At 39.1% G+C, this 947061-nt stretch overlaps 3 protein-coding genes and 5 pseudogenes across 12 annotated transcripts; 4 read left to right on the top strand and 4 right to left on the bottom strand.

Moving 5' to 3' along the window:
- Positions 1-28562: 28562 nt before the first annotated feature.
- SMYD3 (SET and MYND domain containing 3) lies at positions 28563-742577 on the bottom strand. Its single transcript, XM_082341269.1, has 12 exons — positions 742316-742577; positions 569013-569076; positions 547657-547764; positions 546008-546065; positions 543867-544003; positions 197508-197575; positions 195854-195956; positions 185794-185904; positions 146729-146816; positions 142990-143164; positions 55315-55423; positions 28563-37484 (listed from the first exon to the last, which is right to left on the bottom strand). The coding sequence occupies exons 1-12, from the start codon at positions 742477-742479 to the stop codon at positions 37383-37385; spliced, it is 1287 nt and encodes a 428-aa protein (XP_082197395.1). The 5' UTR covers positions 742480-742577; the 3' UTR covers positions 28563-37382.
- Positions 179543-185781, bottom strand: LOC309605508 (non-histone chromosomal protein HMG-14 pseudogene; annotated as a pseudogene). The gene has a single exon. The product of its transcript is annotated as a non-histone chromosomal protein HMG-14 pseudogene (transcript).
- LOC309605487 (heterogeneous nuclear ribonucleoprotein A3 pseudogene) lies at positions 551003-552563 on the top strand (annotated as a pseudogene). Its single transcript has one exon. The product of its transcript is annotated as a heterogeneous nuclear ribonucleoprotein A3 pseudogene (transcript).
- A 127-nt stretch (positions 742578-742704) lies between the features above and the next one.
- On the top strand, positions 742705-744939 carry LOC309605445 (translocon-associated protein subunit alpha pseudogene; annotated as a pseudogene). Its single transcript has one exon. The product of its transcript is annotated as a translocon-associated protein subunit alpha pseudogene (transcript).
- A 13377-nt stretch (positions 744940-758316) lies between these two features.
- Positions 758317-773657, bottom strand: TFB2M (transcription factor B2, mitochondrial; the record flags this gene model as incomplete). 3 transcript variants are annotated; one of them, XM_082341053.1, is made up of 9 exons in its annotated part: positions 758317-758728; positions 760195-760346; positions 763278-763340; positions 765893-765982; positions 768310-768458; positions 768790-768943; positions 772112-772200; positions 772892-773120; positions 773331-773657. In XM_082341053.1, the coding sequence occupies 9 exons, from the start codon at positions 773655-773657 to the stop codon at positions 758551-758553; spliced, it is 1431 nt and encodes a 476-aa protein (XP_082197179.1). In that variant the 3' UTR covers positions 758317-758550. The 3 variants fall into 3 exon arrangements, with proteins under 3 accessions (XP_082197179.1, XP_082197180.1, XP_082197181.1); XM_082341054.1 differs by lacking the exon at positions 763278-763340; XM_082341055.1 differs by lacking the exon at positions 765893-765982.
- CNST (consortin, connexin sorting protein) lies at positions 773587-907297 on the top strand. Of its 3 annotated transcripts, none has more exons than XM_082340443.1 (11): positions 773587-773725; positions 824364-824798; positions 851784-851989; positions 860362-860392; positions 862177-862263; positions 862707-862821; positions 864855-864876; positions 865053-865149; positions 872492-873381; positions 895535-895670; positions 898605-907293. In XM_082340443.1, exons 2-11 carry the CDS (start codon positions 824414-824416, stop codon positions 898808-898810), a joined length of 2175 nt encoding a protein of 724 aa, XP_082196569.1. In that variant the 5' UTR covers positions 773587-773725; positions 824364-824413; the 3' UTR covers positions 898811-907293. The 3 variants fall into 3 exon arrangements, with proteins under 3 accessions (XP_082196569.1, XP_082196571.1, XP_082196570.1); XM_082340444.1 differs by having other exon boundaries at positions 773642-773775; positions 898605-907294; XM_082340445.1 differs by lacking the exon at positions 824364-824798 and having other exon boundaries at positions 773588-773725; positions 898605-907297.
- An 8364-nt stretch (positions 907298-915661) lies between these two features.
- On the top strand, positions 915662-918437 carry LOC309606300 (hypoxanthine-guanine phosphoribosyltransferase pseudogene; annotated as a pseudogene). Its single transcript has 2 exons — positions 915662-915745; positions 916823-918437. The product of its transcript is annotated as a hypoxanthine-guanine phosphoribosyltransferase pseudogene (transcript).
- Positions 918438-919836: 1399 nt separating this feature from the next.
- Positions 919837-929128, bottom strand: LOC309606293 (large ribosomal subunit protein eL21 pseudogene; annotated as a pseudogene). Its single transcript has 2 exons — positions 929079-929128; positions 919837-927776 (listed from the first exon to the last, which is right to left on the bottom strand). The product of its transcript is annotated as a large ribosomal subunit protein eL21 pseudogene (transcript).
- Between the last annotated feature and the right edge of the window lie 17933 nt (positions 929129-947061).

Here is a 947061-nt window from a genome sequence, read left to right as displayed (position 1 = left end):
CTGTTGCATTGTCTGACGCTTCTGCACTCTCTTCTAGTTGAAGGCTTTGTTTCCAGAAAACCTTTATAAACATACAGAGCACTTGAGTGCAAACACATTGGCCTGGCAGCAGCCAATGCGCCCCAGCACCCATGGGTGTCTCTTGTTCTTCTATATCCCCAGCGTCTAGAACAGAGTCTGGAACATGGTACTCAAACAATACTAGTTGAATGCGTGAATGAATGAATGAATGAATGAAAGGATCATCTTTGGAAGAAGAAGAGGAAACAGAAAAAACCTGGGCAGGAGTCTGCAGAAATGTCAGACTTCTTTAACAAAAGAACCAAAGGTCTGCATTGCAAATGCCCCGTTTGGGATTAAGTCCCTGATTCACAATGGACACCAGGCCCACACCAGGCAAACCCGTGCCCTTGCTTTGCCATACACACAGACTTGACTTCTCTATCACTGAGCAGCCTTGGCCTTCAGGCCTCCTAGAGATGGAAGAGTGGTGTTCAAGCACACGGATGTCTACTCACCATTTACAAAGTCATCACGGAACAAATCTTTAGCGAGCACTTGCTTTGTCTCACACACTTCTGGGACTGATGAACAAAACAGACACCGGCCTCCGAGAACTCAGTAAGTTGACAACACCAGCTGGCAAACCGAAACCCTAGTACAAAGAGGCAAACACAGCTCTCCTCAAAGTAGGGTGCAAGCTTCTTTTGCCAACCTCCGACCACACCACATGCCCCTTTTCCTCTATTTGGGGCCTTGGGCCAGGCCTCACCTCCAGAAGAGTCTTCTTGGGTCCAAGGTTGGGAGGGCAAGGAGAAGGGGAGGAGGGAGAGAGAATAAATATAGGTCACCCTGCAAGTCACTTTACTTCTGCGATGGAAATTCACTCCCCATGGAGCCCCCCACCTGTCTGCTGGGCCTGGCCATCCCTAGTGCCACTCAGCTGGGTCCTCCAGCCCTTGCTCGTAAGCCTTCTCCCTGCATTTGCCAAGAGTTTGAGAAGAATCCAGGAGGCCGAGGGGTTTAGGAGTGAGGGGTAGACTGTCCCCCCAAGCCACCTGACCTCTCCATCAGGGGAAGTGACCTGGAGGCACCCAAGGAAGTTGCTCTGGGAACCTCCTGTGTGCTGGGTAAACAGTGTGTCATCTGTTTATTTTTCATTTGTAATTGTTAAATTGCCCTTGTTCTGCCTGTCCTTTGGGCCCCTTCCCTCCGTAGCGGTCCCAGGTCCAGACGTGTACATTACACCACTTTGCCTGTGCTCAGAAGAAAAACTCAAAATAAAGGCTTTCCACCAGACCACAGAGCTCCACAAACCCCAAGTTCCCTGAAAAGCCAGCAAGAAAAAGGCCTTTTTTTTTTTTAAACTGGGCTTTTGAAAAGCTGGAAGTTGAAAATAAAAATTACCTTTAATCTCACTCCAGACAACCACTGTCACAATAGACACACACAAACACCTTTACAACTTTTGGATAATCATAGACTTAACCCTTTTTTGGAATCTGCTTTCTTCCCCCTTAATAATTCTACCATACACTTATATTTCCCCAGTCAAGAACATGTGCTCTTACAACTGATTTTAATGGCTGCAGAATATTCCATCGGGTAGATTGACCATCATTTTAGTACTACAATTCCCTGCTATTGGACCTTAACATTGTTTCCATTTTTTTGCTATGATAAGTTACACTATAATAAACATGTTGAACATATAACTCTTTTTTGCCTCTCTGGCAAGTCCCTTAAGATAAATTCCTAGAAGTGAAATAGCTGTAACAAGAGGAATAAAACATTACAAGTCATTTTATACACATGGAGAGTGGCCATTTTTAATCATCCACCCAGAACAGTACTTCGAGGCCTCCCCTGATGGCCCCATTTACAGTCATCTCTTCCTCTCTAAACTCCTATTTCATTGATTCACTTATTTGTTCACTCCACAAACACATATCAAGGAGTTCCAAAGTGGGACACGCTCTTGCTGTAAAATGCACCAAGTTCTTACTATATTCCTTTGCATCTAATGTAGGACAGGTGTATCTGTCCCTAAATATCAAGCTCTGGAGGTGTAGCAGAGGCAAAACTTTACCTCGACTCTCTTAGGGTCTACTGCTGGGCCTTAGAATTAAATTGGCATAAGACAGATTAACAAGAGAAAAGTAAACACATTTATTTAATATAAGCTTTAAGTGCCACGGGAGCCTTCATAAAAAAATGAAGACCCAAAGAAGTGGCAAAACCTAAATGCTTTTAAACTCTGCTGAAGAAAGAGAGGCAGCTGTGGAAACGGAACTAAAATATGTCAGGAGGCTAAAGGAAGATGAGTTATTTTAACAAGTCTGTTTGTACAGATTTCTCTCAGCCTTGACTCCCTATCCCTGATGATAAGAACGTTTCTTTTCTCCTGGTATTGGGAGGGCATTTTTCATATGGGAGTTATATCTCCTGTTTTCAGGAAGAAAGGGGGGAGATCAGAACATCCTTCTTGCATCTGCTGTTTTTCAAGCACCTTTAGCTCAAAATAATCCTCATGCTGAGCTGGCATGTTTTGGGCGGCAGGTTCTGCAACTCTTCCAAGAGTAGAAGATTTTTCTATGGCCCCAGGTGTCAACCACAGGGCTGGGCACAAAATAAGTGTTAGGATACAGAGGGTTTGGGTCATCACTCTCAGAAAGGAACTTCTATATACATTATAAATATACATGTTTTGGGAACACTTCCCTGAGAATTCCGACATATGTCTTCACTCTTAGCCAAGAAGTCATGAAGCCTGGGTGCTGGTTTGAGAACTGCGTCCCTCAGTCAACTTTGAGGGAGTCACAGAACATCTCTGGGCTCCGATTCCTTGTCTGTGTAGAAGGGAAGCCTCATCTGTGTGGCCTGGGTCCTTCGGGCTTGTTCTGAGGATGAAAGGAGACACTATGCGGGAGGATGTCAGAATCTGCTAAGTGCTCACCAGATGTAAGGTAGTAGAGTGCTAGGCATTTGTTCTAATAATTAGAACAAAGACCCTTCCGACAGCCTTCACTTCTCCCATTGGCTTCATTCAGCACTTGTCCATTCGTTTGTAAATGTCAGTGGCCTCCATCTGTTAGACGCAGACGGGCTGGCTGTCCCCCACTCCCTAAACTCTGCTCCCAGGTGGGATGATTGATGAAGGCCCAGGTGGTGGGATTCTGTTACACGTGTAACTTTCTTCCCGTGGCCACGCCTGCTCTCTGTCCTCGGGCACTCGGAGGAGACCCCGATCGAGCGGGGCAGGCAGCCGGCTCCAAGAGCCGCCAGCCCTTCCCTGAGCGGAGGGCACACGGGACCAAGTGGAGGCCCAGATCCAGGGCCTCGCGCCAAACGGACAGGCCTGGCTTGCTGGATGCAGATACCCACGTCAGGCCATGATGGTCCAGCTTATGTTTTTCAAGTCGACCACATGTCTTCAATCTCTCTTATTTTACTGAGAGAAATAATTTCAAAATGCCTTAGTTATTAATTCACGAGCCTCCTGGTTCGATTCAGATAATGAGATTTAAAGTGCTTATTACGGGGGCTTCTTTGGTGCGGATCAGAGTCGTTCACGTGCTGACTAGCCCTGCTGGATGGTGCCTCCAGACTTCGCTGCAGAAGCGGACTAACTACCCCAGAGGTGTTCACTGAAACTCCCAGGCACCGCTGTTCACACTGAACGCTTTAAAGTACGGGAGCAGCCCGGGAACAGCACAGTGCGCAGGCGCTGCGCCGGGGCGGCCGGGCCACTCTGCGCACGCGCCCGCTCTCCCAAACGGAAAGGACAGGGCCCGGCGGGGCAGGGTGTGGGGGTAGCTGCCGGGTCTGCGCTCTCGACTCTCCTGCGGTCGCCGCGCCACGGCTGACCCGGATGCGGGTGGTGATGGAGTCTGTCGAATACCAGTGCCCTGAGACCGCACTGTACTCGCACGTGCCTGTCAGAGGAGAGGCAACCCCACCCTCAAGGCCTGTGCGGCCGCCGAAGAATCCGACGGCTTGCAGAAGTGACGGGCATGTAGTGCCCGGGTCCGGCTCAGCCCGGCGGAGGGCGGGGCGTCCCAGTCCAGCCCTCGGCTCCGACGCAAGGCGAGGAGGACGGTGTGGGGGCGATGCTCGCCTCGGCGCACGCTCCAGGGATCGGCCGTCTTCCGTGTCCACCAAGGCGCGGAGCTCTTGGGGGCGGGGACCGCGCTGCCGCGAGCCCCGCGCTCTAGCGTCAGCCTCAGCGCACCCCACGTTACCCGGCAACCCACACCCGCCCGGGCGGTCCCGCTGCCCTCGGCCTGAGCAACTTCAGTGCTGGCTAATCAGACGACACCATCCTCGGGTTGCTGATCTTTCTGGAAAGTTTTAACTGTGGAGGAGAAAGGAAAAGTCTTAGCTTTAGAAGCTAGGCCTGCCTTGAGGGAGTGGCAGACAGGTTGAGGGGCCTGGATCTCTAAGAAGTAGAGAGGAGGCTGGAGGTAAGAAAGGTTCCAAGGCTGAGAGGAGACCCCGGTTTTACCTTCTCCACAGTCTCTCTCAGCCCCCGAGCTCCTGCTCCCGGAGTTTCCTTTTTGGACACCTGAAAAGCTGAACTGACTTTACCCGCCCTCTCGCGCCCCTCCTCCCGTCCCCCCCATTCCCGGGGAATATTTTCATCCATCCCGGTCCTTGTCTGTTTCACTCAGCATGACGTGCTTTTTAATAGGCAGGGGAGGCTGTGCTGTAAAATGGCCGAGTAAGCGCCTTAGACAACGGGCACTGCACCAGCCCCGAGAAGGGAGCGACTTGAGCCCTCAGGCTTCTCACACCTCTCATGAGGCCACTTAGTTTGTCTGTGTCCCACAGCAGCTGAGATCCTAAGTCACGGCAAAGGATTGGGGACTTTTCCGTTCAGGGGTTCTTGGGACGGAAGTATCTCCTTGTCCCTGATGGCACGTTTCGAGTCACTCAGGCACAGACAGGCCGAGGAGCTTGATCCACGATGCATCTCTCTGCAGCCTCCTGAGCCATCTCAGGCTCCAGGCCAGTGACGTTCCTCTACCGGCCCCAACTCATGATTTAAGCATGGTTCAGCCCCTCCATACTCCTGCAGGACAGACGGGGTGAATCCGCATCCTTTTTCCGTATGTACACACATCCTACTGGTTTCGTTTCTCTGGAGAACCCTAATACAGGCTGCCTCCCACCGTGACTGTGGAACTAATTTTTCTCTAATAAGAGGTCCCTTTGGGAGAGCTCAATAAGAAAAAAGAAAAACCCTCATTAGGACTGTCCACAGGAGCAGTGACTGCGTGAACCCTAATTACTGCCCTTGAATTAGTCTTTTCTAGTTGCAAAGGAAGAAATCTCTAAGGTCCTTATTAAAACGTAGGAAATTTCTAAAGAATGGTAAATTGAGAATGCTTGAGTCTTTTTTTTTTTTTTTTCCTGCATCGACAGGAACATAACAGGTCCTGAGGGCTTCTGGACCCCAACCAGTTCAGCCCAGCACGGCTGCACCCAACACGTCCCTTGGAAGGGAAGAAGCGGTAAGTAGTAACTTATACTACAGTATACAGAAGTATAGAGCACTTTATACTATACTAAGTGGTTTCATATTTATTAGTGTCTTTGATCTTCAGCACCACCCGCTTTGAGGTAAGTATTAGCTCGCCTCTTTGGACAAGTCAGAAAGTGAGAGGCGAGGTGGGAAAAGCATGTGAAAAGAACAGAAAGGAGGACCTGGTTGTTAGTTCATTCATGCACTCATCGCACAAATATTTATTGGTTACCACAATGTGTCACATATGCTGGAAGCTGTAGAGACATCAGTGAATGAGGTAGTCATGGTCCAAATCCTTATGGAGCTTAGAGTCTAACACACATTTCTTCCACACCTGCCCCTGGCAAGGTACTGTTGGCGAAGTCCAAGTGTGAGGCAACCCAGCTTAATGGAAGGCTTTCCAAGTCTGAAAGGTGCCCTCCTGTGAGCTTCCTTATCAGCTCTAGCTCACCTCTGCCACAGTGTTGCTCACTTTCCCTTCCGTGGCAATTGCCTATTGAATCATCTTTCTCCCCCTGTTGGCCTAGAACTCCCCAGGAGCAGGATCATTCTCCACCCAGCCCAGCACAGTATCTGCCCCACAGTTCTTAAGGCATATTTATCCACTGATGACCTATTATAAGCCAAGCACTGTGTCAGTAGCTGAGGCTGCAGAAAAGGAAGAAACCCAGGCCCTTTCCTCTAGAGATTTGGAGTCTAGTGGGGAGAATGAGAAATAAAGAAGCAATTATGTTGATGTGAAAAGATTTGAGGGGAATGAATAGATGCTCAAGCAGCACAGAGGAGGAAATGCTTGGAAAGATCAGGAAGAATGAGCAGAAAGTTTCCAAGGGCATCGGGGGGAAGGCAAAAGGGCATTTGGCATAGAGTAAGTAGCATGAGCACAGGGACATGAGGGAACAGACTGCCGGGAGCTTGGCTTGGCTGCAGGGGAGGAGGCCTCTGGTCAGCTGGAGGAAGGTGAGGCTGGAAGCCCTGTCAAAGGCCACAGGCTGGCAAGCACAGGGGCAAATAGTGGGCAAGGGCACTTGGCACTGGTGGACAGGACTGAATCATTTTTGCCCTTTAACCTCATGGTAGGAAAAAAATGCCCCTCAGGCATAAAAATCACAAAATGCTTGTGTTGGAAGCGAACTCAGAAGTTACTCATTTAGTCCAGTTGTCACTGGATGCAGAGGTGATTTACCCAAGGTCACAAAGCTTATGGTAGAGAGAGGACACAAGAAGTCTCCTGGTCTTTTTCACAAACATCCTATACCCTCAGGCGATGCCTGCACTTTCACATTCTCAGGAAGAGCTTTCAACAAACAGTCCCTTGTTTTTCTAAGATGCTAACCTCTCTAGCTCCATCAGAATCTTATTCTCATTTATAGAAAACTCTCAAGAACTGTCTAGTGTGTCAACAACTTATCTCAGATAATTAGGAAAAAAACCCTTTTTGTCCTGTACTTGCAACTTTTCTGGAATTTTGAGATTGTTTTTTAAAAATCCCAATAGGAGGAGCTTCAAGATGGCAAAAGAGTAAGACGTGGAGATCACCTTCCTCCCCACAAATATATCAGAAATACATCTACATGTGGAACAACTCCTTCAGAACACCTACTGAACGCTGGCAGAAGACCTCAGACCTCCCAAAAGGCAAGAAACTCCCCACGTACCTGGGTAGGGCAAACGAAAAAAAAAAACAGAGACAAAAGAATAGGGACGGGACCTGCACCAGTGGGAGGGAGCTGTGAAGGAGGAAAGGTTTCCACACACTAGGAAACCCCTTCACTGGCGGAGATGGGGGGTGGTTGGGGGGAAGCTTCGGAGCCACAGAGGAGAGCACAGCCACAGGGGTGCAGAGGGCAAAGCGGAGAGATTCCCGCACAGAGGATCGGTGCCGAGCAGCACTCACCAGCCCGAGAGGCTTGTCTGCTCGCCCGCCGGGGCGGGCGGGGGCTGGGAGCTGAGGCTTGGGCTTCGGAGGTCGGATCGAAGGGGAGAGGACTGGGGTTGGCTGCGTGAACACAGCCTGAAGGGGTTAGTGCGCCACGGCTAGCCGGGAGGGAGTCCAGGGAAAGGTCTGGAGCTGCCAAAGAGACAAGAGACTTTTTCTTGCCTCTTTGTTTCCTGGTGCGCGAGGAGAGGGGATTAAGAGCGCCGCTTAAAGGAGCTCCAGAGACGGGAGTGAGCCGCAGCTATCAGCGCGGACCCCAAAGACGGGCATGAGACGCTAAGGCTGCTGCTGCCACCACCAAGAAGCCTGTGTGCGAGCACAGGTCACTCTCCACACCGCCCCTCCCGGGAGCCTGTGCAGCCCACCACTGCCAGGGTCCCGTGATCCAGGGACAACTTCCCTGGGAGAACACACGACGCCTCAGGCTGTTGCAATGTTAGCTGGCCTCTGCTGCCGAAGCCTCGCCCAGCACTTCATACCCCTCCCTCCCCCCCGGCCTGAGTGAGCCAGAGCCCCCGCATCAGCTGCTACTTTAATCCCGTCCTGTCTGAGAGAAGAACAGATGCCCTCAGGCGACCTACACGCAGAGGCGGGGCCAAATCCAAAGCTGAAACCCAGGAGCTGTGCGAACAAAGAAAAGAAAGGGAAATCTCTCCCAGCACCCTCAGGAACAGCGGATTAAATCTCCACAATCAACTTGATGTACCTGCATCTGTGGAATACCTGAATAGGCAACGCATCATCCCAAATTGAGGAGGTTGACTTTGGGAGCAACGATATATATATTATTTTTCCCTTTTTCTCTTTTTGTGAGTGTGTATGTGTATGCTTCTGTGTGTGATTTTCTCTGTGTAGCTTTGCTTTTACCATTTGTCATAGGGTTCTGTCCGTTTTTTTTTTTTAATTTTTTTAAATAATTTTTTTTCTTTTTTCTTTTAATAACTTTATTTTATTTTATCTTCTTCTTTCTTTCTTTCTTTCTTTTTTTTTCTCCCTTTTATTCTGAGCCATGGGGATGACAGGGTCTTGATGCTCCAGCCAGGCGTCAGGGCTGTGCCTCTGAGGTGGGAGAGCCGAGTTCAGGACACTGGTCCACAAGAGACCTACCAGCTCCACGTAATATCAAACGGCGAAAATCTCCCAGAGATCTCCATCTCAACACCAAGACCCAGCTCCACTCAATGACCAGCAAGCTACAGTGCTGGACAACCTGTGCCAAACAACTAGCAAGACAGTAACACAACCCCCTCCATTAGCAGACAGGCTGCCTAAAATCATAATAAGGCCACAGACACCCCAAAACACACCACCAAACGTGGACCTGCCCACCAGAAAGACAAGATCCAGCCTCATCCACCGGAACACAGTCACTAGTCCCCTCCACCACGAAGCCCACACAACCCACTGAACCAACCTTAGCCACTGGGGACAGACACCAAAAACAACGGGAACTATGAACCTGCAGCCTGCAAAAAGGAGACCCCAAACACAATAAGTTAAGCAAAATGAGAAGACAGAGAAACACACAGCAGATGAAGGAGCAAGGCAAAAAACCACCAGACCTAACAAACGAAGAGGAAATAGGGAGTCTACCTGAAAAAGAATTCAGAATAATGATAGTAAAGATGATCCAAAATCTTGGAAACAGAATGGAGAAAATACAGGAAACGTTTAACAAGGACCTAGAAGAACTAAAGAGCAAACAAACAGTATGGACAACACAATCAATGAAATTAAAAATTCTCTAGAAGGAATCAATAGCAGAATAACTGAGGCAGAAGAATGGATAAGTGACCTGGAAGATAAAATGGTGGAAATAACTACTGCAGAGCAGAATAAAGAAAAAAGAATGAAAAGAATTGAGGACAGTCTCAGAGACCTCTGGGACAACACTAAACACAACAACATTCGAATTATAGGGGTCCCAGAAGAAGAAGAGAAAAAGAAAGCAACTGAGAAAATATTTGAAGAGATTATGGTTGAAAACTTCCCTAATATGGGAAAGGAAATAGTTAATCAAGTCCAGAAAGTGCAGAGAGTCCTATACAGGATAAATCCAAGGAGAAACACTCCAAGACACCTATTAATCAAACTATCAAAAATTAAATGCAAAGAAAAAATATTAAAAGCAGCAAGGGAAACACAACAAATAACACACAAGGGAATCCCCATAAGGTTAACAGCTGATCTTTCATCAGAAACTCTGCAAGCCAGAAGGGAGTGGCAGGACATATTTAAAGTGATGAAGGAGAAAAACCTACAACCAAGATTACTCTAACCAGCAAGGATCTCATTCAGATTTGATGGAGAAATTAAAACCTTTACAGACAAGCAAAAGCTAAGAGAATTCAGCACCACCAAACCAGCTTTACAACAAATGCTAAAGGAGCTTATCTAGGCAGAAAACACAAGAGAATGAAAAGACCTACAATAACAAACCCAAAACAATTAAGAAAATGGTAATAGGAACATACATATCAATAATTACCTTAAATGTAAATGGATTAAATGCTCCCACCAAAAGAAATAGACTGGCTGAATGGATACAAAAACAAGACCCATATATATGCTGTCTACAAGAGACCCACTTCAGACCTAGGGACACATACAGACTGAAAGTGAGGGGATGGAAAAAGATATTCCATGCAAATGAAAATCAAAAGAAAGCTGGAGTAGCAACTCTCATATCAGACAAAATAGACTTTAAAACAAAGACTATTACAAGAGACAAAGAAGGACACTACATAATGATCAAGGGATCGATCCAAGAAGAAGATACAACAATTGTAAATATTTATGCACCCAACATATGAACACCTCAATACATAAGGATAATACTAACAGCCATAAAAGGAAATCAACAGGAACACAATCATAGTAGCGGACTTTAACACCCCACTTTCACCAATGGAGAGATCATCCAAAATGAAAACAAATAAGGAAACACAAGCTTTAAATGATAAATTAAACAAGATGGACTTAATTGATATTTATAGGACATTCCATCCAAAAACAACACATTCTTCTCAAGTGCTCATGGAACATTCTCTAGGATAGATCATATATTGGGTCACAAATCAAGCCTTGGTAAATTTAAGAAAATTGAAATCGTATAAGTATCTTTTCCAACCATAATGCTATGAGACTAGATATCAATTACAGGAAAAAATCTGTAAAAAATACAAACACATGGAGGGTAAACAATACACTACTTAATAACCAAGAGATCACTGAAGAGATCAAAGAAGAAATCAAAAAATACCTAGAAACAAATGACAATGAAAACACGACGACCCAAAACCTATGGGATGCAGCAAAAGCAGTTCTAAGAGGGAAGTTTATAGCAATACAATCCTACCTTAAGAAACAAGAAACATCTCAAATGAACAACCTAACCTTACACCTAAAGCATTTAGAGAAAGAAGAACAAAAAAACCCCCAAAGTTAGCAGAAGGAAAGAAATCATAAAGATCAGATCAGAAATAAATGAAAAAGAAATGAAAGAAACAATAGCAAAGATCAATGAAACTAAAAGCTGGTTCTTTGAGAAGATAAACAAAATTGATAAACCATTAGCCAGGCTCATCAAGAGAAAAAGGGAGAAGACTCAAATCAATAGAATTAGAAATGAAAAAGGAGACGTAACCACTGACACTGCAGAAATACAAAAGATCATGAGAGATTACTACAAGCAACTCTATGCCAATAAAATGGACAACCTGGAAGAAATGGACAGATTCTTAGAAATGCACAAACTGCCGAGACTGAACCAGGAAGAAATAGAAAATCTGAACAGACCAATCACAAGCAATGAAATTGAAACTGGTTAAAAATCTTCCAGCAAACAAAAGCCCAGGACCAGATGGTTTCACAGGTGAATTCTATCAAACATTTAGAGAAGAGCTAACACCTATCCTTCTCAAACTCTTCCAAAATATAGCAGAGGGAGGAACACTCCCAAACTCATTCTACGAGGCCACCATCACCCTGATACCAGAACCAGAGAAAGATGTCACAAAGAAAGAAAACTACAGGCCAGTATCACTGATGAACATAGATGCAAAAATCCTTAACAAAATACTAGCAAACAGAATCCAACAGCACATTAAAAGGATCATACACCATGATCAAGTGGGGTTTATCCCAGGAATGCAAGGATTCTTCAGTATACACAAATCAATCAATGTGATACACCATATTAACAAAATGAAGGAGAAAAACCATATGATCATCTCAATAGATGCAGAGAAAGCTTTCGACAAAATTCAACACCCATTTATGATGAAAACCCTCCAGAAAGTAGGCATAGAGGGAACTTTCCTCAACATAATAAAGGCCATATATGACAAACCCACAGCCAACATCGTCCTTGATGGTGAAAAACTGAAACCATTTGCACTAAGATCAGGAACAAGACAAGGTTGCCCACTCTCACCACTATTATTCAACATAGTTTGGAGGTTTTGGCCACAGCAGTCAGAGAAGACAAAGAAATAAAAGGAATCCAAATCGGAAAAGAAGAATTAAAGCTGTCACTGTTTGCAGATGACATGATACTATACATAGAGAATCCTAAAGATGCTACCAGAAAACTACTAGAGCTAGTCAATGAATTTGGTAAAGTAGCAGGATACAAAATTAATGCACAGAAATCTCTTGCATTCCTATACACTAATGATGAAAAATCTGAAAGTGAAATTAAGAAAACACTCCCATTTACTACTGCAACAAGAAGAATAAAATATCTAGGAATAAACCTACCTAAGGAGACAAAAGACCTGTATGCAGAAAATTATATGACACTGATGAAAGAAATTAAAGATGATGCAAACAGATGGAGAGATATACCATGTTCTTGGATTGGAAGAATCAACATTGTGAAAATGACTCTACTACCCAAAGCAATCTACAGATTCAATGCAGTCCCTATCAAACTACCACTGGCATTTTTCACAGAACTAGAACAAAAAATTTCATAATTTGTATGGAAACACAAAGGACCCCGAATAGCCAAAGCAATCTTGAGAACGAAAAATGGAGCTGGAGGAATCAGGCTCCCTGACTTCAGACTATACTACAAAGCTCCAGTAATCAAGACAGTATGGTACTGGCACAAAAACAGAAATATAGATCAATGGAACAGGATAGAAAGCCCAGAGATAAACCCACTCACATATGGTCACCTTATCTTTGATAAAGGGGGCAAGAATACACAGTGGAGAAAAGACAGCCTCTTCAATAAGTGGTGCTGGGAAAACTGGACAGCTATATGTAAAAGAATGAAATTAGAACACTCCCTAACACCATACACAAAAATAAACTCAAAATGGATTAAAGACCTAAATGTAAGGCCAGACGCTATCAAACTCTTAGAGGAAAACATAGGCCGAACACTCTATGACATGAATCACAGCAAGATCCTTTTTGACCCACCTCCTAGAGAAATGGAAATAAAAACACAAATAAACAAATGGTACCTAATGAAACTTAAAAGCTTTTGCACAACAAAGGAAACCATAAACAAGACCAAAAGACAACCCTCAGAATGGGAGAACATATTTGCAGATGAAACAACTGACAGAGGATTAATCTGAAAAAATTACAAGCAGCTTATTCAGCTCAATATCAAAAATCAAACAACCCAATCCAAAAATGGGCAGAAGACCTAAATAGACATTTCTCCAATGAAGATATACAGATTGCCAACAAACACATGAAAGAATGCTCAACATCATTAATCATTAGAGAAATGCAAATCAAAACTACAATGAGATATCCTCTCACACTGGTCAGAATGGCCATCATCAAAAAATCTACAAACAATAAATGCTAGAGAGGGTGTGGAATAAAGGGAACCCTCCTGCACATTTGGCGGGAATGTAAATTGATACAGCCACTATGGAGAACAGTATGGAGGTTCCTTAAAAAACTAAAAATAGGACTACCATACGACCCAGCAATCCCACTGCTGGGCATATAGTCTGAGAAAACCATAATTCAGAAAGAGTCGTGTACCAAAATGTTCATTGCAGCTCTATTTGCAATAGCCAGGACATGGAAGCAACCTAAGTGTCTATCAACAGATGAATGGATAAGGAAGATGTGGCACATATATGCAATGGACTATTATTCAGCCATAAAAAGAAACGAAATTGAGTTATTTGTAGTGAGGTGGATGGACCTAGAGTCTGTCATACAGAGTGAAGTAAGTCAGACAGAGAAAAACAAATACTGTATGGTAACACATATATATGGAATGTAAAAAAAAAGAAAAGGTCCTGAAGAACCTAGGGGCAAGACAGGAATAAAGACACAGACCTACTAGAGAATAGACTTGAGGATATGGGGAGGGGGAATGGTAAGCTGGGACAAAGTGAGAGAGTGGCATGGACATATATACACTACCAAACGTAAAATAGATAGGTAGTGGGAAGTAGCCGCATAGCACAGGGAGATCAGCTCGGTGCTTTGTGACCACCTAGAGGGGTGGCATAGGGAGGGTGGGAGGGAGGGAGATGCAAGAGTGAAGAGATATGGAGACATATGTATATATATAACTGATTCACTTTGTTGTAAAGCAGAAACTAACACACCATTGTAAAGCAATTATACTCCAATAAAGATGTTTAAAAATATCCCAATAGTAATAATGGTTAATATATTAGTTTACTAGGGCTGCAATAATAAAATACCACAGGTTTAAACAACAGAAATGTATCTTCATACTGTTCTCGAGACTGAAGTCCAAGATCAAAGTGCTGTCAGGGTTGGTTTCCTCCAAGGGCCTCTCCCCTTGGCTTGTAGATGCCCATCCTCTTGCTGTCTCTTCACATCATCTTTTCTCTGCACACATCCCTCTGGTATTTCTTTGTATGTCCAAATTTCCTCTTATTTTAAGGACACCAGTCAGATTGGATTAAGGCCCATCCTAATAGCCTCATTTTAAGTCAGCCACCTCTGTAAAGGCCTGGTGTCCAAATACAGTCATATTCTGAGGTACTGGGGGTTAGGATTTCAACATATGAATTTGAGGGGGAGACAGAATTCAGCCCATAATAGTTAACTTCTTCACTGTCCTGACTCCTCTCTCTTAGAGTCAAATACCCTCTATTTTCTGGGGATTAACAATGAAGAGTCTCTAGAAGGCTCATTCCATGTCTTCAGCACCCAGGAGATGGGTACTTAGTGACTGAAAATCACATATTATTGTTTTGCCTGCTCTGTGTCTTCACTACTGGACGGTGAGCTCTGATGGGCTCTGCAGTGTCTGTTTCCCAGTAGCCAGCACAGGGCCTTGCACAAAATAGATATATTTTCACTGGGTAAGTGGGTTCAGTAGTCACATAGCAGTTAATCTGAAGTTTTTTAAGAAAACCAGAACAGCAAAGAACTAGATAATATTTAACCTTGTGTAGTAGTTAGAAATGCATACTCTATACATAGGAAGTACAAACCCATAGAGTGAACTCCCAGAGCATGGTTTTCACATGTGCTTGAAATGTGATGAGTCCGTGTTCCCCAAAAACTCATGAAAATCCAGTAATAGCCCAATATTTAATGTATGAAAAAGCTACCTAAATCATAGGGGAATGTTGCACAATCAGTAGGGGCACAATCAATTTTCATATCTAATTCTTGTTTTTGTTTCACATTTGTGATTGTAAATGCATATGTAACCATATGAACATCAACATCAATATGTGATTTCTATAGGAGATTCTCAAAAGGTAGGAAGCCTGTCTGTCTTACTAGCATTTTGCAAAACTCAGCACATTGCTATGTGCAGGGGCATTCAAATCATGAAATATCTCAGAAATTAGTCTATGGGTGATGCTTGTTATTTTTACAGGTTTTGCTTAGACTTTCTCACACTCTGTTATTCTAGAGGCACTGGTTTATTAAATGTGAGGAGTAAAATGCCTGCAGTAGAGTGGTTGATGCAGCAGAGAGAGAAGAGAAGACAAGAAAAGAAAAAGAAGGGTGAGTAATTCCAATTCACTCATAGTGGGTCATGCTTCTTAACTCAGCTACAGGGAAATCCCAATTCATGCAAAAATAATTCTGTCTTTATTATTCCATAATCTAGGGGTGTCTATGGTGATTTGAGTCCTCCTTTTCTGAAAAGAGAAGATCAGCACACGTGTCTTAACAATACATTCCTCTTGTTCCTACTGAAATTTATATTAGTGACCACATTTGATTGCAGTATAACCTGGCTCAGGCCCCCTGCTGGGATCTTACAGACCATTGTTAATGCGGACTCCTTCAGGGGCTGTAATTTGGGACTCAATTTGCTGTAAAATTGTCCTGAGTGTCACCTTAGTAATCGAAGATCATATGACCCGTGAAACACATTGAACTGAAAGATGGCACCTCTTGGAAATTAATGTCAAATTGTCTCCAATAGTAAAAAGGCCCTAGCCATTGTATATGAAGTGAATGTTGCTGTATCTGAGATGGTAAGGGGTGAAGAGAAGGGTGCTCCACCCACATGCCTTAAGCTGGGCCTACAGGGTCTCAGAGAAGAGCCTTCCCCAATAAATATCTCAAGGCTCAGCACACAGACTGGGCAGCCCAGCAAACCGTCTGGTTGATTTTGATGGCCCTTACCTTCTTTTTAACCAAAAATACACATGTGGTTTAGCAAAGGATTTTTATTCTGATTGTACGTATAAAGGCTGTTTAAATGTCAAATCTGGCCAAACAAAAGGCAGTTTGGCTAATCACTAGGGAAATGCAAATCAAAAGCACAATGAGATACCACTTCTCACCCATTAGAATGGTTAGTATTAGGAAGGAAGGGAGGAAAGGAAGGAAGGAAGGGAGGAAAGGAAGGAAGGAAGGAAGGAAATAACAAGTGTTAGTTAGCAAGAATATGAAGAAGTTGGAACCCTTGTGCATTGCAGAGAGGAATGTAAAATGGTGCAGCTACTGTGAAAAACAGTACAGCAGTTCCTCAAAAAATTAAACATAGGATTATCATATGTAATTCCACTTCTGGGTATGTACACAAAAGAATTGAAAGGAAGTACTTGAAAAGAAATCTGTATGCCAATGTTCGTAGCAGCATTATTCACAATAGCCAAAAGGTTGAAACAACCCAAATGTCCATTGACTGAAAAACCAAATGTGATATATATGCAACACACACACACACACACACACACGCACACTGGCATGTTTGTTAGCCTTCAAAAGGAACTAAATTCTGATACATGCTACAAGACAGATGAACCTTGAAGATGTGCTAAGTGAAATAAACCAGAAACAAAAGGACAGATATTGTATGATTCTATTTATACCTAGAATGGTCAAATTCATGGAGACAGAAAGTAAAATGGTGTTTTCAGGAGGCTGCAGGGAGAGAGGAATGAAGGGTTATTGTTTAATGGGTATAGAATTTCAGTTTTGCAGATGAAAAGAGTTCTGGAGATTGGTTGCGCAACAATTGGAATGTACTCAATGTCATGGAACTTTACATTTAAAAATAGTTAAAATGGTGAATTGCTTGTTATATATATTTTACTATAATTTCTTTTTTAAAGTGGTAATTTGGTTGTAAAAATATTGGAGTTGTTTATGTGGACAAAAAAATAAACGTGTGAAATCTGCCCTGGAAAAACCTAGGCATTCAGATAGCCCCCTTGTAACTGTGTTATAGGTAAGATAACTCAAGACCAGGAGACCCTGGGGAGAAGCAGGCAGAACCATAGAGATGGAGAGAAGGGGGGGTGTCTGTCTATGTCCCTGGCATCATGTGCAGTGGTGACTTGCTCATCTTTACCTGATGGCTCTGGCTCCAGAGAAGGCCAGCCCTAGTGCCTTTGTCTATCCCAGAGGCTCTTTTGGAAACTTCAGCCAAATCAGCTCCTTTGCAACCTTATTCTACCGCAGGTACTTTTGTTGTTCCTTCTTTTCATGGTGACTCTGTTGATTCTGAATTTAGCCAAGCCGAGTGGGATGGCCTGCATAAGGGCCCTTGAATACATTGCCTTCATTCTCACATATGTCTTCCTTTCAACTCTCACCCCAGTACAAGGCACAGGCAGCAACATTCCCCCATGTGTTCTACAGCAGAGATCAGAGCCAAACTTACCCTGACAGTATTAGAACTTATAAGCCATAGCATACAGGCACTCTTAAGTGATTCTACTATAAAAAAATTTCCAATGATTTATCTGATCACTTGGAGGGACCAGATACAGTATGATAATGATCTTTTTACAAATGCGAGAGTACTTTTAATGAAGCAAAATCCCCTTGAGCGGAGATCAAGTCAATATTTTTTATCCCATTATTCAAGGTATTTTATACTTTGGCTTCAGCTCTTCCCACTACACTGATATCAAAAGAGACTGTGAGAAGCTGAAAAGCTGAGCAGCACTTTGGACAGCTTCATGGGAATATGGGACAAAAACTGGGTCTAGGGCTCAACAACAGGGACCTGATAATCCCCTCTACTTTGGGTTGTAACCCCAAAGGGCTATACCCTAGGAGTAAGGGTGAACTGGGGTAGACTGAAATTCAGCACAAATCATCTCAATTCTTGAAAATAGACTAAAGTTATCTAAGATTGCTACTTTGCATAGCCAAGATAACATTTTCCAATGTCTTATTTCTATAACTTTTTATAACGATGTTAACACTCAATTAAAATATAATCAGGCATACAAAGATAAAAACAACTTGAAGGAAAACCAAAAGAAACAACATATACTTCAAACAAACAGTTACATGGAGGCCCAGATAATGGCATGATCAGATACAGACTTTCAAATAAATAAGCTTAATATATTCAAGAAGAAGAAAAACAAAATTAAGAATTTGTACAGAAACTGGCTATTCTAAAACAGAACTTCTGTAACTAAGAAAGTAGCACAAAGTAAGAACTAAGTAGTTAGGTTTAATAGCAGATTAGACTCAGAGAAAGAAAGAACTAACAAACTGGAAAAAAATTAAATGAAAATATTCAGGATGAAGTGACACAGTCAAAAGAACGGACAATACAAGAGTGGGTAAGAGACAAGGGGGACACAGAAAGAAGGTCTAACATATACGGAATTGGAGTCTCTGAAGAAGCAAGATAATGAGTCAGAGGCAATAGTTGAACAGATATTTGCTGAGACTTTTCCATAACAGACGAAAGACATCAAACCACCACTGGTTTAAGGAGACCTACCAACTCCAATTAGGGTAAATGAAAAGAAATTGCAAATTGGACACGTCACAGTAACACTGCTAAAAAGGAAAAACAAAGAGCTGTATGGAGAAAAAACATTATCAAAGAAGCAACAATAGAACAATATATGACTTCTCAACAGAAACTATGGAAATTGAAGACAATAGAATAAAATCCTCAAGTGCTGAATGAAAGTATCTGCCACTTAGAATTCCAATGAAAATATACTTCAAAATTGAAGGTGAAATGAAGCCATTTTCAGACAAACAAGAACTGAGAGAATTCATTATCAGCAGATCCACCATTAAGAAAATACTAAAGGGAATTTTTTGCAGGAAAGTGACCCCAGATGGAAGTTCAGAAATGCAGAGAGAAATGAGCAAGAAATAGGGTAAACATGTGGAAAATCTAAGTGAACATTGATGCTATAAAACAACAATCTCATGGGATTTAAAGTATTTAAATAATACAAATACACAACAAAGATAGCATGCAAATCAGGAGAAATTAAATGAACATACATTCTAAGATTATTGCATTGTTTGGGAGGCAAGTAAAAGTACTAGGAAATATTAGACATTGGTAAGTAAAAGACACATTTTGTAATTTTTAAGTAATCACTAAAAAATAGTATGAGGGAGAGGGCAGGCAGCAGAAGCAAGAAGAGTGACAATTCTGCAGCCTGTGGAAAGAAAACCACATTCACAGAAAGATAGACAAAATGAAAAGGCAGAGGACTTTGTACCAGATGAAGGAACAAGATAAAACCCCAGAAAAACAACTAAATGAAGTGGAGATAGGCAACCTTCCAGAAAAAGAATTCAGAATAATGAGAGTGAAGATAATCCAGGACCTCGGAAACAGAATGGAGGCAAAGATCTAGAAGATGCAAGAAATGTTTAACAAACACCTAGGAGAATTAAAGAAAAAACACACAGAGATGAACAATACAATAACTGAAATGAAAAATACACTAGAAGGAATCAATAGCAGAGTAACTGAGGCAGAAGAACAGATAAGTGACCTGGAAGACAGAATGGTGGAATTCACTGGTGCAGAACAGAATAAAGAAAAAAGAATGAAAAGAAATGAAGACAGCCTAAGAGACCTCTGGGACAACCTTAAACACACCAACATTTGCATTATAGGGGTCCCAAAAGGAGAAGAGAGAGAGAAAGGACCAGAGAAAATGTTTGAAGAGATTATAGGCGAAATCTTTCCTAACATGGGAAAGGAAATAGCCACCCAAGTCCAGGAAACACAGAGTCTCCCAGGCAGGATAACCCCAAGGAGAAACATGGAAGACACATAGATATCAAATTGACAAATATTAAAGACAAAAATTATTGAAAGCTACAAGGGAAAAACAACAAATAACATACAAGGGAACTCCCAAAAGGTTAACAGCTGACTTCTCAGCAGAAACTCTACAAGCCAGAAAGGAGTGGCACGATATTTTTAAAGTGATGAAAGGGAAGAACCTACAACCAAGATTACTCTACCCGGCAAGGATCTCATTCAGATTCAACGGAGAAATCAAAAGCTTTACAGACAAGCAAAAGCTAAGAGAATTCAGCACCACCAAACCAGCTCTACAACAAATGCTAAAGGAACTTCTCTAAGTGGGAAACACAAGAGAAGAAAAGGACCTACAAAAACAAACCCAAAACAATTAAGAAAATGGTCATAGGTACATACATATCGACAATTACCTTTAACGTGAATGGATTAAATGCTCCAACCAAAAGACACAGGCTCGCTGAATGGATACAAAGACAAGACCCATACATATGCTGTCTACAAGAGACCCACTTCAGACCTAGGGACATATACAGACTGAAAGTAGGGGATGGAAGAAGATATTCCATACAAATGGAAATCAAAACAAAGCTGGAGTAGCAATACTCATAGCAGATAAAATAGACTTTAAAATAAAGAATGTTACATGAGATGAGGAAGGACACTACATAGTGATCAAGGGAACAATCCAAGAAGAAGATATAACAATTATAAATATATATGCACCCAACATAAGAGCATCTCAATACATAAGGCAACTGCTAACAGCTTTAAAAGAGGAAATCGACAGTAACACAATAATAGTGGGGGACTTTAATGCCTCACTTACACCAATGGACAGATCATCCAGACAGAAAATTAATAAGGAAGCACAAGCGTTAAATGACACAATAGTCCAGATAGATTTAATTAATATTTATACAACATTCCATCCGAAACCAGCAGATTACACTTTCTTCTCAAGTGGGCACGAAACATTCTACAGGATAGATCACATCTTGGGTCACAAATCCGCCTCAGTAAATTTAAGGAAATTGAAATCATATCAAGCATCTTTTCTGACCACAATGCTATGAGATTAGAAATCAATTACAGGGAAGAAAACGTAAAAAACACAAACAAACACATGGAGGCTAAACAATACATTACTAAATAACCAAGAGCTCACTGAAGAAATCAAAGTGGAAATCAAAAAATACTTAGGGACAAATGACAATGAAAACATGATGATCCAAAACCTATGGGATACATCAAAAGCAGTTCTAAGAGGGAAGTTTATAGCCCTACAATCCTACCTCAAGAAACAAGAAAAATCTCAAATAAGCAATCTAACCTTACATCTAAAGGAACTACAGAAAGAAGAACAAACAAACCTCAAAGTTAGTAGAAGGAAGGAGATCATAAAGATCAGAGCAGAAATAAATGAAAAAGAAATGAAGGAAACAAAGGCAAAGATCAATAAAACGAAAAGCTGGTTCTCTGAGAAGATAAACAAAAGTGAGAAACCTTTAGCCAGACTCATCCAGAAAACGAGGGAGAGGACTCAAATCAATAAAATTAGAAATGAAAAAGGACAAGTTACAATGGACACCCCAGAGATACAGAGCATCATGAGAGACTACTACACGCAACTCTATGCCAATAAAATGGACAACCTGGAGGAAATGGACAAATTCTTAGAAAGGGATAACCTTCCAAGACTGAACCAGGAAGAAATAGAAAATATGAACAGACCAATCACAAGTAATGAAATTGAAACTGTGATGAAAAGTCTTCCAACAAACAAAAGTCCAGGACCAGATGGCTTCACAGCTGAATTCTATCAAACATTTAGAGAAGAGCTAGCACCCATTCTTCTCAAACTCATCCAAAAAATTGCAGAAGGAACACTCCCAAACTCATTCTATGAGGCCACCATCACCCTGATACCAAAACCAGACAAAGATACTACAAAAAAAGAAAATTACAAACCAGTATCACTGATGAATATTGATGCAAAAATCCTCAACAAAATAGTAGCAAACAGAATGCAAACAACACATTAAAAGCATCATACGCCATGATCAAGTGGGATTTATCCCAGGAATGCAAGGATTCTTCAATATATGCAAATCAATCAATGTGATACACCATATTAACAAATTGAAGAAGAAAAACCATTTGATCATCTCAATAGATGCAGAAAAAGCTTTTGACAAAATTCAACACCCATTTATGATAAAAACTCTGCAGAAATTGGGCACAGAGGGAACCTACCTCAACATAATAAAGGCCATGTATGACAAACCCACAGCAAACATCATTCTCACTGGTGAAAAACTGAAAGCATTTCCTCTAAGATCAGGAACAAGATGAGGATGTACACCTTCGCCACTGTTATTCAACATAGTTTTGGAAGTCCTAGCCACAGTAGTCAGAGAAGAAAAAGAAATAAAAGGAATACAAATTGGAAAAGAAGAAGTAAAACTGGCACTGTTTGCAGATGATGACATGATACTATACATAGAGAATCCTAAAGAGGCCACCTGAAAACTACTAGAGCTAATCAATGAATTTGGTAAAGTTGCAGGATACAAAATTAATGCACAGGAATCTCTTGCATTCCTATACACTAACAACGAAAGATCAGAAAGAGAAATTAAGGAAACAATCCCATTCACCATTACAACAAAAATAATAAAACACCTAGGAAACATACCTAAGGAGGTAAAGACCTGTACTCAGAAAACTGTAAGACACTAATGAAAGAAATCAAAGAAAACACAAACAGATGGAGAGATATACCATGTTCTTGGATTGGAAGAATCAATATTGTGCAAATGACTATACTACCCAAAGCAATCTACAGATTCAATGCAATTCCTATCAAATTACCAGTGGCAGTTTTTATAGAACTAGAACAAAAAATCTTAAAATTTGTATGGAGACACAAAAGACCCCGAATAGCCAAAGCAGGCTTGAGGGAAAAAAACGGAGCTGGAGGAATCAGACTCCCTGACTTCAGACTATACTACAAAGCTACAGTAATCAAGACAATATGGTACTGGCACAAAAACAGAAATATAGATCAATGGAACAGGATAGAAAGCCCAGAGAGAAACCCAGACACCTATGGTCAACTAATCAATGACAAAGGAGGCAAGGATATACAATGCAGAAAAGACAGTCTCTTCAATAAGTGGTGCTGAGAAAACTGGACAGCTACATGTAAAAGAATGAAATTAGTACACTCCCTAACACCATACACAAAAATAAACTCAAAATGGATTAGAGAATTAAATGTAAGACTGGACTCTATAAAACTCTTAGAGGAAAACATAGGAAGAACACTCTTTGACACAAATCACAGCAAGATTGTTTTTTGACCCATCTCCTAGAGTAATGGAAATAAAAACAAAAATAAACAAATGGGACCTAATGAAACCTAAAAGCTTTCGCAAGCAAAGGAAACTACAAACAAGACGAAAAGACAACCCTCAGAATGGGAGAAAATATTTGCAAATGAATCAACGGACAAAGGATTAATCTCCAAACTATATAAACACCTCATTCAGCTTAATATTAAAAAAACAAACAACCCAATCAAAAAATGGGCTGAAGACCTAAATAGACATTTCTCTGAAGAAGACATACAGATGGCCAAGAAACACATGGAAAGCTGCTCAACATCACTAATTATTAGAGAAATGCAAATCAAAACTACAATGAGGTATCTCCTCACACCAGTTAGAATGGGCATCATCAGAAAATTTGATAAATGCTGGAAGTCTAAAGGGGGAAACAAACAATAAATGCTGGAGAGGGTGTGAAGAAAAGGGGATCCTCTTGCACTGTTGGTGGGAATGTAAATTGATACAGCCACTATGGAGAACAGTATGGAGGTTCCTTAAAAAACTAAAAATAGGATTACTGTATGACTCAGCAATCCCACTACTCGTCGTATGCCCAGAGAAAATCATAATTCAAAAAGACACTTGCACCCCACAGTTCATTGCTGTACTATTTACAATAGCCAGGTCATGGAAGCAACCTAAATGCCCATCGACAGACGAATGGATAAAGAAGATGTGGTCTATACATACAATGGAATATTACTCAGCCATAAAAAGGATTGAAATTGGGTCATTTGTAGAGACGTGGATGGATCTAGAGACTGTCATAAAGAGTGAAGTAAGCCAGAAAGAGAAAAACAAATATCGTATATTAACGCATATATGTGGAACCTAGAAAAATGGTACAGATGAACCAGTTTGCAGGGCAGAAATAGAGACACAGATGTAGAGAACAAACATATGGACACGAAGTGGGGAAAGTGGCGGGGCGGGGGTAATGATGGTGGGATGAATTGGGGGATTGGGATTGACATATATACACTAATATATATAAAATAGATAACTAATAAGAACCTGCTATATAAAAAATAAATAATATAAAATTCAAAACAAAATAGTATGAGGGTGTTAACTTCTAGCTAATGGAGGGGATAAAACATATAAAAAATTTAAATGAAGACAAGAAAGGAATATAGATCAATTGATACAAATGAAAGCACATAGTAAAACGATAGATTTAAACCCAAATAAATCAGTAGTTATATTAAGCAAACTAAATGCTCCAATGAAAAAATTTATGAGAAAGAATTTTTAAGAAAAAACAAAACCCATCTATTTTATGTTGTGTATAAGAGATCTGAATGATTAAAAAAAAGTTTGAAATCAAAAGATATGGAATATATAGCTTTAACATTACTGGTTAATTAGAAACTGCTTATCAAAGTGCTTATATACATTTTATTCCCTAATATAGTAGTTTTTGTCATCTATGGCCTGCTCAACACTTGTACTATCAGATTTTTAAAAACCATCCAGTCTGATGAATGCATAGTAATGTTTTATTGTGGGTTAAATTTGGATTTCTCTGATTACTAATGTTGTTGAGTGCAAGATCATATGCTTTTTTCAGGCCCTTGGATTTCCTCTTTTGCCTGTTTAGATTTTCTGCCATTTGAGTTATTTGCCTTTTTTTGTTGGTATATATTAATGAGTTTATTAAACGTGCTAGTCTTTTGTAACTTCATGGCTTGAATTTACATTTTTAAGTGTGTTTTTTCATCAAATCTTCCATAGGAGAATCACATACTGATGACTAATTCAGAGCACAAACCATGGCCATAGGACAGTACCCAACATCCTTTGCTTGTCTCTAAATTGGTGTTTTAACTGAAACTTCATTAGACCATCCACTATTCTGTCAGCTCAGTTACTTCTGGAAGATAAGGGTACATGATAAGAGTGGTATATTTCATGGACTTGAGCATGTTACCATATTTCTTTTGCTGTAAAATGAGTTTCTCAGAAGCAGTGTTGTGTAGGATACTGGGAAAGTAAGACATTCTGTGAGTCCATGGACAGTGGTTCTGGCAGAGACATTGTGGAGAAGGAAGGCTAATCATACAAGTACACACACATGTATATTTTACATATATGTATATAAATATATATTTACATAAATATAGATTATAGTATATATATTTGTGTGGAATATATATATTCTATTCCAGTAAGAACAAATAATTTTACCTTCATAATGAAAAATATCCAATATAATTAATCTCAGTTTGTCTCCAGATGACTGGCTGGTCTCTCTAGGAAATGGTGGACTTTTGGGGTCTCTGATATATTTATATATATGATACACTTATATTCATTTATATAAATATAAATAATATATTTATATCATTATAATGATTATATTTATTACATATTATTATATAATGCATAATATATAATTATTACTATATAATTTTAATGATTATAATGGTATAGTGATTATAATGATTAATAATGATTCTTAAATCTTTTATTTCTGTTTCTTGCCTTATGACACTGGCTAGGAGCTCCTGTACAATGCTGAGAAAATATTTCTTGATAGAATATTTCTTTTTTTAAAATGAAATATATTTGACATATAACATTGTGTAAGTTTAAGGTGTACAAAATATTGATATGATATATTTATATATGAATGCCATTGTAGTGCTAGCACCTCTATCACATCAAATAATAATCATTTCTTTTTTTGTGATGGGAACAATTAAGATTTAGTCTCTTAGCAAGTTTGATGATTACAATACAATATTTTTGTCTGTATTCACTATACTGTGCATTAGATCTCCAGAACTTATCTACTAATAAAGACGAACTTTCAATGTTCACTGTTAAGTATGATGCTTGTTATATGTTTTTGTAGATATCCTTCACCTTTTAAGAATTTTCCTTCTATTATTAAGTTGCTGAGATCTTAGTTAATCATGAAAAGATGTTGAATTTTATCAAATGCTTTTTCTGCACATCCTAAGATGTTCACATGATAACATCTCTCTAATGTGTTAATGTAGTGGATTTACTGGATGTGTTATCCCTTTTATTTGTGCTAACTTTGGCTTAGCAGTATATTAAGTATTGCTAACTTTGATTTGCTAATATTTGTCTAGGATTCTTACACCTATATTCTTGAGTGAAATTGGTTTGTGCTTTTCCCTTCTATACTGTCAGATTTTGGTACTAAGGCAAAAATGTGTAAATTAGTTGGGAAGTATTCCTTACTATTCTCTTCCTTGGAACAAAATTGTGAACGGTTGCATTTTTTTCTTCCTTAAATGTTTTGGTGGAATGCACTAGTGAAACCAACTCAGCTTTTCATTATCTTTCTAGGAAGAGTATGAAAGAGTATAAAGTGTTCATTGTTATTCATTAGTGGATATATAATTTTTCAGATTTTTAATCATTTTTTTGAGTCAGCTTTGGTAAGTTGTATTCTTCTAGGAATTTGTTCATTTTCATATCTTTTCAAGAATTTTGGTATAAAGTTGTTAAAAATTCTCTTATTTAATGCTGAGGCATCTGGATTGCTGTTCCCTTTTCATTTCAAATACTGCATATTTGTAGCTCCTCTTTTTTCTTCATTAATTTTGCCAGAGGTTTGTCAGTTTATTAGTCTTTTCAAAAAATAGACTTTTTATTGTTATTGATCCACTCTATTTTGTGCTTACTTTGTGTTTTCTCAAACTCTGCTCTGATCTTTATCATTTCCTCCCTTCTACTTTTGTTCAGTATATTTTCTGAGCTTTTTCTAAGCTCTTGAGATAGGTTCTTAGCTCATTTATTTTTGGCCTAATTTTCTCTTTGAACAATACAAGGACCTTAGAACATTTCTAATGTATATATTTATGACTATTAATATCTGATTAACTATGACTGATCATACAAGTTTTTGTTTGTTATCATTCAGTTAGAATATGTTTGTATTTCGATTGTAATTTTTTCTTTGATCTTTGAGTTAATATATCATTATCATTGTTGATATGTCTATTTCCATTAATAATTCTGTTCATTTCTACTTTATATATACTAATGCTATATTATTATGTGTCTACAAATTTTAGAATTGTTGTATCTTCCTGGTAGATAGAATATTTTACCTTGATTAATGTCTCTATGTTTAATAATACCTTTTGCCTTAAAGTCTATTATATTTATTAATTATTAATAGCCACACCAGATTTCTTTTGGTTAGTATGTGCATAACATACCTTTTTCTTTTACCTTAAAACTCTGTACCCCTATGTTTAGATGTCTCTCTTTAAGAGCATATAGTTGGACTTTTGAAATCCAATCTGATATTATTTTAGTGGAAACATTTACTGTGTATTTACTCTGTTTACTAAATTACATTTAGTGTAAATACTGATATATTTAGATTTAAATCTAATATCTTATTTTGTGCTTAAAATTTCCCTCTTATTTTAAAATTTCTGCCTCCCTGCTTCCCCCTCCCCTACTCTTTTGATAAGAGATGTCTGAGTATTTTTAAAAATAATTCCCTTTTCTCTTCTAAGAGTTTGTAAGTTATACACTCTGACTCTGTCCTGTTGGTGGCTACCCTAGAAATTAAAACATGCATAATTAATTTATCAAGGTATAAAGTTAATCAAACTCTTTACCCTTGTATGGTTTGGACCATACAAGGACCTTAGAACATTTCAACGTTATTTACTCCCTCCTTGTATACTTTTATTGTTATCTAGTGTTTATGTCTCATTTTTTAACCCTAGTAGACATTATTATTACTCTTTTGTAAAGATAAACTTCATTTGTATTTGTCCAAATAGTAGCCATTTTCCTTCTTTTCCATTTCTTTTTGCAACTCTGACCTTCCATCTGTGATTACTTTCCTTCCGCATCATGCACATCTTTTAGGATTTTTTTTCCAGTAAGGGACTTTTAATAAACTCTCTTGGATTTTGGTTTTATAAATTTTTTTTAAAAATTAATTTATTTATTTATTTTTGGCTGTGTTGGGTCTTCGTTTCTGTGCGAGGGCTTTCTTTGGTTGTGGCGAGCGGAGGCCACTCTTCATCGCAGTGCACGGGCCTCTCACTGTCGCGGCCTCTCTTGTTGCGGAGCACAGGCTCCAGACGCGCAGGCTCAGTAGTTGTGGCTCACGGGCCCAGTTGCTCCACGGCATGTGGGATCCTCCCAGACCAGGGCTCGAACCCGTGTCCCCTGCATTGGCAGGCAGATTCTCAACCACGGCGCCACCAGGGAAGCCCCTGGATTTTGGTTTTAAATGTCTTCATTTCACCTTACTATTGAAAGATACCTTTGCAGGGTTTAATATTCTAGGGTGACCATTATTTTCTTTCATCAATTTCATTGATCAGTTTCATCAATGGAAAACAGCATTCCATTCTTTCTGACTTCTAGTGGTGCTGATGAGAAATCACCTGTGACTCTAACTGGCATTCTTTTGAAGGTAATCTGCCTTTTTACTTTGGTTGCTTTTAAGATTTTCTCTTTTTTCATTTTTCTTAAATTCACAGTGATGTACCTGTTGTGAATTTCTTGTTATTTATCATGCTTGAAATTCATTGGATCTTTTAATCTGTGGATTAATGCTTTTATCAGTTTTGAAAAATTTTCAACCATTATATTCTGCGTATTCTTACTCCTCTATCCTTATGGGTCTTATTAGATCAAGTGTATGGTAGACCTGATTACTATTTCCTCCTCACCTTTTCACTTATTTACTATATTTTCCATGTTTTTCTCTCACTGTGCTGCATTATGAATAATTTCTTCAGACCCATCTGCCAGTCCACGAATTTTTTCTTCTACTCCGACCAAATGGCTACCAAGGGTATCCACTGCAGTTTTCATTTCAGTTATTGTATTTTTTATCTCTAGAATCTGTATGATTCTTTTTCAAATATACTGTTTCACTTCTTATTATTCCTTATTCTCTGTAGTTTAAAAATCTATCACTTATTAATTTAAATAGTGAATGTAATTGTTTTAAAGTACGTCTATGATATTTCTGTATTTGGGATGTGAGCGTGTTGCTGCTGTTTGTTGTTTTCCTGGTACATACCCGTGTCACCTTTGTTCTTCAGTTCCTGATTACCATTGACTGGTCAGTCACTGACCTTGAAAAATGACTTGAGGGCTTTCCCAGAGGCCAAGGATGAATGTACCCTTCTCCAGTGAGGTTTTTCATTTGTTTCTGCCAGAGATTAGGGGACATTATCAGCTGAGAATCATCCCAAGTCAGTTCACAACCTGAGGCTCCTTGGTCAGCCCAGACTTTGCCTGCTTGGATAGTAAATTCACATAAGGACTAGGCTTTAGGCACTAGAGTTACAGAGTCTTCTTTTTGCCTCCCCTTTCCTTTCATTTTTAATTTATTATTCTTTTCAACATGAAGACATTCCTGAGCCTATCTCCCCTTACAATAAGTATTTAGCCTTTTGGGGTCCCAGTTCAATATAAACAGAATCTCTCTTAAGTCTTACCACTTTAGGGATTTCATGAGACTTAACTTCTGTCCCCTTTTCCCCATACAGCCTCTGAAATCCAAGTATGCGGCACTGACAAATGCCTTTCATGGGCAAGCAGCTTTGGTTCTGATATCTAATAGTTCACTAACCTCTCTGTTACAGGCTTTCATCCAAGAATTAGCCTCGAGGTTCCTCAGTGTTTCTTACTCTCTTCAGTGTTTTAAACGTTATTCTTGTGTTTTCCCCCTGGCATTTTTCACTGTTCTTGATGAGAGAGTTGTGACACAAAACTCAGCATTCCATAATCAGAAGCCATAAAGTGTCCAATCAGTTTTTATGGAATCTTATTCTAAATTATGAATGGATAGCCAGTGGTCACCAGATATTTGAGAAAAAAATATTATATGAATGATTGATAGAGAATAAAACAAACAAAAAGAAAAGGTAATTTGGTAGAAACAAATTATGCAGAGAAAAATAAATTAACCTTCTCCCCACTATCATTATCTCTTTGTCCTTAGAGAGATAAGATACTGAATCTGTAAAACAAGAACAAGATGCTATTTTAAAAGAACACTGGAGAATAAAGCAAGAGCTCTTGAAAGTTAAAAAAATAATGCTAGCAGAAGTGAAAAAATTTCTATAAAAATTTGAGACTTAAAGTGGAGAGAATCTTTCATAAAGTAAGACAAAAATAGAAAAGATAGAAAATAGGAAAGAGAGAGAGACAAGATAAGAAAATTAGAGTATTAAAATCATTCAGTAGCTTCCTAAGAAAGTTTTCATTGGAAATACAATTTGGGAGACTTACAGTCCTTATTCTACATTTACTTTTTAAAAAAATTTATTTATTTAATTTATTTATTTTTGGCTGCGTTGGGTCTTTGTTGCTGCACATGGGCTTTCTCTAGTTGTGGCGAGTGGGGGCTACTCTTCGTTGCGGTGCATGGGCTTCTCATTGTGGTGGCTTCTCTTATTGCAGAGCAGGGCTCTAGGCACGGGGGCTTCAGTAGTCGTGGCACGTGGGCTCAGTAGTCATGGCTTGCAAGTTCTAGAGCGCAGGCTCAGTAGTTGTGGCGCATGGGCTTAGTTGCTCTGCAGCATGTGGGATCTTCCCGGACCAGGGCTCGAACCCATGTCCCCTGCATTGGCAGTTGGATTCTTAACCACTGTGCCACCAGGGAAGCCCTGCATTTACTTTTAATATACTAGGTAGGTTGGCATTTATCTTTCAAATTGGGGGTTGTAAATAATATTCTCTCACAGTTACAGTTAATAATGCATTTGCAGATTTTTGCTTCCTATTCCTGTGACTTTTGGATCTGCTGGCTTAAATGTCTTTCTAAGGGAGGAATGATTCCTCAGGGAATGCAAAAGTGGCTCCATTATTATGGGAACTGAGACTGCCATGTAGTCTTTTGGGGCTCTTCATGCCTCTGAGTCAACAGGGGAAGAGCAGATTACTGATCTGGTTGAACTGACTGATCTCAGTATCAAATTGCTGCTATACAATGGGGTAAAGGAGGACCATGTCTGAACCCAGGGGATTCTCTGAAGTGCATCTTAGCAGTTGTATAACTAGTTTAATGAAGATTGACGCAACCCACAAAGGCAAAACCACTAAGGATCCGGACAGTTCAGGAATGAAAATCTGAATCATTTCACCAGGTCAGCACCTTGACAAGGCAAGGTGCTAACTGAAGACAAGAAGATCATAGAATGGGTAGTAGAAGAATGAATTTTAAAATATCAACCAACTCATGAATTTTTATGTGTCAAGAACCATGTGAGGAAGGTTGGTAGTGCTTACTTTTATAACTGGAAGCTGGATTGTCATGGAATAGAGTTCTTATGGAATGCTTTTGAAAATCCTATCCAAAGGAACTCAGGGCAAAAAATTAAAGCAAAGTCAAAAAGCAAATGCCAAGGTGAGAGATTAAATATTGTAAAGGGAAAATCTCCCTAATATATAAAGATCAAGAGGAAAAAAACCTTTAAAAATCTGGAAGAAAAATGGACAAAAGACATGTAAGGATAGTTCACAAAAGATAGGCAAAAGGCCTTCAAATATTTGAAGACATCCAACTTCACTAATAAGAAAAATGCAAATTTAAACTACATTGAGATACCATTTCTCACCTATCAGCTTAGAAGAATCCACTCTGTTGGCAAGGCTGAGGGGAAACAGGCATTATTTTTTTTTTCAATATTTATTTATTTATTTATTTATTTATTTATTTATTTTTGGCTGTGTTGGGTCTTCGTTTCTGTGCGAGGGCTTTCTCTAGTTGCGGCAAGCAGGGGCCATTCTTCATCGCGGTGCGCGGGCCTCTCACTATCGCGGCCTCTCTTGTTGCGGAGCACAGGCTCCAGGCGCGCAGGCTCAGTAATTCTGGCTCACGGGCCTAGTTGCTCTGCGGCATGCGGGATCTTCCCAGACCAGGGCTTGAACCCGTGTCCCCTGCATTGGCAGGCAGATTCTCAACCACTGCGCCACCAGGGAAGCCCCACAGGCATTATTTTATAACCCCTCTCAAGGTAAATTTGACAGTACCTAATAAAATTACATATACATTTACCCTTTGACTCAGCAATTCCACTTTTAGGAAATTATCCTGAAGATACATCTCTAGCAATATGAAAAAACGTAGGTACAAGCTTTTTCATTATGGCATTATTTGTAATAGCAAAATATAATCTATGTTAATATATATTATATTGATATTTATATGCCAGCGTAAGTCAGTAATGGGGCAAACCCTAAAGTTGAATAAAAAAAGAAACAAACCTAATTGGATATCAAATTGATTACATAATCACACAGGAAAATTTAATTCAAATAATTTTTAAACATAGTATTTTGAAAATACAACCTTTTTTTGCCTAAGAACCAAAAGCACTAGAAAAGAATCTTAAATTTCACTTAGTAGGTTTGCTGTTAGTAATGGTTGTAGTCATAATTTCAGAACTATTTTGTGTGTATAAGTACACATATGTACAAATATGGAAGGAGAAAGAGGAAGAATACCCAGGATGCTGGATTTTAATTGGTGGTGTCAGTGTGAGCTCACGATTTTAAAAAGGCCGAGGAAGCAGTGACTCCCTAGGAGCAATAAGCAAACACAGTGCCCGGATCAGGGCTTCTACGTACCATTCCTTAGTAAAGGGAACCAGAGCTCCTTGAAGAATGGTTCGTTCCAGGTCTAGAGTGCAAAAGTGTCAGGTGAGCCTGGAGTATCTTGCTGCACCCCAAAGCAAAAAAGTGTTTCCCAAATCACAGCAACACAGGACACAGGATCCAGCTTGAGGACGATCCCAGTAGCCAAGGCTGATACAACTTGAGCATCAAAAAGAATAATTCTGGTTATAGACTATAACATATCTGAATGTTTTTTTAAAAAGAAAAAGGAAGAGGCTTGGGCTAGACCTTTGAGAATGGATTCAATTTAAATAGCTGGAGAAGAAAGGTGGTTTAGTCAGTATGAACAAAAGAAGGAAGTGATAAAGAAGAGGGCATAATTCAGGAGCTCAGAGTGTGTGGTGGGGGGAGCAGTTGGTCCAGCTAGGTCGTCAGGGCCACACAGGGATCAGTAAGTGTAAGATTTGGTGGTTTAGACCATCAATGCCAATCTGAAGATTAGACTTCGAGTGTGGTGGCAATGGGGAGCCGCTGTAAGTTTTTGAGCAGAGGAGTTATATGAGGAAATGACGGAATAGGTGTTTTGGGGAGATGACTGGCAGCTAGATGGAGGACAGGGGACAGAGGGATGGCAAGCAAGGAGGTCAGCGAGGAAGTCTTTGCAGAGGTGCTGGGGGCCTGCGAAGAGCCTGGAAATGGATAAGGATAAAAATGGCTGAAATTTAAAAAAGCATTTCAGAGGATGAATAGACAGAACTTATTCCTCTGATAAGGGGCAAGGGAAGAGTCAGTGGCTCTGAGTTTCTGTGCTGAAGGGTAGAAGGACGATGATGGAGCTGAGCTAAATATGAAGAACAGAGAATTGAGTTTTGATATATTTTGAACTGGTTTTGAATATAGTGACTGTGAACCAATAGCATTTTGATGTTTACAAACCTCAAAAAGGTCGAGTGTCCCACTTTGGGGGGGGGGTACTGCTGGGCTTTCTCAGTCAGCTTGACCTCTTACAGAGCTCAGGTGAAAGCAGGGCTCTGGTGTCTTCCCAAAGCTGCTGCCAGTGATAGGATTTTGTACTGCTTCACAGACAATGCTCAGAACCATGTCCCTGTGGAACCCCAGTGGGCTACTCTCAGTGAGTGTAACATCACCTCCTGGTTGGGCCAGAAAAGAATTTTCAGGGCGTAACTCGAGGTGGGGGGCTCCCACATATGAAATTGCTCTTTCATCCCTGCAGTGAAGCTTGAATGAGGGGACTCTGTGCTTTGTGGCTGTCTGGCTTCATCAGAGGATGGCTGCCCTCTTCACCCACCCGGCGCTCTTGCTTGGCTAGAGGAAGGCTGTCCTGAGCTCTCTAGTGAGCAGGCTTCCCCGGCAGCCTTCCTGCCCTGCACCCTTGGCATTCACGTGGCATGGCCATAAATTATGCCCAGCGTGTTCATTTTCAGTTTAAATGTGTTCTCATCCCAGAGGAGCAACTAATGGCGTCAAGTTACTGATGTGAAAAAAGCCTGCCGCTACAGTGACTATGGATTAATGAAATAGCAGTCATGGAGGCTGGGGCAGCAATAAATTGTCAGCCACCGGTGACATGGATTTTAAATTATATTCTCCATCTCCTTTCCCCTTCTCCAAAATTATTTAGCTGTAGAGTTGTTTGGTAAATGTTTACCATTGCTTAAATGTTTGCTTTCTATTAGAAGTTGGCGCAGGCTGGGCCCCTTCCTTTAAAGGAGCTTTGCTCAGAAAACTGGAGGTGGGCTGAGAGGGATTTAAAAGCCTATCATGCTTTCTCTAGGAGGCGTGAAGGCAAATCTCTTAATCCAGGATCATCACTGACTGATAACTTTCATTCAGAATACTGGCAAACATGGGGCTCTATCGGTGAACTCTGCTCATTTGGCACGTAAGTTACTACCCCTACCTTCTGTTATGGCGTTTTTCTTTTCCTAATGAGTTAAAAATTAGGAACAATACAATTCACAGTGTTTTTGAAAGGCAGCAAGTCTATTTTTCATTAGATGAAGGACCCCAGGGAATCCATTGATGGGCCGTAGGAAGTTCAAGAATCCCTGATCCTACAAGCAAATGTGAACAAGCAACTTGCTCATGTGTATATATGTTTTTCTAGAAAGAAGGTCTGTGGGTTTCATCAAATTCATTAAATGTTCCATAACACCAAGATAGCTTAAGGGCTGCCATGGGGGACTGCATAAACGTCTACGACGTCTTTCTCTCCCAAGATCTATGCCCTTGTGATAGACTTTGTGGCCCCTCTGACTGAGTCTATCCACCCTTGACTCTGGGCCAGCACTGTGATTGGCTCTGGCCCATGGGACATAGTAAAGGTGATACAAGCAGATTTGAAAAGTGCTTGCACTTCGGGGCTTGCCTACTTACTGTTCCTGGAACCCTGCTGCAACGTCAATAAGGCTGGGCTAGCCCAATGAGCTACATGGCCCCAGTCACCCTTGTTTCCCCAGCTGACCCCCCAGTAACTGCAGACAGTGAGTGTGCCCAGCTGAGACCAGCCAAGCCAAGGTCTATGGATTTCATTAAAATCACTAAACGTTCCATAATGCCAAAAGAGTGCAAGGGCTGATATGGTGGACCGCATACATGGCCACAACTTCTTCCTCTCCACACATCCAGGCTCTTGCAGTGGGACTTTGCAAGGGCAGGGGTATGTGGAGCCTGGGCCAAACCAGAAGCAGTTGTCCAGCCAAACTGCTGACATACAGAATAGTGAACAAAATAAGTGTTATTTGGGGATAGTTTATTATGCAGTTAAAGCTAACTGATACAAATACCATATCACACAGTGTGCATTTTGAGGATGAGGGGCACACCTTATTCAGCCTTTATATCTCTTTTTCCTAAAAACACAATAACCATTCAATACGTATTTGTTGAATTGGGTAGAACTGGTCTCTCAAAAAGACTGAGATTCAGCCACTTTCTCAAGGTCACTTAGTAAATCAGGAGCGATCCCAGAGCATCTAACTCTAGGCCTCAGTTTCCTTATAAAATGGGCTTCAAAACACCTACCTCGTTGGGCTACTGTGGCCATTAGAGATACTGTGTGCTTTAGAGGTGCCTGATTCTTGATGGACAGTAGCCCGAGCCAAGCAAGCTGACGAAACGGCTGCAGAACTCATCAGCGTGCGGGAGATCAGGCACGTTTCAGGGATCACAGTGACCGCCAGGTGTTCATGTGGATTCCAGTTTCTAGGCGTCAGCTTTCTCTGCTGCAAAATGAGGGTGGTTCCTTCTGGCTCGACCAGACGTCCATGTGTCATTCTGACACGGCTGCTGCCGCAGTGCGGCCACGTGGCCGGAGGACGTGCCACTCCTTCTGGGGTGGTGGGGGAAGCTCCTGAGTTGCTGCTCTGGATTCTGCCATCACTCCCTGTATCTCATTTTCTCGCTTGTAAAATAAGGTGTGGGTGACAGGAAGCTGAGAATCCTGTCAGCTGCAGGAATCAAGGGCTTCAGTAATACTACTGGAGTCTTCTCTAAGCCTGAGGGACTAAACTGCTCACAGGGTCACAGAGCCATGAAAGAAGTTATTATTTGCTAGAGGAAAAGAAAAGGTTTCTGTATTTGTCTAAAGCAGAAAGTGGAAAAGCAGGCCGTAGAATTGGGGAATAATAGCAAGAAAAAAGAAAAGAAAGCAAACCTGATTTGAGCTGGGATGTTAGAACCCTGTTTCCTGCAGGATAATGGAGCCCCACGCTATGTAGATCACAGGGTCGAACCTTAGACATAGAGATTTATAGAAGAAAATTCCCCTCCAAAAAGCATGGCATACACGAAGGGTTATAAAGTGCTCAGAATGAGTTACACAAAGAGCCATGAGACGTATGAAAAACAGTTTTTTTTTCATTAAGAAGACCTCCTGTCCTTTTCTAATAAAACCTAACAAACATGACGTCTTTCTAGGATTTAGAGTAAAACTTCTTGTGTTGGAGATGATGTATCTGGAAGTGAATAATGGACACACATATCGTTTACTGCAAGCAGTGAAGACAACATCTGAAAATCCTGCTTCTTGCCAAAATGGACATTAAGTAAGTTTTTGCTTGGAAGCAAATATGAAAACATTGATTTTTATCCAACTATCCCTCCGTATATCTAAGGAGAAAGTTACAACTTATTCTGTTACACTTTTAATAGGATTTTCTATCTTTAATGCTGCGATCTTAAACATTACCAGTGAGTAAGCAAAGAAAACAATTACCAGATGGCATTTTTCAAACAAGTTTTTTATATTTATTATAATCGTGCTTCTCTACAACTAAAGATTCATGTGGTGTGCAAACCATATGTCTGACTTTATTTACCAAAGTAAATACAGAACAGCATTCCCAATAGGGGAGGTTCACACAACAAACAAAATACAGTGTGTGACCTCAATAAGGCATTCAGTAAAGGTATAAGCTGTCTCTCCCTCTATGGGGGGTTCCCTCAGGGTGCTCTGATGTTGGCATCACATTCTTCTAAGAGCAGAATCAAATCTTCAATCAGGCTGTGCTCCCTGCCATGTGTCACTCTCATAATATCAAAAGCCTAAAGGGAAAAGAAAGAAGACGGATTAGAACCCCAGATTAGGCAGGTCCCTGCCTGCTCCTCGTCGTTTCCCGTGACACCAGGAGCCCGAAGAAGCCCAGGGTCTGCAGTGTGAGCAGCGCGGTTGTTCTCTACACGAGCAGGGAAGTGACAAGGGTGACTTTGTAATGTGGTGCTTGGAAAGCAGACTTACTACTTGAGTCATGCTGGGCCTGGTGTCCAACAACAATCTTCAGGGATTATTAGAGCTTAGGTTTGGTGTAGGTAAAGAGGTTTAAGAAGAGTTACTAAAACGATTAAGTAATATTAAAGATGAGCTACTATGCTGCTATCACCTTAAAATACAATTTTCATTTTTGCATGCTGCATTTAATTCTCATCTATAAGCACTGTGATACATATAATGTATACATATAATTTTTGTATTCTTTTCATGTCATATGACATTATAACATTGGCATTTTGACAGTCCCTGCCTTCACTCCCCATGTTCAATCTTCACTAAATCTTGCCAATTCTACCTCCAAGATATTTCTGAAATCTGGATGGGTTTGTGACTACTTCAGTAATAGCGTGTGATGGAATTAATGCTACTGATTTCCAAAGCTAGGTCAGAAAGGCCATGCAGCCTTTGCCTTGTTCACTAGTACGTCTGCTCCTGGAACCATGAGCTTCCGTGCTGTGAGGAAGCCCAAGCCACATGGGGAAGCCAAGTGGAGATGCTCTCGTTGATAGTCCTAGCTGAGTCCATCTTTAAAGTCATCCTAGCCTAGACACCAGAAATGTGCATAAAGAAGTCTCCAGATGATTTCAGCCATCAGCCAGAAGATAGCCAGATTCCAGTCTTCCCAGCTGACACTGTGGAAAAGAGGCATTATGGAAAAGAGGCAAGCCATTCCTCTTGTGATCCGTTTGAATTCCTGATTCAAATCATCTGTGAGCATAATAAAAGGGTGGTTATTTTACTCTAAGTTTTGGGATGGTTTGTTATCAAGCAATAAATAGCCAGACTATCCTCAAAAATATTTTTGCAATAAATTAGAGATAAACAGTATCATCCTGCACTGCCCAAACTGGGGGCTCCCCAACGGGGTGGGGGCACCAGACCCATTGTCTTCAATATGAATGTGCCTCGAGAGATAGGTAAAGAGACTTTGGGGCTGTTAAGCACCCAGAAAAGCACCTGCCTCGCAGTACCATGCTGCCAGCCTTGGCTGCACAGTAGTATCAACTGGGGGCTTTCAAAGGTACCAGCGTCCAAACCCCACACATGGTCAACTGAAGCCTATTCTCTGGGGGTGAGGCCTGGGCTCAGGAGATTCTAATGTGCCCTGAGGGTTGAGAACAACTGATACAGTAAGCTCTCACCAAATAATAACAACTATTTATTATTCAGTGGTGACTTATAGCCAACATAATTACCGTTTTAATGGCTGTGTACAATTTTTTTTTTAACATCTTTATTGGAGTATAATTGCTTTACAATGGTGTGTTTCTGTTTATAACAAAGTGAATCAGTTATACATATACATATGTTCCTATATCTCTTCCTTCTTGCGTCTCCCTCCCTCCCACCCTCCCCATCCCACCCCTCTAGGTGGTCACAAAGCACCGAGCTGATCTCCCTGTGCTATGCGCTGCTTCCCACTAGCTATCTATTTTACATTTGGTAGTGTATATATGTCCATGACACTCTCTCACTTCGTCCCAGCTTACCATTCCCCCTCCCCGTATCCTCAAGTCCATTCTCTAGTAGGTCTGTGTCTTTATTCCCATCTTGCCCCTAGGTTCCTCATGACCTTTTTTTTTTTTCTTAGATTCCATATATATGTGTTAGCATACGGTATTTCTTTTTCTCTTTCTGACTTACTTCACTCTGTATGACAGACTCTAGGTCCATCCACCTCACTACAAATAACTCAATTTCATTTCTTTTTATGGCTGAGTAATATTCCATTGTATATATGTGCCACATCTTCTTTATCCATTCATCTTACAATTCTACTCTTAGAAATTTAGATCACTACCAGTTTTTTGTTATGATGTAGCTCTTCTAGCATAGGACTTTTTTGCCTTTGCTGAATATTTGATTAAGATAAATCTCTGGAGGTGGGATTCTTGGGTATGAACCTCTTTAAAACCATAGAGACTTTAGAGCTGCGGAGCACCCCTTCATTCTACTGGGTGTTCAGGACTAGGAGTGCTTTTGGCCTGTGTTCCTGGCTTTTTGGCCTCTTTAAAAATGTTCCCTTTAGCTGGGATAAAGGGAAACAGGCAGACAGACGGGGTCTAGATTTAGCTGCCGAGAGAGAGAAAAAAGGGAAAGGCCCACCATTCAGGTTCTGGTGTCCCAGCCTGGAAAAGAGCTCTGCCCATGGAGCTGGCTGTAATCCCGCACTGGCCCATCACCTGTGACATCCCAGCTGGAAACCCAGAAGGGGGCTGTGATGAGTCAGCGCCGTGAGGATTTGGTTCTTAGTAACCTGAGTGGGTCTGCCCTGTGGGTGCAGAGCGTCTGCAAGCAAATCCCGAGGTGCAGTGGGGCAGGGTGAGGGGTGTTCGAGATGGAGGGGAGGAGTTGGGAGTAGATCAACAACAAATGTTTGATGCCATTCAGGGAACAAATGTCTCCTGTCTCCCTCCCGCCCCACTCCCCCTGGTCCTCTGTTGTTCTAGACATCTCAAGGTCCCAGGCAGGGGCCTGCATGAGAGTGCGATTGTAAAAAGAGACTGAAGAGGTGCTTTGAGCCCTTCATGGGAAATTCTCTCACTCGAAAGCTGCTTAGATGTTCTCTTCCCTTCCACTCGACAGAGGACCAGCTGTACTTGTGATCTGACACAGGAGGGTGAATGGGCCAGGAGCACCACCTGAAAAGCTCTTTGCAGAAAGAGAAATAACGCTCCTCCCAGCCCCATGGACAGGTCTGCCGGAGAAAGGCCTGCCTGACCTGTGAGGGCTCTCGCCCTCCCAGCCCCTCACCGCTCTCTGCTGGGTGAGGGCCTGGCCTCGTTTCTCAGGAGAACTCCCAGACCAGCTTCTCTGTGTCCTCCTGTTTTATTTCTCCAGGTTCCTCATCTGGAGAACGTTCTGTGCTTCTCAGGGACTTGACTCAGAGGCTACATGACAGTCATCTTCATACCACTCTGAAGGGTAAGGTCGATCTGCATGTTTTCAAATGTATTGTAGCTCCAGCTTCCTTCCTCGCTGCCTTTCTTCCAGTCATACGTTTCACTTTCTTCTCCCTTCCAGCTTTAAGAATAAGGCCTACTCCTCAAGAGACAAAGTTAGTTAATTGTAGCTGATCTGGAGTCTTCCTGTTCATTCCTGCTCATCCCACAGCACGGCAGGTGCCTGAGCGTCAGAAGGAGGCTTCTGGCCCTGCAGCCCTTCACGAACCGCAGAGCCACAGCCAGGAAGGGAAGCCACCTGGCCTTCCCCAGGCCTCACTTCCATACCTCCCAGCCTGCTTCCTTGCGGGAGGGCCATAAAGACCATCCGGTGCAATGTCCTCATGTCTGGCCTGAGAGGGAGCCCAGGGTGAACCCAGTGTTCATTCCATGACTGCACAGTGCAGCCTCCACCCACAAACAGTCTTCAGTGACCAAGGAGAGGGCCTGGAGGGTCTCTGAGATGTGGCTTCGGGGACACCCTGAGGAGCCATGAGGTCTTCCTAGTCAAGATGCTGCTGGTTGTGACCTACGTTCTCGTATTCGGTGGTGGATGCAGCACCGGTAGCAAAAGTGGGGCAGGGGCAACCCCTGGGTGTGTATGTGTAGGATTTGAGATACTAAGATTAGAGGATCCTATCCACAGGGGTAGCTAGAAGCAGAGAGGAAATGGGCATAGCTGGGAGCAGAGGACCACATTGAAGAGACTGGAAAAAATCCATATAATTTGTCTAGAAGGTAAAACCAAGTATAAATAGGATTAACAAGTAAACACTGTAATTTTCTCTGAGTGATGGGTGGGGTAGAAGAGAAAAGGAGAGAAAGAAATAAGATTTAGTAATGTGCAAAATATGGCGATAACTATGTTCCCTGTGTGTGTGTGTGTGTGTGTGTGTGAGAGAGAGTGTGTGTGTGTGTGTGTGTGTGTGTGTGTGTGTGTGTGAGAGAGAGAGTAATACAGCAGGTTGAGTATACAGGACGGGAAGCCACAACTCAGACTTGGTCCGGCGGGACGTCTGGTCCTTGTCTTGGACATCACCTGGGCCCACAGGTGAGCTGGGGCAGCAGTTCTCAGCGGTGTAGGAAGGGAGCCCTAGGTAGCTGTCAGCACAGGCTGCCTCTGCATGGTGGCCACAGCCCCTCAGCCCAGCAAGAAGATGAGGAGGTCTTTTTTTCCCCCCAAAACAAAGTTACAGTAAATCTCTGACAAACCAGGACAATTGTTTGCTGTAGGTCTGTGTCTCCCTTCTCTCAGCCCCTCCCAACTGCCACACATGCACATGTCAGAGAGGACAATTTTTATTTAGTTTCCTGCAGCAATATGTACAACAGATTAAGGAAATATAAAATCAGAGCCAGCCTGTGCTGGGAAAAGCTTATCTCTTTCCATTAAATTTTATTTTTTTAATGGTAGCATTTAAAAAGAGCCTGCCTGTAATCTTCCACAGAGGACCTATTTGAAGCCTTCAAGGGGGCGTTGCTGCCCCCCATGTACTGACTCTAAATGTCACACGAGAAATGGAAGCACAGATTGTCTGCCACACGACAGGCATGGCTCACTCAGGAGTAAAGATAGGGTCTTTGAAAGATCGGGTCCCCAGAACTGATTTCAATCTCATCCCAGCTTTTTTTTTTTTTTTTTAAGTAATTGTAGAATTGTGGGTCATATATTAAATAAAATGAATTAAATTATGATTTAAAGTTGCAAACAATATAGCTTTCTTATTAATTTTTAATAAAAATATATTAAGCTTATCAAGGATCTCATATACTCTCTACCAAAAGCCTGAGGGAATCCAGTAATGACTTCCCCAAGCAGGATTTAAATATGGATATAAATCAGAGGGAAAAGAAATGTATGCATGATAAAAACCTCTGGAATCAGATCACAAGAGGGGAAAATGCAGGCAAGTTTTCTCACTCTGCCCACCTCAGGATGAAAGCAGAGTAGAGGGGTGGGAGGTGGTGGGCCTGCGCTGGGGCATCCAAAGCAGGACATGTAAGAAGACAGACCTACAACCCCTCAAGCAGCTCCAGAGCCACCACAGCCCTTCACAAGGGGCAGCAGGAAATCCCAAAGCCTTGGATGACCTTCCTGAGCTCACAGCACCCCTGCTGACTCCACTGTGCTCTACACCTTGTACAGAATCCACTGGAAGGACCTGTCCTCCTGGGAGGCAAGATTCCTTAAAGAAAAGATCTATCCATTCATACACTAAATATCGGCTAAGCAGCTGTCATGAATAAGACTCGTCCTTGCCCTGGGAGGAGCTCTGGCACAGCCAGAAATCAGGGTTCTAGCAGGACAGTGTGTGATAAAGGGAGATGTAAGGTGCTGGGGGGTCCAGAGGAGAGACCCCAGAAGGGGTTACAGATGTGGTGAGCTCAGGTCTGTGCCTTCCAGTGGGAGTAGCTATTCCAGAAAGAGTTGCTGTTGTGTTGTTATGTTTAACTAATCAATCGATCCAATGCATATTTATTGAGCACTTGAGAGACCCTGAAGACATCATGTCTCCTCCCTGAGCTCCGGTTTCCTCACTTGAATAATGAGGAGATTGGACTAGATAAATTCTATGGACAAACCAAGTCCCAGACACAGAGCTAGGAGGTGCAGGTTTGGTTTCATTTCAAAATGTGTTATTGATTTCTAATTTAACTCCACTGGGGTCAGAGAATTTACTTTGTATGACAGGAATCCTTTTACATTTATTGAGACTTGTTTTATGGCCCAGAATATGGTCCTTCTTGGTATACAGTTTGTGGGTACTTGAAAAGAAGTGTATTCTGCTACTGCTGGGTGGAGTTTTATAAATGTCAATTTGATCCTGTTGGTTGATGGTGTTGTTGAATTCTTCTATATCCTTGCTGGTTTTCTGTCTAGTTGTTCTGTCAGTAGTTGACAGGGAGTGTTGATGTCCCCGGCTATACTCGTATCCATAAGTCTATTGTCTATTTCTTCTTTTAGTTCTATCAGTTTTTGTTTCCCACATTTTGCAACTGGGTTGTTTGGTGCATACACATTTAGAATTGCTATGTATTCGTGGTAAACTGACCTTTTTTTCCCATTATATAATGTCCTTCTCTGTCTTTAGCAACATTTTCTTTGCTCTAAAATCTACTTTATCTGATATTAATATAGCCACTCCAGCTTTCTTTTGATGAACTGTGTTTTCATGATGTATCTTTTTCCATCATTTTACTTTCAACGTGCCTATATCACTATATTTAAAGCGAGTTTCCTATAGACAGCATATAGTTGGGTCATTAAAAAAAATCCATTCTAATAATCTCTGTCATTTAATTAGTATATTTTAGACAATTTATATTTTTTACATAGATCACTTGCATAATTAATGGGGTTATTCATATATTAGGGTTTTAAGTTTGCCATTTAAAAAAATTTTCTGTTTATTCTGGTTTTTTCTTTTTTGCTTCTATTTTCTTTTTCTTGCATTTCCGGTGGATTACTGCTTTTTTTAGAATTCTGTAATGTTTTTGAGTGTACTTGTTTGTGTGTGTGTGTGTATATATATATATATATATATATATAGACATAGACATATAATTGTCAAATATAATTGACCTAAATATTTCCACTATATACATTTAGAACCACAGAAGACAGTGTTATAAATTTTGTTTCAACTGTCAAAGCTTATCTCAAAAACTCAAGAGGAGAATGAAAGTCTATTTTATTTACCCTTACTTTTGCTTACCATGTTCTTTCTTCCTGATGTTCAAAGATTCCTGCCTTTATTATTTACTTTCTGTTCAGAGAATTCCTTCAGCAATCCTTTTAGAATAGGTCTGCTGGTGACAAATTCTCTTACTTTTCCTTCATCTAAGAATGTTTTGATTTTCCCTTGACTCTTGAAGGCTATTTTGCCGAGTATAGGTTTTTGGCTCAACAGTTCTTTTCTCTCAGTGCTTGAAAAATGTGCCACTTTCATCTGGCCTCCATGTTTCTTTGTTTGTTAATATTTATTTATTTATTTATTTGGCTGTACCAGGTCTTAGTTGCAGCACGCGGGATCTTCAGTACTGCGTGCGGGATCTTCATTGCAGCACGCAGGATCTGTTTTTAGTTGCGGCATGCCGGATCTTTGTTGTGGCACGCGGGATCTAATTCCCTGACGAGGGATCGAACCCAGGCCCCCTGCATTGGGAGCACAGAGTCTTAACCACTGGACCACCAGGGAAGTCCCTGGCCTTCATGGTTTTTAATGAGAAAGCCACTGTAACTCAAATTGTTTTTCTCCTATAAGCAAGATGTCATTTTTCTCTTGCTGCGTTTTTTTTTTTTTTTTTAATTTTTTACATTTTTTGCTGTGTTGGGTCTTTGTTGCTGCGTGCGGGCTTTTCTCTGGTTGTGGCGAGTGGGGGCTACTCTTGCGGTGCGGGGGCTTCTCATTGTGGTGGCTTCTCTTGTTGTGGAGCATGGGTTCTAGGCGCGTGGGCTTCAGTAGTTGCGGCACACGGGCTCAGTAGTTGTGGCGCACAGGCTTAGTTGCTCCGCAGCATTTGGGATCTTCCTGGACCAGGGCTCGAACCTGTGTCTCCTGCATTGGCAGGCGGATTCTTAACCACTGCGCCACCAGGGAAGCCCCTCTCTTGCTGCTTTTAAGATATTTTTGTTGTCTTTAGTTTTCAGAAGTTTGTCTAGGATGAGTCTTGATGTGCATTTCTTTGGATTTTTCTTATTTGGATTCACTTAGTTTTTTTTTTTAAGTTCTTGTAGGTTTTTTTAAAAATTTATTTATTTTTATACAGCAGGTTCTTATTAGTCATCAATTTTATACACATCAGTGTATACATGTCAATCCCAATCTCCCAATTTATCCCACCACCACCCCCCACCCCACGGCTTTCTCCCCTTGGTGTCCATACATTTGTTCTCTACATCTGTGTCTCTATTTCTGCCTTGCAAACCGGTTCATCTGTACCATTTTTCTAGATTCCACATATATGCATTAATATATGATGTTTTTCTCTTTCTGACTTACTTCACTCTTTATGACAGTCTCTAGGTCTATCCACGTCTCTACATATGACCCAATTTCGTTCCCTTTTATGGCTGAGTAATATTCCACTATATATATGTACCACATCTTCTTATTCCATTCGTCTGTCGATGGGCATTTAGGTTGCTTCCATGACCTGGCTATCGTAAACAGTGCTGCAATGAACACTGGGGTGCATGTGCCTTTTTGAATTATGGTTTTCTCAGGGTATATGCCCAGTAGTGGGATTGCTGGGTCATATGGTAATTCTATTTTTAGTTTTTTAAGGAACCTCCATACTGTTCTCCATAGTGGCTGTATCAATTTACATTCCCACCAACAGTGCAAGAGGGTTCCCTTTTCTCCACACCCTCTCCAGCATTTGTTGTTTGTAGATTTTCTGATGATGTCCATTCTAACCGGTGTGAGGTGATAACTCATTGTAGTTTTGATTTGCATTTGTCTAATAATTAGTGATGTTGAGCAGCTTTTCATGTGCTTTTTGGCCATCTGTATGTCTTCTTTGGAGAAATGTCTGTTTAGGTCTTCTGCCTATTTTTTTATTGGGTTGTTTGTTTTGTTAATATTGAGCTGCATGAGCTGTTTATATATTTTGGAGATTAATCCTTTGTCCATTGATTCATTTGCAAATATTTTTTCCCATTCTGAGGGGTGTCTTTTCGTCTTGTTTATAGTTTCCTTTGCTGTGCAAAAGCTTTTAAGTGTCATTAGGTCCCATTTGTTTATTTTTGTTTTTATTTCCATTTCTCTAGGAGGTGGGTCACAAAAGATCTTGCTGTGATTTATGTCAAAGAGTGTTCTTCCTATGTTTTCCTCTAAGAGTTTTATAGTGTCCAGTCTTACATTTAGGTCTCTAATCCATTTTGAGTTTATTTTTGTGTATGGTGTTAGGGAGTGTTCTAATTTCATTCTTTTACATGTAGCTGTCCAGTTTTCCCAGCACCACTTATTGAAGAGACTGTCTTTTCTCCATTGTATATCCTTGCCTCCTTTGTCATAGATTAGTTGACCATAGGTGCGTGGGTTTATCTCTGGGCTTTCTATCATGTTCCATTGATCTATATTTCTGTTTTTGTGCCAGTACCATACTGTCTTGACTCCTCCAGCTCTGTTTTTTCCCCTCAAGATTGCTTTGGCTATTCGGGGTTTTTTGTGTCTCCATACAAATTTTAAGATTTTTTGTTCTAGTTCTGTAAAAAACGCCATTGGTAATTGGATAGGGATTGTATTGAATCTGTACATTGCCTTGGGCAGTATAGTCATTTTCACAATCACTTACCTTCTTGAATCCCCAGGTACAGTTTTTTTATGTTCGGTGGCATTAATTACATTCACATTGTTGTGCAACCGCTACCACTATCCATTTCCAGAACTTCTGTGTTATCCCAAACTGAAACTGTGTACCCACTAAACAATAATTCTCCATTCCCTTCTCTCTCCAGCCCCTGGTTATCACTATTTTACTTTCTGTCTCTATGTTTTTGACTACTCTATATACCTCATATAAGTGGAATCATACAATATTTGTCCTTTTGTGACTGGCTTTTTTCACATAATGTCTTCAAGGTTCATCCATGTGGTTTCATTTTTAAGGCTGAATAATATTTCATTGTCTGTATATTCCACATTTTATCTGTTCATCTGTCCATGGACATTTAGGTTGTTTCCACCTTTTAGCTGTTGTTAATAATGCTTGCTATGAACATTGGTGTACAAATATCTGTTCAAGTCCTTGCTTTCAATCCTTTTGTGTATATACCCAGAAGTGGAATTGCTGGATCAAATAGTAATTCTATGTTTCATATTCTTGAGGAAGTGCTATACTATTTTTCCACAGTGGCTGCCCCATTTTGCATTCCTGCCAGTAATGCATAAGGGTTCCAGTTTCTCCACATCCATACCAATACATGTTGTTTTCTGTTTTTTTTCCTTAATAATAGCCATCTTAGCAGGTGAGTAGTATCTCATTGTGGTTGTGGTTTGCATTTCCCTAATGATTGGTGATGTTAAGCCTCTTTTTATGTGATTTTTGGCTATTTGTATATCTTCTTTGGAGAAACGTCTATTTGGGTCCTTTGCGAATCTCTGAATTGGGCTGTTTTGGTATTATTATTGAAGTTTAGGCATTCTCTCTATATTCTGGATATTATTCACTTATCAGATATGTGATTTGCAAATATTTTGTTCCATTCTGTGGGTTGCCTTTTTACACTGTTGATTGCATCCTTTGATGCACAAACATTTAAAATTTTGATGAAGTTCAATTTGTCTATTTTTTCTTTGTTGCCTGTGCCTTTGGTGGCACATCCAAAAAAAATCATTGCCAAATCCAGTCTCATGAAGCTTTTCTTCTGTTTTCTTCTAAGAGTTTTATAGTTTTAGCTCTTATATTAGGTCTTTAATCCATGCATTAATTTTTTAAAATATAGTGTTAGGTAAGTGTCCAACTTTATTTTTTGCATGTGGATATCCAGTTTTCCCAACACCGTTTATTGAATGGACTGTCCTTTCCTCACTGGGTGGTCTTGGCAACCTTGTCAAAAATTATTTGACATATATCTGAGAGTTTATTTCTGGCTCTCTATTCTATTTCATTGGCCTATATGGCTGTCTTTATGCCAGTACCATGTTGTTTCGATTACTGTAGTTTTGTAGCAAAATTTGAAATCAGAAAGTGTGAGTCCTCCAACTTTTTTTTTTCTTTTTCAATATTGTTATGCTATTGGGGTCTTGAAGTTTCATATGGATTTTAGGATGGATTTTTCCAATTCTAAAAAAAAAATGTCAGTGGGATTTTGACAGAGATTGCATTGAATCTATAGATTGCTTTAGGTTGTATTGACATCTTAATGATATTAAATCTTTCAGTCATGAACATGGAATATTATTCTGTTTATGTCATCTTTAATTTTTTTCAGCAATGTTTTATAGTCTTCAGTGTATAAGTCTTTTACCTCCTTGATTAAGTTAATTACTAATTATTTTATTCTGTAAGATGCTACGTGGAACTGTTTTCTCAATTTCCTTTTGGGATCATTCCCTGTCAGTGTATAGAAACACAACTGAGTTTTGCATGTTGTTAATTTTACATCCTCCCACTTTGCTGAATTTCTTAGTTGGAACAATTTCTTTTGTGGTATCTTTAGGGTTTCCTACATCTATGAAGAGAGAGAATTTTACTTTTTTTCAGTTTGAATGCTTTCACTATTATTTCTTCAAGTACTTTTTCCACTCTGCCCTCTTTCTCTTCTCTTTCTGGGACTCCACTGTTAGATCTTTTGTTATAGGTACCATGGGTCCCTGAAGCTCTGTTCAATTTTACCTTTTTTAGTCATTTTATCTCTGTTTTTTAGATTGGACAGCTTATATTGTTCTATCTTCAAGTTCATTATTAACTCATTCCTCTATCCTTTCCATTCTGTTGTTAAGCTCCAGTCTGTATATTTTGGTAATTGTATTTATCAGTTCTTTAATTTCTGTTTGCTTCTTCTATCTTCTATTTCTTTGCTGAGGTGTTCTATTTTTTCATTTGTTTTGAGGATGTTTGTAATTGCTTGTTTGAGCACATTTATGATTGGCTTTAAAATCTTTGTCAGATAATTCTAAAATCTGTTATCTTGGAGTTGCAATCTGTCGATTGTCTTTTTTTCCATGAAGATTGAGCTCTTCCTTGTTCTTGGTATGGTGAGTGATTTTCAGTTGAAACCTGGACATTTTGAGTATTATGTTGAGATTCTGAATTTTATGTAAACTTTCTGTTTTAGCTGGCTCTCTCCAATATTGCTCCAGCAGGAGTATGGCAGATGACACCACGTTACTGCCAGGTGGAAGTACAAGTCCAGGTTCCTCACTTGGTTCCTTGTCACTGCTGGGCTTACACTTTCTGGTAGGTAAATTTCTGCTTGTTTCCTGTAATGTGACTTAATCACTATGCTTTCGTTTTATGATTATTCTCTTAGTTATCTTCTCATTTTTTGGTTCAGAAACATACTCTTGAAACTGATATTCTCTATTTTAAGTCAGTAGGGGACAGTCATAAATATCAGAGCCAGGGACTGCCAAACAGTCCTTTGAAGGCACTACTGATGATTATGGCACATCACCTCTGCATGCCCTCTTGTCCTCCCCCTCTCCCTCCCATCTGTCCACATGTTAAGGTGATGTTATTCATTTAGAAGAGAGCTTTTTAACCTTGAGACTGCGGGCCTATAGAAAGTCCATGGAGAGGCTTCAGGTGGTCCCTAAAACCCCCTTCCCCACCAAATATTAAAAAAAATGTTGTGCAGTGTGGATACGGGGTGGGGGGCAGGGAGGTGGGATGAATTGGGAGATTGGGATTGACGTATGTGCACTGCCATGTGTAAAACAGATAGCTGGTGGGAACCTGCTGTATAGCACAGGGAGCTCAGCTCAGTGCTCTGGGGTGACCTAGATGGGTGGGATGGGGTGGGAGGGAGGTCCAAGAGGGAGGGGATATATGTATACATATAGCTGATTCTCTTCGTTGTACAGCAGAAACACAACATTGTAAAGCAACTATACCCCAATTTAAAAAAAAATGTGTGTATGTTCTTTTTCTCTGGTGAGTCAGTGGTCCTCACACAATTCCTAAATAAGAGCATGACCAAAGAGGTTAAAAATCATTGTAGCAGATTAAGAAATGGGAGCAATAGACTTGCAGGCTCTAAATCATCCATTTAGAGGGACTTGAAATCGGGGTGCAGGCTGGAGTAGAGAGAGACCAGCATGTGCTTGGAGCTTTCCCTGGATGAGCTGGAATAGCTAATAACCACATGGGTATGAGAGGAGCTATGTTGGGGACTGGGCCTGAGCTCCCTATTCAGGTACAGAAAAAGCTAAAAAGATCCTCAAAGAAGTGTACAATGCTTCAACATAATGAAATATGAGATGAGAAAAAACATTACAGTGTAATATAAGAAATTTACATCTAAGTAAAAAATGGCTATTGAGGGGGAAGAAGTTTGACTTTTTCCAGCCTGACTTCAGTTAACAAGGCACTACTAACAAAGCAGCTAGTCTAGCCCAGGGTGAGGGAGCTGGCAGCGTGCAGAGCTCACAGAAAAGAAGCAGGCTCACTGACAAGACAGGCCAGATGAGAATGGTTGCCCCTGAGGGCCAAGAAGTCAAATTAGTGGCTAACAAAATTCTTCTAAGAAATAAATGGAAAGAAATGAAAATAGATTAGAGACAGGAGAAAGCAAGAGGGAGGTACTGTGAAGGGACCCCAGGACTGTCCTGTGGCAGCAATCACAAGAATTTCAGCTGAGCCCAGGGGAGATGGGAGCCTAAACCAAATCAGAGCTGGGCTAAGAGGATTCCTTTCCTGGAGGAGGCTGGGCCTAATTGAATCTGTAACTAATTTTTGTTTCTGAAGCTTTTCTCATTTTTGTTCCAAACTCAGCCTTTGAAACCCTTATTCAAACTCTGTCTTTCATCCTGTTATTTCCAGAGTTTCTAAGAAAGAATGTCTGGGGGTGCCAGTCTAAAGAGAACATCAGTTTAAAAAGGCAAGAATATATCTTCCCTTGCCCCTCTCTGGGTTACCTGAGCCCTGAGAAAGCGCAGGAGGAGAGGCTTTCTGCAGAACGAAACTGCCCTGCTTCTAGACTCACAGGTGCTATGAACTTGCAAAAAGACGGAGGTGTGCAGGCTGTCCCTCTGTGTGATACTGTGATGTATAATAAGAAATATATACTTGGTCTTCATCCCTATTTCTGGCACTGAGTTCCTAAAGCCCTTGGAATTTCCTAAGTGATGAAAATGATCAAGGTGTCTTTATTATTTTAATACGGTGACTTTTAGAAGCACCTAAGGATGGGGGCTGGTTGCCAGGATAACCAACCATATGATTAGAGGGTTGGAACTTTCAGGGAAGAGGAACTGGAGGTTGAATCAATCACCAATGGCCAGTGATTTAACCAGTCATGCCTCTGTAGTGAAGCCTTCATAAAAACCCACAAGGACAGAGTTTGAAAGCTTCTAGGTTGGTGAAAACATGGAGATTCGTGGAAAGTGGTGAACTCGGAGAGATGCCCTATATGCATCTCTTCCATCTGGCTGCTCCTGATTTATAGCCTTTTATAATAAACGGGTGATCTAGTAAGTAAAATGTTTCTTGGAATCCTGTGAGCTGCTTTAGCAAATTAATCAAAACCATGGTGGCATCCTTGGAACCTCTAAGCTATAGCCAGTCAGTCTGAAGCATATGTGACGACTTGGGCTTGTGACTGGCATCTGAAGTGTGGAAGGCAATCTCGTGGGGCAGTGGGATCTGATGCCATCTCCAGGTAAATGGTGTCAGAATTGAGCTGAACTGTAGGACACCCAGCTGTGTCAGAATTGCTTGTTGAAGTGGGAAAACCCCTGCCACGCATTGGAATTGGGTGAGCAGAACCTTACCCTGCTAGTAAATGGTCAGCATATGTCCTGAGAAGATCTGGTCCACTAGCCACATACATAGTACATATACATATTAGCTAAAAGAACAGGGCCAGGGTGGTGCTTTTAAAGACCTCTCCTCATTAAAATCCATTCATTCAAGTAGGTACTTGATAGAACTTGCTGTGTTCAGGGCATGTGTCTAGGTTTGGTAGCCCCAGGAGATACAAAAGGTATCCTGTGGAATTCCCACTCACCTCCAGGAAATGGAACACACCCATGTGAACTGCTGGGGAGCAGTTCTATAATATAATTGTTCAACAGAGGAAACACTGTATAACCCCAAGCTCCAAATGCAAGTGCTAAAGGGACCGGGTAGTGAGGGAGTGATCAGAACAAGGGTTCCTACACAATAATAATCCTTTATACTCTCAAAACACTTGGGACTCAGCCAAACACACCCTTACACACTACCTTATCTACTTCTAAAATAACTCTATGGGGTAGGTATGATCCTCATCTTTAAAATAAGAAAATTATATTCAGAGGGATTGAGACTTGCTTCAAGTCATAAAAGTAGTAAATGACGGGACCGGAACCTGAACTCTGAATCCGAGTGTCTTCCTACTACGTGACACTGCCGGGGTGAACATCTGCTTTCTGGTCGATAATCAGAACCCAGGAGACTCCGTGTCTTTTCCAGAGCCAAGCAGGAAGTTTGGGTAAGGCCAAGACTAACCCCAGGCCTCACGACAGACGTTCTGATGCTGCTCCGAGGTCTTTCATTTGGCAGCTGTCAGGGTCCATATGTGGGCTTATCTTTGGTACCAGGAGCAGAAGATGCTAAAACAATCACCAAGGGAGGCTTCTGGAGGAAATGAGGCAAGCTCACAAGAAGGATGTGAGGAAGACAGAATGGAACAGGGCACGAAGGGTATAAAAGGGCAATAAGAGTGTCATAAGAAGGGCTGGTGATCCGCCTGGCCCACAAATATCCCGTAAATCTGTATCTAGACGTCAGTGTGGGTTCGTTCATGCTTGTCTTTGCAGCTGAGGGTATGAGATGTCTCCACCAAGAGTCCTGCATGTGATGGCAATGATAAAGCCTCACGTGAAGAGCAGAAAAGATCCAAATCCCCTCACATTTCTCCTTCACATCCTCCTCGGAGTTGGCACCAGGACCTCAGCGGGATCTGAAGGGATTTCTATACTGAGTGTTACTAGAGAGTCTCAGTTATTTGCTGGGCCAGTCTAGAGCCTTGGATTCCAGTCTGGATCTAATGACTTGTTCACGTCTCTGTTTCCTCCACTAAACTGTGAGGACAACACTGGGCCTTATTCAGATTCATAGAAGCATTTAATCAACACATGTTAGATTAAATCGAACAGACTGGACCTGGCTCTGGTTCAGTGTGACTCCAAGCCTTAGCTCCTTCAGTTTTCAAATGGATACGAAAATGCCTGGCCCACTGGCCTCAGATGGCTGTCATCTGTCATGAGGGCCAGATCAGTCATGTACGTTTGAGCAGTATTAATACTTTCTAGTCCCATAAAACATCAAGGACTAATCTGATCACTTATAAAATACCTACTTGGAGGTGACCCTGGGTTGGGTCCATCATATACTTGGGAAATTTCCTCCACGTTGTTTTTCTGTCAGAACATTCACATAGTAGACCCTCAATGAGTCTTTTCTTTTCTGCCCAACTGATTTGACTGGCTGACAACCATTAGCCAGACCAGAAAAGGAAAGTTCTCCTGAGACTGCAGGAGGCTTCCAGTGTCCTTCCATCAGTCTGGTAAAGATGTCAGACAAGGCAAAGAGAACAGGAAGAGCTGAACACCTTCAGGAATCCTAGGGTTCTTCCTGTTGACCATGGGCTGATTTCAGTTAGAGATCAGGAAAAGGCAACAGGGCTAGCATTCAACAAAAACCAGCATTGGGGAATCTCACTTTTAAGAATCCCTTAGGCATTTGTTATTTTTCTCATCTAAATGTGGATCAGCCAGCCCCTAGACACTCCCTGAGAGATCCTGATTCAGGGCCCGGGTCTCTCCACCCTTCTGCGGACAAGGGCATCGTGGCCCAGAGGACCCGGGAAAGTGCCAGGTGCTGCCCATGAAACCCCACACACCAGCTCTCCATACCCGCCACCAGTGCCTGGACCAGATAAGCACATGAGCTCTGCCTTTGGAAGCCATGGTTTGGGTGAGGGGGAGCTCTGCCAGGGTGGAAAGGCCAAGACAGCAGAGAGCCCTGGGCCCTAGTGGCAGAGGAGACTCACTGAGAGGGTGAGGACAGGCGTCACTCTTTAACACTGCATTCCAACGCGGACCCAGTTCTCCCACTTAGTTTCTCCGCACTTACTGCTAGCACTGTATTGACCTCTCGGCCTCGCTCCCTTCCTCCCTTCTTCCTCCTCCTTCCTCCAGCAGTGAGTACTTCCTAAGTCCCAGACCTCACAGCCTCCTGGGGGGCGGGGCAGCAGGTATTCCTGCTGCCCTGTGATGAGTGCTCAGCCGGCAGAGTGAGCGGAGTTGTAGGGGGGCAGGGAGGACACAATATTCCAGCTGGGCCTTAAAGGGTCAGTAGAGTTCTGCCAGGCCCAGGGGCTGGGGTCGGGGGAGGGCATATAAGGCAAAGGAGACAGCTTTGAAAGGACCATGCCTGGGCAACGGTGAGCGGCTCAGTGTACACCAGCTGTGTGTGTGTGTGTGTGTGTGTGTGTGTGTTTGTGTGTGTGTGTGTAGGTGGGTGGGGGGAGGCTGGAGGTGAGGAGGCTGCAAAGGTGGTCTGCAGACAGGTGGTCAGGGGGCTGGGAATGTGGATTCTGTTCTGTGGGTGGGAAGGCATGGAGAAGGGTGGCCTGTCCACGGTGGAGAAGGGCACAGGCGCAGTGGTGTCTGAGGCCAGTTTGCACCAGTTAGTAGGAGTTGATTGTTAAATTTTACTGATTTTTGTGAACTGGTTGATTCGACATTGGTAGTTTAAAATCAGCAATGGTGGGCATGTTTATACCAAAGGAATCGGCAAACATCACAAATCATTTTTTTTTTGAAGCTGGTTTTTAACATTTATGGGTACGTGTTTGTGTACAAATACGCGTGTGTGTCCATATGTGTGCTTGCACATGTGCATGCACACACGTGTGTAGAGTCGCTAGGAATCACAAGGAAGAGGCCTAGCAACAACCAGGAAAAAGTATTCCAGGCAGAACTACATGCGATCTTGGCACACTCACCAGCCTCAGATTCTTCATCGCTTGGGGAAACATGCCTTGATGTAACTGCAATTTGCCAACTTTCATTACCTGCACGCCTCTGACAGGATGGTTTCCCGGGAAAAAAATCCTGGAAGAAAACAAATGGCAAACAGTGTCAGTAGCTCTCACTGGTGCAGTCAGCATAGTCAGGAGACTATGAAAGTGGGAGCAAACGCTGGCTGTGAATGCCAGTGAGCCACTGAGAAGAATCAGCTTTGCCGCCGGGAGAACATGATACTGAGGGAAGAAGCACACTATTGGTCTCCTGTTCCCCAGAATGCCTTTTGCACTGGGCATTGCAAAAAAATGACAGGACTGGAATACCTCTCTAATAAACAATGAAGGAAGACAATCTGGACCTCTGCGTTTATATTTGGCAGGGGGTGTAGGGACCAGGTGCTAATCTTATCCTCCAACCTCCCCCATGAAGCTCCAACACCCAGGATAGCCTTGGACCAGAAGCTGGCCTCTCAGTATATAATTGTTAAGTAAATGAATGAAAGCTTTCAGGACTCGCCATCTAGAAATGCCCACACACTCCTTTTAACCGCAAAGCCCCCCGAGTCTCAGTGCAGAGACCATCGTTCACCACAGTGCACCTTCCTTACAGGCCCTGTGTATTTATTCTGTCATCACTGGACTCTGTTTCTTTGTTTGTTTTTGTTTTTAACATCTTTATTGGAGTATAATTGCTTTACGATGTTGTGTTAGTTTCTGCTGTATAACAAATTGAATCAGCTATACATATACATATATCCCCATATCCCCTCCCTTTTGCGTCTCCCACCCACCCTCCCTATCCCACCCCTCTAGATGGTCACAAAGCACCGAGCTGATCTCCCTGTGCTATGCAGCTGCTTCCCACTAGCTATCTATTTTACATTTGGTAGTGTATATATATGTCCATGCCACTCTCCCACTTCGTCCCAGCTTACCCTTCCCCCTCCCCGTGTCCTCAAGTCCATTCTCTACATCTGCATCTTTATTCCTGCCCCTAGGTTCATCAGAACCATTTTTTTTTTTTAGATTCCATATATATATCACTGGACTCTTTGGATTCAGACACCCCATCTGTGTTTGCTGCCGTGTTGCATGTAGGAACTCTGTACATACTTGACCTCTTTCATACACAACAGAATAGAACAGGGTGTTGCAGTGGACCGAAGAACGAAAACCCAGGGCTATGTTTCAGACCCAGTGTTATTTCAACTCGATTCAACAAGAATGTATTATGTTAGATTCAACAAAGTGTGTACAGTTTGGCCTCTTCTGCCCCCCACATCCTCTAGCCTGAGAGTCTCCTGAGCTCCTGCTGTACGTGCAAGATCGATCCTGGGGCCGGGGGACATACTATACTGTAGATATATGATCTTTTTCCTCAAGGCCCAATAATCCCATGAGACACAAGGCAAACATTCATACCACAGTTGAAAAATATCACAGAATAGAGCATGATTTAGTGTCCCGATGAAGCCTACATTAACTAGTAGACGGCAATGCTCAGTTCAAGAGTGTGGAACTGAGAAAATGATACAGGAGTTATGAAAAAGGAGAGTTATGATGATGGGTTGGACCAGGGAAGGTTTCCTGGAAGAGGGAAAGAGGACTTAATCTGGCTCCCCAGGATCTGAGAAGGTTTGTCTCGGTGGGGAAAACGGAAACGCATCCAAACTGTTGGATGGCACGAGCGAGGGTGCATTCCAGATGCTCCCCGTCCAGAGAACATAGGTGCCTGCCTGTAGGCCTCCAAAAGATAACCCTGAGTCGTGACTTATACGGGGCTTACCATGTGCCAAGCACTGTTCTGCTCTTCATTTATGAACTAGTCATGGAACCCACATTTAGGCTCTACTGTGTAATAAAGATGAGGGAGCTTTATCAGGAGAGACATGTATGTTCTCTGATTAGTGTATTATCTTCAAACCATCCCCTCTCCCTGAACCCCAACTCTTCCCCACATGAAATGTGATATAGAAACCTTTTTCATTCAGGCTCTCAAAGAAGTGGAAAGCAGTACCTCAGAGAGAGGTATTTAAATTAATAGAAGGTCGGCCATGCTTCTTTTAAACAACTGAAAAGGGAGGGAAGGGGGGAAACAAAGGGGACACCTGGGTCCTGGATTTCCCATCGTCTTCTGAGCATGCCAAGAGATCAGTCACATCACCTCTCCCCCTTACAAAATGAACATCATTATCTACTTGTGTGGAAAAGATTTTAAGAGCCCCAGACAAAAGGCTTAAATATAGGACGCCACTGCCCTGTACTTAATTGCCTTGGACACTTTCCTTGAAAAGCACACCTGCATTTGGAACTTTATTTTATTGCTGTGAATGTGGCATAATTAAATTTAAAGGCCAAAATGTAATTTCATACTAATAATCATTCCATTAAGTGGATGTCTGTCACATCAGTTAGCAGAAGGAAAGAAAATCTTTGGTTCTATGGTGGCAGAGAAAGTGGTGCATAATTACTCCATGAAAGGTACTTGCTCTGGTTGCTTAAAGATATTAAAAAATGAAGTGGAGTTTAATCAGGAGAGGATGAGGAAGTGTCTGGGAGGGGGACTTCCACATAAATATTTACGGAGCAGCCTAACAGCTCTGGCAGGGGTGCTGAGTGTGTGCCTGGGTTGTTTCTGGAGGCCTCCCAGCTGACATATGGAATAAGCATCATGATTACTTGCTGGAATAGCACCCCAAGGAAAACTGGTGACGCTCACTCCTGCTGGGAGAAGTTCTCTACCCAGGGCATGGGCTTTCATCAACTTTACCGTGTGTGACAGTGATGAGAGGAGGCCTGCAAGAGGTCTTCAATCACAGGACTGTCAGGAATCAAGGCCAGGCTGAGAGGCTGAACCAGAGAAGGAATCAGGGATGCCTGAGGACTGCGAGGACTAAAACAGGAGTTTGAGTGGGAAGGTGAGGGGAAGGTGTAGTAGCTAGGAGAGGCCAGGTACTGTGCCCAGTGCACAAAGGATGCAAGAAGCCCACGGTCAGTCCCTGCCCTTGCTTAGTATACAGTCTAACTGCAGATATGAAGCAAACTGAGTTATGATACAGAGAGGACTGTGAGAGCTGCCAGACCACGGCACAGACAATGGGTGCTCCAGAAGCAGTGGAGACCGCGGTGATCAGGGAGATTCCTCGGAGCAGCAGAGCTTGAGCTGGTTCAGACTGGAAGAGGGGATGGGCTGCTAGGACAGCATGTGGAGCATGGGAAGGGCGGGTAGCTCTGGCAATGGTACAGGAGGCTGGAGACAAAGGGCCAGTGAATGCATGATCTGAGCGGCAGCAAAGAAGAGCGGGAGAGGAGGTGCACCTGAGGCCAGGCTGTGCAGCGGCATCCACGCCAAGCTAGGAGGTTTAGACTTTGCTTGCAGGCAGCTGGGCACTACAGAGGGGGCTGAGGGTGTTTCATCAGAATAGGAAACAGGATAGATTGGAAAAGAGACTCTAGAGGCAGAGAGACCTGAGTCAGGATGTGGTAATGAGAACAGAAAAGAAGGATCTGATGCAAAAAATGTCCTACAGCTGATTCAACGGGACTTGGAGACTTGCTGGGGTCTGGCAGTCAGAGCTGACTCCAAGATTCAGAAATTGAAATGCTGCCACAAAAAACACAAGCAAACTATGCAATAACAAAATCATTCAGCAAGGCATTCTACTTGTTTGGGTGTTGTTGTAAATTTTCTTTTCATGGGTACAGTGCTAGCAATCACATGGTCCAGGATGCTGGGCCTAGAATGGAAAAAGTGCCCTTGGTGTTTCTGTGGTGAGTAAGTGTATAGGAAGAAGGTGTTTAAACAAGCAGAGAAAAGGAGCAGCACACCTGCTAGTTTAATTCAGACCCATAAGCACCAAGATCTTGCTGCCATATTCTACAAGGAGGCTGAGGGTCAGGGAACTGGCACGTCTCAAGTTAAAAGGGGGTAGAGAAAAACATGGCAGGACCTATGCTGGCAGGACCTATGTTGTTGGTCTTGCTGAGGTTTTTCCACATGATGCAATTACCAATCACATTGATTCATTACAGGTAGCAGTTTTGACATTTATATGACAGGAAAAACCATTTATTGTTAGGATTATTTTTTAGAACTGATATAAAATACATCGCTGAATTTAAAACAAGAGCTTAACTTGACTGTATAAACTGTATTTTAGAGTAACCAAATAGCTATAATGTATGAATTTTAGCTGATGTGAATTTTAGCTGATTAATGTGAAATCTAATTCTAATGATGGAATTAGAAAAATCAGCATTTTGCAACTCTTGAAGAATCCACGAAAAAAGTATCACTAGATGAAATCAGTAGATCAAAGAATGATGGAAAATTTTTAAATGAATAAATTAGGTTGTTACCATATGAACTCACTGATCAGCCTTAGCATCACTAAAGTGGGACAGCCAGACATTACATGCTATCTGATATGATGCAATAAGAAGGATTTTACACCACCTATAAAGGATCCTTGCCAAAAAACAAAAACAGAAACAAAGAAACTGAATTTAATCAAGCCCATAAAGTTAAATTCCATTTCATAGGAAAAACAAGGGATAGAGGAACAAATAAAAGCAACCAGCTAAATTCGAGATATGGGAAATCCTACAGGACCTTCACCCAGGATCTTCAACAGGTCAATGGCATGAAAAGAAAAAGATGGCAGGGGAGGAGAACACTCTAGATTAAAAGAGACTTAAGAGATACAACAGTCAAATGTAATTTGTAGACCTTTTGCATCTTAAAATAACTGTAAAAAGACATTTCTGATTCAATCTAGGAAATGTGAACATGAAATGGCATTGTGGGTAAGAAAATGTCCACATTTTTCAGAGATACAAACTGAAGTATGCATGGGTAAAATGATGTAATGACTGAGTTTTGATTTAAATTTCTTCAGCATAATTTCTCCTTCCAGCAATGGTGGGTTACCCTGTTTCAGACCAAACTCTGTGCTAAGAACAAGAAACGTTAGACAAAATATTTATAAAAATCTGTTTGAAGGTGTCAAAGAACCACAGAGGGACAGGGGTCTGGATGTGTCAAAATGGCAGAAAGAACAGAAGCTCAAGTAGGTGATCCTTACATTTGTTGCTGCTTTTCCCTTTGCTGATTTGAAAGTAGAGGCAGATAGGCTAAACAGCTGAGCAGAAGTTTTGGCAGTCTCAAGGATATGGAGACACAGAATTTGGAGTTCAGGGCTTAGCAAAGATGAAAAGGAGCGCTAGTAAACATCCCTGACTTTCATTTGTGACCCCCACCAAAGGGCTACAATCCAGGAATAGTGGTAAGCCAGAAACAGACTGGCCCTCACAAAGACTGAATCATTTCAAACCCTGATTGGAGTAAGGTGATCTATTTCTACCCTGACTGCCAAAAGCAAAAGTAAATTCTCTCTGAAGGAAGATAACATAATCCTGAATCTCAATTATCTCTCTAATTTTTCTACACAGTGTCCTGCATTCAGTAAAATTATAACCAGGCATACAAAAAGACAAGAACTGTCTGAAAACCAAGAGAAAAACATAGACAATGAAACAAACCTACAGGTTTGCAGATATTGAGGCTCTAATAAATCAATTAAGAAATAATTATAATAAGTATGTTTGCAAACTTAATAATAGAAAAGAATTTTAGCAGAAAAATGAAATTACATAAAACATAATGAAAATTCTAGAACTGAAAAATAGAAAACTGAAATTAAGATCTCAATAGTTTAACATCAGACTTGTCACAGCCAAGGAAAGAATTAGAGAACTGGAAGGCAGGTCAAAAGAATATATCAGTTGCAAAAAAAAAAAAAAAAAAAAAAAGAATATATCAGTTGCAAAACAAAGAGAGATGAGGAAATGGAAAATAGAGGAACACAGGTCTCGTATAGGTAAACTGGAATCTCAAATGAGAGATGGGAGAGAATGGCAGAAGCAATATCTAAAGCCATAATGGCTGAGAATTTTCAAAAGTAATGAAAGCTAAGAACTGCAAAAAGAATAAAATAATTCAAATAAGGGGAAAAGAGGGGGAAGTAAGGTGAGAGATAAAATAAGTGTTGCAAAATCTTGATAATTATTGAAACTGGATAATAGATATATGAAGGTTCATTATATTCTATTTTTGTGTATGTTTGAAATTTTTCATAATTAAAAAAGCAGGACACTGGGTTTTACTTTTTCACCTTCAGAAGTTATGGACTCTGGTAGATAACTGCCCCAAGTTTCAGAAGATTTTGGAATTTTACTTAATTCTAAGTCTTATATAGAAATGAAATGATACACACAATGAGTGGCATACAGTGGCCTTCCACACTGTCGAGACATCAGATCGACACTACTTGATAGCTAGAAGTACAGCAGATGTAACAGCAGCTCACACTCAGCATTAAGAAGCTTTGCTCTAGGTCTTAAAATCAAGTGTAGAAACTCATTGTCAAACACCATGGGTAACTGAGACAAGGAAGCATGAAAAGGCAGATAGAGTCATAGGATGTTCCTTAGGGTCTGTTTGAGTTAAACCAGCTGCTGTATGGAAGTTATTTATGCCTTTGTGGTAGGGTAGCTTTATTTGTAATATGATACATTTTTGTTGTTGTTAGTTAAAAAAAAAATGATCCTAACATTGGGAAACAAAACCAAAGAAAAAAAGACAGACTATACTGGGAACTTCAGAACAAGGAGAACTATTTCTTACCATTTCTTTATTAATTCACACAGTTAGTCTGGAGAGGTGCTGTTCTCCAAGTGGGGTGATGAATCCTTACTTCTCCATTACCTCTACAGCTTGGTTCTGTTGGTGACAGGAGGATCAGGGCCATGAATTCTCACTTGTTTCCAAAAGAAAAAGGTCCTGGCTTCCAGCCTAGATTGAACCCTCACCTCTTGCTCCATCTGTGACATGTGCTGTCAGCCCCACAGCATTGAGAAAGATGGCTCTGCCACACACACCCCACCTCCTGCCACCTGAGTATAGGAAAATAAATTCATAGTGCTCTTACAATCCCACCACACATTACAATGGGATTTTACAGTGTTACACTGAGACTTTGTCTCAATGCAATGAGATTTTTCTTGGGTTTATTTTATGCCATAAAATGAGTAAGCAGGATCATTTCCTTACACAAAGAATGCATTTCTGCTTCTCTTAATTTCCCCCAAATAGGTCCTTCACTCACAAGGCAGAGCTTTCTTACTCTCAGAAAGAAGTTTGACAATTTAGAATTATTTGTATATGATCCATTGTTCGAAAGAATCTCTAAATCAGATAATAAGTACAAGAGAGCTTTTAGTTTATTTTAAATGCTCATGTAATTCAGCCTCTGGAGCAGAGGTTTTATGGTAGATAAATTAGAATGAGGGAGTTAGAGGAGATTTGGATTTAAGACCTGGTTCTTCCAAGCAGTTAGCAGAGTGACCACTTCACATCACAATTAACCTGATGGTAAGAAAAGATATGGGAGAACATTTGGGACTGTCAACCACATATAAACCCAAACTAGTATTATTAAGTTTCCAGGGATATTGGATGTAAGGTAATTAGTTGCAATGCACTTTTACATCCATATTGAGATAAACAATGGGAAAAAAAAATCACTCAATTTTGTTGCAAAGTGTAAAAAGATAGCCTAATAGCACCAAAATAGTTACATTCCAAAAGCCAAAAGACCCACCTGGATCACCTGTATGTTTGCCTGTTTCTTTTTAAATGCAAGTTGAATATTTAGCAACACAAAGAGAAGCCTGGTGGGGTCTGGAGAAATTGAGAAGATACTGGCTGAGTAGCCAGAAGCTGCCTCCTTAAGGAAAGACTTATGATGCAGATAGGGTTAAGTGTCCAATTTTGAACCTAAAAGTTTGAGTTTTAGCTTTCTTTTTAGAAAAATGAACAGAGAAGACATTGCCCATACTTATAACTTTCAACTTAGGTGTGCTTAGTTTCATTTAATGCTGATTTGTGCACAAATTTCCTCATGCTCTTTCCAGACCTGCTCATGTGCTGCCTGGCCCACTGGCAGTTTGGCTAACAGCAGGGAGACATCATAGGCCTGTCCATGCAGTTGGCCTTGCATGCAGCACAGTGGAAAGAACTGGTCAGAATCTTCCAGGCAGGCAGGATGGTACTCCACTGTATGCAAATAGTCCTTTTTAATACTCATAATGGTGAGAGTACTGTCCTTTGTCTGGCTTTTGCCTGTCTCATATCTTACAGCACTTTTTTTTTTAGGGTGTGGAATATTTAATACTATTTTGAAATATTTCAGAAAGGCCAGCCAGCATGACTGAATTATACTGTAACTATAATTTAGTTATTAAGTCCTTAGGAAAAAAATGGCAGTGAGATTTTCATTAGAAAAGTTCCACTTGGGGATTTCCCTGGTGGTCCAGTGGGTAAGACTCCACGCTCCCAATGCAGGGGGCCTGGGTTTGATCCCTGGTCAGGGAACTAGATCCCACATGCATGCCGCAACTAAGAGTCCGCATGCCGCAACTAAGAGTCCACATGCCGCAACTAAGAAGTCCGCCTGCCGCCACTAAAAGATCCTGCATGCCGCAACGAAGATCCTGCACACAGCAACTAAGACCTGGCACAGACAAAATAAATAAAAATAAAAATAAAAAATAAATTTTAAAAAAGTTTCTCCCTTTAAAAAAAAAAAAGAAAAGTTCCACTTGTCCTGTATAATGTCTATTTGTCCACTTATATGGGCAATAAAAGACACCTCTGAAGTTCTGGATATGTACTCTAAATCCCCTAAATATCTGAATACACAGATGGTCATATCACTCTGAGATTATTTCCCAAAAGGAAGCCCTTGAGTAGAAATTTTAAAATTTATTTTCATAAATTATTTATTCATTTGGGCCTGTTCAGATTTATGAAAACTGTTTTAATGCTGTTTCTGGTAATGTGGCAAGCTTAATAGCCATATTGATTATCTCACTGAAAACAATGTAAAATGCTAGATAAAATATTTTTAAAAGTAATAATGTGCTGGCAAGATAGTAAAGAACTGTCAGGCCAAAATATAAATGAAGAGGTACCCTTGAGAAGTAAGTAGGATTGTGAAACCACTGCTATACTGGTGTGCTGAAACCTCTGGCTTCATCTGCTTTTTGGAGCTTGTGGGGCAGAAGAGCAAGCTCAGTGTCTACCCAATGGTGAAGGGTCTAATAGGGAAGCTTCCCCTCTTGCCAATCATGGGAGACAGATTACATTCAAAAGAGTCACAGTAAGGCTGACAGTGGAAGACAGAAGCCAGAAGCCAGTAGAATGATACCTTCAATGTGCCTAGGAAAAATTATTCCTAGTCTAGTATTCTATATCTTCAAAAATATCTTTCAAGAATCAAGATGGAGAGGTAAAGGTTCAAGGTTACTTTTGGAGGTGATGAAAATGTTCTAGAATTGACTGTGGGGATAGTTGCACATATCTTTGAACATAATAAAAAACCAATGAACTGTACACTTTAAATGGATAAACTGTATGGTAAGTGAATTAATTACATCTCAACAAAACTTTAACAAAAAGAATGAGACATTAGCACCCACAAAATGAAATACTTAGGTATAAATCTAACGAAATATATAGAAGATCTATATAAGGAAAACTACAAAACTCTGATGAACAAAATCAGAATAAATGGAAAGATATTCCATGTTCACTGATAGGAAGAGTCAATATTGTCAAAATGTCAGTTCTTCCCATCTTGATCTATAGATTCAATGCAATCCCAATCAAAATTCTAGCAAGTTATTTTGTGGATGTCAACAAACTGATTCTAAAGTTTTATGGAGAGGCAAAAGACCCAGAATAGCTAGCACAATACTGAAGGAGAAGATTAAAACTGGAGGACTGACGCTACCCAACTTCAAGACTTAATGTAAAGCTACAGTAATCAAGACAGTGTGGTACTGTATTTGTGAAAGAAAAGACAAAATGGATCAATGGAATAGAATAGATCCACATAAATACAGTCAACTGACCTTTGACCAAGAAGCAAAGGCAATACAATGGGACAAAGGCAGTTTTTTTTTTTAACAAATGTTTCCGGAACAACTGGACATCCATATGCCAAAAAAAAAAAAAAAAAAAAAAAAAGAATCTAGACACAGCTCTTAACACCCTTCACAAAAAAGAACTCAAAATTGATCTTGGGTATGGTGGTGCCTTTTTAGTTACAACAACAAAGACATGATCCATGAAAGAAATAATTGATAAGCTGGACTTCATTAAATAAAAAACTTCTGCTCTGTAAAAGACAATGTCAAGAGAATGGGAAGATAAACCACAGACTGGGAGAAAATATTTGCAAAAGACACATCTGATAGAGGGTTGTTATCCTAAATATAAAAAGAACTCTTAAAATGCAACAATAGGAAAAAAACCAATTTAAAAAATGGGCCAAAAATCTGAACAGACATCTTACCAAAGAAGATACACAGATGGCAATTAAGGATATGAAAAGATGCTCCATATTATATGTCATCAGGGAAATGCAAACTAAAATAACAATGACATTATCAGTATACACCTATTAGAATAGCCAAAATCCAGAACACTGACAACACTAAATGCTGGCGAGGATGTGGAACAACAGTTTTCATTCATTACTAGTGGGACTACAAAAGGGTACAGCCACTTTGGAAGAGTTTGGCGGTTTCTTGCAAAACTAACCATGCTAAACAGACTAAACCACAGTACCCAGGATTTCTGCGCCTTGGTATTTACCCAAAGGAGTTGAAAACTTAACATCCACACAAAAACCTACACATGGATATTTACAGCAGCTTTGTTCACAACTGCCCAAACTTGAAAGCAACAAAAATGTCCTTCAGTAGGTGAATGGATAAATAAACTATGGTACATCCAGACAATGGAATATTATCCAGTGCTAAAAAGAAATGACCTATCAAGCTATGAAAAGGCATGGAGGAACCTTAAGTGTATAATACTAAGTGAAAGAAATCAATCTGAAAGGGCTACATTCCAACTCTATGACATTCTGGAAAAGGCAAAACTATGGAGACAATAAAAAGATCAGTGGTTCCCAGGAGTTTATAGGTGAAGGAGGGATGAAGAGGCAGAGCACAGAGGATTTTTCAGGGCAGTGAAATACTCTATATGATACCATAATGATAGATACACGTCATTATACATTTGTCCAAACCCATAAAGTGTACAATACCAAGAGTGAACCCTAATGTAAACTATGGACTTTGGGTGACTGTGATGTGTCACTATCGGTTCGTCGATTGTAACAAATGTCCCACTCTGATGGGGAATGTTGATGATAAGCGAGGCTATGCATGTGTTGGGTAGGGAGTATATGGGAAGTCTCAGTACATTCCACTCAATTTTGCTGTGAACATAAAACTGTTTTTAAAAAAACTAAGCCTTAATTTAAAAAAAGGAATGAGGTTGAAATAAAGACATTTTTGGACAAAGAAAAACTGTGAATTTGTCATCTCAGATCTTAACAAAAGGAATTTCTAATTATGTACTTCTGGTAGAAGGAAAGTGAGCCAAGACGGGAAGTCTAAGGTGCAAGAAGGACTGAAGAATAAAGAGAATGCTTACATGGGTTAATCTACGAACACTGACAAACAAAACAATTTTAGGGGGTTAAAAATATGGTAAAAATAAAACATACAATAAGCACATCATATATGTCAGCGGGGAAGAAAACAGGATTCAAGAATTCTAAAGTCCTTCTAAATCCCGGAAGAACTTACAGTGGTTACATGCATATTTACTTTATATTTCTTTAAGTAGTTCATCTATAATTTATATACCCTTTGGAAGGTAGGATATATTTAATAATAAAATAGTCTTAAATAACTGATTTAACATTCAGTTTTAATTTCTAGATACAAAGCCATTGTGTAAAGAACAATTTAATTATAACCTATGAACTTAATGATCTCAAGATTGAGTATTAAATCAAGAAGGGAACACTGTGGTTTTTAAATTTTTTTAAAATTTATTTATTTTACTTATTTTTATCTTTGGCTGTCTTGGGTCTTTGTTGCTGCGCACAGGCTTTCTCTAGTTGCAGTGAGCGGGGGCTACTCTTCGTTGCGGTGTGTGGGCTCCTCATTGAGGTGGCTTCTCTTGTTGCAGAGCACGGGCTCTAGACGCGCAGGCTTCAACAGATGTGGCACGCAGGCTCAGTAGTTGTGGCTTGTGGGTTCTAGAGTGCAGGCTCAGTAGTTGTGGTGCACGGGCTTAATTGCTCCGTGGCATGTGGGATCCTCCAGGACTGGGGCTTGAACCCGCGGACCCTGCATTGGCAGGCGGATTCTTAACCACTGAGCCACCAGGGAAGCCCGACACTGTGGTTTTTAAAATGTACATACTTTTCCTTTGTTTGGAAGGAAAAAATTAGATTTACAAAAAATTAACAACTAGTAAAAAGTTGCACAATCTAGTTTTAAATAGAAGATGAAATATAGTTTGCCATCAATAAGCTTAACCAAGTTGTATGTCTGTATCTATAATACAGTGTGTCTCTAACAAAACCAAGAGTGTTGCTGTTGACATGTATTCCAGAAGTGACAGGTACTTTTACTGAAATTAGCTGATACAGATGCCAAGCACTCAAGAGCCCCTAACTCTTGAAGAAGTCTTAAGCTCCCAGAGCACAGGTGTTGGGAAGAGCTGGAATGTGTGCTGAGAAGCAGAGATGTTCTCTTTTGCAGTGATTTCCAAAGGAAAATATAGTCTCTTGGGGCAGAGCAGATGGCACTGCTTAGATGTAGAATTGTGAGACACTCAGTCTGTGGCAAGGGTTGGCAAACTATGGCCCGAAGGCCAAATCCCACCTGCAGCATGTTTTCATAAATAGTTTTATCGGCATACAGCAACACCTATTCATTTACATATTGTCTATGGCTGCTTTCTGGCTACAGAGCAGAATTGAGTAGGTGACGGTATGACTTGCAAAGCCTAAACGTTTACTACCTACCCCTTTACAGAAAAAGGTTGCAGACAGTTGGTCTAAATAGGAGTTTCTAGAAGTAAGAGGCTAGAGAGAGGATCTCATACAAAAAACACTCTACACAGACGGCAGACAGCAGAAGCAAAAAGAACTAAAGTTCAGCAGCCTGTGGAATGAAAACCACATTAACAGAAGGATAGACAAAATGAAAAGGCAGAGGACTATGTACCAGATGAAGGAACAAGACAAAACCCCGCAAAAACAATTAAATGAAGTGGAGATAGGCAACCTTCCAGAGAAAGAATTCAGAATAATGACAGTGAAGATGATCCAGGACCTTGGAAAAAGAATGGAGGCACAGATCGAGATGATGCAAGAAATGTTTAACAAAGACCTAGAAGAATTAAAGAACAAACAAACAGAGATGAAAATACAATAACTGAAATGAAAAATACTCTAGAAGGAATCAGTAGGAGAATAACTGAGGCAGAAGAACGGATAAGTGACCTGGAAGACAGAATGGTGGAATTCAAGGCCACGGAACAGAATAAAGAAAAAAGAATGAAAAGGAGACAGTCTAAAAGACCTCTGGGACAAAATTAAACACACTAACATTCACATTATAGGGGTCCCAGAACGAGAAGAGAGAGAGAAAGGACCCAAGAAAATATTTGAAGAGAGTATGGTTGAAAACTTCCCTAACATGAGAAAGGAAATAGCCACCCAAGTCCAGGAAACACAGAGTCTCCCAGGCAGGATAAAGCCAAGGAGAAACACACTGAGCCACATAGTAATCAAATTGACAAAAATTAAAGACAAAGAAAAATTATTAAAAGCAACAAGGGAAAAATGACAAATAACATACAAGGGAACTCCCATAAGGTTAATATCTGACTTCTCAGCAGACACTCTACAAGCCAGAAGGGAGTGGCACAATATATTTAAAGTGATGAAAGGGAAGAACCTACAACCAAGATTACCCTACCTGGCAAGGATCTCATTCAGATTCAACGGAGAAATAAAAAGCTTTACAGACAAGCAAAAGCTAAGAGAATTCAGCACCACCAAACCAGCTCTACAACAAATGCTAAAGGAACTTCTCTAAGTGGGAAACACAAGAGAAGAAAAGGACCTACAAAAACAAACCCATAACAATTAAGAAAATGGTAATAGGAACAAACATATCGATAATTACCTTTAACGTGAATGGATTAATTGCTCCAACCAAAAGACACAGGCTCGCTGAATGGATACAAAACCAAGACCCCTATATATGCTGTCTACAAGAGACCCACTTCAGACCTAGGCACACATACAGACTGAAAGTGAGGGGATGGAAAAAGATAGTCCATGCACATGGAAATCAAAACAAAGTTGAAGTAGCAATATTCATATCAGATAAAATAAACTTTAAAATAAAGAATGTTACAAGAGACAAGGAAGACAGTACATAATGATCAAGGGATCAATCCAAGAAAAAGATATAACAATTATAAATATATATGCACCCAACATAGGAACACCAATACATAAGGTAAATGCTAACAGCTATAAAAGAGGAAATTGACAGTAACACAATAATAGCGGGGGACTTTAACACCTCATTTACACCAATGGACAGATCATCCAGACAGAAAAATAATAAGGAAACACAAGCGTTAAATGACACAATAGACAGGATAGATTTAATTAATATTTATAGAACATTCCATCTGAAAACAGCAGATTACACTTTCTTCTCAAGTACACGTGGACCATTCTACAGGATAGGTCACATCTTGAGTCACAAATCAAGCCTCGGTAAATTTAAGAAAACTGAAATCATATCAAGCATCTTTTCTGACCACAATGCTATGAGATTAGAAATCAATTACAGGGGAAAAAACGTAAAAAACACAAACACATGGAGGCTAAACGATACGTTACTAAATAACCAAGAGATCACTGAAGAAATCAAAGAGGAAATCAAAATATACCTAGAGACAAATGACAATGAAAACATGATGATCCAAAACTATGGGATGCAGCAAAAGCAGTTCTAAGAGGGAAGTTTATAGCAATACAATCCTCCCTCAAGAAACAAGAAAAATCTCAAATAAGCAATCTAACCTTACATCTAAAGGAACTACAGAAAAAAGAACAAAGAAAACCCAAAGTTAGTAGATGGAAAGAAATCATAAAGATCAGAGCAGAAATAAATCAAATAGAAGCAAAGAAAAGAATAGCAAAGATCAATGAAACTAAAACCTAGGTTCTTTGAGAAATAAACAAAATTGAGAAACCTTTAGCCAGACTCATCCAGAAAAAGAGGGAGAGGACTCTGAAATCAATAAAATTAGAAATGAAAAAGGGGAAGTTACAACAGACACCGCAGAAATACAAAGCATCATGAGAGACTACTACAAGCAACTCTATGCCAATAAAATGGACAACCTGGAAGAAATGGACAAATTCTTAGAAAGGTATAACCTTCCAAGACTGAACCAGGAAGAAATAGAAAATATGAACAGACCAATCACAAGTAATGAAATTGAAACTGTGATTAAAAATCTTCCAACAAACAAAAGTACAGGACCAGATGGCTTCACAGGTGAATTCTATCAAACATTTAGAGAAGAGCTAACACCCATCCCTCTCAAACTCTTCCAAAATATTGCAGAGGAAGGAACACTTCCAACCTCATTCTATGAGGCCACCATCACCCTGATACCAAAACCAGACAAAGATACTACAAGAAAAAAAAATTACAGACCAATATCACTGATGAATATAGATGCAAAAATCCTCAACCAAATACTAGCAAACAGAATCCAAAAACACATTAAAAGGATCATACACCATGATCAAGTGGGGTTTATCCCAGGGATGCAAGGATTCTTCAATATATGCAAATCAATCAGTGTGATACACTATATTAACAAACTGAAGAAGAGAAACCATAGGATCATCTCAACAGATGCAGAAAGAGCTTTTGACAAAATTCAACACCCATTTATGATGAAAACTCTCCAGGAGGTGGGCATAGAGGGAACTTACCTCAACATAATAAAGGCCATATATGACAAACCCACAGCCAGCATCATTCTCAATCGTGAAAAACTGAAGGCATTTCCTCTAAGATCAGGAATAGGACAAGGATGCCCACTCTCGCCATTATTATTCAACATAGTTTTGGAAGTCCTAGCCACAGCAATCAGAGAAGAAAAAGAAATAAAAGGAATACAATTTGGAAAAGAAGAAGTAAAACTGTCTCTGTTTCCAGATGACATGATACTATACATAGAGAATCCTAAAGATGCCACCAGAAAACTAGCAAAGATAATCAGTGAATTGGGTAAAGTTGCAGGATACAAAATTAATGCACAGAAATCTCTTGCATTCCTATACACTAGCAACAAAGGATCAGAAAGAGAAATTAAGGAAACAATCACATTCACCATTGCAACAAAAAGAATAAAATACCTAGGAATAAACCTGCCTAAGGAGGACCTGTACTCAGAAAATAACAAGACACTGACTGATGAGAGAAATCAAAGAGGACACAAACATGGAGAGATATACCATGTTCTTGAATTGGAAGAATCAATATTGTGCAAATGACTATACTACCCAAAGCAATCTACAGATTCAATGCAATCCCTATCAAATTACCAGTGGCAGTTTTTTGTTTTTTTTTTTTTTAAATACAAATGCTCTAGTTTATTCATTTGAATTGCCATATAGCATTCCACAGACATTCTCTCCCTGGTGATCATTCAGGTTGTTTATAGGTTTTTACTACTACAAATCATGCTGCAGTGAACATTCTTGCACATGACTCTTCATACCCGTGGAGGATTCACTAGGGAATATATTTAGAAGTGGGATTTCTGGGTTGCAGAGTATGCATATCCTCTGTTTTACTTTGTGTGTGTGTGTGTGTGTGTGTGGTAACAACGTTTGACATGAGATCTACCCTCTTGACAAATTTTGAAGTGTACATTTTTGTTGACTATAAGTACAGTGTTGTATAGTCACATCTCTAGAGCTTATTTCTCTTGCTTGACTGAAACTTTTTGCCCATTGATTAATAACTCCCTGTTTACCCTCACCCCACCAGTCCCTAGCAACCACTATTCCACTTTTTGATTCTATGAATTTGAGTATTTTAGATACTCATATAAGTAGAATTGTGCAGTATTTGTTTTTCTGTGACTGGCTTACTTCACTTAGCATAATGTTCTCAAAGTTCATACATGTTGTCACATATTTCAGATTTCCCAGTGGCAGTTTTTACAGAACTAGAACAAAAAATCTAAAAATTTGTATGGAGACACAAAAGACCCCGAATAGCCAAAGCAATCCTGAGGGAAAAAAACGGAGCTGGAGGAATCAGACTCCCTGACTTCAGACTATACTACCAAGCTACAGTAATCAAGAAAATATGGTCCTGGCACATAAACAGAAATATAGATCAATGGAACAGGATAGAAAGCCCAGAGAGAAAACCATGCACCTATGGTCAACTAATCAATGACAAAGGAGGCAAGGAAATACAATGGAGAAAAGACTGTCTCTTCAATAAGTGTGCTGGGAAATCTGGACAGCTACATGTAAAAGAATGAAATTAGAACACTCCCTAACACCATACACAAAAATAAACTCAAAATGGATTAAAGACCTAAATGTAAGACTGGACACTATAAAACTCTTAGAGGATAACATAGGAAGAACACTCTTTGACATAAATCACAGCAAGATCTTTTTTGACCCACCTCCTAGAGTAATGAAAATAAAAACAAAAATAAACAAATGGGACCTAATGAAACATAAAAGCTTTTGCACAGCAAAGGAAACTATACACAAGATGAAAAGACAACCCTCAGAATGGGAGAAAATATTTGCAAACAAATCAACGGACAAAGGATTAATCTCCAAAATATATAAACAGCTCATGCAGCTCAATATTAACAAAACAAACAACACAATCAAAAAATGGCCAGAAGACCTAAATAGACATTTTTCCAAAGAAGGCATACAGATGGCCAAGAGGCACATGAAAAGCTGCTCAACATCACTAATTATTAGGCAAATGCAAATCAAAACTACAATGAGGTATCACCTCACACTGGTTAGAATGGGCATCATCAAAAAATCTACAAACAACAAATGCTGGAGAGGGTGTGGAGAAAAGGGAACCCTCTTGAACTGTTGGTGGGAATGTGAACTGATACAGCCACTATGGAGAACAGTATGGAGGTTCCTTAAAAAACTAAAACTAGAATTACCATGACTCAGCAATCCCACTATTAGGCATATACCCAGAGAAAACCATATTTCAAAAAGACACATGCACCCCAATGTTCATTGGAGCACTGTTTACAATAGCCAGGTCATGGAAGCAACCTAAATGCCCATCGACAGACGAATGGAATAAGAAGATGTGGTACATATACACAATGGAATATTACTCAGCCATAAAAAGGAACGAAATTGGGTCATTTGTAGAGACGTGGATGGACCTGGAGACTGTCATACAGAGTGAAGTAAGCCAGAAAGAGATAAACAAATATTGTATATTAACGCATATATGTGGAATCTAGATAAATGCTGCAGATGAACCGGTTTGCAAGGCAGAAATAGAGACACAGATGTAGAGAACCAACGGATGGACACGAAAGGGGGAAAGTGGGGAGGGGTGGTGGTGGTGGGATGAATTGGGAGATTGGGATTGACATATATACACTAATATGTATAAAATAGATAACTAATAAGAACCTGCTGTATAAAAATAAATAAAATTAAATAAAAAAAGACCCTGTGTATATATGAAAATACATTTAGTTTATAAAAAGAATACTCTACAATGGGTAACTATGAATATGTATTAGATACGTGACTATATAGTTGTCTCTGTCAATAAGAAGAATAATGATAATTATACCAAATACTGCTAGAGTCCTTGCTACATACCAGGCACTGTTCTAACGACTTTGTTTGTTTCAGCTAAATTTATTCTAAAACAACCTATGCAAGTAAACTTTGGTAATGATGATGTGATTGGAGAGTCTCCTCTGCAAAAAACAAGTATAAAGCTGGACGAAACTGCCAAAAGCAACCACTTCAGGGCATGAGAAACTGACCAAAGTTAAACAACAAATTGAGAAGCTTTTATTCTCCAAGAAACAGCTAGAGCTTAGAGTAAGAAAAGCAGAAGTCTAGAGCCTGCTTGCCTGGGGCTGTTTGCATCCACCACCCCGACCTGAATGAGCCACAGAAGGACTGAGACAAGCTCTCCATATCACCTGGGTACCTGGGAAAGTGGACGTATATAAGGGAGACACGAGAAAGCCTGGCGAAAACTAAAAGCCAAGGGAGACTTGAGAACTGGCTACAGCTTTGAATGCATACACCTCCCCACACACAGCAGCAGGTGGAAGGAAGCCTTACAGGTTCAAGGCCTTTGAGCAACACCTCTGCCCACATTACTGGCTGACCACTAAGCTATCCAGAACCCAGCAGTTTGCTTCTTGAATCTGTTCTCCTTCCCGTCTACCTCACTGCCTCGCCAAACCTCCCCAATCTAAGTTTTGCCTTAGATTAGCTCTGTGCACTTTGTTAACTTCTCATAATGCAACTAAAACATCTCCAGTCAATTTCAATAGCCCCTAATACACAACTCTGATTCCACTGAGTACAAACATGCCAGCAGCCTGACATTACCTCTCACCACCAGAAGCCTACTGGTGAAACCAAATTCATCACTTAACTGAAAAAAAAAGTGTTGAAAAAATGTGAAACCAATGAATTTGCCAACATGGTTGTTTCACATAGAGAACCGGGAATCCAGCATCCAAATAAACAGCAGAATACTGTTGCTACTAGCTGTGTTTCCACTTAAGATGCCATTTGTGGAAAATATTTATCACAGTCTTCCATTTTCTCTGTGCAAAATCAAAGAGAATTGAGAAATGCCAAATTACATTGTCGTCACAAATCCTGCCATAGAGTATCTCAGCTCTTACAAGCTATTCTCCGAAGACATTATTGATGTTCTACCAAGTTGATGGAATGATATAATTTGCTAGCAGGAAGAAAGGCTGGCAAACAGAACTGTGTTCATTAGAGCAATATCTTTACAATGCCTTATTCCATTTTCATTATTTTTCAAGATCACACATCATATCACAGGGCAGAACGGGCACCTTGCTACGCCCTAGATTTTTCAGTATTTTTACAGTTGGAAGTAGATTTTTTACACTTCTGCAAATTACAGCTATTCTTGCTATAAGGGGCTCTTTATGTTGCTAGGGAAGAGAACTCTCTCTAAAAGCCTATGTGGCCTTTGTTTACAGGCAGCTACCATCATTTTAGACTCATAAGTTCCTGTGGGGAGCAACCTCTTCCATAAGCAATTCATCAAGCCCAGTCCTGGTGCTGGACCAGGTCTAGAACTGACATTAAAGTTTTGCAGTAAGCACCATTTGTCTTCACTCTTTTCATCTCTCCTACTTCCTAGAAACTTTTTGTTTTTATCCAGGCTGGAGGACTCATCAGTGGTCTTCTCCGTGGTGCCTCACACACACTGCCTTCCCCAGTGCACCCCACTCCCCCAAAAAAGATCCCTCTTCACCCAATCAAAACTTGTAAGCTTCCTTTAGAAAAGTCTGATCTCATCAAGGTGTTAAAAGAAAGCCATCTTATTAGATTAAATTATAGTTGTTAATGATTGATAATTTCAGAGATGCATTTGCATTTTGAAGGAGAAATTTTCATTAACTAGAAAGAATTTCAAATGGGTAAAATTCAAAACAATGTAACCAAGTGAATTTTCATCAGTGAGATGGAAAAGTATTTTTGGGCACAAGTACCTCACAGGATTTTAAAAAACCATGGTGAGTTGAGGTTCACAAGTGTGGTAGCTGACAACCAAGCATGGTACAGTCAAGGTGAGCAATGTGCTGGTCACACCCTCAGCCTTGCTACTGAAATGTCCATTTGATTGCTTAGTCCTGTGAGGTAAATGCAAGATGCCAGGAAGGGCTTAAAACCACCTGACCAGGCTCCACCACAGTGAATACCAACAACTACTTTCTAGTTGTCAGTATTTGAAAACTTAATACTGTGAGCTCTGTCATCTGCATTCCTCCCCTTCTACCAACCTTTCATAGGATTGGGATGCCAGATGATATTCTTGGTACATGCCTCAGAGAGTAAAGGGGTGGGAGGTGCTTTGCTTACAATTATTAAAATGAATCATAGACTGTTTAGAGCTAGAAGGCATCAGAGATCACCTACTTCAACTCCTTCCATTTAAAGATGCTGTAACAGCCTAGAAAAGTTACTCTAAGTCCACTGACTTGCTCTAGGTCTTGTAGCATGATAATGTGCCATCCTTTGGGAACTGAAGGATATAACTCCTTTTAGAGATATTTTTGTAGGCAGCTCCCTAATGAGGCAAATGTCTCCATCACCACTCACCTATAAATGGAAAGCTGTTGCACAGAGGGGATGAGGGCCTTCTCAACCAAACACAGGGCAGGAATGGCACTAGAACCCAGTGCAATTTAGCATAGACCTGGTATTATTAGTAGTTTGCAACTTTGCAACCTATGGGCAAGCAAGGATTCCAATTAAAAAAAATCTTAGACCAATGGAAAATCTGTAGTCAACATTCAGTTATTTAATTGAATGGACAGAGAATAAGTGACTAGGGTAACAGGGAATGACCCCAAATCTTTTATTGAAACCCCAAATCTTTTATCGGCTATAGAATATTATTTTTATTTATATTTGAGTAGAATTGTGTGGTCTGTGTTTTGGAAATTTCCTTCAAACTAAATACTGGTGCCAGATAAGTGAGGTCTAGTGTAAAGAGAATTTCATAAGCTTTCCATTGTACCTATTTCCACCATTTTCCAATTCCACTCAACACTAATAGCTGGCTTCTCTTAGCCTCTCTCAGAATGTTGCTGCCACAAGGACTATCAATTAGCTAATGGATTTCCCTGCTCAGGGGTTTGAACTTTCTAGCTGGAAAGCAAAGCTCCTCATATATTCTTGATCAAAGTAAAATCCCCATCATTGATGTGGCATACACCCTGGGGGAGACACACCAGGAGAATCCACTTATCTATTTGTTCATTAGTTCATTCATTCATTCATTCATTCATTCATTCACCGTTACTGAGCACCCATTATATGCCAGGTATTATACAGATAAAGTGGGAAATAAGGCGGACAATGGTTTCTGTCCTATCACCTGTGGATGGGCCAGACACTGAGAAGTACTGACAGGTCTAGTGAGTACCAGGTAGGCTTCTATAGGGGTCTACAGCAGGGGATCTAATCTAAACTGGAGGGTCAGGAAAAATTTCCGAGAAGAGGAAACATTTTAGTTGGTGGATGATAGATGAGTCAAAATTAGACTGATGATGAATATTCTGGACAGAAGGAACAGTAGGTGAGAAGGTCTTTGGGCACAAAACAACACTACCTATTCCAGGAACTGATAAAAAGTCCAGAGTGTTCTGAGTACAGAATGAAGGTGATATAGATAATACTGATTTGCAGTGAGGAAGAAAGGGTGCACTACTCTACCAGCCAGATCAGCTCAGTCAACCCTGGTGGTGAGTGAGGCAACATAAGACAGAGCCCGCCCTCATCCACCCACTCACGTGTCGGCTCCAAGCAAGGGAGCCTCGCCAGAGTCAGGGTCACAAAGCTCTTAGAGGGCAGGGCCTGGGGCTCAAGGGCGACTGTACCTTTCACACCTAGCTTCAAACCAGGCAGGCACCCAATAAATATGAAGTCTACAAAAAAGGGAGAGAGGGGCACAAGCACATAATTAAAGACAGAGCAGCAGCTAAATTTTTGAAGCAGGAATTGCCACAGACAAGCCACAGTGGGAGGTGAATGTGCTCTGTGATTCTCTGGCACCGCTGCTTGAATCATTTGCATCGACATGGTTAACTTGAAGAAAGACATCTGAGCATCGTTATGGATCCACCAAAATTTGAGACTTAGCAAGAGGGCTGAATTTGAATCCAAGACTCTGGATGGCTCTCTGTTCCATCTTAACCATCTGGCCCCATTGTTTTCCACTATGGAGTAATGAATTTTTTGCCTAATTCACTGTATATTCCTGAGTAAAGTTTATTTTTCAGTTGAAAAAGTACTACACCTACCTCAAAAGCCCAGGGAATATAAACACAGGTGACACAAAAGAATCCATTCTGTAATTAGGGACATGAATTTGGTCTTTGTCATTAAGAAAAGATGCACGGGAGAGGGCAAGAAAGGAGGCAGCTGCAGTGAGCTATTCAGCCAGCCTCTATGTCTTTAGTGAGCTGTGCCATTAAAAAGTGATGTCCCGGGCTTCCCTGGTGGCGCAGCGGTTGAGAATCTGCCTGCCAATGCAGGGGACACGGGTTCGAGCCCTGGTCTGGGAAGATCCCACATGCCACGGAGCAACTAGGCCCGTGAGCCACAACTACTGAGCCTGCGCGTCTGGAGCCTGTGCTCCGCAACAGGAGAGGCCGCGATGGTGAGGGGCCGGCGCTCCGCGATGAAGAGTGGCCCCCGCTTGCCACAACTAGAGAGAGCCCTCGCACAGAAACGAAGACCCAACACAGCCATAAATAAATAAGTAAAATTAAAAAAAAAAAAAAAAAAGTGATGTCCCTATCAGACAAGCAATTCCTCCCCAGCATCTAAGAACTCAGTCGTTTCCTCAAACTGGCCTTTTTTTTTGCTCATCCGCAAGGGACGTCTTTATGAAACTGTTTGGGGCATTTTGCAGGGAATGAAATCAGCTGGGAAAAAGACAACGTGTTATTTCACCTAGGCAAAGAGGTCTGGCAAGCACAGCAAGAACCTTTCCAAATCCCTCTTGGGCACCAAAGTACTACTTGCAACACTTGTTAATGCAATGGATCAGTTTATCGTGCTAACTCGGTGACACTGCAGGACGGCGTACGGAACCAGCAGCAGTCCCAGCTCGGGGCGCTGTGACACACGTGTCTCTGTCGGTAACCGACGTTTATGCGCTTACTGTCTATGTTTTCCTTGAGTAGGGCTGTGGAGCAGGGCTCAGCCAGATGGATTATCATTTTCTATAGTTAATGAGTTTATCTGTCTCTTAGGAAAGAAATGGAGAGAGAGATAGAGACAGAGAGACAGAGAGAGACAGAGAGAGAGAGAAAGGCGGGGGGAGGGAGGGAAACAGAATGTGTCCGTGCTCCTATGAGCATGCTGGTCTTTTTTAGCCTCCAGCCAGATTGCTTCTGATAGCCGGAGGGTCACATGTGTTTGGAAGCCACTGAAGAAGTGACGCTGAGCAGCTTCTGCAGGACAGGCAGCCTCCTCCCCTCCCCTCTTGTTTCTTTCTCCAGAATCACTGCCTGGCTCCTTTCTCTCCGAGCCGCTCCCTCCCCCCATCACCAGCTCTCCTCTCATTCTTTCTGATTAGTTCTCATCGTCAGGCCCAATGACAGCTGATTAGATTTTTAAAAACATTCTAATCTTAAACACGTATACGTGTGTGTGTTAGTGGCATATGAAATTTCTTCCCCAAAAGACTGCTCTAAGGAATTCTATTTATGTGACTGTTCTTGGCTTTTTCTCAAAATATGGATAAAAGAGTGCTGTGTGCCTAGAGGCTTTACATCCCTCCCTCCCCTCGATTCCTTGCCCCCGCTTCCTTCCTTCCTGGAATATTGAGTACCAACAATTAGCCAAGCACTGTTCTAGGTGCTGGGTACTTTTCTAGAAAAGCGTTACCTCAGTTAATCCTTACAATAATGTGTGGTTAACATTTTTATTTCCATTTTACATATAAGAAAACTGCAGCTCATAGAGGTTAAATAATTGTCCTAAATCACATAACTAGTACAGTGCAAAACTGGTCTGTCTCTAGCTGGTAATCGTTTTATGGTGCTACAAGCTATTAGCAGACAGGTCTCTCTCTTTGTAATCAGATCTGTAATGAAACATGCCTAATTCTTCATGCCACAGCAGACTCCAAAAATTGATTTGTTAACGATGACAACCCATGGGCAAGATCCTGATCACTTTGGGAACAAGTCAAGAACGAGTTTCTAGACCTCTTCGCTTCTCAATAAGCATGGAATTTTGATATCCCATTTGCTTTGCCTTTTGGGGGTACCAAGCTCACAGGGAGCACAGGGAGCCTGTCAAAGTTACCTGCAGGCCACGACTTCAGAGAGATCTGAGAATTGTCTGTAGTTAACATACAGCTTCTTTACAAACAGTGGCCCTAGTAAACAGTTCAGAGTGCAGGAGCAGTCTTCAGGGTAGGGTTAGAGTGGAGGTGGGGTGGGCAAGAGCCGGAAATCAAAGTTCAAAGACAATGAAATCTTCGCAGGACTCCTCGCAGGCTCAGCTCGTTAATCTCAGCAGCTGCCCAGCGGCTACTGTCATCCAGTGCCATAATGATGACAAAATCTGCTTCCTTACGTTATAAATACTGTGTTAAAAGTAACAGCCTCTGATAAAGGCTTGAGTTTCAGAAGAGTCACCTCATGCCCTTTGCTGCATTTCTTGTCAGAAACCGTCTTCCACCTAGAGTCTCACTGTGCATCTTCTGGGGGTGGCAGACATGGTGCAGCACTAATTTGGCCATGATTTCCAGACCAGACTCAGGTGGGAATGAAGAAGGTGGTAGCAATTTCCTTCCTACTGGAGAGCCTTCAGCTTCCTCCAAGCCCTCTCAAACCCCCATGCTGTCACACTGAGCGAATGCCACCCAGAGGTCCACACCTCTGCAGCATGCACTAGTTTACCAGCCCTCTTTCCTCCAAATAGGCCCTCCTGGCATCCATGAGACACACCTCTCAAGCCCTCAGCCCTGCTCGCCCCCCCAGCTCTCAGCCTCTGCCCTGCCCTCCACACAGCTCTTGTCTGCAGCAACTGCCCATGGAGGTTAGGCTGACATGCAAACTCCTAACCCTGGCCATGGGCCCCAGATGCCCTGGCTCACTCCTACCTCTCTTTCATAACTACACAGAATTTTATCCTTACTAATGCTTTTTTTTTTTTTTTTTTTTTGCCTTAAACCTGCATTGCCTGATTATAATTACCCTGCTTTCTTCGGGTTAATGTTGTCACGGTATCTCTCTTTCCATCTTACTACTTTTAGCCATTTGGTGTTGCTTTCTCCTTAAGCAGCATGTAACTTTGTTTTTATTTTTAAACCCATCTGATAATCTCTATGTTTTAATATTTAAATTTAATCACAATCCATTTATATTTATGGTGATACATGTGGATTTATAAACTTCTTGTCATTGTTATCTAGAATTTTGGTTTCACCTTTTGATAGAAACATGGGAAAAATAGTTACTTTGGTGGTCATTATTTATTATTTTTACTGACATTTCAATAATTTCTATACTCACTATTGTTGCATGCATCCTACAACTTCCCTCTGGGATTACTTTTCTTGTAATATACATCATTTAACAATTCTTTTAGTGAGGTTCTTTGTACTTCCTAAAATATCTTTATTTCATTTTTGCTCTTGAAAGATAGTTTACCTACAGAGAATTGTTTCTCAACAATTATTTTCTTTAGCATGTTGAAGATATTCTTCCATGTGTTCTGGCATCAGTGGCTGTTGTTGAGAAATGGCTGTCAACCTAACTGATATCAGGCTTTAAGATCATTTGTCCTTGATGTTTTGAAGTTTCACTACAATATGTCCAAGTTTGGATTTCTTTTATTGATCCTACTCAGTACTGGGAAGTATGCTTTAAATTTGAGGACTCATGTCTTTTAAAACTTCTGGCAAAATAAAAATTTGCTGGCTCTTTGTTCTGTTCTTTTGTTTAGAACCTCATATTAGAAGTTTACTGGAGAGTCTCCAAAATATACAAACAGCTCATACAACTCAACAACAACAAAAACAAACAACCCAATCGAAAAATTGGCAGAAGACCTTAAGAGACATTTCTCCAAATAAGACATACAGATGGCCAGTAGGCACATGAAGAGATACTCAACATCACTAATTGTTAGAGAAATGCAAATCAAACCTACAATGAGGTACTACCTACCACTGCTAGAGAGGATGTGGAGAAAAGGGAATCCTCCTACACTGTTGGTGGGAATGTAAGGTGGTGCAGCCACTATGGAAAACAGTGTGGAGGTTCCTCAAAAAACTAAAAATATAATTACCATATGATCCAGCAATCCCACTCCTGGGCATATACCTGGACAGAACTGTAATTCCACAAGATACACGCGGGGTCAGAGTTAAGATGGTGGAGTAGGAGGACGTGGAGTTTGCATCTTCTCACAGGGTACAGCAGGGAGGCATCGGATCCGTTCTCGAGGAGCGCCTGCTGGGTGCTGGTGGAGGACCTCAGACACCTGGGGGGACAGGAGGGGGCCCCTGTGCAACCGGGTGGGGTGTGGTAGGGAAGGAGGAGGGGAAGAGGGTGGAGGCGGGATGGGACCAGCACCCCTGGGGGTGGGGGCTGGGGGAGAGGAGCTGTTTCCGCACTTGGGGGCACCCACTCATGGCGGGGGATCATCAGGGACTAGGGGGGACCTTTGGGGGCTCAGGGGGATGGAGAGGAGTGCGGCAACTGGTCTGCAGGGACTGGGATGAAGTGGGGCCTGTGCACGTGGTCCAGGCTGTGGACCTGTGCACTCTGGCCTGGGTGTGTGCCTCCTGGTGGGGTGGGGGAACTGGGTGCCAGACACTAGGTTTTGGAGGGTGGACCCTGGGTGGGGGGACAGCTGTTGGCGGTGAGGAGACGGCCTGGAGTGGCAGGGGGAAGGGTTCCACGGCCGGAAGGTTGGTGGGGGCCTGGGCCACCAGGGAAGCGGGGCGCCTGTGTTGAGTGGCGTGCAGAGAGCAGGGCCACCGTTGTGGTGCCCCTCGCTGCCCACCCTCCTTGGGCAGTGGCGGAGGCACACACCTGAGCAGGCTTGCCCACCCCTCAAGCCCCGGCAAGCCTGCTAGGGTCCCTGGCCTGAGCCCCGCCCCCGCCAAGGCTGCCTCTGACCACGAAGGTGCCAGGCATGGGACCTGCCGCCGCCAAAGCCTCTGTGGGCCGCATGGGTCCCAGTCCTGAGCCCTGCCCCCACCAAGGCCTCCTCTGGCTGCACAGGTCCCTGTGGACCCGAGCAACGCCCACCCAAAGGCTCTGTGGGCCATGCGGGTCCTGGCGGCCCGCTTGCCGCCCCTGACAAAACCTCCTCTGGCTTTGTGGGTCCAGGTGGACCGAGCGCCACCCCCCTCCAAAGCCTCCTCTGGCTGTGCTGGTCCCTGCAGATATGCCTGTGGAAGCCTGCGCCCCAGCTGGCCCATGTGGGCATGTGTGCTCCGGGCCAGCTTCAGGAGCAGAGACTGGTGAAAGGAACACATGCAGAGCTGGGGCTGGCACAGTGGGTCGAGAGACCTACCTAGAGGTCTTGGAGGCCCTCCTGGGGAGGCAGGGGTTGGATGTAGCTCATGGGCGGGGCAAGGACACTGATTACAGAGGCACCAGGGAATTATTATTTTATTTATTTATTTTTAATTTTAAAATTTTATTTTTCCTGTTGTGTTTTGTGGTGGTTGTTTCAATTTTATTTTTTCTAGTATATTTTTTATTTTTCTAGTTTTATTTAATTTTTTATTCTTTATTATCGTTCTGCTCTTTTTTATTTGTTGTCTTTTTGTTTTGTTTTGTTTGTTTTTGGTTTTTTTGCCACACAGTGCAGCTTGCAGGGTCCTGGTTCCCAGGCCAGCGATCGGGCTTGAGCCCTTGTGTGGGGAGCGCCGAATCCAGGCCACTGGGCTAACAGAGAACTTCAGGCTTCAGAGAATATTAATCGGTATGACCCTCCCAGGGGTCCTCATCTCGGCACCAAGACCCGGCTCCAACCAAATGCCTGCAAACTCCAGTGCTGGGTGCCTCAGGCCAAACAACCAGCAAGACAGGAACACAGCCCTACCCATCAACAAAAATGAGATCACAGAGAAATATGTTACAGATGAAGGAGCAAGGTAAAAACCTACAAGACCAAATAAATGAAGAGGAAATAGGCAATCTACCTGAAAAAGAATTCAGTGTAATGATAGTAAAGATGATCCAAAATCTCAGAAATAGAAAGGAGGCATGGATCAAGAAAATACAAGAAATGTTTAACAAGGAACTAGAAGAACTAAAGAACAAAAAACAGTGATGAACAACACAATAACTAAAATGAAAACTACACTAGAAAGAATAAATAGCAGAATAACTGAGGCAGAAGAACAATTAAGTGAGCTGGAAGATAGAATGGTGGCAATAACTGCCGAGGAGCAGAATAAAGAAAAAAAGAATGAAAAGAAATGAGGACAGTCTCAGAGACCTCTGGGACAACATTAAATGCACCAACAATTGAATGATAGGGGTCCCAGAAGAAGAAGAGAAAGAGAAAGGGTCTGAGAAAATATTTGAAGAGATTATAGTCAAAAACTTCCCTAACATGGGAAAGGAAATAGCTACCGAAGTCTAGGTGCAGAGAGTACCATACAGGATAAACCCAAGGAGAAACACACCGAGACACATATTGATCAAACTAACAAAAATTTAATTCAAAGAAAAAATATTTAAAGCAGCAAGGGAAGAGCAACAAATAACATACAAGAGAATCCCCATAAAGTTATCAGCTGATTTTTCAGTAGAAAGTCTGCAGGCCAAAATAGAGTAGCAGGATATATTTAAGTGAAGAAAGGGAAAAATCTACAACCAAGATTACTCTACTCAGCAAGGACCTTATTCAGATTCGACAGAGAAATCAAAAGCTTTAGAGACAAGCAAAAGCTAAGAGAATTCAGCACCACCAAACCAGCACAACAAACGCTAAAGGAACTTCTCTAGGCAGGAAACACAAGAGAAGAAAAAGACCTACAAAAACAAACCCAAAACAATTAAGAAAACGGTAATAGAAACATACGTACTGATAATTACCTTAAATGTAAATGTATTAAATGCTCCAACCAAAAGACAGACTGGCTGAATGGATACAAAAACAAGACCCCTATATATGCTGTCTACAAGAGACCCAATTCAGACCTAGGGACACATACAGACTGAAAGTGAGGGGATGGAAAAAGATATTCCATGCAAATGAAAATCAAAACAAAGCTGGAGTAGCAATACTCATATCCGACAAAATAGACTTTAAAATAAAGAATATTACAAGAGACAAGGAAGGACACTACATAATGATCAAGGGATCAATCCAAGGAAAAGATGTAACAATTATAAATATATAGGCACCCAATGTAGGAGCACCTCAATACATAAGGCAAATGCTGACAACCATAAAAGGGGAAATCGACAGTAACACAATAATAGTGGGGGACTTTAACACCTCATTTACACCAATGGACAGATCATCCAGACAAAAAATTAATAAGGAAATACAACCTTTAAATGACACATTAGACCATATGGGCTTAATTGATATTTATAGGACATTACATCTGAGAGCAGCAGAATACACTTTCTTCTCAAGTGCACACAGAACATTCTCCAGGATAGATCACATCTTGGGTCACAAATCAAGCCTCGGTAAATTTAAGAAAACTGAAGTCATATCAAGCATCTTTTCCAACCACAACGCTATGAGATTACAAATCAATTACAGGAAAAAAAAAACTGTAAAAAAATACAAACACATGGAGGCTAAACAATATGCTACTAAATAACCAAGAGATCACTGAAGAAATCAAAGAGGAAATTAAAAAATACATAGAAACAAATGACAATGAAAACACGATGACCCAAAACCTATGGGATGCAGCAAAAGCAGTTCTAAGAGGGAATTTTATAGCAATACAATCCTACCTCAAGAAACAAGAAAAATCTCAAATAAACAACCTAACCTTACACCTAAAGCAACAAGAGAAAGAAGAACAAAAAAACCCCAAAGTTAGCAGAAGGAAAGAAATCATAAAGATCAGATCAGAAATAAATGAAAAAGAAATGAAGGAAACGATAGCAAAGATCAAGGAAACTAAAAGCTGGTTCTTTAAGAAGATAAGCAAAATTGATAAACCATTAGCCAGACTCATCAAGAAAAAAAGGGAAAAGAGTCAAATCAATAGAATTAGAAATGAAAAAGGAAAAGTAACAACTGACACCGCAGAAATACAAAGGATCATGAAAGACTACTACAAGCAACTTTATGCCAATAAAATGGACAACCTGGAAGAAATGGACAAATTCTTAGAAAGGTACAACCTTCAAGACTGAACCAGGAAGAAATAGAAAATACAAACATACCAAACACAAATAATGAAATTACTGTGATTAAACATCTTCCAACAAACAAAAGTCCAGGACCACCTGGCTTAAGAGGTGAATTCTATCAAACATTTAGAAAAGAGCTAACACCCAACGTTCTCAAACTCTTCCAAAAAAATTGCAGAGGAAGGGACACTCCCCAGCTATTCTACGAGGCCACAATCATCTTGATACCAAAACCAGATAAAGATATCACAAAAAAAGAAAATTACAGACCAACATCACTGATGAACATAGACGCAAAAATCCTCAGCAAAATACTAGCAAATGGAATCCAACAACACATTAAAAGGACCATACACCATGATCAAGTGGGATTTATCCCAGGGATGCAAGGCTTTTTCAATATATTTTGAAATATATTGAAAAAATATATTTTTCAATTATTCAATGCAAATCAATCAGTATGATACACCATATTAACAAATTGAAGAATAAAAAAAATATGACCATCTCAATAGATGCAGAAAGCTTTTGACAAAACTCAACACCCATTTATGATAACAACTCTCCAGAAAGTGGGCATAGAGGGAATCTACCTCAACATAATAAAGGCCATATATGACAAACCCACAGCAAACATCATTCTCACTGGTGAAAAACTGAAAGCTTTTCCTGGAAGATCAGGAAACAGATAAGGATTTCCACTTTCACCACTGTTATTCAACATTGTTTTGAAAGTCCTAGCCACAGCAATCAGAGAAGAAACAGAAATAAAAGAATCCAAATTGGAAAAGAAGAAGTAAAACTGTCACTGTTTGCAGATGACATGATACTATACATAGAAAATCCTAAAGATGCTACCAGAAAACTACGGATGCTAATCAATGAATTTGGTAAAGTTGCAGGATATAAAATTAATGCACAGAAATCTCTTGCATTCCTATACACTAGCAACAAAAGATCAGAAAGAGAAATTAAGGAAACAATCCCATTTACCACTGCAACACAAAGAATAAAATACCTAGGAATAAAGCTACCTAAGGAGGCAAAAGACCTGTATTCAGAAAACTATAACATACCGATGAAAGAAATCAAAGAGGACACAAACAGATGGAGAGATATACCATGTTCTTGGATTGGGAGTATCAATATTGTGCAAATGACTATACTACCCAAGGCAATCTACAGATTCAATGCAATCCCTATCAAATTACCAATGGCATTTTTCATAGAACTACAACAAAAAACTTTACAATTTGTATGGAAACACAAAGACCCCGAATAGCCAAAGCAATCTTGAGAAAGAATAATGGAGCTGGAGGAATCAGGCTCCCTGACTTCACACTATACTACAAAGCTACAGTAATCTAGACAGTATGGTACTGGCACAAAAACAGAAATAAAGATCAATGGAATAGGATAGAAAGCCCAAAGATAAACCCATGCACCTAGTCTCTGACAAAGGAGGCAAGAATAAAATGGAGAAAAGACAGTCTCTTCAATAAGTTAGGCTGGAAAAACTGGACACCTGCATGTTAAAGAATGAAATTAGAACACTCCCTAACACCACACACAAAAATAAACAAAATGGATCAAAGACCTAAATGTAAGGCCAGACACTATAAAACTCTTAGAGGAAAACATAGGAAGAACACTCTGACAAATCACAGCAAGATCTTTTTGACCCACCTCCTAGGGTAATGAAAATAAAAACAAAAATAAACAAATGGGACCTCATGAAACTTAAAAGCTTTTGCACACCAAAGGAAACCATAAACAAGACGAAAAGACAACCCTCAGAATGGGAGAAAATATTTGCGAATGAAGCAACTGACAAGGGATTAATTTCCAAAATACACAAACAGCTCATGCAGCTCAATATTAAAAAAAATACAACCCAATCCAAAAATGGGCAGAAGACCTAAATAGACTTTTCTCCAAAGAAGACAGATGGCCAAGAGGCACATGAAAAGCTGCTCAACATCATTAATTATTAGACAAATGCAAATCAAAACTACAATGAGGTACCAGATCATACAGTTCAGAATGGCCATCATCAAAAAAATCTACAAACAATAAATGCTGAAGATGGTGTGGAGAAAAGGGAACCCTCTTGCACTGTTGGTGGGAATGTAAATTGATACAGCCACTATGGAGAACAGTATGGAGGTTCCTTAAAAAACTAAAAATAGAACTACCATATGACCCAGCAATCCCATTCCTGGGCATTTACCTGGAGAAAACCATAATTCCAAAAGATACATGCACCCCAATATTCATTGCAGCACTATTTACAATAGCCAGGACATGGAAGCAACCTAAATGTCCATCACAGAGGAATGGATAAAAAAGATGTGGTATATATATACAATGGAATATTACTCAGCCATAAAAAGGAACAAAATTGTGCCATTTGCAGAGATGTGGGTGGACCTAGAGATTGTCATTCTGAGTGAAGTAAGTCAGAAAGAGAAAAACAAATATCATATATTGATGCATATATGTGGAATTTAGCAAAATGGTACAGAAAACCTATTTGCAAAGCTGAAATAGACACACAGACGTAGAGAACAAATGTATAGATACCAAGGGTGTTGGGGGGGTGGGATGGATTGGGAGATTGGGATTGACATCTGTACACTACTACGTATGAAGTAGATGACTGGTGAGTGCCTATAGTATAGCACAGGGGGGAAAAAACAAGAAGATACGATCTGTTTGCAAGACATATATGAAGTTAACCTTAAAAATGCATTCCAATATACATTAGGTGCAGACAAATACTGTTTGATTCCACTTGTACGAGGTACCTAGAGTAGTTGAATTCATAGAGTCAGAAAGTACATTGATAGATGCCAGGGGCCAGGGGGTGGGGGCTGGGGGCTGGGGAAGGGGGTAGGGGGAGTTAGTGTTAAAGGGGACAGAGTTTCAGTTTAGGAAGGTGAAAAATTCGGGAGATGGATGATGGTGAGAGTTGCAGAACAACATGAATGTACTTAGTGCCACTGAAATGTACAGTTAAATATGGTTAAAATAGTATGTTTTATATTATATGACTTTTACTACAAAAAAATTTTTTTTAAATACATGCACCCCTATGTTCACAGCAGCAGCATTCACAATAGCCAAAACACGGAAACAACCTAAATGTACATCAACAGATGAATGGATAAAGAAGATGTGGCACATACATACAATGGGATACGACTCAGCCATAAAAAAGAATGAAATAATGCCATTTGCAGCAACATGGATGCAACTAGAGATTATCATACTAAGTGAAGTAAGTCAGAAAGAGAAAGACAAATACCATGTAATATCATTTATATGTGGAATCTAAAATATGGCACAAATGAACCTATCTACAAAACAGAAACAGACTCACAGATACAGAGAATAGACTTGTGGTTACCAAGGAGGAGAGGCTTGGGGGAGGGAAGGACTGGGAGTTTGGGATTAGCAGATGTAAACTATTATATACAGGATGGATAAACAACAAGGTCCTACTGTATCACACTGGGAGCTATATTGAATATCATGTGATAAACCATAATGGAAAAGAATATTAAAAAAAGAATGTCTCTATGTGTATAACTGAGTCACTCTGCTGTACAGCAGAGATTGACACAACATTGTAAATCAACTCTACTTCAATAAAATAAGTAAGTTAGTAAATAAATAAATAAGTTATTGGAGAGTCTGAAAATATCTTTCATGCTCCTTAGCTGCTTTTTCATGTGTTAAAAAAGTTTTTTTTTCTCTCTGAGCTGTATTTGTTAAAATTTTTTAAATTAATTAATTAATTTTGAAATATAGTTGATGTATAATGTTATGCTAAGTTTCAGGTGTACAACATGGTGATTTGACAATTAAATACATTACAAAATGATCACTACAATAAGTCTAGTAACAATATGTCCCAATAAAAGTTATTACTGCATTATTGATGATATTTCTTATGCTGTATATTACATCCCCATGACTTATTTATTTTATAACAGCACTTTGTACTCCTTAATTCCCTCCTATTTTGCCACCCCCCACCCTTCCTCTCTGGCAACAAGCCATTTGTTCTCTGTATCTGAATCTTATCATTTTGTTTCACTTTGATTTTTTAAATTCCACATGTGAATAAGATTACACAGTATTTCACTCTCTCTGTCTGATTTGTTCACTTAGCCTCCAGAACCAATACCCTCTAGAAACATCCATGTCATCACAAGCTGCAAGATTTCCTTCTTTTTTATGGCTGAGAAATATTCCATTGTGTACATACACATACACACACACACCCCTCCCACATCCTCTTTATCCACTGATTTACTGTTGAACACTTAGGGGTGCATATATCTTTTATAATTAGTGGTTTTGTTTTCTTTAAGTAAATACTCAGAAGTGAAATTGCTGGATTCTATAGTAGTTAAATTTTTAATTTTTTGAGGAGTCTCCATACTGTTTTCCATACTGGCTGCACCAATTTACATTCCCACCAACAGTGTATGAAAGGTTCCTTTTTCTCCCCAACCTCACCAAAATTTGTTATTCGTTATCTTTTTGATAATAGCCATTCTAACAGATGTGAGATGGTATCTCCTTGTTTTCACTTGCATTTCCCTGATGATTAGTAATATTAAGCATCTCTTCACATGCTTCTTGGTCATCTGTATGTGTTCTTTGGGAAAATGTCTATTCAGGTCCTCTGCCCATTTTAAAATTGGGTTGCATGGTTTTTTTTGACATTGACTTGTATTAGTTCATTGTATATTTTGGATCTTAACCCTTATCAGATGTACATAGTTTGAAAATATCTTCTCCCACTTGGCATGCTACCCTTTCATTTTGTTGATAGTTTCCTTCATTTGTGCAAAGCTTTTTAATTTGATATACTCTCATTTGTTTATTTTTACTTTTGTTGCCCTTGCCGGAGGAGACATATCCAAAAAATATCGCTAAGACCAATGTCAAAGAATGTACTGCCTATGTTTTCTTCAAGAAGTTTTACAGTTCCAGGTCTTACATTTAAGCCTTTGATCCATTTTGAGTTTATTTTTGAATATGGTGTGAGGAAATGTTGTAATTTCATTCTCTTACATGTGGCTGCCCAGCTTTCCCAGCACCACTTCTTTTCTCCATTTTATATTCTTGCCCCCTTTGTCATGGATTAATTTACTATATAAGTGTGAGTTTTATTTCTGGGCTCTCTATTCTGTTCTATTGATCTATGTGTCTTTTTTTTTTTTTTTTTTTTTTTTTTGCCAGTGCCACACTGATTTGATTACTGTAGCTTTGCAGCATAGTTTGAAATCAGGATGCATGATACCTCCAGCTTTGTTCTTCTTTCAGAAGATTGCTCTTCTTCATCTCATGTTACAGTCTTTATTTTAAAGTCTATTTTGCTCTATGTAAGTATTGCTACCCCAGCTTTCTTTTGTTTCCATTTGCATGAAATATCTATTTCCATCCCCTCACTTTCAGTTTGTGTGTGTCTTTAGCTCTGAAGTGAGTCTCTTATAGGCAGCATATACATGGGTCTTGTTTTTTTAATCCACTCAGCCACTCTGTGTCTTTTACTTGGAGCATTAAGTCCATTTACATTAAAGTAATTATTGATAGGTATGTAGTTACTGCCATTTTGTTAATTGTTTTCTGGTTGTTTTTGTAGTTCCTTTCTTCTCATGCTCTCTTCCTTTGTGATTTGATGACTGTCTTTAGTCTTATGTTTTGATTCCTTTCTCTTTATTTTTATTTATCTATTATCAATCTTTGGTTTGTGGTTGCCATGAGGGGTGTGTGTGTGTATATATATAAAATTATTATATGTATGATTAAGTTGATGATCTCTTAAGCTTGAACACATTCTAACAGCCCTATATTTTTACTCCCTCAGCACATTTTGTTTCTGATATCATATTTCACATTATTTTTTGGTGTATCCCATAACTACTTATTGTAGCTATGGATTATTTCACTACTTCTGTCTTTTAACTTTCCTACTAGCTTTATAAATGGTTGATATACTACTTTTACTGTATGTTTGCCTTTACCAGTGAGATTTTCCTTTTCATAATTTTTTTTTATATATAGTTGTGGCCTTTTTTTCCCCACAAAGAAAAAATATTTAACATTTCTTTTATGGCCAATTGACTGGTGATAAACTCTTTTAGTTTTGCTTGTCTGTAAAACTCTTTTTTATTTCTCTTTCAGTTCTGAATGATTACTTTCTGAGTATTCTTAATTGTAGCTTTCTTTTTTTCTTTCAGCACTTTCAATACATTGTGCCATTGTCTTCTGGCCTGCAACATTTCTGCTGAAGTCAGGTAATTGTCTTATGGGAGTTCTCTTGTACATAACTAGTTGCTTTCCTCTTGCTGCTTTTAAAATTCTCTCTTTATCTTTAATTTTTGCCATTTTAATTATAGTGTGTTTTTGTGTAGGCCTCTTTTGCTTCATATTGTTTGGGACTCTCTTTACTTCCTGGACCTGGATGTCCGTTTCCTTCCCCAGGTTAAGGAAATTTTCAGCTATTATTTCTTCAAAAGAGTTCTCTGCCTCCTTTTCTCTCTCTTCTCCTTTTGGGACCTCTATAATGTAGATGTTTATACACTTGATGTTGTCCCAGAGGTCCCTTAAACTATCTTCTTTTTTCATACTCTTTTTTTTCTTTTTCTGTTCGGCTTGATTTCCATTACCCTGACTTCCAGATTGCTGATCTGTTCTTCTGTATCATCGAATCTATTATTGATTCTCTCTAGTGATTTTTAAATTTGAGTTATTGTATTCTTTAGCTCTGATTGGTTCTTTTTATATTTTCTCTTTGTTGAAGTTCTCACTGTGTTCATCCATTCTCCCAAGATCAGTGAGCATCTTTATGGTCACAACCTTGAACTCTTTATCAGGGAGACTGCTTATTTCTGTTTTGATTAATTCTTTTTCTGAGGTTTTGTCTTGTTCCTTTGTTTGGAACATATTCCTGTTTCCTCGTTTTGCTTAATTCTCTGTGTTTATTTTTGTGTATTAGGTAGGTCCATTATGTCTCCAAGTCTTGTCTTGGAGAAGTGGCTTTATATTGGAGATGTCCTATTGGGCCCAGCAGCATGCTCCCCTGGCCACCCGAGCTAGGGTTGCATGTACCCTTCTGTTGTGGCAGGGCTGATTACTGTGGGCATACTGGTAGGTGGGGTTGACCCCCAGCCCAGTTGGCTGCCAGGTCCTGCCTTGTGCGGTTGTTGCTAGTCTTTAGGTCATTGTCACACATAGCAACTCTGTAAGTAGTTGTGATTTTGGCATATCTGTGGGAGAGGTGAGTTCGAGGTCTTCCTATTCTGCCATCTTTGTACCCCCCCCCACCTCTGAACTGCATTCTAAACAAATTCCTAAGTACTATTTTTAAATTCAATATATTTCTATGGTTTTCTAATTTTAGGGACTATAGTTTTCATTTCTAGGGTCTATAATTGGTTCTTTTCCTCTTCTCCTATCCTATTTTCCCCAACCCTGGTAGATACTTTTTCTCTTTAAGGATTCAGAATATATTTAAAACTTTTATTCTATGATTTTATTTCCATATGGATTGAATTTATCTTCTGACTGTGGATTGGTTCACTTTCTTGATGTTATATTTCCTCATGTGTTTTGGAATTTTGGTGTGTAAATGCATTCTCAATGGGATGTTCCCTCTCATCTGTCTCTGTCCCTGTCTCTATTTGCACCATGTCCCCGCAAGTGCCCGGGCCCCCATCTTGAACAGAATCTTAAATGATGGCCCAGGGATCCTACTCTCAGTGACAGAAATATTGCAAATCCAGTCACCAAGCCAGCAGGTAGTTTGGCTCAGGTCCTGGTCAGGATCCTGTGTCTGGGATTCTATACGTCTGTAGAGATACAAGCTTCATTTAAGCCATCCTCCTAGGCATTGGTTAGCAGTCACTTTTGTCAGCCTCCTGTCATATAAGTGAGGATGCCCTCTCTCACTTATAAACAGCCCTGGTTTTAAGCAGTGAGCCTGACTCTGCTTCCCACTTCATAGAGAACATATCTAGTCTTTGATACATTGCAGGAGTCAAATTACCCGTCTTTCTGCCTGCTTTATCCCAGAGCTGGGCAGCCAGTGGCTTCAGCTCTGTACCTGCTTTGCATCTCCCTTCTTTTTCTGATCCACAGACCCTGGTAATAACATTTAAATTTCCCCTTGTTATATTTTGTCTCTTGTGGCTTAAAGCAGATCTAATAATGCCATCTTACCAAGAAATTCCCTGACTACCTTTATAACCTCATTTCATGCCCTTGGCCCATGTGTTCCAGTCACTTACTCTGGCATCTCCTCAGTTATCTGGTCAACCAAGATTTCTCCCACCTTAGGACCAGACACATGCCAGAGAGGAACAGCCAAGCACCAAAACCTCCGTGTTCCTCCTCTCCCCAAATGCCATTCTCAACTTTCCCATTTCAGCTTGAATACATCTTCTCAAAGAGTCCTTTTCTGACCACTGTATCTTAGACACTCCCCTGTCCCCTGCCAACGTATTTATTATGGTATCCAGTTAATTTTCTTCACACCAAAGTTGCAAACAGCCATAAGATCTCAAAAACAGTAGCCAAAGGCCACAGTTCTGTCTTTTTGGCCAAAGTTACCTATACAACTCCCACTGACAGTAGTGCTATCTATGAATATAAAGGTCAAGATTATACATAGGAATGCCCTGATGTGAAAGGAAACATACTTCTTGGGTTGGGAAGCCTGATTTTCTTTTTGGGACTTAGATGATGGAATTACCTGGAACTTGGTATTATGTTTAATAAGCAAAGATTCTGTTGTTTCAACATTTTACAGAAAGAAAATATAATAAAACTTTGCTAGGACTAATTGGGCTGATGAAGCAACTTATTTATTAGAAATTTTAAATTCTGGATTCTTTTAATAAAATAGAGACTGATTTTTTATAAGTCTGTATAATAACAGAGTAGTGGCTAATAGAATACTTCCAAATAGAGACTCTGCCAGGACCTACTTTAATAAATAGTGAGGAACTGCCTGTGATTAGTAATGTTTATTTGGGATAGCATGTTATAAAGACAGCATGAATATTTCCCCTATAATTTCCTACATATTCATCATTTGCTTTTTAGTAAACATTTTTTTTCTTCTGTAGATACTGGAAATGTGAACATCAACCCAAGTCCTCTCTAAACTACCATAAATTCAAAACCAGTGAGGCCAGATCACTGGGATTTGATTTGCACAAAACTCTTGCATATTTTGATCTGAATTTGGAAGGGAATATAGTGTAGTCACTGCATGTACAGGGAGCTCTTTTACTACAACTCGATCATTGCCCCATTCTGCCAATTTCAATCAGGCAGCAAATATCAGTGAAGTGAGGAGACTCAGTGTTTCTTTCTCCTTCTTTCTCTCTCGCTCTCTCTACAGAAGGCATCACTATTCTGTTTAGTCAAAAATGAAAGGCCACGATTATAGTGCAAATCCCCTGAGAAATAATGATGAATTTGGAAGGACAGGAGAAGACATATCTACACCAGCTACTGCACTCAGGAGTCAGATGATGGAGGAAATTGCTTCTTTGTTAGTATGAGTGAACGTTTTCAAAACAGTCACTACAAGGAACTTTCTATTCAAGTACCAAATTGCCAGACACAGAATATGAGGGGATTTGGTGTACTTTTCTTCTGAACAGGGCCTTCCTTCAAATGACTGCTGATGCCAGTACAGGAAATGGCCAACTCTAAAGAGATTTCAGGTCTGCTGCAAATGTCCATTACTGGTAGCTTTTCAAAACTGTGCCAAGATGTGTCTCCTCATTTGCTTCTAGGTTCCAAAAGAGAGATGGACCAAGAGATTGCCAAGGCTCGTTACTATTGGTCTGTTTCCTGTGTGTTCTAGGGAATTCATTTTCAAAAGCTGTAAGACTTTTCATGATATGGGTTCAAGGATGCTCAGCATTTGAGATTAGTAGCTTGGGGCATAGAAAACAGATAAAGATTAGGCATAAATGTCCAATGTTTCCCTACGTAAATGAATCACGTTTCAGAAAGTAGAAATAATCTTACTTTTTTTTTTAAGAAATTATCTTACCTTTAAATATATATACAAGTCTTGGCTGTTACTGGATAATTCAAATTCCAGGAAACCACATGTGAGGATTCTCACATCAAGTGGTTGCAGGTGAGCATGGCAGCCCCAGCTGCCCCATCCCTGCCCCACCACCCAGCCCAGGCTGTTACATCCCTGAGTAGAGGTGGTGCCGGACTTGGCTTCAGTCCCTCAGCCCTGCACAGAGGAGGCAGTTTCCAGCGCAAGCCAGACGGGCCCCAGCCTGCAGGGAACTGCAGTCTGAGAAGCCTTTTGAGTGAGGAGCCTTGACTATTTAGTGTGCACACACATGCCACGTGCACACACCTTGAGCCTTCTCCATGCTCAAGTGTCACCAGCTTCTCAGCCTACCCACTCCAGAGCAAGCAAGAGAGGGGCAAGTATCAAGGGTCTCGGGCTACCTGTTTTCTCCAGGCTGGGCTTGTCCCATGTGAGGGCTGAACAAGAGCAGGGCAGGCATCCTTACTCTGCCACTTCTGGACTTTCGGTTGCTCCTGTGTTTCCATCTCTGGATTACCACTTCAAGCTTCACTCCTCACTCTCGTTGTTCGAGTCTCTTCAGATCACCATCCTGCCTTTGCTCCCTATTTTCTTACTTCTCCTACTTCTTTCTTTCACCTCCCCCCAAGGACGCAGTCAGCCCCTGAGTCCCGTTGTTCTCTCCCTCCCACAGCCTGTGCCGCAGTGTCCCTCTCCCATCACGTCCTGCTCCCTCCACTTCCAACTTCTCTCCCTGACGACATCCTTGTGACTTTCCCACAGCCCACATGTCCATACATCCAACACCGTGCTCCCCGTCCCCCCAAGCTCCCGGCGCTCTCGCTACTCTGCAGCGCGCCCCGGCCCTTCAGGGTCAGAGGCCCTTCCACTCCTCGAAGAAACAGCAGCATCCAGGAAGCAGGGCTGCGTGCGAAAGCGCCCCCTTCAGGTCAGGTGCAGAGTGCGATGGGCGGGTGAGCATCCTCCAACACAGGTGCGCAAGGAGCACAGCAAGAAGGTCACAGCGCGGGGCCGAGGCAGCTACGGCTCGGCCGGAAGGTCCACCACGTCCTGCCTCATCCAAAGGCTCGGTTCTACACATTCTGCTTCTTACACCCAGACCCAACCTCAGATGTTCAGGACCCCAAAACTAGTTTCTGTGAACCGTCTGCCAGCAGCTCATCCACCAGAACCAGCAGGTAGTGCTGTCCTAGGCTGGAGGCACCATCTTCCACTCTAGAAGTCCCTCTCCTCTCCTTTCCAATGAAATGACAACTATAGGGGCTTGAATGCATGGAGTCTGGGATATTTATGACAAGAAGTAGATTTAGTGGCCCTGAAGCAGACTAAATGATGAGTGAGTTTATGCAGATGAACATTTTCATGCTTTGTCGGAACGCGTAAATAACGTTAATCATGGGAGTAAACTGTGCTCCGCACGTTGCTCTGCCTGCATCCTGGCGGCAGCGCTGACACGAGGCATCCATCCTGCCCTGGAATAGGTTCTCTGTGATGTCTGCTCGTGAACCAGTGAGCCAGAGAGGATTCCTGTGGCACCTCCAGCCCCAGGCTGCACCTGCCCACCTCGGGCTGCAGCGCAGGAATTCACACCAACCGCATGAGCAGCTGGCATCAACTCCAGACACCCCAAGGGGGCACCTGCACTTAATAACAAAAACCTGAGGCACCTACCAGGCAGCAGCTGGCCTAAGGCACGTGCCCACTTTACCAGCCTCATTCAGGGCCATTCGTCCCTCCCCATCCTTCATCTCCCCATTGCCCCCAAGCACACTAGCCTCTGCACGAGTTCTTGAGTATCCCATATCCCTCCTGCCTCAGGACCTGCGGGCGAGCTTCTCTCCGAGGCTGGCCTATTGCCTCGGCTAATTCACATCACTTTCTCAGAACAGTGTACGTACCCTTCCCAACGCCACCTCTCTCCACCCCGGACCATGTCAGGTCCTTCCATCTTAAGCTCTCATAACAGTGTATCTTCCCTTCATAGGTCTAACACAGTGCCTAACTACATGCTGTATTTTTAGACTCATGTCATTAAGGTATGCCTCTCACACCAGGGTGTGAGCTGCCTGGTGGCAGGATTCATATATGCTTTAAAAAAAAAACCTATATCTAAGAGTGCTTGGTACATGGGAGATAGATAATAAATAGTTAAATATTTAAGAAGCTGATGAATGAATGGTAGTAAGAATGCAGAGACCTTAGGTGAGACAGAGAGCCCTATCATGCCTGTGTAAACAAGCAGTGGACTGTTGTAGGGCATACTGGCTGAGAACAATGAAATCTATGGATAGCAATGGATGAAAACCTTGTTCTTAAAGACTATATTTTGTATAAAAGCATAGGGAAAGACTAGGATTTTTTTTGTAATTAGTAATAAGGATCCTAAAACAAGCAGTAGACAACCCAGCACCACCCATGGGAGAATGAGAGACGCCCAGGGGCAGGTCCCCAGGACCTGGGAGAAGGGTTCAGTCTGGCTGATGAAAGAGACTCTTTCCTTGGACACTGTGGCTAAACATTAGCACTACCTTCCCGATGGGGAAGAGAGACAGAAACTAAGAACAGGGCACATTTGTGGTTAGTTGTACATCATTGAATGAATTTTATGTAGTTCTCATTACACAGCATGGGACTTAGTGATTCTCGACAAATTCTTTGTTCATCACATAAAATCCTGTGTTGAAGAAGCCCTCTAGATATTATGATGTAGGGGTGCCAGAACTCACTAGGTCCAATTTGGCTTTTAAAGTCAAGTTTCTGGTGGACAAACCAAATAAACAGCCCCACTTAGAGAATTCAATCTTAAAGAAGTTTATTTTTGTCTGGGTGTGCTACATATTATACCAGAACCAATTACAAATGTTTAAAATAGCTAAACTTTAAAAAATGTGTTTGATGCTTTTATATGTAAAAGCATTTTCAAAAACAAGAATAATGTCAATAAACAGAGTATCATATTTGACAAGGTAGATCACTAAGTGGTTGAAAAACTTCTCCCAGAGGATGTTGGTTAACATTTCCCTCCGGCCTGGAGGGCACTGGAAACAGGCCATCCTTGGCCTGGATTTATTCAACGTCTGTAGCCACGATCTGCATAAAGATATTTATATAAGACATGTTTATCAAACCTGCAGCTGCTACAAAGTTCAGAGGTAGGGATAATAGTTCTGTAATCTTGGCCATGTTACTTAATCCATTGGACTCTCCATTTCCTCATCTATAAAATGGGGATAATGATCCCTTTCTCAGAGAGCTATTGTGAAGAATTAACGAGCTAAAAGTATGTAAAGTGAGCCAATAAACTTAGTTATCCTCCTTCATGTGCAGAGTGGTGGCATCAGGATTAAAAAAAAGTCTCAAGTTGGAAAAATAGGCTGAAACTAACAATTATTATACCAAAATAAAAGGGGAATCCTACATTTGGTTTTCAAAAAAAAATGACTTTAGGGAAGGATCCACACAAAAACAATGGCACATGAAGAAAACAAATGAGTGGCAAACAAACAAAAACAGAATATCAAAAAACAAACGTGGAATAATATCAAATCATGTTCTTCCAAAATATAACAATGTCATTTAGTCTTGATCAAGGCTTTGCTATAGCAGTCAGTCAGTCCTATCCGTTAAAGGAAGGTTGTGTGTTGTACAGTTCAGTCCAATGATTCCTGCGGAACTGACTTCAGGAAAGTATAAACATTGTTGTGAACATATTCCACTGTGTTTTATTTTATAATCATTTGATTTATTTAAAATATTTGAGTTACTTTCAGAGTACACCTGATATAAGCAAAAACTTACAGAAAACTCACATAATGGGAAAGATCTGACCCAACAGTGTTCCTGGGATGGAGTTCTCCAAGTTTTCAGGGCCACCAGCCCAGTAGGCTACTACAAGGCCACCACAGGCCTCAGCTACATAAGTCCTAGAGTCAGAGTCAAGTACTAACCTCCCCTTCTCCCCAAATCATGAGCTGACTCTTTCTTCTTCTTTACTATAAATTTTAAAAATAGCTACTTGATAGTAAGATCAGAACTAATTTTATTTATTTATTTAATTTCTTGCAAAATGATTAGCTGTTTTTAAGATGATTTTTTTTTTAACTTCTTATGCCTCCCAAAGCAGAAGGATTGCTATATTAGAGATGGAATTTGATCATGCTTTGGATACCCCAGGTCAGTGGCTACAGACTGTAGTCTAGGGCCTGGCTCTGGGCTCTGCAGCTTTCTGGCTTCTAAGGTGGTTCCAGTTTCTAGTGTTCCCTCATGGGTCTGTGTGTGACCTAAAATTCCAGAATTAAACAGAAAAATAACAAAAGTCAAGCTACGAAGAGGGCGGGGAATGGACTTGACTCCCCACTCTGGAAGGCCAGCATTGCTCTCTGAAATGATAGAATAAGAGGAAAAAGACAGGACCGGGAAGCCAGAGCCATGAGCCTTGTCCTGGTTCTGACCCTGGGCAAATTTCTTAACTCACTGAGATATGATCCTCTCATCTGTAAAGCGAGTGGCTGCAGCTAGATTGTCTTCAGAATCCTCTCCAGCTCTGAAATTCTATGATCTGTTAACGGCCTTAGCACATAGGTAGATTGGCCTTTTGGGGATTTATGGATTCCCCCCAAATCCCCACCAAGAGTGGCAGAAATGAGTTAAAAATCATGAATGTTTAAGACTCACAGGGCTGGCAGTGAAGCGTTACAGTTTCTAAAAATGTCTCCTATCTTTCCTCATTATCTGATTCACAGAACCTAATTTAACGGTGAAATTCCGGAACAGCATGCCAGAACCTCCGACTGTGACATGAAAGATGGTCATCTTGGGCATGGGGCTCAGTTATGAATGACTTGCCATATGCTCAAGCACTCTGTCATTTGCCTCCAGCTGTTTATACATCACACCGAGGCCAGGAGAAGTGCCAGTAACAAACCATCAGCAACAACAAAAATAGCAATTTATGCAAGGTTTTTGAGACACAATTGCTGCTGCTGCTGTAAAACATTTACCACTCCAAACTGGTATTTTAGGCTGAACTGTATGAACTTGCCAATTTCATAGATAAAAAATGATCAACTACCGGGCTTCCCTGGTGGCGCAGTGGTTGAGAGTCTGCCTGCTAATGCAGGGGACACGGGTTCGAGCCCTGGTCTGGGAAGATCCCACATGCCGCGGAGCAACTAGGCCCGTGAGCCACAACTACTGAGCCTGCGCGTCTGGAGCCTGTGCTCCGCAACAAGAGAGGCGGCGATAGTGAGAGGCCCGCGCACCGCGATGAAGAGTGACCCCCACTTGCCGCAACTAGAGAAAGCCCTCTCACAGAAACGAAGACCCAACACAGCCAAAAATAAAATAAATAAATTAAAAAAAAAATGATCAACTACCAATAGTTTCATATGGTTAAATCTACACAAAGATCCCTGATAGCTGGGGAAAGTAGAATTCTACAGGCCTCCCTCTGTGTGCAGTACAATAGAAGGAAGATAGATGACAATCCAAACACAAAGCCAGGACATGTAGAGGCTAAATGGTTCTTACATAACAAAAGGACAATTATGGAGATGCCTTCTGGAAGTAGTGCAATTAGGTGAGGATTCAAGGAAAAGAACAAATTCACTATTTCTAGAGTTAACAAAAATTAATAGAAAAATGACAGAGTCACAAAGTTTCAAAAGTTTTCAAAAATTTGATGTACCTGATTATGAAGGCAACACAAGGGGAAACAGAGAGCTGGAGAGAAACAATGTTGTATCCTTTGAGCCCTGGATCCAGCTATGCCTGAAGCTAGATATTCCTGGACTTTTCTGTTACATGAGTCTTCCCATTACAAAACATAACTCACACATACACACAAATAAGAATTATGATATACACAAAAGCTTATGATGCTAGACCAGACTCTCTTAAAATGTTGAAATGAATCACAGAGAGGCAGGACCCATTTCATATCAAAAATTCAAAAAAGCTTAGGCTTCTAGTCTGATTCACAAATCCACGGGGTCAAGGCCCAGGTAGCTGAAAACTACAGAGATGAATTGTTTATCTAAGATTCTGGGTAAAAGAAAAAAGAATATGTTTCCTGTCAAAACAGGAGAAATGAAAGAGAAGCTTCTTACATCCATAGATTCGGCCAGTGTGTTAGTGTCTAATGCAGAGCTGAGAAGGAAAGAGTCAGGCTATTTCACAGTTAGGTCTTCAGAATATAAGACAGAAGCAAGCTTGTTATGCCCTCATTCATAGGCAAGAAGTTGGAAGTGAGGTGAACTGTGTAAAATTACACAAGCCAAGAGCTAAGATTTGATTAAAATGATCAAATTATTAGATTAAAACTATTAGAATATTCCCATATTATTCTAATAATAAAAATATTAGAATAGTACTCACTGTTCCAAGTCAATTTTGTCTCTTTTCTGAGCTGGTTAAACAGTTGCGGATGTGCAATGCAGAAAGTAACAGCCAACTGCTCATTTGTGTCCTAAGTCTTCCTGCCTACATGCTGCTCTAATAATTTACTGTTTCAGGCAAATGAAGATTGATTTTAATTTACTGCCAAAATTTGTGGCATGGGCAAAGGATAAGTTGGAACCAAAAACATATTTTGCTTTTTACCCTCTATTAGTCACCATTTGAAAATCAGCACTCAGTGTTCACCCCATTCGTGGCTCCAGACAATCAAACGAAAATTGTGTATTCTTCCCAATTCCGACTGATGATGCGTTGTGCCATTATCCTGTGAGCTAATACGAGATTCAGTAGCTGCTGTCTCACCTTACACATATGCCTTCAGAATCCAGGCTCGAGCACATTACTTGAAGAATCTGCAGCTAGGAGTTTAACATAACTTATACTCCCAAGTCCCTCACTACAGCTTCTGTATGCAGCATATGACTTGAGATAGAAGGGTAAAGAAACCAGAGTTTTTTTTTTTTTTCTTTCTTATCCCATCATCGAATTGGTTTTGGACATTCCTTCCATCCCTGTGGCCATCTATTACATATTGGGGGCCTACTATGTGCCTTGGAACAAGTTAGCTGCTGGGAAGACGGTGATGAGTAAGACAGTCTTTCCAGTGGTTCAGCTTCTTTGTTATTCATAGGGATGATCAAAGGAAGAGACAGAGAAGAGGAAGAATTCTAGTCTGGAGAGGTGTGAGAAAGTATTCTAAAAGTACTCCAAAGTGGGGATGCAGAATTAAAATGTACCCAAAAAAGAATGCCAATGCTCCACCCCATAGGTCGGTAATTAAAACATTAGCAGCTAATATTTGTTGAGTGCTCATTTTGTACTGTGCATTTTGCTAAGGTTTAACTCCTTTAATCCTTATTACAACCCTGTGAGGCAGGTACTGTCAATACACTCACTTTAGAGATGGGAAGAATGAGGCTCAGGGAAGCTAAGAAACCCAAGTCTAAAATAAGGGACCTCAAAAAAATAAAATAAAATAAAATAAAATAAAATAAAATAAAATAAAATAAAATAAAGTAAGGGACCTCAAGGCAATGGAGTTGCAGCACAGCCCTATTTGACTCCTATCTAAACTCTTAGCTGCTATGCTATACTGCACTAATTTACTGGTAAACTTATATCCTGCCAATTTGGGACACGTGGTATTTCTCAAGATGAGTTTTCAAAATGGGTTAAAAAAAAAAAAGCCATGTCTTCTCAAAAGTTAGAAATGAATCTGACTGAGGACAGGGCCTGAAGGTGGGCCTCTGCTACAAATCACGAGTGGGGTGTGGTCCAGCCTCCGCCGCCCACATCGACTCCCCTCCCAGCCAGCACCTGAGCACGTCCTGCTGCCGCAGCCAGGCTGCGGGCAGGTGGGAGCTCTGCTCCGGGTGCCCTCAGCTCGGCTTCTGGCCAGGGTCACTCTCCTCAGCACAGAGACCCGGGAGCTGACCAGGTCTCTGTGGGAACGCCGGCCTCAGATCAGAAGTCAAGAAATTACTCATGAGCACAGCCCTGCAATGCAAAGACATTTTTACCAACAAGGAGAAAAAAGTGAGGAGAGCGACGAAGGGAAGGAGAGAGGGAAAAAACACTCGGCCAAGGCCAGACAGGGTCAACCAATTAAGCCTCCCAACTTCTGGCCAAATGTTGATTCCTTGTTCGCTGGTGACAAGTCAGGAATGGACTCTAAATTGTGCAAATCTATTTGAGGGGAGCGAGGCTGGCAGTGGCGATATCAGTACTGGCACATGTTAATGAGGGCAGTAACAGCCAATTTGAAAATGGCCTTTCGTTCATGGACTGGTAGTATTTTCTGGTCTCTAAGAAACCAAATAAAATTAAAATGCACCATTAATAACAAAACAATACTATCCCCCCTCCCTTTCAGAGACCCATCAGTGACTGCATCTGATCAAAGCTGAATTATTAAATGTCTATAGATTAATCCCATAACTCTCAAGGGCCTGGAGTTGGTAATTTCCCTGAAAAAACAGGCACAATCTATACCGTGAAAAATTTAATTGCACTTTAATTACCAGTTAGGCTGACTAGCAATGAGATATGGGTGCCTTCAATTCCTAACAGTCATTATGATTCCAAGAGAATTCTGAAGGGAAATAATTGAATCTCTGGGGAGTATTCTCTTCTTCTGCCACTGCCAAAATCAAAATGAGAGCAGGAAAAGATGTAAAGGGTGATTCAGATTCTTCCAGATCATAACCCAGGACGGCCCCCAGCAATAATAAACTGGCCGTTCCCAGGCAGCTGCACTACACGTTTGGTAACAGGCTAAGACACAAATCGGTTTCCTGCAGTTGAGTTCTGGTACGTTAAACAGATAAAGGCTCTGGGCTGGGGTGTTTCTTTCCGTTTTTAAAGTCAGATCCAAGATAGCACACTCGTTTCTTGCTTTCTCGGCGCTGGGCCCCCGTGTGGGCGTGTGCCCTCCACCTCCACAGCACATGCCCACACACGGGCTCCTCTCCCACCTGTTTCCACGATGTTTCAAAAACATGATTTCTAAAGGAACAAGGGAAGAAAGTAACACTATCACCGAAGTCTCTAACAAAAATGGAAAACGGAAGAATTCAAGAGGGTACAAGTTGAGCCTTCTAACGCTTTCACTTTATCAGAGAACCGACTGCCTGGGGAAAGGGCAGCCTCCTGAGAGCTGGTGCAGGAGGTGAAGGGAGGTGAAGCCGACCACTCCTCTCCTGTCCTCAAGGCCATGTTGGCCTCCTAGACGCCCCAAGGTTCTTGAGGTGTCTGCTGTGTGTGTGTGTGTTTTTCCATCTAGATTGCAGAATGCCTCGGCCTCTTCTGGGGGACACTGTCCCACGCCAGCACAGGACTTTTTATAATGGGAAGAAATGCGGCTGTGCTTTTTTAAAGTCAGGCGGGGGTCAAACTATGATTTTTTCACAAGGTCTCCAAACAGCTTAGAGCTCTGTACTGACTGCAGCTGCTCTGTGCTGCCGGGTTCATCACCTCGGTGTTAGTGATCATTTGGTAGCTGGATTCCAATTTTGTCTGCCAGGTAAATGTTCAGATGTTCAGAATCATCTGCCACTTTTCTCTTCTCCAACTGTGTATCCGTTTGCCTTCTCCAAGCCTCTGTATCAAACCTGCACCAACATACAGTGCTGCACTGGGCTTGGGCAGGATTTACATGTCCCTCTCTCAGGGACCCAGTAGCTGGGTTGAACAGCTCCCATCCCAGCCATGTGGGTCCCAATCTACAGAGGAAGTACAGGCCCTTTCTTACGGAGCCCCATGGTTCAAGAGGAGGAGGTAGCAGAGTGTAACTCTGCCATCAGTACTTAGAGGTACCCCTTCTCGGAGCACCTGCCGTTGAGTTCCTTGGGGTGGCGGCTAGGCCCACGGACACAAGATACTCAGGTTAGGAACAAAGGGGGATAACGTCAGAACGCCATTCTACAGATCACCAAGTAAAGACTGCGAGCTTGTAGCATGAGGAAGCGAGACGCAGCAGACCTCCTCGCTCGGGCAAAGTGGACAGAAGGACAGCAGGGACGCCGAAGACAGGATCTAGGGCAGCCCAGCACAGAGCTGTTCTCAGGGCCACGCTGCTCAGGGATAATTCCTGAGTGGGAAGGAACGGTAGCAGAAACTCTTCCATACCCTTGACAATTTATTATTCCTAAGCATTTGGAGTAAACTATACTGAGTCTTCATTATAGGTGGCGAGCTCTCTCTCACTGTCATCTTCACCAAGCCCCAAGATAAAGGAATGCTCTAGGTAGCTGATATGCCCAACTTACCATCAGAGCCAAGATTTTGGTCTCAGAGGAGGCAAACGTAGGTAAGCAGGCTGCTTTGGGCGCTATCCTTTTCACCAGCAGAAGCCGATTTCGCCAGGTTTAACAGTTCTCCCTGCCGCCTGGGCAGAAGGAGGCTTTCCTCCCTCCATTCATGCTCTGCGGGTAGAAGCCAGGATAGCACAGCTCCTGAGTTAGAACGTCTCTTTTGAGCCAACACTGCCTCCTTTGCTGGGTACCAAGCAGAGGCCTCTCACCCAACAGGCTAGGAGAGGCTTGCGTTCACGGAACACAGAACCGAGAGTCTAGAACCCGTTCTGGAGCTCCTCAAGCGGGCCCGGCAACCTGGACTGGTGACCTGTCCCGGGACAAAGACCACCGCAACTGGGGGGCTCTAAGGGGGGGGCATCCAGTCCAAGTCTCCCCCAAATGTTCCGCACTCCATTTCCAGAACTGTAAAGGTCCTCGTACAGACAGGACTGGAACTGACAAATGAGTATGAGTGGTCAGGAGGTCATTCTGCAGCACCGCCTCCCCGTCACTCACCGAAAGATGTATCTCCACTCGAGCCACTCCTTCCAGGCCGGGTGGGCCGGCTCGAGAACTGATAGACGCCCTGAGCTGCACTCCTGCTGGTCCGCTCTCTTCGGAGCCTTGAGGGGCTGCACGTCCGTGGACCTGATCAGCAGCATTAGGTGTGAGGAGGCTGGCAAGGGACAGCCATCAGGGCTTCTGTGTCTAGTCCGTAGGAGCCCCGGGGTCTGCATCAGAATGCTGCAATTTGAATGACGGAACTGACCTGGGAGCTGTGGAGAGAGGACCAGTTTCCAAAGAAGTCCTCAGTGGAAAACTGAAATACGATGGCGGCAGGATGCTACAAATGGATCCAGCTGCTGAAGCCACGTGGCCTGGGAGACTGAGAAAATGCTGTTGCCACATGGAGGCAGACGGAAAAAAAAAATTACTAGGGAAGATATTTTAGTAGCTGTTGAGATTCTCAGATATTCTGGCTAAAGTCCCCAGTGCTCGTTGTCCTTCCGATATTATTTTCTCGCCTCCCTTCAGGCTCACTGGTGCATCTTCCAATTCAACAGGGCCTCCTGTCTCTGAACGGAGAACTAGTCCCTCTCGGAATGTCAGTGTGAAGGCTGTACTTCAGCTGTCACATTCGGGCTGGTCACTGATGCAGACGCCTCCGGCCTTCCCAATATCCTGGTGTGACGCGAAGGAACACCGTGCAGCAGGTAAACAGAGCGCTGGAGTGCAAAGCACAACTCTAATTTATAGATCAAACACCTGCCATCAATTTAAACAGTAGTTATCTAACTTGAAAGTTGAGCAAGAGACTGAATGCCCCCTTGAAGCAAGCAATTTTGAAGCAGCAGTTCATGTATACAGATGTGTTTAAAGCCTACTTCAGGAATGCTGTAATTATCATCAAAAAGACAGATTCCATTAGATATCTGTTATGCTTTTAGTATCTGTACTCCCAGACAGATTTGAACAAATGGTAAAAGCCTTGGGTTTCTTAACACTATACTTTTAACATTATTTCTTTAAAGGACCGGGGCTTAGGATCTTCAGAATTTGGAAAACCATCTGATCAGAGGTTTTTGGAACAGATGATGATACAATTTGGCTGTTCCTGTCATTTTGCCTTTTCAAGCACAATTCTATGTCCAGCCTCTCTCTCTACCAGATACGTAACAAACTTAATATTTAGAGCAAGCTATCTTCCTAAACACAAATCAGTGAAGAGTGAAGGCATCTCTAATCACAAGCAAATAGTGGGGGCGGGGGGTGGGGTAGTGGTGGTGGGATGAATTGGGAGACTGGGATTGACATATATACACTAATATGTATAAAATAGATAACTAATAAGAACCTGCTGTATAAAAAATAAAAATAAATCGCAAGCAAATAATAACCATCATTACTTGAATGTTAAAAATCAGGCGATATGCACTACAGGTGCACCATGGATATTATTCCATTAATACTTTTGATGAACTCTTGAAGGTTGGTATTATTACCTTCACGTCACAAATAATAAAAACTGAGGTTCTGAGAGGTTAAGTACACTGCCTGAGATCACCCAGCTAGTAAGTGGAAGAATTTGGATTTGACCATGGGTTGGCTCCAAAGCCCTTGTTCTTTCCTCTACATCACACTAGCTTAGAAAAAGGCCCTTCTTTTCTGCATAGATTGTCTCCAAATGGATTTTCCATTTACAGGGATATGGAACGTCCTTCTGGAAGTAGGTGATGGTTATGTTCAGTGGCTGGACATTGGTTTGACCTCTGGGACATGAGTCTGCCCAGGAACAGGATTCGGCTGCAGGCCACATCAGTCAGGCAGGTCATTTCCCTCAGTGATATTTCTGCTCCCCCCAGGAAATCATAAGAATGGATTGGAGACCTTTTACATTCCTTACGATTCTAAAATTCTGTATGTTTCTGAGTCATGACTGCTTTACCCTCTGCACTGATGGGGACAGGCTCGTGCTCAGAAGGACCTGTACGATTTCAGTTCCCTGAATGTGCCAGCCCTCCTCAAGCAGGAGCTGGTCCCGTGGACTGTTAACACCCTCCCCGCTCCACCAGGTACCTCGACTGCTGTGTGATGAGTGGACAAGGCAAGGCGTGAATGCAGACATGTCTTCGCTGTGCTCTGTGGACGGTGTGCCTTCCCAGTTTCCTCCTTTCTGACCAACATAACACCTACAGCCTGAGTCAGCCCTGAGTGAGGGAGGTACGTTGTCTGGGAAAACATGCTTGGGGTTGGGTCTAGAGAACCATCCCCTCATCAGGGTAACCTACAGAGAACATTCCCAGTCACCCGCCATGCATGAGAAACTCACCCAGTAGCAGGAATAAAAAAAGAGAGGCAGCCACTCAAAGGGGCGGGGTGATACACAAGCACTACCTTGCTTATCAGGATATAATAATTAGCACCTCGTTTTTTCTTTTTTGGTACAAGCTACTGTGAGTGAGTGAGTGAATCTGAAAAACGGGCAAGCCAGAGAGTTTGGTTTGAGCAAGGATGGAGAGGCCGCCTGGGTACAGAGGAAGATGAAGATGCAGAGTGGCAGTAATGGTGGTGAGACTGCTTCTTTCATTTGCAAAGGTCCCTGAGATAAAATTTACAAGGGTCAGGGCTTCCCTGGTGGCGCAGTGGTTGAGAATCTGCCTGCCAATGCAGGGGACACGGGTTCGAGCCCTGGTCTGGGAAGATCCCACATGCCGCGGAGCAACTGGGCCCGTGAGCCACAACTACTGAGCCTGCGCGTCTGGAGCCTGTGCTCCGCAACAAGAGAGGCCGCGATAGTGAGAGGCCCGCGCACCGCGATGAAGAGTGGCCCCCGCTTGCCGCAACTAGAGGAAGCCCTTGCACAGAAACGAAGACCCAACACAGCCAAAAATAAATAAATAAATTAATTAATTAAAAAAAAAAAAAAATTTACAAGGGTCAACACACAGCCTGAGAGGCGAACCTCCCTCCCCCAGGTGCAGCCTCAGCAGCTGGCCTCAGAATAAGATTAAACGAATCCAACCCTTGAAGGAGGGAGGTTGCCCAAGCAGAAGAATCACACCTTACAGATGGCAAGAAAGGAAGCTACTCCCTAGCCTAAGGGCATTTGGGAGAAGTACATGAATAGTAATTATCTGAAAAGAGACAACCAAAAAAGATTTCAAAGGCCAAGCCCCAGTCAAACTAATCTACTCAACCTTTACAGCAAGGCTAAAGACTAGGTGGGTAATGGCCTACCCATCAAAGAGCTTATTATGATTTCTAGATGCTCCACAGAAGGGCTGCAAATAAGACCAGAGCTGGAGAAAGGCTCCGGAAACCACAAAGCAGAAGTGGGACCAGGAGTAGCTGTCCTCAGGAGAAAGGCAAAATTTAGAGTTTAGATGTCATCAGAATATTAGCACCGAAACTGTTCTTTCATTTGGGTTACCTCATGGGGCCTCATCTATGCGTAGATGAATCACCAGTATGAAATGAGCTAAAATATTAATTGTAGTTGCTTTTAGGTGATGGGGTTGTTTGGAGGAGTCCACTGTTGTACCTTTTTAAAAAAACAATGATAGCATAACTTTCATAATCAGAAGGGAAAAAAGGGAAAATAAACAGAAGTCCAACTGCTGTCCTTCAGTCCTGTGAAAGCTGCAAAAAGGACCCTAAGTCCAGGTCAGCACACTTACTGTCCAGCAAAGGAGTAAAACATGACTATTACATGAACTATTAAATACGGTTTGAACTGCAGTTCCAAGGGAAAGCACTCCGATTTCTGGGATCCTCCTGCTTTGAACAGAAACAATTTAATAATGTCATATACAGCCATGTCCGATTGTCCAAACCACTGTCTTCACAGGAATATTAGAAAATTAAGGTGGAAAAATTTGTGAGGCAGCAGCAAGTGTAAGGACAGATACAGGTCAGCTTTTTAAAAGAAGATTCCTTCTTTCTTGATCTTCTCATTTAACTGGGGGCAAAAAGAGAACTTCCTTGTTACACCACACACTTGTTTCAAAGCCTTGTGCTTTTAGTACTGGACACGTGCAGCCCCAGAGACCTGTGGAATGGATGCTACCGCAGAATTTTATTTAAACGACATGTTTGATCTCCTGCGCTGTGTAACTGGCATTGCTGAGGAACTGCTCTTTCCAGAGGATTTGAGGTCACTTAGCTTGTACCGCCTCTGCCAGGAGCGCCAGTGAGGAAGACTTGGGGGCATTCCACCTGACAGAACTTTAGAATTCGCAGCAGGTATATTTTCCTCAGCTTCCGGATCCTTGGGAATGACCTTATACCATGGATTCCATCACTCATACACTCTCTTCACTGAAGGCTCCCAGGACATCTTCGTCACAAAAGGGCCTCGGTTAGTGCTTGAGATGGAGTGTAAACCAAGCTCACAGAGGACCAGGTTGGACGAGGCCAGAGCAAGACAATGGTCTTGATCCCTTCTCCGCATCTCCAGGTACAGCCTCCAAGGAAAACAGCTTTAAGGCAAGCCAGGCAACTGTTGCTACCAAATGGTGGAATCTTCAGTGTAAGAAACAGAAGACAGTCTTATATCCGTGATCCCTCCCCCCACTGTGCCCCAAGGCTCCTTCCCAGACGCGCAGGGATGAAGACTCCATTTGTGGCTAAGCATTCCCACTGACTTGCCAGGGGTTGGGGGCTCTAGTTTGGGATATGCTCCAGTCTTCCTTCTAAAGTTATAAACAGATTCAAAACTTAACAATGGAAATCTGGGACCCAGCGTTGCTCCTTACCCACAACTACAAGAAGCCAAATATCCCAACCAGAAGAAAACAGGAACACAGAGAAGGCTCTTGCTGACAAATGGAACATCATGGTGGCAGAACCAGAAGAGCTGCTGGTTAGCTCAGCATGAAGTGTCCCTTCCTCCCACCCAAGGGTGCACGTGGACATCACACCTGTGTTCCCCTTCTTCCCTCGGTCACCCAGTCCCAGCGGCGTGCTCTAATTTTTCTTGAAGTGTAGCTTATGGATAACCTCCATCAGAATAGTTGGGGCCAACCAAGGAGATATTAGAGAGTTGGGGCCTAGGGAATCTGTATGCTTAACCCCCAAGTCACCCTGATGCATATTAACATTTGAGCATCACTCCCAAGGAAGTACTCAGATCCTGTTGCCAACAGCGACCTGATGGGTGGTGGCAGAGGCCACTGTGTCCCTGCAGCGCCCCCTCTGTGTGGTGCTGCCCTCCTCGATGGCATTAGAATACCCCTCACGGATAAGGATGGTGACGAAAGGTAACATCTTTAGCACTCTGTGGCCTACAAAGTTTCTCCATAGCCACTGTCTCGTCACATCAACCCCTCTGAGGTATGAATTAGAATCTCTATTTTCACAAACTCAGAAATTATGTGCCCTAAAAACACGGCACAGCCTGCTGCTAAGGGGCTGAGTTGAGGCTGTGGACCTGGGTTTGGCGACCCTGAGGCCCACGATCCAGCCATTCGTTCGAGCTGCCCTCCAAGTGTCCAGTGGCTGCCCTGCACCGTTTACCTTCTCTGGGTGAGTGCGTAAGATGCGGCTCACGGCTCTTTTACAAGAGCAGCGCACCTCTGGGGAAGAAGATGGGCCAGGGGTACCTCAAAGAGATTTGGGGCAAAGCCTTGGGGTGTGGGGAGGGGTCAGCACGTCCAGTGAAGCTTAAAGGGGACAAAACGACAGATCCAGGAGGTCCTTCCTACAGTCAGCCACTACCAGATATCTATGCCAAGAAACCAAGATTTTCTCCAAACGGATTACAATTGAGCAGAAGAGAAAATCAAGTCTGTCTCCTTGCAGACCTCAGTGGTAAACGCCCCACAGAGAGCGTTCCTCGGGGGCACAGCACCCTCACTCTATCCAGACAGGCCAGGGGGAGTGGGGCTCACTCTGGCGTTGGCTGTAATCACGCTCAGCTAAGCACGATCCTCAGACACACTTCGGAGCGGGAGACTGAAACAGTGCGATATTCAGCTGAGCCAGTGCAAGGCCAGATATCACGTAATCCAAGGCGACCTCCACTGTGAGAGGTCCCCTTTATCTGCGTAGAAAAAGCCATAGCCAGATGCCGCCAGCTGCTGCCCAGCCCCAGGGGCTCAGGCCGTTCACTGGGACACTATACGGGTGCGGCATCCTTTGCACGGTGCTCACTTCCCCAGCTGAGGTCGAGGACTCAGCAACCTTCTCCGCGACCCCACGGACCTCCGGTCCATGCTGCCACTGCCGCTCTGCGTGGCTCCTCCACCGGCCCACGTGGCACTTGGTCTCAATACCTCCTCTACTTCTTCGATCAAAAGACATTTGTACACATGTGGCATAAGGCCCATTTAAAAAAAATCCTCCGATGAGACTGTCCTCAAATCTACCAGAACAGGGCTGAGCCAACGTGAGTGTTTAATAAACACAACTGGAGGATGAGCAAGACATGCCCTGCTCCGTCAGCCCAGGGCGGGTGCCTCGACGCACCCAGATGCTGTGAGAGCAAAGGGGTTTTCATTCTCTGCCTCCCTAATTATTACAGTCTCTGTCTGCCACCCTCAGGCACTCGGGCCCTGCAGAGGGAGAGTTCAGCCCTTTGGTGTGAAACACAGAGTGACAGAGGCCTTCGGCTTCAGAAGAAAGGGGCTGGATAAGCAAGTACAAAAGGGAACACAGGAGCTTCCCAGGTGGCGCAGTGGTTAAGAATCCACCTGCCAATGCAGAGGACACAGGTTCGAGCCCTGGTCCGGGAAGATCCCACATGCCGCAGAGCAACTAAACCCGTGCGCCACAACTACTGAGACTGCGCTCTAGAGCCCGGGTGCTGCAACTACTGAAGCCGGCGCGCCTAGAGCCCGTGCTCCACCGCAATGAGAAGCCCGCACACCGCAAGGAAGAGTAGCCCCCGCTCGCCACAACTAGAGAAAGCCGGCGCGCCGCAACAAAGACCCAACTCAGCCAAAAAAAAAAAAAAAAAATTCTTCAAAAAAAAAAAAAAGGGAACACAGGAATGGTATTTAGAGGACCTGATTCATATCTTCTCTCTTTTCCATCTTCTTTAGGACAATTTTTAAATCCATTTTTTCTCTCTCTTCCTCCCTCTCTGCCCCTTCCCTAAGCTTTTCTGTGCTTGAGCTCTCCCTCCCCTCCCGCCTCCCCCAACACACAGAAGTGCGGGTGCGCTCCTGTTTCCGAGGCTGTAGCATCTGTGCTCAGAGAAGCATACGTTAGAAAGGCAGGGAAGGAAGAGGGGAAATAAAAGCAAGTATCCTTTAAACCTGAACCATCTAAATCCTACCACCAGTCTCGGTAGGATTTATCAAATTCAGCCATATGGCCAATTCTCATAGATGCTCATTCAAGAAGCTCTCACTGTGCCCACGTGCGCTTTACTGACTCTCTCTCTCATCTGTTTTTTTCCCCCCAAGTCGTTCAATTAGGTGGTCGGGCGACCTTTCAGAGAAGCCTGGACGCGGGATTTCTGCTCTCCTTTTCCGCTGAAGAGAGGACGGGCACAGTGGCAAGAATGCCAAAGGAGAAGAGAAACTTGGAATGACTTCCCCGATTCAGTCGCAGTCTTGTCCCGGGAGGAAACCGCACTGGCGCGGAAGCCCTGGCGGAGCCCCAGGCGCCGCGGGCCAGGCGAGGCTCCGTTCCGCGCTGCTCACTGCTGACTGCGCCGCGGGGAGCGGGGTGCGCGCCCGAATCACGGCGAGATGCCAGCCCTTCGCACGGAGGGACCCAGAGGCCCGGGGCCATGCTTTCCGTGACGCGGTGGCCTCCGCTCCCACTCATGTCCACAAGGGAGGCTCCTTGCTTTCGGCGCCGCCAGCTGATGAGCAGCGTCTGAAAGCGCCCGGGCCCAGGCCACTCAGCCCTGCTCCCGACGTGGGCGGAGACCGGGGGGATCCTGCACAGCCTTGGCCCTGGGGCACCGCACACAGCTGGCCACTGACCAAAATACCTGTCACCATTTAGGCAAATGGCCTGAAAGAAGAGATGCTTCATAGTGGGGTATCTCCTCCATACTGGGCACCACTAAAGGCTTCCTGTATAAATGAACGGGGAGATGAAGGGGTGACAGGGCCAACAAAACGAAGTCATGGTTCTCTCAAACCGCAGGCGGAGCTTTCACTGAGGAACCTCTGACAATGAAGACCCACCAAGTGCTCAGCAGGGATCTGGATATGTCACCCTTAGGGAGGACCCCCGAGAAGCCACCCCAGACACACGAGAACACAGCTTTGCCATAAGGCAGACATTAAAGGAAGGAGTTCTACCACGACTCCTGGCAATTTGTGCCAGCACTTCCTAGCCATCACCCTTGGGAAGCCTTTTCTATTTCCCCACCTTTTCCTAGACTCGGAGCTCTCAGGGCGGCTCCCAATGACCCCCTCTAGAGGGCTTTCCACCTGCCTGTCGCCTAAGTCCTTCTCCAGTTGTTCCTGCCTGTCCCAGCCCCAGATCTAGAAGATTCTACCACTGGTAGTCACTGGGATGAGATTTCTAAGTGGCTGTATTAGTCTGCTGCGACCGTTACACCAAAACACTATAAACTGGGTGGCTTAAATGACAGACAGTTATTTCTCACAGTCCTAGAAGCTGGGAATTACAAATTCAAGGTGCCAGCTGATTCAGTTCCTGGTGAGAATCCTCTTCCTGGCTTGCAGACAGCCCTCTTCTTACTGTGTCCTCACAGCGGAGAGAAAGAGAGAGCTAGCTTTCTAGTCTCTTCTTATCATCCCATCACGAGGACCCCACTCTCATGACCTCATCTAAATCTAATACCTCCAAAGGCCCACCTTCCAACACCATCACACTGGGGGTTAGCGCTTCGACATATACAATCTGGGGGGACACAGACATTCAGTCTGTAACAGCTGCCCCTTCATCTAGTCTGCTTCCTGATCTCCAGGCCAGGAAGTGCTAACAACGTGGGATGAGGCCACCCTTGGTCTTCCCTGAACACCTTGCCCCTCCACCCACTTTTCTTACTGCCTTTGTGGCTTCTGTTGTGTGCTCACCTCTCCCATGAGAGTCGAAGCCCCTTTGAGAGAGGAATTGATGATAAAAGCACTTACTGAGCATGTGCCCACTGTTCTAAATACACTGTCACTTAATTCTTACGGCAATCTGTGAGAGAGACATGAATTGTTCCTATTTTACATCCACAGAAAGCTCAAGTTTGGAAGAAGTAAGTAACTTGCCCAAGGTCATGCCCCAGCAAAGGCTTATCTCAGACTAGAATTGAAGTCTCTCTACAAAACTCTTGGTTACTTTCTCCCCTGAAAGCAGGAACCTCCTTTTAGTTATCTTTGTATTCCTGCTCCTACTTGTAGCACCTAGCACAGTGCTGTATATGTTATATTTACTTATATACTCGTTAAATAAAAATTAAAGAATGTGCATCCTGCATTCACTCCATCAGATTTTTAAAAAGTGTACAGTTGAGTAATATTAAGTATATTCACATTGTTGTGGATGAGATCTCCAGAACTTTTTTTCATCTTGCAAAACTGAAACTCCGTACCCATTGAACAACTCCCCATTTCCCCTTCCCCCAACCCCTGGCAGCCACTATTCTACTTTCTGTTTCTATGAGTTTGATTACTTTAGATGCCTCATCTGAGTGGAATCATGCAGTATTTGTCTTTTTGTGACTCTCTTATTTCACTTAGCATAATGTCCTCAAGGTTCATCCATGTGGTCACAAAAGCAAGATTTCCTTCTTTTTTATGGCTGAATATTATTCCAACATATATTCCACCAGGTTTTATAAATGCCCTATCTCATCAAGTTGCTTTCTTAACACCCCTTCTTAATTTCACTTCACTCACAGAAGAGCTTTAATAATACGACCATTACCCCCACCAGCTGTCGAGCTCTGGCACTGTGCTAATTGATCCTCTCACTCTGTGCTCACGATAACCCTTGAAGATCATTGTTGTGATCTGCAGATGAGGAAACGGAGGGCAGGGAGGCGAAATAACATATTCAAGGTCACAGGACTTCAAAGTGCAGCAATCTGGATCTCTGATGCTCTTCCAGGCTCCTCTGACTCTACAGCGTGCTGTCCTCCATTAACCTGTACTTCCTCTCAGTGAGTGACATAACAGAAAGTGATACTGAGGACCAGACACATGAGGTGACACCAAGGATGCTCTGCCCATTGGCTGCAGAGGTGGGGTGGACCCCTGAATTCATGACTCCTGGCCCAGGGCTCTCTTCCCTGCTCACCTGCCACCCACCTCACCAGGCCATTCCCAATCTAGGTGACCTGTGGGTGTGACTTCTTCCTCAATCCAAATCCCATACCTTCCTCAAGGCCCAGATCAAGACTCACTTCTTCCTGACCAAATGCTCCCACTGACATTCCTCGTACTTTGCTTCCCTTTTGCTTTGCGTGGACAAATCCAGTACATTCTCGCAGGTAGTGTTATATGCTGCTTTATGATCCTCCAAGGAAGGCTGCACGCTTCCCTTCCCACCATACCACCTAACAGCATCCTGGGGGTGTGGCTGGCCCTTGATAAATGCTTTCTGACCGGATGCACCATAGAACTATGCAATTTAAGAGCCTCCTTAGGGAACATCTGGCTTAACACTCTCATTTTCCAGTTGAGAAACTGGGTCCCAGAGACATGTAGTGACTTGTCTGGTTACAGAGCTAATTAGTGAAGACTCGGGCCCGGAACCCAGTCTTCTGTCTCCTGGTTGGTGCTCTCCTGCTGCTCTGGGCGCTGGGCCCCATCTAACCAGGAGACTTTCGTATTTCTCTGCATCAGAATTGTGTCCTAAGGCCCTAAGTGGGCAAACACAAGGAAAGAGAGGTTAAATCCTACATTCAGTCATTTTAAGGGGATATGAAAGTACTACTTTTTGATTTCTAGAGGGGAAGAAAAGATGAAAAGGAATACTGAACAGAGAAAAATAAAGACTAGTGAAAAATTCCCAGTTCTTATACAGATATTAAATACCTGAAAGACAAGATAGATTCTCACGGTCCTTCTTCCTCTGCCCCCTCCCACCCCAATATTGCTTGCTTTTAAGGAAGGCCAAGGAGAATGCAATTCTCTCCAGGGTAAAGTGTGAAAATCTAGAGGGGACATTAACATTTTATGACCTCAACATTTTTAATAAATTAACTTTATTAAAGGATCGCTGGTTCTTTAGTACCTTGAAAATGAAAGGTACTACGCCTTCTAGAAAATATATATTCACCCCATTGGCAGGTTTGCTGCATTGCTGCAGCTACCCACATCTCTCTTTCCACTACAAGGAAAGGAAATCATACATTTCTGTAGCATTTTATAGTTCATAAAATATCTGAACACATTATTTTTTTAAATCCTTATTCTGATAATAGACTTGGGGGATTATATAATGGAAGTATTATTTATTTAATCCACAAATGATTTTTGAGAGCCTACTGTGTGCTGGGCACTATTCTAGGCCCTAGGGATACAGGATTACACAAAGCAGAGGAAATTCCTGCTCTCCTGGAGATTATATTCCAATTAGCTCCCCTTTCATGGATGAGACAACTGAGTCTTAGCGGTTAAGTGATTTACCCATGGCTGCCTGGTTAATGAGCAAGAGGGCTGGGGCTTGGATCGAGGCTTAAGAGGCCAGCTCCAGCTCTCTCGGTTCCAGAGTGCTCCTGCTTTATGTGAACAGGGGTTTGTTTTCTCTGAAGTCAAGGAGATATACAGATTGCCAACAGACACATGAAAGAATGCTCAACATCATTAATCATTAGAGAAATGCAAATCAAAACTACAATGAGATATCATCTCACACCGATCAGAATGGCCATCATCAAAAAATCTAGAAACAATAAATGCTGGAGAGGGTGTGGAGGAAAGGGAACACTCTTGCACTGTTGGTGGGAATGTAAATTGATACAGCCACTATGGAGAACAGTATGGAGGTTCCTTAAAAAACTACAAATAGAACTACCATACGACCCAGCAATCCCACTACTGGGCATATACCCTGAGAAAACCATAATTCAAAAAGAGTCATGTACCAAAATGTTCATTGCAGCTCTATTTACAATAGCCAGGACATGGAAGCAACCTAAATGTCCATCGACAGATGAATGGATAAAGAAGATGTGGCACATATATACAATGGAATATTACTCAGCCATAAAAAGAAATGAAATGGAGGTATTTGTAATGAGGTGGATGGAGTTAGAGTCTGTCATACAGAGTGAAGTAAGTCAGAAAGAGAAAAACAAATACAGTATGCTAACACATATATACGGAATCTAAGGAAAAAAAAAAAAAAAGGCCATGAAGAACCTAGTGGCAAGACGGGAATAAAGACACAGACCTACTAGAGAATGGACTTGAGGATATGGGGAGGGGGTGGGGTGAGATGTGACAGGGTAAGAGAGTGTCATGGACATATATCCACTACCAAATGTAAAATAGATAGCTAGTGGGAAGCAGCCGCATAGCACAGGGAGATCAGCTCGGTGCTTTGTGACCACCTAGAGGGGTGGGATGGGGAGGGTGGGAGGGAGGGAGATGCAAGAGGGAAGAGATATGGGAACATATTGTATATGTATAACTGATTCACTTTGTTATAAAGCAGAAGCTAACACACCATTGTAAGGCAATTATACTTCAATAAAGATGTTTAAAAAAAAAAAAAAAAGAGTCTCTATGTTCTCTATGTTCTTTCCCTCAACTGTGGGATACAGCCGTGCACAGCAGTTGGTCCTTAACACAACCAGAGTGACTGCCCAGAAAAGGCTTCTGTTTTTCTCTCTTAAAAGATGATATACAACAACTGGATATCTACATGAGGTAGGCTGGGCCCCTACACCTCATTCCATATAGAAAAATTAACTCAAAATGGATCAAAGACCTAAATGTAACAGCTAAAACTATAAACCTACTAGAAGAAAACACAGGCATAAATCTTCATGGCTTTGTATCAGGCAATGGTTTCTTAGATATGACACCAAAGGCGCAAGCAACAGAAGAATACATAAATAAATTGAACATCATTAAAATTAAAACTTCTGTGCCTCAAAAAAAGAAAAGATAACCCATAGAATGGGAGAAAATACATGCAAATCATATATGTGGTAAGGAACTTACCTCTAGAAATATATAAAGAACTATTATAATGTAATAATAATGTAAAAACAATAATGTAAAGACAAACAACCCAGTTAAAATACGGGCAAAGGATATGAATAGACATTTCTCTATAGAAGAAATAATAATAGGCAAATTGAAACCACAGTGAAATACCAATGCACACCCACTAGGTTGGCTAGAATCAAAAGACAGATAATAGCAAGTGGTGGCGAGGATATGGAGAAAGTGGAACCCTCATATATTACTGGAGAGAATGTAAAGTTATGTACCCACTTTGGAAAACAGTTTGGCAGTTCCTCAAAATGTTAAACACAGAGTTACCACATGATCTAGCAGTACCACTCTTAGGTATATACCTGAGAGAAATTTAAAAACATCCATATAAAAATCTGTGCAAATATGTTCATAGCAGTATTATTCTTAATAGCCAAAAAGTAGAAGGAGCCCAATGTCCATCAACCGATGAATGGATAAATAAAATTTGGTATATTCATAAAATGGAATATTATTTCTCAATAAAAAGAAATAGAGTACTAATACATGCTACAATATGGGTGAACCTTGAAAATATGCTGAGCGAAAGAAGCCAGTCACAAAAGGCCAGTCACAAGAAGCCAGTCACAAAAGAAGCCAGTCACCTATCTATGATTCCATTTACATAAAATGTCCAGAATAGGCAAATATAGAGAGACAGAAAGCAGATTGCTAGCTGCCTAGGAACTGGGGACTGAGGGGATTGTGGTGTGACTGCTAATGAAAATGTCCTAAAATTGCATTAAAAAGATAGTTGCATTTTATAATCTGTAAATATACTGAAAGCCATTGAGTTGTACACTTTAAATGGGGAATTGTATACTATGTGAATTACTCGCAATAAAACTATTTAAAAAAGAAAAGATGATGCGTAACCTAGTATGAAGAAATACTGAGAGCGGGTGAAAGATGACCCCAATAGCTAGGTGTATAAGTGAACAGGCAACTAGCCTGGGCACCACCTTACCTTTTATCTTCTGTAAACCTATAGAGAATGATCCTCTGGGGAACTTTCTGAGCCAAAAATGTGTGACAGAGTGTAGTTGGCAAATATTGCCCAGACTACCACAGAAAGTAGAAAGCTTAGAGATGACTGATTTTCCTGGCAAAACCCAGCCACTGATAAGGTTTACAACTCACTATGGTGGCACAAGCTGTATGCAGATTCACAAATCTTTCATTTGAGATTGCCAACACCTGCCTTTAAACTAGAAGAGACAGATACTTCTTTCTTCTTCCTCTCCAAATGTCACCCCACAGGCTCACAATGCCTGGACTGAGTTACACAATTGTCCTTTAGAGTAAGATGTAGATTCTTGGTGGGTGGCCTCTTAGCCCACATCCCTGCCCTTCTTTCCCTCTTTACATCACAAGAGTTGGTCTGGTTTCTCTCATCACAAACAGCGGTATCAACAACCCCGTCCAAATTCCACAGCTTCTTAACCAAACTTGAGCCAATCCCAAGTAAACAGTACTTGAACTTCAGAAGTCTGGGTCCACAGGTTTGTGTGAATGACACACTTCTCAGTATTTTAGCCAGGGCCCACCCTCAATTACTGTTTTTCTGTAATGACAGTACTCTACCTTATTGAGGGTAATAAATGCTTGTCCTTCTCAACAGAGCTACACACAGGACGGCAAATGATGAATTGGCTAAAATACAGCTGCCCTGTATAGAGTGATGGAACTCTAGCCATGACATATACAAAGAAACTAAGTGTCTTTCCTCATCTTCACCAGTGGGAAGGAGCTAGCACTTAGCTAAGACATCTATCTGATAAGTACCCTCCATCCATGGCTATTTTGGGGCAAAGCTTGTGCCTCAGTAACTTTCTCTCTCATTTGTTATTCTGCCACAGCAGGGGCCAACGCTGCCCTTACCACCTTGCCCCAGAAGAGCCATTAATAACTTGAGGTTTCCATCAGCTAGAAACATACCTGTCATGCAGCCGCTTTACTGCATCACTCACACAAAGGTTGCCAAGGTCTGGACCGAGTCCAACAGAGTATTTTTCATTTGGTTGAAGTTGTTTTCAATGTTTTCTTGTTTCCCAGTGATTGAAGGTCAAGTCTGGAGCAGGAGACTGGATTAATAAAGCCCTGTGAGGGGAACTTCGGCAGTGACACGTTAACCCTTCATTCACCAGAGAAGAGAAAACTGCCAAGCAAGGCTCTGAGGACAACAACCTTCAAATGGGCCCTCAGTAACCTGGTGCTGATTCTGGAGAAGGCCAAGGTTTATGCATGTGTCTGTGTCTGTGATGGAGGCTCACAAGTAGGGCGTCTTGAATTGAAAACCTTGCCAGACATCACCCAAGCCAGTGTTATGGGAGCAGAGCTTGTTTCTTCCCTCAGTGATGGATGTGAGTTTCCTAGAGCTCACTGCTTTCCTTGAGGGAGGGAGGAAAGGCCTTGTCAACTCTGTGTACCTCCATGTTTTTTAGCCGTATTGTATAATGAATGGGCAGGTCTGGGGCACCCTTACCACATTCAAAGAAGCTGAAAAGGATCTTTATGTCTCATCTGACTTAATGCCTGGCTCAATAATCAGCCAAGAGGTTGGGTCTCACTTTTTAGGGGTCATTTACATGCGGAGCCCCTCTGGGTTCAGAAACTCTCAATAAATCAGTGTGTGTATAGCACACTCATTCCCAAACTTAACAGCTATAGTTTTGGTAGCCTTTAGGCTGAGAATTCATCCTGTGTCAAATGGAGAGGCAGTAAATAGGGTAGAGCACTTTTACCCAAGTAATCTCCACGGAACCCCAGGGTTCCATGGGCAGTTAAGTACTTCACCTCTGCTTTATTCTGGGATTCTAAGGCATCGTCAATTGTAAGCTCCCCATTGATTTAACAGCAGTTTTTTGAAGGTATGGGGAGAAACATCTGATTACAAGAACAAGCAATTTGGTTTTAAATTATAAGAGCTTACATTTACCTATACAGGTACTTATAGACTCCCTTCTTCAATATCTCAGTAACAGTTTGTATCTAATCATTTTTGCCTTCACATTCTAACGGTTTTCTGAGTCACTTTTGACCTTTAGAAGTTATCTTAAATATCACGGTGATGAATTGCTTTTTATAAACTTTTCATGATCTTGATTTCTTTTGCACCTTTAGGATAAACAACATAACTGAATCCTATAAAGGAATATTAGATTCACGTGCCTTTTCTTTTTGATAAGTTTATAGTTTCCTCTTTTCCTTAACTGAATAACATGTCACTAGAAGGTATCAACTTCCTTAAGTGTCAGCTGGAAGCTTTTGATAGATGCTTGGAGATGGAATTAAGGTTCTTCATAATGAAGGAATCATCGTTTCAAGAATTGGCACACCATCTTCTCATTTCGAAACTTCTATGATCCATTTCTTGAAATCTGGCAATTTCTATCACCTTTAACTACACTACCTGGGGTGTGGCAGAAAATTTGCCTTTACAATGCTACTTTATAACAGTCTTTTCTTTCTTTTTTTAAAAATTTATTATTTTTGGCTGCGTTGGGTCTTCGTTGCTGCACGTGGACTTTCTCCAGCTGCGGCGAGCGGGGGCTGCTCTTCGTTGCGGTGCGCGGGCTTCTCATTGCGGTGGCTTCTCCTGCTGAGGAGCACTGGCTCTAGGCGCGTGGGCTTCAGTAGTTGTGACGCACGGGCTCAGTAGTTGTGGCTCGCGGGCTCCAGAGCGCAGGCTCAGCAGCTGCGGCGCATGGGCTCAGTTGCTCCGCGGCATGTGGGATCTTCCCGGACCAGGGCTCGAGCCTGTGTCCCCTGCATTGGTAGGAGGATTCCTAACCATTGCGCCACCAGGGAAGCCCAGTCTTTTCTTTTTAAAAACACATTTTGTTTGGGGATAATTTTAGATTTATAGAAAAGTTGCAAAGATAGTACAGAGTTCCCATAAACCCTTCTCCAGTTTTGCCTGTTGTTAAGATCTTACATTACCAAGGAACATTTGTCATAACTAAGAAAGCTATGTTGGCATACTACTGTTAATTAAGTTCCAGACTTTATTTGGATTTTACTAGTGCTTCCGCCAATGTCCCCTCTCTGTTCTGGAATCCAATTCAGGGACAACAGTGCAGTCAGTTGTCATGTCTCCCCAGTCTCTTCTGGTCTGTAGCAGTTTCTCAATCTTTCCTAGACAGTCTTAAAGAGCATTGGCCAAGTATTCTGTACAATGTACCCGGATCTGGGTTTTTCTCATGACTACATGGGGCTTATGGGTTTTTGTAAACAGTATCAGAAGGGGCATGATAGGCACATGGCATCACTGATGACGCTCATCTACTTGGTTAAGGTGTTGTTTGCTTGGCTTTTTCCACTGCAAGTAATAGCCTTTCTTTCGTTCTTTCTTTTTTATATAACAATCTTTTAAAAGGCATTTTAAGAGTCAGTGAAAGGATCTAAGTTAAAATTTAACCTGGTGCGCTATTTTAAGAACTCACTCGAGGGGCCATGAGATGAACAGGTCTCTGGGAAGAGTAAGTCCCGACATTCTGTGCAGGCGGGGCGGCCTCAGCGCATCTGCACCCCCTGCTGGGTGCCAGGCAGGTTGTTCTGAACTGGGCCGGGAGGAGAGGGAGGCTCTGGGCACACGCACTCCTGGGTCTTACCTGCAGGACCCTGAGAATGAGCGCCTCCTTAAACCTTGCACCCTGCACAGTTCACTTGCCTCACCCTGCTTCTGACACTGATTCTAAGATCTACTCCAAGTTTAGACACAAGAATGTAGAAAGATGTGCTCTTTATTTTAGGATGAAGTGTACCGTAGAGGCTCTGGGATGTCCTGCAGTACCTTGTTTAACCCACTGCTTCTCGAATTAATTTGATCACTGAGTCCTTTTTTTCACTTAAGAGGCCTTTCTCCACCTAAACCTACGAATACTCTTGGGGAAATGAGAATAGAGGGGAAGGCAGTGGACCGGGTCCAGCCACCTGGGCTCTGGACCGGAATCTGCCTCTAGTGCCACCTGCCTGATGTGACCAAGCTTCCTCATAAAGAAATGCTCTTCAGAGCCTCTGCCATCCTCAGCCACATTTCTGATGCGTTTAAATGGATTTCTTTGACCTCTCACTCACCCCAGGAAGGCTGTGCTTGCACTTCTGTGAGCTGTAGAAGGTCATGCTGACAGTCCTCTGGGAGTGGCTGACCCCTGTCACCATGCTGGGGAGTAAAAACCATCTAGATGGGCAGCCGAGCACTCAAAGGCTGACCCCTGCGAGAATCGTTATCAGAACCACTCACTGCTCCACCGTGAAGGCCGGCGGGCTGCAGCTAAGTCCTGCCCTCCACCCCAGCCCCCCATGAACCTTTCTGTGCTTTAACTGCCAGGACTCATACACAACCTTAATAGAATGCACTCCTGTTCTCTGATACAGGATCTTTAACATCTTCTGAAGAACACTGTATCGGCAGGCTACTAGGCTGAAAATTTAGGAAGCAAATTACGATAGCCAGCCTTATTTCACAGTTTTGAGTAGCCCCGATGGAGCAATCTTCCCTTTCAGAAGATCACAGCAACGTCCTGAGTAATGACGGTTCAGCCCACAAGCGGGAGACCAAAGAGGGGGATCTAATGTCAGGCTCTGTCTCGGCTACTGACGAGGACTTTTAGGACACGGGGTTATATTTTTCCTACTAAATGACAGTAGTATTTAGCAGCATGTGTACATGCAGAAACAGGTGTAGACGGCCATCCATCAAATGAATAACTCATACAGGGAGTCTCTGGGGGAAAATCCCACATTATGGGAATGGGAACCTTTTCAGCTATATGACAAGGTGAGCTTAGAGGTCAACAAGGGCAGCTATTCACTTTATTTTTTAAAATCTGTCATCTTTTGTAAAAAGAAGAACGGTATGGTAGAAAAGGTATGAAACTTGGAGTTGAATGGTCCATGATTTAAATCCTGTCTCCTGAGGAAAGTGTCTTAACTTCTCTGAGTTTCAGTTTTCTCATCAGTAAAATGGGGATAAGAACACAAGGATGACTGTAAGGATATCCGATTGACAGTGATACTGTAAGATCAAATGAGGTAACTTGTCTAAACCGCTTTAGCCAGTGCCTGGCACAGAGAAGGTGAGCAGCAAGCACGGAATTTCCTTGCACTGCAAGCTTCCTTTTCACTGGGGATTATCTCATGGTTGACGTATACGGTATGGCCTCAATTCTGCACAAGCTGGATACTCCAGTGCCCCAGCTTTGAGAAGGCCTCAAAGACAATCCAGAGAGGCAGGACGCCATTTAAAGCAGTCTCTGTACTGTGCAGCACGATCAGGACAGACACCAGTGCCCTGAAGCAAGTCCAGCGGAACAACCCGCTATTACCCAGAGCTAAGGCGTCTCTCTCTCTCTCGACATTATCGAAGGCTCTTTCTCCCTCCTTCTCCTGTTCTCTCTCTGCCCACATTTTGTTAGCATTTATACTGCTCACGGGCAGGAATCAAAAGGGCAGCTAAGACTTGTATTTCCCTTGTAGTCATACCCAGTCTGCTCTGAGCGAGGCGGGTTTTAAGCACAAGTGGGTAGATTAACGTGCATAGATTTCAAGGTCCAAGGTGGTCCAGGGATCGTTGCTCTGGATGGTGCCCGGTGACTAGACTGTGATCAACAATTAGCTTAAGGCTTTGATTTCTGCTAAATACAGGTGTCCTTGGGAAAGCCAGCTCATAGCTTGCCAGTCAAGAGACGCCAGTAGGACAGAAGGATCTGAGAGTGGGTTTAGAAGGAAAGAGCTATAGGGAGACAGCAGTGAGGCCTTGGCCCCTTAGGGGCTAGAGGAGCCACCAGTGGGGGGAGAGGGGAAGGGGTACAAGAGGAATGGCATCAGATACGAAGGTGGGGATGCCACAGACATCCGTTTGCTGCACAGACACGCCCAGCACCAGGATCAATGAAACTAATTCCTGCATTAACCTTCGGGGGAAGTGACAGACCTCGGTTCTTCATCCTTTCTGTTCTTCTCTCTCCAGGACTGCGGATGTAGGTGGCTTCTTGTTAGGCAGGGATGTCTCCCTGTTTTCACTGGTTTGGTCCTCTACACGGCATCTAGGAGGTGCCTTTGTAGCACAACACCTGAGCCCATGCGGTCAGGCTCCTTCGGGCCAGACCAGAAGCCCCCGGCTCCTGCCAAATATTAGCCACCCCGCAGGGTGTGACCCTCACAAGGGTCTCTAAAGCTACTGGGAAAATACCTTTTGTCAAAACCCAATTCTGGCCAATTTGGTTAGTTTAAATACTGCTGTGGCCAGGGGACAAGGATGACACCATGTGGGTTACATATAAACAGACGCCGGAGACCTAAGAGGTGAGACGGGATAAAGCCAAAGCCGTGACTCAGTCCAAGATGGCCTGGCTTACGCTGAGCTGAGCTGAGTGAGGCTGGCTTTCGACAAGGCTGGACCTGAATCCCTGCTGCTCCCTTACCTCGGCCCCTGCACTTTCCCCCTGCTGCCCGGCCTTGGACGCACACCCTGCAGCGTTCAGGGGCCGGCCCCGAGGAGTGATCTTTTCTCGCAGGACATCTTGAGAGCGATGTTTATGTGTTGATGCAGGTTAATTCCAGGCTCGTCCAAAGGCCACCGAAGGTGCTAATGCTCTGAGTCGGTGGGCTTTACGCGTTCCATCTGCTGCTGAGCACCTCGCAGTGGTGCACACTTCCAGTCGGCGGACTGGCCTAAATGTTTTCAGCTGCTGACAGATGAAAGCTGGCCTTGCTGGCGGCGTACATTCTTCCGTTCGCACACATGCTCTTATAAGGCAGTGGAGCTCAGCGCACACTCACTCATTCGCAGCTGGGGCGCCGCTACGGTGCTCGCAAGGATGCTCCAACTTGGACCCACGGGTGACTCCAGTGCCTCATTTTGTGTTTTTACTGTCACCAGTGTTAAGGAAACCTTGACAGAGCAAAGCCAAAAGAAAGGTGTGCCTTGAGAGAAGCCCTGAGAATCAACCTTTGAAGGGGCAACTTTGCCTCTGATTTGCCAAGGAACTGGGGCGTCAAATAGGAGCCTATTACCCAATTCGACCCCCATCCCAAGTGATCAGACTTTGTCAGGAGCTGGGGTGATTTTTCAAAATATTTAATAACCTGCAACATGGCGCAGTCCCTAACCAATCGGAATGATGCCAGCCTTAGCGATGGAGCAGGTCCCAGAAGGAGTGTAGTGCACCCCCCTTTTTGGTTCCTGGATGATGGAAAGTTTCAGGACAGGAGCCTGTGTAGCTGCACAGAGGGTCTGGGGCAGTGACTGCTTGCCAACTGGGAAGAAATTATTTTAATGCTATTACGAGCACTAGTCAGCACCAAGTCGAGGTGATTCTCGGGCCTATTAAGGGTTGGGGGTGAGGGTGTGGACACGAGGGAAGAAGCACCGAAGGAAGAAAGTCTCTATAACCTTCGCCTTTCTGATCACACCATGGTATTACCCATGGGAGTTTGGTCCCCGTAACTTGCTACTGGATCAATAACTTAAGAATAAGGAAGTTCTAGAGAGAATGAAACTCCCCCCCAGAGCCAAGTCTCACATTATTAGCCTGGGGGCTGGCAGGCCATCAGAGAGAGACTCAGACCTGAGACACTGGGAGATTTCTTCTCTGTCTCCGGGGAATTCAGTTCAATCCTCCAACAGACTGAGACCATCTCCTCCAGGCACCGCCAGCTTAGATTTCTACTCAAAACACATACACTTGTGTCTGGGGAAAGGCAAGCATGAAGTATATACTTCAGTGAAAAGTTGAAAAGCATGGAGGGTAAGTTAATTTTCAAAGAAGAAAGTCAGCGGCACAACACGATGGAATGCATGATTCACCTCTGCAGAGCAGACACTGATTCCCACCTGGGAGAATCACCGAATTAGTTGGCAGTTGAAAATATGATCTCTGACTTTTCATTAGATCTTACATTTTATTTTAAGACCATGAAACAACACAGGATTAAAAGTCTTATTCAGAAACAGAAGTGGAAAGGAGAATTCGGTGTTTCTCTTTGTTCAGAGAAAATACTTTCAAAGGTACTTCATAACTAAAACTTAAACATGTAGGTGGAGGCGGGGGAGGATGCATGGCTTTCCTTGCTTGGTTCCTGTTGGATAGAGAGACAGCCTGTGAGCTGGGGGGCAACGGACACCTCCCATGTATAGTCCTCACCAGCTGCCCTGGGCCCAACCCTTGCTGACAGGTATTTGCAGAACGCTCAGGTCTGTACGGCTCCCTATGACTGGTGTCCTGGGAACAGGCACCAATCAGAAGCTGTACCTCTTGGGGGGGTGGGATGGGGGGCGAGAAGTAGTGGGAGACATCATTCAAGTATGAAATGCTCTGCCACTTACCAGATGTGGGACCTTGGGCGAGGTAGCCAGCTCTCTCAGCCACAGCTTTATAGCTATAAACTGGGGCTAATCACTTCTGCTGTTACCTAGAGAGGCAGATCTAGGTTCAGGTTTTCTCATGCCTGACACTACAAAACATAATTTTGTAGGCCTACTTTAAGGAAAAGAATGCAAAGTTAACAAATACAGGATTGAGAACAGGGTTTTAGAAGGGACTCATGCAAGTGGAGGATCCTACAATTCCAGTCTCATTTGCTCCACGGTAAGTCCACTTTTGCATACCTGCCTATCTCAGTAGAGATAAGAGATGAGGATACAAGAGTGCCTTGCAAATTGTAAGGCATTATATAAACAAATGACACTGAATTCTTCTACAAATAAATAATGTGTACTGTGTGCTAAATAGTATGCCAAGTGTAGGAGACAGAGCTACGAAGAAGACAGACATGTTCCCCCCCTCCCCTTATGGAACCCGGAGTCCAGAGGCACTGCATCATCATCTGTGGCAGGATGTCCTCTGAATCCTGAATACAGAAGTGAAGCTCATGAATACAGAAGGTCTGACTGCTTACCTGCAACACTAGCCCCTCTCAGGGCTCTCCAAGGTCCTGATTCCTACACCCAGCTTTCTGGGACTTGGGTTCTACTCAATCTCAACCTCTGCCTTCTCCTCCTTCCCAACCATTGTCTTCTTACCGACTGCCATTTTAAAACCCCCAGAGCAACAAGCCAACCCTTCTAACCCCATATTTCCAAACGTGAATGGACAGTGGTTGCCAAGGTCAGGGGGGCAGTGGGGGTGAGTGAGATTACGGGACAGAGAACAACTAAGGAGCGTAGGGTTTCCTTAGAGGGAGACAGTGAAAATGTTCTAAAATTGATGGTAGTATTAGATGCAAAACTCTGTGAATATACTAAAAGCCACTGAATTGTAAACTTCAAATGGGTAAGCTACATGATATGTGAATTACATCTCAATAAAGTTGTAAAAAACTATGAATGGAGAACCACTCAAGAAAAGTTTAGAACACAGAAAAAGACCAGAAAAAATAAACTGAAGAAAAAAAACTTGAAGAAACTGAGATTATTCAGAAAATGGGAGAGAATATTTTAAAAGACCAATTACCCTTAGATTCGAGAAGATGTTGAGTTCAAAAAAATAAGAATCGGGAGCTATGAAAAAGAAAATTTTCAAGAACCAGTTCTTATAAATTTATAAACAAAATTTTTGCTGAGATATAAAAATTCCAATAAAGGTCTGGAAGGTTAAGTCAAGGATAACTCTCAGAACATAAAGCAAAAGGCCCAAGACACTGGAAATGGAAGGTTAACATCTGACTACCAGGACTTTCAGGACAAAAGAACAGAGAGAATAGAGGAAATGGAATTAAAAAGGAAAAAATAAAGAAAAAATTTCCCAGAGATAAAGGAAGACAGGAGCCTTTAAAATGAAAGGATCTAGCATAAATGAAAAAATACCCATGCCTAGATATATCAACGTGAACTTTCAGAATATCAAGGAGAAGAGCAGAGCCTAAAAACTTACAGAAAGATGAAATGGTGATCAACAAAGAAACCCAAATCCAAGTAGAATCAGAAATGATAGATCTTAGAAGACAGGGTAGCAGGCTTTTAAAATAGCCATTGAAAGTGATTTTGAACTGAGAATTTTATATTCTAATTCTCCATTAAGAACAAGAGTACTAAATCTCCATCTAACATAGTGGGAAATCAAGGGACATTGCCTAAAGTTGACAGAATGAGAAATAGAGATTTCAGTATGTTGTCTGAAGTTTCACAGTTAGCCATTAAAAGAATTAAATAACCTTTATAATTTTTTAATGGAAAGGAAGAGGAAGGAGAGAGGATAGTACAAGTTAGAGCTTTATTTTTTCATAGTTAGGAGTAGACTATTAGTTGATACACAAGAAGCATAAATCAAAAAACTATTATTCAGAGGTATAAAAATAACTATCAGATGCGCTGAAAACGGAAATGTTTTTAAAGAGTTGCTCTTAAGAAGCAGCCTTGAAAGTGGGGAGGGGTGAGGCAGAAGCCTGTTGCTTTTTATTTTTAAAATGAGATATAAGGGATCAAACCCATGCCCACTGCAGTGGAAGCTCAGAGTCCTAACCACTGGACCACTGTGGAATTCCCTAAACTGCTCTTCCTAATAGCCTGGCATGAAATGTGCCTTCCTCTAATTCCAAGTCATATGTCCTAGTTCCTCCCCCTCTGGTCATGAGGAAGAGACTACCCCTGTCCTACACTACAGCCCTTTAAAGATTTGAAAACTTATATAACAGGTCTCCTTTTCCCTTCTCAAAGTCTTTGCATCTTGTGGTAAAACATCTCCATTTCTCATCGGCCATTTCTCACATGATGTTGCTACAAGATTCTTCTCATTTCGGTCACTCTTAGCTAGGAACTCTCTAGACACAGTGCAATGGATGCGTGTATCCAGTCTCTTACAATTACTTACAATCATGCAGCATAAGGTTGCATTATCTTTCTTGGTGACCGCACCGCACTAGTCTCCTGCAACGCCCCATATGTATCAGCTAGGAGTCTTTATGTGGCATGAACCAAGAAATCCAATTCAAACAGGTTGATAAAAAATGAAATTTATCAGCCTAAGTGCTGTGTAACTCAATACTACAGGGCTGAATTTGGTTTCAGGCAATTCTTGAACAATGGGACCAGGATCTGTCTCCATTCCTTGTGTCTGCTCCCTGAGTTTCATCTCCATTCTCACTCTTTGTGGTCCCAAGAGACCTAACAGCCTGCATCTCCTGTGGCCATATGCTTCCTCTATCATGAGCCATAGGAATGGGCAGTTTACTTGCTTAATATTGAGAACAGAAGTCTAAGAATAGACCATCATTGGCTCTAACTGGTCTGGCTTGAGTCAGGTGACCAGGGAAATATGATTCTCTAGCTTAAGCTAATCACGCACTGCCCCTGTGGTCAATCAATCACATACAAACTACATGGCTAGGATATTTGAGGTTCTACTAAGAAAGAGAACGGAGGAATTAATGCTAGTGGGACATCCAAACATAATCCACTACAAAACACTAGAAAAATTCTCCAGCCTGTTACTGAATTTTTAATCACAAATGCAGACTTTTCCATGTATCCCTGTTTAAGTTCATCTTGTTGATATCGGCCAAACGTTTCTTAATTAAGGAGATAAATTTGAAGTTTGGTTTATTCCCCCAAAGTATTAGTTATTCTTCTCAGCTTTGCATCCCTTGCAAATTTGATATACATAACATCTATGTATTCATCTCATTAAGTCTTTAATAAAAATGTTGACTCAGAACCAAAAAAGTGGAGCTTTGAGGCACGTGCCATTACATATTTCCCAAAAGGAGACTATCAATCTGTTAATGGCTACAGTTCAGAAACAGCTATTTAAAAGGCATAAACAAACCTTACTAGCCCAATTTTTCCATCTATAGGAAATGTACCAGAAGACATTATCAAATACCTTGCTGAAATCAAGGTGCACTCTACCTGCAGCACTTCCAAAACAAATGCAGTCTTCTGGCTATGTTCCTTAGTGCCTACAGCCCGAAATAGGTAATGCACACTGGGACTGAAAAACCTTCACAAGATGTATCACACGCTGCCATCAGGCACACTTTCTTACACAACTTCTCTGCCCCGGGTAGGGCCTCACCGGCCTCCCGACCCATCCTTTCCTCTTACAGCGGACAGACTTCTTCTCAAGCAGCTTAGCTTGTGTCCTGGTCCAAGTGAATACTGCTGCCCCCTTTAAAATTCTAGGAATCTGCTCTTGCAGAACTTCATTCCTAACGCAATAACTCTAACGGTACAATGCTGCTTTTTCTTTCTCTCCCATGTCATAGCTTTTTACTTATCAGCCTTTGGGCTCTCTTTACCACCTGTGAATTTTTTTCTTTCCAGAATTTTTACTAGACTGAGTAGACTAGTACAGTGGACAACATTCTTCTGCTTTGTCCATCATCCACCTACTCTCCATCTTTTGAATACCTTCCATCCAATCCACACCCTGTTACTGGTAGGGCTGCCAGCATGTCATCTCCCTTGGTCCAGGCAGCGGTGGGCATGAGACCCAAAGAGGCCAAAGAAGTCCATCCAAAACACATATTTTAAAATTTGGAGCTACAGGAACTTCCCTGGGAGTCCAGTGGTTAAGACTCCACACTTGCACTGCAGGGGGGGACTCAGGTTTCATCCCTGGTCGGGGAACTAAGATCCCACATTCTGCATGGTGTGGCCAAAAAATTAAAACAAAAAATTGGAGCTAGAGGAAACAGAACCTTTTCTTTTGTCACAGAACTAGGAGAATGTGAACCGGAGGCTGCTGGAGGCCACCTTCTCTACCACATTGTGGGGAGACCACCTGGGTGGTAAAGAATGAAGACAACATAGAGGAATGAGCAGAGCAGAGAGAAACAGATCCAGGGAGAGGAGGGGGGAAGGGCTGAGAGGAAGAGAGACTGTACCCCTGAATCCTGTCACACCAATTCTGTCCCTGGCTGCGCAGTTACGTGGGCGGCGAACCCCCCTTTCATGCTCAGGCCGTCTGAGTTGGGTTTCTGTGACCTGTAACAAAAAGAATCTTGATAGATCCACGTAGTAGGAAGGCAGGGGGTAGCTGGAAAGACCACTCAGCCCGCCGTAGTGCAGTAACAATTCAGACCTTTATAACCGAGCAAACCTGGGTTCAAGCTGACTCAACTGCTCTTTTGGTAAATTACAACCAAAATAAAATAAATAAGCCTACGGTTTGAACCCCCAGCTCTGCCACATACTTCTCATCCTCAGTCCCCTCCCATGGAGGACAGGACAGGCTAACTCCCTCCTCACTGTGCTGGGAAGATTAGAAGGACAAGCGAGCTGCCTGGCCCACAGGAGGCTCTTAATAAATAATAGCAATTACTTTTCAGTTGAGGAAAGCTGAAAGGTAGAGGAGAGCTCTGACAGTCCTTTCACCCATTCCTCTCAAAAGATGATGCTGAAATAGCGGACAGATGCTTCTGCAGTGGCTGAACCTGATTTATCTTACTTTGGGAGGATATTACGGTGATAGTCCCCATTACAAGTGAGAGCAGATTTGTTCCTCTTTAATTCTGAAGGGCAGCGTGATAGCGTGATTGGTGTTCTTTGCGCGGGAAGAGCCATTTCCAGCAGCCTTGCATTCTTTGCAGAGTGAGCACTGTCTCCACTCCCCTCGCTGCTCCCAGGGCCCCGCCCTCTGCCCTGGTCAAGGCCGCAGCCCGCTGCCCTCTTGCACTCCAGTTTCCTAGTCCCTGGTGGGGCCACTTCCCTTGAACATATTACACATTTTTTCCAGCCAGTGTGCTCTCATGAGCTCAAGAGCTTTGTGCTATCTGGGCCGAAGGACATTTTTTCGAGCTCAAAATAACTTGGCTCTCGCAAAAACTGGGACCTATCATTTTCGGGACCATTTATTCCCCACCCTTCATTTCTTTGAAGGACCTCTTACTGTTCCTTACAAGTGCTACCACCATTCTCTATAAGTGATCAAAAGCATGAGGCTTGATAAATCAGCTTTACTTGTGCAATTTAATTGAAGGTCCATTCATCTATCCTTGGAGAAGTTCTGAAAACCCAGTATGGACTTCACTGAAAATACACAAATAGCATGTGACCAAAAAAAATTTTTTTAATTACAAAACATGTATTTACATGAAATTGAAGTTGGTTTTAATCGATTCTTTTTGAGCCTTTCAAAGTTATGTCCATCATTCCCCATTTCTCAGGCCTGCCTGATTTTCTGTTGGCTCCCTACAGGGGAAAATGGGATATTTTTTTCTCTACTTTCTCTTCCAAGAGCTGAGAAAAAGGAAAAGAGAGAGCAGCTGTGTAGTTTCAGGGGCAGCCAAGCAAGAGATTGATTCAACAGGAGAAATTTAATGCATCCCAAAAGATTCCCTAGGATTTGATATCCTGCTGCTTAGGGTACAATCTATTGTAATAAGAAACTGAAGATTTTCTGTCAGGAAAGTCAAAGTACTCAGTGATGGCTTGTGAAAGTTTAAAAAAAAAAAGTGAAACGCAATAGGAAATGTTTTTATTCTGGAAATGCTTTCTTAAATAGGAAGACAGAAGACCATTTCTCAGAGAATATACATGGGTGAACACAGAAGATGAAATGCTTTCCTGTGCAGGTACCTAATCCCAGGGTGGAGTGCGGCTTTCATCTTGCTCCCCAGGGAGGCTGTTTACCGGGAATCAGACAAATGCAACAGACAAGAAGTATGTCCTGTGCCCCGACCTAGCCTGGGGTGTCTAGAGTCGAGGTAAGTGTGGGGATGGATGACGCTGGCCCGCGGCTGTGGGATTTTCTTGTCTGAGAGGAGGAATGTGGCTCTGGGCAATGTGCTGATCTAGCAATCCTAGCACAGGGGGAGTGGGCGGAATAAAGTTCAGCAGAGGATTTCAACACTATGATCCAGGATAAAGCAGAAGGTGGGGTCTCTGAACGATGGTCAGGTGGTGGCCCTCCGGTAGCCAGGAAAGACAAACATACAGAGCTGTGTGGCCAGGAGACAGCAGGAAGCATGGGTTTCACACGTGTCCTGCTGTGCACAGCATGTTGGGGGCAACGTGTGGGTCACCTTCCCCTCCCCAGCAGGGGCTGTACATATACCAGCAGTGCCCAGTCATCTGTGCCGCCCTTAAGTCAGGTGGGAAGACCCAGGTTGGATTAAGGCTTGGTCTGTGAAGCTGTCACCTAGGCCTGTCTGCTGTCACCGGGAGCTCTGTCAGAATCTGCAGCTCTTGTTCAAGGGCCAGAGGCCTGGGGTGGTGGCAATGGGCAGAGGAGCTGCGGCATCCAGGAGAATGGGTGGGCTCGTGGCCGCCCCTCCCCTCTTTCAGAGGGGCTGGAGGGTCAGAGCCTCATGCCAGTTCCATGCACAGACTACCCTTTATTTCTCTTTCGGAACTAAAGCCACAAAGCTGGGTCATTCTCTCGCAACTAGTGGGGTCAGGGCTGGAACCACCCAGCACAATGGTCAATAAATGTCTTTACCCAAACACACAGGTGGCATCTCCAGCAAGATGGTTAGAGCGAAAGGGAAGTTAGGGTGTTTTTAGAGGAGTGGACCACTGAAGGCAAGATGTTTTCATTTCTCTGCTGCCCCAAGTAAAGTGCAGTCAGAGAAATCACTCATCCTGCTCTTCTTTATTCTCCTACCAAAAGCCTCACACTAGCTCTAGGTTATCTGGACCTGGAAACGCGAGTAACTAGGAATGAGCTCAAGTCAGTAGTTTAATAAACACACGTGCACCTGAACTGCGGCATCTCATCATCTGCACTGTTCTCGCCTCCTTCCTCTTCCTCTTTTCTCTCCTTCGCCTTCTTTTTCCTTTTGCTGTATTTCTAGATTCTGAATTAAAAGCGCCCTTTGGAATTAAACGAAGGGGCTGATATTAAACAGGTTAAATTAAGAGTGCTTGGGCCTCGATGGGCCCCTACCCCATCTGCCAGGCGGGTGGTCACTGCCCCAGGGTCAAGACAAGGGGCCGTGGCTAAGAAATAACCTCACAGAACTGGCAGCAAAGAAAGAGAGGCCCCGATTAGAGGTATCAGGTAACTCGGTATTTTACACAAACATGCACACAGAGCGCAAACTCTCATATAGGGGTTTGGCCACCAAAGATACTTTAATTGAAAATTACAGTGTGGAAAAAAAATGATTAAGTGGCTAAGGGATTACTGTCCACATCAGTAAGCAGAGAATAAAACATCTGTTCATTCACTGGGTGAAATAATTCTGTAAACCTCACCATGGAAGACAGATTGCAAACAAGGTGCATGAACAGAAGGCTGGGTGAAGCTCCGATTCTCAGGTCCCCTCCTGGCTGGAGACCCAGCTCTGCTTTACCTCTGGGGTCCTCCTCTGTGAGTCTGGCTGAGGAAATGTCCTACAGCTGATACCCCCAGCCAAGACCCTGCCCTCTAGGAATGAGCTTCACTGACAGGTATACGGACACAAGCATTCTCCTGGAGCAGCCCAACAAGGTCTGTGACACGGAGAGATGAGGCAACAGTAGAGCAGGCCCAGGTAAGTGCCGAGTGAGTGAGTGACTGCGCCCCGGGTAACGTGCACCCACGTGCTCTGCTGGCTCTTGGACTAGACAGAGACCCACAGAAGATCAATTGTAAACGTCTTCAGAAGAAAAGCCAGCTTGAAAACAGTCGTAGAAGGTACTGCTGTGATGAAACCTTACATTTCATCAACTTATCTGCTAAAGCTTCTGAGGGAAAAGTCAAAAAATTACTGGCAAAATCAAAACGGATACGGCTGCTATGTGATAACTGGCAATCTCTGAGTTACAAACACTTACTTGTAACTACGTCATGTACACAAACCACCAGCTGCATTTTACTGCCATTCTTCCCACCATTTTTTTTTCTGACAACAAAGCACAGAAAACGATGAGATAAAATCTTACTCTTTCACGATTTCTTCCCCTTGAGAAGGACTTCATACCCCTTGCGCACTCACGCGTAAGACCCATCGTCATTCCTGTTCTTCTGCTTCTTTCCAGGTAACTTACAAAATGTCATTCCCAGCACTATTTTTGGATAAGTAAATCAATACAAGCAAACCTCACTCTACAAGAACAGACTTTGATCAGGAAAAGGCCCTTATATATTATGAAATGAATTTAAATCAGATATAATCAATATCATGCTATCCATTCTTAATTCTTTTGAGAAAAGAGGAACATTTTGGGGGACACAATTTGGTAACAGTTATCTACAGTGAAAATGTACATAACTTTTGATGCAGCAAGTTAGCATTTAGGAATTTATCATATGGATTCACCCTATGGCTTCAGTCACATCAGAACAAAAGGATGCAAGTACGTGGCCATTAATCATAGTATTGTTTGACGTGGTAAACATACATGGAGACCAGAGGGACTGATGGACAAATTACGGTACATTCATGAGATGATATACTAGGTATCTGTTAAAAAGAATGAGGTAGACATGCAGGAGTCGATCTGCACAGATGCCCACACTTTGTAGTAAAGTGAAAAAAGCAAGTTATGGAACATGAGACAGAGAGCGACCCTATTTTTTCCTTCTCTCTCCCACTAAGGAGAATTCTTGGCTTCTCCATCCCTTTTCTCCTTGTCACCTTTCCTTACCCACCCACCGCGCCAGTAGGCATATTTAATAGATCAGGATTGGGACCAAGTCTCTCCCCAAGAAAGACAAGAAGAAGACAGAAAGTGAGGAAAGGAGGGAAAAGTGGGGCTTTGGAATATATTCAGACGAGTGCCTCACACATGGAAAAGTTCAGAAAGAAACTTACCATGGCTACCTAAACTTACCATCTTTAGGGAGTGGGACACGAGTGTGAAAGATGAGGATGATTTTTACCTTTCCGTCATTTTGAAAATGTCCTTTCCTAGGAGTATGTATTATTCTTACAACAAAAATTACCAGAACGTGTGAATATATTGAAATGGACTTGAGGTCACGGGGAGGGGGAAGGGTAAGCTGGGATGAAGGGAGAGAGTGGCATGGACATATATGCACTACCAAACATAAAACAGACAGCAGGTGGGAAGCAGCCGCATAGCACAGGGAGATCAGCTCGGTGCTTTGTGACCACCTAGAGGGGTGGGATAAGGAGGGTGGGAGGGAGAAGCAAGAGGGAGGAGGTATGTGGATATATGTATACGTATAGCTGATTCACTTTGTTATAAAGCAGAAACTAACACACCATTGTAAAGCAAGTATACTCCAATAAAGATGTTAGAAAAAAATTAACAGAACGTGTGAATATATTGAAAGTCCTCCTTGAAGCCTTAAGAAGCCTCTGTACCTCCGTATCAGCCTCTGGTTCCTAAAGAAAATCAACTTTAATTTGTATTCAACATAATTTAAATCTTAGTTTTCAAAACTATGTTCAGTTTTGTTTTTGTATTTCTTTCTCCTTTTTTTAAAAAAAAACGTATGGCCTACATTGATCATGCCGAGCAGACTTTGACGGGCTAGTCCAGGGGACCTCAGCGTGATCTGTCACACCTTCTTCAGTAAGAAAATGCTTTCCAAGTTCTAAATTACCAACTGGCAAACTAACTTTTGGAACCTAATTTGTCTTACAGCTGAGGTTTGACTGACTTGTATTTTTAAGTAAAATTTGGGAAATACCTTTACTTAATGTTGGTAGTGCTAACAGACAGATGACTGCATATATAATCACAGATACACACATAAATACTCTCAGGAGAAGTATTATGAGCTAATACTAAAGATTACACATTTTGTTGTATGTGAATTAATTCCAAATTGCTTTATGAAACATAAAGAACTTAATATTTTATGTTGCACCATAAAAGGAACTTCTATTGAGTAAAAATAAATGATGGAGTGACAAGAAGGGAGCTGAGGGCAACGTGGTGATTTGGATAAAAATGGAATAATGGACACCTTCCCCTCTAAGGTCAGCAGTTAAGATTTAGCCAAGGTCAGCAGTGACAAAATCATCACTAGAGTCTTGACCTCAATCTAGTTGTTGAAAACAGTATATTAACACTGTAAAACTGTTACGGCAGATGGCAATCCAGTCACCTCTCGGTAACACGTGCCTAACTGCCCGTGTCCTTGGCTACAGGTGGACAACAAGCCCACCCGGAGCATTTGCCGGGAGACCGTGTAGATGGGGGAGGCCCACAGCGTGAGTTCCCTCGTGCACACCTGCGGGGTGAAAACCACTGCCCACCTCGGGATTCCTACCTCACGCTCTAAGACTGTTAAAGGGCTTGCAGGGCATCTGGCCCGTTAGTTCTTTATTTTCACTTTTGCCTGAGCTAAAGGGAAAAAAGGCCAAGTCTGTCGGCATCCACCCCTCTCATTTCTCTTAGCTCTGTTGGTCTGGATTACTGATAGCCCTTTCCTCTGCTGCAACTTTGAAAGCAAACAGTTCAGATCTCACTCGTTTGAAGTGGATCATTGCAGATTTGATTTCTTGAAATACAGAACACCACAGAGCAACTCCTTAATAAGCTCCAGGGAGGAGAAACGGAGGGAAGCTTGGAAATGTGTCACCCAGCGTAAGAACAGAGGGTAAATTTACAGAGAGATCGTGAGCTGCCCAACACCAGGGAAACATAACCAAAAGTATTCCAAACAACATGGAGTACATTCCGTGGACTTGGCCTCACTTACAAGAAAGGCCTCTTTGTTTGATTCAAGTTTAAGTCAGTGAAACTGCCAGTTAATTAAGGGGGTAAGAAAGTCCTTCAGAGAAGCCTTGGGGGCTATGGAGAGAAGAGGATTCAAAAGTACATGGAGAATGAGCTCCCTCAAAGGCATGCGGCTTTCTTAATGAAGCTGGGGGACCAACATATATTCCTGTGCCTGGGCGGCGGGCTCAGTGCACTTCCAGCCCCAGACGGCAGCGGGGCAAGCGGCCGCTGAGGGGGCCTGGAGGAAAGAGGATTTTCCGTCTTTGTCTCCTGGCCGGATTCCATCCGCTCACCCGGCAGCCTGTGGTTTGGCGTCCTGAGCCTGAGCCCTGAGTTCAGAGGGGTAACGCCAACTGTCCCCAACCTGCCTCTCATTGCAACACAGAGAACGAACGAAGCCTTATCTCTTTGTATTCAATTCATATTTTCTGAGAACCCACAAGATTCATCACACCTAACAGACATTTCACGCTCATGGGAAAGTCTACAGTCCCAGCCCTCAAGGCAATCTCTTATAAGTTTGATTAAAGCTGACTCACAGTCTGGATTCCGAAGCTGTTCAACCACAAGGCACTGGGAGAAACCACCTAGAGAAGTTCTGAAAAACACCCTCAGGGTCACCCTGGTGCCGTGGCTGGCCTATGGACTTCTGCCATGCACCTGGCTGGTGGGTCTATGCCATCTCTAGGCTCTTCTCTGTCTGCACCATGCTCCTGGCTTCCTGACCAAATGTATCATTTCCGGCTTCCTCCCTTTGCCCGGACTGACATCCCAGACCCTGGACTTGCTTCTGTTCTTATCGTGTTGATCCTGGTAACTTCCCAGCCCTGGTGTCTTCTGAGGCTCTTCCTCAAGTGGGGACAGACGGCGCCCTGGGCCCTGCCTCCCTCCCCTCCTTCCCTGAGGGCCACTCCCCTGCCTGTTGCCATGTTGCATAGGTCTAGACCTGGATCCTCCCTTTCCTCGGCCCCTTAGGGCTGACATCGTGTCTGCATGGTCTTCAGAGCTGGGAAACTCAGTATCTGCCTGGAATGGTGCCCCTCCTCCGCAGGGGCCTCCCCCAGCCTCCCCAGGTCCCAGATGCTTTCAGGGCACCTTCCCCGCAGTGAGTGACCTTGTTCTGTGCTGGAGGCGGCTATTGCAACCTCAGATGATGGTATATGCATCTCTGTGCCCTTTCTTCTGGACTGACCTATCTCATCTTCCAAACGTATGTTCTTAGCCCACTGCAAACCAGGGTCCCACACCCACCAGCACCAAATTCTCAGCACTAGACTTCAACACTGCGCTCCCTCCGAAAGCTCCCCTGAGTTACCAGAACCTCTAGGGGCAAAACACGCACTGGTCTGGAGGAGCTGAGGCCGGTCAAGAAACAATTCATTACCAGTAGTTCCTTCCCCTGACTCAATGACATGTTTGAGCAGCGCTGTCTCCCTGCTCTCCTGCTTGGGTCATAAGGTGATTATGAGGTCAAATGGTTCAAGTGAAGGCACCCCAGGAACCATAAAGCCCTGAGAAATGGAAGAAACCAGTACTGCTGTCAGCCAGGTGGAGGGTCCCACACCGGCGTCCTCACCTAGATCGGCAGGGCTAAGGCCACAGGCCGCAGCCCCCAGGCTACGTCTGTGCCGAGCCCCTCTCTGCTCCCCCAAACTCTGTACTTGCCTCTGCCATGGCGAGCGCTGCACCTTATTACAAGCACTAGCTCCACGTGAAGACAGCATTTCATCAGTCCCTGCACACCCACAGTGCCTGACACACGGAAGGAACTTCACAAATGAGGAATGAACGCATCAATGAACCAAGGTGTGGTTTTACACACTGACTGAGAAGCAGATGGAACACTCTTACAAAGCAGCAGCGATCAGGATGATGTCAGGCTCTCGCGAGCCTCTGCCCCAAGTAAAGACACTGTAGCCCTTACTTTAGCCCCTCCCCGGACTCACCTGTACGGCTCCATGGTCCGAATGCCGTAGAACAATGCCTCCTCCAGCAGCCCGAGGTTGATGCAGGCGTCCATGGCACAGTCGAGCACTTTCAGCTGGTAGATGTTGATATCGGGAAGCCGTTCAGCGTTGCTGCTTAGGATCGCCTGGCACATGGCCAGAACCTGTTCCCACTCTGTTATTAACCTTAGTTAAGGATTCATTGTCTTCATCAAGAAAAAACAAAAGTAAAATGAGATTCTCGAATAGGCTGAAGAGCTCCCAGGCACAGGAGGGAAGGAAGCGCCCATTATTTTGCACAGATGAGAGCTGCCTGAAAACACACTTGAGAAACAAAAACATGTAAGCGGTGTCTCAGAGAAGGAAATTCTGTTTACATCAACAAACCATCTTCCAACCAAGCTTGTGCTTTGAGGGATTAGATTTCCAGAGAACCATTCTTCCTTCCTATTCCTACATGTATTCTCTTTAAACCTAGCCATGAAATAAATGCAGCTGTTTATTAAATGAGCTAAAGAGTAAGTTAGTTCAGTTTAAAATTATTTACTCTGTTAGCTTCTGTTTCAAAAACGATCTGAAATTAAAGAAGCTTTAGAGAGACTCCTTTTAAAAAAGGAGGACCTCATTTTTGCTTCCGTGTCATCTGAACCTTGGGCATATAAGAAACCAAAAACACAACCCCAGGCACACGCTAGCGGAAACAACTTAAAGAAATCCATTTCCACTGGATCTCAAATTTAAGGTTTTTGATTATAAAACAAAAGTGATTCAAGTCTATACTTAACCAAATAAAGGTATTCTTATTTTAAACCCCCAAAGTAAAAGATAAATATTAAGAACATGTGGCTTATGTACATAAATTGCAGGCAGGGGGAAAGGATGCTTTAAAAAGGGTGGGGAGAAGACCCAATCTTCACTTCAGAGCCACTGTGACTTTCCGATTAACCGTGAGTCCATAACTTACTCTCATGGAGCCCAGTGTGACCTCACTTTTTAAAACTGAGGAGGCAGTCAGACGACTGAGGACGTGGTGTATGCAGCACACCTCGAGTCCTGCAGGTGAACTCCCTCAGAAGCACAGCTGCAGGTGAGAGAGAAGACAGGCCCCAGGGACCTGACACAGTTTCTTCCCTTTGATGCTGTGTTAGGCACGGCCGAGGCCAAGGAGGACGCTAGGTTGGGACTGCCCAGCTCCCGCTCCTCCCTCACCTGCAACCTGTGTAGCTCCGACTTCATCTGCTTCCATAGGCTGGAATTCCACAGGGTGCAAGGTTTGCAGATTTACAGAAATGGCACAGCGTTTGACCGCAGAAGAAGCTGGATTTAAGATATACAGATTGCCAACAAACACATGAAAGGATGCTCAACATCACTAATCATTAGAGAAATGCAAATCAAAACTACAATGAGGTGTCATCTCACACCGGTCAGAATGGCCATGATCAAAAAATCTAGAAACAATAAATGCTGGAGAGGGTGTGGAGAAAAGGGGACCCTCTTGCACTGTTGGTGGGAATGTAAATTGTTACAGCCACTATGGAGAACAGTATGGAGGTTCCTTAGAAAACTAAAAATAGAACTACCATACGACCCAGCAATCCCGCTACTGGGCATATACCCTGGGCAAACCATAATTCAAAAAGAGTCATGTACCACAATGTTCATTGCAGCTCTATTTACAATAGCCAGGACATGGAAGCAAACTAAGTGTCCATCAACAGATGAATGGATAAAGAAGATGTGGCACATATATACAATGGAATATGTCGCTGTAAGAATTAAATAAGATACTGTATGTAAAGTTTTTAAAAAACGCTTCACGTGTTCTCTCCTGAGCCAGGCAGAATTGTGTACCTGGGACACAGTGGGAGAACATTTAGTGTCTTGCACAAGATCATACTGCACAAATATCAGTGCCTTCCTCCTCCTTTTACTGTGCCATGACCTCCAAGCGTGACCAGCTTAAGGAAGATGGGTCAGTGGAGTAAGGTTGATGGCATTTCCCCGCCATACACCCACACCCTGCCCGACTCTCACACAGTCCAGGGCTCTCCGCCCCGCCTCCAGCTCAAAAACTCTTCCTCTGGTCCTAACACAGCATCCCCCATCCTGGACAGACGGCCCACCTGTCCTTTGCCCTCTCTCCGGCAAAATCTACCTTTTCCACCATTCAGACTCTCAGGGCACTGCTTTCCAACACATCAGTGAACACTTTTGATAAACCAATCAAGCCACTTGCGTGAGTGGGAGCTCCTATCTTTATTAACCCTCACAGGAAATATATTTTTCTTTCAGCGGGGGCCTCTGGTGTCATAATACCTTACCCCACAGGCCTGACTTCCTGGTTAGAACTTCAGGCCCCCTAACACATGGCTGAGGGCCTTTCTGTACATAACACTCTGTAATTTTAGGACGAGTCCTGTCTCTGAGGAGTTGCCTCTGGTCTCAGAAGAGGCACATTTATTGAAGAAAAGTGACTTGATGACTTTCTGTTGTACTCACCTGACGTGCATGTTTAAAGTTTGCTGCATGTGGCCCCCAGAGGCTGGGGGAAGCAGTATCTTAGGCAACGCACTGGTTTCGTAACAGACTGCCACGCTAACCTCTGTGGCTTTTCATCCTAGGATTAGATATTTGATGGATTGTCAGGAGGAATGCCTGTCTCTTACACAATGCCAGACATTTCTGTGGCAAGACTTTGACTCTATTTTAACATCATGTTGCATGACCTCCATAATTATTTTCCTGTTCATTTATATATGCTCCAACTCATTTTAAAGAGGTTTGAGGTGACAAGCCTTAGAAGTAAAAACCAGATGCAGCCGCTGACAGGAATACATCTACTTTATCCCCCAGCAAGCTGGGAGGGACCACATGACAACTTCCCTTCGAAACACTGGCAACAGTCACCTGGCAAACAAGGTAAACCTTTCCTGTAAAACCCCTCAGTGAGCAAAAAAATGGAATAATTTTAACTAAGAGGCTTTTCTCCCAAGCTAATGCTGACCTGTATTTGCTCATAAATTTAGCCCCTGGCATTTTCTGGGTGTTTACCACAGGTCACTCTGCTCCGGTGAGGGGAGCAGGGCAGACAACCCACCCAAAGAGAACAGACTATCGATGACAGAACAGGCACCTTTCTGCACACTTTTCCATGACCATAAGACGATTGGGGGAAAAGAGAAAGGGGAACACAGTGAATCCACCTGGGAGTTAATCAACTCCTTGAGACTCAAAGACTGACAGACCACGGGCTCTTACAATCCTCCAGTGCTTACTGGGAGTGAGTCCTCCCGAGGTCCCCTCACTATTTACGCCAAGAAAATGTATTGTGAAGCAACTCCCATTGCCATTGCAGTCATGGTTGACTACAGTCATTAAATTATAAGGATTCCAAGTTATACTTTTTAGAGATGTAGGTTACGGGAGGAAGGGAATCCAGAAATTTGTTACCTTGTACATATAACGAGAGTACTACTTACTGTCCCACTAATCCTGCCTATAAATTTGGATTATCATCTAATGGTGGAGTGGAATTCATGCTGACCTTACCATATCTTCCTTAGCCATTACTGAAATTGTTGGCTGGGGTCAGGGATGCAACCTGTGACCACGGAACAGAATGAAGCTCTTTGGCTCGTGGAGAGGTCAAACCCTGGACATGGATTCATTAATACCAGGCTCCAACCGGTAAGGAAGCAATCCCACAAAACAACTCAATCCACAGGTAAAAGGATACTCCAATGTGCCTTCAGTTCTTCGATTTTTTTCAGGGATTCTTGAACTTCCTTCCATATTTGTTCATCACCAGTTAGCATATCAGCATCCTGTTCGGGCCAAATTAAAAGAAAAGAGGAAGACAAATTCCTCAATTAAAAAATGGGCAAAGGATCTGAATAGATATTTCTCCAGAGAAGATATACAGATGGCCAATAAACACATGAAAAGATGCTCAATATTATTAGCCATCAGGGAAATGCAAATCAAAACCACAAGGAGATATCATTTCATAACTAGGATGGTTATAATAAAAAAGATAATAACAAATGTTGGTAAGGTTGTGGAAAAATTGGAACCCTCATGCATTACTGGTAGGAATGTAAAATGGTGTAGCCACTTTGGAAAACAGTTTGGCAGTTATTCTAAAAGTTAAACACAGAGTTACTATACAACAATTCCACTCCATAGATGCATATGCAATAAAAATGAGAATATATGTTCACATAAAAACTTGTGCATAAATGTTCACAGCAGCATTATTCATAATAGCAAATAAAGTAGAAACAACCCAAATGTCCATCAACCAATGAATGGATAAACAAAATGTGGTATAGCCATACAATGGAATATTAGTTGACAATAAAAAGAAATCAAGTACTGGGCTTCCCTGGTGGCACAGTGGTTAAGAATCCGCCTGCCAATGCAGGGGACAAGGGTTCAAGCCCTGGTCCGGGAACTTCCCACATGCCGCGGAGCAACGAAGCCCATGCACCACAACTACTGAGCCTGCACTCTAGAGCCCGCGAGCCACAACTACGGAAGCCCGCATGCCTAGAGCCTGTGCTCCGCAACAAGAGAAGTCAACGCAATGAGAAGCCCACACACCGCAACGAAGAGTAGCCTCTGCTCGCCGCAGCTAGAGAAAGTACGCACGCAGCAAGGAAGACCCAACCCAGCCAAAAATAAATAAAAAAAAAAAAAAAAAAAGAAATGAAGTACTAATACATGCTACAACATGGATGAACCTTAAAAAACATCATGCTTAGTGAAAGAAGCCAGTCACAAAGGACCACATATTGTATGATTCCACCCATATGAAATGCTCAGAATAGATAAATCCATAGAGACAAGAAAGTAGATTAGTAAATGGCTAGGGCAGGGGGTGGTGGATAGGGAGAACGGGGTGGGTGACTACTAATGAGTTTTTTGGGGGTGATGAAAATATTCTAAAATCAATCATGTTGATGGTTCCATAACTCTTTGAATACATGAAAAGCTATCGAATTGTACACTTTAACTGATTGAATTGTACCATATGTGAATTATATCTCAATAAAGCTTACATATATACATATATGTATGTATGTATTTATCAGGAAGGGGAACAGAGGCAAGAGGAAGAATCATTTGTCAGGAGATCCATGGATAACACTTTTTTTCTTCTTCAAATAAATTTATTTATTTATTTATTTATTTATGGCTGCATCAGGTCTTCGTTGCTGTATGCGGGCTTTCTCTAGTTGCAGCCAGTGGGGGCTACTCTTCGTTGCGGGGCACGGGCTTCTCATTGCAGTGGTTTCTCCTGTTGCAGAGCACAGGCTCTAGGTGCATGGGCTTTAGTAGTTGTGGCACGCAGGCTCAGTAGTTGTGGCTCATGGGCTTAGTGACCCCATGGCATGTGGGATCTTCCTGGACCAGGGCTCGAACCCGTGTCCCCTGCATTGGCAGGCGGATTCTTAACCACTGAGCCCCCAGGGAAGTCCCTACACTTCAATCAAATATTGAGTTATCAATCAAAATGAAGTTAGGTAAAAGATGAGCATAGCTACACCCATGTGAACCAATGTTGACTTCTGCAAACACTAAAAAAAAAAAAATTTAAAAAGCAATTCAAAATGAAGGTAGGAGTTACCATTTATTCATTGTCTGTCCTCCTATTGAGTCCTCTATTTTTCCTGTATGTCCACATTTCAAGAGCTCAGTAGCCACGTGTGGCTGTGGCTACCATATTGGGCAGCACAGACAGAGAACAGTTCTATCATCACAGAAAGTTCTACTGGATGGCGCTGCTTTAAAGAGGCTAACCAAAGGGTAAGAAATTCTCATCAGACTCTACTCAAAACCAGGTGTTCCATATCCACTAGATTCTCAGTGGATGTCAGGGAGAAGAACCATTCTAGAAAGTGATATCAAATCATGGCCACTGTGGGGTGATGGTAAAGGTGAGGGAGGGAAGACTTTTTCAAACTATTAGCTCCCTGGAGATTCTTACATGCCTACTAGGGGAGGTTTATAGAATGACCCCTGTGAGAACCACTGCCAGAGTAAGCCTATGTTACTGTTGGGAAGATACATGTCACTCAAGTGTGCCAGGGCAGAAAAAAACGAGGGCCACCAAGTACCACAGAAAAGAGATCTCAAGAATGGGAGAGGCAGTGGGTGTGTGTAGGAGGAAATGTGTGCATTTGTGTGAGTGTGTCTGTGTGACAGGGCTTTATGAGTCTCTGTGTACATGTGTTGTACATATGTGTAATATAATAGGGTGGTTTTTAAAAAGACACCATAAGTGGGCCCTACTTCTTTTAGGAAATTCTAAGTAAGAACCTAGTGTTTTTTGTGTGTAAGAGGGAAATAAAAATCAATTGCTTTTAAAAGGTTAAACATCAATCTCCCTCTAAATACCTGCTCTAAGTCCGTCTCCATCTCCTGAAGCCACAGTTCCACTATAACACAAAAGCCTTTAGTAACTTCCTAGTGCCTCCCCGTTGAAGCCCCCATATTAAATCTTGACAACCATTCGACAGAGAAATTAAAACCTTTACAGACAAGCAAAAGTTAAGAGAATTCAGCACCACCAAACTCGCATTACAACAAATGCTAAAGGAACTTCTCCAGGCAGGAAACACAAGAGAAGGAAAAGTCCTACAAAAACAAACCCAAAACAATTGAGAAAATGGTAATAGGAACATACATATCGATAATTATCTTCAATGTAAATGGATTAAATGCTCTCACCAAAAGACATAGGCTGGCTGAATGGATACAAAAACAAGACCCATATATATGCTGTCTACAAGAGACCGACTTCAGACCTAGGGACACGTACAGACTGAAAGTGAGGGGACGAAAAAAGATATTCCATGCAAATGGAAACCAAAAGGAAACTGGAGCAGCAATTCTCATATCAAACAAAATAGACTTTAAATAAAGACTATTACAAGAGACAAAGAAGGACACTACATAATGATCAAGGGATCAATCCAAGAAGAAGAGATAACAATTGTAAATAGTTACACACCCAACACAGGAGCACCTCAATACATAAGGCAAATGCTAACAGCCATAAAAGGGGAAATCGACAGGAACACAATTACAGTAGGGGAATTTAACACCGCACTTTCACCAATGGACAGATCATCCAAATGAAGATAAAAAAGGAAACACACGCTTTAAATGACACATTAGACAAGATGGACTTAACTGACATTTATAGGACATTCCATCCAAAAAACAACAGAATACACTTTCTTCCCAAGTGCTCATGGAACATTCTCCAGGATAGATCATATCTTGGGGCACAAACCAAGCATCGGTAAACTTAAGAAAACTGAAATCATATCAAGTATCTTTTCCAACCACAACGCTATGAGACTAGATGTCAATTACAGGAAAAAAACTGAAAAAAACACAAACACATGGAGGCTAAACAATACATTACTAAACAACCAAGAAATCACTGAAGAAATCAAAGAGGAAATTAAAAAATACCTAGAAACAAAAGACAATGAAAACATGATGACCCAAAACCTATGGGATGCAGCAAAAACAGTTCTAAGAGGGAAGTTTATAGCAGTACAATCCTACCTCAAGAAACAAGAAATATCTCAAATAAACAACCTAATCTTACACCTAAAGCAACTAGAGAAAGAAGAACAAAAAAACCCCAAAGTTAGCAGAAGGAAAGAAATCATAAAGATCAGATCAGAAATAAATGAAAAAGAAATGAAGGAAACAAGAGCAAAGATCAATAAACTAAAAGCTGGTTCTTTGAGAAGATAAACAAAATTGATAAACCATTAGCCAGACTCATCACAAAAAAAAGGGAGAAAACTCAAATCAACAGAATTAGAAGTGAAAAAGGAGAAGTAACAACTGACACTGCACAAATACAAAGGATCATGAGAGATTACTACAAGCAACTCTATGCCAATAAAATGGACAACCTGGAAGAAATGGACAAATTCTTAGAAAGGCACAACCTTCCAAGACTGAACCAGGAAGAAATAGAAAATATAAACAGACCAATCACAAGCACTGAAATTGAAACTGTGATTAAAAACCTTCCAACAAACAAAAGCCCAGGACCAGATGGCTTCACAGGCGAATTCGATCAAACATTTAGAGAAGAGCTACCACCTATCCTTCTCAAACTCTTCCAAAATATAGCAGAGGGAGGAACACTCCCAAACTCATTCTACAAGGCCACCATCACCCTGATACCAAAACGAGACAGAGATGTCACAAAAAAAGAAAACTACAGGCCAATATCACTGATGAACACAGATGCAAAAATCCTCAGAAAAATACTAGCAAACAGAATACAACAGCACATTAAAAGGATCATACACCATGATCAAGTGGGGTTTACCCCAGGAATGCATGGATTCTTCAATATATGCAAATCAATCAATGTGATACACTATATTAACAAATTGAAGAAGAAAAACCGTATGATCATCTCAATAGATGCAGAAAAAGCTTTCGACAAAATTCAACACCCATTTATGATAAAAATCCTCCAGAAAGTAGGCATAGAGGGAACTTTCCTCAACATAATAAAGACCATATATGACAAACCCACAGCCAACATCATCCTCAATGGTGAAAAACTGAAACCATTTCCACTAAGATCAGGAACAAGACAAGTTTGCCCACTCTTACCACTATTATTCAACATTATTTTGGAAGTTTTAGCCACAGCAATCAGAGAAGAAAAAGAAATAAAAGGAATCCAAATCGGAAAAGAAGAAGTAAAACTGTCACTGTTTGCAGATGACATGATACTATACGTAGAGAATCCTAAAGATGCAACCAGAAAACCACTAGAGCTAGTCAATGAACTTGGTAAAGTAGCAGGATATAAAATTAATGGACAGAAACCTCTTGCATTCCTATACACTAACAATGAAAAATCTGATAGAGAAATTAAGGAAACACTCCCATTTACCATTGCAGCAAAAAGAATAAAATACCTAGGAATAAACCTACCTAAGGAGACAAAAGACCTGTATGCAGAAAACTATAAGACAGTGATGAAAGAAATTAAAGATGATACAAACAGATGGAAAGATATACCATGTTCTTGGATTTCACAATCAACATTGTGAAAATGACTATACTACCCAAAGCAATCTACAGATTCAATGTAATCCCTGTCAAACTACCAATGGCATTTTTCACAGAACTAGAACAAAAAATTCCACAATTTGTATGGAAACACAAAAGACCCCGAATAGCCAAAGCAATCTTGAGAAAGAAAAATGGAGCTGGAGGAATTAGGCTCCCTGACTTCAGACTATACTACAAAGCTACAGTCATCAAGACAGTATGGTACTGGCACAAAAACAGAAATATAGATCAAGGGAACAAGACAGGAAGCCCAGAGATAAACTCACGCACATATGGTCACCTTATCTTTGATAAAGGAGGCAAGAATATACAATGGAGAAAAGACAGCCTCTTCAATAAGTGGTGCTGGGAAAACCGGACAGCTACATGTAAAAGAATGAAATTAGAACACTTCCTAACCCCATGCACAAAAATAAACTCCAAATGGATTACAGACCTAAATGTAAGGCCAGACACTTTAAAACTCTTAGAGGAAGACAGCGGCTGAACATTCTATGACATAAACACAGCAAGATCCTTTTTGACCCACCTCCTAGAGTAATGAAAATAAAAACGAAAGTAAACAAATGGGACCTAATTAAACTTAAAAGCTTTTGCACAGCAAAGGAAACTACAAACAAGAAGAAAAGACAGTGGGAGAAAATATTTGCAAACGAAGCAACTGACAAAGGATTAATCTCCAAAATATACAAGCAGCTCATGCAGCTCAATATCAAAAAAAACAAACGACCCAATCCAAAAATGGGCAGAAGACCTAAACAGACATTTCTTCAAGGAAGATATACAGATTGCTAACAAACACATGAAAGGATGCTCAACATCACTAATCATCAGAGAAATGCAAATCAAAACTACAATGAGGTATCACCTCACACAAGTCAGAATGGCCATCATCAAAAAATCTAGAAACCATAAATGCTGGAGAGGGTGTGGAGGAAAGGGAACCCTCTTGCACTGTTGGTGGGAATGTAAATTGATACAGCCACCATGGAGAACAGTATGGAGGTTCCTTAAGAAACTAAAAATAGAACTACCATAAGACCCAGCAATCCCACTACTGGGCATATACCCTGAGAAAACCACAATTCAAAAAGAGACATGTACCACAATGTTCATTGCAGCACTACTTACAATAGCTAGGACACGGAAGCAACCTAAGTGTCCATCAACAGATGAATGGATAATGAAGATGTGGCACATATATACAATGGAATAGTACTCAGCCATAAAAAATAACGAAACTGAGTTACTTGTAGTGAGGTGGATGGACCTAGAGTCTGTCATACCGAGTCAAGTCAGAAAAAGAAAAACAAATACTGTATGCTAACACACATATATGGAATCTAAAACAAAAAAATGGTTCTGATGAACCTAGGGGCAGGACAGGAATAAAGATGCAGATGTAGAGAACGGATTTGAGGTCACGGGGAGGGGGAAGGGTAAGCCGGGATGAAGTGAAAGAGTGGCACTGACATATATACACTACCAAACGTAAAACAGACAGCTAGTGGGAAGCAGCCGCATAGCACAGGGAGATCAGCTCGGTGCTTTGCGACCACCTAGAGGGGTGGGATAGGGAGGGTGGGAGGGAGATGCAAGAGGGAGGGGATATGGGGATATATGTATACGTATAGCTGATTCACTTTGTTATACAGCAGAAACTAACACACTATTGTAAAGCAATTATACTTCAATAAAGATGTAAAAAAAAAAATCTTGACATCCATGGCCATTCTTGATTAAATTTTTCTGTTTTATATTTCACTACTGGCAGCTCAAATCTTAGGCTCTAGGCAAAATGTCTCACTTGTTAGACTCTGTGGTAGGCAGACACATGCATCCCCAAAGACGTCCACGTCCTGATCCCCAGAACCTGTGAATATGTTAGCGTACATGGCAAAGGGGAATTAAGTTGCAAGTGGGATTCAGACTGTTGGTCAGCTGACCTTAAAATTAAGAGACTGTCCTGGACTACCTAGGTGGGCCCAGTGGAATCACAAGGGTCCTTAAAAGTGGAAGGAGGCAGAAGAGAATGTCAGAGCAATGTGATGTGAGGAGGACTTAACCTGCCTTTGCTGGCCTTGAAGACAGAGGAAGGGACCCACAGAGCCAAGAGTACAGGCAGCCTGCAGAAGCTGGAAAAGGCAGGGAAACGGATTCTCTCTTGGAGCCTCCAGAAAGAATGTAGCCCTGCCAAGACTTTGATATTAGCCCAGTGAGGCCTGTGTGAGGCTTCTGACCTCCAGCACTGTAGATAATAAGTTTGTGTTAAGTCACTAATTTTATGATAATTGTTACAGCTGCCGTAGGAAACTAATACAGTCCCTAACATGCTTCTGCTCTTCTGGCCACTGGGACTTGGTACATGCCCCTCCTGGTACCTGAGGGTAATTAATTCCATCACTCATCTATTCAATTAAAATTTACTGGGTGCCAACTGGGCATTGTTCTAGGCACTGAGGATAGAGCAGTGAAGACATCAGACAGTCACAGCGTTTACGCTGAAGAGGGAGAAGGAGCATGGGATGACAGAAAACACACACACACAAATTATATTTGTCAGAGGGAAAAACAAATAAACAGGGAAGAGCGATGGGGGGTACTAGTCCCAGGGAGTTTAGCGTGATCGGGGAAGGCATCGCTGAGAAGATGACTTATGAGTAAAGGAGGAGGTGAAGGAGCAGAGGTAAGAGTTCTAGGAACAGGGAACAGCCAGTCTTGAGGTGCAGAGGCAGGAGCAGGGCTGAATGTTCCAGGAACAGCAAGGAGGCTGGTGTGGATAGAGTTCCTGGGCTGTCGTTTGAGTGCATGTCATATTGTCCCCATTCCAACAGTAATATAGGTCTTATTCTTCTTTGATCCTACCTCTCCCAAACACCTACCACAGAACCATGTATGTAACAAAAGCTCAGTTAAGTGTCTGTAGAATGGATTTGGAAGAAGAAAACTAACATTTATTTGATAATGATCTGGATGACTCTTGTACGTATTTCAATTATTCCTCACAACATCCTTGTAGGGCATCAATACCTACAATTAACAAATGAGGCACAAGACCGTCTTAAAGCTTAAGTAACGGTTACAAATGTCCTTCTGCCCCTAGCTGCCAGGGGTAAGACTCAAATTCAAGTCTGTCTGGCTCTGGAGCCCGTGCTCTTTCTACTGTCTTCGTGTTGAATTTGAATTTGTCTTTCTCCTAGGCTTGCTTAAAGGGTGAAACTCACGTTTGTGAGACAGTTAAGTTCAACACATACTCAACTCATGGTCTCTATGGTCTTCCTAGTCTTAGCACTTGGAAAAGGGCAATAAAATCCTCCAACGTGGAACCCACAGTGGAACTTGTATTCTTCCACCAAGCAGAGTGAGACCATGGCCCAAGGCAGAGCAATTTCATATGGGAATTATATTCACAACAAAATCCCCACCATTATTTAATTAGCTGTTTTTGGGGTTGAGCCTAAGGCTTTATTTACTTAACAGAAGAGCAGGCAAGCTTTGAAATTGTTTCCAAACATTCAGAAACAATAGCTCTTGGGAGCACTTTATACTGGAGCTGGACAAAGCTACATTCACTAACAACTAGCCATCCACGCCAGGAGTGTTTCACCAAGGTGATAGTCTCCACTCGCAGGTTCCCAGCACACCTTACCTCGCTGCCATGTCCTGACCCTCCCATCCCATTCTGTCACTTCTTCTGTAACTGTCCCTATAATGGGGTCTACCTCCCCTCTTCCCACACCAAGCAGGTAGGAGGAGACCATTCACGGGGGTGTGTGTGTGTGTGTGTATACGTGTGTAACATATATACACAAACAGAGAAACTACTCAGGGAAGCATAAATTAAATCTTCTACTTTTTCAATTTGCAAATATAAGAGTAAATTAGTGTGCTCTTTTTCACAGTCCCTGACGTATGAAATTAGTAAATTTATTTCATTATTTCTTATCCAAACATATCAAAGATGCTTGCTATCATTTAGGGAAAGAATTCCTTTTTGAACTTCAGCTTTACTATGTAAAAGGAGCTTGAATAGGTGAGTCCTGAAATTTGTTTTCAGTAGGGGGAGAACATTTTATATATATATATATATATATATATATATATATATATATATATATATATATATATATATATTACATATATATTATATTATAATATATATAATATATATTATATATGTTATATATATGTTATATAATATATATAACATTATATATATATATATATATATATATATATATATATATATATATATATACACACAAAATAAAATGTACTATTGCTGAGTTTTCTACAAACGACCAAAATAATTTGGACTACAGGCAGGATTCCTGAGAAGGTTCGCTCTGCTGGGAGATGATGAAGAGAATTAGGAACGTGTTGGTCGCAGCAACAACAGCACTTCTGCCCTGACCCCTGTGTGTCCCTGGCAAGTCCTCCTTTGTCTGCCCTCAGCTTCCTCACTGGTAAAATGAGAAGGTGGTCTCATGACCACTTGAGCTTGGAGCAGTGCACAGCTAGTTCAGCTCTGCTTCTGGTGACCACTCCCTCACACAGCTCCAGTAAAGTCCTTAAAATGTGTGTCTTCATTTTAAACAACAAACTCGTGGAAATAGCTCATCTAAGGCAGGATTGTGCCAGCTGTTCTCAGAATCTTGGCAGGAATGAGTCTGCTGAATTTCTCCCTTCTCCCTTCGACCACTCAAGCTCCTCTACCTGTCCCACCCCCCAGTGGCCAGGTGCAAACTCCCCACAACTGCAGTCATTGCTCTTGATACTTGATTCCTTCTCATTCGCCCCCTTTCTTTCCTCTCACAGCCCCCCGCCCTGCCCGAATCTGACCCATCCCCGGCTCCACCTTACTGCCAATACACCTATTCTTCCAAGTGGAATCTTTTCCCTTTGGATTCTGTCAGGACTAGGATTGCAGTTTCCTGCTCTTTTCTTGGATCTCCATTTCCAATCATTTCTCCCGCTTTCTTCCCATTTGTCCCTTTTGGACACAGTGTCAAATGTTCTTGATCAGCAAATGTTGTCTATCCGCCCTCTGAGGCAGCCCAGCCCTCCTGAGCCACCATAACCACTCTGCAAACCTCTCTCTTAGCACCAAGTTGTCATTAATGATCTACTGTTTCCTCAACTAGCTCAGAACTCCCTGAGGGACCACGACCTAATCATAACTATTCCCAGTGCCATCACGGTAAGTTATTCAGTCAATGTTTGGGGACAAAGTAGATGAACACAGAGAGAGGAGTGATCTTCTATAATCCATAGGTAACAGTACTGTAAGAAAAAATACCTTAATTCCACAAGAACAACAAGGACAATCTCAGCCAAGGAAACAGAAGATTGTTCTCTTCACTCCATATTCCTATCTTGACTTGTTTCTAATATTACTATATCATGATTATGTTGGAAAATGATGTGTTCTCAATGTAACTGCTGGGATTTACCAAAGGCCCAGATACTGGTCTAGAACCTAAAGGTGACTGCTACCCACAGCATAAGAAACCCCACGCGAGCTCAGGACCCGTGCTGTGGGACAGCAGCATCAAGGCCGTCTGGGAGGGAGCTCTGTTCACTCCCCTGGCTTCTATCTCCAACATCAGCCTGAGCCTCCCGCCATCACCTGGCAGAGAGGTCCCTGCCCTCAGCTACCCGTGGATGGGTCAGTGAGGCCATCTAAGTTCCCCCATGCATGGCTGCTAAATAAATACCCTAACTTTATTCCCTTAAGAGTGAAAAATAGGTACCAGATGATATGAGATACTCCACTACGTCAAAGGGTGTCCGTCCACACAATTACATTCAATTGGCCAAGTGCTTCCTCTAGGTTTCAAAGTAGGAAGCATCCCTGCCAGGTGCCCGTGGTTACTGTTAGAATTAGAAATCTGAGTTTCTTCAACAGGGCAAGGTTGGAGTCCAGCAAGACTGGCTGACCACATCCTTGGGAAAGTGACCAGTGGCTCTATCAGGCTCAACCATCAGAGGCAGCCATCCAGATCTACTTTGCATCTGGAACACTTAAACAGATGTGTTCACTTGGCTCACAAGTGTTTGATGTTGAAAATCTTGCACTGGGTTAATTTCAGATGGTTCACATTAAGAGGAAAAGGAGAAAGGCAATCTGCTTTCCAGTACTTCCTGTTACCCAATCCTCATGCAAACTCTAATTAGATTGGATTGGAGAGAGATGAGTACAGGCTAGGAAATAAAATTACTGAACACATAAACTTTTCCAGTAATTCAATAATTCTAGTGTCTTAAAAGAAGAGGAGGTTTGTTGTGTTTTGTTTTGTTCTGTTTCTAAAGCAAAACGAGGTTCAAATGTAGTGTCTGCACTTCAGACAGAGATTGGGAAGTCCTGAAATTCAAAATTATGAGGGAAACAAAGTATAATTTGCAGTGCTTTTGACCGAGGTACTCTAGTTCATGGACAATATACTGGGAACTAATAGATGAATATACAACATCATTCAAAAACCTTATGATTCACAGGAAACATCTCTGCTGGAACCAATTTCCACCTCCTCTGGAAAAAACTGAAAACATTTCAGATTTAACTTGAGGGGGAAAGTGGCTCTTTCATAAAGTGGAAAAAACAGTGGTTAAAAATAGAGCATTCACTATTATATCAACCACAAACCAGTCAATGGGCATTATGGACAGGGAAGAAGAATGTTCTCTCAATGAAGCATGTACAACTTGCAGAATGTTCTACTTAGCAATTAAGCAACGGTACACAATAATTGGAACTTAGTGAAAGGAACACTGGATTTAGTCCTAAAATGAATCTCTGCTCCATAGCTGTGTGATCTTGGCCAGATATTTAACCTCCCTGAAGCTAAGATTTTCAGTAGTAATAATTCTGCATAGATGCACTTTCTAACCCATTACCTTTGCACCCTCTAGAAGCACTAATGTCATGAATGGCATAGTGGCCCGAGTTTTCAATAACCATCCTAGAGGGCAGGGGTCTGACTGGAGTCTGCTTTGCTTGGTGGGAGGGAGAAAAACAGTCTCAACCTAATATTAGGAGGAGGAGCGAATTACAACGTAATCAAGAACCACTCTGCCATGCCCCTGCATCTCTGCATATTCCATTCCCCCTGCCTGGAAGGCTCTTCCTCAACCGAGTCATCCAGACAAACTTCTCTCGTGCACCAAAACCCTCCAGTCTTCACGGGCACAATCTGTCGTGTACCTTCCCCTGGGTTCCGTGATAACTGTAGCAATGGGTCACACTGATGCAGATGAAAAGGATGCCATCCAGATGCAGATAGGGTACAATCACCTTGCAAAGGTTCTTTCTTTCACCTACTTCATAAAATGGTGAAATCTCCGTGCCTGCAAGTGATGTGCACAAACAGTCTACAGCAGGGCTCAAAACTCTGCGTCTCCAAGACGCAGAAGCTCCAGCCTCCTGCCCCCTCGCAGCCCCCGAGCTGGCTGACCCCAGACTAGCTGTCTTCTTCTCAGGCTGGCAAGCCTTCTCCAGACAGCCATCCTGTCACTGCCTTGGATCCAGGGGAGGAGCATTTGGGCAACCAGGAGCACTAAAGCCCAGTCCAAACAAGTGCTGACGCTGAGGGGGAGGCTCACGAAACCACCTGGGCCCCGGCAGCGCTCTTCCACTTCACCACCATTGAACTTTCTGTTCCCGCTGCAGCTGTCAGCATGTGTCAATGCCCATCTAACTCGATGCCTCAGGACTCTACTGCAGCTACAGATTGCCACAAGGCCATACACTAGAACCAACTGCGGGGTCAAGGTTAAATGTCCAGGAACACAGAATTGCCAGGAGGAAGGGGAATGTCCCTTTGGGGCTTCTAGGAAAGTGACCAAAGCCTTGAGTGTGCCTGAGAACCATCAAAGGCCTTTCCCAGCTACGACCTCAACACCTTCCCTCCCTCTGTGCTGGGTATTCCCAAAGCAGTGACTAAAACTCTTTCTCCGAGAATTAAGCTCATTTGCTTATATGAGATCAGGTCAATTTAGAGGAAATAAAAAGCAGTTGGCATCCACACACTTGGGGGAGTCTGAGAGCCTACCCGTGCCAGTGGCGTTTGCTGCAAACCTGCCTTTAGTGCAACAGTGTGCGGCTCAGCGTGACTGGCTGATATGCAAAGGCAGCTGAAGATTCAACGGAGACGCGGAAGCAGCAGACACTTCCTACCACCCTCCTCCACGAGGAAGACATGTCCCTGAGAATATAGAACGGGCTTACACGCAGCAGAAGGCTACTGGCTCTGTTTGCAAAAGCACGTTTAAGGAGACTCTGTCGCAACTCCCAGCAGAGTCCTGCCGATCTTGTTGTGTAAACACCACAAGGTGGAAGGTTTGAGACTGGGAAAAATGCAAACATTTTACAGGAAAAACTGTTGTAATGGCAACCCTCATTAAGGCAAAGTATACCCCCAAATTTCAGGGCAGGTTTTGTTTTAATGGAGATGCAAACCACAGCCCTCACCTCCTCCTGCCTGTCACACCTCCACCTCATCTTTCCTTCTTTGGGAACAGCTGCTTTCACTTTCCTCTGCAAACACAGAGGAAAACGCTCGGAACCGCAGCAGAACGGTTTCAAGTTAGGTCTAAGGGGCAGTGTTCTGAGTGCGACGGTTAGCATGACCTGGACATGGTTCCTCCAGAGACATTTATAAATAGGATGAACAACAGCAGGGTGTGGGTTCTGTGCTTGTGGCATATGGGAGTGTGTGACAGGCAGCACCGTGAAATGGAAATAAGGAGGCTGGAGCCCCAAGCCCAGCTCTGTTGCTGGCCAGCTGTGCGCCCTGTAGGCTAACAATGCCTCCTGGCTCAGCTTCCCCAGGTGAGAACCTGACTAAGGTTACCATGGAGATGGAAACTAATCCTTGCACTCCATTAGTCACCTGTGTATACAGTGTCTGTTGTGCGCGAAGAGAGACCTGAAATTCTGATGGGAGAGACTTTGGAATCTGTGGTTGTGCAACAGACTGCAAACACCTTCATTCTGTTTTAAGCTGATTTTTCTCATGTATAAAATACACCAGTCAGAGAAGAGAGAGTATGCAGAGGACTGAACAAAGACTAGACCCAGCCCAGTACTGCACTCTGCCAACCAAAGAACCTGACAATGATTATTTAATCCACACATCTCCTCAAACGCTTGCATGTATAATGATTAGAGTGGGCAACTTTCCAAACTCACACGAGAATACGGTATTTGCTTATCTGCTAAAGCAAGCACATCAGATTATTTAATCTGTGGTCTGAAACTGAGGGACTAGTTTAGTTGGGGTCCACACTAACGATTTCTGATAATGAGTCCTGGACAGAAGTCTAGACATGCTTTGTTAGGAGGTAATTGTAAGCGTAACCAAAGGAAATTATTTAATGTGACATCAGAATCTGTCCCTTAACACCAGTGAAGGCCATTTCTGCTAGCTTCCCCTACCTTTTCATAGCTGGCTTGCACCAGCTCTTCACCAGTTCTTACTAACACCCTGTAAGGAAGCACTGAAATCCACAGACCATGTGCCAGACGGGCAAAAAGTTCAAAAGAAATATGTCCCGGTTTGAGGGAAGAATTATCTTTAATATCTCAGTCATATTTTCAAAAAGAAAGCACTCAGAATTGCATTTGTCTCTCAGAGGAGAAACACCAGTGCTACTCCAGTTATTCTAAAACAATCTTGTCATCTGTGAGTTAATCCACACAGAGCTCTGTTCCTGGAAGCTGGCGGGAGTGGGGGGAAGGGTCATTCCAGAGGGCATCACTCATAAGCTGAGGGTCTGGCAGGGAGACCACTCCTTCTAAGGTCTGGGAGAGGAGGTGACCAAATTCCATGGTTCAGCTCTTTTTTGTACCCATGAGAGACCCCGCACAAAATCACCAGGACTCAGATGCTCTTCCTGGCAACTGTGCATGCTGTGGAAGTGAAGTGCTGGCCGAAGGCTCGGTGAGCATTCCCTGGCGCCCCACCAATAGAAAGCACACGTCTGCATTTTATATTGCAGGAAACTCCAATCTGGCCCTCAGCCAGGGGACCTTTTTATAATGTCAAAGATAAAAGCACTGGCCATGTTTGGTACCCTGCCTCCACCTCCATTCTCTTGTAACCATCTCATAAACCAAGCAGGCACTACTGTTAACAGAGCCTTCCAGACAAAAGTCTGATGGAGCTTCGTAAACATTACCAGATGATGATCAGAGATGTCCCCACTTCACAGGAAGAGAAAGAGGTACAGGAAGGGGCAAGTGATTCCACGGATGGCATGCTGGAAATCCTGGGGAGAACTGGAAACACACACTCAAGTATATACTCAGAATATTCCTGCTCCTAAAGAATACTCACTGAGTCATGGGCATCTTTCATTAGGACCTGGCATGTTGGCAACATCAAATCTCAAATCTGCCCGGAAATAGTATAGGTATAATCTGTACACTGATGTCTCACAAGGTCCCTACCAAATTTCGGGTGTCCAAAATGTCATTTTGGGTGTACAAGATGGCCTAATTCTCTTTTCATAGCCCTTGACCCAGGGAATGCAATAATGCCAGCCACAGAGGATTTATAAAATCATTACCTCTTAATCAGTTTTTATTTTCTTTGTGAGTCATACTCTGTGGGTCAAAGTATATAGCTCCGGCTGTTTTCCTTTAACATTTCTGTTTTATTATTTGTTTAACTTCCCAGATTACTTGAAAGTAAGATTCTAATATTAGTCAATGCTCATCATCAATTAGAATATGCATGGAATTCTTTTCTGGAAGTAGACAAATATGAAAATCCCTCTTGCTCTGTACAAGTGTAGACAGAACTTCATTCAGAGAGTTTAACACATGAGAGAACCTGATTTTCATCACCAACGGGAGCTGAGCTCTTTGGGATATGCCTATTTTACATCTATCAGAGGCTGTAGCTCACTCTGGGAGGCTACAGAGCGCTGACTTCCTGACGCATCCTACCAATAACGTACAAACAGCAGATGCACCAGGAATGTGCTTTAAGGGATACCAAGGTCTCTGACTTTGTTCCAAACTCAGACCTATTGTTCCTCCAGCTTTGGTTCTCTTCCCTGCTGTCAGCGTCTGATGCAGTGGGTATATTTTTAGAATCACCTGAAGAACTTTTTAAAATACAGAGGCCCAGGTCTCCTCTGGGTAAATGATAGCAGAAACCCTCAGGGGCGGGCAGGTGTCTGCATTTTTTATAAGTTCCCCAGGTTATTCCACCACACAGCCAGGACCAAGGATCACACCTGGTCTTTGCTGCCTCAGTCATTGGTTCTAATCTCTTCGATCCTACTTGTCACTTTTCTTGCAAGACTCGCTGCAAGCGTTTAATGGTTTAGGCTTATTTTCCTGGTCTATTCAATCAACAGTTACATCCCCCATGCTCTCTGCTTCTGCACAGATGAGTTTGTTTAGAATAGACACAAAAAGTGACCAAGTCCACGGCACTATGATTGTCTTAAGCTCAACACATGCCAACGCTTCCAAATGTACCCTAGGGCTAGGCATTGGAATTGCAAAGACGTAGATGAGACGTGGCCTTAGCCTTGACGGGCTTATAAAGAGCCACTGTAAACATATTGTTCCTAAACACAGCATGTGAGAAGAGGGAGAGAAGCCCTGGGGTTATGAGCGCAGAGGCAGGGCCCTGTGCCCAACCAGGGTTAGGGAATGTATCCTAGAGAAGACGAGGCCTGAGCTTGCTCTTGAGGGCTATGCAAGTGTTAGCCGGGAGCAGGCAAATGGGAGGGGCAGCACGAGCAAACAGGGGGCCCCAGGCCGCTCAGGGGTGGGAGGAGCCGGAGCCGCAGGGCACGAGTGCTGACAGGGTGGGTGGAAGCACACCTCGGCCTCTCTTGCCCTACTGTGTCTTCGGGTACTTGCAGCTTGGGGGCTGCTTGTTCATAGCTCGAGGCTTTATTTCGGAGGGGTGGTAGGGTGGTGAACCTGGGGCCCTACTTCCAGATATATCCACAGACCTGAAAACATAAGGCTGGATGAAACAGTTAACGGAGGGAAAGGGGAGAAAGTAAAGGTTTAGAGATGAGGACGAAGAGCAGGGCAGGGGCAACACAGAGACGTCGAAGGACCTGAAGTATAACCGCCGTGCTGTTCGAACATTTATGTGGGAAATACACTGACTGAAGGTGGGAAGACCAGCTAGGCAGACATCGTAGCAGTCGAGAAGGAGGTGGCATGAACCCAAATAAGGCAATGGCCCCAGGGACAGAGGCAGAGGAGGGGACCAAGCTAAGGGAGCTGAAGAAGGTGATGACTTGGGGGGAAGTGGAGGAGATGCCAGGACCGTTGTCAAGCCTCTGCCTTCAGTGACCGAGTGCAGGATGAGGCTTCAGGTGAGATCAGGGATAGATTACGAAGGCGTTTAGAAAGGCAAGTTCCTTCTGGACACGCTGAATACGAAACGCCTGCAGGGAGCCCAGCCAGGGCTGCCCCACAGCGAGTTAGAAATACAAAACTAGACCCAGAAGTCAAGCACGGGTGAGAAGGATAGATCTGGAAGTCACTGCCACATAGGTGGAACCTGCAGATACGGGAGTGGAGGAGACCAGCCCATCCAGAAGAACCCCAACGTTTAAGGAGCAAAGGAGGGGAAGTGGAGGAGGGTGCAGGAGCGATTGGGGTGGGGGGAGTATTTCTAGAAGGAGGGAGGGAGGGCTCCACGGCTCGGAATGCAACACAGGGGCCAACGGGGAAGAGACTCGCAGGAGGCCGCTCGACTTGGAATCAGGGGCTCACTGATGACACCAGAGAGACAGTTTCAGCGGGTGACGATGGTGAAAGCCTGTTTGAGGGAGTTAAGAGAAAACACGAAGAGACGGGGTCATTCCTTACGTGTGTAGATGACTCTTTCAAGGGGTTTCACAAACTGAAGAAAAGGAAACAGTGGTTAGAGGCAAAAGACAAGGTGGGGAAAGAGGTCGTTTTTTTAATATTGGCAGGAGGTGCCAGGGGGCAGCGGTGACTTGGCTTTGGCAAGGAGGCCCAAGAGGAAGACAGAGAAGCGTGATGCAGACATAGCTGCATGTGAAGAGGGTGGGATGGGACGGAAAGTTGAGGGACGTTATGCCTGATGGATTTTATTATGTAGTGAAATCAAGGGGGAGTAGGGACTGGGGGGGCGGAGCAGCGGTGAAGGCTGGGACGCTGTGGAGGAGGAGGAGGAAGGGGGCCGAGTGAGCACACACAGGACCACTCGGCAAGGGGGGAGCCCTGCCGAGGGAAGGCCTGGAGCAGGCGCGGTGTCCAGCCGCAGGCTCCCGAGATCTGCGCCAGCGGGCTCTGTACTGCAGCCTCTGGAACTCAGCCGTGGGTGGGGACCATGGGGGCAGGGGTGGCAGAAAGAGGGGAGTTGAAGCAGATGTGAAGTTGCACAAGGAGGAGGGGAAGCCAGACATGGTGAGCTTTTCAAATGAGCAGATACATGACCTTTCTTCCCTCCAGCTACAATTCAGCCAAGAAACCAACGCATGTTTGTTTAACCTCCAGGAATGACTGGTGACATTTCTGCAATCTAGGTTTCATGATGCTAATAACAGATTTTAGAACTGCTTGCCCATGTGTCCACTCCCATTTTTAATGCATTTTTGTTTTGTTTTGTAACAAAGCAGCTGTAGTCTTGATAATGAAGGAAGAGTCGTCATTAAACTATTGGGAAACTACGAGCTTGTAAAATGCTTGACAGTCATTTAAGTTCGCATTTGCTTTGTCCATCTCTACTCACACAATGGCACCAGTTCACCTTCCAGAACAAAATCGGAGAGCATGATGCTAAAATAGGTGTTAAGCATTTCCCAACAGGAGACAGGACTAGAGGACCAACCTCACAGAGTCGGTATCAGGACTAAACGAAATATAACGTGTGTAAAGTGCTCAGCACAGTAACTGCTACCCACACACACACACACACAAGCTGTAGCATGACCGAAGTTCAGACAAGAGCACACAGCCCCCAGACAGTCCGAGAGAGGAGCAGTCACCTACGAGAAGACTGAGAGGAAGGCAACACTGAATGACTGCGGCGTTGAGAAAAGGTTCCAGGCTCTGTGAGCAGGAAGCAAGCACGAAGGCGATTCGCTGCTTGGGGCACGTGGTACAAAGTTAACAGATGACAGAAAGAACAGGCTACATGATTCTGATTTTCCTCCCTTTCCTTTCTCCCCAAAGAAATTATTCTCAAACAGGACAGAGCAGAACAAGGTATTTTAGGAAAGTTCACATGTTTAATTCCAGACGAACTATATCCCGGGGTAATCAAAGAACTTTGCAGAGATAGTCATCAAAGTATTATTATTCCTCTGAGGAATGAGAGAAAGGGAGTGGCAGCGGAAGCCCAAAGTGGTGGCAAATACGGTCCCAAGAAAACATAAAATTAGAAGTTTGCATAATGAAGCCTCCTCCAATCAGATAACTCAGTGTCTTTCTCTGGCTAAGGCTTACTGTGACTTAAAAAGATAAAGTGGTCTCCACTAGAGGATACCAGCAGGGGAGCAGTGAGAACAAATCCAGCAGTCTGCACTCATCTTCTCACAGCGACTGTGCAAGTACACAGGGTGAATATTACTAACACCGTACATTTCTACCTCAACAAGTATTTAACAAAGTCTTTCATGATATTCTGTGGGCAAGATAATAAAAATCGGAGACCTACTCTACAGCATACTGCCCATCACTAATAACAATACCGTATTGTATACTTAAAAATTTGCGAAGAGGGTAGATCTTACGTTAAGTGTTCTTATCACAAAAAATTAATATTAATAATAAAGACAGTAGAAGGAAACTTTTGGAGGTGATGGACATGTTTCTAGCATAGATTGTGGTGATAGTTTCATGGGTGTGTACTTATCTCCGAATTCATCAAGTTGTATACGTTAACTATGTACAGCTTTTCGGATGTCAGTCATATTTCAATAAAGTGGTTTTTTAAAAAAGGTAATGAAACCTGGTTAGGATGAGAATGCATGTATATCTGCATGCAACCAGATTCCTGTCTCACTGACCAACCAACCGTGTCTTAGGATTAACTGATGTCAACCTGGAACCACTCCTTGGTAGGAATTCTTTTCCTTATTTTACAGATGAGGCTGAATTTCAGAGAGCTGGCTAGCTACGGTTCAAAAAACAATAACCTTTATTGAGGTTTATTGAACTAGTTACTTGAAGTGCTTTATCTCATTAAATCATTTTGACAAGGTATAAGGTAAAAACCACTCAATCCCTAATTTATAGGTAAGACTGCAGCTGAGAAAGATGAAGTAACGTCCTTAAGTTCAAGTAGCTAGAGAGTGGTGGACATGGAGTTGAGCTCCTGGTTGTATAACTGACGGCCTGAGTGCTCCCTGTTAAGCTACGCCGCCTCCAGTACTCAGGCGGGTGATGTAAGGAGGCTATTTACTCTCCCCTGCTCCACGAGGCAGAACTAGGACCCTGATGTAAGTTTAAAATGGCAGGCTTGAGTTCATGAGGTTAACCAACAATCACAGGTGCCAGAGAGTGGAAGGATCTACCCAAAGACACTGAACGTGCTGAGATCTCCACCAAAACTGTTCACATCGAGTCGGACGCCCACCGGCAGGAAGATCGCAGAGGAGGTGCCCTGGTCGGGTGGGACCTCTAAGGTCCCGTCCAATCCTGGGCTTATGGGTCCCTACGAAATAACTCTCTTATACTTCATTAATTGTAAAAACACAGATATCCAACAGGATAATGTGAATAATATTTATGCCCCTGATCAGACTCGAAAAATCACATATCTAGGTACACACCACCCCGGGTTACTTTCAAAGTCTGGTTTCACGCACGCTGGAAAATGTGTTCTTTCTCGGAAGAAAGCGTGCCAGGGGCACGGACTGCACATGAGAGGGGGTCTTCCAAGAAGGTCACCGGAACTATGCACCCCATCTTTCTGGGTGGTTTACGTGCAGGTTTGTAAGTCTTGGTGTCGGGAACTGGGATAGGTCATGTTCAAAGCTAGAAACTGTTGGAGGAAGAAGGGCAAGAACATTCCCTCCTGACAGCCCATCATTTAAACTATTACGAATGAGCAAAAGTTTTATGTTTATGTTGTTTTATGAGCAAAAGTCATTTCAAAGCTTCCAGTAATGTAGTTACTTGGCATATCCTACAGCGCTTAACTCAACAGTAGGCAAACAGCAGTATTTATTGACTTATTCATTCATGCAATGCAAATTTGTTAAGAACTATAATAATTATGGAAGCAGTGTGTTGGGCATTGAGGACACCACAGAAAACAAGACCGATAAGGTCCTTCTTACTTTCTTAACAAGTGAGCAAACAAGCAAATACAAATAATCATAATACGTAATGACTGTTTGTGCTACAGTGGAGAGAAAGAGGGATCAGGAAATAACAAGGAAGGAGGCACCTGATTTTCACAGGGGAGTCGGGGATGACTTCCTGAGGAGGGGAGGCTGAGCTAAGAGCTGAAGAGTGATAAAGAGCCAGGCAGGCACCAGGAAGCCACGTGCGAGGACCCCGGGGCAGGAAAGAGCTTGGCACGTTCCAGCCAGGAGACGGGGCTGGGATTGGAAAGGTGAGTAGGAGCAGGACACACAGGGGTCTTGCCAGTGTCGCCCCGTCTCCCCTTTCAGCGCGCGGGGAGTGGCTGAGGTCCCTCCTGAAAACGTCCTTCTGGCTTCCGTGTGAAAGCTAAATTCTGGAGCAGCGGGGGAGAAAGAGGCAGCCCACTTAGCACACCCCTGCAGTGAAGCAGTCCAGGTAGGAGAGAACGCTGCTGAAGAAATCCCTGGAGAATCAGAGCTGTGAAGGACAGAAGTGACCACGGTCCGGTGTGGTCACGAGGTCTGGACTTGCCTCACTCTGGCGTGCCGGCCAGCAAACACAGCTGCTGCTAAACCTTCCGCAGGTTTGCAACCAGAGTCCCTGTTAGCTTCTGTATTCCCAACTCCCTTAGTCATCAAACCCTTATCTCATCTGAGAGACAGCCAATGGGCTCTCTATAGCCTGGAGTTATTACAATAAGCCCACAATGAATTGATAATCTCGGATGACTGCTCTAAACCTACTTTTAACCATAGGTGGAGGAGGGGGAAGGTAGCGATGCAAAAGAGAACAAAGTTTGGGAAATCTCCAACAAGGCCTCTCAGGCAACAATTTAATGACTTAAAGTAAATAAATAAATAAATGTACTAGAGCACCCTGGGGCCCCAGTTCTCATTCAGATACACATCTGTTCGGCAATAGAATGAGGAAGCTAATTACTTTTCTATGACATGTATGTATTTTGTGAGACATCGCACTGTACCAGTTAATAATGATCTACCTTCTGTTGACACAAAATGTTTAAATTAATAAAAATCTAAACGCTACATCTCATAGCAAAGCATACTTAATTGAAAGGCTGGATGGCAAGAGTAGTAATTTTCTTGGGTAAAAATCATTGGGATGAGCTTATGGTAGCATGAAAAGCTCAATCAATAAAGGGACTTCTGTAGGCAAACTGTTTTCAAGCAGCTATACTTTATAGAAAGGGTAGGCTGGGCTTCTCTAATTGCTAACACAGTGGCACTGGGATTGTTACAGTAAGAAACTGAGGCTGAGAGTCAGTCATTGCCCATCATGGACAATATGAGTGATTTTACACTTAAACCTGTCTGTTCAATCTTTAAGGTATGAAATGACAAATGCAGAAAGGGCATAAACAATCCCTTAAAGCTCTCCTATGAATATTAAAAATCCTTCTACTCTTCATGAGTACACCCTTGATACTTAGATACTAAACCAACAGCATTACGAAAACAGTTTATTTTTTCCAGACTACAGAATGGTATTAGATTAGCTCAGAAAAATCCAGATAACATCTAAAGCAGGCTCCCGGCACTAAGACTGAGGGGCATACTCCAAATAAACTTGACAGGGATGTCTTGTTCAAACCCTGAAACCACCCAAAGAAAAGTCTGAAACCCAAGACACTGTAATAATCCTGTTATTTCCCACTTATTTGGGGGTAAAGAACAAAATGGTCTACCACCTTTCTTTCATTTTTAAACTCCCCTTCTCACTTCTCTCTTTGCCACTCTATCGTGTTTAAAAAACAGAAAAAACAAACAAACAAAAATATTGGGACTGAAGTCCAGAAGTAAACTTTATTTCCTGTGTACCAATTTGTTTCTTTTTGAGTGCTGATCCTGGAGGACGAGGGAGGAGAATTGCTTCCTTCTGGCCACCCAGCATCTCTATCCCTGGAAACCAGCAGGACATCACGACACACAGATGGGCCCGATATGGTAAGAATATAGGCAAAAACCTAACAGGCTTCACCCTCTTCTCATTCTTGCCTATTTCTGGCCTGCTTCCCGGGAGCTTCAGTTAACAGGGTCTTCTCTTAGCCCTTCGAGTACATGGCAGGTACTCAGCAAATGCTTACTGATCATGTGTCATGCGAATCAGCAGATAAAGGTGAAAGGGCCCAAACCCAGAGTGGGTGATTTTAAAACACTCTAATTTTCAGGGTGAAATTCTTTTTTTAGTGGTAGTACATGTGATTTTTAAAATCCTCCCCCCCCCACCTCCCCCCATCTAACTTATCCAGGAACCTATTGGAATCAAAGGATTCCTGAACTTGAGGACTGGGAAGCTTCTTGGGAATTCAAGCGACAGACAGATGGGAAAGACTTTGTTCTTAGAAGATGCCCCACAGAGGAAATGTCACCATGTTTAAAAAAAAAAAAAAAGTTCATAAGGTCAGTACATCTATTCCAAATACCTGCAGTTTAAGTCTATTTCCCCAGGCTTAGTGACAACTAAACACTGCAGGTCACCCTGCCTGGATGCAGTCCCCACCCTTCCCTTGCAGGCCGGAGAGCCCTAGTCCCCTCATCTTTCCTTAGAGTCGTATTTTTCTACAGCGCTTCTCTGAGCACATGGGAGGTTCTCCTTGTCCCTTTTTAAGTTTCGGGGCTGCTGGACATGGTGAACTGCAGCTTCAGAAAAAAGCTGCTCTGGGGCTTTTTGTTGAGCTGAAAAGCAGTGCTATGGATTTGCGGGTTAGTCTGCGCAATTCTTACAATGACTTTAATTGACCTTATTTGTAGCAAGAAGCGGTTGTAAAAAGTAGATAGTCACTGATATGATGTCAAACGCAGGGAATTTTTCTCATCTTCTGAGGCTGTGTGCTATTCCCACTGAGAAACTCTCCATCCATGTTGAATGCGGCCTAATTGTTTAGAAATAATTAACATGCTTTTATTTCATTTGTAGAAAACATAATTTATTAACCGGCTGCTACTTTATGTGTTTCACTTTAAGAGGCACAATAAATAAAGAAATTAGCATAAGAAGGCACTGAAAAAAATGCCAAGATTGACTAAACTCTGAAAAAAGCAAGATGATTCTAAATTAAGGATACGCAAATTTATCGCATAAAGGGATTTAATGACAAATGTGGAGATGACTTTTTATGGGCCCTTAGCTGCAGCTTTCAAATTTTAATTTCACAGACAGGAAAGCATTATCAATGCTTTAATAATTCCAGGGTTCCAATTTACATATCAAAATGAGAGAGAAAGCCCACATCTTCCTTTACTTTTTAGAGTGCTCAGGGTCTGAAAATGACTTGGCAATAAAGGTTGAAAGAAAACAGCAGACATGCCGATGTCTGCATGTGAAACAATACAATATCCGAATTACCAAGAAGTACAGTTAGTTCAGAGAACCATCACACCCTCTCCTTAGCAATTAATACTCAGCACAATTGGTAAATATTCTAGTCTTTAACTGAAGCACCCAGACACAGCCTGTAAGCAGATGAGCATTGGAAACAGACCAGTTGCTATATCCCCTGGTATTAACTGGACCCAATAACATCTCATTCATTGGGGCGGTGAGGAGGGGGAACGGCTGCCATCACAAATATGCACAAGCAGCTCTCAAAAAGCCCTTCTGGATGGAATAGTGTGAGAACCTCACTAATTTCCTTGCCTGTTTTTAGAGTGTACGATTCTCCTTTCTTGTGCAATAGTTTCTCACTCTGTTTCTACACACACTGTTATATTTTCTTCTGACTGCTGCTGGTCAAAAGCCAACCCTCACTTTCTTCAATGGCTTCCCACCCTTCCACGATGAAAATCCAAACTCTGCTTGGCATACCTCTCCCCTCGCCCCCAATCACTACCCTTACCAGCCTTCATCCTCCAGAACACTGAACCATATGCAGCTCCCTGCTACACGATACTCTCCAAACCTCCGAGACATTTCCCGGGGTGTGTCCCCAGTCTGAACTGCCCCCTCTGAACCTACCTCACTGAAAACTCCTATATAACTTTTACATCTCAGGTCAGTGTCTCCTCCTCCGTGAAGTCTTCCCTGATTGTGCAGGGAGATTTTTTTTTTTTTTCTCCTCTGTTCCCACTGCACTTAAAACAGGCTTCCATTAAGATAACTGCTGCACTGAACTGAACTGTGTGTCTGGTGTCTATCTCCACACTAGAATGTAGGCCACTTGTGGGAAGGGGAGATCTTTTCATCTTAGGATTCCCATAGTTGGCATATTACAAGCCTTACTTCATTAAACACTTGAGGAAGGAAGAAAGAAAGGGAAAAAAAAAGGAAGGAGGGAAGGAAGCATTCAAGCAGGTTTGCTGAAAGACTGGAGATACATGGTGACTGTGGACGAGTGACAGGCAAAAATGGAGACTTAGGTCCACTCTTAAGTCCTAAGCAATAGCAGAAGCCTGATTTCCTGAGGGTTAATGCTCAGGCTGGGAATAGAAAAGACCTGCTTGGGAATCACAGTCCTATCTTGGGGGGTGACTCCAGGCTCCTGGGATACCCCACAGTAGCTAGTGGTTTAATCTCTTCTTGTAGGCTTGACCTAGTCTCATCCTCCTGGTTGGGCAGTGAAAGCATTAGTGAATGTTAGCCCATGGTCTTGGACAGACATTCTAATTAAAATATGCTAAATTATCCAGACATTTATAATGAAAATATGCTACTATACACATTTTCTGTTTTTATTTCTATAGTTCTATTATCCAAAGGACTTGAGAAATTGGATAAAGACACTATTTTAAGAACTTTCAAATGAGGCATGAACAAACAGAAATGATCTTTCAAGAGAAACAGTCAAAGGGGAATTTCTAGCCAATTTACTCTTTAACCTCTGCCCCCATGCCCAGGTGCAGTAACCACAGTGCCTCATCAAAAGAGCACTGCCTCAGAATTAGGATACCCGGAATTTCTGGTCCCGACTCTCCAATGTCACTCATCGTACAAGTCATTTTTCCTCTCTATACAAGGAAGGTATTGAACCAGATGCCTAATGTTTCTTCCAGCTATTCAAACTGAATTGATTCCTTCTGACATACCACTGAGCCTCTGTGATATTTATGGATCTAAGTAAAAAGTATGCACTCTTGTGTCCAACTTTTAGGCTCTGAAGGTATGCACTCAACAACACGTAGGAAGAGCCCAATGTGACCATCATTTCAGCAGGTTTGGGGGAGAGAGTGTGGAGAAATGCAGGTGCTTGAAATAACGTATTTACCTGGAGCTCTATAGCTACTTTTCAGAGCACGGGGCTAAGAAAGTGGAACCACAGTTGGCAGCCCCCCATCCCCAATTCACAGACCTGCACTGTGTATTCTCTTGCAGCTCACCAATGGCACCAATTCCCCAGCCTCGTCCCTTCAAGGAGGCAGTGTCACTGCAGGGGCCTGTCTATGACTACGCAAATAGTGAGCCCCAAATAGTTACCATGAAATTCACTACTTAGTTTACTTCTTCCCACATTACAACAGTGAGATGTTAGTGGAAGTTTGTGCGACCGAGACCTGCAGGATTCCAAAATTTTGTGAGGTCAACCACGTCATATTTTAAGGGCTTTGAGCAGGTACCATGGACCAAAAGTCTCAGCCTTCAAGTTTGCTGTTGAGCCCAGCAAACGTACTTTGCAAGTAGAACAAATAAAAGTTATTTTTGAATGGCATCATCTCCTCTTAATGTCTACACAGATTAAGATAATTGAAGGGATTAGAATACCCCGTCTTCCCACTCCTGACTTCTGGGACGTCCTTCCTGTTGTCACTGCTATAGGGTCAGCTACAGGTTTTAGGCACAGCCCTCTGCTGCCCACTCCCACTGCAAAATGAGCTGGTCTCCACCCACCTCGGAGCCCTGAAGCTGTTGCGACCACTAAAGAGGACTGTTCTCAGGCTCAGGGCTGAGGAAGGGTGAGTCACCCTCCCCTGCACTGTAGTAACAAAGAAACAGCAAGGGAAGCCTTGTCTGATCTCTGCTCCCATGGGGTTTCATTATTTCTGTTTCATTGTGGGCATAAGACTCCGTATGGTCACACTCAGAAAGGGAGAACAATTCCCATGTGGTAAACCCTAAAAGGAGCGTCATCTCCTTTGGGAGGGAACTTGACGAAAGAGAGTCCAGGAGGACGTCTACTTCGTCCAGGGATCTGGGGGGAAGGGGAGAAATGGCCTGCACATCACTCTGTGCAGTGCCGCTCATGCGCTGTCTTCTTACTCAGTCTGAAAGCCCCCGCCCTAGTACACCTCCCCCCCACACACACACACCTGGACACCCCTACATACAGCCCGCCCACACACCCCTCAGTATGAGCCATGTCAGGAACTGTAGGCGTGAACAGGGCAGCACGTGACGGAGGGCAGTGAGATACCCCAGTCTGGACACACGTCAGCTCCCCTCTCAGGACGGAGAGCCCAGGCTGGGGAGGGGGCTATGCCAGGGGGAATACAGGAGTGAAAAGCACCAACCACTGCAACACAGTCAACACCGGAGCCGCAAAGAAGGGACAGGAAAGGGGAAGGAATCAGAGATTACGAAAGGTTGGAGCGGGAAGACTTTAAAAGCTATCAAGAAGATTATGTGAGCAGTTCGGAGAACCTGATCAGCAAATGATGGGAACTGAGGATGCTGTAATTCCTGGCACTTTCCATATAGACTATTTCCTCAGATCATTCAGTAGCAATAATGGCTACCATTATTGAGGAACTACCATCTCCCAAGCTAGACTTACGTTATCTAATTGAACCCTCCCAGCAGCTTTGCCAGATATGGATTATTCTCATCTTACAAAAGAAAAAACTAAGGCTAATATAGGGAAACCTGCCAATATCAAATAGTTAGGAGGCAGCAGACTCTACATGCCTGTAAAGCACATAGAGTTAACTGCCCTGTTACCCACCATTCAGACTTGATCTCTCTGGCTGACGTCACCAGTGTCACTGCTCCAAGACCAGAACCCAACTACTCCTGTATCTAATTCTGCACTTTTTCTATAGTATCCAACTGTCTTACATAAGATATTGATTCAACAAATGGTACTGGAATAATGGGACATCCGTGTGCATAAATAAATAAATAAATAAACCTTGTACCATATATAAAAGTTAACTCAAAGATGGATCAAACCTAAAACCTAAAACTATAAAATCTCTAATAGAAGACACAGGAGAGGGACTTCCCTGGTGGCGCAGTGGTTAAGAATCCGCCTGCCAATGCAGGGGACATGGGTTCGAGCCCTGGTCCAGGAAGATCCCACATGCCGCGGAGCAACTAAGCCCGTGCGCCACAACTACTGAGCCTGTGTGCCACAACTACTGAAGCCCATGTGCCTAGAGCCTGTGCTCCACAGCAAGAGAAGCCACCGCAATGAGAAGCCCACGCACTGCAGCGAAGAGTAGCCCCCATTCACCACAACTAGAGAAAGCCTGTGCACAGCAACGAAGACCCAATGCAGCCATAAATAAATAAATTAAAAAAAAAAAAAAAAAAAAAAGACACAGGAGAAAAATCTTTATCCTCTTGGAGTAGGCAAAGGTTTCTTAGATGTGCCATCAAAAGGCTGATCTGTTAAAAACAGATAATGAAAACTGGACTACAGCAAAATTTAAAACTTCCGTTCTTCAAAATACTCTTTCAAGAGAATGAAAAGCCAAGCCACAGACAGGAAGAAAAGATTTCTGAAACATGTATGTGATAAAAGACTTGTATACAGAATAAAGAACTCTCAAAACTCAAGAAGAAGAAAACACCTTTTTAAAATAGGCAAAAGATGTGAACAAATGTATCACCAAATAAGATATGCAGATGGCAAATAAGCACATGAAAAAAAATACATCATTAATCATTAAGGAAATGCAAATTAAAAGCAGAATGTGATATCACTATAAATCTATTAGAATGATTAAACACAAAAACAAAAGCAAAACTGACAAAATCAAGTGATGGAAAGGATGTGAAGTAACTGGCACTTTCATTCATTGCTGGTGGGAATTCAAAATGGCACAGCTACTTTGGAAAACAGTTTAGCAATTTCTTACAGAGTTTAACATATATTTACCACACAACCCAGGAATCCTACTCCTAGGCATTTACCCAAATGAAATAAAAATTTATATTCATACAAAAACCTGTATGTGAATGTTTAAAGTGGCTTCATTGATAACCACACCAAAAGCTGAAAAAGAACCCAAATGTCCTTCACTTGGTGAACAGATAAACAAACCGTGGGATAGCCACATAATAGAATACAACTGGGCAATAAAAGGGAACCAAATACTGAGATTATATATTTACACGCGTGTAAAAATAACATGGCTGAATATCAAATGCATTACGCTAAATGAAGGAAGACAGAATCAAATGGTTGTTTGGATCAATTTATACGACATTCTGAAAAGGTAAAGCTATAGTGACAGAAAGCAGATCAGGAGTTAGCAGGGGCTGGAAGCGGGAGTGGAGGCTGAATGTAAAGCGGTATAAAAGAATCTGGGGAAGGGTGATGGGGCTGGTCTGTATCTTGTTAGCGGTGGTGATAGACTGTATGCATTTGTCAAAACTCGTGGAACTGTGCACTAAAAAGAGTGAATTTTACTGAATGCAAATTATACTCCAATATTTAAAAACTAAGATAGGGAAAGTGTGTACGTTATTCATGAAATTATAGAGACAGTATAGTGGGGTGGTTAGGAATATAGCTCCTGAAGATACCTCGTTTGCAAAGTGGGAAGAAGAGCAACCACTCCCGTCATAAAATGACGGAGATTAAATGAGACGAGGTACATAATCCCCCAGTTCACATGCCCAGCACACAGTCTAAGTGCCCCCGAAGCTCTGGCAGGCATCACGATGATAATATTCTCTGCGGAAGAGCACCTCATTCCACAGCACTCCTTGAACGCCGTGTGCCATGTGCTGAGCGAGGTAATGTGCCTGCTACACAAGAATACATACTCCCATGTCACAGTAGTTGCCATCACTGAATCTGCTCCCCGAGCCAGAGCTTCTTGTACACCCAAAGCCAGGAGAAAAGAATTTTTATGCAACGATTGGAAAGGTTGTGAGTGGAATTCATGTCACCACAAATTACAGAGAGACCCTCTTCTTACCCCTGGCGTGGGCTTCTGGATAAACCAGAGTCACATGAAGCAGCCTGGGGGGTAAAGCTGTCTGCTCTCTGGGGAGAAGAGGGTGTTGAAGCGTTGTGTCCTGTGATGGGGGGAACGGCATATCCCAGGGCTAACACAGTAGCTACAGTGTTTATCTCCCAGATGACTTTACAGCCCGCTGTGTCCACTGTGTCACGCCCAGAAGCCTCGCCCAGGCATTCACAGTGACACTGCAGCTGGGATTATGTGGTTATGAAATCCATAAACCCCTTTCCTCACTTTAACGTTAATGACAGCCAGCACTGCACCCACTCCTGGGAAACCCATTCTTCTGGTTGTTTGGAGAAGCAAGACGGGTAACACACAGTAATGTTAGGTTTGACTACTTAAAACTCACCACACGCACGTGCTCTCTCTTTCTCTCTCCTTCAATTCCCTGCCAAATCTTCCTAATCTTCCTGAAGATAATGTAATTCAGTTATGATGAAAACTTTAGAAACAGGAAACACATTCTGCTTAGATTGTTAAAACTTGAAATATAAAACAATTCAGAGCTGGCTGGACTCATCATCGCACCACGAGGCATTCCTGCTTACCATTAATTTAGCAAAACAGAGGAAGGCAGCAGAAAAAAATCTTGGTTTTCTAATGACCTTTAAGTAATTGCTCATATTTCAAATAGACTCAAGTTACCATAAAAACTTTTTCTTGGGCAGTAAACTCTCATTTCCTTTGACTACAGCTTTAACCCTACATTCCTTTACTCCTTCTTCAGACAATCATTGTTCCTTCCTTTGGTTCAACGCTGCCTCCTTTCCCCAGTCTTCCCGGTTTAACAGTGACAGCCTGGGGAAGATGCAGCACATACAGGAACCGAGGCCACTCTGGCCAGTACTAGTCGTGTCTCTGAGGGATGCTGGGCTACTTTGGGCTCCGTCACCCACAGATGTTGTGAAGGGTCTCATAGGGACCCAAGAAAGGTGACTCCATGTTACAAAAGAGAGTCCCTGAAAAGAAACTGAAATATTTACCAAAGACAATCATTAACATTGCTTTATTTCTACAAAAGAAAATGAGAGCGGGTGGACGTAGAACTGTAGCATCAAGGAATGAGAAGCTTCTTAGGGCGTTTCCTCCTATTAAACTCTTTTTGAAATGGATACATTTTCAGAATGACTCTACTCAACTCTCCCTCCAAAGAAGGCCAGGGATACAAGACACAGATCTCTGCTCCACAGACAGGCAGGTACTGGGTAAAAGTGCACACATGCTTGGAAGCCCTCAGGAGAATGAGATCATTGTTTATCCTCATATTTTCCTCTGCCGCCAAAGACTTGAATTCTTAGCTATGAAAAGCGAACAGCAGGCTTCCAACGTGATGTTGTAAGTTCAGACTTGGAGGTGCTCTCTTCTACTCCAAACCCGTAGTAATAACGAGTAAAATATAAAAAGAAAAACCAAAAGTGGCTTTACTAATTCAAAAAACAAGATAAACTTCTCCCTGCACCAGTAACAGAACAGAAACGCAGAGCACTCAGCAAAGCCGAAGTCAGGGCCTCAGGTCTAGAAGCTGGCAGTCACAGGCACGAGTTCAGTTCCAACGGTTAAAAGAGATAAAAATGCTTCACAGAAGAAAGGTGAGTAGAGTCCGCTTTAAAGCTTAAAGGCAGGGGATGAGTTGAGGCTCCCCTGGTAACAAAAAGAGGCTGAGGGGCTTCCCTGGTGGCGCAGTGGTTGAGAATCTGCCTGCCAATGCAGGGGACACGGGTTCGAGCCCTGGTCTGGGAAGATCCCACATGCCGCGGAGCAACTAGGCCCGTGAGCCACAACTACTGAGCCTGCGCGTCTGGAGCCTGTGCTCCCCAACAAGAGAGGCCGCATTAGTGAGAGGCCCGCGCACCACGATGAAGAGTGGCCCCCGCTTGCCACAACTGGAGAAAGCCCTGGCACAGAAACAAAGATCCAACACAGCCAAAATAAATAAATAAATTAAAAAAAAAAAAAAAAGAGGCTGAAAATACAGGTTGATGAGATGTTTCCTTGGGATAAACATTTATAGAAACTATTGGACCTGGAAAGGCTAGAAGGCACAGATAGAGTCTCTCCAGGTACGGAGTCAGATGCCCATTGCCTAAGTAACCAGGTCTGCAATAGCCTCAGCATCGCTGCGGTGCAACACTTCCAAATGCCATTAAGTCTGGATTCTTTACTGGGGCCTGAGGAGCCTGAGGGAGGCACGTGCAAACCTACCAGACAGAGCAGATGTGCAGAGAGGAGAAAAAGGAACAGAATAAAAAAACTTTCCACTAAAAATGGGCCTGCCATACAAAGTTCCAGAACACAGTGGAATGCAAGGCTAAGGAAGGTAACCGACAAAAATCAAAAATCAACAGTCAGAACACAATTGCACTCCAGTAAAATAAACTATAGCACTGACTGACCAAGACTTGAAGTATGATTAGGGTGCTCAGATAAATAACAGAGGAGTATGCATTGGAAGTAAATAAGAAATTATGAAACGGAAACAGGTAGAAATAAAACCTAAACTGGAAGATATGGGAAAAAAATAAAAAGCAAATTTGAAATCCTGGAAATAAAAAATAGTCATTAAACCAACCCAATAGCAAAAAAAAAAAAAATCCCTAGGATGTGACTTAAGGGAACTTTAGTTTTAGACACACGGAATAAATGCCAGAAGCAGAAAGGGGGCACCCTCTGGCGGGGGGGCAGGACTCAGGCAGGAGCAGGAGAGAACGTACTAAAGTTTTCAACTTGGGTCTAGTACTTTGACTTCTCAAACTGTATACATGTATAGCTTTAATAAAATTTTTTTTAAAAAATTAAAAGACTACAAGAAATAAGGAAGGATTACCTGAAGGACATGCAGTTCTTGCTTTCTTCTATATGGTCTCAGTTTTATTCTTGGAATGAAGTAAACCATCAGAGAGATGAGAACATAGATGACATAAATTTTCACCTTCCTTACTTCTTTTATTAAGTTATAATGTGAAACTATGTCAATCAACCACACTGAAGAATATTATAAAAATCAGCTCTTCAAGTCACTGCAGATTCTGATAAGAATATTGCTCATTCAGTCTCAGTGGGACCCCTGGTGAGTGCCTCAGGCCTCAGTTCCAGGAGAAACTGCTTCAGCTGAGAAGCACATATGTGTCCAGTCTTCCAGCTACTGTGCATTTTGAAATTAGTCTTTAGCTTTGGCTGCTGAGAAATTTAAAGCAAATTTGTGATTTATTTCTTGTCACCATATAGGATCATACGGCATGCATTCTGGGTTCTGACCTGCTTTTATCTTATTTTTTGTCACTCTTATTTCACAAGTCAATATAAAATTTATTGTTGTTGTATTGCATATACAGGTATATATTGATACATATATGTGCATATGTGTGCATGGGTGCCTATAAGCCACTTCAGAATCTTTTGGGTGGGGAAATGGTATAATTAGATAAAACAATTTAGGTAAAACAAGTTGCAAAAGAGAGAAAAAAGGAAAAGAGAAAAAAAGAAACAAATATAGGCTGGATCTTGGGGTCATGACTTTGCAGGACACTGAACGCCAAGCTAAGAGTCTGAAGTTTATCCTGAAGACTAGGGATAATGCTGAATATTTTAAAAATTCTGAGCAAAGAACGGCATGGAAATAGTGCTATTTCAGAAAACTTACACAAAAACAGTGTGCAAAAGAGATGAAAGGAAAGAAATTGAGTGCCAGGTGACCAATTAGGGGCTATTTCAATAAACTAGGAATGAGGCAAGAGGGCTGTGAGTAAATTGACTGACATGGTGTTTTAAAAGAAGGATCATAGGTAACAGGCTTAGGAAAGAAAGTAAATACAGCTTTTTTTTTTTTGTGATAAAGCATGTGACATTCAAGGAAGCACACTATGTACTATCTACAAACTTATGGAAACAATCAATTCTCTTTGGTCTGTTCTGCTTCTACTGCCTTGGATTTTGACCTGCACAAGCCAAATCATCCCAAAACCTCCTCTAGAAGGTAAGTTTTATTTCTTCCAGAAATTAAGTTGTTGCTGATTACAAATGACAACTAACTCCACAAATGCAAATTACACCTGTTATTAAAAGGCCTCTTGCCTTCCTGAAACATGATACCATGCAAGTCCACTAACATACAGATGTGGCACGTAATAAATATTGCTTGATGCAGAAACCTGTTAAGATGAATTTTCTAGGTCCCAAGAAAAGCGGAAAAATAAGCTTGAAAACTTTAAATCTAGGAACTGAAGTAAGTTTAATTTTTGAACTAATTTTTAATTTATGCTCTTTTGGGGATGGGCTAAGTTGAATTTACCTCAGTAGTATTTTTTCAAATCAAATCAACAGTATAGAGATTTCAGAAGGGATGTTTATATCACTAAATAGAACAAAATTCTCAGATAAATAGAAACTCAAAAATATAACTGATGAACTAACCGAAATCAAGTTTATATTTTCATCTAAATACATATCCTACTCATTTCCACTAGGAAACATTTCACAGAAATATGGGATAATAGAGCCGGAAGGGGCCTTAAGACCATCTTGTCTAATTCCCTTGTATTACAGATGATGGAGCAAACCAGAGAGGCTTAATGACTTGCCCAAGATCACTCAGTCTGTTAGATACAGAGTGGAGTGGAATCCAGCAGAGTAACTGAGCACTTTTTTTTTCATAATTGAGATTTTATTGGTTGTTTTGAGGATCAGTACACAAACATTTCAATTTGTATATAATTCTTAAAATCTGAAAAATCACATAGTTGTGATTCTTTTCTAAACAGTTATTCCAGAGACTTTCCAGTTTAAAATTTGAAGGCAAATTTTCCTTAATAGGATATCAAGTACCAATATCTTCAAATACTATTAAGCTGTTACATCATAAATACCACTAATTCACAATTTAATATCATGTACATTACATACTCAAATTTTCAATCTTTTGCAATACATTACCAAAGTTATTAGGAAAACTGCACTACCAAGACCAAAGATGTTATGGAACGCACACAGTTCTGAAAGGGACAGCCAAGGTCAATGGGTAGTTTTCTTTAGGAAACAATTCTACCAAAAACAACATGGGAATGGAAGTAACTTAAAATGTTCAAGACATAGTAAATGTACAATGTGACTCCAAATTGCCATCTAGTATGCTTTGTATTATAAGATATAAAAACTAATCCCCATCTATGGAACGTTAAGCTGACCCCCAAGACAACCAAAGCCTCCTTATTCAATATCCCATTATCTTCTGGTTGTACTAAAAAATAAACAACCAGCAAATGATTTCACCTCTTTAAAAAAAACCCTTTACACTTAAAAAATGTGAGGATGTGGGATTCCCTCCTTAAAAATGTTTCTAGAGCTTCTAAAAAAACTTGCATTTACAAAATAGTTGATAAAAATATTCCTCTGGATCATGCAAGAAGGGAGACAGGAGCCACTGATAAGACATAGTAGATTATATTAATCAGACTTGGCTTTTTTTCTCCTGCTTCATCAGAGGCTAGACTCGCTTCATTTTTAGTTTCTCCATTTTCTCCAGGTAAACCTTCTTTAGTTTCTTGCTTAGCCACTTCGACCTGTTTCCTCTTTGCTCCCCTTTTTCTCTTCTGTGTGCACTTTTTTGTCTGAAGATATATCCTTTCCTGCTGTCTTTTCTGGCTTCATTCCCACTTTTTCAGGAGCAGGCTGAGCTGACAACCTTGCTGATCTCCTCTTGGGCTCCCCATTCACCACCCCCTCCGTGGAGTTGACCTTCCTCTTGGGCATCATGATGGTGGGGCAGGTGTGCACCAGGTGCCTGTGGGCTACTGCACACACCTTCCCAAAGCGGGATGCTGCCACTCCTCCCACCCTCAAGTACTTTTTTGATTATATAGCTTGGCCTGCCTCTAACACAATATTTGTGATGGCTAGCGGTATGTGTCAACTTGACTGGGCTGCAGGGTGCCCAGACATTTGGTCAGACATTATTCTGGGTGTATCTGTGAGAGTGTTTTTGGATGAGATCAACATTTGGATAAATTGACTGAATAAAGCAGATTGCGCTCTCCAATGTGGGTGGGCCACACCCAATCAGTTGAAGCCCTGAAAAGAACAGAAGGGCTGACCCTACCACTAGTAAGAGAGAACTCCTCCTCCCTGACTAGGTGGGACATCAGTTTCTTCCTGCTTTTTGACTCAGTCCAAGACACTGCCTTTCTTGGGTCTCCAGCCTGCCAGCTTTCAGACTGGAACTTATACCATCAACAATCCTGGGTCGCCTGCCTGCCAACTGCAGATTTGGGGACTTCTCAGTCCCCACAATCACATGAGCTAAATCCTTACAATCAATCAATCAATCTCTCTCTCTCTATCTCTCCACACACACACACACACACACACACACCCTGCTGGTTCTCTTTCTCTGGACAATCCTATCTCAAATAAACGTTGAACTCAAAGGAGTAAAGAAAATGGTCTTAACGGATATGATAGACACTGTAGATCAGCTACCGAAAAGCTATCCACAGCTTTCTTCTCCCTTGTCTTCTTCTAGTAAAGAAGCTTCTAGTGAAAAGCTAAACTTCTGTTTCCTTTCCTCTTTTACACCTACAGTAGTATGTGACATAGCTCTGACCCATAAGATATAGGTGGAAATCCCTAGGAGGATTTCCCTTTGTTCTTTGCATTTTATTACCCCCCCCTTTTTTTTTTTTTTTTTTTTGTCTAGAGCTTGGATGCACTGACTGGGGCTGGTGGGCAGCAGTCATCCTGGCACCATGAAGACAAAAGCATACGCTAGGGCTAGCTAAGGAGGAGCACAGGAGGATTCTGGGTCTGTGTTGAGACCTATGAGTAGCTGCTCCCATGTTGGACTGCTTCTCTAGAATTCTTGAGAAAAACACATCACACCTACTAAAGCCAGTTTTAGTCAGGTTATCTGTTATTTGTAGCCAAACTCTTTCCTAATATACTATTTTAGCCCAGATTTCAACTGTAACAATAAGTCAAAAGTGAACATGACCCCAGCTTTAATAAAACAATCACTTACTCAAAGAAAAAAAAACTGAGGGTCTGCCATATAGATGGCATGTAAGAGGCACTAAATCCAAAAACCTTCCCATTCCCAACCAAAGATGCTGATGGGAAGTTAGCCTGCTCCCTGCCATTCCAGGTTGTAATCTGAGGAGGAATCCCAGGGGATCCCCTATGATTCCTGGAATGTTTGTGAACGGCAAAACGGGAACACTGAAGTGGACTGAATCTTGGGGAACTATTAGCAATGGGTCCAACTTTTCCCGTTCAATTCACTTATTTCTAAAAGCTCTTTTTAATGAAAAACTAATCATGATCACTGACTCCTGCATCTTTAGAATGAGCTCATGGTCCTTTCACATGCAGTGAAAGCAACTACCTCTCTCCATCGATGTCAGTGCCAGAAGTCACAGGTAGCTGCGGTACAGGGGAAGGAGCACTAGCTTTATCAAAAGATCTGTGTTTGGGACTTGGTGCTGCCACTTTTCCTTCATCCTCTCCCAGAGGCATATCTCTGAACCTTTCTGAGTTCTGTTTCTTAATTTATGAGTATTAAGTTCAAACGAGATAATGATTACAAAAGAATTCCAACAAATGTAAAACACTCTACAAAAGTAAGATTTCATTAGATAACCTGATTGTGTGCAAACTAAGAGTAAATAGGTTCAATGTGAGGAATGTATAAGATTCATATGAGAAAAGTTTATTCATTATCTTTACGACATTTATTTTGGCTCTTCTTCATTTCTCAGAGAGTAAAAGTTGCTACATAAGTGGTCCCCATCTGATAAAGTAGTGCAGCAGAAAGGCTTACAGAAGAAATTTGAAAGAAATAAAAAGCTAGATAAAACTTGAGAGGTTTACTACTGAGCAATAGCTGTTACCAATCATAACATAATTAACCCTCCTGCCGCAAGCTCTAATAGCACTCTGGCCTTCAGTGTCCTTTTAATTACATGTTTTACACCTACATGCCCTCTAGGCTCTAAACTCCATGGATCCTTACCTGAGATTAAACCTCTTACTGCCTGGTGGGTGATAAGAGTTCCAGGAAATAAAACATATGCAGCACAATGTATTATTTTATTTACCTTTGTTTCCTACTATGCACTGAGGGTCATTTACTTCTGGATTAATGAAATAAAAGCAGAATTCTCTGAAAAACCATGCGGATATTGCCCAGGAGGTGTTCCAAGCTGGTTCCATACAACATACCTTGTCCTGGGTTTGACATCGGAAACAGTCACAGTCAAAGCAGTACTGGTCCCTCAGCTGCTTCCGGCGCTCCTCGCTGGTCATCAGCATATCCAGGTAGCAGATGGTGAGCTGCGGAGGCCAGAGAGGGAGGGGTCACACGGCTGCTGTGATCATTTTCTTTAACCAATGGCTATTACTGTGAATCATTAAAGTAAAACACGTTTTTATTGCACACCAAAAAGTGTAAGAGAGAAGATACAACTTATGGTCTCTCCACCCAAATAATCACATGTAAAATTTTTAATGCATTACCTTCCAGTCTTTGTTATGTGGTGAGCACATGTGTATCATATATTTATTTTAAAGAATTGGGCTCATTAACTCTATATACTTTTGCACCTTATCTTTTATTCACTAAACAGTAAAATATCAAGAGCTGTTGTATGTTTGATATTACTAAGTTTTGGTAATAAATTTTGTAACCATTGGCAATCAGAGAAGCCAAATTAATCCTGGCAATCAAATGGGTGGCAGATTATGTAGCCAGATTGCTCTTAAATCCTAATCAATTCTATAGCTGCTTCATGGAATTTAGGGTCAACCAGATTTGGAATCCTGGAACTTAGGAGACAGTTCCCTTACTTCTGAGGCTTTCATTTATTTATTTTAGTCTGCACTGGGTCTTCATTGCTGTGTGCGGGCTTTCTCTAGTTGCAGCAAGAGGGGGCTACTCTTCGTTGCGGTGCGCGGGCTTCTCATTGCAGTGGCTTCTCTTGTTGTGGAGCGCAGTCTCCAGGCACACAGGCTTCAGTAGTTGTGGGACATGGGGCTCAGTAGTTGTGGCTCGTGGGGCTCAGTAGTTGTGGCTCGTGGACTCTAGAGCATGAGCTCAGCAGTTGTGGCACATGGGCTCAGTAGTTGTGGCTGGTGGGCTCTAGAGCGCAGGCTCAGTGGTTGTAGCGCATGGGCTCAGTAGTTGCGGCATGCAAGCTCTAGGGCACGCGGGCTTCAGTAGCTGTGGCTCGTGGGCTCTAGAATGCTGCTCAGTAGTTGTGGTGCACAGGCTTAGTTGCTCCACGGCATGTGGGATCTTCCCAGACCAGGACTCAAACCCGTGTTCCCTGCATCAGCAGGTGGATTCTTAACCACTGTGTCACCAGGGAAGTCCCACTTGTGTAGCTTTTTTTAAAAAGGTGGAATACTTTCCCAAATAGGGAGAATTTCATGTCAGGATGCAATCACCGATGGAGGCTCCTAAATTGACTTCCTCGGACCCTTTTAAATATTATAACTATGCCCTGCCTTGAATGGTAAAAGGTCATGGGTGAGAGGGCACACTTCAGGGACTTTTCCGGTTTCTCTCTAGCCCTAAGACTCCACTTCAAGACATAGGTCTTTAGGTAACATCATGAGGTTTAAACATTTCTCACTTGACTAGATCTCCTATGTACTGAAAGTCTAATTCAAAATTTACAAAACGTTACTCCCGATTTCCCCAATCTTTCCCTCCCAGCTGGAGCCTTCCCAAGATACTAAGTCGTCTTTTGTGTTATTCAAGCGGAAACCTCGGAGTCGCCCCTGACTTCTCTTCCTTTCACCACCCCCCAATCCACCAGGAAGCTCTGTGGGCTCAACCATAAAAATACACCCAGAACCAACCACACTCCACCCTCTCCCCCTGTTCTATCCTGGTCGGATACACCATCATGTCTTGCCAGTAAAATACAAGTCTCACCAGGTGTCCCTGCTTCTCCCCTTGGTCCCCTACAATCCATCCTCTAACCAGGATGATTCACTTAAAATGTCAGGTGGATCAAATCTTTCCTCTGCTCCAAATGCTCCCCCTTTTGCTTAGAGCAACGGCTAAGTCCTTATAATGGATTCCCACAGTGCAACTCACAGCGTGGGTCTGCAGTGTGGGTTACGGGTCTACGTCGAGATGAGAAAAGAAATGCAGAGTTCACATTTAGAAACTTTTACAGCAATCTGGTAAGAGAAATTTTAGATGGCTCTAATAATAAGACATTGGGCTCTTGTTTTATATGTTTTTTAAATGTCATTTTTCTAGTAATTCATTTCCATTAAGTCTTATAAAACTATTAGCCGGCAATGGATTAGGGAAAACAATAATAAAGAAACGGGTCCTCCGCGACAGGTACTGGGAGCAGCAGTGGCTTCACACCATCCAGGCCTGTTCCCTCTCCGCATTCATCTCCTCTCCCCTCCCGGCTGTCCCAGCCAGCCCGGCCTCACCCTGGTTTCACACACAGGCCTGCCTCAAGGCCTGCGCACTGGCTGTTTCTTCTGCCCTTCCCCCCGCTCTACCACGGTGACCTCCCTCAGCTCCTTTGAGTTTCCATCAAATCTGACTTTCTCACTGAGGAGAGTCTCACAAAGTCCAACCTCACTACCCTATTTACAATAACAACCCGACTCCCACCTCACCCAAGCACTCCTAATTCCCTCACCCCACTCTAGTTTTCCTTTTTCTGTAACTTAATCGGCTGGTGACATAACTGTGTAAATTACTTCTTCATTTGCTTTTACGTGTAGAAAGTAATTATGGGGGCCTGTGTGGTGGGGGAAGAAGGGGATATTGTAGGAGAGGAAGGAGGCGGGATTATCCACTGAGGGAGATGACAAAAACTCCCTAGAGCAAAACACTCCATGCGGTTTTCTTCGACTCAAAAGAAAGCATCTCATGCCTACAAAGCATGATCTTACTCGTTTGACAGCATGGTAGGGCAGAGAAGGCCATCCTCGGACAGAAAACATGCCTTTGGGAGGCCTCGTTAAAGCGGTCAGTGGGGAAGAAGGTCAAGTCCACCCTGGACGGTACCAGGGCGACAGAAGCCACCACCTCATCTGGCCGGCCCTCTACAGACCCTTCACCTGTTAGGCAGCTATAACATGCTCTCCACACACAGAAATCAGAGTACCTGCCCTTTAGAAATGTACACTGACGTTACTGTACATTTACGATGTGCTGGGCACTCACCTAGTGAGGCAGCACAAGGCAGTGAAAACCAGCCAAGTCTTAGATCCATTCGGGATTTGCACCCACATCTATTGATTTAAGCCTGATGCTCTTTTTACAATAACAGTTGCTTCTCATACCTCTGCTCGAGTGGTGGGAAGGGGAGAGGGGGGAAAGTAGGAGAGGCTGGCTTCTTAAGGAGCTGCTGCAGCACCATCAGACCTAAGATCCTCAAGCCCACGCTAAGCAACAGTCAGTAACAACTGGGCTCCTGCAGCTGAGACCACAGCCACTTTTTAATTCCCTAAGTCTTTCTTTTCCCTCATGATCTGAAGCCAGAGCTGCCTCTGAGGTACAAAGGGCCACCATATCAGGCAAGTTCCTCTTAAATTCCAAATAACCGATTTCTAAGCACACTTTTTGAAACAGCCCGTTAGTAAGTTTGGGGCAGCATACACATTCATTTTGAATTATCAGGCTCTCAGGGGCCCAGTTTCCTTGTATGAGATGAGATGGTAAAATGCGCTGATCTCTGTGTTCCCTTCTGGGTTAACTCTAGGACCCTAATTCTCAATCCAGACCAATGGCTCTTAGTCATCAGCCCCAGCTATCGGGTCAGATTAATCGGTAGTACTTATCGGGTGATTACAATGGGCCCAGTGTGAAGCCAACAAATCCAGGGCCTGTCACACCAGAGAAATATGCTTGACAAACCTAAGAGTTTATTACAAGGGCCAAAACTCATGAGTGATCATGCCAGGCAGTGAATGGGCAACAGGAGACTAGTTATTTCATTTAACCCCAAAAAGAGACTCCTACGGCCTCCCTCAGTGTTCTGTAACTGCCTGGAACCATTACCCGGACTGTGCAATGGCTTTCTAACTGGCCTCCCTGCTGCCGTCAGTCTACACTGCATCTTCTAGACTGCTTTAAGAGAGATCTTCCTAAAGCTCATATTTGATCATGTCATTTCTCTATGCAAAGAGTTCTGATGGTTTCTCCCTGCCTATAGGATAAGGATACACAAGGCTTCCCCAGAAGATCTTCTGTCTGCCTTTCTAGACTCCGCATCTCTCCCTACACCCTACCATCTGTCACCATTATGTACAACGCTACACGCTGAAACAATGCACGCCATGCAACGTGTATGGTGTTGGCCTTCACCAGCCAACGCCCTTTCCTCCACTCTCAGCTTATTCAGAATTCTCTCCTCCTTCAGGCTTGGCTCAAATACGCCTCCTCCAATGAGGAATGTCCAGTTCCTCCCGTGCCTCTTTCACACCATTGAAGTCTGCAAAAATACACTGTATCAAAGCTGAAGTTCTCAAAGGCAAAAACATTTTTATTCATATTTTTTGGGGAAAAAAAAAAAAGCCGGATTACTAACTAGTAACGACAGCTAAATCATTTTATCAACCAAAGATAAAAACCTTTATTAAAGACGCGTTGACTTGTACCAAAATGTTCATTGCAGCTCTATTTACAATAGCCAGGACATGGAAGCAACCTAAGTGTCCATCATCGGATGAATGGATAAAGAAGATGTGGGACATATATACAATGGAATATTACTCAGCCATAAAAAGAAATGAAACGGAGGTATTTGTAATGAGGTGGATGGAGTTAGAGTCTGTCATACAGAGTGAAGTAAGTCAGAAAGAGAAAAACAAATACAGTATGCTAACACATATATATGGAACCTAAGGAAAAAAAAAAAAAAGGCCATGAAGAACCTAGCGGCAAGACGGGAATAAAGACACAGACCTACTAGAGAATGGACTTGAGGATATGGGGAGGGGGAGGGGTGAGATGTGACAGGGTGAGAGAGTGTCATGGACATATATACATTACCAAATGTAAAATAGATAGCTAGTGGGAAGCAGCCGCATAGCACAGGGAGATCAGCTCGGTGCTTTGTGACCACCTAGAGGGATGGGATAGGGAGGGTGGGAGGGAGGGAGATGCAAGAGATATGGGAACATATGTATATGTATAACTGATTCACTTTGTTATAAAGCAGAAACTAACACACCATTGTAAAGCAATTATACTTCAATAAAGATGTTTAAAAAAAAAAGATTAAAAGGATGTAAGACTCAGAATGATATCAAGATAATAAGGGCATATAAACAGTCTCTGAAAGGGGAAGGAAAAAAGAGGATATCCTAAAATTGCTCATAATAACAGAAAAATGCAGAGTATTGTGCGGGGAATGGTGTTCTTATCATAAAGTGCTAATAACATTGTTAGGTAATTCAGCCAAATAAAGCAGTATTTATGTACTCATCACTAGAAGATCATGAATCTTAAAAAAAAAAGACTCATTGACTCACTAGTTTTAATGGAGAATCTGCTCACTAAATGTAGGGCTCATTTAGTGGGAACATATATATGAAACTTTGCCATTGATCAGTGGATGTTTTAATGGCAAAGAACAAAACTGCATTAAAATATTAATGCTACTCACCGTTGCTTTGCCGTTTTAGTGCAGCTCTTATGGAAAATGCAGTAAATCAATTCCAACATTAGAGTAATATCATGAAAGGTATTTGCTGGATATTGACTTTATTGCTTACTTGAAAATTTCAAGGCAAAGTGAACCCCTTTTCCCTGAAGCCCATCTTCTCATTATGTACTTTGGAGTGGATAATAAGATCAAATTAAAATTAGACTTGGTCAGGGCTTCCTTGGTGGCGCAGTGGTTGAGAATCTGCCTGCTAATGCAGGGGAAACGAGTTCGAGCCCTGGTCTGGGAAGATCCCACATGCCGCGGAGCAACTAGGCCCGTGAGCCACAACTACTGAGTCTGCGCGTCTGGAGCCTGTGCTCCGCAACAAGAGAGGCCGCGATAGTGAGAGGCCCGCGCACCGCAATGAAGAGTGGCCCCCGCTCGCCGCAACTAGAGAAAGCCCTCACACAGAAACGAAGACCCAACACAGCCAAATAAATAAATAAATAAATAATAATTAAAGGTGCTAATAATTTTTTTAAAAAAAATTAGACTTGGTCTTCATTTCTCGAATTACATTGTCACAGTTATAAATTTTTCTAATACTGGCTCTCAATTGAAAATAGACTTTGAAAAATCCTCCCTCTCTTTAAAGTCAGACCTGAGTGTTATTCATGTCTCTTCTCTTTGTCACACCCTCAGAGTCAGTCAATTTTCAAATTCTGCTAATTCTAGCTTATAAATATATTCTTCAGATCCCCCATCACAAGCCACCACCTGAATCTCCCGTCTTCAGGCTGCCACTGCCACCTCTTGCCTGGATTATGCATCATTCTCCCAATCTTGCCTACACACGGAAAAACTCATCGTGCCGTTCCTTTACTTAAACTCTTCAGTGATGTCCCATTTCCTGTCCCCCTCCCTTCCAACAAATATTTAATGAGTGCATCCTATACACCAGGCACTGTTACAGACCCTTCAGGTGAACTGAGATCCTCAATAAGGCCCCCATGGGTTGCTTGGTCTGGTCCCTGCATATTCCCTCATCCGCTGGTCACATCTGAATTTGTCAGTCTATTGATGTGAACTGCTTCCTGTTCCTTGAAGTCACCATTCTGTCCCTGGCCCCTATGTCTTTGTCTAGAATGCCTGCCCCTGTCTTAGCCAACTTTAACCCGCTGGATCCTTTAAAAGTCTAGGAGTCACTTCTCTGGAAGCCTTCCTTATCCTCTCCCACCACCCCTGCTCCTTACCACCACTTGAGGGTCCCTGCTCTGAACTTCTAGAAAGCCCTGTGCCCATTTACACTATTTTAGTTTTCATCTTCTATTACTGTGTTCTGTTCTGTGTCAGTTTCCTCAATTACACCTTGAGTTCCTGAAGGCAAGGCAAGGTCTTACTCATCTTTGTATTCCCCACGCCCACCCCAGTACATGATACCAGTAAGCATGCAGTGAATTTGTTAAATGACTTAGCAAATAGAGATGGCTGGGAGAAGACAAAGACCGTTATGATCCCAAAACATTTTAGATGAAAACTGATACTTGGGGATACTGATACGCTCAATCTGTGCAGATCGCATTTCTCTCATTGCTGTGGCTCCAGAGAACACTGGCAGCCAGTGGCATTATGTGTAAAACAGCTACAATCTCTTCTAACCAGGAGATCCCATGAGGGTGGCCTGGACTGTCCAGCTTTCTTCCATGGTCCACGTTCTTGAAGACTGTCAGGTGATAACATGTGTTTCGTAGCTTAACAAAACCCAGAAGAGGCAGCCATCAGCAACCCAGCATGTGAGCCACGACTTAAACTATAATACACACATCTCCTGGTAGGAGGTGCTGGATGAGGAGACAAAAACCCAAACAAACAAACAAACGAAACAAAAAACAGCCCCCACCCCCTGCTAGACACAAAACAGTCCCAGAACTCAACATCACAGTGAAAATCCTTAAACAGCAAAGTGTTATATGTGGTGCTGGTACGAAGGGAAATGGTCCAAAAAGTCCAAAGGATGACTTTATGTGGAGAGAAACAAAGGTAAGAAATTTCTGTTATGGTGGAACCCTGTGTAATTTTCCAGTTCTCCTTGTGTGAGGTTTGAAATGTTCTCATCTCAAACTGGCAATGCGTTGGCTTTCATGTTACTTTCTTTCCGGGGCCCATGGGACACACCTGAGGATTGGTGGTAGTTTCAAAATGGGTCTAAGGTTCTATTCCACCTCTGGTTTTGTCTCCAGCAAACCTCATTCATTCACTCAACAAATACAGACTGAGGAGTTTCTATATTACAGGCGCTATCCAGTCTTCTCTCATGCAGCCTACATTCTGGTACTTCCATCCCAAATAGCACATTTTAAAACTGGGGGTGCCCTAATGAGCAATAAAGCCAAAATGCAAAATTGATGCTATAATTCAAAATTTCTACATTTCCTTCTTTATCCAATTTCACAAAAGCCAATATTTGCACAGTAAAAAGGAACTGTCCCTCTTAATTAACCTCAAAATGTCCTTTCTCCCTCTTCACTACCTCTACCACAAGGGGCCGGTTTTAAGTGTGCAGGATGTATTTTCAGTGTTGGGGTGGCTACAAGCATGAACTGAGCAGGGACTAGACATGGGAGTTCCTCACTGATGCAACCGTCATACACAGCGAACAGCCGTCCCATCCGGGATGCCAACAGCGCCCTCAGTGAGGAACACTGCTGGTCTTTACACTATGTATGCTCGATTTAACAGAAAGGCAACCCAACGAAGTGTTACTGAATGCCTCCTGGGGTGTAAGGCAAAGTGCTAGGTACTAAAGGAGACACAGTAAGACACAACTGCCTGTATTCATGAAGCTCACAGCTGAGTGGAGAAGTCACCAAAAGAGCTGGAATAAGTGCCAAAGAAATATTAATAACTGCTGTAAGAGAGAGCTCAGAAGAAAAGATACTTTAATTTGAGAAATCAGCAAAAGCTTTATAGAAGACATGATGTTTGAGAGGGCCTTGAGGGGTGGATAATGTTAAGACAGGTAGAAATGGTGGGCAGACAGAGGGGAGCAACTGAGCAGAGAAAACGTCACGCACCAAGACATGTCTAATGGTAGGGAAAGAAATTTATTTTCTGAACAAGCTGGTATATAAAGGACTTATGGGGAGAATCCTCTCTTTGTTGAGAAGCCGCTTTGATAAGTACCATAGGGAAAAATATCTGAGTCTGCAGGGCCTGATGCTGAGCAGAATATTCTGTGTCAGGCAAGAGGAAGGATTTGCTTGTTGCTCCAGAGATGGAAAGAGAAGGACGTGAAATAAGCACCAAAAGACAGTGTTTTTTCAACTAAATGAAAAACAACCAAGGAGAAGAACTGGCAGCCAAGCCTAGAAAACAAGATATAAAGAGATTTCTTTGTTGTTTCTGAAAAGTCCAACTGTTTCCAATAGTTTTTCTGTTTGCTTGTCAAGTTACCTCTTTTTCAAAAAATTTAGTAAAACAACACCACCACCATCATTATCAAAAGGTAGCCATCTCTCAGCTCCCAAACTAAAGTTGAAATTGGATAGTGGTCCCCACTTCTTACCTGCCTTGAAGTCACATACGACCCAAGGAAAAATATCTAAATTCTATATACTGTTGACAGATATCCCAGTGTACCAACTACACTGATCCTAAAAATTGGAAATTCAGTAAGTGGCTGTATAAGAGACAGCTTATTCAGTTGAAAATCAGTTTGGACTGAGTCTTATCAAAGCCAAATCCCTGTCTACATAAAATATGGTACCTCTGAGTTCAGGTTTTATTGGCTGAGTGCTGCATAAATGCAATAAAAGCTTATGATGGTCTGTTTTCCTTGCAATAAATATCCACTTTAGCAAATTGGAAGGTAGAAGGAAACTGGGTTCTAAAAAGTGTAAATATCTATAACCCAGAATTCCGGGTAGTAATTGTGTCAACCCTGTCAGGATCGGGTTCAGCAGCCCTGGAGCAGCCCACCTGCAGCTGCCTTGCGAGACCTCGGACTTCTCAGAAGGCTCCTCATCAAAAGAGACTGGCTGGGCAGCCTGCAAAACTGCAAGAGTCAAGGCCAGTTCACTGCTGGAGGTCACACTTCCTGTCCCCTATTCCCTTCACATCTCTGCTTGGACAGTTACCCAGAGATGCTGATGCTGATAGGTTTGTAAAGGTCCAACGATAACCTGAAAGAGTAAAACTCGTTTGCTTTCTTAACATGAAGGTAGAAACGAGTCACCTCTGAAATGCAATTAGGGACCTTGGGAATAAGTAAGCCTTTGGGATCTCATTCACAAGCTGGGCTGCCCTCCCTGCCTATGGAAGGATGACCACTTGCAGAGATGCAAGGGGCCGCTGAACTGTCACATGCACAGAACACACACTCTGTCACACACACACACCTCTCCCACACACACATACAACAGGAACTATCATCATCCAGAAAAACGGTGATTAAAAAAAAAAGTTAGCTCATCTATAATCTGGGAGAGGTGATGGGTAAATCAGTCGCTGGGTAGAGGTGTTATACATCTGCTCCTTGGCAGAAGGACAATGAAAAGCTGCCCCTCAGGCACAACTGGCTTTAGGGCAGCGCCTTGCTGAGAGGGTCTCTGATGGAAAAGGAGGCCAGCCAGTGGGAAACACGGGTTCCTTACCTCCTCTCCGGCCTCAATGTCTCGGACTGCACGCAGTAAGAGGTGGGGTCCGTTGAACACAATTGAACAGTTGGGGTCACAGCTGTGATTGAGCAAAGACATACTGCAGGAAAGAAAAAAAGGAGAGACCATCGTGGCCCAGAAGATGGAATCAAATATCTAAACTTAACGACTACTGTGGGCAAAAGACACTTTAGCTTAGGGGCAGGGGGACAGGTAAGGTTGACAGTGTACCAGGGATTGAGTGCTCTAGGGCCACTAGCCCACTTCCTGTGAAGTGAAACGCTCCCCGAGACGGAGGCTCACTAGGGAAGTTTGTTAATAAAAACATTTTCTGAGTCCTTCGGGGGGGATGGGTGAGGGGAGGTAGTTGTCTCATTATACCAGCCAGTAAGGCAACCCAACATGAAGATGGGAGAAAAAAACTGACTTGCAAAGGAATAATTTCTGAGATAATGGGATACGGCAGTTAAAACCGCAGCCAAGACACCACTGAGCTTCCCACACAGGACCGCATTTGTCAATCTCCTTTGGAGGAACTGCCACCTTCACGAGAACATGCACAACTATGCTGAAGAATAATTAGGAGTACTTCCTCTTCAACAGAACGCTAGGTTATCTCGCTAACGAGACCCTCATGCATTCTGGGCCATGGCCAAGTCATTTTATTACCTTGGAGGCACATTTTTTTTTTCCATCTGGGGAGGGAATGGATTTAAGCTGCCACCACATTTACAGTTAGAAATAACTGTAAGTGAGCATCACCATGTAGAAACCACTTTCTTAGCACCTGAGCATGTTTATCAAATTTAACCATCACCATAATCTTCTGAGGATCATTTACTGATGAGGAAACTGACACATGGAAGTTAAATGACTTCCCCAAGGACACATAACTAGTAAATGGTGACTGAGTTTGAACCAGGTGGTCTGAACTCAGAGCCCATGCTCTGAACTAGTCTATGTTACTGCTTTTTGAGGACCCATACCATAGACATGTAGTTGATAACATGTGAAAAATAAGAAGCTGAATTCTCAGACTCACAGTTAATTATAAGAAAGACCCTATTTGTATTAGGACCCTAATAGCATGAAAACAAAAGGAAACTAGGAGTGACCCTGGAGTGCTTGTGGAAGGACAGTCTAGTAGCTCAGTGATTCAGATCACCTCAGAGATAGCTGGAGAGAACACTTCAGAAGGCCAGAGCCTGAAAGTGTTCTCGCCTCCTGGAGCAATGGGGCTCAGAGTATGCTAAGTCGAAAGACCAAATGAACCCAACTGGCGCAGTATGGCAAGTCTGGTGAAACGATCATGTGCATCAGCCCAGAAGGGTGGGGGAATAACAAAATCTCAGCCTGATGGTTTATTAGCACCCACAATCCCCAACTTTTTACCTCAAAGTTCCTGAGAACAAGAATTTAGATCTGAGGTATGCCTCTCTGTTAATACCATAGCATATAATGTGGTGATATAAAACGGTTTTTTTTTTTTTAACTTCACATTTTCCATTTTCTTGTAACTTATCATTAAGTTTCAAGCGTGGCTCTTGAACCAGCTGCTTGTAACAGCCTTTCTAACTACTTTTAAAAGGGTGGGGAGGTGGGTGGGAATTAAAGTTGCTTCTTCCAGTAAATGAAATGCCATCCACCATACCTAGGATACAGGCCAACACCAACTTCCTGCATCTCCGCATTACAGATGGTGAAAGAGTTGCAGATCACCTGTAAAAACAAGGGGGAGACAGGATTACCAGTCACCTAAGAAACTTCATAGGCAAGACAACAAAAATTTTCAAAATAAAATGTAGGATCCTTGGGACTTCCCTGGTGGCGCAGTGGTTAAGAATCCACCTGCCAGGCTCCCTGACTTCAGACTATACTACAAAGCTACAGTAATCAAGACAGTATGGTACTGGCACAAAAACAGAAACATAGATCAATCGAACAGGATAGAAAGCCCAGAGATAAACCCATGCACATATGGTCACCTTATCTTTGATAAAGGGGGCAAGCATATACAGTGGAGAAAAGACAGCCCCTTCAATAAGTGGTGCTGGGAAGACTGGACAGGTACATGTAAAAGTATGAAATTAGAACATTCCCTAACACCATACACAAAAATAAACTCAAAATGGATTAAAGACCTAAATGTAAGGCCAGACACTAACAAACTCTTAGAGGAAAACATAGGCAGAACACTCTATGACATAAATCACAGCAAGATCCTTTTGACCCAGCTCCTAGAGACATGGAAATAAAAACACAAATAAACAAATGGGACCTAATGAAACTTAAAAGCTTTTGCACAGCAAAGGAAACCATAAACAAACCAAAAGACAACCCTCAGAATGGGAGAAAATATTTGCAAATGAAGCAACTGACAAAGGATTAATCTCCAAGATTTACAAGCAGCTCATGCAGCTCAATATCAAAAAAACAAACAACCCAATCCAAAAATGGGCAGAAGACCTAAACAGACATTTCTCCAAAGAAGATATACAGATTGCCAACAAACACATGAAAGAATGCTCAACATCATTAATCATTAGAGAAATGCAAATCAAAACTACGAGATATCATCTCACACCAGTCAGAATGGCCATCATCAAAAAATCTAGAAACAATAAATGCTGGAGAGGGTGTGGAGAAAAGGGAACACTCTTACACTGTTGGTGGGAATGTAAGTTGATACAGCCACTATCCTCCACTATGGAGGTTCCTTAAAAAACTAAAAATAGAACTACCATATGACCCAGCAATCCCACTACTGGGCATATACCCTGAGAAAACCATAATTCAAAAAGAGTCATGTACCAAAATGTTCATTGCAGCTCTATTTACAATAGCCAGGACATGGAAGCAACCTAAGTGTCCATCATCAGATGAATGGATAAAGAAGATGTGGCACATATATACAATGGAATATTACTCAGCCATAAAAAGAAACGAAATGGAGTTATTTGTAGTGAGGTGGATGGAGTTAGAGTCTGTCATACAGAGTGAAGTAAGTCAGAAAGAGAAAAACAACTACCGTATGCTAACACATATATATGGAATCTAAGGGGGAAAAAAAAAAAAGGTCATGAAGAACCTAGTGGCAAGATGGGAATAAAGACACAGACCTATTAGAGAATGGACTTGAGGGTATGGGGAGGGGGAAGGGTAAGATGTGACAAAGTGAGAGAGTGGCATGGACATATATACACTACCAAATGTAAAATAGATAGCTAGTGGGAAGCAACCGCATAGCACAGGGAGATCAGCTCTGTGCTTTGTGACCACCTAGAGGTGTGGGATAGGGAGAGCGGGAGGGAGGGTGATGCAAGAGGGAAGAGATATGGGAACATATGTATATGTATAACTAATTCACTTTGTTATAAAGCAGAAACTAACATACCATTGTAAAGCAATTACACTCCAATAAAGATGTTAAAAAAAAAAAAAAAAAAGAATCTGCCTGCCAATGCAGGGGACACGGGTTTGAGCCCTGGTCCAGGGAGATCCCACACGCCGTGGAGCAACTAAGCCCGTGAGCCACAACTACTGAGCCTGTGCTCCAGAGCCCACGAGCCACAACTACTGAGCCCATGTGCCACAACTACTGAAGCTCATGTGCCCTAGATCCCATGCTCCGCAACAAGAGAAGCCACTGCAATGAGAAGCCTGCGTACCGCAACGAAGAGTAGCCCCCGCTCGCTGCAACTAGAGGAAGCCTGCGCGCAGCAATGAAGACCCAACACAGCCATAAATAAATAAGTAAATAATAGGGATGGAGCAGGAAAGAGAAAGAGAAATTTTAAACAATATGTGCCATGTGTTAGATTTACTTCTCTTCATTATTTTATTTATTTATTTATTTTTATAAATTTATTTATTTATTTTTGGCTGCGTTGGGTCTTCATTGCTGTGTGCGGGCTTTCTCTAGTTGTGGCGATCAGGGGCTACTCTTCATTGCGGTGCACCGGCTTCTCATTGTGGTGGCTTCTCTTGCTGTGGAGCGTGGCTTCAGTAGTTGTGGCTTGCAGGCTCTAGAGCACAGGCTCAGTAGTTGTGGTGCACGGGCTTAGTTGCTCTGCAGCATGTGGGATCTTCCTGGACCAGGGCTTGAACCCGTGTCCCCCTGCATTGGCAGGCGGTTTCTTAACCACTGCGCCACCAGGGAAGTCCCTGCAGTGTGTTATTTGAAATGTGCTGCAACCAGTTACCCAAAACCTTCTCTCTTACCTTGTCACTTAGAAACAGAATACAAAAATTATAAAATCTAAGCTGACTGGTTTTTTTTTTTTTTTTTTTTTTAGTTGACTGGTTTTTAAAAAGTAAATGATAGTAACGGTAAACATCAGGTCATGAAACCATGATGCTATCTAAGGCCAAACCAAAAACATTCATTTAAAAATCTATGTGTTGATAAATAATGCTTTTTTTTGGTGGGGGGGTACAAAACTAATTTAAAGCAAATTAAACTATGTATACCACTTGTTCAATGGAAAAATTAAAATTTTGTCCTTATGTTATATGAATATTATTGATTTTGCAAATGTATTTTACTATACAAGCCAGGTAATAAATAAAATAATCTTACTTAAGTAAAGTACTTTATCACATCCCATATCACAATATACTGGGACATGTGTCCTTCTAGACCCTGGTACATTCAAGTACTGCTTCCACAACTTTAAAAGTGTCTGTCACATTTCAAGCTGTGGTCACAAATAGTGTTCACTAGACATATAGAATACTCAGTATTGACTTGTCAAGGCTAAAATCAACATCAAGGCCAATGTCATAACTGAGGGAACAGCAATCATAAAATTGTGCTTCCTATTTTACATGTTTTCCAAGGTCAAACTACCAAATGTTAGCAAATGAGGATTCACAGAATGAAGCCCCTTTAGATAAAATGTTTGCTTTCTAAAATCCACCCATATTTTCATTTTTCTAAGGGCTTTACTCACAGCAGAACTTATTATATCTTCAACAATTGTCCTTGATAATCGAAAGCAGAACAGGAATGATATTCACAAATTTGCCCATTGTTCTTTCCCTGAGGACATCACCTAGCATTTCACCTCCTTATAAGTCATCTGATGAAAAAAGCACTTACTATAGATGTCTGCCAAGTATGTATAAAAATATAAAGCCCTGGAACATGATTTCCATTGTTTAATTTCCCTCCCACATCCTGAGGCTCAGAACTACTATGATATTCTTAAATAACTTACTATAGAATATTGTTGTAGGTTTCCATAGCTCTGACGTAGGAGTCTTTTCTGTTAAAAATTGTATTTAGTCATGCTCCTATCCAAAAAGTTTATTATCACAATGAATTCAACTTTTTTCCACAGAGCATACTTAAAGATTCTTTTGTTCAACTTGAATCTCTAAAAATGTTCTCTTACATGATAATCCAGTTTCACCATTCTCTTTCCATGTAACTGGAGCAAAAATCTACCCGTGGGCAGTGCCAGTATTCCTCACTGTAACTTTTCTGAGTTCCAGTACTAAATTCCTAAATGACGTATGCTAGGTGGTGAGTATCACCTGATTGAGGCTGAATCGAATATAGCAGAGTGCGCCTCCAATCAAGGTAACTGATTTTCCATCAAGTTAATGGAGAAAAGAAAACTGCAGAAAAATATTCCATGTGAAAGATAATACTGAACACTAACCAACTGCTTAATGTAATCCCCAAACGAAGGATGAATTCAAGTGTGAGCTGAGGTTATGCTCACTATGTAGAAATTAAGGTGAATATTCTTTCCAGGAGAAAATCTGGCAGGCGAGGGTTTGTCACACTGATCGTACTTGACATCTCAGGGACTGAAACCCCAGAAGCACATATTTCACATTAGAGCACGTGAAGTGTGCATGACTCATCTGCAAGCTGCACAGGCCTGCACCAGGGTGTTCTGGGGGCTACAGCATCTGGAGCTGTTTCTGGCGAGCAGTGGCCACAGATGCAGGAGCACCTCAGTGGGTCAATCCTTCTGTGGCTTCCCATGCCTACCCAATCCCTGGACACTGCCCAATGACCCACGTGAGCGGGAGCCAGGAAGCAAAGGACACCAGACTAGAGAGTCACAACTCTAGTTACGGAGTCCAGAGGATGCAAGAAACTAGGCTCTCAGGTTAGACAGTCCCTCTTGTGATCTCTCAAGGTGTGCTCCTTTATTTTCAGAAATATAGAAGCAAGTAAAAGAGAAAATAAACCATGGCTTCATTCCCACCCACACCCCAACCCTTTCTCTAAGAGGTAATCAGCCCTTCCCCGCTTCCACCAGCCACTCTTACAGACAGACAGATACACAACAGATGGGTGGGACTTCAATGCAAGGACACGATGTGATTATTTGTCCTTTCTTCTGGTACCATATTAAATTAAACAGCATAATGAATACATAAATGGTACTCTTCCCAGCCTCTCTCCTGACCAGGCGCCTGAGTTGGTGATGATAAAACACCGGCACGCACCCTGCACCACTTCAGTAGTGACCTACAGAGATTCGTAAGGGAAGACCCCCTTGTCCCATTCAGAGTTCATCAGAATGTGAAGAGGAGGGGATTTGGAAAGGCAGATTAAATACATCTTTTCTTCTATAATGCGTATTGCTGAAAGTAAAGTCTGATGGACTCTTCTTGGTTAGTTAGAGGGACTCCTTAGTAGGAAAGCAATATAGAAGCACGAGCTTTAAAAAGATAGACAAGCCCCGGGCGAGGGAGAGTGGCTGACTGCTGGGCTTGGATCTGGTCCTGGCCAAATCTTCCAGTCTCTTCCCGGCCTCTTCTGAAAAGTCTTCTCTCCTGGGAGGCCTCCGGTCTCAGCCAGCTGGGGAGGGAGACCCCTCGCCCTTTGCTCCTGCACGCTGTCCACATGCTCACGCCCACACTCGGCACACGATATTACAGCTATTTCTGTATACCTGACTTCCAAGAGAGTAGAACTTCTACTTTATTCTTTTTTTCCTCCTGGCTCAGACATGTCTGACACACTGCGTTCAAAAAATGTTTGTTTAATATCAGTGACTTTGTTAGCCTTTGTGACTTCTATATAGAATTGTTAATAAACCAAGGCAGGACTTCCCTGGTGGCGCAGTGGTTAAGAATCCGCCTGCCAATGCAGGGGACACGGGTTCGAGCCCTGGTCCAGGAAGATCCCACATGCCGCGGAGCAACAAAGCCCGTGCGCCACAACTACTGAGCCTGCGCTCTAGAGCCCGCGAGCCACAACTACTGAAGCCCGCGAGCCACAACTACTGAAGCCCGTGTGCCACAACTACTGAAGCCCGTGCGCCTAAAGCCCGTGCTCGGCAACAAGAGAAGCCACCACAATGAGAAGCCCTTGCACTGCAACGAAGACCCAATGCAGCCAAAAATAAATAAATAAATAAATTTATTTTTAAAATGTAAAATATAAAATTATTTAAAAAATGTATAAATAAACCAAGGCAATCATCACCGTACAGCCAAAAAAAAAGTTCTCTTAATGTCCTCCTCTCCTTCCCACTTTTCTCTCTCTCCCCATCTCCATTCCTTCCTACAACAAAGTCAGAGTTGTAGGAAGTCACAGTGACTTACACAGACTAGGTTCTGGAACTATAAGAAGATACAAGGTCAGAACCCTGCCCTCAAGGACTCTGAGACCAGCAGGGGAGACAGCTGTATTAGTCAGTTAACAACATGCGAACTGTACTAGTGCCCAGCAGAGGGGTCACTATCTCAGCTGGGGCAGGTCAGCGAAGGCTCACTGAAGAAGCAGTTGCCAGAGGAGGTACCTGGAGTCTGGAGTCACGAGTGTAACTCAAACTTCTTATTCCTTATGTGACACAGTGGGAAAATATCAACTTAATTATAAACTCTAAAAATCTGGTTCCTTAGATTGAGGAAAACTGGCATAAACCTAATACCTACACAGACCCCTTTGACTTTCAAAAGTTAAAGGTGGTGACATCTGATAATAGTAGCTATTACAAAGTAAACACCAATAAGTAAAAGGAATAGGGGTCTAGGGTTTTGACACAGATTGTAGAAAATACCCACCACATTTCTTTCTTGGTTTAAAAAGACTCACAAACCTCTAAAATGTCTCTTCTTCTCACTCCATGTTGTGGAGACGAGAAAAAAAGGCACAGCAGTATTAAAGATAGTAGTACCTAAAATACCATGATTTAATTGTTTTTGCTGAAGAGCCAGGAAGGATATACTTCAATTTAAAAAAAAGAAAGAAAGAAAGCAAAGAAAAAGAACCAGAAAGGAGATGCAGGAAGGGCTGAATGCAGGCCAGGGTGACTCTCGGGAGGACAGCCGCCTGGGTAGGGATGACCTCAACGCCTTCCTCCACCACTTGCTGAGGCTGTGTGAAAATCATACTACTGAGCTCACAGTTTTCCAGCACAGAAAAGCCTTTACTAAACCCAAATGTGTAGCCTGAGAGACATCTGACATTTCTGTGGTGCCCTTTGAAGGACTTCTCATCTTATCTTGTCTACTTCTCCAGCCCCTCACCAACAAGCTATTAGTACTTTAGCTTCATTTTAAGGACGAGGAAAAGCAAGCTAAGAGAAATCCATGTGCTATTCTCTGGTACATATTCACCAGCTCTCACAAAGGTAGCAGAATTTAGTTTGTCTTAGCAGAAAACTCAGGCCCGAAGGAATTATATACAGGACAGATTGGGAGAGGGGGTTAAGTGAAAGGCGAGGTCTGGAACAGTGTTGTAGCCGGGGCCTTCAGAATTGGAGATTTATTCACTCATTTATTAAGGGCTTATTATGCACCAAGGCACCGACAGCAAGGAGCAAAAACTACCCCTTTCACCACTTTGCCTGGTGATCCAAGTGAAATAAGAATGTAAAAAACGTCACATTTCTCTCCAGTTCTGACAAAGTTTGGCCTTCCTCAGCCAAAGATTATTTTCCTGACTATTGGCCGTATCTCTTTGCAAGTCAGTCTGTCAAAATCCAAGTTGCAATGACGCAGGGCAGCACTCTAATCTGTCTGCTCAATTTAGAAACACATGAGACCGCTGGTCTTCCACGGCCCTGGGTGGCGCACTGGCCCCCCCACCCTCTGATCATTCACACGAAGGATTGCTGGGGATTACTGAAGACCAGCTGGGAGACGTAAATTAAAATGGGTGGCCTTTGAAGTTTCCACTCTTCCATTGTCTGACTGCAGCCAGCCGCCCTTACCAAATTAGTGCCACAAAGAAAGGGATACTCGCTCCCCAATACAGGCTGGAAAGATCAATCAGCTACAAAAGAGCAAGCAGCTAAAGGAAGAAGGAGAAAATGAGGCCTTGATACCTTGTCACGTGACTGTCACGGTATTTGTAGGCATTCACACAGGGAAGGATCAGAGACAGAATATGGAGAAAACTCCTCCTTCCCACATGGCCCTCCTGCCATCTTCCTCCCAAATAAGTATGATCGTGGTCTCTTGTTTCATGGATGCCTTCTGCCTTCCCACCTGATCACATTTAAAAACATAGGGAATCTGTATTTTTTATGTGGGGTGAAATGTGCTAAATTATGTGTCTGCATTTCTACACTATTGGCCAATTAGTTTAGATTAGGAAAAGCCAGAAATAAAAGAGCAGAATTTACCAGAAAGCTATAAACCTGAGGAATTGTGCAGATTAAGTGAGATAATACATGCAGGCCTCAGAATGGCTCCTGGCACACAGGAAGCTTGGTAAATAGTAGCGAGATCATTATTATTACCCAGTTCATCAACTATAAGACAAACTCGGTAATTAGTAAGATGCACCATTATATTTTGCACCACTAAGAAAAACCACTAACAAACTATATTATGCTATTAGTCGTAAAACAGATTCCAATTTCAGAGATGTGAAAGTGTGAAAAATATGAACCTTGGGATTAATGAAATACAACATCACTATGTACAGCTCCAGGTTCCCGGAGGAACGTAAATAGAGGTCTATACAGCTGGTATTGGAGGACATACAGGACGTCTGTGTCAGCACGGCCACATCAGGCCCTGAGCTCTGACCTCTCAGAACCCCTCCCACTAACAGACTGGGTTGGCTCTGGGTTGGGTGACTCTTAGCATCACCCAAAGGCATTCACCACTGTCAGTTCATTGTTTTCACCATCCTCTGAATCAGTCATCATAAAACAGACTATCATAAGTCACTCAAAACCCAAAGTACAATCCCGGTATGAAGTTACATCACTTGAGTCAAGTCAACGGTCTTGCCAAATTTGGCTATGCTCTGGAGGTGACCTAATGCACATATGTTCCCACTATCTTCTTTCCATACTCAGTTAAGCAGTGCAATTTTCCCTGGAATGGAATTTAAATTAGTTACTTTAAAACCCAAGTTCACATTTTTCCCCACCTACCACATAGCTCCCTCTAAATAACCAAGTGAAAGCGTTTATGAGGATACATTGGGTAGAGACACTGCAGACGGATTTCAAAGTCACTCATGATTATCCTGACAAGTCATACAGATAGGTATTGTATGCTCCGGAATCTTAGCTGGCTATTTTTCAAGGAGAGTACTGGCCTTCAAGACAACACGTAAGGAACTGAAGAAAGATATACAAAGACGTATACAGAAACTACACAGGACCTGAAGAAAAACAGGGCATGTTGTTTCTGCAACACCCTTGTTACCTAAATGCCAAGGAGTGGGTAATCGTTTATAGCACCAGCCAGAGTCTTTGGTGGCCAAGAGCCCACTGCATTCCTTGGTTATACAAGTATCTGAGAGTAAATTGTCCACTCAATGTTCATTTTATCACAATTTTCATATACTCTTCAGATATCTTTTTAAGAATATTTTTTCATGACCATAGACAAATCCTAACTATTAAAAATCAGATTATCCTGCCTGTGGTCTGGCCATTAAAACTCCCCACTTCCTTTGCATTGTCCTTTATAATGATCACTCTCAGAGTTGCCTCCACAAAGAAGAAACATCCGAACTTCCTAATTTGTGAGATTCAACAGTCCACCCTCATGATCACAAAAGAGTCAAGTTTTCCTTTTCTTAAGTTATACAGATTTAATTAGATTTTTTAAAATAAAAAATAAAATTCCAAATGATTCTTTCTTTCCCTCCAGCCTTATTTTGCATATACTCTCTCCTCATTTTCCAGCAACATCTAAATGCAAAACAAAACATATTCACTAAAGGAAACAGATTTTGATAATTAAAGCAAATATAAATGAATTTGCATATGTGAGGTTTCCAACTTTGAATTCACAGACAATGAATAGCATAACAGTCCAACTGAGAATTAATCTGAAGTTTGTGGAAAAAAATTAGTCAAGTTATCAATGGCAGGAAAAGAAATTTGGTTTCAAAGAAAATAACACACAAATATCCCTAAGTGAAGATTATTACTGTAAAGCGTATCTGAAACGGAAAAATAAACCAAAGCATTATCAATAAAAGAGAAGTTCAAAAAAACTGAAATGCAAGGATCATTTTAGGAAATGGAGCAAAAATGAAATAGAAAAGTAAAAGGCATGAAAAGAAGATTAAGGAAACAGTAAGTTGACAATAAACAAGTTACAAAGACTCACAGTAAAGAGAAGTATGAGAATTACTGATTGCCAGTATGTATTTGGCTTGTCATGAAAAAAATAAAAGATTGACAAGGATAGAAAAAAGATATAATGATTTTACATGGCTGCCTGATAATAATTCAGTCCAGTAAGTCAGAGAGTTTATTTTCAGAAGCAAATCAATAAAGAGGCAGCTTATAGGTAAGCAGGGAGAGTATTGGGTGATGGGCACCACTGTTACCATTGTTCTACTGAGCAGGTTGTGATACAGGCTCCCCAGATGCTCCTGCTAATGACTAAAGGTAGGTGTCCCTCCCTGCTTCCACCATGGCTAGCATTCTGTGCAAAAGAAACACTGAAAGTCGACATGCTCTAATGATATGTTTCGTAGTATAGTGTAGACAGAGCAAGTTTTTACTAAGCTAAAGGCAGATAGAGCATTGGCTACACACAACAGCAGAGGGGTGTAAAAACTCTTCCTAAATGAGCCTCAACTCCCCAAATGCCCTCAACCACATATAGAGTGTCATGTCCCAACCAAAGCCTTCTTAATATATCCAACTACCTTTCCTTACGCAGGGGTCAGCACATACCTAGACGCTATATCAAGGTGAAGACTAAATATCTTTAGTTTTAGTAAGGCACTAGGATCAAAACAGAAAGGCAGTTATCAGATAGAGTAGGTAGCAATTAGAGGCTGAGCAGGAGGCTATAAGAATCTAAAACAAAGGAACTTGGTAGGCATGTAATCATGAAATCCCCAAAACATCCCAGAAAGTGATAAAAATAAATACCTTTGGGTAAAGTGTTGTTTCCCCAAAGAGGAATTCAAGATAGTTAGACCTCTTTGGTCATAATATAAACTATTATATCAGTGTATTAGGAGAAAGAAACAAAGTAAGGTGAGATTTTTTTTTTCTTCCATATTTAAATTTACTACATTGGGAAACTTGTCTACACATTGATATACTGGACTCCAACTATAAGAAATCTTTAAATAAACTAAAAATATTTTTCAGGATATTAGTCTGAGCAGAGGAGGTAGGGATAGAAAATTTAAGAAAACTAGCTCACATGTAGGGTTCAGTTTTAAAGAACGAACAGCAAAAATAACAAAAACTCTGCTTATAGTTTCTGAATTATATTCTGTGATTAGTTTGTGGCCTGTTCTTCAACCACAGTACTACACATCACAAATGAAGCCTAGAAGCTCAACACCAAGTAAGGTTAAAATGTGTTCAGTAAATTGTACCTACTAAGGCCAAGAGAACTTCAGAAACATTTTCAACAATGATTTTTGTTGAAATTTTAAAAAAGATTTTCTGTTTAATGTTTTTGGAACGCAATAATCCTCTTTACCTTGAATAATTAAAAATAAAAGAGCTAATGGATGTAATACTGATCTCGGGTGGCCTCGGCCTGCAGCGGCTTGAAGCAGGGTTTCAGTTCCCGGCCAGAGATTGAGGTTGGGTCGCGGCAGTGACAGAACCAAATCCTAGCCATTAGACCAGGGGTCAGTGACAAGGCCCTGGCCCTTCGGCTTTGCAGAAAAGAATCCCCACAAAGATGGAAAGTTGTGAAACAAGTGTTTATTAGGAGAAAAACAGAGTGTAGTACGTGTGGATAGACACACGGGCAGACTCAGGGAGAGAGTCGCGCCCTCGTGGTAGTTTAAATCACTTATATGGGTCGTTTCTTCTGGGTTTCCTTTGGCCAATGATTTTGATTTGCCTGGTTCAGAGTCCGTATTTGGTCATGTCTCAGGATCCTCCCATGTGTGCGCGTGCATCTCTCAGCCATGATGGATTCTATCGAAGAGGCTTATGGGTAGTTGCATCACTTACTATGGGGTGGCGCCCCCTCCCTTTTTGATCTCCAAGGACCTTTCTAGTCGGGAAGGTCTTCTTGACTTCAAGAATGATAAATATGTGGTCTCTTTATCTTCTATCTGGGCAGGGCCCAGCCTCCTCTCTCAGTTGTCTTGCTATTCTCATCTTGGAGTATCGGTCCACAGGAAACCAATCTCCAATTGCTTTCCCGGGGCAGGGGTGGGGAAGGGGGGGTGGACAGACAATCTACCTTCTGCCTCAATACTTTTAAGTGAAAAGAAACTAACATGTAGCGCATTAGGCATAATACCTTTACATGTTAATGCACGGATGTGATTAAATCAGAGATAAGTGGTCAAATCCTGAGAGATCCTGTAATTAGGAAAAGTATATTTCTCCTTAGTCTTTACACATTTGCCCTGGTATAAATACTTGTAGTGGTCACATACTGCTAATCTTTCCCAGACAAGTGTTTTAAAGATGCTAGGTAAAATGCAGTTGGGTAACTCTTTTCCTGAGTTGCTGTTCAGTGGCAATTAAATAAATCAAAGATGCAGATCAAATGAGACAGATACAGGAGTCAATGTAGAACCAAGGCAAAAAGGTAAGCTAAGGAAAGTGGTAGATCATTCCAAATTCAATGACCAATCAGGTCATATCTCTGTATCACCTCTCACATTCATCCTTTTCTTCCCATTTCCACTACTTCTTGGACCTTCACGATCTTTTGCTTGCAACTTTCCAAGGTAGGCTCTCTGCATCCCCTCCCCCTCATCTTTTTCCAATCCATTCTTTAAACTTCACCAGATAAAGAGAAATATGAGATCCACCTCGTGGCTGCAGAATAAAGACAAAATTCTTTAGCATGACATTAAAGGTCCTCAATCTAGCCTCCTCCCTCCTTTCCACCACACCCAGCCCTCACTGTCTGTTTCAGTTACACTGGTCTCTTTGTCATCCCTCAGTTGTGTCCTGTACTCAGGTGGTGTTACGTTTTTGTTAACAGTGTTTCCTCTTTAAACAAATTCTTCCATCACGATCTAAGTTGCTCATAATTTTATTCATCCTGCAAGATCCAGCTTAAATGGCACCTCCTTCAAGAAGCTTTCTTATAACCTATTAATTTTATTTCTCTGTACTCTCATAGCACTTTATTCATACAGCATTTATCACATTCTACTTTGAATTGAAGCTAATTATGTAAAATCAATCTCTATACTAGACTATAAGCAACTGAATACAACGAGTTACATCTCTTAAGCACTTTGTGGCATTTATTTGCTAATATGTCTTTTCTATTTCAATAATCCATAAATTTCTTGAGGTCATGATCCACACCTCCCTTTAAAAATATTTTAAATAAAAAATTAAATATATATTTAAAATATAAATATAATACTTAATATAAATCTATGTCAAGGTTCCATTTACCCACTGAATTAACAGAAATTACCTAGAACTTCCCATATTGGTAGAACAGTACAATAGCTTTTGTACCCCCCCATCTCACTCATTCCCTCTCCATCTTCCAGTGATAATTACAATCTTAATTTTGTGTTTCTTATTCCCTTGTTTTTATGATAGTTCATTCCATATGCATGTATCCCTAAACAACATATTGTTTATTTTTGCACGCTTCTGGTTTCTTATGAACAGAATCATACCACGTTTACGGTTGCAACTTGTATGTGTTTGTTTTTGTTTTTTTGGTTCAACATTATGCTCCTAAGATTCGCATGCATTGACGCGTGTAGCCGTAGTACATTCATTTTCACTACTTAAGAGAACCTCCTGCAAAGGAGCTCTGGGAGGCACATATGTGAAAAATGTCCATAGTAACATCCTTTGTAAATGCCAAAACTGCAAATGACCCAAGTGTTCCTTATCAGGAGGCTATGCAAATAAATCATGATATTTTCTACACTTGCACTTACTAATGTGTCTGGTATACAGTAAGCCTCCATGAGTATTTTCTGAATAGATAAATAGACTTGAGGAAAGAAATACAACTGATTCACCATGGCCTCCTCCTCAGAGCCCAACACATGCTCAGAGGCTCAGTAAATATTTGAGATATTCATACACAAAACCATGTTAGCCCCTGAGGCTGGCACTGGAAAATACTCATAAACTGACAACTCAGATAATCTGCGCTGAGCAAGTGAGAGAACAAAATGGAAACTGTGACGTGGGAATGCCTACCACAAGCTAGGCGGACGGAGTGTTACCTTTGATAGTGTTAATTCTACCTGCTTACTTTTGAGTTCCCACAAACCACTGTGGTTCATAAGTATCCCTCTCTCCCTCTGCAACCCTCCTTCTCCCCCACCTCCTCTATCTCCTTTGCTACTCCCTTCCTCTCGATGAATCTGCTCTGGTATACCTGGGAAGGATTTAGGGATGGTGGTAAGAATTGACTTTCAAATTTCCCTTCTCTGCTGACCCATCTCAAGCTCTGACTCAGTCCAATGATAATTACATTCTGTTGGGCAATGATTTGTCTCTCACTATGTCACCGTTTGAACGTTGTGTACCCATTTTAAGGCAGTTGAGCTACCCTGCTTATTTCCTTTTTAACATATTTGATGTCAGCTCTTGAGCAAAACCAACCCCCTAGAAAAATGATCACCATCCCAGCATGCTATTAGTCTATTTCTCATTTTACTGAAATAGAAACTAATCCTCAGGATAACACGGCCAGTAAAGATGCCAGGGAAGACAAATTACACCAAACCAGATGAGTATGTGTTTATCTGCAGCGCTTAGTCAATTACTTTCAAAGAATTGGTATAGAAAATAATGAAAAGGAATTAAAGCCAAGACTTTAAAGACAGTAAAGACTGTCAACTACAGACAAGTTTTTCCATGAATTTGAGTATTATTAACAGAAGTTCATCTCACTTTGAGTTGCCTTCATCATTTTACCATGGTCATAATTTAGACCTGACTATTTAGCCAAAAAAAAAAAAAAAAAAAAAGGCAGGGGTGCCTGTGGAAAGAAAGGAAGGGAAAAAGCCATTATTCTGACACACTAGATATACAAATAAATGCTACACATCATCCTTTCCTTCACTTCTGCTTCGTCATTAAATCTCCCTCCTCCCCCTTTCCCATTGCTCCACTAGGCTCACTTCCTCTTCCACACTTCCCTTGCCTCTCTTGATAAAGACCCTTGGAAGGGGTTAAAGAGTGGCCAGTCCTTACTCTTTAACTTCAACTTTCCTCTGGGCAAGGCTTTTCCTTTCTAATTTGAGTTATGATTTCATTGCAAATAATTCAACTCTTTCTATTACACTCTGGATCTTTCCTAGGGTTGCTATATTTCTTACATGTGCTTTAGCTAACGCACACCCTCTGCTCCCGATATATTGCTACTATATTTGGGTAGGTTCAAAATCCTTCTTCAAACAAAATATATCTGTCATATAAACACTGTCTCCTCCACATACTTCAGTCAAATCTAGTAGCTTCCCTGACCTTTTTGTCTGACTCTCCCAGAAATCCTCCTCATCTACTCTCTTAGTTAGCCTGCTAAATGCAGGATATCTGGAAAAGTCATAACTTACCTTTCTAATTACTTTCTCTCTCAAAGCCTTAGGAAGTAATAAGGGAAATCTTTACTTTGGATTTAATTTCACTCCAAAATGTAGAATTGTGTGGTTAGGTAAAAATGACAGGATTCCTGCCAAAAAAAAAAAAAAGGGCCAGTCTAATGACAGAGTTCACAACAGCCAAGGTAGGGGCTCTTGATGTAATTATTACAGAGACTTTAGGAAAAGAAGGGAAACTAATATTCTGAATAGCTACAGTGAGTCAGGCACTACGTGAGGTGCTTTCACTCATCCTTTTACTTATACAAAAGTTGGGAAAAGTTAATATCAACCTCACTTTACAGATGAGGAGACTAACGCTTAGAAAGGCCTAATACCGGTGTCAGGATTTGAATCCAGAGTTTTCTGATCCTCACGTTCTGAAGCAGGACAAGTTAAATTTGATGGCATCTTAAGAGGGGTGCGTGTAAAAGTATGAAATTAGAACACTCCCTGACACCATACACAAAAATAAACTCAAAATGGATTAAAGACCTAAGTTTAGGGCCAGACACTATCAAACTCTTAGAGGAAAACATAGGCAGAACACTCTATGACATACATCACAGCAAGATCCTTTTTGACCCAGCTCCTAGAGACATGGAAATAAAAACAAAAATAAACAAATGGGACCTAATGAAACTTAAAAGCTTTTGCACAGCAAAGGAAACCATAAACAAGACCAAAAGACAACCCTCAGAATGGGAGAAAATATTTGCAAATGAAGCAACTGACAAAGGATTAATCTCCAAGATTTACAAGCAGCTCATGCAGCTCAATAACAAAAAAACAAACAACCCAATCCAAAAATGGGCAGAAGACCTAAATAGACACTCTCCAAAGAAGATATACAGATTGCCAACAGACACATGAAAGAATGCTCAACATCATTAATCATTTAGAGAAATGCAAATCAAAACTACAATGAGATATCATTTCACACCGGTCAGAATGGCCATCATCAAAAAATCTAGAAGCAATAAATGCTGGAGAAGGTGTGGAGAAAAGGGAAAACTTTTGCACTGTTGGTGGGAATGTAAATTGATACAGCCACTATGGAGAACAGTATGGAGGTTCCTTAAAAAACTAAAAATAGAACTACCATACGACCCAGCAATCCCACTACTGGGCATATACCCTGAGAAAACCATAATTCAAAAAGAGTCATGTACCAAAATGTTCATTGCAGCTCTATTTACAATAGCCAGGACATGGAAGCAACCTAAGTGTCCATCATCGGATGAATGGATAAAGAAGATGTGGCACATATATACAATGGAATATTACTCAGCCATAAAAAGAAATGAAATAGAGGTATTTGTAGTGAGGTGGATGGAGTTAGAGTCTGTCATACAGAGTGAAGTAAGTCAGAAAGAGAAAAACAAATACAGTATGCTAACACATATATATGGAATCTAAGGAAAAAAAAAAAAAAAGGTCACAAAGAACCTAGTGGCACGACGGGAATAAAGACACAGACCTACTAGAGAATGGACTTGAGGATATGGGGAGGGGGAGGGGTAAGATGTGACAGGGTGAGAGAATGGCATGGACATATATACACTACCAAATGTAAAATAGATAGCTAGTGGGAAGCAGCCGTATAGCACAGGGAGATCAGCTCGGTGCTTTGTGACCACCTAGAGGGGTGGGATAGGGAGGGTGGGAGGGAGGGAGATGCAAGAGGGAAGAGATATGGGAACATATGTATATGTATAACTGATTCAGTTTGTTATAAAGCAGAAACTAACACACCATTGTAAAGCAGTTGTACTCCAATAAAGATGTTTAAAAAAAAATTAAAAAAATTAAAAAATAAAAAAAAAGAGGGGTGAAGGCTTGACAACACAACGGCACACAATGCAGGTGGCTGCAAAGTCTGCTCCCACATTCCTCCCCACCTTCCCTCCTAACACTTGCCATAAATCTCCCTTCCCCCAGCCATAGAGAACATAGTACTGTTCTCTAAAGTGATGTACTGATGAATGATTCTGTGCCTTCCCGCAGGTTGTTTCCTCTGTCTGAAATGCCCCTTCTTCTTTCTTCATCTACTCATCTCCTATTCCAGACCCCAGCTCAAGGGTCACCTCCTTCAGGAAGCTTTTCCTCACCTGGTTCCAGTCTGATTTAGATGTTCCTCCTGCATAGCAAGGTACACACCCCTCCAAAGCACTTATCCCACTGGACCATAATTGCTCATTTATTTGATGGTTTCCCCTAGTAAGTTATAAAGTTACTCCTGGAGGGGAGGAGCCACATCTTATTCCACTTTGTATCATTAGCATATAGTGAATGCCTGATACATCAAGGAAGAAAACTGGGACAACTGGACAGAAATCAGAGGGTAGTCCAACTGGGATACGCATACAGAAAATCTGTAAGAGCTGGACTGTCCATCTCATGAACCACCGTTCAAGCAGAAGCTAGATAATAACCCATCATGGGTGGTAAAGAACTCCTAACACCACGTGTGGAGTGGTGCAGGTGAGCTAGCACACCCATTCTAGTTCAGATGGTCTGTGGTTCCTGACGACTCCTAACCAAGTTCTCCGATGAAGATGAGTTGACATCTCAGAAGCTACCGCGGCACAATAACAAGAAGACAGACACAGCAGTCAGAAAACCTGGGTCCTAGCCCTGACTCTAATGCGTGGCTTTAGGGAGATATGTCATTTCATCTCACTTTCCCCATTTATAAAATCAAAGGTGAAAAGAGTTGGGTAAAGGTGACCAACTGGATGGCCTCTCAAATGCCTTCCTACTCAGAGAAAGACTTCCTGTTTGTTTTCCCATCATTTGCTGTGTTCTTATGCGACATATTGATACCAGGGCCCAAAGCCCTCTGCCCATCTACCTTGCACCAAAACTTTTTTCTCTGTCTGATGGCTCTTTTTCTAAACAATAAGGTATGATATGCATAGAAAAAAACTGAGTAAAACCTACGTATTTTATTTGAGTGCACTGGACAGGATGACTTCTGGAAAAAAAGTTAATAAAAGGAATGCAGGTCAAATCCAAGTTCAAAGGGAAATTGGTATTGACTTTCAAAATTTAATCAGCTGCACTACAGTAGACACTTAGTATTCATGAATTTTACACTTGCATATGTAATGCTGAAGGTACATGATACATGATCATTTTTAATTTTATTGAGAAAGATATTTGACTCCTTGCTCTAAGGCTGATGTCCACAGGAAAAGGTCCATTACCTAGTGACTGATTCATAGGCTCTATTATTCTTGGCTTTTGTAATGAAAGCAAAAACTTGGGTAAAATGGAACAAACTTTTTTCTGTCTGAAAATGATCCTGACATGAAAATTAATTGATAGTGTTGGTGACAGAAGTGAATCAGTCTAAAGAATAGCCAGAAATTAGCTTTATAAATTACTTTAATCCTGAATTTATGGAATCATTACATATCTGGGTTACTTAACTTTTTCAATTATACTTTACATTTTTCAGGGAGAGAAAAGGAGAATTACATGTTATATGGCATTTTTACATTTGGAGATTTGTAACTGCCCTGGGACATATTCCATATGAATGCCAAAGGTCTCCTCTGTGGTATTTAGCCCCTTAAAATGGCAACAGTAAGAAAAAAAATTCCCCCCTCCCAAATCAACTCAGTTTAGTGAAATGCTACCAGATGTCTTTGAAAATTACTGAGGGAAGGCAGAGTTAGATAAGGTTTAAGTGTTTGTAGGTATCTGAAAAGAACTGAAGATAATCACAAACTAGGGTTCATTATCTACTCAATTTTCTCTCAGGCACTACAACAAAGAAGTTTCAAATGCTTCTTTGCAGAGCTGCACAGGCTCATTCTAAACTGAGTCAACCCTGATTTCTAAGAACATAATTTTCAACCAAATGATTTTCTTGAGTTTGAGCTGCACAGGCTCATTCTAAATTGAGTCAACCCTGATTTCTAAGAACACAATTTTCAACCAAATGATTTTCTTGAGTTTTCCACTTTCCCCCCATCAGCTGGCTAAGAGAAGATATCTGGGTTATAACTTCATTTTTAAAGGGAATGAGTCTTTAGAGAACACTTGATCTTGTCAGCATTTTGGATCTAAATTTCCTTCTCATCCTTTCACCCTACAGTATCAGCTTGCATAAGACACAAAGTAAGACACACAGCTGTGAGCATACAAGATGGCTAAGGAGGGCAAAGCAGACAAGTTGCTAATTAGCTCTCCAAACTGGACACTCAAACATAGAAATCATCCTTCTCTCCTACCTGATATTTCTGGAAGAGTTTATGTCAGTAATGGAAAACTTAAATGCTGTCATATAATTCTACTTTTTTTCCCACTGTAGCTCTGAACAATGTTCTGGCTGTTAAGATGCATGACCTATTGCAGTAGTTTTCACACTGTGCCCTCAGGAACCCCTGGAGCCAAGGAGAGAGAGGAGGTAGAATCAGGAGAGGTCCCATGTCCCCTAAATCCATTTTACTACAATTAATCTTTATTATGAGAATGTAAGCTCCATGAAAGCAAGGATATCTATGTGTTTTCTTCACTGACATATTCAACAAAAACTTCTGAGTGTACAAGCGAAAGGATGGATGAATTGTATGCTTAAGATACCCGGACACTGTTTTGGTTGGTCTTCACAGCCACCCTCTGAAGCAGGTACAGTGGATATCCTCCTTTTACAGATGAGGCACCCAGGCAATGTAGTTTCAGAGTCTCAATTCAATCAAATACTACACCACACTATACAGCCTCCCACGTGGCCCAGCAGCTTTTTTTCATCTACTTCACAGAAGCTATTTCCCAGCACTAGACTAAAGAACGGGTGGGTGGTAGAGAAAAAATATGCCTCAAAACCATTGACTTCGAGGTGAGATCCAAAGGCTGCAAGTAACAAATCTCACTGTTGCTCTGTTTTTACCACTACCTTTGGGACTTTAAAGCAAGTGGTTGAATTTCTCACTGCTTTAGGTTCCCTCATCTCTCTTCATCATTTACCTTGCAAGGTTACCATACACGAAGTGATTAGAGAATCCTGATGTTGTCAGAAATACAATATTGCTAACATTGGTTCCAGAACTGTGAAACAAGGGGAAGGACTAGGTGATCACTACACTCCTTCTAAAGTTCAATGCCTCCATGATTAAAAGACTTTGTGCAGGGCTGTCCACATGGTTATTTTATTCTTGAACATCCCTTCTGACTGAACAAGCCATATGGCTTTTGGTTCGGTTGCCAGGCAACCTGGCCAAGTTCCTATCAACGTGTCAAGCAGATGAGGTGGAGGGGGAGGAGAAACAGAACCCTGCATGTTGGTTGTGCTGAACACTAAAGAGAAAACAGAGACACAAAATCTTGGGCCAAGGTTTGACCTCAACAGCTGCAAATCCAATCATCTCAATGTTTCACTATGTTTCTAGAAACATCCATGGAGGAAAAATCACAGTAGCCTTTAATATATGATAATGCCTCCCATGGGCTTACTTCTGGTATGATGCTTTAACTACGTGACAAAACCCAAAAAGCTACAGTTTCAGATCTTGCCAGAAATTGGGATTTTACTTGAACTGTAACAGAGTCATGGAGAGCTTACTGGGTAAGACACGAAGTCCTTCTTTATAAGCTCTTATAAAACTAGAAACTGCGGGACTGCTATACAGTTCCTGCTGCAGGCATTGTGTTCAGGAAAATGAAATGGGCCAAAGCCTGTTTTATTTATTTATTTCAATGCAGAGATACTTTTATTTTTAATTTTTTAAAATACATCTTTATTGGAGTATAGTTGCTTCACAATGCTGTGTTAGTTTCTGTTGTACAACAAAGAGAATAAGCCATATACATACATATATCCCCACATCCCCTCCCTCTTGAGCCTCCCTCCTACCCTCCCTATCCCACCCCTCTAGGTGGTCACAAAGCACCGAGCTGATCTCCCTGTGCTATGCAGCTGCTTCCCACTAGCTATCTATTTTACATTTGGTAGTGTATACATGTCTCACTTTGCCCCAGCTTCCCCTCCCTCTCCACCCGTATCCTCAAGTCCATTCTCTCTTTGTCTGCATCTTTATAACTGCCCTGTCACTAGGTTCATCAGTACCTTTTTTTAAGATTCCATATATATGCATTAGCATATGGTATTTGTTTTTCTCTTTCTGACTTACTGCACTCTGTATGACAGACTCTAGGTCCATCCACCTCACTACAAATAACTCAATTTCTTTCCTTTTTATGGCTGAGTAATATTCCATTGTATATATGTGCCTCATCTTCTTTATCCATTCATGTGTCGATGGACATTTAGGTTGCTTCCACGTCCTGGTTACTGCAAATAGTGCTGCAATGAACATTGTGGTACATGTCTCTTTCTGAATTACGCATTTCTCAGGGTATATGCCCAGTAGTGGGATTGCTGGGTCATATGGTAGTTCTATTTTTAGTTTTTTAAGGAACCTCCATACTGTTCTCCATAGTGGCTGTATCAATTTACATTCCCACCAACAGTGCAAAAGTTTTCCCTTTTCTCCACACCTTCTCCAGCATTTATTGCTTCTAGATTTTTTGATGATGGCCATTCTGACCGGTGTGAAATGATATCTCATTGTAGTTTTGATTTGCATTTCTCTAAATGATTAATGATGTTGAGCATTCTTTCATGTGTCTGTTGGCAATCTGTATATCTTCTTTGGAGAATGTCTATTTAGGTCTTCTGCCCATTTTTGGATTGGGTTGTTTGTTTTTTTGTTATTGAGCTGCATGAGCTGCTTGTAAATCTTGGAGATTAATCCTTTGTCCGTTGTTTCATTTGCAAATATTTTCTCCCATTCTGAGGGCTGTGTTTTCGTCTTGTTTATGGTTTCCTTTGCTGTGCAAAAACTTTTAAGTTAATTAGGTCCCATTTGTTTACTTTTGTTTTTATTTTCATTACTCTAGGAGGTGGGTCAAAAAAGATCTTGCTGTGGTTTATGTCAAAGAGTGTTTTTCCTATGTTTTCCTCTAAGAGTTTTATAGTGTCTGGTCTTACATTTAGATGTTTAATCCATTTGGAGTTTATTTTTGTGTACAGTGTTAGGGAGTATTGTAATTTCATTCTTTTACATGTGGCTGTCCAGTTTTCCCAGCACCACTTATTGAAGAGGCTGTCTCTTCTCCATTGTATGTTCTTGCCTCCTTTGTCGTAACTTAGGTGACCATATGTGCGTGGGTTTATCTCTGGGCTTTCTATCCTGTACCACTGATCTTTATTTCTCTTTTTGTGCCAGTACCATACTCTCTTGATTACTGTAGTTTTGTAGTATATTTTGAAGTCGGGGAGCCTGATTCTTCCAGCTCCATTTTTCTTTCTCAAGATTGTTTTGGCTATTCAGGGTCTTTTGTCCTTCCATACAAATTGTAAAGTTTTTTGTTCTAATTCTGTGAAGAATGCCATTGGCAGTTTAATAGGGATTGCAATGAATCTGTAGATTGCTTTGGGTAGTATAGTCATTTTCACAATATTGATTCTTACACTCCAAGAACATGGTGTATTTCTCCACCTGTTTATGTCATCTTTGATTTCTTTCATCAGTGTTTTATAGTTTTCTGAGTACAAGTCTTTTGCCTCCTTGGGTAGGTTTACTCCTAGGTATTTTATTCTTTTTGTTGCGATAGGAAATGGGATCGTTTCCTTAATTTCTCTTTCTGAGTTTTCGTTGTTAGTGTATAGGAATGCCAGAGATTTCTGTGCATTAACTTTGTACCCTGCAACTTTACCAAATTCATTGATTAGTTCTAGTAGTTTTCTGGTGGCATCTTCAGGATTTTCTATGTATAGTATCATGTCATCTGTGAACAGTGACAGTTTTACTTCTTCTTTTCCAATTTGTATTCCTTTTATTTCCTTTTCTTCTCTGATTGCTGTGGCTAGGTCTTTCAAAACTATGTTGAATAAGAGTGGCAAGACTGGATATCCTTGTCTTGTTCCTGATCTTAGTGGAAATGCTTTCAGTTTTTCACAAAGCCCTGTTTTAAAAACAGGATGAGACTTCCAGTTTCTGGCCCAGCATGTAAGGAGCTTAGAGGTCACCACTCCATCCTAACAACAAGTAAAAAGCTGAACAAATGAAAAATCAATGATTCTTCTCAAAACTGCCAGAGAAGTGAGGTCACAGGGCAGACTGCTGCCCCAAAACTGGAGAGAGAGTTGCAGAGAATCACAACCTACAGGAAGCAGAAACCTCCACTGGAACCAGTGCTGGCACAGGAAAACCTAAACTGTAATTGACAAATTGCTGGAGGCTCAGTGTTGACAAATCTGAGACTGAAAAACTCCAGGGGACCCAGTGACAGGGGACCCCACACCTTTGTGAGTTTTACCTGCAGGAGCTCTACCAGGTCCTCACAGTGCATATTGGAGAAAAATCCTTTCATGCTTCTGGCAGAGGAAGGGGAAAAGGAACCATTTTGAAAAACACCACGGAATTCTGTTCTTCACAAGGCCTGGCCTTGGGAGAAGCTATTTACCACAGCCTACCCCTGCTGGAGTTTTATCAGAGCCTAAATGCCCTGGGGAAGGGAAATAGCCTACTCCATCTTGGCTGAACACTTTAGCCGTCTTGTCCTACCTGGGAGGGGGGATAAAACTGAGAAGCACTGTGAAGTCCACAGCCCAGGGTACATGCTCACCCAAAGACTGAAACCTAACCACAGGGCTACAGAATGCTTCCCAGTCCCTCACACCTTATAAAAGGCCTATTTACAGCAGTTCCTTTTATCCTCTACATCATGTCTGCCTTTCAACAAAAAATGACAAGGCATAATCAAAAGCAAAAAACACAGTTTGAACAGACTGAACAAGCATGAGAACCAGAATCAGGTATGGTAGCTATATTGGAATTATCAGAAAAGGAATTTTAAAATATTGATTAATATGCTAAGGGCTTTAATGGAAAAAGTAGACAACATGTTAGAATAGATGGATAATGTAAGCAGAGAGATGGAAATTCTAAGAAAGAGTCAAAAAGTAATGCTAGAGATGAAACACAGTGTAACAAAAATGAAGAATGCCTTTGATGGACATAGCTAAGGAAAAAAAAAAAATCTCTGAACTTGAGGAAATGACAATAGAAACTTCCAAAATGGAAAAGCAAAGGAAAAAAAAAAGAACAGAATATCCAAGAATTGTGGGGCAACCATAAAAGGTGTAACAAATGTGTAATGGGAACACCAGGAGAAGAGAGAAAGAAACAGAAGCAATCAATACTTGAAGCAATAATGAATGAGAATTTTCCCCAAATTAATGTCAAACATCAAACCACACCTCCAGAAGCTCAAAGAGCCCCAAGCAGGATAAATGCCCAAATAACTACTCCTAAACATACCATATCTAAGCTTGAGAAAATCAAAGAGAAAGAAAAAATCTTGAAAGAGCCAGAAGAAAAAAGAACCTTACCTATAGAGGAATAGGAAAAGAATTCATCTGACTTCTCCTCAGAAACCATGTAAGCAAGACAGTGGAGTTGAAATATTTAAAATATTGAGAGAAAAAAAAAATCACCAACCTAGGCTTTCTCAGACAAAGAAAAATTTAGGGAGTGTGTTTCCAGTAGACCCATCTTGCAAAAAATGTTGAAAGAGTCTTCAGAGAAAAGGAAAATGATGTAGGTCAGAAAATTGGATCTACATAAAAAAAGGGAGAGCCACAAGTGAAGGTAAAATAAAACTTTTATCTTTCTTATTTTTAATTGATTTAACAAACAGAAGTTTGTTCAAAATAATAACAACAATGTAGTCAATTATGTATGCTAATATATAAGTGATGTGAATGACAGCAATTACACAAAGAACAGGAAGGAGAAATCAGGATTATTTTGTTATTATAAAGGACTCATACTATCCATGAAGTGGTACAGAGTTATTTGAAAGTGGACTTGGATTAGTTGTTAAATATATATTGCAAACTCTAGGGCAACCACTAAAAAAAAAGTTTTAAAAGACATATAATTGATATGCTAAGAAAAGAGAGAAAAAAGTATCATATAAAATTCAGCTTTTTTTATAACTGCCAAAACCTGGAAGCAACCAAGATGCCTTTCAGTAGGTGAGTAGATAAACAAACTGTGGTACATCCAGACAATAAAATATTCAGTGCTCAAAAGAAATGAGCTACCAAGCCATGAAAGACATGGGGGAAAGTTAAATGCATATTATTTACTAAGCGACGAAGCTGATTTGAAAAGGCAACATGATGATTCCAACTATATGACCTTCTGGAAAAGGCAGAACTACGGAGACAGTAAAAAGATCAGTGTTGCCGGGGGTTAATGGGGAGGGAAGGATGAATAGGCAGAACACGTAGGGTTTTTAGGGCAGTGAATCTACTCTGTATGATACTATAATGGTTGATACATGCCATTAAACATCTGTCCAAACCCACAGAATGCACAACACCAAGAGTGAATGCTAAGGATGTGTCAGTACAGGTTCACTGACGGTAACAAACGTACCACTGCAGAGGGGGTGTCAGTAGTGAGGTTGTGCTTGTGTGGGGAACCCTCTGCACTCTCTGTACAATTTTGCCATGAACCTAAAACTGCTCTAAAAAATAAAGTTTGTTTAAAAAAGGTGATTTTCAGGAGCATATTCACTAAGCCTTGACAACCATTTTCCTCCTTCTTTCTTCTTCTTCATCACAATGATTATTTTCCTGCATTATTTAGCTATTTTTAGCAAGGAAATAACATATACATACTAAAATGTGAAAAACAGAGGAAAAAAGAAAAATTACCAAGAGTTTTCCAACTAGGACTACAATTATGGATTATTTTCTTCTAAGCTTTTTTCTAGGCATAGATTAAAAAAAAAAATCTGCTTAGCTCTGGCTGCTAAAGATCTGGCCCTTGGGGAGATAGACTTTTAGATAAGCCAACACCCCTATATCCTCCTCACCCTCAACCTCTGCTGCGCCTGAGGTCTGGGGCTCGCTCCAGAATCCGTAACTGCATATGACGGGGCGCTGCCCCTGGTTGAAGGGAGTAGAGGGGAGGATTTTATGCAGTCTCTCAAACACTCCTTCTCCTTCAAGCTCCCACATCAACCCATCCTCCTCAGTACCTGGCTTCTTTAATTTCTGAGCCTTTCCAGAGTTCTGCAGGAAATCTGCTTGCTCCTCTTTGGCAGCCATTGCTGTAAGCTCTTAGATCTCGCCGAGCCCTACCCTGTGAGTGCGGCCATCAGACCTCCGATGGCCTTCTGTCTTCACTGTTGGTGGACCAGTGTTGTAGGTGACTGCTGGTCTCATCAATTCTACTCCTCTCTCTTCCCATCATTGTCGGGTGATGGATGATTTTTGAGAGAAGAGAGAGGCTGAAAGGTCTTTATCCCATCATAATTCTTAATTTTATATGATGTTCTAGTACTATATTCTCTGTATTATTATAGCTTTTTATATATTTCATTGTCTGTTAGGAAGATACCCATTTCAAATATGACTAAATGTTTCTGAAAGTCTTTTTTTTTTTTTTTTAATTATGAATAAGTTGCCAAATAAATGAACTGGAAAAAAGTTCAAAATTCCAAATACCACTTTCATATGTGGAACTTCCTCCATCAGCTCCTAAGATAATGCCAGGCACATAGCTGGTGATCAATACCTGTTGAGTGATTATGAACAAGCTGTCTGGGAAAAGTCAATAGCATAGCAGCATTTATGGAAACCTGGGCTTGTCCCTGAAAATTTGTTGTACTGTGAATTGTTTCAGTCTGAGAAGCAAAATAGGTTGGCCTGTGACCACATCTGGTATGTATATGTACCTACTACGATGGGTGTTGGGCCATAAAAAATGAAGCATCTGTAACACAGACTTAGTTCATCTGGAGGGCCCACCACTGGGCTGCTTACTGTGTGACACAGACTTCCTGGGGCCCTCAGATCAGGGGCAGGCATAATTCAAGAATTTCTTCTTAATTAAAGCAACAGAGATCAAAGACCTAAACAGAGCAGTAATGACAGAGCATTAAATGCAAAGTAAACGCATCATTCCTTGAATAATTCCATTTGTGACTAATTTACCCACATAGCCATAAGGAGAAATCAAGTTTCAGTGAAATGGTTGGTGTAAGGCAACAGGCAGGAAGAGTGGCATGAATTAACGTCTTCGTATCTCCACTGCTTATGCACCACTTCGAGGGAATGTTAAATTTTTAAGCATCTACCTTGTGGCTTAAGGGTGTTTCTTAACTTCCCCCAAACCTTGCATCCTGGACCAGTATAGTGCAGTATTTACTCATACCTCTGGGAAACATCTGTGACAAAGTTAATGTTCCCTGAACTCGATAAATGAAAACCCAGATTTCTCTAGCTCCGTAACAGCTTCTATGGATAATGTCACTTCTCCCTCAGTTTATTTCAACACTACTCCAATCTGCACACTGCTGTCAGAACAATCTTAGAACACAGTTCTGAGCGCGTTAATCCTCCCTTCAGAAACGGCCTCCTTCTGCTTCCCAGCTCCTGGCCTAAAACCCTCACCTACTGATACACTCAGATCTCCTCAAAATGAACTACTCTTTATTCCCTGACTAAGCCTGCAACTCTCTCACCTCCGTGCCTTTGCCCGTGTTGTGTCTTCTTCCTGAAGTGCCCTTCATCAGACAATTGAAATGGCAATCATCCTTCAAGGCCCCCACTCCTTTTTTAAGAAGGAATGGTTAAAACTTTTCATTTTAACAAAATCATTCAGAATTTGCACTACGTTGAAAAAGGACACTATCTAAAACAGAGGGTGAAAGAAGTTCAAGGCCAAATAAATTTTGTTACCAATACATGTTACACAAACCACTCTTGAGGCAAAGCAGAAGGTACTCGATTTTGAAGTCAGATACATGTGGGTTTACATCCTGGCTCTGACATCTTTTAATCTCGTGACCTTGTTTAAGTTATTCAACCTTTCTGAAACTGAGCCTTCTCCACTATAGAACAGACATAAGGATATCTATGTCACAAGTGGAGATGGTAGACACAAAACACACGTTTCCCATATTCCAGTGAATAATTCTGTGCTGCCCGTGTCCCTCCTATGTTGTTACTTTGGGCCTTTTCAGGTCTCTTTCTCTTGCTAGTCACTAATGGAGGCTTAGTTCCAAGGGCTAGTGGAAGATGCCTCCACAGACTGTTGAGGAAACGTTCCCTCTCCGCATCCCTGATCACGAGGGAAGCTGATAATATTCTACATTCGAAAACTCTGAGACTTCCAGACTTCAGGGATTGCTACTGTGTCCTGTGAAAGCAACCTCTAAAAAGCATGCAATTCTGATTGTTTTCTCAGTTAATAATGTGTTACCCTGGTAGTACTATGAAAACTGATCTATTTCTCCCAAAATATAAGTACTTGTGAATTCTCTTCATTAAGTCAGAAGGGGAGGCAAGATAAAATAAAAATAAATCTGCAGAATTTATTTCAACTAATAAATTGAGAGCCTTGGATGAATTAAAACTAACACAGGGTCACTGTGAAAATTCATCTCAGTAATTAATTAATGATTTCAGTAGACAGAACATAAAACATAGCAACAATGTAACAACTACAACCACTTCTTCCAACAGTAATGATGGGAATATTCTGCCAGAGCTTATAGTACACACGCTTTCAAGGCCTCAGCCAAGACCTCTCTCTACTATAGTCGGGGAAAAGCACAAGCAAAGCTCTCTCGTCTGAATCAGCTGAGCTTCTCAGCCAGGGTATCTGCCTGACCCTGTCCTCCCTGCTGAATTTGCCATCCTGTTGTAAATCAGTCAGCACGAACCCAGAAACGTACTCCGTTCATTTACTTAATAGCATACACCTCTTCACAGGGCAAAGGGTTTTGAGGAAATCCGAACTAACTGAGGAGGGAAAAAGGCCGGAAGTATGGATTCCTCTGCTGGAGATAAATGGTACCTATCAAATGCACACACAAATCCCTGAATAAATACCAAGAGCATTCCTCTGTGTTGTTTTAAAATTCAGACTACATTAAGAAAAGAGCAAGGTCACTTACTTTTCATCACACCACTAAGTCTTCACTCCGTCAGAACGCTATTAGCATTAATGGGAGATTTTATTACCTCTCAAAGTGTGTGTAAAAACCAAGTGTCTCTGAAAAGTATTATTTTGTTGGCATTTATCATAAGAACTATTAAAACAACATATAAAAATGTCAATGTTTCATCTGAATACCTAGTTGCACCCCAAACTGGCTATTGCACTATTTTAGTTTATTACGATCTATTAACAGAACACACACTCTAGTCTGATTAGAATGCATTATCCTTCCTGAGGGAACACCTGCAGCTACTTTGTGGTAGGCCCTTGGCTCACACAATCCGTGATCCTTAAAACGATGCTGTGGGATAGCTTTCACTAACCCCACTTTTCAGAGGACAAATCTCAAGCTTGGGAAGATTAAGAAAACTGTGCAAGGTGACACAGCTGGCAAGTGACTAAAAGAGACTCAGACTCCAAAGCCCAGCTGAAGTGAGCCATGCGCTGTCCTCTCCGTGTGGTCACCTCCGATCACCGGACCCCTTGCCCTGATGACTGCTGGTCTCCCGGGGCCTCGGGGCACCACTGACCCCTCACTTCAACAGACCCGAGTGAGCAGGGGGCACTGATCTGAATGTATTCTGACCCCAGGCCATGTCCTCGAACATCTTAATAAGTCCTGATATCAGATCGCTTTCTTGTCCTCACCTCTATCTCCTGAAAGCAGAGGTCAAGGAAATCAGATTTCGATTCATTAGGATTATGCTGTATTTTCATTCCACTACTAGGTCACGGGCACTTCAGCTGCTGGGTAAGTCTGGTTGGAGACATGCTTCTGAAGCCATAAGCAAGTTAATGCACGTGAAGCTCTACTGTCAACTCCGAAGGGTTCGAGGACAAGGACAAAGTGTTGGATGGCGATGGGATGGTGAGAAGAGCACGGATTTTGGAATCTAATAGTTAGGATCTGCGCTCTCCCCCTTCCAAGCTGGTGATCTCAGGCAAACAGGTTAGCTAACCTCTCAAAGTTCAGTTTCCTCATCTGCACGATGTACAGAATGATGCTTACACCGCAGGCTGTGTTGTTCACCAACATCTGTTCCCTCCTGTTCCCAGGCTCAGGACCGAACTAAGTTTCCAGGGCCAGGCTCGGTCACGTGGCTAAGCTTCTCCCCAGGGGAATGTAAGTGAAAGCTTGGGGAGCTACTTCTGGGTCTAAGCCTTGAGATGTGGGCTGGCCCCTCTGTGCTCTCTTTTCTCCTTCTTGATGGATAGAACCTACGACAAGCCCCTAAGGGATGGTGGAGAAACACCATGGAAGGAACCCGGAGCAGAGCCCCAGCCATCTACTGGTGAGAAACAAACAAGCGTCTTATCTCCTTCGAGCTGCTGAATTATTGCTGCGCCCCTTTGTTACAGGAGCCTGGCCTTATGTTAACCAACAGAGTATTACCACCTATCACAATGCCTGGCACAAAGCAAGCACTCAATAGATAAATGATGACACCACTACTGCCTTGACTACCACGCAAAGCACCTCACTGCCCACACAGGTTGCGTGGCTCCACGCCCGCAGACCCCACTGCTGCCCTCGGCTACGGGAAGGAAGAGCTATGAGATGAGGAAGGCTTGGGGAAAAACAAAGACAAAACTTCCACCTGTAGAGGAAAGAGCTTTAAGTTGTTTTCAAAGTGCACAGCGCTGTGATAAAATAGCTATATTCTTTGCTGCTTTTGCTGGGGTGATCATCATGTTTTTGAGGTTACAGCAGGAAAGTCTGCAGACACAGCATTAGAAGGAATTTCAGGAGGCCATATAACTGGGTGTGTCTGTGTTGTGCACAGGGTATTCACGCAATCTACAAATATCCATTAAACACCAACTGGGCACCAAGTGTTTGCTAAATGATGAAGGAATAGACGTTAGTTCCTCCCTCTACTTTCACAAGAGTTTTATCCAAATAAAACCAGGTGAAGATAAATAGCTTATTGTATACACCTGGAAGGGGAAAGGAGTGGGGCAACAAGTACTCACTTCGTGAGGGCAAGAGACAGAGAACAAAAATGCCAGACTCATGTTTATTTTCTCAGTAAAAAGAGCCACATTCCACCCATCAGCTGCTCATGTAACCAGACACTGTCCAAGTAGCATGGTGCCATTCGACGCAAGGACAATTGTCCCAGTGAGCCATGGCTAAGGAATACTTCCCTCAATAACATCCTTTGATCTGCACAAGGAACTATACTTATATTAGTCCTTCTTTGGTTCACAGAGTTGGCTACAGACCTATTTCTTACCAAATCATTCTGAAACTAAGTGCCCAGAAATGTACATTTTAAATACTATAGAACTTTCTGGATGTCAAGTTAATTCAATTTCAGAATAGTTTTTCACTTGAGAGTCATCCTGCAAAATAGACTTTGGCATCTTAACAAAGTCATCATCATCAGTACCTGTGCTTATAGATCTTTGAACAGTTTCGGTCACATTCCACACTAATCTCATGCCCCTCCCTCCAGATGCTGGCTTTTGCTAACAGGCGCCACTCTTTGTTCAGGTGTCCTCCTCTCCTCATGGCCCACGCATCTCTCAAAGCCATCTCTCTCACTGTGAGTGCCCGAGCTCTGACTCTCGTGTATTCTAAAATTGTTTTTCAGTGAGCATAAGTCTCTTTTTAAAGCACATTTTTCAAATTTAACATCACCAAGTTCTACCCCCAAACCTATTCCTGCCTCATTCCCATCTCTTCAGCCCAAATGCTACCCCAGAAACCTGAGAGGGATTTTAATACCTTCCCCTTTCTCTCTCTTACCCATGACATCGGGCCCATCCGAGTCTTGACAATTCTGCCTTGCGAAAGTATCTTGCATTTATTCACTTCTTTCCGTCGTCCATGCCAACCTCCTAGTTAACGCCATCCTCTATCTCCTCTGACTGTAACAGCCTTGAACTCAGCTTATACTCTTGACTTCTTGGATCCATTCTGTACGTATTTCAAACCTTTCGATGGCTTCCTACTGCTTTGGAATAAAATGTAAACTTCTTCACATGGCCTATGAGGCTCTGTTAGATCAGACCTGCCTGCTACCCAGAGCTCAGGCCTCTCCTCCTCCTCTTCTTCAGGCTCACTCCCTCACGGCAGCTCAAATGCCACCCGTGTAGGAGTCCATCCCTGACCACGAAATCTAAAGTAGTTCCCTCTTTAATTCTCTCTCCATTGCATGATAATATTTTCTTTCATTTGCTTCCATTTACCACAATTTGTAATAATGCCTTTATTTCTTTGTTGCTTGTTATTAGCATCTCTGAAGGGAAGCTCCAGCAAGGCAGGGATCCTGCTACTTTATAGCATAGGCTTGCTCTCAGTCTCTATGTACGTGCTCATTCAGTCGTCACCAAAACCCTATGAGGTTAAGCAAACACTAATATTATCCCCATTTTACAGATGAAGAAACCTGAGGCAAAGAGAGGTTAAGCACCTCCCTCAGGTCACACAGCCAGTGAGAAGCAGAGCCAAGCGCAAGCCCAGGAAGCCTTGGCTCAGACTGCGTGCTCAGCATGACTACAGCATGTAAACCCCCTGTATAAGCAGTGGGGCTGGCTCACTGTGGAGCTCTATAAACAATGGTTCAATGAACAATGAAGTAAAGTCTTCTAAGTCTGAACAACCAGAGCAATTGGGTAACTTTTATGTTCCCTTACCCACTCCCAATTCTATTATTTATGTTGGCATGCACCGTCTCTCCCCTACTATTTATAAGCTCCTCTAGGGCAAGAACCATATTTTATCCATCTTCATGTCTCTCATGGTATCCAATATAATGGTAGGTGCTCAAAACTTTAATTTGTGCCGGCAAATTAAAAGTTAGCAGAAGTGAACCAGAATTGCAATAAACTAAAAGTTGCCTACGTGTTCCTATATAAAATAAGTACAACAGTCACCATTTATCATTTTAGTCACTTACAGAGTTGATTTGACCCTACAGGTATTCTTTGTGTTTCAAAATTAAAGAGCCATTTTATGGAGTGCGGCATTCTACTCCAGAGTTAAGTAGGAATCATCTTTTTTTTTTTATAATTTTTGAATATTATTTTATTTTTTTTATACAGCAGGTTCTTATTAGTCATCCATTTTATACACATCAGTGTATACATGTCAATCCCAATCGCCCAATTCATCACACCACCCCCCCCCCCCCAGTTTCCCCCCTTGGTGTCCATACGTTTGTTCTCTACATCTGTAGGAATCATCTTTACTGGAAAAAATTTAGGTGTGGGGAAGGGAAGGGAGAACGATTTCAAAAGCCTGAATCCCCCACTGTTGGGCACATCCAGCATTTCACAGCGCGGCTGGTCCACCACAAGCCGTGCGGGGGAAGTCAGCGTGGCCTGACCCTCCAAGAGCCTTTGCTGTGTCTCATCAGCACTACCCCCTGCTCCGCCCCTCTGCTCCTCCCTCCCAGCCTCCTCTCCCATTTCCTCCTGTTGCCTCCAACTTCTGCTAGATCCAAATTATGGTGCTTGGGGCTGGAAAGTCCTTTCCACCATATTCATAAAGAACTCTATTTCTGTTTGGTAAATAAGTTCATTTTGTGCCATTTGAACTCTTCTCAATACCCTGTAATGACCTATTTGGGAAAAGAATCTAAAAAAGAGTGGATATATGTATAGGTATAACTGATTCACTTTGCTGAACAGCAGAAACACGACATTTTAAATCAACTATACTTCAATTAAAAAAACACACAAAACTCTCTCCTGGGAAACACCTGGCAAAGGGACTACAAATTCAGGGCAGTACAGCCTAATCCGAAATACCCATCCTCTCACAATGGGTATGTATTTTTAAAGTAGATGGCCACTGTAATAAACTAGGGCTCCCTTTTATGGAATGTGCCTTTCTCCTCCATGAGAGGGTAGAAATGGTCCTTGGTGAAAAGAATAAACTCAGCTTCCTGTTGAAGGAAATCTAGATGACTGAAGGTTTGGCATTCAACCCTTCTCTGTAACCACCACCATACCACCAAACAGAAACATCTTGAGGGCAGGAACAGTCAACTCAAATGACCAAGGAGGCCAGAAGCAACAGATATTTGTGAACCTGTTCTAGAGTAAACGAATGTGAGTGAAGCGGGGGTGAAGAGGGCAGTGCCGTCCTGTCTAAAGGTGTCTGTTATGGGTGGAATTACGTCCCCCTCAAAAAAGATATGGCGAAGCCGCAGCCACCAGGACCTCAGAATGTGGCTTTCTTTGGAAACAGGGTCACTGTGGGTGGGATTAGTTAAGATCAGGTCACACTGGAGTCAGGGAGCCGCTAATGCAATACGAAAGGTGAGCCTTGTAAGAAGGATATACGAAGAGAGATGCAGGGAGAACTCCACATGCAGATGGGGGCAGAGGTCAGACAGATGCATCCACAAGCCAAGAAGCACTAAGGGTGGCCCGCCGTCACCCAGAGAGAGAGGAGTGGGCCAGCCTCCCCCTCAGAACGCTTCGAAGGGACTAACTCTGCTGACACCGTGATTTCAGACTTCTGTTCTCCAGAGCTGTGAGAAAATAAGCTTCTGTTGTTTTAAGCCACCCAGTTTGTGGTACTTTGTTTTTGTTTTTGTATTTTGCTTTGCAGCTGCAGGAAACTAATACAGTGTCCAAATTCAGATGTCTAAAAAACCTGTGTCGGCCAAACAACACATCTGTGGGCTGGATCCAAGCCCCAGCAGCCAGACTGCCTGTATTTCAGTGCTCACCATCCAGGGGGCAGTCACATTTCTGCTGAGAAACAAAAACGCTATTATAAAACTTTTTTTTTTTTTTGCCGGCCAAAATATTCAGTCTCCGGATGTTACAAATCAGCGTATGTACTTGTAAAGAGCAGAATTATCTTTCAGGGTTTGGAGGTTAGAAGCATGGGTTCAGGCTGCCTGGGCTCGTGTGCTAGCCCTGCCGCTCACCAGCTGTGGGGTTCGGACGCTCTGCGCCTCAGTTTCCTCATCTGTACTAAATGGGGATGATACTATAATGCGCCTCACCAGTGAGTACACAGGGTACACTGGGCAGCCTTCTGAATGACACAGAGGAAGGAAAACTCAGCGATCCAAGCAGTGCACTTTCTTTTTCTTTTTCTTTTTCTTTTTTTTAACAATAAGACAAGGTTTTTTGTTTTTTTTAAATTATTTATTTATTTTTTTGGCTGTGTTGGGTCTTCATTTCTGTGCGCAAGCAGTGCACTTTCTATCACAGGCTGGATCATTTGACTGCATTCTGCTGTGCATTATTTTCTGTTTGCTTTATTGTGAACTTGTCTAGGACAGGGCCTGTGTCTCGGGCATTTTCACCTTCCTTGCATGTTATGTGATAGACAGTCAAACACAGCTGGGGAAGGGCGGCAGGAATTTACTTCATCTCTTTGACCTCTGTGATTGTGAACTCCTTGAGGGCAAAACCTGAGTTTGGTATCATCCACAGTGTCCGGCATCAGCTAAAAGGTTACACACAGAGTAAATGGAAGTCCTTCTGCGGGAGGGATGTCTGTGGCTGGGTCTCTCCGCTCTACCAAGCTGGAAAGGGAGCCAGAATTAAACGCTTCCTTCCAAGTTCAGTGCTTGGAGCTGAGTTTGCCTATTTCCTTTCTGCTCACCGCACACACATAACATGTAGAACAAATCAGGGTGATACTTCCTAACTGAGGACTCTGGGAAAACCTATTAAATCCAAGGCAGAGAAAACAATTTCAAAAACATGACAAATGCAGCAGTCAGTAATTTTGCAATAACCAGCAAATGCTGAGAAATGCACTTACTCTCTATGGCTGCCTGATGCTGACTGGACAGATGCCTTACAGCCTGGAGAACAAAAGCCAAGTCCAGACTGTGTGATATGGATGTTGCCCCACCAGATCGCGGGCATTATCTGGACAAACAGCCCCTGATACACCAGCCACCTGTTATAAAGTTTTATTGATACTCAGCCCTGCCCATTCACTTACATATTGTCTATGGCTGCTTGTTCAAGGACAGAGTAGAATGGCTATAACAAAGACCAGAAAACCTAGAAAGGCCCAGAAAGCCTAAAATATTTACTGCCTGGCTCTTTACAGAAAAGTCTGCCAACCTCTAATCTGAACCATCCTGCTGTGATTATACTAAAATTTAAGCCCTAATAGGACAGAAACCTTGCCTGTCTCACACAGACCTCTATCTCTGATGCTCTGAATACCTGGTTTATAGCAGGTACTCAATAAACCTTTGCGTATAGAATGAACACTTAAGCCAAACAAATGTTGAGATTCTATGACAGGTAGTAGCAACAACACACCAAGTACTAGTGGGATGCCTACAGGGCCAGGCCAGTGTCCAGAGGCTCTGTCCCCTTGGAGGGGGCAAACCATGAGTATCTTGGTGCAGCAACTGGATGTCCCTTGGTTAACTAAGTACCTAGGAGCCCTCTGGGAGCCCAGGCTGGACAAACAACCAGGATGTAATGATTACAAGAATTCGATAATGCTGGCCTGTCAGGACAGATTAAACCTAACTACGAAGAACCTTTCAAAATCCTTTTTCTATATATATACATTTACATTAGAAATGTTTTAAGGGAATAAACACTTGCAAAGCAGTTCAAATTTAAGGGTTCCCTTACACAGTTGAACCCAAAACAGCTGTCAGAAGCCAAACATTTATAAACACAAACGCTCAAGGTACTGATGAAAAAAAAAAAAAAAAAAAGACTCTCAGATCTGAAAGAAAAAGCCCAATTTAACCTGCCATAACAAAAGCAAAGAAACAGAAAAATCAGACATTTCTGAGCAAGATCCTTTAGCGTTAATATTAAAAGCATGTGCAAGTTCTGGCTCCAATAAAATTGTTCATGGTTAGATTTAAAGTAAGAAAGGGTCCTTTAACTTGGAAAACGATCACATGGAACTTGTTCCATAAGGAAAGATTTTGATATTATTTTCCTCTTTCTATTTTTTTCCCCTCACTCAAAGAACCCTTGCTTCCATGCACGTCTTCAAGGCAGGCTTGGGTGGAAGACTCTCCCAGTCCTGCCTCCAGGAACTGGGGGCAAAATTCATGGTCACTGGGACCCTAAGCACTGTGGTGTCTTCTTTTTGGGAGGCCTATAGAGCTGTGACTCTCTCCTAATCCAGGCATATTCTCCCTTAAAATTTTTTGGGTAATACTGAATTACCATCTTTGAAGGCATTGGAAGTTTTAATTACTGTTATGATAGGATCACATTTAGATTTAAATAAAAGTGGCATTTGTTATCTCAGTTTCTGATGAAATATGAAACAATCAAAATATCATTCCGAAGGCTTACCTGACATAACAATTAAAGTATAATTTTAAGTTAAATACTGTATCAAAGAAATCTCAATATAACAAATTTTTAAAATTTAACTCCCTCCTAAGCCCACTTATTTCATATTTAATTCATATCCCCTATAACAAAAATCCAGGTACTATGGGAAAATGTGCATGGTCCATATAAACTGTTTTTACAATGTTAAGAAAATTTACTTATTCCACAGGATGAGCACAAAATCAGACAAGGATTGACTCACTGGAGTTGCTTTGGGGAGTGCTGTATTCCATTTAGAAGGAGTACAATTTCTTTTGTAGTCACACCATGAGGGATGTGGTCAAGCGTTTCTTACAACAATCTCTAAAGCGCTGGCGCTCTGTCTGCGTGATGGTAGATGATGCCCCAATATGACCCTGCTCCCCTGCTACCAGCTGAGAACACCCGGTACTGAAGATCTAACAGACGTAACTTGTCCTCTCTTCCTTCCTTATCTTATTTTGCCATGACCTTCAGGACACTGTTTTCAGTGGTAGATTTTCAGACTCTCACCCTTAAGGGATTCTGTGCCTAGATTAGAACTAATATAAATGCATTTTCATCAAATGGAAAGAAAATAGCAAAAGAAAAGTAATGGCTAATTACAGCAGATCATTATTTTCTCAGGCATGTCAAAATGGTGCTTCTTTGTCAAAGTCCTTCACAATACTGAAATGGTAAAATGAAAGGACAACCAACCACCTTTTCATGGCCAGCTAAGAAACATATCTGAGGAGATCAAAAGTCCAGCATATATGGGTCACCTGGACCCTTGACCAGACACCCACAGTAGATTTTTAAATTGTTCCACTTTTCTTCTTAAAAGAAAGGTTTAAGGTTTGATCATTTCAAACCTTCTGGGTGGGAGTGTTAATAAAATCTAACATCTGTAAATCTCTCATATTGATATGATGGATTCTTGCTCAAGTTTTCTTCCGTATGCTGATTTTGAGTGATGTGACCTCAGCAATCTCCCAAAGTATCCAATGACTAAGACAATGATGTAAAAGCTCCACTGAAATCACAAACAAACAAAAAGCCCCAAACACCTAAAGACATAGTCTCCAAACGTAATGGTGTGATGGGACAGTTTTGGTTGGAAGGAATCAGAAACCAGTAAGTAAAATAGTTTGCTCCTGGTGAGAAACGGCCAGGAGAAGGAATGGAATGACAGAAAGAATAAAGAGATATTTTAGCTTCAAACTAATCACATACTAGTTCAACTAGAAGGCAACACTTCCAAAACTTAAAGGTGTATTACATTAGGATGGACTCAGTCAAGCCTACTCTCATCCCAGATTCTTTCAGTAGACAAAGCCGCTGCCTATTTCTAAAAGGAAACTTATGCCATCACAAGCAACTTCACAACCATCCACCATGAATCTATTTGCACCTGAACCCTACAGAGGTGCCTCCCCTCCTGTGCAAGGTGTGTGCACCCACCTGGGCTCTGGATCCCACCCCTCCTCTCCCTCTAGGACAGGAGTTCTCAAACTTGAGTGTGTATCAGAATCACCCGGAGGCTTGTTAAAACTGGCTGCTGGGGCCCAAACCCAGAGTTTCTGATTCAGTAGATGTGAGGTGGGGGCTGAAGATGTGCTTTTCTAACAGATTTCCAGGTGATGTTGACACCGCTGGTCCCAAACCAGACTTTAAGCAACACTATTCCAGAACCCGTTACACTGATTATCCTCTCTTCCCAGATGCTTGAAACTCTCCCTCCATATTGCTTTTTTTCAAATTTCAAACTCCTCTCATCTTAAAATACAAACAAAAATCTTCCTTAACCTCATTGGGAATGGGAGTAGTATACTTCTCTCTCCTTTCTTACACATCCAAATTCTTAAGAGAATGTTCTCCACATATGACTTTCTTCCTTCCCACTCGCTCCTCACTGCTCTGCAACCTGAGAGCTGCCTCTCAAGTTCACTGGACCCGCACAGCCTATAGTCCTGCATGCACTAGAGTTTCCAGGTCGATGGGTGCTTCTTAGTCCCCATCTTACTCAATCTTTCCACGATGTCTGGCTTGCTCACCTGCCCAAATGGCATTCCCTTCTCCCTTGGATTCTGTAACACCTCTCTACCCTGGGTCTCTTACCACCTCTCTTGCTGTCCCTTTTTGGTCTCCTTTTTTAGGAATGTGTGCTTTTCACCATCCCCTTAAGTGTTAGTAATCCTTTGGGTCCTCTCCTTGGCCCTCCTCTTCTCGCTCTATACATTTTGCCTGAGAATTCTCATCTGTGCTTGTATTTCAACTATCATCTATATCCTGATGACTCTCGAATCTAGACCTCTCTCCTAAACTTCAAATACATCGAACAGTCACCAACTAGACAATTCTTTCTATTTGTCCAACAGGCACCTCAAAGACATCAATGCCTAAAAGTGAACCCATTACCTTCAACCTCATTCCTGTTCCCCTCCCTTTATTTTCTCATAACATCCTCCCACTCCATTACCTAGTCATGCAAGCCAGTCCTTAAGGACAAGCATGTCCTTATGTCTCATGACCAATCATATCCTAAGCCTGTCCAATCCACCTCCTATCTCAAAACTGGCCATTTGTTCCCATCCCCATCACCTCTGCCCCAACTTAGGTCAACATCATCCAGTCTGGACCAATGTAATGTCTACCATTCAGGTCTCCTTACTTCTAAGCTCTCCCCTTCCAGTCTCTACGTTGCAAACACAGTGATCTTTCAACCATATCTGATAATCCTCTATGCAAAATTATTCAATGGATCCCATTACCACTGAAATAAAGTTTTTAACTCTTCCATGTGGCATTCAGAGCTTTCAATATTTGGCTCTTCCCTATCTGTCTAACCTAATTTCTAGTCACCCCTTCCTCACATTTTAAGCTCTAGCAATACCAAACTATTTAATTACATCTTTGAACGTGTCACGTTCTCCCACATCTAAAAACTTCTGTATATCCTATTCCCCCTGCCTGGAAAACCATTTGTCCTTAAAATCCCTGCACTAGTACTCTCTCCTTTCCAAAACCTTCCCCAGTCCTCTTGGATTTAGGTCCCTTTCCTGCTCCCTTTCCACGTGGCACCTGCCTTCCACTAAAGCAATGATCTGTTCTTAAGGCTACCACTGCACCAGACAGTAGGGTTCTCAGAAGTAAATCTTTCAAGCTCCACTGCTGAGGGTAATACCAGGCTCAAAGTATGATCTTTACTAAAAATAAATTTTAACTAACATATCAATGACCCTGAACAAGGGGACATGTTCCTCTGACAGAGCCACTGAAATACTAAATTTTAGACCACCAATGTCTTGTACTTATTTCACCTCAATCTGAACGTGTTGATTTCTTGTTCACTTCATTTCTTCAAGGAACTGGGGAAGGAGACACTGAAACTGGACTTGGGGATGGTTAGGAGTCTGTTGAAAGATTTTTTGAAGAGTTTCTCTCATTACAAGAGTTTTTCTCCTCTAGTCATTAGAAGAATGAGGGGAGCTAAGGGACGCTGGTACCTGGGAATTTTCCATTTTCTGTAAGTACCTGAGTTTGTTTTCTGACATCTGAATCAAAGACAGCCAGCTCAGATTACATGTGGGCTGTATGAAACTGGGCTGTTACTCCTGCAGCTGGGCCGAGTACAACAGACTATCCACACAGCCCCTCAGGAAGCCCAACTGCTTTCACACTATTATGAGGCCAGAAATAAAATTACAAGAAAGTTTAAGGCCAGTCGTAAATGCCCCAATTAACTGACTGAAACCGGTAGCCTCTGGGCACTTTCATGGTCTCCAGTGAAGGCTTTACTGCCCTGAAGAGCCCAACCGTGCACCATCAAAGAAGAACGGACACTCTGCACTCTCCACGCCCAGCTCTTCAGTGTGAGGCACCACCCACACCCACAGCAAGGCTGCAGCAGAGCACCCCTCAGAGAGGGTGAGCTGGGTGCTACCTCCATCCATTCTCAACAGCTACGGTCTTTTTTTTTTTTTTTTTTAATTTACTTTTGGCTGCCTTGGGTCTTCGTTGCTGTGCGCGGATTTTCTCCAGTTGCGGTGCGTGGGCTTCTCATTGCGGTGGCCTCCCGCTGCAAAGCACGGGCTCCAGGCGCACGGGCCTCAGCAGTTGTGGCACACGGGCTTCAGTAGTTGTGGCGCACAGGCTCAGTTGCTCCACGGCATGTGGGATCTTCCCGGACCAGGGATCGAACCTGCGTCCCCTGCCTTGGCAGGTGGATTCTCAACCACTGTGCCACCAGGGAAGTCCAACAGTTACAGTCTTGCCTTAAGGGCATTTTAAAGAAAATCCGTTCAGATGGGCACAGCAAGCAAACATGGATTTGAGGATCAAGGAACAAACATAAATAGAACTAAATGAACACACTTGCGTTTTATGTAAATGTCAATGCACACGTTGTGGGGTAAGGTGACTCTGCTGGAGAGGACACCTCATTCTCATGTTGAGTTAGTCGTCACTACAGCTGCAGAGGAAAATGCTGACAGATCTACACTAGAGAAAGTGGATCACAGCAGCCTTGGAAACAACCCACTTTTATGATGAAACCGACTCTCATATTATGCCTCCAAACACAGCTGAGGCCTGAAAGTAAGCAGAAGAGCATCCAAAAAATCCTGAAGAATCCAGATGTTCCTGTAATCGTCCACTGATAAATTTCCCAACAGAAGAGAACTTACACAAGGATGGGAAATTCCCAGATGTTTAATACCCAGAGGATATTTGCACGCAGAGAAATTTTGCACTCAGACCACAGGAAGTCACAGTCCTACTGTTTGCTGATGTGGTCAGACATCTAGAATTTTTTGCTAGCTTCGACGCCCCCACTGCTACCCACTTTCTAAAGAAAGTGGAAGGGATCATATTTTAAGAGAAAAATTAAAATGCACCAAAAATTAGGGGTGAAAGATAGGGATCTTGAAAATACATCGTTAAAAAGAGCTGAAGGAAGCAGGAGAGTTTAATAATTATTGATAACTAGTAATATCCGCTGAACCCTTTCTGTGTGCCAGCACTGTGCTAAGAAATGTCGTGTGTTTTTTAAACTTATTCCTTGAAACAAATTTTTAAAATATCGGCTGCATTATTATTCCCACTTTACAAATAAGAAAACTAAGGCTTAGGGATAATAAGAAACTTGCCCAAAATATATGACTTAGAAACAATGGAGAGGGGATTTGAGCTCAGTCTTTCTGATTCCAAAGCCCCAGCTCTGAAGCACCACATGAGAACCTGAAGCAAACGGCCATGGGAGACGGGACAGCAGTCTTAATATTTGAAGACATGTGATATGGAAGAGAGAAGAAATTGGCTGTGTTCCAAAGTAGGGGTTCCCAAACCTGTCTGTGCCAGAGAATCACCTCTGGAACTTAAAAAAAAAAAAAAAAAGAATTCCAAGGTCTCACCACCAGACTCTAATTCAGTTGAGCTGGCATAGAGGCCAGGGAACTGTATTTTTATAACGCTGTCCCCAAAGGACTCCAACGCTCTGCTGGGCCTGAGAACTACTGCTCTGGACCTCAGAACTGGAATAAATGCAGAGGGGTTACCAAGAGGCAGGTTCGGCTTTACGTTATTAAACAGACCAACCAAACCAAATCTCACTCACACACCAGCCTTAACAACCAGAGCTTCCCCAACATGGTAGCAGCTACGTCCTAGGGGATCACGACATATGGAAAAGAGCTCAATCCCTGCAAACACACACAGCTGGCTCCACTCCTGCTTCAGCCATTTTCTAGGCGTGTAGTGGTCAAGTTATTTTCTCTCTGTGAGTCTGTTCTCTCAACTGGAAATTACGGAATATGACTTACCTCAAAAAACTCTTGTTACAAATTAGAGACAATTAGGTAAACTTCCAAGCACTGCGGTTGGCCTGAGGTGGGTGCTCAATAATGACACCCTTAATCTCTCATGAGCAAGTGACTCCTCGGCCCACTTGACACGCAGCCACCCTCGCTGGCTGCTGCAGGGGCCTCTGTCAGCATCCATTCCCCTTATCCCCACCATCACCCTTCCCGCGTGGGATGCAACGGAAGGGGCTCCAGCCTCAGTTTACTGTGGGCCCTGGTTGGCCCAATCCAATCAGCCGACACCTGGCCCCCTTGCCACAGCGATAGGCAATAAGAAGCCTAAACCAATCAGCAGATGGTGTTCCTCTGGCCACAGAGGCTGGTTTGGAAGGGAGGCTGCATATGTGCCCTAAATGGGGCCCATCAGAATGAACCCAAAGGCTTTTGTCTGAGAGAAGGAGGAGTACTTCCTCTCCCAGATTGTGGGGTATGCCAACACGAGACCTGACACTCAGCAGCTGTTTTGCTACCAAGAGCCTTTATCAAACTATATCTAAACCTGAGCTAACTCTGTATTTTTTGAGATCTGTGTACCAATAAATTCCCTTTTACAATTTGAGTTGGTTTGAGGTTCTTTTTCTATTACTAAGACTGCAAACATTATAATTTATCCAGAATCACCTGCAAGGGAGTGGTGAGACAGAACCACTTGGATCATTTCTAACTTTATGATTCCATGACTTCTTAGACTATTTACATAATTAGTGCCTGTCGTAAAATTCACAACACTTATGATGACTGGTTTCTGCAGCCTGGAGTGCCCTGCCCCCCTTCTCCTCCTAAAAATTCCTCCACATCTTTTAGGGCCCAACTTAAATGTGACCATTGCCCCAAGGCCTTTAAGAGAAACACTCTTCCTCTGTACTCCCACAAGCACTTTACTGTTCCTCTTTTATCCCTAATGTCGCTGTGAATTTTCCTCATGCTGATCTCCCCCTAAGTGTAGGTGGTGAGCACCTTGAGGACATCATCTCCAGGCATTATCTGCTTACAGGCAAACTGTGCAGCAAATAGCACAAATCTAGCTTATTTTGTGTGTTCGACGCCAGTACAGGGCTGGACCTGCAGAAGGCAGGCAATAAATTACTGCTGATTCATTAAATGCCAGGTGACTGGTTAGCTGGATACAGGAGAGGGGAAAAAAATGACGAAGGTTTCTGCCCTAGCCTTCTAGACGCCTTGCCTTGTGCCTCGAAGAAATCAAAGAGAAGCATTTTCTATCTTGCACTGCCGATTTCCAATTACAAGTGTCCCCCCAACCCAAGCTTACAGGTCAATTTAGGTGTGATAGGGTTGTGGTGATAGATGTGGTTTATAGTCTTTTCCAACCTTATTAAACTTAATCAGAGCTTAACATGTACAATAAAGGCAAAAAACTCAAATCTTACAGATACCTTGCCTTACGGTATGAAAATGCAGTTTTTTAAAATAAAATATTATATATGCCAAATGAAAGACATCTATTCAGTGATCTCTGACAGATGTAACGAAACTATCACCTCTTCTGTAAACTGTAAACATCACAACTCTAAATTCTAATATCATCCTGTATTACCTATGTGGGGAGATGCTCCTCCTACATTCGCTGTATTTAAATGAGAGAAGTGCTAAGAGGGAAGAACTCTCTCGTAGTCATAGTCTTAATTCAGTGTGGTCCAGGTCACTGGACCTTATGTGAAATCTCTGGATCTGACATGGTTTCAAAGGGCTATAATCAGGAAGGAAACACGCAACAGTAAGTGGGAGTAGATCTGTTAATCCAACACTCCATCACATCCTCAGTGACCGGGAGCTTTCCTGCAACTCAGATTCTTTATTGGCATGCATCACCTTGGTCTGGAGGAATGCGGCCATAATCTAAGGAATGAGAGTGGTCTGTAGAAGCTGGAAAAGGCAAGGAAGCAGATTCTCCCCTAGAGTCTCCAGAAAGGAACGCAGCCCTGCCTACACCTTGATTTTTAGCCCAGTGTAACTTGTATCAAACTTCTGACCTACAGAACCATAAAATTACAAATGTGTGATGTTTAAAGCTACTGGGTCAGTGGTAACTTGTTATGACAATATTAGAACACAAATACTTTGACTTTCCCATACAGGTGATTGCTACCTCTTTGGTATTTATAGCAGCTCCTTTCCAAATTGAGTGCTACTGTTTAAAACAAACTGTTAAGTTTCTCAAACACAGAGCATGGTAGTAAGTCATAATCATAAGTTAAAGTTAGATTAGGAAAAAGAAAATATTGTTAAAATGTATCAAGGATCCAAACAAGAGGAAAATTCAGATAAGTGCCCAGATCTGAGCATCAAACATTCCTCTCGTATTTACAAAACAGACTTAAATAAGTAGATACTTTAACTTAAATGCCTTTTTCTCTTTATGTGGACAAAATGAATTAATTCATTAATTCAACACGGCATTTTACAGAGTCCCTTGCATGTACCGGGTGCTGTGAGTGTCAGAGTCCTGAGGATATTCTACCTTCAAGATTCTTACAACCTATGTGAGCAAGGGCAAGCACAGAAATAAATTCTTCACGTCTTAGCTCATCCACAGTAAAATAGGAAATTGGGGTAGAATCACACTTAAAAGTTATGTCATTATAACAAGAAAATTGAGAGCACGGCCATGTGTATTTGTGACCTACTGCTGCAGCTTAAAGCAACAAACGTCATTCCACAGTTCTGAGGCTCAGCAATCTGGATGTGGCTTAGTGGGCTGCGGCTCAGGGCGTCTCATGAGGTTGCAGTCAGGCTGTCGGCAGGGACCACAGGCGATTCAAGGATGGATGAAAGCTGGAGGGTCCACTCCCAAGCTCACTCGCGCGGTTGCAGGCAGGCCTCAGGTGCTCCCTGAGGCTCAGTTACTCGTAATGCGGCCTCTCAGAACGGCTGCTACAGGAAGGCGGGAGGCTTCTCCCCAAGCGAGGGACCCAAGAAAGAGAAGGACCAAAACAGAAGCCAAGGTCTTTAACAACCTAATCTCAGAAATGGCATACCATCTGTCATGCCATATTCTATTGGTCACACAGACCAACTCCAGTCCAAGGTGGGAGGGGATTCTACACAAGGATGAGAACGTCTGGAGGCAGGAATCATCGGGGGCCATGTTGGAGGCAGGTTGTCACACCGTGTTCTTCCAAAACGTTTCAACAAAGGAAGCCAAAGAGCTTAACAAGCATGGCACTAGAATGTGGTCACGAGGTCTGCGGTAGTCACGGGTCTGCTACTCTTCAGTATGTGTGACCCACCAAGGCTCAGTCTCCATAACTAAAATGTGAATGGAGTCCCAATTATTAATAACACTGGGTGGTAGCTGGGCTGCTCTTCCTGCCACTTTACATTTATTGAGCGGCTATCACGTGCCAGACACAGTTGGAAGCATCACACCCTTATTAACTCATTTTCTCCTCACTACACCCCTATGAGGTGAGCACAGTTTTTACCCCCAAGTGACAGCTGAGGAGACTGAAGCACAGAGAGGTTCATCCACTTGCCCAAAGCTGCATCACTAGGAAGAGGCAGTCAGGATTTGAACCTAGGTGCTTTAGTACCTGAATCCATGTTCTAAGTCACTGTACTCTACTGGTTCTCTAACAGAGAGTATGGAAATAATGCAAGTAAATACACTACTTATAAAACATTAGCAGTACTGAAACTTGAAAAAAAGAAATCACACTTTAAAATTTGGTTCAAAAATAGGCAGTATGATTCCACTTATATGAGGGACCTAGAGTAGTCAAATTCATACAGGCAGGAAGTAGGAGAGTGGATGCCAGGGGCTGGGGGACGGAGGGATAGGCAGTTACTGTGTAATGGGTATAGAGTTTCAGTCTGAGAAGCTGAAAAAGTTCTGGAGCTGGAAGGTGGTGATAGTTGCACAACACTGTGAATGTACCTAATGCCACAGAATTGTATACTGTAAAATGGTAAAGTCTACATTATGCATATTTTACCACCATTAAAAAAAACAGACATTAAACTCAGTATCTGATATTCCATTCGGAAACTCACACAAAATGAAGAATCCCACGTATTTAAGCACTTTAGATGCTTAGAAAATAGTTTAGTTGTAAAGCATGGAAAAGAAGCCAGAGGATTTGTCTGTTCTGGTTGGTTCATCATCTTTCTTTCACCCTCTTCTGGCTGCTCTTGCCCTCACACAAAAAATAAAATGTTAGAATCGTTTCCTTTACACTTTTATCTCCCAAGTTGTATAAGCAGCAATTTTAAAGTGAAAATTGCAGCCCAATCCTAAACCCAGGAAAAATCTGCCCACACTATTAAGTGCTTCATAGCCTATACTTTAGGAACTACTCTGTGATTATCATTATTTACACTCTTCCCCAGATGTCTCCTGTGTGTTTCAAGAGTCAGAGACTGGCCCAGCAAACTGAAAGCACCGGAGTCAGGAGAGAGGGAGCTGGGAACTTGGGGGTAAAGATCCACAACAACAAACGGGCACCTGGCAGTCAGGGTTTCTTACTAAACTCCTGTTGTGGATGTGTTGGCTCGTCAGAGGGGACACGGGAAGGTTACTTTCTTCCCGGGTTGGCCCCTTGGATTAATGTTCTTCCCTCGTCCTCATCCTCCAGCAGAGACACTTTCTCCTGGTGCATCTGGGAGCCCGGGGCTCACAGCCCAGGGCTTTGGCTACTTCCTCACCACCACGGTTGTCCTCCACGTTTGGGCAGCAGTTATACTTCCACGAGGTGTCTCAGGTCTCATTTCAGAAACAGGGAAGACCTTAGCCATAAATGAAGTTTTATGCCCTTAGTTAAGAACACAAATTTGTAATTCACCAATCACTTCCCCTTATTATCCATCCATAGGCAGATCACAATATTTGGTGGTATGGAGTGAGATAAAGCAAAAGATACAGAAAATTTTAAAAAAAGAAGAAGATACTGTAAAAAGGACACAGTCTGTAAAACCCAACCTCCAAAAAAATTAAATTCTTAAAAAAATACAAATAAACAAATAAGTAAAACAAAGCATATCATTTACCTGAATGTTTCTGATGCCCACTTACCACACTAACTTTTGTGCTTGTGAACGCTACACACTGAAGGTGGCTTCGCAACCCTCAGGACAGCCTGAGAAGCCCTGAGCTGCAGAAAGGTCACTGCCAACTCCTGTACTGTCCCTGTGATTTCCGCTCGCGTGACAGTGCGTAACCTAAGCCTGTTCATGCACCTGAACGGCGGTGAAAACAGTAACAAACTCAGAGCTACTCTGAGCATTAAACAGATGATTTATGCCAACAAGTTTGGTAAACCTTTAAAGGTTAGGCAGATAGGAACTGTGGGGCTGGATGACATTTCGAGGCAGTAATCTGTACTCTCCTCTTTTTCTCCCAGGGAGCAGACTCTGCCCAGGGCCTCAGTGGAGGCGCTGGGGATGAGGGGGGCCGGGAGGTCTGAATGAACAGGGGCCTGGGCCCCGATTCTTGGTAGCGTTGACACCCTGGCAGCACAACTTCCCCAGGTGTAGGAAATGGGTAAATAGAGCCACATGCAACTTCACGTGAGCTTCCTGAGTCCTCTGTGCGGCGAGGAAGCAGCAGAGAGCTGCCAGCCCTGCGGCAGAGACGGCCGCGGAAAGACCCAAGCCCCCAACGGCTTGGCCCTGGGGTCACCCCAGGACCTCGGGAGGGAGGCTGTTCTCCACCACACCAGTGGAAAGAGGAATCTGAGCCAGAAACTGGGCAGCTTGAGAGAAAAAGTTTCAAGTGTTACTTCTTGCACACTGTAGTTTTTGGATTGAGATTATACTCATTACAATGTCTAATTTCCAACACTTAATATTTTTCTGTCAGTTAACAATGTTCAATGTAATGAATGTTTAATAAATTTTCTTGCTTTGCTTTACATACATATATAAATAAAAGATGTCTTGTCTGACTAAAAAGAACATACGCATTATACTGCTTTAACAAAAAGGGCACTAGCAGGGCATATTCTGAAATGATTTTCTACATGCTGCAAGGTACACAGAAGATGCTCAGTGAAAACCTGCTGGCTGATTGGTGACAAACCATCCAGAGCCGCTCCTAACTTCTCCAGATCCTTGAGATCAGTGGCACAAACCTGCCAACCAGGCGGCTGGAATGAGGGATGTGGGGTGTTGTGATGAATGGAACTTTTCTCTATGTAATGCTTACGGGTTTGCATAGAATAGAACTCAGGTTATGGACATTACTCTAAACACTGTGATCTAACCACTTGAGAATGGAACAAATAGATAAACCCATGTGGGCAAGACCTTGTCTATCTAGTTACCTAATGCATTCACAGGGTCCAGAAGAGTGCTAGGCACATAGTAGGAATTCAGTAAATACCTGACACATTTTGACAGACAGAAGACATAAGACCACTACCTCCAAGTATGAAATATATATATATATTTCTAAAATATAAATATACAAGGTAGGGGTAGCTTAAATATAGCCAAACCCAGGATTCAAGAGTCCAACTAGGGCTTCCCTGGTGGCGCAGTGGTTGAGAATCTGCCAGCCAATGCAGGGGACACGGGTTCGAGCCCTGGTCTGGGAAGATCCCACATGCCACGGAGCAACTGGGCCCGTGAGCCACAATTACTGAGCCTGCGCGTCTGGAGCCTGTGCTCCGCAACAAGAGAGGCCGCGATGGTGAGAGGCCCGTGCACTGCGATGAAGAGTGGTCCCCACTTGCCACAACTAGAGAAAGCCCTCGCACAGAAACAAAGACTCAAAACAGTCATAAATAAATAAATAAAAGAACGTGAATTTCTTTAAAAAAAAAAAAAAAAAAGCAAACTGGGCTAGTCATTTAAAAAAAAAAAAAAAGAGTCCAACTAAATCATGAATAGCACTCAGAACAAGAGCTGGGTGGTTTTCCAGTATCCCCATCCAAACTGGGGACACCTCCCGAGACACAGAAAGCTCAAAGCCTGTGGTTGGGGGGCAGAGGGGAGAGGGAAGAGCTATTTATCAGCCCCAGGCTTCAACTTCCTTCAGCTCTTTCCTATTGTTTAGCAAGATGCCTCTGTGCTTTGGATGAAGCAGTCTGCCCCAGATACTGAAGCCCTAACATGACCTACATTCCAGAAAAGTTCTGATTTATGAATTGGCACTGAGACTACATCAGTTGGTGCAGACCACCAGGGCGTCTGTTTTGGGGAGATGTATACACAGAGTGTTTTTCCACGGGTGCAGTCAGCTCTGGCTCTCGGGGCTTCTGAACTCAGTTCAGGGCATGCAGTTTAATCAAAGAAATGACAAAACTGGCCCGACACAACGAGACATTTAGTGAATTTATTTAACGGTGCCAAATATGGGGAGCCCCCTTTAAATGGAATAGCACAAGGAACGGGAAGAGAAAGATTGACTTGTTACAAGACATCTCAGAGCAACTGAGTCACCTGAGTGCTAATCAAAGGCAACTGGAAATGTCACTGGGGGGTGGATCCCTGGAAAACTGACTTCGCTGTGAAATCAGAAGTGTGAGCATCTTTCTTTCGGCGGGAATTTACTGAGCTTATGCTTTGTGCTGTAAGACACGGAAGACTCCATCTCTCCTCAAGAACCTGTTGAGAGATATTAACAACTAACATTTTTGGTGAGCAATGCACTAGCATCTCACACGATCTTATTCAATCTTAGCCGTGAATCAGTAGCGACAAGGGATTATTTTCCCTGAGAAAAACTGAGACGTGGGCTGGGGCAGGGCAGGCAGCGTGGTAAGGAACTCTCTCCAGGTCACTTAGCTATGCAAATGGCGCGGCATAAGCAAGGGCTGCAGCCCACACTCCTGATTCCCAGCGCCTTCCCAGAACCGCAGAGCATCCAGCAGCACCAGGAAAACCATACCCAACTCAAGGCAGCTGCGGTATGTGAGGACACAGGAGGAAGTACAAAGGCAACAGGTGAGGACGAGGGCCTTGCAGTCAGGGAGTGAACAGAACGGCTGCGAGTGGGACTAGCCACTATGAGGTGCATCTCCAAGCCCTCAGCTGCCCTGAAGAGATAAGAGCTTTCTCTGGCAGGTGCTCAGACAAGAGGTCATGCGTAGGCACCATTCTGGCAGCACCCAGACAAACCAACCTCTCTCTGGTCCCAGCTGAAAGGCTGGACAATAACATAGTCTGTAGACAAGGAAATCCAAAGCGTGGCATTCCTCCAGGGAAAATGCTGCGCTGGACCTAGGCCAGGGCTGCCAACACCTGTGAGCGAGTGAATTCCAAAACGTACAGTCACAGGCTGGCTCCTCTGAGACTCGGCTCACAGTGTTTCTTCAAAAGACAAATGAAGAAGAGAAGGTATATTTCTGCTAAGAGCCCCACTTAGGTAACATCCACCCTCTCCGAACTGCCTTTTGGGACGGTATGGAGATCATTAACCCTGGATAAAAAGTACAATGAAACATTCTTTTCTGAACTCTCACTGTTTTGAAACCTGATAGCTCTTATCAGAACATGATTCTTGTTGAATAAATAACTATAAGTCAGTGACCTAACCACGGACTCATGTCTGAAATATAGTTTGATGTTTTCAATTTTTATGATAAATCAATTTCATTTTATTTAAGAGCTATAATTTTAGTAAGGGACTATACGACAACTACAATGAGATACCACTTCATACTTATTAGGATGGCTATAAGAAAGAAAGAGACACAGAGAGAGAGAGATGGAGGGGGGGGAGGAAGGAAGGAAGGAAGGAAGGAAGGGAGGGAGGAAGGAAGGGGAAAAAACAAAAAAAAAGAAAAGAAAGGAAAAAGAAAGAAGAGGAAAGAAAAAGAAATATTGGTGAAAGAATGGCCTGGAGACACCATTTGCACATGTGTATTACTGAATAGTGAAGCCAGCAGCCCCAACAAGGGCAGGAGACCTGGCTGCGTGGCAGCTGGGTGTGGGGACCAGGCATGCCTCGGAGAGGTTGTGGGTTTGGTTTCAGACCACGGCAATAAAGTGGATATTACAATAAAGAGAGTCACATGAATCTTTTGGTTTCCCAGTGCATATAAAAGGGTCTTGGTGCTCCAGCAGGGTGTTAGGCCTGAGCCTCTGAGGTGGGAGAGCCGAGTCCAGGACACTGGACCACCAGAGACCTCCCGACTCCACGTAATATCAATCGGCGAGAGCTCTCCCATACAGCTCCATCTCAACGCTAAGACCAAGCTCCACCCAATGGCCAGCAAGCTCCAGTGGTGGACGCCCCATGCCAAACAACTAGCAAGACAGGACCACAAACCCACCTCTGCCCAGCAGAAAGACAAGATTCAGCACCACCCACCAGAACACAGGCACCAGTCCCCTCCACCAGGAAGCCTACACGAAACACTCAACTAACCTCACCCAAACTGGGGACAGACACCAAAAACAACAGGAACTACAAACCTGCAGCCTGTGAAAAGGAGACCCCAAACACAGTAAGTTAAAATGAGAAGACAGAGAAATATGCAGCAGATGAAGGAGCAAGGTAAAAATCCACCAGACTAAATAAATGAAGAGGAAATAGGCAGTCTACCTGAAAAAGAATTCAGAATAACGATAGTAAAGGTGATCCAAAATCTTGGAAATAGAATGGAGAAAATACAAGAAATGTTTAACAAGGACCTAGAAAACTAAAGAGTAAACAAACAATAATGAACAACACAATAAATGAAATTAAAAATTCTCTAGAAGGAATCAATAGCTGAATAACTGAGGCAGAAGAACAGATAAGTGACCTGGAAGATAAAACAGTGGAAATAACTGCCACAGAGCAGAATAAAGAAAAAAGAAAGAAAAGAATTGAAGACAGACTCAGAGATCTCTGGGACAACATTAAACACACCAACATTCGAATAATAGGGGTCCCAGAAGAAGAAGAGAGAGAAAGGACCCAAGAAATTATTTGAAGAGATTATAGTTGACAAATTCCCTAACATGGAAAAAGAAATAGTCAATCAAGTCCAGGAAGCACAGAGAGCCCCATACAGGATAAATCCAAGGAGAAATGTGCCAAGATACATATGAATCAAACTATCAAAAATTAAATACAAAGAAAAAATATTAACAGTAGCAAAAATATTAAAAATACAAGAGAATCCCCATAAGATTAACAGCTGATCTTTCAGCAGAAATTCTACAAGCCAGAAGGGGGTGGCAGGACATATTTAAAGAGGTGAAAGGGAAAAACCTACAACCCAGATTACCCTGCCCAGCAAGGATCTCATTCAGATTCAACGGAGAAATTAAAATCTTTACAGACAAGCAAAAGTTAAGAGAATTCAGTACCACCAAACCAGCTTTACAACAAATGCTAAAGGAACTTCTCTAGGCAGGAAACACAAGAGAAGGAAAAGACCTACAAAAACAAACCCAAAGAAATTAAGAAAATGGTAATAGGAACATACATATAGATAACTACCTTAAATGTAAATGGATTAAATGCTCCAACCAAAAGACACAGACTGGTTAAATGGATACAAAAATAAGACCCGTATATATGCTGTCTACAAGAGACCCAGTTCAGACTTAGGGACACATACAGACTGAAAGGGAGGGGATGGAAAAAGATATTCCATGCAAACGGAAATCAAAAGAAAGCTGGAGTAGCAATTCTCATATCAGACAAAATAGACCTTAAAATAAAGACTATCACAAGAGACAAAGAAGGACACTACATAATGATCAAGGGATCAATCCAAGAAGAAGATATAACAATTGTAAATATTTATGCACCCAACATAGGAGCACCTCAATACATAAGGCAAATGTTAACAGCCATAAAAGGGGAAATCGACAGTAACACAATAATAGTAGGGGACTTTAATACCCCACTTTCACCAATGGACAGAGCATGCAAAATGAAAATACATATGGAAAAAGAGCTTTAAATGACACATTAGACCAGAAGGACTTAATTGATATTTATAGGACATTCCATCCAAAAACAACAGAATACACTTTCTTCTCAAATGCTCATGGAACATTCCCCAGGATAGATCATATCTTGGGTCACAAATCAAGCCTTGGTAAACTTAAGAAAATTGAAATTCTATCAAGTATCTTTTCTGACCACAACGTTATGAGACTAGAGATCAATTACAGGGAAAAAAACTGTAAAAAATACAAACACACGGAGGCTAAACAATATGCTACTAAATAACCAAGAGATCACTGAGGAAATCAAAAAATACCTAGAAACAAATGACAATGAAAACACGATGACCCAAAACCTATGGGATGCAACAAAAGCAGTTCTAAGAGGGAAGTTTATAGTAATAAAATCCTACCTCAAGAAACAAGAAACATCTCAAATAAACAACCTAACCTTACATCTAAAGCAATTAGAGAAAGAAGAACAAAAAACCCCCAAGTTAGAAGAAGGAAAGAAATCATAAAGATCAAATCAGATATAAATGAAAAAGAAATGAAAGAAACAATAGCAAAGATCAATAAAACTAAAAGCTGGTTCTTTGAGAAGATAAACATAATTGATAAACCGTTAGCCAGACTCATCAAGAGAAAAAGGGAGAAGACTCACGTCAACAGAATTAGAAATGAAAAAGGAGAAGTAACAACTGACACTGCAGAAATAAAAGGATCATGAGAGATTACTACAAGCAACTATATGGCAATAAAATGGGACAGGCATGAAGAAATGGACAAATTCTTCGAAAAGCACAACCTTCCAAGACTGAACCAGGAAGAAATAGAAAATATAAACAGACCAATCACAATAACTGAAATTGAAACTGTGATTAAAAATCTTCCAACAAACAAAAGCCCAGGACCAGATGGCTTCACAGGTAAATTCGATCAAACACTTAGAGAAGAGCTAACACCTATCCTTCTCAAACTCTTCCAAAATACAGCAGAGGGAGGAACACTCCCAAACTCATTCTATGAGGCCACCATCACCCTGATACCAAAACCAGAGAAAGATGTCACAAAAAAAGAAAACTACAGGCCAATATCTCTGATGAACATAGATGCAAAAATCCCCAACAAAATGCTAGCAAACCAAATCCAACAGCATATTAAAAGGATCATACACCATGATCAAGTGAGGTTTATCCCAGGAATGCAAAGATTCTTCAATATATGCAAATCAATCAATGTGATACACCATATTAACAAACTGAAGAATAAAAACCATATGATCATCTCAATAGATGCAGAAAAAGCTTTTGACAAAATTCAACATCCATTTATGATAAAAACCCTCCAGAAAGTAGGCATAGAGGGAACCTACCTCAACATAATAAAGGCCATATATGACAAACCCACAGCAAACATTGTTCTCAATGGTGAAAAACTGAAACCACTTCCTCTAAGATCAGGAACAAGACAAGGCTGCCAACTCTCACAACTATTATTCAACATAGTTTTGGAAGTTTTAATGACAGCAATCAGAGAAGAGAAAGAAATAAAAGGAATTCAAATCGGAAAAGAAGAAGTAAAACTGTCATTGTTTGCAGTTGACATGATACTATACATAGAGAATCCTAAAGATGTTACCAGAAAACTACTAGAGCTAATCAATGAATTTGGTAGAGTAGCAAGATACAAAATTAATGCACAAAAATCTCTTGCATTCCTATACATTTATGATGAAAAATCTGAAAGAAATATTAAGGAAACACTCCCCATTTACCACTGCAAGAAAAAGAATAAAATACCTAGGAATAAACCTACCTAAGGAGACAAAAGACCTGTATGCAGAAAACTATAAGACACTGATGAAAGAAATTAAAGATGATACCAACAGATGGAGAGATATACCATGTTCTTGGATGGGAAGAATCAACATTGTGAAAATGACTATACTACCCAAAGCAATCTACAGATTCAATGCAATCCCTATCAAACTACCAATGGCATTTTTCACAGAACTAGAACAAAAAATTTCACAATTTGTACGGAAACACAAAAGACCCCAAATAGCCAAAGCAATCTTGAGAAAGAAAAACGGAGCTGGAGGAATCAGGCTTCCTGACTTCAGACTATACTACAAAGCTACAGTCATCAAGACAGTATGGTACTGGCACAAAAACAGAAATATAGATCAATGGAACAGGATAGAAAGCCCAGAGATACACCCACGCACATATGGTCACCTTATTTTTGATAAAGGAGGCAAGAATATACAATGGAGAAAAGACAGTCTCTTCAATAAGTGGTGCTGGGAAAACTGGACAGCTACATACATGTAAAAGAATGAAATTAGAACACTCTCTAACACCATACACAAAAATAAACTGAAATGGCATTAAAGACCTAAATGTAAGGCCAGACACTATAAAACTCTTAGAGGAAAACATAGGCAGAACACTCTATGACATAAATCACAGCAAGATCCTTTTTGATCCACCTCCTAGAGAAAGGGAAATAAAAACAAAAATAAACAAATGGGACCTAATGAAACTTAAAGCCTTTGCACAGCAAAGGAAACCATAAACAAGACAAAAAGACAACCCTCAGAATGGGAGAAAATATTTGCAAATGAAGCAACGGACAAAGGATTAATCTCCAAAATTTACAAACAGCTCACGCAGCTCAATATCAATAAAACCCAATCCAAAAATGGGCAGAAGACCTAAATAGACATTTCTCCAAAGAAGATATACAGATTGCCAACAAACAAGTGAAAGGATGCTCAACATCACTAATCATTAGTGAAATGCAAATCAAAACTACAATGAGGTATCACCTCACACCAGTCAGAATGGCCATCATCAAAAAAATCTACAAACAATAAATGCTGGAGAGGGTGTGGAGAAAAGGGAACCCTCTTGCACTGTTGGTGGGAATGTAAATTGATACAGCCACTATGGAGAACAGTATGGAGGTTCCTTAGAGAACTAAAAATAGAACTACCATACGACCCAGCAATCCCACTACTGGGCATATACCTTGAGCAAACCATAATTCAAAAAGAGTCATGTACCACAATGTTCATTGCAGCACTATTTACAGTAGCCGGGACATGGAAGCAACCTAAGTGTCCATCGACACATGAATGGATAAAGATGTGGCACATATATACAATGGAATATTACTCAGCCATAAAAGGAAACGAAATTGAGTTATTTGTAGTGAGGTGGATGGACCTGGAGTCTGTCATACAGAGTGAAGTAAGTCAGAAAGAGAAAAACAAATACTGTATGCTAACACATATACATGGAATCTAAAAAAAAAAATGGTTCTAATGAACCCAGGGGCAGGACAGCAATAAAGACACAGACTTCGAAAATGGACTTGAGCACGTGGAGAGGGGGAAGGGTAAGCTGGGACGAAATAAGAGAGTAGCATTGACATATATACACTACCAAATGTAAAATAGATAGCTAGTGGGAAGCAGCTGCATAGCACAGGGAGATCAGCTCGGTGCTTTGCAACCACCTAGAGGGGTGGGATAGGGAGGGTGGGAGGGAGACACAAGAGGGAGGGGATATGGGGATATATGTATCCATATAGCTGATTCACTTTGTTATACAGCAGAAACTAACAACACTGTAAAGCAATTACACTCCAATAAAGATGGTTAAAAAAAAAACAAGAGAGACATGGGGACTTCCCTGGTGGCCCAGTGGTTAAGAGTCCACCTGCCAATGAAGGGGACATGGGTTCGATCCCTGGTCCGGGAGGATCCCACATGCCGCGGAGCGACTAAGCCCGTGAGCCACAGCTGCTGAGCCTGCGCTCTAGAGCCCGTGAACCACAACTACTGAAGCCCACGCGCCTAGAGCCCATGCTCCGCAACAGGAGAAACCACTGCAATGAGAAGCCCAAGCATCGCGATGAAGAGTAGCCCCCACTCACCACAGCTAGCGAAAGCTCACGCACAGCAACAAAGACCCAATGCAGCCAAAATGAATAAACAAACAAAGAAACAAACAAATAAATTTATCAAAAAAAAAAGAGAGAGAGAGACATGTACCACAATGTCCATTGCAGCACTATTTACAATAGCCAGGACATGGAAGCAACCTAAGTGTCTACCGACAGATGAATGGATAAAGAAGATGTGGCACATATATACAATGGACAATTACTCAGTCATAAAAAGGAATGAAACTGGGTCATTTGTAGTGAGGTGGATGGGCCTAGAGTCCATCATTCAGAGTGAAGTAAGTCAGAAAGAGAAGAACAAATACCGTATGCTAACACATATATATGGAATCTAAAAAATTATGGTTCTGATGAACCTAGGGGCAGGACAGGAATAAAGATGCAGATGCAGAGAATGGACTTGAGGACATGGGGACGGGGAAGGGTAAGCTGGGACGAAGTGAGAGAGTGGCATGGACATATATGCACTACCAAACGTAAAACAGACAGCTAGTGGGAAGCAGCCGCATAGCACAGGGAGATCAGCTCGGTGCTTTGTGACCACCTAGAGGGGTGGGATAGGGAGGGTGGGAGGGAGATGCAAGAGGGAGGGGATATGGGGATATATGTATACGCATAGCTGATTCACTTTGTTATACAGCAGAAACTAACACAACACTGTAAAGCAATTATACTCCAATAAAGATGTTAAAAAAAAGAAGAAATATTGGTGAGGATGTGGAGAAACTGGAACACTTGTGCATTGCTGGTGGGAATGCAAAGCAGTATGGCTGCTGTGAAAATCAGTTTGGCAGCTCCTCAAAGAATTAACATAGAATTACCATATAATCCAGCAGTTCCACTTCTAGGTATATACCTAAAAGAATTAAAAGCAGGAACTCAAACAAATACGCCAATGTTCACTGCAGCACTAGTCACAGTAGCCAAAAGGTAGAAACAACCCAAATGTCTATGGACAGATGAATGAATAAAGAAATTGTGGCATATGCATACAATGAACTATTATTCAGACATAAGAAGAAATAAAGTTCTGATAGATGCTACAATAGGGATGAATCTTGAAGACATTATGCTACGTGAAAGAAGCCAGCCATAAAAGGATAAATAGAATAGTCAAGTTCATAGAGATGAAAAGTGGATAAGAGGTTACTAAGAGCCGGGGAGAAGGCAATGGGGATTATTGATCAATGGGGTTCAGTTTCTGTTTCAGGTAATGAAAAAGTTTTGGAAATAAATAGTGGTGATGGTTGCACAATGTTGTCAGTGTAATTAATGTCACTGAATTGTACATTTAAAGATGGTTAAAATGGCATATTCTACCATAATAAAAATAACCAACCAAATATGAAACCAAAACATAAGGGAGAATACAATGTGGAAATTAAAAAAGATAACACAGAGAGCTTACTCAAAAAATATTTTTTAAAAAAAGAGAGACTGTGATAATGACATACTCTGTTGTCATGAAGTTTATTTCCAAAGGTAGAAAAAATATAGGATAATGGTAATATTCACAATAGGGTTATATTAACTAATTTACATTATACTTATTCTATACCAGGAACTGTTTTAAGTGCTATACATATATCAACTCATATAATCCTCACAGTAACCCCTTGATGTACCTTCTGTTATAATCCCTATTTTAAAGTTAGTGATTCTGAGATACCTAATGGTTAAATAACTTGCCCAAGGTCACACAGCTAATAAGTGGCAGATTTAAACTCAGGAAGTCTGGACCCAGAATCTATATTTTTCACAACTGAGCCTCTTGCCAGTATAAAAGACATAAGGATGAGGGCGCACCCCCACCCCACAAAAAAGGAGGTTAAGGATGGGGATGTATAAAAAAATGATAGGTTAAAGTAAAAGAGACAGATAAAGGCTGATGAAACTGACATAGTCCTCTTCTTTCAAAATCTAACATTAACTCTTGAATAAATAGCACAGGATACCACTGATCTTTTAGGCTCACCCAAGTCCCTTCCAGGAAGAGGAATAATAAAGCAGAAAGAGCACTGGACTTGAAGTTATAAAATCTGGTTTTAAATCCTGGCTCTATCACTTTACTTATTCATTTAGCAAATGTTTATCAACTGTCTCCTGGGCATGGGGCACAGCGCTGGCCAGTTCACTCAATGTTTTGAATCCTAGCTTCTCAGCCATAAAATGGGAATAATTATACCTACCTCACAAATTGTTAGGAAAGGTAAATGAAATAAGCTGTGACTGCAATCCCACTACCAGGCATATACCCAGAGAAAACCATAATTCAAAAAGACACATGCACCCCAATGTTCACTGCAGCTCTATTTACAATAGCCAGGTCATGGAAGTGACCTAAATGCCCATCGACAGACGAATGGATAAAGAAGATGTGGTACATACACACAACGGAATATTACTCAGCCATAAAAAGGAATGAAATTGGGTCATTTGTAGAGACATGGATGGACCTAGAAACCGTCATACAGAGTGAAGTAAGTCAGAAAAAGAAAAGCAAATATCGTATATTAATGTATATATGTGGAACCTAGAAAAATGGTACAGATGAACCGGTTTGCAAGGCAGAAATAGAGACACAGATGTAAAGAACAAACGTATGGACACCAAGGGGGAAAAGCGGTGGGAGGAGGATGAATTGGGAGATTGGGATTGACATATATACACTAATATGTATAAAATAGGTAAGTAATAAGAACCTGCTGTATCAAAATAAATAAAATTCAAAAAAAATTTTTTAAAAAAGAAAGAAGCTGTGACTGTTCTTGACTCCCATTTACTCTCCATAATGGATGATTGAAGACACTTTCTCTCGCTTAACTCCTCAGAATAAAGATTCTTGGTAATGATCAGCTATATAAATCTTGGTGCTCGTTTTTCCAAGGAAGGAATTGTGTCTGCCAGGCTGCAGACAAATACGCACAAACAGCTACCTTGCTTCTTTTGCCCCTCCCTGTTTTCTTACCCTCAAGCTAGCCAGACACAAGGCAGGGCGCTAATAAAAGTGTCAGTATATACTGTTCTATTTTTCCCAGAAGACGTGGGAAGAAGAGTGGAGAGGAAGGAGTGGGGAGAAAAAAGAACACGGAAGAAAAAAAAGGAAACAGGATGTGAAGACAGAGATGGGATATTACTTCCTTCCCTTCCCTCCCAGCAGGGGAGGAGAGGCTGTGGTCTGTAGGAAGCTCCCACTTCCATTTCTCTCTAGAATGTGCCAGAGCATCAATCATGCCCCCAAACTGAAGATGACAGGAAACTTATCTATACCCTCAAAACCAGGCCTGGGTCCAAAGGACTCCTCCCCATATCCCCCTCCCCCAGACACCACCACATGCACATTCACATTATGATTCTTTAGTTTGCAACAGGCCAAGCACTCATTAAGGAGTTTCATTTTCTAAGATTCACTAATCAAGATAACAGAGAACTTAAATACGAGGTCAATAGGCCTTATGTTGATCACTGGTTATTCACTGAGTTCCTGCTCTCTAGTAAACTGTAGGATTCTGGAAGGCAGAGAACATGTCTTACTACAATGTAACATCAGTGAGTATTTGTTAAATTCATCCTTGGTTTATCCAGTGTTGGAAAACAACAAGATCAAAGATTTCTTTGAAAAAAATATTCTACACAGATTGAATGTCTAGATAACTTAAACCGAGACTGCCTTATTTCACCTAAGTAAGATTTTACTTAATTTTTAAAGTCCTGTGGTGGCAAAAGAAAAGCCTCCCAATAAGCAACACATTTATTTACACTACTTCAACCAAGCCTTATGAAATGGGGCCACCGTCCTGCTCCTCTGACGGAGAGGGGGGCAAGGTTAATGGAAATGGCACTCCTCAGGTCACCAGACAGAACCACATTTGGGGTCATTGTAGGCCAGTTGCAAACACTGCCTTCCAACCTATTCACCTGAACTTCATTGTAATTTGTTAGTGTGAATTAAATTACATCTGGCAAAATGTACTTCTGACTAGTGAGGAAGTTTTACTTCAAGAGAAGATGAATTGCACCCAAGAGAAAACATGCCAGGCAAGCCCATACATGTTCACCCACCTACAAGTTTGATTCCCATAAGCACCTCCTCCTCTTGCCAACCCATCTTCAACCTCATAGGGAGTATAGGTGTTTTGAAAGTTTCTCCTTGCTCTAAGTACTATAAAGAGACAGGTCTAGCTTCATTCTAGAAACCAAAAGAAATGAGGAATTCATCACATTTTGAAGGTGGGGAGATTTTACATTAGCCACCCTTGCCAAAATCTAAATCTGAGAAGCACGCTTGTTTCCCACCAGGTGATCCGTGGCTTTGCAAAGCTGTGGTTTGAAGCAGGAAACAGTTATAATCCCATACAGCAAAGGCAAACACTCTATGGGGATGACTGCAAATAGTTTAAATGTTTTTCATGATCCTCTTTTGAACTACAAATGATAGTCAAACAGAGGTCACTTCTCTGAGTAATCTTCAGAACTGCAGACCCTACAATAAACAACATTCACAGATGGTTCCCTTCCTTGCATATCAAGGCTCTTCCTCTTTGGAGCTGGCAGCTACTCAGAAGAGAGCACTAAACTGACTGGGAGGAGACAGGATCCTCTGGAGGGATTTAGACGGAGGCCCTGGCAGCCCCCTTTCAGTCCTGGTTCTGAATGATGCCCTAGAAGATCACGATACTTTGTACGCCTCCCATATTCTACACCCCCTGCCAGAGCCTCTATCCTTCTTCTGATTGTATTTGCTAGAACCAAACACACCATTTTTGAGAAAGCACCAAATTCATTGTAGGGAAAAGCAGCAAGGTGGGCCCACCGAGGAGACCATGCAGATGTGAGGGAAGACTCCAGTCTGAAGAGCAAGATGACCATCTCCTTGCAAAGTAGCCCCAGTAGTTGGTCCCATTGCATGGCTCATAAAAGTCTCAGTCTGTCACCACACAATGTAAGTGTGTTGTACACCCTCAAAGAGAAAACGTGTATGCATAGCAAGGGAGAGAAGAGTGACGGTTCCAAGCAAAGAGGATTGGTGGGCAGGACTTAGGAAGAAATGTTGAAGAGTTAGAGGGAAAGATGTTTTAAAAGGGCAAAGAAACACCAAGTGAAGACACGCAGACACAAAGAAGAAGAACTGGAACCCAAATAAGAAAAGTGGAGAAATTATATTATGCTGCGGGGCTCTAATTCACACTCCATTAGGCTTTGGGGCGTCCCAACAGAACAAAGTTCTTACCTGCTTTTCAAACCCATGGTGGGGCATTAGGCATATCCATGCTACCACAGCGCCATCTAGTGGAGTGGTGGGACCTGTAATGGACCTAATCATAATTGTCTAGGACTAAGTCCATACTGAAAATATTCCAGGCAATAAATACAGGTGGCAGAACCTATTACTAAGAAATATGTGCAACTTAAGTTCAAAATTTTTTATGTCCTGTGGGTCACCTCCTCTCAGAACAAGTGGAACACAACTTGACATTCCACATTCTGAAAGATCCACCCCTCCTTTTAAAATCAGCTCAGCTATCAATGACATTTTTAATGGAAAAAACATTGCTATTTTTTCTAATGATATCTATTTTAAGCCTTTAATAAAATTAGACAGAGATATATGTCATAAAACATGTTTATTATATTTAATACAAATATTTCATATATAGTCATTGAATAGTAATATACAATTTTATCACTTATCTTTCTCCATAGTTTTCCTATGAAATTTCCTTAAAATTACAACAGTGTAAATCTCAGCGATTTATCGTACAACTGATTATACTAGAGATATTAGGACCCAGGGCATGGGGCTCCAGCAGTACTACTGACTTTTCTGTGGCGTCAGCTGTGAGTTCTGGGAAGCAACATAGGGTGGTGGTGAAGAACATGCTTTGACTCCGCTCTCAGCCAGAGTTCAGGCACCACCACCTACTGAGTGACCTTGGGCTTATTATTTAATTTCTTGAGTCTGTATCATTCCTACCTGTAAAACAGGAATGCTAACATTTACTTCATTGGATTGTTGTAAGGACTCAACGAAAACAGGTACGTAAAATGGCCAGCCCAGTGCTGACATTCAGAAAGTGCTAAGTCATTCTTTTTCAGCTGCCCTTTCCTGAAGAGAGCCAACAGAGAAAGAACAAGTCTCATCTTCAGTCGAGCAACCACAGCAAGTGTCCTCACCTCTGACTTGTCTTATAAAAATACAGAGATGAGAGAGAAGAAGAAGCCTTCCAAGATCCTGATAGCCCTCACTCCAGTTTTCAGTTGAGACTCAACCAGTTAACGAGCACTAGGGTGAAGACGGAATTCTGCCAGGCGTGGTACCTGGGAGAGTTCATAAAACACTTGACTTTAATTCATGTGCACTATAATCCTGTGGGTTAAAGGGCCATAAAAGTTGTTCTGTTTTTTCTTACACTTCAAAGGAAGCAATTTAATGGCCATGAATTACAGTTTCCTGATTACAGTGTAACTATGAAACACAACTGTTCTGGTATGATTTCCAGCCTGGCTCCCTCACCGAAGGAACTTCAAGGAAAGAATTTAAACAAAATAACCTTTCCAGGCTTTCATCCAGCTTCCTCCTGCAGGGGACTCTATCCTTGGGAGCCCAAGAACACACATGCACACAAAGGGTTACGTGGGGTTTGGGACTAGAACAGGGTAGGCCATAAAGTGGAGTTGGGGACGACCCATGAAATCGGGAGCAAGTAAATACTGTTCCCTGGGAAAACCCATGTGATGACAGATGTTATCAGAAATAAAATAATGGGATAACCATGAAAACATTTAAAGGGAGGAGGGTCATATTAGGAATGGAAGGAAAGAAAGGCTTCACAAATGGGGGCTCTTCCTATCTTTCTAACCACTTATTAGCTAGGTTAAGGCAAGCCTAAGAGATTCCCATTGCCCTGAGACCCAGTAGACAAAGTATAAATCTTTTTCACAGCAGCAAAGCAAATGCTTACAGGAGGGAAGCAATCACACACGGTGGAGAGAAGACTACACTTGAAATTGGATTTAAACACTGGTTTCTCCGCTAACTAGCTGTCTGACCTTGGACAACTTCCCTGTACGTTGGTTTGGTCATCTAAAATAGGGATAGCCACCTAGCTGTACGAGGGGCTGCCGTGAGGCTAAAATGAGAGGATGTGAGAAAGTCGGGCAAACCACCTGGGAGGGCTCCATTCCTCATCTCCAGTTTTCCACAACTATCAATATGGCCACGGTTTAAGGATGCAAAGAGGCAACCTTAGAATGATACTGCAAAAGTAAAACATACGTATCTGCTTAGTACAGAGTCCTATGAAAACTGCAAAGGGGGTAACGAAAAGGCCAAGTCCCTCAAAGCTCCAGTCAGTCGTTCACTATCATTACCTGAGGTCCTCACTGAACCAGCCCTGGCGAGAGGTCAGCACACGTCTCTTGATATTTAAAGTTTATCTCCAGTCTGCCTCTATACAGAGCTGACCTCCATACCAGACGTGGCGTTTGAGAATCTAATTGTCCCCAAGCTCTGTGAGTGGGGTTTACGTACTCTAAAGACAACTGGGCAATTAGAGGGTAAGGGAAAAGGAGAAACGGTGGGTCTTGACTGTACATTTGGGAATCAATTCTACTATAATGTTTTAATATTAGTTTAAAAAATAAAGATTGTGCATTTGATGTTTGCATTAAAAGCACAAACATGCCCTGATTGTTAAAAGAAATCTAACTATATGCAATGGTCCCCCAAGGTAAATTTTAAAGTTGTTGGAGCACACATATACTTTGTAGGGAAAGCAAGTCTTGCCATTCTGCATTATAACTGACCAGAAAGGGAAGGGGAGGGGGAGTTGATGGAGGGATGCGCGTGCGCACAGAGTGTTGGAGAGGCTGGGGTAGGAGAGGGGAGATAATACGTGTGGAGAGGGACAGGTCAGGAGTGTTCAGGCAGCCCCACCTACGTGGCTCTTCCTACCCAACGGCAGCTGAAGCCTGCTCCCCGCCTTCCCAGACGGAAACACTGGGCGGTGATATGGAAGGCCCTTCCCTCACATCTGCCTTTCCTCACATTTTTAGAAAATGTGTGAGAAAACTGCGCCATGATAAGCAACCCATGCATGATTCTGACTTACTCTGAGAAGATTTCTTGTGAATAAAAGAGATCGTGTACCAGGGAGAACCAGCTAGTTTCTATTGTTCTTGGGGGCTGTTCAAGTTTGGTCATTGTCAAAGACAGCAAGGTAAATCAAGGATATTTTAAGGTATCCTGAGGTTTGTTTTCAGGATACCTTAAAAAAAAAATCAGAAGTAACCTGAATTCAGCTACAGCCTTCCCGGTGTGTGGCTCAACAGGTAAAGGCAACAGGTACGGCACACTGACCTGTCTCACATAGCAAAACACCTGTCCTTCCCGCCCGCAGAACACAGGTGGAGCACAGACAGCGTAGCAAGCTGTCTCTGAAGAAGCCCTCCACGTGCATCCCACTACTGTGTCAACTGTAATTAACATTGTGAGCACAGCGAACACACAGTGGCAGGGCTACTGGCGACTTGACAAGGAATGAGACAAAGGATCTGAAACCTCTAGAATATAAGAGCAATTAACACCACGAAATTCAAGAACAGGAACAGCCGGAGATCGAGAAAAGCAAGGGAGGGGAAGGGCTGGATTATTCTTTCCTGATCCAGAGCAAGAAAAGTGCCACGTCTTTCCCTTCCCCGCTTCTTTCCTGCTATCCCAGTTACATACTTAGAGGGGCTTTCCCTACTGGTCCAGAACTGAAGCTAAAGCCCAAAGCTGAGGACAAAATGCTAAATTCCCCATAGTCTAAGGAGACTGTTGGAGAAGCTGCCAACGGTTGGTACCAGACATCCTTCCCCCCAGGGCTTACTAAGCAGAATTCTTGCTATCAACTCTCTGTGACCACACTTGTCTTTCCCAGACTGTAGAATCTGAAAAATGTGAGTTTGTCTTTGGCCTTGTTTTCAAGATGAAAAGTGATTCCATGAGGGATGAGAAAGGGTGCTTTCCCTTCCAGAATGGAATGTTCTGGGGTACCTATAAGAAGTGAGTCTAACAGAGAACAGACTCATGGTTGCCAAGGGTGAGGGGGGGTGGGTGGGGAAGGATAGACTGGGAGTCTGGGGTTAATAGGTGCAAACTATTACATACAGAATGGATAAACAACAAGGTCCTACTGTATAGCACAGGGAACTATATTCAACATCCTGGGATACACCATAATGGAGAAGAATATAAAAAAGAATGTATATATGTATATTAACTGAGTCACTCTGCTGTACAGCAGAAATTAATACAACGTTGTAAATCAACTACACTTCAATAAAAAAATAAATTAAAACAAAAAAAAAAAAAAAAGAAGTGAGCCTAGTGTCAATTCCCTGGTTAGGTGTCTACTTGAGCAGCCAATTTCCTGATCTCATCACCCCTGCCTACCTGAGCAGGGAATATGAGAAGGGGAGAGCTGATAAGAAGGCAGTGGCATAGCCCGTATGCTATCAATTGTTTTGTCACAAATACATATGCGTCCCATGGGACAGGTGGACACCACAGAATATAGCTGAGTTTAAGCCCTCTTGCTACTGCCTAACCCCAGAAGTGGCCAACGAAGCTGGACCAAAGCTTCCACATCCAGCACCTCCACCACGGTGGGAGGAAGACAGGGTGACAGGGCCCTCCAACTTACCCACATGCATGTTGCAACAGTCGGTACTTGGACTCTTGCAACAGAGGGTGATCTAGAGCAGCAGCACCTTCTCCATGAAAGAAAACAGCACTTGTCTTGAACCATCCCGATTGGCCCACCAGGGCGCATGTGCCAAAGCGTATCATCAGAGGGAACGTGAAGCAAGGAAAAGAGAGGCTCCATATCCCCTCTACTCTAAGCTCCCTGAGTTTTAAGTCTAATGTGTGATGGGGAGAAAGAGATTTGAATCAGATATAAAATTGGATTTAAACTGGACTGGACTATTTTTAATAACCAAGGGAAAACCAACATAGTTGCCCCAAATCTCACAAAGGTTCAAAAAAAAAGGGCGGGGGAGTTAAACATAGAACAACTGTTAGCAATAAACACCTAAAGAAATAAGTAAATACTGTTAGGATTTGGGGCTCCTTAATAAAACAGATTCGTGCATCTAGCACTTTGGATGTTCATTCTACAGAGGGAGAGATGGAAGAGTTAGGGGAAGAAAAGGTGATAAGGAAAGAATGGAAGATTCCACTTCTGGGTATTATCCAACAGAATTGAAATCAGGATCTCAAAGAGATATTAGCCCTGTGTTCACTGTGGCATCATTTACAGTAGCCTAGGTGTGGAGACAATCTAAATGTCCACTGAAGGATAAACGGATTTTTAAAATGTGGTATGTACATACAATGGAATATAATTCAGCCTTTAAAAAGAAGGAAAGCCTGCAGTATGTGACAACATACATAAACCTTGAGGACATTATGCTAAGTAAAATAAGACATTCACAGAAGGCCAACTACTGCATGATTCCACTCATATGAACTATCTAAAATAGTCAAACACATTGCACTTCCCTGGTGGCACAGTGGTTAAGAATCCACCTGCCAATGCAGGGGACACAGGTTCAAGCCCTGGTCCGAGAAGATTCCACGTGCCGCGGAGCAACTAAGCCCATGCGCCACAACTACTGAGCCTGCGCTCTAGAGCCCACGAGCCACAACTACTGAAGCCCGTGCACCTAGAGCCTGCTCACCTCAACTTGAGAAAAGCCCGTGTGCAGCAACAAAGACCCAATGCAGCCAAAAATAAATAAATAAATTTATTTTAAAAAAAACAGTCAAACACATAAAAGCAAAGAATAGAATGGTGGATGTCAGGGGCTAGGAGGAAGGGGGAATTCCTAATCAATGGATATAAAATTTCAGTTATGGGAGACGAACAAGTTCTAGAGATCTGCTGTGCAACACTGTGCCTGTAGATAACAATACTGTATTGTTCACTTAAAAATCTGTTCAGAGGGTAGATCTCATTGTTAACCGTTCTTACCACAATAAAATTCTTTTTTTAAAGAAAATAATGGAAGAAAAGGCAGAACGGTAAGACAAGAAATACACTCCAGGGCAATCTGTACTCAGAAGTGAGAAACAGGATTAAATTTATTAGAAGAGAATGAAACTGAAATTTTGAAAAATTTCGGTAATTAGTCAATTAACAAGCTATTACCCTATTACCAATGTCAAGGGGGTGATTTTATACCAAAAAAAAAAAAGTATAAGTCATGGCCACTGTCCATACAACAAAGTTGCCAGGAAAAAAAAAGCCAAGCGATGCCACTAAATGAATGCTGTTCCCGGATGCTGGGTGTCTGGAGGGGGGATCATTGGTGCTGTGCTTGTGTGACAATAATGAAGTCCCTTCCCTTCTCCTGCCTTTCCTTATCTGTAAATAGCACAAGAGAGGAGGGTCAAAACACTCAGGGCCTTTAAACTCTGAAGGTAATGAAGAGCCACAGGCTATGTTCAGTAGCTGGTCCAAGTGACCTCAGAGAAACGGTGGCAATCAGGCCCTTACGCACACATGCTCAGAGCCCATGCGGGGAAAACATCAGTCACCACTCCCCTCTGTGATGTCTGAGGGCTCTTTCTATATTCTACAACTGCACATAAATAAGAAATAAGGGTGGGCCTCAGAGAGGCCAGCGCTCCTCTGAGCTGAGGGCTGGCTTAGCCTGAATTTCCGGGAACGAGGCTGCCCTCTCGCCTCCCACTCCCTGGGCCGATGAACATTTCTGTGCTTGAAAGTCCTCCGGGATCCTGGAGGGAGTGAGGGCTGTATGAATGCCACCACTATTTTTCAAACTGTGAAGAGCAAATACTAGAAGGTCTGGCAACAACAGTGCTTTGGGAGTAGTGCACCTCTGAAGTTTAACTTTCCTTTCTCTCCAGCCAACACGGGGAGGGGGCTGTTGCCAACAAACACATGAAAGGATGCTCAACATCACTAATCATTAGAGAAATGCAAATCAAAACTACAATGAGATATCATCTCACACCAGTCAGAATGGCCATCATCAAAAATTCTACAAACAATTAATGCTGGAGGAGGTGTGGAGAAAAGGGAACCCTCTTGCACTGTTGGTGGGAATGTAAATTGATACAGCCACTATGGAGAACAGTATGGAGGTTCCTTAAAAATCTACAAATAGAACTACCATACGACCCAGCAATCCCACTACTGGGCATATACCCTGGGCAAACCATAATTCAAAAAGAGTCATGTACCACAATGTTCATTGCAGCTCTATTTACAATAGCCAGGACATGGAAGCAAACTAAGTGTCCATCAACAGATGAATGGATAAAGAAGATGTGGCACATATATACAATGGAATATTACTCAGCCATAAAAAGAAATGAAATTGAGTTATTTGTAGTGAGGTGGATGGACCTAGAGTCTGGCATACAGAGTGAAGTAAGTAAGAAGGAGAAAAACAAATACCGTAAGCTAACACATATATATGGAATCTAAGGGGAAAAAAAAAAAAGGTCATGAAGAACCTAGGGGTAAGACGGAAATAAAGACACAGACCTACTAGAGAATGGACTTGAGGATACGGGGAGGGGGAAGGGTAAGCTGGGATGAAGTGAGAGAGTGGCATGGACAGATATACACTACCAAATGTAAAATAGATAGCTAGTGGGAAGCAGCCGCATAGCACAGGGAGATCAGCTCAGTGCTTTGTGACCACCTAGAGGGGTGGGATAGGGAGGGTGGGAGGGAGGGAGACACAAGAGGGAAGAGATATGGGGGTATATGTATATGTATAACTGATTCACTTTGTTATAAAGCAGAAACTAACACACCATTGTAAAGCAATTATACCCCAATAAAGATGTTAAAAAAAAAAAAAATGAGCAGCAACCCAGGGAAACAAAGCAGCAGTGTCAACACACAAAGCGAGGCGCTGGCAATTTTCTAGGCTTCAGTTTTCCATGAATGCCGAAGTCATTTGTTTAGAAAATAAGAGCCCTTCCTTTGCCCTCAGTATCCCTGTTAAAACATTAAACCACAGGATTGACTGTGTTTTGGCCGGCAGACTGTGGGCAAATCCACTGAGACACCACAGCACCTTTTCCAGGTGAGATGGCAGAGGACAGGGGCGAAGAGCTTATTAGACCCTGGAGTCAAAGAGACCCAGGTTCAAGGACGAGCCAAGACACTTGCTGGCAATGCGACCTTGGGCAAGTCATTTAGTCTGTTGCTTCTCCTTAGCTGAAAACTAAGGAAACTAGGGTTGCTGTGAAATGCCTGACCCCCGCATAGTCCATACATAATAAATGTTAACTACATAAAACAGTGGCAAGATGAACAAAATACCTACAGGAGTGTGTAACTTTGCATTGCAATGAGATATTATACTCAAAGCCCTTAACGCACATCCGTCATGATGCTCTGGTGCTCCAGACGGTGGTGGTCAAGTCATAAACGCTCTATGGATCCTTGTAATGGGGGAAACACCACACCAACAGATAGAAAGTTTAGGTGATACGTCAAGGTTGTTTTTGGTGCAGAACAGCCTGAAACTAGAGGACTTAATTAACCTACCCTTAAGTGTCCTTTCCATTCGTGGGAAGATTCTACAATCCTAACTTCAATGCATTCTCATCTAAGATAGGAGTTTTCACACTTTTTGAAGTCACGGAAATATTTACGGATACACATGTACATGTGTGTACACACACACACATACATACACACACGTTTATACACACATATACGTGAACAGGTATCAAAGGAGAAAACAACATGGGTTTGTATGTATAACATAGTGGAAAGAATATTAGATTCCAAGTTAGACCACCTACTTCCAATACTGAGGATGGCAGGAATCTTCAGGCAAGCCTCAACCTTTCTGATCAGGTCTCAGTATTCTCATTATTTAAAAAAGGAAAGAAACATCAAACATGTTTTCTGTTTCATTAAAAATGAAAAAACCCTTCAGAATATTGTTGTGACCCCAAGAAGAATAAGTAGAATGAAGGGGAAGAAGCTACTGAGTGGTGGTGTTGCCTCATATAAGACCGTGTGTATCACAAAGTTTATTATTATCCCCAATAAGAATAAGAGCTTGAAATAATAATGATAACAATTTAAAAAATAACATTGGAAATGGTATTTGTGGGTGTTACAAGACTCTTCTCCCCTTTTTCTGGATTTCTGATGGGAACCAGAATTCAGAATCATATTTTCTATGTGGAGCAACAATTTGGTTGTAGTCAAAATCGTGAAATGAATAAAAATGGACTTTTAAAAATGGACGTCTACTCTTGTATTCTCCTTCCCTTCACCAGTTTACTACCAGGCCTCACACCAGTGATGAAGCTTCTCCATACAGAAGGTAAGGAGCATGAGGTATTCACCAATGAGAGTCGTGCCCAGCTTTTATCCTGGGATAGAAACGTCCACTAAAGCAAGCAGCCAGATCAACATGTATCCACACTAAGCATAATTTAAGAAACTCCCTCTATGTTTTCTTCCTTTCCTACTATTTCGGTTTGCTCAAAAATGAGTTCTTACAGGGAAAATCTGAGTGCATTTTCGGCAAGCAGTTAACTGAATTACCTTTGCTGACCTGTAGAATGAATAGTTATGACAGAGAAAATCCCAATAGGAAAAAGAACAGGAGATGGCGAAAACTTAATTTCCCCATCTTTAAATAGCCATCATAAAATATTTCTTAGATTAAAAAAAAATCTTATCCATGCTTAAGGTCTGGAGGTCTAAAATAACTTCCAAAAATAGCTGTTACAAGGCATCGGATATAAAATGTATGTCATCTATTTACTATGTATTAAAGGTCAAAAATATCAGGCTGAAGAGGGTTAAGGGAAGATGGTGTTTCCCCAAGGAAAGCTGTGTTTATCCTAGTTTATCTGTGAATCTTCTAGGAAAACTTTGGAGAATTTCTGTCACGGAAAACACATAACTTTCTCCCAGAATCATGAGGCTAGAAGAGGGCTGGAGAGGTTATCCTGTCACCACATGTAATCCAGGGAAAGTAAAGTCTAATATTGCAACTGGACTAGAAATCTGCATTTTAAATCGGATTGTAAATTTATATATCTAATGGCATATTATAAGACAAATTCCAAATACAAACACACAGGTACAAGAAACCTCAAAATCTTCTTATCTGATCGGACTTGAATTTCCCATTTTATAGACAAGGAAATAAAGGCCCTAAGAGCTTAAGAACTTACCCAAGTTTAAGAAGCAGCCCTCAAACGTCTACTGTCGTCTCCCATCTATTTACTGTTTCTACATTTTTTTTTTTTTTTTTTACTACTCTCCCTGAGCTTTGGCTTTCTTGAGCTTAAAAAGCCAATATGAACACCACGGGTTGGTGTCAATCCTCAATAAGACAACTTAAAGTTTACCACTAGTAGTTTAGCAGGGTCAGAAAGTGAGCACTACATGTCTGGCCCATATGTCTGAAAAATTTAGAAAAGGAGTATGAGGAAGGGGGAGAATTCAGAAAGCCACTTAGGCCACTGTCTACCCTGTGGGTGGGAATCCCCACTCCCCCAGGCTCCAGTACAAGCTCCCTACAATTTAGAATGTTAAGAAATGGTCTAAAAAACAGCAGCAGCCTCAGAGACTGGAACACAGTAAGGTTATGTCCTTCACCTGGCCTTGGGTTGCCTTCTGACCTAGCTACCTGTTCCTAAACATAGAGTTCTTTCACTCCGTGAAAGCCACTGAATTATACCACGGTAAATTTGTACAGCGGGCGTTGGTCTCTTGCAATTAAAGTGGTCTGAAACCTACATGATCACACACCATCTGCCAGAAACTCCTGCTAAGTTCACATTTGCTCCACTACATACACTTAACACCAGCTCTTAATGCCCTCAAGAGCTATACTGTTTTCCCCGCAGAAGGGTGAACACACAGTAATGGAGCAAGTCATCTGATACCCAAATGCGTCCATGTATGGACAGCAGTAAAAGCAACCAGTATTGGCCGTCACAAAACGTGGATTAGCTGCTTGCTGGATGATAGGACGCGACAGTAGTCTCAAGCACTTTCCTACTTTTTCATCCCATCCATCATTAGCAGCTGTAAGGAAGAGAAATTCCTCTTTTGTTTTTGTTTTCTTAAGGGAAAAAGCACCAAAAGGGAGAGCCTTAAGCTTCACCATGTGGAAGAAAGTGTTGAAAATCGCACAACGTAAACAAGGGCCAATGTATGTTTTCAATTTAAATTATCTTCCCATACACTGTGAAAACCCATATTTGATAGCCTACTTTATAAGGAATGTATGAGATTGTAAATGAAGCACTGGAGTTTCCCCATGAGGAGACAAGAGAAAAGCTCCCCGGTGATCACTCCTAGCGTTTGCCCCCATATTTGTGCAACAGAACTTGAAGCTGTTCCCTGATTTAAACAACAGGTGGCACTGCCATTGCTACATTTTCCCTGGCAAGAAGCCTTTGCAGTTTGCGATTTCACCTTCCAGGAGGCATCAACAGTTTTTGTAGTCACCTCTATCGACAGCGTGTACATATGTTCCTATGTGGTAAATGCAAACACGAGTAGGGAAACGTTGGAATTCGTGTAACTGCAGTTTTACCAATCGCCACCCTCCCATACTCATGCCCCTCCCCACACAATCATCTACACACAGGTGTAATGTCCCTCAAGGACACACCACGGCAGGGAAGAAGCAGAAGGGAAATAGATTCCATCACGTTTGTTCTGATCTTCAATTACCATAGACATGTATATCTCCACCCACCCCTGACAGGTGCACAAGAGAAGGGCAGCATCATAAGGTGCTGGGGCACATTCTAGGCAAATGACTGAGAAATCTAGGACCTGAGAAGTCTGTTGATTAATTCACATCAAGAAGAAACACTTTACTGTCCATTTTTCATAAGCACTTGTCTTCACTCTTCTGCACCAAAAGAGCATGGTTAATATTTAGAAGGAACAAATAGGTACACAAATTGTATTCCTACAAGGAAAACACAGAATTCAGGACTGTTCTCGAATGTGCCAAGAAGACAGATTACATTTCATAGGCTTTTTGTGTCTGCTTTAAATATGAGAAAACTGTTATGTCAAAGAATCTCATTCAACACCTATGGCTCCCTTTTTTATTCACATGCACAATTTTATTATGTAGCAGCAGTTACTATACAATTTCTAGACTATAATGTAACAGTTATTGGTTTGATATATTAAATTTATTTAATTTTGAGTTTGTGGGTTGCTTTTTTTTATTAGGACAAGTTAACAATGGAAATCTTGCCAATGAAGCAAGGCTGAGATCAAAACGACGGATGGGCAAGTCACAAGCCTAAAGGGACATGCCAGGTATGAGACAGTTTGGCATGTTTAGCTGCAGAAGTACTAAAAAGTTTATTTTTGTAAAAATGGATGAGTGGGTAAGAGGAAAATTACAAGGAAAATCATAGGCTGTACTGCAAAAAAATAATGTGCTTTTGTTGTGCTGCCTCTGTCATATAGTATCAAATGTCCATACTCTTGCTTTCCGAGAACAGAGAACCTGAAAATTCTACCTGAGAAGCCTTCTGGTGTACAGTTTACACTATCTTATTAATATTATCTATAAATACAAAAAAAAAGAGAGAAGAATGCAGAAAAAAATCAAAATATATCTCCTAGAATTCAAAAGCATTATAAAAATTTGGCTTTCATTAGCAACTTTGTCATAAAGAGAAAGTACGTGTCCTAAGTAACAAACCATAAAGTTTAGCCCATATGATTTCCTGGTGATCAGGTAACATTTCATTTGTGCTTTCTGGAGGAACTGGGCTTTCATGAAACAGCATGAACTTTGAACCAAGAGGTGTGGGCTTACTCCTGACTCTACCACTTACTAGCTGGTTAACCAGTCATATTATTAACCTCTCTAAACCCTGCTTTTCCAGTGTTCAATGATAACATAACAAATCCTTTGTAAGGCTATTGTGAATATTTTAAAAGGATTATTTGTTTATAGCAGATGTTTAATAAAAGTTAATTTGAGGCCTTCTGGACTTCAGTAGGTATCTTCTTTTAATTTCCCATTAAAATACCCCTGAAAATGCATAGACTCTAGCCACAGTACTATCAACTAAAGATGACAGAAGATTCTTTACTCAACAATCTGAGGGGAGTTCCCTTTGAGGGCAGCACCAGTGAATGAATGTTCGAACTTCTAACTGGCTGGCATTTTGAAATCTAAGATCCAGAAGCCCAAGCAATTACCCCTGCTCACATGAAAAGCGGGCGTCTTGCGCTGCTCATGGCTGGGCCATCCTGTCTGTCTACTGGCAGATGCAGGTTAGAAAGAAAAAAGCATGAACACGGGTCTATACAGTACAAGGGAAAGAGAACATAACACTAAAGTCAAAGAATAAGAGCACGCGTTTGAAAATGTTTCAACGCGGGAAACAGATGAAATGCTGTCCTCAGTGAGATGCAAGAGGGGGGCAGGGATAGGCTGAGATGAAGATGGAGTGGGGATGGGGGGGGATAGTGAGCTGGCTAACATAAAAGAAAAAAGAATATGAGGAAACTGAACTACCTTCATGGAAATAAAAATATATACTGAAAAAAAAAGTAATGGGGGCTTCCCTGGTGGCGCAGTGGTTGAGAGTCTGCCTGCCGATGCAGGGGACACGGGTTCGAGCCCTGGTCTGGGCAGATCCCACATGCCGCGGAGCAACTGGGCCCGTGAGCCACAACTACTGAGCCTGCGCGTCTGGAGCCTGTGCTCCGCAACAAGAGAGGCGGCGATAGTGAGAGGCCCGCGCACCGCAATGAAGAGTGACCCCCACTTGCTGCAACTAGAGAAAGCCCTCTCACAGAAACGAAGACCCAACACAGCCAAAAATAAATAAATAAATAAATTAATTAATTTTTTTTAAAAAACACTTTTCTAAGAGGTAGTAATATTTAAAAAAACGGGGAAACAGCTTAGCCAACGCGTGGCCATTCAGAGCTGACGTGAGGGGCTAACACTAAGAATAATGGTGAAGGGTCGTTTCCAGTGTTTTAATGATATTTTTGTACACAGTAAAGAACCCACGGTATGTACTGCTTATTAATACAACTTTTCCACTGAACACTATAATACAAGTATCTTTCCATTTTTTTTCCCTGTCTTTCCATAGAATAGAATACCAGATGTCAGTCAGGATATGAACATTTAAGGCTTTTGATACATATTGTTAGTCTGCTATCCAAAGGGTTATATCAACAAGGTACGAGACTACCAGCACTGCCATTTTTAATTTTGTTATTTAATTTTTTTTTATTTCAAAAGAATATCAAACTTAAAGTTGCAAAAACAGGACAATTTATTTGTTCTGAACCCTTTGAGAGGTAGTTGCCTCATCCCCACCAAACTGTGTATTTCCTGTACACGACAACATTGTCCTACAACAGAGCCATGAAAATTAGGAAATTAACCCTGGCACATTACCGCCATCTAATCCTTAGACTCTATTTCAGGTTCGTCAATCATTCCGTAACAACTTCTACGGCAAAAGGATCCAGTTCAAAGCATACATTTCCTTAACTTTCATGACTTTGACCCTTTTGAAGATTAGAGGCCAGTTATTTTGTAGAATGTCCCTCAGTTTGGGTTTGCTTGATGTTTCCTCATGATTAGATTCAGGATATGCATCTTTGATGAGACTATCACAGTAATGATGCTGTGTTCTTCTCATTATAGCCTATCAGGTGGTACATAATTTCAATCAGTCCTATTACCGATGCTATTAACTTTGATCACTTGGCTAAGGTGGTGTCTTGCCAGGCTTCTCCACTGTGAAGTCACTCATTTTCCCTTTGTAATTAATTAGTATTCTAGGGTAGGGGAGTTACTTTGAGACTATGCAAATATCCCATTTCTCATCAAACTCAGCCTTTAAGCATTGATTTATTTAGATCAGTAGGGGATCATGAATGCCCATTTTATTCAACGGGTTATAATCTATTACTATCATTATTTTGATGTTCAAACTGCCCCAGATTTGGCTAGTGGGAGCCCCTTTAAGTTTGCTCCTATGTCCTTTTGATATAGTCCCTACTTTTCTTTGAGCACTTCCTTACAAGATATTCCAGGCTCATCTACTTTCTCTGTCTCAGCCCTAGTATCAGCCATTTGTCCAAGGAACACTTTTAAGTGTAGACAGTGTTTAGAAACCAACGTCTAGGACTAGGTGTGCACTAGGTAGCACTGCTCACATACACAATGATTTACACCCATGTCTATTTCTCCATCTCTCTCTTTCGACTTAATATCATGAGTTCACACCAATACCTTCAATGAACAGAGTTCATTCCAGTTTCCTCCCTCTCCATGCCTCTGTCATGCCTCTGTCGCTCTCCCCAAGTCCTGCTCCAACATGAACTTGTGACTGTTCTCCTCACTTCGCCTGAGTTCTGACATTTGGCTCTGGGCCATTGTAGCTCTCCTCTCTCCCAGGACCCTTTCCTAACCAAGGCCCCTAATCTGCTCTGCTTCATCTAATAACTTTTACACTGAACTACAGAGAAACACTGAGAACAAGAGACATTATGAGTTTTATATATGAGTTTGAACACTTCATGTTTGCCATTATATTTCGGTGTGAGAATGGTTTCATGTGCTTTGCCTATTTCTCGAAATGGATCTTTGTCAATTTCCTGTTGATTAGCTTATGATCTTTGTATGGTAAAGGTACTTAATTTTTTGGCTTAACTGTTGCAAATAATTTCCTGATGTCTTCTTTAGTTCTTAATTTCTTTTACTTTTTAACAAGAACTTTTATTTTGTTGACTTAGAACATCTGAACCCCTTGCTGCTTTTCTACTGCCTCTGAGTCCCACTTTTTTTCTGAGTTTTTGGCATTTCTGTTATTCTCTATTCCAGTGGTTCTCAATCAGGGGTAATTTTGCCCCATAGGGGACATCTGGCAAGGTCTGGAGACATTTTTGATTGTTGTTACCTGGGGAGGGGGAGTGTGATTGGCATCTAGTAGGTTGAAGCCAGGGGTGCTGCTAATCATCCTACAATGCACAGGACAGCCCACAACCAAGAATCAAACGTCAACAGTGCCAAGGTTGAAAAACCCTGCTCTATACTCTCTCCACTGCTTATAGGCAGTCTTTCGATTTCTTCCAAAACAAGATATTGGAGAAGAAAGACTAAAAAGGGAAGGATCTTTAATGTAGACAATGGCTTTCTCTAAATTTGATGTATAAATATTGGTCATAGAGCCTCCTATAATCCAAAGTCATTGTAAAAAAAAAAAAAAAGCTGTTATTATTATTTCCACAAAGGATTCTCTTAGCTGAGGTCTTGACATAGACATTCACCTGCTCCATTAAGTCTTGAATCTGTGTTTGCTATATTGTCAAGAATTCATATCGATTATCTGGGTACATTTGCTCTATCATAAATGGCCACAAAAAAGGAAGGAAATGAATAATTTAGTTTTTTCAAATCCTATAATGCCAAGGACCTTGGCAAGTACTAAAAAAAAATACTAATAAACATATATATTTTAAAATAAAGAGCAGTGTTCAAAATAAAATCCTTGCTTTCTTGGAACTCAGGTCCTTAAGAGAAAATATTTATATAGCAGAATAACAGGAAGAAATAAAACAAGAGTCAATTATACCTCAATAAAGCCAAGGGGGGGAAAAAGGAAATTTAACAAGATATATAAGATATATTAGAAAGAAAGGAGATTTCAAAACATTTTTCTCTTCGCATACACAGCATGTATCTTCTTGCTTATAGAATCGTTACTGGCCTGCCAGAACAGTTTACTATCATTTTCACAAGTATCCAATTCTTAGAACCAAGGGATTTCATGAGCTCCTCTACCCAATCAGAGCAATGTCTTTGTCCCAGATCCACCTGAACAGAATCCTATCCTCCTGACAGATTTGACATCTACTTTCTGCCACCACTGCACAGGAATGGAGCAGAGTGCTGAGGCCAATAAGACTCATCGAGAGGCTAAGAGCCAAACAAAACTCTATGCCGAATCCCTTTTCTTCAACACGATACCTTTAAAAAAGTACCACAGGTTAAACAGTATTTTCAGAAACTGTGATTTCCAGTGAGAAACTGCTAAACTCGATAGAGAGGCTTCTTGTGGTCTTGATTCCCTAAGGAGCCGTGGGAACTTACACAATGAAGAGAATTCTTCTTAGCCTACGACGTAGGTTAAAAGCCTACCAATTCTGTAACTTCTGTTTCCTCTCCTACAAGCACTAACCCTAGCTTTTGTTCAAATTTTTAACCACTCTATTTTAAATGGTTTGTCCCTTCCCTGACTTGTTACAAGAAAAAAGCCTGTGAGAATGACAAATAATTATTATTTAATAATAACAACAATCATAATAGTAGCTAACATTTATTGAATTGAGGGTTTTCTATGGTGTGACATACTATTCTAAATGCTTTACATGTGTTAACTCAATCCCATGACAACCTATGAAGTAGATACTATTATTATAATTATTAGTCCCATTTTATAGATAAGGAAACTGAAGCCCAGGGGTTTAAATAACTTTTTCTAGGTCAGAACCAGGATTGAAATCAGAAAGCCTGATTAGAAACATAGTATCAACCACTATTCTGCCTCTCTGATTTCCACCCTCCTCACAGCATTATGGTTTCTCTTTTAGGTTCATTAAGTTATATGCTAAAAGGAATGTTACTTTGTAATGGGGAAAAAAAAACTTTCTTCAACTTTTATTTTTGATTGAATCTGAAACTTCAACATTTATTACAGCATGAAACCCAGAGAGCCCCTTTTTTATAAGGCCTAACTGCATGAGCACGTTTACATAGTTGCCAGTACAATTCTTTATAGGTTTGTCTGAATCAATGGCACGTTTGATTGCAAAAATAAAAGCTAAAGAGAGCATCATTTGCTTTGTTAAGATGACAAGCAACTATTCTCAACACCTATGGCAGAAACATGTGACTATCACAAAGTAGTCACCAAATTATCTGAGAAAAAAAACGGAGTGCATCTCTCCAAATGCAGATGAAAGGCCTCTCTATCACCTTCTCTCTCCACCTGGGGCAAAGATCGGGAAGACCCTTCTGCTGCCCTTTCTGCCATCAGCAGAGTTCAGGGAAGACAGAGGAGCTCTGAAGGCTCGTGACATGGGTACAGAATTCCACTATGTCTTTCTACCTCAGTGCAAAATATAACTCCACCATGATGGGAAGTGTCCAGAATTAATCTTCCTGTGGTGGGATAGCATAGTCTGACTTCGGATCTACCCACACTATCCCACAAGCCTTTGCTACAGGGCAGCCTGTGGTCAGACAACAGAGTGTGGACTGAAGCCTAAGCTCGGAAGGACTGCAGCCTATGGATCTGCAGTCCTACAACCACAAAGACACCTGCCTGGCCAACCAGCCACCCGATCTAGTATAAGGATCTGTCGGGTAGATATGAGGGAAGAAAGGTACAGGAGATGCTTCTTGGGAGGCAGAAAATTCACTTATCAATCATTATATTATTGATCAGCCTCAACATTCTCTGATGTAGTAATGAATCACTGTATTGATGAAAAGGCATCTCAGCTTTACAATTCTGTTGCTTTCTCAGCCATACAGGCAAAAAATTCACAGGCCAAGTTTTGTTTATTTGTTTATTTTTTATTCTTTTTTTTAAGCAAATCTAAACCCATTCAAATGGAAAGTGGAAAAATGAAACTGCACTTTTCAGTGTGGTACTGAAAGACATAAGACATCAGTACCTCACTTTGTAAGTGTTGTATTACTTCAGTATTCTGCAGGGGACCTCTCTGAAGATTTGACTCCTGATGAGTAAGTACCCCAGATTGTTAGATAATCAGGGTTTCCTCTCCTAGGCTTTGAATGACACTGATAGTTGAAAACATGGATTCCAGCAGCAATTGAGAGCCACTACCGCTGAACACAGCCGAAGACTGGTAGGCCTTGTAGTATTAGATAAATAAAAATCTAATAAAACAACAAAAGAACTGAAATTCATTGTCATTATCAAGACAATACATTGCTATGCTTAAGGCATCAGCCCCTCTGGAGGTAGGCTGTAACCTCTTTGCACAAGTCAATATTATTAAAAAAAAAAAAAAAAAAAGAGGTTGGCTCTCAAACATCAAAAGGTACATATCAAAGAGAAATATTTCACACACATCTATATACAAAGATGTTCACTATAGAAATATTTGTCATAGTGAAAAACGAGAGACCGGAGTCCGTCAGCAGGGGACTGGTAACATGAATTACACTGCACACATGGATTCTGGGGCCACACAGCCTTGGTTTAAATCCTGGTTCCACCACATACTGACTGCGTGACCTTGGGCAAGTTACTAAACCTCTCTGAATCTTGGTTTCCTCATCTGTATGTAAAGGGTTTAGTACAATACCGGACACAGAGTAAGAGCTCGACAAATGTTAGCAATCATTATTATACATTACTATTATGCTATGTATGTGACCATTAAAAAAAGGATAGGTCTGTATCTGTTAGCATATAAAGATGACCTTGAGTCATTGTTGCAAGCTGTAGATGAGTGTAAGTCGCATACCTCTGCGTGTGTGTGCACACGTCTCTGCGTGGGTGTGTGTGTGTGCATGCACGCAAGTGCACGAGGAAGGTCTGCAGGGATACGTACCAAATTGTAACATGGATCCCCTTGGAAAATGAGGAGTGACAAGGCGATAGAAGGCTTTCATTTTTACACTTTTCATGGTGCCAGGGTGATCCCACATCACAGTAGTAAACAGCAATCATAACAACCTTAACTCTAGATTTTCTTATCTAAATTTTAATTCTGTGAAGAATTTTCTGCTTCTTTTTCATATTAGGACAGTAAGATGTAATTTAGGAAGAGTGAGGCCACTTGTTAGTCCAGGAATTTTTACAGCAGCAATAAAGTATACCTCTTTACTTCTCTACCAACCCACTGTCTAAAATTCCCAGCCAGGGTTGCCTCTCCACCTAGCACACAGGCCGATTTTTGCTCCTCTCAAACTCACTGGGTAATTGTCTTGGACTGAGTATAGTGGTGAATGAAAACAGCTAGGACGCACAAGTAATGGGAATTAAAGACGCACCTACTTGAAAAGCAAACTCTTGCTAACCACCGATCAGAGTCTCAAGAAATGATATGCTGAGAGCTCTGATGGAAAGCTTTGTTAGAATATGAGTCCAGGAAGAACTGTGGTCCTTTAAAATTAGCAATTAGAAAACAGAAGATTAGACAATATAGCAAGCTCTAACTGATAAATCAAATGTGTCTTGTTACTAGATTACGGAATTCAGATACGACAAGAGAAAGTTGAATCTGTGAAAATGACCAAGTGAAGCTGCCTGAATCATTTCCTCTTTTTCCCTGACGGTTTTCACTAGAAAAGGGTCATGCTTTGTCATTTTCCAAAGTCATTACTATTTTAGAATTGTCAAGAAAAAAGGATACATGTTTTTTCCCTTCAGTGTACAGGATGGTGCTGAGAATGAGCTGCTTCACTTCGGGTCCTGGTCTTGTTTGGAAAATGAAGCTGTGGCTTTCACTTTGAGACAAAGAGAAGCAGATAACATAGAAGAAAAGAGTCAACATGCTCAGGAGTTCAACTGCATGAGTGCAGACCCTGGCTCTCCACTTTTTAGTTACTCATGTTGGGCAAGTTATTTAACCTCTCTGGAGCTAAGTTTCTTCATCATGTAAATGAGGAAACTACTAGAATCCCCTTCAAAGGATTATTCTAAGGATCACATGAATTAATTCATGTAAAGTGCTTTAAAACAGTGCCTGGTTCTTAGTACAAACCGAGTAGCTGTTAGCTATTATTTCAGAGAGACCTTTGTGGATGGTAAATGCTGGTCATTTAGCAAAAATAAATAGAGAATAATGACAGATTAACTCCTTCAAATTACTATATGTATGACTACCACTATACTAGGTGGGAGGAGATAAAATGAGAAACTACAGAGATCATCAAATTGACAGACAGTCAAATGTCTTGGTCAGGTCATCTAGGAGTGAACTTGAGCTAAAATCAGGTCTCATATCACAGTTCAGTATATTTTCAACAACATCACACCATATTCTGCCTTCTGTGGAGTGATATTGAGGTGAGAAAATAGGAATCTCGGATACAGTAATAGATACAAAATATAGCTTAGTCTTTTTCCAGAAAAAGGAGAACCTCAGTATAATCTGTCTGAACAACAAAATGTTAAAGACTATATTGATGGACAGCATCTAGAAAGGAAATTATGACAGATCTGATCCAAGAGGAAAACAAATAAAGAAATAGAACAGATCACCTTGAATGTAAGAGCGCCATCAGAAAGGATCTGTCCCCTCCATCCAAATGTTTGCCAAACAGATTCCTGACATCCCTCTATAAACCAAAAAGCAGTGCCAGTGACTACACAGGTCAGGTCTCTGGAATTAACTGATTGAATCATAAAGAGAATAATGTTAGGTCTGAGCCTGTAGCTCAGAAAAGGCTGGCTAGGTACCCTGTACACTCTGCTGGCCTAACCCACAGAGAGGACACAGACTCTCCAAGACTCAGAGCCTTTGGAGAGAGAGGGACTTGGGCCTGCCTGAAGCTTAGCGATATGCCATCTTGATAAAGACAGTGAGCATAATTTCTCCTTTTTGTCACCTGAGTAGATTTATGATTATATTATAGGTGGGCAGGTAGATGGGTGGATAGAGAGAGAATGAATGGACATGGTGATGTGACTAAGACAGAGCAACAGGAATTCCAATGAACGAAGGAGCTGTAAACTTTAAGCCCTAAGTGTTTGAAACGGAGCCCTGTCCCAGGAATAAGGCTGCCCTTTCCTCAAAACCACAGAGTCCTTCTAACCTTCCCTAAGTTCTACAGAAGAGGTAATAAGGAACTCTTAGATCATGTACTCTCAATTAAATCAGTGCTTTAAAATTAATTATCTGTTTATCTATAGGATATACGTAGTTTAACCACAGAACCCCGAAACACACACTTGCCTAACAAAATTGTAGTTTTTCTGTTTATCTTTGGGAGAAGACAGGTTGGTTTTTTCTTTAAGTACATCTAGATTAATCATATAGGTAAAAGTCAGAATCTTATAGGACATGCAAAATCAAGCAGATACTTAGAGCGCTCTACATCATATTCTAGATGGCCAATCCACTTAAGTAGTCTTTTAAAAAAGCTTATAAGCTTCTTCAAACTTCCATTGTTGCCAGACTTGTCACACAGGAGATCATAAGGACGTACCCACACACAAATTATGTCATTTACTATGTATCATCGATGACAGAGCCCTAAGAAGCCTTATTAAGCATCTTGACTATAATTTTCAAACTTTTTTGCAGTGGAACCCTTACATCAACCAACACATTACATAAACCCCCCAAAACACAGAATCTCAAAATAAAAGTGATCTGATGTGACAGGAGGAAGACGTGTATGTGTGTTTGGGATGCGGGGGTTGGTGCACGAACATGTTGGTGTTTGTGGGGAGAGGACAAGGCTGCTTCGCCAGAATGCTGTTTGAAAATCACGGATGCAGTGTAAGTTTCTCATTCCCAGACAAAATTAAACAGGTGATCACGCTCCAGGTAAGGAACTTCCTTATACATAAAAGCTTGTTTTCTCCTATAGGCTTCTAGCAACAGTATTTTATGACTATGATATAGGGTCCTCATAGGAAATCACATAAACAAAGAAAGGATCATTGGCACGATAATCACTACAATAGATCACACTAAACAATCCTGGTGGCAAATCACCTATCTGCCAAGAAAAGAGCTCAGACCACCCTGGAATCTCATTTATGTATTTATTATATATTAAATATTGAGATCTGAAACTGAGTGAAGAATTAACTGAGAAAATCTGTTATTATAATAGAAATAATGTTGACCTTTGGAAATAAACATTATTTCAGTTTACAAAGATGTTAAGTGTGGAAGAAGCTGATTTCAAAAGGCTTTACTGCTATGAACATAAAATCAGGTCATTTTCATTCCAGCTTCATCATAGTCTGCAGGGACTAAACTGAAATCAGCCATTTTAATTCAGAAACATTATTTAGGTGGCAGAAAGCAGCGATAACCACCCTGCCTTTGTTTAAAATCTCTGAAACAAAAGGGATATTTCCTGTAATAGCATAAATTACACAGGCTCTAAAGTTATATGGAAAAGACCTTTCACTCTTGCAGCAATGTGCAATTTTGTGGCTGCAAGTTTTTGAAACTGCTTAATAAAACTTCCTCCTTTTTATCAGAAAGAAAGAAAGCAAAGTACCAATAGTTCCATAACAGACACCCAGGTAACATCACTCTACTTATCCAGAGCATGAAGTGTTAATAATTAACTGTTGGTCAGGCACACTGAGTAAGCCCTCTTCTTCCAAAGGACAGTTTCCTGTCAAGATGTCACCTAGATCATGGACAAGAAAAAAAGACAGTGGAAAACAGGCAATATTCAAATAAAGTGATTAGTTAACAGTATTGTATTAATGTTAATTTTCTGGCTTCAATATATATGTAAGATGTTAACCTTAGGAGAAACAAGGTGAAGAGTATTTAGGAACTCTGTACTATGTTTGCAACTTCGCAAAATAAAAAGTTTTAAAAAAGGCAGTGCCTGATGCCAAAAAAAAAAAAAAAAGATGTCACCCAGAAATAACCCTTCAGATTACAGGAAGGGGCTGCAGTTCCCCACACTGCATCTAACAACCATAAACACTGTCAGAGTTTCAGTAACCCGCCACGATCAGATCACCCCGCACCTGGAACTGTCTCACTCCCCTCCCTCCTTCCTCCACTCACATCTTTCCCACAAACACAGCAATAATTGATGGCATCTGCCTTTCTGAGGATCACCAGTCACCAGCTGCCTGCCCCAGCACTGAAGGATGTACAAGCTGAAAGAGACACGGCAACCAGACGGAAGAGGGATGGAGAGTTTATATCCATCCGAGCCCTGGCTCTGCCCTTGATTCACTGGACAAGTCCTTCAACCCTTCCTTCAGCAAAGCAGGGATTGTAAAAGTTGCTGCCTTTGCATTGAAATGCTAGGCGCTCTAATATAATAATGTCTATCATGGACTCTGGTCTCTTCTGTACTGATACTTGCTGTCTGCTCTCATGTACAGTAGCATAACCATTAAATCACTTCCTCATTTTTAGGGATCCAAGGTCAGGTGGAAACAGCATCCTCAGTCTTCCATTCCAAACACTGTTACATGTAAAGACTACATACCGTATTAGAGTCCTTGACTGGAAAGGGTAGGGATTTGGAAAGTCAGACAGACCTGAGTTCAAGTCATAGCTCTGCTACTTACTAGCTATGTAAGCTTGGGCAAGTCAACTAACTACTCTGAGCTTCAGTTTCTTCATCTGTGAATAATTAATACTAGTAGTAGTTGTAATAAACAAAGATAATGCATACTTTAGAGGATCACTGCAAGTTTCATACAAAACATGCAACTACCATATAGCCTGGCAACTGTTCTCCTGAGCATTTATCCCAGAGAAATGAAAACTTATGTTTCCATAAAAACCTGTGCATGAATTTTTATAGCAACCTTATTTGTAACAGCCAGAAACTGGAAGCAACCCAGATGTCCTTCACTGGGTGAAAGGTTAAACTACTTAGTAATAAATGGAATACTACTTAGTAATAAACAAGGAAGAAACGATTAACACACACAGAAATCTGGATGAATCTTCAGAGAATTATGCTAAGTGAAAAAAACCAATCCAAAAGGTTACATAATGTATGTTTCTATTTATACAACGTTCTTGAAATGATAAAATTATAGAAATGGAGTACAGGTTAGTTGTTGTTTGGGTTAAAGAGGGGTTGTTGTGGAAAGAAAACGGATGAAGCTATAAAAGGGCAACATTCAAGGGATTCTTGTGGTGAGGAAATGCTGTTTCTTTTTTTTCTTTAATAAATTTATTTATTTATTTATTATTTATTTTTGGCTGCATTGGGTCTTCGTTGCTGCCTACAGGCTTTCTCTAGTTGTGGTGAGCGGGGGCTACTCTTCATTGCGGTGTGCGTGCTTCTCATTGTGGTGGCTTCTCTTGTTGCGGAGCATGGGCTCTAGGTGCATGGGCTTCAGTGGTTGTGGAACAAGTGCTCAGTAGTTGCGGCTCGCAGGCTCTAGAGCACAGGCTCAGTAGATGTGGCACATGGGCTTAGTTGCTTCACTGCATGTGGGATCTTCCTGGACCAGGGCTCGAACCCGAGTCCCCTGCATTGGCAGGCGGATTCTTAACCACTGCGCCACCAGGGAAGTCCCAAAATGCTGTTTCTTGGCTGTAGTAACGTCAATGTTCTGGTTGTGATACTGTACTATAGTTTTGTAAGATGTTATCCCTGGAGGAAACTAGGTAAAAAACACAGAGATCTCTCGTATTATTTATGACAACTACATGTGAATCTACAATTAACTCAAAATAAAAGGTTTAATTCAAAGAAATTTTTAAAATAATAATGCATATTTCAGAAGATCACTACAAGGATTAAGAAATATATGGAATTAAACAATACTTAAACAATAATTAAATAATTATTAAATATTATTAAATCTCCTAGCATGGCCAGTTCTTGGCAAAAACAAAGACTCACTAAATGTTCATTTCTTTCCTCTAGGAAGTTGTTCACAGTTAGAATGTGTTCTGGTGGATTTCTGTTTGTGGATCAAATGAAAATGTAACTCCATGAAAACGGTCTGATAATTATTGTATTATTGTATTATTAATTGTTTGTGACCTTTCTTGGCCTTTATTTCTGTAAATCCAGACTTTCAGGAATATTTGTATTATTTCATACCAAACAGAATCAGTCCAATTCCCATAGCAAAACTGTACAATTCAGAAACCACCAAGTTTTTTATCAAAAATGTGAATAGTGGGGCAGGCGGCAGTGGATTTTAATTCAGTTGGCCAAGAGCCACTGTCAAAAGAGAAAAACCATGGCTGAAAATCAATGTGTATGTTCTGTTACAGACACTGAAGAAAGAAAATGGAAAGGATAAAACCTGGTTTCACATGCTCAAGAGTTCACATCTAGTTAAGGAAGGAAAAGTCTCACACACGAAGAGTCAGAGAACAAGTAAGTGGAGAACAGACCATCAGTGCAACACATCTGCCAAGAAGGGAGAGGTGAGTATGGTCCGGGGATCTGGGCATGTGGCTGGGAGGGGGCGGGGCATGTCTAAGCAGGATGTGCCACTCCTGGTACTGCCGGCTGTACCAGGTACCATGTACCTGGTACATGACCTTGGCCTCCTGAAGGACTGCAGCCATCCTTAGTACTTTGCTGATGTTGCAAAGTAATCCCACCTTTCCCAGAGATCTCTAGCCCCTTTGCCTGATCCTTGCTATATGAATTAGCTTGTATGAAGCTCCTAATTACAACACAGGCAAAGGAAAACACACACAAACGCATATGCAAAGAGGATGAAGCATCATCGTGTTCTAGCCTCAAAAATAGAATGAGGAGCAAAGTCTTTGGCAGTACAAACATTCCCACCCCTTTTCCTCCAGTTCACTGCCTCGGGATATATAATTACCAGGTGCCCTGTTTGAACTCTTCAACTCTAAATTAGGGTCTGAAATGGTCTACACACTGTCCAAATCTTTTTCATGCCAAAATTAAGGTGGTAAACATACCTTTATTTCAGTGATCAAAACCTGGCAATTTGTTACGTTAAACCCCTACTCCATAGCCATGTATTTGAGGGACATGTGTTTTCAGAATAGCATTTATTGTATAAATGCCATCTTGTCACAAGCCTTCCAGCTAGGAGAGTTCCCTGTAAGCCGCTGGTCCTGAGTAGAAATAAATGGAAGGGAATGAGGGTCACAGCCTACAGCAAAGTTCCCGGGATGACTCCTGTGCCACTCACTAAACGAGCCTTTTGACCGACTCCGACTTCAGGACAGTACTGTCATTTCATGAGGTGAGCTATCGGGCAGATGCCTCCGAATCACATTAATTGGAACCTCTTGTCTCAAGACAGCAGCATTTCAATTTCTCTGTGGATGCCTGTGTGCTACACGGTATCTGGCAGGTGTAAGAATCTCATCTCTGATTGCCTATATTCTCAATCTACTTTCTCTGCCTATTTTCGTACTGCAAGGCAATTACAGTTGAAAATTCGTTTGCAACATGCGCTCATCCATATTCAGTTCTTTCCACTTCAGGCAAATACTGCCCAGAAAAAAATAAATAAATAAAAGGAGACAGATTTGAGAAATCCAGATTTGTTCCTATATTTTGATTCTCTGATTGTCCAAATGTTTACTTGTTGATAATCCACAATTTTCTCCATGTCAAAATAAATATTCAAAAGACGTAGCTCCAAATAACTGAAGCATACATCTATCTTAAAGAGAGACGACACATGCACAGAAAAATCTCAATAAATCAGACCAATAGATGGGGGCAGGATGAATTAATTGAAAGCCCAATGATAGAGAACATTTTAAAAAATAAATAGTGTTAGTGATATCAAGCACGCTGAGGAAAACAAAGATTTAAGAGGCAGTACCAGGGACCAAGCCCAACGGGCCAGCGAAACTGGGCCGAGGAGACCCAGCGTCCTCACTGAAGCCTTAAGAGCCAGCACATCACACTGGATCTGCCAATCAGCTTCTCAGATCTTGTCTGTGAAATTATCAGAAGTCACAAGTCGGGGACTAGAATTTTGAGATTCTCCTAAATTAAATTTTCAGATGAAAGCTATCTAAGACTGCAACTAACTGGTCCACAAGATTATTCTTACTTTATTTTTAAACAGATAGGGGACACACAGTTTTCGAGGGCAGGAGCCTGCTGTGCCCCCCTTTGCCTGGCAAAGCAATAAAGTCACTCTTAAAAAAAAAAAAAAGGTACATACACTGACATGAATCAAAATTGAAAAGGTTCAAAAACACATAAAAGGTCTCCCTGCCCCCAGCCCCCCTCTCCAGAGGCATCCAATTTTATCAGTTCATGGGTTTTAAAATTTTGTGCATATGTAACAAAATGTTTATGTATTCTTTTCTTTCCTAATTTTCAAATGGGCATATACTACACACCCTATTTTCATTTTCTCTTCATGCTTAACAATATAACTTAGATTTAATTTCATATGAGGACATAAAGAGTTACCTCATTCTTTTTTATGACTTCTTAGTATTCCATTGAACGGATATAGCTTAATTTATATAACCAGTCTATTGGTAGACGTTAGGTTATTTCCATTCTTTTCATGTTACAAATAAGGCTGTAGTGAATAGCCCTATACATATGTCACTTCATGTATTTGCTAAAGTATCTATTGGAAAAATTCATAGAAGTGTAATTGCTGGGTCAAAGGGTATATGCATTTGTAATCTGAGAGATAATGTGTACACACACACACACACACACACACACACACACACAGCTTGTTTCCCTGTACCCTTGCTAACACAGGGTACTAGCAAACACCTTGCTCTTTGCCAATCTGATTGGTAAAAAGGACATTTCAGTGTCGATTTCCCTTACACTGCTCCTATTATGAATGAGCTGAGGATCTTTTCATCTGTGCCCCAGGAGGCTGACTCCGGAGGACAGCATCACCTGGTCTCCCTTGCCTGGTGGGGTTCAGTAACCAGGAGGCACCAGGAGGGGACCGGAAGGTGGGAGCAGAGAGACGTCAGCGTGTTTCTTTCCTATTTCTGTCTCATTCCAATGCCATGTTTCTTATGGTGGCTACATGCCCCCATACTCCCTTTGGGCAATCCGTCATCCCCTGCTGCGGTTCTGAGTTCCGGTAACACTCTTTTCTCTCTTTGTGCCTTCAATCCAAGGGATGGTAATGGCTTCCTGCCCTTGCTGGTCTGAGAGTCTCATCCTGCCTTGTGCATTCCCTTAATCTTGCCCCTTAATCTATGTCTCCTCATTTGAAAACTGTTTGCTGTTTTTGTGTTTTTTGCTGAGATATTAACATACAACCCCTTGCCTATTTTTCTGTCGAGCTGTTGGTCTTTTTCATATTGAGTTGTAGCTGTAGGAACTCATTATTCATTAGTGGAAGGGTGGGGGCAAACATTTTCTGTAAAGGGCCAGACAGTAAATATTTTTGGCTTTGTGTGCCATATGGTCTCTGCTGTAACTGCTCAACTCTGCCACTGTAAGGTGAAAGCAGCCCCAAACAAGATGCAAACGGATGGGCGTGTAAATCAAGTCCTAATAAAACTTGATTTACAAAAGCAGGCTGGATTTGGCCTTGGGGCTGTAGTTACAGACCCAGCATTAGGGAAATTATCCCTACTCTAGGATATGAGCTGCAAATATTTTTTCCCCAGTTTGGTTTTTAACTTTTCTCATAGGGGTTTTGCACTGCAGAATTTTTTAAATTTTTATTTTAACATGGTGGAATTCATCTGCTATTTATGGCTTCAGATTTTTGTGTTACGCTTAGAAAAAGAACAAAGAGTTAGTAAAACCACAAGAAACTCAAGGCCGAAAGCCTGTATCTTAAACTCAGTCAGGTAGCTTGTGCTACCATCAATAGTCTTATTAATGAGACCACTCAGCCTTCTAAGACCAGAGTTTTAACAACATGTCTCAATTAGTGGAACCTAATAAAATCTTCCATGGAAGGAAGGCTGAATCATAAAATAGAGTGAGTGCCATGGCTGAGGCAAACTATCTACTCCCAAGCGCCTGAGGGGCCTCCCAGGCCACTAGATTCTGGACCTTAGAAGCCACTTCTCTACATGAATACTAAGGACCTTAGGAATCAGAAGAGTTTTCTACATCATATCCTTGTAACAATTCCAAGAATTCTCCATTGCATCATGTACAGAGGCAGATGGCATGCCCACCACCTGCTGTGGGTCTCACCATGAAGGCATCTCTCAGTGTTTCCATCTCAGACCCACACTCTCCTTCCTGTATAATTTTGCTCCAGGGTATAAGGGTTCTTAGCCTTAGTTTGTAGTGAATTTAGTGTAGTGAATTTCTGCCGTCTACAAATTAAAAAACAAATACCTTCAGGGAAATTTTGTAAGGAGAAACAGGGCAATTAAAACATTGCCAATTTAAATACTGATTTGCATAAACTAAGATTGGTTTTTCTTGTAGGAAAAAATATTGGACATTCAAGTCTCTACCGGGATTTAATATTTTAAAGCCACAATTAGCTTTGCTTATTTTCTCCTACCATAAAGAAGCAAACACAATTACAGGTAAAGGGACAAAACGCAAACTGGAAATCTGGAGGTTTCAACATGGATTTGCATTCTAAATAATAATACTAGCAATGAGTAATAACAATCTGAAATTTCTCAGTTGAGTTATAAAAATAATCCTTGAAATTGCGATCGGTTGCTCTGTCCATGGCAGAACAAATTTATTCATACTTAGATGCCCCTCTCTCCATATATGTCCATATGCAGATATATATATTATATGTTCATCCACATGTAAACATAGATACATGCAGATATATACCCACACCATCTCATTATCTTGCCTACAAAATATATATTAGAAAATATATATTTACAAAGGCCAACGTATAAAACCAAAATGGCCAAGGTAGATATAGGCTTTGGGGGACAAGAAAGACACAGCTCAATAATAAGTACAATACCTAGGATAATCTGAGGCAGCCTGTGAAATGTGACCATAATATCACTATATTCCTCAAAGGAATAACCAATGCTTACAAACTGGTTAGAGACCTCATGTCTCCATTCACTAATTGACTCAATAAATTTTACTAAGCGCCTCATGTGCAAGAATACCACGTGGGATTAAAAGGGTAGGAGTAATTGGTGACAGCTGAGTTGAGTCACAAGCTAACAAACATCAGTTATATGGCAGTAAAGAGAGGAGAACCCTCAAAAGAAAAGCTGTGGCCAGGAGTTTTCTCAATTGATTAGGTCATGCTGTAGTGGAAGCAAGGTCACAGGTTCAATCCTCTCTTTGCCAATTACCTTTTATTGTGCTTCAAAGACACAGCCCAGGCCTGAGACTTCTCAACATCTTACCACAAGATCAAAAGAGATTTGGGAAGAAAAGAGAGTGGCTAAGCCCAAATCCATCCCAAGTACTAGAAAAGCAACTTATACTAATTCAGGGTGAATCAGTACCATTGTCATCGTCTAAATTATAGTTAACGTCCAACATAATATGTGGCTATGTAAAATTAAGTAAAACATTTCTCCTGGGTAGCGTAAAACTGAATTTATTCAATCACCTAACAAGACGCTATCATGAATCAGAAAAAGCATTCACTTTTCAAATGGATGTATTCTAATGCTTTGGTTTACAATTAATTTGGGGCTGTTTTGGATATTTACTGCATCACAATCTGAATGTTATTAACATGGAAAGATTAAAAAGGAGGAGGATTTATGTAGCTCCAACCTGAGGGGTTAAAGAAATAGGAAAACCACCAGGATTAAAAACTCTTGGCTTTTAATCCATCACAGTTTATTCAAAAATCAATTACTTGTGTTTTGCCACCACAGAAGTAAGAAATGCTGTTGCTTATCTTTTCTCTCACACAAACATGAACTTGGGCTTGGAATGACTCTGACACAATGCTTTGCTTCTCTCAGATGAACTATCCCAATAAAGCTGACAATGCCCTCTGAACACTGCTTTCTGATACGAATTTGCCAAATTAATTCAAAACGCAGCTCCAGAAGACAGAAACACTCAGAGTTTAGCCATATTGGGATAAAGCTTTCTGGGTGTCAGGTTTCTCAGCTGGGGCTTATATTAACTCAGTAGTTACAAACTCTGCTTCCAAGAACCTCCCCAGAGTCCAGCAGGCTGGGTGGGGGGCAATCAAGGAAGAGGCGTCAGGCTCCTGGGGACCCCACTACCCTCAGTAAGCATCTATATACTCTTACCAAAATGGCTTGGTGGGCTCCTATATCCTCTCTCATTTGAAGAAAGGGTTTTATGCTAAAATATTTTGACAACTCCTATACCAAGCTGATTCTTAAATTCTTACAGAGCTTTAACATCTTGCGGTCTACATTTCATTGATTCTACTGCATCCTAATATCCTGCTGCTTAGAGTTTTGTTTGAAAATTGTTAAATATTACACAAATGGCAAATAACTGAAAGACAGATGGTTGTGCTTTTTCCATTTCTGAAATAAAATTGTTGAAGAACTACACACTTGGAGCTATACTACTTCCTAATTAAGATATACCTATCATCCTGAGGGTGGGAATAAAATCTTTAAAGCCCCCACGCAGTGAAAAGATTTGGGGCTCCTTACTTTCTCCCCACAATGTAGATTTCAAAATAAAAACACTATACATCAAAAGAAAAAATGCTGCCCATGCTGAAATTAACCTACATCTTTATAGAGCTGCTTTCTAATAGTATGTTTCTGGTTAACTTGTTCAGAGTTGACCTTTTTTATGGAAGCAAAGTACACACATATGTGTGCCTATGCATGCATCTCAATGCTGCCGGGGCATTAAGCATGCACACAGTAGCCTGAAATCTGCTTAGTGGGCAATTCAACAATGGCTATACTCTACAAGAAAGTAATCCTAAAGAGAGAACGAGTAAAACATTCATAACTAGAACAATAAAATACACTGGGTACATTAGAAAAATCTGAATTTCTGGTTCTGAAAGCCAGTTAGAGAGGTCATAATCCCTTTTCCAGTAGATTCAGATGGAGTTATATCTAGCTCAATTTAGATGGTATGAAATCCTTATTTTTATAATAAAGATTTGACCAAATACATAGTTTGCATTCCTAGATGAAACTTCCAATAAGGATAGCTACTATTTCTTGGGCCCTTATGAGGTACTTTGTAACACTGTCTCTAACAGCCTCTCCTACAAAGTTAGTTTTAGTGTGTTCATTTCACAGTCAAGGAAATTGAGAATCAAAAGATTCAGAAATGTCTCTTAGGTCAAATGCCTCTTAGGTCAAATGTCTCTTAGGTCAAGTGACATTTTGAGGATGTGACACTGGGCCCATCTGATTCCAATGCCCACTTTCTCCCAACTACAACAGGCTGCTGAGGTAGGTAATCTGTGTGATCTATGGAATGCATAGCTAAAAAGACAATGGACAGCCAACTATTTTCCTCTAAAGTCTATCCTTATGCAGAACTTCCTTTGGATTTTTTATATTCTTCAATGCTAATTAATATTTCTAAGATGTTCCTCTGGATTCCAAGATATAGATTACATATTGTAAGAATGGGAAAAGTTAAGATTAGAAACAAATTAATATGACAAGAAAAAATTGGGGGGAAAATCTATAGGGAATTTTTGGAAAATAATCATAATTCAAGAACCATATGGTTGTCAGAGGAAGGAGGGTTGCACAGGGGGCTAACTGGGTAAAAGGGAGCAAGAAGGACAAACTTTCAGTTATAAAATAAATAAGTCATGGGGATGTAATGGACAGCATGCGGAATATAGTCAGTAATATTGTATTAACTTTGTATGGTGACAGATGGTAACTAGACTTATTGTGGTGACCATCTCACAATGTATACGAATGTCAAGTCACTATGTTATACACATGAAACTAATATAATAATGTATGTCAGTTATACTTCAATTAAAAAAGAACCACATACTCAAACCGTCTATAAATTCCTAGTTGCAAGTTAAACAATAAGAACCACAGAACATTCAATGGCAACAGTTTTGCTCTTTGTATTGTTAGATTATCTATCCATATGAAAGAATTTAACATTATTAATGAACCAATTCTAAAACAGGCACCTAGTGTGATATCTTAAGTTCAAAATGTTTCTCCCCATCCCCCAAGAAGAAATGAAAGCTGTATTCATCAACCAGTCACGTCTGCTGTTTCCTTTGCATAAAGCCTCCCTTCCTCCCTTCTCTGTCAAGTGACCTCCTTAATCTTCAAGACTAAACCCAAGACTTACTTCTTGAAAGCCTTCTTGAATTCCACTCTAGTATGGAGGCCTTATTTTGTGCCTTGACCTGGGAACCCTGCCTTTACCAAAGCCTTGACCACATATTTCCCTGCTATCTCTTCCTCTAGACTAAGTTCTCTGAGGCTGTCTCCAGGGCTCTGTATAGTTCCTGCTCTTAGTAGATGCTTAATAAATGCGTCTTGAGGGATAAAGGAAAAATCAAATGGCCTAAATGGCTTAAAACAATTTCCAGAACACAGTGGGAAACTTTTATCTATTTCTTCAGCAATTCTCACTACTTCTTTATCCTCACTCTTACCTACATACAGATAAATACATGCCAACATATGCACATAAGTACACACACAGAGACACACACACACACAAACACACACATCATCATCATCATCCATTCTGCCTTCTCCATGGACTAACACTGTCTCTTCTACCATTATTATCAAAAATAGGCAAAGAGGAATCAAGAAACCTAAGAATTTCCGATAACTCACACAAAATTGTATAATCCTTCAGTCTCACCATGCATTGCTGCCACTCAATCAAACAAATATTCATTGAGCTCATACTGCTATGTAAAGCACTAAAAGCAAGTCAATTAAGGCACTCACATATTCTGAACATGAAATGCCTGAACATCACAGATATTCAGAAAAGTCCAGAAAAGCAAAATTAGCTACTGCACATAATTAAAACATATCTTGCAATAGAACTAACACTATCAAAAAATAAGATGATTATTTTATTATGGGGGATGGCCTGAAACACAGGAAATAACTCAACGGGACATGGGGGTAGCTCTCAGCCTTTGGACAGATAGTGGGACAAAAAATAAACACACATTCCCCTGCAGAGCACAGGTTTATGGTGAAAAATCAGTGCTGACTTGAGTGGATAGTGATTTGATAATTTGATAAATGCTGTTTACCTTTAAAATGTGATTAAACAGCATTTATAATGAACATGCTTAGAAACTGATGAATGATGTATCACATGTACAGTAAAAGGATAATAAAGATAAAATAATTATCTGAGGGGTTAGTTTTTCCCTGGCAACTTCCCAAAGCTATGACAGTATGTTCTTTTCTCAGAAACACTGGGATTAGAACTCTTCAAGAGGCAAAAATCCTGAACACAGACAGTAAATTGAATAACGATTCTCACCAAGGATTTTTGAGAAAGTAGAAGTAAAAGTAAAGGAAAACCTGTCAGAACACTCAATTTAGGAAGATTCAGGGTTTATTATAACTGCTGCAGTGTCCTCAGGTGGTTCCCAGTGAGAAAGGATAGACCCTCTAGGTATGTTTCATTTTTCTCCCAGATCTCAATGATGTCTTTTTGCAGCCTCTTTTATCTATGACTTGTATTTAAAAAATGAAATCATTCTGCAAAATAAGATATATTCAAATTTTCTTTGAATTAGAATGGTTTTGTAAATAATTAAACACAGATCTAACTTCAATTGATACACAGTATATTTTTCTAAATTAGGGGGAGTTCATTGTGCAATAAAAATGCATTACTTGGGTTCAGTTCTTAGTGCAAATTATAATGATTCATGGTTCAGTTTATAGGGAATAGCTTAAATAAGTCCACGTCCATACACACCAAAATAACATGTTCTAGATGAATACACAGCAGGAAAATGAAGATATCACATGATGTTCATTTTACTTTCAGGGAAATGGGCATAAACCTGTTAATACTTATGCCAGTATAAAGACTCTCATATGAATGGATGGTTTGGGGTAGAAATCATGTAGGTACATAAAAACAGAACTAATTTTAAGATGACAGAGGCTGTCTCATATTTGGCAGAGAGGCCAGAGGTCAGGTCACTGAGAAAAAGCTTCATCAAGTAAACTGATTTCCAGCCCTCCTCACCAGGCACAAAATTTTATGATGAAGAATTCTCTATTTGAATCAAGGCTGCAGAACAGGTAATGAGGCCCTTTATGGAGACCAGCATGTATACAACAAATTAGGTCGATAAATAAGTGTATTAAAAATATTTAAATAGGGCTTCCGTGGTGGCGCAGTGGTTGAGAATCTGCCTGCCAATGCAGGGGTCACAGGTTCGAGCCCTGTCTGGGAAGATCCCACATGCCGCGGAGCAACTAAGCCCGTGCACCACAACTACTGAGCCTGCGCTCTAAAGCCCGCGAGCCACAACTACTGAGCCTGCATGCCACAAATACTGAAGCCCGGGCGCCTAGAACCCATGCTCCACAACAAGAGAAGCCATCAAAATGAGAAGCCCGCGCGCAGCAACAAAGACCCAATGCAGCCAAAAATAAATAAATTAATAAATTAAAAAAAAAAAACTTAAATAGGAAAGATGAAAATTACTTAAACATGATAAAGACAATTTAGCAAATTTCAATAGCAAACAGTGCTAAATGGTTAAGTGTTAAAGTCATTTTTATTAAAATGAGAAACAACACTGCTAAATATTTTCCAATATAAAAATGCATCAAATCAACATGTTGTACACCTTAACTTACACAATGTTATATGTCAACTATAGCTCAATAAAAATGCTTTAAATAATTATTTAATTAATTTAAAAAATAAATAAAATAAAATGAGAAACTCAACAAGGATGCCTGTCATTATCTCTTTTACTATATTGTTTCGAAGGTGAGGTTGATGTAAGAAAAATTTATATATATATATAAATTTACATTTATATATATATATAAATTTTTATATATGTATACAAATAGTCTTTACTTGCAGATGATAAGATTACATACTTTGAAAATCCAACTCTAACTGAAAAAATAGTTAAATTAATAAGAGGATTTACTAAGATGCATAGATGTAAGATAAATATACCAAAAAATCATTAATTTTTCACAATAGTAGAAATAAACAGCTAGATATTTCATAAAAAATATTCAACAAAAAGTAGCAATACATATATGATACATAGGGTAAATTTAACAAGAAAAAATATAAGGTATATATGAAGAAATGTCAATAAGTAATACAAGTTAATTAGGCAGAGGGCAAACAGTGAGTGTGTTAATACAACCAATGGGCAGCCTTTCACAAAATGCATGGAGGTTAGGGCCATAAACTATAAGCCAATGTTCTTTTCACTTCAAAATGAAAGATTAGAGGTTTGGTATAGGCCTTCACTAGACCCATAGTCACGTCTAGAATTTTTATATCGTTCTTCAGAGGATCACCGAAAAGCCCTAGCCCCACAATGGTCTCTAGACAGGTAAGCCTGGTCCACTACACAAAAAAAATTTCATAGATATAATCTTAGCCAACTATGAATTCAAAGAGCATCAATGTACAATATAGCACTCCCTTGGTTTCAGCCACGGATTGGTTCCAGTACCTCCCCAGCCCCCTGAAGATACCAAAATCTGTGGTGCTCAAGTCTCTTATATAAAATGGAATAGTATTTGCATATAATCGATGCACATCCTCCTGTATACTTTGAATCACCTCTAGGTTATTGATAATACCTAATACAATATAAATGCTATATAAATAGTTGCCAGTGCACAGCAAACAAGTTTTGCTTTTTGGAACTTTCTGAAATAGATTATTTTTTTCCTGAATATTTTTGATCTGTCGTTGGTTGAATGTGAGGATGCAAAGCCCATGGATATGGAGGGCATACTGTATATTTGTTAAGAGATAGCTACCAGGTAAACTAAGAGGAGGGCATCCTATATGGGAGGCTGGGCAAAAGGTAAGGGTCTCTAGAGCGGGCTAGATTGGGTGTGCTGTTCGAATAACCAAAGGTAGTCTACCTGGAGGAACAATGTTAATCACTGTTGAGGAAGGAAACAAAAGCACATACAAGAGGTGGTTCTGAATGTCAGGTCCAATGTACATGATGAGATCATAAAAAGCAAAAGGATTCCAAGGCCAAACGTGAGGAAGATCAGGAGCTAAAGGGTATAGAGAAAGAAAACTGGATCTCTGTAAGCAGTTCAAAACCAAAATTATGAATACTGAGAGATGGGTGGAGAATTTGTTATACTGTGCCAGTTCCATAGTGTGTTTGTGTGATTATGCAGGCCACACGTGGATACAAACCAACTGGGAGAGAGCAAGGGAAGTGCAGGTTTCGTGGCTTAAAGGAGGTGGGCAAGACCAAAGTTCCAACAGGACATTAACCATCAAATTATATTGTCTCTTACTGAATATTTTAATATTGTCTCTTACTGAATAACAATTCAGGATTGCTTGGGACCAACCACAGTTAAACTGATAGAATAAATTATCCAAGTGGGGAAAAGCTATGCATGTCATTAGGATCCCATGTTGAGAGCTAAAAGGATAAGGAAATTCAAGACCACAGACATACCTTGATTTAAAAATATAAAATTATGGAGAGGAACACATCCCAAGAATAATTCTTTAAAAAGATGAGATTTCTGTTAAGCACAGCTTAATATTAATTTCCTTTTTAATGTGATACACTAGGGAGTCATGCAGAAGCCAGTATCATATCTGAAACAAATGGAGAGTAGAAGTACTCTCAAACCTTTATACAAATTATGTAACTAAGGCTAACATGAGTCACTTTCCCTTTTCAAATCAATTTCTAGCTTAGATACTTCTCCCTGACACTGGAAAAATTCAGCAATTAAACTGAAGACCAGAAAACTAATTTCTTCTCCAAAACAAAAAAACACAGCAAGCAAAATGCCATTTCTTCTCTTTTTGACCTAGATTATGCCAATTACTTTAGGTGTTTTATTTCCCATATGTACCAGGATGTTCAAATGATACATAGCCTTCTAAGAAGACTGTGCATGATTCCACAATGGTACTCTCTCTGAAACAACAAGCTTCACTTATTAATCATTCTGAAAACTGTATGCTCACAAAAACGTGAGCAAAATTGGAAGCAAGAACCTTTCAAAAATAAATAACCAACTAAATCAGATAGGCAGATTTGAAATTTTTTTTCATCAGGCACTGCTGGCATGATCACAAAATTTAAAAGACCCAGATGATTCTGCATAAATCTAACTCATCATCTTTCTTTTCAAAAGTCCAGCTCTAATGAAGTCCATAATGATCTGGATAAAATACATTTAATTAGATTATTAACTGCAACATAAAACAGCTGCACCATGCCTTTCAACATTTTCTTCTCTGAAGATCAGAGGATTGAAAAAGGGTTATAAAACAGCCCATTCATTTTTCTTGTCTTTTAAAAGGAGGAAGAAAGAGCCATTAGGCACAACCAAAGTTCCAGAAAACTTTTAACAAGTGAAATCCAAGTCTGCCATATTCTGAGACCTCACACATAGGGCACGATAATGGTACCAGGTGACCAACACATCAATGAGGTGGCATGCGATTAGACAACTTTCTAAAATTCTAATGATTTCCTATGTGATACTGATAGTATAAGACTTATTTTCTGCTTCCTGGTGTCTAGATGAGATAGACAAGAGAGAAAAAAAATCCAGGCTAATTAATTAAAATGCATTTCAGAGATAAACCTGACATGACTTTCCAGTGATATACAAGTCCACCATGAGTTTGAGATGGTGGACTAAAGACTTATCTATCCTTCCATGAATATATCTATCCACTCATATAGCTTACAGATTTATTTTAGGTTGGGAGAAATAGAAGGTGAGAAATAGGCATGCCAAAATTGCTAAGAATATCGTTAAATAAATATCTGTAGTTACCAAATATATTACCTTGACTAAGAGCACGGCCTCTGGAGCAAGCAGACCTCTCTTGAATCCCAGTTCCAATATTCATTAGCCCTGCGACTCTGGGCAAGTGACAACCTCTCTCAGTTGCAGTTGCCCCACTGAACATGGTGAGAACAATACATGCTTTAGGGTAATAACGGGGGATTAACTGTAATCTTTGTACTTTGCCTGGCCTAGAGCAGGTGTTCAATAAATTAAATCACAATCAAAAGAGATAGACACATTTGAGAGAAATTAAAGATGACTACTAGATGAATGAAGAGATTTACCATATTCATCAGGTTGGAAAATTCAATATTAACATGTCAAATCTCCCCCCAAATGATCTATATTCAATACCATTTCAATTAAAATATCAGCAGGCTTAAAAGAAAAAACCTAACAAAACTGATTCTAAAATTTATATGGAAAGGTAAACAACCCACAACAGCCAAATCAACTTTTAAAAAAGAAAGAAAAAGTTAGAGGGTGTAAACTACCTGACTTCAACCCGTACTAAAAAGCTATATGAATCAAGATGGTACAATATTGAAGAAAGGATAGACAGAATAGAGAATCTAGAAACAGAGCCAAATATATATATATATATATATATATATATATGATCAATTATATACGTGATCATCTTCCAACAAAGATGAGAAGGTAATTCAATAGGAAGAGGAAAGTCTCTTCAACAAATGATGTTAGAACAACTGAATATCTGTATAGAAAATAAACATCAATCTTAACTTCACAATATGTGCAAAAATTAATTTAAAATAGATTATAAATCTTAATGTAAAAGCTAAATTTTAAAACATCTATACGAAAATCTTTGTGAATTTATGTAGTCCAAGATTTTTTAATAAGATGTAAAAAAAAATAAACCATAAAAGAAAAAATTGTTACACTGAACTTTACCAAAATTAAAACTTTTGCTCTTCAAAAGATACCATTAAGAAAACAAAAAGGAAGATCACAGATAGGGAGAAAATGTTTGCAATGCATATCTGACAAAGTATTTGTATCCATACTATATAAAGAACTCTTACAATTTAATAACATGAAGAAAAAATATATAAAATGGGAAAAAGATATGAACAAATATTTCTCAAAAGAAAAATACAAACAGCAGAAAAGCTCATGACAAGATAATCAACATCATTAGCTAATCAGAGAAATGCAAATTAAAACCATAATGAGACACCACTACACACACATTAGAATGGTTACAATTAAGATTGGCCACACCAAATGTTGGCAACGATGTAGAGCAATTGGAACTCTCATATCATGCTAGTGGGAATATAAAATTGTATAACCACTTTGGAAAGTGGTTTGGAAGTTTTTTAATAAAGTTAGTCATAAACACCATGTAACCTAGCCACTATGCCCTAGGTATTTACCTAAAAGAAATGAAAACATAGTCCATACAAAGATTTGTATATGAATGTTCATAGCAGATTTATTCAGAGTAAATGTCCACCAATAGGTGAATAGAAAAACAATATGTGGTATGTCTACACAATGGAACACTACTCATCAATAAGTACGAGTGAATTACTGATAGTGCCAACAAAATGGGTGTATCTCAAGACCATTATGTTAAGTGAAAGAAGTTGGATACAAGGGTATATACCGAATGATTCTGCTTATATAAAATGCAAACTGAAGTACAGAAACAAAAAGGAGATCAGTGGTTGCCTAGGGCTGGGGATGGAAGGAGGGAGGGATGGACTAGAAAAGGGTTCAACTGCAAAGAAGATATACAGATGGTCGTTATTATGCACATAAAAAGATGTTCAATATCATTAATCACTAGGGAAATGCAAATCAAAATCACAATGAGATACCACTTCATACCCATTAGGATAACTATTATCAAAAACAAAACAAAACAAAACCCAGAAAATAACAAGTGCTGGTAGGACGCAGAGAAACTGGAACCCTTGTGAATTGCTGATGAGAATGTAAAATGGTGCAGCTGCTGTGGAAAACATTACTGCAGTTCCTCAAAAAATTAAACACTATGTGATCCAGCAATTCCACTTCTAGGTAAATTAAGTAAAATGACTGAAAGCTGAGACTCAAACAGACATTTGTACACCAATGTTCAATGCAGCATTAATGACCACAGCCAAAAGGTGGAAATAACCAAATATCAAACTGATGAGTAGATAAACAAATTGTGGTATATACATACAATGGAATATTATTCAGTAATAAAAAGGAATAAGGTTCTCATAGTTGCTTCAATGTGGAATAATCTTGAAAACATTATGCTACGTGTAAAAAGCCAGACACAAAAGAAAAAATACTGTATGAATCCACTAACATGAAATATCTAGAATGGGCAAATTCATTGGGAAAGAAAGTAGGTGAGAGGTTACCAGAAGATGGAGGGAAGGAGAGAATGAGGAGTTACAGCTTTAGGGGTACAAAATTTATATTTGGGGTGATGAAAATTGTTGGAAACAGTGGTGATAGCTGTACAACATGGTGAATATAACTAATGCCATGGAACTGTATACTTAAAATGGTTAAAATGGCAAATTTCATATTGTGTATATTTACTGCAATAAAAAATAGTATGAAGAAAAAAGCGGCACAGGAAATCTTTTTAGAGTAATGGAAATGTTTTGTATCTTGAGTGTGATTATGGTTTCATGGGTGTATAAAACTGTCAAAACTCATCCAATTAAATAGATTCATTTAATTGTATAAAATTATTGCTCAATAAAGTTGATAAGGGAAAAAAAGACACCCACAAATTAGCAAGAATATAATTTATCATGCCCTTCCTCCTCCCTGCCTTCCCTCATTTCATCTTGCCATGCCTACTAGCCCCCAACCCCTGCCACTGCCATGACAAGCAGGAGGAAAAGGGAGAAAAATTCATTCATTCAACAAATATTTGGGGAGCATCTCTTTCATCTGTTACTCCAGTTAACAGGTTTACGGATGAGGAAACTAAGGTTTGGCATGGTAAAGTAATTTATCCAGGTCCCACAGAGAGTAAACAAACAGTAGAGCTCAATTTGCAAACACTGTCTGTGATTCAAAGTCTTCGCAGATGTGCACTGCAAAGATCTTCTCCCTATCTGTGATCTCACCAGGCCCACAGATGTGAGGGGAAATGATGCACGAGCAGGATCCTACATACAGGAGTGGAAGTGATTAAGACGCAAGGCCATGACAATCTTGTGTTATCAATCAAAATAAAATGTGTGGAAAACAGATACCTCTGTTCACACTGAAGAACGTCTTGTAAAGAGTTCAAAACTTTTGTCTTTGGCAATTTCTCCTTACTTAAGTCAACATTTGAACACAGAGGTTAGGAGCACAAGCCCCAGAGTCACACTTCCCAGGTCCCAATCCTGGTGCTGTGTATTGATATGATCTCTTCCTGCTTCAGGTTTCTCAAAGGCAAAATGCAGATTATAATAGTATCCACCTCAAAAGGCTTTTGTGGTGATTAAATTAAATAATAGATGTGACACACTTAGCATAATGTTGGGGACATCATGGATTCTCAATAAATATTAGCCTTCTTCTTCTTCCATAAACTTCACCTGTAATATCTAGGTACAGCAAGAATAGAGTTACATGCAAAAACGAAGAAGAAAAAGGCAGCTTCTTAGATGGTGGTTTACATGCACTGGCGTTTTCCTCCCTCCCTCCCTCTCTCTTAATGCACTACTGTTCTTCAAATAAAGTTTTTGCATTAAAAATGTATGACGGAAACTATGAATGATAGAAGCAAACCCGTCAGTAACCTAAAGTAGGTTCTTATGAAAGAATAAATGATTCATTTCTCTTTGGCAGAACTGGGTCTTTTCCCTGCCTTTCTCTTTCTAGGGAAATAAAAATTTTACCCTTTCTCAAAAACTTGGGAGATCGCTTTTGAAAAGCCAGTGTGAGTAACCTTGAGGAAGTCTTTTTATAGCCCAGTATAACAGCTCACAGTCTGAAGGGCCATATAAAAACATTTTGCTGTTCTATAGACTCAAATCCAAGCCCTCACAAAAGCAAAACCATTTTTATTGAGGAAACAATAAAAAATAGTTGGAAAATTTCAAAGTCATGTAGTATAGAAAAGGACTTTTAGTGTAATAAAAATAATGTATAGATAATATTCCCTATAGTTAACAAAGGTAGCCACTTGCCTAGTCAAATCCTACATTTCTAATGGACTCCAAATTCACTAGTGGTAAAAGTAAATGAGAAAGGCAACAGATCCTTGGGGTATGATGTATAGCCAAGTCAGGTGGCATGCTGCTGCTAGGTTTTCCAAAGTAGCAGAGTCTGGGATAATAAAAGACAGTCAGTTAGAAAAAGAAAGAAAAAATAAAGAATACTCAGATTAAAATGATTATAAATATTCGACAATAATAGGAAAGATTTTAAATTAGAATTAATTGTGCTTAAAACTAAACAGCTATTTGACCAACTATAGGTGTTTCATCTGCTGTGACCCTGGAATTAGGATCCTTTTGCTCATATTTTATTAGCAGGTATGTTGAGCTGACCTTTGTCATATCAGAATGTTGCACAGTCTTGAGAACCAAAACTAAAAGCAGTATCTCTCAGAAATTATAAGAAGTAATTTTAGACTTGAGGCTGAGGGATAGATGGATTTAAGAAAAACAACTGTTCCTTTCCTTTTAAGAGGTCTTAAACTTTTATAAGAAGCTTCAGGAAAAAGGCAAATAAGATAGTTATTCTGCGTCATAGTAATATTTCATTTTCGGAAACTCAATTAGGAGAACTAATGAAGAAGAAATGTTTCTTGCTTGTAGAAGCCAGCTAAAACTGGTAAAAAGCCTAATTACCAGCAATATTTGTTAAGCAAAATCCATTTATGTTGGAAAGGAGGCATATAAGTATTATCATGAAAGTTAAAATAGAGAAGACAGTGCAGGATACTTAAGTTATAATTTCAAATTTGGCAGTGCTAACAAACAGAGCTACTCCAGACATCACTAAATTTACTGCTTTAAAAAAAAAAGTTTCTTTAAATAACATATTTCTGACTTGTAAATTTTAATGAATTTTTAGTTGTTGCTCCCATTTGCAGAATGAGTCATAGATCTGAGCTCTGACATAATCACTCAGCTCTCACCAAGAAAGACACCCAGGACCCATTTTATCTTCTTGTTGCTGTGCTAAGCCAGGCAGTCAGAAGCCTGGGGAGGTGGTCACTTTTACCAGTACCAGGAATAACCATCGGCTTAGTGTACATTACTGGTCACCAACCGGACATCCACTCCTTCTTTTTCATTTCTAACATAATCCTGATTTTATTCAGGTACCTACCCTCATTAGAAATAGATGTTTTAAACTTTTTTAAATGCTTACAGGTAAAATAACAGGGAAAGATAGCTGCAACAAGATATATAAGTGGGGAGTTGGGTACCATATGAGTGTTTCAGCAAAAGATAACAACTGGAAAAAATGTGCTGATTCATGCTCTTTTAGGATCAAACGTGTGGCAATCCACATCAAAGCCACAAAAAGTGTTTTCAAATGTTAAACTTGGTAAAATAGAAAAAAACGCAACCTAACAAATAAAACCCCATACATAGTGGTTTGAGTATAACCCTCTTGATCCATTTGCAATAAAAGGAGACCTGCCTTGGCAGCCTGGCTCTGTCACAAAGATGTGCGCAGCCTCAGAAAGGAGCGGTACTGCTCAGGTGTTTTAAATCAAAGACTGAAGCAGGGAAGACTCTTAGTTCACCTGCATGTGTTCCACATCATCAACTTAGTGGTAACAGAAAGATCATCACCATGCATTGCTCATAAGTGGAAAAAAACATCTGAAGACTATTTCCCTGAGACAATAAACAGGTCAGTCACTGATTTAGGGGACCTTTTAGTCTACCATCTGAGGGTGACTTGACCTCTCTTCAAGAAAAAATACCCATCAGGAGTAGCCTGAAAATGTGCTGAATTTAGGGCACTTACCTAAAATGACTACCACTATACACCTCCTAAACCAGTGAAAAAGGCTCTGAGTCTTAGTTTTAAATATATCGTGACATCAGAAGAGGAGAAATATTGCTTGAGTGATGATGAACCTGATATGTGTGGCGTGTCCATTTTGAATCAAGTACAAGTTTCCTAATTTCATATACTAGTGCCCTGGACCACTAACAGAGGAACACTTAAGGTATTGTTTCTCTCAATGACAAAAATATTTACATATTGAGATATTTCAGCAATTCATTTCTGAAATGAATGCCATTTTATTTTTCAAAGGCAAATACCTTATTTTTCCCAGTGCAATAACTTCTTTGAACACTCGACCCATATTCCAAAGCATCAATATGGCCTATAAAATGTCAACCAGTTCCAAACATTCAATACAGCTTTCCACAGATACTTGCTGAATGAATTAATGAATGAAGATATGTTGAAAAAAATTAATTTTTCCGATAAATTTTGAAATAGGCAACCCATAGTCAATAACTAAATGTCAGCTCAAAATAACTCTAATAAAGCAATACAAGAACTAAACTGGAAAACTTATAGTAGAACTTATCACTGCTCCCACCCCCAAACCTGCTACTCCTTTCACGTTCTTCATCTCTGTGAGAGGTACCACTACATCGAGAGATGACTGTGTCAGGAGGAAGCCAAGAACACCCCTGGTTTCGATGATTCACAGGAAGGACTCACAAGACTGCACAGTCATACTCAAAGCTATGACTTATTACAGTGAAAAGACACCAAGCAAAATCAGCAAAGGGAAAAGGCACATGGGGTAAGACCCAGCAAGTGTAAGTTTTCAAGGGTCCTCTCCCAGTGGAGTCTAAATTCCTCCAGCAAAGAACTGTGATAACATGTGTGAAATGTTGTCAACCAGGGAAGCTTGCAGAGACTCAGCGCCCAGGGTTTGCATTGGGAGCTGGTCACACAGGCAGCCTCTGTCTATTGCAGACTCCCAAAAAGACACTATGTGCTCAGCATAAACCACAGTGTTAGTACAGACAGCTTGGCACAATTGACACAGGGAAAACCGTCCTGAAATCTAAGTTCCTGCATGTCAGGACCAGCCTTGCAAGGAGGCGTTTCCAAGGACAGCAGTTCACGCCTGCTACGTTAACTCTCTTCTGTTCAGTGACCATGCCCAAAGCCAAAGAGTAATCTCAGTGCCTACTTCTTCCTTGCTGTCCCTCATCTGTTGAAAGCCAAACCCATCAATTCTGCCCCTTAATAACTCTTGTATCCAGCCCCTCCTCTCCATCCTATCACCACTTTGGTCCAGACCTCTGTCATTTCTTATTTGAATCCCTGCAGGAACTCCCATCTATTTCCCTGCCTATGCTCCACTCCATTTGCCACAGGGCTTCCCGTGATGAAGAACCTGCTGTCTTCATCTCACTGCTCTCAATCTCCTGGGCACAGCATAGCAGACCCTTTTCTCGTGTGCCCAAGTTCTCTGTCTCATTTCTCAAGACTTTCTCCCTTTTGTACTCTCTGTTCCAGTCATACTGAATGATTATATACGATTCTCAGAAGGCATCACGCTTTCCGGCCTTTGGCACTTTGTACAGAATACTTGCCCTGTGTCCCTGGAACATTTTCTACTTTTGCCAGGGTTAAGAAGCACATATCCTTTAGCACTTAGCTGAGGCATTAACTCCTCCAGAAACCCTCCCCAGATACGCTCCCTCTCCCAGGCTGGACTGTGTCGTGATACCTTGTGCCTCCCCGCCTCCACAGAACTTATTACACTGCACTGCAATGTCCAAGTCTATTTCACTTATTTATCCCCTCACGCTGTGTACTCCTTAAAGTATGGTCTGTGCATCCTCAGTGGTCGGCATGGTAACTGACAAATTGTTCAGGTTCAAGAAATATTTGTTAATTGGTTGAATGTTACCCTTTTAGCGAGGTTCTCCTTAGGTCAGCTTTATCTCTGAACCTTTGGGAGAGGACTCAACTTAGTTCTGGCACAGACACTGGGAGTGTTGCATTATTCATGTTATCCTCTTTGTACTGACTTTGTTCAAAAGCCAGCAGCCAAATGTGTGGTCTACCTCTTGTGACTGTGTAGCTCTTCACAGCATGGAATTTGTATACTAATCCCCAATCTGCTTTCAACTTATCTTCCTTTCCTAACTTCTCAACCTGATTACTTTACTTATACTTTATCTGTTTTGTTTTGTTTTTTTAAACTTAAGTCCTTTCTAGAATAAGGCAGAATATAAATAAATATGCATAAGTCTCAGAGAGAGGAAACACACACTATCCCATTTTTCTCTCGAGAAAGTGAGCCCTTGATATTTCTCGGCGACCCCTTCCTAGCTGAATCCAAAGCACATCTTACCAGAGGAAATATTTTCCTTCTGGTTCTCAGCTCAGCTTCATGCAATTAAGTCAGTCTAACAAAAGGCGTGCACAGGTGTGCCCATATTTTCCTCAGAGGATTTAGGAACAAAACTCAAAGAAGCGAGTCCAGATGTGCACCTTGCTTTATTCAGTCAAGGCACTGCTGAAAAGCTATGTGTAAAATGAGTTGTGTAAACAGAATCAAAATTTAAATTTATTTGAGATGCTCACTTTCTAAAGGAATGCTATGGCAAATCAATGAAGTAACTCTGGGGAAAAGGGAGTAATCACCCCACAATTATACCTATTTTGTAATCCCAGATTTATATACTGAGGCTATTTAAAAATGTACTATGAGAAAATCCTCCTCAGATTCTACTGTGTATAAATACGCAATCCTTTTAATTTGTTTCATCACCTCTAAATGTAACTCAAGTTCAAAACCAGCCAGAAAAATCAAATTAACATTAAATACTGAAACACTGTTATCATTGAATTCACACCAGAAATTATTAGCACCTTAAATGTGAGAATGTGCTCAAAGTCCTGTTAATTTCTGCCCCCGTGACAAACATTCTTTAACAAAATCCTAAGTAAAACACTGTGCTAAGTGTCAAATGGGATTCAATGTAATTAAGGTACAGTTCTTGCCCTCAAGGAACTTTAATGCCTACTTAATGAGCAAACTCATTCTGTTCCTTCCCACCCCCCTTTTTTCATTATTACAAGAATATCTAACTATTACTGACATCAGACACTTTTTTCCAGGTTTTTTTTCCCCCTCCTTTATATCTGCTTTTGTTTTATAAACACCCAGGCAGGAGATAATTTTCATTAATTTGCTTTATAAAATTCCTAACAAATAACTACAAAGAGAAGGGAAAACAGTACATGCAGAGTTGGAAAAAAAAACCCTGAAGAAGACTCAAGGCTTGTCACCATAAAAATATCTAAATTTAATACTAAATCTTACTAGTTTTTTGTAAGGCAATTATACTCCAATAAAGATGTTAAAAAAAAATCTTACTAGTTTTAATTACTGGATGAAAACTCCTTCTGAATTAATTACAGATTTGAATTTTTAAAGCATTTCAGTTTAATTTGTCTCAAGTACAAAGACAGTAATTCAAACTGGGCTAATCAAAGTGGCTTAGTGGACACCGTAGGAGGTTTGATTTTAATGAATTAATAGATTTGTAATTCACTTCTCATCAACTTGCGTATAAACAAGACATTTAAGAAAGCATCTGAAAACTGTTCTTTACTGTCAGTTACGAATCAGTCTTAGTATGGTGACAGATGGAAACTAAATTTTTGGTGGTGAGCACACTGTAGTGTATACAGAAGAAGAACTAAAATAAATGTATACATGAAACTTACATAATGTTATAAACCAATGTTATCTCAATTAAAAAAAGTTAATTAAAAAAAGATTCAGTCTTTTAATATTTTTTACATTACTTTTTTTAAAATTATTTTTTACAAACAGTGAAAAGGTAAATTTTAGCCAGTTTATGTCCAAAATAACAGCTTCTAAATAAGTACAATCAGATGGAAACTATCTTATGAATTTGACAATGAACCATGACTTAGAAAGAAAAAGAAGACACTGTTGTTTAAGCTGCTCAATAAAATTTGAGCTGAATTCTAAATTTACAAGCAAACACTTTCTAGAACTTTTGATAGATCAGTGTTTTTAAACCCTTGTTAATTGTTTAAAGGTCCCTTATTTTGTTATCTCTCACACTGCATGTACTTAACCTACTCACAGGTATTTATGCTAATTCATTAGCTCCCTCAGGATGGGAAGGGCAGACTTTATCATCTTAAAGCACTGATGCATGGCTTCCCAGGTCAGAGACAAATAAATCTTTTAGTATAATTGCACGTTGCTTTATGTGCTGCTGTCTCCCTGCTGGGAAAAATGTTAAAATATTTAAGGTTTACTATCTGGTGTGAGAGTGGTTTGATAATTAAAGTGTGGAATGGGAGGAGAGGATGGCAGAATTTACTACTTTATTTTTGTTGGAATAATCTTTCTTGGAATTAGTAAACTTTCAGAGAGTCAATAACAGTAAAAGTTCTGGTGAATAAGAGTTGGTTAGAGTCGTTTTGAGATCACTGTAACAGCCATTTGGAGACAGGACAGTTCAATTAGGGCAGAGTTAGAAGAACTGGGGGACTCTGTATGTCACAAAGATCATGATTATTGTCAATGACAAACTAAACTAAACCCTATCATCAGTGCTAAAACACACTAAGCTCTAATACCACAACTGTTTTTACATATCTCCTCCTCCATACTTGTCCATATACCAGACAGCCAGTGGCGGAGCACAGTTTTGTTCTTAATTAGCACACGATTTTGAGCTAAACTACCTGATTGCAGGGGTTCTTAAAATTCTTAACGCTGCTCTGCAGACTTGTATAAATAGTAGATACTCCTTCACTCACTAATGCCCTCCCAGGGCCCACAGCCTTGGGGGTCTCCAAGGAAAGTAGAGCCCAATACCATAACTAACTGAGGACAACTTACTACTGGATGTGAATCTAACGAGCAACATTATTTTCATTTGACACATTGATTCAATAAATAACTTGATTTAAATCCACTCTATTATTTTGCTTGAATAAAAAGCATATGCATAACAGCAGCCTGGCAGAGAAACTGGAGCTTTCAGATGCATGTTATTGTATGTGCACCATGCTCAGGAGAGGTGTGGCTCAATCAGCATCATGTGGCAGGAAAACCATAAATAGTTGTAAGGCCACACACTCCAGTGCCGACTAAGCTGGTGCTGCTGGAAGACGAGCAAATGGTCCTTAGCAAGACCCTATTTGCGGGAACAAGAGACTGTGTGGACGGTCCATGACAATGAATTTGTGCTTTGCAACTGGCTAGTCAATTCTCAACATAAGTGAATCCAACATATGTGACTGTTGAGAAAAACAATTAAGGACAGGTCAGTACTTCTTGGTTAATTGATTTTCACCTGGAGGTGTGGTTGGAGGAGGGAGCCTCCTGGAAACTAGGGTCAGAAAGAAGTGTTTAGTGTGAAAAAAATTACTTCCAGATGATTTTGTTTATATCCAGACTCTTAAGTCTAGACACTGGAAATTAAACTATAGGTCAGCAAAAAAAGAACACCCAAGAGGTAAAAAGTTGTCATGTCACTTTGCCTTTATTAAAGGGGTGCAGTTTGCTTCCTTCAAATCAATGTTTTATAATTCTCTTCTTCATAAAAAAACTTGTATTCTGGTGATACAAAGAACTGAAAAAAGAAAAATCAAAAGTAAAAATAACACAAAACTGAACGCCTAAGCTTAATATGTCTGTGTTGATCAATGCAATGCTCAGGAGGAGGGTACGATTAGGAAGGAACATGAAAGGCTGGGGAAGAACAAGAGCAGAAGAGACAGTACCCTTCGGCCAGTCACACTTTCCTCATCTCTACCAAGAGTGTAATAATGCACATAAGTATATTGTCAGTAGTAATGAATTTCACAAGCATTTGTTAGTTACACTAATAGGAACCACAATAATAAATACCACTCATTAGTAACAAATCGAAGAATCTCCTTCATGTGGAATCAGTGTGAATGGCTCTTGGCAGGGAATCAGTTTTACAGGCATAACAGCCATACAATCTGCAAAGTCATCCATCCAGAATCACCACACGTAGCTCCACAGAGAAAGGGCCAACGTCTAACGTTCATGGTTAATGAAAGGTGATCTCCTTATCAACAATAAAACACCAAAACCAACATGGGAAGAATCACTGACTAGGATATGTCTGAACTGGAAACAAAGTATCTCCCATCTGAAAATAAAATGAAAATGATCAACTACATAGAGTACCATTTTGACTGTTATCTCCATTTTTCAGATACTGCAACAGAGTCACAGAGATGGTAACTTGCCCTATGGCAAATTGCTAAGCAAGTGGTCTGGCTCTGGGCCCCCTATTCTTAATCTTGACACCGTAGCTGCCTCATCTTGTTCTGCCATGAAAAGAAAAATTTTGCAACAAAAATCTAAATCAAAATGTTTTAATATTTAATAAAAGAAAACAAACTATGAGAATTTGCTAGAGACATGAAAATTTTCTGTGTAAGGAAAGCTTCATGTCAGATACCTTCAACTCAACATTAATATCCAACACATTTCACATAAACAAAAGGATATTGTCATGGTAATGATTATGCTCCGAAACTGGATAAAAATCTTGAAAACAAGTCTCTCTACAGAGTTAATATGCTAACCTACAGTAATGCACCGTATTTGTTTTTGCAAATAAACCATGCAAAACATTTAAGGACAAATATGTTGTCAGCAATTAAACATAAGACAAGTTCCTAAATGCATGTATTATTTTCCTAATTATTTTAATGTTAGTAAGTCAAACAAACAATCTCAAATCAAGAAACAAAGCCAACATAAAGGAGAGGATGACATTTGTAATCCCAAAAGACATCACCTCAAGCTTTTCATTATGCTATTTCAAACTCATCTCTATCCAACCCCAGAAGTATGTAGAACAGCTTTGTTGCTTCGAAACAAGAATTCAACATTCTCTGCAGGCTCATTCCTGAATCAGAGGAAGCAGTATTCTCTCCCTACTTCAGCCACCTGCTAAGGCCAAATTCCACTTGGAGTTAGCACTGGGCAGGCCCTGCATAGGGTACTGCCTCGGACCCCATCATTCTCCCCACATCCTCACGCTGTGTAGCCTCAGTTGTGAGAAGTGAATTACAACACCCCATTTCCCTATCATGCTCATGGATGTGGTGGTCACTTCTTAGGCCTGAATCTGTGCTCTGAGAGATGTTCACCCTCCCTTTCTTAACCTACTGTAAGGCAATGGGGACTTAAGAGTCACAAAAACCAGAGACACAGAAAACTGGCAAGGAATGAACTAGCAATTCCTAAATACATGGCAATAGCATATGTCTCAGGTCCTCTTCCTTTCCTGTCCCCCTCCATCCCTGAGGGCCGCACTGATAACATCCACCTTACCTCTTTGTGTAAGATGAGAAAACTTGCCACAAGTGAGTTAAATTCTCAAAGAAGGGGAAACAGAAAGTGGTACTTTAAATTGATCAGGTCCAATTATACTTTCTTGATGTTTAGCCAGAAATACAATTGGGTATTTCTGTAGCAATCTGTAAGAGACTTTACAAATGTATCCATTTGAAAACACCCTTTACTCATTCCCATTTTATCTTTTGAAAGTTACATCCAGAATGATTTTTTTTTTTTAAAGTTTTAGGCTATTAGAGCACCAGAAGAGAAAGTCTCTGTCTGTATTCCCTTCCCCTAACTACCCCAGGGATCAGGCCCAAGGGGAGTACCCCTCACCCAGGGATCTGTCAGAACTCTAATCAGAAAGTAACAGAACCAAGCAAGGTAGTGGGATAAAATGGAAAGTTAATGATTGTGTCTAACTTTACAAAGGCAGAGTCCTAATTAGTGACAAATCTGATTGTGGAATTATTTTAATGGCATGTACTTTTTATTGCTTTCAAATGCACAGAGTTAGCAGAACAAGCTACTACTTTGTTAGATAATGAAACATAAAAATTTATATGTAATCGGTACATTTTAAACTAGGGTTTAAAAGCAATTTATCTCTTAGTTAGAAAAATATATTCTTTTAAAGTCATTAATTGGCAACCATAAATTTTAATTCTATTCTTGGCCTAATTATCACAAATTTCAAGTAAGTAGGCTCCAAAACAATGAAGCTTTACTGGTTCAATTAAGAATACTAGTTGAAGGGTTTCCTAAGGAGATTACAATAGGATAAATTAACTCTACCTACAGAAACACTGGAGAATAGAATATCAAATGTAGTAGATCTGTATGTAGTAAACATGGAAAGATATCTAAGGCCTGTTAGTGAGTAAAAATAAGGATGTTACACACATACACACACACACACACACACACACACACACACAAATATAATCCTACCTATCAAAACAGCACAGAACAATTCTCTATTTTTCTTATGGGATGTGTGTGTGTGTGTGTCTGTGTGATCTTGAAGATCACATGCCAACGTGTTAGCACCTCTGGGAAGGTGCGCAGGACAGGTAGAAGGAGAGGAAATGGGGATGGAGAACAATGACTAAAGGGGGGTTTTAGCTTTGTATGGATTTTTTTAAATGAAATGATTGTGTTTACATTATTGTTTTTGTAACGAAAAATTAATTTTAAGATTTCAGATTATTTATACCTCACTGTAATTAATCACAAGCCATGACTGCTGGGTATTGTAGAAGCCTAGCACCTAAAGGTACTAGGAAAGCATTATGGTAGATGCTGTAGAAATTCCTAAAGCGTATGACTCCATTAATGTTCCACCTTTTGAGATCCATGTCTCAGGCACAATTTCCGAAGAAGAAATCAAATGTAGTGACTGGCAAACTGATCGGTCTAGGTCTTTAATACCAGAGAAATATCTAGACAGGATCATACTAAATTAAGAAGTAGTCTGTACCTCCAAAGAATTTACTTTGATACTTCTGAGAATCAGACTAACTCTGAGTAAAACACATTTTGCAAATAAAAACAGAAGAAAAAATTATCTTCCTTCTTTATTGGCTTGCCAAAAAAGCTATAAACATGCACTAGAAGTAACAGTTATTAAAAGTTATAATAAGGCTTCTAGTAATGATGAAGTAGCTTCTAACCCTCCCAGATATAATGGCTATAAACTCTAGATAAAATATAAAAAAACAACTATCTGAAGGCACTGGAGAGTGATGAAAAGTAGGCAGAAACTGTAGGGGAGTTAACATTTGAAATAAATGAACAACACTTGGTGTTGTTTCTTGTTTTTAATGCCTTTTAACTGAAGGAAGATCTGTGCTGGGCAATGGAAACTTGAAGAAACAGAAGAAAGTGAGAAGAAACGTCCCAATAAGCGCCACAGAGAGGAAAACCTAAATTGACTGCATCAACTCCACCTGAATCTCTGGTCAATCCCTGAAATCCACTTGAATCAAGCAGATGACAAGCAGCCCAGCTAAGGGCAAAGGAACTGAAAGGCTCCCCTTCACAGAGTTAACAAACTTTGGAGCATGAGTTGAGCCAAGTGAATAGCTTCCTGAAACAAACAAACAAAAAAATTCAGTATTCCTCACAGGAATATAACAGAATCCAAAATCCTATAGGAGATTCAAGATGACAGAGGAGTACGAGGACGTGGAGTTCATCTCTCTCCATGGATGCATCAGGAATACATCTATAGATGCAACAATTCTCACAGAACACTGGCTGAAAACTAGCAGAACACCTAGGACACCAGAAAGGACAATAAAGATCCCTGTATAACTGGGTAGGACAGAGAACAGACGGGAAAAGGAGAAGGAGAGGAAGTGGGATGGGACCTGCACCCCAGGGTGGGGGAGCTGAAGCAGAGGAGAGATTCCCGAATTTGGGGAAACCCCATCTCCGACGGGGAAATCGATTGGGACAGAAGGGAAGTATTTGAGGCTGTCGGAAGAAGGTGAAGCAGCCAATCGGTGGCAGATGGGAGAGAGTGAGAAATACACAGATGGTCCCGGCCCTACATGCCCCGGACTGGGACGTGTGTTCACAGGTGTGCAAGGGGGCTGGGTGCTGGAGCGTGAGGACTGGAGAAAAGGCCCAGAGCGAGAACTGCTGTTGGGAAGATGCACTGATGGGACGGGAGGGAGGAAATCCACAGCAGAGAATGCCTACGGAGGAGGACCGCACTGCCATGGAAGGGGGGCGCTACTGCTGAGTCCCACGCAAGGGGAGGAGCCACTATTGTAGCCCCTCTCTCCCCACACGCCAGCGCCTGCCGATGACGATAAAAGAAGCCCACTCGGGGCTGGCTCTCGTGGGCTGGCTGCCAGCAATAAAAAAAAAGCCCCCTCAGGTCTGGGCCTCACACGCCTTATGTCAGGCGCCAGAACAGGCCCTCACTAGGGCCGTACCTCTTGCGCCCGTGGCCGACGGCTTCCATGGGCATTTGGCGCCACTGGGGCTCCCGTGATCCAAGCAGTCAGACCACCTCTGCGCCCGGTCCTCACGGGGCAGACCCAAGAGCTCCAAGGCAGCCTCAGGACCAGACTCCTGTTGGGTAGACCACATGCAGAGGTGGGGATAAAACCAAAGTTGAATCCCAGGGATGGGGCAACTAAGAAAGAAGATGGAAAATGTTTCCATCAGCTGTACCAGTTGCAGATTCAATCCCCACAATCAGCTAGGTAGACCCTGAGTCTATGGAATATCTGAGCAGACAGTGACTGCTCCCACAAATGGAAACGGTCTAGCTCTGGCAGCTGTGGCCTTCGGGGGCAGCACACATGGGAACTGGGCCACATCACAATCTGAGGGGTCCCCACAGGGCCCACAGCAGGTCCAGAGAGCAGCCCAGAGGCACAGGAGAGCCTCTTGGGGAGGCGGAGGTGGAGGTGGGCTGTGGCTCACAGCAAGTGCAAGGACACTTACAGCAGAGACCCCAGGGAAACATAATTATTACTATTAATTTTATTATGTTTTGATTCATTCTGTTGTTGGTTCTGGCTTTTTTTGTTGTTGTTTTTTCTTTCTGTCTTTCTTTTTGTTTGCTGTTGTTGTTTCAGTATTTTTTTTTTTTTCTTTATTTAGTCTTCTGGGATCTTGGTGGTCTATAACATTTTTTTAAAATATATATTTCTAATTCTACTTTGTTTTTCTGTTGTTCTGTGTTCTTTTCCCTTATTTTTTTCTTCTTCTTTTTCTTTAACATATATATTTTTTATATTTCCATTTCTACTTTACTTTTCTGTTGTCCTGTGTTTTTTCCCTTTTAATTTTATTTTATTATTTTTTGTATCATTTTTATCAGTTTGTTCTGTTTCCTTGCTTTATTCTTCAGTTGGCACACTGCTTTGGTTTTGTTTTTAGGTTTTGTGTTTCTGTTAGTCTTGATCCTAATTGTTTGATTTCGTTTTTGAGTTCTTCTGTTTGTCTGGTTGTTCCCTTGTTTTTGTTTTATTTGGTTCTTTTTGTCTCTTTTGTGTGTGTGCGTGTTTCCTTGTTTCTGTTTTTGTTTCCCTGATTTTATTTTTTACCATTTGTCTGGGGTTTTCTTAGTCTTTTCTTTTCTTTTTTTTAAAATCCCCTTTATTGCCAGGATGAGTGACTTGCAGAGTGCTGGTTCCTCGACCAGAAGTCGGGCCTGAGGCTCTGGGGTGGGAGCACTGAGTCCAGGATGCTGGACCACTAGAGAATTCCCAGCGCCAAGGAAGATTAACTGCTGAGAGCCCTCACGGAGGCCTCTTTCTAAATCCAAACCCTGGCTCCACCCAACTGCCAGCAGCTCACAGCACTGGACGCCTCACACCAAAAAACAAGTAAGACAGGAACACAAACCCACCCATCAGCACACAGACTACCTAAAGTCATACTAAGCTCACAGACACCCCAAAACACACCACCCAACACGGCCCTGCTCATCAAAAGGAAAAGATCAGCTCCACCCACCCAGACTCAGTTCTCCACCCAGAACTCAGGCACTAGTCCCTCCCATCAGGAAGCCTACACAAGCCCCTGGACCAACCTCACCACCAGCGGCAGAGAACAGAAGCAAGAGGAACTACAACCCTGCAGCCTAGGGAAAGGAGACCTCAATTACTGTAAACTATACAAATTGAGAAGACAGAGAAATATCTTGCAGGCAAAGGAGCAAGATAAAAACCCACAAGAACAAATAAATGAAGAGGAAACAGGCAAACTACCTGAAAAACAATTCAGAGTAATGATAGTAAAGATGATCCAAAATCTCAGAAATACAATAAATACAAGAAACGTTTAACAAGGACCTAGAAGAACTAAAGAGCAAACAAACAGTAATAAACAACACAATGACTGAAATTAAAAATACTCTGGAAGGAATCAATAGCAGAATAACTGAGGCAGAAGAACGGATAAGTGAGCTGCAAGACAGAATGGTGGAAATAACTGCCACAGAGAAGAATAAAGAAAAAAGAAAAGAATGGAGAACAGTGTCAGAGACCTCTGGGACAACATTAAGCATACCAACATTAGAATTATACGTGTCCCAAAAGAAGAAGAAAAAGAGAAAGGGTCTGAGAAAAGTATTTGAAGAGATTATAGCCAAAAACTTCCTCAACATGGGAAAGGAAATAGTCAATCAAGTCCAGGAAGCAGAGAGAGTCCATATAGGAAAAATCCAAGGAGAAACATGCCAAGGCACATATTAATCAAACTATCGAAAATTAAATACAAAGAGAAAATATTAAGAGCAGCAAGGGAAAAGCAACAACTAACATACCAGGGAATCCCCATAAGGTTAACAGCTGATCTTTCAGCAGAAACTCTACAAGCCAGAAGGGAGTGGGAAGATATATTTAAAGTGATGAAACGGAAAAACCTACAACCAAGATTACCCTGCCCAGCAAGGATCTCATTCAGATTCTATGGAGAAATCAAAAGCTTTACAGACAAGCAAAAGTTAAGAGAATTCAGCACCACCAAACCAGCTTTACAACAAATGCTAAAGAAACTTCTCCAGGCAGGAAACACAAGAGAAGGAATAGACCTACAAAAACAAACCCAAAACAATTAAGAAAATGGTAATAGGAACATACATATCAATAATTACCTTAAATGGAAATGGATTAAATGCTCCAACCAAAAGACACAGAATGGCTGAATGGATACAAAAATAAGACCCATATATAGGCTGTCTACAAGAGACCCACTTCAGACCTAGGGACACATATAGACGGAAAGTGAGGGGATGGAAAAAGACATTCCATGCAAACGGAAATCAAAAGAAACCTAGAGAAGCAAAACTCATAGCAGACAAAACAGACTTTAAAATAAGGACTAATACAAGAGACAAGGAAGGACACTACATAATTATCAAGGGATCAATCCAAGAAGAGCATATAGCAATTGAAAATATACCCAACATAGGAGCACCTCACTACACAAGGCAAACGCTAACAGCCATGAAAGGGAAAATCGACAGTAACACAATAGTAGGGGACTTTAACACCCCACTTTCACCAATGGACAGATCATCCAAACAGAAAATAAATGAGGAAACACAAGCTTTAAATGACACATTAGACCAAATGCACTAAATTAATATTTTTATGACATTCCATTCCAAAACAACAAAATACATATTCTTCTCAAGTAAACATGGAACATTTTCCAGGATAGATCACATCTTGGGCCACAAATCAAGCTTTGGTAAATTTAAGAAAACTGAAATCGTATCAAGAATCTTTTCTGACCACAACGTTATGAGACTAGATATCAATTACAGGGAAAAAAAACTGTAAAAAATAGAAACACATGGAGGCTAAACAATATGCTACTAAACAACCAAGAGATCACTGAAGATATCAAAGAGGAAATCAAAAAATACATAGAAACATATGACCGTGAAAACACAACACAAAACCTATGGGATGCAGCAAAAGCAGTTCTAAGAGGGAAGTTTATAGCATTACAATACTGCCTCAAGAACCAAGAAAAATCTCAAATAAACAACCTAACCTTACACCTAAAGCAATTAGAGAAAGAAGAACAAAAAAACCCCAAAGTTAGCAGAAGGAAAGAAATCATAAAAATCACAGCAGCATTAAATGAAATAGAAATGAAGAAAATAATAGCAAAGATCAATGAAACTAAAAGCTGGTTCTTTGAGAAGATAAACAAAATTGATAAACCATTAGCCAGACTCATCAAGAAAACAAGGGAGAGGAGTCAAGTCAATAAAATTGGAAATGAAAAAGGAGAAATTACAACTGACATTGCAGAAATACAAAAGGTCATGAGAGACTACTACAAATAACTATATGCCAACAAAATGGACAACCACGAAGAAATGGACAAATTCTTAGAAAGGTATAACCTTCCAAGACTGAACCAAGAAGAAATAGAAAATATGAACAGACCAATCACAAGCACAGAAATTGAAACTGTGATAAAAAATCTTCCAACCAACGAAAGCCCAGGGCCAGATGGCTTCACAGGCGAATTCGATCAAACATTTACAGAAGAGCTAACACCTATCCTTCTCAAACTCTTCCAAAGTATAGCAGAGGGAGGAACACTCCCAAACTCATTCTACGAGGTCACCATCACCCTAATACCAAAACCAGACAAAGATGTCAGGATAAAAGAAAATTACACGCCAATATCACTGATGAACACAGATGCAAAAATCCTCAACAAAATACTAGTGAACAGAATCCAACAGCACATTAAAAGGATCATACAACATGATCAAGTGAGGTTTATCCCAGGAATGCAAGGATTATTCAATATACGTAAATCAATCAATGTGATACACCATATTAACAAATTGAAGGATAAAAACTATATGATCGGCTCAATAGATGCAGAAAAGGCTTTGGACAAAATTCAACACTGATTTATGATAAAAACTCCCTAGAAAGCAGGCATAGAGGGAACCTAACTCAACATAATAAAAGCCATATATGACAAACCTGCAGCCAACATCATTCTCAATGGTGAAAAAATGAAAGCATTTCCTCTAAGATCAGGAACAAGACAAAGGTGCCCACTCTCACCACTATTATTCAACAGAGTTTTGAAAGTCCTAGCCATGGCAATCAGAGAAGAAAAAGAAATAAAAGGGATACAAATTAGAAAAGAAGTAAAATTGTCACTGTTTGCAGATGGCATGATACTATAGAGAATTCTAAAGATGTCACCAGAAAACTACTAGAGCTAATCAATGAATTTGGTAAAGTAGCAGGATACAAAATTAATGCACAGAAATCTCTGGCATTCCTATACACTAACAATGAAAAATCAGAAAGAGAAATTAAGGAAACACTCCCATTTACCACTGCAACAAAAAGAATAAAATACAAAGGAATAAACCTACCTAAGGAGACAAAAGACCTGTATGCAGAAAACTATAAGACACTGATGAAAGAAATCATAGACGATACAAACAGATGGAGAGATATACCATGTTCTTGGATTGGAAGAATCAATATTGTGAAAACGACTATACTACCCAAAGCAATCTACAGATTCAATGTAATCCCTATCAAACTACCAATATCATTTTTCACAGAACTAGAACAAAAATTTTACAATTTGTATGGAAACACAAAAGACCTCGAATAGCCAAAGGAATCTTGAGAAAGAAAAACAGAGTTGGAGGAATCAGGCTCCCTGACTTCAGACCATGCTACAAAGCTACAGTCATCAAGACAGTATGGTACTGGCATAAAAACATAAATTATAGATCAATGGAACAGGATAGAAAGCCCAGAGATAAACCCACACACATACGGTCACCTTATCTTTGATAAAGGAGGCAAGAATATACAATGGAGAAAAGACAGCCTCTTCAGTAAGTGCTGCTGGGAGAAATGGACAGCTACATGTAAAAGAATGAAATTAAAACACACCCTAACACCATACACAAAAATAAACTCAAAATGGATTAAAGACCTAAATGTAAGGCCAGACCCTATAAAACTCTTAGAGGAAAACACAGGCAGAACACTCTATGACATAAATCACGGCAAGATCCTTTTTTGACCCACCTCCTAGAGAAATGGAAATAAAAACAAAAATAAACAAATGGGACCTAATGAAACTTCAAAGCTTTTGCACAGCAAAGGAAACCATAAACCAGACGAAAACACAACCCTCAGAATGGGAGAACATATTTGAAAGAAAGCAACAGACAAAGGATTAATCTCCAAAATATACAAACAGCTCATGCAGCTCAATATCAAAAAAACAAATGATCCAATCCAAAAATCGGCAGAAGACCTAAATAGACATTTCTCCAAAGAAGACATACAGATTGCCAACCAACACATGAAAAGCTGCTCAACATCACTAATTATTAGAGAAATGCAAATCAAAACTACAATGAGGTATCACCTCACACTAGTCAGAATGGCCATTATCAAAAAATCTACAAACAATAAATGCTGGAGAGGGTCTGGAGAAAAGTTAACCCTCCTGCACTGTTGGTGGGAATGTAAATTGATACAGCTACTATGGAGAACAGTATGGAGGTTCCTTAAAAAACTAAAAATAGAACTACTATACGACCCAGCAATCCCACTACTGGGCATATACCCTGAGCAAACCTTAATTCAAAAAGAGCCATGTACCACCATGTTCATTGCAGCTCTATTTACAATAGCCAGGACATGGAAGCAACCTAAGTGTCCAGTGACAGATGAATGGATAAAGAAGATGACGCACATATATACAATGGAATATTACACAGCCATAAAAAGAAACGAAATTGAGTTATTTGTAGCAAAGTGGATGGACCTAGAGTCTGTCATACAGAGTGCAGTAAGTCAGGAAGAGAGAAACAAATATTGTATGCTAACACATATATATGGAATCTAAAAAAAAAAATGGTTCTGACAAACGCAAGGGCAGGAAAGGAATAAAGACGTAGAGAATGGACTTGAGGATACGGGGAGGGGAAAGGGTAAGCTGGGACGAAGTGAGTGAATAGCATTGACATATATACACTACCAAATGTAAAATAGATAGCTAGTGGGAAGCAGCTGCATCGTGCAGGGAGATCAGCTTAGTGTGTTTTGGCGACCTAGAGGGTTGGGATAGGGAGGGTGGGAGGGAGATGCAAGAGGGAGGGGATATGGGGATATATGTATTCATATGGCTGGTTCACTTTGTTGTACAGCAAAAGCTAACACAACATTGTAAAGCAATTATACTCCAATAAAGATAAAAAAAACAAAAAACAAAATCCTATAAAATATTTAAAATAATCAGGATAAAATTCAAAATTACTCAACATATGAAGACAGAGGAATAGATGATCCATTCTCCAGGGCAAAATGCAACCAGTGGAGACCAACCGAAGGTGATATAGATGTTGCAGTAACTAGATAGGAATATTTTTATAACTATGCCTAAGGAAAGAAAGGATAATATGCTTGTTATAAATGAACAAATAGGAAATATCATCAGAAAGTTAACTTTTTAAAAACCAGAAAGAATCAAATGGAAATTCTAAAACTAAAAACTTCAATATCTCTAATAAAAAATTTATTGGATAGCTTAATAGCGGGTGGCAAATAACAGAAAAAAGTCGGTAAAATCATCCATTCTAAAGAACAGAGAGACTACGATTGAAAAAAACTTTAAAAAGCCTCAAAGGCTTGTGAGGAAATATCAGAAGGTCTAACATGTGTAATTGGAGTCCAGAGAAGGAGCAGAAAGAGAGAAAGGGGAATAGGGTGGAAAAAGTTACTTGAAAACGCAATGACCAAAACTTTACTAAATTTGGCAAAAGAAAAAAAAACATTCAAGAAGTTCAGCAAACCACAAGCAGGATAAAAAAAAAAAAAAAAAAACACCCCACATTTAGGTATCATACTCAATCTGGTGGTAAAAAACAAACAGAATGAGAAAATCTTGAAGTAGCCAGAGAAAATCATATTACATACATACAGGGACACACTGATAAAATTATTCTGAGGGACTTTCCTGGTGGTCCAGTGGTAAAGAATCCGCCTTACAATGCAGGGGATGTGGATTCGATCCCTGGTCAGGGAACTAAGATCCCACATGCTGCGGGGCAACTAAGCCCGTGAGCCACAACTACTGAGCTCATGTGCCTCAACTAGAGAGCCTGCGTGCCACAAAATACAGAGACTACGTGCTCTGGAGCCTGCACGCCACAACTAGAGAAGAGAAAACCCACACGCTACAACTAGAAAGAAGCCCGCACGCCGCAACGAAAGATCCCGCATGCCTCAATGAAGATTCCACGTGCCGCAACTAAGACTCGAAGCAGCCAAAAATAAATAAATTATATAAATAAATAAATAACAAATCTTTTTAAAAAATTATTTTGAGCTCTCCTTAGAAAGTGTGGAGGGTAGAAGGCAGTGGAACAATATCTTTAAAGTGCTGTGATAGGCAAATAATTGTCCCCCAAAGATGTTAAAATCCTAATCCCCAGAGCCAGTGACTATGTTATGTGGCAAAGAGAATTAAGGTTGCAGACAGAATTAAGGGTGCTTATCAGCTGACCCTAAAATGGGGAGATTATCCTGGATTATCTAGCTCGTCCCAATATTATCACAAGGGTCCTTATAAATGGAAGAAAGAGGCAGACAAGAAAGAAAAAGAAATGGCAATGATAAAGCATCAGCCTGACATTGCTGGCTTGGATGATGGGGCCATGAGTCTAGAAATGCAGGCAGTCTCTAGAAGCTGGAGAAGCAAGGAAGCAGAGTTTCCCTTAGAACCTCCGGAAGGAACACAGCCCCTGCTGGCACCTTGATTTTAGTCTGCTGAGATCAATTTTGGACTTTTGACTTCTAGAACTGTAAGATAAAAAAATCTGTATTGTTCTGTGCCACTAAGTTTGTGGTAATTTGGTACAACAACAATAGAAAACTAAAACATGTTGAGAGGGGAAGAAAACCCTGTCACCCGTAATTCTACACCTAGCAAAAATATTATTCAAGAATAGAAATAAAATAAAGACATTTTTATATAAAAGAAAGCGAAGAGAGTTCATTGCCTCCACACCTGCAAACTACAAGAAGTGCTAAAGAAAGTCCTTCAGGCTGAAGGAAAATGGTATCAGATGGAAACTTCAAATTTCATGAGAGAATGAAAAGTACTAGAAATGGTAGTTATGTGGATAAACATAAAAGACTTTTTCCCCCCTCTATATTTCTTCAGAATACATATAACTATTTAAACAAAAAAGTAAAACATTGTATTGTGAGGTTTTTGAAATATGCAAATACTAACAACTGTGAACATTTAAGCATGTGTATTGTAAACCCTAAAAAATAATTCAGAGGTATAGCCAGAAGGCCAAAGGATAATATTCAATAAAATTTTCTTTTTTTCAATTAATCCAAGGAGGGCAGGAAAGGAGGGACAGAGGAACAAAAAACAATAGGACAAACAGAAAAATATTGGTGAGATGGTACACCTAAAAAGTATAATAACCGCAGTAAAATAAAGCAGCATTTCCCAAAGTAAGTTGGTATGGACTAAATGTTTCTGCGTCTGCTAAGTTCCTGTGGTGAAGCCCTAATCACCAATGTGATGGTACTTGGAAGTGGGGCTTTGAGAGGCAATTAGGTCATGAAGGTGGAACCTTCTTAAATGGGATTAGTGCTTTTATAAGAGACACAAGAGAGAGTATCTCTTTCTCTACCATGTCAGGGTATGGCAAGAAGGCAGCCATCTGCAAACCAGGAAGTGGGCCCTCACCAGACACTGAATCCACCAGCTCCTAGATTTTGGACTTCTCAGTCACCAGAACTGTGCCAAATAAATATTTGTTGTTTCGGCTCCCCAGTGTAGGGTAATTTGTTATAGTAGCCCAAGCTGACTAAGACATAAGTGATAAGTGAAAAAAGTGTTCTACCATCGTACAAGTTTAAGAAACACAGGGATAAACAAAGTTAAACAAGCTTTTTTTTTGAGCAGAACTTCTCATCCTTTAATATGCAAATATACACTGGGACTCTCCAGGGGTTATACCACCCAAGCCCTGTACCTTGACACCATCACTTAGGATTAGTTTTTCATGGAAAATACTTTTGGCAATGCCATTATAAAGTCTCAGCCAGCAATCATCTCATTCATCCATTCCTTGCCAATGTGGTCATTTGCATAAGAAGTGGTAAGAGACACACTGGCAGATTTAAACATGTACACAAACACATACATCCATTAAAATGTCTTAGTTCTCTACTTTTCATTCAATTAAAGAAGAATGAAACCATAGCATGAGACACCAAAAGGCAAAATAGCAAATCCATCTCTAGTTCTGCTGTGTCCATTCACAATTCCCACTATTCTTTGAAAAGCTGAAGAAAAGAAACAACTGAGCTGAGACTTCATGTCCTACATATGCAGCCAAGCAGTGTTTGTTTCTTCAGAGTAATCCACCCACTTGACCCACACTGAAAACACCCAGGGCAGAGAAACACTAGGTTAGGTTTCAGTGGCTTTCTAATAGATCCCCTTTTATTCAGGGCAGAATCAAATTTGGTTCAGTGTAACTCTTCTGGGTTTAAAACAAACTTCAAAATCTTAGACTTTACTGCATGGTTGATTACTATATAAACTAATAATTTAAGACCATAAATGGTATTGACTAAAATACTAAAAAATAAGCCAAGAGTATGTCAGTCACTTGCCCTTTTTGGCTCCTTTATTTGAACTGCTTCCACTAGCATCCTATAATTTTTGCCATGGTCAAGGCAGATAAATGATTTGTCTGCCCTTCGGTTGAGGTAAAAACAGAAAAAGACACTGTGCTTCATAGTGAGTCTGCATTTATTAAATGTATTTATTGTAATACTATTTATTGGCAGGTAAGGACAGATCCACAGATGACTAAGACAGCCCTCATCCTCTAGGACTTAAGTGAAATACCTAAGCTATACACACAAACAGATAAAAAACAAGGCTGACTGTCATATGGAAGCAGATATGAGGAAACATTGTTTCCAGTCAGAGAATCAGGAGGAGCTGGTCCTTGATGAGTATTTCAGAGGTGAGATCAGAGTGGGGAAACTAAGGTAGAAATAAGAGAGCAGAGAAGTGTAGGGCATTTGAGCAAAAGGCAGGGGGGTAACCCAGTATGGCTGGAGTATACAGGTGACACAGGTGAAAGCTGTGTGAGAGAGAAAATGCTGGATATGTAATTTTGGGTCTTGTCGCCGAGCTAAAAAGCTCAGACCTTATTCGACAGGCAGTGGGGTTCACTGAAGATTATTATTATTTTTTTTTTTGGAAAGGAAATATTAAAACTGTCTTTATTTGCAGAAAACATGACCCTGTATGCAGAAAATCCTAGGGAATCCACACACACAAAAACCAAGAACTAATAAACAAGCTCAGCAAGGTCTCAGCACCCAAGGTCACCATGCAAACGTCATAGTATGTGTAAATGCTAGCAATTAACAGTCCAAAAAGAAAATGAAGGGAATTCCCTGGTGGTTCAGTGGTTAGGACTCCACAATTTCACTGCCCAGGGCCTGGGTTCCATCCCTGGCTGGATGAAGATTTTTTTTAAACGATCAATTAGCATGCTTCTTCATTTACAACAAATATTCTTTGAGAGTCTATTGAGTGCCCAAAACTGTGCTAACAAGTAAGAGTACAAAACTGAATGCCACAAAGTCCCTCAAAAAGACTATAGTCTAGTGTGGGAGCTAACTGTGTAAAGATAAATAATTTCCAAAGCAGCAGTGTGGAGAACAGACTGTAATATGGCTCTGCCCAGCAACTAAGCCAAGACTGGGATTGCCTCACCCAACTCATGCCCTCTGGGCGACATGTAACACAACATGCAAAACGGAGTAATTTAAAATAATAAAAAATAAAGAAGAGACTAGAGGAATCAATTTTTGCTGTAATCAGAATACCCATCATCTAGTAAAAGGTCATAAAATAGTGCAAAATAACACCACTAGCCTGAGAGAAGAAAGAGATTTTTTTTGTGGCAAAAATTATTGCAGAAACCTCTTTTGCACATGCTCCGGTGTTCCCTTCTTGTTCTGGTGATATTCTCATTTAAAAAAAGGAAATAATGGTTTGTCAAATGAAAACAAAAAACTAATGTTATCCCTTCTTTAAAGTTTCAAAATTAGCTCAAATAAAAATCTATATTGCCAGTGCTCAATAAAAGTGTATCTCGGCAGCTTCTTTTTAACTGTCCTCCATAAAACAAGCAGGAGATACACTCACAAACATACACACACATTTTTTTTTTTAATTTGAGATAATGTAAGTTGTTTTGTTTTTTTTACTGTAAAGCATCTGGGCAACTTTTATTTGAGCCATTCAAATATTTTTTCCCCAAAACACTCCTTATTGGGCTATTGTTATCCCAATTTCACTCTTAGAAGACAAGGAGAAAAAAAAAAAGGAATGAAATGAAATGACTTAATGACTCAAATACCACACAGACCCAGATGCCCTCAATTCCCAGCGTTCCCTAAGACATGCATAGTTCATTTCTAACAACAACAATAAAATGAACTCTTTTTTAGCTGTTTCCCCTCTACCCTACAACTATGATATTCTCTCACCTCTAATACTATTCAGTTCACTTTAGTCTTGAGAGTATATGAAGTCCATCCATCTGTCAAGTGGGACACTCAAGTCCCACTGAATTAGCCTTTCACTCATTCATTTAATATTTATTGCACACTCTATGTCAGACCTATGTTTGCTTCTAAAGTTATAAAAAATTAATAAGATAGGGTCCCTGGCCTCAGAAAAATAAAACAATACCAAGGGAGGCAGATAAGTAAACAGGCAATTTCAATACCATGGGATAAGCACTCTAATTAAAAAGAGAGAATCAGGACACTATGGGAGCATAAAAGTGTAGAAGTCTCCAACTGGGGAGTGCAAGGAAAGCTTCATAGAAAAGGAGCCAATGGGGGACTTCCTTGGTGGTGCAGTGGTTAAGAATCTGCCTGCCAATGCAGGGGACACGGGTTCGAGCCCTGGGCCGGGAAGATCCCACATGCCACGGAGCAACTAAGCCCATGCGCCAAAACTACTGAGCCTGCACTCTAGACCTCGCGAGCCACAACTACTGAGCCTGCGTGCTGCAACTACTGAAGCCCGCGTGCCTAGAGCCCGTGCTCTGCAATAAAGAGAAGCCACCGCAGTGAGAATCCGGCGCACCACAACAAAATGTAGCCCCTGCACGCTGCAACTAGAGAAAGCCCACGTGCAGCAACAAAGACCCAACACAGTCAAAAATAAATAAATAAATTAATTAATTAATTTAAAAAAAAGAAAGAAAAGGAGCCAATGGCCATTGTGGGTGTGATTTCAGACATGCTCCTGCATCACTGAGGACATGAATTTTCTGAACTGTATCAAACTCAAGGACACCACCAGCTGTTCTCAAAACAGTATCTGCTAGCAGCTGCAACGTTATGGTCTCAAGATCTCCCCTTCTAACTATGCAACAATTTCGGGCCCCAGCCAATCCTTGCTTAACAAGCACCCTTACTTCTTGCCAGCTCCAATCCTAATTCTTGACAAACAATTTATCTAACTTTGCGGTTTCTGCCTTTGTAATTCTCTCCCATTTTGTAATCCCATGGAACACAATTCAAGTGCTTCTTGAATCTGTGTTTTCCAGGGTACGGTCCTCAGTTTGGCTCAAATAAAACTCCTTTCTATTCCTATTATAGATTGTTTATTGATTATTTCCACTGACAAATGGGATCTCTAATGACTCACCACAGAGTAGTTTAATGCCCAAATAATTACAAAAGAATGAGAGAGGTAGAATAAAGAAAGGGATGATCAAGTAAGGAAATAGTTTGGGAGAGGGCCTTTTCAGACCTTTTGGGGCAATTTGGAATATTAGTGCTGCACAGGAAAACACAACTTCAATAATCCTTAAATTATCTTTTACTTTCTTCATCAACTCTTAAGTCAGTGCCCTAGCAGAACCTTACCTTTGTAGGAAAAGTCCTTTAAGAAAGCTGGGGGATCTAGAAGGAAAGAGAACTATTATAAAAAGAAAGATTATCAGGGACTCTTTTCTTCTTGCCATACAAAGGGGGAAATCCTTAAGATACCTTGAACTTAATGTCCAAGTTCAGTGTACTCTTTCGCTACATAACACACACCTTTATTTTACCATGTTTCTTGTCTATCTCTCAATTAGAATGTGAACTCTGTAAGGACAGGGAGCTACAAAAGAGATAACATTTCTTACAAGCTATAAGCACAGTTAAATATAGGACTATTTTTTTTTTTTTTCCTAGCTTCTGTCTCTTAATTACTAGTGTGCCAGCTGAGAATTGAATACACCTTTCCCTTTGCTAGAAAAATTTTTAAATAGATGTACTTCTCTCAAGTTGGCCTAAGGGCCAAATTGAGCTCCTGGATTTTTGAAGAGCTCCCTTCATACAGAATAAAAGCTCCAAACCAGTAACACAGCTGGTCTTGCTTACATTTCAGATTAAGTCAAAACTATTAGCCCTTTCTTACTGGGTTCCAAGTTCCACTCCTTGATCCAAACAGATAAACAAACAAAAAAACAGACAAAACACAACGGTCACAATGTGGTATCTGCTTAAGAATCACATAATTCAATATAAATCAAAGCCAAACTAAACAAAAACCTTTGTTAGGAAAAATTATGAAAAACTTGGAAATAAGGATAACTTTGTGTCCTTTCAATGTCAGATGGGATCACTATCTCACAGGCCCAATCAAGGATTATTTAGCAGTGTAGGATACTGCACCTTTGTTTGGCTTACTATTTATTATTTATCAGGGTCCAGACTGCTGTTACTTGTTAACTTGTAGATTTTTGTCCATAGAGATGCAAATGATTGTTCTGTGGGAGAAAGATAACCCCAAAGATTACAGTTTCATTGCTCTATAAAATAATAACCCAATTTACTAATCTTACAAGCTTACTTCGGCATTCTGTAAGTGCTTACGTATACTTAGCCTCTGGATTTGGGGGAAATCAGCTTTACCATGCCGTTTGCCACACTCATTAGGCAAATGAATTTATGATGTGTTCACTTTGTATTTGTATGAGAATCTTATTTTCATGTATTTTTTGAAAAATACAGTTTGACAGCTTAAAGTTTTGATATACTTTCTTCTCAGATGCCTACAGAATATAGGAAAGGTAAATTGTTACCGTCCTATCAGTGGCAACAAAAGAATGTAAATCAATTGCATTATTCATTCTTCAGCAGGCTGATTATTGATCCTATAGTGCTACTGTTGAATTATTTACTTAAAAAGTCTAGTAAGTAATTACAAATTATCAGTGACTATCTGTATTCTTTAGTGTACACTATTTTACCCCTAAAGATGCACATTAATATTTTATGATTAGAGTACCCAGAAGAATACATAAAAGAGAGTACATATTGTTGCTAAATGCTGCATCTACCTGTGTTTTCCTCCCAATGCAGCCTTAAGCTATATTTATGCTGTACATACTAAAGAATACTGCATTTTCTCTTTTAAAACCACCCAATTTTATCTTCCAGCAAAGGCACTGTTACACTTTCTATAGTAACTCTTAAGTACTTCAATACAGAAGTAGCACAGTGTGATTTATGTTTTAGTGAGTTTCAATTCACACCCAAAAGGTATTAGTTAACATCTCAAGTACTTTAATGAGGAATTACTCCAGAAGTGGTTAGTTACAATCTGACACGCTCACTATGCCTCAGAGCCAGAAGTAGCTACAAAAAGGTTTCAAATATCTTTGTCTCTGGTCAACCTTAAAAGGTATGTTAATTTGCACCAAAGATGATTGGTGGAAACAATGAGTGTTTAAGACATGCGTATGGATAAAAACAGTTTGTAAATAGGTATCTTTGCTTTGCATGAGCAGCGTACGAGAATCTAGCCTGTCCAATGCTAGGATAACCATAGGTTCCAATTTGCGTGGTATAGTCCTGGTTTACACCACTTATCCCAGAATAATTACTAATAGCTCCTCCTTTTGTTCTCAAAAGTATTCTGGCTTGGACAATAAATTATATGGACACTGTACAATATAGCATACCCTTCTTAAAGGCCCCCTCTATTTAAAAATACGTTGGAACCTGAATGGACTTTTGTCAACCAACTAGGTTGAATAGCTGAGTCCTGAAGCTAAAATACCACTGCATCTGCCACTGGTGAATGGTCGTTGCAAGGTGCTCGTTACAGTACTAAAAGGACAAACTTCAAGAAGTTTACAGAACAGGCAGTGTGACAATTTTTGTGCCTGCTTGATAATAAATGTTCATATTTGTGCATGATCCCATCTGAGACCTGTTTTCATTACAACACACTGCCTGGAACTGCCTGCAGGTGACAAGACCTTCAGTTTTCATTTACCTCTAACAGCTGGAGGCTACAGACATATTTCCAAATAATCAATAACAAATAAATTTGCTTAGGTCAGTTTGCAATAGATATACACCTTGAGGACGTCATGACGTTTGTCACTGTGCACATACCTCTGAAGACCCTGGAAAGAAAGCTGAATGGCAAAAATGGTGACGTGAGAGGACTGTACAGTTACAAAAAAGTACAGTGAGGAAGGCAGTAAAATGCTTCAGTCCCTGAAACAACAATACGACAAGGACAAACAAAAGGAATTAAAAGACTTTAAAAACTCCAGCTCTGGGAATCAAATCAACCTCCGAGTTGGAAACCCTGTGATGAGCTGGATAATAATAGACTCAAATACAGCACAAATGAAACACAGCGGAACTACTGAGAAGGTTTATAAAAGGTCATCTACGGAAATGGGGTTTTCTTTCATGTACAGGCTGAGGTGCTTCTCTCCTTCCCTCCTAGGGCTACAGAACACCTCAGAAGCAGTGCCAGCGGCATCATTCACTCACTTCTCTTTACTCTCCTCTTTGCTATTATTACCTATAAACATGACACAGCTTGCGCAGATGTGTTTTAAAGGCAAAGGTACTTCAGTACTTTTATAGCTTTGGAGCACAACACAGAGAACCAAAATGCATCCAAAAATTCCTCAGTTCCATCAACTTTTAATCACATTCTGTTATGGCAAGTGTATTAAGCTGTGTGCTGACACAAGGCCTAATCTTACATAAATAAATATGAATATGTGTCTGTGTATAAAATCATTAAGGATATTGCCAAATACAAGAAGAGGAATAATATAAATGCAACTTACTTTTAAAAAGCAAAAAACATCAGAGATACAGCCTAAGAGGCGTTATCATTGATTTTCTTTTAAGTAGATTCCAACCTATGGGAACAACTAAACACAACCTAAAATTCCTCTCGATACACTGATCTCTAGAGCTGAACTTTGAGGTGGAGATCTTGTTCACAACTGGCTTAGGCAATAATGACAAGCTCTGACAAGTTTTTTCTGGTCAGGACCCCAAGCAAAGCCTACCAGAGCTGCTTGCCAACTCCCACCCATGAGACCGGGATCAGCGTCCCCGGGTCTGAGGCTGTGGGCACATCCAGACAAAAGTAACCAATCATGTGGAACTAAAACCAAAGGTAAATGGGGTTAGGGAATATATAAGATCCTCAATGGCAAAATATTTCCTATTAATATTTGAAAAGAAAAATTGAGCATTTTCGAGATCTTTCTTAGGAATACCTGCTCAGCACAGAATAGCACAACTTGATGTAATACACTGTATAAAACACCTTTTTTTGTCTATCTATATGAAAGGGAAAGAGAGATCAAGAAAAACTAAGTAAGGAAAAGTTTATTGAGTATGTACATTTAATAGGCATCTTTAAAATATCTTCTTTAATTTAATCTCATTTTAAATTAGCTACTTTTGTAACTTATTTCTCAGACACACAAATACCATTATCCTCAGCTCCCAAAGAAGGGATCATTAGCCAGAATACCTTAGAAAGATGTCTTTTTCTTAAGAGTTAGTGCTTTCTATAGTGCACACGATGTCAATTTTAACCATTTTGCCAACTTCAAGATCATATAAGCTCTTGAAAATTTCTTATGACTCAAATGTTTTTAACAAAGGGATAAGTCCTCCACATATTTGCTAGAATAAACATAATAACTGAATGAAAATGGAGAGATCCTCAATATCAATACCCTCATATGAATGAAGAGTAAGAATTTCTAAGAATATCTGTCTCCCCCTGCCGCGATCCAGACCTTCAGTGGTCCTAGGGGGAAAACCACGTGACTGAGAAGCTCACATCCCCATCCATTCATGGACACCACTCTCAACTAGCCCTAAATTTCGTCTTGCAATTCTAGCCTCCCCATTCTCTCATGACTATTTCAGGTCTTTCTGACTCTCCTCAAACCCAAACTCCCCATTTACCCTGCCTGCAATTCCCAGCAGATGAATGCTCGTCCTGTATCTCAGAGCAAATAGAGCTTTTGGCCAGAAGCACCCTCAAATTCTTGCCACCAAATCCACAAGTCCATTTGCCTATTTCCAGATGCATCCTGCCATTCTTGTTATAAGGGAATTAGAATCTTTTGCTACTTTTTACCACTTGTCCAATATCTTTTTTCCAACACTAGACTATAAGCTCCATAAAGTCAGTTGCGTTGCCTTTCTTAATCATCTCTATATCCCTGGATTCTAGCACATTTGGCATGTACTGATTAGTCAATAAATATTTGTTGAATGAGTAAATAAGAGAAAAATTTCCTGGTTTCTCCTTTAGACTTCAATAGTTGCTTTTCTCCTTTTGAAACAATGGGAAAGCAATGGCAAGGAAAAAAAAATCTGAGGATAGAGGCTCTTAGAAAGGTTGCAAGGGAAAAAAGTTTAGATAGTAGTTGTTTTCTGTGGCACCCATGACATTTTTCTCTAAACAAGCAAAGTGTTCTATACAAAATACTTTTACCCACTGACACAGCAACTCTACCTACAAATATGACATGACTGCACCTGCTTGTGCATCTTGATTTTAATTTTTAATGTGTAAAGCAAACAAAAAAAACCCCTCAATTTGGCAAAGTCGAGTTCCAACATTGCTGTGATTGCAAGGTTAAAGTACCAATGATCAGGTCCACTCTGGATTCCACATGAAGATTTAAACTGGAGCCCCTCCAAATGTTAATCAAAACAGACTCCCAACTCTGACTAGACTTACAGCGAGTAAATGTTTAAATTTAAACTTAAAAAATAAAGTACTGTTTCTAATCTGTTTCATACACTGACTTTCTAACTAATGCCATACTCTTGTTCCTCTATGGATCCCTCTGGTACATGAGCTGCCAACTTCTGAAACCTCCAATGCAGACTGTCCCTATCTAAGGGAGGGGCCATGCACATTTTCAGCAGGAAATGCACATCTGACAAAGCCCAGAAATGCCACAGGAATGTAACCCATGTAAAAGCACATAAATATACATGCACACACATGTACTCTTCAGGAGTTCTCAAAAGTTGAGAGGAATGAGAGAAATTTCACAAAGCAATCTAGTTAAAATTTTATTTTACCCAAGAGGTAAGTCTGAGGAGACTGATGATCGCCCATTTCTGTTTTGAGTACGACATCACAAAACGTTTTGAAAAATTAGCTTTGTATAGGCCATAACATACTTCCTACATTGCATCCCATTTTAATAACTTCAGAAAAGCTTATAATTTCTACAGGAAGGAGTCACATTTTTTTTTATTTTATGAATATGATGACAAATTGAAATTCTAATGAGGCAATCGTAGTTCAGGCATACAAAAATGGTGTCGGGTGGCCACAGAGCATCTGTTCTCAGACATGCCCCTGCGCCACTGGGAACCTGAATTTTCTCTGAACTGTATCAAACCAACCATACCTGGAACAACATCGGCCAACTGCAACTTTATGGTTTCAAGGTCGCCCCCTTGTAACTATGCAATCATTTCCGACCCCAACCAATCCTTGCTTAACAAGCACCCTTACTTCTTGCCAGCTCCAACTATAATTCTTGACAAACAACTTACATAACTAACTGTGGCCTTGCAGTTTTTGCCTTTATAAGCTTCTTCCATTTTGTAGTCTGTATTCATGTGCTCCTTAAATCTGTGTCTCTTGGGCTATGGTCCTAGCAAACCCCAAATAAGTGCCTCTTTATTGCAGTCAGGTCTCTATTTCTGAAGTTTTGGTTAACAAATCTATATGTCTGTGTGCATTCATACTAAATACATATATGCTATGTCCAGAAGAGCTTTAACCACATTGTTCGTTTCAGAGGTTTTTGAATCCTTGGACTACTGTGTGAGTAATTACCTGACCTTATTTGAAATTTCAGTGCATAAAGATTATATTTTCCTAGTACATTCCCTTCTCCTATAACGAAACATTAGGCACTGGGAGTTACATTCTCCACATCCATAAATTATGATACTATATTTCCTAGTATGTATTTTAATTGTAAATATTTGATCCAGAGAATTATTTTTTTAGAAAGGATGTATATCCAACTCATCCATATGTCTAGTTGGAATCACTTAAACTGCCTCAAATCACTTAAACTGTTCCTTTAAGGCATCCAGAAAGGAATATTTCCAATCGTCATAAAACTTTCACAGAAGCTCGTTGAAGTTAGCAGGTTCCAAAAACATTCCCATTTCACCTGATCATGATGTTCACATCTTTTGTACACCCATGAAAACAGGCTGATGACTATTCAACCAAAGCCTCTGGTAGAAAATGCCCCTTCATCTTCAGTAGTAGTAAAGGAGTTGAGGAGTCAAGGAGATGAGTAGACACAATGATAGACTTTTACTGACCACCTGTTCCCACTCCAAATGCCAGTCACCATACATACATTGTCTCATCCTCCAAATCGCTCAGAGTTTCTATGGTGCTGCTATTTCAATACCTAACTCTGGATTAGTAGACTATTTTTTTAGGGGGGGGCGATGTTTGTATAGGGAGATTGGGAGAAATGTGGGTAGGGAAAATTTTTTATTTCCAATTCCCAGCGGCTGAGACTAGAAGAAATCTAGTCTGTTTTTTCCCCTTGGTCCTGTAGGAGTTACACTCAGGAGTTGTTCCATCTACCATTGGATAAGGAATTATTTTCCCATCAAAGAAAAGGTAAAACTGTTTCAAATCAAGGCTTAAACTGCAGATTGATAAAATATCAAAGTTTAAAACAATTTTAGAAAAATGCATACAAACTGCAAAACTGACCAACACAGAAGCTTTTGCATGAGCACTGAATGTGTCCTAAGAGAAACCAGTTCTAGAAAAAAAAAGTTAATCACATACAAGAGGCTCTTCTTTTCTAGCCCCTCAGCGACAGCTACAAGTTGGTCATTAAATGGGCCCTGGGGAAACAGAGAGGATGGCGTGCTCTTTCTGAAGAAAAACCCTGACGTCAGCCAAGAACTAAAATCAGTTCTGGCTTCACACTGGGAAGATGTGCTTTTAATTTGGCTGTGGTTGCTTTCTCCAGTGGTCAAGGAGAGTATGCTAGTGATTTGTGCTTTGCCATTTGCATTGCACACTGACAGGCAGCTCTTTTGGAACACATACTTGAGTGATTTAGACAAAGCTCTGTGTATGACTGCAGCTTCACTAGAAATCCTAATAGTTCCTGGAAAAGCGCTTATGTGCTCACCGAGTGAGATATAGTGGCAGCAGGCATGAGTAATTAGCTTGGTGCTAACTCTACATCAGGAATATTAATTTTGTGCTTCAAATGCTACTTTCATCTTTAATCTCAAGGGATATTTATATAAACATCAATGTTCATAATACCTTTCATAATACCTGTAACCTTTCTATCGGGCATGGAAGACCAAACAGAGAAGAAAACAGGTGTTTTAACCAAGTTATCACTGTTCATCACCAGCAAAACTGGTAATAATCACAGAAACAGAGATACCTGGATACTTCCTCTAATCATTTAATACATTTTTTTCTTTAAAAGCATATACAGTCATTACTCATCTATGTTATACAAAATTCTGTCCTAATTATGCAGGTTATTTATTCAAATCTTACTTTAAGCATAAAAGATCAATTTAGATGAAAGGCCACGTGTGTACTATTATACTTTACTTATGATAAAATGTGATTAATTAAACTGCATAATTGTGGAGTTAATCTTACTTTTTTGGGGTTGGGGTCATTTTAAATGTTTATTTTTTTCCAAAAGAGAAAATGTTGAAATAACTTCAAAATCCTTACATGGCCCAGTGCAAACTTAAGCTGCTGTTTAAAATTATCCAAGACCCATCAGATAAGGGGAGACCACTGGAGAACCAGGAATAAACACATTCCTACTTTTTGGGGAAAAAACCCTGTACATTAAAATTTTGAAGTTTCTAACAGTAGAAAACAGTATCTTTGAACAACAATTTTCTAGTTTATTTTTAAAATTCCAACAGAAATTATATCAGCATGAGGATTAAGTTCTAAAATGTTATTGGAGGACCCTGTGCCTATTTGGATTCATTTAAAACGTAAATAAATCTCATTTACTGGCATTTTCTCCTCCTCCCCCACCCCAAAATTTTTAAAAAAGAAGAAACACACAATCTATACAAATTTCTGGTTTATGTAACGTATGTGTGGTGTGTGCCCTGTCACCCAACATACGTTCCCCATCAGGACAGGGGCAGGACCGTCAAAACACCAAAACCCACTTGACCACAAGGAAGGGAGCTTCCAACAGGTCGGTTCCCACTGGGGAGGAGTTGTATTCTCACAGCAGAGACTTCTCTAGCCCCCATCACAGGGGCGACTGCCTGGGAGGGAGAGACCCCTAGGAGTACACAGGGGTTTTAACAGTCACGTTGTTTCTGGCCACAGGAAAAATACTACCACGAAGGCTGGTGATAACCTTATAATGCAACTAAGAAAGAAAGAGAAAGGGACTCGATGCCAGGCTCTGAGCTGGGGCTTTCCATATGCTGCATCCTTTAATCCCCAATCTAATCCCCACACTGACTCCATGCCGGGATCACAGCCGTTGGTCCTAAGCAGCCTTCAGTATGGTACGTAATGTTCCTAAGCTTACGTGGTAAGAAATGGCACAGTGAAGGCCGGAACATCGGCGTTTCTGCTCACTGCACAACACTGCACCACCTATATCTGCGTAACTGTGACTTAGACTATATGTCTGGATACTTGGGCTTCCCCAAGTCGATCCTCTAGAGAGGGTTTTCCCTCCCACAGTCCATAACTTTCCATACTTTCAGACCTCTGGTTTGTCTGAGTTCAAAGAATCACACTTCATGGCTCAGGCAGGTACACAAAGGTCCAGAGTAGTTGTTTTTTCTTTTCCAAAACAAAACTTACAGAGCTATTTCTGGCTGTCCCTTGGAGCTTTAAAGTCATATATACCACATGAGCCACACTGCATTTCTTCAAGTCTAAGTATCCCCCCAGAAATACCAGAAATTTGTTAACATAGCGCACCGAGCACATACCACGGTTCCCATTTTTCACATCTAATCAGCACCAAAATCGACTGAGTATATGTATCTCACCTCCACTCTGGCTCCTCCTTGCCGCACCCCACTCCCTGCCTTGGTTAGACCTTTCTCTTCTTTGGCCTTGGGTGTATTCAGGAAGCGCCTTATTGGTGAGACCCCTCCCCCCATCAACGGCTTCTCCACACTACAGCCCATGATCCTCTTCTACTCGGGCACCACCCTCTCCAAACAGCCTTTTCTGGTCTCTCAGTCCTCCCCTGGCCTTCTAAAGCCCCCTGTACACATTACCCTATCACTGACGCACAGTATTGTAATTTGATTCCTTGTCTGTCTCTCTGTACACCATGGGCTTCCCGGTGGCTAGCGCAAACACAACTTGACATGCCTGTCCTTAACAGGAAGAAAAGAAACTAAAAACATAGGTATGAGAAGAAGGAAGTACCCCACAGTCACTTACTATCTCTTAATCTTTCTTAGGCTTTAGCTATTTAATAGTTCGTTTAACAAATACTTATTGAACTTATACTTTATGCCAGACGCTCTGCTAGGCACTACAAGTACAGAGATGATTAAGACACAGTGCCCTACAATGTGTAAAGGAGTCAGACATGCAAACATAATTGTAAGACGGTAAGGTAAGCACAAGGTTCTCTGAGAACACAGATTGAGAAGACAAATTATGCCTAAAGATTTGGAGAAGACTGCACAGAAACCTAGATGCCTGGGCTAACGACTGTCACACTGGTAGTTCACCAGCAAGAGATACAGGGAAGGGCGTACCATGAGACCAAAATCACCGGTCAAACCAATCAAGCCAATAACAGAGCCTTGGTGAACCAGCTCTGAAGGAGAAATGACCTGAAACATCAACTTCAATCCTACTGTTATTTTCATACATCCGGACCACCATTAAGACTCCTTTTAAATAAGCTAAACATTCAAAGATAGACACCTTCTATCAAACCATGATTATAGTAGTATTTCCCCAAACTTAGTGAAAATTATAAAATATTCTTCTATATGAATACTAGAAAGGCAATGCTGTGAGGATTCACTAAGCAAAACTTGTGGATATCAAACACCTCCTTCTCTACAAATGAGAAGTAAGCGGAAGCATCTTCTGTATAAAAAAAACCCCAAAATGTTAAAAAATAATGTAGAATATACATATGCACTCATGCTTATTTCTATCGGCTCAAGTGTCTAGAGCTGCTTTGTGTCTAGAGCTTGCTTTCTTCAATCAGCAAACTCTGAGCAAACAGAATAGACAATCTGAAACACTAAACCCTTAACTGGCCTTGCCAGAGGACTTAGCAGAAGCTCCATGTAGATGGTCTCTTATTACCCCCTGGTCAAGGCCTCTTTGCTAGCAAAATGTGTAAATGAATAAACAGAGAGACAAGGTCTGCAATGCCTCAGCACTCAGAAAACTATGACAGCGGGAAGAATGAAGATCTGAGGTCTCAATCCTTTAAACAGGAATAATTTTTGAGGAAATCTGGCAACCTCAGTCCACTGTATTTATGGGAATGCTTTCTAGATACTCTGATTAATACGAGTACTCTGAAGCAGGACCACAAAGACCCAACTAGAATACGCTGTAAACCAGAGCCTCAGTCTCCAAATGAGTTAATAAGTCTACTGGCCTGAGGAAACAACGTACATGAAAAAGATACCAGAACCAGCTTTTGTTGAACAAAGGATTCATGGCTCTTGCAAGTGTTTATTGTCTAAACCGTACTTCCAATTACATGACAACAAGCACAGTTTATGAGAAGAGACACTTACAATAACTGCCACATGATCTGCCCATCTTATCAAAGGCAAGAAAAAGATGGGCTCTCTGCTAGTGCATGAATCCTTTTTATCCAAGTCTTTGATTTGTATGTGTTCAATCCATTTTCTCATGCATAATCCAGGAATCTAAGGAGTTTCATAAGTACCAAGCATAGATATATAATTTAAAGTCGCCCTACTGGGCCAGTTAAATGTTCTTGCATTACAAAGTATTCATTTCTAGAGTTCTTAAATATGTGGGAAATTTATAAAACATACGAAAAGATAGTTTTTCAAATAAAGAAACATCATTCTCATCTTCTTCTGTTTTCTCCCCAGGAACAGAATTCATTTCAACCCAATTCCTTTAAACCCACTGTTTTCCTAATTTGTGCAAAGCACTGAGCAGAAGTTGGGAGGGGGTGTAAACTATGGTGATTCCCTGTAGTACGCTGCACTCTGGGTGAGTCCAACCCTCTGAAGGGATAACAAAGGCAGGAAGTGCACAGCAAGCACCAGGCCTGCCGAAATGGTTCCAAGCCAGCTCACACTGGGCCCCAGGGGAGCCTCTCCACTATTCCCAGGCCACGGTTCTCTCCATGTAAGAAAGGCCCCCCCATGTTGCCAATGTGCCTGTGCAAACTCTACTGGCCTGACCAGAGTCGGCTGGAGAAGCAACAGGTCTTTATAACTCCAGGGTTCTCAAACAGACATGTCTAACTCCCCATCACTCCTTTCTTCCAACGTTCAAATCCAACTCCCCCTGCACCACACCCCAGTTCCCAACCAGTACTTCCCACTGGCGGGGCTGTGCCACTCCACCGGATGTAGTCACACATCCCTCCCACTTCCTGCCCAAATCAGACTTGACCATCCACCTCCTGACCTAGCATATTAATATGAAGTGAAGAAATATTTGGTGTCCGAGACCTAGCTCACCTTCTTAGGCACCTGCACTGACCTTCCTTGGCGACAAGCCTAAGTCTAGTTGGCTTTCCTTAAGAACTTATTTCTTTTTCAAGTATGCTTCTGTGATTGCAATTATATGGAATCAGAATTTTAGTCTCTATTACCTTTTATAGACACCGATTGGCATTAAGTTATACCTACTTGCTTTTCCACCATCCTTATAATTTTGTTTCTTTTTGTTATAATCTTGTTTTTCCTTCCTGTATCTACTTATTTCTAAATAAGCAGTGTTTGTTTTTGTTATAATCTTGTTTTTCCTTCCTGTGTCTACTTATTTCTAAATTACCATTAGACTCATTTTAATATTTTATTTGTATCAAAAATATGAATAAGTTACAAATATATGCCCTCAAAAAATAATAAGCAATTGGGGGAAAACTGTATCTACACACGCATCCAAACAGACAATATAATTCAGTGCAAAGTTGTAAATCAAGAACAAGAAAGAAGACGGGATTAATTCTCAAACTACTGGTGTTCATATTCATTTGCTTGTTGCATGCCAATAAGCATATCTCAAATATTCGCTCACTGCCCACCTAAGAAAGTCCTAAGTTAAAAGCACTGTATGCATGACTTGAGTTCTTCCAGTTATCCTGCACATTCGAGAACTTACCGTCTTAAGAGAGCTCATGAAGATCCGGAAACACCAACCATAGACTTTAGAAGAAAATACTTTCTATTTTGTGCACTTGGAGCCCGCTGTCTGAACATTCAAATCTTAAAAGCTAATAAATAAGGAGTTATTATTTTCTTTTTAAAATATCTCTTTTCAAATTGCCCTGGAATATTTTGCATGCCATTTACAAAATAATTATATGCTGATAACAAAATATTAGAAAAATTTTCATGTTGAGTGACTTACTATCTATATTTTTCTGAATTTTACATTAAGAAACAAAACTACGTTCATCACTTAGAATATAACACTGTATTTCTTTAAACAGGTTCCCTTGTCCTATTAAAATAGTTTTTAAATTATAAAAAAATTTATTATACCCAACTTTTTAGAAACATTATTACATAAAGACAGGTATGTGTGTGTATACACACACATTTGAACTTGAACCCTTTGATTAAAACATAAACCCATACGCATAAGTCTTATACATAAAAACGTTAAAATATTGAAAAAAAGTTCCAAAAATAACTAAAATGCCATTTGCCAAACTATTTCCAGGCAGTCTCTGAGCAAAGAAAAGTGGAATTCCAGCCAACCTCTTCCAACCAGGCTCAGTCTTCAAATAATACTAGAGATCGACAACAATTTTCAACTAACAGCTTTAGCCTGTCTGGTTTTGCGGGACTCGTGTGTTGAGAACAAAAGGCGGTAACCGCACAGTTCGCGTGCTGTGATGTTCTGGAGACGGACACTGCCCTCAGACCCTCACTGGCCAACAGTCTCTAAACAAACGAGGTGGCGCCAAGCCTTCGCTTACCAAAATGTCTGATAAACTACTCTTCAAGCTCTTCATTGATGTGAAAGAGAATCCATATTCATCATTCACTGCTTGGTAAAGTGTCTCGAAAAAGTGTTGACAGAGCCTTAAACTGTGAATCTAGGTCCAAAACAAGTACTTAAGACTTCAGCAAAAAGTAGTTCTTATTATTAATATCCTTGGATCGAATAGGCAAATTAGTTCCTCAGAATAACATTCAATTTGACCTTTATTTTGACACAAACAATTATTCTGTCCCACGGCTGTCTGTGAAATAAACAGCTTTCTCTGAGTTATTGGTAAAGGGCTAGCAAAATTCGACCACGTCATCTCCCCATCTGCCTCTCTGTGGCAACAAACTGATCTACGTGCAACACATGACTACAACAAATCTGTCTGTTCAAAAGAACAGAACATGCCTGTAAGAAACAATGGAGCAAATACTGAAAACGAGCACTAAAAACTGTCACCAGTATCCACAATAATAAAGCTTTTAAACCCAAAAAGATGTAAAGAAAACCTAAAAGTGATTCTGGTTTGGTCCCTGTGGGGCTATGAAAAACTATTGTCTATTAAACACTGATTCACCGACAACTGGAGGGAAAAAATATAAAAAATATAAATTCCAACAATTATGATGTTAATAATAATTTCATCTGCAGGAACATTCAGGAAGTTGATTAGATGATCCTAATGGGTGATTTAAAGTGAAAGGAAAACACCCTTAGCATAATTTAATAAGTTCTTCAGACTGAAGCATCTTCAAGAGTTTCATGAAAGACCTTCTTTAATAGCTCTTTCCAGGTCCAATTAACTTGTTAAATGCCAATTCTCATTACCTCATCAGAAATCTAAAGCCAGCCCTTTCTGATTAAATCATTAAATAACCATTAACAGCACAATGTCTAGTACGTATTTATGGACAGTCCAACACAGATAAGCAGTTTGTAATTTTTCATGCCAATAGATCAGAAAAGCTGGAGTTTTTCTCCAGTTAATTAAAAAAATCATAAATTTGTCTTCAATTTTGGGATGCACTAGGTTACATTTACCTAACATGTCACCCTTCCTAACTGTTTAGATTAGCATAACCTTTTTGTAGACCCTCAATACACAGTGCAGAAATGTTGATTAACAGAGAGTTCATTTACATGAAAACCCAGGTTGGTACTGAAGAAATCAGAAGGCACTTGTCAAGTGTGAGCTGCCATACCTGCCAGTGTGATGAGTAAAGTCACCCCACGTATGAGTCACTCAAATGTCTGCAGACTTCTCCGCTGGGCAAGCACTACACTGACAAGCACTGCCGGCGTCAATCCTATATTAACACTCACTGTCTCCACAAATCTGCGGGCAACCTTCGCTTCCCCACCTCCCAGGCTGCGCGCTGCCCCTGAGGACTGGACAAGCCTGGCTCAAGGGACCAACAAGCACACCCAGGAGTCTGGTTCAAAGTTCAAGGTTGTGGGACTTCCCTGGTGGTCCAGTGGGTAAGACTCTGTGCTCCCAATGCAGGGGGCCGGGGTTCGATCCCTGATCGGGGAACTAGATCCCACATGCATGCTGCAACTAAGAGTTCACATGCTGCAACGAAGAGCCCAAACGCCGCAACTAAGACTCAGCACAGCCAAACAAACAAACAAAGAAACTAGTAAAAAAAACAAAGTTCAATGTTGTGCCCACTATCCCAAGACAGAGGACACCTACCCACTGGACTGTCAGCTCTGCTGCATCCTCTTTCCTTGGACTTTGATTTCTTGTGTTTGTGAGTAACCTCAGACACTGACCCTCTGAGAGGCTGACTCTGAATCCGCAGAGGAGGATCCACAGGTACTCAAACCTCCTTTGCTTACAGTATTATACACAGAAACTTCTAGTCTCTGTGTACCTTTTTTTTCCCCATGAAGCCTTACAGATATTATCATTGAGAAAACAAAATAAAACAAGATCAATAAAAAGTACTATTTAACTTACACTGTAGGTCACTATGCTGAAGCAAAGGATTTATTAAGTTTCAGTCTCTTCCAAACACCAGATAAATTGATAAAACTTATTTCAATGAATACGTTACTAATAACATTTTGATTTTTTAGTTGAAATATAGTTGGTTTACAATGTCAATTTCTACTCTACAACAAAGTGATTCAGATATATATATATTCTTTTTTAATATTCTTTTCCATTATGATATGTCACAGAATATTGAATGTAGTTCCCTGTGCTATACAGTAAAACCTTGTTGTTATCCATTCCATATACATTTTGACATTTTTTATGGATTAAGAAGCTTGTAACGTGACGTCCTGTCAACTACTTCTTGAGATGCTAGGGTTGGTTCTGCTTAGAATTATACTTCTATTCAGAGGCAGCCAAAGATAAGACTGACTGTGAAAAAAAAAATAATTGCAGGGACTTCCCTGGTGGCACAGTGGGTAAGACTCCGTGCTCCCAATGCAGGGCGCCTGGGTTCGATCCCTGGTCAGGGAACTAGATCCCACATGCATGCCACACTAAGAGTTCGCATGCCACAACTAAGGAGCCCGTATGTCGCAACTAAGGAGCTGGTGAGCTGCAACTAAGGAGCCCGCCCACCACAACTAAGGAGCCCACGTGCTGCAACTAAGGAGCCCACATGCTGCAACTAAGGAGCTGGTGAGCCGCAATTAAAGGAGGCCACCGGCCGCAACCAAGGAGCCCGCCGGCTGCAACTAAGGAGCCTACGTGCTGCAACTAAGGAGCCAGAAAGCTGCAACTAAAGAGTCCACAAGCCACAACTAAGGAGCCCTCCTGCTGAGACTAAGACCTGGTGTAATCAAATAAATAAATAAATATTTTAAAAATTGCAGTGCAGTATATCTCTATATCTTCCGATTAAGGGCTAACATCAGCAAACAGGAACAAATATAACAGTATCACATTCATATCAATGGTTTAGTGAAGACAGGGTATTATCCTTTAAAAATTGTTAAAAATATTACTGGACTCTGCCGATTTATCCCTACCTCTTCCAACACAAGACCTGAAACAAAGTGGGCTCCTTAAATCTCTGCCAATACCCATCCACACATTCTACAAACAGCAGGAAATTTCCCTGATTAAATGCTACTTGCAGTATTTTTAACTTACTCTAAATCATCATAGTACTTAAATGCTTAGTTTATAGCTGTATCTTTTCATATTTTAAAAATATGGCTTATATAATTTTCATAACGATATTTTATGTGTAAATATGTTAATATATTGTTCCCGTTCTCAAATTATTTTGTGCTTACTTTTTAAAAAAATAAATAAATAAATTTATTTATTTGTTTGTTTGTTTTTGGTTGCATTGGGTCTTCGCTGCTGTGCGCGGGCTTCCTCTAGTTGTGGGAGCGGGGCCTACTCTTCGTTGTGGTGCACGGGCTTCTCATTGTGGTGGCTTCTCTTGTTGTGGAGCATGGACTCTAGGCACACAGGCTTCAGTAGCTGTGGCATGCGAGCTCAGTAGTTGTGGCTCACGAGCTCTGGAGTGCAGGCTCAGTAGTTGTGGCACACAGGCTTAGTTGTTCTGCAGCATGTGGGATCTTCCCGGACCAGGGATCAAACCCATGTCCCTTGCATTGGCAGGCGGATTCTTGACGACTGTGCCACTAGGGAAGTCCTCATGCTTACATTTTTAAAAATTTCTCAGGGCTTCCCTGGTGGTGCAGTGGTTGAGAGTCTGCCTGCCAATGCAGGGGACACGGGTTCGAGCCCTGGTCTGGGAGGATACCACATGCTGTGGAACAACTGGGCCCATGAACCACAATTACTGAGCCTGCGCGTCTGGAGCCTGTGCTCCGCAATGAGAGGCCGCGACAGTGAGAGGCCCGCGCACCGCGATGAAGAGTGGCCCCCGCTCGTCGCAACTGGAGAAAGCCCTCGCACAGAAATGAAGACCCAACACAGCCAAAAAGAAATAAATAAATTAATTAAAAAAAAATTTGCCTAACTGTACAGTCCAAGGGGGAACTGTACAGTCCCCTCTTTTCTCCTTTAGTAGCTTTGCACTCCTCCTAGTAGATAAGCAAAAGATCAACACCAGCAGTTGCACCTAAATTGGCTTCTTTTGTCTTCTGAGGTCAATTCCCTATAAATTTTAATTAAACGATGGAGCAGTAAGATGTTGTTTGACATTCCCTTAGCTCCGCCTGTGAAAACTCCTCCATTATCAGTTTAAACTACCTATTCCTACATGTTGGTGACTCCCCCCCTCCCCACCAAACCCTCGCTGGCTTCAATTTCTACATAGTCCTCTCTCTACACATGAATATTTAGCTTCTTGCAGACAGCTCCAGGTGTCCCATACAGTGTCTAAAGCTGAACTCATCGTCTTTCTCCTCAATATGACTGCCCCAGGCTCTTAGTGGTGGTCCCACCACTTACGTAGCTCAAGATCGAACTTGTGTCATGTCATACTCCTTCCCTCTCTCTCACTTTCTGACCTGAATCAACCTCTATGTCCTGTCAATTCTCCTTCTCTTTCTCATATTAACTCCTTATTCTATCCCCGATACTGCCTGTCTAGTTCAGATCCTGATCATTTCTCACTTGAGATACTGTAGTGTCTTGCAGCTAGTCTCCCTGATTCTGCCTTTGCAGGGTAGAACTTATACCCCCCTCTCCACAGTGGCCAGCATACTCTATCTAAGCCTTAATTTGTTCAGTTAACTCCTCCACTTCAACGTTTCAAAGGTTCTTCCTCACCCGAGCATAAATTCCCACATGTCATACTGGGTCTACAGGAATCTGGGCCCTGCCTACCTCTTCCTCTAACCTCTACACTCCCATCTTCTTGAAAAGTCCCTCTTACTTCTTTTCACCTAACATGAAGTCATCTCTTAAGATTATTTTCAAAACTCATCTCTTCCAATGCCTTTCATGGTCCTCAGTCTTATTAGCAAGATTAGCCATCTCTCCTGTGAGCCTACTTGCCCAGACCATATTGCTGTCCCTGTATTTATCCTGTGAGCTCCCTAAAGGCAGGGCTTATCTCTTACATTTATATGACCAGCTCATAATCCAATGCTTCTCACAAGGTAGCCTTCAATAAATACTGAAGAATGAATGAACATGTGGAACTCAAAAGTGAGAGCTAAAGATCTATATCAGAAAACGAAAGTCAAAGATCCTAGCTGCTATATAATAAAGAAATCCCTACTACATTCTCTAGGGCAAATCTGTATTTTGTCCATTGTCCTCTATTTCAATTTTTACACTGCTTCTCCCATTCCTGAAGTAACCTCAATTATTTTGAGAATACCAAGACCACTGAAAGTGACACTTCTATCCTCTCTCCTCTTTGCTGCAAAAATCATTTGTATTTTCATCCACGGAAAAACGTGTCCCTCTGTGAATCAGTTTATCTATGTGAAGGAGCTCCTGACCCTCACCTAGCCTCTCTCCTGCATTCCACGCCTTCACTTTCACCTCAGATACGGTCCTTAGGTTGATTCCCTCCTCTAAATTCCCAGAACCAGGTCTTTATCACCTCTCACTAAGACTATTTCATTTATTTATTTATTTGGTTGTGCCAGGTCTTAGTTGCAGCAGGCGGGCTCCTTAGTTGGGGCAGGGAGGCTCCTTAGTTGTGACATGTGGGTTCCTTAGTTGCGGCTTGCTGGCTCCTTAGTTGCAGTACATGGGCTCTTAGTTGCGGCATGCATGTGGGATCTAGTTCCCTGACCAGGGATCGAACCTGGGCCCCCTGCATTGGGAGCGAGGAGTCTTATCCACTGCGCCAGCAGGGAAGTCCCTCACTCAGACTATTTTAACAACCTCCTAACTAGTCTCCCCTCCCCTAGCCTCTCCTTTGAATAACCTACTCTTTATACTATCTGATCCCTACCCACAAATCTGGTCATGCTTTAAAATTGTCTCATGCGATCAAGAAACAAATTTGAACTTCTTAGCCTGAAATTCCAGGCCCTATACCATCTTGCCCCATCCTACCTTTCTAACCTCACCTGCCTTGGTGCATTCTAGAATCACACCCATCTGCCAATCACTGATCACTTCTTATCAAGCTATGGTCTGCCACATCTCTCCAAGTTTGCTCATGCTGTTCCTTTGACTTTATCGGTTTGTCAGTTTGAAAAATCCCTACTCATCCTTCAGGATGATCCAGTTCAAATAAGCTTCTCCTCTATTAAAACTTCCAACCTGCCCAATTACAAATTGTGACTGTTTTCAGTGTTTCCATAGCATTTAGTTTATACACCTGTATGGCACACAAAATACTGAATCTATCTCTACTATAAAATGGAAACTCTTTGGAAAAAAAAGTCTGTGACTTACACATCTTTGAATATTCACTACCTAAGATAAAGCCTAAGGCAAAATGAGTGCTCCAAAAAAAAAGTAATAAAAATAATTAAGCTGTCTTCATTACACAGCAAATTCTCAAAGCCAGGAACAATGCCTATTCATCCCTGCATTTTTAGGAGCACCTATCACAGCTCCAAGATCAAGACAAACTTGCAGAATAAAAGAATGACCTGCTTTTGGGTCAAACACACAGAATAGGTAAATGAGCTAATGTGAAATATTTGGAAAACATAAATATTTCCAAAGTGATTTAAACACTTTTATTATGAAATATTTCTGGCATACAAAGCCTAGAGTGTGCCATTGACTAGGAACACAGTTATGGGTCTACTGTGAGATAAGAACTGAAATAAAGAATAATTGTTTAGAAACTTTTATAGCAACTTCACAAGGTTAACACATCCACATACACCATCCACGGGCTTGTCTTAAGGTACTGGCTGGGTCTCGTTGAACTTACGTGGTAAGTGGCACATACAGCAAGAGCTGAAGGCTAGTCACGGCTCAACAGGTCTGCACATCGGTCCGTGATAGATTGGAAGTGAAAGGAAAAAATGGTCTTTCACTAGAGACAGTGTGAAAAACACCAGCAAAGACAATAATATAACAATGTCCCATGTACCACAACCAATTTATATTCACCGTCCATATTCGCTTGAAACCTTTTCCCCCATGACATAAAATAATATAGACACAGTTGAAGCCATCTCTATGTCCTTCCCCAGTCCTTGTGTCCTCCTTTCCTCTCCAGAGACGGCCTCCAATATGACTTTTTAAATAGGCTACTAAATCCTGTTTAGTCATGTGAAATTTTCCTGCTGAGGTTTACAGCAATATTTCACTAAAAAAAATACTAATATTTACCCGTGATCGATGTTATTTTGAAGACTTCTGCCTATTGAACATCACTGTATGTGGAAACCTGTGTTGTGTCTCCTTATCTGTGATCCTCCAGCCACTGACAGACCTGAACTCCAAGTAAAGGGACATCTGCCACCTCAACCTTTAGAGGGAGAAAGACCTTCTTAAAACGCCCACAACTTGAAAAGAAAGATTAAATAGCACTGGGTAACAGTATAGAAAGAAAGAAATCAGTGGGAACACTGATTTCCACTAATAAAACAGGCTTTCTGAGAACACTGGGCTGGTGAGACTTAACTATAAAAGATGCATCTTTCAATGTTAGAGGTTAGCTTGGAGAAGACATAAGAGAGAGAAAAGATGCCTGACATGACAGGTGGAAAACACGCGCTTTCCACGGTTAATCAAATGGGCACTGCAAAGCCAATATACCTCCTGAAATTCAAACCTTTGATTTTTGCACGACTGCCAACTCATTTACAAAGTATCCACAGCTAATCAAACTTGTTTGGCTGCCTCCTTATCGAAACTTTACAAAACTTTAATTTCAGCCTCATGAGCCCTGCAGCTGTAAATTAATTGGATAAAATTTGCGAACATTATGCAGTGAAATAAAGCACTTTCAAAGTCTTTTCCTTGTTCAGGTGACTTAGCTGCCTAGCGCGCCAGTTTTGCTTGACGTAAGTTCAGAGTCCCTGGAAACCTTCCTAATCCTACTCTCTAGGCCTTGTGCCTATTCACGGAACCATGTTAACGCATATCCAGAAAATTAATAAACCTCAGATGGGTTTAAACACTCAGAAATATTCCTGATACTTCTTGCCATTCATTATATTAAGGCATCCTTTGCAATGGGAGAATCCTTCTCAAAAGACCACAGCAGCAGCAGATACAATCCCTGAGGTTATTAGCATGCAACAAAATATCTCATTTAAGATTTCTGTGGTCTAAAGCCGAGGCCAGGAATTAAATTTACTGAAGGTGAAATCGCTTATGCTTTGGTTTAATACAGGTATTCTCAAAACTGTTTTCTGAACGCATCCATCTCACAATGAGAGTGCAAAAATTATCACGAGTTTTCAAACAGCAAAGGGAGTAAAACTGCTCCCATGTCCGCCAACAAGCCAGCAGGTCACCAGTGCTTACATGACCCTACATCACACTGACAGAGAGAAGACAAAAGACTGTTGATTTCTTAAAATGCACAGTCCTAAATATACCAGGTACCATAATTAATTTATGATTTACGTGGTTACCAAGAAAGAGTTGAAATGTCCCCCTCTGGTTGACTTTCACAGCACAACTGCCACCCCTTCGAAGGGAGGTCAAGTCTTTCAGCTTCTCAGAAGCTTCTGAGATGAGCTTCTCCCCATGGACGAAGACTTGGGTTTGAAACAACCTCTGATAACTAACCACTAAGGAAGTTTTGTAGATTTCATAAGCTCTCTGAAACATTGTTCTGAACAGTAAAGTGAGGATAAAAATAGTGCTCAAGCAGGGTTGGTGTGAACGTGAAATAGGAGAAAGTAATGCAAGAGCTGGGTACAGGACAGGCTCTCAATGAGAAAACTTTTGAAATGTAAATATATCTATTTTTCCCTTCTTTAGACAATAAACCAAAAATAGAGCCAATGTATCCAACTGGTGATTGTACTTTAAAAATATGGCCCTTGCCAAGGGGTAGGGGGGTGAGGGGGATGGATTGGGAGTTTGGGATTAGCAGGTACAAATACATCTTATATCATATATAAGATGGATAAACAACAAGGTCGTACTGTATAACACAGGGGAACTATATTCAATATCCTGTGATAAACCATATTGGAAAAGAATCTGAAGAAGAATGCCTATATATATAACTGAATCACTCTGCTGTACAGTAGAGATTAACACATTGTAAATCAACTATAATTAAATAAAATAACTTAAAAAAATATATAGCCTTATACCAGAATCAAGCAAGTACACAAATTCTTAAAATTCAGTCACAGAAAAGATCAAAATATCAGGTGTTTGATCACCATAAAAGTGTACCCCTGCCTCTGCCCTGCCAGGCGAGAACTGGATAGAGTAAGTCCTTGCAAGAGATGCTCATGACTCCCCTCAGAATTCTGGACAGTGGGAAAATTAGCTAACTCAAACTAGGTTCCTTAAATAAATAAAATTCCAACACTTGTCTCTTTAGACAAAAAACAGATGGAAACAATACAAAAGACGGCTAATGCTCTGGCAAACTAATCATTCTTCCAAATGCCATATACAAAAGCCCACCAGACCGCCAGCTGTGGCCATGCCATGGGAACCCCCTACAGCGATTATAAGTGTATTTAACTCAAGACCATAAACACAAGACTGTTTTTAAAAAATACTCCCAAATAAACAAGTCTAGAAAAGAATTAGTTTATATCACAGAGTCATAGGTTCAAGTAGCCAACGTTAATGATGAAAAAAATATATATGTATATATTTACACATGTATATTTCAGGGAGAAGGAAATCCACCCCCCACCACGCCTTTCTTGAGCTCTTGTGGCTAGACTAATAATAAAATAGATACAATACAGATTAACAGAAGAGAAACAAATTTTAACTCATGTGCACAGAGGTCTCATGGAAATAGGACCTAAGATGTCGCCAAAGCAGGTAGTTTTTATACTTTTTAGACAAAGAAACATAAATTTATGAGGAATCAACAGGACAAAGAAACCTAGGCTTTGGATGCTTACTTAGAAGAAGAATCTAAACAGAGTCTGGACTTGGGGTAGTAAATTAAAGAAGTTAATAGGTTTGTTTATACAGGACTCTTGGCCCCAAATTCCCTATATCTGGCAATAAGGGGTATCCGTCTACCTTCAGATGCCCAGAGTATACCTTTCACATGACAGATTTATTTCCTGCTTTCAGGGGGACAGAGAGGAGGGTCAGAGTGTCCCTCTTGCATTGGCTGCTTCTTAAGGAACTCTAATTCAAAATAATCAATATGCCATTGAGGCATATTTTGGGGCTGCCTGTCCTGGGCCCATATATATATATATATATATATATCCACTTTATCATGTAATCTCTAAACAATAAGAACTTTAGTGAGTTGTCAACAAGGAAACAGTCGGAGCTAAGAAGCCTGGGCAGTTTCTGGAAAATGCAAGTCCAGAGAAACTGGCTCATACACTGAAAATTATAACTGACTTTTAGAACTAGCTAGCCTTGTTTCTGACAAGAAACAAAAATCTTGGGCAAAGGAAGAATTCAAGAGAGGAATTCCTTATGCAGGCGGCTGATGCACCCATCAAAACATCCAAGTACTTACCAAGCACCTACTACACACCAAACACTGTACCAGGTGCTGCAGTAACAACAGCAACAACAAAGTGAAACTGGTCCCTGACCTCACGCAGTTTATGGTCCAGGCGAACAACTGATGATGACAATACAAACAACACAAGAGCTATGCCAGGGAGGGTCACAGGTTAGCTATGAATGCAGGAATCCCAGAAAACAACCTTAATTACAACCTCAACAATCACAGAGATTATGCCCTCCCATAATTAATGCCATCAACATTAACCTAGTCTCTAAAGTTCACCTCTTCTAAGGTCCTTGCTTTACTGAGTTCCAGATCTCCCTCTAAAACATCATCCAAACTGGTTCTGACATCGCAGCCACTGCCTGCTTAACACACACCCTACACCTTCTGTTATAAATGCTTCTCCACCTGCGCCCTGACTTCCAGCAGACACACCCTTCGTTATTTACTAGTCAGCTACTAAAATATTTTCCGCAAACAAGAATCTGATTTCACTCCCTTTCTTAAAAGCCTCCGACAGTTCCTGATGGGTAGAGGCTGAAGTTCAAACTAACTAGTAGAGCTCAGCCCAACCAGCAAAGCAAATACTGGCTTTATTTCCCCCAAGCAAGCTGCCACAGAAGCAATCAGACTGAACTCAGTATTGACAGACCCCCCCCATGCTCTATCAAGCCGCCAGTGCTTTGTACATGCTGTTCCCTCTCCTTAGACGGCCCCTTCCCCTCGGCCTTGCCCAGCTACTTCTTTCTCTTTCTTCTAATGTGCTGTCTTCTGTGTAGTCTCTTCTGTGTCATCTTCCTTGGCTCCGGGCAGATTTAACATCTGGCCCTGCGCGGCTATAATACTCTGCATATGCCACAAAACTGTATTCAGTATATTGGAGTAATTTTATATGTCTTTTCTCTTCCTAGAAAAAGGCCATTTCTTAGTCATCTCCCAGAACCTAGCACGATATGCGATACAAAGAATATATCTGATAAAAATCCGATGAATAAACTAGGAGAATTACTAATCCATCCTAAATACAAGTCTAATAAAGGAAATTACTGCCTATTAGGCTGGTACTGTACCATGTTAGAAAGATAAAACTATCCTGGGCCTGATAAAGAAATACTGTTATAGTCGTGGAAGCAGCCGGAATGGGAGGCCGTTTATAAATGGATTCTTCACGATTCACCGCATCAGCCTCTAAGGCTGGTTCCACAGCCGCCACCTTGCAGTTCGCAGTGCGTCTGAGGTTTGAAGTTAGCTCAAGGGAAAACAAGACTGGCTTCTGACAAGCTTATTTTTAAGCTTAAGGTCAGATTTTATTATAAAAAAATAAATACAATGTGTTCTAAGAAGCAGAAGAATTTTTTTTAATCTCTCTCTTCAGCTGAAATCTCTGTATGGTCAAGAAAACATTAATTGTTTGCTTGCCTCCAGGAAAGTCATTAACCTACACTAAAAAAAATTCAGGTTTCATCGACAGCCTCACACATCCAGCTCTCAACAAAACATGAATAGAGCTCTCTTACCGAGTTCTCACTCACAACCGAACCGCTGATTATAGATGCCCTGGTCTCCAAGTTTGTTTTCTTCACTAAAATAAATGTCTCCTGAGGCTACAGATGCATACCAGGCTGCTGATCAGGTGGAAAGAGGCCGAGCCTCACGGTGAGGATGTCATTTTGCCACCTGGGAGCACGGAAGAGGAAGCAGAGCCTTGGGCGAGGGCACAGGAGTAAGTGCTTTCTGGCAAGGTCCCAGGACTCCCCATTAAATGCTATAGGAAGGCGGGACTCTTAGGATAAGAGTAGGAGCAGGAGACAAAACAAGGGGTGGTGATGCGTTCATACAGTCAGAGCTCCAGCTGCAGCCACAACAGGACACACATCCAAGCTGTTTCTCATTCGGCAATGTACACCTACTCCCGGGTAGACAGACTCTCAGAGGTGGCAGACCTCAGCAACAAGTAAACAGAAACTGCGAATTACACGCCACTGAGGAAGGGTCATGGGTCTAGAAATCAGAAGTCAGGTTCTGTCTTGGCTTAGTCTCTAGACGTGTGGCCTTGGACAAGTCAGTTAACGTTTGGGGGACTCAGTCTCTTATCTGTAAAATAAGAGTCCAATCAGATAATCGCTTAGGTCCCTTCCAGTTTTAAACTACTACAATTCCATGTAAGGATTCTAAACTATGAAAATTAAGATGTTATAATTTTAGATATTTTTCCAATACAAATTTAAGAAAGAACCTTCATTAGGATGTTTCCTCTTTCATTGCCTAAGAGATAAATCACCATATCCTCTCACAAAGAGAAACAAATATAAAATACAACAGAAATGACAATTAAGCCTCACCAAAGACCCTCACCCAGCACAGCATTTAAGCACAGCATGATATTCGAGCATGGTATTCATATGATAGAGACATGCCTGGAGCTTTCATACCCCCCTAATAGCTCATTAAGAAGTTTTAACCCCAAAAGAAGACAACTTATGTTTTTCTTAGTTAAGAGAATCCAGGTGTTTTCACCACTGATGCTCTAAGTGATCCCAGCCATAATAGCCAGTGTTCTACCAGTGTTACACCCATCTTAAGGTTTCCTAAGTTGAATGCCCTCCCTCTTATTTTGACTCAGGTGCAAATGATCTTGAAGGCAATCCACGTGGGCCAGTGCGGCTGGAAAAAGCCACACTGGGCAAGCAGAGGTTCCTTCCACGCCACACAAACAAGGAATGCCTACGGTGACAGAATTCAGTGCAGCCTGAAGAATCTTTTGCTTTTCCTTAACACGCTTCTGGATAGCTTTGCTCAAGAACAAGTTTACTTGAGCTCCATATCTATCATTCCTCTATATAAGCTCCTCTACATCAGGAGGACTGGTTTCCTTCAGGTGGGTAATGTCTCTATACAGCTCATGAGTGATCCTTTTTTCTGGGCTCCTCTTGACAAGGAGGAGAGCCCAACAGTCACCAAAACAGTGGACTTCCTCTTTGCATCCCCGCAGCATTCTGCTCGTTTATGTAATATCACAATCACAGCCATCTATCTGGAGGGGATCAATGACAGTACTTTTTCCCACATTACTTTACTATGTAGGGTGAACAATATAGTTAGCAACAGGTCTGCTCAGTTTATGGCTAATACAAGATAGGCCATCAAGAGCTGCTTATTAACCAGCTCTTAATTTATACATACTGCACAGAAGTTAGTTTTGGAGGAATATTACTTGTACTATACTATGCTTAGGGAAAGGATTCTGTAGTATTCAATAAGGAATACTTACCCTAGATAGAGTGGGTGCATACTCCCTACACACTTAAAATTGCTAATTACTAAGTCATCCTAGGATTAAGGCTGTATTGCATTTATAAACACTACCAAATTTACCCTTATGAGTTTATTCTTCAAAAGATAAGGTAAATTACCAGGCAGAAAGAGGAGCCAACCCTCATTTCCTTGTTGTTGCCAAAATTTGAGCTGTTTTCTCTAGGATTTCCATTGACTATTGTGAAAAAATTCAAAATTGGTCAATTTTGGAAGAAATTTAAAAGTGGCCAAATGTTCTAATAAATCTATGTTAAATTTTTGGTTCTACAATGACTGTACTATTGGATTACTTTATTTTGTTTCTCCCAAATCAATTCTTTACTAGAGTCTACTAAACTAGGTTAATAATTAGGTTTCTTTAAGAGAAATGACGATATTCATAGATTGCTACCAAGAAAAGGATCAGAGCTAAATAGGTCCAGTGTTTCTTCCTTCATGTGCAACGTTAAGACAAGGCTACTGAAAAATTTATATTGTGGATTATGTGTGCTTTGAAAACCCAAGCTTTGAGAAGTATTATTTTGTTTGTTTGTTTGTTTGTTTTGGTATCAAAAGACAAAACAAAGAAAATTAAAAGCTAGGTATACTAATGTACTTTTTCAAATATACCTGGAAAAGAAACTATTTCATTTAACAATATCCTGGAGAATAGCAATGCTTCTATAATGTATTTTTACAGAAATAATTCTGCTTCTTAAAGCACAGGTTAAAATACCAATGAAAACCCAACATCTCACAGTTGTTTTATAGAAAATAGAAGAGATTTAATAAAAAGAGACAATCCTATTTTTTCCACTAGAATTGCTGCCAAAGGGAATACATATTGAAAGATCAAGGCTTAGAAATGCTCCACATGGTAAACAGAATAAAACTCGTCACCAATCTGAAAAATTATATAAACAAACAGCAAATTCTACATAGATGACTACAAATTAGTAAACTGATAAAAAGTGTCACCCGGAGACAGTCTTGGTAAGAAGAAATGTTTAAAATATTTTTTTGCTCTTTGATAGTTTGTTGATAAATTATAAAATAGAGAACTTTGTTTTCACCAAGAAATCCAAAGTACATAAAAGCACCAGGATGGGTATTGTTCAGCTTATGTTAAAATGGTGCAAGGAACGACAGAGACTGTCTCTGTTGCCTAGGTCGTTAAATAAAAAAGCCACAGCTTATCACATTTTATTACAATTTAATATCTGCGTATTTGTTTCTCCCATAGACAGAGCTTCCCATGGACTAGGACATCTGCTTCTCACTCACCCTGTATCTTCAGCACCTGTACGGTCAAGACTGGCACACAGAGAGACTTTAAAAGTACGGCAACTTACAATCTCATTCTTGAACCTTTTCAAAAGAGTCTGTGGGGAGTAATAAACATATTTGCTTAGAAATGACCACCTCATTCTGCTCTTTTTCAGAATGTCCACTCCATGCTGAGTCACCATCAATAGGCAGAGACTTGGCCATCCTCTTGGCACTCCCTGTAAACCTGTTTAGGAATCCACAAAAGGAAGAGAAGTCCACTAGGCAGCATGGGGTTGGGACTTCTTGGGGATGCTGTGTAGTTTTCCAGGGTGGGACCTATATCTTAAACGTATACCAGTACTAACAGAACTCCATTATCAAGAGGAGAGAAAAAACACTAAGTTCAGATGGGTTCTGAACAGCGGATGGCATTAAGAATTTAGATAGAGAAACTCCACCTACCAGCCCAGATGGAGTAATAAGAATTGGATCTACCCTTCCACATGAAACAATAAAAAACCTGGACAAAGTATATGAAAAATATGAAAAAAAAAAAAGTTTTCATGACACTGAACATTAGGAGACGAAGACCAGGATCACTGAGAGACGGGAAAAGAACAAAAAGATGGCCCCAGTTTACTGAAGAGAGTTATGGTGCAAGAAGAGGGAAGCCTGGTGGATTCCTTGAGATAAGATGATGAAGTTGAGTGTAGAAGGAGACCAAAAGGGCTGGACCTCACAGGTCAGAACGCCAGAGAGGACAAAACTGCACAGTGGGAACTCTACAAATCTGCCAGTGCTCACCCTTCAGGACTCAACACGGTACTGATCAGTACAGGCACATGAGGACGCTACCCTAGCCTGGGGACACACCAACTGAAAGGACTGGAGGTAACAGTACCAGGCAGTCAAACAAGGCCAAAAATCTGCTCCCATCAGTCCAAGGAGAAAACCTCAAGATTCATAGGGCACTGGAAAAGGACTCAGAGAGTCTTGCTTCAGTGACTTAACCAAGACCAGACATTGATCTGGTACCACCCTGTAAATCTTGAAAGCAAGACTCCACAAAATCAGACTGTTTCCAGGTAACTTAACTATGTTCCAGAAAAACAGCTCAAGAATACTTTGAGGGAATACAAATATATCCAGCACTCCAAAAGGTAAAATAATGGCTGTCTAGCCTGCATTCAAACATTATTAGGCATAGATAGAATCAGGAAAATACAATCCATGAGGAAGAAAAAAGCTATCAATGAAATGGACCCAGAACCAACACAGATGTTAGCATGAACAGACAAGGACACTAAGAGATATTATAATTGTATTCCATATGTTCGAGAAATTAGACACGAGGAAGACATTTAAAAAGACCCAAATCAAACTCCTAGAGATGAAAACCACAACGTCTGAAGTGAAAAATGCACTGGATGAGGGGGCTTCCCTGGTGGCTCAGTGGTTAAGAATCCGTCTGCCAATGCAGGGGACATGGGTTCGAGCCCTGGTTCGGGAAGATCCCACATGCTGTGGAGCAACTAAGCCCGTGCACCACAGCTACTGAGCCCACGTGCCACAACTACTGAAGCCTGCGTGCCTAGAGCCCGAGCTCCTCAACAAGAAAAGCCACCGCAATGAGAAGCCCGTGCACCACAACGAAGAGTAGCCCCAGCTTGCTGCAACTAGAGAAAGCTGCGTGCAGCAACGAAGACCCAATGCAGCCAAAAAATAAATAATAAATAAATAAATAAATAAATAAATTTATTTTAAAAAAATGCACTGGATGAGATTCATGGAGGGTAACTTGAAGACACAGCAATAGAAAATATCCAAAATAGAACACAGACAGAAAAAAAATAATTAAAAAAAAAACTAAAAAGGGAAAGAGCTCAGTGAGCTGTGACTTCAAGAGAGCAAATACACCTGAGAGGAAAGAGCAGTCTGGTGTCAGCACATGTGCACTAGACAGCTGTCCCATAATGTGGTCAAGGATGTGGTATGGGGTCATAGATGACCACAAAGGTAACAACTGTTCCTTGATGAAGTCAGCCCCATTACTTCTGAACAATTAGCACTTACCAAATGACACCTTCCACACAGGGTTAGAGTGAGAAGGACTGGGGTCAAGAGGAGATGGACCAGATGAGCCACTGAGTGCTGTCGGTAAGAATGAACTGTAATCCTACGCATGAAGCACCGTGAGATTCAGACACACACATACACACTTTCTGTTTGACACTAGGCCATGGTACACATCGTAACCTTTAGAGCACAACTAACACTTCTCAATTGAGGCCACTTCCTTCACAGTTTATCTTATAAAATAGGGCTGTAACAATGAAATCAATAGGTTAAATTTACCACAATATAAAAACAACACACATAATAGATTTAGAACAGAACTGCAGCTTTATCTTCATTGGTTCCCTTGCAGAGGGAGATCCTGTAAAACTTTATGATTCCTCTTTTCACTTATAAACCAGATAAAAGAAGTACTAGTTACTTGTTAAGCACTAGACGCTGTTCTTTATCTTAAACACAGAATGCATCAAAATACCAGAGTGATGGTATTTTGATGGTATATCTCTTCTTTCAGAGAGAAGCCCTTAGCTCTGCTGTTTTACTGTCCTTCATCATAGGGAAAAAATATCAAATATTAATGAGAAACAAGGATAGATTTCATACACAGTAAATAAAACTAGTTAGCCAGGCCCATTGACAGGACTTAAGCCATCCTTTACAGAAAAATAGTATTGCTTCAATTAATTTGGTAACATATTTTCAAAGGTCCAGGGCATGAAAACAATCAGTCAGCTTAGACCTCATTCCTTGCAACAAATAGGAAAAAAAAAATTTTATGCAGGCAATATTTTTTAAATAAAACAACAAAAAATTAGATCTCTGACTCTAAAAATCAAAATTTGGTCAAACGGCATTAAGTTCCCCTTTGTTTTAACAAGAAATGAAATGGTTTTCCTTAGAAACTCTAACTCCAAAGGATAAACATATTAAAATAAACCACCAAAACCCACTGGAGCATCTGCTTTTCTATAAACACACAGGATATCTTGTGGGAAACAAGCCTCATCGAAAGCAGGACTGCATTAAATAACACACTCTACATTTGCTTGTCAGATTTCAGAACAACAACAAAACCCACAAATATTATATCTACTTTGCAACATATGTATAACTAAGCTAAAACTGACAAGTAGAAATCTAAATCATGTTATTTTAATTTTTTCTAATAATTTGTAGGTTTAAATAAATAAAAGGTATTAATTTCAACTTTCATTTCCTTTCAGCATATTTATATGGTACAACCACTTCTATTAGAAGGAAGCAAACCAGGCTGTTGACTGTCCAACTGATTTCTCTGCTGCCCCCTTCTGCTTCAACAGGACACAGGAAGCAGGTTCCCCAGATGACAAAAATATCTCGAAGCCAGGTTAACAGAATGCAAAATCCAGACTGGCATTAAGACTTGATTAACTCATTTTTTTTTAAAGGAGTTTTTCATTTTGCCACAGTACTCATTTCATGTACATCCTGAAATCCGATCCATGTGTCAGGTTATGCAAACCCAGTGCTGACAAGGCACTTATTCTGTTAAGTAGGAAGCAACTTAGGAATCCATTCTGTCATGCATGCAGCCAGCAACTTCACATTTACAGTAAAAAAATTACTCTTTAAAAATTGGGTTCCTTTATTCCTAAAAAACAGTGCAAGAATAGTATTTCTCACCACTGGTCAAATGTATGTATTCTATGACAGGGTGTCTTTCTGTTAGGAACTTAGAAGCTAATAATTACGATAGCATGATTACTTCAAAGGCATAGGGCATGTGCCCTCGTTGGCTTCTCTGCCTTCTCCAGTGCAGAAACAATGGCTGATGCTCCAACAACTGCCTTGAACCATGTAGGACCTGCAAGAAGAAAGCCAGGTGCAGCATGGCCAAAACAGACTCAGCCAGGACCTCTGAGGTCTTTCTAAAGCTGTTACTCCAGCCCTGCAATACTTGCCTGGTTTCTTTTATGTGCCTATATCTATGTCACTGTAGTTGGGTCTCTGTTTCTAGCAGCTAGGTGTTTTAACTAATACACTCCCTCCTGAATGACTCTCCATTACCCATCAGATGTCCCAAATCCTGCTCCACCTTCTGTCACATGCTTTCCAACTTCACCTCTGTCACAGGCTACACCATTTTTCCTAAGAATTCTATTCGCTATCATGCCCCAAATTTTCATAGATCAGGTTTCTCTGCCTGAAACCAGACCCCAATCCACCCACTATTGGCTTACTAAATTCCTAGCCCCCATCCTAAGCTCAAGGGTCACTCCCATGTGGTCTCTGCTGGCCCTTTCTTCCCCAGACCAAGTGAGGCTCTCCTTTTCTGTGTCTCCCTTCTCCCCCTGCCAGCATCCCACTCACAGCTCTCCTTGTTGAATTTTAATCATCTGTATATGTATCTGTCTTCTATAAAACCCTGTTTCTGAGAGCAGGGAGTATGTCATGTTCATCTCTATATCCTCAGCATTTGGCATAGTGTCTGGCTCATGACCTTGACTAGAGGACCAACATCTTGATTTATAAATAATGGGTGACAGGCCAGCCAACCTTGAATGTGACTTGTTCTGTGAAATCATTATCCTCAACCCAACCTCTCCCTCCTGTGTGTCTCCAGAACACTCCACACACACTACTGAGTAAAGAACTGTGGTTAGCTATTCACATATTTGCCTCTCCTGCCAGACTGGGAGAACAAGAAAGGCAGGGACCACGTATCACACAGGTTTGGTACCAACACAGAGCACCATGCCTGACTTACAAAACTTGTTCAATAAGTATTTACTCAGTGTTGACACAGAATGACTAAATGAAGAATGGCCTTCTTTACTCTCCTGTTCACCACACTACTACAGTAGGGATACAAAATAATCAGTTAGAGTCCCTGCTTTCACTGAGCAGGGATCTCTGAACTGAGATTCCTCCCTCATGTTTGTTTGTTTGACTTTACTTTCCAGCATTATCATAAATTTTGAAACCCCTCCCATTTTGTCAAGGACAACTGCTCTCCTAATTATTGTTCATTTTAATTCTAATCTTTTAAAAATGAAAGAGCACATCTCACTCCCTCTTGCGAGAACACCAGAATCACAACTAGCTGCTGGACAATCATCGAGAGGAAGACACTGGAACTCACCAAAAAAAGATAACCCACATCCAAAGACAAAGGAGAAGCCACAATGAGACGGTAGGAGGGGCACAATCACAGTAAAATCAAATCCCATAACTGCTGGGTGGGTGACTCACAAACTGGAGAACACTTATACCATAGAAGTCCACCCACTGGAGTGAAGGTTCTAAGCCCCACGTCAGGCTTCCCAACCTGGGGGTCCGGCAACGGGAGGAGGAATTCCTAGAGAATCAGACTTTGAAGCCTAGTGGGAATTGATTGCAGGACTTCGACAAGACTGGGGGAAACAGAGACTCCACTCTTGGAGGGCACACACAAAGTAGTGTGCGCATCGGGACCCAGGGGAAGGAGCAGTGATGCCAGGGGAGACTGAACCAGACCTACCTGCTAGTGTTGGAGGGTCTCCTGCAGAGGCAGGGGGTGGTTGTGGCTCACCATGGGGACAAGGACACTGGCAGCAGAAGTTCTGGGAAGTACTCCTTGGCATAAGCCCTCCCAGTCGGACATTAGCGCCACCAAAGAGCCCAGGTAGGCTCCAGTGCTGGGTTGCCTCAGGCCAAACAACCAACAGGGAGGGAACCCAGCCCCACCCATCAGCAGAAAAGTGGATTAAAGTTTTACTGAGTTCTGCCTACCAGAGCAACAGTCAGCTCTACCCACCACCAGTCCCTCCCATCAAGCCTCTTAGATAGCCTCATCCACCAGAGGGCAGACAGCAGAAGCAAGAAAAACTATAATCCTGCAGCCTGTGGAACAAAAACCATATTCACAGAAAGACAGACAAGATGAAAAGGCAGAGGGCTATGTACCAGATGAAGGAACAAGATAAAACCACAGAAAAACAACTAAATGAAGTGGAGATAGGCAACCTTCCAGAAAAAGAATTCAGAATAATGAGAGTGAAGATGATCCAGGACCTCAGAAAAACAATGGAGGCAAAGATCCAGAAGATGCAAGAAATGTTTAACAAAGACCTAGAAGAATTAAAGAACAAACAAACAGAGACGAACAATACAATAACTGAAATGAAAACTACACTGGAAGGAATCAATAGCAGAATAACTGAGGCAGAAGAACGGATAAGTGACCTGGAAGACAGAATGGTGGAATTCAGTGCTGCAGAAGAGAATAAAGAAAAAAGAATGAAAAGAAATGAAGACAGCCTAAGAGACCTCTGGGACAACATTAAACGCAACAACATTCACATTATAGGGATACCAGAGGGAGGAGAGAGAGAAAGGACCAGAGAAAATATTTGAAGAGATTATAGTTGAAAACTTCGCTAACATGGGAAAGGAAATAGTCACCCAAGTCCAGGAAGCTCAGCGAGCCCCATACAGGATAAACCCAAGGAGAAACACGCTGAGACACACAGTAATCAAACTGACAAAATATAAAGACAAAGAAAAATTATTGAAAGCAGCAAGGGAAAAACGAAAAATAACATACAAGGGAACTCCCATAAGATTAACAGCTGACTTCTCAGCAGAAACTCTACAAGCCAGAAGGGAGTGGCATGATATACTTAAAGTGATGAAAGACAAGAACCTACAACCAAGATTACTCTACCCGGCAAGGATCTCATTCAGATTTGATGGAGAAATCAAAAGCTTTACAGACAAGCAAAGGCTAAGAGAATTCAGCACTACCAAACCACCTTTACAACAAATGCTAAAGAAACTTCTCTAGGCAGGAAACACAAGAGAAGAAAAAGACCTACAATAACAAACCAAAACAATTAAGAAAATGGTCATAGGAACATACATATCGATAATTACCTTAAATGTGAATGGATTAAATGCTCCCACCAAAAGACACAGGCTTGCTGAATGGATACAAAAACAAGATCCATATATATGCTGTCTACAAGAGACCCACTTCAGACCTGGGGACACATACAGACTGAAAGTGAGGGGATGGAAAAAGATATTCCATGCAAATGGAAATCAAAAGAAAGCTAGAGTAGCTACACTCATATCAGATAAAACAGACTTTAAAATAAAGAATGTTACAAGAGACAAGGAAGGACACTACATAATGATCAAGGGATCAATCCAAGGAGAAGATATAACAATTATAAATATATATGCACCCAACATAGGAGCACCTCAATACATAAGGCAACTGCTACCAGCTATAAAAGAGGAAATCGACAGTAACACAATAATAGTGGGGGACTTTAACACCTCACTTACATCAATGTACAGATCATCCAAAATGAAAATAAATAAGGACATAGAAGCTTTAAATGACACAATAGACCAGATAGATTTAATTGATATTTATAGGACATTCCATCCAAAAACAGCAGATTACACTTTCTTCTCAAGTGCGCACGGAACATTTTCCAGGATAGATCACATCTTGGGTCACAAATCAAGCCTCAGTAAATTTAAGAAAATTGAAATCATATCAAGCATCATTTCTCACCACAACACTATGAGATTAGAAATGAATTACAGGGAAAAAAGCATAAAAAACACAAACACATGGAGGCTAAACAATACATTACTAAATAACCAAGAGATCACTTAAGAAATCAAAGAGGAAATCAAAAAATACCTAGAGACAAATGACAATGAAAACATGACAATCCAAAACCTATGGGATGCAGCAAAAGCAGTTCTAAGAGGGAAGTTTATACCTATACAAGCCTACCTCAAGAAACAAGAAAAATCTCAAATAAACAATCGAACCTTACACCTAAAGGAACTAGAGAAAGAAGAACAAACAAAACCCAAAGTTAGCAGAAGGAAAGAAATTATAAAGATCAGAGCAGAAATAAATCAAACAGAAACAAAGAAACAAGAGCAAAGATCAATAAAACTAAAAGCTGGTTCTTTGAGAAGATATACAAAATTGATAAAACATTAGCCAGACTGATCAAAAAAAGAGGGAGAGAACTCAAATCAATAAAATTAGAAATGAAGAAGGAGAAGTTACAACAGACACCACAGAAATACAAAGCATCCTAAGAGACTACTACAAGCAACTCTACGCCAATAAAATGGACAACCTGGAAGAAATGGACAAATTCTTAGAAAGGTATAACCTTCCAAGACTGAACCAGGAAGAAATAGAAAATATGAACAGACAAATCACAAGTAATGAAATTGAAACTGATTAAAAATCTTCCAACAGGGCTTCTCTGGTGGCGCAGTGGTTGAGAATCTGCCTGCCAATGCAGGGGACACAGGTTCGAGCCCTGGTCTGGGAAGATACCACATGCCGTGGAGCAACTAGGCCCGTGAGCCACAACTACTGAGCCTGCACATCTGGAGTTTGTGGTCCGCAACAAGAGAGGCCGCGATAGTGAGAGGTCCGCGCACCACGATGAAGAGTGGCCCCCGCTTGCTGCAACTACAGAAAGCCCTTGCACAGAAACGAAGACCCAACACAGCCAAAAATAAATAAATAAATTAATTAATTTTTTAATTTTTAAAAAAAATCTTCCAACAAACAAAAGTCCAGGACCAGATAGCTTCACAGGTGAATTCTATCAAACATTTAGAGAAGCGCTAACACCCATCCTTCTCAAACTCTTCCAAAAAATTGCGGAGGAAGGAACACTCGCAAACTCATTCTATGAGGCCAACATCACCCTGCAACCAAAACCAGACAAAGGTACTACAAAAAAAGAAAATTACAGACCATTATCACTCATGAATATAGATGCAAAAATCCTCCACAAAATACTAGCAAACAGAATCCAACAACACATTAAAAGGATCATACACCATGATCAAGTGGGATTTACCCCAGGGATGCAAGCATTCTTCAATATATGCAAATCAATCAACGCGATACACCATATTGACAAATTGAAGAATAAAAACCATATGATCATCTCAATAGATGCAGAAAAAGCTTTTGACAAAATTCAACACCCATTTATGATAAAAACTCTCCAGAAAGTGGGCATAGAGGGAACCTACCTCAACATAATAAAGGCCATATATGACAAACCCACAGCAAACATCATTCTCAATGGTGAAAAACTGAAAGCATTTCCTCTAAGATCAGGAAGAAGACAAGGATGTCCACTCTCACCACTATTATTCAACATAGTTTTGGAAGTCCTAGCCACGGCAATCAGAGAAGAAAAAGAAATAAAAGGAATACAAATTGGAAAAGAAGAAGTAAAACTGTCACTGTTTGCAGATGACATGATACTATACATAAAGAATCCTAAAACTGCCACCAGAAAACTACTAGAGCTAATCAATGAATTTGGTAAAGTTGCAGGATACAAAATTAATGCACAGAAATCTCTTGCATTCCTATACACTAATGATGAAAAATCTGAAAGAGAAATTATGGAAACACTCCCATTTACCATTGCAAGAAAAAGAATAAAATACCTAGGAATAAACCTACCTAGGGAAACAAAAGACCTGTATGCAGAAAACTATAAGACACTGATGAAAGAAATTAACGATGATACCAACAGATGGCGAGGTATACCATGTTCTTGGATTGGAAGAATCAATATTGTGAAAATGACTATACAACCCAAAGCAATCTACCGATTCAGTGCAATCGCTATCAAATTACCAATGGCATTTTTTACGGAACTAGAACAAATCATCTCAAATGTTGTATGGAGACACAAAAGACCCCGAATAGCCAAAGCAGTCTTGAGGGAAAAAAACGGAGCTGGAGGAATCAGACTCCCTGACTTCAGACTATATTACAAAGCTACAGTAATCAAGAGAATATGGTACTGCCACAAAAACAGAAACACAGATAAATGGAACAAGATAGAAAGCTCAGAGATAAACCCACGCACCTATGGTCAACTAATCTATGACAAAGGAGGCAAAGATATACAGTGGAGAAAAGACAGCCTCTTCAATAATTGGTGCTGGGAAAACTGTACAGTTACATGTAAAAGAATGAACTTAGAACACTCCCTAACACCATCACAAAAATAAACTCAAAATGGATTAGAGACCTAAATGTAAGACCAGACACTATAAAACTCTTAGAGGAAAACATAGGAAGAACACTCTTTGACATAAATCACAGCAAGATCTTTTTTCATCCACCTCCTAGAGTAATGGAAATAAAAACACAAATAAACAAATGGGACCTAATGAAACTTCAAAGCTTTTGCACAGCAAAGGAAACCATAAACAAGACGAAAGACAACCCTCAGAATGGGAGAAAATATTCGTAAATGAATCAACGGACAAAGGATTAATCTCCAAAATATATAAACAGCTCATTCAGCTCAATATTAAAGAAACAAACACCCCAATCCAAAAATGGGCAGAAGACCTAAATAGACATTTCTCCAAAGAAGACATACAGATGGCCAAGAAGCACATTAAAAGCTGCTCAACATCCCTAATTATTAGAGAAATGCAAATCAAAACTACAATTAGGTATCACCTCACATCAGTCAGAATGGGCATCATCAGAAAATCTACAAACAACAAATGCTGGAGAGGGTGTGGAGAAAAGGGAACCCTCTTGCACTGTTGGTGGGAATGTAAATTGATACAGCCACTATGGAGAACAGTATGGAGGTTCCTTAAAAGACTAAAAATAGTATTACCATATGATCCAGCAATCCCACTACTGGGCGTATACCCAGAGAAAACCGTAATTCATAAAGACACATGCACCCGAATGTTCATTGCAGCACTATTTACAATAGCCAGGTCATGGAAGCAACCTAAATGCCCATCAACAGACGAATGGATAAAGAAGTTGTGGTACATATATACAATGGAATATTACTCAGCCATAAAAAGTAACGAAATTGAGTCATTTGTTGAGACGTGGATGGATCTAGAGACTGTCATACAGAGTGAAGTAAAGTCAGAAAGAGAAAAACAAATATTGTATATTAACACATGTATGTGGAACGTAGAAAAATGGTACAGATGAACCGGTTTGCAGGGCAGAAGTTGAGACACAGATGTAGAGAACAAACGTATGGACACCAAGGGGGGAAAACCGTGGTGGGGTGGGGATGGTGGTGTGCTGAATTGGGCGATTGGGATTGACATGTATACACTGATGTGTATAAAACTGATGACTAATAAGAACCTGCAGTATAAAAAAACAAACAAAAAAACAACTAATACTAAACTTTCTTTGGGTTATTTGTATGGAAATATGTTAATATAAATGTTTCAGACATTACATGAAATTTCTAAAAATCTTATCTGTTCTGGTATAATGTTATAAGTCATAATTCTAGTTATTACTTTAAAATGTATATCAGAAATAACTAAATTTCCTTGTCAATTGCATTATTTTGAACTTTCATCAAATCTTTAACCGTGGTCATTTTTAAGTCTTTTGTCATTTACAGACAGTTCTGGGTGTACTCTGATGCTTTCGCAAAAATTTTCCTATAAAAGGGTTTCATCTTCAAGGAATTCATGGAAAAGACTCTGACAAGTACAGGTTTCTGGTAACTGACTATACTGCTGAACTGAATGAATAAGCATTTTCAGAACTCTAATGGAAAACTGATGAATTCATAAAAGTGCTAACAAAAGATCAAGATGAAAAAAAATTAATTACATGGGACTGAGTGAACTGATGAGGATGATTATAATGTTTGTGACTTTGTGTTTGAATAAAAAAAAAAAAAAGAAAGAGCACAAAATTCATCTAACTGTGTCTGTTAAAATAAACAGAGGTTGACTTGAGATATAATGTATTTTTTGGTCTAGATACTTACTTTTCAGTTTATTCCCAGACAAGTAATATTGTTGATTATTTTTCTTTTTTAAAAAAATTTATTTATTTGTTTATTTTTGGCTGTATTGGGTCTTCGTTGCTGCGCATGGTCTTTCTCTAGTTGTGGCAAGCGGGGGCTACTCTTCATTGCAGTGCGCGGGCTTCTCATTGCGGTGGCTTCTCTTCGTTGCAGAGCACAGGCTCTAGGCGTGCAGGCTTCAGTAGTTGTAGCACGAGGCCTCAGTAGTTGTGGCATGAGCTTAGTTGCTCTGCAGCATATGGGATCCTCCTGAACTAGGGATCGAACCCGTGTCCCCTGCATTGGCAGGCAGAATCTTAACCACTGCGCCACCAGGGAAGTCCCAATTATTTTTCTTCCACTTCCTAAAATTAACTGCAGCTAACACCAGACTCTTTTAATAGATGGATAAAGACTTGCCCTATAGGGCAGTAACTACAAAATGACTGCTGTGGAAAGGAGGAAGGATGCATTCTGGAACTGGCCCTTAAATGAGTATCCAGTGATGTCACTCTGGGATAAAGAACACAGTGTTAACAATGGCATCTGGGAATATATTACCCATGACAGGAGCATCACAGCACAACAAAGAGATTTACTAAAAGATTTCTAATCAAACAAAATATCATAAGCAAATTAAAAATGTCCATGCTCAGAATAAGATACCAGTTAATACAATACCTATATCCTCTTTTACAGTAATGTATATCACCTCCAGTGAGCTACCGTGATACTCGAAAATACTGAATATTTCCATTTCCAAGGGAAAATCCCCCTTTATTCTCTCAAATTTTAAAAAGAAACATATTTTATAGAATGTTTGGGAAGGAAAAACTGATACCACAGAAAGGAAGAAAAGAAAAAAGAATTTCCAGTATTTTATGGAGCCAAGGAGACACAATATCAATAATATACATGTTCATCTCAATCACACACATCTACATCCTTATGAAAATGTATTTGTAAAAGATGTTCTTAAGAATTCTGAAAACTACTCCTTACTGCCAAATGATAAACTGCTAAAGCCCCAAACATCTGTCATGTATTTCAAAAATGATTCACTAAATCCTATTACATGTTAATGAAATATCCCCAGTTGCCAAGTAATTTTCAAAAATGCACCAACTCATTAAAGAAAAAAATCACATACTTGACTAAAGGACATATTTCATTTAACTCTTACTGAACCTTGTCAATGAACTCTAGGTGGTCATTCTGATAAATCCAGCTTTAAGACAGAGCTGGAACGCAGCAACCAAATGCAAGATGGCAGCGTGTGCTGTGATAGACCAAACTCAGCTGATGTCCTAACCAAGGAAATCAAGCAAACATTCTTCCTGCTATCCAGGACTATTTTCATATCTGTACTAAAAAAAACACAGTGTGGAATATAACAACTACTAACTTCAGGCAAATCCTATGGTTCCCAAAGGAGGCATAATTTTAGATCCATGGTTCATGGAATTTATTCACAGGAAGGTTCTGTCAAGAGGAAACACACTTTGAGTTTTTTGGTTTTTACTGTGATTTCCAGGGAATATCATCTCTGTAATACTCAGTGAAATGAAGTTAAAGAGAAAGATTAAAGGGGAGATAGCCATTCTTCCCATCAATGACTCATGCAGGTCATCTCAGCCACCCCTCTCACTACCCCCTCTGTCACTGTCCATCTATAAATGCATGACGTTTTCTTTATTTTCAAATCTCTCTCCATTTAAGAGCCTTCTCAGAATACAATTTTTGTCTTTGTGTATACCTCACTGCTAAAGCCTAGTATCATATTTTGCGCATAAAAATGGTCAATACATATTTGTTGAATTAATGATGAACTAGCCTACAACTGAAAGCAGCAGTCACTTTTAATAAGTGAAAAATAATCTCCTGAAGAACTTTAACCTATATTCTTGACTTAGTTCTCTTACTAACTGGCTAATGATGTAGGGCAAGTCACTAACCTCTCTAGTTTTCTGTTTCCCCATCCGTTAAACATGAAGTTGGCCAAGGTGATGTCTTTAAGAAATTCTTTCCAGCAGTAAAAGTCTACAATTCTATAATTTTTTTAAAGGCTACATTAACTGAACCAGTGTCTAAAAGTCTTTGAAAGTGATTAAAGAAACAGTGTAAAATTCAAAGATGCTGTGCTCTAATAAGAAGATGAAGCGGGAGCAGAGCCGATTTCCTAACATGTACTGATCACTGATTAAGTGTAACACACTGTGCTAGGCAATATGAGTGCACAATACTGCATAAGACGATCCCTAGGGCTTCCTATCTAAAGGGGGGGATGAATAAGTAAAAGACTAACTGTAATATAAGGCAGATGTCCTAAGGCTAGAGAGACACACAAACAGCATAATTTTAAAAAGAAAACCACTGGCTATGATGTCTCAAGCTAGGACACGTCTCAAGGTCACACACAGAGACCTGGACAGGTCTCATCCCAGGCCACCCATGACACTGCAGTGGAGTGTGATCTTCTACTTAAAACAAAATCTGATCCTATTTCCTTTAACGGATTTCTGATGTGTCAAAAATTATGAAAATTTACTCTAGTTGGTAAAGATGACGATAACAGCATATGTAAAACCTTGAATGATTTTCCTTAGTGCTCCATATATTGAAGTAGAATCAACATCCAATTTTTCTCAAAAAAATTTAAAAATCCACAAAAAAACCCCTGCAGAATGAATACAATTTAAGTCATTAGAATACAACTTTCATCATTTCAGTCATCTCAAGAACATGTACTGACTCTGTTGTCTGTCATATCAAATGAAAGACAAGGTCCTGCTGTGCCATGTGGTAAATGTGATAACCATTACATACTAGAGGTTTCTATGACAAAGAAACTAGGGCTTTCTAGATCAACTCTTTTAGATATTTCTTATTCTGGTATAGATAGAATAAAAGAGGAGTAAACAAAAAACAAAATGAATTTTAAAAAACTAATATTGAAGAAGCGACCCCCGGGCTTCCCTGGTGGCTCAGTGGTTGAGAATCTGCCTGCCAATGCAGGGGACACGAGTTCGAGCCCTGGTCTGGGAAGATTCCACATGCCGCAGAGCAACTGGGCCCGTGAGCCACAATTACTGAGCCTGCGCGTCTGGAGCCTGTGCTCCGCAACAAGAGAGGCCACGATAGTGAGAGGCCCGCGCACCGTGATGAAGAGTGGCCCCCGCTTGCCACAACTAGAGAAAGCCCTCGCACAGAAGCGAAGACCCAACAGAGTCATAAATTAATTAATTAATTAATTAAAAAAGAAAAAAAACTAAAGCAGTAATATATTTAAAAAAAAAAAAAAAAAGAAGCGACCCCCAAGTTTACAGCAATGTTAAGAGTACGGCTGAGGACCATGATATTGATGATGAAGTGGAAACATATCATAAAAGACGCTTTGGTAAAGTTAAGAGGAACGAAAGAAAGAGAACAGCAACAGTGGTGACGATCATGATCAGACGTGGTGACAGGGATACTGAGCAACAGACACATGTCAGCACCTGACTGTGAAACTGAGATGACAACAGAAAGAAAAGCAGCCAGTCGGTCAATAGATCCTCAACAACAACAACAACTGGAACAACCACAATCAGAAAGGTGGTGAAAAGGAGTGAAAACTGCCAATCCGTTCTATTCCTTTTATACACAATAACTTTTGAAGAATCTGTAAAATGTAGCTGAAGAAAGGGGCTGGGGAATCAGGAGAATCAGAAGCCACCTGAACAGATTTCAGCATGCCCAGAAGCTACCAGCCAGCCATCTGGAAAAGTGCTTTAAGCAGAACAGTCCCAGAGCACGAAGGGGCACTCACACATGGTGCAGCACGGTGCCAAGCTAAGTCATGAAGAAAGGAGCACTGCAGCTTGGGTAGGACCCCACGCGGCACAAGAACCGCAGAACAGCTTTAGACCAGTAGTTCTCACTGGGAGTGGTACCACCCCAGGGGCCATTTTGGGTGTTTTCAATTATCACAATGGCATTTGGTAAACCGGAGCCAGGCACGCTAGACAGGACGGTCTTCAATAACAGAGAATTACCCTGCATCCTGCAAGTCTTTCAAATGTCCCACTGGACTTTCTCGTAGAAGAAAAAGTCCTGCTTATAATTATCTAAATTTAGAGCCCAACCCCAATTTACTTATAGACACAAAGTTTCTTGCACATTTTAATATCTACTAAATTTTCAAAGACTACAATTTCCTTGAATCTAAATTGAGGAAGGACAGTACTTTGTTTTGTTTGAGGGATGTGTGTCAAGGGACTCACTAGAGGTTACATGAAGGGGCTGCCAGGAGAGGACTCATCTGTTCACACAAGAGGAATAATTTCTCCATCAGGGTTGAGGAAGTTCTGAACACATTTCTTTCTCTCTTTTTTAAGACTGAAAATAGAGATAATTCCACAGTACCTGTTAGCTGGTAAGGCAAAGACTGTACTAAACTCTTGACATATAAATACTCATGACCACGTAACAGTAAATTCTTCTTTGGTATGCCCTTCACTGAATTATCTCAAGTATTTCTAAAACTTAAAGTTCTGATGAACCACGTATGTGACTGTAGCTATGTCTACTCCTATTTAAAGGCACAGAAACTAGGAAACTAAGAACATAAAGTGATGCCACAATCCGAAGACAAGTTAAAAATGCAAAAAAAAAACGAAAGAGTATCCCCAAGAAGATAGGTTCTCCAGAAGCAGGTGACCACAGCAAGTTACCTGCAGAATGACTCATGTGTTATTCGGTTTTTCTAGTACCAGAGAATTCATCACATCACTTTGGGACCCTCAACCGCTGTGCCACCAGGGAAGTCTAATGCACTGATTCTTACAGAGTGGTCACCCTTTCAAAATCAAAACTGCATCACTCAAAGAAAATTACAACCTGTATTTATTATTTATAAAGCAGCTAGAAATTTTAAGTAAAAACGATGCATTTTTGTTTTCAAAAATCCAATTTTTACTCTCCTTATAGAACAGAGAACTTGAAATCTCCTCCTAATCACAAGGAGAAAATGCTGTTTGGATTAAACAGCAATTACGTGCCACTCACTGCACTTCAGATGGTTCTGACCTTTTTGAAAGAGACCAGTTTTGCATTTCCATTTCTCCTGCCTAAACCATTGCAAGGGCTTAATAGCTGGGTTCCTTCCCTCCAGCCCCTTGACTTTCTAATCTATCTTTGACACTATTACCAGAATTATCTTACTAAATCATCATAATCATGTTATTCTCCTGCTTAGAAACTTTAAATAGCTTCCTATTTACTACAGAATAAAGTCCAAACTTCATAAAAGAGCATTCAAGAACCCCACAATCAAAGCTGGTTTCACCTTTCCAGTCCCCTATATCACAACAAAGCTCAACAGCCCCAGGGCTCCAAGGACTGGGTGCACACCGAGTCCTTTCATGGGTCCCTCCACTGGTCTGCCGCTGAAACTTAACATCAACCTTACTCCACACATATTCTACTTCTTTCATGAAGATGTTCCTGATCCTCATAGTCAAAATTACTTGTTTCTTCCTTTGCATTCCTACCACACACAGGGTTTATCTCTAGAATGATGCTTAGTTTATCATGATTAGCATTATAGGTGGCTGCCTGCATTGCCCTCTTTCTTGCTACTGTATGAGATCAAAGATCCTGTCTAGTTTAACTGCAGATCATCAGAGGTATCTACCAAAGAACCATGTACATGGTGGTCGCCGTGCAGTGAATGCTTACTGAATGAAAGAATGAATGAATCATGCAATCACCCAATCAATCAGTAAGAAGGGGAAAAGATGAAGCTTTGAGTCAAAGACAGGGCTTTGAACACCTGCACTTACACATGTCATCACCACAGGTTTTTCAGGATGCAAGATAAACTTACCAAAATCAAATAAGAGTGTGTGTGTGTGTGTGTGTGTGTGTGTGTGTGTGTGTGTCTGTGCACATGCATGTATGCAAGAACACATGGACACACAAAATTTTAAAATCAATACCATTTATAATTGCTCAAAAATGAAATACTTAGTTATAAATCTAGCAAAACATATATAGGAGTTGTATGATGAAAACTACAAATTGATAAAGAACATCATAGAAAATCTAAATAAATGGAGAGACATATCATGTTCATGGATTGGAAAACTCAACATAGTAAAAAATGTAGATTCTCCCCAAATTGATACACAGGTTTAATGTAATTAGCATCAGAATCCCAGCAAGAAATTTTGTAGATATACACAAGATTATTCTAAAATTTATTTGGGGGACTTCCCTGGAGGTCCAGTGGTTAAGACTCTGCGCTTCTACTGCAGGGGGCACGGGTTCAATCCCTGATCGGGGAATTAGCATCCCACATGCCGCGTGGCACAGCCAAAAAAAAAATAATAATTTTATTTGGAAAGGCAAAGGAGCTAGAATAGCTAAAACAATAATGAAAAAGAATAAAGGGAGAAGTATCAGTCTACATGATTTCAAGACACTACACAGCTTACAGTGACCGAGACTGTGTGGTATTGGTAAAGGGATAGACACACAGATCAATGAAACAGAACTGAGAGTCCAGAAATAATGATAAAGTCTTTTGGATCTAGGACTAGGCAAAGAGCTCTTAGACTCAACACCAAAAGCACTATCCAAAAAAATAAAATACTACTGATAAACTAGACTTCAACAAAATAAAAAGATGAGTTACATACTAGGAGAAACTACTTGCAAACCATGTATCTGATAAAGAACTAGAATCTAGAATATATAAAGAACACTCAAACCTCAACAGTTTGAAAACTTGAACATTTGATTTAATGCAGAAAAGGTAACTTTCCCAAAACATGTCAATTAAATCAACTCATGTAACCTGACTGAGGGAAAAGCAGCGTGAGCATTTGGCTCCCAGGCTCTGCAGTTACTGAAAATGTCAGTTGGTCCAATTCCTACAAAGTCAGGAAAGAATGAGAGTGTTTTCCATAGCATTTCTCCATACTTTACTAAGTGGAGACGCTAGAAAGCTTTAAAAAAAAGAAAAAAAGAAAAGAAATACCTTCAAAAGGCCTGAATGTTATTAAACTTGCTATCTGATGATAATAGCTCATTGCCCTTCAGTAGTTTTCAATTTTGTTTTCCTTAGTTGGGAATTTCTACAAAAAGAAGGACCTAAGGGGCCTGTTATAACCACTTTCCTGGTCTAAAAGCTGATACTTGACTCATGTCATCATTATTGGCAGCTACTAATAGACGAGTGTACTATAATGGGAGCAGCATGAGGAAACATCTGCTTAAAGAAATTAAAACTTTCTCTCTTTCATGAATACATTTTTTAAAAAAACAGCAGAGAGAGCGGAGCGAGAGCACAATAAACTCAACTGCTACCAAAATAATACTTGAAAACATTTCATTATTTTAATAACAGCCAAAGCTAAGTTAGCAATTGACACCGCTATGGCTATTGTTATTATAATTAAAATTATACCCTAAGTTTTCATTTTAAACTCCATAATTAAACCATTGCCATCTCTAGGCTAAAAGTACTTCAAAAGGAGCATATTATTGTTATGATCAACTATTTAAAAATGCATGCTATTTGCACCAGAAGAACCCATTTCCATACACACGCAAAGGTAGCCCTGGGGAAATGACTAGTGAAACTTCAGATAAAATGACATTTTAATCTTCCTTTATAAACTACATCTCCTACCTGGCTTCATAAGCATGTCAGCTCACTTTGTCACTTGCTGTATTACACTAAGAAAAACGTTTTTATTTTCTCACCCTTCCTTCTAGAAGTGGCATATGACTGACATTTCAAGAGGAATAGCCTTTACTTGGAAATATTTTCCTTTAGAAATAGTACTCCAAAAGTATACTCCAACCTAAACTCCATTAAGACATAATTTAAATTGGGGCTTGTCATAAAAGCAGTTAATAAACATGTATATATTCAGCTCAGCTAGGTCATTTATATAATTTATAAATAATCTAGATAATTTATAAATGTAGGCAAAATTTAAATTATATATTTATAATATAACTTTCATAAGATAAATTAATACATACTATTTATATGCTCCTAGCAGGTCCACTAATGTGCTTCAGGTTCCATGAACTCCTTGAAATTATATGCAAATTTTGTATGTGTGCTTAGTTTTAAACAGTTTCTCAAAAGAATCTGTGAATCACTGGTTTATTCCCAAATGACCATTATATTATTTAACTATAAGTAGCATCTCTGAACAGGAGACATAACGCCCTCTGACTTCTAGAGGACTTAATCATGTAGCTTTCCATTTACTTCTACACTTATATGCAATTGAAATGAGCTGGATTTACCAAATTTTCTTTTTTTTCTCACTCCTTTTTAATGACTCATTTTTAATTTCCACTCAAGCACTAAATAATAGCTACTTTTAAAAGATGCTGTTTGTACATTAAGCCGACCTAAAAATTGTGTCCCCTAGAAAACGTTCATAGTCAAATCACAAAGAAAATTGGGCACATATACTGGAGGGGCTATTTGGTCGCTGGGTAAGTGCTGAAGTAGGCAGTAAGAACTAGAAATGAAGAGCTTCTCTGACTTAAAACTACATCAGTATTTGAGTGCAAAAACTTACTATCATTTAAAACTCTAATACGCTCATTAAAATCAAAAAGTACATCTTTCTTCTGCCGTGATATATTGAAGAGCTACAACAGTTCGGTAGTCTACCTGAAAGTTTCTCAATTCAAACCTTTTTAAATAGGTCTGTCTATGCTACTCCTCGTGTGCTGCTTAGACTAGGACCTTTGTCTCATTCATCTTTCTATATCTAGTGTCAGACAAAGGGGCTGGTTAACACAGGCAATTAAAATAGTTTTTGATTAATTATAATACTGCATGACCTGATTAAATCCTATAATTTGAAGTTTTGAAAGCTATCCAAATTTGGACAGCTTCAGTATGCTCTAAAATAATGGAGGGTCATAAATAAAATAAGTCATACTAGGGATATGTGTCAGTTTCTTCCATAGAACTATCACTTCTGGTAGCATTCCTTGAGTCATTTCATAACAAGTCAGTGGTAGTAAACATAGAAGTAATCGGGCAAAGAGCATAAACTTGCTTAAAATACAGAGACAATAAGTGATTCCAATATCAATCACCCTAAAGCTTCTTAATTAAATGAATGTGGGAATTTTCACCAAAATAATACACGTAAAAACAGAGTAGAAATACACAGTTGAAATTCTTTTCATGTTCAAGCCAAAGTGAAATTCTAAATAAAAGAGAAGCATATGAGATCACACAAGTAGAAGGAATTGCTAGGGGTTATCTCACTCAAAAGGTGTAAAGCTTTCCAAAATCATTCTTTGTTCACTTATGCAACCAGGAAAGAAAACTGGATGAGAAAAGCAGAGGGTTCTCAAATCTGGCAGTGCCCACTGATAACAATAGTACTTGGGATTGTTAGATCAGTCACTGGTACTGGTTTCTCTATCATTCATATCCTTAAATCCTCTCAAATATGTCAGGAGTTACACGTGTTCCCAAACTACCATCTCAACATAGTTCCGACAGACTGGAGTTGAGCATATACAGAACACTCTGCAGAGTTGAAAGCTTAGGCCCACTCTGATAAATATGCAGATCTCCCTTGATTTGTAGCTACCACCCAGCAATAGCAAAAAACCCAGGTGAGGGGTAGCTCTTCATTTTTTAGTTTGATATCTGTTATCAATTCTAAAAGCACAGGTTCCTCATACTCAGATCTGAAAGTTGAAAGAAAGGCAAATATTTGAGATACCTCATGGAGGAGTCTAGAGACAGCTGGGAAGAATGAATCTCCTGCTGTCTTCATTCCTACTTCGAGATAGAATCTTCTTTTGTTATTTATTGGGCACTTTACACAGAAGAAACACTGACTCTACAGTGGTAAAGAAAAGCAGCAGAGAAGTGGTGGGGTGTAAGGAGGGCCTTGAGAATGCCTAGGAGTGAAGAAAAAAGATGGGAAGAGGGCTGGGATGAAGAAAAGAATGGGCTCTGCATCTCAGGCAGAGTGAACATACCAACTAGCAGGCAATTTTAAGATAAGGAATATAGTTTATCGAATGAACCAACCAACAAAGCAACCAATGAACTAATAAAATAAATAAGTGAATGAGTGAACCCATAAGTGAATGAGGTTGATGAATGGTAGGCTGGAACTAAGATACAGCTAGTCCTAAAGCAATGAGTTTGAATCTACCCTAAAAAGCAGGTAAGAAAGGCACTCCTTAGAGCTGTACAGTACACAGTATGCCCAACTGTATGCAGACTTGCCAAAACCAAAGAGAGTTCACTGAAAGTTTTTATCACTATGAAATAAGTGATTGAGGAGGATTAATTAGGAAGCAGTAGGTAAAATATAAGAAACAGAAGACTTACAACAGGTATAATAACTACAAGCTAAGCCACTACTTTGACTACACAAAACCAACATATGACATGCACATGATAACTAGAAATTTAGCATTAATAATCTCTTTAAAAATTGAGATATAATTCATATAGTATATCTGCAAAGTTATGCAACCTTACCACTATCTAATTCAAGAAAATTTCATCACTGTAGCTATTAGCAGTCACTCCCCATTCTCCCTCCCTGCAGCCCATGGAATTAACATGGTTTAATCTCGATATGAATTTCTATTTTTTTATATCTCCCCAAAGTGCATATATGGAGATTCGTACTTAAGAGTCTCAGTAGAAGATAAATGATTATTTACTAAAGAAATACTGTCAGAACTGAGGAAGTATCAAAGAAGAAAATTTTCTATCTACTTGATGTGGCATTTTTACTTTCACTTGGTAAATAACAATTTTCAAGGATCATTAAGTTTTTTAAAGTATCATTTGGTTTCCCAATTACAAAAGTTTAAGGATTTTTTCTCCCCTTTGGATATCATAACAATTTAAACATAGTGGCCAGGTCAAAAGATGGTTAAAGTAGATGGTGTACAACTAATCACCCACTGCAGTAACCACAGCCTTAGATCATAATTGATTTTTCCTCCAAGCCCCAGAATGAACTGAAGTTCGTCCAAGAATGCACCGATATTTCTCTGCAAGTCCCTAGATGGAATCAGTGGGTTATAATGTAACCGAGCAGGACCCTATGGGGCCCGTCCCAGGACAGGCCTTTCCCCATATCCTCTGCTTTAGCTCCTTTCTGAAGTACCTAGATAACAGTATTTGCTGCACATTTCCTGAGTTGTTTTACAGATGTGAAAACCCCCCACCAAATGGAAGATGTTAACTACTTGATGACCATGAGCAGGCAGCCCCCAGGCCTCCTGGAGCCTAAGGGCTGATAACATTAACCCCATTGATACCGCCCTGTTACCTCACCATCAGCCAATCAGAGAACTGTGCACAAGCTGATCCAAACCCTGAGACTCGCCCCCCCCTCCCCCCTCAACCCCGCCTTTTTAAAAATCGACCTGGCTTTTAAAAACCTTTGGCGGAAACCCTTCAGGGAGCTCGGGGCCTTTTAGGGCCTGAGCCACCTGTCTCCTTTCGTGGCCCTAAAATAAATCTTTCTCTGCTCCAAACTCCAGCGTTTTGGTGTTTGGCCTCACTGTGCATCTGGCACACAAACTTGCGCTAACAATAAGTTTAGCTGAATTCTTTTTTCCATTTTAAGGTCAACTAACAATGAACTTCCATTAAATTTTGTACTTATAATTCTACTATTGGGTTTTGGGATTGTTCTTTAGTAGCACATTTTAAAATAAGCAAATCTCCAAATTTCTCTCAGAGATTATTACCGTGAAGTTTAGAAGAAACCTCATTTGCCTTTATATGCCCCCGACACACATTCTTTTAAAGATGCAAAATATTTTCATTTAAAAAAATATTCCGGGCTTCCCTGGTGGCACAGTGGTTGCGAATCTGACTGCCAATGAGGGGGACACGGGTTCGAGCCCTGGTCTGGGAGGATCCCACATGCCGCGCAGCAACTAGGCCCGTGAGCCACAACTACTGAGCCTGCGCTCCGCAACAAGAGAGGCCACGATAGTGAGAGGCACACGCACCGCGATGAAGAGTGGCCCCCGCTTGCCGCAACTAGAGAAAGCCCTCGCACAGAAACGAAGACCCAACACAGCCAAAAATAAAAATAAATAAATAAAAAATAAAAAAAAATAAAGGAAGTCCTTAAAAAAAAAAAATTCCTCAAGTTAATGAAATCAGGCTGAACAAAAATAATATGGGGTTTTACTTATTTTCCCCATTCTATGAATATGGCCCAAGAGACTGAATTTACAAACAGGACAGGAGTTGTACACAGTTCTCATCTGCCCCATGCCCACCCTGCCTCCAGCTGCTGCCCTCTGAGGACCCACACCCCCTTTACACATGTGCACACACCAGTTGTAAAAGACATTAATATTAAAACAACTGTTTTAATGATATTTGCTTCTGGGACTGAAAAAATAAAACCCAAACCAAAAAATATAAAGAATGTGTTTTGGTCAGTTCACCTTTTCCTATCAACTATTAGAAAAAAAAAAACTATTTTCTTTTTTTAACAGTTTAGATACTTCCTACAATGCCTACATTTCTTTGAACAGCTCTCTACAAACGAGCATACGTGAAACATTTTTTTCAAAAGTGGTCAGGTCCATTACGTTTGCTGGGCACAGTCTAACCCTTTATGTCTCTTCCTGGCAACTCCAGATTTTGTAGGGCTGCAGGGTGGTTGAGAAAGCAGGGAGCCAGGGGAGGTGGCCTCCACAGGCACTGCGGCCACCAAGCCCTCATCTGAGCATTCAAGGCAAGAGATTTTATGTTCTCCCTTCACAGTGCCTGAATACCCTGAGGGGATCTGCCATCAGTAATTCATGAGCAGCAAGAAGAACATGCTCTAATCAATAAGGAGTAATGGTGAAACTCACAGCAGGTTCCACAGGACTGATGGGGTGTTATATTAATATCCGATTAAACTTCCCAGGAAGTTTAATTTTTCATAAACCAAAGACCTAAAATTAACCTTTTAACCTTATGTTTATAAAGGATCTTTCCCAAGAGCACAAAAAAATGTTTTAAAAACATATCTTAATGAAAGCAGGAGGCTAAGAAGAGTATTTCAATACCTAGGAGATTTGCTCAGGATCACACAGAAAAAGAGAATTAGAACTTAGTTTACCTCATACTTACCTAAAACATTCTTAATTGGAGTATTTTTACACACCTTTAATGATTATTTTCAAATGCATGCTATAGGGGCTTTAAAATACACTCGAATTTTTCAATCACCAATTCCCTACATTCAAGAAAAGGACTTTGGAGTACTCTGCACCTTATTCCTCCTTTTCTAATAACTTCCCTGTCCGTTCATGGCAAAACAATCAAATCACATGCCTATGTGAATTGTCATGAAGTCAAATTAGTAAAAGTCTAACTATGTATAAAATGAATAAACTACAAGAATCTATTGTACAGCACAGCGAATATAGCTGGTATTTTACAATAACTATAAATGGAGTATAACCTTTAAAAACTGTAAATCACCATGTTGTACACCTGAAACTTATATAATATTGTAAATCAACTGTACTTCAATAAAAAGAATTAGTAAAAGTCTAAATTCTCCAGATTTTGCTTATTTATGTTTGGGACCCCATAAGAAACTTCTCCCTGGGCACAATACTTCTCAAAGTTGCCCTGGATCCCCCCATCAGGTGAGTAAGTCAATATCATTTATCTGCTCATCTGGAGGAACACCCAACTACATAACCCCACAGAAAGGTACTGGATGAAGATAATGAAATTTGATTTATTGCAGAAAAGGTAACTTTCCCAAAGCTTTCACAGTGGGCAGTCAGATGTTTTCATCCTCACAGAGCAGCAGCATGGTGAATAAATTGCTTCTAGAAGCTCCTGTAAAGATTTATAACTTTAGCTGGAAGAAAAGCTGGAGATTTCTTTTCCATTCCCTGACTGTACTTATAAACTACTTACTGCAGCCCAGCAAGGCTCTCCTTGCCCAGATCGACAGCATCCTTGTAGAGATGACAAGTGGTGATGGATATACCCACCAGAGTATTACCGAGGATTTGAGAGGCTGTTACTGCCATGTGTAACAGAGGCTGTTACTCTTCGACGCAATGCTGTGGACTGCAATGTTTCCCCTCAGATACTCAAAATTCTGAGATGAAACCAGCCTTAAAATTCTAACCCAGCCCCACCTCAATTCAATTTCTTCTCTGGGTAACACTGAAGAAGCAATGTGTTTTTGGTATTTGAAGCTCATTTTTATGTTTGCAATAGTGTCAGTTTGACTGACCCATTATTATTAAACTACAGTTTTTAATGAAACTCCATTTCACCATAGCATCTAAAATACTACAACTGAAATTGATTAATTATACCCTAGAAGAGAGTAATAACAGACTTCCCTATTTGAAATACATAACGGGAAGCTGCTGTTTTATTTATTCTTCTAATTATATAAGAATGGACAAAGTAATACACCCTCCCTATCAACAAATTTCAAGAATCTGCTTTTAACTTTTTCTTTTTTTTCTCCAGTCAGAATTGCTATTAATGACAGGAGCATATCACAATTTAATTAGCTGACACTGACTGGCAATCTATCCATTTCTTTTTAATTGGAACCATTTCACAGAACTATCCATGAAGGCAGAGTCTGCATAACTGATAACCTTCGTAAGTAAGACCTTTAGAAATCTCATAGAAAGATATAAAATATTTGGACATAGTCACTATGTTGCCACATCACTGAAGACTAGGGGCACAGAATTTCCCCGCAGCATACCTACATGGCTAGTTCTGAAAGCAAGAAACAGGTGCCCTGGGTAGCACAAAACTGCCAAAAAGTCAACTTGGCCACCACCTTACATAAGCATCACTTAACAAAGCCTGTGGAACTGAAAAATGATAAAATAATTTTTAGGTTTAGGCTCACTCCTTTTATAAAATGTCAGCCTCCTTGGAAGTAGATTTTTTTAAACACAAATATCAATGAAATAATTGTTTAAAACATGAGTCCATTCTCAATTCACAACATCTTCATCCATCCACAACTTTGTAGGAATTGGACTAAGTCAAACTGGAGTCACCCTAGGCAACAGGGTTTTTCCCTTTATAGGATTATGGTAGTTTCACCGAGAAAGCTCCACAGGCGGTCAAATAGGCTGGCTCTCCAGTAACAGTCCTAATTAATTAGGTGTGTGTAGTGGAAAGAACATGGACAGATCTGAGTTTCAACCTGCGCTCTGCCACTGTAGCTACAATGTGACCTTGATCACTTTTGTTGACTTCTCTGAGCTTCAGGTTCTTATTTGTAAAATGAAGTCATGCTATGAACACCTAACTCACAAGGCTGTCATGAAAATTAGTTAAGTATGTAAAGTGCTCTGCAGTGAGTAGCTGCTTGATAAATAGCAACTTTTATTCTCATAATGATAATACATTAATTTTGGCTAATAATACTGAGTTGTTTAGGATCACAGTAAATAATTTTGTGCAAGTGCTAGACAATTAAAGACACGGTAGGTATCTCAGCTTCACTGGATCAAGGACAATTTTTAAAGTGTAGTCCCTGACCTTCATTTGTTTTGATTAGCAAAGTGTGGTTACTAAGTAACTGCTATATTCTTACCAAACATTCCTACCTTTAAGGAACCTGCAAGCTAAGGAGCACAGGCTCTGGAGTCAGATGACCGAGTATTAGCTTCTAGCTTGGCCACCTCCTTGCTGTGTAACCTTGAGTGAGAAACTTAAACTTCTTAAAGCCTTGTCTTTCTCATCTAAAAATAGCAGGTAAAAGGAAAACAGTATGGAGGTTTCTCAAAAAACTAAACATAGAGCTACCATATGACCCAGCAAGTCCACTCCTGGGTATACATCCAAAAAATAAAAAACACTAATTAGAAAAGATATATGCACCCCAATGTTCATAGCCACACTATTTACAATTGTCAAGGTATGGAAGCAACCTAAATGTCCATCAACCTAAGATGAACAGGTAAAGAAGAAATGCGTGTGTGTGTGTGTGTGTGTGTGTGTGTGTACACACACACACACACACACACACACACACACCAGAATAATACTCAGCCATAAAAAAGAACAAAATTTTGCTTTGAAGCAACATGGATGGACTTGGAGGACATTATGCTAAGTGAAATAAGTCAGATGGAGAAAGACAAATACTGTATGATATCACTTATAGGTAGAATCTAAAAAATACAACAAACTAGTGAATAAAACAAAAAAGAAACAGTCGCAGATATAGAGAACAAACTATTGGTTACCAGTGAGGGGAGGAAAGGGGGAGGGGCAATACAGAAGTGGGGGAGAAAAAAGGGTTATTATTGGATTATATGAAATCATGTGTATGAAACTTCTGAAAATTGTAAAGCACTATAGAATTTAAAGAATCATTCAGTTAAAAAAATAAAAAATAAAGTGCTGAACTTATGACTATACAGACGCATCTATTATAAAATGGGCATCCTGCACATAGATAAATGCTAGCAATTCTCTTATTCTTTTTATCATTGTAAATAAAGATATCTTTCCCACAAGCAGACAAAAACAAAAACAGCAGGCAATAATAACAGTACTCACCTCACAGACATCGTGAGGGTTGAATGAAACAATCCCTGTAGATTCCTTAGTACAAGGCCTGGCACGTAGTAAGTACCCCGTATATGTCAGCCGTTACTATCCAATTAGTGACAATTCGGGATTATACCTGCTATAGAGGCTTGGAAAGGTCCAAGAGTCTTGCTGCTGCTAAGGAGTAGAGGTGGGAATTTTATCGCAGGTATGTCTGACTTATTATGATAATGAACAAGATGAAGGGTATACCTGGCCTCAGGGAGCTTACATATCCGGGAGAAACAGATAAGAGATTGGACATTACAAGATAGTGTGCCCTGCGATCTGACAGAAAAAATATCCGGGAGCACCACAGGGGAGAGACAGGGAAGTGAATAAACACGGGACTTTTTAGGAGACAAGAACACAGGTAATAAAAATGCTTACATGAACTCACACTTGACCTTTTCTTAAAACCAAAATTTCCAGAGATGTCCAGCAGCTCAGGACGTTTGAGTATCAAGGATTCAAGCTGCAGGTGTGCAAAGGCGCCAAAAAGAAGGAAAATGCTTATGGACTGAACTCAGTAGGGCAAGTATATGCAGGGTAACATCAGGGTTTGAGAAAGAGTCCCCTGCCAACCTTTTCAAACAAGGGGCAAAACTTCTTCTACAACTAAGGAAAAATGTAACAGCACACAGACCTGAGGGCGTGGTGAGGCATGAATGACTGATAGGAGACCTTTCCCGAAGGTGAGTTTTGAGGAGGAAGGAATCAAAGGGCCTGGAAGGGAAGCCGTGTAAAGAGAACTGGAGTGGGAAATAGGATTAACAGAAAGGAGGTAAACTAGCTGAGGAATCTAAACAATGGCGCCTCTACAGCAGAGCCACAGACCTATAATTAACCTATAATTAACAAGACAGAAAAATGCATTCTGAGAGGAGGAGAAAGAAGGATTGAGAACAGGAGAGAAAAGCGAAAGAGGCAGCTTAACATTTCAAGCTCCAAACTGTTCCTAATCTAGTGAAGATTCATGGTGTTGTCCGTCTATTCACTGAGGTAAAAACACAGAGAACCCACAGATGGCCCTGTGTGGTTTTCAAGTTAGATTCGGGCCACTTTCTTGTTAATCTGCACACAAGGATGACAGTGCTTGGCACAGGACAATCTGTTCAAGAATAATTAGATTCCCCCTCACTTCTTGCCTTGGTGGCAGAAGCAGCCGGTATATTTACAATATCCCATTTTGCTTCCATCTGAATCCATATGTTCACTGGTGAGGTTAAAGCTGGAGCTGCATGGCACATTTTTCACTGTAAACAAACTTTGCTTCGGAAAACCCTAAGGGAAAGTAGGGGATCCTGCTCTATTAATTTCCCACGCCTAGGAAAGGCTCACCTACAGGAAGAGGGGCAGCTCTGCTGATTTATTGCTGGAAAAAGGCCATGCCTCAGAGGATTCATGTCATGAGCTGCAGGTACAGCCAGGGGAGCAGCCCTCATTTACGGTGAGACAGGAGAGAAAAGCAGGGAAACAGCCCCCATGAAGAATATGCCTTTATCGCATGTTGAAAGCAATGTGAATCAGGATGTGCTCCGTGGTTATAATTCCACGCTATGATTTAGAGGCCAAGACTAAAGGGTGGAGGAAAGATGGAAGGAGGAAAAAAAAGATGGAGAAAAATCTTACAGGTATAGAGTGCCTGTTATTCAACTGCACAGTTCTAGGCACGCTACACAGGTGATCTCAAACAACAGGTTACTTCGTGACATCTAAAGTTAAAAGCACAATTCCCATTCCATCCTCCAACAATCTCCTGGGATCAGCCCTTTGCTTGTGCGGTAAGTGATAACTAATCTGTCACAACTCTGCCACCAGGATGACGCTATGGCAGAGACCCGCACCACCTAAGCAGCCAAGGGCACCTGAAGGCTTAGTCTAGTGTTCTCAGGTGGGTGCGCAGCAAGGAAACCCTACATCCCATGGCCGATCCTAGGACACATGCGTTGGGTTTAGCAATGTGGTTACCTTGACAGGAAGTCTCAGTGAGAGTGGTAGGGACCAAAGGGTGATGGAGTGAGTTTAAGAAAAAATGGGAGGACAAGAAGTAGACCAACGAGTAGGGACATCGCCTTTGAGACGTGTTTCTGTAAAGGAAACTAGGGGCAGTAGCTGGTCACGGGTGTGGGGTCAGAAGAGTTATGAAAATTAAACAAGGTGGAATTGAACAAAACACCTCCTGTTGCATTTGGATTAAATGATAAAAACAATTAGCACTAAAAAGAACCTCAGAGATCTAAATCGAAGCCCTTCTTTCTATATGAAGAAACCAAGACTCAGAGAGTGTCAATGACTTTTTGTTCAGAACACAGCCCTGATGAACATTCAGAATTTGGGAGCCCATCAGCATCTCTTAGCCTGTGCTCCACCCCCAACTAGGCCATGCAATGCTACGTCCCTCCCTCCGCTGTGATTTTAGTTTTGGTTTTGTTTTCACTAAGATGTTTCAAAAGAGCTTGAAGACAAAGGTATCAGATTAACCAGAAGAAGTGAATTTTTTTCCTTTCAGAAGGGAAATTTTAACTCCCTTCACCAATAAAGGGATTAAGTCTGCTCTATGACAGAACTGCATAAAAATAATGAGGCAGGTAAAGAAAAGCTTTTATTATTTTAATGAATTCAAAAGCTGGAAGCATTATTGAGATGAGCAACGTGTTCATTGCCCTAATCCAATGTAATCATATTTAAAAAATTATTCTGCTTCGGAAGTTTTCTGCTACATCAGACAAAATCCAAAATGTGCCAAGTAGACAGAATATCAGAATTAACTTTAGATCCTGAGTGCCTTCAAAACAGAGACCAGTATTCTAAGGGCCATCTTTGAAAGTACCACACAGAAGACATGAAGCTTCCTGATATTCCAAGATGGTCCTACTGTCCACAGTTTAACCCAAAGAGTTCTCTGTCTACCATTTCATTCATGTCCTAAGAAATGTATGATTCTATACATTTTTAAAATCCGAATCAATACTTCTGTGTATAAGGAAGCCCATTTAACCTCTCTGTTCTTTTGCATCCGCAGCTCTCGAAAAAGAAATTCAGTTTTCTGACTCACCTTATCACTGGGATTGATTCTAAAGGAGAAAACACCATAGTAACTTTTAGCATAAACATAAATTTGCTACACAAATGTTTTAATCTTTTAAGTCACAGAAGAAAACATCAAAATCTTTTCTTTCCCAAACAACTTTAATGCCCAAAGAAATGTTACCCAAAGAAAGTTTAACATATAGGATAACTATAATAATACTCCCTTCTTTCTCAAAATACATCACATTTCTTGGCTATTAGGTTCTGCTACAATTTTGACACATTGAGCTTAGATATTAGTACTCAGGTAACTGGGGCAAAAATGACTTTGATGAAGCGAAGTTAATTGCATTTCACTTATTTTGAGGTTTTGTATTTTTTACTATAGCTCACTCATGCTGAACATATCATTTCAACAAAAAAAGTGAGTCACTAATCTCAGGTTCAGCTTTGATTTCAGCAAGAGCACAGCAGTAGTTATAATTAAACTTGGAAGAAGAGTTCAATTCATCTTCCTACAGATTTGTGATTAAAACCACTTACTGCAAATTATTCCAAAATTCTGTCCCAGCTATCATAAAATGACTATGCCATGTTCAACAACCCCCAAAACCTCACTAAAAATCCAATCTAGAATACAGCACATCAATCAGGAAAAATTCTCTATACCCAAAATTTGTAACAGAATATATATAAACTTAAAAATTAATATAAATATTAAATGAATGTGTGAATTTGTAATTCAGATTTTGTAATTAGGGGTCAACTACCTGGTTTATCATTTCCTAGAATCTCCCATTAACATCTTAACTGCCTACAGTCTGCTAATGCTGTTGGTCTGAGTTTCCACAGGAATAAGGGAAACAGACTATACTCACCCTCTAAGTAGCCTCTAAGTAGGGCTAGTAGGAAGGTCTGATGAAACATGTTTTACATCTATTGGTTAAAATAATGTAATACTATATTGCTAATTCTAGACATACTAATGTTTTTATCTGCATAAAGCATAAGAATAACCCATGTGGACAGACTGGGACCCAAACCAAGGATTTCTCCTCTGCAGCCATGGAGGGGACAGACTGAGACTGCTTGTCCAAGAAAGGAAAGGCCTGACCCAACCATGAAAGACAGCGGAGGTGGGGACACAGGGAAGAGGCCACAGGGAGACAGATCCAATAAAATCCTGTCCATGTTACCATGGTTATACCCCAATGGCGTATTTTCCTATCTAGAACCCTGCCAAAAAACCCAAAGATTTGGAAAATAATGTCCCCAGTTCACCAACCTGAAGGATATTGGAGAAAAAAAGGCTGGTTTAGAAGCTTGGCTCAGGCTGAAATGAAATTCCGCAGAAGTTACAACTTAAAATATTCTTTAAGGGAAAATAATAGCCCTGTAACTCCCTATTTTCCATATGTCATTATGTCCTTCTCCATGCAGGATGGAGTTTCTATTTGCTGGTGAGTCTTTCTGAGACAGCAGGAGAAACACAGGGTTTGAGGCCACGCTGTTTAAAATCCTGGCTCTGCTACTTACTAAATACAGTGCAACAAACAAGTAACTTTAACCTCTGATCTTCAGTTTCCCAATTTGTGAAATGGAGATACTAAACCTGCTTTGAAAGACTACTGAAAGAATGAAAAAGTAAAATAAAATTTGAAAAGGACCTAGCCTAAGGCCTACATTCAATAGACACTCAATAATTATTAATTATTTGTTCATCTTTTTTCCACAATCTCCATTCTACCAAGAGACAGGTTCAAACATCACTTGATTAGATAAGCAAATATGTGGCTAGTTAAGAAAAATTATCTTTAAGGTCCATTTTAGCCCTGGAAGTATATTCAATACTCTACAAAGATATTTTAAGAGCCTACACTGTGTATACCCAAGGACTGAGATACATCTAGGCAGGTTTCACATTCTAGTAGACTTCCTCTCCAACAATCTGCCAGTGAGAAGAACCTAGAATCTTCTGAAGAAAGTAGTCATCCTAAGGGGAAAAGCAGATGCTTATAAATTTGGTCAGAGAAGAGTGGAGGAGTAAAGAGAGGAAGAAGAAGAAAATTGTCAGACCTCCAGGTCTGAGGTCAATGCCCTCAGATGTGGGGGGGAAACAACAATAAATGAAGAACTGCTTTACTGAAGTGGCTGTTTCTGGGTGCACAGTACAGCATGACTTCCTTTTGAGCCTACAAAGCAGAATAAAATCACCTGAGGTGAAGCGTTAAGCCTAATGGCTGCTGGAGCAGGACACGAAGATAAGAGAGCGTGGGTGATGGAGAGAAGAGGCTCCCAGCAGGTGGCCCACATCTTGACTAGAGAAAAGGTAGCTGAGGATGCCTTGCACCTAGAAGCAAGGATGATGAAACTAGAGAAGTGGAGGGAAGAGAGCGTCTATGAGCACATCCCGCAGGCACGGTGCACTTGACAGCCACAGGGCTTGCAGAACTGACGTGGAGGGAGGAACTTGCAGTTGGGTATGTGGAGACAGAGCATCGCATTTTGTTGCTATTTTCATCCTTAGCTAGTAATAACCTGGTAAACCAAGAGTTACATGCCTCTCAAACTAGGTGCTTATTAAGAGGGGAGTGGGGAGCAGAGGAAGGGAACCAATATTTTCTATGCACTTACTATATTTAAGCAGAGTGAGGCTTTTTCTCATTTAATTCCACGTAATTTCATTCTAAAGAACTGAATGTCAATTTTATTTGCTTAGATATACTTCTACCATAAAGGCTTTTGAATGAAAGCAGGTTTAATTTTGATGCTCAGGCTATATTCTTTGAATGCTATTACCAAAAAGATGACTTACCCTGGAACTCACATCAAGGATTTTCATTGATTTTTGGAAAACATACCTACTATGTACACCAGTGGTTCTCAAAGCAGCTCTCAAAGACCGTTTCAGAGGATCCGAGAGGTCAACACTATTTTCATAATAATACTAAGATACTATCTGCCTTCTTCACACTTATCATCTCGTGAGTGGACGGAGGAGTTTTCCAGAGGGCACATGTTATGGGAGATCACGAGAGACTGAATGTGTAAGTAGATGTAAGAACTCAACTGTTGTCTACTAAGCCAGACATTAAAGAGATTTGCAAAACCATAAAACAATGTCAATTTTCTTACTCATTTTTTGTTTTTGAAAAGTTATTTTCCATAAAAATATTTTTATTAACATTTAATGGATTTATTATTTTAAATGAATTAATAAATACTTTAAATTTCTCAGTTTTAAATTCTAACATGGTAAAAATTGATAGATATAACCCATATAAAAATGTATCTTCGGGGTCCTCAATAATTTTGAAGAGTATAAAGGGATCCTGAGATGGAAAGTTTGAGAATCACTAGTGCATATCATAGTTCATCTTTCTCTGCCCTATCCTAACTACGGGAAATCAAGAAATGGTATGATTCTACCTCAAATCATGCTGACCTTGCCTGGGATGATCTGAAATCCAATTTTCTACAAAGAACAAGGAACACATGTCCTTTCTTCTTCTGCTCTTCCCAACCAAGCTGTATTTCTTTCTGAGTTATGTAGAAAGCATTTTTTAAATGAACAAGCTGTTAAATTTTGAGGGGGGCATATTTTTGCTATGAATTTCTGGGGTTTTTGTGCTGCAGTTATTGGGATTTTCTTTGGCCTAATGCATAATCAAATTTTGTAATTAGTTTTATGATCATGTAAAAGAACAAATGAACTCCTAAATGTTCCTTACTCAAAGCTGTTTTCTCTTTCTCTATAGATGCAATGTACTCTTGAATCTCACGGAAAAACAGTTTTAAAGTTTTCTCCTGGTCCCTCAGCTGCTTTGGAGTGAGTCTGAGGGCTGCCAAGTCTCTTCATATGTAAAAAGACTTTTTAAAAATGTTGGCCTGTATTGTTTGGTATCGATATGCCCTTACAACCCATGTAAGTCACCGTTCAGTGTTCATACACTGTCCCCATTAGGGATTCCCTGTCTATAACGGGTGGGTGAAGAAGTCAGCCAGTGCATTTCACTCTGGGGGATCTAAAGGCCAAAAAGTTTTAATAAACTCATCACACAGTCCACTGTGCAACAGACCACATGAAGCAATGTTATTGCTTACAGTTTGTATTTCCCAACAGAGTGGTATTACTGCCAGTACATTTCCTCCCTATTAATGCTGATACTCAGTTCCAAGTCTTTCGGATGGAATTTGAAATATCCCAAGTACTAAGCTCTACTTCTACTGGTAGCAAATTGTGTAGCGACTGATCAGTCAAAAATAGTGCCCACGGGCTTCCCTGGTGGCGCAGTGGTTGAGAGTCTGCCTGCCAATGCAGGGGACACGGGTTCGAGCCCTGGTCTGGGAAGATCCCACATGCCGCGGAGCAACTGGGCCCGTGAGCCACAGTTACTGAGCCTGTGCGTCTGGAGCCTGTGCTCCGCAAGAAGAGAGGCCGCGACAGTGAGAGGCCCGCGCACCGCGATGAAGAGTGGCCCGCGCAGAAACGAAGACCCAACACAGCCAAAAATAAAAAAATTAAAAAAAAAAAAAATAGTGCCCACAAGAACACCTAACGTGGCCAAAACTTTTTAAAGAAAACAGAATACCTCAGGAAAAGTAAACTTCCAAATGTATATTTTGGATGAAAACCTTACCCCACCCTCCAGACCCACTGTGACCCCCCTCCTATTATGTAACCACTCCCCTTGCACTCTGGTCCCGTGGGTACTCTGTTCTCCAAAGACACTAAACTCCTAAACCCACTCCAGCTCCACCCCCTTTCCCACCCTCCCAGACTCCAAGGGGCATCATTTAATTCCACATAACTTCAACCCTTCTATCACCAGCATCATCAACTCCTTTGCTTTTTGTATTTGTGTCTCATCTACCCAGCAGAATGCAACACGGAGTAGTCCACTGTGCACTTTTCTGCTCTAAGCCAGGAAAGCACAAGCAAGTGCAGGCTCCGGAACAGCACTGCCTGCACTTGGATGTCAGCTCTGCTACTTATTAACTGTAGAACATTGAGCAATGTATTTAACTTTCCAGTCCCATCTGCAAAATGCAGATGGTAGAAACAGGAGCTTATTTTATAGCATCGTTGTGAGGACTGAGTGAGTTACTACACATAAGGTGCCTGGCACAAAGTCAGCACTCAATAAATGTTTGCTATTTTTATTTGCTATAACACCTGGTTGCTAAGCTGTGATGGAGAGACTCGTGGAACTCTGTGGATTGGTGCTTCGACACGTGGATGGTGCCTGGTTTACCCTTATAACTTGCACGTGACCCCGGAATCCTATCACAGGGTCCAGATTCATTCCCTCAGAGGTTCTCTCAAATCTTCCACCCTCTGCTCAAGCCCCAATCCTCTGTGTCTGCTCTTCCTCAAATGACAACCTTGCTCCCAATTTTACAACCTGCTATCAACTTCCTACCCAGCCCCCATGAACAGCATGTGTGCCCATCCTTTAAATTCTCCCCCTTTGAGAGAAACAGTCCTCCTCCTACTCAGACAACCCATTCTCCCGTGTTCTACACTTTATCCTTCCTGCCTCCTTCCTGCTCCAGCAGTTGTAACTTCTACTTCCTACCCTTTAGTTTCTTTCTCTCTCCACTGACTACTTCTCCTAAGCCTACAAACCTACTCAGAGCCTTCCATCTTAAAACAAGGTAAAACAAAGCCCTCCTCAACTCCATTCACCTCTAGCTACACTTTATTTCTCCCTTTATAGCCAAGTTGCTAGAAAAGATCTCTACACTTGTTACCTCCATTACCCAAATTTTCAATATTTTATAATATGTACCGTGACATCATTAAGCCCTCAATCTAATCTTGGTTTGGTTTCCAATGACCTCTTATATGCAAAGTCAGAGGATTTTAAAGTTTGTACTTTTTGCTTACTCTCCCACCCTTGAATCATTCTTGTACATTTTGGTGGCTTCACTACACCATAAGTTCACTTGGCAAAGTGAACAATGGCAAAACAACGGCAAGGTTTTGTCTCTATATCCAAGCATATAATATGGTACCCAGACAGTACTGAATGAATCAATGAAAATAATCAGAGTCTTGGTGGCTCCAAAGCCTTTAGTGTGCTATCTCTGCTGATTCCACCTCCAGCAAAAACTTAAAAAGTGATTCAGTAAATGACTTTGTCAGCAAAGTGAGATATCAAGGAACCAAGGTTCTGCCTGATGCTACTCTATTCAGCTCTTGTTTTTTTCCTGGTGGGAAATATGTTTACTGGTATAGTGAGTGATCCAGGGCTTAAGTCTTCAAAGCCTTACCCTGGCTCACCACACAGAAGGATGCCCAATACAAACTTCAAGGCCATATAGCTTTATCAGTAGTGTTACAATGATCTTGGAAGCTGAAGCCAGTACCCCTCCTAGTTAATCTTCCTTTTAATACAGTCTCAGGCCCAATGTTCTCTCCTTTCTTTTAAAAACAATAGGATGGTACCTAACAACATTTTGCAAGAAGCACTACAACACAGAAAGAGCTCTTCCTTTATTTTTTTTTAACTTTTTTAGACTTTATACTTTTAGAGCAGTTGTAGGTTAACAGCAAAATTGAGGAGAAGGTACAGAGATTTCCCATATATCCCCCCCCCACACACACAGGCACAGCCTCCACCATTATCAACATCCCCCATCAGAGTGGTACATTTGTTACAACTGATGAACCCACATTAGCATCATAATCACCCAAAGTCTGTAGTTTCCATTACTCTTGGTGTTGTACATTCTATGGGTTTGGATAAATGTACAATGACATGTATCCATCATTACAGTATCATACAGAGTATTTTCACTGCCCTAAAAACCCTCTGTGCTTTCTCCATTCATCTCTCCTCAATCCCTCCAACCTCTGGCATCCTACTTAATTTATGACAATGACAGTGTATTAAAGAAATGAAGTTACTACAAAATGAACATTACACTAACCAGCGAAATGAATTAATGAATTAGTTTTCTTCATTCCCAAACTCCTTTACCCTAAACAAACCATGCATCTGATGAAGAGAGTGAAAGAAACTAAGAAACTTATTTTATTATTATTATTGCAAATAGTCTGGCATTACTTTAAAAAGGAAAAGATTATTGCTTGATATTTAGCTTTTTCTCCATGGCAAATTCCAGTTCTTTGAAGATAATAAAAAACATAAAGCAGATAATCTTCATCCCTTTCATTCTATAATTTTCTTGATTCAAAACAGCAACCCAGTAGGAATAATCCATTGTTTCTATATGTTTTGATTAAATAAAAATATAAAGCTTTGAGCCCATCAACTAGCTCTTCTCTACAGTAATCAAAACCTACCTTCACTATAAAGAAAAAAGTTATCGAACCAAATAGCTTGATCAAATAATTTCTCATCAAAACTGAGAAGGAAATATAATCATTCATTTACTGATTCATCTCTCAACAAACATTCATTACGCTAGATGGTGGCAATATAGTGAATAAGATCCACTTCCTGCCCTCAAGATTGTCAGAGTCAGTGGGAGAGGTAGAACCCAAACTACAACATGGCAAGAATCTTACCTATCCTCAGCTATGACAGTTCTGAGGAGAGAATTATTTTTTTAATTAATATTAAGTTCTGGGAGGTTTGCCTTGGCTCTTAACTTCAAATACTTAATTTGACTATGATGTGTTTACTACGTGCAAAAAGACTTCCTTAGGTGTGCTCATCATTTCAAGTAAATTTAGCTAAGACCCTTTCCTCAGACAGTCCTTACCCTTGGTCCCAGAAATCCAAGAATTGGTACCAAAAAAGTGAAAGGAAATAAAACAACAATGTGAAAATCCTGCCACTGGGATGTCGTTGATGAGGGCGACTTCACCAGCACACAGAATCAAAATTTTTAAACAGTTTAGATGCTAAACTTAACAAAGGAACTTTTAGAATGCCATCTGCTAATACTCTAAAGCTTGTAACCCTAAGTTATTTTATTTTCCCATGAAGGTAAGTTCTACATCATGGTTAGGATCCCAGGTTAACTCACAAAGACCTATTTCTCTGATTCCTTCAATAAACATTAAATGCCTATGAGGTACTGTGTCAAGAATTTGGAATATAAAGTCAAATAAAGCCCAATCTCTGCCCCAACGAGCTTAGAGTCCAGCGGAGGAAATAATGCTTCCAGAAGAATGCTCGAAGTGTTTTCTAGAATATTCACAAGGCGTTTTGAAGAAAAGGGCCACCGAAATCAGACTGAAGAGGGAGAGCCCCAGAACACTTCCCTATCAGAGGTCATGTCTGAGCTGAATTTGAAGGTTGAAAAGGAATTAGCTAGTAGGTAAAGGCAGAGAACACACCAGACTGGTGGCTGATTGCACGATGGAGGTGGGTGACACAAAGGAGCCTGGAATGACTCAGGTGTCTGATTTGGGTAACTGATTCATGGTGGGCACCCTTCATGGAGAAAGGAGTCACAGGAAAGATGAGGGCAAGGATGAAAAGTTCACATGCAGACCATGCAAAGTTTAAACCTCTGCCTTACATCTGTTTGGAACAGCAGGGAATTTCTATTTAGGGCTTATATCAGCAAAGCTGAGGAGTCACATGGTACGAGACAAAGGACAAGAGCTGCCCCAGGCACCCCTGCAGTGACAGTGCACAGGTGTCACCTGCCCCCTCCCCCCACGTGGCATTATGGACTCCACTTTTTTTGCCTGTTTGCAGCTTGTGCTTTGGCCTTGGCAGTAAAGCATGTCTCAGGAAGCTCTGGCTAGCCACAGTGCACAGATGAGAAAACTGAGGCACAGTCAATAACTTGCTCAAGAGCAGACATGTGGCCCTCTAGCCTCAGGGCCCAAGCTCCTCCCTAGGACACTATACTGCCTGGTTTAAGAAATAGCAGCCATTCCTTCTCTTGCGAACTCATGTTTTCCGAAGATGGGCTCTCAGCCACTAAGACACCATGTGTCGTCATCAAGGAAAGAGACGCTAAGAGGCATTCCCTTTCAAATGGTTCCTTTTGATCTCGTTCTTTGCTGCGTGCGAAAGGCCTGCGTGAATACCAGGACTCCTCTTTAGCCTTACAGGGTCATCTGGGTAGCCCATCCCAAAGGGCTGCGGTCTCCAGTGCCACAACAATAAGCTTGTCTTCTTTTCACAGGTCTTGCTTCCTTTTTTTTGTGTTCCGCTACGATCTGCTGTCGTGCTGAATCACACAAGAGATCAGCAACTCTATCAATCCCTACTGAAACTGCTTTGAGAATCTGCAAATCAGGCCATCTATTACAGGGCTTCTAACTTCTCGGCTGCCACAGAACCACATGCTTCCAACCACTGCATTAAGGATCTGGACCCACGGTTCATATAAAAGATGAGCTTTATAAAAGAGACATGTTGCCAGTGAGATCCCAGTAGTTGAAGACTGCAGGAAACAGATGCTTAAATTATCCTGGTTAATAGGCTTCTTCTCCACTGGTTATGCATGGTAGATTGAACGGACAGTTGCAGGTGCAAACCGAGAGGTAAACAGACTTCTAAATAAGTAAAGAGCCAGGGAGTACCGGCCCAGGAAGCGCAGGTTTCAGAATGAATTATTAATACTTGCACTGGTTCACAGTCAAGGGTACGACTGATTTCTAAGTGAGGACATCTTCTCCTGAATGCTGCGACTTTAAGGTAAAAACAGACTCATAATTCCCTTGGCTCTCTCTCTCTCTGTCATTGGTGAAAAATGAAATAGCTCCATTGGTCTGTAATTGATGCATCTGACACTAAAATTTCATTCTCTGTACTGCCATCCTTTGAAATGCACAGTAAGGGAAGAAGAGTGTCTTGACATGCAAAATAGCATGTTTCTGACACAAAACCATTGAGATATATGTGAAAGAAACAGCATTTTCTACTGGGACAGAAATGCAGTTCTATTTCAAAGTTCACCACACATCTCAAACTTCACTTTGAGCAAACACTTTAGAATAAACAAATATACAGTGGTGAAAAGAGGAAACTGGTTTTACTTTTGTTTTCTAGAAATACTCAGGAAAGGTAGAGTAAGGTGTAAATTTTTATATTTTCCTTTTTTATACAAACTATGTATTGAAAAATATGAAAAGCTAGAAGGCGCTTTAGAATCCCAACCACATAATAAGTGCCCAATTTATTGATCTGAATTACATAAAGATACGCACAAGCACAGACTATATAAATATATAGATATATAATCAGTCCAATACCATTCATTCTACTTCAATTTATTTTTCCTCTTCCCAACAAACTGACTAAATCAAAAAAGTTGCTCTTTAATCCACATAATACATTTTATATTCATTTAAGAAATATTTACTAGCATCTACTTTGTATCAGACACAGTTCTTCATGCAGACAGAGCAGTGAATAAGATACACTAGGTCTTTATTCTAATGCAGCTTAATTCTACAGAAAGTGAGGTGTACAGTACCAAGAGGTAAAGAAACAAGATAATTCCACATAATGTTAACAATGTGATGATAATAAAACAGTGATGTAACAGGAATGTGAAAGGAAGTGCTATTCATGGGAGGACCAGGGAAGGCCTCTTTGTGGAGGTGGTTTTTAACTGAATCCCAAATGATGGGAAGGAGTTGGCCATAGCAATTAAAAAAAAAAAAAAGTGGTGGGGGAAGAACACATATAACAGTCAATCAAATTCAGCTGCTTGCAACAGTAAAACAAAGTGGTTTACCCAAAGAGGCAGTTCCTTTTCTCATAGCTTGGGCCTGCCATTGGAGACCCAAGCTCCCTTTAATGTTTCCTTTGCCACCCCTGGTGTGTATCTTCCCTCCTTATGCTCACCCAGAGGGCCACTCTACCACTTCGCAGGAAATCAGCAACCTGGTGGGGAAGAATGGAGAAGGGTGAAGGGTGAAAGGCCCAGCCAGCCTAGTCAGTCCCTTCATATGGGAAAATAACAGCTTTCTCAGAAGCCCTGCCCATAAGCCTCAACTTACATCTGCTCTGAACACTGTACCACAGCTACTGCAAAGCAGCTTGGAAAGCTGCATGCCTTTAACTGGCCTGGGCCTTTTGCAGCTCCCAAACCTAGAACTTTGTTAGTAAGAAGAAGGCATGAATGGGTATTGGCCTGCGAGGAGCAGTGTCTGCCGTGCCTTGGTAGACAGGGCAGTGGCAGGTGCAAAGCCCCTGATATGACCACAGGCTTGGCTTGTGACATAGAAGACCAGTGTGTAGGAGTGTAGGGAACACCAGAGCACAGCCCAGGAACACGGTTAGTGAGATGAGAGCCGCTGGTACTGAGGGCCCTCAGGTCTTGGATGTGGTGAACTAGAGAAGTGTTTTTCATACACCATCTCATTTAAGTCTCCCCACAACCCCATGGGATGGGTATCACCTTTGTTTTACAAATAAGGAAGCAAACTCTTAGGTTAAGTGACTCACTTCAATTCACAAAGTTACAAAGGAGAGGAGACACAACTGCAACTCCTAAATTCAGGCTCATAACCCCGGTCCTCTTCCTCCGCCTTCATTTCCCTGTTTTAACTATGCCTCTGAATACACTGAACTGACAGAATTCATTCTTCCAAATCCATTCTGGTTATTACCACTGTCCTATTCACTCACATTTATGAGAAATACTTCTTTATTTGTTCTAATATTTTCATTTATTTGGAATTCTAGATAGATTTCCATGTGATTCTTTACCTATCTAATATGTATGGGAAGAAAAAAAATTCTTAAACATCGAAACTGATTGTATCTCTTTCTGACATTGAGGTTTAGGGGTGTGAAACTCACATTAGTGGGAAAGTAAATCTCTGTACTGCTCCTTTTCACTCCGAGATACCCGGGGAGGCAAAAAGCAAAGAGTGAAATTTCAAAGCTCCTGCCAGCTCTTTAGTGCTGTGAAACATTAATGAGCTTCTAGATTTGCAAAGGTGGGCCCAGGGCCTAAGGATGTTTGAGAGTTAAATTGCTCTGCATAATGAAATAAAGGTAATTGAGTTTCCCGAGGAACTGGAGAATGAGGAGTTCTAGGGAAATGGAGAGAGCAGGGAGCTAGGGAGCCACCTGTTGTCCAACCTCACATTACACCTTGCAGGATTCCAGCACCACCCGAGTTTCCACAGGAGGGAAGTGGCCGCAGAGGGTGAGGATTCTGCAGGCGAATCCTGTGGGCAGGCACTGGGCAAACGCACAGAGATCACATCACACCCAGGACAAGCCATTATTTAAAAATCTGGGAAGATTAAAAGGAGATGCTGAGTCTTAAAGAAGGGCACGAGGCTGGCAGAGCTCCTCTGGTTTCTCCAGGGCAGAGACACGCGGAAGAGGGGCTGTTTGCTTACACCTCTCGCCCAGAACGTTACTGCCGTGCACGCTGAGACCAAAAGACAATAACATCAGCCAAGCCCCATGTTCTAGCAATCGCTTTAGGTGAACCTCATTCCTTCCCCCCGGGCACCGTGCCTCCACCCAGCGTCTCCAAGCAGAGTCCTCTGCAAATGCAAATGCATCTGGCAGGGCACCTGGTGTAGTTGAACCCTGGCGGCCAAGCGTGACAGACTGTTTTCACTGTAGTGCTTCAAAAGGTCTGTTTTCCTCCAGAGACCTCTTCTTCTCTGGGCCCAATGGCTTTCATTGTAAACCTCAAATTCATGTAACTGTATATTAAAATGCTTCTGAGCGGCCCTGCCTATGCTCCGGCCTCACCTTGTGCTGCTCCCCCACCCACCCCTGAGCACCAGGAAGACTGAGCTCCTTCTGTCTCCTCTGTGCCAGGTTACACGCTCTCCCACCCTCACACACACAGGCTGTTCCCGCTCTTCCACGCTGCACCTGCTTTCACAAAACTATCTTCTATGGGGACTTCAAAACCCAATTCAGGCATCGCTGCCTCCAGCAAGCCTCCCCCAGCCTCCACATCTGACTCAGGTGGGCTCCTTCACCTCCCCTCCCCAACACCCCCCATCACCCTTAGGCTACTCTATCCCAGCGCATCACGCTCTCCTGAAGTCATTAATTTACTTCCATGCCTCCCCCATTGCGGTATCCAGAGCCTAGTACTGTGCCTACAACACAGCAATTGTTCAATAAATTCTTGATGATAAATGTATGACCTAAAAGCTTTCATTCCAAAGCCTAAAAAGATAATCAGGGGCTTCCCTGGTGGCGCAGTGGTTGAGAATCTGCCTGCTAATGCAGGGGACACGGGTTCGAGCCCTGGTCTGGGAAGATCCCACATGCCACGGAGCAGCTGGGCCCGTGAGCCACAACTACTGAGCCTGCGCATCTGGAGCCTGTGCCCCGCAACGGGAGGGGCCGCGACAGTGAGAGGCCCGCGCACCGCGATGAAGAGCGGTCCCCGCACCGCGATGAAGAGTGGCCCCCGCTTGCCGCAACTAGAGAAAGCCCTCGCACGAACCGAAGACCCAATACAGCCAAAAAATAAATAAATAAATAAATAAAATAAAAGTAGCTATTAAAAAAAAAAAAAAAAAAGATAATCAGATACAGATCTGCCCTAGAAGAGTACATTTCAAATGGCTGTCAGGCAGGAATATGTCTTCCCAAATCCTGAGTTTTCCTTCAACACATAGCTATGACTCTTCTGGCCTCTCTCCAGACCCTTGTATTACTGTTCCCTAGTTAAACCAATAGCAGCCTTCAAACCAAAAGTCTGAATGCTATTTATGAAATGGTAATATTCTTTCATTCAACAAGTGTGTATCATGTGCTTCACACAGGAAGCTCTGGGAATACACTAGCGAACAAAACCGACATTAATCCCACCTCAATGGAATTAAAGCAATGAATAAATGTCTACAATATTACAATTGTGATAAATGCTTTATGATGAAAATAACAAGGTTATTATGAAGAGTGTTAACAGCTTAGTAGGGGAACCTAATCTAGTCTGTGTCAAGAGGTGAGAGGTTTGCCAGTTACATGGATTAGGGTAGGTTTCCTCTCGAAGTAGGAGGTTGCCATCAACAGTGTGTGTGTGCATCTGTGGAAAGATGGTTATTACAGAGGTAAAAGCCTGTGTGCAGCCTGGAGGAGCTTAGAAAGTTTCGGGAACGGAGAAGAGGACAGCGTGGCTGGAGCCGAGAGCTCCCGGTATAAGTGAGTGAGGCTGAACCAAGCTGCAGCGTATCCAGCTGGCTAAGCTAAATTAGTTTTTCCTTGGTGAATCTGTCAGAGAAAGACTAACTGTTCAGGCTGCATCTGTAGGAGCAATGTATCTAAAGTGAAAAACAAGCATAATAGTGAAGTAACGCCAGACTGAAAAGACCATCAATTGAAGAGGCAGCATCTCCAAGTTGCCTAAATGAAGGGAGAGTCTTACCTCAGTTACTCCAAGAGAACCCTCCAGAACTAGGTTAGGCTAATGAGAATAAGTATATGGGGTTGGGGGTGTTTCTGGGAAAAGGAGTCTGTCAGACCCTGGCACAAGTAACGGCACAAGTTGCCTCAGACACAGCGTGGGCTAAAGCCCTATATAGACAGAAGTATTTCTGAAGATTGTAGCCAACCGATCGGAATGCTACTGCCACTCCAGGCATATTAATTCTTTTTAAACTAATAGAATGGTGTGAATGCTGTTGGATCATTTAAAATTCTTATCTCCTGCTTATAAGGATCTGGAATTTTGTTTGTGTTACCTCTGTATTCAAATTTATACAAGGCTGAGGAGTCCATGATTTTCAGGCATCATTACAAAATAACCAGCACTTCCTAACAGCTGGTGGCAGCAAAAATCTGAATCTTGAGATCAGATTTCTTAGTTATGATGCCTAGCTATGAATCACCTCAAACGCTCAAGCACAATAACATGTGAGAATTATTCCAGATGTAGAGATTACTAGTATGTCAGGATTCCCTAAAAGGATATGAACTATACCATACACCTACACAGTGAACGGCTTCAACTTCCTATTTAAGTGTTATAATTGCAACTCATGTTGAAGATCTTATGTTACTAGTATTTGCTTTATGCAAGGAAAAATTATTTTCAGCTGAAGTGGTAGGGTGCCAGCAGCTTACTTAATATTATATGTATCCTAAATGGCTTAGGGGCTAAGTACATAATCCTTTCAGCTGGATGCCTCAATTACATTTATCTTATTGTAGCGACCTATTGCACAGTTAATCACCTTCATCTGTATTGTTAACCTGATGCTTTAAATATTCATACTCTCAGAACACATCAATTATTTTTTTGCCATTCTTTCATTTGAAAAGATGCTTGGAACATTAATGGCTGGTGAGATAATAGATGCCATGTTCCTGATATTATAAATTACTGTGACTTTTATACTCAGTGGCTGGTTATAAGTTAGAAATTCAAAACCACAACTATATATGACTATAAAACGACAATGAAAATAGGAGTTCATTCTATACTTATAGGCTGCTTGACATTTTCCAGCTTGCCCTGATTTTATAAAAAGAAATGACCTTGAAAATAATTAAGCATATCAAGTGGTAAGGCTGCAGCTCACTGAAATATGACAATATGTTCATGTCTTTATAATGCTGCTAAGCATTCATGAAATAGAAGAAAATTTTATTGCTCTTTAACCAATTTATGCTTGTATTTTATAGGCTTATGCATATTCACCACAAGGCCATTCTAATCTTTGTTTACCTATATCCCTCTGAGCTTGGAAATAAAGGCAATCAGGTCTCAGCCTACTAGACTGGGAAAAAGATCAGATTTTCCAAGAGGCATAAGGGTCTGCCTGATGTTTTATAAGCCTGCATTTAATTAGAGTGCTCTCAGTAAAAACACAAATTCAGATTAGCTGCCTTTGCTCAATGTTTATTAATTTAGACACCCTTCAAAAGGGAACACGTAAGCATCTTGATAAATAAATTCAGCTGCTGTCACTTTATAAAAGGAACAAGTGCAACTATAACAACAAAAAAAATGACAGAGAGATGGAAAGAAAAGACCTATGACAGACACCTGGATGCTATCGGGCCCGCTGTGTCCGACTGATAGTGCCCCCTGCAGGGCCGGGACGGGCTCAGGGAAGTCACCTTCGGCCACACGTCAGGACCTCAGGGTAGAGGGTACTGACAGAAGGTCCTAGGAAAGTCAGAATCTCCAAGAATGGAAGACCAAATACTCAGAGATCTAAAGAAGAGATCCTCCAAATAAAAGGAATACTCAGGAGAGAAGGTACTTTCCCTAATTTAGTTCAAGTTCTCTTGGGGGGGCCTCCTCTTCTACTCCCACCCTGGCAGAGTCAATTCAGAGCACAAAGTTTAAATGTGCACATAGTGTTGAGCTGGTTTTTCCCAACAGGTCCCTTTGAAAAGGGCTTGAAGGAGGATGGTGTAAAAATAAGGCTGTTCTCTTGAGGTGAGGGGCTATTTTAGAGATTTTGTGAACAGATATGGTAGGAGGTCCCCAGAGAAAGAGAATCAGGCATGGCTCTCTTGACAGAAGAGAAGCCATTTTTGGCCTAAGCCATTTTGTGATCTAAGCCTGGTCACCATGCTTGCCCTTGAACAGGTCTCGGTAATGAATGGTCTTAAGGGAAGTGAGGGAAGGCAGGAACAAAGGAAAAGCAGCCAAGAAACAGTAGTTCAGCGATAAAACAGAGTCCTAGTTCCTCCTCAAGGGATGTTCATAACAATCTGATACCTATCTTGAGCTCTGCAGGATCTAAGCCCCCCACCCAGGTGGAGAATGGTAACTACATGCTGAGACCCCAGACTGGTCAGAACCCAAGGAATGATGATTGTTTCTAAACTTCAATGACTTTAATCAACTAAAGCTTGGACTCTGGCAACCTTTGCCCCAATTCAGTGCTGAATTCTCCTCTGCTCAGCCCCTTCATGACGATGCATATACCCTTAGCTTAAAGCTTCCCCAATCTAGCTGTTGTGGGAGACGTTGCTTTGGGAAAGATCTCTGGTGCTCTCCTTACTTGCTGCAAGTAGTAAATCCTTCCTTCTCCTGCTCTTTGGTTTGGTTGTGTCTTTTGGCTTGACACCCACCAAGAGGGGAACCCAGTTTTCAGGTAACAATCTGACGTTTTCAAGTGCCATGATGTCCGGCCCCAGTAAGCCAAACCCTTTATGCTTAATCCTTTCCTCTTTCCATGTGAAAAAAGTCGGGGGCGGGGGGGAGCGGGAGAAAGAGAAGGAAAGTTTCTTAGAAAACAGTCTGACTTTCTACTTAACATAGGCGGGGGCGGCACAAGTGGGACTGGGATGAAAAAAGAGTTCAGTAACCACAGTTCTCGGTGGTGTCCATGAGGAATGCACACAGATGGGAAAAAGTAACTGAGGAAGCCAGGCCACCAGAGAAGTTGTTCCCACAACCAGGATCTTCCTGGGGGACCCACTCATTCACTTGCTCATACTGAATGAGCATCTACCACGTGCCAAGCATACCATCCTTGCAGTGAACAAGACTGCCGATGTCTCTGCTCACATGAGGTTTATATTGTTATAAATGGTGACTAGCAATAATAATAATAATAATAATAATAATAACAGCAACAACAACAATAAATATCTTTGGGAGAGTAATCAGTGCTATTAGGAAAACATCTATCCATCAGTCTATTCATTCACTCAAAAAAGACTGACTGGGCTTCCCTGGTGGCGCAGTGGTTGAGAGTCTGCCTGCCAGTGCAGGGGACACGGGTTTGAGCCCTGGTCTGGGAGGGTCCCACATGCCGCGGAGCAGCTAGGCCCGTGAGCCACAACTACTGAGCCTGCGCGTCTGGAGCCTGTGCTCCGCAACAAGAGAGGCCGCGATAGTGAGAGGCCCGCGCACCGCGATGAAGAGTGGCCCCCGCTCGCCGCAACTAGAGAAAGCCCTCGCACAGAAACGAAGACCCAACACAGCCAAAAATAATAAACAAATAAATAAATAAATAATTCCCATTAAAAAAAAAAAAAGACTGTCTGTTGTGCTGCCTGCTGGGAGTATACAAAGGGAATTAAAACACAGGCGAACTTTGGGGATCAGTCACACTTGGACAGTAAATGCGAATTAATGAGGTCGCCCAGAAAGAGTGTGTAGAGAACAAAGGAAGAGTGGAAAGGAGCCCACAAACGTGGAAGGTGGTGATGTAGGAAGTAAACTGGGAGAGTATGGTGTCTCTTAAACCAGGAAAAAGCATTTCGAGAAGGAGCCATCCATAGCACACACACAGTGACAAAGTTAAATACAAAGAGGACCCAGTACTCACTGGATTGAGCAACATGAAGACTGCTGGTGACATCAACTAGAGCAGTTTCAATGGAATTAACGGACCTGAACACCAGACTGCACTGGGCAGGTCAGCCAGTGAGAAGGGAAGGCTAAGAGTGCAGACAATTTCAGTTTTGATTGTGAAAGAAGAGACTGATTCAAAGATAAGTAGAGAAAGAGGTGGGGCAGAGGAGTTTTTCTTTTTCCCTCCCTTCCTTCCTTTCTCTCTTCCTCCCTTCCTAAAATAACCACATGTAAAGGCTGAAAAGAGAAAATAATGGAGAATAACTTGATGGAGTGAGGTCTTTGAAAGAATAAAAGAGTGGACTCTAGAAAGGAGGAGGAGGAGGAGATATCCTTTCCCCTGGGAATTGAGGGACAGGAGGAGGAAAGATGCTGATGGGAGCAACGGTGGGGTGAGGAGCAGAAGTAGACAATTAAAAGTTGAAAGAATCTCCTACCTAACGCCTGAGGCCAGGTAAATTCTCAGGCAAGATTCAGTGCAAAGGTAAGAGGCCCCCAGAGATAGGAACGTGTACTTTAGGTTAGGTTACTTAACAATTGGTAACAGTGAATGGGAAGTTCGAGAGAGGAGAAGGTGGGTTATAGTTCGATTAATAAATTTACTTAACAGAGAGACATATAAAATCTGTCCAACTAGGCAGAAACGCTTGGGTAACACGATTCGCACATTTTTAAATAAACATTTCCATTTATAACTCCAAGTGTGGGGTAAAAAACTTGGAAATGTAGATATTGCCGAATCAACAAGTTCAGTAACCAAAGAGGACATCCACACACGTACATCTGAACTGAAGAGGTGAGGAATTCAGCGAGACCAGGTTCATGCGCCGCGAGGCGCAGCCCAGTTACCTAACTTCAGGCAAGCGGTTTCCCCTCGCTGTGTCCCCAGTTGTCCTTCTTTTTTTTCTTTTTTAAGAAAAGTACTACTTATTTTCTTTCAACTCCTCAGGGATACTGTGGAGATGAATGCAGCGTATATTTAAAGCTTCTGGGCAACTTAGCAAAGCACCTGAGAACATCAAAGCCCTGCACTGAACAGGAAGGATCTCTGGGCACAAGCTACCGCTCCCTTCACACTCAGGAAGATAAAGGTACGGATGTGCATAGGGTTCTTTCAGGAGCATTTCTCTCACCTGAATCATTTGTCCCAGTATGCATGACTGAAACCTACCCTAATTAGAAGAAAGATAACATCACGCTGTCTGAACACGCTTGAAGCCCTGTTGACTCCCTTCTTACTTCTCACTGTGTGAAAAGGCGTATTAGTTCTTTGCTTACCCAAAATGTAAGCCCTTTATTTACCGAGTGTCAGCTCAATAAACGCAGAGTCTTCATATTTGTCTGCCCCTCTGTTAATTCTTGGAGATGGTAGGATCCTAGAGCCTGGGAACCATGTCAATCACTGTGCCCTGCGCATGTTAAGTACTCAACATAATGGTTGCTGGTGACAGTGCTTGCCTGCCTTGCTCTGCCATAGAACATGTGAGCATGTGCTCCATCAAAGCAGCAATAACTGCAGGCCAGGTGATGGGGGATAGCTGAGTCATTTTCATTTAATTTTTTATTAAGGTGAAATCCACATTACAAAAAATTAACATTTTAAAATGAACAAATCAGTAGCATTTAGTGCATTCACAACGTTGTACAAGCGCCACCTCTGCCTAGTTCTAAAACATTTTCATCACCCCAGAAGGACACCCTGTACCCATTAAGCAGTTGCTCCCGATTCCCCCTTCCCACAACTCCTGGCAACCGCCAATCTGAGTTCTATCTCTGTAGATTTATCTATTTTGAACATTTCATATAAATGGAATCATACAATATGTGGGCTTTTGTGTCTGGCTTCTTTTATTTAGCATAATGTTTTTGAGGTTCATCCATGTTGTAGCAGGTATCAGCACTTCTTCCTTTTCATGGCTGAAAAATATTCCATTGTATGGATATAACACAACTGATTTACCCATTCATCCATTAATGAACATCTGGGATGTTTCTATCTTTTGGGAATAGTGCTGCTACGAACATATGTGTAAATATATTTGTTAAGTATTGTTTTTCAGTTCTTTTGGGTATATACCTAGGAGTGGAATCACTTAGTCACATGATAATTCTATGTTTAATTTTTTTAGAGGAACTGTTTTCCACAGTGGCTGCACCACTTTGCATTCCTACCAGGAAATGTACAAGGGTTCTAATTTCTCCATATCCTCACCAACACTTGTGATTTTCCATTGTTTTGATTACAGCCATCCTAGTGAATGCTAAGTGGTACCTCACCGCGGTTTTGATTTGCATTTCCCTAATGACTAATGATGTTGAACATCTTTTCATGTGTTCATTGGCCATTTGTATAACTTCCCTGGAGAAATGTCTATTCAAGCCCTTTGCCCATTTTTTAATTGGATTGTTTGTCTTTTAGTCATTTTTACGCAAGGTACTCGAATACTTGTCTCTAAACATACTGCTTTAAGCAGACAAGACGCAAAACAAGACATTAGCAGTGTAGTAGTTAAGAGGTTATGTTCTGAAATCGGATTGCTTGGGTTCACTCTGCAACTTACTACCTATGTGACCTTGACAAAGCTACCTCTCTGAGCCACAGATTCTCATCTGTAAAATGGAGACAGTAATATTAAACTTCATGGATGTGTGGTGAGCAGTAAATAATGGAATCAATGTAATATGCTTAACAATAGTGTCCAACACAAAGTAAGAACAATAAAATGTGTCAATAATTGTCGGGAACCAGCTGCAAGCTGACACAGTCCTTGCAGCTTAAAGCATGGCAAAGTCCTGCTTAATTCTTGACAGGACCCGAAAGAGTTATTAGAGAAGATATGAGTCTTGGCCCGTGAGGTTGCTTGCGGTTTCTCTAACTATAGTTTGTCCTTGGCATGTTTTGGCAATCACAGTCTGTTCTCACGCATGTTTATATTCTGGTTCACAGAATGTTTTGTACTATAACTTCAACATTAAGGAAATACTGTCTGATGATACTGTCTTGTGATTTTAACAAAAACATGTATTGCCTACTGCAATCTATAAAAAGAGTTTTGATGGGAAATAAAGTGTGTGTGTGCTTGTACACCACCCTCCTGACCCTGTCTCTTCTTAATCCCCTCACCTGCTCTCAGGACTTGTTCCTCAGTCTAACAGCGACTGACAAATAATCAATATAGTTTGTAGGGATAGCACCCCATGTAATTACATATGTATTCCCATAGAGTTGGGGGAAATACATGAACCTCTTCCACATTCAGCCATGCGAGGGGAAGATGAACTCCAGGGAGGAAGTCGCAGTATTTTCCCTCCATGTTAAGTATAAAATAGTCTCAAAATAATGAAAAGCGTTAGACAAAATATTGTTCTTTACACCTTTTTAACAACATAGAAAAAGCATTCTTACACTGTGGCACAGAAGGCAGAACCCACATCTGTGAAGACAGTTTAGTGACACAAACAGTAAACAAGGACCAAACCTTCCGTCCCATCATACATTCCTTAGAACAGAAAAGATGGAGAAAGTTTGCAGGCTGCTGTATTTTATAACTGTGATTTCTTTGAAATATCTATCCATCACTGTGAGGGAGAACAATAAACCATCATATACGGTTGAGAAGCATCAAGACTCTCTCCTTTCCATACAAAGAAAAACGTCATCGCACCCAGAGGAATCATGTCAAGCAATGCACCTGCTCACATCCAAAAGTCATATGCGTCTTTCTGCCAAGTCTATGTTACTGCTATTATGCTTTGCACAGTCTGTAGAAAGGAGCATTCAGTATAACATGTGACACCAATCCAAAGTCAATGTACAGGGCTTCCCTGGTGGCGCAGTGGATACGAATCTGCCTGCCAATGCAGGGGACACGGGTTCGAGCCCTGGTCCGGGAAGATCCCACATGCTGTGGAGCAACTAAGCCCGTGCGCCACAACTACTGAGCCTGCGCTCTAGAGACCCTGAGCCACAACTACTGAAGCCCGCACGCCTCGAGCCCAGGCTCCACAAGAGAAGCCACCGCAATGAGAAGCCCGCGCACTGCAACGAAGAGTAGCCCCTGCTCGCCACAACTAGAGAAAGCCCACGCACAGCAACGAAGACCCAACACAGCCAAAAAAAAAAAAAAATTCAAAGTCAATGTACAAAGGCCTCTATGCTCCAGTTCTATCCTAGATTTGATAAATAACGGTTCTTCCAGGATAGGGGTTCAATATCACCTACTACATACTCTGGTCCAATTAAGTCTTCAATTTGTAATATACAATTTCATACCTGTAATTTTTCCTATCATTTTACATTGCTTTAGTAAGGAATGGAGTCCTGACTTCACGTGAATTCCTGAGGGAGCCCGGGTTTTCTAAAAGCTTATGTACGTCCTTCCCCACATCCCCCGTACCAGCAAATTAAAACCCTGACCTACTAATTAACTTGGATTTCAATCCATGAGCCCTGCAAAGGACAGATGCCAAGGAACAGAGTCATGGGTAAGTTCATATTTATTCGCAATACTAGAACAAATGAATAGGAAGGAAGGGGTGGTCAGAAATTAGTAACTCAAAAGGAAAAATGCCAAAATTAATTTACCAAGTAGAGAGAAGAGAAATTAGTGAAAGTCTGCAAAAAACTTTCTTTCTTTGTAAAACCTCTAGTAATATGACATATGAAACGGGCAAGCTTAAGCCCACTTATTAATAAGTGAACTTACTCTAAAAAATTATGTTCCTGCAAAAGCAAATAAATAACAGTAAGTCCTGGATTAGACATCAAAATATTCTTGCTTGTCCCAGATCGCAGTTAAAAAAGAACAGAATAGTACAATGCACAGTACTGGGAGTCCCAGGTTTGAGCTCCAGCTCTAAAGATATGACAGGTTACTTAAGGTCTAAAATGTACCTAGTAAGCTCATTTTTCACAGATTATTGAAATGATTTTGATTTTCAAGTTTGGTGACAACCAGAATTTGTTGCAGCTTGATTCTGGGTACTGCATTTTGTTTGTCTGTTTGTTTTCTAACCATTATAGAAGATATAGAAATCACAGAATAATATAAAGAAGAAAAAAGAGAATCTATATATACTACGTATTATAATATATAGTATATATACTTTATCTTTTCCCTCTAATGCTATTTTTAATTGAGTTATAATCCACAAACAGTAACATGTATAGATTTAGATATAATTTGACTAGATTTGAATATTGATAGGTATTCATGTAACCTACACTCCCATCAGTACATAAAGTATTTCCATGACCATAGAAAGTATTACAATATTTTAATTTATAATACTATAATATGCCTAATTTTAAAATTAGCAGAGAACCATGGAGTAGCAATCAGAGAAAACCACATTTCAGTTTATTAGGTATTTACAACTTAAGAAAAGGAATATTTTGGGTATATTTCCTAATTATCAAAGGTGATGATTAATTATTTTGTGCCATCCTAAAGTAAGAATTTACATACTATGATTTCCTCCCTCTCAGAAATACCTCTGGTAACAAAATATCAGAATGATGTTATATATATGTCATTCAACTAAGATTGCACCGTGGTTATTTTCCCATGTTATTAAGTAAGCTTAACGGTCTAAGTAACTTCTTTTTAGTTTTATTTATAATTCATTTAACCACTTCCACATTGCTGGACTTCTTCTTGTTTTGCCATTAAAAAAAAAGTACAATTACTAGTTGCACCAAATAGGATCATTATGAATTAATAATTTTAGACTCGATAAATATTTCTAAATTTGCTTTGTACCAATTATAAATCAATGTACAGAATAATAGTATTAATATGGAAGTGACTGCCTTACTAAGCTCTTGCTAACATTTCAGCATTAACATTTCTTGTTAATTTCTGCCAAATGGTATCTCGCTGTTTGCCTTTCTTTGACTATTAGTAAGATTAATTTTTTTTTCACATCTTCATAGGCTAAATTTTTTGTGGATTTTTGTGGACAAGACACTATCTTGTCTATTCATTCTTCCACGTGAACACTAAAGAATCATCTGGAAAAATGTCTCAAAAACATTTAGTTTGGAAAGACTGCCAACTTTATAATGCTTCATCCTTCATCTATGAACATAGTATGTTTCTCTAATTAATCTTCTTCTATCATTTCTTAAAGTTTGAAGATGTCTTTGTATTTTCCTTGTGGTATTTGTGGCCTCTAACGAGCTTATTGCAAGACTTCTCAGAGTTTTTTGTAAGCAAAATATATAGCATTTTCCATATCACCCTCCAATCTTGTTTCTTTAAACCAGAAAATTTTTATGGTTGTGACATGGGAATGACTATTATTAAATTATGAATTTCTGAGTACAATTTTGCCTGTTTTCTACAAGTGTTATGATTCTCTATTCTTATTTTCCAAAAACTTTTGATTTCCACTTTGGTCCAACAGTTACATTTTCTTAGTTCCCAAGCAATGGGTGCGGTTGAACTAATGTTTAATGTTGCATATGTCGAACGAACAATCAATTTTAATAAATGTTTCAAGGATAACTGAATAAACAGTATATTTCCTTTTTTAGGGAATATAGTTGACAAACAATATTATGTTAGTTTCAGGTGTACTAAGTAATGATTTGACATTTGCGGACCTTAATTTGACATTGCATCAGTCTAGTAGCCATCTGTCCCCACACAAAGTTATTACCGTATTACTAACCATATTCCTTATGCTGGATATTACAACCCCGTGGCTTATTTATTATATAACTGGAGGTGTGTGCCTCTTAAATCCTTTCAAGGATTTCACCCAACCCCCCAACTCCCTCCCTTCTGGCAGCCACCCAGATTTATTTCCTTTATGAAAGATATAAAGTTTATTCCATTTATTTCTTTTTATCTTGAATTCTATTTATATGACATTGATATTGTACTCCCTTTCTTTTAGTTTTATGTACCTGATTCACCTTGCCTATCATTTTACTTTAATCACAAATTTGGGGGGGGGGTGTAGTCACCTGTAAATATCTTAAACTTTAGAGTATTTTTTTATTAATAGCAGATCTATTCTAGGAGCTAAAAGAACATCTGCAAAGAACAGAGCCTCAACAACTATTAAGTTATTAATTTTAATACATCTGTTTTTTTCCATCATGCTTTCCTCTGGTAAGTACCTAATAAACTGAAATGAGGTTTTCTCTGATCACTACTCCAGGGTTCTCTGCTAATTTTAAAATAGGAATACTATAATTTTACAAATTAAAATATTATAATACTTTCTATGCTCAAGGAAATGCTTTATGTACTGATGGGAGTGTGAGTTATATGAATACCTACACATCAATATTCAAGTCTCATCAAATTATATCTAAATCTATACACCTTATTGTTTGTGAATTATAACTCAATTTTTAAAAAAAGTATGGGAAAAAATATAAGTATGATTCAAGGAGTCATATAACCCGTGTAGAAGAGACACTGGTGATACAGACATAAACATCAATTTTATTTATAAAATCATATTTAAGTAAAAAATACTATGCCATGGTATTTTGTGACAGGATAACTATCCCTTTGTTGCACCAAAACCTAAAGTTAGGTTTCAAGATGAATTATGACAATTAGTATTTTTCGACTGATACATGACAGTATCACAAACAAAACAAAAAATATTCCTGAGAGAAGTTTATGAATCAAGCAAAATACTTACTTTGGTCTTTGAGATTTAGAAGAACAATTATTCATGTATAAAAAAAAAAAGTTAGTTTTTTTTTTTAAAGTAACCTTTACACTGTAGACTTACCCTAAACTCTAAAATCCCTTCACTACCTAAGGATTAAAATGCTGTAAAACTTCACATCTACCTACTTAAGTTGAACCACACTTTCCATCACAGATCCGGAAGTACTTCATAAACCATCCAGGAAGACAGGGCATTACAGCATGAGCATTCATCCAATTTGTGGAAATAAAGTATCTTTCAGTCCCTTATAATTTTGCTGAATAACAATTGCTAAGGGAAGTTTCAAATATTTGTTGGAGATACTCCTGGAAAATAGAGGGCAATTTACTGGTGTGTGTGGTTGTCAAGTGGGAGAATATGTCAATCACCTAATTAATTACCAACTATTCATCGAGGAAGGCTTTTAAATACATTGCAAATGAAACGTGTAAATTAGCCACAAATTCCAAATGTATTATACCGTATAAAACACAGAATAGAAACCTTTTTCAAATATGTAATTTATTCAAAGGAGTTTCCATCTTAAATACATTCTCCGTGAAAAGCAATTTGCACTGACCCAAGTTACTACATCTTCCATGATCCTTTTAGAATAGATATTTATTCAAAAGCAGCACGATAATGGGGAACAAGTCTTCCAGTCTAAGCTAATGTTAGGCAAAGACACTAAGGAGATCATTTTTTATTCCAGTCCAGTACCCTTTCCTTTCAATTGCCTCCTCCAGGCCCCCGCACAACCTCCATTACCAGTAACCACAAAATAATTCTTATTTTTTACATGACCCTTAGTCTCAGAAACAAAGTGCAGAGTTGCAAAATTGGAGATCAGTAAACAAAATGAGCCTCCCTCAACCACACTGATGAGTGCCAGTGTATAAAAGTCATTCCTAATTCCTCCCACTGCTATCCAGATCCAAAAAGGGAATCAAAATTTGGGGCTGTATTTGGCTTTTCAGAGCCCTTGGCAGAAAGAGAAAACATTATTTAAAAAAAAAAAAAAAAGCAGCATTTAAAACTGAACTGGGGACTACCCTGGTGGTGCAGTGGTTAAGAATCCACCTGCCAATGCAGGGGACACGGGTTCGAGCCCTGGTCCGGGAAGATCCCACATGCCACAGAGCAACTAAGCCCGTGCGCCACAACTACTGAGCCTGCACTCTGGAGCCCACATGCCACAACTACTGAGCCTGTGCACCTACAGCCCGCGTTCCGCAACAAGAGAAGCCACCGCAATGAGAAGCCTGCACACCACAACAAAGAGTAGCCCCCGCTCACCGCAACTAGAGAAAGCCCGCGCACAGCAATGAAGACCCAACGCAGCCAAAAAATAAATAAATTTATAAAAAAACAAAACAAAACTGAACTGATACTGTGACCAAAAAGTAATTTTTTGTTATTTAAAGCAGAAATTACATACATGGTCTAAAATCAGCAACAGGAAAACATTTTCAAAGCAATGAGAGTAACACTTATATTGGGCTTTTGTCAATGATGCTGGTAAATGCTGGCTCTTCCCCTTAGGTGGTGAGGTTAGCCAGTCTCGAGCTAAAAGAACACACAATATGGACCTGCCATATCGCACAGGGAACAACTATATTCAATATCTTGTAATAACCTATAATGGAAAAGAATCTGAAAAAAAAAATACGAGTATGTGTGCATATACGTGTGTGTGCATACATATATATATAACTGAATCACTTTGCTGTACACCTGAAACTAACACATTATAAATTAACTATACTTCAAGCTAAAAACAGAAAAAAAAGAACAGACAAACATAAGGTATGAATCCCCAAATTACATACTTTAACCAAAATTGGTGGAAATACATAATATTTCTATTTAAATATAAAGTAAAAGGAAGAGAAGTTTTGAAATATTTGTCAGGCTTATGCTTCGCATATTGTAGGAACCGTTGTGATTCATATTTGGCCTGAGGGTACGAAGATCTCTGCTTATATCCATGACTTAGTCTGATATTTCATAACATCAGATATACCTATTTATGATATTAAGATATTAAGATCACTGCTTTCTTAAATTAGATCCCATTGCTCACAATCCTTATATCATTTAAGAGTCTGTAAATTTCAAAGAACAAGAACAAAAATGATAACAATTCATTATTATCATTATTATCAAAGGCAGAGTTGTGCCCAGAGGCATGGTGTCAATTTTCTAAATAAATTCTAGACTTATTAGTAGTCTACTGAATAAATAAAAGCAATTCATAATCCCAACTACTAACGACAGACTAAAATGATCTTCCCAAACCTTGCTGAGTTTTAACTGCCCACATACTACTCACCAAATGAGGTTAAAAGCAGCTAAAAAAGATAGCTAGTGGGAAGCAGCCCCATAGCACACAGGGAGATCAGCTCGGTGCTTTGTGACCACCTAGAGGGGTGGGATAGGGAGGGTGGGAGGGAGACGCAAGAGGGAGGGGATATGAGGATATATGTATACGTATAGCTGATTCACTTTGTTATACAGCAGAAACTAACACACCATTGTAAAGCATTTATACTCCAATAAAGATGTGAAAAAAAAAAAAAAAGCAGCTACAGACCATCTAGTACTAGCTCTGTTCACCATTACTACATAATTTAAAAGGCATTCTTCCTATACTCTGAATTTACAACTTCAGTACTGCGATTAAGAATTTCTAAATAGTAGACATGATAATGCCAGGCTAGACGCTATATTGAGCAAGAAAAGTATGTTCCCTCTTTAGTGGACCTCAAAGGCACAACGTAAAATCAAGAGACCACTCAGGAGAAGAATAAACATTTTCATGGCAGAAGCGCATTGAATAGGTAAGGAATACACATGGAATTGCCGAAAATTAGATTCTGAAAAGGCTGTGAGTTGCATTCCAAGCAAAGCCTAGCACACAAAATGTCTTGTGACCAGACGGGTGTCCAGTCTTACTTGAAATATGGCGGAAATAAAAGAGATAAGAAAAATATGTAGGGCCATGAGGAGAAAGTAGATGATGATAAATGCAGAGGAAAGTTGCTATTTCTAAGGATTTAGAATAAAATGGGGCAATTCACAAATCAATCTCTCCAATTACATCCATCTCATCCAGACAGATTTTCTAAACATTCAACCTAGCAACTCTCCCAGACCTTCCACCAGCCTTCAGGGAGGGAGCACCCCCTTGTTTCCTGCTTTCAAAAGGGGTGCTACCTCCACTTGGTGATGTTTATAAAAATGGCAGCAGTTTCCTATTTGAATGTTAATTACTGTTATGACACACAAGATAATTTAACTTGCTTCAGTAATTTATTCTTCCTTGTAATTAGATGTAGTAATTGGAAAATCTTCCAGAGTGTAACAACAGTTCCAAAGGTGAAATGGCAGGGGGAGGGAGCTTTCCCGTAGGATCTCAACTATAAATCTGGAGTTGGCTGTTCAATGGGCAGTCACTGGACGAACCAGGCCAGGAATCAGAGAGGGTCCTTCTGGAATCAAGCAGGGGGCACCCACGACCTTTAGGAACTGGATGATTCAAGAGGAAGGCAAAGCCCCAGCAGATGGTTAGAGCTACCCTGTGACTAAAGGGTAGTAATTGTAGCAATAAACTCAAGTTTATTAACGACTAAACTTTAATGAGTCCAGGCATGATACCACACAGTGCCTTTTTAAACCCTCTGGTCTGGGAGCTATTCACATTCAGTTCAGAGACTCTGTAGAATGAGTACAGGGCAAAAATACCACTGGGGTGTGATGGGCTCTATTCGTTTTACTCGATTTACAGAAGTATTTTAGTGCTTACCACATCGTACATGCTCAATAAATATTTACTGAAATAAGCAATAGATTGGGTAAATGAATGGGTACGTGCATGGCTTAGAAATAATTATAGCCAATACTTATTCAATACATAGGACATACCAGGTAACATGTTAAGCACTTTATATCTCTTTTCCTCCTCTCCCAATTTCCTTTTCATTGTACCCAAAGCTTTACTACATATCTTGACCTAAAATTCTTTTTTTTTGTTTGCTTGGTTTTTGTCTTGTTTTGTTTTGTTTTGTTTGGCTGCGCTGCGCGGGCATGCAAAATCTTAGTTCCCTGACCAGGGATCGATCCCGTACCCCCTGCAGTGGAAGCATGGAGCCTTAACCACTGGACCGCCAGGGAAGTCCCTGACCTCAAGTTCTTTTTTAACAATATTCTATGACAGATTATTTCAAACATATACATAATTAGAGAGAATAACCCATGTACTCATCTTCCAGCTTTAATAATATTGACCAATCTTTCTTCATTTACACCCTGTATTATTAGCCTTCCTGTATTATTTTGAGGCAAATCCCAAGTATCATATCATCTGTCAATAGTTATAGGGTTCATTTTTTAAAACTTCGATGTAATAATTCCTTAAATATATTAACAAGAATTCCTTAATATCAGTCAGGCATTGTACCTTTTCCCCAATTGTATTATAATCTTTTACAGTTTGTATAAAATGGCATCCAAGAAAGATCTAGACATTAGGATTAGTTGACATATCCCGTAAATCCTTTTAATCTATAGATTTCCTCTCCATCTCTTTTTTAATTCTGTTGCATTTTTGCTGTTGTTGTTGTTAATGAAACAAAGTCATTTGTCCTGGAGAGCTGCCCAGTCTGGATTTTTTAAATTGTATTTCCATGTTATTTAATTCACTCTGTTCCCCTGCCCTCTGTACTTCCTGTTAATTGGTAGTCAGAGAAAGAGGTCAGATCAGATTACAGTTTGAAATTTTGGCGAGAACACTTTATAAACTGTGTACTTCATTAGCTGAGATAAAAATCTCAGGTTGCCTTTCTTTGTGATGTCTATAGCAAGGGGTGCTCACCACTTGGATTCATCAACTCACTGGGGTTTGCAAAATAATGAATTCTGACTTTCCGAATCCTTCCTCTGTTGAGTGGGATTAAGTCTCTCTAAAGAGACTGTCTCATCAACTATTTGGTTAATACGAGACACAATTTGTTAAGGAAAGCAAGTTACATACTTGATTCTTTCCTTTTATTTGTCAGTTTTCAAAATAAGGATCTGACTCCCTAATATCATTACAAAAAAAACAATAAGGGTTTTATTTTTAACCCTGAAATTTCCTTGAGGGGAACATTCCCCGTAGCTGTGTCAGAAATCTAAAACTGTCCATTACCTAAGTATTTCTAGGGGTTGGAGTAAATAAAGATATAACCTGCTTTAGAACGGTCTGTCTCATTAGGTCCTCTTCAGCAAGCAGATCTTTTTTCTTAATTTGAACACCTCCAAGTAAGAAAGTTAAAAAATTCTGCGTCTTTATTTAAGAATATTAAATATCTAACACCTTCCTCTCAAAGTCATGATGCAGATGCTTGCCACCTGATTTTAGAACCCCAAAGGGCAGAAGGGAATAGGGAGCAATCAATATACAGTTGTCCCTGGTATCTGCGAGAGACTGCTTTCAGGATCCCCGTAGATACTAAAATCCGGGGACGCTCAAGAGTCCCTTATATAAAACGGTGTAGTATTTGCATAGAACTTACACACATCCTCCAGTATACTTTAAATCATCTCTAGATTACTTATAATACCTAAGACAATGTAAATGCTATGTAAATAGTTGCTGGCATGAGGAAAATTACACTTTTACTTTTTGGAACTTTCTGGAATTAAAAAAAAATTTTTTTTTGATCCTCGGTTGAATTTGTGGACATGGAATCTGCAGATATGGAACCCATGGATAGGGAAGGCTGACTGCAGCTAGTTTCCAGCAAGAGATGCCTCCCTTTGCAAACATTCCTCAGAAGTGATATAAACAGAGTCTGTGATGTAAGGAGCCATAAAGAGACGTGATAAAAGCAACCAAATGCCACACAAGGAACATATTCTACTATGGTATGTACATCACATGGGTTCTATTTTTTCCCTAGAGATAAAGTGATCACTTAAACTATGACAATTACTATCGTCTCTCTCCCCACATGCATTTCCACACTTGAGAAGTGGTAGGAACTATGGGACTACATGGTGTGCAAACAAATGCTCTTGTGAACAGAGGAGAACTTGTTCCTAGAGGTTCCATTCCACCCAGAGGAATAACTATGCAAAGCAGTGCCTCAAGAGAGCAAGGCCGATGGAGGTTCACCGAGAGTACACTATAAACAATTAAAATACAGCTGACTGCAATGGAGGAAAATGTTTTCCCTGTATTCTTCCTACATCCTACCTTCAAACAGAGCCTCGTCTCCACTTCAGTGGAAAGGAGAGGTGTCCTTGAAATTATATGCAGATGTGATGTAAGCAGTCTCTCTACTTATAAAATTAATGAAAAGCATTTCAGACTATCAACTGACATTCTCTCCACCCCTCAAAGCTGATACTGCTCAGGAACAGCAGTACATCTGACATCTTATCTGCCACATACAGGACTCAGGAAATTCAAGAAAATGTTCTGAATTATGTCAATTCATGAACGGCACTATGGGCAACCAAAGATCCTCTCTACACACGAACACAGGAAATCTCAGTATTTCTGTTCCCCGGGGTACAGATATTTTCTTAATTTGTATAATTTTATTTATAAGAGACAGAATTCAAGTTACAGTAAGTCCCCTACATACGAACGAGTTCCATTTTGAGAGTGCGTTTCGTAAGTCCAGTTTGTTCATAAGTCCAACAGAGTTAGTCTACGTACCCAGCTAACACAATCAGCTATATAGTACTGTACAGTAATAGGTTTATAATACTTTTCACACAAATAATACATAAAAAACAAACACAAATAATAAAGAAAACATTTTTAATCTTACAGTACAGCACCTTGAAAAGTACAGTAGTACAGTACAACACCTGGCATATGGGGGCTGGCATCGAGTGAACAGGCAAGAAGAGTTACTGACTGGAGGAGGGAGGGGAGGTGGGAGATGGTAGAGCTGAAGGATCGTCAGCAATAGGAGACAGAGGGCAAGCTGCAATTTCACTCACGCCTGACGTTGATGGCACAGGTTCTGGTTCCTTGCTGGATTCAATTCTATCTACCCTCTTGAAAATACCATCCAGTGATGTCTGCGTAGGAGAACGTTCACATCTTTGAAAGTTCACAACTTGAAGGTTCGTATATACGGGACTTACTGTACTGGATTATGAAACAAGGACATAGACTAAGGCGGTCTGGTTTGGGATCCATTCCCAAATATGAGTTCAAGAGGATGAAGGGCTCCTATCTTTGAGGTATAGTATTACTTCTGCTACCTGTGTGCCAAGCACCGGTTGTCTAAATAATATATCCTCCAGGTACCCACACACAGCTGAAAGCAGAAAAGCCTCATAGAGAGAGCTGAAAAACTGCATTCTAGCACTAGCATATTATTTCCTAAATAAATCGCTTAGCCACCTTACACCTCCATTTCTCCACTTTACGGAGATAACTATTGATACATTTGCTTATTTTGCAGGGGTATTTTTGAATAACAACAACAACAAAATTCTTTGAAATCTTCAAAGAAAGAGCACAACTTTAACCTAATTATGAAGGAAACAGAAAGAAAACCTTGAACAAACACTCTCAAATCCTGCCCTATTAATCCAATTAGAGAGAGAGATCAACTTCTCAGACTAGGAAGAACCCATTACTGGTGGCCATAAACACTGTCTTCTTATCAATTCCTTACTGAAATTAAAACCTCCTCACCTCGCCTTTGCATCTCCTTCCTTCCTCCTTCTCCCACCACCACAGCCTTTCCCCAGGTACTCCTGCTACCCCTGGGACCCCATATCATTCCCATCTCCCCTATTTTAGCCTCTCTCCCTCAGCAATTATAACCTCCCTCCCACTGTCACCCATCAGAGTGAGCTGAAAGGGATCTGAGAATTCTAATCAAGCTCAGGCACAGTAAAAATGGAAAGGTGAGGCCTGAAGTGATGAAGGCACAGGCTGAGCGTCAGGCAGCCGATCATTTGCAAAGCTGGGTCCTCATCCAGAGATCTGCCTCCTGGTGTAAGTGCTCTTTCCACTGCACCACACTACCTTCTACCTGGCACTATTGACTCTTACCCAAGAAAGGGACTTGAGGAATCAGCTGATGCATCCTATTGTTTTCTACCATAAGAAGGGCTTCCAGTCACAATTAGAAAAGTAAGATAAAACTGATCACATCAATCAGATTAGAATCCTCTATCTAGAGGAATCCTCCAAAGTTCAGATTTCTTCACCCTTAATCCTCATCCAGGGAGTAAGATTTGAGGGCCGATTCCACAGTGACCCTCTCCCAATGGTTCTTTCCACTGTTCAGCATGGCTAGAAGGATATCTTCTACGGGTCAAACCTAAATCCTTCCTGAATGAAGAAACAGCCCTTCGCACTATATTCAATATCCTGTGATAAACAATAATGGAAAAGAATATTAAAAAGACTAATGTCTATATGTGTATAACTGAGTCACTTTGTTGTACAGCAGAGATTGACACAACACTGTAAATCAACTATAGTTCAATTTTTTTAAAAAATTTTTAAAAAAGGAAGAAAGAAACAGCCCTTGATTCTTAAATGTGATACTGAAGCACAGTCACCATAAAAGGTTGAAAAGGCACTCGACGCAAGACCCCAAGTGCAAGTGGGCATGATTAACAGAGAGAATACAAGGAACTTTTGTAAGAACAATAGCTAAACTTCTCCACAGCCTTACCTTTAGCAGGTTAAATAATCTTAGTCCCTTTAACTTTATCAATCCTTTAGTGATATATTTGGCTTTTGTCTAAGGTCGCTTCAAATTGAATATGTTGCTTTTTGGAAGCTAGACTCTAGAACCAAGAAGAGGTTACTATAAGGACCAAGGACATCCTTAATATAAGAGAAAAGCCATCAACAAAAGTATTAGAAAATTCGTATAAGTCCAGGGCAATTGATGACACCTCCACGCAAAAGAGGCAGAATTCAAGACAACAGTACTTTCTGGACAGACTAACTTGTGAACTTAAGGAACAACCAGAAACTAAGGAGAAAACATTACATGAGTCTTAAAAACATTTCCAAGCACAAACTCAAATATAGTCAGTCCATTAGACATTATTTAATCTGACAGCTCTAACCATGTAGCTAAATATGCGAAGGTTAGCCTAAGAGATGAAAGCCAGAAATGTCCTAGCTAAATCCCTTAAATAGTGACAGAACAAAGTTAGGAAGAAGCAAGGTGAAGAAATTAGGGAAAATGCAAATAGAAATTCCATTTCCTACAAGGAAATAAACAAACAAACAAATAAATATATAAAATTCCTGATTGAGCTAGGGGAGTGTGTTCAGAAAAAAATAAAATAGTATGTATACTCCTGGTATTAAGTCTTGAGAATAATAAGGCTGCTAAATTGCAAGCATCAGGGAAGTGAAGTACTAGCTCAAAAGATTATGAAAATTTAGCTTTCCAAACTGAATTTGAAAAGGAAATGGGTAAAAAGAGGTCAGTGCATCATAGGCAGGAAGGAGTTTCTATTATTTGGCTGGCTGTTTCAAATTAATATCCTGGAACATTAGCAGGTTAAAGAGCCCTATAAAAACGACAGAAAGAGAGAAGCAAATGGTGTAGAAACAACAGCATTTACACCTTAGTCATAGAAAGGTATTACTAGAAGGATTTACAAGATACGAACATGACATATATCAAAGTCCAAAAGGCGAGCTTTAATAAATGGTGAGAAAAGGCATTAGGCATGGAAGTAAAGCCAGAGGACTTGAAATAACTCTATCTACGCACATACTAGATTATTTTAAACCAAGTAAGCTACCCCCAGATCCATGAAAGATCATACTTTATTATTCCCTAAGAGGCAGTATTCCCATTGCATCAAACCAGTAAAGGCAGTTAGGTGGAAAAACTAAGAATGAGAAGAATATAAAACACTTGTCCTTTCCCAGATCCTGTTACAAATGCTGAAAGAATCTGAAGAAATACCTTGACCCAAAGAGGTCCCAGCTTTTAAATTAAAAATGAAAGAAAAGCAACTGCATTGCCCTTTTTTTTCTGTTGGGAAATACTTGGAAGATAACAGTTGAAGAGTAGTAATAGGTCAGTATGACTAACAGTTTCCAAGTCAGCACACACACTGGCAGCACCAAACTCATCAAGGCTTGGCTGATGTCCTCAACACTAACCTGGTCACCTCTGAGGACGGTACTTCCTGTCATCTCCCAATCTGTACCTTAGATGTGTGATTTCTGCTTCTAAAAGTATCACACCTTGTGATGTTTGTGGCCTTGCAAAAGTCATATGTTGAAGCCTTGACTCCCAATGTGGCTATATTTAGAGAAGGTGCCTCTAAAGAAGTAATTAAGGTTAAACGAGGTCATATGGATAGGGCCCTGATCCAATAAAATTAGTGTCCTTTTAAGAAGAGACAGCAGAGAGCTTGCCCTCTCTCACCACAAGTACACACAAAGGGAAGGCCACGTGAGGACACAGCAAGAAGGCAGCCATTTGCAAGCCACAAAGAGAGTCCTCAGCAAAAATCAAATCAGCCAGAACCTTGATCTTGGACATCTAGGCTCCAGAACATGAGAAAATTAATTTCTATTGTTTAAGCCACCCAGTCTGTGGTATTTTGTTGTAGCAACCTGAGCTAAGACACACCTACTCTATTGATGTTACTTAGTGACTTCCTAGAAAGCAGGAATGAAATCTTAAATTTAATTCTTATATTTCATAATGCAATGTTCTGTGAGGCTGAGTGCTTCAGAAATGCTTTTTTGAATATAATAATGGTTAAAAAATGCCACTGACTACAATAACACCCACAATTTTCCATAAGCACTGACAGTAATATAGCCAAGATATCATTTTCACAAGCAAACAAATGTTTCTCCTATTAAAAAGGAGATTGCAGAACACTCACCCTTTATTCACTCACTACTGAAAACTGTCAATAGCAATTCAAGTACTATAATTCCTTGACAAGAAATATAAACAACAAAATAAAGTATCTTCTGTAATGCTAATTTATATGCACATGTGTGCTAAAAATAAAACAAAGAATTTCTGTTGCAGTTTTTATATAAGTAAGATACTTAAGTTCCTTGATTTTTATGCCAATTCACCTAGATATTATCAAACTTAGGACAGTGCACTTCGGGCTTACAGAACATGAAATCATAAAATCACAAAATCAGAGAATCATAGACTAGAGATCATTTAGGTCAGCTTCATTTTTTTTTTTTAAATAAGAAAACCATAGCTCAGTGACATGAGTGCCTTATTCAAGGTGACATAAATAGATCTTTTAATTCCCAGAATTGTGTTCTTCTACTATATTGTTAAGGAGTAATTTTTTTAAAGTTAAAATCATGAATCTCAAAAAAAAGTGTGAAAGATTTTATTTAATTCTTTAATTGGGGAACCAGTAAGATGTTATAACCTGTTCAAAAGAATCCAAAGAGCAAACAAATATATAAGCAGCAGTAGTGCTAGAAAAAAAGGCAAGGAAAAACTGATCACTATACATAAGGGCAATAATCTATTGCATTTACTGATCACAATTAGCTTGTCATGGACAAGATCATTTATTTGCTTTACTATCTGAATTCTACAATATGCAGAGTTATAAAACAGCCCAAAGACAATGAAAGGCAGAGAGAACTAGGTGAGCTAGACAGAACACACACTAAATTTTTTATAATTTCAAAGTCTTTGACAATTTTTCCTCACAGTCTCTTACCATCTATAAATACTATAAAACTAGAGAACAGCATGGTGGTTATGCCAAGAGATAGAATTCTTGTTTAGTTGTTTAGTCAAAAAAAGGTCCACGTTCGTTTCACGTCAGCACAAAGACTTAGAGACAACAACATCTCTACCAGGTTGGCCCAGCACTGTCCACGCTCAGAACTCCTCCCCACAATGATCCTGTTAATACAGCCAATAATTCCATGAGGGCAACAGATTCAGAACAGAAGTTCCTTACCCAAGTAATGGTAACGCCTGTATGTAAACTCAGGTCTTCTGCTTCTGAGTCCCACTCTCTTTCCACAACATCACAGGTCTCCAAAGCCCCTTAAAGTCTATGAAAAGGAGGTCTAGGAGAACAAATTTTCATTGTTCTTCAGATAAAATATAAAATGAGAAAAGACATGAGAAGAAATAATCTGCTACACAAACATACAAAGAATGCATAATAGGATAAATAAACAAGTGACATGTTGATCAAGTTTAACTGTGACCCCAATTCCACAGCTCTGGTCAGGAAATCGACATTTAAGAAAGGGCAAATAAATGGGGATGAAGAGTAGAAAAAGTATAACATGAGGACTCAAAAGTGCAGTGAGGAACGATGAGAAACAATAGGTATTGTTCTTGTGTGTTGTATCTAGGCAAAGAATCACAGGACATGGACAGGAGGAGAATGGGAATCAAGGGATAATTTTTTTTAAATTTGGCACAATTTTTTTTTCAAAATACTCAACAGGATCACTGCAGAAAACATTCAGAAGACCAACCATAACATAAGTAACTGAAAAGATTTTTTCAATAGCTCCACTGTGAAAAAAACAAACACATCTTAAAATTGCAAGCTTTGAAATCTTTAAATATCTTAATTAAAATGTTTCTGGATTCAGTTCATTCTTAAGCAATATTGATGCTCTAAAGGGACTACCAAATTTCTATCCATTTTTCTTGAAACAAACATGCTTACATTCATTGTTTGAATAGAAAACTATGAATTAAAAGAAAAAAAAAGCAAGCAAGCAAGCAAACAAAACACCATAATGGAACCCATTCCCTGGAGATAATAATAGTGCAAAGTGGAAGGGAAAAAATGAAAGAATATTCAATTAAGTATTAATCTCACTGAAGACCTATTGATAGAAATATTGCTGGTAAGTCTTCTTAAAAAGTCTTTGGCACACATTCCTCACATACACTAAGGATGGCCATGGTAAAAATCATCTAGTAGACCTCAGAGTTCAGTCGTAAACCTTTAACTCATTTCAATATTTTTAAGAATGTTTAATAAATAACAATTTATTTATTTACAATGAAAAGATAATGAGTGAAAGGTTCAGATAGTCATCTTCTAACCAGCATGCTCTCTCCCTGCATTAGAAGCCAAATTACAATCGGAATACGGTTTTGTCTGACACTACAGCGAGAGCAGCAAGTTGCATACATAAAACGTTGAATAAGAGGCTATTCATTCATTCAGCAGGTGCCTGCCTAGCAGTGAACAAGAGAGCAGATTCCTGGCCTTGTGGAGCTTACAATCTCTGGACTGAACTGCACAAAGAGGGTCTACTTTGCACAGGATCTGTCCTGCATGATCCTAGTTCCAGCTTTCCTTGGACTGGATTACACCCAAAGGAACACTGTGAATATTCACCTCACTGACTTTTTTAAATAACAAAATTTGTCATTTTAACCATTCCTAAGTGTTTAATTCACTGGCATTACCACTATTTCCAAGACTTTTTTATCACCCCAAATGGAAACTTTGCAATAATTCTGCTTTTTTAAAGGGCCACAGGTTACTAACATTTCTGGTTGACTTATTTCTTTTAAAGATATCTATCTCATTAGTTAGATTATAGGACTGCCTAAAGTCTGTCCCTTTAGCCTATGTGATACTTCAGCCATTGTGCTTTGATTTTATAATCGTTCTCCAGTAGCAAACATAAATTTCTTGAGAAGAGAGGCACCTCATTGCCATGCCGTTTCCCCCACCCAGACACTGCAGAGATGCACTTTCTTGTGTGGTGTACACTATCTTACCCAAGTCTTACAAATATCTACAGAGACATTATTATCACATTTTCACAGATAAGGAAGCTGAGGCTCAAAGGAATGAAAGAATTTTCTCAAGGCTACTCAGCTAGTAAGGGAAAAATCCAAGAATCAGTACCAGTTATTCTATATTGGAGCAATGATGAAAGAAAGCAAAGCGGAGCAGAAAGAGAAGGAAGAAGGGAGGGAGGGATGGAGAGAGGAAAAAAGGAGAGAGGGAGGGAAGACACATGGTTGGTTTGGGTATAGAGTTACCATTAATAATAAATATTCACTAAACCCTGATTCTCAATCTGAATGCTGTATTATATCTGTTATTAAAATACATAGTCATAAAAGAAGAGACACATAAGAAAAAAGAGGAAAGAGGAAAATGATTTTTTCAAAGATACAGGAGAGGCTAAGGAAGGATTTTAAATGGATACGCTTTGGGAGATATTCCCAACTACCTCCCTATAAATGGGTCACCTCAATCACTTAGGGTGGCTGTCTTTTTCTAAAAGCTGCCAAATATTTCAAGGGGAAAATAAAGAAAAAGAGCCTGATGTACCCTCACAGTTTACTGTTGTTTGTATCATGGTAGCACTCTGTGGTTTTAAGACAAATTGAAAACTCCATCACACACTGCTTTAAAGACCAAATGACTAGAATAAAAACTCTCAGGAACAGCAAAGGCAAGATACTGCCAATTTTGTGTGCTTAAGGGAGAGGCAAATATCGCTGAAAAAGGTAGAATTCTTTCCTTCTCTTTACAATAATTTAGAAAAAAAAAAAGAACTGAGAAATAAGAGGAAACATGGAGACAAATTTAGAGTCAGGATGTTGTTTTTTGTGGAGCCTAATTTATTTCAAGAAATTTAGATTATTAAATTCAACTATCTCGTCTGAGTAATGGTCTCAAACAAACTACTTAGTAATACAAACTAGTCCTTAAATGCATAAGCTTTGGAGTCCAAAAGACCTGATTTCAAGACCCAGCTCTACCACATACTAAGTGTGACATCTTGGCCAACTTACATAACCTCTATGACTCTACTTCCTCAAAATTATACCTCATAAGGTCGATGTGAGGATTACGTATCAATAAAATGATGCATATAAAGCACCACACAGAGCCTGGCACGCATTAAGGCTTAATATAAGCTTTAAAAAGAGCGGAAAGAGGGGAGGAGCAGCTGAAGCACAGCATGAGTTTCAGGTCTGAAAGCACAGTGATTTAAATTAATACTCAATAAGACTAAGTAAAACATATCAAATCTTCCTCTGTCCTACAGGAAAAAAAAAAAGACAACAGAAAAATAATAATAATAGAAGACAGTCAGTGTCATGATTTTCAATTTGTTCTCCTTCCATTATTTTTCTCTACTCTTTTTTTCTTTTTTTTGGATTACAAGGGTCCAAGGTCAAAGTAGAACAAAAGGAGGAAAGCAAGAGAACACAGAAGGTAGGAACTAGAAAAAACAGTATCAGAAAAGTGCACCAACATTTGCCTCATAATATTAGAAAAGATCACTAGGCAACATTCAAAAGGCAAGCTCCAAGTACTGGGTGACACTAGGTTTGAGTTATTCTACAAACATATGCTGAATACCCTGAACCAGTTCAGACAGAAACTGTGAGGAAGGGGGAGAAAGCACATGTCATAGTTCATTCTGGATGCCACTGTTTTGCACACAAGAGTTGTGATTTTAAGGTTCTTTGTTCTGGATCATTCATGATCCATCCTCATTTGCTACACCCACAAATAGTGGTTCTGCCTAGAACCATCACCACAAATTAGAGTGAAAAAATGCCAGAGCACCAGGCTAGTGGATAAAAAAAAATCAACATCTTTCCTTATGATTAAGGGAAGGCCTTAACAAGTTATATCAGCTTGGGTGGCCTTAACAAGTTACATAAGCTTTTTGTTTCTACAGAAGGACTAGCATTTTTAGAACATCTTGAGGCACAAAAATCAGTCATATCTTTAAAGGGGAAGACTATTTTAAATGCATATTTATTAAATGTGAATACCAGGGGAGGACATATCTACATAGAAAAATGGGTCTGTATACAGTGCAACAAAAATATCAAACATCTGAAATCAAGAGAGATTTGGGGGGGGGTGGGGAACTGAACTCTTGTCCTGAGCAGGAGGACAACTGAAAGGTCCTCATGGGTTCTCATCTTTAGTCAACCACTAATTCATTACGGGCCACTGGGAAAATCATGAATTTCTACAAGCCTCAGGTTCCTCGTCTATATCTGCCCAACACCACATTGGGTTCTTGTAAGGATCAAATACACTAACACAGTCATTCTTGAATCGTGGTCCCTGTTACCAGCGGCATCAGGAACCTGGGAACTTCTTCAACTTGCAAAATCTCGAGCCCTACCCTAGACCTACTAAATGAGAAACTCCAATAATCTGCAATTCTAATGCACTAAAAAGTTTGAGAATCATCACAAAAATATATATAAAAACAATCATGAAATCTTAAAACATTAAAGTTACAGTAGAAAAATGAAGAATGTTACATTTGTTCAAAGTTTTAAGGACTTTCATTTACACGTAGTTGGATATAGATAAGGTGTGTGTGTGTTACACCCAGATTCACATTCCAACAGCTTCTTTAGTAAACGTTACTATAAAATGAAATCTGAAATTATGAAACACCTATCAATGTTAAAATGTATATTTAGTCCTAACGTTAAAAGGACTGGGGGAAAAGAAATCAAATTAATAATCATCACATTTTCTTTAAAAGAGTAACCATTAGACTAAATTGACTTAAATCCAGTTATTAATAAATTAAAGAATGAATTTGAAATTACATCTCTCTTGGGTAAGGAAAAAAATAAATCTTACTGAGATCTTTACATTTGCTTGGTAACAGTAATGCATTCATTATTTTTTAAAAAGGTAAAATGTGAAGTCAAAATAAAAAGAATGTGGTTGCAAAGGATGCATTTCAAAGACAATGTAGGCTTTTCATGTAATAATTATAGGAAGTCTTTGAGGAATTCTAATAAGTAGAACTAAATTAAGAACAAAATATGCTAAGAAAACTGAGAGGTGGTATGAAGATTATTTTTTCATTCTACATTCTAGTTAAGCCCAATAAAACATGTTAAACAAAAATATTCCTTATTAGAAATATTCTTAGCTTATTTTCATCTTCATATCCCATTTATTACTTCTAGTTAAGGAAATCCAGGACTGCAGGCCCTGACAAATTGGAGACAACTTGACAGTCACATTGCTAACAATATACGTTTCTGAAGTAAATGAGATGGAAAAGTAAGGAAGGAGAGGGGTGAAGAATAAATTAACATTTAAAATACAATAAGAAATAGGACTAACTAATGAAAAGCTTTGTCCGAAAAGGTGAAATTACCAACTATTTGGAGCTTAGAACCGAACTATACTGACCTATGTACCTTTAGAACATGTTTATTTGTAAGACATTTTTTAATGTGCCCACAGATTAAAAATCTAGGTTATGCAACGTACTGGGTGAGGTGCCTGGACAAGAAAAAAAGCGCAGGTCCAGCAGTGGCCTTGTGGTTTGACCCACTATAGAGAGACAGCAAAGCTCCCCAGGCACCCTGCCCACCACTATCACGTTTGTCCTTTCCACACTTCCCGCCAGCCCTCTTTCGCACAGTATAGAGCAGATCCAAGTCAACTGCCAACCACGGTCCACCAAGAAAAGCAAGGAGGACCTCCACTTACACTAGACACATCCCTCGTCACCCTCAGAAGAGAGCATCCACAATCAGGCTGTTGGTACCCTTAGCTCCGCAGATACTTCCCTTTCTTTTTCTCTTTCCTTAATTCCAGGCCTGTGTTCTTTCCTTCCTACCTCTGTACCCCCTCTCAAACTTCTCCTTTTATTCAAGGAGGGGAAATATATGGCCAAACTAGCAAAGCATCCTACATCATGCTCGCCCATTCCCGAGCTGGGGAACAAAATGGATACAAATTTATCATCTATGTTCTCTTTCATTCTGGGACACATATGGTTAAGAGAGGTGTATTCTTTTCAGGTATATTTCTCTACAGTTCCAGAGTTCTAAGGGTTCCTGATTCTGTCTTGAAATATATGAGATATATGTGCAATGGTGCTATATTTGGAAAGTTAAAATAAGAGATTTATTCTCCTTGAGGATGTCATTTAAAAGAAGTATCATATGGGTCTACACACTTCCTAAAGGGAAATTTAACATTTTTTGTGTTCTCTACTGTGCCACAGGTTTTTGGACATTATCTGATGAAAAGACGTGACAAACATAACCCTCTAGAGCTGTGCTATTTAAATTAAAAATTAAATTAAATTAAAAATTCAGTTCCTCAGGCACATTCGCCACATTTCAAGTGCACAAAAGATGCACGTGGCTAGTGACCACCATATTGTCCTGATACAGGTCCTCGACATCATCACAGAAAGTTCTACTGGACAGCATTGTTGTCCTTTCTCCTTACTGAAGGTTTTCCACAAAAATATCTGGAGGATTACACTTGGTCCCTCTGGCACAATGAAGATGAATTCTCTCACTCCAAAGCTCTTACTAGAACCCTGCAGGCTTCTGCATGAGCTCTCTTAGAACTGCCTCGTTTTTCACCACTGCAATTTTCTACACTCTACCTGGCCCGTAGAGAGCGCGAGTCTTCCAATTCTGACTATATTCTAACCTCTCCTGAATGTCTAGCAAAGGTTTGGGTCAAAAAAGACATCAAATTGTTGCACATATTGTTGCACATATGTTCCCAGGGCAGTGGCAGAAGTCAAATTTATGCTGCTTAAGTTTTGCTTCAGCCCAGGAGATCGAAAGGACTTGTGCTACTGTGAAGTCAGTAACAGTAAATAACTTAATGGTTTTTTAAATGAACGTAAAAAATTTTTTAATGGGTATAATGTCACTTTCAAATAACAAAAGCTATATTTGAAATAGACCTCAATTTTAGTTAGATTTCCTTTAAAGTCGGAGAGCAATACTGTAGTGCAGGCCCACATAATGTAATGTGACATTGGGCCTCTGTGACAACACGTAAATTTTCACAAACACTTAAGCGCATCTGGACTCTATTCCAGTGACCTACAAAGTAATACATCATTCTGTCAGTTGTACAGTATATTCATAAACCCAAAAGGATCCAGGAATTCTTAGACCATATCACACACACACACACACTGAAACAGCATTATAATAGTTCACCTTTCTTCTAAATTTTACCTTCTGTGATTCAGTCTTTCCCTATTCTGACAAAGAACACCTCTCACTAAGTTATTACTTTGCAGGTTACTAGAATATATATCATCACATGCTTGGATTATTAAAATGGGTGGATAGTTCTTCCATGTAGCTCTGCAGCAGGTTGGGAAGCTCTATGAAAACTCTGATTTTGCTGAATTTTTAACCAAAGGATTCACAGACTTTGTCGATATCAGTTGTTGCAGTGGTTGGCTGCCTGTGATAATAGGTTACTTTTTACCTTGAAAGAATGAAGATTTTCTCAGAATAATATATTACCATACAGAGGACAGCACTGTCTTAAAAGCTAGCAAAAGTAACTTTTACTGTCATTTCTGGATCTAAAAACAAAAACAACATACTTTTAGAAATATCACTGAAATTTAAAAGATTGTTACTTCGTAACATTTAAAAGCCAAAAGATCTCAGACCTTTGGCAGTTCTTTAGGCTTGGGCAGGGGTGATATGTGTCCAGAATACACCTGACGTGATCTCCTTGTTTCTGGCTATCCTGTTCTCACCGATCAATCAGTGCTAGCTATTAAATACTCTGAAAATTACTCCGGGGCACAGATACTGAAGTTTGTCTTTTTTTTTCCATTATGTAACTAAGATAGTAAATCTCCAGCTTCCAAGTGCTAAATTCAATTGCTGACCTATTTGCATTTCTAATTCTAATCCACATTAAATAAATGGAAATTCCACTGTAAAAGAAAAGCACAGATGGTACTCTTCAAAGTCACTAGCCAGGGAACCATTGTTTTAAAAAAATATCTTAAAAACAATAAAGGCAAATTTAAGGAGACAGTTACACAATTCTAAGACAGGAGTGCAAGTTCTTATAAAGTATGTTTTCTTTTTTAATTTTATTTTTGGCAATTTTTGACTGTAGCTATAATAGAACATTCTTTCTACAAGGAACAACAAATTAAAACATTTAACATTTTTGGTTACCAACGTTTAAAAGTACTGCTCAGTACAGAAGCTCAGGCAGTTCAAAAAGCTAGAGTTAAAAACTTTTTATAGGCCCTAGCAGCAAAGACATCCCAGTAGCAATAAACATGACTAGCATCCAGCTCTTGGTTTCTAATACCATTCCACGATAAAAGAAACCAGGACTCATTGAAGAAATGGTGGATTCAGGGAGTAGAGTGGGAAATATACAAGATAAGCGTGGAGCATTTTGTGTTGCCAGAAAGTAAGGAAATGCTAAAAACAAACAAACAGAACTCCACAAAGGTGGGGATATGTCAAAGGGACACAGGAGGACTCAACTCAAAGAGCTCCCAATGACCAAAGATGGAACAATCTGAGGAACAGCATAAATGAAGCAGTACTGAATTATGACCCAAAGTGTAAAATAAATATCCATGAGTCCATGTGTGAGTAAGTAAATAAATAAATAAGGGAGAAGAGACAACATTCCTTTGCAGAAGAGTCCCAAGCGATTTATGTAAATACTACCCCTTCAAGGAGATGGGCCATAACTCTCCACTCAAGTGTGAACTGCACATAGTGACTTCCTTTCCAAGAGGACAAAGTGGAAGGGGGAAATGTAAATTTGCAGTGGAGAAACTTCACAAACACTACACTCAGCCAAGTGATCAAGGTCAACATCAACAGTAAGTCATTTCATTTTTCTAAAGAAGACACACAGATGGCCAACAGGCACATGAAAAGATGTTTAACATCACTCATTATCAGGGAAATGCAAATCAAAACCACAAGGAGATACCACCTCATACCCCGCTGGAATGACTAATATCAAAAAATCAAGAAATAACAAATGTTGGCTAGGATGCACTTGATGGGAATATAAATTGGTGCAGCCACTGTGGAGTAGGGAGAATATTCAAAAAATTAAGAAATTGAACTACATATAATCCAGCTATTGCACTTCTGGGTATTTACCCAAAGAGTACAAAACACTAATTCAAAGAGATATATGCACCCTAAAGTTAACAGCAGCATTATTTACAATAGCCAAGATATGGAACAACCTAAGTGCCCCTCAACAGATGAAGGGATAAAGATGATGTTGTACATGTATACAATGGAATACTCTTCAGCCACTTAAAAAAAAAAAAAAGATGAAATCTTGGTGTTTGCAACAACATGGATGGACCTTGAGGGTATTATGCTAAGTAAAATAAGTCAGACGGAGAACGGCAAATACTAGATGATTTCAATCATAGGTGGAAGATAGATAGATAGATAGATAGATAGATAGATAGATAGATAGATAGATAGATAGATAGATAGATAGGCAAGCAAACCAAAACACACAGATACAGAGAAAAGAGTAGTGAGCACACTGCACTGTATACAGAAGCCAAAATATAATGTCATACACATGAAATTTATATAATGTTATAATCAAATGTTACCACAACAAATTAAAAAACAAAAACACGATGTCATGTTGAAAGTACATACCCTGATACGATATGATGAAAGCACTTTACCTCTGTAGTCTTCTTCTCCAAAACCCAAAACTCCACGCTAATCATCAGAAAACTTCAGATAAATCTTACTTTCTTTCCATTTAAGCATCATTCTATAAAAACCTGACCGGTACTTCTCAAAACTGTCAAGATCATCAAAAACGAAGTCTGAGAAACCGTCGCAGAGGAGCCTAAGGCAACATGACGATGAAGGGTAACGTGGTAATGCGTGTGGGATCCTGGTACAGAAAAGGGACATTAGGTACAAACTAAGGAAATCTGAATAAAGTATGGAAGTTAGTTAATAACAGCGTATCAGTATTGGTCCATTGATTGTAACGAATGTACCATACTAATGTAAAGTGTTAATGACAGGGAAAACAGTGCGGGAGATAGTGGAATTCTGTACTATCTTCACAATTTTGCTGTAAATCCAAACTGCTCTAAAATTAAAAGTTTGGGACTTCCCTGGCGGTCCAGTGGTTAGGACTCCATGCTTCCACTGCAGAGGGCCCGGGTTCAATCCCTGGTCGGGGAATTAAGATCCCACAAGAAATTTAAAAATTAAAATTAAAAAATATTTTAATAAAAAAATTTAAATTAAAAGTTTATTTTGAAATTTATACTATCTTTTCAACACTAAATCATATTACATACAATTTTTGGTTTGTTTTTACAGTATTTATTTGTTTGACATTGCAATTGTGGTGAAGAGTATCAAACTGCTAGGATTTGAATCCAGCTCAACTGTCTAGATTGATTTTTACTAGCTATGTGCTTGCCTTGAACACCGTATATAGCTAACTACGGGGCCCAGCCTGACTTCAGTTATATTCAGCACAACTTCTGCTTTCCCAACGAGAGAAAATAAGATAAGTAAAGCCCAATCAGCCATGACCTTCTTACCACGGGATAACCATGTCTAGCAATGACCAGGCCAATGTGTTGCTCTGAATAACACCGGGAATAAGCAGATGGCAACCTCGTCCCCATTCACAGTCAAGGCAGGTTCTCTTTCCCAAGAACAGATGTAACCAGCAAAGTGATTAATGCCTCTGAGCAAAGTGCAGGACTGATTTTAAGAACTATCAGCAATTTCACATGATATGAACACTACCTGTTTTTTACTTCTAATATTCAGATGAGGCTAATGAAATCCTATTTTCTTTCCACAAGCAAAGCTTATTCTAAGAAAAAGGAGTAAAATGAATTTGATGAAAATATCTAAAGATACTTTGAATAAAAAATGGCCAGGGTCCATAGTGTTGTTTATAAAAAAGTTTACATGTTGTTAAGATTTACAACTTTCCTACAAATGAATGCTTCTCAAATGAATATTCATGCAGCAATTATACTGGCTTTTGCCAGTTAAGATATTCATTAAAGGCTTGTCAGCTTGGTCCAACAATGCCTCTGGTGCTTCCAAATTATTAGATCTTAGGCTACTGCCTTGAATGCTATAATAGCAACATAAAACAGAAATGAATTACCAGTGTGAATAATGAAAGGTCACAATTTTCAGCAAAAGCTCAGAATTTACTAGTGTCACCTACTTTTTAATATAAAACTATTAAGACACTTTTCCTTGATCAGATTAAATAAATAAAAAGATGAAATTAAGTGAAACTAATGGAAAAGCTGAGTAATAGCTATTCTGTAAAAAGACTATAATTAATGGGAATTAGAGGGATTTTTTTTAACTTAAAACTTCTTAATTAACTTTTTTAGAGTTAGATTAACTGTCACTATACCTAATACTAAATTTAATTTGGGGTTATGCCTCAGACTGTGCGCCACATGAGCTACTGTGCTAGAACCAAATGCCCTCTGTGAAGCCACTGAATTGAGAGCACCGAGGGAGCAGAAACCCAATCTTTGAATACACTCCAGCACCTAGCACCGGACGGATAAAGAGGAAGGTAATCAGTACACAAATGAATGTACCTGCTTGCGAAATTATTCCCAGTCAAATGTACCAGTCAGGGGACTTTGGGTATAAGCGATACAAACAAAACAACCCAGGTAATTTATGTTTAAAAAAAAAAGTATTTACTCTTAAGGGACCAGAGCAGTTGCGGGGCTCTAAACAGTAGAAACTACTGGTCAGTCACTCCCTTCAGGACACTATTCTACACATTTTTAGAATCATGCCACATAGCTCAAGAATCCGAAGAGCACATCTGATGGCTGGCTTGGGTTGTATGTTCACCAGGGATCTTGGCTGACAATTATATCAAGGCTTTATCCAAAGGTGGAGGAGAAGTTATCCAAAGCAAATGTAGGGGTGCTGCTCCCAGAAGAGGGAGATTCGGATGCTAGGCAGGCATGAACTCTGACGTCCCCTGTGATGGAGAAGAAGCAGGGTACGGGAATAACCAGCTAACCTCCAGGAACTGTAGTAGGCATTCTGCTTTCACACATCTAATTCAATTCTCCAAATAACCTTGTAAGGTGGGTATTATCAGCCTCATTTTACTAGAGTTGAAATTGAAGCTCACAGAGTTTAAGTTACTTAGCTGAATTTCCCAAGTTTTATATGCTGGTGACAAAAACAAACAAAAAAATTCTAGGTGGGCCAAATAAAGTAGGCCCCAAATCTTTTTTTCCCTTATTTTTTCCTTTAATCTCTTACCTTCCCCATTTCCTACCTGTCATTCATTTCTTCCATTTCTGAAATCAGGTTTCTTTGCACCAATTTCTTTCCACACATTCCACTCTGAAGTCCCCACAGCTTTCCTACCATCCTCCCCATCTTGAATGTGAGCTCCTTGAAGGCAGACTGTGTATATTTTATCTCCATATTTCAAATGCTTAACACTTGAGTCCTCAATAAATGATTACTGAGTAAAGGACTGGCTTATCCCTTTGGAACAACCAAAATGCATGGAGGAACTGTAAATCAAAGAATTCCACCTTGAATAATTTTGTAAAGGCTCACTACTTACCTATTCGCTTCATTGTTTTAGCAAGATTCCTGCCTATCATGTCATGTATCTACTCCTACATGGCACGAGAGCTTAAATGCCCACTTTTCTTCCAAATGGCAAATTATAGCTTCTTGAGAGGAAAATTCTGATATAATTCTATCTCATTTATTCACAGGGTCAATTATCTACATGCTTAACATTTTAGAACATAGTCAAGCATCAGGAGATAAAAAGAAATTCTAAGAGTTGTCAGAATAGATGGTTAATGTTCATTAATTTCACTCATATGGGAACCCTTCAGGCCTTCATTCGGAACCTAATGGCTTTTAATTTTTACACATAACCTTATTTGGAGGGGAAATATATCTGGCCAGAAGTATGTTCTATTACATTAGCCTGAAATTCAGACTTAATTCCTGAGATATTGGTTTATTGTTCTGTAGAGGTGTCTTTCGAGCCCACTCAGGACTAGACTGAATTTACTCCCTCTCGTCTGCCTCTCTGAAACATGGTCTAAGTACTCCAGGAGGGTGGGCTCTGTGAAGATTACAATAAAGAGGTTTTTTTATTTAAAAGAAGGTGGTGACTTTGGTGGATATCCAGTCCACTAATGCTCAGCCTAACCACATCTCTCTGTAGGAAGAGGGGAATGTGAGTGACCCTACACACTCTCATACAGCTCTGCTTTTGTTCAATTCCTGCATAACAGGAATCAGACAAAAATGGATTAAAATACCAGCTCCAGTACTATGTTAAGCCAAGTCACTTAACTTTTCTGCACCTTAGCTTCCTCCACTGCAAAACGGGGATCTTAATGTTAAAACCTAGGAAGCTTGAGAAAATATTTAAGTGATGTGATGAAATACATAACATCCTATCTTCACTTTAATTTCAAAAGGAGAACTAACACTCCACATATTAGAATTACCATTTCAGCTGAGTTTTCATATCAGACTTGGAAAACTGCCCTCATTTATCCCTGATGTGGCTTCCAGGTTAAGAGTCAGATTTTCTATTGAAAATCTTGCATGAAATAATATTCTTTATTCTTAGGACAATTTCAATTACATATGGAAGTAATAGGAAAAAAATACAACACTCTGAAAATATGTTTTGTTAAAAACTAGAAACCATTTAAACCTAAACTGAATAAAAAGAAAAAGCTATAAAATGGCAAAAAAAAAACCCAGCAAAAAACAAACAAAAAAAACCACCTAATTTTATTGGTATTTCTTTCTTTCTTTCTTTCTTTCTTTTAATGTTAGGTCTTTCTGGAAATCTGAATTACGTGTCCTGTAATGTTTACATACTCTCAAAAAAATCAGAAAACTATTTTGGACCCAACCTACCATAAAACAACTATCATAAATTAAAAAACAAAAAATTGGTCTAGATGATAAATCAATAAAGATCAAAATAAGGGGTGAAATCTATATTGAAGTCAATATTCCACCATAAAACAACATTAAATCTTCTTAGAAGAAGAAGGTAAGAAGAATTTTGAACTTCTCTTGAGTAAAAGCAATATGAATTCTGTGGGTAAATGAAGCAGCTGAATATATTAAACAGGCATTTGAGCATGCTGAACGTCAAATACAAGAGAGAAACTGAGTTAGTATCATATGGAAAGTTTCAGTGATACCAAAAAGCCCCAGACAAAACCAACAGAGAAAAACTCTGCACAGAACTGGTACGCTTGAATGAAAGATTGCAAGTATTATTTTTCTCTTGCTACAAATGCAAAACAAGCAAAATCAATAACCAATTTATTTCTAGATTTGTATCCATTGTAGTGCATAAAGGCAATTTGGGCACTGCCTAAACAGAACTCCTAACTCAGCATCTTCTCAGACAAGTAAATTTGTCACTCTGACCAATACATAACTAATCATACAGTGGCAAAGAGAGCACTTTGTATTGTATTTAATGCTTTAATAAAACTCAGAAAAGGTTGGGGGAACCTTAAAACATTGGCTACTTTAGAATAAGTATATTACATTTTAATATAGTTTTAGAAACTACATAATTTCAGCTGATTTAACAACTCTAAAAAGCCAAATTCATAGTATATAATCTATATTAATTTTTCAATTCACTAACAGAAATAGTGATTTGCCAAAAGTGCTGAAAGACTCAGAAGCTTTCCAAGAAAAAAAACAAAATTGATTTTCCCAAACATTTCATTGCTGGGCATTAGCAGGGAATGCCATTCTATGCCACAGCATATAAGGCAGATATGAGGACTTCAGATTACCTAAAATGAACACCATGAGAGGTCATTTCTGTACAGATAATAGATATTGGACATCAAAATTAGATTGGAATTGTCATACCCAAGCTATATAAAATAAATATTTTACATGAAACATCACAAAATCTGAATTCCTGGGTATGAATCATTCCTACATCTACTCCTCTCTTTTAAATTATTCTTCATCACCATCATATTCTCATACCTATTACCTGGATGTATGTTTCTCTTACTTATTTACATTGCATCTTCTTCCATGTTTTCATGTTTACCCTTGGCCCATGCTATTATGTTAATCTTACTCTGTAAGCCTTAAGATCTCCCAGAGCTCCAAGATGGAACATTGTGTCCTCTTGTTTCCATCTAAAATACAGAATAAGGAATAGAAAAGGACAATGGTTTGGGTGCTACTAAGCAAAGATCATGGGAAAACAAACCATGTCACAAGGAATGTAACCCACGGGAAAATGCCATTTATGGTAATATTTATCAGGGACATTTGTATGAAGAGTAAAAAGCTGAAAAAGCAATCCAAAGAAAGGTTGAAGAATATAACAAGACAAAAAGACAACCCTCAGAACAGGAGAAAATATTTGCAAATGAAACAACAGACAAATTAATCTCCAAAATATACAAACAGCTCATTGAGCTCAATATCAAAAAAACAAACAACCCAATGAAAAAATGGGCAGAAGACCTAAATAGACATTTCACCAAAAAAGACATACAGACGGCCAACAAACACATGAAAAGATGCTCAACATCACTAATTATTAGAGAAATGTAAATCAAAACTACAATGAGGTATCACCTCATGCCAGTCAGAATGGCCGTTATCAAAAAATCTAGAAACAACAAATGTTGCAGAGGGTGCTGAGAAAAAGGAGCCCTCCTGCACTGTTGGTGGGAATGTAAATTGATACAGCCACTATGGAGAACAGTATGGAGGTTCCTTAAAAAACTGAAAATAAAACTACCATATGACCCAGCAATCCCACTACTGGGCATATACCCAGGAAAAAACCACAATTCAAAAAGACACATGCACCCCAATGTTCATTGCAGCACTATTTACAATAGCCAGGTCATGGAAGCAACTTAAATGCCCATCGACAGACGAACGGATAAAGAAGATGTGGTACATATATACAATACTCAGCCATAAAAAGGAATGAAATTGGGTCATTTGTAGAGACGTGGATGGATCTAGAGACTGTCATACAGAGTGAAGTAAGTCAGAAAGAGAAAAACAAATATCATATGTTAATGCATATATGTGGAACCTAGAAAAATGGTACAGATGAACTGGTTTGCAGGGCAGAAATTGAGACACAGATGTAGAGAACAAACGTATGGACACCAAGGGGGGAAAGCCACGGGGAGGTGGGGGTGGTGGGATGACTTGGGAGATTGAAATTGACATATATACACTAATATGTATAAAATGGATAACTAATAAGAACCTGCTATATAAAAAAATAAATTAAATAAAATTTAAAAAAAATAGAAAGTAACAAAAAAGAACTCATGGTATAGGTTGCAGCCAACACTGTGCTTATAATTAAATTCATATCCTTAAAGACATTCATTATTAATTTACAAAGAAAAGAAGGGCTTCCCTGGTGGTGCAGTGGTTGAGAATCCGCCTGCCAATGCAGGGGACACGGGTTTGAGCCCTGGTCCAGGAAGATCCCACATGGCGTGGAGCAACTAAGCCGGTGCGTCACAACTACTGAGCCTGCACTCTAGAGACTGTGAGCCACAACTACTGAAGCCCGCGTGCCTAGAGCCCATGCTCTGCAACAAGGGAAGCCACCACGATGAGAAGCCCACGCACTGGAACGAAGAGGAGCCCCCGCTCACCACAGCTAGAGGAAAAGCCCACACACAGCAGGGAAGACCCAAAGCAGCCAAAAATAAATAAATAAATAAATAATAAATAAAAAGAAAAGAAAAGCAAATATACCCAAAACATTCAAGTTAGCAAGAGGAGGGGGCCTTAAGGAAATCTTTTTGTTCTTTTGGCTATGCAGCATGTGGGATCTTTGTTCCCCGACCAGGGCTCAAATCGGTGCCCCCTGCATTGGCAGCGTGGAGTCTTAGCCACTGGACTGCCAGGGAAGTCCCAAGGAAATCTTGAGTAAAGAAAAAATAAAATGTACAGTAAATAATGGAACAGGCAGCAAAAAAAAATCATAACTTTATTGCAATGGTACTTCTATTGGCAAAAATTTAGATATAACCTAAACAATACAGAACTATATTAATTTTAGCATATCTTTTCTTTTTTTTCTCTTTTTTTTCCTTTTTTTTTATTGGGGTATAATTGCTTTACAATGTTGTGTTAGTTTCTGCTGTACAATGAAGTGAATCAGCTATCTGTATACATATACTCCCTACCTCTTGGACCTCCCTCACCCCCATCCCACCTAGGTCACCACAGAACACCAAGCTGAACTCCCTGCGCTATACAACAGGTTCCCACTGGTTATCTGTTCTACACATGGTAGTGTATATATGTAAATCCCAATCTCCCAGTTCATCCCAACCCCTCCTTCCCCCCCCCATGTCTACACATCCATTCTCTTACGTCTGCATCTCTGTTCCTGCCCCACCAGTAGGTTCATGTGTACCATTTTTCTAGATTCCACATATTTGCATTAATATACAATATAGCATATCTTTTCACTAGGATTTCTTTTGCTTTCTAAAAACCGTATCTACAAAGAATGTAATGAAATGTGACATCTCTAATATAATAATAAACAAAAATGCAGCATATAAAATTTCATATACAACGTGATACTTACTGTGTAATAAGAAAAAGAAAAAACACATAAACACAGAAAAACAACTGCAGTTACCTCTACAGGTTAAAACGTGGGTAACATTTAAAAATAGGTTTTGGTATCCTTGGAAGGTCCTGGAACAAATCCCCCGTGGATTTTCCGTTGCACCAGGGTGGGCACCCCTAACCGTCACACGGTTCAACCTTCCACTGTACCATGAAACGATTACCACGAGAAGTCTAGTTAACATCCATCATCGTACATAGTTAGCAACTTTTTTTTCTTGTGATGACGACTTTTAAGATCTATTCTGTTAGCAACTTTCAAATATGCAATACAATATTAGTAACTATAATCACCATGCTGTACATAACATTCCCAGGACTTATTTTTTTAATAACTGGAAGTTTATACCTTTGACCCTTCACCCATTTCAGCCACCCCTAACCCCTACCTGTGGCAGCCACCTTATATATCTGTTCTCTATATCCGTGCAGTTCTCACCTTTCATATGAACTCTATTCAAGTTCAAATTTCTGTTTTGAGTACTATTAATTATACTTGTACATTTAGGAAAATTGTGAGATTTTTATAAGCACTGAATTAGACAGAAAATTGAACTTGAATAATTTACAGAGCAAGAAACACGTAACTTTCAAGTTTTCTGATGTGAGTGATCAATAATTGCCCTGTACCTATTTGTTAAGTCAATGCTACATTTTAAACCACTGTCTCATGTAAACCAGTTAAACCTGTACATTCCTGCATGACACAGGCTCTCAACTGTGTACGAGACTTCCCAGGTGCCTCTCCAAAACAGCTCACGGACTCATTTTTCCTTCAGGACGCCGAATGTAAAAATAAGCACAGCTATTTGGGAGCTGTTATATTTTATTAGAAAAATTATTGTTTCCCTATAAATCTGTGATTTCTAAAGTCTTAAGAGACTTGAAACCTTCTTAATATTGCCTATATCTTGATGCAATGTCTTTTCGCCTAGATGAATATCTATCTATATAAAGAAAATATAAAGGAATATTTATACAAAAATATTTGTACAAAATATTTATAGAAAAATATTTATACAAAAATTCACTTGACAGGGAACTTTTTAGATGCATCTATTCTATAAAGTAAGATTATACATTTTTGCTTTGTGCCTATATGACATATAATAATTCTAGAATGATAGTCATCCTTACCTCATAGGTTAATTGAAAGCACAGCTATTTCTCTGTGTGCACCTTTTGTTTCTGCAACAGAGCTGCTGCAAGAGCCATTATAATGGTTGCAGATTCAACAAGGGGAGTTGAGAGACCACGGCTTTGTGAACAAGGCTGAGACTATTCCACTGACTTCATGTGGTGAAGTGCATTACCAGGGAGCTGATATGACTGCAAAATGTACATATATACTATTAGGCCGAAATGAATCTAAAGATGTGGATAGTTCCCTTCTCCTAACACTTCATTGATAATAGAGTTAAATATTCTGAATAGTTCATTTCTAAGGGATTACCACACTTTCCCAGTACTTAAAGTCATTTATATCTTTCAACTTATTTGGAAGATTAAGTAATAACTCCTCAAATATTCATTGCTTATCATATTCTAAAAACTGAATTTCTGGATGCAAACACACAGGTCCTATTAGCGATAACAGAAGTTATATATTTGTACCTAGGAAAGAACATACATCTAGAAACCTGTTCTCTGCTGCTTAGAGGCAATTGCGCTGCATTTTCTCTTGCGGACAAAATGAAAAGGCATCGCTATTTATGTGGAACCATTCAGGTGTTACAGGCACTTCTATAACATCCAAGAATGCATTAGCCAAAAACAACTAGAGTCATTTTTTTGTCTCATCATCATTCAAGCTGAATTAATAATATTAAACAGCATGTGGGATGAGGAAAAATGCACTGCAGAGCAACATTAAAATCCCTTCCCACTCAAGCATAATTCATTTTGATCTTTACTACTTGATTCAGCTAAAGGTCAAACCATATACAATGGTTTAAATGCAGAAAATATATTATTTCACTGTTGAGTATGGTCCAAGATGAAGGCAACTAATTTTAAAATGGAAGCAATTTAGAAAATATAAGTGTAATGAAAAATGTCTCTATTACAAAGTATACAGTAATCTATTTGATTACTGCCAACATTTTAAACCTCCCCACACATATTGGTGATGCCTTTAGTGCAACTTAATTTTCTTCCTATTGTGTTGTATACATTCAATGAACATCATTTTGGTAAGGGACCAAGAATAAGGTCAGAAATGTTAGTGATGATAAATTACAGACCTTAATAACTTTTGAACAGATTTAAATGTCCAAGTCATCTGTAAATCATTTACCTTGATAGATGAATGGTTAACAAACTACATAAACTAATAAGAACCACGTGTTACTAGTCTATACTACTAAATGGCATGAAGCCAGGATTGCAAACGTGGTCTAATTAAGACCAAAACTGTGTTTCGGAGCATACATAACTGAAGAAAGAAAAAAAAAGAATTATCCTATTAAAAGACTGTATAAACAATAATTACTCATTAGTTTATGGAATATAAGCACACAAGATTTTATTAAAGGACTGGCCAGATTCACAATTGACAGACCTGTAATATTATCAGCTTTGGGGTTAAAAAAAAAAATAGGTGACCAGTCAGTTCAGTTGTTTGCTTGTTCACTTTTTTTGTTTGTTTTTTTATACTGCAGGTTCTTATTAGTTATCAATTTTATACACATCAGTGTATACATATCAATCCCAATCGCCCAATTCAGCACACCACCATTCCCACCCCACTGCAGTTTTCCCCCCTTGGTGTCCATATGTCTGTTCTCTACATCTGTGTCTCAACTTCTGCCCTGCAAACCGGCTCATCTGTACCATTTTTCTAGGTTCCACATACATGCGTTAATATACGATATTTGTTTTTCTCTTTCTGACTTACTTCACTCTGTATGACAGTCTCTAGATCCATCCACGTCTCAACAAATGACTCAATTTCGTTCCTTTTTATGGCTGAGTAATATTCCATTGTATATATGTACCACATCTTCTTTATCCATTCGTCTGTCGATGGGCATTTAGGTTGCTTCCATGACCTGGCTATTGTAAATAGTGATGCAATGAACATTGGGGTGCATGTGTCTTTTTGAATTATGGTTTTCTCTGGGTATACGCCCAGTAGTGGGATTGCTGGATCATATGGTAAATCTATTTTTGTTCACTTGTTTTTTGCTTTCAATGAAAGGCAGTTTGAAAATTTAGTCTTTGGGGTCTGTATTGCAGATTCATACAAAGCACTGCTTGTGTACTATATATATATATATATATACATACTCCCATTTCTTGCTCAGGTGTGAGTCACAAGCAGTCTAACTCTACTGAATCAAAAGCAGTTCTAACATGGAGAGACTTAAGAACCAAGTTGGAAGAGGCACAGATTGAACAAGTAAAACCACAACAGGTAGTTTCCATTACTGAATTAAAACTGACAGATGACATCTTGCCCCGTAACAGTGATAAAATCTTCACTAATCCATCTGCTTTGGTATTTCTTAAGAGTGGGACTCCTAGCACCAGTATTGGAATCACTCACAGAGCTTGTTTAAAATGCATATTCCTAGCGGAAGCAAGAAGAACTACAATCCTGCAGCCTGTGGAACAAAAACCACATTCACAGAAAGATAGACAAGATGAAAAGGCAGAGGGCTATGTACCAGATGAAGGAACAAGATAAAACCCCAGAAAAACAACTAAATGAAGTGGAGATAGGCGACCTTCCAGAAAAAGAACTCAGAATAATGAGAGTGAAGATGATCCAGGACCTCAGAAAAAGAATGGAGGCAAAGATCGAGAAGATGCAAGAAATGTTTAACAAAGACCTAGAAGAATTAAAGAACAAACACCTAGAAGAAATAAAGAACAAACAAACAGAGATGAACAATACAATAACTGAAATGAAAAATACACTAGAAGGAATCAATAGCAGAATAACTGAGGCAGAAGAACAGATAAGTGACCTGGAAGACAATGGTGGAATTCACTGCCGTGGAACAGAATAAAGAAAAAAGAAAGAAAAGAAAAGAAGACAGCCTAAGAGACCTCTGGGACAACATTAAACGCAACAACATTCACATTATAGGGGTCCCAGAAGGAGAAGACAGAGAGAGAGGACCCAAGAAAATATTTGAAGAGATTATAGTCAAAAACTTCCCTAACATGGGAAAGGAAATAGCCACCCAAGTCCAGGAAGCGCAGACAGTCCCAGGCAGGATAAACCCAAGGAGAAACACGCCGAGACACACAGTAATCAAATTGAGAAAAATTAAAGACAAAGAAAAATCATTGAAAGCAACAAGGGAAAAACGACAAATAACATACAAGGGAACTCCCATAAGGTTAACAGCTAATTTCTCAGCAGAAACTCTACAACCCAGAAGGGAGTGGCACATATATTTAAAGTGATGAAAGGGAAGAACCGACAACCAAGATTACTCTACCCGGCAGGGATCTCATTCAGATTCGATGGAGAAATCAAAAGCTTTACAGACAAGCAAAAGCTAAGAGAATTCAGCACCACCAAACCAGCTCTACAACAAATGCTAAAGGAACTTCTCTAAGTGGGAAACACAAGAGGAGAAAAGGACTTACAAAAACAAACCCATAACAATTAAGAAAATGGTAATAGGAACATACATGTCGATAATTACCTCAAACGTGAATGGATTAAATGCTCCAACCAAAAGACACAGGCTCGCTGAATGGATACAAAAACAAGACCCATATATATGCTGTCTACAAGACATAATTCAACCATAATTCAAAAAGAAACATGCACCCCAATGTTCATTGCAGCACTATTTACAATAGCCAGGACACGGAAGCAACCTAAATGCCCATCGACAGACAAATGGATAAAGAAGATGTGGTACATATATATGATGGAATATTATTCAGCCATAAAAAGGAATGAAACTGGGTCATTTGTCAAGATGTGGATGGATCTAGAGACTGTCATACGGAGTGAACTAAGTCAGAAAGAGAAAAACAAATATCATATATTAACGCATATATGTGGAACCTAGAAAAATGGTACAGATGAAGTGGTTTGCAGGGCAGAAATAGAGACACAGATGTAGAGAACAAACGTGTGGACACCAAGTGGGGAAAGTGATAGCGGGCGGGTGGTGGTGGTGTGATGAATTGGGAGATTGGTATTGACATATATACACTAATATGTATAAAATGGATAACTAATAAGAACTTGCTATATAAAAAAAATAAAATAAAATTCAAAAAAATAAATAAATAAAATGCATATTCCTAAATTACCTTCCAGACCTCTGATAATAGGATCACCAGGAACAGGGCTAAGAAATCTTTTAACAAGCTGCCCAGGAGATTTTCATGTGCCCTAAAGCTTGAGCGGTACAGTCCTATGAAGAAGGCCCAAGAGGCTCTTCATCATACCACATCTGCACTGCTGCAATGCCACCTCTAACTTCCTACCACAATACCTACTGTGTACCTGTCAGCAATACAAGACATACCAGACTCTTAAGGGCAGGATAGTGCCTTGAATATCAAGCTAAATGAATGTGTGAACATATGCATGGATGAATGGATAAATGCATGAATGGGAAAACTGATAGTATTTCTGAAATAAAATAGGAATTCTGATTCCTTTAGAGTTGGCTCTAACAAATCTACTCACAGCTAGCTCTCTAAAAATTCCATAAGTGTTCCAAATTTTTCAGTCTAAATATTTGACAATATGATCTTAATGTCTCAAATACTGATCACAGAAAATTGTGCAGAAAGAGGAAATGCAGGGCCCTGATTCTGATTCCTCAGAAACGTCACAGTGCTGCACCGCTTTCTAGCCTGCATAGTGTGCTGGCAGACACCACCACTGTCCCCAGCACATCTGCAGTGAAAGCTGTTGCTTAGCAACAGCAATCAATGCTGTATTTCCTCTTCACAATTTTCCTGAAGATTGAGACAGTGCTCCAAGGTATTATTTTCAAATACCTTCTGTTTCACCGACCAAACATGTTTGTTAATTTTTCTGTTATGGAAAGGAAAAGAAAAGAAAAAGCCATGAATCAAATCAACATAAGGATCCAAGAAAGAAGAGTGAAGGAAGGTCAGTATAACACACTGTGCTTTGGGACTTGTTTGATGAAGAAAAATTCTTTGACAGCTCATTGACTTTATTTGCTATATCCTTTCATTCTGCCATTTTAGAATTGATTTCTGCTACCTCATGGGAGATGAAAGACATTAGCATGAATTATCATTCTAAATGCAGATCGACAAGGTACTGCCATAAAATAGAAAAAGCAAATGACTTCCAGAAACTGGTTTAATACACATCTCACATCTCTGTTCAAGCTCACATCTTGGTTACATTCTTACTAACCACTAGCTACACTTTCCAGTGTCTCTCCACTGACAGTACAACATACGATTCTTTCAGATGGGCACTGCTTACAAGCTAAATTACTTGGTGCTTACGATGCAATTTACAAGCTAAATTACAAATACTCAATACTAACACTGACTTTGGGAGGAGGCAATAAGAATTCTTATTTTAAATATATCATTACAGGCTACCAATGAATGGATTCGTCACACAAAAACAAGAATGACACCCAGGAACTTTATGTGATGCTTTCCAATAAAAAAAGTTGATAGGGGCTTCCCTGGTGGTGCAGTGGTTGGGAATCTGCCTGCCAATGCAGGGGACACGGGTTCGAGCCCTGGTCTGGGAAGATCCCACATGCCGCGGAGTGACTAAGCCCGTGAGCCACAACTACTGAGCCTGTGCGTCTGGAGCCTGTGCTCCACAACAGGAGAGGCCGCGACGGTGAGAGGCCCGCGCACCGCGATGAAGAGTGGCCCCTGCTCGCCGCAACTAGAGAAAGCCCTCGCACAGAAACGAAGCCCCAACACAGCCAAAAATAAATATAAATGAATAAATAAATTTATAAAAAAAAAAAAAGTTGATATTTGCTTAAAGCGTATGCACAGATATGTTAGTAGGCGGTGGAATCCATCGAGGTGGGTATTATGTGATAATTATTTTCCATGTTTATTGAGCACCTAATACATGCTCACATCTTTATGGGCAGCATAAAGATGAGTAAAATCTGATCCCTGTACAATCTCGTGGTAGAAACAGTCACATCAGTAAGTAATTCAGGAGCTTCCCTGGTGGCGCAGTGGTTAAGAATCCGCCTGTCACTGCAGGGGACACGGGTCCGAGCCCTGGTCCGGGAAGATCCCACATGCCACAGAGCAACTAAGCCCGTGCACCACAACTACTGAGCCTGCGCTCTAGAGCCCGCAAGCCACAACTACTGAAGCCCGCGAGCCTAGAGCCCGTGTTCCACAACAAGAGAAACCACCACAATGAGAAGCCCGCACACCACAATGAAGAGTAGCCTCCGCTCGCCACAACTAGAGAAAGCCCGCATGCAGCAACGAAGACCCAACGCAGCCAAAAATAAATAAATAAATAAAAATAAATTTTTTTAAAAAGTAATGCAGAAGTAATACAGAAGAATAGAGGTATTACCTCAGGTATTGGTTTAGTTACAACAAATGTCCCAGTTAATAAGGAACATATCTGTAACACAGACTAGATGAATAAGAGTCCAAAGCCTTTATTTTTTATGAAAACACTCAGTGCTGGTAAGGATATAGTGAGATTAAAATGTCATAATGAACTTCAAAGGACATAAGGCTGGTAAACTAAATCAACCTTTCTGAAGAATATTGGCAATATATTAAAAAAAAAACTTTAAAAACTATACATACTTAAGACTCACAGACATAGAAAACAAACTTATTATTACCAAAGGGTAAAGGGGGTTGGGATAGGGATAAATTAGGAGTTTGGGATTAAAATATACACACTACTTTATATATAAAATATATATATATATACATATTTAACATTTTGATATAGTAATTGTTTAAGAAAGTATTTTAAGGAAATAAAGATGTCAACAAAAGACATTTCTTTCAGGTACATTTAAAATTGTAAATACTTAAACGCCCAATATTAGAAGAATGATTAAATGAGTAATGATACACCTGTTATGACAAGCACTATTAAAGTATTTTTCAGAAATATTTTATGAAAAGAAATAATTCTTATAATAAGAAGAAAAACAATGAAACAAAATAACCAATACATAAATGTATAGAAAGCATAGTGGAGGAAAACATATCAAAATATTAGTAATTAGGGGTGATATTTTTCCCTTTCTTTTCCTATGCCTTCCTAGTTTTTTCATACTGACAATTACATATTTTGTAATCAGAAAAATGTCCTAATAAATAAAATACATCAGAATTTTATTTGAACAATTAAGAGATCTTTAAATTTCAACTCAGAACTTCAACCCTCACTAGTCTCTCCTAAGTACTGACAAGCTGAAGTACTTAAATTTCAAAAAGTATTTTTAGATCAACAATTTTCATTTCCATAAATATAGATAAATTTAGTCAATATTATCACAGAACAGTTATAATAAAAGCATATAATTTAATTTAATCTAAAGAAAAGCATCCTTTATTTAACAATTCAACAAACATGCACCAAGCACAGGGCATACAAATATGGACAGGATACTCTTGAGATGTTAGGGATATATTTCAGTAACTTGTTTTCCTTCAGTGACCTTCCAGGAGATACAGGGGCTTCAGGCAAGCATTTCTCTTGTACCAGAATGTATTGACTTTTCACAAAAGGAGTTTCTAGTACCATCTGGGGCAGGTGATTATGCTACCTACAACTGCTAACCCCCTGCCAGCAGAGAGACTGAAGGGTCAAGGATGCAGAGAAACAAATAAAGTTAAGAGAACCTTGTCAATGGAAATTAGTATTTCTTTAAATCTTCCTCTAGATTTCACATTTTATATGTATATACAGATATGGAAGATTTCATATATTCTTTTTCTCAGTGACTATGGGTGCTGACAAAAGCAATTTTCTAAGTCCAAAAACTGAGAGGCAGACTTTTCATTCCTTACACCAGCAGAGAATGTATCAATATTTCCATTATCACAGGAAGAAATTGGAGTTTTGAATGGTGAAGTAACTTGGTCAGGGTCACCCAGCTAACCAGCAAGAAGACAAAACTCAAGTCTAGGTCAGCTTACTTCCTAAGTCTGTGCTCCTTCCATCATAGCACATGTGACATTTGGGTAAATGAATAGGTTTCGAAAGGTATGTATTTCAAAGGAACAGCATGGGAAAAACAGGGAGCAAGATATTCTCAGGCCCACACTCCCCCCTGCTCCCCACCCAAGTCTGCTACAACAGGGCAATGGAACACTCAGCTTCCTGGTTCCTGTCAGACTGGCCCTATCATCAACTGCATTTCCAGGCCAGGATAGTGGCCCTGTTCAAAGGTCAAGATCAGTCCTACTCTGACGCACCCATCCAGCTTATTGACTTCCCATGATCCCAAAAACAATTGTAATGGCCATTGGCTTTGAGTAAACCCCAGTTTTAAATCTGCATATGACTAAAGAACTTTTCCTCCTGTCCTGCTGCTTTTTCTTCCTCAATGCAGTTCCTCTTCCTTCAAGAAATGCCTTTGGTGGTACCTTGGGTATCCTAGCTTATAACATCTTCTGAACTCCTGCTATCAAGAGCTCTGCAGAACTGGCTCCCATAACCTGCCCCGTTTGGTGGCTCTCCTGTAACACCAAACTCTACCTCTTAACATCAGAGACAGAAGTTGCAGTAAATTGGTCATGGTTTAATCTTCTAGGTACTAAATTAAATACATACTCTCCTCCCCACCTTCTAGAAGCAGCCAGACTTTTTTTTTGAAGAAGAAGTAATGGTGTTCGCCTAAATGGAACATGGTCTTCATAAAGCCAAGCTGTGAATAATGATGTTGAAAAACACAAGGAAGGGGTCTTCAAATCTAGCCAGAGAATAGATTTCACATCCTAGATCACTAATCAGTAGGGAGGTGATATATTTTTAAAAGATTTATTTGATAAAAGCATGCAAGATGGACTGAAAAGGAAAGAGACAAGTATCAAATGTCATAGCAATCTAGATAGGAAGCGTCCAGTCTGTGCTTGAACATTAAACCAAGCATGGCAAGAAATCTCAAAGGAAGAACAAACACAACTCTCAATTAACCATATCTGGATAAAATAAAGGGAAAAGGCAGAGTTGAGGTTTGAAACCAACGGGTTAAAGTTAATAATAACAGCTTATTTATTGTAAGATTAATGAAATACATTAGGGAGTTAAGATAAAAACCAAGAAATTAAAAAATTAGCATGCCGTAGTAAATAAATAACCATACAATAAACATGCCCCCAAGAAGTACGGTTAAGAGAGAAACTGTTTTAGACCACTGGGTTCTGGCTGTTCTATCCAACATTTTCCATTGTGGTCACTGAAAATACGTTTAAAATCTTCCAAAGACAACGAATGGGATATTTAGGTCTAAAAATTAAGAAACAGAACCTTCTGATTACTGAGGAATGCTAATTTAAAAACACAAACAAAGAAGGATGAAGAAAAGTCATTTTGCAGCTAAACTAACTGAATCCCCAAAATTATATGCTCATGTTTATGTTAGCAGTACTATAAAAGCATATATATTATCTAAGTCATTTTTCCATTATCTAGTAAGTTAAAATTCATGGATATACCTTATTTTCTTTTTCTCTCTCTTTTTTTAAAGATTTTTTACCTCTCTAACGAATGCTTCTGCTGAGCTTTCTATTTTTTATTCATTCAAATTAAGATGCAATGATTCACCAGTTATTACCTCAATAGCCATACACATGTTGAAGAGAAGCTCATGATTATAATCAGCACAATTACTGACTGCTAGACAGCATGCCTAAACAGTGTTTGAAAAAGCAGCTTCATTTCCGATTGAGATCAGGACAGTAATAAAACAGTTTCACAATCTCTTCACTAAATACATCTTTGTTTGCATGGTCTATGTATATTGTCATGGGGCAGGTGTTGGAAAATATAAAATATAAATATTTAAAATCCTACTGAGCTGCTGTGAAGTCAGTGGCAAAGAAAAATACAAACATGGGGGCTTCATGTATGTAGCTAAATACATAAATAACCATGAAATCATCAAAAAGCAGCAGCACAGCCATATTTCTTACTTGGTGTTTATTATTATTCAACAGAAATACATATTTTTTTAATCTTGAGCCATTTAAAAAATATGTCAGGCAACACTAAATTCATCAAGTCTTAAGCCCTAAAGAAAGCTACCAGTAATGAGCAGCAACATTAGGTTAGATTTATATTTAAGAAGAAATCTTTATCCATCTGTCTTCTCCCCATAAAGTAACTTGGATCACTCTTCGCCTTCATCATTCTCTGGCCATCTTCATGCAGCTGGGTTGACCAGCAGCAGGACACAATGGGGTTCAGCAGAATTCAGTTGCCCAAAGAAAAGTCCAATGACAAAACTGGTTTTGTTGTATAAAGCCAAATGTCTTTTTTTAAAGCAGCACACCCAGGGATGAAATCCTGGGTGAGGTCAGTCCACTTACCTGACAAAACTTAAACCTTATAACTATTTGCATGAAAGTCAGTGAGCTAACCACCTCTGTATCTTCGACTTGAGAGGCGAAGCTCTTTAAAAAGGACATGAAAAATTTTTTTTCAACTAAGTTATAGTGCTTTAACTGCATATCCAAATAATCAGCAACTCAAAGGAAAGTGAATAGAGAGCAAAAGATGTAGCACTGCTGGCTACTTGAAAAAACAAAAGTCAAGAGCAAACTTCAGAAAAGGGCAAACAATAAAATGTATTTCCACATCTGAAAGCACAGTGAACCAAATAACCCAAATAGCCCTACTGAAAAATAAATGCATCACTACATTATTTGTATTCTCATTTTAGAGGAAAAAAATATATTAAACATATTTAGGGACAACTGGGGAATTTGAATATGGACTAGGTATTAGATAAAATATTAGAGACATCTTATTCATTTTCTAAGGTGTGATATGGTACTGGGACTATAAAGGAGAACGTCCTTATTTTCAGAAGATGCACAGCAAAACATCCAGGGTCAAGTGTCATGATATCTGCAACTGACTTCCAAATGGTTCATCATACACACACACACACACACACACACACACACACACACAGCAAATATGACAAAATACTAACAATTAATGAATCTAGGTAATACACTTCCTACCTTATCCCTTCGTCTTTTCTGCATGATTGAAAGTTTTTATAATTAAAAAAAATAAAGAAAAATTAAGGTATATAAGAAGTTCCATTAAAAAAGAGAAAAATGAAAAATAAAATTCATCATTCAGATGACAAGAAAGAAAAATATCATTAGATGATTGCAGTGAAGCAAAAGCAGCAAACCAGAGAGTTAAGTAAACTCTGAGGCTGGCTCTCTCACTGGGGACATTTGGCTAACACAGGGACCCTGAACTTCCATTTTGACAGCAGCCAGGGTACAAAGCGCTAGGAACTATGCCTGGGCCAAACTCCTGAATAGACCTGGGTTCCCAAGGGTCATACCCTTAGAGTGGATTCGAATAAGCCTATCCCACAGACGGGACAGCAAGGAAGTTGCCAATCTAGACTTTAGCACTGGATAGAGTGGGATAATCTTTTTCCGGAGAACTCATAGCCATACCTTGACAATTGGCCAAGTATGAAGCCTAAATTAACATTCTACTTCTGGCCCAAGAAGCCTCAAACACAGAAATTAATCTTAGAGGGATCCAGGGCTGTTATTGCCCTAGTGAGCCACCAGAAAAAAAGCAAATTCACTCTGGATGAAAACACCTTCAAAACAGACCTCAAAGAATTTCGAAAGGACATGAGCTTACAGTTTTAGAAAATATATCACAAAACAAAGAAACAAAAACTAGTGAGGAAGACTCGGCAGAAATATCATATAGCTGAATTAAACTCACAAAGATCTCATAATTGGGGTTGTCAGAATTTAAAGTAAATGTTTAACATGTTTTAAAAATAAAAGATTACAAAAAAATTTTAAGTTTAAATTTAAAAAAGAATACAAATATGAGTAAAGGTAAAAACATTCTTTAATGTCTAAACCAAAAAAATCTAGAACTGCAAATTATAATTAAAATGATAATTAAAAATTGGCAACAATCCTTAAATCCTACAATGTCTAATGTTAGCAAAGATTTGAAACAACACGAACTCTGATACACAGATGGTTAAGTATAAATGTATACAGTCCCCTTGGAAAATAATTTGACAGTATCTAGTGAAGCTGAGAAAAGCATACTCATGGCCCAACAATTCCATTACAAGTTATATACCCTAGAAAAACTCCTGTATACGTTCAATAGGAGATAAGTTTATAAATGTTCATGGCAATGGAGTGTGTAATTGTTAAAAACAGAAAGCAAATAAACTATGATAAACTCACATAATAGAAAACTATACAGTAGTGAAATTGAATGAGCTACAGCTACATTCATCATCATGGATAAATCTCAGAATACCGGGCCAAAAAAGAAAGTAGAAAAAAAATTAAATAAGGTTAAAAACATATAAAACTAAACTAAAATATCAATTGTAATACATATGCAAAAAACTATAAAGAGAAGCCAGTGAATGATACATAAGATCTGAGGTAGTGGTTACATCATAGGACAGAGAGGACGTTAAGATAAAGGAAGTACAGGGAACTTCAAAGGTAGTGGGAACATTCTATTTCTTAGGCTGACTGATTGCTATACAAGTTTTTGTCTACTATTATTTGTGCCTTATACTTTTATAAACATTTTTGCTATGTGTTTAGTAATAAAAATTACTTAACAAGACAAAAAAAGCAATAATAGGCATGGGCATGCTGGCCAAAAGCACAAAGTTATACTAGTACTGCATGCGAGAAACATGCCTTAGAAAAAAGGAAAATAATAACATTCAGGATGATCATGGCAAACATCCGTGTGCTTCAAGAATATATTGGATACTGTGGTGAGTAAATGACCAGTCTACTCAAGTAGACCTCCATCCTACGGAGCGCCAACAGCCTTCCTTGAGTGCCTAGGAGATGTCAAGTCTATCTGTAATACAGGCTGGGCTTAAGCTAACTAATTTAGTCTTTTGTTTTCCCCTCTATTTCTGTTCATTCAGTTTCAACTCTAATGCTATCTGTAGATGTAATTTTTGGCATTTGCTATGTTCTTCTAAACCTAGCCTTACCCTTATATGATGGGTATCTTAAAATACCATCTTTCATCTTATATGATGAAAATCTTAAAATTTCCTAGGCGGACACCACCCCTTTCCACATCTGTTGATGAGGATATGACATATTCTGTGTGACACTGTCTCATCATAATTCATGTTAGAGCTGAATCTGCTATTTTGACTGTGATGTTTTGGCTAGCAGCTGAACAGATGGATAGTTTTTCCCCAGTATGAATAGTTGCCAACAATTGGAAGGGTGTAAAACTCATTCTCAAAGAAACCCAAACATAACCATGAGGAGTCTAACAAATAATTAAAATATCCACTGTTGCAGATAGAAGTCTTCACAGAATCACGATGTGTATTTAGAAATGGTGGTATAAAATGACAGTTAATTAAAAGACCGCTTTGGTATTGTTGTTAAATTAATGCTACTAATAATCATAATAGACCTTGGAATTTGTATGGGTATTACATTCATATTCATATGGGTCTCATGGTTTTACAAAATAGATACGGAGGTATTATTAGCCCGACTTTATATAGACAAGGAATAAAGCATAGGGAGACACCCATGTTATCACAGAAAATGGGCTGACTTCAGAAATCAGACCTGGGATTTGAGCTCATCTGTGCCTCATTAGCTGCATAACTTTGAGCAAGAACTTAATTTCTCAGAGCCTCCGTCTCCTTGTTTGTAAAACAGGTGCAATAATAGCTAATTCACAAGGTTCCTATGAGAATTACATAAAATTTATAAAAGTTCCAAACAAGAGTAGCTGTCATTGAGTAGGTTCTTAATAAATATATCCTTCCATTTAATAATGAAGTCCCAGTTGACAAGAAAAAGTCCAAATTTTCATCTTTACTCCCTTCAAAAGAAGTCTGAGGTACCTGAGATTTAGGACAAGACAAAGTTTACACCTAAAACGTCAATATAAACTGAAGGTTGCAAGGAACTCTAAACTTGCTATAGTCACACTTCAGTGGCTTCTCACAGACATCCTGAAGGAATAGACAGACTCTAATAAGTGGGTCATTAAGTAGTTTCCAAGGGACACAATTGCCCTATTAGTAATAATCATGATTCATCTGATACTAAATCATACATGCTCTAATATCGTTATTTGACATTAATATATGCATATCTTTTCTATACAGTTAAATAGTATACTCCATATCACATACAGACAGCCCTTGACATTCATTCATAGACTCCTTGTTTCTGATATTGGGGATTTGTAATTTGTAGAATCCTCCCTGAGCTTCAAGCAAACACCCCTCTGCCCAACTCCTCTGGTTCCCAGCAGGGGATGGCAGGTAGCAAGGGTTCAGAAAAGAGAGTCCCCTGTAGCCAGGGATGAGGAGAGAGGTAGGCACAGTGAAGCAAGAGTCTGCAGATGCATATCCACCCACAAATGTCTCACCAGGCAAAGAAGAAAGAAGTGTAGCCAGGGAGTGAGACCGGGGGTGTTCTCAGATCAACTATGCAGCCTGAGTTTCCTGTAAATATCTCAGAAACCTTCCAGTCTCCAAGATTTTAATTTCTTGTCCCTATATTTTCCTGCTTGAGGGTGACATTCAACATTTATTTGCTCATTCTGACATTTTGAAGAAACACTGAAAAGGGAGTCACAGTTATTAGAGACGATGTTCAGCACCCTCTTGCTTCTCTTATTGACCTAACCCTATGCTGGAGCTACTGAAGGCACTCAAAGATCTCACCTAACCTTGATGTCACTTCAGCAGGCCTGTCCCGTCCATGTTCCCCTTCTCCTCCGTGCAGCATACCATTTCCTCTTATCTGATAAGCACACTTGATTGGAACTGTGCATTCTGATTGGTCCTTTAGTATATGGAAAACTTCAGTAATTATAATATGCTGGAATTGCTAAATTCTATAATTTCATTAGATGAACTTAATCAAATCACAGCATTCAGTTTGACTTGTTTCCAGAATCACTTTTGATTATAACCTGAAAAGGACTGAAAAATTCTTTTAGTTGTAAAGACCTCTCATTTGTAAGAAGATTTTAATCCTTTCATTTCTAGAGCATTTATTCAAGCATCTTTCATTGAATACATAGGGTTTCTTTTTGTACACTGCTACTAGAGTACTAGTAGCTAGAGTGAACCAAACCAGCAAGGGCCCTGTCCTCATGCAGCAGAAAGACAATAAACAAATAAGTAAGTGGACAACATTTTAGACAATGCTATTGCTCCAAAGAGAATAAAATACAGTAGATTTAATGGGGAGCTCCTTTAGATTGAGTGGTCAAGGAGGCCTTTCTGAGGGGGTGACATCTATACTGAGACCCACAGACTTAAAACCATCCCAACCAGAGAACCAGCAGTTACAAGGGCCTTGAGTCAATAATAGCTTGGTATGTTAGAAGGACAGAAAGAACGCCAGTGTGGCTGAGGTCAGTGATTTAGGAAGGGTGTGGAGCAGTATGTCAGAGAGCTAAGCTGGGGTTATATATGTTACTACTGACTGGCATGAGGAATTCAAATTGTATTCTAAGTGTAACAGGGATTAATGAAAGGTTTGGGGAGGAAGGAACAAGTACAGCCTAATTTACTTTCTAAAAGATCACTCTGGTTGCTGTGTGGAAAGGTTATAAAGGAGCAGGAAAGGAAGAAAGAAGAGCAGTGAAATCTGGAAAAAAACAGATTTTAGTTGTATTCTGAAGGAAGTGCTAACAGGACTCACTGATGGATTAGACCGGGGGTGGATAGTGATAGAAATAATTAATCAAAAGTGATGACTACATTTTTGTCCTGAGCAACTGAATGGAGGGTAATATTAATCACTGAGGTGAGAAAGAGACAAAGAGAGGTAGGTGGGAGAGGAGGTGGGGGAATAAAGAGTTCTGCTCTGGTTCTGAGATGCCTTTCAGATATCCAAGTGGAGCTTTCCAGTAGGAAGCTGGACACACGAATCCAAAGTTCAGTGTAGAGGTCAGGGCTGGAGATACAAATTTTGGAGTATATTCACTAAAAGAGGGCATTTAAAGCCATGGAACTAAATGAGAACCCTTTAAGGAGACAGTTTAGTTAGAAAGAAAGGGAGAAGAATGCCCAGAACCGAGCCTTTGGAAATTCCAATATTTAAAGGTTGATAACAGCAGAAAAACCATCAAAAGTTGTTGAAAAGAAATGGCTATCCAGTGACAGAAAACGAGGAGAGTGTGGGATGCTGGGAGCCAAGATGTGAGAGTCTATTAAAGAAAAGGGAGTGGTCAGTTATGTGGAAGGCTGCTGAAGAGTCAAGAGGGCAGAGATAAGACACTAGATTTGGTAAGATTAAACTCTTTGGTAACCTTATTATTAGTAGAGTTTCAATGAAGTATGAGGAATTAAAGTCCCCTTAGAATGAGCTGATAAGGGCACGGAAGGTGAGGAAAATGGGCGGGGGTCGGGGGGAGACTGACTACATTCAGACCTTTTAAAAAGTTTCACTACATCGGCCCAAACATCCATATTCCCTTTGAGTAAGTTGTTGAGTTATCTGAATTTATTCACCCAAACTTTATCCAAAAGAGTTACCTAAAAACAAAAGGTTCTAGGGCTCCACGTATCTACACTTCATGCTTTTGACAAAGGAAGGCAGAGAGAGAAAGAAGAGAGGCAGATGCTCTGAAAGCCAGGAAAGAATCAGAAATGATAAAGTAAAGGCATTTGTGTCTCTTTGCAAAAGCAAGATCTGTTGCAGCAAAACATATCTTTCTTTGGGATGGGAAGGCTGCTCTCATCTTTATATACACAGTTCTTTGTTACCTTATTAAGAGCAATAGGGATTAATGTGATGTTTAAGAATGGGGACACTCTCCACTGAAAACATCAGCCAAAAATAGGGCCAAAGCAGAGAATTCCAACCAGACACAATACAATTTTAGTCCCCTTTCAAAAATTAAATAGTTTGAATTATTTATTTTTGCTTGGGATATGTTTCCTCACTGTATCTAAAGCCACCCACGTATAAAGACATGCCTGGAGAACCAAGAGAACCAGTAGCAGGTCCTAGAAAAGAGAGGCCAATGCAGACCACCCTGTAAATTGTAACCACATCAGGAAAAAGAGTTTCCCTGTGCTTAGAAACATAGCAGTAACTGCAAAGAATGTAAGTCAGAAGAAGTGTGTATATGTGAATGTGCACATGCACTCAAAACAGGTAACAACAGAAGTCATTGTAAGAAATGGAACATATTTAAAATCCCCTTCCCCTGTTTCCCATTCAAATCAACCTGCTGAAGTCTAATTGTAAAAAAACTCTTACCGAATAAATGATGTAGACCCACAACACATATACCTCTTTTATTCAACCTCTCTATCCATATTTTTCTTCCAAATCTAATCAGGAGTTTTGAGGATGGATTAGGATCAACTACAGTCTTCATTGTTATAAACATGGGCAAATTAGCAGCATTTTGTAAGTATTAAAAGATTGCAAGGATAGACGTACCTCATAGGACACACAAAAAAAGTTTTAAGATTCTCTTCTACCTGGAAATGGGAAAACTCTCTAAAGAAAGTTTGAATCTGATTTTCTCCCATTTCCAATCATGAAAGCCAATCTATGTTCCAGTCACTTTTCACAAGATAAGTCTCCATAACATATTTATTTGCTCTTTTTTACACTCTCTGGCCCCCATTTTGTTCTGGAGAGTTTCCCCTTACCTAATACAAACTTCTATCCCCCTGCTCTACTAAATTGAACTGAAAGTGTAGCATTTTGATCCCCATAAACAGTTTGGACTCTGTCCTCACAGAGCAAGTACTAAGGGACTAATAACTATGAAAGCCCTGGTACTTGCCTTTTGTGGATAGTGAACTCCTAAGTGTATTGCAAATGCAATTTCATAGCCTTTCCATTAACTTGGAAGAGGATCTTTTCTACTAGGCACACTGCATAAGTTAAGAAAAAAGTTTTAATTTACATAAAGACCAGTTAATGATGATGCCATGTACTGCAGATTTGTTTAGTCTACATGGGATGTACGGTATATTTTCGTCAATGACTACTGCAATGATAATGACAAACTGTATAAAAATTATACTAAAAGTATACAAAAATTATATAAAAATCAAACATTCCATAAGTAGTACAGTTTGCTTAGAGTCCATCTTTGAATGCTGATTATAAAACCGATAAAAGGTTTCCACTCAAGTCATGGAGTGACTTGTAGCGCCATCACCATTTGTGCTACCATTTATACCTGCACAGTACAAATCTTTGATATGTCCAATTTCTTTCAACTATGACTTATTTAGAGTGGAACTGGGAAGTACAGTGATTTCTAGTCCTTCTATAACTTTATTGTTCTGATTTTTTTAATCCATATTTGGAATAAAGAAACTCTGTTATAAGATTATCAAACTAACCTTTGAATAAACTGGAGGCACGCAAATATTCCAAAAAGGCAAATATATATATATATATATATATTTTTTTTTAAATATGAAAAACAGCAAAGCAAATAGTATCTAATAATCATGATCACTGAATTTTAAAGCTCAGGAAGATCTTATAAATCATGTAGTTCATCTCCCTTCGTTTCAAAATATATTCTTGGTTTGTTTAGCATCTGATTATTAGGTGAAGTTATCTGTTCTCCCTAATTTTCTTTAATATTAATAATTAATACTTAATAACCACATAGGATAATTATTGACACATTAAATTTTATACCTCAGCAATAATTCATGGAGGACATTAACCAAGCCCAATTTCCCATATATATATCTCATGGTAACATGTTAGACCCTGAAGAGAAATGGGGTAATACTTTCATTGGAACACATCACAATATGTGATTAGATGCACTTTCCACTTTTTCTACTATTGGAGAACAATGTTTCTATTTTAGGAAATGTTGATTATATATTCTACCCTTCTATGCTTCCTTACCATCTAATGTACGCAAGAGCCCTCAGAAGGACTAAATAAAGCAACGGTGGTGGTGGAAGAAACTCCATCCTAAGATGGAAAACTGGGCTGGAAAACTGGGTTCCTTTGGCACTTTATTAACATTTTGAACTCAAGCAGATGACCTCTCCACCCCCTTTAGCTTTATACATAAAACGAAAATAATACTAGTTTATACTTAATCATTCAAATAACTTTCCAAGGTCCCACCTACCTCCAAAAATCTATGACAAATGTATTTATAAACTAGATTTGACATCACATGCTGTTATTTACACTTACATAAAAATATTTCCCTTACTTCAAAGTTTACTTCAGAAGACCCTAAAGCAGGGCAATTCAATTGGCTTCCATGTTTAACAAGAATGAAATAGTTTCTCTTATAGGACTCTTAAGTTTATATCATTTTTAAAGGAAGGCCAAGTTCATAGAATATTGAACGGGGTGGTACTGTTTCTATCCTAACTTCGAATATTTTGAGGCAGAAGAAAATCAAATATGTGGTTCTGAATCCCACACATCCTTTCTTGCATTTTCAGTACTAGCCGGTGATTCTCGACCTGCCCTCATTCCCATCTCAGGGCCTCCCTGTATTTCCGGCTGAATGGCAGTAAAAAATCCCAAATGCTCATAAATCTTAATATCTAGATCACATCTTTTACAGCAGCTGAAGTGGCAATTTAGGTTTCAATGGTTAAGAAGTTCAAAAACCTCTATTCTACTGATATTCCTTTATATATGAGTTTCTCAGAGAGAGAAAAACAAGATGTGTGTTGTCTGATAGCAGACACTTAATCTGATTTTATGAAAACAATTAAAACTCTACCATCCAGATACAATATTCCTTCAAAAAGAAGTAAGGCCGCTTTTTAACTACGGATATTATTTCAGATTCCTCCATTGCTTTTAGAAGTTCCTGTTATCCTTGGAAATATCCATAATAAAACCAAAAATGAAGGAATTAATGAAGTGGGATTTTTCAGCCAGATTTTAAATTTTCAGATAAATTTAGAAACTATATTAACATCATTTAGAGTAAGAAGAACAATTTAGTGGCCTGAAATAATTTCCACAAGTAAAGCACCAACATTCTTTTTTATATTCATTAATAATGACAATTATTCTAAGTCTGCAATTAGTAGTTCATTAATTTAAAAGTAAAAGTCATTATAGGAATAATGTTGGAACATCTCCTAATAAATTATCTTTGCTTATACTCCAAAATTCTACACTATCTTTTTACTGAGAAACTCTACATCTGGTTTTTGTTCATCTTATCATCCTGCTAAAATTCTTTTAAATCAATTTCTCTCACTAATTAAAAATAAAAGGGATTAGTGTCAATTTAAATGAAATAACAAGCAATAACCTGCTGAGTAATTAGCTTAGGTTAATAATAGGTATTGCATTGCTTCAGTCTATCTGCCACAGAACAAAATAATACCAATAATGTATTTAATCTTAAAAATTTTTTTAATGTTAAATCTATAGAAAAATGATTAAAATTACCCCTTATCCATTTCATAGAGACGTTGCAAAGTTACATAACACACCCTTCAATTATTTTGAGCTTCTGAGAAATTTACGTAATACTGAAACTATCTCAATGTCTATGAACACCTACAACAAACTTATACATATTTTTAGTCCTAAAAATCTGGGTCTGGGTTTTTCCAGGTGTTCAAACAGATGAATCCCCCAAAATGAGGCATTCACATCAAAGTCACTGTCTAGACCCATAAAATAATTGCAATATCATAGAATTTAAACACTAATTTGAGAAATTTCTTAGGATTTTTAAATTTGAAAATGCACCAAGGCTTTAAGAACCATTGCTTTTCCTACATGGTGTTTTCCAAATATCCATGCCACTCTGCATATAATGTTTTACATTTTTCCAATTGTTCCCAATGATCAATTCGTTAATTCTCACACTATTATGATCTGTGGGTTAGTAATATCAATTCTTTTTTAACAAGTAGGAAAACCAAGCTTGAAAGAGAAAGAAAGGGTCATTTATTTCTAATTCGTACCCCCCTAGAAAGATTTAAAGTACTTTGCATAAACACAATTAATACAGTAAGTTAACAATTTTTTTAAAGGTACACAAAGAAATCAAAACCTGGAGGGAGGTCCAGATCAACATGGTGGAGTTAGAAGATCCTGAGCTCACCTCTTCCCACAGACATGCCAAAGCTACAACTACATATAGGACAACTATCTCTGAGAACAACCTGAAGACTAGCAGAAGATTCTCTACAACTAAGGATATAAAGAAGAGGCCACATTGAGACAGATGGGAGGAGTCTCCCGCCTACAATATGACACAGTCTAGGCAGAACCCACAACCCTGGTGTGGCAACCCACAAGCAGGAGGGATACCACAACCACAGAGGTCCCCCCTGGGAAGTGAGGGGTCTAAGCCCCAGACTGGTCTCTTTGACATCAGTCTTGGCTATATTTTTTGGATCTGTCTCCTCAAGCAAGGGCACCAAAAGCAAAAATAAACAAATGGAACTACATCAAACTAAAAAGCTTTTGCTGAGGGAAAGAAATCATCAACAAAAAGAAAAGGCAACCTACTGAATTAGAAAAGATATTTTAAAATCATATATGCAATAAGGGGTTAATATAAAAAATATAAAGAATTCTTACAACTCATATCAAAAAATAATCTAATTAAAAAATGGGCAGAGAACCTGAAGAGACATTTTTCCAAGGAAGACATACAGATGGCCAACATAAACATGAAAAGATATTCAACACCACAAATCATTAGGGAAATGCAAATAAAAATTTATTACCTCACACCTGTCAGAATGGCTATTCCCCCCCCAAAAAAAACAAGAAATAACAAGTGATGGAAAGGATGTGGAAAAAAAGGGGACCCTTCTACACTGTTGGTGGGAATGTAAATTGATGCAGCCACTATAGAAAACAATATGGAAGTTTTTAAAAATTAAAAATAGAACTACCATATGATCCAGTCATTCCACTTCCAGATATTTATCCAAAGAAAACAAAACACTAATTTGGAAAGATATCTGCACACTTATGTTCACTGCAGCATCATTCACAATAGTGAAGATATGGAAGCAACTTAAGTGTCCACTGATAGATGAATGGATAAAAATTATGCAAATTATATATATAATGGAATATTACTCAGCCATATAAAAGAATGAAATCTTGCCATTTGAGACAACATGATGCACCTAGAGGATATTATGCTAAGGGAAGTAAGTCAGACAGAGAAAGACAAATATTGTATGACTTCACTTCTATGTGGAATCTAAAAAACACAAGAACAAACAAAATGAAACAGAAACACAGACTCATAGGAAGAACAAACTGGTGGTTGTCAGAAGACAGGCAAGTAAGGAGTTGGCTGAAATAGCCTGAAGGAATTATGAGGCATAGCTTCCAGGTATAAAATAAATAAGACATGGGGATATAATGCCCAGCACAGGGAATATAGTCAATAATATTGCAATAACTTTGCATGGTCACAGATGGTTACTAGACTCATTGTGGTGATCAATTTGTAATGTATATAAATGCTGAATTACTACACGGTACACCTGAAACTAATATAATATTGCATGTCAACTATACTTCAACTTAAAAAAAGAGAAAAAAAAGAAATCATAAGCTAAAGAAAATGAGAGAGGGAACAGCAAACCAGGAGTTAGGCTGGAATACAAAACACATGCAAGGCAGGTTCAAGTTTGGAAAGATACAATAATAGGTCCAAGATACCACAGAGAAGTTTTAGAGCAGAGCTGGGGATAGCTTCATTGTTTATGATTCTCAGGTTACCATTACGTCCCCAGGCAAAGTCAGCTGCAAAATATATCTTCACTCTTACACCGTTTGGCTTATTTTTATCATTAAAGAACAGTATCATGATCCTTGTACCTCTCTTGATTAAGAAGACATTCTTCTAGAGCAGCATTATCCTAGATAACTTTCTGAAATAATAGAAATGTTCTATGCCTGCGCCATTAAATATGGTAGCCAGTAGCCACATGTGGCTGTTTAACACTTGAAATATGGGTAGTGCAACTGAAAAACCTGATTTTAAATCTGATTTTATTTTAATTAATTTAAACTTAAGTAGCCAAATGTAGCTAGTGGCTGTTGTATTTGACAGTTTAGTTCTAACGCATATATGCATGTGTATAAATTTCTTTGTCATGGTAGTATCTTTCTCAGTTACTTAGCTTCCTAACTCAGACGTATTTTTCATATGAGGTATATTTTCACCTAAATACTTTAATTTAATTACTTTTCTAACTAATGCATTTTATTCAAGAGAATTTTTCGAATTATGAACTCAGTATTCTCTTGCCTCGTGAGTTCCCTGGGTTATTGCTAAGCACGATATTTGAAGCACTCAGATTCTGGTCCTCATTCATTCCTGAAAGCAGTCTTTCATTCTCTTAAACTATCAATCATTCTTACCCTTCTCTCACTGCAGCTGACATTCCACTTTCAAAGAGGTGTGCTTTCTCTCCTGTTTCTTGCTTTTTTGATATGGCTTATGGACACTTGCAGAGTGTAATAAAGACGCTGTCCAGAAAGCAGCTTCTGTGGTCATGGGCAGTTGACAGCAGCAGCAATACGTGGACTTATTTTATAAAGCAGATACATATCCCTACTACAGGGAACAATATAGCACACAAAATGCAGCTGTAGTATTTTTACAGTGCGCAGACAAGCATCAACATGATAATTCTAAACTCCAGATTAAAAACTGATTTTTGGGAGTTTTACCAAAATGCACATCCACACACATTGATACACAGAAAAAAGAAAGCACGCTTTAAATGGCAAGGGAAAAAAATCAAAATAAAATCTTAACATATTTCATAATATCCTGGAGATAATATCCCCTACATTTCAAAACTGCCTTAGTCATCTAGGGCACCAGTTGTTCATCAGATGCAGCACTTGACACATAAAGGCATGGCATGAATGACAATTACTGTTTTGGGTACAAATCTGTACAGATCACACACAGGATCCAATATCAGTCAACTTCCCATAGCAAATCAATTTTTTCAAAATAAAGGGTACACTCAATGTTTATTTTGTGTTAAGGATGGGAAATTAAATGAAAGGGGAACAAGTGACATTAAAATCCTTATGCCCTAGTTTAATTTTTCCATGGGAGCAATGAGCAGATTTTATTAAATTTAACCTAATTTTGCTATGGCAACAGTTGTATCACATGAGATCAGAGTCCAGGAGAAACACAGTATTTACTCTCTTATTCTAGCACTTTGATCTTTCATAGTTTGACTTAAAGGCCATAGTTTTTAATGCCAATGAGAAAAATATAGGAAGAGAGAGAGAGAAAGAGAGATTTAGGATGATTAGAACATTTACATTTATAATAAATGTAATTCATGCCTCTTCCTTTGGAAGCCCTTTTGTGACATGAAACTTACTCAGTGGTTAGGGGGTTAATGAACGAAATGGATCACTGGATTAAAAATAAAAATCACTATTAAAAAAAAATGCAACATCAAGAGAATTAGGCACTACATAATACTGTAACCACTGAGAATTCTCAACAGTAAAATAAACCCTTGTAGTCCTAGCATTTTCATTAGTTTTCCAGTAGCGCTGGATGCAGTGTGAATTACAATGAGGTAGAAAGCAATGGCTGCTGCCTTTAAAGAACATACACTGTACAGAGGGAAAGTACTCCTTCAAGCCACACTGGGATGGTTATTGGCCTCTCTTACCATATGTGTCTTAAATTTTAATACCTTAAATTATCTCACGTGAGGGAATATTGCATTTATCCTGCAAGATGATAAATGCTAAATAGCTAACATAGTGAACCATGCTGCAATGTACATTTTAACTTAAGAATATAGAATTCTATATACCAGTTAAAACTTGTGCACAATTTGGAATTAGAATTATGTTTAAATTATGTGTCTACATAAGCAGATGCAAAAGTAACATAAAGAGTGACTGAAACCCATACAAAGGAAAAAAAATCAGGTTGTATTACCTATGAGACCATTTCAGTTCAAAAGGAGAAAGGTAGGGAGGGGGTGCAGAGATGCACCGACTACTGAAAAGTGACACTAAATCAGATTTTACAGCACAGATTTATATTTTACCCTGCATAGGTTTCTATTCTCCCAGTCCTAAAAATAGGACTACTTTTGAACTACTAACTTGGAAAAAAATTAAAGGTCAAATATCTCATTAACAGATCTACTCTTAAGTGTTACGGCTCAGACAGGAAGATCACAGAAGAAAAAAACAAGAGTTAACACTTTAATCCACTGTAATTAGAAAGTGTGGATCCCATAACCACACTGCCAGTTTGTGAGTCATCCACTAACCTAGTTTGTGGATGACTCACAAACTGGAGAACAATTATACCACAGAAGTCCACCCACTGGAGTGAAGGTTCTGAGCCCCATATCAGGCTTCCCAACCTGAGGGTCCGGCAACAGGAGGAGGATTCCCAAAGAATCAGACTTTGAAGACTAGCGGGATTTGATTGCAGGACTTTGACAGGACTGGAGGAAACAGAGACTCCACTTTGGAGGGCACACACAAAGTAGTGTGCACATCAGGACCCGGGGGGAAGGAGCAATGACCCCATAGGAGACTGAACCAGAACAACCTGCTAGTGTTGGAGGGTCTCCTGCAGAGGCAGGGGGGTGGCTGTGGCTCACTGCAGGGACAAGGACACTGGCAGCAGAAGTTCTGGGAAGTACGCCTTGGTGTGAGCCCTCCCAGAGTCTGCCATTAGCCCCACCAAAGAGCCCAGGTAGGCTCCAGTGTTGGGTTGCCTCAGGCAAAACAACCAACAGGGAGGGAACCCAGGCCCACCCATCAGCAGACAAGCGGATTAAAGTTTTACTGAGCTCTGCCCACCAGAGCAACAGCCAGCTCTACCCACCACCAGTCCCTCCCAACAGGAAACTTGCATAAGCCTCTTAGATAGCCTCATCCACCAGAAGGCAAACAGCAGAAGCAAGAAGAACTACAATCCTGCAGCCTGTGGAACAAAAACCACATTCACAGAAAGAGAGACAAGATCCAAAGGCAGAGGGCTATGTACCAGATGAAGGAACAAGATAAAACCCTAGAAAAACAACTAAATGAAGCGGAGATAGGCACCTTCCAGAAAAAGAATTCAGAATAATGATAGTGAAGATGATTCAGGACCTCGGAAAAACAATGGAGGCAAAGATCGAGAAGATGTAAGAAATGTTTAACAAAGACCTAGAAGAATTAAAGAACAAACAAACAGAGATGAACAATACAATAACTGAAATGAAAACTACACTAGAAGGAATCAATAGCAGAATAACTGAGGCAGAAGAACGGATACGTGACCTGGAAGACAGAATGGTGGAATTCACGGCTGCGGAACAGAATAAAGAAAAAAGAATGAAAAGAAATGAAGACAGCCTAAGAGACCTCTGGGACAACATTAAACGCAACAACATTCGCATTATAGGGGTCCCAGAAGGACAAGAGAGAGAGAAAGTACCAGAGAAAATATTTGAAGAGATTATAGTCGACAACTTCCTTAACATGGGAGAGGAAATAGCCACCCAAGTCCAGGAAGTGCAGAGAGTCTCAGGCAGGATAAACCCAAGGAGAAACACGCCAGACACATACTAATCAAATTGACAAAAATTAAAGACAAAGAAAAATTATTAAAAGCAACAAGGGAAGAACAACAAATAACATACAAAGGAACTCCCATAAGGTTAACATCTGATTTCTCAGCAGAAACTCTACAAGCCAGAAGGGAGTGGCATGATATCTTTAAAATGATGAAAGGGAAGAACCTACAACCAAGATTACTCTACCCGGCAAGGGTCTCATTCAGATTCGATGGACATATCAAAAGCTTTACAGACAAGCAAAAGCTAAGACAATTCAGCGCCACCAAACCAGCTCTACAACAAATGCTAAAGGAACTTCTCTAAGTGGGAAACAAAAGAGAAGAAAAGGACCTACAAACACATACCCCCAAAAATTAAGAAAATGGTAATAAAAACATACATATCGATAACTACCTTAAATGTGAATGGATTAAATGATCCTACCAAAAGACACAGGCTCGCTGAATGGATACAAAAACAAGACCCGTATATATGCTGTCTATAAGAAACCCACTTCAGACCTAGGGACACATACAGCCTGAAAGTGAGGGGATGGAAAAAGATATTCCATGCAAATGGAAGTCATAAGAAAGGTGGAGTAGCAATACTCATATCAGATAAAATAGACTTTAAAATAAAGAATGTTACAAGAGACAAGGAAGGACACTACATAACAATCAGGGGATCAATCCAAGAAGAAGATATAATAATTATAAATATATACACACCCAACATAGGAGCACCTCAGTACATAAGGCAAATGCTAAGAGCTATAAAAGAGGAAATCAACAGTTAACACAATAATAGTGGGGGAATTTAACACCTCACTTACACCAACGGACAGATTATCCAGACAGAAAATGAATAAGGAAACACAAGCTTTAAAGGACACAATAGACCAGATAGATTTAATTGATATTTGTAGGACATTCCATCCAAAAACAGCAGATTACACTTTCTTCTCAAGTGCACGGGGAACATTTTCCAGGAGAGATCACATCTTGGGTCACAAACCAAGCCTCAGTAAATTTAAGAAAATTGAAACCATATCAAGAATCTTTTCCGACCACAATGCTATGAGATTAGAAATAAATAACAGGGGAAAAAACGTAAAAAACACAAACACATGGAGGCTAAACAATACGTTACTAAATAACCAAGAGATCACTGAAGAAATCAAAGAGGAAATCAAAAAATACCTAGAGACAAATGACAATGAAAACGCGACAATCCAAAACCTGTGGTATGCAACAAAAGCAGTTCTAAGAGGGGAATTTATAGCAATACAATCCTACCTCAAGAAACAAGAAAATTCTTAAATACACAACCTAACCTTACACCAAAGGAACTAGAGAAAGAAGAACAAACAAAACACAAAGTTAGTAGAAGGAAAGAAATCATAAAGATCAGAGCAGAAATAAATGAAATAGAAACAAAGAAAACAAGAGCAATGATCAATAAAACTAAAAGCTGGTTCTTTGAGAAGATAAACAAAATGGATAAACCTTTAGCCAGACTCATCAAGAAAAAGAGGGAGAGTACTCAAATCAATAAAATCAGAAATGAAAAAGGAGAAGTTACAATGGACACCGCAGAAATACAAAGCATCATAAAAGACTACTACAAGCAAGTCTATGCCAATAAAAATGAAAATCTGGAAGAAATGGAGAAATGCTTAGAAAGGTATAACCTTCCAAGACTGAACCAGGAAGAAATAGAAAATATGAACAGACCAATCACAAGTAATGAAATTGAAACTGTGATTTAAAACCTTCCAATAAACAAAAGTCCAGGACCAGATGGCTTCACAGGTGAATTCTATCAAACATTTACAGAAGAGCTATCACCCATCCTTCTCTAACTCTTCAAAAAAATAACAGAAGAAGGAACACTCCCAAACTCATTCTATGAGGCCACCATCACCCTGACAACAAAACCACACAAAGATACTACAAAAAGAAAATTAGAGATCAATATCACTGATTAATATAGATTCAAACATCCTGAACAAAATACTAGCAAAGATAATCCAACAACACATTAGAAGGATCATACACCATGATCAAGTGGGATTTATCCCAGGGAAGCAAGGATTTTTCAATATATGCAAATCATTCAGTGTGATACACCATATTAGCAAATTGAAGAATAAAAACTATATGATCATCTCCATAGATGTAGAAAAAGCTTTTGGCAAAATTCAACACCCATTTATGGCAAAAACTCTCCAGAAAGTGGGCATAGAGGGAACCTACCTCAACATAGTAAAGGCCGTATACAATAAGCTCACAGCCAACATCTTTCTCAACGGTGAAAAACTGAAAGCATCTCCTCTAAGATCAGGAACAAGACAAGGATGTCCACTCTCACCACTATTATTCAACATAGTTTTGGAAGTCCTAGCCATGGCAATCAGAGAAGAAAAAGAAATAAAAGGAATACAAATTGGAAAAGAAGAAGTAAAACTGTCACTGTTTGCAGATGACATGATACTATACGTGGAAAATCCTAAAGATGCCCCCAGAAAACTACTAGAGCTAATCAATGAATTTGGTAAAGTTGCAGGATACAAAATTAATGCATAGAAATCTCTTGCATTCCTATACACTAACAATGAAAAGTCAGAAAGAGAAATCAAGGAAAAAATCCCACTCACCATTGCAACGAAAAGAATAAAATACCTAGGAATAAACCTACATAAGGAAGTAAAAGACCTGTACTCAGGAAACTATAAGACACTGTTGAAAGAAATTAAAGATGACACAAACATATGGAGAGATATACCATGTTCTTGGATTGGAAAAATCAATATTGTGCAAATGACTATACTATCCAAAGCAATCTACAGATTCAGTGCAATCACTATCAAACTACCAATGGCATTTTTTACAGAACTAGAACAAAAAATCTTAAAATTTGTATGGAGACACAAAAGACCCCGAATACCCAAAGCAATCTTGAGGGAAAAAACCGGAGCTGGAGAAATCAGACTTCTTGACTTCAGACTATACTACAAAGCTACAGTAATCAAGACAATATGGCACTGGCCCAAAAACAGAAATAGAGATCAATGGAACACGATAGAAAGCCCAGAGGGAAACTCACGCACCTATGGTCAACTAATCTATGACAAAGGAGGCAAGGATATACAATGGAGAAAAGACAGTCTCTTCAATAAGTGGTGCTGGGAAAACTGGACAGCTACATGTAAAAGAATGAAATTAGAACACTCCCTAACACCATACACAAAAATAAACTCAAAATGGATGAAAGACCTAAATGTAAGACCAGACACTATAAAACTCTTAGAGGAAAACATAGGAGGAACACTCTGACATAAATCACAGCAAGATCTTTTTTGATCCACCTCCTAGAGTAATGGAAATAAAAACAAAAATAAGCAATTGGGACCTAATGAAACTTAAAAGCTTTTGCACAGCAAAAGAAACTATAAACAAGAGGAAAAGACAACCCTCAGAACAGGAGAAAATATTTGCAAATGAATCAACGGACAAAGGATTAATTTCCAAAATATATAAACAGCTCATGCAGCTCAATATTAAAAAAACAAACAACCCAATCGAAAAATGGGCAGAAGTCCTAAATAGACATTTCACCAAAGAAGACATACAGATGGCCAACAAACACATGAAAAGATGCTCAACATCACTAATTAGAGAAATGCAAATCAAAACTACAATGAGGTATCACCTCACACTGGTTAGAATAGGCATCATCAGAAAATCTACAAACAACAAATGCTGGAGAGGGTATGGAGAAAAGGGAACCCTCTTGCACTGTTGGTGGGAATGTAAATTGATACAGCCACTATGGAGAACAGTATGGATGTTCCTTAAAAAGTAAAAATGGAATTACCATATAACCCAGCAATCCCACTATTGGGCATATACCCAGAGGAAACCATAATGCAAAAAGAAAACATGCACCCCAATGTTCACTGCAGCACTATTTACAATAGCCAGGTCATGGAAGCAACCTAAATGCCCATTGACAGACGAATGGATAAAGAAGATGTGGTACATATATACAATGGAATATTACTCAGCCATAAAAACGAACAAAACTGGGTCATTTGCAGAGATGTGGATGGACCTAGAGTCTGTCATACAGAGTGAACTAAGTCAGAAAGAGAAAAACAAATATCGTATATTAACGCATATATGTGGAATCTAGAAAAACAGTATAGATGAACCAGTTTGCAAGGCAGAAACAGAGAGATTTTGGGAGATTGGGATTGACATATATACACTAATATGTATAAAATAGATAACTAATAGGAAACGGCTGTATAAAAAATGAAATAAAATAAACTGCTACAAAAAAAATTTTTTAGGAAAAAAAAAAGTGTCATAAGCCCTACACTAGTTTCTGTCCTAATCATCCTATATTTAACCCCTTCCAGTTCACTGAAGTTGAAGAATCATTATCAATTTCTGCTGGAATATGAATAACACATTGTCTTCAAGTCAGATGACGATGCCCTTCCTATATACTTACTAATGTGTTATTCACTGAGGAAGATGCAGAATTATAAAATATAATCCCTGCTCTCAAGTTACTTATAGTCTGCTTAGGGATACATAACCATACATGGCTATGTAGGTAAAGTAAATACAACTGTGGTCCTCAGATGGGCAACAGCAAGGCTCTGGGGGAAATATACATACAGAGGGAGCCATCTCCGCTCATCAGGTTCATGGCAGTGCCACATCCTATCAGAGCTCCCCACCAAGGAAGGAAGTGAAATCACTGTTTGGTTGTAGTCAACATCGAAGTTTATCAGAAGAACAAAATATTTGCTGAACTTAAGGTCCTGAGTCTTTGTGTCTTGGGGTTTGTTCTGGTCTTGGTTTCCTATTTAAATTTTGTTTTCCTGTCCTGGATATTTTTAATGTACCATATGTACTTTTACTGTAGGCTTTCTCAAACCCTCTATGGAACAAACTGGAGCACAAATATGATTAAACAACCAAATGAAAAACAAATAAATGAATAAACTTTTAAAATTTTGTTATTACCATCACCAAAAACAAATGGATATCTGGGCAGGAAAACACGGTTAAATTAGTAATTGACTGAGACCTTGGCCTTCTATGTTATCTATGATTACATGGTTGAACTTGCACTTACAGAGTTGGAAAAACTGTAGCTGTAACTTTTCACACAGCATTCAGAGTAAAGTCTGACCATGAAAGGATCACCTTTGCAATACTGAGAAATAAGGTCCTCAGTGGGGATGAGGAGCACCACTCAAGGGTGGTGTAGAAATGTCATAAGGCTTACTCAGAATCACAACATTTTTCAAACATTTTCTACTTTAAATCTCAAGTTTTTACCTCTTAGATACAAGTTGCTATTATTTTGATGAGATGTTTCATTTATAAAATGTTTCACTTCTCTCTCCCTTTGGGGGCTGGGGATTATCCCGAGGGTGTTGAGTGTCTGCTCTTTTCTTAATATAGTAGAAATTATAACTTTAGCATGTTCCAAAGTATTTTTGTTCCCAATCTTTATTCTAATTTTTAAGTTTCGCTTTATTTGGAGATGAAACCATAAGGAAAAAATAAAAGCTAGTAGCTGTTTAATTCCTTCAGCAACTTTATAGATTCCAGGTTCTTGGTCTGTTTGGCCGTAGCAGAATTTATGAAAATCTAAAACATTAATGATGCCTGAAAGGCAGGCTGCCACACAGAGATGAACACATTGCCTGGTCTGATAGCAGAATTACAGAAACTTGAAACCTCAGCATTTTGAAGATCATTGAGATATCATTTTTGTATGCGTTCAGAATATTTCACAAATAATGTTTAGATGGAGTTCATATAAACCCAATTCATATTAGAACTGATATATTTTTTCTGTATAGAAAACTGTTGTAACTAGACAGTAAAAATAGATGTTTAAATGTTTATAGTAGGCAACAGAAAACACTGCGGAAAAATTCAGTAAAAGCAGTGTAAGTAGTGCTTCCTCTCCCTTTTTATAGTATGGAAAAATATGAAGCACAAAGAATGTGATTATATATGCAGAAGATCTGCTCTTATGGTGTATATTTTATATCTGCCATTACGGACCAACATAGCATCTTTCACTGTCAAATTGAGTTAGCTGTGGAGCATATCATGGATGGCTTTAAAGCTATTTTCCATTAATAAGGCATTTAAAAATATGAAAATAAATTATTACAGTATATACCACTGGTGCTTTCAGTTTGCTGTTTTGCGTGAATTAAATCCTATTTATAAGGTAGCATTATTGAAAGTGAATGGAGGAAAATGATCCAGAAAATCAGGACTTCTTTCACATTCACAAATTGGAAGCCTCATTCTCTCCAATGAAGTGAGTCAGCACTTCAGAATTAAAAATTCTACTCTGCAGCTACTCTCAAGGTGCATTTTAAATGGGGTCACTCAAGAAAGTGAAAAGTGCAATGCAATTGCATTTAAGTGTCCTTGGACTCTTTCAGGTGTGGGAGTTGAGTGATGAGTAGCTGATTCATGAACTGTAGCTAACCCCTTTTATAGCGTATTTTAGAGTTCAATAAAATAAAGGAGGGAAGTGTTTTGTGTTAATGTTTCCTGTGTGTAAGAGATGATAATAAAATATTTTTTTACATGGAAACTAATTTAGCAGAGATTCTCTTAATATATATTTTCCTTTTTATCTATTATTATCCTTCTCCTAAACCACAAGGCTAGGCAAAATCTGTAACGGTGGTCGATTGAATCTGTGGTTGCCTGGACATATGTTTTAAATTTGACCCAAATTACGCATATGACCCAAAAGTATACATGGACAGAGTATAAAGTTTTTATTGACGATAGGCTACATTTCAGGTTGTATTTCATATTAGATTGAGAGGTGAGTTGGCTTTTACCCTTAAAATAATCACCTTTTACCTCCAAATAAGAGGGAAAAAAACATTTTAAAACCTTGAAAATGTTTCTTTCTGACTTAACTCTCAATCTGTTGTGTTCTCTGTCCATGAACTAAGAATTCTTTCTGCACCAACTTTTCAAGGTAGGAATCAAAACAATATTGAAATAGTTAAAATTTTTCCTAAGAATTGCCCCATGATTTAAAAAAGAAAAAATTCAATATATGGACAAACTAATAGAATAAATATAGCCAAAGACTGACTTTGAAAGTAAAGTTCAGAAAAACTCCCAGAATATGTATGAAAAAAGACTAAGTAATGGATAATTTCGGAAATAAAAGACTTTGAGGTTAACATCTAGGAAGATCAAGATCTTTTTATTAGGATTTTCAGAAGCAGATAATAGTCAAAACAGAGGGGAGAAAATAATAAATGAAATCATAGAAGAATTCTACACAAAGCCGATAAAAGCTATACCAGTCTTCAGATTGAAAAAACTCACTATGTGTTGGGTCAGATTTTTAAAAAAAATCTAATAATCAGATATTACTCTTCTCAGTTATAATTCCATGGATTAAAAAATGTGCGTGCGTGTGTGTGTGTGTGTGTGTGTGTGTGTGTGTGTGTGTATCCCTACATACTTCTAGAGAGAAAACAGTAAGTTGCAAAAGATACAAGAACTACACTAAAATTACATTTCTCATGAGCCACACTGGATTCTATAAGATAATGGAGCAATATTTTCAAAGTCCTCAGGGAAAATAACTTTAGCCAAAAATCTTTTGTCGTCAAAACTATCTATTAATTAAGGCAACAATAAAAAATATTCAAATATGCATGGATATAAGCCATTTAATACTATCCATGATTCCTATATGAAAAATAAATATTTGGAGAGTTACTTAAATGAAATGACAAAGAATCTAAGAAAAAAGATAACTTGAGATGTCAGAAACAACTGCAGCAGATTGAATCCACTTGACCTTGATTCTTGGAATATTTTCCTTTAAAGAAGACAGGATTAATGGCATTTCCTCTTCTGTGGGTCTGTTCACCTTGCCACCATACTTAGTTCTATGCTTAATAATATTTATATAATTAGAATATTGTAAATGCTGTCTATTGGTTTTTTAGCCTCCTAAACTCAACTAATGAGAAAGTACAGAGGACTGAGTTCTAGTTATGGAAAAGAATTTAATAGTTTATGGCAATGTAAAATACTACTATAAGAAAAATCAAGAAATGTAGGAACATATTACTTAAAACTATGATGGTAGCCATCAGAAGAACAAAAATAATACATTTTAGAAATTTTTTTTTTTTTCAGAGAGAGTGATGTTGGAGGAAGGAACATTTTCATTTTATACTTAAAAAAAAACTATGTGCATATATTACTTTCCTAGTTTTAAGAAAAGCTTAAAATTTAAAGGGCACTTTCATAATAGGGGATTGTTAGATTATAGTTCTTCTTTATAATGCAGCAGATAAAACAAATGATAGATACTAATGTATTGCTGAAATCAATATTTTTAAGGGAATAAAATAAATTAAGTTGCCATATGGTATGGACAGCATGACATAATCTAGGTTAAAATGCTTTGATGTTTATATATATTCACGTGAAAAAAAGTCTAGGAGGCTACAGAGCTGCTCTCACTTCTTCTAGTTCTACAGATGTTTAAAGGTTTACTGGGGCTTTTAATAATCACCTTTGCAGTTGTAATACTCAATAAAGACATTCTGAAAAATGAAATTATTTGAAGCCCAGAGAAGGGGAATGACACCCTGACCAGATCAGCCAGGAAGCAAGTGGCAGAATCAAAACTAAAATCCAGTCAGTACTGGGGTTGCCAAGGCTTGGGCAATTTTAGCCCGCCTCTCCAAATTTCCATCAGCCATCCTAAGCCACCCCTAATAAAAATGTTAACAACAACATCAACAATAATAATGACAAATATATGTGTTAAGTTTTATGTAAAGTGTGAATAAAAGTATCTTCAGGGGAAAAATAAGTCTGTATCTCTGACATCTTGGTGTGGGATCGGGATGGTAAGGAAAGGCTTAATGAAGGAGGTGACAGCTGGGTAAAGCCTTGGACAATGGGCATAGTTTGTGACAGACCAAGGTGAGAGCAGAGCTGTGGTCAGAGTTATTCCAGATACTGCAAGGGCACCAAAAAAGAACTTGTGTGACAAATGCAGTCTTTTCTGTTACTATTCATGTTTCTTGTGAAATAAAACCGCAGGTACCATAAGATGAAGGATCCCACCACAAGGACAAAGACAAAAGCCAGGTGGTAAAGGGGAAGAGAAGAGAAAGATCATACTAAAACTTTTTTTTGACTAAAGAAAGCCATAGTACTTGAATGTAAACCTTAGCCCTGGCTTTCCTAGCAGCTGGAAAGAAAGTGAAATCATTGTCTGGTAGCAGTCAACATCTCAGTTTATCAGAAGAACAAAATAATGGTGTGTGCTAAATCAAAGACATTAGTAATATGCTGTGGGAAAGCAGGAGAATGCTGTAATTCTGACTAGATGGTCAGGAAAGGCGTCACAAAGGAGGTAGATCGTGAACTGCATTGAGAAGATTTTGCCTGGCAGAGGGGACAAGTAGAAAGAACATCATAAATACAGAGATGAAGACTGGACAGCAGATGGATTATGAAGCAGTCATGTCATGGGATAACTTAGTTTCACAATCTCCCCTTTTCTAGAAATGTGTACCAAACGCTCATTTCTGAGCTATATGGCCCTGCTGACTGATGCCTAACCCAAACCAGTCCAAACAGATTCCCATTCTAGGGTACAAAGGTTTGAAGCAGAGACACTCAGAGACAGGACACTGGTGGAGTGGTCGCATCTAAGGGAGCATTCCAGAGGATGTGCAGGTCCACGAGTTCTGGCTTGGCTACCGAGGAATTTGTTTGATCTCATGAAATAATCCAAGGTTCTGTCAACTAATTCCCCTTTGACCTAAGCTAGCCAGAGTTGGTTTCTGCTACACTCAATACCAAGTCTCTTAAGTAACATACTATCTTGGGGAAATGGTTGTGGCTGCACAGGAAGGAGAGTGAAGTCATGTGGTAGGAACTGCTGGAGGCCTTGAATGCTGGATCAAGGTGAGCTGTTAGTCCAAAGGGCAGAACTTAGGTCTGGTTTATGAGCCAAGTTTTCATGTAATATGGATCCAGGAACACAGGGTCTTCTGGTTCCACTAAGCCTACAGCATGTATCTTGACTGCGAAGAAAAATATCTTGCATCGCTTTTTAACCAAAATTCAAGTGTGCCAGATTAGAGCTGCGCAGCTCCGGGATGATCCCAGTCATACCACACTGTAGGGCAGATCTGCTCACACGTCCCTTTCCTTTACCCTTTCCTTTTCTCCCCTTCCTTTCCCTTCCCTTCATTGATTGAAACATCTAAGTTTCAGTAAGGTTACTGATTTAAAGGAACACTCTGGTGCATCCTCCTGTATCACAAATAATTACATCCTTAATTGACTTTGTAAGTCAAGGACATTTGTGAATGAGAATTTTCTCTAGCCAGACATACATATGGAAATTTATACATACCGAAGTCCTATATCTAATGAACTCATTACTGGGACTGTGCTGTGAAGAAAAGAGAAATAATGGCCATCTCTCCCTCTGATTATGTGTGGTTATCACAAGATCTATAATTCGTAACAAAGGTTTACTCCAGGGAAGTCAGTGGCCATGAGCCTGGCTGACCCAGTTCACATGGGAACCAACCACTGATATGGCATGTAAAAAAGGACAAGCAATTCAAGAGATGACAAAGCCTGGGAGGTTACCAGAAAATGAAATTGGAGAGTGGGAGGTGACAGCCAAGTTACTATGCTCCCCTTACCAATTTAGCATCCAAATGAGAAAAGAGTCAAACATACAGCTTCAGCCATGACAAAACTGGGTAATGAGCTTTTCATCAAATGTAAGGGACCAGACTGAATTAAAGAGCAATCTTTTTCACTATGCAGGCAACAAATGGCTAAATAATTAGGGAATGGGAGGGTTTCTACTTAATAACCTAAGGGATTTAGGGCCTTCACCTTCTTAAGATCATGTCAGCACCTGTGCAGAGTATGAATTACACACCAGTACCGCACTCTCATTTGAGTTGGAGCATTAATATTGATGAGATGCTCTGACCCGAGAGAGAAATGTGACATGAAATCAAAGGAATTTATTTTCCAACAGCTTAAAAAAATAAAAGTAAAAAAAGACAATAAATCAGGGTGTGATGCTCACTTGAGATGGAGTTTGGGTGGGGACTGCAGAGGGTAAATAGGCACTTTTATTTCTTCCTGATAAAATTACCTTCTTGACGTTAGCACCCAGGGTGGCACCAGGCTGACAGTGGTATACCCGAAATGAACATGCCAAGAACCAGGAAGCTGCCAACAAAGGAGAAGAGGCCAAGACCAAGACTCCAGTGAGCTAGGAGATGTGGAACTTGAAGAAGCCCCATTGATTTAGTGAAAAGAAGGTGATTTCCTTGATAAACAAGGGCACTTCCAAAACTGTACCTCTCCAATTCATAAGCTCCAGCCTACAATTATGATTACCAATCCTGTTTATTAAAAAAAAAAATTTAATTATAAAGATATTCAAGTATACTTATTACATATAATGTACACATAAAGGAAAATAGAGAATTTTAAGTATAGTCTATAAACTTTATTGTTCAAAGGTATTCTTTACATTGAATAAATATAAATATAAATGTGCTTATTATATTGAATTGGACATTGCTCTAGTTATACAAATGAGATCCTACCTGGAGTACAAATATACATTTTTCTACTGGACAGTCCAACTGAGTCTATTTGAGTAGCTAAGGTTCCTGTCATGGTGGAAAGAGCACCAATCCCAAGTAATGAGGTTTCCAAGTGGAGTCATTATCATAAGTGGAGAAATTCAATCCATGCTCCATATTACTTCAGAGCCAGTATAACTTATGAAGAGCGAATTATTCATGTTATATATTATATATTTGTTATGATCAAAAAAGCTTCATATTCATAAATGAATTCTATCAAATGCAATAAATGGCACTTACTAGGTACTTTATAATGTGCATTAATAGTATAACTATGATTTTTACTTAATCCCCACAGGAGCCCTATGAAGTTGCTATTTTTAGCATCCTCATTTTACAGATGTGGAAATTAAGGCATAGAGAAGATGTCCAAATGACACAGTGTTTCTGCCAAAATTCGAGCCCAACTTGCCTGATTCCAACATTTTACACTGTTGAATATGATTATAGTATCTGAAGTACGGATGAAGACATCTAAATTCCAATTATTCAGATAAGTAAATGCTTTTATGGAGAAAATAACATTCGGCATATGTCTTGGTTAGTTACAGATGTCAAATACCCAGATTACACATCCAACCACTAAATGTACTAATAGGCCAAATGCTAAAACAACTTCCTTATTAGGCTTGAAGCTTATAGAGCTGTAAACACACTTGGCTCCTCATCTGAATTCAGGCTGCTACTCCGCTATGTCAGTTGTGTTGTATGACTTTGCACTGAGCCCCCAGAGGAACCGCAATGAAAAATTAGCTGCTCAGTATAACAAATTGCCAGATGCTGGACTCCAGCAGGTAATGGCATTTCAAAGTACTTGTGCAGCTTGGGAGGAAATATCTCGAGCCCCAGATCTCGAACTTCATGTGTTACAAGTACAATGCTAAAAATTCAAATTTCATTTCTTGTGATTAAATACACGACCTTAAAAGGCTTTTTAAAGAAAACAAAAACTACTGTAACACTTTTTATTTTCTAGCTAAGTGTCACCTATTTTCTTCACAGGGATAAATTCAAGTGGGTTACAATGTCTGCTTTGAAAATTTTTAGTAGTCTTTTCCTCCTAAAAGAATCCAGGGGGACTTCCCTGGCGGTCCAGTAGTTAAGACTCTGTGCTTCCAATGCAGGGAGTGCGGGTTCAATCCCTGGTCGGGGAACTAAGATCCCACATGCTGCGTGGCACGGCCAAAAAGTAAAATAAAAATAAAATGTTTTAAAAAAAAAGAATCCAGGTATTCTAGAATCTGGATGATTATTACCTGGGTTGGGTAGCTGCTATGGATAAATGCTACCTCAGAACTACACTGTTTTCATGAGCAAAGGGAACACACCCTTTCCTGCTTTTACTCTGCCTAATCACCAAAATCCCTCCCGCCAATTTGCCGAAACCCAAAGTTGCATGAAGATTCATTCTCTTGACATAAGGTTTGGGTCTCAATTTAAATAGTTATCAGGGAGTAAGGGTATCTCTTTTTTGTTTTGTTTTGTTTTGTTTTTTGTTTTTTTGTTGTTGTTTTTGGAGGGTATCTCTTTTGATAACAAATTCTGAAGTAAAAGATTAGGACATTGAGTCATTGAGAAAGTGTTTGGGAGTAAACTGTTTCATAAAACTGAAAAATAACCACAAGAAAGCAACTGCTGGGGCCAGTAAGACAAAGACTGATGATTTAAAGATTTTTGCCCAGACTGTTCCCTGACCACATAATCAAATCATGCCCTCTAACCAATGTAATATACACAGGAAAAGTCTGGTCACAAAACAGAAGCTGGGCTCTGACACACTGATTTTGGATTTTGAAAAGATTTCACAAGATTTAAAATCTTCCTGTCTCATCCAAAAGTTGCTCTTCTTTCCAACTCAGAACTTCTCCAGAGACAATATTTTATTGGAAAGTAATTTTGATGAAATCAGGCCAATTAGTACACACAAACTAATTCCTCTAAGTCTGGAAACTTAACTTCAATTCAGATCTAAGTGCCTGCTTTCACTAGTTCACAAAGGCTGCCTCTTCTGCACGGTTTTCCTGATAAAGCTTAGTCTGAGTCATTTGTTCCACTATCAACTACTGATCAGTATTTAAATACTTCTTTTCCTAAATCAAAGCTGCTCCTGGGCTTCCTTGTGCTTATGTTCTAATCCTCACGTGACAGCTCTGCATTCAAGCTCCGAAAGCCTGGACTGTAGACCCACGTCTCTGGGCAAATTATGTAACCAATCTGGCCTCACCTTCCTCATCTAAAGAACGAGGAAACCATCTACCTGCTTCACAGTGTTCTTCTGAGGATCAACTGAGATCATGAACAAGATGTGAAAATTGTAAGTGCAACAAAACATAGGATGATATCACTATTATTGTTAGGCAACATTCCACACAAGATGTAGAAAAGACATAAAATTTACATGAATTTTCCCCCAGGTTTTAATTCATGAAAAAGTGCCCATCATTACACTTATATAACACCTTGGATAATCCAAAAGGAGCCCGCTGGTAACATCAGAAATAGTCAATAGGGTTATAACACTGACAAAATGGTAGCATGTGTCTAATTGAATCAGAAATTAAATTACAATTGAAGTTCCATTTCTTAAGGCTATTTTCATGCATTTATAATTTTACCAAGCAAAACAAGAAAAAAGTAAGTTTGATAGATACTTTTAAAGATGACTATGAAACTTTAGACTGTAAATACAACTGTCCTAAATCAAACTTTAAAAAGGCAGCCATCTGGCACCAAAAGCAAAGGCAACAAAAGCAAAAATAAACAACTGGACCACATCAAGCTAAAAAGCTACTTCACAGCAAAGAAAATCATGAACAAAATGAAAAGGCAACCTACCATATGGGAGACAATATTTGCAAATCATGTATCAGATAAGGGGTTAATATTCAAAATATATAAAGAGCTCCAACAACTTAACAGTAAAACAACAAACAACCTAATTAAAAAATGGGCAGAGGATACGAATAGACATTTTTCCAAAGAAGATGTAAACAGACAGAGATGGCCAACAGACACATGAAAAGGTACTCAACACCACAAATTATGAGAGAAATACAAATCAAAGCCACAGAAAGATATCTCATACCTGTCAGAATGACTATTATCAAAAAGACAAGAAATAACAAGTGTTGGTGAGAATAAATAAATACATATACATATATTGGAATGTTACTCAGCCATGAAAAAGAAAGAAATCTTACCATTTGAGACAACAGGGATGGACCTTGAGAGCATTATGCTAAGTGAAATAAATCAGACAAAAAAAGATAAATACTTTATGATCTCACTTATATGTGGAATCTTAAAAACAAAACAAAACAAAAACTGAGCTCATACATACAGAGAACACATTGGTGGTTGCCAGAGGTGGAGGGCTGGGGGAGGACAAAATGGGTTAAGGGGGCCAAAAGGTACAAACTTCCAGTTATAGTATAAATAAGTCAAGGGGATGTAATGGACAGCACGGTGGCTACAATTAGTAATGCTGTATTGCATATTTGCAAGTTGCTAAGAGAGAAAATCTTGAAAGTTCTCATAAAGTCTGTAAGGATGTACAGTGACAGATGTTAACTAGACTTATTGTGGTGATAATTTACAATACACACAGATATTGAATCATTATGTTGTACACCTGAAATGAATATAGTGTTGTATGTCATTTATACCTCAATAAAAACCAAAAATGGTAGCCATCTTTGAATAATAGTTAATAGCTTTAAGAGATCAATAAACTAAAATGAAAAGCTGAATGCCAACTACTTTAAGCTCTTCTAAAAATTAAAGACACCCTACATGTAGTTCTGGAAGTTTGTTTCAGATGTGATTTCTTAATTCAAAGAAAATCAATAGGTAGAACCAACACAGGTTTGAGTTGGGAGTGGGTAGTCTATTTGTGTTGGAGGTGAGGATTGTGTTGCTGGATTTGAGGTTTGGGGGTGAGGGAAAGGAACTTCACAGAGGAACAATTTTTTTCTCATAATAGAAAGTAACCTGGGCTGACTTCAAATAGTAGTGCCTTGAGATATTTATAGGTAGGTTGTAGATATAAGACACCATCCATAGAATGTTATCACTTTGTGATTGGAGCTCGTCTCAAGTGCAACAACAGCCAGCCTGCATCCCTAAAAGGGCCCTTGACAGTGTGCTATTTCAGTTGACTTTGAAGGGTTTCCTCCTCTACTCCCATTTCCCTACCCTACTCTACATATCATACAATAACAAAAGATAACACTTACACAGTGTTTGCTAAGTGCCAGGCACAATTCCAGGTATACTATATCAGGTAGGAACTATTATTATGCCCATTTTTCAGGTAAAGAAACTGAAGCACAGAGAAATCAGTAACTTGCCTAAGGTCACACATTCAGTGGTAGGAACAAATCATACGTATAATTACACTGACTCCAAAATATAATGAAATAAATTTGTTCTCTGTTAAAGATTTCTGTTTAATTCTGCTCTAAGTAGTACATTCGATCGTTTTAGATTCATTCCCTTTATTGAAAGCAGATTTCTCTTCAGATTCATTTAGCCAGATTTTACTACCTACATTAAACCTACAACTGGGTACAAAGCAACTGGTTTTAATGAGGCCTTGGTTACTGTAAGCAATGTAGTGTATAAGGCAGACGCATCTTTTCATAAATACTCCTTTCATAGAAGAAACAAAGGCATGTTTCAAAAAAGAGAATTTGTGGATTTCAGTTATAGATTGTGTCTGAAATAAGTATATTCATACATGACTTATAAATCATATTTAAGTATGCACTAGCAGAACAAAGCCTATTAATCCATAGTAAATAAACACTCACAGTTCTATTACAATACATGGAAGTCATCAAGCAGACAATACTTTTTTCATTAAACCCTGAATCATTGTGTCCTGCCAGCAGCATGAAATAAATTAATGTTTAATATTTAATACTATATAATGGTAATACTGAGCCAAATATGTATTTTAAATTTTATGTTATTTGACATTTCAATTTTAACTCAAAAGTATTTCTAAAAGGGTTGAAAATCTGTGCCTGAAAGTAATAGTTTAAATTTAATAAGTGTTTCTGGCTTTTTAATGCCACCTTACAGTCATAGCATTCTATCCTTTAATGATGATTCAAATCCAATTTCAGAAAAAGTGAGGCATTTTTAGCATTAAAGATATGATAATCTTCAAACAAAGACATCCATAAAATCAAAAAATATAGAAAGGTCATCAAATGACCTGTGGGATTTAAACAATTACGTACAAAATGATCAGTTTAGCAATCAAATTTTTTAAATGGTTAAATCTAAAGATAGACAAAGCACAAAACACATTATTAAAATATGAATTGACCTTAAGCGAAAACACAGCTTTGCATTTAGTATATTTCACACTAGCAATTCTTCCTAAAAACAGCAATAGGGAGATGCAAGAGGGAAGAGATATGGGAACATATGTATATGTATAACTGATTCACTTTGTTATAAAGCAGAAACTAACACACCATTGTAAAGCAATTATACTCCAATAAAGATGTTAAAAAAAAAAAAGAAAACAGCAATAGGGACCAAAACAAATCAGTTCACTGTTGTCTAAAAGGAAAAACAGATCATTTTCTCTTCCTATTAAGAAAGAGAGGAAAAAGTTCTTTAAAATATGTGGCATTCTGTGCAGATGGGCACAAACAGCAGCCTGGGTCACACATACATCACATCCCTTTGGCATCACTAGGCTTTATTTCGGTCGATTTTCAATCACGAGGAAAAAAATGCAATAAATCTGTTTATAAGAACCATAAAATGTGTAGAAGTGAGGAAAAAATAAGCTGTTGAAATTTCAATACCTACACACCTCTTTCTGTATCCAAATTTTAATCCAATAATACAATTCTGCTACTTCTGCTCATTTCCCATCTTCTTTTGTTATTACAGAGGACATCTAAATGTAAAAATATTTCATGGGTTTAAGCAACAAAGTTGTGAACAAGAGAAGGAGAATTAAGTATGAGGGCAGAAGGGGGGAGTGTGTGGGTGTGTTTGCACGTGTTTTCTTCTTAGAGTCCGAAATCCCTTTGGATTATTAGTGAAGCTCAGACAGAACTTTAAAGCAAATACAGGGAAATGACAACTAAAGTCCAACTTCATAATGTATAAGAATCCCCTGTCCTAAACCTTGACATGCCTTGAGAAGAGGGAAATGTGTTCTTTATTTTTCACTATTTTACTAACAATTATTAACCATCTGATATGTGTCGGACACACTCCTGGAAACACTTCCATATTTTACCTCATTTAATCTTTTTTTTAAAAAAATTTTAAGCATTTTATGTAATTTTTAAAGGTTACTTTCCATTTACAGTTATTACAAAATATTGGCTATATTCCCTGTGCTGTACAGTAAATCCTTGAGCAATTTTACACCCAATAGTTTGTATTGGGTTGGCCCAAAAGTTCGTTCGGGTTCTTCCAAAAGACTGTATGGAAAAACCTGAACGAGCTTTCTGGCCAACCCAATACCTCCCACTCCACCACCCCTACACTGCACCCCCCAACACTGGTAACCACTAGTTTGTTCTTTATTTGTGAATCTGCTTCTTTTTTGTTACATTTACTAGTTTGTTATATTTTTTTAGATTCCAAATATGTGATATCATACAGTATTTGTCTTTCTCTGTCCAACTTAATACTTAGCATAATGTTCTCCAAAGTCCATCCATGCTGCTACAAATGGCAAAATTAGGTTTGTTTTTTTCTATGGCTGAGTAGTATTCTATTGTGTATATTAACCACATCTTCTTTATCCATTCATCTGTGGATGGCCACTTAGGCTGCTTCTGTACCTTGGAAACTGTAAATAATTCTATGAACTTTGGGATGCATATATCTTTACGAATTAGTGTTGTTGTTTTTGTTTTGAATATATACCCAGAAGTAGAATTGCTGGGTCATATGGTAGTTCTATTTTTAGTTTTTTGAGGAACCTCCATACCGTTTTCCACAGTGGCTGTACCAATTTACATCGCACCAATAGTGACAAGGGTTCCCTTTTCTCCACATCCTTGCCAGCATTTGTTATTTGGGTTCTTTTTGATTATAGCCATTTTGACAAGTGTGAGGTGATATCTCACTGTGGTTTTGATTTGCATTTCCCTGATGATTAGCGATGTCGAGCATCTTTTCATGTGCCTGTTGGCCATCTCCATTCCCTCTTTGGAAAAATGTCTATTCACTTCTCCTGCTCATATTTTGATCAAGTTGTTTGTTTTTTTGATGTTGAGTTGTATGAGCTGTTATATATCTTGAATATTAATCCCTTATAGGTCATATCATTTGCAACTATTTTCTTCCATTCAGTAGGCTGTCTTTTCGTTTTGTTGATTAACTCATTTAATCTTGACAACAATCCTTCTGATGTGGATTTTATTACCCTTTATTTCTGATGAAGAAACAAACTAAGAACACTAACTAATTTGCCCATTTTAGATAGACCACAATTTCAACTCTGGCCTTCCTTTCAGTTAATAAACATTTCTTAGTACTTTCTGTACGTACCAGGCCCTATGCTTAGCTCAGTAACTATTCTACAAATCCATCTGTCTTTTACTGCACCACATAGCCAGTCCCTGACATCCAGCATGGTACCTAGCCCACATTAGGTTCTTAGTGAAGGTTCACTGAATTATTTGGTTAAGTAAGTTACTTGTCTCTACAACATAAGCATTTAAAATAGATATCTGGATCCAGGGTGATTTTACTTTAAAATAGCGTGCTATTCAACACTAAAATACATATTTTCAAAATACTTTTTAAGAAGAGGAATTATTTCACTGATTATGAGCACCCACGCAACCCACATCAGATGGCAAATACCTGTACTTCAAACTTACACGGAGAAGGAAGTGTGGTGCAGTGTGATACGTGCAGCATGACGCACATTACCTCAGCCCAGGGTATAAATAAACCATCACACAGTCATCATCTAATTATTTCAAGAGTGTGTGATTTGCATACCCAATTCAGTTACAAACATTACATGGGCATAGTCTTCTAATGCGTTTTCATAGACTCAAGGCATAATGCATAGTGTTGGCCAAAAAAGCAACATAAGGAAACCACACAATGTGAAGATTACTTTGTAGTCGGACATCAAGGAGTTTGAATGCTACCTCGGCCATTTACAAACTACCTCATCTTGGGCAAGTTACATTACTTCTAAGCCTCAGTTTCTACATTGTAAAATGCAGATGATTACAACCGCACCTAGCTTACCCTTCAGAGATTATTGAGGACTAAATGACATGACATACATAAAATATTTAGCACATGCCCAGGTCAGAGTTACGGTTCATTAAATGTTAGCTTTATATTAGAATAAGAATTAAGCTGGGATGAAGTGAGAGAGTGGCATGGACATATATACACTACCAAATGTAAAACGATCAGATAGCTAGGGGGAAGCAGCCGCATAGCACAGGGAAATCAGCTTGGTGCTTTGTGACCACCTAGAGCGGTGGGATAGAGAGGGTGGGAGGGAGACGCAAGAGGGAGGAAATATGGGGATATATGTATATGTATAGCTGATTCAGTTTGTTATAAAGCAGAAACTAACACACCATTGTAAAGCAATTATACTCCAAAAAAGATGTTAAAAAAAAAAAAAGAATTAAGGAAGCTGGGAAATAAATTTTCTGGTAGGTCTGGGGTTGAACAGACTAGACACCTTTCTACTCTCTAACCTTTAAAGCTTCGTAGTATGTAGGAAAATGCCTGTTCCTGAATCAGCTGATCTCCATAATGTAGGATTCCAGAAAAATCACCTCATTTATTTTTCTTAATTTAACAGCATCCTGCTTAAAACACAAACACACACCTTTTCATACTACCATTCAAAATAACTGCTTATAACTTAAAGAAAAAAACCTTATAATAGTAAAAATGGGAAAAATTACTGATTTCTTTCTAAATTATTCTATACTCCCTCAACAAATTTTGCCTTTTAATTCTATAAAGAAAACACTAATTCCTTCCAAAGGCATGATCAAACCCAAAGATTAGTGATGATAAAGCTTAACATTTAAAAAAATATGTCTCAGAAAAAGAAATTATATTAGCCACTTATTCATATATTAAATGAAAAATGTGTAAGATTGTAACTGGCTTAGATAATTATATTCCTCCTTATTAGGTACACAATTAATCTTTTATCTCCAAATTACTAATTACTTTGATGTAAGATGCCTATACAACCAACAGATATATTAAGCTTTTAATTTCTAAGTCTTAGCCAAAAGACCATATTGCCCCAGTAGAATAAAAATAAATGTTTTGTTTTGTTTTGTTAATTTTATAACCTACATATAGGTATGAGGAAACTCAGGTTTAGAATACAGTCCTCTGAGGGAAGCCAGACAGATGGAAACTTTTCCTGTTAGAAGCAAAACCCATTGTATCTTAACTAATCACTCATTTTATTCTATCACTTGGATATTCATCTCCTTTTGAATTAGTATATAATTATTCTGGATACAATAATTCAATACAATCATCTTCCCAAGGGCTCATTTTAAGTATGTTTTTGAACAAGCAGTAGAAGACAGGAACAAAGCACAAGCTATAGAAGGGCTAAAAACTAGTATTATTGCCTACACAAAAATCAAAAACCTGCCCAAACGTGGCACAGGTACACTAAATAAGCAGAAGTGATAGGTCTTGACAGTCTGGGAAATATTTAGTTAGTAAAGTCAGACATCTAGGCGTTCAGCTCAGTCACCAGAGTGAAGATTAGTAAAACTGAGACAATAGCTCGGCAAGAAGTTGAGAGAGCACGCGGTAGGAAAAACTGTTCAACAGGATAATCCTTGAAGACTGGCAGTTAGTCTGAGGTAGTACAGAAAGAAAATTAAGCAATTAAAAAGGAAATCAAACACCTCCTCTCCAATCTATCTTTCAAACTGCTACCAGACGTGAAGCATAATTCCCATCATGTCATTCTCCTGCACAAGAAGGTACCAACCTAATCTGTAATACACTGATTTTCAAACCTTGCTTCATGAAACTCCAACTGTTCTGCTGAGGAGCAAACATGATGTTAATGGGGGAGAGGATTCGCAGGGAGGGTGGGAATCCAGCGTCTCTATCAACCAAAGCAACGCCATTTTTCTCTTTCGTATACACTGGGGTTTTGTTGTAAAACTGTGAGAAGAAAATTCTGCTGGTAAATAACAATTGAAAATGGTTGTCTTGATACAGTTCCATCTACTCTGGCTGGTATTGGGGACATCCATAAACAGATGCTACTCTACCTTTCAAAATTTCTTTCTCACAACTTTCCCAAAGACTCCAGCCATTCCAGTCAACACGACTGGGTTCTACAAGTTCCATGTACATTACCTCTTCAGCCATTAACCCCATTGTCAAGAATGCCTTTGTGCTTGCCTTCGTGTACCTTGTTCAATTCAACATATTCTACACAATTTCTGTGGACAAAATGCTTTGTTAAATTAGACATGTCCCCACCTTTGAGTAGCTTTCAGTCTACTGGACAAGAAAACAGACAACACAATTAACCCAATATGAATAAGAAGAGGGCTTCCCTGGTGGCGCAGTGGATAAGAATCAGCCTGCCAATGCAGGGGACACATGGGTTCGATCCCCGGTCCGGGAAGATCCCACATGCCGCGAAGCAACTAAACCTGTGGCCACAACTACTGAGCCTGTGCTCTAGAGCCTGCGAGCCACAACTACTGAGCCCGTGTGCCACAGCTACTGAAGCCCGCGCACTTAGAGCCCATGCCCCACAACAAGAGAAGCCACCACAATGAGAAGCCCGCGCACTGCAACGAAGAGTAGCTCCCGCTCACCGCAACTAGAGAAGGCCTACGTGCAGCAACAAAGACCCAACACAGCCAAAAATAAATGAAAAAAAAAATTTTTTTTAAATATATAAATCAGAATAAAATCAACATTAAAAAGAAGGCCAAACTCCTACGGCTTCTGAGGGAAAATGGGAAAAAGCAATTTTTTTTCTAGTAGAATCAGAAAAGGTAAGGATATTTGAACTGGATGTTACTGGATGTGGATACAGAATATAGTGAAGAGTAGAATTCCTATAGCATAAACATACAGAACAAAGTTTGCCAAAGTACCTGGCATATTCTGGGGATGTACAGGAAGGTATGTGACTGGAATAGACTGGAGTGCACTAAACTGGAAAGAAACCCTGGAATGAGTTCCTTAAAGGCCTAGAATGCTTTGGTAAAAATAATCCCTAATTTGACAAAGCATTTTATAGTTTATAAAATAGTAATTTAAAGCATAAAAATAATTTATGCTTTCATGTAAATTATTTCCATCAATCGTCAGAGCAATCCGACCAAGTTAGCAGGGAAAAAATTATCAACCCTATTTTACAGATGAGGAAACTGAGTTAGGTAAGAACACTAATATTTACTAAACATCCACTATGTACCAAGCAAGCCCTTTGCAAGGTAAATAGCAAACATTATGATCTTCTGAGATAAAGAATTGTTATCACCCCAATCTTATAATTAGGAAAACCAGTTCAGAGAGGCTGACAACCTTGCCCAGGGACATGTGACTAGTATGTGACAGATTCAGGACTGGGACCAGGTCATGCTTCCAACTTGTGCTGTGCCATCACGGGAGGCCAATTTTTAGAGGCTGTTGAAGACAGCGGTATCAAGACCTGACTGTTTTTAAAAGGACTCTTAGAGCATTTCAAAGGGTAGGTTAGAAAAGAAGGAGGACAGAGGGAGATTATCAAAGTAATCCAGATGAGAAACCTGGGCCTGAAATAACACAGAAGCAGTTATGATGGCACAGCAGATGAATGTAAACATCAGCCGCAAAGTGGCAGTGAAGCCAGCGGGTTTGACTGACCCCAGTCAGATACACGGATTACACCCAAGTCCCATGACTGCCTCTTAAGGTCTGCTCTTGATTGTTCTTTTTCTAGATTCTCACTACCCTTCTCGTGAGTACCACATGGTTAAGCATTTGTAAGATGTCATCAAATCTAAAATGCCAATGATTTTAAGATGCATTATTATCTATGTTAAAAGAAAAAATGCTGTCGAAGTATAACATGGCATTGACTTTAAAATGCACACTGATTTCAGGCAAAACAAAATGCGAAAAAAGATCTGCATCTTAGAATTAATGAAACATGGTAACTTTTCTATATTTTTTCGGTATGAATTTATTCTCACACCTCAACAAGACCATGCCTTTCAAGGAATAGTTTCTTAATGCCAAGGCCTTAAATGCAATGCAGGGCTTTGTAATCATTCTGTTGGGACCGCAGGCACTGTCTTCACAGACAAAGAGCATGCAGTCTAGACCAAGTCCTTCTCGGTGCACAACGTTGACGGGCTTCCTGAATTCCTGAGGTCTGACACCTAACTGGCTATTCCTCATTACCTGTCAGTGACTCTGCAGTAACAGGTAACATGAGAGTAAGCATTTACCAAGAATGACGAAGATGGGGGTGGTGGTGGAGGTCCTGGTAGTAGTGACCACAAGGATGATAAATGCTATTTATTCGGTGCTTGCTATGTGTCAAACCTTCTACATGGACTCTGTTGCTTAATTCTTGCAATTCTATGATGCACATAGTACCAGCGATCTTACTACTGTAAGAAGAAAGTCAGTTTCCAACTGGTAATCTTGAAGAAACAAAAAACTAGAGGAGAGTGATTTTTAAATCAAAGGTACATATGAAGAGAAATACGCCTAAGAAAGAATCCTGCTAGCTTTTGTTTATCCTGATTCTGTGAAACATTAACTCAACTCGTTAATTGTTCTTGCATGGGTCTTTATTGACGATGGATCAGACTGACATTCCTGGTCAGCATGTATTTCCTTCTTTCTTCTTTTTTTTTAAAGAATAAACCCTCAGTTCATGAATATGAGCCTGCAGAACGAGACAAGATAGACTCCAGAGAACCTGCAGTCCTCATTCTTAAAGAACACGTATTTCAGGGATGATAGCTCTTAGGATATTCACATGTTCAGCAGACCTCAATATAAACACGAAACAACAATGAAAAGTCAGCAAATCAGCAGGAGGAATAAACATGTCAGAAACATGATGGCATTCAGTGACCACCACGTACCTTAATAAATGAGCTCATCGTCCAGCTTGTGTAAGTCTTCTCCTGTGGGGCATCTTGATAAACCAAAGAATCAACAGAAAAGACTCCCGCAGTGCTTGCTTTCTTAAGGAGGATTATGTGAAAGTATCTGAGAATTACTGCCATCCCTTTACATTGACAATCTTCCAATTAATGAGAAAATGGATTTTTTTCCCCAAAGTATTGGGTTTGAGAATCTTCTGTTCTGCATTAACTAATTTTTCGCAAATGTTTTTAATGCTTAAGGTACACATATTTGCTATTTATAAAAACGCAGATGCAGTTGACTCACCTCCTTACAATTTTGAGTTTGTTCCTCAAGACACCACGAACTTTTCAGTTATGCAGAATCATGCAGATCCCCCCCGAACAACTCTTCCATTTTAGTCATCCTTAACAGCCATCTCATAAACTTTTTTGCTCACCGTATATCAACGCTTAAGATTCCTAAAAAGTTCACATTTTTTTAAAGGACAAGGAGAGAACTCTACTGGGAATGCCACACCTTTCCCTCCCCACCCCTTCTTCTTTTCAACATCAGGCAAGTTTATATTCATCCTACCAGGACGAGCTCAAATATCACTTCCAAACTGCTCTAACAGAATTAACAGTTCTTCCCTCTGTACTCCCCAACTATTTGTTCATACTACTATTAGAGTACTAATAAATTTATTAGAGTTAATTGTTTATATCCCAGATAATGAAGTCTATGAAGACACAAAACATCACTTATTCATCTCTGTATGTCCAAAACATACCTGAGCCAGGGGTAGTTATTCAATAAATTTTGGTTGAATAATTTTATTAATGTGACTCAAAGTCCTCAGTAATAATTTTATTTTATTTAAGGAAAATATTGTAATATTAGTCTTTGAAACAGCAATGAGAAAGAGAAAATATCTTTTTAAGTAGTAGAAACACAAAATGGAGTATAATCCCAAGTCAAAAATATAAATTGCAGAAAATAATATTTTTCTTTTCTCATTCATTTTCTATGGTTTCTTAATTCTCTTCCATTAAACATCACTTGGGGAGATTTTTATTTATGAATGGTTATATCTAGTTTTATGAACCTGACAAATGTCTTGCCCCAGAGATATGAAGTATATATTTAGTACTGAATAATGCAAAATTCACTTTGCAACTTTTTGTGAGAATATTTGTCTGCCTTTTAGAGATGAAATAAAGCAATATTAAAATGTATATGCATAGCATGAATATAAATCAGCTTAGAGATAGGTGAATATATGCTTGGTCAAAGGGAAAAGATGGACCACAATTATAAATATAGCCTAGATAATCTAAAAAGGTAATTATCATACGTTGACATACGAACTGAAATTTTATCAATTGATAAGACACCTATAAATCTATATTCTGAGCCCCATTCTAAAAATAGAAAAAATATGGTTTATATTATTTGATTATTCCCAGTCCATAGCAAATCTCTAAAATCTGACACGAATAATGCTTTGGGGAAACATTTTCAAATTTTCATTTGAACATACTTGACATCATACTTCTCAAATACCAGCAAACTGCTCTTGGCATATTACTCCTTCTGCCACTATACTTAGTAGATACACTTAATGATGTAACTATAACCTATATTAATAACTCAAGAAATACTGAATTGAATGACTTCTATGTTACCACTATAAGAATTAGTTTAATATTGTGATGTTGATATTATATTCTTATTTTCTAGATCAGGAAACTGAGGCTCTTAAGTAAAATAACTGGTGGCAAGTGATGGAGCTAGAATTAGAATCCAGATCTAATTTATACATTCATATTCTTTCTCCCATACTACAGTATGATTCTTGCATTTATTCTGTCACATATTATTCTTGAATGAGCCTACAGTGTTGGCTTAACATTTCTAGTAACTTACTTGTAAAACTGAACTCCTACATAGCAGAGAGCAGGGGCGCAAGGCTGAGATGGCAGCTCCTGGCTCTCTGTACCGTCAGAGACGCTTCAGGCTGTGTTCCCATGGCATGTGATTGACTCTCAGGCTGCCTGTATCTGTGATGAGGCATTTTATTTCACAGGATTTATGGGCTAGTCAATAAAATTTGGATGACTCTGGACTGGATGGAAGGACTCTCAACCTGAATTAGTGAAAATCCAGAGTTGTAGAAAAATTTTTTAAGTCATTATATTGCTTTCAATAATATGCAGTAATTTAGCTATTTAAAAAGAAAAAATAATCATGTTCATCTGGAAAACAGTGTGTACGACATCGAGCAGTAGTGGCTTGAAGCAGGAGCCCCAGAATAAAACATTGGGTTGAATGTCAAAGTGCTCACATCAGTGTTTTTGCTATACGACTATGTTCTTTCTAGAAAAGTCAGGCATTATAAGACGCCCAGGCGTGAATCTTAGAATAATAAAACTAAAGGAAGAATACATCAGAGGTTTGTGAAATTTAGATATTACAGAATTAATTAAGTACTGGAATCACAGAAACTGTAAAAAATAAGTATGTAACGTTTTAAGCCACTAAGTTTGTGGCAATTTGTCACTCACAACAGAAAACTAATAAAGATAGAGAGGGAGATACTTATATGGTTAAAAAGAAAAACCTTAATGCCTCCAATAAAGCAGGCTTTTTCAGAACACAAGGGTTAGGCAGAGGTACCTGTCTGTTGTCCAGACCACAGAGCCACTTCCTTGTTCAATGAGTAACGCTGCCCTGTGTTCCTTCCTGACACCACACTGGTCCAGCATGTCCAGACCCTAAAGCACTACCACGCATGGATCACAGACCTCACAACAGTCCCTATGAGCATTGCAGGGAGCATGGTACCTACTGCGCTTTCAAGCAGTACCCTGTTCTCTTCCGGGAAGACCCATGCTCTCTTGGATCTAAGGGGCCCCAGTGGACTTGGCTCACAACAATCCTTTAGGAGCCATTAAAGCCAGGATGGGAGACTGCTGTGACCCGTCCTTATGAGCATGGGGTTCTAGTCTACAACTGAAAAAGAAGGGTATAAGACAAAGACAGGCTCTTAATTTCTGCAATATATTTAGCATTAAACCCAAAAATGCAGAAGAGTGAGCAAGCAAACACACAGTATGGAGAGAAAAAAGACAGTGTGGTTATCATGGAAAAAGAACACTATAAGAAGCCTGAAGTGCTCTGCCAGCAGCAGCCCTGCCCATGGGCTACAAAATGGGAGGCTTAGGACGTCTTCAGGCATCTTCCAGGTCTAACAGTCCTACATTCTTCAGTCTTAACATAAGAATATTTAGTTCAACAATTATAGTAACAAGCAGCTACTACCTTAGAAAAAAAGTGTACTAAGACGTCAAGAAAACAACCATTCTATCTGCTAAGAGTACTTATTCTCAGTAACTCAGATCAGCAGGCAGGGCTCTGAATTTTAGCACACATTGTATTCTTAGCATTTGAGAGCCTAGTCTTATAAATGTCAACCCATGTATCTTGGCTGCAAAGAAAAGGCCATTCAAATCCTCTAAGGTAACCTCCAGCTAATTTATATATGTATATATTCCTTTGTTATTCTACTTTAAGCTTCGTGTCCAGAAGTCATTATTTCACGTACAGTTTCTTACTATAAATATAACTGTGAAATACTGACATTTCATAGGCAAGCTGAGTAGTGCTGGTTTATTGTTATAGCCAGCTAGCAAAAAAATAGGCATAAATTAAAGTATTACATTATAAAGCCTACCAAGTAACTAAGATCAAAGGAATGCACATGATATTTCCAGGCTTTTTCCGGCATATGCCAACAAAGAACAGTCAGTGAGGAAAATAACTTTGGTTGAAAGTCCTATGCTGCCATGTCAGAAAAAAGAGAGCTAAACCATCTACTTTCCATCGTTCATCTTGTGTCACTAGTAGTCTTTATCATTCATTAAAAATGGTTAAATATTCCTACCTAATTTTTTGGCAATTCTCTACTATAGCTTGGTATTAAAAACCTTACATTTGGACTGTACATTTCAGTTTCTATTCTCATTCCAGTTTACAGAGAAGTAAAAAAGTACTGTATTTGCAACTTAAGCTGGTATTAAACTGACCCCTGCTGGCCTCATCTTTTCTGCATTTGTCAGATACGACAACACCCAACTGCATCCTATAGTTGAAACTGCATTTGATCAGATTCCCATATCAAAAACATGACAAAGGAAAAGAACGGCTACTCCCACAATTTCAAGTGGAAAGATGCCTGCTTCAGTCTGGCTATTTTATTTGCAAAGACCTAGCAATTAAAATCACCCTAGTGTTCCATAGAAGTGTTTCCTAGAACCTACTGATTTATTCTACACATTCATTCATTTAACAAACACTTACAGATTTCTGGAAGAACACAGAAAAGCAGAGATACTTAGAAGTACAGCACCTGCCCTCCAGGTACTCACAGGCACTTACCAGTCATTAAAAAGATACATTTGAGAATTAAATTCTAGCATATGATTGGATACTACAAAAGTAAGAAGGAAGTAGGGCTACCATAGAGCTGGTGGTATAGCCTGCCTCATGGGCTTGAGTTCACTTAAGATTCTTTACTGAACAAGCCCAGGAAAATTTTATCTCCTTCTTCTTTAGGAACCCATTGTACTTCATGAATAATAATGGCTGCCATTTACTAACGATCTCCTGTGTGCCAGGGACTGCGGCTAGGTGTTTCCCAGACACTATCATATTCACCTCACTTGATAACTCTATGAAACAGTTATATTTATGCTTATGCTTAGTTCATAGATGAGGAAAGCTGTATACTACACTACAATGTTTTTGTTTTAAACAGATGTTTCTCCTCTACAAGAAAATGAGCATCTTAAGCATAGGGGATCATGTCATTGTCATTTTTGTACCCCCACAACCTAGCACATCTCCAGTACCTGGCATATAGTATGTACTCAAAAAAATGTCTGCATGATATATGAATGGAGATAATATTGAACAAATGTGGCTTCTAAATGCATACTATGAGCATGACCTGTGCTTAAGCTCATAGTATGAGAAAGTAGTGGAGGAAAAAAGAGGAGGAAAAAAGTTTTGATTCCTGAACATAGACACCTATACTCAACTGTGGCAAGAAAACGAGAAAATCCCAAGACATGAGTTAAACAGAACGTTATGGAAACAGAGCTTAACACTATCCAGTTAAAACACCAAATAGAAAAAGGACTCCAGCATCAGAAGATGATGACATACACAGGTGCTGGACTTTAACAGAACCTGAAACCTATTAAGAGGAGGGAAAAGAAGAAAAGAAAAAAGAAGAAAACCATGAAAAGAAGAGAATCATGAAAACAAACACAATGTAGAGTTTCAAAAATTCTACTATGTTCCCAAGAAGTTAATGTATGTTTTCTTTTCCTACCTCCCCTTATTTTTCAACATCTCTTTTCTTGTCACTTAGAGACAGATGAAGATAAATGAAGTACAGTGGTTAAACTTCTTTGTTTGGATACAAATGATCTTGTGCATCAACATTATTGTTATGTAAGCACTTTTAATACTGCTTCTAGCAGATGAGACTTCTGCTTCAACATATGTTATGGGGAAAAACGGTAAAAATGTGTTCATGACTAAAATAACTGAACAGTCAAAAACCACGTAGAAAATATTATACATGAATCTGGTTTGTTGTGCTTGTTAATGATTTAAGGTAAAATCGAGGATGCAATCTCTCTCCCCAAACAGGAATGAATAACCCCAGATTCTCAGTATTGTAAATACTTTCTATGTTGTCCTACCCTACACCAAACCACTGTTGCAAAATCATTCCTTAAGAGGGACTGGAATTTAACCCCCTCTTCCTGCACCTTCCCTGGTACAGTAAAACGTGAGACAGAGGAAGTAGGGTTCTTCTCAACAACGGCCACCGTAAAAATCTAAAGTTTACTGTGGGAACATTAGCTCCCAGAAAATACCAAGCAGTGGTCAAGCTTATGGGTCCTGGGTTCAGATCGAAGTTCCACAACTGTAATCGTGGGCAAGTCCCCTACTTTTCTAAATCAAATATAGTAAGATTACCTTTGTAAAACCAAGCTATCACATGCAAAGAGCTTAGCGTACTACGTGGTACATAAGTGTTCAATAAGCATAAGCTATAACCATTATTACAACCCCTATATGACTTCCCTCCTAAAGTCTTGCCTTCGACTCGATCTTAACAAAGATATAGGACTTCTGAATCCTCACTCTGGCTAAGCTGGGCTCTGAATGTATTAAATGAGTCTATTTTACCCTCCTTCCTTCCTTTCCCCTTCTTGCCAATAATCAGCACCTCAAGAAATGTTCCTCTGCTCATACATAAATGAAGCTCCTGTTCATATATAATATTTATGATTATGTCTTATTTTGGTAACTAGAGGTCTCAAATTAACCAATGTGGTCCAAATTGCAATATTCTGCCCCACTGGTCCCTAAATGACACCATCTTCTGTGAGCCCAGAAAAAAATACAATGGTCACACCTACAAGATCAAAAGCACAAGATCATTTGTACATAAAGCTTACAGCACTCACAGAAATCTACAAGGTTGTCTGCTTGCCATATCTTTAGAATGTATATCTCCCACTCTTCACACTATCCAGTCATAAACAAAGACCAGAGCACATTCCAGATTTCAGACCCCACGACAACTGTAACTATACACAACCTTCAGATATACCATTCACAACAGTCCATTTTCCAATAATTGATTAAAAAATAACAAAAGGAGGAGTTTATATCAGATTCATGTCAAGCATTTAAATCCAGGACATCAATATTTAAATAAAATAGCAAACCAACCAGTAGAAAAATTGTTTTACACATAGATTACTCTTGAAGAAGAAGACTACATGTACTTCTTAGAAATGAAATTTTGCTAGAGAGGTGCATTCCACGTCACGTGCAGCCTTAAGCACTTCCTCAGAGACAGTATCAAGAGTGGTGGTGAACATGCCGCACACTGGCATATAAGGCCGTCAGATGCTGCATGTCAGCAATACTTTAGCTGTTAGCTTAAGATTTCCCAATAAGGAGATGTTGCAGTACTTCTGCATCTAGCATCTGGTACTGTGTTGTAAACGCAGAACAAAGAGAGCAGCAGACTCAGAAGTCTTTCAGCTTCCTTTTGGCCATCTGCAGCATAATCCAAGAGTCACCTGGTCTACAAGATGAATTCTCCTGATATCACGAGATGCGAGCAAATCTTCCATCATCTGGGGTTTCTGACTCTAAAGTGAAGTCTCTCCCCCACAAAAAGCTTAATGAAGAATAGGAATAAAACCTTGCCTTGTAACACTTGCAAGCATTTTTTTGTTTGTTTAACCTGACCATCATAAATCACCAACCTGCCCCCAACAACGCCTCTTACAAGCAAGTATTTTCCACCATCTTGGGAAGTACAAATTGATTGAAATTTTGCCATACAAATTAATTCCCCAAGTTTTCACTCAGTGTAAATTTGAGTATAACACAAGACCGATACAAGTTCTGTACTCACATTCTGAGACTGTTAGTGCTTGTTTTCTACCAACTCCTTATATAGAGAGTTGAATAGAAAAATAGAAATTTGTATGTAGTAATAATGTACCAATATAGCTATGAATATGGAGACACTGTTTCTGATCATCTCAGTACATTCAGCACCTAGCAGACGGCCTGGCACATACCAGACACTCAATATTTGTTGACTAAAGAGTAGATTTGTTGCCTCTCAAATGTTTGGTAGTCAGACTTTTTGAATTACAAATTCAAATGGGAAAATTTGTTACCACTGACCATCATTATAAAAGGGGAATGGTACATCTTTGGAAAATACTTGATCCCAAGACATAATAAAATCACATTTTAAAAAGCAACAATCATTTTAGAACTCCATGAATATTAATTAATAAGAAAATATTAATAAAGACAAACCCCAAAAGTCTGATATTTACAGTCCAAAGCTATTCTAACTTAGAAATGTTTTTCTCAGATAAATGCTATTTTGAGTAATGATTAGGTCAGAGGAGCTCAAGATTTCATTTTATAGTTTCATTACAAGCTTATGATCTAATCACTAATCTAATAGTTTATAATAGTTTATACTTTCCACAAATGTATTTGGCATCCTATCTGTTGAGTCAGGACACCGGAAGAACTTACTTCCCTGTCCAAACACGGCTGGAAGATCTGGTTCAAATTCCAGTTCCATCCCTTGCTAAGTGACTTCGAGCAAGTTATACTAAATCTATCTTTGCTTCAGTTACCACTTTCTTTCTTTCTTCAGTTAGCTTTGATTTTTTCTGTTTCCTTGGACCTGACCCTGCCTGCATTTTGGAATATTTAAGTTTGTTGAATATTAAGGGCATATTAAGGGATATTCAAGTTTGTTGAAACCCGAATACAAAGAGAAAGCCTCAATAATCAGTTTTGAAACCCAGAAACCATGATTTTAAATAAACCGCAAGACAACGTTACTGAAAGCCAAGTCTTGTCAGGAGAGACTGTGTTTTCTAAATTCTTTAAACTGCAGTTTTAACAATTAGGGACGAAGAAGGCACAAGAACCTCAGCACTGGTGGTGACCTGATTCCCTGGGCATTGCTGCACATTAGAACCACCTGGGCCACCTTCGGAACTTTTTTTTTAACATCTTTATTGGAGTATAATTGCTTTACAATGGTGTGTTAGTTTCTGCTGTATAACAAAGTGAATCAGCTATACATATACATATGTCCCCATATCCCCTCCCTCTTGCGTCTCCCTCCCTCCCATCCTCCCTATCCCACCCCTCTAGGTGGTCACAAAGCACTGAGCTGATCTCCCTGTGCTCTGCCGCTGCTTCCCACTAGCTGGCTATTTTCCATTTGGTAGTGTGTACACGTCCGTGCCACGCTCTCACCTCGCCCCAGCTTCCCCTCCCCCCACCCCGTGACCTCATACACCTGACCACACTCCCACCCATGTTGTTTGGTCTGGGGCGAGGCACTCAGGCATTGATAATATATTTAAAGCACCGTCAGGTGACTCTGATATGTAGCCTGGCTTTGGAATGACAGCTCTAAGAGAAACCTCCCATTTGATTCAAAACTGTGACCAACACAGAACAGGAAGGAAAACCCGGCAGTGCCCTCCTGGCCCCCTACAGCCATGTGTGTAGACTGTGCAGAGGATCTTGTGACCCTGTGGAGGAATGTGGAGACTGGGGCAGGATGGCTGCAAGTAGGAGACTGGGGCCAGAGCGGAGAGATCAAGAGAACAGGGGCCAAGGCCAGTCAGGGACCAGACTATGTAAACCACCAGGAGCAGAAACCAATAGGTCCAAAGGACAGCCACGTTCCCACAGTCACGGAGAGCACAGGAAGGAGAAGATGCCGAGGGTTGAGCACTTACCTGAAAGAAGCTGCGCTACCCAAGAGAAACGAAACTAGAAGAAACAGAAGTACCATGACTTGCCAAGTTTGTCCTAGTTGTGTGCATGCCTCCACCCTACCCCTACCCCATCCAGGCTGAGGTGGAGGCAAGTGAGGAATTATAGAATAGAAAGAAGCCATTGTTATTAAAATTACCCAAAAATTGAAAAAAAGCAAAAGGTGAGAGAGCCACACGTTCTTTCAGTGTCATACTGGGGTACCATTTAATAGGCTGACCCAAGGTTTATTTAATTCTCTAGAAGAATGTCCCTGCATTTGACTTTGTCATGTACTTTTCCATTAGAGTGCAGACACTGCAGAACTGCAAGTTACTTGTAGGTTTGGGTCCAAGAGAAATAATAACCCTAAAAGTTATAGTTTTACTGACTGTAGAACATTACCAGTTTTGTCTCCAACCTAGAAATCTTATTATATATATATATAAATGTTTGTATATATGTAGACATAACAAGTATATGTAGATACAATATGTATATGTAGATACAATATACATAGACATGATATGTGTGTGTGTGTGTGTATATATATATTTTAATGTTGGAACCAGCAGTAACCTTTACAGGTTCCCTTGTTAATAAGTTAATAAGTCACTGACATATTTCTTTCTGTATTTCTGTGAGTCAAGTTCTAACTTTTTGAAAATTGTACTTTGATACTACATTTTCTTTGCAGATCTAACAGTGTTTGTGAACCTACCACCCAATGACCCCGATCTCAAATGGATATTTTACAAGATAATTCAAGTAAAGTGCTTAGCACAGTGCATAGCACATAGTAAATGCTCAGTAAATGTGCTATTATTCATAGCTGCTAGTAGTTGGAAGGGATTTTACGTGGCCTCTAGCAGTGGCCACAGACTCACCAACAGGATTTCAAAGCAATAATCGAGGGTGACCCAGGTCAGTAGTTACATGGAAGCCTCCCTCAGTTGGGGCCACTTGCAAATATTATGAATATAGAGAGCCACTCTGCTCAAAATAATTTCCAAACTATCAATGCAGATGATGAGAATCACCTGTATATTTATCACAATAGGTGTGTGGGCCTATGGGGAGAAAACAACGATAACTTAGCAAAATCAAGTACACTGATCTAAAAGAAGCCATCTGCTTGGTGACCAAAAGTGCGTTCTTCCATACTTTAAGGGGATGTTTGAATGATATTCAAAACTTATGCGATTGATCCAGTTATAGGCAGTACAGTAAAGTTAACTCTATTGGTATGTGAGCAGAGAGGAAACTGGTTAAGGGAGAGAGCAAAAGCTCCCAGAAAGAGAATATATGGTTAATTTCTTAAATTATAAACTCCAAAGGTATGATTTTTCTACAGGAATTTTCTTCACAAATGAAGTGCACCTGTAAAAACAAAAGCTTGTCTAATGTTAAAACCGGGCTTATAAGAAACCTCAGGACTTAACTTTGACTTTAACTTAGAGGGTGAGATTTTCAGATACATCAATACACTGTCAAGGCCATAGCCATTTGGTGATTCTTCATTCCACTGCTTTTCTTTCAAGTGTCACGAGTTCAGTTTTCCTAATATTAATAAGCAATACCACAACTACCAAGACAGAAGGAACAAAAGCACACACACCTCACAAAATAAAGAAAACTCTATAGTATTCTCTTTTTTTTTTCCCACTCCATCTTTTCCCTTGCCCAGATTTGGGGGGTGGCGGGGAGAGGGGAAATCTAGCTTTATTCTGAAGTAAACACACATAATTAGACACACAATCTTCATAATTTACCACCCTGATATCTTCATCATCAACTACCCTATCACCAAATACAGAGCAGTTAAAAGAAAAGTAATAATAAATCTGAGGTCATATACTTCTTTTTAAACAGGCAATTTTCCACTTTATAAAATAACTAACTTCCCCTGTTTAAAAAGTAAGACTATTTGTTGTCTTATGATGGTACAATTAAGCAAGCTTTTAAGCACAACAGAAAATATGTAGGTTAATAAGTGATTTTAATCAAAAGAAAAGAAAGATTTGACAATTATTGGTGTTTCCATATACTATAGAATATTGACTGTATGGTCAAGATGAGCATCAGTTACAAATTATGTGTACAGCTTGCTAACAAATTAGGAAAATGTTCCCCTTTGGTTTCTTTTCTGCCTACTTGTAAAATAATATTCACACACAAATTTACAATTCAAATTTGATGTCTTATGAGTACATGTTGCAGACCATGCTCTGAGAACTGAGAGAGTGAACTTAGTTGCACGGAAAGTATAATTTGCTGCTGGCTTTTAGCCAGAAACACTAGACCAAATGTTTAGAGACTGCGAGGCATCTAACAAGCCCAGTTCATGTGTACTTCTCAGTACTAGCTGTTGCTGTTTATATGTGGACCTCCAAATAAAGGGCAAAACAAATTTGAAATTCATGCATTTTAAAATGTATTTATTTTATTTACAGGGGACAGAAAAGGAAGCAACTTGAAGGCCCTTTGGGAACATTTGTAACAGTGTTGACAAGAAGTCCCAATGATTTAAGCAACACTAATAACCATATGTCTGTACCTATGTTCAGCTGTAATTTACACATTACGTTTAAGTTTTTATTTTCATACTTGAGAAAACATGCCAAGTATTCAGTATTTATTATCAGAGTTAACTTGCAGAAAGAGAAAGCTAATTACCATAGAAAGAAGAAAATATTCGTCTTGGGAAAAAATGAATTTGATTATCATACAGGTAGGTAGCAAAGGAGTCATTACTACCTCCCACAACTAATCAATATGTCTGTACCTTAAACTTACCATAACTGTCACGTACTAAAAAGATATGATCACTATATGGGCAAATATATTGCTAATAAAAATCTACTCCAACATACTAGTCACTCCATCACAGTACAATATAATTTTTGCAGGTATGTGCTATAATAAACCATGTGACACAGTAAACGGTATGACATATTACAAGTATCCCTTACACAAAGTACTGCGAGCAGGTATTGTCAACCTATTACTTGAGATCACTCAGGGGTAAAAAGGTCAGGCCCAAACAGCAGTCTGCAACCTTATAAGGGGCTGAGCAAAGACAGAGGAATATCAGGCAGGGAGAGTGGGGGTGAGGGGAAATGATAAAACAGAAGGAAAGAAGTCAATGGATAACCATTTTCAAGAAAGTAATTTTAGTCGATGTTAGGTATTAAGATTGAAAACTGAAGCCTGAGTTGAGAAAACCTGAAGGCGAAATCGAGGAGGACTACAAAGAAAAACAATTCAGCTGCCACACTTGGTGAGTAATTGCCTGTCTTTCTTACCGCATCTGTACTAGGAAAGCACTGCGGACAAACTAGAACACGTTTGTGTTCTCACCTTCTCAGAAATCTCACTTCATCACTAATAACCATCTCCTCCACTTACCTTAAAATATGCATCCTTACTGGCCCCCAAGTTCAAAACTCTTTAAAACAACCAACCAATCAAAAAACTATTATTACCTTTCTAACCCCCATCCTATTCTTTATTTCTTATTCACAGCCCAATTTCTTAAGATCCAGCACTCATGACTCTGAGGTGCTCTAGCAAAGCTCACTAAAGGATTCTTTACTATTGAAATCAATTAACACTTTTCAGTCTTCATCTTAATTGACTTCTCTACAGCATGAAACTGTTAACTTCAATCATGTCATGTTTTTTCTCCCTTGGTTTCTATGACATCTTTCTCTCTAGGTTTTCCTCTGACTCTTCGTCTCAATCAATCACCTTTGCTGGCTTCTCTTTTTTTTCAATTAGCCTCTTAAATATTCCTGTTCCACAGGGTTCCATCCATACTGTTCCTGTCTTCATTGTTTCCACCCCCTCCCTGTATTATTTCTACCTCCACAGAATAAGCGATCATCTCTCTATTTTTTGAGAATATATACTATATTCTCAAGTCTTAATTTCCTATTCAAATCACTCTTGAGATTCAGTCGCACATATCCAGATCCCTTAAGAACACATCCACCTGGATGTCCCACAAGCATCTCATACTGAACACATCCAAAATGAAATTCACGATCTACACATGCAACTCCCTCTCCTCTTTCTCTCTTCCCCTACTGTCAACTCCTCTGGCTGTACTCACTGTCTTTCTGAGGTACCACCACTCACGCCTCAAGTCTGCCGAGTTAGAAAGGTGAGCACCCTCTCTGACTCCTTTCTTTCTTTCTAATACGTCCACAGCGGGCAGTCCCCAAGCGCTAGCAACTCTACCTTCTTCAAATGTTCTCATTACTTCCCTCTTCCCTTCGCGCAGCCATGGCTACTACTGCCAGAGTATAGGACCACATCATTTCTTTTTTTTACACTTTTATTTTTTAAATTTTTTTTTGAATTTTTGAATTTTATTTTTTCTATAGCAGGTTCTTATTAGTTATCCATTTTATACATATTAGTGTATATATGTCAATCCCAATCTTCCAATTCAACACACCACCACCACCCCCCTCGCCACCACTTTCCCCCCTTGGTGTCCATACGTTTGTTCTCTACATCTGTGTCTCTATTTCTGCCTTGCAAACCGGTTCATCTGTACCATTTTTCTAGGTTCCACATAGATGCATTAATATACGATATTTGTTTTTCTCTTTCTGACCAGAGTGACCCTTTTAAAAGAGACATTAGATCAAATCATTTCTCTGCTCAAAATCCTGCTTTTTTTTTAAAACTTAGATAGCTTCATTAATTCAGAAGCTTGGACTGACTGATTTCCCCATTGTTTAGAACAGTGCTTGGCACATAGGAGTGTGAAATAAATAGTTGTCAAATGAATGAATAGAAGTACAGCAAAAGAGGTATGTATATGACATAGGGGGAGCCCAAAGGTAGAAACATGAGTTCCTCTTGGGTAAAATGGGAAAGGGGGCTTCCCTGGTGGCGCAGTGGTTGAGAATCTGCCTGCCAATGCAGGGGACACGGGTTCGAGCCCTGGTCTGGGAAGATCCCACATGCTGCGGAGCTACTAGGCCCGTGGGCCACAACTACTGAGCCTGCGCGTCTGGAGCCTGTGCTCCGCAACAAGAGAGGCCGCGATAGTGAGAGGCCCGCGCACCGCGATGAAGAGTGGCCCCCGCTTGCCACAACTAGAGAAAGCCTTCGCACAGAAACGAAGACCCAACACAGCCATAAATAAATAAATAAATTTAAAAAAAAAAAAAAACTGGGAAAGGCTTCACAAAGCAGTGGATGCTTGAACAGATTTGTGGAATAAACACAAATCGGTCAGGTTAAAGTTCTGAGAGGAAGGCACCAAAAACCAATAGCATGACTCCTGTAAAGGCAGAGGGAAACAAAGAAGCACGGTGCACTCTGGAACTGCATGGGATCCAGGAGAGCTGAGATGGAAAGCGTAAGTGAGCAGAGAAGACTGAGCTGAAGAGGCAGGCAGGTGCTCCGCTGCTTGCTGGCTCTCCTTGCCTCTTGCAACTGTCCAGACCTTCAGGACCACATCATTTCTTGACCTGATGACTGCAGCGGTCTCCTGGTCTGTTTTACTCTCCTTCCAAACATCCTCCAAGCTGAGAAAGAAAGAGCTTTCTGAAGTGCACATCTCACTCACCAAATTCCATGTCCCTTGTCAACTTAAGAATGTGTAAATGGGTCTCCCTCAAGATAAGGCCCAACTCCTTGGCTCCAGCCTCTCGTTAGCCTCATTTCTAACCAAGTCCCTGCCTCCTGCGCATACCAAATTGCTTGCCAGCTTCCCCAAAGCAACATCTTGTATATCTGTGCCTTGGTATATGCTGCTTCTCTGCCTGATAACTTTTGTCCCCAATTTATCTAGCTGCAAAGACTCTCCCAGAGCCTTCCCAGGCACCTACAGCCTGAGTGTAATGCCCTTCCCATGTGCTCTAAGGGCAAGAGCCCCCTATGAATAGTAGACAGTACTGTGACTTCATATTTGAGGAAATGAACCAATAGTTTATCGGCTAGCATAGCAGGCACTCAATAAACGGCTTTCAAAGAATGTAAGATGATACCCAGTGATGAAGAAGAAGTTGCTTTTCCTTAGTATTTCATTCTTCATCTTGATTTTTAGGGCCTAGAGCTGATATTCACAACTGTTAAGTAGCAATAGAGGAATTAAAACATGGGCATCTTTTTTATACTTCTTGTAGATACAAGCTATGATGTTCACCTGTAAAATATGTCATCGCTTAATTCTTATAATTCCTTTTAATAAAGGAAGTTAAAAAAAAAAAAAGAATGTAAGATGAACAAATAATAATTTGGCTTGAACTCCGCAGCTGGCATAATGGCTGTAACACCTGAGAAGTCTATGTCAAACTGTATTTATTCAGAACTTCAGAGTCATATATTTCTTGTAATTTTTAAATACTAATAAAAGGTCAAAGAAGGGACCAGTCTCTAGGCCTTAATAACAAAGTTGTCTTGATGGAAATATCATATACACTTGAAGGAGTTCATGTGCCTTCCAAAGGGTCTGACTACCCAAATTATCAACCAGACCACTGGCTACAGAGGCTGTCTTACTCATCTCTGCATACCTAAGTCCCTGACACATAGTACCACTCACAAGGTCTGATGAAGGCCTAATGAATGAGAGATCAAAGAAACATATAGAAACAAATAGGGCCTGCCCTGTTGAAGAATTACTAATTTCTAATTTCCTTCAAGAAATTACCTACAAGTGGTCAGTCTTACTGAGTCTTACATTTCCAAGAAGTATTCAGCTCAGTATTCACTTATTCAACAAATATCCAGTGTCAACTATATGCCAGCTACCATGGTAGGCACATGAATTAGCAGGGAAAGCAATGGAAGTAGAAAGAGTACTCTTTCTTTTTTCCAAATCCACCTAGATATTTAATAGTTGTGAGATCTATGTGCCAACCAACTAAGCTCTCTGCTTATAAATGTCTTCGTATATAAATTGAGAGGAATACATCTATTTCACAGGGTTATTGTGGGAGTTAAATGAGATAATACATAAACCCAATATGGTGTAAACATATTAGTTATCCCTATATTCACTATTAAGCAGCGGTCCCCAACCTTTTTGGCACCAGGGACCAGTTTCACGGAAGACAATTTTTCCACAGATGGCGGGTGGGTGTGTGTGTGGGGAGATGGTTCAGGCGGTAATGCGAGCGATGGGGGAGCGATGGGGAGCGGCAGATGAAGCTTCCCTCGCCCGCCTGCTGCTCGCCTCCTGCCGTGCGGCCCAGTTCCTAACAGGCCGCGGACCAGTACCCGTCGGCAGCCTGGGGGTTGGGGACCCCTGCTATAAATAAAAGGCAGTAATATTTTATGTATTACTTCACATAAGACAAATAAGACAGGGATTAATATTCCCACGTATAATTTTTAAAACCAGCACCAGGGAATCTAAGCAATTTTCCCAAGACCACTCATGCAGTTAGTCAGTGGCAAAGTTCTTTGGTATCAAGTATGAAACTGTGATTCTCTTTACTTATTGTCTCTTACAAATCTCACTGGCACCTAATTATGAAAGACCCTACACCAAAGAATGGAACTACAGCTGAGAAAGCATAGGTCTTCCTAACATAGTAGCTGAGGGGTTAATGAGCAAAGAAAGTGTTTAAATTAACTGTTTTCTTGTTAAAGAATAACAGTTTTCTTACCCGACACAGGGTAATGCCAACTAGAAGAGACACCATAAAGTTTTTATAGTCAGGGAAAGGTCCCCAATGTCATAAGTTTTGCTTTAACAAGAAAATTCTAATATTAAAAACTGTCGGGTTGCCATGGTAACAATCTATTTGCAATCATGATGCTGGTATTATTCCGTTATATTTCTCTCAAGGAAAAGTAAACTAGATGTAGCAAAGGAATTTAATGAAAGTATCTGCTGGACCAAAAGCCAAGATATGACCATTTTTAGGCAATACGACATGATTTAAATATACAGCAAGAGATCCTCAGGTTACAATAACAGTTCCATCAATAAAATTAAAAGATTTTGACCTTGACACCAATACAAGGTATAGCTATATTATCTCAATTCTATGAGTAAGAAAAATAAATCATTAAACAACTGAGATGACAGCCATGGAACAAGAAAGTCAGAATTCATCAAAAGGAGAACAAAATCAATCCTCAAAGGAAGTATGGATTATCAAGACTAAATTTCTCACAGAAAGCTCGAAGGTTTCATTTTGTGTGTATGTGTGCATGTATGTGTTGGGGGAAGGGGTATATTTTGAACTCTAGGACATCCTTGGATGATTTAACCTTCTACTTTTATTTAGAAAATGTCAGAAGGACATATTCAAAATAAATTGATTCTAAATTAAAAAAAAGGAAGGAAGTTATCGTTTTTGAATGGTCTTCAAAATTAGACCATTTTGAAGTCTGGACACACAGACTGCCTATGCAGACAGGACAATTTCCACACAATCAGCAAAGCCTCAGCCATGACTATGAAAATCATATAGATTTTCTCTTCTGTAAAAGCTTTTCTAATACTTGTTTCTACAACAATCCAAGAAATGATAACATTTTCCCCACAACTTTAGCTGTGAACAAATCATTTCTTTTCTATTTGTAACGATTTTACAGAACAGCATATGCGTGCTCAATGTCCTCAAAGACAACCAGCATAAAAATTGCACTCCCTCTGCTTCAACAATAAACTGGTTTTGTAAGAAAATACCAGCATGCAGAATTAAATTTTTTTCTTCATTGGCCAGATCTTTACTTAACGTCAATAGTCAGTGCAGATTTGGTAATATATATTTACATTATATATACTATTATAATATATATTTATCATATATAATATAGCATCAATTTTTACAAATATAAATATTCATATATAAAATAACTAGTTTGTTTTCCGAAATACAATCCTGAAAACTATGTGTAATTAAATTTTCTATATAAGCCATGCTTTCTCTCTACTTTCAATATAAAATTATAGAACGTGTCTCCAGCCTCCCTGAAAAGGACTGGCTAAAGACACCTTTTTAAAAATCACAGTTAGGGAATTCCCTGGTGGTCCAGTGGTTAAGAATCCGCCTTCCAATGCAGGGGACGTGAGTTCTATCCCTGGTCAGGGAACTAGGATCCCACATGCCACGGGGCAAATAAGCCCTCGTGCTACAAAAAAAGATCCCGCATGCCGCAACTAAGACTGAGGTGGTCAAATAAATAAGTAAATAAATAAATATTTTTAAAAATTAAAAAAATAAAATCACAGTTAAGATTTCAGAAAACTTCATAAAATCTAATATCTTAAATTTTATTAAATTCAAACAAAATATTAACAACTTAAATAACAACTATAGCTAGCACAGATTACATACTTTTGCTTATTGTTCTTAAAGATTATGGAGATTAAGGTTAAGACCAAAGGTTTCTAGGTTGAGGAACTTAGATGGAGGATAATAACATTAAATGGTAAAGGAAATATACGAGTGAGTACAAATTTGAGGGAAAGTGCTAGATAATCATCCATGCTCTAGAAAGATTGAATAATGAGGTGGGGATATGTGATAAACAGTCAGAAGTTGTTAACAGAGGGTTGGAACTCAGGAGGGCTGTCTGCAGTATTGACGAAGATTCACTCACTGGTGAATAAGCAATAACTGAATGTACAAAAGAGGATGATACCCCTTAGGGAAACATTGTGAAAAAGAGACTAATAAAGAGAAACAAGGATAAACCTTGAGGGAGACCAAATATTTAAAGGTCAGTAGAATTTTAAAAAAACAAGGTGACAAAAGTGTCTTGAAAGTCATGAGAGGAGGGTTTCAAGAGGAGAGCAGTCAACAACATACGCCTCAAAGAGCTCAACAGAACACAGCAACAGAAAAGGCATACTGGCATCTGCATTTCAGATGTAACTAGGTTGTATTAGTGAAGTCGTTTTCAGTACAGTAGCTGAGGCAGAAACTAGCTAGCCTCAAAGGGTAGAGTGAGAAAATGGAAACAATGCATCAAACATTGCTATGTTCTACATGCTTAATACTAAAATCAGAATCCTCAACAAATAAAACTTAGTGTTTCTGGATTATATAATAACCATTCTTATGTGAAAGAAACAATAGCAGATTTGTTTTTGTTTTTATAAATTTATTTATTTAATTTATTTATTATTTTTGTCTGTGTTGGGTCTTCGTTGCTGCATGCGGGCTTTCTCTAGTTGCGGCGAGCGGGGGCTACTCTTCATTGCGGTGCATGGGCTTCTCATTGCAGTGGCTTCTCTTGTTGCGGAGCATGGGCTCTAGGCGCGCGGGCTTCTGTAGTTGGGGTGCACGGGCTCTAGAGTGCAGGCTCAGTAGTTGTGGTACACGGGCTTAGTTGCTCCGCGGCAAGTGGGATCTTCCCAGACCAGGGCTCGAACCCATGTCCACTGCATTGGCAGGTGGATTCTTAACCATTGCGCCACCAGGGAAGCCCGCAGATTTGTTTTTAAAGGCAAAAACTTGAAATTAGTGACTTGTACTAGGAAGCAGCAATCCATCTTTTTTTTTTTTTTTAAATCCTGGCAGTATAAATAAATTTCTTGGCAAAAAAAAAAGAATATTTTCTCATGCATCAAATGTCAAAATTTAGTTTATTTTTTCTAATGTGTAAATGCCATAGATCCATTGCAACAATTAAAGGATGCTCTGAATCTATCTGAGATTAGTAATGCTTTTAATTAAAAGATTTTTCCTTCCAAGACTTCCATTTCAGTCCTAAATATGTGTTTTCTCCATTCATCGTTGTCTCATAGGACAATGATCTTCATATTTTAGAGGGAGACAGATTTACTTTTTGGTTCCTGTTAACAGAACATCTTGGATTTAAATGCCAATATTATTTATGAATTACAAGTGTAGGAGTGTTTTTCAATATGATGAATATTCCGTCATCTGTAATTTTTAAGAGATGCCAAATATGAAGAGGAATAGGATAGTACAGTTGCTCTTTTCCTCTCTTGCTACACCCTCTTCTGGAAAGACAATAAACAACATAGGCTTTTTCCTTTGTCTATTTAAACCTGCAGGTTCAGAGACAGTTTTGTCAAAAGTCAAAGAGAAATAGGAAGGAACTTCTAAGAGAAGTATTCCTAAAAGGCAAGAACATGCTTACAGAGGTAAAGTATAATAATTAGCACCTATTACTGCAGGCAAAAAGTGGGGGGAGGGATAAAATATAACTGCATAGTAATATCAAGTACTACAAAGGTAGTAAATGGAAAAAAATTTTAAATATTGAATATTAATTTTCTCCTATAACCAAAAAGCATAGTAAAGCTTACAAACTCAACTAATGCCTAATGGGCTGATTTAAATTCAAAGTACTTGAATGTAAAGAAGAAAGCTGAGAATACTATAGGGGTTCTCCTGTGTTTACAGTACAATTTCAGATATCACATAGGGGCTGCCACATTTAGTTCCAGGTATTCTCACAAAATATCAGAGATGATATGGAAGTTTTGCTCTAAAGGTAAAAGATATACCCCACCAGGTTAAAACATTCTACACCTAATGGCTTTTAAAATAAGGCTGTTCAAAAAGCTATCATAATGTTGTGACAATGACTGGACCATCAAGAATATACAATATTACCTGTATATTAGACTCTACCATGTAAAGAAGGAAGAAACATTTCTACTTTTAAAAGCCAGAGAAAATGTCTAGGTCTGCTTAGAATTGTCATGGCCTCAATTTCACAGAGAAAGAGTCAGTCTCAAGGTTTTATCATGCAAAATTTCAAGATTTAAAATGCAACAGAACTAAATAACATAAGAAATTAAAATTAAAATTACAAAGAGATATTATTTACAGCATTTATAAGATGAACAAGGATTAAAAAGAATGATAATATCTCATGCTAGCAAGGCTGTAAAAAAACTGCACTCATACAGTGTTGATGGGGTATAAGTTAATACAATATATACTGGAATACAATTTGACAACATATATAAAAATGCAAAACATGCCTCGGGAAATTCATTTCTATTCACTTATCCTATGCAAAAAAAAAAAAAAACTTTATTGTATAAAGATATATGTATACTGATGTTCCATGCAATGAAAAAAAAAATGGTTATAACTCAAAAGGGTACTGGTTAATTACATTTTGCCATGTTTCATACCATGGAATAGTATATAACCGTTAAAAGAAAATTATATATGGTATGCATGCAGGAGTGTATATATTATAGATACAGACATAGACCCAACAGCAGTCTGCTGAATGATGGAAATGGTGGTCTCTAAGAAGCAGGGTTTCTGAGGCACTTGAATTTCTGATCTGCACTTTTATTGATTATTTTAATTTTTTTATAATGCACATAAAAGTTTTTTAAACACTTGAATAAATGTTTGAAATAAGTGATGAAATTTATTACCACAGTTGAAAAATACATATTTGCATATATTACAATGACTTTTGTTTGTGTCAAAGGATTAAAGATACTTAGAGATATGAAAGGTAATGTGTTGACTATATTCTACCACTGTTATTACACAAGAGATGAAAAGAAATACACAAAATTTTCTTCTTGGGAATACTGGTGAGAAAAGTAGTCCAGCAAATGTTTAATATATTACCAGCACCAAGATGCTATCAACCTTCAGGGTGGTGGGGGGGGGAAATGGGTGGCAAGGTATGAATTTGGGGTTTTTAAATGCCTCTGTGCTTTCCAGGTGTTAACACCATGGGCTCTGCAATGAGAGATACATGGTTTAGGGGCCCAATTCTGTCAGTGACCCTGGGCAGGTTCCTTCATCTTTCCAAGCCTCAGTTTACCTCCTACAATACAGGGATAATAATAGTATTACCCCCATAAAATTGTTGGGAAGATTTAAAAGATAATATATGCAAGGAACAGTTCCTGGCATATGGCCAATATTTGATCTGGGCTCTTATCCTTCTCAAAGCACACCAAGTTTTTTTCATTAGCAATTACAAAGACCTCAGGAAATAGAAGCCTGAATTTTATTGCAGAAAAAATAGAAACGAGGGATGTTAACTTCAGATTGGATAACAGAAAACACCCAGCCAGTCAGTGGAATTCATTTTAACTCTATAATGTTGCCCATCCTAAAGATAGTTGTAGCTTTCCAGAGATATAAGTCCTCTCTGATTATTAATACCAACCCTGACTTCGTGACAGGTATTAAAATAATACCAGTTCAAAATGTACACATAAAAAACTGAATGAAGAACAAAACCCAATCTGCCTGTTAAACATAAATGAGAACTTGAGGGAAAATCTTGACAAAGTCTTATGAACAAATAAACTATAAAGAGATAGTGAAAAAAGAACTGAAACTGTTTCCCGCGATCAAAGCACATACATTTCCATCATTCAACAGAATGAAATCAACAAACATGTATTAAGCAATTCATTGCCCTCAGGAATATCCAGTTCTACTACAGGAGCCAAGATAAACCAACAAGTAACTGTGATACAAGAATTACCAAGCTCCATAGGAGCCTGTCAAAGAGACAGCATGCTTCTTGCCAGGCCAAGGGAGAAGCATACAGGTATAGTGGGAATGCTTTTCAGGTATGAGTACAAACAAGATGGTCACAAATTGAGATTCATTCACCTAGCAAGTTTGAAGTAATGAAACTATGTTTTAATAAGCTGCATGCACAAACTTTATACTATCTATCGAGAGTCTATTTTGTGGAAAATATTGTAACATGCTATAAGGGAACACAATAATATTTCTGATACACCCTAAGCTTTACAATCCAGTTGAGAAACAAATGATACATATTGTATTGTGAATTCCCCAAGGGCAACTGATGTGTCTTTTTTATCTTTGTATTCCCATCCCCTTGCACAATGCCTGCAAAATTACTGGCACTAAATAAATGTCTGGCAAATAACTGAATAAACAAATGACTATAATACAAAGCAGAATATTATATGTGCTGCTGATCATCAGTATCAGAGAAGTTTAGCAGAGGGACACAGAATTTGCAATAGGGCAAGCAAGGAAGGTGAAGGTAAGTACCATTTTTGTCATCCAGCATTCATCCCCATATTCCTCTGGTAATCATCTCTTCCCCTTTATCTGTCTCCCTGGTCCCTTGGAGCTAACTGCAGGGGTGGGCACGTGACCTAGGCTGAGCAAATCGAAAACACTACATCCTCCTGGTTACAGAAAATGGTTCAAAAATGCATTCCTGACCCAAGCCATGCTAATTAGATACAATCATCACTAATCTTGGGAATTTTGCTTAAGCCACCAAAAACACAAGTTCTTTTTCATGCTGGATTTGCAGCTGAGAGGATGAAAACTTAGAGCCTGCGACCACTGTCTTGCCACCACAAGGGGAGAGCCTATCTGAGAACGGAGACATCTCATGGAAAGAGAGTCTAGCAATGGAGAGATACCAGATCCTAATGACAGCTCTTGAGCCTCTGGATTTAGCAGTGCTTGAGGAGGCATTTTTCAGTTCATAGCAAACAAATCCCTTTTTTGCTCCATTCAATATCAAGCCAGATTTTCAATCATATGAAACTATAAGAGTTTTCGTGCAAAGACGGAATTGGAATTGATCACTGAAGAATGTCTTCAACAGGGAAAGAGGTTCCAAATGGAAAGAACTACATACGCAATAAGGAAAAGAAACAAGAAGACTACTTCAGTTACAATGATTTAAAAGAATCTATAGCTCAAGTTTAAGTTTAGATTAAGTCTGAATGGGCTGGGGTTAGCTGAGTGGGCTGAGTATAGCAAACTGGAGTGCTCACACTTCACTACAAGTAGTAGCTGCTGCCCAGCTCAAGCAAATCGTTGTCACGTGGGAAATAACCCAGTGCAGCCACATCCATCTCCCTCCCTCTCTCTTCCTCTCTCCCCTCCTCCCCCCTCCCCTTCAAATACACACACACACACACACACACACACACACACACACACACGCATACAGATAGTTGGTTGTTTCTCTGAAGAATTTCAAAGATGTAAGGAACTAGGGCAAACAATTTATAAAAATACTTTTATTAATATATGTATTGAGAGTGATTTTAAAGTGATTTTGTAGGAGGAAAGTAATTGTTTGGTTCATATACTGTAGACTAGAATCCAGTTGGAAATATCAAGTTCAGGATATGCAATGACAGTCTACTAACCTAAAAATAAAATATAGCACCACAAAGTTATTTTTTAAGTATTTTAGATCAACAGATACTTAGCATGGAAAAAAGCATAATAATCTTACTGGTAAATAAAATCCTATATCACACATATAGTATTAAATAATGGTACTATATTTCAGATGAAACTAGCAACTAATACATTTGAATGAATTCCTATAGGTCACATATACAAAAGAAATACAGTAGTAAAAATCTGTACAAAGCAAAATAAATTTGAAAAAATTCCTATGGAGGTAACCATAGTACATGTAGAAATATATTTCAGTTAAAAAAAGAAACTAGCTCAAAGCATACAGAAAAATAATGAATTTGAAAAAATACCCCTGTAATGTGCATACATGCCATAAAATCATACATTGCTCTGAATATTAGTAAATGACAAGCAACAGAAAACTGAGAATGTGATTTAAAAAAAAGACTTCAATGAACACATAAGCAGAAAAAATCAGTGAGGAAAAAAGTATCATAAAGATTTTTTCCTTCACCCTCAAAATGAAGTGAATCACAGCCCAAAGCCTAAAGGCCACCCACCCACCCACCGATGCTGCTGGAAGTGGGAATATTCTCTTCATCTCCAGCATTCATAGTTAGTCACAGTCATAATTATCTTGAAAATACTACTATTTTACAGCAAGATCACTGTAGAGACCTGTGACATCAAGATGGAACTTAATGTTCTGTCAATGCCTCTGTTGCTTTTGAGCCCTTGGGTACAAATTAGTAAGTTTATATCCGAAATAATATAGGAATAGTCCACTGATAAATCTCTGTGGGTTGTGACTTAATTGTTTACTTAATGAGACATGAAACTTTCATCTTGGTTGAAAATTATTATATTCCTGAGCTCCATCACTGAGCACAGCCTTGCTGCAGCTCAACCCAGAACCACTGAATCTCTTCGATACGCACATAAGATGTGGTGTGGAATGAACTCTGATACAATTATTTGGAGTAAGAAACAAGGATAATTTTACAAATGTATATCTATTCCTAACATTATAATTCACTTTTCCTGAGGTTGCTTCAAGCTTTTATGAGAAGTGTCGTAAATCTCACAAAAATTGCTGAGTCCCAAAGGGTTCAGAGCTCACATTTTGAGGAGCACAGACTTCATTTACTGAAACAATGATTAAAGATTCCATTTCACATTCGTTTCTAAAATCTTATAAGATACAAAATTGCCTCAAGAAAAAAGTTAAACTCAAACAACAATTTCATAGAATTATAGAAAACCTCATTTCAGCACAAGCCTCAGCATAAGAGCTTCTTTGTTATCTCCAATATAACACAAATCGCCCTTTTAACATAAAATACTAGAGGTCATGGTAATTTCACAGCTTTATTACATTAGAAAAAAATTTTAATGGTCAAGTCAGACTGCCTCCATTTTATAATATGCATATAAGGGCTACTTTCTCATACAGATGTTAAGAAATGAATATTAAAGAAGGATGATAAAGGAAATAAAACCATTTGAAAAAATAATTTGAAATTAACATATAAGCTTCCATAGTCATATGTATCGAAGGTAAATTCTAACTGAAGTTTGACTTTTATTAACTACCACAGAATTTTTAATTGGAAAATCTACGAACTTCCTTGGCAGTCCAGTGGTTAAGACTTCGACTTCCAATGCAGGGGTGCAGGTTCTATCCCTGGTTGGGGAGCTAAGGCCCCATATGCCTTGCGGCCAAAAGACCAAAACATAAAACAGAAGCAATATTGTACCAAATTCAATAAAGACTTTAAAAATGGTCCACATCAAAAAAAAAAAAAAAAGAAGAAGAAGAAGAAAGAAAATCTAATATGAAGGAACCAAAAATACTTTAAGGCCCCTTTCTTTAATAAGTATACAAGGTTAGTTTGTCCTATGATTTTTCAACTATTATCTTGTCTTAACAAGTGAGTACGATATTTAACAGCCCAACCCTCCTCTTTAATATGCTCCTGATACCTAATGGCAGCATTCAACCATGACAAACCATGTTACTAAAGTTCTCATTCCCTTCAAGCTTGTAAAGAGCTAGACTTGGTAAGTAAGCCAGGTATTCACACCACTGATTCTGGGAACCTTCTCAATGGCACCACAAAATGTATTTCTGCGTTGCGTTGAAAACATGCAAGAGAATATACCTTCAAGCTTTACTTTACCTATGCCATTATTTTCCTTCAAAATATTTTTTTCAAAAACTTTATTGTCTTAACGCTCATGAAAAAACCCTATATTTTCTATATACATATGAACATTTATGACCATTCAAGCAGCTCCCTATTCAAAATAGAACAATTTGGTTTACATCTCCAACACACCTGCCAGCAAGTGACTCCTTTAACAGCATGATGGAGCCGCTACCATCATGGCTTTTCAATGGACATGGCTTTTTAATGGATAATCACTTTAGTTAGTGCCTTAGTACAATAAGAGATCACACATATACATAAAGATAAACCTACACTTCCAATTTAGTAAGGTATAAGTAATCCCCAAATTAAATTTGTGCACCACCTTTAGGGTTAATACTGTAAAACAATGCTTTACAAAGGATTGACTAAAGCAAATGACTGCTCAGATAAGACCATTTTGACTTCCTTCTTCATCCTGGATACTTTCATTATAGAACATAACACGGTCACCAAAGTTTGTAAAATCCTAAATCACCATGACTCTTGTAGCTCTTCATGAAATAGTTTAAAACATACTGGCTGATTTTCAGGCCAATGAACTAACATACCAATTTAGCTAGAAGTAATCCTGAGTTCAAATATAGGGGAGGCGAGGGATTTTCTTCTAAGAATGAGAAAGAATAACTCAGTTTTTCATTAGGAGCAATACATCCTGAGAAACAACTTATCATTTTGGTAAAAATACCAAAAGCCTAATCACTCAACTACTATTCCGAAGTAAAAAAACAAAAGCCTTCACACTTTGAGTCTACATAAAATATAAAGATAGCACCAGTGAATTTCTTTTTTTTTTTTAAGATCCATTCAGATCTAAGACAGACCAATGGATTTTTTTTTTTACTCTTTTTTATTTTCTTATTTAATTTTTTTTTGGCTGTGTTGGGTCTTCGTTGCTGCACGTGGGCTTTCTCCAGTTGCGGCGAGCGGGGGCTACTCTTTGCTGCGGTGTGCAGACTTCTCGTTGTGGTGGCTTCTCTTGTTGCAGAGCACGAGCTCTCGGCGCGCAGGCTTCAGCAGTTGCAGCATGCAGGCTCAGTAATTGCGGAACGCAGGCCCTAGAGCGTGCGGGCTTCAGTAGTTGCAGCGCGTGGGCTCAGTAGTCATGGCTCGCAGGCTCTAGGGAGCACAGGCTTCAGTAGTTGTGGCACGTGGGCTCTAGAGCACAGGCTCAGTAGTTGGTTGTGGTGCAGGGGCTTAGTTGCTCCCCGGCATGTGGGATCTTCCTGGACCAGGGCTCGAACCCGTGTGCCCTGTACTGGCAGGCGGATTCTTAACCACTGAACCATGAGGGAAGTCCCACCAGTGAATTTCTAATTGCTAAACTGAATGCTGAATTTATCCCCCCTTAACATCTCTGCACTTCCATATACGTTGGCCATCTCCTTTTGGAAACTGTTTTCTCTCACGGATACCAAACAACCTGAGATCATCAAGGCTCCTGAGACACCTAGGTTACTCTTTCTCGTCACGTCTTTTAAAAGATGCTTCTCAGTTTATTTTGAAAAACAAAAAGCAAAATAAACAAAATTCTACAGCTAAATTTCCCACTTGAGAACGTGCCTGTCATGAATTAGGGGATTCCACCAGGATCAGGAAGAGCAAGTGGCACATGGAGGGCTCACCTAGGGGAAGTGAGACTCACTGGAACAGCCTCAGGTATAAGTTTCAAGGAAAATCTTAAAGCAACTGCTCCTAATCAAAAATAGTCAGATTCATTAAACTTAAACCAGAAGCAAAAATCTCCTTGGATTGCTTCCTCCTCTGGCATCCAGAGCCACAGCAGTCTAGTTCACAGTTCTGGGGTCTGCACTGACCTATATGGAACAGCAGCTGCTAAATTCTAGGAAGTCAGCACTGACTCTTCCACCTGCAACACCTTTCATTAAAGGCCTGAATCAAATGATCCCCCCACACCTGATCTCCATTTCAGGACTACTACCGTTAGTTTAGTCTGCAGAATATTCTGAGCAACTACAACGTATGGAGTTTGGCATGTAAAATGTTTTAAAAAGAAGATTAAGGCATAGTCCTGCTTTCAAGGAACTTTCAATATAATTATATTTAAGTTATTTATATATTTCTTTTATGTCTCCTACCAGACAAGTCAGAAACTAAGTGTTAATTACCCTTCTTTTTCCACAGAGACAGTATACATTTGTGGAGCTGAAATTTACTAAGCTGGCTCTTTGCGACCCAAAATATTCAAGTAAGAATCCCACGGCTTTGTTTTGACCCTACCTCTCCACTTCTCCAATATTTTCTAGAAATAAAAGGAGCTTAGGAATGACAAGTCAAACCAATTTTTCCCCACTTCATTATTGTCAGTACATAACACTAAATACCACAGTGACATACAAAGCTGGGGAAAGGGGTTAGTCCCAGAAGAATGCCCTCCTAACCAACTACAATAGCAGTCTCTAGCAAAACAGCCTACCAAACTGACAAATCAAAACAACAATAGCATATGATACTTCAGAGGAAGAATGGTTCACATTTAAAATTTATGATTGCACAAAGGCACTCTAGAATTTTATGTTCAATGTACTGAATAAAAAGCAGCTGTTAGGCAAAGAACGATTAAATGACTTCAATGTGAAAGAATTAATCACATTTTCTTATACTTGGGATTCTGCTGACACTGAAAATAAAGATGGAAAGGACTGCAACATCAACATTCTAAAAACAACATCAAAAAAAGCACCCAAACTGGCATTCATCTACAAAAACATAAAATTACTTCCTTGCCTAACATTTTAGAAGCTTAATTACACTAAAAAATTTTAAAGCATTCATTCTATATTAATATAATAGAACATCGAAGTTATTTCTAAAATCAGTAAGTATTTTTAATTGTTCAAAATTATTTAAGGTTCGGAATTCCCTGGCAGTCCAGTGGTTAGGACTCCGTACTTTCACTGCCATGGCCTGGGTTTGATCCCTGGTGGGGGAACTAAGATCCCACAAGCTGCACAGCGTGGCCAAAAAATATATTATACATATATATATTGTTTAATCCCTCCTGGCTGGAGGGATAAAATGATAGACATGACTGCTCTTATTTCTTTAATCCACTTATATTTTATACTTCAACTTTCTCATTCCTGTCATAATGGGCCATGTCCAAGGAAGTTGAGAAAGACTTCCTAGAAAAGGGGGCATTTGAAGTGAATCTTGAAGAATGAAAAGGAATTTGCCAGGAAGAATGGAAAGAGCTGTACATGCAAAGGTTGGAATTAGGAAAGGAATCTTGACTGTTAGGGGAAATGATAAATGGCAAGAGTTTAGAGTACTCTGAATTCTACCCAAGAAATGCTGATAACTATCACTATATATGTGAATTATCACACTCTCTGAGCCATTGTATTATTTTGTAATTGAAAACATGAAGTTGTTTTCAAAAGAACTTTTAAATACCAAGATCATCTAAGTCTAAACACTCCTTGCCATGTAGAAAATACCCTTCTACTCTAATAAGCTGAAAGAGTTCTAACTATAACTATAGAGCATAATGCCTTGCTTCCACAAAATGCAAAGGACTTTGCAAGCTTCTCTTTAGTGACTTTGAGGAGGTAAGAAGTGACAAAGATCATCCAAACATCACTGATATGAGGAAAATATTTTCAGCACAGAAAACTTGTGTTTAGCAATTGCTCTAAAGAAAAGCTAGAAGCCCGCCTGACAACCATAAGCAAACACATAGATATCTTCCAGGAATGGAATTCCAAAATCTGATCACATCCCTGTAATTCTCTAATTATCAAACCCAGCAGTGTTGACAAAGCAGAAGCCCACTCAACTACTGCTGATAATTAGTATTCAAAGCTAAATTTCCTCTATCAAGTCAGAATGACTTCGAGATAGAAGCACACTACTTTAGGATCCAAGGGAACACAATGATTTCCACCTCCTTGCTTACACATTTACACACACACACACACACACACACAGCAGCAGCAGCAGCCATAATCAGGCTTTGCTGATTTGTCACACTGGCTTTGACAACCTCTCCTTGTGTATTCTCATATACACGGGCAGCGTTACAAATTGGCTCAAAAATACCTTAGCCTGTCAAAAATAATTCCGTATCCAGAGGACTTACTTGCCCTGCCTACCTTTGTTTGCTACTGTCATAGCAACAATGCTTCAGATATCATCAAGCTTTGGAAGTGTGAAGAAACACACTGACAGTGCAATAACGTGAAGGCGGAAAAGCAAAATGCAGGTGACAATGCAACAATGTAAAAGAGCGAAAGCATGCATTGATTGAATCCCTGCAACTTGCTGGTTACTATGCAAGGTGCTAAGAAAATGGTTACACCCCTCAAGTTACAGTCTATCCAAGCAGTCATCCAGTTCCAGGAAAGCAGCATGGGATGAGGCCTGCAGAGTCCTCAAATGCTATATTTTAAAACCTTGATTTTATTCAACAGGCAGTAGGAAATCAACATTTAAAGCAGGGGATACAAACGATCAGATTGGTATTTTAAAAATATATTTCTAGGGCTTCCCTGGTGGTGCAGTGGTTAAGAATCCACCTGCCAATGCAGGGGACATGGGTTCGAGCCCTGGTCTGGGAAGATCCCACATGCCGTGGAGCAACTAAGGCCATGCGCCACAACTACTGAGCCTGTGCTCTAGAGCCCACGAGCCACAACTACTGAAGCCCGTGTGCCTAGAGGCCATGCTCTGCAACAAGAGAAGCCACCACAATGAGAAGCCCGCTCACCACAACAAAGAGTAGCTCCCACTCACTGCAACTAGAGAAAGCCACACACAGCAACGAAGAACCAAAGCAGCCAAAATAAATAAATTAATTTTTAAAAAAATTTTATATATATATATATTTCTGAAGGCGGTATTAAAAATGGGTTGAGATCCAGGGAAAGAGAGGCAAAAAGATTAGTTAGAGCCAAGTAGGCAAGATAAAAAGACTTAACTAGGCCAGAGGCAAGAAATATATACAACGAAAAGAACAGAGTTAAGAGATATTTCAAAAGCAGCATAAGCAGGGCATATAGAAGGCAAGAGAGAGGGAATATTCAGAGGCCTCCCTGACGCTTCTGGTGTGGCTGACTCAGGAGACTGCCATGCTAAGAAAAAAGATAGAAAAGATGGAGAAGCAGCACATCCTACTGAGGATAAGACAAGAGTTTAAGTATGGGATGAATCTGAAGTTAAAACAGATCATGCAAATGAAGATTTTTATTAAGTAGAAAATATGGGATTGGATCTCAGAGGAAATGGCAAGGCTCAGCAAGTCAGGCCATGGCAGTGGAATGCTTGTCATTCAACAGGTAAAAAGAGAACTAGTGAATGATAATTTTTTTTAAAAAAATGGTATGAGACGTAGAAGGAGAATCAGCGGCAGGTCATGCCACAGAAGGCAATTAAAAGATTTCTAAAATTTGGACAATATCACACCTTAAGATCTGCATACTTGAGGTTTAAGTGGGTACTGTTCTATAGACTCTTGGACAAATGGAAAACAAGAAAACCCACAGTCACCTGCTATTACAAAAGACTTCTGAGGCACCAAAACAACATACCTTACCAACTTTCGCTCTAAACTTGAAACACCAAGAGCCCATGAACGGCTGTGAAGGATGAAACAGGGAGACTTCCCTGGTGGTCCAGTGGCTAAGACTCCGTGCTCCCAATGCAGGGGGCCTGGGTTCGATCCCTGTTCAGGAAACCAAATTCCACATGCCACAACTAAAAGACCACGCGTGCCACAACTAAAAGATCACACATGCCGCAACAAAGACCCAGGGCAGCCAAATAAATAAATAAATATTAGGGGAAAAAAAGGATGAAACAGGGCCCAGGACATCAACCAGCAAGTCACATGGGCCTCTTCAGATGCTGAGTTGGCCCTGTTATTTCAATAAAATACTGCCACCCATGATGGGGGAGGAGGATAGGAAAGAAAGTGCTGTAAAGTGTATTTTTAATCCTGTTCCTAATTCAACTGATCCTGATGAAAGAGCTTTGCATAAATAGTGCCTTGATAAATCTTTTCCTATAGCATCAAAACAAAAACAAAATGTTAATTAAAACTTGAAATAGCTCCCACAATTGCCAAATTTGGTCACACATAGTTTCAATGCTTTTACTTGACAAGTATTTGTTCAAAAACAGTATTTCTAAATTATTTGCCTATGTTATTAATGTCAGGTATAAATTTTAAGGGCAAATAAATACCCGTAACAGAAAAAACAGGTGCCAAAGAAGCCAAAGAGGATTTTATTCTTTATTGCATATATACTCTTTTGCATTATAAAATGGTTTAATCCATAAATGCAAACATTTATATAATTACAAGAAAAAAAACACATCCAGTAACGGCTTGAAAACAAGATAGAACCAAGCTGAAGGCTCTTGAATAATTAATGTTTTAATATTCAGTACTTCAAGGTTGTGGAATCTAGATTTCAAAAGTTAGCTTAACTCCATGCAAATTCCATTTCAATCAGCTTTATTTTCACAGAGTTGTGGCAGCATCAGCTCAGAAATATTTGATATGAAAAACCCACCCTCTCCCGACCCTCCCTGCCAGCCCTTTTTAGATTTGAATATATGAAGCAGAGACGTGTAAGGCACTACCTGTATGAGAACAGAAGGAATCCTAATTAAATAATTTAAAGCTTTGCCTATAGTAATGCTTTAGTATTAGTGATAGAAATCTTATCATACATATTTCCATTTCTTTCACTCTGGTTTTGCTCCTAAGGCTTACAATAGTTCATAATTAGAGCTTTAACACAAAACTAACATAACACAGAATGCAGTATGGTGGGATGGAGAAAATCTAAAATCATGATAGTCAGGTTAAAGCTCTGGTTCCTTTATTTACAAACAATGTGACCTTAAGCATTCCATCATCTGCAAAAGGAATAATAACAATAACTCAGAAGGTTGCTGTAAGTAATAAATGTGATTATATTTGTTAAAGTACTTTGTAGAGTAAAAAAAATTAAAATAAAAAATAAAATTGGGTGAGTGCAGCACTAGGCAGCTTGTGATAAATCTCTCATTTATCCCTTGATCTGTTAATGTAAGACAAAGACCAGTGTCTAAATACCCACTGGCTTCCTGGTAAATATGGGACAAAAAAATGAGGAATACAAAACAAATCCACATACTGTCAAGTATGTAATACAGCAGTTCTGTTTATAACAGAGTTGTCTGAAGGGAATGTATCCAGATGGTTTGGAAAGTCACCATCATTTAAACATAGCCATACAGAGTCCCTGAGACTGAAACTCATCATTATAGAGACAATCTAATCTAGTTTCCAATGCTGTTAAGAGTAATCCTACGGTGTAACTTATTCTTAATTTTCTGGCTTTATACTGATAACCTTCAATATAAGGAATAGAGAGGGGTGGTGCCAGGAAATGGGGAGATGGACAAAGGGTACATACTTTCGGCTATAAGATGAATAAATTCTGGGAATCTACTGGATAGCATGGTGATTATAGCCGATAATACTGTATCATATTTAAAAATTGCTACATGAGTAGATCTTAAATGTTCTCACCACACACACAAAAAAATTTGGTAATTATGTGACGTGATGGAGGTGTTACCTAACCCTACAGTCAGAATCATTCTGCAATATCTAAGTGTATCAAATTAACACATTGCACATATTAAACTTATACAATGTTATATGTCAATCACATCTCAATAAAGCTAGAAAAAATATATAAGGAATAGATATTGTTGAAAAGTTGTTTGTAACGTTAAGTTCTGTTTGCTCTATCACATTTTTACTTCAACTTAGAAACTAATTCTTGAGCACTTAGGCATCAACTAGGAGAAAGAGCATTTGAGCTCAAAAGACCTAAATTTTAGCATCCATCCTGTCATTGGGTGACTATTTTATTAACCTTCTCTGAGCCACAACTGATGCATCATGGAAAGAGGGAGAGGGAAGGAAGTGGGGAGACTACGGAACTGGATAGTTTCTGTGATCTTTTCAGGCCTAAAATTGTACGGTTGTACTATGCTTAAGGAAGGAATTGGGTAACATGACTCCTATTCTCACAAAGTTTACAATCTAACTGGGAATGTAGAAAATGAAGACATATAGCTAATAAAAAGAGAGAATATTCACCATTGTCAAATGATTGGCATAGAAAATACCAGTGGCTACTGATTTTACAACAAGGAAGGATCAATCCTAGTCAGGTGGATTTCATCAAAGAAATAAGCTGGACTTGGATAGAGAGGATGGGGAAAGATATACTACATTCTTCCATTAGGCACCATGAATACGGCAAACACAGAGCACTTTACATATCATCAAGCCCTACCTTATTCATGGAGATAACTCATCCTGACATGTGTTTCTAATCTGGAGTGAAACACTTCCAGGGACAGGAAGCTCCAAGCTATGCCAGGGCAGCCTGATACATCCTTGGACCACTCTAATGACAAAGCTCTTCCAGATACTGAGCTATAGTCAGCTTGCCCAATATGACAGGACTTTCTGTCCTTCCTTCATCATACTTTACAAAGAACATTTATCTAAGTACGTCTCTTTAAATACGTAACACTAGGTACTGAAGAAAAATTTAATGAAAATTGACCCTTTCAGATAGTAGTTGGGCTATTTTCTCTCTTGATCAGGCCACATTTTTTTCATCTGACTTAGAGAAGCCATCCCCAAACTTACCTGCTTACCTTTATAATATACCACCTTGTTTTCTTCATCATATAGCAATGTCTGATTTCTGCCATCAAACCTATCACTCTGTTTCTAAAAATAGTAAAATTTAACAGAGTAGTTTATCACAATTTTTCATTACTATTAGTGTTATACCCCTAAAACCTTTTTTTTCCTCCCATGAGAGGTCCTTCTCATTCATAACAGAAATAGTCAAATCACAAAGTAAAATCTGAAGGCAATAACCATTATCTAAGCAAAAGATCTGAAGACTCAAACAAAAAATTTCTGAACCCGAGTTACACAGCCAAAATAATTCTACTAGGAAAATGTGTCTTGGGTCTTCCCTGGTGGTGCAGGGGTTAAGAATCCACCTGCCAATGCAGGGGACACGGGTTCGATCCCTGGTCCAGGAAGATCCCACATGCTGTGGAGCAACTAAGCCCATGCGCTACAGCTACTGAGCCTGCGCTCTAGAGTCCGCGAGCCACAACTACTGAAGCCCGCGTGCCTAGAGCCAGTGCTCCACAACAAGAGAAGCCACCACAATGAGAAGCCCACGCACCACAACGAATTGTAGCCCTCGCTCGCCGCAACTAGAGAAAGCCTGCGCGCAGCAACAAAGACCCAACGCAGCCAAAAATAAATAAATTAAACAAATAGATTTTTTTAAAAAAAGAAAAATGTGTATTTACATTTCTTTTCAAGGCAAATGAACAAACTATAACATCTGTAGTTAAAGAGAACAACAACAAAAGACTAAGAATGATAGTTTAAGTATGTAAGACATTAGTAAAGTACACATTTTTTCTATTTAAGAATTTTATTTCTTCCTAATCCTTAGTGAAATACTACATCTCTTCTACTATATTACTGAATTAAAACATTTTAAATTTATTGAATCAAATGTTTTGAGGATAAAAAATAATATATTCAAAAAACAATTATTGTATACATACTATGCTTACAAGTGTCATTGGCAATGTAAAACTGTAGAACCAGTGGCTTGTTAGAAGGTAACAGATAAAATATTTCCTATCTTTTTTTTTAATTAGAGAAGTTTTTGATAAGACGTGCTTTCTCCTACTGTGTACAAAAAAATCTTCTGGCTTACAAAAAATAATTTAAGGGTTGGCAAGCAATGGCTCATGGACCAAATCTGATCCACCACCTGTTTTTGCACAGCCTGCAAGCTCAGAATGTTTTCTTACATTTTTAAAAGGTTGGGGGAAAATAAAAAGAGGAATATTTGGGTACAAGTAAAAAATATATGAAAATCAATGTTCTGTGTCTGTAAACAAAGTTTTATTGGAAGACACCCACGCCCGTTCACTTATATATTATCCATGGATGCTTTCAACTATAATGGAAGAGTTAAGGAGTTGCCATGGAGACCATAAGTAACCCTCTCAGCGTGCATTACAAATCGCCAGTAATAATTCCTTTTTGCTTCTTGGCTTACAAAGTGTAAAATATGTGGGCTTTTACAGAGAAGGTTTGCTGAACTCTGGAATAATTAATATAATGATTCATTATTCCCTGAAGAATTTATGATAATAACAGCTTCTGTGATTCTGAGCTATCAACTGAACTTCTTGAATTTTACCATAATAAAGATTCCTTTTTACCTAGTGTTGTATATTTACAGTAATGTAATAATTTTAAAATATATTTAACAAAGAATACACCATAAAACAGAAAAGGTACAGTTTTCATGCATTATTTAACTAAGTCAACAATTAAACACCTACTGTATACAATGAAGATTTCTAGGGATTCAAAATAAATAAAATGTAATTCCTAGCTCTAAGAAAGTCATACTCTAGTAGGGAGACATAGTACTCTAATAAAGGTTTTTGTCACTAAAGGGAAGGCCAAAGCAATGAAAGTAACCTCTACCATTTCATAATGACATACTGTCATTTTAAAAATATTACCTCTATATGAATTAATGGCAAGTTATACACTCAAGTAAATAAGGCAACAAGGCTTGGCCAACACGTTTATCCATTAATAGTTTTAATCAAAGCATTAGCCTTATGTACATAATCAACCTTGACCAACATACATGTAAGTAAAAATGCTGATTAAGAATTTACTAATTATCCTTCTGAACTTCAGAAGTTACTTGGCATCTGGTCCTTAACTATGAAAACAGACACCAACTCATCATAGGTTATTTGCACATAAAGGAAGAGAAATAGTAACTGGATGGTTAATAATGAAGAACATAATAGATAAATATCATCATTAAAAATACACATTTTGTTTTGAAATCTCAAGTGTCCTACAAATGTCACTTTACTTGGAAGAACATTTCTGAGAATAACTGTCCCTTGAATCTACTCAGAGATTCAATCTATTGTAAAAAATAAATAAATACATCATAAATGCATCAGCTTTTCATAATTAGAATGCCAGGGTGTGCATGCAGTTAAGAATGTTGGCTGTTTGCCTGCTTTACTTAAAACCAGAAGAAAAGTATAATCCCAATAATGAAGTCTTCTAGCAACTGTTGTGAGCAGACGAGAGAGATGTCTCAACTAGCAACTACCTCCAAATGTAGAGACACATGTACCCCTGTGATTGGAGGTTAGTAATCCTGGTGTGTCTCCTCGCTTTTAGTATTAAATATTTAATGGCATATTTTTCCTTAATGGAATCCAGGCACATCTGATCAGTCACTGGGATCATTTAGTAATGCAGCCAAAGTTATCATACTGTCATTTCATATAAGCTTTGTAATTAGATAATTCATCACTTTACTAATTCAAAAGATTGCTTTCTTTACTACTTTATAGCATGCTACGGTAGTGAAATTCAACTAAGCTGATCAACAAAAAGGCTCTAAAATTTGGTCCTACATGAACTTGAAACCTCCAAGTGGCAAACATACACACTCCTGACCTTTCAAAACAATAGTGGTAATATCTGTCCCACAAATTAGCCTAACAGCAACACTGAAGTAATAAAGCACCAGTACATCCAGAATGAGAGGGCTAACTAAACAAAAAATTTAAGATTAAAAAACTGAATATATCATAAACAAATTTGTTCTTGCCTTTTACGGAGGTACACCATTCTTTGGCAAGTAAAAAGACCCAGTAAGGGTTTATTTAGTAATTTTTTCCTCCATGATGACTTATATACTTTACTAAAATTATGAGGCTATGGCAGAATATCACAAAGACTATTTATTAACACTCTAATGGCACGTACCAGGCAAATGCAAGTATAATCTTAAATATATTATCATTTGTGTCTTATTTCTAACATATCTCAATCAAAAATATTAAATTACTATTTATTTTCATCCTATGAATTAGCAGATTCTCGTTTTAACCCACTCTCCACTGTTTCTCCAATAAACAAAAATTCTCCCCCAGTGAAAAAGAATTTACTCAGAATGAAACTGAATGTAAACTTTAAGTATCATAGCACAAAAAGCACCTAAAATTCTCACTTTCAAATCTATACAACCACAGTGTACATTGCAAAACCAGCTCCCCCTAATAGCATTAAAAATTAGAGTTCAGAAGGCAAGCTCTGGAGGTCGCAGATGTGCCCTAAATAACAAAAATAACATTGTACCAGGAAAATTATTTTGTTTAAAAGAAAAAAAGAAGGAACATCTTCTCAAACAGATGTGAAATTTCTAATCAAAAAATTTTGTTGCAGTTATATAATATTATCGAGTTAAAAAGTACTTTGCAGAGTTCTGGCAGCACTAACAATGATATCTGTTTCGTGGTCAGGAAGGTCACTTTTATTCTTGTTGCTTCCAATTTAATGTCGGTTTTGAAACATTTTATGCAACTAGTCCATTTTCTATTTTTTTTTTTGTTCAGAGCTTATCACATTCTAATCAGTCTACCAAATGCATTTTTAGAAAAGAAGTTTTAAGTCCAGAAAAAAAAATAAGTATATTGTTCTAGAACTCTGCACAGTGATCGCTAAAAAATATACTCTATGCATAGAAAATAAGCTCAGAACTAAGCCTACTGACATTAAATTTAGAATAACCATTACCAATAATTACCAGTGTATGTTTGGGGGGATGGAATAGAGACATCCCATGTCATTTCAGTGAACTATGACAAGACAACTAACAAAACTCTTTAATTTAATTTCATCCTTTTAAGATTCATGTGTGAGAAACATTTCATTCACCATAGTAAGCTTGCTTTTATATTTCCTACATGAAATCCCAAGAAACTACTCTGAAATCATGGAGTTGCGATGAATGTAGGACATAGTAAATGATTTCTTTCCCAATAGCTATGGGCTGAAACCAAGCCAGTTACTAAGGGAAAGGTACTATTTTCTGCCTGCAAAATTTTTTTCTCAACAAGATAGGTAATTCTCAGCACGGGCATGAGATACCAGCACTGGACACAACTGTAAGCAACCACCTGAGACTCTGGTTTACAATCAGTTGCAGATTACACTCTTGGCTACATGACAACACAGGGGGACATACAACACTGAAGTTTTATACTAGAATACAAATAAATATGGGAAATAGGCACAGCAGTAGTAGAAATTAATAACGTGTCAGACACTCTAAGTACTTTAGAGTTAACCCTCACTTTAATCTGTAAATATTATTATTATTATTCCCATTTACAGATGAGGAAATTGAGGTTGAGAGAATTTCACTAACTTGTCTGAAAAAGCAACTTAGCCATCATACTACTATTCAACCTCCCATTTAAATCTGCCCTCTAACTGTAATTTTCTCACCTTTTAAAGTTTATAGTCATCATTATTTGTATATACATTCTCTATATTTGTAGCAAATGTTTCGAACTCTATCAACAGATTGAACCATAGGAGTTGTCTTGCCAAGATAAATCCATTTTGAAATCTAACCAGAAATCTTATTTCAAAATAGAAGTGGAAGGAAAAAAGTTGGGGAGTGGGAAGGAGAAGGGGCCTGTGGAGATGGAAAAATACATCTTCCCTTCTCTAAACAATCTGAAAAAGAGCCCGCAGAGATGAGCCTGGCCTCTATTTTTGATGAATATACAAATAGTCACACGCCTCCACTGTGCTCACTAACAAGTATCCCCAGTACATCTCCCACCCTTTGGCCACCTTCATTATTGCCAGTGGCGAACCACCACTTTCCTCATACCCTTATGCTTTTATTTCCATTCAGCCACACCCCCAAGTAACATACAATCTAAATTAAAAAAAAAAAAATCTTATGCAAATAAAGCTTCAAGCAAATCACTCCCACATTTCCATCCAACCAGATCATCACTCTTCAGCTCCCCAGCTACAGAAATTCTAGAGGTACTACTACCCTCGCTAATTTTCTCTTACTACCTAAAGCAAAACAAACATTTTAAGCATCACGCTTTCATTCAAACTCTTTTTGTAATCACTAAATATAACTGAAACATGTATTCCACTGGTTACAACTGCCTTTTCAAATCTTCTCCATAGGAAGTCAATATATTTTTCTTACCCGGGGGTTAGAGGAGTCAGTACCCCCTCGCTCCCCGCAAGTATTTCTAGACCATTCTCTATAATTGTTTTCCAACACCATCTTCTCTTCTGAAATTCATGCCATTAATTTCTGCTTCCTATGTGAAGTCCTCCTTGATATCCTCCCCTAGAAAAATTTCTCCTTCCTACTTAATTTTTACAACCAGGCAATAAGTTCAGAAGTCAACAGGATATTTTTTTTTTTAAACATCTTTATTGAAGTATAATTGCCTTACAGTGGTGTGTTAGCTTCTGCTTTATAACAAAGTGAATCAGTTATACACATACAATATGTTCCCATATCTCTTCCCTCTTGCATCTCCCTCCCTCCCTCCCTCCCCATCCCACCCCTCTAGGTGGTCACAAAGCACCGAGCTGATCTCCCTGTGCTATGTGGCTGCTTCCCACTAGCTATCTGTCCCACATTTGGTAGTGTATATATGTCCATGACACTCTCTTACCCTGTCACATCTCACCCCACCCCCTCCCCATATCCTCAAGTCCATTCTCTAGTAGGTCTGTGTCTCTATTCCCGTCTTGCCACTAGGTTCTTCATGGCCTTTTTTTTTTTTTTTTCCTTAGATTCCGTATATATGTGTTAGCATACTGTATTTGTTTTTCTCTTTCTGACTTACTTCACTCTGTATGACAGACTCTAACTCCATCCACCTCATTACAAATACCTCCATTTCATTTCTTTTTATGGCTGAGTAATATTCCATTGTATATATGTGCCACATCTTCTTTATCCATTCATCTGTTGATGGACATTTAGGTTGCTTCCATGTCCTGGCTATTGTAAATAGAGCTGCAATGAACATTTTGGTACATGACTCTTTTTGAACTATGGTTTTCTCAGGGTATATGCCCAGTAGTGGGATTGCTGGGTCGTATGGTAGTTCTATTTGTAGTTTTTTAAGGAACCTCCATACTGTTCTCCATAGTGGCTGTATCAATTTACATTCCCACCAACAGTGCAAGAGTGTTCCCTTTCCTCCACACCCTCTCCAGCATTTATTTCAACAGGATATTTTACACAGCAAACTACTATCTCTAAATCCCAATTGCCAGTTGCTCTGTGTGTGTGTGTGTGTGTGTGTGTGTGTGTGTGTGTGTGTGTGTGAATGTGGGGATGGGAGTGGGAGGCTAATACTGGTAATAAGGAAGTGGAGAAAAAAGGAACACTTGGAAACATAACTGGAAAAAAGACTGCACAATAATGTGTTCGGATCAGTGAAGGGGGACGGGGGGACATTTTCCAAGCAAAACCAAGTCCTGAGCAACAGAGGCACAAGAGGCACTAAGAACCTAGTCCAACAGGAAATATACATTATTTTTCAACAGAAAACCCCAGAGTGTTCAAAATATAAATTGCTAACTTTTGAGGAATTAATCATGGTCTTCTATGAGAAAAAGCTATCAGCTCAGCAGAGAAGAAATTTGCTCTCAGGATTAAGAACCTTTTCATTCTCCACCAACCCCTTTCCTTCCCAGGCAGTACAAGTTTGATAAATATATGCATATCCCCAAGTAAAACTTTTGACTTGTTGAGATTCTTTGCCTTGGTAGATAATTTTCAGAGTTAGAATTAACCATGTATTTTGATAACCCTGGACAAGAGTGCTGCAAACAAAAAGAAAAACAAAACAAAACAAAACTTGCATAATTTGATCAGTGAATTCACTAACAGACACCTCTCTCAGGAGGCCAAGAGGCCTGATAGCAAAAGAGTAATTGTAAGGAATGTTTGGAAATCCAAATAAAGGAAAAGAACATCTGTGTGAAATCTATCAGATATAAAACAAGTTTGAAAATTATTGAAACCAAGTGATGGAAACATGAGGAGGGTTCATTACAATTGTCTCTCTACTTTTGTGTGTGTTTGGAAAAGTCCATAATCAAAGATTCAAAAAAAATAAGATAGAAACAAATTTGGAAAAGCTCTCAGAATTCCTCGTCTTAAATGACAATTAGAGGAGCCAAAATACAAGCTTCGCATGTCTAATACCTGCACAGAACCTGAATGAACATAAATGAGTGGGAGGAAAAGCAAAACATAAAACAGGCTTTTCTTTTTGAGGCCAGGTAAAGCCAGCTTTCTTTGAAGCGTAAGTTAAAAAGTTAGTTCCTTAGGTTGAGAAAGGCAGGTCAGCATAGAACCACTCCTGACAGTCTGCACATGTAGGAGCAGCAAAAGAAAGCAGCACTCTCTGAAGTGCCCATTTCTTCTCTTTGATTAATTCTATACCACCAGTAAGATGGGGCGGGGGCAGTAGATAGGGATAAAATTCCATCCAGCATTCTCCACCCAATTCCAACGCATTTGTCATGATCTGCGTCATCACACATTTGCAAAGTTATAAGCTCAGGGGCTCATCCCTAAGCTTTGCAGGACACTGATTAGCTTAATTTAAGACTATTCTATTCTTTTAAAAAAATGAAGGACAGGGAGGGGTAGGGGAGGAGGAGGGGAGAAGGAGGAGAGTTTTCTCCTTTAAGGACAAATGTATAAGCAGAAAAATAACTACAATCTATAAAATATAAACAAAACTTTTATATGGAAGTACAGGAGCCATAGGTTAATGCTGCTTTCCTCTGATTATTAACCTATATTTTAAGACAGAAATAACAGCTCTGAGTCCAATTCCCTCATACACTACAAAAATGTATATGTTTTACTTTTGTAGTAATAACAAATATATGTGGGGAGAAGGAAAGCACATTATTAAAATTTTGTCTGCTTAATCATAATGACAGAATTTCCCCCTACACAGCACAAAGAAAAGTTCATTGTAAGATACATGAGATTAAAATTATTTTAAAAGAAACAAGAGAAATAAGATAGTAATTTACAATTTACACTAAGCAATGAAAGTATTTTTAAATAGTTATTATGAACACTAATAACTCCAGTAATTAGCACTTGAACATTTTTCAACAATAGGAAACACTAGAAATGAAGTTACAGTCATCATAAGGTATATTTTTATCTTTCAGTAGGTGTTACGTTGTATAGCATGTAACATCAAAAGAGCTTGTGTGCACTGTATACACAGCGTTACTATAGGTTGTAATTTTCAGAAGCATATGAAATAAACATGAGAAACTTCTCAGATGCATTATAAACAACACTTACATTTTGAAATCAATTTTAATTAATAGACAAACCAGAATGTAATGCTAAGATGATATTATCAGAAAATCGTAAGAGCATATCCTAAAGAATAAAACTACATTTGGGAAAAACAAGAATAAATCTGTAGCAATCACACTAATCACATTTAAATTCTTAGAAAATAAGCAGATTATAAAACATACTTTAAAAATATTCACAAGATAAATATATCATTGGATGTGTGAATATAAATTGTAAAATTGACAAAATCACCCTCAAATGTAAAATTTTACTTATTATTAAAAATATGATCTATATTTAAACAAATCCAAACACATAATATGAGAAAGTAAGGACGGCAAACACATGAGAATAACAAAGGATATATTGGTTCCTTTGTCCCTATCCCAGGGTAGATATCAAGAATCAATCAGGGACTTCCCTGGTGGCGCACTGGTTAAGAATCCGCCTGCCAATGCAGGGGACATGGGTTTGAGCCCTGGTCTGGGAAGATCCCACATGCTGTGGAGCAACTAAGCCCATGCGCCACAACTACTGAGCCGGCGTTCTAGAGCCCGTGAGCCACAACTACTGAGCCCACATGCCACAACTACTGAAGCCCACACACCTAGAGCCCGTGCTCCACAACAAGAGAAGCCACTGCAATGAGAAGCCCACGCACCACAACAAAGAGTAACCCCCGCTCGCTGCAACTAGAGAAAGCCGTGCACAGCAACAAAGACCCAACACAGCCAAAAATAAATAAATGAATAAATAAATTAAAAAAGAAAAAGAAAAAGAATCAATCAGTGCATTCTTTCTCTCTGGGCCCAAACAAACCCTCAGAATCACTTCCAAAAAGAGCACTCAGGTACCCATTACCAAGAGACCACAATGAAATATTAAATTATACCTATTTTCTATCCCTAATCTAAGATTTTCGTGACTTAAAACATTTAAACAAATGTTTTGGCAATTTGGGCAATTATTTTAAAATCAGAAATGGTTATATTTTCATATTATTTAAAATTCACTTAATCAAGAAATGGATTCCAATAATTTCTTTCACTTCAAGGAAGTCTCCATTGCTGAAACAACCACCACAAAACTAAATGGACTCAATGGCAAACTTAAATCCATTCATAAAAAATAATGGAATATGTTACTTTCTTTTGAGAAAAGAAAGCACACTCTTTTGAGGGTGTGCTTTGACAGCTGACAATGAACATACTTGGGCCATTAGTAAGAATACTGATAAAGCAGAAAAAATAATACTCTTTTCAATAGAAGCAATACATTCTCCCATTCTCTACTCAGTAAAGCAGGGGACTGATAAAGGCATGAAGGGTCCTGGATTTTCACGATCAACAACGAAATAAGGAGTAAAGGGTTGACTTATGGCATTAGCAAAGATACCAAAGTTAACACTTACCTTTGCAAAGGCTTCAAAAATGTCAAAGGAAGGTGGCAGCTGAGAAGCATCCTGTATTTCTTCTCTCATGAAATGTTGAAATGTCAATGCAAGTTGCCTGAGGCCCTCTTTCTTATCTTCAGTCAGTTTGTTAATATCTTTTTTAAAGAGAAAATAAATAGTACAATCACACAGTGAACTTTCAATGGATAATTTTCAGGTATTCAATGGTAGCTGTTAAGGCAGATATTTCCTACCCTAGATTCCATTCTGACAGAGATCAAATGCATCTTTTTATTTTTTGACAACTACAAATCATTATCATACGTTATCAATCAAATTCTGCCAAACGTTATCTACAAAATAAGATCAAACACCTACCAAAACAAAATAAATACACACACAGATGAAAAAACATTAAAACCAAAATCAGTAATGATGTGTGTTAGTAGATTTTCTACATCCTCCTGCACACATGCAGGAGGCACCTGCACTAAATAAGTGCACTAAATATGGCACTAAATAAGCACCATAAATGCTTATTTAGTTAGTGAATTTAAGTAGACTTTTCCATGAAACAATTTACAACCAGGTCATAACTAACTGATAAACAGTATCATCTCAAAGACAAAAAAAACAGAAAGCAAGAACTGAAAAGTTCAGTTAAATTAAGTTCAAATTGGTGAAATTGGTCAAGTAGAAAGTACATCAAGAAAAAAACATGAATCAACCAAAGAAATCTCATTTTCAAGTTCTTTTCAGGTTGAATAAACAAGATATGATACTGCTTCAACCCAAACAGAAGGAGAAAGTTCCAAAGCCAATATCACCCCTTTAAAAACTCAGTTTCATTTACACCACAAAGGGGTGTGAAGACTAGGAGTGCACAGTTCAATTAATAACGTTTGAGAGCACTTCACTTAAGGCAGCGTGTATGACACTGCTACTGAGCAGGGCTAATGTTCATAGTAAAACTCACTGCAAGAGATGTTATTTACCTAGCAGTATTATATGAAGAAAAAAATGGCTAGTTCTCTATTAAAACTTGAAAAGATAGATCAAGATGAAACTACAGCATAACTCTGTTGCTCATGTCAGGTCTACATATTTTCTTTACATTACTTGTTCAACAGAACAAATTAACCCAATGATTCCTTAAATAATAATTTATTATCATTGGCACTTAGGATTCCATAACCATAAATCTGTACTAGATGACCTTATTTGTCTCCATCCAGAAATATTAAACTGTGTAGCACATTTACTCCATGAGCTCTTGCTACTTTTGACTTAAAAGTCATTTACAGTTTCAATGAAGAGGATCTGTGAACTGTGCCAGTAGAAAGAAACAGAAACCCTACGTTCACTTAACACTCAGATTTGCAAGGCCTCTCAGTGTTAAGGAGGTTGGCCACCGCCGTGGTAGTTCAGGAGAAGAACAACGCTCAGCGCTGTCAGAGAGCCTAAGTGATCGGTACTTTCTACTTTCCTTATTATCTAAATGTTCCCTGGAGCCCCCATTCACATTACTGTTCCCTAACATCAAAAAGAAACCAAGAGGGCTTCCCTGGTGGCGCAGTGGTTGAGAATCTGCCTGCTAATGCAGGGGACACGGGTTCGAGCCCTGGCCTGGGAAGATCCCACATGCCGCGGAGCAACTAGGCCCGTGAGCCACAACTACTGAGCCTGCACGTCTGGAGCCTGTGCTCCGCAACAAGAGAGGCCACGATAGTGAGAGGCCCGCGCACCGTGATGAAGACTGGCCCCCGCTTGCCGCAACTAGAGAAAGCCCTCACACAGAAACGAAGACCCAACATAGCAATCAATCAATCAATAAATCTTTAAAAAAAAAAAAAAGAAACCAAGAGTGGGAAGAAGGGAAAGAGGAGAGAAAAACAGAAGTAAAATTTATTCTGTCAGCTGGACAAAGGGTTATACTCCCCTCACTGCCTAACCTGGACACCTCTATGGCACCTCACAAACTCCTCTAGGGCCAAAGCTACCCTGGAATAAACTAAATAAGCTAATGTGTCTATATAAAAGCATGAAAAGGTTTGCTGCCTCACATAATAAAGAGACAGAAAAACAAAGTTTAAAAAAAAAAAAGGCAGCTCAGCAAATAAATGACAGAACTTTTAAGATGCTGATAGAGAATCACTTACTTGACTCCAGATCATAAAATGAGTAAAGTTTCTCCGATTCAGAGGGTGTTTCTTCCATCTATGAAGAAAGGGGGAAAACACCAAAAACAATTTCAAGTGCTCCAATATATAAATGAATATGTTTGCATATCTTTAAATATTCAAATGCAAGTCTGTTAAAAAGATAATTTTCTATATTATCCTTCTCATCATTCTTAGAGTTAAATTATTCAATCAGTCACAACTTTAAAATCTGTGTTGCAAACTGACCCACCAATTTAATTTCCAAACACAAAATTCTTTTACAAGAAGTTTCCATTCTTTTCTTTTTTTCCCCAATTCTACCACAGACTTGTATCACTGTAAGGGTTTTACTACTAATTATTATAGAAAAGCAAAGATGGACGAATAAAAATAAGAGTTTATTACAAACTGTGCAACCTTGGGCACGCTACTTAAACTTGAGGTGTCAATTTCCTTATGTGAAACACAGGAATAATAATAGCACTGAGTTGTTGTGGGATGAAATAAGGTATATCATGTAAAGCAATTAGCACAGGGCCTAGAAACAGTAAGTGCTCAACAGAAAGTAGCTATCATTACAGTTACTTTCTATTAGATTTTGATTCCGTAGGTCGGGGTGAAGACTGAGAACTAGAGCCCTGGGTGATTCTGAAGCAACCCATTTCTGCTCTAACAGTGGTTCTCTATCTTTTCAATACTAATAAAGTAAAAAAAAAGTTCAGACTCAAATATAATATTATTATACTTTTAATATCCAGTGATTAAAGAAACGCATAATGACAAAGTTGCTCTGAGTTTATTAAAGCTTTGAAATAAATTTGTGTATTTTAGTTCAACACAATATGTACATTTAAAAATAGTAGTAAGTAAATGTGACAGATGTTGTATATTCAGTCCAAAGACAATGCCAATTTGGTATTCTAAATCCATTTTTTTTAGTACAGATGTAGTTGATATACAACATTGCATCAGTTTTAGGTATATACTTTTACATTCCTAAATTCCTCTATGAAATTTTATTGCCAAAAGAAGTTAACAGACAACAGGACACAAGAGAGCTGAGAAGCCTGCAATAAAGAGATATTCATTCTAAAGCCTGGCAAAAAAAAAAAACAACCCAAAACTGGAAGGTGTCACCAGAGGGGGATTTCAGGGAATCCACTAGCTGCTTTGGCAGAGTAGGGAAAGGGACTGGAGAAACAATTTCAGTGAATGTTGGCTTAAAAAAAAAAAGTAAAGAAAAAAAGATAAGTATCCTTCCTTGTAAGATTAATTATCATCTAATTAAAATCTCACTTTAAGAGGCAACCAAAAAAATTATATACTTGCCCTGTGCATTAGTTCTCAGTAGAAAAGTAATAAAGGCAATGTAACAGGCATCACTAACATCTCATGCCCCAAACATAGGACTTTATGTTTCTATTCACAGGAGATCACACACAGGGCCTTCAAAGAGGAGCGGTGCACTTCATCACTGCTGTGATTAATAGGAAAGCAACAAGTCTTGTCTTAAGACACTCCCTGGAATAATCCACCTTCTACCTTGACATGGATTTAAATTCAGTCTTAAATATGAATAATACATGCAATTGCAAGTGCTTATGTTAAATTAAAACCCAAGCATATTTCACAAGTTTTATACTCACAAGTTTGAAAACAACTCTGCCAAGAAGTCGGACAGAGTCGGGAGGATATCTGGGTTTGCAGCTTTTAAGGCATTTGCATTCTCGCTTGTGGTCCTGCCAAGCTTTTTTCTGTTAATACAAGAGTGAGAAGGGCATATAAGACATAAAAATTTAACTTTCATTTACACTGGTTTTGAATGTTGTGAGTCATCAACATTAATTTCAACAGCCTAAATATAACTGCAAATAGAAAATGAAAGCAATATTCTAATACTATTAATGATCCAGGATTCAGTATGCAATTACCAGGCATGGACATCAAGAACCTCCATTTCACCTCTGTCCTTCAATTTGTCCCTTGGTTATTACCTAACTGGTAGAGTCCAAAGAAAGAATCATTATGTATTTCTTAATAATTTATAAGATAGCCTTTTAGGTGATTAAATAGGATTCAATAATAGACAGTGATTTTGAATACAAAAAGAAAATATCACTCCAAATTAGAAAATAAAACACATGGTTCAAAAAAATCAAAACAGGGCAGATAGCTTTCTGAATTTCTGCGCTATTATAGTAAGTATAGAAATATCAAGAGGGCTAACATAAAAAATAAAAAACCTTTTTGTTTTTTTAAGACAAGATAGAAAGGGGTTATTAGCTAAAATGACCAAATGTCATTTTTACCCAGGACCATCTTGGTTTATTTATGGTATACTGGCCTAATTATTAATAGTGTCCCTTTCCATTCTGAAAAGTGTGGTTTGGATGATAAATTATATAGTCACTTTTCCCATTATCCTAGCTATGTGCTAGTGGGGCTGAAGAGACCACAGAGCCAGTCACCAATCTCGCAACACTAGGAATAAGAGGACTAAATGGATGGACATTATCCTTGAGTCCGGCGTCAGAAATGCCATGACTCCCTTTACATGGGATTACTTCTATATGGAAGTAAAATCCAGAGTATCCAATATTTAACCCTGGCAAGTGGAAGACAGCTAAACCAAATATCTAGTATGTTCTTTTCCAAATGAGAGTTGGAAGTTCAATCACTCCCAAATTCTGGGCCTATAAAATCCCCATAGAAGAGGTTTCTCTTTTCCACTTACAGCACAACATGCAGCACAACCAAAATAGTAGCTGCAGCTACTTTGAAACTATGACTCAGATTCAAGTTCAAGACAGCATTTTGCTCAGAAAGACTGCCTGTGTCAGGTTGCTGGGTGAAGGTGTGGTCTGTCTGCTGCTATTTCCTTGTAAACCAAATCTTGGAGACATTGTTTACAAGGGGTACTTCTTTTATCAACTCTATTCACAGTTGCTTCATTTCATTCCTTCATATCCACTATGGCAATGCTCTTAATGTGATTTTTTTTTTTTTAGTATTTATACTTTACTCATTTCTAAATAAAACTGAGTTGCTTTCAAAGTAAAGATGAGTATGAAATAAGGTTGTAAAATTAGAAACAGAAAATGTAAAAATTATGAAAAAAAAAGTCCTCTAGCATTTACTTAGCATTCTACAATGTTAGACACATGACTAAGCAATTAAAAAATATTTCATTTGATTTTCACAATAATCCAAATGGTAGATATTGTCATCCTTATATTAAAGATGAAAAAAGTAAGGCTCAAGAGCTGGGATCTAACTACCAAGCTACATAAATATAAAGGGGGAGAGTATAAATTCTTAGTAAGCTAAACAGGAGAGCTAAGTAATTATCGTGCTTGTGTGCAACAATTATTTGAGCTGCCTCACAGGCAAGGCAAAAAGAAATCATAATGGCTTAGCTAATTCTTATCTGACATAAGAGAAAAACACATAGCTTTACCAAGTATTAAATCACAGGAGGAATTTATTCCAAGAATGCTAATCAGCAAACTGGACAATGTCTTTGACAATAGTTCACAACACAATGGCCTTTCACAGAGCTACTTTAATGTCAGTAGAATATAACTCAGTGAAAGAAAAGGTTTCTATTGTTCAGGGGGCTAGTCTTGGATTAACAATCAGCAAGTACCAATGTGTTGTAAGATCCCTAAAATAAATATGGTTACATTGCCAAATAAGTTTGAAAAACACTTCGTATTGTAGACCCTGCTTAGAGATTCGAAATATATTTAGCTTACTAGAAGTTCTAAAATGCTGTATTTAAGAGATTTGTATAAATAAGTTAACACAGTTTCCCATGACTGTTATTGCCAACCTTTGGGAAGTTAGGTTGGTATATACTGACTCAAATATACCTATACACTTTCTTTCCTTCAGCTCGTCTTTGAATGAGGGTGAGTTAAGCAGACAAATTCACGATCATTCTCACTGACAGGAAACTAGAGCGTGGACATTTTTGATTACTGACTGAAGGGTGAACCATAGTTTTGGTGGAAGAATTTTCATTTGGTATTGAAAGTAAGTGTCTACCTGAAAAAGAATTGTACCTAGTAGAATAAGGCTGAGATAATGGATCAAATGATCTTAAGAGCAGATTTTAATTGATACTTAACTATAAGGAATCATCTATAACTCTCTTGTTAAAACCTCTAGTTTTGAGCAGCTCAACCTCCTGGAAGCTTACCAGGGAAAAGGAACTACAACATGTACCCAAGGTAATGAATCAATTGATCTGTTAGATGACATTATTTAGAGTGAAACTTCCAAATTTTAGAAAACTCTTGTCAAAAATGACTTTCTTTAACATAATTAAAATTGAGCTCTTATTTCTCAACAGTAATTAGAAAGTAGACAATATGTTTCTTTAGGCTATTCCTCCATCACTGCATGAAAACATCAGACATACTTACCTTCCCACTTGCTTCAGCAAAAAAAGATGTTCATTCTTCATCTAAAAGCCAAATCAGATCTATATAAATATGGAAAGTAATCATTCCACTTGAAACTGGCCTGTAATAGTGTCAACTTTACAGCCTACTTCATTTCTTACCATGATATTAAAAACCATGTTTTTAAAACATTAATTGTTAGGGTCGCATCTTACCATAAGGCTTACTAATAGAAGCATACCACAGAAAAGTTTTACAAAGATATTTTGTAAGCAACTGCATTTGACTTTGAAGCAAAGCTTCACAATCATACAAAAACAATAGGCATTATCTCCACTCTACAAACTTTAGCCTTGGTCAAGACCTCAAGGGATACATTATATATCCACCACTTTCTCAAAGGTAACCCCTTGACTTACTTTTTCCTATTTTCTTCTATTACTGCAAATACAGGATGTAATTAAGATTTTGTTCACAATACTGACTGTAATGTTTTCTGTTCTCATAGTTGAAAATTAACGATGATGTACAATAAGCACAAATTAGCATGAAAGACAAAGGAAATTAAAATATTGCATTAAGAAACAAAGACAGGTCCGGTCTCAAAATAGAGGTAAAACCGCCGCCCGGTCGCCCCCAGCCCGACTCCGGCCGTTGCCGCCGCCGCCGGGGGGAGGAGGGCCATGATCCAAAGGAACCAGAACAGTTGAGAAAACTGTTTATTGGTGGTCTGAGCTTTGAAACTACAGATGATAGCTTAAGAGAACATTTTGAGAAATGGGGCACACTTACAGATTGTGTGGTGATGAGAGACCCACAAACAAAACGTTCCAGGGGCTTTGGTTTTGTGACTTACTCTTGTGTTGAAGAGGTGGATGCAGCAATGTGTGCTTGACCACACAAGGTTGATGGGCGTGTAGTGGAACCAAAGAGAGCTGTTTCTAGAGAGGATTCTGTAAAGCCTGGTGCCCATCTAACAGTGAAGAAAATTTTTGTTGGTGGTATTAAAGAAGATACAGAAGAATGTAATTTGAGAGACTACTTTGAAAAGTATGGCAAGATTGAAACCATAGAAGTTATGGAAGACAGGCAGAGTGGAAAAAAGAGAGGATTTGCTTTTGTAACTTTTGATGATCATGATACAGTTGATAAAATTGTTGTTCAGAAATACCACACTATTAATGGGCATAATTGTGAAGTGAAAAAGGCCCTTTCTAAACAAGAAATGCAATCTGCTGGATCACAAAGAGGTCGTGGAGGTGGATCTGGCAACTTTATGGGTTGTGGAGGAAACTTTGGAGGTGGTGGAGGTAACTTTGGCCGTGGTGGAAACTTTGGTGGAAGAGGAGGCTATGGTGGTGGAGGTGGTGGCAGCAGAGGTAGTTATGGAGGAGGTGATGGTGGATATAACGGATTTGGAGGCGACGGTGGTAACTATGGCGGTGGTCCTGGTTACAGTAGTAGAGGAGGCTATGGTGGTGGTGGACCAGGATATGGAAACCAAGGTGGTGGATATGGTGGCGGTGGTGGAGGATATGATGGTTACAATGAAGGAGGAAATTTTGGAGGTAACTATGGTGGTGGTGGGAGCTATAATGATTTTGGAAATTATAGTGGACAACAGCAATCAAATTATGGACCCATGAAGGGGGGCAGTTTTGGTGGAAGAAGCTCAGGAAGTCCCTATGGTGGTGGTTATGGATCTGGTGGTGGAAGTGGTGGATATGGTAGCAGAAGGTTCTAAAAACTCAGAAGAAAAGGGCTACAGTTCTTAGCAGGAGAGAGAGCGAGGAGGTGTCAGGAAAGCTGCAGGTTACTTTGAGACAGTCGTCCCAAATGCATTAGAGGAACTGTAAAAACCTGCCACAGAAGGAACGATGATCCATAGTCAGAAAAGTTACTGCAGCTTAAACAGGAAACCCTTCTTGTTCAGGACTGTCCTAGCCACAGTTTGCAAAAAGTGCAGCTATTGATTAATGCAACGTAGTGTCAATTAGATGTACATTCCTGAGGTCTTTTATCTGTTGTAGCTCTGTCTTTTTCTTTTTCTTTTCATTACATCAGGTATATTGCCCTGTAAATTGTGGTAGTGGTACCAGGAATAAAAAATTAAGGAATTTTTAACTTTTCAAAAAAAAAAAAAAAAAAAAAAAGAAACAAAGACAATGGGAGACAAGCATTTTAGATGGGGAAATAAAAAGAAATTAAGATGCCTTTGATTCAATTCTTTGATGTCAATTTGATTCAATGTATAAGTCCATGTATGACTCAAAAACAACTTCAGATTCTATACATTTTAGTATGTTTTACAGTATTTATATTGATTTGGAACATAAACTGATTAACTAAACCCAGCGGTTTCCCATGGGAGTAATCCTAATCTTGGGAGTTGTTTGGGAATTTTATGGGGGTGTTTCTGTTTGTCACAATGCTTGGGGAGCACTATGGGCAGCCACTGGCCAGGAACCAGAGATGCTAGACATCCTGTGTAGGATACTTCCATAGAATAAAGAATTGTTCCAAATCCAGGAGGACATTTAAATGTCCAATCAGACGTTCTATAAAGGTGACAAACTTGTTTATAATTATCTGAGCCTAGAACTAAACCTCCTTTCACATATAAAAACAAAGACTTTGTTTTTACATAGCCTTAATAGCACAGAATTCTCTATGTAAATCAAGGGAAAACTGCATTTTAAGGACTTTAGCTAAAATTACTCAATATTTCATAAGGGAATATCACGGAAGCCAACACCAGTTGCAGTATTTCTGTTAACCAATAAAACACATATTCTGATCTGCATTTTGTACTTCCCTTTTCACAGTGACTCTGTATAGGTACAAGTATGTGACTTTGTAATTATGTCTTCTGGTCTAGTCACGCCTGAGCATTTACACACTAAAGTACATATTATTTTAAGTTGTCTAATGATTTTTCTCCTTTATGTTCCAGTTACGGCATTTATATTGATATTGAATTTTGAAATATGTAACTAGGTAGATTGCATTACCTAAAAACTTTTATTTCAAGATAGTAGAGAGGACAATAAAAATAACTGTCATAGAAAGATGGAGTTGGGTCTGAGAGAGCTGAAAACCCCAGATCTAGAATAATGCTACAGTTACACACCACACACATACATAACAAAAAATATTTTTAAATAGACAGCCTAGGACACAACCCAGAGAGTCTCACAGTACCGATGACACAGAATCAGGTGTCTAAATTGTTTTTAATCACTGCAGGGAATTCCATGTGTAGCTAAGATTGAAAAACCACTAAGCTAGACAAAATTTAAAAAGGAGGTCACTATATATATACTAAATAGATTAAACAACAAAATACTATTCTACACTTATGATTAAACTGTTGCCCTATAGGAATTAACATTTTATAATATTCAGGTGTGAAAAGAGTTTCTAAAGCAGGACATAAAACCCAGAAACCATAAATGAAAACATGTACACATTAAACTACATAAAAAAAAAAATAACTTGTATATCAGAAGGAAGAAAACCTAATACCACAAATATGGTTGAAAGATAAAGGACAATTAGGAAAACAAAATTTTAAATATGTATGTAGATAGTGTTAAATGTCTCCAAAATACAAAGAGGTCTTATAAAATAACTAAGAAAAGGGTGAATATTTCCATAAAAATAGAAAAAAAAGTGAAGGACATGAAGAGAAAATTCATGCCTAAAAAAGAAATGCCAGTAAACAAAAACTAAAAACCAAACAAGTGATCAAAGAAATGTTAATAGAAACAAGAGAACATAGGTGACCCATTAGTATAGCAAAGATAAATGAAAATATTAATTCAGAAGTTTCTAGGGTGTAGGGAAGTGGGGACTTTCTAACCTTGTCCTTGGAATTATAAGTTTCCCTAATCTTTCTGATGGGTGTTTGGTAGTAAACATCAGGATTTTCAATGTCCATTTTCCTGGCACCGAAATAATATTTATAATGCAATTAATCCTAATTTAAATGATGTACATAAATAAGCTTAAGAATGCTCATTGTAGATTTGCTAAAATACTGGAAATTGTCAATAATTTTCCAGCTTTTCCTATAAGAAAAAGCTACTTTTGTTTTTCTCTTTATACTTTCCCAATACTGTTATCTTCGACTAATATCATGTATTATATTTATAAATAAAAGCAAAACATAATTATCTTTCTTATATCTAATAACTGTGATTCGGGGAGAAGCATTTTTATATGAAAAAGAAAGCAAAATCACTGTTAATAAACAACTTCTTAACGTTTGTTTATTTTTGGAAAACCTGGTTGTAACTCAAAAAATCTTTTAAATGTATTAATTTTTAAATGTTAAAAAAATGCTTCAAGGAATTCTTTTGTAATACCAATGAAATCTTTTGTAACGCAAAGACTTAGTAAACTTTTAACAATTTTTAAATATTATTTTATTTTTAGCTTTGTTTATGTCTGGTTTTCTTAAATAAGTATACTACCAACTAGGTGCAGTATGCATGTAACAGGTGTTCAATAGATAGCTGATGATTTATTCTAAAATCAGTACCATTTAGGAGATATAATTTACTATATATTTACCATTGTTTATTTGAAATTAAGGCCATGCAAAAAGAAGGTCAGGAAAATCCATAGCAATTCTTGCTTTGGCAAGTCTGAGACGGTCTTGATTGCTTAATTATGAAAGGAGAAGATTGATGAGATGTTACAATAGAAAGAGAAAATCCATTTATTTCTTCTTTCTTACACAAAATAACCTTTACACTATTATTGTAACATTTCCCTCCCTGCCTTGGATACAAAGCCAGTACGGCTCAATAACCCATTTAAATACTATTTAACATTGAATTTTGGTTGGATTAAATACTCATTTTAGGGCAGCTTATTATTTTGTGGGATGGAATGTGGGAAGGATCAATACACATAAAATCCAGTTTCAGTAAAACACATCTAATCCACAACCAGGGCTCACTAGACGTTTATTCTGTAAGAGAACTGGATTCAATCATATCTAAGGTAGCCTCTCAATGATAAAAATCTATGATTCTGTAATACCCATTCATAACAAATAATCTGAATTATGTCAAAAAGGCTTGAAACCTCCCCATGTTAGGCTTACAGAGAACTGAAAATTTGGAATGGTATTTTCCTCAGATTTGGGGATATTTAAAAGAAATTGCCTTAAAATATGTAAAAAAGAAACAAATTCTTTTAAGCCAGCTTATTCAACAAGTTCATTTTGTGATTAATAACCACTATTAGTTGAACATTTTCTATGTGAAATATTGTCATGATTTTTTTTAACCACATGTTCATGACTCACTCCGCTCACAATCAATCATCTACAGAGGTCTGTTATAGGCAAAATTCAGGATAGTTGAGTTGCCATGCAACTTGCAGGAAAGAAACGAGACCCAACAGCTTTCCATTCACTTACAGGCTGCTTAATAGCAAATAAATAATATCTCCTTCTGTATGCTTCAAATGTGCTACACTAATGAATTACAGGTTGACAGATGCATGAAGACCTGAAAAGCTGGAATCTGGGAAAAGAAAACTGGAAAGCTAAGCATGCTGGCTAACAAGCTATAGTTGACTGACAGGTATTGATTAAAATCTTGCATAAAATCTCCTTAGAGCACACTAGAGACCTAGTGATAGACATTAGACTTAGCACTTTAAAAGCTTTCTGGATGCTGTAACAAATGTAGAACAAGAGTGCCTTCCCACTAGCCTTAATCAAATTAGACAGATAGGGCCAAATATAAAGACAGAATAAGGCAGGAGGATGGTTATAGGGCAAGAAGTTGACAAAAGAAACAATAATAAAGTATTACTCCTTAGGAAAATGGGAATTACAGTTTCTTGGTTAACCGACGAACCTCATAATAAATAAAAACATTAGATTCCCAAAGTAAGTCAATCTAGTACAAGGTTCAGGTCAAATCCATTTTGCCACTTGTTTTTGTAAAGTTTTATTGAAACATAGCCAATTCATAGTATTACACTCACTAATTTCATACTATGACAACAGAGTTGAATAGTTATGACAGAAATCCTATGGCCCACAAAGCCTAACATGTTTATTATCTGGCCCTCTACCGAAAAAGTTTGCCAATCTCTGATCTAGTAAGAGGTCATATCAAGATGGAATGACCTAATTGATACATTTTAGCTGGAAGGGCAAAATAAATCATTCACCTTTATGGACTTCTTTGCAAGAAACTTCCATGCTAGATTGATCAAAATGTCAACACCGAGTTCTAGTGGAACATGGCAGATGGGGCACATGCATTTTATCTCCCCAACACAAGTAATTATCAAGTTTTTAACTCCCGAAGTGAACCAGAAGGGCCATCAATGGATGAGGTGTTTAACCTCATTTCCGTTAAGTCAGAAAGTCGGGGTAAAAGAACAGGCTACAGAAACAGGGCAAAGGAGGCTGCCTCAAAGTGGCAGGTAACTTTGGAGGCAGTTACCTTCAAAGTCTTTGACTCCTGCCAAACAGAACTCCAACAAGAATTCAGAATTGAAGACTACATATGGGACAGAGAATGGGATTGAAAAGTGAGTGAAAAAGAGACAGTTAACCAGAAGTCTGTATACCAGAGAGTCCCAAAACACCTTCTTACTATTGGCACGATTTTGAGTAAGCAGTGGAGTGTTAAAATGGAGACTCTAGTTGAATGTGATGCTAAGAATATCACTGATCTAGACCATTTCTTTAGCCTTCTGTTTGGTCTTCCTTCCCCAGTGCTTACCATCTTATAATGGTTCCCTCAAACAGCAGTCTCATTCTTTGAGTGGCTGAAAGGTTGTGATCACTTTATTACAGAGGAAGAAATAAGATCTATGCACACTTAATGGTTCTGCAGTGAGCAATATTTTTTTTTAATGTATTGAGATATAAATTACATTACAATAAATTGGACCCATTTTAAGAGTATAGTTTTATGTAACCAACACCAAAATTAAGATATAGATTGTCATTACTCCCACAAGTTCCTTTGTGGGCCTTTACTTTCAACCCCTCAATCCCTGGCAACCAGTAATCTGGTCTCCATCATTACAGACTAGCTGTGCCTGTCCCAGAACAGTACTACTTCTTTCCATCTGGCTTTATTTCCTCCGTATAATGTTTCTGAGATTCACTCATGTTGCTGCATATATCAATAGTTCTCTTTTATGGCTGAGTAATAGTAAATTGTGGGTGTATCTATGTGTGTATACACACACACACACACACTACCTAAGAGTAGAACTGCTGGGTTAGTTGGTAAGTGCACATTTAACACTTTTAGAAACTACCAAACTTTTCCAAAGCAGTTGTAACATATCACATTCCCACCAGCAGAGTATGAGGTTCCAGTTGTTCTTCCTTGTATGCACTTGGTATAGTCAGTCTTCCTCATTTTAGCCTTTCTAGTGGGTATGTAATGGTATCTCATTGTGGTTTTCATTTTCATTTCTCTGATGACTAATGATGTTAAGCATCTTCTACTGTATATCTTACTGAAGGGTCTATTCAAATCTTTTGTCCATTTTACTGGATTATCTTACTACTGAATTGTAAGCACTGTTTAAAAATTATGGATACAACTCTTTGGTTGGATATATATGCATTACAAATACTTTCCCCAGCCTGTGGCTTGTCTTTTCATTTTCTTAGTGATGTCTTCAAAGAGCAGAAGGGTTCAACTTTGCTAAAGTTCACTTTATCAATATGTCTTGTATAGTGAGTGCTTTCTGTGTCCAGCCTGAGAAACTTGACCTACCCCGGGTCCAAAGATTTTCTCCTAAGTTTTCTTCTAAAAGTTTTATAGCTTTAGCTTTTAAGTCTGTAATCTATTATGAGACTTTGGTGGGGGAAAACTGTATTTATATCATTTCTTTTCCATGTGCATATCTATCACAATTTGTTGAAAAGACTATCCTTTCAACATTGAATTACCTTGGCACCTCTGTACAAAATCAACTGGCTATACATGTGTGGGGTTGCATTTATATTTTCTGTATATTATGATATTCTGACATCTTAAAAACCTTTCTGGCTGGAAAGAGAGACTGCCCATCCCAGAGCTAGGCAATTCTTAGAGACAGCAAAAGGCTCAGCAGGGAGCATGCCTTTGATACGCAAACTAACCAATCCAGAGCCCTACCTCCCTCCATCTGCTTTAAAATTCACAGAGCCAGGTACCAGGAAACTAGAGGCCACTCCTATAGCTCAAAGCCCTCTGGAATTATTCAAATTAGCCAATCCTAAACTGTTTACCTTACCCTGCCTTGCCTTTCCTGAGGAAACCTTTTTTTTTTTTTAAGTTTTATTGGTGTATAGTTGCTTTACAATGTTGTGTTAGTTTCTACTGTACAGCAAAGTGAATCAGCTATAGGTATACATATAGCCCCTATTTTTTGGATTTCCTTCCCATTTACGTCACCACAGAGCATTGCGTAGAGTTCCCTGTGCTATACAGTAGGTTCTCATTAGTTATCTATTTTATACATAGCATCAATAGTGTATATAGGTCAATCCCAATCTCCCAGTTCATCCCACCCCCCTTTGTTCTCTACGTCTGTCTCTATTTCTGTTTTGTAAATAAGATCGTCTATTCCAATTTTTTCAGATTCCACATATATGTGTTAATATACGATGTTGGTTTTTCTCTTTCTGACTTACTTCACTCTGTATGACGGTGTCAAGGTCCATCCACGTCTCTACAAATGACCCAATTTCGTTCCTTTTTATGGCTGAGTAATCCTGCGGAAACCTTAATAAAGGCTCTAGCCTCAGTTTTCCCCTTTCTCCTCCTTTCTGCCTTCAGACCACCCTGAGGTTTCCCGCACATGATGCTGTATGGCAATCCATCCTTCCTGTTTCTAGGATCTATGAGTATAATAAACTTTTTCCTGAGTCTCTCTGAGTCATCTCTTGTGGCCATAGCTAACTATCACATAAAAGAACACAGAACGGGGCCAATTTCTAGACTCTCTATTCCAGGGGTCCCCAACCCCTGGGCCGCGGACCGGTACCGGTCCACAGCCTGTTAAGAACCGAGACGCACAGCAGGAGGTGAGCGGCAGGCAAGCGAGCGAAGCTTCATCTGCCGCTCCCCATCGCTCGCATTACCGCCTGAACCATCCCCCAACCCCATCCATGGAAAAACTGTCTTCCACGAAACCAGTCCCTGGTGCCAAAAAAGGTTGGGGACCGTTGCTCTATTCTATTCATTGCTCTATACGTCTATCCTAACACCACTGGCTTCATTTCTGTAGCTTTAGAGTAAGTGTTTAAATCAAGTGGTCTAAGTCCTCCAACTTTGCTCTTCTTTTACATAAGGGACTCAGTTTAAGTCTTTTGCATTTCCACATAAATTTCAGTCAGCTTATCAACCTGTGGGACTTTGAATGGGACTGCATTGAATCTGAATCTAGAAAGTGATATTTTAAAAATCACATGACTTTTTACTGATTTTGAATTTTTAAAATCATTATGCAGGACTTAATTTTGTGTTCTAGAACAGCATGTAAATATCATTAACCTTGACAATATAAATGTAAAGGTACAGCTGGCAAATTATGGAAAATAGAGTGATAAGAGAGGAAAGAGTGGGAATACTAATATCTTCACCTTAGAAGTAGGAAATCAAAAGATACGATCTACAATTGATAAACACAGATGGAGGCTTGCACGTATTATTTAAAGTTACAGACATGAGAAAAAGAAATTGAACCTAATAGACATATAACAGTTATTGCAAATCTAACACAGCCAAAGCAGATTTTTCCCACCTAAAACTGGGTCTATTATGCTATTACATGGGGGTCTTGTCTTCCCCATGTCAGTAAATGGAATCATCATCTACCCAATTGCTAAAGCCAAAAACCAAGGAGTCATTCTTTTCTTTTTTTCTTTTTTCGGCCATGCTGCGCAGCTTGTGGGATCTTAGCTCCCCAACCAGGGATCAAACACGCGCCCCTTGCGTTGGAAGCGCAGAGTCTTAACCATTGGACAGCCAGGAAAGTGCCCAAGGAGTCATTCTTGATTCTTCTCTTTCCCTCTCCATCCCCATATTCATTCTCCTTACATTTTTTCATGCAGTCCCAGCCCCCATTCAGAGCAAGTATATCCAGTTGCCTATTCAACATCTCCATGTATGTTTAATAGGCACAAACTAAAAATTTGTAAATTAGAATTCTCTTCTCAGAACCTACTCTTCAATAAGATTTCTTTAAGTCACTAAATAGCACCACCATTCACCCAAAGTTGCTGAGGGAAGAAACTTAAAAGTTCTATCTCTGGGACTTCCCTGGTAGTCCAGTGGGTAAGACTCCGTGCTCCCAATGTGGGGGGCCCGGGTTCGATCCCTGGTCAGGGAACTAGATCCTGCATGCATGCTGCGACTAAGAGTCCGCATGCCGCAACTAAGTCTGCATGCCGAAACTAAAACAAAGAGCCCACATGCCACAACCAAGACCTGGCGCAGCCTAAATAAATAAATAAATATTAAACGGAACTCCATTTTTTAAAAAAAGTTCTATCTCTGACTGTTCTTTTCGTCTCACCTCTTACATCTAATCTATTAGCAAACTTTCAGTTACACCTGCAAAATACATCTCAAATCCAATTAATTTATTACCACCTCTACTGCTACCACTCTAATCCAAGCCATCAGAGCTCTTGACTAGATCAGTACCTGCATATGCTGAGTTCTCAACTTGAATGAATGAATGCAACCATGAGCAAATTCAATCAGGTCTTCCTTCAAAAGATACCCCAAATCTAACCAGTTCTTTTTGCTGTTGCTACTCTAGTCCTAGCCACCATTATATGGCAACCAGACTAGTGTAATAACCTCCTAACTGGTTTCTCAGCCTTTATCCTTGCCCTCCTATAACCTATCCCCACAGCAGTCAGGTAAATGCCTTTAAAAATCTCAGACCATAATACTGATCCCCCCTCCCCTTCCCGGAACCCTACAGTAGCAGCCCATCACACATGGAACAAAATGTTTATTTTCAGCCATAGTACACGATGGTCTCATAACCTGGCCCCTCCTGTCTCTCTAATCTATCTCCTACAACTCTCTTTGTTGCTTACTCTGGTCCACCATACTGGCCTTCTTGTCCTTCAGTGAACACACCATATTCATTCCTGCTTTTACGTGTGATGTACATCAAACCTGAAACTCCCTTCTCCAATCTTCACATGTCTTATTTCTTTCAGATCTCCACTCAAATGCCACCTCCTGAGAGGTCTTAGGTAGACAGATAGACAGATATAGAAATAGTTATCTCACTATAGATATAGATATAGATATGGATATGGATATAGATATATAGATATATCTCTTTCTCAATATCTATATATTAGATATATAGAAAGAAATTAAATATAGATATGTATATGTACGTATGTGTGTATATGTATACACACACACATACATATGTAAAAATAGCCTCCCAATCCCTATCATTTTCTCTTACTCCCTTTATTTTAGGCATAAAAATAAGACAATATTATATATCTGTCTCACAAGGAAAGTGAAAGCTCCATAAAGGCAAGGGTTTTCTGTGTCTTGTTCAATAATATTGTACCAGAGCCAAGAAAAGTCCTGGCATCAGCACTAATATTTGCTGAGTAAATTAATGGATGGATGAATCCATTATCAAGTCCTTCAAGTCTTAACTCATTGGCCTCACCTCCAACTGCTTTTTTTCCCTACGATTTATTTTTTTAAGACATTAATTTTGGGGCTTCCCTGGTGGTGCAGTGGTTGAGAATCCACCTGCCAATGCAGGGGACACGAGTTTGAGTCCTGGTCTGGGAAGATCCCACATGCCGCAGAGCGACTACGCCCGTGAGCCACAACTACTGAGCCTGCGCGTCTGGAGCCTGTGCTCCGCAACGGGAGAGGCCGCGATAGTGAGAGGCCCGCGCACCGCGATGAAGAGTGGCCCCCGCTTGCCGCAACTGGAGAAAGCCCTCGCACAGAAACGAAGACCCAACACAGCCAAAATAAATAAATTAATTAATTAATTTAAAAAAAATCTCCTTAAGACATTAATTTTTAGAGCAGTTTTAAGTTCACAGCACTGAGAGGAAAGTACATAAAGTTCCCATATACCCTCTGCCCCCCACTCATGTACAGCCTCCTCTGTTATCAACATCCCCATCACAGTGGTGCGTATGTTACAACTGATGGACTTAGGTGGACACATCATTATCACCCAAGTCCATAGTGTCCATGAGGGTTCACTCTTGGTGTCAAACATTCTATGGGTTTGAACAAATGACATGTATTTACCATTATCCAACTCCTTTTTTCCCCCAAAGAAGTACAATTTAAATTTATTAATAATTAGTTTTTTTAAATTCTGAGAACCAGGTGTGTAATGAACTAGAAAAAATGTTTTTGACAAAGTCTCAGTTTTGACCACTAAATGTCTCTATTTTCCAGCTAACCAGAAGCAACTATAACTCAAAAACATGCAGAACACATAATTTCACAATACTCTGTAAAAAGCAGGGCAAGAAAGTTATTTTAGCATTATTTAATTGTAAGTCATTCAGTCATTTTTGTTTGTGGTGATATTTGGTAAAATAATAAGGATACACACTCTGGTAAAAGATTTTTTTCATATGAATTTGTGAATCTGTTTACCTCAAACTCCTCTTCATTCCTCTAACATGACAAGCTTTTTTCCTCTTCAGTGCCTTTACATTCGCTGTTCCTTTTACATTAAAAAAAAAAAAAAAAAAAAACTGTTCCGAGATCTTTCCGTGGCTGGGTACTTTTAGACTCCAGCCAAATGTCACCTATACAGGAGGCCCTTCTGTAACCATCTGTGCAATGGCAAGCTCACGCTCATCCAAATCACACTCACTCATATAATCATGGCATTTGTTACTGTCTCCTCACTCCTATAAACTTTACGAAAGCCAGGACCTTGTTTACTTGTTCATTGCTAACTGCCCACCACCCCAATCCCAACTTAGAACAGTGACTAGCTAGCAGGTACTCAATAAATATCTATTGGATAGACTTTGGATGAATGGAGGATCCTGATATAGCTATATAAAAAGACAGAGAGGAAGTAGATGCTGACACAGGTGAGCTAAATTCTGTTGTCTATCAGAGCAGGAAGTTAATAGATAATGCCTACACTGATGAATTAAGACATATTAAAACCTTAAAAATGCATTCCAATATACATTAGGTGCAGACAAATACTGTTTGATTCTACTTGTACGAGGTACCTAGAACAATCAAATTCATAGAGTCAGAAAGAACATCGGTAGATGCCAGGGGCCAGGGGGTGGGGGTGGGGAAGGGGGAATGGGGAGTTAGTGTTAAAGGGGACAGCGTTTCAGTTTAGGAAGGTGAAAAATTCGGGAGATGGATGATGGTGAGAGTTGCACAACAACGTGAATGTACTTAGTGCCACTGAACTGTACAGTTAAATATGGTTAAAATAGTATGTTTTATATTATGTGACTTTTACCACAATAAAACAAATTTTTTTAATTATCTCTCCCTATTAGAATTTATATTATACACAGGCAAGGATATTTGTCTCGTTTTTTTTCCCATGGATGCATTCCTGAGTGCCAGTAATAATCACTGGCTCCATAATTTTTGAGTAAGAGAAGAGGATTAAGAAAGTGTCACAATCGAGAAATGCAGCAGACCCAGCTTGATGGCTCTAAATAAACAATTGTTGAATAAAAGAAAAAAAAAAGACATATTATTATGTCTCACTTGTATGTGAAATCTAAAAAAAAAAAAACAATTATATTGGGACTTTCCTGGTGGTGCAGTAGTTAAGAATCTGCGCTCCCAATGCAGGGGGCCTGGGTTCGATCCCTGGTCAGGGAACTAGATCCCACATGCATGCCGCAACTAAGAGTTCGCATGCCACAACTGAGTAGCCCGTGAGCCGCAACTAAGGAGTCCACCTGCCACAACTAAGACCTGGCGCAACCATATAAATTAATAAAATAAATAAAAATAAAAATAAATTTTAAAAAATTATAGATACAGAGGACAGGTGTTTGCCAGAGGCAGGAGACTGGGGGGGAGTGGGGGAGGGGAGAAATGGGTGAAGATGATCAAATGGTTTATAAGAATTAAATAATTCCTGGGGAGGGCTTCCTTGGTGGTGCAGGGGTTAAGACTCCATGCTTCCAATGCAGGGGGCGCAAGTTCAATTCCTGGTTGGGGAACTAAGATCCTACATGCCATGCAGCGTGGTCAAAACAAAAAACAAACAGACAAAAAATTCCTGGGGATGTAAGGTACAGGTTGGTGACTATAGTTAACAATACTGTATTGTATATTTGAAAGTCGCTAAGAGAGTAGATCTTAAATGTTCTCATCACAAGAAAAAATATTATAATTACGTGTGGCAATGGATGTTAACTAAACTTATTGCCGTGATCATTTTGCCATATATACACCTATCAAATCATTATGTTGTACACCTAAAACTAATACAACGTTATAATCCCATTTATATTTCCATCTAAAAAAGAAATATTACTACGGACAGGTTATTTAGAGATGATGTAATTTTAAAAATCGAATTCAACGATTATCACTGATGAATGTATTCATTCATTCATCCACTCAACAAATTATGCTACGTCTGCAGCAGTGACCCATGCACAGAGCATACCCTCAAGGAGCCTGACATCTAGCTACAGAAACAGGCAATTAACCCCAAAATTAACACAGTTAAATTTCTGTATGATAAAGGAGGGATACAAACTAGTCTCAGGGGGTTAGGAAAAAGGGAGTGACATTTAATCTGAGTTCTAAAGGATAAATAGGAGCTCAGTAGCTAGGGGAAGAGGTCTGCTCCAGACCCAGGGACTTACATAGCCAAAGGCCCAGAAGTAAAAACGTGGCAAAGTCTTCGAGTTTGAATTTCACCCTGAGGAAAGAGAGGGCCAGGGTTTCAAGCTGGTGAGTGACAGATCATGCTTACATTCTAGAATAAAATAATCACTCTGGTTCCTGTGTAGAAAAGAGAATAGAAGCTTGTACGAGTTTAAAGACTGCAGCTAACCTAGGAAAGAGATCATGGTAACACGCACAAGAGTAGTGGTAGAGAAGCTAGAGAGAAGTGAACCAATTCAGATCTTCGGGTGGTAGAATCAGCAGGACGTGGTGATTAAGGGGATGCGGAGCCAAGAAAGAACGTAAATCAGAGATGATGACACCCTGGCAACTAGGACTGCTGAGTGGCTGGTGAGATTATTCACTGAGGTTGAAAAATGCGAAGGAAAGCAGGTCTGGGGTAAGATAATGCACTCAGGTATAAATATATGGCATTTCAGATACCTGTGCAACACCCAAATAGAGGTGCCCCGTAAAGATATGGGTCTGGTGCTCAGGAGAAAGGAGGAGGCTGGAGATGGAGAACTGAGAATAATTAATACACAGATGTCAATTGAAGCCATGGGAGTAGATGGGATCACTCTGCAGGCAAATGTAAAGTGAGAAAAGAAAAGCTCAGGCCTGCAGACATTTGCAGAAGTCAAAAAGTTAAATATGATCAAATAATTTTAACCTTTATACAATATTCCCTTTTTGTTTACAGTTAGATACAAAGCCAACTTCTCTACAGAGCACCCAGTACATGTTCTACCAGCCTGAAGCCTGGCACAGAGCTATTTATAAAAACCAAGAGCTTGGCTTTCTTCATTATCATCACTTTGGCTATGATACTACAGAAACCAACTTATTAAATCACACTGTTAAGTGCTTACTAATGTGGAATTCATCAAAAATGAATCAAATCATTCTACAACTAAACATAAAATGCAAACTCAAAAATATGATTCACATTTTTAAAGAGGCCTATAATTATCAACATAAAATAGAGCCTCTTTCTGCTAATACAGTACTTTTTAAAAGTATGTAAACTGCCTTTGGATGTGGTACCCAGCTGCTTATTTTGCTCTGCAATTAATTCAATTAGAAATGTACATATTATGAATCAAAGTACATCCAGCAGAGATGAAATAGTAATTGGTGAATTTGGTTAAAAGTGACTTACTTGTTATCTATATTACAAATTTTGAGAATGTTTTTTCATAAGAAAACTTAGCCTGTTCCTCCTCTTTGATGTCATAATCATCTGTGATATGCTGATTATGCCAATATAGAAATAAGACTGGGGGCTCCCCTGGTGGCGCAGTGGTTGAGAGTCTGACTGCCAATGCAGGGGACACAGGTTCAAGCCCTGGTCTGGGAAGATCCCACATGCCACGGAGCAACTAGGCCCGTGAGCCACAACTACTGAGCCTGCGCGTCTGGAGCCCGTGCTCCGCAACAAGAGAGGCCGCGACAGTGAGAGGCCCGTGCACCGCGATGAAGAGTGGCCCCCGCTTGCCGTGGCTGGAGAAAGCCCTCGCACAGAAACGAAGACCCAACACAGCCAAAAATAATAAATAAATAAATAAATAAAAATTTTTTAAAAAAAGAAAGAAATAAGACTGGATCCAATATATAACCCCTCTATTACATTATATGACACCTCATAACAAGGTATATACAGAGGAACACAAACAGTTCTGTACATAGCAGTAAATATATACATGTATGTGTATACTATGTATGACGCATAGACTAACAGTTTGGTGTGTATCCTCCACTCACAAAACAAACACAGAGAGACTACCTCTGGAAAAGAGAAGTAGGAATGGGGGAAGAATGCTGGAGGAAGACTTTTACTTTTTACTCTGTATTAGTCTATATTGTGCTAATTTTTATAATGCAAATGTATCCTTGTATCACTTATGTTTAAAAATGAAGTGTGAAAACTGATGCCACTGATACCTTCCTTATGAGCACAGGGGACATTATACCCTATAACACCTCAGCTTCTTTTGGACAGCTCATCGATGCTATGGTCCCACACATCAAACGCTAAGTTACTGACAAAAGTTATGTCCCCCTAGGGTAAACGTATTTTGGATTTTATGCTATGAATTCGCATCTTCTATATCAATTTCCATTCCAAGTGCTTTGGTTCATTACTGTTCATAGTTCAGTCTGTCAGTTTAATTTTGTGCTGCTTTGTAGGTATTCACAATAATCACAATAATGTTTAATGCTGTACCTTAAGGGTGAGCTTAACAGAGCAGTTTAAATGCATATGTTCTGGCCATTCTTTGACTCCCATCCCATCTCTACACACACACCCTATCCCCCCGCACACATACAAGCATGCCCACTAGCTGTGTTATATACGATCTTTCATCTGACTAGCTATTTTCCCATTACCTTCTACAGTATATCTGACGATGACATTATTATTGATGCTACAGTAAACAGCTAATATATGTGGTAAAAATACATGCACTATAATGAATCAAAATGACATACCTACCCACCAGACTCCCTCTACTCATTCTAATCAGATAATGGGTTTTGGTTTTTTTTTTTCCTTGAGTGTACTACAAAAGGTGGAAGTAGCCCTGGGGAAAAACAGTCATAAAAACAAGGGAAAATAAAAGTAAATGTTTAGTTCATTGAGAACAGAAAGGAAGCTCAACTAGAAAATCTGTATCAAATAATATAATTCATTTGGTTCTATATGTAGTCTTCTTAACTTGAAGTTCCCTGAAACATGGGTGGCAAGTGACACAGACAAAAACCCTCCAATTAGACTTTTTATTATGACCTAATTCATTAGAGCATAATTAAATTTCTTATTAAATGATTAACCATAAGGTTAGAAGAAAAGGTCATGTTGAATGTTAATTATACATCCTTTAAAGAATTTCAAAGATGTTAACAGCAGTACTCTCATAGACTGTCAGTTGTTGCTAATTAACTCAAACTCTTGGAAGGCAATTGAGCATTCTCTTTAAAAATGCAAAATGCATATATCCTTTTACTAATCAATACAACGGGGAAGAATTTACCCTACAATCAATTTGCACAAGTGTGCAAAAATATGCACGAAAGGATGCCTGGTGCAGTACTGGCAATACCAAATATTGGGAAAAAATTATGCATTCATTAGTGGGGAAATTATGATTGTGGTGCATTCGTATGATAGAATGAACACGAGGATACAAAAAGAGTTCTTCTAGATAGATTATTAAATGAAAAAGGAAATCAAGGTATAAAAGAATTTGTGCCAGAATAACCTGTATCTGTTTTTAAAAACAAAAGATAAAGATACATGAATGTGTTTGCACCAAAAAAATGCTGCAGAGATGCGTAAGAAACTTAACAGTGGTTAGCTCTGGGAAATGGGACTGACGTCAAGAGGACAAGAAGATGGAGAGGAGTAAACATTTAACTTTTCTTCAGTAATATATATATATATATATATATATATATATATATATATATATATATATATATTTTTATACACACACACACACACACACACTCTATATGGATAGAGTTTATGTACATATTATGTATATATAATTTTTACCATACACATATATGATTTTTAAGTTGAAGGAAAATAACAAGTTAAAATAAATAAAAGATTATGAAGAAACAGAAATAGTTCAACAGGCATAATGGAGAACAAATTTAAGAGCAGAGAACTTACATACAGCAGAACCCTCTTACCTGACACTTAGCACTACAGTATTTGGCAACTCTGCATTGAGAGCATCGCATCAGCTTTTCCTTCCTGTTAAAAAATAAAGTTCACGTTAGGAAATGAATGAGAATCATGTATGGCTGAAGAAAGAAAACATAAGTCAAGGCACTGACACCAATATGTTCTGCTCACTCTATCTGTACGGTCCATGAGATTTAGATTTTCACAGTGATGAACACCTTCTTTCACCTTCAGTGTGAGACACATACATAGTAACTAGTGTTCTTTTTTTTTTAATTGTGGTAAGATATATATAACATACAATTTACCACTTGAACCATTTTTAAGTGTATAGTTTCAGTGGCCTTAAGTACATTCACATTTTTGCGTAACAGCCACCACCACTAATGTTCTTTTTAACATAAATTTAATGAAAACATAGAGATTCCCACTTAGGCAAAAAACTTCACTTCATAGAGTTCTTTTTTTCATAGAGTTTTTAATGTCTCCATATGAAATTAAGAATCTAGTCTATCAACTAACTGAAAGTATCCTACACCATTCAAATAGAAAAATTTTACAAGTTTAAATTTATCATATAGTTTAATTATAATATACTCCTTCTGGGAAATGATTTTCAATTTCCATTAAATTCAATTACTACTTTCAACTTGCTAAATTGAGATGCACCAAAGTTATGTCCTCCCCAAATCGCCTGAAGAAGAAAAAAGCCAAAACAAAGAAAACCTTGGATTATAAAATAAAAACAATAAATCTGATGATGAAATTCATAGTAACAAATATCAGACAGGACTGTAGATACTTTCAAGGCAGCCAAGAGCATTAAAAGTCAAACTATAATATTAACATCAGTGACAAAACAGGAACAAATCTTTCTAAGCACTTCTGTTGTGCCAGGTACTGTTCAAAGTTCTTTACATCTATTGACTCACACTTAACTTCAGATAGTCCTGTAACTAAGCAGTTTTATTATGCCCATTTTAGAGATACTTCAATACATTTTCAAGAGATAAGAAGCAGATGACTAAGGAAACACACCATAAAGTCCAAGTGGCAGGTGACATTGAAAGGGTAACAACTGAACCCTACAGAGAATCAGAACTTGAATATACCAGGTACCTCACCCACAGGAGAGCAGGAGTGAGATATGGAGCATATAACATGGGGAGAGGTTAAAAGTCTAAATAAAGCAAAGTCAAAACACCTCCTACCCCCAAGTGTAGAATTATAGGTGTCAGATATCAACATCCCAGCCAACAACCCAAACCCAAGCAACCTGGTCCTAAAGTTCTTGCTTTTAACCATCACATTATGCTACCACTCTTAGACAAAACTGGATAAAAACAAAATCCACCCATAGACTTTTTTTTTTAATTAGTTAATTTTTTTTTTTTAATTTAAAAACTTTTTTTATTTTTGGCTGTGCTGGGTCTTTGTTGCTGCACGCGGGTTTTCTCTAGTTGCGGCGAGCGGGGGCTACTCTTCATTGCGGTGCACAGGCTTCTCACTGTGGTGGCTTCTCTTGCTGCGCAGCACGGGCTCTAGGTGCGTGGGCTTCAGTAGTTGTGGCTCACAGGCTTAGTTGCTCCATGGCATGTGGGATCCTCCCAGACCAGGGAACAAACCGGTGTCCCTTGCATTGGCAGGCGGATTCCTAACCACTGTGCCACCAGGAAGTCCCGTCATAGACTATTTATGAGACACACTTCAAATAAAAGGACATACAAAAGTGGAATGCGAAGGATATGCTAGGCAATATTAACATTAATATTAAAATTAATTAAATACTAATAGAAAATCGCCTGTGTAACTATATCAATATCAGAAAAAGAGACATTAAGGTTAAAAATATTACTAGAGATGAATAAGGTCAATACACAAAGATAAAAGGCTCCAATCACCAGGTATTAGGCACCTAGTAACAAATGTATGCAGTCTAAAAATACATAAAGTAAAAGTAACACCTAAAAAAAAATGATCCATACACAATAAATTAATACAAGTAAGGCCTTTAAAATAGTGCCTGGAATATATTAAGTACCATACAAGTATTAGTTATCAAGTCTTTTTCAGGAATTCATAGATCAAGCAGATAAAGAATAAGGAGCTCTATAATTTACTTGATCTCATGCAATACACAGACCCTTGCACCTTTTATATTAATGTGTATTCACCCACTGGCCATTTACAAAATATGCCCACATATTAGGCCACAGAGCAAATCTAAAAATCCCAAAGAATCAGTATTATACAGATAATTTTCTCCAACCATAAAAGAATTAGATTAGAAATCAGTAAAAAAAATAAACCCAGTAAAATCTCATATTTATAGAAATTTAAAAGCTTATATAATTCAAGGATCAAAGAATTGTCATGGGGCTTCCCTGGTGGCGCAGTGGTTGGGAATCTGCCTGCCAATGCAGGGGACACGGGTTCGAGCCCTGGTCTGGGAAGATCCCACATGCTGCGGAGCAACTGGGCCCGTGAGCCACAACTACTGAGCCTGCGCGTCTGGAGCCTGTGCTCCGCAACAAGAGAGGCCGCGACAGTGAGAGGCCCGCGCACCGCGATGAAGAGTGGCCCCCGCTTGCCGCAACTACAGAAAGCCCTCGCACAGAAACGAAGACCCAACGCAGCCATAAATTAATTAATTAATTAATTAATTAAAAAAAAAAAAGAATTGTCATGAAAATTAGAAAATGTATTAGATTAAATAATGAAAAAAAATCAAAACGTGAGATAAAGCTAAAGTAATACTTAAAGGAACATTTATAGCTTTAAATGTTTATGTTGACCGCAGTGGTATAATTTTTTAATCTCCTTAATTTTCCCCATAAGAAAATGACAGAGCAAGTAGGAAATAGGAAAACCTAACCATCACTCCCCACCCTGGAAAATATCTACAACAAACCCAAAAATATTAGCAGGAAAAAGAAAACAAACACACACACACACACACTACTAGCTTCAAGACTTGAATTAAATCAGTATATTTGTGGGAGAAAACAAAGAAGGCAACTTCCAATAGACCTGAAAACAGAAGAAGCCCCCAACTGCCAAAAGATCCGTGGCAGAAAGCCTGTCAAGCCAAACTGAGAACTGCAGCCAAGATTGGGATAGTACGCTTTCTGCAGGGACACTCCTGAGGATGAGGTCCCTGGGGCTCCCCTGAGTCCTGCTTGCCCTAGACCTGGCTCCTCAGATTTCCCCTCATTTCCTTTTTTCTTGTCTGAGTTATTCAGAGGCTATTTCTGTTGCTTGCGAATAAAGATCCCCAACTATACAAAGTGTTTCATCTCGATTTTTAAAAATAATAAGCAGAATCAAAATACCCAGGAAAATCAGTGATGAACCTGGTAGCAAATATTAAAACTTCGTCTTCTCCCTCCCATAGCTCTCAACCACAGGCTTTAATGAATTTTAATACAGAATTTCAGCAAAATAAATAACAAGATGATTCAAAGTACTGGGATAATTCAGCTGCCATTTGATGTGTGGAAAAAAATTCCTTAACATGAGTTATTTAAATGTTTGGGGTTACTTTTACATATCAAATAACCAAACAAATAAATTTAAGTTCTCAAGTTTCAAAAAAAAAAGATCAACTGAATCCAAGAGAAAAGTAGTGTGTCTGATTAGAGGAACCACTGAGGCTTTGAAGAGTTACTGCTTTTCTCTGTTGAGTAAGGTTCAGAGTAATAGCCTCCTGGTAAGGTTTCCCTGCAGAGAAAAAACTTGGGCAGCAGTGGGAGAGGAAAATAAATATTAGAAACATAGCCACCAGACAGTTCATGAAAACATTCTTTTTCTCTTAAAAAAAAAAAATCAACACATCATTTCCAACTGAAAGACAAACCCACATTTTTCTTTAAAAAATCAGAAATGTACATGTCAAATAAAAAACAGAATTAATTAGAAGCCCTAAATAAAAAGGATCACTTATTCTAGGTGGTAGCTCCAGAAGCTAAAACAAGAAATACTGAATGGAAGTTAGAGAGGGACAGATTCTGTCTAAAGGTAAAGAAGATCGTTGTGGCAACAGCAACTGTTCAAAAATCAAAAGAAATGCCCTGAGAAGGTGGAGTTCCAGGTCATTTGACATGTTCAAGGAGAATCGGATAGGTACATTTACAGACATATGTAAAGGAAATTCCAGCACTGCAAAGGAGAATGAATTAAATAAGTTTCCTTCTAATTCCAAAATTATTTGGTTCTGCTTCTCCTGTGTAACAAAAAAATATAAACAAAATTTGAAGATAACAAAATTTGTGCATATTATAAGGCCAAACATGATAATCTCACAGGAGTAGAGAAGTGAGCAATATACAATTTTCACAGACTCCACAAACATCCTTTTTGCAAAGTGATTATTTCAAGAGTCCATCCAGAACTGGAATTTCTGAATAAAAAGGAATCTAAAGAAACAGGTTAGGAATGTATCAGTAACAGAAAGGTGATTAAGTTTTACCTTTTTTTTCCCCTCCACTTAAGAGACAAATAGTAGCAGTCTACCTCTAAATTAAAGAAGATATTAAAATTATTGTATACTAAAATAAATGGAAGTTTTAGGCCCCCATCCCAAAAAAGCAAAAAGGGTTCCCTTATCACTTGTTCATATAAACTCGGATATGTTACTGAACACAATGTCAAATCAGAGAAACTTCTCAGCTTGCTCAGTGCTCCAGATATAGTGATTCACGGAGCATAAGTTAAGTCCTCTCTTCCAAGTAAAAGTTGGGTCATAATTAGTTTCTCCAATAGCCTAGGCAACTGAAGTGTGGAAAGGAAATTAAAATAAAGCTAAATTAATTGTTCTGCTGGTATACAAATTAAAAAGTCATACAGTTGACCCTTGAACAACATGGGGCTTAGGGGTGCCAACCCTCCGTGCAGTTGAAAATCTATGAATAACTTTACAGTTTGGCCCTACATACCTGAGGGTCTGCATCCACGGATTCAACCAAACTCGGATGGTGTTGTACTGTAGTGTGTATTTAGTGAAAAAAACTCTGTGTTTTTTTCACTAAAACATATTGAAAACTAAAACATAGTGGACCCACGCAGTTCAAGCCCGTGTTATTCAAGGGTCAATCGTATATGGATATAGGGGAAACCACTGTCTCTAAGAAATCAAAGAGGAAAGGGGATTAATTGGCTCCCTCAGATCCCAACAACTGGAGTACTATTTAAGGGAACATCTCTCTGTCCTTCTTGGTTATCAGAGGGCAAAAGTATCCTACTGTTTAGAAACTCTGCCCTAAAATCATATGGCCAGTTGCCAGGTAGACAGAAAGAAGTTTCCTGGAAAGGATATAGAAAATGAACAAATTCTATCCCAAATTTCCCCCAGCCCTGGCACGTACAGAATCCATTTAAAACTTCCTATAGAGGAAAAAAATGCATCTACAACACATTCATAGATAATATACTTATCATACAGGGTTCTTTCCTAGTAACATGCCTCGATCTCCTAGAAGTCTCCCAGTGTGTCTAGCGGTTGAATCTCTCCTTTAACAGCCATCCTCACAATGGAAGGAAACTGGCTCACTGTTGACCAGTCAGATGCAGGTGAAGGCTCAGACACCACAGGGAAGCCAGGCGACCCTGCCACTCGCTGAAGCACACTCATCTGGATGGAGCACAGCCCAGTACAATCAGAAGCAACCCCAGAGCCCGGGGTGTGCCTTTGCAGCCTCCTCATTCAAGGTGAAGATCCCTGCCCAGTGATCTTTTGCACCCTGAATATCTCAAGGACCAAATTTTACTTTGTGGCTGATCACTGAGGCAATTTTTTTGTGGCTGATTTCTTTGGGAAGAAATCTGAGCTGAGAAAAAGACCAGAGCACATTGAGTAAAGCCTGTACCACTTATAGGTGCTAAGCAAAGAGTGCTGACTTATGGGATGTCTGATTTAGTACCCCAGGCCTTTATACGAGTTTTAAGAAAATTCCCTGAATAGAATTCCTATGAAAGTATTTTTTCACATAATTAAGACCGAAGATGCTCTATGGAGTATGAGAAATACTGAATGTCATGATGGGCAAGCTCTTAAAAATAAAGAATAAAAACTCTCCATTTGTTTTTAAATGGAGAAAGCTAAAATACCTAAGTGAAAGAAGTCTAAATACAATTTTTAAAACAAAAATACCACAGAAATATTTATTTACAGAATTTTTATGTTTGTTAATATCTTTGAAACCTCAGAATCCTGATTCATTAGAAATGTTAATGTCATGTAACCAAGTACTTGGCTATATTTCCCCCTGGAAATTTCTGAAGTAAAAGAAATTCTACATTATGAAAATGAGATTATCCCAAATAGAATCATGTTATTGTATTCAAGGGTAGTGCAACACGTACTCTGGCCAAATAAAATACACTGGAAAATGCTAAAGAACTCCTTTAGGCATAAATATTCATAATAATATATTAAAGGGATCCTCCACTTTTGTTTGGAGATGGTAACTGTGTGGGTTTGGGCCCAAAGGCCTGTTTAAAAATTAAAGAGATTCATATCCACCATCCATCTAACTATCAAATGATTTTTAATACAGAGCAGCAGACGTGATCAAAATAATATATAATAGATTCATAACACAGGAATATAGAAAGAATTGGTTTGGACTCCTTTTTCTGTATTTCCTATCACTTTATTTCCTATTTCTAATATTTAAAGTACAAAACAAGAAAATGCAATGGATAATATTTCAGGGAAAATGAATCTGCGATTCACAGGCACCATAACTTCATGGGAGAAGCACAAGTAATTTAAACCCACATTAGCACTTAGAGAAAAGCACAGCAAAGTATTTGAGCCAAGTTAGTCAAGAGAGGCAGACCCTCTTACTCGGGGACTTCCCTTTTTCACTGTCCTTGGTCTCTTAAAGCTATTGTACTGGTGGAGACTATGCTACCTGATGAACACAAACTCCAGTAGTTAAATCAACAAGTGTTCAGCGACTGGCCACCGTGTAAGGTGTAAGGTCCTGGGTGGGTGAGTGTGAGGAGGGTATTACAGTCACTGTTTCTAGGAGCTCATGGTAAAGGAGGACAGATCAACACATATCACTTGCAGAATGAGCTACAATACAAAACCGTGTTTTGAAAAGTGGCACAGTCTACAGGGCCCTAGTTCAGAAGAAGGAAAAGTCACTTTCTGACAGGTAAAGAGTGAATTGGAGAGTATGTTATAAGGGAAAAGGAAGACCCCATACCTAGGAGGGAAAATATTTTAGCAGTTTAGAGTTCAAAATCTGTAGTCCAAGTGCTATAGTCTGAATGTTTGTGTCCCCCTGCCCTAAATTCATGAGTTGAAATCCTAACCCCCAAAGATATTAGGAGGTGGGACCTTTGGGGGGTGCTCAGGTCTTGACGGTTGAACCTTCATTAATGAGATTAGTGTTTTTATAAAAGAGACCCCACAGAGATCCCTTACCCCTTCTACCACATGAGGACAAAGTGAGGAGGTGCCAGCTATGAACTAGGAAGAGGGCCCTTATCAGAATGTGACCAGGCTAGCTCCTCGATCTGGGGCTTTCCAGCTTCCAGAAGTGTGAGAAATAAACTTAGGTTGTTTATAAGCTACACAGTCTGTGACATTTTATTACAGCAGCCTGAAAGGACTGAGACACCAAGTCCACTCCCTACTAGCAGTGTAACCTTGTAACCTCTCTTAGCCTCAATTTCCTCCTCTGTAAAGTGAGAATAAGTGACTACTCATAAAACTGTTGGGTAGACTATATGAGGTAATCTACATAAAGTGTCTGCTAATAGAGCGTCTAAGCATAGAGTTAAAACTGAGGATGCTAGGTATATTTTCAAAGTGCTCAAGATAATTTTGCCTATTTCTATGCCATATCTGAAAATCCCACACCTCTTCCATGGTTGCTAAAAAAGCAAAATCCACATGTGCCACAAATCTGGTCATCTCCTTGCAAGCACACAGAAAATTCACCATTTTTTTTTGAAATCCACATGTTCCCATAATACTTGGCTCTAATTTCAAAATTTGACTAGCATTGTAAGTGTTTCACTGCTCAACCACGTTCACGAAAGTTTGTATTAACTACTATTTTTAATTTGATCAGAATGATTAACTTCAAAGTGGTCTGATTCAAGAAGCTAAAAACGTTTTATGAAAGTTTCATTTGTGGAAATTAAGATCAGAGTAGGCTGTTACATCTTCAGTAATATTAAAGGGTAATTACAACTCCTAATATTCTGTTTGCTTTATGTAAAATAATGTCTATTACAAGTTGAGAAAATTAACATTTTTACAAGAGTACAGATTTAAACTCTCCTCATTATATGACATTTCTCTACAAAATTGGATATGGTATGCTGTGGGTCACTCTAACAGCTAAGAATTGAAAACTGGTGACTTAAAGGTGTTTCTTAGGCAGAGCACACATAAGTAGACTGAAGAAAGCTGTGACCAAAATGAATTGCTGAAGAGGGATTTTTTTCTAGTGACAATATCTTTGTTTCTAAATAGGAAACCTCTTTAGCCTAGTCAAGTAATACAACTCTGATAAGTCTAAGAGATATATTCGATTTCCCTAAGTCTTCTTGAAATCTAAAATTTTTTTAAGTGCGGAAGAAGAAAAAAACCTGACTTTGCTCAAAGACTGAAATCAGATACCCTTTAAATATGTTAAGTGTTGCTATTATAAATATCACACAGCATACACATAAAAATAAAAGTATCATGGGCAAAATATCAAAGAAGGTACAAGAAAATCTGGTCAACATTTTCGTTAATATACTATAACCTAAGCTTTCAAAATGGCAAAAGGTGCTCACCTTGGTTTCAAATGCAGGGTATACTTTATCATTATGAATGAATTATCTATCATGCTACCTCTAATTAGAAAATGAAGCTTATCAGCAGCATGTTTCCATTTTAACTTGAACAGTGAGAAATCCAAAAGTCAAAATCACTATCTAACTATATTTATCTGTTCATTTCAGAGGCCTGGAAGCCATTTTCTCCTTCTGGCTGCTTAAAAATTTGCTCTTCTATTTTATAATTAAGTATATTACTTCATTTAACTTTTAACTATAAATTTCCTCAAGTCCTCCTGGAAGTAAGCATTAATGAAATCTCAAATAACTCATTCTCAACTCTGGAGAATAAAATGGCACTTTAAGTTTATAAAGAAACACTGTGCTGACCTAATCCCAAAATAAAGAAACCTTAAAAGATGAGTCCTTAGGAGACACAGAATTAAATGTTTCACCTGCCAATGCATTATAATTAATTATAAATTCTTAATGATTTTTATAAGGAGAACGATCACCAGCTGATAGCCGTTGAATGAGAGTTAACAGGGGTCGTGGAAGGGCTTTCATGCCTGTGTTGTCCTCCTACAGCGAGCAGGTACTATGGCCGATGTAAGGTTCTCCCACGGCCCCCCAATGTTACCCTCACATACTCTACTTATCAAACACCCTTATGAGTTTGATAATATCTTGTGATGAAATGCAGACATCACCCCAAAAACCTTATGACTACAAGTCATTTGCAACTTAGTATGAATTACCTTAATCAGATAATCGTATTATTTTTCTCTAGACACTTAGCTGCGATTTCTGGGAATAGGCATTTTGCTTAGAGCAGGTATAGAAAGGGGAGAGAACTACCAGAGTGTTGGACATCCAAAAGACCTAGGGAGAAAAGACATCAGGAACTGTGACAATGCACCAAAATGGAAATCAGAAATGTACAAGAAGACAATTTCATTTGCCCTGAAATTTGGACTCCGGCTCAGTATGCAGACAGGTATGGAATAGAGAAGGTAAGCTGAGCAGAAAAAGTTCTAGGAGAACCATACTTTAATCCTGGCTGCTTCATTTATTGCTCCGCAACTGATAGTAATAAATATACTTCTCTGTCCCTAAAGTTGTAAGTTATTCTAGTCTATAATAACAATAATAATAAAGGCTACACCTAGAATGTTGAATGGATTTTTTTCATATTACATATACTTTGTGAAATTAAGTTCTTGTAATGTGTGAAAAAAAAGAGTGAAAAGAAATAGACCAAATTGTTGAAACTTTTCTTTGAGTGATATGAATTGGGGTGATTTTCCCTCTTTTTTCTCTTTTCCAATTTTATATAATAATATTATTTTACTTCCATAATCAAATAAACATCAACTTTAATGAAAAGGCAATATGTACTATTTAATGGCTTTAAATTGCTCTTGGTCTAAGGCAGGACACAGAGAGAGACAGAAAGATCAACAATTTATTCCAATGTTTGGAATAGTAAGCGCAAATGTATGCTTTGTTTACACAAAATTTAAATGAAATTATACTTTATTAATTGAATTTATTTTTAACTGGCATTTGCTACAAATGGTAGTGTTAAAAAGTAAAATTTTTTTACTCTGATAATATATGAGAACCTGATAATTTAAAATAATGATATCTATCATACTATATTTAAAAACTAATATTTCTAGATTTAACATCTTCCAAAATATAAAAAGCAATCATTTCAGAAAAGGAACAATATGAAAAGAAAAAGCTTTACCACATGAAACTTGGGCTACTCAGCCTCTTTCTGAATACAAGTTTCAACTTCAACTGATGCTTCATTTTTTATTATTCTCTCTGACTTATTTAACTTGAAGTTAATCCATATAAAGTAAAATTTCTTTATTCTCTTACATTAACTTTCCCTTTGATTTGGAGTTGGCCAGTCAAAACACCATGTTTTTTGAAAAAATTCAGATGCAAATGGAAAAATCTTTGAGATACGAGAGAAATCAAAGGCTGTTTCCAAAAATGACCCCGTCATTCATTCACCAATTCATTCTTCAACAAAAAAGTGCCAAGTCCCTTCCAAATGCCAAGCACCTGACTGGGCACATGGCAGGCACTGTCCATTGCTTACCCAACAACCACTTCACTCTTCCCTGCCAAGGGTACTGTGACTTGTTGAAATAGCAGAGATCTCTGGATTTCAGGAAGTGTAGGTTGCCGACTCCAGGGGGATAAATCATCACTGGTCTAAACTAGTAAAAATCTCATGCCCCATGGCCACTGGTTGTTCTAATAACAGACCCTGTTACCCAGTTCTGGCAAATGACTTGTAAAGGGATACAGCTGACCCTCATTATTTATGGGTTGTTTATCTGAAAATCTGCCTACTCACTAAAATTTATTTGTAACTCCAAATCAATACTTGCACCATTTTTGCAGTCATTCGTGGATATGTGTGGAGAGGCAAAAAATTTGAGTCACCCAATGCACATGTTCCCAGCTGAGGTCCAATGAAGTGACATTCTGCTTTCTTGTTTCAGCTCTCATACTGTAAACAAGAACCCTTTTCAAGGTCTATCTAGTGCCACACTTCACTCATTTTTGTGCTTTTCACTGGTGATTTCGCTATTTTAAATGGCCAGCTAGTACAGTGCTGCAGTGCTATCTAGTGTCCTAAGCACAAGAAAGCTGTGATGTGCGTTACCCAGGAAATATGTGTGTTAGATAAGCTTCATTCAGGCGTGAGTTATAGTGCTGTTGGCCATGAGTTCAATGTTAATGAATCAACAATATGTATTAAATACGGTATCTATAAACAGAAACACACACAAAACAAGGTTATGTATTGACTGGTTGATTAAAATGTGCCCAGAGACTTATAGGAACCTAACTTTGTATATCCCCTAGGAGTGATGGTTCAGTTTTGGCTAATTCAGTGTTTGTGGTGAATAACAAGAATCAACTATATTTCTAATGAGAGACATTTTGTCCATTTCAACTTTCTTTGCACAAGAGGCAACAAGAGAACAAATACCATCAGACAGAAAGACCCCGATAACATCCAACAGCCAGCAGCTACCAACCTCCAGCTTTTGGATGGGAAAAATAAGTTCCTATTTGTTTAAGCCATTACAGTGGAAATGTATATATAGAGATATAATAAAATGATGCTTCCTTTTCAATAAACACACAGTATAGTACTCCTGAAATAAAACAATAAACATATTCTACATTCCGAAAAACCAAGTCCTATAAATGCTGCTTACTGTGCATTCTAGTCAAATGGAGTAGCTTATGTTTGGCACCACTTTTATTTCTACCTTTTGAGGTTAAGGTCAACAAACCTGCAATATTATGAACTAATATTTAATTCTTAATAAACTTTGCACTTATTTTTATCATGTACTTATAAATAGAAAAACACATTCTCAAAAATCACTTTATTTGACATATAAGGTAAGGAACATCTGACAAATATATACTGTCTGACTAATATATAATTATGTATGAATGTGCGTGTATGTATGTGTATATATAAAGATATAAAGATATACCACAATTTATTTTGCCATTCCACATGGATAGAATTGGCATCATGTCCATACTGATGGACATTTGGGTCGATTATTTTACTCTTATAAACAATGTTACCTGCATTGTACACATATACAATGATTTTCAAAACTATTTGGTCTCAATCTGGACTTAACGTATACATACTACTATATATAAAATAGATAATCAACAAGGACTTACTGTATAGCACAGGGAACTCTACTTGATAATCTGTAATAACCTACATGAGAAAAGAATCTAAAAAAGAATGGATATATGCATGTATATAACTGAATCACTTTGCTGTACACTTGAAACTAACACAACATTGTAAATCAACTACACTCCAATATAAAATAAAAATTAAATTAAAAAAAATTATTGATGGACTCCTAAGAGGTTTTATTTATGTGGGTTATCTCTATTCATATTTACTATATTAAAGACTAAAATTAAGAAAATTTTAATATATTTATTCATTCGTTTAAAATAATAATTCCATTACATGTTGATATAAATAATACATTTTAATGAAAATAACTATATTTTCCAAAACAAAAATAAATTAGTGAGCAGAGTGGCACTGTTTTACATTTATGCAAATCTCTTAAATATATGGCTTAATAGAATGCAGCTGGATTCTCATTTATGTTTCTAAATTCAATCCTTGAATAATCGGTTATCATGGAGCTTCTGGAAAACTCCACTGTATACTCATGAGGGAATGAGAGAGAAAAAGGCAAATACTGTCTTAATATTACTATAAAAATAGTTTTCAACTTAGAGATCCTCTGAAAGTATCTTGGGGACCCCCTAGACATTTCAGGACCCCACTTTGACTTCTGCTGCTTCAGAGTACATATTCGTAGAAGTAGAATTGCTGAGTTGTAAGAATGCACATCTTGAGATATTTCACATATTGACAAATGGCTCTCCAAAGTGGTTGTAGGAATTTACACTCCTGCAGCAGCCTAGTGAGAGTTCTCTTAAATCCATATCTTGTCAGCCCTGTTGACAGTCATTTTACTTTCTGCTAGCCTGATGGGGGTGAAATATTATCTCACTGTGCTTTTACTGGGCATTTTCTTAATAAATAGTCACAGTTTGAGCACCTTTTCAAGTTCATTCACCATTCATGGTTTCTTTTGTGTGAACTGACTATTCATATCATTTGCCCATTTTCTGCTGGGTTGTCTTTTAAAAAGATTAAACCTACTGAGTTTGATCTCTTGTTGGATGCATGATTTGTAAATTAATTTCTCACGGACTATGTCTGTATTTATTCCTCAATTAGGCACTATAAGAGAATACAATATAGTAGTTAAATCATTGACAATGAAGCCATATGGCCTGGAACTGAATTCCAGTTTATCATTTAGTAGTTGTCTCTCTAAACCACTGAACGAAAGTGGGAATAATAACAATACCAAAATTACTTGGTTGTAATGAGAATTAAATAAAACATGTGGAAAACTTATTGTGCTTGGTTTATAGGAAATACTCCTTATTATCATCACATTATTATTATTACTTTAAGAGATTTTTTAATGGTAAACTCTCAAAAGACGTTTCTAGATATTATTTGAAATACCTCAAGTGCTGGGTAGAAATATATTAATATATTAAAAAGTTTAACCTTCTAGACTTTCAGAATTTTATAAACCCTTGAATGTCTATAAACACTTGGAATATTTTTCCCAGTTATTTTCAAGTCCTTCATACATCTAACTATGAAAAATTATTGAAAAAGTATAATAGCAGTATAAGTAGAAGTCATTTACTGAAATATTCATGGATATAATGAAATGGTAGTTACTTCTTAGCTTAAAGGCAACCACACATGAATACAATAATAATGAAACCAGTGTTTCTGGAAAAACTGTTGATCAACATGAGTTTTAAATGTTCTAGAAAGTCAACATCTGACCCAAATAAGTAGAAAACTTTTACATATTTTTCTCTTATCTCAAAAAAATCAGAAATAATACAGTGGTAACTTATACTTTTATTTTTCTACAAAGATTATAAGAAAGGCTGAGAAAATCTTAACACATCAACTTCCCTCTCCTCTCCACTCATAAGGTTAGTAGTAAAAAGTCTTTCAACACAGAAGAGAAAAGATAATTAAGTCTTTTCAGGTAAGCTGACCCATTTCACTAAAAAGCAATCTCCCTGTTTATAGCTCATTTACAATAATCTTTAGATGATGGAAATTTATAATTGATCAACCTTGACTAAACTAAAAGAATCCCAATGGCAACAAATTATAACATCTATTTTCCCCCAGAGGAAATGAGAAAGAAAACAATTTTTGAAATGTCATTACTCAAGTGGTTTTTTAAAACTATGTGATATTTAAATGGTAAAATTGAATTATCATTTTTTCTGATATAAATATCTTTTGAAAGCCAAATCCTTCCTATTGTTACTGTTCTTTATTTTACTGGGCCCATAAATATCACTAAGGACCATTTTGTACAATGAACTATGGGAGGTTCTGGAGAAACAGGGATCATAATAAGATACAGTTCTTGCTTTCAAGGACTGTTGATGCTACAACAGAAGCAGAATAGCAGGAACAGCAATAATGCTTACTATACACCTATTATGTGGTGTCAGGGACTGTGCTAGACATCTGTAAGATAGTAGTTGGAGAGTGGGAACCCTGAAATTGAAGTAACAGAAGTAATAGTTATTGGTCACCACCGGTTCTAGGGTATGGCCACAGGAAGAGGTAGCTAAACTGTGATAAAGGCAAAGATAATTAGAAATGGGGATGAAGAGGCCAGGTGCTGGGTGGATATTCGCTTCAGCAAAAATGACACCAAGAGGAATGATGAGGAAAGAAAAAGTGAGCCATGCATGTAAAGGAATAACCGGAAGGTGAGGTGATGGGGATATAATGGCAAATGCTTCAAAGGACCTGGCAATTTCGAGGGAGAAGAGAAATGGTCTAAGAGCAGCATGGTCTTAGTACCTCTCTAGACGCTGAGGTACTTAGGATATGAGAAAAAATAGCCACTACTTGGGAGGATAGGATGCACTGTCCTTAAAAGGCAGTCAGACTTCAGTTAGAGCAACAAGAAGAGAATATTCAGAGAAGACCTTCAGGATATAGAGGTTTTGCTGATGATAAAGCACACTCCAGGTGACAGAGAAGAAAGGATGGGGGCCAGTGTTAAGAAAGGGTGAGGAATTGAGTGAGATTAAGGTAGACACGGAGCCATATGGAGTTAAAAGTCTGGTACTAACAGATAACGTTGGATGTTACCTGATTTCAAAGGCCATGCTCATTCTACCTACATTCTACTCTTAAAATACCCTTGATGCAAAACGACAAATGTTTTAGTCAAAATATGTAACAAAAATCCAGGTAAACTCAAGACTAGAAACAAAGAGCTGTCAGAAGGCAGCTCACTAAAAATGATCAACGAAATCAGAACTATAGAACGGATGAGAATTTCTGAGTGAGTAAGGTTAAAAGGGGATGGTGGCACTCCAGACTACGGGAACAGCATTTAAGATGTACAGATGTCAGCTAGAGGACAATCCTTGCGAGGATTTAGAGCCATAAAAAGAAATAAATATTGATACATGCTACAGCATGGATGAACCTTGAAAATATTATGCTAAGTGAAAGGAGTCAGTCACAAAAGATCACATATTATATGATTCCACTGATATGAAATATCCAGAATAGTCAAATCCATAGAGGAAGAAAGTGGACCAGTGGTTGCCTGGGGCTGGGTGGGGACAGCGGAGGATGGGGGAAGTGGGAAGTGCCTCTAATAGGCTCAGAATTTCTTTTGGAGTGATTAAATTAGAACATTTAAATTGATTGTGGTGATGGTTTCACAACTTTATGGATATACTAAAAATCACTAAACTGTATACTTTAAATGAGTAAATGGTACAGTATGTGAATTATACCTCAATAAAGCTGTTACAGAAAAAAAGACAACCAAGAGCGATTCCTCTGATTAGTTCAGCTCTATTCTAAAGTCTGAGAAGGACAGAGATTGTTGGGGCAAAGAAAACTCTTTACTTCTAAAGTGAACGTAGCCCTTTGCTTCCTTTAGAAAGGGAAAGAAACAGAACGTCCACACAATGGCTAAATCCCACCTGCGCAGATTCTAACCTCCCCACGCCCAGACCTCCTGCTGTAGAAATGGGTCAAGCTTGTTCTACCCTTCACGCTCCCTGAAACAGTTTTCTCACCTTCTCTCTCCCTCCACAGCTACTAGAGAACAGAGCAGACTTTTTACCTGACATAAAGAATACATGCAAGATAGATATGAGTTTAGGAAGTCCCAAGAAAGGCTCTCAAAATAAAGGGTCTAAATGCAATCTGAATAAGCAGATTTCTTAGTTTTGTTAGAGATGAAAGCACTGAAAGAGTTAGTGAACCCAGGATATGCTTACATGCAAAAGAGGAGATATTAAGTAATTCATTTAAATTATTTAAATATAACATAACAGATACAGGTAATAAAATAAACATAGGATAACACTGATGAGATTTAAAGACACTGCCTGGTAAAAGAGTGGGGAAGAGAGACAAAGTATATCAATGCTTTTCTGTAAAATACCATAGACAAACTGCAATCAAGTCAAAATCAGAAGACTTAAAGATATTCTTATACCATGAAGGAAGACCAGTGAACACAGATTGATTGATAAATGCACTGAAGGCTGTGGATTTCCTTAAAAGATGAACTGCATCTGGTACCTCTTTATAATCCCATCAATGTCCCGATCCCATCAATGTCCCTCACATTACCTTGCACATTTTATACAGTGAATAAATATTTGCTAAAAGAATAAGTGCATTTACATATAGAAGTACTTTCAACTAGACCACCAACACCAATAATGGTTGAAATCTTTAAAAGAAAATCGGCAAATTTTTCTAAAATGATTTTCCTGGAGGTCAAGAGGCAAGTTTCAGATCGAATAGTCTAATTTTAGCCCTTTGTGCTTCTCAAACCTTGTACTCTTTCAAAGATAAAAGCAAAATGGTCTCTACTTCATTCAGATAAACATCCCAACAAACACAATACGGTTTTCAAAATTTTGTTAAATGTTTAGTTTAAGGGCAAACTCAAAATTCTCACCTGGTAATCATGCAAACTACTTACAGATAAAGTGTTCTAGGGGAAAAAGTATACACCACCATGTTTTTCCCATCCTATTACTTATATAGCAAGTTTGAAATTTTATAAAATAAGTTCAAAAGTGAAAATATGTGCACATATAGAATAACACTTCTTTTTAAAAAGCCAATAACAGAAACATTAACAAAAATGAAAATTAGGGAATAATTATCATTTTTTAAAAAGGAATTCCGTATATTCACTTTTTAAAAAGATTTACTGGAGTATTCTATTAAATGGGACTGTTTCTACTACACTTAACATTATTAGATTCATTTAATTTTATTTGCACTTGTCATGCCAAGACTATGTCTCCAAGCTAAAATGTGTCCGCCTCTACATATATCATAAACACAAGTTCTGGCATTCTTAGGCCAGAGGTCAGCTAAATAAGCAACTCACAGAATGGCTCCAACCTCTCCTCAAGTGAGGTGCCCCTCCTCCCCTCGGGGGTGGGGTCATACAGAGGGAAGGCAAAAGGACCTTACAGGCATGAAAGATGCTTAAGGAATCACTAACCTGGCCTCTGTCTTCACAGCAAGATCTACCAGCTGGGAAGACAACTGAATGAGATAGGAGATCTCAGCAATCACTGAAAGAAGACTTCCTGATGATAACTTCCTCCCAAAATGACAGAAGGTGACAACTGCTGGTACCAGCAGCCTGGTTTCATTTGGGAGCTTAACAAATTCCCCACAACTACCGAATCAGAATCTGCATCTATATGCAGATTCTATATCATATCTATATGAATCAACTCGAGGTGATTCATATTGCATAAAAAGCAGAAAAACACTGGTCTTACCTACAAAGAATAGCCATATTGGAAATGGAATTGTAAGCAATTATTTTGGGTATGAAGCCTCCTTGGTTTCAAAATATATTATCTTTGAAATGGTAGGCAGCAAAGTCTAACATATCACATGAAATAAAAGCTGTCATGATGCTTTTTAGAAGATGGTCAAAATATCAAGATGATTTATCCCTGGTCTATAAAATTTAGTACAGAACACACACACACACACACACACACACACTACATACAATATTATGTTATACCAAATTAAGTCAAAAAGAGACTGATCAGGAAAAATACAGAATTATAATCAATCCAATTACTTAACAAATTACCTAACCATTTGAAAATTTAAAATCGGTAGCCATCATTTTACATAAATTTGTTTGAAAAAACACTGATAAAGGAAGGTCTAATTTACTTCACCAACATGAAGCTTCAAATTTAAAACATACAATCTTTCAGTGACGCATGCAATACAGGACAATTACTGGTAAAGGTGATAGTACAGCCTTTTAGTAGACCTAAAAAGCACCCAGACTAAAAGAAAAGAGGTACAAAAATCCTACCAGGAATAGAAGGAAAATTCATGATCAGGGGAAAGGCAAGGAGGAATAAAAGCAAAAGTGAGTTATAAAGTGCAATAGTGCTCCCAGGACTATAGACAGCATGTGAAACAATTACTATTTTCTTAATAACATGTTATTCTAAAAACTTTAAATTGATTTTCAAGGCCAATGGAGCAATTCTGAAATGAAAGTGATAAGTAAAAAGAGAAGATGCTTTTAAAATATGCCTCACAGTGAATTTCCAAAGTACATCTGTCTTTCCCAAGACACAGCTGCCATGAAGTCAGGCATCTCTAAATATTAAACTTATAAACTAAAGTAAGTCACAATGGAGTCCTCCACTCACTGGGGGACTATTTCACTGAGTTATATTTAGTGGCTTACTCACGTGTTCTTTACCTCGTCCCTCTCCATGTCTTTATTTCATTGGCATCTGGTTCAGGGCCAAGCACATAGCAGGTGCTCATTAAATATTTAGTGAATGGATGAATGATTCAGATAGCTTAATCTAATGATAAAATTTATAAGAAATATATATAGGTTTGTACACACACACACACACACACACATATAGTTTTATATATATATATATATATATATATATATGAGTTTGTACATAGAAAAAAACTGCCAACCCAACAGTCAACCCTCATTCCACACTGAGGACACTGCAAACATATATCACACGTTATGGGGAAATGACTGTAAGAAAAAGTAGCAAAACTTGAAGCTTAGTATTATCATCTTAGTATACAAAACATCACTATCAAATGCATTTTGTCCTCCTCAAAGGACAAATCTTTCAAGTGAAAGTGTATGTGAAAGATCACCGTCAAGTTCAGTCCAAGAAGGACCCCTAGACAGGCACGCCAGCTGCTGCTCGTTCATACCCATCGAGGATAAGCATCTCATTCCACTCATCTTTCTTCCCACTCCTCTGCCCATGTGTCCCTACTTGGTTAATCTACCAGAATTAACAAATAACTCCTTTCAGCAAAACTCACTCCTCTTCTTAGACCACAATAAATCCCAACACCTTTGTTTCTACTGACCTGTCATACACATTCCAAAGTGTGCTAGCGTTTATTCTTTTCTTGTTATCTACAATACACAAAAAGAATGTGAAAGATATGGCAGGAAAAAAACTATGGTTAAGGAAAAGATAAAGGCGTTTTAAAAAAATTAAATGATCTGCAACAGTGGGTGTAATTAGTGTCTGAAAGTAAACACCTAGGGGTTCCTGCAGATATTTAACAGACGAACCTGATATGGAGTCAAAAGGAGAGAAGGAGGGTGGAAAACATGTGGCTTGCTTTCACTATACATGTATCTCATATAAAATATTTTCTTCTGGGTCAATTGGAAAATAAAATGTATCTATTTTAAAGCAATATCATGACATGGAAATATTCAAGAAAATTATCCTGAGAGATAAATCAACCTTCAGATATTTTTTCTCCCATGTTATATGTACTCTTTGATTTTCATGTTTTTTTTAAATAGCTTTCATTTTTGAGCACTTTTAGGATCACAGCAAAGTTGAGAGGAAGGTACAGAGATGGCCCATATACTCCCTGCCTCTCCCACATTCATAGCTACCCCCCTTACCAACATGCCCTCAGCACCACATTTGTTACAAACTTTACATTTGTTACAAGATACATTATAATCACCCAAAGTCCATAGTTTACATTAGGATTCACTTTGGTGTTGTACATTCTCTGGGTTTTGACAAATATATAATAACATATATCATTAAAGTGTCATACAGAATATTTTTGCTGCCCTAAAAGTCCTAGGCTCCACCTATTCACCCCTCCCCTCAACTCAACCCATGGTAACCACTGATCTTTTTCTGTCTCCATAGTTTTGCCTTTTCCAGAAGGTGATATAGTTGGCATTGTACAGTACAGAGCCTTTTCAGATTGTCTTCTTTCACTTAGCAATATGCATTTAAGTACCTCCATGTCTTTCATGGCTTCACAGATCATTCCATTTTAGCAGTGAATAATATTCTATTGTCTGGAGGCACCACAGTTTATTTATCCATTCACCTACCGAATGACATCTTGGTTGCTTCCAAGTCTTGGAAAGTATGAATAAAGCTGCTATAAACATCCACATGCACATTTTTGTGTGGACATAAGTTTCCAGTTCCATTGGGTAAATACCAAGGGGCAAGATTGCTGGATCATGGTAAAAGTATGTTTAATTTTGTAAGAAATTGCCAAACTGCCTTCCAAAGTGATTGTACCATTTTGCATTCCCACTAGCAGTGAATAAGAGTTCGTGTTGCTACACATCCTCACCACCATTTGGTGTTGTCAGTGTTCTGGATCTTGGCCATTTTACAGGTGTGTAGTGGCATCTCATTGTTGTTTTAATTTGCATTTCCCTGATGAAATATGATGTGGGATAGCTTTTAATATGCTTACTTGCCATCTGTATATCTTCTCTGGTGAGATGCCTGTTAAGATCTTTAGACCATTGCTTTTTTTTAGGTGTTACTTCCATTTATTTATTTATTTATTTATTTTTATTTTTTATAATTTTTTAAATTTTTGGCTGCATTGGGTCTTCACTGCTGTGTGCGGGCTTTCTCTAGTTGCGGCAAGCGGAGGCTACTCTTCGTTGTGGTTTGCGGGCTTCTCATTACGGTGGCTTCTCTTGTTGCAAAGCACGGGCTCTAGAAGCGCAGGCTTCAGTAGTTGTGGCACATGGGCTCAGAAGTTGTGGCTCGTGGGCTCTAGAGCGCAGGCTCAGTAGTTGTGGCACACGGGCTTAGTTGCTCCACAGCATGTGGGATCTTCCCAGATCAGGGATCGAACCCGTGTCCCCTGCATTGGCAGATGGATTCTTAACTACTGCACCACCAGGGAAGTCCCTAGACCATTTTTAAATCAGATTGTTTTCTTATTGTTGAGTTTTAAGAGTTCTTTGTATATTTTGGATAACAGTCCTTTATAATATATATCTTTTGCAAATATTTTCTTCCAGCCCGTGGCTTATCTTCTCATTCTCTTAACATTGTCTTTTGCAGAGCAGAAGTTTTTAAATTTAATGAAGTCTAGCTTATCAAGTATTTCTTTCACGGATTGTGCCTTTGGTGTTACAAGTTTAATCCTATCCTATCTTCCAGGAGTTTTATAATTTTCCATTTTACATCTAGATCTATTATCTATTTTGAGCTAATTTTTGTGAAGACTGTAAGTTCTGTGTGAGATTGATTTTTTTTTTGCCTGCAGATGTTCAGTTTTTCCAGCACCATTTGTTGATAAGATTATCTTTGCTCCATCGTATTGCCTTTGCTCCTTTGTCAAAGATCAGTTGACTATATTTATGTGAGTCCATTTCTGTGCTGTCTACTCTGTTCCACTGATCCATTTGTCTTTTATTTTGCAATAGCATACTGACTTGATTACTGTGGCTTTATAGAAATTCTTGAAGTTGGGTAGTGTCAGTTCTCCAACTTTGTTCTTCTTCAATATTGCGTTGGTTATTCTGAGCCTTCTGCTTCTCTATATAACTTTAGAATCAGTTTGTCCATATCCACAAAATAACTTGCTGGGATTATAACTGGGATTGCATTAAATCTACAGGTCAAGTTGGGAAGAACTGACATCTTGACAATATTGAGTCTTCCTATCTATGGACATGGAATGTCTCTCCATTTATTAAGTTCTTTTTTAGTTTTGTAGTTTTCCTATATCATTGAGGATTTTTGCATCTATCTTCATAAGAGATATCTGTCTGAAGTTTTCTTCTCTTATAAGGGCTTTACCTGGTTTTGGTATTAGGGTAATGATGGCCTCACAAAATGAGTCAAGAAGTATTCTCTCTGCTTCTATCCTCTGAAAGAGATTGTAGAGAATGGGTATAATTTCTTTTTTAAAATTTGGTAGAATTCATCAGTGAACCAAAATGGGCCTGGTACTTTCTGTTTGGGAAGGTTATTAATTATTGATTCAATTTCTTTAACAGGTATAGGCCTATTCATTGTGTATTTCTTGTGTGCATTTTGGCAGACTGTGCCCTTCAAGGAAATGGTCCATTTCATCTAGGTTATCAAATATGTGGGCATAAAGTTGTTCATAGTATTCCTTTAACATCCTTTAATGTCCATGGGATCGGTAGTGATGCCTCCTTTTTCATTTCTGATATTAGTAACTTGTGTATTCTCTTATTTTTCTCTTAGTTGGCCTGGCTAGAGGCTTACTGATTTTATTGATCTTTTCAAAGAACCAGCTCTTGGTTTCATTTGTTTCCTCTATTGATTTCTTGTTTTCAATTTGATTGATTTCTTCTCTAAATCTTATTATTGCTTTCCTTTTGGTTACTTTGGATTTAATTTGCTTTTCTTTCTCTAGTTTCCTAAGGTGGAAATTTATATGACGGATTATAGATCTTTCTTCTTTTCTTATATATTCAATGCTATAAATTTCCCTCTAAGCAGTACTTTCTCTGCATCCCAAAAATTTTAATAAGTTGTCTTCTCATTTTTGTTTAGTTCAAAATATTTTTAAATTTCTCTTGAGATTTCTTCTTTGACCCATGTGTTATTTAGAAGTGTGTTATTTAATCTCCACATATTTTAGGGTTTTCCAATTATCTTTCTGCTATTGATTTTTAGTTTAATTCTACTGTGGTCTCAGAGCAGACACTGCTACGACTTCTACTCTTAAATTTGTTAAGGAGTGTTTTATGGCCCAGAATATGACCTACCTTGGTGAATGTTCCATGTCAGCTTGAGAAAAATGTATATTCTACTATTGTTGGATAAAGTAGTCTATAAATGTCAATTATATTCAGTTGATTGATGCTGTTCAATTATGATTGATGAGTTCAATTATGTCCTGATTTTCTGCCTGTTAGATCTGTCCATTTTTGATAGGGGGGTGTTGAAGTATCCAAATATGATAGTGGATGCATCTGTTTCTCCTTGCAGTAGTATCAGTTTTTGCTTCACATAGTTTGAGGCTCTGTTGTACATACATGTTAAGAACTGCTATATCTTACTGGAGAAATGACTGCTTCATCATTATGTAATGCACTTCTTTACTCCTGTGGAATTTTCTTACTTTGAAGTCTTCTTTGTCTGACATTAATATAACTATTCTTGCTTTCTTTTCATTAGTGTTACCATGGTATATTTTTCTCCATCCATTTATTTTTAATCTACATGTGTCTTTATATTTAAAGTGGGCTTCCTGTAGACAACATATACTTGGGCCTTGTTTTTTTGATCCACTCTGACAATCTGTCTTTAATTGATGCACATTAGATGATTAACATTCAAACTGATTGTTGACAGAGTTGGATTAATATCTACGATACCTGTTACTATTTTCTATTTGGTGCCCTTGTTCTTTATGCCTTTTTTATCTCCTACTCTTTTTTTTTTTAACGTTTTATAGTGGTTGCCATAGACTTTGCCATGTACATTTATAACTAATCCAAGTCCACTTTCAAATAATATTATACTGCTTCATGGGTAGTGCAAGTACCTTATAATAAGAAAATAATCCTAATTCCTCCAATCCCTTGTATCATTGCTATGATTCATTTCACTTATGTGTAAATAAATACATATATGATATATACATAAGCATATATTTTGAACAATCAGTTTTCTGTTAGATCAATGAAGGAGAAGAAAAAAAGAACTTTTTATTTTACCTTCACTTATTCCTTCTTCAATGCTTTTTCTTTCTTTATTAGATGTAACAATACTATATTATTTATATATTATTTTTCTTTTCTCTGAAGCACTTTTAACTTCTTCTAAAGAACTTCTTGCAAGGCAGGTCTACTGGCAAAAAATTCCTGCAATTTTTGTTTGTGTGAGAAAGTCTTTATTTCTCTTTCACTTTGGGGTTTTTTTTTTCTTTTTTGGTGGGGGCTACATTGGGTCTTTGTTGCTGCACACGGGCTTTCTCTAGTTGCAGCGAACAGGGGCTACTCTTCATTGTGGTGCACGGGCTTCTCATTGTGGTGGCTTCTCTTGTTGCAGAGCACGGGCTCTAGGCGCGCAGGCTTCAGTAGTTGCAGCACATGGGATCTGCAGTTGGGGCGTGCAGGCTCTAGGGCATGCAGGCTTCAGTAGTTGTGGCATGCAGGCTCAGTAGTTGTGGCTTGCAGACTCTAGAGCACAGGCTCAGTAGTTGTGGTGCACGGACTTAGTTGCTCCGCAGCATGTGGGATCTTCCTGGACCCGGGATCAAATCCGTGTCCCCTGCGTTGGCAGGTGGATTCTTAACCACTGCGCCACCAGGGAAGTCCTCTCCTTCACTTCTGAATGATAATTTCACAGGGTACAGAATTCTAGGTTGACAGAGTTTTTTTCTCCCAAGACTTTAAATATTTCACTCCACTCTCTTCTTGCTTGCATAGTTTCTGAGAAGTTGGATGTAAATTCTTATCTTTGTTCCTCTATACGTGTGTTTTTCCTCTGGCTTCTTCAGGAATTTTTTTCTTTGATTTTCTGTAGTTTAAAAATGATATGCCTAGGTATAGTGTTTTGGTATTTATCCTGTAGGGTGTTCTCCAAGATTCCTGGATCTAAGGTTCACTGTCTAACATTACTTGGGAAAATGCTCATTTTTGTTTCAAATATTTTTTCTGTTCCTTCCTCTCTTTCTTCTCCTTCTAGTATTCACATTTCAGTTATGTTATACTCTTTGTAGTCCTATAGTCTTTGTATTTCCTGTTCTATTTTTTCTCATTGCTTTTCAGTTTGGAAACTTTCTATTCAGATATCCTCAAGCTCAGAGATTCTTTCCTCAACCATGTCCAGTCTACTAATATTAAAGAAATTCATCATTTCTGTTACAGCATTTTTTATTTCTAGCATTTCCTTTTGTTTCTTTCTTAGGAGTTCCATATCTCTGCTTGCATTGTCCATCTGTTTTTATATGTTGTCTACTTTATCCATTAGAGCCCTTAGCATATAGCTGTTTTAAATTCCCAGTCTGATAATTCCAACATCTCTGTTATATCTGGTTCTGAAGTTTTCTCTTTCTCTTCAAATTGTGTTTGTCCCCTTTTGGTATGCCTTGTGATTTTTTTTCTTGATAGCTGGATATGACATACTGGGTAAAAGGAACCACTGTAAATAGACCCTTAGTAATGAGGTGGTGAGTTGTGGGGAGAAAGGAAGTGTTCTACAGTCTTATGATTAGGCTTCAGCCTTCTAGTGAGCCAGTGCTTCTGGACTGTGAACATCGCAAGTGTTAATCAGGTTTTTGTTCTGTTTCTTTAGGTGAGAGAATGGCTAGAGTGGACCAGAGTTGGGTATTTCCTTCTTCCCACATGGAAGGCAGAAAGGACTGGAGGTGAGTATTTCCCTTCTGTCAGGTGCAATGCTAGAGCTGACTGGAGTGGGTATTACCCTTTCTCCTGGTCAGTTAGGCTCCAGTAATACCCCAGCAGGTTAGGATATGATAAACTTATTTCTCCTAAGGGCAGGCCTTGTTAGGAAGTACAAAGCGCTCTGGTGTTTTTCAAAATGGTTCCTCTTCCCCTCCCCCTACCAGAAGCATGAGGGAATTTTTCTCCAATATTTACTGTGAGAACCTGGTCAAGCTCCCTAAGATAAAACTCACAAAAGTATGGACTCCCTCCCATGACTAGGTTCCCCTGGTGTTTTTAACCCTCAGATTTGTCTACACTGAGCCCCCATCAATTCATCTGTTACAGTTCAGGTTTTCCTACTCCAGGATTGGTTTCTGCTCATGAATTTCTGCTCTGGAAAGCTGTGACTCCGTGGATTCACTTGTCTGTCTCTTCAATTTTGGAGACAGTAGGTTGCCCTGTCTCCTTACCTCTCTTACAGATCCAAGAAGAGTTGCTGATTTTTCAGTGTCTTTAGCTTTTTACTTTTTGTTAAAATGGAGTGATAATTTCTATGCTCTTTACATGCAGAACTAGAAATGGGAAGTATAATGTGTTTTTTCATCTTCCTCTTAGGTCAGATCCCATAGACCTTCCAGTTCCAGTTCTATTTATAGTTGAGACTAAATTTAGAAATGAATTCCCATAATGTTCTAAGCAGAGGTGAATACAAAGGGAAGAAAATGTAACTGATGAACAAGATAAGACTATACTTGATAGAAATTTTATATGTAACGTATGTGTGTGTGTCTACAAAAGTATCACCACTTACTTTCCTTAAAAAGCCTTAGTTTAGAAAATAAATTATAATGAAAACCATACTTCAACAACTCAGTAATAAAAGACGAAGGTACTTAATTGATTCTTCTATTTATTAGCTGTCAAAAGACATTATGTGTAGTAGCTGAACTGGGCTTATTTTCTTTTCACCTTAGAAATATTTCACCCATGAGACATATATAATATTGCCCAAGACTTGCAGCATGATAAAAACGTGACCAAATTTCTAATAAAGAAACTTTTCATTCACACATTTAAAAAAATAAGAAGAAGAAAATAAATTGTTTAAGATTCTGAAGGGCAAAGCATTGATATTTTCCGTCTGGACATTTTACTGAACAAAATCTTACAAGACTAGATTTTCCTATGTGCTCAAATATTGATTATTTATTGTTTGTTTCCAGAATGTCTTTTAAACTGAATTTAATAGCTAAATTATTTAAACTCTATGTGATAACACAATACCAAAGATTTGAAAATTGATCTGCGTAAATGATGAGCATAAAACATGTGAGACAGAGAAACAAAATACGCAGATTTCCTAGATATTTCAATATCTCCTCAGTGCTTAAAACTCACATGGCTCTATAAACTTTAAAATTTTTATAAATATTAAGAGCAAATGCCTTACTGCATTTCTGCTTCTACCTCAAATCCTCACATAATAAATCAAGTCATGTTCCTTGGAGAAAAAGGAGCTAGCCTCTGTTACTTATGATAAACATCAGAAATGTTTCCCCTAAAAGAAAGAAAAGATAAAGAATAACCTAAGTGAAGTGATTCAATGAAGAACACTGTACAAATAGCACTCCCCCACCAAACTGTGTATAATATTCTCCATGAACAAGAAAGAAAATAGACATGGACCAGTAGAAATAGGAATCCAGCAGAATAGTGTTTTTCACTATTTCACCACCTGGGAACCTTGTTAAAAATGCAGATTCTAATTCACTAGGTCTGGAGGGGGCTTCTCTGTGTTTCTAACAAGGTTCCAGATGATACTGGTGCCGCTTGTCCATGGACCATACTGTGAGTAGCAAGAGAGTAATAACATCCACACCTTATTTGTGGGTGTAAAGTTGTGCCCAAAGACTGCCAGTTAGCTTTATCAGCTTCGCCACAAGGAAGGGTGCGCGTCTTGGGAAACTGGGCATCTCTACCCAGGAGAATAAGCTTAGGGGGCTCACAGAATGGGCTCTGGGTTTGTGCTGGGTGATTTGGGACAACTGGCTAAGGAAGTGGAAGGCTGTTCTGGAGTTGAGGTTGTCAAGAACCAGAGATAATTTGTTGCCTGGATAGCTTAATAATTTTTATCTAGGAAGCAGGAGGAACAAAGAGGACTAGAGTAGATAAAGAAGTAAGTCACTGGTGTTACGGAGGACATAGAATATGCTCAGCTAGAGAAATAATGGGAAGAACTGTCCACGTTATTACATAATTCCCGATCCCCTTATGGGGATCCTTGTACTGTAATGGTCTGGTATCAGAAAGATCAACTCTTTCTGGGCAGAACGTGGAAGCAGAACCACACAACAAGCAAGAGTCTTGGAGGTACTGACTAGCAAATTAATATCCTTTGGGGCTTGGTGAGCAGGGGACTACCCACATCACATGACTTTCATGAAGGACCCATAAGGAAGGCAGGTGCAGAGTACAGCAAGCAGATTGGCTGGCACAATGCCAAGGACCAGTGCTCAGAAATTACCATCAGCATTTAGAGGCTGCCTTTAAATGAAAAGAAACCACTGGATAAATACCTCTTGTAAACACTGTGTGAGGCAATGTATTGCAGCACTTAGTGTATAGTAAGGGCATCAAGTATATAGTAAGGGCGTCAGACTCTTGATTAGAATCTGGTTCCACACTTAATAGTTATATGATTTAGGATAATTTAGTTAGCTTTTTCAACTTCCGACTTCTTGTCTATAACACGGAGACAATACTGCTAACTTTATTTTAAGAAGTAAAATTAATAATATATGCAAAACATTTAATGTAGTAAGTAGCCTCATACTTGGCCTTTCATAAAGGGCAGTTCTTACTATCTTCCAAGGTATCCTCAACAAAATTTAAGTTAACATATATCAAAACAGACTCAAATGCTAGAAAAACATAAATTCATTCAACAAATTCTGTTACTATGTGCCAGACACTGTGTATGCAAGGGAAATACAATATTTAAAAAGGTACCTGCCTCCTGGAGTTTATAATCTAGCATAAAGCAACAATTAATCAGACAATAAAAAGAAGTACTGGATGTTACCAGAACACATAGCAGAGAGATCTAAAGCAAAGAAGTAGTATGAGACAGGGAAGTCTCCTCAGAAAAAGAAAAACCTGAAGGAAAAGTAACAGTTCTGGAGAAACTTCTAGTTATGGCTACATGAGGAAGTCAGTAATTCAACGCTACACAGAACAAGTATAAAATCGGACAAAATTATACTAAAAATTACAACATTTCTGAGTACTGAAAATAGACCAAAAGCAGATAACAAGTTAGAAAGCATTTATTTTTCAAAATCTGCTAGAGGCTTATTTATATAATCAATATAAAAATTATCAATGAGATATTTTACTTTCTGCATTTCATACTACGTTGTTGAAATCCAGTTTGTATTTCACCTAAGCATATATCAATTCAGACTTGCCACATTTCGAGGGCACACAAGCCACAGGTGGCTAGTGGCTATGTCATTGGACAAAGCAGCCCTAGAGCCATCACCAGAAGAAATAACTGAAAAAAGATGACTTTTAAAAATTAGCAAATTAAAATGGTACACTCAAAATACATTCACTTTAAGAAAAACAGTAACAAAGGACAGAGGAATAAAAAAGATATGAGACCCACAGAAAACAAACAGCATAATGACAGACATAAACTCAACTATATCAAAAATTATATTAATGTGAATGAACTAATAAACATTTAAATCTACAGGGAACTACTGTCAGAATGCATTAAAAAAAGCAAGATCAAACTGTATGCTATCTAGAGAAGATACACTATACATTCAGATACAAACAGGCTAAAAATAAAACAAATCAGTAACCACAAGAGTGCAGTGGCAACTATATTAAATAGTCTTTAAGACAAGAATATTACTAGAGACAAAGAAAGATATTTCATAATGAAAAGAAAGACATTTCATAAAGAAAAATGGGCATGTTAAGAAGGGGAACAACAAGAATGTTCTGAGCATTGAAGGTTCAGAAGTAAGAAAGGTGTTTCGCTTTCCTGCTGATACTACACTTCCACTCCCTCTCAGCATTACATAGGGGAGCAGCCCTATAATTCTCATCTTACTATGCATTTAAACATACTCTTGCACCACCCAGAACAGTGACCCTAACATTGTGCATGACCCAACTCATCCTTCAAATTTCAGGTTGGCTATAAAGCCTTGGCTGAATCCTAGGCTCTCACCACAGCTTGCACACCTATATTAAAGCACTCATTATTCTACAATTATCATTTTGGTATCTCTCTCTCCAGACATTCTGAAAATAAGAACCATCATTTTTTTTCTTTGCATTTTCTGATTCTTTCAAAAAATATGATCCATAATAGGTGTTCAATAAATGCACACTAAACAAATGAAAAACTGAACATATGGAGCAAAGACCAGTGTTGGTAGAATTGGTAGTTGAAGATCAAGGTTATTTTTCACAATTCCCTCAGAGAAGTTAAAATAGAGTCACTAGGAAGCATATAGCACATGAAGAAATTGTTATAAGTGATAACAATAATAATAACCAACATGAAAGGAACATTTAGTATGTGTTAAGCACTGCTCTAGGCAGTTAGCATATATTAATTCTTTTAATCCTCAAAATAACTCCATTAGGAAGGTATTAGTTTTACCACCATTTTAGAGAAGGGTCAACAACAAAAAAATCAATTAAAATAAATGGACATTTCTCCAAAGAAGATATATAAATAGCCAATAAGCATATGAAAAGATGCTCAACATCATTAATCATCAGGGAGAGAAATATTAATCAAAACCACAATGCTACACCGCTTCAAACACCAGGATGGATATAATCAAAAAGCAGACAATAAACAAGTGTTGTTGACCAGAGGGCACACAGCAGAAGAAGAACTACAATCCTGCAGCTTGTGGAACGAAAACCACATTCACAGAAAGACAGACAAAATGAAAAGGCAGGGGACTATGTACCAGATGAAGGAACAAGATAAAACCCCAGAAAAATAACTAAACGAAGTGGAGATAGGTAACCTTCCAGAAAAAGAATTCAGAATAATGATAGTGAAGATGATCCAGGACCTTGAAAAAGAATGGAGGCAAAGATCGAGAAGATGCAAGAAATGTTTAACAAAGACCTAGAAGGATTAAAGAACAAACACCTAGAAGAATTAAAGAACAAACAAACAGAGATGAACAATACAATAACTGAAATGAAAAACACACTAGAAGAAATCAGTAGCAGAATAACTGAGGCAGAAGAATGGATACGTGACCTGGAAGACAGAATGGTGGAATTCACAGCCGTGGAACAGATTGAGAAAAAAGAATGAAAAGAAATGAAGACAGTCTAAGAGACCTCTGGGACAACATTAAACGCACCAACAATCGCATTATAGGGGTCCCAGAAAGAGAAGAGAGAGACAAAGGACCCAAGAAAATATTTGAAGAGATTGTGGTCGAAAACTTCCCTAACATGGGAAAGGAAATAGCCACCCAAGTCAGAAAGTGCAGAGAGTCCCAGGCAGGATAAACCCAAGGAGAAACATGCCGAGACACATAGTAATCAAATTGACAAAAATTAAAGACAAAGAAGTATTGTATATTAACGCATGTATGTGGAACCTAGAAAAATGGTACAGATGAACCGGTGTGCAGGGCACAAGTTGAGACACAGATGTAGAGAACAAACGTATGGACACCAAGGGGGGAAAACCACGGTGGGATGGGGATGGTGGTGTGCTGAATTGGGCGATTGGGATTGACATGTATACACTGATGTGTATAACATCGATGACTAATAAGAAACTTCACTATAAAAAAACAAACAAACAAAAAAACAACTAACACTAAACTTTCTTTGGGTTACTTGTATGGAAATATGTTAATATAAATGTTTCAGACATTACATGAAATTTCTAAAAATCTTCTGGTATAATGTTATAAGTCATAATTCTAGTTATTACTTTAAAATGTATATCTCAGAAATAACTAAATTTCCTTGTCAATTGCATTATTATGAACTTTCATCAAATCCTTAACTGTGGTCATTTTTAAGTCTTTTGTCATTTACAGACAGTTCTGGGTGTACTCTGATGCTTTTGCAAAAATGTTCCTATAAAAGGGTTTCATCTTCAAGGAATTCATGGAAAAGACTCTGACAAGTACAGGTTTCTGGTAACTGACTATACTGCTGAACTGAATGAATAAGCATTTTCAGAACTCTAATGGAAAACTGATGAATTCATAAAAGTGCTAACAAAAGATCAAGATGAAAAAAAAAATAATTACATGGACTGAGTGAACTGATTAGGATGATTATAATTTTTGTGACTTTTTGTTTGAATTAAACAAAAAAAAATCCCACAAGGACTCAGAGGCAAAAAATATACAAATCAATTTTCACTGCAAAGTAAAGGAGCTGTTACAGTGGAGGATTACTGGACTGAATGTCAATATTATGACATAGTATGAGTGTGTTTCGTGTTTGGTAATTGCAGTCATTGTTGCTTTTGTTGTGGTCACCCATTTACAATGCTTGGTGTCAGTTTATTTATCTCTTGTAAAAATAAAATCCAGTGTGTGTGTGTGTGAAAAAAAAAAAAAGACAAACAAAAATTATTAAAAGCAACAAGGGAAAAACGACAAATAACATATGAGGGAACTCCCATAAGGTTAATAGCTGATTTCTCAGCAGAAACTCTACAAGCCAGAAGGGAGTGGCACGATATATTTAAAGTGATGAAAGGGAAAAACCTACAATCAAGATTACTCTACCCGGCAAGGATCTCATTCAGATTCGATGTAAAAATCAAAAGCTAAGAGAATTCAGCACCACCAAACCAGCTCTACAACAAATGCTAACGAAACTTCTCTAAGTGGGAAACACAAGAGAAGAAAAGGACCTACAAACAAACACATACCCCCAAAAATTAAGAAAATGGTAACAGGAACATACATGTCGATAACTACCTTAAATGTGAATGCATGAAATACTCCAACCAAAAGACACAGGCTTGCTGAATGGATACAAAAACAAGATCCATATATATGCTGTGTACAAGAGACCCACTTCAGACCTAGGAACACATACAGACTGAAAGTGAGGGGATGGAAAAAGATATTCCATGCAAATGGAAATCAAAACAAAGCTGGAGTAGCAATACTCATATCAGATAAAATAGACTTTAAAATAAAGAATGTTACAAGAGACAAGGAAGGACACTACATAACGATCAGGGGATCAATCCAAGAAAAAGATATAAAAATTATAAATATATATGCACCCAACATAGGAGCACCTCAATACATAAGGCAAATGCTAACAGCTATAAAAGGGGAAATCGACAGTAACACAATAATAGTGGGGGACTTTAACACCTCACTTACACCAATGGACAGATCATCCAGACAGAAAATTAATAAGGAAACACAAGCTTTAAATGACACAATAGACCAGAAAGATTTAATTGATATTTATAGGACATTCCATCAGAAAAAAGCAGTTAACACTTTCTTCTCAAGTGGACACAGAACATTCTCCAGGATAGATCACACCTTGGGTCAAATATCAAGCCTCAGTAAATTTAAGAAAACTGAACTCATATCAAGCACCTTTTCTGAGCACAATGCTATGAGATTAGAAATCAATTACATGGAAAAAAACGTAAAAAACACAAACACATGAAGGCTCAACAGTACATTACTAAATAACCAAGAGATCACTGAAGAGATCAAAAAAGAAATCAAAAAATACCTAGAGACAAACGACAATGAAAACACGACGATCCAAAACCTATGGGATGCAGCAAAAGCAGTTCTAAGAGGGAAGTTTATAGAAGTATGATCCTAACTCAAGAAACAAGAAAAATCTCAAATAAACAATCTAACCTTACACCTAAAGGAACTAGAGAAAGAAAAACAAACAAAACCCAAAGTTAGTAGAAGGAAAGAAATCATAAAGATCAGAGCAGAAATAAATGAAATAGAAACAAAGAAAACAAGAGCAAGGATCAATGAAACTAAAAGCTGGTTCTTTGGGAAGATAAACAAAATTGATAAACCTTTAGCCAGACTCATCAAGAAGAAGAGGGAGGGGCTTCCCTGGTGGCGCAGCGGTTGAGAATCTGCCTGGCAATGCAGGGGACACGGGTTCGAGCCCTGGTCCGGGAAGATCCCACATGCCACGGAGCAACTAGGTCCGTGAGCCACAATTGCTGAGCCTGCACGTCTGGAGCCTGTGCTCCGCAACAAGAGAGGCCGCGATAGTGAGAGGCCCGCGCACCGCGATGAAGAGTGGCCCCCGCTTGCCGCAACTAGAGAAAGCCCTCGCACAGAAACGAAGACCCAACACAGCCATAAGTAAATAAATAAATAAATAAAATTAAAAAAAAAAAAAGGAATCTACCTTTAAAAAAAAAAAAGAAGAAGAAGAGGGAGAGGACTCAAATCAATAAAATTAGAAATGAAAAAGAAGTTACAACATACACCACAGAAATACAAAGCATCCTAAGAGAGCACTACAAGCAACTCTATGTCAATAAAATGGACAACCTAGAAGAAATGGACAAATTCTTAGAGAGGTATAACCTTCCAAGACTGAACCAGGAGGAAATAGAAAATACGAATAGACCAATCACAAGTAAAGAAATTGAAAATGTGATTAAAAATCTTCCAACAAACAAAAGTTCAGGACCAGATGGCTTCACAGGTGAATTCTATCAAACATTTAGTGAAGAGCTATCACCCATCCTTCTCAAACTCTTCCAAAGTTTGCAGAGGAAGGAATATTCCCAAACTCATTCAAAGAGGCCACCATCACCCTGATACCAAACCAGACATATACTACAAAACAAGAAAATTACAGACCAATATCACTGATAAATATAGATGCAAAAATCCTCAACAAAATACTAGCAAACAGAATCCAACAACACATAAAAGGAACATACACCATGATCAAGTGGGATTTATCCCAGGGATGCAAGGATTCTTCAATATACACAAATCAATCAATGTGATACACCATATTAACAAATTGAAGAATAAAAACCATATGATCATCTCAATAGATGCAGAAAAAGCTTCTGACAAAATTCAACATCCATTTATGATAAAAACTCTCCAGAAAGTGGGCAGAGAGGGAACCTACCTCAACATAATAAAGGCCATATATGACAAACCCACAGCCAACAGCATTCTCAATGGTGGAAAAACTGAAAGCGTTTCCTCTATGATCAGGAACAAGATAAGGATGTCCACTCTCACCATTATTATTCAACATAGTTTTGGAAGTCTTAGCCACAGCAATCAGAGAAGAAAAAGAAATAAAAGGAATACAAATTGGAAAAGAAGTAAAACTGTCACTGTTTGCAGATGACATTACACTATACATAGATAATCCTAAAGATGCCACCAGAAAACTACTAAAGCTACTAAAGCTAATCAATGAATTTGGTAAAGTTGCAGGATACAAAATTAATGCACAGAAATCTCTGGCATTCCTATACACTAACAACAAAAGATCAGAAAGAGAAATTAAGGAAACAATCGCATTCACCATTGCAACAAAAAGAATAAAATACCTAGGAATAAACTTACCTAAGGAGGTAAAAGACCTGTACTCAGAAAACTATAAGACACTCATGAAAGAAATTAAAAATGATACAAACAGATGGAGAGATATACCATGTTCTTGGATTGGAGGAATCGATATTGTGCAAATGACTATTCTACCCAAAGCAATCTACAGATTCAATGCAATCCTTACCAAATTACCAATGACATTTTTTTTTTACAGAACTAGAAGAAAAAATCTTAAAATTTGTATGGAGACACAAAAGACCCCAGATAGCCAAAGCAATCTTGAGGGAAAAAAACGGAACTGGAGGAATCAGACTCCCTGACTTCAGACTACACCACAAAGCTACAGTAATCAAGACAATATGGTACTGGCACAAAAACAGAAATATAGATCAATGGAACAGGATAGAAAGCCCAGAGATAAACCCACACACCTATAGTCAACTAATCTATGACAAAGGAGGCAAGCATATAAAATGGAGAAAAGACAGTCTCTTCAATAAGTGGTGCTGGGAAAACTGGACAGCTACATGTAAAAGAACAAAATTAGAACACTCCCTAACACCATACACAAAAATAAACTCCAAATGGATTAGAGACCTAAATGTAAGACTGGACACTCTAAAACTCTTAGAGGAAAACATAGGAAGAACACTTTTTGACATAAATCACAGCACGATCTTTTTTGACCCACCTTCTAGAATGGAAATAAAAACAAAACTAAACAAACGGCAAATGAGACGTAATGAAACTTAAAAGATTTTGCACAGCAAAGGAAACTATAAACAAGACAAAAAGACAACCCTCAGAATGGGAGAAAATATTTGCAAATGAATCAACGGATGAAGGGTTAAGCGCCAAAATATATAAACAGCTCATGCTGCTCAATATTAAAAAAACAAACAACTCAATTAAAAAGTGGGCAGAAGACCTAAATAGATATTTCTCCAAAGAAGACATACAGATGGCCAAGAGGCACATGAAAAGCTGCTCAACATCACTAATTATTAGAGAAATGCAAATCAAAACTAAAATGAGGTATCACCTCACACCGGTTAGAATGGGCATCATCAGAAAATCTACAAACAACAAATGCTGGTGAGGATGTGGAGAAAAGGGAACCCTCTGGCACTGTTGGTGGGAATGTAAATTGATACAGCCACTATGGAGAACAGTATGGAGGTTCCTTAAAAAACTAAAAATAGAACTACCATATGACCCAGCAATCCCACTACTGGGCATATACCCTGAGAAAACCATAATTCTTAAAGACACATGCACCCCAATGTTCATTGCAGCACTACTTACAATAGCCTGGCCATGTAAGCCACCTAAATGTCCATCGACAGACGAATGGATAAAGAAGATGTGGTACATATATACAATGGAATATTACTCAGCCATAAAAAGGAACAACACTGGGTCATTTGTAGAGACATGGATGGACCTAGAGACTGTCATACAGAGTGAAGTAAGTCAGAAAGAGAAAAACAAGTATCATATATTAATGCATATATGTGGAATCTAGAAAAATGGTACAGATGAACTGTTTTGCAAGGCAGAAATAGAGACACAGATGTAGAGAACAAACGTATGGACACCAAGGGGGTAAAACCCCGGGCGGGTGGGGGAGGTAGTGGTGGTGGTGGTGGTGTGATGAATTGGGAGATTGGGATTGACATGTACACACTAATAGGTATAATATAGATAACTAATAAAAATCTGCTGTATTAAAAAAAAAGTGTTGTCAAGGATGAGGAAAAATTAGAACCGTCACACATTACAGGTGGGAATGTAAAATGGTGCATCACTTTGGAAACAATTTGGTAGTTCCTCAAAGTATTAAACATAGAGTTACCATATGATCCACCAGATTATGGAGTGACAGCTAATGGTTACAGATTTTCTTTTAGGGGGAACAAAACTGTTCTAAAATTGGTGATGGCTGCACAACTCTGAGAATATATTGAAAAAGACTGAATTGTACAATTTAAATGGGCAAATTGTATAGCATGTGAATTGCATATTTTAAAAGCACTAACTTAAAAAAAATTAACTCACTCATTATTATATAGTTATTAACTGGCAGAGCCAGAATTTGAACCCAGGCAGCCTGATTCTGTGCTCTGGATACCTGCATACTTCACAAAGTTAAAAACAGAAGCATTATACTTAGCTCATCTTCAAAAAAGGACTGCACCTAAATATCTAAACCAAAGCAATAAATTTTAATATAAGCATTTTTCTATTAATGTAATATTTTTTTAAAAAACTAAGTAGCATAAGAACAAAATTTATGATATAAAAAAATCTAAAGGAAAATTATTTCTAACTCCTTTCTGTACTTTGGTGACATCCTATGGTAAAAAATGAAAGCTAGCTTTAGCTGTTGAAAGAAGATGATTTTTCCATATGGACTCTGTTTTTCTTAGTTTTAGTTTTACTTATTTCATATAAACAGAAAACAAGGAAAATCTAAACAGTTATATTATTCCTCCCTAGTGTCACATCATAAAAATGTTATCCTGTGTTCTTCAGGGAGGGGGTTAGACTAGTAGGCAAATGATATTTGTTATTTTGATTGCTCTTTTTAGCGTTTCCCTAAAATATTAGACAAACTAACTCATATAACACAGGTTTGTAAGTGATGAAACCAATGATCTCTAACACATCTGAAAACTGAGGAAGTACTGATTTCCTTGAAGAATGGAATCCAAACGGCTAGTACTGACCAATACACACTCTGAGATCCCTCCCTTGCACCTCCTCTCCATAATGAAAGGAAGTTTAACCCCACTGTACACAAACCTGACTACACAGACAAGACCTGATGTCAGAACACCAAAGAGAGGGCCTTGCAGTATGAACATACAGCACCAGAATAACTGCTATTTGGCAGATGCAGAGCCTCAATCATTGCTACCAACCTTTAGAATCCTGCTTTGAACTTCACTGCATCACAGTCTTTTGATGTAGAGATTAGAATATTTCCAAACAAGAAACCACCAGTATCAAGTACTCAAGCCTAAATCCTATTGCTGTAAAGAGACTGAACAATAAACAGCAGTAACCAACTCATTAATTTAGCTATTCTTTATCATGTAAGAGTGACAATTTGGCCACCTGTTGGATAGAACCACCTGGGACAACAGCCTTAACACCAAGAAAGGGATTCAAACTCCCTCCATTTTAATGCAAAACAGAAGACTGAATTTCTACCATTATCCCCAAGCAAACAATCTATAACCAAATAACATGGATTTTAAAATATAAATGTTTGAGATGAAACCAACTAAATATATTACCATACAAATCCATACATATATGCAAGTACATGTATAGAAATAAGTCATTTTTCTCCATCCCTGAAATGTTCAACACTGGCCAGATAAGCAACATCAATACCAACATCACTCATACATTCCTATGGGGAAATATTTTTTCTATTTCCTTTCAGCCTGAGACAAATTTACTCTTTGCAGAGTCATCTGAATTGCCCTGAGGGTTTCTCTAAAAGTAGACAGAGCCAAAGCACTGGCTGTCAGTGTGTCTTTGAAAAGTTCCCCCATTTTCACAAATGGACCACGCACATCACCCCTTCAATGAGGACCACCACCGTGAGGCAGGGAAGGGGGCCGCAATCACTGGCTCTGTGTTCTGCCACCACCTGAAAAATACAAGCAAGGACAACACATGCCCAGAGCCTGCAGATGTCAAGACACCTACGTCAAGTACATGAGAGGGTAGAGGAGCTTTTAAACCTGATTTTAAAAGTACAAAGTAAGTAAAATGTATGAGGTAGTCTACCACCGCGGTCCCCAACCTATTTGGCACTAGGGACCGGTTTCGTGGAAGACAATTTTTCCACTGGCGGTTGGGGGGGGGATGGTTCAGGCAGTAATGTGAGCGATGGGGAGTGGCAGATGAAGTTTTGCTTGCTCGCCCACCGCTCAACTCCTGCTGTGGGGCCCGGTTCCTAACAGGCCGCGGACCAGTACCGGTCCATGGCCCGGGGGTTGGGGACCCCGATCTATCAGGAAAAAGGAAGATGTCTGGTGCAAGTAAGAGCTAGGTGAAGAGTCTGTGTGGGAGTGAGGGTTACTGTATCTCACCATGGAGGGAGCCTTAGGAACACACCCCAAAATACTGGGGAGCCTTAGGAAAATACCATTTACTTTAAGATTTAGATAAAAGTAGGAGTTGCTTTTAATGCATCTATTTCATAGAGACATACTGTCTTCTGCCAATCAGGCGTTATAGGCATTTTTGTGTCTATATCTCACTGATACAGCATGTCTCCATTTTTCTCAATCCTATATTCTTTAGAAATTTTAGTTTTACCTTCTCAGCTAGTTAATTATTTATTATTCAAAAGTGATTGTTTGCACAGGCTCACTTACTAATTACACCTCGAACTATAAAGCCCTCTGAGCTTCTGCTCCTCTTTATCACCCTATTTGGATCATCAGAAAGCTTCTGAATTAGAAATGGATTAATTTCATCATCATATATGAATACTCCATTTTGTGCATATTGGACTAATTCAGGATAGCTTTCATAAAACCAAAGAATAAACTATTATGCAATCTTAGTTTATTTTGATATTTATAAGATAACCAAAGCTTTCATATAGTCAGCAAGTATAAAAACTATACTTAGCCAAGTGAATAAATAGGTAGTAATAATATTTCTTTGCAAAGTGTGGCTTAAGACAAAGTAAAAAGTGTGTCACTGTGACCTCAATTTTCCAGAGATTGCTAGGAATCCTTAGAATTTGTGCTCTCTTGGGAAAACTGTTCAATTTCTTATCTGCTTGTTGGACCATGAATTTTTAGGACATAGTCCAATCATATACTAGCTCTCTCATCTTCTTGACTACGTGACATGGTTGATTCCTTTGCTGTCTGTGCTGGAAAACTGTCTCAGAAGATAGGAGCTATTCTAGCACAAGCCCTAAATCCCTCACTTACTCATTATCAAAAATAATAAATGTTTATTATTGCCAGGCCCCTAAGAAGCTCATGATCTAGTAGGAAAAAATATATATAAACAACTGTAAAAGGTATGATAAAAGCTATAACAGAGGTATGTACAAGGTGCAGTGGCGATGAACTCTGCTTAAGAAAAGCGTTACAGGGCCTCCCTGGTGGCGCAGTGGTTAAGAATCCACCTGCCAATGCAGGGAACATGGGTTCGAGCCCTGGTCCGGGAAGATCCCACATGCCGCGGAGCAACTAAGCCCGTGTGCCACAACTACTGAGCCTGTGCTCTACAGCCCGTGAGCCACAACTACTGAGCCCACGTGCCACAACTACTGAAGCCCGCGTGCCTAGAGCACATGCTCTGCAACAAGAGAAGCCACTGCAATGAGAAGCCCGTGCACCGCAACAAAGAGTAGCCACCGCTCGCCACAACTAGAGAAAGCCCACACGCAGCAACGAAGACCCAACACAGCCAAAAATAAATAAAAATAAAAATAAATAAATTTATTTAAAAAAAGAAAGAAAAGCTTTATAAATGAAATACTTGGCATGGTTCCTAAAGGATCAGTAAGGTTCTCCAGCAGGCTGACCAGAAAAAGGAGGATATTCCAGGCATCAGGAAAAGCACGTGCAAAAGTACAGTGGCATGAAAGAGCACAGTCCATTCAGAGAACCATGAGTAGCCTAGAATGACTGCTGCACACAGCATAAACAGGGGAACACTGGGGGCTGAGGTTAGTTAGATAAGCAGAAGCCAAAAGGAGCAGGAGAACAGAAAACAAAAATTGAGAATGAGCTATGCACAAGGGAGGAAGAAAAACAGGTGACATCACTCTCAGAAGCCAAGGAAATGGAGAATTCAGTCTGGACACAGCTGTATAAAATAGATGGAATCAAACTAGATCTAATACCCAGCCCTCTTGCTACTATTCCTAAAAGACTGATTCACATATGGTCAACTGCCTAGCACACGCAGTCACACCATAGAGGAGTAATCTTGAGATGGCTACAGATTTTCTCTTGTGATTTCAATTATACACATACACATATTTAAATAAACTACCACTGAAAATGGTACTGTGAAAGAGAAAAAAAGATGAGAAAGACACATACCTACCCCTAAGATCTTATATCCTACCAGGCTATAAAGTCATTTATGGATTTATAGCAATACGTCATCCTGTAAACTTTATTACAGAGACTAGATATGAGACATTCCATGTCCATAAATAAGATGTATTAACATCAATTTTAAAATTATTTGTGTTTATGGATTAAAGACCTAAATGTAAGGCCAGATACTATAAAACTCTTAGAGAAAAACATAGGCAGAACACTCTCTAACATAAATCACAGCAAGATCTTTTTCGATCCACCTCCTAGAGTAATGAAAATAAAAACAAAAATAAACAAATGGGACCTAATTAAACTTAAAAGCTTTTGCACAGCAAAGAAAACCACAAACAAAACGAAATGACAACCCTCAGAACAGGAGAAAATATTTGCAAAGGAAGCAACCGATAAGGGATTTATCTCAGCTCATGCAGCTCAATATCAAAAAAACTAACAACCCAATTAAGAAATGGGCAGAAGATCTAACTAAATATTTCTCCAAAGAAGACATACAGATGGTTAAAAAGCACATAAAAAGATGCTCAACATCACTAATTATTAGAGAAACGTAAATCAAAACTACAATGAGGTATCACCTCACACCAGTCAGAATGGCCGTCATCAAAAAATCTACAAACAATAAAATGCTGGGGAGGGTGTAGAGAAAAGGGAACCTTCCTACACTGTTGGTTGGAATGTAAACTGGTAGAGCCAGTATGGAGAACAGTATGGAGGTTCCTTAAAAAACTAAAAATAGAGCTACCACATCATCCAGCAATCCCACTCCTGGGCATATATCTGGAGGAAACCATAATTCAAAAAGATACATGCACCCCACTTATCATTGCAGCACTGTTTGCAATAGCCAGAACATGGAAGCAGCCTAAATGTCCATCAACAGAGGAACAGATAAAGAAGACGTGGTACATATATACAACGGAATATTACTCAGCCATAAAAAAGGATAAAATAATGCCATTTGCAGCAACAGGGATAGACCTAGAGATTGTCATACTGAGTGAAGTAAGTCAGACAGAGAAAGACAAAAATCATATGATATTGCTTATATGTGGAATCTAAAAAAAGGCTACAAATGAACTTATATACAAAACCAAAATAGAGTTACAGATGTAGAAAATAAACTTATGGTTACCAGAGGGTAAGGGGGAGAGGGATAAATCGGAAGATTGGGGTTGACACATACACACTACTATATATCTATATAAAATATAGGTATTTTATATCTATATAAAATATAGGTATTTTATATCTATATAAAATATAGGTATTTTATATCTATATAAAATATAGGTATTTTATATCTATATAAAATATAGGTATTTTATATCTATATAAAATATAGGTATTTTATATCTATATAAAATATAGGTATTTTATATCTATACAAAATAGATAACTATTATCTATTTAGATAACTATTTAGATAAATATTTATATATATCTATATAAAATAGATAACTAATAAGGACCTACTGTATAGCACAGGGAACTCTACTTAATACTCTGTAATGGCCTATATGGGAAAAGAATATAAAAAATAGTAGATACATGTATATGTATAACATTCACTTTGCTGTACACCTGAAACTATCACAACATTGTAAATCAACTATACCCCAATAAAATTTTTTTAAAAAAGAAAAAAATTATTTGTGTTTAGAAACATAAAATTCAAGGATAGAAATGAAAGATTCTGATCTAAAAATCAGTACATTTTAATTATTAATTTATATAATGCTCTCATGGCATCCACATATTAAAAATTCTTGACATTAATAAGCCATTCAACAAAACTAATATAGTATTGTAAGTCAACTATACATCAATAAAAAATAATTTTAAAAAGCCATTCAACAAGATCACTAAAATTACATTCATATTTTTAAGCGACAATTTTCATCTTTGCCTTTTATCCCCTTAGATTGCTTTTTTAAAAGAAATAAAAGGCAAAGAAACTCCTCTAAGATCAAAAGCTATATATTTAAGGCACATAATCCTAAAAAAAAATGTTCAATTGTTAAGTGACTAATTTTAAGATATGTCATCAGTTTAAGAAGTCATTCATTCATTTATTCATCTAACAATTATTTATTAAGCCAGATACCATTTAGGCAGTGAGGAATAAGCACAGAACAAAGCAGAAACAGTACCTGCCTTCACAAAGCTTCATCTTAAGCTGGAAAACAATTTAACAAGGAACTAAAACACAGTATGTTAAGCACTTTTTATAAATAAGCTTTGCAGCTACACTAGCAATGACTTGCACTTCAACTTTTCATTTCAAATCCATTTCCTAAAAGTCCTTGAGATATTTAGGTAACTTTAAGAAACAATAACATGGTTGACATTAGTCATTAATTGTGCTATTTTATGACTTCTAATATTGATACAATATAGTTTCCTAGCCACTTCCAAATTCTTGCCCCTTTCAAGCTACTGCAGTTGAGATGGAAAACTTAAGATTTTTTTTTTTTAAACAAAGCAAAACAAGCAAAACAAACGATACTAGCCATGTAATAAAGACCTAATACACTAACTTTATTCATTTAATTATCCTGGGCAGGAAAAAAAAAAAAAAGGACTACGAATTACATGGTATCTGTGCATGTATTCTTTGGAAAGTACTGAAAAATAAAAACATTCACATGGAAAGAAATGACTTTATTCCCACCATTGCCTTTTTTCAGAAACACTTGAAATTCATAAATTTCACAAAATCTGAAATTTGTAAATCAAAAGAAACTGGAAATACTGAATATGATACTATCTTTTTAAAAAGTGTGTGGGACAGCTGAATATCACAGTATCTTAAGACTTATATTTTCTTAGATTAATTCAATGATCACTTTCAAAGCAAAGCTTTCTTTCAAAGCTAAAAAAAACATTTCTAGGTAACCAAGAAGAGCCATTAAAATGGAAAACACTGATAATATTAAAATCTAAAAATAAGGTATGTAATAACCATATAAAGTTTTAAAACATCCCAGTAATACTGTTTTCAAAGCCCAGAAACGTATTATATTATATTATTATTATAATGCATTCTAGCCTAGGATAAAATAACCTCTCTAAGCAGTACATACTACCTTCATCCATCCTTTCTTTTTCCGACAGAATGGCAAAAACAGAACTCCAATATTTTTATTGTAATCATAGGAACATTAATTCAATATATATGGAGTTAACATATCAAAATACAGATGTTTATTCATCCTATTGAGTAAATTTAAGATTACATTTGCTGATTACCTATTTTCCAAATTTATGAAATACCATAATGAAATGTGAAGCAAAACTGTTCAAAACCACTTAAACTGAGTCCTGATGTGCTAAAATGATTAACAACACCATCTTAAAGATGATCCCACATCTGAGCACGTGATACCTCTGTGATTTCAGGGCACAAATCCCTCTATCCATCAAACTAAATGGAAGGTTGGAAAGGTTAATAGAGACAGAGTATCTGTAATAGACTTCCACATTTCATTCTCAACGGTCATTGAGCTATTTGTAATGTTCTTATGAATCAGTGCTCCCTTCACATTCTAGATAGAGACAAGAAGCCGCGGTGTGAAGCGATAAAGCTCACCTTTGCAAATCCTCATCAAGCTGTTCTGATAATTAAATCTATGTGAGGCTTCATAAACAATTGAAGTGCAGGCACAACTTTAATTAAAAACTCAAATGGCACTGCTAAACACCTAAATAAAACATGAACAAGAACAATAGCCACCTGCAAAGAGCAATGCCAATTTCCAGCCTCTGTTGACCAAAAGAGATTTTTCTCTATTCACAGTCACCCAGGCTGTATGATCCCTGGGCTAGCAGTAGCAGTCAATAATTTAAAATCATGGAAATAAATTTTGAATGTATACTTACATTTTTTTATGAATTGCACAGTAGCCGTAGAAAACTGTTACAGACAGAAAAAAAATGAAGTTCTCTCATTTGCTAGGCTGGCACCCAATTCTACCCTAATTTTTCACAAAGATTCACCATTGAAAAAAACCCAGAGCTTCACATGGCAGACTGCTGATAAATCAGGGTCAATTTACTCTACTTGTGGCTGATTAAGGGTAATCCTGGGACTACACGGCTTTTTTTTTAGTTCATCCCTGACAGAAGGAAAATTTCTAGAAGAGTGAGACTACAGAGCTGGTTGGATAAGTCACAGTCCAAGACAGAAGGTTGTAGGGTCAGAAAGATTTGTGCTGGAGAGCAACACACACAGCCTGGAACATAAAGTTCCTTTTGTTTTCCTTTATTTGCCTACCTTGAATTCAAATTTCCCTGGTGCTATGTTGACTTTGTTGGTTTAAGTGACAGGGCCAAGGTGTAACCTCTTTCCATTTATACTTTGTCTCCCCTCAGGGTCATATAATCCTGACTGGTCTAGTCAGCTCCGTGTAGAGAGAATATAAAGGATTTGGGTCAGAGACACCAAGGCTGAACGTTTAGCTCCATCTCTTGCTAGCTGTGTGATCTTGGAAAAGTTAGTTTTCCTCTGTGTGGGTCCATTTCTTCACTTATTAAATGAAGATAATAAAATTTCTCACATGACTGTTATGAGAAAAAATAAGATGACATATGTGACAGTTCCAGGTACCCAGAAAATAATATATGTTAGTTCCCATCTCTTCTCCCTATTTTAAATATAGCCTATATTCCAGGACCCTCTTCCTACTGCTCTCTCCTTCTGAGAGGTGGATAATCTATGCCCTATCCTTGCTACCTTCAAACAATAATGCAACAGAAAGTACAATCAACTGAAAGAACATTTAACTAGGAAACAACCCATAAGCCCACTGACAGGAGAATGAATAAAGTGTGATATAGTCTATACAGCGGACTATCATACAGCAGTGAAAATGAATGAACTATAGCTACATGCAATAACAGATGAATCCTGAAAATGCAGAGTACCAAAAAAATCCCGTAAGACTACATTCAGCAATGATACCACTTTATAGAGCTCAAGAAATAAGAATAAATATCTATGTTTAAGCATACATACATTTGTGATAAAACGAAGCATAGAAACATCTCAGATACCCTGATTCAAAGTCAACGTTTTCACAGAAATTTATTCATGTTTGAATACACACTTAAATTGGAATGTATATTGCACTATTCATGGACGCACCAAACACAAACAACCTACTTCTGTTCTAATATTGTTGACTGTTTTTAAATAAAGCCAGCAACTTACGCTACCTTTCATTTACCTACCTTGAATTCAAATCACGATGATGGCTCTAAATGGAAATTTTTTGCTTTTTGTTATAAAAGCTTTCCACATACTGTGGCAACCACAGCTGTTGATGTCAGCAGCATCATGGCAACTGTGAAGGGTCAGCAATTTAGTTCTTTCATATTGAGGTCTCGGCTGTAGATCCCGTCTGTGCTGACTTCAGGCTGAAGGGAATAAATTTCCTCCAGCCTGAAAACTGAAACATATGCTGCAATAATTAAAGGTTTCTGGAGCCAGTTCAGCAGTGCTAGGGATGCTGAAGCCGATGACCTGTGAGCACACCAGAGGACTTTACACGGGGCACCCACCTGCTAAACAAAGGACACCTCTGAAGGCATGGCACTAAGGCCTCCGTATCCAAAAAGGCAGAAAGAAGTCAGTCACACTCCCTATTTTCTATACCTTATAGCAGACTCGCTCCTACTGAAACACAGGGTGGTGGTTTTGCAAGTCCAGCATTTTCTCTTTGCATCCCCTTTACTTACCTAGACCTGCACTGTCTAATACTAGCCACATGTGGCTATTTATATTTAGGCTAATTAAAATTCCATAAAATTTTAAAATTCCTCAATCACACTAGCCACATTTCAAGTGCTCAAGAGCAACATATGACTACTGGCTGGTTACCATACTGAACATTACAGAAAGTACTTGTGGACAGTCCTGATCTAGACCCTAACGCATGTTTAAAACAAACCAAACCTCCACCAGATTGCTGAACATAAAAATCCTAGAGTCAACCAGAAAATGTTGAGGATTAGTGACCCCGCACAATTATCCGAGATTGTTCACAGGCTTGGACACTTGAGGCTTCTCTTGGATGCTGTCTGTAATTCGCCCATTTCATTGTTTAGTGTAGCCCAGTGATTAAAAGAACGGACCCTGGAGTTGGATGATTGAGTCTGACTCTAAACTGTGACTCTCTGAGTTAATTACTCAATCTGTCTCATTTTTCTATATGTAAAAATGAAGATAACAATAGTAATAACTTCATAGGTTTGTTTAAAAACTCAATGATACAATACTTATAAACCTATTAGTACCACGCCTAGTACATGTTAAGAGCTCTATAATTGTTAGCTATTAACCATTATTATCCCGCCAAAAGGGAGGAAAAGGAAAGAATATGATGAATTTTATCCATTAAAATCTATTTAGAACTCTGGTAAAGATCCTCTATGAGATGGGCTTCCCTGGTGGCACAGTGGTTAAGAATCCGCCTGCCACTGCAGGGGACACGGGTTCGAGCCCTGGTCCGAGAAGATCCCACATGCCGGGGAGCAACTAAGCCCGTGAGCCACAACTACTGAGCCTGAGCTCTAGAGTCCACGTGCCACAACTACTGAAGCCCGCGTGCCTAGAGCCAGTGCTCTGCAACAAGAGAAGCCACTGCAATAAGCCTGCGCACCGCAACGAAGAGTAGCCCCCGCTCTCCGCAACTAGAGAAAGCCTGCGTGCAGCAACAAAGACCCAACGCAGCCAAAAATAAATAAATAAAATAAATAAATTTATTTTAAAAAAAAAAGATCCTCTATGAGAGAAAATCAAAATACATGATCTTTGTAATTTTCTGCACTGTATATTTACAATTTAATGATTTCCTTTCTCACCTTTTAAAGCCTGCTCACTATTCTCACAAGTCTCTTTCACACACTGTGTGCATAATGCTATGTGTCAAGAGCTACTCAAAGCACATATATGTGGCAGCTCACAACAGTCCCACAAGGTAAGTAACTCAGTGGACCCAGCCCTTTTCAGATGAGAAAACAGAGACACTGAGAGGTTAAGTAACTCATGCAAGATCCTACAGCTAGTAAGCGGCAGTGGCTGGATTGGAATGCAGGCAATCTGGATCCAGAGTTCCTGCTCGCAGCCATCATGCAATATTGTCTCTATATGCTGAAAGCTCCCTTCCCAAACAAACAAAGCATCTCCAAACTAGCTGTTAGGTAATATTATCAGAAACAGACACCTTATGTAATGGGTTTGGCAATGAGAGGCAAGGGGAGACTCTCCTGAGATTTGGATGTGACCATAGCAGTAATCACTGTCCTGTCTTCTAAACCCCCCGGCAAATGTGGATGGAATCGACCTCTTCTTCTCAGAAGGGTTGGCACTGATCCCTGGGAGGTGTGGTAGAAAGCTGTGAGGGTCGTTTGGTTTTCACTATGACTGGGGGGCACCATAGGCATTCACTCTGCAGGAGACAAGGGTGCTTACATCCTGCAATATATGTCACAATCCCACACAGCTTTCAATGTCCAACTAGCACATTTCGGTCTAGAACCAAATTCCTTTTTACATATGGGCAGAAGCAATTCTTGTATTGTTTTAGTATACTTAACATGCAGAATTTTCCAGGATTGCTATTACTAGGTAAACTGAAGAAAATTAGTACTTTTTTGTCCAAAACTTTACCAAGAGTTTTTCATCATTTCAGATGACAATGTCATGCTATTTGAATCACCAACTCAATACACTTCTATCACTCTCAATTAGAGCTGCACATTTACAGTAATTCTTCCATGAATTCTATTAGTACCTAAACATTCATATATGGTAACATACACTATTTTATGATAATTTTCCATTTATTTCTTCTTTATATTATCATTAGGGCATTATGCTGGCATTTTGAAATTATGTGCAGAAGTAGCTATATTAGCTAAGATTTTTTTTCCTTCAGGATAGTAAGTGTGTGTGTGTATGTTTCAAAATACATGTTTACAAAAAGGGGACATTGTTATGTGAAACAAGTTGGTGGCACACAGAATGAAGTCATGTGATACCCACCTTGCTGTTTCCTATCAATATTTTACTATCCTCAGAGCTCCATATCCCCAACACTAGCTTTCTGACTGCCCAGGATAAACAAAGGAAAAACTAAAACTTGTAAATTCTCCACAGAGTCCTGGACCCTCCCTATGCTAATCCCTACCCTGAAGCAAGTCTGAGGAATAGAAACTACTATCTCTCCTCTTTCATCACTGCCCTCCTGGCTGAGCCAACTTGGTTTGAATTTACCATTCTCAGCACATCCCCAAGAAGCTACAGAAAGGCCCATGATGATCTCAGATTGATCACCATCAGATCATCGCAAACTCTCAGCATCTTTAGCCACCCAGTGAATAAGAATGACAATCCCTTGGGTAGTTCCTACAGCACTCTCCCAGCTTGAATATAGTTTACTAATGTTGCTGATATTTCCATCACCAAATCAAAGACACAACACAGGGCTCCGATTTCATTTCCCAGACCTACCAGGCATCTCTTTAGTTTCTTACCTCACAGCTTCTAATGAAAACAAAACAACTGCATTGCCTATTCTTTTATTTTCTATTTATTCTTTATATATAAAACCTTAAAGCTCTCTAATACTTGATCTCTTCTCAATGCCTTCTACTTGTTTCCTATAATTCAGCCAAAAAATAGGGCAGGCATTAAAAAAAGATCCCAATAAAACTAAATAAAACATATTGAATGACAACTACTTAACATGTATTATAAAAGAATACTTGCTGGGTGTTTTGGAAAAGGGGTGGAGAATTAAAAGGTTTTCTAAATTTGCAGCATTCCTAAAGTGAACTAGAAAGAAAGGAAGAAGAGAATGACATAGTGTGCAGTTTTACAGTTTTGCTATGTACCAGACCTTCCCAATTATTTGATAAGGAAGGTTACCCAAAATTTTTAGGTTGAAGAAATCAATACAGAGAGGTTAAACAGTTTGCTCAAGGTCAAGGTCATGTATAAAAACACCTCCACCCCGACCACCACCTCAGTGCTAAGATTATAAACCCTGTTTGTCTAATTCCATTATACCTTGCTGCCCCTTCACAATAATCATTAAACTAGTGCTAACAACATACCAGGAACTGTGCTATATTTTTTATTTAATATTTATAATAATCCTAAGAGAGAGGTACCAAATTTAGCCCCATTTTGCAAATGAGAAAACTGAGGCTAGAGAAAATAAGTTACATTGCCCAAAATCACATAGTAAATAGTGCAGCTTATATTCAAACCCAGGCAGTCAGACTCCAGAACCCATGCCCTTAATCATTAGACTATATACTCTCTGCCAAGACTAAAATTCACTAGGCAAAAACTGAGTAAAGAGCTAATTTTCACCAGTAAAGATTACTAATGGAATTACAACAATTCTATTCCCAACAGGATGGTTTATTTAACAGGAGCTACATTCATGAGGATGGATTAGCAAATCAAAATTGGATTGTTTAAAGTGCACAAATGATTAAAACTCTTAAAAATCATAACTGTTAACCTTAAGGATGAAATATCCTCTTTTGATGTGCTACTGTAAATACTGAACATGAAGTGATTAAAGAATAATTCCCTATAATTGCTATTTATGGGTGGAAAGGGAGTGGTTGATATTTAATGGTGCAGCACAGAAATGTCTCCCTATATCTACCCCATTGGAAATCCATTTTTCTCCTTGGACTCTAGGCCCCTCCTATCCCTTGAGCAGTCAGAAAGAAGTGGCTACAAAAAGCAAAACAGAATAGGCAGTCTCTTGAGAGAGAACACAAGGGCTAAGGTATCACACACTGTTATTTATAAGACCAACAGTGAGAAATGTGAAGGATATACTAATATATCAGAGGAAAGCAAAAGATTCTAAATAAATCATTTTAGTGGCATTTAAAGATTGTTCTTAGAAAATATGTAAGGAAAAACTAAAAACATTATCTAATAAATTAACAAAGCCCTGAAGCAAGTATCAGATATCTCAAAGAGAACCATTCTCTTCTTCATACAGGTTAAGGTTCAGCACAAGTTTTCGAGAAGAACTGAGAGATTTATAATGTGTTGTAACATGTAAATAGTTCTCACTGTCATCATTCTGAAGGTTTTTATGTATATATTTTATCCGTATAATATACATGTAGACAGGATACATACATATATATTTTTCACATATATTCATACATATATGTTCACAGATATATACACATATGTAAATGGAAATACATGTCTGAATCAGGTAAGCCTAAATATTGGAGTCAGATTTCTGAATCTACATTGGGCAAATCCTGGTGAGCAGCACAGCATTCGTAACAAAATGCTGTCTTAATTTACGGCTGACTACTTAGGTTTAGGTATATTTCATATTACTCTAATGAGGATAATATCCAAAAGAGGATAATAAAACTAATAAACCCTTGGAACTGTTAACACAGATATATTCTCATTAATTTTTAGCCAAAAACTCCCATGCTAATTTGTGATCTTTTCTTCTCTAAACTCAGATAGGATTTATTGCCTCTAGGCTTAGGATTCCACAGCTGGGAGAAGTGAGACCTGTCTTATAAAAACAGGGATATTTCAGAACCTGGAGAAAGAAAATGGGAAAGTTCATCAAATTCCCACCAAATATGGCTGACCGTCTTCCCAATTAACCATTTTTGCTCTTCTCCATGACCGCTTCTCCTCCCTAACCTATGCTAAAATTTTAGTGGGCACTACCCTTCCTGTTAATATTTTCATTTTAATACTCTTCCTGAAGACTTATTATCTTGAAAGCTTTCTGTTGGTGGGAATTTGATATATCAGAGCAAACCAATGGATCAGATATCTGCGGGCAGCTGAATCTTTTAGCTCCTTGGGAAATCATGCCAAGTATGTGAGTATCTTCTCTGCCCATTCATAAGACCAGGTCTGGACGGGATCACAGATTCTTGGAAATAAAACTATAGTTCAGGACTTCCCTGGTGGCGCAGTGGTTAAGAATCTGCCTGCCAATGCAGGGGACACGGGTTCAAGCCCTGGTCCGGGAAGATCCCACGTGCCGCAGAGCAACTAAGCCCATGCGCCACAACTACTGAGCCTGCGCTCTAGAGCCCACAAGCCACAAATACTGAGCCTGTGCGCCACAACTACTGAAGCCTGTGCACCTAGAGCCTGTGCCGCACAACAAGAGAAGCCACCGCAATGAGAAGCCCGCGCACCACAACGAAGAATAGCTCCCGCTCGCTGCAACTAGAGAAAGCCCGCATGCGGCAAAGAAGACCAGCACAGCCAAAAATAATTAATTAATTTTTTAAAAAGATTATTATAATAATAATTTTTTTAAAAACTATAGTTCTTCATGCATCCTTTCCAACCTGTTAAAGTGAATTATTTATGAATGAACCTTAGATGATGGTGATTCCAAATTGACTATAGTCTGAATTATCACTGACTGCAGTGCACAGTAGGAAGTAGGTGCTCAATACATGTTTACTGCATGGCTGTGAGGTCACTGTGCCTCTACTGGTTCTCTTTATTTCTAGCCCCAAACTGTAGGAGCAGTCTCATGCATTCTAGAATCAACTTATGTTTGTTGTACTCTCTGAGAAACTTCTTCAACTTTATCTTCTAACCTTTTTATTTAGCTGCTCATACTAGTTTCTTATTGCTCTTAAAACAAATACCATAACTGTATTCGCTTACAGCACTGTATACTTATTATTTTACAGTTTGGGAGGTCAGAAGTAGCTCTCATTGAGGTAAAATCAGCTGTCAGTAGGCAGCGTTCATTCTGGAAGCACTAGAGGAGAATCTACTTCCTTGCCCTTTTAAACTTTTTTGGCTTGTAGCCCCTTCCTCAATCTTCAAAGGTAACAGTGTAGTATCTTCAAATCTCTCACCTTGATCTTCTGCCTCCCTATTCTATCCTTAAAGAACTCTTGTCATAAAACTGGGCACACCAGGATGATCCAGGAATAATCTCCTTATTTTAAGGTCAGATGATCAGCAATCTTAATTCCCTCCACATTCTTCATTACCTTTTGCCATGTAAGGTAACATATTCATAGGTTCCAGAATTCGGACACAGACGTCTTTAGGAGGCTATTATTTTGCCCACTACAGTTCATTTCCGCACTTGTGATTTAATTTCCAGGAATATTTGTTTTCTGAGTTTTTTTTAAAACAGGGTTATAGTAAATTTTCCCTAAGGATAACACAACAGGTTTTTGTTGCTTCATTTTGTTTTCTTCCTCTTGCATTGTTTCTTTTCCAGAAGGTTCCTTTTTTTTTTTTTTTAAGTTTGTTTTCTCTCTGTCTTTCATATTAACACTTTTCCTCAAAAGTCTAATGATCTTTGACTATCTCCTCTATGGTAGAGTATTTTTTTTTTAATTTATTTATTTTTGGCTCAGTTGGGCCTTCGTTGCTGTGCACGGGCTTTCTCTAGTTGTGGCGAGCAGGGGCTCTAGGCGTGAGGGCTTCAGTAGTTGTGGCGCATGGGCTCAGTAGTTGTGGCACACGGGCTTAGTTGCTCCGCGGCATGTGGGATTTTCCCAGACCAGGGCTCGAACCCGTGTCCCCTGCATTGGCAGGTGGATTCTTAGCCATTGCGCCTCCAGGGAAGTCCCTATGGTAGAGTATTAAAAGCTGTTTTGAAGCTGAGCGAGCAAGAGCAGACTGTTGAGTAGAAGGCTCCATTCTAGAGCCGTGCTGTCCAGTAGAAATATGTAATTTTAAGCTTTCTGGTAGCAACACATTAAAAAGAAATAGGTTAAATTAATTTTAACAGGATGTTTTATTTAACCTAGTATATCAAGAATATTATTTCAACATGTAATCAGTATAACAATTATTGAGATGTTTTACATTTTTTTCTTATTAAGCTTTTAAAATATAGAGTGCATTTTACTATCTCAATTCAGACCACCTACATTTCAATGCTCAGTAGCCACATGTTGCTCAGTGGCTACCATATTGGACAACAGAGGCCTTGAGTGATTTGAGGGAAAGCCTGATTATTGGATATAGGGCTGGTCAAAATTCCCCAGAAAAACAGAAAAGTGTCCTCCCATATCCTGCTGTGGGAGTATAAGCCTATCTGCCATTGCTCTGGGATTCAAGTGTGCAAAGGATGGGAACCCAGTACCAACTTTCACTTACCCACCCCGTGTTCGGCATGGCACCTCACCCTCAGCTATGCCTGATGTACCCCACCAGGGGCAGTTCCCAGGCTACGCAACATGAGGGAGAGCTCCAGGGGGTCCAATTTATTCTTTGTTATTCTTTCAACAGATCTTTAGCATCTTTCAAGATTCTTTCATACGTTCAGGATGCTAGCAAACACTCACTTTCTGTAGTCTGTTTACACTTCAACATTTGTTTCCCATCTAAGTAAGCCTCTGGCTTCTTAAGTCAGCTTCTAATATTGCTGGGGTGTTTTTCTTCTATTTTTTACATTGTAGTCTGTTTATGCCAAGTCTCCCCCCCTCTCCTTAAATATCTTTTCTTTGTTATTTTAGTTGGATTTTAAGAGGAAGCTAAAGTAAATGCCGGTATTCACTTAGCCATTTTTAACGGTTCCACCCCCTTTTTACTGCAGTTTCCAATGTCTCTCTTGGTGGTCGTTGGGCCTGCTGATTCTGACTGTGGTCACCAGAACTCTGTGATTAACCTTCCCTCAGCCCGGGTACTCAACCCTTATTGACTCACTCACTGAGTCCCTTTCCTGTTCTGAGCACCGAGAATACAGGGATGGACGTGCCCCCTGGCCTCTCAGTCCAGCGGAGGAAGATTTACATAGGGATAAGCAGCTGTGTGTGCTTGCAGAGCACAGAGGAAACAGCTGTCCAGCTTCCCAAGGCAAGCTGCCTTTCTCCACTGCACATCTGGCCTTGTTTTCTTAGCACTGCTCGTCTCATTTTCTTTTTATTCCCTCTTTTCATTCTTTGAAGACTTCAAATTTGCAAACTTTTATTTCAGTCTCCTACTCCAGGTCAGCCAGCTCCTCTCCCAACCCACAGTGTCTCACAAGCTGATCACTTTTAGATTCCTCTGTCTACCTGAGCCACCTCCCAGGTCTCTGACATCATGCACAACCTGGAGGCATGCCAGGCAAGGCTTATTCACAGGCAGAGAGTAAGCCCTGGGCCAGTGGTGTGACCTGCTTCACTGTGAAATCAGTTACTTTCTTCATTCAAAGACTGCAGAAAATGTTTAAATGTCCATCCTAATAATTTATATGCTTTTTAAAATTTAAAATATCTAACATAAAATTTGCCATTTCAACCATTTTTAAGTACAATTCAATGGCCTTAATTACATTCACAATGTTGTGCAATCATCAACATTATTTCCAAATTTTTCAAATCAACCCCCCCCCACCGCAAAAATTCTGTAACCATTAAGCAATGAGTCCCATTTCCTCCTCCCAACCAGGCCCTGGTAACCTCTAATCTACTTTCTGTCTCACTGAATTTGCCTGTTCTACATATTTCATATAACTGTAATCATACCGTATTTGTCCTTTTGTGTCTGGCTTATTTCACTTAGTCTGATGTTTTCAAGGTTCATGCATGTAGTAAAATATAACAGAACTTCATCTACTGGTTTTTGATCTAGGCATACTAATATGGATAGTCATACTAATTTTCTCTTGAAACATTTTTATGGTTTTCAGTGCAAAAATGAATTTTTTTCTCCTTTTTCTTCCATATTATATGACCTTAGTAACAGCTTTTTTTTACTTTTCCCAGTGGATACTGTTATACTTGTGAGCTTATTGATTCATGCTGATGAACAGTAATTTCTTGCAAGGTATCCTGGCATGTAGGGTTCATTTTTCATGTGATCTGCATAAAAATAGTGGTGGTGAATATTAATCAAGTAAGAATGCAGATTTGAATGCTAAACTTCAAAAAAAGCTTAATTAGAATGCACAAGTCACATTAGCCATCCCTCTGCAGGAAAAGTATGTTCCATAGTTTTGTAGCTTGTTCCAACCTACAAATTCATAGGTGTCACTGTACAAATAAGAAATTGGGGGTGGGTGGGACAGAACTGCTGTTCTCATATGACATTCTCAAGATTGTTAACTGTAATAGGTAGCATATTTTACACCAAATTAGAATTGTTTTCCCAAGGACAAAAATATGGGTTTATTCAACCAGTTAAACCAAGTTTACTTGTTGAAAAATGTATATGTCAAGGTACTGCGCTGGGTGCCACATATGAGATACAAAGAAATATAAGTTCTCCAGGAACATCCAGTCTAATGAACTTATCTGTGGGAGGTTTATACCCAAACAGATGCAATTCAAGACATAAATATATTTCTCACAAACATCAGAAAGTTAAACAGCAACACAGAATTAAAGAATGCATCAAGAGCGCAGTAAAAGTGATATCAAAGGATAAAAATAACTAAATGAACTTTGTAGACTAGTGGTATTTAATATCTTTATTTTAAATAGTAAAACCCTTCTGTTCTCCAAATGAAATCTTAAACTTAAACCTGGTATGTTAAAAAAAAAAAGTGAGAAAAAGGTTTTTTTATTACTAGAAGCCAGACTTCCAGACCCAGCTCTGCCAACTAACTATATGACCTTATACCATTTACCTAAATTCTAGGTCAATCCCCTCATTAACAAATGGAATTAATAATGGGATTGTTGTAAGGATTAAAAATAATGGAGTATGTAAGGCATTTAAAAGCGTCTGGAAGTACTAAATACATTTTTACTATTAATACAGGCATAACTCATTTTATTAAGCTTTGCTTTATTGCACTTCACAGATACTGCATTTTTTACAAGGTGAAGGTTTCTGGCAACCCTGTGTTGAGCACCATTTTTCCCAAAGCACTTGCTCATCTCATGTTTCTTGTGTCACATTTTTATAATTCTCACAATATTTCAAACGTTTTCATTATTATTATATTCGTTATATTGATCTGTGATCAGTGATCTTTGATGTTACTATTGTAATTGGGGGTACCACGTACCCTGCCCAGATAAGACAGTGAACTTGATAGACGTTGTACATGTTCTGACTGTTCTACCGACCAGCTGTTCCCTGTCTCTCTCCCTTTCCTCAGGCCTCCCTATTCCCTGAGACACAACAATATTGAAATTAGGCCAATTAAAAACCCTACCGAGGCCTCTAAATGTTCAAGTGAAAGGAAGAGTTGAACGTCTCTCACTTTAAATCAAAAGCAAGAAATGAGGGGCTTCCCTGGTGGCGCAGTGGTTGAGAATCTGCCTGCCAATGCAGGGGACACGGGTTCGAGCCCTGGTCTGGGAAGATCCCACATGCCGCGGAGCAACTACGCCCGTGAGCCACAATTACTGAGCCTGCGCATCTGGAGCCTGTGCTCCGCAACAAGAGAGGCCGTGATAGTGAGAGGCCCGCGCACTGCGATGAAGAGTGGCCCCCACTTGCCGCAACTAGAGAAAGCCCTCGCGCAGAAACGAAGACCCAGCACAGCCATAAATAAATAAATAAAAATAAATAAATAATTTAAAAAAAGAAAAGCAAGAAATGATTAAGCTTTGTGAAGAAGGCACATCGAAAGCTGACAGAGGCCCAAAGCTAGGCCTCTTGTATCAAACGGTTAGCCAAGTTGTGAATGTAAAGGAAAAGTTCTGGAAGGAAATTAAAAGTGCTACTTCAGTGAACACACAAATGATAAGAAAGCGAAACAGCATTATTGCTGATACGGAGAACGTTTTAGTGGTCTGGATAGAAGGTCAAACCGCCACAACATTCCCTTAAACCTAAGTCTCATCCAGAGCAAGCCCCGAAATTTCTTCAATTCTACGAACACTGAGAAAAGTGAGAAAGCTGCAGAAGAAAAGTCTGAAGCTAGCAGAGGTTGGTTCCTGAGGTTTAAGGAAAGAAGCCGTCTCCATAACATACAAGTACAAGGTGAAGCCACGAGTGCTGTCGTAGAAGCTGCAGCAAGTTATCCAGAAAATGCAGCTAACATAATTAATGAAGTTGGCTACACTAAACAACAGATTTTCAATGTAGATGAAACAACCCTCTATTGGAAGAAGATGCCATCTAGGTCTTTGTTAGCTAGAGAGGAGAAGTCAATGCCTGACTTCAAAGGACAGGCTGACTCTCTAGTTAGGGGCTAATGCAGCTGGTGACTTGAAGTTGAAGCCAATGCTCATTTACCATTCTGAAAATCCTAGGGCCCTTAAGAATTATGCTAAGTCTACTCTGCCTGTGCTCTATAAATGGAACAACAAAGCCTGGGTGACAGCACATCTGTTTACAGCATGGTTTACTGAATATTTAAAGCACACTGTTGAGACCAACTGCTCAGAAAAAAAAGATTCCTTTCAAAATATCACTGCTCACTGACAATGCATCTGGCTACCTAAGAGCGCTGATGGAGATGTACAAGGAGATTCATGCTGTTTTCATGCCTACCAACACAACATCTATTTGCAGCCCATGGATCAAGGAGTAATTTCAATTTTCAAGTCTCATTATTGAAGAAATACATTTTGTTAAGGTTAGAGCTAGTGATTCCTCTGATGGATCTGGGTAAAGTAAACTGAAAACTTTCTGGAAAGGATTCACCATTCCAGATGCCATTAAGAACATTCGAGATTCATGGGAAGAGGTCAAAATATGAACACTAACAGGAGTTTGGAAGAAGTTGATTCCAACACTCACAGATGACTTTGAGGGGTTCAAGACTTCAGTGGAGAATTGGTGGAAATAGCAAGAGAACTAAAATTAGAAGTAGAGTCTAAAGATGTGACTGAATTGCTGCCATCTCATGATAAAACTTTAATGAATGAGGACTTGTCTTACTGATGGGCAAAGAAAGTGGTTTTGTGAGATGCAATCCACTCCTGGTGAAGACCGCTGAAATGACAACAAATGATTTAGAATATTACATAAACTTAGTTGATGAAGCAGCAGCAGGGTTTGAGAGGACTGACTCTAATTCGGGGAGAAGTTCTACTGTGAATAAAATGCTATGAAGCAACACTGCATTCTATAGAGAAATCGTTCATGAAAGGAAGAGTCAATCGATGCAGCAAACTCCACTGTTGTCGCATTTTAAGAAACTGCCCCAGCCACTCCAGCCTTCAGTGACCACCACCCTGATCAGTCAGCAGCCGTCAATATCCAGGCAAGACCCTCAACCAGCAAAGGACTCAGATGATAGTTGGCATTTCTTAGCAACAAAGTATTTTTTAATTAAGGTATGCACATTGTTTTTCTAGATATAATGCTATCATTGCACACTTCATAGATTGCAGTATAGTGTAAACATAACTTTTACATGCACTGGGAAACCAAAAAAATTGTGACTCACTTTACTGTGATATATTTATTTTATTGCAGTCACCTGGAACCTAACCCACAATATCTCTGAGGTATACCTGTACATGTCAAGACATGGTCTTGTAAAAGTATGATATCCCACACTGAGGTAAACTCTACACTCCTCAAATCCATTCTTCTTCCATTTTTACATTGTTATGTCTAATAGGCAAGGGTCAACTCTGCATCACTGACTGACAAGGAGTCATATAAATTACTAATTATAGGAAAAGTTTAATTTATATCAAGATTATATTCAATATTTCACTGTGATCAAATAAACGAAACTACCAATAGGGCTAAAATAGATGTACATGTTGGTGTATCTTACAATAAAGAACAGTAAATGGCTTGACAAATTCCTTTCCTTTTTTAAAGATTCCTTTACGAGTATGTGAAGACCAGTATAAGTTATCAAAAGGATCTGAATAAAAGGATATCGAGAGATGCCCTTTATATAAAAACACTAAACCAATAAAATGTAATAAAATGATAAAATCAAAAAGGCAACCTGCAAGTCCATGAGAGAAATGGGGAAAACTATGACCTTGAAACTAAAGTTTAAAGTGATTTTATTTTACTGAAAGTCAGAGAGCCCCAGGGTCTATATTAAAGGCAATCTTATAGGACTTAAAATACTAAATAAAAAATACTAAAAACAACTCTAAAGAATTTAGACGTATCTGAAAATAACAGAGGATAAATAAAGGCAATAATATAAAAAAGAGATTTTTAACTCTAAAATGGAGCTAGAGGAGGCTGCTGCTCAGGGAGAGGAAAGCTGGCGCGCAAAGCCCCAATTATCAAGCGCAAAGCGAGAAAGACAACACTGCAAGAGGTCAATGCTCCTCCAAAGGAAAATGGGGGGGGGGGTTAAAAAAAAAACTTAACTGGCTGCACGATTTTTCCTAGAGTCAGTGTTATTGCACTACACCAATGTACTTACCTATGTCAAGAAACAATGAGATTGGGCTTCCCTGGTGGCGCAGTGGTTAAGAATCTGCCTGCCAATGCAGGGGCCACAGGTTCGAGCCCTGGCCGGGGAAGATCCCACATGCCGCGGAGCAACTAAGCTCGTGCTCCACAACTACTGAGCCTGAGCTCTAGAGCCCGCAAGCCACAACTACTGAGCCCACGTGCCACAGCTAGTGAAGCCTGCACGCCTAGAGCCTGTGCTCCACAACAAGAGAAACCACTGCAATGAGAAGCCCGCGCACTGCAACGAAGAGTAACCTCTGCTCGCTGCAACTAGAGAAAGCCCATGCACAGCAACAAAGATCCAACACAGCCAAAAATAAATATAAATAAATAAATTTATTTACTTTTAGAAAAAAGAAACAATGAGATTATTTAATGTTTTAAATTCAATAAGAAGCTTTTGAGGCCCTATTATCTGTTAAGCATATTCAAATATAATATTTCATTTCAACAGAGTACAAAAGAAGTTCAGATTAAGAAACAATCATTTAATTCTGAGCACTGGGAAAGATGTCACAAAGAAGATAGCATTTGATATTAGACATGAAAGACAGAAAGGATTTTGACAAATAGGAATGGGCAGCAGGAAATCCTAAGGGAAGGAACAAAAAGCAGCATCTAAAACAGAAAATGGAGAATACGCATGGGATATAGACTAGGAATGGTGAAATGGAAAACTGAAGACAGGAATGAATGACATGGTGGAAAGCCTTTGATGATGGATCAAAGAATTTTAGGGCAATCAAAAACCAACAAAAGGGATTTCCCTGGTGGTGCAGTGGTTAAGAATCCGCCTGCCAATGCAGGGGACACGGGTTTGATCCCTCGTCAGGGAAGAGCCCATATGCCGCAGAGCAACTAAGCCCATGCGCCACAACTACTGAGCCCGCATACCACAACTATGGAAGCCTGCGTGCCTAGAGCCTGTGCTCTGCAACAAGAGAAGCCACTGCGATGAGAAGCCCCCACACCGCAACAAAGAGTAGCCCCTGCTCGCCCCAACTAGAGAAAGCCTGCGCATAGCAACGGAGACCCAATGCAGCCAAAAATAAATAAATAAATAATGAATTTTTAAAATAGTAATAATACAGAGGGAGTCTTCCAAAAAAAAAAAAACCAACAAAGGTTTTCTACAAAGGAAAATGATATAATTAATCTCCCTACTGTATATTTAACCTGATTACAATGGATTTTTGCAGGGAAAACTAGGAAGGCGACCTCATTATGAAGTTGTTTATAATGAATGAATGAATAAATAGTTGGAAGGGACTTCAGACATTGCCTGTTCCCATTCCATCATTTATCAGGCTCAGAGAGTATAACATACTTGTGGTCAGCTACAGAATTATTAACAGAGGCTATAAGGTTTCCACACAAGGAAATGATAAACCCCCTCATATTTAATATTATTTTAAGGACAAAGATAGCTATTTTTAATCCCCAAAATTTATACCATCACTTCCTTAATGAACTGAAGCCTGCTGTCTGTCTCTTTTCTTTCTTTCTTTCCACGTATATTTATTGAACCCCTATTAAGTGTCAGGTGCTATTCTAGAAGATAAAGAAAATATTTACTCCTTCCCCAGTTGGATTTAAAATTCGACAGAAGAAACAAGACACAAAATATGTCTCACAGTGATAAGCATTATGGATAAAAATAAAGTATGGTCAGAGGGAAAATAAGTGCAGAGTGGAAGGTATTACTATTATATATAGAGTAACAAAAGAATGCTTTTCTCATAAGATGACCTGCATGAGGTGAAAGCCTGAGTCATAAGAATATCTGAGAGAAGAGTGGACCACAAAAATGGAACAACAAACACAAAAACCCACAGCAGGTAAACACTTAGCCTGCCTGAATGAGGGAGGGAGGAAGGAGGAGGAAATGAAGTCAAAGGGTCAGAAAGTTTGAGATCATGTAGATTTTACAGGTCACTGAGAAGGTTTTACACTGAAATCACCTCAGAAACAAGGCAAACCAGAAGACAATGGAACAGCTATAAAGTACTGAAAGGCAAAAAAAAAAAAAGAAAGAAAGCCAAGCCAGAATTCTATACCAAGCAAAAACATCATTTAAAATGAAGGCAAAATAAAAATTTCAGACAAACGCAAAGATAATTTGGTACCAGCAGACCTGAAACTTAAAAATTTTTAAGGGAGCTGAAGAACAAGAATATCAGATGGAAATTCATATAAACACAAAGATATATTAGAAATGTTATATATGTGGCTAAAGAATAACAAACTTTGTTTCACATTTTAAAATTTTACTTGAAAGGTAACTTATTGTTTAAAGCAAAAATGACAATATACTGTGGGGTTCATAATATATACAAGTAAAATTTATGATAAAATGGGAGGGGGAGATGGAAGCATACTATTTTAAGGTCCTTACATTATATGTGAAGGGTGTAGTATTATTTAATAGTTGACTATGATAAGTTAGAGATAAATTTTTTAAATCCCACAGCAACAACAACAAAAAGTAAAGTATAGCTAATAAACCAAAAGAAGAGATAAAATGGAATATTTAAAAATACTCAATTCAAAGGAAGGCAGAACAAGAAAGGAAAGGAACAACAACAACAGAAAATAAGTATACTTAATAAAACTTGGCAAGAAAAATGACTACCAAGCAACATATTTAAGCTAGTCTGGCTTAGTGTATCTATTGGGAATAAAGGTGAAAACCAACATCTTGACTAATGGATATAAATGTCTACCGGTAGGTTTCACAGACGATATACTGTAATATGCTCATTTTACATATTCCCTTTCAATCTGTCACATTGTGCATGGTTTTCAAAATCAAGAGATATTTTTAATTAGCCAACTAGTTTACGGATAAACATTCTCATTCAAATAAGCTTTTGGAAATACTAGGCATCATCAAATAAAATTAGCAGTTGAGGGGACTTCCCTGGTGGCGCAGTGGTTAAGAATCCGCCTGCCAATTCAGGGGACACGGGTTCGATCCCTGGTCTGGGAAGATCCCACATGCTGTGGAGCAACTAAGCCCGTGTGCCACAACTACTAAGCCTGCGCTCCAGAGCCCGCAAACCACAACTACTGAGCCCACGTGCCACAACTACTGAGCCCACATGCCTAGAGCCCATGCTCCACAACCAGAGAAGCCACCGCAATGGGAAGTCTGCACACCACAATGAAGAGTAGCCCCTGCTTGCCCCAACTAGAGAAAGCCTGCGTGCAGCAACAAAGACCCAACACAGCCATAAATAAATAAACAAACAAACAAAAAAACAGCTAGCAGCTGAGGATTTATAAGAAGAATCATAGAACCATTATGGATCTCATGCACTATATGGGTCCTTGATCAACATTCAAAAATCACATGAACATATCTTTTTGCAAAATTATGCTTTCCTTATTTCATACTGTGATAATAAGGATCAAGGAACAAATATATTAGAATTCATATTGGCAGAGGCAAATTGAACAAAAAAAAAATTGCTTTTTAAAAATAAACAATTGTCTTGTCGATGTTAATTTATCCAATTTCATTAAATTTCATTGGCAAAAACCACAGGCACAATGTAAAACTGGTCACAGCAAGAGCAGCTCTTTCCAAGAGCCAGTCCAGACTCTGAGCAGGCCTGGACAGAGCACAGGGGAAGAGAGGCCCTGTGGTGGAGAAGCCCACCAACTCTTTGCAACAGAAAAAATGCACAGCTGCTCCCTGACTCATTTATGGTCCCACTCAGAGAAGACTACAGCTCTCCAGGTACTGGAGATATGACACTACACAGACAACAAAGCCCACAGAGTGCCTCCACCTCCTCAGTTTGGCTTGAAACTGTAATATCTTCTACATCTCAACAGCACAGATCTGGAATGCCACTGCAACATAAGCTGCTGGTCTACTCAGCACTCACCACTCCCTAGATTCTTACAGCTTTCTACTGCTGGCCACAGCTACTCTCTGCCTGAGAGTGTTCGAGGAAGACTGTCGAGGGCAGGCCAGAGTATCAGGGAGAAGCCAGCCACCAAAGCTGGGCAGGAGGTGGTGAATAAATGCTCCAGCTTCTTTGCCCTCAGGTGAGAGAACTCTGAGATGGGTTCTATGCAGTTTCACAAAAGCCCCCAGTAGGACTGAGATCCAGCTGCTAACAGTGGGAGCCCCTTCATGAACACACCCTAACACTGGCTTCCTTCCATTTCATCTCATTCCCCACACCCACTCCCCCCCAGGTGCTTCCTGGGATCATCTCTCAAATTAACTCCTTGCACTCAAATCCTTGATTACAGCTGTACAGTGCTGTCATCCTGTCCTACAACAAGGCATGACTTTAGTTTTGTTCAGTTCTACCTTTAAGCCTTTCAGGAGTGTTTTAAAGTTTGCTTCATATCAGTTTCGCACATTTTTGAAGTTTCATTCCTGAGTATTTTATCTTTTCTGCTGCTATTATAAATGGGGCCTTCTCTTGCATTATATCTTCTAACTAGCTATTGCTTATGTATATGAAGGCTTTTGATTTTTGTATGTTAATTTATATCCTACTATCCTATTGAATTATTTTACTTTACGAGCTAGATTTTTTAAAACACTTATTAAGAAATAATTTACATACAAGTCACTCCTTTTAAGTGTATGATCCAATACATCTTAGTACACTTATAGAGCTGTACAGCCAAAACCACGATCTAATTTTAATTATTATTTATTTATTTATTTATTTTTGGCTGTGTTGGGTCTTCATTTCTGTGCGAGGGCTTTCTCCAGTTGCGGCGAGCGGGGGCCACTCTTCATCGTGGTGCGCGGGCCTCTCACTATCGCGGCCTCTCTTGTTGTGGAGCACAGGCTCCAGACGCACAGGCTCAGTAGTTGTGGCTCACGGGCCCAGTTGCTCCGCGGCATGTGGGATCTTCCCAGACCAGGGCTCGAACTCGTGTTCCCTGCATCAGCAGGCAGATTCTCAACCACTGCGCCACCAGGGATGCCCACGATCTAATTTTAGAAAGTTCCATCACCTCAAAAAGAAACCTTGTGCCCATACAGAGTCACTCCCCATCCCCACCTCCCAGTCCTAGGCTACCACTAACCTGCTTTCTGTCCCTAGAGATTTGCCTACTGTGAACAATTCATACAAATGGAATCATACAGTATGTGGTCTTTTGTGTCTGTTTTCTTTCACTTAACATAATGCTCTTTAGGTTCATTGTCTGCGTCAGTTTTACCATTGATTCACTAGGGATTTCCAAATAAAATACCATATAAGGGCTAAGATGCCTCTAATTGTTTTCTCTCGTCAACTACGTTGAGTTTCTGACCTTAGTGGGAATGCTGCTAGTGTTTCCTGTTAAAGTAAAATGCTGATTATTTAATAGTTTAACTCTGACAGGACAAGCATGTTCCTATACAGGTCACTGTCCACACGTGTGTTAACTAGAAGCCACTGTTTCTTCACCTACAATAGGATAATATGTGTGCCCTATCTACATCTCAGAAATCCTAAAAAGAAGATAGATATGAAATGCTTTGTAAACAACTAAACTTTCTATACATCTAAAAACCTGTGTTAGACTAGCCACTAAAAATAATTTAGAGGGCTTCCCTGGTGGTGCAGTGGTTAAGAATCCGTCTGCCAACGCAGGGGCCATGGGTTCGAGCCCTGGTCCGGGAAGATCCCACATGCCGCGGAGCAACTAAGCCCGTGCGCCACAATTACTGAGCCTGCATTTTAGAGCCCACGAGCCACAACGACTGAAGACCGTGCACCACAACTAGTGAGCCCACGTGCCACAACTAATGAAGCCCGTGTGCCTACAGCCTGTGCTCGGCAACAAGAGAAGCCACCACAATGAGAAGCCCACGCACCACAATGAAGAGTAGCCCCCGCTCGCCGCAACTAAAGAAAGCCCGGGTGCAGCAACAAAGACCCAACACAGCCAAAAATAAATAAAATAAAATAAATAAATGTATTAAAAAATAAAATAAATTTACAAACTACTGAACTCCTTTGAAAGTATATGTTTTTAGCAACTGACCAAGGAGACAGGGAGAAAGAGGTTAGTAGAAAAGAAACAAGGAAACCAGATCCTTCAGCCTTGCAACTGTGTATAAGAAGGAGGGAAGCTAATGTCACATTGAGACACTTTGGGTTTTTTGTCTTCCTCACAATGGTACAGTCTCTTTTCCTTGTATTCTTCTGTAAACCAAAGAACAAAGTAATAGATAACTTGTAATCATGATAGGTATTTTCCCCAAAACACACCTTTAGGTCAAATTTTTCTAAAACGAATTTTTTTTTAAAATAAATTTATTTATTTTATTTATTTTTGGCTGTGTTGGGTCTTCGTTGCTGCGCGCAGGTTTTCTCTAGTTGTGGAGAGCGGGGGCTACTCTTCATTGTGGTGCGCGGGCTTCTCATTGCAGTGGCTTCTCTTGTTGCAGAGCATGTGTTCTAGGCGCGCGGGCTTCAGTAGTTGTGGCACGCAGGCTCAGCAGTTGTGGCTCACGGGCTCTAGAGCACAGGCTCAGTAGTTGCGGCACACAGGTTAAGTGGCTGTGGCGCACAGGCTTAGCTGCTCCACGGCATGTGGGATCTTCCTGGACCAGGGCTCAAACCCGTGTCCCCTGCACTGGCAGGTGGATTCTCAACCACTGCACCACCAGGGAAGCCTAAAACGAATTTTTTTAATGCCACAGGGAAGGTTGCTTTTTAAAGGAATGTTTTCAAAAGTAAGTCAATCATGTTGTACAGCTAAAAGTAACACGTTATATGTCAATTACATCTCAATAAAACTTGGGGGGAAAAGTCAGTCAATACCCATGTCATTAGACAGTGTGACATATGAGATGTAAGTGAATGTTTACCAAGGGTTACATTTAGTACCTATGATGGGCTGGACATTATTACAACCAAATGTAGTTTTAAAAGGGGGGGGGGGAAAGTAAAGGAGTTTGCATTTTCAAAAAGTTAGACTTTAAAGGTGTATCTGAAAGGTTAAAAGATTCTTAAATCTTTAACTTATTATATGGGGATTCCAAGAACAAACATGGAGATGGGTATATCAACATGACACAGGAAGTAATTGAAAATACTTGCTTTTCTATCCAAGGGAACTTTCAAATAAATTTAAAATTTTTTATAAGTAGGTGCTAAAAGCCAATATCATTATTAATGCTTATTTGTTAAAGTGAGGGGGAGGGAGACCCAGTTCAGTTAGCTCTCCTAAAAATGCTAGGACTGATTTTTTTTAGTCCTAGACAAAAGCAGTCTATAAAATCATAATTCTCGCATTTTTTTTCAATTCTCGCATTTTTTAAGACTACCTTTAACCTAGTTATGTAAAGTATGTAGTGGTCAGGAAGTCAAACTACTTATTAAATATTTACCTTTAAGCTAAATTCAAATTACTCTCAGAATTCTGAACTTCACCAGTATATACAGTCTGGTGTTTTTCAGTGGAAAATAACCAAAAGCATCAATCAAACTGCATGAACAAAAAAAGAAAGCCTGGAGAGAGGGTAAGTTTCAGAGTTGATTAGCAATGATAACAATAATAGTAACAAAGCAAACACAATGTGCCAGGTACCCCCTCTCCATTTTCCATGTATCATTGATCCTCTCCACAACTTTCTGAGAGTTATTATCCCCATTTTACAGATGAGGAAGTTGAGGCGGAGTGAGGCTGCGTTACTTTGCTTGCCCAGAGGGACACAGCTAGTAAGCGGCGGAGCTGGCCTTCAAGCCCACGCATTACAGTCCAGAGCTGCGCTCCTAACCGCTAATGCTCTGCTGCTCTTCACACTTTCTCGGGCCGCAGCTCCTTTCTCTTCAACTCTCTTGGCTCTGCCCTTTTCCACAGATAGCCTGAAGCTCAGACTGGCTCCCCTCAGAGGTATTATGGCTGCCAGGAGCTCCTATCGCTACAGACTACCTTGTTCTCATGCAAAAGGAGCGTCAGCAAGTATTCCTTCTCACCAAACAAAAGCTCGGAGTCTTACTTTAATTGGACACATCTAGTTGTTGTTCCTACCACAGAACCAACTACTGGAGATAAGGGGTGAGGTTGCCCTGCGTTATCTATACCAGTAGGAACCCACCATGGGCAGGAGGGTGAGGGGCGTCCCCCCCTACCCAACCTGAACAACCACTGTGTAATGTGTCTGGGTTGGAAAGAAGGTTGAATAGAAACCACAACGTCCACTGCAATCAATAACACCCTTGGGTGACACGATCCCATGAATGGAAATCACTGTGTAACCACACACTATAATTTACTAAAATTCATCAAACCTAAGGTGCTATGGATTGTGTGACATGGCATTATTAAATATACCACTAAAACTGGTATAACACTGCCAATTATAATTGTAAGAGGCTGTAAAATTCATCCTAATTTCAGAGATAGTAAAATGTGGGGGAAAATGTTCATCTTAAGAGTCAAATAATATGATGAATGAAACCAGCCAGGGTTCAAAAAATCTACAGCTGCTTCCCCACATATATCTAACATGAGTCTAGTCTGACTGCACACGCAGGCTGAGAAATGGAACAGGAATCAATCCTGCTGCGGCCAGAAACTATCGTGAATGGTAACTAAGAGCTGTCAGAAGTTATCACTCCTCAACCCCTCTATCAAACACCCCAACAGGCCAGGACATGCCCACCACATGCCAGGCCCAGTGTGTGGGTCCTGTGAGGGAACACGTCTTAACTCCAGCCTGAAGGATATGATAGGCTGGTAGGGGAGATAAGGCAAGTACTAAATAATTATACAGAATAATTAGCAGAATGAGGTCATGTCATTAAATGGGTTTCAATAAAATATAGGAGTTCACAAAAAAGGAGAGAGAGTAACTGGATCCTGGAAAGTTTCAGGATCAAGCTGGCATCAGACCTGTCTGAGCATCTGTAAGAGACGAGGATCTGCTTAACAGAGGGAGGCGTGAAGCAAGAGAAAATAACAAGGATATGGGCAGGTTCAGGACATACTGGTAGAAAAGCAAGTACTTTATTTCACTAAAGCAAAGGCACAATGGAAAATGAAGCTAGAAATATAGTTTGAAGCCAGAGCATGGTAGGCAAGAAGAGGCACTGAGTGTTTTTAAGGAGAGAGACGACATGACCAGAAAGGTGGGGGGGGGGGGGGGAGATCCCCTAAAGAGTTGTTTGGAGACACTAGATTTAAAGGGCTTATGGGACATCTTGGTGATTTTTCTCACTTACTGGAAGTGCCCAGAAGCCAGCTAGATATGAGTCAGGAATGCAGAAGAAAGATCTGGACTGGGAATTTTTATTTAGGAGTCATCAGGACCAGATGACAGTCCTATGAAACAAGACATTTCCCCAAGAGCATGTGACACATAAGCAAAAAAAAAAAAAAAAGGAACCCAGAGAAATAATCTGAGGAACATCACCATTAGTGGGATGAGCAGAAGCGCTCACAAAGAATAAGGAGCAGCAATCATTTAAGTGGAAAGAAAATCAGGAGGGCGGGAAACCAGCACGTGAGAAAAAGAGATGTCAATACTGACAAATTTCACAGCAAGATGGAGTAAGAAACACATCCCCAGGGATTTAGGCTGTTGATGACCTGGCTGAAAGCAGTGTAAGTGGAGTGGCAGGAATGGGGGTGGAGTGCACACTGGGAGGTCAGAGAAGACTGCCCTTGAGCTGAGCTGAAGTCACCCAGATGAACAGGGAAAGTCATCAGGTGGAAGGAAAGGAAAATAGCATCTGCTAAGGATGAGCTGGATCCAATTCCAAGATGTTTATCCTAAACAAAAAGAAGCTGTAAAGGACACATAAAAAAGATTTTCAAATTTAGCAAGAATAATAACTTGTTATTTTGAGCAAAATAATCTTTTAATTACAACGGTAATTTTTTGAGAAAAAGAAACCGATCAAAAATCTGGCAAATACACTGCTCAGCAAAATTTGATGAAAGGTATGTAAATGAGGAGGTCACACTTTTTGTATGACCAATTTCTAAAAGGAGCAAATTTATGTATATCTGCTATATAAAGTACTTTCCAATTCTGCCACAATCTGTTCAAGCTCAACTTAGGCAACGAAACTTCAATCTTAATCTTCATTTTTACTCAATTCTTCTTTTCTTAAGAAGGAGCCATTAAAAAAACTCAATTTTACCTTTACCTTTTTGAAATTTAGAAAAATCAGTCAGTTCCTAAAAAGCCATATTTCTGGCTACACTGCAGGAGAAAAAAACGTAGACAGCACAATATATATGTAGGTTTTTGACCTCACTGTATGACTACAGATGCAACACAAGAGTAGTAATGAAAAAGTTATGTCCAACTCAGAGTGGACTGTAAGTGTGAAAGTACTATATCCACTAGCATTTGCTCCAAGGAAACTATCAGAGCCATTTATTATCAACTGCATGTACATAGCAGAACTATCACTTATGTGATGCCCTATAAAAAGATAGACACAATTCTTAATTACATCCATTCTTTCATTTCAATTACTCTGGAGAGTGATTACATATTTAACTTAGCTATCTTTAAAAAAATAAGTTGCTTTAATGAAAGTATTTCAGACAGCTATGCCACCATACATCAATTAGAAAGTTAATCATTCTCCTTGTTCTCACAAAAAGATTTTAAAGGAGGTAGGGAGGTGGTAGTACTCAGTGCTTTTTAAAAAGTCAATTAGAGGGCACCCGGTAAGAGAGAGATCATCCTGGAAATGAAGTTTATCAAAAACTCAAAATCTGTAATATGCATAGTCAAGAAATAGCAAGAGATTCTCTTTAATGCATTTACTCATGTTCACTTCAGGAGAAAACTTTCACTTCACTGTGTCAGGTTTAGTTTTCAATATGCTGTGAGACTTCACTATGTAATAAATGACTACTCTAGCATTTTTCTTAGAACATTTCTAAGAGACAAAAGGTAAACAAAGTCATAATCTATGACTAACAAAGCTCAAAATTAGCTCAAATACATTACAAATTAAACTATAAATAAGAAAATTTTCATATAATAGAATCTAAGATATTACCAATCAGCAAGTAAATCATGTGGTACAACTGCAGCACACATTTCCCTCATCCTAGATTCATTAATAATAAAGCAACTTACGTCTATAGATGAGTATTCCCTCTTAAAATGTAAACTCAGTATGATTTTTTGTAGGCAAATGTGTCATCACTAGCATTTTGCATTAGAGGTGACTTTCAAAACATACACACAACCTTATCTTCCACAGATGTATCGGCCTTCCTGTACATTACTTTGTACATATTTTATGCCATTCCTCCACTACCTTCCATAATCCCGTTAGTAATCCCACACACTTCTCTCAGGACAATTCCGCCCACACAATAAAATGGTATTGTGCCCCAGCTATATTTCACAATCTCATTCAACTAAATAAGATCAAATGAAATAAGGCGTATGAAAGTGGATTTTGCACAGTCTACGACATAGAAGACGTTTAATAAACACATGTAATCTGAATTCAGCACAATTCCTGACACCAAATCATTAAGAAATAGAAGGTTCACAATTAACATCAAATAGACTAACATCACAGTGACAATATAAGGGCAAATGGAACACATCAAGAATGGAAAGTGGAAAGAAGTAAAAGAATTTCACGTAACTGCAGATGAGACACAGGAATAATGTAGAAGATTCCCAGATCTATCATCCTTCAGCTCTATTCCGTGCTCATTCCACTGAAGGAAAAAGAGAAGAGCACTCATCTGCTTGGTCTTGGCTACTTAATTGATAGCAGACTATTTCCTAAATCATATTCCTACTCTGAAGGCAGCCTTCTATTTTACAATGATCCTTCTGTATGCCTTCACGGTCATCATTACAAAACATTCCACAGTCTTTTTTTTTTTTTGACAACTTTTCACTGTTTGAGTTATCATAATCACCCTCCCCAATCATTTACTGATATGATAAGAAATAAATCAAGTATCAAGATAAATTGATACTTCATTTTTGCCCCAAAACATGATTCTTTATCTGGGGTCAACAAATAAGCTTTGGTGAGATCTGCTTATCTGAAATTATTGCAAAACATGTATGTATACTCTTTTTTTTTTTTTTTTGCCCCGCCACGTAGCTCGCGGGATCTCAGTTCCCCGAGCAGGGATTGAACCTGAGCCACAGCAGTGAAAGCCCAGAATCCTAACCACTAGGCCACTAGGGAATTCCCTATACATACCTTTTTCTACAAAGAGGTTTCAAAAGTTATTTTCTTATTGCATGAATAACACCACAGAATAGACAAAACAAAGCAGCAGACCTTTAAGTGAAGGTATTTTATTTATACTCCAAAGTTTCTTTTGTAAGAGTAGTCTGTTAAGCAACAGGCATTCTGAGAAACTGTAGTACTAGACAATGTACAACCAGGACAAGACCTACCACTCTTCTCTGAGTTAGGAAAGCCATCAGGAACTACTGAGAATTCCAAAATGGCTTTAGTGGGTGGAAGAAAAGTAACAGTGTTGAGGTGTTGAGATTCTAAACAAGAGAAGAATTCCAAACAGAAGGCATGAAGAGACTGGAGAAATAAAACCACATTGAAGAGGATGTCCCACATGACAGTGAAATTTCCTCTACTACAGTTTTTCCTACATTCTCCAAATAACTGCAAGTTATCAAGGGGACAGACCTACCTTAAAAGTCTTTGTACCATGGGTACCAGCTCGGCACATGTCACACAGTTGCTACTCAACATTTCATGAGTCAACAATGCAAATAAGAGCTGGAAGTAAATGCCAAGTTGTAAAAAATTTTTAGGCCTGAAGCTTTTAGTAATAGTTACACGTTCAAATTTCCTGCACGCCAACTTGAGAAATAAAACGTACAGACCCTAAAATATTTGAGAGGGAAACTTAGTTATGAAACCTTGTTTTAATAAAGCTATATAAAAATAGTAGAGGATTGCAAAAGAATCTAATCTTCCTAAAGTGAACGGAAATTTACAAATTTAAATCTCTTAATTGGGGATGGGAGCTTTATTTTTAGAATATCTCAGTTATCAGGCAGCAGTTAAATAAAAACCTACATTTTTTTCCCTTTAACTTTTTATTTTAAAATAATCTTAAACTTACAGAAAAGGTGAATAGTACAAAGAATTCCCAAATACTCTTCACCCAACTTCCCCTAATATTAACATCTTACTTAATCATACGATAACTATCAAAACTAAGAAACAAAAATTGTGCAACACTATCAAGTAACTACAAGCTTTACTCAGACTTCACCCAAATACATTTTTCCACTAACATCCTTGTTCTGTCCAGGATTCTACAATGCATTTAGGATGTATCCTCTATCTTTAGTCTCCTCCAATCTGTGATAACCCCTAAATATTTCCTTGTCTTTGACATTTGATAGCTTTGAAGAGTAATGATCAAGTATTTAGGGTCCATCTGATGTTTTCTCACAATTAAATTGAGGTTATGCATTTTGGCAAGAACACCACAAAGGTGAGGTGCGCTTCTCTTGCTTAAGGCGGTATTTGCCAGGTTTATCCACAGTAAAGTTACTCTCTTTCTCTTCTAATCAATATCTTGGAAGAGACACACTAAGATTCTGCAAATATCCTGTTTCTTGTCAAACTCTGATCCACTAATTTTAGCATCCATCACTGGATCCTGCCTGTGACAATTACTACTGTGGTATTCTAATGATGATTTTCTACTTCTCTTATCCCTTCTACATTTAGAATTCAAATTCTTCTATATGCTACCTCCCCACTTATTTATTCATTTATTTTATTTTTTATATCAGTATGGGTTCATAAATATTATTTTATTCTGTAAGTTATAATCCAAAACTATTGTGACATTTTGTGGTTCAAATTGTTCCAGCTTTGGCCATCGAGAGCTCTTTCAGGTTGGCTCCTGTGCCTCTCAACACGCCCGCACGCTTCTTTTAAGAACTTCCTTAGTTCTGGTACCACAAAATGCTCCAGGCTCATCTTGGATTTTCTCTAACCCACTCCTGGGATCAACCACTTCTTGAAGGAACCCTAGTTCCTTTAATTGGAGAACGGTATTTAGAAAACAAGATATGGGAACCACGTGTACTCACTGCCACTGGGCTATCTGTGTTCTAGACCCTTTCAGTGGACAGTGGTAAGAAATACTGTTGACCTTTGAACAACATGGGGGTTAATCCTCGCATTGCTATAGCCAGCCCTCCGTAACCTCAGATCCTCTGCATCCTCAGATTCAACAACCCCGGACCATGTAGTACTGTAGTATTTACTATTGTTTTTTTATAAATTTATTTATTTGTTTGTTTTATTTTTGGCTGAGTTGGGTCTTCGTTGCTGTGCGTGGGCTTTCTCTAGTGGCAGCGAGCAGGGGCTACTCTTCCTTGAGGTGTGCAGGCTTCTCATCACGGTGGCTTCTCTTGTTGTGGAGCACAGGCTCTAGGCATGCGGGCTTCAGTAGTTGTGGCACGTGGGCTCAGCAGTTGTGGCTTGCGGGCTCTAGAGCACAGGCTCAGTAGTTGTGGCACACGGGCTTAGTTGCTCTGCGGCATGTGGGATCTTCCCGGGCCAGGGCTCGAACCCGTGTCCCTCGCATTGGCAGGCAGATTCTTAACCACTGCGCCACCAGGGAAGTCCTGTTTACTATTGAAAAATATCTGCATGTAAGTAGACCCATGCAGTTCAAACCCATGTTGTTCAAGGGTCAACTGTCTATGTATGTATAATACCCCCCCACACACACACATACATCTATATTTATCTCTGTATCTATTTACATATATACCTAAAATATTCAGAATGAATTCTTAATGATATTTCTGATTATACTCCAACACCACAGGGTTCATTCTAATCTGTCACTTTCCTTATTTGTAATTTCTCTGACAGTCAGAAAACTGAATCTCCTTACCCACTGTGCCAATTTTTTAACCCTAGTAAACATATATAGTTTCAGAATTGCTAATCCATACTTCTGTGAGAAACAAATATGCTAAAAATATTACAGTGCTTGTGTGCAGCTCTTTTTTGTCTTTATCCTTCCAATATCCAGTCAAAAGACTATTTTCCAACATTAATTAGGATAGTTCTTTTCCTTCCCTCTCTCTTTGGTGAAGTTGTGTTATTCATTTGTTAAGTTCATTAGTAATAGTTTGTATTCCATTTTGGTTTCCCCTCACATCCTGGTTGTTTTTAATTTACATAGAGTAAAATATACTCTTTGAGGTATACGGTTCTATTTTGGTAAATGGATAGAGTCATGTATCCAACACCACAGTCATAATACAGAATACCCCCAAATTCCCTCATATTGCCCCTTGGAATCAACCCCTTCCCCATCTCCAACCCTGACAACCCCTGATCTGTTTTCCCTTCCTATAGTTTTACCTTTTCCAGTTTAATTTTTTAGTGGTTTACAGTCTATCGATTGTGCTTATGTTTGATCTGCTGATACCATTCCATAGCTTTTAGAGGCTCTGTTCTGTGTTTTTTCTACTCTTTTTTCTCTTTTTTGATTTTCTTCTCTTTTTCAGTAATTTCTATTGGCCTATTCACAAGCTCACTGATTCTTCCCTTGGCTGTCAGAACTACTGATAAGCCCACCAAAGGACTTCTTCATTTCTGCCTTTTCTCACTTCTAGTGCTTCTATTTAATTCTTTCTTGCAGTTTCTATCCTTCTGCTAAAACTACCCATCTAATTTATCATATTGCTTAATCTTTTTCATTAGAGCTTTCAATACAGTAATTATAGTTATTTTCAGTCAGATAGACCCAAAATCATATCTAAATCTGATTTTGTTGACTGCTCTGTCTCTTGGCAGTGTGTTGGGGTTTTTTGTTGCCTTTTTGTACACCACCTAATTTTTTGGTTGAAAGTTGAACTTATGAAGGAGATTAGCAACCAAGATAGCAGTTTTTATGCATAAAAAGCGGCATACCCTTTTCTTTTGCTATGCCTTTCGGGTGGGGGGGTTAAGGTAATCTAGTCAGAAATCAGGCTAGGTTTGAGATGTATTACAGATATGGTTACCCTCAGGGCACCACAGTCTTCGAATTCCTCTCCCGGTAACTTGTGTTTAAGGTGTTTAGAGTGGGAACTCGTTCTCAGTGTCTGCCGTACTCTCAGCTTTAGGTCTTCCCTTTGTGCTGCGCCTCAGAGAAGTCTGCATGGTCTGGCCACTCTCCCAGCAGTATTCCACTGTTACTTGTTACTTGATGCTTCCCACTCTGGTGAGAGGAGACAGGAATAGGGATTTCCTGTTGTTCCGATTAAGCATAAATCTTAGACAGTCACTGTGTCCCTGGGTCTCAGGAATGTGGCCTTCTCAGTGCTCCTGCCCCTTACCCAACAGTGGTTCTGAACTCATCATGCCACCCAAGGGTAGCTTTGATTCTACTTTCTACCCTCAAGTGCAATGGGTTTTTACCAGTACCCTAAAGGCAACAGTGATTTTTCTGCCCTTCCCCTGTTTTTATTCAGTAGAGGAGAAAGGAAAGGTAGGGAAGAAGAGTACTGGCATAATTTCTTGCTTCATCTACAGCAGCTGCTCTTCTCCGCAATCCCTGCACCACCCGAGGATGCTTTTTCAGGAATCTCACCTGTCTTTTGGGGGAACACCTGGTAGAGTTCATAGAGAAAAAAGGCTGCCAAGTGGATATAAACTCTACCTATATGTACAGCCTGCAGAGTCTCCACATTCAGCATCCATCAATTTCTTTATTCTAGCTAAACTCTTACCAGTGCCCTGCAGTGGCTGCCCCAGGTAAGCAAGTGCTCACGTCTCTCTCTGTAGGCACCTGTTTCTCCTTAGACCTCAAGCCAGTTGGCAGCCCTGTAACCTAAGCTCTCTGATGTATTCCAAAAATATCATAAGCTTGCAGCTGTCTGGCCTGTTTTTGGGGGGGTTGGGGGGGTGGGTCATGTTTTAAGGGTGGAAGAAACGCTCTTTCTGCACAATTTCGTTTTTATTAATGCATGAACTGATTTGCTAAAAGATAAGACTATGAAACCAAATTTAAAGCGCATTGAAAAGTCAACTTAAAAGCAACATTCCAAATTCCAAATTAAAATACTCTAATATAATATTTAGTCTTAAAACCTAGAGAGTTTTGGCTGTTCACCGATGTGATTTTTTCCAGCTGTTTGTTGATATATCAAGAAAACTCTATTTCCCTAACAATAAAATAATTCAAAACTAAATTACAATAATGCATTTAGACATAAACTACACTAAGGATTCAGCCTAATAAAAAACACATAACAGCTGATAATGATTTCTTAAAAGCATTTACTTTACATTTGACAGAATGCTTTGAGAACACCAATCATGTATTCATAGTCCCTATAATTTTGTTTTACAAAATATTTCCTCAAATCTCTTGGGAGATTACTACAGGGTTAAAAGCTGCCTTAAGATCAAAGATCAAATAGAGGAAAAAACCCTGTAATTCTCCATAGCAGCTCATTGATCTTTCCCATCTGCTATTCAAAAAGAAGGTGTACGTTAAGTTTGAAAAAAGAAAACCTTTTTAACTAGAAATGACAGTAAACTGATTCTGGCAAACGTTCAGAGGGAATTTTTTCTTTATGAGATCCAACTCCCTTTTGCCAAAATATAAACGATGTCAACAATAGGAAAATAAAGTCTAGTCAATAAAGTACTGTCTCTTATTTATATCTTTCTTCCTGCAAATATATCACATGATCAGATTTCTATTATAAAACCACACATAGTGAATGAATTTTCAACCAAGAAGAGGACTTTATAAGCACAAGCTTATGGGTGAATGATGAGAGACAGCTGGAGCAAGACAGTGAAAAATGTAGTTAACTCAGGCCCAGAGAAATTACTTTCCTGGTATAGGCCAACAATTCGTGAGCTTCCCTAGACTTTCCTTTATGTTAAAACCTAGAAGCTCTGTCCTATATCTTCATCTTGGAAACAATCAAGAAATTACCAGAAGACAAACGACATGGCACATTTTTTAGAACAGAAGAAGCACTTTTTGTCTCATAGGCTGTATCTACAATTGTAGCCTTTGGTACCCACCAAAGTATTCCAGAAGGGGGTCTGGTTCTTTCCTAATGTGCCTTTACCTTCTCTCTCCTCTCACAATCATTGAATTGTACATTTAAAGTGGGTGAACCTCATGGTATTTAAATGATACTTTAATAAAGTTGTTTAAGAAAAAAGAAAAGAGAAATAATACTGGATCCATGTTACTGAACCAATGAGTGAACCTACAAACAATCCCCATTTTACCTCCTATATACAGAGGTATAAATAAAAGACACCTCAAAAAAAGACAGAGGGAGGAAAAAAATAGTCTTTTCAACAAATAATACTGGGACAACTGGATAGCCACATGCAAAACAATGAACCCTTACCTCACCCCATGTATGAAAATTAACTCAAAATAGATCAAAGAACTAAATGGAAGAGCTACAACTCTTATAAGGAAATGCAGATATAAATCTTAGTGACCAATGCATTAGACAACACTTTCTTAAATATGACACTAAATGCACAAATAACAAAAGAAAAAATAGGTAAGTTGGACTTCATCAAAATTAAAAACTTCTGTGCATCAAAGGACACTATCAAGAAAATGAAAAGACAACTCACAAAATAGGAGAAAATATTTGAAAAATCATATACCTGATAAAGGTCTTCTATGCAGAATAATGAACTCTTACAATTCAACGAAAAAGAGACAAATAACCCGATTTAAAAATGGGCAAAGGATTTGAACATTTCTCCAAAGAAGATATAAAACGACCGATAAGCATACGAAAAAATGCTCACATCATTTATCATTAGGGAAATGCAAATCAAACCACAATGAGATACCACTTTATACCCACTAGGATGGCTATCATAACTTTTTTTAATGGAAGTAACAAGTGTTTTTGAGGATGTGGACAAATTGGGACCCTCATACAATGCTGGTGTAAAATGGTGCAGCCACTGTGGAAAAGTTTGGCAGTTCTTCAAAAAGACAGAGTTACTATATGACCCAGCAATTCCACTCCTAGGTATATACTCAAGAGAAATAAAAAGATATGGCCACACAAAACTTGTTCACAAATGTTCACAGCAACATTATTCATAATAGAAAGTGGAAAAAAAAAACCCAAATGTCCATCAACTGATGAATGTATAAACAAAATGTGGTGGTATATGCAGACAATGAAATATTATTCAGCCATAAAAAGGAATGATATCACAATATATACAAATATCAAATCATTATGTTGTACACCTAAAACTAATTTAATGTTATATGTCAATTATCCCTCAATTTTTAAAAAGGAATGAATGAACCTTGAAAGAAGTCAGTCGCAAAAGACCACATATTGTGTGATTCCATTTAAATGAGTTGCCCAGAATAGGCAAATTCATAAAGCCAGATAATAGACTAGACCAGGGGGTAGGGAAGAGGAAAATTGGCAGCTATAGAGTTTCTTTTTGGAGTGATAGAAATTTTCTAGAATTAGATAGTGGTGATGTTTGCACAACGCTAAATATGCTAAAAACCCAATTGTACACTTTTAAAATGGTTAAAATGGTGAATTTTATCTTAATTTTAAAAAAATAATAAATGGAGGAAGGGGTGATGGTAGCCAGACTGCAGACTCTCTGAGCAGAAATGCCTTCACCATGGCTCTTTCCTGGGACCAAAATGAACACCCCGTCCCAGGAGAGTGGGCACACCTTAAACCACTGTCAAAGCTTTAAGTAGACATGAGTTAATTAAGAATAGGAAGTGATAGCCACAGGATCTAACAGGTGGTAGGAGTTCACATTTACTAACAGAGGGAGACATGAATTTGGATAACCAATAGTATCCATGAAGGGGAGCACATATACCATCAGTCCCACATGTAGAGGGAGGAAGGCAGGGTCCCTCAGTTAGCAACTGCTGAACTATTCTGTAGGAGATTAGAACAGAATTTTCGCATAGCCAGCTGCAACCCATTAGTGGGTTGTAAAATCAATTTAGTAGGGCACTTTTTAAGTGAGCTAAACAAGGGCCTAAAGATGAATGGAATAAAATATATCCCAGATCACAGGTAGTAAGGTGTTATTTACTAATTTCAGTTATAAATATATATGTTTGTACTAACTCAAGACATAAAATAAATTTTTGTGAATTATAATTCCAAAAAATATCTGAAAAAAACTAGTGTACAATAGCTAGTGAAAGTCTTTGTTGCAACCATTAACAATACATAGGTATAAAACAATCAATATTTATAAACGTGCTTTGGTTTTCACCATCAGAGCCCCAAACTTTGCTTTACAACTGGAAAAAATACTAATAGTTTTATTGTCCCTTTTGGGAAGAGTTTAATCACTCCAACTTGTTATATTCATTTGTTAAATATTTATGGTAATACTAAATCTGAAGATAATTCTGTAAGTTTCTCTTCTTCAGTGTACATGAAATAGATGTTTTGGTGATCTAGAGAACTGGTAATCTCCAGGTTTCTCAAACAGAAGTCTACTAGTGAACAGAGGTATTAAATACTCAAGAAAGTTTCTCTCAAATATTCACAAATAGTGCTTTTTGTTGCTTCTTATAGTCGTGTCTAATAAAAGATAATTCAAAAAACTAAAAGGCTGTATTTTATAATTATTCTATTATGTGCACTTCAACTAAAATTCTTACTTTTTAAAAGGGTTTGTTTCACAAATTGAAGATAGTATTCACTACAGAGGATTGGAGATGCAACCTCAATTCGATTTTATTTCAGAGTTCAATTTTTATTTCATAAATTGAAGAATGTTCTTGTGATATGGTGTCTCACATTCAGTTAATATTTGGAAGTGAAAATACATTAGTTAGTAAATAAACAAGCTCTGCAATTCTTACAACACAAAAGGAAGCAGGCATGTGGGGTGCCGGTGACACTATGGTGTTCAGTTTGTAAAAATTCATCAATCTGTATGCTGTGTGTGTGTGCGTGCATGTGTGTGTGTACAGGTATATAATTTATATACAATTTACATAAACGTTGCTTTTATATATTGTGTATATATATTAAACATATGTATTATATATGTATAAAAATAGTTCAATAAAAATTTTTAAAGAATTGATGGGTTTATAAACAAATCCTTTCTGTGGGTGTTTGAGTTTTTTGAAGATATTGTTGCTGTTGTTTTGTTTTTTGGATGGGTTTATTTTCTAATTCTAAATTTTTATCTTCAGATATAAAGAAAACGCTTCTGGCTCCACAGTTCTAGTCAGCAAATCATCTCCACAAATGACACATGGCAGTTTTGACATACTTCATGTAGGTCAAACAATAAAGCATAATCAGGTTTTAGACCCTCTAGATGGGCACTGCCCAATAGAACTTTCTGCAATGGTGGAAATGCTCTATGTCTACAGGACCCACTAGCCATTACATTTTATATGTAGGTATGTGGTTAAAGTACTGAATTTTTAAATTTAAATCAATTTAAATTTAAATAACCACAAGTGGCTAGTAGCTATTATACTAGACTCTGGGGCTCTAGATAACACCCAGCACTTTCTGCTTTGCAGACACCAAGCTGAGCTTCACTTTTATTAGCCATAGAACATACTGAAGTACCAGACTCACTCTGACTACTACAGGCACAAGAAGAATCTCTAGTCATTTCTCCCTCACATGTGAAAAACATCTTTCTCTTTCATTAGTATCAAAAGACTACAATGAATACGTCTATAAATTTAAGACTAATATAATTAAAACAACCTAAGAAACCACTAAAAAAAACCCAGCTCCCACTAATTATAAGCAGAAGGCTACGGTAGACACATACAAAACAAAGGACCTCTTTCACACAGGGAATTAATTGATAGTTATGGCTTGAATATGTTAAGTAAGGTTATAAATCACTAAGTCTAATAAGACCTTTGAGCTGTAAAACTTTCAGAATGGTAAAATTTTCCCAGGGAATGAGAGTTAAGAAACATTAGTCCAAATCAGTATTTACCAAAGTATGTTTTGAGGAATAATAACCTAGAATAAGAAGCTAAATCTGCTGCCAAAAGACTGATCATGGTTAATCTGGGAAATGCTGGACTGAACTAAGATAAAATAGCTTTTGGGGGACTTCCCTGGTGGCGCAGTGGTTGGGAGTCCGCCTGCCAATGCACAAGATACTGGTTTCATCCCTGGTTTGGTAAGATCCCCATGCCACAGAGCAACTAAGCCTGTGCGCCACAACTACTGAGCCTGCACCCTAGAGCCCACGGGCCACAACTACTGAAGCCCACGTGCCACAACTACTGAAGCCCGCACGCCTAGAGCCCGTGCTCCACAACAAGAGAAGCCACTGCAATGAGAAGCCCACGCTCCTCAAAGAAGAGTAGCCCCCGCTCACCACAACTAGAGAAAGCCTGCGCGCAGCAACGAAGACCCAATGCAGCCAAAAAAATTTAAAAAAAAAAAAGCTTTTGGGAAGACATTTTTACATATCCTTTAATAAGATAATGTCTCCAAGAGGTAGATTATTGAAGATTTATGAACTTATCTGATCAATAATCATGGAAAATAAAGCTCTAATCAGTATTTCTCAAATTTGCCTGGTTATAAGAATCACCTGGGGTCAAATACACAGATTTCCAGGCCTGGAGATTCTGATTCAACAGGTCTGGAGTAAGGAATCTTACTCCAGGTAAATCTTGTGGTCCAGAAAGTTTGTGTATCCAAGAAAAATCTGAAACAACATATACACATACAAACTTGCACTGACCATCACAAACACATGCAACCAGAGTGCATGCTAAAAACAGAAAATAACAAGTGTTGGCAAGGGTGTGGAGAAACTGGAACCCTTATGCACTGTTAGTTGGAATGTAAAATGGTACAGCCACTTTGGAAAACAGTATGGAAGTTCCTCAAAAAATTAAAAATAGAATGACCATATGATCCAGCAATTACATTTCTGCATATATTTACCAAAGAATTTAAAGAAGGTTCTTGAACACCCATGTTCAGAGCTGTACTACACACAATAGCCAAAATGCAGAAGTAATCCAGGTGTCCATCTACAGATGAATGGATAAACAAAATGGTGTGTGTATATATACAATGGAATATTATTCAGCCTTAAAAAGGAAGGAAGTTAGGACACCAGCTACAACGGGGATGAACCTTGAGGAAATTAAGCTGAGTGAAATAAGCCAGTCACAGAAGGACAAATTCCATATAATTTCACTTATATGAGGTACCTAGAGTAGTCAAATTCATAGAGACAGAAGGGGGAAGGGGAAGTTACTGTTAATGGGTACAAAGTTTCAGATTTACAGAATGAAAAGAATTCTGGTAATGGATGGTGGTGATGCCTGCAAAACCATATGAATGGACTTAATGCCGCTGAAGCACATGCTGAAAAATTATTAAGATGATACTTTCGATGTTATATATGCTTTACCACAACTTAAAGAGAAAAAAAAAAGACAATCAGGATTGTTTGGTTACACAGCTAAAGGTTATTGCTAGAAGCAGCCTAGAGCCGCCTGACTGCCAGGCCACTCTCCTTATCACCACATCCCGTCAGTAAGAATAGATAGCCAGATTAAAAAAAATAAAAAAAAAAAAGAATAGATAGCCAGGTATGGGTCAGAACAGAAAGTCATAGGTCCAGCATATCCTGGGTCTGAGAAGATTTCATTTTCTCCAGTTCTGCTAATTTAGAATTTGTAATAACTCAAGGAAAAACTTCAGTACACCCAAATTATCTAACTATAAAGTGTTTACTGACACACAGAGGATATACGTAACCTACCTGAGAAATCAAACTTCAGTACTTCCAGTGCATTCATTATGTTTCTAGTCTCAGAGTCTACAGCTACCATTTCTTGAATTATATTATGGGAGTAAAAACAAAAGGTTGACTGTTACCTAAAATTAAATCTCTCCACACGCTTTTTAAGTTATTCCAGCAATAATGCATAATTTCCCACTGTTACTACTGAGTCCGGTTTGCATTTTATTAAAGATATACCAACAAACGTTAAAAATGAAGCAGCTATATTATATATTCTAAAATTTTTAATATCTTCACATGAAGACAGTCATTACTACTTTGTGCTTTTTATGTGAAATTCTGATAGAAATTTTATTACCACAGGATCAGTCAGGATTTTATCTTCTTTTAACCCAAATGTAACACATGAGAAATAAAAATTTGATTGGCAGATCATCTAATTTTACCTCAGACAGATAAAAACCTACTTTAGAAATTTTTCAAAAAGTCAAAATAGAGTTTGGGAGAGGTTTATAATGATCAGCCACCCTATAATTCTGCATTCTTTTCCACCACTACCCTTAGTGCCCCAAACACCAAATGTCATCCATATATCCTGCAAAGTAAACATCCCATCCCAAACAGGGTGGAGGTATTCTCAATTTACCCTCTGGCTAAAAAAAGTTAAACATTATTTCTGCAGGCTGTCATGGCAGTTTTCAACAGCATTCTGGAAGGAAGGGAGGAAGGGAGGAAGGGAAGAAAAAGTTTTCACTCTGACAAATAGCCATGTTTATGGGGAGTTTTTTAAACTGTAAAAGAATGAGGGACTTCTCTGCAGTGGTTAAGAATCTGCCTGCCAATGCAGGGGACACGAGTTCGAGCCCTGGTCCAGGAAGATCCCACATGCCATGGAGCAACTAAGCCCGTGAACCACAACTACTGAGCCTGCGCTCTAGAGCCTGCGAGCCACAACTACTGAAGCCAGCATGCCTAGAGCCCGTGCTCCGCAACAAGTGAAGCCACTGCCATGAGAAGCCGGCGCACCGCAACGAAGAGTAGCCCCCACTCGCCGCAACTAGAGAAAGCCAGCATGCAACAACGAAGACCCAACACAGCCAAAAATAAATAACTAAATTTATTTTTAAAAAAGGCAAAATAGATTTTTTTAATTGTAAAATAATGAGAAAAACAAACATAAGATAATAATGCAATTACCCAGAAAGACAACCACTGTTAATCAATACACACACAAAATATATATCCGATTTTATTTTTTAAGACCTGGGATACAGTTTTGTAATTTACTTTTATAACTCAATATGATTATTTGCCCCATGTCATTAAATATCATTAAAAATGAATACTAATAAAAGATACATACCTACCACATATTAAGTCCTTATCATCTGCCAAGCACTAGACTTAGCACTCTCCATGATACCCTGTGCTCATTATACTGATGAACACACTGAGTGTTAAATATTTAGCGATATTTAGGGTCACAGGACAAATAATCACAATAGTACTTTTTTTTTTATTGCAAAGTCAAATCTATAGAAGTCTTTTCAGGCAGAACCTAGTGAGGTGGGAACTCTCCTCAAATCAACGAGTGCATGTCTATGAAAAAAAAAGTTCAAAGTGCAAAAACTAAATTAAAATAAGAATGCAAACATATTTAAGATGAAGTTGAAAATCTCAACTTTGATGTGACTAAGAAGGAAAGCCTCACATTTGACTACTATATACTATAAGTAGAGAGGGGTAATTCAAACAACCTGCAGCAGCATCATGAGTTTTCACAGAAAAAGTTCACAAAATCCCTTTCATAATTACAGGGTTGGACCCTTCTCATCTGTGACCATCTTTCTGAATGCCCTGGTATACCCCTTCCTTTGTATTTTCCTAAGAGAGGAAGAAATCCTTTCATGAATGGAACAATACCCTTGGTGCCATGTGTTGTAAGGCTATCCATGCCTGCTGCTTGGTTTCAGGCCATTCGGAATTGTGCACACCTGTTAGAGGGAGAAACATGGTCCTCCAATCTGGTCATATTATGCAGAAGCAAATTATAGGTAACCCTTGATCCCTGTTTTGTGCCTCTCCCCTTGGCCTGCCATACATATGCATACACATATTACAGACCTATGAGGAAAAAACTTTCCCCCAAGACTTTGAAAGAGCTCACTAGGAAACTCACAGAAAAATCTCTAAAAAGAATCATTGTAGGTAAAATTCATTCTAAGGTGGTTCTTTCTTAGCTCTCATTCATGGACGTTTACTTATTAAAGTACCAAAATACCTTTGCTTCAAGGTCACTTCACCTACAGGGCAAAGTCATGGTTTGTAACAATGCTGCAGAACCCTGTGAGGAAAGTACCACCGGTCACTCCTTTTCTGACATCATTGAAACTTCAAAATCTTCAAGAAATTGGAAAGCAATCTAGTGGCTCAGTAGAAACACCGAAACAAGGACAAAGAACAGCTTCTTATTTTCCCTAAATAAACAAGACAAATCTTAGCATCTAAGTAACTCTTAAATCCTACAGAGAATATACTCCCTATTCTCTATTGCTGAGCTTTCTCCTCTGAAAAAGCAAAGAAGACAGCCACAAGTCTGACATTCAAGACATTTAATTGTGTGAGTAAAAGTGGCAATTAAGTGTCAAGACATTTAATTGTATAAGTGTCAATACATTTAATTGTATAAGTAAAAGTGTCACTTATGAAATAAAAATACTTAACATTTAGTGGCTGTTTCCTTTCAATAGGCACTGCCTAAGCGTGTTGCACACATTAACGTATTCAGTACCCACAATAATCACATAAGGTACATTTTATTGTCATTCTCTTTTTGCAAATGAGCAAATCAAGGCACACTTGCCAAATAACCTGAACAGCTAATTAAAGTCAGAGCCAGGATTTGAACCCAGGTAGCCTGGCTCTAGAGCCCATAGTCTTAACCTCAAGGCTATAATGCCACCTTGAGTGGATCAAAATAGACTATAAAAGCTTACTTTGTATTTTCAATTAAGAATGAACCAAAGCTGAGTTTCCAAGCCACTCTCACTTGTCTATAATCTGTGAAATAAAATTTGAGAAGTAATTCATGGAATAGTTGTGAGGATTCCATGAGTTAGTGCACACAAACATTTTTGAAGTGGGTATTAAACTAGACCAGAGGTTTACAGCTTCCAAATGAATGTATGCTTTAGCTCACTGGTGAAGCAGAATCATTAAAGCAAACACTGGTTTTGGTTTTGGGAGATGAAGCAGGGCAAAAAGGGAATGGATGGATGATCATGGGAGATCAACTCAGGCAGGAATCTAACGCCTTGGGAAGGAAGGTTAGTTTTCCCACTGGGCACCTAACCCCTGTGTCCACCTAACCTCAGGCTACCTTCTCTATCCTCTAGGATTCTTGCCTACCAACTTCTGTGAGTTTGACTTTTTGAGATTTCACATATAAATGATATCATACAGTATTTGTCTTTCTGGGTCTGGCTTCTTTCACTTAGCATAACGTTCTCCAGGTTCATCCATGCTGTCTCAAAAGGCAAGATTTCCTTCTTTTTTATGGCAGAATAATATACCCACAGCATATATGTATTTTAAATATATTTTTGTTGTAACCTTGGAACTGTAGATTTCACTCATTAACTTAATGAAATACGTCTACCAAACAATCTAACTGCTAAGCATGTCCTCACTGTCAAATCAATAAACCAAATCTAACTTACTGTCTGTCAGAAAAGCCTGACTTCATTTTTAAATTCAGATAAATATTCTAATCTGCCTTCTCAGTAAACCCTGCTACTCCCCGCCCCCTGCCCCCCCACCCACATACACACACGCAGCAATCAAGCCCAACTCTAAAAGAAATAAATAAGGCATGGAAATCTGTCATGCGTTTGTTACCAAAATAAAATAAGGCTCTGCCCCATCTATGATTCTGGCCAAAGCTATCTTTGCTTTGCTATTTACAAATTCTCACTCAGGAGCCAAGAACTGTTAAATGGCCCCTTCACTGGGAGAACCAGATGTTTTTACTTCCTAAAGCAATCAACTACTGAAAGATTCATGCTAGGTGAGAAGCATGAGTGACTGTCTTTGTCAAGCAGGAGAAAAGCCATTTGTGAAGGGGAAGGTAGGAAAGGAGAATCAGCCAACCACAAGTGCTCTCAGGCAACCAGTTTCAGGAAAGTAAATATGTGCATTGATCAACTAAATACCACCTAAGCTCTTTTCGCATGCAAAATCCCTGGAAAGTTCCCAAGGAAGGCCAGGTGTATATATACTCCCGTTCGAAGACGAGAAATCTAAGAACAGCTCCAGAGTGGAACTCAAAATTGAAAGCCAGACACACAAACTAAAAGCCATCAGTCATGGGGCTTCCCTGGTGGTGCAGTGGTTAAGAATCCACCTGCCAATGCAGGGGACACGGATTCGAGCCCTGGTCCGGGAAGATCCCACATGCTACAGAGCAACTAAGCCCGCGAGCCACAACTACTGAGCCCGCACACCACAACTACTGAAGCCTGTGCACCTAGAGCCCGTGCTCTGCAACAAGAGAAGCCACCGCAGTGAGAAGCCCGCGCACCACAACGAAGAGCAGCCCCCACTTGCCGCAACTAGAGAAAGCCCGCGCAAAGCAACGAAGACCCAACGCAGCCACAAATTAATTAATTAATTAATTAATTAAATCTATTTTTAAAAAACTATAAGTCATTATGTCCTAAGCAAAGAAGCAGAAACAAGATACAGGGCAGCATGGTGAAAGCTCTAGGATATGTAGGTTCAACATAAGGGTACAGAGATTGGCCTCTGGAATCATAATGATCAGGGTTTGGATTCCAGCTCTACCACTTAAGAGCCCTGTCACTTTAAATAAATTCCTTTATCTCCTTTTTTTTGTTGACCTTTATTGAGATATAACTGACATATAACATTGTATAAGTTTAAGGTGTACAATATAATGATTGAATATATGTACATATTATGAAATGATCACCACAATAAGGTGAGTTAACACGTCCATCACCTCACACAGTTACAATTTTTTGTGTGTGTGATGAGAGCTTTTAAGATCTACTCTCTTAGCAACTTTCAAATATACAATACAGCATTGTTAACTATAGTCACCAGGCTGTACATTAGATTAGATTTTGTATCCTGCAACTCTACTGAATTCGTTTATTAGTTCTAACAGTTTTTCAGTAGTGTCTTTAGGATTTTCTATTTAGAAGATCATGCCATCAACAAACAGAGACAATTTTACTTCTTCCTTTCCAATTCAGATGGTTTTTCTTTCTTTTCTTGCCTGATTGCTCTAGCTAGGACTTGCAGTACTATATTGTATAGGAATGATGAGAGTGGGCACCCTTGTCTTGTTGCTGATCTTACAGGAACAGCTTTCAACCTTTCACCACTGAGTATGATGTTTGACATATGCCTATCAATAAATGTGGTACATCACATTCATAGAATGAAAGACAAAAATCATGATCATCTCAATATATGAAAAAAAAAAAAAGCATCTGACAAAATTCAACATCCACTCATGATAAAAATTCTCAACAGGGACTTCCTTGGAGGTCCAGTGGTTAAGACTCCAGGCTTCTGGGCTTCCCTGGTGGCGCAGTGGTTAAGAATCAGCCTACCAATGCAGGGGACACGGGTTCGAGCCCTGGTCTGGGAAGATCCCAAATGCCGCGGAGCATCTAGGCCCGTGAGCCACAACTACTGAGCCTGCGCGTCTGGAACTTGTGCTCCACAACGGGAGAGGCCGCGACGGTGAGAGGCCCGTGCACCGTGATGAAGAGTGGCCCCCGCTCGCCGCAACTGGAGAAATCCCTCGCACAGAAACGAAGACCCAACACAGCCAAAAATAAATATAAATAAATAAATAAATTTATTAAAAAAAAAAAAAAAAAAAAGACTCCAGGCTTCCAGTTCAGGGGGCACAGGTTCGACCCCTGGTCAGGGAACTAAGATCCCACATGCTGCTCTGCGCAGCCAAAAAAAAAACTCTCAACCCACTGGATAAAAAAGGAATGTATTTCAATATAAATAGGCCATACATGACAAGCCCTTTATCTCCTTAAGGCTCAGTTTCCTCATCTATAAAACAGGAGTGATGGTCATCATGTCATGATGATGATGATGATGATGATGATATGATAACTATGTTACAAGTAACCATGCTTCACTGAATTGCTATCAAGGTTAGATAAGATAACGTGAGGCACTTAGCACAAAACCTAGCATGCAGTAGACACTCAATAAATGCTAACAGTTATTTAGGTTATGAGTAAGAGGGCTATTAACAGCATCAAGTCAACTCAGATAAAATGGAGACATTATTTTCAACTACAAGCCTGTCCTATGTCTCTAGAATTGACTTCCATGAATCTAAACCCAATCAGAGCACAGTTTAAGGAGAACTTAAGACTTTTCCCTTCTTTCTATTGACCTGAGGGATAAACAGCACTAATAAGATTCTGCTATTTTTTAAGCCATTCTCAAATCTTTATCTGAATTTCAAATTGTGTTTAAGGTGCCCAGAGTCCAACAGTATATGACACAGTTAACAAAGAAAATGAACTCAAGAGAGCTAAGTTAGAAAACCCCTACAGGTGTGAAGAGACAGTCTTTTGCAAACCAAGAGATTAGGAATTTAATTCGTGCAAGTATGGAGGGGACTTCCAGTCATCTGTCTGGGAGAGCTTAGTGCAGATAAGAACTTAATTTGACTGAATGACCTAGACTTAATTCCACAAACATTCTCATTTCTGAAATGGGCCTGGAGCTTTACCTTTAAGTCGACATCCAAAAAAAAAAAAAATCCTAGAAATAAAAGAATTAACTTAGTGACTCATAAAAAGTAAGACATTACTAGACATCTGTTAGGACTGAACAACATATGAACATATAACCAATGAAATGCCTCACAGAACAAGTTCATTCACAATCACAAGCAGTTAATTCCATTTCATACTTTTAAAACCTTTCTAGAACTGGTTTCCTTTTTAATCTTTACCTCCCCATTTACTAAGGTAAATCAGAGACCCAGGATGTAATTATATCAATTGCCTCTGAAAACAAAGACCAATACTGAAAGAACAAAGAGGATACTGCATAGCCTCTCAACACTTTTGTGGAAGCAGAGCCCAAAATCATGGCTTATGTTATTAGCGGACAAACTATGAAACAGAGTATTTCACTACATGTAGCAAATAGCAAGTAGGCAGAGAATCAAGGCATAACAGTGCTACATCCATAAGATAATGTGTTACCTCATTTGTCCTAAAGACAACTCTAGAAATAATTGTTTATCTAATAAGAAAAGGCGTGACAATTTACTATATATAAACAACATAATCCTTCAAAGAATGTCAAAAATTAAAAGGCTATACTATCCAATAAGTTCTGTGATCTGGGAGAGAAAATGTACTAATCTTTAGTAAATGATACTTTCACATTAGAGATATTATCAAGAGGTGCTGTTTATCTAAACCCATTCAAGCTAACTCTTTGATCTCTGCCTATGAGAAGTTTCATTTCTAGAAATTCAATTAAAACTTATCTAAGATGTAGATTGGTATCATATGGAGATAAGTTTTATGAACCTCTGTAAGTTGAGGCATCTGATGTCACTGCATTATTAAAAGGAATTTTCTATTACTGCAGTAACACAGAAATTTAGAAATGGCATCCTAGGTAATTTTATCACACCATAACATAGAGAAAGTTCTATATTTTAAGATATACAGCTTTCAAAACCAAATCCTATAAATGAATATTCTATTGAAGTGTTAAATGCATTATTATCATTATAGGGTTTCTTTTGGAAACTAGATTTAATTGTAAGGTAATGTGTGATGTTTTGTCTTTTTCTGAGAAATTGGGTGGGTGATTAAATAAGTGAATTAGGGTGTGCAGTATACTTTTTTTGGTTCCATAAGCTTTATTAATGTTAAGTAACAAAATGCAGTATGAAAAAAAGAACACTTGTAAAATCAATACCGTGATACAAATTGCTTCAAGACAGAAAAATTGATTATTAGCTATAAAAGCCAGAGGGAAATTTCAGGCTTATGACAAGATGAAAACAGTAAAATAAATAAATAAATAAATTTATATTTGAAAACAAATCTAATCCCCATAGTTTCTCTCTCAAAAACATCAGAGAGAGAGACCGACTCACTCACTCACAGGCCACATACCTGAAGTTGTTGTACCTGTCTTTTAAGATTGATTCTCTCAATACAAGGATGACTGTCTTTCCAATATTTCTTTTTCAACCTTAGAGTCTACAGAAATACCCACATAAGAAGAGGGGGGGACATGCACACATCATAAATCACAGGGGACAGGTCAGCTTCACGCTTAGTCAATTCTTCATTCAACATGCTTTCCCAGTTCAAGGCAGCCTCATCTCCCGTGGGGAATTAATTGTCACTTAATCATCACGTGGATTACTGAGCTCTACTCTTTTACACCCAGCTTTGTAAGAGAACTGTTTTCCTTGTTTTCTTCCCACTTTTTTCAAATAGAAAAGTTAAGGGGAAAAAATACAATGATCACTAATATATCCTTCCCCCAGATTCAACATTTGTTAACAATTTGCCATGTCTACTTCATCTCTCTACACATACATAAATGTGTACGTTCTTTTGGTCATCCATTTGAAAGTTGCATAAATCATAACTCAACTCTAAAATCTCCAGCACGTGATTCTTAAGATTAACATCTCTTATATGATCACAAATTATTACCCACACAAGAAAATAAACAATAATTACATAATATGATCTAGTATTCAGTCTGTGTTCAAATTCAACCAACTGGTGAAAAGAACATTTGTTTTAACTTCCCCCTTCAACCTAGACCCTGGATCCAATCTAAGTTCATACATCACAACTGGTAACTATGTCTCTTTAGCTTCCTTTAGGCTGGAGAATTGTCTCTCTCTCTCTCTCTCTCTCTCTCTCTCTCTCTCACACACACACACACACACACACACACACACACACAGAGTCTGCTTTTTATGACAATGACATTTTGAAAAGTTCCAGAAAACTGTCTTATTAAATGTCATGCATTTTGAACGTATGTGACTGTTTTCCTCTTGGGGCATTTACCTTGTTTCTCTGTCCCCTGTGTTTCCTAAAACCTTGAATTTGGTACAGGCTTGATTACTGTCAAGTTAAACACTTTTGCAAGAATACTTCACGGTGGTGATGTTCTCTCATCCATCTATACCTGTTGGGGGAATTCTTCTGTTTCTAAAGTAGAGCTTTGCTTTTTATTTTTCTCTCTCCTCCCCCGCAACCCCACCACCTTTTTGGACTACCTCCATGGATTAATGGATTGTTACCTATTCAAAATGTTAAAATCAATTAGAGTTATTATTCTTTCTTAAATACTCAAATTGCCCCAAATTTGACAATTAGGAGCTTCTTTAAACTGCTGTTTTTAAAAACCTGAGTCTTAATACAGTATGATTAAAGTCATGTCTTTTTTTTAAAGGCTTTTTCTCTACTGAAGATCGTCTACTCATTTATTCAAATTAATTCAAAAATATCTCTTAAGTATTTACCATGTGCCAGATGCTTTTTTAGGTGTTGGGGATATATAAATGAACAACAGAGTCCCTACTACCATGGGGCTTACATTATTATTATTTATGAAGACAAACAATAGAAGGAAAAATAATTATGTAATACATCAGATGGGGGTAAGTGCTTAGGAGAAAAATAAAGCAGTGTAGGGGATGAAGAATGATAGAGAGTTGATATTTTAGAGTAGAGAGAGCCCCTCCAATGAGATAACATTAGGCAAAGACCCAAATGAAGTTGAGAGAGTCGCTTGTAGCATCTGGAAGATGAGAAACCCAGGCCATGCGAACAGAGCAAAGGCCCTGCTTGGAGTGTTTCAGGATCAGCAAGAAGGCTGTGTGGCTGGAGTCCAGTGAGCTGGGGGTAGTTGCAGGATACAAGATCAGAAAAGAATGGATCCTGACATCCACCATATATAAGCTTATAAACATGACTTGTTTTGTTTTGTATTTTACCATAAAGTAACAATTTCTCAAGCAAGCGACTGAGCAAGGTTCTTGTAGTAGTTGACAGGTAGCCTTAAAAAAATATGAACATGGCCTAACTCCAGGAACTTATGAATGTGACCTTATTTGGAAAAAGGATATTTGCAGATATAATTAAGTTAAGGATCTTGAGATGAGCTCCATCCTGAATTATCTGGGTAGGCCCTAAATCTAATGACAACTGTCCTTACAAGACGCAGAAGATGAGAAGACAGAGAGAAGAGAAGGCCACGTGAAGATGGAGACAGAGACTGAAGTTATGCAACCACAAGCCATGGAACACCTCCCAGCAAGCTCTGTTACAGAAACTGACAAACTGATTCTAAAATTTATATGGAAAAACAAAGGACCTGAATGATTTTTACAACGAACAAAGTTGGAGAACTCACACTATCTGACGCCAAGATTTACTGTAAAGTTAGAGTAATCAAGACAGTACATTACTGGGCTTCCCTGGTGGCGCAGTGGTTAAAAATCCGCCTGCCCATGCAGGGGACACGGGTTCGAGCCCTGGTCCGGGAAGATCCCACATGCTGCAGAGCAACTAAGCCCGTGCGCCACAACTACTGAACCTGCGCTCTAGAGCCCGTGAGCCACAACTACTGAAGCCTGCGCACCTAGAGCCCGTGCTCTGCAACAAGAAGCCACTGCAAGAGAAGCCTGTGCACCACAACAAAGAGTAGCCCCTGCTCGCCACAACTAGAGAAAGCCCGTGTGCAGCAACAAAGACCCAACACAGCCAAAAATTTTTTAAAAAGACAGTACATTATTGACATAAAGACAGATATATACATCAAAGGAACAGAAATAGTACCCAGAAACAGACTCCCATATATTGTCAAGTGGCTTTCTACAAAGGTGTAGTGGATTGAATAACGTGCCCCCAAAATTCATGTCCACCCAGAGCCTCAGAATGTGACCTTATTTGGAAATAGGGTCTTTGCAGATGTCATTAGTTAGGACAAAGTCATACTGGATTAGATGGGCCCTAAACCCAGTGACTGGTGTCCTTATAAGAGCACACAAAGAGGACACACACAGACACAGAGGAAGAAAGCCATGTGACAACAGAGGCAGAGAGTGGAATCATGCAACTATCAACACAAACCAAAAATGCCATGAATTGCTGGGAAGCCACCAGAAGCTCAGAAGAGTCAAGGAAGGATTCTCCCCTGTAATGTTTAGAGAAAGCCCTGCCAAACCTTGATTTCAGACTTCTAGCCTCCAAAACTGTGAGAAAAGGCATTTTTCTTTTAAGTCATCGAATTTGTGTTAATTTGTTAAGGCAGCCCTAGGAAACTAATACAGTTTTAGTTTGTTGTTGTTGTTTGGTTGGCTGGTTTTTATTGAGGTAAAATGAACAAAACATGAAGTTCACATGAGCACGAGTTTTATAGTCAGACTGGCCTGGGTTCCACTGCCTCCTCTCTCACTTCCTATACCTTCCAGAGCAAACTGCCAATCTGAAACTCATTTTCTTCCCTATGAAATGGGGATACAGTCTAACCGGCCTCGTGGCTGTTAGGATTCCTTGATATAAAGCAGTGGCTCTCTACTTTAGCATGCATCAGAGTCACGCTCGTAGAGCTTGTGAAAACATCAATTGCTGGGTCCCACTCACAGAGTTTCTGATTCAGTGGGTCTGGGGTGAGGCCTAACACATGACATTGAGAACAAGTTCTAGCTGCTGCTCCTGAGACCACACTTTGAGGACCAATGCACACAGCCTGGGATAAAACAGATGTTCAAGAAATGCTCCTCTCTTCTTCCTCTACTCTTTCCTTTCCAGAAGTCAAACAGTCATTACCCTATGAAAAGAAAATATATTTGAATACATATTATGCAATCAATCCTTTAGCAAGAAATGTCCATCCCTAACACACCTACTGTGAGAGACTAGATATACAAAAGAACAATAGGCAAACCATATATAAAAACAGAACTCTGACCTACAACCTGCAGCAACAAGCCCAGGAAGCCAACCCGTTATCCACAGTGACCAGTGCAGGAACCCAGAATGCAGCCTCTAACAACCAGTCCGAGGAAGCCAAACAATAACTTCTGCAACAATCAGCCCCAAATGGCCAGGAGTTGATTAATAACTGACAGCTTCCCTCATTTTTGCCCCTACTTCAACTTAGGACCAACACAGAAAACCAAAAATGTTTGGTTTTACCCCTAACCAATCGCATAGGATGTCCTGCTTCTAATTAGCCTGCCTACAGCTTCCCCATACAAATAGTCTCCAATCCAGGCATACCTGAAGCCTCCCTTCTTTCCACTATCAAGGTTTCCCACTCTACTACCTGCCTTTGAATCTCTGACAATTCCAAGTGATGGTGGCTGATTCCCTTGCTACAGCAAGCCCTAAATGAATAGCCATTGGCTGTCCTCATTTGGATGGCCTTCATTTACTTCCACAACTAGGATAAAAGAAGTTAAGATCCTCATTTTACTTTTGTGGTGTTTCTGCTCTGTAACATAAAAATTCCTTCTTCTAAGACAGTATATATAATGGGGGGGAGAGGTGCTGCTTTGGAACCAGAGAGACCTGGGTTTCAAGATCTGACTCCTCTAGCTATGATCTTATAGAAATTCTATAATTTCTCTGAATATCAGTTTCCTCACCAATGTTCCCAACTGAGGCAACAATAACCACCTACTGCTTATCGCCCTAAAGAGAACACCAAGAGGAACAGTGCCTGGCACAGAATAAGTCCTCAATGAAGTTAGATGCTTTGATTAGGCTACAGTTTTCAGCACGGAAACATTTAATCCTGTGATTCAATAAACCTGCTGCTATTAGGGTTGGGAGTTATTTTTTGTTTTGTTTTTAAGCTATATTATTAGCAATACAGTACCAAGTCCCTCATCTTAGAAAGTAAAGGACGGCATGGATGTGGTGTTCTGACTACAAATGACAGAAAACCAGCAAAACCAGTTAATGTAAAATCTCACAGACAGATCCAAAGTATATCTAGGACTGAAAAGGGCTGAATGTGAACTAATAAATAACAACTCAAGAAACCAGGTTACTCTCTCAGGAAATGCTTTGTTTGATCATTCCTGTTTTTGTTTTTTAATTATTTATTTCTTTTTGGCTGTGCTGGCTCTTCGTTGCTGCGTGCCGGCTTTCTCTAGTTGCCGCGAGCAGGGGCTGCTCTTCATTGTGGTACGTGGGCTTCTCATTGCGGTGGCTTCTCTTGTTGCGGAGCACAGGCTCTAGGCATGCAGGCTTCAGTAGTTGTGGCATGTGGCTTCAGTAGTTGTGGCTCGCGAGCTCTAGAGCACAGGCTCAGTAGTTGTGGTGCACGGGCTTAGTTGCTCCGCGGCATGTGGGATCTTCCCGGACCAGGGATCGAACCCGTGTCCCCTGCACTGGCAGGAGGATTCTTAACCACTGCGCCACCAGGGAAGCCCCGTTTTTCTTCTAACTGGCTTCCTCTGCCCACACGTGGCCCATAAAAATAGCCACCCCAAGATGGTAATGATCTATAACTTGATAGGGATTCGGTTTAAACACATGTATGCGTTGGTCAAAACTCACCTAATGGTACACCTAAGACTTACACATTTCACTGTATGTTTTATTCTCTTTTCATATCTGTCTCTCTCTCATCAAAAAGAAAACCATATTCAATTCTGAATCCCCAACACTAGTACAATGCCTAGCATGTAGCCAAATCTCAATAAACATTTCATTATTAAACAAAGGAAGACAAACTTAAGAAATTGAGAAATTTTACTTATTGGAATTCATTCTGATATATGTTAAAAGTTCTCATTTTAATTAGTGATTACATCCTAATCAATTAATATAAACAGATTTAAATTTTACTTATTATAAAGAGAATTATATTTATAAGCAAACAATTAGTGACAATTACGGTGCAAACTGCTCTGGGTATATGACACTACCACCACCTAGTGGAAATAAATGCACACTACCATGATTGGAAACTCCTTAAGGAAGAAACAGAATTTCCAAATGGGTTGAGGGGCTGTGAGCAAACACATTTCAACCACATTCACCATGCACCTGCTAGGTTCTGGAAATTATGCCAGGTTCCATGAGGACAGGCACAGCTCATGTCTGTTTTGATCAATGCTGTATCAGCAGAGCCAAGAAGAGTGACAAAGTACTTTGTTACCTTTTGGTAAATATTTGTTACTAGATTCTAAGATTAAAAGGAGACTGAGATATGATCTTCAGGAAAGGCATCTGAAGTTAATGACAATCTCAGTATATGCCAAAAATGCTTATGCAAAACTGTAAAGCCACTCCTGACTTTTAACCAATAGCAAAATAGCAGTAGATGATTTTTTTCCTTAATATAATTGAAAAATACAAAATGCTCTATCAGTCCATAACTTTCTAATGTTTCATTTGAAACACTATTGAAACACTAAACCAATGAAACATTAGAAACATTTCTGTTGAAGTCTAGAAGGAAGAAAGCTCATCATATTGATCTAGAAGTACTAGCCAATGCAAGGAAAAAAATGGTAAGTTTTTAATTTATCAAACATTTTTATGGTGATTGTCAGACACTGTTCTAAGCACTTTATAAATATTAAATTATTTAATTCATATACTCTTCATAACAATCCTATGAGGTAGTACTATTATTATCCCATTCTACAGTTGGGGAGATCGAGGCACAGAGAACACAAGTAACTTGCCCAAAGCCACGCAGCTAGCAAGTTAGGGGAGATGAGATTACAATCCAAGCAGTAGTGGTTCTATGCTCTTCAACACTATGCTATATGAAACGATACTGCAAAGGAGAAAGCAAAAGCATCCATAAATACAGATGATACAACTGAAGCTAGAAAACCAAAAGGGAAAAAACGTTGAACTGCTGTTAGATATGAGAATTTACTAGAGCAGTTGATTACAAAATCATGTAAAAAATCAATAGTATTCCTATATGTTAACAGTAAAAACTTAGAAAATATATTTTTTAACAAAGATGCCATTTACACTACTGACCAAAAAAACACTAACTGAAAGTAGGAAATACACAGTTCCTATTTGAATAAAAAGCTACAACTTTGCTAGCTTATCCATGAGTATGAACTCCACATTTACGGGAAGTGAGGTATTCAAGTGGCATGGACTGGCTCAGAGGGCTCCTCCAGCACTAGTTGTCAGAGTAGGAAGCAAACCAACCAGAGAAAGAACCACCCCTCCCCCACCTACCTGGATCAGGTGATCACACGATCACAAGGGAAAAGTACATGAGCCTTGTCAAGTAATTGACTTATGCCCAATCTCTCAGACCAACCCATACGAAATTTAATCCCTTGCTTTACCAGTCCAAGGGCATGGACAGGATATGGAGTACTTTTTCGGCAAAGTATCAGTAAACCTCAACTGTGTTCACACAACAGTCCACATTTTTATTACCTAAGTAAGCACCAAATCTCGGAACAAGGAGAGGGAGAGGGAATCTGATGGAACCAGTAGATCTTCCCATTGGCTCCTATTCCACGAAAGACCTTGACTAAAGTTGCGCAGTTAATGCCTAGACGAAGGCAGTGGCTTCCGACCAGCTGACTCACATTAGGTTCTAAGTGAGGAAAAACTGTTCACAGGACAAAAATACAAATCCTGAATAAATACACAGAAACATGCTCCCCAGAAAGTAAGGATCATTCAAACATGAAATGAGTTGAGAGAAACTGGGGTTCTCTCTAGGAAATTTTTTTTTTTTTTTAAGAAATTCACGTTCTTTCTTTCTTTCTTTCTTTATGACTGTGTTGGGCCTTCGTTTCTGTGCGAGGGCCTTCTCCAGCTGTGGCAAGTGGGGGCCACTCTTCATCGCGGTGCGCGGGCCTCTCACCATCGCGGCCTCTCTTGCTGCGGAGCACAGGCTCCAGACGCGCAGGCTCAGCAATTGTGGCTCACGGGCCCAGTTGCTCCGTGGCATGTGGGATCTTCCCAGACCAGGGCTCGAACCCGTGTCCCCTGCATTGGCAGGCAGATTCTCAACCACTGCGCCACCAGGGAAGCCCTAGGAAATATTTTTTATAGGACAGATATGCAATCATAAAGAAACTGTCATGCACTGAGATGGGGAAAATGCTTTCACTGTCAAGGACAGCCCCATAACTAATCAGTCAGCTAAGCAACCAATCAATAATTTATTGAACTCCTACTATGTGCACAACTCTGCAGCAGTTATAATATTAAGTAAAATGTAAGATACGGTTCCATCAAGAGACGTATTTATTAAAGGGGTGGGGAGACAGAATAAACACATGAAGAGAACAAAAGCAATACATGAAATGGATAAGGCAAACTAGTAATCGAAGAATTTCTCTCTCTGCTTTCCCACATATGTATTAGGAATAAGAATACAAGAAGCAGTCAATCAGAACAGAATTTTATCTCCTCCAACTTTTAGAAGCTGAAAGGACTTGAAGCTTGTTAAACACACACAGGTAAATAATCCATAGCAACGGTAATAACTGATCAGAGATTATTGAAAACACACTAAAACCTCAAAGAAATCTCAGTAATGTTTATTCTCCTACCTCAACAAAGCATATTCACTAACTAATTTAATTAATCGCTACAATATACACAAGCCACTGTGCTAGGCTCCTACTGAATGAGCCAAAATGAAACAGATGAAAATACTCAAAGAGTTCTTATATAAAGCAACAGGACTGGAAGCAAGTTCTGAGGGCAGCTCTTTAACAATGAAAGAACTGGGACTGAAATTCTTGAGTCTGTAACTGAAAATAGCACATTTGGCTGTCTGGTCACCTCTATTTATACTGCTAGGATAAAAACTGATGATGCGATTAAATCAATGTCCTCCCATCCTTGCGATAACCTACTTTACAATACCACAAACTTATAATTGAGGAAGTGCAGGTGATAGTTCACATTAATTCAATTCAACAAATATGTACTGAGTCCTAATACTATGCTCAGTGCCTGAAATGTGAAGGTGAATAAGACATGGACCCAGTTTACTGTGTTTTTAAAGATACAGTCAAGTCCAAGTCCTTGATCTACAAGAGCTCATGTTACACGAAGCAAAGGATTAATCTCCAAAATATACAAACAGCTCATGCAGCTCAATATCAAAAAACCAAACAACCTAATCAAAAAATGGGCAGAAGACCTAAATAGACATTTCTCCAAAGAAGACATACAGATGGCCAACAAACACATGAAAAGACGCTCAACATCACTAATTATTAGAGAAATGCAAATCAAAACTATAATGAGGTATCACCTCACACCGGTCAGAATGGCCATCATCAAAAAATCTACAAACAATAAATGCTGAAACTCTTATGCATTGTTGGTGGGAATGTAAATTGATACAGCCACTATGGAGAACAGAACGGAGGTTCCTTAAAAAACTAAAAATAGAGCTACCATATGACCCAGCAATCCCACTACTGGGCATATACCCAGAGAAAACCATAATTCAAAAAGACACATGCATCCCAATGTTCACTGCAGCACTATTTACAATAGCCAGGACATGGAAGCAACCTAAATGTCCATCAACAGAGGAATGGATAAAGAAGATGTGGTACATATATACAATGAAATTACTCAGCCATAAAAAGGAATGAAATTGGATCATTTGTAGAGACATGGATGGACCCAGAGACTGTCATACTGAGTGAAGTAAGTAAGAAAGAGAAAAACAAATATTGTATATTAACACATATATGTGGAATCTGAAAAAATTAGTATAGACGATCTTATTTACAAAGCAGAAACAGAGACACAGACGTAGAGAACAAACGTATGGATACCAGATTGGGTGTGGCTGGATGAACTGGGAGATTGGGATTGACATGTATACACTATTGATACTATGTATAAAATAGATAACTAATGAGAACCTACTCTAGCACAAGGAAGTCTACTCAATGCTCTGTGGTGACGCAAATGAGAAGGAAATCCATAAAAGAGGGGATCTATGTATACGTATAGTTGATTCACTTTACTGTACAGTATAAACTAACACAATATTGTCAAGCAACTATACTCCAAATAAAAAAAAAACGATTAAAAAAAGCAAAAAAAACACAAATGACTTAGAAGATACAAAGCAATATGTAAGAATAAAAAAAAAAAAGAACTCATGTTACAGAGTTCTTACTCTTCGCTGGGGAAAAAATGGTATGCCTTTAAAAAGTAAGGTTCCTTGAAACAGTCGTGTTTTTCCAATCATTAAGTGCCTAACCAAGAGGCTACAAAGCTGGAAAACCACTACACCTGACTTGTAATAAATGAACGGAATATGAATTGGAAATAAAATTAAATACCTCTAAAACTATAATGCTGTACTGGTTCAATGTAAAACCATGACATCCTACATCAAGAAATTTTATTTACACAAAATCTATTACGCAAAGCAATATATAAACAGCTAATATTTCACTGCGCTATTACCAAGTGTAAATTGGTTTCCAAGTAAGAAATGTGCACTACTAAAAGCTTTGGGAACACTAAGCCTCCAAATCCTGTAGAAAAGGCAGATACAGCCTTGAGGCAAAAATGCTAGGAAGTGATAGAATACCTTCTTTACAATTTGCAGCTAGGTTATTACCCATGATAAATTGATAACCATTCATTAACTTTGAGAGCAACAGACAACTGGCAGGCTATTTCATGCCTCAAAGAATTTACGGCAAAAATGACAGGTGACTTTGAATTCAGAAAATAAAATGGATTCTTGGAAATTGTTACTTCTTTTAAATAAACTTGGAGGCAGATACAGGTATTTGCTACTGATAAGAATTAAAGGTCATGATTTTCCACCAGTGACAAAAAGATTAATGTTTATCATTTGCATCAGTCTGTCAATCAACAATATATACATGAATCAGGTATTTAAGGTATCAGGAGATAGACAATTCACTCTGGGTCATAAAAGGGAAGAATTAAGCAAAATACACATTAATAACAATCAAAACAGGGTACAAAAAAGATTTAGGAATTATGTTTGCAGATTCTCCTTGGCTGGCACATCCTTGCCACCTACCACAATGTTGGTGTTCCCTAATTAGGGTTTATGTCTGGTTCTATTTTCTTCTAATTCTCCCTGTTTCCAAACTGATCTATAACCAAGGCATCAGCTATCACTTATATGCCACAATCTCCAGGATTAAAGTGATTGTCAACCCTGGCTGCATATTAGCATCACCCCAGCAGCTTTTAAAACATACCTCCCACTACTGGGCATATAACCTGAGAAAACCATAATTCAAAAAGAGTCATGACATTGATGTATCCAGTCCTCTTCATCTTTTCCTCAGTCTTTTTCTATGAGAAATAATTCTGCAATGAAATCTTTTTGAAATTTTCTAAATGTGAGTTCCTAGAAGTAGAATCGTTTAGTCAATTGGCATATGTATTTGAAATGCTGATGTTTATAGTTATTGCGAAAATGCCATTCATGACTTGACCAAACTTACTACTTCCCTCACTTTGGAAAATACCTTTTTGACTACATTCCAAAACAACAGTGCTTGGCAAACATTTATGTTATATGAAAATCTGATTAAAGAAATTGTTCTATTTGTATACTTTAATTACAAATAAATAAGTTGAATTTGGGTACCTAAAAAACAACAACAATAACAAAAAAGAGCCATGTACCACAATGTTCATTGCAGCACTATTTACAGTAGCCAGGACATGGAAGCAACCTAAGTGTCCATCGACAGATGAATGGATAAAGAAGATGTGGCACATATATACAATGGAATATTACTCAGCCATAAAAAGAAATGAAACTGAGTTATTTGTAGTGAGGTGGATGGACCTAGAGTCTGTCATTCAGAGTGAAGTAAGTCAGAAAGAGAAAAGTAAATACCATATTCTAACACATATATATGGAATCTTAAAAAAAAAAAAATGGTTCTGAAGAACCTAGGGGGAGGACAGGAATAAAGACACAGACGTAGAGAATGGACTTGAGGACACGGGGAGGAGGAAGGGTAAGCTGAGAAGAAGTGAGAGAGTGGCATGGACATATATACACTACCAAATGTAAAACAGATAGCTAGTGGGAAGCAACCACATAGCACAGGGAGATCAGCTCGGTGCTTTGTGACCACCTAGAGGGGTGGGATAGAGAGGATGGGAGGGAGGCTCAAGAGGGAGGATATATGGGGATATATGTATTCAATTTGTTATACAGCAGAAACTAACACAACAATGTAAAGCAATTATACTACAATAAAGATGTTTAAAAAATAAATAAATAAATAAATAAATAAATAAGACATACCTAGCTGGGTCCCTATCCCACATTAATTAAACTGGAATCTCTATGAGTAGCACCAGGTCATGGTTTTGTTGTTGTTTAGTTTCCCTAGCAGGCAGTCAAGGTCCAGACCTACTGCTCTTCTACATCCATCACGCCACCCCTCCTGATGACCCTCACCTGAACATCCCACAGGCAACTCAAACTTGTCTCCTGTCTAACATACTCTTCCACCAGCACTAAGCTAGAGCATTTTCTTCTCTTCTTCCTTAACCGACCCCAGGAGCATTCAGCAGTCCTTCCTCCAAGCTTCCACAGAATTCTGTCCATGCCGCCATTAAAGCATTTATCACCATTTATTGTAACTGACTGTCTATCACCCCCGTAAGACTGGATTTTTTTTCATTTTAGCACCCAAAGCATCCACAAATGGGTGGTACCAGAGGATGAGTGATAGCCAAAAAGACTAACCCAGTTTTTATAGTCAGTTCTAAGAAGTAACTGCAAGACTGGAAAACAAGAGAAACGGCTAAGGGATGATTAACCAGGTAAAACGCAGGGTGAGAGTCATGAAGGAGGACACAGAGGGAAGGGGATGGCACACCTGAGGCTCAGCTTTATTAGCCTCCACCCCGTACACTGAATGGACCAGAATGATTAAATCTGACCCTGTGCTGGAGCGAACAGTCTGAAGAGTCTAGCTCCCCAAAGTAGATCATATGTAAGTTCTTTTCACCCTCATTGCGATAGCCTTTAGGTGGCGCCTTCACTGTCTTCTGCCTACACTTTTAAAGCAGCACCTTAATTCATGCCCATACTGCCCATCCCTTGCCACCCCAGGCTAAGACTGACCACAGAGTTACCTTTTAAAAGAGAAATCTCCTCCCATTACTCCTTCATTGGAAATTCTCATGTAGCTCTCAGAGAATGAAGTCCAAATTCTCTACCATCACCTTTGTAAGGCCTTTCTCAACCTGGCTGTAACTAATCTCTTCAGCTATTCTCCAACCATAATCAATGCTACATTCACACTCGATCAGCTCACAACTTAGTTCCTATACACAAGCTGTTCTTACAGCAAAAATGTCAACCCATTACCCACCCATCTTCCAAATTTTACAGATCCTGCAAAAATCAGCTCAAATGTTACCTCTTCAGTGAGGCTATAGCAGATGAACACATTCATTCTGATTTTTTCCAAAAGTTCTTCTGGAGGCCCTACTATCTGACAGCCACTGGTATAAACCAGTGGTGCCGTGTTCAAACTTGAGTTATGACGGTTATAATGATGTATTAATAACACTAGTGATTTTATCTTCTCCGTCAGTCTATGCATCTCTTGAAGATAAGAACCATATTTTCTGGTCCAGCTCTTTTGTTTTTCTTACTTCGGTCCAAGAGAAGCCGAGCATGCCAGGTTATGTATGCCTAGTAAAGACTCCCTTGAGGTCAGTTCATAACTGTGGGGGGCCCTGGATCAGGCTACGAGGACTGATACTGGTCTGAGCCCACATGTAGAATACAAATAGTGAAAATGAAGAAGGGTTAAAGATCTTCCTCCCAGATGAAAAGAACAGAGGTAAAAGTGACAAACAGGGCAGGCAGAGATGAAACTGAGGTATGGAAAAATTGAAGACTAATTTTGAACTAACATCATGAATACAGTTCATCAATGCATCACTTCACTGGAACAGGGTCATAACCTTCAAGGGGCAAAACCATTCTAAATACATTATATTAATCTCTGTAATCATCCTACAGCCTAACCTAGTAACTAGGAATGGATGCTGCAAAAATATGCTGAATTAATTAATACTTTTGCAAGCAATAATTACATACACATGTATACAATGTGTCTTCATATGACCCACAAGGTAAAACCAAAGACATTAGAAACACTAATTTTAGAGCAGGATGTTAGAAGAGATCTAATCTAAAACCAGTGACTTGAGATTACTAACATTCATCATACAATACGTATCGAAAGACTAATTTATTCTACCGTATACAAGTCATATGCAATACAAAGGCTTGACCGAAATATAAAATCAGGAGCTTTGAACATAAACTGTCATGTGGACGGAGCATCAGAGCAAACCATTCTGCAGTAAAACAAACAAACAAACAAACAAAAATCAAAGCAGTCAAGCAGAGAGAAGCAGAGGTGAAAAAATGCAGGATAACATGCCTGGGATCTTGAAGCCTTTCCAGACCCTAGTTTCAATCCCTCCCCAGTCCCTAATTTCATGCCTCCCTGAAGGCAGAGATGCACCCCTGCCCTTCAGTTCTGTGAGACACCCTGAATCCTTTTAATATATTTGTCTTTGCTTAAGCTAGCTCGAACTGGTTCTTGTTACCTGAAAACAAGAAATCTTACACCAAACATTAAAACCACAAGTGCTTTGCCTCTGCTGCCTTGATTACATCCAAAAACTTCATTGCCAAAAACAACTACTCCTTTTATAACTCCTATTTCATTTCTTACTCATCTTTCCAACCACCAATGCATTCAATTAGCAACTAATGAGCACCTACTTCATGCCAGGCACTGCTAGGACCTGGCAACAGAAAGATGAGGACGCCATGGTCCCTGCACTCAAATTCATAATCTAGTGGAGTAATTCTGTCAAAATGTGAGTCTTGATCAATTTGTAAAATCAATTTAGTTGGTCCCAGGAAGCACTTTTTAAAATTTTGACATATGTGAAGATAAAAATAGAGATAAGTGGTAAGGTTAAATATCGTTTTCTATAACTTTTCTTTCAGCTACATGTGTGTTTGTAAGGGATAGCTATATAATATGTATTTCTTACTGAGTCATGAACAAAGAGTTTGAAAAATACCAGTGAATCTGTATTTCCTAATAACGTCAACAAATACCAGATAGAAGTTGTGCCCTAGAGAATCCATTAGTGCTTAAATTAATAAAAAATCATTTTAATTGGCATATCCTTAGTTTGTGTTGATTTTACATGCTTGAAAACAGTTATTGGTTTGCCTCAAGTACATTAAACATTCCTCCTTGTTTAGTTTTAATTAGCTAAGCAAATCCTTTTCTCTTTGCCTTAAACAGTACAAAGAAAGTTCAAATCAGCATGTCAGAATATTATAAACTCTTAATTAGCTAAGTATAAATTTAGCAAGTTTCTGCCATACTTACAATGAATGCTGACTGGGTGAAACCCCAATCATCATCAGGGCAACTACTGAGCTACAAGAGATGACAGGTTACCCTGGAAAAAGAAGACCATGAGGCAGAAGATAACGGAGTTCAAATATTATTAAAGGCCTACGATGACTCTAAATTGTCTAAGGTAACGTCTGAAAAACGTTAATTGAAGAGAATGTAAGAAGAATACATCAAATAAGACTTGGGCGTATTCTGGTATTTCATGTATCTTCCAAGTGACTTGAGGCTAAGAATCTGATTTCATTTCAAGGAAAATGAATTCAAACATTAGAATTAGTAGTCTTTAGTTTATTCTCTAATTTAAAGACTACCAATCTTTATCAGATAGCAGAAGTTATGATACCCTTGATTAGTTTACAAGAATCTTTCCTAAACACACAGTACATGCTGCTCCAGGAATTATACAGAACACCATAAATATTGTGGAATGTCATGAAATATTGATATGTTCAAATTCATCATAGTCAGTCTCCCAAGGCAATAGAAATAAAAGCAAAAATAAACAAATGGGACCTAATCAAACTTAAAAGCTTTTGCACAGCAAAGGAAACTATAAACAAAATGAAAAGACAACCTACAAATGAGAGAAAATATTTGCAAATGATACAACCAACAGGGCTTAATTTCTAAAATATACAAACAACTCATACAATTAAAAAACAAACAGCCTAATCGAAAAATGGACAGAAGACCTAAATAGACAGTTCTCCAAAGAAGACACACAGATGGCCAATAGGCACATAAAAAGATACTCAGCATCGCTAATTATTAGAGAAATGCAAATCAAAACTACAATAAGGTACCACCTCACATCAGTCAGAATGGCCATCATTGAAAAGTCTACAAACAACAAATGCTGGAGAGGGTGTGGAGAAAGGGAACCTTCCTACACTGTTGGTGGGAATGTAAATTGGTGCAGCTACTATGGAGAACAGTATGGAGGTTCCTTAAAAAACTAAAAATGCGAGTTGCCATATGATCCAGTAATCCCACTCCTGGGCATATACCCAGACAAAACAATAATTCGAAAAGATACATGTGTGTACATATACACACACACACACACACACACACACACACACACACACACAATGGAATATTAGCCATTAAAAGAATGAAATAATGTCACTTGCAGTAACATGGATGGACCTAGAGATTATCATACTAAGCGAAGTCAGAAAGAGAAAGACAAATACCATATGATATCACTTAAATGTGGAATCTAAAATACGACACAAATGAACATATCTACAAAACAGAAACAGACTCACAGACACAGAGAACAGACTTATGGTTGCCAAGGGGGAGGAGGGGTAGAGGAGGAAAGGACTGGGAGTTTGGGATTATCAGATACAAAATATTTTATATATGTATAGGATGGATAAACTACAAGGTCCTACTGTATAGCACAGTGAACTATGTTCAATATCCTGTGATAAATCATAATGGAAAATATGAAAAAATATACCTATATGTATAACTGAGTCACTTTCCTGTACAGCATAAACCAACACAACATTGTAAATCAATTATACTTCAAAAAAATTTTTTAAAAATTCATCATAAAAACTTAGGACAATTTTAACGGCAGAAAGTGATCATGTCACAAGCATGTGTCTCTAGAAAAACAAAAACCTATCATACAAAGCATAGCAGTCTATTTCCATGTTTTTCCAAAAACATACTTGCTATTTATTCATTCATTTTGTTAGGGAGAAGTATGTAACTGAAAGTTAAGAAAAATGTGTGTAAAAAAAACTACAATTGAGAAAATGTCCACACAAACGTATTTTTTTCTGACACAGAGAAAAGCACTGCCATTATTTGATTTTTGCTGTGGCACATACTTCTCAGCTCACAGAACACCCATGTTCATGCATTCATTCTTATTTATTCTAAATTAACTGCATGTCTGCCTAATTCTAGGGACATAAAGATGAAGGTACTCACTGTTTAGAAAAGCAGCAAACACATAAGCCTAACTGTAATTTAATTTGGAAAGTGCAACAGAGGAGGGTACCTAATGCAGTGTGAGGTGGCAGAGAGAGCAAGGAAGGCTTCCATGCAGCAGGTGAATCTAAAACAAAGGGTAGAAGGTACCCAGGTGAGGGGTGTGTGTGTGTGTGTGTGTGTGTAGATGTGGGAAGCCTGGCATTTTGAGTACAGCCCTAGAGAGAAGAATCAGCCTGCTGCGTGTGGAGGAACACAACAGAATCGCCTTCAGGCAACCCGGTCTAGCTGAAACAGGTTCAGGACAGAGACAATCAGATGAGCCCAGAGTTGAGGGAAGGATCAGAACTGCAGGGCTACAGAAACACACTAAGGAGTTTGGACTTGATGTTACAAGGAATCAGGATCCAAAGAAACTTCAGATAGCCTATCCTGGTGGCTAACAGAGGATGGACTGGTGAATAAGAAATCAGGATGCAGCAAAACCACCTTTAAGAGGCTGTGGCAGGATGGCATTCAAGTGAAATAAGGGAGGCGTAAAGTATGACAGTGGTAGTAGGCACGGAAAGAAGGAGAATTCAAGAAAAACTCAGTAATATAGACAGTAAAAAACAGCTGGACTTGACTGATTGGAATGAGAAGAAAGAAAAGGAAAAGGTTAAGAAGTGGTTCAAGATGAGGCAGGGAGGGGCACGTAGGCACATAAGGATTTTAAACCGTAAATTAAGAACAATAGCTAGGGTTTCCCTGGTGGCGCAGTGGTTGAGAATCTGCCTGCCAATGCAGGGGACATGGGTTCGAGCCCTGGTCTGGGAAGATCCCACATGCCGCGGAGCAACTAGGCCCGTGAGCCACAATTACTGAGCCTGCGCGTCTGGAGCCTGTGCTCCGCAACGAGAGGCCGCGATGATGAGAGGCCCGCGCACTGCGATGAAGAGTGGCCCCCACTTGCCGCAACTAGAGAAAGCCCTCACACAGAAACGAAGACCCAACACAGCCAAAAATAAATAAATAAATAAATAATTTTAAAAAAAAAAAAGAACAATAGCTAGAGGGGGAATAAAAATGGGTACAAGGTGACAAATTAGGAAACGATCATAGCAGTTTACGTGAGGGGTTGCGGCATGACGGTATGATGGTTTTGACTAGGGTGAGGATAGTGGAGATGCTGAGATAAACATATATTTAAGAAATATTTCCAAAAAATTTTAAAGTTAAGAAAAGAAATATTTCATTGCTAAAATCAATAGGATTCACTGGTTATCAGACTTATGGGGCAGAGAGAGGGAGAGAAAATGTCAGAGATGTCTCCCAAGGCATCACAAGGGCAAAATGGTGGTAACAATCACTGAAATAAACAAAGTGGGAGAAGAAGATTTAAGAAGGAAGGCTGAGAATACAGTATTTTAAACATGTTCAATTCCAAGCACCTCTGAGATATCCAAGAAGAAATATCAAGCACACAGCTGAATATAAAGATCTCTCAAAAGAGAGGACTCTTTACACTGAAATTATAATTTGGGGAACCACTAGTATATAATTAATTGCAACAATACCTGAGATCACCAGAGGAAATGGAAGAATGTGGACTGAAAAGATGCCCTAGGAACAGGCACTGAAAAGGTCTAAAATCTAATCTTTAGATGCTAGTGGAAGGGAGAACCTACATAGGAAACTGAAGTGGAGTCTTTGATTGTAAATAAAGTTTTGGAGACATTTGCTCGTGGAAAAGAGAAGATAATGCACTAGGTAGCCTTAAGAGACAAGAGGCTAAGGTAGAGGGGTGCCGTTTTATTTTTTGATGGAAGACAATGTAACATGTTTAAGTGCTGATAGGAATGAGTCTGTATAGAGAGAAAGGTTAACAATATGAAAGAGAAATGACACTCAATAGTATAAATTTCAAGACGGCTGGAAAATGGGCTCTAGCACCCACATGGGGGGATTAGCCCCTCCTCTCCCAGATGATGTCTGGCTAAACAAAAGTTTGTGTGGCTTTAGGATGGTGGTTGAGGAAGCAGTCCACCAGATTCTCAGTTTTTCCAGCCCATTGGTTATGGTTAATCTGGACTTACCACTAAATTGGTGACCACTGAGGTACAAATGGTCCTGTGTGGCCCTTTTTTTTTTTTTCCCCCAGGTATCTGTGAATGTTTATTTATTGTAAGTAAGGTCTTATTTGGTCCTGTACGTTACAGCAAAGAAAGACGACGGTTTTGTTATATAATCTTTTTTTAGCTTGATTTGAGGGATTTGAGATTGTCATTTGGTATATCTTCTTCCTTTAGGAAACAAATTCCTCGAAAGTGAGAAGCACAAAATGCAGGGATAAATTAAATGAAATGAAAGGCTCTCAGCTAAATCTCTTATTTTTGCTTTCCAGACGCTACTATCCTTCACGATGGTAATAAGGAGAAGATGGAAAACTACCCTCAACAACAACCAAAAAAATAGTAATTATGTGAGGTGAAGGATATGTTAAGTAACCTTACTGTGGTATACATTTTGCAATATATACATGTGTCATAACATTGTACACCTTAAACTTTCACAATTTGTCAATTATATATCAAAACAGCTGGGGGAGGGGAAATGCCCTAATACCAACTGATGGATTCTTGTCAAAATCTGTCTCATCAAACCCAATGGATATGGCAGGAGATGGTATCCTACCAAATCATTTGGATCCTCTATCTAACAATGTGAATTGTTTCAGGAAAAATGGACTAATTCACAAACCTGGTAAGTAATGCATTTGTAGGAACTCTACACTACCCTCACTCTGTAGATGAATGAAATATGATAGCATCTACTTCTGGAACTGTGCCAAATACACTACTAATAACTCCTCCTATGGCACAGAGATTCAGTGCTGATAATAAAACATAAATTAATGAAAGAAATTCAGGAGTTTGGAAGAAATATTGAAAGGACATCTAACACTAAAACACTGGGAAGTTGGTATCATTCCATTATTTAGGCCAAGAAATACACAACATTTGACAAACTAGAGTTTTCATATACTGTAGGATGGCTCCTCTTTACCTTGACAAAAAACACCCAATACGCCTTTTTAAAAATTTTACATACTGTTAAATTCACTATTTTGACATACAGTTCTCTAATTTTTCATAAATGCATAGATACAGAGAACAGTTCCATCATCCCCCAAATTCCCTTGTGGTACTTCTTTGTACTTATTTAATCCCTCTCTCCAACCCTTATCGCTGCCAGATGGCTTTTTTGGGACACTGTGCTATCACACAGTACCAAGGTCCACAAGCACAGTCATCTGCCTTTGTTCATTAAGTCACGACACATGGCAGCCTTTTCATCCTAAACCCAGGTCACTGCCTACCCAATGGCCCATTCAGTACCTCCACAGTCCATCACTAGAGCAAAGGGGAACTTCTGGAATCCCAGCATGACAAGTCCATACCATGGAGAAGCAGGAGTATTGCCATATTTAGCCAGTCTCTTTGGCCACCCACTGGAGGGGCCTCTGCTACTGGCCATCTGCTCTCCACCATCACCACCACCACCTATCAAACACACCTCCCAAACAGGTGCAGTCTTACCAACTACTTCTTTAATCCAGGTCTTTTTCCTCTTCCCACAATTTCCCTTGGTTGGAAAAAGCCCTAAAATATTGTTAAATTTCACTATCTCATAGTCTAAGATTGGGTGTTAGTATATCAAAAGAAGCTAAAGGACAGGTGCAAACTATTATATATAGAATGGATAAACAACAAGGTCCTACTGTACAGCACAGGGAACTATATTCAGTATCCTGTGATCAACCACAATGGAAAAGAATATGAAAAAGAATATATATGTAAGTGTAACTGAATCACTTTGCTGTACAGCAGAAATTAACACACTGTAAATCAACTATACTTCAATAAAATTTTTAAAATTAAAATAATTTTTTTAAGAAAGAAGCTAAAGGAATTCATAAAAACGGCTGATTCCAGACTGCGGAGGGAAGATACTAGACAAACCTAAAACATTTTGTTGTTGCAGAGTAAGTGTTCCAAAAAATATGGAGGAAGATCAAAAATACAGGAGCCAGCTTGAAGGGGCCCCACAGTTAAATCTATGATAATTTCAGCATCAAAACAAACAGAACAGGGCTTCCCTGGTGGCACAGTGGTTAAGAATCTGCCTGCCAATGCAGGGGCCATGGGTTCGAGCCCTGGTCTGGGAAGATCCCACATGCTGGGGAGCAACTAAGCCCGTGCGCCACAACTACTGAGCCGGAGCTCTAGAGCCTGTGAGCCACAACTACTGAGCCCACGTGCCACAACTACTGAAGCCCACACGCCACAACTACTGAAGCCCACACACCTAGAGCCTGTGCTCTGTAACAAGAGAAGCCACTGCAATGAGAAGCCCGTGCACGGCAATGAAGAGTAGCTTCCGCTCGCCACAACTAGAGAAAGCCCGCACCCAGCAACAAAGACCCAACGCAGCCAAAAATAATAATAAAATAAATTTATTAAAAAAACAAACAGAACAATAATCGATCATACATAACCCATTGAATAAAATAGGTTTTTTACTTTTTTAACTTATCAGTAAGAGTCCACACTGATATAAAAAGATAAATAACTGAGAAGGGGGCACTCTTCTTTGAAGAGAATAAACACTTATAAATGTGGAGGGAGTGAAGGAATTAGAAAATCATTATTTTACAACCATCACAGTAAATTTTGGTTCAGGCAAGAACCAATCATAAAGAGATGCTAAATATATGGAGAAAAGAAAACAATGAGGAATAGATGTTTGTATGGTCTCAAAGTGTCTTCCCCACAGACTGGCTTACTAGTTACAAGGGGAAAAATAGTAACTGCTCAGCCCAGGCAGTACCTTGACCAGCTGATCAAAATTTCACCAATGAGCAGCACATGGACATTGTGTGCCTCCTGATGTGACACCCTGAGAAGGACACACCATAATTTATGTAGTGCTCTGACTGGGCGTGAAAAAGCCAAGTCTTATCATGAGGAAACACCAGACAAACCTTATTTTAGGAACACCCTATAAAACAGCCATCTTGCATTATTCAAAAATACTAACATCGTAAAAATATTAATGTCATGAAAGACTCAGAAAGGCTGAAGAACTATTCCAGATCAAAGAAGACTAAAGAGTCATAACAACCACATGTAACATGCAATTCTAGACTGGATCTTGGATCAGAAGGAAAAAAATGCAACAAAGAAATTATTGGAACAACTGACAAAATTGGAAATACGGACTACAGATACAAGTATTGTATGAATGTTAAATTTCCTTGATTTTACTAAGTGTATAGTGGTGATGTAAGAGAATATCCTTGTTCTTAGGAAACACACACTAAAGTATTAAGTAAAGGGCCATTATGTACGCAGTCTTCTCAAATGGTTTAGAAAAAATAGTGTGTGTGTGTGTAGATAGAGTAAAATAAGAGACATGATAAAACTAATGTAGCAAAACGTTACAATTTGCTGAATTTGGGTGGGTAAAGGACATGTGAGAGTTCTCTGTACTATTCCTTCACTTTTCTGTAATTTTAAAATTATTCCAAAATAAAGCTTTTTAAGTGGTTTAGCCAATTTTAAAACATATTTTAAAAATAAGAATGCATTTACACTTTGTCTTTGATTTCACCATAATTAGCAAAATAATAAAATATACCTTCCAATGGAAAAGATCTAAAACTCAATGTGATATAAAGCATAGACAAATACTTTATAAGAGGATTAAAGCTTCAGCTAGCACAGCAATTATGCACTGGTGCTCAGCTTACTGTTTCACTTGGATTTCATTTGGGGCTCATCAGGGATCCCCTGAGTAAGATTAAAACACTTTATCTCTTATCTATAAATAGATCATTACATTTGGATAAAAAAGAAGTTCTATAAAAGTGTAGGAAGACAGCTCATAAAGTCAACTAGGTTAAGAACTGCACAGGCACCAAATTTATCTCTTAATCTCATTAGCCTTTAAAATCTAATTAGCAGGAAGCCCAATTCAAATATAGAAAGTGGAGGACATTCAGACCACTCTTGGGAAATAAAAACTTAAACAATTTGTTACTTATGAAGTCTTATGCTATGGATGATTCTATAAAAACTATATAAGCACTGAACCAAAATACCTGATTTTAGTTTTCCAATGATTCCTGATGCTCTTTAAGTAATAAAAATATGGGAAGAATATAAACTAAAGGTTAATTACCCAGCACAAGCCACAAGAGCCTCAGTAAAACACACACACCATGTTTCTACAAACCCACTCACCTAGCACTCATAGAGAAGTGCCATATGTAATTACAAGAATCAGAGGCCTTCAACCGTATGAAAAAGAACCCAGAACAGTGACAGGCAGCCCTTTCTGCAATTTAATGAGTGGATTTTTAATCACAGTAATATACAGCATATGGTTAAAAAATCAAAGAGTACAAAGGGCTCCCTTCTCCTGTTCCCAAAAAGCAATCGTATTTAACCATTTCATTTTAGGAGTTTTCTTGGAGTTACTCTCACTTTTCTAAATAATTCACTTTTACCACTATTTCTTCCTTTATCAACTATAGTTATCCATGAGATACATCTGTTAGGATATGATGCTTTAGTCAACTTACACTTCTCATAAACACCCCGCTCTCTTCCTCTCAATGTATATCACTAATTTTAGTTCTTTTGTTGGTTACTTTTAAGATATACTTCCAATCTCATTTTCTGTTCTATCGAATACAAAATATTCTGACTCCTCCTTCAAAACAAGACTATCAGAACCTATATCCATTCTTCTACATCTCTTCCCATCTTCTCTCAGCTCTGCTTTTTTTTTTTTCACATTGTTAAGATTTAAAACTCACATTCCATTATATAGCCATAATTAAATGAGTCTTCCATGCATTGACTGTAGCAGTGGTTCTTAAACTGCCATGTGAATCACAGTCACCTGGAGAACTTGTTAAACACACAAGACTGATGGACTTCACGTGGTGAGTTTCTGATTCTACAGGTCTGGGGTATGGCCTGAGTCTTTGCATTTCTAACAAGTTCCCAGGGGATGCCGATGCTGCTGGCCCAGGGACCCAACTTTGAAGACCACTGGTCTAAAGGATGACTCTAAAGGCGAAAACCAATAAAGAACGTTGCTCAACAAACGGGCAAATAATACATTAAGATTACATTTCATTCTCTATGGTTGTAATGTCATGACCCTATTGCTACTAGAAAAAGAATGTTCCTAGTGTCACAATTAAATACAATATCCTTTCTGCCTACTACCAGTTGCTCCAAAGCACACCAGGTTTTAATTTGACTCATATTTAGATCGCAATTTATTGCACTATTTCCCCCTTTGGAATTTGTTTTCCTTTATGTTTTGTGTGCGTGTGTGTGCACTTTTTACTCATTCCATTTATAGCTTAGATTAAAAAAACTAATGGCCTTCTCTTCTAATTTGAACCAAATGCATGCTATAAGCAGTCATTCTGGGATTTCATTGCACTGTAGGGTAGTCTCCTGGAGATCAGGGTAAAGGTTGGGACTGGAAAAATACATTTGAGAGTCATCAATTTACAGGCAATGTTTTAAGAGACAGTCAAGGGTTATCACTAGGGTATAAACTTGGTAACAGATCTGTCTCAGATTCTTTACCTTCAGTATCACAGAATGACAAGGAACACTTGCAGATTAAATATACAATCTTACTTATTATTGACTCCCACCTGTCCTTATCCCAAAAGGAGAAGAAAGTGAGGTTCCTGGTTAGAAGAAATGCCCCACAATCTCACTAACCAGTAAAGGCCACACAGAAGGGAGGAAAGTAGGCCACCATCTCTGCAACCTGTCAGTCACCTATGACACTGACTCCTTGAGCCTCTTTTGGTCAGATGAGAAACAGCTCTTCTGTACAGTGAGGAGGTCTTAGCAGGTGAGCAAATTCCCAGATGCTCCAGAAAAATGCTCAGAATTTCCAGCGGCCAACAAATGTGTCCAAAAGCTTCCCTCTCTATCCCCCTACACCATATACACACTCATCTAAAGTTCAAACTAACACTTAGAATACCATGAGCAAATTTTACCATGCTCACAATTTTAGAACCACAGATTCTAATTTGGTCAGTCACTTGGTGACCACCTTAAGGGAGTCTCATTATATCATACCTAAAAGCCAAGGAAAATGAAGGCCTGGAAGGGTCGCCTCTGCTATAGAAGGTATTTAAATGCATGAAACTGGATGAAATTACCTAAGAAAAGAGTGCAGAAAGACAAGAAGACCCAAGATTGTACCTGAGGTACTCCATATTTCATGGGCAGGCAGAAGAGGCAGAATCAACAAAAGAGACTAAGAAGTAGATAGTGAGATAAGAGGGAAACCAAGAAAGTGTGGTATTATGTGCAAGTCAAGAGAATTAGGTATTTCAAGAATAAGGGAAACATTAGCCATCAGGGAAGTGCAAAATCAAAACCACAAGGAAATACACTTCTAACCCACTATGATGGCTACAATCAAACACAGATTACAAATGCTGGCAAGGATGTGGAGAAATCAGAATCCTCACATATGCTGGTAAGAATGTAAAATGGCACAGCCACTTTGGAATACAATCTGGCAATTCTTCAAATGATTAAACATACATGATTCAGAAATTCCAGTCCTACACATATACCCAAGAAAAATGAAAATGTCCACACACAAACTTGTATTATGAATGTTCACGGCAGCATTATTTACAAGAGCCAACAGGTAGGAACAATGCAAGTGTCCATCAACAGATTAATGGATAATCAAAATGAAATCTATACATACAATAAATATTATTCAGCCATAAAAAGGAATGAAGTTGATATATGCTACCACATGGATGAACCTGGAAAACATTATGCTAAGTGAACGAAGCCAGTCATAAAAGACCACATATTATATGATTCCACTTACATGAAATATCTAGAAGAGGCAAATCCATAGAGACAGAAATTAGATTAGAGGTTACCAGGGGCTGGGGAAGGGGGAGTGGAGAGTTACTACTTAGTGGTTACAGAGCTTCAGTCCAATATGATTAAAACAGTATTGGAAATAAACAATGGTGATGGTTGCACAATATTGTGAATGTAATTAATGCCATGGAATTATACACAAAAATGGTTAAAATGACAAATTTTATGTTATTTCAACATAAAAAAAAAAGCTGGACAGCTACAGAAAAGTGGTTAAGAAAAGGCAAGAATGTAAGCAGAGAACCAGGAAGCTATTAGAGTTACTGTGGCAAAAGATACTGTGACTTGAATGAGGGTAACCAGTGAAGATAGAGAAAAGTATGTGGATTCAATATCTTTGAGAGGTAAAACCAGCAGATTGTGCTAGTGGACTGAATATAATGGAGCATGAGAAAGAGAAAGATGGATGGGGATTGTACACTAGGGGCTACTCCCAGTAGTACGGGCATAAGACCTGGGGGGCAGCTCCCTAGGTCTCCCTAGGGTAGCACTGGGTTTAGCCTTGGCAGATGTAAGATGGGGAGTGGTACAATTCTCCAAAAATGATGCCTTTTCAACTACAAGGCAATATCAAGACTTATCAGATGTTCAGACTATAATGAAGACAACAGATGAAGCCCACTCTAAGATATCTATACAGAAAAGCCTGTCCAAAGTTCCCCCTTTTCACAGACATTATGTGGCGCCTGTCAGAACACAAAACCTCCTCTGAAATATTCTTGCAAAACAGTGATCAAGTCTTTATCCAACTATCAATTTATAATTTACAGGGAAAGAAGAACATATTAAATGACAGTTTGGGTATACAATCAGAAAAAAAAAACAGATTTGGGGAAACCCTAGAGGCAAAAAAAACCCCATTTCCTCGAAGAATAAACTGCAAGGAAAAGAAAAAGATACAGAATGAATCAACAGAATTAAGAACCAATATCAAGAGGGGATGGTTGCACAACACCGTTAAAGTACTAAATGCCACTGAATCGTTCACTTTAAAATGGTTAATTTTATGTTCTGTACATTTCACCTAAATTTTTTTAACATCTTTATTGGAGTATAATTGCTTTACAACGTTGTGTTAGTTTCTGCTGTATAGCAAAGTGAATCAGCTATACATATACATATATCCCCATATTCCCTCCCTCTTGGGTCTCCCTCCCACCCTCCCAATCCCACCCCTCTAGGTGCACCAAGCTGATCAAGCACCAAGCTGATCTCCCTGTGCTATGCGGCTGCTTCCCACTAGTCACCTAAATTTAAAAAGTTTTAAAAATCCAATGTCAATCCATTACAATGTCTTCCTTATTTGGATCCTGATTTAAACAAACAAAAAATGACACAATTGGAGAAGTTTAAACACTGAAAGAATGTTTAGCAATATTAAAGAATTACTGTTAATTATTTATTATGACAAGATTTTGAGTACTCTTTCAAAGAGTCATATAGCTTAGGGTTATATATTAAAATATTTATAGGTCAAATGATTGATACTTGAGACTTACTTCCCAAACTGAAGGGAAGTAGGAAGAGAGTGATCCAATCACTCACTAAAACTACTCATGAATAACAGCCTAATGAATGGTGGCTTATTTGCACTGCAACCTCTCCAGTATCACTTCCACAGAAGCAAGGCACTCTTATTTGGTAAACTTTTCCATCCCTTAAATTGTGCGGCTCTAATCCTACCTGCTTGCCTCCTGACGCCAAGAAAGGAAGGCAGCATGAATTCCCAAAATATCTCCCCTCTGCCTCCAGACATCACCTGTATCTGTACCAAACTTGACTCCCACCCAATCTAATATGCCCCCAGAAGTCAGTCTTTTATTCTCTTGTTACTTGACTTCTCTCAAGGATTTACACACTGTGAACCATTCCCCCTCCTTGAAACTCTACCTTCTCCTGGCATCTATGACCATCTCCTTATTATCTTTCTGTCTCTTGCTGGCTCTCTTCTTCTGCTACCCTTTAACCATATAATGTTCCCTTAGGCTCAGTCACCACTCCTCATCTCTTCTCACTCTGAGTCTCCCCAGACTAATTCATCCATCCCCATGACCCCACAAGTACCCATACTGAGCACACAACTGTAACAATGCCCAGCAAAATTTGTTGAAATAAATACACCTACACAAGCAATGTAGAGTTGGCAAAAGAAGGCAGTGACCAAACACAGAAGTAGTAGCAGAAAGCAGACCTATTTAATGTAAATGACAAACTCTAATAAAAATATATAAAGGAACATAATGGGGAAAGAGACATCAAAATCTAAAGAACTTAGTTCTTTATGTGCAAAGAAGTTAGTCATATGCTGGTCTTCACAGGAAATGAACGTACACAAAGGATAATTTCAAGTAACAAGCATATCCTTTCATTATAGCATGTTTTTTTTCCCCATGAGATAAGTGAGTTCAGATGCTTTATTATGCACCAGGGACACTGCTCAGCTTAAAGACAACTGCATATCTGTCTTCGTTTCTCAGTTCCTGTGCCCTGCATGCTTTAAACATCCCAGAACCTTTTTTAGCTGAAAATGATTTAAATGTAAGGATCATTAAGTCCTTGCCAAAATTATAGGAGGGTTATTAAGTTGACTAAGTCATGTTTTTTATTACAATCACCAACTCTAACCACTTCATTAAATAACACTCTAGCTGCCTGATAATCATGAGGACTTATCATAAAAAAGATGAAATTATTTAAATTTCACACATTTTCCACTTCAATCAACCTATAAGTATTTATCAAGGAACTACATTGTGAAAAGCATTGTTTCTAGGGTTAATTAGTATTTCCATATAACTCCAATTGTAATGAAGGTATTAGGAGTCATTTTAAACTAATCAATGATTATTTCTCACTAATTTGGTTATTATTCTTCCCCAGTTGGATTAGGGCCTCCTTCTCTAACATACACATCTATGACTACTCCAATATCCAGTAATCACCCAGATTCCTGAACTGTGCTTATCATCTGTACCACAAGAATTAACATTAATGATAGTCTATCATTTGTTTTCTAGTCATTTCATTTGTTTTTACAACTGCAACATAGGCTCATTGATGAGGTCTGGCACTTGATTTTCCCTTTTCTTATATCCTGCCTAATATCTCACATAGTTCTTAGCATATAGGGGCATTTACTAAACACTTATTGATTAAATTTATTGATTAAATTTAATTTATTGTAGATTATTATTGTAGATAATAATCTACACCCCTGTCAATATTTTACTCATTTCTTTATTCAAATATTTACTGAGTAGGTACTATGCCAGTCGCTGCACTAAGAACTAAGAACTCTATTCTAGAGAGAGATCAAGATGGCAGGATAGAAGGACATGGAGCTCACGTCCTCCCACAAACACATCAAAAATACATCTAGGGACTTCCCTGGTGGCACAGTGGTTAAGAATCCACCTGCCAATGCAGGGGACACGGGTTCAAGCCCTGGTCTGGGAAGATTCCACATGCCACAGAGCAACTAAGCCCATGTGCCACAACTACTGAGCCTGTGCTCTAGAGCCCACGAGCCACAACTACTGAGCCCACGTGCCACAACTACTGAAGCCCACGCACCTAGAGGCCATGCTCCACAACAAGAGAAGCCACCGCAATGAGAAGCCTGCACACTGCAACGAAGAGTAGCCCCCGCTCGCCGCAACTAGAGAAAGCCCGCATGCAGCAATGGAGACCCAACACAGCCAAAAATAAAGTAAAAAAAAAAAAAAAATACATCTAATGTGGAACAATTCTCACAGAATACCTACTGAATGCTGGCAGAAGATCTCATACAACCAAAGCAGCAAGAAAGATCACCACATAACCAGGTAGGACGAAAAAAAAAAAAAAAAGGAATTGGGACAGGACCTATATCCCGTGAGGGAGCCATGAAAGAGGAAAGGCTACCTCACCTTGGGAACACCCTTCACTGGCTGGAAGATCAGCCAGGACAGACAGGGAGCTTCAGAGGCTCAGAGGAGAGTGCAGCAGCCAGTATGCAGCAGGCAGAACACAGAGAGACCAGCACAGACAGTCCATGCCACCACCCTGCACTCTCCAGCCAGAGAAGCATGGCTGCTTGGGCACACAGGGCCTGGGTGCTGAAACTTGGGCTTCAGCAAACAGACCCAGGGAGAGGTCTGGGGTTGGCTTCATGGAGACAGCCTAAAAGGTCTGGAGTGAGGTCCAGGGCCGCAACTCCAGGTGTGCAAAGGACAGAGGTCAATTCCGCCAACAGACCCACAAAAGCCAAAAAGAAGAGAACTCAAGAATAATACAAAAGAAAACTATCAAACCTCAAAAGGAAAAACAAAAAGAAAGGAACAAAGATGAAATACAAAGTCAACTGGAAAACAAGGTTTAAAATGGCAATAGATACATATCAATCAATAATTACCTTAAATGTCAATGGACTAAATGCTCCAATCAAAGGACAGAGAGTGGCAGGTTGGGTAATAAAAACAAGAGGCTACAATATGCTGCCTACAAGAAACCCACTTTAGGGCAAAGGACACACACAGATTGAAAGTAAGGGGGGACTTCCCTGTTGGCACAGTGGATAAGACTCCACACTCACAGTGCAGGGGGCCCAGGTTTGATCCCTAGTCAGGGAACTAGATCCTACAAGCATGCCGCAACCAAGAGTTCGTATGCCACAACTAAGGAGACTGCATGCCACAACTAAGGAGCCCATGCACTGCAACTAAGGAGCTGGTGAGCCATAACTAAGGAGGCCACAAGCCGCAACTAAGGAGCTCACCTGCCACAACGAAGGAGCCCGTGTGCCGCAACTAAGGAGCCAGTGAGCTGCAACTAAGGAGCCCTGGAGTCGCAACTAAGGAGCCTGCCAGCCGCAACTAAGACCGGTGCAACCAAATAAATAAATAAATATTTTTTTAAAAAAGGGGATGGAAAAAGATATTTCATGCAAATGGAAATAACAAGAAAGCCAGGGTAGCAATACTCATAGCATTCAAAATAGACTTTAAAACAAAGCCCATAAAGAAAGATAAAAAAGGACACTATATAGTGATAAAAGCATCAATACAAGAAGGGGCTATTACACTCATTAACATATATGCACCCAATACAGGAGCACCTAAATACATCAAACAAATACTAACATACATAAGGGGAGAAACTGACAGGAATACAACAATTATGGGAGTTTTTTTTTTTTTTTTTTTTTTTTTAAATGTAGATTTTGTCAGATTCTTCCGGCAGGTCTAACAATTTTTTTTTTTTTAAAGACTTTATTTTATTTTATTTTTTTATTAACCCATTAACTAATTTATTTATTTATTTATTTATTTTATTTTTGGCTGTGTTGGGTCTTCGCTTTTTCTGTGCGAGGGCTTTCTCCAGCTGTGGCAAGCGGGGGCCACTCTTCATCGCGGTGCGCGGGCCTCTCACCGTCGTGGCCTCTCCCGTTGCGGAGCACAGGCCCCAGACGCGCAGGCTCAGCAATTGTGGCTCACGGGCCCAGTTGCTCCGCGGCATGTGGGATCTTCCCAGACCAGGGCTCGAACCCGCGTCCCCTGCATTAGCAGGCAGACTCCCAACCACTGCGCCACCAGGGAAGCCCAATTATGGGAGATTTTCATACATAAAGGGAGAAACTGACAGGAATACAATAATTATGGGAGACTTTAACACCCCACTGACAACAATGGACAGATCTTCCAGAGAGAAAACCAATGAGGCAACAGAGATCCTAAATGACACAAAGAACAGTTAGAGTTAATTGATATTTTCAGGACATTACATCCCCAAAAAAAAAAAGAAACCCAGAATACACATTTCTTTTCAACTGCACATGGAACATTCTCTAGGATAGACCACATACTAGGACACAAAACAAGACTCAATAAATTTAAGAGGATAAAAATTATTTCAAGCATCTTTTCTAACCACAACTGCATGAAACTAGAAATCAACTGCAGAAAAAGAAACAAGAAAGAAACAATTACATGGAGACTAGACAACATGCTGCTAAAAAACCAATATGTTAATGATGAACTCAAAGTGGAAATTTAAAAATACCTTGAAACAAATGACAATGAAAACACAACCATACAAAACCTATGGGATGCAGCAAAAGCAGTCCTAAGAGGGAAGATCATAGCAACACAGGCCTTCCTCAAAAAATAAGAAAAATCTCAAATAAACAACCTAACTTACCACCTAAAAGAATTTGAAAAAGAACAACAAACAAAACCTAAAGTCAGAAGAAGGAAGGAAATAATAAAGATCACAGAGGAAATAAATAAAAGAGATTTAAAACAACAATAGAAAAAAATCAATAAAACCAAGAGCTGGTTTCTTGAAAGGGTAAATAAAATCAACAAACCTCTGGCCAGGCTCACCAAGAAGAAGAGAGAGGACCCAAATAAACAAAATAAGAAATGAAAGAGGAGAAATAAAAACCAATACCACAGAAATACAAAAAAAACCATAAGAGAATACTAAGAACAATTATATGTCAAAACATTAGACAACCTAGAAGAAATGGACAAGTTTCTAGAAACATACAGCCCACCAAAACTGAATCAAGAAACAGATAATTTGAACAGATCAGTCACTAGAAGTGACATAGAATTGTAATTAAAAACAAAAACAAAAAACTCCCTGCAAACAAAAGTCCAGGACCAGATGGCTTCACTGGGGAATTCTACCAAAGACAGAAAGAAGAACTTATACCAATCCTTCTCAAATTCTTCCAAAAGACTGGAGAAGAGGGAACACTCCCAAAGTCTTTCTATGAGGCCACCATCACCCTGATACCAAAACCAGACAAAGAAACTACCAAAAAAGAAATTACAGGCCAATATCTCTGATGAATACAGATACAAAAATTCTCAACAAAATATTAGCAAACCAAATCCAATAACAAAAAGATCATATACCATGACCAAGTTGGATTCATCCCAGGGTCACAAGGATGGTTCAACATATGCAAATCAATCAATGCGATACACCACATCAGCAAAAGAGTGGTCAAAAACCACATGATCATCTCAATAGATGCAGAAAAAGCATTTGATAAAATTCAACATCCATTCATGATAAAAATTCTTACCAAAGTCAGTATAGAGGGAACATATCTCAATATAATAAAAAGCTATTTATGACAAACCCACAGCCAAAATAATACTCAGAGGTGAAAAGCTGACAGCCTTCCCACTAAAATCTGGAACAAGACAAAGATGCCCACTCTCACCATTTCTATACAACACAGTATTGGAAGTCCTAGCCACAGCAATTGAACAAGAAAAATAAATAAAATGTATCCAAATTGGAAGGGAAGAGACAAAATTGTCACTATACGCAGATGACATGATACTATATATAGAAAACCCTAATGACGCCACAGAAAAACTTCTAGAACTGATAAACGAATTCAGCAAGGTAGCAAGATACAAGATTAACATACAGAAATCTGTTGCATTTCTCTATACTAACAATTAACTATTAGAAAGGGAAAGGTAAAAACAAAATCCCTTTTAAAATCACAACAAAAATAAAATAAAATACTTAGAAATAAACCTAAGTAGGTGAAAGACATATGCTGAGAACTATAAAACACTGATAAAGGAAATTAAAGATGATTCAAAGAAATGGAAAGATATCCCATACTCTTGTATTGGAAGAATATAGTGAAAATGGCCATAATACCCAAAGCAATCTACAAATTTAAAGTGATCCCTATCAAATTACCCATGATACTTTTCACAGAACTAGAACAAATAATCCTAAAATTTATATGGAATCATAAAAGACCCAGAATTGCCAAAGCAATCCTGAGGAAAAAGAACAAAGCTGGAGGCATAACCTTCCCAGACTTCAGACAACACTACAAAGCTACAGTAATCAAAACAACATGGTACTGGCACAAAAACAGACATATGGATCAATGCAATAGAATATAGAGCCCAGAAATAAACCCACACCTATGGTCAATTAATCTTTGACAAAGAAGGTGGTGTTGGGAAAGCTGGACAGCCACACATAAATCAATGAAGTTAGAACACACCCTCGCACCATACACAAAAATAAACTCAAAATGGCTTAAAGACTTAAATATATGACAGGATACCATAAAACTCCTAGAAGAGAACATAGGCAGAACATTCTCTGACATAAATCATAGCAATGTTTTCTTAGGTCAGTCTCCCAAGGCAATAAAAGCAAAAATAAACAAATGGGACCTAATCAAACTTATAAGCTTTTGCACAGCAAAGGAAACAACAAACAAAAGAAAAAGACAACCTACGGACTGGGACAAAATATGTGCAAATGATGTGACCAACAAGGGCTTAACTTCCAAATCATACAAACAGCTCATACAACTCAATATCAAAAAAACAAACAACTAAATCAAAAAATGGACAGAAGACCTAAACAGACAGTACTCCAAAGAAGACATACAGATGACCAACACATGAAAAGATGCTCAACTTTGTTAACTATTAGAGAAATGCAAATCAAAACTACAAATGAGGTATCATCTCACACTGGTCAGAATGGCCATCATTAAAAAGTCTAAAATAATAAATGCAGGAGAGGATGTGGAGAAAAGGCAACCCTCCTACACTGTTGGTGGGAATCTAAATTGGTGCAGCCAATTTACATTTACTATGGAAAACAGTGTGGAGGTTCCTTAAAAAACTAAAAATAGAGTTACCATATGATCTAGTAATCCCACTCCTGGGCATATATCAAGAGAAAACTCTAATTCAAAAAAGACACATGCACCCCAATGCTCAGAGCAGCACTATTTACAACCGCCAAGACATGGAAGCAACCTAAATATCTCTGGACAGATGAATGGATAAAGAAGATGTGGCATACACACACACACACACACACACACACACACACACACACACACACACACACGTAATGGAATACTACTCAGCCATAAAAAAGACAGAAATAATGCCATTTGCAGTGACATGGATGGACCTAGAGATTATCATACTAAGTGAAGTAAGTCCGGGGCTTCCCTGGTGGCGCAGTGGTTAAGAATCCGCCTGCCAATGCAGGGGACATGGGTTCGAGCCCTGGTCCAGGAAGATCCCACATGCTGTGGAGCAACTAAGCCCGTGCACAACTACTGAGCCTGTGCTCTACAGCCCACAAGCCACAACTACTGAGCCCACACTCTGCAACTACTGAAGCCCGTGCACCTATGGCCCATGCTCTGCAACTGCAACAAGAGAAGCCACCACGATGAGAAGCCTGCGCACCGCAATGAAGAGTAGCCCCCGCTAGCCGCAACTAGAGAAAGCCCATGCACAGCAACGAAGACCCAATGCAGCCAAAAAAAAAAAAAAAGAATAAATAAAATTTAAAATATATATATGTTACGTGAAGTCAGACAGAGAAAGACAAATATATCACTTATATGTGGATTCTACAATATGAACTTATTACAAATAAATGAACTTATTTACAAAACAGAAACAGACTCACAGACATAGAAAAAAACTTATGGTTACCAAAGGGGAAAGGGGGGGAGGGACAGATATATAAAATAGATAAACAACAAGGTGCTACTGTTTGGCACAGGGAACTATATTCAGTATCTTGTAATAACCTACATTGGAAAAGAATATGAAAAAGAAAAAAAAATATATATATATATATATATACACACATCTGAGTCACTTGCTTTACACCAGAAACTAATACAACACTGTAAATCAACTATACTTCAATTAAAAAAAAAAGGTTTTTAATTAAAAAAAAAAGAACTCCGCCAATAGTAAAACAGACATAGTTCCTCATAAAGTTCACAGTATGGTAGAAGACATGGATAAAGGAATGGAAAATACCAATATAATGCAAAGTGTGCTATGACGGTAAAAATACAGGAAGCACCTAAGAGGAGCACTTAACCCATGTAAGGAGGTACAGGAAGGCTGCTGGAAGAAGAGACCTGTAAGGTGAAATGTGAAGGATATTGTATGATAGCAATTAGCCAGGCAGAGGGTATAAGGTAGGGGAGGAGACGGACCAAAAGAACAATACAGGCAAAAGCCAGAGGCAAGGAAAAGCATGGACCACTTATGGACCTGAAAGTAATTCAATTTGGCTGAATTACAAAGGTGGAGGGGAAAGAGGGTCAATAGATACAGCTGGAAAGGTAAAGAGAAGCCAGCTAATTTGCCTTACAAATTAACCCAAGAGCAATGGAAAACCATAGAAGAAGTTGAAAACAAGGGAGTGACATGATCAGACTTTTATTTTTGGAAATATCATTCTAGATGTAGGAAAAAGGAACTGTAGAGAGCAATATTGGAGGGAGGAAGACCAGTTGGCTGTGCACTGATAAAGGAAGAGATGATCATGAGAGCTGAACTAAGGAAGTAACAGCAGGGGTGGAGCAAAGTGGAGAATTTTAGAGTTATTTATGAAATGGAATAATGAGAATCTGGTAATGACTGGATATTGTGGGCGAGAGAGAGAGGGAAGAATAAGAGATGATACACAGGGTTATAGCTTGATCAGTTGAGATAAGAATAGAGGAGGAGGTTACTGGTTTGAGTTAGAGATAAGGAGTTTGAATCCAAGAAGAAATGAACAATAGTTTACTTGAGATATGGGTATGGAATTCAGGGAAGGCACATGGAATACAGATAAAGATTTAAAAGTCATGGGTTCCCAAGAGTTGAAACAATAAGTCCACACAAACACTTGTACATGAATGTTCTTAGTAGCATTATTCATAACAGATGGAACAACCCAAATGCCCAACAACGGATGAATGGATAAACAAAATGTGGTATATTTATGCAATAGAAATTATTCAAGTATAAAAAGGAATGAGGTAATGATACATGATACAACATGGAGACACCTTGAAAACATTACACTAAATGAAAGAAGTGAGACAAAGAGCTACATATTATAAAATTCCATTTATATGGAATGTCTTAGAATTGGCAAATCCATAGAGATAGGCTCCTGGTGGCCAGGTACTGAGGAGGTTGGGGAGTAAATGCTGAAAGGTACAGGATTTCTTTTAGGGGTGATTAAAATGTTCTGGAATTAGTGGTGATGGTTGCACAATTTTGTGAATATACTAAAAACCACATAATTGTACTTTTAAAAGGGTGAATTTTATGGTATTTTAGTTGCATCTCAATTTTTTAAAAAAGGAAAGAACAAAAAATGTCATGGGTAATTGCTCCTTTATGGGGCAGTCCTCCTGCACATAACAACTATAAACTCTGGGCAAAATATAAAAAAACAACTACCGAAGGCACTGCAGAGCAACCAAAAGCAGAGAGAAAAAATCACAGGAAAAAAAAGGAAAGAACAAAAAATGTCATGGGTAATTGCTCCTTTATGGGGCAGTCCTCCTGCACATAACATCTATAAACTCTGGGCAAAATATAAAAAACAACTACCGAAGGCACTGGAGAGCAACCAAAAGCAGAGAGAAAATCACAGGAGAAGGCAGGAGTGTGGGGAGGTGGGGAATGGGGGTTATACTTGGAAGAAGGGAATGGTCCTGGGTGAATTTCCAGGTCAGCTGGTTGGTTGGTTGGTTTGAATGACTTACTCTGAAGGCAGGCCCCAGTTTGTGCTATGCAGGACAGCTGAAACTATGATAAAAGTTGTCTTAACTTACTGGCTTGAAACACCAGAGTCTGGGGCAACTATAACAGCTTGAAAATGAAGGAGGGAAACCAAAAAAAGAGAGACCCAGAGAGAGAATGTGTGCCCCAAATTCTAAGTATAAACTCTACCAAAGTTTTTGGCTGACCCTCCGACTACACAGGGATAGGGCAAGCTGCAAGCAGCCCAACTAAAGCTAACAGAACTGAACAGAGATTTCAGCTGCTGCTCACTGCAGAGGAAAGAGTCTAGAGCTTGAGTCCAGCTATTGTAAGTATGATCAAAGATGTGAAGATTTCATAGTCACAAACACAGTGATGGTATGCGAAGCCTTAGGAGATGAGTCTGCCCAGGGCCCTCACTTATATAAATAAATAGGAAAGAATTTCATATTATAATCTATGATCAGTTGATAATGGCCTGCTAGGAGGAGAAAGGTATTAAGAAAGATTGTGAGGCCAATTCCAAAATACCATAGGAGGTTAGTCACGTCTGCTCAGAGAAAAAGGAGTGCTAGCATGCATGACATGTATCTGACATTTCTGATCTAAGAGATCAAAATCATGATTACTGTACACCCGGTAAAGCTAATACAGAGGCCTGTACACCGTGGACTTGCTCTTCTTTGATGACCTGACCACCCCTATGTGTTTTAATGCTTCCTGCTTTCTGCTCTTTGATAAATAGCAAAGTCTGGGACGGGACAGCAAACACTGTTTTGGTTTACTTCTCCGAAACCCAAATGTAGTGCATGTAGTTTTATGAGACCATTTCTTCTCTTAAAATACACACATACACACACATATGTGTTTGTGTGTGTGCAGTTAGGTAGATACAGCTATATAGATATATGCATGCTTGTGTTTGTGTGTGTGCATGTGTGTCTGCTTAATGTTGGCTACAGTGAAAATAAAGAGAAACGTACAAATTCAAGTTACATTTTGAAGGAATAGCTGACAACACGTTTAATTGAATGTAGAAAATGAGACAATTCTCTTTAAAGATTTTCCATACTTTCTACAGCTTGATTATTATTAAAGAGTCATACAAGAGTTTCTGATCAATCCGGTCTTCTCTGATGAATCTTTTCCATTCCCTTATTTAGCATGTATCTTAACGTTTTAGTTAATCTTTTTACACTGCTTAGGTTCTGGTTAATAAAGAAAACCAGTAAACTAAGTCTAACTTGTTTCACATCTTGGAGACTACTTTAGCAGTCTGGGTCCAGAATATATTTAGAGTAAATCTGATTTATTATGGTATTACTTATTTTATTATATACTTATTTTTTAAACTGGGAGAAGTACCCTGGCTCCTTATTATTTTTGTTGATGGGTATTCTGTTCATCTCAGAGAAGAAAACTCTTTTATGACTAGCTCTATAAATTACCACTCTAGGCTTATTTCAGAACCATTCTTCTAAAAACACTTGCTTTTGGCTCAGAATATTACTTTCTAATAGGTCTTGTAAGGTTCAAAAAACATTTTTCTGTACTAAAATTGCCCCCCTTCCATAGCAGACAGACGCGCTCTACACTGACAATCCAAAACCCATTTACGCCTTATATGATTGGTGAGTTTGGGAAGCTGGACACACAGGGCTCAGTCCCTTTAGAGTTCTTTTCGGGGGCAACTCCTCCATGTCATAAGCTGCAGAGAGGCAGGTTCTGCCCCTCAGGGGAAAGCCTATGGTTGTTCAGCGTTACCAAGAGACTAAGTTGGCCTCTGCTGCCTAATCCTGTGGAGGCCAACTGTTGCCATATACCAAAGCCATGTCTTCCAAATGCTCTATCACTAATAAGGCTGAGATTTTGATCTTCAAAACAAAACAAATCTGTAGGGCCATCAAACTCACTATACCTTAAGCCTACCAAAAGCTCCCAAGACTTATTTTTAACCTAATCCTATATATAATCATAATTAATACCTAAACAAATAGAATAGAATACAAAATATTCTAATTCTACATTAGGGTGCTTTCAGCTTTTACTTAAACTTTACAATCTGTATCTTTCCCCCACAGATTAAGACAGACATTCGTTTTACACAGTTCTTATAGAAATTCAGGAGTAATGAGGCTTGACTACTCTTTTTAAAAATTGATACGAAACAATTATTAACAGCAAAACTTAATTCTACATATAGAATTATAAAATGTAGGTACTGGGTTTTTCTTCTTTTAATCTCTAATATGTATAGAGGATTCCAATATTTAAAGCACAGGTCAACAACTCTTCGAGGTTAATGGAGAGAAAAGGGTAGACAGGGAAAGGTGGAGGGGGGAGGATGCTGTCTGCAGGTCATTCTCCCCCTTCCTTTCCACTATCTCCCTTTTTCCTTTCCTCCACCCCCTTTTCCAAGAAAGTGCTGTTTTATGAGGCAATTCAGTCAATTATCGGGAAGAGGAAGGAGCTGAGCCTTGGACCTAGGACTGGTAAGAAAGAAGTAAGAAAATGGCCTTATCTGTGCTATCAGAATTTAAGGTGCTGCCTTTGGTACTTTTGGCAGAGATGGTCAAATCCTCAACTACAACCTTATGGTGATTTATGGGGTGTGATTATGATTATTATTTATAGGATGATTTAACAGTTTTTACTGTGAATTTGTACTTAAATTGATTTTATTCATGCTCAAAAGTCATAAGTTACCTAGATTTCACTGTTATTCTATGACAATTAATACTGATACAGAAGGATAATACTAGTATATGATCCTAAAGCTATTTTTAATAACCTTACCAATAAATTAATAGTGGGGTTCATGGTTAAGAACCTGGGCATTTTATTCTGTAATTACTCATGTACCCTACATCTTAAAAATATCTTGCTAATTTTTTTTAAGATTTTTTTGATGGGAACCATTTTTAAAGTCTTTATTGAATTTGTAACAATAGTGCTTCTGTTTTATGTTTTGGTTTTTTGGCTGTGAGGTATGTGGGATTTTAGCTCCCCGATCAGGGATCGAACCCACACCCCCTGCATTGGAAGGTGAAGTCTTAACCACTGGACCGCCAGGGAAGTCCCCTATCTTGCTAATTCTAACGAAGCACTCACTTCCTGTGAACTCCATTCCTCTAAGCATTGCACATATACCATTATTTTATCCCTGTTCTACAAACAAGGAAACTGAGACGCGGGAGGCTAAATAACTTGCCCAATGTCACAACATTAGAAAGTGTCAGATTCAGGATTTAAACTCTGTCCATAGCTGATGTTCAATTGGTGCTTCTCAGACTCTGAAATGCACACAAATCACCTGGAAATCTTGTTAAAATGTATACTCTGATTAAGCTGGTCTAGGGCTGGGCCTGACATTTTACATTTCCAAAGAGCACCCATGCTGCTGGTCCACAGACCACACTTGTAGTAATAAGATTCTAAATCACTTCACCCTGCTGCCCAACTACCCACTAGAATAGGATGATATTGAACTTAGGATCTAGTGACCTAAGCAAAAAGGCATTTATATTCTAAATTCAAGTACTGAACCAAGGTGCTGTTTTCAATCTATGTGAAGAGTTTCAGTTTACAATGAAGTTCTAGACCCAACTAAAGTACACTTGATTTGTGCAATGTCTTTTTTTCTACTCTTAAGACAAAAACCTATTTCTCCCTATTCCCATGCAAATATACAGAAGAAAAACAACTCTTTCTTTGGCGGGGGTGGGGAGGAGTGAGGGGGGAGCAGACAAACTCTTTCAACTTGGCATTTGACTGAACATTACACATGAAAGCAGACACATAATTAAGACACGAAAGTCTTGACTACTCAATTCTCAAATATGCCACAAAAAGCTGCAAAGACAGCTTGTCTCTGGATTCCTCCAGCTCAGCAACTTTTTAAAGGAGGGATTACAAAAAGATTTTGTTCCAACTAGTCATGCTTGTCTACTAAAAACAACATGCTTTAAGCCCTTACATTTAAAGACATCTCTGACGTGAACTGAAACAGATTTGCTTGTTTGAATCTACACCAACATTAAAATATGGTTAATTACTAATATACTTAAACCTCATTTCTCTTTCTCAAAATGAAGCTGTTTCTAAAAATTAGCTTGTACAGTCTCTTTTAAGGACTACTCAGAGTTTTCTTTGTTCATGCATTCTATTTTGCCTCCTTATGTGATATTTGAATAAATGTAATTAAGGAATTTATTAGATTTTGAAATTAAAATCTGGTCTTATTAACCAAGTTAACTATAATAACTTTCTCTAACAGGTCACCCTTTTTTAAAAAGGGTACTTTAAAAAAAATCCCTGCGTTCTAAAATCACCTCTCAACATGAATATATTCTAATGCTCTTTTTGAAACCTAGAGAAACTACTTGAAGAAAAGGGTAGAAGGGACTATTTTTTATGGCATTCCTACAGGCAAGTAGGCACAAGCTTGGCAATTAGGCAGACCCAGATCTATATTCTGGGTTTATGTTCACTCTTAGTCACTGTGTGACCTATGGGCAGGTTTATCTAAACTTGCTATGTCATAATTCTTTATTTTGTGTATAGTAGATACTCAATTACATAGTTATTTTTGCAACAGATATTATAGAACCCTTTATAAAAGAGAAAATTAAAGCTCATGGAATTTTTGCAACTTGTTGAAGGTCACATAATAACTGAAAAAGCTGGAATAAGTCCAGCTCTATCCAACTCCAAAGCCCAGGATTTCTCCTGACCCAGATATTGCATTTCTAATGTGGAGTTATTGATTGCTTAACTGAGATAAGTATTTCTCATGCACTGAGTGGATCTTTAATTTTAAAAAGGCTACACCTATACTGTATCACAAAATCCACCTACATCTACAGTATTGGTACTAAGACAACCGATTATCAAATATCAACTAACTGGATGGAAAAAACATAAAAGTGAATCTCAAGTAAACTAATGCATACGTATGTTGCTGAGGACAAAGATGACTGAGAAAATGAGCTATTAGGCCCTCCCAGTTTTTTATTCTAACAAACATCTGTTGAAGACCTACTATGAGAGCATAGTGCTAGGGACTGAGTTATATTTTACCAAACTTTATGAGAGGGATTAAGACTAAAGATAAAGACAATTTAAAACAAGAAAAATAAACTAACCTAAACCACACTAAGACTATATAATAACTAATGTTTTAAATGATAGGCGATTTAATTTAATTGCATCTCAGGACACACCTGAAAGTACAGCTAACTACTAAAGCTCTTCTGTATAAAAGTGTTAGCAGGTGAGAAAGTGTCTATGGACATGCAAGTGCTCAGGTGTACACACTTGTCCTCTAACTTGGAGGCAGTACAGGGTCATAGTTCACAGCATGGACCTGCAGTGGTCACAAAGACCTGAGTTTAATACCCAGCTCTATCACTAACAGCTGTGTGACTTTGGTCAAGTAACCTCTTTAAGCCTCAGTGACCTCAACTGTCAAATGGGGATAAAAATCGCACTTACTCAAAAAAGTTATTCATTTAACACACTTCCACTGAAGGTATACCTTGCCATCTGGCACTGCGCTAGGCACTGTGGATAAGGTGTGAAAATACATGTAATGTGCTTGGCATGTGTCAAGAACAAAACACAGGGATTTTTATCTGTTTTGTTCCCTGCTGTATCCTCAGTACCTAGAATAATGACTGACAAGTAGAAGGCTTGAAATAAATACTGCGATAAATATTGAATAAACTGTTTAGTGCCAGGTGGGTCAGAAACTATTCCCTCCGCCATGACCCTTGTTTAGATTCAGCCTTCTTGAGCATATATATTTGTAAGCATCGCTGGAAGTTCAAGTCTCTTCATTTGGGTTTAATAAGATTTAGAAGTCTAGCTCCTAAGACTCCATGTGAGATTTTCCATCACATGCTTAAAGTATTTTTAATTGAACATTTTGTACAATAAAACATTAAAACCATACAAAGAAGTATAATGCACCTTCATGTATTCATCAATCAGCTTCAACAATAAGCAACCCATTTTTCACTGTATTAAGATGTTTCCAAAATCTTAGCAAGGTAAGACTAATAAACTACTTATTCAGACATAACTATCAGTTCCTCGTCTAACAGAAAGCGGGAGGTGTGTGTTTATGCTCTCTCACACAACTGTGGCTTTCACATCAGCTCTCTTATAAAATGGCACTGCACAGCAAAAATAAATTTTACTAGCAATGAGCACTCACAGAAAACACAGCAATCAATCCTCCCCTGCGCCTCTCCATTCTGCTATTTTGGGCCTTTCTGATAAAATGAAAGCAAATCTCAGTGTAATCCAAGTAAGGTTTTTTTGTTTTTGTTTTCAAAAGATCCCTTTAAATCTCAATTTTAAAAATAGCCAACAGGGAAGCAGCGCTACACATAAGATTATGGATGTAATAAATCTGCTCCAAATACTTTCAGGTCAGTATGTCATCTTCTTTCTGAGGAGCTCAAAAAACTTCCATCACTTCTCTCATTAAAGTGATTCTCAGTTTGCCATGAGAGGTGACATGACATTCTGGGTCAGGCCAGGACATATAATCTTTACACGGATGGTCTCACTCAAGGGTGTTATATGTAAAGCCGTGGCAGTCCTCCTCACCAACCCAATCCCCAATGTTACAGATGCATTCTAGGCACTTTGTATCACTTTATAAGTTGATTCATCACGTATCTAGATCCATCACATACACGAGCATCCATGTGATAGAAGCTCCCTCAGATTTTTTTCACAGCTACAATTGCTGCTGGAAGCTACCTCATCCCCTTTCCTGGCCTAGATCAGAGCCAAGTATAAGGAGGAGAAACCAAGGTGGGCTCTCCACAACCCTCCCTCAGAGGCACAAGCACCCATCCTCTCACATGTCCTGGGATAAACAGCTACTCAATCTCAGTACAGCACCTTCTTTTAACGAAGTGGCCATCCCCTGAAGTAACAGACATAGAACTTCAGCCAGTAAAATTAAGGTAGCGAGCTACATATGTTTTATAAACACAGTAACCTAGGAGACAGTGAGAAGCAAGTATTACTCCAATTTCAAGTGCAGGGAAATCAAAGCCATATACTCTCAATAGCAGAAACGTCCAATAAGATCCTGCAAAACCGCCAGCCAGGAACAAAGACAAGAAAACATTGCACCACAAGCAAGGGTGGACCAGGGAACCTCTAAGATTCCTAAGAGTCTATGGTTATAAGAAGATTTCCCAAAGAGATAAAACTAGCTACCCCAAATTTTGGGTTACTGCTGACTTAGACCATAACATTCTTATATAACCAGATTGATCTCACTGCCCCTCTCTTGAACCTAAACAAAACCCAGTTGTACACCTAGAAAAGATTTACTGTTCACAGCAACAAAACTGATTTTCTACTGCACCCAGATGTCTTCTTTTTTAATGTTCCTTTTTAAGTTAAGGTAATGAAAGGAGTTCCCCCTTGATGATATGTATACCTCAGTTGATGTGCTTTAACATTAAACTAAGAATTAACCTGTTGAGAAGTCCTTGAAATCTGGTATTCTCATAAAACATTCACATTAATTCAAGCAAAACATTAAAGAGCATTATATAATGAGTCATATTAAACTGGTGATGAAAAGAACAACCATTAAGACACCCAGAGCATCAGTTTAGCACAAGTTATCATTCACAGCACGAAAATATGTTTTAAGACTAACATCAAAATACTTACTAAGCCCCCAAAGGTACCCTATTCTTCCCTTAAATACACAACATTTACCAAGGCATTGTTGTATGCAAACACAAAGATTGCATTCTCTAAAAATGAAACTAAAGAACTTCTTTGTTCTTTGGAAGAACAGCCACTAAGTTATCTCTATTGCTGACCTAAAGGCTTAAGGGACCATTTATGGGAAGGAGGGTTGTGTAATTATGTAATTATGTTCTCTCATACACCTGTGAATCTCACATCAGCTTTTTTACAAGAGCATGGAGCAAATAAGATGGCACAACACAGAAAAATGTATATATACCAGCAATGAGCATTCACAGAAAACGTAATAACCAGTACCTCTCTCTTCCTTTCTCTCTCTCTCTCTCCCCCTTTCATCTATTCTGCTATTTGGGGGTCTTTCTAATAAAGACAAAGAAAATCTCAATGCAGTCCAAGTAGTTTTGTGGTTAATTGCAAATAATATTTCATATTTTAATAAGTGTACCATTGTTTTTTCACTATTTTAACAGACGCCATTCACCAAAAAAAATTTTAAGATACTGAAGAGCACAAAAATACATAACTTTCAACCTAAATTTCTAAACTATTAGACTAGCTACACATTACGAGAAAGGGTTTTATATATTCAATCTTGTCTGTACACTTTTTTCTAATCTCTAAGAGAGAGATTATTTTATTGTCAATTTTATTGAGTCACAGAATGTATAATTACTGTTGACATCTGACAAGTTTCAAACAGAAATGAAAAGCTTAATTAGTAATAAAGATCATGGGCTCTGACTTCAGGTAGAATTAGCTGCATGACTTGAGCAAGTTAAAACCTATCTGAACTTTAATTCCCTTATCTATAAAATGGGGATAATAACAATACCTACAGAGACCTCATGAGATTTTGCAAGATTATATAAGATAATGCACATTAAAACCCTTGGCATTGTTCCTAACACAGCAAGTACTCCAGAAGTGTTAACTATCATCATCCTCTATACTTACTACCATCATTACTACTTACTATCAGTCACAGACAATATCTTAGGCATTGCACTGGATGCTGGACACTTTATCATACGTTTTCTCATTTATTCCTTTCAGCAACCTTGTAAGGTAGTGGTGGTGTTGTTGTTGTTATATTATTATTATTGACCCCATTTCATCAATGAGGAAACTAGGTTTAGCTAGTAATTTTCCAGGTTCATACAATTAGTAAATAGCATAACCAGAACCTAAACCAGAATCTATCTAACAACAAAGCTACTTAACAGCTATGACATAAGTATTAAAAGGTTCAAATTCCTCTAGAATGGGTAACAGCAGATTCATTACCCACAAGACATTATAGGTGACATTCATCTACAAGTAACTACACTAACTTCTGAATGTTCCAGCCAAAAACAGAAAAACCCAATTCCAACTCTAGATTTATTAATCGACCTTGCATTTCTAAAAGCTATTTCAGAGATGAGAGTGATGATTATGATAATATATCACACTTCAACAAATTCTTTGGTATATTAACTAATTTGATCTTCACTACAATCCCATGGATATAGGTAGGAACTATTATCTCCATTTTGTAGATGATGAAAATGAAAGGTCACAAAGCTGACAAATAATGGAAGAAGGACTCAAACCTAAGTCCTCTTGCTCCAAGTACAGAGCTATTTTTTTTTAACTACACCATGTAGATAGACAGATGAATAAATATTAATTAAAAACTAATCTCAAAAAAGAGTAACTGCCCCCCCCCAAAAAAAGGAGTTCACACATCATACTCATTCTTAGCAGTGATCAAAGCCTTAAAGACAATGTTGCAGTTCTCCAAATGACAACATTTAAAGAAAGAAGAAGCATAATACTCTCCAAAAACGATGACCTATAAGGAAGGCAGAGGATCCGTCTCCAAGATAAGAAAATAAATAAAATTATCTACCTGTACTAAAAGAAAATACAGCTTAGAACTATACTGAGGAATTTAATTTACATAAGGAAGAACCATCAGAATTGGTATATATTGGCAGTACTACAAGACATAGTTCTTGCATCAGAGCTTCCAGAGGAGACAGAAAATTATATAATAAATATTGGTTCAAATAATCAACTAAAATACAATGTAGTATGTGGGATAAAAAATATATGCTATGAGTACACGGACGAGAGAGCACCACTTGAAACAAACAGGGTACTCAAATAATCTGTTGATGTACAGAAAGAAAAAGGAAAAAAATAAGAGATGCCCCAAAATACAAGAAAAATAAGTTTCAGGAGGTGTCAGTCTGCTGTAGAAAACCAGGCTCAGTTTCTAACTTAGCCTCCACTTAACAGTCTTTTACCATTTCCTATGCCTAATAGCGACATGAATCACCTGACCTCTCAATAAATCGATCTTCCACAAGTGCACTGCTCACTAAATCCTGCTCATTAAGGGGTGGGCTCCAAATTATAATTAAATCAAGTTATTTGCTCTGTGACCGATAAATTAATGATTAAAGATAGTTATTACATGGCCATTTTAGGTTTTTTATTTTTAAATAAATTTATTTGGTTTTTTTTGGGTTGTGTTGGGTCTTCGTTGCTGCGCGCGGGCTTTCTCTAGTTGCGGTGAGCAGGGGCTACTCTATGTTGTGGTCCACGGGCTTCTCATTGCGGTGGCTTCTCTTGTTGCGGAGCACAGGCTGTAGGCACGTGGGCTTCAGTAGTTGTGGCATACGGGCTTAGCTGCTCCGTGGCATGTGGGATCTTCCCGGACCAGGGTTTGAAACCGTGCCCCCTGCATTGGCAGGCGGATTCTTAACCACTGCGCCACCAGGGAAACCCTACATGGCCATTTTAAAATAGACTTCTAGAATCATCTGCCAACTTGAGTTGTGTTTGTTTGTTTATTTACCTATTTATCTATTTATTTATTTATGGCTGTGCTGGGTTTTCGTTGCTGTGCACAGGCTTTCTCTAGTTGCAGCGAGCGGGGCTGCAACTATTCTTCGTTGTGGTGTACAGTCTTCTCGTTGCGGTGGCTTCTGTTGTTGCGGAGCACGGGCTCTAGGCGCGTGGGCTTCAGTAGTTGTGGGTCGCGGGCTCTAGAGCGCAGGCTCAGTAGTTGTGGCGCACGGGCTTAGTTGCTCCGCGGCATGTGGGATCTTCCCGGACCAGGGCTCGAACCCCTGTCCCCTGCAGTGGCAGGTGAATTCTTAACCACTGCGCCACCAGGGAAGTCCCCTGAGTTGTATATCTTGACTGAAGACAACAGAAGATGTGATATTACCATAGAGCTCCAATATAAAAAGGTCAAGTTCAGGAAATTCAATCAAAAAGCAAAGTTAAGACAGATGAAAGTGAAGTTTGCTAAGAAAAATGTCTGAGTAAGCTCAGAAAAAACAGTAAAAATTTTAATCAGGCTGTTACTGAGATTTGCTGCAGATATTCACATTCAAATAATATTTATTTGGCCCTAATATTCTCAAACTTCAGTGCCAATAAGACAAAGTATGCAAAGGACAGATTCCAAAAGGAATGTGTCCTTATCCTGCAGGTAAGCAGGGCTTAAAATTTGGTGGTATCACCCAGGTAGTCTGATAAGAATGTAGATCACTGTGCCTAAAATAGTAGATATTTTGAGGAGAAGCACAGAAAAACAGATTTTAAAATAAGACCCACTTCCAGCTAATTCTGATGGTTGTGGGTCATGCTTTGAGAAACAATGCAATATTCCAGGCACTGTACTAGGTACTCTCGAGTGCATTCTTTCATTTAACCCTCATAAAGATCACGTGACATAGCTATTATCCTTACTTTATGAATGAGGAAACAAAAGTCCAGGGGTTATGATTAAACAACTAAGGAGAAAGGAAAAGGACAAGAGAAATTTGCTTGATTAGACAGCAACTTGAGAGTAACCTAAAGAAGCTAAAAATCAAAAATTCTACAAATCATTAAAAAATAAAAATAATACTAGATCAGAGAGCTTCATTATCTTGTGTCACTCAAAGATACGGAGAAGTGAAAGGTCAATATTAAAAATTATAAATAACCATTAAATAATTATTTAAAATTACCTCTGAAGTTGGCTGCGTGTAGGCTGAGGTGGAGAGTAAAAGTACACTGGTATGAAGTTATCTATGCTTAAAATTTACTTTCTTTGAGCTTTAAAGTCATCTTTTATAGGTGAACTAAATACTCATCTATGAACATTTATTTTGATAAAAACTTTTTGGTGACTACATAGAATTATAGTTTTGATACTAAGAACTCAGCCTGTGTCCCAAAATATACTAGCTGTCTTAACCAGTAATACCAACTGACAGAGAGTGGTGATTAATTAAGGGAAGAAGAAAGTTTCAGAGTATCGGGAAAATGTGTCCGGTGTTACCTGCAGACACAGTGCCCTGACAACCCCGCACATCTCAGGAACTGAGACGTCTCTGGAGCATCCCTGTGTGCTCAGCACTGTGCTCGTCCCCGGAAATTCACAGAAACCTAAGACTAGGTCCCTGTCCTCAAGGAGGCTAAAACCAAATGGAAAATAAAATCTAATAATAGCCAAATTAAGAACAAAATTATGTAACATTACCTAATGCCACAGATCAATGAAGGAAATCAATGAGAAGCGGAGCAAGAACACTCATTAAGTATGAACGCCTATTAGAGACTAAATACTTTTACAGGTGTTATCGCTTTTAATTCTAAGAATACCCTGAGAGGCAGGGCTCAGGATGAAGAAAACAAAGTTCAGAGCAGTTAGGCAGCTTCCCCCAACTCACATAACTAGCAAAGACAACACAAGGGAAAGCACCTACGGGAAGGTAAGTATGACTGGTTCACAAGGCATTGAGGAAACCAGTCCGACTAAAACAGAAGGTACAATGGGAAATAAAGCTGGCCAGAGTTGGGCCAGATTAGAAAGGTCCACTATTTATGTTTGATAAGAACCAGTCATTAAAGGGACATTTAAGGGAAACTGTTATGTTAGTACTTCAGAATAGAACAAACTTTATTAGGGAAGATCTATAAAAAGATATAATCAGCTAAGACAGGGGTCCCCAACCCCCGGCTGCACAGCAAGAGGTGAATGGCAGGCAAGTGAGCAAAGCTTCATCTACCGCTCCCCATCGCTCACAATACCGCCTGAACCTTCATGTCCCCACCACCACTCCGGTCCGTGGAAAAATGTCTTCCACGAAACCGGTCCCTGGTGTCAAAACAGTTGGGGACCACCGAGCTAAGAAACGGCTCTAGGAAGGAGCTGCCCCTCACGGCCAGAGCAGGCCTGACAGCATCAGCTATGCCACGGTGTTGCCAGGAGCTGGCTGACACAGCTAGGCAGTGGTGTTCTCCTGTGGAACGTAAACAATTCCACAAGCGTCGACGTCAGACAAAGCTACTCTGTGGCCAGGATGGATCAAGACAAAAAACAAGACCTCTCTGTAATCATGTCGGAACATGGACGAAACGTGAACAATGTCCAAGCCACAAAAATGATCAAACATTCCCTATCCTGGCTAACACAGGTGATTGCTGCTTCTTTACCAATCACAGCTTTAGCCTCATTTCATTCCTCCAGCACAATGTCCAAGCCACAAAAATGATCAAACATTCCCTATCCCGGCTAACACAGGTGATTGCTGCTTCTTTACCAATCACAGCTTTAGCCTCATTTCATTCCTCCGGCCTTCTAGTAAGATTTCAACCATGGAATTGTCCCACTCTTGACAGCATCCAACTCTGAGCAAAGCCCTACTTCCTTGAACCCTCTCCAAATCACCTAACATAAGCCAAATCCTGTAATAAATCCTTTCTAACATCCTCTGAGACACCCCACAATTCCCCCATGATCTGTAAGTTTTCTCTCTGCAACAAGTTAATAAACCCCACTTTGTTCAACTACTAGTGTGTTGGTGGCAGTGGGAATGGAGGAAAGAAAAAGACATTTCCAGGTAAGAATGAAAAGAACTAGTAACAGACAATTAAAGAAGAAAAAAAAATCAAGACTCATACACCACTTGGAATACTGAAATATTATGAACTTAGAGTGGATCTAGTTAAATTAGCTCATTTTTTATGGACTGCATAAAAGATAAAGGAAGACAGAAAAATATTTAGTAGGCAATTTAGAGATTAAACAATAATGATGTCTGGGTCCCACCTCCAAAGACTCTGATTTAATAGATCTTGAGTGTAGCCTGAGCATCAGGATGTTTTAAAGCTCCCAGGTGGTTCCAATGAGCAGACAAAGTAAAGAATCACTATCACGAGGATGCTCATGGCTGGGAGGAAAAAGGAAAAGCAATGGGAAGGGTGAAAGAGACCCAGGGAATTACTGGGGCAAAAAGCTAAAATGAAAAAACTGGCTTGAAGACTGAACAGAATTCCAAGGTACAGAGACACTGCACTTAACAAATGATACACAGAAACAAGATAGCAATGTGAAGATAGGTTTAGATGACTGGGAAACATGGTCGACTAGTAAAGACAATTTTCCGCATTAGAAAAATCTTCGAATGGGAGACTTTCAGTCCTCTGAGGCTGCCTGCATAACAACTACACCTACTAGTACAAACAGATGTAACCAGGTACAGCCTGTTGTAGCTGTGCACAAATAGAGGTGGATTCCTCCAGCCATTTTTCCTACCTGGTGTTCCCACACTGCCATCTAGTGGGTCAGAATGGCAAGGAGCTGATTTGAGCTGGAAGTGATTTCTAGGTGGCTGTGAACTCATTTGGTTACAAGGCAGGTGGAAAAGAGCCTGAATTCAAGGGTTTAATCTTAATGTTTCCCTCTGTTTATTTACAGTAGAAGACAGGCTTAAGGTACAGGGTTTCTTTTGGAGATGACGAAAATATTCTAAAAGTGACTGCGGTGATGATTGTGTAACATTTTGATGTACTTAATGCCACTGAATTATACAGTTAAAAATGGATAAGATGGTCTTTTATGTTATAGCACTTTAAATGGATATGGTATAGGAATTATATCTCAGTAAAACTGTTACAAAAAAAGGAGGAAGAGGCTGCAAATACAGAAATGATCTCAAGAACTGTAGAAAACTTTTAAAGGATGTCAGAAATCATTCAATCTCTTCATTTCAGGCCCCCTTCATTTCAAAAAATGTAAAATTGAGACTCAGAGGATTAAATTACTTACCTCACATAGACAGTAAAACCTAAACCCCAAAAAAGGGGATCTATTACCTTAGTTAATAGCCCTCTCTTGTCTCTCAGCCCTGAGAACTGATTTTTCTGAAGCTTGGTCCTCAGCAGGGCTATCTTTTGCTGCATAACTTACTACCTGGAAGTCTCACCCACACCAAAGTCTTCAAATAGCAGTAGTATCACTACTACTAGTATCATTATTCCAACAATTCAAGCTCAAAACCCTGCACTCATCCTTCACTTCTCCCTCGCCTGACAATCAGAGAATTGGGTCAACTCTTCTCTCAAAAGGACTCATTTTATTGCCAGGCTCTCTACCACCCTCTTAACTCAGGCCTTCACTACTTCACACCCAAAGTAAAGCAAATTTTCTCTTGTCTAGAATCCCCATCTTCAGTCTTTCCACATCTCTCCCCAATCCCACTCACCAAATCAGTACTCCAGCACAAATCTAAATTTTTGTACATTTCACATTGCTACTCAAAATCTTTATGAGCGCCTCAATACCGACAAAATAAAGTGCAAATTCTTTAGCGTGATCATCAAGGCCTTCTGTATTCCAGAATCTATTCCAATCTCATCCCCAATAACCTTCTACACAAACCACTCCAATGCAGTCAAATTGATCTACTACAGAATCCATATGCATCTCTCCATTAGTTATACCCCCATAGTTACTATCTATGCCACTTATGTTAACTATTAACCTGTTTGTCTTTTTTTTCCCCCTTTCCTAAAGGTTCTCAGTTCAGGCTATGCAACAGTCTTACCTGTAGGGCTTTAAAGATGTGGCCCAAACATCTGGATATTTTTCAAAATTCTACAGGTAAATTTTTACAAGGAGTGAAAATCAATGATTCACAGACTGTAAGAAGGTCTTCTGTAAAATGGTTAAGATTTCAGCACCTAAACTGAGTGCTAATATTATACAGTTATTACATTATTAGTGTTGTAATATCTAATATAATACAGTTATTATTTAGGTAATAGTTTCTCTGGGCAATTTAATTTTGTATTACCTAAATATCCAAGCATTCTTTTCTTGATCACCTGTACAACATAAATCTTTCTAATTAACATCTGTTTCCTAACAAGAGGTAAACACAGTAGCTGAAACATGCTAACAAGAATTAAATTTTGATATATTCATCAAATTAATTTGTGAGAAACATCGCAACCATTCAAATTAAAAATGCAACTTAATACATGCTTGTCCTACATATGACAATCATTTAAATGTGAACAGAACATGCTAATGCAAATATCCAGTTTGAAATTCAACAGCAGAGTTATGGATATCATAAGTAGCTTGACTGAACCCAGCTGTGCCAATTTCACCCTAGCCCTTGAATTTAAAGATGCAGGAAGGGAGTCAGCTAAGATGAAAAAGAAAGAGAGTAGTAGTCAACCCAGACTGCACATTATAGCAACCTGGAGAGTTTTTTAAGTTTCTATGTTCAAGCCATACTGTCAACCAATTAAAACAGAATCTCTGGGTGGGACCCACGCATCAGTATTTTTAAAGCTCCTCAGCTGCTTCCAATGTGTAGCCAATGTTGAGAACCTATGAATCAGAAAATCTCTCACAGAAAAATCTGAAGATCAGAACTGTTCAGAGACTGAGACAAAGAGGGAAAAAAATCCCAGAAATCAAGTATTACTTTATAAGTAAGTTGCTTTGTCTTATTAATTTATGAATGATTTTTATATATTAAGGATATGTGCCTTTTTATGTTGCAAATATTTTCCTGTTTCTTGGCTTTCCCATTATAAGACAAGTTCTCTGACATACACGTGTTTTTAACTTTTATGAAGTCAAATCTGTTGATCTATCAATCTATCTTTACTCCTTGTGAGGTTTCTCTTATTTTTGCCTCGATGGTTAATAACAACAACAACAAAACAAACCTGAGAACTTTATAACATTATAATTCTCAACAAAAGTAACAAAAAAAAAAATCAATATTAACCTAGGACTATAAATGCCCTTAAATGTTTAAAACTGAGCATGAATAGGCCATGTGCAAAACAGTAAAATGGAAACAAGCTAACTTTATTATTATTATTATTATTATTATTATTATTATTATTAATTATTATTATTATTATTATTATTATTATTTTGGCTGCATTGGGTCTTTGTTGCTGGGCGCAGGCTTTCTCTAGTTGTGGCAAGCAGAGGCTACTCTTCGTTGCGGCGCGCGGGCTTCTCATTGCAGTGGCTTCTCTTGTTGTGGAGCACAGGCTCTAGGCGCACGGGCTTCAGTAGTTGTGCCTCGCGGGCTCTAGAGTGCAGGCTCAGTAGTTGTGGCGCACAGGCTTAGTTGCTCTGTGGCATGTGGGATCTTCCTGGACCAGGGCTTGAACCTGTGTCCCCTGCATTGGCAGGCGGATTCTTAACCACTGAGCCACCAGGGAAGCCCAATGAGCTAACTTTAAAAAGGATACTTTCTTGATTTTTACCGTATTCAAACAAGTAAAATAATGGCTTTATTTGACAATTTATACTTTTAAAATAAAATGTCTAAGGTGTTTGTCACATCGGTTATCTGCCTTTTCAGGAACTATTCAGATATATACCTATGCTCCTGGGAAAGCAACCATTCGAGTTCTAAGATTAGAACGAGATATGAAAGACAAGGTTATTGCACACAGTCACATTTGTTATTTTCATCCTAACAAGTAATTATTATAGCAAAAACTGGGGGGAAATCATTTGCACAAAATATTTCATAGTAATAAATGTAAGTTGATCAACAGGCACAATTTTTCCCCCAGGTCATCACAAATTCAAGTTCAACTACTAGTTTCAGACATGATTTTTTGACTCTTAATGTGAATAACATGATCGTTATTAATACGGCACTGTTGGGAATTCCCTGGTGGTCCAGTGGTTAGGACTCCGTGGTTTCACTGCTGAGGGCCTGGGTTCAATCCCTGGTCAGGGAACTAAGATCCCACAAGCCACGCAGCACAGCCTCCTGCCCCCCCCAAAAAAAGGCACTGTTACCTTATCAGTTTGTCCAATGCTCTTTCATCATGGTGAGTTTTATATAGATATTCATGACAAAATTTAATTTGAGTGGGTTTTTTTTGGTTCAAATTCAAAACAAAAGTTATGGTAAATGTCATAGGTTGAGAACAGTTTGGAAAGGAGAGTCATGAAGGTGATCACTCAGGGATATTAAGTTTTAGTAGCAGAAAACCAAGTCCCTCCCTATTCTGAAAAATGTTTGTGTGCTTTTCATGCCATTGTCCACCAGAGGGAGCATCATATCTAATTAAGACTGCTTGCAGAACTCTCAGACGGAAAGGGGAAATCATCTAAAACAATAACCTGCAAAAATTTTAGATGTAGTGTATATAGATTTAAAAGTAAAATATAGAATCCCTCAAAATAATCGCAAATGTAATATTTATCCAATAACTGGGCTGCTGAGAAGTTAAAGTTTAGAAGTACTTACAGGACTTCCCTGGTGGTGCAGTGGTTAAGAATCCGCCTGCCAATGCAGGGGACACGGGTTCGAGCCCTGGTCCAGGAAGATTCCACATGCCGCAGAGCAACTAAGCCCGTGCACCACAACTACTGAGCCTGCGAGCCACAACTACTGAGCCCACGTGCCACAGCTATTGAAGTCCGCACGCCTAGAGCCCATACTCCACAACAAGAGAAGCCACCACAATGAGAAGCCCGCACACTGCAACGAAGAGTAGCCCCCGCTCGACACAACTAGAGAAAAGCCCGTGTGCAGCAACAAAGCCCCAATGCAGCCAAAAATTAAAAAATAAAAGTACTTACAGAAATCAGTTTGTCTCAGCTTAATGTAAATACAAGTTACATAGATATCTTGAAATTATGTACAGAAAATGTATATCCTGACTCAGTAAGTCTGTGGTGCAGCATAAAACTGCATTGCTAACAAGCTCCCACTTGATAAAGGTGCTGCTGGTCCAGAGACCACACTTGGAGCAGCAAGGACTGAAAGACAACATAAACTGAATTTCCAAACTCAAATGTTTTTAACTCTTACATAAAGTTAGGGAACCGATTGTAAGGAGTGGGGTCCCAAATATGAGACGCAAACATTTGGGCAGATGCTCATGAAACTTGGTACCCTGAACTCCCAAATTGTGTTGAATTCCTTTTACCAGTAAAAGCACTCTGAATGTGTTGGTTTCCCTTTGCCTGAAGAACCTGCAAAGGCCTGCCCTATGCCTTATGAAAGACTACTGATCCTCCTCAGGAACTACTTTCACCACCTCTGAGAGTTTCTAGATCTATGGCCAGACTCGAGTCCTAGTTGGGCCCCAAGGATAAAGCTAAAAAATGCGATCCATTCGGAGGTGCATAACATACCAAAAGAACTGCAAGATTTTGCCAACTTATATCAACAAAAACTTGGGGAACACATATGGGAAAGGATGCTAAGAGTGTTGGAGTGTTGGATTCAGGTGGAAAATAATGCTGGATGAAGATGACTTTATTGATATGAGTGGATTTATCGATATGGAGCAGAGACTGCGGATTCAGCAGGTTGGCTCAAGCAGCTGGAAATGGCTCTAACAGTCTGCTTGGTTGGTTGACTGAAAGCTGAATCTAGAGGTGACCTACACTAAATGAAGTTGAAATGTCAGAACTTTGGTACACGGAGAAGGAAGTTATCTGATGGCTTAGGGAGATGAGAATGCTGAGTGGATTTAATATCTAAGACCTGCTTACCCACCCCTTAACCATGTCCCTGGGAGGACCCAGAAAACATTCCATTCACCAAGCTAAGAGAAATACCTTCATGTGAGGAGCCCTGGCCTCCCTTAAGAGCTCTGTGGTGGCTGTTCTCCATAGGCCAGGAATAAAAGTGGTAACTCCTGCCATCAAACTGGGCCCCCTGAATTGAGGGGGGGATGGTGGGGGTCCCATGGCAGCAGAGATGATAGTACTTAGTCACCAAAGATAAGGTGGGAGAGGATACCATAAAGGCAGCCAAGACAGTAACCAGAAAGATCTGAACTGCAGAGACCTTTGACCTAAGCTAATTAATCACGGTGTCCCTAGAAATGAAACAGAACGGCAATCTACTGAAGTCTCACTTGATTAGTGTAAGTGGAAAAGCTCTGGGTCTGGCAAACAGAAGTATGACTTCAATAACCAAAAAAATAAAGTGCTGTAGTCCCTCCACCAATTCCCAGATTTGAGCCATTTCACAGACCCAGAGTCCTCTGAATGAAGGGAAGGGTCAGGTCCTTGAAGAAGAACTCTACTACAGAGCCAAATATGGATAGTATAAATTTTCCTCCTAGGCTTTCCAAAAGCAATCTACAGCCATTTACAAGGATGACTTTGCACTATGAAGAGGACATAATCCAGACTTCGGGCGGGGGCAGAGGGGGGCCAGGGATTACTGGACACTGGCTCTGAACTAAAGTTAATTCCTGAAAACCTAAAATACCACTGTAGTCCAATCTCTCAGGAACAGGAGCTTATGGACGTCAGAGGATCAACGGGATTTGGGCTCAGATTCATCTCACAGTGGGCTTTGTAAGCCCCCAAATCCATCTTGCAGTCATATTCTCCAGTTCCAGAACGCATAGTTGGAATAGAAATCCTCAACAACTGTCAGAGTCCCCTCTCTTGTTCCCTAACCCATAGAGTAATGGCTATTAAGGCATAAAAGTCCAACTGGAAGTCAAACTGCCTTTACCTACCTAAACAGTGAACCAAAACCAATACTGCATTTCTGGAGGGTGTAATGCTACCATCAGTGATTTGTGAGATGCAAAAGTGGCGATTCCACCCACATCCTCATTTAACTTGCCTACATGGCCAATGTAGAAGACAGATTGGTCTTGGAGAATGACATTGATTACAGGATATCAAAGTTATAGAATATCAAACGGAGACTGTGATTCAGCTGTAAGAAGAATGAAATCACCCAAAGATGGGTAAAGGGATTTTGTATACTCTTTGTGGAAGAGGGCTAGTGTTTTTAGTTGTGCAAAGAATAGTTAGGTGGGAGGGAGAGCTTACACTTGTCTCTTAAGTACCTTAAGTATGGTTAAATAAGGTATGTATAGTTGACAAGGGACTGTGGTGGCTTCTGCAGTTTATTAACACAGCAAACTGGAACTACATTTCCGAAAATTCCCTCTCTGTATGATTCTAGGTGAAGCTTGGCCACAAAAGACATGGGTGAGATTTGGAAGGCAGAAGTGCAGCAACCTTCATTATATTCTGACAGCTTGTGTAGGGTACTGCTGCAGCTTGTGTGCACTGTCGCTGATCTAACGGCTCGCCTTGTTGGCCTGGGGCAGCAGCCAGACCCTCTCTTCCGACAGCTCCCACTGTATCTCTTCCTGAACCTTCTCCAAGGCATGGGGCCCAGCACATGAACAGTTCTGTGGCAAAGGGCATTAGCAATTTCTGCAGGCCATCAGTGTCACTGAGGGGGAAGGCAGTGACAGACAGACACAGGTTCCAATTGTCCTATTAGTTCCAGTTGGATTCCAATCTGTTCTTGCTTTCTCCCACTTGATATCAGCTTACCTTCCTGCCAGCTCTGCTGACTTATAGTGTCTCCAGGCCTACCCCATAATGCAGAGGCAACAGCACCTCTATCAACTTATGTAAAGTCTAATCTCTATTATCCTTATGCTTTGTCATTCAAGAGTTCTCCTCTGCTCAAACCCTAATTGATACAATCCCTTCCCACAAAAACTGACCAGCCCCAGAGAACAGCCTTAACAGTTGGGAGACACCAGATGACCATATATACAGTCACCTACTGGGCAAATGCTCAGACTTTTTGTAAACCTAAGACTTTTTGGTGCCTTGCTTTTAAATATGATTGGCCAAGAATGAGCAGACACTTAAGGACAGCTCTTTTTCCTTTCCTTTTATTTTACTTTTTATCATAGAAAATTTCAAACATTCCCCAAAGTAGAGAGAATAGTATAATATACCACCCCCCCAACCAGCTTCAGAAATTATCAACACATGACCAATCTTGTATAACTTAAACCCCACCAACACCTCCTAACTACATCATTTTAAACTCCCTGGCGGTCCAGTAGTTAGGACTCCGGGCTTTCACTGCCAAGGGCCCAGGTTCAACCCCTGGTTGGGGAACTAAGATCCCACAAGCCGCACAGCACAGCCAAAAAAAAAAAAATTAGCAAACACCAGACAACCTGTCACTTCATCCATTATCCATCTCAAAAAGATAAAGCTTTCATTGTTTTTATTTTTTAACTTTTCATTTTGAAATAATTTCAGACTGATTAAAAAAAAGGTTGCAAGGAATAGTAAAGAATTTCCATATGTCCTTCATAAGGATTCCCCCAATGTTAATATCTTACATAACTAAAGAACAATTATCAAAATCAAAAAATTAACATTGATTCAATACTATTATCAAATCTATGGGGTTTATTCAAATGTCATCCGTTGTCCCACTAATGTCCAATTTTTGATCCAGGATCACACTTTGCACTCAGTTGCCATGCTTCCTTGATCTCCTTTAATCTTGGAGTTCTTCAGTCTCTCCTTGTCATTCACATCCTTGATACTTTTGCAGGGTACTGCCTAGTTATTTTGTAGACTGTCCCTCAATTTGGTTTTCCTTTAAGTTTCCTCATGATTAAATTCAGATTACGTGTTCTGGCATCTGTACATCACAGAAGTGATGCTGTGTCCTGTTCAATGTATATCAGGAAGCACATGATGTCAGTCTGTCCTGTTACAGGTGATACTAACTTTGATCACCTGTTTTTGCATTGTAAAGTTACTGTATTTTTCCCTTGTACTTAATAAGTATCTAGTAAGAAGACTCTTTGAAACTGTGTAAATATCTATTTCTGATCATACCCCTGCCCACTTATTTTAGCATCCATTGATGATTTTTGTCCAAAAGCACTGGATTAGATTCCTTCTGAGATCCCATCCAACTCAAACATTCTATCCCATGATTTTATTAACATCTTAAAATAAGAATTTCACCTTTATTTGGTGAAACTTGGAAACTTTAGACAGCAAGACTGCAGTAGGGGAGGTAATTTGCATAAACTGATTAAAACTTGCCACACTAATTAAAATTTCACAACACTGAAACACAGATTTATTTTATTGATGCTCTTTACCTAAGCAAGTAAGCCGGAAATATAAAGAGACTTACATACAAATTGTTTCTATAGTCTCTCTTAAGTAAATGTATGGTGGGATATTAATAACTCTAGAGGAAAAAATCATATGAGTCTCCACAGATAAAGAAAATGCCTTTGGCAGAACTCAACACCTCTTCTTAATTAAAAACTCATGAGAGAGACTGGGAGTCAAGATGACATACTAAGAGGATGCAGAATTCATGTCTCCTCACAACTAGGGCACCCACCAGGCACCGGTGGGGGACCACATACACCTAAGGGGATGGGAGGGACCCCCAGCAACTGGCTGCTTGCGGGATTCTTGGCTCCCAGGCCAGAGGTCGGGCCTGAGCTCCTGTGGTGGGAGCTCCAAGTCCAAACCGCTGGACTAACAGAGAACCTCAGACCACAGGAAATATCAATCGGAGTGAAGTCTCCCAGAGGTCCTCTTCTCAGCACCAAGACCCAGCTCTATCCAACTGCCTGCAAACTCCAGTGCTGGACATCTCAGGCCAAACAGGAATACAGCACCACCCATCAAAAAAAAAAAAAAATGAAATGACAAAAAAATTTGTTACAGACAAAGGAGTAAGGTAAAAACCTACAAGACCAAATAAATGAAGACGAAATAGGCAACTTAACCTGAAAAAGAATTCCGAATAATGATAGTAAAGATGATCCAAAATCTCAGAAACAGAAGGGAGAAAATACAAGAAACATTTAACAAAGATCTAGAAGAACTAAAGAACAAACAAACAGTGATGAACACAATTAATGAAATTAAAAATACTCTAGAAGGAATCAATAACAGAATAACTGAGGCAGAAGAACGGACAAGTGAGCTGGAAGATAAAACGGTGGAAATAACTGCCAGGGAGCAGAATAAAGAAAAAAGAATGAAAAGAATTGAGGACAGTCTCAGAGATCTCTGGGACAACATTAAATGTACCAAAATTCGAATTATAGGGGTCCCAGAAGAAGAAGAGAAAAAGAAAGGGTCTGAAAAATATTTGAAGAGATTATAGTCGAAAACTTCCCTAATATGGGAAAGGAAATAGTCGATCAAGAAGCACAGAGAGTCCCATACAGGATAAAGCCAAGGAGAAACACACCAAGACACATATCAATCAAACTATCAAAAATTAAATACAAAGAAAAAATACTGAAAGCAGCAAGGGAAAAGCAACAAATAACATACAAGGGAATCCCCATAAGGTAAACAGCTGATTTTTCAGCAGAAACTCTGCAAGCCAGAAGGGAGTGGCAGGACATATTTAAAGTGATGAATGGGGAAAACCTGCAACCAAGATTACTCTACCCAGCAAGGATCTCATTCAGATTCATCAGAGAAGTTAAACCTTTACAGACAAGCAAAAGTTAAGAGAATTCAGCACCACCAAACCAGCTTTACAACAAATGCTAAAGGAACTTCTCTAGGCAGGAAACACAGAGAAGGAAAAGACCTACAATAACAAACCCAAAACAATTAAGAAAATGATAATAGGAACATACATATCAGTAATTATCTTAAATGTAAATGGATTAAATGTTCCAACCAAAAGGCACAGACTGGCTGAACGGGTACAAAAACAAGACCCTTACATATGCTGTCTACAAAAGACCCACTTCAGACCTAGTTACACATACAGACTGAAAGTGAGGGGATGGTAAAAGATATTCCATGCAAATGGAAATCAAAAGAAAGCTGGAGTGGCAATTCTCATATCAGACAAAATAGACTTTAAAAAAAAGACTATTACAAGAGACAAAGAAGGACACTACATAATGATCAAGAGATCAATCCAAGAAGATATAACAATTGTAAAAATTTATGCACCCAACATAGGAGCACCTCAATACATAAGGCGAATGCTAACAGCCATAAAAGGGGAAATCGACAGTAACACAATAATAGTAAGGGACTTTAACACCCCACATTCACCAATGGACAGATCATCCAAAATGAAAATAAATAAGGAAACACAAGCTTTAAAAGACACATTAAACAACACGGACTTAATTGATACTTATAGGACATTCCGCCCACAAACAACAGAATACACTTTCTTCTCAAGTGCTCAGGGAACATTCTAAAGGACAGACCGTATCTTGGGTCACAAATCAAGCCAGGGTAAATTTAAGAAAATTGAAATCATATCAAGTATCTTTTCCAACCACAATGCTACGAGATTAGATATCAATTACAGGAAAAAATCTGTAAAAAATACAAACACATGGAGGCTAAACAATACGCTACTAAATAACCAAGAGATCACTGAAGAAATCAAAGAGGAAATCAAAAACTACCTAGAAACAAATGACAATGAAAACATGACGACCCAAAACCTATGGCATGCAGCAAAAGCAGTTCTAAGAGGGAAGTTTATACCCATACAAGAAACAAGAAACAAGAAAAATCTCAAATAACCAACCTAACCTTACACTTAAAGCAATTAGAGAAAGAAGAACAAAAAAACCCCAAAATTAGCAGAAGGAAAGAAATCAACAAGATCAGATCAGAAATAAATGAAGAAGAAATGAAGGAAACAATAGCAAAGATCAATAAAACTAAAAGCTGGTTCTTTGAGAAGATAAACAAAATTGATAAACCATTAGCCAGACTCATCAAGAAAAAAAGGGAGAAGACTCACATCAACAGAATTAGAAATGAAAAAGGAGAAGTAACAACTGACATGGCATAAATACAAAGGATCATGAGAGATTACTACAAGCAACTATATGCCAATAAAATGGACAACCTGGAAGAAATGGACAAACTCTTAGAAAAGCACAACCTTCCGAAACTGAACCAGGAAGAAATAGAAAATATAAGCAGACCGATCACAAGCACTGAAATTGAGACTGTGATTAAAAATCTTCCAACAAACAAAAGCCCAGGACCAGATGGCTTCACAGGCGAATTTGATCAAACATCTAGAGAAGAGCTAACACCTATCCTTCTCAAACTCTTCCAAAATATAGCAGAGGGAGGAACACTCCCAAACTCATTCTACGAGGTCACCATCACCCTGATACCAAAACCAGACAAAGATGTCACACAAAAAAGAAAACAACAGGCCAATATCTCTGATGAACATAGACGCAAAAATCCTCAACAAAATACTAGCAAACAGAATCCAACAGCAAATTAAAAGGATCATATACCATGATCAAGTAGGGTTTATCCCAGGAATGCAAGGATTCTTCAATGTATGCAAATCAATCAATGTGATACACCATATTAACAAATTGAAGGATAAAAACCGTATGGTAATCTCAATAGATGCAGAAAAAGTTTCTGACAAAATTCAACACCATTTATGATTAAAAACTCTCCAAAAAGTAAGCACAGAGGGAACCTACCTCAACAGTAAAGGCCACGTATGACAAACCCACAGCCAACATTGTTCTCAATGGTGAAAAACTGAAAGCATTTCCTCTAAGATCAGGAACAAGACAAAGTTGCCCACTCTCACCACTAATATTTAACATAGTTTTGGAAGTTTCAGCCACAGCAATCAGAGAAGAAAAAGAAATAAAAGGAATCCAAATTGGAAAAGAAGAAGTAAAACTGTCACTGTTTGCAGATGACATGATACTATACATAGAGAATCCTAAAGATGCTACCAGAAAACTACTAGAGCTAATCAATGAATTTGGTAGAGTAGGAGGATACAAAACTAATGCATAGAAATCTCTTGCATTCCTATACACTAATGATGAAAAATCTGAAAGAGAAAGTAAGGAAACACTCCCATTTACCATTGAAACAAAAAGAATAAAATACCTAGGAATAAACCTACCTAAGGAGACAAAAGACCTATATGCAGAAAACGGTTAGACACTGATGAAAGAATTTAAAGATGATACAAACAGATGGAGAGATATACCATGTTGTTGGGTGGGAAGAATCAACATTATGAAAATGACTATACTACCCAAAGCAATCTACAGATTCAATGCAATCCCTATCAAACTACCAACGGGGGCTTCCCTGGTGGCGCAGTGGTTGAGAGTCTGCCTGCCAATGCAGGGGACACGGGTTCGAGCCCTGGTCTGGGAAGATCCCACATGCCGCGGAGCAACTAAGCCCGTGAGCCACAACTGCTGAGCCTGAGCGTCTGGAGCCTGTGCCCCGCAACAAGTGAGGCCGCGATAGTGAGAGGCCCGCGCACCGCGATGAAGAGTGGCCCCCGCTTGCCGCAACTAAAGAAAGCCCTCGCACCGAAACGAAGACCCAACACAGCCAAAAATAAAATAAATAAATAAATAAAAAATTCTCCTAGATCTTGTTCACCTCCCAGTTTAAAAAAAAAAAAAAAAAAAAAAACTACCAACGGCATTTTTCACAGAACTGGAACAAAAAATTTCACAATTTGTATGGAAACACAAAAGACCCTGAATAGCCAAAGCAATCTTGAGAAAGAAAAACAGAGCTGGAGGAATCAGGCTCCCAGACTTCAGACTATACTACAAAGCTACAGTAATCAAGACAGTATGGTACTGGCACAAAAACAGAAATATATCTCAATGGAACAGGATAGAAAGCCCAGAGATAAACCCACACACCTATGGTCACCTTATCTTTGATAAAGGAGGCAAGAGTATACAATGGAGAAAAGACAGCCTCTTCAATAAGTGGTGCTGGGAAAACTGAACAGCTACATGTAAAAGAATGAGATTAGAATGCTTCCTAACACCATACACAAAAATAAACTCAAAATGGATTAAAGACCTAAATGTAAGGCCAGACACTATAAAACTCTTAGAGGAAAACACAGGCAGAACACTGTATGACATAAATCACAGCAAGATCCTTTCTGACCCACCTCCTAGAGAAATGGAAATAAAAAGAAAAATAAACAAATGGGACCTAATAAAACTTAAAAGCTTTTTGCATGGCAAAGGAAACCATAAAAAAGATGAAAAAACAACCCTAAGAATGGGAGAAATTATTTGCAGACAAAGCAACTGACAAAGGATTAATCTCCAAAATATACAAGCAGCTCATGCAGCTCAATATCAAACAAAAAAAACAACCCAATCCAAAAATGGGTAGAAGACCTAAATAGACATTTCTCCAAAGAAGATATACAGATTGCCATCAAACACATGAAAGGATGCTCAACATCGTTAATCATTAGAGAAATACAAGTCAAAACTACAGTGAGGTATATCACCTCACACCAGTCAGAATGGCTGTCATCAAAAAATCTACAAACAATTAATGCTGGAGAGGGTGTGGAGAAAAGGGAACCCTCTTGCACTGTTGGTGGGAATGTAAATTGATACAGCCACTATGGAGAACAGTATGGAGGTTCCTTAAAAAACTAAAAGTAGAACTACCATATGACCCAGCAATCCCACCACTGGGCATATACCCAGAGAAAACCATAATTCAAAAAGAGTCATGTACCACAATGTTCACTGCAGCGCTATTTACAATAGCCAGGACATGGAAGCAACCTAAGTGTCCATCGACAGATGAATGGATAAAGAAGATGTGGCACATATATACAATGGAATACTACTCAGCTATAAAAAGAGATGAAACTGAGTTATTTGTAGTGAGGTGGATGGACCTAGAGTCTGTCATACAGAGTGAAGTCAGAAAGAATAAAACAAATACCGTATGCTAACACATATATATGGAATCTAAAAAAAAAAAAAAAGGTTCTGATGAACCTAGGGGCAGGACAGGAATAAAGACACAGACGTAGAGAATGGACTTGAGGACATGGGGAGGGGGAAGGGTAAGCTGGGAGGAAGTAAGAGAGTAGCATTGACATATATACACTACCAGATGTAAAACAGATAGCTAGTGGGAAGCAGCTGCATGGCACAGGGAGATGAGCTCAGTGCTTTGCGACCACCTAGAGGGGTGGGATAAGGAGGGTGGGAGGGAGACAGAAGAGGGAGGGGATATGGGGATATATGTATGCATATAGCTGATTCACTCTGTTATACAGCAGAAACTAACACAACACTGTAAAGCAATTATACTCCAATAAAAATGTTAATAAATAAATAAACTCATGAGAAAATGTAAATGAATGGATACCTCCTTAACATGATAAAATATATGTACCTGAGTCCTAAAACCAGCACCTTGATTAATAAGGAAACCCTAATGGCCAGGAACAACACAAGAATGTCAACTATCTTCACGACTATTAAACATTGTTCTGGAAGCATTACTCAAAGTAATTAGCCTAGAAAGAACACTTAGAGGCATAAAAATTGAAAAAGAAGAAACTACGTGTTTGAAGATGACATAAGAGTACTCCTAGAAATTAAATTATCTGTAATTAAAACAGTGTGGTACCTATGCATAAATAGACAGATAAACCAATGGAAAAGAGCAGAAAGTCAAGAGTTAGACCTAATTAGTATATGATCTAGAATATGATTACTGGAGCCAATCATTGGGACAAAAATAATCTTCCTAATAAATGGAACAACTGGGTATCCATTTGGAAAAAGATAAAATTAGATCCATTCCTTACACCATACATAAGAATAAACGCAAATGAATCAGAGATCTAAATGTAAAGATTTAAAGTATACAAATTCTAGAAGAAAACATGTGAATTACTCTATCACAAGAAAAGTTAAAACACAAATGACAACCAGAAAGAAAATATTTGCAATATTTCTCAAATATAAGACTAATATCTCTAATATACAAAAAAAGTTTTAAATTTGAAGGAAAGAACAGAAGTCTTACAGAAAAACAGGCAAAAGATATATAAAGACAATTCACAAAGAGATATTGTTATAATCATGGCCTTTAAACATATGAAAAGATGTTTAACTTTATTGATAATACAATTTAAATGCAAACTGAAAACTATACTGAGATACCACTGCTCACCCATCAGACTGGTAAAAATTCAAAAGCTTGACAGTACACTGAGTCTGCAAAGCTGAGGGAAACCAGCACTCTCATACTGATACGTTGCTAGTGGAGATGTGAAATGGTGCCGCCCCACACATAGGCATTTACACGTTCACCTAACAATCCCACTTCTAGGAATTTAACCTGAGTATATACCGGCAACAATATAAAAACACCTATGTGCAAGGTTATTGATTACAGCACTATTCACAATTGCAAAACACTGGAAATTACCTAAATGTCCAAGCATAGGAAATTAGAAACTATGGTACACACATAAAATGGAGTACTTTGGAGCTATAAAAAAGAAAGATCTCTGTAAATACGATATGGAGTAGATTTTTTAAGTGAAGAAAGCAAGTGCAAAAGAGCAAACACAGTATGCTACCTTTTGTGTAAGAATGGAAAATGATAAACACATATATTTGCTTCTCTACCAAAGAGAGAGAGACAGACAGAGAGAAGATAAACCAGAAAACAATGAACTTGCTTACCTACAAAGGGTGGCAGGGAGGAACAGTATGAATATGGGAGGGGGGCTAACATTTCTCTTTTTCATAGTTTGAGTTTTAGAAGCATGTGGATGTTCCATATATTCAAAATACAAAATTAAATCAAAAAGGATGAGGGGGAAAAACTAAAACTGAAAGCAAAGTGAAACAAATGAACTCAATTGTTTTTTTTTTTTAATTTATTTATTTTTTGGCAGTGTTGGGTCTTCGTTGGTGTGCGCGGGCTTTCTCTAGTTGCAGCAAGCGCAGGCTTCTCATTGCAGTGGCTCCTCTTGTTGCAGAGCACGGGCTCTAGGTGTGTGGGCTTCAGTAGCTGCAGCGCGTGGGCTCAGTAGTTGTGGCATGCAGGCTCAGTAGTTGTGGCACACGGGCTTAGTTGCCCCACAGCCATGTGGGATCTTCCCGGACTAGGGATCAAACCCGTGTCCCCTGCACTGGCAGGTGGATTCATAACCACTGCGCCACCAAGGAAGTCCCTCAATTGTATTTCTAATAAATACCAATAAATATAATGAAGGGGAAAAAAAGAAAGAATGTAAAACGAACACAGTATTTAACTGTATATTCTCAGTCTTTGGCAGAGCAGAGGGGAAAGGGAAATTGTAAACAAATTCTGTACTGTTTCAAATAGGGTCTTTTTGGTAATGACGTGGGCAAAGCAATTCTGAAACAATTTTAGATAATATATAGAGTGGAACAAATGAGTAAATACATTGAGGCTTTCAAGGGCCAGAGTTCTCACTGAGCCAGAAAGGATATACAATTATGGAATGGGGAAAGGCAGGAAAGAACCCTGAGGAGACAAGTCGGAATTGAAAGTACTGATGTGAACTCATGATCTCTAAAATATGTGTATGTATGTGTATATGTATGCATATTTGCATGAACCTGCATACTTCCTCTGTCCTCTGAAAGAGTCAAAGTGCAAAAACATCCCAGGGGCAGTGAGCATATCTAGCACTCAGATCTTGGTCTCTAATATTATACCTCACTAAAAGAAACCAGGAATCCTCAGAGAAATACTGATTCCAGAGTTTTGGCAGGATGCGTACCGGATGAGTCTAGAACATCTGTTATGCCAGAAAGCAAGGAAGTGTTAGAGAAAAAAAAAAGAGAGAGAGAAGAGAAGGAAAGAAAAGGAAGCGTAGGTAGAAAGAGAGAGGGAGGGAGAAAGAAAGAAAAGAAAGAAGGAAGGAAGAAGGGAAGGGAGGGAGGGAGGAAGGAGGAAGGAAGAAAGAAAACTTGGGGGCATATCACAAGGACACAGGATCTACCTTGAAAGGTTTCATACTAAAAAAAGATCTGGGACAATTTGAGTACCAAAACAATCAGGTACCTAATTAATTCTAAACCACTGAAAAAATGGAAATTCGTGAGTCTATATTGATAATAACAAGATAACTAATAAGGAAGGAGGACAGGCTCTTATGGTAGAATGCTGAACTGAATGACAACTGGTAAGTGTGGAGGAGTGCTATAGTTGAAAAATTAGCATTTTGCAACTATTATACCAAAGATTCAATCAATAATCGTCCATGGATGCATAAATCTCAGAGGAAATTTTAATGAACAGGATACTTCCATGATCTTACAATGTCTCCCCACAAACTGGTTGGGGGGAAAAATAGTACACAGCGGCAAAAATAGGACAACAGCTTGACTGAGTGATCAGTTTAACACTATCAATGAAAGGACCTTGTTAACCTCCAGATGTGATACCTAAAATAAGGAATGTTCTGTTAAAAAGAAAAAAATGTCTGCTGCAACTACTGAAGCTCGTGCCTAGAGCCTACACTCTGCAACAAGAGAAGCCACCACCATGAGAAGCCCACACACTGCAACGAAGAGTAGCCCCAGTTCGCTGCAACTAGAGAAAGCCTGCGTGCAGCAACAAAGACCCAACGCAGCCAAAGATAAATAAATAAATAAATAAAATTTTAAAAATAAGTAAATGTTCAAAATGATCTTTAAAATAATTCCAGGTTCTCATTTCATATTTTCTGCACACATAATACTAAAACTAAATTCCAGTCCATGATACATAAAAGAGATACGCACTTAGGAATCATTTAAACATTTGATTATATATGTATAGTCTCTAATTCCTTTTCATCTTATTCAGATGCTCAAATATCCGTTGGATAACTGTTTACTGAGTACTTACAGTAGGCTATAAGTCATTTCATTTACCCTTTTAAATCTCTGCTACGCGTGTGTGATCAGCAGACCAGCAGCTTTAGCATCACCTAGGAGTTTGTTAGAAACACAGAATCTCACACGCAACCCAGACCTTACTGAATCAGAATCTGCACTTTAACAAGATCTTCAGGTGATTCTTATGCACATTAAAGTTAAATAAGGGCTCCTCTAAGTGACTTAATAGATTTATTTCTAGCTCCTACTAAATCTGGTGCATGTAGAGTGATTCCCCAGAGCAGCTCTCTTCCATGCCATGACTCATACTTCTTTGTTTTCTCCATCTCAACTCACCGCCTCCACAGTCATCAAGACAAGGTAAGAGAGAGCAGAGAACATGGCACAGGATATTTTATGGTAGACCTGGAAATGGCTTGTGCAACCTCTAGCCCAAACTCCATTGGCCAAAACTGAGTCACAAGGCCCCAGTCTAACTGCAAGGAGGCTCGGAAATGTAGTCACCTTATGTATCCACCGAGGAAAATGAATAAAGTTTACTAATGGATACTGTGGTATCTCAGAAACACCATGGAAAAGCTGAATAACCAGGCCTGAGCAAAGTCAGAGCAAGGAGAATTATGATGAGGACCATTAACAGAAGTTCTACTTCTCTCAGTTCAAATTCTAATGCCAATGGCCAGCCAGTAAACTGGCTCACCTGGCTCATGTTTTATCAAGAGGTTCACTCTTGGTCTAATCAGCTGGCAACTCAAAGAAAAAAAAAAGCAGACATAAACTGGCAAAAATTTCAAAGTCATCTTCATCCCAAGCAGCACCACCCTTTTATACAATTCCAAATGAAACAAAGACCTTCTCAAAGTTTATTCAAATCTTTAATTACAAAAAGTGATACAAACTTTGAAAAATACAAAATATATAAAGTACAAAAGGATATCTTCCCCCCTCCAAGTCCCATCCTCCAAAAGTAACCATATTAGAATTCTGGGGTGTTCTTCCAGACCTCTTCTACACACACAAGTACATACACACAAAAATTTTATTTAAAATACATACATTGTTCTACAACTTTATTAACCCAATAATGTGTTACTGACATCCATCCACATCCATTGTAGAAAGAGATGCACTTCAATCTTAACAGCTACATGGATTCTACAATACGGCTGCACCGTAACTTAACCAGTCCCTATTACTGCACATTAAAATTCTCTTGGGCTTCCCTGGCGGCGCAGTGGTTGAGAGTCTGCCTGCCGTTGCGGGGGACACGGGTTCGGGCCCTGGTCTGGGAGGATCCTACGTGCTGCGGAGCAACTGCGCCCGTGAGCCACAGCTACTGAGCCTGCGCGTCTGGAGCCTGTGCTCCGCAACAAGAGAGGCCGTGATAGTGAGAGGCCCACGCACCGCAATGAAGAGTGGCCCCCGCTTGCCGCAACTAGAGAAAGCCCTCGCACAGAAACGAAGACCCAACACAGCCAAAAATAAATTAATTAATTAATTAATTTTAAAAATAAATTAATTAATTAATAAAATTCTCTCTCCTGGGCTTCCCTGGTGGCGCAGTGGTTGAGAATCTGCCTGCTAATGCAGGGGACACGGGTTCGAGCCCTGGTCTGGGAAGATCCCACATGCCGCGGAGCAACTAGGCCCGTGAGCCACAACTACTGAGCCTGCGCGTCTGGAGCCTGTGCTCCGCAACAAGAGAGGCCGCGACAGTGAGAAGCCCGCGCACCACAATGAAGAGTGGCCCCCGCTTGCCGCAACTAGAGAAAGCCCTCGCACAGAAACAAAGACCCAACACAGCCAAAAATAAATATAAATAAATAAATAAATAAATAAATAAATAAAAGATTACTATAAAAAAAAAAAAACTCTCTCCTTTTTTCTTAATTACCAAAATGCTATACTATCCTTGTGCAACCATTGTTATTTTCATTTGTCAGAATCCCAAAAATAGGGTCAAGAAAACATAGTGCTCAATTTTGCTAGGTGCTACCAAATTGCCCTCCAAAGGGGCATACCAATTTACATGCCTACAAATGTCGGAATGCTCTCTAGTTCATATCTGTGCTAACAAGGAACATAATAGACACTTTTTTAGAGTCATTATGAGAATTAAGTGAAATACTATTTAAGGTGAAGCGCTTAAAATCATGCCTGTCGTTGCTTAGTAAGTGATAATCAATATTAGCTATTGAATAATAATTTTCAGTCATCATATACTGTGGTAACAAGTAAATGGAAAATGGCTCTCTTACTTTCCCTTAATAATCAAGGTTAATCACCATCGCAAGTCCCTTGACTCTTAAACGACCAGAACCGGCCAGAGTTAGAAGATGGGAAGCAAACGTTGAGCAAGGCATCCTAACAGAGAGGCACTAACTCCATACTTTGGTTCCTGATCCCAATATATCCTGGCAGGTTACAAGAAAACCAGAACAAATATTGTTCATGGTTCACAACATACACTAGAGAACAAATCTGAGCCTCTCCAAATGTCACAAAAGACATGTACAGTGTTTTATAACAGTAGTTCTCAAAGTATGGTCCCGGGACCCCAAAGCCCTTTCAGGAGGCCCACGAGGTCAAAACTATTTTCATGATAATACTAAGATATTTTTTGTCTTTTTTATTCTCTTTCTCTCACAATGTACAGTGGAGTTTTCTAGAGGCTAAATGACTTGTGATTTTACAATACACTAAATGCAGGAGCAGTTCTGAGAATCTGAGGGTGTTCTATTAAGCCAGACATTAAAGAGACATACAAAAATGAAAGCAAGTGAATTTTCTCAGCAAATTTTCTTTTGTTTTGCAAATACAGTCTGTGTCATTAAAATCCTGGTCAAAATGCAATGATTCATTGTGTTTAAATCCAGTCGTCCCTTGGTATCTGCAGTGGATTGGTTCCAGGACCCTCACAATACTAAAATCCTCAGACGCTCAAGTCCTTTACGTAAAACGGCACACTATTTACATATAACCTACACACATCCTTTTATATACTTTAAATCATCTCTAGATTATTTATAATACCTAATACAATGTAAATGTATGTAAATAGTTGTAAACAAAAGGTAAATGCTATGTAAATAGTTGCCTTTGCACTGCAAATTCAAGTTTTGCTTTTTGGAACTTCCTGGACTTCTTTTGTCCCCTGTATATTTTTGATCCATGGAGGGCCGACTGTATATAATTTCAAAACTTATCAGTTTTTATATTTTAAGCAGTAAAATCAATAAATATAACCACACTGCTTGCATGGTTACGTTTTGTTTAAACCCCTGCAGGGCCCTAAATAACTTTTTTTTTTTAAACCCTCCTATGAAATCTTTTTCTACAATTTTTAAGAGGGTAAAGTGGTCCTGAGACTGCAATTTGAGAACCACTGGTGTATGAAATCAGTTGCCTCAAATGACAGCGTAAGTCAAGAGCAGTCAAACCATAGGTATTAGCCCGCTGCTTCAATTCTTTCTGTGAAGGTCAGAGCCAACCTTGTAAGGCATACCACGGCTTCACAGAAGATTTCAGTGGGTCTCAGAGATGGCAGTACAAGTAGAAAAGGCAAATCCAAGTGCAGGAAAAAATGAGTGTTCCAATGAGAACAAATCAATGATCCCTCCATGACAAAAGGGTCTAAAATAAAAACCTGACACCAGCTGGCCAGGATCCCAAACATGTGCTGCCATTTGGGGAACTCAGGATCCCTAACAAACTGGGCACTCTGTACCAGTAGAAGCCACAATAGCCATGGTGAGAGAAAGTGTGCACTGTTAAGTTCTAGGCACCAGCCTCCATCCCTGTCCCCATGGTTGCTCTGTTCTTGAGCCCTCGAAGAAGCACCAGGCTGTCTGAAGAAGGAGAACTTACTGCTATCCACAAAGCAGGTCATCCTGCCTGATTAAGAACGTCCTCTGCTGTGGCATTCACATGGACCAAATGTTTTCAGGCTCAGGGCTCTGCCATACAGCCCTTCACCAAACTTCCGTGCAGAAGAAAAGGAAGAAGCAAAAGAAACAGGAATTATAACTCCCACTTAAAAAGAAAAATGGAAGTCATATCCAAAGAGTCCTTTCCCAACCCACCTCATTATCAATCCTTCTACTTTATTTTACTCTAAGTCTTTGACCCTCCAGTAAGCCCATCAGCCATTGTCCAGGAATGTGCAAATCCTGATTTCAATGCATCTCTCAAAGGTTCTTCCCTTGAGAAGATTCTGCTAGTCTTTCCACCTTCCAAGCCCATCCCCCCAGGAAGAGTCTGCAACACCACAGCTGCTCACTTGCACGTGGTGCTGGGATACTTCACAAAATCAGCTGTAAACCCAGAGAATGTCTTTTATACACTATTTGAACAGAAGTGAGCGCCTCCCTGTCTCCACTTGGCTCTTTCTGGTCAGCCCTTAAACCCCGGGTCAGGAAGCCAAAATGGGAATTCTGCCTTTGTTGAAACTATTCATTCCAATGCCTAGCATTCTTGGTAATTTCACTTATTTAGAAGATTCATCTAACACCTCAGCCTCTCAGTTTCCTGATCATTCCAACATTTTTCTTATTCCCTACCTCAGCCACTTTCTGCATACCCTAAACCCTGTTGTACCAAATCACACACTACCTCTAAAGCATATATGTGTCAAGTCATCCCATCCTCTGACCACTCCACCATTTCTTTGAGCACATCAGGTCCTCTAATCCATTGCTTCCACCACATTTCACTGTCCATCACCTTCCTCATGACCTCGGTCCCTAGCTTAGAAATATGGTCCATGATTACACTGTTCCTTGCCCACGACTTCAGCTTCCTGCCCCCTCTCTCCACCCATCATGGTAACCAGGCAGTCCTGGGTGAGCCCAATTCTCATAGTCAAACTGCCGACCACTGGGAGAAAAAAGCACTAGTCTGCTAACTGCTCTCACTGTAAATAAATGAACAAAAGTTTTAAGTGGACCCTTGGCACTTCCCAGCAACCCCACTATATTTTCCTAAGCAATTCACTTTTCTCTCCTAGTAGAATATTTCAGACCTTCTCCTCTCTAAGACTCTGTCACTCAGCAACCACCTCCCTAGTTGTCCTCAAGCCTTTCAGGCACTGCTGTTACCTTCTCAGGCACCTCTTCTTCTTACCCCAGTATAAGAAGGTATTCCCTCCTGCTTCCACCCCAGGTTCAGTCCTTGGCCAAGACGGATTACATCATCTCACCAGTGTTCTTTTTTTGCCCTTTACTGCCTGATCATATTTACCCACCCTGTAGCTCAAATGTAGTTGCTTTATTTTCTATAATTGATCTAATCTGTCTCATGAACATGGGGCTGTTTTTTCTATAATTAATCCAAGCTTCCTCAAGAACACTCACCCTAGTAAATAGCCAAAAATGTAATATTTGCCAAATAACATCTCAGTCTCTTCCAGTTAATATTCAGACATTTCAGTTTAACTCCTTACCAGAGCTGGTTTAAACAGTCGCTTTCAGGTAAATATTTCTCCAAGTGGGGCTTATGGGACATCCTTATGGTGGCAAGACCTCAGATCTTGACGTCTCTATCGATCCTCACTGGTCTCTGCTGCAAGGCAGTGATCAGGTCCTATGGCTGGACTGGTGCCATCTCACCTTTTGGGATGTCACGCTGCCTCCCATCTCTGGTATCCATGATCCTGACCTAGAGTCACACAGTCCTTTGTCATGATGTCTGCTGTTCCACCACGCCTCTAAGCTCGTCCACATCCCTGAAGTGATATGAGAGCACTTCAGAATCCCCTGCTACCACAGACTCATACAGCCAGGCACTTTCTCTTACCACTGCTATGCCCTAGCCCCCAATGTTGGCACAGCACCAGCCTACACAGCTCTCAAGATTACAAATAAGGAGCAGAGCCAAAGGTCTTCTACTTTTTTTTTTTTTTAAGGCCTTCTACTTTTGATTGCCCCATCAACCCATTTAATACCCTCACCCCAACCCCAGAACTTTGGCCAGACAAGGAAGGTCAGAACATATATTTCTCACAATCTGTTTTCCCAACCTCTATCCCCTGCTTCCCATAAGCCACCAGGGCTGAAAAAGATGGACTTTCCACTTCCAATTCATTCTCCTTCCTCCTGGGAGGCACTAAGCCTCATACTCGGCTTTAGTGATGGAGGAAATACCCTCTTTACCCTACAGAAGAAACTATCATCAGAGTTTGCCATGGAAGCTCTTGATATGGAAACTGCAGGCAACTTGGAACTTTAGAAAACCAAAAACAAACAGAATGATTTTAACTTCCCCAAAATATTATCCCTTCACAACTCCAACAGTTAGCATCTCTTGTGTACTGGGTCCCAGAGACATAAAGATTAGACTTAGGTCACTGAAGTGGGGAGACCTACAAACAAAATAATTACAATGGAATTTTATGTGCTATATATACCAAAACAAACAGAAGACACAAATAACCCTTGTCAATCTTCTCCAGCTCCATCAAATTAAAAATGTATGCAACAGCAGAAAAAGGATAATATAAATTATTTCAGGTCACAATTTCATTGTCATTTAATCTTTCTCCAATGTATATACCTCATTCCTTCCTACTCACAACACAAAAAACCAGAAGCCAATCCTTCATGAAAGGAAAAAAGCAAGAGAAGTCATGAAGCAGGTTTAAGTTTCTCTATTAATAAAAATAAATATGCAAGAACTAAAGCACTAATCAAAACAGCCCAAGGCCAAAGGAAATCAGGTAGAATCTTATAACAATAAATCATCTGGAGACTAATGAAGTAATTACAATAAATACCTGTTCTTTTATTTTGGTCCCCCCCACTTCCCATGGAACTGTTGTTATTCGTTACAAACTAATATTTTCATTCCATTTCTTAATTCAAATGGTAGGCAGCAAAAGGACAAAAACAACTAGAGAAGAATTCTGCGAGATGTTCATACTACAAATTAAAAGCTTACTACATGCCAGGCACTGGGGTTTACAAAAATTGAAAGACATCTACTCTTAAGGACTTCACACCTAATGATAAGAAACAAATTTTACTTACAACGTGATAAGGAACACAGAATTGTATCCCCCCAATGATGAGCATTCAATATTGGTAGAACACTGCATAAGACAACGTACCAAAGTTTGATTTCTCTAACACTATCCTCAGGCTGCAGTGATTCCCAACTAAGCACTTCAGAAACACAACAACCACTGAAGCAGAAGTGTTCAACAGAGCTCCTACTACTAGAAGCACTAGTTCAGCACTTGTGAACTATGTCCTAGCAATCCAAAACTAAGTGCAAATATTTTTGTGTGTGTAAAGTACAAATAAACAAGTATTAGTCCAATATAAAAATATCCATTTGTTTGTTTTAGTTTGTTTTGTTTGGATCCTTGGCATTTACTGATATTACCTTTCCTATGTTTATGTTTGCTGATTTCCCCATTATAATATGAATATGGTGGGAAGTAGAACCTGCCTCCTTTCTTAAAAGCCGAGAAGGCCAAATACTCACCTTCTCAACTTCCCTGGTAGCTAGGATGCAGGCAGTGACCCAAGCTCAACCAATCCAAGACACCCACTGAGAACTTTGAATCAGAAGCTAATATCCGGAGTTCCCTGGTTGCCTAGTGGTTAGGATTCCAGGCTTTTACTGCCACGGCCTAGGTTCAGTCCCTGGTCGGGGAACTGAGATCCAGCAAGCCTTGCGGCACAGCCAAAAAATTAAATAAAAAAAAAAAAAAGAAAGAAAAAGCTAATATCACAAAGAAGCATGGTTGAGCTGGCAACTTTCCAGCAATAACCAGTTTCCCAAGCAGCAGTGGCGGCGGCAGTGGTGGCAAGAATAGCAGCAGCAGTAGGGTCCAGTGTCATAGTGCTGGCGATACATGCTGCAGAAGCCAGTATTACCAGGCAGCATCAGAAGGAACGTACTCTCCAGGTCCCAACCCCATCTACTTCTGAAGTGCAATTCTGACTGTGGAACTCCCTTGGTTCCTGCCCATTTTCAGAGCTGGGTTTCCTCTAGACTTTAAAAGGATGCTGAGAACTCCCCAAAACTCTTTCATGAAATTCATTTTTTTGTTTAAATCGTTACAGTTCTTGTTAATAAGAAAAATAAGTGATAGCAGTAATGGAACTGTATGGTAAATCAAGAAGTATGCCACATACAAAGGGCTGGGTTTGTGCAGTCTATTTGGAAAATGGACAATTCCATGTTCCATGTGAACTCAAGTTCAGCTCTGATAATTCAATTAATAATTTGTCATCGTGTATTCATTCCAAAACTTTTCTATTCCAACTACTAAATAACTTGGCAGTCTGGTTTTATCTGCAAGATGATCCACATCTTCATCAATTAATGTTATGAGACTTAAGAAAATGCAAGTTCTCTGTTTTGGACTACATTCAAACTCTAGAAACACCTCCAAAGGATTTAACAGGATGAACATCCCAGCTTTCTCTCTAATTTGCTTGAATGAGAATCAAAGGTCTATAACTTTCAATGTTGAAGCCTTCAGCATTTCATTCCTTGAAAGGAATGAATTGTTTTCAACCATACAGTTTACAAAAGCTTCAAGGTGTTCTCTCCTCAATGAATTTTTGTTGTTGTTGCTGTTATCATTACTTCAGGAAGCAACAAATACAATTAAGTAACTTTAAAATACGAAATTAAATAAATTCCTCTCTTATGAACCAAATAAGGACATAGTACTACTAATGGTCAAGCTACTGATTTGAGCTTTGCACTTACCCCCTCACCTCCATCCACCCCAATCCCAGACTAATAGGTCTGGAAGAGCAGTCATGGAAAAAAAATCATCCCGGCCATCTCAAACAGAGCTCTTCTCCTTGACATATAATAGGAGCTCAAGAACAATTGTTGCTTGAATACAATTCCTATGACTGTGCATACATATTACACATTTCCATAAATTGCTCTTCCATAGCACTTTACATTGACCCAGTGCTTACAGGCTTATAAAACACTTTCACATGAATTCTTGCATCTAGATAGGTGGTTACGAGTTAGACCTGCCTGCACAGGCATTAAATGCAAAGCACACCATGGAACCTCAGTAACTTATGCTCCTACAAGCACAGTACTGCATCTCTATTTCAGCCCTTCTGATACACTGTAATTAATTATCTCGCTCACTTATCTGCTCCTTAAGGATTCTTAAGGACGTCCCGTTCATCTTTGTATCCCCAGGCCAAACAGAACCTGGACCACAGGAAGTGCTCCGTGAACACCAAGATTCTTCCGCGTCCTGCGAGCCCCGCACTTTCTTGGCGAGGCCTCGGCTGTCAGCCTGACTTACACCATCCGTGCTCCCACTCACCCCCACCTCCGCCAACTGTGATTTCCACAACGGCACCAATGAAGCTTATCGCCCGAGACACAGACTTTTTTGTTCCTCAGCAAAACTACCCACAGCCCAACGTTTCCCCTTAAGTCTGCCCACCGGCTCTCTCCAGTTACTACGACGGCGGGGTGGGGTGGTAGCGGGTACAGCTCTGCCCTGCAGAGCTGCAGGGGCTGCGCCTGGGGTCCCTCCAACCCCCGCTGCGGCAGCCCAGGGGACGGCCAAGCGGAGTCTGTCAGCTGCGAGGCGCCCCCGGGAGCCGCGCATCTGGGGAAGTGCGGGGCTGGGCATCTTGGCAGCACCGCCGAGACCTTGTGCAGCCACGGCCAGGGGGAGTCCCGGGGAGGGCTGCACCCCCCGGCGCCACGCCCTCAGCACCCCGGACCCCGCACTGCTCTGGACTCAGGTGGGCGAGGGAGGTACGTACCCGAGGAGGCAGCGGTCGCAGACGACACCACGACTCCCCTTGCACACCGTGTACGCCAAAGGATCCGAGCGGAAAAGCAGCTCTCCGGGGCGCAGCGGCGCCAACGCGCGCAGCCCGTTTCCCCTGTCGGCGGTGCTGAACTTTTCCACCTTCGACGGCTCCATTCTCGCAGAGCTCCCGCAGCTCAGGCGTCCACCGCGTTTCGCAGCTGGCGTCTCGCTGGCTGCCGGGAGCCGGGCGCCTGCGCCTTGCGCTCACGTACCCCGAGGGGCGGGGCGGGCGCGGCGGAGCCTCTGAGCATGCCCAGATGGAGTCTCGAGGTTGGTCCCGCTGGCCGGGGTGAGGGCGTTGATGGCCTTCCCACCTGCTCCCCCCGGCCTTTCGGACCCGAGGCGGCTCCGCGAGGAGAGGCGGTGTTTCTCCCCTCCTTCATTTTATTACGATAATTTTAATGCAGACGAGAAGTTGAGAGCACAGTGCAGTGAACACCTGTATACCCTCCACCTAGATCAAACAGTTCTTACCATTTTGCGGTTTCTGCTCATTTTCTCCCAGTATGTTTGTACGCATGTGTGTATGTACGTGTGTGTGTTTATAAAAGTTGTTGAACCACTTGAAAGTAAGTTGCTGTGTTGAACCATTTGAAAGTTGCAGATGTCATAACGTTTCATAACTAATACTTTACATCATGACATGTCATAAATACTGTAGCATGCATTGCCACAGAATAAGAACAATATGCTATGCAACTACAACGGACAGGGACTGGACGCCGGAGCGGCGGCGCCATGAGGTCCCTCCCCCGCCTGCTGCTGCTTCTCCTGCTGCAGTTCCCCGCCAGCCTCTTACTCCGAGGAGATCCTGGTGGCTCACTGGCAGCGGCTCGACATCTTACAGAAGATGAAGAAACAGTGGAAGATTCTATAAATGAAGATGAAGACGATGAAGCAGTGGTGGAAGATGATGAACCCACCTATTTGGCCGAAGATAAAGAGGAAGATGATGTATCTGGTGAACCTGAAGCTTCACCGAGTGCAGATACAACCATCCTGTTTGTGAAAGGAGGGTTTCCAGCAGATAACATTGTGAAGTTCCTGGTAGGCTTTACAGACCAGATTTTATTGTTGAATCTCTAGACACCTCATTCCGTTATCTTCAGGAGTACCAGTGTTACATCCAGAATTTCACAGCTCTTCCTCTGAACACTGTAATGCCGCCCCAGAGACAGGCAGTTTTTGAGTACTCCTTCATTCCTGCAGAGCCCATGGGTGGAAGGCCCTTTGGTCTGGTCATCAATCTGAACTACAAAGATTTGAAAGGCAACATTTTCCAAGATGCTTGTCTTCTATCAAACAGTTACAATTATTGAGACAGAAGATGGGTTAGATGGAGAAACAATCTTTGTGTATATGTTCCTTACTGGTCTTGGGCTCTTTGTTGTTGTTGGCCTTTATCAGCTCCTAGAATCTAGAAAGCACAAGAGACCCATACAGAAGTAGAGATGGGTAGGTCAAGTCAGAATGATGTTGACATGAGCTGGATTCCTCAGGAAACTTTGAATCAAATCAATAAAGCTTCACCAAGAATGTTGCCCAGGAAACAGGCACATCAGTGGGATCTAATGAGTAAATCCTCCTTTGTGCAACAGTTCGGTCTTTACTTAACCTGCACTAGTGTTTTTCAACATGATGGGAATTAGTGCAGAGAAGCCCTATCACCATAGAAAGCAACTACTACTTATGTGTGGACTGAGCAATCAGAGTCAATAATATTGGTGAAAATCCACTGCATTTATTTTTCTAAAGTAACAAATCTGGGGACTTCCCTGGGGATCCAGTGGTTAAGACTCTGCACTTCCACTGCAGGGGACACAGGTTCCATCACTCCTCGGGGAACTAAGACCCTGTATGTCACATGGTGCATCCAAAAAATAAATAAATAAATAAAGTAACAAATTTGAAGTTTTTTAAACCATTAAAATCTATGTGTGTGCGTGTGAGCAGTTGGTCTTACCAGAATCATAGTTAACTACCTGAAGCATGCCTTTAGAATACTAAATATAATGCTATTGTCTCTTCCTTTTGGATGTTTTCTGACATTTTCCCCCAAAACTCAATATTTGCCCAATATGATTATAGACGTCCTGCCTTGAACTGTTTTTAAAGAAAACAATGTTTTTTTCTTAGAATAGCTCAAATCCCAATTGATGGCACACCTTTGCATGTTGTTGCTGTTTTACAACTAGTATTCTAAAAGCACAAGCAGGAGTAGCTGCTTTTTAGCAATAAAAGTGGTTTGGTATTTTGCTGCTGTTTACTATAATGCGCACCTTCAGAAACCTTCCCAAATGAGTTCAAGGAATTTGGGGATCTCTAGCACCAAAATTGGGAAACATGAAAATTCTGGGTTTGATATATAAAACCAACTTCTCTCTTTTAAAAAGAAATGGGCTTCCCTGGTGGTGCAGTGGTTAAGAATCCGCCTGCCAACGCAGGGAACACAGGTTCGAGCCCTGGTCTGGGAAGATCCCACATGCCGCGGAGCAACTAAGCCCATGTGCCACAACTACTGAGCCTGCACTCTGGAGCCCGTGAGCCACAACTACTGAGCCCACACACCTAGAGCCCATGCTCTGTAACAAGAGAAGCCACTGCAATGAGAAGCTCGCTCACTGCAATGAGGACCCAACACAGCCAAAAATAAATAAATAAATAAATATTTCAAATAAAACAAAGGGAGGGAGGGAAGATGTAGGGAGGGATGGAGGGAAGCAAGGGAAAATGGTACGTTTGTGGAAAGTGAGTTGTCCATTGTCCTATTTCTGACCCAAGAGATAGCTCTAGAATGATTTTAGACCACTCTTTTTTTTTAAAAATAGATCTTTATTGGAGTATAATTGCTTCACAATACTGTGTTAGTTTCTGCTGTACACCATATGCATACATATGTCCCCATATCCCCTCCCTCTTGAGCCTCCCTCCCAGACTCCCTATCCCACCCCTCTAGGTGGTCACAAAGCACCGAGCTGATCTCCTTGTGTTATGCTGCTGCTTCCCACTAGCTAACTATTTTACATTCGGTAGTGTATATATGTCGATGCTACTCTCACTTCGCCCCAGCTTCCCCCTCCCACCCCGTGTCCTCAGGTCCATTCTCTGTGTCTAAGGTACATTTCTCTTATAATTAGTGATGTTGAGCATTGAGCATCTTTTCATGTGCCTCTTGGCCATCTGTGTGTCTTCCTTAGTGAAATGTCTATTTAGGTCTTCTACCTATTTTTTAACTGGATTGTTTGTTTTTTTGATATTGAGCTCCATGAGCTCTTTGTATATTTTGGAGATTAATCCTTTGCCTGTTTTTTCATTTGCAAATGTTTTCTCCCATTCTGAGGGTTGTATTTTTGTCTTGTTTATGGTTTCCTTTGCTGTGCAAAAGATTTTAAGTCCCATTTCTTTATTTTTGTTTTTATTTCCGTTACTCTAGTGTTTTGTTTTTTAAGAGATCATTTTTCTCTCCTTAATAGAAGCATCTTGCTTTAGAAAAGTTGCCTTGGTCTACAGACTATGCCAAATTCCAACTAATCCTAATCTGTTAAAGAGTTGGATAATTGTTAATGGCTAACCAATTGCTTTTTATCGAATCTTTGGGGTATTTTGGTTGTTGATTTTTTTTAAGTTAATCTGAAGAACTCCAAAATTTTAAGCACTTAAGATCTCAGAACCAAAATTAATTGGACTTCATAAAATTCCTCTTAGTTACCCTTGCCCTAGGTAGTAAATTAAATTTGGCATTATTGTCAGACTGGATAAGTAGTACAGTAAAGTAGTGTGAACAAATAAGAGGCTTTTCCCCTCTGTCTTTAAGCCATATTCTCCCACATATATTTTGTAAGGAAGTGGTAAACGAAAAAATTTTTAATAAATTTTAAAAATATTTATTTATTTACTTGTTTGCATTGGGTCTTAGTTGTGATGTGCCAGCCCTCTAGTTGTGGCACTCGGGCTCCAGAGCACACAGGCTCAGTAGTTGCAACGCACGGGCTTGGTTGCCCTGTGGCATGTGAGATCTTAGTTCCCTGACCAAGGATCAAACCCCTGTCCCCTGCATTGGAAGGCAGATTCTTAACCACTGGACCACCAGGGAAGTCCCAGTAAATGAAATTTTAGTAGCTGTTTAGTTCCTGATCTGTCTTCATTATATTGAACTGACCCCTCTTTATTATAATCCCCACCTGCACCCATGCCCACACAAAAAACAAGAAAACAGAACACAAATGAAAAATCTTTCCAAGTTGCTTAAGTATTTAAACATCTGAGCCAAAGCTGATGACAATAAAACAAGTTACTGTATAGCTGTTAATCACTTTGCAAGTAGGACTAAGGACTAAGGTGTCAAATTAACTATATTGGCAATGCTGAGCTATAAACTTTCTATACATGTAAAAACAAAAAAACTACAATACTATCCATCTAAGAAAATTACTCTATAATAACAAGAAAAAAACATATTCACTTTAAGAATGGCTTTGGTAACTTTTTCTTAAAAAACCGGAATTGCATTTTCTTTTTCATGACATTGACTCTTTCAAGATTCAAGCTGGGGCTTCCCTGGTGGTGCAGTGGTTGAGAATCTGCTTGCCAATGCAGGGGACACGAGTTCAAGCCCTGGTCTGGGAAGATCCCACATGCCGCAGAGCAACTGGGCCCGTGAGCCACAATTGCTGAGCCTGCACGTCTGGAGCCTGTGCTCTGCAACGGGAGAGGCCGCGATGATGAGAGGTCCATGCACCATGATGAAGAGTGGCCCCCACTTGCCACAACTAGAAAAGGCCCTCACACAGAAACGAAGACCCAACACAGCCATAAATAAATAAATAAATAAAAATTAAACTTTAAAAAAGATTCCAAGCTAACAGCCACTATGGAGAACAGTATGGAAGTTCCTTAAAAAATTAAAAATAGAATTACCGTATGACCCAGCAATCCCACTACTGGGCATATACCCAGAGGAAAACCACAATTCAAAAAGACACATGCACCCCAATGTTCATTGCAGCACTATTTGCAATAGCCAGGTCATGGAAGCAACCTAAATGCCCATCGACAGACAAATGGATAAAGAAGATGTGGTACATATATACAATAGACTATTACTCAGCCATAAAAAGGAACGAAATTGGGTCATTTGTAGAGACGTGGATGGATCTAGAGACTGTCATACAGAGTGAAGTAAGTCAGAAAGAGAAAAACAAATATCGCATATTAACGCATATATGTGGAACCTAGAAAAATGGTACAGATGAACTGGTTTGCAGGGCAGAAATTGAGATACAGAAGTAGAGAACAAACGTATGGACACCAAGGTGGGGGAAGCAGTGGTGGGTGGGAGTGGTGGTGTGATGAATTGGGAGATTGAGATTGACATGTATACACTGATGTGTATAAAATGCATGACTAATAAGAACCTGGTGCATAAAAAAATAAAATAAAATAAAATTCAAAGATTCAAAAAAAGAAAGATTCCAAGCTAGGATTCTTGTTAAAATGTTCAACATTCTGTATTTGCCTATTGTTTCCTCCTAGTGCCATTTCACTTGTTCCGCTATTCCCTGTATTTCCTGTAAACTTCAGACTAGATCTAGATGTTAGAAACTAAAGGTCTGATTTGATTCAAGTTAAGTGTTTTTTAGTAAAAACACACTACAAATTATATATTGTTCACTTCTTATTGCATCACATCATATCAGAGTGTGCATAATATCAGGTTGTCCACTATTAATAAAACTAAGTTTGATCACTTGGTAAAAGTGGCAGCTGCTAAAACTCTTCATTGTAAAGGTACATTTTACCTTTGCAATTGGTAAGTGATCTATGTGGTGATATTCCTGCACTGTAAGAATAGCCTGACTTTCACAACCTGGAGAGGCAAACTTTTGGCACTTCCTGAAATAATCTAGAAGTGGCTGTGCTGTAGTGGAAAGAGCAGTGAGTGAGGATTTCAAAGACATGGATTTGAGTCCTAGTTCTGCTGTGTGACCTTCAGCAAATTTTCCAAGCCTGTTTATTAACTTTATAATGAAGATAATACCTTACAAAGTGATGAGAATAAATCCTATGAAAGTATTCTGAAAAATCTTTAATTCACCTTACAAATGTAAGGAATCATTATTCTGAGTTAAAGCTTTTACGTCTGTAAGTATAGGATAATGTCTGAGCACTCACCAGCACTACTAGTATAATCATCTCATAACACTGCTTAGCATTAAGAATGATACATCGAAGGAACTCAGAAACCGTTTCCTGAACAAAATAACACGTCCTAAGGAGTTCCAGAGAACCAGGGGCTAATTCTACCATAGAATATTCCCAATTACTAGAGCATGTGAAAAGAGTTCTCCAGGGGAACATTAGGCTGGGCTCCATACTCAGAGACGGAATGACCTACTCTTTCCTATTCTGGGATGTGGTTCCAGCTACCCGGACATGATCCCATTTTCTCTAATGTATGTCTTGTTCCCAAGACCCAGAAAGTCAACTGCCCCAGATCTTAGAGGAATGTGCCATTCCTTCAGTCTAACTTTCTCCTAGTCTGTGCATATATATGTTTCTCATTTCCCACTGGTTGGAACTTGGATGCAGGGCTAGTGGTGAGCCATTACCCACCATAAACAAAAAGGCAATATCCCAGAAAACGATGGAATGAAAAAGGAAGAGCCCTACACCCCTGACTGTTCACCTGGTTGGACATTTCCATAGGAGAGACAGCTTGGTTAAATAACCCTTATTTTGGTCTGTGTTAAAGAAACAAAACCAATGTCATCATCTTTAGCCTCTTTTGTACCTAAAGTGTAATACCTGGGCTCTGCCCATCTGGCCTTCCCACTGCAGAGTTATGGAGGCCTTGGGGAGCTCTGGCTGCTAGCAACTACTTTGAAGTGCACCAAAAATAAGATGGATTAATGGATAAATAAAGAAATGGGTAAATATATAGATATGTAGAAAAGCCAGTATAGTACAGTAAGTCCCCCACATATGAACGAGTTCTGTTCCGAGAGCACGTTCGTAAGTCCAATTTGTTCATTAAGTCCAAAAAGCTAGCCTAGGTACCCAACTAACACAATCAGCTATACAGTACTGTACTGTAAGAGGTTTATAAAACTTTTCACACAAATAGTACATAAAAAACAAACACAAAAAATAAAGGAAACATTTTTAATCTTACAGTACAGTGCCTTGAAAAGTAGAGTAGTACAGTACAACAGCTGGCATACAGGGGCTGGCTGCAAGTGAAAAGGCAAGAAGAGTTACTGACTGGAGGAGGGAGAGGAGGTGGGAGATGGTAGCGCTGAAGGATCGTCAGCAATAGGAGATGGAGGGCAAGCTGCAATTTCACTCATGCCTGACGTTGATGGCACAGGTTCTGGTTCCTTGCTGGATTCAATTCTATCTACGCTCTTGAAAAAATGATCCAGTGATGTCTGGGTAGTAGCTCTTTTTTCTCATCATAGAGGACATGGTAGAACTGGATTGCATTCTGAACTGCTGCAAACTTCGTGTACCTTTCTATGTTTGGGTCCTGTGCCTCAAAAACTAACAGTGCCTCCTCAGATAAAGAAAATCCCCTTGCCATTTCTTGCGTCCTGAATCTCATCAGTTCTTCAGTTACTTCTTCCTCTTGTCTCTCTTCGTCCTTTCTGTGGGCCTCCAATTCCATCAGGTCTTCATTAGTAAGCTCCTCGTGTTGCACAGCAAGGAGTTCAATGAAGTCGTCCTCTTGCAGATCTAGCTCCAGCTTCTCGCTGAGGGTCACTAAGTTGCTGAAGACCTCTTTGGACTCCTCATTCACCTTCTCAAATCCATAAAAATTGTGAACAAACTTTGGGCAAAGGTTCTTCCAAACCCCATTTATGGTGACAGCCGTAACCTCACTTCAAACAATGTCAATGTTTTTTATGGCCTCGTAGATGTTACAATCCTTCCAAAATTGTCGCAAGGTTGCTCCTGATTCATCACTCACCTTTACTGTCTGACAAAAAGTGTGACTTAAATAATATTTCCTTGGACTTGAGGACATGAGGAGGGGGAAGGGTAAGCTGGGACGAAGTGAGACAGTAGCATGGACATATATACACTACCAATTGTAGAATGGATGGCTGGTGGGTGGCAGCCTCATGGCACGGGGAGATCAGCTCGGTGCTTTGTGACTGCCTAGAGGGGTGGGATAGGGAGGATGGGAGGGAGACGCAAGAGGGAGGAGATATGGGGATATGTGTATATGTATAGCTGATTCACTTTGTTATAAAGCAGAAACTAACACACCATTGTGGGGCAGTTGTACTCCAATAAAGATGTTAAAAAAAAAAAACCCAAGGTCAGCAGAAAAAAAATTTTTTTAATAAATAATTTTTTTTCTTTAATAGATCTTTATTGGAGTATAATTGCTTCACAATACTGTGTTAGTTTCTGTTGCACAACAAAGCGAATCAGCCACGTGCATACACTATAACTCCCTGTTCCATAGGTTGGATGAGCAACATAGTATTCAGTGGCAGGTGCACTACTTTGATGTTGGGATTAAAGCTGCACGAGAATGCAGCGTGGCCCAGAGCACTGTCCAGCAGCAAAAGAATGTTGAATGGGACATCCTTCTCCAAGCAATATTTCTCTACCTCCAGGATAAAGTGGTGGAAAAACCAGTCCTGGAATATAGCCTGTGTAACCCAAGCTTTGGGTAACTCTTCCACACAACAGGAAGAGAGCCCTTGGCTATGTTTTTAAGGGCTCTTGGGTCCTCTGAATGATAAACTAAGAGAGGCTTCAGCTTCATATCGCCAAAAGCATTGCCACCAAACAATAGAGTTAGTCTAACCTTTGCTGCTTTATAGCCTGATATCAACTTTTCCTCCTTACTGATGTAACTTCGGTCTGGCATCCTCTTCCAGTATGGTCCTGTCTCATCCACATTAAAAACGTGTTCGGGTAAATACGTGCCTTCATCAACAGTTTCTCGAAGCGTTTCAGGAAATTCCTGGGCAGCTACCATATCCGCACTTGCTGCCTCACCACTTACTTTTACATTGTGAAGGTTGGCTCTAGCCTTGAACCCATGAAATCAGCCATGGCTGGCATTAAAAGATGCACCCTCTGATTCTTTGCTGTGTTTCTTCTTTAAGTCTTCATAAAGGCTTTTAGCTTTCCCTTGAATCAACATTAAGCTGAGCAGGACTCAAAGCTGATGCTGATCCTGCATCCACACGCTGAGAAGTTTCTCCATCTCCTCCATCACATTTCCACGCTTCTCCGATATTATTGTTGACATCATCGGCACACCAGACTTCCATGTTCCATGATCTTGTCCTTGTTCTTTAGAATCGTGCTCTATCACAGCTAATAACAACATATGTTACTTTTTCTGGATTTTTTGTTGTTTGTATTTATCAGCTTTTAAAATTTTATATTTTCGTTATTTTTTTTCTTATTCCAAATATTCCCTTTTGTACTTATATTTGTTTTTTAAAATTTTTTATTTTATTTTATTTTAATTTATTTTTGGTTGCATTGGGTCTTCGTTGCTGCACGCGGGCTTTCTCTAGTTGCGGCAAGCGGGGACTACTCTTCGTTGTGGTGCGCAGGCTTCTCACTGCAGTGGCTTCTCTTGTTGTGGAGCATAAGCTCTAGGTGCACGGGCTTCAGTAGTTGTGGCATGTGGGCTCAGTAGTTGTGGCTCGCAGGCTCTAGAACGCAGGCACAGTAGTTGTGGCACACGGGCTTAGTTGCTCCGCGGCATGTGGGATCTTCCTGGAGCAGGGCTTGAACCCGTGTCCCCTGCATTGGCAGGTGGATTCTTAACCACTGCGCCACCAGGGAAGTCCCCCTATATTTGTTTTGTTTTAATATTTATTTATTTATTTATTTATTTATTTATTTATTTATCTGTGCTGGGTTTTAGTCGTGGCTAGCGGAATCTCCATTTCTGTGTGTGGCATCTTCGTTGCGGCATGTGGGATCTTTTATATAGTTGCAGCATGAGAACTCATGGTTGCGGTATGCGAACTCATAGTTGTGGCATGTGGGATATAGTTCCCTGAGCAGGGATTGAACCCGGGCCCCCTGCATTGGGAGTGTGGAGTCTTAGCCACTGGACCATCAGGGAAGTCCCTCCTTTTGTACTTATATTTGTATTCATTGTTTTGTATCCTTTTTCTTAAAAGAGATACCATTACCCAAAAGAACTGAAAGCAGGGACTCCAAGAGATACTTGCACACCAATGTTCACAGCATTACTCACAATAATAGTCAAAAGGTAGAAACAACCCAAGTGTCCATCTACAGATGAATGGATAAATAAAGTGTAGTATATACATACAATGGAATATTATTCAACCTTTAAAAGGAATGAAATTTGATTATGTTACAATGTGAATGAACCTTGAAAACATTATGCTAAGAGAAATAAGCCAGACACAAAACAACAAGTACTGTATGATTCCACTTATATAGGGTCCCTGGAATAGATATGTTCATAGAGACAAAAGTTATGGGCCAGGGGAGAGGGAGGAATGGAAAATTAGTTTAATGGGTTATAGAGTTTCTATTTGGGATGATGAAAAAGTTCTGAAAATATATAATGGTGATGGTAGCACAACAATGTGAATGTACTTAATGCCACAGAATTGAACACTTAAAATGGTTAAAATGGCATATATATATTCTTACCATTTTATTTATTCCACAATTTTAAAAGGGGCCTCCCTAAAGTCGTTTAAGCCTTAGGCCCACAAACTTGGATCTGTTCCTACCAATGGAATAAACAATTCCATAACACAAATATAACATTCTAAAATGAGAATCACATATTCAGTAACAGAAGGGTTAAGGGTTTTTTTTTTTCCTCTTAATAAATGAGATTCATCAAACTATTGGAAAATGGGAAGTTCTGCTTTTCAGAAATCCTAAATGATAAATCACAAACATCAGATTCCAGATTTTCTATACAAAGACCACTCAGAAACTAAAGATGGCTGACTCATACTATTCTTTAAAGTTGCCTAGGAGGGGGCTTCCCTAGTGGCACAGTGGTTAAGAATCCACCTGCCAATGCAGAGGACATGGGTTCAAGCCCTGGTCTGGGAAGATCCCGGATGCCGAGAAGCAACTAAGCCCGTGCGCCACAACTACTGAGCCTGCGCTCTAGAGCCTGCGAGCCACAACTACTGAGCCCACGAGCCACAACTACTGAAGCCTGAACGCCTAGAGCCCGTGCTCCGCAACGAGAAGTCACAGCAATGAGGAGCCCACGCACTGCAACGAAGAATAGCCCCCGCTCACCACAGCTAGAGAAGGCCCACACGCAGCCACGAAGACCCAACACAGACAAAAAAACTCAAAAATAAATAAATAAAATAAATAAATTTTTAAAAATGCTGGTAGATATATATTTTAAAAAAATGTTACCTAGGAGGGACCACATTATGGTTTAGACATATCACAGAAACAGAAGTCCAGAATCCCTAGGCACTCATTCCTATCCTGCACTCAACAAATTCTTGTGGAAGTTTCTTTTGTATGAAAACAGGAAAAGAAAAAGTTTATTTTAAAGAGAACTGGAGGATGTTATGAGAGTTTCATGATATGCAGTAGAGATTTCTATACCGTAAATAATAAGGAAATCCTGGAGCTGACCTTTTTTCTCAAAGTTTTGGAGAAATCTTCTTTGGAGAAGATTTGATGTTTCCAATAAAAATCCTTACTAATGTGCTTTACAATTAGCTTTCACCAGGAATCTAAGTTGAAATTTAAAAATATACTCTACTTGTTCCATTACTTTCATATCCTCACTTTAAATGAGCAGATAAAAACCAAGAAGAGCATAGAATGTTGTGCCTTATTCCCCATAAACCCAAACTGAAAGTTTAACACACTATTAGCAAGAGGTAAATTAAGTAGTAGTTATAATTTTTTTTTTTCTTTTGGCTGTGCAGCGAGGCATGTGGGATCTTAGTTCCCCGACCAGGGATCAGGATCGTATATGCGCCCACTGCGGTGGAAGCGTAGAGTCTTAACCACTGGACCACCAGGGAAATCCCTTATAAATGTTTAATACAGAATTACCCAGCAGTTTTAATAATAAACTGAATGAACATTTAACCAAGAATTACTGGATTATTTTTAAAGTCTATTACATATCTCATCAGGTAACTAGAATTCCTCTTTCAAGCCTTAGAATGGTGCAAATAATATACTCACAGGTCATGGAATTAAAGAAACCCTTCCTTTTATACTAATCCAAAGGTCCACACTTGTGGCTTGGAGGTCACCAGCCACAGTCATCACTTTAGGAGCATGCTAATTTTTAGTAGTTAAACTCAGAAGAGTCCCTGTATTAATGTAGAAATGGGATGTTATTGATGAGTGTTATTAAGATAGTATTTATATTAGGATTCTGGATTAAAAGTGACAGAATTCCATCCCGAACTAGTTTAAACAAAAAAGGAAATTGATTGGCTTCAGGCATTTGCTTGGCTTTGGACACGTGCATGGCTTCGGGTATGGCTGAAGTCAGGGGTTCAAATGTTATCAGAATGTTGTCTCCCTATTTCCATGCTTTCTCTATGTTGACTTCATTCTCTAGAAGGTTTTCCTTATGTGGTGCGCAAAGGAGAAATTTTCTTCCCTATAGGAGATACACTTTGGACAACACATTGTCAGATAATTACATAGAATATCACAGAGAAGAAGGCCACATAGTTAAATCCTTCTGTTTTGCATGTGCAAAATCAAGACCCAGATAAGTAACCTGCTAAATGCCATTCTACAATTTAGTGATACAAGAACAAATGGTAATGTTCCACAGTAACAAAGAACATTTTTTTTTTACCCTACTAAGGTACAGCATGCATGTTTTGGTCCCAATCACTTTCTGAATTTACGCTGACTGCATTCTTATATATTCTAGAGAAAAACATCTATTTTCTTTTTTTTTCTTTATAAATTTATTCATTTTATTTATTTATTTTTGGCTGCGTTGGGTCTTCGCTGCTGCACAGGCTTTCTCCAGTTGTGGCGGGCAGGGGCCACCCCTCCGTTGTGGTGTGCAGGCTTCTCATTGCAGTGGCCCCTCTTGTTGTGGAGCATGGGCCCCAGGCGCGCAGGCCTTAGTAGTTGTGGCACATGGGCTTCAGTAGTTGGGGTGCGTGGGCTCTAAAACAGAGCGCAGGCTCAGTAGTTGTGGCACGTGGGCCCAGCTGCTCCATGGCACATGGGATTCTCCTGGACCAGGGCTTGAACCCATGTCCCCTGCATTGGCAGGCGGACTCCCAGCCACTGCACCACCAGGGAAGCACCAAAACATCTATTTTCTTATCAATATTTCTTATCTACCAATATTCCAAAAACGGACACACAAAAACTTCCTAAATACCACTGAAAGGGTCTCCTGTTGTAATAACTCAAGTTCTTAGCTCTCCTAGCAATCTTTGAACCAACATGATTTTACCTGCACACTCTGGAGCCGGTGTGCCGCAACTAGAGAACCTGTGAGCCACAACAAAAGATCTCCACATGCTGCAACAAAGATCTCATGTGCTGCAATAAAGATCCCGCGTGCTGCAACTAAGAACCAATGCAGCCAAATAAATAAATAAATGTTTTTTTAAAACGAGTTGAGGACTTCCCTGGTGGCACAGTGGTTGAGAATCCGCCTGCCAGTGCAGGGGACACGGGTTCGATCCCTGGTGCAGGAAGATCACCGCAATGAGAAGCCTGCACGCAACGGAGGGGTGGCCCCTGCTTGCCGCAACTGGAGAAAGCCCGTGCAGCAGTGAAGACCCAACGCAGGCTCAGTACTTGCAGTGTGAAGGCTTAGTTGCCCCGCGGCATGTGGGATCTTGGTTCCCCGACCAGGGATCAAACCCACATCCCCTGCATTGGAAGGCGGATTCTTAAGCACTGGACCACCAGGGAAGTCCCCATACTCGACCCTTTATCTAGGCTAAGAGCAAAATGTGCTTCTCTCGTATTTTGATCCCATTCCTTTTCTTAAGAACATCAGTTAACCCTTCTGAGCTATATTTAATATGTCTTTCTCAGTTGACTTCATTCTTATAACCTAGTAACATGTTTAAATGTCTCATCTTAAAAAAAATAAACTAAGAAATATAGGAACCCATCTCCCAACTCTGAATTCTCTTTTTTCTTGCCCTACACAGCCAAGGTTATTACAAATCATACACTCCCACCATCAGGGTACTGCCTCCACCCCCTATTTGAAAATGGCCTGACCTACTGATTGCTAATGATATTGGCTGTAAATTTTTAGTTAACTTAATTAGCCTTTCCAGAGGCGTCGGTTCCTATTGACGCCTCCGGGTTTTTACTGTGTAACAAGGCTACCTTTAATTTGAAATTCTTGGGGCACCTGACTGCTACCATGAGCAACTACCCCCACATATTAAGCTTCATTAATTACTCATATCTTTTAGTGAACACACAACTGTAAATTCCTTTTTTTTAAATTCTAGTTTTTTGAATGCAGAATGAAGAGCACAGAGGTCTCTGGCTACCTATATATGAGGGAGTGGAGGAAGATAATGCATTACACCAACACTTATAACTACCACTGTCAGCTTCTACACGAAACCCTTTTTCGTAAATGATTTACTCCTGACAAGAACCCTAATAGATGCCACTATTACCCATTAGGAAACCAAGGCCTTAGAAGAATCTATGGTGAAATAAATGTTTTAGAAAGTTAATATAGCAGTAATAAACAAGATGGATTGGAAGATGAGAGAGAGGTAGTTAAGAAGTTCCAGGAGAAATTTAGGCCTAAGGCATAGGATTGAGAAGACAGAATGACATTATAAAGATTAGGTAGATTATGTAATGGCAGGATAGGAATTACAAGAGAAAAAAGGATTCAGGGCTTCCCTGGTGGCACAGTGGTTAAGAATCCGCCTGCCAATGCAGGGGACATGGGTTCGAGCCCTGGTCCAGAAGGATCCCACGTGCCGCGGAGCAGCTGGGCCTGTGCGCCACAACTACTGAGCCTGCGCTCTATAGCCCACGAGCCACAACTACTGAAGCCCGTGGGCCTGGAGCCCGTGCTCCGCAACAAGAGAAGCCACCACAATGAGAAGCCAGCAGACAGGAACAAAGAGCAGCCCCCGCTTGACGCAACTAGAGAAAGCCCGTGCGCAGCAACGAAGACCCAACACGGCTAAAAAAAATTAAAAAAAAAAAAAAAAGGATTCAGAGTTTCTAGCTGGACTGAATTGTGAACCAAGGACAATAGTAGGGAAGTCGGGAAGAACTGGTTTGGCTAAGTGTTATTAAAAACACACACCTTACAAAGAGTTACTTACTAATAATATGCCTTAGGTATTATGAAGTGTTATAACAGCAAAGAAATCTAACAGAGGAGATTAGATGTCTCAGGTAAAATCTAGTAGCTTCTTCAAAGAGCTAAGAAAATAAATATTCTTAATTCCATTTAGGTTCATGTAAAGGTCTAACTTCAGATGAACTTTCTTGATGGAACAAAAATGCACGAGAGTTTTGAATAACACAGACTGAATTACTCACTGAAAGTACACTGACTATAAGTGACGGAATTTAAAGTGAATAAGTTAGGGTCAATTTTATGTTTGAACAGATAGGCACAAATTCTTATTACTTAAAATATTTTAATTTCTAAAAAAATTTAAACCATATTAAAATTTAAATAATTTCATTGTACAGTACTTGATAATACATTTCAACAAACTGAGAAGTAAAAAAACCCACTAAATCAGTTTACTTCCCAAGTTTAATTACGTACAAACTCTTCTGCTCCCCCAGGAGGATATAAAAATCGACAGTGAAAATGGAATATTTAAATATAACGTAAGATATTTGGCCAAAAGAATTTCTAAAACTAAATTTCATCTGCTAATACCCTATAACTACCAGTATGCTTATAGTAGATAGGAATTTAAAACAAAACAAATCCAATTTGATCAAATCCACAATTAACTGAAGTTTTCCTTTTATTCAGTTTGAATAAAATAGCAGCCATTATTTTATCCAATACAGTAATGGTATCAACGGCACAAGAAATGATCTGCCTAGCTGTGCAAAACAAGAACAGTTATCTTCTGTTGAGAGGATGTGAGCTTTTCAAACTCGGTTCTTTTTCATTTGTGCCATAATTTCCAAATAAATAAACAGCTCCGGTTAATGTCTTATCAGTCCACTTCTCTATATGATCACATCTTCCATGAAGTCATCATATAGCCACTTATAGTTATCATCTTTGTAACACTCTATGGTTTCAAAAAGGTGCTGAAAGTCTTCAGGGTACATATCTATTACTTTCACATCTTTATTTTTTTTAATTTGCTTCAATATATGCATTGCATCAATTGGACTCAATGAACTGCAAAATAAATACAAAGTAAATGTGCTTAATTCTTTATCATAACAACTGTCAGTTAATATTGATAGAGGCGGCTTCTAAGCCCAATTTAAAATGCCTAACTTATTATATATAATTAATCTTATTCAGTTTAATAGCCTGCCTATTATATATAGCTTTAACTATGTCTATTCCTAAAGTTTCATGGCTTGCCTGTAATGAAAAGAGCTGATTTAGGCTTTAACATGTTCTAATCAATTCTTAGGCAAAATTCTTTAACACTGCCTAAGGGTTTAACATTGCCCTTAAAAATTTTCTGCCTACCTTTCATCTTTTAATTCTCTTTGCAAAAATATTCTTAACTCCATTTAGGTTCATGTAAAAGTTTAATAAGTACAAACAGCAGAAACTACTGTTTGTTTTCAGAAGAGGAAATAAATTTTCACATTTTTATATAACAATTACTGTGAATAAATTATAAAGCAGAAAACTGCCTTATTCTATTAGCCTAGCAAGAAACCACCAGTGAGCCTCTGACAATAACAAGTAAACAACTGTACTAAAATATTTTGGTGGAAAATATTTCCAATACTTTTTGACTGTGAATGGAATCTTGGTCACAGCTGTAAACATCCTTTCAATCCACAGGCTCTCCAAGGCAATTCTTAACATTTTAAACCACAGTTTATCATATGGATTCCTTAATTTCCTACACTCTTGGTATTTTCATTCAAAATAGCCACTATCACAAGGTGACAAGATGAAAAACAGATGACTTTTACTGGTCGACTGCCACTTTTAACATTTATTTTTACATAAATATTGTTCAATCATCAGCTCATTCAGAGTTATACATGAAATGATGATCAAATTAATTAAAATGATTATTTATTTTGCCCACCCTCTGACAGTACTTTGAATGGCTATGGGCTGATAAGTACATGGTAAAATGCGTAACTTACAGAACTGTACACATCAGCCCTATGTAAAAATTACATAGATACAAAGCAGGCAGTAACAGTATAGTTCTTATAAGGCTTTAGGTAGAAACACAGAATTTGATCCAGAGCAGGAGGACTAGGGTGGTTTAATGATCTGTGCCTACTTTGGCTAGGAAACAGAACCACTAACGACAGGCAATGACAAGAGGTGGATGGTGGGAATGCTACCACTAATGCCGGGGCAAGCAGCCAGTTCTTCATGTAGATTAATCCTGACAAAGATAAAACAAACTGTAGGCATCCCTGGTTGTTTTTCAAAGAAGAAAAAAAAAAATTAAGCTCAGGAGATTATGTGGAAAATACATTTTCCTCAAAATGTGTACCGGCGAGAATGAAATATTTTGTAGAGACAAATAGATGAGTGAAAACATGGTACCTCACTGTTAATGAAGATATAAAAAATATAAAAAACAAAGCCCTAACGTGAAAGTACAATTCGCACATTAAGTTGCTACTTTTATATTTGCTTTTATTTTTCTTACTTACTGTAAATGGTCTATTAGCTTGGCACCACGTTTCATAAAACACTGCCTTAACATGTGAAAAAACACATCGTAGTTAAAAGGTGTTAAGGTTCCCGTAAATAAATCTTTATGAGGAGTCAGTTGAATAAAACACAGGTTTTGTTCTAATGATTCCTGCAGAGAAAGGAAAATAAAATGTGTTAGTCATAAAATATTGCCAGTGCAAGACATTGTTCACTTACGCATTCAAGCTACCTTTTGGAAGAGGCAATCACAATACACCCTGCGTGTCCCTATAGGTTCTTTTTGGATGTGACAAGAATGCAAGGCCCCAACTGCCTCTTAACCTGGGCCATTCCTCAGGGCTGTTTGCAGTGAGTCACCTTGGGGGATGAGATAATGTCTCTCTATAGACTGACATTAATGTTTGCTAAAGAGAGGTGGGTTCCCCCAGCTCTGTGTTCCTCAGCTGCAGTGCAAACCCACTGCATGCACACCACCCAACTGCGCAATATCACATTATTCCACAGGACACAGGAATCTGTGTCTTTGCCCAGAACCCATGAAACAGTAACAGCTTATTAACTTGTAAGCAGGGAAAAATGAAATCCTAAACGTGACACTAGCATATGCTGAGTCTCTTCTGTATTTGAGGCATAACACCAGATCCTAAGCATAAAAAAAACTATTGCCTTATAATTTTTAGTTGGATTTTAAAAAAATATAGGGTTAGCAAACTATGGTACATGGCCTGCCTGTTTCTGTATAATATGGAGCTCAGAACAGTTTTTACATTTATAGAAGATTCTTAAAAAAACAAACAAACAACAAACCCACAAAGAATATGGGACCTGCAAAGCATAAAATATTTACTCTCTGGCCCTTTACACAAAAAGTTTGCCAACCTGCTTTAGTATATAGTATTATACAGATTAAAATAAAAACTGTATGTGACTTGATGTAACATTAAGATGTTTTTTCCTCTAAAATTATTCCTCAGAACAGAGGGAACCTTATGTTTGAGTTCTTAGGAAATCTCACGTATTAGCTAGTAACCCCTTATTTACTTTATAATAAATACCTATGTATATACATATTTAAACATAAATACTGTTTGTGGAAGACATGTTGGCCAAAAAAAATTTCAATCAATTCTGGTTTCTAGTTTTGAATTCCTGTAGCTGAAGAAATTAGTAAAAAAGGAAGGCCATAAAATTTTAACATATTTAGCAATTATCAATTAGGGAGGGGAAAAACCTCACAATTGATAGCATTATATGTTGTTGTTAACAAGTCTTTTAAAGGTGACTTTATTTTTTATTTATTTTAAAAAATATATTTATTTACAGTAGTTGTGGCTCACAGGCTCTAGAGCGCAGGCTTGGTAGTTGTGGCGCAAAGGCTTAGTTGCTCTGCAGCATGTGGGATCTTCCTGAACCAGGGCTCGAACCCCTGTCCCCTGAACTGGCAGGCGGATTCTTATCCACTGTGCCACCAAGTAAGTCCCTGGAAGGTGACTTTAAACAGCATCTTGTAAATAGATCTGGAGTTACAGATATAGGTTTACTTGATAAGTAGGGAAAAAACAACTTTCCTGATGTTCAATAAATGGTTATATGTAGCTTAGGAAAAAAGTTCCAGTGACAGCACGAAAACATGGCTTCAAAAAAGTATAAACCTCAAACCACTTGGATGGAAATGAAGATCACGTGCTTTAAAAAACTGTTAAATATCTAAAAGTGCTTCTATAACAATTATGAACACACTGACATCAGACATGTGAAATATCTGAATAAAATTTTCTCATAAAACATAACATTTGGTTATTTCATTTTCATCCCTAAAAGTTTATGCATTTATGTCAGCCAAAAAAATGTTTTAGCTTTTGACACTGTCATTGAGAAAATGGGAAAGTGTCCTATATGCAGGGTTATTAATTTCAGGGTCATTTGGATAAATTCCTACTGGTATCAAGCCAAAATGTATTACCCCTGTTCTGTTTTGTGAGGCTACATAAATTATGTTTATGGATAGTGAAACAGAACTAAAATCACAATGACCACTGATTATTCTAAAATCAGAATATTTCTAAATTGATAATTTTCCTTTTTTCCTTTAGTGGTAAGAGCGAGAAAAAAACCAAAGTCATAAGCAATGGGAAAGTCAGACTGAACTAATATGCTGAGATTAGGGAATCATTAGCATTTAATCCTGAAGTGGAACTTCTGAATTGAGTCCGAAAATTGTTTTGAAAACTTCAGCTACTTTATTACAACTTCACTATAAGTAGCCCTATATAATCTAAATGGAGGATCACTCTGTAACATAATCACTTTGGTTCTTTATGAAGGGAAAAAATAAACAAAAATTAAAGCCCAACCCCTAGGGTAAGAAACAAGATGTACCTGTTAGTGAAATAAACCATTATAAGTAGTAATATTACATATCTGATTTATTAATAAGGTATAAAATCTTGTTTTCAGTTTATCAAATTAGATGAATAATCATTTTAATATTCATGCGTTTTCCAAATTTGAGAGGTATCTTCATTTCAGAAGTTAAAAATAGGAGTCAGGGGCTTCCCTGGTAGTGCAGTGGTTAAGAATCCACCTGCCAATACAGGGGACATAGGTTCGAGCCCTGGTCCAGGAAGATCCCACATGCCGCAACTAAGCCCGTGCGCCACAACTGCTGAAGCCCGTGCGCCTACAGCCTGTGCTCTGCAACAAGAGAAGCCATCGCAATGAGAAGCCCGTGCACAGCAACAAAGAGTAGCCCCCGCTCACCACAACTAGAGAAAGCCCGTGTGCAGCAATGAAGACCCAATGCAGCCAAAAATAAATAAATAAATTTATATATAAAAATAAAGTCAGAACCTGTGTTTAAGCCTATTACTATGCTAGCATTCATTGTATAAACAGCTGAAAAATATAACTCCCTTCCAAAATAATTTGAATATATTAAAAACAATAAGATATGTTTAAAATATTTTCTAGATATTCTAAAATTAAAAATTTAAATAAATACAGAATACCAGATAATGTAAAAGAAAACAAAGACTGTTACATTAGAGGAAAAAAGGGAAAGGTATTCATTCATTCTTACCCTATGCTTTTGCTTTGCCAGCTGCCCATCTGCGGTATATGTGCCAAATGATAAGCAAGACTCCTTGAGTGAAGATAAACAAAAAGAAAACATTTCTTTCAGTTCTCTTTGTGCCCCACATTATTACTGCCTTTAAAAATGTCTTGCCTGAACAACAGAATGAATTAAAGCCAAGTCTCCAGTCTAACTGAATGTAAGAAAAACAACATGTGACAGTTAAATCATACACATTTCTCTCTCGTGTTTTTTGATAAAGAAAAGGGGAGTCAAAGGTCTATCCAAATACTGGTAACTCTATTACTTGCTTAGATAAAAGAGAGTTGCACTTAATGTAATTATGCAAATACATTCTAAAGTTATTTTTAATAGCCAGCATATTACAGTCACAATCAGTTTAGGGGCTATCAGATCAATTATGGGGATGTTTTTGTCCTACCTTAGTGAAAAAACCACTGATATGAATATGCTGGGACATGTAAGGAGATAGACAAATAAAGAAACTTGTGTCAATTTTTAAAAGGATCATTACTTCCTTGTATCTAACTTTTGTACATACAATTTTGTATGTGAAGCAATTTTAAAAGATGACCCAACTGAAAAATTATTTTGTGTGTGTGTGTGTGTGTGTGTGTGTGTGTGTGTGTGTATATATATATATATATATACATATACACACATTAAATTCCAAAATAACAGCATTTGACACAGACTTAAAAGACTAAAACTTATAATATTGGATGTAAGGTTTGAAGGCTACTGTCAGAAACGATAATTTATTACTAATTGCAGTGGCAATTGATGTAGAATGAAAAATGCAATTGTTGCTCATCTGTGAAACTCCCAGCAGTTCCAGGAATGTCACTAAGTGGAGGAAGGCAAAGCAGCAGCAGCAGCGGGCACTGCAGCTTCCCCCCACACTTGGTCTATCCACAGCAGTTTAGGGCACTGCAGTGGGCACAGAGAAGACCTCACTCCCATCCACCAAACCCACAGGAGAGGAAGACCTGCAAGACCTTGGGAACTGAATTCAACAACGGACCATCCAGTAGTAGATATATAATGGACAAATGTTAAAAATGCCGGGTCCAGAAAGACCTCTCCTTTCTGGAGGTTAGTAAATGGCAAAACTCAACATAGGGCTTTTGAAAACAAATACTGAAGAAAAAGGTAACTATCCTGAAAGCTGAAGTCCTCAGAGGGCCTTCTATGAAGAAACTAGCCAAAAGCCAGGAAGAGAGAAGAGCTGAGATGAAAAGCCAACAGAATGAGAGGAGATCAGTGGGGTTAAGAAAGGATTTTAGGGAAACCAAGAACTACAGTACCAAGATTACAATATGTAGTATAGGCAGAAAGCAGGGTCAGTGCCATGAAGGCTAAATGTGAAAAAGATTTCTGGGAATACAGAAAAAGGATGAGAGTATGACAGATACGAAAGACAAGGAACAGAGAGATCCAACCTAAGAGCCTGATACGTTTTGGAGGAAAAAAATCAGAATTGGAACAAAAGCTAAAATCAAATGAGATAACGTTCTAACAACTAAGTATGCACTGAAGGTCTTAATGTGTTCCTGGACAAAAGCAATGAAGAGACTACATGGAGAAACACTCTTTTAAAATTAAACCAATATATCCTTGGAAGAACAAGGGCTCATAAAATATACAAACATATTCCTTATAAAAACAATGTGATATATACTCTAGTCTACTAAAATAAAAAAAAGAGAATGGGTAAATTATGGTATGAAAGAAATGGTATTTATTATTTTTTTCTTATGCTTTTAGGCCTCTATTAAAAATGGCACACACACACACACACACACACACACATACACACACACAAAATGGTAGACACTAGTCACATGTGGCTACTGAACATGTGAAATGTGTCCAGTCTGAATTGGTTGTAAGTGTAAAATATACAATGGATTTTTAGTACACAGAAAAGAATGTAAATTATGTAATAACTAATTTAAAAATATTACACACTGAAATAATGTTTTGAATTGAGAAGATTCAATAAAACATAATATTAAAATTAATTTCACCTGTTTCTTTTTTAATTTTCGTAACCTGGCTACTAAAAAAAATGTAAAACTACATATGTGGCTTGTATTGTCTTCCTATTAGACAACTCTGATCTTGCCTAAGGAAATAAACTAAAAAGGGAAATGCTCTATAATGAGGTATTAAGTAGTCATTAAAAATTTAAGAAAAATGTTTAGATAGAAGGGAAAAAAAATCTTATAATTAACTATTAGCTATTAAATGAAAAAATAATATAATCTCCTCTACACAAAAAAGAAAAAAAAAAACCAGGAAAAATAAAAAACTGAAATTATGCCACAAACATCAATAGTGACCTCTGGGTGGTAGAACTGTAGTGATGATTTTTAAAATTCTTTTCTTTCTTTAACATGTCTCACATTTTTATAATGAGAATATATTATTTTTATAATGAGAGAAGTATATAAATATTTGTGACAGAAAAACATCAGTACAGTGCTCTATTATCTTAAACACTTGGGAAAAATAATAAAATTAATCTGGTCACAGAAATACAGGCTCTTTGAAAAACCATGAAGTTTTTTGTTGAAATTTAGAAGGATTTTACTCACTGTATGCAAGAGCTTAATCCCACAAGCTATTTGACAGAGCACACTTAATGCTTGATACAAGCCTGGATTTTGGGGATTTGCCATTATTTTCTAGTAAAAGGAAAATAGAAGTTACATGTTATACATAGCTATAGCCAATCAGTCAAAATCATATGTCAGATCTTAATACCTTAATGATATCTACAAATGAAAGAAAATTAGAATTAAATGCAGAATCTTAACCATTTCAAAGAAGAGAAAGTCTTCTTAAACTTTCATATTGAAATATATCATCATGTACACTTAAAATATAAGGTATTTGAGACTGATTTCCTTTAACCATATCACCTATCAGGGCAAATTCTCATTAAACAAAAAGTGACACAGAAGTGTATAATTACTGTGGTGAAGGGTAAGTGTGATAGAAACGTGCATTAGCTGGGCTATTAAATTTTGAGTCAAGAATTACTTAGGCTGACACTTGAGGATCAGAGGTTACCTCACTGAATGAAAGGGCACTACAGAGAGAGAAAACCAAATGTGAAAAGGTCCATGGTAAAAGAAACATTAGAACATTCTACTAGTAGCAAGATGAAACCTGACGAAGCATTTCCTATTTCTCTTCCTTTCATTCCTTCATGCATGCACACAGCCTCAAGGCTCTGAGTCCCCTGCTCTCCTCCAGGGACAGTCACTATTTACTTACTATTTGGATCTTGGTAAGCAAATCATCCTTTCATCTCTTGCTTTCATCTCCCACCGCCCCCCATCTCAACCCAGAGTTCTCTTATATACAAATAAGCATTTCCAGTTATCTTGGATTATAAGATTAATAACATGAAGCATTCTGGGCAGCAAAGAAACATAACTCTCAAGGACTTCAGGAGGCCCTTTGATTTCAAAGAATAAAAAGTCTAAAACCCTATGTTCACTACAGCGTTATTCATAACAGCCGAGAAAGGTATATAACCTCAGTGTCCACTGGTAGATGAATGGATAAAGAAGATGTATATGTTTTACATATACATATATACACACACATATAACTCAGCCATAAAAATGAATGAAATCTTGCCATTTTTGACAACATGGATGGATCCAGAGAGTATTATGCTATGTGAAATAAGTCAGACAAAGGAAGATAAATACTATATGATTTCACTTATATGTGGAATCTAAAAAACAAAACAAATGAACAAACATAAAAACAGAAACAGAGTCACAGATAGAGACAACAGAAGGTTGCTAGAGATGAGGGGGTGGGGGAATAAGTGAAACAGATGACGGAGATTATGAGGCACACTCTTCCAGTTACAAAATAAATGAATCAGGGGGATGAAATGTACAGTGTGGGAAATATAGTCAATAATAATATAATATCTTTGTATGATGATAGATGGTAATATATAGACATCTGTCATCATTTTGTAATATATAGACATATCAAATCACCATGTTGTATAGCAGGAACAAACACAATGTTTAGGTCAATTATATTTCAAAAAACAAACTCATAGAAAAAAATCACATTTGTGGTTACCGGAGGCAGTGGTGGAGCAGAGGGGGAACTGAATGAATGTGGTCAAAAGGTACAAACGTCCAGTTATGTAGTGTACAACTACATAATTAACACTGTGGTATGTTACATATGAAAGTCGTTAGAGAGTAAATCCTAAGAGTTCTCATCACAAGGAGAAATATTTTTTTATTTTGTGTCTATATGAGAGGATGGATGTTCACCACACTTATTATGGCAATCATTTCATGATGTATGTAAGTCAAAACATTGTACTATATACCTTAAACTTATACAGTGCAACATGTCAATTATATCCATTGACGGAAATGGATAAACAAAAGGTGGTGGGGTGGTGTCTAATTATATAATGGAATATTATTCAGCCTTAACAAGGAATGACATTCTGACACATGCTACAACTTGGATGGACCCTAAAGACAGTATGCTAAGTGAAATAAGCCAGACACAAAGTGGAATACTGTATGATTCCATTTACATGAGGTACATAGAATAGTCAAATTCATAGAAACAGAAAATAAAACAGTGGTTACCAGGGGCACAGGGGAGGGGGGGAGATGGGGAATTAATGTTTAATGGGTACAGAGTTTCAGTGTGGAATGATGAAAAAGTTCTGAGAAGAGATGGATGGTAATAATAGTTGTACCACAATGTGAATGTACTTAATGCCACTGAACTGTACACTTAAAATAGTTAAGATGGTAAACTTTATGTTATATATATTTTATCACACAAAAAACCTTTTAAAAATAATACCTAAAGAATGCTCTATAAAATTTAAAAACAACCTTAGTACTCTCAAATGTCATGAGCCCAAATTAAAATCACACAGATTAAGACTACTCTGAGAAAAATCGCAGAACATTTAAAACAAAAAATTAGGTACTTGTTAATAACCTACCCGGCATTCCTTTTCAGTAATAAACAAATTTAGTTCTACTCGTCCATATTTATATACAGAAGTACAGGAATATAGGTCATGTAAAAGTTTCCAAAGTGCATTTCTCTCATTTTTAGGTGGTAAGATCCCAATTGCTTTTAAAGGGGCACCTGTTAAGAATACAAGCAAAAATATTTAAATAAATTCTTAACACTTTTTCCTATGACCATATTTTACTGAGTCAAATTAGGTTAACAAACTATATTACTTTAAGGTTATTTCGATCAAAACTAAGCCTTAGCATCTTTCCTTGATCTGGAACTTGGCTTCCACAAAACTGCTGATTGTATCTAGGTGAGGGAAAAGCCATATTCAACTTAAGAGCAACCACCCATAAACTGTGTAATATAAACATTTACACAAATCTCAACAAACCTGGTGTACTGCTAGAGAAAGCTGACAAATTATAAGGTACTTGCTTTACTAAATGACAAAAATCACCTTTTGACCAAGGCTGTGCTTCTATTCCCAAATACTGAAAAAGCATATCTGAAGTCATAATGGGAGGTGTTAGTATTCCACGACTTCTAGGATCCAGTTTAAAGAAGTCACAGTAGACCACTTCTAGTCTTCCATTCACCTTTTTTCCTAAGGACTAAAGAGAGACAGAGAGAACATGTGTAGAAATTTCAGTGTTAGGCAGACCTTGTAACAATTCCAAGATCTACTTCAAAAAGTAATTCTTATAAAAAAATATTGCTACCTCAATAAAGATGCAAAGAAAACATTACTAACATACCCTAAAATGTAACAGTTAATAGAAATCAATTAATGTCTGAAAAGTGAATACAATATTACCAAGGAAAAGCCCCCAAAATAGAAACCTTCAACAAATTATTACATATCCTTTTACTTTCTTTATCTAAATGGCTTCCGTTATTCAGAGCTGTGATTCATCTGCTAGTCAAGGGAAGATGTTTTAACAGAAAATAACAATAAAAACATTAAAGTGAAAGGCAGATAGATTCAAGACAGTATTCCTTTTTTCCAGAACAGTTTAGTTAGTCCTTCACCAAATGAACTTAGCTCACTGTGTAGGTCACTCTCCATTTTCCTCTTGTTCATTTCCTTTTCTTAAAGATAGAGCCCTGCACACTAGAAGACGTCCAATATACCTCAATCTTTTTACTGCCCTGATGTGCTCACCTGGCAGTAGCACTGGAGAACTTAGTAGTGAGAGGAAGTGTTAGCTATAGACCCTACAAACTTAATTCGAAGTTACAAAAAATCAAATAGAAGAGAGCAATGTTTTGATGTGCACACTGAGGTTCTCATGCACAGAAAATTCTACTGGTATTTATCAAGGTTTCAGCGAATTTGCAATTTAAAGTTATGAGTTAAAAAACCTAAGTTTTCTTAACCGTTTGAATTCAACCTATAAATATGGTTCTATTCCTAAATTTAGTAAATTTTAATGATTATTTTCAAGGGGACCCTTGAAAAAAACTAGTGAAAGGAACAGACTGGAGGTGGAAACCATATATTTTTGCTCATGTTAATTTTGAGATGCCTATTAGGTGATTCAAGTGGAGATGCAGGTAGGAAGTTATAGACCTGAATACTGAAGTCCAGGCTGAAGACACAAATGTGCTGAAATATGACAGTTTACCACAAAAGCTGATGTCTCTTCAACTGAACACATACAGATATTTCTGCAGCAACAGTCTTCACAATTCAAATGAGATATATCACGATTTATTATTATTTTGGTTTTTATAAAGATATTTTATCTTTTTTAAAAAATTGAAGTATAGTAGATTACAATATTGTGATGATTTATTATTACACAACACAATTGGCAACATGTGTATCTCTAGCACATCCATATAGGAAAACAAACCGTTCCTGCTTGAAACATTGTTAATGTGAAGTCCCAGGAATTTTATCAGAGAAATGGAGTAGGGGTGAGAGGGATTTTTTAAAATAATTAATTAATTAATTTCTGGCTGCATTGGGTCTTCATTACTACGCGTGGGCTTTCTCTAGTTGCAGCGAGTAGGGGCTACTCTTCGTTGTGGTGCATGGGCTTCTCATTGTGGTGGCTTCTCTTGTTGCGGAGCATGGGCTCTAGGCACGTGTGGGCTTCAGTAGTTGTGGCATGCGGGCTCAGTAGTTGTGGCTCGCAGGCTCTAGAGTGCAGGCTCAGCTGTTGTGGTGTATGGGCTTAGCTGCTCCACAGCATAGGGATCTTTCTGGACCAGGGATCGAATGTGTGTCCCCTGCACTGGCAGGTGGATTCTTATCCACTGCACCACCAAGGAAGTCCATGGGATTTTAAATTTAGATTAAAATCCAGAGTCAAGCATTATCCTTGAAAATAATTTTGGTTCTTAGGAGCAAAACTGTGAGCCTTTGGGTGGCTAGAAGCACTGTCTGCTAAGAGCACCACTTCAAGGCCCTGATTCAGGCCGCAAAGTTTCTACATAAATGACTACTTCTCTTTTATTCTTGAAAATATACATGAATTCACACAAAACTTTGAATGGCTTTTCACTTTACAATGAGTGAAAGAACATGTACTAATGGCTGAGCTCAAGTTAGTGCTGAGAGGGGGGAGGGGGAATAGGGAGTTAGACGTTTAAATTTTTTGCTTACGTTAACAGCTTCAGAAACATTTTATGACTGATATTCCTGTAAGAAATACTGTAAGGAATTCTCTAGTCCCTATTCACTCTATTCATTGATTCAACTGTTTTTAAATTGATACTGTTATCCTGATCTTATAGAAAAGCAACCATTGTGTTACAGGATAACAAACTGTAAACAGAAGGACATTTTAATACCACCTTAATTATTTTGTGAACATGCAGATTAATCTTTAAAAGTACCCCCCTTTAAAGACCAAGATAAGAGCTATCTTGTTTTTAATTTCCGGGTTGAAATTACAGATGGCTATGTTTACTAAATCACATTTCATGATCTTGAATCCTTGAATAATTTTATGGGTTCTTTTTCTCTTCATGTTTTTGGAATTCCAGCAGATTTAACATCAATTAAATAATCTGAATGCAAAAACCTTGAATTTTTTCAGTTGTAGAAAAACAACGATCTAATGTGATAGTTATATTTAAAAAAGCAGGATTTTGTGTACATTTTCATCATTTTTTGTTGTCATCTTGCACTTTCAGATAACACTATTTTACATGGTTTCAGGAAGTTGGCACAGAGAAGTATAAGTTTCCTGAACTGAATCAAAAGATTTATAAAGGAGGGAAGGAGAGAAAGAAAAAGAGGCTGGCAATGATGCAAGGAATTTCCACTTTACTGTTATGTGAACTTGTCAGCTATACATGAAGCCAAATTCACTAAAAAATCCATTTGGATAATGCCTTTACTCCATGCAATTTATTCTGAATACACCAAACTTTTCTTGCCTCTGAAACCCTAAGTCCAGAGTTAACACAGTCCCATTAACCTAATCTTAGCATTCCAATTAGATTCTAAGCTCACTTATCCCCTTCTAAGAAAGAAGAGGCACAGCATAGCCTGCTAGAATGAGGAAACAAGCCTAGAGATACCAGTTATACATTTTGTTCAGTCACCCATCTGTAGCAGAGCTAGAACCAGAAAAAAAGTCTCTGAATCCATCTTTCAGTCATTCAACAATCATTGATACTGTGTTCTAGTCACTGGGGCTAACAAGATACAGCATAGCCCCTAAAAATGATTGTTTAAAAATAAACTGTGTGCTTAATTTTACTTCCCTAAACCACTCAAAGGTAGCTGATTGAACAATAAATTATTTTTAGAAACAAAAATATACCTTCAATTGTGGAATAAAAGTCTTGTCACTTTCAAGGGCAATCACTTTGGCACCACTTTCAAGCAATGCTCGCGTCAGGATTCCAGGACCTAGTGTATTAACAGAACGAAAAGTTTATTTGCAAAAGAAACAACATAATCTTTTTCAATATCAAAGAAATTAGATGTTTTACCTGTATGATATAATTTTAATTCTCACAACATTCCCAAAGTGGATATTACACTCCTGATTTACATATAAGGAAACTGCGGATTAGATACAGTCACTTGACTCCACCATCACAACTGGAACGTGGTGCTGCTTGGCTTTGAATCCATTCCGTCAAAGACTGCAAAACCTGCGCTCTTTACAATGTTTCACTACCTCTCAAGAAAAAACAAACAAACAAAAAAGTTGCCTCTAGCTTACCACTTACTCATAGACTCTCTGGATACTTTATCATCAAAGATATTGCCAAACCTAAACAGAACTGACTCTCCATGATAGGAAATGGTGCTTAAAAAAATTATTTTTCAAGAAGTCTATAAATGTTGTGTTCCCAGCATCCTGCTGCAGTCTATAGAACATGCACGAAAGGGTAAGAAAAAAGTTCTTCTGGGAAGATGGTGAAATCTAAGAGCATGTTTTATCAAAATATTTTGTAAAGTGCAAACTGCTACAGAAATATCTTGTGGAGCGATGATTAACAAAGGCCACATAAGCTGCTTAAAGGAAGGGGCCATGTTTTACACAGTCTGCAGAAGTGAACATCCAAGAAAATGAAGTCCCCGAGGGTCTCACCTGGATTGCACTCCAGGAATAGCTGGCAAGATTTTCGTTTTCCCCGTAGGATCCGCACCAAGGTCTCAGCCACTCTCGGGCTGGTTATGTACCGCTTGGTCTCTGAGCGGCATCTGTACACACGCGAGGACGATTTTCCGAATCCCACACTGGGCATCAGGTGCGGGTAGTAGTCAGACAAGCCACGGCGGTTCCCCGCCGGAACGTCCATCCGCCTCACCGCTCCCGACTTCAAAATGCAAAAGCGCGCAGCGCGGGTCAAGGCTGACAGCATCAGCCGCGAGGGACGTCCCACCCCTGGGACCCACATTCTCACCCTCTAAGCCCTGTCCCAGTGTTACCCAGGGTTGTCACATCGTCGACGAACTCCATACAAGGAAGCCCACGTGCAACATCTCCCGGCCCCGGGTCTAGGCCGGCGGAAGTAAACACTCCAAACCTTGAGGGCGAACGACCTCTCCATCTTGCCTTTGCCGTCACTTCCGTTTCCGTACCGGCGCAGACGCCCGAGGACTGTGAGTGGACGGCCGAGGAGAGAGACGGACCATCCAGGCGGTGTCTGAACTCGAACTCTATGGTCGTCCGTCCTCTGCGCCTCCTCTCTAGCCAACCGCGCTCTATGCTCCGCGGTCGCGGGCGGCCGGCCACCAGCCAGCCAGCTGGGAGGGGTGCGCAGAGGGAGGCGGGGCGGGAAGGCGAGAGGTGTCGCCTCCACTCGAGCGGCGGGAGACCCGAGCAAGCTCTGTGACAGCTGGTCGGCCGCCATGTCAGCAAGCGGGGCTGGAAGCGGATCCGGCGCCCGGCGGTAGCCCTCCTTTCGTCTCCGGTTCCCAGGTGAGGAGAGGAAGAGCGGGACGCAGCTGGCCGGCCGGCTCGCGACTAGGGTAAAGCCTTCGGGAACCCCCTCATTGCTCCCCCGGCGCTGTCTTTCTCCGGCAGCGCCGCCTCTGCCCTCTTGGTGCGGTGGAGCCCTGTTCCCTCACCTCCTCCCTTTTTCCGCTCTCCTGTTTCCCTCTCTTTTGTCGCCGCCGTGGCCTCTTCCTGCGCAGCGCGCCCATTTCTCCCTCCCTAGGGCACTCGCGCCAGGAGTCGTCCCTCGCCCGGCTCCCCGCGGAGCCTGCGGCTTCCACGGCGCCTCTGTTCCTTTTTGTCCTGTTGCCCACAGCCGTGTCTCTCCACCCCTGTGGGTGGTTTTATTTTCCTTCATACCTGTTTTCTTCCCCTCACCAGTTAGGTTGCCAAGAAGCACCTAGTGTCTCCCTTCCGTTCCTCCCTCTGGGCCAATATTTATCTTAGTTTTTATTTTTATTTGCGCGTTTATAAGATTTAAAGTTAAGATAAAAAAATAAGATTGAAAAGTTTAAAATTCCTTCCAGAGCTTGAAAACATTAAGGTCTTAGGATGCTTATTTTGTTGCCTTTGTAAACTTGGTCAAACACATTGTACTGTGGAATACAGTTTAAAAGACCGATTCCAAAGACTCTAAAAATAGGATGCTCTAATGGAAATTTTGGCAATCTTTTTACCTATTGGACAGTGATAGAAGGCTCAATTCTTTGAGAGCGATTTCAGTATTTAAGGATTATACTCAGAAAGAGCTTTACCCATCACCCTTTCCACCAAGGCACGAAACTGCAGCCATTCAACTTCCTATTTTAAAATATGTACAGTCCTTTCTGCGTACCTTACTGGGAGCGTAATTGAGCTTGGCATTTTAAACGCACAAGAAAAAGTTTCCTAAGGAATGTATCGCCTAGCAAATAGAAGTCTGAAGATTTATTCGGCTGATGAATATCAAATGGATAAAGAATTGATGGCCAAGTATGGCCTTTTTCGGGTTGTAAATTTGTTAGGACACCGTAGAAAGTGTCTTGTCAGCTGTTGTGGAAGCCCTGGGAACCCTTTGGTCTTAATTTTTTTTAGTTCTTTTTTTAATGCAGTTTCCCCATTGACAACTCTAGAAGTTATTCTTGCATCCTCTGAACGCCTGAGAGAGCTCCACACCCCCGATCCTTTTACTGAGCTGTCTCCCCATCTCTCCTTATAAAAATATTTCTGTACATTCAGAAATACACTGGATTTTTTTCCCCAAGAGCCCTTGAGGCCTAAATATTTTAAAAATCAAAGCAGAAAGATCTATTACGGTAGAGGAGGAAATGGTTCACTCATAGAACTGTGTTGTTGAATTTCTCACGTTTAAAATATACTTTAAAAAATTGTGGTAAAAAATACCTACCTTAAAATATGCTTTCTTATTTTATAATATTTGTGGACCAAAGGTAACCTACTCAACCCTAGAGAAATTAATGTCGTTTTTAATTTTGCTTTTGAGTGGTGTTACATTCTTTTGATTTTGGAAAAGAGAATTAGGTTATGGTAATTATTTCCCTTTTTATAGTGTTAATGGTTTGTTTGTGGTTGATGATGATTGAATAATAAAAGAGACAGAGTCTTACACATTTTATTTTTCTGAGGTCCCAGGTGCTAGAAATGACAGAAATATACATTTCCCTTAAAAATGAACCTTATAATCAGCATTTAGACCTACTTTATTAGAAAAACCTTGTTTGTATATTTCCCATCTTATTTTCTTAAGAGGTGTAGTTTTTGCATCCTGTGCTATTTTTGCCTTTTTGAAGTAATGTAATATCTATTTAGTGGTGTCAGGCAAAGTGATTCTACTATTTTTACACTATTCTTAAGTTATTTTTTTTTATTATCCCAGTGTAATTGACAGAGAAGTCAAAATACTGATTTTTCTTTTGACTTTTATATGGCAGTTGTAATTGGGAAATGCCAAGTGATAGTTTGCTATCAGAATTTAGGCTGTGGGTCTACAGTAGTGCTGTCCAGTAGAAATATAATACAAGCTATATGAGCAATTTAAAGTTTTCTAGTCACATTAACAAAGTAAAAAAGAAGTAGGTGGAATTAATTTTAACATATTTGATTTGGCTTCTATATATATCATTTCAACATGTGATCAGTTTTAAAAGTTAATGATGAGAGGTTTTACATTCTTTCATACTGAATCTGCAAAATCTCATGTGTATTTTACATTTACAGTACATCTGAATTCCAACCAGCTACGTGTCTTAGCTGGTGGCTAAGACCTTATTGGGCAGCACATATCTATAGGATTACTGTGTGATTCTTAAGATAACCTTCTTACCCTGAGAGTCTGGGGTAAATTCTGTGGAGTAAATTTAAAAATCTTTTTCCTAAAGTGCTGGGATATTCAAACTGAGAAGATTCTAGCAGGATGAAAGTCCCAAAAAGTCTCTTCCTCTTTGTGTTGACTGTGTTAATACTGAGGAGGATTAACAGGTGCCCTGTGCTTGTTTAGTGAGTGTCGTAAGATGTATAGAGCGCTCAGTCATTTCCTGGTGTGTCACTGTTACAGTTAATTACATCTGCGTGTCAACAATGTCTCAAGACACTGTGTGAGTCTTTGTCTACTATATCTGTTGGTATGAAATAGGGAGAACTTGAAAACATATGAGAAGTTTGAACTTTATGGTGAACGGGTAGAGTACCCACTGTTGGAGGCTTATTTTCTGAATCGGTTTCAGGTATGGCTAAGAGTTCTGTAAATGCGCTTCTATATATGATGTTGTTATTAAAGGAAAGATAAAATCTTTTTAGCAAAAACTAGGAAGGAAGAGGGTATGTTTTTTGGCTCTGAAACACTGGGAGCCTGAGTAATAGCAAAACACACACGTGTGTGGTGGTTTGGTTAAACTGTAAAGGGAATATGGCAGTTTTTTAGAGAACGCTACTGACATACTGACTAGGAATGTGTTTTAAGTTGTGTTTGCAACAGATGTGGTGATTTGCACCATCTCTTGTTCAGAGCTGTTATAACTTAAAGATAACCCTCTTTGAAAGGTAACTGCAGCTCACTGACTTCAGTGGGGATCAATAGGACCCATCATCGTTCTTATCTTGATGTCTGTATTCTGATAAACTTATCTAAATACTATTTTAGCTGTTCTTTTACATTTACATTTAATGTCAAAATTTACTTGAAGGCCTAACTAATATTCAGTATAATTTAATATGAGCAACATCCCTCCTCCACAACTTTTATGGTATAAAGAAATCTTAAATTACCTGATCAGTAACAAACTCCTTCTGTAAAACCTAGTCAGTATAAACCTAGCACAGTGTTGGCAGTGTGTGGAGTGTTAAAGGATCAAAGACAGATTTGGGGAAGGGGATAGTTATTGGATGTTGCTTGTTTCGTGAGAGGTGCATACACATTATGTAGGAAAACAGAGCATTTTCATTTGTCTTTAAATATAGATAGCTATCCATTGACACCATTTTAGTTGGATAAGAGAGGGAATACGTTGTTTTGTTGCTACCAATAAGTCTTAGTAAATTTTTCTTTAGTTATTTAAGGAAGAATAATTGATAGTCTGGCAATTTTCAGTTTTTAAAAAGGCTCGATTTAAGTGGTCTCTACAAGGATTATATTTTTATTGAGAAGTTCTGCACTCAATATGTCTATCTGTCTTGATACAGTTATGAGTGTGTTCTTCTGTTTAGGGCCTTGAAGAGTCACATGAATATAGGCTTTTCCTTATTTATGTATCATTCCTTTGGGGGAAATTATATTTCCTTTTAACCAAGGAATACTTTTTTTTTAATGCATTTGAAGTAACTATTTTGTAATATCCTTTAATAAAAAGTAAAAAAAATCATATCTAAACAATCTTCAAAAAAAAGAAATACAACATTAAAAAGTTCTGAATCTTAAAATAGGTTGAGATTTCTTAAATTGTTTTAGTCACAGTTTTCAGATTCTGCTCTTTAACATATTTGGAGATGAAAACTTTTTGCCTTTATATCACCTCCTCCCTTCCATCTCTTAGGACTTCCCCCTTTTTCATCATCATTAGCCATGTGGAAACGAAAAATAGTGTGTGTTTGTCAAAATACTGACAAATCAAGATTATTTTTCCCTTTGACTGTAGGAAGAATTCTGAAGGAGTAAGTGACACATTTAGTCAACTTTATTGACATTTGGGCATTTGATATTTTAATTGACAGTACCTAAGAGATTTTAGTAATTAACAATATTTTGTAATTGTTGTACCTATTAAGTTCTCTTCTGCGAATACTAACCTGATTTTCTTGGAAAACTACTACCTGAATAAATAATTACATTTTTTCTATGTTTGCTGCTTTTTGAAAACCCAGTGAATTAGGTGGCTGTGGATTTGTAATTTGAATGAAGGCAAACTAATATTTTGAAGCACCTTTTATATTATAGGTTTTTAAACAAATAATTTCCTTAAAATATGTGAACTTTATAATAAGATAAAGAATGCTGTTGTTCCTGGATATTGGAGAGCATACCACTTGTATTTTTATTTTATGCCTGCATTGTTTTTCTTCTTCACTATATCTCTCTTCTGCAGGTATTACCGCTGTACAACAAAATCTTAAAAATAATTATTAAATGAACTGAAAAACATTGCTTAAGATTTTTCAACAAGGACTTATTTTTGTGAACATGTGTTTTATTTATTGAAGCCTAGTGGTGTTTTGTTTTGTTTTTTATTTTTCTCCCTTATTAACCACCAAAGATTAGTTTAGATTTTTCTTTTTTCCACTGTGGACATGAAAAAGTTTACTTAAATCAGGTCTCAAAAGGATTCATACCAAGTAACAGACTTGATTTCCTCTCTCATGTTCAACTCAAAAGAGGAGTGGAATTTTGTAGAAACTATACTGATTAGAAAATTATGAAGTTTAGTTTCCTGAAAAAAGGCTTTATATCCATTTGTGATTTCTTAATCCAAATTCAGTCATTAGGCTTTATTTTTTTCAACAATTTACAAAGTAATCACTAGGTTTCTTTTGCTCCAGTAGTTTAAGAAAACAAAGCTGTTGTGGAGTTGTCAGGCCAGTTAGAGTTTATAACTATAGCATTGCATAAGCACTGTAAAGAGCCAAGATTAGAAGCAATGTTATGTGACTTCCTTATTTTAATCATATAATTAAATGTTTTATAAGATGAAATGGTTTGTCATCTTAGTCTTACAGTTGAACTCTAGTTTAAAATTGACCTAATAGGTCTTATGTCCACCAAAGTTCGTATTTTTGCTAGCCAGAGAAAGGTCTATTTCAAATTAACCTAAAGTGTTTAATTCAGGAGGTAACTTTTTATTATATCAGGTACCCTCTTGGTTAATTATAATTTTGTGGATTTTGATGCCTATAGGCTTTTTGTCCTCTTTCAGCTGTATGCCTGGGGAAAACCTAGGGATTCCCTAGTAAATCATGACAGGGCTTTGACCTTTTGAGTATATGGCTTACCTTCCCTGACAGCCTCAAAGAGTATACCTATGTGTGCAGAAAACTTATGAGCAAAAATTCTCCTCCGGGAACACTTATCTATGCTGATGAAACAGATATTCTAAGAATGTCTGTCTTAAAACTACAGTTTCCATGTACTTGTATAATACTTTGTATAAAACTATGTATTTTGTATAGCCTTTGCTGGAGAGTTTCCATTTTGTTACAGTGCTTCAGAGTACGTAAAGAGATAACCAGAATAATATCTCCTATAGCTTATTCTGTCTTACCTCACCTTTTTGTTTTTTCCTAACCTGTCTTCCATGAAAAGTTCAAAAGTCAGAACAGGTCATGGTTTATTATAACCTTGGGGTGGGGGTGGGATAGGAGTGCCACACATTTTACGCCTTTCTTTTTTCCTCTCCTTCTTCTCTATTACAAAAGCAATAGTGCTCCAGAGAGAAAAAAAGGTGGATAAATTTTATTTTTATAAATTTATTTATTTTTTGTTTATTTATTTTTGGCTGCATTGGGTCTTCGTTGCTGCGCACAGGCTTTCTCTAGTTGTGGCGAGCGGAGGCTACTCTTCGTGGCGGTGCGCGGGCTTCTCATCGCGATGGCTTCTCTTGTTGCAGAGCATGGGCTCTAGGCACACGGGCTCAGTAGTTGTGGCTTGCGAGCTCTAGAGCGCAGGCTCAGTAGTTGTGGCGCATGGGCTTAGTTGCTACGTGGCATGTGGGATCTTCCCAGACCAGGGCTCGAACCCGTGTCCCCTGTATTGGTAGGCGGATTCTTAACCAGTGCGCCACCAGGGAAGCCTGATATATTTTAACTTAAGGAAAACATGGTTATTCAAAAATTAGAGTTTTTTCCTATAATGAAAGTTGAACAGAAGCTTTAATTTAGCAGTTAGAATCCATTGATCACTCTCATCTTACTTTTGATGTCTGGTGGATTTGCCAGGAAGAAACTTTGAGTACAAGTGTTACCTATACTGCTCACTGCACAACAGGCCAGTAAATTGGGAGACAAGTTCTTGGGGTAAGGAATAGTGAGTGACTTTATTCAGAAAGCCAGCAGACTGAAACGGTGGTGGACTAGTGTCCCAAAGAACCATCTTCCCCCAGTTAGAATTCAGGCTTCTTTATACTAAAAAGGGTGGGGGTGTGGTTGGTTGCTGCAAACTTCTTGGTGCCAGAGTCCTTTGTTCTTTCAGCTTTCCAGGTAGGTCCAATCACAGTGTTCCTATAAACCTCCAACAAGACAAATGTTATTTTCTGTTCTGCAACTTTTTATCTCTATGTGAATGGAAAAGTGTTTTACCTTTAAAGGTCAGAGTCTTGAGAATGGCCTATCCTGTATATTTTAGGCTATAGGCAACATTCTTAACTTGTGGCAAAAACAATAGAATACAAAGGTTAAAGTAGAAGAAACAGATCCAATATGGTGTCAGACTTGTTCTTCCCTATTACACAAGGTAACTTTGAGTGCACTGATACTAGACTGTGCTAGAATATATATATGTGTGTGTGTATATATATAAATACATATATATATATTTATTTACTTGGCTGCACCATGTGGCTTGTGGGATCTTAGTTCCCCAACCAGGGATTGAACCCAGGCCCTCGGTAGTGAAAGTGCCAAGTCCTAACAACTGGACCGCCAGGGAATTCCCATTAGAATATATTTAATAGTGTCTCTTTTGTCATATGTGTTTTCTTTAGGGAATATTCTCCACTGAAATAAAATATCTTCGGGGGAAAATCGTATTCTATCAACAGTCTTTCAAAGTATTGGAAGGTATCTTCTTCTGGGACAAATTTTTTCTCTCTTGGTTTTTTATTCTTTTCTTAGAATTTCTTACCTAGAATAAACTACCTTACTCTGGAATTTTTTCTTTTCCCAAACCCCCATCAAAATACTTTCTCTTGAATGACTAATTATAAGAAAGCATATTCACTTTTACACCTGTCTCCCTTCCTGCCTTTCTATTAACTTTTGGTATGCTGGAGATATAAATTAGTATGTCACTGTTGTGTCAAACAGCACAGTAAGAAATAATATCGTAAATATTTATTTAGATGTTTTATTATAGGAATAGAAAACAGTATCTACCTGTTTGACATGGATAAGATATAATTTTGGGACAATCAGAGTTTTTTTTGTTTTTTTTTTAATTTTATTTATTTATTTTTGGCTGCCTTGGGTCTCTGTTGCTGCACACGGGCTTTCTCTAGTTGTGGCGAGCGGGGGCTACTCTTCATTGCAGTGCGCGGGCTTCTCATTGCGGTGGCTTCTCTTGTTGCAGAGCACGGGCTCTAGGTGCGCGGGCTTCAGTAGTTGTGACACGCGGGCTCAGTAGTTGTGGCTCGTGGGCTCTAGAGTGCAGGTTCAGTAGTTGTGGTGCACGAGCTTAGTTGCTCTGCGGCATGTGGGATCTTCCCGACCAGGGCTCGAACCCGTGTCCCCTGCATTGGCAGGCGGATTCTTAACCACTGCGCCACCAGGGAAGCCCAACAATCAGAGTTTTTAACGTCAGGCCCAAGAATAGACTTCAAGGGGTCTGTGAGCCCCCTGAAATAACATTCATAACTTAGTGGTAGTATATGTGTATTTTTCTGAGGAGGGAATTCTTAGCTTTCATCAGATTTTTCAAAGGTCCATGACCCAGAAAAAGATAAGAACCACAGAATTAATTTGAGCTTGGTTATAAATCTCTAATCCTTATCAGCAGCGATAGTTTTATAAGGATTTCTATATATAAGCATCATTTTTTAGTAATATTTTATTTATGACAAATAATTTAATAGATTATCTTATAGGAAAAGGCATACTGATTCTTTTAAAAAACAAATCTTCCTCAAATACCTAACCTATTGTTTTGTATACTTTTAGACATTTCTCAAGTATCCTGCAGGTTACTTTGTTTTTTATCATTTGTTTGCCATCTGTGCATTTTACAGAAAGATGATTAATTCTTGTGACTGAATTTTTCCTGGCACTTCAAAGAGTTGTTCATAGAGTAAGGATTAGGATAAAGGAAAGCTGCATTTTGTGAGGATGCCCTACCCAGTGAGAGGAATGAGTCCATAGGTAGGTTGATTATACACACATGCTCCTGATGAAGTGGAAGAGGATAGGAAACGGAAAGATTATCCTTGAACAGCAGATAGAAACATTCTACTACTGAGATAAGAGGGGGAAATACTAGTTACCAACTAACATCTGGTAACCTCTGACATGTGGCCCAGTTGAGACTGCTGAGCTAGGAATACAAAGAGGACTGGGGGCCAGTGGTAAAGGTTTAGTATAGCTTTGGGGGATGTGGTCCTGGGAGCTCTATGAGGAAGGATGTCTGGCCATCATCGAGGCTTCTACCGGAGGTTGGATGGATACTGTTTTTACAGAGTTACCAATCTGCATAGTTGTGATTTTCTTTAGCAACAGATAGCAACTTGGGTATAAGAGCAGAGAAAGTGGTTAGGTTGATCAGGGCTGGGGTTTTATAGGGTGGGTGCAGTAGAAGTATGAGAACTAAGGAGGTAGCTAGAGATGATCCATGAATTCAGTGCTCAATAGGAAAGAAAGTAATGCCAGGAGGAGGCTGACTAATGTAAAAAAGAAAAAAAAAGGCAGGAGTCTGAAGGTTTTTTGTTGTTGTTGTTTTTAAAATAATTTTATTTTGTTTACTTTTTTTTGTTTTTGGCCACGCTGTGCCGCTTGCAGGATCTCAGTTCCCCGACCAGGGATTGAACCCTGGCCATGGCAATGAAAGCCCAGAATCCTAACCATTAGGCCACCGGGGAACTCTTGAGGCTGGAGTTCTCGATGTGGTTGAACTGGGTAATGGTAGCGGGGGTAATGACAGTAGGGGATTGAGGGTTAAAAATAGGAATAGAACCAGATAATGGGATATTGGTAGTGGCATATTGGAGATATTGAGACTTATCTGAAGGAACAGATTGTTTTGATGCTCAGTAAAATCTAAGACCAGGGTGACAGTTGCTAAATTCACCAGACAGTAAGATGTCATTATAGAACTTTGAGACATGGAGAAATATTCATTCCACAAGTCTATCAAGTCACTGTCTTTCTTATGTAAAACACGAAGATAGTGTGTCTTCTTTTGTTTTTTAAAATTTTATTATTTTTTAAAATTAATTTTTACTGGAGTGTAGTTGCTAACAAAGGTAGTGTTTTCTGAACAGTAATCTGCCTCTGGCTTGCATGATGGATTGAAAAGGCTATGTGAGACAAGAGCCTTAATTAAAAGTAAACATATCAGCCTAAACTCATTTTGAAATTTCATAACTTCTGAAAAGATAGAATTAATACATTTTTGCTTTTTGTTCAAAAGAAGAATAGAGAGTAAACTAGAGAGCTCCTGGCTTAGGTTTTATAACTGAAATAGTGTTAAAATTATGTTTGATACCGTATGGGTTATGTTCTTTTTCCTAGTTGAATTCATAGGTTAACTTTAATTTACTGATAATCCATATGAACCTATACATTACAACATCCATATACACTTCAGTGAATAATTTTGAAATATGGTGGTTTGTCAATGACCTTGAAGCTAGCATTAGTTCCTGTTAGTTTATTGGCTAATGTTTGAGCCCATAGGTGATCAGCATTGTACTAAGTACTGTGGGAAATGCAGTAAAAATGAGCCCTTTCATCAAAACATTTGATGAAAAATGCAAGTCCCAAATACATATAAGTAGTTTTTTAAGAAAGGGAAGAAAACTTACATGAAAACCTTTTTTGGTTTAGTATAATTTATAATTAATTCACTAAATATTTTGTAGAATTTGTTTCCTCATTTTACCAGAATTTTAAATGCCACCTTTTTGACTTAGGGTTTGGTAAACATATAGGGAAAAGTTATGTAACAATTCAGATGAGTTCATTTCTAAGATCTGTAGCGTTCCACCATAGAGGTTTCTACTTTGTGCCCTTGAGAACTGGCTTTGTAGGAACTTCTGTTTCTGTAGGTTATTGGCAAATATATCCAGTGACTCTTTGATGCTCTAAAATAGTTAGGGTCTTAAGGCAATGGGAATCCTCTGAAATGGTGGATAAACAAACCTTCCAAAAGAAAAACAAAAACAAAACAAAACCCCACACATTTATTGCATGAGATAATACATGTTAAAGTGATGGCCTTTCACAGTGTTAAGCACATAGAGCAGTTAGTAAATTGGTTGTTTTGTTTTTAATTTGCTTACTTTGTGATAACCTTGTATATATTTGGATTATTTTCTTTGTAAAGAGGTGAACAATATTGATATATAGATTAACTGTGTAGCATTCTTTGGAGTTTTAAAAAGTATTGTGTCCTTGGTTCAATGCTTTAAAAATTTTTTTGAATAGAAAAATATTGTATGTTTAAATATATGCAAAATGCAGAAAAGTACAAAAAAAATTAACTTGTACTCCCATCAGCCAAGAGCAAGAATTGTGAACATTTCTGTATATTTACTTTCAGTGTCTCTGGAGTGTGTGTAAACATAGTTGAGATCATATTTATGATTTGTTTTAGATTCTATTTCCCTCATTTTATTATAGATTCATAATGTACATATTTTGTGGTGTTGTAATATCTAGGGTATGAGCTAATTTACTTAATCATTCCCCTATTATTGAACATTTAGATTGTTTCCAATTTTTCACTCATTGCCACAATGACCTTGGACAAACTATCTGGCTGCTTAGTTTTCCCATTTGTAAATGGGAGAAACAGTACTTCTTCAAAGGAATTAAAAGGATTAACTGAGGTAATGTGTACAAAATACACAGAACAGTTGCTGGAACAGAATAAGCTTTTAAAATAATGCCTTGCTGTTCATGTTTGTGCATAGAGAATCCTCCCCCTCTCCCTTTTTTCTTTTTTTGCTTGCTATTCAGAATATTTCTTTAGCATAAACCTTCAGAAAGAAACCTAGTAGGTCTTAATTGCTTTAATAGTCTTACTACATATTATGAAATTGTTTTCTGATAAATTGTGCCAATTTATATTCAAATTGAACAGAATGTGACAAGGCATATCTCAGTAGAAGATTAGTAAGGAATAAAGTTAGATGGATTGCTGAGAGATTGTGTTAAGGTTTAGGAGTTAGGACTTGAACTGGATTAAGGGCAATGTGAGTTGAAGAGGCAACTTCAGTAGACCTATAGCTATTTCTTATACTTTTCCCATCCAACCAAGCTGTCACACTCATTTTCCTCTAAAAACTCCTTGTCTTTTATCTGTACTGAAGTCTCTATCCTATCCCACCTCTCCTTATTTTCCATCTATCTAATTTTTCTTTCTTAATCTTCTTAATCTTCTTCTCAATCTTTTCTCCTCTGTCTTTTCCTGTCCGGGAGGCCTGCCCAGCTAAAACAACAGAGCAGAGCAGAGCAGGGTCTGTTTTCTGCTGACAGGCTCACTCAAGAAAGAAAGGTGACTGAGACAGTTAAGATCAGGTATTACCAAATTTACCAAACAGATAAATCAGTCTACCTCCCCAGAGATGAGTGAAGGAGTACATCAGGAACGAGGGAAGTTTCTTCATAACCCTCAATATTTGTAGTAACCTCACCACATTCTTAGTGATTATGTATATTAGCATATATTCAATGCCTTTTAAAAAGTTTTTTCTGAGTATAAAAATAATGCAACTTACAACTGAATAAATAATAACCCAATTAAAAATTGGGCAAAGGATCTAAATAGACATTTCTCCGAAGAGACAAATGGCCAATAAATACATGCCCCCACCCCCGTCTGCCCCCAACATATGCTGCACTGAGCCTGGTGGTATATATTTAGTAGGCTCTCCATAAATGTTAATAAAGGGTGTTACCTTTGCCTTCTGGGAGCCATGGAAACTTGGCCTTCAAAATACAGGCACAGGCCAGAGTGCAAACATTTGGAAGTCTTGTTCTAACCTGGAACAAGTAAAGTAACAGTTTTATGTTAAAAACTTTAAAATATTGATTTTCGGTTCTTGTTTTTTTTTTTGACGGCTTGTGGGATTTTAGTTCCCCAACCAGGGATCGAACCCAGGCCTTTGGCAATGAGAGCGTGGAGTCCTAACCCCTGGACTGCCAGGGAATTCCCTTGATTTTGGTTCTTACCTTTTTAGAAACTGTCCTGCCCTCTGTTTTTGATGGGTCATTGCCAAGTTATAGCTTTTTTTGAAGATTGCTAAGGTGGACATCTTCCTTTTAGTAAAGAAAAGAGCATGTACTAAAATGATTCAGGTGCAGATGTTTTTGTGGTTAAAACATCTTCAAAATTGACAATTCTTATGAAATAAAGATTTAAGCAGTACCAACAAATCCTGTTGTACTATTATTATGACTTTGCTGTTCATCCCTCTGCCTTTATAGCCTCTTCCCTCTCCTACTTTTACCTCCTTATTCAAATTCTCTTTCTAGACCTTCTGACCATTCTCTGGGTCTGTTTTTTGTTTGTTTGTTTTGGTTTTTTTTTTAATAAATTTATTTTATTTATTTATTTATTTTTGGCTGTGTTGGGTCTGCGCGTGGGCTTTCTCTAGTTGCGGCGAGTGGGGACTACTCTTTGTTGCTGTGCGTGGGCTTCTCATTGCGGTGGCTTCTCATTGCGGTGGCTTCTCTTGTTGCAGACAGAGCATGGGCTCTAGGCGAGTGGGCTTCAGTAGTTGTGGCATGTGGGCTCAGTAGTTTTGGCTCTCAGGCTCTAGAGTGCAGGCTCAGTAGTTGTGGCACACAGGCTTAGTTGCTCCACGGCATGTGACATCTTCCCGGACCAGAGCTCGAACCCATGTCCGCTGCATTGGCGGGCTGATTCTTAACCACTGCACCACCAGTGAAGTCCCTGGGTCTGTTTTTGAACTAACTTAGGGCCCAGGTTACTGTGAAACTCAATAGTCTGGGTGATACCCTGTAATCTATCTGCTATTTTATACCCATCATTCAAATTTTTAAAGTATATCTCCACTTTCACTTGGACCTCTGAGGTTACTCTACTATTGTTTTAGTCTTTTACTTTGAAAATTTCAGGAGAGTCGTATTAGTAAAATAATATATTTTCTTAATTTCAGTAAGAATGGTCATAATTCTTACTGGAACCAGTTTTATTCCATTTATTTCATAGATTTCATTTTGTCTTTTAAATGGGCATGGAAATATCTTTTATGTTTTTCTATAGTAGAGAAATCCAGTCTAGAATATGAGAAGGTGAAGCTTTCAGGTAAAATTGTAGTTGAAAAAAAAAAAGGAAAGTCTAGGTTAAAATAAATCTGACCTTGGTCTAGTTCCATTTGTCTCATCTCTATTTTTGAAAGTAACATAAAACAGTTCTGTATGTTCTTGGCATATTTAAATCTTATCCTTTAATTTGCATAGCTTGAGCAGTAAGGATTTATAATTACAGATTTAAAATTTTCTGGATCAGAAAGTAGAGTGTGCCCATTTAATTTAATCTTTGCTTTTTGTACTAATTCATGCTTTTTTCGAATTTGCTGACTTGCCGTTATATTTAATCTTTCAATGACAAAAGTACTCTCTGTTTTGGCGTTTCCCCTCTATTTCTGTTTCCTAGCAGATAATATTTGTGGGGTTTTTGTTGTTAAATATATTTTAAACATTATCTTAAGTGATGTAATCATTTTTTCTAAGTCTATTTCCTTAGGTAAGAGGTAGTGAAAAAGAGACGTTAGTGTTTTAGTTCAATTGAACAAGCATTATTTAGCGCCAATTATGTGCCTAGGACCGTGCTGTGGTAAGGGCTGCAAAAGAAGTAACACATACATTCTCTTGCTTCAAGCACTTGAATTCTACTTGGGAAATAATATACATGTATGGAATAGCTTGTGAAAAAGCCTAAAGCAATAAATAAGCAAACTTGGAACAGCATCCACTAGATACTTTAAAAAATACAGTGCTTATTTCATTAAAAAAAAAAAGTCTTTGTGAATGTTTTAGCATAGATTCTGTGTAAGCTATTGTCCCCATCTATGATTGGACTTTTCTAAGGTCAAATAATAAATTTGTATTAAATGTATTGTAAATTGTATTATTACAGTTTCCTTTCCTCCTCCTCCTCCTTATTTGTCCAAACTCTTCATCTTCAACACCTAGCTCAAACTGTACCTTGTGTATGGCCATCAGAGGCAGCATGGACTCTGGAGCCAGTCAACCTAGATTTGAGTCCCAGTTTCGACAGCTGTTTGACGTGATGAGTGCCTAACCTGTCAGTGCCTCAGTTTGCTTACCCATAAAATGGAGGTGCTAATAATATCAAAGCTGCCTAAGAGGATTGTTGTGAGGCTAAATGAGTCAATATGTACAGGGCACAGAGTAAGCACCATATAAATATTTGCTTTTATTCTCATACTTTGTTTTTAATGGTTATTCCTAACAACGAGTGTAATCATTCTATGAAGACGTCTATTTGAACCTAAAGATTTTTTGGAATTTTATATATATATATATTTTTTATGAATTTATTTTTATTTATTTATTTTTTGGCTGCATTGGGTCTTCATTGCTGCGCGCGGGCTTTCTCTAGTAGTGGCGAGTGGGGGCTCCTCTTCATTGTGGTGCATGGGCTCTAGGCGTGCAGGCTTCAGTAGTTGCAGCACACAGGCTCAGTAGTTGTGGCATGTGGGCTCAGTAGTTGCGACGCGTGGGCTCTAGGGCGTGCAGGCTTCAGTAGTTGTGGCTCGCGGGCTCTAGAGTGCAGGCCCAGTAGTTGTGGCACACGGGCTTAGTTGCTCCGCGGCATGTGGGATCTTCCCGGACTAGGGATCGAACCCATGTCTCCTGCATTGGCAGGAGGATTCTTAACCACTGCCCTACCAGAGAAGTCCCAGGAATTTTATATATTCTTAAATTCTGCTCTGTAACATCTGTTTTAACATACAAATAGTTAAATAGTTCCCACCTCAATTTTTGGAGTGAATTGATGTTACCAGAAAATGTTCATTTATCATCCTGTGACTTTGCAGATCCCTGGTCAGCTTTTGCTCTTTCCTTTTTTTCTCTTTACTTTTTCTGTTAAATATTTATTCATTGTACCTGGCTGTCTAGGTTATACATGTGTGCTCTCCACTAGCTTATAAATTCTTCTCAAGGAGGCATTCTGTCTTGATAATGATGACAAATGACAAATGTAACAATTATTGAACACTTACTGTCATGCATTTTGCTATCACTAGAAAATTCATGATTTCATGATTAGTCAATAAAACAAACATTTTAATATTGTGATTCAAGTATAAAACATGGCTGGAAGTGCCATCCAACATTATTTCTACTCAGTAGTTTGGGTGATATCCTATCCACCCACTATTTTATACCCATTGTTTCTACTCTTAAAAATCTACCAAATACTTAATTGTTCTCAGGGTTTCCAATAACAGACTTATATGCCGAAGGAGAATGTTCATTCAGCAGACAGTCCTTGAGTGACTACTTTACATCTAGCACTAGCCTAGGCACTAGGAAGAAGTTTTTAAACGTGGCAGTGTATGGTAATTAACAGTGCATACTCAGGCTCACATAGATCTAGGTCAAATCTCAGTTCTGCTTCTTACTTGCTGCATAAGCTTTGAGCAAGTTGCTTATCTTGCTTTCTGTTTCCTCATCTGTAAGATGGGAAAAAAAGAAGGGTTTCCATGAGAACGAAATGAAATAAGATATGTAAAGTGTTAGCATAGTACCTGGCATTCATTAAATGTTCGAAAAATAATCACATATAATCAACAGCTGTTTTAGGAGAACGGGATGGGGGCAGTTGTCCAGTGGGCTTGAATTTTAACCGCCACATTAGGACAGAAAAGGAGGCCTTAAGACTGAACCAAGGAACCTGAACAGGGCATTGGTATTGAGAGCTGCACATACAGCCAGGACCCTGAAGATCTCAGTTCTCCAGTGATGGATTTGGGGGGGAGGGGGTGTCTGCCTAGGAGCAAAGAGATAAGCAGTTTTTCTGTCTCTGCCTTGACATTCTGTTGAAGAGAGTGACTTCTCTGTTTATATTTGTGTTTGTAACCATGAGTCTGTTAACCCTGAGGTTTGGGGTTCATATTAATGCTTTCCTCAGTTGAGAATTAATATAAAAACTGGCCCTGGTTGGTAACATAACCAGGGATACCTGGCAAAAGCAAAAGCACTCTGGTCGAAGTGATCCTTAAATCAGCCTGTGCAAGATCCCCACAGATAAAGCCCTTCACTGCAGAGGAGCTCATTATCCAAAATTACAAAATAATCCACTGTGATCAGGAGTCGACAGAAACAAACAATAGATTTAGACTCCTAAGAATGAGCATTTTCTTTATCCTTATAATATAATTATATACTTATAATATTTATCTTTAATAAAATAAATATTAAAGTGGGATAAAAATGGAAAAGGAAAAAGATACTATCAAAAAATTAAAGCTATTTTAAATAGTACTGTATGACTTCTAAACATAAAAATCACAGAAACTGAGCAGACAAATTAAGCAACAAATTGTATACAGTTGAAGAAAGAAGTAGTTATCGGATGTTATCTGTGAAGTTTGATTTGGAACTCAAGCCCTCAATCTCAATACAAAAATATAAAGGGAAGTTATTAAAGAGAAATTAAGTGATGTAGGTCAGATAGTAAGGAAATCTAAAGTACATCTAATAGGAGTCACAGAAGGAAAGAGGAACATGAATGGGGGAAAGACAGTATGTAAAGGTAAACTGATTGTTTACCAGAATTGATGAAACCTGAGTACTTAGATTTGGAAATCACACAGAGTCCTAAGCAGAACAAATTAAATTTCTACTTAGAATACATGGCAAGAAATATTTCTGATTAGGCAGTTGATTTTTTTTAACTGGAGCATAGGATTTCATGACTGTCTTGACTGATGTCCAGGGACTATTTACAAGAGTGTTCTTAATTTGACTTATGGATGGCCTTAGAAGTTTCCCATAAATTAGATCTCATTTCATTCTTACAAGGAAGAAAATAAGTCTCATAGAGTTGAACTAATTTGACTAAATTACACAGGTGGTAAGTATAGGAGCCCATTTTTGAACTGAGGAGGGAATGACTCCAAGATCAGAGCTTCCCTTTGTCCTGTCCCTGGCCTTCATTCATGTTTTGAAATGGAATGTCTCATACTTAGGAATGATGGGGAATTAGATTCTTTTTTTTTAAATTTATTTATTTTAAAATTTTTGGCTGTGTTGGGTCTTCGTTGCTGTGCGCAGGCTTTCTCTAGTTGCGGTGCACGGGCTTGTAGCCAAGCAACAAGTGGCTTCTCTTGTTGCGGAGCATGAGCTCTAGGCGCACAGACTTCAGTAGTTGTGGCATGCAGGCTCAGTAGTTGTGGCTTGCGGGCTCTAGAGCGCAGGCTCAGTAGTTGTGGCACACGGGCTTAGTTGCTCCACGCATGTGGGATCTTCCCAGACCAGGGCTCAAACCCATGTCCCCTGCATTGGCAGGTGGATTCTTAACCTCTGTGCCACCAGGGAAGTCCTGGGAATTATATTCTTGAAAATAGTTATAAACTAGTGAATTTCTAAATTTTTTTATTATGATGTAACATTATTAGTTGCCTGTTTTATTGATGTTTTCCTTATATTTTAAAGAAATAACCTGCCATCTTTTGAGGCCTGTTTGTAGATTTCATTCTTGATGTGTAAATATGAAGGCTTTGTAGCATTTATAAGCATATTCAGTCAGAAAAGAAATGAATGCATAAAAATACTGAAATTTTCTTTCTTTTGAGTAAACTAAAAATAACACCTAAACATGTTACCATAATCATCTGGACATTATTTTGCCATTTACCAGCATAATTTTTTACTTACCTTAGTTTAAAGGCCAGAGAAAAAGGTAAGAACAGTTGTAAAGTTTTTCTCTGATTTCAAAGGCTAATTCATTGGAGCCCAAAGTACAATTTCTAGACATATTTATTATCTTTCTAAATGGATTCTATTAACTTTTTATAATACTTTGCATACAGTAGAGCTTCAAATACTTGATTGACTCCATGACAAAAGGAGCTTTTTTGATTAGTCACTTTATAAGTATTCCTAATTGAAGTGTTATTTTCTAAAGATTGAACATATTTTATATGGATTTAATTTTGAGAACATTGGTGTCTTTCTGTAGGTTTCTTTATAGCATAAAACAATTAGTTCATAAAACATCCACTTACATTCTGATGCTTTCTTGAGTAATCTGCCCTCAGGTGGTATTTCTGTCCAGTTTTTTCTTTGTAACTGTATGCTTTTCTTTATCAACCAATCCCATTCAGGGATACAATAACAGCTACATAGCTATAGCCAAATAAATCTAATTTTAAAGAATTTTAATCTTCCTACAACACCTTTGCAAATAAATTCCTCTCAGAAAATTCTGTTTCCAGAAAAAGATTTCAGAAAAAATATTAACACAGTGTAACAACTCTCACTATGTAAACTCTTCCTTGCATTATTTTCATATTAAAAAATCTTCACTGGGTCTGGTAGAAATCTGGCAAAGAAAATTAAGCTTTACACAAGTGTTGTGGAGTTTGGTGGAGAATGTATCATTAGAAAAAAAGGCACAAAGAGAGATGCATAAAATGTATAAGGAAAATTGACAGTATGATGGGGGATATTTTCTGTCTTCTGATTCTGTAGTTTGATGCTGCCTTTCTCACTGTCAAGAAGTTTGCAGCTGTAATAGAATACATTTAAACAACCAAGTAATTTTCAAAGACTCAGAATATATTTTCTGAAAGATTGTGATAGGTGCACATACAATATGCAGGTACTGACAACATTTATCCATTGTGGTTGTTATCGTTTCCACGGATCAGATTGGTTGAGGAAGAAAAGCATACATTTGTGTTCTACCACTCTGTATATAAATATGTATATGTATGTGTGTATGTGTGTGTTACATATATATGTAACACACACATACACACATACACATACACAAATACTGACTTTTGCTGAACCATTTCAGAGTACCTTGCGTACATATCTTTTACTTCTAAATGTATCAGGTGAATATGCTAAGAACAGGACATTCTCTCACATAACCACAGTGCAGTTATCAAAATCAAGGAATTTAATGTTGATATAATAGTGTTACCTATTCTGTAGTCCATATTCAAATTTTGACAGTTGTCCTGAGAATACCATTTATAGTTATCTTTTTTATCCCAGTACAAGGTCCAACACAAGATCATACATTGCATTTAGTTGTCATGTTTTCTTAGCCTTCTTTAATTTGGAACATTCCTCAGTCTTTCTTCTTTATTGATGTGATATTTTTGAGGATAGGGCAGTTATTTTGAAGAATGTCCCCCAATGATTAGATTTAGGTTATGGTTCTTTGGCATTAAACACCAAAGAAAGTGTAATCATGTCCTTCTTGTTGAATCACATCAGGAGGCACATGTCAGTTTGTCCCATTTTTGATGATCTTAACTTTAATCGCTTGCTTAAGGTGGAGCCTCTCAGATTAAACTTGACCCCATTAGTTTTGACATCCCTTAACGATTCTTGCTTGAATTCGTTAATTCTATGATGGTTGCAAAGTGGTGATTTTTTTCCATAATGATTATGCTTTCTATGTTTATTAGTTGGTATTCTACTGAAGAAAGAGTTTTGTCTTCTCACCTATTTATTTATTAATTTATGAGAGAATGAACTGATGGCTTCTTTATAAAGTTTTTTTTTTTTAATTTGTATTTTTATTTTTTTCTGTGTTGGGTCTTCATTGCTGTGTGTGGGCTTTTCTCTGGTTGCGGCGAGCAGGGGCTACCCTTCGTTGCAGTGTGTGGGCTTCTCATTGCGTTGGCTTCTCTTGTTGTGGAGCATGGGCTCTAGGCACTCAGGCTTCAGTAGTTGTGGCACACAGGCTCAGTAGCTGTGGCACACAGGCTTAGTTGCTCCATGGCATGTGGGATCTTCCCGGACCAGGGCTCGAGCCCATGTCTCCTGCATTGGCAGGCGAATTCTTAACCACTGCGCCACCAGGGAAGCCCGAACTGATGGATTCTTATTTAATCAGCAGGTTATGATCTATTATCTTGATGCTTAAATTGTTCTCTATTTTGCCATTGGGAGCCCCATCAGGCTATTTCCTTTTTTGTCTTTTTGACATTTCCCCATCTTTATGGCTTTCACTTTCTGGCACCACAAAGTATTCCAGATTCATCTTGTGCTTTTCTTTCCTCCCATTCTTGGAATCAGCCATTTCTCAAAGGATCAGTGGTTCCTTTCAATGAAGGATGGTCTTTCAAAAACGAGGTCTCAGTTGAAATTATTGAAGGCCACACATAAAGATAGCTTTTGAATAATTACTGTTACTGACATATACTTAATTTTTTTAGTATCTTAATAGTTGATGATCTTTCGAAGCAAATTGAAACTTATAAAATATAAAATCTATCCACTGAACTTGTCAAGTGAGTAATGTGCACAGATGGTATAGGGACATAGTTGAAAATTATTTCTAACTTTTGCTCTGTCCTTAGATATAAATCGAGGCTATCCTTAAATACAAATCAGAGCCAAAAAAGGCAAGGTAATTCTGTGACTTACCAGTAGTAATAATTAAGGAATTTCTTTACCACTTTGCTTAATTTATAAGGTAAAGAATTTTTAATTTAACCAGAACATACCACCCTCTTAAACATTATCTCTGCACAATTTCTCCTATTTGAAAGATGTAGGGTACGGATTTAAAACAGTTTTAAAACCTGGGTTTGAATCGTGACTTAGTTTCTTGCTAGCTGTGACCTTGATCAAGTTACTTAAACTTATTTGCCTCTCTTTCTGCATCTGAAAAATGGGAATATTTTTATGCTCTTCACAGAGGAGTTCTGAGCATTAAATGAGCTAATATAAGGTACAGTGCTTAGCATATAAAAGGCAGTGTTAAATGGCAAGCAACTAAAGGTACTAAGTGTGAGATTTTTGTAGCATACTCTTTTCTTTCCTTTTTGTTGAATGCTGTTTTCATATCAAAATATCTTTCTACTTCATAGTCCATAATACATATATAAATTTATACCCCTTAGAGGTTAGTTGTAGATCTCAACTAACCTGTCAGTTATAAATACTATTTCATACAAGACTGGGGATTTGGGTCTTAGGTGTAAATTACAGTTTAATCTCTTATGTGTTTTTCTCTAACCTTTTGGAAGTTAGAAAATTCTAAACTTACCAACTAATAGAATAATAAAGATAATGATGAGAAAAAACATAATAGTGAAATAGGATAGAGAAAAGGATAATAGAAATAATCAAGAATCACGATGATTTTGTCTTGTTAGAAACTTATTTTTAAACAAGAGGCAGCATGAGTAACATGAATAGATCCAGTTTAGATTTTGTTGGGACGGATCATGGAACAAATTATAAATACTATTTTTGTATTTTGGTAGAACTGTAAAATACCTGTCAGGATAAAGAGGAGAGAAAAAAGGATATAAAGTGCGAAAGGGCCTTCAGGCAGAAATACTGGGAGGACTAAATTAAAAACAGCAATGCAAGAAAACGGACTTTACTAGGATTTTCCAGAGAAAGCCCTTGTAAAAATAGCATTTCACCTTTTACCAGTTCCTTCAGTTTTCAAGAACTGTTTTTCTGTTGCAGTCCCAAGAGGATATTGTATTTTACAGTTTTACATTTCTCAGAAGCTTTCACAAGATGATATTAATAAATTTGGCCTTTGGTTCTGTTAGATTATAAACTGTTCTTTAATAAACATTTGAAGAAACATTACTTTTACTTAGTTATTACCTGATTCCCTTTAAAACTTTACATTATTTTCCTTCACTTGTGTGAACCAGATAATTTAGGGAGAAAGGAGAAATATTTTGCAGGCAAAAAGTTATGAGATATCTGTTAATATCATAGGCAAAACTATATTTACCTATGATTAACAGTATTACTCCAAAGAGGAACACACCAAGACACATTGTAACCAAAATGACAAAAATTAGAGATAAAGAGAGAATACTAAAAGCAACAAGGGAAGAGCAACAAGTAACATACAAGGGAACTCGCATAAGGCTATCACTTGAGTTTTCAGTAGAAACTGCAGGCCAGTAGGGAGTGGGATGATATATTTAAAGTGATGAAAGGGAAAAAGCTACAACCAAGAATATTCTACCCAGCAAGGCTCTCATTCTGATTGGATGGAGAAATCAAAAGCTTTACAGACAAGCAAAAGCTAAAAGCATTCATCACCACCAAACCAGCTTTATAAGAAATGTTAAAGGAACTTCTCTAGGCAAAAAAGAAAAGGCCACAACTAGAAACAAGAGAGTTGTGGAATGAAAAAGGTCACCAGTAAAGGCAAACATACAGTAAAGGTAGGAAATCATCCATGCACAAAGCTAGTAGGGAGGTTAAAAGACAAAAGTAGTAAAATCATCTGTATCCATAATAAGCAGTTACGGGGTACACAAAACAATTAGATGTAAAATACGATATCAAAAACATTAATCGTGAATGGAGGAGAGTACAAATGCAGGGTATTCAAAATGCATTTGAAATTAAGAGATCAGCAACTTAAAACAATCACGTATGTATATAGACTGCTATACAAAAACTTTATGGTAACTGCAAATGAAAAATCTATAATAGATACACATACAGAAAAGAAAAAGGAATCCAAACATAACACTGCAGGTAATCATTACATCACAAGAGAAGAGAACAAAAGAAGAAAGGGGAAAAAAATAACCCATGAAAACAAATCCAAACAATTAACAGAATGGCAATAAGAACATACATATTGATAATTAATCTTAAATGTAAACAGACTAAATGCTTGAAACAAAAGACACAGACTGGCCAAATAGATACAAAAACAAGGCCCATATATATGCTGCCTACAAGAGACTCATTTAGATCTAGAGACACATACAGACTGAAAGTGAGGGGATGGAAAAAGATATTCCACACGAATGGAAGTCAAAAGAAAGCCAGAGTAGCAATACCTAATATCAGACAATATAGACTTAAAAATAAAGACTGTTACAAGAGACAAGGAAGGATACTATATAATGATCAAGGGATCACTCCAAGAAGATATAACAATTGTAGATATATATGCACCCAATGTAGGAGCACCTCAATATATAAGTCAAATAATAACAGACATAAAAGGAGAAATCAACAGTACCACAATAATAACAGGGGACTTTAACACCCCCACTTACATGAATGGACAGATCATCCAGACAGAAAATCAATAAGGAAACACAGGCCTTAAATAACACATTAAAACAAATGGACTTGATTGATATTTCTAGAGCATTACACCCAAAAGAACAGAATAAACATTCCTTTCAGAAATGCATGAAACATTCTCCAGGATAGATCACATGCTGGGCCACAGAACAAGCCTTGGTAAATTTAAGAAAACTGAAATCATATCAAGCCTCTTTTCCAACTACAACACTATGAGACTAGAAATCAACTACAAGAAAAAAACTGCAAAAAACACAAATGCATGGAGGCTAAACAATATGCTACTAAACAACCAATGGATCACTGAAGAAATCCAAGAGGAAATAAAGAAATACCTGGAGACAAATGAAAATGAAAACATGATGATCCAAAACCTATTGGACACAGCCAAAGCACTTCTAAGAGGGAAGTTTATAGTGATACAAGCTTACCTCAGGAAACAAGAAAAATCTCAAATAACCTAACCATCACCTAAAGGAACTAGACAAGAACAAAACCCAAGGTTAAACGTAGAAGGAAAGAAGTCATAAAGATCAGAACAGAAATAAATGAAAGAGTAAAAACACAATAGAAAAGATCAATGAAACTAAAAGCTGGTTCTTTGAAAGATAAACAATACAACATCCCAATACTGAACCAGGAAGAAGTAGAAAATATGAACAGACCGATTACCAGTACTGAAATTGACTCAGTAATTTTAAAACACTCAGCAAACAAAAGTCCAGGTGAACTCCTTCACAGGTGAACTCTACCAAACATTTAGAGAAGAGTTAATGCCTATCCTTCTGAAACTTCCAAAAATTTGCAGAGGAACACTTCTGAACTCATGAATATCACCTGTATCACCCTGATATCAAAACCAGACAAAGATATCACACACAAAAAAGAAAATCACAGGCCAATATCACTGATGAGCATAGATGCAAAATTCCTCAACAAAATACTAGCAAACTGAATCCAACAGTACATTAAAAGGATCATACACCATGATCAAGTGGGATTTATCCCAGGGATGCAAGGATATTTCAGTATCCACAAATCAATCAATGTGATACATCACATTAACAAATTAAAGAATAAAAGCCATTTGTTCATCTCAGTAGATACAAAAAAAAACTTTTGATGAAATTCAACATCCATTTATAATAAAAACTCTCCAGAAAGTGGGTGTAGAGGGAACATACCTCAACATAATAAAGAGCATGTATGACAAACCCACAGCTAACATCATACTCAATGATAAAAAGCTGAAAGCTTTCCCTCTAAGACCAGGAACAAGACAATGATGCCCACTCTTTCCACTTTTATTCAATATAGTTTTGGAAGTCTGAGCCACAGCAATCATAGAAGAAAAAGAAATAAAAAGAAGCCAAATTGGAAAGGAAGAAGTAAAACTATCATTGTCTGCAGATGACATGATACAATACATAGAAAATCTTAAATACGCTACCAGAAAAATACTAGAGCTCATCAATGAATTTGGTAAAGTTGCAGGATACAAAGTTAATATACAAAAGTTGGTTGCATTTCTGTACACTAACAAATATCAGAAAGAGAAAGTTAAAAAAAAATCTGGTTTAAAATCACATCCACCCCCCACAAAATACCAAGGAATAAGTTTAACCAAGGAGGTGAAACCTATATGCTGAAAACTATAAAACATTGATGAAGGAAATTGAAGATGATTCAAAGAAAGAGAAAGATAGCACATCCCCATGGATTGGAAGAATTAATACTATTAAAATAGCCATACTACCCAAAGCAGTCTACAGACGTAACGTGATCCCTATCAGAATACCCATGATATTTTTCACAGAACTAGAACAAATAATACTAAAATTTATATGGCATCACAAAAGGCCCCCAGAGTTGCCAAAGCAATCCTTAGGGGAAAGAATAAAGCTGGGGGCATAACCCTACCAGACTTCAGACAAAGCTATAGTAAAGTGTGGTACTGGCACAAACACAGACATATAGATCAGTGCAACAGAACAGAGAGCCCAGAAATAAACACACACACCTATGGTCAATTTACGACAAAGGAAGCGAGAATAGACAATGGAGAAAAGGTGGTCTCTTCAGCAAGTGATGTTGGGAAAGCTGAACGGCTACACGTATACCAATGAAATTAAAACACTCCCTCACAGCATATGCAAAAATAATCTCAAAATGGTTGAAAGACCTAAATATAAAACGTGACACCATAAAACTCCTAGAAGAACACATAGGCAAAACATTCTCGGACGTAAATCATAGCAGTATTTTCTTGACCAGTCTCCTAAGGCAAAAGAAATAAAAGCAAAAGCAAACAAATGTGACCTAATCAAACTTAAAAGTTTTTGCACAGTAAAGGACACCATCAACAAAATGAAAAGATAACTTACAGACTGGGAGAAAATATTTGTAAACAAGTGACCAAAAAGGGGTTAATATCCAAAATAAACAAACACCTCATACAACTCAATGTCAAAAAAAAATCCAGTCAAAAAATGGGCAGAAAACTTAAATAAACATTTCTCTAAAGAAGACATACAGATGGCCAACAGGTACATGAAAAGATGCTCAACATCACTAATTATTAGAGAAATGCAAATTGAAACTACAACAAAATATCACCTCACACCAGTCAGAGTGGCCATCACCAAAAAGTCTACAAATAATAAATGCTGGAATGGATGTGGAGAAAATATACTGTTGGTGGGAATGTAAATTGGTGCAGCCACTATGGAGAATAGTATGGAGGTTCCTTACAAAACTAAAAATAGCATTACCATATATGATCCAGCAATCCCACTCCTGGACATACATACGGAAAAGACGAAAACTAATTCAAAAAGATATATGCACCCCATTGTTCATAGTAGCACTATTTATAATAGCCAAGACGTGGAAGCAATCTAAATGTCCATCGACAGATGAATGGATAAAGTAGAGGTGGTGTATATATATATATATACACACACACACAAACACACACACACACACACACACACATATACATACACACAATGGAAGTTTACTCAGCCATAACAAAGAATGAAATTAGGCCATTTGCAGCAACATGGATGGACCTAGAGATTATTATACTAAGTGAAGTAAATCAGACAGAATGACAAAGATCATATGATATCTCTTATATTTGGAATCTAAAAATGATACAAATGAACTTATTTACAAAAGTCTCACAGACATTCCAAATTTATGGTTACCAAAGGGGAAATGGGGGGAGGGATAAGTTAGAAATTTGGGATTAACAGATATGCATTACTGTATCTGAAACAGATAAACAACAAGGACCTACTGTATAGCACAGAGGAAACTATATTCAATATTTTGTAATAAGCTATAATGGAAAAGAATCTTGAAAAGAATGTATATATATATATATATAAATATATATATATATACATACTAGATCACTTTGCTGTACACTTGAAACATTGTAAATCAACTATAGTTCAGTTAAAAAAAAGTATTTTTCAGTGACTGTTGTTTTTCGTAATATTAATGGTATCCAATATAGTTTAATGCCTTTTGAATTTATAGACTTCTTTTGGTTAAAGTTTAAAAGATAATTGTAAACTTTTGTATCAGTCAGATATGCAGTTGTTAATCTTATAAGTACTCCATTACTGACAACTTGAAGAAAGAGGGACCTATATCTGGAGGTGATGGATAGGCAGCTAGAGAAGCTATGACAGGGAAGAAGGTGCCTGGTAAATAGAACAATCCCTCCTCCTGTGTTCTCTCTTTCAATACACTGCTGTCTCCCATATCTCTGGAATCAAAGTCTGAGAGGTATCCTGGATTCCTTACTGTCTCTTACCTTCCACATCTAGTCAGTCCAAACTGTTAACCTGTCTTGTTTATATTTGCACCACTATCATTCTAAGTGTGGATCTCACTGCTTATCTCTTTCCTCATCTCTAACCCAGTTTCTCCTCTGATCCATCATGTGTCTCACCATCAGATTAGTCTGTACATAGCACAATTCTGATACCTTCTTATTCAGAATCCTTTTCTGACTTGTTAACCCCATCCATACAAAGTCTCAATCAGTAGTGCTCAAATTATGGTCCTTGGTCTGGTGACAGTCCACCAGATAGTTACCTGTCTGCATGAAATCCTTACAGGAATTGAGAGTGTTCAGACACTTCCCTGATATTTCAACAGAGTAAATTTCATCTGAATATAATAATTTTTAAAATTGGGTTTGTGTTTTATGTCTTTCCCCTCTCCTTTTTTCTAGTAAATGATTCATGGCCTACTTGGAGGAGAAAAGTTGGTCTTTCACAGCCAGTAGTATGAGAAACACTGGTTTAAATTCCTTTGTCATCACAATGTAGCCCCGCCTTAATTTATCAGTCTCACCATTCACTACTTTCCTAGAGTACTCCTATTCCAAAGTACAGTGTTTAGTGTTCTTAAAACACACCCTGTGTTTGCTCACCTTTTAATTTTGCTCATGCTTGTTTCTTCTCTTGAAGTTGTCTCTCCATGTACTTAGGATAGGGTGCAAGTCGAGTGGAGGGACCGCACAACCTGGGAGCTGGATTACAGGTTATTCATATGTCCTGTCCTCTCCCTGCTATATCACCCTTCTAGGCTGATGGTGTGGACCAGAGTTGAGGATGAGCAAGGCAGCTCAACAAACTGAAGGTGCCTGGAGCCAACATTCGCCCTAGTGGAGAAATGCAGGGACAAGTACACCTGACCAGTGCTGTTGTCCGCCAGTTAGTGTACCTGACAGCTGTGCATTCCATCTGTGTTTCTTGGGCAAAAAGCATGTAGGTCTTGGAATGGGTGTCACCATGGATGGCTGATTTACAGTCCACCAACAATGCACAAGGGGTCCCTTTTCTCCACATCCTCACCAGCATTTGTTATCTCTTTTCTTTCTTTTTGAATTTTGAATTTTATTTTATTTACATTTTTATAAGCAAGTTCTTATTAGTTATCTGTTTTATACATATCAGTGTAGACATGTCAATCCCAATCTCCCAGTTCATCCCCCCACCCCACCCCACCACTTTCCCCCCTTGGTGTCTATACCTTTTTTCTCTACATCTGTGTCTCTATTTCTGTCCCGCAAACTGGTTCATCTGTACCATTTTTCTAGGTTCCACATATATGCGTTAATATACAATATTTGTTTTTTTCTTTCTGACTTACTTCACTCTGTATGACAGTCTCTAGATCCATCCATATCTCTGCAAATGACCCAATTTTGTTCCTTTTTATGGCTGAGTAATATTCCATTGTGTATATGTACCACATCTTCTTTATCCATTCATCTGTCGATGGGCATTTAGGTTGTGTCCATACCCTGGCTATTGTAAATAGTGCTACAATGAACATTGGGGTGCATGTGTCTTTTTGAATTATGGTTTTCTTTGGGTATATGCCCAGTAGTGGGATCTCTGGGTATATGCCCAGTAGTGGGATTGCTGGGTCATATGGTAATTCTATTTTTAGTTTTTTAAGGAACCTCCATACTGTTCTCCATAGTGGCTGTATCAGTTTACATTCCCACCAACGGTGCAAGAGGGTTCCCTTTTCTCCACACCCTCTCCAGCATTTGTTGTTTGTAGATTTTCTGATGATGCCCATTCTAACTGGTGTGAGGTGATACCTCACTGTAGTTTTATTTTTTTTTAATTTATTTTATTTATTTTTGGCTGCGTTGGATCTTCGTTGCTGCGCATGGGCTTTCTCTGATTGTGGTGAGCAGGGGCTACTCTTCGTTGTGATGCGCAGGCTTCTCATTGCAGTGGCTTCTCGTTGCAGAGCATGGGCTCTAGGGCGCGCAGGCTTCAGTAGTTGTGGCACACGGACTCAATAGTTGTGGCTCGCGGGCTCTAGAGCGCAGGCTCAGTAGTTGTGGCGCACAGGCTTAGTTGCTCTGTGGTATGTGGTATCTTCCCGGACCAGGGCTCGAACCCATGTCTCCTGCATTGTCAGGTGGATTCTTGCTCGAACCCATGTCTCCTGCATTGGCAGGCGGATTCTTAACCACTGCGCCACCAGGGAAGCCCCTTTGTCATCACAATGTAGCCCCGCCTTAATTTATCAGTCTCCCTTAGTTGCTCTGTGGTATGTGGTATGTGGTATGTGGGAAGCCCCTCAAATGTTTTGATTTGCATTTCTATAATAATTAGTGATGTTGAGCAGCTTTTCATATGCCTCTTGGCCATCAGTATGTCTTCTTTGGAGAAATGTCTATTTATGTGTTCTGCCCATTTTTTGATTGGGTTGTTTGTTTTTTTAATATTGAGCTGAATGAGCTGTTTATATACTTTGGAGATTAATCCTTTGTCCACTGACTGACTGGCAAATATTTTCTCCCATTCTGAGGGTTGTCTTTTCGTCTTGTTTGTAGTTTCCTTTGCTTTGCAAAAGCTTTTAAGTTTCATTAGGTCCCATTTATTTATTTTTGTTTTTATTTTCATTACTCTAGGAAGTGGATCAAAAAAGGTCTTGCTGTGATTTATGTCAAAGAGTGTTCTTCCTATGTTTTCTTCTAAGAGTTTTTTAGTGTCCAGTCTTACATTTAGGTCTCTAATCCATTTTGAGTTTATTTTTGTGTATGGTGTTAGGGAGTGTTCTAATATCATTCTTTTACATGTAGCTGTCCAGTTTTCCCAGCACCACTTATTGAAGAGACTGTCTTTTCTCCATTGTATATCCTTGCCTCCTTTGTCATAGATTAGTTGACCATAGGTGCGTGGGTTTATCTCTGAGTTTTCTATCCTGTTCCATCGATCTATATTTGTTTTTGTGCCAGTACCATATTGTCTTGATTACTGTAGATTTGTAGTATAGTCTGAAGTCAGGGAGTCTCATTCCTCCAGCTCCATTTTTTTCCCTCAAGACTGCTTTGGCTATTCGGGGTCTTTTGTGTCTCCATACAAACTTTAAGATTTTTTGTTCTAGTTCTGTAAAAAATAGCACTGGTAATTTGATAGGGATTGTATTGAATCTGTAGATTGCTTTGAGTAGTATAGTCATTTTCACAATAATGATTCTTCCAATCCAAGAACATGGTATATCTCTCCATCTGTTTGTGTCATCTTTGATTTCTTTCATCAGTGTCTTATAGTTTTCTGAGTACAGGTCTTTTACCTCCTTAGGTAGGTTTATTCCTAGCTATTTTATTCTTTTTGTTGCAGTGGTGAATGGGATTGTTTTCTTAATTTCTCTTTCTGTGTTATCTCTTTTCTTTTTTATGATGGACATTCTAGCAAACGTGTGGTGATATCTCATTGTGGTTTTGATTTGCATTTCCTTAATGACACTGGGCACTGGGCATATTTTAATGTACCTGTTGGCCTTTTGTAAATGTTCATTGGAGAAGTACCTATTCAGGTCTTTTGCCCATTTTTTAATTGGATTATTTGGATTTTGCTATTGAGTTGTATGAGTTCTTTATATATTTTGGATATTAACCTCTTAGAGTAAACACTTAAGGACAGGTTGTGTCTTGTCTGTCTCCCTCTTCCCCCACTGTATCTAATATGTATAGCTTCTTCATAGTAGACCAGATTGATTACATTAACCTGAGGCTAGCTCAGTTAAAGTACTTTACTTCTGAGGTCAAAGTTCAGTCTTCTTGTAGTGATTTATTGGCGTTGTTTTGTGTCCTGATACTAAACCTTTAATGCTGACCAAATGTGCGCTTTTGATCAGGGGTCCCCAACCCCTGGGCTGTGGACCGGTGTTGGCCCGTGGCCTGTTAGTCCACACAGCAGGAGGTGAGCAGTGGGCGAGGCAGTGAAGCTTCATCTGCTGCTCCCCATCGCTCGCATTACCGCCTGAACCATCACTCGCATTACTGCCTGAACCATTGCTCGCATTACCACCTGAACCGTACCCCCCAACACCCTGTCTGTGGAAAAATTGTCTTCCACGAAACTGGTCCCTGGTGCCAAAAAGGGTGGGGACCGCTGCTTTTGATTACAAAGAGCACTGGGTGAAAAACAATGAATTAGCACATGAATTGTATAAACAGTTCAAAACTAATATTCTCTTGTATGTGGGACAGGAGCTTCATATTTCCATTCAAAGGGCAACCTTATATCATTGTTTTTCAAGATAAGGAAAGGCAGAAGAAAATATGTGTTTGCCAGTAGCTGTACTTTTTTTTTTTTAAAGGAATTCCTTTATTTTTATTTCTTATTTATTTATTTATTTATTTTTGGCTGTGTTGGGTCTTCGTTTCTGTGCAAGGGCTTTCTCTAGTTGCAGCAAGCGGGGGCCACTCTTCATCGCGGTGCGCGGGCCTCTCACTATCATGGCCTCTCTTGTTGCGGAGCACAAGCTCCAGACGCGCAGGCTCAGTAGTTGTGGCTCATGGGCCTAGTTGCTCCGCGGCATGTGGGATCTTCCCAGACCAGGGCTCGAACCCGTGTCCTCTGCATTGGCAGGCAGATTCTCAACCACTGCGCCACCAGGGAAGCCCCTGTACTTTTTAAGTAGATTACAAGTGATTGCAGCTCACAAAATAATACCCTAGAAAGTAGATATTTGTTTTAGACTTAATGCAGTAAAAGACAAATAATCGAGAATTTGGGAACTAATAACTAGAATCATCACATGTTAATGTTTGGAGGAATTTTATATCCCAGGAAATGAGATGATATCAGAACTCAAGTTTTCTGATTCACTAAATCAGTATGTTGATTTTCTTATACAGGCACAAGAATTTAGTCTTGTATCTACGTTCGAAAAATCTCAAATTGCTAAGAGGAAATAAGATGAAATTCGAAACTGACTTTAACCAAAAAAGTGGTGTTTCAAAGATAAGGTGTGGGACTTCCTTGGTGGTGCAGTGGTTAACAATCCACTTGCCAATGGAGGGGACACGGGTTCAATCCTTGGTCTGAGAAGATCCCACATGCTGTGGAGCAACTGAGCTTGTGTGCCACAACTACTGAGGCTGTGCTCTAGAGCTCATGAGCCACAAGTACTGAGCCCACGTGCCGCAACTACTGAAGCCCGTGCACCTATAGCCCATGCTCTGCAACAAGAGAAGCCACCGCACTGCAATGAAGACTAGTCCCCGCTCGCTGCAACTAGAGAAAGCCCACATAGCAACGAAGACCCAACACAGCCCCCCCCAAAAACCCAAAGATGTGGTGTTCCTAAACTATGCGGAACATAAAAGCTTAGTGAATAGCATTTGCAGCAGGTTAAAATGAGGTGCTATTACTTAAAAAAAATTTTTGGTGTACATTTAAGTACAATTACAGTATAGATCAGGATTTTAAGAATTCATTTTCTTTAAGTGAAATAAACCTGAGGCAAGTATTTTACCAACTGCATTCAGTTGTCTGCATACAGAGGTAGGAAGAAGAATGGTGAGCTGTGCAGAGGAATACAAATGAAGATAGGTGTTGAGATGGACTGAAGAAATCTCTCTCCTTCTAGTACCCTGAGAAAATTCCAGCATTTCTTTTGATACTTTGAACTCATGTAGAAGTTTAGGTAAAAGAGTCTCCTTTTAGCTGCTTTTTTGTGGTTTGTTTGCACCATGAGATTGATTTGAAGGCAGTGTATATAACCAAGTAGAATGGAGACTACGAATTTGTAGTGAACTAATTTCAGTGTGCCCTCAGCAGCAGCCCTACAAACTTCCACTGGCTATTTTAAACCTTCTGTATGTTTCCCAGGTCCCTGCTCCCAATACCCCTTCCCCCCATTCAGCAGATATCCTACTCAATGTTTCCCTGAGAAAGATATATTACTAAATGGAAATGCCTCTAACTTAACTCCAATGTAAACACTATCCCTCACCCCACTTCTGTCACAATCCTCTGTCTCAATGGAAAATGTGCCCCTTCTCCTGTGTAAGGATAGTCCCTCTGCCTGTGTCCTGGATGCCTTCCCACTCCTCAGTCTTTGCACCATTATTTGTTCAGCGCTCTCTCTCCTGTTATCCTTAACTTCTCTCTCTCAGCTGGGCCTTTCGTTTCATGTTATTAAAGATCCACACAAGTGATTTTTCTGATATGTAAACCAGATGATGTAACTACTCTGATTAAAAATCTTTCAGAGGATCCCTTCTGATACAGTATGATTAATGATTTGGAGCTATGGTTTTATTATAGCTGTTATCTAACTTTTTTGTTTGTTTTTGTTTTTTGTTTGTTTTTTGGTCTGCCTCTCCCTCCAAAGTACAGCACAGCATTAATTCATTTGTTAGAAGTTAAAAGCAGTAAAATTTATTTTCAGAAATTTTGAATGCAATTTCATGATATCCATTTCTGTCATTGAATTCAGTGTCAGTTCTGTTTCTTGTCTTAGTAGCTGCAAAATAAACCATGGGACTCAGAGATAGCAGTTATTTATTAAACACTGAAGAGATTTGAGGTAAACAAACAAACAAGACAGATGGACCTTTTAGCAATGTTATCAGGTCTTAAGTTACCCAGGACTGTTGATATTGGCACAAATATAGGTTGGTGTGCATATGTAAAAGACAGTATATGATTATTATCTTAACACTTACACTAATTTAGTTATGACTTAGTTGTTTGGGGATATAAATTTTCATCCAGTCTAGTATTTATTCTGAAACTACCAAAGAGAGGAAATATAAATCAGTGTTATATAATATGTAGATATTATAGGTAAAGATTTGTTCATCATAGTAAATTATGCTTAGATAGGCCTAGTGATTAGATTTAAAAAACAAAATAGATTTTAGGAAAGTTACTCTTTGCTTTCCCACTTAGCAGCTCAGTTAAATGAAATTTTCTTGAATTGGTTAAAAAGTTATTAGACACCTTTTGTGAAGTTTAGCTTTTATTTATTTTTTTAAATTTAAATTTTCTATTTTTTGAGGTATAATTGATATACAACATTATATTAGTTTCAAGTGTACAACACAATTGTTCAATATTTGTATATAATGTGAAATGATCATCACATAAGTCTAGTTAACATCTGTCACCATACATAGTTATAGAATTTTTTTCTTATGATGAAACTTTTAAGATTTACTGTTTTAGCAACTTTCAGATATACAATGCAGTATTAGCTATCGTTGCCACACTGCATTACTTCCCCATGACTTATTTTATAACCGGAAGTTTGTGTCTTTTGACTTCCTTCACCCATTTTGCCTACTCGTCACCCTCCATCTCTGGCAACCACCAATCGCTTCACTGTATCTATGAGCTTGTTTTTGTTTGTTTGTTTTTAATATTTCACATACATATGAGATCATATGGTATTTGTCTTTGTCTCTCTGGCTTATTTCACTTAACATAATGCTCTCAAGTTTCATCCATGTTATCACAAATGGCAGAATTTCATTCTTTTTAAAAATGGTTGAATAATATTTCATTGTGTGTGCCTGTGTGTGTACACACATTTTCTTTATCTGTTCATCTGTTGATGAGCACTTGGGTTGTTTCTAAGTCTTGACTAATGTAAATAATGCTGCAGTGAACATGGGGTTGTGGTTATCTTCTGACGGTCGTGATTTTGTTTTCTTTGGATAAATACCTGGAAGTGGGATTGCTGGATCACATGGTAACTCTATTTTTTATTTTTTGAGCAACCTCCTTACTGTTTTCCATAGTGACTGTACCAATTCACATTCCCATCAACAGTGCACAAGGGTTCACTTATCTCCATATCCTCACCAACACGTTATTTCTTATCTTTTTGCTAATAGCCATTCTGACAGGTGTGAGGTGGTATCCCGTCATTTTGATTTGTATTTCTCTGATGATTAGTGATATTGAGCATCTTTTCACGTTCCTGTTGGCCATCTGTATGTCTTTAGAAAAAATGTCTATCCAGATCCTTTGCTCATTTTTAAATTGGATTATTTTGCTATTAAGTTGTGTGAATTCTTTATGTATTTTGGAAATTAACCTCTCATCAGAGATATATGATTTGCAGATTTTTTTCTCTCATTCAGTAGGTTGCCTTTTCATTTTGTTGATGATTTCCTTTGCTGTGTAGAAGCTTTTAAGTTTGATGTAGTCCCAGTTGTCCAAAAAATCATTACCACGACTGATGTCAGGGAGCTTATTGCCTATGTTTTCTTGTAGGAATTTTATGGTTTCAGGTCTTACATTCAAGACTTAATCCATTTTGAGTTAATTTTTGTGTATGATGTAAGATAGTGGTCTAGTTTTTTTCTTTTGCATGTGCCTGTACAGTTTTCCCAAAACCATTAATTGAAGAGACTGTCCTTTCCCCATTGTGTATTCTTGGCTAGTTTGTCATAAATAAATGTGTGCATGGGTTTATTTCTGGGTTCTCTATTTTATTCTATAGATTTCTGTGTCTGTGTTTATGCTAATGCCATACTACTTTAATTACTGTAGCTTTCTAATATAGTTTGAAATCAGGGAGCATGGGGCCTCCAGCTTTGTTGTTCTTTCTCAAGATTGCTTTGGCTATTTGGAGTCTTTTGTGGTTCCATACAAATTTTAGAATTGTTTTTTCTATTTCTGTGAAAAATGACATTGGAATTTTGATAAGGATTGCATTGAATCTGTAGACAGCCTTGAGTAGTATGGCCATTTTAACACTATTAACACTGTTTAACACTATTCTTCCAGTCCATGAGCACAGAATGTCTTTGTGTCCTCCTCAATTTCTGTCTTCTGTGTCTTACAATTTTCAGTGTATAGGTCTTTCACCTCCTTGGTAAAATTTATTTCTAGGTATTTTATTCTTTTTGATGCCATTGTAAATGGGATTTTCTTTATTTCTCTTTCTGATAGTTCATGATTAGTGTATAGAAACAGATTTTTGCCTTTTAATTTTGTATCCTGCAACTGTAGTCATTTATTAGTTCTAGCAATTTTTGTGGTGGAGTCTTAAGGATTTTCTATATATGGTATCATGTAATCTGCAAAGAGTGTCAGTTTTATTTCTTCCTTTCCAAGTTGGATGCCTTTTATTTCTTTTTCTTGCTCTGGATAGGAATTCCAATACTATGCTCAATGAAAGTGGGGAGAGTGGGCATCCTTGTTTTGTTCCTAGTCTTCGAAGGAAAGCTTTCAGCTTTTCATTGAGTATGATGTTAGCTGTGGCCTTGTCATATACAGTCTTTATTATGTTGAGGTATGTTCCCTTCATACCCACTTTGTGGAGAGTTTTTATCATAAAACGATGTTGAATTTTGTCAAATGCATCTTCTGCACCCATTGAGATGGTCATATGATTTTTAGTCTTCATTTTGTTAATGTGATGTATCACGTTATTGATTTGTGGATGTTGAACCATCCTTGCATTCCTGGGATAAATCCCACTTGATTATGCATGGTGTGAGATCCTCTTAACATATAGTGGAGTCCAGTTTGCTAATATTTAGTTGAGTATTTTTCATCTATGTTCGTCAGGGATATTGGCCTGTGATTTACTTTTCTTGTGTTATCCTTGTCTGGTTTTGGTATCAGGGTAATGCTGGCCTCGTAAAATGAGTTTGGAAGTGTTCCCTCCCCTTGTATTTTTTGGAAGAATTTGAGAAGGATTGGTAATGATTCTCTGAGTGTTAGGCAGAATTCACTAGTAAAGCTGTCTGCTTTTGGACTTCTGTTTGTTGGGAGGTTTTAAGTTACTGATTCAGTAAATCTCCTTATTAGTAATTGATTTTCAGTTTTTCGTGATTTGGTCTTGGAAGGGTGTATGTTTCTAGGAATCTATCCATTTCTTCTAGGTTGTCCAGTTTGTTGGTTTACAGCTGTTTGTAGTAGTCTCTTATGAGCCTTTGTATTTTCGTGGTGTCAGTCATAATGTTTCCTGTTTCATTTCTGATTTTATTTGAGTCCTCGTTTTTTGTTGGTGAGGCAAGCTAAAGGTTTCTCAGTTTAGTTTATCTTTTCAAAGAACCAGCTCTTGGTTTCATTGATCTTTTCTATTATTTTTCTAGTCTCTATTTCATTTATTTCTGCTCTGATCTTTGTTATTTCCTTTCTTCTACTAATTTTGGGCTTCATTTGTCCTTTCTTTCCCTTCAGATGTAAAGTTAGGTTGGTTGTTTGATATGTTTCTAGTTTCTTGAGGTGGCATTTATCATTATGGACTTCCCTCTTAGAACTTTTGCTGTGTCTTATAAGTTTTGATATGTTGTATTTCCATTTTTGTTTGTCTCAAGGTATTTTTGAATTTCACTCTTGATTTCTTTGTGGGTCCATTGGTTTTTCGGTAGCATGTTGTTTCCTCTCCACATATTTGTGAATTTTCTTCTTGTAAGTGATTTCTAGTCTCATATCACTGTAGCTGGAAAAGATGTTTGATATGATTTCAGTCTTTTTTAATTTGTTAAGACTTTTTGTGGCCTACCATATGATCTGCCCTGGAGAATGTTCCATGTGTACTCAAGAAGAATGTGAGTCTGTTGCTTTTGTTTTTGTTTGTTTGGTTTTTTTAATTAATTAATTAATTAATTTTTGGCTGTGTTGGGTCTTCGTTGCTGTGCGTGGGCTTTATCTAGTTGCAGTGAGCAGGGACTACTCTTTGTTGCACTGCACAGGCTTCTCATTGCAGTGGCTTCTCTTGTTGTGGAGCATGGGCTCTAGGTGCGTTGGCTCAGTAGTTGTGGCGCACGGGCTTAGTTGCTCCACTGCATGCGGGATCTTCCCAGACCAGGGTTCGAACCCGTGTCCCCTGCATTGGCAGGCGAATTCTTAACCCCTGAGCCACCAGGGAAGCCCTGTCTGTTGCTTTTGGATGAAATGTTCTGTATATATCTGTTAAGTCTATCTGACCTAACATATTATTTAAAGATGATGTTTTTGGATGATCTATCCACTGATGTAATTGGGTTATTAAATTTCTTTACTGTTACTATTGTATTGCTATATATTTCTCCTTTTAGGTCTGTTAGTATTTGCTTTAAATGTTTAGGTGCTCCTATGCTGGGTGCATAAACATTTACAAATTCTTTATATTCTTGTTGTATTACTCCTTTATCAATGTATAATGCCCTTCTTTTATTACAATCTTTGTTTTAAAGTCTATTTTGTCTGATATAAGTATAGCTATCTCAACTTTCTTTTGGTTTCCATTTGCAGGGAATATCTTTTCCTATCCTTTCATTTTCAGTTTGTTTAGGACCTATGTCTGAAGTGAGTCTCTTGTAGACAGCATATAGATGAGTTTTGCTTTTTTTTTATCCACTCAGCCATTCTCTGTCTTTTGATTGGAGAATTTATTCTATTCACATTTAAAGTAGTTATTGATAGGTATGTATTTACTGCCAGTTTGTTCATTGTTTTTTGACCGTTTTGTAGTTCCTCTGATTTTTTTTCTTCTTCTCTTGCTTTCTCCCTTTGTGGTTTGATGGCTTTCTTTAGTGGATATGCTTAGATTCCTTTCTCATTATCTTTTGTGTATCCATTATAGGTTTTTGCTTGGTGGTTATCATGTGGCTTCCATATAACAACTTCTACTTATGATAGTCTATTTTAAGTTGACAACAACTTAAGTTTGAACACATTCTAAAACTCTCCGTTTGTACTCCCCTCCATGTTTTTTATGTTTTTCATGTCACATTTTTCAACCTTTTTTCTTGTTATTAGACACCATTTTACATGAGTTCAAAAGTTATACTCATTTCTTCATTCTAAAATCTTTTAGAAATTAATAAATTTACCCTTGAGTTCCAGTTCTAGAGTAATTTCAGTTATTGTATTTTTTAGATCTAGAATACCCATTTGGATTTTTAAAAATTCAAATATAGTGATTTGATTAAAAAGCAAAATAAACTATTTGCTTTTGTCGCTATATTGTCAATTCTTTTGAAATTTTCTCACCTATTCATTTAAGTCCTTGAACATTTTAATAATAGTTGTTTTAAAGTTTCTTTAAGTTAACTCCAATATATGAATTTCTTGTGAACCTGCTTCTGTTAGCTGCTTTTCCTCCCAGTTTTTTGTCACACTTTTTACTCTTGTATGCCTGGTTATTTTGGATTATATCACAGGCTTCATAGATGAAAACTTGTGGAGGTAATTTGAGCCTTTGTTGGATTTCTTCTTCCGGAGGAGATTTATTCATGTTGCTGGCAGGCAACCAAGTTAGGGCAGATCATCTTAATTCAACCAGAAATGAAAATCATTCTACTGGGCTTTAGTCCCTGTGAAGGCTGGTCTATTTCAGACTCACTGTTTCTTCTGGGGAGTAGCTGTTTTAGGTCCCACTTGAAAGCCTAAGCCTCCCTTCTTCTTGGCAAGTCCTAAATCCCGTTGATTGTGCCAGCTCTGTAAGTCTGCTAAAGGCTCTGCTCAGCTTTTTTGGCTTCCAAATTGAAGCTCTCTGCCAGCTTCTCTAACTGCTATCAACAGGAGGGTTTGTCTGAAATGAGCTAGTCTGCACTTCCCAGAAGCAGAACTCATTCATCTTTTCTTTTCAAAAAATATTTATTTTTAATTTAATTTAATTTAATTTAATTTAATTTTACATGGGATCTTTGTTGCAGCACACGGGATCTTCATTGCGGCATTCAGGATGTTTAGTTGCGGCATGAAGGCTCTTAGTTGCGGCATGTGGGTTTCTTAGTCGTGGCATGCAGGCTTCTTAGTTGCAGCATGCAGACTCTTAGTTGCGGCATGCAGACTCTTAGTTGTGGCATTCAGGCTTCTTAGTCGTGGCACGCAGACTTCTTAGTTGCAGCATGAGAACTCTTAGTTGTGGCATGCATGTGGGATCTAGTTCCCCAACCAGGGATCAAACCTGGGTTCCCTGTATTGGGAGCACAGAGTCTTACCCACTTGACCACGAGGGAAGTCCCTTTCATCTTTTCTTAATATGTTTTTGCACATGTTCAAAAATGAGTATATATATATATATATATATATATATATATATATATATATCCAGTATATGTTCATATAGGTTATGAACAAATATGCATATAGTGGGTATGTGTGCAATTTCTTTGCTCATTAGGGGTATACTATCAAAGTATGAAGACTCTTGTACTTTATTCCCTTTAGCTGTGATGTTGGTTCAGTAAATACTTGTGATCGGCCTAGTAGAAATTATTCTGTGTGTACAAGGGAACATGTCAAATTCTTGATGATGGTCTCTAATGGGGATGTGATATAGATTAATGTGTAAACCTAAAGAAATGAGTTCATCACATTTAAAAATTACAGCAAGTAAATAGTCTTATTGGTGGGTTTTATTTTATTTTGCCTCAACCTGTTTTCTAAATTCTATATATCTGAAAAACATTTCAAGATACTAGAAATTTTTCATGTTGCTGTCTCCTTAAAGCTAGCAATTTGGTGTTTACAAAATATACATATGAATATAGTTGATTTTTTAAATTAATGTAAAAATGATTATAGTGGTCAAGGGTATAGGCTGTGGAGTCAGGTTCTTTGAGTTTGAATCCTGACTTTGTCATGTACTAGCTCTGTGACCTTGGCCTATTTATTGAATCTTTTTGTTGCTGTTTCCTTCTCTATAATATGGATATAATTATAGAACTAATTTGTAGGACCTGTGTGAACATTAAATTATATATATTAAATTTATAAATGTTTAAATTTATAATTTTAAATTATTTTAAATTCATAAATTCACAGACTGAAGTACTGCCTGATACTTAGTAAATATTCAATAACTGTTGACTACTGTTAATAATTAGCATTTTATTCAGATAATGCTATTTGGTCAGGCCTCTTAAGGGAAGGTTCTAATGAACAGTTTGCTCTTACCACTATATTAGCAAGATTTATCATTTTAAAACAAAATATATAGATTTTTATGTATATTTAATGATTAAAATGTAGATAGATTGCCTTATGTTACTAGTTGTATAGCAAAGTGCTCAAAGTTTAAAAATGATTAAGACAGTTTCCATGAAGATATATAGTATATATGTAATAGTAAACATAATTTTTGTTTTAAAAGTATTTTAAAAGTTATGGTCTGAACTAAAAAGTATTTTCAAGTTCTTAGATTCTGTTGGTTGTGGCTTCAAAGTATGGTTGCAATAAGTTTTACAACAAAGAAGTACTTAAAACCAAAAAAACACAACTTATGCATGACCCTAGTGAAATGACTCCTTCCCCTAAACTGTGGTTCTCTCAATGCATGTGATACTAACTCTGTGGAACTAACTGAAAAAAATGCTTGTGTTGCTACTGTAATTTCGTATGCTGTGATTTGCCCACCCTTTATCTTCAAGTGATATAGAAGTTGTTAATTTCTAGGAGCATTTGAATTATAAAGTCAGTCACACTGAAGTAGGCAAATTTTATAATTAATGATTGTTAAATGAAAAAATTGTTAGAAATTATTGCTAAAAATACATGTTTCTGGATGCCTGAAGATGTCCTTGCATTCACACTATTTTAGAGATTTACTTCTCTATTGTTTCTTTAAGTAAAATTTATATATGTCTGTATATAAGAGAGAGGAAAGAGAGGAGAGTGATGACTCTATTTATCTTTGCACTGCTTGGATATACCCCCACTGAGGCTTTTGACGTGTCATTTCCGTTTATGTAATGGATTTTGAACTCAAAGTCTCTGTTGATGTGTAAGCTATCTTGAACTGAGTCCCATTATGAAAGGGAGGATTGAAGAAAATGAAACAAATTATGCTTCCTTTTATTCAACTTACCTGCCCCAAGGTTGTTTTGGGTTTATGAGTCACATGATTTGTTAGTTCCTTCATATTTTAAGAGTACTTTCTCTGCATAAATAAAATCCATGTTTGTTGTATTCTCCCTTAGAATCATTAGCTTCACATTTTACAGTAATTGATTATTTTTCTTGTTTTTCTTTTTTGTATTCTTGTAGTTGTGTTGTATACTTTGTTGCATTTTTATTATTTAAAAAAAGTTTTTTTATTGAAGTATAGTTAATGTACAATGTTGTGTTAATTTCTGCTATATAGCAAAGTGCCTCAGTTACACACATATATACATTCTTTTTTATATTCTGTTTTATTTTTATACAATTTTTTCATTTAACAATCATTAATTATAAATTTTGCCTACTGACTTTATGACTCAAATGCTCCTAGAAATTAACAACTTATGTTATCACTTGAAGATAAAGGGTGGGAAAATCACAGCATATGAAATTATAGTAGCAACACAAGCATTTTTTTCAGTTAGTTCCACAGAGTTAATATTTTATTCTTTTTATATTCTTTTCCATTATGGTTTATCTCAGGATATTGAATATAGTTCCCTGTAGTATATAGTAGTATAGTTCCCTATACAGTAGGACCTTGTTGTTTATCCATTCTATGTGTAATAGTTTGCATCTATATACTTTGTTATATTTTTATCCTCCTTCTTAAGACATAAGTTTTCTATGACCTTTTTTTTTAATTAAGAGTAAATTCCTTATTGTGAAATTGTGTTTTTTATTCTTATTAAAGAAATACTAAAACAATCTGGCTTACTTTTGTACATACTATTATATAGAAATTAAACTATTTAGAAGATTTCTATAAGGCCATTTTACTAGTTATAATTACCATTCAACATTTCTGAAGTACCAGGAATAATTTGAATATGGCAAAGTACCTAAAGAGGGGGATGACATGATCCTGAAAATAGGATATAAACAAGTACTAACAAATTAATTTTAAAAACTTTTAGTATTTATTTCTTTCATTAGGTATTTACCTTATTTAATTATAGTAATAGTAATGTCTATACCCGGAAAATGTCGACAGCCTAACTAGTATTAGCAAGAAAGAATCCTGAATGGAGTGGTTCACTATGAGCCAGGACTTTGGCTACAGTGGCACTATCAAAGCAGTGTAATGGAGAGCAACATTGTCTAATAGAAATAGAATGTGAGCCATGTACAGAATTTTGTTTTCTAGTAACCACATTAAAAAAGGGTTTTAAAAGGTGAGATTAATTTTAATAGAGTTTGTTTAATCCATTAGATCAAAATATTATTTTAACTTGTAATCAATATTTAAAATTATTAAAGGCCTATTATTTTTACATTCTTTCTATTCCTAATAAGTCTTTGAAATATGGTGTTTATTTTACAAATATAGCACATCTCAATTTGGACACATTTTTTGTTGGAAATGCTTGATCTGTATTTAAATTTCCTAAAATTTAGGTGAAAAAGCAGGTTCACATACCCAGTTTGTTTCAAACATGCATAAGTTTTTCAATAACTGAATCAATATGTTTTAGAATTTAAATTAATTAAAATTATATAAAAGTAAAAATTCAGTTCCTTAGTCTCACTGTTCATATTTTAAGTACTCAGGAGCCATGTGTGGTTAGTGGCTACCATATTGGTTAGCATAGGTATAGAATATAGCTGACAACCAGAGATATCAACTAAGGGACCCTGAATCAAGTGTAGTATTTTAGCTAAATTTTAATGTGAGGTGAATGATATAAATTAGCAAAAATTATTTTATTGAGATTTGGGGGATAACATGTTAAGTGAAGTTTATGTCTGAGTTTCATATGATCTGCATCATTTTCAGAAAACAATTTGGAGATAATTACAAACTTCTCTAGTGCTCAGTTGGTGGTCCTTAGGATGAGACTGTTAATTCCTAGAAACTGCCTTATTGCTGTGGTCAGTGCTCATTAGTGAGGTGTGAAATCTACCTAGTAGACCTTGATCAGCATTTAAAGAAAATAAGAAATAGTGTTGAATAGAATGTATCAGAGTGCTTCATGTGTGTTTAGTTTTGAGAAATCTTTGTTTCAGTTATGTATACGTATTTTGTATGTACATGATTTCAGTGAAAAATGAATTGTTTATTTTGGGCTGCAAAATTTTTGAGAATCATTCTTCTGGGGTATGCTTTTTATTGCTGGTATACTGAATATTGCCTACAGGTACATATGTCTAAACAAAGCATTAATCACAGAAAACTATAGATTTAGCAATGAGATATAAGTAGTATTGGAACACGTCAAGTGAGTAAGATGACAAAATGTAAAGTGATATGTAGTTACCATCATAAACACAACATATGAGTGTGGTGACTTTCTTCCTCAATTCTGAGTTAACTGTGAGTAGCCAGATTTGAATTTAGGGTTAATAGAATACATTATTTGGTAACTGTCTTCTTCTAAATTTTGGTTTGACTATTAAGTCATCAAATTTAAACTTGGGGGTTGCATCTTAATTCTTAAGAAGAATCTTGGCTTCTTTTGAAGGTAAAAGTATAGTATTTAGGCCTAATTTACTTGGATTACAGAAAAATGGCACTCAGAATCTTCTTAAAGCATTTTAATAAAATAATTGTGTAATATTATATATTTAATCATTACATTAATTTTTTAATTTCAGTAACACCTGATGTTTAATGTCACCAGATAATGCATTAAGATGTATCAAAAATGAAGTCAAATCATACCTGGGAGTGAGATTATTTTTTTGACAAAATGTAGATTTCTCTTTGTTAGTCTGTTACTTCATTATATTTGAATGTTCTTCCTCAAAGTTTTGTTTTTCAACTTTTGTATGAGCCTTACTTGAATAGTTTGCTTGAAATTCTTCAGCTTGAATAGTTTGCTTGAAATGCTTAAGTGTACTGAGTCAACATGTCAAATAACTTTTATACAATGTACATATTTGGTATGCTGTTTTGCCACAAGAGGCTGGAAACTTGGGCAGCACTTACTGTCATGCTTTTGAAAGGCAAAATATGCCCGAGTCAGTGCTGTGCAGTGATTGTACTGTGTCACTGTTCTTTTTCTTTCTTTTTTAAAAAAATTTATTTATTTTATTTTTCGGCTGTGTTGGGTCTTCATTGCTGCACGGGCTTTCTCTAGTGGCGGCAAGCAGGGGCTACTCTTCCTTGAGGTGTGTAGGCTTCTCATCACGGTGACTTCTCTTGTTGTGGAGCACGGGCTCTAGGCATGCGGGCTTCAGTAGTTGTGGCATGTGGGTTCAGTAGTTGTGGCTCGCAGGCTCTAGAGCGCAGGCTCAGTAGTTGTGGCGCACAGGCTTAGTTGCTCTGTGGTATGTGGTATCTTCCCGGACCAGGGCTCGAACCCATGTCTCCTGCATTGGCAGGCGGATTCTTAACCACTGTGCCACCAGGGAAGCCCTCGCTGTTTCTTTTGTGAGAATTGGTACAGCCATAGGGACTCTTATAGAATAGACATACAGTTTAGATATAGCAAATAACTTAGAATGCCTTTTCTACTGTACTTCTAACCTCCAGGTCCCATATAATGTTAGGGCATATTTAAAAATACTATGTATCAACCGGGGCTTCTTTCTGCCTGTGATTTTTCTCTTGCATAGGTGCTTTCATATAGCGAGATACAGGTGTACATGAAGATGAACCTTTTTAAATGCTGTTGTTATAGCATCGAAGGAAAGGGAAGAGGAGGAAGAAGAGACAAAAATAGTATTTGTTTATAACTGTTTCCAAAAATAGTATTTGTTTATAACTGTTTCCAAAAGCAGTAGGCCTGTACTAATTTCAAATCCCATTAAGAATATTATCCTACTGCTTAAGTTAAAGTGTTCCAATTGAAATGTGTTAGGAATGCAGATAGAAGCCAAATATGGTGTAATAGGTTCCTTTACCTCTCAGAGTAGGGGCAGAGAAGTGTATAGAAATCCATGTGCCTTTCTCCTTTGAAGATAGAAACTGTAGAAAATAAGCCCTCTACTCCTTCATATATATGATAAGTATAAGGCCCAGAGCTAGACATTGTGAAGAATAAAAATTATCTATGGCTGGGTTATGGGTATTCAAATGGCTTAAATCTGGTAGGACACATATGCAAATATATACAGTGCAGAGAGTTGTATTTGGGAGGGACTCTATGCGTGGTACAGAGTGCCATAGAGGAATACATTATGTCTTTTGGAATGGAGAAGTCAGGGAAGACAAACCGGAGTGACTTTTGAGCCAAGCCATGAAGAATTGGTCAGTGTCTATTAAGAATAATTACAGGAGATTCACACCTGTAAGTATTAGTATTAGAAAGTAGTTTACAAAGTAGCCTTTTGAGAATTAAACTAATTACATCATCACAAAATAATAGGAGGCAAAATGTCTTGAGGCCCAAAGAAAGGAAGACCTACTTTAATAGATATTTAACATAAATAGTATATTAGTATGTCTTTTTTAAAAAAAGTTCTCAACAGAAGAAGGTGGACTATTTAAGAAATTGTATATTGTGTGGATCTAGCAATTCCCAGGGAAAGAGAGAACTTCCAGGAACTTGAACTTCATGTTTATTAGAGATGTGTACTCTGTTGTAGGGTAGAGATTCTTCACTGAGGTATACCACAGCTGGAGTGAAATATTCTTTAAGTTATTGATACTTTTACCCCATTGTCCATAAAGCATAATTGTTAAGAGTACGGCCTCAAGATCACAACTGATCCATGTTCTATTTTTGAACTTACTAGCCTACCCTTGATGAGATATGAGACTTGGTTTCTTCATTAGTATAATAGGACTAAAAATTACCTATCTGCTAGAGTAATTGTGAGAATTGAATAAGAGTATTGGTCTGAAGAGTTTAACTGGTACATGATACTCATTAAAGTTGCGAAGTGTGATCTGTAATTTTATACTCACCAAGGAGCCTTAATCACTAATTTCTTTTTTTTTTTTCTTAAATATTTATTTATTTATTTGGCTGGGCCGGGTCTTAGTTGCAGCACATGGGATCTTTGTTGCGGCATGTTTAGTTGTGGCATGCGGGCTTCTTCATTGCAGTATTCGGACTCTTAGTTGCAGCATGCATGTGAGATCTGGTTCCCTGACCAGGGATGGAACCCGGGCCCCCTGCATTGGGAGCACGGAGTCTTACCCACTGGACCACCAGGGAAATCCCTTAATCACTAATTTCTAGACATCCTCATCATCTGAAATGGTGCACAGAGCAGACCATTAAATATTCCAGGAACTTGCTGAGATATCCCTATCATAAAGTAATACTTCAGCATTCTCAAATGATGCTGGTTAACATTAGTCTATCATCAGGAACCTAATTATTTCCAGGAGGTCTAGAAAAACTCTGTTTCTGAACCTTCAGTAAGGCTACAGACCTGCTTGAATAAACCTACTGCTGTTTAAGGCCAATCTGTAAGATTTCTTGGGCAGTAATAATGGCTAACTTTTCTTGAGCATTTACTGTGGGCCAAGTACTCTGCTAACTGCTTTACCTGCCATATTGTCTAAGCCTCACAAATGACTCTTCGAGGTAGGTATTACAATTCTCCACTTTCACAAAGAGAAAATTAAAGCTTGGAGATGCTAGGTAACTTGCCTAAGGTCACCACACAGTTTGTTAAATGGCAGAGCCAGAATTTGACCCTTGGTCTGCCTGTGTTCTCAGCTATTATGCCGAACTGCACAGGATTCAAATCAGGAAGACCTGGTTTCAGATCCAGTTCCACTTCTTTCCAAGAATATGATTTTAAACAAGTTATTTTTGCCTCTCCAAGCCTCAGAGTCTTCATCTGAAACACAGTATGAACACTCCCACGTAGGCTTGTTTGGAGGATTAGAAATAAGGTATGTGAAGTGCCTGGCACGGCTTCTAATACATGACAGAGACTCAACAAGAGGCAGCTCTTATTGTTTGGGGCTCTGTAGATTGCTTTCTTCCTTCCCCCTTGGCATGAGATCTCTGTGTCTCTTTCAGATAAAAGTAAAACCTTTATATTTTCAACTGCAAATACATGCTAGAAAATAATTTGGTTATTTAAATTAGAAAACAACTGAGGCTGTTGCCAGTTTTAAGGACTGACATTTTTCCTACATAGCCACATAAAATTTTCACTGTTTTTATTGTGATAAAAAATATGTGACAGAAAATATGCCATTTTTACCATTTTTAAGTATACAATTCAGTGGCATTGATTACATTGACACTGTTGTGTAACCGTCACCCCTGTCTCTTTCCAGATCTTTTCCATCACCCTAAGCAAAATCTCTGTAACCATTAAGCTGTAACTCCCTCCCCTGCCCTCAGCCCCTCTAATCTAGTTTCTATTTCTATGAATTTGCCTATTATAAAATTACACATAAGTGGAATCATACAGTATTTATCCGTTTGTGTCTGGCTTAATGTTTTCAAGGGTCATCCATGTTGTGGCATGTATCAGAACTTCATTACTTTTTATGGCTGAATAATATTCCATTGCGTGAATATATCACATTTTGCTTCTCTCCTCATCTGTCAGTGGCATTTTGGTTGTTTCCACCACATTAGCCACATGGCACTTTTAAAGTCTCATTTGAATTTGGATTCTCTCATAATAGAGATCTTGAAGACACTTTATTAAAATAATAATTACTGGGACTTCCCTGGTGGCGCAGTGGTTAAGAATCCTCCTGTCAATGCAGGGGACACGGATTCGAGCCCTGGTCTGGGAAGATCTCACATGCCATGGAGCAGCTAAGCCCGTGTGCCGCAACTACTGAGCCAGCGCTCTAGAGCCCACGAGCCACAACTACTGAGCCTGTGTGCCACAACTACTGAAGTCTGTGTGCCTAGAGCCCGTGCTCTGCAACAAGAGGCCACCACAATGAGAAGCCCCTGCACCGCAATGAAGAGTAGCCCCTGCTCACCGCAACTAGAGAAAGCCTGCGCGCAGCAACGAAGACCCAATGCAGCCAAAAATAAATTAAATAAATAAATAAATTTATTTTTTAAAAAATTTACTTTTCAATTAAAAATTATACTCTAGTTAGAATTCATTTAGGTCTAAACTAAGTTATTATAGTCAAGTTAAATCATTTTACTTTTCATATTACATACCTCTTAGTGGAGCTATATAGTATATATTTTAAGGAAAATGATACCAGCCAGATTTAGATATTTTTATATTTGACAAGCAGTACTTTTATGTCTGAATAAAATAAAATATTCCAGTTGCAAAATAGTTGAAAGCACGTGATACAATCAGTGCAGAGCTCATGTTTTGTTTTATACTTTGTTTTCCTGTTTTTTAAAAAATTTTACTGTACTTAAATATATATTTATTTACTGTATATATTTACTGACTTTCTAAAGAGCAAATAAACATTTCTATTTATTAGTTTGAAGAATTTACAAAATTCTTTATCACTGAGTTTTTCTCAAAATTGCTGAAATATTATATTTCATTCAAATCCAAAGTAATACTTGGCAAGCATAAAAATACCTAAATCTGGCTGGCATGATTTTTCTTAAAATGTAATATACTTTTGGATGAGAAGAGAGTGTAAAACATGACTGATACAAGGCTTAAAATCTATTTTGTATATCTTTAAAATGTTAGAAGGATTCTTGGAGTAGATTGAGATTTTTTTCCAAGTCTTAAACTAAATAGCCTAGAGTTAATCATGGCCCTCTTATTTTTTTTTTAATTGTATAAAAGGAATCTGTTGACAATTCTAAAGTACTTTTCAGGGCTTATTTTTAGGAAGGATGTAATGAGAATATAGTATAAATATATGCTACCTGAATTTTCCCCCGTATACTTTTTAAAAAATTTATTTTAAAACTATTTTTAAATGTTTTCATTTGTAAATATTGCTGCTGTTTGGCCATATAACAACTTACACAAGTAACTTTCACTTGTCTGTTAAGTATCCAGGGATAACATGAGTGATTGGTTTTAGCAGACAACCTTATTTAACCATTAATTTCTTTCTTCAAGGCAGTGGTCCCAACGTGATGCACATTAGAATAATCTAGAGAACTTCAAAAAATCTATCAGTGTTTGGGCTCGATCCCCAGAGATTTAGATTTCAGAGGTCTGTGATAGAAATTTGACAAGCTCCATAGGCAATAAACATGCAGCCAGGGTTTAGAACCATTGTATTCAAGCAAGAACTAGGTGAGATGAGGTAGGGTTGTAAGTGGGATAGAAGTAGTAGGAATAAGCCTTAGTCATTTCTCTCTTCCCTACTTACAGTAAAACAACCCAGGAGAAGAGGAAAACCAAATATCAGTGAAAATCCAGAGTTTAAAAAATGAATGTTTTTCTTTTTGTTATTGTAGACATTGAAGGACTTTAATGAAACTTAAACGGTTCAACAAAAGATGCTCTAATGGATGACAGCGAAACTCCTACATATAATCTGCAGATAGAACCACAAGATGGATGTCATCCTGGTGATGGTGTGGAAAGTATTGTAACATGCTTGCCCTCTGCATCAGATGAAAATGAAAATCAGCTTGATGGGGATGGGGATGGGCATGAGCTTCTGACCAGCAGTGACAGTGCAATGGGCAAACCTGAAGTGTTTGAGCCGGACAGTCTCAACAATAATGAAAGCTGCACATCAAGCTGTGAGGTGGCTGCAAGTGAGAACTTGGAAAACACTGCTTGTGAAGGCCCCAAAGATGGACAGGCCTTCTTGAGAAAGGACCAAAAAATACCTGGAAAAAGAAGTTCAAGAAGCAAAAAAGGCACTGTTAAGAAGATACCACAAGGTATTTTTAAAAAATTATTTAGACTATTGTTTAAGAATAAAGTCTTCCATCCCATACTGTGTGTATTGTCCTGCTTCTTGCTTTTCTTCTCTTAATATATTCCAGAACTAGTTCTGTGATAGCACATACAGATACAGCTGTGTGGTATGCCATGCATGTGATGTGTGTCTCTATAGTGTTCCATTATATGGGTGTACCATAAAGTATTTAACCACTTCTTTATGGCTGTTCCCAGCATTCTGATGTAATAAATGTGCTGAAATTGACATTCTTTGTACCTGTCTTCTCACTAGGTGCTTTAAATATATATATATATATATATATATATATATAGCCTCCTTCCTTTATGTATTAGACCATTTTCTACCAATATCAGCCTTAAAAGTTTCCTTCTTTCATCACTTTGGCTTTGATTTCTACCCTGTGAGTTTATGGGCTAGTACAATCTTACTCAACCACTTTATAGGATCTTTCCATCTCACTTAGTAGGTGAGTGGTAAACATTAACATGTAATAATATACATCATCTAACAATGTTGAATAAGACATCTAGCTTTATATTACTTTGGTTACAAAGTAAATCACAGTATTTCTCATCTGGCTTGTAATTTGGCAGTTAAAATTTGGAGCTGTGGACTTTTTTGCCTGAATCACAGGGCTCCCTTGGGAAGAGGCAGCCTCTGGTTATTTTTGATCAGAACCATTTGTCTCTAGAGAGTTCTTGACACCCTAGACTGGGACTCTTTAGTGTAGCACCACTTTACCCACACTAGCAGCTGCTCTAGTGAACAAAATGGAGTGTCTCCTCTCTTCTGCTCTGCTTCTTTGGCTGATTAGAAACATAGCCAGTCTGTCCATATCCTATTTTTTATTTGTATTTGTTTATTTGCAGTAAAATATGAAACTTTCCAGTTTCTACAAATCAATCCTTGTTTATTCAGTCGGGCAGTTTGATAACTTTTTAATGTAACTCATTAAACTCATTTGGCTTTCCAATTAATGGATCCCTTTTTCTTTGCTTTTCCTTAGTAGACTTAAAGCAAATTTAAAAAATTTTTGACAAGAGATATGAAAGCATTTTCTTAAAAGAACTAAGTGTAAACAGATGATATATACAGTGCTATCTGTATATAAATTGATTTATTCAGTAACCATAATTCAAGTGCTATTTGTTCCTTTCTAATCTGATCTAGTGATGTTTTTAAGAACTGAGACCTAGTTGCATATATGTAAGGGTCAGTCATAGCTTCAAGATTCATGGCTTCTTTTATTTCTTCTTTCCATGACCTATTCCAGTTACCCTAGGTGTGATTATTTAATTTCAAGTTATTCAGTGATTATCAGTGAGCAGATATGTATAAAATTACTGTCCCCTTATGCATTTGAAATATATGATTTATAAAAGTTAGGGGCAGCCTTTATACAGATTATTTTAAAAATTATTTTATATATCTTTAATAAAATGAGTTTAAGAGTGTAAGAAAACTGAATTAGGAGTTGCACAACCTAAGTTCAAATCTTACTTCTGGTTCTGGGTCACTTGGTGAGACTTAACCATTCTGTACTTTAGTTTCCTCATCTGTGTAATAATGATGTTCGTCTACATATATCTATAAAACTCCTTTCTGAGCTGTGAATTTCTCAGATTTCTGAATAGAAATGGTATAGTCTAAACTCAATTAAAATTTGGTGATTCACCTCCAGTGTATCTATAGAGTTTTTCATGTGTAAGTGGTACGTTGGTACATTTTTGTTTTTAATCATCATCTTTAGCTGGAGTACTGCAAAAGCCCCCTAAAGATGTCCCCCATCTTGTTTCTTGCTAATCCATTCTTCATGTCAAAACTAAAAATGCACAGAGTTTATGGTTAGAGATCTATGGGCATATTTACTCTTTACTATTTAATTCTAAGATCCTAAGTAAATAAAGTTTCACAAAATTAGCAGATAAGTACTTTTCTAATAATAGAGTAGCTTCTCAAATGTGAAATGAAATGACATATAAAACATGATATTCAATTCCAAACCAGAAATAAGTTTTTTGTAGGTGGGTGCCCTCTCAACAGTTTTTTGGCAACATACATTAAGGTGAATTTATTCACTATTATGCTTACCTAGTTTAATTTGTAGTAATTTTTAATATATCCAAAAGCTAGTACTAGGGGAAAAAATTGGAGCAATAGTATTAGGGGACATCATTATTTACTGGTTTTCTGGAAGCAGCATTTCTGTAAACCTGCTAAAACCTGGAACTTGTCCCCAGGAAAAGTCCAGTTGGCATTATGTTACAAGAATTTTTTTTTTCTTAAGAGAATGGAGCAGGGTTTCAAGCTGCATTACATCACGTTTTCACTGTGGTTAAATCTGGTGTAGCTTTAGGTAAATATCCTAAAAATGAATGAAAATGAATCAATAATATTTTAAAATTTTTTATTGAAGTATAGTTGAAACCAATAAATTTTTAACAGTTTGATTGAGAGATAATTCACATACTATCTAATTCACTCATACATTTAAAGTATACAGCAATTCAGTGATTTTTAGTATATTCACAAAGCCGTGCAATCATTACCACAGTCAGTTTTAGAACATTTTCATCACCACAAAAAGAAATCCCTTACCTATTAGCAGTCATTCCCCATTTCTCAGACTCTGCCCTTAAACAGTCTATGAGAGCTCTCATGGGCATGCGTTTGTCAAATTCCCTTGGAGTTTCGTGAAGTTCATTTCTTGAAATGCTTTTTCAGATCTGCTGTATATAAAATCTAAATATTGAGTTTAGGATACTCAGACAAATGTGTATCCTAACTAAGTAAACCTTTTATATGAAAGGAGAAAATAAATAATGGTTTTTGAGTTCAGGACAGTCTGGCTGGAGGCAGAGGTGCTTAAATAATCAGGTAAGCTTGTAGAGCTAGACATTGGCTTAGTGTGGCTCATTAAATTTCCTAACGAATAATTAGAGCTCTGCTTCTTTAAGGGCTCAGCAACGCAAACAAGCTGTAAGAAGTGCTGTTCTTTCCACTCAAGAAAAGTGCCCTTTGTGGCATATGAGAAGAAAATAAGGATAATCTTTTGAATGTTTATATGTCAGAATCTGCTATGATGGCACATTCCTACTAAAACACTTTAAACATGACTGATTTAGCTAGTGAAAGTAGTGGTCTTTCATCCTTGTTTGAGTCCCATCCCCCAAAACAGTCCTGAGGTATTAATAGTAATTTTCAAGACGCTGCCTAAAATAAAGTTGTGGCTGTTTTGATGTCTTTCCTTCTTTATATTGACGTTGAAAAAAATGCCTTCATTGCTGTAATTTCATATTATGATTCTTTGAGCCATTGCATAACTAAATTCCTCAAATCACCTGCATATGCTCATGCATATCTTGGCCATAAGTTTGGAAAATGGATCAGAAATAAATTTTAATACATGGTTTTGTAGTTCCTATGCTAGACTCTCTGTGCTTTGTTCCTTTTTTTTTCCTTCCAAAATTTCCTCTCTCAAAGGTTCAAGTCAGTGCCATGAAAATAGAGAGAAGAGTGCTCAACATTTAAATATCTTCAGTTGCTGGCTAAACACATTTAAGCAGTTAAAAGGAAATATTCCTTCCTTTTCCTCAACACTACATACTAGTATTATGAGAGATAAAGTTGAAAATGAGCCAGCTTCCTTCTGACCTGACCTGGGGTCAAAGGGATATCTTATGTAATTATAGCATAATTACCATTTGCTTTGCATGGCACATTCTCCTCCTGTGCCCTCAGGTGGCAGCCTCTGCCCTTAGAGGGAGCAGCACAGGTCTGTGGTTAGGAGCTCAGGCCACAGTCAAGCTGCCCTGTGACCTAAGGCAAGCGACCTGACGCCTCTCAGCCTGGCTCCTTATAAATTAATGGCTAAGGATGAAATGAAGCACTTAGTAGACATTCCAAGTGGTAGCACTGTTTTCTAGATTGGGCGTTGTTGTCTGATAGGATAATTATCTTTGTCAACTGAAAAAAAAAAAAAAAAGCACAACCTAACAGTTGAGAATTAAGTTTTATTTGGCGACAAAACTGAGAACGTAAGCCCGGGAGACAGCCTCTCAGATAGCTCTAAGGAACTGCTCTGAAGAGGTAAGGGAGGAGCCAGCATGCGTAGGAGTTTTTGCAACAAAGGCCAGGTAGTCGGAACATCAAAAGATGGCTGTTAACTAAAGAAAACCAGACATCTCAAGGAATTTAGCGCTTTTCTATGAATGGGAAGATGCAAGAGTCTGGGCTCATTGAAATCATTCCTTTGATATACACCTCAGCTTTCTGGGGCCAGTATCCTGTGCTTTCTTACCCTGAGTCTCCTCTGGGTGCATCACTGGGGTGGCCGCAGTGGCTGACTGTTAGAGGGTGGGCATCCTCTTTCTATCCTGAGTTCCCTCAGGGTTCACCTTCTGGGCAGCTGTACTGTGATGGCTTGATGGCTGCAACATTCTTTGTTTACTGATATGGCAGGCAACATTTTTTCTTTAACATCTTACTAAGTTCACTGATTCTTTTTCCTGCTTGCTCAAGTCTGCTGTTGAATCCCCTTAGTGAAGTTTTCATTTCAATCACTGTATTTTTAAGTCCCAGAGTTTTTGTTTCACTTCTGTTGGTAATTACTATCTCTTTAATTGATATTCTTATTTTGTTCATAACATTGTTTTCCTGATTTCCTTTAGTTCTTTGTCCATGGTTTCCATTAGCTCTTTGGGCATATTTAAGACAGGTGATTTAAAGTGTTTTTCTAATCCAACATTTGGGCTTCCTCAAGGATGCTTCTGTCAGTTTATTTCCTCTGAATGGGCCATACTTTAGTGTTTCTTTGTATGCTGTGTGACTTTTTGTTGTTGAAAACTGGACACTTGAATATTATAATGTGGTAACTCTGGAAATTATATTCTCCCTCTTAAGGTTGGCTGTTCTTGATTGAAGTCATGGTTTGTATTCCTTTTCCATTCCTTATGGCTCTATGCTTAGGTCCTTCCTTTAACACTTAGCCAGGCCATTTACAATTCTGCCTCAGCCTTCACTTCCTGCTGCCACTGAGCTTATTCATCCAGTGGGGAAAGCTTAAGGTGTTCTCCCGTCCCTTCTAAGCATGCATCCTGGCCTGGGCATATGTGTAACTTTCTAAATTCCCTAGTATATGCCAGCGCTTTTGAATGCTCTGATTTCCCAAAGAAACTGTATCCCTGGCCTTTGCTCCCTGGTTTTAAGCAGTCTATTGTATGCCTCAGTTGTGAATTTTTTGCCCCAGGTGGCTGCAGATTTTTTGATCACCTGATAATGTAACAAAGCAAGGGCTTCTGTGCCCCCAGCAGAAACTCCACAAACTCTGAGAGCTGGTGTTTGCAGTAAAATAAGGGTTTTTTGCAAGGCACCAAGTGAGGGAGTGGGAACCAAGTCTTAGATCCAATTCAACTTGGTCTTTAAGTTATGGGGTTTTTTTGTTTTTGTTTTTTGTTTTTTTTTTTTAGGGGAAGAAAGAGAGGCTGGGATTGTCATTTTGTGACATTTCTTAGTCAGTGTTTCAGGAGTCAGTATGTCTCTGGTTTACAATTTTCAGGCCAGGTGGTCCACAGCTTCGGGAAATCTATTAGCTTATCTTGCCTTAGAGAAACAACTTGAGTTTGTATGTTAATGATGATATCTATAATAGTAATTTTAGTACATTAATAATACTGTTATCGGCAACAGCAATTTTAGCCATCTGACTGGTATGTTTGTGTTCAGTTAGCACAGGATTGAGGTCAGAGAGGACAAGAAAGGGAATGAAGTTTTGCATAGAGAGATTGATCTTAAACTCAGCAAGAGAACTTGGTTTTAGGGGCACTTGGTATAAATAATGCTTGCCAGCAAAGCCTGCTGCTTTTCTGCTCTGAGTTAGGTGAAACAGAGGTGAACACCTTGCATCAGTCCTTCAGGTAGTCCCAGACAGGTTCGAATAGACAAACAATAATTTTCAAGTAAGGTCTGCCCTGCTTCCTTTGGAACCAGAGACCAGCGTCCCGTATAGGGAGGGTGCTGCTGTCTTCAAGACTGCTGCGGAGCTGGAGAGGGCAAGGGTTTTAATATGCCACGAATCTCGCCTACCAGTTTTACAATGCCTTTTTCTTGATTCAGCATTCACTTTGTTGCTGTATACCTGTGACTCTTTTTCCAGAGTTCTGACAAAGTTGATTTCGGTAGTTCTAGTTTTTTTTTTGTTTTTTTTTTTGTTTTTTTTAATATTTCTATGAAGGGATGGGCGTTTGGAGCTGCCTACTCCATGATTTTGCTTATATCACTCAATGCCTTTTAATTTTAGGGTTTCCAATAGCAAGAGCTATGCCCAGATGCATAGATTTAAAATGCTCTGAAGAATACTACTGTTTCATATTTTTGTTTGATAGCACCTTTTTAGATAGGGATGCTGTTGATTAAGAAACATCACCTCAATCTTTGGGAAGTGATATTATCTTTGTTTTATAGATGGAGGGGGCAAAAAGCTTAAATATTGAAGCCTCATAAGGATACAGTGGTTGAGAAGGAGTTTAAATGCAATAGAGCTCCAGGAAAACAGTTTGGTAGTTCCTCAAAAAGTTAAACATAGAACTACCATTTAATTCAGCAATTCTACTTCTAGACATATACCCAAGGTAATTGAAAGTAAGGACTCAGATACCTGTACACCAGTGTTCATGGCAGCATTATTCACAGAAACCAAAAGGTGTTAACAACCCAAATGTCCATTGACAAAATGTATGAAACAAACAAAATGTATGGAAAAAAACCATATATATGGAAACATTCTTCAGCCTTAAAAGGAGTGATAATCTGATATATGCTACAACATGGATGAGCCTTGAAGACATTATGCTGAGTGAAACAAGCCAGACACAAAAGGACAAATATTGTTTGATTTCACTTATATGAGGTACTTAGACTAGGCAAATTCATGGAGACAGAAAGTAGAGTAGAGGTGTCGACTGAGAAAAAAGAAGGCAGAACCTAGCAGTTGAGAACGTTTAATTTGGCAGACTTTCTGAAGACCTAAACACAGGAGGCAGCATCTCAGATAGCTCTGAGTGGCTGTTCCCAAGAGGTAAAGTAAAAGCCAGGAGATACAGCAGTTTCTGCAACAAAAACCAGCTAGTCAGAACATGGAAAGATGACTGTTAATTAAAGAAAACCAGACATCTCAAGTTAATGAATTTAGTCCTTTTCTATGTACAGGAAGATGTGAGGGTCTGGGCTCATTGAAATCATTCCTTTGATATGCATCATAATTATCTAGGGCCAGTATCCTGCTTTTTTCCATCCTGAATCCCATCAGGGTGCACCACTGGGGGGCCGCTGCAGTGGCTGGTGATGGTGGCAGGCAGCTTGTTTGTCTCCATCCTGAGTTCCCTCAGGGCTCACCGTCTGGGCAGCTGCAGTGGCTAATGGCTTGATGGCCGCAACATCCTTTGTTTACTGATGTGGCAGAGGATTCCAGATGTGAAGCAGGAGGGGAATGGGGAGCTAGTGTTGAATGGGTACAGAGTTTTTGGGGTGATGAGAAAGTTCTGGAAATGGTTAGTGGTGATGGCTGTACAACATCGTGAATGTAATTAATGTCACTGAATTGTACAGTTCAAAATGGTTAAAATGGTTTTATGTTACCTATTTAAAAAAAATCACCAAAACAAATTCATAGAGTTCCAAACTCACTGGTATGGACATACAGAGTTAATTTGATTGCAGCTTGCTGAGTTTTAAACAAAAGTTCTTGAGTATTTATTGAGCACTTACTGTATGACTGCCACCATGATGCATGCTTCGTATGAAATATCTCATTTAATCTTCTCCAGAGCCTTACTAAGTACCACAATTAGCCTCAATCTACAGATGAGGAATCTGAAAGCACAGAGATAAGTAACTTGCCCAATATCATATTGCTCACAAGTGACACTCTCAGGATTTGATCCCAGGCAGTCTGACTTCAGACTGAGGCTGATTGTTAAACCATGCTATTTGACTTTTTCTGAATTTTAATGTGTGTTTAAAGGAAAGTTCTGTTTCATGTTTGACTCACCATACTTTGCCTTTTCTCTGAGTATGTTGCCAGCCGTGCTTCTTCAGAACAATTCCTGCTTGCCAGCCTCAGCAAGATGAAACATAATCAGAGAAAGGGGTGATGGTTCACTCTGAAGGAAGTGGTGGAGTTTGGTTTGTTTCAGCAATTGTCTCTGAATCCTGGTATAACTTTTCCTCAGATTTCGTTATTAGATCTAGCCTGAATGTAGTGAAAGGGACCTTCGACAACTGGGTCAAGGAAAGTATTTTTATGAAAGCAGTGAATGTAGTATTTTTTCCTAATACTTTTCTTCAAAAAGCTCAGTGTTCTTAGTTGAAAGAAGAGAGGTCATGGAATAGCAGTGTCTCTTACTTTATTTCTTATCTAAATGTAATTTCTGAGAAGAGTCTGTACAGGGCAGTATCCCCGTTTAACAGGTAGGAAAATTAAGAGGTTGACTTGCCTAGAGTTGCAGAACTAGAAAGCAGTCGATTTGGGATTCAAACCCAGGCACCTGACTTCAGAGCCAAGGCTCTCATTTAATCTCTGATGAACTTCAATTGCTTCATCTATAATTTCTAATACCTACTTTATACTGTTGTGAGAATCCAGTGGCATAGTGAATATGGGCTTGTAGTATACTCCATGGTACCTACTCAAATTTAACCAACTTTTTTCCCAAGAAGTATTTTAAGTACCTGCTCTGTGTCAGGCACTGTGCTCAGTATTGATGTCACAATGGTTAATCATACCCCTGCCCTATAAAAGCTGACAGACCAGGCAGAGGGAACAGCATGAACGAAAAGCAGATTGTTTTCTAAAGCCCCACAAACCTGCATGTAAGATAGCCTCCTTATACTCTTGAGTAGTAGTATGCAGTATACGAAATGCATTAAGCCTTCATTTTTAAAAATTGAAGTATAGTTGTTTTACAATGTTGTGTTAATTTCTGCTGTCTAGCAAAGTGATTCAGTTATACATATGTATACATTCTTTTTTTCATATTCTTTTCCATTATGGTTTATCACAGGATACTGAATATAGTTCCCTGTGCTATACAGTAGGACCTTGTTGTTTATCCATTCTGTATATAATAGCCTACATCTGCTCACCACAACCTCCCACTCCATCCCTCTCCCAGCCCCCTCCCCCTTGGCAACCACAAGTCTGTTCTCTGTGAGTCTGTTTCTGTTTCATAGATAGGTTCATTTGTGTCATATTTTAGATTTCACATCTAAGTGATAGCGTGTGGTATTTGTCTTTCTCTTTCTGACGTACTTAGTATGATAATCTCTAGTTGCATCCATGTTGCTGCAAATGGCATTATTTCATTCTTTTTCATGGCTGAATAGTGTGTGTGTGTGTGTGTATGTGTGTATACATACACCATATCTTCTTTATCCATTCATCTGTCGATGGACATTTAGGTTGTTTCCATGTCTTGGCTATTGTGAATAGTGCAGCTATGAACACAGGGGTGAAATGCATTAAGCCTTTAAATAACCCTTCTCCCATCCCCAAACATCCCCATCAGCTTAGTTTACATTATTACTTTCACTATTTTATCCTTAGTCATTGCTGCTATCTTTACCTAGGCCTTGATATCTTCTATGTAGCATCTTTTCAACCCCCATTTTGCCTGTGATAATTTTTCATTATCTTGATTAATTACTACCTAAGGTATGAGATTTTTACCTTTAAATTATCTAGTCATATCATTCTCCCTGTCTCACAGAGAAACAGTTAATATCCCTTCTGTATATTAACAAATGGCAGATCAATGCTAGATTATTAAAGAAGAATACTATGAGTAATTATGTCAGGGTACATTCCTAATGTTTTAGGATAAAGGATACTAGTACTGTTCTCCCACAGGTGTGTCTCTTGACCACTATCAGAGACAGATTCTAAACTGAATAAAACAACTCTGTGTCAAAACTGACACAAAATTCAGGTGGTATGATGAATTGAGCACAATCTCTCAGTTAAGGTAATTCCTCTAATCTCTGGCCCAAGGCAGTTACAGGTAATTTTTAAAAAAATGTAAAACCTCAATAGGTACATGTAAACTATGATGTCTATTTTAGAGCTTGATGAAGTTGACAGATATTAAATTAAATGAAGGCCTATGATTGACTGTCACCACCTACATATACTTATAAATAGAATCACCAAATTGCTTAATGGGGTATTTTAACTATAGCCCATTTGACATTCACAGATGAAGATAAATAGAATTTTTTGCTCCTATGTGGATGTGTAGATTTATATCTAGTAAAAGAAAGCTTCTTTTATATTGAATGACAATTTGTAATTAAGGTGAAATTATATGTGCTGATACATGTTTTGATTTGGCTTTTCTCAGTAACTATAAATATATCTTTACCAGAAAACTTTTAAGATATTTAGAAGAAATTTTTGTATTAATTGATGATATAGTCTTAATTTTTTCAAGCAAAACTTTTGTAAGACCACATGACATGAGAAGTAATGACATAAAAATTATTTTGAAATCTACATGGAAAAATACTGAAACTTCCATGTTATGTCATAAATGCTTGATTACTATTACTTTAAAATGTTTTAGTACATTATAAAGGTATCAATTCACAATATGCTAATCTTTCTGAGTACTCATGGTTATGCTAGTGTTTATTTTCTTTATTGTCTTTATTAAAAATAAGTTTAATCATGTTCAAACTTATATTGGTGACTAATAAATAAACAATTTAATACTCCAACGTACTTTTTATAATTCCTATTATTCACCATGACATTAGCAATATGAGCTTCATTAGCTTTATTTACACTTTGCTCTGAATGTTTTCTTCAAAATGAAAAAAAAATGTAAAAGCACACTGTCTCAGAAGTGCTTTATGATTCCTGTGACCTTTTTAATTCAAGTGACAGTAAAACCTCTTTTTAGGATAAGCTTTGCGAGCACACCTACCTTTTACATTCACTATCTCATTTAATTCTCACAATAATTTTATAAGTTGGTAGAGTGCCCAGATTACAGATCAGGAAACTGCGGGGTGAAGAGATTGACAGATGTGCCCCAGGTACAGCTAATACATAGTGGAAGTAGGATGGGTGCTTAGGGCTGCCCTGATTTCCCTGTCATTCTTCTTCCAACTCTTTGGGGATAGATAGTTTTCTCAGTATGAGTTCTTTATCCTAGTAATGTGAAATTAATAAGGACGTATTTTAAGTAGTTTAAAAATCGATTATCTAGAATATGGCTAAATACTGTTTTCCTATTGAATATTTTGTGTGCCTAAGGCAAAGTATATCCTTGTCATTTAATAACATGTATAATAACAATTTATATGTTTCTTTAAACCATGATAAAATTATTATCCTTAAAGCTTGACAACACTGGAAACAGAAACCTGCTTTTTAGTATGGAATGTGGCAGAATTCTTGCAAGGCCATGCACTTATTTTCTTGCATGAAACTCTGATATGCCACTGTTTATGCAATCTACATTTTATGCAAAGTTAGTCACAGTGGTTAAAAAAATACAATGTGTGTGGGAGGGCAGTTAGAAGATACTCGTATTAGACAGGTACCCTTACCTTCAATTTTCTTAAATAATTGAATAACCTTGTATACAGCAGTATTTTACATTTCATTTAATTAATTTATTTATTTAAATTGTACATATTTAAGGTGTACAACATGATGGTTTGATATACATAGTGAAATGATTACTACAGTCAAGCTAGTTAACATATCTCCTCACGTAGTTACCGTTTATTGTGTGATGACTGCAACTGAAATCTACTCTCAGTATATTTTCAGTGTTCAATACAGTATTATTAAGTATAGTCATCATGCCTGTACATTAGATTTCTAGATTTATGCATCCTACATAACTACAACTCTGTACCTTTTGACCAACATCTCCCCATCTGCCCCCACCAGTCCCTGGGAACCATCATTATACTACTTTGCTTCTATGAGTTTCACTTAAAAAAAAAACTTTTTTTTTTTTTTAGATTGCACATGTAAGGTGAAATCATGCAGTGTTTGTCTTTCTCTGCCTAGCTTATTTCACTTAGCATAATGTCCTCCAAGTTCATCCAAGTTGTCGCAACAGGCAGGATTTCCTTCTTTCTCATGGCTGAGTAATATTCCATTTTATATGTGTACCACCTCTTCTTCGGCTGTTCATCCATTGACAGACACTTGTATTATTTCCATATCTGGTCTATTATAAGTAATGCTGTAATGAACCTGGGGGTGCAGATATCTCCTTGAGTCTTGATTTCATTTCCTTTGGGTATATACCCAGAAGTAGGTTAGCTGGATAATATGGTAGTTCTAGTCTTACGTTTTTGAGGAATGTTTGTCCTGTTTTCCACAATGGTTGTACCAATTTACATTTTCACCAACAGGGTACAATCAAATTGTTTTCTTGCTATTCATTTGTTTGAATTCCTTATATATTTCGGATATTAACCCCTTTTCAGATGGGATGGTTTGCAAATATTTTCTCCCATTTCATAGGTTGTCCCTTCACTTTGTTGATTGTTTCCTTTACTGTGCAGAGGCTTTTTAGTTTGATGAAATCCTGTCTTCTCCTTTTGCTTTTGTTGTCTATGCTTTTGGTGGCATGTCTGAAACATTATTGCCTAGACCAATGTCAAGAAGATTTTCCCCTATGTTTTGTTCTGATTGTTGTATGGTTTCAGGTCTTACATTTAAATCTTCAATTCATATTGAGTTGATTTTTGTATATGTAGTAAGATAAGGGTCCAATTTCATTCTTCCACATGTGGAAAACCAGTTTTCTCAGTACCATTTATTGAAGAAACTATCCTTTCTCCAATTGTTTGTTTCTTGCATCTTTGATGAAGTTCATAATTGTGTGGATTTATTTCTGAGCTCTCTGTTGTGTTCCATTGGTCTGCATGTCTGTTATTATTGCCAACCATCTTATTTTGAATACTAAAACTTTGTTTGTAGTATTTTTTGAAATCAGGTACTGTGATGCCTCTTTGTTCTTTTTGCTCAAGACTGCTGTGGCTATATGTGATCTTTTGTGGTTCCATATAAATATTAGGACTTTTTTCTATTTCTTTGAAAACTGCCATTGAAATTTTGATAGGGATTCCATTGAATCTGTAGATTGCTATGAGTAGTATAGATATTTTAAAATTCTTCCAACCCATGAACATAGTATATCTTTCTATTTATTTGTGTCTTCTTAGTTCCTGTCATCAATATTTATTGTTTTCAGTGTACAGAGCTTTCCCCTACTTGGTTAAATTTATTCCTAAGTACTTGATCGTTTTAAAGCTATTGTAAATAGGATTTTTCTTCTTTATTTCTTTTTCAGATGGTTCATTGTTAGTGTATAGCAACGCAACTGATTTTTGTATGTTGATTGTGTATTCTGCAACTTTACTGAAATCATTTATTAGTTCTAACAGTTTTTTAGTGGCATCTTGAGGGTTTTCTAAGATCATATCATCTGCAAACAGAGACAGTTTTACTTCTTCCTTTTTGAGTTTGATGCCTTATATTTCTTTTTCTTGCCTAATTGCTCTGGATAGGACTTCCAGTACTGTGTTGAATAGGAGTGGTGAGAGTGGGCACCTTTGCCTTGTTTGTGACCTTAGAGGAAACTATTTTAACCTTTCACTGTTGAGTATGATGTTATCTGTAGGCTTGTCATATATAGCTTTTATTATGTTGAGGTTTCCATCTGTACCTTCTATGTCAAGAGTTTTATCAGGAAAGGATATTGAATTTTGTTAAATAACTTTTCCCACATCTACTGAGATGATCATATGATATTTATCCTTCATTCAGTTAATGTGCTGTATCACATCGATTGATTTCTGTATGTTGAACCATCCTTGCATTCCAGAAATAAATCCTGCTTGATCATGGTGTCTGATCCCTTAAATGTGCTGTTGAATTCAATTTCCTAGTATTTTGTTGAGAATTTTTACATCTGTATTCATCAGAGATATTGGTCTATAGTTTACTTTTCTTGTAGTATCTTTACTTGGCTTTAGTACTGAGGTAATGCTGGCTTTGTAAAAATGGGATTGGGACTGTTCCCTCTTCTTTGATTTTTGGAAGAATTTGAGAAGGATTGACATTAATTTTTCATTAAATATTTAGTAGAATTCACCAATGAAACTATCTGGGCTTGGGCTTTTCTTTGTTGGGAGGTTTTTGATTACTGATTCAATCTCCTTACTCATTACTGGTCTGTTCATATTTTCTATTCATAATTCAGTCTTGGTAGGGTGTATGTTTCTAGGAACTTATCCATTTCTTCTTGGTCAGCCAATTTGTTGACATATAAATTTTTCATAATAGTCTCTTATGATCCTTTTTATTTCTGTGGTATTAGTTGTAGTGTCTTCTTTTTCATTTCTGATTTTATTTATTTGAGACCTTTCTTTTTTTCATAGTGTAGCTTAAGATTCGTCAATTTTGTTTATCTTTTCAAAAAACCAACTCATTGTTTCATTGGTCTTTTCTATTGTTTTTCTAGTCTCTTTCATTTGTTTCTACTCTAATCTTTATTGTTTCTTTCCTTTTGCTAACTTTGGGCTTAGTTTGTTCTTTTTCTAGTTCCTTGAGGTATAAGGTTAGTTTGTTTATTTGAGATCTTACTTTTTTTGTAATCTGGGCATTGATCACTATATAGTTTCTTCTTATTGTGGCTTTTTCTGCATCACATAAGTTTTGATAAGTTGTGCTTTCATTTTCATTTTTCTCAAGATACTTTGTACTTCCCTTTTGATTTCTTTTTTGATCCATTGGTTGTTCTGGAGTGTGTTGTTTAATTTTCACTTACTTACGAATTTCCCAAATTTCCTCCTGTTATTGATTTCTAGTTTTATAACATTGTGGTCAGAAAAGACACTGGATATGATTTCAGACTTCTAAAATTTGTTAAGACTTGTTTTGTGGCCTAACATATGATCTATCCTGGAGAATACCTTGATAAGATGCTGTACTCTATTGCTGTTAGACACAATGTTTTATATAGTTCTGTTAGGGCCTTTTCTGTAGTGTTCTTCAAGTCCACTGTTTCCTTTTCATTATCAGTCTGTATGATCTATTCATAGTTGAAAGTGGGGTATTGAAGTCCTCTACTATTATTATATTACTGTCTATTTCTCTCTTCAGTTTAGTTAATATGTGCTTATATATATTTATATATGTGCTTGGTTACATATCTGTTTACAATTATTATATCCTCTTGATAAACTGACCCCTTTATCATTATATGTGACCTTTGTCTCTTTTGACAGTTTTTGACTTAAACTCTGTTTTGTCTGATACAAGTACAGCCACTTCTCCTCTCTTTGTTTATCATTTGCATATAATACTTTTTTCATCCCTCACTTTCAGCCTTTGTGTGCCTTAAAGCTAAAGTGAATCTCTTGCAACAATTGTTGGATCTTGTTTTTTAAACCATTCAGGCACCCTATGTTTTTTGATTAGAGAATTTAATACATTTACACTTGAAGTAATTATCAGTAGGTGAGGATTTACTATTGCCATTTTATAAATTGTTTTCTGACTGTTTTGTAGTTCCTTTCTTCCTTTCTTTCCATCTTCATTATTTGATAATTTTTATAGAGTTATGCTTTGATATCTTTATCTTTTGTGTGTATACTGCAGGTTTTTTTTTTTTTGGTTACCATGAGACTTATATAAAACATCATATATATATATATATATATATATATATATATATATATACACACACACATATAATATTGTATTTTTAGCTGATAACAACTTAACTTTTACCATAATCAAAAAGTACAGTTTAAGGAATTCCCTGGAGGTCCAATGGTTAGGACTCTGCACTTTCATTGCTGAGGCTTGGGTTCAATCCCTGGACAGGGAACTAAGATCCCACAAGCTGCAGAGTGTGGCAAAAAAAAAAAAAAGTAGTTTAACTTCTCCTCCCCCGACATTTTATGTTATTGATGTCACAATTTACATCTTAAATATATGGTTTATCCATTAACACTTTATTGTAGCTATAGTTACTCATAATACTTCTGTCTTTTAACTGTAATACCAGAGTTAAAAGTGTTTACATCAATCATGTGATACATCACATTAACAAAATGAAGAATAAAAATCATATGATCATCTCAATAGATGCAGAAAAAGCTTTTGACAAAATCTGACACCAATTCATGATAAAAACTCTCCACAAATTGGGTATAGAGGGACTATACCTCAGCATAATAAAGGCCATACTTGACAAGCCCACAGCTAATGTTATACTCAACTGTGAAAAGCTGAAAGCAGTCCCTCTGAGATCAAGAACAAGAAAAGGATGCCCACCTTTGTCACTTTTTTTCAACATAGTATTTGAAGTCTTCCATCAGACGAGAAAAAGAAAAGGAATCCAAATGGGAAAGGAAGAAATAAAACTGTTACTGTTTGCAGATGACATGATAACTATGCATAGAAAATCCTAATGATGCCACCAAAAAACTATTAGAACTCATCAATGAATTTGGCAAAGTTGCAGGATAAAAAATTAGTACACAAAATCTGTTGTGTTTCTATATACTAACAACAGACTATCAGAAAATAAAATTAAGGAAACGGCCCCATTTACAATTGTATCAAAAAGAATAAAATACGTAAATCTAAGGAGGTAAAATACCTGCACTGAGAAAGCTACAACACTGATGAAAAAAACTGAAGATAACACAGATTGAAAGATATACCATGCTTATGGATTGGAAGAATATTGTTAAAATGACTGTAGTACCAAAGCAATCTACAGATTCAGTGCAGTCCCTATCAAAATACCAATGGCATTTTTCATAGAAATAGAGCAAATAAATCTAAAATTTGTATGGAAGCACAAAAGACTGAATAGCCAAAACAATCTTACGAAAGAAGAAGCAAGCTGGAGGTATCATGCTCACTTATTTCAAGCTATTCTACAAATCTACAGTAATCAAAACAATATGCTACTGGCACAAAAATAGACACATGTACCAGTGGAACAGAATAGAGAGCCCAGAAATGAGCCCACACTTATATGGTCAATTAAAGACAAAGGAGGTAAGAATATACAATGGGGAAAATTTAACCTCTTAAATAAATAGTGTTCGGAAAACGGGACAGCTACACGAAAGAATCAAACTGAGCCACTTCCTCACACCATACAAAAATAAACTCAAAATGGATTAAAAACCTAAATGTAAGACCTGAAACCATAAAACTTCTAGAAGAAAACATAGGTAGTACACTCTTTGTCATTGGTCTTAGCAATAGTTCTTTGGATATGTTTCCGCAGGCAAGGGAAACAAAAGCAAAAATAAGTAAATCAAACTAAAAAGCTTTTGCACAGTGAAGGAAACTATCAACAAAGCAAAAAGGCTACCTACTGAATGGGAGAACATATTTCCAAATGATATATTTGAGAAGGGGTTAATATCCCAAATATACAAAAAACTCATACAACGTGAATCAAAAAACCGAACAATGCAGTTAAAAAATGGGCAAAGGACCTGAATAGATATTTTTCCAAAGAAGATGTACAGATGGCCAACAGTCACATGAAAAGATGCTCAAGACAGCTCTGCCCACCAGAGCAACACCCAGCTCTACCCACTACCAGTCCCTCCCATCAGGAAACTTTCACAGCCCTCTTAGTTAGCCTAATCCACAGGAGGGCAGAGAGCAAAGGCAAGAAGAACTACAATCCTGCAGCTTGTGGAACAGACACCACATTCACAGAAAGATAGACAACATGAAAAGGCAGAGGGCTATGTACCAGATGAAGGAACAAGATAAAACCCCAGAAAAACAACTAACTGAAGTGGAAATAGGCAACCTTCCAGAAAAAGAATTCAGAATAATGAGAGTGAAGATGATCCAGGACCTCAGAAAAACAATGTAGGCAAAGATCGAGAAGATGCAGGAAATGTTTAACAAAGACCTAGAAGAATTAAAGAACAAACACCTAGAAAAATTAAAGAACAAACAAACAGAGATGAACAATACAATTACTGAAATGAAAACTACACTAGAAGGAATCAAGAGCAGCATAACTGAGGCAGCAGAACGGATAAGTGACCTGGAAGACAGAATGGTGGAATTCACTGCCGCGGAACAGAAGAAAGAAGAAAGAATGAAAAGAAATGAAGACAACCTAAGGGACCTCTGGGACAACATGAAATTCAACAACATTCGCATTGTAAGGGTCCCAGAAGGAGAAGAGAGAGAGAAAGGACCCGAGAAAATATTTGAAGAGATTATAGTCGAAAACTTCCCTAACATGGGAAAGGAAATAGCCACCCAAGTCCAGGAAGTGCAGAGAGTCCCAGGCAGGATAAACCCAAGGAGAAACACGTGAAGACACATAGTAATCAAATTGACAAAAATTAAAAACAAAGAAAAATTATTGAAAGCAACAAGAGAAAAATGACAAATAACATACAAGGGAACTCCCATAAGATTAACGGCAGATTGCTTAGCAGAAACTCTACAGGCCAGAAGGGAGTGGCATGATATATTTAAAATGATGAAAGGGAAGAACCTACAACCAAGATTACTCGACCCAGCAAGGATCTCACTCAGATTCGACGGAGAAATCAAAAGCTTTACGGACAAGCAAAAGCTAAGAGAATTCAGCACCAACAAACCAGCTCTACGACAAATGCTAAAGGAACTTCTCTAAGTGGGAAACACAAGAGAAGAAAAGGACCTACAAACACAAACGCGAAACAAGAAAATGGTAATAGGAACATACATATTAATAATCACCTTAAATGTGAATGGATTAAATGCTCCAACCAAAAGACACAGGCTTAATGAATGGATAAAAAAACAAGACCCATATATATGCTGTCTACAAGAGACCTACTTCAGACCTAGGGACACATACAGACTGAAAGTGAGGGGATGGAAAAAGATATTCCATGCAAATGAAAATCAAAAGAAAGCTGGTGTAGCAATACTCATATCAGATAAAATAGACTTTAAAATAAAGAATGTTACAAGAGACAAGGAAGGACACTACATAATGATCTAGGGACCAATCCAAGAAGAAGATATGACCATTATAAATATATATGCACCCAACATAGGAGCACCTCAATACATAAGGCAACTGCTAACAGCTATAAAAGAGGAAATCAACAGTAACACAATAATAGTGGGGGACTTTAACACCTCACTTACACTAATATACAGATCATCCAAAATGAAAATAAATAAGGAAACACAAGCTTTAAATGACACAATAGACCAGATAGATTTAATTGATATTTATAGGACATTCCATCCAAAAACAGCAGATTACACTTTCTTCTCAAGTGCTCACGGAACATTCTCCAGGATAGATCACGTCTTGGGTCACATATCAAGCCTCAGTAAATTTAAGAAAATTGAAATCATCTCAAGCATCTTTTCCAGCCACAACGTTGTGAGATTAGAAATCAATTACAGGAAGAAAAAAAAGGTAAAAAACACAAAACACATGGAGGCTAAACAATACGTTACTAACTAACCAAGAGATCACTGAAGAAATCAAAGAGGAAATCAAAAAATACCTAGAGACAAATCACAATGAAAACATGATGATCCGAAACCTATGGGATGAAGCAAAAACAGTTCTAAGAGGGAAGTTTATAGCAATACAAGCCTACATCAAGAAACAAGAAAAATCTCAAACAATCTAACCTTACCCCTAAAGGAACTTGAGAAAGAAGAACAAACAAAACCCAAAAAGTTAGTAGAAGGAAAGAAATCATAAAGATCAGAGCAGAAATAAATAGGAACAAAGAAAACAATAGCAGAGATCAATAAAACTAAAAGCTGGTTCTTTGAGAAGATAAACAAAATTGATAAGCCATTAGCCAGACTCATCAAGAAAAAGAGGGAGAGGACTCAAATCAATAAAATTAGAAATGAAAAAGGAGAAGTTACAACAGACACCGCAGAAATACAAAGCATCCTAAGAGACTACTACAAGCAACTCTATGCCAGTAAAATGGACAACCTGGAAGAAATGGACAAATTCTTAGAAAGGTATAACCTTCCAAGGCTGAGCCTGGAAGAAGTAGAAAATATGAACAGACCAATACAACTAATGAAATTGAAACTGTGATTAAGAATCTTCCAACAGGGGCTTCCCTGGTGGCGCAGTGGTTGAGAATCTGCCTGCTAATGCAGGGGACACGGGTTCAAGCCCTGGTCTGGGAAGATCCCACATGCCGCCGGGCAACTAGGCCCATGAGCCACAACTACTGAGACTGCGCGTCTGGAGCCTTTGCTCCGCAACAAGAGAGGCCATGATAGTGAGAGGCCCCCACACCGCGATGAAGAGTGGCCCCCGCTTGCCGCAACTAGAGGAAGCCCTCACACAGAAATGAAGACCCAACACAGCCAAAAAAGTGAAAAAATAAATAAATAATAATTAAAGGTGCTAATAATTTAAAAAATAAAAAAAGAATCTTCCAGCAAACAGAAGTCCAGGACCAGATGGCTTCACAGGTGAATTCTATCAAACATTTAGAGAAGCGCTAACACCCATCCTTCTCAAACTCTTCCAAAAAATTGCAGAGGAAGGAACACTCCCAAACTCATTCTATGAGGCCACCATCACCCTGATACCAAAACCAGATGAAGATACTACAAAAAAAGAAAAGTACAGACCAATATCACTGATGAATATAGATGCAAAAATCCTCAACAAAATACTAGCAAACAGAATCCAACAACACATTAGAAGGATCATACACCATGATCAAGTGGGATTTATCCCAGGGATGCAAGGATTCTTCAATATACGCAAATCAATCAATGTGATACACCATATTAAAAAATTGAAGAATAAAAACCATATGATCATCCCAATAGATGCAGAAAAAGCTTTTGACAAAATTCAACACCCATTTATGGTAAAAACTCTCCAGAAAGTGGGCATGGAGGGAACCTACCTCAACATAATAAAGGCCATATGCGACAACCCCACAGCCAACATCATTCTCAATTTGGAAAAACTGAAAGCATTTCCTCTAAGATCAGGAACAAGACAAGGATGTCCTCTCTCACCACTATTATTCAACATAGTTTTGGAAGTCCTAGCCTCGGCAATCAGAGAAGAAAAAGAAAGAAAAGGAATAGAAATTGGAAAAGAAGAAGTAAAATTGTCACTGTTTGCAGATGACATGATACTGTACATAGAGAATCCTAAAGATGCCACCAGAAAACTACTAGAGCTAATCAATGAATTTGGTAAAGTTGCAGGGTACAAAATTAATGCACAGAAATCTCTTGCATTCCTATACACTAATGATGAAAAATCTGAAAGAGAAAGTAAGGAAACACTCCCATTTACCATTGCAACAAAAAGAATAAAATACCTAGGAATAAACCTACCTAGGGAGACAAAAGACCTGTATGCAGAAAAGTATAAGACACTGATGAAAGAAATTAAAGATGATACAAACAGATGGAGAGATATACCACATTCTTGGATTGGAAGAATCAATATTGTGAAAATGACTATACGACCCAAAGCAATCTACAGATTCAATGCAATCCTTATCAAATTACCAATGGCATTTTTTACAGAATTAGAACCAAAAATCTGAAAATTTGTATGGAGACACAAAAGACCCCAAATAGCCTAATCAGTCTTGAGGGAAAAAAACAGAGCTGGAGGAATCAGACTCCCTGACTTCAGACTATACTACAAAGCTGCAGGAATCAAGACAATATGGCACTGGCACAAAAACAGAAATATAGATCAATGGAACAGGATAGAAAGCCCAGAGAGAAACCCACGCACCTATGGTAAACTAACCTATGACAAAGGAGGCAAGGATATACAATGGAGAAAAGACAGTTTCTTCAATAAGTGGTGCTGGGGAAACTGGACAGCTACATGTAAAGGAATGAAATTAGAACACTCCCTAACACCATACACAAAAATAAACTCAAAATGGATTAGAGACCTAAATGTAAGACTGGCCACTATAAAACTCTTGTAGGAAAACATAAGAAGAACACTCTTTGACATAAATCACAGCAAGATGTGTTTTGATCCACCTCCTAGAGTAATGGAAATAAAAACAAAAATAAACAAATGGGACCTAATGAAACTTAAAACCTTTTGCAAAGCAAAGGAAGCTACAAACAAGACGAAAAGATAACCCTCAGAATGGGAGAAAATACTTGCCAACGAATCAACGGACAAAGGGTTAATCTCCAAAATATATAGACAGCTCATGCTGCTGAATATTAAAAAAACAAACAACCCAATCCAAAAATGGGCAGAAAACCTAAATAGACATTTCCTCAAAGAAGACATACATATGGCCAAGAAGCACATGAAAAGCTGCTCAACATCACTAATTATTAGAGAAACGCAAATCAAAACTACAATGAGGTATCATCACCTCACACCAGTTAGAATGGGCATCATCAGAAAATCTACAAACAACAAATGCTGGAGAGGGTGTGGAGAAAAGGGAACCCTCTTGCACTGTTGGTGGGAATGTAAATTGATACAGCCACTATGGAGAACAGTATGGAGGTTCCTTAAAAAGCTAAAAATAGAATTACCATATGACCCAGCAATCCCACTACTGGGCATGTACCCAGAGAAAACCATAATTCAAAAAGACACATGCACCTCAATGTTCATTGCAGCACTATTTACAGTAGCCAGATCATGGACGCAACCTAAATGCCCATCAACAGACAAATGCATAAAAAAGATGTGGTATATATATACAATGGAATATTACTCAGCCATCAAATGGAGCGAAATTGGGTCATTTATAGAGACGTGGATGGATCTAGAGACTTTCATACAGAGTGAAGTAAGTCAGAAGGAGAAAAACAAGTATATTAACGCATATATGTGGAACCTAGAAAAATGGTACAGCTGAACCGGTTTGCAGGGCAGAAATAGAGACACAGATGTAGAGAACAAATGTATGGACACCAAGGGAGGAAGGTAGTGTTGGGGGGGTGGTGGTGGGATGAACTGGGAGATTGGGATTGACATGTATACACTAATATGTATAAAATGGATAACTAATAAGAACCTGCTGTATAAAAAAATAAATGAAATCCAAAAAAAAACAAAACAAATGTAAGTCCTCCTCCCTGACCAAAATCTTGATTCCTCAGTTCCCTTCTCTATAGGGGAATTTCTTGGGTATCTTTCCAGAAATATTTTAAAATTCTGGCACCGAGCACTAGCTCAGATCTTAGGGTATGATCTCCTTGCATTCTTTTTTCCCATACACAAATGAGGAGTATACAGTACTCTTCTGCTTTTTTAAAAATGAAAGAAAGAAAGAAAAGATGCTCAACATCACTAATCGTCAGGGAAATGCAAATGAAAACCACAGCGAGATATCACTTCATACCTGTTTGAATGGCTTGTATCAAAAAGACAACAAATAGCAAGTGTTGGTGAGGACGTGGAGAAAAGGGAACCCTTCTGCTCTATTGGTGGGAATGTAAATAGGAGTAGTCACTATGTGAAAACAGTATGGAGATTCCTCAAAAAAGCAAAGGTAGAACAAAGCAAAGGTATGATCCAGCAATTCCACTCTTGGGTATTTATCTGAAGAAAAGGAAAACAGTAATTCAAAATGATACATGCACCCCTGTGTCTATTGCAGCATTATTTATAATAGCCACGTTATGGAAGCAAGCTAAGTGCCCATCAGTAGATGAATGGATAAAGGTGATGTGTTCTATACACACACACACGTGCACACAGATACATGCATATACAGTGGAATATTACTGAGCCATAAAAAAGATTGGAATCTTGCCATTTGTGATAACATGGATGGACCTGGAGAGTGTTATGCTTAGTGAAATAAGTCAGAGAAAGACAAATACTATATGATTTCAGTTACATGTGGCATCTAAAAAACTAAATAAGTGAACAAACCTAACTAAAGAGAAACAGAGTCATAGATAGAGAGAACAAGCAGGTGGTTGACAGAGGGGAATGGGATGGGAGGAGGAGAGAAATAGGTGAGGGAGATTAAGAGATACAAATTTTCAGTTACAAAATAAATGAGTCACAGGTATGAAATGTACAGTGTGGGGAATATAGTCAATAACTATGTGATATCTTTGTAATGATGACAGATGACAATGAGACGTATCCTGGTGATCACTTTGAAATATTTAGAAATATCGAATCACTAGGTTGTATACCAGGAACTAACAGTATTGCAGGTCAATTATACTTCATAAACAAACAAAGTCATAGAGAAAGATCAGATTTGTGGTTACCAGAGTTGTGGGGTGGTGGGAAGGGGAATTGGGTGAAGGTGGTCAAAAGGTACAAACTTCCAATGACAGGATAAGCAATTACTAGGGATGTAGTGTATAACATGATAAATATAATTAACAGCTATATGTTATATGTGAAAGTTGTTAAGAGAGTAAATCCTAAGAGTTCTCATCACAAGGAAAACATTTTTTTTTCTATTTCTTTAATGTTTTATCTATATGAAATAAACTTATTGTGGGATTCATTTCGTGTTTTATGTAAGTCAAATTTTTAGGCTGTACACCTTAAAGTTATACAGTGCTGTATGTCAATTACATCTCAATAAAACTGGAAGAAAAAAATTTTAATAAGTAAATAAAATAACTTAGAAAATGGATCTAGCAGGAACCGTGACCATTATGCATCTATACTGTCTAAATAACTGAGGTAATCACATGGCGTGTTTTCATTTCCATTATTTAACAGGACCCTTTTTAGACCTCCTTTAGATAACAGAGTCATAAATTCTGTCCTTTATCCTTACTTTGGAGAATCCTGCCCTTCTTTGGCCATATCCTTCAAGGGTTTTATTTAAATTCCCTCTACAGAAAATGAGCATTATAAAATTCAATTTTTCAAAGAGGAAATATGGAGTAATATTTGATAAGTATGTGGGAAGAATTTAATGAAAAGAAGTACAGAATTTGAGAGGTTAGCCTTATCACAGTCTATATGAAATTAAATAACTTGGGCACAGTAGTGTGGCTGGAGAAAAAGGAAAGAAAACAGTATTTCTGTTAGTCTCTTTGTAGTTCTCTATACAAAGCTTATGTTCCTACATTGGCACTACTACCATTGTGGTTAGAAAATTAGAAGGCAGAAGAATCATCCATGTTTTCACAAATACTGTTCCTGCAAAATAAAATGGCAGGCGCCATCTCTAGGCCTCGTACTTCCAGAGTCCAAATGACATAAAATTTATAGAAGAGAATTTTCTGAAATATAAGGAATCACTGTAGGTGATTATTTGTAGAAAGCACAGCACTTGGAATTTTAATGCTGAGTACGCTACTGGATATAACTGCAATACTATGGTAAGTAAATTAATCCCTGTGCTGTAGGAGTTATGATCTAATAAAGATAAGACCCTTCACCAGTCACTATAATGCAACCCCGTCTAACTATGGTTTAATGCAAGACCATAGACCATATATAGGATTTAGAGGAAAGTAAGTTTACTTCAGGCTCATGTTATAGAGAAATATATGAATTTTTTTTAGGGTAGAACTTAACTAGACAGATGGGAGGAAATTTTTTTCTTTTTTAATTTTCTTGGCCGCACTGTGCAGCATGTGGGATCTTAGTTCCCCAACCAGGGATCAGACCTGAGCCCCTTGCATTGGAAGTGCAGAGTCTCAACCACTGGACAGCCAGGGACGTCTGGGAAGGAAAATTTTTTAACTGTTAGAATTTGTAATTGGTCAGAAAGGCACAGAGTATTAATACTAGGGAGATACAGAATTGGCCAGCTTGGCTAGAGCAGTGGATTTATTTAGAAGGCAGTAGAAGACAGGGTTCTGGGCAAACTCCCCAACCTTTTTGGCACCAGGGACCAGTTTCGTGGAAAACAATTTTTCCAAGGTCGGGGGGGCGGTGGTGGTTCAGGCAGTAATGCGAGCGATGGGGAGCGGCAGATGAAGCTTCGCTTGCTTGCCCACCACTCACCTCCTGCTGTGCGGCCCGGTTCCTAACAGGCCGCGGACCGCTATAGGTCTGCAGCTCGGGGGTTGGGGACCCCTGCTCTAGAGGGTTGGCAGGAGGCAACTTCAGTCCTGGTATGCACACGCTAAATTACTGAGAAAGATCCTTTCCAAGGCGGACTAGCTGAAAGTATGTACAGATGCAGACAGTCTATTCAATTTCAATATGAAAATTAGAACTGATGCTGAGATTTCAGTGAAGGGTGAAGTTATAATGTGTAACATTTAAAGTTTTAAACTTTAGTGTGTCATTTCAGGAGCTGTGGGCCAAGGATTTATTCACTGATTTTTTTTTTCCCCAAGTTTGTGTTACTTCTTTTTATTAGGAAAAAAGCTTCTGTGGCCATTAGCTCTGGACATCTGAATTCCTTCTGCTCTGCTGGGATCCAGAAGTAGTTCTGAAGTTATCAGACCAGAGTTTAGAGAGGAAGGCTTAACTTCTTATGCCTTTCATATGATAAACACATTTACCTTCCCATTTAGTTCTTTCATTTTGCGTAAGACATGACTTCAGATTATAGTTAATTCATTTTTCCTTTGGGAGAATCAAGTTTTTGGTCAGATTTTAACCTACATACTTTTCTTTAGACCTCTCTTTTTTTATATTCTTAATTATAATTCTTAATTAAGAATATAAATTATATTCTTAATTTATAATATATTATAAATAAAAAAGTTATATAGATCTAATAGAATTGCTTCTATTAACTAATTGCTAATAGAAACAATCAGATGTCAGCACAATCTTAATTTATTGAGGAGAATAACTTGTGGTTTCTGTGGTTTTTTTTTTTTATGTAATTAGCTTTATTTGAAAATTTTATGGTTAACAGGCATAATTGTTTTAAGGTGTTCTACCATGATGGAAATTTATCCTAACATAGGCATTTTATTTACCTCTCAAAGGACTTTCTTCAGGAGATACCACACCCTTTATGCAAGAAAATATATTACATGCAGCCATACATGCTGTTAGTGATGAAGAGTCTGCAGAAGTAAATGCTAATGATCACCTAGAAGCCCCGAAGCTGGTTCTGCAATCTCTGTTCTCACTTATACGGGGTGAAGTTGAGCAGTTGGATTCAAGAGCACTTCCCCTTTGCCTTCATCAGGTATCATGTTAAACCCTTCACTTTCAGCCTCACTGAAATTCTGGGACCAATATTTGTAATAATCTAAAATCTTATTCTCTGTAATTGATTCTACCCCACCTGTCATTGGTGAGTCCAAGAGGAGGTGACCCTGGATCAGTGGCTGGTAGGAAATTTGGCATATCACTGACTCGTGGCCACACATTGGCTTGGATCATCAATCTATAGTTCATACTGTTGCTAACTTCTTTTGCTTAGCGAATAAGCCATGTAAAAATGAGAGTGAATGTAGTGAGTGCTTAATAAGTACCAACAAGGTATCAAAAACTAAGCTAGACACTAGGGAAACAGATTATGTAACAGAGCATGTCCTTAAGAGAGGCACTGTGGAATAGGAGAAACAGTTTGTAGATAACTAATTGTAGAAGTCTGTACAAAGCATTAGAGTAGATATGTGTTTAAGGTTCAGCAAAAGCGCATGATTAACTTGGTCCTTTGGACATTAGGTGAAAAAAAGGTGATTCTTGAGCTGGGTTTTGCAGGATGTATAGGCTCTCACTAGATGAACAAAGTGAGCTGGTACAGAAAGAGAGAACAGTCCCTGCAAAGACATGACTGGGATGTTGTTGAAGATTAAGATGTAAAAGAGACAGGAATTAAGACTGGTAGCTTGTGCCATTAAGGCCTGACTTTTAGAAGCTGAGAGCCTTTTTTTTTTTTTTTTTTTAATTTATTTTATTTATTTATTTTTGGCTGCGTTGGGTCTTCGTTGCTGTGCATGGGCTTTCTCTAGTTGTGGCGAACCAGGGCTACTGTTCGTTGTGGTGCACGGGCTTCTCATTGAGGTGGCTTCTCTTTGTTGGGGAGCATGGGCTCTAGGCGCGTGGGCTTCAATAGTTGTGTCACGTGGGCTCGGTAGTTGTGGCGCATGTGCTTAGTTGCTCGGTGGCATGTGGGATCTTCCCGGACCAGGGCTCGAACCTGTGTTCCCTGCATTGGCAGGCAGATTCTTAACCACTGTGCCACCAGGGAAGCCCGAGACTGAGAGCTTTTAATTATGCAGGTGCCAGAATTTGAATTTTAGAAAAATAACTCTTTTGATGATTGGGAGGGTAAGCTAGAAGATGGAGAGCCTGGAGACTGAGAGATCTTTAGGACAGTGATGAGGAAGATACACAAGAGATAATTCCGAAAAGATTAAGATATTTATGAGCTGTGTTTTATTTTCTTTTAAAATGAAAATAATTTGTATATGGGTGTGGAAAAAGCTTCACTTTTTATTTCACTCCTCCTGTTTCATTTAACTTTTGCAGTGAGCAGTGAATAATTTTTAAAAAGTAAAACAGCTTTTGTCCTAAGGCAGGAAAACATATATTCTTACAAATTTATGTTACCTCCTTGCTGGACTTGAAGAATGCCTCTGAGAAAATGTGTACTACTTTTTGACCTCTAATGTGTTACTGACATATATGGTATATGTTTACCATAGTTGAGAACTGTAGTTGAGAACCACCTATATTAAGGTAGCTTTCTAATCTTTCAGGCTTCCTTGAATTTGTACAGTGGATTGAGTTTGTAAAGGGTATTTGCATTAACTGTTATTTCATTCTCCAAACAATCTAGAGAGGTAATTATTATCACCATCTTTACAAGTAGGGAGGCTGAGACTCCCTCACAAAGCAAGTTCCTTATAATTCTAGGGCTACAATTTGTTAATTCCATTCAATGAATCTGTTTTGGGGACAACTTGGGAGAAATTTGAATATGGACTGTATATTAAATAATACTGTTGCATCAGTGCCAGATTTCTTGAGATTGATAATGGAATTGAAGATCGTGTAGGAGAGTATCTTTATTCTTGGGACATACATGTGCAAGTAGTATTTAGGAATGAAGTGACATAATGCCTGCAGCTTAAGATATTTCAGTGGGAAAAAATATGTAAGGGAGGGAAAGACAGAGAGAGAAAGCAAATTTGGCAAAATGTCAATAATTGACGAATCTAAATAAAAGGTATATGGTTGTTGATTTTACTGTTCTTTGAACTCTTCTGTAGAATTTCAATAAAAAGTTGGGGAAAAGGACATTTGGAGTAAATGGAAATAGCAAGTGTAGTCAAATCTTTTCAAGCAGTTTATGTCACTGGGCTATTACATTAAAGGTAAGAAGAATGCTCTTTTCTACAGGCAGGTGATCCTACAGCTGAAGCAGATCTAGTAGAAAATCACATTTTTAGGCAGGAAGACGATAACAGTCTTGATCAGATGAAGATTATTTAATTTTTTTTATGTCTCAAAATAAAATTCTACCTTCATCCCCCAGGTACATGTCAGTTTGCTGGGTCCCGTATGTTATGCTTCTTATATATCTCAGCAATCTGTCCTCTCCTGGCAAAGGAGCTTAGAAAGTATAGTGGGTTGTTTTTTTTTTAATGCCACTTTTTATTTATTTATTTTATTTTTAAAAATTATTTATTTACCTAGGCTGCGCTGGGTCTTAGTTGTGGCATGTGGGATCTTCATTGCGGCAAGCACACAGGATCTAGTTCCCCGACCAAGGATCGAACCCGGGCCCACTGCATTGGGAGTGCAGAGCCCTACCCACTGGACCACCAGGGAAGTCCCTATAGTGATGGTTTTAAAGTATGAGCTTTGGCTCTACCACTAACAAGCAAAGTAGCTTTTAGTTTCTTTTTCTGTAAAGTTGTAGAGGACTCATTGAAATAATGCAGTAAAAATACTTAACATAATACTTGATACACTTAACATAAAAGCTAAATAAATATTAAGCATTATAACTATATTTCTCTGTCACTAATTCAAACATTGCTTGTTGGAAGCAGATGCTGAAGCCTGCAGTAAGCTGAGACATCAGGGCAACAGGATTCAGCTGATGGCTGCCTGAGGAGCCCAAGAATACAAAATATCCTGTCACGTCCCAAGGGAGACACAAATCAGGGAGAAGTGGAGTGACTTTTTCTTGTTTTCATTATTTAGTAATTCCCAATATCTCATACTGTGCCTTTCACTTGGATTGACAGTTGTTGACATTTTGCCAGATTTTCGTTTTCCTCCTATCCCCCAACCCCTCTCCACGCACATGTTTTCCACTGACGCATTTTTTTTAATTTATTTATTTTATTTTATTTATTTATTTTTTATTTATGGCTGTGTTGGGTCTTCGTTTCTGTTCAAGGGCTTTCTCTAGTTGCGGCAAGCGGGGGCCACTCTTCATCGCAGTGCGCGGGCCTCTCACTATCGCGGCCTCTCTTGTTGCGGAGCACAGGCTCCAGATGCGCAGGCTCAGTAATTGTGGTTCACGGGCCTAGTTGCTCCGTGGCATGTGGGATCTTCCCAGACCAGGGCTCGAACCCGTGTCCCCTGCATTGGCAGGCAGATTCTCAACCACTGCGCCAACAGGGAAGCCCTCCACTGACGCATTTTAAAGTAATTTTCAGGCATTATATCACTTCACCCTTAAATATCAATACTTGTGCATAAATTTCCCAAGAACAATGATACTCTCCTACATAACCTACAATGCCATTATCAACCCCAAGAAATGAGACATTGGTTTAATATTATTTAACATACAGCCTATATTTGTTTCCCTCAAGTTATTCCACAAATATTCTTTATAACTAGTTTTCCCCAGATCCAGGATCCAGTGAAGGAGCACACATTGGGAAGATTCTTTAGTCTTTGGTAATCCAGAACAATTCCCTGCCTTTTGTTTTGTTTATTTGCTTGTTTGTTTATACTTTTATAACATTGACACTTCTGAAGACTCAAGAATTCTTGTAAAATGTCCCATAATTAGGATCTGCCTGATTATTTCTTCATGATTTGATTCAGGTTTAAATATATTGGCCAAGAATTCTACCTAGGTAACATTCCATACTCAGTTCTCTCTTGAACTCACTCCAATCTGGCCTTTGTGCCAACTACTCCATCAAAATTGCATTGTAAAGGCCAGGCATGACCTCCATGTTGCGTGCCCATGCGAATCTAGTGGTCAGTCCTCAGTTTTCATCTTACTGGAAGTATTAGAATCTCTGGCAAGTTGACCACATACTCTATTTTACAGCATTTTCTTTTTTTGCCTTTTAGGACCCCTCACTTTTGGCTTTTACATCTTACCTCACTGGACATACCTTCTCTGGCTCATATGTTGAGTCCTCCAAGTTTTACTAATTCTTAAACATTGAAGTGCTTCAGGATTCAATTCTGAACTACAGACTTAAACATGCAGCTTCCTGAGGCATCTCATGGGCATTTCAAACTTAAGATGCCCAAAATCAAACTTTGATTTTTTTCTCCAAAATCTTTTGCTTTCCTAGTCTTCCCCCTTTTGTTAAATGGCAACTCCATCCCTCCAGTTGCTGAGACCAAATACTTTGAAGTCATCCTTCACTTTTCCCCACATCCAAATCCAATCAGCAAGTCCTGCCACTCTATTTCAAAATATATCCAGATTCTGACCTCTTCTTACCTCCTTCATTGCAACCATCTCAGTACAAGACATTATCAAATCTCACTTGGATTCTTGCAGTAAACTAATTGTAGAAACCTCCTTGCTTTACCTTTACTTCCATTTAGGTTTTTTTCTCTCTACACAGCAGTCATTGTGATTCAGATAAAATGTTACGTCAGATCATGTTACTTCTCTGCTCAAAGCCATCCACTGACTTCTCTTCGCATTCAGAGTAAAAGCCAAAATCCTTACCATGGCCTACGAGATCCTACATGATTTGGCCCTGTTACCTCTTAGACCTTAATTCCTAAAACTCTCCTTCTTGTTCACTCCTTTCCAGGTACACTGGCCTCCTAGCAGTTCGTCAGATATACCAAGAATGTTCCTACATCAGGGTCTGTGGTACTTCCTTTCCATCCTTTCTCAGGAAGCCACTAGATGATGTACTCCATCAAAACAAGGGAGTAAACCAAGGAACAGGAAGATTGAGATATAGGAAACTGGGAATGCTACCAGGAGAGAGGTGAAGGGAATCTCTAGGTGAAGGGAGATTCTAAGATGACAGCTTTGTACCAAGAAGGAGAGAGTAACCACTTCTATTTGAGCAGATCAGAAGGGTCTGGGGAGGAACTTTTATATCATTTTCCTATTTCTGAATATTTGCGGTATCTGAATGTATTGAGGGAAGATTTAGACTCTTGGTGGACTGTTTAGAGTCGTATAAGTGATAAGTGCATGGAAAACTATTTAAAAAAAAAAAGGGGGAGGAAAGAAACTCCAGGGAAAATAAAAAGTTTTCAGGAAAGGAAAAATAATGAGTTTACTACTTGGCTTAACTCATAATAAGGTAAACATTAAATGTTTATCTACCTATTACTACAATATAATAACATGGTATAGGTGAATATGTGAGAGAAAGTGTGTGTCGTATATGTTTATAGGGTTTGGATGGGGGAGGAGGAAAAGACCCAATCCTCATTTTCTAAAACTGAAAAAATCAAAGAAATAGCAAATATAAGCATAATGTTTAGAGATACAGCAAAATAAAATTATTTTAAACAGATAAGAGAAATCTAAGTGCTTGCTCCTGAAGAAAGGAGAATAGGGCAAGAAGGGTAGGGCCTTTTTTAACACACCTCACTGAACTATTTGACTCCTTAAACCATATACATGTGTAATCTTGATAAAAATAAGAGCTAAAACAAGAAATTTATAATTCAGGCATAAGGTGAGAATAGCATCTAGGTTAGGGTGGTGACAGTGTAAATCCAGAGGGGTGAATTTGAAATCTTGATGGAAGGACTTGGTGTAGATAGTAAAAAAAGGGATGAAGAGGAAATCATAGATGAATAATGCTAGGATATCCAGTTGAAAGGAATGGTAGTACCACTAACAGAAATAAGGAAGTATGGATGGGAAGAGTTAATTAGGGGACAATTATATTATTTTTAACATGATATTATATGGATGAATATATGCTAAAGGCCATTTGATATAATGACTACGATTACTTTAGATATACACTTATACTTTTAGCTCTTGGAACTCTTGAAGATTCCATTTAAAAATTATTTTTCTTGGGTTTGAGTAATCTTCCTACACTGATTTAGTTAATATGACTGCAGGTTAGCTTTAAATATGTAACTGAAGTCATAAACTTAGAAGTCTCTCATACAGAAGTAAGAAGAAAAAGATCAAGTGCTGTACTCTGTGCTCAGTGAGCTTATACTGAAACTCAGACTCAGGCAGGATATGGCTCCGCTGGGATCCTTGAAGCCACTCTGTGAGACTATGGCCGAAAAAATACACCTTCCTAATTCCCTTTCTTTTTGTTTCTGGTAGGTAAAAGAAGCCTGAAACCAGGAGAACCTTAAAATTATTACCACCCCAAAGTGATTTTCAACTTACTTCTTCACATGATTCTACTCTGCCTCTCTCACTTCTGGTCCAGAGTCAGACTCAAAAACCATTTTAAGCACTTACTGCTATGTGCTGGGCACTGTGCTAGATGCACATTCCCTCACTTAGTCCTTACAGCAGCCCTGTCTCAGAGTTGTAGGTATTATTGTCCCTATTTTACAGATAAGGAAGCTGAGTTTGAGACATGAAATGACATGTCCAGGGTCACATAGCTGGTAGTGGCAAAGCTTGGACTAGAACGCAGTCAGGTTATTCACTTTCAAACCTCACGTTTTTCTGCTCTACCAGGCTACCTCCCAGATCTAGACATATGGGGCATCAAAGAAAATCACATTTTCTTTTGCCCTGCTAGACTTGCCAGGGGTAGGTTTTTATAGGGGAAATGATCTGTATATTTATTTTTCAAGCTGGCCTTTCACCTTGGAAATGCCTTTTATTTTTGAGACCTTGGGTTTCATGACCCTGTCTTTTTTTATATATATTTAAATTTATTTATTTATTTTTGGCTGCGTTGGGTCTTCGTTGCTGCGCGCGGGCTTTCTCTAGTTGCGGCGAGCGGGGTCTAGTCTTCGTTGCGGTGCGCAGGCTTCTCATTGAGGTGGCTTCTCTTGTGGTGGAGCTCGGGCTCTAGGCGTGCGGGCTTCAGTAGCTGTGGCTTGCAGGCTCAGTTGTGGCTCGCTGGCTCTAGAGCGCAGGCTCAGTAGTTGTGGTGCACGGGCTTAGTTGCTCCGTGGCATGTGGGATCTTTCTGGACCAGGGCTCAAACTCGTGTCCCCTGCATTGGCAGTCAGATTCTTAACCAGTGCACCACCAGGGAAGTCCCCTGACCCTGTCTTTTTGGTTGCATTTATGGTACTAGAACTGTCATGGAAATCTGAAAGCTAATTGATTAACAGTTTACAAAGAGGTGATTGAGTCCATCTATATTGCTGTGTTGCTCCTGGAAGAATGTTAGATATATAGAATAAATTTTAAGCTAGGCAAATATTTCCTTTAAAACTATCCTTTTTCCACTGTGGGATTTGGGAAAAACCATTCCTTTTTATTGCTAGCTTATAGGTTTGACAAGTGCTTTATTGCTCTTTGCCTTGGCAGCTACCTGGAAAATGGAGATAGTGATCTATAAATGGAATACCTTTTTCACTAGAGACTTACTAAAAATCAGTGGAAACTGTTTGAAAGCATAAAGTACTTAATGAAATATTTTAAATATGAGAGTAGTCAATTTATGCAAGTATTTCTCAGTGAATACTTTCGGTTTTACTATTCTATTTATAAATGCTATATCTAAATAAAGACCTAAATAAAAGATCCCAAAGTTTTTAGAATCAAAGAATTTTTAAATTTAAAGGTGCTCTAGAATGAATCTGCTAAGTGATAAGCCTCAACTGGGTCCAGATCATGAGTCTCTGGACCCCACCCTCCCATCCAGTGCCCTTTATACTGTGCAGCACTTTGTATATATTCCAAACATCATTGCTCAACTATTAGCACTTGGTCTGTCCTTTTCTGAAATATCAAAAGAGAATGAAAAATCAGTGTCCCATGAGGTAGTTTGTGAAACAGAAATGAAATGAATAGGTTTTAAGATCTCATGTGACATGACATATTTCAACTTTTTAATTTACGATGAAGTCATCCTTTCACTCATGTTATACTTTTATAAGCCTCAGTAGCATTTTCCTCATTCTTTAGAGTTCTTACTTCTAAACTCTAATGAATCAGTGATGTTTGCTTTGACTTGAAATAGAGTAGGAAGAATGAGATTGTATATGGACCAAAGAATGTCTATGTTTGCTTTTCTTGAGATAAGTGACTTCAGAAATGTGTCCTGTGCCTACAGTCAGATTTTTTCTGAACTGGTGAATGTAGTTAAATAAGAGTTTTCTTAGTTCAATATCAAAGACTTTGAGAATTTCAAGGTCTTGGTTTCTTCTAAATTTGTCTTTTCATCCAAATGTTAATTTAATTTCCTCTGTTTTTTTATTTGTTTTTAACAGATAGCAGAGTCCTATTTCCAGGAGGAGGACTGTATCCTTTTCTTAATTACAAGAAGAAATTCACAGATTTCGTACAGAACTGCCCATTTTTAAAAACTGAGATTTACATACAATGAAATGTATAATCTGTTGTTTTCACTGGGTTAATTGTTGTATGCACCAATGTAACCATCTCAGGAAACAAGATGTAGGGAATTTGTCACTCCAGAAAATTCTCTAGAACCACCCAAATTTGACCTCCCATGAACAAGCCCTAATTTTACCAACATCTAAATATTTGTGTGTCGGGGGGAGGGGGGAAAGCATGTTGCCAAAAAAAAAAACAAAACCCATTGAATTTTTTTTCTTTTGAATTAAACAGAAGTACAAGTCAAGTAATATTTGTACGTTAGAGTCTGTCAAGCGTATTATACATAGTAAATCTCATAACTGTCTTATTGTAGCTATATATCAGTAAAGGGAAGATTGAGTTCTTCACTAGTAATAAACAGAATAAATGTTCTCAAGGGAGACTGCATGTTAACTTCTGTATAGGAAAGATTTATTCCCTTAGCTTTTAAATTTTCCTCATTTGAAATTGTTTTTCAAAGATGGCCCAATATATACTCTAGAAAGAATGTATCCTAAGTATCTCTATTTCCCCATTTGTGTGATTTCTTTTTCCTCCTAACCTTATGGACTTTCACCACAGATTGAGGGATAAGCAGTTATCATCCTGAATCCTATCAAGTAAACTACTAAACGAAACTTCAGACAGTGGCAGTTCATTTCTAAGTATGTAGGAAATCGAATTCTTATGGAAGGGAAGCTAGAACTACCCAAATAGTGAGTATGATGTAGTGCAGTGCAGATCAGCATCAGCATCCCTGGGAGCTTCTTAGAAATGAAAATTCATGGGCCTTAGAATCAGAGCTTCTGGGGATCAGACCCATGAATCACTATTTTAGCAAGATTTTCAAATAATTTTTATGTTCAGTAAAGCTTGAGAAACACTGATATACTTTTAAGCCATGCACAGAGGAAAATGGAATTGTCTCTGCTTCTCCCTGGCCTATTTTATGATTCCTGGCATATCTTTAAGACTGCAAATGCGAGAGAGAATTAAACCTCTGAGTGATCATGGGAAGGACAAAAAGCTAAAACAGTGAGTTTTTTTCTCTTCCTTCTTTCTGGGTCAACATTTAGAACATGGCCCAAAGGAAGGTAGACAGTTGGACAATTTATTATGACCTCATATGATGCTAAATGTGTGATACAGATGGAGAAGGCAGCAGTTTATAAGAAAATCTACCAAAAAAGTAGAAGCACATAATTATGAAAATTACTGTGGCAAGTTAATTTTTTTTTTTTTAAGTATTCAGTGAGAAATAAGTAAAGGATCACAGGCAGTTGAAATCAAAAACAAACATTTGACTAGAGGGTAACATAGTTGCTTGACAGAAGGTAATTTAAGGAGAGAAAAAAAAGGGGGGGGGGAAACACTTAGATTACAGGATTCCACATGGGTCCTATTTCTAATTAAATTATATTTAATTGACTCTCCTAGAGATATTATTAGCAAGCAGGCATTCCTTGAACATTAAAACCTTCTTTTTGTTTCTACTGTTTGCTGATAGAATAGAACCCAGGTAGCTACTGCATGATATGCTACATTAAAATTTACCTACTTCAAAACCAAGAAACCTTACTTAAGTTTTGTTTAAATTTAAAAGTATTTAGAGTCCTCTCATTTTTTGGCAAGCTTCAAATTTATCAACTGATATAGGACGTTATTCTTTAGGCTGGATTTCTATTTTCCTCAAATTTTCTATTCAGATGAGAAAGCAATGAAATTCATTCAGCTGGAACGACTGTACCATGAGCAATTGCTCGCGAATCTTTCTGCCATTCAAGAACAGTGGGGTGAGTACAGACTAACAGAATGTGGAATTATCAATAATCTAACAAGTTGCTCTCTAGAAAGTTAACATATTTGACCTAGTTTTAGGAAATAGACATTTCTAGTCAAGTTAATGTTGCAAAGAAAGTAGCATTTTTACCGCAAGTTTATGTCATTGTAAGAAAATTTTTCTCTTTGTATTTTGTTCTTCATATCAGTGCCAAGAAAAGAACACTTGCAACTGTTTGCATTTCTTCTGATCCCTTTGTATGCCCTATTGGCTAATTTAGTCTCTGGGATAATATTTACTTAGAATGAAAAGTAATCACTTAGCTATTTCTGTGTTAACTTTGGGGTTGAGAAGATACTTTTGCATGATGATTTTATTAGTGGTGCCAGTTAACTATTTTTTCCCTTCTAAACATGTTTTGTAACAGCCAGTGACTAACAAATATTTTACATTTAGAAACAAAATGGAAAACTGTACAACCACATACAGTTACATCTTTGAGGAATTCAGAAAGAGGATTTAATGGTGAGGATTTTGAACGGCTTGCTAAATTTTGTACAACACATCAAGAGTAAGTACTTCAGTATTTGTTTACAATGAGTTGGAATAGAATATTGAAGAAGCACTGTAGCATTGAATATTTGAAATACAAGATTCATTTCTTTGTTTTGTTAATGCTTTCAACTGGAGAAATTAAAGTTGATAAAATGATTAGGTTCCTTTCTCAGCTTTTATCTGTTTCTTACACTAAACTCAGCGAAAGGTCTACTTTACAAAATTCAAAGCACCTTCTAATTAGAAATTTTTAAATGTAACTTCTAATTTTGACTACTTTTTGGTTAAGAGATTAGGCCATTCAGATGGAAAAATTTGTGTTAGGATTTTTTATTATAATTGTTTTTCAATGTTTGTATGTTTGTCAATGTTTCTAGGTTAGAGTAAAAACACATTTTTAAGAGTAGTCTAATACTGGAAAGCAAATGCACTATGGTATTTAACCAAAATACTGTAGAAGGAAAACTCCATTTACCAGATAATTTTAAATTGTTTGATTTGTATCGAAGAGTTGGATTTTTAAAACTGAATATAGTAATAATAAAGCACTTAAATATATTTTTTTTAATTCATTATTTGAAGACTCAGAATTTTAAAGGTGAGGGGACATGATAGTCATTAAACTAGTGCAGATTTCTGGGATGTACAATTTTCTTGTGTTAGTCAATTTGAACCTTTAGAACAGTATTTTTATGGATTTTGCATTATAACCTAATTTCTTAGTGAGTTAAATAGGTTAACTTTTGACTTTGTAGAGGCTTTAAACAATGGAATCTTTTAAAATAGATAAAGGAGATTGTTTTCTTACTTTCAAATTTCAATATAGACACTTTTTCTGCCCTTCCCATGGAACTAATAATTTTTTAATGTGTTACAAATGTTTTAATTATTTAAAAACAAATATTTATTGAACCTAATATGAGCATGACTTTTTTTTCTTTTTTTTCTCTCTTTTTAAATATAAGGTAACTTGCCAACACATAATTTAAAAGCCAGTCACATTGCTTCAGATCACTAGAGAATTTCTGGCTAGTGAATAGTGGATGGTATAGTAAACAAAACCCCAAGTTTTTATGCTTTAAATTTGATAATTTCCAAAAATTATACTCCTAAAATTTTTAATATAAAAAATATTTTTGAGTTATACATACATTAAAGTACCCAGCTTGATGAATTTGTACATGTACAGATACATAGTGTAACTACCAGTCTGACCAAGATACAGGACAGTCCAGCCCCTCAGAAAGCTCCCTAATTTGTGTACAAAGTCAGTACCCATCCCGCAAAGTAACTACTGTCTGGGTTCTATAACAGTGTATTTGCCTGTTCTGTAATTTAATATAAATGTAATCACACAGAGTAGATTTTTGTATCTAGCTTCTTTTGCCCATGGTTATGTTGGTGTTACATATTGTTACATGTTATGGTAACTTGCTCTGCTTTACTGCTGTGTGGATTCATTATATGACTGTGCAGCAATTTATTTATCCATTATATTATTAATAGATATTTGGTTTGTTTCCAGTTTTTGAATTGTATGAATAAAATGGCTGTGAACATTTTTGTGTATGCTTTTTGTGAATATATGCATTCTTTTATCTTGGGTATTTCCTAAAATACAGTATTTAAAGATTACTTTTGTTATCCTTTTCTATGGATAATGCATATAAAATTATCTTCCACCATAATTTTAGACTATAATGGCATAAACTAAAATTTTAATAATATCTGTGAAATGCTCTTGAAATACATTATTAGCAAAAGGTTGACATTTTCCCCCCTGAATCTCAGTATTTATAGCTTCTATGGAGGTTTTCATTAGTTATTGGCCATCTAAGGAGATTAACACATGAGATAGCTGCACTTTGAACTATGTGAACCAGTGGTAATGTTTCAGCAGTGGAAATGTTCTGTGCTAATATTAGAATCCAGAGAAGCTCTATTTTTTTTTTTTTTTTTTTAACAGCCCTTTCAGTGGCATTTGTTTGGAAGCATATTGCTGCTGTAATTTTTTTTTTAATTCTTTTTTTTCTCTCTTTTTTTCTACAGTCCTCTTTTATCCAAATATAAGGTAAGAGATTTTCTTTGAAAATGTCTATAGGAAAAATGTTGTATCATGTTTGTTGTATGTACTGTTTTAGAAAATAATGAAACCTTTCTCAAATTATTTTCAGCTTTCTAATTTAATGTAACAGTTTCCTCCAAAGTTTTTTTTTTTCTTCTTCTTCTTTTTAAAAAACTTTTTAGATGGCAGCTGTACAGAAGTCCCTGGGAAGGAAATGCTTTACGCAGTTAATAGTATCTGAAGATCCAAAGGAAAGAGGAGCTACAGCCAAAGAGCCGGGTATGTTTTTAAATTACAGGGGGATATAAGAGATATGCCTGGCTCTTGTAATAAATATTCTACAAGTGTTAATCTGAGTTGCTGTGAAGGAGTTTTTTTGCGTATACCTCTCCTACACAAATAGCAAAGTAAGATTTTTTTACATTGTGTAATTCTATTTTTAGATATCTGGTAGTAGGAATGATAAAATCTGAATTCTTATAAAAACATAAAATTATTTCATGTTTTCAGTAGGTGGTTATATGTGTCTAACAGAATATGACAAGATTGTACAAATAAGCTCTGAAATAGAATTGGTTTTAGTGTATTCAGACGTCCCTTTCTGTTAAAAAAAATCAATTTTTGTACAAACTTTATCGGAAATTTTTTCTGTAAATCTAGATATTATCAAGATAAGCTCTGTATCCTTATAGTTTATCTATAGTAATTTATTCTCTTCCTTTTTTTGTTGACTAACATATGGTATACTTTAATTTGTACATATATATTTCTATAGCATTCATAGTATATTTTATAACACTGTGTCTTATGTCAAAAGTTAAAGATTTCTAGAAATTTTTTTTCTTGCAGTAGTAATGTATGTTCATTATAAAAAATATAGAAAATAAAGATAAATAAATATGTTTTAGGGCATTTATTTTTCCTTGTTTATGATTTTAGTACTAATTTATATTCCTGGGCTTTATGTTCCTGGGCCTGAGAGCCTTGATAGTAAACAGGCAGCATCAGGTCTTTTGACTTGAGTTGCCTGAAGAGGTAAGATGACGACGATGATGCCTGCAATTTCACTTGCTTTTTTCTCTTTACGTTTTTTTCCCCCAAAATCTTACTTTATCCCCTCTTCTCTTATGAGGCAAATTTGGGTCGCCTTAGGTCAATCCTACTATACTCTGTTCTTCCTGTCTCTTTTTTCCAGTCATTTTTATTTTGGAAATCAGAATACAATGAGCTTCATAAAAATCTTAGGGGACAAAGTCACAAAATAGTCACCTAGTTTGGGTGTGAATGGGTCTCTTTGCTGTGCACATTGGGAAGAAGGCTGTTATTACATGCTGATTGTTTGAGTCTGACACTGCCCAGCACTAGCTTGGCACTACTTCTAGCTTGGGCTCTACTGCGAGATAGGTGGCACAGACAGGAAACTGAGATACCATGTTTAAGCCACTTGCTTGGTGCTTTGATTCACAACTAGAACCTGGGTCTTCTGGTTTCTAATTAAATTACAGCATACTTCTGCTAAGTAAGTTGTGTGGATTTTCAAAGACTTTCACAATGAAGACATTTCATTAATAGCCATTTTAGGGGGAGGGTGTGGACTAAATTCTGGAGAAAGAAATCTTGCCAAGTCTGATAAAATAATATCTTTTAAAGAAAAATATCAAATCTCTCATAATGAGCCTACTCAGATTGGTTATTCTATGAATAAATACATAGAAATGTAAGAAAGAATATGAAAGAGAAATATGAAAATATTACTTTAAATGATTTATATTTAATATATTGTCCTTGTTTTACCCCATATTCCTTATTTCTAATGTCTTACATGTTCTACAGTGAGACTTTCCCTTTTCTTTCTCTCTAGATATCTTAGTCTTAAGCTCCTTATATAATAAGTAACTTGCTTTTTTGTGTGTGTGGTGGTTAAAGACACTGTTTCTGGAACCAAACTTGTCTGGTTTGAATCCTCTCTCCACCACTTAAAGTTGTGTGACCCTAAGGGACTTCCCTGGTGGTCCAGTGGTTAAGACTCCGCGCTCCCAATGCAGGGCGCATGGGTTCCATCCCTGGTTGGGGAACTAAGATCCTGCATGCCACACAGTGCGGCCAAAAAAAAAAAAGTTGTGTGACCATAAGCAAGTTGCCTAATTTCTCTGTCCCTCCCTTTCCTCAGCTCCAAAAGGTGGACATTAATAGTTCTTACCTCATAGGATTCTTATGAGGATTAAATTAGTAATTTCATTAAAGTTTAGAACAGTACCTGGCACAAGGTAAGAAATATATGTGCTCACTGCTCCCATTACTCTTCCTCCACCACTTCCTCCTCATGTTATCACCACCCCCTACTACTAGTATTCCATTAATGTTCTCTATGTGTTATTCATTGCTACTTTTCTAATTAATCTACCATTATTAAAGTCTTCAAGTAATTTATGGAGTATTTTATATTTTCAAAATACTTTTATGTATATTATCTCATCTTTTCCTCCTAACAACCAATTTAAGGTAAGCTAAATCATTTTAAGAAACTCAAGGAAGGTAAGTGACTTACTCCGGAACAGAACTAATTAGAACACAAAGCTAAACCCTATTTTTCTGACCCTGAAGCCCATGTGTTTTTATTAATTTATTTTTTAATTCATTTTTATTAAGTAATATTTTATATGTAAAAATAATATGAAACATACATACATTTTAACAATTGATAGAAAAATGAAGACCTGTGAACCTTGTACCCAACGAGGGACTAAACAGTCAGTTCTGTTACAGCTACCTTTGTGTTCCTCTCTATCCCATCACCTGCTTCACTCCACCTCTGAGGTAACCATTATCCTGAGTTTTCTATTTATCATTCCCTTCCCATTTTTTAATCAACTTTATTGAAGTACAATTTCCATACAATAAAATGTACCCATTTTAATTGTATAATTTGATGAGTTTTGACAACTGCATACACTCATGTAGCCACTACCCCAGTCAAGATATGGAACATATTCATCTCTCCAGAATCTTTCTCCCAGCCCTCTTACACTCAGTCCCTCCCACCTCCAGTCCCAGGCAACCCAGTGCTGTCTCTTATTATCAGTGGGTTTTCCCTGTTTTAGAATGTAATATAAGTAGAATCGCTCAGCATCCTTTTCTTTTTGAGAGTCGCCCATATTGTTGTATGTATCATTAATTCATTTCCTTTCATTGCTGAGTAGTATTCCACTTTTTGACTGTACCACAATTTGTTTATCCATACACCTGTTGATAGATATTTGGGTTGTTTCCACGTTGGAGATATCATGAATAAAACGGTAGGAATTTTTTTTGTAGATACATGTTTTTATTTCTCTTGGGTAAAGAACTGAGGGTGGAGTCATTGGGTCATAGGGAAGGTACATGTTTAGCTTTCTAAGAAACTGTCAAATAATTCTCCAACACTGTTGTCCTATTTTATACCCCCACCAGCAATATATGAGAATTCCAGTTGTTCCACATCCTTGCTGACGTTTAATGTTGTCAGTCTTTTTTTTTTTAAGTCATTTTAGTGGATATGAATGTCATTGTGGTTTTAACTTGCTTTTCCCTGATGACTGAGTGTGTACATTTTTAGTTTTGAATTAGCCTCTGTAGAAGTTGTACTAATTTATACTATTACCAACAGTTCAGACTTAATTTAGGCACATTTCTTTCCATCTGCTAAAATAGATATTAACATTGAAAATTTCTTTTTCAAGCCTGATATCACTCAGATGTTTTTACCTGATGATAATTAATGAGATACTCAGAAAATATAAGAAATGTGTTAATTCATGAATGCTTTAGTCTCACATCATGTATTGTATAGGGGATTTTTCCCTAAAGAGAATTCATGGGGGAGTGGGAGATGAGAGAGTAACGCAAAGGTATGTGCATTTGTAGATCAGTTAGAACTTAGGTTTAAGTCTAACTTCTCATTTTAGAACTACCTCTTTAATTTGGTATTATTAAGTATTTGTCATACACTCAGCTTTTATTCCATTTTTATTTCATCAGAGTAGAATTTTTTTTTTAGTACATCTTAAGTCAATGCAATAGGGATTAGTAAACTTACCTCACTAGATCTTTGGGTTCAGGAGAGCCAATTAACAGAAATTCATGTTAATATTAACAGAAACATTAACAATAAGTTTTATACTATGATACATACTTGTAGAAAATTCAGAAAATATTTTTGGTTAAACATAGTGGATCAAACATTTACTTCCACTTTTTTTTTTGGAACACTATTAAAATATCTGAAGGGAATCCTTAAAGGCAGAAAGCCAGAAGGACAGAACTGGCAAGGAACCAGCAGCAGATATGACATCCAGAAAATTTTGGAAGCTGGAAAGCAGATAGATGGGTGACACCTGGCTTAACATACCAGAGAAAGCCAAAAACTAAGTGTCTACAGGGAAAAGGTTGATTTCTGCTTGGGAAGGTTTGGGAATTGGAAGCACAGAGGGTACCTCTAAATTTAAGGGTTTAAGGTCGGGCTAAAACACTGTACAAGAAGCATTTAGACCTTTATATTCCCCTTCTACTGAATCGGAGGCCTATTGGAAGCTAGACACAATACAGCAGTGCCTTCAAAATTGCGAGAGAGAATGATTTCTAACCTAGAAAACTTTACCCAACCAAAGTTTTAGTCAGGGGTGAAGAAGTAAAGACTTTCAGATGTGAATAATCTTAGAAAGTTTACCTTCCATGTGCCTTTTCTTAGGAAATGTTCTACTAAGAGAGAATAAACAAAGAGGAAGACCTGGGATTCAGAGAAAACAAGGTTTCCAAAATAGAACCAAAATGAATTCCTAGGATCACTGGGAAAGGAAATTCCAGGATGATACCTGTGTAGCAGCCCTGGAGAGGAGTTCCAGGTCAGGGACTCAAGAAGGATATGTTTTAAAACTAATGGATTACCTGTTGGTACATATGCCGTAGTTGTACATCTGTCAGAGTTTGAAGACACATAGGTAAAGTTTTTTTTTTTTAATGAAGTAATGAGGCAGTTATCAACACCAAGGAAAACGAAGCATAAATGAGAAAGGAAGACGTATCAGAGTACATAGTGTGGGTCAGTTGTGAATAATATTTACAAAGCCATAGTAACATAAACATTTGAATATTGATTTGCCCCAGAATTGTGTTGAATTGTAATGGGAGCTAGAGGAGGAGAAAGAAAACATCATTGTTGGGGAAAGGAACCATGAGAACTAACTCTCTTCCATAGTGGGAAGTCAGTAGGTGGTCTCTAAAACTGAAAAGTCAATAAATAACAATGTAAGTCTTATCTAGAAATGGAGGGTAAATATGAGAGGAAACAGCTAAAGGAATTGAAAAGTGGCTGCACCTAAAAAGCAGGAATCAGACAGATGGGAGGGTGAGGCAGCAGACTGTTTTTCATTACCTGTAAAGACAGGGTTTAAGTTTTTCCCCAAAAGCATGATTTGATACAACAAATTATAAAATAGCATATATTATGTCTGATTTGGAGACTGAATATCTATTAAAAATATCACTTAGATTTTATATGGCTTCAAACAAACTATAGCTACTCTCCTGATCTAGTTTGAAACTCTTGCCCTTTGCATCTTAAATTACTACTTTTTTTCATATTTTATATTGTTTCTAATAGTGGAATGAAGCAACTGTTTTCAGGCCAGTGTTTTATAAGTAATACATTGTACCTATGCGTAGTCTTTATTACACACCACTTAAGTGGTATCTTGCTTCATTAGAATCAGTACTTAAAATGATTGTATTTTGTCTAAGTAACTATAGTCACTTTCTACTCATGTAATGGCATCTCAGGCTGATTCTCTAACTTTTCAGTCACTTAGAGCTATTAAATAAATAGTCTTATTTTGATTCTTTATGACTTAGTCCTATTCAATTCCAAACTTTACCATAACACTTAAATCTCATTTTATTCAAAGCTCTTCTCTGTCCACCAGCTCTGCAGGGGCTGGGAGCATGGTCTGCTCTCTGGTGAAGCTAGCTAGATTAGTGCATAGGACGGAATCCAGGCTATGGGGATGTGTGGTGGCTCCGGCAGGACCGACTGAGGAGGCGCTTACTTCCAAGTTGCTCTCCTAGACATCTGTGGTCCTTTAGGTAACTGGCCCTCAGCTAGAGACAGCACACCCCGTTCCTCTGATGTGGGGCCCTCTCCGCCCTGTGTTTATGCTATTTACTCTCTGAATTCTATGGATGTGTTTTGAGGGCCGTCTTCTTAACCTTTGGGTACTGGGAACTTGTGGAGGAGAGCTTGGCCCCCTTTCCATCTGGCTGGGGCCCTCTTTGCTCTGACGTCCTGCATCTTAACAGAGAGGCAGACCAGCAAGCTCAGTGGTGAAGCAGACAACCTAATGGGAATTAAAATGTCCATGTGTTTTTTTTTGCAGTCTTCCAAACTTTGAATGATTCCTTGGGGTGGGACAAGACAAAGAATGCTGTACTCTCCCCAAAAGAGACCTATTTTTCCTTGTCCTCTCCTCATCTGATGTTCAAGTTAAGGCATTGGGGGAGGTAATACGAACTCTGATAAGCTCAGCAGTGCAGAGTTGAGGTGGCCAGCCTCCATCCCTGATTCTCTGAAACCAGAAAATGGCATTTAAGTTCTGTCTTTTCTTTGGTATGGTACGTGCTGCCATTGCCAATTGGTAATTATTAAAGTACCAATAAATGAAAAACCAGGTAGAATATAATCATCACTATATTTCATCCTTGATTTTAACCTTTGGCCCATGATTTGTATAAATTAAACAATATATGACACAAGAAAAAGTTAAAACTCCTGTGGTAGTTAGGAATGCTTAATTGACCAAAAACTGAATCATGAGCAAGCTTCCCTCTTATCTACTAGTTTATGCATTCAATATATATTTTGTGAAAGTTTTTAATGGTTTAGTTTTAAAGTGAAAGAAAAGTATTTTAAATTGTTTTATTTAAAATAGAAATTGAAAGAAATATTAAAATTCCAAACCCATTTCTGCCTGGTACCAAGACTTACGCTTTATACCACTACCTTTGACTGCCTCCCTTTAAGAAGTTACAAGTAATTTTCCAACACATTAATTAAGGATGTTATTATTAAGGATATTATGCTTAAATAAATTTGAACAGAACAGACTTATGTTCCTTAGTTTAGTTTTAATAGATCAGAACCAGTATTGTTTTTCTTACACTTTAAATTATGTATTACTATGGTTCATCATGTAAAAATATTTATTTAATATACCATGTCTTAAATACACTGAAAATAATTTTTCTACACTTTAAAATATTCGTTTAAATATATACAGCCAATAAAGCTCAGAAGAATATCTTCTAAACCTTTGAAAAAATGACTTTTTCAATTATAATGAAGACTAAGTTATATATTCATATTTTAACATGTTTTTGAATAATCTCTGTTAATTTTTATATCTAAAGGATTACTTACTAAATGTTTAGGATGTTTCCTCTACCTAAAGACACTATTATCCATCAGGCAGAATTTCCATTTCAGAGGTTTAGAATATCATTGTGTCCCACATATTATTCATGTCCTTTCTCTTCCCTCCTGTACAAAGTTCTGTTTTGAATCCTAAAACAACTTGTTTTCCTTCGTTTTCAGAGAGTGAAACTTGTCTTGGCATGGAATCAGGAAAAGAAAGCTACCATAAAAAAGAGACCCGAGAGAGCAGTCCCTGCTGTAATCAGATGGACAGGCAGGCAGATCCCCTGAGCCTTCCGGTAACTGCAGGGAAGGGCCACACGGAGGAGCCACCCTGCAGCGCTGAAGCCACACTGGAGCTCCCCGCCCTGCCCTTGGAGTCGGCAGGGAGCAGGTCTGGGCTACACTCTTCAGGGAATGCTTGTGAGGATGACAGCTGCTTGCAGCTGACTCCGTCAGAGGCCAGCCAAGATGTGGCCGAAATAGAGGGCATTGCTAAGGATCCTAAGGTTTCCAGCGAGTCAGTGATAGAGCCACTGATTTTACAAGGCTCTGACCATATACCTCCTGCGTTGATTTCTGAGGGTAAATACTCACAGACGCAAAGAAAAGAACTCCAGTTGCTACTTCAGGATGCTTCTGAGGCGTTGCCCACAGACCAACTTGAGAACAATGAATTCAATGAGCTGCAGCAACCTGATCTCACAGACAGTGATGGAAAATCACCACAGGGGCAGACTGACTCAGAGGGCTCTGAGAGTGTACTTTGCGAAAATAATCAAGTATCTGATTTAAGTACAGTGCTTCCAGAGGTGTATATGGCCCCAGAGGAACAGGGAGATAAACACGAACAAGTCAGTAAGGAAACAGAAGACTATTTGAACAGCCTTTTAGAAGGATGCTTAAAAGATCCTGAAGATTCCCTTTCATATGAAGATAACCAAGAGGAAGACCCTGATCTTCAAGATCTTTCTCCTGAAGAAGAATCTTATAGTCTACAGGAGAACCTGCCTTCTGATGAAAGCTGTCTTTCTCTCGATGATCTTGCAAAAAGGATAGAGATTGCAGAGGTAAATTTGAGATTTAATATAAATATGATTTAATATAAAATACGATTAAAAAGATGAAATTTGAAAGCACATATATGCTAAATATTGCCTTGTTTTTGTAAATTTTCCCTGGCCTCAAACATGAGGGGGAAATTTAGTTAACATAAATTTTTAATCATTATGTATTATCATGATGTTTATACCTCAAAAATGATATTGCATGCCTCCAGTATAGTAAGCATTATGTACCTCATTTTTCATATTCTTATGATTTTTATTTGGCAGTCCTGGGAATTATTAACAAGATAAGATTAGTTACATTCTTGTAAGGAAATCTTATTTTTCTTCTCATGCATCTAGAAGATAAAATATATACTCACTGTTTCTTCTTCTTATTAATGTATTTTAAAATTCTTTCAAACAGTATAACAGAATGAAGGAAACATTTTAAAATACAATAAGAGTAGGAGATACTGAATGGATTTATAAGCTCTAGGTTTGAACAAACTTAATACTTACTACTTGACTAAGTCAAATATTACAAAGAATTCAAAGTTTTAAAGTTTCTCTAAACAGTAATTAAGCTAGTCAAAAACCAAAAAAGGGGGCAGGAGAGAATATCAAGATGACCATCCTCCTTAGTTTGATAATACAATTTTTTAAAGTTCAGGGGGGAAAAAAAAAGCCATACCAAAACTATAGCGCCTCAGGAAGGCAGCCTGACATAGTGGAAAGAGCAGAGTCTGGAGAGCCTTAGTTCAAATACTGACTCCACCAGTTACCAGCCTTATGGAGTTACTATCTAACTCTCTAATTCTGTTTACTTCTCTGAGAATTAGGATGCTAACTACTTTTCTTCTTCATCTTGTATTTTTTTCCAAGTAAGCTTTTAATTTAATTTATATCCATTGTTTTCTAATTCTGCATTATCACTGGAAAAAAAAAAACCCATCAAGTAGAAAATGGAAATGTAACAAAGACAAAATAGACAACAGAATACATATGAAAACGGAACCCTGTGAAAGCTTTCTAAGATGATTACTGTTACATGACTAGCTTCCTTTATTGCTATTTATAGTCAACTCTCCATCAACTATGATTTTTATTCTTAATTTTTTTCTTGACAAAATTCGATAAAATAGTCATTCTTTTGTTTATTTTAACTAGATCTTTTTATTGCCATTTATAATCAATCCTCCATAAACTGACTTTTCTTCTTAATTTTTTCTTAAAATTATTTAGTAGTGCTTAATGAGTGCAGAGTTTCTGTTTGGGGTGATGAAACTTTTAGAAATAGTTTTGGTGGTGGTTATACAACATTATGAATGTAATTAATGCCCCTGAATAGTGCACCTAAAAATGGTTTAAATGACAATTTTATGTTTTTATATATATATATATACACACATATTTTTAAACCATAATTTTTAAGAATAGTAAAAAAAAAATTTAAATAGAGCTAATAGTATAACACTGGACCTTCTCTTGTTTATTTTCATCAGACCTCTGGTACAGGGAATTATCAAAGCAGAAGTCACAACCATATTCAAATCTAGCTGTAATACCAAAAAGTTACCATTATCTGACTGCTTATTTTCAAGTTGAATCAAGCTGACCTTATGTATGGTCTAATTTTACTTTTTTAAGTATAAACTGTGAAGAAGGACCAGAGTACTCCTGTTGAGTCTCCCTGCCTTAAAGGGCATTTATGGTGGGGAATTACTGTTAAATTAACATCGTACTACAACTAAATGGAATAGTCCTTTCTCAAACTCGTAATGTTGGTTTTTCCTGTAGATAACACCTAGCTAGAGGTGGAAATTATATGTATGTACATTTTAAAGGTGTCTTTCCTGTGAAGTTACTTTTTATACATGAAGGTCCCCTTTCCTAAAAGTCTATTGGTCTGTTAAGTTATACTGTTTTAAAAATCCCAAAAGCTACATATGACTAACAAAACTGGTTTACTTTCCTATGATAATGCTAAACAGATTGTTTCTGAATACTTCCTTCTCTGTTCTGAAAAATATACCTTTAATAAAATCTGCCTGTGTCAGGAAAAGTTTTTAAAATTTCAAAACTGGAAATCACTATGCTTACTACTTCCTTAGTACGCTAAGAATGAAGTTTTGAGCTAAGTAAAATGTCCAGGTAATAGTGGGTTTGCTTATAAGTACAAACTTCTTGTTAATCCAAACACTGTTTATTTCGTGCTTTCAATGAAATTGTATTAGGGATATCTTCATGTGTCAGGTGCTGAGGATACAGTGAGGAATCAGATGCAGTTCTTGGCATTTGGGGACTCTCTGCTGCCACATTTGTCCATACTTTTGTGACTATAGGATACAGAGCATAATCTCTTAATAACTAAATAATGTTCACGAATAATATTTTTCCTGCCCTCAGGAACCACTGAGGCTTGTGAGCCTGCTTTCCTCCACATCACTGTGCTATCCTGTGAGTCCTTCTCTCCCAAATCTATTGTTTCTTCCTGTCAGTGACTCTGCCCCTTACAGATTTCCTTACTGCTTGTCACTCTTTCTACTACTGTGTTTATGGTAGAATATAATAGTACGTTCTCTCATTGCCAGTTTTCCCCTTTTTTCTTGTATCTCTGCTTTCATTTTCTTGTCACTTCTGCATTGCTCAACTCTGGCTTCAGGAGAACTTGGCCTTGATAACCATTACCAGCACGGTGGAAGTGTCTGTTGTGTTTTTTTTAAACAATTAGTTTCATCACATAAAATGAAGTATTTATATAAAATCATATAGAGAACTGAAAATATGTACACTAATTTAATTCATTAATATAGAGACATGTGGGGGACGTCCCTGGCAGTCCAGTGGTTAAAACTCTGGGCTTCCACTTCAGGGGCCATGGGTTTGATCCCTAGTCGGGGAACTAAGATCCCACATGCTGCATGGCACGGCCAAAAAAAAAAAGAGAGACATGTATAAATGAAACTTTTCTAGGTTTGGGAAGCTTTTTCAAAACCAGAGTAATTTTGCTAAGTAAAACGATAGCTTAATATCTGAAGCATTGGTGTTCTTTCTTATGTAAAAAAGGTGACATACTGTCATCTAAAGTATAACCTCTACTGTTTTAAAAAAGCATCAAAAACATTTATGCTCATTTCATAGATTTTTGTTTTTTTAATATTTTATTTATTTATTTGTTTATGGCTGGGTTGGGTCTTTGTTGCTGCGCACAGGCTTCTCTAGTTGCAGTGCGCGGGCTCCTCATTGCGGTGGCTTCTCTTGTTGCGGAGCACGGTCTCTAGGAGCGTGGGCTTCAGTAGTTGCAGCATGCAGGCTCAGTAGTTGTGGCACACGGGCTTAGTTGCTCCGCGGCATGTGGGATCTTCCCAGACCAGGGCTTGAACCCGTGTCCCCTGCATTCGCAGGCGGATTCTTAACCACTGTGCCACCAGGGAAGTCCCCATTTCATAGATTTTTAAGAAAAAAAGTTTATCACATGTGGAGTGTCAGCAAGTTAGAGAGATTCACTTATTTATCCCTTCGTTAAGTAATTTTTATATGAGTAACTTCTGTGTGAGTGCCATGATATTACAGTTGCAGTGATTAAAAATTCAGAGAAGGATGCTATATGTATGAAGCCTCAGTCTAACGGTTGTCTGATGGCAAGTGTTATCTGTTTGCTGAATTTGAGTATCCCAGTTTTTAGAAAAAGATGAAATTTTATCCCAATACCCATAATATGCTGACATTATTTTAATGTCAGAATCCAAACCCCTTTTACCCAGGAACCTAGTAATGCTAATAAATCATTGACTTGCTGTGTTCTGGAACCTGGGAGGGTTGCATTATCTTCTCTTTAAACTCTTTAGCTGTTCCTAGCATCAAAACCTTAGAGAGGAAATATGCTATACAAGTTCAAGTTGGCATTAGGATCGAACCTCATATTGCTAATAAAAGTCCACTCAGCGTACAGTAGGCTGTTTGTTACATGTGTGGGGGTGAAGGATTTGTTTTGTTTTCTAAATAAGTAACACGTCAAGTATTGGGTAAATCTTACAAAAGGTAATCTATTCACATTGAAAATAATCATAGTATGTAATTCAGAGATCCCTTTGTGAGCAGATTTTAGCAATATGATGTGCCATATGGAAATAAACCACTCATTTTTCTTCATTTAACATATGTGTGTGTGATCTGTTTGCAGAGATGTCATATGTTCAGAAAACTATTTTAAATGCTTCAGATTCAAGTGATTTTTGTTTTTAGAAGTAATATCCTAATGTGATAGCTGGAGAAGAAGCCACTTTACTACTGCTTGGGTTTTTAAAAAGCTTTTAATCTGAAAGAGGGCAAAGTATGTTCCCTGCCCCTCTGTCTTTATTGGCAACATTTACTTAGATATCTTAAGGTCTACCTGTCTCACAAGAAACAAAATAGGGGAGGACATAACCTAGAACTTTCTGACGGGGAGAAAGATGAGAGCCCAAAATTTGGTTTTGTCTTCAGAGAAGCTGTCTAATCTAAGTGACTTCTGTGCAATATTCATCTCTGTCTCTTGGCCGAGATCAGGAAAGTTAAGTTACATTAAGACTAGCCACTGTGGGATTCCCTTACCAAGTTAAGATGGGAGTCTGGGACTAAGCAGTAGGATTTTATGCAATCATATAGTTAACTGTTCTTTGGATCTTGGACAAAGGAGGGTCTTAGAAACAGCAATCATGGTGTTCTTGAATGGCTCTTTTAAGGGGAGCAGGGGGAGTCCGGCTTCCTCACAAAAGAGGAAATACAGTCTTGCAATAACATAAGAGGGTTCATGGAAAATGTTTGACCCAGGACTTATGTAAGTGTCTAAATGAACCCCAAAGGATTATCCAGGGATTACCTATCTTTTCTTTGTGCCAGATGGTCTCGTCTTTGCCTTTCTTTTTCATCCTGCCCTCTAATTAATTAGTGCTTCTCTTATTTGTCATGTCTCTTGCACCCAGCTCCTTTTCTTTTCCATTTAAATCGTTCTTTCAATTTACATATTTACTGCCTCTTCCTGGACTTTTGCAAGATCTACTTAATAAGTTTCCCCATTCCTCGTTTCCCTCTCCAAATGGTCTTACATTAGCACTGTATAAACTTAGGGTCTCAAACTGATACCCAAAGGGGCCAGTCAGACAATAGTAGTAGATGAAATGACTTAGTTGTAGGTGATAGGGAGAATAGAATGTTCCCATGCCTTGTCTAGAAGGCTGAATAGCTTTTTGAAATACTGTAGATGAAACCAAACACACCTGAGGGTCTGGGTCTAACACATAGACTGTTAATTTAAACCTCTGCTATAAAATAATTTTTGCTTGTCAGTCTCTTCCCACGACTCCATTTGGCTCCAGGATAAAGGCTGTACTAAGTGGCTTGTTATTCAGGACAGTTGGTAATCTGGCCCACTTTACCTTTCCAACACCATCTCCTGCTGTTCCTTTGTTCTTAACCTATACTGTGGTCAGCCTGGCCTCCCTGCTGCCTTCCAGATACATCTCACATATTGTCACCTCTGATCTTTACCTTCTGTCACAGGTGATGAACTCTTTTCCACATATTATTTCTTCTCAACCCTCAAGATCTAGTTCGTGACTTTTTAGCACATAGAGTGCCAGACACAGTGCCTGCCATGGTCAGTACTCAATAAATGCTAGCTGCTGCCATTATTTCTTGATCACGGAAGTCCATAATGAGGGAGGGGCTTGAACACCATTCCTCCTAAAGTCCTGTCTACCTGTAATATTCCCTTGTTATTATAGGACACACACATGCGTGGGCGCATTGCATTGGACACTAAATTGCAGACTCCTTAAGGGCAGGGATCTTGTTGAATACCTTCTTGTATTCTCTACAGAGCCAACACAGCCACCTATACACAGTAGGCCTTCCTCCCCGCCTCGCCCTTTTTTCTTTTCTTTTCTTTTCTTTTCTTTTTTTTTTTGACCTAGTTCACTTAGAAAAATAAATTACATTTACGGACAGATTTGATTATTTTAAGGGAAATAGCTATGTTATTCAAATAAGTATAGGCTAGGTGCTGTCTTTATATAAATTGCTCATCTATATATTCATTTGCTCTTTGGCACATTTCTTGAGCACCTACTGTATTGTAGAAACTAAGGAGGCACCAGTGAACACAGATCAAGTACCTGCTCTCGTCACACTTACTCTCCAGAGGGAGAGACACATAATAAATGAGTTCACATAAAAACAAACAGTACAGTTTCATATATTGGTAGTGGCTCTGAAGAAATCTCATCAGGGTGAAGGGGTGTAGAGAGACTGAAGTGGTGGGTAGGATGGAGGAGCAGGCTCTATTAACCAGGGTGTAGGGGAAGGCAGTGGGAAGACCAGCAGGAGGGCCAGCACATCTGGAGCACGGTGAACAGGAGAAAAACAGTAGGAAGCTCAGGTGGAGAAGGCAAGCTGGAGCTTGTTCCCGTAGGGCCTCATAGACCAGGGTAAGGAACTGGAATGAAATTTAAATGGTGGTAGAAGTTTGAAATGGATTTTGAACAGAAGATGTGACTTGATTTGTTTCCTGCCTGCTCTATGGAGACTAGCAAAATGCAGGTAGGGGCCAAAGAAAGGCAACCAATCCAGTTATTGCAATTATTCAGATGAGATATAATGAAGGACTCAGTAGTGATGGATGTGGTGAAGATATATTTTTGAAGGAAGAACTAAAAGGATTTGCTAATGGATTAGATATGGGGTATGGTGGTGAGGAGCAGTTTTGAGAGGAAGAGAATCAGGAGTTCTGTTTTAGAATCTACCTATCTAAATGATTTACTGGGGGTTAAAAAGTGGGATGGTATCCTGATATTCTTACCATTTCTTTTCCTATTTTATACTTATTAAATTGTCCCTTTAAGCAAATAAAAACTAGTTACAAAAACATGAGATAGTACCTAACCTAGAAACTTAGGTACATTATAAAACTCATATTTTTATTTTAGAAAACTTTTTTCCTTTTTATTTATTTACTTTTAACACCTTTATTAGAGTATAATTGCTTTACAATGGTGTGTTAGTTTCTGCATTATAACAAAGTGAATCAGCTATACATATACATATATCCCCATATCTCCTCCCTCTTGCGCCTCCCTCCCACCCTCCCTATCCCACCCCTCTAGGTGGTCACAAAGCACTGAGCTGATCTCCCTGTGCTATGCGGCTGCTTCCCACTAGCCATCTATTTTACATTTGGTAGTGTATATATGTCAGTGCTACTCTCTCACTTTGTCGCAGCTTACCCTTCCCTCTCCCCATGTCCTCAAGTCCATTCTCTATGTCTGCGTCTTTATTCCTGTCCTGCCCCTAGGTTCTTCAGAACCATTTTTTTTTCTTTGGATTCCATATATATGTGTTAACATACGGTATTTGTTTTTCTCTTTCTGACTTACTTCACTCTGTATGACAGTCTCTAGGTCCATCCACCTCACTACAAATAACTCAATTTCGTTCCTTCTTATGGCTGAGTAATATTCCTTTGTGTATATGTGCCACATCTTCTTTATCCATTCATCTGTCAATGAACACTTAGGTTGTTGCTTCCATGTCTTGGCTATTGTAAATAGAGCTGCAATGAACATTGTGGTACATGACTCTTTTTGAATTATGGTTTTCTCAGGGTCTATGCCCAGTAGTGGGATTGCTGGGTCATATGGTACTTCTATTTTTAGTTTTTTAAGGAACTTCCATACTGTTCTCCATAGTGGCTGTATCAACTTACATTCCCACCAACAGTGCAAGAGGGTTCCCCTTTCTCCACACCCTCTCCAGCATTTATTGTTTGTAGATTTTTTGATGATGGCCATTCTGACTGGTGTAAGGTGATACCTCATTGTAGTTTTGATTTGCATTTCTCCAATGATTAGTGATGTTGAGCATCCTTTCATGTGTTTGTTGGCAATCTGTATATCTTCTTTGGAGAAGTGTCTATTTAGATCTTCTGCCCATTTTTGGATTGGGTTGTTTGTTTCTTTGATATTGAGCTGAGCTGCATGAGCTACTTGCAAATTTTGGAGATTAATCCTTTATCCGTTGCTTCATTTGCAAATATTTTCTCCCATTCTGAGGGTTGTCTTTTCATCTTGTTTATGGTTTCCTTTGCTGTGCAAAAGCTTTTAAGTTTTATTACGTCCCATTTGTTTATTTTTGTTTTTATCTCCCTTTCTCTAGGACTTGGGTCAAAAAGGATCTTGCTGTGATTTATGTCATACAGTGTCCTGCCTATGTTTTCCTCTAAGAGTTTTATAGTGTCTGGCCTAACATTTAGTTCTTTAATCCATTTTGAGTTTATTTTTGTGTATGGTGTTAGGGAGTGTTCTAATTTCATTCTTTTCCAAGTAGCTGTCCAGTTTTCCCAGCACCACTTATTGAAGAGGCCATCTTTTCTCCATTGTATATTCTTGCCTCCTTTATCAAAAATAAGGTGACCATGTGTGTGTTGGTTTATCTCTGGGCTTTCTATCCTGTTCCACTGATCTATATTTCTGTTTTTGTGCCAGTACCATACTGTCTTGATTACTGTAGCTTTGTAGTCTGGTCTGAAGTCCGGGAGCCTAATTCTTCCTCCTCCATTTTTCTTTCTCAAGATCACTTTGACTATTTGGGGTCTTTTGTGTTTCCATACAAATTGTACAGTTTTTTGTTCTAGTTCTGTGAAAAATGACACTGGTAATTTGATAGGGATTACATTGAATCTGTAGATTGCTTTGGGTGGTATAGTCATTTTCACAATGTTGATTCTTCCAGTCCCAGAACATGGTATATCTCTCTATCTGTTTGTATCATCTTTAATTTCTTTAATCAGTATCTTATAGTTTTCTGCATACAGGTCTTTTATCTCCTTAGGTAGGTTTATTCCTAGGGATTTTTATCTTTTTGTGGCAATGGTAAATGGGAGTGTTTCCTTAATTTCTCTTTCAGATTTTTCATCATTAGTGTATAGGAATGCAGGAGATTTCTGTGCATTAATTTTGTATCCTGCTACTTTACCAAATTCATTGATTAGTCCTAGTAGTTTTTAGTAGCATATATATGTAGGACTCTCTATGTATAGTATCATGTCATCTGCAAACAGTGACAGCTTTACTTCTTTTGCAATTTGGATTCCTTTTATTTCTTTTTCTTCTCTGATTGCTGTGGTTAAAACTTTCAAAACTATGTTGAATAGTGGTGGTGAGAGTGGACAACCTTGTCTCGTTCCTGATCTTAGAGGAAATGGTTTCAGTTTTTCACCATTGAGAACAATGTTGGCTGTGGGTTTGTCATATATGGCCTTTATTATGTTGAGGTAAGTTCCCTCTATGCCTACTTTCTGGAGGGTTTTTATCATAAATGGGTGTTGAATTTTGTCAGAAGCTTTTTCTGCATCTATTGAGATGATCATATGGTTTTCCTCCTTCATTTTGTTAATACGGTTTATCACATTGATTTGCTTATATTGAAGAATCCTTGCATTCCTGGGATAAACACCACAGATCATGGTGTATGATCCTTTTTTTAATTAATTTTTTATTTTTTATTTTTATTTTATTTATTTTTTTATACAGCAGCTTCTTATTAGTCATCCATTTTATACACATCAGTGTATACATGTCAATCCCAATCTCCCAATTCATCACACCACCACCCCCAACCCCCCACCGCTTTCCCACCTTGGTGTCCATACATTTCTTCCCTACATCTGTGTCTCAATTTCTGCCCTGCAAACCGGTTCATCTCTATCATTTTTCTAGGTTCCACATACTTGCGTTAATATACGATATTTGTCTTTCCCTTTCTGACTTACTTCACTCTGTATGAGAGTCTCTAGATCCATCCACATCTCCACAAATGACCCAATTTCGTTCCTTTTTATGGCTGAGTAATATTCCATTGTATATACGTACCACATCTTCTTTATCCATTCGTCTGTCGATGGGCATTTAGGTTGCTTCCATAACCTGGCTATTTGTAAATAGTGCTTCAATGAACATTGGGGTGCATGTGTCTTTTTGAATTATGGTTTCCTCTGGGTATATGCCTAGTAGTGGGATTGCTGGGTCATATGGTAGTTCTATTTTTAGTTTTTTAAGGAACCTCCATTCTGTTCTCCATAGTGGCTGTATCAATTTACATTCCCATCAAAATGCATAAGGGTTCCCTTTTCTCCACACCCTCTCCAGCATTTATTGTTTGTAGATGTTTTGATGATGGCCATTCTGACCGGTGTGAGGTGATACTTCATTATAGTTTTGATTTGCATTTCTCTAATAATTAGTGATGTTGAGCAGCCTTTCATGTGCTCCTTGGCCATCTGTATGTCTTCTTTGGAGAAATGTCTATTTAGGTCTTCTACCCATTTTTGGATTGGGTTGTTTGTTTTTTTAATATTGAGCTGCATGAGCTGTTTATATATTTTGGAGATTAATCCTTTGTCCATTGATTCGTTTGCAAATATTTTCTCCCATTCTGAGGGTTGTCTTTTCGTCTTGTTTATCGTGTCCTTTGCTTTGCCAAAGCTTTTAAGTTTCATTAGGTGCCATTTGGACCACCAGAGGTGGATCAAAAGGATCTTGCTGTGATTTATGTCAAAGAGTGGTCTTCCTATGTTTTCCTCTAAGAGTTTTATAGTGTCCAGTCTTACATTTAGGTCTCTAATCCATTTTGAGTTTATTTTTGTGTATGGTGTTAGGGAGTGTTCTAATTTTATTCTTTTACATGTAGCTGTCCAGTTTTCCCAACACCACATTTTGAAGAGACTGTCTTTCCTCCATTGTATTTCCTTGCCTCCTTTGTCATAGATTAGTTGACCATAGGTGCATGGGTTTATCTCTGCACTTTCTGTCTTGTACGATTGATATATATTTCTGTTTTTGTGTCATTACCATATTGTCTTGATTACTGTAGCTTTGTAGTGTAGTCTGAAGTCAGGGAGTCTGATTCCTCCAGCTCCGTTTTTTTCCCTCAAGATGGCTTTGGCTATTCGGGGTCTTTTGTGTCTCCATACAAATTTTCAGATTTTTTGTTCTAGTTCTGTAAAAAATGCCATTGGTAATTTGATAGGGATTGCATTGAATCTGTAGATTGCTATGGGTAGTGTACTCATTTTCACAATGTTGATTCTTCCAATCCTAGAACATGGTATATCTCTCCATCTGTTGGTATCATCTTTAATTTCTTTCATCAGTGTCATATAGTTTTCTGCATACAGGTCTTTTGTCTCCCTAAGTAGGTTTATTCCTAGGTATTTTATTCTTTTTGTAGTTATTAATTTCTTAATTGTTATTAATTTCTCTTTCAGATTTTTCATCATTAGTATATAGGAATACAAGAGATTTCTGTACATTAATTTTGTATCCTGCTACTTTACCAAATTCATTGATTAGCTCTAGTAGTTTTCTGGTGGCATCTTTAGGATTCTCTATGTACAGTATCATGTCATCTACAAACAGTGACAGTTTTACTTCTTCTTTCCCAATTTGTATTCCTTTTATTTCTTTTTCTTCTGTGATTGCCGTGGCTAGGACTTCCAAAACTATGTTGAATAATAGTGGTGAGAGTGGACATCCTTGTCTTGTTCCTGATCTTAGAGGAGATGCTTTCAGTTCTTCACCATTGAGAATGATGTTGGCTGTGGGGTTGTCGTATATAGCCTTTATTACATTGAGGTAGGTTCCCTCTATGCCCACTTTGTGGAGAGTTTTTATCATAAATAGGTGTTGAATTTTGTCAAAAGCTTTTTCTGCATCTGTTGAGATGATCATATGGCTTTTATTCTTCAATTTTGTTAATATGGTGTGTCACATTGATTGATTTGCTTATATTGAAGAATCTTGCATCCCTGGGATAAATCCCACTTGATCATGGTGTATGATCCTTTTAATGTGTTGTTGAATTCTGTTTGCTAGTATTTGGTTGAGGATTTTTGCATCTATATTCATCAGTGATATTGGTCTATAATTTTCTTTTTCTGTTATTATCTTTGTCTGGTTTTGCTATCGGGGTGATGGTGGCCTCATAGAATGAGTTTGGGAGTGTTCCTTCCTCTGCAATTTTTTGGAAGAGTTTGAGAAGGATGGGTGTTAGCTCTTCTCTAAATGTTTGATAGAATTCACCTGTGAAGCCATCTGGTCCTGGACTTTTGTTTGTTGGCAGATTTTTAATCACAGTTTTAATTTCATTACTTGTGATTGGTCTGTTCATATTTTCTATTTCCTCCTGGTTCAGTCTTGGAAGGTTATACCTCTCTAAGAATTTGTTCATTTCTTCCAGGTTGTCCATTTTATTGGCATAGAGTTGCTTGTAGTGCTCTCTTAGGATGCTTTGTATTTCTGCGGTGTCTGTTGTAACTTCTTTTTCATTTCTAATTTTATTGATTTGAGTCCTCTCCCCGTTTTTCTTGATGAGTCTGGCTAATGGGTTATCAATTTTGTTTATCTTCTCAAAGAACCAGCTTTTAGTTTTATTGATCTCTGCTATTGTTTTCTTTGTTTCTATTTTATTTATTTCTACTCTGATCTTTATGATTTCTTTCCTTCTGCTGACTTTGGGTTTTGTTTCTTCTTCTTTCTCTAGTTCCTTTAGGTGTAAGGTTAGATTGTTTATTTGAGATGTTTCTTGTTTCTTGAGGTAGGCTTGTGTAGCTATAAACTTCCCTCTTACAACTGCTTTTGCTGCATCCCATAGGTTTTGGATTGTTGTTTTTCATTGTCCTATGTCTCTAGGTATTTTTTTATTTCTTCAGTGATCTCTTGCTTATTTAGTAACGTATTGTTTAGCCTCCATGTGTTTCTGTTTTATACATTTTTTTCCCTGTAATTGGTTTCTAATCTCATAGCGTTGTGGTCAGAAAATATGCTTGATATGATTTCTTGAGAAGAAAGTGTAATCTGCTGTTTTTTGATGGAATGTCCTATAAATATCAATTAAATCTCTCTGGTCTATTGTGTCATTTAAAGCTTGTGTTTCCTTGTTAATTTTCTGTTTGGATGATCTGTCCATTGGTGTAAGTGAGGTGTCAAAATCCCCCACTATTATTCTGTTACTGTTGATTTCCTCTTTTATAGCTGTTAGCAGTTGCCTTATGTATTGAGGTGCTCCTATTTTGGGTGCATATATATTTATAATTGTTATATCTTCTTCTTGGATTGATCCCTTGATCATTATGTAGTATCCTTCCTTGTCTCTTGTAACATTCTTTATTTTAAAGTCTATTTTATCTGATATGAATATTGCTGCTCCAGCTTTCTTTTGATTTCAATTTGCATGGAATATCTTTTTCCATCCCCTCACTTTCAGTCTGTATGTGTCCCTAGGTCTGAAGTGGGTCTCTTGTAGACAGCATATATATGGGTCTTGTTTTTTTATCCATTCATGAAGCCTGTGTCTTTTGGTTGGAGCATTTAATCCATTCACGTTTAATGTTCCTATTACCATTTTCTTAATTGTTTTGGGTTTGTTTTTGTAGGTCCTTTTCTTCTCTTGTGTTTCCCAGTTAGAAAAGTTCCTTTAGCATTTGTTGTAGAGCTGGTTTGGTGGTGCTGAATTCTCTTAGCTTTTGCTTGTCTGTAAAGCTTTTGATTTCTCCGTTGAATCTGAATGAGATCCTTGCCAGGTAGAGTAATATTGGTTGTAGGTTCTTCCCTTTCATCACTTTAAATATGGCATGCCACTGTCTTCTGGCTTGTAGAGTTTCTGCTGAGAAATCAGCTGTTAACCTTACGGGAGTTCCCTTGTATGTTATTTGTCATTTTTCCCTTGTTGTTTTCAAATTTTTCTTTGCCTTTAATTTTTGTCAGTTTGATTACTATTTGTCTCGGCGTGTTTCTGCTTGGGTTTATCCTGCCTGGGACTCTCTGCACTTCCTGGATTTGGGTAGCTATTTCCTTTTCCACGTTAGGGAAGTTTTCCTCTTAATCTCTTCAAGTATTTTCTTGGTTCCTTTCTCTCTCTCTTCTCTTTCTGGGACCCCTATAATGAGAATGTTGTTGCGTTTCATGTTGTCTCAGAGGTCCCTTAGGCTGTCTTCATTTCTTTTCATTCTTTTTTCTTTACTGTGTTCCGTGGTAGTGAATTCCACCATTCTGTCTTCCAGGTCACTTATCCGTTCTTCTGCCTCAGTTATTCTGCTCTTGATTCCTTGTAGTGTAGTTTTCATTTCAGTTATTGTATTGTTAATCTCTGTTTGTTTGTTCTTTAATTCTTCTAGGTCTTTGTTAAACATTTCTTGCATCTTCTCGATCTTTGCCTCCATTCTTTTTCCGAGGTCCTGGATCATCTTCACTCTCATTATTCTGAATTCTTTTTCTGGAAGTTTGCCTATCTCCACTTCAGTTAGTTGTTTTTCTCGGGTTTTATCTTGTTCCTTCATTTGCTACATAGCCCTCTGCCTTGTCATTTTGTCTATCTTTCTGTGAATGTCTGATACTTTTAAGGTGCTGTTGGATTCTGTTTGCTAGTATTTTGTTGAGGATTTTTGCATGTATGTTCATCAGTGATATTGGCCTGTAGTTTTCTTTCTTTGTGACATCTTTGTCTGGTTTTGGTATCAGGGTGATGGTGGCCTCATAGAATGAGTTGCGGGGTGTTCCTCCCTCTGCTATATTTTGGAAGATTTTGAGAAGGATAGATGTTCGCTCTTCTCTAAATGTTTGATAGAATTCTCTGGAGAAGCCATCTGGTCCTGGACTTTTGTTTGTTGGAAGATTTTTAATCACAGTCTCAATTTCAGTGCTTGTGATTGTTCTGTTTATTTTGTCCATTTCTTCCAGGTTGTCCATTTTATTGGCATAAAGTTGCTTGTAGTAATCTCTCATGATCCTTTGTATTTCTGCAGTGTCTGTTTTTACTTTCCTTTTTCATTTCTAATTCTATTGATTTGAGTCTTCTCCCTTTTTTTCTTGTTGAGTCTGGCTAATGGTTTATCAATTTTGTTTATCTTCTCAAAGAACCAGCGTTTAGTTTTATTGATCTTTGCTATTGTTTCCTTCATTTCTTTTTCATTTTTTTCTGATCTGATCTTTATGATTTCTTTCCTTCTGCTAACTTTGGGATTTTTTTGTTCTTCTTTCTCTAATTGCTTTAGGTGTAAGGTTAGTTTGTTTATTTGAGATGTTTCTTGTTTCTTGATGTAGGATTGTATTGCCGTAAACTTCCCTCTTAGAACTGCTTTTGCTGCATGCCATAGGTTATGGGTCGTCGTGTTTTCATTGTCATTTGTTTCTAGGTAGTTTTTGATTTTCTCTTTGATTTCTTCAGTGATCTCTTGGTTATTTAGTAGTGTATTATTTAGCCTCCATTTGTTTGTATGTTTTACAGATTTTTTCCTGTAATTGGTATCTAGTTTCATAGCGTCGTGGTTGGAAAAGATACTTGATACGATTTCAATTTTCTTAAATTTGCCAAGGCTTGATTTGTGACCCAAGATATGATCTATCCTGAAGAATGTTCCATGAGCGCTTGAGAAGAAAGTGTATTCTGTTGTTTTTGGATGGAACATCCTATACATATCAATTAAGTCCATCTTGTTTAATGTATCATTCATAGCTTGTGTTTCCTTATTTATTTTCATTTTGAATGATCTGTCCATTGGTGAAAATGGGGTGTTAAAGTTCCCTACTGTGATTGTGTTACTGTCGATTTACCCTTTTATAGCTGTTAGTGTTTGCCTTATGTATTGAGTTGCTCCTATGTTGGGTGCATAAATATTTACAATTGTTATATCTTCTTCTTGGATTGATCCCTTAATCATATGTAGTGTCCTTTTTTGTCTCTTGTAATAGTCTTTATTTTAAAGTCTATTTTGCCTGATATGAGAATTGCTACTCCAGCTTTGTTTTGATTTCCGTTTGCATGGAATATCTTTTTCCATCCCCTTACTTTCAGTCTGTATGTGTCCCTAGGTCTGAAGTGGGTCTCTTGTAGACAGCATATATACGGGTCTTGTTTTTGTATTCATTCAGCCAGTCTATGTCTTTTGGTTGGAGCATTTAATCCATTTACATTTAAGGTAATTATCGATATGTATGTTCCTATTATCATTTTCTTATTTTGGGTGTGTTATTGTAGGTCTTTTCCTTCTTTTGTGTTTCCTGCCTAGAGAAGTTCCTTTAGCATTTGTTGTAAAGCTGGTTTGGTGGTGCTGAATTCTCTTAGCTTTTGCTTGTCTGTAAAGGTTTTAATTTCTCCATCAAATCTGAATGAGATCCTTGCTGGGTAGAGTAATCTTGGTTGTAGGTTTTTCCCCTTCATCACTTTAAATATGTCCTGCCACTCCCTTCTGGCTTGCAGAGTTTCTGCTGAAAGATCAGCTGTTAACCTTATGGGGATTCCCTTGTGTGTTATTTGTTGTCTTTCCCTTGCTTCTTTTAATATTTTTTTCTTTGTATTTATTTTTTGATAGTTTGATTAATATGTGTCTTGGCGTGTTTCTCCTTGGATTTATCCTTTATGGGACTCTCTGCACTTCCTGGACTTGACTAACTATTTCCTTTCCCATATTAGGGAAGTTTTCAACTATAATCTCTTCAAATATTTTCTCAGTCCCTTTCTTTCTCTCTTCTTCTTCTGGGACCCCTATAATTCGAATGTTGGTGCGTTTAATGTTGTCCCAGAGGTCTCTAAGACTGTCCTCAGTTCTTTTCATTCTTTTTTCTTTATTCTGCTCTGCGGTAGTTCTTTCCACTGTTTTATCTTCCATGTCACTTTAGCTGTTCTTCTGCCTCAGTTATTCTGATATTGAGTCCTTCTAGAGAATTTTTAATTTTAGTTATTGTGTTGTTCATCATTGTTTGTTTGCTCTTTACTTCTTTTAGGTCCTTATTAAACGTTTCTTGTATTTTCTCCATTCTATTGCCCAGATTTTGGATCATCTTTACTATCATTACTCTGAATTCTCTTTCAGGTAGACTGCCTATTTCCTCTTCATTTATTTGGTCTGGTGGGTTTTTATCTTGCTTCTTTATCTGCTATGTGTTTCTCTGTCTTCTCATTTTGCTTAACTTACTGTGTTTGGGGTCTCCTTTTCACAGGCTGCAGGTTCGTCGTTCCCGTTGCTTTTGGTGTCTGCCCCAGTGGCTAAGGTTGGTTCATTGGGTCGTGTAGGCTTCCTGGTGGAGGGGACTGGTGCCTGTGTTCTGGTGGATGAGGCTGAATCTTGTCTTTCTGGTGGGCAGGACCGCATCCAGTGGTGTGTTTTGGGGTGCCTGTGACCTTATTATGATTTTAGGTAGCCTCTCTGCTAATGGGTGGGGTTGTGTTCCTGTCTTGCTAGTTGTTTGGCATAGGCTGTCCATCACTGTAGCTTGCTGTCGTTGAGTGCATCTGGGTCTTAGCGTTGAGATGGAGATCTCTGGGAGAGCTTTCACTGTTTTATATTACAGGGAGCCAGGAGGTCTCTGGTGGACGAATATCGTGAACTCGGCTCTCCCACCTCAGAGGCTCAGGCCTGACACCTGGCCGTAGCACCAAGACCCTGTCAGCCACACAGTATCTAAAAAACGTCTGGGAGAAACCGCAGCAAGGCCAGCTTCTTAGCAGTTGCAGCGGTAACAGGAAGCTTATTCTTCCCTATGGATGGGGCAACAAGTCGTCCTGCAGTTGCGAGGTTGCCTCCTTGGTCCTAAGGAAACTAACTTCTTGTCACCCTCACTATGGACTAGGCGCCGACATTGTGGTAGAACCACGCATGCGCCCTTTTTTCCTTTTTAAATTAATCTTTGAAAAATTCAATATCAATGTACTTCATCATCATTTGTTTTTTACTCTCTATATTGTGGTGTTCAAAGATGAAGCATTGTAGGGTCAGAGATCACCGTCGTGTTATTTCCAGAAGATGGCTTTCCTCCATTTAGCCACCTCCTCTTGCTCCTGCTGTGACTTGTTATATTAATTTGCTGTAGTAGTAGCCATGACATTAATCTACTTTCGGATTATTGAATGACACAAAGGATCTTTCATCTCACCTTCTCCTCCCCAGTGTCTCTAGACTGACAGTTTTAGCCATTAGTTTAAGTATCTCTTAATTCAGGTGATGTGTATGATAAGGATTTGTTGCTATAAAGTGTTTTGGAAAGACAAAAGAAACTTATTAGGTTTATTTGAAAGTTCTGTTCATCTAATTTTAATTGTAATATGTATTATAGCAAATGACACTAAGCAAAATTTTAATAATCATAGAAAATAAGATCTTTTCACATTAGGGAAATGGCAAGAGGTTTAATCTTGAGTTAGTATTCAACTCTGCCCGTAACTGGTGCTACAAATGTAAGCAAGTTATTTAAGCTCTCTCAGCTTGGCCTCTTCATCTGTAAAATAGGACTGGTAATGCCTGTATAACAGAGTTGTAAAGATTAAGTATGAAATATTATGTAAATGTCTTTACATAAAGTGCAGATTCACTAAATCATAGTTCTTATTATGGAACCCAAATCTAAAGAACCAGGCAGAGAACCATGACTTGTTCCTTCAGTGAAGAATAGTACCTGAAAATTTGACATTGAATGACCAGAATTTCATTCTCTACAGTGAAATTGCTGGCATTTAAGCTGTTTATAATATACTAATATGATTTATGAATGTTATTTCTCAAGTTTTCTGGAAACCAAGCAAAATTTACCAACCTTGAGTTTCTGGGTTGAGTAAAGCCTTGATCAGTAAAAGAATATTATTTGGTATCTATTTTCTCCTTTAATTTGAGGAGGCAGATCTAACAGCAAGGCCTCTCTGAATGTTTTCCTTGTCATATTATGATTTTCTGTGCCAGCAGAGTTGCAGAATAATTTTGTTTTTTACAAATAGTTCATTATTAAAGTGCTATTTAAGATGATCATTGGTATTTGAGGGGGAAGTGCAGAAGAGCTATTTATTTACAAATATACAGGGCTAGGTCGGATGGATGTTTCATTATTTGTTTTAATTCTGCACTTATTCATAGAGTACCACCAGTAACAATTACACTAATTACAGCTTAGACATTCTTTTTGTTCTCAGTGTAAAGCTTGGTATACTTTGTTTTGGTAGGAAAGGAATTTGGTAATTTAAGTGGGAACCTAAATTTAGTTTTGTTTTTTTTTTAACTTTTTTTTTTTTTTTTGGCCGCACCATGCGGCTTGTGGGATCTTAGTTCCCTGAACAGGAATTGAACCGAGGCCCTCAGCAATGAGAGCATGGAGTCCTAACCACTAGGCTGCCAGGGAATTCCCTAAATTTAGTTTTTAAAGCTTTATTTTTTGAGATTTAAAGTTTCTTAACCTTTTAATATTGACATTATGTTAAAAAATTAAAAGGCATAGAAATGTTTTTTAAGAGTAGTTTGGAGAAGACACATTTCTATGTGCCCTAACTCAACTTCCCAACCTACTTAGAAACACTTGGCAGTCTTTTGAATGAGACCCTAGACTAAGACCATGACTTTGTTTTAACTTACTTGCCCTTCTACCATAAAATTAAGGTAAACTCTACCAAAGTCATTTCTTTTTGTTTGACTGTCTTGGTATGATAAGTAGGAATTTCTGTACTAGGGGTAGGTTCTAAGACCTTTGCCCAAAACTCTTGTCAGAACAGAAAGGACCACACCCACCTGTCTTCTAAGAGTTTCCCCCTTGGCTTGCATCTCCTATGCCTAAACTTGGTCCCACCATCCCTATAAACTATAGGAAAAGAGAGCAGTTAAAAAAGAAAGATCCCTGGAGAAGATCCCTGAATAAGACTGAAAGGAAATAATGGAAAATAACACATTCCTTCACTTCAGACACTGGAGCAGCCCTGCTGAAACAAAAGATTCTTGGTGGGAGAGAAAAAGGAAAAGCATGTAAAGGCTGTGGATAGATTTTTTGCCAGGAGTTAAGGGTTGAGTGGGGAGGGTGTCAAGATAAAATGTTGGCTCATCCCACACAACTTTAATGTCTCATACTCTTACTTCTTCCCTTTTTCAAAAATTTGCCAAAGTTCATTGCCATCCACAGTAAATAAGATGGGGCCACTTGGGAAGTCTTGTATCCCTTAACTATTTGACTTCTGGAGCCCAACACACCGTATTAAGGCAAGCAGGAGCTAAGGTAGGGGCCTAACAGCTGCTGCACTAGGACTAGCTTCTAGGTCTTGGAAGCACATTCTGTGTCTTTCCAGATGATTTTGAGAGTTTCTCTTGGTCTTTCAACATCCATTTATTCATATTTGCAGTGTCTTTTGATTTATTATTGGGTCTGTCTCTTGAATTTACAGATTCAAAACTCAGATCACAAAGACATACAGTTAACAGTAATGCAACTCTGGAGCTTGTCTTTGTAACTATTCTTAATAGGACTGTTTTTTCTAAGTAGTTAAAGCAACTTGAAAACACCTATGGTGGGTGAATTCACTCTTGGTAAATGTACTATTTTATGGAGTGAAATAGATAGTGAATGAATCTATGAAAACTCCCTTTTTTTTTACATTTACTAAAAATTTAAAAAGTCAATGATATATCTTTAATAGTAATATACTCATTAAAATTAATTTCCATTTTCCATGTCTTGCTCTTTAGAAACTTATTAGGATTTCTTTCCCTTCCTCAAGTACCCAGTTTCAGCAAGGTACTTGTAAAATCATTTTTCTTTGTTGTATGAAGATGGTCTTTAATATTGTTGCTTTCTGATGAAAGATTTGAAAAACTATTCCTTTGCATAATTTGTACTTATTTTAATGTCACTAAAGTATTTTAGCTTTCTCAGAAGAAATACATCATCTGAAATACATATTTTCTGTAAAAAGAATAAATTGCTAACTTATTTTTTTTTTTGAGATAATGGTTTCTATAGACCCATGTTCAGGGAAGCCCAGTAGAAGACTATATTGAGTTATTTGGCCCCAAAAGCATTGAGTTATAAAAAGAACTAATAGAATCTGTAATGTTTATGTATAGCTTATTATCAGAGATGGCTGGCTGGAACTAGAAGTCATAATAAGTATTTTATACCATTGATCAGATAAATGACATTACAGGAAGTCCTCAGCTTACAGTGATCGGATACCAGCAAGCCACTGACATCAACAGTGTTAGGGCCACAATGCCCATCTATGTCATCACCTACAGCTTGTTCAAGCAGGCAACTCACAAGTCAACTTTTGTGAATCAACCTACTGCCTAGGGGGGCCTATGGTAAGGCCTCCAGCTTCCCAGTTGGCTCTACCACCTGATTCTGTTCTCTTTCTCCCTGTGCCTCAGAGTCTTTTAACTCCTAAATGGCAACGGTTTCTGTTTTGTCTTTGTTCCTAAATAAAGGGTGGGGTGGAGGCAGAAGAGAGGTGTCCCAAGTGAAAACCAGAAAGACAGCATAGAAAGGGGTAGAGGGGGGACTAAAGAAATAATAGACAGCAGTCTTTTTCTATTTCTTTTCTTTTTCTAAGGACCAAATATTGAATATTTTAGACTTTATGGTCTGTACTCAATTCTGCCGTTGTAGCAGCCATACACAATATGTGGATGAGTAACCTTGGCTGTGCTCCAATTAAATTCTATTTGCAAAACTAGGCAGCAGGCCTTTGGCCTAGTGGCCATAGTTTGCCACCCTCTGCATACTACAGGGTAATATGTCCCTAGTAAACTGGGTCTGAGAGATAGTCTAGAAGAGAAGTCCTTAAGATATTTAGAGCACTAGAACATTATTCAGTAAATGTGTAGTTTCTCAGAGGAACTGGGGACAACACTCATTTTGATGTTAAAAGTTGGTATCGAATATATTTTAAGTCTCACATGTTCATTTCTTAAAAATTGCTGATGAATGAAAAAAGCAGCCTCTGTTATAAAGCAAAACCCAGGACTAATGATTAAGCAAAGAGAGGCCATAAGGAATCATTTTATAGATGACTTAACAGGGAAGCGGAGCTATAAATGAGGATAAAGTAGGCCTGATGTCCAGTTCATGCTGTGTCACACTGCCTGGCCCTGGAATCAGTTCAGAGCTTTAGAAGAGCAATCAGAGTTTTAGATATGTGTATTTGGCAATATCTGAAGACAAGAGAAAGTATTATTCTGTTAGATTTTGATGACTGTGATTTTTTTCTATCAGAATTGGTTAAACCTCTAATAGGACTTCAGATACCCCTTGAACTGAATTAGCCTTCTTACCATTACATGTAAAACATCACTGATATGTCCCACCATAATATAACAAACAGTGCTTATAATCTCTGACAGGTTGTTCATGCTGAAGGATTGGTCTCTATATTAAAGAAGAGGAATAATACTGTAGGAGATCATCCTGCCCAGATGCAACAGAAACCATCTAAGCGAAGAGTGAGATTCCAAGAAATAGATGACAGCTTAGATCAAGGTAAAGTGCTCGGACTATGTCTAGCACAGATTTGATCAGTGTTTGCTGAAAGAATGAATTAATGTACAATAAGGTGTTTGGTAACAGGATTTGTAAAGAATATGTGGACTTAGTTGCTTTATCTTCCATAAAGAAACACGGAGGATCAAACTATCATCAGTTCTTAAATAATTCCTAAGCAATTTGTTTTGCTCAAATAAGTGAGCAAGTTGCAAAATTCATCTCATTGCCTTCCTGTCCCACAGATAGTCCTCAATTTTCAGAGCTTATTTCAGTTTCTTTGTTTCGTGTTTTGTTTTCTGGTTTTTGTTTTTTGTTTTTTAGTGAGCCTGCTATTTTTGTCTTCTTTTCAGTGGCAGTTCATACTCCTTCTTGACTGATGTGGAAAATATTTATGGATTACAAATATTTTCTCTTCGCTGATTTCTTCTTGACTCTATAGAAAGAGGTGTCTCTCAAGAGTACAGTTTAACACTGTTGCTATTGTTTGATTTTTTTTTTTTTCCTCCTGGGCTTATATTTAAGGTGGTGGTTAAATTTATCTAAGGCCTAGGTAAATCAGAGTGAGTAGAAATATAGCCAAGAACCTGTCAGTATGCTTTTCATGTTTATAAAACAACTGCATTGTTAAAATAACAGTGTCAACGTGTAGATACGCTTTCTAAATATGGCATAAAGTGATAGCAGTAGAGGTTTCTAAATTTTTACAATTGTAAAGCTGGTAGGAACCTTGGAAATAATCTGTCCCACCCCTCATTTTACCTGTGCACCTTGCTTGTAGCTGTCACAGTCCTCTGCAGATCAAGTGCTCAATTCTTTGTTTGTACCAATTGGTATTGAATCATTGCATACATAGTAGGGGGAACCCAGGATTTAGAACTGACAGTCCCCACTTCCCTTAGTAGCCATCTCGTCTTACACTAAGTTATGTAACTTGTGCTCAGTAGCCGCCTGTGCCTCTTGGCTTCCATGTTGGACAGCACAGCTCTAAATACTATCAATGCATGTAGATAAAACGAAATAGATGTTTTAAAATAAATTGTATCTAAATGTTTGTATATAAATATATGAGAATGAAGAAATACCCAGAAAAATACATAAACTAGATTGTTAACAAAGATAAGAAGGTGGATGGGAATCATGCCAAAAAGAGAGAAGATGGTAAAACTACTGAACTGACCAAAAACCAAAAAAACCCCAAGAAACACAACATGAATGATATGATCCTTTTTATTTGTGTGTATAAAAATTATACTAAGTATAAATTATTAAATCTATTAATGTCTATTAACTATTAAAATCTATTAAACTGTAAATGTGTAAATCACAGGACAATACAATTACATAATCCTGTTTCTATAAAAATCCTGAAACCACATGTGTTTGATCTGGAAGGATACACACCATATTTAACAGTGTTTGCCTCTTGGTTGAGAGGGGAATATGATTGGGTAGGAGTAACAGGGAGAGTCCCTTAGACTCTTAGATACTTTCATGTTTAAATTTTTATGGGGAGAATATATTCACATATTACTGTAAAATCTTCCAAATAAATTCTATTTGGTTTATATTGGGTTCTGTAAAATTTGTTTTTTTAATCATAAAAGTAATATACACTAATCATGAAAAAACTTAGACAGTAATGAAGTAAAAAGTTTAAGGCTCTCAACCCTCCCTCCCTTGGGGGTTTCCCCCAGGTATTGATTGAAGTTCTTACCATCCTTTCAAAATGCATTCTGTATATATGCATGTATATGTGTGTACATACACATGTGCCCTTTTTTTTTTTTAACATGAATGGTTCATTATATACCGTTATGTCACGTCTTTTTAATTTAACCATCAATCTTGGACATCTTTCTTTGAACAACATATTAAATTTACTTCATTCTGTTAAACAGTTGCATAGTATTCCATGATATGAATCTCCCATAATTATTTAACTCTTCCATTGTAACTAGAATAACTAAGTTATTCTCAACTTTATGTTATAACAAACTTTGCTGCAGTGAACATGCTTGTAAATATGATACTGTGTTTTGTGCAGATCTGTAGGCTTAATTCCTGAAAGTGGATTTGCTAGGCTAGGTGATCAGGACCCTATGGACCAGTTGGCCTCAGGCAGCCCTTCCTTGTTTATACCTGTTGTCCCAGCACTGCATTCACTTAACACGCTTTCACTCTCAAAAGTGCCCCAGGCAGGATGATAAATTAATTTAAAATGTTAATAGATACTGCCAGATGACCTTCCAAGAAGGTTTCGGTACACCCTCCTCATGCTGATCATAAAAGTCTTAGTCTTTTCCAAATATTTTTTATTTTTCTTTAATTATGAGTGATCATTAAGACTTTCAACCAGAGAATAGTTATTTTCTTCAATATAGAAAGACTTATGTGGACATTTTTATTAAAAACAAGCCTGCCAAAGTTGTTTAAGAAATGAAATTACTGTACTAGCTAGAACTTCATTATTCCACTGAAAGATAAAATTGAGTATTACTAAGATGCAAGATCCCACTCAGACATTTTTGTTTGTTTGTTTAATATCAAATTGACTTTGCTTTAAGGTGGTCCCATGATGTGAACTCCAAAGATACCATAATAGTGAGGTTATATATAATTTGTACTCTAAAATAATGCTATGAGCACATCAGAGAAGTATTGCCATTTTTTTCTTCTTTTTTTATGGAAATGGTTATATTCATTGTATAAGTGAGCTAGTTTTAGTTGTAGCATTCACAAGCTCCACAAGTGTATATCTTTATGGTAACTGATTGGTCCTTGTATAGTCATTGGTGTCCTAGCTTCCTGTCAGTGACTATCCATAGAGGGCTAATATGAGAAACATCTAGTTATCTTAATCAGTGAGCAGACAGCAGATACTAGGCATTAATTTTGTGTCAGTTTAACCTTACTCTGTTTTCCTGTTTGCAGATGAAGTTGGAGGTGGTTCCTGTATTTTACTGGTCTTGCTGTGCATAGCAACGGTTTTCCTCAGTGTGGGAGGAACTGCATTATACTGCACTTTTGGTGACACGGAGTCACCTGTTTGTACAGACTTTGCAGACAACGTGGACTTCTATTACACTAAGTTACTGCAGGGAATGGCAGGACTTAAACACTGGATCTACCTCTCCTAGCAGCATTCAAGAGGGACAGGCATGCTGGCCGTGAGAATCAAAGAATGAAATTTTTAAATAGCTTTTATTTCAAGAGTTCTGTAACATGCGCCTCCCTTCCCCAGTGAGGAACCACAAACATCAGAAACAGCAACTTTAACTGGCAATACAGAGGAACTCAGAATAATCCACATAATGATACAGATATTGATCTGAGCACTGTGGATGGAAGGAATAGTCTTTGGAGAGCATGTCCACCTTCTCCTCGCTGCTTCCTAGTCTAATGAGCTACAGAATTAAACAGGGCAGTGTTGGAGCCAAACCATTTTGGGCTACCTTGTCAGGCTAATGGCTAAGGACACTTGTGGTTTATAACCATTTGTCCAAAGACATTGCTTCCAGCCATCATGCAATAAGTTTGTGTGTAATGAAAAAGAGTAACCTTACAGTTTCAATGTCTTTTTTTAGTTCACCTTGGAAGCTATGTAATTTAGGCTTTGTGCACTCTCCAGATTTCCATTTGTGAAATGATTATGTTTGTGTGTGTGTGTATGTGTATTTCAGACAGTTATCATAAGCAAAAACCCAACGTAGAATAACAAAGATTATTCTTTCAACGTGACTATAGATGTGCAGCCACAAAACTTTCAAGAAGGCTTAACTGTGGAACAAATGAACTGTACAAATCTTGGCCCTGAATTAAGAAACTGTGACAGATCTGTGACAGTTAACTTGATTAACTAGCCAGAAATTAATCACCGGCCTAGAGGTAAAATTAAAGAGCTCCCTCTGAGTGTCAGGCATCCAGTTTCATCGTGGATTCAGTGCTTCCTGATATAATAAATGCCGGATTCATCTCAATTCAGTAAATACTTATTGAGCACCTATTATGTTCTGAGAATCTAAGAACCCTTCTATAAAGATAAATAAGGTATTAGTTCCTGCTCTAGATGTTTTAATTCTGGCCTTATGTAAAATAAACTAATACTTTGGCAAATGAAATTAAATCATCATATATAATTCAGTATTAACAGATCATACATTCAGATGCTTGACTGTACATTCATATCATGGGCTTGATTTCGACCTAATGTGAGGTCATTAGGCGAAAATTCAATCATATCTTAAATAGGCAAATGTCTGATTTTTATTTAAATCTGTCAATTTCCTTTTCTAGGTTACAGTGATCTAACAATTAGGAAGCCTTGCTTTGGCTTTTTATATCATTGGCAGCATTCTAAAAGAAACAAAACACATGAACTATAGTTTTTTGGCAATGATTATTATTTCATGTTTTTCTGTTAGGATCATTTGAAAGAAAAAGAGAGAGTTTCCTTTCTAGTTGTTACTGGCTGGTACAGTACCTCCCTTCGTGTTTCTGCTTATTTATTGAGACTTATGATTTTTAAAGGGCTTTTTATAGAGTTGAAATTGTGTCATTTAGCATGCATCTGGTTATCCCAATGCTAGATATTTAATTACTGTATACTTAGTGTTTTGATTTTCTATAATTCCAGCTCAATGTGGTTTGAGGCTTGTTTATTTTTAAATTGATGTTTTATTTTTACTTATAGTACTGTTTGACTTGTCTGTATCATGTCAGCATAAACTATAATATTTTCAAGGATTATAGATCAAAGATATTTATTTAGAAGTGTACAAGATACTGAAATCTAGATTCCTTATACTTAAGGCTGATTTTATTAGAAGATTATTTTAATGTTCTATTATAAATTTTAAGAATTTGTATTCAAATTGTATGTAAATATGTAAAATGTTGATGGTACTATATTATGTGGTTCTGTAAAAGACATTCACAAAGTCTATTGTGAGGGGCATCCCCATCAGAGACAAACCTCTTCTGTTTTACCCTCATGATTTCTAGTTACAGAAATTTGGTGATGCTGATTTCTGCCGGTTTTATGTCAAGATAAGTCAAAGTTTCCCTCCTGTTCACCTTTTTAGGTCACTATTGAAGTCCTAAAAAATCTATATGTCATATTTTCCTATTGGCCACCAGGGCCATTACTTCTGAAACTGAAGATTTCCTGGGAACCTTCACACTGAGGTGAGAGAACTGAGATAATACTTTGGTACTCTGTGGAGTCCAGCTGAGTCTCAGAAAAACCACGTGGGTCCTCACTACTTCCCAGGGAGGGTGAGGTGAGCTCAGGAGCATATTGATGTCTTGATTTAAAATAAGCATGAAATCTCAACTAGAAAAATTAGGGCAACTTTTAAAAATGTAATTGTCATTTATTGCATGAATTGGAGTAATTCTATCTGGTGATGAGAGAAATTGTTATCTCTTGCATAAAAAAATCATCCAGTTTTACTATAATGTAATTTTTTCTGTCATTTGAAAGCACTGACAACTATTTGTAACTAATCTTCCTTAAGAACTGTATTTGAGGGTAACAGATCAAGCTTGTAATTTAAAATCTATACCAAAAAAATGTCTCAGAGAGTTTATTTGAACCCCTTGGGTACTGAGAAAAACCGCTTTAAAGTGAAAGTAAAATAATTTCAGAAGTTGGTCTGATGCCACGAGTAGATTACTTTGGGTAGTCTAATAGGTCCCTACGTAAACACTCCTGTGCTTCTAAAACACCTCCCCATCTGCCTGAAACAGCAACCGAAATTCACTCTAAAAATTCATTCCTTTAGATTTAAAAATCAAATCCCTCTGGGAGGTTTACTATATTGAGCTGTGAATTTGTGTATTATGCTAAGAGGATTTAAAATTTGAAGGTAGGCCTTATTTTGAAAGGACAGATGTGAATTGGATCTTGCTGGAATGGCAGGGTGGAGAAAAGGGTAGGAATTGAGAAATAAAAGAGGAAAGGTGGGAAAAGAACAAAGAAATCTTTTACCTATTACCTGTTTTGCTGAAGCTGACTTTGTGACATTTAATCCCAATCCAGAGAGAGACTGAATATTTGTGTTCCCACTGACGTGACCTGTATAACTCTATTCATTTCTATGGGCTCAGTTAATATTAACTCACCCTTGTATACTTAATTATGAAGTGTATATAGTGTTTTCACGTTTATTCATTTGATGCTTCGATCAGTAAACACACATCCCTTAAATCAGATCTTGTGACTCCCGAAGCCATTATACTTTCTCTTCTATCATGTTGCCTCCATCCTCAAAAAGAATAAGAGTGATCTAGGGTTTATGGCACAAGTTCTAGTGCCATCTGCTATTTTAATAACCTCAAAGATAAATATTTGGTGAGCCTCATGTACTAAGGAATTTTCTTTAAGGAACTCTAGTAGCTTTTAAATCTCTCTTGGTGTAGGCTACTGGGCATCTCTTCTTCCTGGTCCTGAGAAGAATAAGTCCTAAAATCAACCTCTCGTCTATTGCCCCGAGAACAGTGCAGAACCATGAGCAACAGTGTTTATTACTCTCTGTACCTTGACAAACATTGGAATGTCTGCAGTGTGCCAACCACTGAGCTGGGTGCTGGGGCTCTCGAAACAAGAAATGGTACCAGCTTAAAGAAGTTAGTGTCTGGTAAGTTAAATATATTTGTGAAAGGGGAAAAAAAAAATGAAGAAATGTAGGATACTACTACTCATGGGGATAGAAACTTGAGCTCATTCCTCCCTACCATGTGTCATGCTTTACTAGGAGGAAAAGTAAAATTCTCTCTAGGCCACCTGCATAGCAACTTGATAGACAGGAATCTTTTCTCCCAGCCAAAATTCTAGTGAGTATTACTTTTTGCTTCTAGTTAGCATTTGTGGCATTAATAATGGGTGGGCTTTACAGGAGTAGAAAACTGCTTGGCTAGAGCCTTCTTCAAAATTGAAAGTCTGAATAGCACTAAATAGCACAAATGAAAACTTTCTCACAGAACTCCAGGTCCAGATGCTTCTCCAGTAAATTCTAGCAATCATTTCAGTAAGAAATAATACCCATCCAACAAAACACTCTTTAAAGAGGAGAAAATACTTGCTAATTCATTTTATGAAAACAATATTGATCCACAGACCTGACACAATCCCTATCAGAATTGCAGCAATTTTTACAAGTTGAGAGGCTGATTTTAAAATGTTTGGAGATGCATGTGCCCTAGAAGACAGTCAGTGAACTTGTTAGAACAAAACTGGAGGACTTGTACTTCCTGATTTCAAAACCAAATGCTGCAATAATCAAACCATGTTATGGCAAAAGGAAATCCACGTGTATGTGTTCAAATGATCAGAAAGGTGCCAAGGCAATTCAAAGGGGGAAAGGAAGTCTTCAACAAATAATTGATGGAACAACTCTATATCCCACTGGGGAATATAATTAACTTAGACTTTTGCCTCACACAACACAAAACTTAACTTGAAATAAATGGATCTAAGTGTAGAAGCTATAAAACTTCTAAAACAAAACAGGAGAAAATCCTTGCAACCTTTGAGTAAGCAAAGATTTCTTAGAACTCAAAATACACAAACCATAAAAAAAAAAAGGATTAGCTGGACTTTTAAAGCACATGCTCTTTGAACATGGTTAGGAAAATGAAAAAGCTAGCTGAAGATTGGGGGAAAATTCACAATACGTTTATCTAGTAAAGGCCTTGTATTCAAAATATGTAAAGATCTCATGCAACTCAGTATTATGACAACCCATTTAAAAACTTTGAACACCCCTTTCAAATAAAAAAAAATATATATATATACAAATGGCTAATGAGCACATGAAAAGATGCTGAATATCATTAGTCATCAAGATGCAAATTAGAACTGAGATACCACCACACACCTGGTAGAATAAAGTTTAAAAGACTGACACAACCCCAGGAATGAAAGGGTGGTTCAGCCTACAAAAGTCAATGTAATACCTCACATTAATAGAATAAGGGGGGAAAACTGTATGATTATCCCAACTGATGCAGAAAAAAATTGACAAAATCCAACATTCTTTAATGATAAAAAAAACTCAATAAACTAGGAATAGAGGGGAACTTCCTCAACACGATAAAGGGCATTGGTGAAAAACCCACAGCTAATAATATATCTCTCCCAAAGAATCCACAAGAAAGATGCCAGAGCTAATAAATCAGCAAAGTTGCAGCATTACAAGATCAACCCACGAAAATCAGTTGTGTTTCTCTATACCAGCAATTAACATTACAGAAAGGAAATTAAGACAGCAATTTCATTTGCAACAGAATTGGAAAGAATAAAATACCTAGGAATAAATTTAACCAAGGAGAAGACTTGTACACTGAAAACTACAAATCATTGATTAAAAAATTAAAGAATATCTAAATAAATGGAAAGGTATCTTGTGTTTATGGATGGGGAGACAATATTGTTAAGATGTCAATAATACCTAAAGTGATCTACAGATTTAATGCAATCCCTATGAAAATTCTAAGAGCCTTTTTGGTAAAAATGGAAAAGCCAATTATCAAATTTATATGGCATTGCAGCGGGACCCAAGTAGCCAAACAAGTCATGAAAAAGACAAAATTGGAGGACTCACATTTCCCAATTTCAAAACTTACTACAAAACTTCAGTAATCAAAGCAGTGTGATGCTGGTATAAGGATAGACCTATAGACCAATGGAATAGAAATGAGAATCCAGAAATAAACCCACACCTCTTTGGCCAGTTTATTTTCAATGAGGGTGTCAGGTCCATTCAATGAGGAAGAATTCTCTGTTCAACAAATAGTTCCGGGACAACTGGATTTCCACAGGCAAAAGAATGAATTTGGACCCCTGCCTCACACCATATACAAAGATTAATGCAAAATGGATTGATGATCTAAATATGAGCTAAATCCACAAAACTCTTATAAGGGGTACATACAACATTCAGGTACATCTTCATGACTATGGATTTAGCAATGGATTCTTAGATATGACAACAAAGGCACACAACAAAAGAAAAAACATAGGACTAAACATTGTTTTTAGGACTTCCTAAAAAAATTTTTTTTAATTTGTGCATCAAAGGAAATTATCAAGAGAATGAAAAGACAACCCACAGAAAGGGAGAACATTTTTGCAAGTCAGATATCTGGTAAGGGTTTAATATCCAGAATATGTAAAGATGACCTACAATTCAACAAAAAGACAACCCAGTTTTAAAATGGGCAAGAGACTTGAATACACATTTCTCCAAAGAAGATACACAAATGACCAATAAATACATGAAAAAATGCTCAACATCTCTGATCATCAGGGAAATGAAAATCAAAACCACAATAAGATGAATGAAATGATACATACTACAACATGGGTGAACCTTGAAAACATGCTGTGTGAAATAGCCAGGCACAAAAGAACAAATAGTATGATTTGATTTGAATGAAATATCTATAATTAGCAAATTCAAAGAGACAGGAAATAGAACAATGGTTACCAGGGGCTGAGGGAAGGGGGAAAGGGAAGTTATAGCTCAACTGTTACTGTTTCTGTTTGGGGGATGAAAAAATTTTGTAAATAGATAGTGGTGGCAATGGTTGCACAACATTGTAAATGTACTTAATGCCACTGAATTGTACACTTAAAAATAGTTAAAATGGCAAATTTTATGTTAAACATTTTACCACACATGCATGTGCACACACACAAAAAGACACTACCAAGTGCCTTTGTTGGTGAGGATGTGGACCAACCAAATTCTCATACACAACTAGTGGGAATATGAAATGGTACCAACTGCTTTAGAAAACAGTTTGGCAGTTTCTTATAAAGTTAAGTACACATCTCTGCATGACCCAGCAATTCCACACCTAGGTTCTTACCTAAGAGAGATAAAAATGTGTCCACACAAAAACTTTACACAAATGTTCATAGCAGCTCTATCCATAATAGCCGAAAAATGGAAACACCCCAAGGTTCATCACTAATATAATAGAATACTATTCAGCAATAAAAACGAACAAACTATGGATACACAAACAAACATGGATGAATCTCAAAATAACTGAGTGAAAAGAAGCCAGGAACAAAAGAGTACATATTGTATGTTTCCATTTATATAGAATTTTAGAAAATACAAACTAATCCATAGTGACAGAAATAGATCAGTGTTTCCTTGAGGGGCAAAGGATGGTGGGAGGATGGATTGTAAAGGTCACAGGGCAACTTCTGAAATTGATAGAAATGTTATGTATCTTGATTGTGGTCATAATTTCATGGGTTTATACATCTTTCAAAATGCATTGTACACTTTACATAGATGCAGTTATGTACATAAATTCTACCTCAATAAAATTGTTATTAAAAAAGAAGTTCAGGGCTTCCCTGGTGGCGCAGTGGTTAAGAATCCGCCTGCTGATGCGGGGCACACGGGTTTGAGCCCTGGTCCAGGAAGATCCCACATGCCGTGGAGCAACAAAGCCCGTGCGCCACAACTACTGAGCCTGCGCTCTAGAGCCCACATGCCACAACTACTGAAGCCTGTGCGCCTAGAGCCTGTGCTCCACAGCAAAGCTACCGTGACAAGAAGCCTGCGCGCTACAACGAAGAGTAGCCCCCGCTGGCCACAACTAGAGAGAGCCTGCACGCAGAAACAAAGACCCAACACAGCCAAAAATAAATAAGAAAATAAAAATAAAAATAATTTTTAAAAAAAAGTTCAGTTTGTAGCTACATGGCATCTCAAGGTATCATGAGGGGCAAGAATACTTTATTCCCTTTCACTGTTGTTGCTTAATTGGGCTAAACAAAAATGTTTGGTGACGTCCAAGTACTACCCCTCATTTGTACAAGACCTAACTACTCAACCAGCTCCTTATAAAGTGTCACCTTATAAAGTGTCGCAATGAGGTCACTAGTTCAAAATGCCTTGATTTCAGTCCTAATTCTGTTCACAGCTCTTGGATCTCCCTAGTTCCTTCAGAAATGTTGAGAAGGTGATTTAAATCTATGCTCTTTTTCTACTTGATGCAGCAGTTCAAATTTCAAACCCAATCTAATTATAGATATTCTGTAAGGACAACCTGATCTCCTCTGGCCGGAATGCAGTGATCAGAAGTGAGGTTTTGTGGTTTTATTGCTTTTCTTAATTGCCTTGGATCAAGGGTCAGGTAGGAGACATGCACTTAGGGAGCAGAGAAGGTTCACATCGTTCATCAGAATGACGACAGCCCATAAATGGCTGGTTCTTATTTTCTAAGTACAAGATTGGGGGTTGACAAACGAAACAAACAAAGAAGAAAATAATCCTTGCCTAAGATTCTGGTCTGGACAGGAACTTGGTCCAAAAGTGACTGTAAATATAGGCAGTCTTTTTTTTTTCATTGCATTTTTTCTTGATTGGAAAAACTAAATTATTAAGATAGGAACAGTAGTAGTTTGGCCATTGCTGGAGGGGAGACTAGGATATAGGATAGTTTGGTGGTAAATAAAAGGCAAAGAAGGGAGGCAGTCCCCAGAGTTGGAATCTGGATGATGAATGAGATCACATCAACTAGCTGTTTAGCCTCCTTTCTGTACTTCAGTTTCCCCTTCTACACACACACACACACACACACACAAACACACACACACACACACACACACACACACACAGATATGACTGCATTGTGGCGCACGGGCTTAGTTGCTCCGCGGCATGTAGGATCTTCGCAGACCAGGGCTCGAACCCGTGTCCCCTGCACTGGCAGGCGGATTCTTTACCACTGCACCGCCAGGGAAGTCCCCTCTTCTATATATTTTTAATGTAACTTCAAACTTTAAAATCCTCTGATTCTTTGAATAAACAAAAGCTTTCCACTTTCCGTCACTGAGAAAGGACAACTTGGATGTCTGTATTTGGTGGATAACTGCAATAGTTGCATTAGGGTGGATAGGAGTCCTTTGAAGCTGTGCATGGGAGGAAGACGTGGAGTATACTAATCGATTCATAGACTTTGAAGTACCCACTGTGCCCAAAGCCCCTTCGGAGGAAGAGACTGGGCCAGGTGGTTCCTTCTCAACAAGGTGCTAAGCTATGTGTTACATCATCCTGAAACTCTGGCCACAGTTGTTTAGATCTGGGGCTTGGTGCCCTAGACTGATGCATTTCTTGAAGCCTGAACATGAGGAAGGATAGTGATCTGGACAAATTTCTAGTCTCCAAAACAACATAGAATTGGGAGTTTCAGTAAATAGTATCTGCCTCAGCAGGTCCTCTCTCAGCTCTTTTGAATTTGGGGTCCAGAGTTTGCATCCAGCCCTGGCAAATAGGAAGGAGGAGAAGTCGAGCAGACATCAGGGAGACCGCATAGGCTGGAGTCCCACAAACAACAGAGCCTCTAGAGCAGAGAGCTGGGATGTCCATCTGGCTCTTGAGAGTCACCAAGACCCATCGCCTAAAATACACTCCGTTTCCAGAAGGCTTGGCACTTAGAAAACATTCTTTATTATAAGTGCTCCTTATACTTGGTGACCTGGGAAAAGGTCTCTTCCCTGCAAATGAAGAGAAACCAGCTATGCAACAGATCTTGTGTGTAAGCATTGCCTGGCTGTTTAAAACCATATTCTTTTAGAGTTATTAGTCAGTGTAGACACTGTTGTGTCAGAAATGAAGCTGGGATCCAAGAAGTTAGAGTGACTTCCTTAAGGTCAAGATCAAGAGAGTTACAAAAGATTCTCCACCTGTGAACATGAAGTTGGAAATATCTATAGAGCATTTCTCCTGGGGTTGCCACTGGATCCTCCTCCTACTGTTTTTTTTTTTACCTACAAGTTTGTACCCTAGATCACTGTCACTCCGGGTCTTACATGTGGAAAAGACAGCAGAGGCAGTTACTCCATACTGCAGGCCACAGGCATGGAGCAGTTGGTGTGCGGCCATCCCGTGCTTGTGTAAGGGACTCTGGGGGATCCTAGTGAGAAGGCAGACCGCCTATACATAGCCTAAGGATGCCAGATAAAATACAGGATGCCGGTTATTGCATGAGACAAACTTATACTACAAAATTTTGTTGTTTATCTGAAATTCAGATTTAACTGGGCATCCTATATTTTTGTTTGCTAAATCTGGAAGCCCTATCAGTGCCACAGCATAGTACAGACACTGAGGACGAGAGAGAGCAGCTCATCAGTGTGAGCGAAGCAGAGGGGCTTAGACACGAGGAGCTCTGGGGAGCAGCCTTCAGTCCCCCCTTTCTGGATTCCCTAAGCATCTGCAATGTCTCGGTGTAAAACAGAAGACAGAGCATCAGCACAGCTATGAGACCGATGTGTCTACAGAGGGTCAGAATGTGGCCAGAATTTGTTGGCATTTATGTCTGTAGAATTTAAAGCGTTTTCAATCCAAGACAAAAATGAGAATTTAATCAGAGCTTAGAATGTAATTTTAAAAATTAATTTAGTACTTTACCTGAAGTGAAAAACCTTCCAAATGTGGTTCTGTGTGACGGTTGTCTTATGGTGCCCATGTCAGTCAACCTTCCAAACTCACAGAATTGTGTTTTACTCCTGGTTTTCAGATGTCACCAGCTATTAACACAAATATGATATGGTCTCTACTACTCATTTTGTTTTAGCTCCTAGGTCATCTTGTTTTTATTCACCCCTTGTTCCAGATATATGATTGCTGGCTGTTTCTAGCTGAAACTAAATTATTCATTTCCTCCTCTCATGAAAAAAGACGGCTTTTCTGTTTGGTGTATTCACAGGCTTAGCTTTCGATTGCCACTGCTTTTCACCAACAACTTTTAGCTCCTCTGCCTTTTTATTTTCAATCAGTGAAACCAGCATCTTATGATGAGAGCTTTGGTCTTCTCTGTCTGATCTTCTCTTCAGGACAGCCAACTCCATTTTCTGTTTAAAATGATTACTCATAAATAGAAGTTCATTAGCATTAGCTGTGGCCAAACTCCATCTGGTCGCTTCCCTTCTGCTCAGAGTGATGAATTGGCAAAAGGACAGGAAGGGGAGGGTGCAGGGGCAGGTGAGGCTGGTCCCTGCAGAGCCACAGCCTGTGGACAGATGCCAGGCTCCTTGTGCGGGGTGAGCATCTCTGTGTCTCACCCTCCCCAGAGCTCCCTGACCACTGCAGATCTAACATAGGACACAGTAAATGCCATGTTTGCCTACACGTCTGCAAAGCAGCCTGGATTTGTCAGAGGAAAAAGTAAGAATAGAGGGGAAGGGCTTCCTTGGTGGCGCAGTGGTTAAGAATCCGCCTGCCAGTGCAGGGGACACGGGTTCGATCCCTGGTCCGGGAAGATCCCACATGCCGCGGAGCAACTAAGCCCATGCGCCACAACTCCTGAGCCTGAGCTCTAGAGCCTGCGAGCCACAACTACTGAAGCCCGTGTGCCTAGAGCCCGTGCTCCGCAACAAGAGAAGCCACTGCAATGGGAAGCCCGCACACCAGAACGAAGAGTAGCCCCTGCTCTCTGCAACTGGAGAAAGCCCGCATGCAGCAATGAAGACCCAACACAGCCAAAAGTAAATAAATAAAATAAATAAATTAAAAACAAACAGCACCAGCTTAAAAAAAAAAAAAAAAGAATAGAGGGGAAAACAATGAAAGATAACAGAATTTGAGAAATCATGCATTTTGAGTGTGTGTGTATATGGTTTTTTCCCCCATCTGGTTAGTTACTATTCAGTCTAGCAAGGCTTAAGCACTTAAGGGATCCATCATTTAAATAATAATACATTTATATGGGTAACACTGAAATGGTGAAAGAAAAAAAATCCCAGATGCAGGCCTGAAAGAGGACAGAGTCTGGGAAGAGGTGAGAGGTACCTGTCCGCGGAAGCCTTCGTACAGAAGGTGCTCACACAGCCAACAGCCCTTTGCCCAGAACCTGCGTTTCCCTTCCCCAAAGGCCCAGGGGCAGTGCTCCTGGGGAGCCTCCCGCAGCAACCTTTCTGTGGCCTCACATTCTGAGTGTTGTCTCAGCTACAAGGTGGGAAACGCAGTCAGCCACCACATTACTTCTTGGGTTACGTGTGGGTTAGGACCCCCCGTTGCCCTTCCCTCCTTAAATATTCTAGCTCCTATTTCTAATGGTATTGTTTTTCCCTACATTATTTTCTATAGGATTTTTTTTTTTTAGTTCTTTTGTGGAATACTGTAGTAAAAAATGAAAGGAAAAATTCTCTTATTCCAATAAGGATAAATTGAGACAAGTGAGAAGCCTCAGAAGACCTCAACAGGGGAGAAGCCCCAGTCTTCAATTAATTCCTGGATGCCTTTCTGAGACTTCAGCTCTTGCCTCGCATAATTACAAGGAGGAATGTTTTGTGGGTACACCAATCTGAGTCTGAAGACCCCTTAAAAACACATGGTCCACTGGAGAAGCTGGGGCTGGGAGCTGGGGCTGGAAAGGACACAGAGCCTGTCTTCAACAATTATTAATGCATGTCACCAGAGTCAGTTAAGCCAACGAGAAGCCAGGCATTGGCGAGAAAGTCTTTTTTCTTCTTCGGTAATGTACAGATGGTGACAAGGAAGTGAGGTGCATTATTTTTCATATTTTCATATTTTCTAGTAAGTTACAAACAAAATTATTGACATGCTATTTTAATGCATGTCATCTTTCCTGCATCACTGAGTCGCCTCGGGTCGTTGAAGCTGATCATTGGGGGAAAGCTTGGCTCTCGCCCTTGAAAAAAATGTAGGGCTGGTAGCTTGGAGACGGCCTTCCTTACAACACAGTGAGGCTGACAGCATGGCAGGTGAGGGTTGAGCAGTGCCAATCTGGGGTGAGGAGCGACTGGCACCCAGATAGCTTCCAAGATGGACCCATGCTGGAGGGATGGGGAGCTGGGGAGAAGAGGTTTGGAATAGGCAATGAGAATTCTCAGAGGCACAGAGGTGAACCTGGCTTGCATCCAGTGAACTCCCAGACAATCAGAGCATGACTCCCCTCTCCTCTCCACCAGTCAAGGGCTTGCAAGTTGCAGGCTCCCTTACCAATCAGAGCCAGGCCCTCCTCTCCTCTCTTTTCCTCCAATCAGGGCTTGCACCCTCCCCCTTGCCCACCAATTCCCCTGCCAATCAGAGCCAAGCTTCCTACTCTTATCTTCCAATCAAGGCTGTGGACAAAGAAAGAAAGTCCTTTTCATCAAAACCCACATGAATTCCTTCATCCTCTACACGGATGGTAAATCTCTGCATGAATGCTGTACCTCCAGGTGTTTGTTGTTATGTTACTATGTTTAGAGGAAAGAAGAGAAGAGCAAAGAGAAGGGAGGGCAGGGGAAAGGTAGGGCACTTTTTAGGATTTAAACTTAGTAGGATTGTTCTGTTTTTTAAAGTTCCGTATGTGTGTCTTGAAAACAAGGAACCCCCCCCTCCCCAAATGCAGATGTAGCTTCAAGCTCACTGTATCAGAAGGCCCCAGATTCTCTGGGCTTTGCCTACTCGGCATGGTCCCACTCTGGACCACGTGCTCAGCTATCTTATTCCCCTTGTCTCGTCCTTCGAGCCCTTTGGGTTGTTGCTGTTTGGGAGTGTTTGCTTCGGCTCCCATCCTACTTCTGCAGGAACCTTGTCTTTCACGTTCCCCTTTGCTCCCATAAAACCAGATTAATGGAAGGCCCACCAGACCACTTCACTGGTCAAAAAGAGTCTGAAACATCACAAGAATAAATCAAAAACATACGCTTTAACTCAAATGTTCCCGGGACTTTTGACATTACAGGTAAAGAACATTTTTCCTAATCCATTAAGTGGAATTTATTGCCCTTTGAAATACAAATCTCTTATTAAAGAAATCAGTCTAGTGCAGTCTCCCAAGTCATTGCCTAATAATATGCTTGTGCAAGTGGAGTTTTATGTGGGAGGAGCTTGATGAGGACAAGGGACGAACAATGTACAGGTTACAGACATTTAAAATTAAAAATTTTTATTCTAAGAAAACCAGTCTTATAGGTGCTTTGGCTCCCAGGACCCTGGCAGGCAGAGATCTGTAATTGTGAAAAAGAATCAAGGGTTTAGTGGACAGTCATCAAAAGTCACTAGTGGTATGTGACTCCATATGCTAATGACATGCCTTAGACTACATTAATTAAAAATGTACTTTATAAAACCAGGATTGGGTGGTGAACACAGTGGTGTGCTTTCAGAGCCTGCTTTGAAGGAAGACTTGTTGCCTCAGCTGCTGGGGGTACCGTGGTGAGATTACCTGGTGACCCAGCTCCAGTTCTAGTTGAGCTACAAAGATTCCTGGAGATAGTTGCTCAGGGTAGCTCTGTGGGTTTGTTTCATAAATAAATTCCATGGCAAGCTCACATTGTTTATCCTCAAATAAGAGATTCCACAGGCTAGGCCTTGATGGAGAGGCTGCTTTTCTGCATACAGGTTATAGGCATTAGGAATTGCCTCAGCTTCTGAGAGCTGCCTCTCCAAGATCACACACCTAGCCAGGGGGCCACATCCAGTGATGGATCAAAGCCAGAGGTCCTTGTGGGTTCTCCAAGGTTGTGGTTGAGCCTGTACTCAGGTCCACTTCTCCCTCTGCCCACTCCTGCTTTGGTCCCCTCTCTTCCACAGGTGTTGATCTTGAAGACACTCCTTTATAAACCTCCTGCCCCCTAAATTCCACTTCGGAGTGTGCCAATTCTCTGCTCTGTGCTGGTTATAACACACTTGCAGAGCTGCCTTCAGAAACTGGACTAAGATTTTGTTCAATCTACAAATCTCGCTGTTAGTCAAAGCTGCCTGAAATGAAATAAGCATCTTGTGAAGGTGAGGAGATCTTCAAAGAGGAGATGTTCAAAGAAAAACACTGTTGGAAAGATGAGGGGGATGTGAAGGGGTGAAAGCAAGAATCCTAAGGGTGGATGGACTGTATGTCCTTTAGGTCCCTTCCTACATCAAGATCTTAGTATCTGTATTCGTTTGCTAGAGCTGCCATAACAAAATACCACAGACTGTACGGCTTAAACAGCAGAAATTTATTTACTTACTGTTTTGGGGTCTAGAAGTCCAAGATCAAGGTGTCAGCAGGTTTGGTTTCTACTGAGGCTTCTCTCCTTAGCTTAGCAGGTGGCTGCCTTCTCCTGGTCTTCAGATAGTCTTCCTCCATGTCTGTGTCTGAATCTCCTCTTCTTATAAGGACATCAGTCTTAATAGATTAGGACCCACCCATATAACCTCATTTTACCTTAATCACCTCTTTAAAGGCCCTATTTCCAAATACAGTCACGTTCTGAGGTACAGGGATTAGGACTTCAACATAAGAATTTTGGAGGGCCACAATTCAGTCCATAACTAAATCCCAAGATTTTACTCTATCCCAGATATATAGTACCCTTTAGCATACATCCAGCCCAGTGTTATAAAAGATCAAATTCAGTATTTAGTTACATAAGACAGAGTTGGCCAGGTTATGTTTGAAGGAACCACAGAATTTAAACTGCTAAACAAGTAGCCAATCGTAGCCTTTTAAAATGATGTTGCCTTCTTATCTAGTAGCTATGAGTATCATTATATCCACTCTACTTCATCCAGGAATCTTAGCACTGGCCAGGCCAGCCAGTGTATTTACACCAATGTATACACACAAACACAGACTCTACACCCAAGAAGGGACAAGGGGAGTTTTTGGACATAATAGGATAACTGGATTTTCTGGGGGTAGTATCTGAGTATAAAAAGAAAAAGGCTACTATGATGGCTTTACCTCTTGTATTCACTCACTATTCATTTATTCATCCCTTCAAACACTAATCATTGGGTTCCAATTACCTGGTAAGCATTGTGCTAATTGATTTGGGAAAAATAACCTTGTAAAAATCAAAATCCCACCTCCAAAGAGGGAATATTTTGGTAAGACAAATAAGCTGTGCTGCAGTAATGATGATGCCATAAAGCGTGGGCTTTGTCATCAAAAGGACTGGGCTCAAGGCCCAGCTCCACCCTGGGTCAGCTGTGTGACCTTGGGCAAGTCACTCAACCTCTCTAAGCATCAGTTTCCTCACTTGTGCAATGGGGATAAGAATAACACTTACCAGTTGGCATCTCCAAGTGTTGGGATGGGAAGTTTTAGTCCCTCTCTTCCATAACTGCCATGAGCATCCTCCAAAGCCACCTTGAATCAGTATGAAATCTAAGTTAAAATCAGCATGTGTACTTGGCATCTCCCCCTTCCAGTTAGATTGCAGTCCTGAAGCCCCTCCTATATAGAAATCTTTGAGCTACCAGTTTGCCTCATATACTGTGAAAATTAAACGAGGCAATGCATGCAGTATGCTTTCTCGTGTAAATGTCCAGTAAATGTGAGCATTGTTAAGGCATTTTTCAGAAAGTAACATAAGGGTAAAGTGATCAACTCATCCCAGTCTCTCCAACCTTCATCTCAGGAACCCTCCTCAGTGCCAGACAAACCTACATAAGAATGTCCAAGTATGTTACTTGTAAATGATGTAAGGATTCAGTGGGATAAAGGGTCACTTTTAATTTTTTTAAGAATGAGGACTGTTCTGTGGAAGATGTAAGATTTAATCTGGTCTCTGAAGCATGGCAAATCCAAGTGGAAAGAATAACATCAACAAAGCTATGTAGGTGGCGAAGGGTAAGGCGTGTTCCTGTAACATGTGGGTGCCCCTATCAGATGGATCTTTGCTGGGTGAGGTGGGAGTTAAGGCTAAGAGTGAAGATTGGAGCTGAAATCCAAAGTGTTTTTTATAAGATAGGCTGAAAAGGTTGAGGTTGATATTCGGTAGTCAGTGAGGAACTACTGACTAGTGAAAAGTTTTAAGCTGATAATTGAGTTGATCAGAAGTGTTTCAAGGAGATGGCTCTGGTAAGAGCCTTTGGTAACCATTGGGGTCATGGGCTGATTTGGAGCAGAGAGAGGTCAGGAGAAGGAGACCCGTAGGAAAGAAGCTAATGAGATTGTCCAGAGAAGAGAGGATGAGGACCTGAGCTAAGGCAGTGACCGTGAGACTGGCAAGAGGGCTGTAGATGGAGAAGCCCACCAGGAAGACGTTCTCCTATGGGGCTTGGTGGACAATTGGTGGAAGAGAGCAAGAGGGGAAAAGGAGTCAAGTATGTCATGGTCACTCTAGCCACAAACAGAAGAAGAGGAAGTAAAGAAGAGGGGCTTAGAGAAAGAAGGAGACCTTGAATTTGTTATCAGAGTTATTGACAGAATTGATGAGGTGGCCAGAAGAAGAAGATGTTCAGCAGACATGGAAACTGTCCATGATTCAGGATTGAGATGTGAGTTGGAAGCCAGCCCTAGAGATGTGAGCTCCCAGCTGGGGCAGAGAAGGAGACTACTGGTAGTGGTGGTGGAGGGGCACAGGGGGCATACGTAGTCAGAGCAGGGAAACAGAGGGTGTAGGAAAAGCCGGAAGAGGAGGAGAGGACACAGACTTATCATCCATCCGTCCATCCATCTGTCCACCCATCCATCCATCCATCCATCCATCCATCCATCCAGATGAGGGGTGTATTAAAATCTGCCCCAACAGTCCACAAGTTCAAGCTCACTGGGAAAGGCTGACAGGGAGGAGCCTGCCAGAGGGCTGTGGGGGCCAGAGCAGAATGTCTAACTTCAGGGCTCCAGGCTGTGTGGACAGAGAGCCTCCAGAGATCAAGAGAATAAAACAAATCAAAGGAACAAGAAGAATCAAGTCTGGAAAAGACTTTTGGATTAGAAAAGCTGTGAGGCCAGAAGTCAGATTGCAAAAGGTAAAAAATAAATAGGTGGTGAAAACATGGAGAGAGAGAACATTGCTAGATTAGCAACTTTTTTTTAAAATTGAAGTATAGGTGATTTACAATGTTGTGTTGATTACTGCTGTACAGCAAAGTGGCTCAGTTATACATATGTATACATTCTTTTCATATTCTTTTACTGTATAGCACAGGGAGAGCAATTATTTTTTTAAATGATATTACCCAGTTTGGGGAGGGGGGGGGTATCCCCAGGGGATGCTCAGAAAAGGAAAACACACACAGAGCTGGGAGAATATAAATGTGTGCAAATCTTTTGGCTCATAATCTGATAAAATATTGAAAGCCTTTAAAATGTTGACATACCCACATAATTATATTTCTAGGAATTTATTCGCATAAATAATAAACCATGGACACATTTATGATGGCAGAAAATAGCAGACATTAGGAAGAGCGCTGGGATGGACCTCTGGCTTTCCCACATGCAGCCTCCTCACCAGGCTGCCCTCAGCCCCCGCGCCAGCCGGCTCCGTTATAGCGACCTGCAGCCCCTGCGTTGTGATTAGTGATGATGAACCAGGTTATGACCTAGATTTATTTTGTATACCTAATCATTATGCTGAGGATTTGGAAAAGGTGTTTATTCCTCATGGACTAATTATGGACAGTCCCGAACGGCTGGCTTGAGATGTGATGGAGGAAATGGGAGGCCGTCACATCGTGGCCCTCTGTGTGCTCAAGCGGGGGCTATAAATTCTTTGCTCACCTGCTGGATTACATCAAAGCGCTGAACAGAAATAGTGATAGATCCATTCCTATGACTGTAGATTTTGTCAGACTGACGAGCTACTGTAATGACCGGTCAACAGGCGCCATAAAAGTAATTGGTGAAGAAGATCTCTCAACTTTGACCGGAAAGACTGTCTTGATTGTTGAAGATATAATTGACACTGGTAAAACAATGCAAACCTTGCTTTCCTTGGTCAAGCAGCTTAATCCAAAGATGGTCAAGGTTGCGAGCTTGCTGGTGAAAAGGACCCCTCGAAGTGTTGGATATAGACCAGACTTTGTTGGACTTGAAATTCCAGACAAGTTTGTTGTAGGATATGCCCTTGACTATAATGACTACTTCAGGGATTTGAATCATGTTTGTGTTATTAGTGAAACTGGAAAAGCAAAATACAAAGCCTAAGAGAGAGTTCAAGTTGAGTTTGGCAACATCTAGAGTCCCATTGAAATCACCAGTAAAATTATTAAATCTTCTAGTTCTGTTTTCAGCTGCTCAGTAGAGCTTATTGCATGTATCTTCTAAGAATTTTATCTGTTTTGCATTTTAGAAATGTCAGTTGCTGTAGTCCCGAACTCTTTATTTGCACTATGGGCCTATGGACTATCAGTTCCCTTTGGGTGGACTGTTGTTGGACTCGTGAATGAAAATTCTCTTAAACCACATCACTATTGAATAAAAATATTGAAATTATATCTGTGAGAAACATTTAAAGAGAAGAATATATTAGTTTTTTAATTGGTATTTTAATTTTTATATATTCAAAAAAGAACAGAAGTGATTGAATGTTGTTGATTACACCACTGTGTGTTTAGAAAAGTAAGAAGCATTAAATTTCATGTCAGTGACAGCACTTAGAGGTGCTGTTATGTTGGATAAACCATATGTCCTGGAATTATTTTAGTAGGTTTCAGTAATGTTAACTGTATTTTCCCGCTTGTTCAGATTATTTCCGGTGAAGCTTTGTCAAAAGTTCCTTTTAAATGCAGATCAATAAATTCCAAAAACCTACTACTTTTTGAATTCTTGAATGTAAAAATCCTTAAAATGAAGGCTGTCTCTTTAAAAGAAAAAAAAAAGAAAATAGAAAACATTAAATATCTAATAAATATTGGTTAAATACAGCCATTTTGAGATAGCAATCATCAAAATATATATTTTAGCAACATCATATGACAAAATGTCCGTGATACATTAAATGGGAAATTATAACATAGTAAATGCAACATGCCACCAATTTTATGACGATGTATATTGTACACCTACACCCCCACCACCACCACACACACACAAGAGTTTAGGCATCAACAGAACTGTTAATGAATTTAAAAGTGGTTGTCTCATGGTAGTGGAATAATAGGTGACTTTTTTCCTTCTGATACTTTTTGTATTTTCCAAATTTCTCCAATATACATGTAATGCTTTTTAAACAGAAAAAAAAGTTTGAACTGAAAAAGAAAGAGGAGGTAACTGGAAGGAACAGCAAGGTCAATGGAAGTGTGGGGATAAGAGAAGGCATGTGGGGCGGAAGGACTGAGGGTGTGGAGGGGAATGATCGATGCCCTGTGCTCCCCAGAGGAGGAGGGAGAGAAAGAGACCAAGGGCCCAGAGACAGGCACTGACTACTGCAGAGAAGAGAGGTGAGGGTGAGGGGACAGATAAGAAAGGTTAGAAGGTGCCTGAGGTCATTTTGAGTGACCTAGATCTTCTCCACCGAGTGAGTGGCTGGACGGGTGACGGGCAGGGGAAAGAAGTAGGTGGAATGTGGGGAGTCTTCCAGACATGGCTCAGCGGTTGGCCAAGAATCCCTCAAACCCTCAAGAAAGTAAGTAGACCCAGTTATGCAAATTTATGACCTCCTCCAGAAAGGTCACCTCCCCAAGGGAGTACCCTTGGTCTTAGAATCTTATCCACTTATTGGTTAGCCCAGGGAGCTCATTAATCAGCATTCTTAATTGGACAAAGTGAGAATGAGAGTGTCATCTCTCATTAAGCTCGGCCTTCCACCGAGGCATCCCAAAGAGGGGCTCCGTCCGATCTGTCTAGGGCAGCACAGAGCCAGTGACTGCTTCTCATGCCAGAAGTTCACAGAGTCAGAACAAAAACATGGCCTTGCCCCCAGATTGCAGCGACTACCGCTTTCCAGCACCACCCTGCGTGGCGAGGCAGTTGTTCTCCAGGAGAAGCAAATTCACAGCAGTAAGACCTCGAAGTAGCTTAGCAGCTAGACCAGGCCCTCCCTCTTGGCCCCCTCATTTCCTAATTGTCACAGTTGGCATGAGGATTATTTAGTGAATACTTTGGGGTTGTGGGAATATTCTTTCATTTATTCATTTACTCAAATATTATTACTCAGTACCTAGCATTTTGGACATTCAGTGGTCAGTAAGATGGGAAGTCCCACTTAAGGTTTCCAGCATGGAAATGATTTCTCCCTTCCAGTTCTATCACTTCTTCTTTCTCCCATACCATAGCTCCAGAGCTGCCTCTTCCAGTGCAAACCAATGAGGATTCATTCCTCTCCAGTGCCTGGGTCAGTAAGTTGTGTTGAATGCTATTTACCCTTATGCAAAAATAAATGAAGTGGTCATTTCTTCTGTACAGCAAAGTGACTCAGTTATGCACACATGGGGAACTATATTCAAATATCCGGTGACAAACCATATATATATATACAAAGAATATATTCATATGCTTTTCCATCATGGTTTGTCACCGGATATTGAATATAGTTCCCTGTGCTATACAATAGGACCTTGCTGTTTATCCATCCTATATATAATAGCTTGCCTCTGCTAATCCCAGACTCCCAATCCTTCCCTCCCCCACCCCTCTCCCCCTTGGCAACCACAAGTCTATTCTCTATATCTGTGAGTCTGTTTTTGTTTCATAGGTATGTTGATTTGTGTCCTATTTTATTTTATTTTCAAAGAATTTTTATTTTGATTTTGTTTTTAGATTTTTTGATGTGGACCATTCTTTTTAAGTCTTTATTGAACTTATTGCAATATTGCTTCTGTTTTATGTTTTGGTTTTTTGTTCCCGAGGCATGTGGGATCTTAGCTCCCCGAAGAGGGATTGAACCCGCACCCCCTGCATTGGAAGGCAAAATCTTAACCCCTGGACCACCAGGGAAGTCCCTGTGTCCTATTTTAGATTCCACATACTTCAGTAAAATTTAAAAAGAAATAAAAAATTAAAAAAAAATAAAGTGTGCTGTAAAACTGAAAAAAAAAAAGATTTCATGAGAGCTTTGCAAGGCAATTTTGGAATGAGACCCAGCGAGCCCACCACAACTCTGGTATATAGCACCTTCCATCTGGAGTGTATGCCACCCTAGGCTATATATCCCTAGCAGGGAGCCTGGGATGTTTCCATTCATGTTGGCTGAATGAATAAATGATTCAATAAATATATGCTTATGTGGACCCGGCACACATGACCTTGCATTTCGTTTATTTTTCTATGTCTCCTCAACTAAATTGGAGGTTTCTTTAGGTCTGGGAACCTGGCTTGTTTCACCTTTGTAACCTGCTCTCTGCCTTGCCAGTGGATATTTGTTAATACTCATGACAGTTCCTCTGGAGTTGAGGGACTCATTTTTTTCCTGGGGTGTAGGCACCAGCCCCATTTTCCAAGGCAGCCTCTCTTCTCTCCCCTCTTGTCCCTCACACCCCTGCAGGCAACCTCAGATGTTACCCCTACAAGCTTGGGCTCCCGGGAGTGTCCTCCTCCAGGGCCATCTGTGTCTGGGATACATGTAATGAGCCTCTCTAACCACTAGAGGGCTGGTTTAACTTGAAACACAGGTATGGCTAATGGGTAGGATGGTCTTTAATTTATGGAACAAACCAGGATACTTTGGAGCTGGTATAATTATACCAGGACAGTAGATATAAATAAGGGTTGTCCCAGGCACACTGGGACATACGGTTACCCTACTAATGAGTCCAAGGGCCTGGAAGAAAGAAAATGACTGTTTTGAGGAAGGTGGCAACCTTGTAAGTCTGTGACTAGGGTAGCTCATTTGCCCGGGAGTAACCCCTGTGGGCCTTCCAAGTAGCTTACAATTGCCTGAGGGCCTGAAATCAGAGGGAGGATGTTGTCTGTAAATACTGAAAGTGTGGAATAGCTTTTCTCAGAGGAATTTCACAGCTCTTTGTGTTTACAGTCTCATCTTTCCCTGCTTTGTCCCTGGCAGGGAAGCAGGAGTATTGCACATAGGGCGTTTATAAGGTTTCATACTGTGCAGACATAAACCCTGGAGCGCTTCTGGGGGACAGTACATGCCAACAAAGGTGTCCTAGTCTCCAGACAATGGCTTGGAAGTAGTCTACGTAAACATACCTGCCCCTCCTGGGCATGGATGGGGTGTACCCCGAGGCTGGGCCGCTGGGCCTGGGTTAGGAGCTCTGCCTGTTATGTTCTCTCAGTGCAGCAACCAGCTCCGCACAGGTGTGAGTTCCAGGCTCCCCACTGCACCCAATCGACTGACCCATCTTGGCAATTGTTTGAAGAACTGCAATGAACGTGGGATTACAGTTATCTCTTTTCGATACTGATTTCATTTCATTTGAATATATTCCTAGAAGTGGGATTGCTAGATCAAATGGTACTTTTTTTGTAATTTTTTGAGGAACCTCCATACTGTTTTCCATAACAGCTGCACCAATTCACATGCCCACCAACAACATACAAAAGTTCCAATTCTCTACTTCTTTGCTAACATCTGTTAATTTTTTTTTGTTTTTATAATACACATCCTAACAGGTGTGAGGTGATGTCTCACTGGGGTTTTGATTTGTGTTTCCATGATGATTAGTGATGTTGAGCACTTCTTCATATGTCTGTTGGTCATTTGTATCTCTTCTTTGGAGTAATATCTATCCAAGTCCTTTGCTCATTTTAAAACCAGGTTATTTGTCCTTTATTTTTTTTCTTTTTGCAATTGAGTTGTAGTAGTTCTTGTGTGTTTTGGATATAAGATTTTTTTCAGATATAAGGATTGCAAATATTCCCTCCCATTCTGTATGTTGCCTTTTCATTCTGTTGATTGTTGAAGAGATTATTCTTCCCCATGGTGTCATCTTAGAACCTCGGCGATTATCATTTGGCCATGTATGTGTCAGTTTATTTGGGGGCTCTTTATTCTGGTCCATAGGTCTATCTGCCTATTTCTATGCCAGTACCATACTGTTTTGATTGCTGTGACTTTGTAATGTTTTGATGTCAGGAAGTGTGAAACCTCCATCTTTGTTCTTTTTTGTCCAGATTGTTTTGGCTCTTTGGGGTCTTTTGTGGTTCCCTATGTATTTTAAGAATGTCTTTCCATTTCTATTAAAATGACATTGGAATTCTGATAGATGTTGCAAATGAATCTGTGCATCACTTTGGGTAGTATGGAAATGTCAACAATATTGTCTTCCAGTGTATGAACATGTAATGTCATTCCAATTAATGTGTTGCCTTTAATTCTTTGAGCAATCTTTTGTAGTTTACAGTGTACAAGTAATTTACCTCCTTAGGGCCTTTTGCCCCTGCCATCCCTGGATCTTCCAGAGTCAGGGGTGAGAAGGATGGGCTCATGAGGAGAGAGAAATTTACCTCCCTCCCCTTTGTACCTGCTCTCTGAATATGTCTAGCAGAGGTGCACTGGGCCATGCTCTTCACCTCTGCTTACAAGTGGGCCCCCTGCTGGGAATTCCTCTAAGACTTAGGTGTTGACATTACTGTTTGAGTGTCCCCAAGGCCTCACATAATGCCTGGCACATCTGCATGAGCACAGGAAATACCTACAAATGAATGAACAGATCAGGCCAGCAAATGACTCTGCAGCAAGGAACAGCCAGGGGAGAGGCAGTAACATCTTCCTTCTCTTTGGATCTCTAGAGGTGCACTGTACAGTGTGGCAGCCACTAGCCAGATGTGCCTGTTTATAATTAATTTAAGTCAATCTATAATTAACTCAATCTATTATGATAAAATAAAGCATCCAAATTGCTCAGTCTCACTAGCCACATTTCAAATTTGTCAATACAGTTGGAATTTCAGGTTTGTAAACTTAGAGGTGAGAGCTATAATGGGCCCATAGAAGTGAGAAGTTGAAAGGTGATTCCTTCAGGATCTTTCTCTCATTTGAAGGTTTGAAACTGTGATCAATGTCTTGTTAAAGGGCTCTGACTCCACAGAGCACAGGGAAGGTCTGAGAACTTGCAGGAAAAATCAGGGTGATGCTGTGTGACCTACCACAACCTCTTAACCCTCTGCCTTTTCTTGCCCCTTCCCCCTTCCCTCTCTCCACTAGTAGCCACTAAATTGTTTGTTCTCAATACCTGTGAATCTTTTTTGTTATATTCATTCATTTGTTTTATTTTTTAGATTCCACATATAAGCGATAACATAGTGTCTTTCTCTGTCTGACTTATTTCACTAAGCACAATACCCTCCAGATCCATCCAAGTTGTTGCAAATGGCAAAATTTCATTCTTTTTTATGGCTGAGTAGTATTCCATTGCATGTATATACCACATCTTCTTTACCCATTCATCTGTTGATGAATACTTAGGTGGCTTCCATATCTTGACTATTGTGAAAAATGCTGCTATGAACGTTGGGGTGCATGTATCTTTTCAAATTAGTGTTTTCATTTTCTATGGATATATTCCCAGGAGTGGAATTGCTGGATCACATGATAGTTTTATTTTTAGGTTTTTTAAGGAACCTCCATACTGTTTCCACAGTGGCTATACCAATTTACATTCCCACCAACAGCGTACAAGGGTTCCTTTTTCTCCACATCCTTGCTGACATTTGTTATTTGTGGTCTTTCTGATGATAGACATTCTGACAGCTGTGAGGTGATATCTCATTGTGGTTTTGATTTGCACTTCCCTGATGATTAGCAATGTTGAACATTTTTCATGTGCCTGATGGCCATCTGTATGTCTTCTTTGGAAAAATGTCTATTCAGGTCTCCTGCCCATTTTTCAATCTTCTATGAGCTGTTCATATGTTTTGGATATTAACCTCTTATCAGTCATATCATTTGCAAATATTTTATCCCTTTCAGTAGGCTTTTTGTTTTGCTGATTGTTTCCTTTGCCATGCAAAACTTTTAAGTTTAATTAGGTCTTATATTTGTTTATTTTTGCTTCTTTTGCCTTATGAGACATATTCAAAAATGTATGCTATGATTTATGTCAAAGAGTGTTCTGCCTATATTTTCTTCTAGGAGTTTTATGGTTTCTGGTCTTACATTTAGATCTTTAATTAGTTTTGAGTTTATTTTTGTGTATGGTGTTAGGGAGTGTTCTAATTTCATTCTCTTACATGTAGCTGTCCAGTTTTCCCAGCACCACTTACTGAGGAGACTGTCTTTTCTCCATTGCCTATTCTTGTCTCCTTTGTCGTAGATTAATTGACTATAAGTGCAAGAGTTTATTTCTGGGCTCTATTCTGTTCCAGGATATATGCGTCAATCCTTAGAATCTACTTACATGATGAAAAAACAAAAACATAAACATATAATACTTTCTAAAGCAATTTGAGGGTTTTAAAAATTAAATTTAAAATTATACTTAGTAACTAATATTACTCTCCTATTTCTGCACCAACAATACACTTAAGACATTCAGTTGTAACTCTGCCTGCTTATCTGTATTTCTTCCTAGACTGTAAGATATGGGAGGAGAGGGATAATGTTTGTTAGTTTGCTGTAACATTCCCAAGGTTAATAAGTATTTTTCACATTGTATCATTTAGAAAATATCTATAAAGATCTGAATCAATATACAACAATCTTTATTATATTTTCCATGTCACTTTACATCAGAACCCTGAGGCGGACAACTGTGAGTCTACGTTGAGAGCTCTTCTTTACCTTTTCTTTTTATTTCAATGAAATTATTTCCTGCCCTTCTGTGCAATCCCTATAACCACACATTACAGGGGCTGCAAGTTATTCTCCCTTAACTCCATAAATATTCAGGGAAGTCTCAGTAATCAGTGAGGATTTCCAGTCATTTTATAACATGTTTCCTAAGAGCAAATTTCTGATTATTTAGGTCACAACTAAAAAACCCAGAAAGGAATCTAGAGACTTTCACTCATCCAAAAATTCTAATGGTTTTGTAAGTATCAACACTCTATATTAGTTTTTTTTTTGCTTGAAGTACTTAAAGAAGTTTTTGGCTTCTTTACAAGACTTGAATAAAATAGAATAGAGAACCAAAAGTGTTTCCAAGAACTTGACCATCAAAAATGGCAGCTGGGAATTGTTTTATCTCTGCAGGTTGTTTTGGAAGGTCCTAAGTGGAAAATATATACTGGCTTTCCTTTTTTTTTTTTTTTTTTAATTTATTTAATTTATTTATTTTTGGCTGCATTGGGTCTTCGTTGCTGTGCGCGGCCTTTCTCTAGCTGCAGTGAGCAGGGGCTACTCTTCGTTGCGGTGCGCGGGCTTCTCATTGCGGTGGCTTCTCTTGTTGCGGAGCACGGGCTCTAGGCGTGCAGGCTTCAGTAGTTGTGGCTCGCGGGCTCTAGAGCACAGGCTCAGTAGTTGTGGCACACGGGCCTAGTTGCTCCGCGGCATGTGGGATCTTCCCGGACCAGGGCTCGAACCCATGTCCCCTGCATTGACAGGCAGATTCCCAACCCCTGCGCCACCAGGGAAGATACTGGCTTTCCATAGTATGAAATTGCAAATAACTCTTTAAATTATCATGTATGTATGCCTGAATAATGTGCCCTTTGAAAGCAAGTCTTAGTTAGGGAGATGAACTGGCTGTTACAAAAGAAACAGTATGAAGGATTAGTCACTACGAGACTTGATGGTGGACTGGTTGATTTTGTCAATATGCAATAGCCTGTGAGTGGGAAATTACTAGTTTGGGACTTTAAATTTTCAGCCCAAACGTGATTAAAAAAGGCTTTTATGCGTTTTTCAGATCACTCTTAAGTGTTTTTTTATTTTTTTATAGTAGCAGAACATAGCTGTCTCTAAAAACCAGACCCATCTAATACTTTTGGTTCCAGAATTAAGAGGTGAGTGAATTAAGAGCATAGCTAAGTCTTACATGAAATTTAGAGCATTAATTAGGAAAAAGTATCACCTTTAAATTTCAGCTGAATATATATGGAAGCATTTAGATTGATCTGAGCATTGAGACTGCATACTGGATAGTTTGGGTTTCATGGCTCTGAAACCAGCAGGCAATGGTGTGGGTTATTACCCTGGTTGGAGTGATTGATCCTGCTACATAATGGTTATAAAGGGGTGTGTATCTGGAATCCAGAAGATTTCCAAGGGATACTTCATCGTACTTCCTTGTCTAATTGGTGAAGACCCCTGAATCTAATATAGTTGGAGCTACCAAGAAATTTCCACCAAGTAAATAATCATAAATAACTAAAATGATTTGAGGGCAAGAAAGAGATGGACTAGGTAGTGGAAAAATGAAATTAAAAGCACCAACATCTCAAGACTAGTTTTAGACATTTAGAAATAGGCACACTCTTCCCTTTCATTTTAAGTGGCATATATTAGCCACTACTTCCTTTCTTCCTAAATATTACATGTAAGATGTGTTGGTGCACTTTTACCTTATAATTTTATCTCTGATTATCATAGAACAGTATATTTTCATTAGAAAAAAAAAAACAACATAGCCATCACCCAGAGATGGCTATAGTGATGGATTCAACTGTGGATCTCTACCTTGAAAAGAGAGTTTCAGGACATCTTCATGTAAATGAGGAATGGGTTGTGTTATTATAGATCAACGCATGCTCTTGTTGATTTTGCCATTGTTCAAAAGTTAAAATATAAGTCATTGGGTTGAACTGTGGGAAAGAATGGAATTTTGGCAATGACATCAATTCCAAAATCCTTCTGTGCTCACCCTTCTGGTGGAAGGACTGTAAGCCTGGGAATTACATATCTCAATTCCCTTGCCTCCAGATTTCTTGGTGGGATTTTAAGTTCTACCAATGAGACAAACTTGCATGACGTTCAGAAGGTAGAAAGGAAGTGGATGTCCTATTAATCTTCCTGTACTAGTGGTGAGCAGAAGTGCGTGTTTTTGTTTGTTTGTTTTACAGTCCAGGTCTTCTATTTTCTTTACACCAGCCATGCCATGAATACACAGGGAATGGATTCCAGCAGCTCCGGCTCCTTTCTATTGGTTCTCACGAAGTGTGCCTCTCTGGGTGGAGCAGGCCGGTGCTTCAGTTGAACCCAAAAATCTTTCTCTTTTGCTTCCTTCTTTTTCTGGTCACTTTCTTTCACATGTTTCAGGAAGGTATCTCGGCTCTCAGAGTGCTTAATATGCTTTATCACACATTAATTCTCTTGGCAAGAATCTTGCCCTTAACTTGTTTGTTTACAACAATGGCAACAGCATTCCAGGTAACATCGTAGACTCTTCCAGATTTGCCATGGTGACATTTGTGGGGCATTGCTTTTTGAACAGTGCCTATTCCCTTGATGTCTACAATATCGCCTTTCTTGTAGATTCACAAGTATGTGGCCAAACGAACAAATCCATGTTTTCCAAAGGCCTAGAGAACATATAACAGGTGCCTCTCCTCTTTCCCTTTGTTTTGGTCGTTCTGGTGAATTACTGGAAGATGGCAGTTCCCGCCAAAAGACCAGAAGTGTATGCTTTTCTAAAAGTGAGGTTTTGGGGTTTTTTCCCCAGTGACTTTAGGTCATTTTTCATGCACTTGCCCTGGCTCTGCAAGCCAGGAGTAGTAATGGTGACAGTGTCTTGACGAAGCAGGGAGACGAGAAGCAGCATCTTACCGATTCTCTGGCTAAAAACTCATGAGTAAAACTGAAACTTAAAAATTCTCCCTTTGGCTTTTATTTCTTTAGTACCTAAACAATTTTATAAATGTCTGATTCCCTGTATTTGATACCTGTTGCTGAAAAACTGTTAATATGTCTTTTTTCTACAATAAATACTGATTGATTCAGGTAGCCAATCTACCAGTAACTCAGCCAGTGTCTCCTTCACTACAGATTGATACAGTTTTGAAATTTGGAGTATTGGATGGTATTTCTAAAATCTATACCACTTTCATGAATATATTACTGAATTACATAGGAAAATACAGCATATCTCTATCTGAATATTTAATGTTACCAATTATTTTTGTTCCATGGGAAAAAATTTAGTTTCTAGAAAATATACATTAACATAATCTTTAAAATATCAAATGAGGATTTATTCTAGTTTACAATCTTTCTGTGAGCATTGATCTCAATGGAACAGTCAGCTTTGCATCTGCCAAGTTAAGTTTTTTAATTGACCAATTCCTGATTAATTTGCATCAGACAAACAAAATAAATAAGAAGTTTCATTAGACATAGCAATATAAAATGAATAATCAAATAAAACAATTGAATTAAAAATTAAAATAAAATAGGTTTATAGGTAGGTAAGTAAATGCATAGCTACATGGATATATAGATCTTTGTATAGATTTATATACTAAATACCTTCTGAACATCTCCACGTGGCTCTCTGAGAAACTTCTCAAACTTAACATGCCTAAAACTGAACTTCTGACCTCTTTCTCTCACTTCAACCTAAAATCAGCTATGACTTTCCCCATACCTATCTTTTTAGTTGCTCAGGACAAAAAACTTGGTTTCGTCCTGAGGTAGGAGATAGATGGGTCCCTGGGTTGAACAGCTGGAGTCTGTCAAGTGGAGTGAATTGGAGCTTTGTTTGCCCTGACACAAAGGAGCTTTGTCCTTTTCAAGGACAAAGTTAGTGGCAGAAGCTGAGCTCTGCTGGAGTAAAGAGATAAGATGACCACATCTATCACTCCTGAGGTCAAGGAGACATCCCTCAGTGCACATGCACAGAAAGACTCCTCAGTGGTCAAAAAGGGAGAGGGCGTTACCCCATAGTAGGTGCTATCAATCTCCCATAGGCCCTTGAGCTGGAATCCATCTTGGGTAAAAGATGTGCACACGTGTCGGGCAGGGCACTGGGACAGGTCATATGTGGGAAAAGAAGCGAGGTAATTGGCCAGAGGAGAACAAAGACTGGGAAGAACCCCCCTATATAAGTGATTTAAATCACCTCTCTGGCACTCTCCTCATTAGGTAGGATGCCCATACTCTTCTCTGGGTGTGTATTTCTGCTTTGCTTCTGCTCTAAATTAACTGCATCTTTGTTCTATTTGCATGCACTGTGCTTCCAATAAACTCTGTGCCTGCTATACAGTGTTTCTTTGTGGAATTCTTTCTTCAAAGAGGACAAGGACCAAGGTCCTCGTCCCTGCCAACATCAATCCTTGATGATTTATTCAAATACACACCTCAATCCTCCAATAAATCCTCTCAGCTACCATCATCGATTGCCTGGAATATGCAATAACTTCCTTATAGATTTCACCTGATTTTGTCCTTGTCCTTATAAATCTGCCCTTTAAAAATTCCACCCAGGGTGATCTGGTTAAATAGAATCAAATTATGTCAACTCCCTGCTCAAAAGGTCAGCTTCCCCCTGACTCACAGCAAATGCAATAGCTGGTAATATAGCTTTATGGGGAATCTAACACCTATGCCTCCCTAACAATATCTTCCCAGTAGCCTCTGCGTATTGGGACTCCTTCAGACTGTCCTATTGTTTCTCAAACACTAGAGCATTTGCACTGGCTGCTTCCTCTGTATAGACACTTTTCCCTGAACTATTTGTATGGTTAGTAACCTCATCTACTTTACATCTATTTTTTTTTTGTCTGAGTTGGGTCTTCATTGCTGCGCTCAGGCTTTCCCTAGTTGTGGCGAGTGGGGGCTACTCTTCGTTGCAGTGCACGGGCTTCTCATTGTGGTGGCGTCTCTTGTTGTGGTGCACGGGCTCTAGGCATGCGGGCTTCAGTAGTTGTGGCACGCAGGCTCAGTAGTTGTGGCTCGTGGGCTCAGTAGTTTTGGCTTGTGGGCTCTAGAGTGCAGGCTCAGTAGTTTTGGTGCACGGGCTTAGTTGCTCCATGGCATGTGGAATCTTCCCAGACCAGGGCTTGAACCAGTGTCCCCTTCATTGGCAGGTGGATTCTTAAGCACTGCACCACCAGGGAAGCCCTACATCTATTTTTAATGTGATGTTTTTACTGATTCAACCCAGACTTTACTTTTTAATGTCTCAATTTTCTAGTAATAATGAATTCAATTTCCCGATTTACTCTTCACTATCACACTTATTCCTCACTAATGTAGTTTGCTTTATTTACTTATTAGCAATCTGCTTCCTCTCCACTCCCATTAGAATGTAAATACCGGGCTTCCCTGGTGGCGCAGTGGTTGAGAATCTGCCTGCCAATGCAGGGGACATGGGTTCGAGCCCTGGTCTGGGAAGATCCCACATGCCGCAGAGCAACTAGGCCCGTGAGCCACAACTACTGAGCCTGCGCGTCTGGAGTCTGTGCCCCGCAACAAGAGAGGCCACGACAGTGAAAGGCTCGCGCACTGCGATGAAGAGTGGCCCCCGCTTGCCACAACTAGAGAAAGCCCTCGCACAGAAACGAAGACTCAACACAGCCATAAATAAATAAATAAATAAATAAATTAAAAAACAAAAAATTGACCATACAGAATTGAAATTAATTGCAAAATGTTTAAAAAAAAAAAAAGAATGTAAATACCAGGAAGACAGGAATTCCTGTTTATTTTTTACTTTTCTCTTTGTGTCTTGAGGCAGTGCCTGTTCCACAGTAAACACTCAGGGATGTGAATGAGTGCTTCCATCACAGGCTTGGGGCTACTCCAAGGGCATCCCAGTGCTCTTCTCAGACCACCATTCTCATCTTACATGGGTCTTGGCCGTCTCCTTCCTTCAACTCAAGCTGTCACATAAAGTTCTACTTCTGGGAATACATTCTTGCCAGATTACTGTGCCACTTGGACTCAAGGAACATGGTCTGCTAAGTGGAAAGAAAAAAGACATTTAAAAAATAATAATAATAATCAAGAAAGAAACTTCACCTAACCCAGAATTCACTTAAGAAATCTTGCTGAATCTTACAGGATGAGGCTACTCTAGTGGTACCCACCACCCATGAAATCAGGAGCCTTAAGGAAGCAATGCAAAAGAAGAACAGAGTCCAAGGCCAAAGTGAGTTTAACACTTTGCAAGGTCTTGACCTTTTCTCATCTTAGCATCACCAAAGTGCCAACCCTCCTACGGGGCTGCACAGCTTCTCTACCCTTAAAGAAAACACAATGAAATAAAATTATACAAAAGGAGTAAATACTTATTCTAAAAGCCACCTTAAAATTTTAACGTAAGAGATGAATTCTCTATTTGACCATGCAAAAAGTGAAAGCCAGGTCATCCCTAAGAAAAATATTTGTTTGTTTTTTTGTAATATTAATCAGAAAATAGAAAAGAGTGATCAAAGACAGCATTATCATTTCATAACAGTAACCTAATGTTGATGGCATAGTTATTTTATTAAAAGTTTTCTATTAGAGGACAAGTAACTTTTGTTCTATATTTTAAATTTCATTTTATTTTATATTTGGATAATAATATTTTGTCATAGCTTCAAATTTTACAAGGAAATAAAATTAAAAAATCAGTATTTACAAAAATGTGTTACAGCCATTTCAGTATCATATCTAATTACTGACACAATAATCTTATGTGGTCAGTTAATGCTTAAATTTTAATAAATAATTATGAACATAAAATGTTAGTAACTGTGTGATTGTACTTGTGTAACAACCAAAACAATATAAATAATGGTAAGAATTTCTTAATACATGTCTACTAAATCAAAGAAATATTGAGCCAATATGACTAAAAAAAAAATCTTATATTAGTTCCAGCTATAAATGTATGTTAACAATTACATCAAATGCATTGAGTAACACTAGTATATTTTTGGAATTGGAACATTATTGTCAGCCACAGAACTAAAAGTCTGTTTCCTTAAATTTTCCTATGATAAAATTTCAGTAGTTTTTGCAGCAAAAAACCCCCATTAACTTATGGTATCATTTTAAAAATCCGTTTATTTCAATAGAATTAAATAAAAAATCAGCAAATACTGTGAAAGGATTAGATGTAAGTGGATGTTGGGCAACGTATAGATGATATATATATATATATTTTTAAATTAATTAGATCCCAACTGGATAGGAGATGGCCTAGAAGTTACCCCTTGCTCCTGGGAGACCCTGCTGGGGTCCAAATGCTGGGTGAGCCCAGCATGTCCGCAGTAGGTTCCCTAGGACAGAGACCCAGGCCTGGAGATAGCACGCGAGGTGCCACCTGCAGCATCGCCGTCTGGGAGAATGGAAAGGGAGAGAAGCCTCTAACAATCTACCATTACCCCAAAGAGGCCTCGCTTAGCCAGAAGTTACTATTCTACCCTGGAATAGTGTCTTACCACCGGAAGAAAAGGAGTAACGTTAATGGACCGTTTTACTTCCGAATTCTACTGAGAGTGAGAACTTGAGTAACACATTACGTCAATTATATGGACAAGAAAGGAGCCACATTTTCATGAAATGCGAGGGGGACCTTCAAGATGGCGGAGGAGTAAGACGTGGAGATCACCTTCCTCCCCACAAATACATCAGAAATACATCTACATGTGGAACTGCTCCTACAGAACACCTACTGAACGCTGGCAGAAGACCTCAGACTTCCCAAAAGGCAAGAAAATCCCCACGTTCCTGGGTACGGCAAAAGATAAAAGAAAAAACAGAGACAAAAGAATAGGGATGGGACCTGCACCTCTGGGAGGGAGCTGTGAAGGAGGAAAAGTTTCCACACACTAGGAAGCCCCTTCACTGGCAGAGATGGGGGGTGGAGGGGTGAAGTTTTGGAGCCACAGAGGAGAGCGCGGCAATAGAGGTGCAGAGGGCAAAGCAGAGAGATTCCCGCACAGAGGATCGGTGCCGACCAGCACTCACCAGCCTGAGAGGCTTGTCTGGGAGGCTCTGGGAGCTGAGGCTGGGAGGTGAGGCTTGGGCTTTGGAGGTCAGATCCCAGGGAAAGGACTGGGGTTGGCTGCGTGAACACAGCTTGAAGGGGGCTAGTGCACCACAGCCAGCCAGGAAAGAGTCCAGGAAAAAGTCTGGATCTGCCTAAGAGGCAAGAGACAATTGTTTTGGGGTGTGCAGGGAGAGGGGATTCAGAGCACCGTCTAAACGAGCTCCAGAGATGGGCGCGAGCCATGGCTATCAGCTCGGACCCCTGAGATGGGAATGAAATCCTAACATTGCTGCTGCAGCCACCAAGAATCCTGTGTGCAAGCAGGTCACTATTCCCACCCCCTACGAGCCTGTGCAGCCCGCCACTGCCAGGGTCCTGTGATCCAGGGACAACTTCCCCCGGAGAACACACAGTGCGCCTCAGGCTGTTGCAACATCACGCTGGCTTCTGCTGCCTCAGGCTCGCCCTGCAATACACTTATAACTACCGTACCACCCCCACCCCCGGCATGAGTGAGCAGAGCCCCCTAATCAGCCGTTCCTTTAACCCCATCCTGTTTGGGCGGGAACAGATGCCTGAGGGCGACCCACATGCAGAGGTGGGGCCAAAACCAAAGCTGAACCCCAGCAGCTGTGTGAACAAAGAAGAGAAAGGGAAGTCTCTCCCAGCAGCCTCAGGTGCAGTGGATTAAATCCCCACAATCAACTTGATGTACCCTGCGTCTGTGGAATACCTGAATAGACAATGAATCATCCCAAAATTGAGGCAGTGGACTTTGGGAGCAACTGTAGACTTGGGGGTTTGCTGTCTGCAACTGATTTGTTTCTGATTTTTATGTTTATCTTAGTATAGTTTTTAGTGCTTGTTATCATTGGTGGATTTGTTTATTGGCTTGGTTGCTCTCTTCTTTTTATTATTATTATTTTTTAAAATTTATTATTATTTTAATTTTTTTTCTTTCTTTTTTTCTCCCTTTTCTTCTGAGCTGTGCTGCTGACAGGGTCTTGGTGCCAGATTATGGAGGGTGGTGTACACTCAATAAGGATATTATAATGGTCTAGATTACCTTGTCAGTCAAGTGAGTAGGGGGAACGGAGTAGAAGGCAGGGGTTGTGTCGATGTTTTTAATATACCCAGCACCTAGCTTGGTGCTTGTGCCTAGCAGATGCTCAACAAATGATCATTGTGTTGAAATAACTTAGCACTTTCAGATGTGGGGTCCAGGCGAGTGCTAAAGATACCCACCAAATGCAACTCTCTCATCCTTGTTCCTTCTAGTTTTTCTCTTGAAGCAATCATCTTTAACAGTGGTTTCCAAAGTGTGGTCTTGGGCCAGCAGCATCAGCATGACCTGGGACCTTGTTAGAAATGCAGATTCTCAGGCCCCACCCCAAACCTATGGAATCAGAAACTCTGGGGATGGGGCCCAGCAATGTGTTTCACCAAAACCTCCAGGTGATTCTGATATACGTTCAAGTTGGAGAACCACTGAAGTAGCACCATGCATGCCCACCCTGAGAAGTTCTTTGTCTGTTATCTGTACATTGTCCATTAAAAGTCATTAGGCCTTTAGTCGCCAGCAAGCAAATTGTTCTGAGATTTTTCATCATGATTTTATATGACGGTTGTTACTGAGGATGGTTCCAGCTGGCTCACACATCTATTGTTGCAAAACTCTTTGCTAATATTTCCCTAGGCCTTCCTGATGTCTTCTGTAAAAAAAAAAAAAAAAAAGTCATTTGGCCCATTCAGTTTGAATTGTGTATGCCCCAATATTGTAACATAGTTCTCCTAACTGTTGCTGTGGCTGGGCCATCATGGGGATACTAATAGGTATCCAGAGGGTGCTTCCTAGGAAATCTAATTGGTTTGATTCAAACATGTTTCATTTGAGGGAAACCAATCATATTAGTCAGGGTTCCAGACATACAGAAGCAATAGGGTGTGTGTGTGTGTGGAGAGATAGAAAGAGAGAGAGGGAGATTTTAAGGAATTCACTCACTCAATTGCAGGGACTGACAAGTCTAAAATCTGCAGGACAAGCCAACAGTCTGGAGATGCAGGGAAGAGCTGATGTTACAATCTTGTGTCCAAAGGCAGTCTGGAGGCCAAATTCCTTCTTCTTCAGGGGACTTCAGTCTTTTTTCTTAAGGCCTTCAACGGATTAGATGAAGCCCAACAGCATTCTGGAGGGTAATGAGCTTTATTCAAAGTCTACTGGTTTAAATGTTAATCTCTTCTAAAAATACATTCATGAAGTATTACTCAGCCATAAAAAAGAATGAAATAATGCCATTTGTAGCAACATGGATGGACCTAGAGATTATCCTACTAAGTGAAGTAAGCCAAAGACAAATATCATATGATATCATTTACATGTGGAATCTAAAAAAAATTTTTTTTAAGATGAAAATGAACTTATTTATAAAACAGAAATAGACCCACAGACACAGAAAGCAAACTTATGGTTACCAAAGGGGAAAGTGGACAGGGGATAAATTTGGAGTTTGGGATTAACATACACACACTACTATATATAAAATGGATAACCAACAAAGACCTACTGTATAGCACAAGGAACTGTACAAATATTTTGTAATAATATATAAAAGAATCTGAAAAAGAATATATATATATATATGTATTCCTGAATCACTTTGCTGTACACCTCAAACTAACACAACATTATAAATCAACTATACTTTAATAAAGAATAAAATAAGATAAAATTCAATTCAATTAAATTGAATTTAAAAAATACATTCACAACAAAATCTAAACTCCGGTTTGACCCAAACTAGATACCGTAGCCTAGCCAGGTTGACACATAAAATTAACCATCAAACCAACAAACAATTGGGAGACCTAAGTTTCCCACCCTATTTTTTTCTACCCTGAAAAATATTTTAAGTGTTTACCTGAAGTGTCATGTGGCCAAGAATATATTCTGGTTCAGTGAATATACCACCCTGATAAGCTTCCAATGTATCTGACTTCCTTTTCCCAGCTGGGCCCAAACTAGTGTCTGGACACTCGTAATGAGGAGATATGTGCGAGTTTACCAATCTCCCTTCACATTTCGTCTTGCTAAGCATTAGCAAGGGTTGGGTGGCCGAAGTGTTCTCAACTGGGGTGATTTTTGCCTCCACTGCCACCCCAAAATATCTGGAAATATTTTTGGTTGTTGGAACCTGGGGGCTGCAATTTGCATCTAGTGGGTAGAGGCCAAGGATTCTGCTAAACACCTTACAATGCACAGGACAGGCTTCCACAACAAAAGAATTCTCTGGCCCTACATGTCAATAGTGCCAAGATTGAGAAACCCTGATATACACTGAAAGGAATAATAAAAGCCCAATAAACAAACTAAGTTTACTTCCCTGAATGATGTCCTTTTCATCTCTCTTTCCTGCTAAAGAGCTGGAGCCCAGCATCCTTAATTATTTTACTGGCATATACATCTCTTTCTCCAAATGCATGATATCAACATGTGTCCATTTAAGGGTTACTTTGAACTTAAGTAAATTTTGGTGTTTTTCCAGGTTCCCAAATGAACAGGAATAAAATTTCTCTGTACCTACTATTTGGAGCAACAGGCACATAAAGAGGCAGTAGAAAGGGAGTGGCAAAAAACAAAAAATGAATTCCACATGTGTTAAGCAGAAGACAAGCACATGCTTGTGATCAGAACCCCGAGACATCGCTCTTGCTTTATCATGTCGCTTGGCTTAAGCCATGATCCTGTTTGACTCCAACTCTCTGCTTACTCAGTACCTCACCTGTGCAGCTGAACGTGGTTGAGTAAACAACCCCAGCTGATCAGTCAGTCTCTCTTTAAATTTATGATCTCAGGAGGGTGGCCACACTGTCTGTCCCTGGACCATTATTAGCTCTCCCATCCTTCCAGATGATCCATTCATTCTTGATTCTATTTCCCCAAGTCTCACTCTTGTGTGGAGACTTGGTTTCCTACTTCACTGCAAAAAGTCAAGTAATCAGAAGGGAATTTGCACAAGCTCTCACCATTACACCTGCCCATCTACCTGCATTTATGCCCCAATACTATAATTCCTCCCCTAATATCACTAACACACTATCTGGGATTCCCGTGTGCACTAGGTTCCATCCTGTCTTTTATTCAAGGACATCCCTCCAGCCCTTTCGCCTTTTCTCTCCTGCATCATCAGTTTTTCTTGCTCTACTGGGTCATTTGCGTCACTGACAAACAAACAAACCAAACCAAGCAAGCAAACCAAAAAATCTCTCTTGATCCCCTTTCTTCCACTGGCTATTATCCTTTGTCTCTTTTTCCCCTTTACAATAAAACTGCTTGAATTCACCCTGTAAGACGTTCACTCCCTTCATTCTCCAGAAGCTGCCCTTGTCAAGATCCCACCACGTTGCTAAGCCAGTGGGCATTTGCTCAGTCCTCAGCATCATTTGTCTCAGTGAACCAGTGTCTTCTCCTAGAAATCGTTTTCTCAGTTGGCTTCCAAGATGCCACACTCTCCTGGTTTAATCTGTACGGTTCTAGTTCTTCCTCACTCTCCTTTGCTGATTCCTTTTCACCTTCCTCCCCTCTAAATCAACACTGTCCATTTGAACTTTCTGCAGTTATGGAAACGTCCTCTATCTGGATTTGCAAATATGGTAGACACGTGTGGCTATTAACCACTTAAAATGTGGCTGGGGGTGTTCTCTGGTGGCCTAGTGGTTAGGATTTGGTGCTTTCACTGTGGAGGCCAGGGTTCAATCGCTTGTCAGGGAACCATCCCACAGCCCGCATGCTGTTGCAGGAATCTCAGCTTCTGTACGGTGCCAAATATAAATACAGAGACAGAATTTAGAAGGAAAGAGAAAAATGTGGCTTTATTTCTTTGCTAAGCAAAGTGGGGCCACAGTGGGCTAGCGCCTCCCAAAACTGTGCGCCCTACCCTGGGGAATCGGAGAAGATTTTACGTGTGGGGCTGGAAGTCTGGGGTATATGATAAGGATCAAAGTGGTGAAGGTCTGGCGTTCTTTTTCTCCTTGCATTATTTCAAAATAGTCATAGCTGGCGTCAGGCAGCCCGGTAAATGGGGCCCGCAGCCTGGAAGTTGGATCCATTTGTCTCTGGCTTATCCGCCTGCAACCTTCTTTCTGAAATGCAAAAGCTACAGGGGGTGATTTGTTACAAGGGAGCGTGGGGAATTTACATGAAGTTAGGGAGTGACAGGTGCAGTAAGTAACCCACCCAGCGTTAGGGGTGACAGGTGCAAGATGTAATTTACATAGTGTCAGAGAACAATAGGTTAGCCTTGTGAAGTACAAATCTAGTTACAGACGTTAACTATTAGTAACAGTTAAAATAAAACAAGGAGTGATTTAACTCCTTCAGGCCAGGTTATGTTTCTTCTCTGGCCTGTTCACTGTCCCCTTTACTTTCCTTGCTCTCAGGAGAGGAAAAGCTTCATTTCTATTTTTGCTGCAATAATGCCCTGTGGCCAAAATACAAAAAAAAAAAAAAGTGGCTCGTGTGATGGCAGAACGGAATTTTAGATTTAATTTAAAATTTAATTGTAACAGCCACATGTGGGTAGAGATTATTGTATTGAACAGGACAGCTCTAGAGAATGGAGTGTCCCAGGACTCAGTTCTTAGACCTTTTCCTTTTCCTGCCTATACTCACGCTCTAGGTAATATTATCCAGTCACATAGCTTTACATACCATCCATATACCAATAACCCCAAACATATATCTCCAGGCAGATCCTACCCCTGAGCTCCAATAGAGAATATCAAATTGCCTACTTGACAACCCTCACCTGGATGTTGTATAGACATCCCAAACTTAACATACCAAAACTGATCCCCTAATGTCCACCACTACCCCACGCCAACACAAACCTTGAGCCCTTTTCAGTCCTTCTCATTTTAGTTCATGGTAACTCCAAACTCGCAGCTGCTCAGGCCAAATATCTTAGTCATCTTCAGTCTCTCTATCAGTGCTCCCCATCCGCACCCAATCCATCAGAAAATCCCATTTACTCTACCTGCATTTTGACCACTTCTCAGGACTTTCACTGTCAACATCCTAAGCCAAACCACCATCACCTCTCACCTAGGTTATTGCAAAAACCTTGTAGCAGTTCCCTGAGTCTGCACTCGGTCTCTGTTTAGTGGATTCCCAAAAAAGAAGTCAGAATAATTGCTTAAAGACAGGCGTAGAATACCTCTTCTGCTCAAAAGTGACTCCTGTCTCACTCCGAGTAGAAGTCAGATCCTTACTTTGCCCTAAAAGCCCCTATGTGATATGACCTCCTATCGTCTCTCTGACCTCAGATCCTTCTACTGTCCCCTCATCAATCTGCTCAAACTACCCTGTCTTCTCACTGTTCCTGTAATGCACCAGGCAGGTTCTCACCTTAGAGCCTTGTTGTGTTCCTTTGTCTATAATGTTCTCCCAGATACTGCATAGCCAGCTCCCTCTTCCCCTTCAGGGTTTCCCTCAAAGCCTCCTTCTGATTGAGGCCTTCCCTGATCACTCCATCTAAAATTTCACACAGAACCCCACCCTGACTATTCACATCTCTCTTCCCTGCTTTATTTTCCTCCTTGGTATTCATCACCAACTATCTAACATTCTGTATATTTTATTTATTATCTTACTTATTTCTTCCTTACTAGAATGTGAGTTTCATAAGGGCAGAGAATTTCATCTGGTTTGTTTTTTCATACTGCTGTATCCCTCATGCCTAGAGCAATGTCTGGCAGATAGTAGGCTCTCAGTGAATAAGGGTAAAAGAAATGAAGGCAGGCAGGCAGGAAGAAGGACATCTGGGGTTGGGTCAAACTGGTAGTGCTTGTGTCATCAGATGAGTTTTGGATGCTGCATCAGTAACAATGCTGTGGTTAACCATATTGGAGTCTGAAGCCAAAGCAAAAATCAGAAACACTGGCCCTGTCTTTATTTTAAATGTTCATATTTTGTTCATCATGGATTTATTTGCATTAATTTTTATTTAAAAAAAATAAAAATTAAAAATGGAATAAAGACCTAAATGTAAGACTGGATACTCTAAAACTCCTAGGGGAAAACATAGGCAGAACACACTTCGACATAAACTGCAGCATTATTTTTTTGGATCTGTCTTCTAGAGTAATGAAAACAAAAGCAAAAATAAACAAATGGGACCTAATTAAACTAAAAGGCTTTTGCACAGCCAAGGAAACCATCAACAAAACAAAAAGACAACCTACAGAATGGGAGAAAACATTTGCAAACAATCTGACTGACAAGGGATTAATTTCCAAAATATACTAACAGCTCATACAATTCAACAACAACAAAAAAAACAACCCTATCCAAAAATGGGCAGAAGACCTAAATGGAAATTTCTCCAAAGAAGACATACAGATGACCAACAGGCACATGAAAAGATGCTCAACATCACTAATTATTAGAGATATGCAAATCAAAACTACAATGAGGTATCATTGTCCCTCTTTTCTTGTTTGTAGAAAAAAGTCTTTAGTCTCCTAGGCCTTCCCTGAGTTCCAAAGAGCAGTTATTAATTAGGGAAGTGAGGGAACAGAGAAAAAAAGGAAAAGCAGTCCAGCAAGAAAAGTAATGATAGCTTAAACAATTCTTCAGGGATGAAGCAAAGTCCTAGTTCTTCCTCAAATGATATATGTAGATAACAATCTGATGCATACTTTGAGTCATTCTGCAGAAATTAAGACCCTCACCCCAGTGGAGGATGGTGACTACATGCTGACCACAAGTATGCAGACCCCATACTTCTGGTTGGAACCAGAAAGCTGATGATTAAGATTCCCAAAACGTCACCCTGTTACCTCAACACCAACCAATCAGAAGAAAGTCCATGACTTGCAACTCTCACCCCAAATGTTGCCTTTCAAAACCCTGCCCTGAAAGCCATTGGGGAGTTTGGATCTTTTGACCATTAGCTGCCCATTCATGCTTGGCATCCTGCAATAAACGCTGTACATTCCTTCACTAATAATACGGTGTGAGTAGATTGGCTTTGCTGCACACAGGCAAGCAGACCCAAGTTCAGTTCAGTAACAATATGAGAGTTAAATGTGTAACTTGCAGAGCTGTAAGTATTTGTAAAGTGTCTGGCATATAACTGGTGAATAATAGGTTGCTATTATTACTATGAGCCCACTGGAAATGCAGAATGAATATTGTGTCTAACTGCCCATCCTACCAGGAACCTGGCACTGTGATGTGTAGGGTTTCCTAATAGGCCAGTGTTTCAAATTTTGGTTTTTGTAATACAAGGCTCAAAGGTTGATTGGAGAGCTTGTGTTCATAACAGCTTAATAAAATAAGTCTCTACCTCCTGGCAGCAATAGCAGTGTCTAAAATGGACTTGCATGGTTCCTAACATGTAGTAGGCACTCAGTTTCACACAAGGTTAATCTTGGGGAGTGTGTTTTTTATTAAGTATCATATGCACTAAATATTACAGATAGCAGTACAAAAATATCAATACAGTACTCTTTATAGATGGTGTGCTGGTTTCCCGTGGGCCTCAGCAGCAATGTCACATTGTTTGCTGAAGATGAGAAGAGTCTGTGAGACTTCTGTGCTGGTACCTGATCTCTCTGAAGGCTCAATCTTTTCTTTTCTTTTTTATGTCTTTATTGAATTTGTTACAATATTGCTTCTGTTTTATGTTTTGGTTTTTTGGCTGGAGGCATGTGGGATCTTAGCTCCCTGACCAGGAATCAAATCTGCACCCCCTGCATTGGAAGGCAAAGTCTTAACCAATGGACTGTCAGGGAAGTCCCGGCCTCAGTGTTTTCAGTGTTCAAGGGTGGAAAGCTGTTTGACTTGTCAGTTGGCAGGTAGATATGAATAAAATGTTTCTGAAGGATTATCAAGTTTTCATGCATATTGGAAGATTAAGATGTTGTGTATTGCTTCATGGGATGTTGTCTTTACAATCTTTGGTTTTTAATTTAGAAATAGGTAAATTGAGAAACACTATTCATGATTCCTCAGGTCATTAACTGAGGACAGCATTGCCTAACCAAATTATACCACTTATAAGATGATGCACATTCATTTCACAAGTGAAAATTATCACTGCTTAAATACATATGTGCTTTGTTACATTTTTATCAAATAGGGCCTTTTCATCAGGCCTTATTATCTTTTTAGCCAAAAGGACACCCAGGGGTTAAATAATTTGCCTATAACAAAGTGAATCATTCACAGGGTCAGGAAAATTAGATTCCTCTCTCTATTAAACTGATTTTTAATTTTATCAAAGAGCTTTTTCCAGACTTCTCTTGCTTTCTACAATATGCTTGATTCTTTCTCTTTTTTTTACAATACCTCTAGTGGTATGCTGGTAAATATTAACAATCTCTAGGGGAAAAGTCCTCATTTCTAGTGTTTGCCAATTTCCATGATATGAATACTCTCACCATGGCTGATTTCAAATTACCAATATGATTTCAACTGGCTCAAAAAATTTCTGAAAATTTAAAAACTGGCCTCATTGCACCACTGGCTACTCTGTTTGTTAAAAATAATAAAGCACAGATTTCTGAGGATTTGTACAAAGAACTTTTCATTAACAAACATTTTTAGTTTAAATGTAGAAAAAAGGAGGAAATTATCCATAAAAGTAAAGGGAAGAAAATAGCTACTTTAATTGGCAAAAAAAAAAAAGACTTTGTTTCTTTTGGTTTCCTATAAGATCAACCTAAACTAATTTGTTTTCACTGAGTCATGCCAGCAGGATGGGGAGAGACTGGTAGAAAGACTGGATATCAGGAGATGGGCCTGTGCTGTATCATTTTGCAGCTTTCAGTATGCTCAGACCACAATGTGTTCTAAATTTGGTAGCCTGTGAGGGAATTTCTGAGTTGGATTAGCTGCTTTCCTTGCTTTTTGTTTATATTTAGAGGCATGGCATTATCCACCAGAGCTCAGCAAGTAATTCTGGCAATCATAAACACTTCTAAGTGACTCCCCATGCTTCCCCCCTTCACATTTTTTTTTAACATCTTTATTGGAGTATACTTGCTTTACAATGGTGTGTTAGTTGCTGCTGTATAACAAAGTGAATCAGCTATACTAATACATATATCCCCATATCTCCTTCCTGCTGCATGTCCCTCCCACCCTCCCTATCCCATCCCTTTAGGTGGACACAAAGCACCGAGCTGATCTCCCTGTGCTATGCAGCTGCTTCCAAGTAGTTATCTACTTTACATTTGGTAGTGTATATATGTCCATGCCACTCTCTCACTTCATCTCAGCTTACCCTTCCCCCTCCCCGTGTCCTCATGTCCATTCTCTATGTCTGCGTCTTTATTCCTGTCCTGCCCCTAGGTTATTCAGAACCATTTTTTTTGAGATTCCATACATATGTGTTAGCATATGGTATTTGTTTTTTCCTTTCTGACTTACTTCACTCTGTATGACAGTCTCTAGGTCCATCCACATGTCTACAAATGACTCAATTTCATTTATTTTTATGGCTGAGTAATATTCCATTGTATATATGTGCCACATTTTCTTTATCCATTCATCTGTCGATGGACACTTAGGTTGCTTCCATGTCCTGGCTATTGTAAATAGAGCTGCGTTGAATACTGTGGTACATGACTCTTTTTGAATTATGGTTTTCTCAGGGTATATGCCCAGTAGTGGGATTGCTGGGTAGTATGGTAGTTCTATTTTTAGTTTTTTAAGGAGCCTCCATACTGTTCTCCATAGTGGCTGTATCTATTTACGTTCCCACCAACCGTGCAAGAAGGTTCCCTTTTCTCCACACCCTCTCCAGCATTTATTCTTTGTAAACTTTTTGATGATGGACATTCTGACCAGTGTGAGGTGATACCTCATTGTAGTTTTTAGTTTTTTTTTTCTATTATATATATATATATTTGTTTCTAACGTTTTTTTGGAGTATAATTGCTTTACAATGGTGTGTTAATTTCTGCTTTATAACAAAGTGAATCAATTATACATATACATATATCCCCATATCTCTTCCCTCTTGCGTCTCCCCCCCTCCCACCTTCCCTATCCCACCCTTCTAGCTGGTCACAAAGCACCGAGCTGATCTCCCTGTGCTATGTGGCTGCTTCCCACCAGCTATCTATTTTATATTTGGTAGTGTATATATGTCCATATATACACTACCAATATCTCACTTTGTCCCAGCTTCCCCTTCCCCTTCCCTGTGTCCTCAAGTCCATTCTCTAGTAGGTCTGCGTCTTTATTCCCGTCTTGCCCCTAGGTTCTTCATGACCAATTTTTTTTTTAATATTCCATATATATGTGTTAGCATATGGTATTTGTTTTGCTCTTTCTGACTTACTTCACTCTGTATGACAGACTCTAGGTCCAACCACCTCACTACAAATAACTCAATTTCGTTTCTTTTTATGGTTGAGTAATATTCCATTGTATATATGTGCCACATCTTCTTTATCCATTCATCTGTCGATGGACACTTAGGTTGCTTCCATGTCCTGGCTATTTAAATAGAGCTGCAATGAACATTGTGCTACATGACTCTTTTTAAATTATGGTTTTCTCAGGGTAAATGCCCAGTAGTGGGATTGCTGGGTCGTATGGTAGTTCTATTTTTAGTTTTTTAAGGAACCTCCATACTGTTCCCCATAGTGGCTGTATCAATTTACATTCCCACCAACAGTGTATGAGAGTTCACTTTTCTCCACACCCTCTCTAGTATTTATTTTTTGTAGATATTTTGATGATGGCCATTCTGACCGGTGTGAGATGATATCGCATTGTAGTTTTGATTTGCATTTCTCTAATGATTAGTGATGTTGAGCATCCTTTCATGTGTTTGTTGGCAATCTGTATATCTTCTTTGGAGAAATGTCTATTTAGGTCTTCTGCCCATTTTTGGATTGGGTTGTTTGTTTTTTTGATATTGAGCTGCATAAGCTGCTTGTATATTTTGGAGATTAATCCTTTGTCAGTTGCTTTCTTTGCAAATATTTTCTCCCATTCTGAGAGTTGTCTTTTCGTATTGTTTATGGTTTCCTTTGCTCTGCAAAAGCTTTTAAGATTCATTAGGTCCCATTTGTTTATTTTTGTTTTTATTTCCATTTCTCTAGGAGGTGGGTCAAAAGGATCTTGCTGTGATTTATGTCATAGAGTGTTCTGCCTATGTTTTCCTCTAAGAGTTTGATAGTGTCTGGCCTTACATTTAGGTCTTTAATCCATTTTGAGTTTATTTTTGTGTATGGTGTTAGGGAGTGTTCTAATTTCATTCTTTTACATGTAGCTGTCCAGTTTTCCCAGCACCACTTATTGAAGAGGTTGTCTTTTCTCCATTGTATATTTTTGCCTCCTTTATCAAAGATAAGGTGAACATAAGTGCATGGGTTTATTTCTGGGCTTTCTATCCTCTTCCATTGATCTATATTTCGTGCCAGTGGTTTTCTCGTGGTTTTTGTGCCAGTACCATACTGTCTTGATGACTGTAGCTTTGTAGTATAGTCTGAAGTCCCAGAGTCTGATTCCTCCAGCTCCGTTTTTCTTTCTCAAGATTGCTTTGGCCATTCAGGGTCTTTTGTGTTTCCATACAAATTGTGAAATTTCTTGTTCTAGTTCTGTGAAAAATGCCATTGGTAATTTGATAGGGATTACATTGAATCTGTAGATTGCTTTGGGTAGTATAGTCATTTTCACAATATTGATTCTTCCAATCCAAGAACATGGTATATCTCTCCATCTGTTTATATTATCTTTAATTTCTTTCATCAGTGTCTATCGTTTTCTGCATACATGTCTTTTGTCTCCGTAGGTAGGTTTATTCCTAGGTATTTTATTCTTTTTGTTGCAATGGTAAATGGGAATGTTTCGGGCTTCCCTGGTGGCGCAGTGGTTGAGAGTCTGCCTGCCAATGCAGGGGGCACGGGTTCGAGCCCTGGTCTGGGAAGATCCCACATGCCGCGGAGCAGCTGAGCCCGTGAGCCACAACTACTGAGCCTGCGCGTCTGGAGCTTGTGCTCCGCAACAAGAGAGGCCGCGACAGTGAGAGGCCTATGCACCGCGATGAAGAGCGGCCCCCACTTGCCACAACTAGAGAAAGCCCCTCGCACAGAAACGAAGACCCAACACAGCCAAACATAAATAAATTAATTAATTAATTAAAAAAAATTTTTTTTAAAAAAAATGGGAATGTTTCCATAATTTCTCTTTCATATTTTTCATCATTAGTGTATAGGAATGCAAGAGATTTCTGTGCATTAATTTTGTATCCTGCTACTTTACCAAATTCATTGATTAGCTCTAGTAGTTTTCTGGTAGCATCTTTAGGATTCTCTATGTATAGTATCATGTCATCTGCAAACAGTGACAGCTTTACTTCTTCTTTTCCGATTTGGATTCCTTTTATTTCTTTTTCTTCTCTGATTGCTGTGGCTAAAACTTCCAAAACTACGTTGAATAATAGTGGTGAGAGTGGGCAACCTTGTTTTGTTCCTGATCTTAGTGGCAATGGTTTCAGTTTTTCACCATTGAGAATGATGTTGGCTGTGGGTTTGTCATATATGGCCTTTATTATGTTGAAGTAAGTTCCCTCTATGCCTACTTTCTGGAGGGTTTTTGTCATAAATGGGTATTGAATTTTGTCAAAAGCTTTTCCTGCATCTGTTGAGATTATCATATGGTTTTTCTCCTTCAGTTTGTTAATATGGTTTATCACACTGATTGATTTGCATGCATTGAAGTATCCTTGCATTCCTGGGATAAACCCCACTTGATTATGGTGTATGATGATTTTAATGTGCTATTGGATTTTGTCTGCTAGTATTTTGCTGAGGATTTTTACATCTATGTTCATCAGTGATGTTGGCCTGTAGTTTCTTTTCTTGTGACATCTTTGTCTAGTGTTGGTATCAGGGTGATGGTGGCCTCGTAGAATGAGTTTGGG

The sequence above is a fragment of the Balaenoptera borealis genome, assembly GCF_965194805.1.
Source record: "Balaenoptera borealis genome assembly, chromosome: 1".
In the NCBI taxonomy this organism is placed as follows: domain Eukaryota; kingdom Metazoa; phylum Chordata; class Mammalia; order Artiodactyla; family Balaenopteridae; genus Balaenoptera; species Balaenoptera borealis.
This window is presented reverse-complemented; position numbering and strand designations above follow the sequence as displayed.

What these genes read in the sequence shown, in the direction of transcription:
- SMYD3 (XM_082341269.1), bottom strand. Translation starts at nt 742,479, where the DNA reads ATGGAGCCGTCGAAGGTGGAAAAGTTCAGCACCGCCGACAGGGGAAAC. An exon ending in GCAGAGTTGTTTTCAAACTT is followed by an intron (nt 546,066 to 547,656) that starts GTGAGTATAAAA and finishes CTTTCTTCATAG; the next exon opens with ATGGAAGAAACACCCTCTGA. An exon ending in ATTTTATGATCTGGAGTCAA is followed by an intron (nt 544,004 to 546,007) that starts GTAAGTGATTCT and finishes TCTTTAAAAAAG; the next exon opens with ATATTAACAAACTGACTGAA.
- CNST (XM_082340444.1), top strand. Translation starts at nt 824,414, where the DNA reads ATGGATGACAGCGAAACTCCTACATATAATCTGCAGATAGAACCACAA. An exon ending in TTTTGTACAACACATCAAGA is followed by an intron (nt 862,822 to 864,854) that starts GTAAGTACTTCA and finishes TTTTTTCTACAG; the next exon opens with TCCTCTTTTATCCAAATATA. An exon ending in AGATGACAGCTTAGATCAAG is followed by an intron (nt 895,671 to 898,604) that starts GTAAAGTGCTCG and finishes TCCTGTTTGCAG; the next exon opens with ATGAAGTTGGAGGTGGTTCC.